The sequence below is a fragment of the Macaca thibetana genome, chromosome 16 (assembly GCF_024542745.1).
Source record: "Macaca thibetana thibetana isolate TM-01 chromosome 16, ASM2454274v1, whole genome shotgun sequence".
NCBI classification, from domain to species: Eukaryota; Metazoa; Chordata; class Mammalia; order Primates; family Cercopithecidae; genus Macaca; species Macaca thibetana.
The window spans coordinates 65,556,175-66,701,884 of NC_065593.1; the positions used below are offsets into that span (position 1 = coordinate 65,556,175).

Below are 1,145,710 nucleotides of genomic sequence, written 5' to 3' on the forward strand. Positions count from 1 at the left end.
TTAGGGAGACAGGCAAGGAGAGGGATGCCGTCCAGGACCAGAGTACCTAGAGGCCTTGGGCGCTGAGTGCCACTGAGACAGGGCCTGGAAGGACAGGCCTCTTCCATGCAAGGACCCCACTGTCCCAGTCTGGGCATCATCCTTTACCCAGAATGTGAAGAGCTTGTTCTAGGTATTGGGTCCATCCTGAGAATCGAGAAGCCAGCTCCATGCTTGGGGGATGCGTGAGGGGGCGGGACAGTCAGGATAGGCAACTTATGGAGTCCCTTCCACTGCACCCCAACAGGGACAGCTGAACCTCCAGGGCCAGCAGCAGCAAAGCCAGAATTCTGAGGGGGTCGGAGGGGCCTGAGGCCTGCCTAGCACCTCGGGGTCCTGCAATGGGAGCCACTGTCTATCAGGAGGCCCGGTGCCACTCTCTGCTCACTCATCTCTTGATTTTGCCAGATGGGCACCAGATGGCACTGAGATTGGCGGTTGCCAGCCAGGGCTGGACCTGGCTCTAAGTCAGTCTCCTGAGCTGACAGCCGTCCCTGCCTCTCATGCACCCCCGATAGGGGTTCCTGGTCCCGAATCCCTAGTGCCCCAGGGGGGCTGCCTAGGAAAGCCTGTTTCAGGGAGCCCTATGCAGGAGGTGGCCATCGGCAGCAAGTGGGACTCCGGGACCCTGCGGTCTAAGGGGGAGATGAGACTAGTGCAGCGGCAGGCACACACGGAGACAGCCCCGACAAACCAGGGCCGGGCTCTGCAGTCCGAGGCTTTGGGGCAGTTTTCCGGGGGGACAGACACCTACTGGAGGCCATGCTGCTAGCCCTGTGAGACGCGGGCAGACCTTCGGGCCTCTGGCACGGGCTGCTCTGCTGGTCACTCTTGGCTGACAGACTTCTCAGCTGAAGTGGTGGGGGCAGCCCAGGAAAAGGCAGGAGAGATGGCTCACTTGGGAGGGGAACAGATGGGTTTGACTTAAAATGTGGCTTTATGCCAGGTGTGGTGGCTCACGCCTATAATCCCAGCACTTTGAGAGGCCAAGGTGAGAGGATTGTTTGAGCCCAGGAGTTCAGGACCAGTCTGGGCAATATAGGGAGACTCTGTCTCTACAAAAAAATAAAAAATAAAAATTAGCTGGGCATGGTGGCATGTGCCTGTAGTCTCAGCTACTCAGGAGGCTGAGGTGGGAAGATCGCTTGAGACTGGGAGGTTGAGGCTGCAGTGAACCATGATTGTGCCACTACACTCCAGCCTGGGTGACAGAGGGAGATCCTGTCCCCCCCCCCCCCCCCAAAAAAAAAAAGTGGCAGCTGGGAAGCCAAGGCCCAGTAGATCTGGGCACCTCCTTCTCCCAAAGACTTCACTGTGTGACAGGGGGCTGGGGCTGGGGCTCTCCCTGCCTGGACCACTCATGAGCAGAGCCTGTCCCTGGGACTGACCCCAGCAAGCCCAGGGGTAGAAAGAGATGGTGGAAAGTCACTGCCCCTCTTCTGGTCCTCAGTCCATGCCCCTTCGCCAGAGGGCCCTACAGCCCAGGCCAAGGCAGAGGAGGCCAAGATAGCTGGGAGTTGAGAGCCTCTTTCCTCAAAGTGAAGTTTACCAGCCCATGACCTGTGGCCCTGACATCTTCTGGGAGCTTGTCAGAGGTGCAGAATCCCAAGCCCCACCCTGAAACCAGTGAATCAGACCCGCCTCTAGAGATGATCCCAGGCAATATATATTCCATTAAAGTCTGGGCAGCACACAGCAATTCTCAAACTTTTTCCAATAGCTTAACGTTTTCTTCGAACTGACTTGCTTAGCAGAGCCCTGAAACACAGAGCTCCATCTGAATAAGGAATGGATAGAAATGTCACGTTTTGTCCTGGCCGCCCCTTGGTAGCCCCTGAGGGCCCTCCGCTAAAGCCCAGGGATCCTCCCAACCATTTGTAAACCAGCGAGGCCTGGTGGCATGCACTTGTAATCCCAGCTACTGGGAGGCTGGGATGGGAGGATCACTTGAGCCCAGGAGTTTGAGTCTAGCCTGGGCTAGGCAACAACATACCCTTAAAAAAAATAACTCAACCCCCCCCCAAAAAAACCCCAAACCAAGCCAAAAAACAATTTGCAAACCATTGTGCAATATGCATGCCATGACCCAGCAATTCTGCTTTACAGAAAGGAGGGCTGTGTCCCTCTGAAGACACACAAATGTTCACAGCAGCTTCACACAGCAGTCACAGCCAACACTCAAAAGGACAAAAACGTCCAACAAGAGAAAAGATACAGAACATGTGTCATAGTCTCAGAATACTACACAGCCATGAAAAGGAAACTAGCCACACATGACGATATTTCTGGGACGAATATCCCAGAAGTCAGGTTGAGGGAGAAAGCCAGACACGGAACAGCAGAGACCGTATGGATTAATTTATATGAAGTTCAAAGTCAGAGATACTCATCAACAGCCAGAGAAATGTGAATCATCGAATCATCGCTACCTTTGGGAGGGTGCTGCCTTCAAGGGAGCATGAAGGAGGCTTCTGGGGGATCAGAATACGATTTGATTGGGATGGTGTTGCACACACACACACACACCATGCACGCAGGTGCTCGAGGGTATAAATTCATTGAGCTGCACACTTAAGATTACACCCTTTCCTGTAAGTTATTCCTGTTTTTTTTTTCTTTGAGACAGTGTCTCACTCTGTCACCCAGGCTGGAGGGCAGTGGCGCAATCTTGGCTCACTGCAACCTCCGCCTCCGGGGTTTAAGTGATTCCCCTGCCTCAGCCTCCTGAGTAGCTGGGATTACAGGCATGTGCCACCATGCCCAGCTAATTTTTTTGTATTTTTTTTTTTGAGATGGAGTCTTGCTCTGTCACCAGGCTGGAGTGCAGTGGTGCAATGTTGGCTCATTGTAACCTCCGCCTCCCAGGTTCAAGCGATTCTCCGCTAATTTTTGTTTTGTTTTGTTTTGTTTTTTTTGAGACGCAGTCTTGCTCTGTTACCAGGCTGGAGTGCAATGGCATGATCTCGGCTGACTGTAACTTCCACCTCCTGGGTTCAAGCGATTCTACTGCCTCAGCCTCCTGAGTAGCTGGGATTACAGATGTGTGCCACCATGCTCAGCTAATTTTTTTGTACTTTTCGCACAAAAGGACCAGGCTGGTCTTGAACTCCCGACCTCAAGTGATCCATCTGCCTTGGCCTCCCAAAGTGCTGAGATTATGGGTGTGAGTCACCAGGCCCAACCAAGTTATTCCTAATGACAAAAAAATGTAAGGGAGCCCCAGACAAACCTCCTGTGTAGCCTAGAGCCCAGCTACCGTCCAGCCTGCCCCCAGCTACCCTTTACTTCGAGTTTGCCTCCTGAACAGCCCCACTATCATTTTATCACTAGTGGGAGAAGCTCCTGAATCTACCAGTGTCCCTACCCAGCGAGGAAGGCTCATCTGAGAAGGATCAGGCTGTGGGTGATGCAGCCGGCTACCCCGTTTTGCTCTCTCAAGTCTCCTCCAGCCTCTTGATCTCCCCCTTCAGCAGGCGCTGAGCCTCTGTGGTCTGGGGCCTCTCCAAGCTGGGCAGCTGGCCTCAATTAGGTTACTGATAATGCTGTCCAGCTCCAGTGAAAGCGAGGCCTGGGAAACCCAAACTCGGAGGCCTTTTTTTTTTTTTTTTTTTAAATTTCCGTTAAAAAAAAAAATACAGACAGGCTCTCACTATGTTGGCCAGGTTTGTCTCCAACTCCTGGGCTCATGTGATCCTCCTTCCTTGGCCTCCCAAACTGCTGGGACTACAGGCGTGAGCCACCCTGCCCAGCCTTTGGAAGTCTTTTGTTAGGGAATTACTTCCCAAAACCCTCCTGGGAACCCCGCCTAGGTGCTGGGAAAAAACAGGTGGTGGGTGGGACAGGGTGAGAGGGTGTGAGGGAAAAGGAGTGGGAAGGGAAGAGGAAAGAAGAGGGAAGGTGGGCAAGGGAGGAGGAAGGAGGAGGGAAAAGAGGAGCAGGGAGGCTCCCCACCCCTCCCCCAGCAGCACCATCTCTCAGGGCCAGCTTGGTGTCACCTGCTGCTCTCTAATGGGCAATTATTTTCTTGCTCCTAATTAACGCCGCATGTCCCCGTGTGCATGGAGGTGGAGGGGAATGGAAGAGGGAGCCAAGAGTTCTGCTTCCAGGTCCCCCTGCTCAGATGGACAGAGTTTTGCCAAGACAATTTCCCACGCCACCCCACGCCTCCCACTGTGCCCTGCAACCACCTCCTTCTCCCACAGCAACACCAGGCCCCCAGCTCCCACACTGGTGCTCCGGCTCTGCTTCTCCCCTCATTAAAGGGACTTCAATTATTTCTGATTTGTCACTGTGTCATGAAAAACCCAGAGCGGACAGTGCCAAGCTGGGACCCAAGCTGGGGGCCGCAGTGACCACGGCAGCTGGACCCAAGGGCCTTCTGCACTGGGTGGGGGAGGGGACAACAGCCCCAGTCCCCAGAAGACATGGAGAGAGGTGAGCCGGTCTCAGGGAGAGGCTGGGAGAGAGAAACGAGGAGCACCTAGAGGGAGAGGCTCCCCCCACAGGCCCACTGGGAAAGATTAAGCCCTCTCCCAGCGCGGCATGACTGTCTGATGACCGTGACTCAATTCACACTGGATACACGGGGCTTCCTCATCCCAACCTCGGCTCTTCTCAGATCTCGGCTGGGATGGGCTTGCTGCCTGGTCCTTCTTCCTCAGACCTGCCCCCAAGTCAGAAGCAGGAAGTCCTGTAGTTCCGGTCTAGTTCTCAACGCTGTACCCTCCACTCTGTACTTTGGCGAATCTATGAACCGGACCAACCAAAGAGAAAACGCATGGAAATACATGCCTATATACAAAAAATTAAACAACATCTCCTCTGCCTCCTAACACATGTCCTGAAAGAGCGGCTGGTCGGCTGATCCCGGGCAAGGGAAGCTGGAACAGGAAGCACACGTGTGGCCACCTGCCTGTTGACAGTAGCAATAACTAACATTTGCACAGCCTGTGGGAGCTTACTAAGATGTTTCAAGTACTGAGCTCATCAGCATCTGGTCTCCCCTGAGGGGCTGGCTGGATGGTGATGGTGGCGCTCACGCCCAGGCAAGGACACTGAAGTGCCTTGTTCATTTGCTCAGAGAGACAGTGCTGGATTCAGTACCAGGTGCCCATTCCCTTGTCCCCAACACCGCCCAATGGACACCTGGCCGGCTGCAGTCTTCTCCTTCCCAAGCAGCGATTGTGGCAGTTTCCGGTGTGCCAGGCACTGGCCGCAGGCTTCATAATCCATGAACTCATCAGTCCTTTTACCAACTCTTTGGAGTAGGAATCATCTCCAAATCCAATCCCCCTCATCTGTCAAAGGTGAGATGACTCGGGCTGCAGGTCTAGGCTGATTTCCTTCCAGACACACAGCCACATCTGGCAGCCCAGAGCCGGGTGCCCGCCAGGGCCAGGGCGCCCTCATCCACAGCCCTGCCTTGGTGCTAACCTCTCATGACTCTGCTGACCGTAGGGTAGCCTCCCCACAAGGCTGGTGACACAGGCCAAGTGGCCTTTGTGAGGACTTGGGCTCAAGTTCACTGCAGGAAAAGGGGTGAGGATCAACTATCAGGAGGACTGGGGGCTTCCACAGCTCCTAAAGACCCCAGAAAGTGAGTGAGAGCCCCTACCTCCTGAGGAAGGTTCTGGAACACTGAATTTGCTCAGGAAATCCCAGCTCACCAGGTGACCTGCTCTTCACCATCTCTGCACTTCCAAGAACCCCCTTGCCTTTGAAATCCCATGCACCACCCACATCCCACGAGGCCAGCACCTGCCTGTTTCCAACCTTGCTTCGTCTCTGATGCACACGCACCAGCCCCCACCACACACACACATTGTACCACCAGCCAGCACTGTGCATTTGAACATGTGGGGCATGAGCTGAAGCCCTTTCTGCAGGCGTTTTGTTCAGTCTCCCCTGATCAGAGTCTGTGGAAGAGATCTCCCTCCTCTCCATCCCCCCACAGGGTACTGTCCTGACACACTGCTGAACCTCACAGCCACTCCATTAAACGATCTGCGTCATCAGCTCCTGTTATGTGGTATGAGCTCTCTGTACTAGGCATGATAAGTGGAATATCTCATCTAATTCTTGCAGATGAAGGGAGCAAGGCTCAGAGAGGTTAAGACACCTACCAGTGGTCACACATGGAAAGAACTGGGAATCCACCCCAGCCAACTGGAGGGCAGAGCCCCCACCTCAAACTGCGTGGTGTCTGCCACAGCTCTGAGCCCAGAGCCCAGCTGCGGAGAATCCCCAGGAATTCCTCCTGAAGACCTGCTGCCTTGGTTACCATGGTCACCCCACGCCTGGCACGGCACTTGCCCCAGTCAAGCTTGCTGAGAACTGGGATGACTGACGGTCCACCTGACTCTGTTAGTGACTGGTGCTCAGGAGGAAAGAAGACATCCAGGAGAGACCTGTGGTCACAACAGGGGAACTTACCAAAATAGGAGCCGCCTTAAATAACACCCAGAGCCAGACTTCCGGCCCTGGCCCACCACGCTCATCTCCTACTTAGCGATCTGGGTGGTGGGGAGGGGTGAGCGGGACCAGGAGCCAGTGGGCAGGGCTGGTGTCAGCTGCCCAGGAGCAGTGGCCGATGGGAAGGGACACCCTCTGGAACCATTTGATGCCCAGCACAAAGTGAGCCGGGGCTGGAATCCTGGGAGGAGGGGCAGAGGCTGGAAGTAGGTTCCTCTGGCTCAACTGCCACCTGTCCATGGGACTGAGGGGGCTGTGGGCAGGCCCAGGCTCCACCAGCCACAGCTGCTGGGCAGATAGGAACTGTCTCTGGGGCCAGTAGGTTGAGGGAGTCCCCTTATCATCCCTGCCCCACCAAGGGGTCTTCCTGACCAATGAGAAGTTTAGATTTCCTCCAGTGGAGAGGAGAAAACTATGGCTGGAGACCCTGGGTGTGGGATCTGGGGCACAGGGTGTGGGATGGGGACACACACACACACACACACACACACACACACACACACAGCTGTCTCTGAAATCATATCCGCCTCTTTTCATGCATTCTCTGGGAGAGGAAGATTCCCTGGAGCTATCCCCAGGCAGTCACATTCTCAGGGAACACGGACTCCCACAGGCTAGGGTCCGGGGGAGGGAGGGCGGGTGTGCCCACTGATTGCCATCTTGCTCGCTAGTGCCCACTGACCCCCAGGAAGGGGTCCTGATGCTCCCCTCCCTCTGGTAGGGCAGGCACCATCTGCCTGGGCCTGATGGCAGCCGGGTCGCCAGGGGTTATTATTAGACTCCCTGTCACTGGCACTTGGGCACCTCACACTGGATCAGGATTCCCTCCAAGAGGCCCTGCTTTGCTCCGACCTGTCCCATATCTGGAGAACTTGACACAGGGAGAGGCCGCTGGGGGTCAAAGTCCTGAGATGGGCGCCTGGCTCTGAACAAATGGACCCCATCCTGGGCCACTGGCCCCAGAATCTTTGACCTAACACACGGAACTGATACAGGTGGGCCACTGGGGCCAGAGCAGGTGTGACCAGACCTGAGACAGGCTGGGAGATTCTGCAGCTTTGTTTGTCCGGGTAGGGAGGTCTGGGGGAGCCCTGGCCCTGTCTGTGGGGTGCAGAATCCCGCCAAGGGCCAGCAGAGTAGGGAAAGGGCGGGGAAGCCGGGAGTGGCTGCCCTAGGCCAGAAATTCAGGGCTTAGAAGGTGGGGTGGGGTGGGGAGAGGGGTGTGGGGGAACAGGAACGGGCCAGTCTAGGACCAGGGGACACAGAGAGGCTGTCAATGCAAGGGGGTCCTCAGGACGAGTGTGAGATGGGCCGAGGGAGGCCACCTTCCTTCCCTGGAACAAGCACAAGCAGCTGTGGGTTCTCTGCGCTAGAGGGGAAGTGACCCACGCCGCTTCCCCCAGCCCTGCAGCCTTCCAGCTGGGACTCCCACCCTGCAGGCCAGGACTGGGGAGGAGGGGTGCTGCGGAGACCGACTTGGGAGACTACTCAGTTTCTGCCAAACTTTCCCAGGCCACTTAGCCTCGGAAAGAGAGCGCCCCATCTTGGAATCTCCAGAAGGTCGAAAACGCCGGGGCACCCCCTCAGCATCCCCGCACCTCGAGCGCCAGGATTACCCCGACACGAATGCCCCTATCCCTACCCCGCGCCAACCTGCCCGCTCGGCGTTCAGCCCCTGTCCCTGCAGGCGGTTTCGCGCCCCTCCTTCCCTTCCCCACGCCCGCTTCACTCTGATCTCTTCAGTCTTCTGGGCCCCCAGGTTCCCAGACAGGAGGGGACGCGGGCCACAGGCCTGGGAGGGTGGGGGAGAAGGGGAGAGGGGAGACGGGAAAGGGCTGCGCGGGGAAAGAAGGGGTCTGAGAGGCACGTGGGAAAGTGCAGGCTCTCGAGGGGAGAGGGGGTAGTGCGGGGACTTGGGGCGCGCGTGGCTGGGGTCTGGGGCGGCGCGAACTCACCTCCTGGTAACTCTCGTCGCCAGGGTTGAAGGTGCTGTTCACGGGCTGCAGGCGCAGGCCGAGGTGCGGAACGCTGTGCAGCCACACGACCCACCAGGGAGCGATGTAGTCCACGCGCGCCGCCTGCATGGCTCGGCCCGAGTGCGATCCACACGCTGAGCCGCAGCTGCGCTCAACTCCCGGCCCGGGCCCCGCGCCCGCCCCGCCCCCCGGCCCCGCCTCTCCCTGAGCCCGCGGCCCCCCCCCGCCGCGATTGCAGTCCCAGTTCTGGGCGGGGATCTGTCCTGGCCGGATAGAAGGAGGGACGTGAAAAAAGCTCCCAGAAGTCTCTAAATCGGTTTCAGTCTCGAGGTCCCCGAGCTGCTGCTTATTTATGATCAGATCAAGGGTATAAGGTGTCAGTGGGGGCAGCCAGCAGTCACAGGCCAGAGAGGGGCGACTGCCCGTCCCAAAGGTTTGTCACAGGGTAAGTAACCGACAGACTGGGAACGGAAGGAGGCAATCTTCAGCCACTCGGTCACTCATTCTAAATTCACTCTCAATCATTTTTTGGGCATCTATTGTGCAAGCCCTGTGGACTTAAAAAGAGAAATAAGACGCGGTCCTTGCCCTTGGGAGCTCCCGGCGCATCTGCCCCAACGACTCACTGAAGCTGCTTGCCGCGCGCCTGAGTGAGGACAAGGTGTCCTAAGGACTGAGAAAAATTGCTTGATTCTTCCTGGCAAATGGGACAGGGTGAGCTTCCTGGAAGAGGGGGCCTTCGAGCTGTGTAGTGGGGAAGGTAGGAGAGTGATGAGAGCGCCCGGAAGGGACGAGCATTCGGGGAGACCGAAGCGCATGCAACAACACATTTGTTGAGCACCTACTAAGTGCCAGGCACTGTTACATCGGTGATGTAACAACAGCCGACAAAAACCCTCACCCCGAGCGCAGGCACTGCAGAGGGTGATGACAGTACCCGGGAAGATGCCGAACGCAGGCCAGGAGGGGCTCTGGCGAAAAGCAAAGGCAGGGGAGGTTGCCCATCGGGGAGCCTTGCGTCCCTGGGCCCTCAGTACTCTGCACACATACAGAGGCCCCCACCCATCCTGTAACCACAAACTGCTTGGCGTGACTGGCCAGCAGAGGGAGGAGCCCAGGCTGAAGGACAAGTAGGGGTCAGGGGTAGGTAGGGTGGAGTGATGGGGTCGAGGCAGATTGGGTGTAGAGACCGCACTGCGCAGCCAGCCTGAGGGGTGCATAGCGACCCCGGCAGAGATGTAGGTGAGAAAGGAGCCCCGGGAGGATGGGGGTGGGGCTCCTAGGGTTCTGGCTGAAGGAACCAGGTGGATGCTGGCAGGCTGAAAAGGCTGGTAAACACACGTGGCTGCTGGGGGGTGGGGCTCCAGTCACCCCGTGCTCAAGGGCCCTGTATCCATTAGAGGGAGTCCTGGCCTCGGGGCCTCTCCTGGTGGCCGTGATCCCACAGTTCTGGGGCCCTGCAGGAGCCCAAAGCTGAGGGGCATGGGAAGTTGGAAAAAGCCGTTCTTCTCTCATTGGGGTGTCTTTCAACAAATTTTCTTGAGCATGTTCTGTTCTAGAAGCTAGAGTAATGGATGAAACACACGTTCCCGCCTGCACAGCGTCTACAACCCAGTAGGTGAGGTGAGGTGGACTTGCATCCTGCAAACAGCGATTACAGCCCTTGCAAAATGCCAGAGTCCCTGCTGTAGGGAGGAGATGGAATGTGGGCATCGGGGTTGTTTCCCAAAGGACAGTGACATGAGCTGAAGGACAATCGGGAGTCAAAGAGGGAGGTGCTAGGGGAGGCCTCTGTGCAGAGGGAACAGGACCCTGTGAGATCAGGGACTAGGACCGGTGGAAGGGGAAGCAAGAAAGTTCCAGAACAGGAAAGGGGAGCCGGAGAACTGCAGAAGCCAGACGATCAGCTTGGAGACTGCGGCAGGGGAGGGAACTTCTTTGGGTGAAAACCTCATTTTAAAAGGTCTTGGTCTCTTGACTCAGTCCCTGCAGTTGCTGGGGAAAGTGGACTCTTCGGGTAGGGCTCTGGTAATGGCCTTTATAGCCCCTGCCCTCAGAGGCCCCCCAAGTGGGAAGGGCCTGCCTCCTAGGCAGTGGGTGGTCACAGAGGACTGACTTTGAACCCAGTACAGGGGAGCCCCAGGAGGCTGGAGGCCTGCCCATGGCACTGGAAGAAAAAAACTGCGAAGGCTCTCCCTCAGGGCTATTCCCACAGCCACCGGAATGCAGCCCGGACTATCCAAACCTGCTCAGCCCACCTGCCCCCAGCCAGACAGCGACCATTCTAGCTGCTTCCCCGGAGGCCTGCTGACCCAGAGAGGTGTCAAAAAGCTGAGGCAGAACAGGGACAGACCTCCCAGAGACTCAGCAGGGAGTTGCAGAAGTCAGCAAACCAGCAGCTGTAGTCCATCCCCGTCCCCCTCATTCACCTGTTACGCACCACTTAGGGGCTTGCTGAAGCCCCAGCAAGGCAGTGACCACTGAGAGCTTGGAAACACACCTATGCCCCAGACCACTGCAATCACAACCTCCAGTCAGCCCTGGCCACGGGCCCCAGATGACTCTGAGTCACAAGCCAGGGCTGGGAGGCACTGTATGAAAGGCGGCCTTCTCTACACAAGGCTGGACACACCCCTTCATGGCCTGTCTCCTAGGAGCTGGGGCGAATCTCTGGAGGATGTGCTGGGAACAAAGAAAACCCACGTGGTAAACGCTCACTCTTCCTTGGGAATCTGAAATGTTTACAGAATGGGGAAGGCTGAAAGTTGCCCACAGTGCCACACCTGGGGCTGAGGGCCGATGTACCCACCCTCTCCCAGAGGAAACACGACCCCCAACCAGACTCAAAACCACCTCACCCCCTCACAATCCCTACAGATATTCAAAGACTGGCACTTACACCTCACAACCTGAGTGCGTTTAAATGCCTAACACAATACCAAGTGCACTGTACACCACACTTTAAAAGGCAGACTCAGTTCCAGTGGGGCTGTCTGCTGTGGCACAGCACCACCTGGTGGCCACCCCGACCCGCGCACCTCCCTCCACCGTGTCCCCCCACATCCCAGTACCCTTACAGCAAGCCAATGAAAGAGGTGTTAATGTGGCTGTTTTGCAACTGAGGAAACGGGCAAAAGTGTAGTCATTTCTTCCAGTCAGTCAAGTTAGCGAGTGGCAGATGTGCTACACCATGTTGCACCCATTTTGGGACCTGTTTGAACGGCATGCCCCACCGTCGCTCCCACATCTGCCAGTATGTTTAACCCCACGTGCTGTTTCCATCACGGCCTCCCCACATCTCCTTATTTTCAAACTTGGGCTGAAAACAGATGGCCTCATTTGCCCACTGAGATCATGTTCAAGATGAGGGATGTGCTGGGCACGGAGGCTCATGCCTGTAATCCCAGCACTCTGGGAGGCTGAGGCGGGCAGTGAAACCCTGTCTCTACTAAAAACACAAAAATCAGCCTGGCGTGGTGATGCATGCCTACAATCCCAGCTACTCGGGAGGCTGAGGCAGGAGAATCGCTTGAACCCAGGAGGCGGAGGTGGTAGTGAGCTGAGATCGTGCCACTGTGCTCCAGCCTGGGCGGCAGAGCAAGACTCCGTCTCAAAAAAAGATCAGGATGCAGGGAGGCAGCAACAGGACCCGTGTCCTGTTGCCACCGGAAGCTACTACCAGGTAGCATATTTTCCTTTCCCATCCTCAAAGACGAAAGACACTTAGGATTTTTAGTATTTTAATACACTTCAAATCAGTGTGTCTGGTTCATTTCAGTTCCTTCACTGCCAAACCTAGAGGAAAAGAGACAAAAGTAAGCCATCCAGAAGACACATCTGAGTTGCTGCTGCTTGTCTAGATTTTGTACTTAAGCTAAAGAGAGCACACAAGGTTCAGAAATTAGATCCACCAGGGAAGTTTTGGTTTAGTGTCTGATAAAACGACTTGGTCTATTATATTCAATCTGTTCCCTGTAAAAAATGGGGATTATCGGTACCAGCACCAGCCTCGAAGGACATGAACAGCACTAAATGAGCTCTAACCTCTCTTCTGGCTAAGGAAAGGATTTCTGCTACTGTACATAATCTGAGAATCACAACTATTCCTCACACTCCCAAGAGCAAGAGCAGATTGTTAAGACCATAAAATGGGCTCTGAAATCTGGGAGGGATTCAAAACAAGATACAAGACGGCCACACACAGCAGCCTCCCAAAGCCCACCCGCCCCTGAAGTGACTGCAGGCTCACTCACCAGGGGGCAGGGACTGCTTCAGTTTCTCTGCCTTCTCTTTGTCAGTGATGACCAGGGTGTAAAGGTATCTGCTGCATCGAACTTTAAACTTCACATTGTCCTTATTTTTCTTGATCTTGACAGCTACCGGAGACCAGAATCAGGAATTAAATTGCATCACAAAAAACAAATGTGACACAGTCCACATGCAAATATACTCAAGCAGTCAGCAGCACGCAAGGGACAGTCAGCACCCACCTCCAGCACTGCCCCTCTGCACAAACAGAAAACACTATTACCCATTCCTGCAACTTCGAACTTTTATTGGGTACACTGAACACAGCATTGTAGAACATCCTCTATCAACCTTACTATCTTTCTTATCTCTACTTTTTTTTTTTTTGAGACAGAGTCTCGCTCTGTTGCCAGGCTGGAGTGCAATGGCGCAATCTGGCTCCCTGCAACTTCCGCCTCCCAGGTTCAACCAATTCTCCTGCTTCAGCCTCCTGGAGTAGCTGGGATTACAGGGGTGCGCCACCACACCCAGCCAATTTTTTGCATTTTTAGTAGAGATGAGGCTTCACCATGTTGGCCAGGATGGTCTTGATCTCTTGACCTCGTGATCCGCCAGCCTTGGCCTCCCAAAATGCTGGGATTACAGGCGTGAGCCACCACGCCCGGCCTATTATCTTTTTTAAAAAGGATGGAAGCATCGATAAAGGAGATGGGCCGTCTGCTGGGACTGAGCGCTTTTCAACACTCCACTCCTGGAAATCACGTCTCCGCATCTGAGATGACGTTCTGGGCCAGTAAGACAGAGCTTGTGCTTCAGGATGCCTCCAGCCACTGCACACAATGCGCACCCAGGCCTTTCCTTGAATTTATGTGGAATCCATTTTCTGGGTTCTTTCCTGCTGCCAAGTTCTATCTCAGGATCACAGCTCAGACCAGAAACAGCTCTAACATGTACCTCAAGTTCAGCTGCGTGGGGTCTGAATTGTGCACCACTCCGGTTATGTACTAGCAGCGTCAATGCATTGCCATCTGGCTGCTGTGAGACAACCCCTTCCAGGGAGTAGTTACCACTCCACGTACTCGCCAAATGCCATGTTCTAACCACTTTAAAAACTGCCCAGACACTCCCAGGAATTGTTGTAATAGCAGTGATGTGCCCATCAAGAAAAAGGTGGCTGAGGGCCAAACACAGGCTCTAACGCACCAATGCAAGGACGTGGACAGATGCAGCACAAGACAATCTTGTCCTCGCAATTCTGCAACTCCATTTCTTTCCTTCTTTTTTTTTTTGAGACGGAGTCTCGCTCTGTTGCCCAGGCTGGAGTGCAGTGGCGTGATCTTGGCTCACCGCAAGCTCCGCCTCCCGGGTTCACACCATTCTCCTGCCTCAGATTCCCGAGAAGCTGGGACTACAGGCGCCCGCCACCGCACCTGGCTAATTTTTTTGTATTTTCAGTAGAGATGGGGTTTCACCGTGTTCACCAGGATGGTCTCGATCTCCTGACCTCGTGATCTGCCCGCCTCGGCCTCCCAAAGTGCTGGGATTACAGGTGTGAGACACCGTGCCCAGCTGCAACTCCATTTCTGCCAGTAACTGCTATGGGAATGGGCACATCAGAGGAAGCAGCACTGTGACTCAGAGCCTGCTAAGGCATGAGGTGCCTGGGCTCTTGTTCTTAATACATCCAGGCACCTGGGTATCTATCCAAACTAACCCATTTCAGTGTAACACTGACCCTAGCAACTGAACTAAGCCGAACACCACTTGCACAACATCTGGAGCTCTTCAAAATGGTTACTCAGTTGGGCGCAGCGGCTCACGCCTGTATAATCCCAGCACTTTGGGAGGCCGGGGGAGGCAGATCATCTGAGGTCGGGAGTTCGAGACCAGCCTGACCAACACTGTGAAACTCCGTCCTCTCCTAAAAAATAGAAAAATTAGCCGGGTGCCTGTAATCCCAGCTACTGGGGAGGCTGAGGCAGGAGAATCACTTGAACATGGGAGGCAGAGATTGCAGCGAGCCATGATCCCGCCATAGCACTCCAATTCCATTTCTAGATATATACCCTGAAGAACAGACAGCAACCACAGAAGAAATATTTGCACACCCATGTTCAGAGCATTATTCACAATAGCGAAAATGTAGAAGCAACCCAATGTCCATCAATAGACGGATAAACAAACGTGGCCTCCCACAATGGAAAACTCGGTCTGGGTGTGGTGGCTCACGCCTGTAATCCCAGCACTTTGGGAGGCCGAGGCGGGCGGATCATGAGGTCAGGAGATCAAGGCCATCCTGGCTAACTCAGTGAAACCCCGTCTCTACTTAAAAAAAAAAAAAAAAAAAAAAAAAAAAAAAAAAATTAGCCGGGCATGGTGGTGGGCACCTGTAGTCCCAGCTACTCAGGAGGCGGAGGCAGGAGAATGGTGTTAACCCGGGAGGCGGAGCCTGAGGTGAGCCAAAATTGCACCACTGCACTCCAGCCTGGGCAACAGAGTGAGACTCCACCTCAAAAAAAAAAGAAAAAGAAGGCAATGCTGACACATGCTAGAGAACTCTGAAGAGAAAGAAGCCAGCCACAAAAGGTCAAATATGCAATAGCAGACTCCACTTGTATGGGGTATCCAGAGCAGTCACATTCAGGGACAAACTGGAAGCTGGTTGCCAGGGACTGGGAAGAATTGGGAGCTGGTGTTTAACAGAGGGAGTTTCAGTTTGGGAAGATAAAAGTTCTGGAGATGGGTGGTGATGGTGGCAGCTTCCCAACAATGTGAATTTACTGAATGCCACTGAACTGTACAATTATGCTTTGTGGTCCAGCCAGGAGTGCAGCAGCATAATCACGGCCCACTGCAGCCTCAATCTCCTGGGTTCAAGCAATCGCTACCTCAGCCTCCTGAGTAGCTAAGACCACAGGCACATGCCTGGCTAACTTTTTTCTTTTGTAAAGACAGGGTCTCACTATGATGCCCAGGCTAGTCTCATCCATCTGCCTCAGCCTCCCAAAGTGCTGGGATTACAGATGGGAACCACCATACCCAGTGTAAATGGTGAATTTTATGCTACGCCTATTACACATTAAAAATTAATATAACAATTTCAAAAGCTTTTTCAACAGCTACTGACACTTTACTATCTCCAGGGGACTGTGACCCCTACCTTTAAAGCTGCATCATCTAAAATCCAGGTTCCCAATTTTTTGTGAGAGACAGTCTCGCTCTGTCACCCAGGATGGAGTGCAGTGGGACGATCTCAGCTCACTGCAACCTCCACCTCCCAGGTCCAACTGATTCTCCTGCCTCAGCCTCCTGAGTAGCTGGGACTGCAGGCGTGTGCCACCATGACCGTTAATTTTTAAATTTTTGGTAGCAATGGGGTTTTGCCATGTTGCCCAGATTGGTCTTGAACTCTTGGTTCAAACGATCTGCCCGCTTTGGCCTCCCAAAGTGCTGGAATTATAGGCATGAGCCATCACGCCTGGACCACCACCCTTTTTAAACACAAGCAAAGGGTGGTGTCATGTTTAACTTGCTCAGAAGGGTAAGTTATCTACTGGTAGAGTTGGGCTTTGAACTAGGCAGTGACCCCATATGGCCTGAAATAAAACTAACCTGATAACCTCATCTCTTTATACAAAACACTGGCAAACAGACATCATTCCCACCAGATGCTATTGTTCCCACAGGTGGTCACCACCTCAAAGGTGACAGCCTGTTTTTGGGTAATGGGGACACAAATATGACCCCCATCCCTGCCTACCCCCAACTCACTGAAAGGCTCTCCCTGTACACCAACCACCATCTGGCACCATCACTGGCACGGAGCATTAGCTGGTGTCTTCGCCCACCTTAACAGGCCTGTCCCATGCAACCCCACTTCCACATGTGACCTGATTCTCTTTCATACAGCTGAAAAAATATGACTCTGGGTTAAAGTAACAACATAACTCAAGACCTATCAAACACAAAAACACAAGCCCCCAAATCTTCAAGTATCACAAAGGGATAACACAACTACCTCTCTCACACTTGGTGTAAAACTGTAAGTGGGTAGCAGAGATTGGCACCTATCCATCGAAAATCTGCTGTTTAAGGATCTTCATGAATCACCTTCTTTCCCCTGTATGTACAAGCTGGGAGACAGACTCACCACAGTCCAACTTAACCTTTGAGACTTTACAATGGTGGGAATGCGATGTGCATTCAGTAGAAGCCCTGCTTCAAACTTTGATCTTGGCTGGGCGCAGTGGCTCACGCCTGTAAGCCCAGCACTCTGGGAGGTGGAGGCAGGTGGATCACCTGAGGTTAGGAATTCGAGACCAGCCTGGCCAACGTGGTAAGCCCAGCACTCTGGGAGGTGGAGGCAGGTGGATCACCTGAGGTTAGGAGTTCGAGACCAGCCTGGCCAACGTGGTTAAACACCGTCACTACTAAAAACACAAAAATTAGCTAGGCGCGGTGGCGCGTGCCTGTAATCCCAGCTACACTGAGGCAGGGGAATCGCTTGAACGTGGGAGGCGGCAACTGCAGTGAGCCAAGATCGCACCACTGCAATCCAGCCTGGGCCACAGAGCCATACTGTCTCAAAAAAAAAAAAAAAAAAAAAATTTTTTTTTAAAAATCTTTTTCTGGGCTAGATAAGTATGACACTTTCTGACACTGGCCATCGACCACAGGATCACGATATAAACGACTATATTGCACAGTGTGCCGTGCTCAACACATTACATGCAAATATCCAGCACTTCATTACAAAATGGGTTTTGTGTTAAGATTTTGCACAACTGCAGAAATTTGGTGTATTATACAAAAGAAAACTGAACTCCGGGCAGCCTCTGAGATGCTCGCGATTAGCTAAGATGGTTCTAGAATTCCAGGGCCTCAACGTGCCCCACACAGGTCTTTCTCATGGGAAATACGATGAAACCACTGGTCCCAGAGGGCCAGGCACACGCCCAGACAGCCTAACCCGCCTCCTGCCAGCCATTCCGGGGAAGACGCTACCGGAGCGGTGGCAGGGTAGGCACCGGTCATCTTGAACCTTCGGAGCAACCACTTACATTTGGCATCCTTTCGTCGGGCTGTGAGCAGAAAGTCCTTGATTTCCTCAATTTTCCGAGGCTGCAACACAAAGGAAGCGGGTAAACAGACAGCAAAGAGACACGTCTTCCGGTGACGGTCCAGTCCACCAGCTCCTCCCGGCCTCCGGAGGCCCTGGGGAGGCTCTCTCGCCCTCGCCCCGGATCCCACGAACCCACACCGGGAAGGCGCCAGGCAGGGACCGTACTCACCATGGCGACAAGGCGCGCAGGGAGCTGGCGCGGACCGGGACCTGCAGGAAACAGTCCTTGGCGTTAACACGGCGCGGGGAATGGCAGTCAACCCCGCTTTCCCGCCCTCCCCCGAAATATCGCCCCCATCGCACTCCCTTTTCCTCCCCGACACCCTCCACGTGGACCTGGGGTCCCCAGATTTCACCTGGCCGTGGATTGCCCCAGATTACCCTTCTCACCCGCGTACCACTCTAGAGACACTCACAGCCAACAGCGACCTAGTAAAAGAACGAAAAAGGACGAGACTTCCGTTTCCGGGCAGTTAAACCCTCCCAACGGAGGAAACTGGATACGGTGCCTGCCGAGGGTCAAGACTCATGTAGGCGTTGGCACTTCCAATTTCAGCAGCCCTGCCCCCTCGTGGTCGAGGTCAACAGTGCAGCTCCAAGAATGGAATGGACCATCCTGGCTGCCGCCCTCCCTCCGACTCCCTCCTCCCACTGCTCCCCATCTCTTCCTTCTATGACCCCCGCCTCTTCCCCATCCACACTTCCTGTCTTCCCTCGCAACCTCCCAACCCTAGCCTGGCTTTGCTGGGTTTTAGTTCGGATTCAGTTCGAAGAGCTAACGCTTATTCTCCACGGCATTCACTGGACCTGTGCACGGGACATCTGCACAGAGAATTCTTCATTTAATGGCAGAGACCGTCGTGTGCACCTTGTAGAACCTCTTGTTCTGGCGCCTCACGTTTTCTTCTTCCAGTCTCCTTTTTGGGACCTGAACCTGTCATGACCAGGGCCCTGGGATCTTCTTTCCGTAAGAGGGAGCGTTCCTGCCTGCTGCTTCCAGTTCCTTTAGGAATTGGTGTACAATGAAAGCAAGTTAAGGCCGGGCGCGGTGGCTCACGCCTATAACCCCAGCATTAGGGGAGGCCGAGGCCGGTGGATCGCTTGAGGCCAGGAGTTCGAGACCAGCCTGGGCAACCTAGTAAGGCCCCCCCCCACACCCATCTCTAGCAAAAATAATAATAATACTTCCAACAGCTGTGGCAGGGCTGCCCCTGGCTAAGTGTCTCACCTCTAGGGCTGATGGTGCAGCAGTGGGAGTTCTCCTGCTGTTGCCAGCTCTCACCACCTCCCCAGAGGGGAGAGGTGGACTCAGGACTTGAACCCCTGCTGGGCAGATTCCCCAGTCCAGGCACCAGCCACTTCTTGGGGAGGCTTGGGCAGTTTGGGGAGGGCAGCCTTCCTTTCTCCCCCATAACATCCTTCAGGTTAGGCTCTTAGCAACGTGTGGTTATCGATTTTATTTTTATCCTCCACTTTTATTTTATTTCCAACCTCTCTACAAATGTCTACATTTTATTATATTTGTTTCCCCCAAATTTAATAACCACATGGCAGAATGTAATTGCTTCGTGCTTATTATTACAGAGCAGCCCTCCTGAAGAGAAAGAGCACTTTGCCGCGAGCTTTACTTAGAACTTATTTAACTTACGTTCCTTTCTTCCTCCCTCCTGCCCTTCCATTAACAAGCTCAGGCTGAGCACCTTCCTGGGGGTGCTGGAGATATAGGAACCAATAGACCTTGCTGCAGAGAGATCACAAAATACTGTAATAGCACTGAAGAGTCTTTTAAAGAAGCTGAACGTTGTCTCTGCAACTGTAAATGTGTCAGGATTCCAGCAGTGGGAAAAGTTAATTGGCAAAAGCCTAATTTTAGATGCCTAAAGGTTGGATCCCATCTGAGAATCATGAGTGCTTCAGCTCTGACCTGAGGACTTTCCTGTACCTTAGAGCCTGGCTTTGCCAGCCCCTCCCATCTTAGGCGATGCCTTTCTGGTCTTTTCTACCCCACTGCTCCTCCACAAGCAACCACCCATTCAGCCAAGCCGAGGGGCCTCTTCATGTGCGGGGCACTTTCCGCCCTCCAGGTATTCGCTCTGGTGTCCACTCTGATGCCAAATGCTACTGGTCCTTCCGAGCTCAGCTCCCGCCTCCCCTTTTTCAGGCAGGATCCTTCACCCCTGACTTATGTCGCTTGCCACTCATACAGTGGTTCCTCGCAATCACTTCTCCGTAGGCTACGTGGAGGTGTTTCACTTTTCATACATGTGTACCACTCTTTTTATTTTTAATTTTTTTTTTTTTTTTTTGAGACGGAGCCTTGCTCTGTCGCCCAGGCTGGAGTGCAGTGGCCGGATCTCAGCTCACTGCAAGCTCCGCCTCTCGGGTTCTCGCCATTCTCCTGCCTCAGCCTCCCGAGTAGCTGGGACTACAGGCGCCCGCCACCTCGCCCAGCTAGTTTTTTGTATTTTTTAGTAGAGACGTGGTTTCACCGTGTTAGCCAGGATGGTCTCGATCTCCTGACCTCGTGATCCGCCCATCTCAGCCTCCCAAAGTGCTGGGATTACAGGCTTGAGCCACCGCACCCGGCCTATTTTTAATTTTTTAAAACTTTTTTAGAGACACGGTCTCCCTAGGTTGCCCAGGCTAGCCTTTAACTCTTGGGCTCAAGGGATCCTCCTGCCTCGAGCTCCCAAAGTGCTAGGATGACAGGTGTGAGCCACTATGCCCCACCTTACCACTTTTCCTTGAAGGCAAGGACAGTGCTCAGTATTCTGTCGATAACTCTCTAAGTGCAGTCCCCATCTGTACAGTAAGAGCTGAATGCTAACACGGCAGGATGATCCGGCTGGATGCGGCATCTGAGATCACTCACTATATGGAGGGGTGGATGGAGGGAGGAATTCAGGGAGAGCTAGAAGGAGGCATTGATGTGCCCGAAGCAGTGCCTGGCATGTAGTAGGTCCAAAAACTATTCGTTGAATGAATGACTGGTGCTTCTCACCTCACTGCAGGCCCGACAGGACAAGGACAGGGATAGAAGGAGGAGCTGCACCTCCCTTTTGGCGGCGATCCCAGGGAGACAGATGTTCGCCCTCTTGAGTTGTATAATTTAAGGGACCATAGATGTGTAGTAGCAAAACACAATGGCACATTTGTTCAAGTACCAAAGACCTCCAGCTCCCCAAGGGGGACAAATAGCAAAATAAGCCACAGCCACTAAAAGTGAGGCAAGGCGCCAAGAGGGCACACTTCCCTGCTGCATGGGAGGATGAGCCCCAAATGTCCTGGAGTGGTCGGGGACTGTCAGAGACCAAGGCTGGCAGAGCCCTGGCCCTGAGCGCCACAGCCTGAGACCCTGAGAGGATGCTGCCCCGGACATGAGCCTCCCTGGTGAATGCCATACACACACGAAATGAAACTCTCCAAGGCCCAGGGGGGATCCTGCAGGAGAGGAAAGCCCCGGACTCGAGAACAGGAGGGTCAGGCTGCCTGTTATGGTCGTTCTGGCCATTGGTGGGCTGGAATGTCCAACGCTGGCGGCTGCAGGACGGTGAGGGCTATTCCCATTGTCAAGAGGTGGAAGGGAGGGTCTGAAGCAGGGTGCTGCAGCGTGATTGGAAGCTGGAGAGGCACGGAGGGCATGTCTGGAGCTGCAGGGTACAGTCTAACACTTTCCCCTCCTTCCCTTCCCTCACTCTGCTGGCTCTGGGTAGAGAGGGCCTCAGAAGGCACATGGCCTCCCCTCCTCCCTCCAGCAGCCCCGCCCCGGCCACTCCTGAAGGCCGAATGGTATAGAGTTTTCTCTTCAGTTTTCAGGGACACATTGGAAAGAGGACCAGGATCGGTCAAAAAAACCCCAATGCCCCAGCTTGCAGGTGGGCGGAGGGCTGGCATGGCACATGGCTGAGAAAACCTCCCAGCCTCCAGGATTTTCTCCCATTCAGTCCATTCTGTTCACGTGGTGAACATCCATTGAGCTCCTACTCCAAGGCAGCCACTGGGCTGGGCCTGGGAATAAGCAGAATGCGGTTCCAGCTCCAAACACTCATGACTGCTGGGATCCCATAACAAGCTGTGGAGGATGCCCAGAGGCTAGGGGTCTAATTCCTCCTGAGGGAGTCCTGGAAGGCTTCGTGGAGGAGGGGACACAGTGTGCTGCCTCCGGGAGGGGTGCGCAGCAGCTTGCCAGGAGAAGGACTTGCAGACAGAAGGAGGGAGGGAGCTGACGTCAGCCCAGGGTCGGGAGAATGCGGGGTGTTTATGAGAATTGGTGGGAAATTCAGTGTGGCAGAGGTAAGGAGGGTCTGGGGCCGGGTGTCGGGAAGAAGAGGCTGGAGGGGGTGTTGGGCTGGAGTCCAGGGACTTCAGGAGTTCCCCTTACAGCCTCACGGATGCCCGCTGTGGTCATCGTCACCGAAGGGCCCATCCCTGGGGTCCATAGCACCTCCTTCAATGCCTAGCGGTGATCTTCCGAGCCTTGGTTTCCTGGTTTCTAATGCTCTGTGTGTGTGCGTGCACGTGTGTGCATGTGTTGGGGGTAGGGGGTGTGCTGTCGCCTCTCTCCCGCCTCTCAGGGTTGCAGCGAAGCTTCCAACCCGCACCTCTCAGGCAAGGCCCGCCCTGGGTGCTGTGTCCACCGGCGGCCGCACGGGGGCGCTGAGGCCGCGGCTGGAAACGGAGTAGTCCCTTCCGTGCGACTCCTGGGAGCTCAGGCGGAGAGAAATGTACATAAATTACCGGGAATATTTATATGCGATTTCATACCTGGTGGAGGGCTTTCATATCCACCATCTCATTTAATCTCCAGGAGGCCCCCAAGAGGCCCCTGCCTTTGGCTGCCAGCAGGGCTGGCCTTTAAACCATCTCGGAAGGGAGTTATTAAACCTTAAAGGTTGTCAGCAGGCGGGGACTCTGGTCCCTGGCACTGAACTCATTTCCCTGGGAAAGGATGGGGAGGTGGTGGAGGGTGAGTTGGTGCTTTATTTATTTATTTATTTATTTATTTATTTATTTATTTTTGAGACAGAGTCCTGCTCTCTTGCCCAGGCTGGAGTGCAGAGGTGCAATCGCTGCTCATGGTAGCCTCAACCTCTCAGGCTCAAGTGGTCCTCCCGCCTCAGCCTCCCAAGCAGCTGGGACCACAGGCATGTGGTTATATTCTTTTTTTCTTTTCTTTCTTTCTTTTCTTTTCTTTTGTAGAAATGGGGTCTCCCTATGTTGCCCAGGCTAGTCTCAAACTCCTGGCCTCCAATGATCCTCCTGCCTTGGCCTCCAAAGTACTGGGATTACAGGTGTGCACTACTGTACCCGGCCCACTGCTGTTTTTTGGAAAGTGAAGATGGTGAGTTTAAAGGGATGCTGGTTACTTACTGTCCCCCTGGACCCCAAAGAGTCCGTGAGTCCCTGAGAGGTAGACAGGTTTAACATTCTCCCCACTGCTGAGCTAGAAGCCACCAGGCAAGGCGGGGCGGACTGGAACAGGGGTTCTCATGCCCCACGTGGTTGACCTTTGTAGATGGAGTTACTTTCACTTTCTGTTTAGGGGCTGGGACTGTTCTGAGCTTTGTAAGCATCCCAGGCTGGTACTCGGTTAATGCTAGAACCTCACAACTGTGAGAAACAAAAATGTCTCTAGACATTGCCAAATGTCCCCGGGGGAAAGCAGGGCAGTGCCCCTTGTGCTTGAGAGCCGCTTGACTAGGAGGCCAAAACCACAAGGACATTCTTTGTCATAATGGGTATCTGTCTTCTGTACCTATGGCCAGGTAACTCATGGGCTTAGGCTACTGTCTTATTTGCACCTAGCCTAGGGTTTCAAAGCTTTTCTGTGGATGCTGTAAGGAGGACCGCCCTGGGTGCTACCTCTGCCTGGGCTCTACGGGAGGCAAGGTGGGGTGCAGTCGGCTCTAGTTACCAGGAGCATCGTGGCAGCCCCATTGGCCAGGACCCTCGTCCCCACTCTGGGAGGCACAGCACTGATGTCAGCCCAGAGCGGGTGGGAACACCTTTTCCAGTGGGAAGCCTCGGGATGGGGTGGGGAGCTGGGGTGGGAGAAGGAAGGAGAGGCATGGGGCCTGTCTTTAAGGTACCTCTAGGTTCCTAAGTGGTAAAGATGCAGAAATAAGATCCTGCCCCTGTTCCCACCTCAAGGGACACACAGACTAGTAAGGGACCCAGTGACGAGGTTGGGCCCTAGGTGTAGGAAGTGTTTGGAATTGTGGGACCAGATGGAGGCCATGGGGGTCTGATATAGGCTGGGGAAGGGCTGGGCCAGGAAAGTCCTCTAGGAGTAACATTGATGGTGATTCACAGAGAGGAGCAGAATATTGCTTTGTCCTGAAAACCCACCCAACACAACCAGAGGAGCCTGCTAGAGGGTGCAAACCCTCGTAGCAAGTAAGTTCCAGGGTGACAAGAATGAAAGAACCATCAGATTGAGTGGCATCAAATCAGGTGGTCTTCCTGGAGGAGGCAGTGTGATGGGGTAGGAGGAAAACTGTTCCTGGAGGCAGGCAGTCTTAGATTCAAAATCGGTGTCTGGCTGGGAGAATGTCAATGAGTCTCCTGAGAGCTCTGAGCCTCAGTTTCTGTTGAGTATTAATTCCTGCTGGGATTCAGGCCGCTGTGGCCAGTTGTGTGCAGCTTGCACAACTGTCTGCGGCTGCCCTGCTTATGAGAAAACAGAAGGCACCAAGAACAGAAAAATGCTTAGCCCAGCACCCGGCTCTGTGGCTGCTAATTGAATGTAAGTCCTAGGCAAGAGTTGCCAATGGATTTGGAGGAAAAAACCTGCAACCTGCAACCTAGAGGAGGTGTGGGCTGGAGTGGCGAGCAGCCCCACTTGCCCAGACCTGTGAGGCAGGGTAGGGCCACTCTGAAAGCCCCGCACCATCTCCTGCACGGGGGGCAGAGTCAGTTTTGACAGAAGACACCTCCGCCCCACTTTTCCCCACTGGCCCCTTTCACTCCAAGAGCTGCTTCCTGCGTGTCCAGTCTGCTAGCGCAGAAAGGACAGATGAGGCCGTATTCACCAACAGTGAGGAGAATAACACCGAGGCAGAGGAGAATGCGTTTTCAGTGTGAGGGACAAGCACCCCTCCTATAGATCAACATGTGCCAGGGTGAGGGGACATCAGAGTGAGAAAAAAGGGCACAGACCCTTCAAAGAGGGCCGGCCTATCAGCTCGTATATATCTTGCATTATGCGGAGGGAGAGAGGAAATCAATAGAGCTGTCAGCTGCTTCATGCATTCAGCCTCACAGACGTCCCCTCCTCAGGATGCTCCAGACGGATGCTTCAAATTAAAAACCGGGAGGGGTGCGCTGGGGGTGCTGGGAGACAAACACCCTGACAGGCCAGAGGAAAAGGAGGGAAGCCATTGAAGATCTGGGGAAATTAAAGTCCATAAATCACGAGCGTCCCGGGCGTGAATGACATGAGCGTCTTAGCAGTAGTGCTGGACGGGTTGTAGGTCCTTCTGCCAGGCAGAGTCCCCCAGGGGGAGGCTGGTGACCCAGTGGGCGGGCTTCTCTCCTCCAGGCTTGGACTCCCTGCAGGAGGGAGGGGAGGGCGGGGCAGACCTCTGGCCTTGCTGGTGTTAGTGCCGGGATGGAGGGCGTGGGTGTGGGCTGGACTGGGGCATGGCATGGCGGCATAGGGTGAAATGGAGGTGATCTCATAACCGGATTGTGTGGGGGGAGTGTCCTTTGGGTGGGCGTACATGGATGGGTTGCAGCATCTCGACGGAAGCACAACGCTTTGCTCCCTGGTAACTGCTCCTGGGAAGCTCTGGCATCTGAAGGCTGAAGCTGCGTCCCTGACCCTTTCCCTGGGCCGCAGGAGTCGACCCCATGGAGAGCGCCGCAGCCTGCACTTTGTCAGCCCTGCCTGCCTCTCCTCTGCACCCCCGCTGCTTCCTGTCTGTCTGCTCCTTCCGCTCTCCCTGTCTGTGAGCCCGTCCTGCCTGCTGGGCACCTGCTCTTCCCTCTGCCACAGAGGCTCCTGCCCTCTGTCCCTCTCATTTTGCAGTGGAGCCCCCAGGTGCTGCTTTGTTCCCTTATTTCTCTTTTCTTTTCTTTTCTTTCTTTCTTTCCTTTTTTTTTTTTTTTTGAGCTGAAGTTTCAGTCTCATTGCCCAGGCTGGAGTGCAATGGCGTGATCTCGGTCACTGCAACCGCTGCCTCCCGGGTTCAAGCGATTCTCCTGCCACAGCCTCCTAATTAGCTGGGATTAGAGGCACACACCACCATACCCAGATAATTTTGTATTTTTAATAGAGATGGGGTTTTGCCACGTTGGCCAGGCTGGTCTGGAACTCCTGACCTCAGGTGATCTGTCCACCTCAGCCTTTCAAAGTGCTGGGATTACAGGCATGAGCCAATGCGCCTGACTCCTACTTTGCTCCCTCTTTCCAGCCGTGGGCCAGCGGCCCTTGTGAGGAGGCCTGAGTGGTCGTGGGTCCCCTCTGTGTCCTGCCCAGGGATGGCCAGCCTGGCTTGGGGTGTGAGAGAGCTGGTGCAGAGGCTCGGGAGATAAATGTTCGAGGGGTAGAAGGACTGAGTAACTGTCCCTGACCCCCTGAGATAACTTTGTGTCACCCTCACCCTGGGCTCATCTGTCCATGGGGGCCCAACAGAGAAGAAAACCAGAGAAGAAACAACCGGGAGAGAAGGGGCTGCCTTCCCCAAATGCTGTTTGCCCCCCACTTGAGGGATCCTTTGAGGTCTTAACAGGAAGCAGAGGCACAGTCAGACTGTGTGCTTTGAGGGTAATTTTCATAAAAGGTCTGTTTGCAAGCGTGGGCAGGTGCAGGACACCAGAGAGGAGAGTGTGGAGCTCCAGCGAGTGTCAACGGGGACTGTTACTACCATGGGGGAGGGGAGGGGTCACCAGACCCAAGACAGCTCTGCTGCGAGGAGGGACCTGCCTGATGGGGCTGGGGCTTTCAGCCGAGCAACGCCCTCAGCCCGTGGCCGCCTCTCAGGGGAATGAAGCATCGAGCTCACAATCTTCCCTTCCTTCTCTCAGTGTCCTGCCTGGGCACCCCATTGGCTGAGCCCAACAGGTTCAAGGCGGTCTTCTTTGGGCACAGAGCAAGATATCCAACCCACCCCCTCCCCAGCACAGTGCAAGGAGCCCATCAAAGGTGGCGTCGGGATGGCTTTGTGAGAGATCTTCTCTCCCCTTTCTGGCCACAAGGCAGAGAAGTCCCCCAGGTCTTGGGCTGGCACTCTTCCATCCTGTCCCACTAGCTCTCAGGAGCCCTTCTCTCCCTCATCCCCTAAATCCTGGCCATGCCTTTAGCTGAGATTGGAGGCACACTCTAGCTAGCCTGCACAACACACAGATGAGCCCAGACACACCTCTCCAGTGCACAGTCCAGACACACCTCTCCAGTGCACAGCTGAGCCCAGACACTCCTCTCCAGTGCACAGCTGAGCCCAGACACTCCTCTCCAGTGCACAGCTGAGCCCAGACACTCCTCTCCAGTGCACAGCTGAGCCCAGACACTCCTCTCCAGTGCACAGCTGAGCCCAGACACTCCTCTCCAGTGCACAGCTGAGCCCAGACACTCCTCTCCAGTGCACAGCTGAGCCCAGACACTCCTCTCCAGTGCACAGCTGAGCCCAGACACACCTCTCCAGTGCACAGCTGAGCCCAGACATACTTTCCAGTGCACAGGTGAGCTCGCATGCACGCACAGTTACATGCCCGCCAAGGCATCTGGAGAAACAGATAGGCCTGAGGTTGCTTGGTGGTGTTACACTGCCTAGGACAAGTTCTACCAATTCAACTGGTGACCATGTTTCCAAAAGCAATTACCAGAGTGCTGCAATGCCTCCCCAGGTGAGGAGATTAAAGACACGGCTCCTGGCTAGAAGCAGGGACTCGAGGGGTCCGTGTGCTGCATACATCAGAGACAAGCCTGCGGGTACCTGCCTGTGAGCACACACGTGCTTAGAGCAGCCAGACCCGGGAGGGATGTGGGGGAAGGAGACACACCAGGAACGCACCAGCAGAGGCCAGCAGCCCCTCAGCACAGGTGGGGCCTGGGTCACTGTGTTCCGTCTTTCTTCTGTTTTCTTCTCTGGTGTGTGCAAGCAACAATAACAAAACAATCTGTGTGAATCTAGACTCGATGCTAGGGGATGGGGAGGAGATGTACCTGCTGGTCAAAAAGGGAGGAAGTGGCTGCCATTGGCCTAAGTGTTAAGAAACCACCTCTTCCTGAAAGCTCACCAGCAGCTGCGTGTTCCCATGTCACAGGAATCGCAACATCTTTGGAAAAAGAGGGATGGAGGTAGAAGTGACCCTAACCCCTAACCAGTCTCCTGCCTGGCTGAGTCTTGGGGAGGAAGGGTTTCTGCAGAGGGCATGGCTGCTCTCCACAGTCTGGGCCTCCAAGCCATGGCTCTATCCCTAACCCCCACCTGCTGTCAGGAGCACTTTGGAGGGGGGCCTGGGCTGTTCCCGTCACTCAGTCATCTTTCCCCTTCCCTGTAGCCTGTGGCTTCTGGAAATACAGCCTCAGGGGTGGAGGGAGGAGAAGGGGTGGAGGTGGAAGGGCAGGCCGGACGCCACTGCATCATGTGCCTGGTCCTATCCACCTCTTTCTTTTTTTTCTGAGATGGAGTCTCGGTCTGTCACCCAGGCTGGAGTGCAGTGGCACAATCTCAGCTCACTGCAACATCCACTTCCCGGGTTCCTTCTGCCTCAGCCTCCTGAGTAGCTGGGATGACAGGCACCTGCCACCATGCCTGGCTAATTTTTGTATTTTTAGTAGGGACATGGTTTCACCATGTGGACCAGGCTGGTCTCTAACTCCTGACCTCAAGTGATCTGCCTGCCTTGACCTCCCAAAGTGTTGAGATTACAGGCATGAGTCACCGCGCCCGGCCCACTTCCTTCTTACCTTTCTGTTCACAACCTCCCTGTCAGCCCTTGCCTGACAGGCTGATCTGCTATTAATGGAGCAAGACAGCTGCAGTTGGCTTGTTAATTACAGCAGATGAAGTCCTCAGCCCAGGCTGCTTTGGAGGGCAGAGGAGGCGTGGCTGCAGTTGGTTGTCAACATGGCCTTCCCCTCGCATTTAATGCCCTGAGAACAGAGGTCTGGCTGGGTTGGCAGAGGGTCAGTGTGTGTGGCTGGCTGGAGTCACATCCGATCTGGGGAGGAAGCCTGCTGGTGGAGCAGAGAGGAACCCCGTCCCGTGGTTTCAGCATAGAACAGGGAACAATAACTTCTGCTGTGTCAAGTGTCTACTATGAGCCAGGAGCCACACCAGCTGCTCCATGAAGATCATCTATAATCCTCACCATGGCTCTAAGTTAGGCAAAATTGTAACCCTTACTTTATAGATGAGGGCTCTGAGGCACAGAGAGGTTAAGTGACTCACCCAAGGTCACACAGCTAGTAACTGGAGGGCAAGGAAGCCTCATGACTCAAGTGTGCAGCGTTACCTTATTGAATGCCTCAAAGCCTTTGCCTCCTTCTCCAGGGATGAGCTGGGTCACGTGCTGCTCGGAGTAGGACCCAAACTGTGAGGTGACTCATTTATTCTACAAGTATTTACTAAGCACCTTCTCTTCACTAGGAGATGATCTTCTCTTAGAGATGAAGAAACATGTTCCCTGTCCTGGTGGAGTTTGCCCTCCAGCCTGGGAGATGGGCTGTTTTCCCAGCTCCGCGCCTTGCCTGATGGCCTCCGATGATTTGACTATCCTGGGACAATCCTGGGGTTGGGACTGAGACTCAGAGACTCTCTGGTTTGTGGTTGATTGGCCTGAGATTTCATGTGAACCAGGGGCAAAGGGCGCTTATTTGGGGGAAGCCACAATGGGTGTTGTAGGCAGAATCCAGAGAGTAGGTGACCCTAGAAAAAGAGCAGCTGTGGCCGGGTGCAGTGGCTCACGCCTGTAATCCCAGCACTTTGGGAGGCCGAGGTGGGAGGATCACCTGAGGCCAGGAGTTCAAGACCAGCCTGGCCAATGTGGCGAAACCCTGTCTCTACTAAAAATACAAAAATTAGCCGGGCGTGGAGGCGTGTGCCTGTAATCCCAGCTACTTGGGAAGCTGAGGCAGGAGAATCGCTTGAACCCAGCCTGAGCGACAGAGTGAGACTCTGTCTCAATAATAATAATAATAATAATAATAATAATAATAATAGCAGCTGCTTGAGTGCAGGGTCTGTGCCATTCTCTCCATTCTTCTTTGTCCCTCTGAGACCAGGTGTACTTTCTGCCCCTGGGTATTGTGAACTTTCCTGCCCCCTAACTTCCCTTTCCACATATTTCTGCTTTTTCCTTTAGCTCCCTTTCCAGGCATGGTGGTGCTCACCTGTGGTCCCCAAAATTGAAAGTGAATGAGAAGTCCTGGTTAAGGTGGAAGAGAAGACAGGAAGTCCTGCCTACGACATAAGACCCCTTTCACTGTGGGAACACCAAATGGGGAGCTAGACGCCTCCCTGGGGCCTGAACAAATGACTGGGCTTTCACCAGGCAGGGAAGAGGGACTGGGAAGGCATTCCAGGAAGGAGTGGAACTTGGCAGAGGGAAGAGCGTTAACGGTTGAGGGGGCTATGCAAGGGCATGACGTGCTCAGAGGCCTGCAGACGGGTGTGCTGGCACATGTCTAAAATCCAGATTTCTTTCTTTTTCTTTTTTTGTGACGGAGTCTCGTTCTTGTCGCCCAGGCTGGAGTGCAGTGGTGCGAATTCGGCTCACAGCAACTTCCGCCTCCTGGGTTCAAGCAATTCTCCTGCCTCAGTCTCCTGAGTAGCTGGGATTACAGGTACCTGCCACCATGCCTGGCTAAGTTTTTGTACTTTTAGTAGAGACGGGGTTTCTCCATGTTGGCCAGGCTGGTCTGGAACTCCTGACCTCAAGTGATCCACCCGCCTAGGCCTCCCAAAGTACAGGTGTGAGCCACTGTGCGTGGCCTAAAATCCAGATTTCTGACCGCCCCCTCCCCCCCAAAAAGCCAGAAAACCTTAACTGGTGGCATTTGCTGATTCCTGTGGTGTAAATACTCTCACCATGGCAGATTTCAAGCTGCCAATTGCCTTGCAAAACTTTTGAGTATGTAAAAAGCAGCTCTCACGAGCTGGATGCTGGTATGAGCCAGTTCTGGCGTGCCACAGCATCAGGTCATCCGTCATTGCCAAAATGCAGAGGCAGGTGGAGAGGATAGGAGAAGAGGCTGGAGAGGTGGACTGAGAGAGGATTGGGAAGGGCTTGAACGTCACATTTGGGAGTTTGAGCTTTAATATGAAGCAGCAAATGCATAAACCCTGATTGGGTGGCTATGGGTATATGTGTGAGCCAACAGCTGTCCTGCTGTTTGTTTTTCTATTGTGCCCTGGCTGTCCTTTAAGCTGGTCCTCTGAATAACCCCAAGGGGCCTGTGTGGGCTTGGTAGTAGACCTGGAGAGGGGTGCACAGAATGTGACGCGCATTGTTTTCTAATAGGGAGGTAGAAGGAGAGTTCTTGCTCACCCCAGCCAGCTGCATTGTGAGGCCATCCCTCATCTTAATGGGCTCATCCAAATCTCGTTTGCTAATGAGGAATTTAATGGTCACAGACTGACAAGCGAGGAGAAACGGGAAGGTCGTTATGAAAATGAAGTCTGTAGCTAAATACCACCTCACTTCCATCCCACCAGCCCACCCCTGTGTGCCAGCCTAGATTGGGTAGGTTGGTGGGAGAAACGGACTGGCTTGATCTCAGCTTGAAACTGGGCTCCAGGCTGGGCCTGTGGGTCAGCACCACGGACAGGGCCAGCACTGTTCTTCAAAGTCCTGTGGGTTGGAATGCCTTTTCCTCTCTGCTCCCAGCCAGTTTGTTTGACCAGGACTCAGATGGGGTGTCACCTCCCCCTGCAAACCTTGCACACAGCCCCAGGTGGGTGAGGGCCACAGTGTTTGCATGACTTCTGCACATTCTCATAGTGCCTATGCCATAGTGCTAAAATGATACATTCCCTTGGCTTGGTTTTCCCTGCTAGCTTCTGAGTAACTTGAGTGCAGGGTCTGTGTCATTCTCTCCATATCTGGAATGCTGACCAGATACTGTGAAAGACAGAGGAAGAGAATTTCTGAGACTAAATGAATGAACTAGTGAACAAATGAGTAGGTAGAGTAGTGAAGGAAAGAATGCATGAATAATGGGTTTAATGTAACAATTAATAGCAATGGAACCATAGACCAGGCTATCAAAAGGGAGGGTAAGGATCTGGATTCAAAAGAAACATCCCATCCCTTAGATTGCATACACAAGCCAGGCAGAGGGAAGTTAGAACAGAGATTTCCAGAAATTTCCACATCCACTCCTCCATCCTCCCATCGCACAGGGCTGTTCATAATAAAACTACATATCCCAGCACTCTTTGCAGTCATTTGTGACCATGTGACTAACTTATGACCAATGGGGTGTAAGAAGATGTGTAAAGGGAGCTGGCATCTGTTCTCTGTTGCTATAAAGGAATATCTGAAACTGGGTAATTTGTAAAGAAAACAAATTTATTTCTTACAGTTCTGGAGGCTGAAAGGTCCAAGGCCAAGGGATTGCATCTGGTGAGGGCCTTCTTGCTCATTTGGATTCTATGTAGAGTCCCGAGGCAGCACAGGGCATCACAGGGTGAGAGGACAAGAACACACCAAACTAACTTTTGTAACAGCCCTCTTGTGATAACTAACCCATTCCCAGGATAACTCAATAACCCATGAATTTATCCCTCGTGACTCAATCACCTCTTAAAGACCCCACCTCTTAATACTGTTCCACAGGGGATTAAGTTTTAACATGAGTTTTGGCATGAGTTTCAGAGGGGACAAACATTCAAACCATAGCACATGTCCTTCTCTGTCCCTTTCTCCTTCCTGTTGGCTGGATGGTGGGAGTGATGGCTGGAGCTGAAGCAGCTGTCTTAGACTTGGAAGCCAGGCAACAACATGATAAAAGTGTGGGTCCTTTGAGGACAGTGGGCTCCTCCCCTCATCCACACTGGAAGAGCTCAGTTGCATCTCACCTTGTGCTCTGTATCCTGAGAAGAAGAAAGGTAACAGGTCAAGGCTGCTGGGTCAGGGCAGCCAGGAATCCTGGCTAGTGTTTGGGACACAGAAGAGCCAGTAGACCAGTGGGAGCAAACCTGGTCTGCAGGGAAGAGCCCTGGACAGAAAGTCAGAGGATTATGTCATATTCTTGGTTGTTTTCTTCATTTCTTCTCCCATTTGGGAAGACTCTCAATCAAGGCTGGCTGCTGGATTGTTTACTGGGGTCAGTTCAGCAAGCTGGGACTGTGGAGGCCTGTCGGGGTGAGGATGGCTCAGGAAGGGATGTCTTTTCAAGGCCTCGCTCTGGGAATCTGGGAAGAAGAAGCTGGAGAGAGAGAGCTCTGATGGAGGGTGAGTGAGGCAGAATTGTAAGATGAGCCCCAAGGGCTTACACACCGTTGTATGATTCCCTCCCCTTGTGTGTGGGTGAGACATGTAACTTGCTTCTAGTTAATAGAATATGGCAAAGATGACTGGGCACAGTGGCTCACGCCTGTAATCCCAGCACTTTGAGAGGCTGAGGCAGGAGGATTGCTTGAGTCCAGGAGTTTGAAACAAGCCTGGGCAACATAGTGAAACCTTGTCTCTACTAAAAACAAAAGAAAATTAGCCAGGCATGATGTCACACACACCTGTGGTTCCAGCTACTCAGCAGGCTGAGGTGGCAGGATTGCTTGAGCCTGGGAGGTCGAAGTGGAGGCTGCACGACAGAATAAGACCTCTTCTCTAAAAAGAATATGGCAAAGTTGAAGAGGTTTTGCAGATGTCATTAAGGTCTCTAAACAGTTAACTTTAAGTTGATCAAAAGGGAGATTATCTTGGATGGGCCTGGACTAATCAGGTGAGCATTTTATTTTATTTTATTATTCGAGACAGAGTCTCTCTCTGTTGCTCAAGCTGGAGTGCAGTGGTGTGATCTCAGCTCACTACCACCTCCACCTCCCAGGTTCAAGCGATTCTTATACCTCAGCCTCCCAAGTAGCTGGGATCACAGACGTGTACCACCATGCCTGGCTAATTTTGTACTTTTAATAGAGATGCAGTTTTGCCATGTTGGCCAGGCTGGTCTGGAACTCCTGACCTCAAGTGATCCGCCCTCCTTGGCCTCCCAAACTGCTGGGATTACAGACGTGCACCACTGCCCCCAGCCCATGAGCCACTGCACCCAGCTCAGCAAGCACTTTTAAAGAAGACCTGGACATCAGAGCCTCTCTCCTCCTGGTTTTGAAGAAGCAAGCTGCCGCGAGTCTACAGCTGTAAGGAAATGAATTCTGCCAGCGACTCCATGTGCTTGAAAGAGGACCCCGAACGTCAGATGAGACCCAGTCCCAGGAGACACATTGAGTGCTGCCTTTCAGGACCCTGAACAGAGGACCCAGTTGAACCATCACCAGGCTCCTGACCCACAGAAACTGTGAGACAATAAACGTGTATTGTCTTAAGCTCCTAAGTGCGTGGTCATTTGTTACACCGCAATAAAAGGTGTGAAAGAAGGTCAGATGTGCCCTGACTGCGGCGCTTTGGTTCAGCCCTACCGCCTGCCTCTCTGAAGCGGGGAGGTGGGGCTGGGATCACAGCTCAGGGTGATGTGACAATGAGAAAGAAAATTAAAATCCAAGATGGAGCGATTCAAAACTGTAATCTCGGCAAACAGTGGCACTTAGATTTCCCATTATTGATCCCCTCCGCGGATATTCTCCAATCTCGTAATTACAGGAGGACTTTTTCCATTTAGGCTGAAATGCTTCCCCTCCCCCCATGCCCCTCCTTTATTTCTTTAAACTTGCAATAACACGCAATAGATTGTACGCAGCTGTGGAGCCTAAATAAACAGAGCTAATCATTTTAATTGAAATCCGATCTCAGCAACAGGAAGGCCCTTCTGTTGTGATATTCTCCCCCTTATCTCTCTGGAGCAGGGAGCAAGTCCTGCTCCTGGCTTGGGCCACTCAGGGACACACACACACACACACACACACACACACGCACGCACGCACACACACGCATGCACACACTTTTCTCCACCTCTGCCTTCGCATCTGTTCATCCTCCAGGGCTTGGTTCAGACATCGCCTCCCTGTCTCTCCTCTTTGCTCCCAGTCCTAGGGCTGACCACCTGCAACCTCCTAGGTCCCCACTGGTGGCTGGGAGATGCTGCCCAGTGCTGGAGCTGGGGGTCAGGCAGGCCCTCCCAAACACAACCTCTTCATCCCCCTGCCTCCAGGCACAGGGTAGGCCAGTCTCTGCCAGGATCCTCCTGACAGCTCACATACGTCATTTATTCACCAAGTTGTTGGCCACTGGTAGTTCTCTTCAGCTAATCTGGGGTTCTCAGACAGAGAAGGGCAATTTGTCCCCCTCCCCAGGAACATTGGGAGACATTTTTAGTTGTTACAACTTGGGAGGAGAATTTCCACTAGCATCTAGTGGGTAGAGGCCGGGGTGCTGCCAAATGTCCTACAGTGCAGAGGAAAGCCCCATAACAAAGAACAATCTGGCCTGAAATGTCAATAGTGTGGAGACTGAGAAACCTCAAGCTAACCTGCATTCTTCTTCTTCTTTCTCTCCTCCTCCTCCTCCTCCTTCTTTTTTGAGATGGAGTTTCGCTCTTGTCGCCCAGGCTAGAGTGCGATGGCACGATCTCGGCTCACTGCAACCTCCACCTCCAGGGCTCAAGCAATTCTCCTGCCTCAGCCTCCCGAGTAGCTTGGATTACAGGTGCTGGTCACCAGCTAATTTTTGTAGTTTTTAGTAGAGACTGGGTTTCACCATGTTGGTCAGGATGATCTCAACCTCCTGACCTCAGGTTTTCCGCCCGCCTCGGCCTCCCAAAGTGCTGGGATTACAGGTGGGAGCCACAGTGCCTGGCCCCTGAGTTCTTCTTGAACTCATTTAATTTCATAGAATGGAAAGATTAATAGCCACAGGTGGAAGGAACCAATAAACTAGGATGATGACACGCACGGCACACACATGCGTGCACACACACATGCACACACGCGCACACATATGCACACACATGTGCACACATGCACACATATGCACGTGCACGCACATACTCACACGCACACACACGTATGCACACATACACACATGCACACGCACACACACCCCTTTCTCCACCTCTGCCTTCACGTCTGTTCATCCTCCAGGACTTGGTTCAGACATCACCTCCTCCTGGAGTCTTCTCCAAGCTGTGGGTTGTGTGACATGTCCGTCCTCTGTGCCCCCTGAGTCCCCCATGCATGTGATTCCCTCAGCATTGACCATCCCCTGTGATATTACCGAGTTTTCCTGCAAAACTGACATGATGACAAAGGTCAGGGCAGTGGTCACCTTGGGGGTGGGGAGTGGCTGGGAAGGACTTTTGGGCTTCTTGGGGGCTGTTCTGTTCTATTTCTTGCTCTGGGAACTGGTTTGCTGTAAGGTTCAGTTTGTGAAAATTTGGCTTGCTAAATAAACACTATCATCTGTGCATTTTAGGTACGTGTTTTATAATTCAATAAAAACTTTAAAATTTTTTTCTTGTAACCTCATCCAGGTAGAGACCCAATAATGACCCAATAATTAAACCTGAAGCACTGACACACGACACACATTCCTGCCTTGGCTACCCTGAACCCAGGCACCCCCGGGCCGCTGTCCTCCTGGCTTGGGCCAGGTGTGGGCTCACCTGTGTCTCTTCCTTCTTCCTCCCTCGGCTTCCTCCAAGAGATGCCCTTGGCCACAGCTTCCAGAGCTGGTCCCTCTGTTCAGAGCCCCTCCCTACCTCCTGGCCAGGAGCATGCTAAAGAGAGATCGTCCCATTGAAGTAATTACCGCCGCAGGCACCAGGGAGACATTTACCACTCACTAAAAAACATTTTCCCTAGCACGCCCATTAAACCCTGGCATTTACCCAGGAACTACAAATCTCAGCCCAAGGGAGACGCTGCCACTTCGTAACCCAGGAACCAGGGGAGCCACCAGCCTTACACAGCTTTTGCTTCTCATCACTTTCATTTTTTTGAAATGGAGTCTCGCTCTGTCGCCCAGGCTGGATTGCGGTGGCACAATCTTGGCTCACTGCAACCTCTGCCTCCCAGGTTCAAGCAATTCTCATTCCTCGGCCTCCCAAGTAGCTGGGATTACGGACGTGCACCTCTGCGCCTGGTTACTTTTTGTATTTTTAGTAGAGATAGGGTTTCGCCATGTTGGCCAGGCTGGTCTTGAACACCTGACCTCAGGTGATCCACCCGCCTTGGCCTCCCAAAGTGCTGGGATTACAGGCGTGAGCCACTGCACCTGGCCTTTCTCATCACTTTTTTTTTTTTCGAGTTTTTAGCAGGAAAAGATGACTCCTTGGCTGACTGCCTCTGGCCAGTGACAAGGCCAAGATTCTTTAGTTTCTAGGAAATCCTATTGCCTGTTGTTATGGGGACATTGAGGCTTGCATTCATTCATTCATTCATTCATTCATTCAGCCAACACTCATGGAGTACTCACTAGGCTGGGTGCTGGGGTACCAAAATGAAAAACTCAGTTCTAGTATGTGGAGTCCCGAGAAGTAAGCAACAAGGAAGAATGGGTCTGGGGTGGTGGGGCGGGGATGTGGGGATGGGGTGGAGGGGTGGGGAGAACAATTGTTCTAATAACAGACAACCTGCTGACACGACTACCTCACTCTGCACGTAGCCCCAGAAACACGACCCTATGAAACTGCCCTGCAGCCCCTGCCCCTTTGCAGACAGCCCCTTCTCTGCTGTGCTGCCCATTGGACCCTTGCAATGTTTCTTAATGTATCTTTGCACCTTCTCTAATAAATCTGCCTTTCTTTACCTAGGACTGTCTTGTTACATTCTTTTACTGCCTGCAAGGCCAGCCCTAGCCAGTCATACCCACAACGTAGCAGACAGCCTGCAAGACTCCAAGGTACCTGATCCACCTGTGTCCCCATGTGAAGTGAGAGGCCACAGGAACCCCGCTTCTCTTGTCTGGTACTCTCCACGACTCAGAAAACTTGGCCTTGACTGTTGGAACCCAGGATCAACATCCGAGCCTAAAGCAAGCATGTAGAAGGACATGAGAAGGCCATCTTCTTGGGACGTAGGGATGATGAGATTGCTCAGTGGGGGTGGTCCACCTGGTGCTAGAGAAAGTGGCCATGGTATTGGTGTCCAAGGAGCACGACCAGACCGCAGGACTGCAGAGGACCACTTGGGTCCTGAGGGAGGGGACCTGTTGCTCTGGCCCTCCCCAGCGCTGTTTACTTCCTTGTTTCTTCCCATCCCTGTGTTTTTCCCATAGGCCCCTCCCTGGGACTGAAGTTTCTAGACAGAGTGATTGCGAGTCCTTGTTTGCCCAGGACAGCTCTGGTTTATGCCTGGTGTCCTGGCATAATCATTAACAGCTCCCTCTTTCACTCTAAAAAATGTCCTGGCTTGGACTTTAAATTACATAGTCACTCTATGACACAGTCGCCCTGTGTCTTGGATGCTTCTCTTCTTGGAAGAGCCTCTGCCCTAAAGGAGGCTCTAACAGTGGAGGAGAGAGACGCCAATCAGATCGTTACCAAGCAAACAGGGGAGTAAACGGTTGAGCTTTGTAACTGGGAGGCCTTTGAGGAGACACCTAATCCAGATTCGGGGTCTTAAGAGGGCTTCCTAGAGGGGGTGATTTGGCTGCCAACTGGAAATAAGAGGGATTAGGCTGGACGTGGTGGCTCAAGCCTGTAATCCCAGCACTTTGGGAGGCCGAGGTGGGTAGATCGCTTGAGCTCAGGAGTTCAAGACCACTCTGGGCAATACGGTGAAACCCCGTCTCTACTAAAATACAAAAAATTAGCTGGACGTGGTGGCGCGCACCTATAGTCCCAGCTACTCTGGAGGCTGAGGCAGGAGAATCGCTTGAGACCCGGAGGCAGAGGTTGCAGTGAGCCGAGATTGCGCCACTGCACTGCAGCTTGGGCGACAGAGTGAGACTTCATCTCAAAAAAAAAAAAAAAAAAAAAAAAAAAGGGATTGATCAGTCCAAGGTGGGGCAGGAAGGGAGTCCTGGGGACAGAATGGGCACACAGTGTGGCTGGTGTGAAATGAGGCTGGAGAGGCCGGTGTTGGGTGGGGCTTGTACCCCACACCAAGGGGCTGCCCTTCATGCTGGAGGCAGTGGAGAGGATGCAGATGGTCCAGGCTGCTCAAAGCATGGCCCAAGGGCTGGTGCCAGTCTAAGAACTGTGTGTTACCCATCATTGACCAAGCAAGTTTAGAAACTGAGAGGAAATAGAAATGGTCATAGCAATTTGACAAGGTAATTTTACACCCGTTGATTTAATAATAAAAATTAGCCTTGCGTTTTGTATGTTATTTCGAATTTTATTTTTTCTAATAATTAATATTCATCTTATTTTTGCAAACACAGTGATGGTAACACCACTTTGGCAGTTCCTTAAACAGTTAAACCTGGAATCCTACTCCCAGGGGTATACTCAAGAGAATTGAAAACGTATGATCACACCAAAACTTGTACGTAAATATTTGTTATAACATCACTAACAATTGCCAAAAAGTGGAAACAGCTCAAATGTACATCAACTGATGAATGGATAAACAAAATGTGGTATATCTTGGCTGGGCACAGTGGCTCACACCTGGAATCCCAGCACTTTGGGATTTGAGGCCAGGAGCTCAAGACCAGCCTGGCCAACATGGTGAAACCCCGTCTATACTAAAAATACAAAAATTGGCCGGGCGTAGTGGCACACACCTGTAATCCCAGCTACTCAGGAGGCCGAGGCAGGAGAATCACTTGAAACTGGGAGGTGGAGGTTGCAGTGAGCTGAGATTGTACCACTGCACTCCAGCCTGGGTGACAGAGCGAAACTCCATCTCAAAACAACAACAAAAACAACACAAACCATCCCCCCGCCTCCTAGAAAAATTCCAAAGTGGTATATCTATAGGACGGATTTGTTTGTTTGTTTGTTTGTTTTTGAGACAGAGTTTCACTCTTGTTGCCCAGGTTAGAGTACGGCGTGCGATCTTGGCTCACTGCAACCTCTGCCTCTGGGGTTCAAGCAATTATCCTGCCTCAGCCTCCTGAGTAGCTGGGATTATAGGTGTGCACCACCACATCCAGCCAATTTTTTGTATTTTTAGTAGAGATGGGGTTTCATCAGGCTGGTCTCCAACTCCTGACCTCAGGAGTTCCTCCGCATGCCTCGGCCTCCCAAAGTGCTGGGATTACAGGTGTGAGCCACCATGCCCGGCCTATAGGATGGAATATTAATCAACTACAAAACGGAATGAAGTTCTGATCCATGCTATGACATGGATGAAGCTTGAAAACATTATGCCAAGTGAAAGAAGCCACGTATTGCATGTTTCCATTTATATGAAATGTATAGAATAGGCAAATCCACAGAAACAGAAAATAGATTAGTGATTGCCAGGGCCAGGGGAAGGAGGAAATGAGGAGTAAGTATTAAGGGGTATGGATTTCTTTCTGGGCTGATGAAAATGTTGCGGAATTAGGTGGTGGTGATGGCTGTGCAATGTTCTGAAATACATTGAAAACCACGGAACTGCACATCTTAAAAGAGTGAACTTTATAGTATGTGAATTATATCTTAATAAAAATATTTTAACGTATTGATCTGTCACAGACTGGTGATTAAAAAAAACCCACAGGTCCCGCACCTCGGGTAGCTGTAGAAGGACTGAATTAGCTCATCTGTTCTGTGCAAAGCTGTGTGCCAGCCAAGGGGAGGAGTGACCAGGCTCCCTGGGTGAGAAAGTCAGGCGGCCCAGGGCTCAGGTCCTGATTCCTGAGCTAGGGAAATAACCAGCACTAGGGAAATCAGCCAAGTGTCTGTTATGTTCTGAGATGGAGCGGTTCTAGGCAGAGGTCAGCTCATGAGAAACAGGCATTGGGGGAATGTTGTGATGATTCTAGAAGTCTGTACCTCAAAATAAAGCTTTTGTTGTTGTTGTTGTTGAGGTGGAGTTTCGCTCTGTTGCCCAGGCTGCAGCGCAGTGGTGCGATCTCGGCTCACTGCAACCTCTGCCTCCCAGGTTCAAGCGATTTTCCTGCCTCAGCTGGAACTACAGGCATGTACCACCATGCCCAGATAATGTTTGTATTTTTAATAGAGATGGGGTTTCATCATGATGGCCAGGCTGGTCTCCAACTCCTGGCCTCAGGTGATCCACCCGCCTTGGTGTCCCAAAGTGATGGGATTACAGGTGTAAGTCGCCACACCGGGCTATCAAAATAAAACTTCTTCAAGGCTTTTTCTGGGAGGAGGTGGGAGTAGACTGGCTTTCCTAACCTTGTCTCCCCATCCACTTCAGCTGGGAGTTGGCCACTCCAGAGACCAGGCCTCCTCTGTCAGTCAGCGGCCAGTCTGCTGGGATCCAGGGGGCCAGGAGCTGGCCTGTCTCTGCCAGAAGCAGCGGAGACCAGGGGTTTGTTTTCTTACCCTGTGGAAGATCCATTATTTTCCTGACAAAATCCAAAGAAGTCTTCAGCCAGGAGAAGGTGTGGGGAGCGCCTGTAGCCAGCTGCCTGCCTCACATCTGCAGAGGGGCAGCCAATGTACTGGAGAGGGAGTTGGTAGGGGTCGGGGGGGGAAGGGACCAGGTCCCGGGGATCTGCTGGGAGCAAAATGAAAACAGCCTGGAGCTGGGCTACATAATGACAAACCATGACAGTGGTCATCCCTAGATTTAATAGGTGCCTGCTCTGTGATTGGCTCTGTGCTAGGCTCTGTGCTAAGAGCTTCACAAACACTGTTGTTACTAAATAGCCCAGGCCTCTCAGGTGAATGTCATTATTGTCTCTCAGTCACTGCTCGGAAACGGAGTCTGAGAGAAGCCGAGTAGCAGTGCCCTCATGGTGGAGACGTAATGCAGGTCTGCTGGCCTCCGCAGCACACACGCCGTGCTCTCGTGGGTGCCGTGCTCTCGTGGGTGCCGTGCTCTCGTGGGTGCCACACACAGCGTGGAGAGGTGGCAAGCAGGGAGGAGGAAGGGCGGCCAGAACATGGCAGGGTCCCCACACCTAGGCAGGGTCACTCACATTTTCCCCATCACTGCCGGCCACGGGACGAGGGGAGGGAAGCTGGTGCCGGTGTTGAACAACTGACCCAGGGCCCTGGAGTTCCTTGCTCGAGCTGGGAGGGAAGCAAGGGGATGGATCAGGCGACCTGTAGTCCTTCCAGACTCATGATTCCATGGCCGTGTGGCAGAAACTGGGAATGTTCTGGGAGAATCGGAGGCTTCAGGCACTCTCATTTCCAAGCTTGGAGTTTGGCCAAGCATGTTGGGTGGGACCTGGGGGTCGTGATCCAAATGTGTGGAACCGGGAAGGCCTTCCAGCCCTTTTTGGGGGTTGCAGGGAAATAGGAGGGCCTGCTGAGGCCCTATACAAGAGGCCTCCCAATGTAGCAGGACCCACGAATGAGCAGACTGAGGCCTTTGAGGCCATGCGGAACAGTTGCATGGAGGAAACTTCTGGAAGGCAGAGCTTTCGGGCAGGGTCTGGAAGAGAAGGGAGGGAAGCCTGCAGGAGGAGGGAGGCAGAGGCTGGGGGCCAGAGGGCATTTCGGGACATCACCATCATTATTTAACTTTCATTTCGCAACTCCACCATCACTCACTCCGAATGCAGATCATAAAAATTACAATTGATGTTTCAATTAGTTATAATTTACAGAGCGATTACATTTAATTTCTCTTTTATTGTATTTTAATGGCTTCAAATTTCGTGTTGATGAGATTCAGCCCCATGCTCTGAAGCTACAGGCCCAGGGTGGAGAGGGGGCTGGGGATTTTAAGGGGGCAGGTAGGCCGGTGGAGCTCTGGGGCCTCTTGCTGCCTCGGTCTCCCCCAGCCACCCAGCAGCCTCTCACCAGTCTTCCCTGCCTGGGGTTGGGAGTGGGAAGCAGGTAGAAGGAAAAGCTGCAGGGCCTGGGGAGGGGGAGGCTTCGGGCCCTGCCCCGCAGCCATCTGTTTAAATGATGCTGCTAATGGAGAAGGAACATTTGCCTCTTCTTAACTAAGGATCCAGGGGAATGAGGCGGAGACAAGGGGAGGGGCCGGTGAGGAGCCCAGGAGAGAATCAATGATCTGTGCTCCTTTGCCAGGCTGGAGGAGACGGAGACAGCCTGGGCAGGGAGCTCAGCAGCTCAGAGCCTAGAGTGCAGAGGAGAGAAGCTGGGGAGAACAGAAGTTGAGCCTTTGCACAACTTCTGTTTTCTTCTCGTGCCTAGCTCAGTGTGAGACAGCACAGGGGCTAGGATGTGCTGGTGCTTAGTAAATGTAAGACCAGTTGTTCATGTTTGTTCATGGGAACTCTTCCAGTGCAGTTCTTTGGAAGTGCGGTGTCCTTTGGAAGAAGTTCCTTGCAGACTCCCCTCCCTTCTCCTGCTCCTGGGTAACGGTGGACCTTTGCTGCTGGCTGCAGAGGAAGGGCCCACCAAGGGCACCAACAGGGTGACGGTGGGCTTGGTAATTAGACGTGGTCCAGGCTGCGGGGCCTTTCTGCAGCTTGGCAGCTGCTCACAACACAGTTGGCTTTGAAGAGGCTTCAAAGCGTCTCCCAGGAAGGTCCCTAAATCACCTGAAAAATAGCTTGGAGTCTGTCAACTCCAGGAGTGGGAGAGAGGCAACAGCTTTGCTGGGCTTCCCAGGTGGGAGGCAGGAGTCAGTACGTCAAAGTCTCAGAAGCTGGGGACCTGGGGGGAGACCAGAGGTCCTGAATCAGGCTGTGGAACCCCCTGCTGCCTGGAGAAGCTGCCTGGGCTGGGCTCTGGATTTCTATGTGGAGGGGCCAGGGAGGGTTGCAATCTTACTGGAATGGGAGGAGTCAGGAGCTGGGCTCTCCATGTTCTGGGTATACTCCCGGGCCTGGGGGCTGATGGAGAAGCTGCAGGAGAGGCCTGATCTCAGCACGTCTCTCCCAGCCCCGTGCCTGCGGGCAGCAGCCAACATCCTGTCCCAGCCCAGGTCTCCTGGCAGGGGCAGAACCGGAGGCAGCCTGGCAGTGAGGCTGCAGTGAGCAGTGGTGAGTGTGTGCACAGACGGCTTGCCAGCGAGGTGGAGGCCCTGCAAACTGTATCAAGGAAAGGAGAATGTTTCAAGGAATGAAATCTCAGCCTGGAAAAGAAGAAACTAGAAAGCTACTGCACTTTCTGACTTCCAAACAATTAAAGTAGTCAAGGAGCGTGAAGGCTCAGTGAGGGGTTGAACGTCCTCTTGACCCTGTCAAAATCTTAGGCCAAAAAAGTGCCCGCTTCATCTCCAACGCTTTGCCCGTTGCTCAGAAGCGTTTAGCTTCCTGACGATTCCAGTGTTCTCAGCAGTGACTATCAAACACTCCAGCTTTTACTAATTAATCCGATTTTTTAACAAAGAAGAAAGAGGTCATGTATCAATTTTACTGAAGAATTCTTCCCTTTATTCAGAAATTCTTCTAACTATCTGAAGGGGACAGGCTGTTTAGCTTCTTTGGGCCTCAGTTTACTCATAAGTGGTTGATGGTGGTGGGAGGGTCCTAAAATCTCTGGACCCTTTAGCGTCTGCCATGTCACACATGTGTGCAGGCTCTAGACAGACAGTTTAGGGAGGAGTGGTCCTGAGCCGAGTCTCCTCAGCAGAGTGGCAGCTGGTGGGCATGGCTCTGGGAAGTGAGCTGGCACCTCCACCAGGTGCTTTCCAGTCCCCCAAAACATCCGCCACCCCAGAACATGGCACAGTGGATGTCTTTTGGTCTTGGCCTCCTGGGTTCTCTTCTTAGAGCTGCCATCACAAATGATCACACACTTGTTGGCCTAAAACAACAGAAACTGATACTCTCCCAGTTCTTCAGGACAGAAGTCTGAAATCCGGGTGTCGGAAGGGCTGTGCTCCCTCTGAGGCTCTAGGGCAGGGTTCCTTTTTGTCTATCCCAGTTGCTGGCGGGGCTTCTGGTGTCCCTTGGCTTGTGGTCACGTCACTCAAGTCTCTGCCTCCATCCTCACGTGACCCCCTTCCTGTGTCTGTGTGTTTCCTTTTCTGTCTCTTAAAAGGACACACATGCTCACTGGATTCAGGACCCACCCTAATCCAAGATAATCTCTTTTTTTTTTTTTTTTTTTTTGAGACAGAGTCTCACTCTGTTGCTCAGGCTGGAGTGCAGTGGTGCAGTCTCAGCTCACTGCAAACTCTGCCTTCCAGGTTCAAGCGATTCTCCTGCTTCAGTCTCCCAAGTAGCTGGTATTACAGCCACCATGTGTGCCACCACGCCTGGCTAATTTTTGTATTTTTTGTAGAGATGGGGTTTGGCCATGTTGGCCAGGCTGGTCTTGAACTCCTGACCTCAGGTGATCTGCCCACCTCAGCCTCTCAAAGTGTTGGTATTACAGGCGTCAGCCACCACGGCTGGACCTCCAAAACACCCTTCAAAGAGATTATCAGGAGGATAATCTCTTCTTGATCCTTACCCTAACTACATCTGCAAAGACCCTATTTCCAAACTAGGTCACATCCTGAGGATCAGATGGAAGTGAATTTTTTGGGGGACACTGTTGAAACACTGCACTTTCTCAGCATGTCTCCTTCCCTCTTCCTGGTAAGATACCCTTCCTCATTTGGGAGATTCTTCTGTCCTACTCCCCATTGTACATGATTCTGATGGGCAGGCAATGACCGTGTCCTTTCCCCTCCCCTTGACCACAGGGGCAGACATGTGCCCCCTGGGACACTGTACCTGTCTCTCAGGCCTTAAGAATGCACAGGAGGTTGGGCAGTGGGGACTCAGGGATCGGAGCTGGTTCAGACAGAGTCATTCCTGAGATTTAGATATTCCTCAAGATATGGCCGGGTGCAGTGGCTCACACCTATAATCCCAGCACTTTGGGAGGCCAAGGCGGGTGGATCTTCTGAGGTCGGGAGTTCAAGACCAGCCTGGCCAACATGGCGAAACCCCATCTCCACTAAAAAAGTATAAAATTAGCTGGGCGTGGTGGCACGTGCCTGTAATCCCAGCTACCTCGGTACTTGGGAGGTTGAGGCAGGAGAATTGCTTGAACCCAGGAGGTGGAGGATACTGTGAGCTGAGACTGCACCATTGCACTCTAGCCTGGGCAACAGGAGCAAAACTCTGTCTCAAAAAAAAAAAAACCCAAAAAAACAAAAAAAACCCCAAAACCAGATATGTTCAACAGGAGAGGGAGAGGGAGCCTCTGGGATCCTGCGCTAGGATCATGCAAGCCTGGAGGAGCCTGTGGCCATCTCCCTTCCTCGGGCTGCATGAAGGCAGCTGTTACGCAGAAGGACAGGCCGGGGCCAGCAACAAACAGAGGCAGAACCTGGAGATGGGGATATGGGTGTGGCAGGGGGCTAAGGAAAACAGAATAGAAGGATGGGAAAACCAGATGTGGTCATTCAGGCCTGCCAGCACCTGACTCCGTTCTCTTTCTTACCCTCAATCTGTGCCTGCCAGCACCCGACTCTGCCCTCTCTCCCTGAGCAGCTCCCTTCTCTGCTCCAGTGAATCTGAGTGGCTGTTCTGTCCCTTGCCACAGAACCCTGATGGACACAACAGCGTATGGAATAACCGATGGCCCTTGAGGGGGCTGGGAGAGCAGCCATCGGTGACGTTATCAGAAGAGATTCCCGCTTTGGCAGGCGCTGGACTGGATTAATGACTTCAATAAGCACATATGAGGTCCCTCCTGTGTGCTAGCTACTGGGGATGCAGACATGCAAGCCAGTGGTAAAACTGTCTTTAACATATGCAGAGTGGGTTAACTGGAGGGTAGGAGTGTGGGGTAGACTACTTTCAGGTAGCCGTCAGGTGCTAGGGTTGGGATGAGCCCTTGGTGGCTTGGGAGCAGCTCTCTCTGGTGCACAGCAGGTGTTGGGAAGTATTTGTTGAATAAATGAATTTAGATTATTTTATGGTTCACTTGCTTACGTCTGCCAGTGACTCATGCTGTGTGCCTCTTCTTTCCTCTGCACACATCTCTCCCCGTGCTCGCCCATGCGCGCGCACACGCAGGCACACACACTGTCAACAGCCTGATATGACGCTGAGCACCTGGGAGTGCTGACTAAGCGTCTGGCGGGGGGGGTCACATGATGGAGCGGCTGGCCGATGGATGATTGGCAGCCGCCGTGGTAGGAAGCTGTCCTATTCGTCTGCCCCTCCCTGCATTGGGCAGGGAGGGTGGGGCCCCGCGTGGCTCCTGGAATTTGGGCTTGTGCTCAGCTCCTAATGACTCACTTTGTGGACTGGCCATGGGGTGTTTCATCCACAGGTTCTCTCACCTCCTCGTCTCCGGGGAGTGTCCGGGTGGTCTTCAGCAAGGACTGGGCAATATGGCCATTTCAACACTGGTTCTTTACTCCCATGTTGTTTGGGGGTCTTGGAGGGGTTCTTCGGAGGGAGAGGGAGGGACGCTGCAGAGGGCACCATGGAATACGGGGCTCCCTGTTTCTATGTAAGGCTGCCAGAGGCTTCTGCATCTGTGGGCCCTGTCCTTGGAAGCCGGGTCTGCACTGCAGGTCCCCCATGCAACCACTAGATGTCAGTGTTTCTTAACGGATGGAAGGTGGAGCCTGGGAAGGGCTGACGGAGAGGGATGGTCTAGATGGTCCTAGAGGGTAACAGGGCCTGGGCTATGCCCATCTTATAGATGGGAATAGTGAGTCCTGGGAACTTAGCTAAGGCACAGGTAAGCTTCTCTGGACACTGCAGTGAATCTGATGAAAGCCCCAGGGTTCCGGCTTCCACTTCCTCATTCAGCGTCTTTATTTGGGATGTGTCTCACCTGTGCTGTCCAAGAAGGGCGTTGTAGACCGGTAAGTGGGGAGGGGCCGGAGGGGATGAGAGTGATTCTGGAGAATCCAGCTTGGGAGGAGTGGGGCCTGACAATGAGAGAGGGGATGAGAGGGAGGACTTGGGGGATCAGCAGCTGGAAAAGCTCTGTTCATCCCATTCCAGCATTCCTCCTTCCTTCCTGCCTCTCATCCTCCTTTCTGTTTCAGTTTGTTAACTCAGAAGGCAGCGAGAGAGAGACACACACACACACAGAAAGAGAAGAGGAGAATCAACCAAGTGAGGAGGTTCCACTATTTTTTTTTTTTTTTTTTTTTAGATAGAGTATTGCTCTTATTGCCCAGGCTAGAGTGCCATGGTGCTATCTTGGCTCACTGCAACCTCTGCCTCCAGGTTCAAGTGATTCTCCTGCCTCAGCCTCCCGAGTAGCTGGGATTACAGGTGCCCACCACCATATCCAGCTAATATATTTTTAAAAAAATTTTTAGTAGAGACAGGGTTTCACCACGTTGGCCAGGCTGGTCTCGAACTCCTGACCTCGGGTGATCCACCAACCTCAGTCTCCCAAAGTGCTGGGATTACAGGCACGAGCCACTGTGCCTGGCCTGAGGCTCCACTATTCAAGGGAGAATCCATCCCGCGCTGAACTGAAGTGCAGGTGTGGGACTTCTGTGCTGTTTCCCGTCCTTGCCCCCTGCTCCCTGGCCCTTACTCCTGGCGCGGGGCCAGGTGTGCAGGAGGCCCTCGGTAAGTGTGTCTGGGTGGAGGTGGGGGCAGAGCATGGCCAAGGACAGGAGATGGAGCTCCCCCAGTACAGCTCCTTCTGACTTCCCATGGGGAAGACCTGGGGATTCCAAAACATGGGGCAAAGTTTGACTCCTGAGCCCCCAGTGCAGTCCCAGCAATGTCAACACTACTCAGGGAAGTCACAGTTAAACACCGAAGCCACGGCCTCTGCTCACCCCCATTGAAGGGGAGGAGTAGGGGTCGGGATGGAGGGCAGATCAAGAGAGATGCTAATGTGGTTTAAGCAGAGATAAGAAAGGCTGTCTGGTGCCTGCAATGCTTCCCTGTGAGCCCAGGATTCTATCGTTAGAGACTGATTTATTTAGGTCAAGCCATGACTCCCCCTAGGAGTTTTACATAGTTTCTTGCATGTAATAGACTATTCAGTAAATATTTGTCAACCCAGTCTCCTTAAAATGAAAATACCCCGAGGAGGGATAAACCATTTTCATTTGCTAACACTTCGCCGTGAATTAGTTTATCACACTAACTAGTGCCCTAACAAGGTTTCTGAGGGGGAAACTCAGTACAGATGTGTTCTGAGGAGGCGCCTGCCTGGGAAGAGGGGGTGATTTGGAGTTTGGGCAAGTGCTGGGGATGATGTGACTTGGCTGAGAGCAATGCTCAAGGTGGGCACAAGGACATTGGGTGTCTGCTGCCGGCCATACAGTCATGCCTTTTCTCTGCTGAAACTCTCGAAGATCTTCACAGTCCCTGGGAAAATGTCCCAACTCTTCACTAAGGTTGCAGAGGTCCTTTCTGATCTGATTACCTCTCTCCTCCCCAGCCTCCCATCTTGATACTGGCAATGCTCCAGCCGGACTCTTCCTTGAACTTAATGAGGCCTTATTACCTCCTTCCCTTTGTACTTGTTATTTATTCCCCATGCCTGGCTCACTATCCCACACTCTTTGCCTAGTTAATTTCAATGAGTTTCTCAAATTTTGTTTAGATGTCACTTCCTCCAGGAAGTCTTCCATGACCAACCCGGTGTAGAGGAGGCTCTTCTTCTTCTTCTTTTTTTTTTTTTTTTGAGACGGAGTCTTGATCTGTTGCCCAGGCTGGAGCGCAGTGGCACAATGTCGGCCCACTGTAAGCTCTGCCTCCCGGGTTCACGCCATTCTCTTGCCTCAGCCTCCCGAGTAGCTGAGACTACAGGCACCTGCCACCACACCTGGCTGATTTTTTTTTGTATTTTTTTTAGTAGAGATGGGGTTTCACTGTGTTAGCGGGGATGGTCTCAATCTCCTGACCTCATGATCTGTCTGCCTTGGCCTCCCAAAGTGCTGGGATTACAGGCGTGAGCCACCATGCCAGGCTGAGGAGGTTCTTCTAAATGGCCTGGCACTACTCTGTAACTGTACTCTCCTTGCAGTTACATTGAAGAATTGGAAAAGAGTAACAAAAAGTAGTATACGTGCAGAATTTAAACGAATTCCAATTGTATAGGAGGCCTATAATAAAACGTTACAGTTGCCTGCTCGTATCAGTCAGAGTTCAGTCAGGAAAATAGAAACCACACCAGTTACCTTAACAGAGAGAATTTAATATAGAGAATTGGCTAAACAGGTATTGGAGGACTGAAAAAGCCCAAAGAGAACATTGAGGTAGCACGGTTAAAGGAACTATAGAAAGAAGCCATCATCCCTAGGACAGACAGAACAAAAGGGAGATGTCGTGGTTATCTGACTCTACAAGCTTGAAGAAGAGGCCCCATGAAGCTGGGTTTAGATCTCAGGCGCTGCAGCCTGGCTGACTGGTGCTGCTATCTCTGAAGGAGCATGATGAGATTGTGCAGTAAAAAACTGGCTATTGGAATGCACTGCTGCTGCTTGGGGAGATCTGTTGCTAGAGAGACAGGGACAAGAAGAATAAACTAGCAGAAAGAGCATGCATCTTTTCTCTCCTCCAGCCTTTGGTTTCTCTCTAGTCCTCCTACAGGCAGAACCCAACAAGGAGCCAGTTGACAAAGGAGAGATGTTATGTGCAGAGCCCTAATCTTAGCACCAAAAAGTAGAGTTTAGAAGGGTGAGCTCAGGCTGGATGTGGTGGCTCATGCCTGTAATCCCAGCATTTTGGGAGGCTGAGGCAGGCAGATCACCTGAGGTCAGGAGTTTGAAACCAGCCTGGTCGACATGGCAACACCCCACCTCTACTAAAAATACAAAAATTAGCCAGGTATGGTGGCGGGCACCTGTGGTCCCTGGTACTCTGGAGGCTGAGGCAGGAGAATCACTTGAACCCAGGAGGCAGAGGTTGCAGTGTCTGAGATTGTGCCACTGCACTCCAGCCTGGGTGACAGAGCGAGACTCCATCTTGATACAAAAAAATAAATAAAATTAAATGAATGAATAAATAAATAAATAGAAGGGTGAGCTTGGAGTTGAGAGATGATAGCTTGATAACTGAACACAGTCCTCCACCCCTTTGGCTACTCAGCATCCACTTACATGTATTGAACACCACCTAATGATGACAACAAACATACAGCTTTACCTTATAACCTGCAATTATTTTTTGTACAAAGACACTCACATTGTTCTCAAAGAGAGAAGACATAAAATCCCAAGAGCTATTATCCTCCTCTGAGTGACAGACATGGTATTCATTTCTGGATGATGTTGATCACCCCCAAAAGTTAGTCATGGTCCCGTCTGAATATTTTGTTACTTACAGATGAAATTGTGAAGTTAACCACTGCTAATAATCTTTACATAAAATAAAAATGGCAAAGGAGAGAGAAGATACATTAGTTAATATGTGCCAGTGCAAACATGTACACATATACAACAGGCAAGGGAGAACATATTCCTGCTTTCTATGTTCTTGTTTTTTTTTTTTGAGACGGAGTCTCGCTCTGTTGCCCAGGCTGGAGTGCAGTGGCCAGATCTCAGCTCACTGCAAGCTCCGCCTCCTGGGTTTACACCATTTCCTGCCTCAGCTTCCCGAGTAGCTGGTACTACAGGCGCCCGCCACCTCGCCCGGCTAGTTTTTTTTTGTATTTTTTAGTTGAGACAGGGTTTCACCGTGTTCGTCAGTCTGGTCTCGATCTCCTGACCTCATGATCCGCCCGACTTGGCCTCCCAAAGTGCTGGGATTACAGGCTTGAGCCACCGTGCCCGGCCTATGTTCTTGTTTTTATGAGGTCATGCTGGTATTAACTTCCTTCTCTCATTGCCCGTTCCACATCCATTATTCTTCCCTTAGACAAGGAAGTACTACTCGGGTCACCAGCGAACTTCCTGGGTTCCTTGTCTCCTTTATATAGTAGCTACCTAGTTTCTCTTTGGTAACCAGGAAAGTAATTATATTCTCTGCTTATTTATTCAGCAGCCTAAAGTGCCTATAAAATGTCCAGGTGTCAGCCTTGATGTCCAGTTCAGTGGAACCATCACTGGGTCTCTGGTGGAAACATTCCTCCCTTGATTCCTAAAACCTCCAAACCAGTAGAGTTCAAAGTTAAAGAGGGGATAGGAAACAAACATTCTGTGGGAGTTGTTAGGTGTGACAGTGAGAGGTGGCCAGGTGTGGTGGCTCAGGCCTGTAATCCCAGCACTTTGAGAGGCTGAGGCAGGAGAATCACTTGAGGCCGGGAGTTTGAGACCAGCCTGGGCAACATAGTGAGATTCCTTCTCTACGAGAAGTATTTTTTAAAAAATAGGAAGAGGAGTCACTTCCACTTCTACTCCTTGTTTCCCTGGCCTGTGTATTCTGGTCTGGGAAAAACATGGCTGTAGATTGGACATCAATTCACAACATATGCTACATCCTGTAAAACAGACCAATCTTTTGGAATGTTATTGTCCAGCTGGCAAACTGAGTTTTCAGGAGGTCATTTGCTTATTCTGTCAGACCAGCTGCTTTTAGGTGATGGGGTACGTGGGAGCACCATTGATTTCCAGGGGCATGAGCCCATTGCTCTACTTTTTAATTTTTATTCTTTTGAGATAGGGCCCTTGCTCTGCTGCCCAGGCTGGGATGCAGTGGCACGATCATGGCTCACTGCAACCTTGACCTCTCTGGGCTCAAGCAACCCTCCTAATTCAGCCTCCTGAGTAGCTGGGACTACAGGTGCATATGCCACCAAACCTGGCTAATTTTCGTTTGTATTTTTTTTGTAGAGGTGGGGTCTCACTATGTTGCCCAGGCTGGTCTCAAATCCCTGGGCTCAAGAGACCTTCCCGCCTTGGTCTCCCAAAGTGCTGGGATTGCAGGCATGAGCCACCTCCCCCAGCCCCACTTTACTTCTACAAAGTGAGTTTCTTGATCAGAAACATTGTCATGTGGGTGTATTAGTCCGTTTTCACACTGCTGATAAAGACATACCTGAGACTTGGAAGAAAAAAAGGCTTAATGGACTTACAGTTCCATGTGTTGGGGATGCCTCACAATCATGGTGGAAGGTGAAAGGCATGTCTTACATGGCGGCAGACAAGAGAAGAGAGCTCGTGCAGGGAAACTCCCCTTTTTACAACCATCAGATCTCGTAAGACTTATTCACAATCACGAGAACAGCATGGGAAAGACCTGCCCCCATGATCCAATTACCTCCCACCAGGTCTCTCCCACAACACATGGGAATTGAAGATGAGATTCGGGCAGGGACACAGCCAAACCATATCCATGGACTATCGTGATGGTGGATATCCTTATCCTCACAGGATAAGGCATCCTATGAGGTCATGGATGGTAGTACTGGCAGAAACTTGGTCAGCAGGGAAGGTACATCTATATCCTGAATACACATTATTCTAGGGAGGGCAAATTGCTGCCCCTTTCCATATAATCAACCTGTTACCACATGTCTGGCTAATCCCCCTGCAGAATGATACTAGAGACCAGCTCAGCGTTGGTCTCTGCTGTTGTCAGTTTGGGCATTCAGCAGAGGTGGTAGCCAGGTGGATTTTGTGAGAGGAGTTCTTATTACTAAGCCCACACATAGACTCTGCTGTTGCCACTGTGACTGTTTTGTATACTTTCCTATTGCACAACCATCAAGGGGCCTGGGGAAAAATGCAAATGGATAGCCACAAAATGTGTCATCTTGCTGAAAGCCTCCTCTACTGTGGTTAGACTTTGGTGAGTATTCAGGTGGCACACAAACATATTTGTCCTCTGTGCCTACTCCAAGAAGTCCATCCACCTTCCTCCTTCCCAGAGCTCCTTGTCTTCATCTTCCAATCTTGTTATTTCCAAGTCCCTGAGTATCTAGTCCAGCCATTAACCACAGCCCATGAGTTAGTGTGGATCCATACTTTTGGTCATCTTTCCGTTCAGCCCAAGTAGACAACCAAAGATAACGCTTGAACTTCTGTCTAGTGGGAGGATTTCCCTTAACCACTGCCTTTAAGAAATGCTCTCGATTGCAGTGGTGATGTATTAATAGCAGTCTTCTTCTGGTTGATGCCAATATACCATGCAGAACCATCTGTAAATTAGATCTGATTTATTTCCTTTTCAGTCAGCTGATCATAAAGAACTCCCCATGATTCCATAGGTGTCGTTCTGTCCTTCAGAGGCAACCACTGTCATGTGTGTGTGTGTGTGTGCGTGTGCACGTGCATGTATGTGTGGTCTTTGGTGGCCTCTAATATTGTTAAACTTCCATTTCTTGATTTGTTAACTTTAGGCCCATATTGGTTCCCTACTGTGAGATATGAAGACTTTGCTTACTTCCCTCATCTATGTCCTGTTTTGGTAATTATTTCTTCTACTGGTTACCTTATCAGTTTTAATTAATATATTCGAAATATCCAATTCTGTTGGTGGCTCACATCTGTAATCCCAGCAATTTGAGAGCACGAGGTGGGACGATCGTTTGAGCCCAGGAGTTGAGACTAGCCTGGCCAACACAGCAAGACCCCATCTCTACAAAAAGCAAAAAATTAGGTGTGTAGTGGCAAGTGCCTGTAGTCCCAGCTGCTCAGGAGGTTGAGGCAGGAGGATCACTTATGCTCAGGAGGTCAAGGTTGCAGTGAACCATGATCACACCACTGTACTCCAGCCTGGGCAACAGAGTGAAACCTGGTCTCAAAAAAAAGTCCAATTCTTTTTCTTTTTTTTTTTTTTTTTTTTTTTTTCCGAGATGGAGTCTATATCTGTCACCTAGGATAGAGGGCAGTGATACGATCTCAGCTCACTGCAACCTCCACCTCTTAGGTTCAAGCAATTCTCCTGTCTCAGCCTCCTAAGTAGCTGGGATTATAGGCACCTGCCACCATGCCCTGCTAATTTTTGTATTTTTAGTAGAGATGGGAGTTTCACCAAATTGGTCAGGCTGGTCTCAAACTCCTGACCTCAGGTGATCCACCCGCCTCAGCCTCCCAAAATGCTGGGATTACAGACGTGAGCAACCATGTCCGGCCTAAAAAGTCCAATTCTTACTCCCTTAATGTGAGCCAGTAATTCTGTGTGCCCACTCTGTAACATGAGGACATGATTACATCTCCTGTTCTCCTTTCTCCTCTTCTCCCCACCCCTGGTAACTTTCCAGCTTCTGCATCCTTATCTTTCACATTGTCAAAATTGGCGACATTGAAAGTCTGTTTTTTAACCACATTTATGTCATTCATGTTTTATCTATACAATGATTTTAAAAGTTGAAATCCAGTCAACAGCCTTTACATTTTGTGATGATATAAGTATTGTTTTCTGCAATGAACCAGTAGTATGGTGTAAAGAGATTATGTTTTTTTCCTCTCTCAATCTCATATCATAACCCTTATACAAAATCAAATATTTTTGTATTCTCCATCACTTGTTCAAAATCATGCCACATTTTAATTTGCTTCATGATTCAGATTGTGATTGTTTGGTACAAATTTTTCATGGCATTTTAAAGTGTGTGTATATATATATATTTATTTATTTATTATTTTTATTGTATATATTTATTTATTATTATTATTTTTGAGACAGAGTCTCACTCTGTTGCCTAGGCTGGAGTGCAGTGGCACACTCTCGGCTCACTGCAACTTCTGCCTCCCAGGTTTAAGCGATTCTCCTCCCTCAGCCTCCCAAGTAGCTGGGATGATAGGCGCGTGCCACCATGCTGAGTAATTTTTTGTATTTTTAGTAGAGACGGGGTTTCACCATGTTGGCCAGGCTGGTCTGGAACTCCTGACCTCAGGTGATCCGCCTGCCTCGGCCTCCCAAAGTGCTGGAATTACAGGCGTGAGTCACTGCGCCTGGCTTTAAGTGTATATTTTTATTCTTTTTGGAGGAAGCAAAATTATCTTACTCATCATTTCACAAATATCTTCCAATTTCTTATTAAGTCTACCTATCATTCAGAATTTATTTAGTTATTTATTTAATTTTTTGTTTCTTTATTTTGAGACAGAGTATCTGGAGTGTAGTGGTGCGATCTTAGCTATCTTGCAACCTCCACCTCCTAGGTTCAAGCGATTCTCTTGCCTAATCTTCCCAAGTAGGTGGGATTACAGGCATGCGCCACCATGCCTGGCTAATTTTTGTATTTTTAGTAGAGATGGGGTTTCACCATGTTGGCTGGGCTGGTCTCGAACCCCTGGCCTTGAGTGATCTGCCCACATCAGCCTCCCCAAGTGCTGGGAGTACAGGCATGAGCCACCGCGCCTGGCCTCATTTGAAATTTATTGTGCTCTTCTTGAAGACCTTGTCTTTAGAGTACACTGACATTTGGTTCCAACCAGCCATTATCCTGGGATTTCCTTTTTAGTGAGAGTTCTGCTTTTTCTTGAATCCAACTTTTTCTCTTTCTTGGTATCTTGTTCATATTGTTAGAGTACGTTTTCCGGTAATTTCTTTGGAAATGATGCAGAGGAGGTAGTTTTTCTGCGTTTTTGGATGTCTGAGACTTTATTTTTCCTTCATTGTTAGTTTGGGTAGGCATAGATTTCTAGTTTCAAAACAAATTTTCCCTGGGAATGTTGAAGGCCTCATTTTACTTTTGGATCCAGTACTGCTGATGAGCAACCACAGGTGGTGTCTAATTCCTTTGTAGGTAACTTCTTCCCCTCCCTGCAGACTTTCAGGGTCTTTTTGTTTGATGAACTAATGTTTCCCAATATTATATTCCGAAAGCTTCTTTCTTCCTTAAATAATAGGAAACTTTCTTCTGCTTTTATTTTGTAGTTTATTTATATCCGTTTTTTCTCTGCTCTCTTTCTATAGGGTCTATTAGTCAGATGTTGGACCTCCTGGATTGATGTGCTATGTCTCTTATCTTTTCTTTCTTTCTGCATATGTAGGTTTTCTCTTTCTTATGACATTTTGGAAATTCTCTCAACTTTACCTTCTAACCTTTCTAATGTATTTATATTTCAACAACTATATTGTTTCTTGTTTTAAAACCACTTTATTGGGGTATGATTGACATACAAAAGTTGTACCTATTTAATGTATACAACTTGATTGGTTTGGGGATTAGTATATACCAGTGAAACTATTCCCACTATCAAGGTCATAGATATATCCATCACGTCTCCAAATTTCCTCTTATTGACTTTATTTATTTGGTTTTTGTGTGTGTGCGTGTGTGTGTGTCGGGGGTACAAACACTTAACATAATATTTACCTCCTTTGTTGTTCTGAACAAATTTTTAGGATTGTTTTTTCTATTTCTTTGAAAAATGACATTGAAACTTTGATGGGGATTGCATTGAATCTGAAATACCTTTGGGTATTATAGACATTTTAACAATATTAATTCAACCCACGAACATGAGATATCTTTCCATTTATTTGTGTTATCTTCAATTTCTTTCACTAATGTTTTATTGTTTTCAGCATGGTTCAATTAACTCCCATGTTTTTTTGATGCTATTAAAAATGGGGTTGTTTTCTTAATTTCTTTTGCAGATAGTTTGTTAGCAGTGTATATAAATGCTATTGATTTTTGTAAGTTGATTTTGTATCCTGCAACTTTACTGACTTCCTTTATCAGTTCTAACAGTTTTTTGATGGAGTCTTTAGGATTTTCTATTTATAAGACTATGCTGTCAGCAAACAGAGACAATTTCACTTCTTTCTTTCTATTTGGATGTATTTTATTTCGTTTTCTTGCCTAATTGCTCTGGTTAGGGCTCCTAGTACTCTGTTGAATAGAAGTGGTGAAACTGGGCATCCTTGTCTCATTCTGGATCTTAGAGGAAAGAGCTTTCAACTTTCTGCAATTGAGTATGATGTTAGCTGTGGGCTTGCCGTATGTGGCCTTTATGGTGACAACCATATGATTTAAATTCTAAGAACTTTTTCTTGTTCTCTGATAATTCCTTTTTTCATTGCAATCTGTTCTGTTTTTTGGACGTAATCGGCTTCCACATTTCTTTGATGATACATTTGGATTGCTGTTCATTTTCTTTTTTAATCTTAGAGTTTCTCTTTCATTTGTCACATGTCTAGTGAATCTCATTTGTCTGTTTCTATTTAAGAATGAAGGATGGGGGTAATTATTCTAGGAGGTTGGCGTGGGTTTCCTGAATTTTTTTTTTTTTTTTTTTTTTTTTGAGACGGAGTCTCGCTCTGTAGCGCAGGCTGGAGTACAGTGGCGCGACCTCGGCTCACTGCAAACTCCGCCTCCCGGGTTCATGCCATTCTCCTGCCTCAGCCTCCTGAGTAGCTGCAACTACAGGCGCCCGCCACCGCGCCCGGCTAATTTTTTTGTATTTTTGGTACAGACGAGGTTTCACTATGGTCTCAATCTCCTGACCTCGTGATCCACCCGCCTCTGCCTCCCAAAGTGCTGGGATTACAGGCGTGAGCCACCGCGCCCAGCTCCTGATTTTTATGTGTGGTTTTACTTTCCCATTGAGTACCTTCCCTACGTGGAGATGCTGCCTCGGACCTCTGGGCTCATGTGCAAGGCTTACTTTACTATCTGGCTTTGCTTTATGAGGACTGGCCAGGGAGGTGGCTGTGAAGCTAGGTTGTGGGGACGCAAAAATGGCAGAACGAGATGAACTTTACTACGGAACACCAGCAGCCATAACAGCTGCTGTATTCTCTCTCTCTCTTATTTTGAGACAGGGTTTCGCTCTGCCACCCAGGTTGGAGTGCAGTAGAACAATCATAGCTCACTGCGGGCTTGAACTCCAGGGCTCCAGTCATCCTCCAGCCTCAGCCTCCTGAGTAGCTGATACTACAGGCACACATCACCATGCCCAGCTAATTTTTAAAATTTTTGGTATAGAGGGAGTCTCCCTTTGTTACTGAGGCTGGTCTTAGACTACTGAGCTCAAGTGATCCTTCCGTCTTGGCCTCTCAAAGGGCCGGGATTACAGGCATGAGCCACTGCGCTGGCCTCCCATTCTCTACTAGCAGTTTCATTGATTTAGCCAGGAGTCCTTTCTGGTTTTTGCTGCGTTTCCTATTGCTCTGTTAGGTGGGAGTGGGGTTGGAGGGTGGTGAATGACAAATTTGTTCCACAGAGTTTCAATTAACCCCTGTGTTTTTAGCACCACCTCCCCGTTTTCCCTCCCACCACAGGTTGTATTTGACAACTGCAAGCCCCAATGTCTCTAGCGTTCTTTATGCAAATTCAGTGGCTGACTCAACCTAGCCTCCCCGGAGCATATTCCGAAGGCAGCTTCCTCCATCCTCCATCGCACACTTCCATCACTTTTCCCTTTCCAGATATTTGTTGCATTTCTTCATCCACAAGTGACCCCTTTTTTTTTTTTTAAATAATGTTTGATTTATTACCCTTTTTGCCCCTTTACTATTTATACTTTTCTTCTATTTTGTTAAGTGCTAACTATGTGACAGGCACTGTTTTGGGCATAGGGGACGGAAGAATAAATGAGGTCCTTACTCTCATGGAGATTCTATTTTGGTGAATGATAGACCATAAAGAAATAAATACGTTAGAAAAGGACAGATGCATAAACCAATAAATAAATTTGAAAAATACTGATTTCTTTCTTTTCTTTTTTTTTTTTTTTTTTTGAGAGGGTGCCTCATTTTGTTGCCCAGGCTAGAGTGCAGTGGCCTGATCTCAGCTCACTGCAACTTCTGCCTCCTGGGTTCAAATGATTCTCCTGCCACAGCCTCCCAAGTAGCTGGGACTACAGGCACCTGTCACCACGGCTGGCTAATTTTTGTATTTTTAGTAGAGACAGGGTTTCACTGTGTTAGCCAGGATGGTCTCGATCTCCTGACCTAGTGATCTGCCTGCCTCGGCCTCCCAAAGTGTTGGGATTACAGGTGTGAGCCTGGCTGAAAAGTGATTTTTATGCAGAGAAATCAATAGGTGATGAATACAGATCCACTAAGCAGCTTCCTTTTGTTTTCTTTTTGTTGAGATAGGGTCTTGCTCTGTCACCCAGGCTGGAGTGCAGTGGTGCAATTCCGGCTTACCGCAACCTCAACCTCCAGGACTCAAGCAATCCTCTCACTTCTCCCAAGTTGCTGGAAGTACGCAGGCGTTTGCCACCACACCCAGATTATTAAGAAAACCTTTTTTTTTTTTTTTTTTTTTTTTAAGTGATGGGGTCTCATCGTGTTGCCAGCTGGTTTTAAACTCCCGGGCTCAAGCAATCCTCCTGCCTTGGCCTTCCAAAGTGTTGGGATTATAGGCATGAGCGGCAATGCCCAGCCCTGAGTGGTTTCTTTAGATAGACCAATCAGGGAAGGCCCACTGGAGGGAGTGACTTTTCAGTTAAGAGCTGGAAGATTAGAGAAGCTAGTCACATGAAGATGGGACTTTAGCGTTTGGTGAAAGGTGTGGACGGGGAGAAGCTGTCTAGGCAGAGTGGGTGGGTGCGAAGGCGGGAATAAGCTTGGAGTGTTAGAGAAACAGAAGCTGTCCAGCAAGCCTGAAGCAGAATGTGGGAGGGGGGATGGTGTGCATAGCACCTGGGAGGGTGGGGGGCAGCGGCAGATCCTAAGGAGTCAGCGTGCTGTTCTGAGTGTTAAAGAAAGGAATTTAAGCGAGGACATGACATAATTGGGCTTACTCATTTGAAATCATTGCTTTGGTGTTTGAACAGAGAATGGATTGTAGGGGACAGCAGAGAAAGTGAGGAAACCAGTTAGGAGACTACTGGGGTAGTGCAGGCAAGAGGTGATGGCCGCTTGATAGCAGTGGAGATGGCTGGAGAGAAGTGGATGAATTCAGCCTGTGACAGATGAGCAGAGACTGCAGGACTTGCTGATGGATTGGGGGTAGGGGGTTAGGGAAAGAGAGGAAGCTAGGACAACTCCTATGCCACTGAATGCTATTTCAATGGCATGGGAAAGGCAGGGTGGATGGGGCTCAACTCACTCTGCTGAGTTTACAACACCCATGTGAAGACAGCATGAGATGCAGGCAGTTGGATAGAGGTGTTTGGAGATTTGGGGAGAAGTGAGGGCTGGAATGGAGACGTGAAGGTCATTGGCCATAGATGACAAAGTCATGGAAGTGGATGAGACTCTTGGAGAGATACCGGCTAGAGAAGCAGGGGGCCAAGGGCTGAGCCTCAGGGCATGCCAGCACAGAGAAATATAGGCCAGTGGAGGCGGAGGAAAACTGGGAGGAGGATCCCAACGACCAAGAGAAGGACGCACTTCAGGAAGGACAGAGTGGGCAATCATGCTGAATGCTGCTGAGAAATAACACAGGAGAAGAACAGAAAAGTTACCTCCGACTTTGGTGATCAGTAGGAGGATGGGAACTTGGGAACTTGGATGAGTGTGACCACAGAGATGTGGTTTTAGTCCACGTGGAGCGGTAAGCAGGGAACGAGAGATAAGGAAGTGAAGACTGTGGCCCTGGGCAGCTCTAAGGAAGTTTTGCTGGAGGAGGAGATAAATACACTGCAGGGGTCAGCTTACAGTCGCGGGAACCATTTATGGCAGCTGTTGCTGTGGGCACTTCACCAACATGATCCCATTTCAAGGACTACGTTTTTGTGGTATTCCCTATTTGTCAACTGCCCAGCCACAGCCCCCCTTGCTTTTCTGGGAAGGATGTCTCTCCTTCACCCAACACCCACACCCACACCCACACACACTCACACATACACTCACACACACTCTCACACTCACACACACACACTCACACATACACTCACACACACTCTCACACTCACACACTCACACACTCACACATACACTCACACACACTCTCACACTCACACATTCACACACTCACACATACACTCACACACACTCTCACACTCACACACAGTCACACAGTCGCACACACTCATACACTCTCACACTCACACACACACACAGTCACACACACTCATACACAGTCACACTCACACACTCACACAGTCACACACACTCATACACTCACACTCACACACCCACACACACTCACACACACTCACACACTCTCACACTCACACACTCACACAGTCTCACACACACTCATACACTCTCACACACCCATTCTCACACTCACACACTCAGTCACACACACTCATACACTCACACCCACACACACCCACACACACTCACACACACTCTCACACTCACACACTCACACAGTCACACACACTCATACACTCTCACACACCCCCACACACACATTCTCACACTCACACACTCACACAGTCACACACACTCATACACTCACACCCACACACACTCACACATACACTCACACACTCACACTCACACACACAGTCACACAGTCACACACACTCATACACAGTCACACTCACACACTCACACAGTCACACACTCTCATACACTCACACTCACACACCCACACACACTCACACACACACACTCTCACACTCACACACTCACACAGTCACACACACTCATACACTCTCACACACCCACACACACACATTCTCACACTCACACACTCACACACTCACACACTCACACACTCACACAGTCACACACACTCATACACTCACACCCACACACACTCACACTCTCACACTCACACACTCACACACTCACACACTCACACACACTCATACACTCTCACACTCTCACACACCCACACACTCTCACACACACACTCACACACTCTCACACACTCACACAGTCACACACACTCATACACTCTCACACACCCACACACACTCACACACACTCATACACACTCACACTCACACACTCACACAGTCACACACACTCATACACTCTCACACTCTCTCTCTCCCACACACACATATACATACAGGTTCCAGGGTGGGGTTCTGACAGTCGAGTTGGCACATCACAACCTCGCCCATGACTATGGGTGCTTGGTCCAGGCTAATCTAAGTCACTCAGACTTCTCTCCCTAGATTATGGTGCCTTAGCACAGCTGATTGGCCCGCACGTGTCTCTTGACCCACTGGGCCAGATACTACTAGGAATTTGGAATTGGGACAGAAGACAGACAGACAGACAGACACACGCACGCACGCACGCACGCACACATACACACACAGACTGATGTCTCTCAAAATAAGCCAACTCTTTTTGTTTGTTTGTTTTGTTTTTGGTTTTTTGTTTATTTGAGACAGAGTTCTGCTCTTGTTGCCTGTGGAGTGCAATGGCACGGTCTTGGCTCACTGCAACCTCCGCCTCTCAGGTTCCAGTGATTTTCCTGCTTCAGCCTCCCAAGTATCTGAGACTACAGGTGCACACCACTACGTACGGCTAATGTTTGTATTTTTAGTGGAGATGGGGTTTCACCATGTTGGCCAGGCTGATCTCAAACTCCTGACCAGGTGATCCGCCTGCCTCGGCCTCCTGAAGTGTTGGGATTACAGGTGTGAGCCACTGCACCTGGCTTGTTTGTTTGTTTTTGAGACAGTCTTGCTCTGTTGTTGCCCAGGCTGGAATACAGTGGCACCATCCTGGCTCACTGCAACCTCTGCGTCCCAGGTTCAAGCAATTCTTCTGCCTCAGCTTCCCGAGTAGCTGGGACTACAGGCATGCACCACCATGCCTGGCTAATTTTTTTGTATATTTGGTAGAGATGAGGTTTTGCCATTTTGGCCAGGTTTGTCTCGAACTCCTGACCTCAGGTGATCTGCCTGCCTTGGCCTCCCAAAGTGCTGGAATTATAGGTGTGAGCCACCGTGCCTGGCCAGGAAGCCAAATCTTAACATCTAAACCCAGGCTTTTTTTTTTTTTTGAAATAGGGTCTCCCTCTGGAGTGCGTTGGTGCAATCATGGCTCACTGCAGCCTGGAACTCCAGGGTTCAAGCATTCCACTCCTCTCAGTCTCCCAAGTAGCTGGGACTACAGGTGCACACCACCATGCTCGGCTGATTTTTTTCATTTTTATGTTTTGTAGATACGAGGTCTCACTCTGTTGCCCAGGTTGTAACTCAGGCTTTCTTTCAGTTGTCTGGCTTTCCCCACCCTGGCTGGGAAGTAGAAGATGCCGGCTGGAGAGACAATGAGAGGAGGAGAAACAAGCGCCTGTCTTGTTCTCTCTGGAAGACTCCTGGTGTTCTATGAGAGCAAGTTCCCCTCCTCATTTTAAGGTAGTTCGTGTGTGTTTCCCATTACTTGTGACCGAGAGTCCTAATGAATTCTGTATCATCGCGCCATTTTTCTAAAGAGTGGAGTTGAATTTTGGAGAGGTTAAGTCACTTGCCCATGGCCATTTGGCGAGCGGTGGTGGATGTTGGAGAGAAGCCAGGTGTGTTGGCTGCAAAGCTCAATGCCTCCCACTGCCCATCCCTGAATTCTTCCCCTCATCCTGGGGACAGCGATTTCTTCTTTGTCTGACCCCTGCCATTTGGATTCACCATGCAGTCACGGCAAACGTACATCTCAGAACTCTCACGACAGCTCCAATTTCAAACATTGCCCCAACACTCCTGCGGGTGCACCAAGATTTCTGAGACCTCTGTCCTGGATGGGCTCGGAAAATATGGTCCCCACTACGATACTCCCCTGCTTTATTGCCTCACTCTTCATGGTGTCCTTAATGGGACGTGAGGGCTGGAGAGGTCCAGGGAGCGGCCCCAGAAGTGAGTGGGTGCAAGGAGTGGGAGAGGGTCAGGTAGGCATGGAAGGTAGAGAGAATGAAAGGTGGAGGAGAGCCAGGTTAGGAAAGAAAAAAGGGAGGATGTAAGACACGCAGAGACTAGATGGAACGAACACAAGCAGCTGCCGTTTTCAAAGCCGTATTGAGCACTGTGAATTCTCTTGATTCAACCCTTTGATGACTTCCGGCTGCCCTTGGAGGAAGTCCCAGCTCTCTGGCCTTGTTCAGAAGGTCCTTCAAGGGCTGATGCCTGTTCCCTCCCTACCCTCAGGCCACTCTGGCTGCCCCTTCTTTATTCCCCATACACATGAGCCCCTGGGACCCCTTGGATATCTGCTCCCACTCATCCCGGCTGCCTGGTGTGGTCTTCCTTCCTCTCCTCTCAGCCTCTGCAGCTCAGTCCAGCCGTCACTTGCTCAAGGAGGCCTCTGCCTCAGCCTTGGTTCCCCTGAGATGAGGGCTTACCGGCATGTTGTTTATTTGGGAATATGATTCTTGGAAGTGGGAGCAAGGAAGAAGGGAGTAAAGCAGGGAAGGAGGGAAAAGCAATATTGGAGGCAGCTGCAGCCACAGGCACTGGCGCTCCACCCCATGGGGTTGTATAGTGTGCATCTCAGTCCTCCCCCCGAGGATGAAAGGGAAAAGCATCTAGGCATGGGCTCCTGTTCCCATCGGTCCATTGGTCAGCGGTGCCTCCAAGGACAGGAAGTCGCCCACTCTCCGGGATTGCACAGGAGCGAGAGCCCTCGGGTGTTTCCTTCCACAGTGACAGAGGGCCTCGGAGTCACCGTGTAGGCTGAGGCCAGGCGCTGCCCTATGGCACCTGCGAGAGGCTGGTCTGTGCGGGACTGGGAGCTGCAGCAGATGATGGGGTAGGAGGTGAGGCCGGGGTGGCATGGCAGGTGCTGGAAACAGCTTCCCTGACCGCCTGTCTCCAGGCCGTCCCTGTGAGTTTCATTAGCTCAGCACCTCACTTGTCGCCCACATAATGCCTAACACAATTTGTGTTTAGTGTATGTTTGTTCACCTATTTTACATTTGCCTTCCACTCACATTGGCTTGCCATCTTGTCTCACTGCAGCCTTGACCCCGTCCCCCGCCCAGGCTCAAGTGATCCACGCCCCTCAGTACCCCAAGTAGCTGGGACTACAGGTATGCACCAACATGCCAGGCTAATTTTTGTATTTTTGGTAGATATGAGGTTTTGCCATGTTGCCCAGGCTGGTCTCAAACTCCTGGGCTCAAGTGATTATCCTGCCTCAGCCTCTCACAGTGTTGGGATTACAGGCATGAGCCTCCGCACCTGGTGACATTGGGTTTTTAAAGGTCGCTTTTACTGCTGTGTGGAGAACAGACTCCAGGTGGGAAGAGTGGGATGGGGAGACCAGCCAGGGGTCTCTAGGGGTCCAGGAGAGAGGTGATGGGACAGGGGTCATCTGTGGTGGAGAGGGAGTCAGATTCAGCATGATTTTGGAGTGAAGTGGACGGGACTTACTCATGAATTAGATGTGGGCAGTTAGGAAGAGAGGGATCAAGGAAGACATGAGGTTTGGCTTGAGAAACGGTGGACATGGGATTTGCTTGGTTGCTGGTGTCCTCTGATGGACAAGAGCTCACAAGATCAGGGCTGAATCTGCTGTGTTCCCTGGGTTGCCCCATATTCTGCCATATGAGAGCACAGTCAGTATTTGTTAAATGAATGAATACATGGAAAAAGACAGCAAGAGGGAGAGGGAGAAGGAGTGAGCAAGAGAGAGTAAAGAAGAGGCCCACCAGGGAGGAACTGGGCCCTGGGCAGCTCTGCCCTGTGGACATCCTGCCCCTGGGCTGAGGCTCACACCTTGACATTAGGCATGGTGGTCTTTTGTGCTCTTTGCCCTCTGTGCATGTGAAGGATTACACTGGCCCGCCTCTTTTAAAGTTGGCAATCACTATGCTACTCACTCTAATCAAGAAAATATGAACACATATGTTTCACTTCTGGGCAGCAACTTTCAGAGTGGTGCCTGGTCTGTGACACATCTTTCCCACTGCTGTGCGCAGGGGGAGTGCTGTAGGCAGGGGGAGCACATGTTGAAATAATGCCCTTGCCAGCTTGGCTTCCTGAGAGATTGTGACAAGCTGAGCCCCTTGCTGATCTGTGATGCCTATGTAGTCTAAGAGACAAACTCGTATCTGTGCTAAAGGACTAGGGTATTGGGGATATTTGTTACTGCAGCTTATCCTATTCTATCCTGACTAGCACACTGGAGAAGCTGTCCGGCCAATGGTTCCACTAACATTATGTGGAAAAGTCCTCCTTTAATTCTAGTGCCTGCTATTCCATTCTTCTCCTGATGAAGCACTCCCTGTTCTATTTCTCATCTACAGCGGCATCTTCCCTCCCTGGATGTGAGATTCCTTCCAGCTGAAGGAAGGAGGCTGTAGATCAGTTGTCAGCTTTGCTTGGGCCTTCAAAAATCCTGTTGGGTTCTTAGCTGTGAGTCTGTGTGTGTGTGTGTGTCAGAGAGAGAGAGAGAGAGAGAGAGGGAGAGAGAGAGAGACTCCCTCCAGCTGACCAGGATAAATCAGTGTAGACAGCTCCTGTAAACATCTCTACAGTCTAGAGGAGTTGAGATGTTTACTAGGGCTGGTGCTGAGATCTCACACCCAGCTTTGCATTCTGGTGGAGGCTGCTTTAGGAAGAGCTAAGACCTGATCCCTTAAAGAATAGTTGAGTGCCTATGGGTAAAGCTACTTGAGCCCCTCAGTCATGACCACTTGATCAATCATCAAACATAAACTTAGGGGCTCCCAGAGCCTAGTACCAGGTACTGTGGTCCCAAAAAAGACCCTGTCTTCTAGGTTCTTATGGCCCAAATAGAGCTATGATGCCCGTCCATGGACCCAAGGCTAAGGACCAGAAGCAGTTTGTCAACCAGCACAGGCTTAGCGATGCATGAGGACTGTGGGGTTCAGCGTAAGAGGAGGGATCATCTGTGTGGGTGGCATAACCAAGAGAGCCTTCTGGAGGCAGTGCTTTGGGGGAAGCTCTCTTCTCTTGCTTATACGGGTTCAGCTTCCACTGGTGATGGGGCCCTTGCCACAGGGACAAGGAATCTGTCATGGTTAGAAAATACCAAGTACAGTCGGTTGTGGACATTATACATGAGGTGTAATCAAAATAAAATGGGATCATATTCAGAGGGGAGCAAACAGGATGACAGGTCTGAAAATCAGGGCTTTGAAGGAATCAGGGAGGTTCATGAGGAAGAAGATTAAAAGTGGGCTTCGGACCTGTGGGAGGTTGTCTAGTATATCACGTGGAAGAACGGGGATACAGAAAACTTGGCTTAACATCATGTGTTAGAGGGCTCCCCAGAGGGACAGAACTAATGGGATCTATGTTTATATGAAAGGTAGTTCACCAGGGTGAACTAGCTCACATGATCACAAGGTGAAGTCCCACGATAGGCCGTCTGCAAGCTGGGGAAGAAAGAAGCTGGTATTGGTTCAGTCCGAGTCCCAAAGCCTCAAAGGCACAAAAGCAGGGACGCCAACAGTGCAGCCTTCAGTCTGTGGTCGAAGGCCTGAGAGTCCTTGGCAAGCTACTGGTATAAGTCCTAGAGTCCAAAGGCGGAAGAAGTTGGATTCTGGGGTCCAAAGGCAGGAGGAGCAGAAGGAAGCATCCAGCATGGGAGAAAGATGAAAACTGGAAGATTCAGCAAGCAAGGTGATCCCGCTTCCTTCTGCCTGCTGAATTGGATGGTGCCCACCCACATTGAGGGTGGGTCTTCCTCTCCCAGTCCACTGACTCAAATGTCAATCTCCTCTGGCAATACCCTTACAGACACACCCAGAAATAATACTTTACCAGTTATCTAGGTGTCCTTCAATACAATCATGTTGACGCCTAATATATGTTGGTGCAAAAGGAATTGGGGTCTTTGCCATCACTTTTGATGATGCACCAACCTATATTAACTGTCACACATAGACAGGCAGATTCCAGCTCAAAATCAGGACAGAGGAAACCTCTTACTGGTTATGTTATCATTCCTGAGTCTTCATGCATTCCTTTCATCACGTGATCTTGTGTGGTATATTTCCCTACCCCACTGGTGTTACTCTTGGCCGTGTGACTTGTGGTGGAATTCTGTTAGATGTGATGTGAGCAGAGGCCTCCAATGTGCGTGTGGTTTGGTTTGTCCTCCTGAGAGCCTGTGATCTGTCAGAAGAGTGCTCAGGTGGATTCTGGTCTCCAGAGAATGTGTAGACACATGGAGCAGACTTGAACCCAATTGGAACCAAGCCCTCAGCTTGAAGGAGAAACACCCGAGCCACCCACAGACCTATGAGCGAGAAAATAAACTACTTGTTATTTTAAGCCACTGAGTTTTGGGATGGTTTGTTACACAGCATTATAATTGCAACAGCTAACTAATACATTGTCACCGAGGGTGATTAGCCCAGGCTTAAGATCATCTGGTAAGGCATTACAAAGGGCATCCAGCATTGGGTAAGAGTTAAGGCTAGGGCATCTTTAAGGTGATTTTCAGCCTCTGGACCCTGTGGTTTTATGTTCCAAAGAGAGCTGTGGTTAACTCTGCTTGTTGGAGACTGGTACTTGGAATTCTAGGAGGCAGGATCAATATAAGATTAAAATTTTAAGGTCCACACAGACCAGCTTTGCACCTCCCACCTCATCTAGGTATTTCATGTACCAGTCAAGGTCCAATCAGGATTACATACACCACTCTAAATTTTTAAAGCAGAGGGAATTTTTTGTAGGAATTTGGTTACACAGATAATGGAAAAACTGAGAAACCAAACAAGGAATGATGAAGAAACCTAGAGGTTAGCAAAGTCATGAAGTTTAACTATGTGTGGATGGAGGAACAAGGAAGAGAGGTGGGTCCTTAACCTCAGGGGCTGGGGAGACCCAGTGGGAGCCACAGCCAGGGGAGCTGCCTCCTGGGAGCTGGAGCCTCAGAGGAGATAACCCCTGCTTCCTGGACTCTGCTTGAAGCAGAGAGGGAGGGAGATGGCCCAACTCTGCTCCTCCTGCCCTTCAATCCCCTGCCAGTGTCTCCCACTGGCTGCACCCAGCTGATACAGGAGCCTGGGAAATGCTGAGGTCAGCACCCCCCAGAGACACAGAGAAGGGCAAGGGCAGCATAAGGGATGGATTTGGCAGCAAACAGGTTGTGGACCAGCACTTCTTTCCTGTACATGCCTTTAGCAACTTTGTCCTCCTTGGCAGATGGCCTCCCTGTCCACCCAGCTGCTCAGCCAGACCCCGGGAGCATCTGCTCCATCCTCTCTACATCCTCACACCTCCGTTATCACTAATCCAGCTTGTGGGCTCTTCCCCAAAATGCAAATGGATAAATAGCCTTCTTGCCATTTCCTATCACCTCCCAGGTCCCTGCAGCAGCCTCTGCTGGTTGCCCCACCCCCATGTTCTCCATGTTGTCCGTTGCCCATCCATTCGTTTTTTTTCTTTTGAGACAGACAATGTTGCATTATTCCTGAGTCTTCGTGCATTCCTTTTGTCATGTGATCTTGTGTGGTATATTTCCCTACCCCATTGGCGTTACTCTTGGCCGTGTGACTTGCGGTGGACTTCTGTTAGATGTGATATGAGCAGAGGCCTCCGATGTGCATGTGGTTTGGCTTGTCCTCCTGAGAGGATGCAACAGTCTCGCTCTTTGCCCAGGCTGGAGTGCAGTGGCACGATCTTGGCTCACTGCAACCTCCACCTCCTGGGCTCAAGCGATCCTCCCGCCTCAGCCTCCCAAAGTGCTGGAATTACAGGCGTGAGCCACCACGCCCGGCCTGCCCATCCATTCTTTACCTGGCAACTGGAATGATATTTTCCAAATACAAATCATATCATTTCGTCCCTTTGGTTAAAACCTATCAATGGACTTCATATCCAAACTCCTTTGTGTCAGTTGGCATCTCTTCTGCTGCCGTTTCACACTCAGCTTGTGCAATTCTCCTCCATTCTCACTGTGTTCTGGGCACTCACTAGCTTTTACGTAGCACTTAGGGCCCAACAAGATGTTTCTTGCCCCATGGCCTTTGCATCTGCTGCCTCCTCACCTTTGACCATAAGGAACCACTCGTCCTCACCTTCAGGTTTCAGCAGGCATGTCACCTCTTCAGAGACGCCTTCACTGACCACCCGAACATGTCCCTGTGTGCTGCTATCCACCCCATCACCTGTATGTCTTGTCTTGTCTGTCTTTCTTTCTTTCTTTCTTTTCTTTCTTTCTTTCTTTCTTTCTTTCTTTCTTTCTTTCTTTCTTTCTTTCTTTCTTTCTTTCTTTCTTTCTTTCTTTCTTTCTTTCTTTCTCTCTCTTTCTTTCTTTCTCTCTCTCTCTTTCCTTCCTTCCTTCCTTCTTTCTTTTTTTTTGAGACAGAATCTTGCTCTGTCACCTAGGCTGGAGCACAATGTCACAATCTTGGCTCACTGCAACCTTCACCTCCCGGGTTCAAGTGAGTCTCCTGCTTGTCCCTCCTGAGTAGCTGGGACTACAGGCACCTGCCATCATGCCCAGCTAAGTTTTGTATTTTTGTAGAGACAGGGTTTCACCATGTTGGTCAGGCTGGTCTTGAACTCCTGACCTCAGGTTATCCACCTGCCTCGGCCTCCCAAAGTGCTGGGATTACAGGCATGAGCCACTGTACCCGGCCCCTTTAAGTTTTTTTCATAGTTCTGGCAATGTGCTACAGTTCTTGTACTCACAGGTTGCCCTGTGTACTCTTTATCTCCCAGACTGGAATGTAATCCCCATGAGGGCAGGGCCTTGCCTGGCTTGTTTACTGTTGTGTTGCTTGCTCCTCTCTCCATGGCTGCTATAGAGGTGACACTCCACAAATGTGGTTGAATAAAAGACTAAATTCGGATGAGAGCAAGGGACTGAGAGGGTCCAGGCGGCCAGTAACACTCAGCCGGACCTCTGGGGAAAGAAAAGAAGTTGACATTTCCGTGGATAGCCAAGGGTCAGTGGCCCGATCTTTGTATGGAAAGACTATGGAAAGGCTGTATCGGGTGTTTGCAAAACCAGGTTCCTGCTGCCACATCACGCTAGAGGGTTTGAGGTGGAGGGTTGGAAAGGTGCTCAATAAAGATAATTTCTCATTGTCTACGGTCTTCTGATTACCAGGCACTTAGGCTGCAGTTACACAGTCAGCGGTGATGAGCTGTAATTGCAGGCGTTTTCCATGGTTATTTTTTCCCCTGGAAAGATAAAGTGATACCTGTAATTTCCCAAAAGATTCGCTCCAGGCTCCCATCCCCAGGCAGGGGCTGAGCAGCCTTCATTACCTGAGAAACAGGAGCTTTTCTTGCGCCTTCCCGGTGAGTAGGTGGGCTGGCTGGGGGTGAGCGGTTCTGTGTCCTTGTCTAGATTCTGGCACTTGCCTCCTGGGTGATGCTGGGCCTCAGCTGGCTCGTCCAGAAGATGGAGGCTGTATTGGGTCCTTGGAGAAGTGAGCTGGGAGTTGGGGATTGAGTCCCAGTGGGGCCCATAGACGTTGAAGGAGGAGCTTCTAGGAGCTGTGGTCTGAGCAGCGGGGGAAAATCCAGGAGGCTGGGAGTCAGCCTTAGCTACAGGCGTCAGTGACTTGTAGTGACTTCCATCTAATCCTGGGGCAGAGGCTACTCTCTTCACCCTAGGACACAGCCAGAAAGAAGGTACCGTGCCACCTTCTCCTGGGCCTTCCCCTGTGCCTCCTTAGCTCCTGGAGATGAATCTGAGCTTCAGAAGCCCCTCAAATTCCACCAGCTTCATCCCGGCCCTGTTCGCTGGAGTCCTTGCTCCGGCTGTAAGATTGCCATCAGAAGTTTGGAGCTTGGAAACTGCCCAGTGCCACTGCCCAGCAGTTGAGAGGATGGGAGGGGGAGGATCCCCTGACCTCACTGCCTAGGGGACTCTGTGCTCCTGGCTCCCCGAGTTGTGACCATGATTGTGCTTTCCAAGGGGACCCTATGACGTGCTGACCCCGTTGATTTCACGGTGTTTTGGTGGCTCACGTTCAGTGGGTTTCCTGTGAATTGGGCTGGGGCCTGAGGAGCTGTGCAGTCTCGTTTCAATGAGAAGGTGCTTTCCAGCTCCAAACAGCAGATGTTTCAAAACACTTTTTGGAGCCCAGCCTATTTTCAGGCTGGGGACAGCCTGTGCTGGCTTCTGGACTCAGAAAGACAGGCCGGCAGAGGGGAGCAGGGACGTCTGGCTTGCTTCTCTCCTGCCAGCCACCCTGGCTGCTGGGATCTCTGCCCCAGGCCACTTCTGAAGCAGAACACGATCCCTGATTACACTGTGCTCTGTCCCCAGGCAGGCCTCCCTGTCACTGGAGGGTGTCTTGGGCTGGTAACACAGGGAAACCTAACATCAAAAGCTCTCAATCATGTGTCACCCTCTCTCTTTTTTTCTTAACCTAGACCTGCAAGGGGAAGACAAATTCCACACCTGGGTATAAGTGATGAGTCATTCCTCAAAGGTCTGCAGAGAGATTTATCTACTGAGCAGGCAGTCTGCTGCCTGACCTGCATCTGCTCCGTCCCACCTCTGATCCAGGCCAGCCAGGAGACGGTGCCCTGCAGGCTCCCACTGCATCCACACTGATGCCACCTTGCCTCAAGCAAGGGCATACATTTCCCATCTCTGCCCCCGGGGCTCCTCCAACCTGGAGGATGCTGGTGGGAGCTTCTAGGGCGCTTGTCTGGTCTATGAGCATCTTCAGCCAGGCAGTGCGTGGGCAGTAGGTTATTGCCCCCGCCCCTAGTCCTACAGGGCACAGTTCTGGGCAGCATTATGTGCCATTCACTCTTCAGAGGTCCTGGAGGAAGGAGTTCCTGCTGCTCACAGTAATGGCCTCAACAGCACTTCTGTGTTGACTTTCTTCTGTCCCTATGTCACCCTCTTGTTCTTTCATTACTGCTTCCTGGGGTTGCCTCCCAGATAGGACACCCCTATTACAAATGTCCTCATCTCAGGCTCTGCCTTGGGGAGAGCCTGGCAGGCTCAGACACCCGTATTTCAGGGGGTCTCCAGGAGGAACACAGAAATAAAGTGGGGCTATGGTTTCCAGGTGCCGGGCCAGTTCTGAGTGCTGGTTGGTATTCTCCTGGGACTCAGCAGGGGATGAAATACCTGCAGCCCGACCTTACCTGTCTCTTCCATTTGCAGTGAGAGGAGGCAGAGAGGACTTGGCACTGGCCTGAGTCCCTGGAGCTGGGCTCAGTGGGGTCACGAGGTGGCCCACGGCCTGGCCACTTTGACGTTGCACAAGGCAGGGCTACGGATGGAGCAAGGCAGCACTCTGGCCTGGTTGAGCATGGGAACGGTGAAAGTCCCGGCCATGTGGCTTGATGGTTGGAGCTCTATCACTTTCCCCAGCTCCAGCGGGGACCCTGCGCAGCCCCGGAGCCAGGGTGATCCACTTCGCTTCCACTCCCTCTTTTGATTTCCACTTTCCTGGTGGTTTCTCAGGCTGATCCACTATGTTGGCCTGGTGTATGAGTTTCCTGTTGCTGCTGGAACCGAGATCTGCAACTGGGTGGCCTCAAGCACGGAAATGCCTGGTCTCACAGCTCTGCAGGCTAATCTGAAATCAAGGTGTCGGCAGGGTTGTGCTTCCTCCAAAACCTGCAGTGCAGGGTGCTCCCTTGACCCTTCCTAGCTTCTGGTCTTTTCTGGTCATCTGTGGCACTCCCTGGCTCCATAAGGATGCATGTATAATGTATCGTTCCAATCTCTGCCTCCATTGTCACATGGCTGTCTTCTCTCTGTGTCCAAATTTTCCTCTTTGGCTAAGGACTCTGGTCATATTAGATTAGGGCCCAACCTGATGACCCCATCTTCGCATGATTGCATCTGCAGAGACCCTGTTTCCAAATAAGGTCCCATTCATAGGTACTGGGGTTTAGGAGCCCAACATATCTTTTCTGGGGACATAATTCAACCCGTAACACCCAGTGTATTCCTGGTACATTGGCAACTGGGCTGGGCTGGGCTGTCCCAATCAGTTAGCCCTGTTTCACCCAGCCCAGGTGATCAAGATAGTGGCGCTGCAGGGTGGACAGAGGTGGGCACAGATGAGAGATGGGGAGTGCATGGGACGGGCAGGGCATGGATGTCAGGGGCGGGCAGCAAGAGGAAAAGCCAGGATGACTTGGCTTCAGGAGTTTTTGTTTTCTGTTTTTTTTTTTTTTTTGAGACACAGTCTCCCTCTGTCACCCAGGCTGGAGTGCAGTGGCATGATCTCAGCTCACTGCAACCTCCGCCTCCTGGATTCAAGCAATTCTCCTGCTTCAGCCTCCCAAGTATCTGGGACTACAGGTGTATGCCACCACGCTGAGCTAAATTTTTTTTTGTATTTTTATTAGAGACGGGGTTTCACCATATTGGCCAGGCTGGTCTTGAACTCCTGACCTCATGATCTGCCTGCCTTGGCCTCCCAGCCTTCAGGATTTATGTCTGATTAATTGTTTGAAAGTGCTGCTAGCATTGAAGTGGAGCAGACAGGGGTGTAGTGACAAGTCATAAGACCCAGCTTCCTCCCTGGGCAGGTGGAGCCCTCGTGCCACAATAGGTGTTCTGGCCTTCAGGATGGCATCCAGCTGTTCGGGGAAGGGTCTCCCATAAGCCCCTTGAAACTATCTTTGAAATAGGGTGACCCACCACCCTGGCTTGCCTGGATTTTCCTGGTTTAAGCATGGAAAGACCCGCATTCTGGGAATCCACTCAGTCTTGGGCAAACCAGTCCTTTTGGTCACTCCCTTGGGGAACTCTGGGAGCTCTGGCCGGACAGTGATAAGAAAAGCATCGGGTCAGTAAGAATTACACCCTGGTCACCGAGGAATGTGTGTGCTGCAGCTGGGCATTCCTGGTGGCATGAAAGAGGAGGAAGTGGCCTGAGAAGGCGAGACAGGTTCTGCAGGGGAGGTGGGGAGGTGGCGGGGAGGGAGGACTCAAGGCCAGGGAGCAAGGGGTACACCCACTTCCCTCTCTCTTTGGCGAAAGGCAGCCTGGTCTCATCAAATTTAGATTAAAAGAAGTCATTTCGTTGGGACACCTGCTGCTCTAAGAGGCTGCTGTATTTCTTAGTCTCAGGCACTCCTGGCTTGTTTCTGCCTGTGTGGACTCCCGGCCAGCCCTCCATCTCCCTCAATGCCCCTGCTTCTGCCTGGCTTTCCCAGGCAGGGGCCTTGCCTGGGGGAGGGAAGGTGGATTTTCTCTTTCTGATTCCTAATTTCTCCTTAGTTCTCAGACCAATGGTCTCTGAAGCACCCCCTGGGTGATGGGGCCCATATTATGGGGTACAAGACCTTTTGGGTCTGAAGAAGCTGCCCAGACCCTGGAGGCCACTTCAATCCCTGAGTAGCTCCGGGCCCATCATTGCTCGATAGCCCAAATAGAACCCAGTGTGAGTGTGTGTGGGTGCTGGGATGAGGTGGGTGGGGGGCGGGTGCCAAGAACAATGGCTTCATTAAGAGGCTCCCACAAAACGGAGATCTTCCAAGGCTAATGTTAATTGCAACCTGCAAATGCAAACATTTCTGGGATGATGAGGGACCCCACAGGAGGGGAAGCTGAGGACCTTGTCAGCGGATCGCAGCCAGGGAGCTGTGGCTGGGCTGCCTGGCTCCCAGCAGGGCCATCCCTTTGCCCATTTTATCCCAGAAGTGCAGGGGCCCTGAGTGGGCCTCTGAGTGTGGGGCAGCCTCACAGCTGGCCTCTGAGCAAAATGCTGGCTTTGTCTTAAGTGTTCCCATCAACTTTCAGAAGGTTTTCCTCATGCTGTTTAGGCTGGGGATGTGGTTTAGGTTTGGGTTACTGTACACATGGACAGAGATTCCCAGGAAGGCGGGGGAACAACATGCGGACTGGGAATAAATGAGGTGGGACAACAGTCCACTTCCTTCCTTCTTCCTTCCTTCCTTCTTCCTTCCTTCCTCCTTCCCTCCCTCCCTCCCTCCCTCTCTCCCTCCTTCCTTCCTTCCTTCCTTCTTTCTGTTTCTCCTTCCTTCCTTCATGTTTTCCCTCCCCGCCTCCCTCCTTCCCCCCCCTCTCCCTCCCTCTCCCCTCCCTTCCTCCTGCCCTTCCTTCCTTCCTTCCTTCCTTCCTTCCTTCCTTCCTTCCTTCCTTCCTTCCTTCCTTCCTTCCTTCCTTCCTTCATCTCTCTCTCTCTCTCTTTCTTTCTTTCTTCGTTCGTTCATTTTGTTTTCTGAGATAGGGTCTGGCTCTGTCACTCAGGCTGGAGTGCAGTGGTGCAATCATGGCTCACTGCAGCCTCAACCTCCCAGGCTCAATCGATCCTCCCATTCCAGGCCCCGAGTAGCTCGGACTACAAGTGAGCACCACCATGCCTGGCAAATTTTGTTTATTTTTTGTGGAGATGGAGTCTCACTTTGTTGCCCAGCTGGTCTCAAACTCCTAGGCTCAAGAGATCCTCCTGCCTTGGCCTCCTAGAGTGCTGGGATTACAGGCAGAAGCCACAGCACCTGGCTACTTCTTTTCTTGAGAGCTTGATCTATGCTTTCACTCAAGAAGCACTTATCGAGCATCTGCTATGTTCCAGAAACGGATCTAGTCATTTGGGATGTATCAGCAAACACAACCGACAACCATTGCTGCCCTCGTGGGGCTTACGTTCTAGTGTGGAGCTCAACCTAACAATGATCATAATAACTTAGGAAGCCATGTGGTACGTTAGAAGGCCACAGTGATATTGAAAAAAAAAAAGTAGAGCAGAGAGTAAAAGGAATAAGATGATGGGGAAGGGACAGGATGGGGAGTAGGTTGCAGAATTAATAATGTGGTCAGGGGACGACTTGCTGTGGAGGTGGGATTGCAGCAGAGCCTTGGAGGAAGTGAGCCATGGTTCCCTATGCAAGCCCTGTGGGTGGCCCATCTTTGACTTGCACCAGGCAAATGACACTTCCTGTTTCTCAGCGCCCAAGCCCTCCTCATTGCGAGAGGAACTCAGGAACAGGTTTCCTGCAGGGAGATGAGTCTATGTCCTGTCCATCTTGATTTGAGACCTCATATGGAGACAGTCCTCTAAGGAGTTCCAGAATGGCTTCTTGGGATTTTTGGAAGCCACCCACTCTTCCTGGCCCAGGTGGCTTTGCCTTCATTCCCTGGCATGGTCTCCCTCCCCTCCATTTCCCCCAGCTCCCCCTCACCAATATGAGGACATCCCACAATAAGTGCATTGAGACTTATGAGTTCATGCAAACGCATTCAAATAGCTGCAGTGCACTACGGAAGCAGCCGTAATCCTTTAGTGTGCAATCTCTGTCTGTGGCCTTAATGGCCCTCTACAGCTTAGCCACTTCCTAACAAACCTTCATGCAGAAAGGAGGTGGGGAGGGCAGGAGCGGGGAGAGGCTCAGGCTGGGGCACCGGCTGCAGAGGTTAAACTCACAGGCCGCAGGGTTGTGTCCCCACTACTGCTCCATGCTGGGGATGACGGCAAGGCCTGGGGGCGCTGATGTTTCTCCTGCGAACAAGGGTTCTTGATGAGGTTGGGGGGCAGTTATACGGCTCCTACTCTTACTGAAAGGCATCCAAGTCTGAATCTGGCCAGCAACCAGGAGGCTTCTCTCCTCCTGGGCAGGGCCATCCTAGTCCCAGGGCTAATTTCCCAAAGGAAATGGACAGAGCGAGAATCGACTCAGTACTGGGATAGCTGATGCCAGTTTTACGATTTACTCAAGATCGCACAGTGAGGAATGGGGCTGGGATTTGAACCCAGATTTCTCTAAATGAGGAGCTTGCCCATGTAACCAAAGCCTCCTGTTACTTCCAACCACCATCTCGGGGGTGGCATCTGTTGCACCCCAGCTGTCTGAAACATGGCTAGGGACCTCCCTGTTACCCACGCCTGCACAAGGTGGGATCTGTGATGTCAGAGCCATCTGTCATGCATGGGCAGCTTCCTGCTTCCTAGATCCTTCTCTACCCCCCATCCTCCTGCATCAAGAATCCCCTGCCCAACCCCAGGGCTCTACGCCATGCCCAGAGCATGTGGCCCGTGCTGGGCTCTGTGCACACAGGGCCCTCGGCCCAGTAGGCGCTGACTCCAGGCCTTTCTGGGAATTGCTCTTTTCCCTCCCCTTCCCCTTTTCTACTTTAGGCTTCACTTTGGCCCTTCTTATGTACCAGGGAAAGAAGTAGCCTCTCCTGGTAGGAAACATAATAAGATCTATGGGATTTAATAAGATCATCCAAGACTTGGCACTGTGGCAGTTTTCCAGTGACATTCGTTCTTTTGGGAGGTAAATTTCTTTCTCCTTAATCCACTGTTTCTTAAGCAGGTGACCCACCCCATGTTATTACAGGCAGGTTATTATTTCCATAAATCCTTCTGCCTCCGCTTCTTCCATTTACGTTAAATATAGTCTCTGTTATGGTGCCTAAATTAGCTTTCATACACGGAAATCTTTGTATAATTTAAAGGGGATGAAGACGTCGAGTGAGGCTGGGGAAGGGGAGGGCAAATAAGGGAATGGAATGAAGGTTTCGACCCCAAATAGGGGAAGGGGCCAGGGCTCACTGCTCCATGGGATGCTCCAAACCCCACAGAATGTGGGCATCTCTGAGTCCTTTCATCCACTCATTTGTGTATTTGGTAAATGTTGGTGGAAGATCTGTAGTGCCACAGGGGTCAAAATGATGGAGAGACTGTGTGGTTCTCACTATATGCCGTTCTGGACAAGATAAAGCAATGAAGATAGTTACAAGATCAGTGGTTGCCAGGGGCTCATGGGGAGGGCAGAGGGGTGGATAGGTGGAGGACAGAGTTTTTTTTAGGGGAGTGGAACTATTCTGTATGTGATGGCAATGATGGACACATGTCATTCTACATTTGTCAAACCAGTGTAACACAGAGCAAACCCTCATGTAAAATATGGCCATTAGTTAATCATAGTGTATCAATATCGGTCCATCAATTGTAACAAGTGTTCCACGCTAATACAAGGTATAAATAGCAGGGGAAATGGTGGGGGCAGGGAGAAAGGGGATTGGGAAAATTTGTACTTTCCAATCTTTTTTTTTTTTTTTTAAACAAACTTAAAACTGCTGTAAAAAAAGTGTGTTAATTACAAAAAAAAAAAAAAAAAAAAAAAAAAAAGGCTGGAGAGAATGTGCTAGTTTGTGTCTGGCAGCCTGCTGGGGAGGCAGTAATGTACCCATCTGTTCATTTTCTCAAAGGATTTATGGCACGCTGTGCATCTGTTTTAAGTACAAGGCACTGTTCTAGGCACTAGGGATACATTAATAGATAGGATAGTCTCCAGATTCTTGGGGTTTATATTCTAGAGGAGGGGCGTTTGGTAACCAGCAAGCCACCAAATAAGAAAGTCAGATGAGTTCAGGCAGCGGTAAGTACCATGAAGAAATTAAGAAGGGAACGGGACAGATGGCTATGTAGATGGGAAGCCAGGGGCAGTGTCTACATTGAATATTATGTTTGGCCCCTAAATTTCTTCTCTATCCTTCTCCCCCCTGTGTCCAGGGGCTGGCCTATAGCAGAGGGCTCCCTTGCCCTGAGTTCCGATTCAGTTTGCCCATGCGGAGCACCGGCAGGGACAGGTAGGAGGAAGGAGAGTGAAGCTGGGTTTTATTTCCTGGCTCTCATCCTGACAGATCAACCCTTTCTGGAAAGGACTTCCCCTTCTCCTCCCCCGCCCCTTTCAGGCCCAGGGGCGCGAGCACCAGGCACTGCATTCTGTCTAGTGGGCTCCCTACACTCTGGCCTCAGCTTTGGAAATGGTCTCTTTCTGAACTCACCTCCATGTTCACTGTTTTGCCTGCCATCCCTTTTCCGCAGGGAACCTTGATCCATGGAGCCTCTCTTAAGAACACAGTCCTGCAAGGATCTAGGAAAGAACTCTGGAAATGGTGGTGTAGGGGGTGGGTGCTGGGGAACACAAAGGCTCTCAGGGGTATGAGCTTGATGTGCTTGTGGAACTAAAAGAAAAGCTGGGGAGGCAAGAGCAAGGTGAGTAAAGGAATGAGCTCTGCCAGATATAAGGGTCCTGTCTAGGTAGGGCAGGCAAGCCAGGCAAAACCATTAGGTTTCCCATTGTGGGTGTTCTGTTTTTTGTTTTTTGTTTTTTTTTTTGGTGACAGGGTCTCACTCTGTCGCCCAGGGTTGGAGTGCAATGGTGCAGTCTTGGCTCACTGCAGCCTCTGCTTCCTGGGCTTAGGTGATTCTCCCACCTCAGCCTCCTGAGTAGCTGGAACTACAGGCACATGTTACCGTCATGCCTGGCTAATTTTTGTACTTTTTTGTAGAGATGGGGTTTCGCCATGTGGCCCATTCTGGTCTCCAACTCCTGGGCTCAAGCGATCTGCCTGCCTTGGCCTCCCAAAGTGCTGGGATTACAGTCTTAAGCTACGGCACCCAGCCTGGTTCTTTCTAAACTTGTGCTTTTGTAGCATTTTTAAAGGTAAAATTAACAAAAAATGGAAATGCACAGATCGTAAGTGTACAATTTGATGAATTCTGACAATGGAAATACCCACGCAACCGAACCCGTCTCCAATCAAAGTATAAAAATTCCCTATGCCTTTTCCCCGTCAGTCCCACTCTTTCCAGAGGCAATCACAGCTCTGATTTCTATTACTGTTGATGAGGCTTGCCTGTTCTTGAACCTCATATAAATGGAAGAGTGCAGCAAGTACTATTTTGTGTCTTTCTTCTTTTGCTCAACAGTGTCTGTGAGACTCATGCAAGTTTGTACCTATCAGTAGTTTGATACTTTTAATTCCTAAGTAGTATTCTATTGTATCAATACACATATAATTAATAAAGTACAGGCTGGAGCACAGTGGCTCACACCTGTAATCCCAGCACTTTGGGAGGCCAAAGTGGGCAGACGACCTGAGGTCAGGAGTTTGAGACCAGCCTGGTCAACATGGTGAAACCCCATCTCTACAAAAATACAAAAATTAGCTGGGCATGATGGCAGGTGCCTGTAGTCCCATCTACTCGGGAGGCTGTGGCAGAAGAATCATTCGAACCTGGGAGGTGGAGGTTGCAGTGAGCTGAGTCGTGCTATTGCACTCCAGTCTGGGTGACAGAGCAAGACTCCATCTCAAAAAGTACATACATACATACATACGTACGTATAATACACATATATGTATAATTAGTACATGTTAGCATATATATTTTCTCTATATATTAATATATACTAATATACTATCTCTTCTTCTATTGATAGATATTTGGATCTTTTTAGTTTGTGGCTTTTGTAAATGATGTTGCTGTGAATTTTCTTGTGCAGGTATTTCTTATGGACATTGATTTTCCTTTCTCTTGAGTAAATACAGCTGTGGTTTAAATGTTTGCATCCCCTCCAAATTCACGTGTTGCAATCCTAATTCCTAAGGTATTAGGAGTTAGGGCCTAGTGTTAGGAGTACCTCCTAGTATTTGGAGATAGAGCCTTTGGGGGATAACTAGATCATTAGGGTACCCTCATGATACCTATCCCCTTACAAAAGAGGCCCGAGAGAGACCCATGTGAGGAGACAGCAGCAAGGTGCTGTCTGTGGCCAAGAAGCCAGTGATACAATCTGCCAGTGCCTCGATCTGGCAATCCCAATTTCCAGAAATGTGAGAAATAAATTTCTGTTTATAAGCTACCCAGTTTATGGTATTTTGTTAGAGCCACTTGAATGGACTAAGACAATATCTGGAAGTGCAATTGCTGGGCTATAGGATAGGTAAAAGTTTAATAGTTTTCCAAAGTGGTTGTACTACTTCACTCTCCACCAACAACGGATGGAGTTCCATTTGGTCCACATTCTTGTCAACACTTGTTAGTCCTTCTGATTTTAGCTTTACGGTTGTATCAGTCGGTTCTCACACTGCTATAAGGACACACCTGAGACTGGATAATTTATAAAAGAAGGAGGTTTAATTGACTCACAGTTATTCAGGGCCAGGGAGGCCTCAGGAAACTTACAATCATGACAAAAGGGGAAGCAAACATGTCCTTCACATGGCAGCAGCAAGGAGAAGTGCAGAGTGAAGTGGGGAAAACCCCTTATAAACCATCAGATCTTGTGAGAATTTACTCATTATCATGAAAACAGCATGGAGGTAACTGCCTCCATGATTCAATTACCTTCCACTGGGTCCCTCCCACAACACATGAGGGTTTTGGGAACTATAATTCAAGATGAGATTTGGGTGAGGACACAGACAAACCATATTAATATTTTTATATTTTATGTAGGTCTACGATTCTTCTCAAACTAATTTTATTTGTGGTATAAGGTTGGAATTCACATTTTATTTTTTTCTATATGAATACCCAGTCATTCCAGCACTGTTGAAGATATTTTTTCCTTAAATTGCCTTGGTGCCTCTAAAAAAATCAATTGACATGTGTGAGTCTATTTCTGGACTCACTATTCTACTGCATTGATTTATTTGTCTATCCTTACACCAATAACATACTGTCTTGTAGCTTTATAGCAAGCTTTAATATCAGGTAGTATGAGTCTTCCAACTTCCTCCCTTTTTTCAAAATTGTTTTGGCTATTCTAAGTCCTTTGTATTTCATATAGATTTCCTTTTATTTTGAAAAAACCGTATGTAGCACCATTCCCTGTTTATTCTCAGCACCAACAAGGGAATAATGTGCCTTAAAAGCAGCTCTGCCCAGGGCTTGCCCAATGGCTGCTGTGAGGTTTCCTATCAGTCCATGCAGTCAGCTTCCTCATTGGTGCAGTTAATGAGGCTTTCCACCGTCCTAGTGAAGGGCTCCTGAGCTCTAGTTCACAAGTTTACTTTATGCAAAGAGGAAATAATTAGATATATTGATTATTCCTCATTTAAACCATAACTTGATTAAAATAAAAAAAATGGGAGGGGAAGAAGGGCCAAAAGAGCATGCACTGTGCTGATATAGAGACTTTACATTTTAGTCTGAGTTAAGACTCATTAAAAGCCAACTGATAAATTTTAGAATCACATTATTTCCTACAAAATGCCTGCTGGGATTGTGATAGGGATGTTGAATCTATGGATCAATTTGAGGAGAAACTACATCTTAAAATACAGAGCCTTCCAATCTATGAACATGATATATTGCTTCATTTATTTAGGTCTTTTTAGATTTTTTTCAGTTGCATTTGTAATTATTAATGTAGATGCCTTGAAAATGTTTTGCTAGATTTATTACTAAGTATTTTACATTTTTGGATGTCATTGTTAATAGGATTTATTGCTATTTTATTTCGTAATTGTTTGCTGACAACATATATAAAAAATTAATTTTGGCCTTTGTCCTTCAGTTTTGTTAAATTAATGTTTTAGTTCTAGTAGATCTTTTTCTTTAGTAGATTAGTTTTTTTTTTTTTTTAATGTAACCAATCATGTCATGTGTGAAAAAGAGAGTTCACTTCTCTCCCAATAAGTATACTTTTAATTTCTTTTCCTTATCTTATTGCTCTGGTTAGAACTCCAGTTCAATTTTAAGTAGAAGTGATAAGAGCAGAAATCTTTGCATTTTTCCCAGTCTTAGGAGAAAAGCATTCAGTCTTTCGCCATTAAGTATGATATTAACTATAGCTTTGTTGTACATGCCCTTTACTTGCTTGAATAATTTATCCTTCAATTCTTAGTTTGCTTTTTCTGAATCTTTTGAGATCTTGTGCTTATTCTCCTTTAATTCATTAATATACTGAATTACATTCCTTGGAAATTGCACCGTTGAGCCAACCTTGCATTCCTGGGATAAAGTCTACTTGGTTGGGTTTATACATTCATATACATGAAATGTGCTATAAATTTTATATATTGCTGGATTTGATTTGCTAATTTTGTTAAGAGTTTCTTTTTTAAACCTATGCTCATAAGGGGTATTAGTCTGTAATATTATTTTCCAGGTTTTTGGTACAGAGTACCATAAAATGAATTGGGAATACTCCCTTACCCTCTGTTTTCTGAAAAAGCTTTATGTAAGTTTTATGTATTATTTCGTTTTTAAGTGTTTTTTTTTTTTTTTTTTTTTTTTGAGATGGAGTCTCGCTGTGTCACCCAGGCTGGAGTGCAGTGGCCCGATCTCGGCTCACTGCAAGCTCCGCCTCACGGGTTTACGCCATTCTCCTGCCTCAGCCTCTGAGTAGCTGGGACTACAGGCGCCCGCCACCACGCCCGGCTAGTTTTTTGTATTTTTAGTAGAGACGGGGTTTCACCATGTTAGCCAGGATGGTCTCAATCTCCTGACTTCGTGATCCACCCGCCTTGGCCTCCCAAAGTACTGGGATTACAGGCTTGAGCCACCGCGCCCGGCCTTTTAAGTGTTTAATACCATTACCAGTGAAGCTATCTGGGCCTAACATTTTCTTTGCTGGAAGATTTTTTTTTTTAATTAGGATTTTAATTACTTAGATAAGTATATAGCTATCCTCATTTTCTGTTTTTTCTTGAGTCAGCTTTGGTAATTTGTGTTTTCCAAAGAACTTGTTCTTTTCACATAAGTTGATAAATATTTTGGCATAATGTTGTTTATAATATTGTTTTATTATCCTCTGAGTTTTTGTAGGATTTATCCCTTCTTTCACTCACTGGTAAATTAAACTTTCTCTTACTTTCTTTTATTAAAAGGAATTTATTAATTATATCCGTCTTTTAAAGGAAGGATATTTTGGGCTTTGTTAAATTTCTTTATGGTTTGTCTGTTTTCTGTTTCATTTATCACTGTTCTTATCTTTTTTTTTTTTTTTTTGAGATGGAGTCTTGCTGTGTTGCCCAGGCTGGAATGCAATGGCTCACTGCAACCTTTGATTCTCATGCAAAGTGATTCTTGTGCCTCAGTCTCCCAAGTAGCTGGGATTACAGGCATGCACCACCACACCCAACTAATTTTGCATTTTTCGTACAGACTGGGTTTCACCATGTTGGTCAGGCAAACTCTTGATCTCAGGTGATCCATCCACCTCAGCTTCTCAAAGTGCTGAGATTATAGGCATGAGCCACCATGCCCAGTCTCTCTTATTTACTTTCTTTTGCTTACTTGGTTTCAATTTTCTCTTCTTTTTCTAGCTTCTGAAAGTAGAAACCTAGATATTTGATTTTTAAAGCTTTCTTCTTTTCTAATAAAGGCATTTAAAGGTACAAATCTCTCAACAATCACTGTTTTAGTGACATCCCACAGTTTTTGAAAAATGACTTTATTGAAGTATAAATTGTATACAACAAAATTCACCCATTTTCAGTCTATGATTCACTGGGTTTTGACTAATGTTGTTACTCATGGGTCCACCACAACATCCAAAGTGTAAAATATTCTCATCGCCCCAAAAAATTCCCTTGTGGCTGTTTTAGTCAATCCACTCCAACTGCTATGCCAACCACTGGTTTGTTTTCTGTCACTACAGTTTTGCCTTTTCTAGAATTTCATATAAATAAATTATGCAGCTTGTAGTCTTCTGTGTCTGGCTTCTTTCACTACAAATAAGGCTTTTGAAGTTACCCATGTTATTGTATGTATCAGTAGTTTGTTCGTTTTATTGCTGTGTAGAATCCCATTTTGCACCACAAATGGTTTATCCTTTTATCCATTCTCTTGTTGATGGGTATTTTGGTTGTTTCTAATTTGAGGCTATTATAAATAAAGCTCTTACAGATATTCATGTATAAGTCTTTGTGTGGACATATGCTTTTATATCCGGTAGAAAAGATATTAGAATCACTGGGTCATATGGTAAGTATGTGTTTGACCTCTCTCTTTTTTTTTTTGAGACAGAGTTTTGTTCTTGTTGCCCAGGCTGGGCAGGCACCATCACGCCTGGCTAATTTTGTGTTTTTAGTAGAGACAGGGTTTCACTGTGCTGGTCAGGCTACTCTCGAACTCCTGACCTCAGGCGATCTGCCCATCTTGGTCTCCCAAAGTGCTGGCATTACATGCGTTAGCCACCATGCCCGGCTGGCCTCTTAATATTCCAAAGCAGTCATACCATTTAGCATTTTAGAGTAAATCAATTTTCTGTCACTCCATCTTGGCCAGAAGTGGAACTATTATCTGGATTTAAGCAGCAAGTTATCTTTTGAAGAGATTGAAAAATGGATATTATAAATACACACATATTAACCATTTCTGACATTCTTCCTTTGTGTAGATTCAGATTTCCATCTGATATCCTTTTCCTTCTCCCTGAATATCTTCCTATTACATTTCTTAAAGTTCAGAACTGCTGGTGAGGAATTCTCTCAACTTTTGTATGTCTGAAAAAGTCTTTGTTTTACTTTTACTTTTGAAAGATATTTTCACTAACTGAAGATTACTAGTTTGACAGTTATTTTCTTTCCCTACTTTAAAGATGTCATTCCACTGTCTTCTGGTTTGCACAATTGTTGAAGAGTCTACTGTCATTCTTATCTTTAATCCTCTTCAAAATGTGTCTTTTCCCCTCCGGCTTGTTAGCACAACTTTTAAGCAATTTGATTATGTGCCTTGGTGTGTGTGTGTGTGTGTTTTAATGTTTATTCTGTTTGGGGTTTAGTGAGCTTCTGGATCTGTGGGTTTATCATTTTCATCCAATTTGTAAATAATTTGATTATTCTCTCTCTCTTGTTCTCTCTCTCTCTCTCTCTCTCTTTTTTTTTGAGATGGAGTTTCTCTCTGTCACCCAGGCTAGAGTGCAGTGGTGTGATCTTAGCTCACAGAGGCCTCCTGGGTTCAAGCAATTCTCCCACCTCAGCCTCCTGAGTAGCTGGGATTACAGGCATGCACCACAGGGCTCGGATAAGTTTTTACATTTTCAGTAGAGACAGAGTTTCACCATGTTGGCCAGGCTGGTCTTGAACTCCTGACCTCAAGTGACCCACTCACCTCAACCTCCCAAAGTGTTGGGATTACAGGCGTGAGCCACGACACCTGGCCAATTATTACATCTGCAAATATATATATATTTTGGAGTTTCAATTACACATAGGTTAGAACATTAATACTGTCCTGCAGGTCACTTATTTTCTGGTTGTTCTCTTTTTTTCTATTCTTTTTCTCTCTGTGCTCAATTTTAGATAGGATCTATTGCTCCACTTTCAAGATCAGTGATCTTCTGCAGTATCTAATCTGCTGTTAGTCCCCTCAAATACATTTTTACTTTTTCTTTTGGAGATTGCATTTTTTTGTGTGTCTAAAAGATATTTTGGGGATTTTACAAATATTGTATTTCTCTATTCATCATGTTCTTGTTTTATTTTATAGTCTCTAGCCCAGGGGTCCCCAACCCCTGAGGCACAGACTGGTACTGGGCTGTGGACTGTTAGGAATGGGGCTGCACAGCAGGAGGTAAGCAGTTGGCCAGCTAGTGAAACTTTATCTGTATTTACAGCTGCTTACCATTGCTCACGTTACCACCTGAACTCCACCTCCTCAGTGGCAGCATTAGGTTCTCATAGGAGCATGAACCCTATTGTGAACTGTGCATGTGAGGGATCTAGGTTGCATACTCCCTATGACAATCTAATGCCTGATGATCTGTCACTGTCTCCCATCACCCCCAGATGGAACCATCTAGTTGCAGGAAAACAAGCTCAGGGATCCCACTGATTCTACGTCATGATGAGTTGTATAATTATTTCCTTAAATATTATAATGTAATATAATAGAAATAAAGTGTACAATAAATGTAATGCACTGGAATCATCCTGAAATCATCCCCCACACTGTCCATGGAAAAACTGTCTTCCACAAAACCAGTTTCTAGTGCCAAAAAGGTTGGGGACTGCCACTCAAGCCTATTAAAGTATTTGTCATCATTTTTAAATGTCTTAATGCCATTATTTCGGTAATTTCTTGCTCTGTTTTCTCTTCGTCATGGGTTACATTTTTCTACATCTTTTCATGACTTGCTATTTTTGATTAAATGTTGAACATTGTGAATTTGTGCTGGATTTTATTTATTTCTTTAAAATGTTTTGGATTTCATTCTGGCATACAATTAAATTAACTTGGGGATCAGTTTGATCCCTTTGAGGCTTGCTCTTAGTCTTTGTTCAGGCTTTTTCAGAACATCACTTAGTCTAGAGCTAATTTATCCCCACTACTAAATCAATACCCTTCTGAGGACTCTATGAGATTCTGTGTGTTATCAAGTCCTGCCACTCTGGTTCGTGGGAAAACAAGCTTGCTAAACATTCCCAGACCTGTGTGAGCTTTAGGAATGGTTGAATTCACTGCTTTCAAGTGGTTCCTTCCCCTGCCTCATGGAATTTTACTCTCCACACATGCAGATCAATGCTTAGCTGAAGATTTGCAGTGACTCTTTTGGACATCTTCTGCATGCTCTCTCTTTTTGTGTCTCCTTTCTGCCCAGTGTTATGCCCCCAATTTCGGCCCCTCAGATTCCACAAACTCCAACATTTCTTTTCTTACCTTAGCCAGACCCTTTGCTCTGTTGGAGTTCCTCCTCGCTTTGCTGAGGCTTGGAAATCCTCTTAGCTGTAAGCTGGGCCTTACCTTGTTTGTTCTTTTATTTAAGGGATCACTGTTATGTTCTGTCCATAGTCCAGTATCTAAAAACAGCTGTTTTTTATATTTTCTCCAGTTTTCTGGTTGATTACAATAAGAGGGCAATTCTTGTAGCAGTTACATCTCCATGAGTGGAAAGAGAGTTTTTCTCATAGATTTTCATATATTTTCATTATCATTCAATTCAACATGTTTTCTTATTTTCCTTCTATGGAGAAGTATGCTGTAATATTTGAATGTTTCAAGTTTATCAAGACTAATGTTGCAGAATATGGTCTATCTTGGTGAATATTCTGTGATAATTTGAAAAGACTGTATGCTCTGCAATTGTTGGATAGAATGTTCTATCAACATCGATTCAGCCAAGTTGATTGATAGTGCTATTCACATCTTCTATGTCCTTTGATTTTTTTCTAGTTGTCCTATCAAGTATTAAGAGAGAAATGTTAAAATTTCCAATTATGATTGCAAATTTGTCAATTTCTTTATATAGTTCTGTTAGTTTCCTTCCATATATTTTGAAATTCTATTAGTAGATACATACATTTTGGGACTGCTATGTCTTTTTGATGGACTTATCCTTTTATCATTATGGAATGTTCCATTCTGTCTCTGGTAATATTCTTCATCTTGAAGTTTGCTTTATCTCATAGTATTATAGAGACATCACCGTTCTGATGTTTATTGTTTGCATGATATATCTTTTTTCATACTTTCACTTTTAACCTAAGTGTGTAATTTAAAATACACCCCTTTTATTTTAAATAGTAAGTAACCCAATCTGATACTCTTCCCTCTTATTTTGAGTTTTTAGTCCATTTATACTTAATGTAATTATTGGTATGATCTGATGTAGGTCTACTGTTCTGTTGTAATAGTTATCTATTGCTTTATAACAGAGTACCATAAATTTACTTGCTTAAATAGCACATATTTATTATCTCACAGTCTTTGTGAGTCAGGAATCTGGGCATAGCTTAGCTGCTTCAGGATGTCTCACAAGGCCACAATCATGGTCTTATTAAGGGCTAGAGTCTGATCTGAAGGCTTGACTGGAGAAGAGTTTATTTCCAAGGTCATGAGGTTGCTGGTAGGATTTGGTTAATCTCAGGCTGTTAGTAATGAGAGCCTCAGTTTCTTGTTGGTTGTTAGCCGGAGACTACCCTCAGTTCCATGCCCTTTGAGGAATGCTCACAACATAGAAGTTTGTATCAGCAAAGTCAACAAAGGAGAGAATCTGGTAATACAATGGATGTCATGGAAGGGGCATCCTGTCATCTTTCTGTATTCTATTGGTTAGAAGCAAATCAGAAATCTTGCCTACATTTCAGGGAGTATCTTACACAAGGGTGTAAATTCTAGAAGGTGGGGATTTTTGGGGACCATCTTAAAGTCTATCAGCCACACCTACTATTTTGTTCTCTGGTTGTCTTGTCTCAACTGTGTTTTGTTCTTTTCCTGCCTTCTTGATTAAAAAAAAATTTAATTTTAAGAACTCAATTGGCTTTTTATCTACATTTCTTTGTCTATTTTTGGTGGTTGTTCTACGCATCCTTAACCTATCACAGTATACTTAGAATTAATATTGTAACACTAAACATGAAATATAAAAATCTTAGTACAGGAAAATTCTATTTACTCCTTTGTGCTACTGTTATTATGTATTTTACAACTATGCATATAATACGCCCCAACTTACAATGCTAATATTTTTACTTTAAACAATTAGCTATCTTTCAATAAATATATCTCTCAAAATTCTTTTTAAAGGAGCACATGAGGAAACAACCTTTCTGTTGTTGTTGTTGGAGGACTGTCTGTAAATATTATTTGAATACGGCATTTTGGTCTTCTAAAATCTTATGATTCAAAAGCATTCTCCTAGAGGAGATGGGCGGGTGTGTGTGGGGTCACTGAAACTCCTGGAGCAGTGGGAGGAGAAGGTTACCTGAGTAAGAAGAGAGTCTCCCATGACACAGCCTCAAATATTTGAGTCATCTCTGCTTTATGGGTAACCTGGTAGCTGGAGGTAACATAGCTGAATAGTCAGCAACCTCGGATCTGGAATCAGACAGTCCCAGTTTAATCTCAGTCATGCCACTTTCACCTATGTGCTGTTGGCCATATTCGTTGGCTGGCCAGAGCCTCGATTTTATTATCTATCAAATGGGTATATATTGTGAGGATTAAATAATATAGTACATATTAGTGGCCATAACAGTGCCTGGCATACCATAAGCACTTAATAAGTGTCAGCAATTCTTGTTCTTATTATAGTTGCTTTCACACTGGAATCAGGAACTCAATTCAGTAGGGGCTTCCCATATCAAAAAGGGGAGCCAGTCTTGCCTTATCTGAGGCTGGGAGCTGACTTGAGGTGGAGAGAAGGTTGGCATCTGGGCCTTGCCTTGGAGCCCAGAGACCATTGCTCAGTAGAGGCACCAGGCCCTGGTGTCTGCCTGGACCAGCAGGGAGGAAGAGCAGAGCCTCATGGAAGGGTGGAACCAGAGAAAGCCGAGCAATGAAGGCAATTGCTGGTCCTTAGAAAGTGGGGCCAGGCAAGGACACCAGTAGCATTTGATCTTTGTCACATCAGGTCAAGGATCTGGGACATTCATACCTTTTTTGGTTGTACTTTAATCCCCATAGATTAGGTTCTGGGTTAGTGGTTCTCTAGATGTGTAGAGTTAATAGCTGGTGTGGTAGTTGGCCTCCAAGAGGGCGGCCAATGATTCTCACCTCCTGGTATTCACACCCTCTTGTCGTCTCTCCCACACCAAGTACGACTGACCTGTGTAACCAATAGGACATTGTGGAAATGATGGTGTGTGACTTCCAATGATGTCATAAAAGACACTAAAGCTTCTCTCTCTCTTCTGGCTCCATCTGGGAGATGCCAGCTGCGATGCCATGAGTTTACTTATATAGTCCTATGGAGAGCCCACATGGCAAGGCACTGAGGCTTTCTGCGAACAATCAGTTCCATGTGAGTGACTGAGTCTTCTTGGAAGCAGACCCTCCAGCCCTAGTCAAGCCTTTGGCTTTGGAAGCAGACCCTCCGGTCCTAGTCAAGCCTTTGGCTTACTGCAGCCCCTGCCAACATTTTGACTGCAGCCTTATGAGATACCCCAAGCCAGAACCACCCAGCTAAATCACTTATAGATTCCTGATCCTCAGAAACTATGTGAGATAGCAATGTCTGTTCTTTTAAGCTACTTAGCTTTGGGGATAATTTTTATTTATTTATTTATTTAATTCATTTTTTATTATTTTTTTGAGATGGAGTCTTGCTCTGTTACCCAGGCTGGAGTGCAGTGGTGTGATCTCGGCTCACTGCAACCTCTGCCTCCCGGGTCCTAGCTATTCTCCTGCCTCAGCCTCCTGAGTAGCTGGGATTACAGGCGCACACCACCACACCTGGCTAATTTTTTTATTTTTATTTTTTTTGGTATTTTTAGTAGAGACGAGGTTTTACCATGTTGGCCAGGCTGGTTTTGAACTCCTGACCTCAAGTAGTCCACCTGCTTTGACCTCCAAAAGTGCTAGGATTACAGGTGTGAGCCACCCTGCCCAGCCGGGGGTAATTTTTAAATATAGCAATATATAAATAATATAGGTGGCATAGAGGAAAAAAAGAGCTAATGCTTAAACAAATTTTGGGTTAAATAAAGATAACAGGCTTCTTTACTGTAAGACTTCTCAAAAGCCTTTAACATGAATGTGCAAGGGAATGACATAGTATTCAGACCTTCTTGAATTTACTTGACTGCAGGTCCCCTGGTCTCTATATACCACCCCTTCCCTTTGCTTTTTGCAGAGCATTTCTGGGAACTAGTTTGCAGGAGGCACGCTAGGGGCGACGCTACCTGGGGTGGCTGGTGGGAGGAGGAGGGATACTACTTCACCTCTCCAAGGCCCAGTTTCCTTATGTGCAAAAAGAAAGAGTTGGATTTAACAACATTGGGACTTTATTTCTGCTCTAACATTTTAATGCTGAGGCTGGGTGAGGTGCACACTCCCTTACATCCTGGTCATTCCTCAGCCTATTAGGTGCAATTGGGAGAAAAATCCAAGCCAGATTAATCAAGGTATACAGAAGTTATAGATATGCTAATGCTTTATGTTAATGACTGATGAGTGTGGTTAATTGGAGATGGCAGGAAGGTACAGAGTTGTGAAGAAATTTCAGTTCTTAGAGAAAATATTGTATTCAAAGAGCTTAAGAATGATTAATGGAGGTTCTGGAATTACAAAGAACAGCCGGTAGAAACTGTTTGGAACAGAAATTTCTCAGGGGGAGTAACCTTGAAGAGACTGCAGGACAGGTTGGGAGGGTTTGTGAACAGAACCCAGGGGAGGGGCTGGCCTGAGTGTCCAAGGGCAGACATGTGACTGGAACCAGGGTGAGCTGTGGCCCAGCAGGTGACCCAGGAAGATCTGGCTCAGTGTGTGGACAGGGTTGGAGCTGGGGGGATGGGCGAGATCATAAAGACCTGACCTGTCTATGCCCCCGTCCCCCGTCTCATTTGGATAGTGACCCATGACTACTTTCCGCTCTCATTGGTGCCTGGGAGGCTCTGTCTGCTGAACAAGACCCGGTGGAGAGATACACCACCAGCAAATAGCCATGTCTTGAAAGGATACCGTTTCCAGATTCTGATAGCCTGGTCCCTTGGGTGTCATTAAAGGGAAGGTACCAGGTTGAAAAGGAAATGTCAGAGAAGCCCTCTGCTTCCTTGATAAGGTATCCTGTACCTCTTCCCCTGAACGGGGAGAGTTTCTGGGAGGGCTGGATCCAGGCACACTCCAGGGTGTGCTTGTTCTCTTGTAGGAAACCTGAACCCGGGTCCCAGGGCCAAGAGCTCAGGGGCACTGGCCTTGCCTCTTCCTGCTGTGACCAATATGGTTAAGATTCTGGATACCGACTCTCCGCATTTATAATCCTCCTGACAGCGGCTGATGAAGGATGGGGAAGTGTGTTCACTCAGGGAGGTTGTGCCCTGAGCCATATGCTGCGGGTTGAAGCTGTCTCTCGGCCCCTCCATCTTCTTCAGTGCCCACTCCAGAGCACCTGCCACCTTGCCTCCCTTCTTGCCTGGGTCAATACCCTCCTCCCAGACAGCCTGGCCAGCGAGTGGGCGCTGGGTATCACCACTGGTCTTTCCAGCTCTCTGTGTGATAGACAAGTGGGCTGCACACCTCCTGTCCCTGCTCCCACCCTGTCCCCACCCTCCTCACCCTCACTTTCAGTGCAACGGAGAGTCCCTGGTTCTCTGGGTCCCCTGGAGCCTGAAGTCACGATGCCAAGAGTTCGTGAGGGAGGGAACTGGTTAAGGCCTGGGAGGAGCCTGGATTCCTGGGGTGAGCCCAGCTCATTTGGGGGGAGTGTATTTTGCCCTGCCCTAGACCCAGAGAAGCAGGACCCATCCTTCTTGCTCGTGGGCAGAACTTTCCTTTAGAAAAAACTCGAGCCTCTCAGTCAGTCCTTCCCAATCTAGGTCTCTCAGATGGTCTCATAAAGTCCTTTTCTGACTTCAAAAAATAATCTTCAGAGCCTTATACTCAAATGCAATCAGATCTGGAAGCCTAATAGCTTAAACAGATTAAAATGGAGCTTTGCTTACTCATCTCCCTGCTACCTGCTTCTGCTCTTAGCAGCCCTCTAGGGGCCTGAGATGAAACCCTAGGGCTCCATGGAAACCAGCTTAGAAACCAGGGATACAGGAGAAGGGGAATGGGGAGTGTTCAATGGGTGTAGAGTTTCAGTTCTGCAAGATGAAAAGAGTTCTGGAGATGGATGGTGATGACAATTAGGCAACGGTATGACTGTACCATACAAATGTGAATGACCCATATGAATGTAACACCACTGCACTGTACACTTAAAAATGGGAAAGATGATAATGGCGTTCAGGCATGCTACACCCAGATATGCACCTTGGCATTTGAGGAAACAGCAGAAACGGGAAGGTCTCTCTCACCTTCTCCGAGACCTTACCCTGAAGTGGGTCATAAGACCCTCATGTGAGATGTACCCTCCCTTGTACCCAGAGGAAAGGAACGGCCTTATCTCTGAAGACCCAGGGATGCAGAGAAGAATTTGAACAAGCAGGCTTTGCTAGGTGCCCCCAGTGTATGACCTTTAGATCATATATATTTTTGCAGACAGAGTCTTGCTGTCGCCCAGGCTGGAGTACAGTGGTGCAATTTCAGCTCACTGCAACCTCCGCCTCCCAGGTTCAAGCAATCCTCGTGCCTCAGCCTCCCGAGTAGCTGGGATTGCAGGCACGTGCCACCGCACCCGGCTAATTTTTGTATTTTTAGTAGAAACGGGGTTTCGCCATGTTGGCCAGGCTGATCTTGAGCTCCTGAACTCAGGAAATCTGCCCATATAGGCCTCCCAAAGTGCTAGGATTACAGGTGTGAGCCACCGTGCCTGGCCTAGATCGTGCTTTTTCATCTGATCATACTTCTCCACAACTATTCACTTCTTTATCAAACCTAGCATAAAAAATACATAGGTTTATTTGTTTTTTTGGATCTTCCTTTCCTTATGAAGTCTCCTGTGTCATGTAAAACATTAAATCAATGTGTATGCTTTCTACGCTTTCCTCTTGTTAATCTGTCTTGTTATTGGGGCTTTGGCCGTGAACCTAGGATGGTGAGGAAAAGATATTTTTTTCTCCCTTACGATGGTAAGTTTTGTTATGTATATTTTACTCACCCCCACACAAAAAACGTCATGGTACAGTCCCATTTGCTGATGGGAAACAGGCCGAGAGAAAGGAGGAATGCGGCCAAGTTTGTGAGCTGCTCGGCGACCAGGTTAAAACCTGACTCTGTGGTCGGCCGAGTCCTGAGGTCATCCCACGCAGGCCCTCTTAGCCAGGCTGGGTTGAGGTCAGCGAGGCCTCACGTTCAACCCAGGGAGAGTAAGAAGGAGAGTAAGGCAGAAGGCGCCACGTTCCCGGGTAGGAAGGTGAGATGGAGGAGGCACCGCTCTCCGAAGTTCTGGTCCGGAGGGCCCACCGGCCTCGCTCGTTTTGGATGGGTTGCTACATTTTCACCAAACGAGTTTTTTAATTGCTTGATTTACTTATCTCGTCTCGGATCTGCTGATATACTCTGCTGCCTTTTAATTGCTTGAAAAGTTGAGCAGTTTTTCATGTTTTAAGGAGTGCTGAATTGTATAATTAAAACACTAACAGTGTAAATCAACAGTGCAGAAGAAAGACAGCAGAGAATTAAGCAAGTGTGTTGGCATAATAATAAAATCAAACCAGCATGAAGAGGGACCATTACCGAGAAGATGCTGAATACTAATGGTGCCCAGGCCTGGGGGGCAGGGAGAAGACCCTGAGCTGCCCCCTCCACCCTACCTAGAATGGCTAGGGAGAGAGGGGAGTTGAACAAAAAGATTGCAAACTGTGAAAGCCTGTGTGGCTGAGGCCCGGGGCAGATGCAAAGCCTCTGTCATGGAAATGGCTTTTTTTTTTTCTTTCTTCTGAGGCAGAGTCTCGCTCTGTCACCCGGGCTGGAGTGCAATGGCGCGATCTCAGCTCACTGCAACCTCTGCCTCCCAGGCTCAAACGATTCTCATGCATTAGCCCCCTGAGTAGCTGGGACTACTGGCGCGCACCACCATGACTAGCTAATTTTTTGTAGAGATGGGGTTTTGCCACGTTGGCCAGGCTGGTATTGAACTCCTGGCCTCAAGTGATTTACTAGCCTTAGCCTCCCAAAGTGCTGGGATTACAGGTGTGAGCCACTGGGCTCCCCTGGAAATGGCTTTTAATTCATGTGTGATTGGTGGTGTTTGGTTGGGAGAGGGTGGAGGTGGGAACTGAGTGAGGAAGATGAAGGGGGCACCTGGGAGGGGGATGCCTGTGCCTGCTGAGCCTGCTCTCATTCCTGAGATTTCCTCTCACTTGAGGATGGGCTGTCGGAGCTGCAAACCCCAGGATCACGTTCACTCTCCCCACTTCTCTCTTCTCTCCCTTCCTCCTCCTTCTCTTCTTCTGTTCCTTTCCCTTTCTCCTTCTCTCTTCCCTCCCTCCTTTCTTTCCTCTCCTGTTTTCTTTTTTCTTCTCTCCTTCCCCGTTTAGGTCAATGCACCTGATAGCAATATCTTAAGCACGTCCCGAGCACGACCCTGTATGGCAGACACACCTGAATGAGGTTTGGAGTTCCGAGCTAAGGAATCCGGAGTGGCCAACCCAGAGATTTATCCCTTATCTATGAGGAACATCTGAGCCAAGAGGGTGCTAAGTGAAAGTGCCATAGAAACTGCATGCCTTTTGCAAACGGTTGCGATTCTTCTCCCCAGCCTGCTGCCAACTGCACTCTCTCCTCTCTGTATAAGCCCCAGTAAAACCCCGTGTCTCATTTGCTGGCTCCGGATCTCTTCTTCAGCCCCTTGAACTTGGTGCCATTCCCATTGGAGTTGATAGGGGTCAGCACAGCACTCCCCACCTTCCCCTCTCTTCTTTCTCCCCTCTTTCCCTCCCTCCTCACAAAGTAATTCATGTGCAGTGTGAGACAATCAAACAATATAGAAATAGTTAATGTAAAATCTGAAAGTCCATTCTGGGCTTCTCCTAAAGCCCCTCTCTCCTCTTCCTTCCTCTTCCACCAAGGCAAGCTAAGTCGGAAAATGGAGTACAGCGTAGAGGTTGGTGGGGTTTAGGAGCCACTACCCTGAAATATGGCACCTGGCACTTGAGGAACAGAAGAAGAGGGAAGGTCTGTCTGGCATTCTCCTGCCCTTCTCCCCTGAAACGGGCCATAAAGGAATCCTCTGCCCTTCCTCTGAAGCAGGTCATAAGACCCTAATGTGAGAGGCACGATTCCTGTATCCAGAGAAAAGGAGCATCCTTAGACCTGAAGACCCAGGGACACAGAGAAGAATCTGAACAAACGGGCCTTGCTAAGCCCCCCTAGTTTATGACCGTTAACATCAGACCCTCTCTGTCCCATTCACTTCTGTGCAACTGTCCACTCTTCAGCAAACCTAAGCACAGGAATACACAGGTTCGTCTGTTTCTTTGGGTCTTCATTTCCGAAGGCTCCTGTGCCACATAACACTTACATTAAACACATTTGTATGCTCTTCTCTTATTAAGCTGTCTTTTGTTACAGGTGTCTCAGCCATGAATCTAGGAGTGAGAAAAGAAAGCTTCCCTCCCCTACAAGGTCAAGGTTCAAGTATGGGTCCTGGCAGGACCCATTTGGACCTGCTGGAAAACTCTCACGCTAAAAACAGGTCAGTGTTTTTTGACTGTATAAGATGCACAACTGGCCCAGGGAGATGTTCCACGAAAGAAGAGTTTTGAGGTCAATGAGTTTGGAAAATGCTGAGTGAAAGTCAAGCTTCTCTGACCATCAAGCCGATCCTTTCAGGTCTCACAAATATACAGCCCATGCAATATGGGTTCCAAGGATCACAATTTGGGAAATGTTGGGTTCTGGTGAAAAGAGCATTTTGCTAGAACCACATCCCAGATCCACCACTGCTCAACCAGCTGTGTGAATTTGGCGAGTCCCACAGTCTCCCTGGGTCTCAGGTTCCCCACCTGACAAAGGAGGCTGACGGTGTCCACCTCTCAGGAGCTGGGGTGGGGGCAGACAACCAGATAGTGCCAGAAAGCATGCAGCCTGGGGTGATGCGGGTACTCCCTAGGGAGGAGGCACTGATGGCAGGAGCTCTCCTCCCTGCACTGCCTCCGCCACCAGGTGCAAAGGTTGATCATCACTGCGGTGGGTTGTGAGACCACGGGGGCTGGGGTGGGGAATGGGGAGACGGAGTCAGAGTCTAGAAGACTCGGAAGGCCGAGTTGGAGCCAGCTGAAAGTGGGTTGGATAACTGGAAGCCGAGAGCTGGTGAGCAAGGGGAATAAGCCCAGAAAATGCAGTCACTGGCAGAGCTGGGAGCAGGGTGAGGCATCACGCTGGATACCTCAAAATTTAAGGGGGCACCAAAAATGCAGTCATCAAGATAAACAATATTTTAACGCAATATAAAAAATAATCAAAATCCAACATTAATGCAAAAAAATTCATGCTGAATGAAGTAGCCCTCAGGCTTGGGCATGAGGCTCATAGCCACAGGCCTGAGCTCCCTCCAGGTTTGCTAAGAATGGGAACATCCCACCCAGCTCCTGCTCTGCACAGGGCCCAGGCTGGTGGGTGAGCTTGGATCCACTCCCTCCTCTTGCTGCCCACTCTAGGCTCATCTCCAGGAAGCCCCTCTCAACTCCCCTCAGCTGGACATGACCTTGCTCTTTAGGCCCCTGGGGCACTGAGCACCCCTCTAACAGCACTTGCTCAGCCTCAGGCTTTAGGTGTCCCTTCCACCACTGTAGCCTGAAATTCCTGAAGGCTGAGACCGTGTAAGGACCGGCTGATTTCCGAGCCCCATTCCCTGTGCCTTCACGAGCTTTGTGGGCATTCAACCTGAAATTCACAAGGAAAACCAAACTGGGGCTTGGCTGGGGTATGACTGGGGTTAGACTGCTCCTTCCTCAAGTGTGATGTCACTTTACTGGGCACATCTTCTGGAGGTAGTGATGGGATACTCTGGATTGGAGCTGTTCAGTGTCATGGTTTGGCTCTGTGTCCCCACCCAAATCTCACCTTGAACTGTAATAATCCTTATGTGTCAAGGGTGGGACGAGGCAGAGGTAATTGAATCATGCTGGCAGTTTCCCGCATGTTGTTCTGGTGAGAGTGAGTGAGTCCTCACGAGATCTGATGGTTTTATAAGTGTCTGGCGTTTCCCGTGCTGGCACTTGTTCTCTCTCCGGCCACCCTGTGAAGAGGTGCCTTCTGTCATGATTATAAGTTTCCTGAGACCTCCCCAGTCATGCAGAACTGTGAATCAATTAAACCTCTTTTCTTTAGAAATCACCCAGTCTTGGGTATTTCTTCATAGCAGTGTGAGAACGGGCTAATACAGTCCCTGGTCTCACGGCACAGGAGCCCCTGGCCACTCTGCCATAGTTGTCATACCTACCACGGACACTGGTGGTTATAGACATTGTCCCATTTAATATTTACAACCTTGCCGATTGCTGTCAACATTCCCATTTTACAGATGAGTAAACCAATGCTCCAAGCAGTTAAACTTGTGAAGTTTACGAAGCTGGTGAACAGTGGGCAGGGCAGGATTCCATGCCCAGGTCTCCCTGACTTCACACCCACATGCTAAACCTTAGGCTATTTTGCCTCAGGATACGTGGGCATGAGAACCCTCTCTACGCCAGGTTGGAGATATTGGAAGCTCTGATGATAGCTTTTCCTGCCATGGTAAAGGAGAAAAGGGGAGGCTCTCTCTCTAGAATCCCTGCATATGAATATTTCCTTTCCATTTGAGGGGTCCTCTGTCTCCCCCTCCCCTTCACAGACCACACACACTGTGGCGGGGGTGGTGGCTGGAGGTTGCTGGAGTTGCTCTCATTATAAAATTGCCTTGGGGACTGTCCCAGCCTTAGCCCACCTATATTGATAAGTCTTGGGCTGCAGACTTATTATTTGATATTTATAACACCCCGTTCTGCACTCTCATGATGGATGGCTCATATGTTGGGATCAATATGGCCCTCGTAACATTTACATATTTATATTATTAATAAGCAATAAGTCACCCAGGCAGGCCTGCTCTGGGTGTTCCATGTGTTCCCTACAGACAGCTAACTTTGTCCTCTGTCTCTTGGCTCAGCCCTGATGGCTGATATTGATCCACTCAGCTGGAAGGGGGCACAGAGCAGAGCATGGAGCCAGGCAGTGTCGGAGCCGGGGAAATGGCACTGGTGTCTTTTGCCTTCTGTCTGACAGACCAGTTCTTGACACTCCAGTGTGGAGGGGGACCTTCCTGTATGGTCCTTTGCAGACAGCAGCCACCCAGCTGGGGGATGGCGTTCTCCTGAATGCCTCCTTATCCACCTTGCCCTCTCTGTCCTCTCTGCCCTCCCTCCAGGTCCTTGGTGGTGCATGCCTGGATGCTGACCAGCCTCCTCTCTGCCTCCAGCCGTCCACACTCCTGGGTCCCTCCTGCTCTGCTGTGAGGCTTTGCTACTCGCTGCCCTGCTGAGTGCCTGCCTGGGATTACCACTCTGCTCTGAAATCTCCCATGCTTTTTACATGCCGACTCCTCCACCCGCCTTCAAGACCCTTGGTCATCTACTCCTGCTGGCTTACCTGGTGTCCCACCTTTTCCCAACCTGCCTCTCTGCTAGCCTGGCCCATATCCTCCTGTTATCCAACACACACACACACACACACACACACACACACACACACACACACACACACACACACACACTATTCACCTCTTGGTTTATTCTGGTCCACCCACCTAGAATGTCCTTCCAAATGCCTCCGTCATCACAAAAATCTCCTTTAAGGTCACCTCAAGTCCCACCCACCTCATAAAGTGCTGCCCAGGTTTTCTAGCGAGTACTAACCATCTCGCCTCTCAGCATCTCCCCTACAATTATTTTTGCCCTTTCTAAAACATTTAATTTTTAATTTTATTTTTTAAATATTTATTTTAAAAATATTTATTTATTTATTTATTTTGAGACAGTGTCTCACCTTGTTGCTCAGGCTGGAGTACAGTGGCACAATCATAGCTCACTGCGGCCTCAAACTCCTGTGCTCAAGCAATCCTCCTGCCTTAGCCTCCTGAGTAGCTGGGACTACAGGCATGCACCACCACACCCCGTTAACTAAAAAATTTTTCTGGTAGAGACAGGGTCTTGTTATGTTCCCCAGGCTGGCCTCTAACCCCTGGACTCAAGTGATCCTCCTGCTTCAGCCTCCCAAAGTGTTGGGATTATAGGAGTGAGCCATGGTCCTCAGCCTACAAATATTTATTGAGTGCTTACTATTGGCCAGGGCACTGAACTAGCTTTTTGGGTTATAACAGTACCAAAAAACAGTCATAATCTTCAAGAGCTTAAATTTAGCATAAAAGGAAGACATTCATCAAAGAATCACACAAAGGAATGTAAAATTAAATGGAGATTAATGCCAGGAAAGAGGTATCATTTGGTACCAGTGGGGTTGGTCTGGTCAGAGAGAGCGGGAAAAGCCTCTTCAAAGTGTTGGAGGCCAAGGCGGGTGGATCACTTGAGGTCAGGAGTTCGAAACCAGCCTGGTCAACATGGTGAAACCCCATTGCTACTAAAAATGCAAAAATTAGCCAGGCATTATGGGAGACGCCTGTAATCCCAGCTACTTGGGAGGCTGAGACACGAGAATTGCTTGAACCTGGGATGCGGAGGTTGCATGAGCCAAGACTATGCCATTGAACTCCAGCCTGGGCAACAGAACAAGACTCCATCTCAAAAAAAAAAAAAAAAAAAAAAAAAAAAGAAAAGGTATGTGTTGGTTAGCTGGATGTGGTGGTGTGAGCCTGTGGTCCTAGTTACTTGGGAGGCAGGATTGTTTGAGCCCAGGAAGTTGAGGTTGCAGTGAACCCAGATTGTGCCACTGCACTCCAGCCTGGGCAACAGAACAAGACCCTGTCTCAAAAAAAAAGAAAGGTGTATGTTGGAAGGGGGTAAGTCAAGTACATATTAGGCTGAGGGAACAGCACGTGCAAAGGCCCTGTGGCAGGACAGAGCATGGAGAGTTTGGCGAGCTCTGTGCTCCAGGCGGCTGAAACACAGACAGCAGTGCAGGGAGTGGGAGGGGCTTACAGAGGAGGTGGAGTGGGTAGGTTCCACAGGGGCCGGGCCTTGCAGGACCCGCTGTAGATAGTGACAGGACATGGGCCTTTAACCTAAGTGCACCAGGAAATCAGTGGAAAGTTTTAAGCAGAGAGATGATTTGGTATTTTACAAAGCTTGCTCTTGCTGTGTGGGCAGGTGAGAGGGGAGAGGCAATGGGCGTGGGGGAGGCTATTAAGGAAGCCATTGCGATGGCTATGCAGGAGATGGTGGTGGGGGACGGCTGTGAGACGGAGAGCAGTGGACCAGTTTGAATGGTATTTAGGAAGCAAAACCATAAGGACTCAGTGACATTTAGGATATGGGGAGGAGGGCGAGGAGGAGGAGGCAGGGTGGTCAGCTGATAACTTGTGGCCCTGGACAAAGCTACTGTCTGACCTGGGGAGAGCAGAAGATCAACTTGATGTTGGGAGGTGGGGGTAGGTACAAGGTTGGATCTGTACTTGTTGAGGGTGAGGGTCTTCGATGCACCCAGGAGGTGATGTTGGATATACAGGTGGGGGACTCATAGGAAAGACTATCTTGGGACATACACAAAAATTAAGATGTGGCTGGCAGAGATGAGAACCCCAGAGAGAGAGAAGAGAGGGAGGAAAGGGGCCAGGACTGAGCAGTGTGGGATTTCCCTGCTGTCTGCTTCCCACAGTTCTGTACTTCCTTCTACTCCTTCCCTGGGCACACGGTAGGAGCTCCAGCCCTCATTTCTGAGTGAATGCACGCTTATTCCACTGTCTTTCAGTTTCACATCTGTGTTGTCCGTCAGCTGCGCTGGAGGCACGGCTGTGTTTTGGCTTAGTACCTGCCTGCCTTTGCGGTCATATCCAATACCTGATGGCAGAGGAGGCCCTTCCCCATGCCAGGCACTCCATGGACCCTTGAAGGCTCACAATTCAGATAAGGAAACAGTCTGGGAGGGGTTGATTGACAGTTATTTAAAGATGTTCCAGTTATCTATTGCTGTGCAACAAGCCAATTTAAAATGTGTCTAAAAACAATAAGCATATATTTTGCCCAAGAATCTGCAGTTTGGGTAGGTGTGGTGGGGACAGCCCATTTCTGCTCCACGCAGCATCACTTTAGGAAGCTGGACTGGGGCTGGAAGATTCATTTCCACGGTGACTTATTCACGTGGCAGGTGGGGTCTGATTGTCGGCAAGCGCTATTGATTAAAAGAGCTTCCTGGCCCGGCATGGTGGCAAACACCTTTGTAATCCCAGCACTTTGGGAGGTTGAGGCAGGAGGATGGTGAGACCCAGTCTCTACAAAAAAAAAAAAAAAAAAAGCCAGATGTGGTGACAAATGCCTGTAGTCCCAGCTGTGCTCGGGAGGCTGAGGTGGGAGGATTGCTTGAGTCTGGGATGTTGAGGCTACAGTAAGCCATGATCGTGCCATTGAACTCCAACCTGGGAGACAGAGCAAGACTCTTGTCTCTAAAACAAAAATAACGAGTGAACAAACAACCCCTTCCCCTGACTTTCCTGTGAACAGAAAATACAACAAAACAAGATCCTTTCCTGGGGGAAGGGTTTTGACACCCCAGCCTCTGTCCATCTTCTCTCTAATCTTCCCCTCTCTAATCACCCCTCTGGTGACTCACACTGCCCAGACACATCATCTGGCTCCCATCTGCCTGGTTTTGCCTTCTCGCCAAGCCCTCATGCTCCGTTTGTCCTATTTCCCTCCAGGCAGGTGTCTGCCTCTCTGTGACGTCATCTCCATGAATATTTACCCTGACTGCAGTTATTTATTTAGCTCTTTGTACTCTCCTTTCTTCTAGAAAAGATTTAGGACAGATAAAAAGAATGCATAACATATAAGAAGATTGGCATAAATGAAGAGTTTGGTCAAAGAAGAAATGATGTAAAATGGAGCCGACATAAGACTAAAGAGGCATGTCCCTGTGGAATATACCCGGAAACAACTTTGATTCGAAGTTTTCCAATCATCACAGTGAAGTGGGCCACATGGTCAAGTACATGGTTCACGGTGTCTAGAAGATGAAAGGGATCAGGAGCTACAAGTGAGCCGGGGGAGAAAACTTCAAACAGATCCAGAACTGAGAAAATACTGCAAATAATACTTTAAGCATCATTCTAACCCAGTAGTTTTCATCTGGGGGTTATTTTGCCCCCAAGGTGAAGGTTACTGATGTCTGGAGACATTTTAGCTGTCATAGCTGCAGAAAGATTGAGGGGCTTGCTACTGGCATCTAGAGAGTGGAGGCTGGGGGTGCCACTAAGCATCCTATAATGCACACAGGACAGCCCCTAAACACAGAATGGTTTGACCCAGAATGTCGACAGAACCCCAGTGAAGAAATCCTGACCTGCCGGGCATGGTGGCTCATGCCTGTAATCCCAGCACTTTGGGAGGCCGAGGTGGGTGGATCACCTGAGGTCAGGAGTTTGAGACCAGCCTGACCAATATGGTGAAACCCCGTCTCTACTAAAAATACAAAAGTTAGCCGGACATGGTGGTGGGTGCCTGTAATCCCAGCTACTTGGGAGGCTGAGGTTGGAGGATTGCTTGAACCCAGGAGGTGGAGGTTGCAGTGAGCTGAGATCATGCCACTGCACTTCAGCCTGGGTGACAGAGTGAGACTCTGTCTAAAAAAAAAAGAGGAAAAAAAAATAAAAAGAAATCCTGATCTAGCTTTTTCTTTGGGCTGGAGATACGGCACTGCCTTCAAAAAAAAGTCATTTGGGTTAGTCTGTAACTTATCCCTCTGGGAATGTCTCAGCACACTCTGGCCTGAGACTGAATACCTTCTCTGGGGAATAGTGTGTTATCCTCCTGGAATATTACAACGAGAAAGCTAGATGATCTCTGAAAGGCAGTGTGATTTGGAGGAAAGAAGTTAGAGTTCCTAGTGAGCGCTGGGTTCATGGGCCAGGACAGAAGCACACCAGATGCTTGCCGCTTTCTATGATACAGCACGCGGGCAAGTCCTTCCCTGTGTGTTGATGATTGCAAACATCCTATGCTGAGCTCGGCACAAGGGAGGGGCCTGGGAAAGGTTTTCTTTCTCTTACTTTATGTGGTGGTCTTGAAAACATGGCCCTATAATTATTTGTTGCTTCTCCATTGGAAGGTGGAGTCTATGTCTCTTCCCCCGGAATCCAGGCTCTGTGACCCCTTCATCGGTAGAAAATGGTGGAAGTGACACTGCATTTGTTTCTGGGACAAGGCCTTCAGAAATGGGAAGCTTGCCCTACTTACCTCTCGGGGCAGTGCTCTTAGAACTCGCCATATTGTGAGGAAGCCAACAGCACATGAAGAGGCCAGAGTAGGGTTCTGGCTGATGACCCCAGCTGACGTCACAGGGGACAGCTAGTAACAATCACCAGAGAGCAATGATGGCTTTGAGATGACTCCAGCCCCCACGGTTGGGTCACCTCTGACTTTGAGCTGCCCCAGTCTATGTCATGTGAGCAGAGATGAGCTGTCTTCCCAGGTTCTGCCCAAATTGCAGATTCAGGAGCCAAATACGTGATTGTTGTTTTAAGCATCCCAGTTAAGGTGGATAGGTCTGAAGTGGTAGATAACTGAAATACCTTTCTTCATGTTCCCTCCTTCTGGTGATTCAACAAATGTTTTTTAGCATCCTGAATGAGTCAGCCACAATTCTAGATGCTATGAATAGAGTAGTGAAAAAACAGACAGGGATCCTCACGGAGCTTACGTTCTGTGGGGGAGACAGACAAGTAAGAAAGATAAATAAAATAGATGATTTGGAGGTGGCGAAAAATGCTAAGAAGAAAAACAAAGGCAGGGAAGGAAATAGAAAGTTTATAAATAGGTGGTCAGGGGAAGGCCTTCCAAGCAGGAGGCACTGCATAAAGACCTGAAGGCAATGAGGAGCCAGCCAAGTGGATGCCTGGGGGAACCGCTTTCTAGACAGAGGGAACAGCAAGTGCAAAGGCCCAGAGGCAGGGGTGTGCTTGGAGTGTGCCAGGAATATCCAGGGTGGCCAGATGGAGGGTGAGATTAGGATGTCATAGGATGTGAGATTAGGACGGTGGTGGTGCGGTCAGATGCTGAAGGGCCCTGTGAGGACTTTTTGCCCTCATGGCAAGGTTTCAAGCAGAGGAGTAATGCATTTTAACAGGATCGCTATGACTGCGTGGGGCTCCAACATGGAAGCAGGCAGACCGCTTGGGAGGCCATTGCAATAATCCAGGTGAGAGACGATAAACCAGGTGCCTTAAATCAGGATGGTAGCAATGGGGGTGGTGGAAAACGGTCAGAATTCCAACATATTTTAAGGGGAGAGCTACTAGGATTCGCTGAAGGATTGGATGTATGTGGATGGAAGGAAAAGAGTTAAGGATGTCTCCAAGGGTTTGGCTTGAGCAACTGAAAAGATGGATTTGCCATTTCTCACTGAGATGAGGAAGACAGTGAAGCCGGCTTTGTGCACGAAGGAAGAAACTCCGGGAGTTCCATCTTGGGCGTGTTAAGTTTAAGATCCTGTGGTCACCAGTCTTCAAGATGACCCCAATGACCATAACCCTTTGTTTTTTTTTGAGACAGAGTCTCACTCCATCACTCACGCTGCAGTGCAGTGGTGTGATCATGGCTCACTGTAACCTTAACCTGTTGGGCTTAAGTGATCCTCCTCAGCCTCCTGAGTAGCTGGGACTATAGGCATGCACCATCATATCCAGATAAATTTTTAAAAATGTTTTTTGTAGAGATGCAGTCTCACCATGTTGCCCAGGCTGGTCTCAAACTCCTGGGCTCAAGTGATCTGTCCACCTCTGCTTCCCAAAGTGTTGGGATTACAGGCGTGAGCCACTGTGACTGGCCAGGCCCTACCTCTTGGTATTCACACCTCTTGGTATCCCCTCCCACACTGTACCAGGGTTGGTCAGTGTGAACAATAAAATGTGACAGAAGTGATGTTATGCCAGTGTTTAGATTAGGTTGTAAAAGACTGTACCCCCTGCCTGTCTCATTCTCTGTCTCCCTTTCTTTCTTGGGTTATTTGCTCTGAGGAAAGCCAGCTGTCATATGATGAGTAGCCCTATGGAGAGGGTGTGTGGGAAGAACCTGAAGTCTCCAGCCAGCAGCCATGTGAATGCATCATCTTGGAAGCAGATCCTCCAGCCCCAGTCCAGCCTTCAGATGACTGCAGCCCTGGTCAACATCTCAACTGCAGCCTCATGAGAGACTCCAGACCAGAACCACCCTGCTGAGCCTCTCCTGGAAACTTGACCCTCAGAAACCATGTAAGATCATAAATGCCAGTTGTTTTAAGCTGCTAAGTTTTGGGATCATTTGTTAGCTAGCAATAGATAACAAATATAGATCCGTATGAAACATACAAGCAGAAGGAAGTAGGCAGTCAGGTCTACAAGTCTGAAATTCAGGGAAGCAGTTCAGGCTGATATGTAAATTTGACAGTTATAATGTATAGGTGATATTAAAAGCCATCAGGAGCAAAGGTTTCTCTTTTCATGGAAGCTTTCTCCACTTCCCCACTCCCTCCTCTGTGCTCTGATGTTGGCTTGCCTTTGCTGTGAGGTTGCACGGCAATGGCTTTGCCTTGTGCCTATCTGACCATTAGGTTCAGAGATAACCGAGTCTTCTTTGTATCTTCTTCTAAACTTGGTACAAACTGGGAGTGCTTAATAAATGCTTTTGGGGTGCTATGAACACATGTTGGAGCTCAGAGGGTGAAGCGGACACCATAAGTGTTATGACTGTATCCCTTTTTACACGGTTGGGCTAACTTTCAACTGCCAGCTTTGGTCTCTCAGAGCCTCGGGACCCCCAACCCCTGCACTGGGAGACCCCAGAAAAGCCTAGAATGAACATCCCCCAGAAGCAGCCCTCAGCTGAAGATCATCATGAGTTGACATATAAACATCTCAGCTTACCCCTTACGTAGGTTTGGGAGTGGATGGTTCCAGATCCTGTGTTTTGTGTTGTTTCTCAGTTTCCCCACAGGATGCAGCCCTAGTACCTGCTTTGGCAGTGGGCTTAGAATAGCCCTTCCCTGGCCGCCTTCCCTTCTCTGGGTCATTTGCCTGCTCTCCTGCTGGGGCTCCCCCCATAGCCAGTACCTCTCAAATAAACGATTTGTGCTCAAATCCACTCAGGAACTGCTTCTTAAGGACCCAAACCATGATTATGGAGAGGCAGAGCTTGGATATGTGGAGAAGTAAAGTGCCCCCCAGCTCAGGGCTCAGCACTGCATGAGGGCATCTAGGGAGCTGAGCCCCTGGCGGGCTCACACCTTGCCTGACCAGCAGAGAGGATGCTGGGTCTTCCAAAGTTGGACCCAATTTTAGAGCATTACTGAGCCACACCTCTGATCTGGGAGCCCTGTGCTTGGTTTCATACTTTCACCTTAGCAGGGTCTCTGTCTTGCTTGGAAGGGGAGAGCAGGTCCAAGGGTGGTGCCAGCTGCCCCAGCACATAGCCTGCAGCTGGCATCACCAGGAGGCATGGCAAGCTTTCTGCACAGAGGAGGCTGTTCCCAGGCAGCTGGCACTCTGCTAACATGTTGGCGATGTGACCGCATGCTTTCCAGAGCTGAGTGTTTGTGCCCCTCACAGGGGCTCCCCCTGAGGGGTTACAGGAGGGAGTCAGACCACATCTGGCTTCCGGAACACCCCAATTTTTACTAGCCTCACCCTCCACCTGGAGCCCCTTCAGCTCTGCCTTTAGTTCTCCCACTTCGATCCTAGTCCCTTTCTTTACCTCTCGGGGTGTGGCTGCTGTGTCCTGCGGGGCTCGGTTTCCACCTGACAGATGAGACCCAGAGCTTGGTGGGCACTGGCCTGCTCGGTGTCTCCCTCCTTGTCCTTGTTCACCAGGGAATGCAGATTCCAGGGCAGCACCAGATTCACTGTGAAAGAGCTTGAGCCGGTGGCTCCCACTCACAACCAGATTCATTCAGTGACTTCCATTACCTAGGCACTGGCTGTGTTCTCAGCTGGGAGATGCCACAGGGAGTGTAAAGACATCTCCCAGTGGGTCCACCCTCAAGAGAGGAAGCAAGATAGAGCAGAGGAACAAGAACAGAGTGGGGGATGTCATCAGTGCCCCAGGAAGAAGCCGAAGAGCTCTCATAAGGGCCTTCTTGTGCTAGACGCCTTCATGCACAAACATTCATGAGGGCCTCCCAGCGAGGCAGAGAGCTGCTCATCGCCACAGCCATCCTCGGCCCGTCCCCGCTGCTCCGCGCTGCGAGGCAGAGCTCCGTGGACCGCATCACTAGCCTCTCGATTCAGGTCACAGAGAGAGAGTGGGAATTTCCCCAGTCCTCCGACCCCTGTCAAAGCTCTGTTCCCATTCTGAGGCCTTCTACAGCGAAGGGACAGATACGCTTTCTCCAGGTCACTCACTTGTCATACAAGGAGTGGTTTTCCTAAACCCCACCCACATCTTGGTAAAAAGCCCCTTCCAGGGCCAGCTTTGTGGACCTGTGACCCATGACATCATCTTGGGCCTAGCGCTTAGAAGGGCCCATGCCTGGTCTGATGCTCTGCTGGCATCATCTGGAAATTCTTAACACTTTTTAACCATGGGGCCCACATTTCACTTTGCTCCAGATCTGCAGGTTATGTCACTGCTCCTGGTCCCTTGGCTAAGGCCTTCTGCTTAGCCTATTGGCGGGTGCCATCTGCTTCCTGCTGGGTTCGTTTTTCATCAGCAAATGGAGGTTGAAGGGAGCCCAATAACTTGCCTGAGACCGCAGAACTAGTAAGTAGCAGAGCTGGGATTTGAACCTGGGACTTCCACCTTTGTAACCTGTTTCTCCCGGCTTGAGACCCCGGATGAAACGCCTGTGATGTCAATCTGCAGCGCTTTGCATATACACTGATTGCTCCTCCCTGATGGGAAAGCCACAAGGCTTCCGGGGGCCTCTATTTCTCTCCTCCTGATTCTGGTGGTTTTCCTGATTGCCTTGGCTCAGCTGGCCTCAAAGCCTCCCGCTGGCCTGAATCACAGATGCAGCTGCTCTGACCGCCTGGTGATGGCGAGGCCAGGCCTCTCCCTAGTTGCCTGAGCTGGGTTCCTCCCTCCCCGCCAGCCCCCTGTCTGCCTTTTGCTGCTCCCAGCAGACAGACCCTCACTCCCCAGTGCAGCCTCAAAGCTCGGGCCTGGACATGACGGATGAGAAGGGGAAATTTGGAGAGGACTTAATGCTCTTACCAGCTGCCTCTAATTTTATTTTGAAGGGAAGAAGAAGGAGAGGAGCACCGGCAGACAAGAGAGGTTTCCCCTGATGGAGATGAGCTGGGAATCAAGATAAATGAAGGCTCCTTTTGGACACTTGTTCCAACTCTCAAACTGTTTTCCTGGTAGACAGGCACGTGATCAAGCCCCTGCTTGGGGGCCCTGGGTGAAACTGCTGCTCAGATGCCTATCGGATGCTGGGGGTCTGGAAGGGAGGGTTCCACTCCCTTCAGCCTTTGGTCTTGGCCTTTCTGGTCAGCCCAGTCCCTTTGGAGAGCACTGGACCTCTGGAAAAATGGGAAGGGTTCTGACTCTGGATTCAGACAAATCTGGGTCCCTTGCTTTTTCATTTCCTGCAGGCCTGCAGGTGCAATACTGAACCAAACCCGAAGGGCCCTGCTGTGCATGAGTCTGGATGCTGTCTCTGCCACTTCCTAGCGAGGCAACCTTGAGCAAGCTCCTTCACCTCTCAGAGCTTTGTTTTCTTCCTCAGGGACACAGGGAAAGTCACACTAATTCTCAGCATGAATGTGAGCATCAGAGTTTGTGCATCTAAGAGCTTCGTCCTAAGCCTGACACATTTTACTGACTCTAATACACTAACCACTGGCTTTTTCTGGCAAAGGTTGGTAGGCAAGACATGGCTTGGAGGGGAGTGGTCCAAGGGCGACGGTGTCTGGTGTCCCAAGTTTGTGTCCTGTTTATAAATGCTCAGGGCCCAGCCCCACATGGAGGAAACAATTGAAAAAAAAAGAAAAAAGAAACCCTCAAGTAGGCAGCATCCTCTTCCAGCTGCAGGCTCGCAGCTCCAGGGGGGACCCAGCTCTCCTTCCTCCCTTGTTATTTAAAGTCGAAGGGGTGTGTAAATCAACCAAAATAATTCACGCGAATCATTAGCGACTCCAAGGCGGCATCTTTTTACCAGCAGCATTAAATTAAAAACAGCGCAAAACTGCGGCTTTTAAAAACACATCAGCTCTGTTTCCTCCCTCCGGCCTGCTGTAATCGAAAGCTGCTGGGATCTAATGAAATGGAATTAGCATCTCCAATCCCTCTCTGGCTACTGCTTACATAAAAACGTCTCTCTGGATGGACTGCTGAAGGGAGATGTCAGAATTGCAAGGGAGTCCCACCCTTCTCTGCCAGCCCCCTTGCTCTGTGGTGCCCACCTGTCCAGTGCCGCCCGAGCTGCAGTGACCACGTTGCAGGGGGGCCCCAAAAGGAGTGGTCGGTTCTGTTTGTTCATCTCTCATTTCTGCCTCTACAGAGACCTGGCCCGGCTCAGCAGTGCTCACACCAGCTCCTTCACGGTTTCCTGTGACAACTGCACATCAAGACTGTCTCCCTCTAACCCCATTTCAGGTACCTCTCAGCTGCTGTCCTCTATCGTATCCCTAAACACTCAGCCGGCTGGGCACACAGCTTAGAAGCTTTGCCTTCCTTTGTCAGTTAACCTGCCTCCCACTCCTCTTCCTGGCTGAATGGGAAGTCCAGCAACCCTCCCTGTATCATTCCCCTGGGCTGTTTCTAAGTGTTCTTTCAGGGGTGTTCAATGGGGGAGCTGTGACATTTGGGTCATGAGGAGAGTAACAGGGACTCCTGGAAGACTGGTGACTTTTCCAGGAGCCAGGGGCCTGGTGCCTTGTAAATGCTTGGAAAATGATCCTTTCTCCTGTGGTTATGGTTGCAATAGGCTGTGAATTCTATGACAGCAAGAGTGGGTGTCTCCCATCCCCTGCTTCCTCTCTGATACCCTGAACTCTACTGATGGCAACAGACACTTGCTGAATCGTTGTTGAAAAAGGAATGAACGAACACTGGGTTTGGAATCAGAGTCTGTCTTTCATTTACCAACTGTGGGGCCAGGGGAGATGCCCCTGGACTGAGTGGGCTGCTCTTTGCTGCTGGGGGACTGTCGTGCGCATCGCAGGATGCCTTTCTCATGACCACTTGATTCAGGAGTGCCCTCCCCGGTCATAGCAAGAAGGAAAAATGCCCAACACCTTTCAAGTGCCTGGGAGTTTGGTGCCATCCTAGCTGAGAAACACTGACTCCCTTCCCTTCTCCCAGACACTCTCTTGTTAGCTGTCTGATCTTTCTAAAATCAAATCATTTTCATATTTTCCTGAGAAACCTTTGCTGACTCCCAGGGACTCACTTCTCAGTCTCATTGTCACAGCCAGCATGAGGGCGTGTCTACACAGCAAGGGGCAGGTGTGGGCGGAGGGAGTGGAGGGGATGTGGGCGTTACCGCTCCTTGGCAGGGGTTGCCCCTGACCTGCAGCCTGCCTCACCCAAGCCACAGACTGTAAATCTCCTGGCTTTGCTCATAGGAGGATGTCCCCACGTGCCTGTGATGGGAAGAAAATACAGTCCTAACTCCTTAGCATGGTGCCAGAGAGTTGCAGCTCCTGCCTGAGCCGTTTCTCCTGCTCCCAGAGCCTCGTGCCCTCTTAGCACATCCCTGCTGTCCTGGCTGTGATGTTCCGCCTGTGGCTTTGCATTGTCCCCTTCTCAGAGACAAAGCTGAGGTTCACACAGAGGTGATCCTCAGGCAGAGAAGAGGCCGCTTTTGCACTCCAAGGTCCACTCCCTGAAACTCTTAAAGTTACTCTTTCACTCCTTCATTCGCTTACCCATCCGTGCTCTGAGTCTGCATGCCTCGCCCCTTCTGATTTGTCCATAGCTGTGGGGGGCAGTCCGTGTATGCTGAAACCACCCCCCAACCTCAAGTGTACCCTGAGTCTCTGCCTGGGGCTGTCCCCAAAGCAGGAAGGAGTGTCACTGCAGGTGCAAGTGGAAAAGCAGGAGAATCAAACCTCAGCCGATGGGCAGAGGGAAAATGCCTTAGTCTGCGGTCTTCCAGAGGAACCATGACAGGGCACCCCATGCCTGGCTTTGCAGAGGGGCCCCAGTGGGGTTGAGTCCCATTGTTCGCAGTAGTGACAAGCCCAAGAACACACCCCTCCTTGCTTTTCTCCCTTCCGAGTCTCACTCTCCCTGCCCCTCACTCCTGCTTCCTGGGGCCATCTCCCAAATAAACCACTTGCATCCAAGTCTTCGCTTCAGGCTCTGCTTTCAGCGGAACCTAACTGGGACCAGCATCTCCAGTTTGTCTGGCGTGTGGAGAGGACACTACATATGATGCAGGTTGAGGAGGCCAAGCACTGTCCCCTCCAGCATTCATTTCCTCCTCACTGCCCCCCACCCCAAATAGAGTGACAGCGTAGCTGGGCGACACGCCTGCCTGAGAGAGGCCCGCTAGTGACGGCCCAAGGAGGACGTGCCGGAGACCAGCTCTACTGGCTCCCCAGCTTCCCAGTTTGGAGCCAGCTTTGCTCTGCTGTCCAGTTTTGCAGAGAAGTGGTGGATTGCGTGCGGAGGTGGCGGTGATGGTGGGGAAGGCTAGGAACAGAGCCCGCTACTGTGGCGAGCAGGCCCTTTCATGGTGCAGCATAGGGTCTCCAGGAGCCTGGGGGCCACTGCACAAATTCCGGGTTAGCACCAGCCTGAAGACTCACCGCCCTGGTCAGGAGCAGCTGGCAGCAAGAGCACACCCTGATGGGCAGGCCAGGCAAAGCTTGAGGCTGGAGAACCCAAGGCTGGGAGCTTGACTGAAATTAGGGGTGCATTTGATCACCTGTTGAACTGCTACACCGTCGGAAGTGGCTTATCCACTGGGGGATTCCCTCCTTAGCCTACTCAGCACCTTGCAGGTGACAGGTGCCGAAATCAGTGCAGATAGAAATGGGAGGACCCCCAAATCAAAACCAGGAAATATTCCTGCCATTCAGCAGCTCTCCTTCCCCCTCCCTGGAGACACGTGGCAGAATTCCCTAGTGTTGTCTTTGGGGGCAAATTGAGCCTGGGGCAGAGGAGGGACAGAGAGAAGGACAGCTCAACTTGGGGTAGCAGGTCACAGATTATTCCCTGATTGTAAATGTCCTGACTCCTGGCTCACCAGCTTTCCATGTAACCCCCTTCCCCAAACAACTGGCTCCCGGCCTGGATGGCCACCATATGTTTAAGATGTTCCACGGCTGCTGTTGAGAGCCGGAAGGGCTGTTTGGGAGAAGGCACTCAGTCAAAGCTATGTTTATATACACAAGCGCCGGCGTCTTTTTATTATGCATAATTATATGCTTCTTAATGTACAGGCGGTGTGAACCATTTTTCCTTCCTCAGTGAAGTCGCAGCAGAGGCGGGTGTGAGTCTGGGTGCTTGGGGGCCAGGAGATGGCTGCTCTCGTCTCCTTAACTTGGAGGTGCTGAGCCCTGAGCATGGCAGGTCCCTCTGACAGATAAGCATGCGAGTTCGCTCTGAGAGAACAAGTTCTTCCAAGGGGATCGGGGAGCCGGGATGCAGTGGTACAACGTGGAAATGTTGTAGATCATGAAGTGAACCTCTTTGTCTTTGAGCCAAAGCCTCAGATACGCACTCCTGCCCTCATCCTGAAAGAAAATGTTAGATCCTTCCTACAAAGCATTGTTTCACCTTTGTACCCAGCGATTCTCCTCTTCTTTCTAATTTCACAAACTTAGACTCTGAAAACCTGACATGGTAAGATATGGGGACCCTATCCTGAGAGTAAAGGTTAAGCTTTAAATCATCATAATAAAAGTTTTTTGTTTATCTAGCACAGCAGTGAGGGAGAACAAGTCCTCTGGGGTCCAGGACCTGGGTTCAAATCCAAGCTCCACCGTAGCCGTGTGACCCTGGGCTTATCATTTCGTCTCTTTCAATTTCGGTTTTCTTCATTGATAAAATGGGAATAACATTAGTTCCTACATCATGGAAAGCACCTGGCACAGTCCCTGGTGCCTTGTAAAGGCTTGGAAAAGGATCCTTTCTCTTGTGGTTATGGTTCCAATAGACTGTGAGTTCTATGAGAGCAAGAGTGGGTGTCTCCCATCCTCTGCGTTCTCTCTGATACCCTGAACTTTGCTGACAGCAGCAAACGCTTGCTGAATTGTTGTTGAAAAAGGAATGAATGAACACCAGATTTGGAATCAGGGTCTGTCTTTTTTTTTTTTTTTTTTTGAGACGGAGTCTCACTCTGTTGCCCAAGCTGGGGTGCAGTGGTGCAGTCTTGGCTCACTGCAAGCTCCGCATCCCGGGTTCACGCCATTCTCCTGCCTCAGCCTCCCGAGGCACCTGCCACCATGCCTGGCTAATTTTTTTGTATTTTTAGTAGAGATGGGTTTCACTGTGTTAGCCAGGATGGTTCCTGACCTCGTGATCTGCCCGCCTCGGCCTCCTAGAGTGCTGGGATTACAGGCCTGAGCCACCGCGGCCGGCCAGGGTCTGTCTTTCATTTACCGACTGTGGGGCCAGGCAGTATGAGACCTCTGAGCTCCACAGATGCGAAGTGAAGAAGTCATGGATTTGCCCCATAGGCATGTGATGATGAGATTAACTGAGCGGCTCCGAGACAAAGCACGTGAAATGTTTAGCGTGGTGCTCGGTGTCAGGTCATGTTCAATTTTATTAGGAGCTTATATTCCAGTCCGTAGCAGCTTGCTATTTTTTTTTTTTTTTTTTGAGACAGAGTCTCCCTCTGTCGCCCAGGTTGGAGTTCAGTGGCGTGATCTCGGCTCACTGCAAGCTCCGCCTCCCGGGTTCACGCCATTCTCCTGCCTTAGCCTCCAAGTAGCTGGGACTACAGGCGCCCGCCACCTCGCCCGGCTAATTTTTTTCTATTTTTGTTCAGTAGAGATGGGGTTTCGCTGTGTTAGCCAGGATGGTCTCAATCTACTGACCTTGTGATCCACCTGCCTCGGCCTCCCAAAGTGCTGGGATTACAGGCGTGAGCCACTGCGCCCCACAGCAGCTTGCTATTTAAAAGCATTTTTATTTCCATCACCCCACATGATCCTCAAACCAACCTGTGGGCTGGCCAGTCTTCATCCCACAAATAAGAAAGAGAGTTTCAAGCCGGCCACTGGAATCCCCAAGCTTTGGGAGGCTAAAGCAGGGGGGTCGCTTGAGCCCAGGCACTTGAGACCAGCCTGGGCAACATAACGAGATCCCGTAACTATAAAATAAAAAAGCCAGTTTCAGAAAGGTGAAGTGACCTGCCAGCCACAGTGTCCAAGCCCCATGGCTCCACCCGCCCCCTACCCGCCCCGCCTTCCCGTTTGACACTTTTATTCCAGTGCAACTTATCTGGTCCTTTGAGAGTGTCCCAGACTTTTAAATGTAGGAGGTGCTGGAGCTCTGTGGTGTATGTAAATCTCCTTTCTTTGAAGCCTGCTTCCACCAGGAAGGCCCCCTAGGATGAAAAGACTAACAAGTCTAGAAGGTTATCAGCCCACTTTTGAGAGCCCTTCTTTTCTGGGCCCCTACCCCAGTGGGGAAGCACACACAGACTGCCAGGCTGGTATTTATATGGAGTTCACTCCAGGAGGAGCAGACAGATTACTGTGTGTGGGGCGGGGCACTTCCCACACACTTGCTTGGGGTTTGGAGTGGGGAGGGTGGCCAGGGGCCCTGTGTATGCACTGTTTTTTTGTGTGTGTGTTTGTTTTTTGAGACAGGGTCTTGCTCTGTCTCCCAGGCTGGAATGCGGTGGCGTGATCACAGCTCACTGCACCCTTGATTTCAACAAGCAATCCTCTCACCTCAGCCTCTCGAGTAGCTGGGACCACAGGTAGTGCCATCAGGCATGGCTCATTTTTTTATTTTTGTAGAGACAGGGATATCCCTACGTTGTCCAGGCTGATTTTGAACTGGGCTCAAGTGATTCTCCCACCTTGGCCTCCCAAAGTGTTGGGATTACAGGCATGAGCCGCCGCGCCCAGCCAGCACATGATATGCTCTGTGCTGACAGATTTCTTCTGAGCTAACAGATGTTGTCCTTTGACCCATATTGACCCTGTCGGAATACCCTAAATGTTCTTATTTAGCTTTCTCTCACCAAAACGTTACAAAAGGTACGCAGTTAGAGCTGGTTTTCAGATTTACGTGGCCGTCCTGTCCTTTCTTTTCTTATTTTATTTTTTTGTTTTTTGAGACGGAGTCTTGCTTTGTCACCCAGGCTGGAGTGCAGTGGCGCAATCCTGGCTCACAGCAACTTCTGCCTCCCGGGTTCAAGTGATTCTCCTGCCTCAGCCTCCGGAGTAGCTGGGATTACAAACACCTACCACCACGCCCAGCTAATTTTTGTATTTTTAGTAGAGGCAGGGTTTCACCATGTTGGCCAGGCTGGTCTCGAACTCCTGAAGTCAGGTGATCTACCTGCCTTGGCCTCCCAAAGTGCTGGCATTACAGGTGTGAGCCACCGCACCTGGCCGATCCTGAATTTTCGTCTGCTAAATCTAGCAACCCTAAGTACTGGTGACTTCCCAGGGCTGGGGCAGCTGCAGCTCCTCCCAGCTCCACTCTGCAGAGCTGGAGACCAGCCTGTCTTCCGGTCTCACCAGGAGCAAGGGAGATGCCAAGCACCTTGGGTGCTCTGAGGAGCCTGTGCATCCACAATAAAGGAAGCATCCTTGGTAATGGGGAGATTTACCATCTGAAGGGCACCCCTCCCACTCGTAGGTGTGATTAGTTCCTAAGCACTTTTCTAGCAAGTGCTCTGTGTTTGTTCAGGGACACAGGAGGAGGCCCCCATCAATTCTCTCCCCTTCCCACCGCCCCCTGTCCCCCAGAGATTTAGTCAGGAGGTGATCTTCCCTCTCGCTTCCATTACTTTAGCGCCTGAGTTACTGAGCCATTATCCCTTTAAGAGTTCTTCATTCGACCTCAGGCAACAAAATCCAAGGAACTGCAGAAGCGCTTCCCTCTGCTCCCGGGCAGTACCTGCCCACTGGACTCTCCATTCATTTAGCTCCTTTATGGGCTGCCTCTGCCACTCATGGCTAAACAACCTTGGGTGAGACCTTAAACTCTCCGAGATTTATTTTCCTAATCTGTAAAATAAGGTGGTTGAAATAGATGCTCTCTAAGGTCCCTCATTTTCTGTGATTTCTTGCAGCCAATCTGAAGACAAAGCCCCCCCATCAGAAACATAATAGAGTTAAAAGGCCATGGCCCAGCCCAAGGGGCCATCAACTTCCTCCGGCTCACCTCCCCAAACCTTGACCCACCTCATCATGCAAAGCCAGCAACTCAGGAGGTGGGAAATTGACAAATTAATAGAAGGCAGGAAAGGACAGAGTCGGGTTGAGATTCCCTCATTCAACGAGCAACGTGCATGAGGAATTGATTTTCCCCACCTCCTGTTTACTATGGTTTTTTCCCCCTCTGGTGCAGGGAAGAAAGGCTTTGCATCAAGATGAGTCGTTCCACAGTGAAACTGCAATTTAACCAACGTGCTTGTTATTTCAGGAGCCCGAACACCGTTCACAATAACTTGATTCCCTTGCCCTTGCTTTTCTTTGGCTTGTTTCTTTTTTCCTATAGACAAACGGAGTCTCCGAGGAAGATCAATTCCTCCTCCGTTGTAGGTTCAGGGCTCTGTGGAGGTCTCGGGGAGGGGCCAAGGTCTCCGCAGGCCTGCTCTGGTGGGAAAGCTGCTGGTGCCTCTGATTCTCCGGAGGGGCACTTTTTTGACGAGGACGTGAGCCTCCCAGCCAGGAGTCCAAATGGCTGAGGAGCCCCAAGGAGCCACAGCGACACTTTTGCAGGCTGGGGTACCAGGAGCTCCTGCTCATGCCTTGGTCTCTGAGTAATCAACATGGCTGGTGTGGGGGAAGGGAGACCAGGTGGCTCTGATAAGGATGAAACAAAATGAATGTGTTTTCAAAGTTTCCCCCCAGGCCCCAGCAGGATTCTGCAACCCTGTAATCCTATTTTGTAAATAGATGGAATTGCCTTCTCTTTTTTAACCCATTGGAGATGCAAAGCCAGCTGCTCTCTCTCTGTCTTAATGCAACCGGTGAGAGGCGGAGGCTAGGCTGTCGATTTGTCCCGGCGCGTGGATGAGGTAAGGGAGCCACAGCGCGGTGACCTGAAACCTGTACTGTTTGCCTCTGAAGCTTGGACTAGTCGATGCGCAAACCAGTGGTCGCTTCATCCAATTCGGAATTCGACTTGGCAGACCCAGTGGGATACTGTGAGGCAGAGAGGAGAACTGGCGGCTCCTCGAAATCCGTTCCGAGTCTTTTCTGACCAAGGGTCTGGGCTGATGTTCTTGGGACAGAGACTGGGGCCGCCCACAACTGTTGCATTTCCAAAGGTGACAAGGGGACCTCAGCCAAACACCTGGCAGCAGAGCCTCATGGAGCCTCAGCATGGGGACTGGACCTTACCCCAGGCAGTGGAGCTGCTGAATGATGCGAAGGCTGGGCGCAGTGGCTCACACCTGTAATCTCGGCCCTTTGGGAAGCTGAGACAGGCGGATAACTTGAGACCAGGAGTTTGAGACCAGACTAGGCAACATGGGAAAACCCTTTCTCTACAGAAAAAAAAAAATTAGCTGGGCCTGGTGGCACACAGCTGTAGTCTCAGCTACTAGGGAGGCTGAGGTGGGAGGATCACTTGAGCCCAGGAGTTCGAGACCAGCCTGGGCAACATGGCTAACCCTGTCTCTACAAAAAATACAAAAATTAGCCAGGTGTGGTGGTGGTGCATGCCTGTGGTCCTAGTTACCTGGGAGGCTGAGGCAGGAGGATCGCTGGAGCCCAGAAGGTCGAGGCTGCAGTGAGCTGTGATTGCACCACTGTACTCTGGCCTCGGCAACAGAGTGAGACCCTGTCTCAAAAGAAAAAAAAAAAAAGATGTTAAGCAGGACACTGCCTGATGGCATATGTGTCTTAGATGCCTTTGCTGGCCACCTGGATATGGGGATGGGTGGCTAGGAGTGCAGGAAGGAAGACCAGGTGACGGCGCTACGGGAACCCAGCTGAGAGTGATGGTGGTGGCCTTGGCAAGCGTGACCCGAGAGCAGAGCATGGGCTCTAGGCCTGTTAAGGATGGTGGGCCGTGGCTCGGTGGTGTCTGCTTGGGCACTGGGTGGGTGACGGTACCATCCACTATGGTAGGGAGTGCAGAGGAGGAGTCAGTTTGATGAGTGGAATTTGTGACATACCACATTTGAGGTCCCTGGAACTGAGCGGCAAGGTCTGGGCACCTGTATCGTCGCGGGCACAGACGGCGCGGCATGAAGACCAGCACTTATCCAGAGGCAGAGGAAGAGGACCATCGAATTGGAGCGATTTTGATGACACATTCATTAAAATTTGTTGAATTGTTCACTTAAAGTGGTGAATGTTACGATGTTTAAGTTATACCTCATTAAGGTTGCCTTTTTTTTTTGTTTTCCTTTTAAAGAAAAGACAACGAGGAGGGAGCAGCCAGAGGGGTGGAAATGGGAGCACGTGACCTCGCAAGAAGCAGGGAGGGAGAGAGAACACTGAGTCCGCTCGCTTTTAGAGCAGGTGAGTGGGGTCAAAGGGCTGGAAGGTTCTGTTCTACTCAGCAGCAGGCGGCCGCTGCGACCCTCGGCTAAGCAGCCCCAGGGAGGAGGTGAGAGCGGGACCTTGATCACAATAGACTTGGGTGGGGGCTTGGCAGGGGGTCAGATTGAGTCTTCTTCCAGATTCTTAAGTCATTTCCTAGACCTTTGCCATCTCCTGCCCTCAAAGACTGAGCTTAGGAAAGCAGAGTGAATTACTGGTGTTCAATAATTCACCAATAATTAGGGACACTGCTGGCTGGAGTTTGGGGACTCTCAGGACTAATTGTGAAGAGCAGTACCAGTTGTCAAAAGCCATTTATTTATTCATTTTTAAATTTTAATTTTTAGTTGTGGGGTACCTGTGCAGGATGTGCAGGTTTGTTACATAGGTAAACGTGTGCCATGATGGTTCGCTGCACCTATCAACCCACCACCTAGATATTAAGCCCAGCATGCATTAGCTACTTTTTTTAAAACTATTTTTCCTAATGCTCTCCCTTTTCCCATCCCAACTCCCAACAGAACCCCCCGTCCTGTGTCCATGTGTTCTCATTGTTCAGCTCCCATTTGTAAGTGAGAATATGCAGTATTTGGTTTTCTGTTCCTGCGTTCGTTTGCTGAGAATAACCGCTTCCAGCTTCCACCATGTCCCTGCAAAGGACATGATCTCATTCCTTTTTATGACTGCATAGTATTCCATGGTGTGTACATACCCCATTTGTCAAAAGCTATTTTAAAAAAACAACATAATTCATAGGACAAGAGTTGTTATTGCACAGAGAGGGATGACTTGCTAGTGGGCTGGGAGCATACCCTGGCTTGTGTCCCTCATCTCCAACCAGCTCCCTGACAGCTCTGCGTGATCAGGCAGGAAAGGAAGGGCTTGGGACAGCTGGAGCTTTCTCCAGGGGCTGCTGCTGCGGGAAGGAGGTGCCACCACTTATCTTAAATAGCTGCTGGGGGACAGTATTCACAGTCTGCCCTTTCAGGCATCTCTTCCTTCCCCTTTCCATTCTTCAAGGCTCCAAAGTCTTTTCTGAACTTCTTCAGTGAGTCAAGGCTGGGTATAATCTACAGCTGGAATGAGGACTTTTCTGGGAAGCCACAGGGTGTGGGGCTGAGTGAGGAAGAGAGCACCTGCCTGGCTTCCCAGAAAAGACTTTGCCCAAGGCATCCCCTGCAGCCTGCCCCAGGCCAAGAGCGACCTGGGGCTCAATGGAGCCTGAGATGAGGTAGCCCAATTTCCCAAAGGTCATTTTCCTGAAATCCAATTCACGCCATGGCCAGTCCTCCAAAGGGTCCATTTGCTGAATTTACTTGCTGCCTTCAACCCTTCCGTTTTTGTTCACTGGTTTTCATTTTGTCTTCATAACAGCATTTTAAGGGATTGACCTACAGCTGATAAGAGGTTCTTTAGGTTGTCGGGCCCAGAGGCTTGCACAGGCTATTTCATGTAATGGGGTTTATGGACAGACAAGGCAATATGAAGACAGAAACCTCATGGGGATCTGGGAGCAGCCAGACTGGCAGGAAAGAACAGGAAGAGAAATGCAGCCAGCATCCTGGAGACTGGGATGAAGGTCATTTTTGATCATGGCAGCTCCGGGAGACAGGTGTCCTTACCACTCAACAGCTAGGATGCATCCTGGTCCTTACTGATGAGTGAACACGTCTGTGGCAGCTTGACCAGGTGGCTGTTGGGTTGTGTGCAACGCGAGGGCAGGAACTCTGTCCCATTCCTTACTGTGTCCCCAGTGCCCGGCACGCTGCAGGTGCTCAAGGATGTTGGTGTACATAAAACTGGCCACCTCCTCTCCTGGGGTCTTCCCCTGTCGTCTGAGGTTAGTTCCGATTCAGATCTGCCTGGCCACATGGGTTTCCAGGCAATGCACCCACATTCTTCTGCAAATCCTCCTTGCATCCCAGGAAGTGAACAGGTGGGGACAGCCACAGTCATCCTGGAGGCTCCTGCCTCCTCTCTACCAAGCCCAAGCTGCCAGGCCGCTGTGGAAAATACTCCATCCCCACTACCAGCCCTGGGCCCCTGCCCCCAGGGTAGTCTATCTGCAGTAGCCCTGCTGGGTTTAAGTTCTTTTTCTGAGAAATAGAGGTGGCTTTGCCCCTCAGGAGGCTGGTACCTTTGGAGCCCTGATGCCCTCTACCCAGCAGCCACTAGATAATGGGAAATCATTTCCGGTGGGAGGAAGCAGCGTGGGGCCTTCTGTGCACTGGAGTTGCTGCTGCTAACTGCAACAAAGGGAAATGTAGGGCAGTAACCCTTCTGGCTCGCCGCTCATGCTATTGAGAACAGCACCAACCAGAAAATACCCGCTAATGGCCTTCACCCAATCTCCTTCTAGATAATGATAAATTATGTGTATTTTTAGTTTGGAATTGAATTTCATCTCTCCATTGCTGGTGTTTTTCAGGTGTTTTTTTTCCCTTCTCCCTAGGGGTTGGAAAACTAGACATTTGTGCATTTACTGTGTGCATTTATTCCTTGCCAAAAATTGACATATGGACTCATTAATTCCTTCACACTTGTTCTCACCACCCCCCAAAACACGCATCTGGCTGGACCAGGAAGGGAGCTGTATCCAAGAGGGCTCTTCTGAAGGAATCCTGCAGACCTGGGGAACAGGTGTGTCCTGGAAGCAGGAGACTGGCCCCTCTCAGTGACCATTGGTTCCCACACTTGAGTGTGCCCCCAAGTTCCCAATTCAGTCGGTTGGGATAGAACGCAAGAAGGTGCATTTCTAAGGAGCTCCTAGGTGATGTTGAGGCTGCCAGGTCAGGGGACTGTACTCTGAGAACCAGTGGCCTAAATCCTTCCTACTGAAAGTGTGATCCTAGAACCAGGAGTATCAGCATCACTGGGGAGCTTGGTATAGATGAAGACTCGTGGGCCCTCACCCCGGTCTAATCAAAATTTTCATTTTAACACAATCCCAGATGATTTGAATGAATATTACAGTTTCAGAAACACTGGCCTAAATGATTTCTCAAAACTCCTTTCAGCCCAGTGGCCTCGACCTTGGATGAAAGATTAGAATCACATGGGGAGATTTTAACATTTCTCTAAGCCCAGGCTGCACCCAAGACCAATTAAGCCAGCATTTCTGGGACTGAAGTCCAGGCATCTGTGTTTTTAAAAAGCTTCCTAAGTGATTCCATGTGCAGCGACACCTGAGAACCACTGTTCTAGTTGGAGGAATCAAATCAGAAACATTTCTCGCCCACCCCTGACCTTGAACAGAGAAGGGAAGAGTTGTTCTTCCATGGCCACTCATCCATACCCACTTTTCTGGCCCAGAGAGAGTTCGGCCTTGCTTGACCCATGGTTGCCCATCTTTCCAGCGTGCCTTGCACGGGTTTTGGGAGCCCAGTGGCTGCAGCAGTGCATCCTTCTCTCTGATTTCAGTTTAGCCAACTGTGGCGGGTGGGGAGTGGGAGAAACAGCTGGGATTGGCCAAGCCAGCCTTTGCTTACCTCATTGTCCTAATTAGAGCAGGGCTCATGTCATACAGTTCTGAAATTTCACTACGTAAGTCCTTTGGAATTAAATCTGGAATGTCAAATACCGAGCGAACCTACTAGGACTCTCCTCATCCTGTGTCCATGGCAGACATCACCAATTGATCAGAGCACTCTTTCTCATTGAGCCCAGAGGTGGCTTCAGAAGACTCTTTCCTAGTCTTCCTGGGGTGCTCTAGGCAGCCGGGGCCAGCTAGACTGGGCATGGGAGATGGAAGCCACTTGCTTTCCCAGGTGGAAAACATCAGCCCCTCTCACAGGAAGACACACTGGGGTGAGAGTATCAAGTTCTTGTTGAGTGATTCATACTCTAGTAATACACACTCTAGTATGAATTACTTATCCGCTGCTTTCCAGGGTTAACCTAGAGCAGGTTTCTAAGTGGGCAGGAAGGTGGTAGCAGGGAGAGAGGTCTGAAAGGTGAGATGCTGTCCTGGGAGGCGGGGCTGCGGAAGCCCAAGTCAGCACGCGGTTTTGGGAGAAAAGAAGAGGATCCCGGCCGGGCGCGGTGGCTCAAGCCTGTAATCCCAGCACTTTGGGAGGCCGAGACGGGCGGATCACGAGGTCAGGAGATCGAGACCATCCTGGCTAACACGGTGAAACCCCGTCTCTACTAAAAAAAATACAAAAAACTAGCCGGGCGCGGTGGCGGGCGCCTGTAGTCCCAACTACTCGGGAGGCTGAGGCAGGAGAATGGCGTGAACCCGGGAGGCGGAACTTGCAGTGAGCTGAGATCCGGCCACTGCACTCCAGCCTGGGCGGCAGAGCGAGACTCCGTCTCAAAAAAAAAAAAAAAAAAAAAAAAAAAAAAAAAAGAAGAGGATCCCTTCCTCTTTGTCTTCCCCTCCTCTTGCCTCCAGTGCTAGAAGGTTTTGACTGAGAAGACCCAGGAGTGAAATTCTCTTACCCCCTTCTCTGTACCTGGGGCTAGGGCTCGGTCTGACAATTTGGGGAAGCCTCTTTCCTCTTCTGTCATGCATTTCATTGCAACCAGTTCTTAGACTCAGCCAGGATGGTATAGGTGTGCAGAAAGCAAGCAGGGGGGTTGGTGGGGTAGAGGTCCCCGTGCAAAGCCTCGCATCCTGGGCAAGAAGCAGCCCTGGGGGCTCTCACGGATGACAGCGGGACACTGCAAGGCCAGCCTGAGGCTCTGTTCTGTCCAGCTGCGGGTGAGGTGAGGAGCGTGTGGGGAGGAAGGACCAGCAGGGCCCCTCCACCAATCCTGATCTCAGCACCTCCCCAGAGTGGACCTGAGGAAAAGGGAACGACATGAGAAGAAAGCAAAGAACAGACACTGGAGTGTGTCCTCCAGAGCCGCGGGAGCCTGCTCAGCAGAGGGGAGTGTGGCAAGCTGGTAGAACACAGCACCTGAGCCCGCAGGCAGGAGAGGATATGACTTTCAGGAGGAGAAGGAAAGAAGAAAATAAAGGAGATGAGCATGAAGGGGCTTCTTCTCCAGGGCTGTGCATTTATTCGTTCATCCACAAATGCAATACTTCTCATCAAACACCCACTCCCCAAAAGGCTGGAAGCTGCTTAGCCCTTTCCCGTATGGAGGAGTCCACTCTGTAGGGGAGGAGAGCAGTGGCTTGCAGGCCGTCTTGGTGCCATAGAGCTTGGGGGCAGAGGAGGTCTCACCAGCTCGACACACAAGAGGCACTTGTATCCTGGGATGGTGATGGAGACACTCAGACTGGTTCAGCCAAGAGCTTGGTCTTCAGCAAAGTGACGAAGCCTGGTCCCCACTTGCCCCAGTGCAGATGGAAGGCAGCCAGTTGGATGTGTGCTCTGTAGCAGACCCTCAAGGTCAAACGATGCTAAACTAATGGAGCTTGGAGCGTCCTCCAAATAATCTGCCAAGTCACGGGGAGCTGCAGAGGAAGGGAGGCTAGGCACAAGCAGCCCTAATTGCATTTCATGACCTGATGTTCATGCTGCAGAGGATGCTGGCCACCGCCGGCTGCCTGCTTCACTTCTCACCCCTTCTCTCCCCTCTTCCACTCCTCTCCCCTGCCAGGCAGGCCCAGCGAGCTCTGAACTGCCCCTTTGCAGCTGGGGAGATCAAACGGAGAAGCTGACCCTGACCTCTTTGTCTAAGAGCCTTCCTTCCATATTCTATTCGTGGGCCTTGGGTACGAGGTTGGCAGTCTCAGGCTCCATGAGTGTCCCCTGCAAGAGTGAAGGACAGTATCATGAGAAGGCTGGGCTGTGGGTCTTTGAGAAATGGTCAGAAGGAATTTAGGTGGGTGAAGAAGAGCCTCGCCTGTCTTCCTGGTTTTGTCCCTAGCATGTGAAAGGCACCCCCGGCTTTTCTGGCAGTTAAGAGTAGAAACTAAGTGTGGGATTGTTTTGTTTCTTTGTGTGGCTGTGCAAGTGGAGTTTGGATCTGTATGAGCAGTTTGACAGTGTGTGCATGTGTGCATGCATGTGTGTGTAGTATATATGTGCATGCGTGTGTATATATGCACATGTGTAACTGTGCATACAGGCCTGTGCATGTGTGTATGTGTGTGCGTTCTGGAATATCTTTATCTGCTGTGCCTGGGAATGTGTGTTGGGGTGAAGCTCTCTGCATGGACCAGGTCTTATGGATCTGTAACAGAGGAGAGGTCACCTCTGGAAGTAGAAATAGGCTACAGTCCTCATGGGAGGGGACAGATTTAGAAGCTGGAGTTATTTTTCCATCCCTTAGGTGTGGAGCTCAGTGGTGCCCTGCCCTGCCCCACTGAATGACCCTTTCCCTGAGAAGAAACTGACACCAGGAGAGGCTACCGTAAACTGAGGATGGGTTTAGTGAGGTGGTCCTGCTAAGAGGTGAGGCAGGGGGCTTAATGACCTCCGATGAGCCCCAGCTCACATGCACAGCCCCATCCATGTCCTGGACCTCTGCAGCCTGGCCCAGGCTCCCCTCATGTCCTAGGACCTTCCGAGCCCCAGCACTCATGGACGGAGGCTTTGCTGACTTTCAGTGACCTTGACTCCTCACCCTCCCCACTTAGAGAGGCTTCTGCACTGCACGGTCTGTCTTTGCCACTCCAGAGCCAGCCTTTAAAATGACCTGCTTCATCTCTGCTGTGATGGGAGTCTGAAGGGCTGAGAAGCTGCGCCTTCCATTTCCACTTTTGATGACAGCGTCAAATGCGGTGACGCGCCCACCTCTCCCCCAACCCATCCCATCTCATCCTTCAGAGTCCCCGGAAGCCCTTTCTCCCTCCTGTTCCCAGGGCTCCTGCCTGCCCTTCCCTGGCTGCCAGCAAAGCCCATCCTGCCTGGATGGATTGACCTGTTTGCTGGGGAGAGTATTTATTTCAAGAGGCATTTCACCTCCGCTTCGATGTGCTTGGCTTATTACCCATAAATATCAACTAACAGAAAAGGGGTGGCCTCTGAAAGGAGAAGTGATGTTTTGGAGGGAGACCAAGAGCAGACAAATTCCCGGGGGAATGAGGGAACTGTTCACGTGGCCTCTTTAGTGCCATCCAAAGGGGCCCTGGATGTGCCCTGCCACTGAGCCAGGCCTGGCTGTAGCAGTGTGTCCACTACGCAAGACCTGTGCCCTCCAGGACCTGGGTCTCCCGGAGCTAGATCCTAAATCAAAATCCAGCTAGGAGGCAATGGGACAGGCAGGGGTATGCGGAGGAGCTGGTTAGGAACCAGGGTTTAGAGGCTGTGGCTTGCAGGGGCTTCATGGCAGAGACGACTGTTGGAAAGGTCTTGTTGATTGAGCGGAGGAGAGGAAGGACATAGGGGTCCACTGAGGAGGGCCAGGGGCCTGTAGGGGGAGGGAAGTGTGGATGAAGAGAGCATAGGGAGCGGGTAGAAAATGCCCACAGGCAGTGAGAGGCTTTGATGTCTGGATTTCCAAACCACGCAGGGGAGTTAGAGTGGCTTTCCTGTTTGGACTCTTTGGGAAGTGAGTTTTGAGGATGGTGAAGATCTGAGGTTCTCTGCCTCAGCCAGGACAGATTATGCAGCTGACAAGGCAGACCCTGCCCAGGGATCACTCTCCTCTGATTTCACGTGGGAGCCCACCGTCTCCCAGCTGTGACCTCTGCAGAAGGGAAAGGGAGCCGACCTTGTCGACCCGTCCCTGAGTGGGCAGCTCTGTGCTGGGTGCCACTTGATCTCTCCTGGTGTCCTCTGGGTGGCCCTCGGGGCAGGCATGTTGACCTCCACCAAGCAGGTGGGGAAATGGACTCAGAGAAGGTGCAGAGATGGTCTGGGGGTGCACAGTTCCAACCGCAGTCTGGGAGTTCTCAGGCAGGGCGGTGGGACAAGGATGCCTTCATTGAGGTCGTGCTCTTGGACGCCTTCGTTGAGGATGTGCTCTTGGACGCATTCGTTGAGGATGTGCTCTTGGACGCCTTCACTGAGGACGTGCTCTTGGCTGCCAGGCAGTTTAGAGGCACCGTCTTCTCTCTCTTCTTGCCTTCCCTGGGAATGAGCATTTCCTCTGGAGGCCTTAGAAACAAGACAGACTCTTTCCCACTGGGATGCTCAGGCTAAGGTGATCCTGCCTGGAGGGGAGTAGAGGGGACAGTGTGAGACCTTCCCAGCCAGGGGGGAGATGCAGCCAGGTGGCCCTGTGTCCTCTGTGGAGCCAGGGGAGCAAACCCCCCACGTGCTCTCAGTAAGGCCTGTGTGGAGGCAGTGGGAGGTACCATCTTGACTTTCAAAGGGACTACGGGATGGAGGAGTGTGTGTGTGAGTGTGAGAGTGTGTAAGTGTGTGAGAGAAAGTGTGAGAATGTGAGTATGTATGTGTGTGCAAATGTGTGTGAGCGTGAGTGTGTGTGCAAGTGCATGTGTGAATGGGACCATATGTGAGAGTGCGTGTGTGTGTGTGTGCAAATGTGAGAGTGTGTGTATCAAGTGTGTGGATATGTGAGACTGTGTGAGCATATATTAGAGTATATGTGTGATTGTGTGAGTCTGAGTGTGTGGGTGAGTGTGAGCATATGTGACAGGGTGTGTCTGAATGTGTGTGTTAGTGTGTGTGAATGTGTGTGAGAATGTGTGTGCATGTGTGTGTGAATGTGAGAGTATGTGAATGTGTGAAAGTGTGTGAATGTGTGAAAGTGTGTGTATGAGTGGTCTATGAGTGTGTGACTCTGTGACAGTGTGTGAGTGCATGTGAGCATGAGTGAATGTGTCTGAGTGTTAGTATGTGTGGGTGAATTGTGAAGGTGAGTGTCACATGTGTGATTGTGCATCTGCATGAATGTGTGCGTAAATTGTGGGAGTGTGTGTTTGTGTGTCAGTGTGAGTGTGCATCTGACTATGTGTCCGTGTGTCAGTGTATGTGTATCTGTGTGAATGTGTAAGCATGTCTATGAGTGTGTCAGTATGGTGAGCATGAGAGTGTGTGTGTGCATCTGTGTGTGTATGAGTGTCAGTGTGAGTATGTCAATGTGTGTCTGTGTGTGCAAATGTGTCTAAATACAAGTGTGTCTGTGAGTGTGCATTTGTGATGGTATGAGTGTGTCAGTGTGTGTGTGAATGTGTATGCATTTCTGTGTGTGTCAGGGTGTGTCTGGTGGGTATGAGGGTATATGAGTGTGCATCTGTGTGGATGCGTGTGAGTATGCAAGTGTGTGTGTGTGTGTGTGTACAGAGGCTGAACCTCACCAAGCATCATCCTCTGAGGGCCAGGGCGAGCTGCCCTCAGCCAGTCCTGCCTGGATCCCTCCACACACTGAAGGCAGAGCCGCCCGACTCATGGGTCAGCAGGTGGGAGGGAGGGAGGGAGTCCTACAGTGACCATCAGCCCACGAGGACTTTCCCAGGGGGAGGTGAGTGGCCCTTCCTCTTTGCTCCAAGATCCTCCTTCACCACTTTCCCACTCCCCTGATGCATCCCAGGGCTGACCCCAGACCCCAGTAGAGGTTGCTATTAAGGCCCCTCACTTTTCCCGAGCCCCTAGGGACAGGCATGGAACCCACACCTGACCAATCACAGGGCCCATCCCCCGTACAAAAGTGATCAGTCCGAGGGGGGTGCGGGGCATGAGAGCAGGGCCAATCAGAGTCCTTCCTTTGAGATTGGGCCATGGATCCTGCCAGCAGGAGCTTTTCTCGGGGGATGCGGGAGTGGGAAGGTGTGAATGTGAGGTGTCTGGTGGCCGTCTTCATCAGTGCGGAAGAGAGCCTGTCTGCGACCAGAGACAAGCGCAAATGAAAACTGGGTAGGGGTGTGTGGGAGAGGAGACAGATGGATGGAGTCATGGATGGAGTTGTAGACAGAGAATTGGTCCCAAAGTCCTGGTCCCCACAGTCTTTTCTTTAATTATGTGAGCTGTCCCAGAATCCTCTTAGCTACAAGAGCCAATAAATCCCCCTTTTGCTTAAGCTAGTTGAGTTCAGTTTCTGTCACTTGCAAATTCCAGAGTTCTGAGTGATTTATCAGCCTCCGCAGGGTTGTGCCCAGTCCCACTGTGCAACCTTATCACTCTGCTGCGGGGGCGGCATTATGTGCATGGGCTCTTCTCTCCTTCCCCTGCAAAATGAGAGTCTGATGTCCACTTTCAAGTGTCTCTGTCCCTCCCCGTTTCCCTACTTGGTCTCCAATCTTCTCCCTGCTGCAGAAATATAGTAGTGTACTTGGAGAAGTTTCCAAATGCCTGGGCATGAAAAAGGTTGAGAAACCCTGAGTGAAGACACAACTCAGGTTCTGCTGGGTTCTGCTGGGTACTCTGACCTTGAGGACCGAGGGAGCAGGCATCCTGCACCATGGTGTTCTGTTTTCATTTGTTTTTGTGGAGATGGGGTCTTACTGTGTTGTCTAGGCTGGTCTTGAATTCTCAGCCTCAAGCAATCCTCCCTCCTCGGCCTCCCAAAATGCTGGGGTTACAGCCATTGCGCCCGGCCCCAGTGCTCTACTTTTCTTGACATGGAAGCTACTTCATTCACAATATCCCTTCCTTCACTCTCCTTGTTTATATTCAATGACATGAATATTCATTATTAGGCTTCAGTTTATTGATTTTATTTTATTTTTCCAAAATGGAAATATCTGGGATTTCCCCCCTCTTTATCACAGTAATTCACACTCATGATAATAATAGTAAAATAAAACCAAGTTACGAAAAGTGGAAAATTTCCTGACTTCAGTGCTGGCCTGTGCTATAATTAATGCTACCTGTGTGCCCTGCAAGGCCTATCTTGAGTTTGGTTTCTCACATGAGTCCTTCCCAGCAAACTTGTGTACGTCTCTCCCCTTCTGGCCACTTGGCCCCTCTGGTAAGCCTGGCCTCTTTTGTCCCCAGACCACGTTCTAGAATTGTAGAATCCTGGCAAGAAAATGGCAGCTCGTCCAGCCTTCTGTCCAGTGGAACAGCCCCAGCCAGAGCAACTGACAGATGGTGAGCCGCTGATGTCTGCACACGGCCGAGCCGGGCAGCTCACTACTTTCTGTGGCAGCCCTTCTACCATGGGGCAGCTCTAATTGCTGGAAAGTTCTTCCCTTTATTTAGCTGAAATCTGGCACCAGGATGCCCTTGGTTGAAGGCCTGTCCTCTGGAACACCACAAAGTCAATCTGTTATTCTTCCACATGACAGTTTTCACACTGTTGAAGACAGAACATCCCTCGTGGATTTGCTGTTTCCCTGGTTAAACACCCTGATTTCTGAAAAAACACATCAGAGGAAGAACAGCGCGAGTGCCCTCACTGACCTGGTTTTCTCCTGGTCATGCTCTCTGTCTGAGTCCATTTTGTGTTGCTATCACAGAATACCACAGATGGGTAATTTAGAAAGAAAAGAAATTTATTTCTTACAGTTCTGGAGGCTGGGGAGTCCAAGGTCATGGGGCCTGCATCTAGTGAGAGCCTCTATGCTGCATCATCCCATGGCAGAAGGTGAAAAGGCAAGAGAGTGTGAGGAAGCAAGAGGGCAAGCGGGAGTTGAATTCACTTTTATAACAAGTCCACTCTCACAATAACTAAACTTTTTCTGGGATAATAACATTAATCCATTTGTGAGGACAGAGCCCTTATGACCTAATCTACTCTTAAATGTCCCACCTCCCAACCCTGTTGCATTAGGGACTAAGTTTCAAACACATAAACTTTGGGGGACACATTAAAACCGTAACACCCTTTAGTATTCATCTTAAAGTGTGATACCTGGCTAGAGCAAAATTTTCCAGGGGAGTTTGACTCCAGGAATCAGCCAATGGGATGTGGTGATCCCACGCTGCAAACTTGGCACTGCGTGTGCAACAAAATCACTGATAGCATTACACAAATACCCGGGTCCCATCCCCAGAGATTCTGGATCAGTAAGTCTGGGGTTAAGCCCAGGAATGTGTTCTTTTAAGAAGAGCTTCATAGCCCATTCTGTCCAATGGTTGTTTTTCTGCAGGAAAATAGAGATGTGCAGATAAGATGTGCTGGGCATGGCACTGTGAAGCCAACATATTAGTCAGGACTCACTTATTTGCAAGTGATGGAAATCAACTTAATCAGCTTAAGCAAATGGGGAATGTATTGGTCCAGGAGCTCTGATGGATTCTGGGACAGCAGTAGGAACTTGCCTTCAGGGATGAGACTGAGTCTCCAAATCTCTTGCTCCTCTGCCTGCCATCTTTTGTTTGGCTTCACTCTGGAAAATGATCTCTGTTGTGGTGAGAAACATGGCCACAAGTAGCCCAAATTCATATTTTCCAAGCTTATCAACCTCAATTGGAAAATAAATTTTGTCTTTTAGTATCTTTAAGTTAATTCTAGGGAAGGATTTTTATTGGACCAACTTGAGTCTTCCTTTAACTGATCACTGTGTCATGTAGATGGCATATTTTTATCGGATCATGGACTTACCACTTCCTTAGATTGGAGAAGGTTTCAGCATGGGGTGAGGGAGAATGAACCATCAGGAAAATGATGCTGGGCACATGCCCACTATAGTCAACCTACACAAAGGGCTGGCTAGATTTTTCTCGGGGAAAGAAAGCTTTGTTGCAACTTTTAGATGGAGGCAACGTTCTTCCAGTAATAACCAGATGTTTTAAAGACCTTAAGGCCACCAGATTAGGATGATGCTACTGGGATGAAAATAGGAAGAAATGTTGGTTCAAATACTAGTTCAGTCAGTTATGAAACTTGATTTATGCCTGCAGAGACTGGTGATCACATCTGTCTTGAATTAATCTCTACTTTCACTGGCACAAACCTTGTCTCATCAGTCAGACTGAAAACAGCTCAAAGCCTGGAATTACAAGATACACAATTTTTATACTTCTTAAACTCAGTGTCCAGTATGTTGCTGGTCACCCAGTAAATAGAATGCAAATAATATATTTCACCTCTTTAATGGACACAGCTTTATGTCTGCCTACATTCTCTAGTTTGTGTTCCCTCCCATGAAAGGCCTAGGTCTGCTATGGTTTGAGTGTGTGTCTCAAAATTCATGTGTTGGAAACATAATCCCCGGTGTGACATTGTTGAGAAACAGGACCTTTAAGAGGTAATTAGGTCATGAAGACTCTGCTCTCATGAATGAATTAATGGCATTATCACAAGAGTGGGCTCCTGATAAAAAGGATATGTTTGTCTCCGTTTCTCTGTTGCTTATGCTCATGTGCACTCTCTTGCTTTCCCACCAACTACCATGGAATGATACAGCAAGAAGGTCCTCACAAGATGCCAGCCTCATGCTCTTGAACTTTTTGGCCTCCAGAATCATGAGTCAAATAAACTGCTATTGTTTATAAATTTCTCAGTCTGTTGTTTTCTGTTAGAGCAACACAAAATGGACTGAGACAGAAAATTGGTAGTGAGAAGTGGTACTATTTTTTATAACAAATACTTGAAAATATATAAGCAGCTTTGGAACTGGGTAATGAGTAGAGGCTGGAAGCATCTAGAGAAGCTGGTTAGAAAAGGTCTAGATTGCCATGAATGGAGCAGTAACAGTGATTCTGCAGAGGGCTCGGAAGAAGAGAAGAAATGTGGGTAAAGTCTGAAACTTCTTAGAAATTACTTAAGTGGTTGTGATCAGAATGTTGGTAGAAATATGGATGGTAGAGGCCATTCTGATGAAGTCTGAGATGGAAATGAGAAAGAAGGTATTGGGAACTGAAGTAAAAGCTATCCTTGTTATAAAGTTGCAAAGAACTTGGCTGAGTTATGTCCATGCCTGAAGGCCTTATGGAAGGCAAAAATTAAGAATGGTGAACTGGGATATGTGGCAGAAAAAATTTTTAAGCGAAATAGTGAAGAAGCTGTCTACTTTTAACCACACACAGTAAGAGGAGATAAATGATTTGAAGATGGAATTTATAATTAGCAGAAAAGAAAAGAAGAATGAAAAGATCTTAAAAATTTTCAGCCTGATCATGTGAAGAATGAAAAAACATGTTTAGGAGAGCAAACTAAGGATGTGGCTAAGTGACCATTTGCTAAGAAGATCAGTACTGACAGAAGGAATCACCAAGACAATGGGAGAGTGAACCTACTGTGGTTTGAATGTCTCCTCCAAAAGTCACATTGAAATTTAATTGTCAATATAACAGTATTGGGTGGCAGGAACTTTAAGAGGTATTTAGGTAATTAAGAGGGCTTTTTCCTCATGAATAGATTAATGCTATTATTGAAGCAGTGGTTTAGTTATTGTCAGAGTGGGTTCCTGATAAAGGGATAAGTTTTGCCCATTTCTTTCTGTCTTGTGTGCAAACTTCTGTGTTCCACCCATATACCACAGGATAATCATTCCCTGATGCCAGCGCCATGGTTTTGGACTTCCCAGCCTCCAGAACCAAATAAACTTCTTTTGTTTATAATTTACATAGTCTGTGGTGTTCTGTTACAGTAGCAGAAAACAGACTAAAATAGACTCCAAAGGCATTTCAGAGATCTTTGAGGCTACTCCTCACATCACAGACTGAGAACTCTAGCAGGGCAGAATGATTTTGAGGGATGGGCCTGGGGTACCCTTCATGGGCTTGCGGCCCAGAGCCACACTGGGCTTCTGTTCCCCACATTCAGGTGCAGAGCTCCTCAGCCACCCCAGCCATGGCTTAAGTAGGCCCAGATGTGGCCTGACTCACTACTCCTGAATATACAGGCTGTGAATCTTGACAACATTCACACGGTGCTAATTTTGCACATGCACAGAATACAAGAGCTATGAGGGCATGACCTTCTCTACCTAGATTTTAAAGGATGTTGTGGACAGTCCAAGGCTTCAGCCACAGACTTGTCACCAGAGGCAGAGCCACTATAGAAAGCCCCTACTAGGGCAATGCCAAGTGGAAATGTGAAGTCAGAGCTATGACAGAGTCCCCCCTAGGGCAATGCCTATTGGAGCCATGAGAGTGGGGCCACTCCCAAGACCCTAGAACTATAGAGCTACTAGCTTGAGCTTGCAGCATCGGACTAAGAGAGCTGCTGGCGGCCAGGCGCGGTGGCTCATGCCTGTGGTCCCAGCACTTTGGGAAGCTGAGGTGGGCAGATCACGAGGTCAGGAGTTCAAGACCAGCCTGACCAATATGGCGAAACCCCTCTCTACTAAAAATGCAAAAATTATCTGGGTGTGGTGGTATGCACCTGTGGTTCCAGCTGCTCGGGAGGTTGAGGCAGGAGAATCACTTGAACCCTGGAGGCAGAGGTTGCAGTAAGCTGAGATTGTGCCACTGCACTCGAGCCTGGGCAACAGAATGAGACTCCATCTCAAAAAAAAAAAAATGCTACTGGTCTGAGACTCCAACCCGTGAGGGCTGCTGAGTGAACTGAGCCCAGTAAAACCATGGTTGTGGGGCCCAATCTTTGTCCTAGTGTTTCCAGAAGGCAAGGCATGGAGTCAAGAAAGGTTATTCAGAAGACTTAAGACTTAATGTTGTTTTCCCCATTGGGTTTTGGACTTACTTGGAGCCTATTACTCATTTCATCTTGCCTATTTCTCCCTTTTGGAATGAGAGTGTGTATCCTACGCCTGTCCCACCATTGTATTTTGGAAGTAGATAACTTGTATTGATTTCACACCTCATAGCTGGAGGAAATTTGCTTTAGGATGAATCATGCCTTCCATCTCACCCACATCTAATTTAGGTGAGACTTTGGATTTTGGATGTTTGAGTTGATGCTAGTATGAATTAAGACTTTGGAGACTATTAGAATGGGATGACTGTATTTTGCAGGGTGAAGATATACATTTGGGGGCCAGGAGTGGAATGTTATAATTTGAACACATCCCCCAAAATTCATGTATTGGAAGTACAATCCCCAATACAATAGTGTTGAGAGGTAGGACCTTTACGAGGTGACTAGGTCATGAGGGCACTGCTCTTCTGAATGGGTTAATGGTATTATTGTGGGAGTGGGTTCCCGATAAAATGGCTAGGTTAGGTTTGGTTCCTGATAAAATGGCTAGGTTAGGTTCCTTTCTCTCTTGCTCTTATTCGCACATACTCTCTTGCCCTTCCCCTTCTGCCATGGGATGACATGGCAAGAAAGCCCTCATCAGATGATAGCACTGTGCTCTTGGACTTTCCAACCTCCAGAACCATAAGTCAAATAAATTTATATTGTTTATAAATTACCCAGTCTGTGGTATTCTGTTATAGCTACACAAAATAGACTAAGACAAGGTCTAACATATTTTTGATGTCATAGCCTCAAGTTAATACTGTACCTGAGGGTAAGAGAAATAGTTAGCTGACCAACAAAAATGTGTTCCACATCCATGGTGTATCACCATTTCTGGAAAATAGCTGCTCAGTCATGGATTATATTTTCCAGCCCCTCTTGCATCTAGGTAGGTCCATATGATTAGTTCTCACCAATGGAATTTGAATGGAAATGATGCATATTACTTCCAGGCCAAGGTGGTTGAGCATTGGGTGGGAGATTCTCCATGTTTTCTTTCTTTTCTCATCTTTCAGCTCAATATAGAGAATCCCTAACAGAGGACTTCCAGGATATCCTAGGGACAGCAGAGCCTCAATATTCAGGGAGGATCCTGGATCCCTGAGTCACCACTTGGAGGAGAGTCTCCTAGAAGAACCAATTGATCAGCAACATCTACATTCAACTTGATGTGAGTGAGAAATAAACCACTGAGCATTTTTATGAAACCACCAAGATTTTGGGGCCAGTTGCTAGCATTAATTACCCTAATTACTACACTCAGTAGGCTCAGCTGGCATTCAGTGTTGCTCCTACTCCCCCTTTCTGTGTCAAATTACCCCAGAGAACAGTTGAACTTCTCATCTTAACCATTACCAAATCAGATTGTCTTGGTGATTTTAGTCTGTGCTGGGCTCTGTAAGAAGGGGGGGTGCCATGTCTGGGTCTGGTACAGACTGCTCTATGGTTGATCATTTTTATTGTATTTATTAATTCTTTTGCCCATTCATTCACTTATTCCTTTATTAGTTCAGCCTAGTGTGCCAATTGAGTACTAGAGGTGGCATAGTTCTCTGCTGGATTTTTTGCCCAGCTCTGTGGGCCAGTGGGCCACACTCCCCAACACAGGTGTGGCTGTGGCACCTCTCAACACACCTTTTCCAGTTTACAGTTGGACACCATGCAGGGTGTAGTACAGTAAAACATCAGAAACCACACCAGTTATTTTAAACAAGATAATTTAATAGAAGGACTTGGAGTATTGGAGAACTGCAAAAGTTCTGTGATACTTACGAAGCAATCATAAAGGTAGCAACTGCAAGAAGCAGCCACGATCCCTAGGGCTGAGGGAACAAGGGAAGAGGTTGGGATTACTCAAATTTAGAAGCTTAGTGGAGAGGCCACTAGGAGCTGGAACTCAGAGCTCTTCAGGGACTGGGCAGGTGCCAGTTGCTGCTGGGATCTCTGAGAGGGCACAATAAGGCACCTTCTGAAGTGTGGGACAAGCACATTGCAAACCAGGACCAACTACTGACAATGGAAACAGCTCCACCACCAGATTGAAGACTCATCGCCATGGCAACCCTGAGAGGGACAGGAAGCAAAGGGAAAGGAACAAGTCCTTCTCCCTCTTCTTGCCTTTGTGTCTCCCGAGTGCTGCCTACTGGCAGGAGCTAACTGGGCGCATCAGGCAAAGCACAACCATGGTTTGCGGAGTATGACTGGGAGGGTTTGGAGTAACAGTCAACAGTTTAAGAACCAGCACAGAAAGTTCTTAGCTTGGATCTCCTGATAGGTTTGCTGAGAGGGCCCTTCTTGGAACCTAAGATCCTAGGAACCAGCTCTTGTCCACAGCCTCCCAGCCAGTCTCAAGGCTGACTTCTTGGTTATGCTCTGATACCTGAACCTTGGTTTCCAGGTCCCAGAGAGACTCATGTAGACAGACACCAGACTTCTCATGTGTGGTCTGTACTGTAGGCTCAGAAGGAGGAATTTTGCATCATTAGCTATTCAGGGTCAGCTGCAGATTGATGCTGGGGTGCAGGGGTAAGATCAGCCCTGTGGATCCCCTGCCTAAGAGGAGGAGCTGGAGAACTAGCTCCTCTTGGATCTTCCCAGGAAGGCAGCCATTGCCTCTCAGTGTTTCGGCAAAGAAGACTGCAATCCTTTCATTTATTGCCATGTGACCTTGAGCAAATGAATTACCCTCTCCAAGTCTGGATTTCTTCCTCTGAAAAATCCCCTCGGAGGGTTGTCATGCAGATTAGGGCTAATGTATATAAAACGCTGTGCCTGGCACATGGTAGATACTCCATAAGGGGCAGGAATTGTTATTATTTATAAGAGTGGGGGATGACAGAAGCCAGCCTTTGCCCTTGAGGCCTGTGGGATGGCATCAATTCTCCATGGTTGGTGGAGGGGCCCCAGGGAGCAGAAGGATGGGCAGAGAGAGGGCACCTCAGTGCTAGACAGTCCTAAGCCCTCCCCCAGGGGTAAGCCTTGGCCCAGAAGCCCTGGAGGGGCCAGATCCACAGGAAAAGGCTGCCCCATTCTGATGGGGGCGCTTGGAGGCCCAGGGCAAAGGAAATTGGCCTGCCTAGTGGGCGCCTGCCTTCCAGCCTGTGAGGGCCACAGGACAGCTCCTGTAGTGGTCCGGGGGAGGCATGTGGAGATGCCCGAGCTGCATGCACGATTTCCAGAGCCTGCTGCTGTGGAAGTTTGGATCCGAGCGAGTGGGTGTAAAGAATGTCAAGCAAGATTCGATTACAATTTTTATTTTGGAAAAACCTTCATCAAAATATGTATATCTAATTAGGACAATTACAGCGCAGGAACAAAAAACTGATTAAAAATCAGACACTCCATAAATTACAAGTGTTTTCCTCCAGCTGGGGCACATCTCCGGCTGCTGAGCTGCAAGGCCAATCAATGGAGCTGGGGCTCTGGGAGCGGGAGTGGGAGGTGGTGACACCCAGGACAAGACATGGAAGGGGCTGCTGAGTGCAGGCTGCAGGGGACAGGGAGGCAGCTCAGTCTGCTCAGGGCCAGAAAAAGTGGCAGTGTCCTCTCCGAACAGGGGCCTCTGTCAGTGGGGTCTGGGGAGATATGGACCTGCATATATGGGACGTGTGTGTGTGTGTGCGTGTCTGTGTGTACTTTGCTGATCCTGAGTGGCAGATCATGTATGTGCACATGTGTCTGTCAGTATATGAACATCTGTGCAAACATCTGTGGCACTGCAAGAGGATGCAAATGCTTACGCATAAGCAAAATGCACAGCCGCATCTGGAACCTGTGCCAGAGGCAGGCTGTGTGCAGAGAGGCAGCGGGCAGCGGGCCTGTCATACATGCCCTGGTGCTACATGCCTGCTGGCCTAGGTGTGATGTGTGTGCAGGGCATGGGGCACAGTGTGTCACAGGCAGGTGGAGCTGCCCTTTGAAGACATCACAAAATGAGGCCATGTCCATGAATACAGTTGCCCTTTATCAAGTGGTTTCTGCGTACCAGGCATTGTGCTAAATCCTTGACTTAAACCTGCTCAGCAACACTAAAAGGTAGACGTGGTAGGCAGAATTATACTCCCTTCACCCAAAAGATAGGCACATCCTAACCCCTGGAGCCCTACATGGCAAAAGGGACTTTGAAGATGTAATTAAGTTAAGGATTTGGGGCTGGGGAGTTTATTATTATTATTATAACTTGGATGTGCCTTTAAAGTGGAAGAGGGGGTTCAGAGAAAGAGATATGATGACAGGATGGTCAGAGAGATGCTATGCTCCTGGCTTGGCAGACGGACGTAAGGGACCACGCGCCAAGGAATGTGAGCAGCCTCTAGAAGCTGGAAAAAGCAGGGGAAAGAATTTTCCCCAAAGCCTCCAGAAGGAATGCAACCCTGCTGAAGCCTTGCTTTTAGCCCCGTGGGACCCATGGCAGACTTCTAACCTATGGAATTGTAAGATCATAAATTTGTGTTGTTTCAAGCCATTAAATTTGCGACAACATGTTACAGCAGCAATGAAAAACAAATATAGTAGGCAATGCTACCCTGCTACTTTATAGGTGAAGAAATTGGAGCTCAGAGACAGACAGACATAAAGTAGTTTCCCGAGCTCACCCAGTCAGTAAGTGGCAGAGCTGCAGTCCGAGGCAGCCTCACCCCCAAATCGAAGCTGGTGTCTCCAGCCCATCCACCGCACTGCACTGTCTCTCACAGAGCAAATTGCAAGGGGCAGACTTCTAATTTTCAGGCAAAGTTAGAGATGTCCTTCCTTAGTTGCCAGCTCAGAGAAGATGGAATTGAGGGGCCTATTCTGGGAAGAGAACATTGAAACGCCTGGACACGTTCTGTTTAAAGCCTTCATTGAAAGCAGCCTGTGTATTTCCCCTCTAAGGAGGGGAAGGGGGCTTATGTCTGAGCTCGGATCTAGCTTTGACACATGGTGCTCCTGGCATCCACAGCCAATCCCCTCAGAGCACATCTCTGGGCCTCAGCCCCCTCCACTCCCTTTCTTCCTGCTCAACCCAAATCCCCCTTAAGTCTGCACTCTTCCAGACAGAGCTTCTGCAGCTTCCACAGCCTTTGGAAGCTCAGGGGATTACTGTGGGCTCAGAAGCTCCCTGCCCCGGGCAGAAGGGCAGGGGTGGGATGGGCTTAGAGGCCCACTGTCTGCCCCACACTATCCTCGTCTGTGGCCATGAGCTTGCCATGCTGTGCTAAGAGACCTAGAGCCCCTGTGTGAGATGATATGGCACTGGGAAGAGGGGGATGCTGGAAGGGAGTGTGGGGTTAGGAGACAGGTGAGCTGGGCCCCAGCCTTGGCCAGCCCAGCCGATGATCCCCTTGGGAGGCTTTCTAGACTCACTCCCCCTGCTGGGCCTCAGTTTCCTTGTCTGTGACCTGAAGTACTTAGAGAACATTGCTGAGATTCCCTCTAGCCCAGACTCTCTAACTCTGACAGAGGATTCTCCTCCTGCCTGCACGCTGTGGTCCAGCATCCTGGGGCCCACAGGTGTTTCTGCCCTACTTGCCTTTTCTTTTCTTTTCTTTTTTTCCTTTTTTTTTTGAGGCGGAATCTCGCTCTGTCACCCAGGCTGGAGTGCAGTGGCACAATCTCGGCTCACTACAACGTCCACCTGAGGCGATTCTCTTGCCTCCGCCTCCTGAGTAGCTGGGACTACAGGTATGCACCACCGCACCCAGCTAATTTTTGTATTTTTGGTAGAGACAGGGTTTCACTATGTTGACCAGGATGGTCTCTATCTCTTGACCTCGTGATCCGCCTGCCTCGGCCTCCCAAAGTGCAGGGATTACAGGCGTGAGCCACTGTACCTGGCCCCTACTTGCATTTTCCACAGGGAGAGCTAGGTGTCACAGGAGAGGAGCAGGGGACCCTGAAGTGGGTGTCAGGTCCGTGTTTTGGCCTCTGGGGGACTGGGATTGGGGTGGTGAGAGTTGCTTGGCAGGAGGTTGTCCTAAACTCAATGCTAGGGTCACCCCTGATATAAATCCCACATTGTGCATCGTTCCTCACCCCAGGAGGATGCTTTCTTCTAGCTCTGCTGTCCTGGAAGCTTCCTATAGCCACAGGGCATGGAGGCTGTTGTGTAGTATGAGAGATACTTGCCTGGAGCCACTGCCACCTGATGCAGGTGTGACCTTCAGAGAGCTTTGTCCACGTCATCTGTGGGTGTGCTGGAAGGGGAGTCCTGGCTCTTCTCATTCTCTTTCTCCAGTGTGGGAGGAGGGGATGTTAATAAAGAAATAAAAGTGAACATGACACACCCAAGGTCACACACTGGAATAATGACAGGCTGGAGTCAGACTTCTAAGCTCTTGACCTTCTAGCCTCAAACATCTTTTGGAAAACATATGACTTGATCTTCCAGTTTGGGAGGAAAACATATTACAGCTCTTATTTTTTTCCAGTTGTCTGCTAGAATACTCATAATGTCCAGGATCTCCTCCTGTGGCCTCCCTCACACTGGATTTGTCTAAGAATCTCAGGGACTTACTCTGCACTAGGGGGTACAGCCCTATTCCATCAGAGACTTAACAACTAGAGTCTCATCGGTCAATCACTGCCATTACTTCCCACTACCACCTGATGTCGCTGTTGGAGACTGGGCCTGCAGAGCTCAGTGAATGACACTGACTAATTAATGGCAGGTTCTTCATGGTCTCAATCCCAACTCAGAGTACAGCAGTGGTATCCAAGGGCATCGAGGTCACAGCCCCCTATAGTTCAGATTTCCATGCTTGACCAACAACTTTCAATGTGCAACCAAGTGATAGGATGATTTGATCTGGGGAGCTTCTGACATTAGCCTTACCTTCTAGTAAAATCTACTCTTCTGCACAAACATTTAAGCCATTGCATTGAGCTGGGTTACCAGCCTGTACTCTTCCTTTCACGTGGTAGTTTTATAAAGCAAAGAGTTCTCATTGTTTTTCTCAGCCATTAAGCTTTGTGCATGGCCATGCTGGTCTACCTTGCTTTATCCACATAAACCTCTTTAACTTTGAATCTCAGGAACAGGAGTTGAAGTTTGTTTTCTTGTCTTTCAAGTCTTGGGTTATATGCTCATTTATCCATTTATTTATTTCATTGGGACTTTCTTGTTGCAAGTAACAGAAACACAACTTGAATGAGGGAATTCATTGGCCCATGTATCTGAAATGTCCAAGAGTTGTGCTGACTTTATGCATGAGTGTTTCCAGGGGTCCAAACAATGTCATCAGGACTTTCTGTTTCTCTTCTCCTAGAACTTGAATTTGGATTCATTCTCATGACAGGGTCCTGCACAGCACAGGCAGGATAACCACTGGCTCTGCAGGCTCTCATTCTCCCAGCACTAGCAACTGCAGTGCAAAATATTATTATAATATTCAGACTCAATAAAAATGACTTTTTAAAAGATAGTTACAAATGGCCTTTCATACCATCTCGTACCCCATACACAAAAGAAGTTCAATAGAAGCTAAGCTATTTAAGTAATTCCTGTATCTAAGTGCCCCCCAAAATATATAATTTCATAGAAATAGCTCTTAGTTTGCATTTATAACTTTTTAAAAGGTAGTTACAAATGGCCTTTCATACCATCTCATACCCCATACACAAAAGAAGTTCAATAGAAGCTAAGCTATTTAAATAATTCCTGTATCTAAATGCCCCCCTAAAATACACAATTTCATAGAAATAGCTCTTAGTTTGCAAAGCACAATTCCCAGCCCCTCTGCCTCACACACACAAATATTTTAACATTAAATTATATTATTTCTTCCTTTTTTTTTTTTTTTTTTTTGAGACGGAGTCTTGCTCTGTCACCCAGGCTGGAGTGCAGTGGTGTGATCTCCACTCACTGCAACCTTCACCTCCTGGGTTTCATGTGGTTCTCTTGCCTCAGACTCCTGAGTAGCTGAGACTACAGGCATGTGCCACCATGCCCAGCTAATTTTTGAATTTTTAATAGGAATGAGGTTTAACCATGTTGGCCAGGCTGGTCTTGAACTCCTGACCTCAAGTTATCCACCCCTTTGGCCTCCAAAAATTCTGGGATTACAGGTGTGAGCCACCATGCACAGCCTGTCTTTCTTTCTTTTCTATATTGGCATCTTTCTGTTTTTTATTTCCCTTGCTTTAAAGACCTTAACCTTTTTGCTTTTAATAGACTTTATTTCTTAGAGAGTTTTAGGTTCACAGCACAATTGAGTGGAAAATATGGGTTCTCGTATACCTCCTGCCCCCTCATACTCAGAGCCTCCCCTCCTATCTATGCAGGCACCTAGTGGTACATTTGTTGCCATCTGTGAACCTGCCAAAGCATCCTTTTTCCAACAGAGTCAGTAGATTTGCCCCAGGGAAGACTACTTGGCTGGCTTGAGCTCCATGCCCATCTCTGAACCCATCACTCTGATCTGGGGAATGCAGCACCGTGAGAGTTCAATCACACGGGCACGTGTATGATGTCACGTGATCACTCTGTAACCAGGAGGGGCCATTCAGGCCACTGTGTTTGAAGCTCACGTAGTACATGAGGGGTCTTCCCAAAAGAGCCCAAAGAAGGGCTAGCAATTTAAGCAGACAAAAGCGCTTCCTCAATGCCCGCCATGTGCCAGGTATGGTGTTAAGGCGCTGCTTTGGGCCAGCCATCCTGGGCGACCTTCGGACCATCTGATCCAACTGACCTCTGAATCCCAGGGCTCTCAGGGCATGTCACAGTTTATGCCCTTTACCTGCAACAGGTGGTGGCCTCCTTGCCGTACACCTGCAGCATTCCAGGGGTTCCCTGTTGGAAAAGGTCTGCTGTGCTGCTGTGTGAGTTCTCCTCCACTAGATGAGGAAGGGGCTGAGACTATTTCTAAGTGCCCCCCTTCAATGAGCGTCTCATTCACTCCCTGCTTTAACAGATATTCTGTTGCGTTTTGACATGGTCTGGTGTGAGAGCCTTCCCAGGGAACTCTAATTCTGGGACCCCTTGGTATGTTGTGCCCGCACATGCATATATGTGTGTCTAGTGGGAGTGGGCGTCAGGGATTTGGACACCCAGTCTTTACAGCAAGGGAGTGGTAGGGGAAGGGGCAGCCATCTGGACTACTGCCACACTTTCTCTGTGTCTGTGGCTCCCTGATTATTATTCTGGGCCAAGATAGAAGCAGCTGCATGGTGTGGGGAAAGCTGACAGGCAGTGGCAGGTAACACCGGCTGCTGGGGTTGGAAGCTGACCAGATCCCAGCAGGGGTGGGAGGATGGGCCTGGAGGAGAGAGAGCCAACTCTCAACACCCCCAGCCCCGAGCTCCCTTTTTATTCAACTCAGCTGCGCTGTCTCCACTGACTCCGGTGCATGGGACAGTCCTGTGGTGCCTCTCCTCCTGGGTCTTCTTCCTCACCCTCCTCTTCCCAAGTCCCCGGCAAGGCCTGAGGGAGGGAGAGGAACAGCATTTGGGTTGGAAGTTCTTGTGCTGGTCAGTTGCCTGCTGGTTCTCAGACCCATTTTCCATGCTCCTCCTGCCCTGCTTAGCACCTTGGGGGGCTGCCCGTGGCAGCTGGCTCCTGACTGGTTTGGGCATTGAGTCCCGGCAGGAGATGGGAGCAAGCAGGAGGAAGAAGCTGGAGGATTTTTCCTCCTTCTTTCCAGCATTGCTGGATTTCCTCATTGCTTCTGCTCTCTTTAGATAGATCCGCCAGCTTCCAGGATGGACCTGGCTGTGGGGTCCACTGATGCCTTCTCCTCCGTTTGTCCCTTCAGCCTGGGGTGGTAGCGGCTTCCTACTGTTGCTAATTCCCAAAATGTCTCCCTGTCCCCTTCTCAGTTCTTCCTTCACCTGTGCAATCAAGTTCCTGCATAAATCTCCCCCTTTTAGACACTCAGAGTGGTGCCTGTTTGCTGCTTGGACCCTGATGCTGCAGCCATCTGACTGGGCCTCAGGCAAACCTGAACTCAGAGCTCCCTCTGCCACTAATGAGCTGTGTACCCATGGGCTAGTGGCTTTGCCTCTCTGGACTCTACTTTTCTTATCTTGAAATGGAGAGGGGAGTGTAGAGAGCAGCCCCTTCTGAGTGCTGGATCCTCCGCCTGGGGCACTCAGGGCTTTTCCAGCATTCTTCTGCTGTGGCTCCTGGGCCCTCTCCAGCTACTTGGAAGAGAGTGAGACACATGCTCATGGGGTGTGGCTTTGAGTCCTAAGCTTCCTTCTCCATGTATGTGGGGTTCATACCCAGGGCCCTGGGTAACACTTCTAGCCCCCAGGTGAGTTGGGAAGAAGACTAGATGGCTCTGAGGAAAAGCAAGGGTGCCAAGGTGGGGCGGGCACCCCAAGGGCAGGGCTTCTCAGCCGCAGCACTTTCGGTATTTTGGGCTGGATCATTCTTTGTTGCTGGGGTGGCCGGGGCTGTCCTCTACATTATAGGATACTTAGCAGCTTCTGTGGCCTCTACCCACGTGATGCCAGAGCCATCCTTCCCTGTCACAGTCATCTTCAGACATTGCCAGACATCTCTTGGGGGCAAAGCTCCCGTGGTTCAAAACCCCTGATTTCCAGGGGATTGGACCCCCAAACTAGGGCTGAGGAGGTGGAGTTGGCTATACTGGGCAGTCGGAACCAGGGAAAATTTACAGAAGAATATCTTCCTCTCGTGCCTCCAGCTGCCTCCCAAAATCATTTGGAGGTGGTAACGGCAGAGGAGGGGAGCACGGGTGAGGGGTGCGAGGGCTGGGAGGGAGCAGCCAGAAGAAGGTGCCAGTTGTTTTGGGCCCCTGTGCTCAGGCCCCAGGCCCAAGTGAGGGGCAAGAAGGCGATGAGGTCTGGTGGAAACCCCCCAGGTCCCGTCCCCTAGGAAGCCTGCCTCTCACCCTGATGAGGCCCAGATGGTTGTCACTGTGGGGAGGGGGAAACAGTCTGGGCTGGGAGCTGGGAGGGAGGGCAAGATCAGAGCAGAGCTGAGGCCTTGTTTTGAGTTTGAAATGCCCAAGCTGTTAATTTGAGAATAATCAATGCTAATTTGCACATATCTGGTTGCTATAGCAGGTTATCTATTTCCCGGTAAGATGTCCCAGAGGCTCCTGCAGCTCTTCCCGTTGCTGCCCACCCCGTCTCCCCCTCCCCACCCCGAGGTGCTGTGGGGCCAGCCCGACCACGGGGACAGCAGGTCAGCACCCTCCCTCCAACCTCTGAGTCCACCCCAGCTGCACCGTGGGCTGGAAGAACCCCAGGGCACAGGAGCCAGGAGCAGAGGAGCGAGGGGGCTAGCGGGGCAGCCAACAGAGCCTAGGAGGAGGAGAATTAAGCAAAAGTGCAAATTACCCAAACCCGTGATTAACATTTCTTCCAAATCTGCATGAATATTAAAGCGCAACCCACCCTGGTCCCCACACAATGAATTCTGCATGAATCTTAAGATAAATCGTTTGGATAACTTAGCGGCAGCTGTACTCCCCTGCTGCCAGCTGCCTCCCAAAATCATTTTGAGGCGGGTAAGGGGAGACGAGGAGAGTGTGGGTGAGTGGTGGGAGGGCCAGGAGAGAGCCAAGTGGTGCCTTTTGGACCCCTGTGCTCAGGCAGCAGGGCCAAGCAGGGCATCGAGCTGAGGGTGACCAGTGAGTTTGTCCAAGCCTTGGCCCCGCTCAGTTGCTGAGGCTAGAAAGGCACACAGAGGAGCCGCGATGGAATCTCTGCCTCGCCGAGGACTCCATTCTTGGGTTTCTGGGCTGCCTGCTCTGTGCTTTGCCTCCTAAGAAGCAAACCAGCCCAGCTAGCCCTCAGCTCATGCCCCACCATTTTGGAGGTCAGGGTTTTCAGCCGGGGGGTACTCTCCCCACCAGGAGATGCTTGGCAATGTCTGGAGATGATCGTGACTGGGAAGGGGCGTTCCTGGTATCAAGTGGGTATAGGCCACAGATGCTGGTAAATACCCTACAATGTACAGGACAGCCCCGGCCACCCCAACAACAAAGAATGATCCAGCCTGGAATACCAGTCATGCTGAGGCTGAGAAGCCCTGCCCTCGGGGTGCCTGCCCCACCTCGGCATCTTTGGACTCCTCGGAGGCATCTAATCTTCCTCCCAACTTACCCTGGGGCTAGAAGTGAGTTACCTAGGGCCTTGGGTGGGGGCTGGGAGTCAGGGTTTTGAGCTTCAGAGCGTGGCAACATCATCGTCATGACTGTCATTGTGCCAGGCAGGGTCCCGAAGGGAAGCAGATGGTATCTTTGAGGGGATCCAGCAAAGGCAGTTTAATGACGTGGGCATTTGTAGACTTGTGAGAAGAGTTAAGGAAACCAGCTCCCCTGGTGTAGGATCCAGGGGCCAGCAAGAGTGGGGAGGCTTTGCCACCTCTAGGTCCAAAGGGACAAGGAAAATAAGTGGAGCTATCAGAGCCTGGAGCCGTGGAGAGGGAGCCACCCAACAGGAACCATGGCCCTGATAGAAACAGCTGCTCTCAGAACAGCAGCAGGGAGGGAGAGGGTGGAATCAGTACCCCCATCGCTCCTTCCTCCTGCCCTTGGTCTCCTGCCAGTGCCTCTGATAGGCCAAACCCAATTAGAAGGCAGGAGACAAAAAGGCCCAGCTGACACAGCCTGGAGAAGTCACCCTTCCAAGGCACAGAGCAGAGGGGAGAAGAGAGCATGGCTTTGGCAAGGCAATGGGGGCAGGGGACGATGGGGGAGTCAAATGGAGTGCGGCCAGCACAGTCATCTCTATCAGCACCAGCGGAAGCTGCCTACAGGGCAGCCCTGGGAACTGCTGCTAGGAGCTCAATAAGTGGCACAGTAGTTAAAACCCATGGAACAACCCGTGACCAGGAACATGAGTGGGTCAGTACTAAATGCCTTTTGGAAAATTCTAGAGTCTTCCAGCGGTAGAACTAGGGTTAAAGTGTTAGGATTCCCTGAGGAGCCAACCTCAGTGACAGCTTGGGTAAGCCAATGGCGTGTTGGGGTTCAATTTACAAAAATGCAGCTTAAGCCCAAATTTGCAGGAGCACACCCATTATAAAGGGAATTCCACTTATAATAGAGTGTCCAAAGACGCGGAAGTCAACCCCAGCCTGTCAGAAGAATGGACACAGACTGGTGGGATTGCTTCTCTGGAAAGGACTTGCTGATGATTGGATGTAGGGGTGAGAAAAACAGGAGTCAAGAGTGAGCACACGAGCTTCTTTCCTGAACAGTTGAGTGACTGTGGTGGTGCTCCCCAATATGGGGAAGACTGGGAACCAGGTTCTGTTAGACTCCAAAGCCTGGCTCAGGGTAAACAGCCACTTTCTCTTCTTGCCAGGCTGCCGGTCAGTGTCCCCGGGCTGTGGCCAGCTCCTCTCCTCTTTCCAAAGGTGGACTCTATATATCTTCTCCTCTCTGGCTACAGGTGGGATGGCAGCATTTGTGGAAACTGCTGGGGGCCATGAGGAAGGGGTTTGGCCCAAAGAGTGTGAATGGCAAGTGGACCAGAGGGACTGCCTCCTGTTTCTGCTTTGAAGCAGCAGCCTAACAAGAAGTAGACAAACAGGAACGCTTCTCAGCTCAGCAGGACGATGGGGGGAGTGAATTAAAATCCCATTATAAGAACACTGCGGAGGCTGCTGGCAGCCTGGCTGATGATCATTTACACCAATGTACATACATGAAAGCCTTCCTCGCTGTGACTCAGGCCACAGAGGCAGCCGTGGGAAGAATTCTGAAGTCCACCTGGCGTTCTCACCTCCAAGCTTGTGTCCTTGGGCAAGTTGCGTAAACTCTCTTAGTCTCAACTTCTTAGCCTCGGCCATGCTGGAAGGTGTCCATTTACTTTGCGGACCACCCTCCCTCCTTCTCCACCTGCTCTGACTGGGAGGCTGGCCTCTGAGGACCTTAGCTGTGGCTTGCACAGATGTGGCAGTAACAGAGCTCAGAGGGTAAGATGAGAGAAGTGACAACACTGGGTCCTGGCTCCTTCCAAGCCAGGCAGTGGCTTGGCAGTAGCTGTCAAGACCTTCTCCTATAGTCCCCTCTGTTTCCAAGCTCTTCCTTTACCCTCTCAGTCCTAGGGGCATATTGGCTTCCGTCTCTGGCTGGGCCCTGGGTGTGACTCCTCATTCCTTGGATCCCCTTAGCCTGTTTCAGCATTGTCAATGGTTCTTTCACTGGTACTCTGTATTAGTCCATTTTCATGCTGCTGATAAAGACATACCCAAGACTGGGTAATTTATAAAGGAAAGAGGTGTAATGGACTCACAGTTCCACATGACTGGGGAGGCCTCACAATCATGGTGGAAGGTGAAAGGCACATCTTACATGGTGGCAGACAAGGGAGAATGAGAGCCATGTGAAAGTGGAAACCCCTTATAAAACCATCAGATCTCATGAGACTTTTTCACTACTATGAGAACAGTATGGGGGAGACTGCCCCCATGAATCAATTATCTCTCACTGGGTCCCTCTCACAACAAGTGGAAATTATGGGAGCTACAATTCAAGATGAGATTTGGGTGGGGACACAGCCAAACCATATCAGACTCTCTTCCATCACACCTCTAAGTAGGCCAACTGCTTCCTCCTAGGACCCCGATAGCACACCTATTGCATAGAACTGAAGCCATCATGGAATGCAACAACTCATAGAAAGGTGCAGAGTGCAGGGCCAGGCTCATAGGAAACAACGGAAGGGAAGGGGCCAGGTGGCACAGTGGTTAGCAGCCTAGACTGCCTGGGATTTGTCCAGCTCTGGCTTAGCTAGCTGTGACACTGTGGGCAGCTTGCTTGTTCTTCCTGTGTCTGGTCTACAGTTCTTCCTCCATAAAATCATGATGATGATGATTGATAATGATAGTGATAGCACATGCATGATAGGGTTGCTGTGAGTTCAAATAAGTAAATTTGTGTAAAGTTTTTAAATGACACATCACAAGCCATCAGAAACATTAGCTATTACTTTTTGCTGTACTAACTTCTCACAAAGTCTGTTTTCTTCCAGGCCACACAAAAGGCTTAGTCAGCAGCCAATTTATGCATCCTTGAATAATGTGATTAGGGCACAATTTCTATGGTTAGAAGCACTCTGAAGCCATCTTTGTCTTAAGGTATGTCCAGGCTTCCCAACTCTTAGATTAGGATACCCCTCCCTGAGAGCTTCAGGAAATATTTTTGAATTCAACTGTGGGTATTTCTGGTCCTCAGTAGAACTATATCTTGCTGAAGGGTTTGTTTATTCATAAATGTGTATCAAGGGCTTATTATAGGCCAGGCACTGTGCTGAGCCTTGGGAGTGATGTGTTAAACTCACAAGGACCCTCCATTTGCATTGGGTTTTTAAATTAGGATCAGTAATAGCTCTTGAGCCACAGTGAACCAGATTTAGAACAAACATAGGAGAGAAGGCAAGTGTCAATAGCTCTGAGGTTCTTGGCTGCTGGAAGAGTTTGGAAGGGCCTTATATAACCAGCTCTATTCTATGGATGCCATATACCATGCTCATCTTCTTTTGTTGGACTTTAGAGGAGAGGGTTTTGCATGATCCTGGCCAGAAGCCTCCCTTTTCTGCTGAGAGAGTCCATGGATTTTGACTAATACCACCACCATCATCACTAGCACCACTATCAACACTACCATGCCTACCACCAACGCCGCAATCATTTCCACCACCACCATCATCATTACCACCACTTCCAGCACTGCTATTATCATCACCATCATCACCACTGTCACCATCACTGCTAACACCACTACCACTACCACCATCACCATGACCACATCTACCATCATCACCACTGTTACCTCCATCATCTCTACTAACACCGCTACCACATCACCACCACGATCATCACCACCACCATTACTACTATCACCATCATCGCCACCACATTATTACAACTACCATCATCACCACAACCAGCACTATCATCACCACAACCACCTCCATCACTACTATCACCACCAGCACTACCACCATTACTAGTATCACCACCATCACCACCACCACCATTACCATCACAATCACCATCAACATGACCAAAATCATTACCACCACCATCATTATTACTGCCACCAACATCGTTACTACCATCACTACCACCATCACTACCATCACCACCACCATCACTATCACCACTATCACCAATACCACTACCACCATCATTACCATCACCACCATCATGACCAAAATAATTACCACCATCATCACTACCATGTCCACTACCGCCACCACTACTATCACCACCATCACCCCTACAACCACCACTACTACACCACCATCATCACCACCATAGCCATCACCACTACCATCACCACCACCACCATCACTATGATCACCACCATCACCATTATCACCATCATTACTATCACTACTACTACTTCCACCATCACTCACTACCATTCACCATCATCATGACAACCTCCACCATCACCATCACCATCATGACAACAACAATACCAGCAAAACAGCTCTTCCCATTTTGGTCATTGTCTTTTCAGAATGAAAGACAGCACAGGAGGGAGCCTTCTGTCTTAGGTTCCTTGTTCTTATGTCAAAAAATAGTTTTTTTCTGTAGTCCTCAGCAGGAGAATAAAGGGCAACATGTACTCCAGACAAAATCCTGAAGTGAGGCATCCAGAAAAGGTGAGACTGGTGTCATGAGTAAGCCCCAGTAGTTAAGGTCTGCCTGAGTTAATTAGGCCTAGAATTTTTATTACTTTCATCCTCAGTTTCACACCCTTACCTGTGCTCCACACCAGACATGTCATGATCATGGACTTTGGGGTCAGGAGAACCTGTTCCATGCTAGCTGTGTAACCTCAGGAACATTGTTGAACCTCTCTAAATCTAAGTTACTGTTTCTATAAAGAATTAAAAAAGAGATAATGTGAATAAATCCCTTGGTCTAGTGTCTGACACATAGTAAGTGTTCATCTGATGTCTTTCTGTTACCCTCTCCATCTCCTCATCCATCTCTGCATCCATTCATCCATCTATCCATCCATCCATGCACCCATTGATCCATCAATCCATCTGTCAGTTTATCTATCTATCTATCTATACATCATCTTCATGATTATAGCATTTTTGGTTTGGGTTGCCTGTAGGTATCTAACAAACCAACTCAAATGTAGTGGTATGAAACAACTGTTGATATGCTTTGGAGTTTTGTCCCTGCCCAAATCTCATGTTGAATTGTAATCCCCAGTGTTGGAGGGGGGGCCTGGTGGGAGGTGACTGGATCATGGGGGCAAACTTACTCCTTGCTGTTCTTGTAATAGTGAGTGGGCTCTCAGGAGTTCTCATTGTTTAAACATGTGTAGCAGCTCCCTCTTCTCTCTCTTCCTCCTGCTCCAGCCATGTAAGCTATGCCTTCTTCCTCTTCATCTTCCACCATGACTGTAAGTTTCCTGAGGCCTCCCCAGTCATGCTTCCTGCACAGCCTGAAGAACCATGAGCCAATTACCTCTTTTCTTTTTATATTACGCAGTCTCAAGTAGTTCTTTGTGGCAGGGCAAGAACAGACTAATACAACTATAATTAATTATTACTATTCCTAATGATTTTTGAGGTTAACTGGTCTTAGCCAGTCAGTTCTCACTTGGGTTCTCTCATGTGGTTGTATTCCGATGGTGGCAGGAGTCATCTGAAAGACTTCCTCACTCTCATGTCTGGTAGTTAATGCCGGCTATCGGCTGGGACCTTGGCTGGAGCTGTCTGACAGGGCACCTACACATGGCTTCTCCATGTGGCCTGGGCTTCCTCACAACATGGCAGCTGGGTTCCAAGAGTAAGCATCCCAAGAGACAGGCAAGTGGAAACTGTCAGCTGTTATGACCTAGCTTTGGAAGTCACATAGCATCATTCCTGCCATACTTTGCTGAAGGAGTCACTAAGGTCTGATTAGGTTCCAGGGAAGATACTGGCTTTACTTTTTGATAGGGGAAGTGGCAAAGTTACATTGTGAGAAGACCATGCAGGCTGAGTGATATGGTCATAGCCATTTTTGGAATAAAGTTTTAACACTTTGATAGTTTCGTTAAGCCTTAATATTTTCTTGTCCTCAGGTATTCACCCTCTCAGCCACCTAAGCAGTCTTTTCTGGATCATATAATGTGCTTTCTTTGCCCTTTAGGAAATCTAGTGCACTAGAAAGAGCAGTGTCCTGGAAGCCCAGATTTCTAGTTCCTTGACCCAATTGTAGTCTTTGTAGTGCTTTTGATCAAATTTGGAGCTAACCACTGCTCCTTCCTTCACTTCCATGCCTTCAGGGCTCTGTAGCTTCAGAGGGAGGAAGATGGCATATCACATCTGATTTTTCCACTCTGGTTATCTCAGCACTTCTCCTCCATCCCAAAGAAGAAAACCAAATCATTTAATAGACTTTTGTGTTGGGATGTCTGCAGCCAAGACTTTTCAACATCAGCTAATCTGGGCTAAGTGTCAGTTCCCAATAAGCTTATCCCTGATCCACCATCCTGGCAGCTCAGGGTCTCCCAAGAGTATCTTTTCTTCTATCTTCACTTTATCTAAGGCTGCATAAAAATTACCCTAAAACAGTGTAGCTTAAACCAACACACATACAATATCCTCTCACAGTCTAAGGGTCAAGAATCCTGGTGATCTTTGCTGGGTCCTCTGGCTCAGGGTATCTCTCCAGGCTGTAATCAAGATGTCAGCGAGGGATTCAGTCTAATCTGAAGTCTTCGCTGGGGAAGGATTCACTTTCATGCTCACTCATGTGGTTGCTGGCAAGACCTAGTCCCTAGAGGGCTGTTGGCCAGAGGCTGTCCTTAGTTCCTTGCTACATGGCCTTCTCCATAGAAAAGATTACAACATAGCAGGTTGATTCAATAGAGAAAGTAAGTGAGCAAGCAAGAGAGTGAGAGCAAGCCAGAAGTCACAGTGTTTTACAGCCTAATCTTGGTAGTGACATCCCATCATTTTTGCCATATTCTATTTATTAGAAATAAATCTCTAGGTCCATCCCATGCTCAAGGCAAGATGATTATACAAGAGCGTGAATACCAGGAGATGGGAGAACACTCAGAGCCATTCTGGAAGCTGCCTGCCATACTCATCCTAACTCTGGGATTTGGGGAAGACAAGTATGAAATTCTCACTATTTTGCTAAAGGTAAAAGTGGTTAGGGGTTGTACATGAATTTTCACAGCAATGGTATTCAGAATAGCAAAAAAATATATATATAGAGAGAGAACCCATATGTCTATCAACTGATGAATGGATAAATATGATGTTATATATCCATATTATTCAATAATTGAAAGATATGAAATACTGATAAATACTAGAACATGGATGAACCTTGAGAACATTGTGCTAAGTGAAAAAAGCCAATCACAAAGGACAGCGTATTATATGGTTCCATTCATATAAGATGTTCAGAATAGACAAATCTATGTAGATTAGTGGTTGCCAGGAGCTGGGGAAGACAGGGGCAAAAGGACAATATAGTGGGTGGAATTGTGTTCCCCCAAAAGATATGTCCATATTCTAACCTGTAGAACCTGTGAAGGTAGACTCATTTTTTTAAGAGTCATATTAGATATAATTAAGTTAAAGGTCTTAAGATGAGGTCATCCTAGATTTAAGGGAGACCCTAAAAATGAGTTCATCCTAGATTTGGGGTGGACCCTGAAGATGAGGTCATCCTAGACTTAGGGTGGACCCTAAAGATGAGGTCATGCTAGATTTATGGTGGACTCTAAAGATGAGGTCATGTTAGATTTAGGGTGGACCCTAAAGATGAGGTCATGCTACGTTTAGGATGGGCCCAATGACATGTGTCCTTATAAGAAAAAGGCTGAGAGAGATTTGGCCCTCAGAGGCACAGGGGAGAAGGCCATGCGAAGACAGAGGCACAGATTGGAACCATGTAGCCCCAAGCGAAGCAGCGCCTGGAGCCACCAGGAGCTGGAAGAGGCAAGGAAGGACTCTCCCCTGGAGCCTTTGGAGGGACCATGGCCCTGCCCACACCTTGATTTCAGACTCTGGCGTCCACAACAGACAGAGAACCAATTTCTGTTATTTTAAGGCACCAGGTTTATGATTAATTTGTTATAACTGCCCCAGGAAACTAGTATAGGGATGATGGCCCAGGCGAGCAGGGTATTTATGTGGGGTAATGAAAATGTTCAAAAATTGATCATGGTGATGTGTGTACAACTTTGTAAATAAACTAAAAGCCATTGAATTGCAAATTTTATTTTTATTTATTTATTTTTGAAATGGAGTCTCACTCTGTCACCCAGGCTGGAGTACAGTGGTGCAATCTCTGCTCACTACAACTTTTGCCACCTGGGTTCAAGCAATTCTCCTGCCTCAGACTCCAGAATATCTGGGATTACAGGTGCCCACCTCCACGCCCGGATAATTTTTGTATATTTTTTAGTAGAGATGGGGCTTCGCCATGTTGGCCAATTGGTCTTGAACTCCTGACCTCAAGTGATCTGCCCACCTCGGCCTCCCAAAGTGCTGGGATTACAGGCATGAGCCACTGTGCCTGGCCTGAATTGCACACTTTAAATGGCAAATTGTATGGTATGTGAATTATATAAGACTGGTTAAAGAAAAAGGCTAATGGATTTGCCCCTCTTATAGCCAGGTAGGGAAAAAGGCAGGACCAGAAGGTGGGATGGGAAGGTGGGTTGTTCCACGCTGCCAAGCCACTTCCCCTGGACAGCAGCACTCCTGTCCCCAGGGCCAACACTGCACAGGCAGAGATGACGTGTGCAGGTGATAGGGAGCCGTGGTCACATGGCCTACTCTGCCCGTCTGTCTCATGCATGTGATCATTCCCTCCTGCTGGTGTTTAACTTTATCTTTTCCCTGCCTCTCAGTTTTCATGTCTCACTGCCTCCCCACCACCCCTTTGTGAGCTGTCTTCGTCCCTGTACCCCCTTCCATCGGCCCCTCCAAATAGCAAACCTCCAGGGGCAGAATCCATTTCCAACCCCTCAGATGTCAGGGGAATTGAAAGCACGGCAAATATTTCCGAGATCTAAATTACACCGACCCCGGAAGGCTGAACTTGCAGTATAATCCAGGTTATGAATTGTAAATCAGATGCCATGCAAAGTACTTGCGAAAATTCAATAAAGCTTTCTTTGCTCCCAGCATAGCAAAGTTGGGCCTAGGGAGGCAGGAGGAGGCATGCCAGAACTTGGAGGAAAGGAGACCTGTGATTGGGGAGGAGTGGGTAGAGAGTGGGTGGGCAGGGGGTGGGGGCTCTGACCCTCCTTGGCCAAGACTTCTCACGGGGAGGAGCTGCCCATTTTCCTGTTGGAGGAGTCAAGAGGTCTCCATGGCCTTTGGATAACATGCCCTACAAGATTTAGTCCAGCCTTGCAAATAAGAATGATATAGTTACCAGCCCATCCAAGCTAGGGAGGCCGTGGAAGGAAATGTGACCTTCTAGATTACTCATGTGGCACAAACTGTTAGGCTGCATACACATGCACGTATATAGTCAGAGGTGGAAGGGATCCTGATATTAAGATTTTTTGTGTTCCTGCTTTAGTAAGAAAGAAGCCAGAGAACTCGCTTTGGACCCATTAATGATAAGCACCCCTAGAATGGTGAGGAGAAAGCAATGCACACTGGAATCTCTCAAGAGTTTTACTTGGAAGGGAGGCTGAAGAGCCAATGGCCCCACTCTATGGCTGGAAGGGGATTGCATAGAGGCTTTTATGTTTCAAAAATCTGGCAATCCCTAGAGAAAGAAATGGGGGTGGGACACTGGCAGGTGTTCACTTCCAACCCTGGAGGTACACTGAGGCATGGCAGCTCTACTCTGTCTGAATTGGAAGCTGGGGGTGCTGGGAGGGTCACATTTTGGATGGTTATATTTCTGGGGCACCAAGAAGGTAAATACTTACAAAAGCACTTAGCCTGCTAATCTCAGGTGTCCTCCCCTCTGCCTTGGTCTTTTGGCCATTAGAGAGTTTGAAAACATCCCCCTCACCCAAAGATAGATGGGAAATCAGAAGTTGGTGGAGACTAATTTTCCCTGCGCAAACTTGGTCTCATGGGCATCCTACCACATCTGCATAGATGACCCCTGTGGGCAGCCATTGACTCATCTCATCCACTGAGGCCCACCTGCCAGGCACTGTGCTGGCTGCCAGGGAGACAGGGATAGGAGATGAGGCTCTTCCCTTGAGCAGGTTGGGTGGTGACAGGTTGGGTCTTTCACCCTTATCTCCCAGATGCTCAGAAGACCCAAGTTCCAGGCACACACTGTACCAGCCTTGGGGGAAAGGCCGGGTGTTGCCCTTGGTTACTGCAGGTCTATGAGGCTGGTGTAAAGAAGGCCTTGAGAAGACTTGAGCTGCTTGTGTTGGTGGGAGTGGGAGTTGCCAACCCTGGGCTTGAGCAGCCCTGAGTGTTCCCAGCCTATTAATAGTCATGATGAGGAAGATGTGGCAAGTCTCCCCTTTAGGTGCTCAGGGTTCTGCCAGGGAATTAAAATGCAACCCTGCTTATGTCTCTAATGAGGACACCATTAATATTGGGGGCAGCCTTAGCTGTGGGCTGTGTCCTGTAGGAACAGCCTCATCAGTGTAGCCTGGTCAAGAAGAGCTTATTTTTGTTCTATAGAAAAATCTCTCTTTCTCTGTCTGTCTTTGCCTTCCCCTATGCCCTGCCTACCCTTGAAGAACATGGAGAAAGTACAGTGCAATGATATGGACTTGAGCCTCCTCTACAAAGCCAGGGTACATGTAGCTTGGCTCTCTAGCACCCACAGACCTTTGGCAAGCATGATGGGAAGACTCTGAGATGGTCCCCCTCCCTGATTCCCACCTCCTGGTGCTCATGCCCTTGTGTTAGTCCCCTCCCCTAGAGTGTGGGCTGGACCTAGTGACTTGCTTCTAGCCAATAGAAGACAGCAAAGGTGAGGAGATGCTCCTCCATGACAGGCTGCATTAGATGAAAATCTCTGTCTTGTTAGATTCTAGTGCCTTCTTGGCTTGCCACTTTTATGAAGCAAGCTGCCATGTTGGAGAGGCTCATGTGACAAGAAACTGAGAGTGGCTTCCAGCCACCTGCCAGCTAGGATCCAAGACACTCAGTCCCTTAAGGAACTGAATCACAATGACCACATGAGCTTGGATGTGGATCTTTCCACAGCTGAACCTTCAGATGAGACCCCAGCCCCTCAACTGGAGCCCATGAGGACCCTGAGACAGAGGACAGTTGAGCTCTGCCCAAATTCTCAGCCTGCAGAAAGTGTGAGATAATAACTGTGTTTTAAGCCACAGTTTAAGTTTTGGGATAACTTGTTACTTAGCAATAGATAACTCATATAGCAAGTTATTTAACCTTTCACTTTTCTATTTCTCATCTTAAAACAGTTCTAATCCTACTACCTTTCAAGATTGCAGAGAAGATTAACTGAATAGATGCATGGAAGGTGTGTTGTGTAGTGTCGGGCACCCAGGAAGCAAGAAATAGCAGCTTCATTATTAATTTACCTCATCCTAAATAGTAATGGCTGTTCTGGGCCACTGCATTTAGAACCCCTGTACTGGCTTGCCCTTAATACACACACATTTATGCAGCTCACTCCCTTCATGACCAGCCCTGCCCTGGCTGCATTCAGAATCATAATGAGATCCTAAATAGTGCCCCAGTAATAATGTCTGCTTACATTTATAGAGAGCTTTATAGTTTACAAAGCTCACTTATATTGTATTGACTCAAAAGGCAGAGTGGGGACTAGGGGACTTTGTTTTCTTATTTAATTGGGGTGTGTCTCTGGGGAAAACAGATTCCCATTTTCCTACCTTTGGGTGCCCTGGTTCCTGTACTGCCTGGATCTTAAGCATTCACTGAAGATTATAGCTGGAAGTTCCTTTAATTTTTTTAAATTGAGGTAAAATTCTCATAACATAAAATTAACCATTTTAAAGTGTACAATTCAGCAGCATTTAGTACATTCATCACCTCTGTGTAGTTCTAAAATATTTTTTAAGCACCCTAAAAGGGAACCTGGGACTCATTAAGCAGTCACTCCCTACTCTCCTTCCCCCCAGTCCCTGACAACCACTAACCTGCTTTCTGTCTCTATGGATTTACCTATTCTGGATATTTCATAGAAATGGAATTATAAAATATTTTTGTGTCTGGCTTCTTTCACACGGCTTGTTTTTGAGGTTCATCTGTGTTGAGCCCATATCAGTGCTTCATTCTGTTTTATGTTGAGTAATATTCCATTGAATGGATAGACCACCTTTTGTTTATGAAAGGGGCCTTTTAAGAGAAGGAAACTGAGGCCTGGAGGAGGGACTGGCCCAGGTGAGAGGAGCCATCCATGGCAGAGTCAGGGCCAGGACCAGGAGCTGACATGGCATGGGGGTAGCTGTCCATCATATCTGGGGTTCCCTCCTTGCCCACTGCTGTGCCAGGTTCATCCTTTGCTGTTAAGTGGGGCCAGTAGCCCATGGACAGAAGTGATATCAGTCACTTCCAGGCCTGGCCCCAAAATCTCTCCACACTGCCCCTGAGCTCATTGACCAGCTGGATGTGAATGATCCAGTGGAGGCCCCTGAGCCTGGGGGTCAGTGAGCCATGAGTGGGAGGAAGCCTGGGGCTTGAATGACTCTATGGAGTAAAACGCTCTCTTCAGAAGAGTAAGCAGTAAACCTTTGTGACGTTCAGTGGCTGGTTAAAAAAGAAAAATAACCTCAGTGGTTTGCATCTGGGGGTGATTTTGCCTCCAAGGAAACATTTGGCAATGCCTGGAGACATTTTTTATTGTTATAATTGGGGGATAATTCTGGCATCTAGTGGGTAGAGGCCAGGGTTGCTGCTAAACATCCTATAATGCCTGGGACAGGCCCCCACTCCCTCCAACACAAAGAATTGTCTGACTCCAAATGTCCATAGTGCCAAGGCTGAGGAGCCCTCCCTTAGCTAGTGTGTCTGTCTTGCAGTTCTGGCTCCAGCTATGACACTTTGCTGCCTCCCGACTTCACCTGAGTTATGACCACTGAAGACTCACTTGCCGACCAACAGATGCCTGTGCTTGCCTGAGTCCTGATCTGTCCTCTCTGCCTGTCTCGTCTTCCATCCACGGGGATCCGTCTCTCTTAAGCATCTCACCTGCCCCTCTATTGCCTGAGAGCTGCTCTCTGCTGTCCCTATCTGGCACAGACTTCCTGTGCTTTGTACAGGAGGACATACTGGGGCCAGATTCTGGATTTCCTTCTCGTAGAGTCTTCGCCAGCCTTCTGGACTTGTCACCTTACCAGACATGTCCCCAAGCCTGTGGCTTCCTCTCACAGAGGCCTCTCCAGCTCATAGCTCCTCTGGTTTCTCCTGGGCCCCAAGGTGACCTTGTGGGCTGTGTCTAGTCCCATCCGCTCCCAGCGGGAAGCTGCCCAAAGAATGTGTCAGTGGAGCTCCTGCTTCTGTGCCACATTGACAACAGCTGATCCAATTTTTCTTAATTACTACGTTTAATTATTAGTAACATTTTACTTAAGTAGAATTAATTACTCCATCCCCAGCTCTGGCCAACTATGTCTTCTCACCATGGTTTCCTATTGATATTCTTCTATTGAGGCCACATTTCCCCTCTCCCTCCCAGGGATGAGCTCCTGGCAAAGACTCCTGGGAATAAAATCCCCCACTCCATGCATCTGTTGTGGACTCCAGCCAAAGCATCACATCGAGTCAGAAATTACGGTGGGTGTGGCTGAGCCCCAGGTGGGGACAGAGAGGCAGTTGTTCAAAGTGATTAGTGTCTCTGTTCCTCTGGGCTGAGTCTAACTACTGGAAAGATCCTTTCTGCCTCTGGCTGGAAGGTTCCAGAACTGGTGTCCAGCCAGGCGCATGATGAGGAGGAAGAGCATGGAGTCCATCCCACCTTCCTCAGCTCTCTGCTTCAAGGTGGCCCAGGGAAGAGGACAGAGAGGTGGAAGCACTGGTCCCCATCCAGCCAAACATTTGGATTTTCCCCAGGGGCTCCTGCCTTTGGATACAGGCCCCCCACAGCCCAGGAGCTTCCCTGGGGCACAAGAAAGAGGCACTACTCAGAGACCAAATCAACTTGCATTTGCTTCTGGCTGTGCCGTTGAACGGAGCTCTGAGAGCTACCTGAGCTAGCCCGTCGGGGAAGTTGTTTAAACCAGAGTTCTTAAATATTCCACAGAACCTGAGTCCCAGGAGATGCTCTGGGACAGAACAAAGGATGGGGCAGATCCAGAGCTGAGTAAGGTTGGGAAGTGTTGTGTTGTCTACCTGCCTCAGAGTTGCTGCTGATTCTAGCTTGCTCATCTTGTCCCATCACGCGAGAACTCCTGGTCTTGGGCAGGTCACTTCCCCTCTGTGTCTTGGCTTCCTGAGCTGTAAAATGGGCATAGTAGTGCCCATTTTAAATAAAACAGGAAATAGTATTGGAACAGTGCTGGGCACATTGGGCCACAGGCAACATGGGCTGTTCTTATTAAAATCAAGATGATGGAGGTTCCAAGAAACCCTGGATCAAAATAATCTGTTTAATTTTAATTAACCCAAAGTTCCCCAAATTTATTTGACTGCAAAATCGTTTCAGAATTTCAGATCCCTTGTTCCTTGGGACACACCGTAAAAAAGGGCTGGTCTAAATATTGAGGGTTGTGCTTTCCTGGAAAGTGGAGAGACCCCACAACTTATGGTACAAGTGCATTCTGGGGCTTTGGCTGTCTGACCCCTCTTCTTGGTTGATGTTTCAGAAATGTGGGTCTCGGGCTGCGTACTGTGGCACATCCCTGTAATCCCAGCACTTTGGGAGGCTGAGGTGCGTGGACCACCTGAGGTCAGGAGTTTGAGAGCAGCCTGACCAACATGGCGAAACCCTGTCTCCACTAAAAATACAAAAAAAAAAAAAAAAAAAATTAGCCAAGTGTGGTGGTGCATGCCTGTAGTCCCAGCTACTTGAGAGGCTGAGGCAGGAGGATCGCTTGAAGCCAGGAGGTAGAGGTTGCAGTGAGCTGAGATTGCACCACTGCACTCTAGCCTGGGCAACAGAGTAAGACTCTGTCTCACAAAAAAAAAAAAAAAAAAAAAAAAAAAAAAAAAAAAAAAAAAGAAAAGGAAAAGAAATGCAGGTTTCAGGGGGCTAAGATGCTCCCTATGATGTTTTGCGCTACTTTCTCAGGGTTCTTCAGCCTTTACCTTGTGCTGGTGTCATGTCAACTCAATAAACAATTTCGGAGGGGTCGTGGGTCAAGTCTCAGTGTGGCATTCTGACAGTTCCAGCTGTTAGTCTCTAAAAGCCATGTCTCCTGCTTTTCCATCTTAATACGTGCATTGAGAGCTATGGGGCGTCTCCTTGAGTCTGTGTCCAGGCCTGGACAAAGAGTGGATGCATGATCCACAGAGCAGACAGAGCCATGCAGAAGCCTAGAGGACCACACTCATCTCTAGCCCTGTCTGGATCAGACCCACGATTTGCAGGAAAGAGCAGGTGGAATGAAAGGGGTTCCAAATTGGAAGTTGGAAACCAAGGTTCAAATTCTAGCTTATTAGCAGTATGATCTCGGATGAGTTGCTTAACTCTGTGGATCCAACCTGGAAAACTGGGAATAACTCTCTCCCTCCTGACTCCCCCACGTGGTGGTGTTGAAGATCAGTTCAGATGCTAGATGGCAAAGTGTCTTGTCTTGAGTAAAACGCCATGATGTGATGCCTTGGCCACTGTATTCATCTATTTCGTGTTGCTATAAAGGAATATCGGGGGCTGGGTAATTTATAAAGAGGTTTATTTGGCTCATCATTCTGCAGGCTGTGGAAGCATGGCACCAGCATCTTCTTGGCTTCTGATGAGGACTTAGGAAGATTTTACTCATGGTGGAAGGTGAAGTTGGAGCAGGCATGTCTCATGGTGACAGGGGAACTCCTTAAACAGTGAGAGAGGGGAGGAACTCCTTAAACAACCAGCTCTCCTGTGAACTAGTAGAAGGAGAACTCCCTCATTACCGCAGAGAGGGCACCAAGCTGTTCAGGAAGCATCCGCCCCCGTGACCCAAACACCTTCCATTAGGCTCCATCTCCAACATGGTGGATCACATTTCAACATGAGATTTGGAGAGGACAAACATCCAACCACGTCAGCAACCCCCTCTTCTCCCTTCCCACCCTCCCCTGGCCTTACCCCACCTGGGTCAGGCATGGTGAGCAGGACCGAAGCCCAAGCAGTCACAACAATGCGGGAATGAACGTTATTATTCGCTGTGACAATATTTGATGAATTCATATGCGCCTAGGGGAGCAGACTAAGTAGGTGAATAAAGTGAGAATATTCTCTGTGACAATCAATATTCCTTCAATTGAACCATCGCTGCAGATCTGACATTTTGATTTTTCTTTTTTGGACACGTTAACTGGATTTATGCCTCCATACGGTGGAGACGACAGGGAAGAAGACGTGGAGGCACTGCAAGTAGAGAGATACGGTGGCGCCTCCATAGGCACCTGGGTAGGCGATGGGAGCAGGTCCATTTGCGTAAGAACTGGGCTCAGTGGGAGCCACTGCCCCAGAGCGCTGTGCTCACCTGGCCGCTGCAGCTCAGAGCTGGAAGGCCCCACCTTCCTGAGGTTCTTTAAATTCCAAGCAAGCTGGGAAAGGAGCCAGCTCCAGCTGTGGGAGTCCTTCTGCCCCGGAAGCCTGGCCCAGGCTCCTGGAACACCCACTCAGCTCTGGACAGAATGGCAGGGGGCAGATGACTTCTTGAGGGCCCTCCCAGGGTCGATGTGAAGCCGAGAGGCTCCAATGACTGCTTGGTTTCAATTTCTGGCTCTGCCATTTGCTAATAAATGGTGCCAGGTGAGTGATCTTGGACAAAGTTCATAACATCTTTTGTCCCAGTGTACTGATCTGCAAAATGGAGCTGATGATAACACTAATTTAAGAACTTGATAATAACGCTGAGTACCTTTAGCTGCCAGGCATTCTTTTCAGAGCTTTACTGAATCAATGTACCCAACTGTCACAATAATCCAGCAGGGTAGGTACTAGAATAGTCCCATTTCCAGGTGAGAAAACTTAGAGACGCAGCTATGCATTTTAGGCACATGAGGGTTTGAAACTCAGTTCTGTCACTTAATAGATGCGTAAGTCAAGATTCTTTATGAAAAATAAAGTACAACTCAAAGGAGCTTAAGCAACAAAAGGACACAGAGATATTGTCTTTGGTACCCGGAAAAGGATGCTGAGGTTGCTTGAGGAATCCAAGGGAAGAAAGACTCTAGAACCTTCCAGAACCTCCTAAAGGTTCCAGAACCATAGGGGCTTGAACCCATCCCCAGCCCCATCTGCAATCTTGCTCTGTCATTGCCCATCATTATTTCTCTCTGCTTGTCTTTCCGGGTCGTTCTGTGAGACAAGATGGCATGGAGCTTCAAGCAACGGCTCTGGCATCTGACTTCTGTGTTTGCATCTGGCTTTGAGTGTGACTTTGGACAAGTTCCTTAGCTGGCCAGGTACTCTTGTCCTCATCCATAAGATGGAACAGCAACGAAGGCTTGCTCATAGGTTATTGTGAGGATTGAATGAATTAGCATGTGCCAAGCATTTGAAGTAGTGCCTGACATGTGGTAGATGCTCAGTGACATTGGAGATCTGCCTTTCCTCTTTCCTCTGTGTGACTGGCTGCCTTAGCCTGACCACATCAGCCAAGATGATTTTCTCCGTAAGTTACCAGGATCACCTAGATCTGGCCAAGGACTTGACCCTGTAAGGAAATCTGGAATAAGCAAAAAAGATCACTAGGTGTCGCCGATGGAAAACTAGGTTGTTTCGAGCATACCTTTGCATATTATCGGATTTTAGCCTTTCAGGGTCTTTGAGCTATTTTATGGCTCTGTAAGTTGTACATAACTGATAGCAATGCAAAAATAATTCTTGTCTATAGACATGCAAATAAATCCTGTCCAGCGGTTCAATCGACTACCCTCTTCCCTAAGGAAAAAGCCAGTTTCGGTCTATTTGTAAATTCATTTCCACTTTCCTTACTCCCTATAAATTTCTGCTTTTCAGACTTCTCCTTTGTAACATCTGCCTGGTTCCCTCATTAAGTCAAATAAAATCTTTAACACATGTTAAAGTATGAGAGTCATGATCTCACCTGTTTTGGGAAAATTATCTTTTCATACTTCTGATGATAGGAAAGTTTGCTAAGCAGACCAAAAAGTAGGTACCACGATCCCGTCTCCTAGTGGTGTGACCTTGATCCAGCTATTTTTCTATCCTGGTCTCAGTTTTCACATCTATGAAATGGGAGTAACATACACCCAAGAGTACGCCTGAGTATTTCTAAGAAATAAATGGAAAGCATCCAGCCTCCACCTGGGCACAGAGGAGCTGCTTAAGGAAAAGGAGCTGGCATTGTTGCAGGGATGGTGTTGTTGGTAACTCAGTCAGCAGAGGTAGCACAGGTGTTGAAACATAGGGAGAAGGACAATAGACAGGATGTGCTCTCTAAGGCTAACGTGGATGGGAACAGAGAGGAGAGGAGACCTTCCTGGGCTGAGCTGCCTGTCACCTACCCGTGCACTCAGCACCTCTGCAGCTGTCACTGGACACATCCAACCCAGAGTGCAATCGACATGGGAAAAAACTGCACATGTAGAAGTTTCAGTGTGGTGAGAGTGTGTTGGCATGGAGATGGCTGTGTCTGCCCTTGTCAGGATGAAGGAGGGGACGGTCAGTGACACGTGCCAGGAAAAGAAGAGAAGTGCAAATATGGGTGTGTCGGCAACACCCAGGGAGGTGTTGCTTTGCCCTGGGCAGATGTGATCATCTGGCTCTTTTTTCAGCATCTTCTGTGCTGCAACTCTTAGCTGGCCCCTGGATTATTCATCAGCTATGCAGCCACTTGGTTAGCTTGAATCTGTTCCTTCCTCCTGGAGAAATCTTGGTGCACTCATAAAATGGGGTCTGCCCTGCTCAAAGGAAGAGCAGGCTGCATGCTGATTGTCAAATCAGGAATGTAACTACTTTGAGGCAGCAGTAAAGTGCTAGACCAGCTTTCTAGACCTAATACATAGTCCAGCAAATTTTATCTCTAACTGTTCCTAGTTTTCACTCTCCCTGGCTTTGACCTGAGAAAGAGAGCCGTCGTTTGAAAAGTATTAATGAGACTTTTCCCTTTGCTCCTTAGCCTAAACCGACATCCAGTGGCCTTGAGGAAAAAGACTGAGGTTGCTACAGAGGAGAGCAGAAAGAAAAAGGGAGCTAACATTCAGCTTTTGATATTCCAAATGCAATTTCTTGGCAAAATAATAGGAGAGGAAAAAAATTTCCAAGTTCCTTTAACTCCTATTTAACAGACCAAGACTGGCTTTGATGTGTTGCTCAAATTCCCCTACCCTCTCCTGCCCTGCTCAGGCCTTGCCTCTTGGTTACATAGAGGGAGCAGTTGTGGGGAGGAAGAGGCCACCTCTGCTGGTCTACAGTCAAGGTATTATCTGGAGCTGGGGTCTCATCTGAAGGCTCAACTGGGGAAAGATCCACATCAAAGCTCATGTGATTGTGGGGAAGGAAGGGAAAGGGAAGGATAGAAAGGGAGGTGCTGTGCTTTCTTTCCTGAGCCTTGGGAGATGGGAGGTCTGGAGGTGGCCTTGAGACCAGCCTGCTAGGAGGTTATGGGACCTAAGGGGCAGGGGAAAGCTTTTGCCCAGCTACAGGTGGAGCGTGGTCACGTCTCACATGCTCAGCCTGCTTGGGCTGAAGGAGGCCTGAACATTTCCGTTCCCAAGCTGACCTCAGTTTACACTTGTTAGAGTAGTTGATGGATTGCTGAGAAGTTGGCTACTGGGGAGGACAGTCATTATGGTTAGTTTTTTTTTTTAGAGAGTGGGCAATGTTGAGGTCATCCTGCAAAAAGCCTAGGGTCCTGCCCTCCTAACCTTCAGCACCCCTTGAGTGTGGTGGAAGAGGGCTTTGAGTCCTGAGCAGTCAGAGAAACCACGTTGTGACTTACCACAAGAGCAAATGACAAATGATGGCCAGGCAAACCACCTAGGGACTTTGTCAGGCAAGACACAGGACTGTGGAAGTCACAGGAGGTATGGGGCAGCTGTCCCTCCTGGTTGGAGAACACAGCCAGGTATGCTCCTCCCCACTGATACTCAATCCCATTGTAGCACAGATCTCAAGGTCTGCCCTCAGTCCATTCATCCACTCAGGCTCCAAGAGACTCAAACCCAAGTGACTGAATTGGATGGAGATTAATGCATGGGGTTGCAATCAAGTACTTCCCTCCCCACCCCACCCACTTTCTCCCTGCTACTTAGCCAGTAGGAGTTTGTGGAGACAGCACATCTCTTATAGACAATAAGGCACTGGTGTGAGGGATTTTGTGGGCTGTTCCACAAGGCCTGTGATCCTCCTTTTACTCTCCCCACCTGTAGTGTTTTTCCTTTGCTCACCAGGGCTGGCCAGGAAGGCTGCCTCTTCCAACATCCCCAAGGCAACCACTATATGTCAGCAAGGACTCCTGGACCCATGGCAACCCACCACCTGCTGCTCTGGGAAGCAAGACCTTACCAGCTTGCTGCCTCCCCAGCAATGCAGCTGCCCTGCTGGTCAGGACAACCTCTCAGGAGGGTATCAGGCCCTGGTGTACATTCCTTTCTTCTAGAAAGAGACAAACACACAGGCTGCAATCACCACAGCCTCCCACTTCTCCTTCTTAGACAGATCTCACGTTGGATTCACAGGGGCTTCCTGGGAACATAATTCTGTTGAGTCTTAGAAATCAGGTAGGATTTTGACTGATTTGGGAGATTGGTTAATTTTACCTTTATTTTGCTCTCTACAGCTGCTGCTAAGCCTGGCTCAGGGGTCCACCTTTTTCCCAGCCCCATTCCCTTTCTTTATAACCTGGGTTTTGCACAATCTATATCTCTCTATATCTCTACATCCATCCATCCATCTATCCATCCATCCATCCATCCATCCATCCATATCCCTCTCTTTGCCCATTTTTCTCTTTCTTGACATAGGCTAGACTTTCCCAAAGTAATTTCAATAAAAAGTAAAGGAAAAAAATCAAATGAGATGCACACCTTTCTCTCCAAACCACAAACAGTGTATAACATCATCAGGTAGTCAGACTTCTGAAGGTTCTGTGCACATGCCTGATCTCTCTATTAGCTAAGGCTCTCACTTTCAGTGTTGTTAGTGGTTAGGGAAATGGACTTGAGAGCTGGACTGCCTGGGCTCAATTCTCAGCTCTGGTAACTGGTCTTACAGCCTTGGGAAAGTGGTTTTTTTTTTGTTTTTGTTTTTGTTTTGTTTTCGTTTTTGTTTTGTTTTTTTTTTTTTACATTTCTCTGCTTAGTACTTCTTTGGTAGAATTGGAATAAAAAGAGTAACTATCTCATAAGATGATTGTGAGAACGAAATCAGTGAATAAATATACACAAAGAACTTAAACATGGCTTGGAACATAGTAAGTGATATATTAGAGTCAGTTCTTATGACTAGTACTGGGCACATAAGGTTGCGAGACCCCCTTATCACCATTTTTAGTTCTTGGCAAGTCCCGCTTTGACTCCAGGTTGCTAGGTACAGCTGTGCAGGTTGCACACTGCATACCCCACCTCCACAGACTCACTCTTCTTCTCCTCTGCAGGAGGAGTTAGGGTGGCGTTTCAGGCAGATCATTATGGCAAACGGAGTTTGCAGCAGGACTGACAGGTCACCTTCAGGGTCCTGGATGAAGTTCATTCTTTCAGGGCCACAGAAGCATAGAAGACTTTAGTCATAAGTTGCTGGGGGTGCCAAGAGGGGCAAAGCAGAGAATGCTAAGAGTCTAAGGATGTGACTGGAGAATCTCCTGAAGTTATAGATCCTGCAGGCAGGGCTGACTTCAGGGAAGTGCAACCTGTGCAGTCGCACTGGTCCACATGCTTGGAAGAGGCCCCTAATTTTCACTTTACACAGAGTCCTCAAGTTACGTGGCTGGTTGGTCCTACCCCATAAGGCATGAATTGCAAAGGAGAACAAAGAATCCACGGAGGTGATCAACTTAAGGAGGATGGTGCCTTCAACAGAGAAAGGTCAGCCAAAGAGCTACATTTGGGTGGAAGAAAATGTTAAATTTGGATGTGGCCCCATTGCGTTAGCTTTTCCCAAACTCACAGGGAGGCAGTGTCTTCTGTCTCCCAGGTGGAAGCCTGTATAAACACACACACCTGGGGATGGGCTTGTATCAGACATGTCTCATACATGGCTTCAGTCCTCTGGGTACCTCTTTCTTCAGCTACTGAGACAGCAGCCAGTTTGTGCAAGCTCTGATTGCCTTTCTCAGCACCTGTCCCATCCAGGATTCCCCTTGTGTCCTGCTCCTTTCTGACAGCATGGTGTGGGCTGTCCCAGGAGCCTGCTCTAGAATCCTGCAAATGCAGCCTGGAAGCATGGGAAAGTTAATACCAGTGAGCCACCCTTGACCTCAGGGGTCAGTAGCTGATTGAAGGTTTTGTTCCCTGGGCAAAAAAAAAAAAAAAAAAAAAATTCCCCTAGCTTTGCAGGATTGAGCACTGGGTGCCTGTAGCCATGGCCAATTCCAAACAGAGCACATCTTTGAGTTGGCTTTTTCTCCTTCCCTACTGCTCCCTGAGGACACACCTGTAAATAAACTTGTGCCAGGCAGACTCTACAATGATGCCCAATCATCCCTTTCTCCTGAAATTCATTGTGCAATTCTCTCCCCTTGGGTATGGACTCAGCTACTTGCCTTTAACCAATAGAATATGGAAAAAGTGATGGGCTGTCCCTTCTGTGATTAAGTTACAAGAGAGAATAACTTCTGTCATGTTAGAGTCTTTCTATTGCCTTCCTGGCTGGCAGGCTTTGATGACCCAGGCTGCCATATTGAAGATGACCACATGGCCAGGAGCTGGGACCTTTGTTCTAACAATCCTCAATCAACTGAATCCTTCCAATAATCATGTGAGCTTGGACATGGGTCCTTCCCTACTTGAACCTTCAGATGAGAACCCAGCCCCAGCTGATACTTTGACTGCAGCTTTGTGAGAGACCCTGAGACAGACGACCCAGATGAGCCATGCCTTGGCTGCTGGCCCACAGAAACTATGCGATCAAAATGATGTGTTTTAAGCCATTAACTGTGGTAACTTGTTAAACAGTGTATTAGGCCATTTGTATTACTACAAAGGAATACCCGAGGCTGAGTAGTTTATTAAGAAAAGAGGTTTAATTGGCTCATGGTTCTGCAGGCAATATGAGAACTACAGTGCCAATATCTGCTTGGCTTCTGGTGTGGCCTCAAGAAGCTTACAATCATGGTGGAAGGTGACAGGGAGCCAGCATGTGACATGGCTAGAGCAGGAACAAGAGAGAGGAGAGGGAACCAGGTTCCTTTAAACAGCCAGCTCTCCAGTGAATCAGCAGAGCAAGAACTCACTCACTGCCATGGGGAGGGCTCCAAGCCATTCGTGAGGGACCCACTCCCGTGACCCAAACACCCCCCACAAAGCCCCGCTTCCAACATAGGGATTACATTTTAACCTGAGACTTGGAGAGGACAAAACATCCAAACCACATTCCATAGCAACAGGTAACCATACACCACATGCACCAAAGCCTTGGCCCAAGGCCCTGCCTTCATAAAGCCCAGGCTATCGTGCGGTCTGCGCTGAGCTCATCCTCCAGGAGGCGTCCTAGAAATCTTTCCACCTCCTTCTCCTCTTCCCCACAGGACAGATATCTTGCCCAGGCTTTCTGGATGCTCAGTTGGCCAAGGATACCTTTCTTTGCTTTTCTCTTCTGTATGGGGGCTGGAGGCAGGTGAACCCCTTGGTGAACAGGGTCTCTGGCCTGGGTTGTGCCCAGTTGCAGTTCACACCTTCTTCCCCATGCTTTGTGCCTGTCTCCCAGTTGCTGGGTCATCAGGGGAGACTCCTCAGAAAGGGCAGCTGCCTGTGCCTCTAGATGGTTCCACTGAAGAACTGATGTAAGGGTTGCAGTGTGGGGACTGTAGGGCTTCCTGGATCAGGAAGCAGGTGATGGAAGCACTTAGGCAGTATGGCCCCAAGCTCCTGAAGACCACCTTCTGTCTCCCTCCTCTCACCCCCAAAACAACAGAGAAGCAAACCTACCCTGAAACAGCGTCGTCACTGCACGAGACACTGTGCCCACGCAATATCCCCTCCGGTGCCAGTCTTGGAGGGAGGTGTCTTCATGGCCCTTTAACAGATAGGAACGGCAGCATGGTCAGTGACTGCGGGGAAGTCTCAGGGCAGCATTCGGCCCAGGTCTGTCACACTCCAAAGTCTGCATGCTCTTCAGACTCCACCTGGAAGGCTCCTCCCCTCGGCCTAATGTCTCAGGCACACAACAGCCGACTCAAGACGAGGGTCCCTATTTGGAGAGTCTGGATCTGTGTTTTGCAAAGTGTGGTCAGTCCATGGGCCAATCGCATCAGCATCAGTGTCTCCTGGGGTCTTGCCAGCAACCACAGATCCCCAGTCCTCTCCCCAGACCTGCTGTCTCAGTCAGCTAGGGCTGCTGTAACTGCAGACCACAGACTGGGGTTTAAACAACAGGCATTGATTTTCTCATTGTTCTGGAGGCTGAAAGCCTGAGATCAGGGAGCCAGCATGGTCCGGGTCTGGGGATGCTCTCTTCCAAGCTTGCAGAGGGCTGCCTTCTCAATATGTCCTCACATGGTGGTGGGGGGTGCAGGGCATGGGGCGGGGGGAAGAGCGAAAGAGAGAGAGAAGGTGGGAGAGAGAGAGAGAGACAGAGAGAGAAGGAGAGAGAGAGAGAAAGAGAGAGGGAGAGAGAGAAGGGGGAGAGAGAGAGACAGAGAGAGACAGAGAGAGAAGAAGAAAGAGAGAAAGAGAGAGGGAGAGAGAAGAACGGGGAGAGAGAGAGACAGAGAGAGAAGGAGAAAGAGAAAGAGAAGGGGGGAGGGAGAGAGAGAGGCAGAGAGAGAGAGAGAGAAGGGGGAGAGAGAGAGGCAGAGAGAGAAGGAGAGAGAGAAAAGAGAGAGGGAGAGAGAGAAGCGGGGAGAGAGAGAAGCGGGAAGAGAGAGAAGGGGGGAGAGAGAGAGAAGGGGGAGAGAGAGAGAGACAGAGAGAAGGAGAGACAGGGAGAGAGAGCAAGAGAGAGGGAGAGAAAGAAAGAGAGAAGGGGAGAGGCCGGGCGTGGTGGCTTATGCCTGTAATCCCAGCACTTTGGGAGGCTGAGGTGGACAGATTGCCTGAGCTCAGGAGTTCGACACCAGCTTGGGCAACATGGTGAAACCCCATGTCTACAAAAAAGAAATCACACACACACACACATACACACACACACACACACTAGCCGGGCATGGTGGTGCATGCCTGTAATCCCAGCTTCTCAGGAGGCTGAGGCAGGAGAATCGCTTGAACCCAGGAGGTAGTCGCTACAGTGAGCTGAGATCATGCCACTGCACTCCAGTCTGGGTGACAGAGTGAGACTCCTTCCCTTCCAACTAAAATAAAAGAGAAGGAGAGAGAGACAGAGAGAGAGGGAGAGAGAAAGAGAGGGAGAGAGGGAGAGAAGAAGAAGGAGAGGGAGAAAGAGGGAGAGGGAGAAAGGTAGAGAGAGAGAGGGAGAGGGAGAAAGAGGTAGAGAGAGAGAGGGAGAGGGAGAAAGAGGGAGAGAGGGAGGGAGAGGGAGAAAAAGGGAGAGAGAGAGAGAGAGGGAGAAAGAGGGAGAGAGGGAGAGGGAGAAAGAGGGAGAGAGAGAGAGGGAGAAGGAGAAAGAGAGAGGGAGAAAGAGAGAGGGAGAGCAGGTTCTCTGGTTTATCTTATGGAAGCACTGATCTCATTATGAGGGCTCAGCTTTCATGACTTTAACTCTATCCCCCCAAAAACTCCACCAGCACACTGGGGCCAGGGCTTCAATATACGGATCTGGAGGGGACACACAGATCCAGTTGGTAGCAGCCACTGCGTCGGTCAGTGGTGATTCTGATGTGCCCAGCGTTTGAGAGCCACAGGAGGGCCTGCATGGAGGTCGCGGAATCTGATTGTTCCAGGTGTGCCCATGCATGTCCTTGGGCGGTTGTTGAGGAAAGTTTCGTAGACAAGGAGAAAATGTCAACATGTTTACAGAGTGCTTTGAGCTGCTGGGCACCCCAGATGCTGTCTCAGCATTTCCCAGATGGCAGGCCTTGAAATCAGTGTCCCAAACCAAGCAGGGGGCTGCTTGTGACTTATTATTGCTGGAAGAGAGATGACTGGCAATATTCTTGTGCATCACCAGCCTTTGCAGGGAGAATGTGTATTGGTTTGACTCAAAAAGACTGAACTGCAGTAGGAGAGACTGAAGTTAGACACGTTGAAGAACTTCTAGGCTGTTATGTGTCTTACTAATTTTTTGAGTCAAGAAGGAGTAGGTAAAGGCAGCCAGGTCTGGAAGCTGGGGTCACACAAATGGCTACTTTGGATCTTCTGTAGCAGCTGGGCATGTACTTCAGCAAACTAACCTCACAAGTATTCGTTACCTGTGTGGCTGGGACGCTAACAACCGTCGTCCAACATCACTTTGTTCTCTGTCTTAGCAAGAAGGAAACACATAAAACAAATAAACGGAAGGAAGAGATTTCATGTTTTTCTAACAGAACGAGGTGAGGAGGGGGGAAAAAACAATTTCAGCCCAGCACTTCCAAGCTGCTATCACAGCCATCCCTCCCGTCAAAGCAGCAAGAACCACATAGCCAAGTTCGATAAAGATGAAGAACAGCGTGTGTGCGCTGCTCTGGAATGAACCAGTCATTCCCAGTGAGGCCCAAGGGGAGAGCAAGATGAAGGGCTCCTGGAGTTCCGTCACTGTTTTGAGATGGCGGCCTCTTCTGGCTCTGGAGATGGAGAGGCAGCAACAATCAGAGGTGAAGGCTGTCGTGGGGCTGGGCCTCAGAGGTGCTCGGAGCAGCCATGGTTGTGACAGGTGTCAGTCAGGACTGACAGCCTCCAGGTCAAGCTGCCGCTGCTCTGCTGCCTCGGAGTGGCAGGTGGGAGCGAGAGAGAGGGAAGGCAGGTGGATGGGAAGCTGCTTTTCGGAGGCATCGGGTTCTTGATCTGCTTTAGCTTGGAGAAGCTGTTTGCCCCTGGGCTGGTTGCTGCTCCTCTGCAAGCCTCAGTTTCCTTATCTGTAACAGGCAGGGGTGGGACAGACCAGTGGTTCTTCAACCTGGCGGGGCTGGAGTCCCGGTGTTGCTACTGTTAAAAAGCTTCCCAGAACATTCTCATGCTTCGGGCTGAGGACCACTGGCCTGGAGTCTGCACAGCTGAACCTGGGACCTCAGTGATCGCTAAAGGCTCTCCAGACTAGGATAAAAAACCATACTGCAACACCCTAGCCTGTCCCTCACCAGGGCGCCCGGGATCCCTCCACCAGGAACAACAGAGGGCGCTTGGAATCCCTGTAAGTGGGGTCACCCTGGCATCCCTTGACAGCCGTGGAAAGGTGGTTATCAGAGTTTGCAGGGTTCCCTGGCCCGGCACTGGAACGCAACGCGCAAGTCTCAGAAGAACTTCTGATAGATCACTGCTCCTCTCTCTCTCCGGTGCCCTGGGGATGGGAGATCGGGATTATGCGAGGACTACGGGGAACCAGGCAGGTCCCAGCCCGGGTTCCTGTTGCTCAGGGGTCTGCAGCATCAGCACCGAGCTTGTCCAGGCCCGTTTACCCATCTGTGAAATGCAGATGAGAATCCTACCTGCCTCACAGGTGAGAGGGAATGACAGCAGTGCCTGGTGCATGGAAATGAAGCCCACTGTCTGTGTTATTCGCTCTCTGATTGAATGACACCCTCCAGGAGGGCAGGGCTGGCCAGTGCTGGGCTGAGCTTGCACAGCCAGCAAGGCAGAGAACAGACTGTCCACACACATCATTGAATGTATGGAAAGAAAGAAGGGAAGGAAGCAGGGAAGAGGAGAGAGAAAGCAAAGTGGTGCTTACTGCTTCCAGAACCTGACCAGCAATAGAATGTGCCCAGGAAGCTTTGAGGTGGCCCCTGCAGGGATGTGGTTCCACCGAGTAGGCCTGGACACAAGTGAGGATAGAGGAGGAGGACAAGGAGGATTGACAAGGGGACTTCCCTTCCATCTCCTAAAAAGCAAATCTTTGCCCCAAGAAGTAGAATTCAACATGGAACACCATGGGTACCCCAAGAGTTGGTGTCAGAGCTCAGCTAGTTTTGTAAACTCGAAAACAACAACCCAGGCTGGGCATGGTGCCTCACGCCTGTAATCCCAGCACTTTGGGAGGCTGAGGTGGGAGGATCGCTTGAGCCCAGGAGTTCAAGACCAGCCTGGCCAACACAGTGAGACCCTATCTCTTAAAAAAAAAATACAAAAATTAGCCAGGTGTGGTGGCACGTGCCTGTGGTCCCAGCTACTCTTGCGGCTGAGGTGGGAGTCACTTGAGCCTCAGGACTTCAAGGTAGCAGTGAGCTGTGATCATGCCGAGACCCTGCCTCGGAAAAAAAAAAAAAAAAAAAAAAAAAAAAAAAGAAAATGATAACCCTTTTACTTGTTATTTTTTTTTCTTTCGCTGTCACATCAAAGCTATTTTGTTAGTATATGTCCAAAAAATGTTTTTTAATCTCTGAAATTATAGCTTCTCTAAGTGTTCTTGTTGTTGTAAATTACATTGTGATCCCCAAGCCAATTTTTGTTGTTGTTGTTGTTATTTTTTGCTGGAATTAATTTAAAAATTCCCCCCAGGGACCTCTGTGGTGGAGTTCTGCCTGCTTATCCTACACCCCTGTAATGATGTCCTGGGCCTGCCTCTGTTTCTCCCCACATCTTGTTTCCAGTAACCTGCAGGTGCACCAGCCTCATTTTCCTGATCCTCCACTGGGGAAGGCTGTAACATCTCTGCCAGCAGCCTGTGGGGAGGGCAGTGCCCTCCAAGCAAACCCAAATCCGTGCTCCCTGGGAGAAGCGTGAACCCCACAGGCCCTTTGCTCTCACGGGCCCCCAGGGCTTCCCCAGCCCAGGCAGAACTCTGGGCTTCACTCCCACCCCCCGCACCCGCTGCTCCAACCTGTTGGTCTCGCTAATTGCCCAGCACAGGGCAGCTCTCCACTCGTCACTCAGCCTCCCCAGCTAATGACTCATCCTCGCATGGTCATTTGTTTGTGCTGGTTTTGGACAGACTAATGCTTTTAATGGCACATAATCATTTTTCAGAAGTCATTTGATGCCACTAATCATCTCGGTAATATGCTGCGATGGAATGCAAAATGACATTTGGAATAGGACAAATGACAGTATGATTCCTGGCTTTCCCAGCTCTGATCTATATTTTGCCACGTCCTGGGCTGTGAATGCCACCAAATGCTGTTAATAAGCAACTGCTTTAAGGATATTTTCCCCCTTTGGTGGTTGGAAGGGACATGGGGACACCCATTAAAAATAGTTCCTTAGGGAAGCCCCCGTGGGCAGGTGCGAGAAGCGGGGGGAGGAAGCTCTGGGGAGCCTCCCCTCCCCACAGAGGCAAAGGCCTGGCTGGGCTTCATTTTGCCCAGGTGGGACGTCAGTTTCCAATGAGAAGATCAGGATGGAAGAGGAGAGAGTGGGAAGCCAGAGAAGGAGTAAGAATTGCTGACCAGGGAGGCTTTCAGCCACTTTCCCAGAGCCGAAGGTTCCTCAGAGAAATGATTGTACCTGAGAGAGTGGAGATGGGGCTCCAAGGAGACAGGTGGGGAGGGCAGAGGTATCTTCTTGCGGACACCTGCTGGCCTTCTCCTTACCTGCCAGGGCCTTGGGTCAGAGGAAGGGTCAATGTCAGTGTGTGGAGCCTTCGGGCTTTGTGGCTGCAGTAAACTCAGGACAGACTCGATGTGAGGAGATGAGCGTGTATAACACGCGTCTTGTCTGCAGAGCCTCCTCAGGCTGGGGAATCTGGACTCGAGCTGTCCCTCCATTAAAATGGGCATGCGGGCCTCTTGGAAGATCTGAAAGTCAGTCACCTGCTACCTGGAGTTTCTAACCTGAGATAGTTCCATTCAGTTGCAAAGTATAAAATCAAGGATCCCCTCCCGGTCCCGAGTCTTAGGGACCTCCAAATTGCTGTGATCAGATTTTCTTACTGACTGACTGTCCTTATGACAAAGCTTTTAACAATGATTTAAATGTGATCACATTATACCTGCTGCCCTCCAGAGAGTCGGTGCTCAATAAAATGCAGCAATTACAATAAATAATAATGACAGGGCAGGCTGGACACCTCTTTGGGAGACCCGGAGACAGGGCAGAGGGCAGGGACCGTGATAGCTGCCTCACCACAGCAAACGAATCCTGGCAAGCAGCCTGTTGTCATCCTCTGGGTCCTACCCTCATGAAGTGGGGGATGTCCAGAGAGGAGGGCTGAGCTCGTTCCAGCATTTTCTTCCCTGCTCCTCCTTTTTTGGACCTCCAGGGAGGATGTGAGCATCGGAATTCGCCAGTGGTGATTCTCCCCGTGCACTCTCAGGTCAAGGGGAGCTGGGGAGGGTTTCAGAGTTGGTGGACAGGGGCCCAGGGGGCAGCACAGTGGAGAGGTTAGGCTGGAGATGTCAGAGGGATGTGGATCTTGGCCCTGGCTCTGTCACTTAGCAAGTGCAACACTGGGCAATAAGCCACTCTGGGTCCCACGCGCTCATTTATAAAGGGATGTGAATGACACCTCCCTTGCAGGCTCACCGTGGAGATTAAATAAGAAATGCGAGGGAAATGCTGAGCACCAAGTAGACCCTCATGCAACATTAATTATTACACTTGCTGCTCTGGGCAGGTCTGGTGCCCTGCTGGACTCAGAGAGCCCCTCGGCAGGGGGACAAGAAGCAAAATTGACACAGGTGGGTGAACCCGAGAGGAGCTTGCAGGGACAAGGTGGGCAGTCTCCACGGGGGTCCGCAGTGCCTTTTCCTCCTCCAGTGCTGCATACCCGGGCGGTGCTCAATCCCCTGTTGATATCACATCAAGATGATGCACCGAGATTCAGTTGAGAGCCATCTGTTAACAAATGGCAAAGCCCCTGGCGTCCTTGCCGACGTTTAATAATTTAGCGTAAGCTGCAGGATGAGGGCTGACCGGAGCTCTGACATCCATCTTAATAAAGTCCTTCTCCATCTCTCCTCAAGCTCAGGCCTGGGGGGCCAGGGGCTCCACCAAAACCTGCAGGTCCCCAGTCACCTCAGCCTTCCACTCGCAGGTGGGCAGAGATGCGGGGGTGGAGAAAGCAATTAATCCAGACACACAAAGCTTGGTGCTCAGAGAGTTCCAGAGGCACGTGGAGCTGCCGGCAGGGACAGCTGTCCTGCAGCTCGGGCAGGAATGAAGTCAGAGTCTCCAAGAGGGTCCTTTCTCACCAGGGCGTTCCGGCCATGGCACGGCCTGCCCTGCTTTCAGGCCAGACCCAGGAGGACTCTTTTGCTAAAGTCAGAACAGCAGCAGCAATAGTGACTTTTAATTGGCAGTTATTCCATCCCAGGCATTAGGCTGAAGTCTAAAATGATCTCATGTCATCCTCCCCCAGATCCTGAGAGAGAAGTATCCATATCCTTGTTGTATAGACAAGGAAACCAAGTCTATGAAAAGTAAAATAACTTGTGCAGCTAGGAGGTGGTGGAATGGGGGTTCGGCACTGGAACCCCAAATTCCTGCTGTTCACCACCTGGTGAGCTTAAGTTTTTTTCTCTGTTTACTGAGAAACTCAGAATGGATTGCCTCTAGGGTCTTCTCTTTCTCTCCCTCCCTCTCCCCTTCCCTCCTTGTCTTTGTCTTTTCCTTCCTCCTTTCGTTCATTCATTATTGCTCAAGGACTGCTTAGTAAACCAGGCGCTTGGCTAGGAGCTGAGAACAAATATGAAATGTGCACTTTCCTGAGGAGCCTTCAGAAGCCCAGTGGTCTGCTCTATTGGGGCCTCCCAGGAGGAAATGAGCCAGAGGCTCCTCCATCCCCTCCCTGAAAGCATTATTTAGGGATTCCCTCTTATGATCTAGGCCAAGAAAGCTGGAGTCCACACCCCTAGGCAGAGCTGTGGGACAACAGCCACTGCTGCCTCTTTCCCCTGGAAATCTATACATCCAGCAAATTGCTGCTTACACTGTATCGGTCAGAGGACGACCCCAGGCATGTGTATGGCTGATGATGGGAGGCCATGGCGTGGGTGCCATCTTCCCCAACAGGGTGGCGAGCCTCAGGGCCATGTGCCTGGAGCAGGGGTGCAAACAGCCAGGCAGTGATGCCCAGACCACTTCCTCCTCCCTACCCCCGCTACTTCCCCACCATCTGCTTTCTGGTTTTGTGGCCCAAGTCCAAAAGACAGAGACTTGGTGTTGGAGGGCAGCAGGCCTCAGGGACCGCTATATTTACTCGCAGGCAGTGGCTGGCATGTCTGTCTAGTGAAACCTGCAATTTCATTGTTTCGAGAGAATGTGCTGAGAAAACACACTTGGGCCGCTTTCTCGTGCTTCCTGCTGCTGGTCCCCAGGGTCTTACGGAAGGCTGAGTCTTTTCTCTCCCTACACATACCAGGAGGATCACCTCATGTGGGCCACACACTCACCAAATGTGGCGTCTTCAGCATCAAGTACAAGAAAGTCCAGTGGACTCACCCTGCGAGGCAGGCGGGAGTATAGTCCTCGACCGTAACCCCCTCGGTGCAGGGCTGTGTGTGCTTCCCCATTGCACCCAGCACAGTGCCCTGTCCTGAGAAAGGGCTCCAGGAGATGTTTGTCCAACAAACGAGTGAAAGATGGAGTGGATGGCCTCTCTGTGGTGCCCGTGGCTGTCCCTGGCCCATCCCTTCTCTTTCTGGCTGCATGGCCCTATTCTTATCTCCAAAATGGAGACAAAGGAGTACTTACTGGCCAGATGTGGTGACTCACGCCTGTAATCCCAGCATTTTGGAAGGCTGAGGTGGGCGGATCACCAGAGGCCAGGAGTTCAAGACCAGTCCGACCAACATGGTGAAACCCTGTCTCTACTAAAAATACAAAAAATTAGCTGGTCATGGTGGCACATGCCTGTAATCCCAGCTACTTGGGAGACTGAGGCAAGAGGATCACTTGAACCCGGGAGGCAGAGGTTTCAGTAAGCCGAGATCATGCCATTGCATTCCAGCCTGGGCAACAAGAACGAAACTCCATCTCAAAAAAAAAAAAAAGAAAAAGAAAAAAAGGAGTACCTACCTCACAGTTTTTCCTGCAGATTAATTGAAATAATGTATGTTCAAGTACTTGGCTTAGAGTAGGTAGGCACTCAGTGAACACCCTTGGGCCTCATCCATAGCTCGTGGTATGTCTATACAGTGAACTTCCTTTTTCTGAGATGGAGTTTCGCTCTTGTTGCCCAGGCTGGAGTGCAATGGTGTGATCTCGGCTCACTGCAACCTCTGCCTCCCAGGTTCAAACGATTCTCCTGCCTCAGCCTCCTAGGTAGCTGGGATTACAGGCGCCTGCTACCATGCCCAGCTGATTTTTTGTATTTTTAGTAGAGATGGGGTTTCACCATGTTGACCAGGCTGGTCTTGAACTCCTGACCTCAGCCGATCCGCCCACCTTGGCTTCCCAAAATGTTGGGATTACAGGGGTGAGACACTGAGCCTGGCCTGTACAGTGAACTTCTACTCAGCACCAAAACAGAACCAACTACTGATGCACAAAAGTGCCTGGATCCGTCTTAAATGCAGGTGACTAAGTGAAATACGCTGGAATCAAAGGGCTTCCCAGTGTATATGCCATGATGGCAAAGGCTAAACTATAGGGAAAGATCAGTGCTGTCCAGGAGCTGGGAGTGGGAGGAGAGGTTGACCATAGAAGGTGCAAGGAAACTCTTTGGGGTGATGGAACTGTTCTGTGTCTTGTCTGTCTTGGTGGCCACATAACTGCATGCATTTGTGAAAACCCTTGGAGCCATTCCCTTTTAGAAAGGGTGAGTTTTACTGTATGGAAATTCTACTTTAATTAAAAGAAATGAAAAAAAAAAATCTATGGACCTGAAACAGTGAAAAATCCAAAAGAGCCTCTCTGGCCGTTAAAAGGCTTCTGTGGTTGGCTGCGTCCTGATTTCTCTCATCATCTTTGGCTCAGAAGGCCACAGGCGGTATTGGTATTTCCTGCTGATGGGAAGATGGAGTCCAGGACACGGCTTGGCTCAGATGAATACTTCTCCGGGGAAATGACGCCAAAGTGGAAAATTCACACCTGGATACCTGAGAATTGGCTAACGAGGGCCCAATGGTTCATGTCTGGGAAATGACAAATGGTAGCAGGATCATTGGGTTAAAAAAGCCTGCGTCCATTAGGGAGGGGGACGGCATGCAGCAGAGGACACTGAGCTAATGTGGAGTGTGTGTTGGGGAGGGCGGTGAGTTCCCGGCCTGATGGATGGCTTCAGTCAAGTGGCAAACCCAAGGGCATGAAATTGCCTCCTGCAGTAGGTCAGTTTCGGTTCCCGCAGGCAGCAAAGGTCCTGTTAGTGCCTCCATCATTAAGCAATATAGACACAGGTAATTTGCTTCACTCTTCAGATGCAAAGTTAAATGACTCATCATTATCTTATTAATGAAATCAGAGGCTGAAAATGAAGCTCCACTAGCATTTCTCCACACCAGCACTTTCTGGAGGGGTCAGATGTTCACGGCCCCTGCGGTTCACTTCCTTGAGACTTTCTCTGCCACTCGAAGAGCTCCTGTGTTTGCTCTCGGTCAACCTGGGCCTCTGGGCAGTGGCATTTGGATCCTGGAGGCAGAAGCTCTGTGGCTGCTGAGCCAGTGAGGCTCCTTCTAAATCTCAACCACTGGGTAGCTGCCTCGGCACCCGGGCTGGGCTCTGGAAAGAGCCCTTTTTGCCTCACACGACTAGTTGGTTTTGGAGGCATGAAGTCTGGGTTTGGCTAAAGAGAAGAGGGGCCACGTGTTGTGGTCGTCCTTTGCATGCCGCACACTGCTGCGCAATTCACACGTGTCATGTGAACCGTCATGTGAACCTTCTCACGGCAACCTTCCAATGCTGGCACTATTCCTCTCTTGACTTGATAACTGTGCCCGTTAGGGCTTGGAAAGGGAGTGTGCTCAGTTGCAAGTAACAACATACAGCTAGAATGGACTTAAATCATTTCTTTCCTCACACAAGAATCTGGAGGCACGTGCTCTGGGGTGGCTACAGCAGTGTGGTGATGCCAGAGCTCTGGCCAGCATCTTTGCAGTTTTTTCAGCCTTCCCTTTGCATTAAAAGATAACAGCAGGCCAGTCGTGGTGGCTCACGCCTGTAATCCCAGCACTTTGGGAGGCTGAAGCAGGTGGATCATGAGGTCAAGAGTTCGAGACCAGCCTGGCCAAGATGGTGAAACCCCGTCTCTACTAAAAATACAAAAACTAGCTGGGCGTGGTGACGTGTGTCTGTAATCCCAGCTATTTGGGAGGCTGAGGCAAAGAATTGCTTGAACCTGGGAGGCAGAGGTTGCAGTGAGCCGAAATTGTGCCACTCCAGCCTGGGTGACAGAGTGAGACTCTGTCTCAAAAAAGATGGTGGCAGCAGCCCCAAGCTTCTGTCTTCACCCATCCATGTACACAGATAGCTAGGGGCAGCAAGGGCTGCCCCTTTTACCTCCCTTCTCTCACTCTGTCCCTTGCTCTTTTAAATCAGGCAAGACAATTCATTTCTGTAGACTTCCAACAGATTCCTTGGGTCTCATGGACCAGACTGGCCACATACTCATCCCCAGCCAAAAAGGGGCAGAGATGTGAGTCTCAGTCAAGTGGCAAACCCAAGGGCATGAAATTGCCTCCTACAATAGGTCAGCTTCTTTTTCTTTTCTTCTCTTTTTTTTATTTTTTATTTTTTTGAGACAGAGTCTCACTTTGTCACCCAGGCTGGAGTGCAGTGGCGCTATCTCTGCTCACTGCAACCTCCGCCTCCCAGGTTCAAGCGATTCTCCAGCCTCAGCCTCCTGAGTAGCTGGATTACAGGTGTGTGCCACCACGCCCGGCTAATTTTTGTATTTTTAGTAGAGACCATGTTGGTCAGGCTGGTCTTGAACCTCTGACCTTGTGATCTGCCCATCTCAGCCTCCCAAAGTGCTGGGATTACAGGCGTAAGCCACCATGCCCAGACTCTTTTCTTTTTTTTTTTTTGAGACAGAATCTCACCTGTCACCCAGGCTGGAGTGCAGTGGTGCAATCTCAGCTCACTGCAACTGCCATCTCCCAGGTTCAAGTGATTCTCCTGCCTCAGCCCCCTGAGCAGCTGGGATTACAGATGCCTGCCACCATGCCCAGCTAAATTTTTTATTAGTAGAGACAGTGTTTCGCCATGTTGGCCAGGCTAGTCTCGAACTTCTGACCTCAAGTCATCCTCCCACCTCGGCCTCCCAAAGTGCTGGGATTATAGGCATGAGCCACCACACCCAGCCAATAGGTCAGTTTCAGTTCCAGCAGGAACTCTCCAGCAGGAGGGTGGCCATAGGGAAGATCATGAAAAGTGCTACAAAGAGTTTCAGTACTTTGCCAGAATCCACAAAGCTAAGGGGCTGCTGAATTAGGGGTCTGTGTTTGCCCCCAGAACTCCTTCTCTGAACCCAGACCCAAACTGCAGAGTCCCACTCTACGCAATGGGGAGCATGTGAAGAGCAAGAATCAGTGTCACTCCTCAAAGGCCAAAAGACATTAGGGGAGAAGGCCATACTTATATTTAAAAAAAAAAAAAAATCAGCATTCTTATAAAGCAGTGTTCCCAATGAACCCAACCTCATGGGAGCCCCCAGCAAGCATTATTTACTTCCTTATTTACTATGGTCAGGGAATAACATGTCCTGAGTGAGAGACTGTTTTCTGTATCAGAGGCTTTCTCCTTTCAGTGGGAACACGCCTTGTGTTAACCACTTTTGAATGAGATATTTCTATAATGTGTTCTATGCCCTTATTCTCTCTGATCAGCTTCTGGCATCTATCTATCTATCTATCTATCTATCTATCTATCTATCTATCAATCAATCATCTCTCTATCTTATTATTTCTGAGATAGAATCTCACTCTTTGTTGCCCAGGCTGGAATGCAGTGGCACGATCACAGTTCACTGCAGCCTCCATCTCCCAGACTCAAGCAATCCTTCCATCTCAGCTTCTCGAGTAGCTGGGACTATAGGCATGCGCCACCATGCCTGGCTAATTTTTTGTAATTTTTGTAGAGACAGGGTTTCACTATGGTGCCCAGGCTGGTCTCAAACTCCTGGGCTCAAGCGATCCGCCCTCCTCAGCCTCCCAAAGTGCTGGGATTACAGGCATGAGCCACCAGGCCCAAACTTCTGGCCTTTTAAATGGAGCCAATCTTCTTCCTCCTATTCTCTTCATTTCATTGGTTTGGAAGATTAAAAACAAAACAAAACAACACAAAAACAAGTGGCTGGACATGGTGGCTCATGTCTGTAATCTCAGTGCTTTGGGAGGCCGAGGCAGGAGGATCACTTGAGCCCAGGAGTCCAAGTCTTCAGGGAGCTATGATTGCACTACTATACTCCAGCATGGGCAACAGAGTGAGACCCTGTCTCTTAAAAAAAACAACAACAAACAAAGCCAAAACGTGAAAGCTGAAACACTGCATTTTCATACTACACTACACCAGAAACTCTGGAATGAGGGCCTAAATAGCATTTCTCTCCTCTCTTAATGTAATAAAATTCCTAAGGATACAGTCCTGTGGGGCTTCCCTCAACATCCAGAGGGCATTTCCTCTTTTATTTTCAGGTTCTGGCCTCCCTAAGGGATGACATTGCTAAAGGCCAAGTGATGCCCCCCATTTCTGATGGAGGTGCATTAGGAACCCTAGAGCCAGCCTGCCAGCAGGCTCTGACCTCAGGCACCACCCATTTGTCAATAGCTGGGGTGCTCTTTGACTTCTGACTTCTGTTGCAGGCTCTCCTTGCTCGGTCAGCCTGAAGGCTGGCCATCAGCTCTGGCATTGTGGGACCCACACCAGCCAGGCTAACCTCCCGTCCGCTGGACATCATGGGAGTACTGAGCATCAATTCCTCCTTAGTGCTGCAACAGGTATGTTCTCAGAAGCTCTTGCAGAATGCCCCTTCCCTAGAAGACCCTAGCTTCTACCCTTTTCCAGTTCATGTTTCCTTTCATTCCTCTTCGTTTCTTCTTGTTCTTGTTGGGATTGCTTTGGTTCCTATAAGCCATGCTCGATTTGTAAGGTAAAAAGCAAGAAACAAAGCTTGTGAAACCAGAAACATTAATTGTTCACACTACACTACATCAGAAGGCTCAGGACTAGAGGCCTGAAGGCCTCTTCTCACGTCTTTCAGGGGATGAAGTCATTGGGCCTTCCTTAACACTCACAGACCATTTCCTTGCCTATATTTCCAGGCTCTGCCTCCGGGTCAGATGCAATTGTCGAGGTCCTCACCGTCAGACTCATGGGGGTATCACTGAGCACGAGTGGTGCTAAAGGCTGAGCTATCTCAGAGGCAGGGGTGTTTTGGAGCTTTAAGCAGCTTTGAGGAAGGAGCGGGAAACAGATGGGACCAGTGAGAAACTCAGGAAAAAACAAACAAACAAACAAACAAAAACACAGGGCTGGGCACGGTGATGCCTGTAATCCCAGCACTTTGGGAGGCCGAGACGGGCGGATCATGAGGTCAGGAGATCGAGACAATCGTGGCTAACACAGTGAAACCCCATCTCTACTAAAAATACAAGAAAATTAGCTGGGGGTGGTGGCACGTGCCTGCAATCCCAGTTACTCGGGAGGCTGAGGCAGGAGAACCACTTGAACCTGGGAGGCGGAGGTTGCAGTGAGCCAAGATCGTGCCACTGCACTCTAGCCTGGTGATAGAGTGAGACTCCATCTAAACAACAACAACAAAAAAAGAAAGCAAACGTTTACTTAGTACCTGCTCTACCAGGCCGGATTCTTGGCACACCTCTGCGGAAGGCACTTTAGCCCCATTTACAGGTGATGAAACAGAAGCAAAGAGAAACTAAGTAACTTTCCAAAGGCTGCACAGCTGGCAAGGGGTAGAGCTGGAGGACTTGAAGCCATCTACATTAACTCCAACACCCTGGCATCCAGGCAGGCAGCATGGCCCGATGGTCTGGGCCAGAACTAGACATTCTCACTGTGCCTTAGCTCTCTGCTGAGCCAAGGCCAGCCTCAGTTTCCTCACCTGTGCAGAACTGGCCTGAGATTGTGCCTGATGTTTCCAGCTGTAACTCTTGCTGGCAAGGAATTCTTCCCTGATACACGAGCAGACCACTTGGGGCTGTGGCTTCTCACTGGGAACCAGGTGGCTGGAATCTTTTGGTCACATGGTGCAGTGCTACTGGCCTTGGGAATCAGGGCTGGGTACGACTACAGGGCGGGCTGCCTGGATGTGTAGAGAGGTACTGGCCAGACCCCAGGGAGTGTGGTCACTCAGGGGCCTGGCAGTAACCCATTGCTGAAGGTCAGGTGATGCCCCCCATATCTGATGGAAGTCATTGGGAACCCTAGAGCCTGCCAGCAGGCTGTGACCTCTGGGACCCTCCTGGAACCACGCATTTGTCCATGGCTGGCTGCTCTTTGACTTCTGATTCCTGTTGCAGGGTCTCCTTGCTTGGTGAGCCTGGTGGTTGACCATCAGCTCTGGCATCGTGGGGCCCACACCAGCCGGGCTAGCCTCCCATCCGCTGGAAAACGTGGGAGTACTGAGCATCCATTCCTCCTTAGTCTTGCAACAGGTGTGTCCTGCATGTGTGGTTATGAAACCTGCAGCTATTCCCTGCATGAAAGATTCTTCCTTTTCCTCCCCTGGACTTCCCCCCATCCTTCCTCCCTGCCTCCCCTCCCCAGGAAAAGTGCGGGCAGCTTAGGGAGTGGAGGGAAGGGGTGGCTCTGTCAGACACAGTTTGGCCACATTCTACCCGCAGTAGGCCAGGCCTCTAAGAAGAACAGCCAGGGCTCAAACCAGTTTCTCATCCTTCTCTTTCCTCTCCCCATCTGAAAGGGAAAAGAGAGGGGACCCTAGAAGTCCCAGGGGATTCCAGTTCTGCTTAGGATGATGAGCCAACAAGTCATATGACAGCTATGGTCATGTGACTCATCTCGGCCTGAGGTTTCTGTCCCGCTGTGCCACCTGTGAGTCATCCCTGCGAAGCCTCCAGCTCTCCATGGAGAAGGCTTCGGGCTGCCAGCAGCTCCCTCACTGAGTCATCTCGCGCTGCAAGTGAGGCTTTTCATGACGTCCTGCTTTCCACACAGACTCTCGGAGGGCCCAGAGAGTGAGCGAGTTGGGCTCATGCAGTTATTTCGGGTGGCTTGAAAGACAGGGCTGAAGAGAATAATAACGATAAATCACGTACAGTGGGCCCAGTATCATGTCAGATACTGGGATTTGTACGGATAACCTCGTCTAATTGTTCTGTCTTATGAGGGAGAGTCTATTACTTAGACCATTTTACAGATGAGGACGCTGAGACTGGGGGAGGCTAAGTAACCTGCCCAAGATCCCACAATTAGCCAGGTGGAGATGGGGTTTGAGCTTTCTTCTTCTGGTAACCACTGCATGGCTTTTTCCACAATACTAGTTGCGTTTTTAAAATGTTTCCAACATTCAAAGCAAGTTCTCTGTTTTCAGGATGGAACAGTTCCCAGGGCGCTGGCACTTCCATTGGCAGCAGCAGAAGAACCAAAATAGGACACACCAAATGGATCTAATTTTGCCTGAACCTCAGTCTGCAAGGTTTGGGGGTACACCCTGGGGGAGGATCAGAGCTGGTCCCAGAGGGGCCTTTGCTCTCCCTCCTTGCTCCTTCTACTTTCACCCCATTTGACGAGCTGTGCCATGTCAGGGCTTGGCTCCATCGTGCTGGTTTTAAAAAGGCGCCTCACTCATAGCTATTCAGATTTCAGAAATAAATGCTCTGCACCACTGATCAAAACGCCTGGAGTCAACAGAGCCGGTGACATCTTAAGAAATGCACCCGGTACTTAAGGCTTTCATCTTAATTATACATGTTCAAATCATAGACAGATTTTCTCCTTCTGGTCCTGAATATCAGAGCTGCCAAATCCAATTGAATCATCTTCTTTTAAATGCATTTTGCAGTATGCGTTTCGCCGTTTTCCCAATTTCCATTGTAAACGAGTACCAGAATTGTGCTGAGGGCCCTTTTCTTACAGGCTGCATTATTCAACCAGCAAATGAAGAAAGGAAAGTGCTGATTGCAAAAGAATTAGAAAGTGGTCCTGGGCGGCCTCTGGGTTTGGCTAGGGCTGGGTGCAGCCAGGCCCAGGATTATCTTTGTTGGGGGATTTGGATCCTTTTATCCCACACAGGGACAGAGAGAGGAAGGTATTTCTTCTACGAAGGCTTGGCCATTCTGAATGAGCTGGCTCTGAGGCTGGCTTCCAGGGCTGGGCAGGAAGGAGGGCCGTGGATGTCTGCAGGCCCGCTGCCATCGTATCACCACTGTCGTCAGCGTACAAGCCACACACTGTAACTTCTGCGGTGTCCTGGTTCAGGAACCCGGGGGATGTGGCTCTGGACCCTCCGCGGAATGCCTTCTCATGGGCTGTACTCACCATCAGTGTCCTTGTCCACCAGCTGTGCCCACTGGTTCCGTCTCCCCTGGGGTGAGAATGGGAGGTGATAGACTCCTAGACTTAGGGTGGTGACAGTAGCTGGTGGTGGAGGGGCAAGCCAGGAACCCAATGCCTGGAATTCTGCTGAGGTTTGTCTTTCATTTCTCACTTTCCATCCTTTCTGCTCAGGTGGGATTCCATTAGCAGCACACACTATGGTTCTTTGCCTGTGTGGTGTGGTAGTGTGATCTGCATTCTCCTTTCCAATCGCTTTCTACTTACTGATTTCACTAAAGGCCAAAGTCCAGTGCAGTTATCAGAGCAGAGGTCTTTACAGAGGAGAAGAATGTGCCTTTGGGTCAGACAGGGCTCTGGATCCCAGCTGTCCCCTGAGGCAGACCAATTAATGTCTCAATTCCTCAGGCTGCTAATCTGTAAAGTAGGGGTAGAGATGATGCACAGATTAAATGGATTTGCCCTTGTAAAGCGCCCAGGGTGGTGCCCAGCAAAGAGTGAGTGCTCAATCAGTGTTAGCTCTTGTCTCAAGCTCTTGGGACATCACACAGTGTGGTGGGAGCAGAGCTGAGGGTGGAGCCCAGCTGTCCTGCACTCAGCCCAGGCTCCTCGGCCCCGCATCCATTCACCTGCTCACATGTGCGCACCATTTCTCCTTCTGTTTCACAGGATCATGATTTGCCATCTGGGCAGGAGCTTAGGGAAGCTCTGGAAACAGCTCTACTCCCAGAAACCTGGGTGAAAATCATCTAGACCCAGCAGGGAAGTCTCTGCGTCAGTGGGGCCTTGCTGGGCTGCCCTCCCGGTCCCCACAGCTGTTTCAAGGAGGGGCCTGAACACCAGGCCCTGGAAAACCCAACGATGATGTTGCTGGAGTTGGTCCCAGGGCTCACTCTGGGACAGGCATGGGCTCCTCCTCTCCACTGGTGAGTGCTGGCTCATGCCTGCACTGCTGCAAACTCTCGTCTGTTGCATGCAGCCACTACAAGGAGGCCTGGGTCCCACCCTCTGGCCGGCTCCCTGCCACAGCTGGGCCTTAGAAGCAGACGGTTTGGTGTCCTGTGTCATATCCTCCAGCTGACTTGGAATTTCAGCTCTAGCTGTGGTGGGCAGTGTCCAGGCACACTCACAAGCTCCCACAGCGGGCACCATCCCATGCTTCCATTTATATTCTGGATTTTTCCTCCAGCTGCTGGGGTTGCCACCTGGAGTGTATGGCAGCCCAGAAATGCAGGGGAGCTGACATCCTTGGGGGTGGGAGGTGGCGGATGAATGTCTCAGCCTCCTGATCTTCTGAGGGATGATTCCGAGGCCCATGCTGCCTGGTTCCCCAGCGGAACTGAGTTCAGTTGCCATAGCAGGGATGCTCGTTGATGCATTCTCTGTTGGCTTCTCCTCATCCCTCACGCTTCCTGTTTCTGCACACCCGCTAATGGGCATTCTATGTTTTTGGGGGTTTTTTGAGACAGAATCTCCCTCTGTCGCCCAGGCTGAAGTGCAGTGGCGCGATCTCAGCTCAATGCAACCTCTACTTCCCACGTTCAAGTCATTCTCCTGCCACAGCCTCCTGAGTAGCTGGGATTACAGGCTCCCCCCACCATACCTGGCTAACTTTTGTATTCTTAGTAGAGAAGGGTTTTCACCATGTTGGCCAGGCTGGTCTTGAGCTCCTGACCTCAGGTGATCCACCCGCCTCGGCCTCCCAAAGTATTGGGATGACAGGCGTGAGCCACCATGCCCGGCCCATTCTGTGTTGTTTAATCCACATTTTTTGTTTGCTAGATTCAAGAGCAGAGAAAAGTAAAAGCTGAGACTTTAATAAACTCGAAAAGTTACATAGTAAGTAGCAGAACCAGAAACTTAACCGGCTCTGATTTAGCTCTTTTATATTTAACCACCTCAGGGCAGCACCTGCTGGGAACAGGCTCATCCTACGGGGTCTCAACTGCTACCAAGTTGCCCCCACTGAGGTCACTCTCTTTTCACCTCCCCAGCTAAGTAAATTTCAGCCAGGGCTTAGGCTTGAAACATTGGCATCAGTATTTCTTTCTCTACATTTATTATTTAAAAACACACGCACAGTTGCAGAGAAGGAGCAATTGAACCCCGAGGTTGTGGCTTTTTCGGGGGCCTGTGACTCTCATCCCTCCATCCCCCATATCACCTCATCCGGAGCCTTGCACATAGCAGGGTTCAATGTGTCTGTCAAAGGATTAAATGTAGTAGTCACAGCTGATCAGAGGGCTGGGGGAGCCCCGTGAAGCACCCCCAAACATGCCCTGGAAGCAGTGGGCAGGCTCAGCTTCATAATTGGTAGAGCCCAGTTTAAAATGGGGCTGGAGGCAGTGGCTCACGGCTGTAATCCCAGTACTTTAGGAGGCTGAGGCGGGAGGATCACTTGAGGTCAGTAGTTTGAGACCAGCCTGGACAACACAGTGAAACCCTGACTCTACTAAAAAAAAAAAAAAAAAAATTAGCAGAGCATGATGGCACACACCTGTAGTCCCAGTAATCTGGGAGGCTAAGGCAGGAGAATCGCTTGAACCTGGGAATCGGAGGTTGCAGTAAGCTGCGATTGGGCCGCTGCATTCCAGCCTGGGCAACAGAGTGAGACTTGGTCTCAAAAAAAACCCCCAACAAACAAAACAAAACAAAACAAAACAAAACAATACAAAATAAATAAAACGAAAATGTAGGGAATCCTTGCTCAAAAAGGAAAAAAAAAAAAAGCTTGTTCCTTTCTCTTATCGCTTTCTCTTCTACCCATCATGATGTTTATATTTGCTGTAAGTTTCCCTCCGTCAGTATAGGGATATCTGTGGGGTGACCACAGATGCCCACAGATGCTTGTGGCCCCACTTCACAATTTGGTCCATGGGGCACACACCTCCACAATGACCCTCTGGCACCCCAGTTTGCCACAGGGGAAGGACAGGGCAGCAGCAGTTGCTGGAGGAGGTAGAGTTAGCAGCTGAGAATCATCCCAGGGAGGTGTGGAAACAGAGGGAGGGGCCACCACCAGAGGCCCAAGCCCCGAAGAATGCTCCAGTGTCCCATCTGACTTCACTTACAAACCACAGGTTCAAAGATAGATAGATAGATTTTTTTTTTTTTTTTTTTTTTTTTGAGACAGAGTCTCGCTCTGTCGCCCAGGCTGGAGTGCAGTGGCACAGTCTTGGCTCACTGTAAGCTCCGCCTCCTGGGATCATGCCATTCTCCTGCCTCAGCCTCCCGAGTAGCTGGGACTACAGGCGCCCACCACCACACCTGGCTTTTTCTTTTTTTGGTATTTTTTAGTAGAGATGGGGTTTCACTGTGTTAGCCAGGATGGTCTCAATCTTCTGACCTCGTGATCCGCCTGCCTTGGCCTCCCAAAGTGCTGGGATTACAGGTGTGAGCCATGGCTCTTGGTCTTTTTAAATTTTTTTTTTTTTTTTTTTTTTTTTTTTTTGAGACGGAGTTTCGCTCTTGTTGCCCAGGCTGGAGTGCAGTGGCATGATCTTAGCTCACTGCAACCCCTGCCTCCCGCACTCAAGCAATTCTCGTGCCTCAGCCTCTTGAGCAGCTGGGATTACAGGCACGCGCCACTGTGCCTGGCTAATTTTTGTATTTTTAGTAGAGACAGGGTTTCGCCATATTGGCTCAGGCTGGTCTCGAACTCCTGACCCCAGGTGATCTGCCCACCTCAGCCTTTCAAAGTGCTGGGATTACAGGCATAAGCCACCGTGCCCGGCCTCAAAGATAAAATTATCAAGTTTTAAGAAGGCGACTTCAGAGGATGAAACTCCAAGCCTGGGGCCCCTCCGACTGCGAGACCCCGGGTGACACTGCATCAGTCACATGATCAGGAAGCCGGCCTGGGCAACGAGTCTTGGAGCGTGGATACTTTAGGAGGGGTGTGTGTGTGTCACTCTTTCTCCCTGGCTACTTGGCAGTTGGCATTTCTTTGTACACACAAGATTCCCTGGGTTACTCCCACTGGCTCAGTGCCCAGGAGATTCAGTCTTCTGGTCTGTGGAGGTGCAGCTATCTCTAGGCAACACACATACATCCTCCCTGCCCCTAGCATGGGAACTCAGGAAGGCCCCTCCCTCCCGAGCTCTGCCCAGGCCCTGGGCTGACAGCTGCCTGATGCTTTCTGGCATTTACACTGTGTGGGGATGAGTAGATAAAGGTGCTAATAAGAGTGCTAATTAATTGCAGCAAGCTTTATAGCATTGCTGTTTTAATGCTGAAAGGAAAAGGCATTTCTGGGTTTCTCCCTTCCACCCGCTCTTCGGTACAGTTATTTCATCTGCTGTAGAGAATATGCAGATCACTAATAATGATTGAATCTGATCATCATTCGCCTCTGAGCTCCAAGGAGCATGCACAGCACATTCTTGACTCCTGCCCTCGGTCACAGAATTCAGGGATGGTTGGGAGGCAGAGAAGGGACGATGACCCGTTTTCTCAGGGGATGAGAGAAGACTTGATGTTCCCACTCTGACCTCTTGCCTTTTACTAGAAAGAAGACCTTGCTCCTGCTTTCCCGTGCATAGCTGTATATTAAGACTTCCAGGGTCGGCCAGGTGCGGTGGCTCACGCCTATAATCCCAGCACTTTGGGAGGCTGAGGTGGGTGGATCACTTGAGGCCAGGAGTTTGAGACCAGCCTGGCCAACGTGGTGAAACTCTGTCTCTATTAAAAATATCAAAATTAGCCGGGCGCGGTGGCTCAAGGCTGTAATCCCAGCACTTTGGGAGGCCGAGACGGGCGGATCACGAGGTCAGGAGATCGAGACCATCCTGGCTAACACGGTGAAACCCCGTCTCTACTAAAAAATACAAAAAAAAAAAAACTAGCCGGGCGAGGTGGCGGGTGCCTGTAGTCCCGGCTACTCGGGAGGCTGAGGCAGGAGAATGGCGGGAACCCGGGAGGCGGAGCTTGCAGTGAGCTGAGATCCGGCCACAGCACTCCAGCCTGGGTGACAGAGCGAGACTCCGTCTCAAAAAAAAAAAAAAAAAAAAAAAAAAAAAAAAAAAATCAAAATTAGCTGGGTGTGGTGGCACACGCCTGTAATCCCAGCTACTCGGAAGGTTGAGGCAGGAGAATTGCTTGAACCTGGGAGGCTGAGGTTACAGTGAGCTGAGATGGTAACACTGCACTCCAGCCTGGGCTACAGAGCAAGAATCCATCTCAACCAAAAAAAGAAAAAAAAACTTTTCAGGGTCACTTTGTGTATGTATTGGAGGTGGAAAGTCGCCTATGAAAATGTTTATTACGTCTGCTTACATATCTAAAAGCTTATTCTAGAGAGACTGGAGTTCTGTTTCAGGTGTAGTTAATGACCCAGGGTCCAGGTGAAGAAAATCCAGGTACGCTCTTGGAGAGGAGAGAACAGGGTCAAAGATGAGCATAGGCTGCCTTTTGATTTAGTCAGGGCCCTGCAGGAAGCAGCTGGCACATTCAAAGGCTTAACAGAAAAGTTTATTAAGAGGATGATTTTAGAAGTCTAGGTAGGCATATTAACCGTGTCCTAGCTTCTGTACACTTAGTGCTTTCATATCAGCCCTGCACCCGTAGGCTGCACATGTCTGAACAACTGGATGATGCTCCAGTACTTTTTTTCTTTTTTTCTTTTTTTTTTTTTTTTTTTGAGATGGAGTCTAGCTCTGTCTCTAGGCTGGAGTGCAGTGGCATGATCTCAGCTCACTGCAACCTCTGCCTCTTGGGTTCAAGTGATTCTCTTGCCTCAGCCTCCTATGTAGCTGGGACTACAGGCATGCACCACCACGCCCAGCTAATTTTTTTGTAATTTTAGTAGAGATGGGGGTTTCGCCATGTTGTCCAGGATGGTCTTGAACTCCTGACCTCATGATCCACCCACCTCAGCCTCCCAAAGTGCTGGGGTTACAGGTGTGAGCCACTGCGCCCAGCCGTTGCCCGAATCCTCTTGCCTCAGACTCCTGCCTTCCTCTTTCCCCCCCCCGCCGCACCCACTTCCTTGGGAGGAATCTTCTTGGGAGGTGGTATAGGTCAACCCTTCAAATACAAACCAACCAATCCAGAGTCCACGCCCTCAATTCCCTCCATTGCTGGGCTCTCACTCTGACCACATCTACCTGCACTAAACACCCCAGGGTTAGGTGCCAGACACGATGTCTCAGAGTCCACTGAAATTACTCACACTTGCCAGTGCTACATCTGCCCACTGTGCCTTGCTCATTTCATCCCGATGAACCACAGGGAAGGCTCTTGCCCGTGGTTGCTGCCTTCCTCTGTCTCAAAACCAAGCATGTTGCTTTTCCGTGTGGCCCCTGTGGGTACCATAGACAGTCTTTTCAATGTCAGTTGTCTGCTGATCTGTTGACCTTGCAGCACCTAAATAAAGTAAAACCCATTAGACAGCAGGGCTGAGGCAAACGAGGAGAATGAAATATCCAGGGAGTGGCTGTTGTGCCAAATCCCTATTAACTCCAATGGGGATGGCACCAGGTTCAACAGGCCAAAGAAGAGACCCAGATCCAGCAGATGAGACATGGGGCTTTACTGGGGGATTACCGACAGGGGAGGGTTCAGCGGCAGTGAGTCCAACAGGATGAAGCACACAGCTCAGCAGCTGTGGGCTGGGCGGGAGAACCACCACTGCTTACAAAAGCATGCAGTTTACACAGTATTCTTACTTAGCACCCTCCCTTAACCATCTCCACCTGGGCACCTTCATTTAACCCAAAACCATGGGCCTCGATCCCCTGTATGGCCTGTGTTCCACAGACTGGCTGGGGGTTCAGATGTTCCTCATAGAGAAGGAATGACTCTCTGGGTTGGCTCCTCCTGGATTCCTTAGCTCGGAATTCTGAGCGTGCGTTCAGGTGCGCCTGCCTTACGGGGTCATTCTTGAGATGTGCTCAAGTTATTGCCATCAGATGCATCTACTAAACAGTAGCCAGGAAGCTGCTGTGCCCCTTAGGCCTGCCCGGGCAAGAGGAGGGAGCCAGGTTAATAGACCCCGGCATAGAGCTTAGCCTTGGAGGGGGGTGCCCAGCAGATGTGGCCAGAAGGAGAAGAGCAGAGCCATTAAAGGGGCTTCAGTCTGAAGCCCTTTAGGGAGGAGTCAGGAATACCTTCCCCAGCATTTCTCTCTTCCTGCCTCCCATCTCCAGGTGGGGGCTCCCATTCGCTGGATCCAACCAGACAGAGCAGGACAGTTCCTGGAGCCCCAGAAGAGTGGCGAGTGGAGGAGTGATCTGCTGGGGAATGGAGTTGCATCAGAAGATATGGAACCATTGAGAGGACCTTTCTTGGTGAATGGCCAGGTGCTTTAGAAATGAGTGGGGTGACTCAGAAGACTCCATGGCCTAAGGAGCCTCCATGTTGGTGCCTGGGGAAGATCTATACAGGATGGGTGTGTCTCAGAGTGGGATAGACCAGCATCTCTCAAACCTGTACTGTGGATACAAACCCCCACAGGATTCTTGCTAAAATTCAGATTCTGACTGAGGGGCTTGGGGTGGTGAGTGAGGTGCTGCATTTCTTACAAGCTTCCAGGTGCTGCCTGTGCAGCCGGTCCACGGACCACACACTGAGTAGCCAGCCAGCCTAGGCTGCCCTTGGTCTCTCTTTCCCTCTGCTCATGGGGACTGGGCTTGTCACGCTGTCCCAGTCACTCATTTCTCTCTGACATATCCTCCCCAGCTCTTTTCCATCTGTTCATTGCTCCCGAGTGTCTCTGAAATTTATTTTTCTCCTTCCATATCAGGTGAGGGTAGATAAAAGCATTTCTTACCATCTGGCCAGAAATCCACTTCCCTAAGATAGCCTGACCTGGGGTAACTTAAAACTTAAAAACAAAACAAAAAAAAAACAACAAAAAGGAAGTTTAATTGGTGGCAATTAACACAAACAAATTGGTTTGACACAGCTGCAATTATCAGTTTTCCCTTCTCACCCTGAATCTACAGTTCATTTCTCCCTTTGCCAGAGAAAGACCCAGGAAGGATTTTTGAGAAGCTGGAGGTCCCCACCTAGCTTGGGTGGGTTCTGTGGGCTCCTGACTGATAGCTGTCTTTGTGGTCAGGGACTGGGGCGTGGAAGGACTGGGCAGAGGAGGGAGCTGCCGTTTTACTGAGCCTCTGCTCTATGCCAGGCAACGTGCCAAGGTCAGCATTTGTCACCAGTCTCACCATCAGCCTGCAGTGCCACTAGTAGCCCATTTTTATGGAGGGGGAATTGAGGCTTGGCTAGGTGTCATGGCAAAGCTGAATTTGGTTTTGTGTCTGATTCTTAAATCAATGTTCATTGTTCACCACCCCGTATGGCTTCCAAACACGACCAAGGGTTGGGTGAGTAAGGCATTTCCCTTGGGCACTAGATTTGGGAGGGGGATTTTTTAAAAACTAGGTAATCAAGATATACAATATTAAAATCAAAATTCAAAGCTCCTTAATCCACAACGAAAAAATTATGCAAATTTGAAATAAAGACAGGGTCCTATAGGGCTGGGACTAGAGTGAGAGGTAGGAGGCCAAGGGCAGCGCTGGGTCTGGTCTTTGTTTAACATTGGGATGTTTTGTTCATCGTGGATTTTTTTTTTCTCAGACCCATTCTGCACAAATGGGGGAATTTAATTTACCCTGTAAATGGGGGCAAAAATGTTTTCCTTGGAAATGTGCAAAGAACCTGGCCTGGCAGGGCAGGTACTAAGTGAGCATTAGCCCTCTTTGCTTCTTTTCCTTTCCCTGACTTCCTCTCTCTTCCCATCTGGCTTACTTTCTTTCCTCAAAGCTGCCTAAAACTTAGTTCCCAGCTGGGCCTCGGGGAAGGTGCTGCTTTAGCAGGGATTCCCTGGGAGTCTGACATTGAGGACCCTGGCAAGTGCATCAGCTGGGGAGACAAACCTGGCAAATATGTTGAGTTTGGGGGTCACCCCCTTAAATTTGGAGGCACGTACTTCACTGGCCTTACCCTAGTTTACCCAGCTCTTCTTCAAAAGCGTAGAGAAATCTTTACCCTGTCATTTTCCCACCTGCCGGCCTCCCTGGTTGAACTGGAGGAAAGTAGGGGGTCCACATGGTCATTAAAGGCAGGAGGAGAGGAACCAGGACCCCTTGTAGATGCCTAATGGTGTTCACGTTTTGAGATCCAATATTGCCTCCTCTACAAACGGAGAAGCTGGAACGCTCGGTGCCTTTAACACCTTTGAATGATGTAATTTCTTCCAGATGTGGTGGATAGGGGTGATGCTCCCAAATGGCTCTGCTTTCAGGCTTTGTTCATGAGTTAGTGGTAGGCAGGGGGCAGGGTCTGGATCTACTATGCTTAGGGCACTGGGTGAGAGGAATACCACACGGACCCTTGGCCCTCCTGGGGGTCACCTGGCCTTTCTCCTTTTCCCATCCTCCCAGGTGTGCCTTTGGGAAGGGTCTCTCCCACCCACTGTGGCTTGGAGCAGGCCCTCCCTGGACAGCGGCTCCGTTCCTGCTGAGTGAAAAGGAAGAAGCACTTGGCTCTCCCTCCAGGAGGTGCATGAAGATTAATTAGGTAAGTCTGTAAAGAATTGGGAAGTGAGAAGTGTGGCTCGTGTCTTTCTCCAGGAACAAAATATTTCAATGGGGTGGGGAGAATTCTCTGACCTTGGTCAAGGTTCCTGGGGCTCAGCCCTGGGAGGGGACTGTCCTTCTGTCCCTGCCTTGCTCTCCTCGGTCTCCCAGACCCAGGGTGATCTTTTCCCTCTGTCTCATTTGCCAGCAAATCAATTTGGGCAGGGAAAGGAACAAGGCTATTACAGTTAACACCACTCCACCCGAGAGTCGCTGGGTCCTCGCTATTCATCATTCCTAATTAATTAAAAAGTAATTACTTATGGATCTGACTTTCATTATTTACACCCCCCGGGCTGTGAGGATATTACTTTCCTCAGTCCCTCTGGTTCCCTAAGCTGCTTTGGTGCCAGCAATTGCAGCAGGAAGTGTGACGAGGTCCAATCACACACAGCATCCCAGTAAGGGGATTTAAGTCCCCATCAGAGGCCGTGCATCTGTAGCCCCCGCTGACGGCCCAGGAGGGAACTCTGAGGAGGTAGAGATACCCTGGTCTGCTCCATGTGGCAGGTTAACCCTAGGACGATTGGAACCGCCTCTAAACCTTGCTGCTCATTGTATGGCCGTCAACCAGCATCCACATCGTCTGGCTGCTTATTAGAAATGCAGATGCTCCATCTCCAGCCCAGATCTGCTGAATCGGAATCTGCATTTTAACAGCATCCCCCAGGCCCCCGCAGCACATTCGAGTGTGAGAAGCGCTGCCCCAGCAGACAGAAGCAAAACCAATCACACCCGCACCGACTCTCGCGGGTTCTGTGCACAGCTGTGCAGGTTGTGTACTGCACCGCACCTGGGCCCCCACTATGCGGGGGGCTTCCTAGCCTGCTCCCCGACCGTTTAGTCCTCTTCAGTGGCTTTCCTGCTCTGGAAAGTTATTTGTTCAGGGCTCTATCTGTTGCTCTTGTCTGAGCGTGTCTAATCTGATAAATGAATCCACGTTAATTACCCACGGGTGTGGGGGCGACATGTTTCCCTCCTCCTGGCCTGTAACAAAGTTGCAACATAAAAGGGCATTGGATGCCTGAGATTTTGTTTAAGGCTCATGAACTGTGTGCCTTTGGAGAAGTGATTTCTCTGGGCTTCCTTTCTTCTTTTTTTTTTTTTTTTTTTTTTTTTTTTTTTGAGACGGGGTCTCGCTCTGTCACCCAGGCTGGAGTGCAGTGGCCGGATCTCAGCTCACTGCAAGCTCCGCCTCCCGGGTTCACGCCATTCTCCTGCCTCAGCCTCCCGAGTAGCTGGGACTACAGGCGCCCGCCACCTCGCCCGGCTAGTTTTTTGTATTTTTTAGTAGAGACGGGGTTTCACCGGGTTAGCCAGGATGGTCTCGATCTCCTGACCTTGTGATCCACCCGTCTCGGCCTCCCAAAGTGCTGGGATTACAGGCTTGAGCCACCGCGCCCGGCCGCTTCCTTTCTTCTATGGGAGATACGGATGCTCCCGGTCTTAGAGCAGGTGTGAAGAGTGGCCGGGCACAGGGCAGACGCAGTTCAGTGGTTATCATCATCGTTGCCCAACCTGAGGCTCAGCCCCAAAGTCTCCACAAGCTGACTGGGCCTGGGACACGGTGTCCAGGGATGGTCTATTATTTTTCTGCGTTTGTGACTGGGGTCTTCTGGGCAGAGATGGGGGCCTTGAGGAACTCTTTAGACAGGTCTTGAGTGCCATGAATTTCTCGAACAGAGAAATAGGATTGAGGCTTGCTGAGTAATGGAGTTGGGGTTTAAGATGGAGCCAGACATTCCATCCCGTTCCCCTGTCTCTGCTACTTGGGGTGCTGGGAGGATGAAAGATGGAGTATGCTGTGGGTCTTGGCAGTCACCCTGCCTTGAGCAGGGACTATGAACGCTTTCAGAAGGGGGGTCCGAACGTTGTCAGACTCATGTGGTGACACTGGCCTCACCAGGAAGGTGGCAGCCACAGCCACCCAGTTGTCTCTGCCTTTACCAGTGGATTTATCTTAGTGTTTAACAGTGCATTAGAGATGAGCGTAACAGGAGCTGGGAAGGGCATGGGATGGGCCAGGAGAGGAAGGTGGATGTGGACCAGCGGGATGATGGAGGCAGGAGGGGGAAAAGAAAGTCACATCTGCAGGCGAGTCTCACAGCTTGTTTGTTTATTGAGACAGAGTCTCACTCTGTCACCCAGGCTGGAGTGCAGTGGCGCCACCTTGGCTCACTGCAACCTCCACCTCCCAGGTTTAAGCGATTCTCCTGCTTCAGCCTCTCGAGTAGCTGGGATTACAGGTGCGTGCCACCACGCCCAGCTAATTTTTGTATTTTTTGTTGTTGTTGTTGTTAGTAGAGATGGGGTTTCACTGTGTTGGCCAGGCTGGTCTTCTGGTCTCGAACTGCTGACTTCAGGTGATCCACCCGCCTCTGCCTCCCAAAGTGCTGGGATTACAGGCATGAGCCACTGTGCCTGGCCGAGTCTCACAGTTTAGACCATGGACCCTGGGATGGTGCTTGGTATGCTGAGGAGGGAATCAACCTCAAAAAAGCTGAGTCTGCAAATGTTGTATGAGAAGGTGTGACTCCAGCCTTCCCCTTCCCCGCCCGGCCTCTGGCCCTTTGTGTGCTGCTATCCAACCCCGATGATATTGCTCAGCCATCATTGGCATGGGCAGGCCGCACCTGTGGTCACCACACCAGCTGCTGCTGTCCACCCCCACAGTTCTGAGGATGGGACCCCGTCTCTGTTCCCCACAACTTTCTCCCTTTCTTCTCCCGATCACACAGGACAGGCTAACACTGATGTTAATTGGCATGTTGTTTTCACTGCAGTGGAAGGTTCACACTGTCTGGGTTTGGTTCTTTGTATTTTCCACTCCCCTATCCCAGGGAGTCATTGTGCCTCTTTGTCTTAGGGAACTTGCAGGGTTGAAGGTAGAAGCTGTAGAGCCCAACTCACTCCTCCTGACTCCTGTGAAAGGATCGGCTCAGGAGGACGTGGTGCTGGGTGGCTGAGATTGGGAAGACAGAGGGCTGCGGCTTTTCAGGGACAGATATAAAAGTGGAGAAAGAAGAGATTCTTCCAGAATAGGATGGAGATGACCCCCACCCCTGAGTTCTGCAGCTGGCTCCCCTGAGATGCCCAGGGAGTAGGGGTTGTGGAGAGTGGGGTGGAGGGCAGGTACCAGGGTTCCCCCTCAACATAGTCTAAGCCTTAACCTAGCACAGATGCTGGAGAGCTGCTGGACGTCCAGGACCAGTATAGACAGACCACAGACAGGCTCCTCAAGAGTTTTACTTTGCAGGGGTGTCTCTCTCCTTCAATATGACCCTGGGGAGGGAGCCCCAACATTGAAAAGGATTGTTTCTTGTCATCCCCATGGGATGGGGCTTGGAGTCAGATTGAATTTGACTTAAAGAAAATAAAGTCATGCACCATTTCTTGCACCCTTGAGATGTTGATTGCAAATGTATTCATGGCATAGCCATGGAGGGAGGGGAGGAAATGACTTCATTAAATGAATGGCTTTTCATTTCCAGGCCTCTTAACTTCTTGTTCATCATCTCCACCTTGCCCAGCTAGTGGATATGGTGAAAGGAAGTAACCAAAGTGGTGGCAGTTTCTGGCCTTGATTAAAAGCGTTTGCATTTAGCCGTCTGTGTTGACACGTACACAGATGTGGAGGAGCTCATCCCCCACCCTGAGGAACCCTCTCTAACAGTCACGCTGAGCTACCCAGAGGGTGCCTGTTCTGTGCAAGAAACCTGTACACTGCTCCACCCGCCCACAGACGCGTATACTTAGGTGCCTTCCACCAAACCTCCAGTGATTCCGGAGCCAGTGAACACAGACTGGGGAAACTCAAGGGTCAGGGTCTTGCAAGGCACTCTCTAACAGGCTGATGTCAGCCACACAGGATCTAGCACTCAGTGCCTGTGCTTCCCAAGTAACGCTAGAGTCCCAGCCTCCACTTGAGCACAGGAAACCCAATCTGTTACAGACAGATTCCCTAGTGCAGAAATTGTTGGGAACCCCTGAGGAATACTTCCACATTCCCAGATCAGGCCGTCCCAGCCAGTTATCAGAGCCCGCCTGCTGCTCTGCTCCTTTTTTTTTTTTTTTTTTGGAGACAGTTTGTCTCTGTTCCCTAGGCTGGAGTGCAGTGGTGCGATCTTGGCTTCACTGCAATCTCCGCCTCCTGGATTCAAGCGGTTCTCAAGGCCTCAGCCTCCTGAGTAGCTGGGGCACGTGTCACCACGCCCGGCTAATTTTTTATATTTTTAGTAGAGACGGGGTTTCACCGTGTTAGGCAGGATGGTCTCGATCTCCTGACCTCGTGATCGGCCTCCCAAAGTGCTGGGATTACAGCCATGAGCCACCACACCCAGCCTGCTCTGCTCGTTTGGCCACCTTGTAACTAGCTTCCCCAGGCTTCTGTCCACTGCCTCTCCATGTGGTTTTGCCTTAAGTGTAAGAGGCGCACTAGTGCGTTGCTGGGGCTGGCTGGTACCGGTATACCAGTGCTGATTATTGAATTTCAGGAATTTCTCAAGCTTGGTAGCTTCCAATTGGCTATGGTGATTGTACTGACACCATGGAAATTGGCAAATGCTGCAAACCAGAAATCTTCCTCTCCCACTTTCCAGCTCCCAGAGAGCCAGTTGTTAAATATTTGGCAGCACACCACTGGGTGCCTCCCGTTAGCTCCCCACAGGCTGGACTACCCATAGACTTCCCAAAGGCCTGGGCAGGCAGAGGGAATTACAATCCAGAAAAGAAAACACAGGTGTCCTGCCTACTCCCAGAATCCATGGGGTTCCCTCCTTCCTCCCTCATCTCAGCCCCAACTTTGACTTTGATTCAGCCTTATGCTCCCTGCTCCAGGAGTGTCTGAGGCAGGTCTCCCTCCTCGAGTCCAGGCCTCCAATCCTCTGAAGTGCCCTGGGGAGAGGAAACTTTTATACTTGAAAGCAGCTATAATTTCAGAGGAAGTTTTCATTGCTATGCAGAGCATCTGTTCTCCATATCAAACTTGCTGGCTTCTTCTTATCTTCATTTTAAAGCTGGAAATGGGTGCCAACTTTGCAAAACCAAGAGGTCCATGAAGAGGGTAATCCCCTAAACAAGGGTTCAGTCTGCCCTCATTGAGAGATTCAGATTTGTGTCTCTAGATTAAAAACACACACAAACAGCAACTACAGGAAGCTCTAAAAACAAGGCTTTCTTGTCTGTATTTGTGTGTGCATGTGTGTGTGTATATCCAGTGACAATGCTGAATTTCACTTGGGCGCCCCTGTCCCTGGAAAAGAGCCGAGGTTACAGGAATCCCCTCACCCTCTGTTCGGAAAACAGCTTGCTGCAAAGGCATATCTTTCTTCTCATGACTTAGAGAAAACTCTGGGATGCCTCCCATGTTTACCTATGTATGGCAGGGACAGACACTGGCCTTCCAGATTCTCGATCTTGGCCTCATCAGTGATTTGCAAAATGCTGGTCCCTATTGGTCAATGGGAACAAAGTGGCTCTTAGCGAAACTTTGGTTCTGCTTCTCTCCTTTCTCCAGACCTCTGCACTTTGGCCCACTCTCAGCACACAGTCCCTCCTGAGAACAGGCTGGACTCAGGTGGAAACATTCTCCCTGTCCACTGTCCACCCAGGCCACATTTTCATCCACTTCCCCACAGTGGTTCTTTCTAGCTTTGTTTTTTGTTTTTTTATTTAAAAAAAAAAAGCCTCTTTTTTTTTTTTTTTTTTTTTTTTTTTAGATGGTATATAAATCCTTACCCCTGACTGGTCAGAGAGCCGCTCCTTGTAGAGTACTCCCACATGCATGCAACATAAACCTACCCTTGAGACACTTGGAGATCTCTTGGTCACAGCGTTCTCCCTATTTTAGTGTCCCCTAGACCCTCACCCCCTTGCAATAATAATCCTTGTGGATAAAGTCTCTCCTTACAAAGTCTGGATTTATTTATTTATTTTTTTGTTTTGAGATGGAGTCTCGCTCTGTCACCCAGGCTGGAGTGTAATGGTGAGATCTCAGCTCACTGCAACCTCCGCCTCCCAGGTTCAAGTGATTCTCCTGCCTCAGCCTCCTGAGTAGCTGGGATTAGAGGTGCCCACCACCATGGTCAGTAATTTATGTATTTTTAGTAGAGATAGGGTTTCACCATGTTGGCCAGGCTGGTCTCGAACTCCTGACCTCCGGTGATCAACCTGCCTCAGCCTCCAAAATTGCTGAGATGACAGGCGTGAGCCACTATGCCTGGCCAAAGTCTAGATTTATTTTCACTCAACCCCAGCCTCCACTAGAGTGTCAGATGCATGAAAAGAATGGGCCAGTCTGGCAATAAGTCTAGTGTGGCTGGGGGATAAGACTTGGGCAAAACACACACACACACACACACACACACACACACACAAACACAGGTCCCATTAGAACCAGTGACGGGGAAGCAGGTCATGATCTTGCATGTTCAGAGGAAAGGGAGATCTGAGGATGAGGCTGCTGTCTGTGGGCACAGAGAGGGCTGAAGACACTCTGTCCTCTCTGGAACCTTACTAAGGAAATGAGAACTCCATGCTCACAGTCATATGGTGCCTGGCTCTGGTGGGAGAACGTTTCCTCTACCAGCTTAGGTTCGTGTGGTGGGGGGCCTGTGAATAAACAGGTTAACTGGAGGAAAGACAGGTTTGTGTCACATGCACGTGGGAGTACTCTGTAAGGAGGAGCTCTCTGAACAGCCAGGGGTAAGGATTTATATACCAGCTTAATGGGTGGGAGGGATGGGGTGGTTGGAGGGCAGGGTTAGGACTTTAGTGGGAAAGCATAAAAGGCTTGGACAGGCTGGGCACAGTGGTTCACACCTGTAATCCCAGCACTTGAGGAGGCTGAGGCGGGTGGATCACAAGGTCAGTTCAAAACCATCCTGGCCAACAGGGTGAAATCTTGTCTCTACTAAAAATATATAAAAAAAAAAAAAAAAAAAAAAAAAAAAAAAAAAAAAAGGTTGGACGTGGTGGCACATGCCGGTAATCCCAGTTACTTGGGAGGCTGAGGCAGGAGAATCGCTTGAACCTGGGAGGTGGAGGTTACAGTGAGCTGAGATCTCACCATTACACTCCAGCCTGGGTGACAGAGCGAGACTGTGTCTCAAAAAAAAAAAAAAAAAAAAAAAAAAAAAAAATGCTTGGACAAGGCTTATGTTGTGGACATAATGTTTGTATCCCCACCAGATTCATGCACTGGAACCCCAACCCTCAATGTGATGAGATTGGATGTAGGGCAATTAAGGGGTCATTAGGTCAAGATGAAGTCATGGAGGCGGGGCCCTCGGAGAGGATTAGAACCCTTGCAGGAGACACCAGACAGCCTGTTGTCTCTCCCCCTCTGCCATGTGAGGACACAGTAAGAAGGCGGCTGCCTGTAAGTCAGGAAGGGAGCCCTCACCAGAACCCGACCCTGCTGATGCCCTGCTCACAGACTTCCGGCCTCCAGAACTGAGAGAAATAAACGTCTTTCATTTAAGCCACCTGGTCTATGACATTTTGTTCGGCAGCCTGAGCTGATGGGGTCAGCTCGTTTACACAGTATTTGTGGAATGTCACAGTGTTAAAGGTCAGTTGCCTTCGTGTCTGGAGACTCCCCCAGTGGGGGCGATGGCAGCTGACTTCTCGGGAATCTCTGTTTTCATCAGATAAGGGAAGCTCAGAAAAGGTCCCTTTCTGCATCTGCCACATCTCAAATGTCTTCAGTTTAAAAGAGTCTTTCTGTGATCCTGGTGGGCTGTCAGCCCCTCCTGCTCAGTTGTGCTTTCAGTCTTGTTACAGCGTGGAGACCACCAGGCCCAGAGGCACACAGGGCCAGGGACGCTGAGGAATCAGAGAAACCTGCCAGGGGTGGGCATGACTTAGGCTCAGCCCTTCAGCATACAGCGTCCTCCTCTCATTGGTGAGGCATCTCTCTGAAACTTTCACGTGCTTCGTCTCCATTCTCTCGACCTCTCCTTTTGACATAGGCAGGCAGCAGCCATCTCACCAACTGGCAAGGAACCCTCTGACCCATGAGGTTGGATAATTGCAGCATGGAAGTCTGCATGACTCCTGGGAGAGTCAGGAGGAGAACCAGCTCGTCCGCCATCTCTTCCAGGGTCATTTCCACCAGGATTTGGATAAGCGGAGGGAAGAGGAGTCTTCTAGGATTGGGGGCTGTGGAACAGAGGCACAGGGATGACGGTGAGCCTGCGGGGTGGCAGGGAGAAAGGACGCTACCCCAAGGGAGCAGAAGGGTGCATGGGGCGAGATCATGAAGAACTTCACATGTCAGGCAGAGGAATTTGGTTGGATGGCATGGGGGGCCGAGTCAGGAGTGACACGTTAAAGGCCTGAGCTAGGCCAGGTGCGGAGGCTCATGCCTGTAATCCCAGCACCTTGGGAGGTTGAGGTGGATGGATCACGAGGTCAGGAATTCGAGACCAGCCTGGCCAGCATGGTGAAAGCCCGTCTCTACCAAAAATATAAAAATTAGCCAGGCGTGGTGGCGTGCGTCCATAATCCCAGCTACTCAGGAAGCTGAGGCAGGAGAATCGCTTGAATCTGGGAGGCGGAGGTTGCAGTGAGCCGAGATCACGCCACTGCACTCAAGCCTGGGCAACAGACCTAGACTCCTGTCTAAAAAAAAAAAAAAAAAAAAAAAAAAAAAAAAAAAAATTGCTGCAGTGTTCTGGGATGTAATATACCCCTAGACTCTGAGATGCAGAGACTTGTTATACACCGACTGCCAGTGATTTCATACTGAGCACAGCCAGGGCGTCTCAGCCCAGGGACCTGAGACTCTGCAACCTGCAGAGCTTTGCCAACCTCTCCTCCCCCAGCCTTCCAAGGAGGAGAGACATCCCGCATAGTGGATTACACGTGTGTATGGTTTTTAACTGTCCAGGGTCCATTCTCCTTTCTAACAGCATCCTGGTTTTCATACGCAGGGTCCTGGTTTTCATAGGCAGGCCTGTGGTTCTGCTGAGGCTGGTTCCACCCCAGGCTGTGGTGGAGCACATGGCTGAGGCTGAACCAATGAGTGGCTTCCGCCCTCTGGCCTCTGGGATTGGCTCAGGGATGGACACATGACCTGAGATGGACCAATTGGAGCCAATAAGCCTTCGTTCTGGGCCTTTTGAATTGAGCTCCAGGGCCTGCACACTCTCTCTGTCTGTGCTGGGGGCTGGGGTTTGTGAGCTGGGGATTTCTATAGAAAAAAAAAAAAAAATGATGCCAGTTCAGAGAGGCAGAGCCAGGAGAGGAAGAGGAGCTGGGACCTTGAACCCAGATCTGTTCAGCACCAGTCCCACTGATCCTTGGAGGTTCAAGTTATGTTGGCCTAAAAATTCCCTTTTTTGATGGTGTCAGCTTGAGTCGGGTTTTTCCACGTTCAAGCAGAGGAGAACCAACCTCCACATTGGGTCAGCTCCTGGGTCCTCCTGGTTGTACAGAGTCTGGGGAGGAGGCAGGCACAAAATAAAACTAAGCACCCCTCCACACCCCGACAAAGCAAAACAAAAGCCAAACAAAAGAAGGGGGTCAGGGGAACTAAACGCATGCACCACGTAAATGTTAAACCAGAGGGAGGCGGTGGAAGAAATGAGGAGTGTGGAAATGAGAGACAAGTTTCAGGAGTTTGGCTGCAGGTTATGAACAGAATCACCTTTGATGTTCTTTGAGAGGTTCCAATAGAGATTTTAATTGAATTTCATTCATTCTGGGCTAACAAAGTGGCATTTACTTGTAACATTCCTCAAAGCGTAGATCGCACAGACTTTTTGCCGGGCTGTGATAAGAACGGCGGCTACCATTTATTGAGTACGTACTGTGTGCCGGGCACCATGCTAAGTCCTTTATGTGTTTTATCCTCTTATAACAACCCTAGCAGGTGGCAGGTGAGCACTATCATTACCCCACTTTTATATGTGAGGGACCCAAAGTTTAGGGGAGAAGTAATTTGCTAAGGTCACACAGCTGGGAAGGGGACGGGGAAGGAACAACCACCCCCAGAGGCTGAGTTATTTAATGTGGTGCTTGGATGAAGGAAGCCACATGTATAAGTGTGCTTTCATTTTTTTACTTTTTTTGAAATGTTAAGACTGGGGTCTCTCTCTGACACCCAGGCTGGAGTGCAGTGGCACAATCATGGCTCACTGCAACCTCCATTTCTCAGGCTCCAACAATCCTCCCACTTCAGCATCCCATGTAGCTAGGACTGCAGGTGTGGGACCATACCCAGCTAATTAAAAAAAAAAATATATATATATATATATTTATATTTATATATTTATATATAGAGACAGGATCTCCCTATGTTGTAGATACAGGATCTCCCTATGTTGCCCAGGTTGGTTCCAAACTCCTGGCCTCAAGTGCTCCACCTGCCTTGGCCTCCCAAAGTGTTGGGGTTATAGTTGTGAGCCATCATGCCTGGCTGAGATGTGTTTTTATTTATTTATTTATTTATTTATTTATTTAAATCTTACTGTAGCTCCTGGCCACCTTGGCATGGCCCGGGTGTTTTTTAGAAATGCAGTCTTAGGCACCACCCCAAACCTATTGAACCAGAACCTGTATTATAACAACGCCCACCGCATTCCTACACACCTAAGTGTGAGTGGTATCCCTGCAGCCAGCCCCCCATTGCCCATTGTACACTTCCCTGCAGACCTGATCCTCATATGCAATTTAACCCTGAGGCTGGACAAACTGCTCTTATGTCTGCAGGAGGGGTTTATGGAATTCAGACCTGTGGCACATCTTATTATATCCAAACCCTTATTATACCCAGAAAATGTCCTTTTGCCAGTGAGAGAGAGGACGACCATCCCATCCATCAGTAGGAAGATTCAGGCTCAGCTCATTTTAAGGGACTCACCCTATTTTAACTGGGACAGCCAGTGGCAACATTCTCCAAGCCACACTCCTTTTCACATTCTACCAGTTGGCATGCTTTCTGTTACCATATATGGAAAACTTGACTCAAAGTGTCTTAAAAAAATTAAAGGGATTAATTGGTGTGTGTGCAAGTCCAGAGGTAAAGTATACTTCAGGTGAGAGTTGATTCAGCAGCTCAATGGTTTCTCCAAAGAACTGTATATTTCACCTCCGTTTCCATACTGTGCCCTCCATGGCATGGCCTTCTTCTGGGGCTGCCTGGCTCCTCTTTACTTGCAGGGATCCATGCTTTATTTTTATTTTTATTTTTTTATGGAGTCTCACTCTGTTACCCAGGCTGGAGTGCAGTGGCATGATCTTGGCTCACTGCAACCTCTACCTCCCAGGTTTAAGCAATTCTCCTGCCTCAGCCTCCTGAGTAGCTGAGACTGCAGGTGTGCACCACCACACCTGGCTAATTTTTGTATTTTTAGTAGAGACAGGGTTTCACTATGTTGACCAGGCTGGTCTCAAACTCCTGACCTCAGGTGCAGCCCACCTTGGCCTCTCAAAGTGCTGGGATTGCAGGTATGAGCCACTGCACCCAGCAGAGCCATGATCTTTCAATCCAAGTAATATGGGATCCTGCCATCTGATTCCACCCAACTCACCGCCACTGAAGCTTCCAGCCTCTGCATTGCCCTGACATTTCCTCCACATTCTTCCATTCATTTCTACTTCTGTGCTTTGTTTATGCTATTCCTCTCTGTTACCTTAAAAAAAAAATCTCCTTTTATGATTGTAAATGTGATGCTTTTTCATTGTAGAAACTTACAAATCCACAGAAAGTTTGAAGAAGAAAGTGAAAAAACTTCCTAACCCCATTCAACTAAAGATATTCACTGTGGGTGTGTTGGTGGACTCCTGGCTGACAGCTTTTCAATGCCGGGGAGCACAGGCACAGACCTGTAAGGCATAGTCGTTTGATTTGCTGAGGAGGGAGGGAGCCTGGGGCAGGTGTGTGAGGAGCCCCTTGGCTGAGGCAGGAACTGCTTGCTATTTGGCGTGGGTGCCTTGATGAGGCTCTGCTGGGCTTCACGCCCCTTCCTCTGCGCACTCTCCGGAGGGGAAAGGCTTTCTTTCCTGTGCGAAGTGGCCTCCGAGTGGGAGATCAAACTTTAGAGAGGGCTGAAAAAGCAATTAACTTCACTCAAAGTGAAGGATATTGTTTTGTGCCACTAGATGATTTTCTTTTCCCCAGAAAAATTACACCCTCAAAATCAACATTTGATTTAGTCTTTGTTCATTTTAAGAATGATGTGAGGATATGCCCAGACAACATGGGACTTTATAAAAAAATATGATGCAGTTGAAATGATTTTAAGACTGGATATAATTTTGCATTTCCTTTCTGGAAAGCCGGTACCAATTTACACCCTACCAGCGGTGTACAAAGAAGGCCTAGTTCCTCATAACCTTAGCAGCATTGAGAATTATAATTTAGAAATCATTCATTTGATGGCAAAAATATTGCTTTCTTATATGTTTCTTTGCTTACAGTGAAGCTATTAATAATTATTCTTCCCATCTTTCATTTTCTATCTTGTTTTTCAGAAAAGATTTCTGTTTCTGCCCATTTTTTCCTCGTTGCTTTCTATGAGCTCTTTACATATTGTGGATAGCATCCCTTGATTTTATACAGAGGTCCTTGGTTCTCACATCACTACAGTCTGAGTTCCTGAAGTTATAATAATATTGCAACACAAAAATACGGTGCAGTGGCTTACACCTATCTCTCAGCACTTTGGGAGGCTGAGGTGGGAGGGTCACTTGAGGTCAGGAGTTTGAGACCAGCCTGGCCAACATGGGGAAACCCCATCTCTAGTAAAAATACAAAAATTAGCCGGGCGTGGTGGCATGCCTGTAATTCCAGCTACTTGGGAGGCTGAGGCACGAGAATCGCTTGAACCCGGGAGGCAGAGCTTGCAGTGAGCTGACATCGTGCCATTGCACTCCAGCCTGGGTGACAGAGCGAGACTCCATCTCAAAAAAAAAAAAAAAAAAATTCATTGTTGGGCTGATCTCTTATAAACCTTCCCCTCTTCCTGCATCCCTTAAACTTAACACCAGCATGTTTCCCCACCCTGTATTATCATATTTATAGGTCTGCCTGTTCCTGTAAGCCATATGTTGCCAACACTCTGAAGGATAATGCAAGACAATTTCAAATTTTGCAAAAGATGCAGAATTTCCTGAGGTTGATCACAGTGATTATGGAGAATCATGTTCAACGCGTGCAAAGCTCCTGGCCAATGAGGATATGGCAGAGTTCTTAGCCGGTTAACAATTACAGAAGAGAAAATCTACAAGGCTGATGAAATGACAGGCACTTCAAACGAGAGAGATTTGAATTTTAGAGGATTAAGACAGGCCGTTGGGAAAATTGATCATGCCTTCCAATATTTTTTTGCAAAAAATGTCCTTTTTGTAAAAATGTCCTTTTTGGGATTGTGCTGCAAAAGTCAAACGTGAAATCAAGGCTATTGGATCGTATGTTCTATCAGACAATCTCGTCAGGAAAAGTATGTCCCCACAAATCACTATCTTGTTCTTTTTTCATCTGAGGAATTAAAAAGTTGCATTAATAGCCTACTTTGTCACATGTAAGCTAAAAGAAACTGTTTCATAATTTGTCTTTTTTTCTAAATATAAAATTACAATTAAACATTTATTTCTTTCCTTTTTTTTTTTTTTTTTTTTTTTTTTTTTTTTAGATGGCATCTCACTCGGTTGCCAGGCTGGAGTTCAGTGGCACGATCTTGGCTCAGGGCAACCTCCACCCCCAGGTTCAAATGATTCTCCTGCCACAGCCTCCTGAGTGGCTGGGACCATAGGTGCGTGCCAGCATGCCCAGCTAATTTTTGTAGTTTCAGTAGAGAGGAGGTTTCACCATGTTGGCCAGGATGGTCTCGATCTCTTGACCTCATGATCCACCCGCCTCGGCCTACCAAAGTGCTGGGATTACAGGTGTGAGCCACCGCACCTGGCCTCTTTCTATCTTTTAAAGTGGATTCACTTTGTGGTCTTTCTTTACCCCCAGTCCTAATTTTTCTTGACTGATGAGGACCTTCAATATTTTAATTTGGGTCTTTGTAACAAGGATGTGCACTTCCGTCAGTTGCCAGTTTGAGGCACTACAGGGTCTCCCGGCCCGTGCCTAAAGTTCTGGTGCAGGTGTCTTCCCTCGGTTGATCCTCCTAGTGCCTGGGGATCCCCTTAGAGTACACAGGGAACCCAGGACATGAAGCATTTCTCCTGGAAGCCAATTTGTGGTGCACAGGCTCAGAGCCCTGGCTGTGCAAGCTCCCATCGATACTATGGCTGGACCCTGCTGGACTTGGCTCTGCAACAAAAGCCAGTCACAGTTACTACTCAAACACAGGACAGCCGTTGCCAGGCTTGTCGCCCCTGGAAATGCTTCTGTGTCAAACAGCTCCTGGATGGACAAAGGGCATCCTTGCTGTAGTTCTGGGCTGACCACATGCAAGGGTGGCTTCACGTGTCCTAAACTTGGATGAGGACTTCTTTTCCTGGTTCTCTCCTTAGGACTGTATTCCTCTCTCTCCTTGACCCTAGACCTCTAGAAAGAAGCTATTTCTTTTTCCCTGACATCCTTTTAGCATTGTGTATTTAAAAACCTCTTCTCACCCCTCTGCCAAGGGAGGCTACCCTAGATCCTTATACAGCTCTCCTCCACGGGTGCTAGCTTTAATGTCTTAAGGAAATGGGACTAAAACTTTCTGAGCTTAATCTTTGGCACATATTACATTACGTTTTCAATTGGCTTATAATGCTTTGTGATGTAGAGTCGTTTAATAGTTCTGCAGTTAAATCCATCCATCTTGTTTCTTCATAATATTTCATTGCTTTTTAGCTTTGAGAGTCTTTTTCAAACTTATTTACTCTTTCGGTTTTTTTCCTTTAGTTTTACATGCATCTGGAATGTGTTTCTGTATGCAGGGTGAGGTGCACTGTGCGAGCCAGTTGTGGCCACGTAGAGTCCTGTAGAACAGCCGTATAATCTTGCTGGCGCACACCAGTGAGCCTCTGTTCTGGTGCTCATTAATTCTCGGCAGGTCGGCTAGGGCTCAGCTCATCCAGCCCAACCCCTGCTGAGCCTGACTTCAGGTTGGGGCTGAAATCAGATCTTGCTCCATGAGTCTCTCATCTTCTTTGGACCAGCAGGCTACCAGAGTACATTCTTTTTGTGGGGGTGGCTCAAATCTGAGGGGGCAAGGCCGGTCCTGGAGCTCACATTGAGCTTTTGTTTCCTTAGCATCTGCTCCTAGCCCACTAGCAGAAGCATTGTGTGCAGCCTGAAGTCAGGGCTGGGGAGGTTCTCTCTGCCCGCCTTGGAGGCCCAGCCAAGGGCCACAGGGAGTGAGGGACCGAGACCCAAATTCTGTCTCCCACACTAGCCAATTTCACCAGTATCCGCTTGAATAAGCCACCCTTTTCCCTTAAATGATGGACCTACAAAAGTGAGAGGAAGGAATAACTCTCCAGTGATCCTCAAACCCTCATGTAACACGAAGAGAGGACATATATGTAAAAGGACAGGACAGACAGGGGCCACTAAGGCCTGAGATGGCTCAGTTGCTGGAGCTCTGGACCCTGCGGGCAGTTCTCCATCCAAACAAGACCACAGACAGCAGATCTGAGGCCCCACCCCTGGTCCTTTGGGTGGGTAACTGGCCGATCCAGGTCACTAGTTAGCCAGGTGTGGATGTATACAGATGTATGCATGTGTACACACATGTGTGTGCATGCACACATGATTATGTGTATACGTGAGTGAGATTGTACCTTCCAGGTAATGACAAGAATAGTAATAAAGGCAACTGATCTTTTTGCACACTCCCTGAGTTCTAGGCACTGTTTGAGCCTGAACATCAGGAGGCGTGGTGGGAGAGGCTGAGCATTGATTACTTTCCACAAAGAGGCCGTTGTCCTAACCTTTTCCTTCTCGGTGATCAGCTGCTCCTCTCCTCTCCTCTCATTTAATAAAGATGGGGCAGGCAAGAGAGGATGATGTAAAATCCAATTAACTCAGGCTTCAAAAGGCATGATCTCCATGTGGTGCCAGTTCCCACCTCCATAACAGTCAGGCCCGGCTGCCTTGCTGGCTTCCTAGAGGCTGGTGCTGGGGAGCAGGGCTGCTGTGAGCATCCATTCCCCAGACAGAGCAGCAGAGGGGAAGGTCGCTCCCTCCCCCTCAAGGCAGGGGTGGGGGTGGAAAGGATGGGGAGTGCATTGCAGTGCGTAGGCCCTCAGCTGCCTGCTGCTGCCCAGTGCCCCCACCTCTCGGCCCCTCTGTTTTGACCAAACTCTCTGCTCCCCGAAAGTCACCACATGTTTCTCCTGGGCTGAGAGTGAGCCTCTTCTGAGGTTTGCAGAGACAGTCCCAGGCCCTGTGCAGGCAGCCAAAGCCCATCTTGGGCAGAGGTGGGAGAGGGGGCTTTGCTGCAGGCAGATGCTGCTGTTCTCCAGCGGAGACGGGGGAATGCAGAGACTCGGTGTGTGCAGATGGGTGGGAGTGGAGAGGGAGCCTGGGGGACTGTGAGCAGGATCAATGCAGATGGTGTCAGTCGAATGCAATCTTGGTGACAGACGCCGATTTTGACACAGCGCAGTGTGAGCCGTGCATGGCACATGAGCGCTTCTGATGTTTCCTGATGGCTACCACACCCTCGGTGCTGTCTCTCCTCCCTCTTCCACAGTGGTTTCTTCTGCAACCTACCATCTCCAGTGACTTCAGCACTAGCCCCTCCTGGTCCTCCTCACACACACAGCTCATGATTCCCAAATCTCCCCCAACCTCCCCAAGCTTCAGCTCCACTCCTGCCAACTTCTCCAACCTCCTTCGTCGTCATCAGAAATTTTCTACCTCCACAGTCTCACCGTGAGCCCCTCCCTCACCGCAAGTTCCTTCCACTTCCTCCACCTCCACTGGTTGTAAAACAAGCCCACAGGTTCTTTGGCACTCTTGCCGTGGAGAAGGTGAGTCTGTTCACCCCTCTTGAATCTGGTGGACTTGTGGCTGCTTCTCCTACCAATAGATCATGGCGGAAGTAACACGATGGGGCTTCTGAGGCTAGGTTGGAAAAGCCAGATGACATCTGCTTGGGTCTGTTGGGACACTCACCTTTGCAGCCCTGAGCTACCGAGAAGTTCAACTACCCAGAGGCTGCCATGATGTAAGGAAGCTCAGGTCACATGAAGAGGCCACGTGCACATGCTCCTGTAGAGAGCCCAGCCGAGGTCCCAGCCCACAGTCAGCACCAACCGCCAGACAGGTGATGACCATGCCTCCAGGTGATTCCGGCCTCCAGGAGTTATCTCCAGCAATTGAGTCTTCCCAGCTGAAGCTCCAGACATTGTGGAGCAGAGATAAGTCATTCCTGCAGTGCCCTGTAGGGTAGTTTGTTATGCAGCAATAGTTACTGGGGCCACATCCTTCTTTATATCTCTCCAAGGCTGGCACAGAAACACAGTTCAGGATCTCGAACAATTATCTTTCCTACCCCACCCCCTGCAGTTGTAAGGAACAGGAGAGGGTAGAAAGGATGTGTTGTAGAGGGAAATCATCAGAGGATTGCCGGATAAAATGCAGGACAACAAGTTTAACTGAAAGTTCAGATAAACAATGACTCATGTTTAGTATAAGTGTGTCCCATAGGATAGTTGGGATATATTTATATTAAATAAGCTATTTGCTATTTATCTGAAATGCAAATATTTTCTGGGTGTTCTCAGTTGTATTGGCAAAATCCAGAAACATTAAAAAGTAGAGGCCTAAGCTCCTAAACACCCTTCCCAATGTCGTGATGTCCAGGGAGGTCATGTTGCTTTGGAGGTCCAGTCTCTGAGTGGCCACAACCAGTGCCCCTGCAGTGAGGATGACCATAGACATTTTCTATAGATAAGATGCATCTGTTCTCCCTGCTTCAATCTGGTGGACTTGTGGCTGCTTCTCCTACCAAAGGTCATGGCAGAAGTAACATGATGGGGCTTCTGAGGCTAGGTCAGAAAAGCCAGACAACGTCTGCCTGGGTCTCTTGGGACACTCACCTTTGTAGCCCTGAGCTACCAAGTAAGAAGTATTACAGGTCAGGCTGGGTGGTGTTATGATGGGATTGATCCTGGGGTCCTCCTTCCCCAGGCAGGCCATGCCCCCTTGGACTGAGGGAACCTTCATCTGAGGAAACAGGGCTTCTCCTTTTGCATTGGTTTCCACAGAGGGCAGTAGGGGCTCTGCCTGTCCCCAAGACCTGGTTGCTCCTGGTGCAGGTTCCAGAAACTGTCACTCTCTGTGGTTGGCAAGCATTCTGATACTTCAAGAAGTCATCTGCAGGGGCCAGACGATGGCTGCAACCAGAGGCAGAAGCTGGTTCTGCCCACAGGTTGATTTCCCCATTCCTAGGGTGAGGATGTCTTCATTCTCTCCAGAGCAAAACAGAGAGATGCCTATTCAGATTCTTCTCCTCCTCCCAGCCAGGTGCACCCCTAACTTCCTCGGCTCTTGCCTGACAAAGGAGAATGGGAAAAGGCTCTCATCCCCTTTTTCCAGCCAGCTTGCCCCTTTCTTAGATCATGTGAGTTCATTAGCCAGGAATGAAAACCAGCTTACTCTCAACTTGCCACTGTGTCTTCCAAATAATAGTGGGCAGAAAACAGTCTAGTCTGCCTTTCAATCCCATAGTTCTCTCATTTAACTTCTTAGTCCCAGCTCATTAGGCCAAGTGATAATAATAAGTCGTTCTGTCTCTTCCTTCTGCCTCCCACCCTTCGCTGAGCCCTGATTGCAAGGGAGAGGGCTAGTGAGGAGAGCTTGGCTATGCACCCCCTGAGCAGCATCAGTGGAAGCCTGGGTTGTTGATTCATTCATTCAACAAATATTTATGAAGTTCCTAGTACAGGCCAGGTGCAGTTCCAGAAGCTAGGGCCAAGCAGTACCTTGGAAAGTCAAATGACAAAGAAAGACAAAAGAAAAGTCACCAAAGAAGTGAAGGCTCCTCTCCTCAAACAAAGGGGAGGCACCAGAGGGGAGTTGGGATTGGGTGCAAAGAGCAGCTACTACAAATTAAGGGGTACAGTATCCTTATTACAATACAGGTATTAAGAGACACACCACCCATTTTTTTTCCCAACAAATGTTTGAAACACAGAATCGGTTTGGGGTAAAATGCAGCCTTGTGGATGAGTGCAAAGGTACATAATCTAGCACATGCATTTTTTCCCTATCTTCTCACTGTATTAGTTATCTCACACTGCATAACAAATTATCCCAAAATGTAGTGGCTTAAAACGATAAATGTTTATTGACTCCCAGTTTATTCTATGAGTCAGGAATCTGGATCAACTCAGCTGGATAGTTGTGGTTCAGGGTCTTTCCAGAGGTTGCAGCCAAAATGCTGGCTGGGGCTGCAGTCATCCGAAGGCTCAACTGGGGCTGGAGCAACCACATCCAAAATGGTGGTTGGTGCACTTAAATGGTGGTTGGTAGGAGGCTTTGGTTTCTTGCTTCTCTCCATGTGGTCCTCTCCATAGGGCTGCTCATGACCTAGCAGCTGGCTTCCCCACATCTGTTGTATCTTGTATAACCTAATCTAAGAAGTAACATGCTATCACTTTTGCTATATTCTCTTAGTCACAGAGACCAACCCTGGCACAGCATGGGAGGGCACTACACAGAGAGGTGAATACCAGGAGGTAGGGTCACTGGGATCATTCTAGAGGCTGGCCACCAGACTCACCTATTCCTACTTCAAATCTCCTCTGATACTGTGTCTTTGGTCTATTCATTTAATAAATATTCATGGAGCACTTGCTATGTTCTGAGCACTGTTCCTCCCTCTGAGGATTCATAAGTGACTGAAAAAGAGCCAAACTGCTGCCTTCACACAGATGATATCCTCCTTGGGCTTGGGCCCATGCTAATCTACAAGGCTGAATAAGTGACTGGTTTAATGGAGGCAGATGACTGGGGCCAATCTCTAAAGCTGTGCCCTAACTTTACATGTGTGTGTGTGCTCTTTCAAGAGAATATGATCTCTTTCCTCTTTTGTAGTGACCACTCTATAATGCCACTGTCGTGCTCAGATGTCCTGCTATAGCTGAAATCATTTCTGCAGCAACCTCTTGGAATTACCTTGAAGAAGAAGCCCAGTCAGATCCTCTGAACATTCTCAAAGGTAAGAAAGCTGTTTTCTTTGGGGTCAGATTAGTTTTAGGGGTGGTGGTGGTCAGTCAATCACCATTTGGAAACTGCTCCAGCCCAAACAATGTCAGAGTTCTAGCACCAGAACCACCCTCACCCCCACCTTTGCCTTCACCCCCTCCCCCTACACACACAGCCAAGGTTACGGCTTTGTGCTATAAAATATCTCTCACGAAGTCACTCTAAAGGGAGTTTCAAAAGGAAAATTTCAAAATAAGGTGTTTTGAGTAATGGCTACATTTCAGAAATAAAGCTACAGCCTCCCAGAGGGACAATTTGGATTTGAACTCCTCCTCTGATGGAGGAGTTCTTGAATGTTCTTTCCAAAAAGTTTGTTACTTTCTACTTAGACCATATGATTCCCACAATTGGAGATGACAAGAGCATATCTCTGGTCTCCTTTTCTTTTCTTCTTTTTTCTCTTTCTCTCTTTCTCTCTCTTTCTCTCTCTCTTTCTCTCTCACTTTCTTTCTTTCTTCCTTCTCTTGCTTTCTTCTGTTCCTCCTTCCCCTTCTTCCTTCCTCCTGCTCCTCCTGCTGCTGCCCCTGCTTCTTCTTCGTCCTCTCTCTTTCTCTCTCTTTCTCTCTCTTTCTCTCTGTCTCTCTCTCTCTCTCTCTGTGTGTCTCCCCCGCTCTCTCTCTTTCTTTTTTGTGTTATATCTGGTTATCCTAGATTTGGTTGGGAGGGCACCTTTTCCTGGTGAAGTTGCAGTGGGTAAGGACTGGCCATTCCTCTTGTCATCACTACCTTTTAGCCCCCTCCTCCTCTTTCTTCCTGGCCTGCCAGCCGGACGCTCAGGCCTGGGGCTCCTTGGGGGCCGGCAGTCCCATCCTACTGGCTCTGCAGTGCAGCTGTCCTCAAGGGCTCCCTTGCCACTTTGTTTTGGGGAGGAAGCAGATGGAAACACACAGACCTGCTCAACTCTGTCTCTGGCACTTTGCCAACATCCTCCCTCACCCCGTTTCTCTGTCATGTCACCTAAGGATGTCCTCATCGCTTGGTAAATAATCACTGCATTTGATCTGTGTTCAGTCTGCCCTCTTTTCCTGCCAGTATGAATAATTTGGCGACATAAATACGGTCATCGGTGACCGTTTGAAAGCTCTTTTCCATCAAGTATTCCTTATTTATTTACTTATTTTTAATTTTTTTTTTAAAAGGGAAAGAAACTGGAAAATATCAGAGGAGGTTGTTTCTTCTGTCTGTAGAATTTCAGGATATTTGATTAAAAAAATGTTCTGACAGCTGGTAAGCTGAGGCTACTCTTAAGTGAGGGCTAATAAATATCCCATGGGATTTGGGGTTGGTGTCTACGGAAGGGGATTGCCCCTTCCCTGGGTTGTGGTTCTTGTGTCACATGCAAAGCCCGGCTCAGCTGAGCAGGCTGGAGTGGTGTTGAAACGAATCCAATACTTCACCATCTGGCCCTGATTGTAAACATGTGTATACAAAGTGAGTGTCACTTCAGCTAATTCACCGGAGCCAGGCTGCTTTTGTGGTGGCTGCAGCTGTCCCTGGGTGGAGGGCAGAATGGTGGCCCCAGAAGACAGCGGGTACAGGTGGCCAGCCTGTCTTCCAGCAGGGCCCGTGGCTGGCAGAGGGAGGCGGCAAAGCTTCGGTCCGCTGGGCCTGGGCATCACGCGTCCACATTTCCTTAGAGCTGATGGCGGCCTCATACCCAGCTGCCTGGTGATCATTGCTTTGAGAGCTAATAATTTTCCTTCACACTGTAAATATCTCAAAGGCAGGTGGTATTACTCACCTGTTTCACCACGTCCGGAGACTTGGACTTGAGAAGTTATCATTGAGCTAGCAGCTACTTCTTCTTCTTTTTTTTTTTTTTTTTTTTTGAGACGAGTCTCGCTCTGTCGCCCAGGATGGAGTTGCAGTGGCCGGATCTCGGCTCACTAAGCGCCGCCTACGCCATTCTCCTGCCTCAAGTAGCTGGGACTACAGGCGCCCGCCACCTCGCCCGGCTAGTTTTTTGTATTTTTTAGTAGAGATGGGGTTTCACCCTGTTAGCCAGGATGGTTCGATCTCCTGACCTTGTTCTCTCGGCCTTTAAGTGCTGGGATTACAGGCTTGAGCCACCGCGCCCGGCGCTTACTTTTAACAGTTTTCTTTTCTCTTTATTATTATTTTTTATGTTATTTTCTTTTTTCTTAAGATAGAGTCTTGCTCTGTCACCCATGCTGGAGTGCAATGGCATGATCTCGGCTCACTACAACTGCTGCCTCCCAGGTTCAAGTGATTCTCCTGCCTCCTCAGCAGAAGCTGGGACTACAGTTGTGCACCACCGCGCCTGGCTAATTATTGTCTTTTTAGTAGAGACAGGATTTTGCCACGTTGGTCAGGCAGGTCTCAAACTCCCTGACCTCAGGTGATCCACCTGCCTTGGCCTCCCAAAGTGCTGAGATTACAGGCGTGAGCCACTGTGCCCGGTCTTTGTTTTCTTTTGCATTGATTTCTTCTACTTCTGCCTCTGCTGGGCAGAGAGAGGAGTGGAGCCCTCATCCTTCTCGGGGCGGAGAGATCTATTAATTAACAAGTTCTCTTTGTCTCTTGAGCAGGAAGCAGTGAGCTCTTAGTTCTCACTCTCCCCTAGGCCTCGGTGTTATCATCTTTCCAGTGGGTCACCGGCCCCACACCTTCACATGCATCCTCACCGTCCTCCAAACCCTGGTCCTTGTGGGAGGAGAAGGAGGCTGCAGAGTGACCTCGGATGGACAAGTGCTGCAGGGGGCTGGGTCCACTTCACAGTGACAAGTCACCAACTTCCATTCGCTGCAGCCCAGCCTCGTTCTTCCTGCACCCCCTGCAGCCTGTCTTGGAAAGTTTGGATGTCACCGGGTAGGCGGGTAGGCGTAGCTGTTGCTTTGTTCTAGGAAACAAAGAGTTGCTCCATAGGTTTGTTGTCTGCATAAATATCTTCTTTTGAGAAGTGTCTGTTCATATCCTTTGCCCAGTTTTTGATGGGATTGTTTGGTTTTTTTTCTCGTAAATTTTTTTCTTGTAAATTACAAGTTCCTTGTAGATTCTGGATATCAGACCTTTGTCAGATGGGTAGATTACAAAATTTTTCTCTCAGTCTGTAGGTTGCCTGTTCACTCTGATGATAGTTTCTTTTGCTGGGCAGAGCTCTTTAGTTTAATTTGATCCTATTGGTCAATTTTGGCTTTTGTTGCAATTGCTTTTGGTGTTTGGTGAAATCTTTGCCCATGTCTATGTCCTGAATGGTATTGCCTAGGTTTTCTTCCAGAGTTTTTATGATTTTGGGTTTTACATTTAAATCTTTAGTCCCTCTTAAATTAATTTTTGTATAAGGTGTAAGGAAGGGGTCCAGTTTTAGTTTTCCGCATGTGGCTAGCCAGTTTTCCCAGCACTATTTATTAAATAGGGAATCCTTTCCCCATTGCTTGCTTTTGTCGGGGTTGTTGAAGATCAGATGGTTGTAGATGTGTGGTATTATTTCTGAGGTCTCTGTACTGTTCCATTGGTCTATATATCTGTTTTGGTACCAGTACCGTGCTGTTTTGGTTACTGTAGCATACGTATCCCAGAGCTTAAAGTAAAAAAAAAAAAAAAAAAAAAAAAAAAAGAGTTGCTTCAAGGAGGGGGCTGCTTCCAGGCAGGACCAAGAGGCCAAGTCTGCAGCCTGGCTCAGCTGGCACCTCCCAGCCTGACCCCCACAAGGTATTCAGAAGACTGGAGCTTCCCCTCTCCTACTCTCCACCCCCGACACCTAGTCTGCTCAGAAGAGTGAGTGACATTTCCCCCAACTCGCCCCTCCCATGCTCCTCAAAAACACAACAGATTTAATTTTCTACACACGTGAAGAAAATGTACTTTTCCAAACAGCCCCAGGGATCTGCGAAGAGGGAGAAAGTGAATCATCTTTCCTATTTTCTTCTATGGGGGAGCACAGCAGTAGGGATGGGAGAGAAGACATTGGCAGGACTGAGAGCAGCCCCCAAGACAGCCTCCTGGGCACCAGGGCTAGGGGGCTGCACTGCTGGCACTCAGGAATGGGGGGTGAGGGGCCACAGGGAGCCTGTGCTTTCTGTCCCCAGAGCCTGGCATCTGGAGGGTGTAGGCAGGATGCCACTGCCACCAGGCAGTCCCACAGTTGGGCTCTGCCAGGGTCAAGTCCCCTGGTGAGCCGGTGCTGTAGGGAGGCCACCAAAATGGGACTGCTTGGGGACAAGCCCCTCCTCCTTCCTCTGGGCCCCAAACAGCAGGCAGGAGGTGAGTGTGGTGGGGAGAGGAGCCCAGGGGAGACGGAGCTGTGATTCTCAGGAAAAAGGGGTAGGTGTGGGGATCTGGCAACCCAACATCCCAAGCCTAAAGAATGAAAATGAGACAATTCCACTGCGTGACGCCCTCCTCGTGACAGACGCCTAATTAAAACTGGACGGAAACAGGCAAGAAAACCACTTCATCTAGACTCTATTTGCCTTGCTAATTTAGGTGCCTGTGAATGTGTGTGCGTGTGTGTTTTCCTGTTGGGTGAGTGTTTATAAAATCTTAATTAGGTTGTGCGTATTGGAACAGAGATGGAAATGCGTCTTTTTTTTTTTCCTTCCCTGTAATGGTCTCTTCCCCAGGGGACATTAAAGCTCCATACACAACATTCTCTGAGTAGGGAAGGTAGTGATGGCCTTTGACGATGGGTTTCAGGGAGGAGGGAGAAGAGGCTCTCTGATTCAAACACAGATGGATGGCTGATAGCTTACATTTAAAAAAATCAAAACCTCAAATTGGACTCAAAGAAGCTATTTATAACCTGTCAGGAGAAGCTCATATTTGAATATCAAACTCATTGAATACATTTTTTAACAACCTCTAATGTGGGAGTTCAGCAGGGGCAGAAGGGACTCACTGTGCTGAGTGATTAGTAGGCGTTCAAGTGTTCCTTGAAGTGAACGGAAGGGAGCCTGTGAGGAAGGAGTCAGGGAAATCCCACAATATCCTCTTCTCTCCCTTCTCTGTCTCTGTCGCCCGGCCTGAGTCCCACTCCCGGAACTGAGGTCCGACGCCGCTCTTCTCGGCGCGTTTGAGGGGAGCGTGCTCAGGGAAGGCTGAAAGGGGCAAGATTGCAGGAGAGAGGACGAGGGAGCAGGAGGCTTGGCTTAGATGACAACCTTGGGGCAATTCAGACTGTCACTCCTCAGGGTGGCCCTTATAGAAGAAGCCGAGCTCCCTGGGCAGTTGCAGTGGGTGCTGTTCGGCACTGGCCCATGTACACGGATGGTGCTAGAATGTGGTCAGCTGGGATGCGGTCCCCTCAGAGACACATCTTCAACTTGATCTTAGGCAGCGATAAGGGGCTATGCCGTTTGTTTCTCGGATGACCTTTCTGGAATCTCTCTGTAGGCTCCCAGTACCTGCAGCTTGTGATCAAGGCTGAGATCTCCTAGAACGGAGTGGGGGATGGGGACATGGCTCTCGCGATGGGGGGTGATGATGCCTGCCAGCCCTTCCCTTTTCAGGGAGTCCATCGTGGCATTCCCTGAAGAGGGCAGCGCTTCTCACACCTTCCCCAGCAGGCACACCCCCGTACATCCTGTTAAAATGCAGATTCTGGCTGTTGCGGTGGCTCCTACCTGTAATCCCAGCACTTTGGGAGGCCGAGGCGAGCACATCACTTGAGGCCAGGAGTTCAAGACCAGCCTGGCCAACATGGCACAACCCTGTTTCTAGTAAAAATACAAACATTAGCAGGCGTGGTAGTACACACCTGTAGTCCTAGCTATTCAGGAGGCTGAGGCAGGAGAATCACTTGAACCCAGGAGGTGGGGGTTGCAGTAAGCCGACATTGTGCCACTGCACTCCAACCTGGGTGACAGAGCAAGACTTCATCTCAAAAAAAAAAAAAAAAAAAAAAAAAGAATAAATAAAGATTCTGATTTGATAGGTCTGGGATGGGGCGTGAGATTCTGCACATCTAACCAGTTCCCAGGTGAGGCCGAAGCCACTGGTCCAGGGACCACTCTTTGAGAAGCCCGGTCTAGAGACCAGCACAGTGACTCTGGAACAGGAACTCTCAGCAGCCTCACCCAGGGGGCTAGTGAAGACCCAGATGGCTGGGCCCCACCCCCAGGGTTTCCAACTTAGTAGGTGTGGGGTAGAGACTGAGAATTTGTCTCTCTAACATTTTTGAGAGTGGTTGGTCTCTAGGAGTGCAGGGCCTGTCAGGGGAATGAGACAGCAAGAGGAAACAGGAGACAATGAACGGGGCACACCCCGTCCTGGGATCAGAGGAAGATGAACTGAAATCGGGCTTTGAAGAGTCAGTCAAATGCAGGTAAGCGAAGAGGAAGGGTGCATTCCAGATGGGGGACCCTTTTGTGTAAATCTGCAGAAATAATAATTTTTAAAAAACACAATTTTCAGCATTGAACTACCTTCTGCCTCCCAGCCCTTCTTTCCTTTTCAGGATCACAAAGGGGAAGGGCCATCCTCCCTCTGCTGGGACCAGAAGCAGATCCACTGTGACTGCACATTCCAACATTCCCAGAGAACCTGGAGAGATTTTGTTTTTTTGTTTTTTTTTTTTTTTTGCTCTTGTTGTCCAGGCTGGAGTGCAATGGTGTGATCTCAGCTCACTGCAACCTCCGCCTCCCAGGTTTAAGTGATTCTCTTGCCTAAGCCTCCCTAGTAGCTGGGATTACAGGTATGTGCCACCACGCCTGGCTAATTTTTTATGTTTTTGGTAAAGATGGGGTTTCTCCATCTTGGTCAGGCTGGTCTTGAACTCCCAACCTCAGGTGACCCGCCTGCCTTGGCCTCCCGAAGTGCTGGGATTACAGGCATAAGCCACTGCGCCTGACCCCTGGAGAGCTTTTAAATATCATTGGTGCTTCAGTCTCTTCCTTCTAGGAGATTTTGAATTAACTGGTTTTCGGTGGGGCTCAGACATTTGTGTTTTAGGATTTTTTTTTTTTTTTTCCCCTCAAATGAAGCTCCTTCCAAAATCAGGGCTGAGAACCGCTGGCCTAGACCCAAGTATACTGACAGCCATGCGCCAGCTGCTGGTCAGTTGGGGAATCAGGCAGAGTATTGCCCCTTCCCTTATTCTCTGCATCCTTACCACGCCCCCTGCCCCCAAAACAGTTAGCTGAGTATCTGGTAAACACCTGCCCTGTTCCACCCAGCGTGGGGTGACCTACTTTTTTGCCTGTGGCTTCTCTTGCACATGGGGACTCTGGGGACTGAGGGGCAGATGGAAATGTCAGCATGTCTGTTGATGCTGCATTTGGGTGTCACCCAAGCGCTTGTTTCCCTGTCAGATTCCAGATGCGGTGTTTAGAAAGTAAACCACTGCTGCCAGGCACTTGCCAGGGAGATCAGAGCACCCGGCAGCATCCTGAGACATCCTGGGTTCTGGCTGCCAAGCGCTGGCAGCTTGGGGTTCAGGGCAGAAGGAGGCCCATGCGTGGACTGCTGCTTGAATGTGGACTCTGGGTGGACAGCAGCACGCCTGGGGCAATCTTCGCTCCCTGCAGGGCCTCTGTCACCTCCACACTGGCTTTCCCAGCTACCAGAGAGCACATGGGGGCACACCTGTCCACATCCAAGTTTGTCTGGGACACTGACTGGGGTGCTATGATGCTGAGGGCTGCTTGCAGGTGTCCCCACTCAGCAGCCTTCATTGTGAGGGGATGCAGGGCCATGCAGGGCAAGACAGCCAGCCCTGAGGGTCCATCTCGAATGGTTCCAGCGTGGGACCAGATCCCTGGAAGTTGGCCCAGAGGCTCAGGACATGACACTTTTCTCCTTCTGCCTCTTCCTTTTAAGGAAAGATAAAGATAGGCTGGATTCCATCCTTTCTGTGGACCCAGTGAGGGGGTGTGGGCAGGACATTGCACAGCCTTCTGACTTAGAAAGTCTTGCATGTCCGTCTCTGCCCTTGGGTGCCTCAGAAGTGTCTTCTGGGGCTAGCAGACCAGAGGCAGGAGTAGGAGGAGCTGAGCTTGTGAGACGCACCAGCCCTGGGCATAAACTCAGGCACGAGCTTCCTTCTGGGAAGTGTTTCTGCTCGCCGTGAGTCCCCAGCCACTGCCCTGTGTCACACGTGTTTATTAACCTTTGTACACGCAGCAAAGAATATCGTGCCTCTCCACACAGCTCTCAAGAATTTCAATTATTTAGTGTTTGCCTCCCCATCCCCACTTTTCAGTAGGATCTGCTGTGAACATCTCCTGGGCTGGGTTTCCGGAAGAATTGTTTGTCTCATTTTGATGAGAGAGTTTGAGAGAAGTGTGTGGACGTGGATGTACCTGGCTCAGGGCAGCTTTGGCCTCTCCTCCCCAGCCTTCCATTTCTCCCACTGATGAGGAGAAAGTGAGGTTCCCCCCATCCTGCTCCCCTAAATGCTGCTGCCAGTTCCAGAGCCGCCAGCTCTGGCCTCCCATTGGAATTACTGCTCCCCAGAAGTTTGATCCTGGAAGGTTTGGGACATTTTTCTAGCCCACAGCCACTTCTCTCCCTGCTTAGAGAGGCAGGATGGGAGAGGAGGTGAACAGGAAAGGGGCTGTTCTGGGCTCACTGGAGAATACACTGACAGGAAAGGGAGCGGGGAGGGTTCCCCTCCCAGCAAAAGGTGCCGCTCGGGTTCAGCATCTTCTCCCTCCCTCCAATTGGTCCCCAGAGAGCGTGCAGGTGTGTGTGTGAACAGTCATCCCTTGCGCTGGGCTTGAGAGGGTGGGTGGGTTTGTGGCCATGGAAGGGATGCCCCACCTGCCCCTGCGGGACTGTGCTGCTGGGCTGCAGGGGAGGGAACCACAGGTGCTGGAGCAGGAGGGGCTCCGGCCTTAGGTGGAGGCAACTGTCTTGAACATCCCTTCCAGCCGCAAAAGCTAGGGCTTCTAAGGCTTTCAGAATAAGGAACAATGGAGAGGACCTCCCAGTCCTCACCTTTGAACATTTAAACATCTATTGTTTTCCCTTCAGTGCAGAATGAGGGAACAGCAGTGGTGGTGTAAACCTATGGAACCAGACCAGGCTCCAGCCTAACTCAGTCCCCATACCTGCCTTCATCTCGGCCACACCCAGCACCCTCCTCCTCCCCAGCCTGCTCACACAGGTGTGCCACCAGGATGCCTCCAGCCTTGATCTCTTTCAAGGTTCAGCTCAAACACCTTCATTCGGTGTTGCCTTGATGTCTTCGGCCTCCTCTCCTGCCCCTCCCACCCTCCCAAGCAGGAAGCACTCCTCCTTGAAATTCTCGGAATGCTTTCTCTACACTTTGTCAGGGTGCACATCAATTTCTCCTTTTTATCCTAGTTTCCTACCTGCATATCTTATATCATCTCCGAGTTGGCAAGCTTCTTAACGACAGGAGTCATAGCTCATCCACCTTTATGGCCGCTCTGCACCCAGCCCTGCAAATGTTGATTGAATGAACAGAAACTCAACCTCATGACATTCTGGTATGTGTGTCGTCGTGAGGTCGTTCATCTCTGCTTTGCTGCTGAAGTCGGGGGCATCTCCTGGTCTAGGGAAGGTGGAGGAGAGAGACTCATTCTTCTGAGTTGTCAATTTACAGCTGTTTCCTGGGCGCTTACAGTGTGGTGGTGTTAGGTGCTGAAGAGCTACAGGCATGGACAGGACTCAGCTGGATGTCACTCTCTACCTCCCAGCCTCCCCTTCATGGATTAACAACTCCCCAGTCTAAGCTGATCCCCCATCTAGTCCAGCCACAGCCAGTGATGGGGATCCTACTGTGAAGGCTTCTTGGTTCTCCTGGTACCTCCGCTAACCTTACCTCCTGACCCTCTTAGACCTGCCCTTCTTCTTTGTTTTGCATGTCTTTAATAAGAATCATTTATTTTCACTCTTAGTCACTCCGTTTGTCCGTCCTCTGCCCGTTGTTTCACACATGAGTGTCTGTTGTACTTGTGAACTTTAGAGGTTAAGGCCATACACCCCTCGCAAGCAACCTTTTGAGATTTACCTGGTAAAACATGCTGCTGCTTCCCCCAAGGTGTCCCACATCCATTGGTTTATTTGCCTTGTAGTATAGTTATTGTATTAGATATTGTGTTAGTATTGATAAAAGACTAAGCTGCTATAATACAATTGTTTAAGCAATAACGTAGTGGTTTAAATAACAAAGTGCCTTTCTCTCTTACCCAATACTTGAGGGGTGAGTGGTTTGGATTGCTGGGGCCTCTCTACTCTTCATGGACATGGGAGAACAGTTTGCTCTGCTCTGTTGTTCTGTCTTCCCCTAGGTACTGTTGTCATAGACGTGGCTCAAGCTGGGTTGAAGTGGGATCGATCCAGTAGGAAGGAAAAAGAAAGCTTGGAGAAGCCTCTTGCTGAGGCATTACTTCTCAGTGAGGCCTATCTTGGCCATTGTGAGAGCCAGGTTTCTGTAGTGATAGCACCATGTGAAAAACAGTTCCAGGAACCCCACATTGTAGATTGTGGTAGACAGAATCCTAAAAACGTCTCCAAGATTCCCATCCTTTTGTTATTCAGTCAAACACTAATGTCTGAGTAAGAGCCTTCTCCAAGCTTCCTCTCTGCTCCAAGAGCAGAGAGGCCCCACCAATCCAAACCACTCATCCCTCAAGTATTGGGTAAGAGAGAAAGACTGTTATTTAAACCACTGCACTATTACTTAAACAATTGCTTAAAGTCCCTGCTGTGAAGGGACTTTGCAGATGTAATTAAGGTCACTAATCAGCTGACCTTAAGATAGATTATCTTGGTGATATGGTTTGGCTGTGTCCCCACCCAAATCTTATCTTGAATTGTAGCTCCCCTAGTCCCCATGTGTTGTGGGAGGGACTTTGTGGGAGGTAATTGAATCCTGGGGGTGGGTTTTTCACATGCTGTTCTCATGATAGTGAATAAGCCTCATGAGATACGATGGTTTTATAAAGGGCAGTTCCTCTACACACACTCTGTTGCCTGCTGCCATGTAAGACATGCCTTTACTCCTCATTCACCTTCTCCCATGATTATGAGACCTCCCTAGCCATGTGGAACTGTGTGTCCATTAAACCTTTTCCCTTCATAAATTACCCAGTCTCGATTGTGTCCTTATAGCAGCAGGAGAATGGACTTATACAGTAAATTGGCACCGGTAGAGTGGGGTGCTGCTGTAAAGATATCTGAAAATGTGGAAGTAACTTTAGAACTGGGTAATGGGTAGAAGTTGGAACAGTTTGGAGGGCTCAGAAGATAGGAAAATGAGACTTGGAAGACTCAGAAGACAGGAAGATGTGGGGAAGTTCGGAACTTCCTAAAGACTTATTGAATGGCTTTACCAAAATGCTAATAGTGATATGAACAGTAAAGTCCAGGCTGAGTTGGCCTCAGATGGACATGAGGAGCTTCTTGGAAACTGGAGCAAAGGTGACTCTTGTTGTGCTTTAGCAAAAAGACTGGTGGCATTTTGCCCCTGCCCTAGAGATCTGTGGAACTTTGAACTTGAGAGAGATGATTTAGGAAATCTGGTGGAAGAATTTCTAAGCAGCAAAGCATTTGAGAAGTGACACAGCATAAAAGTTTGGAAAATTTGCAACCTGACAACGTGGTGGAAAAGAAATATCCATTTTCTAAGGAGAAATTCAAGCCAGCTGCAGAAATTTGCATAACTAATGAGAAGCCACATGTTAATTGACAAGACAATGGGGAAAATGTCTCCAGGGCATGTCAGAGACCTTTGAGGCAGCCCCCTCCCATCACAGGCCTGGGGGCCTAGAAGGGAAAAATGCTTTGTGGACTGGGTCCAGGGACCCCTGCTCTGTGCAGCCTTGGGACATGGTGCCCTGCATTCCAGCTGCCCTCAGCTCCAGCCATGACTAAAAGGGGCCAAAGTACAACTCAGGCCATTGCTTCAGAGGGTACCAGCCCCAAGCCTTGGCAACTTCCGCATGGTGTTGGCACTGCAGGTGCACAGAAGTCAAGAATTGAGGTTTGGGAATCTCCACCTAGATTTCAGAGGATGTATGGAAACACCTGGATGTCGAGGCAGAGGTGTGCTCCAGGGATGGAGCCCTCATGGAGAACCTCTGCTAGGACAGTGGGGAAGGGAAATGTGGGGCTGGAGCCCCCACACAGAGTCCCCACTGGGGTACTGCCTAGTGGAGCTGTTAGAAGAGGCCACTGTCCTTCAGACCCCATAATGGTAGATCCACTAACGGTTTGTACTGTGTACCTGGAAAAGCCACAGACACTCAATGCCAGCCTGTGAAAGCAGCCAGGAGGGGTCTGTACCCTGCAAAGTCACAGGGATGGAGCTGCCCAAGGCCATGGGAGCCTACCTCTTGCATCCGCATAATCTGGATGTGAGACATGGAGTCAAAGGAGATCATTTTTGAACTTTAAGGTTTAATGACTCCCCTATTGGATTTTGGACTTGATCAGGCCTCTAACCCCTTTGTTTTGGCCAATTTCTCCCATTTGGAATGAGTGTATTTACCCAATGCCTGTACTCCCATTGTATCTAAGGAGTAACAAACTTGCTTTTGATTTTACAGGCTCATAGGTGGAAGGGATTTGCCTTGTCTGAGATGAGACTTTGGACTGTGGACTTTTGAGTTAATGCTGAAATTAGTTAAGACTTTGAGGGACCATTGGGAACACATGATTGGTTGAAATGTAAGGATACGAAATTTGGGAGGGGGCAGGGGCAGAATTATATGGTTTGGCTGTGTCCCCACCCAAATCTCATCTCTAATTGTAGCTTCCATAACCCCCACATGTCGTGGGAGGGACCTGGTGGTGGGTAATTGAATCATCGGGATGGGTTTTTCCCATGCTGTTCTTGTGATGCTGAATGAGTCTCATGAGATCTGATGGTTTTATAAAGGACAGTTCCCCTGCACATGCTCTCTTGCCTGCCACCATGTAAGACATGACTTTGCTCCTCCTTCACCTTCTGCCATGATTGTGAGGCCTCCCTAGCCATGTGGAACTGTGAGTCCATTAAACCTCTTTCCTTTATAAATTACTCAGTCTCAGGTATGTTCTAATAGCAGATGAGAATGGACTAATACACTTGGGTTACCTAGGTAGACCCTGTGTAATCAAACAAGCCCTTGATAGCAGATGGAAAAGCAGAAGAAACGAGAGATTCCAAGTATAGGAAGGCTTCAGTGTGCCATTGCTGCCTCTGAGATATCAGAACTAGAGAGAGAGAGGCCTCTGGATGCTGAGAACAGCTCCCAACCAACAGCAAGTAAAAAAAAAAAAAAAAAAAAAGGGAATCTTAGCTTTGCATCCACAAGGAACTGAATTTAACCAATGACCTGAATGAGCTTGGAAGAAAATTCTTCCCACAGCCTCCCAATAAAAGCCCAACCAGCAGACACCTTGATTTTGTCCTTCTGAAGCCTGGAGCCAAACTGGACTTCTGATTCACAGAGCTATTGGAATCACAGATTTGTGTTGTTTTAAGTGGCTATGTTTGTGGTAATTTATTATGGTATCAATAGAAAACCAGTACAGAAGTCTTAAGTCATATTGTATTTCATGTGAGTGGTTGACAAGTTGGCTGCGATTGGGCTGAGTGGGCTGGGTGTGGCTGAGCCAGGCTGACTGCAGGCTTCATGCACCTGGGTGTGCTCTTCACATAGCAATGACAGAGGCACAGGAGGCCAAACCAAGGCTCACAAGCACACGTGAGGCCTCTGATGCATCACAGCAGCTGACATCCCATTGGCCCAAGCAAGTCACATGGCAAAGCCCAGCATCATGGAGTGGGAAAGGTATTACACCTGCTCTGGGTGGGAAGGGCACTGCTAAGTCACCCACCAAGAGCCAGGATATCAGATTCTGTTACCAGGAGGGTGTGGAAAGCTGGGGACAACAATCCACTCTATCCACACTCCCTCCTGAAAATTCAAGCCAGGTTTGGTTCCTCATGCCTGTGCCTGTGGTTCCAGCTACCCAGGAGGCTGAGGTGGGAGGGCTGCTTGAGCCCAGGAGAACAAGGCTGCAGTGAGCTGTGATCATGCCACTGCATGCCAGCCTGGGCAACAGAGAAAGATCCCATTTCTTAAAAATAACAAAAAAGAAAAAGAATATTCAGTGTTCTCCCTCTTTCTGCTCTATTTTATCCTAGTACTCCCACCTTCCAACATGCAATTCACCTACTTCTTGTTCTTGTGCTTGTGTGTGTGTGTGTGTGTCTCCACACTAGAACATAGTAAGCCCCATGAAGGTGGGAAGTATTGTCTGTTTTGTTTTCTGATGTATCCTAAGCACTTAGATCAGGCTTGGAACATAAACTGAAGTCAATACATATTTGTTGAACGAATGAATGATCCTAGTTGTGGTACCACGACCAAGGTCCTCATCACGGTCTGTGGTTCATTTTGTGTAGAAAAAGCAGCTCCTACCCCCTATACCCTAGTGAGGTGGGCAGAAGCCTCATCACACTGCAGAAACAAACTCAATTCCCGGCCCTGGTTTGGAACTTCCAATGGTCTCAAGGGGTTGTAGGAAATTCTAAAAACAACCCTCCAAAAAATCCACTGTGATAGCTAACCTTTTCCTCCCTCTGACTGGTGGCTGGAGGGGCCCCTGTCTATAAATTCAAACAATAGGGCATGCCAAGTCCCCAAAGGCTTCACTCCTGGAGCTAAAATAATAATCTCTTGTTTTTGGCAGGATTTTCTGGACACCACTTAGCTTCTCTTGGGCATGAAAGGATGGGCAGTCCCTGCCAAATGTAACCACCACACCGAGAAGTTGGCCAAGGTTGTTAGCGCCTTTCTTTCCGAGTCAGCTAATTGGTGGATTTAACTGGTGTTGTGTGCCAGGCGTGGGCTTCTGTTAACCCTTTCAGTCCTCAGAAGCACAGATGTTGTTACTCCTTGTATAGATAGGAAATGGACTCATTTTCCAAAGATGAGCAGACAGAAGTGATGGCGCAGAGCTTCGAGGTCAAGCCTGTGACTCCAAGGCCAGTGCTCTTTCTACCACTTCCTTTGGCTGGAAGATTCTATAATTTCTAAAACTGGACTTGCACAGGGGATGAGCAGAACAGTTCTGGGCCCTGCGGGCTGGTGGTGATGTGTACATATCTGTGTCATCTTCCATAACCCATGACTTGACTTTTTGTGTACCCTTAACCTTGTGTGCTCTGAACTTTCCAGGACTCCCAGGCTCTGAATATAAAGGCAGTGCTAAGGCCCTGAAGGTGGTGGTGGGGGTGTGTGCAAGAGCACAGGGGAGGGAGAGGCTGGCTTGATAACACGGCCTTGACTGGGAACCACTGCCCTGTGGACCTGGACCCATCATCGTCATCACCACCTGTGATATTAGAGCATCATCTATGCTATGTTGGCTTTTGTCCATGGTTCCTCGCTCATGACTCCTATAGCCCTTATTATACTGTTGGGGGGCTTTAGGCCTCAAAAGCAGGCCTCAAAAAACAGAATCTCTCTCTCTGAACTTTTCCTGCCCTCCTTTTACCTGGCCAAGGCAGGACTCCAATCTTCCCCAGCTTTCCGTCTTGGAGCTGGCCATAAAGAAATTCTCTGACCTTCCTTGTCTGATTATAAGTCAGTAGAGGCCCCCATTTCAGAAGAGGTCCTGCCCTGTACCCTGGAGGAAGGAAGGCTACAGAGAGAGGCCAAGAAGAATCTGAACAGACAGGCCTGGCTGGGTTTCCCTGCTCAGCTTATTAGTATTGAGATCAATACTAATTGTTTAGTCACTTTTTGTTTAGTCACATTTCTACATGGTTGTCAATCATGTCTATCCAATGAAGTCTCCATAGAGAGCCCAAGAGGACAGAGTTTGGGAGCTTCTGGATAGCTGAGCATGTGGAGATCTCAGGACGGTGTCTACCCACAGAGGGCGTGGAAGCTCCACGATCCTTCCCCCATTCCTCGACCTGTGCATCTCTTCATCTCTATCCTTCGTCTATCCTTTAGAATATAGCAGTGAATGTAGGAAGTGTTTTCCTGAGTTCTGTGAGCTGCTCTAGCAGATAATTGAACCCTAGAAGAGAGGTATGGGAACCCAAGTTTACATCCAGCAGGTCAGAAGCCCAGGTGAAGCAAACTGGGGCTTGTGATGGGCATTGGAAATGTGGGGGTCACTCTTGTAGGACCAAGCCCCCCAACCTGTGATCTGACACTATTTCCAGGTAGATGGTGTTGGGATTGAATTGGGGTGGGAGGATACCCAGCTGATGTTCCCTGCAGAATTGATGACTTGCTTGGCATGTGGGGAAAAAACCCACATGTTTGGGCACAGAAGTCTTCTGTGTTGATTGTGATAGGAGGAGACAGGAAAAGCAGCTTGAATTTTTTCCACACAGACCATCACGACACGATGACTAATAATATTTATTGAGCATTTGCTGCACACCAGGCATCCAAAGAAAACCCATAGTGTAGAGAGTAGAATGATCCTCGTTTTGCAGAAAAGGAAACTGAGGCACAGTTCAGGATCCTAACAATAGCCACTCAGTCAGTGTCAGAGCTGGGGTAGGGCTCAGTTGGCAGATTCCAGGGCCCCGAATCCTAATCTCTATGCTACATAATATCTGGAGAAAACAGATATTATGCTTTCATTGAAAATGCTACATTTATTGAGTGCTCCAGACTCACTCACTCAGAGTTAGAGAAGGGAAAAGGAGGGCAGGGTGCCAGATGACCCAGGATCAGAGAGGCCCTGATCTCCCTGGGATGGGGGGTGGGGGGAGTGATACCAGCAGTTGTATTAAAATGCAAATTTCTGCCTTGCTTGCTGGTTTATCATCTGACTCGTTATACAATTTGCCAGTTATAGAAGAAAAATTACCATAATATGGCCCTAGGGAATGGTTGTAAAAAGGAGACCAAACGTTACTTATTGGCCGTTCCACTACCATTATCTTCCGCGTTTGTTCTTTTTCTCCCTAGAAAAATGAAACCATCAATGGCAGCGACAGGGTGCTGACCAGGCGGAGGGAGCACGCGGGAGCACAGAAGCTGTGTGTGTACTTAGCTTCCTCCCTCTGTACTCTCTTCACTCGGCCCCCAGGCCCGCCACTGTTCTCTTCCTGGGGCAGCTCCCTCTGCTGAGCCGGCTGGATGGAGATTTTCCAACCAGAAAGAGGAGTGGAGCCTCCGTAGATTAAGTTCAGCTGTCTCCTTCATTGTACTGGCTCAGGGCTGGCCGGGATCCTCTCTGCTGGGAGCTTGAGGCGGAGGTAGGACGGCCCAGGAGGACCCGGGGAGGATCATTCCGCAGTCTCTGCAGGTGCTGGTCAGGCTGTGAGCGCTCAGGCTGCAGGTAGCTGGGCTTCCACAAGAGGGCAGGTGCTCTGTGGGGTACACCCCTGGATCACCCCTGCCCTGGCAGTAATTCATGCTCCTGAGATACCTTTCCAGTAGGTATCTTCCAGCGTTCCCCTGCTCCCAGGCTCCGTGTGGGTAGGGGCTGAGTCTTCTTCAACTTGATTCTCTCTGCATCTAGTCCAGTGCTGGGAACAACATAAGCAGGAAATAAATATTGGATGAATGAATGAAAGTGTCTGCAAGCACGTGTCTGTGTATTTTCACGTTATTCTAAAGTTGTCCTCCCCATGGGCTGCCTTCTTTTAGCTCCAGCCAAATCTTTGCCAAGCCCTACAGCCTCCGGTGGTTTCTCAGGCTTCTCTACCCAGCATATTAAAACAGGGGATCAGATAATGATGCTCTCCAGGCTGCCCTTGCATACCATTGCGATATGTACGGTTTTCACAAACCTTGGGTTTCCTATCATTCTTGTGCACTCCACCACGGACTGAGAACTTCCTCTGTCTTCATTCCTGGGGTACCTGCTCCCCAATCATTTATGCCACAATATGAAAGGCAAACTTTCTGTGCTCCTCCGAGTTAAATTTACAAAGGACAAATTCTAAGCAGTGCACCAGGCACTGTGTGACTATGTCTAGCAGTGAGGCCTCCAACATCCAGCGTCCTGGACTCTCTGCAAAGAGAGTTGAGGCACGGATTATTTGTTTTCACACTTTTTTTTTTCCTTTTGAGACCGAGTCTTGCTCTATCACCCAGGCTGGAGTTCAATGGCTTGATCTCAGCTCACTGCAACCTTTGCTTCCCAGGTTCAAGTGATTCCTCTGTCTCAGTCTCCTGAGTAACTGGGATTACAAGTGACCGTCACCACACCTGGCTAATTTTTGCATTTTTTGTAGAGATGGGGTTTTGCCATGTTGACCAGGCTGGTCTCGAACTCCTGACCTCAGGTGATCCACCTGCCTCAGCCTCCCAAAGTGCTGGGATTACAGGCGTGAACCACCGTGCCTGGCTGCTTTCATGCAACTTCTTAGCTCAAGCTGGAGGAGCCAAGTGCTGGCATCTGGGGGTTAGATGGCTTAGAACACACATTTCTAGTTTGATTTCTGGCTGTCCACCCCCATTAGGAGCTAAAAATGTTGGTATTCACAATCTCGGGTGGCAAGTGGATCTAGAAGCCTCATAGAGAAAGCAGTGCCTTGTTTGTACCTCTGAGTCTTTTGTCTGAGGGAACAGGCACCTCCCCATGGCCAGAAGTTTCTTTTTCCAAGAGGAAGATGAGAATATGGAGTAAGAGGATGCATGCCATCTGGTGATCATCTCACAAGTGCTTGGAGCCAGGGTCAGCAAACACAGCCCACCAGCCAAAGCCAGCCTGCCATCTTGTTTTTATAGCCTGAGTGATAAGAATAATTTTTTTTTTTTTTACTTTTTCAAATGGTTGAGAAGCCATCAAAAGAATATTATTCTATGACATGCGAAAATGATATCAAATTCATATTTCAGTGTCCATAAATAAAGTTTTATTGGAACACTGCCACGCTCATTCATGTACATATTGTTGAGGGCTGCTTTGGCACTACCACAGCACAGCTGAGAAGCTGTGACAAAGATGGTGGGCCTGCAGAGCCTGTACAATTTACCATCTGGTCCTTTACAGAAAACATTTGCTGACCCCTGCTTTGGAGACCAAATCGTCCCTCTGCCCTCACCCCGTCTCCCGATGTGTCACCTGAACAAGCTGAGCATCATGGGAAATTTTCTTGCCTCTTGGGTGGATTTTTCAAAATAAAGAGAAAGAGCGATATTGAAGGATGAAGCTGGGAACTAGTAATTCTTGGAATATCATATTTCTTGTGACCTGGCTCAAGTCATCTTAATTTCTCTCTGGGCCTCATCCTTTTCCCCCTGAAAAATAGGGCTGCCGGGAGTGATGGGAGAGCCAGGCGCATAGCCTTGTCAGTGTTCATCTTGGAGCCAGACCTCTGAGGACTGGCCTTACTTAAAGTGCTTCATCGGTGCCTGCCTTGGGTGTCCTTGTCCTAGTCAGACATGTCTCGATTTTTGTTTCTGAAGATATATATCATAACAACATGCGTGTGCTTTTAAATATCCCATTTAAAGACATTTATGGCTGGGCGTGGTGGCTCATGCCTGAAATCTCAGCACTTTGGGAGGCAGAGGTGGGTGGATCACGAGGTCAGGAGTTCAAGACCAGCCTAGCCAACATGGTGAAACCTCATCTCTACTAAAAATACAAAAATTAGCCGGGTGTGGTGGTGGGTGCCTGTAATCCCAGCTACTTGGGAGGCTGAGGCGGTTGGATCATGAGGTCAGGGGTTCAAAACCAGCCTGGCCAACATGGTGAAACCTCATCTCTACTAAAAATACCAAAAATTAGGTGAGCATGGTGGTGGGTGCCTGTAGTCCCAGCTACTTGGGAGGCTGATGCAGGAGAATTGCTTGAACCCGAGAGGCGGAGGTTGCAGTAAACCGAGATCGTGCCACTGCACTCCAGCCTGGGCAACAGAGCGAGACTCCATCTCAAAAACAACAACAAAAACCTACCATGGGCAAACACTGTACTATACACTAAGGCGATGCAGGGAAATCAGTAATACAAGGGCCCTGTGCTCAAAAAGCTTTAACACGCATGATGCTATTATGTGCACACTCGTCACAGGACGAAGACTCAGACGGCTGAACACCCATTGCAGTGTGCCCACCACTTTGCGTTCACGATTCTCACACCCACCCCCTGCAGGAAGACAAAATTAGCTCCCTTTACAGAAGAGGTAACCAAGGCTCAGTACCCAAGCTTCCCTCATCTAGTGGGTGGTCTCCAGATCTGTTGGGTCCAAAGCCCAAGCCTGTCCCACTGCCGATAGAGCGCACAGCTTCTGCCTCAGAGAAAGAAAAATGGCGCTGCTGTTGTTCCCTAGACTCAGCTCCGCGGAAAGGAAAAAGGAAGGGTGAGCTGGTTTATTTTGGGGAAATCTCCCCATTAATTCTTAGGGTTCACTGAAGAAAGAAATTTTCTATACTTAGGTCCCCAGGGAGCTCTGCTTCACTTTCAGATTAGCAGCTGAGACCAAAGAAACACCAGGAAATGTACTTATTTCATTCCGCCTTGAATTACTCCCTGGCACCTCTGACTTCCTTGCTGGATTACAAAATCCTTGGCTGCAGGGATAGTCTCTCAGTCACCCTTAGATCTCCCAAACATGCCAGGTGTGGTGGCTCACGCCTATAATCCTAGCACTTTGGGAGGCTGAGGCAGGCGGATCACCTGAGGTCAGGAGTTCGAGACCAGCCTGGCCAACATGACGAAACCCTGTCTCTACTAAAAACACAAAAATTAGCCGGGTGTGGTGGCACATGCCTATAATCCCAGGTACTAGGGAGGCTGAGGCAGGAGAATCGCTTGAACCCAGGAGGCAGAGGTTTCAGTGAGCTGAGATTGCGCCACTGCACTCCAGTCTGGGCTACAGAGCAAGACTCCATCTCAAAAACAAATCTCCTAAACAGACAAATACTAAATACTTACTGTATGCTAGAACTTATGCTGGCTGTGGGACACGTGCTTTGTATACGGTAAGTGTTCACAGAATGCTTATTATGTAAATGAGTCTCTGCTGATTAAGTTCACACCAATGCCAGACTTTTTCTAGGAGCTTCCAGGAGATACTGGAGTCCTTGAAAAAAGAGGGAGGACACGGATATTCAGGGAATCTGTATTTCTCCCTTCACCGATTCCATCCTGCATCTCTGCTCTGAAAGGGATGTTCTCTCCATCGCTGGGTGGGGCCACCAGGTTCGTTCTCAGAGTTGCTGCTTCTTCCAAAGGCCAGTTCTGAAAAGCCACAAAGGAGGTGAGGTTTCTCCTCCAGTCTCTTTTTCTTGATCTTTTAGCCTGTCCTGGAATCTCGCTTTCACTGTAACCTCATTACCATTTTCAGTCCTCATGGACTCTTCTATTATTATTATTATTATTATTATTATTATTATTATTTGAGTCAGAATCTCGCTCTGTCACCCAGGCTGGAGTGCAGTGGCACCATCTTGGCTCACTGCAAGCTCCGCCTCCTGGGTTCATGCCATTCTCCTGCCTCAGCCTCCCGAGTAGCTGGGACTACAGGCGCCGGCTGCCACGCCTGGCTAATTTGCTGTATTTTTAGTAGAGATGGGGTTTCACCATGTTAGCCAGGTTTCTATCTCCTGACCTCGTGATACACCCACCTTGGCCTCCCAAAGTGCTGGGATTACAGATATGAGCCACCGTGCCTGGCCCATGGACTCTTATTTTTAAGAGTCAAAAATCAAATGATCCCAAATAACAAAGACTTCAAGTATTACTAGGAGAGGACCCACCATTTCCCTTCGTGCGTTGGCAATAGAGGCATGGTGTGTCCAGAGAGAAGTCAGGTTTCCTTCCCCTCCAGCCTCGGAGAGCCTCCTTCCGTGCTGGGTCTATTGTTAAAGTCTCCAGGCTGGCTGTCCCTCCTGAACCCTCTAGGTCATGCATGGACACTTGGACGCTGAACATTTTGTCAAAACAGTACTCAGTGTCAGGGGAACCCAAAGGAAAGAAAAATGGCTGCCAGAGTCAGGTGACCCAGCTTGCAAGTGACGACTTGCTCTCTGAAGCTCTTGGGCCCTCTTCCATCTTCCTCCCAGCATGATCCAGGTAGTGATATCACCTTGGCATCTGCCATCAGGAGTCCAAACCTGCCATCAGGTGTCCAAACCAGGGAATGTCCAAGAGGTGAAGGCCAGAGGCTCATCTCCGTGTTCCAACGTCCAGTCTGAGGTCACACTGCCACTTTGGACAATTGACAATGGGTGGCCTTGGCACTCCATGCAGAGAGGTGGACTTCATATTTGTAGGTCCACCAGGACAGCATCTCAGAATACTCTTAAGTCAACCCAACATCCATCCAAGAGGTGACCGCAAATGCAAAGTGGCCATTTTGTAACTATGACTTGTCTCAAGAGTCTGGGGTGGTGGACAGAGCCCCAAAGAGAAAACATCTCCGTAACATTCAAAGACGGTACCCTGCCACCTCTGTCCCTGGGATGTCTCCGTCTCCTCCTCTTTTCAGCTCACACAATTGTCAAAGTGCAACTTGCTCCCTAGACCCTGTCCTACTACTTTGCAGGCAGACCCTGCCTTGCTGAACCTGAGAAGGGGGCAAAGTGTTTGCGGTTCCCAAGGTTACTCCCCAAAGGCTTGTAAGAACTTTAAGAGAGTGTGGAATCATGAGCATGAAATTTTCACAGCTGCACCCACACCCTGTGTTCCCATCCCTCCCGGTTTCCATCCACTTATTTTTCTTGACCCCAGTGGGATAGACTGAGTCACCCCACACTAGTCTTTCAGATTCATGACAGTCTGCATCTGTGGATCTGACTGTGGATCTGCATCCCAGAGCAGCATCCCTGGCCTCTACCTACCAGATGCCAGTAGCATCCACACCCCAGTTGTGATAACCAAAAATGTCTCCAGACGTTGCCAAATGTCATCTGGGGGACAAGATCACCCCTGGTTGAGAACTGATGAAAAGAAGAACAAAAACGCTTAGAGGGCTTCATTTATTTAGAATTAATGACTGTGCCACAGCAGCTTCCTGCTGGCCCCCAGCCCTTGACCTTGGGCTGTTCCATTTTACATCAGTCTTTTAGCCCTGCCCACCTACACCCTACACACATACACACCCCACCCCAGGCAGGCTTCCTGTCCCCGTTTCACAAAACTCCCAAAGGAAAGCTCTCTTGGCATAAGCTCCAGAAAGTGCGGTGGGGAATGCTGATGAGGGAATCAACAGGGTGAAGGGTGAAGGGTGAAGGGGCCTGTCGTGGAGGGGCGAGCGGGCTGGCTGGGGGCCGTGACGGCCAAAACTGTAGGATGTCCTAGTTCTGAGAGAGGTGGGATGACCGAATAGGACACAGGAGGTGGCGGCACTTGTTAGAACTTAAAATTGAAGCCACAGCTTTATCTCCTTCGACCCTCTGACAAATCGACTATTTGATTAACTGTGAATCTCTTTGCCTTTTAAATGTTTGACTTTATAAATTGTTGACTCCGGGTTAATGCATGCCGTTGTCTTTCTTTCCTTCCTGGGTTGGCTGTCTCCTGGCCAGGGGTGTGGACAGCTGGAACCTTGCCCTCTGAAGGGCCAAAACGCAAGTGGAAAAGGTAAGGCGGCCCTTACAGGCTGTTCTGTTGGGTGAGAAAAGGCTCACGATATCATGTTAATTAAAAAGAGAAGGACTCAAAAGTGTATATAGTATAACCCTAACTGTGCTTTATAATGCAGACACATAGATGTTCGCGCGCGTGCACACACACGTGCACACACACGTGCACACACAGACACACGCACACACACGTGCACGCACACACGTGCACACACACGCACGTGTGCACACACACGTGCACACACACGCACACACACGTGTGAGTGCACACACACATGCGCACACACATGCGTGCGCACACACGTACACACACGCGCGCACACGTGCACACACGTGCATGTGCACACACACGCGTGCACACACATGTACACACACATGCGCACACACACGTGCACGTGCACACACACACACACGCGAGCGCACATACACACACGCACACAAAAAGTCTCAAGGAGAATGCACCAAAATGTTACCAGTATTTACCTCTAGCAGTGGATAAGACAATTTTAGTATGGTTCCTTATACTATTCTGCATGCTTCAGGTATTCTACAATCACTATGTATTAATTTTATAGCTTGAAAATAAAAACCATATTAAATGTTCTTTGTGTGTGTGTGTGTGAGAGATAGGGTCTTGCTTTGTGGACCAAGCTGGACTGGAGTGTAGTGGTTCAGTCATCCCCCATTGCAGCCTTAACCTCCTGGGCTCAAGCAGTACCCCCACCTCAGCCTTCCAAAGTGCTGGGATAATAGGCATGAGCCACCACGCCCAGCCTAAATGCTCTTTATTTTGTGTTATCATTATTATTATTACTATTATTATTATTTAGCACCTGCAGAGGCTAAGAGGAATATTCATGTCTTTTCTGGAAGGGAATAATGACACTAAGACAGCTGACCTTGGGATGGGGTGAGGCAAAGGCAAGGCACATTGTTTGGGGTTCCTGTTCCTGCAACCCCCCAGAAATAAGAGGTTACATGTCTTGGGTGATGTCTGATGTGTGAAGTTAGTCCCTTACTTCCTGCCAGGAGTGTTGGAAGAAGATCACTGCCAGGTGGTCTCAGAGGGGTCAGCGAAGAGACTTGGGCACTTGTCCACCCAAGTCCCTTGTGGTTGGCACTGGGCCCACCTGTGGGGGGAATAAGGTCAGAACGTTGTTCCCTGATCACTATGCAACATCTCAGTGAGTCAGATGTGGGATGGGGTGGGCTCCCACCTCCCACCCATTTCCCCCCGGTCCCAGGGCCCCCACTGGAAACTATTACTATTAAGAGATGCCAGAATAGAGTCCATATCTTCATACCCTGCTTAGGCCACTAACTTTAGATCTGTGTAATTTGGGGTCCTTCCCAGGCCTTGGGCAGCCTCTTCTAGGGTCTCTGAGAACCTTCCAGAGCAGCAGGTTGACCTCCCTCAAGGGATGGTTCCTGGGGCCTTGCCATCCTGCTGGTGGCTAATTCTGAAGCACGTGTGGTGGTGACCAGGCTATAGGAGGTGCCCAGGGGGCAGGTGGAGAGGTCAGGAGGAGGCCCAGCCAGAGGCTCTGTGCCCTCTGTGCTGTATCCCCTAACAAGCATTCTTGCTGCTCACATATTTTCTAATTCTACTTAGATTGTTTATATATATATATATATATTTTTTTTTTTCTTAAAATAACTGAAAAAATACCTATCCAGAATATGTCTCAGTTCAAATCAACAAACATTTCTGGAGAAGCCACCACATACTATAAACATGCTGAGCACTGGGTGGGAATATGGGGAAGGTCTGAGACAGCAGAAGACAAAGGTCTCTGGCCTCTAGGAGCTTCCAGTTTTCAGGCTTAAAGAGCCACACAAGTGTCCAGATGAAGACGGAGCAACTCAACTGGGAAAATCTGGGAGGGCTTCTTGATGGAAGTGTCATCTCAAAGCACAAGTAAGGTTTTCATAGTCCTGGAAGCAAGTGAAGGGAGGGGTGGTTGCATTCCATGCACAATCCCGGCAGCATGGAAGCTCAGCCTGTTCACCCACGGCGCTGGAAGGGGAGCGCTCAGAGTATTCTCTTGGGTTGGTCCCAGCTCCTCCCAGCGGGCTTGGGGCCCCATAGCCAGTGTCCCTCCCACCCAGATATCCCAGCCCTGTCGGCAGCATTCCCATTTCGCTCCCCTTCTGGGAAACGGTTCCTGACTCTGAGCTCACCAGCCTTCCCCAGTCAGGTGTTCCATGTACAGTCAACTCCATTAATTTGGAAATTGTGATGATTTCATCTGAGCGAGGACGATGTTTGGCTTTGCATTAAAAATCTGGCTTATAAGCAAATTATTTCAGTAAATAAAATTTCAAGGCTAGCTGCTTGTCCTGCTCCAGCAAGCCCTTGATTCAAGCAAGGGCACTCCAGAGGGAGGACAGTGACTGACAAGGAGGAAGGTGCTGGGCTGGGCATCTTCTTGCAGCTGGCCTGCCCTGGGGAAGCTGGGACCTTATGGAGCAAACCTTGCCTCATCTGGAAAGTGTCAGCGGGTCCCAGAAGCATGATCCCTGCCTGGGCTTTCTGGGAGTGTGTGTGGGTTGCTGGGGTAGGCTAAGCCACACCTCACTGACCCCCTCCCACGCTTACACGTGGACATGAGAGAGGCCCCGTCTGCGTGTCTGTGTGCCTGTCCATCCCCACTTGCAGTCAAGAGCTTTAGCGTCTACACCTGCTTTGGAATCCCGACTCCACTACTTACTAGCTGGTTGACCTCGGGCAGGAAATTTTCCTTTTCACCCCTTTCTAATTCTGAGCATTTATTAACTTTCAGCCACTGGGCTTCTCCAGTGTAAGGTATTAGTATTTCCACTTTGCAGATGAGGAAAACTGAGGTAGGGAGAAAAAGCGAGCAAGGGAGAGACAGACACACACACAGAGAGAGGGAGAGACAGACACACACACACAGAGAGAGAGACAGAGAGACACAGAGAGACAGAGAGAGAGGGAGAGAGAGAGAGCAAGCGCCAAGTGGTTTGCCTAAGATCACACAGCTGGTAAGGTGCCCGAAGGCCCTTTATCTTACAAGGGTGCTGCGTGAGTCAAGTGAATAGCAGAGGTAAAGCTCCCACATCTGGCACACAGTGAGTGCTAGATAAATGGTTGTTATCATTGATATTCTATCGTCTCTACTCCCTGCCCGACCCCAGCAGAGCCTCCGTGGAGGGTGGGAGCGCAGGGCCATCTGTCTGTCCTGGGAGGCTGCGCAGGTGAGGCTGGAGCCCAAGGACCAGGGCGGTGGAGAGGAAGGTTTTCTCCCTCCAAGCAGTGCTCTGATTGGAGCCCATTTACATCTTAAAACCCAACTTAGAAAACCACAATCCATCAGCCAGTGATGGTGTAAATTGCTTTGCTAAATATATTTCTGGGTACATGGTAAGTAAAAATATCATGAATTTAATAAGCCTTGGAATTCACATTTTTCCAATCCTAATTAAGTTTCTCCTCTGCTTTGGACGTACTCCTCTCTTCGGTAAGATTGGGAAGGGAAGGCGTCTGTGCACTGGGCTGGGTCCAGCTAGGTGCTTTATATCCGCTGACGCATTGCATCCTTTCAGTGGCTCCGTGCAGCTGCGGTCACTATACTCATTTCATGGAGGCAGGACTGAGTCTCAGGGAGGTTCGCTCTCTCCACGGTCATGGCCAAGAGCCAGGATTTAAACCCAGTTCTGTCTACCTTCTTCTACAGTCTCCACCCCCAACACTGGGTCAGTGAAGTAGCCCTTCTGGCCCCAGGATCTGGGCACAGCTTGGCTCACCCACTGGGGATATCCAGTTTCATTGGTCCCCTTTAGAGCTGTGTGCATGCCACATTTTCACTCATGAGTTCCCACATCCCCAGGGATGAACCATGAACACATAAACACTAGCTGTGGGTGCTGTTGGCAGTGGCAGCATCTCTGCCCAGAACGGCGGCCTCAGGGGTATGTTCACCGTTGTGATGGCTAATTCGCTGTCAACTTGGCCGGGCCACGGTGCCCAAATAGTTGGTCAAACATTACCCCGGATGTTGCTGTGCAGGTGTTTTTTGGATGAGATGACCTTGACAGTAGTGGACTCTGAGTAAAGCAGATGGACCTCCATGGTGTGGTGGGCCTCGCCCAATCAGTGGAAGGTCTGCATAGAACGAAGCCTGACCTGCCCCCGAGAAAGAGGGAGTTCTGCCAGCAACGGCCTTTGGACTCAACTGCATCTCTTCCTCCCGCTTCCTTCCTGCCAGCCCACCCTGCAGAGTTTGGACTTGCTGCCCTTATCAATCAAGTGAGCCAATCCCTTGAACTAAATCTCTCTCTAGACCTAGAAATGCACATCCCGTTGGCTCTGTTTCCCTGGAGAACCCCAATCGAATGTAGCCACGTTGCAGCCCTGTGCCAGGCCTTCTGCCAGCACGGACTCCTCGCAAGCTCTGGAAAGTGGGAGCTGTCGTCGGTCTTTTACGAATGAGTAACGGGAGCTCAGAGAGCATGAGTGGTTTGCTTTCCGTCCTGGCCGAGGAGCTGAGAGCTTTGAATTAATCAGAGCAGAGTCTGAATTCCCAGTCCTGATGTGTGACCACCGTGGTGGGCCTCTGTTTCCTCAGTCACAGAGTGGGGGAAACACCTTCCCCACGGGGCTGTTCCAAAGGTTTAACTGGGCGAAGTTGGCAAAGCACTCGGCAAGTGGAAGCTGTTAGGAGCCGGGGAAGAGTCAGGTTTTAACACAGGTGCACCAGCTACTATAGTCATCTAGCTGGGTTTGTGGCCTCCGAGGGTCCCCATCTGAGCGCCATAGGGTTTTCTGGCCTCTGTCCTTGTGTTCGGGCCAGGACAGGCTCCTCCAGGCTGCTCCAGGGCTGGTGCCCGGGTTCCTTTCTCATTTCCTGGGAGGCCCCAACACAGAGCAGCTGGGCGGCAGGGCAGGCCCCGTCTGCAGGAGGGGTGGCCTTCCATCCTCGGGTGCTGAGTCTGCCGTGGCGCTGCTGTGTAACTGTCCACAGAACATTAGTTGCACATTACAGGGTTATGATCCATAGCTCGATATATTCCCCAGATGGGTGGGATTCCGGAGAGCTGCGTGCAAGCCCCCGAGGGAAGGAGCAGGGCAGGAAGCCTCAGCAGTCCCTTCCTTTGCTGGGCCTTAGGCTGCTGCACAGATGTTCTGAGTCACCTTAGGGAGGGTCCCCAAAGCACTGGGTAAGACCCACCCACCTCAGTCCTCCCCTAAGTCTCCCCGCTTCTGTTAGGTCGGATGGTGTGCAGGAAACCAGGCCAGGGCTCAAAGACAGTCCTGTTTGCTTTCCAGCAGCCGAGGGCCCTGTGCTAACTACTTTTCCTCTTGGGTCCAGTCTTTGGGATCTGACCTAGCTCTGCTTAAATCCCTCCAGCTTTCCATTGCTTCTAGGACAAACCTCACGTCTTCAGCACAGCCTCCAAGCTATGCACAAACTGTCACCTGCCCAGGACTCCACCCCTCTCTCCTCCCACTCCAGGTTCCATCCCTTCCTCCCTTCCTCCAGCAACCCAAGTGCCTCCTGCAACAGGCCCTGCCTGGTCTTTTCCACGAGGTGCCATCAGCCCCATTTCTGGAAGAGATGAGTGTCCCTGTCACACGCTCCTGCTGCCCCGCTCTGCATTCCGGCGCTGACAGCAAGGCTGCAGATACCTGTCCCAGAAGGAGAGGGAAAGGGCTCAGCACACCCATCTTACATTTGGAGAACTGCCACCTACTTCCACCCCACAGGGCTCAGCGAGCTGCTTCAGAGCCAGGCAAGGGCGTGAGCTGTGGAGCCAGCTCCTGGCACTTCCTGTATGATCTTGAACAAGCCGCATCGCCTCCCTTTGCCTCAGTTTACTCATCTCTAAAATGAAGATATTGGGCCGGGTACGGTGGCTCACATCTGTAATCCCAGCACTTTGGGAGGCCTAGGTGGGCAGAGGTGGCCATGGCTGTTCAGGGTTTTGGGGTGGGGTGGGGGTCCTGCTCTTTGTACTTTGAGCTCAGGAGTTGGAGACCAGCCTGGACAACATGGTAAAACCCCATCTCTATCTTAAAAAAAAAAAAAAAAAATAGCTGGGTGTGGTGGCAGACACCTGTAGTCCCAGCTATTTGGGAGGCTAAGGCAGGAGAATTGCTTGAACCCGGGAGGTGGAGGTTGCAGTGAGCTGAGATCATGCCCACTACCCTCCAGTCTGGGTGACAGTGAGACCCTGTCTCAAAATAAAATAAAATAAATTGAAGAGATCAATAGTACTGTTATCAGAGGTTGTGGTGAGGATAAATGAGTCAGTGAGTGAGCCTGGAAAATGGATATGGAACCCATTATTATTATTATTATTATTATCTCCCTTGCCGCAAGTCAACCAAAGGCTGGAGGAAGCTGGCCTTGCTGAAGTGTGGTTTCTGAAAGAAGGCTGTTCTCTCCTTTCCTATGGAAGAAGGAAAGGGGGACTTTCTCTCCCATATTATGGCAGCTCCCCGCTAGGCCAGCAGTGTAGCCAACAGACTGCCTAGCCATGCAGGCTGAGGATGGGGATAACTAGGTCTGCTGGGTCCAGGGAAGGGTGGTGAAGATGTTGCCTGCTCTCCCACCTGGCGGGCAGAGTTGTGCACCCCTGCCTTGCATGGAGTGAACCCCACAGGAGGGAGCTGAGATGCAGCCGTCGTGCAGGTGCCCCAACCAGGAAGGTCCCTGGCTGGGTGAGGGGCAAGGGGCTGGAAGTGGTGGGGGCGGGGATGAAGTTGGCAGGAGCTGGACCTCCCAGATCAAGGAATGGCGCTGTGGGGGCCCCTGCAGGGTCCATGTGACCCCCATCCTCACAGTGGGGCCAGGGATGGTCGTTCAGACTTAGAAAGGCCACCAGCCAGAGCCACCTGAGGTCTCCCCAGCCCCTCATGGCTGAGGGAGCCAGACAGGCAGGGAGGCAGTGGCTGGAGAGTACAAAGAGCAAGATCCCCACCCCACTCCCAAACCCTGAACAGCCATGGCCAGGACTGGCCTGCTGAGGATGGTGATGGGAAGGGAGGAGTGGAGTTTTGAACTCTGCAAAGACAGAAGTTTTAAAACAAACCGAACCAAATACAGGGATGAGATGGCGCTAATAGCTGGGCACAGCTGAAATGTATATAATTTGACCAGCTGTCTTTAAGGGAGAAGGCAGGGGAGGTTTGACGGAATGTAGTTAGGGGGAGTTACAGGGACACGTAAAACCACTTCCTATTTACTCTAACAAGCCAGAACTACTCAGTGCATGGGTTCAATGGATTTATTTGCCTAATATCCCTGTCTTCCTATGTGAGTCAATCTGGGCTTTCCCTGGTGGAGGTGCTCACATCCCATTGGGCACACAGTAGGCCTTTAATAAATGTGAGGTGGATGGATTGGGAGTGGGCGGGCTTTGCTTTTCTAACTGTGGAGCCCAGGGAAGAGGAATTCTTTGCAATTGCCAGTCACCCTGAGAGCGGTTCTCTCTGCCTCCCATCTGCCCATGGCTAAACCTGGCCCTGTGTTTCATTCCTGGTTCCAGGTTGGAGCAGAGGGTGAGGAGGGTGAGAGGTGGAAGAGAATGCTGGCATGTGTTTCTGACACTCAAATATCTGCTCCGGGTGTTCTTTATTACTTATTTATTTTTGAGACAGGGTTTTGCTCTGTTGCCCAGGCTGGAGTGCAGTAGTGTGATCTTGGCTGACCGCAACCTCCACCTCCTGGGTTCAAGTGATTCTCTTGCATTAGCCTTCTGAGTAGCTAGGATTATAGGTGCCCACCACCATGCCTGGTTAATTTGTGTATTTTTAGTAGACACAAGGTTTCACCATATTGGCCAGGCTGGTCTCGAACTCCTGACCTCAAGTGATCCATCTGCCTCAGCCTCCCTAAGTGCTGGGATTACAGGTGCGAGCCACAACTCCCGGCCTCCTGGCGTTCTTTAAACGGGAGAAATAAGCATGCCATTAACAATGGCAAGACAGAGTGAGATGCATCCACCTCTTTCTGCCCGATGGGAGCTGCACTGCAGGGGACATGGAAGGGGATCACTGGCTGCACTGGAGGAAGGGCGCTGGCCCCAGCCCCATGTAGATCCAGGGCCCTGCGAGGAGCCAGCTCTAGATAGAACGTGCCATATATGTCTCTGGGTGGGGGACAGAGCACATGACACTTTCCCCCCACTTCTACTTTCTTCATTTTCCTGCAAAGCCTGGACTGTAAAGAAGGGGATCTCTGCATCTCATAAGCCCAGAGGCCAACAGCCAGCTTGTTTGGGAGTCCAGGGTCTGAGGCCACAGCCGGGAGAAAGCCCTGTCCGTGGCAGCTTCAAACCCACGTCCTGGTTCCTGGCAACTGGAGATCCTGGAGGAGACGGCTCCCGGTGGCTTTGTCGCTGACCTCCCCAGATCATTTTTTCAGACACGTAGAACCTTCCTCTCTCCTCCTTAATAGCTCCCACAGCTGCCAGCCCTGAGGGCTTTTCTTCTTTTAAATCAAATTCCTCTCTGGGTTTAATACACACGTGCGTGCACGTGCTCAGGAGCCCACGAGGCTGAAGCGGACCACGCCTTCTCAATTTCCCCAATTCATCCCTTTCTTGCTGTGATGGCTTCTGGTCACTTGGTGAGCTGCTGCAATCACCTGGGGCGGGGCGGGGCGGGGCGGGGCGTAGTTACTGTCCAATTTGCTTCCCCTGGAGGAAAACTGTCTCCTTCACCACACTGAGCACCCTGTTCGCTGACTGTCCCACGGCTGCCCTTGTGGGCAGAGCTGGGCGAGGGAGCATGTGTGGCTCAGGGAAAACCCATCCCCGTGCCTGGTTGCACTTGAGATTTTACTCAAAGTAAAATCTTTATGTTCCCATAATGGAGGGATGTAAAGAGCAGTGGACTTGCCTCACTTTCTCTGCCTCCTGTTTTCTTCTCTCTGTCAATCTGGCAGCCTCAGGACAGGTGCACCTTTGTAACCACCTGGGGATGTAGGCGCCGGTCCTCTGAGTCCAGAGCCATTTCTTCCTCCCGAAGCCGGCTTCGTGTTCCAGAGCGGCTGGAGCCACCGAAGCTGGGACTCAGGCATGTGATCGTACTAGAGGTATTTTTAGCTTTCTCATTAACCGAGTGCTTTCAAATTAGCCTTGTATTAACCTCAAAGGAAAATGAAAGTGTTTTTTTTTCCTCTTCCCAGAGTAAGTCTCTCTCCTGCAGAATATCAAGGTTTCCGTGATTAACGTTTCATGCGCCTTGAAGCTCTAATAAAGTTGGATTCGCTAATATCTAACTTGATGGAATAATTGGCTCATGATCTTTGCAATGGTGAGAGGGAAGCTGCCATGCATGGGAAGTGGTCTTTCCCTTCTCATCTCACACATCTTTTGTTTCTGCCTCCCCGTCCCCTCCACACCCTCATTTCAGAAGAGTCTAAGGGACCAACGCTCGGTGCCTGGTCTTCTCTGGAAAGCATCGTCTGTTCTGAGTGGGTGACTCCAGACTGACACTCAGCCACCTCCCCTCTTGGAAGCCAGGAGACCAGGGTCACAGAGGAGGCCTGCTGACTTTGGCAATGTCCCTTAAAGTGGGCTTATTTCTCTGCATCCAAGGTTCAGGCTGGAGAGGGGAGTAAATAGCCTTGCAATTTCCGAGCAGTCCCAGGTATCAAGTCTCATGAGGCGAATCCAATTTCCACTCGCCACTGGAGAGGCAGGCGTGATCTGTCCAGCCAGGATTACCTGTGAGCAGTGTCTTTGTCTCAGGAACAGCAAAGATGGGCTTTTTTGAGAGGTAGCAGTAGACCAGACCGTCAGAGGAGATTGTATCTGGGAGTAGGTACCTGTCCCAGACAGAGTGAGCTGCTGACACCATCTGTTCCCCAGGTCACTGGAGGAAATCGGAGGGTTGCTTCCGAAGGACTCAAGTCACGGTTTTGATCCTTTGCTGACTGGTCTCACCTGTCTCTGGGCCCCAGGGTGACTCCTCTAGGGTGACTCCTCTCTGCCCTCCCCTTTCTCCCTCTCTTCTCCTTAATCCTCACCATTGCTTGCCTCTCTCTATTCCTACTTTGTCTCCTCCATCTCACCCTTCATTTGCGGGTCCGTGCTTCTAGAGTTATAGCAAAGAAGGGCTCTAGGCTTCTCAACTGGAGGCCTCCTAGGGAGACAATTTGCTTCTGATCAGCATTTTGCTCCCTATGTGAGCAGCTCTGATGAAGTTTTTGTCTTGTGTTTGGGTGTGCTGCTTGGTCCCAGAGCTCCATCTCACAAGTGGGACAGTGGGGGCTGCCGGGAGGGAGGTTTCCTCCCCGGGGATTCCCACTCAACCTCCCTTGCCATCCCAGCAGCCTGTGCCCTCCCCAAGTGGCTCACTTACTCTGTTCTAGATGTGACCAGGTTCCTGGAGGCCTAAGAAAGACAGCAGGCCTGCGATTTAAATAACTAAAGCGAAGATCCCAGAGCCAGGCATGCATGGCTACCCTATACATAAGCCTACACTCCTGTACCATGTATCCAATGCCTCCTACCTGATTCCACCTGAAGGCCCCTGCCACTCCAAAATCGACATGTTGAAAAACAAACTCAGGTTGGGCTCAGTGGGTCACACCTATAATTCCAGCACTTTGGGAGGCTGAGGCAGGTGGATCACCTGAGGTTAAGAGTTCAAGACCAGCCTGGCCAAGATGGCAAAACCCTGTCTCTACTAAAAGTACAAAAAATTAGCAGGGCGTGGTGGTTCATGCCCATAGTCTCAGCTACTTGGGAGGCTGAGACAGGAGAATCTCTTGAACCCAAAAGGCAGAGGTTGCAGGGAGCCAAGATTGTGCCGCTGCACTCCAACCTGGGTGACAGAGTGAGACTCCATCTCAAAAAAAAAAAAAAAAAAAAAAAAAGCAAACCCATCACTCCCTGTTCAATTCCTTCCCCCTTCTGTGTTTCTTACCCAGCTCAGCTCATAGTGTCACCCTCGACCCTGTCCCCAAGTCAAATCTGGGAGTCACCCTAGGTCCCTCCACATGCCTCCAAGTCATGTCAGCACCCCTGGGATAGGCCCTGTTGTCCTCTCTCCCCACTATTCCTGCAGTAACTCCAGACCTTGCTACCTCTTCCCAGTGCATTGCAATAGTCCCTCAGTTTGTCTTTCTGCTGAGAATCCCTTTTCTGCACTAGAGTGCTTGTTCTAAAATGTGCTTCCCCCTTGCTAATACCTCTCGGTGGCTCCCAGTTAACTTTGGCCAAAGCCCACACCCCCTGGGCCACTTGGGAGAGGGACCCACTGGTTTCTCCTACCTTCTCCCCAGTTGCTCTCCCTCCCTACAAACCTTTATTCATCCAGACCCAATCAGCTGCGCATCCCTTGACGTTTCACACTCTTGTGCTTTGTACACAATGCTGCCTCTGACTGGAAGGCTCTTTCCTCCTGGTCCATTCAGTGAACTCCTATTCATCCTGCAAAACTTCCTCAAATGTGTCCCTCTCTGAGACGCTATTGCAGCTGAGAGGTTCTCCTTGATGCTTAATGGAATCCCTGCATGTCACCATCTCATTTCCCCTAGATCTCACAGATGTCTACACTACAGCTCTATAGAAATGTGTGCTCAGGAGAAATGTTCCCTGGGTCTTTTGCATTCTGAGGGGCAGTTACGAGGGTACATCTTTCTTCCAGGCTTTGCAGACATAGCCAGAGTTGTAGCTGCCCAAAGTCAGATCAGTGTCTTTGTTCTCCTTCTTTCTCCTCATTGTCCTTCCCTCCTGTCTTTTGAGATGGAGTCTTGCTCTGTTGCCCGGAGCTGGAGTGCAGTGGCACGATCTTGGCTTACTGCAGCCTCTGCTTGCCGGGTTCCAGTGATTCTCCTACCTCAGTCTCCTGGGAAGCTGGGATTACAGGTGCATGCCACCACACCTGGCTAATTTTTGTACTTTTAGTAGAGACGTGGTTTCGCCATGTTTGCCAGGCTGATTCCCCCCGTCTTCTATTGTTTATTCCAACTTTCCTTTGAGGAGAATGAAGCCCTCACTAGGGTGCTGCTCTTGGAGGCTGGGTTTGCTTTTCTAAACCAGAGCCTCCTATGGTCCTTTCCCCTCTGCTGCCTCATATTCCTTGACCTCATCCTCTTCCTCCTCCTCCCCAGGGGCAGAAGCATTGCCTTCTCATCTCCATGGCCTGCAGACTTTCGTGTCTGGGAGAAGGAGCATCAACCTGTAACTACAGAACTGCCGTCACGGTCCACATCGGTACCGCGTGGCTGCTCCCAGCCCTGGGTCCCTCCAGCACTCATTAGTAGCTGCACCAGAGCTGGATGGGGAAGGAAGAGGGATGGGATTCACTGGAGTCCTCGTTAGGAGGAATTCAGGCCAAAGATTTGGAGAAGAGGAAGCTGGTCCTACTGGGCACGGCAAGGTGGGTGGATTTTCTGTTTCTCATCTGCCCATTGTCCCCCATCTCCGCCCCCCTTCCTGCCAGCTGTTCTCTATCATTCGCCTGCTTGGGAAAGGCAGCAGCACAGGTGGGGCTCATTTTGAAAAAGCCTCATCCATTAAAGAAACTAGTCTTAAAGTCAGGTGGGGGTAATTAGTCATATTTCAAAAGAATTCTTATGTATCAAAGGGCTTCGTGGCAGGGAGCCTGTAATCGCCCACACCCTGGAGTATGGACATCCGTGGGGACAGCCAGGCCACATTGCACCTGCTGCGTTTGCCAGGTCTTACCAGCTTATTTTCCCTCCTGTGAGTTAAAGAATTGTCTTTTTGTTTTAATTAACGTTTTTGTTATCATGCCTTTTCTTTGACGGAGGGGAGGAGCCTGGGTTGATTTTCCTCATTTCACTGATGTAGAAAACTGAGGTGAGAGTTGTGCAGCCAGAAGCGCAGACACACAGAATCCAAGGAGGGGCAGAAATGCTCATTCCACCCAAGAACTCTCAACCTTTTCCTCCTTCGTGAGAGAATCCCTGTTATATTTGGGGAGGTGATGGAACCAGCTATAAAAGATCATATTTTCTGGCTTTCTAAGCAACGAAGCATGGCTGTGGGAATACATTCCAGGCTTGGGATGAGAAAGGGGCTTTGGGGCAGGCGGCTCAGCTAGGAGGGAACACCCCTCAGATGCTCTTCCCACTCCCTCCCTCCCTGCTGCCTGGAAGGTGATGGTTGGAGCTCCCGCAGCCATTTTGGACCAAGTCAGGGCCTTGGAAATGGAAGCTCAGTCCCAGGATGGCAGAAGCAGAAAGACAGAGGGAGACTGAGTTCTGATAACCCCAGAATTGCGTTACTGGCCTGAGACCACTTACCTCTGCACTTGTTTTATATAAGAGAAGAAAGAAGTTGCCATCTTGGTTAAGCCACTGTTAGTTTGGATTGTGTGTTGCATGTGGCTGACCCTAATTCTTGGTAATAAGTTTCCTGACTCTTATCTTCAAGACTACATCATGCCCACAGCCTGGAGGCAGATGGGACACAGCTGGTTTTCCCAGTCTGTGTTTACAACCCGGTTACAACTTTCCCCAAATCTAGTGTTTTTCGCCCTCTACTCCAGCTTTTCCTGTGGGCCTGTGGATGTAAGTGATCTGGTAGCATCAAGGGGGTGTTACAGGAATGGAGCCAGATCCAGACCCCAAGAGAGGATTCTTGATCTCATGCAAGAAAGAATTCACGGAGAGTCCCATAGAGTAAAGTAAAGGCAAGTTTATTAAGAAAGTAGAGGAATTAAAGATTGGCTACTCCATAGAGCAGCCCCGAGGGCTGCTGGTTTCCCATTTTTATGGTTATTTCTTGAGGATATGCTTAAAAAGGGGGGTGGATTATTTATGCCTCCCATTTTTAGACCATATAGGGTAACTTCTTGATGTTGCCAGGGCATTGGTAAAGTGTCATGGTGCTGGAGGGAGTGTAGCACAGAGGATGACCAGAGGTCACTCTCATCGCCGTTTTGGTGGATTTTGACTGGCTTCTTTACTGTAACCTGTTTTATCAGCAAGGTCTTTATGACCTGTATCTTGTGCCAACCTCGTGTCTCATCCTGTGACTTAGAATGCCTTAACCTCCTGGGAATGCAGCCCAGGAGGTCTCAGCCTCATTTTACCCAGCTCCCATTCAAGATGGAGTTGCTCTGATTCAAACACCTCTGACAGGAGGACTCCTGAAAAGGGAGATAAAAGACTCTCCTGGGGCCACACCACTTAGCTGGAAGCACTGAGGGACCTCAGCCCTCATGTCAGGGTATGCAATGCCACAGAGATGAAGCCCACTGCCCTTTTGTAATCAGCTCTCTCTTTGTGGCCATGTCCACTCATTCAGGCTCCTCCCTCCTCTCCCCCTTGGCTGGGATCCCCCTTTCCTCCCACTACTTTTCAGCTAGCGCCCTTCCCTTAGCAGGCGAATACCTGGCGGTTGGGCATAAGAATTCCCACTGTGTCTGTTGTCTTACATAGTCATGTCTGACATGCATCACTTTGGCGCTCATGAGGTCCACTTAGTCTATGTAGCTTGGTGTGGGTTTTAGCCTATGCCAAATCTCCACTTCTCTTTTCTGTTCTCATCCCCACAATGTACCTTTGGGCAACTCTCTTTGCATTTTTGGACCTTGCTATTTGCCCACCATAAGATAAATGAGTTGGATTGATCTCTAAGACCTTTCCCAGCTTTTAATCCCCAAGATGGCCAAGGTGGAATGAGCTCAGACAGAGAAAGTCACCAGCACCTAGTCTCCAGCCAGGACTCTGACCAGCCCAGCTGCTTCCTGGCTCCCACATCAGTGCTGGCAGGAGGCAGGCAGGTGGCGGTTTCTTTCCCACTCTAAAGCCTTCCTTGGGTCCCTGCCCGGTGACCCCTCTCACGGGGGCTCAAGGGGAGAGGAGAAGGGGCTGTGCCGGCTGGCTTTCCTCCTCACCTCCCATTACCCAGGTCCTCCAGGGCAGGAAAGCCATGGCAGGGGTGCTTTTAAAACTGAAGGATCTTCCTGAGCTCTTTAACTGGCAAATGGTGTTAACAGTCCTCCCAGGGCCCTGGAGAGAGAGATTTGAAGGCCGCATTCATTAGCAGAAGCCGCATCAACGGAGGTGGCCGCCGCAGCTGTGGCTCTGAGCAGGTCTTTGTGAGCGTCCTGATTTCCTGGCCTTCCTGGACAGACTTCTCAACACATTTCAGCGTCGATATTTGTGGGTTTAACTTGCCATGTGGGTCCTGATGAAGTAGCTTGCGGTTTTTAATCTATTCATTCTTTTCATATTAGCCGGGAGTTCCATCTCTTGTTCCGCCGCCTCTTCCCTTCAGCCCGTGGTTATCTCAGCTTCCAGGGGTGGGTGGATGGGACTCCTCCCACTGCAAGGGCAGTGAAGCATCCACTGGGAAGCTGTCCTGGTGTCCCCATCGTGGGACATTAGTAAAAGCAGCGACCCAGTTTCTCAGAGTCCTGGATGCTGGCCAGGGGTCTGTTTTGTAGAAAATGACTGATCTTAGTTCAAAGATTCAGTGGTTAGTATTTGAGTGAGATACAAGTTCCACTCCCAACCCCAGGTCCTGTTGTTCCCGCCCCATCTCCCTAGGATACAGTCTATAGGCTCCTTTTGATACTGACTGATGCTTTCCCTAATCCTGAAAAATTCCTAGAGGAGACTCCATTGTATTTCTTAGAAATGCTTTTTTGTCAAGTCTCAGGACTCTTCAAAGAGAAGAACTTTTTTTTTTTTCTTTATAAAATCGTACAGCTAGAAGAGCCCCCGGGGATTATCTGGTGTAACCCCCTCCTTTTACAGATGAAAAAACTGAGGCTCAGAGAGGTGATGTGTCAGAGGCCCAAATTTGCACAGTTTTCTCAGAGGCTAAGGCTTCTGACTCCCAGGTCACCACCACTCTTTGACTCCTGATTAGCTCCAGGCAGCTCAACGCCTGGCTGGAGGCGCCAGGAGGGGTGGGCAGCACCCTCCCTCCCTGTTGCATGCTCTAGGCCTCTGATAAGACCAACTCTTTTGAAATTGTTAGTACTGTCGGGGCTCTAAGAATTCTCGGAGATTTCAACTGAGAATTTTCCTTTCCAGACTTGACCTTTAAGGATTCATCCTGCTAAGAAATTCTTCCGTGGGGATCCCGGGGGGGGCTTGGGTACGTGCAAGCAAAGGGCCTGGGCTTCTGTGAATGCCTGGTGATCTATGCTTGTGCTTTGTGAGACAGCGGACCTCAGGGTGGGAGTGAAATCATCACTTCGTTGGGTCGGCCCACAGAAGATCTCTTGGGAAGGACAGGGACAGAGGAGAGTTTGGTGGAGGATTGGGAGGCTGCTCTCCCAGGCTGCTGCCCGCTGGTATCCTACCTCAGTCCTGGGCAGAGGTGTTCCTGGACCAAACTGAGGGTCGGGCTGCTATTTCTCATGGCCCAATAACGAGATGCAGATGAACTGGGGAGGAAGAGAGTTTTTATTTCTGCAACGGGTGACGGGGAAAAGGCCTGGAAATTATTGCCAGGTCAACTCAAACTTACAAAGTTTTCCAGAGCTTACATACCTTCGAAGCTATATATCTAAATAGAAGTGTACGTTCATCGAAAGACATAAGTTGGGTGGGTGCAGTGGCTCACACCTGCAATCCCAGCATTTTGGGAGGTCGAGGCAGGCAGATCGCCTGAGGCCATGAGTTCAAGACCAGCCTGGCCAACCTGGTGAAACCCGGTCTCTACTAAAAATACAAAAATTAGCCAGGCACGATAGTGGGCACTTGTAATCTCAGCTACTTGGGAGGCTGAGGCAGGAGAATCGCTTGAACCCGGGAAGCGGAGGTTGCAATGAGCCGAGATCACGCCATTGCACTCCAGCCTGGGTGACAAGAGCGAAACTTCGTCTTAGGAAACAAACAAACAAAAAGACATAAGCGATTAACTTATTTTAATCTATAACTAAGGCTTGAGTCCTAAAGACCTTCTTCTGAAGTCTCAGTAAATTTACTTAATCTAAATGGGTCCAGGTGCTGGGGTGATTACCCTTATCTTGTTTCGGGCTAAATCACAGAGGTTTGGCGAGTTTCTTCAGACCCCCGATAAAACTTGTTTCATCCTAAATGTGTCCTGTTAAGAATTCCTTTGTTGTTTTGTCATGCTTTAAGGCCCAGGAAAAACTCCTAAGGCCTAGGCAAAACTTCTGGTGGACCTTTGTTGCATTCCAGCCTTTGTATAGGGTGCTGGCTTTTAATGTTTAGCTTAGCCACTCAGTCAGTACTGAGACAGCTGTTATGGAAGGCTGCGTCTGTGAGATCTGCCTGCAACAGAGGGACTAGAGCGGAAAGGAAGAGTGTTTGTCACACAAGACCACCTGCCTGGTGCTGGGGATGCAATGGGATGCTTCCTGCACTTACCAGAACCGTCTGTGGGCCAAAGGGACGTGGGATGGATGGGAAAGGGGATTGCCCCTTGTCCGACCTGACCCCATTAGCAAAGGGGCTTCAGCCAGGTGGCATCGGCAGTGTGAGACAGGGGTACGGGTGGCCCTAGGTGGCAGTGGCAGTGGCAGCTGGTTTGTCTCAGCCAGGTGGCCCCAGAAACAGTTGTCTGGGGAGGTGATCCCAGGAAGCACTGATAAGAGACTGGGAAATGAGCCTGGAATGGGATCAGCTGGTTCTGGACATGTTTTAGGCCCACACCCTGCACCTGGATCCCTTCACGGGCCTCAGGGCCAGGTGCGCCACATCATTCCAAATCGTCCCTCCTGAGGGCTGAGGAGCTGGGATGTTTTAACATCCATGGGGGTTAATTCTCTGGCAGATCCAGCTTCCCCAGAAGTGGACTGTAAACATGCTCCTGGTTCCCGTGAAAGCTCCCAGACTGAGTCGTGGGTGTTTGCAGTCAGCAGCCATGGGCATTGGAGCTGTCAGCGCCAAGACAGAGTGGCCGGGGCACCGACAATGTCTACTACAGGGGTGGTCCCCTGCCCGGAACTCCGTGAGAGATGAAGGTGGCCCAAGTCGAGAGGAGAGGAAGGGCAAATAGTGCAGGGCAGCTCCAGAGGCCTGGGGGGCGGAGGGCAGGGCCCAGGCCAGGGTGGGGAGAGCAAGGCACTTGCCTGCAGCCACATTTAAGAGGAGCAGCCAAGTACTCAGGAGTCAAGACAATCACACGTAGTCAAAGCAGAGAAAGTCTGTGATGAACAAACTGTCAGCTGTCCACATGTGAAATAAAGACAGGATCTGGCCGGGCTGGGATTAGGGTGTGGCTTGTACGAGTACAGGGACAAGACCTGTCTTTATTCCACATTTGGATATTTTGTTCACTGTGGATAGTTTTTATTTCATGTTGGTTTCCTAAGAGTGCTGCAATAAATGTTGTTTAGTGAGTTTCTGGGGTCCCCCTAAATTTTCTGCCTGGGCTGAGTGCCTGACTTGCTTCACCCTAGTCTGGGCCCAGTCTCACCCCGAGGACTTCCCCCAAAGCCGGGGAGGCTGTGTCGGGGACAGAGCTGGGGCAATTGGAGCCAGGGCGCTGGGTGTGTGCACTCATCTCTCTGTGCTCCAAACCCTACTGGCTCCCAAGGGGGAAGCAAGTACAGTCAGTCCCTGCTGGGAGGAATGTGGCTGAATCTCAGGGCTGGAAGTTGGTCCGACTTTTCTCCTAATGCAGGAGGCCCCTCTGCAGCCCTCCGGAGGGGAGAAGTGTCTGTTTCAGCCCATTGTGCACAGAAAGGCTCTACTGTGTGGGGAAGGTGTCTTCTCCAGTGATTGCAGCAGTGAGCAATGTCTTCCTTGTCACTGCAGCAGACACCTCGTAGCTTCTCTGACATTGCTCGTGGGCATGCTGGGGGCTGTTTAAGACCCTAACCTCTGTCTGCCCTGGGATTCAGGACAGGTCCAGCCAGGAGGAGACTTGCAGGAGGACCACAGGAGCCTCATGGGCAAAATAAACAGACCGACCCATCCTGAGAAAAGGAGTCAGAGTGTAGAGTTGGTCTTGGGCACAGGTGCAGGGCCCAAGGGAAGGGGGTCACTTAGTATGGTGGGGAGTGGTTTTTGCACTGTTGCCATCTCTCTGTCCTGGGGTGTGGGGAAGGTAGTGGCAGACCCAGGAACACACCAGCTGCTCTGGGAACTTCTGTCAGGCAAGGATATAAATACAAAAGCTCATATGGCTCTGTGGCCCACGTACCAGCATGTAATGCAAGGGTGATGAGGTACAGCTGATGTCTGAGGACCACAGGGCAAAGTTCCAGAGCAGGCAGAGCACCTGGATGGCAACATAGAGCAGCTGCAGCCAGAGCAGGAGCCACAGGTGAGTGATGTGAGACTAGTGTACAGCGGACACCTCCCTTGTACCTGCATGAGCTTGGGGTCTCCCCTCTCCTCCCCTCCCCTGTCCTGCCCTTCCTTCCCCTCCTCTTCCCTTCTTAACAGATGAAACTCCATTTTCACCCCTGTGTTGGTGTGACCTGGAGAAATATATGAGAAGTTTTCTGAACTGCTGTTGGGGAATGAAATGGAACCCATGAACCCAAAGAACAGAAGGGGTGTGTGTCAGGGGCTATGCTGACTGTCACAGATGCAGGAGCAGCCCCAGAGCTTCAGAAGAGTGCAAGATGCAGTGATCATCGGCGCAGTGGCCCACACTGTGGGCATGTGGCAGGGGACACTCCCCAGCCCTGGAAGTAGGTACGGCTGTGTCTACTCTGTGAGCCAATGTGAGTCACTGCATCCCCTTACCCTGGCTGAGACAGGTCTCTCGTAGCCATTGAAGTCACTACAATGAGTAGAGCATCCGTGAGCAAGATAATCATGGCATTTACTTAGCTTTTGGAGTTTCCTGTGGTCTGTTTTCACAGCACAGGGTGGCCTGTCCTGAGGAGCACAGAAGGACAGGATCCACTTCTACTCTGCACTCATCGGTGCATCGTTGTCCAGACGGGGACCCCATGCTATAGATTAGGGTCTTGGTTGCCACTCAGGCATCCATGCTGGGGGTGATGCTCACAGTTTTCCAAAAATAAATGCAAAGGCACAGTGGGTTCAGCTATCACCTCCAGGCTAACACATAAAACTGCCACCCAGATGTAGATCGCCCAGGTTTACCCCTTGTATCCAGCTTTAGGTTTAGCTAAAAAAGAAACTAATTAGTCTTTCTTGATTTCTTTTAACTCAATGGCCAAAAAAAAAAAAAAAAAAAAAAAAAAAATTCTAATAAATTTCTGGAACTGGAGAGGCAAAAGAACAAGCTGCATTGTTTACCCCTTCCTTGCACTACAACTAATGATAACAAGGAACTCCACTGGCTTATAAATTCTTTGTGTTCTTTTAATACCACAGAAAAATAAGCCCGAGACAAGGATGGGGAGGTCACAGGCACCCAGTGTGCAGGAACGTGGCTGAATGCCTATGGTGTATTCTTGAGAGTTCTGTGGTGTCTTTGCAATAGCAAAGATGATATGCAGACTCACTTGAAGCCAGCTTGATGGACATTGCAGGAGGAGTGGGGAATGACAGGCCACTATCTGGTCACCCAGGCTGCACCTGCTGTTTCTTGCAAAGCGGAAATGTGATACTAATTGAAAGCAGAAGCACAATTTGAAACTACTTTTTCATTTGCAAGACCCTAGATTCATGGTGGAGTTGATACCTGTCTGTAAATACCCATGAATCTGGGGTTCAAAGGCCACCTGTCAGAGAGTCTGGGGCTGCCATGGAAGGAAATGTGGACTTGGGTGTGAAAATACTTGTTCTTAGAATTGTTTGGTAGACTCCTGGATGGGCAGTGGTGAGGAGGGTAGCAAGATTTATGAATGGACAGACGGCTGAGAACTGAGTGTTCAAGAGAGAAGGAAAGCCGGGCGCAGTGGCTCATACTTGTAGTCCCAGCACTGTGGGAGGCTGAAGCAGGCAGATCACTTGAGGTCAGGAGTTTGAGACCAGCCTGACCAACATGGTGAAACCCCATCTCTACTAAAAATACAAAAAGTAGCAGGGACTGGTGGCATGCCTGTAGTCCCAGTTACTCAGTAGGCTGAGGCAGAAGAATCACTTGAAGCTGGGAGGTGGAAGTTGTAATGAGCTGAGATTACGCCACTGCACTCCAACCTAGGCACCAGAGCGAGACTCCATCTCCCCAAAAAAAAAAAAAAAAAAAAAAAAAAGGAAACTCGGAGTTACAGAAATACCCAACAGATGGGGGTGGGAGTGGTGACAGGAAATGCTTAAAAAACAAAAGGAGATTATGAAGCAGGACATGTTGATGGTGGCCGAAGGGCATCAGGGACATGAAGACCCGAGAGGGTGATGGCTGGAGGCAGATCAGCTAAAGTAGGCATGAGACGAGGGAGCAGACCTCTTTGGGGGTGATCTCCAGGCTGAGCGCATGAGCGCAACTGCTGGAGAGGCAGCAGAGGCTGCATCATGAGGGAGAGGACGTCTCCCACCCAGGCAAAAGAGACACCCTACAGGAGCTGGAGCCAGAGAGGAGCCCAAGCAGGTGACGTGGGATGAGAGGACAGAACAGAGGGGTACCAGGAGAGGACTATCTCATACTGGGGCAAAGCATCTCATATCCTCTCTGAAGAGATAGCTCCCACTCAGGGATGACAATGAAGCGAGTCTGCAGTGATGCTGGGGGTGCATGGTGGAGGCAGACTGCTCAGTAGGCATCTATATGACCCACACAGTAGGCACTACATAAATGCCGGTGGAAATTGATGAATACATTGCAGTAGACACAGTCGTAGCAGTTTTGCGCTAGGAGCTGTAGTGTAACGGCAGCTATTCAAGAGAGTTATGGCTGTGATGAAATCAGCTGGGCTGCCGAACGGCTCGGGAGAGCAAGGGCTCTTAGGTTTGAGACTTGGAGTTTGCAGTGAAGAGGAAGTGAACTAAACTAGCAGTGACCTCTGTGGTCATCTCTGAACATGAAAATGGGCAGCAGGAAAGGAGTGGGGCAGGGATAAGCCTTTTCACAAAGACACACTTTAGGGTTGTACGAAGTGGTGGGCTGACTCCCCAGAAAACACCTCTTCAGGCCAATGCAGAATAAAGGCAAATTCTGGTAAATATTGACCCAGTGCTCTCTGAAATTCAGGCCGCTTCTCGCCACCACTGTGCTAGTGATCTCGGACCAGCAAGGTGGACCGGAAGAGGACTTTTATGTGACTTTGCCATGTCTTGCTAGTTTAGCTAATATTAATTGAGCACTTAACATGCACCAGACACTGTGTAAGTGCTCTACAGGAATTAACTCTTCTAATCCTCTGTGCCTGTAATAATTGCCTCTCTTTTACAGGTGAGTCAACTGAGGCACAGAGAGGCCATGAGCTAACCCATGTAGACCCAGGAAATGAGCACAGGCAGGTGGTACCAAGGCTTGTTCTCAGTCCTTTCCCTGTAGCTGCCTCTTCAAGTGCAGGCATGTGTGTGGGTGGCTCCAATTCCATGGAGGGAACGGCCACTGGACCCTTCAGTCTTTTATGCTGCAGTCACCTCCTTACCTGGCTCTGGAAGGCTTGAGATGGACTGTGGAATCGCATTTGCTGGGGTTTGGGTCCCAGCTCCTCTTCTTAGGATTTGGGCAACCTTAGTTATCTCATCTGTATAATTTGTGTTGTGAGGATTAGAGAAAACACATACATAGAGTGTTTTGTATGCCTTGTGATGGGTAGTGGGTCTTCTATGAGAAGCCTTCACTCAGTCAACCCTTGTTCCTGTCCTAAGAAATGTCCCCTGATGGAATTAGTCAGTTCCTTCAGTGTGAGCATCTGCCTCTTCTTACCTTGGTTTTGGATCCTGACAGCATCCTCAGAGCCAATTCTTGGTTATGCCTATTAGTGCATGGGACAGATTTCTCCTTGTTTACCCAGTAACTGACCTTGAATGGCCACTATGGTCCTGACTTTTTTTTTTTTTTGAGATGGAGTCTTGCTCTGTCGCCCAGGCTGAAGTGCAGTGATGCGATCTCGGCTCACTGCAAGCTCTGCCTCCCAGGCTCACGCCATTCTCCTGTCTCAGCCTCCCGAGTAGCTGGGACTATAGGCGCCTGCCACCATGTCTGGCTAATTTTTTTGTATTTTTAGTAGAGACAGGGTTTCACCATGTTAGCTAGGATGGTCTCAATCTCCTGACCTCGCGATCCACCTGCCTCAGCCTCCCAAAGTGCTGGGATTACAGGCGTGAGCCACTGTGCCCAGCTGGTCTTGACTCTTGAGTCACTGGCTGAATCAATTTGGTGTGTGCCTTCCAGACAGAGGAGGCCCCTGAGTGATGGCTGGAAAAGGAAGGAGCTCCATGCAGCAGGGCAAGTTCAAGCAGCTTGGATGTGCTGGGGCACAAGTTACAAAGCAGGGAGGCTAGAGAGGGGCGCCAGTTTCAAGGAAGCTCTTGTGGTGCACCTTAAGGAGCTTGAGCTTGATCCTGCATTCAGTGGAATGAAGCCTTTGAGGGTGTTACATAGGAAGGCAACCTGGTGACATCAGGGAGCTCATTCCAGTATCTGTGTGGAAAATGGGTTGGAGGCAAGCAAGACTGAAAGCCAGGATGCCTGTTAGGAAGTTGCTGCTATTGCCTCAGCATCAGCCATAGGAGGGGCCCTACAGGATTTGGCCTCATTCAACTTCTTGGGCTCACTTCCTGCCTCCCTACCTCCTGCTGTCTCTGCTCCTGCTTCATTTTCCCCTTGTCATTCCTCAAATTCAACACGGATGCTCCTGCTACAGACATTTGCCATTACCGCAGCCTCTACAAGACACACTTCCCTAAGGTGTGTGCATGGCCTTCAGGTCTCTACTCAAACACTATTTTACTGGGAAGGGTTTCTTAAGCACTCTGCAATAAATAACTCCTTGACTTCCTCACTTTCTAGCCTCTCATCCTACTCTGTTATTTTCTTTACTTTCTCTTTTTATTTTTAGAGGCAGGGTCTCACTCTGTTGCCCAGGCTGGAGTGCAGTGGTGCAATCCTAGCTCACCTGCAGCCTTGAGCTCCTGGGCTCAAGGGATTACTTCCTGCCTCAGCCTCCGGAGTAGCTAGGACTATAGGCCTGAGGCACTGCACCTGTCTTCGGCTTCTCTGTAATTTTCTTCCTTAGCACTTATCACTACATGATATTATATTTATCCATTTGTTTATTATCTGTCTCACTGCACTGTAATATAAGCTACTCCAGGCAGGGCCAGTGGCTATTTTGTTCACTGCTGTCTTCCTAGAGGTAGACCCTCAATAAGCATTGAATGAGTAAATGAATCCAAGTGATAACTTAATATGAGGGTGGCTCAACCTAATCTGCAATGAGCAGGGAAGCATTTCAGGGCAAGATTCAGTACTACCTGTCTACACTCACTGGCAAACATTTGATTTTTAGTTCAAAGCACTAAATGCAAGTCTCCTTTGTGGGTCCCGGGGACTGGTTCATCATTAGAAGTAAATCCCCCATCGTCTTGTGCAGGTAGTTTGTAGGGACAGGCTTGCACAGATAGTTGTGGAGCAGCTGGACTCCTGTGCAGACAGTTTGTGGGTTGTTTCTCCTGCGATGACATTGTTCTTGAGTGGTAAGTAATTAGAGCCTCAGGGTCATCTCTCGTTTTGTGGATAAGCACGGCTCCAACACTTTAGGCGAAGTGCCCGTGATAAGAAACAGAACATTGCAATGTGCTCGCACAAACCAAAAAGTCAATAACTGCTTGACATTCTGAGAAGCAGATGTTCACTGGTAGATCCAACACCTTGGAGGGTCTTTTCTCAGTGGGCACTAAAGTGGTTCAACAATGGTTGCCTTTCATGGAAGATATACTTAAAATGAATGAAAAGCCCTGGGCAGGCTGGAAGCTTTCGTCCAGTTTTGAGGGCAATGCAATCAGGTTTGCATGAATTTCATCTTAGGACAGGTGAATGCAAACAGCATTAATTCAATAGCCTAAGAAGGTGACGATGGAAGTTATGACATCACAGGTTTCCTTTCTCATCTGGATACTAGATGATTCAAAGGGACTTATTTCTTGGATGATCCTGTAAATTGGAGGACTTCGTTGAAAAGTGGTCTTACACCAGGAATCATACGCAGTATAGTTTCCATGAAACTGTAGGAAATTGAAGCAGTCCTCAGAAATTCTGAAGATGCCATGTTCAGGGTCACTCTGGATGAGTGACAAGTATCTAGAAAACTATTACCTATGTGGATATACTTGGGGAATTTCTTCTTGCTGTTAAGACTTTTCCTCCAACTGGAATTTCAAGTGGTTAATGGTAGAGACCTCAGGTGCATTGTATACAGATCTTAAGGAAGCAGGGCAGGACACAGAATTCTTGAGAGTCTTCTGTTATCAACAGTATGATAGGTACTTTCTATACTTTAAAAATTTAACTTTCTTAACAACCCTACAAAATAGATACTATTATCCCAAACTTACAGATGAGAAAACTGTGGCTTAGAGTGGTTAAAAAAAGTCCGAAGGCCACACAGCTAAAAAAATGGCAAGACTGGATTTCCCACCCCCTGCCATATGCAATATGACTTCTGAGCACCCGCATGCACATCTATCATCCAATTATTACTGAACTGTTAGGCTTCTCTATGAGTGTGATCTATACATATGTGGTTTAATGAGGTGGTTTAAGGAGAATTTTTTGCGGGGGTGGGTATGATAACAATGCTGATTAGATGCTCAAGCTCTAACATTTCTTTCCTTGGAGGAGAAAACAAAAGCTGTTTCTAGGGATTGAAGGGAATTGAAGGAAAGTTTAGGTCAAGTTAGGGCTGTGGTATTTTCCTCTTACATAGTCTATGTTCCTTACTAATCACTGATAACTGTAACCCAGAGGTACTGATGACTTTGGACTCTGACGGCTAATGGTATAAGGCCAGGCTTTGTGTTTCCTCTATGCAATCAAGAACAGAAGCTTCTCCCACTAAGGTCGTATGCCCTAATGTTAACAGTCTTCAGCAACACAAACTGAGTGACTATCTCAGTTTACTATAAAAATAAAACAAAATAAAAACATAAGGTGGGAGCTACTGGCTTCTGGTAGCAGTGTAGTAATTTGGTCACAGTGAGTCTTCCACAGATGACAATTATAAACTCTGAGCAAAACACAAAAGAGCACAGAGGAACACCAAAGGCAGGCAGAAACTGGAGGTGAGTCTGCCCTTGTGAGACTGCATGAATATTTGTGAGTTTGAAGTGTTTTGCCTGGAACTCCCAAATCTGTGCATAAATTGAGGTGATAGAAAGCTACAGCTGTACTGACTTGAGATGTCAGAGGACAACATTCAGGGCTGGAAGAAAGAAAGTTAGCCGGGCACAGTGACTTACGCCTGTAATCCTAGCACTTTAGAAGACCGAGGTGGGTGGATCACCTGAGGTCAGGAGTTCAAGACCAGCCTGGCCAACATGGTGAAACCCCATCTCTACTAAAAATACAAAAATTAGCCAGGCATGGTGGCAGGCACCTGTAATTCCAGCTACTTGGGAGGATGAGACACAGAATTGCTTGAACTTGGGAGGCAGAAGGTTGCAGTGAGCCGAGATCACGCCACTGCACTCCAGCCTGGGTGACAGAGCAAGACTCTGTCTCAAAAAAAAAAAAAAAAAAAAAAAAGAAGGGAATACTTGAAGGAAGTGTGCCTCAAAGGAGGAGAGCCCCAAAATACATATGAGATTCGCCTAAACTCCAAATTCTTGGCACATCTAATATATGTATATTGAGAAGAGACTACAATTTTTTGGGTGGATTTGATAATGATATTGGTCTAATAATAGTGATAAGGACCCAGGGAAAAAGACCAGCAACTGGAAGTGGAAGAAACTGGTGGAGATTTTAGTTGCAGCTGGTCAAGCGGGAGATGACGTTTGGAGACTGAGATAGTCAATTGGCTTGCATGATTGAATAAATTGATAGAAAAACAAAACAGACTTCAGAGTTTTTGCAATGTATTTTTTAAAAAATGTTTAATATCCAATCAGAAACCACTAGACACGTAAAGAAATAGGAAAATATTGCTTCTACCAAGAAAAAAAATCCCATCAGTGGAAATCAACCCCAGATGATCCAGATATTGCAGTTAGTAGATAAGGAATTTAAAGTAGCTATTATAAATATGCTCAAAGACTTAAAATATATACATATGGAAAATACATACAAAATGAGAAATCACAGTAAAGAAATAGAAATTATTATAGAGAGCCAAATGGAAATTCTAGAGTAATGCTGTTCAAAGAACTTTTCCAGCAATGGAAATGTTCTATATAAGCACTGTCTAACACAGTAGTCACTAGCCACATGTGACTCTTGAGCACCTGAAATGTAACTGCTGTAAATGAACCACAAATTCATTAGAATTTTAAAAGGCACACAGTGATTACATTATTGGGCAGTGCAGTTCTACACTTAAAATGTATATAACTGAAATAAAAGAATCCCTTTAATCATTCAGTAGTAGATTGGAAATGGAAGAAAAAAGAGTTAGTGACCTTAAAGATGTATCAATAGAAAGTATTCAGTGGAAAAAATACAGAGAAAGAAAGTAATAGAAATGAAGAGAGCCTCATAAATATGTGGAAAATATCAAGCTAAATTATGTGTAATTGGAGTACTAGAAGGAGAGGGGACAGAAAATCAGGCAGAAAAATATTTGTAGAAATAATGACTGAAAATCCCCAAAATCTAGTGATGAATTTATAGATCCAAAAAGCTCAATGAATCCCAAGTAGAATAAATACAAAGTGGACCACACCTAGACCCCTCATAATCAAATAGCTAAAATCCAAAGACAAAGGAACAACTCTTGAAAATAGTCAGAGATAAACACCACCACATTCTGTTACAAGATACTCGTGTTGCCTGACATCTCATCAGAGACAAAGGAGGTTGAAGATAGGGGAACAATAACTTTAAAGTGCTGAAAGGAAAAGAAAAGAACCTTCTACCCAGAATTCTATACCCAGCTAAATTATCTCTCAAAAAAATTAAAAACAATCTGCTCAGGCTGCCATAACAAAATGCTACAGACTGGGTAACTTAAACAACAGAAATTTATTTTCTCACAGTTCTGGAGGGTAGAAGTCTGAGGTTAGGGTGCCAGCATGGTGGGGTTCTGGTGAGGGTTCTCCTCCTGGCTTTCAGGTGGCCATCTTCTCACTGTGTCCTCATGTGGCCTTGTCTAGGTTGGTGCTCATGGAGAGAGAGAATGAACTCTCTTCCTCTTCTTTTAAGCCACAAATCCTATCAGATTAGGACCCTACTCTTATGACCTCATTTAACCTTAATTACCTCCTATATCTCAGCCCTATGTCAAAATACAATCACACTGGGAGTTAAGGTTTCAACATGAGAAGCTTGAGGGAACACAATTCAGTCCATAGCAGAAATACATTGTGTTTTTTTTTTTAGCTGGAGTCTCACTCTGTTGCTCAGATTGAAGTGCAGTGGCATAATCTTGGCTCACTGGAACCTCTGCCTCCCAGGATAAAGTGATCCTCCCACCTCAGCCTCCCAAGTAGCTGGGACTACAGATGTGCATAACCATACCTGGCTAACTTTTGTATTTTTAGTAGAGATGTGGTTTCATCATGTTGGCCAGACTGGTCTCAAACTCTTGACCTCAGCTGATCTGCCTGCCTCAGTCTCCCAAAGTGCTGGGATTACAGGCATGAGTCACTGCTCTTAGCCTCATAGCAGGAATAAATTTATCAAAAGATCTGCAAGGTCTATACATAAAACTACAAAATACTATTGAGAGAAATGACAGGATCTGTAATAATTTCCATAATGTATTTTTGTATTTCTATAATAATTTCTGTAATGAGAGACATACCATGTTCAAGAATTAGATGACTCAATATTGTTAAGATGTAAATTGTCCCCTAATTGTATTTCAATTCAATCCCAGTCAAATCTCCTCTAGACTTTTATAAAATAGAAATTGATAATATGCCTCTAAAATTCATAAGGAAAAACAGAAGACCTAGAATAACCAACCAGTCTTGAAAAAGAAGATCAAAGCTAGAAAACTTATACTTTCTAAACTTAAGACTCACTATAAAGTAATTAAAACAGTATAATAATAGACAAACTGGTCAATAAAAAAGAATAGTGAGGCCAGAAAGAGATTTACATGATCAATTGATTTTTGACAGTGGGACTAAAACATTTACGTGGATAAAGAAAAACCTTTTTAACAAGCGCTGTTAGAACAACTTGGTGTCTACATGGGAGAATAAAAGAGAATTTCAACTTTTATCTCACACAACATACAATAATTAATATGAGATGAATAATAGACCCAAACATAAAAGCTAACATTTATAAGCTTTTAGGGAAAAAAATAGTATCTCTGTAATCTAGGGTAAGAAAAGTTTTTTGTTTTTTGTTTTTTTTTAACAGGACACAGAAAATAATAACTGTAAGAGAAAAAGATTGATCAATTCTTAAAAACTTTTCACCAAAAGACGCAATTAAGAAAATAGCAAGCCACAAACTGGAAGAAAACATTCACAAAATATGTATCTAATAAAGGATTTGTGTTTAGAATACATAATCAACATCTAAAAGTCTGTAATGAAAAGAAAATCAACTTGCTAGAAAATGGTCAAAGGATTTTAAGAGATACCTTACCAAAGAAGATTTATGAATGGACAATAAGTACATATAAAAGAGCTCAACATTGTATTCATTATTGAGTACATGCAAATTAAAGCCATAAAAAGATATGCTAGATAGCCACACCTACTAGACAGGCTAAAGTGGAAAGACTTTCAACAAGAAATGTTGACAAAGATGTGAAGCAACTACAAGTCTTATGTGGTCTGTGGGAGTGCAAAATGTTATAGCCACTTTCAAGAAAGTTTTGGCAATTTTTCATAAAGTTAATCATGTACCTATCTTTTGACCCAGTAAATCAACTTCTAGGTGTTTATCCAAGAGCAATGAAAACATACATCCAAAAAGTCCTATATATGATTATTCATTATAATCCTATTAACTTGAATTGGGAAGAATGCAAATGTCCTTCAACAGAGGAGTAGATACACAAGTGTGGAATAAACCTACAAGGGAAAACCGCTGAGCAACAAAAAAGGGACTAGTGGTGCGTGCAACAACATGGAATAATCTTGCTATAGTTATGTAGATATAATTAATCCAGACATAAAGCTGTATATACCATGTGGTTTTATTTATATAAATTTCTGGAACCAGTACAACAAATCTATGGTGAAAAAAAATTAGAGTAGTGGTTGCCTGACAAAGGTGGGGGGTATTGACAGGGAAGAGACACTATGGAGTATTCTAATAAGATGAAAATGTAGCCGGGCGCGGTGGCTCAAGCCTGTAATCCCAGCACTTTGGGAGGCCGAGGCGGGTGGATCACGAGGTCAGGAGATCGAGACTATCCTGGCTAACATGGTGAAACCCCGTCTCTACTAAAAATACAAAAAAACTAGCCGGGCGTGGTGGCGGGCACCTGTAGTCTCAGCTACTTGGGAGGCTGAGGCGGGAGAATGGCGTGAACCCGGGAGGCGGAGCTTGCAGTGAGCCGAGATCACGCCACTGCACTCCAGCCTGGGAGACACAGCAAGACTCCGTCTCAAAAAAAAAAAAAAAAAAAAAAAAGAAAATGTATATATTATGCCATTTTTGCATTGCCATAAAGAAATACCTGAGACTGGGTAATTTATAAAGAAAACAGGTTTAATTGGCTCACAGTTCTGCAGGCTGTACATGAAGCATGGCCCCAGCTTCTGCTTCTGGTGAGGGCTTCAGGAAGTTTACAATCATGGTAGAAGGTAAAGGTAGAGCTGGCATATCATATGGTGTGAGAGAGAGTAACAGGGAGCAAGAGGGAAGGTACTATATGCTTTTAAACAACCAGATCTCTTGCAAACTCAGAGTGAGAACTCACTTATCACCAAAGGTATGGTGCTAAGCCATTCATGAGGGATCTACCACCATGATTCCATCACCTCCCAATAGGCCCCACATCCAATATTGGGAATCACGTTTCAACATGAGATTTGGAGGGGACAAACACCCAAACCGTATTATTCTGCCTCTGACCCCCCAAATCTCATGTTCTTCTCACATTTCAAAATACAGTCATGCCTTTGCAAAAATTCTTCAAAATCTTAACTCATTCCAGCATTAACTCAACAGTCCCAAGTCAAAAGTCTAAAGTCCAAAGTCTCATCTTTCTGCCTATGAAATATGAGATCAAAAACAAGTTATTTACTCCCAAGACACAATGGTGATATAGGCATTGGGTATACATTCCCATTCCAAAAGGGATAAATCTGCCAAAAGAAAGGGGCAACAGGCCCCATATCAGTCTGAAACCCAGCAGGGCAGTCATTACATCTCAAAGCTCTAAAATAATTCTTGACTTGATGTTCCACATTCAGGGCACAGTGGTGCAAAGGGTGGGCTCCCAAGACCTTGGGCATCTCTGGCCCTGGGGCTTTCCAGAGTGCAGTCCCCATGGCTGCTGTCATGGATTGGAGTTGAGCTGTGGCTTTTCTAAGCTGAAGGTGCAAGCTTCTAGTGGCTCTACCACATTCTGGGATCTAGAGGATGGTGGCCCCCTTCCCACAGCTTCATTAGGTAGTGAACTGTGTGGGAGTTCTAACCCCACATTTCCCCTTTGCATTTCCCTAGTAGAGTTTCTCTGTGGGGGCTTTGCTCCTGTGGCAGGCTTCTGCTAGGCACCCAGGCTTTTCCATACATGCTCTGAAATCTAAGTAGAAGCCACCAAGCCTTCTTTATGCTTGCATTCTGAGCACCTGCAGGCTCAACACCATGTGGGACCTACCAAAGCTTATGGCTTGCACCCTCTAGAGTGGTGGCCAGAGCTGTACCTGGGCCCCTTTGAGCTGAGGCTGGAGCAGCTGTGATGCAGGGAGCAGTGTTCTGAGTCTGAGCAGTGCAATGGGGCCCCAGGCCTTGCTCCTGCAAACATTGTTTCCTCTTAGGCCTCTGGGCCTGTGATGGCAGGGGGTGCCTAGAGGATCTCTGGAATGCCTTCAAGGCCTTTTCCTCATTGTCTTGGATATTAGCACTTGGTTCCCTTTTACTCATGAGAATCTCTCTAGCAAGTGGTTGCTCTGCAGCCCTTGTTTTATCTCCTGAAAAACCTTCCCCTCTCCCCCATGACATGGCCAGGCCACAAATTTTCTAATCTTTTACACTCTGCTTCCCTTTTAAGTTGGAACTTAAAGTTCCAACTTTAAGTCATTCCTTTGTCCTGAATCTGATAAGCTTTGCTGCTTAGAAATTTCTTCCACCAGATACCCTAAATCATCACTCTTAAGTTCAACCTTTCACAGATCCCCATGACTCGGATCCTGGATACCATGCAGCCAAGCTCTTTGCTAGGACTTAACACAGGTGACCCTCACTCCAGTTCCCAATATGTTCCTCATTTCCATCTGAGACTTTGTCAGCCTGGTCTTCACTGTCCATATTCCCATCAGTATTTTGGTCATAGTCACTTAACCAGTCTCTTAAGAAGTTCCAAGCTTTCCCTCGTCTTTCTGTCTTCTTCTGGGCCCTCCAAACTTTTCCAGCCTTGCCTGTTACCCAGTTCCAAAGCTGTGTCCACATTTTCAGGTATCTAGATAGCAACACTCCACTCCTAGGCACCAATTTTCTGTATTAGGCTGCTTTCGCATTGCTATAAAGAAATATCTGAGACTGAGTAATTTATAAAGAAAGAAGTTTCATTGGCTCATGGTTCTGCAGGCTGCATACAAAGCATTGCACCAGCATCTGCTTCTTGCAAGACTTCAGGAAGATTTCAATTATGGTAGAAGGTGAAGGTAGAGCCAGTGTACCACATGGTGAGAACGGGAACAAGAGACAGCAATGGGGGGAGGTACCACACACTTTTAAACAACCAGATCTCTTGTGAACTCAAAGTAAAAGCTCACTTATCACCAAGGGGATGGTGCTAAGCCATTTGTGAGGGATCTACCCTATGATCCAATACCTACCACAAGGCCCCACGTCCAACATTGGAAATCACATTTCAACATGAGATTTGGAGGGGACAAACACCCAAACCCCATCAATGTCCCATATCGTAGTGGGGGGTTGGGTTACATGACCATATCCATTTGTCAAAATTGTAGAGGGAAGATTTTTGTGCATTCAATGCATATAAATCTTATCTTAAAAACTGCAAAACAAAACCCAATAATCTAGTGGCGAGGTGGCGAGTAGGAGGAATAGATGAAACCAGAGTGACAAAACAATGTTGGTAATTGTTGAAGCTTCGTGATGAGTTCCTGGGGATTCATCACACTCTTCTGTTTATTTGTACATATTTGTCCTTTCTTAAAAAAGTGAAAGAAAAAATGTGGGGGATTTCACATACTTTGGCTCAGGGCCTTGTTGGAAATGATCAGGGAAATGTCCTTCGAGTGAAGCCCGAAGCTGCCAGCATTGGTGTCTTCTGACCCTCCTGGCCGTTTGTATACACCTGCAAGGACTGTAATATCCGGAGGCATCTTGCCAAGAATTGTCTGAAAATGCCTCACTCCTGGGCTTTGCTGTCATGTGAGGAGTCAAGATTCACTGGTGTTAGGGATGTGAGATTCTTTGACAGTTTTGCAGGCTTCTTCTGACAAAGTTTTGAACCGACACTTCCTCAAGGTGACCTATCTTCAGCAGAGCTGGATCTTTTCTTCCTCATCTCTGTCAGGAGCAGGGGTGGGAGCTGGTCGCCTGGACCAGGCTGCAGAGCTGAGACACCCAGCACTTTCTCTGCTCTGTGGTTCTCACTCTCAAGAGCCGAGAGGAGTCAGTTATGTTAGAAGCAGCTTTCTCCAATTCTGGGATTATGCCTTTTCCTTGCTCAGGACGGAGTCTTGCATCATTTGTTATCCATGGCAATTTTGGTTCACTCAAGAGCCACTGTCAGAAAGTTTTCTTTCCCCACCCCCAGCAGCAGAGCAGCCCCCAAGTCATCTTAGGAATTCCTCAATTCCTGCAGAAGGGAAGGAGACAGCCACAGCGCAGCTCGCAATGGAAGCAGCACTGCCTTCCCCAGGCTACGGCCTCCATTTGTGAAATTCAAAGCCATGCACAGAGACTGGGGTTGTGGAGGCTGTAAACCCTTTCAAGAAAAAAACAAACAAAAAACAAGCATCATAAGTAAACATGAAAACTAAGAGAGATTTAGGATGCTGGTAAGAAATGTTTTCTATTTAATCCCACCAAGTTATCTAATATCAAGTCTTAAGTGATGCTGGGAGCTGCGAGTGGTCATCTCACTCTTCCAGGCGTTTGTCCTTCCTCTCCATCCCCGACTCCTGCCCCCAGCAAACCCCATGCCTGTCAGGGGCTTAGCTGCATCCTTGCTTACCCACCTTCACCTGAGCTTGCATCGAGATGCAATGCAGGCATTTCAACACATGCATTTACCATCTCCCGGGGAAGGTACGTGGTTTTGTTCATTTGAAAAATACAAAAACTTTAAAAATTATTCAAAACTTTATACGTACAAATTAATAATTGAAAACTCACATCCCTAACCCCACTCAACTCTTCTCTCATGCCCTCTCCCACAAATAACCACTGAAAAAAAAAAAAAAAAAAAAACTAGCACATCATTAGCACCTGGGTTTTTTTTTTTCTTGTATACGTTTTGGATCAGAGTGGGGCAAATAAAGAGATAAACCCTAGGAAAGAAGTTGGTCAACATAAACTCTTCAGTACAGCTCCCTTCCTGCACCCCCAGCTGTGCTTTTAATCCTGAGGTGTGTCCCCAGGGAGGTGGTGGAGGCAGCTGTATTCAACGGCTTCTCTGTAGTGCTGGAGAGTGAATTAATCCTGCCTGCTGTTGCAAGCGGATTCTTATCCACATTATCAGAAAAGATAGCAGGAGGAAGCCGACAAGGGTGAGCAGGCCACTGAGCAGACGGTCCTTTATTGTGGCAAACTGCTCCTTTAATTTCTGTGACAGAGTAATACAGAGTCCCAGGCTACGACCTTTTCTCAGGCCATTATGGAAGTCAGATTTGGCTCCGTCAGGAGGCATCATTGGAAGGCTTCATCACACACTCCACACATAAGGTGACCCTGCAAAGTGCTGGATAAAAATGGATGGGTGGATCCCACTCTTCCCCCAAGCAGCACACACAGCGGGAGAGCCCAGACAGGCGGCAGTGTGTGCTGGTACATGGGCCTGCGGCTACCCTGGACCACACCACCCTAGACAGGTGGTGGAGGGAAAGCAGAGGTGGAGGGCCCAGCACTGAGCTGGGCTGGCAGGAACGAGAGAGCAGGAAATGAACTTGATGTTGGACCCTCTGAATAAGCTGCTGGGGTGCCCAAATCACCCCACACTGCAGCAAGGTATGTCCTGAACTCCTGCTGGCTAGAGCTTAGAGGAGCTCAGGGTATCCTTGGACTTGGCAGTTGTCTGGGACATTGGAAGGCCTCTAAGAAAGAGACCTAGGACTCTCAGGGGAATTGTCTGAAGCCACAGAGGCAGCCAGTGGCTGAACCGCCCTGGAACCCGGGTCTCGTGTTCCCTACTCCCATGTTTGTGCTTAATCCTGGATGCTAAGAAGATTGGCAAGAGGAGAGAGGTGGGAAAAAGGCAACTGTTCATTCTGCGGGAACCATCTTCGGAGGCAAAACCCTAGCGTCCCAGCAGTACTCCGTGGAACCTGTTTTGTAGGCAAACATTCCCACTGCTCCCAGAGGCCGTCAGCCCTGAATTGAACAGTCCCAGGAGGCCAAGGCCTGCAGGGGGCACTGTTGGTTCTGATGAGGCCCTGATGGTGCTCAGCTGGGCCTGGGTAGAGGCATGAAGATACAAAAGCACCAGGAACTGGCAGCAAGGCAATCCAGCCTGGCCTAACTTGGAGAGACCCCTGTTCTAACTGCAGCTCTGTCACTAAGTCGCCCAGGTGACCTTGGACAAGGAGTAGTTTCTTCTTTGCCTTCATCATCGGCCTCATTACCATCAGCCATTATGCAGCACTTGCTAGGTGGAAGGCACCATGTCAAGCATTTTATATGGTCTGAGTCTTTGAGTCCTCACAGCAATCTATGATGTGGGTGCTATTACCACCCCATTGTACAGATGAGAAAATCACGAAATGAAAGCGTTGCACTGTCTGGGATTTTTCAGCTCCAGCACTGGAGGACTCTGTGCTGCTGCTTTGCTGATTCAGTCTAATCTAGCCAGAATCAAGGGCACACCCAGGTAGTTAGAGCAAACTACTGTGAGACTTCTGGCAATTTGGGGGAGTTTCTGGATCTTTCTGGAAAATTCCTGCATTTTCCTCCCTTCCTTTTCTTCTAGAAGCAGCAGTAAGGGGAGTCGGGGCATGGCAGCCAAGGTTGTAGCATGGGAAAAGGTGTGTCTGTCTGGCAGTTCCAATTCCGTACCTGCTGAGGGCCCGCCTGGGGCCTGCCTTTCCTCCTTTTTTGGGAAATGTGGCATTGGATTCTCTGACAGCCTTGTCTTCTTCTCTATAAGTGGGGGCTCTCCAGGAGGCAATTAGACACTTCCCTAGGGTCTGAAAATGACCAGCACTCAGACATTTTCCCATAAAGGGGAAGACACGCATGGCAGTGACTAAGGAAGTCCCTCTCCCTTTCCATCCCCATGGACACCAGCCAGAACATCTACTCTAGGAAGCATCCGAAGTGGAGCTGCCCATGCCAGAGCTTCCCCCAGCACCCTCCAACTAGGGGGTGACCCAGGTGTCTGGCTGGACACTTGCTGCTGGCAGAGTTATGTCATCGTTGCCAAAGAAATCTTGGTGGAAACAGCCCGATCTGCTCAGGTGGAATTACAGACTAATGGGAGAAGAGGTGATGGCGATAGGTTCACACATACTCACACATCCAGGATAGTGAAATGGTTAATCCCACACAGGAATGGAGCTCAGGGTGAATTCATTACTTACCAAAATGATGCCCACTAGAGAGGGAGATCAGAGTGGAGTGGAACGATTCCAGAAAGTGCCTTAGAAGTGAGGTTTTTGGTTTTTGCTTTTTGGGTTTTCCTTCCTTCCTTCCTTCCTTCCTTCCTTCCTTCCTTCCTTTCCTCCCCCTTCCTTCCCCTTCCTTCCCTCTCCCTTCCTTCCCTTCCTCTCTCTTCCTCTCTCTTCCTCTCTCTTCCTCTCTCTTCCTCTCTCTTCCTCTCTCTTCCTCTCTCTTCTCTCTTCCTCTCTCTTCTATCATGGCTCACTGCAACCTCACTGCAGCCTCCACCCGAGGGTCCCAATGATCCTCCCACCTCAGCCTCCCCAAGTGCTCGGATTACAGGCATGAGCCACTGTGCCCGACCAAGTAGTGAGCTGAGGCAGAACTCCCATCTTTTAAAGGCCACTCCCACCCACCACCCTCCCATCTTGACGGATGCCTTCATTGTACTCAGACCTGTGCTAAGGTGCAGGGAAAACTGCTTGCTGATTTAGTCATTTATTTATTCATGCCACAACCCAAAGTCGAAAGTCTACTTGCCAAATACACAGTGCCTATAGTGATGCAGGGAGATTTTTTTGGAATGGGGATTTTGTCAATCAAGGCTCTGAGTCAGGAAGTACATAGAATACAGGCAGACAATTAAGGATGTTGACATTCCCATTCTTCTTTTTTGGAGAATGGCCCAGTGGTTTTATCCAAGGCTGCTTTGAAGCTCCAAGTTCAACATGTAAAATGGCGGCCACTATGCATTCTTACCTACATCGAAGCTTGGGTAGCTCCTGTCTGCTCATTGAAGAAACACTTATGACAAACCTGTATGCCCTGCACTGTGCTGCATCACTTGGGGTGGGGGGGAAGATGCAGAGAAACAGTAGGTGATGTCCTTGCCACCAAGGCACCCTTGGGCTCATGATGCCTCTGCTCAGATCCCTCCTGCCTGACCTGAACACACCTGCGCCTCTCACCACGCCACTGTCCACAGTGTCTGGGTAGGTGGTAGACACTGCCTGGGCTTCAGTAGGAGATGTGTGTGTGTGTGTGCCTGTGTGAGTGTGTGAATGTGTGTAAGCAGGTCTGTTGTGAGAATGTGCATAATAGGGTGTGTGTGCCTGTGTGAGTTTGTCTCTGTGTCATGTATGTGAATGTGAGTCTGTGTGTATTGCTGAGTGGGTATGCAAATGAGTATGTCTGAGTGTGGGTGGGTCTGTGTGTTTATAGGTCTGTGTATGAGTGTGCCAGCACGTATATTGGTGTGTAAGTGGGTGTGTGGTGTGCAAATGAGTGTACCTGTGTGCATTGGTGTGTGTGTATCTGTGAGTGGTCTGTATGTGTGTTTGTGTGTCTGCGTGTGTCTCTGTATTTGCATGTATCTTGCATGAGTGTGTGAATGTGTGTGCATATATGCGTCTGAGTTTTTGTGATCTGTGTGTGTGCTGTGTGAGTCTGTGAATGAGTTTCTGTGTGTGTTGGTGTCTGTTGTGTGTGAATGAGTGTGCATGTGGTGTGATCCTGTGTCGGGGGTGTCTGTGTGTGGATGAGTCTGTGTCAATGTGTGTAGAATGTATGCCTGTGTCTCTGTGTGTGTGTGTATATGTGATTCTGTGTGTCTGTGTGTGTTTATGTGATTGTGTCTCTGTGTATGTTTATGTGATTGTTGTGTGTGTCTCTGTGTGTATGTGATTGTGTGTCTCTGTATATGTGATTGTGTCTCTGTGTGTGTATATGTGATTGTGTGTCTGTGTGTGTATATGTGATTGTGTCTCTGTGTGTGTATATGTGATTGTGTGTCTGTGTGTGTATATGTGATTGTGTGTGTCTGTGTATATGTGATTGTGTGTCTCTGTGTGTGTATATGTGATTGTGTGTGTCTGTGTGTGTATATGTGATTCTGTGTGTCTGTGTGTGTTTATGTGATTGTGTCTCTGTGTATGTTTATGTGATTGTTGTGTGTCTGTGTGTGTATATGTGATTGTGTGTGTCTCTGTGTGTATATGTGATTGTGTCTCTGTGTGTGTATATGTGATTGTGTGTCTGTGTGTGTATATGTGATTGTGTGTGTCTGTGTATATGTGATTGTGTGTCTCTGTGTATATGTGATTGTGTGTGTCTGTGTGTGTATATGTGATTCTGTGTGTCTGTGTGTGTTTATGTGATTGTGTCTCTGTGTGTGTTTATGTAATTGTTGTGTGTCTGTGTGTGTATATGTGATTGTGTGTGTCTGTGTGTGTATATGTGATTGTGTCTGTGTGTGTATATGTGATTGTGTGTGTCTGTGTGTGTATATGTGATTGTGTGTCTGTGTGTGTATATGTGATTGTGTGTGTGTGTGTATGTGATTGTGTGTGTCTGTGTGTGTATATGTGATTGTGTGTCTCTGTGTGTGTATATGTGATTCTGTGTGTCTGTGTGTGTTTATGTGATTGTGTCTCTGTGTATGTCTATGTGATTGTGTGTCTGTGTGTGTATATGTGATTGTGTGTCTCTGTGTGTGTATATGTGATTGTGTGTGTCTGTGTGTGTATATGTGATTGTGTGTGTCTGTGTATGTTTATGTGATTGTTGTGTGTCTGTGTGTGTATATGTGATTGTGTGTGTCTGTGTGTGTATATGTGATTGTGTCTCTGTGTGTGTATGTGATTGTGTGTCTCTGTGTGTGTGTATGTGATTGTGTGTGTCTCTGTGTGTATATGTGATTGTGTCTCTGTGTGTGTATATGTGATTCTGTGTGTGTATGTGTGTGTCTGTGTGAATGAGTGTGTGTATGAGTACGTGTGCCTGTGTTAGTTTCTTTGTGTCATGTAAATGTGAGTCTGTATATATGTGATTCTGTGTGTGTTTGTGTGTGTGTGTGTGTGTATATGTAATTCTGTGTATATGTGATTCTGTGTGTCTCATGTGTGTGTATATGTGTGAGTCTGTGTGTGTGTGTATATGTGATTGTGTGTGTCTGTGTGTGTATATGTAATTCTGTATGTGTGATTGTGTGTGTCTCTGTGTGTGTATGTGTATGTGTCTCTGTGTGTGTATATGTGATTCTGTGTGTCTCTGTGTATATGTGATTCTGTTTGTGTGTCTCTGTGTGTGTGTATATGTGATTCTGTGATCTCTGTGTGTGTATATGTGATTCTGTGTGTGTGTCTCTGTTTGTATACGTGATTGTGTGTATATGTGATTCTGTGTGTTTGTGTGTGTGTCTGTGTGGGTATGTTTATGTGATTCTGTGTGTGTGTCTCTGTGTTTGTGACTGTGTGTGTTAGGGTGTGTGAATGTGAGTGTGTAGGCATGGGCGTGTGAGAATATGTGGGAATGTGTGTGTGAGGCTGTAAATGTGTGAGAATGTGTGAGGGGTGTGTGTGTGTGAATGTGTGTAATAGAGTGTATATGAATGTGTCTTCGTGTGACTGTGTATAAATATGTGAGCGCGTGAGGGTGTGTGTGTGAGTACGTGTGAGTGTGGGGGTGTCTGTATTTGTGCGTGTGTGAGGGCGTTTGTGTGTAAATGTGTGCGTGAGTGTAGGGTGTGTGCATGGAGGGGGACTTCCTTGGGGAAATGCAGGCTGAGATTTGCCTGAGCCAGGACCGTCGGGCCGGGGGAGGCCGATGGACGGGAGGGTGTGAACGCCCGTGGTGGGTGACAGGAGCCTGGGTGGAGAGGGCAGCGGCAGCAGGAACCGGAATGGTGGGGAGTTGTGGAGGTCGCGGGGCGGGGAAGCGCTGACCGCGCTGCTGCTGCGGGAGAGGAGCCCCAGCGGGACGCGGGAGCCTGCCGGAGGGAGCCAGCAGGGGGCGCGGCAGCGGCGTCCGGTGTCCGGGGGCTTTGGGGGACTAGAGGGGAGGGAGGGCCGTGTCCCCCCTGCCCGCCCTGGGCGGTCCCGCGCACCCGCTAGTGTCTGAACCGGGGGCTGCATCCACGCGGGCAGAGCAAGGAGGCTGGAGGCTGGAGGCTGGAGGCTGGAGGTCAGAGGGCGAGGAGCGCCCCGTCAGGCACATCCCCGAGGGGACGTCCTCAGGGGCCAGGGCGAGTGGGACCCTCCCAAGCGGCGGAGGGAGCAGCCTCCTGATGTAGGTGTCTTTGGGAACACGCGAGGGCGATGGCCTCGTCTTTGTCCCCGCGCAAGGGCCATAGAGCGGGCCGGACGCAGGAGCCTCCCGGCCTGGCCACGTCTTGCGGCGGTTTTGCGTTGGCGCTTGCAGATGATTCCCCCCTCCACCCCGCCCGATTCGTCCAGCGCTGTCTCCTGAAGAGCCGCTCCCGTAAGCCCCGGGGGATTTGCCGCGCGCTGCCGCCCCTCTGCCCGGCGTTTTCGCAGCAGCCCCTTCTGGGCCCCTCCAGCGCGTCTCTGGCTGATCCGGTGTCGTAATCCTGGGTTCTGGCATCGGAGCCGTTGCTATGGGGATCTCACCCACCGATTCAGCATTTTGTCGGTGGGTTCGGTGGGGGATGAATGTGAGGAACGGGGAGATGAATGGAGTGGGGGAGCAGCTCACTGCTGGAGGGCTGGGCGTAATTCTCTGATCCTCTCCTGGGGGAGAGGTTTGGAAGCTGGCGCGGAGGAAGTAGGAAAGGGGATGTGTGAGTTTCCTGGGACTGCTTTTAAAAACTACCACAAACTGGTGGCTTAAAACAACAGAAATGTATTTCTCCACAATTCGGGAGGCCAGAGTCGAAATTCAAGTTGTCAGCAGAGTTGCTTTCTAAGGATCCCTTCCAAGGCTCTCTCCCAGCTTGGAGGCTGCACAGTCCTTGGGGCTCCCAGACTCGCATCCCTCCAGTCCCTGCCTCTGTCCTTTTGTGGCTTTCTCCTCCATGTCTCTGTGTCTGTTCCTTTTCTGTCTGGTATAAGAACACCCTTCTGTGGATTTAGGGGCTACCCTGAGTTAATGATGATCTTGTCTCAAGATTTCTTTTTTTTTTTTTTTTTTCCTGGAGACAGGGTCTGGCTCTGTTGCCCAGGCTGGAGTGCAGTGGTGTGATCTCAGCCCACTGCAGCCTCTGCCCCCCTGGTTCAAGTGATCCTCCCACTTCAGCCTCCCAAGTAGCTGGGAGCACAGGCACACACCATCACAGCTTGTTGTTGTATTCTTTGTCGAGATGGGGTTTCACCATGTTTCCCAGGCTGGTCTTGGACTTGTAGACTCAAGTAATCCGCCCGCCTTGGCCTCCCAACGTGCTGGGATTACAGGCCTGAGCCATTGCACCCATCCTTCATCTCAAGATCTTTAATTACCTGTGCAAAAGCCCTTTCCCCAAATAAGGTCAATAAAGCCCCCTTTACAGATTCCAGGGATTTGGGACTTGGACACACCTTTATGGAGGTCATTGTTCAACCCTTTACAGTGGGAAACTCATACAGAAAAGTAGCTTTGCTGCCTTGGACCCAACATGCCAGCCTGTGAGCATCAGGATCAGGCTGATTCTGCTAGAAATCTGCCTCTTTGCATCAGCAGAGCAGCCCATTCCTGGCTCTGGAGGTCATGCTTTGGAGTGAGTGGTTAAACACACTTTCTCTGCAACCAGGCTGGCTGAATGAGGGCCCCAGCTCTGTTACTGACTGTGAGATTTGGGGAAGCAACGGAAACCTCTGTGTGTCTCAGTTTCCCAAGCTGCAAAACGAATAATAGTTCCTTCCTATAACTTTCAAGAAGCCTTTCGCACAGTGCTCAGTGCTCAGGATTGACCGCACGGACGTTGTGTTCCTGCTAACCAGGTCCTGACTCCCAGTTCACTCCTCCTGTGAAGAGAAGCTCTTTACTCTGTCCTCCACAGAGAACCCTACAGAAAGCTTCCCACCTGCAGTTCCTTTGTGCACCAGCATGCTTCAAATGGGTGTCAGGTGGGTGGAGGCTTTGACCCCCTCAGCCCCTGAGAGCCTGAAGCTCTGGGTCTCCGCCTCCATGGTCGGCAGCTTCTCTTGTTTGCCTGGGTGCGCCATCCCAGCGCTCTCATTTCATCATTTCACAATGTTCCCAGAGAAAAACTTCCCTTGTCTTTGGCAACATGAGAAAATCAAGGACAAGTCAGTGAATTTTTCCTTTAAGTTCACTTTTTTTTCCCCCAAGCTGCAAAGACTATCTTTTGTTCAGATTTTTGGCCTTCTTCCATTTTTAGCGTAAAGTGTGTTCCGCCTTTGAGGACAGAATAGTGACGATGGGCAAGCCACTGCTTCGTTGCTTGCTTGTGTTTCAATGTCCTTAGGTGGCAAAATAGAAAGCTGGAATCCTTATGTGAGCTCCAGATTACTGGAAACTTCCCTTGTCTATGAAATCTCAAAGTCTGGGAACCACTGCCCTAGAATTTACAAAACATTTTCAGGCACATAATCTCACTCATTTCCCATTTGACAGTTAGTGACAGCTAATGAGGTTCCAGGATATTTTTTTGACTTGGCCAAGGTCACATGGCTGGGAAATAGCAAAGGCAGGACTTCCCATTGAAAGCCATGCCTGCTTACCACGAGGAATAACTGAGTCTCTTTTCTCTAGTACAGGAATCTCACAATAAGTCCCCCATTTCAGAGCAGCCATCAGTCTAACATGGGTCTGTCTTCTCCTCCTGTAGGAGTTCAGTGTGTGCGGATCTCAAAGAACCTCCCTCCCAGCACCACTGAGGTGCTGAGGATGCCCCTGAAACGGCCTCAAACTCGACTTGGACTATGGGTTCCATCCGTAGAGTTGGCCTCACTGACAGCATTACAGGAAGGCTTCGAGGCAGCTCCCTGTGACCATGTGGCGATCGGACCATCCCTGGCATCCCACTTTGTGGGTGAGGAGACTGCTTCCTAACCATGGTAAGTCCCAGCACCCCATGCTGCCTCTGTGGGTCTGGAAGTTTGGTTCATTCTCTTCACATGGGATGGTGGGATTCAGCAAAAACGGAGAGTTGGGCTGCAAACTCTTGAAGGTCAGCCCATCAGGGAACTCATTTTGTGCATGTACGCTGGCACCTGCTATGCAGTAGACACTGTTCTAGGCACTTGGGATACATCAGTGGACAAAACGGATGAATATCCCTGCCCTCCTAGAGCTGACATTGTGGGAAAGAGGGAAGATGGATAATAAACAGTAGATAAATAAATAAGGAAATTAAATCGCAGGTTGGCAGGTGGTAAGTGCTATAGAAAAGAGGAAAAGTGGTGGGAAAGGTGGGAGTGTCAGGAGGGGGTGAAGTGGGTCACAATTTACAATGGACTGGCTAGAAAGTCTACGAGTTTCCTGTTTCTCACCGAAGCATCCAAAAGACTCTTTAAGATAAGACGTAGCAAGTAGCACCCCATCCCCCCAGCCCATGTAGTCAGCGGTTCTTTACTCTGATGGAGGAATCTGCCTGACTCTGTAGCTACAACGGAGGCTTCAGCTGGTCCCACTAGGAGCTTGTAAGCCAGATGGTCCACTTGAGATGTCCCAAATGTGGCAGGGAGGCTGTGTCAACTGTCTCTGGGTATAGGCTGACCCCAGGGAGGGGGTGTGACCTTTAGCATCAGCAGCCAACACTCCCAGCAACTGGGGAGTGGCTGTGTTGGCCCTGACAGGGCATCCGGGCAGCACAGCACACCACCCACAACAGGGGAGAAGAACCGTGGAGTGTGGTGTTGCACGCAGAGTCCTTAGCAAATTGCCTGGCCTGTGAGGATGCTCACTAGTGTGACGGGCGATTTTCTGAAAGGTAGTGCTCCCTCCTCCATGAAGCATTTTCTTGACTTGACTTCTGGGACCTCACAGACTCCTGGTTTCCCTCCTAGCTCCCTGGCCACTGTTGCTGACTCTTCTAAATGCAAACGTGCCTCAGGACTCAGTCCTTGGAGCGTTTGTCCCCGCCAGCTGTGCACGCACTCATCCATTCTCATGCCTTTAAATACCATTTATAAGCTGAAGACACTTAAATTTTTATCTCTTCCTTGAACTTTGCATTGAACTCCACACTCCTATATCTAAACTGCCTACTACATATCTCCACTTACGTGTCTAATAGCCTGTGGCGGCTGTAAAATTGCTCCACTCACACCTTCTGTTGAGGGGACCACGGTGACCGACACCCCACTGCTGCCCCAATGGGCCCACCCCTATGGCGTGCTGAAGTCACACATGATGTGGGCTTCTCCCAGCCAATAGCTGAGCAGGTAGGATGGGGTTAGAGGGGGTGGTGCCAGGGCAGGTCCGCACCTGTGGGATGTTGGATACCCCATGGGAGGTTTTGGCTCAAGGACCTTCCATCGGCCTGAGTAAACGCTCTTGGAGCTGTGCTGTGGTTGGAAGCTCTTCCTCCCAGGCCTCCTTCCATCCCCCTCTCCTTCATGGGTGCCAGGCCTGCATGGCAGTCTGCCAGCGCCTGCTGCCTCCCCTTTGTCCTTCACAGCCTTTGCCCCCAGTAAGTCTCTCCCATGTCCAATCCTGTCTTGGCATCTGCCCCTTGGGACATCCAAAGCAACACAATGGCATCTCAAATTTCACATGCCCAACACTGAATTAACCAGCAACTCCTTCCCCTAGAAACGCTGGCTTCTCCCCTAGCCTTCCCCGGCCTCATAAGTGGCAGTGCTGTCTTTTCATCACTCAGGTCATCGTCAAGCCTCCTCTCTCATCCCTTTTCTGGCCCAGCAGCAGATCCCGCTGACACTCAGTTCAGAGGCCATCCAGCATCTGACTGTATCCCACCCTCTGCTGCTCTAGCCCAGGCTCCCATCTGCTCCCACCTGGTTTGTATCAGGTTCTCCTGCCAGCTCCCTTCTCTCCTCCTTGCCCTGCCCCTCTCACCAGCTGTTCTCAGCAAGCAGCCCAGTGGCCCTTTCAGAATGTCAGAATACCCAGTGCCCTGCCCATGGGCTCCTGTGTCACTCTGTATAAAAGCCAAAATCCTGAGTGAGGCTCTTCCCCACTTCTCCCTGTCCTCTCCTCCTCCTCCCACTAAGCCCTGCATCCTTTCCTGCTCTTGCTCAGCACCTCAGTGCTTGCTGTTCCCGCCTCCCATCCCTACCCACCTGCTCATGAGCCTCCCATCCCTATCCACCTGCTCATCCCCCCCACGCTGCTGCCTCCTCTCCCCAAGACTGTGCCCAGCCACCACCTTCTCAGGCTTTCCCTGACCAGCCCCACCTGGGATGTCTCACTCCCCTTCCCAGGCAGACTCTGAGATACATTTTGCTCTTGGACTTTGTTGGTCTGACTCCTGCCATGAGCACAGATGCTCCATGGAGGCAGAATGCTGGTCTCCGTTTCTATCCCCATGCCTGCACAATGCCCAGGGCACAGCAGGGGCTCACAAAATATTTGTTGAATGAATGAAGAGAGAAGTCTCAAAAAAAAAAAAAAAAACTGACATGTAATATTTGATAAATATTGACTTTATAAAATTTTGTTTGCTTTTATATCATAAAATTCAAGAACTTGTGGAGCAGAAACAAAAATAACTGATAATCCCACTGTTTTGATGCCACTTATTGATATTTGAAAAGAGGTAAAAATAAAATATGAAGACAGAAAATCCCATCATGTATCAAAAGGCATGGAATGAAAAGAAAGAGCCTTCTACCAGGACCTCCTGCACCACCCAAGAGTGTCGTTTTCTCAGGCACTGAGAAGGGCCCCTCCAACAGGTCAGGTGAGGCCAGGGAAGTACCAGGAGCAGCTGGGAGCCAGCTGTGGGCAGTGATAGGACTCTATGACATCGACACCCTGTGGCTTCATTTCTCTGCTTAGAACTGCTTAGGGCAGTGGTCCCCAACCTTTTTGGAACCAGGGACTGGTTTCGTGGAAGACGGTTTTTCCATGGGTGGGGTGGGGATGGTCTCAGGATGAAACCGTTCCGTCTCAGATCATCAGGCATTAGATTCTTACAAGTGGTGGACAGCCTAGATCCTTTGCATGCACAGTTCCTATGAGAATTTTGTTGGTGGTGGTGGTTTTTTTTTTTTTTTTTTTTTGAGACAGAGTCTTGCTCTGTCACCCAGGCTGGAATGCAGTGGTGCAGTCTTGCCTTACTGCAACCTCCACCTCCCAGGTTCAAGTGATTCTTGTGCCTCAGCCTCCCAAGTAGCTGGGATTACAGGCAGCTGCCACCATGCCTGGCTAATTTTTGTATTTTTAGTGGAGACAGGGTTTCTCCATGTTGACCTGGCTGGTCTCGAACTCCTAACTTCAAGTGATCCACCTGCCTTGGCCTCCCAAAGTGCTGGGATTACAGGCGTGAGCCACCGCACCCAGCCTCCTATGAGAATCTAATGCCATTGCTGAGCTAACAGGAGACAGAGCTCAGGCAGTAACACTCACTCACTCACCACTCAACTCAGCTGTACAGCCCGGTTCCTAACAGGCCACAGACTGGGACCCCTGCCCTAGGGGATCCTGGTGGACTTAGGAGAAAATTCACACTCTTTCCAGTTGTTCTAAGACACTGAAAGGTCTGATTCTCACACTCCCTCCCTACACCCTAGCCCTGGTGGTCTTTCCTGCCTCGGGGCCCCAGTCCATGCTATCTTCTCCACCTAGAAAGCCTTCTTTCTCCCCACCACTTGGCCAACTCCAACTCCTCCTTCCGGTCTCAGCTTACATAAGCAGTTGTCACACTTGTGAGAATATTGGAGTTACCTGGAAAGGCTGGTGCCCAAAGTTTCTGATTCAGTAGTTCTGGGGCAGCCTGAAAATGTAGATTTCTAGTAAGTTCCTGATGCTGCTGCTTCTATGGCTGAGAGAACCCCACTTTGAGAGCCACTGGGTTATGTGATGCTTCTTTTTTCATATATATACTTTAAGTTCTAGGGTACATGTGCACAACGTGCAGGTTTGTTACATATGTATCCATGTGCCATGTTGGTGTGCTGCACCCATTAACTCCTCATTTACATTACGTATATCTCCTAATGCTATCCCTCCCCCCTCCCCCACCCCACAACAGGCCCCAGTATGTGATGTGCCCCTTCCTGTGTCCAAGTGTTCTCATTGTTCAGTTCCCACCTATGAGTGAGAACATGCAGTGTTTGGTTTCCTGTTCTTGCGATGCTTCTTTAAGACACAGGCTCCAGATTCCTTTACCACCCCTTTCTAAATGAAATCCTCCCGTATCACCCTGTGCTTTTTCTTTATCCCGGTTATCACAATTTTTAATTACACGTCTTTTTGTATCTAATGACTATCTTCTAATCCAGACTAGGCCACAGTGAACATTTTAATTTCATCCCTCTATTCTTTTTGTATTAAAACAATAACAAAGACCAATAAACAGATATCGTACCAAGATAGTGTCTCTAGAAGGGAGGAAACTAACATTTGTTGAACATGAGTAAATATCTTGCACTATCATAGATACTTCCAGAAGAATGATAATCAACAGTGGCCACCGCTTATTGAGCACCTACTGTACGCCAGGCAGTGTACTTGGGCAGGATCAATGATGGCTTTGTTCACTTCTGTACCCTTAGTGCCTGGCCAATAGTGATACTTAATAAGTGAATGAGTGGATGAAAATAAACAATTCTCCTGCACAGAACATTTTCTTCTCTCCTGGATGATGGAGAGCTGTTCCACTCTAGGATTTGTTTTATAGACCCATGTCTTATCTGGGGCAGGAGTTTGGGATCCTTCAAGATGTTGATTGTGGTCCCACCTCCCCAGGAAGATTGACAAGGCCCCTGGGAATACGGCGCTCTCCCAGCATGGTGCAGAGATAGAGAGCCGAGCAAGACAGACACCTTCCCCTCTGCTGTCTGTTATATAAAATAAGAAGAAAGAAAGAATTGGGGGAAAATTCATAGGCTGGTCTAATTCCATTAAATACAAAGCAGAAAATAACAAGAAGATCAAAGCAAGGCCAAAAGGAAGGAGACAGAAAAATAAAAGGAGGGGGACAGAGAGCCCGGAAGGGAGGAAGTAGAGGAAGAAAAGGAAGCGGGAGAGGATGTCCACTGAAAATTGGTTGTCCTCTTCCTAGGTGTCTGTGGGCTACCTGCCAAATCAATTGATTACATCTGTAGGCAGAGTTGCCTTTTTATTTCACACCAATTTTCACGGGCAGCGTAAGATAAAAATGGAAGAGACGAAGTGAATGGGAAAAGATGATTGAATGTTGATGTAAAAAGGGAAGGTGCGAGGAAGGGGGGCCGCTGTACATGCAGTTACAAGAGCTTGCTGCAGAGGGGATTTTGGATCATGTGCCCCTCCCACCCCTTTATTCTTTTCTTTCCTTTATATACTCTTTGAAAACCCATGTCTCCTATTCCCGGTGACCTACTTGCCACAACCCACCTTGGCAAAATCAATGGATATGCCCCAGGACTCCAGGAAGCAGTGTGGCCTCAGAAAGCTTGGTGAGGAAGCAGAGGGCAGCTGATGACTCACTGCATGCCCTTAACTCAGGCTCTCCTACTCCTGAAGCTTCAGTTTCCCCACTTGGGGTGTGGTGATAATCATCCACTCAGCCATGAGGCTGGGGAGTGCTAACAGGTGAGAAGTTTGAGATGTGCTTTGCAAAAATCAGGAACTATACGCAGGCTCCATAATCTCAGCAAACAAAAGTCAGATCCTGCAAATGTAAAGCAGTGGCCCCTTGTGGGAGGGTGTGTCCCATAGTGGGCTGTCCTGGTCCGTGCTGGTGGGCTCTCGGGGGCTCAGTTCACTGCTGTCCCCCTGGAAGAGTACTCCACTTACTGGGACATCTGAGCCCTGTCTTCATAGGCCAGTGGCCAGCTATGAGGGTCTGTTTCCTAGAAACCCTTTGGTTTAGGCCTATCATCTGGGGACTATGGGAAACAGAGCCCTGCTAAAAACCCTTTCTGCAAAGAACTTGCCTCCCAGGTCCTGCGACTGTTCCACACAGTATCGTAGGCAGAGGGGGAGCTGGGGAATTGCCCCTCCCAGCTTCCCAGGCACCATCCCAAAGCCAGTGGCAACACGACCCTCTCTGCTGATACAAGCAGAATTGAAGGTGGGAGAAAGGGCTGGCTTGCTGGCTTGTGTGTCACTTCAGTGAGGGGGTGTTTGACATTCTTCCCATGCTGGACCAGATCAACCTAATCTAAGGTCTTGATATCTGCTGCAAAAAGGGCAAAGCAGGATGCCACCGACCACCCATACACCTGCTTCTTTCTCTTGGCAGGCCTGAGCTATCACCATGGCAGGTGGTGCCCAAGGGTAGACGATGCCTCCTTGGAGGAGAGGGCCAACAGATGCCTCTGCTGTCCATCCATGGGGCTGTAACTTCTCTGGACAGGGAGCTGAGCATCCCTGGGGGTTCTTTAGAATCATCATGACACAGAGGAGAAAAATAAGGCCCAATGAGGGACATGATGCATCCCAGGGCTCGGAGCTAGGTTCAGGCAGAGGGGTGGCTGGAATTTGGGCTGGCTGTCTTTTATTCAGGTGCTTTCCATGTGTGCCTCCATATATATGTATGTTTGTGCACAGATGCATTTGTGCATGCTCACGCATGCATGTGTGTGCAGAGAGGGGCAGGGGCTATGGACAGGGCGCCTTTTGGGGAAGCAGGCCACATGGGGAGGCCCAGATTTCCAGGCTGAGGGGTAAGCTTGGCTTCTGGGACAGGAGGCAGAAGTGATAAGTGCATTTGCCTTGTAAACTCAGGGCATGCCCTGCCTGGGGAAAGCGTGTCAGGAATTGTGTCAAACACCAGATAACTCCTGCTCATGTTTCCTCTTTATGGCCACCTGCTCTGGGCACTCCTAGGTCCCCTAGTAGATCCCCGTGCACAGACCCATCATACCTGCTGGGCTGGCCAGCTCCCGGGCCCCATCTGCCCTCCATGAGGAATGTTGGGGGCTGGGAGGGGTCTGCTTCATCCTCCTGTCTGTCCTGGCACCCACACGGTCCCTCACTAGGAGCTCTGCAAACAGGAGGTGCCCAGCAGGAAGGGGCCCACAGGAGAAGCCAGGCTACTATGTCAGGAGGCCTTTTCTCGCACGTGTGGGAGGGATGGCTGGAATGTGCGGCACCCCAGATATCACCTGCCACATGTCATCAGACAGTGCGCTTTTCCTTATGCGCCATCAAAGTCCCCATGACAATATATATCCCTGGGGTGGGGAGAGGGTGGGGAGCACCATTCTTTCATCTGACACCTTGGAGCAGGGATTTGTTCCTACCAAAAAGAGAACGGGACACAGATGTGAAAGAAAGTTGGGGCACCCAGGTCTCCTCCCATGGATTGGCAAGTGTTTCCCAAATGTGGCATACCCTGTCGGTGGCCTGCCCTTCCTTCCTTGACCCACCCAGAGGACACCCCAGCTGCAGTGGACGGTTCACGCACATGCAAAGGCTGTGTACCCCAATCACCACTGTTCTTTGCTTTTCGGGGTTCTTTGGCCATGGAAGGAGGCTCAGCCCTGCAGGGCAGGCTAGAAGTGCTGGGAGTTAACTCCCTAAGTGGGGCTCTCAGCCCTGAGGGACAAGGGCTCCTGGAGAAATGCCCTGGTTTCCTGGTGAGTTCTACAGCCTCTTGGAGGCCTGAAGGGGTTGGGCCCCCATGTCGCAGAAGGGAAACTTGCTCCTTGGTACCTCTTTAATTGGCTTTCCTCTTTCCTCTTCTCACTTCTCCCCTCCCTCACAGTGCTTCCTGCAACCACCTCCCAGATAAATCACCAGTACTCCCATCCTTGTTGGAGGGCCTGTTTTTAGGAAAACCCCAACTAAGGCAGGAAGCTCCCCACACTGTAGTGGAGGGAGCCAGAATGCTGAGCTCTGGATGCCCCAGCTCTCTGGCTTACCAGCCATGAGATGCCAGGTATATCCCTTGACTTCTCAGAGCCTGTTTCCGCATTTGCAACATGAGGGTTAATGCTCCACAGTTCTGTGAGTCTGCTTCTTAAACGCTGGAAGAATTAAATTCATTCAGGGTCGCCACCGGGCAGAAGCACAGGCTATATGCTATAGATCTGGATTACAAGATTAAAGATCAATACAGCATTGTACAGAAGCAAGTGTTAAATTGGGTGACAAATGCTAAACAGAGCTGGGAGTGAGAGAAAGGAAGGATGTAGTTGAAGAAGGCTTCTTGGAAGAGGTGAGGATTGAGTTGGCCTTAAAGGAGGTAGGTTGGGGCCCAAGGCTTGGACGTAGAGCTTGGGAAGAGGCCTCTGGAGTCAGCCTGCAAGGGTGTGGGAGCTCCTACACCTATCATGGAATCTTTTCAATCCTGGCCAATGGCAGTGGGTCACCAGCTGCCATGTGTTGTGCCACACGGGAGGTGGTGGGGCTGCAGGGATGTTTCTGTTTTAATGACTATGTAATTTTTTAGGAAAAAGGGGTGATGGGAGCGTATGGATAGTTTAAAAAGAGAGTGTTGGCCAGGTGCAGTGGCTCACGCCTGTAATCCCAGCACTTTGGGAGGCCAAGGCAGGTGGATCGCCTGAGAATAGGAGTTCGAGACCAACCTGGCCAACATAATGAAACCCCATCTCTACTAAAAATACAAAAATTAGCTGGGTGTTGTGGCGGGCACCTTGGGAGGCTTGGGCAGGACAATGGCTTGAACCCGGGAGGTGGAGGTTGCAGTGAGCTGAGATCGTGCCATTGCACACTCCAGCCTGGGCAACAAGAGCAAAACTCTGTCAAAAAAAAAAAAAAAAAAAGAGAGTGTCCACCTTTTTCCCTTCTCAACTCATCACATATCATTCCCTTTCTGTCCCTTTCTACCTCTTCCCGTTGTACCCTCCTATCTCATTCCATTGCCTGCCTTTCCTTCCCTTTCCTGTCATCCCACCCTGTCCCATGTCACTCTATCCCCTCCCTTCTATCTCCTCCCCTAGCTCCCATTCCATCTCGTTCTGCTGCATCCCATCCCATCCCATCCCATCCCGTCCCGTCCCGTCCCGTCCCATCCCATCCCATCTCTCCTGCGTGAGAAGGGGATATTGGCATATGAGGAGACTTTGGAAACTTGTCTTCTTTATTTGGCCAGGGTTCGGGGAGCTGCAGCTGAGGCTGTGGCCACTAAGAACCACCTCTGAGGTTGTGGACCTGAAGTGACAGATGGTTTGAGGGGCTCTGACTGAGAAAGCTGCTTAGACACTTATTTCTAGAAGGAATAGACAATTTTTGTCTCTGTGGCCCAAGCAGGGAATCTCTGGGAAAGCTGTTCTCCTCTGCCTGGTGAGCTGGGGGCCAGTTCTCACAGTGCAGCAACCGCCCACAGGGAACCAGGACTCTTGCCTGCTTTGAGCTGAACTCTCTCCATCTCTTTTGACTTTGACTTCCTGACCACTGTGGGAGGCAATGCATAGAGTGGCTGAGAGCACAAATATTGGAGCCCAGCAACTGGGTTAAACCCCCAACTTTGCCACCCACCAGTGCTGGGACCTCACAAAGTCTCTGAAGAGCTCCCTGCCTCAGTTTCCCCACCTGCAAAGTGAGTCTAATAACAGCATATCTTTTTGGGTGGTTGTGAGGATTAGATGAGCTACCATATGCAATGTGTTTAGAAGAGTACTTGAAACACAGTGAGCTTTGTCATTGTTAGCTGCTCTCCTATCATCATCATCATCATCATCATCATCACCATCATCAATCATTTATCCATACAGGAAATGGAGGACCTGGCATTCTCTCCTCTTCTCTCTCTCTGTACCTCTTCTCTACTCCCTCCTTCCCCCTTCTTCTCTGTATTTGTTCTCACAGAGGAGGCTGAATCTGGGAGGTCTGATAGTGCTGGTTAATGGCTTATAGATCGTTGACGCATCAGGCCTGATGGAAGTGTCTGTTAGGGTTGGCATTGGGAGCCGAAGTCAAATGGCCCGAGACAGATTCATGGCTGTCTTCCAGCCATGCCAGGAAAACACTCCCAGAAGGATACAAGGCTCTCACAAGCTCGAGAAACTTAGAGCGATGGAGGGGGCCTTCCTGGGAGGCTGCAACCCTCCAACTATGCTGCAGGGCCCCAGGGCCTTATCTGCAATGTGGGGAACCCTCCAGAAGTCAGAATGGAAGTGCTGAGTAGTAACAAAGTGTGAGCAAAGGACAGATGTCCAGATTCACTCAGAAACAAGTCCAGGAAGACCTAACTAATGAGCACTAATTTGGAAAGAGACCAGACTGACCTGGTAACAAATTGTGAATTATGGATTTTTTTTTTTTTTTTTTTTTTTTTTTTTTTTGAGACGGAGTTTTGCTCTTGTTGCCTAGGCTGTAATGCAGTGGTGCTCACTGCGACCTCCACCTCCTGGGTTCAAGTGATTCTCCTGCCTCAGCCTCCCAAGTAGCTGGGATTACAGGCATGAGCCACCACGTCCGGCTAATTTTGTATTTTTGGTAGAGACAGGGTTTCACCATGTTGGTCAGCTGTTCTCAAACTCCTGACCTCAGGTGATCTGCCTGCCTTGGCCTCCCAAAGTACTGGGATTACAGGTGTGAATCACCATGCCCGACTGAATTATGGAATTTTAAAGCATAGTTTTGCCATTCTCAACTAAATAGACCCCTATAGAAAGCACCTAATGTGCCTCTGTGTGTGTGTGTGTGCGTGCGTGCGTGTGTGTGTATATGGGACAGAGGGAGAGGAGAGAGAATCCTATTCTTGTCCTGAAGGAATTCACAAATGGGGTGATATACAATTGTATTACTTGGCACTTAGCAAAATTTAATTACCAAAATGGCAAACCAAAGGTTCTTGGGGACCCACTAGAAAGAACAGATGAATGATGTATAATTACCCATTTGTGTGTTTGCATGCAAGGCGGAGCTCTGCAGGGCTGGCATTCGGTTTGCTCTTTCCTGTAGGTTAAACACTTCTCTTTCACTCTGGTTTACACCTTGTTTGTTGCATGGCTGAACCCTCCCATTTCCTAACTTGCACAGATACATTTTGGGCCCTCCAAAGTGGAAACCTCATTGTTCTTCAGTGAACAAAGGGGCTCTTGCTGAATGCGTTTGTGGCCCTGGAGTTGAAATCCATCTCCTTGACCTTGGAGACTGGTTTTTCCCAACTCAGGGAAAATTGCTAAGAGCCCAGCAGCAGGCTCAGTGTCTTTTTGGAGTTTTCAGAGCTAGGATGCTCCTCTCTCTCAGGCTCTTTAAGAACCTTCCAGCATCCACCTCCAAGGGGGAGGTTTGGCATTTCCATCTCCTTGGCTGGCAAATTGTAAATTTGGATACGAGCAGAAAATATAGTGACATCAAGGTTATGTGGTCCGCAGCTGACAAGATGGATAGCCCTCAGCTAGGCAGCATTTCCCAGCTTCTTCTTGGTTTGCACTCTCTTCACCTCTCTTTCTTTTAACCTTTTTTTTTTTTTTTTTAAAGAAAACATTTTTAGAGACTTTAATAACTGTGGAAGGATGCTGTAAGGCGGGCAGGGAAATCGATCATTTTTATTCGGTTGTGTGCGATAAAATGTAAGTTTGAGTCATAAATCTTCTTACCTTGAGGGAAAAGAACAGTGTGCCTGGCTATTAATATGACTCCCTTTTTGTAGATTTTAATGAAGGAATCCCCCTCCCCACTGCAGAGTAATTCATAGCTGTGGACAGGGCGGGGCTGAGGTGGGAATTCACCCTTTCCTCCAATCTGGCAACTGCTGGTTCCCAGTCTCTCTCCACATCTGCGTGTATTCGCCATCTATTATTTTTAATCAATGTCTCACCAAACACATATAAAGCTCCCACTGTGTGCAAGACACCATGCCTGGCACCAAGGAGCAGGGGATGCTGAGGCATATCTCAGAGTCCTAGGTAAGTTGTCCACAAGAGGGCTCTCCAGGCCCTGCCTGTGAGCACCCCAGATACCTCCCCACTTGTCTTGGCCACATCTATATCCCCCTACCAGAATGTGGCAAGAGATGAGGCATGCAGCTTGTGTTGGCCACAGGACTCCATTTTGGGTACCCTAAAAGGAAAGGCAGGGCTGCAGTCTCAGTCAGCTTGGGCTTCCATAACAGAATGCCATAGACATTTATTTCTCACAGTTTTGGAAGCTGGACGTCCAAGATCAAGGTGCCAGCTGATGTGGGTCCTGGTGAGGCCTCTCTTCCTGGCTTGCACATGGCCGCCTTCTTGCTGTGTCCTCCTGTGGCAAGAAGGGAGGGAGAGAGAATGAGAGCGCGTGCATGCTCTCTAGTCTTTTTCTTCCTCTTCTTATAAGGCCGTTCATTCCATCATAGGGGCCTTACCCTGTGACCTCATCTAACCCTAATCACTTCCCAAAGTCCTCACATCTAAATACCATCTCACTGGGGTGTTAGGGCTTCAATATATGAATTTTGGGGGAACACACATGATCAGTCCATAACAGACCTGTGCTGTGGAACTCGTTTCCTCTTTCTTCTTCCTGAGGGGTTGAGTGGGGCAGAGTTGGAAAGTGTGATGTATGGTGTGTGGAGAGGACAGAAAGTGACCTCTGCTGCCAGGTGGAAAAATGCCCACCCACCTCTCCTGCCACATCAAGTCTGTGGCCAGAGTGTAGGTGAGTTCAGTCCACTGCTACTTCCTGCATCCTTGCCCTAGCATCCCTTCCTCAGGTTCTAATCCTAAACCTCCATCAGTTCCCTGTTTTCTGGATCCCTCCCGCAGCCAGGCCCCTCTCCTGCTGTGGCTCACCAGTGATCTGGACATTGCTGGCAAAATAAGCTGCCTTAAACATCCATGGTGCACACGCTGCTCTGCAAACAAAGACAGGGCATCCAATTATTCCAAAAACAACCCGTTTCTGTTTGCTTATCTGACTTGGACTGTTTGCCCCTGACATTGCTATTGATCAATTTGAACTTTTCCCCTTCAAGTCCAACATGATTCATAATTTGCGGTTGGGAAAAGCCACCTGGGCAGTGGGCCCCCTGAGACCAGGGCCTGTGCACCCATAATCTCATTTAATCCTCTATGTGGTTGGGATCATGATTTCTATCTGAAAGGCAAAGAAAACTGGGGCTGGGGGAAAGCGAGTATTTATCCAAATCTCCCAACTGATAAGTGATGGTACCAGAATTTGAACCCAGGTCTGCCTGTTCCAAAGACTGGCCCCTTTCTAATACATTGAGATGCCTCCTGTGTAGGCACCCAGTCTTTGGTGGTCACCCCAATTCAGAATTGCAATCAGACAACAAACATCAGAGAATACAAAAGGCTGATTGTGACTCTGTGTAGGGAACAAGGGTACCAAGCTGCGCTGACAGTTTGATGGTGGGTCAGTGTGACATCTTGGAAAAAAAAATAGCAGCTGATTACATTCTTCACATTGACACGTGTTTTTAAAGATTTTTGAATCAGATGTGAGTCAGAAGCATTAAGGCAAAAATGTAACATATTTGTATTTGGTGAATGTGGGAAATTTCTCCCTTGAAAACAAAGTGAGTAGTCACACTCGAGGTCTGGGTGCATAAATTATGGTACATTTATACCATGCGATATTATGCCCTATTGAAAACAATTAGAGCAATACTGGAGAACATAGAGTTCCCCAAGGTATTGTTGAGTGAGGAAAACAAGATGCAAGAAACTGAGTATCATATAATTCCGCAAAACAAATAATGACAAAAGGCTGGCTATACATGTTTAAGTGCATTATGGGTATAAGTGAATGCACGTGGGTGTGTATAAAAAGTTACATACATACATGTATACTACATGTAGTGTGTGTATGCATATATTTATACAGGATAATATGATCGTGAAGAAGAATGTAGAAGGATCCCTCCAGGGATATTAGCATGAATTTCTAGTGGTTATGGGTGGAGGACAGAGGAGAGGTGTCAAGGAAAGTCAAACTAACAAGAAAACAACTAAGAGTCTACACACACACACACACACACACACACACACAAAAAAATCATGTAATGACAACAATTTATGCATTTATATAAAGGTACAGGCATTCATATACATACATTCAAAGAAAAGTTGTAAGTTATTTTCCTACAGCAACAGAGCACTTACCCCAGAGATCTGCATGAAGGCATGATAGTGAACAGGCCTCTGCAGACCCAGAAGGTGCAGTCTAGAGGCTGGGCACAGCTACTAGGAAGCCGCATCACAGGCTCCCCAACTCCCTGCAAGGGTTGGTTTATTCCTTGGCTTTACAGCTGGCACAAGGAAGAGGGGCACCTGTGTGATTTGGGCGTCTTCTCCAGCTGCTGCCTTGGAGCCCCCCACCTGGCTCAGGGGTAAGTGAAACAGTAGAAGGGGAAAATAAACTCTTTTCTACTTCTGCTAACATTAGAGTAACCAAAACACTGATCATTTAAACAGGGACCACTATGAGAGTGAAGAACAGAACTATGAATAATCCAGGTGCAAACCAGGACTGTCCCTAGCACACGTGGCTGTAGGGTCACCCTAGCTATAGCTCCTAAATGAGGGGTCTACATTCTAAATTTCACCATCTTCTCCATGGAAATGTGAATACTAATTGATCCAGAACCCTGTAATTGTAACTGGAGCCCAGCAGGACTGAAATTACTCTTAATTATCATGCCACCCCAGGAGGGAGGGGCCTTTTCCCTCAAGGTTACAGAGACACATGGTGAAACCAAGGGGGATGGATGTGTGGCTTCCGTGGGGCCCTGCTTAACCACAAATGTCAATGCTCTGGGCTGAGCAGGGCTGGGATTCCTGCACATGCTCTGTGTGGTTGGCCTGACCTATAAGAGACTAAATAATGACCAGGCTTGCTGCTAGAGCACTTTGTAGCTGATGTATCTGGCATGACCAGCTTGGATTACTAAATGGGTACATGCTGATTAACTTATAAATTAGGTTGATGAACCCCCAACCTAGCTGTCTCAAGGATTTGCATTTCTCCCCAGTGCCCTTCTTCCCAAGCACCTCTTAGTTAATTCAAGGGATCTACATAGAGACTGGTGTTTGGACCAGGGCAGAGAGGAAGATAGGAGAGGGAGAAAGATTATTTTTTCCCAAACTATTGATATTTACTAATCTGAAATGCCATAATTGAGGGCTAGAGGCAGCATTTTTTTTGGCTAGCGGGGGAAGGCGATTTGAAATGGCCTTGAGAATATGACTAACACAAAGGAAGCAGACTGCAGAGACAGAGATGAAAGAAAGACCCTGATGATACTGTTTGAGCCTCTAGCACCCTCTTCCTTGTGCTGGATCTTCAGGAGTACCTGAAATCTGCTCCCCAAAGTTGGTAGAAAGAATAATGGCCCCAAAAGACATCCACATCCTCACCTCTAGAATCTGTGAATATGCTACCTTACATGACAAAAGGGGTATTGCACATATGATTAAGAATTTTGAGATGGGGAGGTTACCCCAGATTATCTGAGTTGGCTCAGTGTTATCACAAGGGGAAGCAGAATAGTTAGAGTCAGGAAGGGAGATGTGGCAGGAAATAAAGGTCAAAGTTTGCCATTGCTGGAAGGGGCTGTGAGCCAAGGAATTTCAGGCATTCTCAGAAGCCAAAAGGCAAGGAATGATTTCTTCCCTACATCTTCCAGAAGGAATGCAGCCTTGCCGCCATCTTGGTTTTAGCCACATAAACCCATTTCTGGATTTCTGGCCTGCAGAGCTGTAAAATAACATATTTATGTTGTTTTAATCCACTCACTTTGTGGTAATTTGTTACAACAGCAATTAGAAAACCAATACTCTCAGCTTTCTGGTGGCTTGAAGCAAATTATCTTGAGTTAGACTTGATTTTCTATCATTTGTAACCCCAAGAATCCTGCACTAGTAACCAGCTCCAGGAGGACTGGCATCCCTTTCCAGAACAGCCCAGCTATGATACTCTCCCAACTTGTCCTTTACCTCAGAAGTCCTATAACTAGAGCTTGAGAGGCGCATGGGGGCAGATTTGTCAACTTTCTCCTGCAAATGAAAAATCCAGCCAGGCTCAGATAGATCCAATGACTTGCCTGAGTAGTTGAAGGGGTTTCTACCCAGCATGGGTTCTAGATCTGGAGTCCATGGAATGGCTGCTGTGGCCCAGTAGACCTGTGAAGTCCTAGAAAAGAGCACAGGTTTGAACAAGAATGTGTGTCGATACCTTTCTTTCTTCAGCCCTTTGGATGGTCCAGAACCACATCTCCCTGGGGCTGCTCTTGCAGCTGAGGAACCTGGAGGTCTAGCCCATCCTGACCTTGGCTCTGCCCTGTGCTCCACGCCCAGCTGACCCATCTCTTTCCATGACACTCCCTTGACGGCCTCCCCCACGGAGCACATTTCTGAGTGGAGCTGCCTGGAGCTACCACTGAGATCAATCTCTTGGGATGCCGAAACGCAGACACCATCCTGCCTCCCAGATCTGATTGTTTTGACAGCTTCACCAAATTACAAAGCAAAGGCCCTATTTGGTGATGAGAAAAGCAATATTGTGGCAGGGGCGGCTCATTTCTTTGAAAATCAGCAGTAAGTGAATTTGCATCCACTTAGTAGTAAATACATCTGGTTGTCCCCCCCTCCAGCAACTGCGAGGGATTTACATGCACTTGGGTCTGTTTTATTATTTTATGATGGAGAGATGGGGGAGAGGGACGAGGGAGGGGAGAGCAAAAGAGAGGAGATTGAGAGGGATTTCTTGGGGAGGAAAAATTGAGGATGGGAAGTTTCTCATTTTTTTTTTTTTTTTTTTGTAAAGTTTCTTAGCCTGTGGCTGGGGTGGGCGAATCACTGAATCAGAGTGGGCAAATCATTCTTAGGAAAAGAAATAGCCCTCTTTCGGTTCTGTGCGTTATGATTTAGAAGACTCTGAAGAACCCTTGTCATGACGCGCTCCCTAAAATCCTCTTTAAAATTCAGCTGGAAAGGCCCAGGGAAAAGATATACAGGCCTTTGTAGAGAGCAGGAGAGCCAGAGACATTCGCCAGGACGGTGCCAGAGGGAATGTTCCATGCAAATGTGTTTAAAGTCCCAGGTCGGTAGCTGCGGGGAAGAACGCTTTATCCTTTTTAAGAATAAAGTGAACACCATCTCTTTCTGATTGGAGAGAAGCCAGCGCTGAATGTTTTACGTTCTCTGCATAGGAGCACCCTCGGTGACCCTCTTCTCTTGTTGGCTTCTGTAGCCAGGAGGAAAGAGGAACCTGGGTGAGCAGACGGGGGAGCAAGTTGCCCGGGCAGTATGTGTTCAAGGGAGTCATTCTGCACGTGATTTCCCAAGTAAGAACCACATCAGAAATGGAGTAGCCAGCAAGAGCCAAGACCAAACATCCTTAGCATGGCCTGCAAGGCCTCCTGGATATGATTCCCAGCTTTCTTTCTGGTGCTTTCTATTACTGCTTAGAGAGTGTTTTAGTTTGCAAGGTACAGAAACCCACTCGCAAACTCTAGGAAAATGCAGTTGATTGGAAATGGGCAGGGGCACTCTGAGAAAGACATTTGGGTCACCCCTGTTTCTCATCGCTGGATGCCCTTAACTGCTTACTCCCACTGTGTTTGCTCATGGGCTCAGCTTTATTCTTCTTATACAACAGCCAAACAGACCGCTACATAGACAGTTGTTCTAGGGAAACTCATTTTGTCCATAGAAGAAGCTAACATTCATTTATCACTTACGATGTAGCATAGACAGGCAAAAGGGCTTGTTCAATAGGGACAGGATGAGAGGGCAGCAGGTGAGGAGCCACCTTAAATTTTACATCCTAGGTGCCTCACTTGCCTCACCCTATTCTAGCTCAGTCATCCAAGTCACTCTAGGCCACACAGCTGGAAAGGGGCTGAACTAGGAATTTAACCCAGGGAGTCTGGCTCTTATGAACTCTACCTTACTGCCTCTCTAATAATCACAGATAATAATGTGCTTATTAAAATAATAACAATGATAGCAATATGCTTATTAAGCACCTATATGTGCCTGGCACCATGCTACTTTCACTGACATTTATCCCTTCTGGTAATCTCACAACAACCCAATAAAGCAAAGATGATGATTATTTCCACTTTATAGATGAGGAAAGCAAGACACAGAATGGTTGAGTAATGTATTAGTCTGCTCTCTGCTAATAAAGACATTCCCGAGACTGGATAATTTATAAAGAAAGAGGTTTAATTGACTCACAGTTCTACATGGTTGGGGAGGCCTCAGGAAACTTACAATCATGGCAGAAGGGGAAACAAACATGTCCTTCTTCACATGATGGCAGCAAGGAGAAGTGCAGAGCAAAGCAGGGGGAAAGCCTCTTATAAAACAATCAGATCTCATGAGAACTCACTATCCCAAGAACAGCATGGAGATAACTGCCCCCATGATTCAATTACTTCCCACTGGATCCCTCCCATGACACGTGGGGATTATGGGAACTACAAGATGAGATTTTGGGTGGACACACAGCCAAACCATATGAAGTAACTTACCCAAAGTTGGACAGTCAATAAGTGGAAGAAAAGGCCTTTAATTCCATGCCCAGCTGACTCCAGGCCTGTATTCTTAGCCTTTAAACTACCTGACTTCCCAAACAACCAGGAGAGAGCCTCCCAGATTTCACAATTCAACATTTGCTGAGCCTTGTTCTGCACTGCACACTGTCCTGGGCAGTAGGGATTCCTGGTCCCTGTCCTCAGAGAATTCAGAATCAAGTGGGATGATGTACATGTAAATGGAGAATTACAAAGCAGGGAGAAGTGCTAGAGGGAATGCCAGCATTCCAAGGACTTCAGGAAGGTGAGTCTGCAAAGCTGGACTCTACTGTCTTGGCTCTAGGTTTGCAGACATCTCACCTGTGAGTAGCATATAGTGCTCAAGCTCTCTCCCTCTTTCACATATGGCACAGTTGTTGCTACGAACGGAGATGGCCGCCTTGCTCAGTTACTTAAAGGCATCAGGACCTGGGGGTGCGGGAGCAGGTGCTGGCAGAGTTGCAGCCAAACACCACGGCTTCCCATGCTCAAGAGACAGCCAGGAAGGCAAAACGTCATCCTCAGCAGCCAGCCAGCTGTGTGGCCCCCACAGCGCTCACCTGGTGACTGCCCCAGGCTTGTTTACTGTTGCTTTTATTGAATCTGACTAGTCTGGAAATAATTGCACTAATATTATTGACATTAATAGTATACCAGGATGTATTTATAACTTGCTTCTCTCTCTGTTAAAATCCAATCTCATCATCACTCTTGGATGGGGTGGAAGTTGCAAGCAGAACTCCTGCAAAAAAGGAGCTCCCAGCATGGAATGGGGAGAAGTCTGGCCCAGGTACCACACCTGTCTGGGAGGGACAGGCTTTGGAATCAGGGGATCTGTGCCCCAGACTGCAGAATCATGAGTGTCTCATGAGTTAAAGCTGCCTGGCTGTGGCTCCCACAGTCAGTAGGTGGGGTACTTTTTTAAAGGTAGTAGAAGAAAGGTTTGATGAGGTTTCAGAAAGAAAAGGTGGGCTTTTCCAGAGAGCTTCCCAAACTGATGACATGGGAGATGATGGGTCTCCAGCCCCTTCCCCCTGTTCCTTTTCTCTTCTCTCTTGCTGTTCCAGGAAGTTACCCATCCCCACCCTCCGCCCTGGCCCACTCTGCCCCATGTCAACACATGGATGGGGCTGCTGTATGGGGCAGTTAGCTTTCAGCACTTACTCTGCAGTCCTGCCCCCTCCTATCTCCTTGTCTCTCGCTAGGAGTCTTAGATGGAAAGAGGGAGCATGTCCCAGATCTTATTTCCTGGGTGTCCAATATGGCATGACTTGCAAACTGAGATGTCTGCATGCTTTATTTCAGAGGTGCAAGTACTTCTTGATTCTCAAAATTTAGACTTTTCATAACCCACTAGATTTATTTTACTAGTCACTTGGGACTTAAATACAAAAAGGCTACCTGTTACTTTTTTATTCAAAAGAGTGCAATGTGCGTGTATATATATATATACACACACATATATATACACAGTATACATATATACACACACAGTATATATGTGTGTGTGTGTGTATGTGTGTGTGTATATATATATACTGCTTAAAGAGTAATAATAAAACACCCACACGTTCACCATTCAGCTTGAGAAACAGAGCATTACCAGCACCTGAGAAGGCCCCTAGGTATTTATTCCCCATCACCTTCCTCTTTCTCTCCACCAGAGGCAACTTCTATCTTGAGCTTCATATGAAGCATTTTCTTACTTCTCTCTCTCTTTTTCGTGAAGTTTTATAAGGTATATAAATATGCCTAAACAATATAGGCCTACCTCAGAGGTATTGTGGGTTTTGTTCCAGACTACCACAATAAAGTGAATATCACATTAAAGTGAATCACACAAAACTTTTGGTTTCCCATTGCATATAAAAGTTATGTTTACATGATATTGGAATCTGTTGAATGTGCAATAGCATTACGTCTAAAAAAACAATGTACATACCTTAATTTAAAAATACTCTCTTGTTAACAAATGCTAACAATCATCTGGTTATTAGCAAGTCAATCATTTTTCTGGCAGAGGGTCTTGCTTTGATGTTGATGTCTGCTAACATCCTCATCCAAGGGTGGTGGTTTCCAAGGGTTGGGTGGCTGTAGCAATTTCTTTATTTTTTTGAAGACAGAGTCTCACTCTGTCACCCAGGCTGGAGTGCAGTGGCACAATCATAGCTCATTACAGCCTTGAATTCCCAGACTCAAGTGATTCTCCCACCTGAGCCTCTGGGTATCTAGGACTACAGGCACATGCCACCATGCTCAGCTAACTTTAAAAAAAAATTGTACAGATGGGGTCTTGCTATGTTTCCCAGGCTGGTCTCAAACTCCTGGGCTCAAGCATTCCTCCCATGTTGTTCACCCAAAGCACTGGGCTTACAGGTGTGAGCTACCATGCCCAGCAGGAATTTCTTATACTATGATAGCAATCAAGTATACTGCATCAAATGACTCTTCCATTCATGAAAGATTTCCCTGCAACGTGTGATGCTATCTGATAGGTTTTTACCCACAGTGGACCTTCTTTTAAAACTGCAGTCAGTTCTCTCAAACCCTGCCTCTGCTTTATCCATTAAGTTTATGTAATATTTTACATCTTTTGTTGTTAATTCAACAATGTTCACAGCATCTTCATCAGGAGTAGATCCCATCTCAAGAAACCATTTTCTTTGTGCATCTGTAAGAAGGATCTCCTCATCTGTTCAAGTTTTATCATGAATTGCAGCAATTCAGTCATATCTTCAGGCTCTACTTCTAATTCTAGCTCTCTTGCTATTTCTACTGCATCTGCCATTACTTTCTCCACTGAGATCTTAGACCCCTCAACATCAGATTGGACTCCACTTATTCCAAGCTCCTGTTAGTGTTGATATTTTGACCTTGTACCGTAAATCTCAAATGTTCAAATGGTATCTGGAATGGTGAATCCTTTCCAGAAAGTTTTCAATTCACTTTGCTCATCACTACTATAGCAGCTATAACTTTATGAAATGTATTTTTTACATAGTAAGACTTGAACATCAAAATTACTTTTAGATCCTTGGGCTGCAGAATAGATGTTGTGTTAGCAGGCATGAAGACAACATGAATTTTGTGCATGTTCATCAAAGCTCTTGGGTGACCAGGTGCATTGTCAACGAGCAATAATATTTTGAAATAATCTTTTTTTTTTCCTGAGCAGTAGGTCTCAACAGTATGCTTAAAATATTCAGTAAACTATGCTGTAAACAGAGGTGCTGTCATAAAGCTTTCTGGTTTTACTTATAGAGCAAAGGCAGAGTAGATTCTGCATAATTCTTATGAACCCTTAGGTTTTCAGAATGGTCAGTGAGCATTAGCTTCAACTTAGAGTCACCAGCTACTTAGCTTCTAACAAGAGAGTAGCCTGTCCTTTGATGTTTTGAAGCCAGCTATTGACTTCTCTTCTCCAGCTAGGAAAGGCCTAGATGGCATCTTCTTCCAATAGGAGGCTGTTTCCTGTACATTGAAAATCTGTTGTTTAGTGGAGCCACCTTTGTCAATTATGAAGCTAGATCTTTTGGGTAACTTGCTGCATCTTCTCCATCAGCTGCTTCACCTTGCACTTTTAGGTTATGGAGATGGCTTCTTTCCTTAAACCTCATGGACCTACCTCTGCAGAAAAAAAGAACCACCTCTTTTCTTCTGCAGCCTTCTGACCTCCCTCAGCCATTATAGAATTGAAGAGGGCTAGGGCTTTGCTGTGCATTAGGCTTTGGCTTAAAGGAATGTTGTGGCTGGTTTGATCATCTATCCAGACCAGTCAAGCTTTCTCCATACCAGCAATAAGTCTGTTTTCCTTTTTACTTTTTCTCAACTTTTATTTTAGACTCAAAGTTTAAATGTACATGTTTTATTACAAGGCTATATTGCATGATGCTGAGGTTTGGGGTACATCTGAACCCACCACCCAGTTAGTGAGCATAGTACTTGAGAGGGAGTTTTTCAGCCTTACCCCCGTCCCTCTCTCCTTCCTCTTGGAGTCCCCAGTGTCTGTCGTTTCCATCTATATGTCCCTGCATATGAAATGTTCATCCCCCCCTTAAAAGTGAGAACATGCAGTATTTGATTTTCTCTTTCTGTTCACTTGGGAAATGGCCTCCAGCTACATTCATGCTGCTGCGAAGGACATGACTTTGTTCCTTTTTTTATGACCACATGGTATTCCATGGAATATATGAACCACATTTTCTTTATCCAATCCACCATTGATGGACGCCTCGGTTGATTCCATGTCTTTGCTATTGTAAATAGTGCTGCATTTCACTTTCTTATCACTAGTATGTTCACTGGAGTAGCCCTTTTAATTTCCTTCAAGAATTTTTCCTTTGTATTCACAGCTTAGCTGTTTGATGCAAGAGGCCTGGCTTGTGACCTGTCTCAGCTTTCGATATGCCTTCCTCACTAAGCTTAATCATTTCTAGCTTTTGACTTAAAATGGGAGATGTACAGCTCTTCCTTTCACTTGAACACCTAGATTATTAATTGCCCTAACACCTAGGGTTACTAATTGACCTAATTTCAATATTTTTGTGTCTCGGGGAATAAGGGAACCTGAGGAGAAGGAAAGAGATGAGGGACAAAATACTCGGTGGAGGAGGCAGAATACACACAACATTTATTGATGAGGTTTGCCATGTTATATGGGCACAGTTTGTGGCACCACAAAACAATGACAATGGTGACACTGAAGATTATTGATCACAGATCACCATAACAGATATAATGATGAAAAGGTTTGAAATATTGTGAGAATTATCAGAATATAGCAGCAAGACACATGCTGAGTGAGCACATGCTGTTGGAAAAATGATGCTTATAGGCTTGCTTGACACAGCGTTGCCAGAAACCTTTAATTTGTTTTTAAAAAATGCAATATTTGTGAAGCACACTAAAATTAGGTGTGCCTGGGCATTATTTAGCTCTGCCTGAGTTTTGAACTTTATATAATGGAGTCATACTGTATATTTTCTTCTGTTCCTTGCTTCTTTTGCTCAATAATATATTTGCTGGATTCATCTATTTTTAATTTGAGTGGTTGTGGTTCATTCATTCTCACTTCTAAATAATATTCCAGTGTACGAATATGCTGCAATTTATTTGCCCAGCCTACTGCTGGTGGAAATTTGGGGTTTGGGCTATTATGAATATTGCTGTGAATATGGATTTATGAAACTCCAGGTTTGCTACTCCAAGTGTAACCCTCAGAACAGTGGCTTTGAAGTCAAATGCAGGTTTTCAGGGTCCTATCCCAGATCTACTGAATTAGAATTTGCATATTAGCAAAATTGTATGCATGCTAGAGTTTGATAAGCACTGCTCTATGTACCTAGGTTTACACTGAGAAGTAGAATTGTTGAATCCTAAGGTAACCATGTGTTAAATCTTACAATGAACAGGCACACTGTTTTCCAAAATGGTTATGCTGATTCCCACTCTACCCCAGTAAAGGACAAGAGTTTCTGTTGGCCCACATTTCATCATCTCTTGGTATTGACAAACTGTTACATTTTACCAACCTGGTAAGTATGAGATGGTATCTCTGTAGGATTTTCCTTTTCATTTTCCTTATTACAAACATGTCCCAAAGGATGCCACTGTGGTCTAAGGAGGCCACACTTGGAGTAGCAGCTGGAGGCCGCAGCTTTTCATATGGTGAAGGGCCATTTTGTTTTCCCTCCTAGCAAATGCCTATTTATGTTTTTGCTCATTTTTCTATTGGGTTTATTCCTAATGGGTTCATTTTTTTTTTTTTTTTTTTTTTGAGACAGGGTCTCGCTATGTCACCCAGGCTGGAGTACAGTGACGTGATCACTGCTCACTGCAGCCTTGACATCCTGGGATCAAGCAATCTTCCCTCCTCAGCCTCCTGAGTAGCTGGGACTACAGGCATGTGCCACAAAGCCTGGCTAATTTTTTTATTTTTTGTAAAACAGGGTCTCACTATGTTTCCCAGACTGGTCTCGAACTACTGGACTCAAGCAATCCTCCCACCTTAGCCTCCTGAAGTGCTGGGATTATAGGCATGAGCCACTCCACCCAGCCCATAAAATATTTTTTCTTTATGACTTTTACATCTCTGATCATGTGGCAGAAACCGCACAATGTGTTTAGCCCACCATTTCCTTGTCCTGGACATAAAGAAGAGCAAATCTCCCAGCCTCCTTTGCAGTTAGATTGGGACCATGTTGACTGAGTTCCTACTAAGGGAATGATAGTTGGATTAGTTTGCCAGGGCTTCCCTAACAGAATACCACAGACAGAGTAGCTTAAACAATAGGAGCTTATTTTCTCACAGTTCCAGAAGCTGGAAGTCCAGGATCACAGGGTCAGCAGGTTTGGTTTCTTCTGAGGCTCCTCTCCTCGGCTGTCAGATGACTGACCTCTTGCTGTGTCTTCATATGGTCTTTCCTCTATGCATGCACAGCTGTGTCCTAATCTCTTCTTATAAGGACACCTGCCATATTGGATTAGCACCCACCCCTATTAACTTACTTTAATTACCACTTCTTTATGTTCAGGAAAAGGAAATGGTGGGCTAAGCACATTGTGTGGTTTCTGCCACATGAACAGAGATGTAAAAGTCATAAATAAAAAATATTTTATGGGCTGGGTGGGGTGGCTCATGCCTGTAATCCTGGAACTTCAGGAGACTGAGGTAGGAGGATTGCTTGAGCCCAGTAGTTTGAGACCAGTCTGGGAAACATAGTGAGATGCTGTTAAAAGTGGTAATTAAATAATTTAAAACATCTTGAGACCCTATCTTGAAATTCAGTCACATTCTGAGGTACTGGGGTTAGAACTTCAATAATTGAATTTTGGAGGACACAAGTCAATCCTCAACAATGGTGTAGTCACTTCTCTGCATGGACCTTAAAATCATCCCACATGATTTTCCAGTCTGTACTTCCCCTTTTGTGGAAACTCTGGAAGCCACATGTTCTAGGTGGTGTAGCCATAAGAGAGAAGCAGCCTGGATTCCTGTGTTACTGCCTGGAGCAGAGCTGCCTGTCCTGCAACAGGCTGTGACATGGAAGAGAACCAGACCTCCATAGTGCAAGACCACTGACATTTTGAAATTTGTTACTGCAAAATGATCAATTCTATCCTAACTAAGCAGTTTTTGCATGAGATTAGACTGATTTTTCTTGCCCATATCATCCTTGTCAAGTTTTGGAATTAAGATTATGCTAATCTTTCAAAATGATGGGGGCAGGTTTCTTCTTTTTCTATGATCTGGAGAGTAGTTCCTAAAACATTTTGTAAAAATTGCTGACAAATCATTTGGACCTAGTTTTTTTTTTTTTTTTTTTTTTTTTTCTGGAAGATTTTTATCTAATAATTCAATTTATTTAAAGGTCATTAGACTCTCCAGGTTTTCTACTGCTTCTTTGATAAATTGTATTTTTTTAGAATTTATCCACTTTTATCTAAGTTTTAAACTTTATCATAAAGTTTTTCTTAACCTCTTCTCATCTGTTTAATAATTGCAGCTTTTGCAGTAATAAACCCTTTTTAATTCTTAATATTGTTTATTTTTTCATTCTTTCTCCACTCCCCATCCTGTTTATTTTCTTCTGAGTAATCTTGCTAGATAGGGAATGGTCATTTTAAAAGCTTTTTTTTTTTTTCCAAAGAATCAATTTTTGGTTTGAAATTTCTTTTTATTGCACTTTGTTTTGTGCCTTTAGTTTTGTTCTTTTTTTTTTTTTTTTTTTTTTTTTGAGACGGAGTCTCGCTCTGTCGCCCAGGCTGGAGTGCAGTGGCCGGATCTCAGCTCACAGCAAGCTCCGCCTCCCGGGTTCACGCCATTCTCCCGCCTCAGCCTCCCGAGTAGCTGGGACTACAGGCGCCCGCCACCTCGCCCGGCTAGTTTTTTGTATTTTTTAGTAGAAACGGGGTTTCACCATGTTAGCCAGGATGGTCTCGATCTCCTGACCTCATGATCCACCCGTCTCGGCCTCCCAAAGTGCTGGGATTACAGGCTTGCAGTTTTGTTCTTAACTTGAATATTTTCTTCTTTCTGTTTTTATTGGGTTTATTCTGCTCAAGTCATTAATTTTGAGCCTTTAGTTCTAATATAAGCAGCTAAAGTTACACATTTTCCTCTAAATACTGCTTTAGCTGCACCCCCAAAATTTTCATATGAAATAATTTTATAATTTAGTTATTCATATTTTTATTTTCAAAATTTCTTTATAATTCCTTTCTAAAGCCATGAATACTTAAATATTATAAACTTTCCAGACATACAGATTTTTAATGGGTATATTTTTATTATTAAATTTCTTGAGTGCATTAGAGCTAGATAATATGATATAATTGTTTGTTGAGGCTCACTCTGGTCAAGCACATAGTCAATTTTTGTAACTATTTCATATATGCTTTCAAATAAATGTATATCCTTCTATTGTTGGGCACAGTATTCTATATATGACCATAGGATCTTTGTCATTTGTATTGTCCACATTTTTAGTATTCTTAGTAATTTTGTTTGTCTGCTTGATCAATCTCTGAGATGGATCTCTATGTTGGCTTGGCACTGTGGCTCACACCTGTAATCCCTGCACTTTGGGAGGCCAAGGTGGGCAGATCACCTGAGGTGGGGAGTTCGAGATCAGCCTGGCCAACATGTTGAAACCATGTCTCTACTAAAAATACTAAAAAAAAAAACTTAGCTGAGTGTGGTGGTGCACGCCTGTAATCCCAGCTACTTGGGAGGCTGAGGCATAAGAATCGCTTGAGCCTGGGAGGTGGAGGTTGCAGTGAGCTGAGATCATGCCATTGCACTCCAGTCAGGGCGACAGAGTGTGACTCTGTCTCAAAAAACAGAAAATAAATAAATAAATAAATAAATATCGCTCACTATGATTGTGAATTTTTCTATGTCTTCTTGTAGCATTGTCCATTTTTACTTTGTATATTTTGCGTTTTGGTTTTGGTGCATGAAAGTTTAGAATTATTATTTTTTTTGATTAAACATTTTCTCATTATGTAGGAAGTCCCAATGTTTTCCGTAATACTTTTTGTCTAAAAGTCCATTTTATCTTGTATCAATATAACTTCACCAGAATTCTTCTGTTTAGTATTTTCTTGTTAAATCTTCCTCCTTTTTTAAACTTAACTTTTATGTTTGACTTTCAGACTTCATGTTTTTTTCTGTGTTGTCTAAGCCACATTTAGCTAGGTTACAGAAAATAGTCTGATAATCTTGGGCTTTTAATTCAAAAGTCAAATTCATTCTTATTTATTATGAATACTGCATATAGGTTCAATATCCCTTACCCAAAATACTGGAAACCAGAAGTGATTTTGGAATATTTGCATATACATAATGAAATATGTTGAGGATGGGACCCAATTCCAAACATGAAATTCATTTGTTTTATGTACATCTTATACCCATAGCGTGAAGGTATTTTTTAACAATATTTCAAAGAATTTTGTGCATGAAACCAAAGTTTTGACTGCGACCCATTACATGAGGTTGAGTGTAGAGTTTATGGCGTCATATCAGTGTTCAAAAAGTTTTGGATTTTGGAACGTTGCAGATTTTGAATTTTCAGATTGCAGATGCCCAACCTGCATTTAGATTAATTTCTATTGCCTTTAAAATGCTTTTCATCTGGATTTTTGTATTTCTTCCTTTTAGAATGGCTTTTTAATTTCTTTTTTTTAAAATTATGATTCAATTTTTCCCATCTATTTCGGGATTAGGTACTCTATGCCTATCTAAATTCAGAGTTATTCTAGTTATTTTGTATGCATACTTGGTTTAATAAGGCTTAAAGTTAACCAATACCTTTCCATTTCTTTTGAATCACATAAAGCTATTCCGACCGCATCTCCAAGTTATTTGCTATAATCTTTTCTAACTACTGCTGTAGTTTCACCCCTCTAATTTCAGAATTCCCTGCCATCAGCACTCCAGTTGCTTGAGATTTGGAAGGCATGAAGGAGTTGGCAGTAAACCTTCCTCTGGCAGTGCCAGTGGATGCCTCAGCAGTGATGGCAGTTTCCAAGAGCATGCACAGACTTCACGGTCCACTCTGCCACCAGCTTTGGGGCCTCCCCTGCAGCTTCTTGCTTCCGATTTCTGAGTTTATTACCTGCAACATCTGAGTCTCACTCCTCCAGTGCTTCCAACAATTTTGCAAGTACCTAATTTCCTATGTTAATTCTTTCTTTCTTTCTTTTTCTTTTTTTTTTTTTTTTCTTAAAATATTTAGACTTCTTTTTGTTTTGCTGACAGACTCTGACTGATTACATGGAATATTGAACGCTAGGTTGGCAGTAATTTTATTTCAGGATATTGAAGCTAAATTACTGTATGGTCTTCTGGCTTCCAGTGTTGCTGTGGGAAAGTGAGCCACCATCTTAATGACTGTTTCTTTGTGAGTTTTCTGTCTTCTCACTCTTGAGGCTTTTAGGATAATTTCTTTTGCTTTGGCTTTTCACACATTTTTTTTCAAGCTAATTGAGGCATAATTTTTATACAGTAAAATGTACTCCTTGTAGGTATACAGTTCTATTAATTTTAATAAACCCATACAGTGATTTAACCATCACCATCAAAACATAGACCATTGCCTCACCCTAAAAAGTTTCCTCATGCTCCTTGATAATCAGTTCCTTCCCCACATCCCTTGCTTCCGGTGACCACTGACCTGTCTCCTCTTTCTACATTTTTGCCTTTTCCATAATGTCACATAAATGAGACCATGTGGCACGGAGCTTTTTGATTCTAATTTATTTTACTTAATGTGGTGCTTTTGAGAGTCCATGTTGCTGCATGTATCATTGTTTTTTGTTTTGTTTTAATCGATGCGTAGTGCTCCTTTGGATAGGTGAATCATAATTTGTTTACTCACCAGTTGATGGACATGTTGTTTGTTTCCAGTTTGGGACAATTATGAATAAGGTTATTCTAAACATTCATGTAGGGATTTTGTTTGGATATATGAATTGATTTCTCTTGGGTAAATATGTATGAAGGAGATTTCCTGGTTATCTGGTGCGTTCATTTCCAAAAGCTGCCATAACAAATGACCACAAACTTTGTGCTACAAATGACCGAAATGTATTATCTCACAGTTCTGGGAAGTCAGACGTTCAAAATCAAGGCATCAGCTTGGCTGCAGTACCTCAGAGGCTCTAAGAGGAGAATCTGTTCCATGACTTTCTCTCTGCTGTGGGTGGCTGTGGTGAAACTTTGATGTTCCTTGGCTTGTAGCTGCATAATTTCCAATCTCTGCCTCTATTTCCACATGGCCTTCTCCCTGTGCATCTGCCCCCAACTCCCTCTGCGCCTCTCTCTCCCTCTCCCCCCCTCCTTTTTTTTTTTTTTTTTTTTTTTTTTGTGAGACAGGGTCTCACTCTGTTGCTGAGACTGGAATGCAGTGGTACAATCATGGCTCACTGCAGCCTTGACCTCCTGGGCTCAAGTGATCCTCCTGTCTTAGCCTCCTGAGTAGCTGGGACTACAGGCACAGTCCACCACGCTGGGCTAATTTTTGTATTTTTTTGTAGAGATGGGGCCCCACTATGTTGCCTAGGCTAGTCTCAAACTCCTGGGCTCAAGTGATCCACCCACTTTGTCCTCCCAAAGTGCTGGGATTACAGACATGAGCCACCACACCTGGGCCCTCTACCTCTCTCTTACGACGATACATGTGATTGCACTTAGGGCCCACTGGGATAATCCAGAATTAACTCTTTTCAAGGTCCTTTACTTAGTCACATCTCTTGCCATATAAGGTCATATTCACCCATTTGCCATATAAGGTCATATTCACAGGTTCTGGGGATTAGTATGTGGACATATCCTTTTAGGGGGCCATTTTTCAGCCTACCACATATAGTCTGCATATGTTTAACTTCATAAGAAAATGCCAAACTGTTTTCCAAAGTGGCTGTACCATTTTTCATTCCCACTAGCAGTGTATAAGGATTTCAGTGGCTCCACATCCCTGCCAGCATTTGGTATTGTCAAAGTTTTATTTTTGTTTTGTTTTTTAGCCATTCTAATAGGTATGCATGGATATCTAATTGGCTTTTATTTTGCATTTCTCTAGTAATTAATGATTTTGAGCATATTTTTATGTGCTTATTTGCCGTATGTATGTAAGTATTAGTCCATTTTCATGCTGCTGATAAAGACGTACTTGAGACTGGGAAGAAAAGAAATTTTAATGGGCTTATAGCTCCACATGGCTGGGGAAGCCTCACAATCATGGCAGAAGGCAAGGAGGAGCAAAAAATGTCTTACATGGATAGCAGCAGGCAGAGAGAGCTTGTTCAGGGAAACTCCGCTTTTTAAAACCATCAGATCTCATGAGACTTATTCACTAGCACAAGAAAGACCTGCCCCCATGATTCAGTTACCTCTCACCAGGTCCCTCTCCCAACACAAGGGAATTCAAGATGAGATTTGGGCGAGGACATAGGCAAACCATATCAGTATATCTTTTTTCATGAAGTATATGTTCAAATCTTTTAACAAGTTTAAAACATTTTAAAAATTAGGTTATTTTCTTATAATTGAGTTCTGAGAGATCAAAGATATTCTGGTTACAGTCTTTTATCAGATATGTATTTTTCAAATATTTTCTCTTCCTATATTGCTTGTTCCTTTTATGTTTTAAACATGCCTTTCCAAAAAGCAGAATTTTGAGATTTTGATGAAATCTAATTTGTTAATTTTTTTCTTTGTGGTTTGTACTTTTTGTTTTCTTTCCAAAATAAAACCAAGTTCACAAAGATTTTCTCCTATGTGTTCTTCTAGAAGTTTATCGTTTTAGAGCTTACATTGTCTATGATCCATTTCAAATTCTTTTTTTGTATATTGTGTGAGGTATGTGCCAAAGACTTTTTTGCAAATAGATGTCAAATTATTCTGGTACTATTTGGGGAAAAATAATCCATACTCCATTGAATTACCTAGGCACTTTTGTTGAAAATCACTTAATCATATTTTTATGGCCCTGTTTCTGGATATGTTTTCATTATTACCATACTCTCTTTATTGTAGCTGTATAGTATGTTTTGAAATCAAATAATACGAGCCTCCAAATTTGTTCTTTTTCAGAATTGTTTAGGCAATTCTAGTTCCTTTACTTTTTTAAATGAATTTTTAAAATAAGCTTGTTGATTTTTATAAAGAAGTCTGCTGAGTTTTTATTTTGATTGTGGCAAATTTATAGATAAATTTGGGGAAATTTACATCTTGACACATCCTATATATCATCATGTATTTATTTAGGTCTTTGATTCTCCCATCTGTGCTTTGTAGTTTTCAGCATATAAATCTTATACATGTATTTTATTGGTTTTAGTAATACTGTAAGTGGTACTTTAAAAAAACTTTCAAAATTTCATGTTTTTTCTTTTCTCTTTTTTTAATTTTTATTTTTGAGACAGGGTCACCTGCTGTCACCCAGGCTGGATGAACCTTGCATTCCCAGGATAAACTCCTAACTTGGTCATGATGTACTGTCATTTCATTTACTGCTGAATTTATTTTTTTAAATATTTTTAAAGGACTTTTTGCACCTTTTTTTCATTAAGGGTATTGGTCTGTGTTTATAGTTTTCTGCGTATTTTTTTTTTTGTAATGTGTTTGGTTTTAGTATCAGTGTGATAACTCGTCTCATCTTAAGTTGGGAGGTGTTCACTTCCCTTCTGTTTTCTGGAAGTGTTGATGTAGTGTTTACATTATTTCTTCATTAAATGTTGGAAAAACTTGCCATGGAGTGCATGAAGCCATCTGGGCATACAGTTTTCTTTGTGGGAAGGTTTTTGACTACATACAGTATGTAGTTTTTAATTATAAATTTAATGTCTTTAATATATGTAGAACTATTCAACTTATCTATTGCTTTTTGAATAAGCTTTGATAGTTTCTATATTTGAGGAAATGTGTCCATTTAATCTAAGTCACTAAATGTATTGGCATATAGTTTTCTATAGTATTTTCTTTGTATCTGTTCGGTATTTATAGGATCTGGAGTGATAGCTCTCCTCTTTTTTCCTATCATTGGTAATTTCTGTCTTTCCCTTTTGATTTCTTATCAGTCTGACTAGAGGTTTATCAATTTGATTGACCTTTACAGAAAGCCAGTATTTCATTTTGTTAATTTTTATCTATTTTTTCTTTCAATTTTATTGGTTTCTGCTCTTATCTTTATTATTTCTTTCCTTGAGCTTTCTTTGGATTTAAATTGATCTTCCTTTTATAGGTTTTTAAAGTCAAAACTTAGATAATTGATCAGAGACATTTATTTTTTTATAATACAGGTATATAATGTTATACATTTTCCCCAAACACTCTACTAGCTGCATTACACAAATTCTAATATGTTGCTTTTATTTTTACTCAGTTCAAAAATATTTTAAAATTTCCCTTGTGTCTTCTTCTTCAGCTCACTAGAAGTGTATTATTTCATTTCAAATATTTGTTGAGTGTTCAGATATCTGTCTCTTACTGATTTCTACTTTAGTTGTGGTTAGAAAACATACTTTGTATAGTTTAGTTTTTTCAAAATGTGTTTTGTGGCCAGAATATGGTCTATTATATGGAATGATCCACATGCACTTGAAAAGAATATCACAGGCTGTTGTTGATTGGGTTGTTCTATAAAATGTCAGAGTAAGTTGGTTGATAATGTCGTTTAGGTCTTCTATGTCCTTATGGATTTTCTGTTTACTAATTCAACCAATTAATAAGAGAGGAGTGTTGACATTCTAACTGTATTTGTGGATGTATTTATTTTCAGCTCTGACAGTAATTGCTTTACATGTTGTGAAGCACTGTTGTTAGGTGCATATACCTTTAAGATTATTACCTCTTGATGAATCGATCCTTAATCATTATGCAATGCCCCTCTTTATCTTTGGTAATATTTCCTGATCTGAAGTCTACCTTTACTACTTTTAATGTAGCTACTCTAGTTATTTCAATTAATATTTGCATGGTTTGCATGAGTGTATCATTTTCCATCATTCTACTTTTAACCAGTTATGTCTTTATATTAAAATTCTGTTTCTTGGATATAGCATATAGTTGGCTTTTGCTTTTTTATGCAGTCTGACGATCTTTGCCTTTTAATTGGGGCATGTTAATTTTTTAAATTTAATCTTATAACTGATATGGTTTTATTTAATTTTCCCATACCGCTAAATAGTTTCTATTTAGTTTCATCTCTTCTTTTTTTCTCTTTTTCTGCCTGATTTGTGACTAATATTTATGATTCAATTTCATCTCCATTATTGGCTTATTAGTTATACTTTTTAAAGAAAAGTCTGAGCCAGATGTGGTGGCTCATGCCTGTAATCCTAGTGCTTTGGGAGACTGAGGGAGGAGGATCACTTAAAGCCAGGAGCTTGAGACCAGCCTATGCAACATATTGAGACCCCCATATCTACAAAAAATAAAAATAAATAAAACCATCAGTGGTTGTCACAGAGTTTTTAACATGCATATTGAATATATCACAGTCTATCTTCAAATAGTTTTATACTAAGTCACTATATTGTATAAGAACTTTACATTATACTTTCAATTTCTTCCTTCCGTGCTTGTGCTATCTATGACACACATTTTATTTTACACATTATAAACCACAAAATAATTCCAAAATATTACTTTTTTTGCTTAACAAGACAACTATTTTTAGAGTAAAAATGAGAAAATAATATTTTTGTATTTACCTTTATTTTTACCATTTTTGAAGTTCTTTTCTTTTGGTATAAAGTTTCTGTCTGGTATCATATTATCATGGCCTCAAGAACTTCCTTTAACAGTACAGACCTGTTAGTAATAAATTCTTTTGGCCTTTGTCTGTAAAAGTCTTCAGGTTTTCTTGGTTTTTGAAAATTGTTTTCACTGGGACTCCAATTATATATACATTAGGCCATTTTATATGCCTTTAGCTCATGTATATTCTAATCCAGTTCTCTCCCCTTTCCTTTTTCTTTTTGTTTCAGTCTGTGTAATTTCTATTGACATATTTTGCTGTTTTGGGTGTGCTAATGAGCCCATCAAGGGAAATTTTTATCTCTGATAGTCTTTTTTTCTTGTTTCTTGCATTCCCAGTTTACTCTTTCTTACAGTTTCTTTCTCTTTGCTGAAATTCTACATCCATTCATGCATGCCGTCCACCTTTTCACTAGCTCCTTTAGCATTTTAATCATATTTATTTTAAAGTACTTGTCTGATAGTTCTAACATCTAGGTCATATCTGAGTCTTATTTTTTGTTGTCGTTTTGTCTCTTTTAAATAATTTGTGTTTTCTTGCCCTTTTTGTATGTCTCATAATTTTTGATTGAATGTCAAATGTCACATTAAAACTGGTTAGCAAAAGATAGATAATATTCATGCCTGGAAGTGGGCATGCTTCTTGTTTTGGGTCATTAGGTGGAAGGGTGAGTCATGCTAGCTACAGGTTGAGCTGGGTTTGGGTTTTGCTGTTGCTATGGTTACCATCAATGGACCACAGGCTTCCAGGTTTTCTATTGGTGTGCTGCTGTTGCCTATATTTAGGGTCAATGCTGGGGTGCAGGAGGGTTTTCACAGTGTGAGTGGTCCACCCTCAACTCACCCGTCTTTCAATGCCTGTGTCACAAAGTAGGTATCTCTCCATGCTTTGTCCTTCCCCAGCAGTAGACTGCTATTTCCTGGTACTCCCTGACAGGCTTGTGGAGGGGGCAGGAAAGTTCTCTGTTGCCTTGTCCAGCTTTAGTCTTAGGGAGGCTCTGTGTACCTGAGTTTTGGGGTAAAGCCTTTTCAGCACCGTTGCCCCATTTGGTCTCTTCCTTCAGTAGTCAAACTGCTTTGGTGGGTCTTAGGCATTTCCTGCTCCTTTTCCAGTGGTAAGAGACATCTACTTGATATCTACATGGGCCCTTGAGCCCAAGACAGTTAACCTGCTCACCACCCAGCATTGGAGAGTTTTTGTTACATCTTTTCCTTAACCTCATTGTGTCTATTTCTGGGTGCAAGAGGCTTTGCTCTCCCTCTTCAAGTGATTTATGGCTTTTGCTTTGTAGGAGAGAAGGGTCTGGACAGGGTGTTGCACCTGCTCTCTCCTCCCCTACAGCCACTGATCACTACACTTGCGCCCAGCAGGCAAAAGGGTTTGCACTTCCTCCTCTAGTGGTTTAAGGCTTTTGCTTCATAGGAGAGGAAGATCCAGGGAAATGGCAGAGTTTTCTGTCTCCTTCACAGTGGCAGCTGATCACCTTCTGCTGGTCTGTGCTGCAAATGGTGGCTCTCTCAGGTGTCCCAGCAGCCCAAATCTTTCTCAGGAGCACCTGTCAGAGGCTGGTGGGAAATAGCCTGTGAGTAAACAGGAACTCCTGTTTGAGCAGATGCTCTCATCTATTTCAGACTGATACACTAGCCCACACTTGGCCTTCAGTGGTTCTTTAAAATTGTAGCTGACTCTCCTTGTCACTCGGGCTGCAGGACCTCTTCCTCCTTTACTCTGCCACAAGGGATGTAGGTCATTCATGCATCTCTTCTCTCCTTGACGGGGCTTGTTCCTTTGTGGATTCCAGGCTACTTAGTTACCTTGTGACCTCATCTCTCTGATGGGTTCAGGAAAAGTTGGTATTCTGTAATTTATCCAGCTCTTTCTTGTTAAGAGGAGAGCAACTTTTTTTTTTTTTTTTTTTTTTTTTTTTTTTTTTTTTTTGGCAACTTTCTACAAACTAGGAAGAAGTAGAAAGTAGAAGTAGAAGTGCCAAACATTTTTTCAAGGCACCAATCCTCCCATCCAGGAATAGCATCAGATACCACCAGAGCTTCCTGGATATAAAAATGTGTGTCTTACAAAAATATTTTGAAAGTTCTCAGCTATTATCTTTTTGAATACTATCTTTTTCTCATTTTTTTTTGTATCATCTCCTTCTGGAATTTTGATTAAACATATGCTAGACCTTCTCATTCTCTTTTTCCTTTTTTTAAATTCTGTCTTCCTGGAGTCCTAACAGGATAATTTCTGGGGACCTTTGTCTTTGGGCCACCATATTTCTTAGAATTTTGTAGGTATTCTGTAAGACATGTGGAAGCAGAGTTTCCCAGAGGGTATTTGCACTGGCTTCTGCCATGGTCTACCAAACTAGGACAATTTGTTCAATTTCCCCCTTGAGGTTTTTTGGACTATAGGCAGCTAAAATGATGACCATAGACCCTTGTGAAGATTGGCTCATGATTATAAAGTTTCAAGTGAGTTTATTTTCCTCCCTCCTCCAATGCCAGTCAAGCAAGTATCCTCTTCACCTTTTTCTACATGGCAGGTGTATGCATGCACATCCTTACCTGATGAGCATTCTTTGTGGTCCCAGATTGACGTGGGGTTCTATTAGATTGAGGATTTTTCTTTTGTTGCCCTGTTTTAGAAAACCATCAAAACAGAAGTCTGAGGCCAGGCACAGTGGCTCACGTCTGTAATCCTAGCCCTTTGAGAGGCTGAGGAGGGTGGATTGCTTGAGCCCAGGAGTTCATGATCAACCTGGGCAACATAGTGAAACCCCGTCTCTACAAAAAAATACAAAATTAGCCAGGCATGGTAGTGTGTACCTGTAATCCTAGCACTTTGGGAGGCCAAGATGGGTGGATTGCTTGAGCCCAGGAGTTCAAGATCATCCAGGAAAACATAGCAAAACCCTATCTCTACAAAAAATAGAAAAATTAGCTGAGCATACTGACATGCAGCCAGCTTCTGTCCCAGCTACTTAGGAGGCTGAGGTAGGAGGATCACTTAAGCCTGGGAGGTGGAGGTTGCAATGAGCCAAAATCACACCACTGCACTCCAGCCCAGGCAATAGAGTGAGACCCTGAAGACAGACAGAAAGGAAGGAAGGAAGGAAGGAAGGAAGGAAGGAAGGAAGGGAGGAAGGGAGGAAGGGAGGAAGGGAGGAAGGGAGGAAGGGAGGAAGGGAGGGAGGGAGGGAGGGAGGGAGGGGATAGGAGAGGAGAAGAGAAGAGGGAGGGAGGGGAAAGAAAGAAAGAGAAAGAAAGAAAAAAAAGAGAAAGAGAAAAGAGAAAGAAGAAAGAAAAAGAAAGAGAAAGAAAAAGAAGGAAGGAAGGAAAGAAGAAAGGAAGGAAGGGAGAGGAAGGAAGGGAGGAAGGAAAGAGGGAAGGAGTAAGGGAGGGAAGGAAGGGAGGGAAGAAGGGAGGGAGGGAGGAATTGAAGCCAAGTTCTCCAAGTTTCAGTAGAAATTCTCAGAGTAAAAGTTGGCTTTGCTACTTTCTGTTCCACTTTGGGGGCTCTGTGGAGCCTTCCTCATGTGCCATTTGGGCATTTCGAAAGTGTTATTTAAAAAAATTTCCCCCAGTAATTTTAGTTGTTTCAAAAGGAATGTTAAAGTATCTAACTCACCATACTGCTGGAATGGAAGCCTATGCGTTAGTATTTCCCGGTGTGTGGCGTGATGTGTTGATGTCACACATTATTCATCTCCCTCATCCCAGTCTTAAGCATAACAGCATAGTCACAGAGCAGCAGCTTGATGGGAGGGGTCCACTCTCATCTGTTATGTAAGAGGTGAGGTGTGGGGTGGGACTGTTTATGGAGTGAGGGTGTTTCAATCATCAACATTCAACGTTTGCATATTACATGTGACTTCTGATGTGGCATGGAGGAAGGTGGCATGTGTCAGGGGCTATTGAAGACATCTAGAGTGAATGATGACAAGCACAGGACCCAGCACAGAATAACCATTGATTTATTAAGCATCTATTATGCATTAGATATTCTTCTGACTCCTGAGGATATAGTGGGGTTTTGAGACAAACAAGATCCACAGTCGGGGATAATGGGAGCTTCCATGTCTGTGGCCCCTGAATTCGGCAATCCATTTTGTGAGTATAGTAGGATTGATTCTGTGTTTAATGCTTGCTGCACTCTCCTATGAGGACTATGCCCTTCCAAGCTTGCCTGATAGCTGGAGATACTGAATCCTGGTGGAGATAAGCACACTGCCTAGGACCACACAATAATTGCAGAGTGCAGATACCCCAGATGAGTCTTTTCAGTATCAGAATGTGGGGCACACCCTGGGGTGGGGAGTGGGGAGCAATCCAAGTAATTTTCTCTGACAAATAGCATGTCACTGGCCTGGACCATTTTCTCCTGGGCTGGATGGACCTGCTGCCAGGCATCTTAAAGGTGCTGTTTAGCCTTTGACAGTCTGGTGATGCCAACATCAGTGAGTAACGATGGTGCATAAAACCTAAAACAAAACAGCCACTTTGTTTGGTTGAAGAGGTTTGAATATAGTAACAAATCCTGATTGTTTGCCAAGTTTTTTTTTTTCCACAGATGTTTCATTTTAGAACAGTTTTAGGTTTGCAGAATTATCCCAAGGATTGTACAGAGAGTTCCTTTTTCCTCACTCTGGTTCCTCTATTATTTCCCTATTATTAACACCTTAAATGAGTACGGTACATTTGTCACAAATAATGAACCAATATTAATACGTTATTATTACCAAAGTCTATACTTTATTCTGATTTCCGTAGTTTTTTTTTTTTTTTTTTTTTTTTTAATTTTCTGTTCCAGGATCCCATCCAGGAAACCATATTGCACTTGGAAGTCACGTCTCCCTGGGCTCCTCCTGCCTACGAGTCAGGGTTTTTTGGCGGGGGGTTGATGACCTTGACAGTTTTGGGGCATGCTGGTCAGTTATTTTGTAGAATGTTCCTCAATTGGGGTTTGTCTGATGTTTTTCCTATAATTAGATTGGATATGTTTTGGAGGGGAAGACCAAAGACGTAAAGTGATCTTCCCCTCCAAAACATATCACACAATTTAATCACAGGATCATAATCTTCTCATCACATCCTATCAAGGGTGCATACAGGTAGTCATGCTGGGTTTCTACCCTGGAAAACGTCTCTTTTCTTTCTCCCTTTCCCGACTATACTCTCGAAAGAAGGTCACTATGCACAGCCCACACTCAAGGAGTGGAGAGCTATTCTCTACCCCTAAGGGTGGAGTAACCAAGTCAATGATTTGAAATTTTTCAGTATGCGAGATTTGTCTTGTCTCCACTTATTTATACCCTATCAGCAGCAAAGCTAACTGTCCCCCGTCTCTCTGCCCTCTCCCACCTCCTGGTTACCCTTAGCACCGGTGTTCCTTGTTCTCTGGGGCTGCAGATGGGCCCAGACAAGCATGGTTGACTCAACCCCATTGTCACTGTCACTTCTGTGATGACAGCCATGACATGTCCTCAGATGTTCAGAAAGCCAGATTCTTGTCATCAAACCAACAGGGGACAATGAGGGGATGAGCTAAGTGGACAGGTTGGGAAAAAAGGCAATGTTCCACTGCTGAAGTGAAGTTCCACGGTGTTGAAATAATGGGCAAGTTGAGGTCCGCGGTCCCAACTCCCTTCCCTGGATGGGGTGTCTGATGAACTGGAGGCCCTTTTGTTTGCCCAACATCCTGACGGGTTGCAAATGTGGGCATAAAAGCTGGAGCAGAGTCAAATTATTCAACACATAGAAGTTGAGGCAATTGACATTTCCAGAGCAGAGACCACTGGGACAGCTGCTGAGTGGAGAGAGGGGCCTGACAGGTGGGATTTGGAGAACAGAAATGTCCAGTGTGGATGTTTTAGTTCTTGTGGGGTCTTCAACACAACCCCATTCTCTCCTCTCTAGAGAAGTTCAGGCTGATGATTAAAGTTGTCTGGGGAGCAGGAAAGACTCGAAGATGTGCCAGGTTCTGTGTCCAGGTGGAGGTGCGGAGACAGATAGCACATATGAACACTGGCAGCAGATAATGCACCAATGGCTGCTATGTGGGCTGTGGGAATGATAATCACCCCGATAGCTGCAGTCTTCTACCTTTCTACAATGATCTTCCCAGGATTCTAAGTCAACCCGGTGAGGTAAGCAGGGGAGACGGTGCAGATGAGGAGACTGAGGCACAGAGAAGCTGCTGCCTGCCCAGAGTCACTGGTCACTGTTGTCTGGACACCCCATTGACTGCCCCTTTCCTTCTTCTACACCACAACCATCTATCCCCCTTTTCTTGGCCCCTCCGAAAGAGCCAATTACTTACTGCACAGGGAACAGCAACTTTCAAGTTGGAAAATTCTGCTCAAGTCCAGGGCTCTAAAGAACATGCCCAACAAGCCAATCCACTTAAAATGCAAATTCCACTGACACTAATAAGCAATATATATACACATGCATTTACACATGCAAATGAGCAGCAAGGAGTGCAGGACTTCCCTCCATCACACTCTGCACAGGATAGCTATGTTCAAGACACTTCAGCAAAGTGGAGCTGAGAGGCCGTCTCCCACCTCCCCTCCTCAGGCTCGGTCCTTCCGAGGTATGCCTGGCCCTGCAGAAGCCAGAGCACTGCCCAAGTTCAAGGCTCCCTCTTTTCTTTTTTTGGACGGATTCTTGCTCTGTTGCCCAGGCTGGAGTGCAGTGGCGCAATCTTGGCTCACTGCAAGCTCCACCTCCCGGGTTCACGCCATTCTCCTGCCTCAGCTTCCCGAGTAGCTGGGACTATGGGCACCCGCCACCATGCCCGGCAAATTCTTTTGTATTTTTTAGTAGAGACGGGGTTTCACCGTGTTAGCCAGGATGGTCTCGATCTCCTGGCCTCATGATCCGCCCACCTCGGCCTCCCAAAGTGCTGGGATTACAGGCGTGTGAGCCACCGCGCCCGGCCAAGGCTCCCTCTTAAGCTGGGTGGTGTGGCATTAGTCAGGCCACCTCTCTAAGCCTCAGTTGTTTGTCCTGCTGATGTTTCCCTACCCGCCTGCTGAAACCTCTCAACCTTCAAGGTCCAGATGGATCTTCCAGAAAATCCTTAGTCATCATTGCAGCCCACACCTGAACTCAGAACACCTGCTCTCATTCAGCCATCTTGGACTCACTGTTCAGCACTGACCCCACCATTGCCAAAACAGACCCTTCTCTGGGAAACCTCTACGTTCCTAACACTATCATGCTTTCCCTTCAAAGGGTTTGAGATTCCTGACAGGCAGAAAGTATTTGGGGATTTTGCCTTTGGTATCTGCAGCCAGGGATAGGGATGAACAAAATCAATTCTCATAAGAAGGTGAGAGATGCTGACTATACTCAGGTGCACAGATATTCATACGGCAGCCTCAGGACATGCCCTTGTTTGTCCAACCATTTAAAGTTGCAGTAACACCTGTCTCCATTCCCTTACTGTCACGACTTTTGTGGGGTCCTTTGGAAATCTTTCTAAATTACTCACACATTTGGCTGCCTTCCTAAGAGATGCTTAGCTCCAAGGTGCTTGTGATAAACATCATTTGTTAGAGGTCTATGTGACAACGTGGATGGTTTTGAGACCAGCAGGGTCCACAGCTCTCTCAGCCCCTACTCTCAATGATCCCATTTAGTTTTTTTGTAAACTTTCCTAGACCTTTTAGGAAGAGGGTATGAGGAAGGCAATAGAATAGTTACTGCTATCTCATTTGTGAATAAATAAATGTATGTATTAAAATGGCCAGAGTTATACACACCAATATTATAGAAGTTATCTCTTGATGATGGTTCACAAGCTTTTTCTGTATACCAATAATTATTTTTCTTAAGTGGGAGGATCACCTGAGCCCAGGGAGGCTGAAGCTGCAGTGAGCTATGATCATGCCACTGCACTTCAACCTTGGTGACAGAGCGAGACCTTGTCTAGAAAATAAATATTTCTCTACCACATGCATTTGAATGTTGGCATGGTGCTTTCATTATATGGATGTACCATAAGTTGCCAAACTTGTTTCCCAGTTGCTTTTCTCTGCTATAAATAATGCTCTGATCAACCTTGTACACACATCTCTGTACACATTTAGAAGAATTTCTAGATGTGGAACTGCTGGATCCAAGGGCATGCATATGGAACGCTTTTTATCCCTGATTTCAAATCACCCTCTAGCACTCTTGTACTGACTGTCTCTTCCACAGGGGTATTTGAGGTTTCAGCCTCTAAAAGCTAATGTCCCACCTCTCTTGCCCCATTGAGAGGCCAGTGGGAGGGCATGTCCCCTGGCGCTGTGGCACCATTTCTCTCCCTCCTTTCAGTACCTGCACTTCTATGTGCACAGCCGACTCCCAATAAATATTTGTGGCTTATTGAATGAGAGCTCCATCTCCCCAGCCCCAGCCCACCTCCTGGCACTCCCGGTGCGAGCCTGTCCTCCTCCTCCAACAGAGGCAGATAATAGATGACTATGAGCCCGCCTCAGCCTCGGCCTCCGTGTGGTGATGAGGGGCAGGATAAATGCGAAGTGAATGGCAATATTTCCTGAAAGCAGGAAAAGGCAGAATCTATCACTCCACGCCAGAGTCCCTGTAGCCTGCGAAGGCGCTGTCAGTGACAGAGTGCTGAGGAGGAGCGTGGGGTCCAGGCTGGGGGCCAGGGCTGGGGCCAGGGAAGGGGGCAGGCAGCAGGACCAGGATGCCAAGGGGCAGGCTCAGTCCCCATCCCTGAGCAGGAAGGAGATTTGCAGCCACCTGAGGTAAAGCTAAAAATGAGAAGTTTCTGTGCAATCAGTTGCTGGCTCACCACACTCAGAGGCAGGTGTGGATGGGGGACATGGGAGACAAAAGGAGGGGAGGCAGACGGCCCTGTTAGATAAACACCAAGGGCAAATTCAGACTCACTTCTGGGGCTTACTCTGGTGTTTTATTTAACTCCTCCCTCCTCCCTTGCCCACTACCCACCATCCTTTCACCCTCAGGGCCCCCTTCCCCAGGGCCCCAGGTGAGGTTGGGAGGCTGGCTGGATAGTCCTGGTTACTGCTAAGCTGCAACTAATCACAGCTGGAGATGGCTTGCCTTCCTGTGGGGGCCATTCCCGCAGAAGAAAGACTGGGCCTCTTTATCCCCAGGCTGCAGTGACCAGCGCTGACTCAGAACTTGGACTCCGGCAACAAGGCTTCCAAGGCTTTGGGGAGGGGACACCTCCAATCCCTTCTGACTGCTGCAGGGCCTGAGCTGGTCTTTGTAGGAGACTGATTGTGTTAGCGGCCTGGCAAATGGCTTCCCTGTATCCAGGCCCTTTAGTCATGATCTTCCACACTCCCCAAGAGGTTGCTTTGGTCCATGGTCATAACTTTGACTCAAGCAGAACTTGAAAAAGTGCTTGTGCATTTCCACCACACACCTGTGCTCCCACCATGAGAACATGCCTAGGCAAGCTTGCTAGAGAGATGCGAGAGTCACCTGAAGGGGAGCCAAGGCGTCAAAGCCCAGGTCCTGGGCCCGCCGCCATGGACCAACTCACTAGCTTATCACAAATGCCTTAGTAATCCAACTGGGATCAGTTGAACCCAGTCCAGTTGACCTATAGACGCATGATAAATCATAAATGCGTATTGTTTTAAGCCACTGAGACTTGGGATGTTTGGCATACAGCAATAGCTAACTGATACATCTCCCTTACTTATATGTTAAAAGCCATTCCAGAGATCAGCCTGAAAGCAGCCAGCCTGGACCCTAGAATCTGTGTAACTAGAGGTGGGCGTGGGTTCACACTATGACTCTGATGCCCAACTTTCCATTTATGAAGTGAGCCTGGAGTTGTCCTGTGAAGACCCAGGAAAGCAAATGCAGGAACTGAGAGTTGCTAAAATCCTTGTCAATTCTACCTGTTCCCCGTGTTTCAAATGTGATTGGTTTTCATTAAATTGCTCATCAGATAACAAAGTAAGAGTATAGAAAAACATTCCACTTCACTGCATCACTGCCTCCTACCACTTCCCCTGCTTGTCCCACTCTGATTTCATTCCCTAGAGGTCACCATCATTAACAATTTACTGTGGAACCTGCCAAATCGATTTCAATGCACACACATACAAATGTAGATATAGTTCTTCATTTTACAAAAACAGAATAATAAATATTGTTCAGAGATCTTCCTCTATTACTTAAAGGACCTCTGGCAAGTCTATCTCATTCTTTTTAATAGCTGTATAGTATTCTAGGGTATGGACATGCTATTTATTTATTTATTTTTGAGATAGGGTCTTACTCTGTCATCCAGGCTGCTGTGCAGTAGCATGATCACAGTTCACTGCAGCCTCAACCTCCTGGGTTCAAGCAATCCTCCCACCTCAGCCTTCCAAGTAGCTGAGCCTACAAGTGTGCACCACCACACCTGGCTGATGTTTTTAATTTTTGATGGAGAAAGGGTCTCACTACATTGTCCAGGCTGATCTCAAACTCCTGGGCTTAAAGTGATCCTCTTGCCTTGGCCTCTCAAAGTGCTGAGATTACAGGTGTGAGCCACCATGCCTGGCCTGGATGTGCTGTATTATAACTACATCCCTCATAGACATTTAGACTAGCTCGAATTTTGTTAGTATAACTGAAAGGAGCTTCTTTGTATATAACATCTTTGTGCATGTATGGCGATACTGATATTTCTGTGGGGTACATGCCTAGCAGTGGAACTGGTCAAGTGTCATGCCCACCCTTCATGTTTAACGCATATTGCCAAACTCCTCTCCGAAAAGAATGGACAGCCTGAGAATGTCTCTCTCCCCATGCCCTCACCAACCCTGGCTGGTATCAATCTTGTAAACTTTTTGCCAATCTGATGGGGAAAGAATAATACCTTGTCTGAAATTACGTTTTATTACAAATGAGATAGAAATCGTTTTAGGTATTTATTGGCAATATGCATGTTTTTTGGTGAACTGCCTGTTGGTATAATTTGACGATTTTATCTGTTGGCTTGTGATTGCTTTCTTACTGAATACGGCAGGGCTTTATATATTATGGCTATGAACTCTTTATCATATCTGTCCCAAATTTTCCTAAATTCATCATTGGTCTAGCTCATCGACAATCCCGTTAAAAATCCAGAACTACGGGTCTTAATTCATTCTTCAGGCATTTACTGTCTCTTTGTTTATTTACTTTATTTTTATTTATTTATTTATTTTGAGACGGAGTCTCGCTCTATTGCCCAGGCTGGAGTGTAATGGTGTGATCTTGGCTCACTGAAACCTCCACCACCTGGGTTCCAGCCGATTCACCCGCTCCAGCCTCCCGAGTAGCTGGGATTACAGGAGCCCACCCACCACACCTGGCTAATTTTTGTACTTTTAGTAGAGATGGGGTTTCACCATGTTGGCCAGGCTGGTCTTGAACTCCTGACCTCAGGTGATCTGCCCACCTCAGCCTCCCAAAGTGCTGGGATTGCAGGCGTGAGCCACCATGCCCAGCATGTCTCTTTGTTGAAACACTGTAGTTGGATGGTGGAAACCTTGGAACTATGTGATTAAGGAAGGCATGAGGAACTCACTCTCCCCACTCATTTGCACCCCTACCAGCAGCCCTAGAGGACTTGAAGTTCTCTGAAATTCACTTTAGGGATTTTAGGGCTGGGGGTTACAGCAAACACTTTTCATAACCTCTCTGTCCACCTGTACCTGTAGCCTCAACCTCCTGGGTTCAAGCAATCTTCCCACCTGTACCTGTCTGTGCTGGCAGCCTTCTACCTCAAGCACCTGGGGCTCTTTGATGTTTTGCTTCTGATCATTCCCCAGTGCCTTAAGGGTTTGCACAGCCTGTGCAACCTGTGCACAGGGCACACTAAAGTGCTGGGAATTCAATACTGAGAATTTAATAACCCTCCGCCAAGGCAAGGCAAGTCTGAGGATAAAGGCTTCAGCTCCCCCATCCTTTGGAGGGGGACAATCTCAAAGCACGTTCTCCATGATTCCTGAGTGGGTCCCCGGCTTCTTGGCATCCCTCTCCAAATAAGCTACCTGCACCCAAGTTCTTGTCTCGGGGTCTCCTTTGGAGAGAACCACACTAATGCAGGAGTGCAAAGCCATCTGTGAATTTCATAGTGCCTTGGTATAAACTCTGATAAAATGGTGATTTTTCTCAAGTCCCAGAGTTGGCACTGGAGTAGGCTTTTCTCCTCTGGATGAACGAGTCTTCCGCTGCAGACACAAGCAAGCACGCTTTGATCTCCCTTTCTGTTCTCCTGCAACCCACTGAGAAAGAGAGAATGCCCCTGGGTAAACAGCTAAGACTACAATTTCCCAAACTCCCAGCAGGTCTCAGCGCCGGGGAAGAGGGTGTAGCAGCGGGGATGAAGAGCCAGGCCTTGTGCTGACAGACCCCCAGAAAGCTGGGTCTTTTGTCAACCAGCCATAGGAGGGACAGCACTTAGGTCGACAGGTGTCCCACAGACACACAGCACCCTCCTGCGAAGGCCTACTGGGTAGCCAGAAGGGCAGGGGCTGCGGCAGTACCTACCACATCCCAAGCCTGGGGTCCTCCAAGCAAAATTCATCCATCAGTCCTTCCTAAACAAGATTACTAGAAACCGTTCACATGAGACAATGCAGAGGACATTCATCCATGAATTCAAACTACTGCATTATAATCAAACAGCAGCACCAGCAGGATCTCCAGGGCCCACAGGCCGGAACCACTTCACCAGGAGGTCTGGAGAACAAAGACAGAATGAAGAGTTACCAAGTGGCACTGGTTTAGGATTCCTAGCCTCGGGAAGGGGCTTCTTCTTGCAGGAACTTTATTGCAAGACAAGAAACTTGGGTTACAATGATGTAGGGTATCCAGCTTTGGCCAGCGTTTCCCATGACTCTGTAGGGGTGGTGGCAGTTTCAGGGTCTAAGGTGTTTCTTCCAGGCTGTGTTTGTCCGCAGCGTCCAGGCTCCCTAAGCTGTAAACAGCCTGTTTTCTTTCCTCTTTATCCGCCTGGCAAGGCTCCTTTCCCAGTCCCCGCCCCCTTTCCACTCCTCCCCAGCTTAGGGAACCTAAATTTCCCTTTACTTTATGATGCAGAACTGGCCAATGTTTCTTTGTCTCAATCTTCTCCCATCTAGACGTACCCAGAGGCCAACAGGCCCATTAAGGTGTTTTCTTAAACAAAAGAACAAGTAAATCTTCCATTGCCTGCGAGTAAAAGGCTCAGAATATAGCCAGCTTTTAAAATAACGGTTTCTGGTTTTCTCCGCAACAACACCTGTAAAGCACTTACCAGCTGCCTGGCACTGAGCCAGCCCTCCACGCGGGGAGCTCTTGGTAAGAGAAGCAGGTGGGAGCTCCGAAGGGAGAGGCCGGCAGGCCGGCCTGGGGAGGTGGCGCCCTAGGGTACTGGCCAGATAGGAGGCCCCTGGCACAGACCCGGAAGACCCAGTGGGGGGACACGGGGAATCAGAGGCCCTGGTCAGATGACAGACACGGAGCCAGGAGGTGGGAAGGAGGCGCCAGATGGATCCTTGGAGTCCAACCCCTCTTTCCTTTTTCTCGGGGGACTCCAGTTGGCTTGTGGTAATCTCCTGGAAGCCTTGCCAAGAAGCCAACTTCTCTGAAGCCAAAGGAAGATCTTAGGAACTACCAGCTCCCCTGCCCAAGCCAAAGCCAGCGGCCTCCGTTGGAACTCAGGTAGGAGGCTGCTCGGGTGACCTTGAGCAGGCCACCTCCCTTCTGATCTCCAGCTGGCTTGGAGCTCCCTGGCTAAGAAACTGATGGTCTGGGGAGGAAGGAAAAGGAAGCAGAGCTGGGATCCACCCTGGAGAGAAGCCAACGAGCCCCCACTCCAGCCCCTGCAGAACCCAGGCCACCACCGGGCGGCAAGCATCTGCCGCCTAATTGCAGACGGCGGGCGGGCCCAGCAAGGCGGAGCGAGGCGGGGAGGGAGGCAGCGAGGGCGGCTGCACGCGGGGCCCAGGAATCTGTCCGCCTCTTTAATGAGGAAGTAATTCAGTTAGCTCGGATTTCCCGGTCAGCAGCTCTTATTAAATGCTGGCGCAGTCACGCTATTAGGGACATGAAGAGAAGCTCGGGAACCAGTGGAGATGGGGGGCGGAGGGGAGCAAGCAGGGGAGCGAGGCAAGTTGTTAAGCAGGTTAGGAGTGGGGAGAACCAGCGAAATAAAGAAAGGAGAAAGCGCACCATGGGGCCGCGAGAAGGAAACGAAGCACAAACATCCCAGCGAAGGGGGAGAAGGCAGGGCTGCGGGTCCGGGCGCCTCTATTGTGTCGGTGCAGCCTAATCAGGAGCGAATGCAATCCCGCCTCCCTTGAAAGGCCCTCCTCATCCCCGCCACTTGCTGCAGAACCAAGATGTGTAATAGCCACGCTGAAATAAATTATAACGCAGGCAGTCCAAGGTTCACAGGCTCCCAGCCACGAAGTCAAAGTGATGTGCTTGGCCACAGCACCCAGCGAGGCAAGGCTGGGACCTGCCCCGAGCCGGGGGGCTCCTCTGGGCAAGGATGCAAGGTGAGGGGTTGCCGTAAAACAAACAAAAAAACCCCAACATGACTGCGTAGTTTCAAGTACTTTTGTTCGTATCAACTCTCAGTGGTCATGTTAAGGCATTAGTGTTCCTATATTATAGGTGAAACTGAGTCAGACGGGTAAATCAGGGTCAGCAACCTATGGTCCATGGGCTAAATGTGGCCCACCTCCTGTGTGTGTCAATAAAGTTTTATTGGCATACAGCCACACCCACTCCTTTATAGATAGTCTATGGCTGTGTTTGAGTTACAAGGGCAGAGTTGAGTAGCTACGACTGAGACTATGTGGTCCATAAAGCTTAAAATATTTACTATCCAGCTCTTGGCAGAATATGTTTGCCGATCCCTGGATTAAACAGCCTGTTCAATTACGGAAGCAGAAAGAGACAGACCGGGTGCCCGATCCAGCTTTTTTTTCCCTGAAGTTCTGCAACAATGGGGAGCCTTAAAAGGCCCCAAACGGGTCAGGACAGGGAGCACAGTGTACTAGGGGGAGGGAAGCGGTCAACCAGCTGGCCTGGTGCACCTCAATGCTGGATGATGAGAGGGGCAGGTGCGCAGGACCCAGGCCCTGTGGGGTGATGTACGGGAAGCATGGTTATCTTAACTGTTCAGCAGCAGCCCTACTGCCAGGATTCAGCCTTTTTTGGCTGGAGAATGACAGACTAAGATCTCAGCTCTTGCAGCACCCACTCCTGGAGGCTGGAGAGGGGCTCCATGAACCTAGAGCCAGCCAAAGCAGGCCTGTGGGTGGAGGCTGGCAGGTTTCCCTGTATTCTCGTCCACTCCTCTTTCAGGCCAGCGGGCCTCCTCTGAACTGGAATTTGCTTCAGGCATTCCTTCAGGCTGTGTGATTAATGCTCAGTGGAAGCCTGAGAGGGCAGAGGGTGAGAGCAAGGACAACAGGGACTGCCTGCCTCCCATTCCTGACGGACAGGGAGGGCTCGCGGGCTGTGTTGGCACTCCTGCTGGTGGTAATCACATCCGAGGAGCTTGGAACCCAGGAAATGCAATGAGTCCATCTGGAAAACTGGGGGGGCTGAAGCACCTCCCAGGTGGGAAATAACTGCCCTCCCAAAACATGCAGCCTGGCAAAAGGGATAGGTTGCAGGGAGTGAGAGTCAACTCAAAAAAAACCTCCAATGTGCTTGGTTATCCTGGCCAGTTAACTCCATATGCTATTGCTAATGATGTTAGTGTATACTGTGAATCATCATAAACTATAAAATTACATATTTCATTCATTCAGGAAGTGCTGTTTGGGCACCTACCACATGCCAGGCACCATTCTGGTCTTGGAGGACACAGTCGTGAGCAAACAAGTCCTTGACTCTGAAAATTACCTTCCAGAAAGGGAGACCAAACATCCCACTGCATCCAAATAACTTATGATCTAATTGCAGGATGCAGAAGTATTAGGAAGAACCAGGCAGGGAAGGGGCTAGAGCCAAGACCTGAGGAAAGCAAAGGAGTAATCATGCAAAAACATAGGGAAAAGTGTTCCAGGCAGAGGGAACGGTCAATGTGAAGGCCATGAGTTTGGGAAGACCTTGGTGTGTCTGAGGAACATGGGAACAGAGTGGGCCGTCTGGGGGCAATGGGAGAGGAGGTACAGAAATCAGCAGGGGACAGGTCACACAGAGTGTAGAGGCTATGGAAGGTCTTCAGCTGTCATTGAGTCAGAAAGAAGCCCTTGGAGGAGGGAAATGGAGCTTGAGCACATAAGCAGTTTTGGAGGAGTTTTTCTATAGAGGAGCAGAAAGATGCGGTACTGGCCAGAGAGGGGAGAGGGCTGGGAAGAAATTGTTTTTTATTTTTTTAACTTTGTTTTTATTTTTAAAGAGGGAGCTGGGCCAGGCGTGGTGGCTCATGCCTGTAATCCCAGCATTTTGGGAGGCCGAGGCAGGTGGATCACGAGGTCAGGAGTTCAAGACCAGCCTGACCAACATGGTGAAACCCCATCTCTACTAAAAATACAAAAATTAGCCGGGTGTGGTGGTTGGCTCTATGTAGTCCCAGCTACTTGGGAGACTGAGGCAGGAGAATCACTTGAACCTAGGAGTGGAGGTTGCAGTGAGCCGGGATCACACCACTGCACTCCAGCCTGGGCGACAGAGCAAGACTCCATCTTAAAAAAAAGAAAAAGAAAAAAGAGGGAGCTATTAATGCATGTTTATGGGTTGGGGAAATGGCCCAGGAGAGAGGAAGACAACAATGACGCCAAAGAGAGGGGGACAATTATAGTAGAAAGCTCTGTGTAGACAAGAAGAGCCAGGAACAGCCCACGTGCTCCTGCCGCCTGTTCCAGGAACCTATCTACGTTTCCTGCTTGCATCTGTACAATGTCCCCTTTTGGAGGGTGACCACGCACTGAGGTTTTTGTGGGATGATTCCCAAAGATGCCTTTTTCCTGATGTAATTATGAAGAATTTTCATAAGTGTCCCAGTTTGGGCAATAAATTAGGTGGTCATTCTATCTATGAGGTAGGTAGTTTTTTGGTTTTTTTTTTTTTTTTTTTTTTTTTTTTTTTTGAGACAGGGTGTCTCTCTGTTGTCCAGGCTGGAGTGCAGTGATACAATCTCAACTCACTCCAACCTCTGTCTCCCAGCCTTACTTGATCCTCCTGCCTCAGCCTCCTGAGTAGCTGGGACTACAGGCGTGCACCACCACACCTGGCTAATTTTTTGTATTTTTGATAGTGACGAGATTTTACCATGTTGCCCAGGCTGGTCTTGAACTCCTGAGCTCAAGCAGTTCACCTGCCTCGGCCTCTCAAAGTGCTGGGATTACAGGCGTGAGTCACTGTGCCCGGCCTGCAGGTACTATTTTTATCCCCATTTTACAGATGAGAACACTGAGGCTTAGAGAGGTAAAGTAAGAGGTCCATGATTGGAGAGCTAGTAAATAAAACAAGGCCTGCAATTCCAAGTCCTTTACCCTGAATCCCCATGGGTGGAAATTTGGTTCTGAGCACAACAGCAGACAAAAGAAGCAGAAATGAATCCCTCTAGGCACATGAAAGGGTTAGGCAATAGCTGAGCATGGGGTAGGGGTAATAGAATCTCCCCTTAAAATCACACATGGTGGCCAGGTGCGGTGGCCCATGCCTGTAATTCAGAACTTTGGGAGGCCAAGGCAGGTGGATCACTTGAGGTCAGGAGTTCGAGACCAGCCTGACCAAGTTGGTGAAACTGCGTCTCTACTAAAAATACAAAAATTAGCCGGCCTTGGTGGCGCATGCCTGTAATCCCAGCTACTCGGGAGGCTGAGGCAGGAGAATCACTTGAACCTAGGAGGCGGAGGTTGCATTGACCCAAGATCACGCCACTGCACTCCAGCCTAGGCGACAGAGCAAGATTCAGTCTCAAAAAAAAAAAAGAAAAAAAATCACACATGGCATGAGGCCCTTCTGCTTTTTTTCGGCAAGGGCCGTAGGACAAATAATTTGGTTATAAAGAGGTTAATGTGGGTTTGGAGCTCTTCCAGGGCTGCCTGGTTTTCAACGTTAACCTGTCTTGTCTGATGCCTGCAGCTATTGCATCTTACCCAGCTGACTGGTGACCATGTGGCTTGACCATGTTTCCAAATTCTAACTTAGAGAACTAGGAAATGTTCAAGGACGTGGCAAACTGATCATAGACCCATAAGTGCAGCCATGACTCTCCTCCTGCACCCAGAGTAGACATAACCACCCATCATGGCATCTTTCCAGCTCAGCCAGTAATGTGCTGCAGAGTCCTTCTTAACACAGTGTTCCTGTCAATCACTCTCCAAATGAAAGCTGGTCTTGGAAAGGAACCTCGTGGCCATACTTAATTTAGGCAAAGTTTTTCTAAGTAGGGTGATGGAGTAAATAGTCTCTAAAGGTGCTATCCTAACATTTATTTCATGCCTTCTATCCGTATTTGCTCATACTATCCATTCCAGAGCCAGTGCCCTGTTCTCTTTGATGAGAGCAGAGAACAGGATTGGGTTAAACACGTTTCTCTCTCCCCTTAAGAAGGCACGTATTTTGCTGTGAGAATCAGCCGTCATGACAACCTTCATTTTGACGCCAGACCAGCTATTTTCTTTATCCTGAAATTTTTAAAGTAGATTGTCACCTCTTCCCTCTTTCTTTCTCTCTGTTACTATTTCTACAGCAGTAAATCACAGATCAAGGTCTAGGTACATGGTCAGAAGGCTTCCAGCAAATTAGCGATGCAAACTGTGATATCAACCTATGACCTTGGTTACATTTACTTGTAAAAATCAATGGAAAAAAGTGAAAGAAAAATGCAGCCAATTCTTTTTAAGTGTAAACTATATTTGCTGGGTACTGTAGTAATTATTACTCCGGTTTATTGCCTACCTAATATCCACCAGGTATGTAATGTATCATGCTGCTCCAGGTTCTTTAAATACTCCACATCCATTATTTCATGCAATCTTCACAAAACTTCTTGCAAGATAGTGACTGTCATCTTCGTTGAACAGATGGGGACGTGTCCAAAATCTTACATCTAGTAAGAAGTGAGCCATATGTTTCAATTCTTTCTACTCCTTCAGTGCTTTAGCATTTCCAGACATGAACAGGGGTCTAGGGTCTAGGGTCTAGCAGACCATGCTAGAAATGAATGATCGTCTAGCATCCTGACCAGCCATCAGGGTAGGTTAGGGGAAGTGACACCAGGAGCAAAGACCAAGAAATGGGAACTGCAAATGCTGACGGAGACCAAATGTCAGAGCCATAGATCCAAGGGCAAACCTACGGCTGTTAGGGGAGGGGAGGAAATCGGACCTTTGCATGGTGAAATAGGGATACAGGGGAGGTCTGGAGTAGCCAGCCCACAAGTCTATTGCTGGAGGCTTTAAACACAATAACTCAAGAAGTAGCATCTTCATTGACCTTGCTTCTAGATCCTCCTCCAAACCCTGATTAGTTGGAGGGTTAAAACCTTTGTATTTCCATGTTATTGCTGAAAACAGTGAGACCAGGAGAAGTAACTTGATCAAGGTCACACTGCTGAAAAATGACTGAGTTGGACCTAGGTAGGCCTGACTCCAACTCCAGCACCCAGAGGGCAGGTTATCTCTGTGGATCGTCAGTGGAAGGTTTTATCCTGCAACTACCAACCAGCAGTCCAGCTTGGCTCTGGCTCCAGGGAGCTCCACTTCACCTCTGAAGACAGGGAACAGAGGAGCCTGACAGGTTACTTTTATTATGAAATAATTCTCACATGCAGAAAGAATGAGCCGTGTGTGTGTAAGTTATAAAAATTAATAAAGCGAGTTCCCATGAGCCCTGCTTATGAAACAGGTGATTACAGGAGCTGGGAGGACCCCTGGTATCTGTCTTCCTTTCAGTTCTCCCCTAAGAGAGAAGCCCTGTGCTGATTTTTGGGTATAACATTCTCACTCCTTGATATAGTTTTACCATGCCCAATTGTGTTCCTAACAATATGTTGTTTAGTTTTACACATTATTGAGCTCAATATAAATGGAATCATAGCTAACGCTGACACAGGCTTATATATGTTTATTTAACTTCATGTGTACTTTATGAGGGAGGTGTGATAATCATCCCCATTTTTAAGATGAAGACATTGAGATATGGGAAACATAATGAACTCACCCAAGGTCACACCACTGGCAGGGGATAGAAGCAGGATTTGAATCAGTCAAACAGTCCGGCTCTGGAGCCGGCCCTGTCACTGGGATGCAGTGCAGTGTTATCCTGAAGCTATTCCTCGGTGACTTGCTTATGTCTGTTGGTGCCTGTAGCTGCCCCTTCATTCGTTTTTGTACTGCATTAGGCAAGCTGCTGGGACAGTTAGTGATGTGCACACAGATGACTTTCAGGGGCCGGCACTGTAGGATGCTCGCCTGCTGTTTGACTCCCCTCTCCACCCCTCTTTCTTTCTCGTTAGCCGAACCTGTTTTGAGCAAGTGTGTTCAGTGATGATGACCCCACCCACTCACCCACAGCTCCAGGGTGTGAATTATGGGGGGTTAAAACCTATTTGATTCTGTTTGCTGGTATTTGGCTAGGTGTGGACATGGGTTCAAGGGGACAAGAGTTAGGTGGCTTCGAGGAAGGTTTTTGTCACTAATAAAGAGGTGCAGAGAGAGAGGAAGGGAGTGCAACTCTACAGTGGAGAAATCTGGTGAACCCTACTTGATCAGTTGGCCAAGGCCAACATCATCAGCAATGTCATGTGGATATCATGTACCCCCAATAGGGTGTGATGAGGAGGCACCACCTCTCCTCTGTGGTCCCTTCCCCAACAGCTCATAACCTCAGTTAACTGTGAGAAAAACATCAGACAAAGCCACACGACAGTATATTCTACTAAATCCCTGACTGGCACTTCTCAAAAGTGTCAACATTGTCAAAACTAAGAAAAGACTGAGAAATTCTCATAGACCAGAGGAGACCGAGGACACGGGACCACTAAATGCAATGCAGTAACCTGGATGGGACCCTGGATCAGAAAAAGGGAAGAAAGTGGAAAAATTAGTGAGATCGGAATAAAACCTGTCTTTTAGTTAGTAAGAGAAGAAAATAAATGGGGAGTATACAGGAACTCTGCTATCTTTGCAGCTTTTAATTAAATCTAAATGTATTACAAACTAAAAAATGTAACAAAAAGGAATGAGGGATAAAAGATGCATAGAAAGATGCGCCCTCCTGTTTGCAAGACCCCACCCTGCATGTGGGAGAGAACTGCAGCTGCCACCAAGTGACATCACTCACTTGTGAAGGATGGCAGAGTGGACAGAAGAGAGCTGCTGAGTAGCTGACAATATCGTCAAGCCTCAGAATTATCCAATTTTGTAACCCTATCTGTTCCCAGGCTTTTCTTTATGTAAGATAATAAACCCTTATTGTTAATGTTCTTTTAGGCAGGGTCTTTTTCTTTCTGTTACTTGCAGCCCAAAGCATCCTAATTGGTCCATTCCAAGACTCAGGCTTGTGACAGGCCTGGATCAACTGTTACTTGCCTAGGCTGCCACACTGCCAGCTCAGGGTTGTGTTGCTTAGGGCAAGGCACCCTCATGGCCATCATGTGTGTGTGTGTGTGTGTGCATGTGTGTGTGCGTCTCCAGCTTAATTAATCTTGTGTTGAGTGAGGGTGCTGGAGTGATCCCAGCAGAGCCTGGGAAATGACTGTGCTGGAGGGAAACAAAAGGGACCCGCTGGACTGTGACAGCTGATATTAAAATACTACAACTCACTTCATACCCAGAGTCAATGCATTATATTCCTAATAAATAATGGGTTACTGCAGGTTAAGTGTCTGTTGCTGCATTCCAATTGTTGATATTTAATTAGCTCTAAAATTAAAGTGTTCTTTTATCACCACACTGCTAGGACTACTTTATTCCTAATTGATTGAGATTAAAGTGTCTCCCAAAGATCCCAGTGTCCCTTTGTCAGCCCAAGTGTGAGAGGATTTAATGAAAACGTTTGACATTTCAAAGTGTGACATAAATATCTTGAAATTAAGCAAAAGACAGGTTTCTTTTGTTATATTTTACAATCAGGGTGCTGATGGTTGAGGAAACACTTTTTAATAGGGATGAGGTTTTATGAGAGGAATAATAATGGCTGAGAGATTATGCAAGTGGGTCGTGATAAGGTGGTGGAAAGAGTCAGCTAGGTGTGGGGCTTTCCTGGGGCCCGTCTGATTGCCTGGAGGGTGGGTGGGAGAATGAATTCTAAGAAAGAAGACTGGCTTTGGGGCTCAATGTGGGTTTGAACCCAGCACTGCCACTTACAAGCTGAATGACCTTCAGCAAGTTATTGGTCTGTCTGAATTTCACTTTCTAATCCTCAAATAGGAATAATGACACCTGCTTCTCAGAGTAATGAGAATAAATAGAGATCATGTTGGCAAAATAACTGAGCCTGAGCTATAGCAGGTGGGTAATAAGTGGTAGCAATTATTAGCCCCTTTCATACAGTTCTGAATGTATATTTGAGGATGACTCAACTGATCGTCTATGAGTAGGACAGGGTGAGGCTCTCAGCTGGCCTGGGCTCTTTGAAGGTTAAGCTACTACTCCATCTGGCTCCAGACCTCTCCACCTTACCAACATCTTCAGCAGGTATTAGGGGTCCCCCACCAGGCTCAGCAAATGTTCTAGCCAACCCCTTTGCCTAAGACCCCACTTACCACTCTCTATCTAAGCTTCTTGGGTCAGATCCTACTGGTTTTCCTCTCTGACTTAGATCCAGCCACAAATCTCAAACGCTAATGCCTGTGCCACCCTCCCCTCCAATTGACCTCCTTGCATTAGTTACCCATTGCTGCATGACAAATTACCATGAAACATAGTGGTTTAAAACAACACATGTTTATTATCTCACAGTATCTGTGAGTCAAGAAATTAGGTGTGGCTTACCTAGGTCCTCTGTTTCAGAGTCTCTTGCAAACTAAAATAAAGATGTTGCCCAGGGCTGAGGTCTCATGTGATGGCTCAAATGGGGAAAGATCCACATCTAAGCTCATGTGACCACAGATTGGGAACTAAAACCATAATCAGCCTCAGGAGCACCATTATATAAACACAGAGCTAACAAAGGGAGAACTAATCCCACAGCAGGAGTTCATGTATTCACCTGCCTCACCTGAATCTCCAACCTCAACCCTGTCTCTTGATTTCAGTTTTTCCTTCACAAATCTGAATGACCAAATCTTTGTGACAGAGTGTCCTAGACCATTTGTGCTACTATAACAAAATATCTGAGACTAGATAATTTATAAAAAACAGAAATTTATTTCTCACAGTTCTGGAGGATGGGAAGTCCAAGACCAAGGTACCAGCAGATTCAGTGTCTAGTGAGGGTTTGGTCTCTCCCTCCAAGATGGTGCCTTATTGCTATGTCCTCCTGAGAGGACAAATGCTGTGGCCTCACCTTGCTGAAGGGATGAAAAAGAGCACAAAGGGTCCAGCTATTTCCCTCTAACCCTTTTAGAAGGTCACTAATCCCATTCATGCAATACTATTGCAATGGGGATTACATTTTACATAAATTTTGAAGGGAACACATTCAAATCACAGCACAAGGATTATTTAAGACCAGATGAGTGATGGAGGCTAATTTCATTCATTTGGAAGCAATCTTAAATATTTAATTTCACCCCTAATGACTGTTGGAACCACCTCTACAAATGTCTGTGCCACCTCCACTGATAATTCATTTTACTCAAAGAAGTCTCTGGAAGTTTGAAAGTTTATCCCTTACGGGTATCAAATCTGCTTCCTTGTTGCTTTCTCCAATGAGCCCCCGGGCCACTTTAACTACCTTTGTGATGGTCATAAGTGCCATCTTTTGCCAAATACTCTGCCTCTTCCATACTCCATGCATATGGTAGAATTACACTAACTGGCCCCCTGTAACTGGTTGGATGGAATCATGTGGCCACTTCTGACTAATGAATTGTGTCACTTTGGGCTGGGCATTTAAGTGCTGATGGTAAGACCTACTATGGCTGTCTTTTCCCTCAATGTTGTGATCAGCAAATTTCCTGGTGGTGGCTGCTCCATCAGCTTAGATTCCAGAGCAAGGATGATGACTATGCAGGAGAAGAGCCCCATGGAAACAGCAGGAATTAGAAAGGGACTTTTCACGTTTCTTCAGCTGAGACTTTGGTGTTGTTTGTTACTGGAGCCTAACTCTTCCTATCCTATCCTGACTGATACACTCTCCTCATTCTCACTCTTTTTTTTTTTTTTTTTTTTTTTTTTTTTTTTTTTTTTTTTTTTTTTTTGAGACTGAATCTCACTCTATCACCCAGGCTAGAGTGCAGTGGCACGATCTTGACTCACTGCAACCTCCACCTCCCAGGTTCAAGTGATTCTCTTGCCTCAGCCCCCTGAGTAGCAGGGAATACAGGCACCCACCACCATACCTGGCTAACTTTCGTATTTTTAGTAGAGACCAGGTTTCACCATGCTGGCCAAGCTGGTCTCGAACGCTTGATCTCAGGTGATCCACTCACCTCAGCCTCCCATAGTGCTGGGATTACAGGCATAAGCCACCATGCATGGGCCTATTCCCACTCTTTAGTAGCTCTGCCATTGAGGGAAGGGGAAGATAGGTAAATTCTAGGGAAATTGGATGTTTGCTTGCAAGGCTACAGATGTTTGCTCCATCAAGAGTTACTTTACACAGATGCACAGCATGAAGGCTGTGGGAAGCCAGAGGTAACAAGCTGCAAACCTGTATAATCCCATTTCCCACTGAACATGGCATGAAACCTACCGAGATCCTCACCTCAAAGAACATGACTGCCTGAAGATGGCATGCACACTGCAGATCTGAATGGAGCCCCACACAGGTGTGAAGTCTCAGCTGCTGCATGCTGGCTCTCCTTGAGCATGCCCTGGCTGTTAGGGAGAGAAATTCTGTACCTGTGCACATCCTGCTGTTCTTTGCCCCCACTGGGTTCAACACATTCATCCAGTGAAAAACAGTCCCTGACTCTGGTGTGAGAGGGCTAATTGGCAAGTTTGTGCATCAAACCTCTGTTCAGCTTTCTTTCTATAACTTCATTGTTTAGTTGAGAGGGACAAGATAGGATACAAGATGTATTATTTTCTGAGTTGTTGACTGTCTGCTAAAAAATCACTTGGCTTGTGAAGTTCAAACACATTTATGAAAAATAGCAGATGCCTATGAAATTGGACAATTAGCTTTTGGAAGAGAAAGCTAATCAGAAGCATAGCTCTGACAGCAATTATTTGATCCTGTCTTCCTGAGAATCTCTGTGGATGCTCATTAGCCATAACATGCACATTCATTCATATGCACTCACGCACACACCAGGTCTCATGCAGGCAACAGGCCCTTGCAGCTTCATGCATTTTCTAATGTCTCTGCACCATCACCTTGAGGGAATGAGAGAACAAAGACACAAGGCTTCATATCCCAGGAGAGACCCAGGTGGGAACACTGGAGATACCAATCCTCAGAGGTGTCTGCATGCCCATAAGCAATTTTGCAAAGTAAATGGGGGTCAAACCCTATCAGGGGAAGTGAGTGACAGGCTCTCCATAGCCCAGGACATAAAGTGTGCTCAGACTCCCACTTCTAGAATGCTTCTTCTCGTCTTATCCTGCCATAGAGTATTTCCATCTTCTCTCTAATACAAACAGCTGGCCTGCAGACAATCTCGTATGTTGCGTTGACTTTGTAGGTAGCTTGACTGTAGGCTAGAGCAAGCTTCCCAGTGCAAATTGGGAAAATCTCCAAGCTACAGAAGCCCAGGTAGAGGTGCTCAGGCCCTTGCAGAGGAGGGATAGAAATCTTCCTGGTTTCCCTCCCCAGCTCCCTCCCCTCCACAATTTATCACCACCCACAGAGGCCTATGTGCTGTAGCAAACACACACCTTGAGATTTGCCAAAGTGGTCCTGGTTCTATGGTGAGAGCTAGAGGAGGAACCATTCTGACTACAGAGCAAACTCTTGCACTGAGCCTGTCCTAGACCACCACACCCCTAACAGACCCTCTTCCTGCACACAAGTGGCTCTGCTGCTAGGTACAAGTCTGGAGTCCTCCAGGCTGGAAGCACCACTCAGCTGTGAGCCCTGGGGGCTGTGGAGTTGTTGCTTGCGCTATGTTGCTGTTTTCTTGCAGAGAACTGTTTTAGGCTCCAACTGTCCATAATGGGATTGAATTGTAATGATTTGGTATTGAATTCCCCTTAACTTTCAAGGGAAATGGATCCTGACTGTTTCTAAATGTGTTTGCAAATAGTGGAATGATTAGACTAGACCTGTGTGTGCAACTCCTTTCTTGGTATGCCAAAAGTGGGGGTGGTCGGGATGCTGAGCAGAGAGGAGGAGGTGGGCTTCGAGTTTCCAGGACCAGGCCTTGACCTTCCAAGCTGTGGTTACAGAAGGCTGCTCTCTGCCCTAAGGTCTTCCTTCTACTGGCTTGTGGTAGGGCTGGGTTGTATGGGTGGCATGTGGTCAGTTGCATGTGCTAGTGTAAGTAGAAACTTGCGCCATGAAGAATAAATACCATCAACATTTATATGATATAATGGACAGGATGAATGTTACAAATATTATCACCGTTCTAAGCATTGTACATGTATAATCTAATCTAATCCTCATGACAGTCCTAAGTGGTAGGTAATATTCCTATGTCCCTGATGAGAGAGCTGATGCTAAGTAACTTGCCTAAGGTCACAAAGGCACAAAGTAGAGGCCTTGAGATTTGAATCCAGGCCATATGGCTCTGGCGTCTATGGCTTGACTATCTTACTGTGCTGCTAACAGCAGAGTCAGGTATGGTCTGGTGTTGATCAGCGCTTGGGAGAGCATGGTAGTTATCTACTGCATTTAGCAAATCACCCCAAATCACTCCAAAACTTCACAGCTTAAGGGGATCACATCTGTGATGTCAGTCTTTGTGGGTGGGACCTCTGGGTATGGCCTGGCTGGGCCGTCTGCTTTGGACTGTCTCTCAGGCTGCAGTCGAGGTGTTAGCCAGGGCTGGAGAGCAGACCCTGTGCCATTTGTGAAGGCTGGACTGGAAAAGTCTTCACTTCCAAATTCACTTTTGTGGCTGTTGGCAAAATTCAGTTCCTTGACAGTTGTTGGGCTCAGGGCTTTAGTTCCCAGCTGGCTGTAGGCTGGAGGCTTCTCTCAGTTTCTTGTCACACAAAGAAGTCAGCAAGAGAGAAAGTCCACTAGCAAGAGAGAAGTTGCAATCTTTTAAAACTGATCTCAGAAGTGACAATCACTATTTTTGCCATATTCCTGTGATTAGAACAAGTCACCAGGCAAGACTATGTTCAAGGAAAGGAGATTACACAAGAATGTGAATACCAGGAAGTAGGGATCATCTTAGACCACCTTAGAGTCAGCCTGCCACGGAGAAGAAGAGGGTAGCCAGCTCCGGTGCCCATGACCCAAGTCTAAGATTAGGCGATCATTCTGCAAAGCTTAGAGGCATGGATTTCCTACCTGTGGGCAGAGCAGTTCACTTCTACTCCAAAGAGGCTTGTTGAGAGGATGACCTCCTGATAGTTTTATCTCCTATCCTTTTCTGTAGATACAGAATGAGTAGATAGAATCTTGTTTCTGAAAATGATGCTGAGATCTGCTATACAACCATCATTTAAAAACAATTTTCCACCATGTTCCTAACCTTCCTTCCATCTCTCCTTATTGAGGGGTTGATCCGTGTGTTAATGCAGATATTTACTGCTATGCAATTGGCACAGCACCTGCTAGTAAAGACCTACAGATAAAACGCACAGTTCCTGGATTTAAAAGAGCTCAAGTGACATTTATTATTTTAGCCGTATTCCTTTGGTTAGAACAAGTTGCCAGGCTGGCCCACATTCAAAGAGAGAAGATGACACAAACGTGTGAGTGCCACGAGGTGGGGATCAGCTTAGACAATCCTAGAGTCCACCTGCCACAGAGAAGAGGTATCTAAGCAGAAGATCCTTTGCAAATGCAACATAGCTCCAGGACGAGAAGGCTCAGAATCCTTTCCATTACAACCCAGATGCCATGTGTTATGGCAGAAGTTATAACAGGATGCCATGGGTAAGCTCAGGTAGGCTTGGAAACGTGGGGCCTATGGAATTTTCCCCGGGGGAGGTGACAAGATTAGCTGGATCTAGAAGGACAATGAGGAATCAGGGAGGTGGTGGATGAAGGAATCCCCAGACAACACACACAACCTCTAGAAAAGTCCAGAGGCTTGAGGGAGCTCAGCCCTTTCTGGGAACTAGAAGGCGCCTGGGGGTGCTAAACTCAATGAGGTGGGATGAGGAAGCTGCAGGTGGTTGAGAAAATGTCCCAGCACTACTGGCTGCATTTGGAAAGTCTTTGTGTCAAGAGGAACATTCACTATCAATACATACTTCATGAGCACTTCCTGTGTACCACTTGTGGTTCTAGGCACTGGGAAGATAGCAGTAAACGACACTGAAAAAGGTCAGGGGTTCCCGAGACCACTTCCCTTCTGACACCAACAGAAAAGTCTACGGGGGTATCCAAGACCAGGCTCAGGTTCAATAATTCACTAGAAGGACTCAGAACTCAGCAAAGTCATTATACTCATGGTTGCGATTTATTACGGTGAAAGGATACAGATGGAAATTAGTCAAGGGAAGTGGTGCATGGGGAAGGGTCCAGGAGAGACCAGGCATGAACTTATCTGGTCCTTTCCCGGTGGAACTGTGGACAGCACCTGCTTCTTCCAGCAGTGATGTGCGATAACACACACAGGGTATGGCCAACCAGAAATGCTCACCCAAATCTTGGTGTCCAGAGATTCTACTGGAGCTCAGTAACTCAGTCATGATTGACTGCCTGCCAGGTTGACCTTAGCCTTTAGACCCTCCACAAGTCAAACTTATACCAAGTGGTCCAAGACCCCCCCCACCCAACCCACCACATATCACATTGTTAGCATAGACAATTTAGGGTGGCCCAAGACCCCAGGTAAACAAAGATGCCCTTATCAGAGCATTCCAAGGACATAGAGGTTCCCTCCCAGGAGCCAGGGCCAAAGACCCAAACCTTTCTTTGGGCAAAGTTGATCCTTTACTGCACAAATACAGACTTGGTTCCTGACTTCAAAGAATATGGCTCCTAGTGGGGAAGACAGATCACACCCACCGCCCCAACACACACACACCACCGCCACCACCATTACTACTGCCACCAACACTCAACCAACAATGTAACTACAAATGGTCATGAATGCTGTGAAATAAAGAGTCAGAGGTGTCACAGGACACTGACCTAGAAGCGCAGAGAGAGACTTCATTGATAGGGTAGGGAAGGAAGACGTCTCTGAAGAGGGAACTTTGGAGTTAAGACCTGAAGAAATGACAATGAACCATCATGCATGACAAGAGCTGGAGTAAAATCATTCCAGGCAGATAGAATGGCAAGTACATAGTAAAAAGGAGAAGGGGGCTTGGTGTGTTCAAGGAGCAGAAAGGAAACAGGTATGAATGGAAATAGTGAGCCAGAAGGAGGGGTCATGCAATGGAGCTGGACAGACACATCATGCATAGCTTTGTAGGTCACAGTAGGGAATTTGAAATTTATTCCAAGAACAATGGAAATCCAGCCAACTGATTGCATTTGATTCTAACTCTACGGGAAAAGGTGATGAGCGTGAAGCACACAGAGCATCTAAAAGCCAACCTATACAAAACCAGTTATCATGCAGGGGTGCACCCTGGGGACAGGGCCTCTTAGAGAAAAGAAGGCACTCTGGGGTCAAAGGGATAAATGAAGAACAGAGAGACTGTCACAAAGGCAAGAAAAAGAATCTAAGACTCTCTCTGCAGACCTGGAGTACACTCTGTGTGTTATGTGAGTCTTAAAGAGGACCTGCTGGCAGCTGCTGTGTGGCCTGAGATGGAGCAATGGAGGAGCAGAATGGGCGTGAATCTCCCAGGACCTTCCCTTAGCCTCAGTAATCTCAACAGCATTGACTTTGCTCCACATAAGATTGGAAGCCTGCGGTGGAAATCAGCATGCATGTGTGTGTGTGTGTGTGTGTGTGTGTGTGTGTGTTTGTATGTGTGTGTGTGCCTGTGTCTAATTTTGTGGCCTCATTGACTCAACTTTTTAAGATGAACCTTAAAAAGTCTTAAACAAATGGAGGCTGTGATGGCAAAAGCTGTGCGTGGGTGAGGACCGCGTGGCTTCATGCAGTAGAGTGTGTGAGCAAACGCCTTCATATTCCCATGCAGGAGAGGAGAGGTGAAGGCGGGTGCTCGAGAGGTGCACGGAGGGCCCAGAGTGGCCAGAGAGCCCTCTCCCGGGTGCAAAAGAGCAGGGAGGAGCCTTCCTTTGGGAGCCTCTGCACCCGTCATTCTCCATGAATGTGCCAGAGGAGGAAGGGACCAGAGTGATCTGAGCTTTGTTCACTTGCCTCAGTGGCTTCTCCTCCTCTCTCACAAATTAGTGAAGACTGCATAGTGGCAGTGGGGTTGGGGGGGAGGGTGAAGGTGACCCTCACACCTCACAGAAACTGCCACTGACCCAGAGAAACTGCCACTGGCCCAGGGTGACCCTCACACCTCAGAAAAACTGCCACTCACCTAGAGTGTAGAGAGTGGCCCCTACACTGGGCCACGGGCAGTTGCCACTGCAAGACGTGGCATCGTCTTGCCATCATGATGCCCTAAAAAGCCAGACCCCCACATCTTCAAGCAAAGACCTTGAAGCTTGGGGGGTTAATCACCCACATCCAAGGCCACATACCCTCTTGTGGGCAGAGACATGATTTAAGATGGGCAGTGGGACTTCAGTGTCACCTGTCCAGCCATTGGGACCTCTGTCCTCCTGGTGGCTGCTATGTTCAGTCCCCACTGTAGATGGATCTTGGGGGGAAATCATTCTAGTTCCTTTGAAGGGTCAAGGATGGATCTGTGGCTGGTCACAAAGGGAGAGAAAAATAAAGCAGAGGAAGGTGTCTAGAGCGTGTCGATGGAGATGGGGAACGGAGATCTCAGGCTTCTGCCCAAAGGCCCCTCATTACTGGGTCTTCTCTGGCCATCCTATATGGAATAGCAGTGACCGGGAGCTACCCGGTCTCTGCCTGACCCTCCAGGCCAGCACCCCATCCTTCCCACCCTGCTCTGTGTCACAGGAGGCTGATTGAGTGGGCTGCATCAACCAAGCCCCCTTGCCCTCTGCCTTCCAGTTGGGTTTGGCCAATGCAAGTCACCCACAGGAGACCAGAAGGTGGGAGGAGAATCAGATTGGGGAACTGACCTCTCAGCTCTCTCATTAGTGGGCCACAGGGTCACTTTCACAGTGACAGCCCGCTCCGAGCTCCGGCAACTGCTCTCTTTCCTTGCTCCTAGGTCTAGAAGTGGCACCAGGCAGCCTCCCATGATGCTGGGTCCAGGGTGACTGGCCATCCCTGAGTGGGTCCTCTGACTCCGTCCACCTCTTTGTCCCTTTATGAATTGTCCCCATCATACCGGTTGAGGAGGGGACTGCTTCCCTCCTTGTTGCTAACTAATATACTCTCCTCCCCTTAGTCTGTAGCCCCCCTTCCCTGCTTTATTTTGCTTTGAAGCATGGCTCATTACCTTACATTGTATTATCTATTTCCTGGTTTATTTTATAGTCTGTCTCCCCTACTGAAATGAAGGCAGAGTGAGGCAGTGCCTCACTGAAATACCCTTGGCGCCCAGGACAAAATGTGCACATGACGAATGTTTGCTGAATGAACCCCCAAGGGGAGCAATGCACCCCACTTTGCCATCACCCTGCCCTGCTAGCCTTTTAGGAGATTATTCTGCAGAGAGCTGGGGTTCCTGATGGGGTGAGGTTCTCGGGAGCACAGGCTCTGGGAAGGTCTCAGAAGATGCCAGAGGCAAAGAGGCCGGGAGTTCATGGGGAGGAGGGAGCAAGGCGTTCTGTCGTCTGAGCCACACTCACACCAGGAAATAAAACGCTTTCACCTTTATTAGCAGTGATAAGAATAATAGTCCGTTCTCCAGGCTTTTAAATCTTACTCTGTCATCGTTTTCCAAGCAAAGCTGCTGAGCATAGCGGGAAAGACAGGCTTGATGTGGTTAAATCATTCTCAGTGGCTGGAGCTTCTGTCTGCACAAAGCCTTAGGGAGCCCGGGGTCTTCCCTTTTCACCTTGGAGGTGCCCTAGAGGAAGGGGAAGATTCTTGAGGACAAGGGCTGGCCCAGTGCGCTTTGGGCTTGCATCTCTGCTCCTAGCCTGACCCAGCACAAAAAAAAAAAAAAAAAAAAAAAAATAGTACCAATGGCAGGACAAAGCCTGTAGGTGCAAGACCCAGACTGCCCGGGTTCAAATCCTGACACCATACTTACTAGCTCTGCAACGTTGGGTATGTTATTGACCTCTCTGGGCCTCTCTTTCCTCATTTCTAAAATGAGAGAGATAAAAATGACAGGTAATCATGGGCCCATTGCAAGAAATCAATGAGTTAATATGCATAACGTGCTTAGACAAGCATTCGGCAAATACCAGTTGAGTATCCATGATCTGAAAATCTGGGGACCAAAAGTGTTTCAGCTTTTGAATTTTTTTGGATGTTGGCTTTTGGAATATTTGCATTATGTTCAGCATCCCTAATCTGAAAATCCAAAATCTGAAATGCTCCAACGAGCATTTCCTTTGAGCATCAAGATGGTGCTCAAAAAGTTTCAGATTTTGGAGCGTTTCGGATTTTGGATCATTCGGAGTTCAGATTTGGGGATTAGGGATGCTCAGCCTATGCGCTGGCTGTTGTTGTTATTAGCTGGGTGCTTGCTCTGTGTCAAGCAGGAACCCGTGGAGGATCCCATCATCCCTGGTGAACAGACGAAGACCTTGAAGCTTGGTGGGGTTCATCACCCACATCCAAGGTCACATACCTTCTTGAGGGCAGAGATGTGATTTAAGATGGGCAGTGGGACTTCAGTGACACCTGCCCAGCCATTGGGACCTCTGGCCTCCTGGTGGCTGCTATGTTAGTCCCCCAAAGTTAGTCACAGGCTGATGATTTTGCCTGAGGCTTGGGAGGCAGAAGAGTGGGGCTGGAGATGGGGTTGCACGGGGCAGGGGACCCTCCTCCCAGAAACGGCACATCCCAATGTCCCCTGTACCAGAGTGAACACACACCCACTTCCCTGGGATTTAGGTTTTCTATCCTGTCTCCTCTGAAATGAAAAAAAAAGAGGTAAGTCAGGAAATAGTGAGCAGATACAAATAAGATGGGGAGGGTGGGGGATGCGGGGGGTGGGAGAGTGAGGAAGGGAGCAGGACTGTGGGCACCCTCGAGGGTGCGTGAGCACGGACACACACACTGCACACACACACTGCTCACAGACACACGCGCTCCTCAGCAGATGGTGCTATTCATATTGATCTACCTAATTTTCAGAAGCAAATTGATCTTGGCTTTTCACAACTTATCTAGGACAGAGAAGTCTCTGGGAAGCCTTTTCACGTGGTAGACAGCCTGGGGTGCTCATGCTTTTGAGAGCAGAACCACAGACTTCATATCCTAAGCACCCAGGCTGGTGGCAGAGTCTCCAGCCTCAGCAGGGTCCCAGGACAGGGCACAGTGGAGATGGTATGGAAGGAGGGTTCAGCCCTGGCTGGGGAGGGAAAGGAAGTCACCCAGGACTGTCAAGGTTCAGAGATCCGGATAGGGGTTAGGAAAGCAGACACCTCCCATTGAGGAAGTGTGGGAGGAGCTCGGGAAGGACAAATGCCCAGGAGAATTCTGCAAACCAGCTTGGCCTCCTCTCTCGAGAAGCCCTGCCCAGGGGGAAGCATCTGCCCCTTTGAGAAGAGCCTGTTGCCAAAAATGTCAAGACCATTTACTTATAGAGCAGCTGACAAAAGCACCTCTCTCCAGCGATTAAACAGGAGGACAGTTACTGGAAAGCAAATAAGCTCGTGTTCTCGGGCACAACAACAGTGTCAGCTGTTTTGGCACAGGCACCACGGACCGGAGACATGATGGGATCTTTTCAGGCCCCACAGGCAGTTGCCGTGGCAGAAAAGGCACTGGTGGGTGGGCTCCAGACCCAGGAGGTGAGGGACCCACAGCCTCTGATACCTCGGGGCAAGATGTCTGTGTTATTGTTCCCTGCGTGCAGAAAGACAAGAGCCATGTCTCTTCATAAAGGGAGGGAGGTGAGAGTTATCACCCGTCACACGAACCCTGCATGAAATCTAGCAGCCCGAGGTGGGCATTCACCACTGATAAAAATCTGTTTCCCTGCCAGCTTAAAGTGCTACTTAAAAGGCGAATGTATAATTTAACTGCAATTTGGGAATGCACTTCTATAGGGTGACAGCTAAGACTCTCCACCTTTGGCAAAAAGGCCCTGGAGGAACAGTTGGAGAGGAGTCATCCTTCTAGAATTGACTAGGGAGGATGAGGATGAGCCACATGGCGGGGGTCAGGGGTGAGAGGGGGTGTGGATGGGTAAAGTTAAAGCAGGTGCTAGTTTATTTTGTTTTGTTTTGTTTTGTTTTGAGACAGTCTCGCTCTGTTGCCCAGGCTGGAGTGCAGTGGTATGATCTCGGCTCACTGCAACCTCTGCCTCCCGGGTTCAAGTGATTCTCATGCCTCAGCCTCCTGAGTAGCTGGGACTACAGGCGCACACCCCTACACCCGTCTAATTTTTGTATTCTTAGTAGAGATGGCGTTTCACCATGTTGGGCAGGCTGGTCTGTAACTCCTAACCTCAAGTGATCCGCCCGCCTCAGCCTCCGAAATTGCTGAGATTACAGGTAGCAGGTGCTAGTTCATTAAGAACAGGTGACCAAGGTGTGGATAGGGATCAGCTGCATCTCAGCCAAGTGAGGACCTGGCATATTTTCAGGGCTAAGCTGAGCTTCCCTGGACTCCATAGGGAACCCCAAGTCTTCAGGGAATAGTTGGGCGAGGTGATGGTCTTGCCTCTGAGCAGTTCTTGGTGTGGGACAGATAGAGAAGTGTCCTTAGAGGGAGTGCTGACTGCAGAGGACCTGTTAGGAGCCCCTCAGGCAGAGTCACCCCCCAGATCCTGTGGAGGGTTGAATGGTATCCCCAAAGTTCATGACCATCCAGAACCTCAGAATATGACCTTAGTTTGGAAATAAGAGCTCCACAGATATGATTAGTTAGGATGAGGCCAAACAGGGTTAGAGTGAGCCCTAAATCCAACGGCCAGTGTCCTTATAAGACAAGGACAAGAGGCCGGGTGTGGTGGCTCACAGGTGTAATCCCAGCACTTTGGGAGGCCGAAGCAGGAGGATCACTTGAGCCCAGGAGTTTAGGAACAGCCTGGGCAACATATCAAGACCCTGTTTTGACAAAACAATTAAAATTTAGCCAGACATGGTGGTGCACGCCTGTAGTCCCAGCTACTCAGTAGTCTGAGGTGCGAGGATCACTTGAGCCCAGGAGGTAGAGGCTGCCGTGAGCTATGATCACGCCACTGCACTCCAGCCTGGGCCACAGAGCCAGACCCTGCCTCAGAAAAGGAAAAAAGAGACACACAGGGCCACTCACAGACATCACGTGATGACAGAGGCAGAGATGGGAGTGATGCATCTGCAAGCCAGGAAATAACAAGGATTGCTGGCAACCTCTGAAAGCTAGGCGAGAGGCACTAGGAGATGGGCACGGAAAGGATTCTCCTCTGGGGCCTCCAGGGGGAACCAATCCTGCCAACACTTTGATTTCGGACTTCTGGCCTCCTGAACTGGGAGAAAACACATTTCTGTTGTTTTCAGCTTCCTGCTTTGGGATGATTTATTGTGGCAGTCCTAGGAATTGGATGCAGCCTCCATGCCCCCAAGCCCTGCAGGGCTGACCTGCCAATGTGCAGACTTCCTTTGTGCAGGCTACCCTGGAGGCATTCTGGGCACCTGGGCCCAGTCCTGGACATCATGTTTTGGCTTTTTACCATGTACAGCCTGCATCCTGTGCTCCCGCAGCTCTGTGGAACGGGCAGGGCTTGTGTCACAAATCCCATTTTGCAGATGGAGAAATCAAGGCCTATGGGGCTAGGACCCAGATCTGGCTCTCTGTGATGTGCTTGTCAATAAGGAGAAATGAGGCAGGTCACATGGCAATTCTCAGAGTCCCCTGCACACAGGACCTTAGCAGAGTTTGTCACTCATGCACCTGGGCCGGCACAAGGGCAGGCAGAGGACCTCTGTGTCCTGAGGCTCTCCCCGCTGTCCTCACTGGCCCTGGTCTCTCCCTGCAGCCTCAGGGCTGAGCCCCCCTTCCTCCTCCTTGACCGCCACCCTCAGCTTCTCAGAGACAGGAGCCTCTCACTTCTGTCTCTCCCAGACACCAGCCCACCAACTCTTCCAGCCTCCACTTGGGGCTTGTAAGCCTGCAGGATAAAGGGAGCCGCTTCCCTACAAGCGCAATGAGACCCCGGGTGGGTCAGTGGTGGTGCAAGCAGCAGGGACGCCCTATAAGCACATCGATAATCATAAAAGGAGGTAACGTTTATTGTCTTGGCTATTTTGGGTACCAGAGGAAAAAAACAACGTATGAATTGCAATGATGAAAGATTTACTGCATCTGTCAGCGCAGATAGAGGGGTTGGCTGGAATTATTGCAGCCGGGAAGAATTGTGTTTTAGGATCTGCCCCAGGTATTAATTTGTGGCAGGCTTATCCTGTCAGGAACATACAATGCTCATGGTGTTGAGAAGTAATACTTTAAAGGGCCTTAATGCCAATTGGATGGGAGCTGGGAGTTGGAGCCTGGGAGGCAGCTGATCCCCTTAGCGAGCTTTTCCAATAAGTTCCAGATGAAAAGCGTGAGGCTGCTGAGTAATATCATCTTTGGAGACTCTCAAACTAGATCTGTCTCCATTTATTGTGCCGGCTCGTGCATCATTCTCCTCCCTGATGCCCAAGGTGACGTCGTCTCGCCTTCCAACCAGGGGCTGGACAGACCACAGGGCGCCGGGGATCCTGGTCCATGGCCTGGACTCCAGAGTTCCTCGTGCAGGGCAGGTGTGGTAGGCTCCGCTGGGCACCTTGAGACTCGGAGTCTTGCAGCCCCCAAAGACTGGCTGAAGGCCGTGGCAGACTCTTCAGGAAAGGGCATTCTGTGACCCTCAGTTCCCACCCTCTGTCATGGGGCCTGGGTGCCTCCTCTCTGTGACCTGGAGACAGGCTGTCCTGGCCCTATGATTTTGCCAAAAAACCAGTGAACCCAAACCCAATCCTCCCCCTCTTTTTCTCCATCTCGGGGATGTCCGGTCCGACCTGATTTTTGCCAAATGCCACAGGCATGGATGGAGAATGGTTCAGAGAACATATGGCTTGCATTTCCTCCTTGGAGACCTTTCCGGGTTTGAATATTATCAGGATCCCGAAGGTTTTCACACCTCAGCGGCTTATGTGCCTTGCTTCCTTTGTATTTACCCACCTCCTTTGGTCCAGGCCTTTCTGGTGCTGGCATAGATGGTGGGGATTGGAGCCAGGTGGGAAGAGAGATGAGGAGACTACAGTCCTGGAGCTCTCTGGGAGTGCCAGCCCCACAACCACCTCCCAGCCCAGCCACGACAGCGAGGGGAGGCAGCCAGAGGCGGAAGAACGCAGCTTCGGGAGGCACCATGTGAAAAAGGAGCTCCTGTCTGTGCCAGCTCCTGTGGGCCTTACAAAGGGAAATTGTAAAGGGGCTGTCTCCAGTTTTCTCCATGTGCAAAATGGGACTGTGACACTGGCCCTGCCTGTTCCGCAGAGCTGTGGGAGGACAGGATACCATCAGTGATTTAAAAAAAAAAAAAAAGAAAAAAGAAAAATTCAGGGCTGGTCCAGGTGTCAAAACACTTCCAGGGTAGCCTGAGTGGTCTGGTGTCTACACACCCCCTGAAGACCCAGGCGGCTGTAGGCTGTGGGCCTCCCCAGCTGAGAGAGAAGAGGTGCCTGGAGCAGCCCCTCGTGGTGCTGAGCCAGGAGAGGGCCTGCTGGGCGTGGGGGCGGCTCCAGCCCCCGGGATGGGTGGATTGTTCCTGCGGACTCAGGAGTTGCTCTGGAGGTCAGTCTGTCCCTCTGCCCTTCACCCCTGGCCGGCCCTCTCCTCCCCTGGGGCACAGGGTCGGAGGACCTACTGAGAGCAAGGCATTGGGAGGAATTAGGGCAATACTGCCCATGTGCCAGGCATTTGGAAATGGGGCAGGGGTGAGTTGTCACAGTGCGGAGGGGGTGCTGCTGGCATTTAGAGCATGGAGACAAAGCATGACCAGGGGGAGAAGTCTGTTCTTCCACCTGGAGCCCTGGGAGCGGCTTGTGGGGGCAATGGGCTCCTGGTCAGTGCCCCAAGGGTTTCCCCAACATAGCCTGGGCAGTTCAGCCTGGGATCTGAACCTGAACTCACCTGGCACCTTGAGGGGCTTCCTTCCTGTCTGGGGATAGCACCCACTCGGGGAGAATGGGCCGGGCTGGAGTGAGGTACACAGGGAGAGTGAGTCAGTGGGGGTGTAGTGGCTAGAAGATGGTACGGATCCTGCTTGGGATGCGTGGTGGACACTCGTATATTGGAAGCTACAGTTGGAGCAAGGCTGGGTCAACTTCCGGAGCTGGAGTCGGAGCTGGAGGCTCTGGAAGCTGACCCAGCCTTGCTCCAACTGTAGCCAGGATTCCTCTGTGGGTGGGAGGTTTGAGGAAGGGGTCGCTTGTCTTCTTTATGAAGTGAGGTCCTTTTTCAGACAGCCATGGAGGCGGGCAGGGATGTCTCACTCCAATCTCAGGCAAGCTCACCAGGGCCGAGCAGTTGAAAGTGGCTGATTTCTCGCTCTCTCTGGAGCAGTGAGGCCTCACTCTCCACCAACAGCTCCATGGCAGGTGTCACCTCTTCCCAGGTGAGTTCCCAAACACTACAGCGCCTTGCTGTTGCCCAGGAAGAAGCAGAAAGAGCTGCAAGGGAGAGCAAGGCAGGCTAGTTCTTCCCTTGACCTTGACTAAGGTCAGAAGAGGCAGTTCTGGCCTGGACATCTGGGAACTGCCAACAAATCTGTCCTCCAATGGTTTGGAGCCAAACACAGAACAACTGAAAAAGGTGCATGGGGTGCAGATGTCCTCATGGCCAAGAGCAATTTTAAAACGAAAGAACAATTTTCTCACATTGATCAGGTGTATCAAAGGCCTGTTTTTAGCCTTCCCTTCCCCCATTGTCCTTAGACCAAAGGAAAAGGAATCTTTTTCCAGTTCAGGTGCTGGGGCTTCAGGGCTGCACCCAAGATTCCCTGGGCCTCTACAGAAACCTGACCTCCAATGCACAAGGGAAGCAGCAGGGCAGAGAAGGTTGTAATGAAGATACACAAAAGTGTTTCCAGTGCTCATGTTGGAGACAGGGGCGGGAATGCCCATTTCCTGGAAATGCCCTGGATGGGTTTTGCTGGTTGGGTTTGCAGGCTCTGGGCCCAGACCCTTCTACCCTCCCCAGCAGGGTCTGTTAGGCTTTGAGCACTGGTGATCAGTCACAATGGTGGTCCTTTCTCTGAGTTTGGAGCCAGATGAGAGATGGACTCAGGTGTCAAACTCCTTTGGACCCAGGAGTTCAAAGATTGCAGCCTTATTACCATAAAAGCTGGATTGGCACAGCTGTGGGGCCACAGGGCTGCTGCGTCCTCCCTGCCGAATTGAAAATATTCCCCAGAATGGCAGCCAGCTCCTGGCAGGGCAAGACATCTACAAGGATGGAAATCTTTCCGCAGCTCAGAAAGAGTGCAAGAGGCCAGAAGGGCTGAGCCAGATATGTGTGATTAGGTCATGCTCCCTGATAGCCTGGAGTGAATGGGGGTAGGAGGGGGGCTAGGAGGCCCCCCATTTCATATTTATCAGCAGGGCACCTTGGGGGTTGGGGGGTGGCGAACGGTCACCCTGTGGGTCTGTGCAGTGCACTGCACAGGGCTGGTCATGCTTGGTGTCCATGCTCCAAATGCCAGCAGCACCCGCTGGCCATTGCAACAACTGCCCCTGCCCCATTTCCAAATGCCCGGTAGATGGGCAGTATTGCCCCAACTGACAGCCACTGAGTCATGGAGTTCTAAGAGGAGGGGGATGGTGACTCCCCACCTACACCACCATTTGTGGGCAAGGCACAGGTTGGAAAGTCCTTGGGGTAACTTCCTTGAATGGATAGAGAGGCAGGTCTAGCCCGGGGTTTGGGGTTTAGGAGGGTGGGTCAAGAGAGGCTCCGATGACAGAGGGGACAGAAGACCAATGAGATGACCATCAGATGAAGGAAGGCATGCACAGAGGACTTGGAAACCCAGAATGAGGAGGAGCACAGGATGCGGATGGCACTGGGGAGCCACAGGAGAGGGAAGCAGGGATGCAGCTTTTCTAAGTTGCAGGTGAGACAGAAAGGGTCCTGCCCCCTATAAGAGCCACCTGTCCACCTCAGGTCCCAAGCACCTCAAAATGAGACCCTTCCTCTCATTTTGTGGCATTCTTGGGGGCTCCCTGGACCCTTTAGTCCACTCTGCTGAGGATGACCTTTGTGCAGAAGGTCACTTCCTCAGTTGACTCTGGGGATTCCCTCTGCTAGGGGGTTGCGTAATTCAGTGCTTTGCACGCAGTAGAAACCAAGTAAGTGACTGTTGAAAAAACAAATGAATGAATGACTGAATGAATGAATGAATGAATGAACGTTACAGCTTTTGTTGCTGCTCCACCCTTACTTCCCACCCTCCAGTCCAACTCAGAGTTGTACCTGTTTGCCTCAAGGCTACTGGAGAAGCAGATCTTCTTCTGCTTTGAGCCCAGGTCTCCCCAGTTTGGCATCTGCCTGAAGCAGCTGCCCAGCAGCCACCTTTCCCTTTAACCGTCCAGAGCCCTCTGGCCTTCATCCACCCCTAGGAATGCTAATGGCTTCATCTTTACTTTCTCTTGCCCTTCCTTCTGGCCTTTCTCCTCATCAGATCTGCTCTGCCACAAATTATTCAGCTTCCCCTGACCTCCTTCCTCTCTGAAATCATCATTTCCTAAATAGCTCCTCCTGGATCAGACCACCCTTCCTCCCTGCCCCTTGTCAAACCCCTCAGCTAGACTCAACCCTTGCACTGCACACATTCATTTCATTAAAGCAATCCTGGTCTCTCTCTGGGAAGTCACCACCATAATCCACCACCACAATGAACTTTTCAGAAGGTTCCCTATTTATAGATAAGCACAAATGCCAGTTCTGCCTGGGGAGATTCCTTTAATCCACAATTATTTCAGTGGGGCGAGAGAGGCACAGTGGGATCTAGAGATGAGTTTAGTGTTGTTTCAATGAGATTGCAGAACCTCCTAAGGGGTTCAGCTGTCTGCAAACGACATGAGTTGGAGTGAGCTGCCCATGCCTGGGTGTATGCAAGAATCAGGTGGCCTCTGAGAACCCTTACGAGTTAATGGGGGTGCATTGAAAATAAAAATGGCAATGCAGATTGAAAATCTTTGGAACAGGGGAAAAGCAAACCCACATGCTTCTGTGAGACTCAGTTGGTTGAAAGGAGGCTGGGGCCAGAAGGGACCTTGAGAAGGCTTCTGTGCCTGGGAGGCAGGAGCCCAGGTGGGGATGTAGAAAGGGAAGATGATGGCAGGCTTTGGGTCATGCTCAGCAGGAGGAGCAAATGGGAAACCACGACTCTGCTCCATGGCAGGCTATAAACACAGAATTTCTCTCCTGCCCTCCTGTGGACTTAGGGGCAGCGGATGTTTCACACATGATACAGCAAGACCCCAGGGTCAGCCAGACCCCAGGTTGTCACACCCACACTGATGTGGCCCTTGCACTGACCTTGCTGGGGTCAGGGTGGAGATGGACACCTGTGTTCGTACAGAGGTGACTGATTCTGAGGGAAAGGCCTGCAGGCAGGGACTCCCCAGCCACGCATCAACCCATCAACTTGTTTTTGTCTGCTTCTCCCTAGGGTGACTCAGCAGCTGCTGTGTACTTTTCTTCAAACTCCCCAAGAGAGGACACAGGAGATCCCCTAGTGCAGTGTCTGGCACATAACAGGCACTCAAAAATATTCTTCTTAAAATAAATGAATTTGAGTAGATTGCCGAGGCCCTGCTTAGGCGCAGATTACTGGGGCAAAGATGGCCCCAGTAATATCTTCCGTTCCATATCTGTATTAGGCCATTCTCACGCTGCTAATAAAAACATACCTGAGACTGGGTAATTTCTAAAGAAAAGGAGGTTTAATGGACTCACAGTTCCACATGGCTGGGGAGGCCTCACAATCACAGCGGAAGGTGAAGGAGGAGCAAAGGCACATGTTACATGGCACAGGCAAGAGAGGATGTGCAGGGGAACTGCCCTTTATAAAACCATCAGCTCCTGTGAGACTTACTCACTGTCACAAGAGCAGCACGGGAAAAACCTGCCCCCACAATTCAATGACCACGTGTCATGGGGTCCCTCTCACAACACGTGGGGATTAGGGGAGCTACAATTCAAGACGAGATTTGGTTGGGGACACAGCCAAACCATATTAATGTACATCTGACCTTGACATTATTCTCCCTCAGTCCTGGAAGGAGCTCTATGATTGCCTTGACCGATAGAATATATGGAAGTGACATGAAGTGACTTTTTTTTTTTTTTTTTTTTTTTTTTTTTTTTTGAGACGGAGTCTCGCTCTGTCGCCCAGGCTGGAGTGCAGTGGCCGGATCTCAGCTCACTGCAAGCTCCGCCTCCTGGGTTCACGCCATTCTCCGGCCTCAGCCTCCCAAGTAGCTGGGACTACAGGCGCTGCCACCTCGCCTGGCTATTTTTTGTATTTCTTATTAGAGACGGGGTTTCACCATGTTAGCCAGGATGGTCTCGATCTCCTGACCTCGTGATCCGCCCATCTCGGCCTCCCAAAGTGCTGGGATTACAGGCTTGAGCCACCGCGCCCGGCCGACATGAAGTGACTTCTAAGGCTAGATTATAAAAATGCCACGCAATCCCACCTAGCTCTCCTGGAGACTCTCATTCTTGGAACCCAGCGGCCATGACGGTGGGAAGCCCAAACTAGCCCACTTAGAGAGACACTGTGGAGGTGTTCTGGTTGAAAGTCCAGCTGAGGTCCCAGCCAATAATGGGCATCAACCACCTGACTTATGAGTGAAGATGCCTCCGGATGATTTCGTCCTCAAACTGTTGAGTTGTTCCCAGCTTCTCGACTTCCCAGCCAAGGTCCCAGACATCAGAGAACAGAGATAAGTTTCCACTGTAGCCTGTTCAAATTCCTGACCCACAGAAATCATGAGAGATAATAAAGTGATTATTGTTTTAATCCGCTAAGTTTTGGGATGACCTGTCACCCAGTAATAGATAACCGATACAGTCAGCATCCACATGGAACACGCTGGCTGGCGTCCCTTGTGTCTGGCTTACCCAAAACTACCTTTGGCTGGAGTGCAGTCTCCCCTGCCCAGCATGGTTGCCAGGGTAACCAGGTCCCCTGGCACAAGGGGTGGGAGCAGACTTTTCAAGGAAGCGCCTGGGGCTGCTTTCCTTAGAAGAGAATACTTGCATTTTCAAGGCCTGGCCAGTGCAGAAGAATCTAAAGCTCTTCCTTCTAGTTCTTACTCTGACACCAATTCTCTCGGGACTTTAGACACAGCCTCATCTGTCTGCAGCTTTCAATTTCCCCCTCTACATAAGGAGCAGGTTGGACAAGGTGAACGTAGGCCCCTCTCAGCTCCAGGCTTCTATCAGTTGGTTTCTCTTCTTTTCTTATTGGTTTTTCTTTCTTTTCTTTTCTTTTCTTTTTTTTTTTTTTTTTTTTTTTGTTGTTGTTGAGACAGGGCCTCACTCTGTCACTTAGGCTGGAGTGCAGTGGTGCGACTACAGCTCACTGATGCCTTGATCTCCTGGGCTCAAGTCATTCTCTCACTTCTCAGCCTCCCGAGTAGCTGGGACTATAGGCATGCGCCACCACACCTGGCTAATTTTTATATTTTTGTAGAAATGAGATCTCACTATGTTGTTCTAGTTGGTTTTGAACTTCTGGGCTCAAGTGATCCATCCGCCTCAGCCTGGGATTACAGGCATGAGCCACTGAGCTCGGCTCCTGTCAATTGACATCTTGACTCGGCTTTGCATGAGGGCTCTGCATCTGATCTTGGGGGTTTCACTACCTGGTGCAAAGAGGAGAGAGAGGCCTGAGACTCCACAGACGAAGTTGGTGGGGGGTCTCTCCTTCCTTCAGCAATTTATTGAACATTAACAACGTGCTAGGCCTTGGATGTAAGTAATTAATAACTCTGAACACATTGGCTTTCTTTGTTATTTCCTTGTCCCCACTGAGGGTCATTTGCAGATGATTAATCTAAATCATTATTTAGATTCTGTCTAATCACTTTTTTAGACCGGCATTGATAACCACAGCTGTCTCTAATCTATCTAAGAAGTGATAATTTTCCATGAAAGGGGCTGGTTCATTGGTGTTTATCCTCCTAAGGGGAGGGGTGATCCCTAAAGTCAGGAGACTTGGATTGACCATTGCCTCAGTTTCCTCACCTGTGAAGTTTCCCACCAGGGGAACCCAAAGGCATAGAAACTGGTCTCCCACTCATTTCCTAGTCATGTGACTTAGGATATCTCATCTTTTCTGAGCTTCAGTTCCTTGGAAAATATTGTCCCCTCTGCCAGAAAACACTCTGCCTTTGTACCTCACTCCTCCCTCAGTCCCAGCCTGTCAGCTTCTACGCATCCCTCAGGCCTTGGCTTCCATAGCACTTCCTCCAGGAAGGCCACCCTCAAGCCTTCCTTGCTGCTGCAGGCTCAGGTGCAGCAGGCACGCGGTCCATCATAGCTCCAATGGATGTGTCTCCATTCCCTGCCAGAATAGAGCTGCTTTCAAGAGAAGCCACCAAATCTGTTGTGTCCCCCGATCTGTTCCCAGGTCCTCACACAGCCTCAGGCTCGTAGTAGGTGCTCAATAAATAGTTGCTGAAGAAATGATTGATAGAATGCCAACGCCTCTGCTTCCTAGGATCTGGTGGCGTGATGGATGTGCGAGCCGTCCTGCAGAGGGGGACCCCGGTGAGGCATTATTAGTATCAATAATGATGACAAGCAGCCGATGCCGCTCCTCGGCTGAAGGACAAACCCTCATCCAAAGGAAATCCACTTCCTATCCAGGTCTGCACACCGAGAATGCCTTGGATGAAAATGCCGTTCCCTCACAGGCGCGGCCAGGCTTCTAGAGACGGAAAGGGCTCTATCAAGACTCCTAGGTGCAGTGGGAAATCTTCCCAGGGCAGATAGGAGGGAGAAGCAACGGGCCATTCCGTCTAGCCTTGGCAGCTCATCCGTCTCTTCCTCCCTCGGCTCTTTCTTTTCACCTCCTCAAGGAAGAGGATGCAAAACGCTGCAGGGAACACAGGGCATTGGGTCTGGGGGTGGGAGGGAGTTCTCTTTCCCCATCTGGGGCTGCCAGTCAAAGGACAGTTGTAAGTAGTTTTTCAGCAGATAAGGGAGAAATGAGTGGTCCTGTTTTGTGGTCTCAAGGAGGCACACTTCTCCAGGTGCACTGGACTTCCCAGGGCTTCTAGATACCCAGGAGGCCGGGCAGAGCCCTTGGTCTTATCCTGGGGAGACCCCGAAGCCATCTTCTCCAAGAGGCAAGCAGCCCCTCTCCCCAGCTCATATTAGGCTCCAACTCCAGAAACTCTGCAAGTAAAACCCCAGGGCATAATCGGGTATGAAAGGGAGAATGGAGTGTGGGAATTACACTGTGAAAACCCCTAACTGCCTGGCCTGGCAAATGAATTAACTTATTAAACAAAATGCATATATCTGCATACATTTGAATACATGAATAGGATCAACTCAGACCCTGCCCAGGTTCAACTTATCCTCTAGGGAGGAAGAGGAGGAGAGGAGAGGAGAGGAGAGGAGGATCTGGGCAAAAGAGGGTTGGACCGTTCTCGAGGCTGCACCTTAAAAGCCCATGGCTTGGCATGCTATATTTATAAATTAAATGCAAAAGCATCTCCCTGCTGCATTAAAAACTACCCATCAAGGCTGAGGACTCCAAGGAGCAGTAAAATCAATCTCATTGCATAAAGACAACAGCAAGCAATTGGCATGACATTTTAAGTAAATGCTACAGCCATTTGTAAATGTTCATTTTCTGGGAGACCCCATCTATTATATGACAGCTATTTTCTTAGCATCCCAGTGTGAATTCAGTCGGTTTACAGATAAGCCCGTTGAGGAGAATGGATATCAAGATGTAAAGTGCTATAATACGGACAATTTGTTACCGCCGCACCAAGTCGCTCTGTCATTATCTATCTACCTCTTGCAGGGCTTGGAAATCATTTGGCTATTTTTGCAGGTTGGAGTTAATAAGTGACGGGGTATGAAGAGGGTGGAGAAGAAGTAGGTGGGGACGAAGGAGACAGCAATGGTTTAGAGGTGGATGGAAGACAGCAGACTCAGAGGCAAAGGGAACCTCCTCCGTAAAGTCTTCGGGGTTGAGATTTGCCCTTTTCCCTTGCTCCTTTCCCAAAGAGGCCCAGGTGGGAGAAACAGTTCCCTCCCAGAGCAGCAGAGAAGGGTAGGCCCAGGACCTCTCTGGTTACCAGCAAGGCCCCAGTTCCAAGAGGAGAGGGTTTGTCAGAGGCCAGAAACATTAATTACAAGGCTGACCACTTCATTTATCAGGTGCCTGTGCAAAGACAGGCTCGTTGGACTTGACTCAAGGAAGAATTCTCTTTCCTAAGGTTTCATTCCCAACACCCTGTACCTCCTGGCGGAGCAGAGGGGGCAAATTGGGACTGAGAAATACCAGAGGAGCTGCAGGGAAACCTGTTCAGGAGCTGCCCAGGTTGAAATATGTCCCAAGAGAAACCAAGGGCTCTCCAGCCTCATAACTCATCACTAACGCTGATGACTGAGATGTTTCCAGGGAAGACATAGATGACCCCCGGCATGAACCCAGAGTTGTGCAGAGGAGTTGCAGGGTAAGGTGGGTGACAGATCGCGTTCATGGGAAGGGACTTGGCTCTCAGGTGTCAAGAGGCCCAAATGCTTGGAAATTAAAGTTCATTTCTGAAAAGGGTTGACATCTAAAGAGATTGACCACACTGCTGGTCATTTAGAGCACAAACCTCAGGGCACCTGTTTACCCATCAAGCAAACCCCCTCCCAGAATTTACAGATCTCTATGCTTGCAGTGGCTTCTCTTTTGCCATGCATTCATTTGGCAAACATTCGGGGAGCTATCAGGTCTTTCCCCAGGCAATCCTGACTTCCTTGGGCTTTGCTTGCAGTCAGTCAGGCTGAGCATAGGGCAGCCATTTCACCTGTTAGCCCTTCTAGCGTGCAAACTATATCTCCCATGCCTAGTGGTGGTCGGCACGTGGCAGGACACAAATAGCTGGTGAATACATGAATGAGCGAGCAAACGGGTGGACGAATAAACAAATCAGTGAGTGCACAAAGGCATGCTTGCATCTCCCCCATCAAGTGCTAGTTCTCCAGGTGGCTGGTGCCTCAGCAGGGCCTCCCTGGGGGCATGTGACTCCTTCCTCTCCCTGTGGTTAGTTTGGACACAATCCCTCAACAGCAAGTCCCACGGCCTGAGTTTTAATCCCAGGTGTGGCATGAGCCAGCTCTGAGTACCAGCAAGTTGAGCTGCTCCTTTGTGAAATGAGGCCACGTGGTCTGTAAGAGGCCTTCCATCCATTAGATCCTGCGACTCCAGCAGAGATCAGGATAGGCAAGGAGAGGCTTCAGGGAGGTGTGCACACTCAGTACTGAGTGGGGTGAGGGATGCCTCTAAAGCGCTGTGCAGGTTCTGGCCCGAGGCTGGTCCCCAGGAACAGCAGCTGCTATTTTCCTTCCTCGGGGTGGAGGGTACAGAAGTGGCTGCCACTCACTGGGGAGTTGTGGGCCTTTCCAAGAAATGTCCATCTGTCCTCAGATCAGGCTTCTAAAAGTAGTTTGCTCAGATCTGCTCTTTCCTGGTCGCCTTTGACTCCAGCTCACAGTAAGAAGGAGGATCCACTCAGCCTCCTCCCAGGAAGCTGCTCAAGGGGTCCCGAAGTCCGGAGTCTCCCCCAAACTGCTCAGGGGTGGCCTCCCCTGACCATGGCCCTTGTGGTTTCAGGCTGACCACACTCCAAGGTGGACATGGTTCTGTGGAAGGGGCAGGTGAACACGCCACGCGTGGGTGGCCACCAGCAGAGGGGAGTGAGCTGGGCGGCAGGTAGAGGGCTGTCCTGAGTGACGAAAAGTCACATCTGTAGGGGGCTGAGTCCAGGCTGGCCTGAACTGCGAAGTGTTTGGAGTTTATGAGCAAGGGTACAGGTGCAAAGATCAGTTCTTCTTTTAAGATAAACAAATGAGGCCGGACGCACTGGCTCACACCTGTCATCACAGCACTTTGGGAGGCTGAGACGGGCGGATTGCCTGAAGTGAAGAGTTCAAGACCAGCCTGGCCAACATGGTGAAACCCCGCCTCTACTAAAAATACAAAAATTAGCTGGGTGTGGTGGCATGCACCTGTAATCCCAGCTACTCAAGAGACTGAGGCAAGAGAATCGCTTGAACCTGGGAGGCAGAGGTTGCAGTGAGCTATCACACCACTGTTCTCCAGGCTGGGTGATAGAGCAAGACTCCATCTAAACAAAAATAAATAAATAAAATAAAAAACAAACTGTGGATCACATGGGAAGAAAAACCAAGGGGGATATTATTCTTTCTGCGCAAACTGAGGCAGAACAGAGTAATGATTAAGCGATGCATTGTTAATGACGATGCAATGCACTGTCAGAGATAACAGTGAGTTATAAAACGTCCCAGGCCTCCTCGTAGAGGTGGAGAGTAGCCTGATGATTGCCAGGGGCCGGGGGAGTTCAGAATTTTCATTAGGATGAATGAGTTCTGGGGACCTAGCATGCAGTGTGGTGGCTAGAGTTAGTAATAGCGTGTGCCATACTTGAAAGTTGTTGAAAATTGCTAAGAGAGTAGATCTTCAATATTCTTGCCACAAAAAAAGAATGTGCCTGGGACAGAACAGACATTTAAAAAGTGGGAGCCAGCTATGGAAATGTGGGGTGACTTGGCTCGAGCCACACGGTGGGTCAGCGTGGGGACTGAGGTCTGAAACTTCAGTCTCTCCATGCTCAGTCCAATGGTTTCCATAGCAACCAATCCCAACTTGGCAGTGAGTACGCTTGGTTTTGTGACACCCCACAGTATATAAAAGTATCTGAAGGCCGTCACACAGTCGTTGCCTCGCGTGCTCAACTGTGCTCCCTCTTGGTGAGCATGTCATAAAGATTTGACAACAGTGACAGGATGTCAGTTTGGCTCCTAAGGACTCAGACATCTCCGGTTCAGCCCGTGGAGATGATTTTTGCCTTTAACTCTGACATGTGAAAAGTTAGAGTTGGATTCGATTGTTTGGGCCCTTCTCATTAGCCTCCGGGTACTCAGCTCCAATGGCCCCAGCTCCTTTATCCCTAAATGTTCCACCCATTTCTCTATCACCCCAGAGCTCCAGGCCAAAGCTCCCACCCTCAAAAGCTCTTTCGTAACCCCTGCCCTGCTGGACCTGAACCCAGCAGCCAAAACACCAAAGCCATGCTCCTTAAACGTTAATGGGTGAGGGAAGCCCCTGGGACACTTGTGAAAATGCTGATTCGGATTCAGCAGGTCTTGAGAAAGCTGAAGATTCTGCGTTTCTGAGAAGCTCCCAGGTGATGCTGCCTGCTCTCCCTTTGAGTTGCAAGGCAGTTAAGCAGCAATTCTCCAACTCTGGCATCAGAGTCACCTCTCGAGCTTGTTAAAACAGATTGCTGGGTTGTACCTCTAGAGTTTCTGATTCAGTAGGCCTGAAGTGGAGCCTGAGAAACTGCATTTCTAACAGCTTCCCGGGTGATGCTGATGCTGCTGGTCCAGGGAACCACTGCACTAAAGGCGGGGGCGTTGCCAGGTGATGCAGAGAGTCTCCCCGCCCTTGCCCCTAATCCTCCCACCTGTGCGCTGACCAGGTGTCTCTCCTCTGGGCCTCCTGTTCCTTCCCTCCTTCCATCTCTCCCTGGATGAGTTTTTCTATGTGAGGTTCTCTCTCATCACAGGGCAGAACCAGCCCTCCGCCCCTGGATGGCGTGTGTATATATATATACACAGAGCTAGATGGAAAGAGACTAATTTTGCAAAATCTGCACAAAAATTGGCTGAATTTATGTTTCCCCCTGCAAGAGAAATGCTGCTGAATGGAAATAAAATGCAGGATTCCTGGGCATTTCTATTACCTCTTCATGTCACTGGCAGTGACTGATGGCAAAAAGTAAGATTGCAAACGGAATCATTTTCGCTTTGCCCAGAACAAACTCCGTCCGGCGACGGAGCCTCCTTCAAATCTGCAGTTCTCCCTAGTGTCACCAACAGCAGCCGAGAAAGAAGCTGGGAGAGCAGCCAGCATGGAGGAGAGAGCGTTCACCCAGCCCAGGCCCCAGGGGCCCGTCCTTCACCTCAAAGCAGGGGCCCCTGCAGGCAAAAGGAAATCCAGTTTGATTTAATATGGTTCATTTTTCTTCCTTGTTTTAATCACGGAGTAAAAATAATAATAAACTCGCCTTTATATAGTGTCTTTCATTGCCAGTGTATCACCGAACACTTTACAGATTTAATAATAGAGTTTCAGAAATAAATAATGGGGAATAATAATAGGAAGGATAAATAACATATTTATGGAATTGTATTGTGGTTTATGGTGGTAAACAATTCCTCACACAGCCAGCAGCAGGAAATTAAGATGTTTGGAAGGCAAGAGGGAGAAGAAGAGAGGGATGCCTTCAGGTAAGATTTGAGCTGAGCTGAGGGGTGTCAGGGGTAGAAACAGTGAAGATGAAGGGGTCCTGCATGGGGCGTTCCTGCAGAGGGCGGGGCTGGGAGGGCAGCAGAGTGGGCACCTGTGCTAGGAGGAGGTGGCTGTCCTACGTTGGGTTCTGCAGATAGCAACAGGCTGGGCGTGGTGGCTGATACCTGTAATCCCAGCACTTTGAGAGGCCAAGGCAGGCGGATCACCTGAGGTCAGGAGTTCGACACCATCCTAGCTAACATGGTGAAACCCTGTCTCTACTAAAAATACAAAAATTAGCTGGGTGTGATGGTGGGCACCTGTAATCCCAGCTACCCGGGAGGCTGAGGCAGGAAAATTGCTTGACCCTGAGAGACGGTGGTTGCTGTGAGCAGAGATCATGCCCCTGCACTCCAGCTGGGTGACACAGCAAGACTCTGTCTCAGAAAAAGAAAGAAAGAAACACCCAAAGGTCAGGTGCATGATATTTATGGGGAATCAACCTTGTGTAGGAAGGGGGAGGGTACAGGATTAGACAGAGGTAGAAGCTGGGCCCAAACAGCCAAGCCTTTAGCCTCCCCCGCCGTGACCAGGTTCAGTCATGAAATGCAGGGCTGCCCAAGAGGGCTGTGACCTCAGGTCAGGCCACTCTCTACATAGGCAGGGGGAGATGTCCTGGATCCAATCCACTCTGGAACGATGCCCTTGAAAAGAAAGGCAAGTAGTGGTGCAGAAATTTCTCGGAGCATATTGAATATTTCTCCTTGAGCCTTTAGCTGGTGCCAGGCTGGAGGGATCAGTGGGGTCAGAGGTGCAAAGAAAGGAGACAGGAAGAAAGAACAAGGACCTGGCCCCTCTGCCAGGCTGAACAGAAACGGGTTTCTTCTTGCTTTATAATACCCGTCCCTCTTCCCTGGCGGATGGTGCTGAGACTGGAGAATTCATCCCTGAGAATATCAGCAGACTGGCTTCCTTGCTTGATTGTTATTGGCCCGGCAGTTTTCTTAGAGCTTTACATATATTGTCTCTTTTGTAGAGGAGTACACTGTGACTTGGAGGCTGAATAACTTGCCCAGGGACAGCAGGGAAGGCGCGGCTAAGTCAAGATTTGACCCCAGACTCATGCAAAGTCCGTTTCCCTCTGCAGACTTGAGGTTTTAGTGGAAGCCAAGATGATGCCAACATCAAATGCTGAGGGTCAGTCAGTCCCCCGAGCCTGTTTCCAGAGGCTGAAGACCTCTGAGAGGTGCCAGCTTCCATCTGTAAATGAAGTGCCAGGTGCAGCAGCTGACTCTGTGGGGCCTGGAGGCTGGAGGCAGGAGCCGCTGGAAGCAGCTTGTCACCCAGGCCTTGGCCTGCTGCTGGCCGGCTCTGCAGCTCTGTGCTCTGGCAGATAACCCCATACAGGGAGACCTGCTCTAGCCATGTGCCCTGTTTTGGCATTAGCCACTGCCCGGCAGGGAGCTACCTGGAGTCAGTCTGGCCCAGCAGAAGCTCCCACTGGGTGGCTCATGTTTTCGTCGGAAAATGCTAGACCCGTGCAGGCTTGTACACAAGTAATGTTCACCTCGCTGCTGCCTTACGTGGGCTTTAAATTCATTAGCCCTTTTTATTGTCTTGTAGGAGGCAGATCGCTAACTCACAAAGCACCCGTCCATCTCCCCAGAGCATCTCCGGTGTCTGGATGCGGAGCAGATGTAACTCTGTACCTGGCTGGGGGTGCAGGAGGGAAGAGGGGCAGAGTGCTGGGCTGTGGGATTCAACCAACTCTCCCTTCTCAGCCCCTAGTTACCACCTGTTCCTGAGATGCATGTTTTTTGAGCACCTACTGTGTGTCAGCGCTGGGCAATGCCCTCTGGATAGAGCCTTGAATAAGCCAGACAAAACCCTGGCTCGCGCCTGTAAGCCCAGAACTTTGGGAGGCTAAGGTGGAATGATTGTTTGAGACCCGGAGTTCAATACCAGCCTGGGCAACAAGGTGAGACCCCATGTCTATAAAAATTAAAATATAAAATATAATAAAATAAAACAGAACCCTGGCCCCTCAAGTGATTCTAGAACTAACTCTAGGTTTGCAATCCCGTAAAGGAGATCCAAGCGCTGGGTAGATGCTTGCACTAATGACATGGACAGAGCATCAGTTTCCACATCTGTAAAGTGGCAGGGATCCCTAGTGGTCAGTGACTTGGAAACTTGCAGGGAAACACAGTAGCCAGTGTGTGGCCCAGGCCCCCACTCTTGCCTGCGAACGCTGTGATGTGATTGTCGTGGAGATGGCATTTGTTACTGCTTCGTCCTTGTCAGCACTGGCAGGTTGCACAGGGATCTCCTGCTGGGCACGGTGTTTGGCATTGGAGTCAGACAACCAATTTGCACTTTATTCTTTTGAAAAACACAAAGCTTCCCTCACTGCTTCCATTCCTGGAAGTAGGTGCTCTCTACCAGGCATGATGGGCAGACACCAAGGTCACCTTGGGGCTCTTGGGTCGTTCACTCCCAAGGTTTGGTGAACTCTGGGTGACGGCACTCCTGTACTCACCTTCCATCACTGGTCAGCCAGATCCAGGCTGTGTGGGGCAGGGTGTGGTCACTACCAAGGTGTCCCTAACCTCAAGGAGTATAGAATGATGCTCAGAAGAGAGCACAAATAGAAGAAAGCCTGTTCACAAAGCAGCAGACCATCAAGTCCTGGTGAAAGCAGAGAGCTAGAGGGAGCCTTGGAGGGAATCAGGTCCCCATGCCCAGCCAGGCAGCCCTCACCCAAATGCTGCCAGCAAGGGGACACCCTCTCTGGCTGCAGCCCCTCTGAATGACTCATGTCGTTGAGACTTACTTTCTCATTACAAATCCCACTGGCAGCATGAATGGGGGGTCTGGAGTCCCCTATATGTGGCTGTCAGAGGTGTTTGAACAAGAGCAACTCCATCTTGAATAGGGGTTGGGTATCTAAGTCTTACTGGGCTGCGTTCCCCCAGTTATGGTTAAGGCATTCTAAGTCACAGGATGAGACAGGAGGTCAGCACAAGATACAGGCCATAAAGACCTTGCGGATAAAACAGGTTGCAGTAAAGAAGCCAGCTGAAACCCACCAAAACCTAGATGGCAATGAAAGTGACCTCTGGTTGTCCTCACGGCTCATTATATGCTAATTATAATGCATTAGCATGCTAAAAGACACTCCCACCAGCACCAAGACAGTTTACAGATGCGTGGCAACATCAGCAAGTTACCGTATATGGTCTAGAAAGGGGAGGAATCCTCAGGTCAGGGGATTTCCCACCCCTTTCCTGGAAAACTGATGAATAATCCGCCCCTTGTTTAGCATATAATCAAGAAATAACCATAAAAATGGGCAGCCAGTGGCGCTCAGGGCTGCTCTGCCTATGGAGTAGCCATTTTTTATTCCTTTACTTTCTGAATCAACTTGCTTTCGCTTTATGGACTCGCCCCAAATTATTTTCTTGTGCGGGATCCAAGAACCCTCTCTTGGGGGTCTGGATCAGGGCCCCTTCTGGTAACGTGGCTAACACAAATGTCACCACCAGTATGAATCCAGGGCAAGGTCCTGAGCCTGAGTCTCCACTTTCTCCTCTGTAAAATGGGGATGATGACAGGATGGACCCCAGGGTGCTTTTGGAAGATCTACCAGGTTAATGGGTGATCCTCAAGGTTCCAATTGACAATGGGGAGTGTCTCATGTGTCCGTGTGAAGAGACCCCCAAACAGGCTTTGTGTGAGCAACAAGGCTGTTTATTTCACCTGGGTGCAGGCGGACTGAGTCCGAAAAGAGAGTCAGCAAAGGGTGGTGGATTATCATTAGTTCTTATAGGTTTGGAGATAGGCGGTCGAGTTAAGAGCAATGTTTTGGGGGCAGGGGGCAGATCTCACAAAGTACATTCTCAAGGGTGGGGAGAATTACAAAGAACCTTCTTAAGGGTGAGGGAGATTATAAAGAACCTTCCTAAGGTTGGGGGAGATTACAAAGTACATTGATCAGTTAGATTGGGGCAGAAATAAATCACAATGGTGGAATGTCATCAGTTAAGGCTATTTTCACTTTTTTTGTGGATCTTCAGTTGCTTCAGGCCATCTGGATTTTTAAATGCAGGTCACTGGGGATATGATGGCTTAGCTTGGGCTCAGAGGCCTGACGGGGAGCTTTGATCTTTCACCCACCTTGCCCTCTGAACTCACGGAGCCAAATGCATGTTAGAGTCTTGGAAGCCCAGTAACTCTCAAGCAGATTGGCAAACTCTGGCCCACGGGTCAAATCCAACCCTGCTGTGGCCTGTTTTTATAAATAAGGCTTTATTAGAACATGGCCACTCTCGTTCATTTACATATTGTTTGTGGCTGCTTTTGCATGACAATGGCATTGAGTGGTTGCAACAGAGACTGTTTGGGGCACAAAGCCCAAAGTATTTACTATCTAGACCTTTATGAAAACATTTGCAGGCCCCTGCTCTACTGGGCAGGGTCCCCTGAAAATGCTGGAGTGGAAAATGTTCATAGAGCCAAAGTCAGAATCTTCTACCTACTTCTCTCTCAAACCCAGACATTAGAGTCAGCCCGGAGGAGACGTGGGCCCGCCAGGCAGGCTGTGGACTCACCACCTCACCCATTGGTTCCCCAGAGGGTTACTGCCTGCCTTGCGGACCCCGTCATGCGTGGAATGGAGAGCTGGCACCAGGAGTAGAGAGTGGTGGACGATGGCCTCCAGGCTAGCCTGACCCGGCCATGAATGTGTTTATCAGGCTGGGACATGGCCCAGTTGAGGTCAGGTCTCTCCCAACTAGGCCCTGATTCTCCTCCTTTAGGAGGGAGTGAGGACTCTCCCCACACACTCTGGGTCACACAGGAGGTCCTGGAAGACTCTCACCTGTAGACCAAGGTGGAATCTTAGGGGTAGGAGGAAGAGGGTCGTGCATGTCTGAGACATTGCTCACCAAGGCCAGTAATTGTGAGCCATTACTGTTAGTAAGGGTTACAAAGCCAAATTTCTCCCTGTTGCTTCTGCCTTCTGGTCCTAACACAACCTTTAAACAATTCAGAATAAATCAATTCCGTTTTAAACAGGACAACTTTAAAAAATATTTGAAGATCCCAGCCTTGAGTCACCAAGGGGGAAAGTGGCAACCGGATCCAGTCAAGTTCTAGCAGTTTCCATCACATGGAGTCACCTCCTGGCAAATGATGCATTTCATTGTCTCAGAGTTGAACCTATTTACTGTCTAAAAATGTGCCAATAAACCTAAAGCTTACGTAGGAACCCTGTCAGCCACCGTGTTTCATTAAAATGTGTTCCCGGACTTTCTGTGTTCATTGATCCTGACACACCCGGAGGAATGTCTGAGTTCTCAGCTGGTCTTGGGCACATTGCGTGTGGTGTGGGGTGAAGGAGGAAGAGGATCAGAATTAGTAAGAGAGTAACTTGTTTAATTGGAGTCGTTGCCTCTTTTTTTTTGAGATGGAATCTCACTCTGTCGCCCAGGCTGGAGTACAGTGGCGCCATCTCGGCTCACTGCAAGCTCCACCTCCCGTGTTCATGCCATTCTCCTGCCTCAGCCTCCAGGGTAGCTGGGACTACAGGCTCCTGCCACTATGCCCGGCTGATTTTTGCTGTATTTTTTTAGTAGAGATGGGGTTTCACCATGTTAGCCAGGATGGTCTCGATCTCCTGACCTTGTGATCTACCCTCCTCGGCCTCCTGAAGTGCTGGGATTATAGGTGTGAGCCACCATGCCCGGCCCATTGCCTCTTTTTGACTGTACTTATACACACACTCATAGGACTTAAGGGAGTCCTTTGCGTCTCCAAGCCTCAGATGTAAAATGGGAATCCCCTCACCCACCTGTGGGATTATAGGGACTGTCTGTAAACACATTCCCACATTCCCAGCCTTCTGACCACGCGGGGTAGAAATGGTGCACGCCGGGCGAGGCTGCATCTGGGTTTGCAGACACACACCTGTCTACACTTCAGTCCAGGTACTGCTTTCTGGGTATCTTTGATAAATGGCTGTGCTTTTATATTCTAATTATTAACAGAGACAATACCTCAGAGGCCAGGGGAAGCCCCAAGTCCCAGCTCAAAGGGGAGATGAAAGTGTTTCCAATGAGAGAGGCCGATGCAGAAGAAAAATGCAGGAGGCCGTTGGGAAATGCTCAGGAAGTGGGGACCAGGGGAAGTCTGTTCTCGCAGAGGGGAGAGTGGGCTCGTCTGGGTGTAGAGATCAGACCCAGCCAGCTGCCTCCACGAGCGGGAGGGGAGGGGGTCCAGGGAGTTGGAAGCAGGGGAACTTCTCCAGTGGGGAGTCAACATTCTCGAATAGCCAGAGAGAAGGCCGGGATGTGGCTAGACACAGGTGTCATCCCGCCCTGGAGGTCAGCAAGTAAAACATCTGGTAAGCTGGACCAAACTGGCCCAGATGAACTCTGCATCTGCCCCCAGTGCCCTGGGTTCCTTACAGCCTCTACTTGCTCATCCCCCTCCATTCACCCAACACCTCCCACCCTCCAGGAATGCAGCCCTTGTCCTGAAGAACTGTCACTTTAATGCACCCTGAATCCCCAGGGTCTTTAATATGAAAGTACAGATGCCAATTTCATATTCCAGGGTGGAGCTGGGACTCTGTGACTGTGACTCTAACAAGCTTCCAGGTAAGCTTCCGATACTGGGGTGCATGGACCACTCGGGGGGCGACCAGGGTGACAGTGGGGCCCCTGCTACTAAAAGGATGGCCTTTGGAGCCAGTCGAGGGTTGGAGTCCTGGGTGTCCTGCTTATTTACCAGCTCTGTGACCTTGCGGAAGTTACTTAACCTCTCCAAAACTTGGTTTTTCCATTAGTCAAATGGGAATAGGACATCGTCATGGGATGGCCGAGAAGATTTGGTGATGTGAGTTCAGCACATTGGGCTCTGCTAAAAGGTAATAAATAAGGGGGCTTGCATTATTGCTAATAATACATCACATCCAGGCCAAAGCTTAACTCAGGAGATCAGGGCAAGAGGGGAAAAGCGTGTTCTCCAGGCTGCTGCTTCCACATGTCACCCCAAGCTCTGAGTGGTGACCCCAAAGGCAGGGAGCCTGCTCTCAGGGTAGCTCCACTATGAGGCCTCCTGCAGCTGTGCCCAGGAGGGACGGAGCCTGGCATCAGGGTGGGAGATGGCACAAACAGCCTCACACCCCTCAGACCTGCCACATAAGCCTGGTACGGAATGAAGCCAGTAGGCAGCGAGGGGGCCCTGAGGGAGGAAGGAGGGCTAGGCCAGGTACCTGGGACTCCCCAGCAACCCTCCCCACACCCCTGCTTATAAAGTGAATTTCCTGGGATTAAATAAGAGATGGGGCCTGCAGGGGTGAGAGGGGAGGAGTACTTCATGCATTTATTTGTTTACTACCTACCCACTAAATTCCACACCCGGTGTAGCCTGTCTTTGCAAGAACCTGAAAGGTGAACAGCACTATTGCTGTGAGCACGTGAGACCCCCAGAGGAAATATCCTGCCCCAGCCAACCCTCAACTCTATCAGGACCCCTCTGAGGCCACATCATTTGGGGTGTGTGTGTATGGAGGACCTGGGTTGGTCGTGAATGTGCTAGTCTGAGGATCGAATATAGATGGGGAAAAAGCCAGGTGACTCCACCCAGGGGCAGGTCAGCCTGGTCTCAGTAAAGCCCCTGCAAAGATCTGACTTTCTTTCCATAGAGCGGGGTTTCTCAAGCTGGGCTCTGCTGACATTTGAGGAGGGATAAATCATGTTGTGGGGGCTGTCCCAGGCACTATAGCTTGTTTAGCAACATCCCAGGCTCTGCTCACTCAATGCCAGCAGCATCCCCCAACCCCAGTCGTGACCATCAGGAAAGATCTCCAGATATTGCCAAATGTCCCCTAGGTGTCAAGTCACCCCCAGGGAGAACCACTGCTATAGAATCCCGATACTTCCACTCCTCGGACTCAGACATCTGTGGAGGTGATGAGGGCTGAAGACCTATGAACTTGGCAGTGAGCAAGGGGTTCAACAGACAGATGATCTCCATTTCCTCCCTGCAAGCTTCCAGGAGTCTGCGGCTGCCAGCATCTCAGAAGCCTTCTGGGTGGACTATTTAGTGCTCAACCGTCAGCTCCCCGGCTTCCTGGCCTCCTCCCACTTTGGTCAGAGAAAGGAGCAAATGGAGGAAGCTTTGGTGGGAGGAGGGCTCCGCAGGCAGCAGCTCCCACCCCACTCCCACCCCTGCATCTTCAGGGGCCTGGAGGTTCCTGGGAAAAAACGTTCCTGCGAAAAACATCTTTGGAAAGGGCAGGGCTGGAGTTGGCACCGAGAGTTCTTGTTGGAGAAGTCAAGGGATGCGGAGGCTGAGTGGGGGAAGAGAATGTTATCACAGAAACCTGATTTTTCTACACACTCTATCAGCTCCCCATCTGTTCCTTGATTAAATGTATCGCTGCACTCCCTCCCCACATGCCTGCTGCCAGGACGTCTCCGGAGCCCTGATTACATCTGTGGAGAGAGCCTCAAGCCTCACAGATGAGCAGGCTTATCGATCAGCCTGGCAGCTGACGTTTGTTTTAAAATTTAGAGGAGGGTGAGCAACAGAGCCGGCCAGGGTAGGGTTGTCAGAGGAGGGTCGTCAGGGGAACCTCATGCCCCAAAGGGAACGTCCTCCATTCTCCTTCTGGCCTCTGCAAGCCAGGGCGGCCACTTAGATTAGCATCAAATATTGATTTCTAGCTCTGTGACCTTGGGTGAGCCACCTCCTCCTCTTAGCCTCAGTTTCCTTCTCTTTAGCATGAGGGTGTTGCAGCAGGTGATTTTAGAGTTGTCTCCAGAGTCAGCGCCCTTGTGACTCTGAGGCTGGGCCATGGGCCAGCAGCTCAGTCATCCCTGGGGAGGACCTGTTAGAAATGCAGGCTCTCAGGCCCTGCCCAGTTCCGCTGAATGAATCAGAAGAATCAGAATCTGCCTTTTAACAAGATCCCCTGGTGCTTCACACGCACATTACAGTGTAAGAAGCGCGTCTATGCTTCTGTTCATTTGGCTACTTCAGAGATGAACATATATAAGAAATCTCTCAAAGGGAATGACTCACCATCTTCTCCGGCCTCAGAAAACTTCTATGGAGATTAACTTCCTGCCTGAGAACCTTAGTGCTGCGAAGGAGCTAGCTCCGATATCCCGGCCACCTCTTGCAGTTTAAACCTCGCAGTGAAAATCTTCATTCGATGAACCACTTAACAAGCCTGGGGATAAAGTGACAAGCAGGACCCACTCCCTGTCCTCAGGGGACTGCCTCTCTCGCAGAAACAGGCAGACTCTCTCCCTCGAGGCTGAAAAGATGCCAGAGAGAAAGGCTGGTCCCACAGGACTATCGCCAAGCATCTTGTCCTCTTGGCATGGGAATCTGATCACATTTCCAACAGCAGCACCAGCCTTTTATGACTTTCTGTATTAGTTTCCGGGGTCTGCTGTAACAAATTACCAGAAACTGGGAGGCTCCAAACCACAGAAATTCATTCTCTCACAGTTCTGGGGACCAGAAGTCTGAAATCCAAGTGTTGGCAGGAGCACACGCCCTCCAGAGGCTCTAGGGAAGAATCCTCCTCTGCCCCTTCCAGCTTCTGGGGCCTACCAGTAACCCTTGGCTTGTGGCAGCACCACTCCCATGTCTACCCCTGCAGTCACAGTGCTTCCTTCTCTTCTCTGGGTGTTGAACACCTTCTGCCTTCTTATAAGGACACTCATGCTGGCATTCAGGGTCCACTCAGATAATCCGGGATAATCCCACCTCAAGATCCTTCATTATGTCTACAAAGAACCTTTTTCCAAATGAAGTCCTTTCAAAAGTCCCAGAGATTCAATGTGGCTATCTTTTGCAGAGGGAGCTATTTTTCAGCCTACCACTCTCTCCAATCAAGATGTGGCCTCAGTGTGGGATCCTGGGTGAGTTACTTAACCTGGCTAAGCCTCAGTGTCCTCCCCTGTACATTGGGACAATTCCCCTAGGGTGGTTTTGTGCTTGAATGAGCATCAGTATCACCTTGTTGAATGCAGCTGGCTGGGCCCACCCCCGGTCTCTAAATTAGTGGCTCTGGGGAGAGCCTTAAGACTGTGCATTTCTTGGCTGGATGCAGTGGCTCACACCTGTAATCTCAGCACTTTGAGAGGCCAAGACGGGCGGATCACCTGAGGTGATCATCTGAGGTGAGAACAGCCTGACCAACATGGAGAAACCCTGTCTCTACTAAAAATACAAAATTAGCCAGGCATGGTGGTACATGCCTATAATCCCAGCTACTCAGGAGACTAAGGCAGGAGAATCACTTGAACGCGGGAGGCAGAGGTTGTGGTGAACTGAGATCGTGCCACTGCACTCTAGCCTGGGCAACAAGAGCGAAATTCCGTCTCAAAAAGCAAAAACAAAAAAGCAAGACTGTGCATTTCTAACAAATTCCCATGTGACACTGAGAACCACTGGATTAAATAAAGTGATGGATCTAAAATGCCTAACAAAGTCCCCACGCAAAATAAGTACTGAGTAAATAAATGTTTAATTTTATTGTTTTTTAGAGACAGGGTCTTGCTGTGTCGCCCAGGCCAGAGTGCAGTGGTGCAATCACAGCTCACTTGCAGCATCAAATTCCTGGGCTCAAGTGATCCTCCTCTCTCAGCCTCCCAAGCAGCTAGGGTTACAGGCAGGAACCACCATGCCTGATCTCCCTATATTGCCCAAGTTGGTCTCAAATTCCTGGCCTCAAATGATCGTCCTGTCTTGGCTTCTCAAAGTGTTGGGATCACAGGCATGAGCCACTGTACATAGCCAGTACTGAATAGATAAATGTTGGTCAACAGCTGACAAAAATGTCACTCACCATGGCCACTTGGTTAATTGGAAGGCAACACGGCAAAAGGGCCAGTGTCCCATTAGAAGGTAAGCCTCTTGAGGGCAGGGGTGTGTCTATTCAGTTCCTCAGTCTCAAGTGTGCTGCTTGGGGTTCACCATGGTTATCGGCCTTGATCTAGGCACTGTGCTGTGACTGGGACTTGCCTCTATTTGCCCTCAGATATGTCAAGGGTTTTCCATGTGTTAGTTTTCACGCTGTTGATAAAGACATACATGAGGATGGGTAATTTATAAAGAAAGAGAGGTTTAATGGACTAACAGTTCCATGTGGCTGGGGAGGCCTCACAATCATGGCGGAAGGTGAAAGGCATGTCTTACATGGTGGCAGGCAAGAGAGAATGAGAGCCAAGCGAAAGGGGAAAACCCTTATAAAACAATCAGATCTCACGAGACTTATTCACTACCATGAGAACAGTACAGGGGAAACTGCCCCCATGATTCAGTGATCTCCACTGGGTCCCTCCCACAACACATGGGAATTATGGGAGTTATAATTCAAGATGAGATTTGGGTGGGGACACAGCCAAGCCATATTACCACGTAAGTTAACAGTGACCACGTATGTGAGAACCAAAGGTATCGGAAGGTACAGGAATCATACTGAGGAGATGGGGATGATCCCTCCTGAAGGAGGCCCTGTGAAAGTGGGGATGCCTGGCAGGGTGCTGGGAGGAAAGTCAACTTGCCAGCAGTTCCAGGGAGTGGGGACAGCATGCGCTGGCCTATGAAACATCAGTGTGGCAAAGTCATGGCATCGAAGTGCTGGGGAGTTAGGGAGATGGGCCAGAGACCTCAGCAGCAGCCAGGAAGAGACCAGCTTTTCACGCCTTGCTTCAGAGTGATGACCTGTAGCTTGTAGGTAATGGGAGCACGTTACAGGGTTTCTTTGGGAGAATGACTTGTTTAGCTTCATGCTGGGGGAAGATTGCCCTGGTGGCCCCACGGGGGGTAGGCTGAATGAGGAAGAGACTGGACACAGGAAGATCATTTAGGCAACTGGTAAAGTGATTCAGGCAACAGATGATGAGGGCCTGGACTGAAATGCAAGCCTGGCACTCATCTGGCTTGATGGATGAAGGCGTGAGTGAACAAATGAACAAATCATCAGTTAAGCCAGTTTCATCCCATCTCAGAAGAGATGGACTCAGAGAGCAGTGGCAGTGATGCCCTGACATCCTTGGGCAATTTAGAATAGGGACACTGCTTTACCCTGCTGTGCGTTCCCTCCATCCTTGAGGGGAAATGGCGCCTCCTTTGTAATTACCCAGTGCAGGTTTTGCTAAGCATCTCCCAAATGTTAAACTGGCTAATTTCTGTAGGGATTTTTCTTTAAGCCAGCATGACACAGGCTTTAAATCAATTTGAAATCCGTTGTCTACAGATCCACACAGAGAGGGTCCTTGGAGGACGGGTACCAATTATTCTCATCAGTCAATGAGGGCAGAAAGACTGCGATAGGTCTGGGCGGCAGTGGGGAGACTCAGCTTTAGACTGTGGGAAACAAGTTAGGGGCTCAAGGCTGGGCCAGGAAGGTGTGATGCTGAGGACACATGGATGTCGTCCAGGCTACAGGGAAAGGGCCCCCAGTGTGACTTTGAATGAGAGGTAGATAGATGGGAGACTTGGGTAAAAGAGTTGATTGAGGTGTAGGGATGCCAAGGTCCCCAAAAAGTTCGGGGACTTTGGGCTTTGCTCTTCATCCGTTAATAAATGAAGTGATAGAGGAGAGAAGAAAGGGGCAGGGTCTGGGCAGGGCGATGGTGGTGGTGGGTAGAAGAAAGGTCAAGGGGACTCGTTAGAAGCTATTTGCAGCCTGCTTGGAGCTCAAGATCACTGAGAATATTTATGAATGAAATCCATCTTGCCCCTGATGCAGGGAGACAAGCCAAATTTACCAGCTCCATATTCCCGTCCAAATGGCTCTCTTCTCCTTCAGAATATTGCTTTGAATAGAGCCCATCCTCCCCTCCTTCCTCCCCCATGGGAGGTTTCCAACTTGTCTACTGTAAGTTGAGGACATGGGAAGTTGCCAATATGGCACTGCCCTGGTGGGACCAACAGGCAAACTGGGGAGGAGGCAAGGGAAAAAACTTCAAGGACAGCAGCAGACTTTTGTACATCTGGGGTTGCCCCCATTGTAGGCAACATGGCAAGGCACAGTTCTCCAGGACCTGCTGCTCAGCCCAAGGGAGAGACCTTCCTCTCCTTACTCTGAGAGCCTGGGTCAGTCAGGTGACCTGTCTTGACCAATCCCAATAGTCAGGACCCAGTCAGGTGACCAATGTGACCAATCCTGACAGCCACAGTTGAGTGAGGTGACAGGATTGGCCAATCCCAACAGCCAGGGTCCAGTCAGGTGACCCATTATGGTCAATCCTGACAGAGTTCAGTCAGGTAACTGGTTTGGCTAATCCCAACAGCCAATAATGTCAGGTGACCCATTGTGGCCAGTCCTGACAGTCCAGTCAGGTAACTGGTTTGGCCAATCCCAACAACCAATTCCCAGTCAGGTGACCCATTACAGTCAATCCTGACAGGTAGAGTCCAGTCAGGTGACTGGTTTGGCTAATCCCAACAGTCAATACCCAGTCAGGTAACCCATTGTGGTCAATCCTGACAGTCACAGTCCAGTCAGGTGAGCAGGCTTAGCCAATCATACATTCTGGCTTTGACTTTGGCTGAGTAGTGAAAAGACATAGGAACAGTTAGAATTTGCTTGTAGTAGCCTCTTGAGGTAGCAGCTATGTGTGGAGACCATGGAAGCAGATTCTACTGCCCAGCTTCCAGACCCTCTTACTCCCTACTTTCCAAGCCTTGTTTCCTCCCATCAACACTGTGTGCCCCCATATCCTTCCAAAGCATTCTTTCAGCATCGGTTTCCATTGCTTGCAACCAGAACACTGATAGATTCAGGAGGAAGTTCTTCAAAGACTGCGAAAGGCGGACAAAAATACACTCATGTGCCAGGTGGAATGAAGTGTCCTTGGCCTGCTCAGAGGCTGGGATGAGGCACTGGATTCCTCTCCCTCTCCCTCCTGAATTTTCCACTGCAATGACTTCTTTCTGGAGGTGAATCACAGAAAGCTGACCAATTCTCCTTTTTTTTCCCCCTAAAGAACTTGAAGTCCTTTATGCCCACCTCCTCCCTGTGGTCATGGTGTTGCTAAGATATAGGAAGAAGAAGCTGAGAGCCCTGCCCATGTCACACAGCAAGTCAGAGGTGGCGCAAAGATTAATGAAGTATTCTCTCCCAATCCTAAGAGCAGCAACCTGGCCTTGTTTGTGGCAAGGGTAGCCTCAAGAGGTCGGTAGGGACAAATCATGACCCCTAATGCTTTCAGGGCTGTCTATGCCTGGGCATTATTCCGGACACTTTGCAGTCCATGGTGTTACTATTCCCATTTTACCATTGAGAAAACTGAGGCATAAAGAGGTTAAACAACCTGCTCAAGGTAACCCAGAGAGTACACAGTGGGATTTGGATCTGAGCATCTGGCTCCAGAGTCCACGAGTTTGCAGAAAAGCCTCAGAGGAAAGAAAGGGAGGAGGACCCCTCATGAGCCACGTAGTGTGCAGCTCCTGGAGAGGGTGGAGTGGGGTGCGGGTCTCTGAGCCCTTTCCACTGGTCCTCCTCCTACCGGAAGTTAAACCAGGTGCCCAGGGCAGCCTGCCTCCCTGCTGACCAGAGCCCAGCCTTCCTTGAGTAATCCAACAAGTTTAATGATTTATCAGTTCCTATTTTGGAAGTGGCTGTGCGGTTGGCATTGTCATCCTCTGTTAGTGGGAGCCGTAACAGGTTTTCCTCTAAGGCCTGTGCTGCCTGCTCACATGTGGCTCTGGCCTGGGAGGCTGGAAGGGGACTGAGGAGTCGTGAACCTCAGGCAGCTGGTTCTCTGAGGATGTGGCCTTGAGGGTCAGTCCTCCACCCTTTCCCTTCCTGGCCTGCTTCAAGGGTAGAGTGGATCTCTCTAGAAGGGCATTCCAGCCTGTGCCTGCGACCTTTGCACTGACTTTCAGGATGGAAGTGGGAATGAGTCGACATCTGGAAGCTCACCAGAGGCCAGATGGATTAGACATAACCAGATGTCAGATGGAGCCTCCCTGTCCCTTGAAATCTAGAGAAAGGGGCCTGTGCCCCTTTCGTACCCCAGGGAGGTCACAGCTATGTCCCCGTGCCCCCTCCAGCTCCAGAACCCTGCTTCTGTGGATTTGATTTCATTTCTGAACTAAACACCCACCCCCTATCCCATGCGGGCTGTCTCTGTCTTGGGCCTTGAGACAATCAAGTCCTTTCTTGATTTTCAACACAAAAAAGGGAAGACTCCCTCCTGCCCCTCCTCCAGCTTTGGGGTTTGGAGGGAGATGGAGAAACTCTGCACACAGGTCTGTGAACTTCCTAGACATCGAATTCTTTGGTGGCACCACGGTGTCGACTTCCACTGGTCACTTATCCCCAGGATGGTCTCCGCCACCTTCCTCATCTTGTTGCCCCGCCGGCTTTTTTTTTTTTTGATATGGAGTCTCACTCTGTCACCCAGGCTGGAGTGCAGTGGTGCAATCTCTGCTCACTGAAAGCTCCACCTCCCGAGTTCACGCCATTCTCCTGCCTCAGCCTCCCAAGCAGCTGGGACTACAGGCACCTGCCATCATGCTCGGCTAACTTTTTGTATTTTTAGTAGAGATGGGGTTTCACCGTGTTAGCCGGGATGGTCTCGATCTCCTGACCTCGTGATCTGCCTGCCTCGGCCTCCCAAAGTGCTGGGATTACAGGCATGAGCCACCACGCCCAGTCCCATTTTGTTATTCGCCCGGCCCCCGTTTCTTATTCATCCTCCCATTTCTTCCTGTCCCTCTCCCGCCTCCGACCTCACAGCTGTGAATTTTCCTCTGTTGTTCATTTTCCTTCCATTGTGCAAAGAAGTTCATTCAGCTTTCCCAGGCACTCACGCTAACCCCAGGCACATCTCTGTGTCTCCAGACTCATCAAAGTACTCACAACACAGAGGTCTCCAGGGAATGAGTCCACTCTTTAGGAATCAGTTGTGGTTATACATGGGGTGGGGAGGGAAATAATCTCGCCCCTGAATGCAGTTTCATTCAACCTCATCACAACTCTGCAAGGAGGGTCCCACTCACTGCGCTACACTGCACACCTGCAGTGTAATGCACACCTGCAGTTAAATGACCTGCCCAGGGCTCACCACTGCCAGGTAGTAGAGACCAAATGCATGCTCAGGCCAGGTTCCAAAGGTCGCTCTGCATTGATTGGCTGCCAGGAGGCAGGGGAGGAGGCCAGGCTGCAGGACATGCTCAGGGGGTGCTGGGTGGCAGGTGAGTCCCAAGAGCAGACCTGGGTGGCCTCCCATGTCCAGAGAGGAGGCACCTGATGGAAGGACAATAATGAGCTGCAGGCAATGGCAGTGAGGAGGCTGAGAGGTCAGAAGTAAGGGGGCTGGGTGACGTGGGGGGTGACGAGCACTGAGCAGGGAGGAGACAGAGGTGGGTGGAGAGGAGAGGGATGGAAGGGAGGCCTTGCCAGGGGGCCAGGTCCAGGTCTGGAAGCCCATGCCTAGAACACCAAGTGCATTTGGAAGCAATGTGCCTGTGCCTGCGACCTTTGCACTGACTTTCAGGATGGAAGTGGGAATGAATTCCAGCCTGTGGAATTCAGCCCTTTAGCACCAACCTCAATCCTTTAGTCCCAGCCATGTGTAGCCAGATACGAACCTCCAGCTTCCCAGCTCCTGTGCCTCCCAGAGGCTCCAGGTATCTGGACATCTAACAAACCTGGAGTCTGGCTGCCCCTTCTGTGCCCACATGGGCTCCCGAGCAGGGCCCCCTGTGTCCACTTCTGCCCATCCACAGACTGGCTGACTCGGGTCCTCTTCAGGCCGTGTTGGGGGAGGCCTCCCAGATTGATCTTGCACGTTCTCCTTTGCTCCAGGCTGCTCCTGGGAAATGAAATACCCATGAATCAATGCCAGAAAAATGACCATCTCCACTCACCCTCGCCAGGAAACCAGCTTTCAAGTCTCCCACCTTGGGCACAAGAGGTGCAGTGGGGCTTAAATTCCTTAAGTTCCGTCTTCTCTTGGGGTGTGCTTCCTGTGGCTCAGGGCCAACTCATTAGTTTATCTGTCACAAGCACTGAGGCGGCCACGAAATATTGATGTGGCCATTAGGGCATGAGGGTGGACAGTAAAGTGTGGCGGGAGAGCCCGGACCGTGTGCCCCTGGCCGTGGATTTGGGGTGCACGCCCAGCTCCCGAGCACGAATCTGGCGCCGCATCAGGCAGATCATCACACGCCGCGTGGAAGGCCCGAGTTAGGATTAATGGCCGGGCATTCTGCAGCTTTTCATTGCCCGCTTGTGAATATATATGAGCGCTGTGTTCTCGCCGCAGCTGGAGTTAAAGAGCTGCCGCCACCTCATTGAAGACTGGGAGAGAAACATTCAGCTCAGAAGCAATTTGGCTCCCAGGCTGGTCCCTGCGTGGTGGGCTTGTTTCTGCTTTTCCCTTGCTGATTGGTATAATTAAAGCAGTGGGGGAAAGAATCCAGGCAGAAAAGGAGTTGGGGATCATAGTGGCTGAGGATTCCGTGTCTTTGAAGTCGGTAAGACTTGGGTTTGCACCCTAGCTCCACCAAAAGCTCTGTGATCTGGGAAAAATTGCTCAACCTCTCTGAGCCTCAGTTTTGCTGAGATAAAGCCACCTTCCTCAAGGCCTGGGTGGGGCTAAAGGAGATGATGTGGGTAGACTGTGGAGTTCCTAGCCCAGAGTTGGCTGCCACAATTAGGGTTCTAGATCCAAGCAACAGAAACTGATTCTGGCTAATTGAAGCAGCAGAGAAATTTGGTGAAAGGCTATCAGGAGGTTGCAGAATTTCTGGGAGGGCATGTGTCTTAGTCTGTTTTCACACTGCTATAAAGACATACCTGAGTCTGGGTGAGGTGGCTCACGCCTGTAATCCCAGCGCTTTGGGAGACCGAGGTGGGCTGGATCACTTGAGGTCAGGAGTTCGAGACCAGCCTGGTCAACATAGTGAAATCCCTATCTCTACTAAAAATGCAAAACTTAGCCAGGCCCGGTCATGCATGCCTGTAGTCCCAACTACTCGGCAGGCTGTGGCAGGAGAATTACTTGAACCTGGGAGGCAGAGGTTGCAGTGAGCCAAGATCATGCCACTGCATGCCAGCATGGGCAACAGAGTGAGACTTTGTCTCAAAAAAAAAAAAAAAAAAAAAAAAAGATATACCTGAGACTGGGTAATTTACAAGGGAAAAATATTTAATTGACTCACAGTTCAGCATGTCTGGGAAAGACTCAGAAAACTTACAGTCATGGCGGAAGTTGAAGGGGAAGCATGGCACCTTTTTCAGAAGGCGGCAGGAAGGAGAATGACCACAGGAGGAACTACCAAACACTTACAAAACCATCACATCTCATGAGAACTCACTATCACGGGAACAGCATGGTGGAAACTAGCCCCATGATCCAATCACCTACACCTGGTCTCTCCCTTCACACGTGGGGATTACGGGAATCATAATTCAGGATGAGATTTGAGTGCAGACACAAAGCCTAACCATATCAGCTTGGCTTTGTGACAATGTACACAGGACCACAGCCAAAGTCACAGCCTGGGGATGGTCTGGTGAGGACCCTCCACCACCTCCATGGAGCACCAGGGGCCCCAGTTTGTGGGTCCTGGATACAGGATGCCACTGCAGCCACTACAAGGACACTGTCCCCTGGGAACTGGATGGGGGGCTGTTAGTAACCATGACCACAGGTTCTCCACTCATCCTGCATCTGTGTATCCTGCATCTGTGTGGCCAGCTCCAGATAAAAGGTCCAGGAAGGGCACATCCGGTTGTCAAGCCTGGTCACAAGCAATGGAGGCTGGCAGAGTGCGTCACTGGCATGCTTAGATTCTATATTGGGGACTTTTTCCAAACATACGGAGGGGAGTTGGATCCTAGATGGCCCAAAATAGCCATCTCCTTTGTGCTCTAGTATTGTCACTGGAGTTGGGACACAGGCAAGGCAGTTTTCACCTGGCATTTATGTCCAGAGCCAGTTCTGATGGGTTCATGCCTGTGCCAATTACTAAATGACGCCCAGTGGAGCTTCCACTGCTCTTTCCTGCTACATAGGCGGGTCTCCACCAGCAGCATCCCCATTATTGGCTGGAACAACAGCAGTGCCCCCAGTGAAGTGGAGAACTTTGGTGCCCATGAAGCAAGTCCACAGCCTCACTGAGTCAGGGTTCTCCAGAGAAACAGAACCACAGGAGATCTTACATCATGTAAAATTTTATATGCGTGTGTGTGTAAAAATAGATTTATTATGAAGAGCTGGCTCTCTTGATTATGGAGCCTGAGAATTCCCAAGATCTAGAGTCAGCAAGCTAGAGACTGGAGACCCAGGAGAGCCAATAGCATAGTTACAGTCTGAGTCCAAAGGCCTGAGAGCCAGGAGAGTCAGTGGTGCAAATTCTAATCTGAAAGCCAGCCGGCTTAGGACCTAGGCTGAGTCTAGGCGGAACAGATCCATTTCTGAGCCCAAGCAGTCAGGCAGCAGGAATTCACTCTACTCAGCCTTCTTGTTCTATTCAGGCCTTTAACCGATTGGACGAGGCCCACCTACATTAGGGAGGCCATCTATCTGCTTTACTCTGTCTCCAAATTCAAATGTGAATCTCATCTAGAAACACCCTCACAGACGCAGCCAGAATAATGCTTGGCAAATGTCTGGGCACCTTGTAGGACAGTCAAATTGGCCGTAGAATTAACCATCATACCCACCCAGTAAAAAACACCAAGATCTTTTTTGTTTGTTTGTTTTTGAAACAGTCTCACTCCGTCACCCAGGCTGGAGTGCATTGGCACGATCTTGGCTCACTGCAACCTGTGCCTCCCAGGTTCAAGCGATTCTTGGGCCTCGGCCTCCCTAGTAGCTGGAATTACAGGTGCCCACCACCACACTCGCTAATTTTTGTATTTTCAGTAGAGATGGGATTTTACCATGTTGGCCAGGCTGGTCTTGAACTCCTGACCTCAAGTGATCCACCCACCTCGGCCTCCCGAAGTGCAGGGATTACAGGCATGAGCCACCACCCTGGCCAAAAACACTAAGATCTAAGCAGAAGGAACCAAGTAGAAGTGGGGAGAGACCCCCTTTCCAAGACCCGCTTCCTAAGCTTTGTTCACTATCAGCTTCAAGGACATTTACACTAGTGGTTAGGAGCCCACTGTGAATCCAGAACCCCTGAGTTCAAATCTTGCCTCTGCAATGGAGTAGCTGTGTGATGCTGGACAAGTCAGTGAAGCAGTCTGTGTCTCCATTTTCTCATTTTCAAAGTGGGGATAACAATAACACCCTCCTCATAGAACTGCTTTAAGGGTTGAGTGAGCTAATATATGTAAAATACTCAGTGCTAGGTAAACAGTAGGTACTTAATAAGTGTGAGTTACCCTCAATCCCCTTCAGGAGATAGGAAGCTGCAGGATCGGGTTACAGCTATAATGTTGAAAGTGCATGGTTAGGTGGGAATGAAGTGGCAATGAGATGGTGTGGACTTGTCAAGAGAGTTGGGACTAGGAAGCTAGCCCTACTGCCAGCTCCAGGCCTCACGGGGGTCTTGTTGGAGACTCCAAGATGAGAAGATCCAAGGACAGGCAGATTCTGTCTGGTGGTTACCTTTGGGAAACTTAAATTCCTGCCCGGATCCTGCCTTTGCCCTGACCGAGGCATCTCCGTAAACAACAAAGACGTTCACGAGTCTGGCATGAGTCTAGTGCAAAGCCTGGCACTTTGGAGTGGCCAAAGATGCCATCTTGAGCTAGCTTGAGTCCCTTGGCCCGAGCTCATTGTCTCATCTCCTAAACTAGTCCTTGGCCATGGGCTTGGTAACCATTTTAAGGTCTTTTTGACAGCAGTAGAAATCCGATTCCTTGTCAGCACAGGCCTGCGATTCTCTGTACCCACCCTCTGCCTCCCCACCTGTTAGGGCACTGTCCCGACAGTCATTCAAAAACAAAATCCCAGAGTTCTGACTCCTGAGCTCACTGGATTCTGAAGTGGGACTGGTGCTGCTAGCCACAGCGCCCTGAATCCCACATTAGCGCTGATCAAGAAGGTGTCTAATGCAGAAGGACCTTCGTCTGTGGACCCAGAGGATGAAGAAAGGGTGACAGCCTCTTAGGGAGAAAGACATTGTGTTTTCTGGAGTTCAGGTCCCTAAACCCATCTCCTCAATTTTGAGAGAAGGGGCCCTGTCTCTAGAGTATGTCGCAGCCAATGGGACAAGAGCCCCTGGACCATGCAAACCATTCCTTTGCCTTCAGAAAACACCTGCTCCCAACCAGAAGTTGGTGCCCACACAGCACTTGGGCCAAGCTGCAGGGGAGGGGGCCTCAAGTTTGAGTTTCCCCAAAAGCAGATCCTGAGACAAGGATTTGGGTGCAGGTAGCTTATTTGAGGGCATGAGAGGGAGTGGGGAGACTGAGGCAGGGAAGGCGGGAAATCCAGTAGAGGGTGTGTAAATGAGTGGGTCACTGCTGTGGGCCCCTGGCCCATCCTGCCCCCCAAGGTGAGGGCCCCTCTGCATTAGAGACCTAGGATAGGAGGGGCTGGCAACCTCCTCAACTTCCTGAAGCTCCAGTGAGATTCAATGGGGGATTCAGGGCCCTTTGGGTACAAGTACCAGTCCTAGCTCAGAATCTAGTGAGAGATGAGTCCCATGGGGAGCCTCTGTGAGACTGTGGGGAACATGTCTCAGGACTGGGGTCCTTCCCACGGACTCTACTCCTTTGGCTGGGGGTTGCTCCTGGAGGACGAAGATGAACCCACAGGGGTTGGCAGCCTCCATGCCAAAGATTACCTTCAGGTCAAGGATGGGACCCACCTACAGGTGGGTAGTAGACTAAGGGGCTGTGGGTGGGCACTGACTGCATCGGCTAGGGAGAGCTTCTGGAAGCCAGGGGACCTTGCCTGACGTTCAAACAGGTGGCCAGGGGTTCATACAGGACCATGTGGCTGCCCTGGGTGGCCCAAACACAGTGACTCCTGGGTCAAGCCCCCTTTCTCATGTTCCGTCTCCCCTTCCCACCTTGCATGGTCTCCGCACGGCCAGCCCAGGGACATTTTGCTTCCTAGAAGAAGCAGGGAAACTGGCCAATGCCAGGAATCTAGCCTCTGCAGGCCAAGGGGAAAAGAAAAACAGAAAAGGAGGAACCCTTAAAATATCCCTCAACTCTTTAAGGATTGGAGATCTGCACTAAATCTCGAGAAAAAGGAGTAATTACGCTGTCAGCAAAGGTGATATAATTTTTAAGACTCAGTTCCACAGCCGTAATTTTTCCTCATCCTCCCCGTGTCTCCTGGGGGATGTAGGGGCCAATTACCTGTCAGTTTGCTGAGAGGTGCTGTTCCCAGGCAGGAAGCCGTCACTTGCCTCAGCTTTCATAGAAAACCACTTGGCTGGGAGGGGCACCCAGGGCTGTGAGGGCCACGCCATGGGTAGCCAGAGGGGAGGTGGGGAGGACAGAGCACTGCTGGCCTCTGACCAGCCCTCGGCCAGAGAATGCCATCTAGGCCTCTATCCTAGCAGGCCAATCTAGACAGAGGCTTGGGGTGAAGACTTGGGGGGTTGTGCAGGGAGAAATACGGGTCTGGGGTCCTTGGGCAGAGGGGCTCTTCTAACAGAATCTGAGCATCTCAGGGCAGACCAGGTCCTTCCAGCCCAGTGTGAGGTTGCCGTAGAGAGGTGTAGCAAGGGTGGCCCTAAACACAAGGGCTCTGAAGTTGGGGGCAGCATGAAGGGAGCCCTGGTCCTATGTGATCTCAAGCAGTTTCTTAACCTCTCTGTGCCTGCAGATTCTCAGGGGAAAATGGGTTAAAAAGGAGACCCACCTTATCAGGCTGATGGTAATTACGTTTTAGCCCTACCTCCACCTAGAGCTTGATTCCTGCCAGGGGCCGCCCAGCCTCTGTTGAATACCTTGATAGACAGGGAGCTCACTAGGTGGAGAGGCGGTTCATTTGCTTTGGACCACGGGGCTGACCCGGACTGAGTCAGAATTTCTTAGTGTTCCCCCATCGGTGCCACGTTAACCCATCTTAACCCTTAATCATGCGCCCCAAGCTCTAGGACTCAACTATCAACACCAGCTACCCACTCCCCGCCACTCAGGAGCATCATCGTCAGTCACTCCAGCAGTCCTTGGGCTCTGAAACATACAAAGTTTCTACTCTGCCAAGAGGGTCTGGACACCCCTGGGCTGGGGGACTTGACCCTGGGATACCCTCTCTGCCTGTTTATCCTGAACTTAGGATACGTCTTTGAGGATCAGTGGAGTCATCTCATCTTTATCTCTTTTCCTGCTCCCTCCTTGTTCTCAAGGTCCCAGAAATTCCTTGGAGCTTCTCTCTAAAACCATATGAATCTGGAGGCCTAATTAGCTTGGGCTTCCTTCTGGTTTGGGTTTCTCCCTGGGGATGTTCCCATTCTGGTCAGTAGAGGATGCTGTGCTCCATGGCATCAGTGCCACCAGGCCATGCTGGGCACTGTTGGGAGGTGGAGATTCGGGGACGGGTACCAACCACATGGTCGGGACCCACCAGGGGCTCACTTCTCCTCCAGGGACTTCTTGCTGTTCCAGGAACATCTCATGGGAGGAATGTGGCTACTGGGCTATAGGTTAGTATGGGGTAGAGTAGGAAACCAATATTCTGCTAGGAGAGCCCCCTCCTTTGCCCTTCCCCCAGGCTGGGCACAGCTTCTTCATCCAGAGACAGTATGCATAGGGGTGAAGGTCAGGCAGCCCTGCAGTCAGACCATCTAGTTTAAATCCTGCCTCCTCCATTCCCAGGCTATGTAATCATTGCTTCATGCCTCCGTTTCTGCATCTGTTCAATGATGATAATATTTGAGTTAAGTGACTTGAATGCACGTGGAGCATTTAAGAACTTCAGGAACTTGAACTGTCAAGTTCACAGTTAGGGTGAACCCAAGGGCCCTCCCTTGTTCTGGGATCATCTTATCTTGCTGGACTGCTTTGATGTGGGTCTCATGTGCCTGGGTGGGTGTTTCCTCCAACTTCTGGGCCTTAGCATCCATGCTCTGTCTTCCCTTTGCCTCCCACCTTTGCCTGTGGCTCTCAGGCAGCTCTTCTGGCTCCAGCCATTCCCCTCCACCTGGAAGAGAGAAAGAGAAAAGGGAAGGGCTGCCTGAGGGAACAGGGCCCTCCTCCTGCAACCTCTTCGGCTTTGTTCCACCCTTCAGTGAGTGCTCAAGAAGAGGAAGAAGCAGCAAAGAGTTGGAAAAGTTTGGGGAAGGATGAGGAGGCTAGAAAAGCCTTACAGAGCCATAGGATAATGAAAAATGTCCATCCTAGTAACTGGGAAGGAATCTTCCCTCCATCCACTTACCTACCTACACACTGTGGACCCATAAGACACACCAGGATCTAACAGGCTACCCTTCCCTTAGCAGTCAAATCTTAGGGAGAATTTGCAAAGGGTACCACCATCAATCTACCCAAGGGTCTTCCCTCATCAGAGCCATGGAGAGCTGTGGTTGAGCATGGGGTAGTGGTTAAGGGTAGGGGCTTTGAGTCAGGGCAACCTGGGTGTCATCCAGCTCATGATCCTACAGCAGGTGCCATGACCTTAAGTTCTACATCAGTAGAATGGAGATGAACAATATCAGGTTATGGGGAGATTTAAATGCAATAAGGCATGACAACACCAAGCACCTGGCACACAGAAAGGCTCGATAAACACGTTGTTTCTATTTTTACTGGAAAACAGAAGGAGAAGGAAGTTCACCACTCTTTCTCCACTTCTCACTTCTCACATCTCAGAGCACTTGATTTCAGGCCACTGGGGGTACATCCAGGTTTCTGGATGGGAAAGCAGGGACCCCTCACCAGTACCTGAAGGCCAGCCCTGCTTCCAAGAACCACAGGAGCTACATGTGTAAGCTCTGTGCATGATCTAAGCAGTTGGGAAAATCATTAAGTGCTAACTTGTCATTTTTTAAATGAAGTTCTGGAGTTAGAGATTTATAATTGCTAATGAGCCAGACTAATAATTAGTTGCTTTATAATAAGGGTGATGATCACTCACACAGAGGTAGAGAGAGCCAGGCTCTGGCCTGATTTTTCTCCTGTAATTATGTGACATGCCCAACTGCATGGAACTCCTCTTCCCCTTCCATTCTTTTGCTCCACTGCAGTGCCAAACTTCCCTGGCACTGTCCCCACACCCACACCCACACCCCCACCCCAGCCTCAGGACCCTGAGTGCCCAGTGCCTCCTCCCGGGCAGCTGTTGTCCACTGCCTGGCTCCTCTGATGTCCTGTGACCTGAGTCCATTCACCCTTTCTTGGGATCAGGGTGGGCTGGAGGGCTGGCTCCCAGGGGATGCAGAGCCGAGCTGGGCTGGCAGCCAAGTGAAGAGGGCTGGGATTGAGCAGACTCTTGTCTGTGGGCTGCTCCCTCCAACTGTCATCTTGGAGGGAGGGTGGAGACTCCTGCTATCCTTCATGGTGGCCTACAGCCTGAGGGAGGCTGGCAGTAGAGCTGTTCCCCCAGCAGAGAGAACGGGGGCCTCAAAAGGCCATGAATTAAACCACCCTGGTGATGGAGAGCAGGGGCCCAGAAGAGACAGCCAGCCCAGAGGACGAGCTGCCCATCCTCCATGACCTTCAGGGGTCTTCCCAGTTTCTCGAAGGTGGATTGGAAAGAGCTCTGGAGGGCATGCTGTGACGTGGTTTAGCGTCATGCCCACCATTATCTGGCTGTGTGACCTGGGCAAGCCTCTTGATGTTCCAGGGCCCAGATTCACCTGGGTGTACGGCAGCAAAGCTGGACTAAGAATAAAGTCTTTCTAGTCACTGAGCCTCTAGAGGTTGCTCTGACATGGGGATGGCTTTAAGAAGATTATAGAGAACACGAACATATCCCCTTCCAGCAGTGCTGAAGCCCTTAGCACCCCTTGGGACATGGGGGCTCACAGGAGGGAAGGGTCCTGGGGAGCAAGTGAAGGAGCTGATGGAGACAGACACAGAGACATACAGGTCCTCTGTCACTGTTCGCTTGTGGCTCTGGACTTAAATATTTATGCTGTTTGGGAGTAGACCAGCTCTCCAGCAGCCTGTGACTTTAGCCTCAAGTGATTGGTATCTGTTTTGAACCACACCGGTTAAACTATTCGTTTTTCCCTGGTGAGAACGGTGATTCCCTCACTCCCACCATACACACTTCCTAGAGCCTCTTGAGGCTGAGGAAGTTCTCTGTGACTTGGGAATTATTATAGTAAGAAAGCGGATACCTCTGTGCACAAAACACAAAAGACACACCAACCTAACGTGAGTTGTACCCTAGAGTCCATGACAGAATTCGGGGGGTCTGCAAGCTCGGGTGGAGAAAAATACATCCTTATTTTCATTGACGTCAAATAAAAGTTATCATTTCCTTCTATTACGAATATAGACAACAAACCACAGAACTATTAGCAACACCCAAGACTTTTGCACCAATGGAAAACAGATATTTTCATATAACATTTTAGTTGTGGTATATATCAAAAATATTGTTTATGCTCATCACTACTTTGAAATTATGGTAGCCATTAGACCTGTTAGGGCTGCTGCTAAATCTTGTTATTTCACATGTTAATAAAGGAGCACACAAATGAACAGACATTCAGTTTTTAAAATACAAATTGGCCAAGTTTGGTGCCTCACTCCAGTAATCCCAGCACTCTGGGAGGCTGAGGTGGGAGGATTACTTGAGCCCCGGAATTCAAGACCAGGCCGAGCAACGTGGCACAATCTTGTCTCTACACACACACACACACACACACAATACGAAAATTAGCCAGGCATGGTGGCTTGTGCCTGTGGTCCCAGCTACTTGAGAGACTAAGGTGGGAGGATCGCTTGAACCCAGGAGGTCGAGGCTGCAGTGAGTCAAGATCATACCACCGCACTCTAGCCTGGGTGACAGAGCAAGACCCTGTCTAAAAAAACACAAAACAAAACCACACATAAGTGACTGCAGATTTGCTTTTTAGTTTGATAGCCATGTCATTATTATAATTTCTTTCCTTTGTATCTCTACATATTTTGTTCTCCCTCCTCCCTCTTCCCACTCCGTATTTAACATCCACACTTTCCTCTGCTCATCTCTTCCCAACACGGGACAGGTTGGAAAATCACTGTTGACCAAGACTGACAGATCATGTTGGACACAACCCAGAGGAGGCCAGAACCCCAGGGGGAGAAGGTGTTAATGTGATCCAGGGAGAGTGTATTAGTCCATTTTCACGCTGCTGATAAAGACATACCTGGGACTGGGTAATTTATAAAGAAAAAGAGGTTTAATGGACTTACAGTTCCATGTGGCTGGGGAGGCCTCACAATCATGGCAGAAAGTGAAAGGCACATCTTACACGGTGGCAGACAAGAGAGAATGACAGGGCCAAGTGAAATGGGTTTCCCCTTATAAAACCATCAGATTCCTTGAGACTTATTCACTACCAAAAGAACAGTATGAGGGAAACTGCTCCCACGATTCAGTGATCTCCCACTGGGTTCCTCTCACAACACGTGGAAATTATGGGAGCTACAATTCAAGATGAGATTTGGGTGGGGACACAGCCAAACCGTATCAGACAGGGAAGGAAAAGACATGAGGAAGACGGACACTGAGGGCTCTGCCCCCGCCAGCTCCCATATGGCTCAGGCAATGGCCACACGGGTGCCCAAAGTCTGGGTGGAGCAGTGGCTGACCGGCACACTAAACCAGCGTCCACACACCAGAAGCAGGAAAGAGACGAAACATTTTCTGGAGTCCTGAGTGGGTGGGGCTGACTGTGGGGTCCAATCCACAACTACTGCTGATTTCCTCCAGTCTGGTGGCTAGGTATGCAGGGAGAGCTGCTGGTGTACCCAAGTGGACAGCAAGATTTCTTGGTGCTGACTCTTCTAGCCACTTCCTACCAAGGTAAAGAACATGTTCCAGGAATACGCTTGTGTCCATTTTATTCAACAAGTACACTGAGCATCTCCTAACGGCGTGATGTTGAACACATTAGTCAGGCACAGCCCCACTCTCAGAAGCTCAGGATAGAGCGATGGGGAGGCAGGGGGAACACCATGAGGAAAATAGCATGCCAATAATTAATGACCGTTAATCGATAAATAATGACAAATAGTTGATGTTTGGGGCAGTGAAAGACTATAACAGAAAACTTGGTATCACACAATAAGCTCAGCTCTTACAGGTGCCACTAGACTGCCACTGTGACACGTCATTCACTTCTGATCTTTCATTTTGTAACAAACTTAAAATTCAAGATGAGATTCCCTAGACGCACCATGGTCACCACACTCCCTGGACTTTTCAGAACAGCTCTGATTTCAAGAATTCTGTTCCTTTGTTCTCATAAACCACATAAATGTCAATATTTTCAGCGACCAAACAATGTCTCCTAGATTGCCTTCTCTCAAATCCACTTGCACGCAAATCTTCCAGGGCCCTGGGTCCTGATTTGAGGTTTGGAAAATGTGTTGTGAGGGATTATACTGCTCAGCTATACTGCTTCCTCCTCCCCTGACTCCCACCCCTTCTCTGTCCAGTCCCCCACCGTCCATCTCAGACAGTGCTTATGCAGGAAATGAAAAGCCGTTTGGAAATTAGAGTAAGCAAAACAGAATAAGCGGGACAGGTTGCAGTGTAGAGAGGTCACATAATTCATTCTTGAGCCCAGTGGAAAAAAAGTGTTTCTTTCCTGCCGTTTGTACAGATAATTGAGCATTTTCTGTTTCCTCACCCAGTACAGTCTGTCTTCAAAGGCTCTGGGTACACTGGAGGAGAGGAGTAAGTTGTAAGGGATGGAGTAATTGGGCGAATTAAGCCTGGAGGTAAAATTCTTTCTACCTGGAAGGGGGAGGATTCTGCAGAGGAGGCAGGCAGCATTTCACTGAGGTGGGTTTGGGCAGAGGTGCTTTGCTTTTGGTTTTCAAATAGGAAGAAAGATTTCTTTATTAATGGCAGTTGTAGAATAGACTTACAGTCCTCTAGGAAACCACCGGTGATCAGGATCATGGTTCAGGAGGATGACAGGTAACAGCTGTCATTTATTGAACACATACTACGTGCCAGGCCCCAGGAAAGTATTTTATATGGGCTGCCTCATTTAACCCTAACAGCCCTACAAAGCACGTACTGTTTCTAATGAGAAACTGAGAATTAAAAGAGATTAACATCTCACTCAATATCACACTACAGGTGAGTCAAGGAGCCAAGAGGTGAATCTCAAACCCCATCCCCAGTCCTCACTCTTAGACTCCGTCCTGTGCTGCGAAGGGCAGGGCCACACCAAAGTTCAGTAACAGCTAGGTAAAGAGAAGCCTTTCCAGAAGAGACAAAGCCCTAGGCAGAATTGTAGAAAGGACGTAATCTAGCCTGGCAAAGGTCAAGAGGGAAGAAAAGGAAAGAGAGGCTGTGTACATCTCACAAGTAGCTGGTATTGTGTCAGAATCTCTACCGACACTCTTACTTAAGCCCGAAGACATGAGTTAGGTATAATGACTCCCATTTTACAGATGAGAAAACTGAGGCCACACCGTAATCTAAGATTAGAGTCAGTTTATGGAAGGACCAACCTCCTGACACTCATCCCCATATTCTATTCAGGACTTCACTTAGCAAGCCAGCAAGGTAGGGAGAGTTCAGAAGGTTGGCAGGGAAGGATGGGCAGAAGCATCAAAAAAATTAAGTTAAAAATCAGCTCCAAAACACCTCCTCCAAGAATCCTACAAAAATTGGTATCTGGCTTGGTTTTCACGGCACCTGAGAACCTTGAGCCTAACAGACCCTTTAACAAACACTTGTTGAATGAAACCTGTGACAAAGTGACTGGATGAATACATACCTACTTTAACGTCGCCTTTTTAAAATCCGGCGTTGTCTCTTGATTGGGGTCCCTCACCCATCTCTTTGGCCCTGGTTCTGTCTTGTCTCTCTCCGCCCACCTCTTATCTATCACCCTCGCTTTTCCTGCCTTCTCTCATTAGCGCTGGAAGGGAAAGGCGTCACTCCAATTCTCCGGCTGCCTCCTCACTGCTGTTGAGCTTCAGAGCACAGTATTTAAATCCTGTTAAATAACCTGTTTTCATGGGCAATCACAGCCAGGTTAGTAAATTCCCCACACGCTCACGCTTTAGACAAAACCGACATCCCAGGTCCACAGAAAATTGGCCATTGTCCTTTAATGGTGAAATTGAACTGAGCAAATGGTTGCACTTTAAAAGAAAGTTGTTGCCATCCAGACAAAAAGTTCAGCCTACTGCTCTGGAAATTTCCAGTTCACGGCCCATTTCTCTCCAGGTATAAAGGAGAAAATAAATACCCTTGCAAGGCAAGTGATTAATTTCAGCCAGCATTTTTGAGGCCCCTGCTGATGGCTGGCTCTCGGGCACTTAATCGGTGGCCCTGGCCAGGTGGGGGGTCCCATCTCTGGGATTTCAAACTGGCAGCTTCTCTGCTTCCACGTGACTGCGAGGCACAGGAGGAATATGCCTCTTGTCATGCTCCAGAAGATGGAGAGGCAGTGAGCGGAAGAAGCTGAAAATTACTCATTTTTTTTCATGAATCTAATGGGCTATGAACCTGGCTTCTGCCATGTTCTCCACCACCACCTGCACTCCTTTTTTAGGCACCACTGTGTGCGTGGCTGTATATTAAGAGGACTGTAGAGAGATGCCAAGAGGTGCATGAGGGTGTCTCCACTGGTGAAGGGATTCAGTAGCTTTATTATTATTATTGTTATTTTAGAGATGGAGTCTCACTCTGTCACCCAGGCTTGAGTGCATTGGCACCATCTTGGCTCACTGCAACCTCCGCCCCCTGGGTTTAAGTGATTCTCCTGTCTCAGCCTCCCAAGTAGCTGGGATTACAGGCGCCTACCACCGTGCCCGGCTAATTTCTTGTATTTTTAGTAGAGATGGGGTTTCACCGTCTTGGCCAGGCTCATCTTGAACTCCTGACGTCGTGATCCACCCACCTGGGCCTCCAAAAGTGCTGGGATTACAGATGTGAACCACTGAGCCCGGCCAGTAGCTTTATTTGATCCTGAGGGTGGTTCATAAGATGCCTAGACTTCCTGCCACTAGTAGATGGTTTAGATCCAAGCCTTTAGTTTTTAATTTAATTTAATTTATTTATTTAATTTATTTTATTTTTTTGAGGTGGAGTCTCGCCCTGTCACCCAGGCTGGAGTGCAATTGCACTATCTCAGCTCACCGCAACCCTCATTTCCCAGGTTCAAACTTCTTCTGACTCAGTCTCCCAAATAGCTGGGATTACAGGCGCACCACCATGCCCAGCTAATGTTTGTATATTTAGTAGAGACAGGGTCTCACCGTGTTGGCCAGGCTGGTCTTGAATTCCTGACCTCGTGATCCTCCCACCTCAGCCTCCCAAAGTGCTGGGATTACAGGTGTGAGCCACTGCACCCTGGCAAGCCTTTGGTTTTTATGTGGGCAGCGCCCAGAAATGGCACTCATTTTCTCCCATTTGCCCTAAACCAGTAACACCTTGTGAATCAGTCATCTATTGCTATGTAACAAATAACCCTAGACTTGGTGTGGCCTCAAACAACAACCATATACTCAGCCTTGATTCTGTGGGTTGCCAATTTACAGTGGGCTCAGCTGGTCTAAGATGTTCTACTGAGCTTCACTAGGTCGGCTACATTCATCTGCACGACTGCTGGGTAGGCTGGAGGCTGGTTGGCCTAGCTGGGCCATGGGCTAGTTCAGGCTTATTCACAGGTGGTCTCAGGGTTTTGCGGTCAAGAGTGGAGGCTTCATGACCTTCGAGTGGACACATTGTCACTTCTACCAGCTTCTGTTGGCCAAAGCAAGACAAATGGCCAGTTCAGATTCAAGGGGTGGTGTAGTAGTTTGAACAGTGTTCCCCAAAAATGCATGTCCATCTGGAACCTCAGAATGTGACTTTCCTTGGAAATAGGGTCTTTGCAGATGTAATTAAATTAGGGATCTCCAGGTGCAAACATCCTAGATTTAGAGTGGGCCACAAATCCAATGACTGGCATCCTTGTAAGAAGAGAAGAAGACACAGAGACAGACAGACACAGTGAGAAAGACACACAAAGTCAGAGGCAGAGATTGGAGCAATGGAGCTGCAAGCCAAGGAAGGCCAAGGATTGACACCAGGAGAGAGACCTGGAGTGGATTCTCCCCTAGAGCCTTCAGAGAGAGCATGGCCCTGCCAAAAACTTTACTTTGGACTTATTCTGTTGTTTCAGCCACCTGCTTTATGGCAATTTGCTACAGCAGCCCTAGGAAGCTAGTACGGGAGGGAAATAGATTCCAGCTCTTGATGGGGGAAGATGCAAAGTCACATTGCAAAGGATGAGAATACAGGAAGGCAGGGGGAAGTAGAGCCTCTTTTGCAATCTTGCACCTTGGTTTACCAGTCCCCACTTTGTTCCTGGCAGGTGTCTTAAAACCGAAGAGCACCACAGAATGCCAGACACCAGACACTCACCACACGCGGTGGGTGCTATTTCTGCACCAGGCTCCAGAGAGTGCGTTCCTGGGTGCTGACGCTCCTACAGCTGCCTCCTCTGCAACAGCCTCTCTTCCCTGTACAGATTCCTCACCACATCCAGCCAAATCGCCTTCATCCCAGCAGAGGCTGCAGAAGGCAGACGGCCAGGAGACTGGGGCCGTCAATGCACTGGGTACAGCAGTAATCCTCTAGGGTCTTCAACGCCTTAGGTCCTAGTGGCCTGGGATGACCTGACCCCAGACACCCTCCCCAGAAGCAAGTCCATCCCCAGTGCGCAGGAAGGAATACACCTTTGGGTTGACTAAAACGTCATGCTGGAAAGGAAGTTTGACAGAGGAGGGTCATTCTCATTCCACAGGCACCTCAAAGACAGGGGTTTCTCTCTTGGGTGTCGGGCTGTAGCTTCCATAAAGTTTTCAGCACGTTTTCTGAATACCCAGCTGGCATCGATGCTTGGAGGTGCAAAGTGGGTTGGATGACTGAATCCTGCCCTTGAGAGCTGACACTGTCACCAAAGTTGTTGAGATGGGCTGGAGTCGCCCACTGAGCACTCAGTGACTGGTACGCCAAAGACCAAGGCCTCATAGTGGACACCATGATGAAAACAACGTACAGTTAGATGGGAGGAAAACATTCTGCTCTTCTCTGGCACAGAAGGGTGGCTATTTTTAATACTAATGTATGGCATATTTCAAAATAGCTGGAAGAGAGGACTTGGAATGTGCTCACCACAAAGACATGACAAGTATTGGAGGTGATGAATTTGCTAATTACCCTGATTTGATCCTTACACAAGCTATACATGTGTGGACACATCAGACTCTACCCCATAAATATATACAACTATATGTTCATTTTAAAAGATGGAAATGATGCAAATGTCCATCAGCTGGCGAATGGGTAAACGGAGTGTGTGTGTCTGTATAATGGGATTGCATTTGTCCATGTAAAGGAAGGAAGTGCTGATACACGCCACAGCATGTGTTGGTGGACTGCTCGGGTCCCCTGCACACCTTGCGTCCAGGCTTCCTCTTGCAGGACCAGGATCTTCCCTGCTCCTTCCACATTCCTGAAGAGTCACCCTGCGTCAGGCAGTGGATCACAGTGGCAGAGTGATGAGCTTGATAGACAAGAAGCAGCCTTCAGGGAGCTTTCACACAGTAGGGGAAATGGATGAATAACCAACACCACCACCTACTTACAGCTTGCGAAGGTGCCAAAAAGAAACTAGAAAGGTGGCCTGGGAGAAGGGGAGCTGGGGTGGGGATAGTGGGTGAGAAGGAATTGAAATCTGAGCTGGGACATAAGAAATTGTGCTATACTGAATAGTGTCACCTGCCCATTCATGTTTTCTCCAGGAACCTCAGAATATGATTTGGCTTTTGTTTTGTTTTGTTTTAAGAATCAGGGTCTTAGTGTGTTGCCCAGGCTGGTCTTGAATCCTGGCCTCAAGCAATCTTCCCATCTTGACCTCCCAAAGCGCAAGGATTACAGGCATGTGCCACCATGCCCTGCCAGAATATGATCTTATGTGCAAATAGGATCATTGTAGATGTAGTTAGTTAATGTGAGGTCATACTAGAGTGGGGTGGGCCCTTAACCCAATATGATTTGTGTCCTCACATGAAGGGGAGAAGAAACACAGCTATGCACAGAGGGAAGACAGTGAAAGCACAGACACACAGAGGGAGATGGCCATGTGACGACAGTAGCAGAGGCTGCAGCAATGCAGCTACAAGCCAGGGAACCCGGAGGATTGGTGGTGACCACCTGCATCTGGAAGAGGCAAGGAGGATGCTCTCCCACAGCCTTCAGAGGGAGCGGGCCCCTGGCAAGACCTTGACTTCAGAGTTGGGCCTCCACAATGATGAGAGAAGCCATTTCTGTTGTTTGAAGGCACCCAGTTGATGGCATTGGTTACAGCGTCCACAGGAGGCTGATGCAAGAGCGAAGAGTGTTACAGTAGAGGGAGGAGGCAGTGCAGATGCCTTCACAAGAAAGTTGCTAGGACTACTGGAGCAGCAACCAGGATGCCCAAAGGAGTGGGAGCCCCACAGGCAGGTGGGGATGATCCCAGAAGAGGTTGGTGCCCAGCCATAGGGTCCTGTAGGCCATGATGTTGATGTTCGTTTTATTCTAAGAACATTGGGAAGTCATTGAAGGATTTTACAAGAAAGACGAAACATGATCTAAAGTTCATTTTTGAAAGATCGCATCAGCTGCTCTGTGAAGAGGAGTTCTGAAAGAGGCAAGAGAGGAGGCAGGACAGCCACTGTGGCTGGCAGGTCCTCAAACGATTACACAGAGTCCCCGTGTGACCCACAGTTCCACTCCTCTGTGTAGACCCACGAGAAACGAAAACATATGTTCATACAGAAACCTGTACAAAATGTTTAAAGCAGCATTATTTATAATAGCCCAAACATAGAAACTACATAAATGTCCACCAATGAATCCATACAATGAGGTAGTATTTGACCATAAAAAGGAATGAAGTGCCGATAGGACAACATGAATGAACCCTGGAACCATCATGATAAGTGAAGGAAGCCATTCACAAAAGACCACGGATTGTATGATTCCATTTAGACAAAATGCCCAGAGGAGGCAAATCTCTAGAGACAGAAAGTAGATTACTAGTTGCTTATGGCTGCAGGGGTGAGCGCTGGGGAGGGGAGATAGCTGAAGGGGACAGAGCTTCTTTTTGAGGTGATACAAGTGCTGTAAAATGGACCATAGTGACGACTGCATCTACATGGAATATACTAGCAACCATTGAATTGGATACTTTCTTTTAAATTGAAAGCAAGCTTATTAGAGAAGTAAAGAAACAAAAGAATGGCCACTCTATAGACAGAGCAGCCTGAATTATATACTTTAAGTGGCAGAATTATATAATACATGAATTCCATTTCAATAATGCTGTTTAAAAGAAAAAAAAAGGAGTGAAGGCTCAGAGGAGGCCACTGAGCACTCTGGTGGAAGAAAATGGTGACTTAGGCCAGGGCCACAGAAAGAGAGACAGCAAGAAGGGATGAAAACAGTGGATTGTGGAGGCCGAATAGACAACGGATGAATAGGTCAACACCTGCCGTCCATCCGTACAAGGGAATATTATTCAGCCATAAAAAGAAATGAAATGAACCTTGCTGCAACATGATGTTAAGTGAAATAAGCCAGACACAAAGGCCACATATGGAATGATGTCACTTACATGAGGTTTCTACAATAGGCAAATTCATAGAGACAGAAAGAATGGAGGTTACCAGGAACTGGGAGGAGAAAAGAATGGGACATTATTATCTCACAGTTCCAGAATTTGTTTGGGATGATTAAAAAAAAAAAAAAAAAAAAAAAAAAGCCCTGGAAATAGATCGTCAGGATGGTTGCACAATGTTTTGAATGTAAATGCCACTGAATTGTACACCTTAAAAGGGCTCAAATGGTAAATATTATGCTATGTATATTTTACCATGATGAAAATGAAGGTACAAAAGTGAGAGAGGCGGTGAGTGTAGGCCACCCTTTTAAGAAGCGATGCCATGAAGGAGAGCCAAGAAAGAGAGATGGAAGTTAGGAAGTGGTTTTTCAAAGAGCAGGTGCACAGGAAAAGATTCATTCGTGCAGGAGAGAAAGGATGAAGGAGGAGCAGGGTCCCTTGAAAGTCCACAGGCAGAAGACCAGAGCAGAACGGGAGGAGGTTTTCTTTGTGGGGAACAGAGGAGCAGAGAAACAAGGGCAAGGGCGTGTCTTCTGTTTACTCAGCACAGGAAGAAGCAAGGCCACTGAGACCGACAAAGATGAGGAAGAACAGGCTCCTTTTTGAAATGCACAAGCCTGTTCTTATCTAAACACCCTTGAGTAAGACAAACAAGAGTGCTACCCAAATAACAAAGGTGACTTTGGGCAGGAATGCCTGCCACCCTCTTAAGGGTTCTCTCTCCCCTACCCTAGCCTAGACTGAAGACCTCGACCTCCAGCTTCTTTCTCAGCCCCTTTCTTGGCTGGATGAGGTTACTCACCCCGTTTGAAAGCTCTACTGGCATTTCTGGCCCAAGTTCCCTCACTCTTTTAAATGGTTCTCTAATTGCTTTATTTGCATAAGCTTGCTCTCCTGGGCATCTGAACAGCCCCTCGGGCAGGGTCTGACTGCAGAGCCGGCTTCCCTTATGCCAAGGCCCTGGTGCCTACGTCCCTCCTAGCCTTCAGCAATGAGGTTGCCTGGCCCGCGGTGGGGGTTGCCTGGATCTTGGGGATGTTTTCTCCCCGCACCCACCTGGCCCCACCAGTGAAGGGCCCCAGCTGACACTATCTCTCTTGTTTCCTCTTTTCCTGGATCAGACCCAGCTGGAGGTCGGCAAATTCTGAAGCAGTTCTCAACCCTGGGTGCACATTTTAATCATGTTTTACAAAATACGAATGCCTGATGCCCAGCCCAGACACTGGTCTGTTTGGTGAGGCCCTGGAATGGATGCGTTTAGATCTCCCATGAGACTCTGATGTGCAACAGGGTAGCAACCTCTGCTCTAAAGCAGGTGAGATTCCCCTGGGGACTCCATTAGAATCAGTGCCCAATTCCCCCACCCCCGCAGAGATTTCGCTTCTGGAAGTCCAGAGTCGAGGTCCAAGAATCTGTGCATTTTAACAATACAGCCCCCCAGGGAGCCTGATGCAGGTCCCTTGGGAAGTTCAGGGCATGGTGCAGGGGCTCTCTCTCTCCTTCCCTGTCATCCGCATCAGCTGCCCAGGTAGGTGGTACTTTCTCTGGACAGGTCTGGAGTCAGGGCTGCAGGGCTTGTTTATGCCTCAAGGTAGGGGAGTGATGTGAGGTGTACACAGAGAGAAGCCCCTGTGAGGAACGGGGACCACTCCTGCTCACCCACATCGCTGACAGCCCAGCCTGGGGCTGGCCCTGGAAGGCCAAAGAGTGAGCGCGTCTGGGGGCTGGTGTTGGGTTGAGTTCAAGGGCATGGGGCTGGGGTCTCCATTCCAGATTCCTCCTCCCCTCTGTCACTTCAAGTACCATCAGAGCCACCCAGGGATTCTGTCCTGAGTCACTCTGAGGAAGAGCAGGAGAGGCTGTGCTGGGCCAGGAACACGGGGGCCTGAGCCCCTGACTCCTCCCCATTCCCCCAACTGCCCAGCTTCAAGGACTTGTCTAAACTACACGAGGCCAGGCCGGCGCTCCCAGCTTGGGCTGTCACCCCAGGTCCCATATAGAAGGTGGAGAAGGGTGAGGATGGAAGTTTGGGGCAGGTGGTCCAGGAGAGGACAGTCCTGGGCGGAGTCTGGGTCTTGGGTGCTCTAGGCAGCTCATCACCTTGAGTGTCCAGACTGTCAAGTCCCAGAGAGACAGGCAAAACCCCTAAGTGGATAAGAGTTGGCAGGAACCAGGGCAATGATTAAATCCACTTCAGATCATTTCTGTGGCTGTCTTGTCACCCAGCCCTGGCTGTGTGATTCAATAACAACTGACAGCAGGTGCAGTGAGCTGGGCTGGAAACTGCCACATCCATCCACCCTGCTCGGGGGCAGCTGCTTGTCCCAGAGGCCAGGACTGGGGCCAGGACACTGACTAGACACCCAGGCCTCCTGGCCTCTAAAAGCCACTCATGGGAGTCATCTATGACATCTGGGGAACCTCCTTGACTTCAGAGGAGGATATTGGAGCCCATGCTAATTGATGGGTAAGCCAGGACCTGAACACAGTCCCCTGACCCCAACACCTGTGTGCACCTCTGTGTTCAAGCTGCATCCTCCCCTCAGAAGGGGACACAGTCCTAGAGAAAGTCAGACTGCTTGGATTTGAATCCAGGCTCTGCTTCAGGCCAGCTGTGTGACTCTGGACCTGTGTCTCAACTTCTCTGTGCTCCAAGTGTCCTCTCTATTAATGTGGATGATAATAGTACCTACTTCTTAGGGTTACTGTGGGGATTAAATCTGGTAATTTAATTTTTTTCTTTCTTTTGAGTCAGAGTCTCACTCTGTTGCCCAGGATGGAGTGCAGTGGTGTGATAGCTCACCGCAAACTCTGCCTCCCAGGTTTAAGCAATTCTCCTGCCTCAGCCTCCTGAGTAGCAGGGATTACAGGTGTGCACCATCATGCCCAGCCAATTGTTTTTCTATTTTTAGTAGAGATGGGGTTTCTCCATGTTGGCCAGGCAGATTTTGAACTCCTGACCTCAAGTGATCCGCCCATCTCAGTCTCCCAAAGTGCTAGGATTACAGGCATGATTTTTTTTTACACCTATTTACATTAGTGCTTATCACATGTCAGATACTTTTCTAAGCACTTTATAAAAATTAAGCTATTGATAGTGACCCTGATGAGGTAGGTCCCACATTTTATACACAAGGAAACTAAGTCACAGAGAGATTAAAGTTATACAGTCAGTAAGTGGCAGAGTTGGAATTCGAGCTGGAGTCTGGTTCAAGGGTCCACCCCTGCTCTTTGCTACTTACCATGCTGATGCCCATATGCATACCAGAAAGCAGTAGGTGCTTAAATGTTTACAGCACCAGTGATCACTATTAGACCTGAGCTGCAGGAGTTGTGGCTGATGGTGGCTGCTCTGTGATCATTGTCTGGTGGGTGGGTTGCCCCCACCCCCGGGCCTTCCTCTTGCTTTTTTTCCCCTCCACTCTTGCAAGAGAAGCTGAAGCTCTGGAAATCTACAGCTATCTGCTGTGGGGGCTGCCTGAGCAGGTGGCAGGGCTGTTCTCTCCTTTTCCACAGAGGATCTGATTCACGGTGGGCCCCTCATGGCTACTCCTGTCCTCCTTGGCTATCACTCACACCCCTGCAGCCCTCCCCCGGATCTTCTCAAAGGCACGTGAGATGGTTTGCAAAAACACCCTCAACCCCAAAGAATAATCTAACCGTAAAATGTTTAAGGCTGGGCACAGTGGCTCACACCTGTAATCCCAGCATTTTGGGAGGCCGAGGCAGGCAGATCACTTGAAGCCAGGAGTTCAAGACCAGCCTGGCCAACATGGCAAAACCCTGTCTCTACTAAAATACAAAAGTTATCCAGGTGTGGTGGCGGGTGCCTGTAATCTCAGCTACTCCAAAGGCTGAGGCAGGAGAATTGCTTGAACCTGGGAGGCAGAGTTGCAGTGAGCCAAAATCGCACCACTGCACTCCAGCCTCGGTGACAGAGCAAGACTCCCTCTCAAAAATAAAAATAAAAATAAAATGCTTAAGAAAAATGAAACAAAACAAAAGCAATATCATTGAAATAAACGGCAGGAGGCTGCTTATTGAGGGGGTGTGGGAGAGTTGGGGTGAGAACTGGAGCTGGAGGGAGAGAAGATCATCTCCAGGATCTGTTCCTCAGATGGAGCCCCGTGTGCACCCCTCTTTCCCAGAGCAGCCCTCTACAGATAAAGTGTCACAGGAAGCAGAAAACCACAGATTCAGTCCTGGGGGCTACCAGCCTGGGGGACTCAAGCTTCCTGCTCCTCCTCTTAATTACTGTGTGCTTGAAAACCCTCCTGGCATATTGACCCTCCCAAGAAGCAGTAGGAAGGGGGAGGACTCAGGGCCTCCCAGACAGTCCACTGAGCCCTTCTCCTTTATTCCCTGATGGTCAAAAGTGAGGGGTTTTTTTTCCTCCATGAAGGAAAGGTAAGCCTGCCACTTCAGATTCTCAGCAGACACTGCCCTCTCAGTGTTCTGACCTGAACGCTCTTGGAGGAGCCGTGTATATCAGAGTGATTGCAAGCCTGAGTACCGAGGACAGGGCACCCAAGGGACCCCAGGGGCCAGCAGAGAGCTCTTTCCAGCTTCCTGGGTGGGCATCCCGGCCAGTCCCACAGGCCCTTGTTTAATGGTCTGCTGTTGCTGTCTTGAAATTTTAAATCATTTTTCACAAGAAATACAACATTTTCATTCTGTGCTGCCCTGCCAAGTGAGGTGGCTGCTTCTGCCTGGGGGTGTCCGTGTCCCATGGACATAAGGCACTGAAATTAAGGGGCTCCTTTGTCCTCCCTCCTGGCATTTTTCACAGCAGGGTTCTCAACCACAGCAGTGGTGACACTTGGAGCTGGATTATTCTTTGTGGCGGGGGCTGTCCCGGGCCTTGCCAGATGTTTAGCAGCACTCCTGGCACCTACCCACTAGACGTCATTAGCACCCACCCTCTCAGATGTGACAATCAGAAATGTGTCCAGACATATCCAGATGTCCCTTACGAGGAAGGCAGAATCGCCCTGGCTTTGCAGACTCCAGCTGCAACCCCTGCTGCAAGGGATGGAGGAGGTGAGCTTTTCTTCCAGACTGACATAGAAAATTCCTTGGCAGGCCTTGTCCTGGGTTCACTCGGACACCACCAAAATAAGGAAATAGCTGAAGAAGGCCAGAGCTTCTGAATGAAGAGAAAACCTACCAAATTTGGGTGGGGGTGGGGACAGACTCTGAGGAATATTCCATAAGGTTGGGAGGGAGGTGGACAGGTGGATCCCAGACACCTGGACTCCTTGATGGAGCCAAGTCTAGCTCCCCTTCGCAGCTTCTGAGCATGCCTCCTGGCCTCCTCTTTACACTCCTCCATCAAGAGGGCAGATGGGAAACCACCAGGCTTGGGATCAGAAGACCCAGATTTAAATTTCACCCACCCACTATATGACCCTAAGCCAGTTTCATCACCTTTCTGAGCCTGTTTTCTCATCCACAAAATAAAGCTAACCACACCTACCTCAGGAGTCACAAGATGAAAGAAAAAGTGTGTAAAGCCCCTGGCAGGTGCTCAGTATCAGCAACTACTATGCTTTTTTCTAACCAACTCTGAGCAAATCCCTGACCCCCTGGAACCCTCATTTATCCTCACCTGGGCCACAGAAAAAATAGCTGACTGGCTTCTTTTCCCCACCCAAGGAGACAGACACAGCCTGGAGATAAGACTGAAGTGAAGAGCCAGGTGCGGTGGCTCACACCTGTAATCCCAGCACTTTGGGAGGCCGAGGTGGGCAGATCACCTGAGGTCGGGAGTTGGAGACAAGCCTGGCTAAGATGGCGAAACCCTGTCTCCACTAAACAAAATTAGCAGGGCTTGGTGGCAGGTGCCTATAATCCCAGCTACTTGAGAGGCTGAGGGAGGAGAATCTCTTTAACCTGGGAGGCAGAGGTTGCAGTGAGCCAAGATGGCACCACTGCACTCCAGCCTGGACGACAGAGTGACTCCGTCTCAAAGAAAAAAAAATAAGATTGAAATGAAGAGCAAAGAGTGCGCCTGAGAAGAGGCGACCATCTCGTGCTTTCGTGAGTAATTATAAATGTTATTTGGTCTCCGGTGATACTGCCGTGAAAGAACCTTGACAAAATGAGCTTCAAAGGTGCCGTGTTCCCCAGATGTTTCCTCCCAAGTCCCACATACTAGCATCTCAATCCCCATTAAGGAGCATCTGTGGCTGTGGGCAAGGCCAGGCCCGCTCTCTCCTTGAAAGAGAGCAAATCCTCTCTCAGAAATTTGATTTTAATTGCGACTGTTCTTATTCATCTTGAAATTCATTTGAGGCCGTAAATCCACTCATCCTACCTCACTCTCTTCATTCTATTTGGTTTAAAGTGATGGAGAAAAAAAAATCATACTTCGCTGTAGGTAAAAGGAATTGAGGTTTGAAACCTGGGCAAGGGTTGGCTCGCGCAGGGGAGGGGCCTGAGACTTGTGCGTTAAGGCAATTGTGTGTCCAAGTTTGAAACCTGGACAAGAGTTGGTTCATGCAGGGCAGGGGCCTGGGAATTGTGTGTTAAGGGCTCCAGCACTGCATTAAAGTTCTCTTATAAGCTCGGCGTCTCCTTCTGATACTGCTGGGAATCTAAGAGGCATAGCTATGCCCTTGAGGAGGTGACAATCTAAAGTTTTCAGGGGACAGATGCTGACCAGTTCTCCAACTCCATATAGAGCTGAGCAGGAGAGAATCTTCCAGACAGGTACACTGGACTGAAGAAGCTTTGCTCCTATACATTTTAGAGCTAGCAGAACTCTTCTGCCTGAAATATCCTTCCCCACAGCCACTCACCCCTTTGTTTGTAAAAATAACTTTTTTATTCTTCAAAACCCTGAGGATGAGCCACCTCCTTTGGGAAGACTTCCTGGAATATTCCCAAGGGCTGAGTGAACCTTCTCCTTTTATTGGCTCACTCACTGTACTGCATTTACTTATCTATGTGTCTTGTGACTATTGCTCTATTCATGTTTGAGTTCCTAGGGGACAGGGGCTTTGCCTCCCTTGTACCTTTGATTTTTATCTGGTTATTGGATTTAGCTATCAAGCCACTTAGAGATGGGGACCTGGACCAATGGCTTCTGGAGGTCCTTGCCTTCTCTTGGAGTTTCAGAATTGCTCTTTCGCCCCAAGATGAATACTTTGTCCATTTAGTAGGGAAAGTGGAAAGATAATTTCCTGACCTTAATATGCAAGCTGAGATATTCTCAGCCCTTAATGATCAAAGGGCTGCCCCGGCCTCCCTAGACACAGGAGTCTCAGGGAAGACTTCTGTAGCTCCCAGGTTTAGTAAATGGCTTTAAACCTTGCGATAGCCCAGGCCTCCGTAATTAAATTTTACACGTTAATCTGAACGGGAGCTCCGCGAAGCGCTTCCTTTGAGCCCTGCAGGGCTAATTCAGCAAAGCAGCAGTTAGGACGCTGCCGCGGTATAAATGGAAATAGAATGGCCGCGACCTGCCGGCTGGGCATTGAAAACGGCCATATGCTAATGAGGGTACCCTGCTGACTTAAGGGGCATTGTGGAAACATCCCATGTCCCGTCATTGGGTTGCTGCCCCACATGGGGTTTCACTGGATCAGTCCCTCTGTTTCCAGGACCATGTGCGGTGATGCCAGCAGGGATCTTAACGGTTCAGTCTTAATTGGTTCAGGCTGATTTGATGACTCACCACAACCCTAATATCAAAATGAGTGGGTGTAATGCTAGTGAGCTCCAGCATCCCCGGGTCTTCAAAAGTATGGACTGTGTTAAGAGACAGTGGAGGAAGGCTGTCCACGACACCCACCGTGATGAGGTTAAACCTGTCTCTATGTGGTTGAAGCCCATAATTCTTAGAACTTTCCTTGATTATAGTCTCACCCTACAACTCCTTCCAGAGTCCCTAAAGACCTAAGCAGGTTATTCCTTCCTGAAAAAGCAGTTGTTTTACAAGCTGTCAGCTAGGGAGTAGGCAGAAAGAGCTATTATTTGAGCACCAAGCCACGCTTTCTCAGACTCTCACATACTAGGGGGTCAACTGGGCACCTTGTTAGATGCAGATTCTGAATCAGTACGTCTGTGGTATCCTGGGTTTTGCAATTGTTGTTTTATTATTTTTATTTTTTAGCAAGAGCCTTGCTCTGTCACCCAGGCCGGAGTGCAGTGGAGCAATCACGGCTCACTGCAGCCTCAACCTCGTGGGCTCCCAAGTAGCTGTGACTACAGGTGTGTGCCACCATGCCCACGTAACTTTTTGTATATTTTTGTAGAGATGGGGTTTCATCATGTTGCCCAGGCTGGTCTTGTTTGGGCTCAAGTGATCTGCCCTCTTTGGCCTCCCAAAGTCCTAGTGATGGCAGTGGCAGGCCGTCTGGTGCCGCTGCTAGCTGCCATCACACTGGCCGCTGCAGGGAGGACACAGGGAGGAAGCAAACAGCCCTGCCCAGCAACCTGCCACCCTGGGACCTCTGCGATGGGGCCAGGCCCGGTTGTGGGCTGGGTAGGGAGAGCTCCAGGCTGCCCCTGAGCATCACGGCCACAGGGGGCATTTGCAGCAACGTCGCCCCTGCCTGGATGTTGACCCAGACCCAGTGAGGACCTGGAGCCCCCTGCCCAGGCTGCATGGGGGCACAGCTCAGTGCTGTGCTCCACAGAGCTCGTGGGAGCTGGGCACAAGTGGGACCCCTGCCCCTTCCAAGTTGGTGGGGCAGGAGCTCCCAAGGTGCAAACTGCAGCCACTCAAGCCACAGTTGCAACTCAGGCACCCCTGTGCTCTTGGGAGCTGAGAGTAGGCCAGAGCCCCACCCTCCTGGGCAGGGCTGCAGCTGCCCAAGTCATGGCTGTGGATCTGGGCCTCAAACTCCATGGAGCAGGCGGGATCCCCATGCCCCTGAGCACAGTTGCAGTCATCCAAACCAGGGTTGCAGAGCCAGGCATCCTTGCACTCTTGGGGGGCCTGGGAAGGCCCCCCTTGCCCCTGCAGACTTGGAGGTTCCTGCTCCCACTGCCCGGCTCTCCCCACTCCAGGTTCCTGCTCTGATCTTGGAGCAAGTTTTGGGGCCAAGCCTGGGCATTGTCACAGCCTCGCTGGGTATACACAGGCTTGGGGAAGTGCTGACATGCCAGCCCCCTGCTGCGTCGGCCCCCTCCAAACTTTGGGCACCGAGGAATGTGGGGGTGGGGGAAGTTGAAGGGGGGTTGAAGGTGGCTGGGTGCTGGCCTGCAGGTGCCCCTTGGTGCCAACAGCCTGAGCACCATGGATGGCCATGGAATCCATGGTGGAAAGGCGTGGGTCCCCAGTGAAGCCCTACCTTCAGGCCAGAGCAGGCCTGAAGCCTGGGGGCCGGGCTGCCAGTCCTGTTGAATAGAGGGGGAATTATAGTGCTTTCTCCTGGGCCTGCCCATGGACCAATCCACGTGCACTTCACCCCTCTGAGGCCCATACAAGACCTGGGCTCAGCCAGAGGATAGAGAGACAATGGGATGACCAGCTGCAGAGAGGAGCTACCCTTTCTACTGAGAGCTGCAGACATCGGGACAACCAGTTGCAGAGAGGAGCTACCCTCTCCAGGGCCTCCTCTCTGCTGAGAGCTGAACACTCAACAGGACACCCTGCTGACAGAGAAGAGCTACCCACTGCGAGTCTCCTCTGAGCTGTTGTAAGACACAATAAAGCTCCTCTTCATCTTGCTCACCTTCCACTTCTCTGTGTACCTCATTCTTCCTGGACACAGGACAATAACTCAGGCAAAGGCACCACCAGCCACAGAGGTTTCTGGCCAGAAAAGCGATACCCTAAAGATCCCATAATACTAGGATTACAGGCATGAGACTCTGCGCCCAGCAGGTTTTGCGTTTTTAACAGTCTCCTTAGTCAAATGCCATTCTTGAGTGGTAAGAATCTACCAGCATCACCCTATCCCACTGTCATCACCTATCCACCCTCAAAAAGCACTATAATTCCCCCTCTGTTCAATGCTATGAGGAGGGAAAGGGACTAGCTTTTCAGGAGCACCTGTTACCTGGCAAGTAGAGTGGTCAACAACCATGCAGAATGTACCTGCTCAGGACTTTGGACAAGAAGGTCATAGATCAAAACCTGGTGTTTGTCACCTTTTAGCAAGTAGGGAATTGGAGGCTACAAAGGTTAAGGGGAGGGAGGCCCAAGGGAGGAGAGGGTCGATCATGGGGTGATATGTGATAGGAGTGGCCTCAAAAAGATACAACAGCCTTTCAGTAGTTCTGTGTTTGGAGGATGGGCCCTCTTATTTGATTCTTCCCACTGTTCAGAAATGTGACCTTTGATTCTGGGGCCTTAGGGGAGGTGCCCGGCTTTGGTGTCTGTGTAGACTTTGAGGCTGGTGGTGAGGAAGCACACTCTTGCTCCAGTTAAAAACACTTTTTCAAGCCCAAATTTAGTGTGCATAGGAATCAGTTTAGGGTGGTAGTTCATGTTCAGATTTCCAGGCTCCACTCGCAGGAACTCTGACTTGGTGTGTCTGGAGTGGGTCTGAGGACCATCTGAATGTCAAGCAAAACAGCTTCATTCTGATATTCAGGTGATCCTGATGGAGGGGACACACGGGTCTCTCTTGGAGAAAGCTCTGCCCCGTGTGTTTAGATTAAGAAAGACAGATATCTAATGCAGCCACAAGGACCAGAGCAACCTCAGAAACCCTCATCATCAGAAAGTAGAGCCCTTATTGAGTTTTTACTTATAATGAACATTATGCAACTGAGACATTCTCTCTGTCCTCCAAAACACGTGGCCATTAGCTCATATTTGGAGAATATAACAGAATAAAATTATTACAACCATTTGGGTACAGAGGAAGTAAGTTTTCTTAAGCATCATACCATGTGGAAGACTAACTAGGTACCAGTGTGTGGAATCTCATTTATTCCTCTTTCAGCCCAAATCGTTCAACATTATTATTATTCTCATTTTCGAGTTGAAAAAACACAAGCGTAGTGAGGTTGATCAATTTGTCCACAGTTGCACATGTAGGGCGCAGCAGGGACTGAAACCTTCTAACTTATGTTCTTGCCACAATGTCTTCTGGCCGCATTTAACCACTGTACAGACCCACTGTCAACACTTGGACCCATTTGCCCAGACTGTTTAAATCTAGCCTCCGGCAGGAAGGCCCACGAGGCAATGAGAGGCCACAGTGTTCTGTGGTCTCTTGCATGTATGCATTCATTTGCCCACTCAACAGATATTAATACCAAGCACCTCGTTAGACATTGGGGGCATCCCAGGAAAGATGACAAAGCGGGGCCCTCTCCTCCTCTCCCCTGGTTCCCCTCTTTGGCTGTGCCTAGTTTGAACTATGAATTCCTGGCTGGGCACAGTGGCTCACGCTTATAATCCCAGCACTTTGGGAGGCTGAGATGGGCACATCACTTGAGGTCAGGAGTTTGAGACCAGCCTGGACAACATGGTGAAACCCTGTCTCTACCAAAAATATAAAAAATTAGCCAGGTGTGGTGGTGCATGCCTGTAATCCCAGCTATTCGGGAGGCTGAGGCAGGAGAATTACTTTAAAAAAAGAAAAAAGAAAAAAAGAACTATGAACTCTTGCATGGCACAAGGGCCTTGCCAAAACTATGCTAAGAAACTTGATTGTCTTTAGCTTGGCTTCCATCTGCACTAGGGCATGTTCTTAAAGGTGACCCCAGCCCCTGATTTTTAACAAGTGCCATTTAACAAGTATCTGATACTCTTTTTTTTTCCCTTCTTTTTTTTTTTTTTTTTTTTTTTTTTGAGACATGGTCTCACTCTGTCACCCAGGCTGGAGTGCAGTGGTGCAATCCTCGCCTCAACCTCCTAGGCTCCAAAAATTCTCCCACCTCAGCCTCCTGAGTAGCTGGGACCACAGGTGCTATGCCATCATGCCCAGTTAATTTGTAATTTTTTGTTGTTGTTGTTGTTGTAGAGACTGGGTTTCTACTCTCCCCTTGTGTTGCCCAGACTGGTCTTAAACTCCTAGGCTCAAGTGATGTTCCTGACTCAGTCTCCCAAAGGTCTGGGATTACAGGCGTGAGCTACTGTATCTGGCCTGATGCTGTTTTTCTTTGATGCTGGCATCCTTCAGAACGCAGAGATGAGATTAGAAAGGACTCTGGAAAGTAGATATGGTTTGGACTCCATGGTAAGGAGTTAGGACTTTATCCTCTTGCCAGTTAGGGAATAATTCCGCCTGTGAAGCCACGTGGAATGAGATAACCCAGTAACTCTCTGCATAGGAACAAGAGCCAGCAGACCCTGCCTTTTGTTCTCTTCTGGGTTAAACACCCTGGTTTCCAATAATTCTCCAGACTGAGCCCCTCTCCATTCTGGTTGCCTCCTCTGGATTGAATGTGCTATAATGATTGATGAAAATATTCATTGTCCTGTTAAAATGTACTTCTTGAATGTTACTTTTATGTGTTGAGATTAAAGCTATCCTCTGATTCATTCGACCCTTATAAAGACGGGAGTCTGTATCAGAACACATATGTATTGCCGTTCTTGTGAATAGTCACTGCACTCCAGCCTGGGCAACATAGTGAGACCCCATCCCTGAAAAAGAAAGGAAAAGAAAACACATGTATTGACCCAAATATGAAAACTGGCTCACTGCTGGTCATGGACCTCACTCCCTGGCTCTAGCATCTGAGTGACCTCGAACTGGCTCTCTATCCAAGAGGCCCAGCTGAGCTGTCAGAAGGCTTCTCTGAATTTTCCCAAACTGAGGCTTGTGAGAAACAGCCTGTTTTCTTTTGGGTCTTCTGGAATGTGAGGTGATCCTCACGGCCATATTCCCCAGCAGGTGAAAAGAGCTCATTTGCAAGAGAAGAACAGGAAGCCAAGAGGCAAACAAAGCTGAACTGAGAGATGGGGAAGAATCCTGATTTAGTTTTTAAAAAGCCAATTTATTTTATCTTTTTAATTGACAAGTAATTGGACATATTCATGGGGTACACAGTGATGTGTCTATACAGATAATGTATGGTGATCAGATCAAGGTAATTAGCATATCCATCATCTCAAACGTTTATTATGTTTGTGCTGGGAACATTCAATATTCTCTTTCTAGCTATTTGAAACTATATATTATTGTTACCTGTAGTCATCCTATGGTGCTATAGAACAGGGGTCCCAGTGGTCCATGGCCTGTTAGGACCAGGCTGCCCACAGGAGATGGGTGGTGGACAAGCGAGCGTTACCGCCTGAGCTCTGCCTCCTGTCAGTTCAGCAGCGGTATTAGATTCTCATAGCAGCACAAACCCTACTGTGAACTGCGCATGTGAAGGATCTAGCTTACGCGCTCCTTAGAAGAATCTAATGGTAAATGTAATGCACTTGAATCATCCCCAAACCATCCCCATCCCCACTCCAGTCCGTGGAAAAATTATCTTCCATGAAACCCGTCCCTGGTGCCAAAAAGGCCGGGGACTAGAACTCACTCCTCCTATCTACTTGTAATTTTGTATCCTTTGTCAAATCGCTCTCTATCCCTCCCTTCGCCTTTCCAAATCTTGTTTGAAACAGTAACAGCTGCTTTTCACCTAAGCAATACGGATGCCTTCTGATGCCCACCGATTTAGGTGGGTGGTGGAGAGAGCATGTTACCAAGGTGGGCCGTGAAAAACCTTCTTTAGAGAACGAAAAGATGAATTCTGTACTGGGAAGTATGTTCAGCAGGGCTTTCTGCTCTTGATGATAGCCACTGTTGTCCCTGGATGGAGACTACGAGGAAGGGGTGAGTTTTCTTTACTGAGATGAATAGTTTAGCAGGAAAGTGACCATTTCCGAAATCTCAAGGTAGTAGAGATAAGAACCTACTCTCAAAGGGTGGTAAAAGGTTTGCATGAGTTACAAACATGTTCTGTATAACCACAGGTTATATCTGAGTCCCTTAACCCTGTCTGCACATTCGAACCACCTAGGAAGCTTTGTTTTTTGAGCCCCTTCCCTTACCAGGCAGATGTAATTGGTTTGGGGTGGGGCCTCAGCATTGAATATTTTAAAAGCTCCCCAGGTGATTCTCACATGTAGTCAAGGTTAAGATTAAACCAGCAGTTCTCTGACTTCAGCATGAATCAAATTCACCTGGAGGGCTTGTTCGAGCAACTGCTGGGCTCCACCCTAGAGTGTCTGAGGAGGCAGCAGGTTTCTGGAGGGCCCGAGAATTTGCATTTCTGACACGTTCTGGGTTGACTCTGCCTTTCTGAGAACCACTAGCTTTAACTCTGATTGATGAGTCAAGCATTCGTTTAAAAAGTACACAGATATCTTTATTTCTTTAAATATTGCTTTAATTAACTACCACTAGTGACAGTAATTCATAATTCTAGAATCTTTTTTTGCTTTAATAAAATGTTATAAACTGTTATAGCTTCTACTTTGTAAGAAAGGATAGCTGGTGGGGGTGGGGGGGTGGCGCACAGGATTAATTTTTCTGTTAGCCCTGCTCACGGACTGACTTGGCTCCTTAGCCCACTGAGCCTAAGGAAGTCTCTGCTTGCCCAAATTTCAGACAAAATACCAAACAGAAAACCTTTCTTTCTTTCTTTATAAATGTAGGGGGTACAAGTGCAGTCTTGTTACACGAATATATTGCTTAGTGGTAAAGTCTGTGCTTTTAGTGTAACCATCGTCCTGAATACTATACATCGTACCCATTAAATAATTTCTCATCCCTCACCCCCTTTGTCCTCCCGCCCTCTGAGCTTCCAGTGTCTATTATTCTACAGTATATGTCCGTGTGCACACGTTATTTTGCTCAAACAGGAAACATTTCTGAGTGTTGGTCTTATAAATCAACCTCTAGTATTGAAAAGATGAACATTCATAAAAACACATTCAGTGAACATTTGCTGTTGTTTATCTGTCCAGCACGTGTCTAGTCCCTTCCTAAGTGGCCAGGTTTTCCCATTGTGATGCCTGGTGAACGTGAACGGCAGAAGGAAGGTACTTAAAGGGGCCCAACATTCCCATTCTGCCCCGACAAATAGGTTGAGGACACACAGCTGGGTCAATCAATTCAACACTCTGAGCCAGCCTTGAGTATGGAAGGAGTGACACGGAGTTATGGGGTGAGCTGGGTGAGTCGCTGCCACAGCATGGCTGAGAGTCCTGGGGCTCAGATGGAAGCAGGGCCCACCAGCAGTCACACCCTGGCCACTTCATTTTCATTGCGAGACTTCCTTTGGTTCCTGTTCATTTTCCCAGACTGGTTCACCACCCGCCATGTCCATTCTGTGAGCACCCCTGCTTTCTTTCTGAAGCAATCTCTTTCTGCACAAGTTAGCCAAGTTTGGCTTTTGTGGCTTGATACTTTAATGTGGCTTGCTACCCATTTACACACCAAAAAGGTTCCTGATGGGTGAATGCCCATCAGGAACTTTCAGATGACCATGTCATGGGGGAACAGAGGCAAGGGGTAAGGAAGAAACTGAAGGATACTTGCCATTGCTGCGGAGGAAAGCCAGATGCGGGAAGTCAAGAGGTGGATAGAAGAGCCTGGCCGAAGAGCAGGGACCAGCATTGGCCATGCAGGGAGGAAGTAGCACAGCAGCAAGTGAGCAGAGGGTGGTATCCAAAGAGCTGCTCGTGGCTGGGCCTTCCCCAAAGTGACAGCTGTGCCAGGTGGAACATTTTATTGTTGGGTTATCAACAATGATGGTTTAATTAAGTCATTCCTGCTTTTTCTTTCTCCCCAGGCTGGTAGGAGGATTAGCTCTTTCCCTGTTTCTGATGTTGGTTAAATACTGACAAGAATTCACAAGAAGGCTGAGAGAGAGAGATGCTATCACCATATTTCATAGAATCTAAGACGCCACCAACTGCAAGGTGCTGTTGGAACCGAACTGTCGATTCCTTCCTGGGCAGGGGTCGCCGCGAAGGATCACCGACACGAGATTCACAGCAGAGAGTTATTTATTACTAGCGCGCTAGGGTCCCAAGTTCTAAGTTGGCCCTGGGACCCCGACTGCTTGTTACAGGCTGTTTATATAGGCAAATACAAGTTCAAACACAGCTTAGGGCGCGAAATTCAAACAAAGCTTTAGGCGCGTGGTAATTGGGTCTGTCTATGGCCTGAGCAAGGTGTCTTATGCTAATTGGTTAGAGCAGGACCTTATGAGGTTTTTTCTTGGAGTTGCTGATTCCGGGAACTTCGAGGCAGGGTGGGACCCCATGAGGTTGTTTCCCGGAATTGGCAGGGTGGGACCCTATCAGGGTGGGACCTTATTGAGGCAGGGTGGGACCTTATCCAGAGCCACCCCGGTGTTAATTTTTTCTATATGAGGCCTAGTTTCTAAATTTTATGAGGCCTAGTTTCATTCCCTCCTCTTTTTGTGTCAGAGGCTCAATCTTGAGCCTCTTTTTTTAGTCCTGAGGGTCTGGTATAGTTGGGTCAGAACCATAGCATGTAATCTATTTTTAATAAGGGTGAGTAAGTGGTTGAGTATGTATGGCCTGAAAGTCAGGATGAGCGTGAGCAGGATGAGGGGTCTTAAGATGGTGGAGATTAGGGTGCTAAGCCAAGGGGATTGGTTGTACTAATTTTTAAACTAACTTTGTTGAGGTTTTTTTTTTTTTTTTTAGTTTTGCCATAGAATCTTTAACTATTTTTGAATGATCTGCATAAAAACAACATTGCTCTTTTAGGGCTGCACAGAGCCCGCCCTTTTTTAGAAAGACAATTTCTAGTCCTTGTCGGTTTTGTAATATAATTTCAGACAGAGAAGTCAAGGACTTTTCAAGTTTTGTGATAGATTGTTCTATGGCTTTAAGGTTTTTATCTATGGCTACTTTAAGTTGTTGCAGATGATGGTTACTATGCACTAGGGCTGCTGTCCTGGTCTTAACTCTAGCCGCTACCTTAATTTTTAACATGTCGGCGAGGGTGAGGGAGATTAAGGGCGGGGAAGTGCTTTGAGGAGTTTTTAGTTGGGGCTTCTCCGATATGGAAACCGGGGGCTTCTTAGCTTCTAATAAAACCTGGTCTGGCCTTACTGCAACAGGGGCAGTGTCTGGATTGACTAATAGTCTGATTTGGAGGGGAATTTTAGGCGGGTTGTGCTGGTATAAATAGAGACTTTATATTAATTTTGTTGTTATCTATCTGTTATCAGATTTTGCCGCATCTTTAAACTTGATGTGAACCAGGTTGCAATTTTCTGAATATCGGGTTGTGGTACAGGGCTGGACAAAGGGCATAGTTATATACTAAGGTTTTGTGGCTTATTTTTACTTTTTATTATTAGTAGTTACACAGGACCAGTTTTTGCAATACTAGTGAGTCAGATTTTTACAAGTTTTTTATTGGTTCTGTCTTGCATCCGGGACAGGCATAAAACCTGTTCCGGCTGATGGACATTTTTCTAGCCTGTCTTTTTTATTTTTGTCTATCTTGAGGAGTTTTTAATAGGACTCCTGTGGGACTAGTAAACCGGGGGCCTGTGTCTTTTATTTTTTTTGCTATATATATTTTTTTTTAGGTTGAAATAGAGGTCTGGAAACCAAGTCTTTATAGGAGCATTCTCGGAGGTCTTATTTAAGACCTCTTGATTATTAAAATTAATTATCTGTCAGGTCAGGCTAAATGGCCGGTGGGGGTTAGCGTCAAAAACTACACTAGAGACGGCGCAGGGAAGAAGGGTAAACAATAAGTAAGGAGTTAGATACGAGAGAGTCTTATCTTGAGCGGGTCCGCGGAGCGTTGGAGTTTTCACGTCTTAAGTGGTGTTGATCCGGACGTCTCTGGAGCAGCCTTGGCGTGGGATGCGTGGATCTAAGTGGAGATTCCGTCAACCTTTATGGCTGGAAGGGGTGACTGGTCTGTGGATGTCTGGGTTGGTACAGTTCTGCCAAGGGGGCCCAGATTTGGGCCTGTACTGCTTGGAGTCCTTTTAGCCGGGCCTGTAGGTCAGTCTTAGGATCGGAGGGGGAGAAGGAATTAAGCAAGGTTGACAAAGGGGGAGGTCCTCCGTAGAGGATTTCATATGGAGTGAGCCCAAAACGGTTAGGTGTATTCCGGGCCCTTAACAGAGCTAAGGATAGGAGGCGTCTCCAATCTTTTAAACCAGTCTCTAAGGTCAATTTAATAAGGGTCTCTTTTATTGTTTTATTTATTCTTTTTACTTGTCCTGAGCTCTGGGGTCTATAGGCACAATGTAATTTCCAATTAATCCCCAATATCCTGGCGAGCCCCTGACTTACCTGAGAAACGAAGGCCGGCCCGTTATCTGACCTAATTACCTTGGGAAGTCCGAATCTAGGAAAGATTTCTTCCAAAATTTTCTTGGCTACTATGTGTGCCGTTTCTTGCCGGGTGGGGTAGGCTTCTACCCATCCTGAAAAGGTATCTACAAACACCAGTAAGTACTTATATCCAGCATAGTGAGGTTTTACTTCAGTGAAGTCTATTTCCCAATAGACTCCTGGGCGGTTATCACGAGTTCGTTTCCTTTCTGGCACTCGGGTAGCCCCAGCGTTTACCTGCTGACAGACCTTACAGGCAGATGTCACTTGTTCTACGAGGGTACTTGTCTTTGGGATTAGAAAGTCAGTTTTTTTAATCAGTAATTTTAGCTTTCAATTATTTAAGTGTGTCCAGGCATGCATCTGCTGGATCATTGCCAGGGCCTCCTTGGTCAGCATTGGGGGTTCGTCAGTGCTGCCAGCAGTTATGCCCCCGGGATTTTTTTTCTTGGCCTAGCCGTGGGGGCTGAGCCTCTTTAGGGACCCCTTCTGGGGGTCCGGCAGGTGACACAGGGCGGCTGGGCTGGGGGCTGCCCTCAGGACTGGGCTCTGTGCCTTTTTGCAGGGAACTTTCCGAATGGAAACTCTGGTTGCTGTTCTCATCATTGAGATCCAGCAGGATGAGAGGGCCACCCCCTCGGGGACTGGCGCCCCTGCCCCGACGTTCCCGGCCACGGGATCTCTTTGCCCCGCCACCTGCCCGCCTTCGTTCCTCCTCCTGGGGGTCCACCACTGGCACTTACTTGAAGATACGAAGGGAAGTGTCGCCTACAGTCACTCATTGCTTCTTCCATTTTTGGACCTTCTTGATGGTTGCCATTACCTTCTTGATGTTATCTTCGGCCCGGCTCCGGGTCTCGGCCCGTACGGTCCGGCCGGCCATGCTGGCGTGGCTGGGGCCGGAGCCGAGCCCGCGGCGGGGCCGCCTGCCGTCTGGCGGGCTCAGGCTTGGCGCCAGGCCCGGGTGCCGCGCTCTCGGCCTGCCGTTCCTCCGGGAGTTGGCCGCGCCCTCTTTTGTCCTTAACGCCTCCGCGAGTCCCCTGTTCTTTGCAGTAGGCACACTGGTCTTTTTCCACTTTTGGCCGTCTCCGCTTCTTTCCCTCTCTCCCTGGTCCTTTCTTTCTCACAACTGCTGCCAGGATTTTTGTTAAATGCTTATCCTTTACTCGGTTTTTACGATCCTCTCGCTCTATCTATTCCTTCGCTAACCTGGCTTCCCTTTCCTTAGGGGTTTCTTTCTTATCTTGGCCAAATTTGTGGGGCGTTTTCCTGCCCCTTTGAGACCCGCCAACAGAGCCTGGCGATAGATTTGGAGACTCTCCCTACCTGGTGCCGTTTCATAGTCCTAGTCCGGGCGGGTGAGGGGAAATCCCTCGTCTATTTTATTGGGAAGTTGGGTTGGGAGGCCTCCTGGTCCTGGCACATTTTTCCGGGCCTCTAAGAGGACTTGCTGCCTTTTTCAGTGGTTAAGAGGACCTGCAGGAGTTGCTGGCAGTTATCCTAGGTGGGCTGGTGGGTGAGGAGAATGGATTCTATTAACGAGGTTAGGGCCTGAGAGTCTTGGGAAAAGGAAGGGTTATGGGTCTTCCAGTTATAGAGGTCAGAGGCAGAGAAGGGCCAGTACTGGACTGTGTGACTGACAGTACGGAGGGGAAAAAGGGAGGATTGCTAAGTGGAAGGGCCTTCTGGGTCCTCAGTCCGCTGCAAGCGGAGACGAGGAGGTGTCGGCGGCGGCGTCCGAGGGGTGAGTTTGGGCGGGGCTGGAGGAGGAGACGGGGTGGAGGGAGGGGCTGAGGGAGAAGTTGGAGAAAGGGTAGGGGTCGAGGCGGTAGAGGAAAGAGCTGGGGACAAGACAGGGGGCAAGGGTGAAGCGTAAGGTGGAGGTCCCCGAAGGGGGTTTTGAGGTGGAGGAGGCAGGGGTTCGAGAAGGAGGAGGTCCCTCTGGGGTTTATCTGGGAGGACTGGCTTATGCGGGTCCGGATTCCGATTCTTTGGGGCTTCTAAGGCAAGGAGGGTAGATTGGGATGGGGAAGGGGAATGGAGGAAGGGTTTCACCCAAGAGGGAGGGTTTCGGACCAGATCCTCCCAAGTAATTATGTAGGCCACCTGGTCTGGGTGTCCGTGTGGCCCAGGATCCATCACTGTTGCTTTAACCTGTAAGATAATTGGGAGGTTAAATGTTTCGTCCCGGGGCCACCCAACATGGAGGGTAGGCCACTTGGACGAGCAGAATTTTCGCCATCGTCCCTTACGGAATTCTATGGAGAGGTTGTGGGCTCGAGCCCGAACGTCAGGGAAGTGAGTCAGGGTCAGAGACAAAGGAGTCGTCAACGTCTGTCTTATTTCGTCCACGTATAACAAACAAGGACAAAACAAAAGTAACAAAAACAAAGACCAGACAAGTAAGGAGAAGCCGCGCGGCCAGAGAGTAGCGCCACAAGATTACAAAATATTCAGACGGCAGGGGCGGCCTGCCTACAGATTTGAGGAGGCTGACCGAGTCATTAGCCTTCTCCCAGACTACCGCCAGGGCGTCCCCCAGGGCGAAAAGTGGGAAGGTGCGGGACACGTCTGTCCCCCTTCCCCACTTAATTCAGAAGGAGTACTCTCCAGAGTTCAGAGTTAGCCGGCAAGACAGACAGAACAAAACGAAGGTACCTGGTAGGTCCATTCAGTCAGCAGTCCGTGGCCCGGGCCAGATAGGTCTCCGCCGGATGGGTCGGGGGTCCTCAGACGACCCCACTTCCCGGCCAATGCACCAAATGTTGGAACCGAACTGTCGATTCCTTCCTGGGCAGGGGTCGCCGCGAAGGATCACCGACACGAGATTCACAGCAGAGAGTTATTTATTACTAGCGCGCTAGGGTCCCAAGTTCTCAGTTGGCCCTGGGACCCCGACTGCTTGTTACAGGCTGTTTATATAGGCAAATACAAGTTCAAACACAGCTTAGGGCGCGAAATTCAAACAAAGCTTTAGGCGCGTGGTAATTGGGTCTGTCTATGGCCTGAGCAAGGTGTCTTATGCTAATTGGTTAGAGCAGGACCTTATGAGGTTTTTTCTTGGAGTTGCTGATTCCGGGAACTTCGAGGCAGGGTGGGACCCCCGGAATTGGCAGGGTGGGACCCCATGAGGTTGTTTCCCGGAATTGGCAGGGTGGGACCCTATCAGGGTGGGACCTTATTGAGGCAGGGTGGGACCTTATCCAGAGCCACCCCGGTGTTAATTTTTTCTATATGAGGCCTAGTTTCTAAATTTTATGAGGCCTAGTTTCAGTGCACCACTATTTTATATACCAAGAAAGAAAAAAAACCTGCCAAATAAATTACGACATTGATTGTAAAATATGTCCAATTTCTGGAATACTAAAACAGGAAAACACTGTCTTAGAATCAATAAAATATGGTAATAATAACAACAATAATAATAATAAAATATGAATCTCAGCTCTTGCTTATTAAACCCTATGCCAAACTCTTTACCTCTGTTTTCTCATTGAATCTCTCAAGAACCCTTATGTGACAGGTGCTATTATGAATCAGAAAAAGTGAAGCTTAAAAATATGAGTAAATTGGTCCCACAGCTGATAAGTGATGGGTGTTGAACTTTGGGCTTTCTGGATCCTTTAGAGTGAGCTGAAGGAAGACTCAGAGCAGAGACAGGAAGAATCGTGTCTCATCGGATGCTGCTAGAAACTCAGATCCTCAATAAATAATTGAATGAAATGGCTGGTCCAAACAGGTAAAAGACTTTCAATGGAGGTTTCACAGTGAAATAGACCCTGTTTACATCTGCTGTGCACTTGTTTCAAAAATCTACGTACAAGGCAATACATGAACACCATTGTCCTTTTGAAAAATTAAAGCACTATAATTAAGGCTAAAGGCCCATTATCCCCTTACCTTTCTCTGAGTAGGTAAGGATGGATTTCCTCATCTCTATCCAGAGGCAAATAATACAGCCATTTTAATTTCTATCCTTCTGGATGTTTCTATGCACTCACACACATATATGGGAATGCATGTATTTTCATGCATTTGGAAAGCATATGGTATTGTACTATAGGGTGGACCCATTTTTAAAAAACTAAACTTATTGAGATACAATTTACATATAACAAAATGTACTCAGTTTGATCAATTTTGACAAATATATACATTCATCTAACTACAGTGCCAATAAAGACACAGAACCACACAAAGTGTCCTCATGACTATTTATAGCCAATCCCCACTCCCATCAGCAGCCCTGGCAACCTTTGATCCGCTGTCCGTCAGCACAGATAGTTTTGCCTTTTCTAGAATGTCATATAAATGGAATCATACAGTATGTACTCTTCGGTGTCTGGTATCTTTCACTCAGCATAATGTTTTTGAGGTTCATGTCATTGTTGCACATATCAGTAATCCATCCTCTTTTATTGCTGATTGGAGTTCCACTGTATGAGTATGCCACAATTTGTTTATCCATTCTCCTGTTGATAGACATCTGGGTTCCTAGTTTGAGGCTTTTAAAAATAAAATTCTTATGAACATTAGCATACAAGTCCTTGAACACACATTTTCACTTAGGTAAATATGTAGAAGTAGAATTATTGGGTCATACGTGAAGTATATACTTAGCTTTATAAGAAACTCCCAGATTGTTTCCCAAAGTGATTGGACCACTTTACATTGCCACCATCCATACGTGAGAGTTCAAGTTGCCCCTTCTTCTCACCAACTCTCGGTATGGATGGTATTTTAAATTTTATGCTAATAGGTATGTAATGTGATACCTCGTTGTGGTTTTAATTTACATTTCCCCTGATGCTGTAGACTGAATATTTGTGAATTCATATGGTGAAACCTAATCACCAAGATCATACTAGCAGGTGGGGCCTTTGGGAGGTGATTTGGGTGGGTAGTGCCCTCATGAATAAGATTAGTGCCCTTGTTCCTACCACCATATGAAGACACAGCTAGAAGATGGCCCTCTAGGAACCAGGAAGTGAGCCCTCAGCAAACACCAAACCTGCCAGTGCTTTGATCTTAGACTTCACAACCTCTAGAACTATGAGAAATATATTTATATTTTTTTACAAGCCATCCAGTTTATGGAATTCTCTTATAGCAGCCCATATGAACTAAGACATCTAATGACTAATAATGTTGAAAATCTTGTCATATGTTTCTTTTTTTTTTTTTTTGGTTAAGTGTTTGTTTAAATATTTTCTTTTTTCTTCCCATTGAATTGTTTGTCTTATTAAATTGCAAGAATTCTTTATATGTTCTGGATACAATTATTTGGTGAGACATGCAGGTTATAAATATTTTCTCCCAGTTTGTGGCTTGCCTTTTCATTTTATTATGTGTTTTTGAATAGCGGAATTTCTACATTTCTGTAAAGTGTAACTTATCAATTTTTTTCATGTTTTTTGTGTCCTAAGAAATTTTTGCCTATCCTAAGTTTACAAAATGTTCTTGTATGTTTTATTCCAGAAGTTTTATGGTTTTAGATTTTATGTCTGATCCATTATAAGTTGCAATGGACATAAAAAGATGACAGATTCTGACTCTGTCTGCAAGGAGTTCATGGCTTAGTGTGGGAAATACACAAGCTGATCGACAATTATAACATGGTGTGAAAAGCGCTAGGGCCGGGCGCGGTGGCTCAAGCCTATAATCCCAGCACTTTGGGAGGCCGAGACGGGTGGATCACGAGGTCAGAAGATCGAGACCATCCTGGCTAACACGGTGAAACCCCGTCTCTACTAAAAAATACAAAAAACTAGCCGGGCGAGGTGGCGGGCGCCTGTAGTCCCAGCTACTCGGGAGGCTGAGGCAGGAGAATGGCGTGAACCCAGGAGGCGGGGCTTGCAGTGAGCTGAGATCCGGCCACTGCACTCCAGCCTGGGCGACAGAGCAAGACTCCGTCTCAAAAAAAAAAAAAAAAAGAAAAGCGCTAGATAGAGATGTGCATACATGCACCACTTCCTTTAATTTAATCACACAAATGCAAGTGATTGCTAACATTACAAGTTACAATCTTCTTGGTGCCAATTTCACAGTGTGTGGTGTGAGGTAACGGTCAGAGTTTATTTGATTAGGGCTATTGCATTTCACTTTCCAACTACTCCTACTGGTTTCTAAATTTGCAATCCAAACCAGGGCCATCCATGTTGACAAATTGGGCTGCCACTTTTCAATCCTCATTTGATCTCTCTGCAGAACTCTACCTCATGTATCACTCTCTCCTGGACCATCTCTCTCTTCACCTGCAGGGCAGTATGTTCCTTTGTCTTTCCTCCCACCTCCTTCTCTTTGGCTGGCATATGCCCCCACCAGAGTGCAACCTATGTGCACCTCATCTCTTTCTCTCTTTCTCTCTCTCCAGGTATTCTCCTCCTATCTTATGATCTTATATCCCATCCAGATGCCAAGGACACCCAAGTATATCCCATCACCAGTCTATATTGTTCTTGAACTCCAAAATTGTTGTCAAAATCCATCCAGCTCCATGTTGTTACCTAGCAGTCATCTCAAGCTTGACATGTGTAAGGAAGAACCCTTAATTCCACCCTTCCCATATTTGTGGCTCCCCCACATCCTGCATCTCAGTACATGCGACACATCTCCTGGTTGATCAGGACTCTTTGGCTGAAGAACATGAGTCAGGCAGGTTAATTCTGAGCATGCACAAGTCCAAGGAAAGGGGATGAGGTCTCCCTGATTCTGCCTACTCCCATTCATCACAATCTGTTATGATGATGCCCTGTGTACGATGATGAGGAAAAAGACTCCTAGACCTTAGTATCGGGAGAACCCGCTCCCGATGGTTACATGAGTTCTTTTCTATTTCCTAAGTGTCTCAGCTGGGTTGAGAAATAAAGGGAAAGAGCACAAGAGAGAGAAATTTAAAGCTGGGTGTCTGGGGGAGACATCACATGTCGGCAGGGTCCATGATGTTCTCCGAGCCATAAAACCAGCAAGTTTTTATTAGTGATTTTCAAAAGGGGAGGGAGTGCACAAATAGGGTGTGGGTCACAGAGATCACCTACTTCACAAGGTAATAAAATATCACAAGGCAAATGGAGGCAGGGCGAGATCATAGGACCACCGGATGAGGTGAAATTAAAATTGCTAATGAAGTTTCGGGCATGCTTTGTCGTTGATAACATCTTATCAGGAAACAGGGTTTGAGAGCAGACAACCTGTCTGACCAAAATTTATTAGGTGGGAATTTCCTCATCCTAACAAGCCTGGGAGCGCTACAGGAGACCGGGGCTTATTTCATCCCTTCGGCTTCAACCATAAAAGACGGCATGCCTTGAGGGGGCTGTTCATAGGCCTACCTTCAGGGCACATTCTCTTTCTCAGGGATGTTCCTTGCTGAGAAAAAGAATTCAGCGATATTTCTCCTATTTGCTTTTGAAAGAGGAGAAATATGGCTCTGTTCCATCTGGCTCACCAGCGACCAGAAGTCTTATCTCTGGTGTTCCCTGAACATTGCTGTTATCCTGTTCTTTTTTCAAGATGCCCAGATTTCATATTGTTCAAACACACACGCTCTACAAACAATTTGTGCAGTTGACACAATCATCACAGGGTCCTGAGGCAACATTCATCCTCCTCAGCGTATGAAGAAGATGATGGGATTAAGAGATTAAAGTAAAGACAGGCATAGGAAATCACAAGGGTATTGATTGGGGAAGTGATAAGTGTCCATGAAATCTTCACAATTTATGTTCAGAGATTGCAGTAAATACAGGCATAAGAAATTATAAAAGTATTAATTTGGGGAACTAATAAATGTCCATGAAATCTTCACAATTTATGCTCTTCTGCTACGGCTTCAGCCGGTCCCTGCGTTCAGGGTCCCTGACTTCCCACAACACCTTAGGTCCTCATCATTGTTCTGGGGCATCTTGAATGCCCAGAATAGGGGCCTGCATGTTCATTACACTGCTCTAACTTCATCACAACAATGACAACCTTAATACTCTTGGATGGAGATAAGGAGGGGTCAATATTTCAGATGCAGACCCTCTAGCTGGATGCAAAAAAGAACCTTTGCGCTCTTCCCCACCACTCCCAACTCCTATCCTTTTTTGCTGCCTTTTGAATTCTTACCTATCCATCAGAGCTGCCTTTTTAGTGAATCCACCATTGGCCACCGTGTGCAATGGTGAGCTCTCCCACTGAGGAACAACTCTATTTTTGCTATCTGTGCTGCTCAATTGGCACTGAGCAGACTGCACCTTATAGTATTAGCTTTTTATGTGCACTCACTTAAATTTATGTGATTAAATTAAAGGGGGTAATGTGTGTGGGGACACCTCTATCTAGCATTTTCGACTCAGTATTATAAGTGTCGTTTGGCTTGTGTGTCTTCCCACTAAGCTGTGAGCTCCTTGCAGACAGAAACATCATCTGTCATCTCTGTCTCCAGCAACTGGCACCCAGTAGGTGCTCAATGACACTGGAACACACAAATGTCTGAAGGCACTCTGTGAAATGTAAAGCACTGAATACACTTAGAGCATGGTAATGATGAGTTTGAATGATGATGCTGTTTACAAGTCATCTCCCCACCAAGGGCTGCATTTTCTTCCTCCAGGAGCACATCCGAATACTCAGCCCGTGTACATGGTGGGCAATGCCTATACCTGGGGCTGAATTTTAAGGAGCTTCCAGTTACCTCCTGCTCTGTCGCTTAAGAGCTGGGTAATCTGGGCAACTTCCTGTCTTCGCTGAGTCTACTTTCCCATCTAAAGAATGAAAGGCTTGGCAGCTTGATTCCAAGGTGCCCTGGAAGACCTTAGGTCTTAGCATGGGGGCTGTGTCACCAGCAGGGACCAGGGAGGGCTTGGGTGTCATCTGATGTACACAAGTGCCACCTCTTCCACAAGAAGACTGCAGGGCAGGAGAGAAGGGCTGGGGGATCAGTAATCAACAACAACACAGCTGCGACCGGGAGGAAGCTCAGAGCAGAACCAATCTCCCTTTAACATTCCGGCCAGCGGTGTGTGCCTTGGATAAAGTTCAGGTAATTGTGCCTTCAGCCTGCCTCCTCCCCTCCCCTACCTCTCCCCTGCTCTGCACTGACAGAGTTATAATAATTGGGTGCTGCTGCTTAAACTCATCAGCTCCAGCTTCCTGAAAGGAACGTTGCAATTAGCAGTCCTCACCCTGTAATAAAGCCTTTAATATCCACTTTCATGGTTCATATTACAGTCATTCAGGCCTGTCCCCTTGCACACAGCCTGTCAGGCAGTGGGGCTGTGTGCCCATGAGGGAGCTGCCCGCTGAATGGCTCGGCAAACAATTGTTCCAAAGGCCCAGCAATCCGGGCCAGGCAGCTGGGGAATGGTGCCGGGAAATGAGAAGGGATATTTCTGCACTCCATGGCTCCAGAGGGCCAACGGGGGATGGGAGACAGAAAGGAGGGGATTTCCTCTCCCTTTGCCTCCCACCGACCTTCCAAACTTTCCCACACTCTTCCCTCTTCCGTGGAGCCACCTTTTATTCCACTGCTGGAAATTTTAAAACAGGAGCAAGAAGGTGGAGGTGGTATTGGGGAGAACCAAAGGGCTTCACCTGTGCACACCTGCCAGCAGGTAACAGATCTGACATGGGACAGGTGTCCTGAATGGCAGCAGTGAGGGCCAGGTATGTTCTGGTTGAGGAGTGGCTTCAGCCAGGGCTTCTGCCCACCCTTGCCTGAGTGGTGGCTGTCCTGGGAAGTCACTGCCTGCTCTGGAAAGAACATTCCTTGCTGTGGGTTAGCAGGTCATACTCAGTCTCTCACTTCCTCAGTGAGTAATTTGCAAGCAATTGATGAGAATCAACTATGTGCCAAGCACAAAGATAAGTAAAAGATAACCCATGCCGTCAATGAACTAAACTGAAAAATAAATAACAATGGCACATATGGTGGGGAATACTAGCAAGAGGCACACGAGTAGCCTGGAGAAGGGAGAGGGACATCCAACGACTTCCTGGAGGAGGGGCTGTCATATGTGGCAGATTATATTTTCCCTCAGTGGCTGCAACAATATTCCCATCCCACATGCTCTCTTCAGAACCTTGCCATTCTCTCCTCAAGAAGCGAAGTGTCCCCTTCCTTTGAACCTGGGCAGGCCCTTGTGACAACCTTGATGAGTAGACTGTAGCAGCAGTGATGCTGCAGGACTTCCAAGGTTAGGTGAGAAAAGGTCAAGAAGCTTCTGCTGGTCTTCCTCTCTCAGTAAGCTTGTTCTAACAACATGGCCACCATGTTGGGAGGAAGCCCAAGCCACATGAAGAGGCGATGGGTAGGTGGTGCCCGCTGACCCAGGCAGACATGTGAGTGAGAAAGTCCTCAAGATGACTCCAGCCCAGTCACCGTCTGACTGCAACCATATGAGAGACCGTGAACAAGAACGGAGCCCAGTTCTGAGCCCAGTCAAGTGCAGAACTATAAGATACAGTAATAAAATGATTATTGTTTTAAGCCACTAAGTTTGGGGTTATTCATTACAGTGATAGATCACCAGAATAGTGATTCTTAGAGTACAATAGAGGTTGACCAGATGGTGGATGAATGATGCTCCAGGCAACAGGGACAACACATGCAAGGCACAAAAGCATGAGATGGGGCCTTTGAATAGAGACACAGGAGCTGATATTGCCATGGGTGCTTACTGGAGATGGTGATGGAGGGTGTACAAGCCATGTAAGATTAGGCAGCATGGGGTGAAACTATCCTGGAAGTCACGGTGTGTTATGGAGGTTTTCAAGCAAGACAAAGACATAATTATCTCTGGATTTTAGGAGGAGGACCACTAGCAACATGGACAATGGAACGGCATGAGATGGGGCTTATTCATTCAGTAAATATTTGCTGCCATTTACCCAAGTGCCAGCCTCTGGGCGAGCTCAGTAGGGAGGATGTACAGATAAAAGACTACTCCATGAATCTGCTCAAGAAAGGAAGACAGTGTCAGTGAAGACAGAAAAGAGAGTCCTGGGCTATTTTGGGCATAAGATCAGTTTTGTGGCCAGATGAGTGTGAGATATAAAGGAGATAGGAGATTCTGGAAAGTCTCTTGGATTTCTGAATTATGAGAGTAGCGGAATGCCAGTCCTTGAAATAGAAAATAGAAGGAGAAGCAGGTTTAGTGGGGAAGATAAAGGGCTCCATTTGGGCGCAGTGATTCTTAAGTAGATAAAGATGTCCCACTGCCAGCTGTATTTACAAATTCTGGAGCTCAGAAGCAAGGACTGGGCTTTAAAGACAGATACAAAATCTATCTGTGCAATCAAACCACAGGGGCCCAGAAAATGGGAAGAGAGGAGGGCCAAGGGCAAAATGCTGGAGGGGGCCAGTGTTTAAGGGTGGAGAGAGGGAGAGGAGCAAGAGGAAGAGACTGAGCAGCGGCAGGTGCCAAGGATGGAGCCTGGCCAGGTGGGCGTGGCCAGGGATGGCACACCACGCACATGGCAGCGTGGGCGCCCGCCTTCTGGATTCCATTTTGTGTGTGGCGATGAGAGGAGAAGGGAGGCTGGGCACGGCAGGGAGCCAATGGGAGTGGAGGGGAGAAGACAGGCATTTCTCTCCCGGGAAAGTGTAAATTGGGCATCTATCTGTTAGGCGAGGCATTCTTAACTGTGGAGGAAAAAGGCTGGTTGGGATGACAATGCTTGCCTCTTGGCTGAGTGGCTGATGTGCTCAGAACATTGGGCAGCAGGGACGTTGGATGCCAGCCAGCCCAGCTGTCCTCCACTGGTGCCCTTCTACAGGTGAGGATATGGAGATTCAGAGACAAAGTGACTTTTGGTCTCTGGGCTAGAAGAGTGAGGACTAGAACCCAGGGTCCCAGACTCCCAGACCAATATTCTCACCCTACATCCTTGCAAAACAAGGGTAGCAGAAAGGCTGAAGTGCCGGTCTGTTCTGGGTCTTGGGGCGAATGTTCAAGCCCTGGGCCAGTCCCCTTTCATCCCTCCTCCCTTCTCCAGTAGAGGGAGGCTTCTGCTTCTCCTCCTTCTGCAGACATTTCCTCTCAGCAGTCATCGGGGCACCCCGAATCTCTCAGCTTTGCCCCTCAGGGCTGTCACCAGCTCACGGAGGTCCCTAGAAGTGGGCAGCAGTAAGGCAGGCAGGGGAGGGAATGGAATGAGGAAGGGGGAGGATGTTGGCTTGGTTTAAGGAAAGCGAGGGGGGGGAAGGAGAGAGAAAGGGCATCAACTATGTATGTGTGTGCACAGCTCTCCGGAGATGCCCCCGCCACCACTGCCACCCTGCCAGCCTCCTCCCACCTCCAGTGCCCAGCACCGGTGAACCAAACTGCATTAAGGAAAGCCAGGCAGGTGCTTAGCGTCTCTAATGTGTTCCATTACAAATGCTCCACAATAAGGTAATTATGTTAGAAAATAATAAACGTGTCAGTCTTTCTGGAAATATTTTTACTTCTGGCGAGGGGGAAGCAGCACTATTGTTTTTCGAGTGCATCTCTGCTCCTGTACATATTAATTAACTGTGCTCGGGCTCAGCACCTCGTGGCATTTGTATTATTCATAAATGTCTTGGGGCTGCAGTAACTTATGTACTCCCCTCCTCAGCTTGGAATCATTTTTTAATTTCAAGTTCTCTTTTGACTAATTGCACTTGTGGTTTGCGCCTCCTGGACCAAGAGTTCCGTTCCCTGGCGGTTTCTCCATGTTCTCTTCCTCTTCTTTCCCCTCTACTTTTCTAGGATCTCTGTCTTCCAGGGTCCTCGCTGGGCCCGAAAAAGAGGCAGATTTGGGCTTTGGGAGGGGAGAAAAACTTCAGGAAATCCTGGGGAATGATATTTGCTCATCCCTGCAGTCTGTAATCTTCCCCCTCCTCACCTGCACCCACCCCCTCTTTATGACTCACCCCTTTCAAGGAAACTTCCCAGAATGATTTCACCCTCTCTTTATTTCTTCATCCTGTACTTTAGAAAAATTAATAGACTTTATTATTTAAGCAGTCTTAGGTTTACAGAAAAATTGAATGGAAGGTACACAGAGTTCCTGTATACCCTCTTACTCCTACTCCAGCACCCCCTGTTATTAGCATCGTGCATTGGTGTGGTACGTTGGTTACAAGGGATGAGTCAATGTTGATGCATTATTATTACATAAAGTTCATAGTTTCCATTTAGGGTTCACTCTTGGTTTTGTACATTCTGTGGTACTGGACAAAGGTGTGGCATGTATCCACATGACAGTACCATCTGGAAAACCTTCACTGCCCTAAAAATCCTCTGTGCTCCACCTATCCATCCCTCCTCCCCACCTCTAAAACCACTGATCTTTTTTTTTTCACTGTCTTCATGGTTTTGCCTTGTCCAGAATGTCAGATAGTAGGATGCATACAGTATAGAGGCTTTTCAGATTCCCTTACACTTTTTTTTTTTTTTGAGACAGGGTCTCAGTTTGTCATCCAAGTTGGAGTGCAGTGGCACAATCTCAGCTCACTGCAACATCCACCTCCCAGGTTCAAGTGATCCTCCCATCTCAGCCTCCCGAGTAGCTGGGACCACAGGCACACGCCACCACACCCGGCTAATTTTTTGCATTTTTGGTAGAGATAGGGTTTCACCATGTTGCCCAGGGTGGTCTTGAACTCCTGAACCCAGGTGATCTGCCTGCTTCAGCCTCCCAAAGTGCTGGGATTACAGGCATGAGCCACCAGGCCTGGCCCCCAACCTTGCATGTTTTTATTTGAGTCTTAGTCCTTGAGTTGATGGAAGATAGAGTCTGTCCCCTGACCAAGCTGTAGGCTCCCCTGGAACAGGGGCCACATAATTGTACGGAATCTTTCTGGCTTTCCCTGGAAATATATAGGCACATACCAGGATGCTGCCAGCAGGGGCAATCCAGAAGGGGCCTCACCATGCATTGGATGGTTGGACCAGAAGGCCTTTAAGATTTGAGATTCTGAAGACAAACCAGATGTCCAGAAACAGCTGTGCCCCTAGACATTCATCCAGTCCATGTGAAGCAGGAAATGCAGGGTTCCAGAGAGTGGTCACAGCTCAGGATGACTTCCCAATGACCAGTCCTCTAGATTAGTCTGAGGGGATGAGCAGTGATGTTGAATCCTCTGGAAGGAACTGGTTGTGACATGGTTACCTTGTAGAGAAGCAAGTGGGTTGGTGGTGATTATAGCTGAGCCTCCTTGTGTGGAATTGAATAGGGACATGTGACTCTCTGACTCTGTAGAAATAACCCCCTTCTCTCTCTCTCTCTCTCTCTCTCTCTCTCTCCCCCCCCCCTCTCTCTCTCTCTCCCCCTCTCTCCCCCTCTCTCCCTTGCTATTGCCTATTGACCATATCTCTGGAAGGGACAATATTTCTGACCAAGCCAGACCTCTGATGCATGATCTCAGGAAGCCAAGAGAAAACTGCTCAGGAGTGGCCATTCCTCCACATTCTGGTGAGATTTTAGCTAAAGATGAAGTCACTGGAGAATCCAAGGGCACAGAAGAACCATGGATACCCCTGGTTCCATTCTTTGCTCAAGGTGATGATAAATTCTTCAGAATTTAAACACCTCTTGAGAACAAGTGGAATGCTGTCCTTTTTGTTGTTGTTGTTGTTGTTGTTGTTGTTTTATTTTTGTAGAGATAGGGTCTTGCTATGTTGCTCATGCTGTTCTGGAACTCCTGGGCTCAAGTGATCCACCTCCCTCGGTCCCCCAGAAAGCACTGAGATTGCAGGCAGGAGCCACTATGCCAGGCCCAAGAAATGCTGTTCACCATCATCCATGTCAGACCTTCCTGTTGGGAAGCTTTTGCTGATGTGTAAATTGCATCTATCAGGCAAAAACTGCAGTATATCATTTGTTGCTCTGCTCCCTTTGGCGTAGGAAGAATGGCCGAATCATAGTTGGCAAGGGGCCAGGAGGGCTGGAAGTCCAGTCATCCATCTAAATGGGTGGGATCCAAACCACTCACATTCTTCACATGTAGGGAAACCAGTGAAAACAAGAATATTTGCTGCAGAGCCTGAGTCAGAAGTCCAGGTTGGAAGAGCTCCAGAAAGCAGGATTGGGGAGCTCTGATCCCAGGCCCCACACATCTATCTCTCCCCCGGTCAACCCTTGGACTCTTCTGAGTCAACAGTGCTAGCTACACAGTGTTAATTCAAAGCTTGAAAGAGGATTCTGCACCAATGGACTCAGGATAGTGATTTGAAATGCTCAGTGCTTTCTGGGGGTTTAAAGCCTTTCTATTCTGGGCAACTTCCCCAAGGCTTCTATACTCTTGCTAGCATTTTTGTTTTCACATGAGGAATTAAGCACTGGATGACCAATGGCTAGAGTGGAAGCTAAGGCTTTGGAGTACATGTATGTTGGCCAGGGTCCCCAGAGTCCCCAAATCAGAGGACCAGGTGAGGGCAAATAAAGTCCTCTTGTCCCAGGGGCACACATTGGTGCTACCCTTCTCCTTGGGTTGGGGTGTCTAGATGAGGCTTCTTCCCACCATGAAGACTGAGAATTGCAGGTGGCCAGAATCCACAGGGACAGCCTCTGGCCTGGCAGCCACTGCAGCTTGGAAAAAGGGCCACTGCTGGCTCTGGTGTTCACAGCTCTGACTGTGTTGCCGAAGCAAGGCCCCAGCTGGTGCCCACTGACTTGACATCCCCTGGGCCCCTGGCCATTCCTGGCCTGACATCCTCAAGCCCAGCCTGGCTGGCTCCTCTGCAGGTAGTTCGGGGAGGAGGTGTGGATGGAGGCTGGGAGGGTAGGGATGGGAGCAGCAGCTGCCCAACCCCTACCACCTCCCCAGCTCACAGGCAAGGTGAAATGGAGGTGAAATCCTCCTTACTCAGTCCCCCAGTTGGCCCTGTTATAATCTGGGTGCTCCATTCTTCTCACTGAATAGGGGTGCCAACATTGAAGCCTTATCACCTCCTTTTCCGCTGATCCTTGCTCGCCCAGCCAGCCACAGAAGCAAACCCTCTGCGAAGAGAACCCTGTTCATGGGGCAGGTGTAAGGGACCCTCGGGGGGTGAGTAGTAGGTGTGGCCACTTTGGGATCCTGATATTTGTCCCTGTGCTGCAGGGGACAGCCTCCCAGCTTTGAAGCCACAGACCCTCAGATTCAGATCTGACTCAGTTACTCCTGGGCTTTATGAATTTCAGGCAGCTTAGATGCCTCAAGCTTCAGTCTCCTCATCTGTAAAGTGGGGGTAGCCGGCTCGCCTTCCAAGAGTGTTGTGAAGATAAAATGGGACACAGTCTGTAGAGACTTTCACTGGGATCTGGGTAAATAGCTGCTCAGACGCTGCCAGCTCCTGTTCTGTCTTCTTTTCAACCAGCTGCTCCTTTCTTCCCTCCCACCTGCCTTTCTTTTTCTTTCTCTCTCCTCGCTCTGTGAGTCACCTTCTTATCACAGAGCCTTTATATTTATTTCTTGTATATTTCACCCAGCAGTCGAGTTTTGCAGCTATTTCCATTTGCTCATCCAATAAATATTTATCAGATGATTATGCTGCAGTGGGCCGTGTGCTGGGCACTGGGGTTACACCCAGGAGAAAGACAGGCATGCTTTTTGCTCGTGTCAAAATTACAGTCTGGTGGGGAAGACTGGGGCTGAACGAGTCATTTTAACGGAGAACAAGAGTTAGGATCACTTATCATGAGGTGATTCATCTGGTTCAGATGACCAGGAAAGGCTTCCTGGAGGAGGTGGCACATACGAGGAAATCTAAAGCTAGAGGAGCTCTCTTTAACCTGCAGTTGGTGTCCTGTGGCTGTAGACACAAGCTTCGTCATCATCAGACTCACCACTTCTGTTTGGTTCTTTCTAATTTTTTTTTTTTTAATGGAGTCTCACTCTGTCACCCAGGCTGGAGTGCAGTGGCTCCATCTTGGCTCACTGCAACCTCCGCCTCTTAGGTTCAAGCAATTATCCTGCCTCAGCCTCCCAAGTAGCTGATATTAATATTACAGGCAGCCACCACAACGCCTAACTCATTTTTGTATTTTTAGTAGAGACAGGGTTTTACACTTGTTGACCAGGCTGGTCTCGAACTCCTGACTTCAAGTGATCCGCTAGCCTCTGCCTCCCAAAGCGCTGGGATTACAGGTGTGAGCCATCACACCTGGCCTGTTCTTTATAAGTGCAAATGCCACTTTATCCCCTAAACTATTCCTGGTACTGATAGGTAATTCCATGAAGTATAATAAAAAAATAAGACCAAGGAAAATAGAGGAACCCAAGGTCAGAGGCAAAGGCTATCTGCAGCTGTTGGAGTCACAGGACCTGTGTCGTTGCTAAAATTAAACTGCACATTTAAGCCTGTGGGTCCAAGCAGCCAGTACAGAAGACAAACATGATCATTTACAAAAATTCTCATTGTCTAAGAAAACAAAGCTTTTGTGGGGTGGACCTTCATGTGGTGGACACAGACTAAAATAGTGAGAGACCCAACCAACTCCATGGTTTCTAGAGTAAACACAGTAAGCAGGTGTTGCAAGGCCTGGAAATGATCTGATATAACCCAGGGATAAAGCCCAGAATGTTTGGGTCAGTGGTTCTCAACCCTGCCTGACACCAAAGTCACCTGGAATCCAGGCCCTGGGGCCTTTCCCTCGTGGGTAGTGCGGCCGGGTACTGGAGAGATTTCAGCCTCTGTATATTTCCAAAGCTCTGCAGCCATTTCTGATCCACATCTAATGCTGAGAAACACTGATCTCCACCAGGGATTCTTACATTGTTCCGCAAAGCCCCCAGGAACCTGCCAGCAGTCCTGGGAGCTGCTCCAGGGAAAAGGGAGCTACTGAGTGGCCTCTGGGCTCTCTATCTGGGCCATGAGAAGACTTGGGAATGCTGTGGGTGTGATCAGATGGCATTTGGGGCCAGGACAAAGCACAAATGCCTGGGTCCTCTATTGCCCCATCCGGGACACCCCCAAGGGAAGAGACGCATAAAGAAGACCATGGCTGGGCAGGAGGAAGTCAAGCAATGAAGGTTGCACCAATCCTAGTGCAGAGGATTGGCTGGGCCAGGCCAAGTCTCTCTTTTTCAAAAGTAAATAAAGCCACAGTTTTATTGGACTAACTCATTCTTTCTTCTTTCTCCAGGGCTAGAGTCTCAGATCTGCGATCTGAGCTGGGAGGAGAGATCAGGTCCCCATACACTCAGGGGCATCGGCAACCAGAGAGGAAGCAGCAGGCTGGAGAGCAGGAGCTCCCACATCCATAGCCGGGCGCTGACAGAGAGGAGGAGCCGAGGGTAGGCTCTGGCCCTCCTGGTTTCTGGCCACAGGAAAGGGAGAAATGGCCAGTGAGCCACACTCACAAACACTGCGACTCTGCCCACGGAGTGGAAGACCGAGAAACCAGAAGGTACTTTGAATTTCCTCCCACGGGGACAACACCCACATCAAACAGGGAAGCTCAGCTTTTATTGGGCTTATATACTGGGGCTGCTAGGGAATCCTTAAGACCTCATTTGAAAAGGGTTTTCTCAGCTCCAACAACAACAGCTAAAAATGAAGCAAAAACCGAAGCCCCAAAATGCTTAAGCCGACATAAGACAGCAGTGCACTGCATCCTTCCAGTGAGCCTCCAGGGCTATGGTGTTTCCCGGCCCAGCTCTTGATACGGCTCAAGCAGTAGAAGCTCATGGGTCTGTTCGCTGAGGGGTCAGGGGACTGCAGTGTGGATGTCTCGTGTTGCTAAGGGCCTTTCAGATGCTTTGAACAGCACACCAGAAACAAAGCAAAGCAAAACCAAACCATATAATTGTGTTTGGAGAAGACCAATTGAGTAGATGTTAAGTACCTCTTATGGGATGAAGGGTCCTCAGAAAGGTATGTTGAAATCCTTGCCCCCAGCACCTGTGAATGTAACTTTATTGGGTGGGAAACAGCATCTTTGCAGATGTGATCAAATGAAAATCAGGGCATACTGGAGTAGGTCGGCCCTAATCCAGTGGTCAGTGTCCTTAGACAAACACAGAGAAAGAAGGAGGTCACGTGAAGATGGAGGCAGAGACTGGAGCGAGGTCCCACAAGGCAAGGATCACCCGGGGCCACCAGAAGCTGGAAGAGGCAAGGAAGGACCTTCCCCTAGAGGCTTTGGAGGGAGTGTGGCCCCGCTGACACCTTGATTTTGAACTTCTGGCCTGCAGGGTGGTGACAGAATAAATTTCTGTGAAGTCACCTGCTTTGTGTTCCCTTGTTTCAGCAGCCCTAGCAAACTACACAGTGTCCTTTTGCAAAAAGTAAGGATTCTCAATCAAAACTGTCACATGAATAGACAGTATTCTGCCTCTCTACAGAAGCAGGGCCAGAATTTTTCCTAAGAAATGATCAGTGCTGTCACTGGGGCCAGTTACAAATGTGTAGGCTCTCGTTAGGACCCCAAGCCCCGCCCCCCATTAGCCTGTCCCATGACTTGCTTTGGCTGATGAAACATGAAGGGAAGTGAGGCATGTTATTTCGTGGTAGAGGCTTTAATAAGAACTGGCCTGTGCCATGTCATGATCTTTTTTCCCTGTGCTGCAGAAGGATTGTGTCCCACCTACACCACAGGGGCTCCAGTGACATGGCTTCTGGAGTTGGGTTGTGGTGACGGGGCCTGGGGGTGGGTACTGAGCCATGGTCACGTGGACAGACTTTTAACGATATTTGTTACTGCAGCAAAACCTATCCCAATCTGATTAAACAATCAGCTGTACCCTAGCAGGTAAATGCTCAAAGTTTCAAGGTTTTACATGATGATTTGGGCATGGCTATTTGTCAAAGCAGGAGTTAGTTACCAGGGGTTCACTGCAATCAGAGAGAAATCTCCAGTGAAGATCATCTGACTTTAAGAGATGAAGCTGCTAGTCCTACAGGGCAGCTGTGACATTCATCCTCATATAACAAAAGACATTAACTTATGATCAAGAACTGCTGGAATAGAAACCCATTATGTTGGGTGTGTGTTAAGTACATCCACCCAAAACAAGTCGCTTTGTTTCAGAGTAGTTATTCTTTTCTTTTCTTTCTTTCCTTTCTTTCTTTTTCTTTTTCCTTTTCTTCTTCTTCTTCCTTTTCCTTTTTCTTTTCCTTTCCTTTCCTTTCTTTTTTCCCTCCCTCCCTCCCTCCTTCCTTCCTTCCTTCCTTCCTTCCTTCCTTCTCTCTGTTTCTGTCTTTCAGATGGGTTTTATTCCTGTCGCCCAGCTGGAATGCAGGGGTGCGATCTTGGATCACTGTAACCTCCACCTCCTGGGCTCAAGCCATTCTCCTGCCTCAGCCTCCCAAGTAGCTGGGATTACAAGCACCCACCACCATGCCTGGCTAATTTTTATAATTTTTGTAGAGACAGGGTTTCACCACATTGCTCAGGCTGGTCTTGAACTCCTGGGCTCAAGCAATGCACCCACCTTGGCCTCTCAAAGTGCTGGGATGACAGGCGTGAGCAACCATGCCCAGCCTTAGAGTAGCTATGCCAAAGTCAGTCACTCTCATAGATGTTAAGGAACAGGGACTGCAATCTCGTGAGTCCACCGCTGCTCTGTGACAATAAAGTGACAACATAACAAAGGAGAAGCTACTGATGTTTTTTCTGTTTTCTATAAAAAGAAGGCTCTCCAGATAATCCAAGAGGAATTTCAAGTCATTAAGCTGTACATTGAGAAGAAAGAGGCAGGACAGTCTCATGTACCATAACTCAGAATTTCCACCAGATTTGCAGGGTGACTAATCGCGTCAAGTGCAGAAGGTCAGCAAGTGGCCCACGTTAAGCTCATAACTCTTGGCCAATAAACAACTCCTTCCACGAAGTCAGAAGTCACCATAGGTCAATAAAAGCTGCAGATGATCAGAGGCTCTTCTCAGCAGATTCTCCTGGAGATGAAAAAGAAGTCCAAGTGGTGAAGGGTCCAACAACACCCCTGTCAAGACTCCTCCTGCCCCTCAGGGACAATGACTGGTTTGAGAAACCAGATAGAGGGTCCAGCAATCTATTAGACTCATAATTTCAGGGACAGTGCTCAGGAGATGCTTTTGAATATGGTAGAGACAAAACTCCTACGTCCACTCACTCACCAGCAACAATGAGGGTCCACGGGTTGGCACAACGTCTCCTATGAATTCAGGGTGAAAATGTCCCCTGATCTACCCTGATATTTATGAGTCATGGTCCAAGTTGGAAACACGTTTAAATGAGATAATTTGGGGTCGGTTTATTTACAAAGGGACAGATTCCAAAGGGGAGAGCCGAATGGAAGCTGGTCACTCAGGCTAGCAGCCGCTTGGCTGTTACCCACCCAACGCCCGAGAGGACAAGAAAAGGGAACAGTAACCCCAACCCAGGGTGGGGAGAGGAAGTCACATGCAACAAGCTGTCATGAAAGCAGCAGCAGCCATGGGTAGTGGGACCCAGCCGTCCTGAGACGACCCTGCCAGGCAGTGGCCAGAGGGAATGCCAGTCTGGCCTCATCTCCTCCCTCCCCCTGACCTCCGGCCAGGGCTTTCATTGGCCGAACACAGCTGGAAGCCCCAGAGCTTGGGAGCCCAGGGCTATGGTCCGTTCAGGTCAACCACCAGGGCCCAGTGCAGATAGAGAGGGGCAGAGAGCAAGGTGGACCTCGAACCCAGGGCTGCACGTGTCCTGGTGACTTCCTCCTCACTGCCCCTTCCATTTCCCATTCTTCAGAATGCTGCATTTTCGGGCGTGTGCTTTTGTTTTGCTACACCTGACTCTGAAATGGCCAGCTCCATAAAAGCCCAAATGTAGAAATTGACAATATCAGCCTTGCTCAATCACTGATCCCCTGACAGGAAACAAGAGCTGAGGTCTTGCCCTTGAGGAGCCCACCATGATATTTCTAATGATGCCCTAAGCATCTGGATTTCCCATTGGAAGCCAAATGTTTCTCACTCCATTTAGGGCTTCTCAAGGTTCTAATCAACTGGGCTCCATTATTGGTACTGGTCTCAGTAGATCTTCCCTGGCCAGTGAGTCATGGCTCAGATACAGGGTCAGGATGCAGAGGTCCACAGGTTTTTGTGTCTCAGCCAGGAAAAACCTCAGTGAGGGATGCCGCTGCCTCCCGGTTGTATGTAAAGACATCATAACTTTTCAGAAATAAGACCCCCAGCCTCCAGTGGGGCACCCCTGTGCCTCTCTCTGAAGCCTGGGAAAACACCAATTAGTTCCTCTCAGGTTAAAAAGACAGGAAATGGTTACTTCTTTCCTAGCTCAAAATATTCATCCCAAGAAAGGCAGAAAGCTTTTCTAAGGTTAATCGTACGAATTGGGTGATCTTGGACAAGCAAACTAATTTCTGTGAGCCTCAGGGCGGCTCTCCTGTGTAAAATGCGGATAACACACCTCAAAGAGCCCAAATTCTTAAAATAACTCAGGGAAGGACCCCCCCTCATTGGGCCTGACAGGTGGTAGCACCCAACCAAAGTCACTTACCATCTCCCTGCCCCACCGTGAGGGTTGAGAAGCTGGGCATTTGATCACTTTCCTTAGGAAGTTCATGGTCTGGTTGGGAACGGGAAACCCATACATGCGAAGAAGACCTTATGCTTGCTGTGTAAATCTACAGAATTGTAGCGTGTCGGGACACCAGAACAGGCCTCTGTCTGGCACTCACGCTGCAGGGACAGACCAGAAGGCAGGCAGGGATGGATGAAGTGGGCATCAGAGGGGGTAGAAAGGGAAGGCCAAGGGAGGGGTCCCAGCAGAACTTTCTCTCGAGAGTTGCTTAGTCTCCAAATCCTCAAGCCTTGACTCAGCTAATGGATGGAAAATTTGTTTTCTAACTGGCTTGTTCTTTTATTAATAATACGTGCATATGCTATGGTTTCACACATACCGCACTGTGACCAAGAGCCCTAGCTTTGGAATTGGACACACTTGGGTTGACTCTCAGCTCTGTCATGCATTCTGGGGATCTCTGAGCCTCAGTTCTGCCATGCGTACAATGGGGATAATCCCATCTTCACAGAGGTTATGAGAAACATGAGAACATCTAAATCACTTATCAGTGTACCTTATCAATACATTGCCTATCTTCTCACCATCATCAGCTATACCCTTGGCCCACCCTTTTTGGTCCCTAAGTTCATTTCAGCCCAACTATGTGCAAGGGCTCTGGTTACAAAGATCAATACAGCAGTTTGCACCTTCTGTACACTCAGCAGGATAGCCTGACACCTAGATAGGTCATCCACAGAGAAACTTCTCCCATAGCCATAGAAGTTGGTGCAGGCTTCTCTCAGAGCTTAGAAGCTGGGACTCTGTCTCAGTCTGGTAGCTCAAAGGAAAAGATGTTTAAGCTGAATCCTGAAAGATGAGCAGGTAGACACACAGAGTGGAAGCATTTGGGGTAGAGGGAATCACAGAAGCACAGAGGGAGGCCAGGCCTGGTGGCTCACGCCTGTAATCCCAAGACTTTAGGAGGCTAAGGTGGGTGGATCACATGAGCTCAGGAGTTCAAGACCAACCTGGGCAACATGGCAAAACCCCATCTGTATAAAAAATACAAAAATTAGCTGGGCGTGGTGGTGTGCACCTGTAGTCCCAGCTACTTGGGAGGCTGGGGTGGAAGCATTGCTTGAGCCCAGGAGGTAGAGGCTGCAGTGAGCTATGATGGCACCATTGTACTCCAGCCTGGGTGACAAGCAAGACCCTGTCTCAAAAGAAAAAAAAGCACGGAGAGGTGTGAGGTCTTTTCTACTGGTTGCTGAGAGGCAGGTGGTTCATGGCTCAGTCACAGAGTGTGGGATGGAGAAGGTCCACAGACTATCTCAGGTTGAAAAATCATGGGGGGATTCTTCTCCTCTTGGTCAGCATCATGACATTATAACCTCCCAGAGATAAGACCCTAAGCTGCCTAAGCCCAGGCGATGCTGATGCTTACTCAGTGCATTTCTCTGAAGCTCTGGGCAAACATCAATTAGTTCCTCCTCCTTCCAAGCTCTGCTGCAGCTGCAGGAAACTTCTCCCGGGGCAGGTCCTCTCTTCAAAGGGCACAGAGGTTTGGGACACAGGCCCTAGAGCTGCTGCTCCCCTCCCTGGCTGGGCTTATTAGGGATTTGTCATAGGCCGGGTTGGTGGCTCCCGTGTATCCCTCCATATCTCCAACTCGGAAGTGAAAAGTGTGACTCAGTTTGGGAGTATTCACCCTTATATATGTCTATATCTGGGGACAAAGAGGAAATGAGGTGGAGGGGAGGGCTGAGGGCAGAGAGAGAAAGAGAAGAGAGAGGAGAGAGCGTACAAGCACATAAGGGGTGAGAGAAAGACATTTCACAGATTTTAAATATAGGAGTATAAATATTTGAAAGTCTGGAGAGCTGTACATGTGTGGAAAATTCAGATTGGACTTACAAAGTCAGATACCAGGAAGTAAAAATGTTCATTCTCTTGAAATATTGTGAAAGAAAGCCCATGTCTATTAAGAACTCTCTTTCACATACACACATGACACACAGATGCAACACCTAGTCATACAAAACTCATGACATATACATACAGAAACATGTGTACTGACACCCAAACACATATAGGATTGCATTACAAATATGTACAAGAATTAGCCTTTTACTCAAAGGCACATATCCATCCATTCATTCGCAGGTATTTATTATCTCCTGTGTGCCAAGGATAAGGCTAGGTTATGAGGATGTGGTGGTGAACAGGACCTGTGTCCTCCCCTAATGGTGTTTACAGCCCACTGGCATAGCCAAGACATGATCTTACAAGTGCACAGAGCTGGAGCCAGAGGCTGGGGCTGCTGAGGAGGTGTGCCAGGGATTCTAGACCACCTTAGACTCCTGTGTGCTCTTAAGCCTCTGAAGGAAGGTGAAGGGTTTACATATTCCAGTTACTGTGTCTCATGACTGCTGTAATCCCTGATTCATAGATCATGAATAAATGAAAAGTTAGTGAATAAATAGATGAATGAATGAGTGAAGAAGTGAATGAATGGATATTCTGCCAAGTAGCAATGAAGTAGACATGGCCTTGGGCTGCCCAGAACTCAAGTTCTATTCCATCCCATTCCTGAAAGAGAGGAGCCCCAGATGCTCTCACCTTTCAGAGGTTGAACCAAGGAAGGTGATTGGCCTTCCTAGCTCAGACCCTTGGGCATGGACAGCACTTCCAGGCTGCCCTGCAGCCCCTGAGCCTCTAGGGCCTATGCACAGGAGGCTGGTCAGGTTGCAGCTCAAAAGAAAGCCCGTTCTCTAACAAGCTTTGTACATCCAAGGCCTCCCATGTGTCCCCAGAGGGGTGGGTGGAGCTTACTGCTTCTTCCGTCCTGGAGCAACTCCCATCCCCAAGGGATCTCTTCTGGGGTTTCAAGCATTTCACGAAGCTTAGTGGGAAATTCTCCAGCATCGGTGGAAAAGACATAGACCTTTACTAGCTGGTTCCTAATAAACCTCATTTAATGAACTTCATTACCGTGCAAAGGAGCACCCTGACCATGGACAGAGAGCAAGAGGGGAGCCCAGGGGTAGAGGAAGGTACTCTACTGCAGCCATATTCCTATCCCACTGTGTGTGAGAGTGTGTGTGTGTGCGCGTGTGTGTGTGTGCACCTGCACATGCGGGGGTTCAGATGGGGCCAGGCTGTCGCAGATGCTCTGGTTGTTCCCCACCCATATCCCCCAGGCCTGACCATTTTGTGCTTTCAGCCAACCTCCCACTACCAGTGTCTATTTCTCTGCCTGAGAGCTTTATCCAAAACTGCAGAGGCTGCTCTGCCCACATGTGTGTAGCTCGCCAGGACAGCTAAGGAATTTGCACCCCTTGGAGGAGCCTCTACCAGAGTCTGCTGGGAGTTGGTGTTTTCCACACCCGGTGTCTGCATCCCTGGACAGGGGGAGGAGTAACTCTGAGCTGGGTGTTTTACAGCATTTCCTAGAGTTGACTTGGAGAGTAAGAGCTGGTTTCCTGCTGGGGCAGTGGACTCAAGAGTCCGCCCTTCAGTGGCCACCTTCCCTTTCTTGTGTCCCTTCCCAGCGCCCTCCCCACCCCGCCCCACCAGTGATCCCTGTACCTCCCAATCCAAACTCCAAGCACTTGTGTCCTTCAGGGTCAGCTTCTGGGGGAAACCAAGTGAAAACATCTGCACACCAAACTCCTCGCCAAGTCTGGCTGACCCGAGGCCACTCTGGCAAAGCCTTCCTTGGGCAAAGTCAACTTTCCCCAAGGTGCCTCTGTAGAAGGAAGAATGAGGGGCTTCTCTAGGAGGATCGGCTGTGTCTGAAAGGAGATGGTCTCTTCCCTGTTCATGAGATACAAGGCTTGAGTCCAGGCTGGAAGAAGTTTTCTAGGATCCCCAACCCTTTCATCACCAACTCACACCCAAACTCACCTCCCACAAAACCACCTGGGGCAGCCCTTAGCTCTTCTGAGGCCCTTCTCAGTGGTTTCTGGGCAGAAAGAGGAGAGAAGAACTAACCCCAGGGAATATCAGAGGGAAGGCACAGGTGTCTTTTTTGGCAACTGTTAACCTCTCAGTAACCTGGAAAGGCAACCCATTTATAAATGAATATGAATATACTGCAATATTTAATACAGAGAGAAGAAAAAGCATTGGCTTTTTTAGAAAGAGACTTTATAAAAGGCAACTGGTTGGGGCTGGGGAGGAGGAGTGATGGAGGGTGATAACTAAAGTCTACAGGGTTTCTTTTGAGCGTGAGGAAAATGTTCTAAAATTGACTGTGGCAATGGTTGCACATATCTGAGGACGTACTAAACCCATTGAATCGTACATTTTAAATGGGTGAATTGTAGAGTATGTGTATTATATCTCAATAAAGCTGTTTTAAAAAGGGGGGGCAGCTGGTTATCAGAAAGGTCTGGTTTTGGGGCTGGACAGATGTGACCTTGGCTTCCAGCTCTGCCCCTTACTAGCTGTGCATACAAGACATTTAACCTTGAAATCTCAGCTTCTTCGAGTGAAAATACTTCACTTTTATGGTTGTTGAGTAGATTTAGGATACTTTATAAAGCACCTTTAAAAGTTCCTGGCACATAAAGAGTCACTATGTTTAATAATTTTTAATAATTAACAGCTGATAATTATGCGAACCTGCTACTAGAAATCACCATTGCGTGTAAACTTCTCATCCATCGGAAGAGAAGCTAATTAGCACTGAAAGGAAGCCATCCTTTCGAAATTAACTTACCTAGTAACTTAGCTTGTTTTAAAGAATTGTGTTAGGAAAGGCCTTTTGCAAATATTGAGAATGAGACTCTGTGATTATAATCAGTCTTTTGAAAATTCTGATCTCAAAGAGGAATGGTCACAGATGAAGGGTCACGCAGGTCGGTAGCATTAGCACCCGAAGAAAGATCATTTCTCTTCCATTTGAAAGATAAGTAGGTAAAAGGGGTAATAGCCTTCTGACAGCCACAGAGTGAGTGGGGTATGGGTGTTGAGGCAAGGCTAGACCCGGATTTGCTTATCAAGGCCGAGAGCCAGTTGATGGGGTCCAGTGAAACGTCCTTGAGGGGAAACAGGAGCTAGCTCAGAACTAAAAATCACGTGGAACCAGGAACCCAGAGGGCACCTCATGGTGTTCAAATGTTATACTTCTTTTAACTCTTGATACAGATTGAATCTGTTTATCTCAAAAAAGGATAAAGGGAACTAATTTATGTTATTTTATATCTAGAGGGAAAGTGGTCATTGATGGAGAGTGTTTTAATATCTCCTCTTGCTTACTCATCTCTGAAATGCACAGGTTTTAGAGGAAAACAGATTTAGATTACATTGTCAAGAACTGTGTGGGGTCTGAAACCTTGCCCCATTTGCAAGTTAACAAGTTAGCCTGGCCTGCCACAGTTTCACGGATGCTGGTGGAAGACATGAGACTCACGGATCAGAGACAAAGGACAGTTTATTACACAATAGTAGCAGCTAGAGTGTTATTGTTTTGTGCCAATTCTCCAAGCCATGGTTTCCATAAGGCAGCACAAAGAGGGCTCTAGGCAATACCTGCTCACACAGCGGAATGTGTTCCAAAAGAGGAATCCTGAGCTTAAGGAATCGGAATCTTTTATAATGGACAGTCAGCATGCCTACCCTTTGCTCCAGAGGAAGATACTGTATTCTCCAAAGCTGTTCACCATGCAAGCATCCTTATAAGGATAGTTCAGACAAAGGCAGTCAGTGTCTCTGTTTGCAAGACACACAGAAATGTGAGGGGCCCTCAGAAAATTGTCTCCTAATACTCAATAGCTATATAATCTCAGGCAAAATTTGAGTCTCAGTTTCCTCATCTGTAAAATAGGAGTAATGCTCATTTGCCATGTGGTTGGAAAGAATAAATGAAATATCAGTATAGTCTTCCAAGTACAGTTCCTGGCACACAACAGATAAGAAATATTGATTACTTCTTCCTGCCACCTCTCCCCTCAACTAATGCCGGCTTAGTGAAGACTTTACTGCAGGCAAATCTATACTCAAACCAATTCTCATGTAGATCCGTTACAATCACACTCATATGAAAACCTTGCATCACTATTTTGTTTCAAGACAGCAGCCCACCTGGTGCATAGAATCTAAGCCTGTCTTGATCCCATCAAACTTGATCAGTTTCAGCCCAACGACTCATCACTAATTCAAAAATCCCAAATCCTCCAGCTCAGGGGCTCTCAGCCTTTGTGGCATGTTTAAATCACCAGAGGAGCTTTTAAAAAAGCTACTGCATCCAATACCAATTAAATCATACTCTCTGGAGGTGGGACTCAGACTCCAATTATTTAAAACATTCTCCAGGTGAGTCCAATATACAGCCAGGGCCCAGCTCTCGAGCTCTTACTCAGACAACTAGCAGAGTCTGCATGTGTGACTTTGCAATGCTTAAGCTGTTTCAGCTGAGTAATTGGGCCAACTCTTAAAAAGGTCATCAGGCATCTGTAGGTACTTCACGGAGCCCAGGAAGGAGCTGTGGCCTGGGGAGGGGGAGTGGGCACAGAGAAGAAATTGAAAGTGGGGGAAGGTGGTCCATGCTCTAACAGAAGATAGGAGAGAGCCCCCTTGTCCTTCGGAATTCCAGCATGGCCTGAGATTAGGTTCTATATACCCTGGGCACTCGATTAATGCTTTCAAATGGTCTCAGGCTTTCCAGCTCCTCCCCCCAAGCATCAGGCATTCTGCATGCACACTTCGGGTTGAAAATAGCTCCAGTCCTTGCCTTGCTCCCTGGCAGACTAGATTATAGGATTAACTCTTCACCTCCCAGCTGGGCTATGGGAATCCTCTTTCCTCCTTTCCTTAGGTATGAACGATCAATAATATAGATTTTCTCACTTCCTTCTTCCACTTTTGGAAGCTCTTCTTAGGCAGTTACCTTTGTTTTACTGGCAGATCCAGAAGGAGAAAGTAAGGCCTGCGTGGCCCTGGGGAGGGGGTCGTGCTCCCTGACGACTGCCCTGTGGTTATGTGACATCCCCTGATCCGCTTGCTGGGGGCTGCTCTGTCCTTCCTCCTTTCTGGTAGGGAGAGTAAAGGTGCAGTGGAGGGGCTCCAGGGCCCCCAAAGTCAGGATTTCAAATTTGCTTTCTGCGACTGTGCAGTCCCCTTCACTCATAAACATGCAAATCACCCAGGTAATTGAGACACCTGAAGTCCAAGGGAGCCTAATTTGTCTAACGAATTCAGGCTGCACAGCAAATTACCTGAAACTCGAGTGAAAGTGGGCTTTTCAGACTGGAGAGAGCCTGCCTGAGCCTTTGTTTCCAAATGGATGCTGCATTTTCCTCTTGGTGCCTGGCTGGAACAAAAGGGACCACAAACACCGAGGGAGGCTGGGGGAGCTGCTTTTGTCGGTCACTGAAATAGCAGCCACGTTGCTAGCTGAGGCCAGTTCTGAAAGCCACTTGGCACTGGGGCTTCTTGCGGAACCCATGCTGCGATGAGGGAGCCCTGGAGCCTGATTGTTGCAGGAATGTGGGGGCCTGAGCTGACCAGGGTGTGCCCTTGGGTCACACCTCTTGGAAGGTGCAGGGCTGACTGGGGAAAATGGTACATGGGGGAAACTGAGTCTGGCACACACTGGCACACTTCCCTTCGTGACTCGATGGCTTTTAAAATCATAGCTGTTCAGGCAGGAGTGTAGGCTCTGCATAGGTGCCTGGGGAAGGGGTTGGAGGAACTGTTTCTGCCTTCTCTAGCTGAGCCCGGCGATGTCCAAGTAGGTGTGGTGAGGGATGGCTGCAGAGTCAGATCTTCCCACTCCATTCCCACCCCACCCCCACCCCGAGTTTTCATTATGTATCAGGGATGATGGCACAAAAACAAGATCTTTGTTCCTCCCCTCCTCCTGGGCACCTGCTGCTCTCATCCTACCCACCTGAAGGCTCACAGGCCGCCACCAGTGACATCACAGGGCCGTCGCCGCGGAAACGGGCAATGAGGTCGGACAGCAGGGGCTTGATGGCTTCGGGCAGGGAAGGAGGGGAGCCAAGACCAAGGGGGCCAGGGTTTCAGGAACGGAGCTTGCTAGAGATTAGAGCAGACACCTCGAGAAGGAAAATGTTGTAGCCAGCGAGCTTCCCCGAATGGGGAGAGGGCCAGGTTCCCGCTCAAAGGCCCCGTCAATTAGTCACTCACTGCATGAGCCACACCTGGCCCGCGCCAGGCTCCAAAACCTGATTGCCATTCGGGGCTGGTTCTACTTGTAATTTGTTGGCTCAAAGGTCGAAGTGGACTCCTAAGAAAAACAGATTTCCTTGTAGCCATTCCTTGGGGACTGAGCTCCCAAAATTAATTGGCCCAAATTTCAGCACAAATCAAGCCTTTAATTTCCCATTGAGGGTGGGAGTGGCTTACAAGGGGGATGGAGAATAAAGAACAGCCAGAGGCTGGGGGAGAGCTGGCGGGGAGGCGAGGGATCTGTATGTCTAGAGTGTCAGGGGCCAGCAGGTGGGGAAGAGGGGGAGGGACAGGGGGAGCTGCTGGTGCCCTAGGAGGCAAGGAGAGAGGGCACTCTATAAATCACCAGCTCTTTTTTAAAAATGGAGTTTAACCTCCCCTAACTTTGCTTTTGAATTTATTAGCGGTTTCATTTCCTTGGGTAATAATTCATTATCTCATTCCCAGCCTGGGGAACGGTGCCGGCCCAGAAGTGGCATTTACCTTTCTCACCTTAAAGTGATGCTTTTTTAGCTGTGTCATCTTCAGATCACTCTCAGCCCTGGCCTGCAGCTCCACGTGTCCCCCCGCAGACCTCGCAGCTCCCAGGCACTGGCTGACCATGTGAAGGGTGGCCCAGCTGACCTGGTCGCCCTCCCCTCCCCTTCCCTCCCCTCCCCACTGCTCCAGGGTCTGCTTCTCTGATGCTATTTGCACCAGAACTGTATTTGGGGCCTGAGCCTCTCTCTATTGTGAAGTGAGACAGCTGGCAGGCTGTGGTGAGATAGAGCCGTTCTGCTGGAGCCGAGATAACTGCTCCTGGGAGGGAACCCAGTGGAGGATTGAAGGGTCCACATGTGTCAGCTTAACTGGAGGATCTGAAAAAGCTATTTCAATCTCCTCCCCAAGTGGGAAATTGGCAGATGCCCTTCTGTGGAATGAAAGTTTCCTCTTCCTCTCCATCCTCTCTGCCAAGGAAGAAAGCTTGATTAACGAGGGTGTGACAATGTTTTTCACAAGGAAAAAGTCCTCCCAAATCCCTTCTGGCGTCACAGAAAAGATCCCCTCCTGATGGGAAATACGGCAGGCTGGAGATGAGGATGGGGTGCTCTCCCCCTCACTGGCCAACATCCATTCCTGGGGTCCCCCTGTCCATCATCCCCCCATCCCACCCCTACCATGCTGCAGATGCTGGGCACTAGGTGTATCCGTGAACAAAGCCATTGTGACCCTTCCTCCTGGAACTGACAGTCCAGTGGCCTGTTCCTGCTGTCTGGTAAACGACCTGCAGCTTGCGTGGAGTGCGAGGAGTGAGGGCATCTCCTTTGGTGGTCTAGTTTTCTAACGGCTGAATGAACAGCCAGTGTTTATCCTCTAATGAGTTTTCCATCGCTTCTTCTCACAGGGGGTCAGCGTCATTACAATCACTTTGTTCTACACACGGATACGGGTGTCCCACAGTGCAGCCCAAGCCGCATGTTAGAATCTCCTGATGCACAAGGCTGGACCAGTGCATCGAAATATCTGGGGTGGAACTCAGTGTCGGTATGGAAGCCCCCCAGGGGATTCTGACACACCCACGGCCCTACACCCTTGCTACTCAAGTGTAGCCTGGGAGGCAGCATCACTTGGGATCTTGTTAAGAATGCTAGATCTGGGTCTTACTCCAGACCTGAGGAGTTGGAATCTGCATTTTAACCAGATCCCCAGGGCACAGTTGAGTATCCTTCCTCACAGACATTGAAATCCCCTGAAGGAGTCACCCTATAGAGTTGTGGCCCTGTCACCTCTTCCCTCTGCTCCCTCAGCCTCGCTGTACCGTACATGGAGGGTCACAAGTCCCCAGCATAGGAGAGGAAGCCACCCCTTTCTCCCAGGTTAGTTGTCAACCTGCTGAGAAAGGAACTGTAGACAAAGGGGAAGGGAGGAGAAGCGGGAACCTCAGACCCAGCATGCAAATCACATGCAAATCAGCATCCTAGAGGCTCTTAGCATGTGGGCTGGGGAGAGTCTCGGAACCCTGCAGTGAGGTTAAGAAGTGGCGGTAAGGTTGGGGTTCACCAGAGCTCTGCATCCTCTCTCCAGGCCAACAGTTCTGCCGGCTCAGGCTTGGCTCATGCAGCGTCTATCTCCAGGCTCCCAGGCAGATGAAAGGCTATGAGGAATGGCACCTGGTGGGCCCCCTCCCAGCTCCCCTTCCCCGTGCCCAGCTCCTCTCAACCAAAGCCTCCACTCCTGCCCTCCTTCATTCATGCCAGCAGCTAGGCCTAAACTCTGGGGCTCCTAGCACCTCCTGCTTTTGTGTCTTATTTGTCAAAATTGTAGCGTGTATCAAGGGCTTAATGCCGAGTGTTTCCTCCTGATTGGCACTGTTCCCCTGTTAATGGGCAGCACCTGTTTTCCAGGCTGTGGGAGAAAGAGCGGGGAACGAGAAGAGGTAGAGAGACAGCCCAGCTCATTCTGCTGGGATGAAGGTCTCAAACCATGGGGGGCCACTCACGAGCCATAGGGAGCTGCCCAGACTGAGCTCTGGGTGTCCTCTTTGTGGCCCTAGAGAGCCACGTACTGGGCAGGAGCCGTGGCTGAAGGTGCAGCCTCTCTGGGCCTCCTAATTCAGTGGATTTCTGGCATCTCCGCAGTAAACATCAGACACGTGCAGACTTCTGATCACCTGGGAGACACCTTTTCCCAAGGGCTCCTTCCTCCTCTGCAGGTTCCCCTGGTACTGTTTCGATCCCAAAACTGGGTTCAAAAAGCAATGGAAAAGTAGACAACTGAAACTGACACCCAGAGGTCAGAGTTCAAGTCACAGGACTTCAGGAGAGTCACATAGCTTCTCTGAGCGTAGGTAACTTCGGTGGAAAATGGGTGGAATGAGGCCCATTTTGCTGCTTTGTGGTGAAAATAAAATGAAATATGTGAACGCTCCTAATACAGTGGTGGGCACATTGTAGGTGCTCAAATACGTGTTCATTTCTAGATGGACACCAATAAAATCTGAGTAGTTAGTGCAGTGGTTCTCAAAGTGTGGTCCCTGGACCAGCAGCAGCATCTGGGAACTTGTTAGAAATGCACATTCTCAGGCCCTGCCCCAGACCTGCATAATCAGAAGCTCTGGAAGGGCCCAGCCAACTGTGCTCCAACAAGCCCTCCAGGTGACGCTGTTGCGTGCTCAAGTTTGAGAACCAAGGGTGTGGAAGCTAAATGTTACAGGTAATACGGCATGAGTCTCTGTGCCCTTCCTTTAAAGTCACATCGATTTGGTGGGAAGATGATACACGTAGTGATCAGAGCAGCTGGCACTTATATGGCATGTACCACGGGCCCACGTGTGAGGTGCTCTTGCATTAACACACTTAATCGTCACGACTACCCTGAGTGTTAGGTGCTGGTGTTGTGCCCATTTTATAGAGCAGGAAACTGAGGCACACACAGGTAAAGTGATGTGCCCAAGTTGGTAGGATCTGAAGCCAAGCCTCCTGGTTCCAGAGGCTGTGGGTGGTGCTTCCTCATAATATGCAGAGGATGTGGGGGCAAGCAGAGGTGGGTAGGGAGAGCCCGGGGACTGGAGGGAACAGGGTGTGTAGGGGGAATCCAGACACATGGCCACTTTGTGACAGAGCTGGATGGAGGACCGGTGTCCAGTCTGGAGCCCTGTTCCCTGTGTCTTCCTATCCTGCCAAGCCCAGACGTTTCAGCCGTGCATCAGATAGAGGTGCCCTGGGCTTGCTCTGCAGGTGTAGCAAGCTGCACTCCAGAGGCAGACAGCCTGGACCTGGGGAATCAGCGAGGTCCAAGGTCAGAATCTGGTGGAGGAGGAGGCTGTTGCACACATCAGGCTGAGGGGAGGCCAGCCCCCTCAGTTGTGGGGAAGCCGACTTCGGGGAATTATCTAAGCTCACAAGTTATCTGACATTAAACTCTCATAGCTTCCTGTACTTCTTTCAACACCTCTGTCACAAATGCAAATCAAAGATGTATTATGTTATTTGCTCAATGTCTATCTTGCTCACCATAAGCTTCATGATGGCAAGGGCTGTATCTGTCATGGGACATGGCATCTCCCCGACACTAGCAAGGTGCCTGGCACACAGTAGACAATGAACATTTGCCAAACGAATGAATGAGCAAATGAAAGAACATTGGTGTTCTTTCACCAATGCTCACACCCCCACTGTGATTATTTTCACATCTGTTTTCCTTCTAGACTGAGACCCCTATGATCACATAGAGTCTTACTTATCTTTGTATACATAGTTCCCAGAACAATGGCTGGCGTTGTTTTGTTTTTAGTTGAACCCAATCAAATTCTAAAACTCCAGTGGATCCCGTTGCTGAAAAGATCATCTTCCCTGCCCAGGGAAGGAGGGGATGTCAAAGTAGGAGTCTCCAAAATATTGGACTGAATTCCTTTTTCATGATATACTCATAGATTATAACTCTGTGTGGGTAAGACCAAGGGTCACGTTTCCTGGGTACCAGGACTGAGCCAGGGCAGGGCTCAGCCTTGAGCAGCTTAATCCACAGGGTAGAGAGGTTAAAGCTTTGAGGTAAATAACTCCTGCAAAAGGACTCCATCTGACCCTCTTTTCTATAAATCTAAGACTGTGAGTCAACTTTCAATTAACCTCTTCTCCTAGATTCTGTTCAATGCAAAATATTTTATTCCAAAGGCGGAAAAACTATTTTAAGGTTACCTCTGTTATTGTATTGATACCAAACCAGAACAGGTCAGTGAGCTTCCTGTGCAACCAGAACTACGTCGTCACAGTCACCAAGTGGATGGAAGATGCCATGCAGCAGGAGAGGCTGTCCTGGCTGTTCCTCCTCAGCCTCCTGACCCCTCCCTCCCTTGTCCACAAGGGCAGCTGAAGAGAGGTGTTGTTATTTTGGTTAGAAATCCCGTTAAAATGATGAGGCTCCCACTTTCTCTTCCTATCCATTGACTCCCCTACATTTCTTGTCCAACCCACAAACCGTCTTTGATAGCCAAAATGGTGCCTTTTCACACAAAAGGACAGGCAGCAGCCAGGCGCGGTGGCTCACACCTGTAATCCCAGCACTCTGGGAGGCCGAGGTGGGAGCATCACCTGAGGTCAGGAGTTCAAGACTAGCCTGGCCAACATGGCAAAACCCCATCTCTGCTTTAAAAAAATACATATATATACAAAAATTAGCCAGGCGTGGGGCACGCACCTGTAATCCCAGCTACTCAGGAGGCTGAGACAGGAGAATTGCTTGAACCTGGGAGGTGGAGGTTGCACTGAGCTGAGATTGTGCCACTGCACTCCAGCCTGGGGAACAGAGCAAGGCTGTCTCAAAAACAAAAAATAAAAAAATAAAAACAAAGGACAGGCAGCAAGTCCTAGGGAGGTCTATTTTTGGAAGATTACTAAGCTTGTATCCCAGCCTTATTTTTATCCCAAACTTATTTATTCATGAGCTTATAGTTTAGGTAGTTTTGTTCAGGGCACCTGCCAGGAAAAAGCCAGGGGACATGGAGAACCAAGCGAGATGATGCAGAGAGCTCAGGGCAGGTCACCTTACTCCCTGAAACACAATGCTAAGGGCTTCTGCTCCTTGAAGGAAGATGCGTCATGGAGATATTGATTTGCTTTCGTCTGTGGCCTCTTTATATGAATGAACTCCTGACTTTGATATTCTCCAGAATGCTCCAGACATACATTCATTCACCAGGGACTGTGAGAGCCACCATTTCTCATCTAAGTAGTTAGGGTATTAATGGGGGATGAGGAGGGAGGGTGGGAGGAAAGTTGATGGTGGATGGAATGGATGGATAAATAAATAATGACATATCTGTGAAGGAACATTATACAGCCATTAAAAACATATGGGCAAAGAATCGTTAATGACATGGAAAATGCTCGTGATATAAAATTAAGTTAAAAAATTTAGGGTTTAAAATTACATATTTAGCACAAGCCCATGTCATATGTTGATGGAAGACTGGAAAGAAACATACCAAAGATTGCTTTCTTTATACATGTCTGTATTCTCCCTGTTTCCCATGATGTGCCTTTATCCTCTCTGTTTATTTTTATTGTATTTTTGAGACAGAGTCAGCAAGACTCCGTCCCCCAGGCTGGTGTGCAGCGGCATGATCTCAGCCCACTGCAGCCTTGACCTCCCAGGATCAAGCAGTCCTCCCACCTCAGCCTCCCCAGTAGCTGGGACCACAGGTGCATGCCACCACACCTAGTTAATTTTTGTAATTTTTGTAGAGACAGTGTCTTGCCATGTTGCCCAAGCTGGCCTTGAGCTCCTGAGCTCAAGTGATCTGCCTTGCCTCAGCCTCCCAAAGTGCTGGGATTATAGGTATGAGCCACTATGCCCAGCCCCTATCTAGTTTAAATTTTTCATTTTAAAAGCTTTTTGAAGTACAAAAATAAGACATTCCCCATGTAGAAATAAATGCTAATTATACTGAAAAATAAATTCAAATTATGTAGACATGAAAGCTGTACCCCGCCATTGACTCCTATTAATCATTTGGTATATAGTCTCCAGAAATGTATGTATAATGTATATGTATTTTGTATACAAATGTACACAAATATGTATGTGTATATGTATGTGTATATGCATTTTAACATAAACAAGATCAATTTATCTAGATACACATTATTCAGATTTTTTATGTTGGGGATATCAGGCTACTTTTTATACTTAGAATTGTTTAACTTTTTTTCCTTTTTTTTTCTTTTTTTGAGATGGAGTCTCACTCTGTTCCCCAGGCTAGAGTTCAGTGGTGTGATCTCGGCTCACTGCAAACTCCACCTCCTGGGTTCAATCAATTCTCCTGCCTCAGCCTCCCAAGTAGCTGGGATTACAGGTGCCCACCACCATGCCAGGATAAGTTTTGTATTTTTAGCAGAGACAGGGTTTTGCCATGTTGTCCAACCTGGTCTGGAACTCCTGACCTCAGGTGATCCACCTGTTTTGACCTCCCAAAGTCTCAGGATTATAGCCATGAGCCACTGTGCCTGGCCTAACTTTTTTTTTCTAAATACACAAGTTTTGGTTTGCAGATGTGACTTTAAAACAGGGAGAGTATCCTGTATTACCCAGGGAGAGTGTCCTATCATTATCCAGGTGGGTCGAATGTAATCACCAAGGTTTTTACAAGAGGAAGGCAAGGGTCAGAGTGAGAGAGGAGACTCAATGAAGGAAGCAGAGACCTGAGTGAGGCGGTTGCTGGTGGAAGGGGCCATAAGCCAAGGAATGCAGGCAGCCAGTGGAAACTCGAAAAGGCAAGGAGCGGCTTCTTCCTGGAGGAATCCAGAAAGGCACAAAGCTCTGCTGACATCTGATGGAGCTCAGCCCCTTGCAACACCCACTTTAGACTTCTGACCTCCAGAACTGTAAGACAATACATTTGTGATGTTTTAAGCCACTAAGTCATATTGTGTTGCAGTGGCAATAGAAAACTAAGACACCTTATCTGGCCAGGCGCAATGGCTCACGCCTGTAATCCCAGCACTTGGGGAGGCTGAGGTGGGAGGATCATTTGAGCTCAGGAATTCAAGATCAGCCTGGGCAAAATAGCAAGAGCCCATCTCATTCTTTTTCATATAGTTTTTAGTAAATTAATAAAAGAAAAAAAAAAGAAAACGAATACACCATATATCAGGTTACCTTCTGGAAGAATCTACCCCAAGACGCAGATTTTACTTAATTCTCTCGTGTTCAGTATGGTGCCTCCACCATGCCTGGCTTCTATAATGGGAGTCTTTCTACATATTTTCCTTAAAAACACACACTTTTTAAGCAAAAAGTTCTGATGTGGAGGTGAGGGGATATAAAGTTGCTAAACAACTCTTATAGGCCAAGAACTGTGTAAGCATGTGGGTACCGCAGTGAGCAAAACACAGATTTCTGCCCTCATAGAGCTTGTATTCTAGCAATTCTGGTTGGGGGAGACAGTAAATAGCAAGCAAAAGAGTAAATTATGTAGTAAGAGGGGATACATACAATGGAATACAAGCAAAAGCACGGGAGAGGAGAAAGATTGGGAGTGTAGGATGGAGGTGAGAAGCCAGAGGCATGTTTGGTTTTCTTTTCTTTTCTTTTCTTTTGAGACAGAGTCTCGCTCTATCACCCAGGCTGGAGTGCAGTGGTGCCATCCCAGCTCACTGCAACCTCTGCCTCCTGGGCTCAAGCGAGTCTCCTGCCTCAACCTCCCAAGTAGCTGGGACTACAGGCATGCACCACCAAGTCCAGCTCATTTTTATATTTTTAGTAGAGACAGGGTTTCACCATGTTGGCCAGGCTGGTCTCGAACTCCTGACCTCGAGTGATCCACCCACCTTGGCCTCCCAAAGTGCTGGGATTATAGGCATGAACCAATGCGCCTGGCCCTGTCCAGCATGTTTAAATAGGGTGACTGATGTCAGCTCATTTGATTTATTCCTTTAGTAGTCACTTATTTCACATGCATTCTGGCTATAAGTCCTTTACAAATATTAAATTGTTTACTCCTCATTATAACAGTACAAATTAATGTGATTATTTCCCCATTTTACAGAGAAGAAAACAGAGGCAGGGAGAGGTGAAATACCATTTGCAGTGTCAGGTGGTCAGTAAGTGTCAGCAAAGGCCCTCGAGGCCAGGCTCTGGGGCTCCCATCTGTGCTCTTATCCTCTGCACAATGCTGCCTTATACCTTGAAATAAGAATTTCAACGCAGTAACGGAGTCAGCCATGCAGGTCTCTGTGGGACAAGACTTCCAGGCAGAAGGAACAGCCAGTGCAAAGGTCCTGAGGCAGGAGAGTGCCTGGGTTATTTGGTCATAGGGCCAGGCAACCAGTGTGACTGCTGTGGAGTGGGCAGGGTGGGTAGCTGGGGGAGGCGTGGTCAGAGCGGTCACTCAGGCCACATTGCGAGGGGCCCTGAGGCCATGATGCAGACTCGATTCTTATTCTCGGAAAAGGAGGAGGTCTAAAGGGTTTGAGCTGTGAGTGGCTCACCCTGGCTGCCGTGCTGAGCGTGGGCTGCCAGGGTCAGGATGGGGCAGGAGTCCCAGCTGGAGCCAGGGAAAAGCAGTTGAAATGGGGAAGAATTATGTGGGATTCTGGGCAGTTTGAAGTAGAGCCGGCAGGGTTTCCCAATAGATGGAATGTGGAGTGTGGGAGAAAGAGATGCATCTGTCCTGGCTCATAGATGTGTGGCCCGAAGAACAAACTGGAAGGACAGGGTTGCTCTATGCCGAGATGTGGGAAGAGTCTGTTTGCTTTCCGAAGAGATGTGGGAAGAGTCTGTTTGCTTTCCGAGCGTGGCAACTCCCTCTGAGGATGAAATCGCAGCATAACACATTGGAATGGCAATAACTGTCTTGAGACAGAGGTGTTATATCCAAGAAAAAGCGTTTTCAGAGGAGGCCATGGTTGAAATAACAATGATTGTTTTGATGCATTCCATATCCAGCGGATGGAAAGCACACTTAGCAAGTCAAGAGAAACATGAAAGAACCCTAAGGGCTCCAGGCCAAGACCCAAGTTGACATCCTAAAGCCACCTGGGAAGTTGGGAGGAAACCGTCTCCTAACTGCCCCCTCCTGGGAGTTGGGGCAAATGGCACCATGAGGACCCTAGCTTCCACTGGTGCACCTTGGGCCACATCTTGCTCCAGCAGCCAAGACTCTGAGCTGCCGATGTAGGGATGTGGTAAGGATTGCCAATGCCTGTTTCATCGCTTGTACGGGGACTCTCACAGCATCTGCCATTCTTTGCAAGCAGCATGTGAATGAACTTCAGATTAAACTACACACAGAAGAAATTCTTCTTGCCAAAGACACTTAAAACCCCTCCCATCAGCACCGAGCACCAAGAATTCTGATTGTGGCAGAGAAAAAAACAGCCAGCAGAGATAATACCAAATAGTATAAAAATAGAGTGGGCTTAAGGCAGAGAGACAGAGAGCTGTAGTGTCTCACGCTCACTACAAACATTTACAGAGCACGCAGCTTGGAGGCAAGACCAGCCAAGGAGATCACACCACGAAGCTCTGGGCGAAAGAATCTTGCTAATACTGACATCCATTTCTTCGGGCCATCATTTGATGAATATTGAGGTGTACAAAGCTCACAATGGTGTCATGTCAGACATGCTATTGTCTCCGATGGTGCTGATAGACTGAAGGGACTGTTTTCGACAATTTGAGCCGAGGTGCTGATGTCCAGCGTGTGATACCTGGGTAAGCAACCATCTCCAACACAAGCATCTACATGGGCAGGGCAAGAGCCATGCTGCCCAGGACCACCTGTCCCCGCTCCTGCCTTCATGGTCATTCTGTTTTTACCCCTGGAGTTAGGGATCGGAGGAAGGCTGCCGTTTCCCAGCGATCATCTGTCCCTCACCCTTACTGTTCCCTGTTTCTGCTTGTGAGGGCTGTGTGGGTTTGTGCCTGGGAAGGGCATCTTGTAAGGCTTTCTGTTTGTCGATCTGTGAACAAATATCTATATCCAGTTTACTTCAGGCCAGGCCTGTGCTAAGCACTGTCATATAATAGGCTCTCAATAAGTATTTGTGAGTCTTCAGGGATACAAACCTTATGAGCTTACCTGGGCAGAAAGCCAGGTCCCATCTCCAAGAACTTCCAGACATTTTCCTTCGAAGCCATGTCCAGGGAGAGAGGCCAGTGGGACATGGACCGGGGTACCCAAGATGGGTGGGGAAAGGGACCTCAGTTCTCTGCATAGAGTCCCTCCGCACCAGGCATTTGCCAGGTCTGCTGTGGCAATGACGTCCCACCCTGTTAGTTTCTCTCGCTTCCAAAGCTCCAGGAAAAGCACTCAAGCCAATGGCCTTGGTAAATACAATCTCCCAACCACAGCCCTCACCCTCAAACCTGATTCCTTCTCTCCAGCCCTCAGCCTTGACTGTTCGAGTGAACCTGGTCTGCATTTCTGACCGACCTGTCACTTGGGTCTCTAGTCTCATGCTCTGGGGCTAATGGATCACATCGTCCGGGACAGGTGCCCATGCCTGGGCAGACCTATATACATGCAGTCATACTCGGTTATAAATATCTATAGAGTGCAATACCAAATAATTGTGGGGCATATTTCACCCTGCCTGTTGAACACATTGCAAGAAAGGAATTGATCCCTGCTGTTTCATTTATTAGATGGTGTAATACCACAAAAATCGTTTCCACAATATCCCAAACTAAATCATTTATTCTTGACAAAAATCCAATAAAGAGCTCAATCCTTCTCCATAGGCAGATAAAGCACAGATTAATGGGACTGCCTAGATCAAAAAATGCTGGGAAAATGAAAGCAAGATAGAGAGAGAAGGCTCCTTCCTCCTCCTCACTTCCCCAAGGCTGCCTCAGCTCAGGGTTTTATTACAAAAAGCCGCCTAAGTATTACAGGCTAATCCGTAAATCCCAGCCTAGTAAAATATGTGACGGATTTGTAAATTGTGCCCTTTACAAATCTGATTGAACTTTTTTTTTTTTTTTTGGCTGGGAATTTTGCCTTTCTCCTTTTCCTCGTCTTCTCACCTTGTCCCGTCTCTCTAGGTCCCCAGTGACCCGGAACCCTGCATCTGACAGTGTGGGCCCCCAGCACTGGCAACGTTCCTGGAATGTTCAACCCTGCCATGACCCTTCTATGATTTGACTGACAGAGGGTGGAGATTGTTGGTGGTACGAGAGGCTGAGAAAACCATCATTCTCTTTATTTACCGTCTATGGGGAAATGAGATTCAGATGGGGCCAGAGCCCCAGGGCCAGGCATAGCAATGTCAGGGGCACAGGGCATGCTTGTAGCCAGGTATGAACGTGGTGAAGGATTTGTACATTGTTTCCAGTGGAGACAGGAGTAGATCAAGCTGGTGACCTTCAGACCCACAGACAAGCTGCTCAGAAGAGCCTTTGCCTTGGCCGGGAGCAACGGCTCATGCCTGTAATCCCAGTACTTTGGGAGGCTGAGGCGGGCAGATCACGAGGTCAGAAGATCGAGAACATCCTGGCTAACACGGTGAAACCCCGTCTCTACTACAAAAAAAATACAAAAAATTAGCCGGGCGTGGTGGCGGTCGCCTATAGTCCCAGGTACTCGGGAGACTGAGGCAGGAGAATGGTGTGAACCCGGGAGGCAGAGCTTGCAGTGAGCAGAGATCGTGCCACTGCACTCCAGCCTGGGCAACAGAGTGAGACTCTGTCTCAAAAAAAAAAAAAAACAACAACAACAAAAAACAAAAAAAAACAAGGAAAAAAAAGAAGAGCCTTTGCCAGCAGATCTCATTCTGCCCTCTGACTTGAGCCCACTACCTTCAACCACCCAGAGCAAGTGATTCTCCAGGGTCCATCCGCTGTACCTGGTCCACACTGTCCTCGGTGTGCACTCCATCTAGGGTACCAGTCATCTCAGTGTGCCCAGGACTGATGGGGTTCCCAGAAGGCAAGACTTTCAGTGCTAAAAAGTTCCAAGCAAACCGAGATGAGTCACTCACTGGCTGTGCATCCTCTGCCTGAAGTTCTGGTCCTTCTGTACCCTGAGAAGAGCTAATCACTCAGGCCAGCTTTTAGCCGTCTCTGCCTGAAACCACTTCCCTTGCAGAAGCAGAAAAGTGCCTGAGCGAGATCATGGGCTTGGCAGTCATCCAGCCCTGGGTTTGGGTTCAGGATACCCGTGGCCATTGGAAAGTCACATAGCCTTTCTCGCCTTCAGTTTCCTTATATGAAAAGTGGAGATAATAATACCTACTTCATCGGATCATTGTGCTAATTAAAGAGACAACGAAAGTGAAGCACCTAGCACAGAGTAAGCACACAGCAATATCATCATCATCGTTTGAACACATCTCCTTAAGTAAGGCTGAAAAAAAAAAGTATGACAGTGGTGAAAAGCCCTTTGAAAGCTGGTGCAATGACATCACCCCCGACCATCTCACTAGAGATACAGCTCCTTACTCTTGCAATCTGAGCACTGGCCAAAGCCCAGATGTCAGTCTCTAAAGGAGCCAGTAATGCGAGCAGCTGGGATGCAGATGATGGGATGGAAACCAGGTCTTTCTGCTTGGCGCTGTGCCTTCCATAGTTTCAGTCCTGTGGGGCTATACCCCAGCACCCCAGGAAAACGACTGCTTCCTCTTCTGACAGATTTTACAAAGGCAGAGGAAAGAGCAAGCTGGGATGGTTGCCCTGGCAACTTTCCTCAACCACCGCCCCCCACACACTTAGGCCTGTCCAGCATGGAAGCAGGGCTTGAGAAACAAGGAGAGGAGAACGGTCCTGGATCAGCAGACTGCAATGGCATTTCACAGGCTCTAGAAATGCGATAGAGAGTACCAGCCCTGCGAATGAGAGTGCTGCTCCCCTGTTCCTGCTCTTTCTGTTGCCATCTAGGGGTGAAATTGTGTTTAGAATTCTAGATTGATTGACTGCTGGGAAGGTCGTCCTGCTGTTCCACCTCCATCCCTCCCAAGGAGGAGGGTGCCTTTGGAAGGGACAGGTGCCCATGCTTGGGCAGACCCATATACGTGCAGTCATACTCTGTTATAAATACCTAGAGAGTGCAATGGAGGCTGTGGGGCAGTGGAGGGCTCAGGACCTTTTCCAGGTCCATGAGCCTAACAACACTGCATCTTGCTTGGGTCCTAAGATAGGCCTTCTGCAATGAGGCAGGAGAACCAGGAGCAACTTGTGGATAGCAAATTTGCCTCCCCAGAACACTCGAAAAAAGTGGAGCTCCCATCTGCTGCGTTTCTGAAAGCAGAGGGGTGGATCCTGTGACTCAGGCTGCTCCCACAGAGCCAGGGTCCTCCTTTCTGTCCCTTGGAACAGCCAGTTGGCGCCTCCACTGCCCCAGTCAACCTTTATCCCTCTATTTCCTGCTGAGAGTTAATCCTATTTCCTGCCTTCTGGGTGTTTAGCTTGGCAACCCAGAGAGCCACTCGGCTGGACCTCTCCCATTCTGCTGATCGCAGCTGGGAGGAGGTCAGAGAATGTGACTCCCACAGCCATGACCCTGGATGGGGTCTCCCAGGCAGTTTATCCTGCCATTATGGTTCCTGGCATTAAGATGCAATGATTCTAGTTCTGTTATCGAGGGGGTGTTGTGTGGGTGTGAGAGAAGCAGGTGATCGGGCAGGGGGTTGAGGGGCAGTTGCCAGGGTGTGGGAGAGGAGGGGGAAGGCTATGCCCATTACTCTTTTGTGGACTTGGAGGTGAAAAAAAAATCAATGAGACATCCTATTTCAACTCATCCTGAGTTCAAGTTTAAGGGCATTTGAGAAAGTGCTCATTTTCTTTTCTGGAGTGAGTGGTCATGACGTGAAAGAGGATGTACTAAAGGATGGGGTTCCCATTCAGCGGAGGTTTCATGGTGTTATCCCTCCACCCATCACTCAAAAGGCCTAAGATCTGGGAGGCAGGCTGAGGTCTTCCTGGATAGCACAGGCTGGGGTCTAGGTTTGGGATCCCCTTGGTCATGACCTGGCTCCCATTCCCATACCCCTGTTGCTCCATCGAGAGCCCATAGATCAACCACCAAAGCTCCATTCAGGGTCTTGTAGATTTCGTTCCCTCATGGAGGATTTTAAAGGGAAGGCAGCTAGCAAGGCCAAGAGGCATGAGAAGCAGGGCCCCTGTGTTACCACCACACCAAAGCTTACCTGAGTGGGGTTTGGCGGCTCTTTTCCCCCTGATTCTCCCAGGCATCCTTCCAGAAGTCCTAAAGTCAAAATGCCAGAGACCTGGCCACTTGGGTTCCTGCTAGCTTGCTCCAGCCAGCACCCAGAAGACCACAGGGCATGATGAGTAGAGGGAGTGCCAGAGCAAACCCATTGGACTCAGGGTGAGCATCTCAGTAACTTCTTATTTATTGGCCTCCTCCAGTCCCACAATCACGGGTTCAGCTCAATATTTTATTCTTGTTGCACCTGCTCAGACGGCAGAGCTGCAGGCATTTTTGATAAATGGATTGAAAGGTTTGTCTGCTTTTGCTGAAGCTTCCATAAGTGCCTCTGTATCTTCCACAGAAATTATATTTCCCAACTTCCTACAGTGATTTCTCTCCCCTGGTGACTCCTCTCTTCCTATTTGCTAGCTCTTGTGCACTCTCTCTCTCTCCTCCCCATCTCCTACACACACACATACACACATACACACACACGCACACACACACCATGCAGAGATGCCCATATCCATGAACTCGCAAACTTAACTGCCCATATGACCACTCATGGGATCAATATACAAGGGACCAGAGAATATATCTACCCATTGACAGGGACACACATACAACAGCCGTGCACACAGTACATCCCCTCATGCACACAAGTATAGATGCACACATGAGCTGTGGCTTGTGATTGAAATATCCATGCTGCTTTTTCTGAGCTCATCCAGACTCAGACCCTGACGGCAGGCCGCAGAGACCACAGGTCCACCCTGAGCAAGGGTGGACATGGATGTGCAGACACCAAGAAGGAGAAGCATGGCGCCCCAGTGATCCCCGCCGGGGCCCCAGTGAGCCTTCGCGGAGCCCTGCCCCATCAGCCGGCTGACTCCCCCGGCCCCCCTCCAGCCCTCCTTCATCCTCACCCGCCTGCCTGGCCCCAGCGGCCCCAGTGGGCCAGCTGGAGGCTTTATCCCAGCCACATCTGAAACAGCTCAGGAGCTGTGCCTGGCCGCCAGCCGTTTCCATAAATAACTTGCTGGGCCTGGCTCCTTGCCCTCCTGGTGATGTCATTGGCCTTGGCCCAAATGATGAGGTCACAGGCTTCCCTTCCCTCGCCACTCCCTTGGGGTGGGATGGGGGAAGCATGAGACCCTCTTCACAGAATCTGTCTGCCGGGATCCTGCCTGTCTGCGCCCCATCCTGTTCCAGCCCGGCCAGGCAGTTGATGTGGGTTCTTCACCATCTGGGACTGCCTGCGTGGTGGTGCCAGACGGCAGCCTTCCCCCTCCTTGTCACCAGTTCCTGAACAGCCTCCCAACTTTTCCATCTCCCCACTGCCTTCTCCCTTCGTCATGATGTGATTTCCAGGGGACAGTGGACTTGGTGCCTGGATGGAGCTCCCCCCAGGTCCAAATCCTGGCTACCCCACCCACCAGCCGTGTGCCTCCAGACAAGATGCTTCACTTCTCTGTGCCTCTGTTTTCTCACCTTTAAAACGGAGGCACTGAGAGGACCTATCTCAAGGGTTGTCATGAGGCTGACATGGGCTCATGCCTATAAAACACAGCGCTTGGCGCATTAATAGACAAATAAATTGATTCCACGGTCACACTTCCCTGTGCCTGCGTGTGCTGGGGAGAGCGGAGGCTCTCGCTTTGTGCATTTTCAAACATGTGGCAGGCAGAGGCACCCATGGTCTCCTCTCTGTGATTCTCATGTCCCCCACAATCACCAAAGCTGCCATTTTCCCAACTTGGTCTCTCCCCGTCGCCTCATTCTATTCCAATGGTGGCCCCAGCTCTTTCCCAGAATCATTGCTTTGGTCCTGGAAGTGGGAATGGCCAAGATGTGAGAGGGTCTTTGAGAGCTCCAAGGTGTTCTGAGGCCCCACAGCCACGCCACTCCACAATTACCTCCAGTAGAAGACAGCCAGACTCCCTCCCTGGTCAGCACTAAAGTCACCAACATGAACAGTATCAGACAACACAGAATGACCAGCCAGGAGCGCGTGGGCATTGGCTACAGATGTGTGAGTTTGGAGAATGCCCTGCGGTGCCCATGGGGAGGTGGCCGTCTCTGGACTGGAGACTGGAGAAGTTTCACTTTGATTTCATCACTGTGCTGTTGGATATGGCAGCCCTGAGCCACTTGTGGTTACTGATCACTGGACACTGGGCTAGTGAGGTGCCAGATGGGTGGGATACACATAGGACTTTTAGGACCTAGTATGAAAAAGAGATGGCAAGATATCTCATAACTAATTCTTTTATATTTATTATGCATGGAAATCATGGCATTTTTCATATATTGGGTTAAATGACATATGCTATTGTGAGCAATCTCACCTGTTTCTTTTCACTTTTTTAAATATGGCTGCTGGAAAATGTGAGGCTACACATACATTCTGTAATTCTGTGTGGGTTGCGGTGTCTTTCAAGCAGGTAGCTCAGGCCTGTTCTCTTGCTCAGTCCTAGAAAGCATTCATTGGCTCCCATCCCGAGGGTTCTGACATGGTAAATGTGGCGTCTTCTAGAGCTTAGGGCTGCTGCCTTCAGCCAAAATATCCCCGTACCCCTCATCAGTATCTCCAGAGGACCGGGACCGGGCGCTCTACCAGGTGCTCTGGTTTCCTCCCCACATGTGGTCACTGCCTGCCCACCATCCAGCACCCTGAGGTCCGCCTTACATATTTAAGGGGGGACTCCCTAAAGTTGACCAGGACACCCCCAGGACATCAAGCACTCAATGGCACGTGGCCCCTCCTATTCTCCCTGCCACACCTTGGAACCCCTGCCTAGACATTGTGCCTCTCTTCTCCATTCATGTAGATCTTATTCATGCTTTAAAACCTAAATCAGAAGTCACCTCCTCCATGAAGCCTTCCCGGACCCCTCCACTGGATGGATCACTCTGGACCACATCGTAATACTTTGCCTGAAACTCAATGAAGCTGTTTCTCAGAGTGTGTGTCCTGATAGAAGGTGTTACATGCCAGGCCATTTCTGTCCACATAAATCTTCATAATCTCAGGAGGCAGAAAGTAGGATTATTCCTATTTTCTATATGAGGAAATTGAGGGAGAGAGATTAAGCATCTTGCCAAGGTGGTAGAGTTTATAGTAAAGAAGCAGAATTCCTGTCCATGGGGTCTGATTCCCAGGTCATGCTCTATCTGTCATGCCTGATGGCCCAGTCACAGGTAGCATCATTCCTGGTACCCCCTGAAAGACAAAGAGAGTGGGGCCCCAGTTTATCCATCACTGTAATCCCCATGTTATTCAATCAGGTTTAGGCACACAGTAGGTGCCCAATAAATGTGGCCTGAACGAGACCAGCATTTAATTATTAGCCCTACTGTGCTTTGAAATTGGGTCCTAGCATCCATGTCCCCAAGGCCAGCCCTGGCCATCTCCTACCCCTCACCTCACCCATCTCCATCCCGCCTTCAAGGCCCAGTGGCCTCTCCCTGCCTCTGCAGGGAGTTTTGAACTGTGCTTGTTCAAAACTCAGTTATTGTCGAGGACCTCTGATAGCCGGAAATTAATTCCCCAGGTTACCACTGCATAAAAACTCAACTCCTTTTATGGTCTCTACATGCCTTGCCCTTTCCTTTTATGCAGGTCTCTCTGTACTTCTAGGGAATAAATAAGTACAGTGTAACTTTTAGCAGCCTTTATCCACTGTAGCCTCCAGGGCTCCCAGGGCCTGGAGCCACCCAGAACCCCAGCCGCATAGCTGGGGGTTGCGAGGTGGGGCATTGGAAGGATTCTGTGTGTCTCACCCTAGAGCTCTCTGTTGTGGGGACTCCCTGGGTCTTCACCAGCCAGGCACGGTCCCCGTTGTGGTCCACAGCTGCACCCCTCCTGCCAAAGCTCCCTTGAGGAGTTGTTGCCCCCTACTGCACCCCCTTCTTGCACCTGTAGCCACACATGAGAGTGATGCCATTAGCAGCAGCAGAAGGAATGCCCACTGAATTTCAGTAACGGGTCAACCCCAGTGCTGATAAAGGCTGGGCCGATGGGCACAGGGTTTGGGGACTCCAGCTGCTGAAATCCCCTCCCACCCCAGGGAAGGGCACCAGAGAATATTTTTGTCTGGCTTCTGGACCATGCCCTGTGATTCCAGGGGGTCCCTCATGTCGGTGGTGGGGTCTATGACCACCCTGGAGCCGCGAAGCTCCCCTCCCCAATTTCAATCAGGACTGAACAATCTCCACCTTGCTCATGTCCCAGTGGGACCTGGACTCGACGCTCTGCTTGCTAGTCTGAGATCAAAGGCCGGTAACTCTGACGATGTTTCTCATCAGGAAGGCAGGGGGACATCTCTGTTCTCCTAGTTCCCACAGAAAGATCTGTGTGTGGGTTGAGTCAATACTCTGTCGGAAGAGAGAAGCTCTAGTCTCTGCAGGGACAAGCCAGCAAAGGGCCCTGTCCATTTCATTTCCTTTTCACCATTTCACCAAGAAACATCCCAGTCTTTTTTTTTTAAAGTCTCCATGTAGTAAATGATGATTAACACCAAAAAAAATAAAGGCCTCTTTCCCTTCCCTTTCTAGTTTTCCTATGTCTGAATCCCAGGGCAAAAACACCTTGATAGGTAGCCTGGTCCGTATACCCACCTCGACCTGGATCTACAAGGAACCCTTTGGATGTTCGTACCGGTCCTCAGAGCTGGGAATCCTTTGCCTCTAGCCTGCAGTCCTTGTGCTGCCTCGACTGGATCCAGCAATTGCTTGGGGACAAATGATCATTTCTCTGCTTAGGAATTGTGAGAAGAAGGTATTTAGGCTCTAGGTAGAACTGCCAGATTTAGCAAGGAAAACCACAGAATGCCTAACAACGAAACTAAACCGTGGATAGGGTTTTGGCATAAGTATGCCCTATGCAATATTTGAGATATACTAGAATCTTTCCTCTTTGTTTCTCTGAAGTTCCACTTTAGCTGGGCATCCTATCCCTGGGCTGCAGCCTCAGGCTCCCAGAAGCGAGCGTGGGGGTCTGTGGGTTGTCAGCCTGCGGAGAATTATGTCTATAACTAGTCCCACCGGTGACTGCACAAAGTCTTCACGGTAAGGTGGGGTAAGTTTTGTGCTCTGGGATGAGCTGCTGTTCAGGGTGGTCCAGCTCTCCCTTCGCCATGGAAGAATGAAGCCTCCCTCTCTTTCTGGCCTTGAAAATGCCCCAGCCTTTGCTCACTCTCTTTCCTCACCCTAAGTCCCTGTAATGGATCTCAGGGTCCCCTGTGGGCCCCAATCTCCTGTAATGCGTCTGTTGCCATGGGTGTGTTTGGCTCCAGCAACAGTGGCTCTTGGGACCAGTTGAGTGATGTTCAAATACACCTTTGGAGTCCACGTGCTCCTCCACTGCTGCTGCCCTCAGCTCAGCAGGAAGCTCTCAGCAAGCATGTTTCTATATCTGGGGCCTTCCCAAGCTCTACACCCCCATCTCACCGCTCCCTGCCCTCCATAAAAAAGTTTCCGGGGATGGGAGCAGCTATCTCTGAGATAATTGCTTAATTAAGGGAAAATTACTTAAATTTCAGCAGCAGCAGTGGCAGCGGCAGCAGCCACTGTGCCGTTCTGACTACAAAAACCTCTAAAACCCAGTTCCCTCAGAAAGGAGATCACTGCCCACTCAACACCTACTCTCCCTCTCCAGGGAGAAGGCAGGAGAGAACCTGAGTGGGATGTCAGGGGCCTCTCGCACACACACTTGCACACGCATACACACCTACATCCATGCGTGCACACACACCTACATCCATGAGTACACACACACACACGCAGGCCCCCACCACCTCAGCTGGGCTCTGCTAGATGTTGGCGAGCTTGTGATTTTATCAAAGTCCAGAGGCGGACACATGTTATGGACTGAATGTTTGTGCCGCCCCGAAAGTCAGGTTAAAGCCCTAACCTCGAATGCGCTTGCGCTGGTATTTGGAGGTGGGGACTTTGGGAGTAGATTAGGCTTAGATTAGGTCATGAAGGTCGACCCCCAAGATGAGATTCATGTTTTCTGGAGAAGAGGAAGAGAATGAGGTTGCTTCTTTCTGCCACGTGAGGACACAGGAAAAAGTTGGCAGCCGGCACGCCAGGAAAAGATCCCTTACCAGAACCCAACCATGCTGGAGCTCGGACTTACAGCCTCCAAACTGTGAGCAAAAAACGTCTGTTGTTTAAGCCCCCCAGTCTATGATATTTTGTTATAGCAGCCGGAGCTACGATAACACACTTTCTGGAAAGAGCCTGGGAGCAAACATGTTAGGCATTTGTTTCAGCTACTCAACGAGGCCACTGTAGCATGAGAGCAGCCACAGATGATACTGAAATGCACTAGCAAAGCTGCGTCCCAATAACACTTTATATGTGGCCCTGGAGCCAGAGTCTGCTGATCCTGTCAAAGGCTAACTGTTGGGATGCAGCTGGAATGATTGGGCTTAGGGGGTTCTCGGCGCCGTGGGAGAGGATCTCTGTGGGCAGTCCAGCTCCACCAAGGCCCAGGGAGCTCCAAGAAATGATTGTGCTCAGCTGTGAGGCTGTCGCAGTTGCAAATATGGGCTGTGGGGGCAGGCAGTTCTGGCCCAAATTCTTGCTATATGATCTCAGATCAGGTATTCAACTCTCTGAGTTTCCATTTTCTCATTTCCAAATTGAACATCATCATGGTTCCTTCCTCTCAGGGTCATGGTGGCAGGGCCCAGGGATCGTGGGGTGAAGCTGAGTCTGGTCTATAGTCAGTGCGTATGGGTGTCAGCTTCTGGGAGTGTGTTTTGGATCTCAGAGGAGAGTCCTGGCAGGAAGGTTTTAGGGTTTCTCTTCCCTCTTCCCCTCCAAACTTGTCACAATCCTATCTTTCCTTGGGATTGTGCCTCTTCTGAAGAGTCAAAGAGAAGAGAGTGGAAAGCCACAGGGTTCCTGACTTCCCTGCTGCCCCGGCAGAGGCAGATGCTGGCCAGGGTGAGCCGACCCCACCCCGCCCACCCGTGGCAACCCTTTGTCCTGCCTAGCTATCCTGGCAGCCCTGGCCTGCAATGAACATTATCCTGGCGGGGACCGACCATCCTCCAGGCTACCCACAGGGGGTGCTGGAGAGTCCCCCTCCCCAGCATCCTTGTCCAGTGTCTTCTCTCTCCTCCTTCCAGGCTGCCTCCTGCCTGTCAGCTCTCCTGTAGACAAGGCCACCCATCCAGAGACACTCCCCTCTCCCCTGGGAGCCCAAACAGCTTCCTGTAACGTTGCCATGGGCTGGGGAGAAACCTCAGTCTAGAAGGAGTGGTCCATAAACTGTGATCAGGCATTGGAGACAAGATGCCCATGCTGATATTAGTACCAGGAGAGACGGTGCAGGCACCCATCAGGCCAGCTGCCAAAGGTGGGGCAGAGTTGGCAACCCAGGGGCAGGGAGGGGAGAGAAACCCCGGTAGTGGCCATGAGCAGGAGAGCAGAGCAGAACAGGTGCAAGGGAGCTTGGAGCCATGGGTTCAGAGAGTTTGGAAGCAGAAACAATTCAAGACATGGATCCCTGGGGAGCCAGAAGCTCAGGAAGGGTAACCAGGAATAACCGTGCTTGGGTGAGAACTTTGGGATGGAGATGGGCAGGAGATCTGGCAGAGCAGTGCCTCCACACATTCTTGACTGGCAGATGGACAGACGGACATCAGACCCAGCAGCGAACTTATTCCACTATGAAGTGGGTAATAAAACTTTACATGTGGCCCCAGGGTCAGGCCACTCCACAACTCTATATGTGGAGTCAGGGCCACATCTAGCCTGAGAAGCCAGTCTGTTGACAGGTCTGAAAAATCCCCTGGAAGTTAATTAGATCACTCAGATCCCACTGAAGCCTTCGCCATCTCCCTGGTTACTCTTCTAGGTTCTCTGAGTCCCTTGCACAGCCTCTCTCCTAGAGAGAGTTTTAATGTGTTTTAATTACTCGGGGATATATTGGTCTTCCTTATCCACAGTGAGGTTCTAGAAGCAAGGACAATAGTCTTACTTAGCATTATATTTCCAGTGCCAACCAATGGGCCGGTGCAAAGTAGTTGCCAATACGTTATCTATTGATGGCAGAAACCAGTATAACTCTTCCTGGTGTCTATCAACATCCCACCCTCACCGCCAGCCATCCTACCAAGCCCACCCACCCTACCATCTTGACACAGCGCCCACTGACTGGACCCTCAGGGCCTCCTGCTTAAAACATAACTAAGTGGTCTAAAGTCTAGATACCAGCTTCCTTTAAATCATGGTCTGATGTTTTGTGTACTTTAAATAAACTGCTGAGTGGATGAGACTGGCAAGACCACCATAGGAGAAGAGACTTCAGGGCTAAGACACAGGGACACAGGGTCAGAGGCAGAGCTGAAGGTTGTCCCAGCACCAGGAAATTGGTGGAGACGTCATTTGGGCTCTGTTAGCTGATAATCTCAGAGGCACCCCTTCCTGGGGTCTGTCTGCTCACCCACTCCCCTTCGAGCCCCCTTGCCTACACCTAGGCTGCTGAGAAGCAGTGGAATCAACTTCCAGCTGCTCTGCCTGTGGGCCGGATTCTTCACTCTTCCTGGGAGACGTCTCCCTCCCACAGGCAATTGGACCAGCAGCCAGGCCTTGGGACTGAAAGAGAGGTCTGAGCCGCGTCTGTGTCACTGGGGCTTAAGTCTTGAACAAAGGCTATCTGACTGGGTTCTCCCAGGCTGGGCTGCCACTCAGGGGCCAGCAACAGAGTGCCTTTTTCTTTTCTCTCTCTTTTTTTTTTTTTTTTTTTCTGAGACAGAGTCTTGCTCTGTTGCCCAGGCTGGAGTGCAGTGGTGTAATCTCGGATCACTGCAACCTCCACCTCCCAGGTTCAAGCAATTCTCCTGCCTTAGCCTCCCGATTACAGGCACCCACCACCATGCCCGGCTAATTTTTGTATTTTTAGTAGAGACAGGGTTTCACCATGTTGGCCAGGCTGGTCTTGAACTCCTGACTTCAGGTGATCCACCCGCCTCAGCCTCCCCAAGTGCTGGGATTACAGGCGTGAGCCACCACACCCGGCCGACAGGGTGCTTTAACTAGCCTGGCACCTCACTGCACACAGTGAATCAGTCTCTCCCGCACTATTTCTGGGCCTGCTCTGTGGGATTCATACCCTTGTGTGCTCCTGACCTGTAAAACCAGCCCCATATGTAGCTGTGTTGTTCTCCCAGACATGAGGCCTAATTGCCTAAAAGCAGAGAGTGTAGGAGTCTTGGTCCACTGCTCACCTCCTCAGCCAAACGAGTTGGAACTCTGACCCCAGCCCCAGTCTCTGGCTCTGTCCTTGCTGCTTTGGGACCTCCGTGCTGCCTGGGATCCTGTTCCCGTTTCCTGGCTTTGCACTTCCTTGTCCTGACCATCTTCTGCTGCTTCAGCTCCTCCAAGGCCATATCATGATTCTGCTACCCGCTCCCTGCATCTGAGCCCTGCCTCTCCCTATCCGCACCACGCCATCTGCCTGCCCTGAGACGTCAGTGGTCTCTCAAGCCAGTCTCCTCATCGTCTCTCATTTTATTCCCATTTCTTTCTACCTGCTCTCCTTGCTTCCAGCTCCTCCACAGATCCGCTCTCCAACACAGTGGTTTTCAAACTGTGGTCTCTGGACCCAAAGCAGCAGCACATGGGAGCTTGTTAGGAATACAAATTCTCCAGCCGCAGCCCAGCCTTGCTGAATTAAAAACTCTTGGGGGAGGGACCAACGATCCGTATTTTCACCAGCCCTCCAGATGATTTTGATGCAGTCAAGGTTGAGAACCTCTGTGTCTAGCATATTCTCCCTGCAGCTTCCAGAGTGTTCTTTCTAAAATCCAGGACAAGCCCTCTCATTCTCCTGCCCCAAAACAGCACATACCTCTCTCTTGCCTTCAAAATTAACTTTCAACTCCCTTCTTAAGAACAGTATCAGGCCGGGCACAGTGGGTCATGCCTGTAATCCCAGCACTTTGGGAGGCCGAGGCGGGCGGATCACGAGGTCAGGAGATCAAGACCATCCTGGCTCACACGGTGAAATCCCGCCTCTACTAAATACAAAAAAAGTTAGCCGGGCGCGGTGGCAGGTGCCTGTAGTCCCAGCTACTTAGGAGGCTGAGGCAGGAGAATGGTGTGAACCCAGGAGGCAGAGCTTGCAGTGAGCCGAGATCACGCCACTGCACTCCAACCTGGGCGACTGAGCAAGACTCCGTCCCAAGAAAAAAAACAAAAAAAACACAGTATTGGAGGATCTTTACCATCTTGCCCACACTTTCCAGCCTTCTCCTTTAGACTATGGAAGGGCTCGGTGGTTCCAATGTTGCCTTTCTGAAGCTTTCCCCATCCTCCTGGTTGCTCTTCTAGGCGCTCTGAGTCCCTGCACTGCCTCTCTCCCAGAGATAGTTTTGATGTACTATAATTACTCGGGAACATATTGATCTTCCCTATTCGCAGTGAGGTTCTAGAAGAAAGGATAATGGTCAACCACTGGGTCGGTGCAGAGTAGTTGCCAATATGTATCTATTGATGGCAGAAATCAGTATAAATCTTACTAGTGTCCATCGACATCCCACCTTCACCCCCAGCCATCCTTCCGAGCCCACCCACCCTACCATCTTGACACAGCGCCCACTGGTGGACCCTCAGGGCCTCCTGGGATCTCTCTCCATCCCGTCGTATTCCTGTGAGGGCTTCTAGGCCAGGTCACTTCCAGCCCAGTCATTCTGCAGCCAAACAGCTCATAGGAAGAGTGAAGGCGAGGGCCTTCCCGGGCCCCCTTGTGCTCATGGAGATCTGTTCTCCATCGCAGGGGTGTCGGGGGAGACAACCTCAGTATCTCCTTCAGGCCCCATCCAATGGTACGAATGATTCCCAACTCCCGGAGGAAAGATGCCCCGGCTTCAAACTACCCTCCTGTGACTGGACTTAAGGCTGCAGGACAGGGCTTGGGGTGAAATTCATTTTGCCTGCTCCCCTCTCCCACTAGATTTACCTTCCCAATGATGTCTGCTTGCACCAGTGTTAAAATGAGCCTGCATTCCCTGTGCACACAGCAACGGCTTGGCAATCCGGAGGCAAGGTGGGAGGCAGGGAAACACTGAAACGAAGTCTTTCTGCCTCAACCCACAAAGTGAACCACTCCCCAGGTGGGTCACCAAGGATGGTAGTCATTGTTTCAATGGGATCTGAGTGAGCTAATGAACTTCTAGGGGATTTCTCAGACCTATCAACAAACCGGCTTCTCAGATGTGTTTCGCCGAAGAACGGAGCCGAGATGCACAGAGGAACTCTCGCCGGACACTCAGGTTCAGGTTTAAGGAGCATGGGTGCTTTTGGGGCGGGGATAGAACCAGAGTCCCCAGTTCTCTTGGAGCCACCCTCTAGGGCCTGGTCCAGGCTCCGCTGGGCCCTGAAGCCCCTCCCACTCAAGCCCCTCCTGTGTCCTTCAAACTCCGGCTTCTGAGACCGTTGGAAGGTGGTGAAGGGGGCATGGTGTTTGTTCCTCTGTGACTTCCTGGCTCTGGCTGCAGAGAGCAGTTGGCTTGTGTCACACTCATCCTCAGTCATGATTAGATACACCCCCACTGTTCCCCTGAGCGTGGCTCCAGAAAGAGTCTGCAAGGGTCCCTCTGTAAGTAGAAGCAGCCTCCATCTCATTGGCCCCCCTGGAGACGGCCCAGGTCCCCTTCCACGATGATGCTACACAGACCCGCTCCATCCTCTCCCCACACCTTGCCCTCAGGTCACCTGGCAACCTCAGGGCAGCCAGCCTGGCCAATCACCTGTGGCTGCCAGCATCCACCTGCCTCCCTGGGCTGGAGGGAGCAGGAACTCAAGTGCTCCCCCTGCCCCGGCTTCACCCCCACCCTTCAATACCCACCCCCCCACTTCCCCAGACCATACAGAGGTAGCACAGTGACCAGCATTTCGCACCTCACCCTTTGCTCCCTGCCCGAGGCCCACTCTGCAGCTTAATCTGTGACATTTAACATAAATAGTTTTCTATTCCCAGCTGACCTTTAATGGCTTTTATCATCAGCTGTGGTTCCTGGCAGCCGTACAAGAGCTGCTGTCGGTTGCCCAAATCTATTCCAACAGAATACCCACGGAGAGCCCATGGTTTTCGCCACGTGAAGCCAGGTGGCGGGGGCCTGGAGATGTCTGCCGAGACTTGAGCTTGCCACTCTTGGCCCGGAAATATCATTACATGTTTCAATTAGAATTAGTGGGGAAGCCAGTTATTAAGTGGTTAGTTATTATGGTAATGGCGACACTCCACAGTAGCTGGTGCGGGCTACTCTTGCCTTCCTCTAATGGCCACTTTTTAAATCCCTAATCCCTCCCTGATGCTCTGTTTGCAAGTGCGGTAGGATGGAAATGGAGGGAAGAGACCAGAAAGGGGTAGGTTTTGCATCCCCCTCTTCCCCTCCGCGCCCCTTCCCCAGCCAAGATACCATTCCCAGCAGGTGTGTGCTGTAGTGACATTAGCAAACCCTCCACCTGAAATCCCAAGCCGTGTCTTCACACTCTCAGAAGCAGAAGAAGTCATTGTCAAGGCCAGCGCCCACTTCCACCAACCCCTCTGGGCATCTTTCCTCCCACTCACAGATGGTCACTGTGTCATCACAGAAAGGATGTGAGAGGACCCCTGTGGAGGTTTGGGTTTTGCAAAGACCCTGCAGATACTGAAGGTGCAGAGAAGTGAATGAGGACTCTCAGGCTGAAGGGCAAGAGAGTGGAGCTCTGGGTCCATCTTGCTAATGACCTTGAGCAAGTCACATGTCTTCCGGAAGCTCCAGCCCCTCCCTGCGTATTGAAGGTTCAGACCAGCTCTCAGCCCTTCCTCTGCTCACCTGAAGGATATGGCATTCCCTCCTCAGGGGTGACGGCCCATAGCCGGGTAAATGGGGGACGCTTGCCCAAAGTCACTGCAGCAAAGTCGGGCAGAGGCATGGCAGTCTGGAGTGGGGGTCCTGGTACCCTGCTCCCCTCCCTCACTGATGCTCAGTCTTCTCTGCCTGGAGGAGATGCTTGCAGAGGTGCCTTCTTATCTATCTTGCCTTTTTTTTTTTAGACATGGTCTTGCTCCGTCACCCAGGCTGGAGGGGAAGGAAGGGGAGGGGAGAAGGGAGGGAAGGGATGGAAAGGGGAGGAGAGGAAAGGGGAGGGAGAGGGGAGGGGAGGGGAGTGGGGAGGAGAGGACTGTGGGTGGTGGGGTGGGAGACTGGTGGAAGGAGAGGTGCTTAGTTTGTTTCCTGCTCAGCTGAGCCAACAAAAAAGAAAATGAATCTGTGGAGCCCATACAAGGTGGCAGAGTTGCAGTGCCGAAGCGCAGCTCGGTGGAGGAGGCGGCAGGCACGGGGCCCAGAGAAAATTATCTTTCTAACCACTACGTTGGTACCATAATCACCTGCACGCAGCAGCTCTGGTTCCTGGGGGAGGGGCTACCAGAGAGCCACTTGGTTTGATTCCTTTAATCTTTTGACACGGCCTGTCACGGAGGAGTATGTAATTAGGCCGCACTGTACCTTCCCAGCAGCCCAAGCCGCAGGCATCTCGCAAGATGAGAGCAGGTGCTGCTGGAGCCGCCGGGCTGGGCCGGGTTCTTAATTGGCTTATGTGCTTCTCTTGGAGTCTGTCCTGTTTTTCCAGGGATGCAGCTACCTCCTGGACCGTGGTGGGGGTTGCTCTCTCAAGGGATCTCTGAGGGACCAGGGACCCTGCCATGATGCTGGTTTTGGGGCAGGGTGGTGGCAGGTGAACTCCAGCCTGACCAGCTAATGGCCTGAGAATGTGCCCTGCCTGCTCCGAAGAGCTCCCTGACCCCAAAGACCCTGCTGTGCACGCATCTGAACCCCCATCCCAGGTCTCTGCACCTTGCTATAAAGAGTCAGCCATGGAGATGTGTGTGGCGACCCCAGGAGCACCAGGAGGGAGGCTCTCCTTGCCTGGAAAGAGACCAGCCTCTTGTTTTCTACGGTGGACAGGCCAAAGGGATACAGTCACAAGGGTTTGAGGATTTGGGAAGTGGAAGAGATGTGAGGATGGCCAGGAGGGGTTTGGTGCCCTGTTTTGCTCAGCAAAGAGCAGAGTAACACAGGGCTGTTTATTCAGGCCTAAATGATGGGGATGCTGGTGTCTGCCCAGCAGCTGACATGCTGTGGGGGTGTCTTCAGGCAGCGCTGCTTCCTCCTCCTCCCTGGAGCCTCAACCTCTCCTTGGGTGTGCAGGAATCTTCCCCTCCATCCCGCAGTGGCAATTTTAGAAGAGGGTGGCAACTTTCCCCTCTTCCACAGCCAGCGCCTGCTCAGCAGTCTTCCTGCGTGAAAAACGGAACAGGAGCCCCTGGTCGAGTCATCCCCCAGCTGGGAGCAGCGGGGCTTCATGTAAAAGTGTGGAGCCAACCAAAGCAGGGAGAGGGGGTGACCTAGGGAGCAGCCACGTACAGGGATGCCCTGGCCCGTCCCTGAGTGTCCTACGCCACTCTGCTAGGCCTGGGAGGCCCAGGCATGGACAGGAGGGCAGGGTACTCTATTGACCGTCTGCAGGATTCTGGAAGGCTAAATGACATGGTGATAATCAGCTCAGCTCTGGGGTCCAAATGCCACTTCAAATCTCAGCTTCACCAGACAGGGGTGACCATAGGCATGGTTTAACCTCTTTATACTCTGTCTTCTCATCTGCAAAATGGAGTAGTAAAGGAATTATTGAATCCTAGAATTGCCGTGAGCACTAAAGCGGATAGCTAAGGCAAGAGTTTGGCACGGGAGACAAGCTCCACAATGTCAGCTGTGGGGTTCCTTTGGCATCATCTCATCAAGTCCTTTGACCCCAGATGGGACAGGAACCTGGGAAGTTTTGAGATCCTAGATTATTCTATCGAAAGGTGGCTTCTAGGTCTCCCGGCCCACACTTCTCCAGGATGTCCATCTCGGCCACCCCAGGTCCCACTTCATTGTTCAACAGCATTCCCCGAAAAGAAAGCTGTGTTCTCCTCTGGTCCAGCCTAAGTTGTAGCGAGGTGAAATGCCTTCCCCTGCCCCCTCTAAATAGTAGTTCTAGGTCTTCTGGAAACTCACCAGCAGCCACTCTGGATCCCTGTGGCCTGTGGACCCGCAGCGTCACTGTCCCCCGGGGGCTTCTGAGAGACACAGCGTCTGGAGTCCCCGCCCAGGCCTGGGGAGTCAGAACCTGCCCCTGGATCAGATCCCCCGAGGATGTGTGCATGCAGAGAGTGTGGGAAGGCTGCTCCATGCCTCCGAGGAGACCACAGTTCTCTCTCACCACCGTGACAAGCCTCAGCGATGTGTCCCTGGGAAATGCGAGCTACCTGCAAGTAAATTATTGTTAATAGTTACAGTACCAACATTTGCAAATAATGTCACTTTTGAAAAAGGAAATTAGAGCTGACTCGAAGTTATTCCTATCAAGACATCACCCTTACGTCTGCATTCTAACATGCTTTCTTGAAGGAGAATTACTGTCGTGATACACACGCATGGGGGACCTCGTCAGCAGGTGTCCACTAAGGAGGGAGGACCTAACCCACCCGTCCTCCTGAACAGCAGTCCTACCCACTGTGCTCCCAAGAGACGGTCAGTTAGATGGTGTAGGAGGCAGAATGGCCCCAGGCAGCCACATCGATGCGGTGCAGGCCTCCTTCTCGGAAATTCTTCCTTACGTTGGTCTGCAAGACACCCCCTCTGGAACTCTTACCCTTCCTTGCTAAGTCTCTGGCTGCACATGGAATTAGCCCACCTCGTCTTTCACAGGACACAGCTGTTCCTTCCCGTTGCTGCCGTAACTAATTGCTACAAACTGAGGGGCTTGCAACAACAGAAACTGATCCTGTCACAGCTGTGGAGGCCGGACGTCCAACAGCAAGGTGTCGGCGGGATGCGCTCTCTCCAAAGGTTCTCGGGGAGGATCCTTCCTTGCCTACTCCCAGGCGTCCCTTGGTTTGGGACTGCCAAGCTCTAATCACTGCCTCTGTCATCTGTGGTTTTCTCCTCCTCCCTCCCAAATCTCTCTCTACCTCCCTCTGTCATGACACCTGCCACTGGATTTGGGGTCCCCCCGAATCCAGAATCTCATTTTGAAATCCTTAACTCAGTTACATCTGCTAAGATTCCTTTTCCAAATAAGATCGCATTCACAGGCTCTGGCAAGCAGGACGTGGACAAATCTTTCGGGGGCCACTAATCGACCCACAGGAGGTCCATTCAAATATTTAAAGGCACGCTCTCAACCAATTGCCTCTTCTCCATGCAAAGACAAATCCCAGAATCCTTTGGTAGATCTTCCATGTGATCTACTGTCAGCCTGACTGACACCCCTGGCCCTGGGCAGAATGTCTGTCTCCTCTCAGACAAAGGACTTGAACAATTTTTTTTTCTTTTTTTTTTGAGACAGAGGCTTGCTCTGTTGCCCAGGCTGGAGTGCAGTGGCGCAATCTTGACTCACTGCAACCTCTACCTCCCGGGTTCAAGCAATTCTCCTGCCTCAGCCTCCCAAGTAGCTGGGACTACAGGCGTGCACCACCACACCCAGCTAATTTTTTGTATTTTTAGTAGAGACGGGTTTTCACCATGTTAGCCAGAATGGTCTCGATCTCCTGACCTCGTGATCTGCCTGCTGGGATTACAGGCGTGAGCCACCACACCTGGCCAAGGACTTGAACGATTTTAACCTGGTAGGGTAGGATGAGCTATGGTGGGCAGTGGGTGGTGTCACTTAGGTAGAGAACTTGAAAAAGGAGGTTCCCAAAAGCAGGGCTGGGATGTGGGTGAGGCAAGAGAGGTGCCTGGAATCTAAGGCACTGCTCTCTTTCAGTCTCATGCAGGCAGGCCCGTGAGTGTGTGTGCTTACATCCATACCCTGGGCCTCGCTCTCCTCTCCCTAGCCCCGGCCTGCCCTAAAGAAGCCAGCTGGGGGACTTCCAGGACCTCTCTCTGGAGAAACGTTCCAGAACTGAGCCACCCACCGACATGAGTGAGCTTCCTGCGAGAGTGAGGGGGGACTCCCTGAACCTCTGCTGGGTGCTCCCCACCGCTGCCACACCAGGTTCCCAGGGGTCAGTCCCATCCCTGCCTGGGGCAGAGTCAGGGAGAGTCCTGGGAAGAGGAAATGGCACATGGTAAAGGGTTTCCTTCCCTGAGGGTCTCAGCCACTGTACCTTATTCACCACGCATGGGAGTATCCAGGGATCGTGCCCCCTGGGGTTGGCCGGTATACAGGTTCTGCGGTCGTTCCAGGCATTTCTCAGCAAACCACCGCCGAAGACTCAGACTCTTTCATGGACCTGCACTTGTAAGCCCCTCTGGAAGCTGAGGGTGAGTCCTGCCTGGCGTGGTGCCTACCCAGCCTCATCCAGGTAGCCGCTGGCACTGCAGCTTAGGAGCTTATGGCTGGTCCCCCAGCCTTCCTCCCCACTCAGCCTCCTGGGCTCTTTTAACAACCCTCATTTGCAGAGCTGTTCTGAAGTTTTGCAGAGAACTTTTTACCTCTCCTTTAATGGGACCTTCACAATGACCTGGACATTTATTCATGAGCCCATTGTATTAAGATAAACCTGAGGTGAAGGCAACAAATCTGCTGCCCCGGGCTCCACAGCTCAGAATCTGGGGTCAGGACTGGTCTCCGGGTCCATCCCTCCCAGTGACCTGCTCTTCCTTTGCCAAGCATCTTGGACTAGACGTGCAGCAGGAGTGTCGAGTGAGTCCAGGTTAGGCATCAGCCTGCGGGCACAGGCCTGGTTACCTAGAGTTGCCTCTTCTGACCGAGAGGAAGAATTCATGAAGAGCCAGCCTCCCGGCCTGGCGGGCAAGGGTTTCACCTGGTCATCAGACTTTTTTTTTTTTTTGAGACGGAGTCTCGCTGTGTCGCCCAGGCTGGAGTGCAGTGGCCGGATCTCAGCTCACTGCAAGCTCCGCCTCCCGGGTTCACGCCATTCTCCTGCCTCAGCCTCCCGAGTAGCTGGGACTATAGGTGCCCGCCATCTCGCCCGGCTAGTTTTTTGTATTTTTTTAGTAGAGAGGGGGTTTCACCGTGTTAGCCAGGATGGTCTTGATCTCCTGACCTTGTGATCTGCCCGTCTTGGCCTCCCAAAGTGCTGGGATTACAGGCTTGAGCCACCGCGCCCGGCCCATCAAACTTTTTTAAGAGGCACCAAGGAAGCAAATAGCAGGTGGCCAGGCCAGGATGGACATGGTCAAAGTGAGTCAGCTGGTTTCATGGAGCTGCTAACCCAGCCGCCACCCTCTCCTGCCTTCCAAGTAGCAAATTCTCTGGTCCTGCTCGCAGTCAGCTTGTACCTGGGTTGCTCATTCTTGAAGAATGCTCGCTGCTGGGCCCGCCTCTGTCTCTGAGATGAGGCCAGGAAAGCCGGGGTGGTCTCACTCTGTGTCCTGGTTCCACCACACCCGACCCCCAGGACAGCTGAGAAAAATCTGCAACCTTTCACAGCTGGTTGACTTTCAGCACAAATGGGCAGGTGCCTAGAGCAGCCGGCAGGATCCGCTCATCTGAAACCACTTGGGAAGCTCCAGGGAATGGCTCTCCATCCAAGCTGGCAGGAAGTGAGGTGGGCCTCAGCCTGGACCCAGATTTGTCAGGGTAAATGCCACCTGTGGGAACTCAGGCTCTGCCTGGCAGGGGCCCTCAGAGCCATTCTGAGATGACTCTTGCTTCTGCTGCCAGCAACGGCGGGTTCCATCTCAGGGAGGGCAGGGAATCAATCCTCCATTAATTCTCAGGACTGGTTCTTTAAGCCCACCTGGGTTTAGTCCTTGATTTCACTATTTACTGGGTGACCTGAAACCAGTGACTCAACCTCTCTGAGTGCAGGCATCCTTCTCTGTTAAGTGGAAATAACCATAGAACCTCCAACCTTACAGGTTGTTAAAAGGATCACATTAATTGATGGATGGAAAAGTACTGGTAATGTGTAAATGCCTGGCAAATGCAGTTACTGGTTGTTTTTGGTTTTTTTGTTTGTTTTTTGTTTTTGTTTTTGTTTTTTTGAGACAGTCTCTCTCTGTAGCCCAGGCTGGAGTGCAGTGATGTAAACTCAGCTCACTGTAACCTCTGCCTCCTGGGTTCAAGTGATTCCTCTGCCTCAGCCTCCCAAGTAGCTGGGATTACAGGTGCCTACCACCATGCCGGGCTAATTTTTGTATTTTTAGTAGAGATGGGGTTTCACCACGTTGGCCAGGCTGGTCTCGAACTCCTGGCCTCAAGTGATCCACCCGCCTCAGCCTCTCAAAGTGCTGGGATTACGGGTGTGAAAATGTAGTTAGTGTCATTATTGTTGTGATGGGAAGCATGCCAAGGGGCAGCCAGCAGCCATACCCTGCCCACTTACCCACCTTTCTACTCTCCTCACGGTCCCCCTAATACCACGTTTCATAATGCCAAGGCCCACTGCTACGGTTATGAGAAGAAATGGGTCCCCTCCAAATTCATATGTTGACACACTAACTCCTAGCACCTCTGAATGTTACCATTTTGGCGACAGGGTCTTTAAAAAGGTAATCAAGGCAAACCAAGGCCACTGAGGTGGGCCCTAATCCAGCACGACTGGTGTCCTTATAGGAAGAGGATATGTGGACAGAGACATGTGCAGAGGGAGGACCACGGGAGGACACAGGGAGAACACAGCCAAGTCACCAACCCTGCCTACACCTTGATCTCAGACTCCCAACCTCCAAAACCATGAGTGAAGGACTTTCTGTTATTTAAGCCCCCCAGTCCGTGGTGTTTTGATAGGGTAGCCCTAGGAAAAGGATACCATCATGTGACCCATCGTAGGTTCGGGAAAGCATTTGTTCTGTAGGACATCAATAGGGCTTGTATAAAAACAGGATTCTGCAGTGAAACAAATCTGAGAACCACTGGGTCGAGCATAGCTCACCAGGTTTTCTTTACTGGAAGCCTCCTCACAGCCATGACTGTGCTCATGGGTGTTCTGAATCCCTAGGAGGGGAGAGATTGGGGGCATTTCCCACCCTTTCTTGAACATGGAGTCCTCGCCATTGCAAAGCACAGGCTTTGTGTTCCGCAGAACAGGCCTTGGCAACATGCTGGAAGCCGAGACCAGTTGGGGTGGGGAGGAGGCATGGGGGCGGGGTAAGACCCCGGGCCCTCTGCCTGTGGTGGCGAGTCCCTCCATCTCCCTTATCAGACAAGCAGCAGGGCCAGCCAGGAGTGCCACGTTTTATGGCTCTATCATGTGTGAGATCTTGCCCATTAGGGAGAAGCTGTCAACACAAAACATAGATTTCAAGATACACTTTCTACTCCAGGATTATGAATAACCCCTTCGATCATTAGAACCAGAGCAGTTTTAAAAAAATCCAATTTGTTTCCCACTTCAGAACCCATTTAGTTTGCTTCCTGCCCTCTGGGTTGGGGAGGGAGGGCTGGAGGCTGGAGCCTTCTAGAATCCTGGCTCCGGAAACCTTGCACCCCCCAGAAATTGTGCAGGTTTTTCATCTGAAACCTTGATTTTCCTAGGAATCATCTGCTATCCATTTCCTATAACCCAGCTGTGTATTTCTGTTGGAAGGTATTCCCTTTATAATCAGACAGAGCTGCAGGGGGCCCTGTGGAGTGGGCAGCATCCCCAGAGGGTCAGGAGGAGACATTCCAGACAGTCTCCCAGCGGAGAAGTTTGGGAAGGTGCTGATTTCATCTGTCAAGTCGTAAAGCAATGCACTAATCCAAAATTAAACAAAAACAAAAATAATCACCAGGCAAAGGAGTGTGAAAAATCCCCATTTCTGTCTCTCTCTCCTCATCAGCGATGGAAACCGGGGCTTCCTAGAAGAAACGATGCATTCCCCACCTCCCTCTGTGCTGCAGTGAAAACTGACACGAGAGATTCATTGGAACATGTGCCCTCGTTCCACTCTCATCAGCCCACCACGGGGACGGGAGCTGTTCATCTTTTTGGCTCTGCTCACAGCCTCCAGAACACTTGTGAGGGGCACCTTGCGGGTGCCGTGGTCGGAGGAGGCCCCTGGAGCTCTTCCAGAGGCTGGCACTCTCCGCAGTTGTTGCTCACCTACCTGCTCAGGCCAGGACAGGCCGGAGTGGACAATGTCTTCCCAGGAGGCTGAAGCTGCTCTATCACTCACCAAACGCCCTCATCTGCTGGCCTGACCCTGTGCTATGCTGGAAATAGCACTCGAGGCGGACATCCTCCCTGACCTGGAGAAGGGCAGTGCCCTGGAAGGAGAGGGCACAGAAGCAGCTGTTTACATAACCTCTGAGGGCTGCGATGGGGCAATGGGGTGAGCAGGAGAGCGACAGGAGCCCAGGGCAGCTGGTGACCCACCCCTGGAGGCATTTGTGAGGTGTCGGAAGAGGGGGCCCCTTGAACAGGGCCTGCAGGGATGGCTAAGAGTCCATCAGGCAGATGAAATGATTTGCTTTCCTCACACTTACCAAGCTTAGAAATGACCTCCTTCGTGCATGTGAATGACTTTATTCATGTGTATGACTCACCTTCTTCATGCATGTGATGATCTTATTGTTTTCGACTCACTTTCATGCATGTGATGACCTTATCCATGTATGTGACTCACCTTCATGCATGTGATGACCTTATTCATGTAGCTGATTCGCCTTCTTCATCCACGTGATTACCTTATCCACGTATGTGACTCACCTTCTTCATGCATGTGACAACTTTATGAATGTGACTCACTGTTCGTCTTCCCATCCCCCTAAAATATAAACTCAATGAGAGCAAGACCTCTGTCTACTTCTTTTTAATCAGCATGTCCCCAGTGCCTAGCTCAGTACACAGTAAGTACTCAAAACTACGTGTTGAATGGTTGGGAATGAAGGCCAAGGGAGAGTCAGGGTGGGAAGGACCTTGACAGAGAGTGACAGGTGCCTGCCCCATCCCCCCAATCTTAACAGGAATCACCCCCCCGACTTCCCACCCTGACAGGTCCCAGGACAGCCTCACCAAGAGCTGCATGGCCATGAACCATTCCCCTTCATAACTCCCAGATGCACCAAGATTGCCACGGAGAAGGCCCAGATGAGGTCCCTGGGCTGTATCCGCTTGCCAGCAGGTACAGAGCGGCGGGTGGGGTCCGCTGGCTGGCCCTGCCACGCACCCCTCAGGCTCCCGCTCCTGCCTCCCCGAGCCTCATGCCTCCCCGAGCCTCAGTCCTTTTAGCTCTCATTTGTAAGTGGGCCTCAACCCAAGCGCAAGATTCAGCGGGAATCCGGCCGGGTTCCCAGACGCTTAATTGGAGCTGGGCTCTTCATTACCCGCACACCTGTTCCCCAGCACCATATGGTCTGAGGTAAATAGTCTATAATTGTTTATCCAGAGTCCATTCTGCCGTGAGTGAGTGAGTGCGGGGCCGCCTCCACCGCCACCTCCAGCTCCCCCGCCATCGCCCCTGCCACTGATCCCTCACCGGGCTGCTGAAGGACGAAGCCCCACACAAGGTTAAAGAGTTTACAGCTGTCCCGGCAGAGCCACCTTCCATGTCCGGGGGCCCACCTTGGAGCAGCCTCTCCTCCAGCTCCAAGGAAAAGTCCCTGCCCAGCTATGCAACTGCTGGGAGCTTGGCAGCCGGGTCTCCCTGCCCTTCCAGCGTGGCTGAGCAGCCGGGCCCCTCGCTAGCACTGGGATCATTTATCTTTCCCCGTGGAGGCTGGAGGACATCTGAGAAGGGCCTGGGCTTTGGACCTGGAAGGCATGGGCCTCGCCTGTATCTCCGCGCTGCCACTCTCCAATTTAGTGGCCTCAGGTGAGTTTCTTCACGTCTTAGGCTTTGGCTGCTGCGTCTTCCCAGACATGATTTTTTTCTGCATCACGTGGTCGTTCGCAACAGAAGGCGTTAATGTTCACGGGGTACGTCCTGTTGGGTCAGCACGCTGCCGTGTGCTTTAGAGATAGGGCCTCTTGGAGGAAGGCGCTTTGATTATAAACACTTCACAGAGGAACAAAGTCAGGCTTAGGCTGGTGAACCCACTTGCCCGGTGCTACCCCAGCCAGAAACTGGGGGAGCTGGAATTCTAACCCAGTTCTGTCGATTTTGGAAGTTGATCTCCTGACCACCATCCTATATTTACATGATGAGATCATGCATTACAGAGGCCTGGCCTGGTGCCTGGCATATAGAAGAAAATCAATAAATGCCCATTCTTTTCTCTCTGCCCTTCCTTCAGTGGACAGATGCCCCTGCCACCACCACTCAGGCTTTTGGGAGTCATCCAGAGCTCCGGGCTGCCAACGTGCCCTCCCCCAAGATACAGTATAAATAGAGCAGAGCCCAGTCCCCTCCCCAGTCCCCTTGCCTTTGTCCCTGGCCAGCCCTACCAGGAAGAAGTAGCCCTTCCCCACCGTGCAGCTGATCCCCAGATGGCCCTGGACCACCATGCAGCCAGGCAGGAAAAGGGGGAAGACAGGACGGCAGGCAATGCCCCAACAGAGCTGAGCTCTCAGCCTTGGAAGGAGTCAGATGAGTCTGTCTTAAGAAAGAGCAAGGGCCCCTGAGCATTTTGGGGGATCTGACTGAAAGCATGACCCCGTGCAGGAGGCAGAGTGCTCAACACCTTGGGGGAACCAGAGCCACACGAGAGCCTGGACACTCGGAGCACCTGGGGCCTCTCTTCAGGGGCACAGGAGAAGCCTGCTCTTCACCATCTCACCACCTGAGTTTTTCCCTTTCCTGCCCAGAGCTCCTCTGCCCGCCCAGAGCTGCTCCAGGTGGATGGATGGCTTCCCCAAGCCCAAGAGAACAGATGCTGTGTCCTCTTAATCTGCACGGAATTGGTCTTTAATATGATGAAGGGCTTCTAGACCTTTCAGCTCTGACGGATCCCCTATATAGCAGAGTCACTGGCTGTTACCAGAGGCTACCTGGGCAGGCAGGCACCCTCGGGTGGGCTCAGAGACTGTCTCACCCCCAACCAGTCGGCAGCAGCTCCCCCAGCCCAGAGGAAGGATGAGACCCAAGTCCTATCCTTCGAGACACTGTCATCCCCCTAGATAGACAGACAGCAAGTTCCCAGTACACACACTCATCAGTCCACAAAGAGGAGCTCCACACATGAAGCACACGGCCACAAGGAAGCCAGGAAACCAGGGGGAGCAGAAACAAGCATTGCTGGAGCCTGTGGGGTAACTGGGGAAGTCTTCCTGCAGGAGGTGCCCCCAGGGGCCTTGAGAGCTCTGATCCCCTTGAGGTACCTGCTGGCTCTGTGGAAGGTAGAGAATCAGGCAGGAACGAGAATTGCAACCAAGAAAAAATAGATATGGAAAAAAAAAAAGAAAAGAAAAGCTTTTCCTAGCAAGTTTTCCATCTGCCTATGGGGAGACCCTTTGAAGAAGAGCCTGGGGCCGGAGCAGCAGCAGCAGCCACCCCTCCCATCTCCCGGAAGGGGAAGGAGTTTTAAACAATACTTAAGCTGCTGTATAAATTGGCCCCTAAGGGTATGCCATGTAGCTCTGCCTTGGCCTGATGAGCATGGGGATATCTGCAAGCCCAGGCATCAGGCAGGGCTGCTGGAGTGGTCAGCAGGGTGCCCGCTGCCCTCGGCATTGGAAAGATGCGGCGTCCTGGAAGCAGGAGTCCCACTCCCCGGGAATGTGAGCCTCTGAGGAAATCTCTGTCACTCAAAGACTTGGAGGGCCAGGTGCGGTGGCTCACGCCTGTAATCTCAACACTTTGGGAGGCTGAAGTGGGCAAATCATAAGGTCAGGAGTTCGAGACCAGCCTGACCAAAATGGTAAAACCCTATCGCTACTAAAAATACACAAATTAGCCGGGCCTGGTGGCATGTACCTGTAGTCTCAGCTACTCGGGAGGCTGAGGCAGAAGAATCACTTGAACCTGGGAGGTGGAGGTCGCAGTGAGCTGAAATTGTGCCACTGCACTCCAGCCTGGGCAACAGAGTGAGACTCTGTCTCAAAAAAAAAAAAAAAAAAAAAAAGACTTGGAAACCAGACTCAGGTGTTCTGGTCGGGGTCCTGGGTGAGGGTCGGAGCCCTGGATGAAAGGGAAGGAAGGAATGTGTCCTGGACTCCTGTTCTACGGCTGGACACGGGACCAGGCACTTTATAGACACTCTCTCATCTAATCTTCGAAGACCTTCCTGCTAGTTATCATTGCTACTCCCATTTCATAGATGAGAAAACTAAGGGCCAGAGAGATGAAGTCACTTGCCCAAGGTCACAAAGCCAGAAGGGGCCAGAGCCAGCATTCGAACCCAAGCCATATACTGTGCCTCTCTTTGAACGTTCCACTCTGGTTCGGGAAGGTGGAGCAGCTGGAGACAGTCCCCAGACCTTTGCAAACTGTCCTGGACTTTGTGGCACAGCCTCGAGCCCTGAGGTGCAGGGGACACACAGAGCTGGCAGGGTTTGAGATGAGGGAGAAAGGCTGTTCTCCCGGGCTCGTTCTCTTATCAGAACACCTGTGTCCAGCTTCAAAGCCATGGCTGTCATTGCCAGGGCCCCATCCACACCTCCCGGGCAGCCAGCGGGCAGCACATGGCACAGGCATCTGGGACTCACCTGAGGGCTTCTCTCAGCCCAGGTAGGGGCCGAGCTCAAGGGACTGGGGAGTGAATGGCCCTGGAAGCAGCCTCGGCCAATGTCAGATGGACTCAGAGGATGAAACCTCCAGCTGCCAAGTTCCCCAGTGGAATTGGGCCCCACTGCCCATGGCAGTAACCTTCTCAGTAGCACAGCATCCTGTATTCACTTCTTCCTGTCCTCATCTCCTTCCCCACTCCCCTAACCTAGTACTTCCCCAGATCACCTCCCAAAGAAATCAATGCATACAACCCCTTGTCTTGGGTCTGCTTCTGGGGGAACCCAAGCTAAGCCCTCCCCTGTGCACCCTTCCTGCCCCCATCCCTGTGCCTTTGGTCCACCTGACCCCCATGCATCAGGAGAACGAAGGTAGGTTTTCTCCTCAAGGAGACAAAACTAATAACAAGATCACAAGCAACCCAAAGACACAGACATCAAATATTACACACCCGGAGTGAGATCCGTATCTCTCTATCTGGGCGCCGTGCTTTAGAGTGACGGCGCGGCCGCCGACCCTCTCATTGATGAAGTATGTTATAAGTGCTAAGTAATAATAATACTGTAAAATGCCTCAGTGCTCAAGCATGAGCTCTGAGCTCCAGATAAAATGCCAGACAGATAGATTAGCAGGCGGAGGAAACGCTCCAAAAGCCATCTCCCCACAGCTCCCTGGGCCTAACAGATAGGTCCAATCAGCCCACTTCAATTACTACTTGGGGACTAATAGCCAAGAGACTGATTAAATCCCCTGTCCAAGCGCCTGTGCTGTGCAGAGCTGGTGACAGCAGGACAACAGGACAGGTGAGAACAAGGAGAATGAGACGGGATGGGGGCGCGTGCAGGTCGTCTGAGCAGATCTGGGCTAATCCTACTGCAGTGCCCCATCTGTCCTTACTGAGCCATGTCCGAAGCCCAGGCCACCATCCCCCAGCACTGGCTGGGCCCAGAGCAGGGCTGGCCATCCTCTGCCGTCCTCCTTGGCTGACTCCTCTCCACTTTCCATCAGGAGAAAATGCGGAGGCTGAATGAGGCCACAGAGAACCAGAAGGACAGCTGATTTGCTTGTCCTCAGAGGATAATGTGGGGGAAGGAGGTGGTTTTGCCTCAGAACCAAACCCAGGTGGAGGGGAGCACCAGGCAGTGAGGCCTGCCTCAGAGCGAAAGGCAGGAAGCGGGAACAATGGCCAAAGCATTAGACAAGGGCCCTTGAGGACTGTGAGCCCCAGAGGCTAGAACTTGAGTAGGGGGCATGAGAAATGCAGAGAAGGAGAGGTTCCAACTCCCAGAGACACTGCCTTCCACGGGGCGGGGGTGGGGGGCCAGTGAGAGCACCCCAGGAGCCACAGCTGGGTGACTGTCAGCCTCAATCTCCACTCGCCCCCAGACACCTGCTCCCCGTGCCCCATCTGTTCCAAGGTAGGAAAGGTCAGAGTGACAGCTGTCGCTGCAGTGGGAGGGGCAAGGCCTTCCCCAGTGGAAATGTATCATGTATGTCCTGCTGAGCCGGGGAGCCTTTTTTCATATAGGGCCTTTGACCTTCGGAAAAATATTTGAATCAAGGAGTGGGGGAGGAGGAAGAGGAAGAAGAGAGAAAGGGGGGTGGGAAGGAAGAAGGGAAGGGGAAGGAGAAAGCCAAGAGGAGAAGGAGGAGGAAGAGGAGCAGGAGGAAGGAGAGGAGGGAAAGGAGAAAGGAACGAGGAAGAGAAAGAAGAGGAGGAGGGAGAGTGTGGGAGGAGGGAGAGGAAGCAGAAACAATTTACGCTACATTTTATATTTGAGAGAGAACACAAGGAAACGTTTGATTTTTTTCCCTAGTCCATCTGAGAACAAAATAGTGTGAATGTTGCTGAACATGTGTTTTTTAAAAATGAAAAACAGAGAATGTAAAATCGTATCCAGGCCTCCCAACAAGCAGTATCTGAACGCTCACAACTGGGTCTGCCGCTCCCAAGGGACAGGGCTGTGTGAGGGAGGAGGCGGGGAAGGAGGCTCCTTTGACAACAGGCTAGGAAGCCTCTGAGTGCCAGAGACCATGAAGCCGGAGGAACTCGCCCCTCCTTGTTGAAGAAGAACATATAAATGCTCCACATATAGAAACTCAACTTGTAAACTCTCATTACTCATGAGCCGGAGGTGAGCAGATGGGAAATGAAACGGCACCAGCAGCGGGCCGGGGAGCCCCAGTGTGAGTGTGAACCGGTGTGCGCTGGGAGGCCGAGCCTGGGAGGGGCAGCCAAGGGCGAGAGAGGGCGGGAGGAGGCGGAGGTGGGGCCGCGGAGCAGGAGCACGAGCAGGAGCAGTGCTTGGAGGCTGTAGCCGGAGAGGTGGGATGTGGGAAAGAGACCAGCAGGGAGGGGGCCGCTCACCTGCAGGTGGGCACAGCGGGAAACATGAGTGAGGGGCTCTTTCTTCCCTTTCGTTCCAGAGGGTCTGAGAACGAGGAGGAGCAGTGCCCGTGGATGGCAGAGCAGACCTCGCCTGGGCCAGGTCTGGGCTCTGCTGCCACAACCCAGGTACATCTCATAACATTCCAAATTCCTCCACAACCCTCTTTTGTGTTTTCATTCTAAGAGAGGAGGCGCCAGACTGGAGTCCTGCTCCGTAGAAACAGGTCTCTGGCTCTGCCTGGGGGCCCCTCTCTGCTTTCTCTCGTGTTCCTTGCTCTTCCTCCCGTGTTCCTTGCTCTTTCTCCCATGTTCCTTGCGCTTCCTCCCGTGTTCCTTGGCTTCCTCCCGTGTTCCTTGCGCTTCCGCCCAAGCTTCAGAAGCCTGTGGTCACCTCAGTGGGATATGGGGCTTGGCACATGAATCTGTTTGCTAGGGCCGTCATGACAAAGGTTCGCAGGCTGGGAGGCTTAAACAACAGAAATTTGTTCTCTCGCAGTTCTGGAGGCTGGAAGTCCGAGTCAAGGTGTTGGCAGGGTTGGTTTATTCTGAGGCCTCTCTTCTCCTTGGCTTGGAGGTGGCTGTCTTCTCTGTGTGTCTTCACATGGTCTTCCCTTTGTGTTTGTCTGTGTCCAGATCTCCCCTTCTTAGAAGGACACCAGTCATACTGGATGAGGATCCACCATCATTTTAGCTTGATCGCCTTTTTTTTTTTTTTTTTTGAGATGGCATCTCACTCTGTTGCCCAGGCTGGAGTGCAGTGGCACGATCTTGGCTCATTGCAACCTCTGCCTCCCAGGTTCAAATGATTCTCCTGCCTCAGCCTCCCAAGTAGCTGGGATTACAGGCATGCACCACCATGCCCAGCTAATTTTTGTGTTTTTAGTAAAGATGGGGTTCCCCCATGTTAGCCAGGATGGTCTTGATCTCTTGACCTTGTGATCTGCCTGCCTCGGTCTCCAAAGTGCTGGGATTACAGGCATGAGCCACTGCGCCCTGCCTTGATCGTTTTTTAAAGACCCCCATCTCCAAATGCAGTCACATTCTTAGGTGCTGGGGTTGGGTGTCCACATCTGGATTTGATGGGGTTGCAGTGCAGCCCATGGCAACAACCAGCAGAGGAGATGCATAACAAGGGTAGGGTGGGGAAGGTAAGAGGCAGGGGTTTGGGAGGCTGAGGCGGGAGGATGACTTGAGGTCAGGAATTTGAGGCCAGCCTGTCCAACATGGTGAAAACCCATCTTTACTAAAAATGCAAAAAAAAAATTAGGCGGGCAGGGTGGTGGGTGCCTATAATCCCAGTTACTTCGTCTCGAAAAAAAAAAGAAAAGAAAAAGAAAGAAAAGACAAAGGAGGCAGGGGCCAACTGCACAAACACACCCTCTTTTAAGCCCTCAAGTGATGGTACTAATGGTCACCAGGGCAGAAAGTAGGCAGCCCCTCATTCGGGTAGACCCCAATTTATACCTCCTGTGGCTTCTGTTTCTCCTTCTCCTCCTGCTTGGGCAGGGCCTGCTGTGTTCTGCCACCCTAAGTCTCAGGCAGCAAGTGGGACAGAGGTCTGAGAAGCAGGGGACCCGGCTGTTGTTGTCAACAACCCCCTTCCACCTTCTCCCATCCTCAGGGCTCGGCAGGGAGCGGGGAGAGGGCAGGACCTTCAGCCTAAGTGGCAATGATTGTTGGGGAGACTCGAGGCCAAGCCACCGAAAGTGAAGGGAAGAAGAAGGGAGAAAAGGCCAGGGATACTTGGTAAAGCTCAGAAGAAAGGAAACCGAGTCCATCTCTGCCATATCCCGGCTGTGGAGCACTGCACATGCCTTCCAGTGTTTCAAACCCTCATCACCACCATGAATGAGGATGGCATCATCAGTGGCTCCATTTTCAGAAGAGCAAACAGAGGCCCAGAGGGGTCTGGTGACTTTCTAACACCATAACCAGCCGGTAGAGGACTTGTAGTTTGAACCCAGGTTTGTCCGACTGGCCAGCTTCCTTTCTGCTGCCTTTCCTACCCTGTACTGCCAGGCTATGTCTGTGTGGTAGGTCCCCAAGCTGGAGGGTGAGCCCCCGAGGTTACCAGATGTCAATATCAGGCAGATCGTCAATCCAGGACCTCAGGGAAGGTTTAGAGGACGGCACAAACCGGAAGTCAGAAGTGAGCCCAAAGCCAGGAAACCCAGGATGACGGAATGCTGGAAGAACAGGTGGTCTCCCAAATCTAAGAGGAAAGGCTAATTTGGTCAAAGCCCCAGTCATGGGAGCCCTGAGGTGTGCTCTCGAAACGCATCTGAGCAGGTCTTGCCCTAACCCCACACAGTTGCAGGCTCCCTGGGCCAGGCAGTGAAGGTCAAAACCATGCTTGCAGCATGATCTGAGTCCAAATGAGGGGAACACAAAAGTGAGTCCTGAATGTCTCAAGTTCTCTCAATTAAGGGAGATGCTGTGCTTGGGGGATCAGCCAGGTCATAGCAGAGAGCAAGAATCAGTTGAAGATGCAAACTTAGGTCACCCAGCACTGACCTGGCCCAGCCATTGCTCTTGGAAGCAACACACTGTTGGGTGACCGGGAAGGAAGTTCTTAACAAGAGCTGGGATGGAGCTGTAGTGGGAGGGGATCACACATCTCCTCCGGAACGACTTCTCGGCACTGATAACCGGGTGGGGACCCGAGGCCAATGAGTGAGCTTTCTCTCTCTAGCCCATCTATGTCCAGGATAATGATGATGACAATAAGACCAGTGTCAGGCTTCCTGGGTTTACTGCATGACCTTGGCCAAGGGACTTAACTTACCTATAGCTTTTCTCATCTGTAAAATGTGATAAACACAGCACCCTCCTCACTGATGAGTCAACCCAGGCAAACACCTCCCAGCCTACCTGGCCCACAGCAAGCACCTCTGAGCGTTAGCTGTCAGTGCGTGCAGGGGACGGATGTTGTCCCGCCCTCCCAGCAGCTGGTAGAAGATTCCTCTTAGAGCGAAAGAACTGCCTTGCTTTTGAAAACTCATTGGTAAGGTCCCTGGTGGAAGAAGCTAGGGCTTCATAACCCGATGGGGGATGAACTGCTCCATAAAAGACAAGGCAGGAGTGTGTTGGTTGCACTGGAAGGGGAGGAAGCACAGAGCCAGGGTCAGGAGGGTGGGGAAACCAGGGATTGCAGAAGGCTGGGAAGTTGCCCAGGGATTGCAGAAGTTTGGGAGGTTGTCCCCACCCTGCACCCCTCGAGTCTCACTAAACTCACAAAATTCTCCAGGCCAATGGATGGTTCTGGGGAAAGGGTGAAGGGCTGTGTCTTGTATCTGCGTCTGCCCATGTAAGGTCCCCAGTGGCCTCAGGCAGATACTGAGGTTTGAAGCAAGCTTTCCTAAATCTCCAAGGGGTGGGGGATTCTATATTCACCACTGGGCTTCAGCTGGATCAGCTAGAGGCCAAAAAAAGTGAGCCACACAATAGAGCCGGCTTCCCATGGACGCGTCCGAGGGGGAAACCAGCATCTCAATAAAACTAAGTCAGCTCCAACCCGAGGCCTCTGCCCGCTGGCTGCAACACAGCCCTCAGCTACCACCCCATGTAAGTGTTGTTGCATTTCAAACAGCAAAGACAGTTGGATGTCAGAGATGGTTTCAGTCTCCGACTTTTATGGAATTCGCAGTGCGAGAGCCTCCGGGCTCAGGCAAAATTTCCCCAGTGGCAGCGCTTTGCTCCCAACATGCGCCTCGCCTCCCAGCCTCCCCACTATTGAATCCAGCGTGATTGTCTCTGGGGCCCATAATGGAATTTTATCAGGGATTCCTATAACTGGATTGCTTATTTGCAGCCTTCCGCCAGCGGCAGCTCCAGATAAAGAATGCAGAGTATGTGCTTCAGTGTCACAAACTGTGCCTGGCCACCATCCATCATCCTGTCAAGACATCACTCCAGACAGCCTGGCTTCAAGCAGAACCAGGTTGGGGATTTTCCTCCCAAGAATAACAAACAGCAGCTAAGTCAGGTTAGGGAGCCCCTACTTCTCCGCCATGCCTTCATTACAGATGAATGGATTTCAGGTTTCCTCATGTTGTCCAGCCAGTCCCCCTCCGTTTCCTCAGGGTCTGGAGCAGCAAAAGTCACCAACCCTCATCCCGTTTAAGAAGCCTTAAATAAGTCTTCTTATTTATGTCACAATAAGTTTATGCAACCCTTGGCAGGTAGGATATGGAGACTGGAATAGCAAAAATTCTTTGCAAGTAGAGAGCATTTATAAAATTCATCCATGTATCTTATCCCATTGATCTTTATGGCCACCCTATAAGGCAGGGATTGTATTCCCCAGTTGCCAGTTGAGCTGAATGAGACTGAGAGAAGTTAAGTGAGTTCTCCAAGGTCACACAGAGTCAGGGGAAGTCGGGATCTGCACCCAGTTCTTTCGACTCTAAATCATGCACTCCTGGTACTCCTTATGTTTCAGCTATTTTTCCTTCCCCATATTCCTCCTCTCCTCAAGCTGTGTCTCTCGGTTGCTGTCTGTCTTTCCATACCTAGTCCCGAGCATGCAGTGAGGGTCTGGCCATCTCAGAAGCTGCATGGAGGAAGGGGCTGGTCATCTCAGTGGCTGCATGGAGGGAGGGGCTAGCCATCTCTGTAGCTGCATGGAATCTGGGTCTGGCCCTCTCAGTGGCTGCATGGACTGGGGGACTGGCCATCTCTGTAGCTGCCCTTGGTCGTCTCCGAAGAGGCACTGATCATCAGTGGGTCTGCCCTCCCCTCCTCTGAATCATAACCAACCGGGATCAGCGAGGCTGGAGCTATGAGGGGGTTGCTTAGAGTGATCCAGTTCTTTTCTTTGATCTGTTAGATCCAGGAGCCAGCTGAGGCCAGCACAGTTCTCTCCCCTGTGAATGTGACAATTGGCCTGGGTCCTGATTCCCCACATCCTGCTGCCTAACGTGATGCACCCATCATCTCCAACCAAGAGACAGGGATCAGAGATTCAACATGTCAGCAAACTACAACTCACCCGCATGCAAGCCAGCTGTCCAATGGGAATTCTTCTGATGGAGCGATGGGGTGGACTGAGGTTTTATACTTGCTTCCTCCAGTGATGCAGAGCACTATTTCCAAACCCAAGTAGTCCTCTGGCTCCCAAAATGAGGGAGAAGAGAGGAGGAGAAGGAGGAGCTAAGCTGCACCCATTGTCAGTGAGCACAGGTGCAGGAGAGAGGGGGTGCCAGACACATCTCCACCTCCATCCCTGGATCTGTGATTGACAGGTACTCGTATAATTCATACAGGCCAAAGGGGATGAGGCAGGCAGAATATCAGCCCCCTAAAGACACTCATGTTCTAATCCCTAGAACCTGTGAATGTTAACCTTATATGGCAAGAAAAGGATTTTATAGATGTGATTAAGTTTAAGTTCTAAAAATGGAGAGGTTATCCTGGATTATCTGAGTGGGCCCCATCTGCAATCACGAGACCGAGGCAGAGGCAGATCTGACCCCAGACAGAAGAGGAGAATGCAGCAGCGCCCGCAGAGGCAGAGGCTGGAATGGAGCAGCCCCAAGGCAAAGCATGCTGGCCACCATCAGAAGCCGGAGTACGTGAGGCACAGACACTTCCCTGGAGCCTCCAGGGGAGCACAGCCCTGCTGATACCTTGATTTGGGCATTAAGACTTATTTTGGACTTTCGGCCTCTAGAACTGTGACAGAATACGTTTCTGTTTTTTACACACTTTGTGTGTAAGACTGTGTTACCGCAGTTGCAGGAAACTCACACCAGGGACTAGAGCAGCACTGTGGTGACCACTGGTGCTGGCAGATCTGTCAAGTGGACCAGGCCCTGGTTCCAGAAGTGAGGTCCTCATGCAGAGGAGAGGACTGCACACCTGGAAGGGAGGTGGTGATTAGGTAATGAACAGTTCTTCCATTCCTGTACCAATTGAACAAGGCAGTCCCCTCTCTCCTATTCACCCTCATCCAGCCTCCTCCCCACCAACCCCATCTACCTCCCTAGAGGGCACTTGCATTCACCTTGCCACTGCTCTGGTGTATTTGTTTTTGCACTGCTATAAATAAATACCTGAGCCTGGGTAATTTATAAAGACAAGAGATTGAATTGGCTCATGGTCCTGCAGGCTGTACAGGAAGCATGGCGGCATCTGCTTCCGGGGACTCCTCAGGGAGCTTTTACTCATGGTGGAAGCCAAAGTGGGAGCAGGCATCTTACATGGTAGGTGCAGGACCCAGAGAGAGAACAGGGATGTGTCACACACTTTTAAAAACCGTATCTCACTAGAACTCACTCACTGTCTCAAGAACAGCACCCAGGGGGATGGTGTTAACCCATTCATGAGAATCCACCCCCATGATTCAGTCACCTCCCACCAGGCTCCACCTCCAGCACTGGGGATTACATTTCAACCTGGGATTTGCGTGGGGACACCGATTCAAACCACATCACCCAATATTTACCCATGGGATTTGCGTGGGGACACCGATTCAAACCACATCACCCAATATTTACCCATGGGATTTGGGTAGGGACACTGATTCAAACCACATCACCCGATATTTACCCATGGGATTTGGGTAGGGACACTGATTCAAACCACATCACCCGATATTTACCCATGGGTCTCAGCGCTTCTGCCCTCTCCCCTGGGTGTCAATATAGGCTAAGTCTATGGTCTGTCCAGGAACCCAAGCCTGGAGCAACCCATGGGTCTCAGGGCTTCTGCCGTCTCCCCGGGGTGTCAATATAGGCTAAGTCTATGGTCTGTCCAGGAACCCAAGCCTGGAGCAGGGGGCCTGACTGTACATTGTAAGTCTGACATGAATGGTAAGTGTCCACCTCACTCCCCGCCACCTCCCTGCATGGGAGGTGAGGGGAGCCAGCTCACCTGCTTCTTCCTCAAGGCCCCACTGAGACCCAGGACCAGCCCCAGGGTCTTGTGAACTCTCCCTTCTTTCCTGCCTGTCCCCACCTGCCACACACACATACACACACACACACACACACACACACACACACACACACACAGTCAAAGGTTAAGAGGCTCTTTCTTTCTTTCTCTTTCTTTCTTTCTTTTTCTTTCTTTTTTTTTTTTTTTTTTTTTTTTCTTTTAGATGGAGTATTGTTCCATCTCGAAAGAGATTTCGGCTGCAGGCTGATCTCAGCTCACTGCAAACTCTGCCTCCTGGGTTCAAGGGATTCTCCTGCCTCAGCCTCCTGAGTAGCTGGGATTATAGGTACGCTCCACCACACCTGGCTAATTTTTGTGTTTTTAGTAGAGACAGGGTTTCACCATATTGGCCAGGCTGGTCTTGAACTCCTGACCTCAGGTAATCCACCCGCCTCAGCCTCCCAAAGTGCTGGGATTACAGGCATGAGACACTGTGCCCGGCCAACAGGCACTTGTTAAAGACCACATCCTTACAGGTGGAGAGGGTGCCTGGAGGGGGGGTACCACAGAGAGAAGAGGTGGTGGGCAGAGCTGTTCACCTGAAGATGGCACGCACATAGCCCGGGGGCAATAGTGGTGAGTAAGGGGGGTGGGGCAGGAGGGCATCATGGGACTCAGCTTGAAGATGAAGAGTGAGGGAATAGGAGGAGAAGGAGGGCCAGGGCCACAGGAGCAGAGTTCAACATAGAGAGAAGCCAACCAGGAGTGCAGGATCAGGTGCCTGCGTAGTGACCCCTCCCGAAGGAGGAAAAGGTGGTCTGCAGAGGAGATGGGCAGGTAGAAACCAGGCAGCCTTTGGAGGTGCCTGGCAACAGGGAGCAACAGTGGAGTTCATGTGAGGTGGCTGGGCAGCTGAAACACAGTCCAGAGAAGCCCATTCATTAATCATTCATTCATTCATTCATTCATCCAGCAAAACACTCACTGGGCTCTGACTGCATTGGGCTAGGCTCTGGAGATACAGAGATGGGTGAGAAGCAGTCTGTGATTTCCAGATATTTGAGCCAGGCAGAGAGATGGCAGTGCTACCAGTTCCACTGTGGGAGGCTGGCCAGGTTCAGTGGGTACCAACTCAGGTGAATAGCTCTGTCCTCCCCTTCCTCTCCCTGTTGCACCACCCTCCAGGCACCTGCTCTACCTGAGGAGACATGGTTTTGAAGAAGTGCCCCTTAACCTTTGAGTGTGTGGCGAGTGGGGATGGATGGGCATCCAGTCTCCTGGGGGTGGTAGGAGAGCACTTTCTCGTCATAGTGACTCTCAACCTGCATCTTGAAATGTAAAATTCAAACTGAACATGCAAGCAAGAGGTGCGGATGGTGCAGGCAGATGGTGTCCCGGGACCAAGCACATTGGCCTGAATGCAGCTGCTCCCTGTGTGGCTGGAGCAGCAGATGGAAGGGCCATGGGCTGCGCTGGATGCAGAAGGATGCTGTCCCAAGAGGTCTGGACATTCTCTCAGGGGCAATGCTGACGTTCTCTCAGTTTCAGGTGGAGCAAGCTCCTTTTTGTGTTTTATAAAAGTAGGAAAGATGCATGGGTGAGAGGAGGGGTGGGCCCGGAGCAGAGGGAGGGAGGGAGATCACACACCATACATTCCAGAAGGGGGTGACATCACCCCCAAAGTGGCAAAATTGGTTCTTGGGGGGGCTGCCAGAAATCTTACCCTTTATGTTTAAAGGCATAAAAATACACACAGCATAGAAACAGACATGCAGTCTATCTGTGGCATTGCAGGTTCATAGAGGCAGGCAATTAGGAAAAGACTTCTTGACAGGGAATAATGAAAAGAAGATTGGCCGACACTGACCTATGCTGTGCAGGTCGGGGCCACCGCCGCAAGTCAGAGGGGAGACGAGGGATAGGAGGGTGTGGCCAAGGAGTGTCAGGAACGACTGTGGTAGAGGATGAGAAATGGAGAGAGGAGAATCTGCATAAGCCCCATGCTTCTTGGGTCTGGGTGACTGGGCTGGGGGAGGAAGGGGAATGTAATTTACCAAAAGAAAGCTTGTTACGGGGAGAGCTAAGGGTGTACCAAGATGAGTGGTGACCCTCTAAAATGGCATGTCCACCCGGAACCTCTTTATTTGGAAATAGGTCTTCCAGTTCTAATTAATTAAGATGAGGTTATATTGGATTACGGTGGACCCTAAATCTGGGGTCTCAAAAGCTGATGTCTTTAAAAGGCCGTGTGAAAACACAGAATGACACACAGGGAAGAAGTCCTTGTGAAAACGGAGGCGGAGGCAGAGGTGATGCAGCTACAAGCCGAGGAACGCCAAGGATTGCCCGGAGCCCCAGGAGCAAGGAGCGATCCTCCCTCGGAGCCTTCAGAGGGAGCACTGCCTTGCAACACCTCGATTTTGGATTTCCAGCTTCTAGAACTGTGAAAGAATAAATCCCTTGTTTTAAGTCTCCCAGTTTGTGGTACTTTGCAATGGCAACTGCAAACAGCTGGTTCTGTTTGGGTCCCTTGGTTTGGAGGTTCCTGTGGAATGTGCAGCTTGATGGATCCAATAGAGACCTACAGTTTAGGGAAGCAGTGATGGGTGGAGACACTGATTGCTATAAGCATGCAAGCAGCAGTGGGAAGAAGGAACTTAGCTGAGATGATTCAGGGTGAGAGTGGAGTGTGAGAAAGGCAGGGGGATCAGGACCAACTCCAAGGAAATACCATTCAAGGACAAGCATGAAAGAAGCCCCCTTAAAAGGAGACATCAATGAATGAATAAATGGGGAAACAGAGAGAATAGTGTCCCAGGACCTAGGGAAGGAGAGAATAAAAACCAGCAAAAACACTCTGCAGTCCCAGAAGCAGCCTCACTCAGTGCTGGGATCCTTGGGAAGCTGCTGCAAGGAGTAAAAAGCTGTGGCATCTGTGCCCAAGGATGTCACGAAGGGGCATGAAGCCAAAACATAAGCAAGCAAACTTCAAATCACCCTCAAAGAGTTAACTATCAGCACAAGGCTACAGGAGAAAAAAAAATGATGTCTCAAGGCAGCACAGTGCATGATTAATTAACAAATGAATTGCACAGGCTAAAATTATATAAGAGTTCAGAGGACAGAGAAAGCACTTAGGATTTCAATTGTCAGGGATGGATTTGCTGAGAGGTAAGATTGGGCCGGAGTTTTGAAGGAGGAGGATATAACTTGTACAGGAAGACATGTGAGGAAGAGCTGGTTGGGAACTGCCAGGCTGGGAGAGGAGTTAAAAAAAAAAAAAAAAAAAAAAGACAAGAAATCAGGGTGCATTTGGGCAGAGGGCAGACAGGGAAACTGGTGCAAGGAGTGGGTGCTTAGGGGTGAGGCTTGGAGGTTGTGGTAGAAAGGGGTACCTGAGGGTTTGTAGGTGAGACCAACAGTTCCAGACTAAGTCCTGCCCTGGTTTGGACAAATAGAAGATTTTAAACAGGGAAGTGATATGTCCAAAGCAGTATCTCAAAGTGAATCTGCTGGTAGGATGAATTAGAGAGGCGTAGAGGGAAAGAAGATAAGTCATTGGTTGGGGAGGTCATGAACAGTGAGTAGATGAGAGTGCTGGTGGCAGGAATGGAAAAGAAGCCGGTGGATGGGAAAGAAGTTTCTGGAGAAGAATCGATGGACAGGAAGACTTGAGGTATGAGACAGAGGAGCAGAGAGGGACTAGGGGGACTTTGTCTGGCAGCTGTAGTGCTCAGACTCTGGGCTGGGGAGCCCCAAAGCCACCCCACACCTACCCACACAGGAGCACTTTTTCTGTTTGCTTTTATTTTACTTTATTTTGTTTTACTTTATATTTTGTTTTTGCCCTGGTGTGGGACCAGCAGGGCTTGAACCCCAGAGTTCTACTCAGTAGCAGCATCTGGGACGGTGTGGGGAGCTCTGACTCCTCAGGCGGCCTCGTGAACTAGGTGGCACCCAACTCTGCCCCTCCATGCGACCCTCAATGGAACTGCCTCCTGCACAGCCTGCAGGGCACGAGCTGCCTGCTCCTTATCTCCCACAGCGCCTTTTGCAATAAACAGACAGAAGCGGGAATCAGAAGAGAGAAATTCATTCTCATTTCTTCTCCTCAATTCAGAGCTCTATCTTGCCCACAGCCCTATTTTGCAATCTCTCCTCTGGCACGTTTTAATATTTATAGCTGCATGGACAGAATGTGGAGTGTGAGGGCTTGTCAGCCTCAGGAGCAGAGACTTAGGAGAGCTGTCACCCACCTAAGGCCCCAGGGATCTTCAGGAACTGCCACCAGGGCCATCACTGGGCAGCCTCACCTGAGAGGGCCCTGGTGGTCATCTGTTCACTCCCTGTTCCCACCCAAGTTTCACCTTCATGTTGTTGTTCTCTACCGTGTCCCACATTGCCGTGAACCCAACCCCAATTACCTTACTGCTTGAATGAGGACCAATTTTCCTTCCTTCATTAAAATATTCTTCATTGGTTTATTAGTTTTCTATTGCTGCAAAAAAAAAAAAAAAAAAAATTACCCCATAACGTATTACCTTATAATAACCCACAGTTATTATCTCACAGTTCTTTGGGGTCAGGAACCCAGATATGGCTTAACTGGGTCTTCTGGCCAGGGGGTTTCTCACAAGGCTGGAATCAAGGTGTGAACTGAGGCTGAGGTCTCATCTGAAGGCTCAACTGGAGCCAATCCACTTCAAACCTCATTATGTGATCGTTGGCTGGATTCCATTCCTTATGGGTTGTTGGACTCAGGACTTTTATTTCCTTACTGGTTGGTGGTCAGAAGCCACCCTCAGTTCCTTACCACATGGGCCTCTCCAACATGGCAACTTACTTCATCAAAGAGCATATCTTGATCAAGCAAGAGGGAGAATGAGAGACAGAGTGCCTGAAAGAGAGAATATAACCCAGTCTTTTAAAGCCTAATCTCCTAGAACTGTTGCTGTATTCAGTTCACTAGAAGCAACTCAGTGGGTCTGGATCGCACTGGAGGAGAGAGGATGACACAAGGGCATGAATCTCAGGAGGGTACTTCTTCGGAGGCCATATCAGAAGCTGCCTCCCACAGTGGGTATCTGCATGTCTGGCTCTTGCTGCTTCACAGTAGAAGTGATGGAATTCTTTAGGATCCCACAGAAGAGTGACAAGTAAGACAAGTAAACCACAACTGAGTACTGAGTGTATATGTTACCATACAGCAGGCCACAAAGAATGTGGGCATCACTGACAATATTCTATGGGAATGCACAGGATGATTTGTAACCCAAAAGTGCAGGGAAGGCTTCCTGGAGGAAGTGATGGGCAGGGACTTCCTCTGTCCTAGGACCTGCCATAACCCTGATAACCCCATGAATATGGCAATAACCTGGGGCTGCCTTCATAGGAACTGCTTCTGGATTGGGGAACCTGAAGGGCCAATTGGAGGTGACTACAGAACTCCTAGACAGGAAGAATTGAGAACAGAGAAACAGAGGGAGGGAAGGGAAAAGAATGGCCTCTTCAGTGACCTACAAATATCTTTCAAAGACTATGGGGTATGGTGAAGAGATGGAAATTTTAGAGCACACCCCACATGCAGTGTATTAGCCAGGGTAGACCAGCTGCTATAACAAACATCCCCCAAATTTTCTATGGTTTAACACTATATAGGTTTAATTTCTTGCAGTAATAGCCTAAAGTGAGCTAGCTGGGATGTTCCACTCCTCCCAGTCTTTTGGGGACAAGGCATCTCCTTTCCAGTATCTCGGTAGTCTTCTAGGCCGCAGTAGTCTTCTAGTCTTCTAGGATGTTCCACTGCATCAACTGCATCTGGGTGGGCTACCAGAGAAGGCAGAGAGAGCCTTTTAGGGCCCAGCCCTGGAAATGGCAGCAACTCTTCTGCCCAGATTCCGTGGGTCAGAGTTCAGTCTCCTGGACCCACCTAACTGGGGAAGGATAGGGAGGCACAGAAATGCAGACCAAGGAGGAAGAGACCAGGCATATTGGTGAAACATTGCCCAGCCTCTGCCCCATGCAGGTGTCGTCTAATAGACGAATGGTCAGGGATGGAGCTGGGCCCTTCCCAGCCTAGGTCCTCCTTCCCCCTGCTGCCCACCCCTTCTGCCCCCACCATGAAATGTTCTTTCCCAGTGCCTCCCCCAGATTTCTCTGGCCACCTCCCTGCAAGGCTGTAGGCAAGTTCTTTGGTTCCTGAATGGCGCTGTCTCATGTGATGTCTTTTCCAGCACCTCTTACCTCATTGAAACTTTCTTTGCAAGCACAGAGTTCGTCTCACTGTCCCACAAGCAGAATACATCAAACATTGGTCTTGAAGTGCAAAACCCAACTTCAACTCTAGCCACTGCACTTTTCTTTAGACTGCTAGGTCTTGGTTTATTAAATGGGTGATAGGAAGGGGAGGGGGAGATTTGAGCTAAATGATCTCTAACATCCTTCCAGTGTGTCTCACGTGAACTAACTCAAGCCTTGATTTTCACCAGATGTTCTTGCTCATGCAGCTGTTTCCTGGGGCTGCAGTGCCCCTCCCAACCCAAATCGCACACTTCTGAGTTTCACACAACTGTCACTTGCCCATCCACCACCTCCACCCCCATCCCCCTGCCACCAAAGAGGGAAGCCTCCATTCAGGGAAAGCTGGGGTTGGGTCATTCTCTGCACATGGCTACACTGTCAGACACTAGACCAACACTGCTCAGTATAATTTTCTGTGATAGGGGAATTGTTCAGTAATTGGTGCCACAAATATACCAGCCACAAGCCACGTGTGACTACTGAGCACTTGAAATGTGACTTGTGTGACCGAAGCACTGAAATGTTTCACTCTACTTCATCTCCTTTAATATACATTTAACCTTAATAGCCACACATGGCCCATGGCTGCCATATTGGGCAGCACAGTGCTAGAAATGAAGTCTAGAGCTTTGCCCACTGACTTGTGTCAGAGGCTCTTTCTCTTAGTTATTGGAACTCCCCATAGAAGCTCAGTATGACTGGGGGAACTGAAACCTTCCCTGGGGTTGATAACTAACACTGTGCTTCTCAAGCATTTTAGCGCATGTAAGTCATCTTATTAAAAAACTACAAAAAGAATTAGCCAGGTGTCATGGTACACACCTGTAATCCCAGCTACTCAGGATGCTGAGGCAGGAGAATCCCTTAACCCAGGAAGTGGAGGTTGCAGTGAGCTGAGATTGCGCCACTGCACTCCAGCCTGGGCGACAGAGTGATACATCTCAAAAAAAAATTAAATTTAATTAAAAAAAAAAGCATACTCTGGCCAGTCCTGATGGCTTATGCCTGTAATCCCAGAACTTTGGGAAGCTGAGGATGGAGGATCGCTTGAGGCTATGAGTTTGACACCAGCCTGGGCAACATGGTGAGACCCTGTCTCTACTAAAAATCCAAAAAATTGGCTGGGCATGGTGGCATGCACCTGTAGTCTCAGCTACTCAGGAGGCTGAGGCAGGAGAATCGCTTGAGCCCAGGAGGCAGAGGTTGCAGTGAGCTGAGATCACGCTGCTGCAGTCTAGCCTGGGCAACAGAGCCAGACCCTGTCTCATTAACAATTTTTTGAAAAAGCAGGTTCTGATACCCTAAATCTGGGGTCGGTCTGAGGTTCTGCATTTCCTACAGGGTTTCCAGGTGGTGACAGTGCTGCTGACCCGTGGACCCCACTTTCAGCAGCAGGGTACGGCAGTGTCCCTTCCTTTCCCCAGCAGGCAAACAGTCCAACTTCCTTCCACCTGGCTCCTTCATGCCATTGGCTCACGCCACCATCTTCCGCATTATTCCATATATCCGTTTGAAGGAAGAGATGCCTGAACCTCAGCTCTCACTCCCCCAGAGCCCTTAGACCAGGCTCAAATCATGGGAGAAGGGCCTCGTGGGTCCCACACTCAGCCACACTTAGACGCGCAGCACCAGCTGGGACGTTTAATAACCATTAGAGCAGCCTCACCTGCTCAGCACCGGCCCACTGGCCCCAAAGGACCTCTGACTTGCGTGCCCTCCAGGTTGCAGGAAGGAACATCCACAGGAGAGCCCTAGAGCCTTCCACTGGAAAGGTCTATTCAGAGCTGCACAGCACCTGACTGTGGAAAGCAGTGGTTCAGCCACGAGATTGAGCCCAAAAGGCTGATACGCGGCCCAGGTATCTTTTCCTGCAACACATAAAACAGCCTTCTCAGCAGGTCACACACACCAACTTATCTCACCCTCACCACATGGTGTGGAAAGTGCTATCAGCTCCTCTTACAAATGGGGAAACTGAGGCACAAGGAGGTTGAGCAAGTGATCTGAAGGTCACACAGCTAGTAAATAGCAGAGCCCAGAATCCAACCCAGGCAGCCAAGGCAGCCCACTCACCTGCAGCGAGTGCTGACCGGCCCTGCCTCACCTGTTAAAACGGAGATCCCAATGGTATCAGCCTCACTTGCTGCCCAGGGAGACTGAGATGTGGAAAGCCTTGTGTCCACTGCACTAGAGAAATATTGGTTATTGTGGATGGGGTTCGGGAAGGTCTGGGGGTGGTGTTTCCAGGGAGCAAGTTCACCCTTTCGCCTGCACACACACTCAGGTGTGCACAACACCTCCATGACGCACACCTGACGCCCTCCTGGGAACAGGGCCTGTCAGGCTCATTGTGGCTGCCCCCTGGTGCTCGGTGCTAAATTCTCCCTGTCTCTGAAGGGAGCCTGCAGTACTCACTGATCCACACACGCATACCTTCCTCCCTCCTTCCCTCCCTCTCTTCTCCTGGACACACCTCCATCCAAGAATTTTCAGGCCAATCCAGATTGATACTGTTCCTGTTCATGGTCGGTGACTGTTCCTTGGGCCACCCAGCCTTCATTCCTGTTCTTGAGCTTTAGGACACATCATCGTCATCACATCCCATGTGAACCTGACCCCACTCCTGACTCCCAGAGCACAGGACCGGTTCATGGATGCCCATGTGCTTCAGTCAGGCACAAACTTGGCTTTTATTGGTTGAGGAAGAGAAGCTCACTCTTTTTCCCAGGGCTGGAGCTGTGGGCCACCATCTTGCCCCAACTGCCTGAGCAGAGACCAGTGCAGAAGGAAGCAGAACTGAGAAATCCAGAGACCAAATCTCGATTCCACCATCGAGCCCCAGGTTTGGCCAGGCATAGGTATTTCAGTCAAGGGAACCAGTGAGAGACATGCCCGCCCTTTTGGTCTTCATGAAGCCATTTTGAGGTGCATCTTCTGTCACTTCTGGCCAGAAGATCTGACACAGCCCTTTGCCTCCTTGACTCTCTACGAGCTCCCCTCCCAACCCCTCACACCACCCTGTCCCACAGCTGCTGCCCTGGACTCTTACAGGGAGGCAGGCCTGCTCTCCTCCAGCCTGAGAGACCTGGGTTTGCCACAGTTCAGCACGCACCAAGAGGGGGGTGCCCACGGAGCTGCCCGCTGCCCTTTTGCTATCCAGCTGGCGGCAGTTGGGCTCAACCACCCACCACCAGGAGCTAATTCTGCAGTTCTCAAAGAGAGGGAGCAAGGATGGCACCCCTGGCATGGCTGCTCACAGCTCAGTCTACCCTCCACATGCCTTGACTTGGCCTGAGGTGCCCTGGCAGAGAGCCATGACCCCAGAGCCCAGTGCACTTAGCAGGCTGGGTCTTGCCCCTGTCCAGGACCTTAATGAAGACAGAGCTGCCATATTGATGCAGTACTGGGACATCTACCCCAGACCCTCAGACTGCAAGTCTATAGCCTGCAGCTTTCTCTGCTCATGTTGTCAGGAGCACAAATAAATGTGCAAAGCTGTCATATGTTCCAACACCCATCCTGCATCCCCAAGGCCTGGACGATGATTCACAGCCCTGGGTGGTGAAGGGAACATGGGACACCACCCTCACTGCAGCTTCCTTAGCCTCATCAGGGCTAAGCCCCACTTCTTCTGGGAGCTGGCCTAGCTTAACCCAACTCCACCCAAGTGTGTCAGATTCAGGGGCAATCAAGCATAGGGCCTCCAAAAACAGACAGCAGCCTTCCAATCCTAGTCTGTCACTTACCAGCAGTGGGACCTTATTAATGGGCTTCCCTGGTGCTCAGCATCCTCATCTGTAAGACGGGGCCCTAGTGCACCTGCCCAAGCACAAGACAAACCAAAGTGATGGGTGAAATCATTGGGCCACCACAAGTGTGAGGGAGATGATGGTTGTTATCAATATGATTATCCGATTATCAGACATCATCACCCGCAATTACTGTCACTAGGCAGGGTCTCCAGGATCTCTGCCTCCCGCAATACACACAGACCCTTCATCACACACGTGCACACGCACACACATACACGCCAAGTTACATCAGCATTCATTCCCAGTTTGCCTAAAGCAGATTTTTCACCTGAAAATTCAGGACTCCTTGCCAGGTCCCTCTTTCTGGCCTGGCACACAGGGGCCCTGCCCTCGTTCTGCTGTCAGAGACACATGTCTGCAAAGCCAAGCGAGTTTAGGAAAGAAAATTTGTTGTAAATTGGAATCCTAATGCATTCCAAATAGAGGTGATTTTCACGTTATTGGCTGTGTGGACAGAACTGTGCCACTGCCTCCCTCTGTGGGGTCGGGGAGAGCAAGAGCACAGCTATTGTTCCGCATTGGATGCTGGGTTTGAGTCCATTGCAGAATCAAAGTCTGGAATCTCAGAGTCAAGAGGCAGCTTTAAGACCATTGCATCCCCAGCAGCTCTCACAGAGGCTGCTCTGGACAGCCCGATTCCCCTGGGCCCTGGCTCCTGAAGGCCTGGCCCAGGGCTCTTCATGCAATTTATTTCCAGGTTATTTGGGCTCTATCTGTTTGGTCCTGAGAGTCTCCTGCCTACTTCTTTCAACAGGGATGCTCACAACAGGACTCCACAGCCAGTGCTGTGTGCGTCCTCTGTCCCATGCCCCACAGCGCCTGTAGCAGCTAGATCTGGGTCTCGTTCATCCATGGTGATATCGGCCAAGACCAGAGCTGGAACATCCTTCCCCTCCCAGGAAACCTGGGTGTCCAGAAAGCCCCTTTCCCTCAGGGATCTTCAGCTGGGCTCTAAGATCTCAGAAGCGTCTCCCATGTGTGACTATCTGCATTTTGTCAACAATCTCATAGCTGCAAAAACTCCCAAAGTGGGCACAGCAGGGAAGAAGCTATTGGAAGGAAGCATTTCCTGGGACCTGCCCCAAATGGGAGGTGGGGACTGCTGGACAGGCCAGCTCCATGCCTTCTCCAGCCTCCCTCTCCTAGCACTGCTGAGCAAGATGTTGATTTTAAGAGAAGGACGTTGATTTTAAGAGCTGCCCATTCCAGTGGCAGTTAAAAGGCTCTGGCAGAGGCACGGGGCTTGTGCTGAGAGCTGGGAAGAGGTTTAATTAATTGCTCTAGTCCCTGGGAGCCTCATCAGCTCAGCCAGGAGCTCCATCGATCCGTACTCTCACACCTGATAGAGCCTTGGCAGGCGAAGCCAGAGGGGACACAGGGCTGAGGAAGGGACTGATCCCTAGGCAGGAGAAGGATGTGCTTTTGCTCAGCACCCTATAGCACACCCACCAAATCACACCCACCCCTACACACACATCCGGCATACAAGATGCACCTCCCCATACAAAAGTAGAGGGCCTGTGGGCATGGGGATCCTACTTTCCTGTTTGCCTGAGGCACCTCCCGGTTTACCTGTTATTGTGATGTAATTATTAATAGTACCTTTCCTAGTTTAGAGGATAATTTACCTGATCACCTACTTGAGGGGAGCTTAGGAGAGCCAGAGGGGTAGGAGCAGATTGGAGAGATGCTACCGAGGATGGAGACATCGGTCCTCTTTGCTTTGTTCTCTGTCCGGATCCTGTATCCTGGGCAGAGACCCCCTGAGAGTGGCTAATGAAGATTGCTATATCCTCCTCAACTCAGATGAGGATTCCCCAGTGTCAAATTCAGGAACACGAATCATGTGATACTCTGCTTCAAAACCTCACAGTGTGGTAAAAACCCTTAGCTTTTAGGCAGGGTAAATGATTATATCTGCTATTATAAATCACAAAGACCTTTCTTATCGAGGTATCTGCATATCTGCTGCATGGTTATTGGTGTCAGGGAATCCGTTTTAAACTGTAAGTCCCCAGGGAAGATGTGGAAAGCATGTTGCATCTCAGCTCTGGATCTCGGCATTCGTGGCTGCCTGCTGGATTGGAGTATGAAGGATTCTGAGGCTGTGTCCCAGTTGAACAGAGGAATATCATGAATTACATCTGCTTGGGGCACGGGAGATGAATTGGTGAGATCCTTGACTGGTATCTGTCACTCTCGTCCCAGAGGGTATCAGAAGTCTCAGGGTATCCCTCTCTGCAGAGCCCCGGCCTAGTGCCATGCTTGAGTGAATGTTTGGGAGTGACCCTGGGAATACTCTGCATTGCCTACAGGGCTCTCTCTCCAACTGCAGTACAGTCTCACTGCAAAGAGGGCACGGTGTTGGCTGCTGGTTATTGGGAAGAAAATTGGACAAGTCTGGGACCAAGAGATAGCTTGGGTGGGCAAGATACCTTCTCAGAATAGCATCAGCCCTTGGAGAAATGGTCTGCCCCTGCCCGGTACCAGGCACCGCTGTGATACATCCAAAAGGATACTTGGACATCCTGCCCCTCTCTGTCCTGTCTTCCTCCATCAGACCTCAGCCCCCAGCTTCTCAGGCAGGACAGCAGGGAGGCTGGCTCTGCCTCTTACTCTCAGAACCTTACTCTGGCCTGCTTGTTAAAAAATTCCACCCTTAAGAAATATCTAATGTAAATGACGAGTTAATGGGTGCAGCAAACCAACACGGCACATGTATACCTATGTAACAAACCTGCACATTGTGCACATGTACCCTAGAACTTAAAGTAGATACATATATATATAAAAGTAGAATTTCACCCTTAGACAGGGAGGCAGCAATGCCGAAGCTTTCTCGGCTCCACAGTCAGAGCTGCCACTTCTGTGGCAGGTGTTTCTTTGAGGTCTGTTTGGTCTCTTCAGTCACAACCACCCACCTCAGACAGGATGTTGTGTGTTCTCGGGTATCAGAGGAAGTATTTGCAAACAGGCCCATCTGTTCAAATGAGAACCAGGCTCCTCTCCCAAGCCTCACAAGGTCGCAAAGCCGGCGGTATCAGAAGCTCTGCCGAATCCTTTATTATGTGTCTTTCCAGCCAGCGGCTGATGAGAGATCATGTGTGTGCTGACTCTCGGCTCTTTCAAATCATGTTGATTTGAAATTCAGCTGATCCAGAAGGGGCCGGTCCTCCATGTTGGCCATTTCAGGTCAGCTCCATAAAGGATGCAGAGGATGGGCTTTCAGGTTGGAAACACACGGCTGATATTTGCAAAGCTAGTTCATCCAGGAACATGAGTACAGGGTGAGTTTGGGGGAGTGGGTAAGGTACAGGTGGCAATTAAGTCACTGCGGTGTGACTCCCGTGCTGTCAGCGAAAAGATTGACCTTCCTGGCTGGGCACGGTGGTTCATGCCTGTAATCCCAGCACTTTGGGAGGCCGATGGGGTGGTGAATCACGAGATCAGGAGATCAAGACTAGCCTGGCCAACATGGTGAAACCCTATCTCTACTAAAAATACAAAAAATTAGCCGGGTGTAGTGGCAGGCACCTGTAGTCCCAGCTACTCGGGTGAGGCAGGAGAATCACTTGAACCTGAGAGACAGAGGTTGCAGTGAGCTGAGATTGTGTCACTGCATTCCAGCCTGGGCAATAAAGTGAGACTCCATCTCAGAGAAAAAAAAAGGCCAGGCACGGACGCTCATGCCGGTAATCCCAGCACTTTTGGGAGGCTGAGGTGGGCAGATCACGAGCTGGGCAGATCACAATGTCAGGAGTTCGAGACCAGCCTGACCAAAATGGTGAAACCCCATCTTTACTAAAAATACAAAAATTAGCCAGGCATGGTGGTGCATGCCGGTAATCCCAGCTACTTGGGAGGCTGAGGCAGGAGAATCACTTGAACCCAGGAGGCAATGGTTGCAGTGAGCCGAGATTGCGCCACTGCACTCCAGCCTGGGCAACAGAGCGAGACTCTATCTAAAAAAAAAAAAAAAAGATTGACCTTCCTGATTCTATGAACCGTGGCTGATGTCATGATTACCCAGAAAATAATCCCACTGGCTGAATTGTGAAGCTAAAGAATTCTGGACCCCAGAATTCCACTTCACCAGTGACAGCAGCCAATGAAGGAACCATGTCCACATACCACACTGAGGCTAAGCCTCCGGACGGACCTCTCCACTTTTCCCTTAGACTTTGTCTCAGTATAGTCCTATATGATGTCAAAATAGCTTCCTAGGTTCAGCCCAAATCTCTGACTCGGGAATATGGAGGTTTAAATGGTCTAAAATGTTCCTGTATGAAGGCAGATCAAAGAGACAGAGGAACCCCTTCCTTCAGTGACAGTGGGGTTGCTTCTTATAAAGGGCTGATTTTGTGCACTTTTTCTGAACCTGAGGTACATTCAAAGCTGATTCTAAGTAAAACTATTGAGCAGTTCCACTTTTAATGTGTTCGTCCCACAGGTTCTTGGTACCTGTTTGAACTGCCCTAAAAACAATCCCTAAATCCATAGACCTTTGCTGTCACTGGTCTTAGTTCGGGTTCGCCCAAAAGCAGGTCCTGAGAGGAGGATCCTGTGTACCTTCAGGAGATACAGGACCACTGCCAGGGAGGCAGGAGGGTACACAGGGAGGACAGGCAGCAGGGGAGGAGGAGGAGCAGGGGATCAAGCCAGCACCCATGCTGGCAGTTGGAGCTTAATCCTCCGGGGTCCTCTGGTGACCTGTAGAACAGATGCCTCCAAGTCCTCCCTGCTGAGGGCAAGGTAGCTGGGGTATTTATACACCCAGTCCCCTCAGCCACTAGCTGAGGGCTGCTCTGGTGGGGGATATTCATTTCCCCTCTTCTGACAAAGCAAACTTTTACAGCTTTAGAAAAAGCCCTCAGGCAAAGAGATGCAGACACTGGCAGGTGGAGTCAACAGGAGACCATGGAAGCCACCAGACCCCGTCTATCGCAAGTCACAGCACACTGTAGCTCAGAGCCCAAGGTGACATTCCTGTCCTGGGCACAGGAGACAGGAGATTCAGCACCAGCCCTGGGCCCGAAGGCCTGAAGTGGCTGCTGTCTCAGGGCCCAGGGCTGGTGTCAGCCACGCCAGCAAGTGGCTACGGTGGGTGACAGCCACATTGCTGCCTTCTTCCTCCTTGTGTGCCCTGTCCTATCCTAGAAGGTGGAAGCCTCAGGACAGACACTTACAGGAGCCTCTTTGCTCGGTCCCAATGCCTCTACCCTTTCCTGCTGCCACCTGGACCACAGAAGGCACGGCCAGGCCTGGGGCAATAATATGCTCCTAGAAACATCTTGGCAGTCCTTAAATCCAAGACCAAAACACAAGTGCCCTACGGCTGGAGACAATCAACAGTGATTACAAAAGGGCCGCTGTGTCCTTTGCTTTCTGGCAGCAGCTGTTCCTGTCATGCGGTCTGAAGCAGTCCAGATGTGTTTGCGCAGGGTGCGGAGCCAGGCCCTCCCAGAAGCAGGGATGAAAGAGCGGCGGCCAGAGCAGCTGGTACACAAAAGAGGCTGGTGCAAACCAGACCGGGGGCGGGAGGCCTCGCAAGCCGCGGGTGGGCCCGGACGTTTCTATGGACAAGGAGCCGGCACTGCGCGCAGCACGGCACAAGAGGCAGCGGCATCCACAGGCCTCAGGGCCCAGGGCTGGTGCTGAATCGCCTGACTCCTGTGCCCAGGACGGGAAGGTCACCCGGGGCTCTGAGCGGCAGCATGCTATGGCTTACATTAGGCGGGGAACCCTGGAAGAACAGGCATTTTCTCCCAGCAGCACCTGGGCCTGAGCAAAAAGGTGTGCAAAAAGCCTGGCCGCTACATTTGCAGCACAGAGGGCAGTGCAAATGGTGCATCAGCCAAGGAAGAAAGGCCGATGCAGGGGTCACGAAAAGACAGGGCACATCACAGCACCAGTCAGGAACTATGAGGTGGGGGTGTGGGGGGCGGCATGTGAGAGTCTCCTAGGACAGCCATCAAGTGCCACAGTTATGGGATAACAGGTTTGGCTTCCCCCAAACCTGTTCCTCTCCCAGTTTTCTCCACCTCAATAAACAGCAGCTCGCTCCCCAGTTCTCAAGCCGAAACCCCTGCAATCATCTTCCACTCCTCTCTGTCTCCCACACCCCTCGCTCTAAAAGCTCTACTTTCAAAATGCATCTACAGTCCGGTCCCCTCCAGCCACTTCCTCCGTTGCCACCACAATCCAAGCTGCCGTCGTTTCTGCCTGTGTATAAACATAGCCTTGCCCTCCGTCCTCTCTCAGCTGTTCTCTGACGGAAGTCTCTTCCTTGCGCTTCTCTGCACTTGACCCGTTACCTACGCACGTGCGCCTTCGACGATGATCTCTCTCTCTTTCTCCCCAGTGGAATGTGGACCTGACCCCTTACCTACGCATGTGCGCCTTCGGCGACGGTCTCTCTCTCTTTCTCCCCAGCGGAATGTGGACTTTGCCTCTTTGGCTTTTCTGCTTGCCCAGTGCTTTGAAGAGTGCCTGGCATAAGGCGAGTAAATATTTGTTGAATTCATTCCAGCTGAAGACTCCAGACCCCGCAGGTGTCCCCCTGCTATCGGTTTGTCTTGTCCCTGTGCTCAAGGGTCCTGAAGCAGCTGCTAATATTTTCCCCGCAGGGAGAGTGAGCAAGAAGCAATCTTACCCTGGAATGCTGGAAGAAATACTCAACAATGGTAAGCAATATGGAGGTAGGAACAACGTCACTGCACCATTTCTGTCTAACCCTCAGGGGATCTAGCCTATGCCACTGCACTGTCTCTATCTAATCCTCTGGGGGTCTAGCCTATGCCACTGCACTGTCTATATCTAATCCTCTGGGGGTCTAGCCCAGTGCAGCTGCTCCAGACACTTGTTGAGATGAATTGAGTGAACAGCCTCCCTTCCTGGTAGCCCAGGCTGGCTTCTCCCTCCTGCCTAGGGGTTCATCCTCTGTGTTCTCTTAGCTCCCTGAACGTTTTTCTAAATTAATGCATATGTGACACTATCTTAAGTGTGACTCCTCTGACGCTAGCAGTGAGACTTTATTCTTGGTATCCCTGAGTCTGCCTGGTGTTACTAAGTCCGTATTCTGACACATGAGAGCTGCTCAGTAATGGCAAATGGTGAATGAGTGAGTGAGTGAGTGAAAAAGTAAAAGCAAGATGGTCAACCCTAAACCAGAGTTAGCTGAAACCTCCTGTAACCAGCAGGCACAACTACCACCCAAAGATGGTACGACTGAATGATCCATTGGAAAGACACATCCCTGTCCAGGCTAATGGGAGAGGCAGATGCCCACATAAGAGATGCATGTGGATACATCCAACAGCCACATCTCAACACATGCATAGCTGCAGGCAGCAGCTCAGAACCAGCAGGTGACAGGCAGGCCAGAGCCATCCAGTAAGGCTCCCTGAGCCCTGGCAGGTCCAATCCAGGCAGAGCCCTAACTCTGCTCAATTGCAATCTGTGTTTATGGGCCCATAATCAAATGGAAACTGAAAGTTTCTCATGAGAATCATCTGTCAAAATTGTGTGGTGTCCAGGCCCAGCGCTGGGAGGCTGGGTTATAAATTCAAAGCTCCACTCCAGCTCTGCTCCATCTCTGGGGACTTATGGGTCATTTTTCAACCCAGCATTAATCCAAGGAACTCGATCTTCGATCAGACACTATGTCTAACAGGCTGGGTATTTGGGATACTGATTGTCCCCTGTGGGATCGGTGCAGGGAGGTGGGGGGCGGAGGCGGGGAAGTGGGAAAAGTGATCATGGGAGGAGAATCCATGAGCCAAGCTCAACTCTCCTACAAGCTGAGCCGCTTGCATAGCCACCTGCATCCCGGACCCCACCTGGCAGCTGCTCTTCCCTGAGCAGACACCTCCAGGCTCTCACCACAGCCCGTGGCAACTACAGAATCCTGAACCAAAGGACCTGTAACAAAACCACCTCTTTTAAAAACATGGTTTTCCTAATTACAAAGGAGCTCAATGTAGCAAAAGTGGAAAACCAAAAAGCACAAGAAAAAGAAAAATTGCTCATAATTCTCTACCCTGGAGAAAAGCTCTTTAACATTTTTGCTACAAAGATTTCTAGCCTTCTTTCTCTCTCCTCCCAGTCTTTTTTCTTTATAAACGCACGTACCATTGTACATACTATTTTCTAGCCTGCTTTCCCTATCATTCATGCCCCCTTCCCCTGATCCTAGTCCATTATGACCATTCTGCCACATCACTATCTTTCTTACAACATGGCTTTTAATAGCCACATTCATTTTCTTGGTCAGTCCCTTTTATTGAACAACTGGTTGGTTTCCATTTCTCCAATACTATAGAAGATTCTGAGAAGAACATATTGTACATAGATCTTTGTACAAATAGGAGTCTTTCCTTAAGATAAATTCGTAGGAGCAAAATTGTGCGGGGGGCGTCAAAGAATCTGTACATTTTTAAAAAGTCATTTGATACTTTCTACACTATCGCTCACTGTGTTTTCATGTCTTTAGAAAGCCAACTATGAGGCGGGCGTGGTGGCTCACGCCTGTAATCCTAGCACTTTGGGAGGCCAAGGAGGTTGGATCACTGGAGGTCAGGAGTTTGAGACCAGCCTGGACAACATGGTGAAGCCCTGTCTCTATTAAAAATACAAAAAAATAAGACTGGGCGCAGTGGCTCATGCCTGTAATACCAGCACTTTGGGAAGCCGAGGAGGGCAGATCACTTGAGGCCTTTGATCCTGAGGCACAGGAGTTTGAGACCAGCCTGGCCTCAACTCGGAGGCCAACATAGTGAAATTCTGTCTCAAAAAAAAAAAAGAAAAAGAAAAAGAAAAGAAAAGAAATAGCCAACTATTGGGGGGATAATTTTAACTGGTAACCACCTTTGAGTAATAGCAGAGTAAGGACACTTCGTATCTGCCACTAACAGGGCCAGACGGTTCCTCTCTCTGCTTACACTGGTTCATAGTTCTGCTTTCTCAGAATCACAGTTCATCTCCTCTGGCTATAGCTCTGGAGACACGGTATGGTTTAAGAGTAGAGGCTCCTCTTAGAAAATCAACTCTGAGCCCCCAGACTCCTTCTGACAGCGTTAGGTCTTCAGAATGTGTTTAAAAGGTAACACGGTACCTGCGCTCGGTTTGTGAAGACTTTCACCTGAACACGGTTACTTAATTGGGTGACCTGGTGTGGGGACTGGTCTGGTGGAGTATGAAGGTAGGGACGATGAGTCGGCTGGCTTAGCGGGGGAAGAACAGCAAAGTAACAGCAATTAGAAGGGTTAAGAAGAGCAATCAGATGAGAAAGGTTTTGAATTGCCTGGGACCAGAGGGAATGGAGAAACATCTTTTCCGTCGCTGAGCTCTATGAAAGCTTGCATGCACACATGGGTATTGAAAGCTTCGAGTCAACCTGGGTGGCCCATCTAAATGCACCTAAAAAGTCACAAGGCACAGGGAGGTAGAGCAAGGCCCACTGCTATTTATCATCCATTCCTTGTACAAACTCGCAGAGACAACCTCTGAGCCTCCCACACAGAATGTTCCCTTGAAGAAAACACATCAGGGCACCCAGGGGACAGGGACAACCTTTGGGAAAATTGTAAATAGGGACAAAATTGTCTTTGGGGGTCCTTCCGCCTCCCTGGCAGTGACTTTCTTCCCTCCTAGTCTCCCCACCCTCCAGAAGTACAACACCAACTACCTGCTGCTGCTCTCAGCAGACGGCTGGCGAGGCGAGAAGAACACCGGCTTTCGGCCAGAGTGGCCTGCGTCTTACCTCACTGTGCAGTCTGGGGGAAATTACTAAACCTTTCTGATCTTGTTTTTGCATCTGTACAATGGGGAAAAAATGCTGGCTTGATTTCTTCTTGTTGTGAAGTGAGATGGCTAATATATTCAAAAGTACCGGGCCAGGAGCAGTGGTTCATTCCTGTAATCCCAGCACTCTGGGAGGTGGAGGCAGGCAGATCACTTGAGATCAGAAGTTCGAGATCAGCTTGGCCGACACGGTAAAACCCCGTCTCTTCTAAAAATACAAGAAAATTAGCCAGGCGTGGTGGCGCATGCCTGTAATTCTAGCTACTCGGGAGGCTGAGGCATGAGAATCGCTTGAATCTGGGAGGTGGAGGTTGCAGTGAGCCGAGATCATGCCACTGCACTCCGCCCTGGGTGACAAAGTGAGACTCTGTCTTAAATAAAATAAAATTTTTCAAAAGTACCCAGCACACACTTTGCACATAATGGACACTCACTGAATATAATTTACCACATTTTCCATCTCGACATCCAGGGCTACCATTCCCAGGAGGGCTACAACACTGTGCGATGACTGTGGCTCCAGCCTGGATACTCTGATCCGTTTGGAAGGGACAAGATCAGCTATGTGATGCTAAATGTTAGTGATCCTTCAAGCATTTAAGTAAATTATGATGGATTTAACTACAAAATTGTTCTTGACAACATTGTTTCTAATACCTGAGAATCAGATGCAATCCAAATAGCAAATGCAAGACTAAATAAAATATAAAACATCCATATAATAAAACACTGTCAATATAAATTTTGGCCAATCTGTGAGGTTAAAAAATGGTAATACAATTTTTGGCATCCATTCACATTTCTTTAATCTTTTCATTGGCTCTCTTTCTTTCAGTGTTCACTGCCTACCCACATTGTAGGTACATCTTTATATTTAGTTATTTTAATTTTTTTCTTACAGGTTACCTAAATGCTTCGTAACTTAATAAATTGACTTCTCATCTATGATTGGTGCTATAAATATGACTTCCTGTTCACCCCTTGTCTTTTGACCTCAATAGTCTTTTGTCTTGATTTTACCCACATTGATGCTTTCATTTTTCTGAACTAGATTGATCATTCTTTTCCTGTGTGGTTTCTGGTTTTCGTTTCCCACTTTGGAAACTGGTTTCCAACTCCAACATTGTAACTATATTTACCCAAATGTCTTCCGGAACTTTTATTGCTTCATTTTTCTTTAATATGTTAATCCTTGACCCATCGGGGATGTATTTGGGTATAAGGAGTTAGGTGAGGATCCTGCTTTATTATTTTTTTTCGAAGGGTTGGCCAGTTAGTCTGACACTATTTCCTGAATAATCCCCCTTTCAGACAAACCATTTCAATAAATCCTTTTGTGAGGGGGTCACAGAACCCTTTGAGAATCTGAAAGCTGCAGATCCTCTCCCCAGGAAAAAATATGTGTCTATAACACACACTAAATTTCACAAACAATTCCCGCAGGGCACATGGACCTTCTGGAGCACATCCGTTGACTCTCAAGAGGTCTGTAATCTCCAGTTAAGAACGCCCTCCTTTAAACAGAAGAAACAGTTCTTAAATAGCGGGATTCAGCCTCCAACACAGACCACTGAGAACTCATTTTGTAGTGGAAAACATGTTAAAAATAGTCCCACAACCTCCTCGAGGCGGAAGACTCTGGCCTACCATTAGGGTTATGGGATACTCCAGCCTTCCACCATCTTATGTCCTGGGAGCTTAAAACCTTCCACTCACCATTCTGCTGGCCCAGTGCATCCAACAGACAGCGCGTTAACCTTTCTCTAGAGTGCAAGTAGCCCTCATTGAACAACTCGCTCCTGAACGAATGGGGCAGGTGCAGGTACACTGCTTCATGTGACTCAGTTTCCCTTGATTTATAGTCCTAATATTTTTCTCGAGACAGGGTCTTGCTCTGTCCCCAGGCTGGAGGGCAGTGATGCCATCATAGTTCACTGCAGCCTCAAACTCCTAGACTCAAACAATCCTCCCTCCTCCACCTCCCAAAGCACTGGGATTGCAGTTGTGAGCCACCATGCCCACCCAGCAGCCAATTTCAGACTCCGTTTTCCACCCCAGATTTGCCTACACCTCCTGAGATCTGCTCTTTCGGGTTGTGTGTGTCCGTTCTCAAACCTTCACCCTCAATTCCTTCCCATGCATTGAAAGCCAGCGCTGGCCTTTGGGCTTTCTGGCCCTTTCAGAAATAAAGGTTTGAGCTGAGCTGGCCCCTTGCACCCTCTTGACTTCTGACTCGGAAGCAGCAGCAGCTCTGACCAGGCCACAGAGCTCGTCTGGACGAGCCTTCCCTCTGCTGGGATCCTCCGGTGCTACCCCATTCCACTGGCTCTGAGGATTCTCAAAATTCTTACCTGGGAACTTCTGAGTCAGAAATTCTTGGGGAGGGACCCAGCAATGTGGGTTTTCACAAGCACCTCAGGGAGGGCCAGCTGTGTCCTTTGTGGGGACCAGGACAAAATGAAAACGTGGCGCCCCTTATTCAAAAAATATTAAGAATCTCAGGACGGCAACAGCAGACCACTAAAGCCTTCTGTGTGTGGGGTCTTTCTGAGTGTGGGGGTCTCTCTGAGTGTGGGGATCTCTCTGAGTGTGGGGGTCCCTCTGAATGTGGGGGTCTCTCTGAGTGTGGGGATCTCTCTGAGTGTGGGGGTCCCTCTGAATGTGGGGGTCTTTCTGAGCACGAGTGTCTTTCTGAGTGTGGGGTTCTCTCTGAGTGTGGGGGTCTCTCTGAGTGTGGGGGTCTTTCTGAGTGTGGGGGTCTCGCTGAGTGTGGGGGTCTTTCTGAGTGTGGGGATCTCGCTGAGTGTGGGGGTCTTTCTGAGTGTGGGGGTCTCGCTGAGTGTGGGGGTCTCTCTGAGTGTGGGGGTCTCACTGAGTGTAACGGTCTCTCTGAGTGTAGGGGTCTTTCTGAGTGTGGGGTCTCTCTGAGTGTGGGGATCTCTCTGAGTGTGGGGGTCTCGCTGAGTGTGGAGGTCTTTCTGAGTGTAACGGTCTTTCTGAGTGTGGGGGAGGTGTTTCTGAGTGTAACGGTCTTTCTGAGTGTGGGGGTCTTTCTGAGTGTGGGGGTCTTTCTGAGTGTGGGGTCTCTCTGAGTGTGGGGGTCTCGCTGAGTGTGGGGGTCTGAGTGTGAGGGTCTCTCTGAGTGTGGGGGTCTCGCTGAGTGTGGGGGTCTTTCTGAGTGCAGGGTCTTTCTGCGTTTGGGTGGACCTGTGAGACTGTGCAGGTTACCCTCGCTGACATTGATGAGCACTCGAGTTTCGGAATCGCTGTTGCAGCCAATGCTGACATTCACTGACCCAGCATTTCTCACCTGGCTCCAGGAACAGTTCTGGGCCTTGGCAGGTTCATCTTCTCACTGCTCCAGACCCCTTGTGTACAGACTGCCCATTATGGGTACATGAGTGACCTCTGGGTGTCTCTTCTCCTGGCACTCCCCTCCTGGTTCTGGCCCTGTTCAGGCATGCATTAACACTCTAGTTAGTGTCTCTATGGCTAACTATGAGTGCCTTGTTCTGGCCTCAGCCAGATAAAAGAGAATCTCACACCCTTATTATTGTGGAGATAAAAGTTTCTCATTCACACACACACACACTCACACGGTTTTCCCACGTGCTCCTCCAACCCCCGCATGTGCACACACACACAAACACATACATTCAAAGAGGACCCTGCCTTGGTTTTGACCTGGCCTGACCAGGATGACAGCCTGGCATGCAGCAGCCCCTCTACTTGTCCCGGGAGAATCAGGCCCTGGAAGGATGGCGGGAGCCAGGACCTGAGGCTGGAGGCTGAACCTCTCCTGGTTTCCCACTCTCCACAAGCTTCACCAGTCAGATGCCCAGATGTGGCATCTGTTCCCAGCCCAGAGGCCTCTGCTACCCCTGACAATCCACTGCACCTGCGCTAAGTTTGAAATGTGAGTCTGTCAGACAACATCCACTCAGAGGAGGAGAAAGGCATTGTCCTGTTGGGGTGCTCATCCAGGCAGCCTCTGCCCCTGCCCTCTATGCTCTGAAATCCATCTCGTGTCACCAGCATTAACTTAGCAGCTACTAAGCTCCAGTCACTGTGCAGGGCACTGGGGGTCATGAGTTATTAAAATCTAGTCCCTGCTCCTGAGCAGCTGTAGTTCCTGGAGATGGAGAGAGCTGTCACAGTGACACGTTGCAACCAGTTCATGCCGGTTCATACCAGCTCATGAGAGCCTATGGCTAAATTTTCAGGAATATTACAAGCCCATCATCAAAGCATCAGTAGTTTAAAATTATCATCCTTGGAATATTTACACTATGGAAATTGGCAAATGCCCCAAATCAAGCCCTTTTGTGGAGGACCACTGCAGCTGTGTGATGCTGGGTGAGTGACCTATCCTCTCCAAGACCTCCTTTTAGTATATCCTTAAACAGGATAATAATTGCACCTCCTTCACTGACTACTGTGAGACTGAAATGAGATCATCCATAGCACGCTCACCATTCAGTGCCTGGCAGACAGAAAGTGCCCAACAATTCATAGCTGCTGTCATTTTTAGAATGCAATGATGTTATTATGCAAATAAGTAAGTACCACAGTGTACTTGGTATAGCTACAACGTTAGAGGAGCATAGATGAGGAAGTGGTTAACTCTGCCTGGGCATCAGGGCAGCAATCCAGGAAGGTCTTGAATCAAGCCCTGAAGAATAAGTTGAACGTGCCCAAGTAGACCAGGTGGACCAGATGGGCCAGGAACAGAGAGGTTGTCCAAGAAGAAGGAATGGTGTGTGCAAAGGCAGGGAGGCATGGGGGGCTTGAAGAACACTCTGAAATGACCGGCCTACGGGACTAGCAAGGGAGTCATAATGAGCACCTACTGTCAGGCCCTTTGGAAACCATAATATCAACGGGTCTTCTCCATAAAGCCTATACCCTGCCCACTTTGCAGGGGAGCACATCTAAGCTGGGCAGGGCTACATGCTTTGCTTTGCTTTGCTTTGCTTTGCTTTGCTTTGCTTTGCAGGGGAGCACATCCGAGCTGGGAGGGGCTACCGTCTTTGACCACAGAGCAGGTCAGCAACTGAGAAGAGCTGAGCCTGAGTCTGTTCTGTCCCACTGTAGGACAGAACAGGGAGAGGACTCTGTTTCACACCAGCCTCCAGGATGGCCCACCTCTTCAAAGGTGGTGGAAACTGTTTCCAGGAATCCCTGGCAGACAGCTCGAGGAGGGGTGGCTGCTGACCTCCAGCACCCCAAGCCTCACAGTACCAGGAGCATCGGCCACCTCCAAAATTCTCAGATGCGTGTCCCATTGTCCCTGAGGTTTCCACAGCTGGTCCTCACTACCCCATTCCCTTCTAGCCCTTTCCAGATGAGAGTGGCCAAGGTTCATTGTCATGCTCACATCCTCCCTGGACACACATGTTTATGCTGCCTCCCTCTGATGACTGGCATAGGATGACACAGTTGCTTAGGGAATAACTGAAGAGAGGAGTCATCATAGATATTCTCATTAGTCCGTTCTTCCCCCCATGACCTTCCTGGCCGTTCATCTCTCCGCATGTCATCCCTTGCTAGCAAATTTATGTCATTCCTCGGTTGGCCAGAAGGGGTCACTGCTTCCATATGCCCCTAAACTTCCCTGGTAACGGGCTCCTCTCCGCCCCACCTCCAGCGGTGCAGCAGGCCGTCCTCCACACCCCACCCACCAAAGCCTGTGTCACCTTCAGAGAGACTCGCTGCTGAGTTCCAGCAAGCAAGGATGACGGACAAGGCTGCGTGCCAGCAATGCTCTCATCGTGTAAGCCAACCAACTGCCCTTTGCTGGGCAGTGGTCAACGTCTGCAGATGGAGCTTGGCCATTGTTACGGCTATTTAAAATCATGTTTAAATAATATGATGTGATCATCTCTAATGCCATCGTGATCACCACTTAACACAGGCGGGGGAGATGAGGCAAGCTCAGCCTCTTTCATACACTTTTGACATTCTAAGGAGAGCCAAACCCAAGACAGGTTGGAATCAGCTTCTTTTCTTCTGCTGGAGGGACAAGTCTGGGTCAGGGTATGTAAATTACCGGCAAGCAGTCAACAGTCCCCACTCCCGTGCCTGTTGAAGGCATAACTCACAGAGCCTAGTTCTCTCCCCCGAGAGGCCGGGGCAGACCCACATCTGGAGTCTGCATGAACACAGAGCTTCTGAAGGCACTGCCGTTTAGTCATGTTAGAATTTAAAATGTCTAGATTAGCCTTTCTGGACTGAAAAAATCATGGAAAAGTGGTTCTCAAATCTTGAATCTGGGCCTAAAGCAGGGGGCAAGTGCATCCTAATCTGTGCAGAACACACTGAGAGCTATTGAGGTCCTGGAGTTAACTGTGTGATGCCGTGCTAAATCACATCCCATTTTATATGAGATTCAGGTATCGATGATAGGATGGTAAGTGCTAAAAGACTGCAAAAATTTGGAGAACAACAGAATAATCAAAGAAATTATATGTACGAATGGATTCTATCTGCAAATTGAGGAAATACAGTCATTATCCCATTAACGTGTAGAGCAAATTCCTCAGTTCAGCATACAGAACCCAAGTCTATTCAGAGCAGAAACTGGGAACTACAGCATCAGGGAAAAAACCTGGAATCTGAAGTCAGGAGATAGGATTCTGGTCCAAGCCCTGATAGGAATAACACATGACCTTGGACAAGATGCTTAACGTCTGTGCCTCAGTTTCCTCAACTGTAAAATGGAGACCATAATGTCTACTCTGCTTGACTACTGTGAAAATTAAGAGCAACAACAGAAGCAAATGTGCTAAGTCGTGAATCCCTGCTTCTCGGACCTGGCTGAGATCAGGAAGTAACCCCGAGCTGAAGCAGAGAAGACGTGTCATCTCCCAGGGCAAATGAGAAAGCCCAGTGGGCACCAAGGCTGGCCAGGACACTGGCACTGTCCGCTTTCTCCAGAGGGAGGCTGGGGCTATTCAGAGAGAGTCCCATCCGTCTCCTCCGCCCTTCCATCTTTGCACTTATTTGTTTTCTTCCTCCACTCGTTCAATTCCTTCCTCCATCCTCTAAGGACAGAAGAGTCTCCAGTTAGTATCAGATCAATGTATGCTCATCTGGGCAAGTAGGAGCCAGGACACGTACCTGGGCTGGGATCTGGGACAATGGTGGAGCACACAGCAGAGGGCCAGGGCTGGCCCGTAGCTACATAGCACAAAACTGATGGGGACACTTTTCCAGGAGCAAAGCTGGAGTTGAGAACAACATAGCCAGTCAGATGATGTTTGAATCCAAGGGGACAGGCAGAGAACCTGGTGAAAGGCAATGGGCTGTGTTAGCAGCCAGTGCTGGTGAGAAGCAGAGGGCAGGCACAGATAGGTGGGTGGGGAGAGCTGAGTGCAGGGGGAGCCCTGCAGGGATGGTGTAGCAACCCAGGGTTCCAAGTATGAACAGCAACGGATGGGAGCAGGTACCAGAATCTCGGCAAGAACAGCTGCAGAAGGGGACGGCTTAGGCAGAGGGGCATGGACAACCCCAGTACCTGCAAGGAGGGACCTAGGGAAAGCATGACCCCAGCTCTCTCTCCTCTTGCCTTCTGATCTCCAGTCATGCGTCCCACTGCTCTACCCCAGCTGAAGCCAGAAGGCAAAGCAGCTGCTCGAACATCTATGAAAGTCAGCTGGCCAGCCACGGTGGCTCATGCCTGTAATCCCAGCACTTAGGGAGGCTGAGGCAGGTGGATTACCTGAGGTCAGGAATTCGAGACCAGTTGACCAACATGATGAAACACCATCTCTACTAAAAATACAAACAAATTAGCTAGATGTGATGGCGGGCACTTATAACCCCAGCTACTAGGGAGGCTCAGGCAGGAGAATTGCTTGAACCTGGGAGGTGGAGGTTGTGGTGAGCCGAGATGGCACCACTGTACCACTCCATCCTGGGTGACAGAGCAAGACTCCATTTCAAAGAAGAAAAAGAAAGAAAGAAAGAGAGAAAGAGAGAGAGAGGAAGGAAGAAAGAAAGAAAGAAAGAAAGAAAGAAAGAAAGAAAGAAAGAAAGAAAGAAAGAAAGAAAGAAAGAAAGAAAGAGAGAGAGAGAAAGAAAGAAGGAAGGAAAGAAAGAAGGAAAGAAAGAAAGGAAAGGAAGGAAAGGAAGGAAGGAAAGGAAGGAAAGGAAGGAAAGAAAGGAAGGAAAAGAAGGAAAGAAAGAAATTCTGTCCCTTGGAGCACAGAGAGAGGAGGAGGAGGGTGAGAGGAGATCTGGGGAAGTAGCCAGAACACCAGCACTGCCAGGAACTCGGAGAATGCCAAGAGACAGCAAGCAGGTTTGGGGGCGCTGGGAGGTGAGGCTCCAAGAGAATCACAAATGCCCATAAAATAGAAAGAGAAAGCTTTGTCAAGAGGTAGAGGGAGCCTATGAACAACGCATTTCCAGCCTCCCTTATGACGAGGGAGACACAGAGCATATGCACCACCTTGGGCCAATGGCATGTGAGGAGAAACTTTTCAGGGCTTTTGTAATAGATTTTATTTCCAGATACAATGAAATGTAGGGACAGAATGGCCATTGGATATGACTGTGTGCCGTCAAGATGTTTGGAGCAATGGCAACCCTTTTGCAACCATGAGGAAACAAGTGTCACACTGAGAATGGCAGAGCTTTATAAAGATGAAAGAATCTGAGTCTATGATAAAGTCACTGGATCATTACATCAGCTCTGGAACCACTTTGACTCCAGGCTTGTTAGGGGAGAAAATAAATATCCTTGTCGTTTAGGCTACTGGCAGCTGGTTCTTCTGACATGCGGTTCCAAGTATCTTGGCTCAAATGGACGATCCCAGGACCCAGCAGAATGCCTGACTCATAGTAGATGTTCAATAAATATTTATTGATGAATTAATAAAGTAATGATTGGATGGATCCATAACAAGTGAGTGAACGCCAGGTGTCATGGAACCCTCTCTCTCCACCTCTGCTGATAGAGAGCTCAGAGGAACCTCATCTTCCTGTGGGAGGAGAAGGTCGGCGGCTCCTGAGTGCCCTCGAGGACGAGCACAGGAAGGCCATGTTGCTACACACATACAGATGACTCATAAAGACATATTTTTACCCCCTTCAAACGGTGATGTTCCTGTAATAAAGAATTTAATAACCCGCTGTGCCTGTGCGGAGAGAAAACTCATTTGTTTAATAGGCAGCAGTTTGGTTTTGTCATGTTCATTTAGTTTTTAATGACACACAGTTGTGCCAATATTGATTTTAGCTTATAGGGACTCAAAAAATTTACTGTCTAGGTGGATCCAAGATGCAACCATTTTATTTTGCCTGCTTTGAAGGCACACAGTCCCCAGCCCTGGCCGGAGAGGGGCTCAGGAGCACGGGTGGAGATCTGAGGACCCCTTGCTGTCTCCGTCCCTCCTTTCTGCTTCCTCCTTGCCTTGCCTCTTGCCCTCATCAGATGGGAGTGAGGCGGCTGCTGTGGGAGGTGATTTGTTTTTCGTCTTGGAAAGCAGAACAGGACTGTATCAAGGAAACGAGAATTAATTTTCTGGGCACACTTTCAGCAATGGGTGTGTGAGTGTGTGTGTGTGTGAGAGAGTGTGTGTGTGTGTGAGTGTGTGTGAGTGAGTGTGTGTGTGAGTGTGTGTGTGTGTGTGTGTGTGTGTGTGTGTGTGTGTGTGTGTGTGTGTGCGCGCGCGCGTGCGCGTGCCTGTGTACCCACTCAAGAGCAAGCCCACAGCATGCATCCCAGAACAGGAACAGAGCCCTGCCGGTTATTCTGAGTGACTTCAAATACCATTTGGACCCACTGGGCTGGAGCACCCCTCCTTCACATTACTTACGATTTTATTTTGGTTTTTATTTTTAACTAGGGAACGTATACAAACAGCAAAAGGGATTACCGAGACGAGCCAAACCTACTCTCTGTTTTCTAAACAGTCAATTTGAGCATACATTCATACAGCAGGCCCTTGGTATTTCTGGGTTTGACATTTGTCATCTTAACTGTGTGTAGTTTCAATTATTCAAGAACAGCACTGAAGAATTGACTGGAATAATAATAGTCAACATTTATGCAGCACATACTAGGTGCCAGGTGAATAGGATATGCCCAACTTACAGGAATTATTTCATTTCGTCTCTGCATCACCCTTGAAGGTAGGTAGGTGGCTATTTTAATCTTCAGTTTAGAGGAAAGTTCTGCTTGGAGAGGTAAAATAACTGGTCCAAGGTCCCGGGGAGAGTAACTGACCCCAAACCTGTGAGCATTATTGGTTTCTGCATTTTCAATCGTGCGGAGTTCACGTCTTAAGGGAATGCTGGAGACTGGTGTCTGGAGTGCACTCCTTTCCTGGTGAGTCAGCTTAGCTGACCGGGCACTGTCTGCATCTGGGGATGAGTGCCTGCCAGGCAGGGACTTAGCTCCACGTCCAGGCCATGGTCATATGTGTAACATTTGTTTCTCCGCTGCAGTTTGACACAGGCAGACTTTCCCCAGGGAGCCAGGGGATATTTGCTCAGTGGCTGCCTTTCCTAACCCTGTGTTGCCATTAAAATAAGGCTGGCATTCGGGGGAAAAGGCATAGCGCTGTAGACAGCACATTATGATAACGATTCATATTAAATCTAATCTCGTGTCATTGGCCCATTTAATCTATTTATGTAAGTTTCAGCGAGTGCTTTGTTCATGATGGGAAAGTCATTGAAGATTGATTCTTTGATTCATGGGATTTGAAAGAACCTATAAATCATCCATACAAGTCCAGTCCCCAGAGAGGTGAAATGACCCACCCAAGGTCGTGCAATTCAATTTGAAGTTGTGGCCTTTCCTAGGAAAGAGAAGCACTTTGGACCCGCAGCAGGAAAGCAGCCCCCGCCAGAACCTTGGTCCTATCGGGTATTGGTTTTCACCTACACCATTTCCCCTTCGAGTGCCATTTCCAGGCAAGTGCTCCCAGGCTCATTAACCAGAGCCCCTGACACCCACAACTACTACTTCCATTACTCTTCTTACGAATGCCCAGATCCTCAGCATGGCATGCACGGGTGGCCCTGCAGGGTCTGGCCCCATGTCCCTCTCTGGCCTCTCCTTGCTCCCCACTCTGCAACTTCGCTGGCCTTCTTTCAGCATCTCCTTCCTGCCCCAGGACCTTTGCTCGTGCCAGAATACTCTTCCTCTCACCTCCTGTGAAATTTCTCTTTTTCCTTCAGATCTCAATCATTACCCCTTCCTCAGGACACCCTTCCCAACCTCTCTGGACCAGGGCACTCTCCTAGTTCTACAGCGCTCTTCAATGTTGCTATGACTTTGAGTACAATTTTATGCAGGAGAGTTTAATATCTATCTTCCCACCTCGACCAGACATTCTTTGAGAGTGTGGACCAGTCACCCATTGCTGTGTAGCAAATGACCCCCATGCTCAATGGTTTAAAGCAACCATTGTATTTTGCTCGTGATTTTGTGGGGCAGGGATTTGCGAAAGGCTCAACTGGGCACTTGGATCTCCTACACAGTTGCAGTCAGATGTCAGCCAGGCTGTGGTCATCTGAAGGCACGACTTCCAAGATGGCACACTTACTGGCCTGGAAGTCATTGCTGTCAGCCAGGAGCCCAGGTGACCAGAGGACATACATGTGACCTCCCCAGCATGGCAGTCTCAGGTACTCAAATTTCTCACAGCCCCCAAATTGAGCTTCACGGCTTCTTCTAATCTGACTTTGGAAGTCACACAGCATCACATGACTTCAGCTGCCTTCTGCTAGTCATAAACGAGTCACTAAGGCAGGCTCAGATTCCAGGAGGCCACAGACACCTCCCTTGATGCGAGAGTGGCAAGACCACTTTGCAAAGTGTATGTGAGATGGGAAATATTTTTGCAGTCATGTTTGGTAAATGCAATCTGCTACACAGCAGGAAGAATGCTATCCTTACTTCTTGCATTGAATCCCTAGTACCCAGTACAAAAATTCAATAACGATTGGATGAATAAGTAGGTAGATGGATAGATGAATAAATATACACAGGAACATAGAATCAGGGAGAAAAAGTAGGAAGGAGGGAAGGAAGGAAGGAAGGAAGGAAGGAAGGAAGGAAGGAAGGAAGGAAGGAAGGAAGGAAGGAAGGAAGGAAGAAGGAAGGAAGGAAGGAAGGAAGGAAGGAAGGAAGGAAGGAAGGAAGGAAGGAAGGGAGGGAGGGAGAGAGGGAGAGAGGGAGGGAAAAAGGGAGGAAGGAAGGAAGAAAGAGAGGAAGGAAGGGAGAAAGAGAGGAAGGAAGGGAGAGAGAGGAAAGAAGGGAGAGAAAGGAAGGAAGGGATAGAGAGGAAGGGAGAGAGTGGAAGGATGGAAGGAAAGAAGAAGGGAAGGAGGGAAAGAGAAAGAAGGAGAAAGGAAGGAAGAAAGAAAATGAGAGAGCAAGGAAGGAAGGAAGAAGGGAGGAGGTAGGAGGGAGAAAAGGAGAGAGGGAAGGGGGAAGGGAGGGAGGTAGGAAGGAAGGAAGGAAGAAGGGAGGAGGTAGGAGGGAAAGAAGGAGAGAGGAAAGGGGGAAGGGAGGGAGGAAGGAAGGAAGGAAGGAAGGAAGAGAGAGAAGTAAGAAAAGAGGAGGCTCTTCTGCCCTCCCTACCCAACACATTCTGGTACAATTCCTTGTCCATTTGTAGGCATGAACTCAGAAAGAGAACCTCATTTAATATCAGTCATAGGAAAACAAAAAGAGGAAAACAAATCTGCTGTTAAAAAAAAACTAAACTACAACAACATGCCAGTCGGGCACACAGCACCTTTGAAAGTCCAAAAGAGCTAGACTTGAATTATTGAAGCGTCCTGATTTTGTGCCCGTCACAGGAGAGAGGCGCCGTGTTTTATGCTGTGCCATGCAGCCAGGGGCACTTGGGGCAGAGACGACATCTATGTTCCTAAAGCCGATGATTCAATAGCATGGACTTCTTTGATTTACTCCCCTTGGTGGGTGGCAGGTTAATAAAACTTCAGTCAACTTGGTAATTGCCCTTCCTGGTTCTCATGACAGGTTGGAGCACACGCAGGAATCTCAAATCGCAGTCCAGTCCAGGCAGCACCTCACCTGGAGAGAGGGAGACCTGCCTCTTCCAGGCCTGCATCGTCATCCCAAGTGCTTCCAGACACCCTGGCACCATTAGCCATGGTGTGGCCAGCAGGGACAGCTCCAGCCAGCCTCACTGCTCAGCCCGGCTGGCACAGCCCCTTCCCCGGCCAGGCCTCCGGCAAGCACAGTACTCGATTGACCAGGAGCGCGAGGCACAGTGAGTCCACAGAGCCTGCTGGTCAGATGGGTTGGGAACACTACAGGCTTGCACCGGAAGGACCCACGTGCCTCTGTGCCCCTAACTGTTAGCGACCTGCCCCCCCAGCTCCTGAGTCCATCAGCCCTGGCATTGTACCAAACAATCATTTACAGAAAACCACCCTGAATCCATTAACCAGAGTGGAACTCAGCTGTGGTTCCTTGGGACTCCCAACAGGCAGGAATATTCAGGAGTGTCAATAGCTGAGTGTTATTCTTTAAAAAGGTCCCCAGTCTGGAGAAGGGGATACAGGTACACCTCATTTCATTGTGCTTTACTTGATAGAGCCTTGCAGATAACTGCGTTTTTTACAAATCGAAGGTTTGTGGCAACTCTGCCTCAAGCACATCTCTCGGCACCACTTTTCAATAGCATATGCTCACTTTGTGTCTCTTGTTGCATTTTGGTAGTTCTAACAATGTTTCAAACTTTTTCATTATTATTATTACATCAGACCGGGTGCAGCGGCTCACGCCTACAGTCGCAGCACTTTGGGAGGCCGAGGCGGGTGGATGGATCACTTGAGGTCGGGAGTTCAAGACCAGCCTGGCCAACATGGTGAAACCCCATGTCTACTAAAAATACAAAAATTAGCCAGGCGTGGTGTCACATGCCCGTAAACCCAGCTACTTGGGAGGCTGAGGCAAGAGAATCGCTTGAACCTGGGAGGCAGATGTTGCAATGAGCCGAGATTGCACCACTGCACTCCAGCCTGGGTGACAGAGTGAAACTCTGTCTCAAAAAAAAAAAAAAAATAGAGATTATTATTATTATATCAGCTATGGTGATCTGTGATCAGTGATCACAAAACATTGTAATTGTTTTGGGACATCACAAACAGATGTGCTGTCACCAAGATAAGACAAAGAACTTAATCTATAAATGCTGTGTGCGTTCTGACTGCTCCACCAGCCTGCCCTTCCTCTCTCTCTCTCTCTCTCTCTCTCTCTCCTTGGGCCTCCCTATTTTCTGAGACACAGCAATATCGAAATGAGACCAATTAATAACCCTACAACGGCCTCCAAGTGTTTGAGTGAAAGGAAGAGTCGTACTTCCCCCCACCTTTAAATCAACAGCTAGAAATGATTAAGCTTAGTGAGAAAGGCATGTTGAAAGCTGAGATCAGCCAAAAGCTAGGACTCTTGTGCAAATAGTTAGCCAACCTGCAAATGCAAAGGAAAAGTTCTTGAAGAAAATTGAAAGTGCTACTCCAGTGAACACAAGAATGATAAGAAAGCGAAACAGCCTTATTGCTGATATGAAGAAAGTTTTTGTGGTCTGGATGGAAGATCAAACCAGCCACAATATTCCCTTAAGCCAAAGCCTAATCCAGAGCAAGACCTTGACTCTCCTCAATTTTATAGAGGCTGAGAGAGGCAAGGAAGCGGTAGAAGAAAAGTTGGAAGCTAGCGGAGGTTGGTTCATGAGGTTTAAGGAAGAAAAAAAGCCGGCTGAGCACAGTGACTCACGCCTGTAATCACAGCACTTTGGGAGGATGAGGCGGGCGGATCACAAGGTCAGGAGTTCAAGACCAGCCTGACCAACATGGTGAAACCCTGTCTCTACTAAAAATACAAAAAAAAAAAAAAAAATGTAGCCAGGCATGGTGGTGCACGCCTGTAATCCCAGCTACTCAGAAGGCTGAGGCAGGAGAATGGCTTGAAATCAGGAGGCGGAGGTTGCAGTGAGCCAAGATCATACCACTGCACTCCAGTCTGGGTGACAGAGCAAGACTCCATCTAAAAAAAAAAAAAAAAAGCCTTCTCCATAACCTCCATTGCAAAAGTGCAAGGTGAAGCAGCAAGTGCTGATGGGGAAGCGGCAGCAAATTATCTGGAAGATCTAGCTGCCCAACTGATGAAGGTGGCTGCACTAAACAACAGACTTGCAAGGTAGACAGAACAGCCTTCTATTGGAAGAAGACGCCGTCCAGGCCTTTCATAGCTAGAGAGGAGAAGTCAGTGCCTGGCTTCAAAGCTTCAAAGGATGGCTGACTCTCTTGTTAGAAGCGGATGCAGCTGGTGATTTTAAGTTGAAGCCAATGCTCATGTGTCATTCTGAAAATTCTAGGGCTTCTAAGAATTGTGTTAAATCCCCTCTTCCTGTGTTTCACAAATAAAATAAGAAAGCCTGGATGACAGCACATCTGTTTATAGTATAGATTACTGAATATTTTAAGCCCACTGTTGAGACCCATTGCTTAGAAAAAAAATATTATTTTCAAAATAGTAGTGCTCATTGGTAATGCACCTGTTACCCAAGAGTGCTGATGGAGATGTACAAGGAGATTCATGTTGCTTCATGACTGCTAACACATCCATTCTACAGCCCATGGACCAAGGAGCAATTTTGATGTTTAGGTCTTATTATTGAAAAAAATACATTTTGTGAGGCTGTAGGTGCCATTGATCATGGGAGATCTTCTGATGGATATGGGCAGAGTTCATTGAAAACCTTCTGGAAAGGATTTTTTTTTTATCATTGTATTAATAGATGCCATTAAGAACATTCATGATTTCTGGAAGGAAGTAAGACTATCAACATTAACAGGAGTTTGGAAGAAGTTGACTTCAACCCTCGTGGATAACTTCAAGGAGCTCAAGACTTCAGTGGAGGAAGTCACTGCGGGTGGGTGGAAATAGCAAGAGAACTAGGATTAGAAGTGGAGCCTGAAGATGTGACTGGATTGCTGCAGTTTCATGGTCAAATTTGAACAGAGGAAGAGCTGCTTCTTATGGACGAGCAAAGAAAGTGGCTTCTTGAGGTGGAATCTATGCCTGGTGAAGATGCCGCAAGCCTCGTTGAAATGACAACAAAGAATTTACAATATTACATAAACTTAGTTGATAAAACAGCAGCAGAATTTGAGATGATTTGGAATTAGACTCCAACTTTGAAAAAAAATTTCTACTATGGGTAAAATGCCATCAAACAGTATCACACACTGCAGAGAAATCTTTCATGAAAGGAAAAGTCCAACAGCAAATTTCATTGCTGTCTTATTCTAAGAAATTGCCACAGCCATTCAGCAACTTTCAACAACCACCACTCTGATCAGTCAGCCACCATTAACATCAAGGCAAGACCCTCCACCAGCAGAAAGATTATTTGCTGAAGTTCAAATGGTCATTAGCATTTTTTGTAAATCACATATTGTTAAATTAAGGTATGTACGTTTTTGAGACATAATGTTATTGCACACTTAATAGATTGCATTATAGTGTAAATGTAACTTTTATAATATATGCACTGGGAAACCAATATATTTATGTGACTTGCTTTATTGTAATATTCGCCTTATTGCAGTGATCTGGAACCAAACCTGCAACACCTTCAAGGGATGCCTGTATCTCTAAATAACATGCTCTCCTTTCTGGTATACATCTTACCTTCTTTATAGCATTTAATAAGTAGCTCTTATAGCATTTACTATTATTAGGTACTTAAAATATTATTACATCCTTACTATAATGTTATGAGGTACATAGTATCACTGTTCACTTATAGATGAAGATACTGCAGTTCAGAGAGATTGAATGACAAGGTGAAGGTAACATGACTGGTAAATGGTGGAAGGAGACTGAAAGGCCAGGTCTGTGGTTCCAAAGCTGGATCTCTTACTTCTGTATGTGGAGGTCCCTGCCAAGTGTGTTTGCCCTTCCTCTTGGGGACAGCATGGCTCACCGTTCAAAGTGGGAGACAGATAGTGTGCCCATCTTGCAGCACAGAGGTCCGCCGAGGGATTCCCTGGCGTGGGCGGGCCAGGTGCAGGGGTCCATGTGCAAACCCAGCCCAGATTCCACCAGCACTGGGAGGCTCTCAATTCTCTGCTTCTCAGATGTGAGAGGAGGTAGTCATTGACCTTCATAGAGGCTCAGCCTGAGAGAGGAGTGGTCCAGGAGGGGAAGGGCATGGCTGCACAGCCTTCTAGCTCGAACTTTCAAAATCCACTGGTACCAGCTCATACTTGGGGGAGGGGGCTGCCTTGGTGCTGGGGATTGTTCTAGATTCTTTCTGAGAATCTGCGTCCTCATAAGCACCCTGTGAGGTGAGTATTGTCATCATTATATTTTAGAGATGAGTAAACTGAGGCATAGAGAGGGCAAGGAACTTGCCCAAGGCTACACTGTGATGAGCAGTACAGCTGGGATCTGACACTGTCCCAACCAGCACCCTACTGTCCACTCATCCCTACTGGCTAACGTGGTTTGGCGAAAAAAAATGGCTTTTTCACCCAGTTTCCAGGGCTGCCATAACAAAAGACCACAGCCTGGGAGGCTGGAACAACAGACAGTTATTTTGCCATCATTCTAGAGCCTGGACATCCAAGATGTGGATGTCAATAGGGTCAGTTTCTTTGGAGGCCTCTCTTGTTGGCTTGCAAGTGACTGCCTTCCCACACGGTCTTTCATCTGTGCATGCGGGTCCCTGGTGTCTCATCGTGTGTCCAAATGTCCTCTTCTTATAAGGATACAAGTCAGATTCCATTAAGGCCCCCAATATCCTCATTTTAACCTAATCACCCCTTTAAAGACCTTATCCTTAAAATAGAATCACATTCTCAGGTCTTTGGGGGCGAGGACTTCAACCCCTATTCGAAACGAATTTTGAGAGGACATAATTCATTCCATAACACCTGAGAACTGGAGAGCACCCACAACTGGGGACAGATATGAAAGCAGAGAAAAAAAAATTAAAACGTGTGGGGTTGTGTCTGTTCTTTCCAGAAGCTGGAGTAGCTTTTCTTTTTTCCTAAAAAAGAGGAGGGTAGGAACAATAGTGGTTATGCAAAGGGAGCATGGCAAGATTGGAGTGGTGCCAGGGACAAGCTGGCTGGGACAGCAAGGCTCAGAGCACCTGCTGGGACAAACAGGGACAAGGTTCACGAGGAAAGAGCCAGGCAGGTGCTGAGACACACTTTGGAGAGTGACCATGGCCAAGGACAGCGCTAGGGGCCTCACAGGCCAAAGATGTGAGTCTCCTACTGGCTGTCCTTACCCCATCACCCTCCAGTTCCCCATGCCAGTAAGAGGCCACCCAACCCATGCCAGTGAAGGAACACAACTGCTTTCCCTGCACAGGATAGCACTGTTTTCCCTGCTATCCTGTGCAGGGAAAACAGGGTCTGGGGTTTAGATCTCTACAGGCAATCTGCAGATGGAGTGTGGGGCGAAGATAACTTCCCATCATTTGGGTGATGCTGGTAAGGGGCGGAACCCAGGCTGTTTAGTGGGGTCTGTCTCTCAGTTTCAAGACAGGGGCATAATGTTTAGTTAATGAGTTATTCATAATGAGTGGACCTAGACACTTCTGGCAAGGGGAATTCCCACATGAAGACAGCAGTTTTAAGCCCTCCTATGTACTGTTTGCCGCAAAAGGAGGAAAAACAAACCAAGAAACAAAACAGGTTATACATCTTTAAAACTAACAAGGAGATGGGTTCCTCTGAAGCCGGATTTCTCTCTGGGCACAGGAGGACACTGGGGAATCCCCTGCAACCCCTGACCCTTTATTCCAGCCGCCGCACTGTTTGACGAGGATCAATGAAAGAAGGATTGCATTTTTTAATGCCTTCAATTGGAAGCAAACTGCATGTGGAAATCAAGAAATCAATTTGCAACCTTAGAGGCTTCCTGGGAGACCATCCTTCTCCCCGGAAAGGAAAAATGAAGGGGAGAGTGGAAATGCTGAGCCTTCAGCATGACCTTGGCCTTGAGGGAAGGCTAACTGTTGGTAATCAACTCTCTCACCTCTCAAATTCCAGAGAGCCAGAGGAGCCTCAGGGAGGGGAGACGTCATGCCAAAGAACCCCCAAGCCCAGTGTGTGGTGTGTGCATGAACAAATGTATAGTTGTGTATATATGTGGTGTGTGTGCATGCATGTGTCTGGTTGTGTGCGCATGCATGTGTTTGTATATTCATGTGTGTGTGGTTGTGTGTACATGCAAGTGTTGGAGGTGTGTGCATGTGTTATTTTATGTACACATGTGTGTGTTTGTGTGTGCATGTATGTGTTTGGTTGTATGTACATCTGGTTCTATATACATGCGTGTATGTGTGGTTGTGTATACATGGATGTAGGTGTGGTTGTATGTGCAGGGCTATGTGGTTGTGTGTGCATGCACATGTATATGGTTGTGTGTACATATATGCATGTGGTTGTGTGTGCACACGTGTGGTTGCATATGCATGAGTGTATCATGGTTGTGTATGCATGCATGTGTGTGGTAGTGTGCACATACATGTGTTTGATTGTATATGTATGCACGTGTGGTTGTGTGTACATTAATGTGTCAGAGGTGTGTGTGCATGTGTTATATGTACACACATGCATGTGGTTGTGTGTGCATGCATGTTTTGTTGTATGCACATCTGGTTCTATATACATGCATGTATATGTGGTTGTGTATGCATGGGTGTATGTGTGGTTGGACATGCATGGCTGGTGTGTGATTGTGCATGCATGTTTGTATGGTTGTGCTTACATGTATGCATGTGCTTGTGTGTGCACACAGGTATAGTGCATATGCATGAGTGAATCATGGGTGTGTGTGCATGTGTGTGTGGTTGTGTGTGTATGCATGTTCTTGGTTGTAGGTACATGCCTGCCTGATTCTATATACATGCATGTATGTGCAGTAGTGTATGCATAGGTGTATGTGTAGTTATATGTGCATAAACGATATATGGTTGTGTGTGCATGTATGCATGTGGTTGTGTGGTTGTGTATGCATGAGTGTATCATGGGTGTGTGTGCATGCATGCAATTGTGGGAGGTGGGAAGATGAGGGTCATGCTAGAGAACCCCAAGACTTGAAGCTCCCCCAGAGAGTTGAGAGCAGGTCTTAGGAGCTTAGTTATACTCTAACCACTGGTGGCCCTATGATGTGAGCTCCAGGGTCTATGGGACACCATCCCAGGACAGGTTTCCTGGAAGCAGAGTCTGACAGAGGGATTCCTGGGCATGTGGTTTATGAAGGGAATGACATTAGGAGAAATTTGTAAGGGAAAGAGGGAAGTGGGCTAGGGCAGGAGGGAAGTTAGGCAAAGATGGTTTGGGGGAAGTGTAGCCTCAGCCTGGACCCTTGGAGAGCTCCAGGATGTGCACTGCACCACAGATATTATCTGCCCCACGTGTCATCAAAACTCAGCCAACACATCACCTTCACTCCATGCAGACCAACCCTCCAGGCACTGGCTAGCAGGTCTCACAGATGGAGAGAAACCAGGAAGGAAAGGTGTGGGCTGGGCTGTGGACACTTGCACAAGGCAGAGCAGCCGCTGCAGAACATGAGGACTTCAAGTCTGCCAGCCTCTCTTCCCCTCAGGGCTCTCTCTCCGGCTGGCACCAGGGACTGGGCATGTCTGGGCAGAGTGGGGCCTGAAAGTCCAGCACTGGGGTAGCAGAGTCCTCCCAACCCTCCTCCTCCATGTGCATGTGTGGTTGTGTGTACATTCATGTGCCAGAGGGGTGTGTGTGCATGTGTTATTATATGTACACACATGCGTGTGGTTGTGTGTGCATGCATGTTTTGTTGCAGGTACATCTGGTTCTATATACATGCATGTATGTGTGGTTGTATATGCATGGGTGTATGTATGGTTGGATGTGCATGGCTGGTGTGTGATTAGAGGCAGGAGAGGCCATTGGAGACCAGCTGGCCTCATGCATCTGGAGCCAGGTCTGGCAGCACAGCAGTCACTGAACAAGACATGAAGAAGACAAAGTCCTGCCCCTCAGGGCTCCCATCAAGCCCAGCAAGCAGCTCTGGCATCAAACACTCACCGAGACGCAGGTGAAATCTCTGCCACGTGGGCTCTGTAGTGTTCTTCTTTCCACAAACTCCATGTGGTGAGAGAGGGCAGCTGGGCCCACTGCTCCAGTCCCTGGGCCGAGGTGAGCAGGCCACCGATGAAGCTGGCAGCCTGGAGCTTAGAAACCCCACCCCTCACCTTTGTCCTTAGCTTTCCTCCCCCAAACACCACAGCTCCCTCTTCCCACCATCTCATGGACTTCCCTGGAACCCTGAGCACTAGAAAAGAGGTAAGCTTTATGCCTGCTCCCTTCCTAGGACAGGCGGGAAGCAGGGCCCTAGGAGGTGAAAGGAGAACCAGCCCCAAACTCACCATCTTAGTCCATTCATGCATCTGTAACAAAATGCCATAAACCGAGTGACTGGCCGGGCGCGGTGGCTCAAGCCTGTAATCCCAGCACTTTGGGAGGCCGAGACGGGCGGATCACGAGGTCGGGAGATCAAGACCATCCTGGCTAACATGGTGAAACCCCGTCTCTACTAAAAAATACAAAAAACTAGCCGGGCGAGGTGGCGGGCGCCTGTAGTCCCAGCTACTCGGGAGGCTGAGGCAGGAGAATGGCGTGAACCCGGGAGGCGGAGCTTGCAGTGAGCTGAGATCCGGCCACTGCACTCCAGCCTGGGCGGCAGAGTGAGACTCTGTCTCAAAAAAAAAAAAAAAAACCGAGTGACTTATAAACAGCAGAAATCTATTGCTCACAATTCTGGAGGCTGGGATGTCCAAGGTTAAGGAGCTGGCAGAGTCGGTGTCTGGTGAGGACCACTTCCTAGTTCATAGCTGATGCCTTCTTGCTGTGTCATCACATAGTAAACGGGATGAGGGAGGTCTGTCTTTGGGGTCTCTTTTGTAACAACACTCATCTCATTCATGAGGCTCCACACTCATGACCTAACCACTTCCCAAAGGCACTGCCTTCAAGTACGGTCACACTGGGGATTAGGTTTCAACACAGGAATGTTGGGAGGACACACATTCAGTGTATGTCACTCACGAAGGACACTCTTGTAGATGATCCTCCACGAAGGACATAATAGAATTAAACTGCAAGAGGAAGATATGCAAGAGGGGAACTTCCAATGGGCTTTGGAATCAAACAGAGAAGACTGCAAATTTTACCTCCCACCCCTCACTAGCTGCCTAACGCAAGCAATGACTGTGCCTAAATCTTTGTATCCCCCGTGGGGGGATGGGGATAAAATGCAGAGTGATCACTAGGCCTGGAAGCAGAGGTAAATATACAATAAAGAGACCATTGATATTACAATGGTTGGTAAGATCATCATCTCTGTTCCAAACACCATGGCCACCCCGTAGTACACACCTTCCAGGCTTGTCAGGATGATTAAATCATGAACTTTTATTGCACGTCAGACACTGTTTTGAGTGCTTTATGCACACAATACCAGTTGGTTATTCAACTAATAAGTGTTGGGATTGAATGTGGCTACATTCTTCAGGCACATAACCAGTGTTCCACAAATTGTCACTTGGTGATGGTGGTTGTCATAGAACACTGGAACAGATGAGTTAGGGATCGTTGTCATAGAACGCTGGAACAGATGAGTTAGGGATCGTTGTCATAGAACGCTGGAACAGATGAGTTAGGGATCACATGATCAAGGGACATCCCGGAAGTAGATGTTTTCATCCCATCAAATGTCATCAGGTACAAGAGATATACCTTGCTCATTTGGTCTAAGGGCACGTGATTCTGACAGGATCGTCTGAGCAGACTTTCGTTCCTTTTGGGAGGGGCGGGTGTGTGCGTGTGCTCCTGGATCTATTGTATTTCCGTTGATGAAGAGTCAGACAAAACTTGCACCAATTAGCAAGCATGATCTTCCCCTGGCATATGCTTTGCTGCTGTTTTCAAGATGCAATCCGGCCCCAGCCAAAGCAAGGAGACAGACGCCTCGTCGCAGGACTGAGAGCGGCGCGGTACTCACGGCCCTTTGTATCCCCCGGTTTCGCAAAGTACAAAAATAGGAGGCAAGCTCGAGACAGCTCAGATGCCTGGCTCAGACAATCACAGTCAGGAGAGAGGAGAGGAGGAGGAGAGGTGAAATACAAGGAAAAGAGAAAGAGAGGAAAAGCAGCCACTTAAGGTCAAAGCACTGAGAATAACATGAAAATGCTGCCAACCGAGTGGAATCAAGACGCCTTCGAGGTTGGAAATGTGACAACTGAGCTGTTGTTGCCTCTGGGCTGGTGTCACCGTTGTAGCCTCACAGGAGACTGGGATGCTAGATAGAGATTTGTTGAGGGGGCGAGGTAGGTAGGCTGGGCTCGGCTCTCAGACAGGGTATGCTGGGGTCCTCCTAAGGAGGGCTGGGGGACTGCCCATCATGGCCTCATAACCAAGAACAGTGAAGGCAAGCCCGGCCTCCACAATTCTTGAAGGCTGATGAAATAGAGCTTTGATGGATGGCATTTGATCAGACAGCATGCAAATGTATGCAAACAAGGCCTGGGAGAGCCTGGTGGTGCTTTTCTTTATTTGTTTGTTTAGTCGAGACAGGAGAGATACAAATTCATTGTAAACAAATCAGAAAATTACAGATACGCACAAAGAAAGAAGTCAAAATCTTTGTTAGCCCACTACTCAGGAAACAAATTTTTTTAAAAAGCAGAAAAACTATTGCTAACATTTTGGTGTACAGTCATTCTTCCAGACAATTTTTGGCCCATACATCTATAGTTGGGAAATTTTTTTCTCACCAAAATAGGTTCTTACTTCACATACTGTTTTGCAACCTGCTTTTTTTGCATTGAAAATATATCATAAATGCACATATGGCACTGTAATTTATTTAACAAACTCCCCATTGTTGGAAATCTAGATTGTATTCCACTTTCTTCGGCAAGGTTAGAAGACCCCAAACTCAACTGCAAGAGGCAGATGGAATAGAACAAGATGTAAGGGAACCCTGCCCTCCGGGTAACTGTGTGTGTGGTGGGGATTGGGGCGGATGGAAGCAGCTCACACTGTAGGGCTTTGGAAGGCAAATTATTTTTATTCTCTCCAGAGCTGGGGGGAAACAGTGCTGCCCGAATATCAGGCCTGAAGACCAGAGGCAAGTGACATAGAGCCCTCATAGCCAGCCTTTTAAATAACTCTCCAGGAGTCCCAGCCAGCTGCGAGTGTGGCTAGACAGTTTCCCAGGGAGAAAGAGAAAGAAGATGCATCCTAATAATTCACCATCTCATCTTTTTGCGTCACGAATTTGGCAGCCCCAGCACATGGACCCCTGTATCAGCTATTGTAAGGAAGGACAAACAGAAGCAGTGATCACCTCAGTCTAATGGGAAGACACAGTTAAAGAACAAAGAATATACCCACTGCAATATGAACCAGATGTTCCATGCAAACTGAGCCCCTAACTGTGAAAAGGTGTGGGGTAAGAGAGTCATTCAACTAACTTTAGTTAAACACCTCCTATGCCTCCTACGTGCCACCTCTGTGTAGGCCTCTTTGTTTGCAGTATCTTGTTTAATCCTCAAAACACTCTTCCGAAAAAGCCACCCTTCTGCAGATGGGGTCATTGAGGACCAGAGAGGGGCCTTGAGTTGCCCAGGGTCACATGAGTCATTCAAGGGCGGAGCTCAGGGTGCATTCAACTCCTCCAAGACCCCAGAGAGGCCCCATGTGAAGAAATAGTCTGCAAAGGGTGGGCTGTATGAGGAAAGGCTGCTGGGAGTCAGTGACTTCGGAGAACAGCTTCGCAGAAAGGAAGGGGCGTGGGAGAGGGGAGACAGGGAAGGCTGTAGGAGAAGGGGGAAGCTGGGGGTACCATGGCCATGAACAGACTGGTGCAAGGGGAGGGGCAGATCAGGCTGACGACGGTGGAGGAACTTCTGAAGGTGGAATGGAAAGCATGCAGCCGGGGGCTCGGAAGGAAGAAAGGGTAAGGCTGTCCCAAGGGCCTCAAAGGACAGGTCAGGGTTGGGTCACAAATGGGAAATGAGAGGTGTCTGTGGTGTCTGCCTGCATGGGGGGAACTCAGGACCCAGTGCTCAGAGCAAAGGCAGAGAGGGAGCTGCTACCGTCATCAACCCTCCAATTACAACCTCGGGCCCCAAGTGAAAGCAACTTTGGGCAAGATTTATGAGGCTTCTCCCTTTGCAGTTGAGCTTCATTTGTTTTGCTCCATATTTGCTGGTGGCTCTGGCATGGCATTAACGGCCTATTTGGGTTCCGTGATCCTCCCGTGTCCTCTCTGAGGCCGGAGGGGCCATCTGGGCTTTTTATTTACCCAGTTGGCTCGCTTTTTAATTACACTGAGTGGGACAGCCGGGGCTCGGGGCAGCGTGGATGGCTGCAGCCAATATTTATCATGATTGTTAGTATTTTCACTGCTAATAATCCCGGCAAATGAGAAACGGTAATCCAGAGGATTGGGGTTGTTAATTGAGAAATCATGCAGAGGCGCTCCACGCATCACGTGGGTGGAACCGAGAAAGAAGGAGGAACTGCAAGCTCGCTCCTCCCACGTGGCCTGGGATGAGCCCAGGCCCCTCCTGCCCGGAGGAAATGCTGATCTGTGTCCTGGGAATCCGAGAGAGAGTCATGGATTGTTTCGTTTTTTTAATTCTGGAAAATGGGTTTGGGAGTACTTATGGGCTGCAATGGATACCCCAGGGAGGGTCATCAGTGGGGAGGTCAGAAGGAGCCACCAAGACTAGTATGAAGTCAGCTGCTTGATCAGCCACCCCCGCCCCTCAAGCTGGAGAAGGCAAGAGAAGAAAAGGTCATTCCCAAGTCGAGGATACGGGCAGTGGCTCTCCCTCACAGTCGCCACAGTGACAGAGTACCTGTGTGCACCTTTTCCGGAGAGTACTTTGAAAATAGGAACACAGAAATCCTAAAAGCATTCCTCCTCTTTGACCCAGCCATCCTGCTTCTCAGAATGCATCCTCATGACCCTAGAGGTAAGGACAAGGGTGGGCGTGGCAACCAGGATTTTGGGGAAACCTCCAGCCCTCCCCACTCCCAGAGGAAGGTCTGGAGTTGGGTCGACAGGACAGCCGCTAGCCACAAAGGGGGTATTTAAATCAGCTAGCTGAACTCAGCCCCAGTCACACGAGCCCCACTTCAGCTGTTCCACAGCCACTGGGAATGAGGGGCCGTTGTGCCGAACCCCTGTTAACCTCCGTAGGGAAGGCACCAGGTTCAAGAGGCAAAAGAGGAGACCCAGAGCCAGCAAACAAGACATGGAGTATTATTAGAGGTTTACATACAGGGGAGAGAGTTCAGTAGCAACAGACTGACAACACATCCACCTTCCCTACAGGATAGTGGCGGCGGGCTGGCCAGGAAAACCCCAACTGCCTACAAAGAGCACACAGTCTCTACAGCATTTCCCTTAACACCCTCCCCAAAATGACCTCCACCTGGCACCTTCATTCATCCCAAAACTCAGAGCCTCAATCTCCTGTAGAGCCCATGTTCCACGGGACAAGCTGGGAGCTCAGCTGTTCCTCACAGATAAAGAATAAATGTTCAAGTTGGCCACGCCAGATTCCCAGGCTCGGGACACACATTTAGATGTGCTACCTCACAGTGTCATTCTAAGAAAATGCTTAAGTTATTGCTGTTAGGTTCATATACCCTACAGGGGCTGCCGCATTGGACGCTGCAGATGTAAACACTTCCATCATCTCAGAAAGTCTCATTGGAAAGCAGGGGTCTGGAGACTGACCTCCAATCCAGCCTCACTCAGGGACAAGAGGGACTATTTGTGAAAATGTAAATAAGATGTCATGTCATCACCCCCCTGGAAATCCTTCAGTGCCTTCCCATTGCCCTTAGAACGGGGTCCACACTCTTCCCACAGGCCTCTTTTGGACCAACCTCTACCTTGTCAGAGTTCAGCAGCACTGATCTCCAACAGCTTTGGAACATGGAAACCCTTTACAACCGCAGGGTTTTTGCACTGGCTCTTCCCTGAACCTAGAACCTGCTACCCTCACTTCTCAAGCCTGCTAGCGGGAGGCAGCTGCACATATGAAAAACAGACCCAGGAGCAAATTGGTTAATCAGACCCCAGCAGGGAGGGGTTGCACATGTCAATCCAGCACTCCCTCAACAGGCACTCTAGAGAATGGGGTCTCCTCAAAGGTCTTCGTATCTTTTTATTCACAAAGAGGGAGGTCCAGGCTCTGAACCCAACTTCTGGAGCTTTGACGTGGTGAGTGTAATGAGAGAGAAGGGTCCAGAACTGTGGGTCCGTCCTCCCTACCAGCAAATATACCTCTGAATTTCCTGCTTCGTGGCAAACACAGGTTGACAAGCTTGGTTTTCAGGGTCATTTTAGCACATCTTCACAGTCATCATTCCAGGCAGCACTGATGAATGTTAGCTATGCTTTTGTTCAGCCTCTCTGGGCTGTGGGTTCCCTCACCCTAGGACACACTGACCTCCCCTCCTCTGTGGTCCTCGGGACTCCCCAGCCACCCTGAGTGATCACTGACCATTCCCAGCACCATCTGTTTCCCTAAAGAACAAGCTCCCCAAGGACAGGGCTCTGTCCTGTTCCTTTCTATCCCAGTCCCGGCTGAGAGTGTGGCATCTAGTAGGTGCTCAATAAATGCTCATCAAATGAAGGAAAGGAATAGGGAGGCTCATCTTATTCCGAATCTGAATTAGATGATTCCTGAGAAAACCTTTGAGAAGCTTACGGCTGGGATACTAAATTGAGTTAAGGTGTTCTTAATGATCTTAATGGGTATTGTTATTTCAAATTAACTAATTACTCTGATTTTAATGTACTCTGGCAATGTAGGCTCATCATTATTATTATTATTTCATAGCTCCTATTAATCCAGCTTTAGATTATAACAGCAGTGGTCTGTTCAGCAGGTGTCTTATCATTACTGACTGTTCGTATACAAATTTCTAGGTTCCACTAAAGGCACCCAGAATTGAGACTAATGTGAATTCATAGCCATTGGACTGCCCTGTTACATTAATGTTATTATTAAAATTCCAATGTCAGGAACATCATTTAAGAGTCACTCTCCAGGGAGTAAAATGAAAACAATCATATAGAGAGGGGATCAGTGAGATAAACCATGTAGTGCGTGTAAGGTGGTGCGATCCTCATTCTCTTTTCTCCAAGCATCCAAGCTTGGGTCATCATCAATGATACCCTCTCCTCCACACTCTGTGGTTAAGGAGCAAGTTCTCCTTGAAGTCCCTCCTGCCTCTCCTTTCTTCCTCATTCTCCCTTCTCATGACTAGGGCAAACCTCCTCCCACCATCCCCATTGATGTGTCTGTTAGCATCATTGCTAGTTGATTTCCTGCCCAGTTCTCCTTCTGAAAACCATCTTATCTAGCACTTCCAGATTTACTTTCCTTAACTCCAGCTCCAATCAGGCCTCAAATCCTCTCTTCAACCTGCCTTCCACTCCCTGCCCACCTCTAGCCATGCTCTCCTTCTAAGTGTCAGCCCTGTGCTGGGTATGGAATAGCAAATATATGGACTAACCAAGCCCCAAGCACACAGCCTGCTGGAGTAGACACATGTAAAAATAAAGAATACAGCACAGTGAGACAAGCACTGATAGTGGTGGATACAAGGTACAGAGGTGCCCAGAGGAAGGGGCCCGCAGGTCTTGGTGGAAAGAGGGAAGTCAGAGAAGACTTCTCAGAGGAGGTGCTGTTTGTGCTGTCAAGAGGATGAGCTGTCATTCAAGTCATATATTATACCTGTATTAGGCCATGCTCACATTGCTATAATGAAATACCTGAGAATGGGCAATTTATAAGGAAGAAAGGTATAATTGGCTCACAGTTCTGCAGGCTTTATAGGAAACATGGTGCTGGCATTTGCTTAGCTTCTAAGGAGGGCTAAGGAAGCTTACACTCATGGTGGAAGGCAAAGGGGGAGCAGGCACATCATGTGGTGAAAGAGGGAGTGAGGGAGAGATAATTAAGAGGGAGATGCCACACGCTTTTAAATGACTAGATCTCACGAGAACTCACAATCATGAAGACGGCACCAAGCCATAAGGGATCGACCTCCATGATCCAAACACCTCCCGTCAGGCTCCACCTCCCACACTGGGAATTACAATTCAATGTGAGATTTGGTAAGAGGGGCCATGGATCCAAACTATATCATTTTGCCCCTGGTCCCTCCCAAATCTCATGTTGAAAGTCCAAAGTCTCATCTGAGATGAGGAAAGTCCCTTCCACCTGTGAGCCTATAAAATCAAAGGCAAGTTATTTACTTCCAAGGTACAACGGGGATATAGGCATTGGGTAAATATTCCCATTCCAAAAGTGAGAAATTGGCTAAAAGAAAGGGGCTACAGGCCCCATGCAAGTTCAAAACTCAGCAGAACAGTCATTAAATCTTAAAGCTCCAAAATAATCTCCTTTGACTCCATGTCCCACATCTGGGGCACACTGGTGCAAGGGGTGGGCTTTTAAGGCCTTGAGCAGCTCCACCCCTGTGGCTTTGCAAGGTACAGCCACCCATGGCTGTTCTCATGGGCTGGGGTTGAGTGCCTGTGGCTTTTCCAAGCACAGGGTATAAGCTGCTGGTGGATCTACCATTCTCAGGTCTGGAGGATATAGACCACTTCTCACAGTTTCACTAGGCAGTGCCCCATTGGAGACTCTGTATGGGGGCTTCCACCTCACATTACCCCTTGGCACTGCCCTAGTAGAAGTTCTCTGTGAGGGCTCCACCCCTATAGCAGGCTTTTTTTCCATACATCCTCTGAAATGTAAGCAGAGGCTGCCAAGCCGCAACTCTTTTACTCTGTGCACCTGCAGGCTTAACACCACGTGGAAATTGCCAAGGTTTATGGTTTGCATTCTCCAGGGCAGTGGCTTGAGCTATATCTTGGCCCTTTAGAGCAACAGCTGGAGCCAGAGCAGCCAGGATGCAGGGAGTAGTATCCCAGGGGCCTGTAAGGCAGTAGAGCCCTAGCCCTGACTCACAGAACCACTCTTCCCTCCTAGGGTTCTGGGCCTGTGATGGGAGAGGCTACCCCAAAGGTCTCTGAAATGCCTTCAAGGCCTTTTTCCCATTGTCTTGGATATTAGCACCTGGCTCCCTTTTCATTATGCAAATATCTCTAGCAAGTAGTTGCTCCACAGCCTTCTTGAATTCATCTCCCCAAAAAACTTTCTCTTTCTTTGCCATATGACTAGGCGGCAAATTTTCCAAACTTTTATGCTCTGCTTCCCTTTTAAATATAAAATACAACTTTAAGTCATTTCTTTGCTCCCACATCTGAGCATAGGTTGTTAGAAGCAGCCAAACCACTTCTTGAACAATTTGCTGCTTCGAAATTTCTTCTATCAGATACCCTAGGCCATCACTCTCAAGTTCAAACTTCCACAGATGTCTAGGGCATGGACACAATATGGCTATGTTTTTCACTAAGGTGTAACTGCATGACGTTTGCTCCAGTTCCCAATGAATTCCCCATTTCCATCTGAAATGAGCCTGTCGTTCATCAGCCTGGACTTCACTGTCCATATTTCTATGGTAACTGTGATAGAAATATGGACAGTGAAGGCCAGGTTGGTGATGTTTGTGTAAGTCTCATCTTCCCAGCTCAATGGAAAGCCCTTTGCCAAATTCCCTCCATCTGGAATGGTCTTCCTTCAAATGTCCCCAGGGCTCACTTCTCACCTTCTTCAGAGCTGATCAGAGATCACCCTACACTGAGGCCTTCCCTGACCACAGTATTTAAATGAACCTCCCTCTCCCCGACATACACATCCAGCTCTGGCACTCTCTGTCCCTCTTCCTTCATGAAACTATAAACAAATCTTTTCTATTTTTCTCCCTAGCTCCTATCATCATGTAATATACTATGTATTTTCATTTGCTTAATGTATGACTCCCTCCTCTACAATGTAAGCTCCAGGAGGGTAAGGATTCAAGTCTATTTCATTCAATGTTGCAACTGTGATGCCCACAACAGTGCATAATGCACCCAGCAGGTGCCTAGTATGTAATTGTTAATCTAGTGACATGAATGAAGGTAACAAAGTTGTTTTACGTCATTTCCCACAAAATAGCTTTGCAGGGCAGTGCCTCTGCATAGCATCTAATCCAATGTTAGCAGTGGTCTCCATGCCCATTGAAGAACTGGATAAACCAGACCCTTGGTTTCTCTATCCCTGTCATTCAAACAGCCCTATCTGTGATTGCTGAGAACTCCTGGGGCTTCCTTTTGCACACCGCTCCCTGTGCCTGGGTCCTGCCCCTCTTGGGTTGCCTCAGTCTAATTGATTCTCATCAGATCGGTCATGGAAATCTGCAGGTTCTCAAGGGCCTCTACAAAAAACATCTACTTGAACCAAGGGGTTTGTGAGCAGAGAAGGTTGCTGGAGGACTGGGGAAGGCTGGGAGTGGCCGCCTTTCTCATCAGTCCCAGAGGTTTTGGTCTCCTGATGATTTGCCACTGCCCATGCCTCTCTGCTTCCTTCTCTTTCCAGCTGCTGCCACTTTCCTTCCTGGGGCTCAGCAAATCAGTTCTGCCCACACCCAGAGCCTCTGAGGCCTCCTCTTTAACCCGCAAGCAGTTCTAATCAGGGCATTCCTCCAAACAGGAGCTCTTCACTTTCTAAGAGGAATTCCAACATCATTAATTTTCAGTGGGTTTGGTTTTTATTTTGTGTCTATTATTTGCATTATACAGAGACACAGAAGAAACTGGCCTCAGAGATGATAAGCAAAACACAAGGTTACATAGCTCATCAAAAGCAGCTTCCCTAGCTACAAAGAATAAATCAAAGAAAACCCACCCCTGTGCCCATACCAGCTATCTGCCTTCTCCCTGCCTCCCTCTCAGGCAAACTGCTTCAAAGGGATGACTTTGCCTACCCTTTCTTTTTCCTCACCTCCCACTCACACGCCTCTAACCATCCAACCTGGCTTCAGTCCAATCACTCCCAAAAAAAAGCTCCCACGGGCATCAACAGTGACCTCTTGGTGGGGATTTCTCAGGCTCAAAACACTAGTCTTTTCAGCAGTTTGACACTTTCAGTGATAAAACCTTCTGCAACCCCCACTCCATCCTCTTTCAGTGAACTCCAGTGCATCCTTCACTCTCTACTCAAGTGTCACTTCCTCAGGAAAGCCCTCCCTGACTTCCCAGGGTAGGCCAAGTTCTATTGTATATGCTCTCATATCTCCTATGCCCAGCAGTATCCGGCATGGAGTAGGTACCCAATGAACACCTGTTAAATGAATGGAGTGAATGAATGGATCTGTGTTTACTTCTTTCAGAGCCTTACAGTTTCACATTCATTAGCACATGTCTCCCCCACTAGGCGGTAGATGCCCAGAGAACAGGATCCACGCCTGGTTTTCCCTGTATCATATTTCTGGCACCCACCCCAGGGCCCAATGCATGGAGGAATCTCCCCCATATGTGCCACACAGAAGAGCTGGGATTCACACCCAGGTTGCCGATTCCAAAGCCTCTGCACTCAGCAACTACTAGTTGATTGACTGACAGTAGGTGACCCCAGCTGTCTCTACTAAGCCAGCCTTCTGAAATTTTAATGTGCACAAGAATCACCAGGAGAACTTGTTAAGATATAGATTCTGATCAGTAGGTCTGAAGTAGGTACCAAGATTCTGCATTTCTAACAGGCTCCCAGGAGATGCTGACAATGGGGTCTGTGGATCTTGCTTTGAGCGGCAGGGGTTAATACAAGGTGCTGACCAGTAAACAGAGCCTCTTGGGCATCCCATAATTACAGCAAAGAGTAGGGGGCAGGGCAGCAGGCTCCGAATCCACAAAGGCTGCCAAATAGTGCCTGAAATCAGAATCAATGACATGTCTCTCAGATATATGCCGCAGTATCCCTTATTCTGGCTAGGATGAAAAAAATGCTTTCATTTAAAAGCATTAGTGAATTCATAGTAACTTTTCATTGTTATGCATTTTATCAGCTGATAGGTACTAAACATATGGGGATGGTAGACAGGAAATCTAAGGGACCCTCTAACATTAAGAAAAGGTTGGGAGGCGATAGGACTTTAAGACCTGCCTGGAAGGTAGGCCCCACAGGGGCCAATTGGCAGGAAACATAGAAGAGCATCCTGTGGGGACTGATGAAAAAGAGAGACACAGAGACAGACAGACGGACGGAGAAACAGAGAGAGAAGCCCAGGCACAAGGGACAGAGACCTGAGGTGGAGGCTGGAAGCAGGAAAAGACCACTGTCCCTCCATGATGCTCTCTGGGTTGGCATGGCAACAGTCAACATTCGTGTAAATAGCTGACCCATATTTAATTAACAAAAAGAAAACAAGAGGATGGGAGAGAAAGGAGGAGGGCGGAGCCTGGCTGGCTCCCTGCCTGGCATTGCAAGGACTAATGGGCCTTTCTCACTGGGCAGTGGATGCTGGCAGACAGCAAGAGACTCCAGACACGTGAGAGTTCTTCTCAGGCAGCCGCCTGCTCCCGGCACTAAGTGGGGGCAGACTTTCCTTCAGAAGAGTAAGGCCAGGGCAGGGCCTGCACAGTGTAGGGGCTCCATAAACACACATCTCTGCAGTGACAGCAGGAGCAGCAATGCACTAATGATGACCATCGTTACCCTAGGCCAGACACTCTGCCACACTCTTTGTACATGTTACTTTATCTAATCTGAACAAGGACACTATGAAATAAGTGCTAGGATTATTCCCATTTCCAAGATAAGAAAATTGAGGCTTGGAGAGGTTGAATAATTTGTCGAAGGTCACATGGCTCCTTAAGTGGCTGTAATAATCTGTACATTAATGACCTTGTTGTGGTCCCCTCCCCCTTGAATCTGAGTTAGCCTTGTGATGCGCTTTAACTAGTACAATACAATACAATACGTACAATCAACACAGTACCCATACAATGTGGCAGCACCCCCCTAAGCCTTAAGAAAGCCTACAGCTTCTGCTTTGTGCTCTTGGGAGCCCTGAGTCATCATGTAAAAGATCTAGCTATCCTGCTAAAGAGACCATGTAGAAAAGGACATGGAGACCGTGGAAAGAGAGAAAGGCCCAGCCAAGCCAGCACTCCCAGCTGAGCCCAGTACACTGAAGACCACCAGCAACATTGGCAGAATAATCACCCAGCTGAGCCCAATCCAGATGACAAAATCACGAGCTACTAAAATGGTTGTTCTTTTAAGTCACTCAATTTTGGGGTAGTTTGTTATGGAGCAAGAGGCAATTAACACAAAAAGGCTCCATTGAGTGATTGGCAGGATTGCCCTGCCCTTCTGCCCGGCCTCACCACCAGCTACATCCCTACTTCTTCTCACAACAATGAGTATGGATCCCCAGCTTACAAAGATGCTCTCATTTCTCTACCTGGTTGCAAAACACATTTCACCAAAATATGACTGTACTGTCAAAAGGGCCATGAATAAGATACCCTGTCCATTTCCACCCACCCTGCCTAGCCCAATCCCCAACCAGATCTTGCCTAGATGAGTGTAGTAGCTTCCTAACAGGTCTCACCCTTCTCTCCTCTTGCTGTCTCTCATCCATTCTTCCTTGCATCTGATCACGTTTTCTTTTTTTTACCTGGCCCATAAGATTTAGCAAGACCAAGTCCCACCCATCCTACACACTAGCCCATCTGCTGCCCTCCTTTCTCCTCATCCTCCAAACGCATCTGGTTCTTCTCTATTCTTGGAGTACGCTAAGACCTTACCCACCTCATGAGCATCCCAAACATGGTTCCCTCTGCCTAGAATGCTCTTCTCCCCTTCACCTAAGGCTAATTTCTACTCAGCTTTCAGGACTTTAGGTTTCTTTCCCATGAGAGAGATGAGGTATATTTTACATACAACAAAATGCATAGATCTTAACTGTATCATTCAGTGAATTTTGACAAATATTTACACCCACATTACCATCACCCAAATGAAGAAATATAGAATGTTTTCATCAACTTTCACCCAAATCAAGATATGCAGAATATTTCCACCACAGCAGAAAGTTCCCTTGTATTCCTTTCCCATCAATGTCCTACCACCAGGCAATCACTGCTGTTATCTACCACCATGAGATTAGTGCTGCCTGTTCTTGAACTTCATATAAGTTGAATCGATTCCTATTTGTTCTTTTGTGACTGGCAGCTTCTTTCACTCCACATAGTGCTTTTGAGATTAATTCATGTTGTGGTGTGTATCTGCAATTTGTTTCTTTTTCTTGCTGAGTAGCATTTCTTTTTTTGTTGTTTGTTTTGTTTTGTTTTTGAGATAGAATTTTGCTCTTGTTGCCCAGGCTGGAGTTCAATGGCACAGTCTCGGCTCACTGCAACCTCCACCTCCTGGGTTCAAGTGATTCTCTGGCCTCTGCCTCCCAAGTAGCTGGGATTCCAGGGACATGCCACCATGCCCAGCTAATTATTATTATTATTATTTTTGTATTTTTAGTAAAGACAGGGTTTCTCCATGTTGACCAGGCTGGTCTTGAACTCCTGACTTCAGGTAATTCACCTGCCTCGGCCTCATAAAGTGCTAAGATTACAGGTATGAGCCACCGCACCCAGCTAATATTTCATTATGTGAATGTGCAAGACTTAATTTGTTCATCCATTCTCCTGTTGATAGACATTTGAAGTTATTTCCAGTTTTGGGAATTTGATAATCCAATTGCTGTGAACATTTGCATACAAAGCTTGTATATAGACACATATTTTCATTTGTTGTGTGTAAATACCGAGGAATTGATAAGTCAAAGAGTAGGTATACACCCAACTCTGTTGGAAACCAACAGTTTCCCAAAGTGGTTGTATTATTTTACATTTCACAGGCAGCGTATGAGTTCCTGTTCCTCCCAAATTGTGGCCAGCACTTGGTATTGTCAGTCTTTTTAATCTATCCATTCTGATAAGTGTGCAGTGGTATTGCCTTGTGCTTTCCATTTGAATTTCACTATTGACTAATGATATCGAATACTTTTTCATCTGCTCACGGCTGTTCAAATATACCCTTGTGTGAAGTATTGGTTTGGATCTTTTGCTCATTTTTAATTGTATTGCTTGCCTTTTTATTGATCTGTAGGTCTGTTTACATGTTTTTCTCAGGAAAGTTCTCCCTGAAGGCATCCTTCCTCCTAACTGCCATAAACACAGACACACACACACATACCACACATGCAAAACAGACATACAACACACACATCTCACATACACACATCACAGTCACACACCACTTACACACACACCTCACATACACACATGCCATACAGACACATACCACATAAATACATACCACATATATACACATAGCACATGTATACACATAACACATATATACACATACCAAATACACATGCATAGACCACACACACACACATCGTACAGACACAACACACATGCGCACAGTTAAGTCCCTCCATTATGGGCTCTCACAGGGCCTTGTGCTGCTCCCAGCTGTGCCTTGCACAGTTGAAACACATCACACAACCATGCCTCGTACAGTTGAAACACATTGTCCCATGGTCTTGGCTTGCACAGCTGAAACACGTTGGCCCACGGTCTTGCCTCACACAGCTGAAACACGTTGGCCCATAGCTGTCATTGCTGCACCTGCAAACTCTGCTCCCCAAGGGTTTGAACCACATTCTGCCCTGTTCACTTCTCGTTCTCCAGCTCTGAGCACAGTCCTGGGCACAAAGAAGACCTCAATTTTTTTCACTCAATGAATATTTATTGAGTGCCTGGAATGCACCAAACAATACTCTTGGTGCTGGAGGTACCACAGTGAAGACGCGTGAACCCCTTGATCTCATGGGGCTGCTATTCTGGGATGGGAATGGGAATGGGGTAGGGAGAGTCAATGAGTAAATGCATGGAGTTGAATAATCAAACTGATGAAGGAGGGTAGAGAGTGGTACTGAATGCCATGACTTGGGGAAGCCACCTTGGTAAGGCAACAAGTGAGCAGGTATTTGAAGATGAGGAAGGGAGCCATGTGGATGCCCGGGCAGGAACTGGCAAGATGAATGCATGGCAAGGGGTTTTACATGGCAGAAGTGAAGAGAGGGTGGGAGTAAAGCAGAGAGATAGGAGGGGCAGGGGCCGGGGGGGCAGACATGGTAGGACTGTTTCCCAAACCTTTTCACAACTCACTGAAAGAAACACACATGTGCACATACACAAACAAGCACTGAAATCATTTCCTATAGAAATTCCTATCTTTTTTATACATGCAATATTCTCTAATATCTTTCTTTTTCACTCTTCTGTTCCATTTCATATAATGAAAATGCTGATGATCATGATGCACTAGACTGATTTCATAACCCACTAACAGATTTCTGTGTACATCGCAAAGATTTTGAGTTTTACTCTGAGATGAGATGAGATGTGCTGGAGGATTTTGAACAGAGGAGTGACATGACCTAATGATGGTTAATTTTTAATTTAAATTTTTTTTTAACTTTGAAGTGGAAAATTATAAACAGACACAACAGAGATAATGCAGTAATATATCCCCTTCATTCACCTTCAACAATTATCAACATTTTGCCAACTTGCTTCGCTATTCCTGTCCACTTTTTTGGCTGAAGCATTTTAAAACAAATCTCAGACATCTTATTATTTTGCCCTCATATACCTCCATATATATTTCTAACAAATGACAGTAATACTCTTTTCATATCCAGTAAAAGTAACAGTGATTGTTTCATACCTTCTATTACTCAGTTGATTATCAATTTTTCTTGATTGGCCCAAAATGTGTTTTTACAGTTGGTCGCTTTGAATCAGATGATAAACAAGGTTCATGTACTGCATTTGGTTGGGATTTATTTTATGTTTCTTTCCTCCCTTGCCTCTCTTCCTTCTCTCTTCTTCCTCCCTTCTTCCTCTGATACTGAGGTTTAAGCTATGTAAAATTAAAATGAACAATTTGGGCAGGGCTCAGTGGCTCATGCCTGTAATCCCAGCACTTTGGGAAGCTGAGGCTAGAGGGGATCCCTTGAGCTGATGAGTTTGAGACCAGCCTGGACAATATAGTGAGACCTCTTCTCACAAAGAATTTTAAAGTAGCCCCAGCTACTCAGGAGGCTGAGGTGGGAGGATCGCTTGAGCACAGGACTTCAAGGTTGCAGAGCTGTGAGCATGCCACAGCACTCCAGCCTGGGAAACAGTGAGACTCTGTCTAGAAAAGGAAAAAAAAATTGATGGATATTGGCAATTGATACACCCCATGCAACAACCACCCAAATCAACATATAGAACACTCATCACCTCAAAAATTTTTCTCATGCCTCTTGCCACTCAATCCACACCACTCTCACCCAAAGGCAACTGTTTTCTTTACTTCTATTACCATACATTTGCTTTGCCTGTTCTTGAAGGTGGTAAAAATGAAATCATACCGTGTTTTATGTATGGACTCATTTGCTCAAATAACGTCTGTGAGATTCTTCCCCGTTGTCATGTGTCCGTAATTCATTTTTTAAATCACCGAGTTGTATTTCATTGTACGAATGTACTGCAATTTGATCAACTACTCTCCTGTTGATGGACATCTGTGTCATTTTCAAGTTGAGGTTACTAAGAATGATGCCACTTTGAACATTCTTGTACCAGTCTTTTGTGGGTTTGTGTTTTCATATTTCTTGGGTTAAACTTTGTTGTTTTTCAAGACTGTTTGGCTCTTCTGGGCCTTTACTGTTTTCATATAAATCTTAGAAACAGCTTGCCAATTTCTATTAAGAATTCTGTTGAGATTTTGATTGGAATTGTATTGAATGTATAGATTGATTTGGGGAGGATGACCATCTTAAAAATGTTGACTCTTCTAATCCATAAGCGGGGCATTCTCTCTCCATTTACTTATGTCTTCCTTAATTTCTCTCAGCAGTGGTTTGAGTTTTCAGTGTAGTAGTCTTATATGTCTTCGGAAAAACTTATTCCTAGATATTTCATTTTTTCTATGCTATTTTAAATGGTATTGCTTGTCAATTTTATTCTCCAATTGCTCGTTAACATATAGAAATACAATTGAATTTTGTATATTTGACCTTGTATCCTAAAATATTGCTAAATTTACATATTAATTATAGGAATTATTATATAAACTTATTAGAATTTTCTGTATTTACAATCAAGTTATCTGTGAATAAAGACAGCTTTATTCTTTATTTCCAATTTTTATAGTATTCATTTCTCTTTCTTGCCTTGTTGCACTGGTCAGGCTTCAAGTACAAGGCTGAATACAGAGGTAAGAGTAGGAATTCGGTTTTATTTATTTATTTATTTATTCATTTATTTATTTTTTTGAGACTAAGTCTCGCTCTGTCACCAGGCTGGAGTGCAGTGGTGCCATCTCAGCTCACTGCATCCTTCACCTCCCAGGTTCAAGCGATTCTCCTGCCTCGGCCTTCCAAGTAGCTGAGATTACAGGCACCCGCCACCATGCCCAGCTAATTTTTGTATTTTTAGTAGATATGGGGTTTCACCATATTAGCCAGAATGGTCTTGATCTCTTGACCTCAAGACCCGCCCGCCTTGGCCTCCCAAAGTGCTGGGATTACAGGCGTGAGCCACCGTGCCCGGCCAGAATTCTTACCTTCTTTCTAATATCATAATAAAAGCATAATAGTATGTCACCATTAGGTATGATTTACCTTCAGGTTTTTCATAGATGCCCTTTATTAAATTGAAAAAGTTCGTTGTTTTGATCTTTAAAATGCCGGGTTTTTTTTTAAATCGAGAATAGAGGCTGTGTTTTGTCAAATGCTTTTCCTGCATCTGTTAAGATGACCAAGTGTTTTTTCCTTCATCATTCTGTTATGTGATCAATTATATTAGTTGATTATTAAATGCTAAATCAACCTTGCATTCATGGAGTAAACCCACTTGGTATTAAAATATTATCTTTTAAAAATATTGCTGAATTTGGCTGGCCACAGTGGCTCACACCTGTAATTCCAGCACTTTGGGAACCTGAGGCAGGCAGATCACCTGAGGTCAAGAGTTCAAGACCAGCCTGGGCAACATGGTAAAACCCCGTCTCTACTAAAAATACAAATATTAGCCAGGTGTAGTGGCAGTCACCTGTAATCCCAGCTACTCAGGAGGCTGAGGCGGGAGAATCACTTGAACCCGGGAGGCGGAGGTTGTAGTGAGCCAAGATGGCACCACTGCACTCCAGCCTGGGCAACCGAGGAAGACTGCATCTCAAAAATAAATAAATAAATACATACATAAATACATAAATAAAATATTACTGAATTAAATTCGCTGGGCTTTTTAAAGGGAGTTCTTGTGTCTACGTTCATGAAGGAGACTGGTTTCTAATTTTCTCCTCATTTGAAATTGCTTTGCAGGTTTTGGTATCAGGGATATTTGCAGGTTTTGGTATCAGGGATATTTGCGGGTTTTGGTATCAGGGATATGCTGACCTCATGAACTGAACTGGGGAGGATTTCCGCATGATCCATCCTTGTAAGACGGGTATTTTTTTCTTCCCTAAAAGTTTGAGAGAATTTGCTAGTAAAAATATCTGAAACTCTTATTCTTTATGTGGAGGAAGGGTTTATTTTTAAATTCAATCTTTATAATTGATATAAGACTCTTCGGGTTTTCTGTTTTATTGTGAAAAATGGTGGTCTTTAAGGTATTCATCCATTTCACCTAAGTTGTCAAATGTATTGGCAAACAATTTTCATAATATTACCTTATCATCCCTTTATCGTCCATGGGATCTGTAGTGATGAGGTCTCTTTAGTGCCTGATAGTTACAATTTGTTTTTTCTTTCTTTTTTCAGTCAGTCTTTCTGGGCTTCATTAATTTTATTAACCTTTTTAAAGAACAAACATTTTGCTTCTTGGTCATCCTTATTGATTTTATCTGTCGCTTTTCCATTGTCTGTTTCACGGATTTCTGATTTTGTTTTTATTATTTCCATCCTTGTAGTTTGGGTTTAATTTGCATTTTTCCTAGCTTCCTGAGGTAGATTTTAAACCTTTCTTCCTATTATGAGCGTTTAAAGCTGTAAATTTCCCTTAGAACACTCAAATAGCTTCATTTCACAACTTTTGATATATTGTGTTTTTATTTACTTTCAATTTAAAGTATTTTCTAGGGATTACATCAAGCTAAAAAAGCTTCCGCACAGCAAAGGAAACAATCAACAAAGTGAAGAGAGAACACACAGAGTAGAAAAAACCTTCGAACTATCCATCTGACAAGAGATTAATAACCATAATATGTTAGGAACTCAAATAACTCAATGGGGAAAAGAAAAGAAAAAGAAAAAAACACCAAAGAATTCGATTTAAAAATGGGCAAAAAATCTGACATTTCTCAAAAAAAAAAAAAAAAAAAAAAAAAAGACATACAGATGGCCAACAGGTATATGAAAAAAAAAAATGTTCAACATCACTAATCATCAGAGAAATGCAAATCAAAACTACCACAAGATATCTTCTCATCTCTTTTAAAATGGCTTTTATTTGGGAGGCCGAGACAGGCGGATCACGAGGTCAGGAGATCGAGACCATCCTGGCTAACACAGTGAAACCCCGTCTCTACTAAAAAAATGCAAAAAAACTAGCCAGGCGAGGTGGCGGGCGCCTGTAGTCCCAGCTACTTGGGAGGCTGAGGCAGGAGAATGGCGTAAACCCGGGAGGCGGAGCTTGCAGTGAGCTGAGATCCGGCCACTGCACTCCAGCCTGGGCGACAGAGCGAGACTCCGTCTCAACAAAAAAAAAATAATACAATAAATAAAAAATAAAATAAAATGGCTTTTATAAAAAATATGGGAAGTAACAATGCTGGTAATGGTGAGGAGAAAGGGGAATGCTCATACACTGTTGGTGAGAACGCAAATTAGCATAACAATGGAAAACTGTATGGAGGTGCCACAAAAAAACAAAAAATAGAAATACCATATGATCCAGTAATTCTGCTACTAGAATTTGAAAGAAAGAAAATCAATGTATCAAGGAGATTCTGCACTCCCATGTTTATTGCTGTACTATTCATAATTAGCCAAAATTTGGAATCAACCTAAGTGCCCATCAAGGGATGAATAGATTTTTTAAATGTATATATACACAGTGGAATATTATTCAGTCATTAGAAAGAATGAATCTCCATCATTTGCAGCAACATGGATGGAAATAGGATCATTATGTCAAATGAAATAAGCCAAACACAGAAAGACAAATATTGCACATTCTCACTCATATGTGGGAGCTAAAAGTTAGATCTCATGAAGGTAGAGAGTAGATTGAATCTAATAAATTTCTATAATTGATATGATTCTTCAGATATCCCAGAGGTTGGTAAGGAAAGGGATGTGGTATGAAAGGATTGATTCATGGGTACAAATACATAGTTTGATAAAAGAAGTAATGTCTAGTGTTTGTTAGATCAGCAGGGTAAATATAGTTTACAATAATCAATTATATATTTCAAAATAGCTAAAAGAGAATAATTCTAATGTTTCTAGCATAAAGAAAAGACAAATATTTAAGGTGATAGATACCCCAATGACACTGATTTAATGTTTACAAGATAAATGAATGCATTAAATTATCACATGTACCCTGAAAATGTGTACATCTATTATGTATAAATAAAAAATTAAAAGAAAAATAATAAATAAAACATGCCCTAATTACTTTTTTTCTCTGACCAATGGTTTCTTTGAAAACATATTGTTTAATTTCCAAGTATTTGCAGATTCTTCTAGAATTTTGTTATGGATTTATGATTTAATTATGTAATACTTAGCGAATATAATTTGTGATATTTCTTTTTTTTAATCTTTGAGACTTTTTTTCTTGATCCAGCACATGGTCAGTCTCGGTGAATATACACATACATTTGAAAAGCATGGGCATTCTATAATTGTTGAGTGTAGCTGTATTCTATAAACATCAACTATATCAAGTTGTTTAACGACATCGTTTAAGCCTTACGTAGCCTTTATTGATGTTTCGCCTATTTGTTATGGCAATGAATGATTAAGGGGCACTAAAATCTTCAACTGTGATTGTGTATTTGTCTATTTCTCTCTTTATTTCTGTCCATTTCTGCTGCACATATTTTTAAGTTCTGTAATTAGGTACATACAGGTTTAAGGCTCTTAGATTGTTTTGACAAAGTCACCCCTTATTAATATGAAATGTAAGGTTATGAAATCCTGCTAATACTGCTCATTTGGAAGTCTACTTTGATAATCTCTCTCTCTCTTTTTTTTTTTAGATGGAGTCTCCCAAGGTGGAGTGCAATGGCGTGATCTCAGCTCACTGCAACCTTCTCCTCCAGGGTTCAAGCGACTCTCCTACCATGGCCTCCCAAGTAGCTGGGATTACAGGTGTGTACCACCAGGCTTGACTAATTTTTGTAGTTTTAGTAGAGATGGGGTTTCGCCACGTTGGCCGGGCTGGTCTCGAACTCCTGACCTCAAGTGATTAGCCCACCTCAGCCTCCCAAAATGCTGGGATTACAGGAGTAAGTCACCACACCTGGCCTTCTTTGATAATCTCTAGGCACAACAGCTTTCTGATACTTGGCGTTTGTATTGGAATATCTCTTACTATTTTCAACTTGTTCATGATTTTATATTAAAGTATGTTTCTTAAGATATACAAATGGCCAACAAACATATGGAAAAATGCTCAACATCACTAGTCATCAGGGAAATCCAAACTAAAACCACAAGGAGATACCACTTTACTCCTGCAAAAATGGCCATTATTAAAAAGTGAAAAAACAATGGATGTTGGCATGGATTTGGGGAAAAGGGAACGCGTATATACACTGCTGGTGCGAATGTAAATCAGTACAACCTCTATGGAAAACAGTGTGGACGTTCCTTAAAGAACTAAAAATAGACCTATCATTGGATCCAGCAATCCCACTACCGGGTATCTACCTAAAGGAAATGAAGTCATTATATGAAAAAGACACTTGCACATATATGTTTTTGCAGCACAATTCGTGATTGCAAAGATGTGGAACCAACCTAAGTGCCCATCCACTAATGAGTGGATAAAGAAAGTATGGTATATATACACCATGGAGTATTACTCAGCCTTTAAAAGGATAGAAATAATTTATTTTGCAGCAACTCTGATGGAGCTGGATGCCATTATTCTAAGTGAGTAACACAGGAGCAGAAAATCAAAAACTATATGTCCTCACTTATAAGTGGGAACTAAGCTATGAGTACATGAAGGCCTATGAGTTGTATAATGGGCATGAGAGACACAGAAGGGGAATGGTGGAAGGGGGAACAGGGATTTTAAAAGATGACACATTAGGTACAATGTATACCGCTTGGGTGACGAGTGCACTAAAATCTCAAATTTTAACACTACATAATCTTTTTTTTTTTTTTTTTTTTGAGACGGAGTCTTGTCCTGTCACCCAGGCTAGAGTGCAATGGCACAATCTCAGCTCACTGCAACCTCTGCCTCCTGGGTTCAAATGATTCTCCTGCCTCAGCCTCCCAAGCAGCTGGGATTACAGCTATCCGCCACCATGCCCAGCTAATTTTTGTATTTTTAGTAGAGATGGGGTTTCACCATGTTGGCTAGGCTGGTCTTGAACTCCTGACCTCATGATCCACCCACCTCAGCCTCCCAAAGTGCTGGGATTACAGGTGTGAGCCACTGTGCCTGGCCTATATAATTTATCTATATAACAAAAAACTGCTTGTACCCCAAAAGCTATTGAAATAAAAAATAATAATAAACTGTGCTTCTTAGAAATAGCATATAGTCAGACCTTGCTTTTACCCATTCTGATAATTTCTGTCTTTTAATTTGAGAATTAGGTCCATTTATAGTTTTAAAAATTACTGATATGGTTGAATTTAAGTCTACTTTCACTATTTGCTTTCTCATTGTCCTATTTTTTGTTCCCCCATTCTCCACTCCCTGCCATCTTTTTGGATTATTTTTCAGTATTCTATTTTATCTCTTCTATCGATTTTTTTCAGTAATATCTCTGTGTTAATACTTCATGGTTACTCTAGGGTACAATATGCATCTTCAGCTTAACGCAGTTTGTCTTCAAATAATGTTGCACTATTTTACAAACAACGTAGAACTCTTACCACTGCCTAATGTGCCCTCACTGCTATATATTTTACTTCTACATAAGGTAAAACCCCACAATATATTATTATAATTTGTACTTTTGACAATAGTCTTCTATAGACATTTAGAAATATATTTACATAACACATAAATACAATTTTTAATATCCTCAGGCTTACACTTTTTGGTACTCTTCATTTCTTCCCATCTGGTATTATTTCCGTTCTACCCTGAAAAACTTCTTTTAGCATTTTTTGTAATCCAGCTCTGCAGGAGAAAATTTTCTCAGCTTTTGTCATCTGAAAACATTTCTGTTTCACCTCTGCTTTGGAAGAATGTTTTCACTGGGCGTAAAATTCTAGATTGAAAAATTCAGTTTTTGAAAATTCAGTTTTTATTTTTCACACTTTAAAGATGTCATTCATTGTCTTCTGGCCTCTAATTTTTTTGTGTGTGAGGAGTCACTCATCATTCTCATTCTTATTCCCCTTAAAATATAATTTTAGTTGGTGGCTTTAAAATTTTTCTTTCTCTTTAGGTTTTCAACAGTTTGATTACAATATGGGTGGGTTTGGTTTTGTACATTTTACACTGATTAGAGATTGCTAAACCTCTTGGATCTGTAAGTAAATGTCCTTAACCAATTTTCAAATATTATTATTATTTTTATTTATTTATTTTTTTGAGATAAAGTCTCTCTGTCACCCAGGCTGGAGTGTAGTGGTACGATCTTGGCTCACTGCAACCTCTGCCTCCAGGAGTTAAGTGATTCTACCACCTCAACCTCCCGAGTAGTTGAGACTACAGGTGCGCACCACTGTACCTGGCTAATTTTTTGTGTGTTTTTTGGAAGAGACGGGGTTTTGCCAAGTTGGCCAGGCTGGTCTCGAACTCCTGGCCTCAAATGATCCACCCACCTTGGCCTCCCAAAGTGCTGGGAATACAGGCATGAGCCACCACACCCAGCCCTTGCATATTCTTGACTATTATCTGCTCAAATATTTCTTCACTGCATTTTCTCTCCTCTTCTTCTGGGGCTCCAGTTACATGCACATTAGGTCATATTGATATTTTCCCCAGGGCCCAGATGGTCTGTTAGTTTGTTGTCATGTTCTTAGTCAGGTGGCTTCTTCTGGCCCAACTTAAAGTTCACCAGTCTTTTCTGCTATGGTGTCCAGACAGCTATTAAGCCCATTCAGTGAATTCTTTATTTATGATACAGTAGTTTTCTGTTTTAGAATAACCATTTGGGTTTTTCAACAGTTTGATGCTGAGATTCCCCATCTGTTCACGTATGTTGTTCACGTCTCAAACTGAATCCATTAAAACATCTAAAATTGTTATTTTAATTGCTTTGTTGGTTCATCGCAACCTCTGGAATATCCATGGATCTGCTTTAGTGACTTTTTTCTCTTTTGATTATAGGTCACCTTTTCTTGCTTCAACAAGTGCTTTGTAATTTGTAATTATATTTCAGACATTGTGTAAAGATGAACAGGAGAGTTTAAAGTATTAATAATAGAGTCTATATGATATATAGTATACCACATACTATATAATATTATTTCTATTATAGAATAGAAGAGAAACATTCTTTCTATTCTATTCTATCATATTATTTCTATTAATATTATATTCTATAATAGAAATAATATGATAGAATAGAATAGAAAGCCACCATACTCACACAGAAGGAAGTAGAAAATAGGCAGTAAGAAGTATATATACTATATAATAAAAATAAATGCTATATAATTTCTACTATATAGTATATATACACTATATAATATGCATATAGTATATATACATTACTTAACAATCTATATATCATATATAATATATATAATACATATATAATAATATAGTCTAAAGTATAATTACTCACTGAAGTGAGAGGCTGAGTTAACTTATTCTGTGGCTGAGTTGAGTTGAGTCTCAGCTCTAGTGACAGCCAGTTCACCATGGACTTCAAATATTTTGAGGGTTGGATCCCTGCAGCAGGATTTGGGATCTGAATGCCAACAAGCCTTTTGAACCACAGTTGATCACTCTCTGCTTTGGTTTTTGGGTCCACTGAGTTCTTCTGCTCTCTAGCTTCACCCCTGGCTTTCCCTCTGGGGTGATGTCTCTTTATTCCACCTCTCTGCCCATGTCCTCTCGCTGGCTGCTGCCTTGCCCTTGGTGACATCCTGGAACACACCAAGGACATATCTCAGCTCTCCTGATTTGCCTCCACCACTGTCATACATTAGGAGGAAACGGTGGGAGTTGTGACTGGGCTCCACAGGCTACAAATCTGTCATGTCAGCCTCCACACGACTATTAAAAGTTGATTACACTTTGGGAGGCTGAGGCAGGCAGATCATGAGGTCAGGAGATCGAGACCATCCTGGCTAACACGGTGAAACCCCATCTTTACTAAAATATACAAAAAGTTAGCCAGATGTGGTGGCACACACCTGTAGTCTCAGCTACTCAGGAGACTGAGGCAGGAGAATCGCTTGAACCCGGCAGGCGGAGGTTGCAGTGAGCCAAGTTCGTGCCACTGCACTCCAGCCTGAGTGACAGAGTAAGACTCCGTCTCAAAAAAAAAAAAAAAAAAAAAAAAAAGTTGATTATAGTTTGGCTTGTTTCTTTGAACCCCTATCTATGCTGGGTTTACCCCTCCTCTCACCATCCTCAAGTCATGAGTCTTTTCTGTCCTAGGAAGGACTTGCAAATTTATGGCCTCAGCTCTCTGATGGATTTTAAAAGATGTGATTTTGTAAATTATGTAGCTTGTTTTTGTTTGGGGGAAAGAAAATTTAAGTGATGGTCTTTCGTAATTTTCTGCATCCTAACTGATAGCAAAAATCCATTCTAACCAGAAGCATATGTTCTAATAAGCAACGATTAAACGAGTGTATGTTCCTTCTGTCCGGGCAGCTCCTGTGCATCTTGTCTATCTGGAAGATGCTCACTCAGCCTCCACATTTTCCTCCTTGAAGTCTTTCCCAATTTCCCCACAGCTTTGGGCACTTCTTATACTAGTCTCTTCTGTTATTTGATGCTGCCTACGTTAAAGCTATTTTTCTCAAAATATCACAATTGTTTTCATGTCTGTCTTCTCTGTTGAACTTTGAGTTCCTTGACAGCAAAAACCTTGTAGTTAATAAATTATATACGTATATACACATGCACCCAAATGCACACACACATGTGCATACATTATCCACAGAATACACTAATCACTAAACCAAAATGTGTTTACTCAACAATTAACATATGCATTTCCATCTTTTGTGCTCAGGTCCCCATGCCCTGTCTGACACGTGGTAAGTGTGCAATACATGTTTGTGGCATTCAAGAATAAATAAATAAAAGAGCAAACTCCTGCCTCAGTCCTGAAGCTTCATCACTATTAGACATAGTTTCTGCCTGTTCACATGGCCTTTTACTTTCTGCTTTGTTGGGAGGGGAGTGAGTGTGTGGACAACTGTTGATTTGCATTTGCAAATTTATAATTCAGCCTGTTTATTCTAAGTTTGGGGTGTTTGCTTTGAAGTTACATTTTTGGCACCAACAGCCAGTGTCCAGAGGTGGCACTAGGCAGAGGATTTGGAAATCTGCCCAAAGCTGGCCCATGGTTTGTGAAATCTACCCCTGACAGGAAACAGGGCTTTGAGGACTGAGCTACTGTGCCAGGAAATAGTCTCGAGCAAGTTTGGTGCTCTCTGTTTCTATTCTTAGAACTTCAGATCCAGGACAGGATAAGGGCATCAAGGGCATCTATTACAACTCTTTAACCAAATCAGATGCTTGAAAGTCCTCATATCTCTCCTCCGTCCCCAGAATCCTTCTTTCCAACACAAATGTTCAATTATGCATGAGACTAGAGTCAGACAGACTGAGTTCCAATCTCAGCTCTTAAACTATCTGAGCCTCTGTTTTCTTATCTGTTAAATGGGTATACTAATGCCTACCACTCAGGATTATTCTGAGCACTCAGTGAAATCCTATTTGCAATGTGTGAGCACCAGGTTTCTTCTCTTTCCTGGCATCTTCTACCCACCTCTGTGTGAGCATCTCTCCATTATCACTGGGAAAAGTCACCACTCTGGCCGAAAGGCAGAGTCAAGGCACAGTAGGGTATTCATCTTCTTCTCCTCCTTCTACATCATCTCCAAAGTTTCACTCAGTCCAAGCCACCCTGGACAGGCCACAGCCGAGGGAGAGAAGAGGTGAGAGAGATTCATCACCAGGGCTGCTGGGAGCTTAGAGGTGACCAGGGAGAAAGAAAGGAAGAGAGAGAAAGCAGATGGGAAGAGAGAGCCACAATACTCACACAGAAGGAAGTCAAAACAATGCTGCCCAGAAGAGGCCACAGACAGCACCTGCCCCTGCCCCTGCCCTGGGCCTGAAGAACTGTGCCCAAGATCAGCTGTGCCCTCATGCAGCCAGGCCAAGCACACCAAGGTGGATGAATAAGTGGGCTAATTGCTGAAAGCATAGCCAGTTAAGACAGATAAACATAGTTTGATAATAAGAGAGAGATATTAGTCTGTTCTCATGTTGCTCTAAAGAATTACCTGAATCTGGGTAATTTATGAAGAAAAGAGGTTTAATTGACACACATTTCTGCAGGCTATACAGGAGGCATGGCTGGGGAGACCTCAGGAGACTTACAATCATAGCAGAAGGCAAAGTGGAAACTGGTACATCTTCCAGGGCCAGAACAGGAAGAAGAGAGTGAAGGGGAGGGTGCTACTTTTAAACAACCAGATAACTCACTATCACGAGAACAGCAAGAAGGAAACCTGTTCCCAGGATCCATTCACTTCCCATCAGGATTCTCCTCCAACACTGGGAATTACAATTTCTCGTGAGAGTTGGGTGAGGTCATACACGCAAACCATACCAAGAGGATTTCACCACAGCCACATGTCCACTTTTTTTTTTTTCCATCTTCTTATCAGTGGGAAGCAGGAATAAGTGAATAAGGCAGAGAATGTGAGGGAGTGAGAGCAGAAACTACATGTGGAGAGTCCTGACCTCTCAACTTGGCAAGTATCATAATAATAAAGCATGAACTGGGATTTATGAAACACCTACTAGGTGCCGGTCACATACAGACAGCATCTCCAGTCTTCACATCGAGGTAGGTAGTATGCCCACAGTACAGAAGAAAACACATGTCGGCCATAACACTCCAGGATTTGCTCCTAGGAGTGTCTGATGCCACAATGCAAGCTCTTTTTACTAGATCAACCTGCCTGATCTTCAATCAGGGAAGCCTGGGTGGATTATCAGCTGTTCCAGTAACCAGGCATCTCTTTCCAAAGTCTTGTGGATGTTCCTATAGGATTGAATGTGACACGGGGCAGCGGGGAGTGGGGAGGGTAGGAAAGGCAGGGAGAAGGGAGACGCGGGAGGGAGAGGGAGGGAAGACAGAGACAGAACACACATGGGTGTTTCTCTCTTTTCATAATAATGGATAGTAATTCTGAGAAAGTTACCTTTGCAGGGTTCAGGCTATGTTTGGGAGTTTGTTTTTCCACTCCCTGCAGGAAAGTTAATCAATTTTAGAACCAGCCCCTTCTGTGCCAAGATGACAACTGGGAGAAAAGGGATTGGTTTTTTAGCTGCTGGGTTTGCTGGGCAGCCCCCCTCCCACTTCCATGGGGCCACTTATTGACATTGAAATATCTCAACAATAAGCAGCTATTGATGGCCCCTGAGGTCAATACCAAGATTCATTGACCCAGGCTGCAAACATGGAAGGCGGTGAGTCCAAGGTCACCATTACCTGAAGGGATGAAAAATAAATCTTGATAAGAACCAAAAATAGAAATCAATATGCATACTGTGGTGTGCATTGCATTACCTCTCTCCAGCGGGAGGCTATTTTAGGAGGTTTCAGGGCTCTTCTGCCATCAGAATCTGAGCTCAGGACTGGAGAGGAAGTAGGAATAGAAAATGATCCTTCTTTGGTTGCCCCAGTCAAGGAGAATGAGCAACCTACACTGCCAGTAGGGATCAGCCTGTTCTCCACAGAGAACCTCAGCACCTTGGGCCCTCAATGTCTACCTGGACAAAGAACAGAGTGAATTTCCAAACCATATGCGCCATGATGGGTAAGGCAAGGTGGCATACTTTAGTGAACAGTGTCAGGAGAAGCACCTTTGGGGTAATTAACATGACCTTCACCTTTTGGGGAAACTTCTGCTTCCAGAGAGGAAGTAACCTGGTGAGGAAGGGGAGACCCAGGGTTCAACCAACTACTAAACCCAGGGTCGAGTAGGATTCGCTGATATAGCTGGCTACCTGGTTACATATGCCTGCCTTTCACAAAGATTTCAAAGGGCTAAGTTGCAGTGCTGTGACATTTCCTCTCCTCTCAAGGCTATTTTTTTATAATTATTTGTTTAAGCTTAATTAACTTCTTTTCCAATTACAAAAGAAATTCATGTTCTTTGTAGAAAATGTCAAGCCTATTTATGATGATCCTTTTAATCTCACCCAGAGTGTTCAGGCTGTCTGAAGAACTGAGGAGAGTATGAGTTTTGAATTCAGACAGATCTGAGTTCTAGTTTCAGTTTTGCAATTTAGTAGGCATATGGTCTCGGGCAAGTAAAGGAGTAATTTTCTGCTGCCCTTTTCTGATAATATAAACCTTCTTTGTGAAGTTGATGTAAAGCTTAGAAAAGGATTTATGTAAAGTCCCCAGCAAAGTACTAATAAAGTAAACAAATGTCTGACAATTTTGATCATGAAACACACATTCACATACAAATAAGCAACTTAAGAAACAGAAATGAGAACATAACTACTAAAGTAAAGGTGATTCTTAAAATTGTAAGATAATATATACAACTTTATTCTAACAAATTTTAAACTCAGCAAGAAATAGATGACTCCTTAAGAAAAAGTAAATGATCAAAATCGATTAAAGGAGAGGTATCAAATCAAGGTCTTAATGAATCAAGAACCAGTCAGAATGTAGAAATCATGCTAGGTATTTCAAACCAGGGGAGTTTAATACAGGAATTGGTTACATAGGTGATCACAGAGCTGAGAAACCCATTAGGGTTGCTTAGCAACAGTAGAAAGCTGTAAGAACAAAGGGAGGAGGCCCTTATATCAGAGGCCAGTTCAGTGGGAACTGGGCCCGTTGAGGCAGGGGCTGAGAACAGTGACTGGAGCCACAAAAGGGATGCAGGTGCTGTCAGCTATCTAGAGTGGGGGCTGGAGGACAGGAAGGGAATGTCTTTACTTCTCCCCATTTTTTTTCCTCCATTTTTGAGCCAGTGCCTCCCATTGGCCAACCCACCTGGAAGCCTGAGGGTAAACAAGCATGAAAATGCAGTTCTCTGAGATACAAAGCAAAGCAGGGCAAAGGCAGGGAATGAAGCTGATGGCAAACAGGACTATGGCTCAAGGTCATGACTGTAGGGAGTTCATGAATAAGTTCTATTAAACCTTCAAGGAAGAGTTTTTTCCCATGATACAGAAACTATTCAGGAGCATAGGAAATGAACATGTTTCACATTAATTCTATGAAATACCATGACCCAGTATCAAACCCAGAATGGCATAAAGAAGCAAGCAAACACCTAAAAGCCAACCTCATTAATAAAAATTAGAGGTGAAAGGCCAGGCATGGTGGCTCACACCTATAATCTCTGCACTTTGGGAGGCCAAAGCAGGAGGATCACTTGGACCCAGGAGTGCGAGGCTGCAGTCAACTATGATTATGCCACCGCACTCCAGCCTGGGAGACAGAGCAAGAGACTGTCTCTGAATGTATATATACATAAAATCAAAGTCTTTAGTGTATTAGAAGAATAATACATTATACTCAAGTTTAATTTATTTTAGGAATTGAAGGTTGGTTTGACATTGGGAAATGTATTAATATAAATTTTTACATTAACAAATCAAGGAAATAAGCATTCTGATCATTTCAATGGGTATTAAAGAGAAATTTGATAAAATCCAACACATTTTCTCACTAAAAACAAAACCTTGGCAGTTATGAAGAGGTTTCCTTTGCAGAAGGAAAGGCTGTGGGTGGACAGTCATTTTTCCCCCTGTTCTCAGGAGGAAGAATGAATCAGCTTTGTAACCAGCCTCATCTGAAGGCTCAGATGGCCACTGGGAGGGAAGGTGTTATGATTTAAATGATGGTGTCCCCTGCAAAATTCATATTGAAACTGAATCCCCAATGCCACAGTATAATAAACAGCAGTGACTTTGGGGAGGCGATCGAGTCATAAGGGATCCATTTTCATGAATGGGATTAGCCTTTTAGAAAATGACTCGAAGATGAAGAGAACATTCTCTTGGTCTTCTGACTTCCACCACTGGTAAGGACACAGCAACAAGGTGCCATCTTGGAAGCAGATGCCAATGCAAGCAGCTTGGTCTTGGACTTCCCAACCTCCAGAACGATAAGAAATAAATTTATGTTTCTTATAAATTATCCAATCTCAGATATTTTGTCATAGCAGCACAAGAAGACTAAGACAGAGGTTTGAGCTTATCAGCTGGTCTCTTAGGCAAACCTCTCCTATTTCCATTGAATTGCTTACTGACATTGAACCATCTCAATAATAAAAGACTGACAGGATAGAAGAAAAATTTTTCAACCTGGTGAACCTTCCTTCATACTATAGCAAGGTAATCACAAATATCATTCTTAATAGTCACATATTAAAATCATTCCCACTAAAAGCAGTTTCAATAAAAGTTTAAACACTATCACCTCTACCATTTAACATTAGAGTGCAGGCATAGGCCAATGCACTAAAAAAATGAAACTAAACGAGGTCAAATATTGGTAAAGGAGAGACCAAACTGTTGCTACTTGCACACAATATGATTATCAGCCTAGACAATACAGGAGAATTAATCACAAGGCTATTAGAACAAATCAAGTTAACTTACATTTAAAGTCACCATACAAAATCCAATAGCTTTTCTATTCACCAGCAATAACCAATTAGAAAATCTAATAGAAAAATAGTTGCTATTCACAATTGCAACAGAAACTATAAAATACTCAGACAAACCTAATAAAGTATACGGGAAAAAAATGTATAAAACTTCACAGAAGAGCACAAAAAAAAAAAAACTTAGATGATAATATTCCATTGGGGAAGGCTCAAGTTTGAAAGTACATTAATTCTCTTTATATTAATATATAAATGTAATATGGCCACAATTAAAATTCAGACAAGAGATTTTTAACTTGATGAGCTGATTCTAAAATCCATATGGAAAAAAGCAATGCCCAAAAACGGCTGACAAATTTTTGAAAAAGAAGTACAATGAATAAGGTCTTGCCCTAGTAGGCAGCAAAACATACTATACAGGTACTTGTTAAGATAACATAGCTATGATGCAGAAATAGACAATCAGATCAAATGACCAGAATAAAGAACAAAAACAGATACATATAATTAACTGTGGTTATCATGCAGTGGAATTGATCACTAAAACTTATGTCTCTAATATAAATGAAACTGTACCCTTTGATCAACATCTCCGTTCTCTGCATTCTTCCCTACCCAACCCCAGCCCCAGTCCGCAGTAACCACTTGACTACTCTTGGTTTCTATGAGATCATTTTTTTTAGATCCCACGTGTCCATGAAATCATACAGTGCTTGTCTTTCTGTGTCTGGTTTATAGTCTGCCCTGGTGAGGAGGGTATGAGACTTCCACTTGCTGAAGCAGGAGACTGGGTGCAACCTCCGCCTCCCAGGTTCAAGCGATTCTCCCGCCTCAGCTTCCCGAGTAGCTGGGACTACAGGCGTGTGCTACCACACCTGGCTAATTTTTTGTATTTTTAGTAGAAATGGGGTTTCACCATGTTAGCCAGGATGCTCTCGATCTCCTGACCTCGTGATCTTCCCGCCTCGGCCTTCCAAAGTGCTAGGATTACAGGTGTGAGCCACCGTGCCTGGCCCAAATTACTTTTAAGTGTACCGATGTTCCTCACCTTATGATGGGGCTACATCTTGATAAATCTGTACGCTTCAATCTTAGGTTGAAAATACTGTAAGTAGGAAATGCGTTTATTGCACCTAATCTACCAAACACCCCTAGCCTACCTTAAATGTGCTCAGAACACTGATGTTAGCCTACAGTGAGGCAAAATCATCAACACAAAGCCTATTTTATAATGAAGTATGTAATATCTCATGTAATGTGTTGAATACTGCACTGAAAGAGAAAAACAGAATGGTTGCATGGGCACTGAAAGCACGGTTTCTAACGAATGAGTATCACTTTGGCACCATCGTACAGCTCCAGGAGATAAGGACCTCACTGCCAAAGAGATCCTCTGACTTTCACACTTTGCTCTGAATTGGTGATTAATAAACTTGGGCCCACCATTTCTTTCTTTGCTGCACCAGTGTCTCTCAGAAACAGCCTGTCAATTCCATAATCCTCATAATTACTGTCTCTGCTATAATGCTCCAATGCCAGAAATACTGCAAAAGCCAGTACATCCCCTTCCAACTGTAAGCTGTCACAGAAATTGTATTGCTACCACATGCCAGGAACTATCATTTCTCCCTCTATCACCAATGTGGAGTTTCTCATTGCCAGCAGGTTATCCCATTCCAGACTCCCATTCTTAGGATTTGCTTCTCCTGGCACCAACTGTCTTCTGTCAGGGTCCTTAGAACAGTGGTTCTCAAAGTGTGGTCCCTGGACGAGCATCATCAGCATCAACTTGCTGGAAATGCAAATTATGGGCCCTTTCGTAGATCCACGGAAACAGGCAGCGGAGGGGAAGCCCAGCAATGTGTGCTTTAACAAACCCTATTGGTGTTTCTTTTCTTTCTTTTATGAGACAGGGTCTTGCTCTGTTGTCCAGACTGGAGTGCAGTTGCCCAAGCATGGGTCACTGCAGCCTTGACGTCCCAGTCTCAAGTGATCCTCCCGCCTTAACCCCCAAAGTAGCAGGGACGACAGACACATGCCACCATGCCTGGAAATTTTCTTTGTTTTATTTTTTGTAGAAAGAAGCTCTCCCTATGTTGCCCAGGCTTGCCTCAAATTCCTGGGCTCAAGCAGTTCTCCCACCTCGGCCTCCCAAAGTGCTGGGATTACAGGTGTGAGCCACCACACTTGGATGGTGATTCTTATCCATGAGAAAGATAAAGAACCATCGCCCTCAGAGCAGAGCCTGAGATGAGAATTCTGGTGCAGGAGAGTTCTTAAAGGAATGCCCCCAGGAGGAAGACGGGAGGACACGAGGAACACAGAATAAGGCAGGAGAAGCAGCAAGGCAAAGATGCGTGCTCTGCGGACATCCTGCCGCAGCCCATAGTGAGCTCCGGAGCATGAATGGTACCACAAAGTCATCCCCCGTTGAGACAATAAGTCCAGCCTTGTACACCTGCATCAGTCCGTCATTGGCTAAGGCACCCCCTGCCATGCAGGGCTGAGGGAAGTTTCCAGGCACCTCCAGCTGAGGCCACTCTAGTGGCCATGGGCAATTCTCTGAGGAAAGGCAGCTGTGACCCGTCAGCCACCAACATTTACAGCCCCCGGGGGACGGCCACAAGCTCCCGCCAAGGACCGTGTATCTGGTCGAGGTCCTAGCAGCATCTACACCAAAGTGCCCAGAGCTCGTTGATGTTCTTTGCAGCATGAAAACACGGCAAGGCAGCCCACGGTCATGGAAAAGGCCCTGGACAAAAAGTCAAACGACTCGGATTTGAGCCCAGCACCAAACTACAGTTCTGTGACCTTATCTTTGGCCTCAGTACCCATGTTTATAACAAGGGGCTGACACTACTTCTAGGCTTGTGAATGTCAAATTAGGTAATACAGGTAAAACTGCATTATAAACTTGAAGTCATAAAGGAATGTTATATATTTTATGCTTTCCGTTGAGTAGAAAATAAATACGTAATTTACCTTTGGTGACAAGGATTTATGACAGAGGTAGAATTGCTGGATCACAGGGTTGAGCATTTTCACCTTAACTAGATACTGCCAAATTGCTCTCCAAAACGATTATGTCAATTGTCACTCCCACCATCAGCAGCATATGAAAAGTCCTATTGCCTCGCCACCTGGCCGGTTCCCTCTCATTTGCTTTGGCCAGTTTAATGGGTCAGAGAGACACGAACAGAGGGGACGCACATTCAAGTACATTCTTTCCAGCCTTTTTGTCGGAGATAAAACTGGAGATAAGCCAGATGTACCTCATTAAGGGGATGAATAAATCAATTGCGATGTATTCCTACAGTGGATTGCAATATAACAGTTACAATGGATGAACTAATTTATAATATATATGCATCCACACATATATATGACAACACTGAGTGGAAAACATTAGTTGTACAACATTATGTAGCACAGAATGCCATTTACATATTCTTTAAAAGCACGTAAAACCATACCATATATTGTTTATGGATACGCACGTTTGTTATAAAAATATTAAAAATATGAACTGAAAACACACCAAACTCATGACGGTAATTACTTAGGGGGAAGGAAAGAGGATGGGTCTAGGGAGGAAAGCACAGAAGACTATGTTTCCTCTAAAGTTATATTCCTTAATGAAAGAGAGAATGATCATCAAAAAAATATGAAAAGGGGCCAGGCACAGTGGCTCAGGTGTGTAATCCCAGCACTTTGGGAGGCCGAGGCGGGCGAATCACCTGAGGTCAGGAGTTCAAGACCAGCCAGACCAACATGGCAAAACTCCATCTATACTAAAAACACAAAAACTATTCGGGCATGGTGGCACATGCCTGTAATCCCAGCTACTCAGGAGGCTGAGGCAGGAGAATAGCTTGAACCTGAGGTGGAGGTTGCAGTGAGCTGAGATCGCGCCATTGCAATCCAGCCTGGTAATAGAGCAAGACGCCATCTCAAAACAAACAAAAAAAAAAAAGGGGGGAAAGAAAAGATGCTTAACATTTGTTGATCTGGCAGAGTGGATCCACGGTTTCTTGCATTCCTCGTCCCTTTTTTTTTTTTTTTTTTTTTTCATTTTAATTATTGTTTTAACTGCTTAGGGCAGTTTCCTCAGAGGGGGACCAAGGGTGTGGCTGCCATCTCACTTCATTTGCAACACTGTGCTGGGCTTGACATATGCACCACTGAACAAAATAGCCGTGAACTTTGCCCTGGTGGAACTTCCCTCACGGGGAACACAAACCAAAATTGTGGTAAGCACAAAAATGAAAAATTAAAGGGTGCAGTGAGAAAGTAAACTTTAGTTACATTTAAATCAGGGCATTGGAAAGGGCATTTCTGAAAGACTGATTTTAAGTTGAAACCTGAGGTTAGCAGGAAGGAGCCAGATTGGAGAAAGGAGGCTTTGCCCCACACCTTGGGGATGACAGAGGAGATGCCCCCAGGCAGGTCGGAGCCTGGCATCGGTGGGAATGGAAAGGAGCCCACAGAGACGGCTGCATGGTGGAGCCTCGGAAGTCAGGTGGGAAGAGCAAGAGATAAGGCCAGAGGTGCCGGCAGGGCAGCCTCCGGCAGGAACTGGCAGCCACAGTAAGGATGTTTGTTTGCCTTAGTCATATGAGAAATGCAGAATCTTTGCCATTTTTTTAAACTTTTTCATTATAAAATTTTTCAAACATGCAAACGTAGAGTAGTCCAGTGAAGCCCTCTGTACTCATTTCAACATGACCAATTTCTTACTGCCCTGACCCACCTGGTGTTATTTTGAAGAAAATCCAATACATCTTTTGTTTGTTTGTTGGTTTGTTTGTTTTTTGAGACAGAGGCTCGCTCTGTTGCCCAGGCTGGAGTGCAGTGATGCAATCTCGGCTCACTGCCACCTCTGCCTCCGGCGTTCAAGTAATTCTCCCTGCCTCAGCCTCCTGAGTAGCTGGGATTACAGGTGCCCGCCACCATGCCCGGCTAATTTTCATATTTTTCAGTAGAGATGGAGTTTCACCATGTTGACCAGGCTGGTCTCGAACTCCTAACCTCAGGTAATCCGCCCACCTTGGCCTCCCAAAAGTGCTGGGATTACAGGCATGAGCCACCTTGCCCGGTCCACATCATTTCTTATATAAATATCATTTAGAGTCCTTCTCTAAATGAGAAGGACTCCCTTTCGGGGGGAGGGGGAATAACCAAAATACAAGATCATACCTTAAAGAATAATAATTTCATAATAACATCAAATATTAAAGAGTTTTAAGCAGGGGAATCCCATTATGTGATTAACTTTTAAAAGACTATTGTAGGCTGGGTGCAGTGGTTCACATCTGCAATCCCAGCACTTTGGGAGGCCGAGGCAGGCAGATCACTTGAGGTCAGGAGTTCAAAACCAGCCTGGCCAACATGGCGAAACTCTGTCTCTACTAAAATTACAAAAATTAGCTGGGTGTAGTGGCATGCACCTGTAATCTCAGCTACTCAGGAGGCTGAGACAAGAGAATCTCTTGAACCAGGGAGGCGGAGGCTGCAGTGAGCCGAGATCATACCACTGCACTCCAACCTGCATAACAGAGTAAGACTCTGTCTGGAAAAAAAAGAAAAAAGACCATTGTTCTGCCCTGCCTAGAATGGACTTGTGGGCTGGAGAAATGGAAGCAGAGAGCTAGGAGGCCCAGGCAGGGATTGATGAGGCTGGATCAGGATAGTGGCAAAATAGAACGTTGGGTCTATTTCACAGGTGGAAGCATAGACTTTATGATGGACAGAATATGGAGGATGAGATAGGGAGATGCCAGGGAGGGCCCTTAGGCCCTGGCTGGAGCATCAGGAAAGTGGAACTGCTGTTACTGAGCTGGAGACTCCTGGGCAAGCAGTGATGGGGATGGGTGGGAGAAGGGCAGAGGGAGCGCTCAGCTTTGAGGATTTCTCTTTGATTCTATGCGCTTGCTCAGATGAGTGATGAAAGAGGTACCTGCCTTCCCCCCAGCCTCTTCTGCCTCTCCTCCTTCCACGCCCTGGACAAGGAGGCCCAGGCTGTAGGCGGGGACACAAAGCAGCCACTCAGTTTTCTGAAAGGGCCACAAACTGTCTGTGGGCAGCCAGGGACTTCAATCTGGTTTGAGGGGTGAGTTTTGCCTTCTAGATACCCACGAGATGCCTCTACACCCTAGCCCCGAGCAGTCACCTCTGAAATGTTCTCACATCATGAGTATGAAAGGAGAAGAATGACTTTTCCAGACACTGAGGCAATTGCGCTGACAAGATGTCCCCAACCTGGGACAAATACCCGAAAGGGCATAGAAGAGGTACGAGACTATTCCAGGGGCACAGCAAGTCCATACAGCACCTTTGGATGAATTGGAAGAAAACATCCCACATCCCCTTGGGGAAGATGTAGCCCCCAGGCACATGGCTTTGTGGGTTGCCAGTATCTTTGTGAAGATGAAGAAATGATATTCCTTTTCGTGACGAAGAAATGATATTCCTTTTCGTGACGGTGCAGCCCGTTGTCTAGCCGTCCTGGGGCCATGGGAACAGACAAAGCAATCATTCATAATAGCACAGACTCTGTCCTTGCCCTTGGCAGCTTTAATTTGGTTGGTGAGATGGAAAGGGCATTGCAATAATTACATTATTATTATTATTATTATTATTATTATTATTTTAAACAGATTCTCTGTCGCCCAGGATGGAGTGCAGTGGTGTGATCTCAGCTCACTGCAACCTCTGCCTTCTGGGTTCAAGTGATTCTCCTGTCTTAGCCTCCCAAGTAGCTGGGACTACAGGCATGCATTACCACACCCAGCTAATTTTTGTATTTTTAGTAGAGCCAGGGTTTCACCAGGTTGGCCAAGCTGGTCTCAAACTCCTGACCTTAGTGATGCATCTACCTCAGCCTCCCAAAGTACTGGGATTACAGGAGTGAGCCACTGTGTCTGGCCAATAATTACATTATTATATACTTCGTCTTGTCTCTGTGTGTGTGTGTCAAAAGGAGAACATTGAATGGAGTCCGTGGATCAATGTGGAATGCAACCCTTAGGAAAAGTCTCTCTGAAGTGGCCAGATTGGGCTGAGCACTTAGGGAAGGGCAGGAGAGGGAGGTCATCCCAGAGGAGGGCATTCTTACGCTTTCTTCAGTGGGATAAGGCAACACCAAGGTGTCATGAAAGTCAAGGGCAGAGTACGTTTCAGAAGGTCACATTGGCCAGCCGTAGTCAATGCTGCCAAGAGGACCTGAGAATAAAGGCTGAGTTAAGGCCTTTTGAAAAAGTTTTTTTTAGAGCAGGGAGTCAAAAGCCAGGTTTCCAGGGGTGAAGGAAGGGGCTGTGCAAAGAAACAAAAGTAGAGTCTGTTTTGCATGAATTCAAGAAATTTGGCAAGAAAAGCCAATTGAGAAATTGGAAGGGAACTGGAAGAGGCAAAGGGGTCAAGTGAAACTTTTTCAGGTTGGGAAATACCTGCTTCTATTTAAAGATGGTATGAAAAGAGTTGTAGAAAGAAAAAGACTGAACACGCCAGAGGGGATCTGATACAGAGAGGAGAAGGATCCCTTGGGAGTTAGAAGGTTTCTCATCCCTGATTTCTAATCCTGGGAAGATGTGAGAGGTTGAGTTCAGGGACAGACGTGGTAAGAAGTGAGGGCTCTTCTAACAAGTCACCCTCATATTAACCAAATCTAAGGTGACAGTGAATTAAAGCAGCACTTCTTAAAATGACATGTGCATGCACATCATCTAGGGATCTTCTTATAAAACAAATCCTGACTCAGCAGGTCTAGAGTGAAGCCTGAGAGTGCATCTGCAACACGTTCCCAGGCGATGCCCATGCTGTTGGTCTGCATGGACAATATCCAGCTGCTGAGAGTCCTAGAAAGTGGGAACAGAGAATATGGAGGTGAGAAAATGACCAAAAACTCAACAGAAGGAAGTTTCCTTGAGGAGAATGAAGGCTCATGTCCCAACCTAGAGTGAAAGAGCCCACTAAGCAGGATGAATGAAAAAAAGCCAACACAGAAATACAACCTGGTGAAATATCAGAATGAGAAGCATGAGTTCCCTCTAGAGAAAACAAACAGGTTGTCCGCAAAGCTATAAGCATAAAACTGACATCTTGGGTTTCATCAGAAATGCAGGGGCCTCAAATGTCTACTGTATCCTGAGAGAAGATTATTTTGAACCTAGGATTTTATATACCCAGCCAAACTATCACTCCAACGGAAGGATACTGGTGTAAAGCACAACTTATTGAACAAGAATCTTATGTCTTCTGCTTCTTGGGGCTATTTCTCATATCATCTTTCAATGAATTGACTGGCATAATGGCAATCTGAAATTCAGGAAAAGCAAGGCAGTAAAAGTGATGTAGTCTAGGTATACAGGTCTAATTTTCTGACTATATCTAGAAGTCAACAGTTGAATAATATAGAGGTAAAATGAGGTACCGTCACTTAGGAATGGGGGAGTAGGTCATGCCATTTCACCTTTAAGACGGGGAGGCGAAAGCAAGAGGCAAGGAAAGTATTTTAGTGTAAAGAAATGCACGCCCTTGATGGAACAGGCTTCAAAGGAGGCAGTGAAAAATAGGTTTAGGGAGATTGATTGGCATGAGAGTGAGGTGGGTGGCTATAAGGACTTGGACTAGGATAGCAAGGAGAGAACAGCCTTAGATAAAATGCTTCAGTACAATCAGGGGGAGGGAAACTGGGGTTTCCAGGGAGCCTCTCAACTCTTTGAGTTCGTAGGATTTATGGAGATTTAGTCCCATTTGGGGTATTTAAGAGGAGTAAAAGGAAAAGAAAGGGCCCCAACCTCAGTGTTCTCAACTAAATGTCCTCATTGTTTTTATGTAAGCATTGGCTGGCAGGGCTTAACTGGCTATGGGCAGACCCAGTCCAGGCAGATCTAAGCCAGGAGCTTATACATAAAGGGGTGAGAAACTTAAAGAGGCCATGAGCCCATGGCAGCAAAGGCAGAGGAAGAGGAGGAGGTGGGGCAGAGCAAAGCAGGAAGGACGACATCCAGAGAAGTCTGCAAAAGCAGAGAGAGGGGACCTGCAGGCTACAGGGCCCTGGGGCTAAGAAAGTGATATCAGCAAGCCAGGGTAATGTTTCTGCACCCAAGGCAGAGGATGTTTGTTCTCTGCCCCACTTCTTTACACTGTATAGATTCTTGCTAGGTATGGTTTTTAGCCAGATAACAGGTGCAGGGAAGCTAAGATAACCTCACATCACTGAGCTGCTGCCCTGATGGCTTCAGGCAAATGTGGAAGGACTGACAGATACTTTTACCTACAAGACAATGGTGAGAGCAGACCTAGGCAGGTGTATAATCTCAGAATCCAGATCTAAAAAATGTGTGGAATAACTTGTCTTCGTTTGCTGCTAAAGCAAGGGTCAGCAAACTTTTTCTCTAAAGGGCTACGTAGTTAATAGTTAAAACTTGCAGGCCATAAAGTCTCTGTCACAACTACTCAACTCTGCTGTCATAGCACACAAGTAACTGCAAGAATAATCACAGGCAATATACAAATGAATGGACATGGGTGTGTTCCAATAAAACTTTATTTACAAAAACAACTGGTGAGCCAGATTTGACCCAAATACGATATCTATCAATCCCTGCTCTAGAGTAAATTCTACTTCCATTATCTCTAGAAATATTGTTCTATTATCTCTAGGAGTACAGTAAGCAGAATTGTTCATAAATCTAAGCAACCATTGAGGAATGATTTTTTAATCTTAATGGCTAATATCATTGAATCCTTATTAGTTGCCAGACTCTCTGTGTCATCCCATTTAATCTTCACAGCATTATAAGGCAGGTGCTTGTATCCATCTCCTCAGAAATGAGGAGGGGTTTTTTTGCTTTGTTTTTTGAGATGGAGTCTCAGCCTGTCACCCATGCTGGAGTGCAATGGCATAATGTCAGCTCATCGCAACTTTGGGCTCCCGGGTTCAAGTGATTCTCCTGCTTCAGCCTCCCGAGTAGCTGGAATTACAGGCACATGCCAGCATGCCCAGCTAATTTTGTATTTTTAGTAGAGATGGAGTTTCATCATGTTGGCCAGGCTGGTCTTGAACTCCTGACCTCAGGTGATCTGCCTACCTCGGCCTTCCCGAAGTGCTGGGATTACAGGCGTGTAAGGCAGTATCCTCTGCTAGTACCTGTAAGGCAGGAATTTGAACTCAGATCTCTCTGAGGCTGTGTTCTGGCACTCATTCAATCTTGCATTTTGCCTCCTAAAAAATGCTTCCATCTTATCCTAGTATGGGTAGGCTTTGATCCTAAAATGTAAATGGAATCTTATTTTATATGCACTGGCTTTGAAGGATTCTGTAGTGTAAACTTTTATAAAAAGAAACATCGTTTTCAGAAACCAAGTAAGCAGCCCTAACTCATTCATAGCCTAACTTAGAATGTGTATATTGTGCATAGCTGATGAGAAGTGGCCTCAGGCCTAAAACTCACACTGCCTTTCAACTTATTTGGCTCTGCAAAGCCTTACTTCTTAGAAATTAATTTAATGTATGCGACTGTATATGTTGCTGACATTTGTCAAACACTGGGTTAATTTTTAGGGATTAGTGAGTGTTTGCTGTAAATCCAAATATCAGAAAACACACATTTGAGGTGTAAATAGCTTAATTTGCAAGGTCAACTGAAGTAAAGACACAGTAATGAAACTGAAAGGCTGTTCACACTCCTTGTATATTTTCTCTCATTGTTTTGATTACATTGAACAAATATTATCGCTTGGTCTGATTTTGATTAAATGCACAGAGACAAATAAATAAAAGTTCTTGCCTTCAAGCTGCTTGTATTCTAGCAGGGGAAGGTAGGCAATAAATAAACAAGTAAAATCTATGGTATATCAGATAGTGGTAAGATAGCTAAAGGGAAAAAAGTAAGAAAGGGGAAGTAGGGAGAACGTGTGTATGTGCACACTGCAGTGAGTGCACATGCACGTTGGTGAGTTGGCAGGGCTGACACACAGCAGGGCATGCTGGTGGAGGGAATCAGGCAGCAGCTTCTGTGATTTGTCAGTACCTCTGCTTTTCCAATGTTGACTATTTTGGCCATCATGCATGAGTGGGATTGCCTTTTCAAAGCAATTGACAAGGAGGTCTCACTGGCCGGGTATCTTCTAAACACCAGTGCAGCAAAGGTGGGGACATTTGGAGGGAGGGCATTTCAGGCACAGGGATCTCCAAGAGCAACGCCTAGAGGCAGGTGTGGCTACAAACAGGCAAGGAGGTCCGGGAGGCTAGCCAGGAACATGCCCAATCAAAGGCACTCACCCTCTAAGTTGTGATATTTGGCTGTGTAGACTCTGAGAGGCAAATCCACTAGCTTGCTCTTGTACTAAGCAGATTAAATAAATATTGTTCAAGTTAGAGTTCATCGCTCTGTGATTTTGAATGGCCCTAAATGATTCTAAATCTTTGTCCAATTCAAAGATCAATGTCCCAGCCACCCAGAGGCAGACTTCTCCATGATGTTTACGTATCTTATAGTAGACACATTAAAGACATTCATGAGTAAAATGGGTGCTGTTTTTGCTTCTGAAACTACCACAAAGTATGCATTCTGACCCCACCAACCTCCTCCTTCCTGAGTCTTCCAGCAGCATGTTTATAGCGCCCTCTCCTGTCTGGCAATTGCGCTGGGCTTCCACCAGACTTGGCTGGGCACACACCCTCACCTCCCCATGGCCCGTGGCTCAGAATGACTGAAAATGGCCCAGAGAGAGAGGATTCCCATTTCTCATGCACTCATGTCCTTCTCAAGCCTAGCCTACATTTAGCAGTTTTATTGTTTAAAAATACTGTCTCCTGTGGTCTCTTAACGTCTATTCTCTCCGGCTTGCATCTGGTTCCCAATCAGCAAGCTAGTGAGCATTTCTGCACCAGTATTGGTGGTTTGGGGATATTCTCTTCCATTTCTCCATGTCTCTTTTCCTCTTTTCCTGGAGAACTGGCGGGTACAAGCAGGGAGGAGCATGGAAGTTGGAACCTCAATCTGTTTAGGTCTATGCCCAGTCAATCAAATCCCAGGACTTGAAAGCCAGGAGACCCCACAGTGGTTTTGACCTTGGCACAGAGAAACTTAAGATACAGGCTTCCCCTAGCCCAACACAGCCACGGACATGCATTGAGCATTTAGGCCCATTCTCATAAGGGAATGAAAGCAAATTTTAGTGCGTAATTGAGGGTGGGGATGGAGCCTGGATTAGGATTGTGTCTACTCCCAAATTCCAATGTTGAAACCCTAATCCTCAATGTGATTGTATTAGGGGGTGGGACCTTTGGGAGGTGATTAGGTTTAGATGAGGCTTTAAGGACAGGACTGCAAAAAAAAAAAAAAAAAAAAAAGGACAGGGCTGCATGATGAGATTAGTGTCCTTGTAAGAAGAGAAAGAGACACTCTTTCTCTCTTTCATTCTCTACCCCGATTCTCCCTCTCTCCTCCTCTATCTCTCTTGCTCGCTCTCTCTCTCTCTCTCTCTCTCTCTCTCTCTCTCTCTCTGCCTTGTGCAGACACAGCACACAGCAAGAAGGTGGCTGTCTACAAACCAGGAAGAGAGGAGCCTTCACCAAGAACTGAATCAGCCAGCACCTTGATCTTGGTCTTCCCAATCTTCAGAACTGTGAGAAATAAATGCCTGTTGTCAACAAAATTTAGCTCTGTACATCGATAAAGATGGCATCAAATCAGAAACAAAAAATTAAGTGCATAGGGTGTAAATGAAACAAGAAGAGCCACAAGCTGATGACTGTTGAAGTGGGCATAGATAAGTAGGGGGGTCTACGCCAACACTGTCCAAAAATATGTCATGCGAACCATATATGTCATTTCAAATTTGCCAGTAGTCACATTTTACAAGGTAAAAAGAAATAGGCAAATCCATTTTTAAAATTATCTTTATTTAACTTAATAGTTCCGAACTATAATCATTTCAACGTGTGTCAGTAGCCCCATTGGAAGTGCTCTGCCTCACACACGGCTGGTGGTTATCATACTGAACAGCAGAATTCTATGCTAGACACTCTACTAGTATGCATGCTGAAAATGTTTTCCAGAATAAAAACAAAAAGTCGACAAACCAAAATGCCTGTTGCTTACACTGCCCAGTCTATGGTATTTTGTTACGTCAACTGGAGCTGAGACAGGGACTCAGGGCTTCTCTCTCTCCGATTGAGATGAATAAACCACTTCTACCTCTTCCACTACTTTCCTTTCTCCATCTTCAACACAGAACAAAAGTGAAAAATGAATGCCATGAGGTATTTACTGGAAGTCCTTGTTTCAAGGCAGTGCGGTATCTCAGTTCCCTGCAGGTAGTATAGATGGCTTTGCTGGAAGTCTCTACTCTGGGGGGCCCTGGCCCAGCCCCACCTACAGCAACCCTGAGAGCAGCCTCACTCTGAGGAATGAGACGCTGGGAAGGGCATAGTTGGGAAGCACGAATGAGTGATTTTGCTCTGCAGCCCCATAGTTTAAAGGCCACCTCCACTCTGCCTCCTCTTCTGGCCTCACTCATTTTTCTTCTACACTGAGTTGTGTCCAACCCTTGCGCTCACTCCTTCCGTCTTCTTTTCCCCGGGCAAAATCGCCACCAGAGTGCATTTCTTGGCTGAGGGCAGCCCCCAGCTACTTGGGAAGCAGAGAACTTGGGATGAGGGAGTGGGTACGGGGTCTGGGGAGGGAGCAAAAGCACATGCCACTGCCTCCCCAGTATCACTGTCACTGCCTCCTGGCTGGTCCCTGCCAGTCCCCGACACATATCTGGGGCTGCCAGAGGATACAATCACCCTGCAATTGCACACTCTGTTCTAGCTGCTGTTACATTTGAGATTGAAAATGGAAAAAAAAAAAAAAAAAAAGACAATAACCATATTGAAAAGCTGACGCTGTCCCTGCCCAGCCTTTGGTTTCTGTGTGGGAAATGGAGTTTGATGTGGAGGGACAGCAGACCAAGGGGGATCTTGGCCTTCTGTGGCTGAGCAGCTGCATCTGACTGTCCTGGGTTTCGCCTTCGTGCTCCTTGGCTGGGACATGGGGGTAATGCTCCTCCCACTCCGAAGCCTCCCTCACAGGATTCTGCAGGGATGCCCTTTCGTTGACTATGTGTGGGATGAAAGGCTAGGAAAAGGGCCCTATATGGGGTTCAGTGAGTGTTTTCCTAGAAGGGTAACATTTGAAAATCACATCCACTTGGAAGGGAGAAGGGGACAGAGCAGAACGATCTGGGCTTTTCCTTCTTTTTGGAAATGTGTTGTGATGCTCTCTGCTTCCGCCCCCTCCCCTCAAACTTACAGAGCCAAAGGTAAGGAGAGGAGGGTCTTCAACAAGGTGTGGACCCTGGGGATGAGGGAAATGGGATATAGATGAGGAAGACCCAGGTTCCATCCCGAGTGTTCCGGGTGAGCTGTCTGCGTGGGCCCCAACGGGAAGGGGCAGGCTTGCAGCAAGGAAACAGCGTAGAGCCTGGGAAATCCTCGCAGCCCTCCTGACGTGGCGCCCACTGTAACTGCACCAATGCAACCTCTAATTATACCGCTGGTGGCAAGAATGAGCTCATGGTGTCTGCAAGTGACTTTCCCAGTAACGAGCCCCTCTCAAAGTGGCAGACTCCCAGCTCAGCCTTCTCCTGGGCCAGCAAAACTCTGGCAAGAAGCGAAATCAGAGAGTTCCTTCCTGTGTGTGTATGTGTATGGGTTGAGGCCAAAACGAGCTCAAATCTTCTTCTTCATCCTAGACGGATGGAGACAGAAATTTGCTGTAGGAGTTGCAGGTGGAGTGGCGTCCTTTCCTCTCTGACTCGCAGCATGCCTGGAGACTTCCAACAAAGAAAAGGAAATCTTCCTCACGCCGGTCTCTGGCGGGCCCCCGTCCCACGTGTTAGGGATTAAACTCTCAGCAGAAGGTTTGTAGGGCTCCAAAAGGTTGTGCAAGAGGTCTCCTCTTAATAAGGGAAGGATGCTGTTGGAGGCCCTAGGCACGTGGAGCTCACATTCCTGGCTGCTGGCCTTCTGGAAATTGGGCATGATCAGGGTGGAATCCACCCAGGTTTCAGACTTTTGTGTCCACACAAACTCCTACCGTCTGTGATGTAAACAGAGATGCGGCCCTTTCTGCTATCTGGCCTAAGAGAGAGAAGGAGAGGTTCCCCGCAAATACGGCTCTCAGGCCCCCTCTGTGAGCGAACGGTGTAACAGCACCCTAAAGACCAGAGCTCTTCCTGACAGACTGGGAAGAGCCTGAGCTCGCAGCTGGGGACATTCAGAGCATGTAGGGGCTGTGTACTGTCACATCTGGGCATCATTAAGCAGGTGGGAGTGGCATGGCCACCAAGGGGAAGGAGAGCTGGTCACATCTAGGCTGCCTGCCCCCGAAGCCCTCCCATTTACAAATCAGTCAGCCAGAGGGGCTTCAGCTGGGGATGGAGCAGGTTGCCAGGGGGAAATGTTGTTTGAATTAGGTGATTGAAAGGCTGTAGGGAAGGCAAGCCAGTTTCTCAGACATTTTTAATAAATGCTCATGGTTCTTCTTCCAAAGCAGGTGAAAGGAGTATAAGTAACAGTGTATTTGCGGTGGCTATGCCTATTCCACAGCAATCAGAAGGGGTGTCCTTGGGGTGGGAGTGAGCCCGGGAAAGAGTTGGCAATCAGTGAGTGACAGTCCTAGACGTCAATGAGCAGAAAGGCTAGGCAGCGGTGGAGGGCCAGACTAAGCAGGACCACAGAGAGAGAGTACAGAGAAGCACCGTGGCAAAAGGTGGAGTGTCTCACTAGCTATTTCCTGTAAGAAAGATCAGACACGCAGGGTCGACCTCTCCGTTAAGCACCGCAGGCCCAGTGCCAGGGACCATAGCCTTTTGGGGGCCCATGAAAATGTTTTCATTTCTTTTAAAATCAGAAAAAATAAGTAAAGCTTTAGGTTGAAGAACATGTTTTAATATACAATATTAATATACTTTATGCCAACGCAGTTGCAAAATATTATTTTTAATAATTTTGTTAGCAGGGAAAGGACTCCACCAAGGCGAAGGCACCTTAAATTTTCCTAGCGCCCAGGAAATTTTAACGGAAGCCGGTGAGCCCCAGCTGAGCTTCTTGGAGTACGCGCTATCTCTGGGCCACAGCAGAGGACGCCTCCGGGCTCTCTTGTTTGAATTCCTCCACCAATGTCCCGTTCTTCTACTCTTTACAAGCCGGGCTCCGAAGGGAAAAAGAAGAAACAAAGAACGCTCCTTGGCACCAACTTCACTTTCTCAGGCTTCTGCAGGTCCCAGGCCTCCCGACGTCTCCCTCTCCGCCCTGAGCATTTCCAGACCTTGGAGAGCCTGACTTGGGAAGGAGAAACTGGAATCAACCGCCGCCCCCCAACCAATCACTCCATGTCCGGAAGCGGGCTGGGGGCTCCTGGCTATAGGAGACTCTGGGAGTCCTGTGAGGCCTTTGAGAGAGGGGTGCGAGCGAGGCCGGAAGGAAAGGCTGGGCAGAGAGCGGAGGGGCTCGCGCGCATCTCTCCCGGCAAGGCAGGAGGTTGGCACTGCTGCCCCCCGGCGGGTCCCAGAGCCGCTGGGCGCCCGCGGCCGCGCAGTTGGATTATATTTCTGCGGGGCTCGCTCCCGGGCCTGGCTCGGGGCCGCCGCCGCCGCCGCCGCCGCCGCCCCCTCCCGGCGCGCAGGCTGCTCTCCAGTCGCGGCCACGGGGTAGCGCTCGGCCCCCCTCTCCGCGTCTCCGCCTCCGCCGCGCTCGTCCCCGGCTCACGCTGCCCCCGCAGCTCCCGCTCGGCGCAGGCAGGAGCGGCTCTCTGGACGCCGAGCCCGGGAAGCGGAGGGCGGCGGGCTCGGCGAGCGGCAGCGGCGGCCGAGGCGCTGGCGCGGCCGCTGCTCCTCCGGCCCGGGAGGTCGGCTATCGCCGGGCGTCCGAGGGGGCGCCGCGTCCCCGGAGCCGGGGCTGCCCGCCGGGCTCTCGGTGCGTCTCCCCGAGAGCTCCGGCCGGGGCGCGGCGGAGGGCAGAGCCGCCGGTCTCCATCCTGGGGCCAGCAGGAGGCTCCGCGCCCGGGAGCCGGCGACAGCCCGCGTCGCGGAGCCCAGCACCCGCCCCCGTCGCCCCGCGGCTGGCGCGGACATGAGCGCTCAGGGCTGCGCGCCCGGCTCCGGGACCCGCAAAGTTTGCTAGCCGGCTGGGCGCTGAGCCGAGGGCGCGCCCGGCCCCGACGCCCCCGGAGGAGACCCGGAGTCTCCGGATTCGGCGCGAGGGCGGTGGAGCCCAGAGGGGGGTGGCTCGGCCCCGCCAGATGCTGCCTGCAAAGTTAGAGAGAAGAAAACTTCAGCTCCAGGGAGATTCGGACCGCTATGCTCACCGCGCCCCCCGAAACCGGCGCCCCTGAAAGAACCCCCGCACCCGCGTCTGCCGCTGCGCTGGGCTCTGGCCGGGTCCTGGGGGCCAGGCGCCTGGAACGGCGGTGACTGTGTCGGCCGGGAGAACCCAACCAGGGGGCGGGGAGGGGGCGGGGGGCGGGCAACGTGGCCACCAGAGGAAGTTTCCTGAAGTTGTCCATTTATTCCTGAGCTCAGCCGGCGATCCGGCCGGATCGCAGAGGCCGCCCTGCTTGGGAGAAGTCGGAGTTGAGGTGCTAAGGCAGAGAGGCGCCCTAGTCCGAGAGGGCGGCTTGGCCTCTTTCTCCCTGCTCGCCCCTCGCCTTCCGGGCGCGCTGCCGGACTCGGACTAGTACAGAAGAGGAGGAAGGGTTGGGGTGGCCAGCGCTGCCCCTCTCGGGCATATTACGCCTGGGGCACAGAGCCGCGTAGACTGACTGTTTCCCGGGACGAAGTCACGGGGTACCGGACCCCACCAGGATTATAAAACAGGGCGGAGGGAAGGGAGACCCCGAGGACCCCCCTCCAGGCTGGTCACCATGTGGGGGTTTTTGATCTGGACGCTGCTGACTCTGCATCAGATCCGCGCGGCCAGAGCCCAAGGTAAGGAGGGACCCCCACGTGGGGACGGGGAGGGGGCTGGGAGAGTGGGCGGGGGAGGGGCGGCGGGAGCTCGCCGGCCTCACGGTGGCCTCCAGGACACCCGGCTTAGCCGTGGTAGCGCCTCTCCAGGGAGTTTCAAGACACCCCATCTCCCGAGTTTTGGGGGCTCTTTTGGGGGTGGGGCAGTCTCTCCGAGACTTGTGGCTTCCGAGTGGGGGAAGGTGGGGAAGACCTGGGGAAGCAGAGAAGAGCCCAAGGTGAGGTGGGAGGGGCGCTCCCCTCCCCCCGTCTGCTGTGGCTGCCCTGCGCCAGCTTGGGAGGGGAGCGACATTCCGTGCCGGGCTCCAGGCTCGGCTACACTGAGCTTCCCAGACCGAGCTCCTGGTGGCCTGCTCGGTGTCTGCGGGGAAGGGCAGGGCCCCTGCCGGGCAGGCGATGGCCTCCCCGGGGCGAGGGAGTGGCGTGGGCGGGCGCTGGGAAGGAGTGCGATCGGGCGCTGGGTGCCGGATTGCTCGCCCCGAAAGAGCAATTGCCCAGCTTGGCCACGTACGGGAGCCCGCCCCGGCTGCCCGGCCGGCCGCTGGGGCTGGGAGTGCTTCGCTGCGCCAGCCTGGAGCCGAGGTCGCGGGTGCAGCCGCGGACTCACCGTGGGGTGGTGCACAGGGAGGGTCTGAGGCCTCCCCTCCCACCCGTCCACCCACACCCCGCATCCCCGCCCCTGCCTTCAGCCTCCGCTGTTCGCTCGATCGTCTGTGCAGCCACTCGCTGCTGTGACCTGTGGCTGCCGGGAGCAGCCTCGCGGTGGAGAAGGGCTAGTGGCTTTGGGGTTGGGAGTGCTACGAAGGATCCGAGGTGTGATCTGCGCTGCCCGCTTCCTAAGGGTGGATGCCCAGACGTCCCCCTGGTCCTCGGGCAGGTCCCCGCGGTGAAGGGCGGCTGCACCGGCGGTTCCTCGCCTCTGGGGTTCGCCGATCCAGACAGTGGTGTCAGCGGTGTCCGAGCGGCGCCTGCTGGGGGCGGAGGGAGACAAAGCCTGGACTGAGCTCTAGGACTCGCAGGGCTAGGCCTTCACTCTCGCAGGTTCAGGAGGGGGCCAGACCCACCCTAGGGGTGGGGCCTGCAACCCACTCCCCACGCCGCCTCTTGGATCTCCAAACCTTCTGGGAAGAAGGGACCCTGTGCGCCCAGCATCAGGCAATCCAGAGAACCAAGATCAAAGAGATGAAAATAATCAGTTCTCACTCACAGGGCTGAGGGGAGGATTTTACGAGGTAATTTACGTAAAAGCACTTAGAAATTTTGTAATGTGCTCTATAAATGTAGGGTAATAAAAGTTATTATTTTTATGATCATAACATCTTTGAACAAGCGAGGACCTCAGAGGTCACCTTATTTTAGTAGCCGTTTAACAGATAGGGAAACTGAGGCCAAATGGCATTAAGTGACTTGCTCAAGGCCACTCTGTGATCTGGGGGCAGAGGCAGGTGTGGAACCAGGTGAGTTCTGAGCCCCTCTCCTTCAAGCCAGGACCGGCTGCATGGAGGCTTCTTGTCTGGGCCCCCTCTTTGCCGGGTCCCAGAAGGACCCTGATGCTGGCAAAATAGGAATGGCTTGTCCTTCATCCTGGAGCAGCCTCACAGTTGTGCTCTGCAATAACCAGTGTTACTAGCCAAAAGCCTGAGCGGCGTGGAGGGAGGGGATGCCAGCATCTGTCTGGACCCTTCTAACTTCATTGCTCTGTAGACTTTTCAACAATGGTATGATTTCCCTGGGCAGGTGGCTCGCCAATTCGTGTCTCATCTAGGACCAGGCCCTTATGGAGTCCCCAGGGCACCTGATGGCCCTTGCTTTGGGGTCTTCATGTGTCCTTTCCTGCTGCATCTCCACACCTGTGCCATCCACTTGAGGCTGAGATCCCACCCCTCCTGCTAAAGTTAAGGCCAGGTGGCCCGTGTCCCTGCGCCTCCTGCGGGAGGGGCTCCCCTGTCAGAAGCAGAGAAAGTCTCTGTGATTGATTCACTTTCTGTCTGCTTTTCTTGTTTGCTGCTTTTTGTGTGTCAGGCTGCCCAGGTCTCCTGCTGCTCCGCTCGTGTTCTCTGGTTCCCAGAGTGTCTTCCAGCATCGAACCCCCTCCTGCCATGTGTGTCCCCCGTGACAAGCCTTGCAGAGGATTGTGGGAACGCAGTCCTAGGCTTGGCAGTGCTGGGTTTGGGTGTTGGAGGGGGTGGGATTAGGGCATGGGGTCCTTTCTTATTTGCTTTGGGGCTAGAGAGTGAGTTTCTTTCAGTCTCAGACCATGACATTAATCCTTCGGGGGTAGCTGAAGCCACTAGCACTGTCATTTCTGAGCCCACAAGCCTGATTCTCCAGGCATGGCACAGAACAAGGGACCAAACAATTGTTCCTCCCTTGAGACAAACTTCACATCGACCACTGTCACCAGATTTCATCTGAGCTTGGTTGTTTTTTTTTAGGTGCTGGACCTGAACGACATCACCTGGGTATACTGAAAGCTAACATTTGACCATTGTCCCTATGCCCAATGGGTCACATGATTCAAACTCATTTCCCAAGCGAAGTGCAGTGAGGTTGTAGAAAGAGCAGCAGAAAGAACGAGCTCTCATGATCTGGCTTTGCCACTTCGCTGCAGACAGGCCTTCTGCAAGGCTCTTAGCCACTAAGAGCCTCAGTTTCCTCATCTGTACACTGGCAATAATAGCTCTTGCCTTACAGAATTGCTAGGAGAATTCAAGGTATTCCAGGGACAGGGCCCCAGCTGGTGCCTGGTACATACAAGGTACTTAATACATGGCAATTATTATTGTTGTTATGATGGTTTTAACACTAAGCTAGGAGTCCATGAAGAATGGCATCCTGCCACGCACCAATACGACCTTGAATTATTTTTCCTTACCCAGGAGGTTTCTTTAAATTCCTTCCATGGCCACATCACTGTGTCTCAAAGAGTGGCCCTCAAGCACTTAGCTCCCAGGGAGTCATAGCAAAGCAGATTCGTGGGCTCTACTCCCAGACACTGATTGGAAAGGTCTGGGTGAGCCTGGAAGTCTTTTAACAAGAGCCTCGAGAGATTTCCCATGTGCTTGGAAGCTTGATTACTGCTGGAGGTCATCTTGGCCAGCCTGAGAGGTTGGGGGGAGGGCAGGAGCAGGCGAGCCAGCTGGTCCAGAAGTTTCTTTCAAGAGAATCATGCCTGGGGGAAGAACAGAAGGAAGGGAATCTGAGCCGAGTGAACAAGGCAGTGGGGAAAACCCTGAAAGGGGACTGGAACCCCCAGCTCTAGAGGCTCCTGAAAGGCACCAAAGGGAGAAAGTTTAGTGCTGGGAGCTAATCACAATAAAAGCCAACAGTACACGAGGGAGCGGGATGAAAGTTTAATTACATGGTGTGGCTAAGCTGTAATTATTAATTACTGACAGCAAAAAATAACTTATTGATCAGGGCCTTTTGCTAATTACCAGGAGGCCGAGTGTCGTGCTTGCCTGGGGCTCAGCTGTCAAAAGCCCCACTCACGAGTGGAATGGGGGTGTCCCTGCTCTCCTGTGCCCCTCTTTCCCCACCCTTTGCACCCCTTGGCTTCAGCTGGGGAGTCCGGAACATTCTGGCAGTGGTTAGATGAGGAATATAGCTTGGTGCTTCCACTGGTTGCAGAAAATGGCCCGTCTGGGAGGAACAGAGTCAGGACCGCCACCCAGAGGCTACATCCTGCTGGCAGCCTGACACCTGCCTGGCAAATCCCACCCCCGAGCCCCCCCACACACACTCCGCCCTCGCTTCATGCATTTGTTCGGCAAATATTTATCAACTGCCTCTCCCTCCTGTCCTCTACTGGAAGGCCAGCATAGGGGCCAGGAACCTTGTTCTACAAGGGAAAGAAGGCTGGGAAGGAGGCCAAATTCTTTACAGCGATTCTCTGTTTAAACAGTGCCTGAATGGCTGACTTTAAAATGAAGTGTTAACCTGCATATTGGTCCGCATTTGACTTCGTACCACAGGACACACAGTCGGGCCGTAAGCTAACAAGGAGGGGAGAATGGGCTTGTCGTCCATCCAAAGGACTAATGGGAGTCATTGCATTTGACTTGAAGACACACAAAAAGTCATCTAGGACTGTCCTCTGCCCACAAGGCCATCTGGTCTCTGCTTACATACCCTTGAAGATGGAGAACTCACCACTGCTCAACACAAGCTGGTTGTTAGTTATGTTTTATGCTGATGAAGACATTGGTCTCCTTATAGCTGGTTTTCCTAGGATCAGGCTGTGGTTGAAGGGGTCCTCTGATTGGCTGGAGCCCCCTCCCTGTCCTTCCCGACTCCCAGCCCCTCTGGGAGGCAGGAGGCTGAGTTGGAATTGATGTCGGGTGTGATCCCTGCGGGGTTTACCCCGCTCCCCCTGGAGCATGTTGCCGCAGACAGCCCTGGAGCTGCCTAAAGCGGTGGGAATTAGTCATCATAATTTGGGGCCTTGGGATGCCAATAGCAACAAATGGGCCAGCAGCAACTGGCGGCTGCGGCCCACTGCCTGTAATGGAAAGGAAAACAAGCTGGTTGCCGAGACAGCCTGGGTGCCCCCTCCCCTAGGTGTCCCACCCCTGTGTCCATGTGCTGGGCAGGAGACAGAGCCAATGAGCAGCGTTGAGCAGGGATGCTCAGCATCCCAGGGGGAAGGGAGAGAGGGGACAGCAGGGCTTGTCCCTTCAGATTCCCTGGGCCCAGTGTCTGGATCAAAAAGCCTCTTGCTGAGCCCAGGAAGCCCTGGGGAGGCCCTTCTCCTGCAGACGTGGTGAATGGCTCCCAGTGTGGCTTCTGCCTCTTTGAATCCTGCCTCCATCATTGGGCAATGCTGAGCTGAGCCAGTTTTCTCATCTGTAGAATGAGTGAGGTTAAAAATAGTTGTATCTACTGGCCGGGCGCAGTGGCTCATGCCTGTAATCTCAGCACTTTGGGAGGCCGAGGCCGGCAGATCACTTGAGGTCAGGAGTTCGAGACTAGCCTGGCCAACATGGGGAAACCCCGTCTCTATTACAAATACAAAAATTAGCCAGTCATGGTGGTGGGAGCCTGTAGTCCAAGCTACTCAGGAGGCTGAGGCAGGAGAATTTCTGGAAACTGGGAGGCGGAGGTTGCAGTGAGCTGAGATCACGCCACTGTACTCCAGGCTACACAACAGAGTGAGACCCTGTCTCATTTTTTTTTTTAGAAAAGAAAAGATTGCATCTACCTTATAGTCTTGGATAATCAAATGAGATTGTCCAGATCACTTTGAAAATGCCCTTTGTAAATGTTAAGTTCTTATAATGTGTCCATCACAGGCCAGGAAGATGTCCTCTGCTCCCTAGACATGAACCTCCCGTCCCACCTCATCTCTTCAGTCCCCCTGCACTCACTCCTGTCCCCACACTGACGGCCTGTTGTTCCTGGAACTCCCCAGGCCTCTAACATGGCACTTGAAGTTCCTGCCTTTCCATCATTGGTGCCCACACTGCCCAGATGTCTACAAAGTTCACCCTTGTTTCCTCCAGGACTTCCTCCTAATGTCTCTTATCCATCTCGGAGCACCCACCCCCTCACTCTGCATCATTTTCTCCATTGCACTCAGCTCCAGCTGACATATATTGACTTGTTTGTTTATTATTGGTCTCTCTGGAGAGCAAGAGCTTTGTTTCATTCATTGGTATATTTCTAGCTGCTCGGGCAGCACCTGGCACATAGAAGGAGTCAGCATAATATGAAGAATGAATGAATGAATGAATGAATGCTTACTGGAGGCATACAGCCCGTGGTCATCTGGCCCCTACCAGCTCCTCCAGCTTCCTCCCAAGCTTCTCGCCCCATCTCCAGAGCTCACTGACTTGTGAAATGCCTCTGGTCTCTGTACATCCAGCACACCCCATGCCACGTAGCCCTCAGTGCACTGAGCAGCCAGGCACCTCAAGAGTGGGGGCCCTGCCCTCCAGCAGCTCCCGTGGATGCATCCATGGAATTGGGTGGTGTTGCCATTGAGACAGGAGCCCCTGCTCAGATTTTCTGGCCATCTTCCCAGCTCTTCCTGACTCTGGCCCGACAGATCAATCTGCCTCTAGCAGGCCTGGCCTCTGGGTTGCGCAGCCCTTGGATCTCTGCTGAAGCCCCATTAGCTGAACTCCAACTTTATGGTGTGAAGGAAATTGAGAGGAGGGGTAGAAGGTTTAGCAGGTAATGCCTTCCATACATGGATGCACCATTTGAAATACACAAGGTCCTTGATTAATGCTCCAGAGGAAAAGGGAGAGGAAGATCTTGCATCAACACTTATATTCCCAGCCAGGCGCGGTGGCTCACGCCTGTAATCCCAGCACTTTGGGAGGCCGAGGCAGGCGGATCACCTGAGGTCAGGAGTTTGAGACCAGCTTGGCCAACATGGCAAAACCCTGTCTCTACTAAAAATACAAAAATTAACCAGGTGTGTTGGCACATGCTTGTAATCCCAGCTACTTAGGAGGCTGAGGCAGGAGAATTGCTTGAACCTGGGAGGCAGAGGCTGCAGTGAGCTGAGATCACACTACCGCGCTCCAGCCTGGGCGACAGAGCAAACTCTGTCTCAATAATTATTATTTAGCCTGTGTTTCTTCTGATTGTAGCCCATTCATTAGAATGGATCACATGGTCCCACCCAATGGCAAGGGAGCTGGGAAGTGCAGGCTTTCATGTGCTGGGAAAAGACAACCGGATCTCATGCACTGGCAATGCCTAGTGTTCCTGCATAACCACAGAGAAGACATTGTGGTCTCTGCTTTTCATACAGAGAGTTACTTTACACAAGACATTTTTACCTTACACGTTCCTAAAGCAGAACCCCAGTCTGTGTTATTACTTCCTTGTTTGGAGGCTTATTTTATTCCCCCTTAAGCCATTAAGAAGTGGTATGTATAGGATCAGTGCCTCAGAATTGGGCTGACCTGGCTTCAGGCTCTGTCATCTGCTGTCTGTGGCACTCTGGGTTAAGTCACTTAACATTCTCAACCTCTATTTCTTTGTCTGTAAAACAAGGAGAAAAACCCTCCAAGGCTTAAAGGAGATAATACACATAGAGCACTGAGAATGGAGCCCGACATATCATAAGTACTTGTTTAATAAATGACTGTAACTATATTTGTACTTCTGTGCTTGCCCTCCAAATGGCCTTAAGATAGGATCTCAGATTGCATTAAGATGTGTTTTCTTAGGCCGGGCGCGGTGGCTCACGCCTGTAATCCCAGCACTTTGGGAGGCCGAGGCGGGCGGATCACAAGGTCAGGAGATCGAGACCATGGTGAAACCCCGTCTCTACTAAAAATACAAAAAATGAGCCGGGCGCGGTGGCGGGCGCCTGTAGTTCCAGCTACTCGGGAGGCTGAGGCAGCAGAATGGCGTGAACCCGGGAGGCGGAGCTTGCAGTGAGCCAGGATAGCGCCACTGCACTCCAGCTTGGGCGACAGAGCGAGACTCCGTCTCAAAAAAAAAAAAAAAAAAAAAAATGTGTTTTCTTCTCGGTATCTTTGCTGTATATTTCACCCATATCTTCCGCATCTCACCTTTTTTTTTTTTTTTTTTTTTTTTTTTTTTTGAGACAGACTCTTGCCTTGTCACCTAGGCTGGAGCTGGAGTGCGATAGTGCAATCTTAGCTCACTGCAACCTCCACCTCCCAGGTTCAAGTGATTCTCCTGCCTCAGCCTCCCAAGTAGCTAGGATTACAGGCACATGCCACCATGCCTGACTAATATTTTGCATTTTTAGTAGGCATGGGGTTTCACCACATTGGCCAGGCTGGTCTCAAACTCCTGACCTCAAGAGACTCACCCACCTCGGTCTCCCAAAGTGCTGGGATTACAGGCATGAGCCACTGCACTTGGCTTACCCCATTTTCTTTTGCTTCTTTCCCAGTTTAGAATCTTTTTGTCTTCCATCCTGAGCTCACGTTTGGTGCACAGTTCTGCTTGTCAGACATGGCAAGGTGCATTACAACTATCATCTGCCTCAGTCCTTCCTATCACTCTGACGTGGATAAAGTGAGGCTGAGAGATTAACCACCCAGGGCCCTCTAGCAGGGAAGTTGAGGAGTCAGGATTTGAACCCAGGCCTCTCTGGTCCCAACATCTGTCCTCTTTCCACTGCTCCAGGCTGCCTTTGGCTTCCACGGCATATGTCACTGTCTTCCCAAGGAGAGACAGCCATTCTCTAGGGAGATGCCCAGACAATTGTGCTGTTTGAAGACGGGCTGGTCCAGGGAGGGTGGTAGAGTTTGGAAAGAGGCCTTGGAACTCCTCCTCCTCTTCCTTTTCCTCCTCCTCCTGATCCTCCTGGCTCTTGCCACCACCCTGGCTGTGTCTTCACTGGGCCTTAACTTGGCAGAATGTTGAAGGTCTTCTATTCTCCTCCACGTCTCCATCTCTCTCTGGGGTTGGGATGCCCCAAAGCTATTTGAGGAGTTCCCTTAAGGTCACTTGGGGCATGAAGAACTGGCTTGCCAGTAACTGAGCCACACAAGTGCCTTCTAAATTGAACGGGGTGTGAGGGTGGGGAGGATGAGGGGAAGAAAGGCAATTAAAGTTTGATGCCATGTAGGAAGCTATTAGTGACCCAGAGGGGTGATGAAATTTTGATGATGTGACAGTCCTAACGGAAGGAAATATTATTTGCCATAACGAGGCTCATTCAGGGAATTCGGCGTCTGGGGCGGACACCAGTGACTCTCAAGGGCCTGGTAAAGCCAGGACTCTGGAAATTTTCCCCTCCCTGGAGGTACAGATCTGGGAGGCCCAGAATCTGAGTAAAGGTCCAAAATATCACTGGGCACCTGAACAACTGGGCTGTCACCACATAATGTGAGTTAATTATGAATCTGGAGCCGATGATTCATTTGCTGCTTCGAACTGTGAGAGCCAGTGCAGAAAGTGGCAGCAGGGGCCCAGGCGGGACAGCATAGAGCACCAAGAAACCTGAAGTGGGCAGGGCGCGGTGGTTCACACCTGTAATCCCAGCACTTTGGGAGACAGAGGCGGGTGGATCACTTGAGGACAGGAGTTCGAGACCAGCCTGGCCAACATGGGGAAACCCCATCTAAAAATACGAAATACAAAAATGAGCTGGGCGTGGTGGCGCGTGCCTGTAATCCCAGCTACTCGAGAGGCTGAGGCAGGAGAATTGCTTGAACTTGGGAGGCGAAGGTTGCCGTGAGCCAAGATGGTGCCACTGCACTCCAGCCTGGGGGACAGAGTGAGACTCTGTCTCAAAAAAATAGAAACCTGAAATGCAGGTGACTCCCTGGGCTCAAATCCTACCTGTCATTGATTTGAGTGGGTGACCTTGGATGAGTCTGTGCCTCAGTTTCTTCATCTGTAAAATGGGAATAACAGTTGGGTTGTGACAGGGTTTAGCGAGCTATGCTAAGCTCTTAGGATACAGTGCTCTGTGTATCATAAATACTGAACAAGTGTTTGTCATGTCATTGTCCTTAGTATCTTTATCTTGGAAGCAAGGTCCGTTTGGGGCCTGCAGTTTGACAGGTGCCCCTGCTCCAACAGCTTTTGTTCTTTTCTCTTTCACAGACATGCCAGTGGCATCTAAACTTCTGCTATTAGGGATTTATTGATTTGGTGAAGACGTTCTCTGTCTCCAGCTTAAGATGCAAATATGGCACAGAGAACCCACCTATTAAGCTATTATCAGCTGTTCAGCCTTAAGGTGAATGTATTTATTGGATCCTCCCATAAAATCTGAAATGTAGGTGGGTAGCTTTCATACACATCCCATTTGCTCTTCATCCCCAGTCTATGAAGGAGGCTGGCCAGAAAGTATTAATGCTATTAACATCGTTAGCATGGAAGTTCGGAAATATTAAGTAACTTGCCGAGGTCGCTTGACTCGTAAGAAAGAGATGATGAATGCAGGTCAGCTGCCTCCCAGGCCATTGCCTTAGATCTGGCCAAGATACACACATTCAGGAACTGTTTGTCATGCTGCTGTGGGCCGGTGGACCCAGGATAGGCTCATTTGACCACAGGCTTCTCTTTAGCTTGGGTGGGCACAGGAGGAGGACACAGAGGGCAGCCTGGGATGGCCTCTCCTCTCCGTAAGGACACTTGGAGCCCCCTCTTGATGACCACAGGGTCTTAGTGATAGGCTCTGGATGCTGAGACCTGTGATGTCACGCCCTCGCTCTCAGAACTCTGGTAGCTTCCCCACAGCTGTGGCCTCAATGGCAGACTCTCCACAATCTGGCCCTACGCGCCACTGCAATCTCGCCTCCTCCTGTCCCAACACCAGCCTTCCACCAAGCTCACGCTGCCCTCCCCACCCTGCCAGCCCATTAGCACCTTCCTTTCTCCCCTTTCGAACCCCTGTTCTCCTCTCCACTGACCCCAAAAAGCCTAGTGTGAAGCATCCCTGACCCCCGGTTGGGACTCCTCCTCCCAGTTGTTCCAGTCTACATGTCTCGCTGGGCACTTTGGCCTTGTTGATTCTGAATTATCTTTTAATATCCGTGTGTAACTGATTTCTTTAATTATGAACTCCTCGAGTTTAGATAATAACCCTTCATCCACAAGAACTGAGGTATTAGATGTAAATTATTTCTTGAATTAACGCACTTAACTCTTTTAAGAGTGCTAGGGAGGTCATAGTGAAGTGAGAGAGAGATGATAACAAGTTCATGACTCTGCGTGGGCCTCAGAGGCCACAACGGAAGAGTCTCATTGGGTCCTTTTGGGCCAGGCCTTTTAGCCTCTGTGGCCAGAGGTGTCCTCATTGGAAAAAGGCAGAAGGTAAATGCAACATTTCCAAACTCTACCATGATGTTCCATTCATGGTAAGGAGTGTGGACACGTGCCCTGGGGTATCCGGCTGTGCAGCCTGAAACTACCTACTATCCCATGACCTTTTCCTTATATATTTCTAAATTTTATTTTATATTTAATTTTATATTTTTTGAGATGTCGGTCTCCATCACCCAGGTTGGAGGGCAGTGACGTAATAAGAGCTGACTGCGGCCTCAACCTCCTGGGTTCAAGCGATCCTCCCACATCAGCCTCCTAAGTAGCTGGGACCACAGGTGTGCACTACTATGCCCAGCTAATCATTTGATTTTTTGTAGGTACAGGGTCTTGCTCTGTTGCCTAGTCTGATCTCGAATTCCTGACCTCATGTGATCCTCCTGCCACTGCCTCTGAAAGTGCTGTGGTCCAGGTGTGAGCCCCCACACCCAGCCTGTTTTAGTTTTAAAATGTGTGAATATGTGCATTCTACTCCATGGTCTATCTGAATTCTATCCCAACACACAAAAGATATGTGAAAGCCGGTCGATGCTGCTGAAGATGTGGTTTGTTGTCCCCATGGCTTCCTGGACCCCCTAGAATATATGTCAGAATCTAGTCTTGAAAGACTTGAATGAGTCACCTCATCTGTAAGATTCTAAGATGCTTTACATGTAGATATTTAAGCTGTTTGTGTTTAAAATTTTCTGTGCTGTTTTCCAAAGCAGTTGGACCTCAAACATAGTTGAGTCACTACCTGTATTAGTCAGGGTTCTCTAGAGGGACAAAACTAACTGGACAAATGTATATACGAAGGGGACTTTATTAAGAGTATTGGCTTACACTGTCAGAAAGTGAAGTCCCACAATAAGCCATCCGCAAGCTGAGGAGCAAGGAGGCCAGTCCAAGTCCCAAAACCTCAAAAGTTTTTGTGCAGCCTTCAGTCTGTGGCTAAAGGTCTGAGAGCCCCTGGAAAATCTCTGGTGTAGGTCTGAGAGTCCAAAAGCTGAAGAACTTGGAGTCCGATGTTCAAGGGCAGGAAGCCTCCGGCACGGGAGAAAGATGGGAGGCCGGAAGACTCAGCAAGTCAAGTGCTTCCACGTTCCTCTTCCTGCTTTATTCTAGCCATGCTGGCAGCTGATTAGATGGTGCCCACCCAGACCGAGGGTGGGTTTGCCTCTGCCAATCCACCAACATAAATGTTATTCTCCTTTGGCGACACCCTCGTAGACACACCCAGGAACCATACTTTGCATCCTTCAATCCAATCAAGTTGACACTCAGTATTAACCATCACACTGCCTATCTGCTATGGCTGGCTTATGGCCATGCCTTCAAGGGTGGTGGGAGTGAGGATACGACTGTTGCCCCTCCCTAGGGGACCCTGCCGCTTGGGTGATTGGGTGGTATTCTGGATTCTTCTTCAGCTTCACCCAGTCTGCTCCAAACCATTAGAGGACCTGTCTCCTGGCTTCTCCCTGGGCCTTCCCACCTCCCCCTCTTCATTTGGACCAGGCAAGCCAATCAACACCAGCAGTGGGGTCTTATTTGGAGACTAGTTGAGGGCCTGAAGACTCTCTTAGTCAGAGGTTTGGGCTCTGGGGTCACTATGTCCACCGCCCAGGGGCCTTTTTCATTTAGATGTGTGGGTACCTTCCAGAAGAGCTGAGGCTCCCAGAAGACTAGCCCTTGCAAAGTAGGTCCTTACTGTGTGTGGCTGGTGCCCCATGCAGCTGCAAGCACCTTGCCCTCCACATGCAACACTAAGGAAATGTTCTTGATTAGGTTCAAGCATCTCCTCCCAAAGCATCCACCCAGCCCCCCACCAGGGTTTCTGGCCGGCATCCCGCCTGCGTCTGCTCACCCAGTCCCCTGGGGTTCCTGGCCCGCAGCCCGCCTGCCCATCCCTGATGTTTGTCTCTGGCTGCCCTGGCTCGAGGACTCAGAACCCAGATTGGAAGAGGGGCTTCTGCCCTGAGACGGTGCCCGGTGCTCAGACCCGATTGCTCAGTCAACCCCGAAGTCTCCTCCCCACGGGCAGTGTTGGCTTTGGACGGCTCTGGCTGGCTCAGCCTGGTGACCCTTGACTTCCCCATTTGGAGTCCCTCTCTGTGCCCCGGTGTAGTGTCTACAGGCAGAGAGCGGGTTGGCCGGCAGACCGTCGTGGGGCCCGGGCTGCCAAGGAGGGCCGAGGGGAGTTCCTCATTAGCTCGGCTCCAAGCTCATTATCCGCCCGCGCATCACTGGGTGAAAAATGGTTGTCGTCGGAACAGTAATAAATACGCGGCTGTCAGTGTTGATGTGATTGCACTAATGAAGAGAAATCAGCCCCAGAGAGGAGGCGCTTCCGGCTGTGGCTTGAGGTGGCTGGAGAGCTCTGTCCACTGCCCGTGCTCCTCTGTCCCAGAACCCCACGAAGACAGAGAAGGGAGGTGTTGGCATTTAACCCCTTCCTCCGCAGGCCCTGGTGGATGAAGAACATAGGAGGTGCTGGAAACCACCAAGCAGAAGGAACACCGTTCTGCCCCAGGGAGGGGCAGTGTGCTAAGGGGCTGCCAGCCTCAGCCTAGGCCTTGGGCAAAGGCAGGCAGGACCAGTGGGGTGGACAGTGGTGCTTTTGAAGGCTCCGCCTCCCTTGCAGAGCCCCGGTTTGAAGCAGGAAGGCGTGGGGAGGAACACAAGACCCATTGTCCGTGCCCCCAGGCCTGCCACCTCCCCTGGAATGTTAGGACTTATTGTGTCTCCAGGAACTTGGAATGTCCGGCTCCAGGGTGTAGGGATTAGGCCTCTGCTGAGAAAGAGCTTGAGGGGCCCTGGGTCCTTAGAGCCCAGGCCGAGTCCAAACTGAGGCACAGCCATGCCTCCTAGACGCTGGCAGAGAAGAGAGGAAGGACACTTAGGCCCCTCATAGTGCCAGGCCTTGGGGGAACCTGGGGGTTGAGGAGGGAGGAGGGCAGGATAGGAGAGATGAGGGGGTGCCCTTCCATCTGGGGTATCAGGAGCCACATTCTGGGAGCCCAGGTGTCACCTGCCTCTTGATGCTTCCATCAAGGGTGGCCTTGATGAGGGGGTGGCCTAGAGTAGTGGGTCTCACACTTGAGCCCCATTAGAAGCCACTCGGGGACCTGTTAGAATGCATATTCCTGGGCCGCATTCCCAGAGCTTCTGAAGCAGTGGGTCCAGGAGGGGGGCCTGGGAATTTGCATTTCTGACAGTTCCCAGGTGACACTGCCACTGCTGCTGGTCCAGGGAGCCCACTTGGAGAAGGCCTGGCATAGAGGTTTGAAGAGAAGGTGCATCCCCTCAGGCCTGAGTCAAGGTGTCATGGTGGTGACTGAGCTGAGTCACTTCTGCCCGGGGACTCCGAGTCGGCTGCTGCAGCTGCAGAGGGCTACAGTCAAGCTCGGTTAACACGTGAACTTGAATGTGGCGATGGCCTTGCACCAGGTGGGGGGGTGTTACCAGCACTCGTTCATCTCTTCTTCCTTCAGGAAGCTCTTGGCCCTCCTGTCCTGCCTTAAAAGAAAGAAAAGACAATCCAGCCCAGAGCCCTCCTTCCTGAGAGAAGAAGCTTTTGCTAGAAGCTCCAGAGTAACCCCCACGAGTCAATGGATAACCAAAACCATGAACCTCTTTTGCGCCTCATGCACTTATTAAGCACCACCTGTGTACCAAGTCCGGGGCCCAGGATCCAGCCCAGTCTAAGGCAGGTCCCTGCCCTCAAATCGCTCATGGTCAAGTGAAGGCAGCAAGCCTGTGGTTGGTCCTATAGGACTGTGTGAAAAGCGTTCATTGCAGGGAGGAACCAGGTGATTTGGGAGTCCAGAGGGATGACCTGAGATGCTGCCCCAGAGGAGGAGATGACATAGAAGCTGAGTCTTGTAGGATGGGAGGGGTCCCGTCTTCCCTAGGAATTGCTGGGGTCTTCATTTTCATCTTTACTGCTACCAAGCAGCAATTATAGGTAGCAAATACGCACCTTGGTGGTATCTAATCGCTAAGGCCAAATTGTACCTGGCCACACCCTGAGTGGCTTCTGCCCTCAGGTACTTACACTCAGGGTCACTTGCATTCCTGGGTAGCAACCATCTCATAGAAGCTATGCAAGTGTCAGGAGGGAAACAGCAGCTTAAACCACAGTGAATCATCTAAGCACATGTGGGATGGGCAGATGCGTCTGGGGCTTGTGGTCTTTCTTCCCAGCACCCTCCTTTGGCTCCGGATCCTGGAGCCTCCCTAAGGGCCGGTATCTGAGCTAAAACGGTAGGGAACAAGGAGAATGACTAAGGTCAGGTTACAAAGGGCCCCCTCACTTTATAGAGGAGGTTGTGCAAGAACAAGAAAGGCAAGTGAGGTGGGAGCTCAGGAGCCTGGCTTCCCTGCCCCCTCCGCAGGCTCCACCCACTGCAGTTGTTGGCCAGTCTCTGGCAGGACTGAGTTGTCTAGACCCTCCTTGGCACCATCCCCCATGTAGGAATCAGCAGAATTGGGAGGGGAGAGCTTCAGAACAGCTGGAGCCGTGATCTGCCTTCTCCAGCTCACGTCCAGGGGGGTCTGGGCACAGACACCCCAGATCCACATCTGGGTAGCCACCAGCCTTTGCCAGGGGTGGGAGGGGGTGGCTGAAGAGCCTGTCTCTGGGGTTTGGCTTTGGAAGGGGGCCATACTTCCTCCCGTGTGCCCCAGCACCTCTCTGGAATGCAGTGGGTTTTTGAATATCCTCTGCAGGGCTGGGAATCAGGGAGGAGGAGTGACCAGCCTTGGGCTGCCCCGTGAGCAGCACAGATGGCCACTTCCCTGGCTCTCCTGATCCCAGAACTGGCTGTTGGTTTAGGGGTGTAGCTCTCTGGGCCCCTCCCAGGTGGTCAGTTCAGCTGTCCTATGCCACACCAGCCCCAGACACTCAGGGCCCATGAGCGGGATTAGGGGAGCCTACAGCTCAGCTCCTGGATCAGGAGCTTTTGTGGTTCCCCAGAACTCAGGGCATCATAAGAGCTCACAGTAGCTGAGCCTTTGCAGGTGCGATGTTATTCTAGATCCTGTCTGTGGATCTGCCCCTCCAGTCCTCTCAGGCCTCTAGAAGGAAGCATATTTTCCCATCATATGGACCAGGAAACCAGCACAGAGAGCCCAGCAGCTTCCCCAGAGTAGCATGGCTTGTGAGTGTTAGATTCAGGAACGGACTCAGGCACGGGGCGAAGAGCCTGTATTCTCAGCCACAGTGTGTGCCCGGTGGCATCCTGGCCCCCCTGTCTCCTCTCTGTGCTCCTGAGCAGGCCACATTCTCAGGCTGGTCTGTAACTTGGCCTGGTTCTGCCACTGCTTGGCTAAATGACCTTGGCCAGATGACTTAACCTTTCCCTAGCCTCAGTTTCCTCATCTGTTAAATGTGGGTTTTTTGGTGTTTTGGTTTTTGGTTTTCTTTTTTTTAAACAGAGTCTTGCTCTGTCACCCAGGCTGGAGTGGAGTGGCGTGATCTCGGCTCACTGCAAGCTCTGTCTCCCGGGTTCACGCCATTCTCCTGCCTCAGCCTCCCGAGTAGCTGGGACTACATGCATCCGCCACCATGTCCGGCTAATTTTTTTTTTTTGTATTTTTAGTAGAGACGGGGTTTCATCATGTTAGCCAGGATGGTCTCAATCTCCTGACCTTGTGATCCGCCCGTCTCAGCCTCCCAAAGTGCTGGGATTACAGGCGGGAGCCACCGCGCCCGGCCAAGTGTGGGTTTTAAACAAACAAAACATCCTCACACTTGAGGGTTGGTGGGAAGATTGTCAGATGTACAATTTGGGAACGTGACTGACCCAACACTGGCTTTACTGTGTGAGCCCGAGGGGCTCTGTTAGGGGCCTGTCCCACCCACTGCCCACCATGCTCCTGACCTGTCTGCCTAGGACTCAGCCAACCTGGACAGCCTTGGCCGAGGACTGTGTGCTCATCCCTCATGCCCTTTCCCAGCTCCCTGGGGTCTCTGTGCCTGTTTCCACGTGGATGGGGGAACTCACGTGGAAGGAGGCATCGCTGAAAGATGCAGTCTTAAGAATACAGTGTTCCTTTTCATCCCATATTTGACTGAACCTAAGACATATCAATTATAAGACATGTTATTTTATGTGCCGCCAAGAAAGAAAAAAAAAATGCTGCCATTTAATCCACAAAATACATTCTGACTCCAGAGATGCGAAAATGAAAACAATGTGCATTTAGAGGAAATATGGTAATAACCGCCATTTATATAAAGCCTATCCCGTTGCCAGTCTGTGTTCTAAGCGCCTCACACGTATTAACACATTGAATCCTCTCAACGACCCCCATGAATCTGGATGTGACCATCCTAGCAACTAGAAAATGGGCTGGTAGAGTTGGTTCAAAAAATACAAGATGCTCATGCTGGCAGTGTTCACCAGTTGTGCGAGATTGCGAAGGTTCTTTTTGGATTTTATACCCCCCGGCTAGTGTTGGGTTCTGTTCATTGGGTCCCCTGGGCAGGCCGAAATAGAGAAGGGGCCACAGGGTGAAGAGGCCACCCAAAGAGACTGAACACTGCCTCTCCGTCCTCAGCACAGCAGGTCCAAGCTCATGGATAAATCAGGAAGCCCTCTGGGGTCCACACCAAAGACCAGCCCCTTGGGCTCAGACAACCTTGGGCCGGTCCCCAGGTCTCCAGAGAACCCTCCCATTCCATCGTTGCCTTTCTAGAATGTGCTGGGCTGATGAAGTCTCTCTTCTGTCCTGCCTCCATCCCAACATTCCTTCCTCAGCCCTGTCTGATGCCAGCACCTGTCTTCTGGGCACAGGACAGTGGCCCAGAGGAATGCATATCTGGCTTCGGTCTCCCCCAGGCCTGAGTAACCAGTGGTGGGGGTTGGGGAGCTGGAGGGAGGCCTATTCTCTGAACTGGAACTTGCAGGCCAGGCTGGAGCTTCTGAATCCAATCCACTTTGCCTTTTCCTTCTCCTTTGGCAAACCCAAAATCAAAGTGAAGGACTTGGCTCAAATTCCCCAGAGCCCCTGGGACAGGCTGGCACAGCTGGGCGCCATGCATTTGCCCAGCGCTCGGGGTTTGGGTGTGGTGGGGGGTGGAGGTTTCCTTGGAGAGGCCAGGGCACTGAAGACAGCTGGCCCTTGTCCTCCCCCTCCCCAGCCCCGGCCAACTCATTCGTCTGTCACTACAGACAGGAGAGGAGGACTTGGGATCTGTTCCCCAGCTCGCCCAGGCACAATTCTGGGACATTTCTCGCCCCCTCAGAAGGTCCTTCCTCACTCCTGGCCTCTTCCTAAGTTTCGTTTTGTTTCCCAATCCGCCAGGCGCCCGCTGCCTGGAAGCGTGGGCTTGCAGCAGCCTGCCTGGAGACGGCTCTGTCTCGCGCAGTGCTCAGGTCCTGGCCTCCAGGAGCGGCTCTGAAAGGGGGTACGGCCCTGACATGTTCTGTAACCCACTGGCAGGACCGGCGGCATCTTTTGCAGGGTCTGGTACAAAATGAAAATGCTGTACGGCGCAGTGATTCATGTCTGTAATCCCAGCACTTTGGGAGGCTGAGGTGGGCGGATCACCTGAGGTCAGGAGTTCAAGACCAGCCTGGCCAACAAGATGAAATCCTGTCTCTACTAAAAATACAAAAATTAGCCAGGTGTGGTGGCGTGCGCCTGTAATCCCAGCTACTCAGGAGGCTGAGGCAGGAGAATCGCTTGAGTCTGGGAGGCAGAGGTTGCAGTGAGCCAAGATTGCACCACTGTACTCCAGCCTAGACGACAGAGTGAGGTTCTGTCTCAAAAAAAAAAAGAGAAAGAGAGAAAGAGAGGAAGAGAGGGAGGAAGAGAGGGAGGAAGGAAGGAGGGAGGGAGGGAGGGAGGGAGGGAGGAAGGAAGGAAGGAAGGAAGGAAGGAAGGAAGGAAGGAAGGAAGGAAGGAAGGAAGGAAGGAGTTAAAAAAATTAATAAGAATTTCAAGATGGTGGCAGAGAAGTATTCCACCAAGGGTGGTGCCCTTCTAGGTGTGGGGTCCAGGGTGACTGCCCAGGTCGTAAGCCCAAGAAGCCTGCCCTGCCCACTGGTGAGACCTTCAGGTGTTCCCCTCCCCTCTCCAGGCCTCAGTTTCCTGCTCTGTAAAGCAGAGAGGCCACCACCTAGGACCCTGTTCTCCTGCTGCCCCCTCTCATGGGGCTGACAAGGCCAGGGGACCCTCTTCTCTCAGGCTCCAGGAGTACAGCCAGGGTGAGGTGGAAAAATGGTGAGCAGGCCTAGAAACTTCTCCATGAAGTTCCCCGGTTTTGCGTAGGAGACTGTCTTGGGTGTCACAGGCAGGATGTGGAATTCCGCCTCGCGCCCTGGTGCCTGCTTGTCTGGTCCTGCCTGGTATGCGCTGCGCTCTCTGCCTCTGGCTCCCCGTCTCATGAGAGGCTGTGTTCAAATTACCACGGTCTTGAAAGCCAGAGCACACCTTGGCTGGAATCCTGGCCCTGCTGCTTGTGAGTTACAGGACCTCGGCAAGCTACCGAAGCTCTTCCAGCCTCAGTTACTTCGTCTATCAAATGGGGCAGTGAGACATATTGCAAAGAAAATGTTAATCCTCTTATATTCAGTTTCCTCCTTCCCTGTTGACTCTTGGAGAGAGATTAGGAAAATCCTGCAAGGCTGGATAGATTTTCCTTCCGTTGTACCACAGTGGCATGGAGCGCCTGGTGCAGAGTAACTGCTCAATAACCACTCCTCCTAGTAACAGCATCACCATGGCCACCCTTATTATTGTTGCATCTTCCCCTCGTGAAGCCAGGTTAGTTCAGGGCTTTCGGATGCACCAGTTCCTTGAGTGGCTGAGAATGGTGCTTATGCCGGCAGCATCAGCACCACTCAACTGGTTGCTAAACATGTAGAAACTCAGGCCTCACCCCAGACCGGATGAATCAGAATCTGCATTTTAAGATTCCCCAGGTGCGGCATGCACATTAAATTCTGGGAAGCACTAGAGTTCATTTGCTGCTGTTGCTATTTTAAGATCGATTTTAGGAGGGTCTCTATTCTTCTAAAAAATAGGAGTGATCAGTTCTCTTCTTTTTTTGGAGACAGAGTCTCGCTAGAGTGCAATGGCACAATCTTGGCTCACTGCAACCTCTGCCATCTGCCACTCCTGGGTTCAGGAGATTTTCATGCCTCAGCCTTCCAAGTAGCTGGGACTACAGGCATACTACCACGCCAGCTAATTGTTTGGTATTTTTAGTAGAGACAGGGTTTTGCCATGTTTCCTAGGCTGGTCTTGAACTCCTGAGTTGATGCAATCTGCCTGCCTCGGCCTCCCAAAGTGCTAGGATTACAAGTGTGAGCCACCACGCCCAGCCCAAAATATGAACTGTCAGTTCTATCAGCTTCCCTGGAGTATGTATGGAGAAGCTGTTGGCACCCCAACACTGGTCTATTTTGAATCCCAATTTTCTGCGCTCAGAGGGAAGTCCTCCTCCCTGCTCCTGCTCCAGCCAGCAGTGAGGGGGACCTGGGAGGGAGCCTGGAGGTTGAGGAGGCCCAGCAGGCCGAGCGGCCCTGCCCAGTCCTCCTCCTGGAAAAACAATCCGGAGGCCTGCTTTGTTAATGGTCTGTCGGCGGTGCTGTCTTTGATACAGGAAGGAGAACATGAAAAGGAATCACCCCCTTAAGTAAACAAAACAGAAAATTCTCTGGGGGTGGGGAAAGCACAGGAGAGCTCTTGGGGGAACTCATCACTTATTGAAGGGCAATTCCCTGTGCAGTGTGGATCTGTTTCGCATCCGGGAAGTGCACGGAGCAGCCCAGCCTGGGCCCACAGGCGTGAAGAAGCAGAGAGAGTCGGGATCTGGGGCAGGGTGGGGTGCGATGGAGCTGACCAAAACGGGGTCAGAGTCCCCGCATCAGGTGAGATCAGGGGGCAGCTAAGGCAACCAGAGAGAAGCCAATCTGAGCTCTCCCCACCCTATCCCTGCTTTTGCAGAGCAGAGAGACACTGAACTGGGTTAGAGTACGGTCTTATTTCCTCAGTCTTGTCCAATTGGGCTTGTGCTACTCAAGCTCTGGAACTCCCCCTCACTCCTTCCTTCCCCCCAGGGTTCTTGGCAGAGTGCCGGGTTTTTCTATTCCTCTACTTAACCAATTGATGAAGTTTCAAGCAGTTTATAGAGCAATAGAGAACAGAGAGGGGGAACCCCAGAGCCAGACTGCGTCTATGATGACCCTAGACAAGTGACTCAGCCTGTCTGAGCCTCAGTTTCCCTATCTGTAAATGGAGGATGATAGTCCTCACTTCATGAGGTTGTTGTGAGGATTACCCAATTATTTGTAAAAGCTCTTAGAAGAGCTTCTGACGGATAGTTGTCTATAGCATTACATAAATATTGAATACATCAAAACGAAATAGAAAGCAATGACCCAATGGGGAAGAAATACCTTCCTCATGGGGGTATCAGAAAGGACTTTAAGGAAGATGGGACATTTGAACTAGGGACATAAAGATGCTTAGTCGCTGGAACGTAGGGATGCAGGCTCAGGAGGATGATTCCAGGCAGAGGGTACAGCAAGGGCTGGCCGAGGCCTACAGATGGGAGCATTAGCCACGTGCAGGATGAGGGAAGGGGAGGGTTGGGCCCCTGCTACCTCTCCAAGGAATGACAAGGAAATGAGCAGATGGTCAAGGCCCTTGAATTCCAAGATGAAGGCTTTGGAGTTCAGGGCCCCAAAAGATGAAAACCAGAACCAGCCCCAATCATGCCCATGCAGGCATTGGGCATCTGAGTGTTGCTCTTGGGCCATGATAGATCTAGGAAATCCACTGAAGAAGCTGCTTCCCCCGTGGTCCTTCTGAGGCCCTTGTCCCATGGGAGGAGGGGGTGAGGCACAGGAAGAAAGGAGCACCTCTCCTTACTTTCCCTAAGTGTCTCTATGTACCCTTTGCAAATCACTCCAAGTGAGGCAGTGGGTGGATTTCCACCTCTGCACCAGCCACAGCACTCTTTGCCTCCCTCCCTCCTCAAACACTGAATTGTGGGGAAGAGGAGGAAAAAGACTGGGAACTATTACTTTCCTCCCTGAGCCAAGAAAACTTGTCCCAGCCATGAAAACAGCCCTAATTTCTGGAATCCAGAGCGTTACATTGCAGTTCAAGAGGGACTGACAGAGGGAGGACAGACCTCTGCATCGGGCTCGGGGAATCAGCTGAAATCTGCACATGCAGATAACGGGGACATGAGGGAAGGCCCTGGGTCCCCTTTCCACTCTGTTGCTTTCTGGCAACCCAGAGATAAAAGGTTATTTTCTCCCTTTGGTTGACCTTTCTGTTGAACAGAGAGAAAAGGACTTACAGCCCGTGGCTGGGCAGGAGTGAGCCTGGGCAAAGCCTTCTGAAGTTTGGGCAATTGGAGCTCAGCTCATACACTACAGTAGGAAGCTGACTCTAGTGGACACATGGGTTGGTGTCCAGGTCTATACCGATTGTCTCATTGTTGAAACACACAACGGGCAGCTGAGAACTGGATGCAATATCCTCTGTCCCCACTTTCTTTATCTTCGGTTTTCAGAAATTTGACTATGATGAGTCTAGGACGTGGTTTTCTTTGGTTATCCTGCTTAGAGTTCACTGACCATCTTGAATCTGTAAATACATGTCCTTCACCAAATTTGGGAACCATTATTTCTTCAGACTTTTAGCCCCATTTTTTCTTTCCTTCTTGAGCTTCACTAACACCTATGTTAGATGTTTTTATATTGTCCCTGTTCACTTTTTTCAATCTTCTTACTCTCTGTTCTTCAGATTGAGTAATTTCTATAGATACAGATTTAAGTTCATTATTTCCTCTATTATCTCCATTTTTTGGTTAAGCCCATCCAGTGAATTTTTAAATCTGATAGATTTTATTTTTCAGTTCTAAAATTTTCATACATTATATATGTGTATATGTATATATATATAATGTATGAAAAAAGTTATATTTATACATATATAACTTCTAGCTTTCCAAAGATTAGTATTTGCTAAATGAGCACATTGTCATTTATTGCATGAAATATATTAGCAGCTTTAAAGTTCATGTCTGCTAATTTCATCATCTCGTCATTTCAGGGTCAGTCTTGATTATGTTTTATCTTGAGAATGGGTTGCATGTTCTTTGTATGTAGAATAATTTTGAATATATCAGGCATTGCAATAAGTCAGAGAGAATCTAGACTCTATTACATTTCTTCAACAAGTATTGATTTTACCTTTTGTTTTAGGGGGAACTAACATAATTGATTAAAACTGCAAACTCTCCCTTGGGGCAGTAGCTCAAATCTCAGTTCTATAAAGACATTGTATAGATTGTGTTTTCACATTTGTCCTCAGCTGGGTTACTTGCAGTCTGCCCTGAGTAGACATAGTTCAGGGGTCAGCCAGAGATTTAGGCAGCATCTATACACAGAATTTGGAGTTCCCCTCACTGTCTCTCCACTTTCCAGGATTCACCCACACTTTCTGGTGCCCGTGGTTGCCCTGAATTCTAGACTGTGAGTTTTCTCTTGGAGGTTTTTCTTATGTTGTAATTGAGGCGAAATTCACATGACATAAAATTAACCATTATAAAATGAATAATTCAGTAGCATTGAGTACATTCACAATATTGTGCAACCACCACCTCTATCTAGTTTTAAGACATTTTATCACCCCAAAAGGAAACCCCTTACCCATTAAGCAGTTGCTCCCCACTCCTTTCCAGCCCCCGGAAACAACCCATCCACAATCTGTATCTATGGATTTACCTATCCTGGATGTTTCACATAAATGGAGTCATACAATATGTAAACTTTTATATCTGGCTTCTTTCATTAAGCATAATATTTTCAAGGTCCATCCGTGTTGAAGTTTGTAGCAGTGCTTCATTCCTTTTTCATTGCTAATTACTATTCCATTGCACGTGTATGCCACGTTCACTTGTTAATGGATATTTGTGCCGTTTCCACCTTTTGGCTGTTGTTCACAGTGCATGAATAGGTGTGTCCATGTGTTTGTTTGAGACCTTGTTCTCAGTTATTTTGGGTCTATATATTGAATCACGTGGTAATTCTATGTTTAACTTTTTGAGGAACCAACAAACTATTTTCCACAGTTACTGAACCATTTTACATTCTCACCAGCAATGTACAAAGGTTTCGATTTATTCACACCAACACTTGTTATTTTTCATTTGTTTAACTATAGTTGACCTGGTGGGTGTGAAGTGGTCCCTTATGGGGGTTTTGATTTGTATTTCCCTGATGATTAATTGTGCTGATCATCTTTTCATGCGCTTGTTGGCCATGGAGAATTCTGGAGAATTTTCTATTCAAGTCTGTCTTTTTTTTTTGAGACAGGATCTCACTTTGTTGCCTAGGATGGAGTACAGTGGTACACATACAGTTCACTGCAGCCTCAATCCCTTGGGCTTAAGCAATCCTCCCGCCTCAGACCCCCGCGTAGCTGGGACTATGGGTACATGCCACCATGCCCAGCTAATTTTTGTACGTTTTGTAGAGACAGGGTTTCATCATGTTGCCCACGCTGGTCTTGAACTCCTGGGCTCAAGCAAACTGCCTGCCTCAGTGTCCCAAAGTGCTGAGATTATTGGCATGAGCCAGCCACCACATCTAGCCTGTCTAATTTTTAATTATGTTTTGTTATTATTGTTGTTCAGTTGTAAGATTTCATTATGTATTCTGGATACTAGACCCTTGTCAGATGTATGATTTGCAAGTATTTTCTTTCATTCTATAGATTGTCTTTTCACTTTCCTGATCATACCCTTTGATACACAAAAGATTTTAATTTTGATGAAATCCACCTTACATTTTTTTCTTTTGTCATCATATCTAAGAATCCATTGCAAAATCCAAAGTTTTTAAGATTTAACCCCATGTTTTCTTCTAAGAGTTTTATGGTTCAGCTCTTCTATTTTGGTTGTTGATCCATTTTGAGTTCATTTTTGTATATGATGTGAAGTAGGGGTTCAACTTCATTCTTTTGCATGTGGTTATCCCATTATCCAAGCTCCATTTGTTGAAGAGACCTATATTTTCCCCATTGAGTTTCTTGACAACTTTGTTAAAAATCAGTTGGCCATAGATGCACATAGATTCTCTGTTCTGTTCCACTGGTCTCTGTATCTGTCATTATGATAGTACCACCCTGTTTTGATTTCTGCTGCTTTGTTCTGTTGGAGGTTTAGCTGTCTGTGCTGTGCTGACTTCAGCCTGCCCTCAAGTTTTGCTATAAAAGACAGGAGACTCACGTTGTGCCATCCATTTCTTCCAAGCAGCCAGTTCTCTCTGGTGTCTGCCCACTTTGGTTCCCTCCCCAGGGCCTCCTAGGATTTACATTTTTTTTTCTGAGACAGGGTCTCACTCTGTTGCCCAGGCTGTAGTGCAGTGGCACAATCTCAGCTCATTGCAACCTCCAGCTCACGGGTTCAAGCAATCCTCATGTCTCAGCCTCCCGGGTAGCTGGAATTACAGGTACACGCCACCAAGCCCAGCTAATTTTTGTATTTTTAGTAGAGGCGAGGTTTTACCATGTTGGTCAGACTGGTCTTGAACTCCTGACCTCAAGTGATCCACCCACCTTGGCCTCCCAAAGTGCTGGGATTACAGGCATGAGCCACCACGCGCAACCCTAATAGTTGCTTTTTTGGTGTTCTGTACAGGGTTGATAGTTGTTAACTGTGAGTTTGGTGCTCTGGTAGGCATTTGCTCTGCCGTGTCAGACACAGACCCTCCACCTGTCCATCCCCTTTATTCCTGGCATTGCTTTCCTTGGCCATGAGGATGGCAGGGGTGATGCGGGAATAGGAAGTTGCCTGTCCAAGTACCTTCCCTGTAGAAGAGTCTTGCTTGGCCTCTGCTTGCCTGATTCCCCCGTGCCATTCTTGGGTACCACGTGGACTCTAAATTCCAAAGGGAAACACCCTTCCTGTTCATGGGGCAGAAATGGAGACTCCTTTTTCCTCTCTCATTTCTCAGCACTGTCCTGGGCATGCAGTAGGTTTTTAATAGTTCCTCATTGAATAATTAAGAGGTCATGATTCTAAAAGGGCAAAGGAGTGATGCTTCCTTGAATCCTTCTGGCTCCATAGCCCTTGGGCTTGGCCAACTACTGCCTCCCTGGAGAATCTTGTTTTGACAACTATAAATGAATCCACAGACACATTGAGCTCTCCCTCTCCATGCGGAGAGGCCAGTTGGCATGGACGGCCATTTCTGCCCCAAGCCAGAAGCAAAACTTAAAATGTGGCTGGGCAAAGGTATGGGGTCTAATTAAGAGGGACACTCCTAGGTATCAGAGCTGTGTCATTTACAGGCTAATGAATGGGTTTTGGTTAGCAAATTACCATTTCCCTACCTGCAGGTAACGAAACCTATTTATTGGTTCAAGGTCTCTTGCATTTGCTTTGGATTAAATTAACCACCTCTCCCCCTTTAACAGGCTTCCCTCCCTGGCCCATCACACTCCACGGGACCTCCCTGGCTCCTTGGCCTGGTGGTTTCAGTCTAGTGGTTAACTCGTCAGACAGCAGCTCGCCCTCGTGACAGCTTGTTTTTCTTTGTTCTGTTGTGTTTTAAGGCGTTTAGATCTTGATGTGTTCTCAAAACAGGGTTGTTGGATGTTTTGTTTTGTTTTAGTTTTACCATATACCAGAGGCCGGGGGATGGATGAGATGACTTCCAGAGGCCTTTTCAGGCTCCCTCTTATGATGTCCTGTTTTTCTGGAGGTGAATTGGGAATTCTTTAGTTAATGGGCATAAAGTGCTTTGAAAACACAAATTGTTAAGTGGCATCAGGGACAGACTCACTAATTATTTATGAGTTCAGGAGAGCAAGTTAATTCACCAGGAGATGGAGTCGTATTGGCAGGGGGTTGGTAAATCACGCAGGAGAATGCAAATAGCCGGGACGCCCCCATCGTAAGCTCCCCCAAAGCCTGTCGACTAGGTATGCTGGACAGAGAGAGATCTCTGCAGCCAGGAGGACAAGTTCTGAGGGTCTTGTCGCCTGTGACCCTCCTCCCCACCTTGGCTGGAATTAAAAATCAGAGCCGGGAGCCAGAAGGGCCCGCGGGGGTCTCTGGGTTCATTTCCTTGCCTTAGAGCAAAACTGCATTCAAACCATCCTAGAAAGAGAAGCATTGACTCTTTGCCTCCTAAGAACCCCCTGGAGTCCTCTCCCCTCCCCTCTGCGAGAGCCCTCTCCCCTCCCCTCTGTGTCCCTTCACCAGCTTTGCTCAGTGCGAGGTCAGCTCTCTCACCCACCCCTGCCCACAAGTGTGCTCACAGCTATGGCCTTTCATTCCTTCCCTCATTCATTCAATAAACATGTGTGGCGGGCCTCCCACATGACACGCGTGGGCCTGTGAAAACCTGCCCTCTCATCCCAGCACCTTTTCTAGACCTCCACTCTCCTTAGGAGAGCTGTCTGTTCGCCCACTTCATCTCCCCTCTGCATTCTCAGCTGTCCCCACTTCAGAAGGGGCTTCTCTGTCCCTGAGCCCTGGAATCGGACCCCTTCCCCGGGCATCCCATGGTGGGAATGGGCACAGTGTGGTGCCTGCAGCTCCGAGAGCACCTCCCCCACCTCTCAGGCACCTCTTTAAGGGCTGGGCCCAGGAGGAAAGTGGCTTCCTGTCCTGTAACTCTCACAGCATTCTGCAAAAACTAGCTGGACTAGTTAGTTTCTTATCTTCCTTCGATTATAGCATCGTGGAACATTCATTTTCTCAGCCCCAAACACTCGGGACTAAGGTTCCATTACTCCAGAAAAAGGATCTGCTGCCATGTGGTAATTCAGCCAGGAGAACGAAACACACCAAAGCAACAAACCAAACAAAGACAAATGCATGCTCAGGCCTAAGCATTGCGACAGTGGTCCTCGAGACCATGGTCAGCCTGCCCAAGTGAAAGGAAATCACCATTGCCTGCCTCTTTCCCTCTTGTTTTTTTCTCCTTCCTGAGCCTGCATGTGTGTGTGGGACGCTGCGCTGGGGTTGGGAAGGCTATTGGGATGGGGAGCAGGGGGTGGAAGTTTGTCCAGCTCAGGACAGGAAGGGAGAGGGTGGGGAAGGCAAGCAGCACCGGGATGCCTGAGGCTGCAGAGCACAAGGTTCACAGTGCCCTGAGGTCAGTTTGCAAGGTAGCATCCAAGTGGCTTGCCTTTCTGGTCACTTCCTGACATTCTGGGGAAGAGGAGGTACCGATTCCACAAACTGGATCATGGGTCTACTTCATGCACACCGTCAAGCTCAGATGCAGAGGGAAGAAGTATGTATGTATGTGTACATGTATATTTGTGTGTTCACATATGTATATGCATATGTGTACACATGCATGCGTGTGTGTGTGTATTTGTGTTGCGTGTTCATGTGCATGTGTAGGTATGTGTACTCATGTGCATGTGTATTTGTGTATATCTGTATGTGACTGTGTGTACATATATGTATGTGTGAATGCACATGTGGTTGTGTGTTGTATGTTATTGTGTGCACGTGTGTATGTGTATTTGTGTGTATGTTTATGTGCATATATATTTGTGCACATGTATATTTGTGTGTGCGTGTTGCTTATTTCACATGACTCTAGTTTAAAAACGTGGCCTCCAATGGGCTGTCAGACTAGCTTGTGCACCACTCTGTCTTCCCACATCCTCACCTTGGGCATCACCTAGCTGAGAGTTTTATTCCAGAACAACTTCCACTGCAACCACCATCAGACCCTGGAGTCACGTGTGGTGGACAGGAACAGGACTGGGGATGGAGGAAAGGATGGAGCTTGGGGAGAAGGTCTGTGTCTCTTCTTTTCGGTGAGCTGCACAGACACGCTGGACCTGTCTTATCCCTGATGTTCTCTAAGTGTTATGCAAACACCTGGATTCTGCAGAGAAACCTATAAAGAGACTTGCTTTGCAGCTCAGGAGCATATAGCTCCACTGGGACTAGGGCTTATGGTGAGGAGGGCATCGGGGCAGAGGCTCATACATTGTTGGGACATCAGGGGGCCCGGTTCTAGACTCAGCTCTCCCAGTGACCAATTCAGGGGCCTCCGACAAGTTACTTTACTTCTGGGGCCTCAAATGCATCGTCAATGACAGCAGAATGTTAAAGTCAGTGATGTTTGAGGTTATCTTCTTGGTAGATCTATCTAAGACTCTGAAATACAATCTCACACTCTTGAGTCAACAGTTGTAACATCAAGTGTGTACTCATTGTGTGTCAGGCACGGTTCAAAGAGTTGAAAAATAAAAACAAGGACAACAAGAAAAATAATAACCTAGAGATGGCTGATCCTGATCCTTACTGAGCACTTTCTTCTGTGTCAGGCATGATTCAAACATCAATTTAGGACTGGCCTTTACAAACTATCTTTCTTTCTTTTTTTAAATCTTCAATTCAGGGCGCACACGTGCAGGTTTGTTACCTGGATATATTGTGTGGTGCTGAGGTTTGGGCTTTTAACGATGCCGTCACCCATAAAGGGAACACGGTACCTGATAGGTAGTTTTTCAATCCTTGTCCCCCTCCCTCCCTCCTCCTCTTCAATCCTTGTCCCCCAGTGTCTTATGTTCCCATCTTTGTGTCGCTGTGTACCCGACATACAGTGTCTTTCAGACATGCCCAGGACATGTTTCCCCGACCTCCAGTCTAGCCTGACTCACAGTCATCTAGGGGGAGACAAGAGTATAAGCAGGTAAATCCCATGTGATGTTTACATCAAGGGCTGAGAAAGACGTGTCATCAAGTCCTTTAGGAAACCGAGGCAGAGGCAGAGCAGGAAACGTGGTCCATCCTCTCGGGTTTGAGGAGCTTTCTGGAAGAGCGAGACCCCTTCCTGTGCCGAAATGTGAAGCCAGGCAAGAGCCAGGCCTGCCACGGAAGGTGGGGGGGTGCTTTCCAGGCTAAGTGAGTGAGCGGCCAGAGCAAAGGCCTAGAGGCTGCGAGGGCCCTGGCATGCCTGGGAAATGAGAAGCAGCTGAGTATGAAGCACAGCAGTGGGAGGGGAGGGATAGGGAGCGAGGGCTGGGGAAGGGCAGGGGCCGCCAGGGAGGCCCAGTGGGCCAGTCTGGGAAAACCGGACTCTGTTGTCCGGATCTCATGCTCCAAAGGGGTGAGGAGCAGTGGTGTTTTCTTTTGCTTTTTGTTTTAATAGCTAGATCTCCCTGGCTGCACTGTGGAAGATAAATGGAATTAAGGAACGCTGGTCCTTTGACTGGTCAAAGGACCTCCTTCTCTCTGCCCTCATTTGCAGAAAGTAGCTGACACTTGGCTAATTCTTTCCCTGTGGAATCTAAGAGGCCCCTCTCCATTGCCCCCGCTTCCCCGTCCCCCTCCTCCTCATCGCAGGGGGCTTGGCTGAGGCATCCCAGGCCTGTCCTGCTGTGGACCCAAAATAGAAGGCAAGGTGGGGCAGCTGGGAGGGGCGTGAGGCCCAACGTGCCATTGGATGGGGGTTGGCCGGCCAACAAAGGGGTCCGGCCAGCAAGACTGATGGATGAGCATATGTAGGGGGAGGGGTTGGGGTGGGGGTGGGGCCTCACAGTGGCTCTGATTTCAGAAACCTGCCTCCCAAATGCCTGCAAACAGCTGACAGCCATGGAAAGCGGATGAAATGGGATTAGAACATCCTTTCCAGAGAGAGCACGGATGGCAGAGCGTGACAATACGGTGCCTGTCCTGCTGGCTTCGAGGCTAATTCCGCCAGCCTGGAACCGTCTCTCTCCAGGGGCCTGGGGCCAGGGGGACCTGGAGGGCGGGGGTGGGGAGAGCAGAGCAGGAGGGAGGGAAGTGAGCCGGCTGCTCATTGGCGTCTCCAGGGAGACTGGGCTTGGAGTCATGGAGGGCCCCTTGGCTCCTCCAAAGGTCAGCTTGTCCATCTTCCTGCCCCCTGCCCAGCCACAGGATTATGGAAATCTTTTTCAGGGAAAACTAGTCTTGCTGTCTCTAACCTGGGCCTCCCTTAACACTGCAGGAGAAAGTCTCCTGAAATGAAAATCTCTCTTGCCACTTTGTGCTCCCCATTCCTCCAGCATCAACTTGAGCAGGCCTTGGTGTGTTCAATCAAATGGGATCGTGTTTCCCACCCCACAGGGTTGGTGGCAGATCAGACAGCATGTCGCACAGAGCCTGGTGTATAATAAGCATCTAGTAGGCTGCTATTATTACTATTGCTATTATTATTATTTTTTGAGACAGTCTCACTCTGTCACCAAGGCTGGAGTACAATGGTGTGATCTTGGCTCACTGCAACCTCTGCCTCCTGGGTTCAAGTGATTCTCCTGCCTCAGCCTCCTGAGTAGCTGGGATTACACGTGTGTGCCACCACGCCCAGCTAATTTTTGTATTTTTAGTAGAGAGGGGGTTTTACCATGTTGGTCAGGCTGTTCTCGAACTCCTGACCTTGTGATCTGCCCGCCTCGGCTTCCCAAAATGCTGGGATTACAGAGTGTGAGCCACCTTGCCTGGCCTACTATTATTATTATTTGGCTCTCTGGGCTTCTCATTTTGCCAATGCCCCGAAGTCCTGAAGGGGTCAGGCTGGGGAAGCCAGGACCCTCAGGCTGCCACCCTGGGCTTGTTGGCTACAGAACTCCTTTCCCTTGGCCTCCTCTTCCACCATCACCACAGCAGAACCACAGGGACCCAGTGAGGGTGGGGGACCGTGCGGGGCCGGCCTGCAGCCCAGGTGCAGCTGGGTCACAGGGACCCGGTGAGGATGGGGACCACGTGGGGCCGGCCTGCAGCCGAGGTGCAGCTGGGTCACCACCATGGTGTGCTTGCGTTTATCTTTCCTCGCTTGAAGAGGCTGCAGCGGGGGTGAAAGGAATTGCTGTTTATTTTGATAACAAGTTCTCAATGCGTTTGCAAACTAATAAAATCAACTCATTAGGCCGCATGTTTAATTCACAACTGTACTGTGGGGAGACTTCCCTGGCGGCTGACGGGTAATGTGGGCTCCCTCCTGAGACAGGGAAAGTGTCTGTGGTATTTACAGTCTCCGTGACCAGCAGCGCGTGTTGGGGTCCTGCTTCTCCTCTTCCCCACGCAGAGATGGGCATCAGTTTCTGTCCAAGCCCAGAGAGAGGAGATAGTTTCATGTGACCCTGGGCTCTGGTGGTGCCTCCCTCCGGGTTGGCTGCAGGGACAGGGGCTGGGCAGAAGCTGGGCTGGACTGCCCGCTGCAAAGCTGGCAAGGACGTGGGTCCCAACAGGAGGGGCGTGGAGTGGGTGGGCCTTACAGAGTTGGGGTGGGGGCAAGGGACCCTCTCACTGCACCCTAACTATGTGCAGACCCTTGCTGGGAAGCAGCGTGACTGTCCATGTGGGGAAACTGAGGCTGGGAAAGCCTCTGCAGGTCACAGGCTCAAACTCAGGCCTCGGTGAGGCCATGCTCATTCCACTTACCATGGGAGCAGAGGCCGCAGGGGGACTAGGGAAGCATGTACCCAGCCAAGGTGTTGGGGTCCCCCCAGGGCACCTCTCCTAGGGGGGCTTGGGCGTCCAGCAAGGAGGGGCCACAGGGGTGGGCCCCAGCCTCACTATGCCATAGCCTGGCCTCCTGGAGGCCTCTGGGGGGCCCTGGGGTGTGCTCCACACTGGCCAGAGCAGTCCCTGACCCTTCCAGAGAGAGGACGCTGGCTTCATCGTAGTTCTCTGAGGAAAGTGCCAGGTGCCAGGGTGGGTCGGGCCTTCCGAGGGGGTGGTTCTGGCCAGAGGGAGGTTCAGGAGAATCAGGGTCACAGTCCAGCTTGTGCCTCAGTCCCAGCGCCAGGAAAGGAGAGGACAGAGCCAGGGGCTGAACTTGGGTGAGGAGTCTTTGTCCATCAGCAGTGGGGGCGGAGACAGAGAGAGGGAGAGCGGGACAAAAGGAGAGAAAGTGAGATTCTAAATCCCCGTCCTGGGAGAGAACCAGAAGTCTATGACCCTCAGAGCTGTGTGAGCCTGCGCAGCACCACAACCCCTCGGAGCCCCTGGCCTCTTGCAAAATCGCAGCATGACCTAGGGCTCAATTACTTGGATTTCTAGCAAAATGCAGTTTCAGACTGTGCAGAAAATACAGTATTGAGACCTGTAGCTGACTTCACATCCTTCGGAACATTCTATAACATTTCTGACAGATCCTCATGTTCATTCTGAGAATTGGGAGAATTGGGAGGTGGGGGGCACATGCCCCCATCATCTATGGATCTCCATACTCCTGCCTGACCCCCCATCTCTCTCTCTCTCTGTCTCTTATATACATACACACATACACACACAGACACACACACACACACACCCCTCCACTTGTACACATACCAAATGCACAGATATATACATGAACACATGTATACAGATACATATGCTCACACACCCTCTCCATCCTTCCTGGACATACCTAACACACACACACACTATTTACACACATGCCTTACACACAACACGTGCACACACAAAAACACACACCAGTTGCACACAAAAACACACACACGTACACACTCCCCGCCTCCCTCGTGGCTGCTGTGGGGGAAATTAGCAAGGCCATGGGCTCTCCTGGCCGTCTCGTGGCTACAGTGAAGCAGTCCTGTGAGTCAGATTCCCAGTGAGTGACCCAGATATCGAGCGTCATGCATGCTGCCACTGGGATTTGCAGCCGCTTGGAATGCGTGCTGGGCCAAAATTCCTGCTGAGAACAAAATGGCCAGTTGATTGATTTTCCCCCTTTCTGCAGTGTCTGGCATGGGGCAAGCAGCTTTTGAGCTTGGAGCAGGGGTAAGGGTGCATTTCGGGGTACCGTAAGTGACTGCCTGGGCCTCCACATCTCTCCTGAGGACATAGACCCATCCGAAGAGCCGATGAAACTGCAGGTGTCCTCCCCAGCCACGTGCCTGTACGTGGGCACACAGCTTTTAGGGTATACCTTCAGGGAGCTTCAGCCCCTCTGACTGGGGATCCCTGGAGAGCAATGAGTCCAAAGCATCTTAGGCTTTTAGTGCCTCCCCGAGACCAGTGTCATCTCCCCAGGGATGTGGAGGAGAAAGACGGGGTGTCTTCCCCATGTCTCTGCAGGGCTGATGGGCTGCACAAGCATTTGTGGGGGACCCTGCTTCCATCTTGTTCAGCAGGACACCTGTTTCCCGTGCAGCTGCCTGGCTGAGCTCTGCACCCACCACCAGTCCCAGCCCTTGCTCTAGTGAGCTGTTTTTGTCTCCTGACAGCTGCCTGTTGGTTGCTGGAATGGGAGGAACACGGCCAGAAGGGATGCTGTCTCCCTGGGCCCTGGGGGCTCTTGAGGTTTCCTGGAGGTTCTCATGCAACCTCTCCTTCCCACTTTGGCCCCAGCAGTTCCCTCCCTCCTCCCTCTGCTTTGGCCCCTTTGGAATTTGGAGAGACCCCGGGGAACTGTTGTAAACTGCACATAGGTAAGAGGGGGCACCTGTTGCCTCCCTTGAAGGTCATTCCCATTAGCAGAGAAATGCTTTGTGATTTTTCCCATCTTGAAAAACAAACCTTCTCTTGAACCGTTTTCGCTGTCAGCTTCCACCGCATGTCTTTGCTCCCTTTGCAGCAAAATGTCATGAAAAAGTTGTTAACACTCCTGTCTCTAATTCATCTCTTCCCTTTCTGTCTTAAACCCAGTCGGGCTTCCACTGAAGCTGCTCTGCTGGGGCTGGTTCTCAGCCCTGGGACCGGGTTCATCGTGGTCTTCTCTGGGCTGGCTCTCAGTTTGGTGCCTTTCTCGCTGGCTCCTCCTCCTGGTCCAGCCTCTGATGTCAGGGCATTCTGGACTGGGTTCTGTGCTCTCTCCTCCTTTCCATGAGTACCCACCCCTTGGTGATCTCATCCAACCTCTGCCTGCAATACCCATGTGTATTCCCTCCAGCCCAGACCCATCTCTCACACTCCAGGCTTATCTCTCCAACACTGCATTCACTTTGATGACCAAGTCATCCCAACCGAACACACCCAAGGTCTTGCAAACTCCTGATCTTCCCCGAAAAGGCTTTCCTCCAGCAGCCTTCCCAGGCTTTACTGAGGTCAGTGCCAAGATGCTGTGATCTGCAACCTAAACCTCAAGGCTCCCCTTGACTCTTTCTCTTATACCCCACATCTAAGCCAATAGAAGAATCTGATTAACGCAAGATATTTCATTCATGTATGTAGAGTTCAGTTGCTTCTCATTGTCGTTCTCTGCTGTGACACAGTGCCAGCCACCATCGTCTTTGTCCTGAGCTGCTACAGTCACCTCCTCATAATAGACAGTAGCCACAGTGAGCCTTTAAAAATAGGCATGATCTCCCTTCCCTTGAGTGTGGGCTGCTGTGAGTGCAGTTGCTTCCTGAGAGTACAATACAAAAAGGGAAATTTTAGGCCTGGTGCAGTGGCTCACACGTGTAATCCCAGCACTTTGGTTGGCCGAGGCTGGATCACCTTAGGTCAGGAGTTCGAGACCAGCCTGGCCAACATGGTAAAACCCTGTCTCTACTAAAAATACAAAAATTATCTGGGCATGGTGGCAGGTGCCAGTAATCCCAGCTAATCAGGAGGCTGAGGCAGGAGAATCGCTTGAACTCAGGAGGTGGAGGTTGTAGTGAGCCGGGATCGTACCATTGCACACCAGCCTGGGCGACAAGGGCAAAACTCCCTCTCAAAGGGAAATGTTAAAAGGAATTTTGCAGTGGAGAAAGTGGCAGCAAACCCTCTCTCCCCAGGTGATCAAGGTTAACATAGTCAGTGATGAGGCATGTTGCCAGCAGGCACCCTGATGTGATGGCATGAGAAGGGCTCTTTACCTCCATGATCGTCCTCCCCAAAACCCACAAGCTCAGTCTAACCATGAGAATCGCATCAGAGAAAAAGCGAGGGACAGTCTACAAAGGACCCGACCAGCACCCCTCAAGAGTGTTGAGGTCGTCCGACACCAGGCATGTCTGAGAAACTGTCACAGTCCAGAGGGGCCTAAGGAGATGTGATGACAAAACGTAATGTGGGATTCAGGATGGGATCCGGGAACAGAAAGGGACATTAGGGAAAGACAAGGGAAATCCAAGTGTACTGTGGGGTGCAGTTGGTGGTCGTGGACCCATGTTCTTTCCTTGGTTTGACAAACGTACCGTAGTGTGCAAGATGTTAACAAAAAGGGGAACTGGGTGATGGGGTGTGTGGACACTCTTTGTTCTATCTTTATAACTGAACTGTCATCTGAAGCTGTTCTAAAATAAAATATTAACAACAACCAAACACACACACACACGCACACACACACACACACACACACGCACCACACAGAAGTCAGAGCATGTGTCCTCTCCTCTGCTCGAAAGACTGCAGCGTAAAACCCTCAGAGTAAAAAGCCTTTTCTACAGAAGCTTAGGAGGTCCCTGAGATCCGTTTCTCTGTTGCTTTCTAGCCATGTGGCCTCTGTTCTGTCTCCCAAGCCTGCCCTGCAACCCCACCTGGAAAACCTTGGGGTGCACAGATCTGGCTGCCCTCAACGCTGTGCCCCAGGTGACTCCTTGGCTCCGTGTCACCTCCTCAGTGGGGTCTGGCCCACCTCCCACACTGAACACCATAACCTACTCCCAACACCTGCTCTCCCACCTGAGACCCCTTCCCTGGCTCAGTGTTTTGCTTTTTTTCCTGAGCTCCCCAGGGGCAGCAATCTTTGTCTTACGGGTCCCCCAGTGGATCCCAAATGCCCAGATCAGGCCTGGTACATGATAGGTGCTGAACACACACACACACTTGAATGAAGAAATGAGTGGATATGGGCCTCTCCCTGCTCTCAGGCCAGGTCCTAGTTAAGATGCGTACCAATCGCACCGGCTAATCAGAGTGGACGTCTCAGGGCCTGCTGGGGCCTCTTCTCATCAAGGCTGTGGTGGTGGGGAGGACAACTCTCTTCCTCCTTAGAGATCTGGAGGATCCTGTGAAGTCCTCTTGACCACTTGTTGTCCACACCACTTACTTGGCACCTGAATGAGTAGTTGCCTCTTCTCAAGGACACATTTCCCCCAGGGAGTGTGGGACAGAGGCCTCTCATGAAAGGGGTTGGAATGAATGAGGAGAAAGGGACCGTCTCCCTTGCCTGTCCAGCCTCATGGTCTAGCTTGAATGTTGGAGACCCTCAAGAAGCGTTGGCTATTGGGCCGTTCCAGTGCTTTTCCATCTTGGAAGCCTGGACAACCGCCCTTCTGTCCAGTCATCGACTGCGCCGCTCCACTCAGCACGCCGTGGGAACCTTTCCCCCCGCCCGATCTGCACCCCTTCTCACCCACTGTGTCGCCGCTCCCAGAATGGAGAATGTTAGTTTCTGTGACTAATAGAGCCTGCTCCCTTCCCCCTCTCCATTCTCGGAACTGAAAATCTGGATTCTGCATGGATGGGCTTTTTCTCCATGGACGGAGTCGATCGTGACTTTCCAAAAGAAAACAGGCTCTGCAGGAAACCAAACCTGGGTTTGAACCTAATTTCACCACTCACTGGCCACAGCACGTTGGTCGATTTATGACAACTCATTGCGCCTCATCTGCGGAGCAGAAACGGTGAGCCCGCCTTCGTGGCTGTCGTAAGGGTTACAGATGGTGCGGGTAAAATAGCAGAGGACCCAGCCCGTACCAGGCTCTGAGGAGGTGGCAGCTGGTGGTGTTTTCTTACCCCCTAAAAGCCCCTTCCAGCATTTACTCACCAGTCCCTGCACCCATAAGTACCTGCCCTGCCCCACCTCAGAAGAGGGCCTCAGCAGACCACTCAGAGCCCCTGCCTATCCATCTTTCCCGGAGGGTGGCCCTGCCCCGCCCAGCTTCCCCGGGGAGCTACCTCTCACCAGCTTCTGGGCTCCTGCTGCTGCCCCTGAGAACGTCAGCCTCTTTTCATTATGAGTCCGTCGTGCTAGTCAAGATGTGAAGCGAAAAGTAATAATAAGCAACAAGCATGGCATGCCTCTCCAAGCACCCCACAAAATAAACAGGATCTTTGCAAAAGAAAACCAACACAGCCCCATCTCTGCTAATGAGATCCCATCAGCACGCCAACAAGGCCATCTCATTTTGTTTGTTTGGTATGAGTGGTTTTTTTTTTTCCTTCTTCTTCTTCTTATTTTCCTTAAAACACAGGAAGAAAAAAAGCAAACTCCACGGTTTTCTGTGGTCTTGCTGGGCTGTCAGGGAAATGGGGTGTCAGCTTTCCTGGGCTTGGTGAAGAGCAGGAGGCTAAGTCCAGAGAAGGGACTCCCGATCTGCCAGTCACTCAGCAAGCCTTTTGAGCACCTATTACATGCTGAGTGTGCCGCAAAGGGCTGGTGTTGTACACGTGCATCCAATCTGTTGGCACATGGTCGGAGTTAGTGAGGAACCCAGACAGGTCATCCCAGTGCCAAGGTCATTGCATGGAGGCATGCCAGGGTATTGCCTGAATTTGGAGGAGTGACAGGGAATTTGTCCAGGATTGGGTAACAAGGAGGCCTTCCTGGAGGAGGTGATGCTGGGCTGACTCAGGAAAGGAGAGCAGGAAAATCTGACACAGGAGTTATGGGTCATTATTGCCATCTCTGCCACCGTCTCCACTCCCTCCTCTCCTTAGCTGAAGGCCCCAACTGCCTTCTCCAAGACGTGGAGAACCCCTCAATTGAGAACCTCCAGGATTCCAGCCTTCTAGCAAGCCTTCTTCCACCCCCTGTGCTTTCTTCTCCATACCCATTTCCTGTGGTCAAGGCCGGACCTCCACCTGAGCCTGGTTCCCGTCCCCTCACCTGGACCTTCATCCTCTCTGCCAAGTCCTTCCCCTCAGCCTGACCTGCTACGTCCCTCGAACCTTAGCAATTTCTCTTGACTGCTCTGGCCTCTTGCCTACATTTTTCCTTCACTCACCTCTTGAAGGGGCCATCACTCTTCCCCCACCTCATTGCCCACCCACATCACCCCAGGCCTCACCCCTCTTTTGAAGCTTCGTGGTCAAAGTTGCCTGCGATCTCCATGTTGGTAAACCAGAGGGACCCTCTTATGGCCTTGCCCCCTTGCCCATAGTTGGTCTTGCCCATTGGTGGCCTCTCCTTTCTTCTCAGCTTTCAGGAACGCTGCAGCCTTCTGGGGTTGCCTCTCTAACGCTCCTTCCAGGACCACTGGGGGCTTCCTCTCCTGCAGTGATCCAGTCAATATGCTTATGTGCCAGTGTTCCCCAACCCCCTCCCGCGTGGCTTTAGTTGCCATCACTGTGCTGATGGCATCCTTGCCCACAATGCCTGCTGCAGTGGCTGTGATGAGCCCCAGACCTCCTAGACCTTGGCGTGGTCTTCCAGTTCTTCCCTTAGCCCCACCGCCCAAGCTGAGCCTCCTCATTTCTATACCCACATGCCTGTTGTGAGGCCCACCTGGCACAGTAGCTTAGGCCTGAAACCCTAATGCTCTCCCTTCTCTCTCCACACCCCTCAGCCCCGCACATCTCACTCTGAGTCACCAAGGTCTCCTGGACTGTTCCAGCAGCCTCCTGGCTGTCCCCCTGCCTCCAGTCCCAGGGCTCAGCAGGGCAAGGCACAGGAAGTCGCAGTGGAGATCCCAGAGCAACTGTTTGTTCCTTTAAGCCAGCTGCCCACTGGTCTTTGGGGATGTAAAGTGTCACGTGTGGTTGCAATGCCGTATTTTGTGGGCTGGTGACTTCCCTGGCAAACTGGGGGTATCCCAAGTGCCAGGTCCCTTCCCCATGCCCCGAGTTTGTTTTGTCCTCCTGGGAGACGATGCAAAGGACAAGGGAGTGATGGATGGGCTGGCTTCAACTGGCCGTTCCTCTCTGAATTGCCTTTTCCACCCTGCCCGGAATGCAGGCCGTTAGCTTTGCGGGTCCGCTCTGCTGGACTGGCTGAATGGGGCTCTGTTCGCTCAAGAGAGTGTGTGTGAGCGCGTTGTTTCCAGACCCCCACCTGGAAACCACTCCCAGCCTCGCCCTGGAAATAAACACTCTCCCGGCCAGGGAGGCTGACGCTGGCGCTGCCCGGTGCGGGCGTTCCCTCTGTGTGGCAGTCTCCGGGGGATCTGCTGCCCATTTGGCCCTGGGTTCTGAGACAGGCATTGTCCTCCTGCCAGCGGACATTGGTGGGTTCTACACTTCCCCCTCTCTCCCCATCCTCCTGTTTATGACACCTCTTCTCCAGGGCTCTGTTAAGAGGACACTCATTGTGCCCGCTGACCTCTGTTCCCAGGAAGTGGCCCAGGTTGGGGACATCCTTAGAGGTTCCCAGATGTGCCAGGACCTATGTTGTAGAAGGAGCCAGACGGGCCTAGGTTGGAGGCCCAACTTTGCCACGCGCAAGCTGTGTGACCCCTGGCAACTTTCTTAACCTCTCTAAGCCTTGGTGTCATCTTTAAAGTGAGGCTAATACGTCTTCTCTAGTAGCGCAGCTTTAAGGAGAAGCAATAACTGGATAATGTCTGAAAAGTTCCTGGCACAGAACTAGGAAGCTAAGTGGCTGCTGCCATGTTTATGGATTCTGAGTTGAGGGTGGGAGCTACAGGGGCCCAAGCTCCCTGCACACCGGGAAGCCCGTCCAGCCTGATGTAGCATCCCAGGCTCCCCTGGGTGTGCATTGCCTCAGGACCCAGGCTAGCTGCATTTCAGGGGAGAAAATAGTCATCTCTCCAACTTCTCAGTGTGATAGGTGCCCAGAGCATTTTCGAATCTTCTAGGGGAAGGGACATTGGCGGTCAGTATGAATCCTCTCGCTCCGGCCCAGGAGTCTCTCTGTAGCGTGGGGGACCGGCCTCTGCCTGCATGGCCAGGCAGCAATGGTCACTTCCAGAATAAATACACTGTTCTGCTAACCCCTCACTCTCCACCAAGTAGGAAGGTCTCTGAGGCCAGGGCCTGGGGACTCTTCACCTTTGCAACCCTATGGCCAGCACAAGGTGGTCTCAGCGGGGAATGACATTGCCCTCCAGGGGACATGTGACAATGTCTGCAGACACTTTTGGTTGTCACAACCTGGGAGGGTGCTGAGTGTCTCAGGTCATCCTCCACCAAAGAATGATCCCACCCAAGCCATCAATAGTGCCAAGGTTGGCCGGGCGCAGTGGCTCACGCCTGTAATCCCAGCACTTTGGGAGGCCGAGGTGAGCAGATCACTTGAGGTCAGGAGTTTGAGACCAGCCTGACCAATATGGTGAAACCCCATCTGCACTAAAATACAAAAATTAGCCAGGCGTGGTGGCAGGCACCTGTAATGTCAGCTACTTGGGAGGCTGAGGCACGAGAATCACTTGGACCTGGGAGGCGGAGGTTGCAGTGAGCTGAGATCACACCACTACACTCCAGCCTGGGCGACACAGTGAAGCTCCATCTCAAAAAAAAAAAAAAATAGCGCCAGCGTTGAGAAACCCTGCTTTAAATCAACATCCTTCCTTAAGGACAGTGCCCAGACCTGAACATAGAATTCCTTGTGTGGGTTTCTTGGGATTTAAGAGACTGAGAGTGGGAAAAATGTCATCCAACTTTATTTCCATCTGGCATTGAAAAAGGAGGATCCTGCAAAGGAACTTCATTAAAAAAAAAAAAAAAAAAAAGAACTTAGACTATTTTTTTTTTTTTTTTTTGCTTCCATCCATGTATTCATTTATTAGTGTCTGCCAGGCAGCCGGCACTCTGCTAAGAATGAGAGAATCCTAGATACTGAGTCAGAGATGCTGCACTGTTGCCAAGGCCCTGTTACAAATCTGTGCGTGCAGCTGGGGATGCCGTGGAGGAAGAGGCTCCCTGTCCTTGCTCTGCTCAGGCCTCGCAGCCTTCACTTTCTTCCTAACAACGTGGCTGCGGCATGCATGTCTGGGCTCCTGCTCAGTCTCTGGGCCTCACAGAGGATTCGTGGAGTGGGAGTGGGGATCTCAGCTCCAGCTTCAGTTGTGTCACTGCCTTGTTTTTGTGACCTTGGAGTGAAGCACTCCAACTTCTGGGCCTCAGTTTCCCAAACGTGCCCAACTCGCCTACCCACCTGTATTGGTTTCCTGTGGCTGTCACAACAAAGCACTACAAACTGGGTGACTTAAAACACAGTTCTGGGCCGGGCGCAGTTGCTCAATCCTGTAATCCCAGCACTTTGGGAGGCCAAGGCAGGCGGATCACTTGAGGTGAGGAGTACGAGACTAGCCTGGCTAACATGGCAAAATCCCATCTCTACTAAAAATATAAAAATTAGCCGGGCATGGTGGTGGGTGCCTGTAATCGCAGCTACTCGGGAGCCTGAGGTGGGAGAATCACTTGAACCCAGGAAGCAGAGGTTGCAGCGAGCCGAGATGGTAGCATTGCACTCCAGCCTGGGCGAAAAAGCAGGACTCTGTCTCAAAAAAAAAAAAAAAAAAAAAAAAAAACAGTTCTGGAGTCTGGATGTCCAAAATCAAGGTGTCGGCAGGGTTGGTTCCTTCTGGAGGCTCCGGGAGAGCTTGTCCCAGGACCATCTCCTAGCTCTGAGCACTACTAGTGATTCTCCACATTCCTTAGCTGAGAGATGTCTCACTCCAGTCTCTGCCTCCGTTGTCCCTCAGCCCTATCCCTATGTCTCTGTGCTTCATCCCGTCTTCTCTCTGTGCATGTGCCTGTTTCTAAATTTCCCTCTTCACAGAAGGACAGCATATCAGACTAGAGCCCACTGTAATTCAGAACATATGCAACAACCTTATTTCCAAATTAGGCCACATCGTGAGGTTCTGGGTGGACATGAATTTGGGGGGACTCTATTCTGTCCAGCATGCCACCTCAAAGCCTCCATGTGCTTAAACATAGATCATTCATAAAGCCAGGCACGGTGGCTCACACGTGTAATCCCAGCACTTTGGGGGGCCGAGGCGGGTGGATCACCTGAGGTCAGGAGTTTGAAACCAGCCTGGCCAATATGGTGAAACCCCATCTCTACTAAAAATACAAAAATTAGCCAGGCGTGGTGGTGCATGCCTATAGTCCCAGCTACTCGGGAGGCTGACACAGGAGAATTGTTTGAACCTGGGAGGCAGAGGTTGCAGTGGGCTGAGATCATGCCACTGCACTCCAGCCTGGGCAACAGAGTGAGACGCCATCTCAAAAAAATAATAATAATAATAATAAAATGAAAAGATCATTCATAAAGGCACCAAAGGCCCTGAGGCCTCTCTTGGGTGGGTTCCTATGCACAGAGTCCTGCCCCTCAGACTCTGGCATCCTGCCTGCTGTTCCCTGGTGGACCCAGACCAGCCGGAGCAGAGATTGGAATGCAGAGGAGTGAGCAGCTCTGGATTAGTCCGTCTGAGCTGCTCCAAGGACAGGGAAAGGGTATCCGGTGGGGAGTAGAGGTAGGACGGACCAGGCACTGGGGAGGGGGACTATTTGTTTTCACAGCAATAAATGCCTCTTGATGGGCTGTGGTTTGCTCAGGGACTTGATGCCAGATCAAGTTGTCCGCATCGACTGGATGGCCACAGCACCCTGTCGCAGAGCAGGAGAGGAGCTGGCAGGGGCTCCTGTCAGCCTCTCCCCACACTGTCCGCTGGCACCATCAGAGTCACTTGGGGAGCTAGGGGCTGAGTGACCAGAGCAGGTGAGGCTCTGTCCCAGAGAGATCCTGGGTGTCCCCCACGGTGGGACAGCTCTGATCCTGGGACAAAGGACTGCTATCGCCCTCTCCCCACCCCGCCTCCCCCAGGGGAGGCAGAAGCCAGGGAGGCTTGTTGGGAAGGCATCCCTTTTTTAATGAACAAATTACTGTCCTTGTTAGCAGCACGAACAGGGCTTTGGGAGGATCAAGGGAGCCAGAGCTTGGGAAACAGCCACCAATTTAATGAAGAGAATGAATTCCAGATGTGGCCTCTGGCCCAGCACACGGCTGCCATCCATGGGCTCCTGGAGGGAAACCCAGTGCTGCTGGACAGGACCGAGGATGTGGCGGGAGCTGCAATGGCCAGAGAAGGATGGGGGTCTGCCCCGGGCTCAGGCCACCTGGAACCAGGTCCCCTTCTGTCCAGCACAAGGACCCCTTTCCCCAGGAAACTCAGGGATCTCCATGTGCTTGTGGTTGTTTATTTAGCAACCACTGTTTGAGAAAACATAATGACGAGGGGCTGCTATGGGTTCAGTATCATTTTTAAACGATTTTCTAGCTTATTAATCACAACAGGAGTCACATACTTTGACAAATAACCGTAGGTGTGTGAGACATAATGACTGTGTTGGCAGACAGGGCTTGGCACCTACCTTCACTGAAGGACCCCCCATCACAGCTCAGGAGCCTGGGCCCCTGTGTCGGAGACCACTGGCTGAGCTCCCTGCAAGTGGGGAACAGGCTGGGTCTGGAAGGGCTGTGGCACAGCCTCTGCTTTTAGCTTGAGTCTCAGGACGGAGAGGAAGGGCTTAGGGTGGTGGAATGGATTTTGAGCTATGCTTGAAGTGAGAGAAAAAAGAAACTGGCTTAATGTGTGTTCCCCTCCCTCCCTTCTCCTTCATCCTTTCTTCCTCCACCTTTCCTCCCTCCTTCCTTGCTCCCTCTCTCCTCCTCTTTTCCCCCTCCCCTTTATTTTTATTTATTTTATTTTATTTATTTATTTTTGTTGAGATGGAATCTCACTGTCACCCAGGCTGGAGTGCAGTGCCGCCATCTCAGCTCACTGCAGCCTCCACCTCCTGGGTTCAAGTGATTCTCCTGCCTCAGCCTCCCAAGTAGCTGGGATTGCAGGTGCCCGCCACCATGGCTGGCTAATTTTTGTATTTTTGGTAGAGACGGGGTTTCGCCATGTTGGCCAGGCTGGTCTCAAACTCCTCACCTCAAGTGATCCACCCACCTCAGCCTCCCAAAGTGCTGGGATTACAGGCATGAGCCACTGCGCTCAGCACCCTCTCTCCTTTCTTTTCTCCCTCCCTCCTACCTCCCTACTTACCTTCCTTCTTCTGTACAAATGTACTAAGCACTACAAGAGACATATCACTGGGCCAGGCCCATTGCATAGGACATAACAATGAAAAACATCCAGTCTTGGCCTTCTGGAAGCTCATAGACTTCAGTTGGAAAAGTGAAAAAAGGGGTAACTCTTTCTAGATGGCTGCTACATTTTCCACTTGCTCCTTACCCAGAAAAGTCTCTTCAGCTCTCTCATCTGTTGGGGACCTGTCTAAAATTTTACTTAAAGAAAGGGTTCCACTACTTGAAGAAAAATCGAAGCAAGCTGGCGCTTGGTGCCTGATCCATTCATTTTATTGTGTAAATGGAAACGGAAGGCCAGAGAGGTGCTGTGACTTACACGAGGCCTTCGAGCTCACAGGTGCCAGGCCCCGGCCAGAGCACATCTCTCACCACCTGTCCAGCGCCCCTCCCACCTTCCCCTGCTGCAGGGGACATAGGTATAGAGCTTGGGGCGGTCCCTGGAGGGGGATAGGCTGCTCCCAGTGGGACCATTTTGAGCCTCTGTAAAGAAAAAGGCCAGCGATCCACGTCATTCCCACTGCCTCACACTTACTGGGCAGCTTCCTCTCCTGGAGGGTCATTTACTGACAGTGATGGGCTTCAAGTGGGCGTAGTTTAGCAAGTGGTTTCTATAAAGAGCAGAGCTGCATCCCCAGGGAATGAGAGCCGGATGGAGGGGAAACCAGGGGAGACAGGCACTGTCCGTGTTATGGATTTTATCGAGTCATAAACAAGACTGGAGAGTAAACAATTAAAACTGGCTGATGCATGGGGCTGCCTCAGCCAGCTGGCTGTCAGGGAGGCCTGTGCCATCTGAGCTGCCCTGCACGGGCCCGCACAGGTGCCATTGGTCAATGACCCAGGGACCTGAGCCAGGAGGACAGGGGGTTAGGGTGTAGGAACTCACGCCCCCCACCCAATCTCCCAACCTCAGCAAACTGCCTATGGGTCCGGCCTACTCCTGTCACCTGTATATGCTTAGGTGGCTCCAAAGTCATGGCAGTGGCGAATGGTGGGAGGGTGGGTGTTAACTGGGGTTGAGGCACGGGATCCTAGCACCCTCCCCCTGGGGAGATAGGATGGAAAAGTTCTAGGTTTGGGGTACCTGAGAACAACTCGGACACCAACTGGCTATGTAACTTCAGAGTAGTGACCCAAACCCTCTGAGCTTCATTTTTCCCATCTGTAGAACTAGAAAGAGAATATTTCACCTTGTAGGGGTATCATAAAAATGAAATAGGCTGGGCGCCGTGGCTCACGCCTGTAATCCCAGCACTTTGGGAGGCCGAGGCAGGCGGATCACAAGGTCAGGAGATCAAGACCATCCTGGCTAACACAGTGAAACCCCGTCTCTACTAAAAAAAGTTACCTGGGCATGGTGGTGGGTGCCTGTAGTCTCAGCTATTCGGGAGGCTGAGGCAGGAGAATGGCAAGAACCCAGGAGGTGGAGCTTGCAGTGAGCCGAGATCGCGCCACTGCACTCCAGCCTGGGCGATAGAGCGAGACTCCGTCTCAAAAAAACAAAAGTCCAGAAGCACGCGGTGAAAACTCCTATGAATACATATCTATAAGGATAGCGGTGGGCTGGGGGCGGGATCGGCAGAAGGCTGTCGTTCCATGAGCCCTGAGAGCCAGGAGGAGAGGCAGGATGGTAACGTCCCTAGTTCTGTTGATTTTGTGCCTCCCACAAGCCCAGGCACTATTCCAGACAGCTACGTCCATCATCATAGAGTTCTATAAGCAACATATCACGGGAGAGTCCCCTGCTTTACAGAACTGAGATCACAGAAGTTAAATAATTTGCCTATGGTCAGAGGGTCGTACCTGGCAGGGCTGAGACTTGGTCACAGGTCTCTTGTGCCCAGCTTCCAGAAATCTGATTGCATCCTCTCATCTCAGCTCCCCATCTGTGTCAGTAGTGGGATGCTGGGTAGCCAGCACCAGGGAGAGTCTCCACCCTCCAAGGCCCCAGTGAGGTGAAGGAGAATGAAAATATTCAAAACCCGCTAGGAGAATACGTGTTAAAGGACAAGAGAAAGACAGATGAGCTTGGGAACAACTCGGCTGTTGACAGGCATGCGCACAGGGATGATTCAGGTGAGGTGAGTCCGGGTGCACTGGTCCGGTCCCTGGACATGGAGCAGGTTCAGACTGAAGTGAGGAGATGATTCCTAGGGCCCCAGACTCCCGACCAGAGTCCCCAGAATGGAAATGGCCGGGGTTCTGCCTGTGCATCCTGGGCTAGGGGTGGAGCGAGGCAAGCGGGCAGCTCCAAAGACAAGGTTAGTACCTCCCATTCCAAGCCAGCTTCATCTCCCTCCTTTGCTCAGACGCTGCCAGCCATGGCAGGGAGCTATCACCAGGGACTTGTCATCTGGAGCCCATGGAGGGAGGATGAGAGCTGGAGAGGCCACAAGATCAGAGGGTCGGGGAGGGTCGGCAAGGCTGGAACCAGCCACCCTGTCCTGTGTCCCCTGTTTCTGCCCCTCCTCATCTCCCTTCTGGGGGTGAGGGGAACATCAGAGATTACTGGGAAGGGGGTTGGCCATGGGTTCCTGGGACATGTCACTGCAGGAAACAGATACATCATGAGCCAGCGCCCCCTTTCAAAGGCCAGGACGCTGGGACAGGGAGGCCAGAGAGAATGCATGAACATGCATATGCAGAAATATATTGACGAGTAAAATGCACTGTGATAGTTGCTTTCGTACATTCATGCAAACCCATTGCGCAGATGAGGAAACTGAGGGTCACAGAGGTTGACTAGAACTCCGGCCAACTTTCATATCGTGGCATGCCCCTCTCTAGGGAGGGGAGGAGGCTTCCTCCAGGTCCCCAGTTGGAGTGGGGACCCAGGTGTGTTGACACCTTGCCCTGATCACTGCCCCATATGCCAGGCTGCCTTCTCTCATAGAGGTCGCCACTGCCTCCACATTCACCCTGCAGGTCCCTCTCCACTACTTCTACCACCCCAGATTGCCCAGTGGTTCTGTCCCAGAGCCGCCCAGGACCCAGGTCTCCAGGCTTCTACCACCTGCAGCTGGGACTCCCCGTGCCGTGTGTGCATCCCTGCCCAGGACAGGCCAAGCGTGTTGGGGCAGGCAGAGGGGGTAGGTGAGGACCGTCTGCCTGGGACATAAGACTGGGAGTGCCGAGGCCTCAATGTATCCCCCTAAGACTGAGACCTCTGACTTCTGTAATCCTGTGTCAAGGGCTTCCCCATCAGGCTGCCTAAGCCATGTCTGCCACGCCCTCGGGCTGCTCGATGGCTAGTTCTAGGCAGCAGAGAGCCTCACAGGATGGAGCCTGTGCTCCCAGCTCCCCTGGTCCCTCTCAGCCCTCCCGGCTGCCTCCAAGCCTTCTGGGGAGGATAGGCCCTTGCCAGGGCCTGCTGGTGGGGAGTGGATGCCAGCCTTGAACTGACGCTGCCCCCACCAGGCCCCCCTCCAAACTGCACACTGGTTCCCAGTGGGTCAGCAGCTACTCCCTGCACCCCAGCTTCCTGCCTGCCCTGGGGCTATGGCGAACAGCTGGGGCCATCTGGGCCTGGCCTGGGCCCCAGGCTGCCTTTCTGGTGACTCCTCGCCTCCCTAGGAGGCAGCCTGTGCCGCTGGCCAGTCCAAGCGAGGAGGAGACAGAGTTTCCTCTGATGACCCGAGGCTGGGTCCCCTCCAAGGCCCCGGCCTGTTTCTGTTGTTGCTACCTCTGCACCTGTAGCTCCTAGCACGGTGCCTGAAATAAGTGGGCATTGGGTAGGCACTTGCTGAATAAGTGAAGCCATGAGCCACAAAAGGGGTGTGAGTGAGAATTTGAGTGTGGGTGAAGGGGAGGAGGAGGAGGAGGATGGAGGAAAGGGAAAGGGAGAGCACAGCCCTGCATGGGGCGGGGGGGACAGAGAAATAGAGTCAGTGTGGCCACAGGTGATGAATGCCATTTGCTGTGAGGCTCTCTTGCCCTACGGCTCCAGACTGAGGGGGTGTTCCAAGGACGCCTGGGCACAATGTTGGTATGTGCCAGGGCCCGAGGAAGGAGACTCTTGTGCCTCCAAGAGACCCCACGCAGCACCAGCCTCCCACACAGCCATGTCTCTGGGCCTTGGAGGCCAGAGACGCTCTCTCTCCCCACCTCCCTGTCTTCCCATTTACTCACCCTCACCACCACCACTTTCCAGGGGAGCAGCCAAGTTCTTGCCTCTAGGGTCTTAGGGAGCAGCACTGGGGGAGGGAAGGGCATCTTTATACTCAGGAGAAGGGCTTGAGACCATCTGATCTAGAGCAGCCTGAGGACGTGAGACTCAGGCCCTCAGCTGCTGCCTTGGGGAAGGCCAGCACCCCAGCCTGAGGGGGTCAAGGGTCAAGGGAGCTGTCCCGTGGCTGACCTCCCACTACAGCCCACGAATCCCCCTCAATGCCGCCTTTCCACTGTCCAACACTTAGCCTCAGAGGCTGGCCAGAGTGGACCACCTGCTGGCTCCCAGAGGTTGGGAGGCCTGACCTGACCAGGTTTGGGGAAACAGTGTTTGAGTTGGAAACAATATTAGATAAATCTGGATTGGAATTCCAGGCGTATTTATTGCTGTGAGTTGTGGCGTCGTTTTCTGAACCTCCAAGCCTCTGTTTTCCCTTCTGTTACATGGGGATGTTGAAACCTATCTTGTCAATTCCCTGTGGGGATTAAAGGAGATAATGCAACCAAATTGTCCAACACAAACTCGGCCACATGGTCAGTGCTCAAAGAAGGACGGACAGTGAGGTACCGCCCGGGAGGGTAAGTGAGGAGCCAGGGACGAAAGAAGAAGAGGGCTGAGGAAGCAGGGTCCCCTGAGCCCTGCCGCCTGGGAGGGAAGGAGAAGGAGTGGGGTGAGAAACCAGCCCTGGTCATGTGCCCAGGCCTCTGTATTATTTAATAGCCACTTTCAGCTGGTGTCTCCTGGAAGCCTTCTGCCTAATCCAGTTAACACCTTCCGTGATCCGATTACTGCATGTCAGAAACCCCGAATCTGATCAGTAAACATCATGTGAGTGGCACGTGTTGCGAGGGGCACTGCAGAGAAGGGGTTCAGCTTGAGGTGCCATCTGCTCCTTCCCTGGGGGGCTCTGGCCCTTCCAAGCTGGGGGTTCTGCCTCTGGGTCTATTGTCCTGCGCCACTCCTGGTCCCTCAGAGGCAAATGCTGCCCAGGTTACCCCAGGGCCCAGAGCACATGCCTCATGGTCTCTGGGGGAAGCCCCCCACACCCCATCTCTGTTCCTTTGGGTCGGGGTTTCCTGCGCAATGAGGAGAAAGGATGCTCTTGTAGCCAGGATAGGGTGGGGAGTGGGTGCTGAGTCTCCTTCATTCTCTGCTCCCCACAAACATTTGGGGATTCACAGTAGCCCAGCAACTGGAATTACAGAGGTGTCTGGGCCCCCGGGAGTCAGTCTGGATCCAGGGATGACAGAAGGACCACAGAGCCCCACATCCACACTGAACACAGCCCCCAGTGGCACAGACGTAGGCAGAGGGTGGGGTGGGGTACCCAGCCTGTCGAGGGAAGACCTAGAACAGGAGCTGGGGTGGAGAGGAGGAGGAGGGAGGGCAGTCGTGCTGTAAGCTTAGGAACCACCCCTCCCCAACAAACCCTCCCTGGGCCTCGAGTGGGGAATGAGCAGGCCGGACCGGCTGAACTCCAAGTGTACTTCCCACGCCACTCTGGGGTGATCCTGTGACCGCCGAGCTACAGACACCCCCATGTGCTGCAAACAGCATTACTGGGGTGAGCTGAGGTTAAACCCTGAAATATGCTTGGGAGACGGGCATGTGGCCAGGCCACGTGTCTATGACTCTCTGATTCCGTAGATTCCCCAAAGCTCTTGGTGTTGCACATGGTGGTTACAATAGGCCCTCCCTGGACCTCCATTCCTGTCCTCATTCCAGAAATGGGGAGCCGCCAGGGTGTGCCTGACCGTTCCGTCTTCCCCTGCCATCTGAGCATCCTCAGCCAGCCGCCAAGGTCCCTGTCCTCGTGCCTCCCTGGCCCTCTCTTCCTGTCTTCCTGCCCCAGGCTTGACTCAGGGTGACAGCTCCTGGCGTGCCCCGGTTAGACTCCAGACAATCACATTTCTGGAAGCCAGCTAACCAGGCCAGGAGCTGGCGGGGACAGATGGCTGGAGGCGCTGCCGGGGGGATGGGGAAGAGGTCATCCCCACCTCCATGTAGTTGGCCTGCTTAAAAAATAAAAAGCTGCAGACTCTTTCCCTCCCACACTCCCTCTTTGGCTGGGTTCCGACTCCATTTTGATCATTTTAATTTTTATTATTCCAATAAAACCTGCTCTTACATATTTCTGATCATACAGGTATAACCCTGCTGGCAGGTGCAGTGCAGCCACATGGAGCCAGCCTCTAATTTTGGCATGATGGGGGCCGAGAGGCCTAGATCATTCCAAGAAGTGGACAGTGCCAGGCCTGTGGAGGCATGGCTGTGGCCTGCAGCCCATGATGCTTTCTTCCAGTTGTGGATTTACCTTCCTTCCTTTTTCTGTGGTGCAAGGGGTACTGGTAGACAAGGTGCAATTCCCCGCATTCATCCTTATTGACAGATCAAGGCTGGAAGCCTGGGATCAGCATGAGGTTTTTGAGCTGAAGCAGGCCACGGAGATCAACTCCCTCCTCATGTGGGTGAGAAACCGCAAGGTGCATTCATAGCACGTACCCTGTGTCCCCAGAGAGGCTGGGTGTGCTCTTGGCAGCCTTTTATCTCTCGTTGAGTCTCCGCTGCACTCCAGACCTGGCCACTCTTACCTTTTTAGTGCTTGATGCTCTTCGAAGACAAGGAGGCTTCCTGACAGCCGCGCGATGGCTGCCCTCCGGTATTGCCCCATGCCACAGCTAAGCCATCTCCACAAAGCTCTGTCATGTGCCCGCATGAGTCGGGGGCGCTGGATGGGGACCAGGTGTCCTCTCGTACCTTTCACCATGTCATGTCCTAGTTCTTGTGAACCTGCATCTCCAAGTAGATAGGGTGCCAGGTAAGAGACAGGATACCCAAGTAAATTTGGATCTCAGATAAACATTGCTTCATCTTTTAGCATCAGCCTTCCCCAATTTGCAAGAGTATCCTACACATCCTACAGGTTTGCACTGTTGTAAACCCCAACTCTAACAGCCTTGGTCTGAAGGGAAGTTCAGATATAACCGAGCATCTTGTGTTTGTGTTTTTGCTAAATCTGGCAACCCCACCGTGGCGTCCCAGAGGAGTGTGCTGGTGGCTGGGGGAGCAGAGAGCTCAGGGCAGGTGCTGTGCTGAACCCCTATGAACCTCAATAGGGAAGGCACCAGGTTCAAGAAGTCGAAGAAGAGACCCAGCGCCAGCCAAAGAGACATAGGGTTTTATTAGGGGCTTACATCCAGGGGAGAGAGTCCAGTGGCAGCGGGCTGGACAGGAGAAGTGCCTTACATATAGAAACAGTTCAGACCAGGCACAGTGGCTCACACCTGTAATCCAAACTTTGGGAGGCGAAGGCGGGTGGATCACCAGAGGTCAGGAGTTCAAGACCAGCCTGGCCAACATGGTGAAACCCCGTCTCTACTAAAAGTACAAAAATTAGCCAGGCTTAGTGGCAGGCACCTATAGTCCCAGCTACTCAGGAGGCTGAGGCAGGAGAATCACTTGAACCTGGGAGGCAGAGATTGCAGTAAGCCGAGATCACGCGACTGTACTCCAGCTTGGGCGACAAGAGCGAAACTCTGTCCCAAAAATAAATAAACATAAACAAATAAACAGTTCAATGGCAGCTAGCTGGATACGATGTCCACCTTCCTACAGTCCAGTGGTGGCAGGCTGAGCAGGAAAACAGCAACCGCTTGCAAAAAGCGTAGCAGTTTACATAGCATGGCCACTTAACACCCTCCCCTTAACCTCTACCTGGCAACCCTCAGTTAACCCAAAACTCAGGGCCTCGGTTCCATACACAGCCCATGTTCTGGATGGGCCCGGGGCTCAGATGTTTCTCATAGACAAGGAATGAATCTCCGGGTTGGCCATGCCCAGATTCCCTACCTCAGAACACAGAATCAGGTGCGTCTGCCACCCAGGGTCATTCTCAGGGTGTGTTGAAGACTTAGAGTCGCTACCCTGTATTTTCCCCAGATGTGCCCTGTTGAAGACTACTAGGCCAGGGTCTGAAGGAGCAGCCTTGAGCCAGACGGGGCAGAGCAATGGTGCTGCACAGCAGATGGTGTGGGTCTTGGCAACGAGCAAAGCCAGCTTCAAGTCGCTGCTGTACTTCTTGTGGGACATTAGAGCTTTCCAGCATCATCTCCGACTGGGGAAGCAAATGCCGGGGAAGGAGGTGTTGGTTGTCAGGTCCTGTCAAGTCTCATGTGTTCCTGGTACTCCTCTGCATTAGCACACGCCTGGATTATAGTAACAGATTCCGAACCGACCCCTCTGGTCCAGCCGTACCTTTCCATCCATCCTGCAGATGGCTGTCCAATTCTCGTCTTGCTAAATGTCCTCTTTCATCAATTGCCTCCCCCTTCTCAAAGGCCCTCATTAGCTCCCTGTTTCCTGTTGATCCAAGACTTGGATTCCGTGTGAGTTTAAGAGGCGGCATGTAAGAGTCTGTAACCGGCTGTATCCTTTCTGGCCACCTGGATGGCCCCAGGCCCGCTGGCCATGGGAAGGAGGCCACATTCTGGAGAGGAGTGGACACCTTGGAAGAGATTCCTGCCTGACAGCTGCTTGCTCTCTCTTTAAGGCTTTCCCCTTTTCAGTCCTTTTTCTGTTCACCTGATTACAGCAAGGACAAAGGCGTAATTAGGTGCTAATGGCACTTAGCACCTCTGTAACACCTGCTAATCTGCAGTGGCTCTGCGGGGATGCTCAAAACCAAATGTGTGCTTGCCTCCTGCTGCCTGGGGATGAGGCTTATTGCTCCTTTGTCTGCCTTGTCCGACTGCACACCCCACTCTGGGTTCCAGCCTGCGGTGACCAGACCAGCATTATCCTTGGTTCAGGGCCAGCTAATGCTGACGTAGGACAGAGGGATGCCGAGTGCTTGTCTATGAGCTTCCCCTTTTATCTTGCCTAAGGCTGTGGGGCCAGTGGCAACGTCCCGTTTTGCCGATTGGGAAATGGAGGCTTTGTGGAGTAAGCAGCTTGGCCAAGCTTCACGCTGCTGGAAATGGTGGAGCAGGATTCAGAGCTACATCTGTCCAACTCCAAGGCCATGTCCCTTGCCTGTGTTTTTCTGGTCTCTTTTCCCGGCTCTGCAAATCTGCCCCACACCTCAACGCCCAGCTCCCCACCAGGGTCACCCTCAGTCCCATTCTATTTCTCCAAATGCTTTGAGCGCCTACACAATTGTGCACCTTGGGAGGGACCAGAGGAGACATCTCCTTGCCCTTCAGGGTTGTGTGTTTGTGTGTGCACCTGCACTCACACGCATTAATCGCTGTGAGCTGGGAGTGTGAATTTCTTGCATCCTGGGACTACACCAGCACACAGTAGAATAATTGGCCTTCTTAGAGAGGAGCATACAGTAGGCACTAACTAGAGTGACAGAGTCAGGGACTGCAACGCCTGCAGTTTGTCTGTCTTGCTCGAACAGATCATTTAGTAACAACCAAGCCTCTCTCTATGCAAGGTCAAGTGCGTGGCATCACAGGGAGGACCCCGGCTCTGGCTTCAGTTGCTCTGGGGCCCTAACCCTGCCCTGCTGCTCACCAGCTGTGAGATCACGGATAAGTGGCTTCTCTGTGCTTCAGGTGTCTGGCGCCTTGTGTAAAGTGAGCCATCAGGAATGAAGTGCGTATGGCACCTGTGCCATGTAGAGGAGTGTGCCCCACGCCTGCCCTGTTGTCACCCAGAGCTTCTGTGCTTATGCATCGGCCCTGGAACTGTGCCGTCCCGGCCCTAGGCACAGCGAGACTTCCCAGTCTCCGCACTGCTGACACTTTGGGCCAGATCATTCTTAGCAGAGGGGAGGCTGTCCTGAGCACTGCGGGATGTTTCACAGCCTCCCTGGCCTCCCCCCACTAGATGCCAGTTGTGATGACCAAAAATGCCTCCAGACATTGTCAGATGTTCCCTGGGGGGCAAAGTTGTGTTGGCCCTAATGAGAACCACCAGCCTAGAGCACTGGTTCTCAAACTTCACCGTGCATCAGAATCACCTGGGATACTTGCTCAATCACAAACTGCTGAGCTCCACCCCGAGAATTTCTGATTCATCAGGCCTGAGACAGGGCCCAGAATTTGCATTTCTTTCTGTCTTTTTTTTTTTTTTTTTTTTTTTTGGAGATGGAGTTTCACTCTTGTTGCCTGGGCTGGAGTGCAGTGGCACGATTGCAGTGGTACGATATTGGCTCACTGCAACCTCCACCTCCTGGGTTCAAGTGATTCTCTTGCCTTCGCCTCCCGAGTAGCTGAGATTACAGGCATGCACCCCCAGGCCCGGCTACATTTGCATTTTTAGTAGAGACGGGGTTTCTCCATGTTGGTCAGGCTGGTCCCAAACTCCTGACCTCAGGTGATCCACCAGACTCGGCCTCCCAGAGTGCTGAGATTATAGGCGTGAGCCACTGCGCCAGGCCAGAATTTGCATTTCTTACAAGCTTCCAGTTACTGCTGCTTCAGCTGTTCCTGGGACTCCCTCCTCCCCTCGCTTTGAAAACCACTGGGCTAGAGTCTTGTGAACGTGGTGCGCTTTAGAGATGGTGAAGTGAGTGGCTAATGGGATGCCAAGAGCAGCTAACAGGTCAGGGAGTTTCTTAGATGCTTCCCTGAGGATGTGAAGAATTATAAACAGACTTGAAGATTTTACAGAAAAACAAAAACAGACTCACAAAGCAATGAGAAGACTTTAAAAGTACTTGTGTGGCTAGGAAGGAAGAGGCCAGTTAAGGGAAATGCAGTGAGCCAGATCCAGAGAAGCGGGCTTGAAGGTTTGATGGGCACAAAGAGAGCTGTTTGCCGGAGCGCTGGGTCTCAGATAGGAAAGCGAATGTTCCCCGGGGCTGGAAGAGTCAGGAGAGGCTGCGGGGCTCGGCTCTGAATGGGCAAAGCAGCTCTAGGAGTGACCTCGGAGTCCCGTCTCATTTATGAATGAACCTGCACCAGGATGACATGAGTCATGCCCCCAGTAACCCAGGTAATGTGCAGAGATGGCCCGAGGCACCCTGTGGCCAAAGGGAAATTGCTGGAGACTCTCAACTGCTAAGTAGGGTGGTGATGCTGGAGTGACCCAGGAAGAGAGGCATGCCAGAGGGTGCCCCAGTTGGTAATGGCTCAAAATTACTTGGCAGCTGGAGCGAGGCTGGCAGTTGTGTCCTCTGTCCGGGCTCCTGACTCCACCTCGGGCCCGTGGCTTATGGACACGTACTTGGGGTGGGCATTTGACAGGCCAGAAGGAGGGGTCAGGCTGAGCCGATTTTGCCTAAGGGACCTAACCTGGGGACCTCAGGCTCTAGAGCCTGGAGATGGAATTCCAAGGGCATAGAATTTGAGTTGAAGCCTGTGGCCCAGACTCTGCCGATTTGTAGCTGGGTGGATAGTCTTGGGCAGGTCACTTAGTGGAAAATCTCTACCCTGTGCAGCAGCCACAGGCCAGGCACCATACTGAGCCCTTTACATAGGACAGTTAATCCCATTCACACCTCAAAGCTGCAAGAGGCGTCCTCTTTCCCCTTGGACAGATGAGGAAACTGAGGGTCACAGTGGCAGCTAGAAAGTGGCAGAACAGGAATTCCATTCAGATCTGACTCTGAAGAACAGAGTCAGTTTTTCCGTCTCTAAAATGGGGCTGATACTCCCAACCTATTCCTCATAGAGCTTGCATGAGAATCGGATGAGATAAAATCTCTGGAAGTCATTAGAATGCCACTGATCATAATCATGCAATTTAACTGCTGAACCTTCAGGTTTAAAGAGTCACACATGCTTTGCCTGCGGACGTCATGGGAGGTGGTTCAGTCAACCCAGCCGGTCGACCAGGGGTCTGGTTCTGGGACTCAAGTTGGGGTGGCCCCCAACACAAGACCACCCACCCCCCCCCCCTGCAGTCCACCGAAGCATCAGAAATTAAATTTCACGGCTGGGTGCACAGAGATACCAACTTGAGCTCCATGTGTTTATGGCTCGAGGAGGAGATAAGATTTGATTAAGAAGACCGCTATTAATTTATGGCACGTACACTGGCGCGAAGGGAGAGGCTGCTTTTAATTAATAGCCAGAAGGAATTTACGCTCTTGGTCTCTGCGAGGGGAAGAGGGGCGGAAGGAGGAGGTGAGTGGAGCCAAGTGAGTGACATGGATGAATTGATCCAGCCACACACACCCTTTCCTTTTGAAGAGAATATAAATAAATAAAGAGCAACAGGAGGGAGGGAGGCAGTGCCATCCAGGAGAATGGCAGGAGGGCAGGGAGAGCTAGCCAGCAGGAGAGGCATGGTAGGGAGGAGGAAGAGGAGGAGAGCTAACACCCTATCCAGTGCTTGCTATACGCCAGGCCTTACGTGCAACCCTTTGTAGGGATCACCTGCATTAGCTCTCCAATAGCCCATGAGGCTGGTAGAACATTTTTGGAAGAATAACACAAGCATGCAGTAAGAATGCATACATCCCCAAAGGATCTTCACTTCCCACTGAAGTTCCAACTGTCCATTTCTTGTCCCTTTCCGAGTATATCATATATATATATTTCCTAGGACACACATATATATGGATGCACTTGGTGTGTGCATTTAACAACATTCAATTCTATATGTTGTTGCAGTCTTTATGTTAGAGACGTGGAAATTGGAGCTCAGAGGGGTCTAGTAACTTTCCCAGGGTCACACAGGAAGTGGAAAAGCTCATTTTCAAATCGCAGTGCTGGCTCCTAAGTCCCTTCTGGTCACTACCACCCTCTGTTGGCTCACACAGAGAGCTGCATTCACAGTGTGGGGTTGGGCCCCCCCTGCACTCAAAGGTGTGTGGCTGCTGAGTGTAGGGGGTAGTCAGGCCTGAGGGAGGGTGGGGAGTGGTGAGGACAGGAACACCACAGGGATTTAGCCAGTATTTCCCCGCCTGGCCATGGAGATGGGGGATTTTTACCAAAAGGAACCCAAGAGACTTGCTAGTTAGTAGGTGCTACTCAGAGTGTGGTCCACAGACCCGCAGCACCTACTCAGGACCAGCCCAAACACAGTATCTGGGGCAGGCTCAGGAGTCTATGTTTTAACACCCCCCTCCGGGGGATTCCTGCTCACAAGAGAGAGTAAAACTGAGGCCCCTGTGTTGTACGGTGGCACACCGCTCCATGGCAGGGGAAAGCCTGGCCTTGCATAGGCTCTGGACTTCCCATCGCCCTAGACTCTGCCACCCACTACCAGAAGCGCATGGCATAGGAGAAAGAGAGTGCATGCTGAATCAGACAGTTCTGCGTTCAAATCCCGGCTCTGCCTCCAGCTGTGTGACCCTGGGTAAGTTACTTAACCTCTCTGAGCTTCAATTCCTCACATCCCCAACAGGATCAGCACTACTTTCCCTGCTGGGTGTCTGAGCAGCCTCAGTGAGGTTGGGTACTGCTCCCTGACTTCCCCATGGCGGAGAGCAGGACCAAGCCCTGAGCAGCGTGTGGACCCTCCTCCGCCCCCAGCCTTTAATCTTCCACTGGAGACCGATTTCTAATCAGCAGCAACCACAGATGAACGGCCATCAGCATCCATCACCTGTAATAAATCAGTGGGCTTCAACCTTTGAGTTTTCCTCTTCTAAATCACTCTCTCCTCTTCTCCTATAGAGACCCGAGGGCCGGGGATGTGGTGGCAGGAGAGGCAGGGGAACCCCGCAAGGACACAGGGGGAAGCAGAGTTGGGAGACCCCATTAAGATGTGGAGCCTGACCCTCCCATTTGACAGCTGAGGAAACTCAGGCTCAGAAGTCACGATCCCCCTCTGCCCAAGCTCACTCTGTAAGTCAGTGGCAGAGCCAGGAATACAGTCTCAGCCCCTGGACTCTTCATCTGGAGCTCAGGGCCTTTGATCCGGCACTGGTCACAGAAGGTGCTCCTGGGTACTTGCTAGGGGCTGACTCTCTCCAAAGCCTCATACAGTCAAAGAGGAGGGCAAGGCAGAGGAGGCACAGTTCCCCCCTCAGAGCCGACTGTTTCCCTCTTTGGGGAGAAGGGAGACATCCTATACCTGGGCATCAGGGCGCTCAGGTCTGGAAAGCACTGAGAGGGTGACCCTCACCCAGCCCTTTCCTACCGAGAGCAACAACCTCCTTGGAAAAGCTGGTGCTGGGTGGGGCCATCATTCCCACCCCTGTAGCCCCAGCCGGCCCTGTGAGACCCTGACTCCCAGCCCCATGCTAGGGCCTGCCGGCCACTCCGTCCTGGCACCAGGAGAAGGTGTGCAGGGCAGGCGGGGTCCCGGTGGCCAGGCCAACTGCCCAGCTCTCTCAGTTGGCCAGTGTGAGGGACACAGCTGGGAGGTATTTCGCCTGCCTGGGTGCCCACTGGGCAGGGAGCTGGAGGCACGCTGTCCCCTCTCCGTCCGCACTGCTAGAGAAGGCCCGGTGAGCTTCGAGGGGCTGCAGCCGTTTCCTGCCAAGAGCCGACATCCCACAACCCCAAGTTTCCTCTGCTAATGAAGTCGTTCCAGGTGGGCTCCGTGGCCAGGGTCCTATCATCGGAAGTCAAAATCTGCATGTCGATGGACACTGATCCCTGGTGGATTTGACAGTTGAGGAAACTGAGGCTCAGAAGTCACTACCACCCCCTGCCCTGCTCACTCTGTAAGTCAGTGGCAGAGCCAGGAGTAAAATTTCAGCCCCTCGACGCTTCATCTGGCGCTCAGGGCCTTTGATCCTGGGGGCAAGCAGCCTGGCACTCTCCCTGCCCCCAGCCCACCACCTGTGTGCTCACCCTGAGGCCGAACCCCAGACGGAATGGGGAGTGGGCACTCTTGGCCCTGCATCTTCCCTCCGGGCAGCGTCCACACAAGCCCAAGCGTTCGCCGGTTTGTGAACAGGGTGAGGGCCGGGGACTGTCATCACAGCCAGGGCACACCGCACAGGGTGGCCCTTCTCACTTTTCATCCTACTCCTTGAGGTTTGGGGGGCAGTGGCTCGGTGGGTGAGAGGCGGTTGTTGAGAGCCCTCCTTCCTCTTTATTTTGTGGGGAGCTGGCCCTGCCTTAGAATAGGGATGGGATGCATCACGAGATGCAGGGACTGTTCCAGAAGGGAGAATTCCACCTTCGTAGCAGACGCCCAGCAGCCCAAAGTGCTCACCCGAGTGGGAGAGAAAATGGCAGGTTAGAGTCTGCAGGAGTCAGGGCTTGCTCCTGGCATTCACGCCTTCATCCCATGGATATTTATTAACTGCTGTATGCTAAGATAGCAGTGGGCAAGAAACCACTGTCTGCTGTCAGGGAGCACGCAGGCTAGAGGGAGAGACAGACATTCGATTAAAAACTTTCAGTACTACAGTGATTGGTCCCATAAGGCAAGGATTCTGTGAAAATATTGAACAGGGGATCAGTGACCTAGTTGAGCGGTCCAGGAGGGCTTCCCAAAGGAGGTGACATTTCAACTGACCCCTAAAGGATGTGTAGGAGTTAGTATGCAAAGAGGCAGAGGGTGAGTGTACTGGGAGAGGAGGCAGTCTGTGTAAAGGCCTTGGGGCAGGCGGGAGGGCACGTTAGAGGGATGGAAAGGAAGCTAGTGGGGAAGAACGTCTCAGACCCAAAGAGCTCACACAGAGGGGCGTGGCGGGGAGGCTGACGAGACATGAGTCCTCCTGACCACCATGCTTCGGCACACAGAGGTGACAGTGCAATGCTGTGGGGGAGCATGGAGTCTTCCAGAAGGCTTCTTGGGTGGACAGATCTAGACCCTATATCTGAAGGGCTGAAGGGGGGCACCCAGGAGGGGAAGGGGTTCTGTTCCCTTCTGGGGGTGCTGGCTAAGAGGAGCAGATGAAGGCACAGTTCAGGACACAGCCTCTCCCTACATCCAGGCTGCCCGGCAGGGTCAAGGGTGAACGGGCAGCAAGCAGGAGCGTTCCGGGAGCCTGGCCCCTCAGCTGTCACTCTCTCTCTTTCTGACTGGGAGGCTAGCGGGGCTTCTGCATTATTAATAGTGACACATAGTAAACATTTTTATAATTGTCACAGCCACAGGCTCTGAAATTCAGCACCAGCTGTTGCCAGCATGAAGAAAAAGGCAAAATGCTCGTGTCTGCACAGTGTGCGCCCCCAAATGCTGATGCCTGCGTGATGTGCACCCCCAAATGCTCGGGCCTGTGCAGTGTGCACCCTACTCCCTACCTTGTCTCTTCTTTTCCTGCTGTAGATCAGACACTGCCCCCTGCTCAGCCCAAAGTGGGGCACCAAGTAAGACACAGGAGGGACTGTCCACACCCTATCGCATCCCAGTCCCAAATCTCACCCTGGGTGGGGCAGAAAGACTCAGGAGAGAGGCCAGGCTCCAGACGGAGTTCTCACGAGGGCTCCTGCCCTGACCCCTGAGGGATAGCGTGGGCTGTGAGTCCCTCCTTAATAGGCCACACCACCCTCAAGTGGCTCTGCCAATGGCTGGCTGCCCCCTCCCACAAACAACACCATCCCCCACTCCTGGCCTATTTGGGGCTCATTGCGCTGGGGTGACCTGGGCTGTCTGAGATAGGCCCTGCGTCAGCAGAAGAGGGGCTGCTCCCTCGAGGTGTCCTTTAAGGAAAGCCCTGGGCAAGGCTGGCATTCCGAGGGTGTTGCCTCCTGCCTTGGACAAAGACGCAGGGGTGGGCGGCAGCTGGTCCCGGGAGCACCAACTGATGAACAGCTGTCAGTCCTGCGGAGAGAGGTCGCAGCTCAGAGCCCATTGCTGTCACGGCCTAGAAGAGTGCCTCGAAGGCGCGCTTATCATAGCCGAGCAGGGGCAGGCGGGGCTGGCGTGTGGACCCCAGACCCACATTCTCTGCGGGCCAGAACAATGATATGTGAGCATGGGTGCAGAGTTCCCTGTGGAAGGCCCAAGAAACAAATGAGGAAGAGAGTAGCCTTAGGACCAGTTTAAGGGGAGCTGACCTGGGGCCTGAAGCTGACCTGGGGCCTGGAGCATTTTCTACTTTGGGCATGGGACTGGCTACCTAGTTTGCAGGGCCCAGTGTAAAGTGAACATGGGGAGTCTGTGTTTGAAAGGCCAGCAAAAGTGCTGTTAAAGATACAAATTGAGCACCCCAAATCTGAAAATCCAAAATTCAAAAAGTGCTGGGCGCAGTGGCTCACACTGGTAATCCCAGCACTTTGGGGAGGCCAAGGTGGGTGGATCACTTGAGCCCAGGAGTTTGAGACCCACCTGGGCAACATGATGAGCCCCTATCTCTTAAAAAAAAAAAAAAAATTTAGCTGGGCGTGGCAGCATGCATCTGTGGTCCCAGTGACTCGGGAGGCTGGGACACACTTGAGCCCAGGAGTTCGAGGCTGCAGTGAGCAGTATTCACACCACTGCACTCCAGCCTGGATGAGAGAGCAAGACCCTGTCTCAGATAAAAATTCAAAATGCTCCAATGAGCATTTCCTTTGAATGTCATGTCGGTGCTCAAAATCTTCAGATTTTGGATTTTCCTATTTGGGATGTTCAGTGGTAAATATATAAGGCAAATATTTCAAAATCTGAAAAGATCTCAAATCCAAAACACTTTGGTCCCAGACCTTTTAGATGCAGGATACTCAGCCTGTACTAAAATACTAAACTTTTTCCTTCTTTGTGTAGCTCCTCCGCTCACACATATGTGCCATTGTTCCACTTCACTTACAAAGCACAAGTTCAAAGATGAAGGAATTAAGAATTTCAAGACAGCAACGGCAAAACATTAAACCAAGCATGGGTTCCTCTGAGCTCGGGGCCCTGTGTTACCACAAGGGATCTCATGCTCACGAAGCTGGCCCTGGGTCAGCGTGAGCCCCGGTGTTCCAGAGAAGCCAGTGCTGGTCAGGAAGGCTGCCCCCGCAAGGGGGCAACAGCCCACAGTGCCCCTACTCAGGGTACAGTACAGAGCTGGGGGCCCCACGGAAGAGGGGTGCTAACACCAGGGAGTGGATATAACAGATTTTGGCCTGGAAAGCAAACCATGTCCTCATAGGATCTGCAGAAAAAGAGGGGGCTTTGCAGCCTGGCAGAGGCTGTGTAATTACACATCAGTACGTGCCAAGACGGAGAGGAATGAGGCAGGCGGGAGTGTCTAACAGGAAGGAGAACCCACTGCAGGTGAGGGGGCAGGGAAGTTATCTGTTTCCATTTGCTAGGATGGCCATAACAGAAATGTATTGTTCCACAGTCCTGGAGGCTGGAAGTCCAAGACCAAGGTGTCTGCAGGTTGCTTTCTTCTGAGGCCTCTCTCTTTGGTCATAGATGGCCATCTTCACATCATCTTCCCTCTGCGTGTCTGCATCCTAATCTCTTTTTTTTGAGACAGGGTTTCGTTATTGTCCCCCAGGCTGGAGTGCGGCAGTGTGATCTCAGTTCACTGCAACCTCCACCTCCCAGGTCCAAGCAGTTCTTGTGCCTCAGCCTCCCAAGTAACTGGGATTACAGGTGCCCTTCACCAACCCCTGGCTAATTTTTGTATTTTTAGTAGAGACAGGGTTTCACCATGTTGGCCAGGCTGGTCTTGAACTCCCAAACTCAGGTGATCCACCTGCCTTGGCCTCCCAAAGTGCTGGGATTACAGGTGTGAGCTACTGTGTCCAGCCTCTAATCTCATCTTATAAAGACATCAGTCATATTGGATTAGGGCCCATCCTACTGACCTCATTTTACCTCAGTGACCTCTGCAAAGACCCTATCGCCAAACACTGCTGCATGCTGAGGTGCAGGGGTTGGGCTTCAACATCTGGATTCTGGGGTGGGTAGGGCAATTCAGCCCATCATAGCTTCCTGAGGAAGCACTGTGAGCTCAGTCAGTGAGGGTGGGGGGAGACTCTTCAGGGAGGAGCACTGTGCAAGAAGCCTGAGCGAGAGGATGCAGGGTGCTGCCAAAGGGCTGTGTAATAGGCAAGAGCATGTGGAAGATTCTGGAAAGCAGTGCCCCGTAAAGTTGCAGAGGACAGCAGGGGCCTGATCCCTCGGGCCCTGATAAGAAACATGGTCTCTATTCCCAGAGCCTGGTAGGATTTAATCTTGAGATGGTCACTTGGATCTGTGACTGTGGTGGTGAGAAGAGCCTGGGGAGGCTGCGGAGGATGAATGAGAGGCTCTTGAAGGAGCAGGCAGAGGTGGCGGGAGCTCAGGCCAGATGTGCAGCAATAGGGACGGAGAGACATGGAAGAACACCAGAGGAAAGAGCTAGAACTGGCAGGGCCCAGGAGGAACCGGTGAGGATGCTGAGGGGAAGAAAGGGGTGAGGATGGCTCCTGGGTCCCTGACCCGGCCGATGGGGGGGGGTTGCCCGTTCCAGAAAGAGACCACACCGGAGAGGAAGCCTGAGATGGTGACGTGGCAGGGAACTTGGTCTGGGACAGGGTGACCTTGGGGTGCCTAAGAGACACTGGGCAGAGAGAGAAATGAGGGCTCAGGCTCAGGCAGCCTGTGACAATGACAACCCTGGGACGAGGCTTCAAATGGGAAGTGGGGTCGGCCTAGACTGTGCCTCAGGTTGGGCTGGCGTGAATGGTTGGATGGATAAGCTGAGTCCACCTTCCCTGCCTGAGGTGCTCCAGCTAACTCAGCCTCTCACACTGTTGGCGCAACCCCAATCCCTGCCCCTGACCCTTTGACCTGGGTGTCTCCTGTGCCAAGGGCTCCGGGACCTTCGTGCTGTCTCCAGTAGGAGCCCCCAACGCAGACCTGGTCTGCAGAGCCATGTCCTCCCAGCTCCCCAAATAATCACACTCCTCTGTTTGCTGTATGTCGCTGAGTCATTAATTGCCACAACCCTAGGAGGTAGGGACCACTGTGGTGTGTGAGCTTCTGGGACGCTGTAACAAAATGACCCCAAATGTGGTGGCTCAAAACAACACAAATTTGTTATCTTACAGTTTGGGAGGTAAAAGGTCCAAAACGGGCCTCACTGGGCTAAAATCAAGATGTCCAGGCTGGGTGTGGTGGCTCATGCCTGTAATCCCAGCACTTTGGGAGGCCGAGGCAGGCAGATTGCGTGATGTCACGAGTTCAAGACCAGTCTGTCCAACATGGTGAAACCCCATCTCTACTAAAAATACACACACACAAAAATTAATCAGGCATGGTGGTGTGTGCCTGTAATCCCAGCTACTTGGGAGGTTGAGGCAGGGGAATTGCTTGAATCAGCCAAGATCGCACCATTGCACTCCAGCCTGGGCGACAGAGCGAGAGTCCGTCTCAGAGAGAGAGAAAAAAAAAAAAGTCCATAGGGCTCGAGACCCTGCAGGAGAACCCATCTTCTTGCCGTTTGCAGTTTTTAGAAGCTGGCTGCACTCCTGCCACGTCGCTCTGACACTCACTCCCCTTCTGCCTTCCTCTTCTGCATTTCAGGACCCTCGTGTTACACTGGTCCCACTCAGAATTCAGGATAGTCTCCCTATCTTAAATCATCTGATTAGCAACCTTAATTCCATCTTTGCCATGTAACAGAACGTATTCACAGGTTCCAGGGATCAGGGCACGGACTTCTATGGAGGTGTCATTCTGCTGACCACAGACAGTCATCATTGCTATTTTACACATGAGAAAACTGGGGCATAAGAAAGTCAAGGGTTTACCCAGTGTCATCAGGCTCGTAAGGGAGGAACAGGATTCACACCCAGGTAGAGATGGTCTCCTCCCTCCCCCACATCACCTGCCTCTCTCAGGGAGAACTGACTCCAGCACTGGTAAAAATGAAGGACACCTTGATCTCCTGGAGGAAACTGACCTGTGATAAACAGTCCTATGGCCGGAGCTCTGAAGGGTAGGACCATCGCCCTCCACTCTCCACGCCAGCTGGGGACCCTCTCTCCCCCACTGAATTTATGGCTTCTTGAGTGCAGGGGCTGTCCGCTTTCTGCCCGTGTATCCCTGGGACCCAGCCCAGTGCCTGTGACGGGGTGGATGCTTATTATTTGTTTGTTGAGTAAATAAGAAAATGAATAACTGGGATTAGTCCTGGAACTTTGGTGCCAGTGGATTCCACTTAAGAGTTTTTTTTTTTTTTTGTATAAATTCAACTGAAGACTTTACGGGTCTCTTTATGGGTTCCTAAACCTTGGCTAACAGTGCCTGTGGATGAAATTCCTTCAAATCTTCTGTGTCCATCTCTGGACCTGGATTTCAGGTCCAAGGATCTGCTTCCAGGACAGTCATTCCAAGGCTCTTTGGGGTCTACACCTCCACATCCAGTCCGTGTCCTTTCTCTAGCCTGGACCCTCCCGTAGGGGACATGCTTCCTGGAAGGGACTGCAGGTGAGGCTGCCATGGGACCTGGGAGATGGCAGCAGGGCCGCTCCCATGCTCCGAAGCCTCTGCTGTTCAGAGGCCACAGTGTATCCTTGGCAATTCCCATGGCATCCTTGGGGCCTTGGTAATCAGGGCTTGTTCTCACAGTTGCACAGAATGCTTGGGATGCTAATAGGGCAGCATTAGTGGTACCCTGGGGTTGCCAGCCATAGCAGAGCAAGGTAGTTAAGGCTGAAGGTTTTATAGCAGTGGCTGTAAAAATTCACTGTCAACAATAGCTCGGCCAAGTCCTACCGGGTGAAGAAGACCTATAGGTACTGGCAACCCCCGGCCTCTCTGGGGGAGTGTGCTACACCTGTGATCATGAGGATCCTTTTAAATGCACCAATTTTGTATTTGCAATACATTGAGTTGCATTTTCTTAGGCCATGATGTTGCACAGTGATGAGAATTTGTTCTAGCCAGCTGTCCCTTGGATGTCTCACCCTCTGTCATGGAACTCCACCTGTGTCCAGCAAGCCTTCCCGGCTCACTCTCCCTCAAAGCCCTTTCCTCTCTATCCATGCCTCTTTGCTTCTGCCATTTTTCTGCTTAGAATGACATGCCCTTCATATCCTTATGAGGCCCTTCCCATCCTTGGGACACCCCTCTCATCCTTGTGATGCCCTTCCCATCCTTGGGATGCCCTTCTTATCCTTGTGATGCCCTTCCCTTCCTTGGGATGCCCTTCCCATCCTTGGATGCCCCTCTCATCCTTGGGATGCCCTTCCCATTTTTGGGATGACCTTCTCATCCTTGGGATGCCTTTCCCTTCCTTGGACACCTTTCCCATCCTTGGCATGCTCTTTCTCATCCTTGGGATGCTTTTCTTATCCATGGGACATCCCTCCCCTTCTTTAGGATGCCTTTCCCTTCCTTTCCTTGAGACACCCATCCTCATGATTTCATCATCTTAACTTTTCCACACTCACCTTCCTCCCAGGCATCCCAGGCAGCTCCTTTTGCCTTGAGAATTTGGCTGCCTTTTGGTCCTGTTCAATGGGAACCTAGTTGCCCTGCTTCTGTCCTTGGTGCAAACTTCCTCATCCCACCACAGGCGTGTCTTTGGCTGAAGTCATCCCCCACAGCCCCCAGCTCAGTGCTGCATGTGGTGGGCTGCAGACGCTGTGGAATTTTGGTTGACTTTGCTCTCCCTATTTATACCTCTTCTCCCCCTTGAGACTGTGAGCCCCTCAAGAGCAGGCCCTGCCCCTTGATGAGAATCCACAGCCCCAGCTTTTGTTCGTCTTCCTCTCCTAGCCCTAGCGCTGCTGCGTTGCCGTTGTCTGTGTATGCTCTGTCTCCCACGCTAGGCTGAGCTCCTTGAGCGCAGAGATTGTCTATTCAACTTTAATTCCATAATTACAAAGACAACAATCATATCATACTTGCCAAGTGCCAGACGCAATCCTACATGCTTTACACATATTAACTCGTTTAATCCTGATCACCACCTGGTGAGATAACTGTGATGACTGCTCTATTCTGCAGATACAGTATAGACTGGCACAGAGAGATTATGTGTTTTGCCCCCAGGTCATGGCTAGCAAGAGATAGTGCTTCAGCCCCAAATGAGTCTGCCTCAGAATCCAAGCTCTCGTCTGCATCACTACGCCACTTTTCACAACCTCACGTGATGCCTGGAACTGGCAAGCGTTCTGGAAACTTGGTGAATGAACGAGTGAATGAATGAAGTGCTGGTGCAGAGTGGCTTCTTCTGAGAGCCCTGGAGTGATTAGGGGCAGATTTGGAGTCCATGAGGGAGAACCCAGGGTTTCTTCGACTATAAGAGTTGTCACAGGATGGCCCAGGTCAAGTTAGAACTCAGCAGTGGCTTTGATCTTCCCGATGAAGGCGTCATTCACCCCATTGAGGAGCCTGGAGCCCAGGGAGCTTCAGCAGCCTGCCCGGGATCACCCCAGGGGGAAGCGGCAGAGCCAGGACTGTTTGATTCCCAGGGGATATGCCCATCTTCCAGATTCCCAAACCCAGGTAGAGCCCAGCCTCCCACTAACGGGTCTCAAGGAAGGTTAATTGTCTGAGACTATACAAGCAGTCCATTAGCTAACCAGTCACTGAAACCTTGAGTGGAGAGGACAAGTGGCTTCCCCAAGTCCTAGGGCTGGCCTCTACTAAGGTGCAGGACTTGAACTCTTGGTCTGTTGGTATAGCCTCCAAACCCAGCACCCTCTAGGGTGTTCCATTGGGTTTCCACCAGAAACTCATACTTCTCAAGACTCAGGACTCACCCTCCTGGTTAAGTTGTACTTGGGTCATTATTACCATGAACATCTGATCTTCTAGCACAAGCCAGGGTGGTAGAAAGTGTCTAGAGAGGCGGGGAAGGCCAGCGTGGCATTACATGTTTAGGAGGGAAGCAAGGGCAGGGCATTTAGAGCTTGCACTGGTTCCAAAGGGGAGGTAGAGGTGATGCTGTGTTCATGGAGGACCTTGTCTCCTGGCTGATAGCTGAGCCTGGTGGGGAGGGCTGGCCTTGAGGGAAAGATCCACACCCATCACCTTCACTCACACACAGGGTGATCTCCTGAAGTTGCAGCTACTGGGAAAAGGGAGAGAAAAAACTAATACGGCTGATCAGCTAGGCGTGTGAGTGTGCATGTGTGCTTGTGTGCACGTACACGTGTGCATGCATGTGATGGCAGCTGTGATCAGGGTTGGATCTGGTGTTCTTTTATAAACAAATTTAACCAAGGGGAACTGACCGATTAATCATAATGGGTTTAAAAGTATCCATTCATGTAACAAATATTTGTTACACCTACCCCTAAATTAATAGATATTACATAAATATTCATATAATAAATATTTATTGATGTATTAGGTGATGTTCTAGGGGCTGAAGGGACAGGAGCAAAACAACACAGAAAAAAGTCCTTGCCTTCATGGAGCTTCCGTTCCTGAGGGTCGGGCAGACAGTGAGGAAGTGCATAGATGTGGGCGGAGCTTCCATTCCTGAGGGTCCGGCAGATAGTGAGGAAGTGCATAGATGTGGGCGGAGCTTCCATTCCTGAGGGTCGGGCAGAGAATGAGGAAGCACATAGATGTGAGCCTTAGTGTCAGGAAGGGAAAGGGCCCGTGAAGACCAGGAAGAAGCCAGCAGGTCTGGGGAGTGCCACTGTGGTGGTCCTCATGGTCGGGGAGGTGACATTTGGAAGGGGGCAGAGACAGAGGAGCCCAGGACCCCTGAGAGCAAGGCCCGGATAAAGGTCAGGGTTGGGCACGTGTGGAGAGGAAGCTGGAGCACAGGAGAGCCAGAGGCCCATCCACACAGGCCTTTGCAGATTGCAGTGTGGACTCTGGATTTGACTGGGTGTGAGTGGCAGTCACTGGAGGCTTTGAGCCAGGTAGTGGCGTGATCCAATTTATGCATTAAATCAATCCCTCTGGCTGCCATGTGGGGCTAAGGTTCAGGGAGCGGAGGGGAGCAGGCATACCTGGGAGGAGGCTGTGGTCCAGGCCAGAGCTGGTGGTGGTGCTGGCCAGGGTGATGGCAACATGGGTGGTGAGCAGCAGTTAGATTCAAGGTGCATTTGGCAGGTACAGCAAGCAGGATGTGCCGAGCTGATGGACTGAATGGCGACTCCAAGGTTTGGGGTCTCAGCAGCTGGGTGAAGGGTAGAGATGACCATTCCTGAGATGGAGAAGCCTCTGGGGAACTGGGTTGGGAAGGGGGTGCAGAGTGACCTATCTACTGGCTGTGGGCTTGCTAGTGCTGGGTACCAGTGTCCTTACCCTGGTGCAGCAGTGAGGCAGGAAGTGTTGGTTCGGCCCCCAGCCCACCATGTCCGGAGCTCTGAGGCTCCTCACTCACCCTCCTTAGACTCATCATTGCCTCAACCCAAAGGGAGACCCGAGCCACCTCATACACCCACTTCCATTGCCCAACGACCGCCTGCTGGCCCAGAGTGTGTTCTCTGCAGAGTTTTGCTCAGACATTGGGAAGGTGTCTGGGGGTGCTGATTGTGAGGAAGTGGAGGATGGAGAGGCCTCATCCTATATGACCAGGTCATCAGCCTCCAAGGAGGTGGTGTTGCCCCATAGTAGCAAGGCCATGGGGCAGTCACCTGTTCATTCACGTGGCACACCTGCACTGGACACCTTGGCATGTGTTGACACTAGACACTTGTCCTCTGCCTCCTGGTCCAGGGAGAAAGAGATAACAAGGCACTATTACAAGTGAGCATGCTGGGTGTTTGACGGTGCTAGGAGGCTCCCTGGGGGGAAGTATCTCAGATGAAAGATAAAGGGCAAGTAGATACTGACCAGATTGGGGTGGAGGGGTAGATGGAAGACACATCGGTCATGAGGGCTGAGGACACAGAAGGGGTCAATGATAGGAAGATGTTGATGCTGCTTCTCCAGCAAGCTGAGCATCATATGCTTAGATCATTCGTTCATTCATTCAGTCAGTCGGTCAGTCATTCAGTCTCTATGGACTGCCTGCTGTGTGCCTAGCACTGGGCTCATGCTGGAGATGAGACAAAAACAGACACGGTCTTTCTCCCTACAGGGCTCAGGGAATAGTCAGGAAGGCAATACGCAAATAACTACACAAATAGAAATATCATTGGAAAATGTAGGGTATTTTAGAAGGAAAAGAACTGGGTGATAAGAGGGAGGCTGGCATGAGAGGAAGGGAGGGCGGGGCTGGGGACAGGGTGCCATCAGCATGTGGGGGTGGATGGGAGCTGGCCAGGAAGAGGGGTTGGAGCGCTGCAGGCAGAGAAAACAGTGCGTGGTGCAGGCCAGTGGTTACTAAACTGTTGTCTGCAGATCCCAGAATTCTACAGGGGTAACTGAGCCCTCACAGCAGGTAGGGGATAGGACAAGGTGGGGAGTGAGGGAAAGAGCAAAACAGATAGGCTGTGGACCCCACCCTCACCCCCATTTAGATGAGGACAATCACCCTTACCTCTGTTTTCTCTCTTGAGACCCTCAGCGGGATTTTGTGAGGACCGAATCTAAAACCATTTGGACAGCTCTGATTTGGTAGAAGACAACGCCTGCACTGAATGTCCAGGTCTTGCTCACCTGCAGTTTAGGCCCCAGAACTGTCCATCTTTCCCAGCCACGGTCGGCACATCCCCACCATAGGGAGGAGGGGAGTCTCTGTGGGCACCCGCCTGGCCCGGCATGTCCAGGGTGCTGGCCCACCCAGGGAGCTGGCCCCGCGGGTGCTCCTCCTTCCCCATGGGCCATCAGGTTGGCCATGGAAAGCCTGGCATGTGTTGTCAAGGGGGCAGCTGGGGCTCTGCCTGTCCTGTCCCTGGACCCTTGCAGGCTGGGAAATGCCCAGGGAGGAGAGAGCCCTGTGGAGGGTCAGACCCCGGTCAGAGAGGACAGGGGAGGGCAGGGCGCTGGCCGGGCCCCAGCCGGGCTCACCTTTCCTGGAAGACAGGCCGGGTGGAAAGCGGTGTTTCCAGTAAGAAGGCGTAGCCCCCGCTGTGCACACGCCCCACACCCGAGGAGGAGAGCTCTCTGAGCTCCTCGGCCCTAATGAGTGCTGTGGAGAGCTGTTTACAGCTAAGTGAGCCGTAATGGCTTTCTGCGGTCATTAGGCACAGGCTGCTCAGAGCGCCTGGGGGGCCACCGGGCTGGACTCCCACATGCTCCCCCCGGGACCCAGATCGATGGGCTCAGGGTTGGGCCTGGGTGGGCCACTGAGCTCCCTGAGTGACCCAGAGTGGCCTGTGGGCATTGGGAAGGGCAGGGAACTTGACTATCTACTGGCTGTAGGGTTGCTAGTACTGGATATGAGTGTCTTTGCCCTGGTGCATCAGTGAAACAGGAAGCTGGTGGTTGGGTCCACACCACGCCTGGAGTTCGGGGGCTCCTCTGTCACCCTCCTTAGCCTCATCATTGCCTTGACACAAAGAGAGACCCGAGACGGGCACAGTGGCTCATGCCTATAATCCCAACTACTCGGGAAGCTGAGACAAGAGAATTGCTTGAACCTGGGAGGCAGAGATTACAGTGAGCCGAGATCGCACCACTGCACTTCAGCCTCAGTGACAGATCAAGACTCAACCTCAAAAAAAAAAAAAAAAAAAAAAAAAAAAAAGACCCGCGCACCTCCTGCACCCACTTCCATTGCCCAGCAAACTCCTGCCGGCCCAGAGTACATTCTCTGGAGAGTTTCACCCAAGCATTGGGAAGGTCCCAGCGGCTGCTCAGGACCAGACCAGGGCTCACAATAGTCACCCTTGACCCCAGGCTGTGAGCTGAGGCAGAGTACGGGAGCAGAGACCCTAAAGGGGGCACAGAGCATGTGAGGTCAGCCATGTCCCTGCAGGCCTGGGAGGACCATTTCGGGCTAAATTCAGTCCAGTGAGGGGCAGGAAGAACATACGAACGGGTAGAAGAGGACCCCTCCAAAGGGCTCCGGTGTTAAAGACTGACCTGGCTTTGATTAGTTCTGCCACGGGCAAGGACTTGATCTTCTCTGAGCCTCAGCCTTCCGAACATCTGTAAAAGAGAGTTAAAGCTGCGCCCTTTGTGGGTGGTTGTGAGATGGCGGTGAGCTGATGGTGGTGTTCACTGCCTCGTGGGTAGTCAGTGCTCAGTGGAAGGTAGCAACGTCACCATCATCAGCCATCATCACAAGAGAGGTGCTGGGTGGGTCCCCTTCTTTTTGATTTTTGGGTTAATCTAGTGGCAAATGGCAAAGCAACGCCAGCTACTCACCCAGCCAGCAGTGGGAGCCGCCTCACCCACCCTCACATGCACCTGGAAGCTCTTTATCAAGCATCTGCTCTGTGCTGGGATTTGAGAAAACAGAACCAGGAGCTCACAGAACCTATGGGTTGTGTGGTTTCTGGACCCAGTGCAGGGGGTGGTAGGAAATGTAGGCCATGTTGAGGCCAGGTTGCACTTAGGAGGCAGGGGAGTAAACAGGGAGGGGAGGGAGCAAGGCTGGGCCCCTGGGATGGTCGCCCTGTGTCCGCGGAGCTCAGCAGTCCCAGTCTCTCCCCAAGACCGCGGGGCCGTCCCGAGGGGCTCTGGGGAGAGTCGTGGGGCTGCCTGACTCTCTTCCTTCCCCAGCCAAAGCCTGAAAGAGTTAGAGCTCTGAGGTCCTCTTCCTCATCCTTCACCCAGAGTAAGTGTCCTGTGTCCACGGCTGTGGCCTCCCGTAACTCAGGACCTGCTGCAGAGAGGCTCCTGGGCCGCTTTTATCACCCCCATATCTTCTGGAGCTGAGAGTGGTGACAGCCGTGTAGCCCTAGAGATCAGGAAAAGACAAGGGAGGAAGGGTACAGGCTTACAGATCAAAGCTCGGAGCTCGGTTCCGAGGACCTTGGCGGAGGTTCTCACCGCCCACCTACCAATGTGAGTAGGATTGACCCAGTTTTCTTTTCTCCTCTGATCTTTCCCAGAGTGCAGCATAGTGTACAACAGTGGCTTTCAATCCACATCACACCTTAAAATCACACAGGGGCTGGAAAAAAAAAACTCCAATGCCTGGACGCAGCCCTAATTCTGACTTAATTCGTTGGGGGTGGGGATTGTTTTTGAAAGCCCTCCCCACCCCCATCCCTCACCATGTGATTCCAATGTGCTGCAAGGGTTAATAGGCACGAATACAAAATAACATGGGGATCAGCATGTAATCCCAGCACTTTGGGAGGCCCAGGTGGGCGGATCATGTTGGCCGGGCTGGTCAGGAGTTCGAGACCAGCCCGGCCAACATGGTGAAACCCCGTCTCTACAAAAAATACAAAAATTAGCTGGGTGTGGTGGCACGCCTGTAATCCCAGCTACTCAGGAGGCTGAGGCAGGAGAATCACTTGAACGTAGGAGGTGGAGGTTGCAGTGAGCTGAGATTACGCCATTGCACTCCAGCCTGGGTGACAGAGTGAGACTCCATCTCAAAAGAAAGAAAAGAGAAGAGAAGAAAGAACGAATGAACATGGGCTTTGGAACTAGGCTTTCAACCCCAGCTCTACCTCTTACCACTAGCTGTGTGATCTTAGGTGAGTTACTCAACATCTCTGAGCCTTAGTGCTGATTTTGGTTTTTAAAAAATTAATAATAAGCAAAACAACTTGGAGACAGGAGTTCCTGGTTCTTGTGGTTACTGTGAGTGTAAATTAAAAAAATATACACAAAGGCCATTAGCACATAAAAGGTGCTTTTTCAACCTTTGCACCCTGTGTCCACTTTTTAGGGAGATGATGGTAATACTGTCATGTGATGTATCACAAAAGTACGTGAAGCCCGGAGAGAGGTGGGCCCTGCTGTCCAGCTGTTTGAAGATAAAGCATGATCCTTCCTTCTGAAGTCGCCTGTTAATGACTCTTTTCTCCTTGTATTTATGCTGCTTGGGGTTCATTGAGCCTCTTGAATCTCCAATTTGTCTTTCTCCAAATTTGGGGGATTTTCAGCCCTTATTCCTTCAACTACTTTTTATGCCTTCATTCACTCTCGACTCTTCCTAGACTTCATGTATAATGTATGTTAGACCTTCATTTCCAGTCTGAGGCTCTGGGCTTTTTTTTTAAGTCTTCTTTTCTGCCTGTTCTTCAGATTGGGTATTTTTTATTGATCTATCTCCACATTCATTGACTTTTCTGTTCTCTTAAACCTGCTGTTAAATCTATCTAATAAATTTTTAATTTCAGATCTTGTATTCAGATTGTATTACTCCATTTTTCATTGTTATAAAGGAATACTTGAGGCTGGATAACATATAAAGAAGAGAGGTATATTTGGCTTACGGTTCTGTAGGCTGTACAGGAAGCATGGCGCTAGCATCTGTTTCTAGCGAGGGGCTCAAGAAGCTTCCACTCATTGGCAGAAAAAAAGAGGAAGCAGGCGTGTCACATAGAGAAAAAGAGAGGTAGAGGGTGCAAGAGAGAAGGGAGAAGGTGCCAGCCTCCTTTAAACAACCAGCTCTCTTGTGAACTAACAGAGCGAGAATTCACCCATTACCATGGGAAGGGCACCAAGGGATCTGCCTCCCAACCCAAACGCCTCCCCCAGGCACCACCTCTAACACTGAGGATCCCATTTCCACAGGAGATTTGAAGGGGATACACATCTAAACAATATCATTCCACTTCCAGCACCCTAAATTTCATGTCATTTTTACATTGTAAAATATAATCATTTTTTCCAATAGTCCCCGAAGGTCTAAACTCATTTGAGTATCAACTCAAAAAGCCTAAAGTCTCATTTGAGACTCAAGGCAAGTTGTTTTAAATGTATGAATGTGTAAAAGCAAAACCAAATGATTTACTTTCAAGATACAATGGTGGTACAGGCGTGAGGTAAACATTTTCATTTCAAAAGGGAGAAATCAGCCAAAAGAAAGAAATGACAGACCCTACCCAAGTCCGAAACCCATCAGGGCAGACGTGAAACCTTAAAGCTCTAAAATAATCTCTCTTGATTCCATGTCCCACATCCTGGGCACACTGGCATGAGGGGTGGGCTCCCAAGGCCTGGGCAGCTCCACCCCTCTGGCTTTGTAGGGTGCAGCCCCCCTGGCTGTTTATAACGGGTTGGAGTCTGGTGTCTGTGGCTTTTCATGTTGAGGTTATAAGCTGTTGGTGGCTGTAACATGCTGAGGTCTGGAGGCTGGTGGTCCCATTTCCACAGCTCTACTAGGCAGTGTCCCTGTGAGGAACCTGTGGGAGCTTCAAGCCCACGTTTTTGCTTGACACTGCCCTAGCAGAGGCCCTCTGTGGGGGTTCCGCCCCTGTGGCAGGCCTTGTCTGGGCACCCAGGTTTTTTCATACATCTTCTGAAATCTAGGAGGAAGCTGCTGAGCCTCCTTCACTTTTGTATTTTGTGTGCCTGTAGGCTTCACACCATGTGGAAGCTGCCAAGGCCTATGGCTTATGCCCTCTGACGTGGAGGCCTGAGTGGTCCCTGGGGTTCTTTGAGCCCTGGCTGGAGCTGAGGCAGCCAGGGATGCAGGGAGCAGTCTCCTAGGGCTGCAGAGGGCAGCAGGGGTCCAGGCCTGGCCCCTAAAACCATTTTTTAGGCCTCTGGGCCTGTCATGGAAGGGATTTTCCCAAAGAAATGGGAAAATGTCTTCCAGGTCTTCAAAATGTCTTCCAGGCCTTTTTTCCAGTGTCTTTGCTATTCATGCTTGAATCCCCTTTAGTCTTGTAGATTTCTCTAGCAGGTGGTTATTTTACAGGTGCTTTGGATTTCTCACCTGAAAGGCGCTTTTGTTCTCTACCTCGTAGCCAAGCTGTAAATTTTCTAAGTTTTTACACTCTGCTTTTTTTTTTTTAAATTATAAGTGTTAAATTTAAGTCATTTTTTTGTTCTCATATCTAGTCGTAGGAAGTTAGAAGCACCCAGGCCACATTTTGAGTGCTTTGTTGTTTAGAAATTTCTTTTGCCAGGGATCTTGGGTTATTACTTGTAAGTGGAGTCTTTCATAAAGCCCTAAGCCATAGACACAATGTAACCCAGATTTTTATGAAGGCATAACCAGGGTGATCTTTACTCTGATTTTTAATAAATGTTTTGTTTTCCTCTGAAACCTCATCAGCCTGGCCTTTGCTACCTATATTTCTATCAGCACTTCGGTTCCAACCATTTAACTAGCCGCTAAGAAGTTCTAAACTTTGTCATGTTTTTGTCTTTTATTGAGTCCACCGAACTCTTTCAACCTTTGTTCGTTACCTAATTTCAAAGCTGTTTCAACATTTTCAGGTATCTTTATAGCAACACCCCACTCTCAGTATCAATTTTCTGTACTAGTCTGTTTGCATTGCTGTAAAGGAATACCTGAGACTGGGTAATATATATATATATAGAAAAGAATTTTATTTGGCTTATGGTTCTGGAGGCTGTACAAGAAGCATAGTGTTGGCACCTGTTTCTGGTGAGGCCTCAGGAAGCTTCCATTCATGCCAGAAGGTGAAGGGAGAGCAGATGTGTCAGATGGAGAAAGAAGGGGCAAGTTAGAAGGCAGGAGGTGCCAGACTCCTTTAAACAACCAGCTCTTGGCCAGGTACAGTGACTCATGCCTGTAATCCCAGCACTTTGGGAGGCTGAGGGGTGTGGATCACGAGGTCAGGAGATTGAGACCACCCTGGCCAACATGGTGTAAACCCTGTCCCTACTTAAAATACAAAAATTAGCTGGGCATGGTGGCGCACACCTGTAGTCCCAGCTACTCAGGAGGCTGAGGCAGGAGAATCACTTGAACCCAGGAGGCAGAGGTTGCAGTGAGCTGGGATCACGCCATTGCACTCTGGCCTGGTGATAGAGTGAAACTCCATCTCAAAAAAACAAAACAACAACAATAACAAAAAACAACCAACTCTCTGACAGAACAAGAACTCACTACCATGGGAAGGGCACCGAGCCATTCATGAGGGATCCCCCTTACCCAAACACCACCCGCCAGACTCCACCTCTAACACTGGAGATCGCATTTCCACATGAGATTTGGAGGGGATAAATACCTGAATCATATTAGAGATCTAGAATTTTTATTTGGTTCTTTTTTATGCTTTTTATTTTCCTACTAATATTTTCTATTTGTTCATTCATTATGACTACATTTTTCTTTATGTCCTTGAGCATAGTTATAATAGCTGTTTTAAAACAATCTGTATTGATTGCCATTTCTATTGTGTAGGGATCACATTTTCCTGTGTCTTCATGTGCCTAGAAATTTTGGAGTGTATCCTGGATGTCATGAATTACATATTTTTTAGCAAACAGGTAACTTCACTGCACTCAAACTCCAAACTTGCTGTCCCCTGTGGTTGGCAATAGCAGAAATCTCTGTTCAGTCCCTCTAGCCTTTGCTGGGCTGCTTGGGACTGGCCCCATGCATGCATATTTCAGAGATCAGCCTAAAGTGTGGGTAGAATTTATACAATTAGGTCTCCTCCCTCTGGCTCTCCTCTTTCTGGGATTCCCGCCCTCAATTTCCAACTGCTGCAGTTGCCCCAAACTCTGTCTTCTAGTTGTTTAAGCCAGTAAGACTGTGGATTTTCTATCTGGATTTAGCCACCCCACTTGGCGGGAGCTAGAGCCTGACCTCAAACAAATACCCATAAATATGGGAAGTTCACCCAGTGCCATTTCTGTCTTCTAAGCATTGACTTCCCTCTAGTGTCGGCCTGCTTTTGGTTGTTCTCCAATGCCTCAGGCAGTTGTTTATTGCTATCTGGGGAAAGGGTTGACCTAACAGTAGCCACTCCACCCTTACCAGATGCCCAAAGCCCAGCTGTTTAGTCTTTTGTTTTGTTTTTTTTTTTTTTTTTTTTTTCAGACAGAGTCTTACTCTGTCCCCCAAGCTGGAGTGCAGTGGCGCAATCTCGGCCCACTGCAACCTCTGCCTCCTGGGTTCAAGCGATTCTCATGCCTCAGTCTCCTGAGTAGATGGAACTACAGGCACGTGCCACCATGCCCAGCTAATTTTTGTATTTTTAGTAGAGACAGGGTTTCACCCTGTTGGCCAGGCTGGTCTCGAACTCCTGGCCTCAAGGGATCCACCTGTCTCGGCCTTCCAAAGTGCTGGGATTACAGGCGTGAGCCACCACGCCCAGCCCCAGCTGTTTAGTTTTAATGTCATGGGGAGGGAGCAGGGAAGGACATCAAGCACCTCTCTGGGTCACATACATCCAGTGGAATTAGTTAAATCAGTTGTTCAGATGACGACACAGCCCAGGGGCTCAGATGCAGGAGAGAATACAGACCTGCCTCACTTTAAGCAGAAATGGACTCAAGTGGACTTTATACTCTAAGCCAGTAGTGTCCAGTAGAACTTTCTGCGGTGATAGAAGCATTCTGTGGTCTGTGCTGCCCAACATGGTAGTCATTAGCCATATGTGGCTGGTGCCACTGAGAAACTGAGTTTTTAATTTTATTTAATTTTAATTAACTTAAATAGCTACATGTGGCTAGTGGTTACCGTATTGAACAGCTCTAAGTAAATCCAAGAAATTGAAGTGTGAGTTTACAGAAAAACATAAAGCAAGAGGAATACAAAAGAAGTTTTCAAAAAGATTGACTGGGAGCTGGGCACAGTGGCTCAGATCTGTAGTTCCAGCACTTTGGGAGGCCTGGTGGGTGAAACAAGGTGGGTGGATCGCTTGAGCCCAGGAGTGTGAGGCCAGCCTGGGCAACATGGCAAAGCCCTGTCTCTACAAAAAATATAAAAAATTAGCTGAGCATGGTGGCACATGTTACTTGGGAGTCTAAGGAGGGAGGATGACTTGAACTGGGAATGTTAAGGCTGCGGTAAGCCATCATGGTGCCATTGCATTCCAGCCTGGATGACAGAGGGAGACCCTGTCTCAAAAAAAAAAAAAAGAAAAAAAAAAATCAGTGGGAGAAAAAAGAAGACTCACCTAGGCCATTTGAAATGGGATTTCATTAATCTCAACCCTGCCCCCAAAATATGTATACCTAAAATAGACCCTTTCAGAGCCCTGTTATACTACAAAGTTGCTCATGGAATCTCAAACTGAGAGATAGATATATTAGGCAATGGTTACAAAAGGGCACAAAGATTTTATTTTTTAAGGGACAGAGTCTCATTCTGTCTCCCAAATTGGAGGGCAGTGGCCTGATCATAGCTCACTGCAGCCTCAAACTCCTGGGCTCACGGAAGCCTGCCACGTTCAGCCTTCTGAGTAGCTGGGACTACAGCTGTGTGCCACCACACCCAGCTAATTTTTTATCTTATTTTTTATAGAGGTGGGGTCTCACTGTGTTGCCCAGGCTGGCCTTGAACTCCTGGCCTCAAGCGATTCTCCTGCCCCCACCTCCCAAAGTGTTGAGATTACAGGTGTAAGTCACTGCACCCAGCCAGAAATGTTTGTAAGTTGTGAGTTCCCTAAGATATTTGAGCTACAATGTGATTTATAAAAATTAGATTTGCCTGATACTTCTGGGGGAGGATATTTCTGGTTTGAAGAGAAGTTGACGGTGACTCACTTCATCTTATCCCAGCCTTGCTGGAGGCCATGAGTCTCCCCTGTGGTGGTGCCTGTCCAAGCCTCCTCACCAGCAATGGCCTGAGGACCAGGGTGGGGTGGCAGGCAGTGGGGCGGTATCGGAGTGGAGCTGTCTTTCCCCTCCCCTGCCTTCCTCCTCCCTTCCGAGGATGAGTGCCCAGGTCTGAGTCAGACTGCCTGGGCTGGTATTCCAGCTTCAGCATAGCCCTACAGCCTTGGTGCTCTGTGTGCCTCAATGTACCCATCATCAAATGGGGAAAGAGGTATACCTGCCTCAAAGGGCTGCTGCCAGGATGAAATGAGTTAGCGCGTCTTAGTAAAGCTTACAAAACGCAGACATGGCATTTCCAGCAGCCCGTGGCGCCTTCCGCAGAGAATGCCTTGGTGGTGATTTTTATTTCTTACTCCTTTCTCTGCACTCGGCTTCTCTCTCCCTTTTCCCCACTCTTTCTGACAGTCCCAGCCCTAGGTCTCATCCTCATCTCCCCGTCCTCATCCTTGTCCGGCAGCCTGGACAGACCCTCAGAACCACCTCCCAGCCCCCTCCCGCACCTGCCTTCTTCTCCCCGCCTCTCCTGTCTCTCTCTCTCCTTTGGGAAGCGTCTGGCCTCATGTTCCCCCAGATCCCACGTAGCTGTTGTTCTCTTGTGTTTTCACCTGGTCTAACTCCTGGAGGGAGGTGGGAGGAACAGGGAAGTTAACTGGATCTAAAAACAGAACAGATGCAAGACCAAGCACAAAATCTTAGGGGGGGTGCTCCCAAAATTCAATAATCAAACACATAATATTTGAATGTAATATTTTAAAAATGCAAATTAATGCAAAAATTCCACAAGGAACAAAATATCAAAACGTCCAATAAAGACGGGAACCATCCCGGTACCTTGGAGGCTGTCGCAGCCCCAATGGAGCATGTCTTTTCGTAACGTTTTGGTGGCGTTCATGTTAAATTTTTTGCTTTGATTTGGATCCTTTGAAATATTCTATTAAGATGTTATTTGTCTTTTTTTGTTGAGACAGAGCTTCGCTCTGTTGCCCAGGCTGGAGTGCAGTGGCAAGATCACTGCAAACTCTGCCTCCTGGGTTCAAGCAATTCTCCTGCCTCAGCCTCCCAAGCAACTGGGATTACAGGCACCCACCACTACACCCAGCTAATTTTTGTATTTTTAGTAGAGATGGAGTTTCACCATGTTGATCAGGCTGGTCTCGAACTCCGAATTTCACCATGTTGCTCAGGCTGGTCTCCAACTCCTGACCTCAGGTCATCCACCTGCCCTGGCCTCCCAAAGTGCTGGGATTACAGGTGTGAGCCACTGCACCTGGCCTACAATGTTACTTATCTTGATGACTAGGATTTTTGGTTGCCCCTCCTTTAAATGTTGCACACAGTCCCTCATTCGCCTCCCTTCACCCAGCCCTGGAACAGAGTCTTTGAGAGTAGAGACTCAATTCAGGGAAGGCCAGTGCAGGGGTCTGCACAGTGCTCCCCACTCTCAGGCCACCCTACTTGTTACTGGTCTAGGCTTGTGGCCATTGGAGGCCACTGGAGGCCAGCCTTGAGCTATGTACAGGAAGAAGGTGGCCCGTGACACAGTGATCCCCAGTGTTCCCAAAATGACCCTATGTTATGCCTTCTAGGGCCCAGGACAACAACCACACAGTATGGCCTGAAGAAGGCAGCTGACTGTTCCTTCTCCATGGCAGCCCAGGAACCATGGCTTCTTGGCCACGACTCTGCAACCACGTCACCATCTGGGGTCCTCCCAGATGGCTCTGTGCTGATATCTTCTCTCCCTACCCCACCCCGTTTTGGAGACTCTCCTCTCCACCTCCCACTTCCCCCTAGGTCTCGTCATCATCTGCTGACGCCAGGCTGAGGGCTGACCGCAGGTCGGGTGGGTGGTGTGGGTGGAAGGCACTCGGCCCTACCAACCCTGTAATTGTCTCCCTTTCACACCCACCACAGCTCTTTCCAGACCCAAAATAGCTCCCTTGTCTCCTCCCTTGGCCCCATCTCGGGCACAGCTAGAAATGCCAAGTTGTGGGGTCTGGAGTGGAGCACTGGCCAGGTCCCCAAAAGCTTGGACGGAGTGACCAGGAGCAAGGCTGAGTCTCTCTTTCCTGTACCTGTGGGTAATGGGGGGAGGAAGGGGGCCTGATTTTGCTGTGCCTGGTCTGGGTGGGACGAGCAGGGACATGCCTGGCCCAGTGGCACACCCCACATGCCTGGCTTCCTGACCTCAAAGAGGATCCTGTCTCCTGCCACAGGTCCTTGCTGGCCCAGACGCCACCCACTGGTCAAGGAGCCTGTGTGTTCCTGAATCAGGATGGGGCCGGGGTGGGCGCCAGTGGCACCGTGATCTGACTAACCCTCACAGTAGCCCTGTAAGTGGGGCGTGTGGTCCCGAGGACTCCCCATCAACATGTGGGTGCTTGGATTTTGAAGTTCTGTATTTACACAGTTGGTAAACAACTGCTGTCCTGACATCTCTGGAATGTTCCATGTTCCACACCTAAAGGGTTAATGAGGCCAGGCGAGGTGGCTCATGCCTGTAATCCCAGAACTTTGGGAGGCCAAGGCAGGCGGATCACTTGAGGTCGGGAGTTCGAGACCAGCCTGGCCAACATGGTGAAACCCTGTTTCCACTAAAAATACAAAAATTAGACGGGCGTGGTGGCACACGCCTGTAATCCCAGCTACTCAGGAGGCTGAGACAGAGAATTGCTTGAATCTGGGAGGTGGAGGTTGCAGTAAGCCAAGATGCACCACTACACTCCAGCCTGGGCGAGAGAGCAAGGCTCCGTCTCAAAAACAAACAACAAACAAACAAGAAAGGGTTAATGCGAGGCGGAGCCACTGCAGAGCAGCCTCCAGCCGGGCTCCAGCCCTGCAGCCCTGCTGTCATTTCCACGAATGTTTCTGATTATTCAGTCTTTCTAACAACACCTTGTCTGTCATTTATTGTGGTTTTTTGGTGGTGGCACTAGGAGTGACTGCATCCTTTTAGTGAGGAAACTGAGGCTGTAAGAGGTTAGGCAGTTTGCCCTCAGCTAAATTTGAACCTGGCTCTGTGTGCAGGTCCTCCATAGTTCACTGCCTGGTCTCAGCAGGGCCAAGACAGGACCCTTGAGGCATAGACCTGCTTCTTGTGGTGTGATGGCCCAGAGGAACCCCCAGCCCTTCATGCCGTCCCTCCCGGGGGTGACTGCCACTGAGCCCAGCAAACTAAAGATACAGAAGAAATGCTTAGTGAGACCATGACAACCAGCTGGTGCCCAGCCCTTGGGGGATCAGGCCAGGGGCTAAAGGCTTTGAGTTGTCTCAGACCCTCTCTTTCTCTCGTCCTATCTTGGCAAGGTTCTTGTGGTATTATGATTCTGCAGCACAGGCATTAGGGGCACTTATCTCTAGCAGGACAGGGAGGTAGGGAAGAAAAGAAAGGGGGAGGGGCCACCTTACCTGTCCCATCCTGTTCAGGCTGCAGACCTGGCTGTGGGGAGGCCCTTCGGAGGCTGGAGAGCAGCCACAGTATGGTGACATGTGTGGCATGGGCGGGGAGGCAGGGAGCAGAGCGGGGAGTGGCGAATGGACAGAGCTTGCCCCCACACCGTCCTGCTCAAGGCTTACTGCTCTTATCTCGGTGTTCTTCCCATCTGCCCCTCTCATTCTCCACCTGGCAGAAAGTTCTCATTCTCAAGAGCCCGCAAAAAGAATTATAATACACATTACAATGTAATTGTTATATTATATCATCTATTCCATTTATCAGCTCCTTGCTTCTTGCCAACTATCTTGCGTACATTATCCCATTTAATCCTCGTTGCCACTCCATGGCGCATGTATCACCATCCTCTACCAGCGAGGAAACCTAAGGCTCAGAGAGGTTGAATAGTTTTCCCAGAGGCAGGCAGGAAGTGTGAACTCGGCAGGCGCGCTCTCTCCCTCGTGGGTCACTCTGCCCCGTTGACTGGAACAAATACTTTCAGGATCTGGGTGTTGCTTGCGGGGCCCCGGTGCAGGCAGGAGCATCCAGTTGAAAGCAGCATTTAGGTTTTTCTTTCTCCCCATAGAGTAGGGAGAAAAGGGGAGGAGAAGGTGCATTCTGTCCTTCCCATGGGTGTTTTCCCATCTCAGCTAACTTTTGTTTGTTTCTCAGGTAACTTTTTAGTCTTTGAAATGAGGCCACGTCCTGGGAGCCAGGCTGCAAACAGAGCCAGGGAGGCAGGCGCTTTCTCTCCAGGCCGCTACTGCAGTGGGTGAGAGCACCTCTCATTCTGGAGGACTGGTGGCCCACAATTCCGGAAGCCGGGCAAAGAGCTCCTATCTGGGGGAAGGGTCGAGATCCCAACTGAGAGCCCATCCTCGAGGATCTTGTAGGAGAGACACATGGCTTGGTGCAGGGGCCCTGAAGTTCTGTTAACTTGGGCACTGACTTGACATGTGAGGTGGGAAAGGCACTCCATCTCATCGGGCCTTGGTTTCTTCATCTGTCTAATGAAGCTGGATTTGAACCTGGCTCTGTGTGGGTCCTCCATAGTCCACTGCCTAATAATGCCAAGCTGTGAACTTCACAGGCTGGATGATAAAAGGAGATACAGTCAATGCAAAAGTGCTTGAACATTTTAAAGTGCCATGAAAAAGTGCTTGAACGTTATTCTGTTCCCCCCTCCCTTCCTTTCTCCCTTCCTTCCTCCCTCCTTTCCTCCCTCCCTTCCTTTCTTTCTCCCTCTCCCCTCCCTCCCTCCCTTCCTAACTGAAGTTAATTGCAGAATAAGGCATCTGAGTCTCTTTCCATCTCTACCTGGGCATGGTCGTTGTCATTAATGGAGAAATTCTGGAAGGTTCCACAGGAAATCTGGTAGAACCTTATGCAGAGCTAATCACAGCCACACCTTTTCAGATTCGCGAGCTCCTCTGACACGTGCTCAGTGAGGCTGTGGGGTCAGAGTCTTTACTCCCTATCAATCTACTGGCAGAACTTTGGGGATGCCCCTTTCGAGCAGACCTGCACCCCTCCTCCCTCAGCAGAAGGCGCTTCACTCCCAGGTGGCAGCTCGGGCTGCTAAGTGCCCCCAAGGCTCCCAGCCCATGGTGTTGGGGATGGGGCAGGACAAAGGGGGATAGAGCAACAGGGAGAGGAGGGTCCTGGAATGAGAGAGTTGGACTTGGTCGTCCAGGGAGTCCTGGGGAGAGGCTGAGAGAGAGGATGAGTGAATCCAGGTCAATGCCACTGGCTGCCATTTCTACTGCTGAGTCCAGAGGTGCCCATCATATCACTACGTGGTACAGGCTGCAGGCAGACCTTACTGAGGGCAGGAAATTTGGACTCGCAGAGTTCAAGGAACTCCTGTTAATGGGAAAGGAAATTAGAATGGCAGGGCTTTGACACTTTGGGCTCTCTCTACCCTCTATTGAAAGAGGACCTGCAACCCCAAAACAAGGAAGGAAAGAAAAGAGGGAGATTAGGAGGCAGGGAAAGAAAGTAAGAGAGAAAGAGAGAGAGAGAAAGAGGAGGAGGAGGAGGAGGAGAAGAAGAGAGGAAATATTATAATATTTTATCTGGCTGGGCACAGCAGCTCATGCCTGTAATCCTAGCACTTTGGGAAGCTGAGGTAGGCGGACCACTTGAGGGCAGATGTTCAAGACCAGCCTGGTCAACATGGTGAAACTCCATCTCTAATAAAAATACAAAAATTAGCCAGGTGTGGTGGTGCACACCTGTAATCCCAGCTACTCGGGAGGCTGAGGCGGGAGAATTGCTTGAACCCAGGAGGTGGAGGCTGCAGTGAGCCGAGATCGTGCCTCTGCACTGTAGCCTAGGTGACAGAGCAAGACCCTGTCTCACAAAAAAAAAAAAAAAAAAAAAAAAAAAAAGTCTCAAGGTGCAGCAGCTCCTGCAAAGCCTTTGAGCTAAGCCTTGGCGAGGTCGGGCTCGTTCACCAGGACCAGCCACCACTTGTTGAGCAGGCGCTGTGAACTGTGTCATTCCATGAGCTTCAGTTGAAACTTCCTTCTTATGAGGAATGAGTTCTCATTATTCCCATTGTATAGACAAGGAGGTCAAAGCCCAGAGAAATTGATTTGCTCAGTTTCATACAGCCAGAATATTCTGGAGAATTCAAACCCACATCAGGCCAACCCCAGTGTCTGCACTTTCTAGCTGCTGTGTGGCCTTTGCCTAGCTTAGAAGAATGAAATTTGCTAAGGTTTGTTTCCAGTCTCAACAATCATAGCCCCATACTGTCAATCTGGTGCTAATTTCCTTGTGTGGTTTAACTCATACAATCCTCAGAAAGGCCCTATGAGAGAGTTTCTATGATCATCATCATCCCCATTTTATAGATGAGAAAACTGAGGCTTAGAAAATCCCCTCACAGGCAATAGAGGGCAGAGCTCAGATGTGAATCCAGGTGATCTGGCTCCAGAATTTGTGCTGACAGCTGCCGGGCTAGACTTCCACCCAGGCAAGCTGAGTTATTGACCCCTACTGAAGTCCTTTCAAAACTGGAAACAGGTTCCCAAAGGGGTGAAAATGGTGACAACCATACAATAACAGCATTAGCAACAGCCGTGTAAGGATTCAGCAAATATTTTTCCTAAAATGTGTGCTTAAAAGAAGAATCATGTGTAGGTCAAATGTGAATGCCTCTACCGAAAGTGACTCACGGTACATAAACATCTGACCATACCCAGCCTCATGTCCAATGATCATCACCCGGATGGGCTGCCCAGACATACCTGGCTCTTCAGAGGAAGCCAAGAGAGAACCGTTGTATTTATTTCCCATCTGGATAAAGTGAGCTCTGTCTAATCAAAGAAAGTCATCTTCCTTTATTAAAAAACAACAACAACAGCAACAAAACCCAAACACCTAAGGTAAAAGCTTGCCACCGGCTTCTTGGAATTATTTGTGTTTAACTAAAGCTGTTTGCTGTTTTGCTCTGTTGATCTGTTTGTTTGGAAAGAACCTGCCGCTTCCCATCTTGGTGATCCGCCTCAGTGGCTGTGCCTCCATCCCTGATGTCTAGGGTCATTAAGAGGGAGAGGAATGGTCCCTGCATGTGTCGATTCCTGGCAGTGACTTCCACTGAGTGCCATCACTTTGCCGACTGTCCACCCCAAGCCCAAGCCCAAGCCCTATGGACGATGCCCCTGTGTCTCCCAAAGCCCCTGCCTTTCCCTGGAAACCCCAGAAGCTCAGGCCCCTCTGTGCATCCACCGCCTCTCTCCCTGCAGGGACCATCCACTGCTTCTGACCAGCAAGGAGGGCTGACTCCCTGGTCCCTCCTGACCCTCTGTGTCTTTCCCAGGACCCCTTTTCCGAGGTGCAAGGCTTCAAGCCACCAAACCTCCCCAGGTGTTTGGAGTCTGCAGCATTTCAGTCCCATGTTTGCTTTTTATGAAAGAGAAGTGATCCCCTCTGCAGAATATTAAGTGGCTCAGGCAGCTTTGGGAAGCAGAGCTGCTAATCCGCCGACATCTGCTGCTTATATGATCTTGGCGCCTGGCAGCCCCGCACCTCCTCTGCCCCCACCCGGACCCTTCCTCATCTTCCCAGTTGAGCTCCGGGACATTGAGGCAGAGAGGGAGATGATGAGGGATTCAGGCTAATCCACCATTCTTGCCTGATGGCAGGGACTGGAATAATGACCTCCAAGTCCCCTCTGAGGCCCAGGGGCAGAGAGGCCTGAGCACAGTGAGCAACCTTGGGCCAACCCCTTCCTCTCCTGGGCCTCAGCATCCTCAGTACCTAGAGACGAGGATGAGCTGCATGGAGTCCAAGGTCCAGTGCACCACTCCCAACGGCGCCTCCTCTGGGCCAGGAAGACTCCCATTCACACGCCACACCTTTGCATGAGCTGTTCTCCCCACTGGGGATGAGCTCCCCCTGCCCTCAACCAGTCCAAGTCCTGCCAGCCTTCAAGGCCAGTTCCAGACTCAAGCCCTCCATGAGGCCCTTGCTGGCTCATCTGTATAGAGAGCACTCCTGTTACTCCTGCTGTCTCTGGTCACCATCATCTCCTCTGCTCACCATCATCTCCTCTGCTCAATGCATAGCCTCCCAGGGCAAGACCAAGTATCTGTAGCCCAGCTCGGGGCTGCATATGCAGCTAGACAATGCAAGCTCTAGGGTTCACCAAGGCTGGAGATGGGGATTGGCACTGTCAGAGGGCCAACCCAGAACAAAGCTTCCCTGTCCTCCTTCCTCCCAGCCTGGTCCCCAGCCAGTCTGGGCACCAAGGCCCTGCCTGAGCTCAGAGCACCTCAAGGGTTCCTGAAGATGGAAGAGACTCAGGTCCTGGCAGGAGGAAACTCACAGAGTTTTGATCCTGCAATAAAACCCATATTCAATTGACTTTGTAACATTTACAGAACAACCCATGAATAAGTATAAATCAATACTCTAAAAACAGGATGCCCAAGAGCTCCATAGCACAACCGGCTTCCTGGAGAAGGTGGACTTTGAACCAGGACTTGACGGACAGAGCTCACACTTGCAGAGATAGAGGAGGATGCATCCAGGGAAGGAAAGAGATTTGCACAGAAGTGTGTATTAGTTTCCTACAGTTGCTGTAACAAATACCAGACTGGCTGGCTGAAATGATGGGAATTCATTTTCTCACAGTTCTAGAGACCAGAAGTCCAAGATCAAGGTGTTATTAGAGTTGTTTTCTTCCAAGGGCCATGAGAGAAGGCTCTGTCCTTGGCATGTAGATGGCTGTCTTTTCCCGTGTCTTTACATGGTCTTCTTCCATATGAGCCTGTGCCCTCACCTCCTCTGCTTATAAGGACATCAGCCACATGGGATTAGGGCCCACCCCAATGGCTTCATTTAATCTTAGTTACCTCTGTAAAGGTCCTATCTCCAAATTTAGTTGCATTCTGAGGTACCGTGGCTTAGGGCTTCAACAGATGAATTTTGGGGGAATGCAGTTTGGCCCATAACAGTGTGGATGTGGTTCTGCTTCATCTAGGTGCCTTTACGTAGTAGATTGATGAGCTGCTCCTGTGTGCCTGGCATTGCACAAAGCACTGGGCTTCCAAAGGGGAGGATGACTTGCCCCCTGTCCCGTCAGGGGGCCCCCTGGAAGAAGCAGAAGACCTGAAAGGGGGCAGAGACCGTGGGTTGATGAGGACAAGGGGTCTGCTCCAGGGTTAGGAATAGGTGGTCCCAGCTCCACCTGGAGGACATAAAACCCCCCTCCCTGTGAGCCGCAGGGCCCCAGCTCCCCTAGTAACCCTCCCTCCATGCTCCTGTCCTCTCCCCAGTGGGAAGAAGCCAGGGCTTCAGGGGAATGTGTTGGGGCCACCAGGTATCTCCCCTTGAAGAGGTCTTCTGCAGGCCAGATTTATACCTAGGGAAGGAGGAGGGAAGCCAGCACTCCTGCATCCCATATTATCCTCCCAGCATTGGCAACACCCCAAAAGGCTGAGAGGAATCTGAGGCTCAGGCTGGAGCTGGTCATGCCCCCTCTGCCGACACCTCAGGAAGGGGGTGACTGGCATCTCTGGATGAAGGCTGTGCTATAACAAGGGTGGGGGTTTGGGGGTGGCGCTGTTCACCTGGAGGAGGTATAGACCAGAGGAAGAAGGTTGCAGGTGGGATAGAGGTTGTGGCCAGGTAGTGGCTCAGGGGTGACCCTGGGCCTCAGACCTCTCTGTCCCCTCCTGTCCTTCCTTGTGCTATCCTGGCTTCTGGGAGGGCAGCTCCCTGCAGGAAACGCCATCATAGGGATAGCTGCAGCTGGCAGGGCTTGGGGGTGACTTGCCACTGGGCTGCTCACTGGCTCAGTGACTTTGGGCAGGACTTGTTTGATCTCTTGAGGCCTCAGTTTCCTCATCTTTACCAAGGGAATAATAACGTCCACCTTCCAGGGTCACTGTGGGGACCCTGGTATTAAACAGGCAGTAAGTCCTGGCTCGAAGCCCTTGACAGTGAGAATGGTCTATCAATATCAGTTTCCCTACTGGAGGCAGCCTCAGGCTCCCACCACTGGCCCGCTGTGGCCTGTCCTGCCCCATCTCTGCCTCTTGCCTCTGATGATGTTCAGAACAAACACACACTCCAGAAGGTGCTTCCATGCTCAAGGCCACCTCCATGCCCAGAGTGGGGCCAAGAGCTCCCTCTGGTCCTTCCCTCCCAGCCCCCACATAAGCCTCTACCTTTGCATTCATCCTTCCAGAGAAGCAGCACGATGCTGCAGCCGTCTGCCCTGCCTGGGAGCTGCAGCCAATCCCAAAGGGTTGGGATTAGGATGCTCGAGGAACCCAGAACCCAAACGGGTCTGAGCCTCTTCTCGACAGCTCCTCTCCAAACAGTCCATCCATCTCTGAGCACCAGCCAGAGGCTCAGGGCGAGGGCTCTTGAGTTGAGAGCTTGCCAAGGAGAGGGCTTAGAGTGCAGTGTAAACGAAGCCAGAGCGAGAAGTGCAAATGAGTTGGTTCAAAGATGAAGTCGCTAAGGGAACTCTGTCTGGGAAGCAGCCTACAGCGGGGCCCATTGGCAGGGTAGTAGCACCGTCCTCAAGCTCTGCAGTGAGCCTGGCCGGGCTCAAATCCTGTTCCCCTGTGTCCTGCCAAGTTACTTAACCCGTTTATGCCTCAGTTTCTCATAGCTCAAGCGGGTGTGATGCTAGCACGTAATTCTCGAGTGCCGAGAAGCTAATCTAAGTGGCACATGATGGGTACCTGATAAATGTTGGTCATTATAATGATCTCATTCGATGTTGGGAAGGCAGAGATAAAAGCCCCACATCCCTAAATACAGTCTGCTTCCAATTCTCTAGCAACAGGCTGTCTCCTTGGCATATTTTCTCTGCCTGCTTTTCTTTACTCCTCCAAGCCATCCTGAGCTTTGTGTTAGAGTTTAGCAGGATTTTATTTTTATTTATTTATTTGCTTGGAAGAGCTGAGCTCCTGGTTGCCTCCATCAGTGCAGAGAGGATGCACTTCTAATCCCTGATGGCATGGGGAGCTCGGCAAGTGTGAGTGGAGGATGCAAGCGAGAGAGCTCGAATGAGCCCGGGAAGTGGACTGTGGGGCATTTGGCAAGACTCCCTGGGGGACAGAGGTTCTGTGCTCCGGCTCAGTACACTCAGACCTGCGCCTCGACCGTTGGCTACCCGGCCATCAGCCGGCAATGTGGACGGCCACCCCCTCCTCAGGAGGGTCCCCTGCGCCACTCCAGTTTCAATGCATGACACAGATGTCATGAGTCCTTGCCAAGCTGCCTTAACATGAGGGAGTTCTATCTCAAATATGTTGCACAAATGAATAATAAAAACAAAGGGAAATTACCCTCTTTATTGAAACTCATTTTATGAATAAAACAATTATTCTGGTAATTGAAAAAATGTGTCGTTAAATTAAATGCAGTGGTTCCTATTAAAATTTTAGTGCGTTTCTGCTGCTGCCGGCTAGAGGCTGGTAATTATAGACGAGAGTTTCGCTTTCTCTTTATTGTTTTTTAATCTCTCTGTGCTGCGGCTCTCCGACAATATTTTATGTCAAAGAGATTTAGAGCTGGGCCCCAGACCGGGGGGACATGCTGGCCGAGGGGTGGGGGCAGGGGTGGGGACTGCAGCGGCATCTGCCTGACTCTAGGTTGCCTTGCCACCCTGGCTGTCTCACAGTCTTGGTTGGTCTCTTCACCCATCTATCAGTCTGGTGGCAGCCAATCACAGCCCCCTGAATCTAGTGCCCGCCCCTCGCTGACCCTCTCTTTACTCAAAAGGAGTTGGAGAGGGAAGTGAAGCCTGGACTTGTTATCCAGAGCTCCTGGGTCTCAGCTTCCTGCTGGAAGCTGAGTTTGGAAAGCAGCGGGGTGGGGTGGTCTGAAGGGCCCCCTGCCCTTAGGGGGACAACTAGGCAAGGTTGCAGAAGCTCTGCGTGTGTAAGCACCGTGAGGGCAGGGACCACGCCTGTCTTGCTCGCTGTGGCGTCCACAGCTTCCATAGCAAACAGTGTGTTGGAGGCTTTTAATCCATGTTAAGGAAGGAAGGGAGGGAAGGAGAAAGGAACAGCTGTATTAGAGCCTGCTTGGTCCAGGAGGGGTTAGGTTGAGGAAAAGGTGGGAGAATGGCCTAGAGAAACTTGGGCTTCCTTTCCAAGTCACCCCTGACACCAGAGATGGAAGGAGGGAGAAAACCGAAGGCCTCAGCCGCTCTGCTCCCTCCCCATTCCTGGCAGGAGCTGCGAGGCTCCTGGGCTCACTTAGACCGTCAGTGACTCCCCGCAGTATGTTATATGTCTCTGGTCCAGGCTGAGTTTCTGTTCTTTGTCTGGGAGATTAAGCTCCTGGTGGGCAAGGTCTCTGGCCATGCAACCTGCCACGGGGAGCTTGATGAATCGGGCTGGGGTGGGACGGTGTGAGCATTTATCACTAAGGCACCAGGAGCTGGTGGGGAGTTGGCCGCCATCGCCCAACGGTGTGGGAGGGAAGGCAGGGTGCACATCGAGTCCCCGGCTTGCGTGCTTTGTGGCTTCAGGCTACCACGTCAACCCACTGTGTCCTTCCTGGGCTGTGACCTCTCAGGTCCTTTCCTTGTCCTGCCTCTGCTCTGTCCTGTACCACAGGTGGCTGTCTTCCTGGCTTCCCGGCTTCCCAGGCTCCCAGGTCAGCTGGCTTCAGGTTAGGTTTGGCCAGTGGGAGGCACGGGCAGGAGACAGGAGGTGGGAGGGAGAGAGAAGGTGGGGTCTCTCCCTTCCCTTCTGCCTCCACTGGCTTCCTTGAAGCAGCTGCGTTTGGCCCATGACTCCAGCTCCCTGTGGATGGGTGACTTGCCCTGGGCTCCTAACAACCTCACTTCCTCCTGGACCCCTCCAGCCTAGGGATGTAGAGGCCTCTTGTGTCACCAATCTCTGGGTTACCTCACTGTCTCCTGCTGGGCTTCTCAGCTGACTATCACCTGCAATCAGTTCCCTGTAGCAAATTCCTTCTGTGCGAGTATAGCCAGTAGTTTCTGCTTTCTTGATTGGACTCTGACTCTATGCCAACCTCCTTAACATCCCAGAAAGGGACGTGTGGCAGGAAGCTGCAGGGTAGGGGTGGGGGAATGGGAGAGGGTCAAAAGCTCTGTGGCTTCCTCGGGTCCCTGCTGCCCTTCCACCACCACCCTGACTGCCCCACCACCCAGGGTCTCTGTGCTGTGGCCCTCCACCTTTCCAAACAAGTGGCTGCTTATGTCCAGCCCATTCTAATTATCCTTTTGGTGCTAATTCATCCACACTAGGACAGCATCTCATTTTGGCAGTAATTGAGCTATTTTCCCAGTGGGACAAAGGGCTAGCAGGTTAGGGGTCCCTTCCTGGGGATGTAGCATTAGCAGCATATATTTCAGAGCCGTAAACCCTAGAGCAGAGTTGCTGGGAGGCCGGGGAGAACCAGTGGCTCCTGCCCCTGCAGTCTGCCACCTCCCTGACCCCTGGCCGCCTGCTGCAGCGGGCTCAGAACTCCATCAAGCATATTTCCAAGCCAGGCCAGCTCAACCTGACCTGGAAACCGTCAGGAGCACTAGATCAGGAAAGAGCCCAAGACAAGCCACGCAGGAAAGGGGCAGGTAGGGAGGGGGCCTGGCTGGTGCAGCCAGAGGGAGAAGCCCAGGGCTCGGCGTCCCCAGGACACAGTGCAGAGCAACTGGAGGGGTGCATTAGTGTCTTGCATGCATCTGCCTCTCTGCACCCCCGGCGGCCCTCACCGACGGTCTCATTCCAGATTCTGGTCACCACCACCCCTCCACCTGGTTATGACCAGGTCCTACTTGGCCTTCCCCACTACGTTGCAGCCAGAGTGATCTTTCTGATACAGAAATCTGATCTGTTGCTGCCGAAACCCTTCAGTGCCTCTCATCATGTCACCTTGCTCACATCTTGAACCCCCCCTCACCCCTCTCCTTGTCTCTGCCCACCATCCCCTCTCCCACACACTGTGGCTGATGGGACCTGCCGCATTCTCTCTGACCGAGTTGCTGCTTGTGTGTTCACCTCCCCTAAAACTTGCCCCCATCTCTGCTTCACTGACTCCCATCCGTCCTTCAGGGCTTGACTTAGACACTCCCTCTTCCAGGAAGCCTTCCCTGACCCATCCAGCCCCACCTTCTTCCCCCATAGCATGACACCTTACCAAGCCTTCCTCTTCCTTTGGTCTATGAGCAACTTGAGGGCAAGGGCTGAATCTTTGTTTGCAATTCCCAGCACATGCCAGGTGCTCCAGGAAGGGTTTTTGGGTGAATGGATGAGGGATCACATCACTTAACTGAAAATGAATTAATCAAGTACAAGCTAAAGGGCAAAGAGTACTTGCAGAGCTTTGAGTCTTGAGGAAGTGATGGGAAGCTTTCTTCAACAGTGAGCAGCCCAGGTGGTTGGCAGCTGCTCCACAATCAAGGCGGGCTGCCAGGAGGAGGCAATTGCCTCTTCTCTTCCCACTCCTCTCTCCTACTCCTCCCTGCTCCTCACTCCGGCTTCTCTGCCTGCCTAAAAGCTTTCTCACAAATGAAAATTGCTGCTTGCTGGGTTTTTCCTTCTGCAGGAAAATTGTTCCTTTATCAGCCAGCGACAGGGCCAGGGTACCTCAGCCAACAACAGGAAGGCTGATGGCATCATTTGGACAGGAGTCCTTGACGTGTCTCTTCAGGAGGCAGCCGGGGTCGTCATTGAGACTCTGAGTGGTGCTGAGAAGGAGAGCTGACAGCTTCAGCGGCTGGCGTGGATGACGCATCTTGGGGTATCTGAGAGAGTAACTGGGGCCAGAAGGAGGCTGGGCTGGGCTCCAGGGAAGCCACCTTCCAGCTGCCCTCCTTGGGATAGCAGCAAGCTTAAGTGTACAGGCCCAAGGTCCCCACCATGCAGAGCCTGGTTGGTGAGAGAGAAGCCTGATTTCCTCCCCCTCCACTTCCCCCAGACAGTGTGCAAGGACTGGGCAGTGTCCAAGGACATTTCCTCCCCAGGGAGGAGACAGGCTATCCAGGGCCTCTTGGGAGCAGGGCACAGTGGGAACCCCAGCAAGCTTGGTCTGCAGAGGGAGCCCAGCACTCCCAGCTTCTGTGCCAGTTAGACCTTGGCATCGGTTTCTATGTCCCACAAATGGGATCAGGATTGTCTGTCCCCTGCCCCAGGAGGAGTAATCATCCTGTGGCCAGGAAGCTGCAGGGGGAGCTTAGAGAGCAGCAGGGAAGCAGCTGTGGGGCAGCAAAAAGGGCATACATCCCAAGATTGAATGCCACCACTGCCACTTCCTAGCCCCGTGACATTAGTGTGTGACTTAACCTCTCAGCCTCAGTTTCCTCAATCTGTAAATTGGGCCATTGATAAGGTTTGGCTCTGTGTCCTCACTTAAATCTCATTTGGAATTGTAATCCCCCCATGTTAAAGGTGGGGGGCCTGGTGGGAGGTGATTGGATCACGCTGTTCTCGTGAGTTCTCAGGAGTTCTGAAGATTTAAAAGTGTGTGGCACTTCCCCATCTCTCTCTCTCCTGCCCCACCATGGTAAGACATGCTTGCCTCTTTCCCTTTGCATTCTGCCATGATTGTAAGTTTCCTGAGGCCTCCCAGCCATGCTTCCTAGGAAACCTGCAGAACTGGGAGTCAATTAAACCTCTTCACTTTGTATATTACCCAGTCTCAGGTAGTTCTTTATAGCATTGTGAGAATGGACTAACACAGCCATTAAGAACACTTCAGCAGATCTGATCAAATGAGATCAAAAATCTAAAAAGCATCCAGCACAGCCCCGGGCCCCCTGAACTGCTCAAAACCGGCTTTTTCCTTTGCCTTCCCTCCCTTCTGACCAAGAGCATGAAGGAGAACATGGAGGACCTTCTGAACATCTTCGTGGTGTCTCTGCCCTGTCTGGGGTGGTACAGACAGGCCCCGTTGGGAGGTGGGGAATGGGACACAGGACTTGCTGAGTCTCCACTGTCCCCATCTCCCCATCTGCACTCTTGGGTGGTTCCCTTGCTGCAGACCAGCCCTGTTGGAGCTGGCAACGTACATGCAGCACAGAGGGGTTCGTCCTGTCCCTGGGCACAACGGTTGGTCTAGCGTCAGAGCCTTTTACCCAATCCAAGCCCAAAGCCTCCGTGTCTTCAGTAAATCAAGGGCTGCAGGTCACTCATCCCTATTCATAAAATCACAGAAGCAATAAACAAATGACAGCATGGAAGGACCTTTAGGCTCCCCTCTCTCATCCCCTGATTGCAGGTGAGGAAGTTGAGCCCTAGAGACCTGCCTGCCCTGCAGAGGGGGCGTGGCTTAGAACCTTGCAACTTGCCTAGGTCTCGAGGGAGTGGACTCTGTGAGACACTGACTCTATCACTTGCAGCTGTGTCCAAAAGAGGAGACTTGGCTAAAGCCAGACCAGATGCCCTAGGTAGGGCAGGCTAGGACCAACCAGCCTGACTCAGGGGGATGCATGCAGGGGAGGGAGGGAAGCACCTGGATCAGTGCCTGGCTCCAGAGTCAAGTCAGCTTTCCCAGTGTGGCGGCAGGACAGCACAAGGACGTGGCTAAGAGTGCAGACTGGGGGTCCCAGGGAATCTGAGTTTGCATCCCAGCTCTGCACCTGTCTACACCATCCCTGCACCTCTCTGAGCTGTGCTGTTCTCAAGACCCTGATAACTCGAGTGGTTGGGCATTTGAAAAATCAGTCCGCTTATTCTGAAATGTACCTTCCCTACCAGATCATAGATCTTGCCATGTCAGAACTGAAAGGGACTTTGGGTCACCTGGCCAGGTCACTCCACAGACCCACAAGGCCCCAAGACCCAGAGACAGGAAGCGAGGTCTCCCCACCACCATGCCAGGGGGCCACACCTGCTGCCCAGGCCAGGCCATGGCCCCAGGCAGGCCTGAGAGGGACCTTGCCCAGACACCTTGCTCCCTCTGATCAGCCAGAGAGGATGCAGTGTGGCCTGTGTGGTGAGTGGGCTGCAGTGTGGCCTGCCTGGTGACCTGGGGTGGGGGCCCTTCCCTTCTCTGGCCGAGGCTGTTCCACTGTCTCCTGCTTTCTTTGCCCTGCCTTGCAGCTCCGTCCTCTTTAAGCGAGCCCCGTGCGGTAGCAGAAGCAGCTGGCCCAGGTGTCATTTCAGAGCGAAAGTGCCCATTAAACCACGACTGGCCGCCAGGCCCGTCCAGTCCCAGGAGCCATGTTCACAGACGTGTCAGCTAATGAACTAATTGATTCTTTCCTCCTCCGCCTGCACAGGAGAGAGGCAGGTCTGACCTCTGCCTCCGCCTGCCTTCGGGGAGGGAGAAAGGCGGAGGGGGCAGCTGGGGAGGGTCCAGGCTTCCCATCTCTCTCTCTGTCTCTCCTCATCCCCTGCCCCTGACAGCACTTCTTCCCCCAATACTTTCCTGAAAAGCCCTTCTGGTGTCTTTTCCCCAACCCCTCCCTAGTCCCATCTTTTGAGCCCTGGGGTCTGAGTCTATGTAGGGATTGGCCTCATCTGAGTCCTAGGTTGCACAAGCGTCCTTGCTCTACAGCCTAACTGCTCCATACCCTGGCCACCTCCCAACTTGTCTGACCCAACCCAATCCTAAGAAGCAGAGGAGGAATTGGCCCCAGCTGCCTGAGAGACCCTCTCCCAGCCCCCAGGCACACTGTGAGGTTGGTGGAAGAAGGAGACCAGAACTAGTCCTGGACAGACAGGCTGGGCATCCCAGGGCAGCTTTGCAGCTCTAGGACACCCTCCTGAGAGTAGCTGATGGTTGCATCATCCAGCCCAGTGGGGACTTCCATTAATTGGCTTTAATCTGGTTGGAGGAGCAGCTGGAAATGGCAGTGCTGTCCCCCAATCTCCTAGTGTGACGTATGTGATCTGCCTTCTGAGGCCCCAGGCTGTGGTGGGTGGAGGTGGGGACTCCTCTGTTTCTGGTCCCTTTGCCTGCTTTCAGCAGGGCATGTGTAGCTCAAATGCACCCCTTCTCTCCCTTCCCTGGCCCTTCTTCTTGCACCTTTCCCCTCAACCCCCTCATCTCTAACCCCTACCACCAGTGTCTCTCAAGTAGCTCGTGTGTGGGTGCGTTCATTTAGGAGGAAAGTCTCACTGAGGTGGCGACACAATCACTCTCCACAGGGTCCCCCTCCTGCCGTGGGACCCGACCCACATACAGTAGGGGTGAGTCAGGGGCAGGACAGCAGGCTGGGCAGCTGGGGAAGAAACCCGGTGGGGTCGAATGAGTCCAGCAGGGACGAGCTCCCTGCCGTTCATTCTCTAAAGGAAGGGATTTCCAGGGGAGGGAAACCCCAACAAGATACAGAGGCCATGGCCCCCAAGGTGGCCTTCCTCCTTGGGACTCCACTGTGTGTGTGTGTGTGTGTGTGTGTGTTGAGAATGCTTTATTAGGCGAAACCACATACTATGAAAATCTTTAAAATGCAACAGGAGGGGGCCCAAGGAAGAAGGAGTGGGGGCCCAAGGAAGGAGTGGAGGCCCAAGGAAGACAGAGTGGGGGCCCAAGGAAGAAGGAGTGGAGGCCCAAGGAAGGAGTGGAGGCCCAAGGAAGGAGCCTTGACAAGGGGGTGTGCTTGGGAGGCCTGTCTCTGCAGAAGACAGGTCCAGGGAATGGAGGTCCCAGTGACCTGAGATCTGTAATTCACTCCCGACAGTGAAGGACCTGCTGCCCCAGCACCCTGGATGAAGAGCAGGTCCTGGCATGGGCGCTGCACTCCCGAACTCTGACCCCAGCTGCTCCCTGCTTCCCCTCAAAAGTGTCATGGAAGCCATTTCCCCTCCCTGATCGGTTTCCTCCCTGTGAAATGAAGAGGTTAAGTTAGATGCTTTCTGAGGTGATTTTTGGCATGATTTTGACATGATGTGACTTGATTCTGGGACTGCTAGGTAATTCAACCCTCCATCCACTGTCCATCCATCTATCCGTTATCCATCTGTCCATGTATCCATTCTGTCCATCCATATACATGTGCATACATACACATATTCATCCATCCATCTGTTCATCCATCCATCTGTCTTTCCTTCTTTCCATCCATCCATCCATCCACTCATCCATCCAATAAGTGGAGAACCTTCTTTCTGCCAGATCCCATTGCAGACTTTGACAGTGACACAATGATCAATGTGCCAGGCAAGTCCCTGTCCTCACAGAGCTCAGCGCGAGTGGGGAGACAGGCAAGGGAATGGCAGTGATGATGCTGTGAAGAGGAGGAACTATGAGAACAACATGGCAGACCTCAGTCCATCCACTGGGGAGTCGAGGAAGGTTTCCTGAAGGAAGTCACTGAAGCTGCAACCTGAGGATGACAGGGCTAGGCCAGCTTCACAGTTTGTTGTGGGAGTTTAAATGAGTCCATCGAAGACAAAGGATGTGGAAAGCCTCTGTACATACAGGGGACCGTCATTATGGGATAAACCTTTAGCGTCTCCTTGCCTCCAGGTGCCCTGACCTTTGGCCACATGAAACTATCTCCTGTGTCCCAAACACACTGTGCTCATGTTACCGCCTTTCCACTCATCTTCAAGACCATGCTGAAGGGTGACTTCCTCCGTGGAGCTCTCCTGGTGTCCCCTAGCATCCCTCTGCCTGCAGTTTAAGAGCACTTGCATCTCTCTCTGAGTGTCTGCCTTCTCCCTGTGATGAGTGTCTGGGACCCATGGGCGGCCTCACCCAGGAGGCACTCAGTTCACACTTGCAGAGCGGCATCACCCAGGGATGGAGGCTGCCTTTCCGCCTGCACCTTGGGGTTCCCGGAGGCAAGCCTGGCCCTTGTGCCTCTCCTAGCGGGAAGCTGGTCAGGTTGGACTCTGGAAGAAGGTGGGAGGCTGGCCTGCCCCTGTTCCCCAAGGGCAGTGCCCATGCACCAACCTGGGCCAGTAGCTCTTCTCGGGCTCAGACTCGTGGCCACATCTACATCAAGGTACACTTGCCCAGCCACATCCCTTGTATGAATAACTCCAGTGTCGATTGCCGGAAGAGTCTGGGGAAGGTGATATTTTCCTCTGAAGAAAATATTTGTCTTTGTGGGAGGACAAATTTGTCTAGTGGGAGGAGGAAACGATCATTGGGCTGTCGCTTACGTAGACTCTGCTTCTGCATATGGAAGAATAGGGATGGGCTGTGTCACACACCTGTCCTCGGGGTGGGGAATCCTTTCCCAGGGGATGTGAGTAGCATGGCATCTGCCCTGGTGTGCCTTCTTTGAGGACATCGGAAGGACAGCCCCACACACACCACACCTGTGAGGGTGCAGGCACCATCACTGCCTCAACCCTAGGGAGGGCAGGCCATCCCACTCCAGCCTTTCCTCCTCCTCCCCTTCCCAGCCCTTCTGGAGTCCCCACATCTTGGATGAGAGGGCAGGGAGCTGAGTGTCCCCAGTCAATGGAAGGCTGCTGGTCACTCATCCCTATTCGTAAAATCCCAGAAGCAATGAACAAATGACAGCTGGGAAAGACCTTCGGATTCCCCTCTCCCATCCCCTCTCTTGCAGATGAGGAAGCTGCGCCCTGGAGGGGACCTGCCTCTGCTGCAGAGGTGGCGTGGGCCTAGAACTTGTGACCGGCCCCCATCCCAGGACTCACACCAATCTCCCCGGATCCCAGTCACGCACTCCAGGGCCTGGGGAAGGGTGTCTTATAAATGTCCTCACTTCCGGGTGCTTGTGGGGCTGCAGTCATTTCTGGGCATCTCCTGCCCTTTCTGGACTTTAGCACCTAATTTTATATTTGATATTTTGTGTTCTTAAAGAGGGCCACCAAATGGCATGAGTTTCAGGCCTGTTGCAGGCCCAGGGAGGGAGACCAAGTGTCCTCGGGTCCCAGCCTGGCCCTGCCAGAGGCCCCGAATCCCAAGACCCCTCCACTGCTACCTCTCCATGGCTGACCCTTCCCCTGGGGCCTTGCTCTCCCCTTGCTGCCTCATAATCCTGCCCTGCCTCCACCCCTCCTTGTTGAGGGGACAGAGGCCCAGCCTGCCCAGCAGCGCACTGCTCACTGAGGGCCCCGTGCTGCCCGCCAGGTCCCACCTGTTCACTGAGGGTCCCGCAATGCCCCCCGGGCCCCGGCTGTTCACTGAGGGCCTCGCGATGCCCGCCGGGTCCCACCTGTTCACTGAGGGCCTCGCAATGCCCCCCGGGCCCCGGCTGTTCACTGAGGGCCCCGTGCTGCCCCCCGGGCCCCGGCTGCTCATTGAGGGCCCCGCGATGCCCCCGGACCCTGGCTGGAGTTTGCTTGTTGCAGGTTTCTCTCATTCCTGCTAAGCTGTTTCACCAGCCCCCTCCACCAAGCGGGCGCCCAGGAGGCCAAGTCAGGGCTGCTGCAGGCACATACAGATGGGACGACCCCTGCCCTCTCTTGTAGCACCCCCTCCATTGCAGGAGCAGCCATCCCCACTGGGAGCTGCCCCTGCTGCTGTCAGGCAAGTCACAACCTCAGCTTTGTTCTCCCAGCCGTGCTGGTCGATGGGAACCCACCTCAGAAGGCACCAGGGGTGGAAAGCGTGGAGGGTCAGACAGAGAGACACAGCCCCCAGAGAGGGACTTGGGGCCAGCACACTGCGTGCACTGTGATGGGATGGGCCAGTCCCAGGTACTTTAGACATCCCTAGAAGCAGAGAATCCAAAAATACAACCTCACCATTGTATGACACTTGGCAGTTGGCAACACGCACTTTACAGACGCTGCTTTATTTAATCCTTGTCGCGATGCTCCTGTAAAAGAGATGCCATTGTCACTGTTTATCAGCAGAAGAAGCTGAGGCTCAGAGAGGTTCGGGGCTGTCCTCAGGGCACATAGGCAAGAACAGGCCTGGACTTGCATCCCAGCCTAGGTGGTTACCACCAAACCACGAGCCCGATTGACTAGGATCTCCCACTGGGCTCTAAATACATTTCGAATATTCTGTAGCTGGATTCTGTTTGTGCCAAGCTGCTTTTAATTCAACGTCCGCACATTCCTGTCACTCAGCACAACTCCGCCCTGAGCCCCCTTCCTTCTGCCGCTATGCATTCTGGGCAAATTCATTTTCACATCAAACCAAACAAAAGCAGGCGAAATCAGGAAGGTAAACATGCCACAAGAAATGGAGAGCCAGCAGGGAGAGATGGAGGGACGGTGGAGCGAGCTCTAGCCTTGACGTCGTCATGAAGTGGACCATGGGCACTCACCTCTCTACACATCTCAGGGTCCTTGTCTGTGAAATGGGGGTGGTGCGGTATTGTCCTGCTAAGACAGAGGTGAGGATGTCGAGAGGGGATGGGATGGAGTACCCAGCGAGGCACCTGTGTGCTAAGTGTGCTGTCCAAGCTGGCCTTGGTCCTTCTGATGTCATCTGCGGCTTGGGGATGAGCCATGCCCCACATCCGCTCCACCAGCAGGGAGAGCCTGGCTCTGGCCTGGTCTACCTTTTAGAAGGGTGGAGAGCTCCTAGCAGGCAGCTGTTTCCACACACTGCAGCCCATCCCCTGCAGACCCCAGGGCACCTCCTTTTGCTGGTGCCCCAGCCCCCTGGGGCCCAGCTGCCTCTCCCCAGCCAGAGCTGTCCTCACAGCTGCTCTGAGGGTGCTCATAGATTCTATTGCCTTGCTGAGGGTGGGACGTGTGACCTCGGGGTGTCAGCAGGGCCCTGCTCCCTCGGAGGCTCTGAGCAGAATCCTTCCCCACCTCTTCCAGCTTCCGGTGGGGGCCGCCCATCCTGGGTACCCCGGCTCACAGCCGCATGACCCCGTCTCCGCTGAGGGCCGCCCATCCTGGGTACCCCGGCTCAGCCACATGACCCCGTCTCCGCTGGGGACCGCCCATCCTGGGTACCACGGCTCAGCCACATGACCCCGTCTCCGCTGGGGACCGCCCATCCTGGGTACCACGGCTCAGCCACATGACCCCGTCTCCGCCTCTGTCATCACATGGCATTCCCCCCGTGTGTCTCTGCCCACATTCTCTGTTCTTCTCAGGACACCAGTTAAATTGTATTGGGGCCATCTTCGTGATGACATCTCAACTTGGTTACCTCTGCAAAGACTATTTTCAAAGAAGGTCACATTCACAGGTCCCAGGGCTGAGGGCTTCACTGTATCCTCTGGTGGGACTCAGTTCCACCCACAACAAGGCTCTTGCTGCCACCCAAGCAAAACATTTCGTATGTGACTCCGATGCTGTGTCACTTGCTTTCACCAAAGGATCCTTGGATCTGAACCCTAGCTGTGCTTTCGCCCCCCACCACCCCCTATCTCCCTCTCGCCTCTCCCCATCAGCGTCCCCATCTGGCCCGCCCTCTTCTGCTGGCCTCTGCCCACTCCTGGCTGTGCTGAGCTGAGCAGGGCTGATGTATGGCTGGGTGTTTAATCTTTCCCTTCCCGCTGACCCTGCCCCGGCGCTCCCGGACTGCCTCCCTCACAGACTTCACTTCCCTTTGATGACAGATGAATGATTTCTGGCTGTCCCCGTTAACGGTTGTTCTTTCTCTTTAAGGGGTCTGCTCAGCCTCTCCAGGGAGTGATGGCCAAACACATTTCACGCGACAAGGAAATATCCCCAAAGCTTCTCCTTAGTTCCTTGGGAGATTTGGGGTGCGGGACATACCCTGGTTCCTCTTCTCTTTGGGGATGGGGGCTTCTAAGGAACTGAGGCAGGGCACCGTGGTAAGGCCACTCCACCTGTTCTTTCTCCAGCCTTCTCCTGAGGTCACCTGCCCCCTTCCTCATAGAGGCTCACTATGTTCTAGAGAACGCTTCCAGGATCTACAAAGGAGATCAGAAGGGCACCTGGTGGTTCAGAAACTAAGTGCCCTGAAGGTTAGAGCAGCAATGGGTGACCTCCTGGGCCCAGGGCAAGGGAGTCCAAAGGCCTGGCTTCTAGGCCCACTCTGCTGCTAACTGGTCAGTGCCCCATCTAGAAAGTGCTGACACTGAGGCCAAGGTGGGACTCCTAGCCTCTTAAGGCTGAGAAGAAATGGCTGTGGTATACACTGGGCACCCGCTAATGTGATTTCCTGTCCTCTTCCTCTCCTCTCCTCTGATCGTGGTAGAGTTGGGTGCTTCCAGAGGAATCACAGTGTTTCTCCGGAGCTGCCCTCCCTGAATCCCCAGTGTGGCCCTGGGTGGCCTGGGTGTAGGCGAGAACCTGTTTGATTCTGTTCATTTGGAGGCCAGGAGGTAGTTTGCTCATCCGTTCATCTTTTCAAATGTCACCTGTGTACGTTTATTTTACTTATTTTTGTATTTATTGAAAGAGCTATCTTTGCACATTTTAAAGCCAGAGTCCTGGATTAGGGCTCCGAGGCCCCAGCATCACATGGTGAGTTTCTGGCAGAAGACCCGAAGTGATGCATTTAAAAGGAGACGGAGAGATGGGTGGGGGCCCGGGGGAGCTGGTAAGGGGAGTTGAAAACAAAGAAGAAATCGGAGCCTGGTGGAGCGGCTGGAGTACAGACTCAGGAGCCAGCAGACTGGCCAGCTGATTTGTATCTGGGTGGCTTTGGGAAGCTGCTTGACCTTTCTGTGCCTCAGTTTCCCTGTCGATAAAATCTGCACAATTGTGGCACCTACTGGAGGTCAGTCTGTCTGGCTTCTGAGTCTGTGCTATTACTACAAATATTCACTGAACCTTTCCTGCCAGGCCAAGCGCAATGAAAACCGCCATTCCTGGAGTCAGAAGTCTGTCTCCCAGGCACCAGCTGTAAGTTACCTATCTACACTCTTACCATCTGCAGAATGGAAATAAAACCACCCATTCTGAAGAGATCAGTGGGGACTGTGTGCCAGGTCAGGTCAGTGCACAGGCGACCCCTCCGCACTCTTCATCCCGTTTTCTTTTAGCTATTGGGGGGTTTGTGAATGGGGAAACTGTTTTGTTATTCTTCCCCTGGTGTCATTTTTTATTTTCACTCATAAGGATGAGTTCAGGGTGCTTCCTGGCAAGACAATAGAAGAGCAAAGTGAATTTGAAGTGGGGAAACTGAGTCAATGCAGCAGGAGATGCACCATTGGATTGGCACATTGAGAAGGGCCTTCCTTCCCCCTGCTTAGGTGCAATTCTCCCTCCCTGAGTTGATTTCTGCCTCCTCCTCCATCCCAGGCTGGGCACATCCCCACCCACACAGGCTTCAGTCTGCTTTGGCAACCTGCTCATCCCCCCAAACCTCCCCCTCTCCCCAGCCCCCACGCTCCAGGCTGCAGAACCCACTTCTCCATCCCTTCCGCCCCTCCGCCTGCCTCTCCATTAGCAGATCTGGAGCCCGATGAAAGGAGCCCTTATGAGCTGGGTCAATAGATCCAACTTTGGGAGATAAAAGCATGGGGGCTGGGGAACAAAGTGGGAATCGAAGGCAGAGGAGGCTGGAGTCGGGGCAGAAGCGGGAGGTGAACCATCGAGTTCTGAAGGCCCCAAAGCGAAATCGACAGATTGGAAATCTGCTTTGATGGCCTCTCCGTTTATCTCCCTCGTTAACAGACGTGGCCATTTGGCAGGGGCAAGGGGAGCAGGGCAGGAGTTTGGCTGAATTTCAAGTTTGATATCTCAGGGCTCACAATCCATCGTCTCTTTGCATAAAAAGGGATTAATATCTGCGGCTGAGTATTAACCGAGGGCCCAGTCACACATGATGCGCGCGCACACACGCACATGCGTGCACATGAGTCGTGATCCTGAGCCGTCGCCTCCGACCAGCACCATGCTAAGATCCATCCTCACAGTCCCCAAAGCCTCAGGGTGAGCTAATGCTCCTGCACCCCAGATCTCACTCCTGCCCCTCCACCCAGCGGCCCTCCAACCTGTTTAGAGGGAGGCCTCCCTGTCCCATTATGTAAATAAAGTGCAGGGACAGACATGTTGATCCCATTAGGGGGATTAGTTACTCAGGAGGCTGAGATTAGAATATCAGCAGGAAAGCAGAGGAGGGAAGGAAGCGGGGCTGCAGTCTCCTTTGCCCTCTGGAGCCACTTTTGTAGCCCCCCCAACTTAAAAGAAGTCCCCAGTGGACCCTTGTCACCTGCCCCCAGCATGGCCAGGGGATGTGAGGCAGAAACTAGTTGTGCATTGCTTGCACATGGAGCCTTGGAGAAGGAAAGCAATGAGTGATTCTGCGGCGCCCCTCGCTGGCGTGGGGGCAGCGTGTTCTGCTGCCTCTAGGACAATAGCCAGCAGCCCCAGCTGTCTCTGTGTGGCCCCCCTGGTCAGCTCTTCCCCTGCCTGAAAAGACATCTGCACACTTAGCCCTGGTACAAAGAGAGGCGGGAGGTGCCCAGGTCACCCAGCCTGGACGCTTGGAGGGTGTTAGAGGGCAGAGAGGTGGGGGGTTCAGTGGAAGCCTCGGAAGGAGGCTGGAGAGGGGTTGGGGTGGAACACCAACAAGGAAGTAAGTCATAGCTTCTTCTGGGGCATGAAAAGAGCCTCTGAACTCCCAACACCGAATCCTCCACAACAGCACAGCCTGCAGCTGTCTGGATCCCAGTGACCTGCTTGCTGACCCAGCCCTCCCGCTAGGCCAGTGGTTCTCAAAGGGTGGCCTGTGAGGCAGCAGCATCACCTGAGAACTTGCTAGAAATGCAAATCTCAGGCCCCACCCAGACCTGCTATATTAGAGGCCGTGGGTGGGGCCCTGCACCTCTGTGGTCTAACAAGCCCTCTGGGTGATGCTGATATAGCCCAGGTGTGCTCTGGTCCATGAACTGCAGGGCGGGGAAATTGGGATTTGCTTGCTAGTGTAGGCAAAGCAGGTGGAACCAGGTAAGAGTTTCCAAGATGTGTGAAATCAGAAGAGGAAAAGTGTCAGGGTGGGCGTGGTCCTTATGGAGGGCATCCATCACCCCAGCCGCCCCCTGCCTTCTCCCCACGTGAACAGTGATCATTCTGATCCAAGCAGCTTTGTGTGCCAGGAACTTGATTGGCCCCACCCAGGTTCCTAATCAGCCCCCTGCCAGCCACGTCCATAGATAGAGAGATTTCTGCTCCACACCCTTCCTTTGGTGATGGGCAGGCAATGGTGTGCCAGAGCCGGTACTCACTGTGCACCTCTCTTCCCAGTCTGTGGCCCGTGATGTCCCACTGATAGCTTCAAATCAGCCATGGCTGGAGCATTTACACCAGGGAAATTGGCAATGGTGGGCAATCCGGCTTTTTTATTTTTCCTGGGGAACAGGATGTTAAGTGTTCACCAGCACACGTGTGAGCACACATGTGTTGCCTGTGAAGCAAGACTGGGGAGGAAGGAAACAGTCTATGTTCCCCAGGAGGCAGCCGGACTGCAGAGTGCCCCAACCCACCATTCGCCCAGCAAGTGCACACCAGTACCGGGCACCGTGCCTAAGATGAAGCCATCATGTCATTTGTCCTGTCAGCAACGCCAGGAGGGAGGGCGGACATCCCCATTTTACAGATGAGCTCAGAGAAGTTATGCAGCGCATTCTAAGCCGCGCAGCAGAAAGCAGCAGAAAGCGGCAGAAAGCAGCAGAAAGCGGCAGAGCGGGGATTGCAACCTGCGTGGCTGTGACTCCCATAATCCTGCTCTCAAGGAAGGTGGGACAGGAAATGTACGCAACCCATGCACAAGAGAGGGCAGCCCCGTGCTGTCGTCACACACGGATGAGGCTTGGCGTCGAGGCCACCTTCGGTTTCCTGGTCAGGGCTGTAGGGGATTGGCGGTGTCCTCTGGGATGTCACTGTGAGATGGGCAGGGAAGAGGTTCCACTCTTTCTCCTCCAGATTCCAGGATGTCCTGGGGACTCCTCCTCAAACTGTGCACTGAGGCCTGGGCTAGAGACCCCATCTGCCCCTTGAAGTCTCAGGCTGCCTCCCTCCTCCTGGGTTCGTTAGACCCAGCAGCGCGCAGATCGGCCAATCACAGAGTATCCGCACAGGGAGCCCTAGAAGATGCAAAGGAGTCCAGGGAGCCTGGCCCACTGCCTGCAGCCTACTGAGAAGAAGGGGAGTTTGGGTAATAGCAGCCGCTTTCCCCTAAATGAGAGGAAGAAAGATCAGGGCCTAGGCCTGCGCCACTCTCGGCTGTCATGCAAATGGATGGTTTCAATCCCAGGATGCAGTCACACCTCCTCACCAGAGCCAGCCAGCGCCAGGACTCCAAGACCTCTGGCTCCCCTCCACCGGCCTTCCCTGCTGCCCTGCCGGTCTCACGCTCTGCCTCTGTGCGTCTTCCTGCCCCTTCCTTTTGTGACTTGACTTCTCCTTCTCCTTCCTGTCTGTCTTTTCTCCCACCACCCCCCCATGCTGTCCCTGCACCCTCCACTCCATACCCCCCAGGCCTCGCAGAGCTCAGGCGTCTGCCGGCGTCATCTCTTTAGCGCTGCCTCTCTGTCCCAGGAATGCTTTTTTCCTGGTCCCTGCCTTGCCCAGTGCCACCCTCCTCCGAATTGTGGACAGCTGTGTCTCGCTGCCTACCAGCTATTTAATTCCACTTCCCTTTCCCCAGCAGCAGACCCACTCTTGCATCTGCTCGTTGATCCTCATTCATTCATACACAAGCATTCATTCCTTCAGCAAGGATGGACTGAGTCTCTCCTACCAGCCACCGCACTGCACTGTCCTGTGGTTGCTGAATAAAAGTGCAGACATCCCCAGGCTTCTAGGGGCTTACTGGAAGCCCCTAGAAGCCCCTAGGGTAGGGAGGAGGAGGAGGAAGAGGAGGGGAGGAGGCGGGGAAGGAGGAGGAGGGGGAGCAGGCGGAGCAGAATGGCGTCTTGGCTGCAAGCAGAGGTGCAGATGTTGCCGGCATCACTGTGCTTTTCCTGCTGCCGCATTGTGTTTGGAAAGTGATGAATTTCAGCACCAGCTAATTAGTCTCTAATTAGCAAGTGGAGTGTAAACAATCACAACAGATGGGGGAGAAAAGGCATTAGCAATAATGACCCTTCTTTGGGGGCAGAGTCTCAAAGAGGCACTTCCTTGAAGGAGCTGGAGGGCAGGCTGAAGGGGCCTGCTGGTGACAGGGAGCCTGGCGAAGACAGAGAAGGCTGCAAGAAAGGTGCTGGTGATGCCCAAGTGGGTTCCCCAATTTGTCTGGGGGGTAGGGGGTGGGGGAGGGTCCTTTCTGGGAGGCTTGCTGGCACATCTGTAGCTGGGTGTGGTCCAAGTGGCAGCACAGAGCGTTTGGGAACCTGAGTCTCGGAGGTGGAGAGGACCTCCCTGTGCCAGGGAAATGATGGTGGGAAGTAGTGATGATCTGGAGTTAGGTGTTTCCCTAGAGGGCCTCAGGGCCTGTGTCCAGGGACGTGGGGTGTCCCAGACTGTTTGCACTCTTGCTGGGACACAAACCTGTGTGGTTGGCCACTGCCCAATGACCAGACAGACTGCCAGGGAATGTGCCCGCCTGCTCTGGGGATGTCATTCCTCCAGGCTCGGCAACCTGCCTCTGAATCCAGGCCAAGCCACCGTGCCAGTCGGCCCCGGGGCCCCAGAGTGTGGCCTGGCTGCACGCCTACCTGTGTCCTTGGCTGCAGGACCAGGGATGCCGAGGAATGGGGTCGGGAGGCAGTGACTGGCACATCCCACCAACACGTACCAGCCAAAGGGGATACCGATGAGGAGACCTCTCCGGGTCTTGCTTGATGGAGCGCTGCTATGCCTGTGTCCCGTAGGGTCATGAGGGTTACACAGAGGGCTGGACAGAGAGGCTCTGAGAAAGACAAGAACAAGGTGGGCGTCTGAGGAACGGCTGGAGAGGAAGAGAGAGAAAGATGGAACCTGAAAGAGGAGAGGGACCCTTTGATGTTTATACTCATCTTTATTAAATACCTTTATTAAGTGCCTGTCTGGGCAAATCACTACACCGAGGGCCACAACAGAGTTAACTGCACTGTGCCTTGTCCCTGGGAAGCCTGTGACTGAAGACAGACACGCTAACCACCCTCTCGGGCCCAGGCCTCGTGGGGCCATGGCCACGGTGAGATGAGCCTGCCTTCCTCTCTAGAATGCAACTAAGCCCCACTGCATGCCCCATCTCTGGTGGGACCAGAGAGAGCCTCCAGCCCCCCGTTTCCTTGGAAATGCTGTACCCTTTGCGGCTGCCATTACAGGCCTAATTAACAGGCTTGTTTGTCTCATCAGTCTGGCAGTCCATGTTGATAAGAAGGGCAATTTCATTGTCTGGCAACGTCATCACAGCCCTGGCAACTTGTTAGCTAAATTGGTCGCATCCGCCCGGGCTCCTGGAGGAAGTGGCTCCTCTCTGAAGGACAGTACTCTCCATGGCCTCCTCCCCTGCCTCCTGACTCAGGCCTGGGAGGCAACCCGTACCCTTTCTTCATAGCCCAGCCCTCCTGTTTGGAGAAGAAGTGATCCGATTTCACTCTAGGCCTGGGGTGGGCTGTGGGGATGTTCACTCAGCAGACACACAATGAGGGCCTACTGTGTGGCAGGCTCAAGGCAAGGCCCTGGAGGTGGGAATGGACAGACATGGACCTCGCTCCTGTCTAGCCCAGGGCTTCTCAGCCTCAGCATGGTTGGCATTCTGTGCTGGATCGTTCTTGGTTGTCCTGTCCATCGTAGGACATTTAGCCTGGCCTCTACCCACTAGATGCTAATAACATCCCCCTCCCTCCAGTTGTGACGACCAAAAACATCTCCAGACATCGCCAGGGGTCCCCTGGGAGCTGGAGGCAGGAGTTCAGAATCACCCCCCTTGAGAACATCTGGTCTCTAGAGAGAGACGAATGCATAGAGATCATTGTAATGCACCATGATGGAGATTAGAAGGCACCGATAGGGAGAGGCACCTCAGCCACTCTGTGGCTGACTGGCAGTGTCCAGGAGAAGCCGGTGGGTGGGCACAGGCCACAGGCATCAGGCAGTGGATTGACAGGAGTGAAGGCCCAGGGGAAAGGGTGTGTGGTTTGTGAGGAAACCACAAGTTGTTAAGACCTTCCATGGAATCAGTATTTCCAGAATTTCCACCATGTCTCTGGTTCAGTGACAAAAAGAACTACATGTTCCTCATTGAGAAGTATTTTATCCTGTATGCAATGGGGTGCCATTGAAGGAATTTGAACAGGAAGCACATGGTTAGAAATCCCTTTAATTAAGTAGATTGGGCTAATGACTGGCAGCTGGGAGGCGGTAAGGGCCTGGCAGATGGAATCTGGATCAGAGATGGGGCAGGGGTGGCCTGCCAGTTTAAGGAATACTTAGCAGGTAAACCCAGCAGGACTAATTTGTTAGTTCAGAAAATATTTATTGAATGCCGACGGTGGACCAGACGCCGTGTTATGCACCACAACTGGAACAGACAGCTGGGCTCACAGGACCTGGGGGTGTGTGGGTGGTCAGAGGTGGGAGAAGGGCAGGGAAGAATCCAAGGATGGCACCATTATTTCTGGCTTGGACGACTGTGCAAACAAGACCGCTAACTATATTAGAAAATTACGGGACAGCTACAAGCTTGCAGAGACCAGAGCTCAGCTTTGGATATTTTAAACTTTTGAGCATGTTGGAGGTCATCAAAATACAGTTGACTTATACAGGCAAGAAATCAGGGTTAAAGATCTGGGAGGCATTCACATCCAGGCCATAGCTAAAAGCAGAAAAGAAAAGCAGCTGAATTCTCCAAGGGATGAGGGTGGGAGTGAGGAAGATCAGAGCAGAAAGCTGGAAACATCAAACATTTCAGAACTGCAGAAGGAAGGCAGGGAAGGAAGGGCGGGAAAAGGAGGAAGACTAGGAGAAGGTGATGGAAACCAGGGTTAGAGAGTCAGGAAGTAAGTGACTGGCATAGTCAGACACCCCAGAGAGGTCCCTCAAGCCTCCCTGGGGCTGGTGATTGGGGAGGGTCTTATGAGCCTTGCCAGAGAACACAGACGGGGTCCCCTTTTGCTATGGGTTTGTAGCTAGATGCTCTACTGGGGCCACAAGGGGCATGGTAGTTCCCACTAACAGATGCTCAAAATGGTTCCCTTCTGAAAATTAACATGGTGCCATGACATTTGTTAAGACCATCATGGGGAGAAGGTTGGAGAATGCTAATGGGGAGTGAGACCCATAGGACCAGGTGAAAGGGATGCATGTGGTAGTGCCATTTGGACATCATCACTCCCACCCAACCAGCAGTACAAGCTCCACCCGTGCCAGGGGCCTACAGCCCTTACCGCAGTATATAGGATCCTTGGTGTTCCACAGATCCTAGGGAGGCAATAGGGTGTGGCTCTGTGTCTCCACTCAAATCTCATCTCGAATTGTAATCCCCAAGTGTCAAGGGAGGGACCTTGTGGAAGGTGATTGGATCATGGCGGCGGTTTCCACCATGCTGTTCTCACAATAGTGAGTGAATTCTCATGAGAGCTGATGGATGATTTTATAAGTGTTTGGTAGTTTCCCCTGCACTCTCTCTCTCCTGCTGCCTTGTAAGATGGGCCTTGCTTCCCCCTTCGCCTTCTGCCATGATTGTAAGTTTCCCACAGCCTCCCCAGCCATGCAGAACTGTGAGTCAATGAAATCTCTTTCCTTTATAAATTACCCAGTCTTAGGCAGTATCTTTATAGCAGTGTGAAAATGGACTAATGCAGGCGGGGACTATCATAAACGGATGCCAGAGAGGAGACAAGAAGCTAGAGCAAAGCATAAAGAAGCTAGCTGCCCCCGTCTTCAGGTAAAGGTTCGACTGGAATGCAAGATGTGGAAGGGTTTTCCCCCCTTCCCTCCACCCTGCGCATGTCCATAGAGAATTTCACTCCACCCCACTTGGGCGGCAGGAATGGGTCCTGTGTTAAGGAAATCTCTCCCACTACCTCGTTACCAACTCTATGTGTTTCCTGTGGCTGCCATAACAAATACCACAAACTGGGTGACTCAGGTAACATAAATATATCATCTCAGAGTTCTGGAGCACAGAAATCCAAAGTAAAGGTGTCAGCCAAGTGGGTTCCTTCTGGAGGCACTGAGGGAGAACCTGTTGCATCTCTGTCTCTAGCTTTTGGTGTTTGCCGGCAGCCCTTGGTGCTCTTTGACTTGTGGATACATCGCTGCAATCTCTGCCTTCATCTTCCCATGGCTGTCTTCCCCGCATGTGTCTGTGGCTTCACCTGGTCGTCTTGTAAGGGCACTAGCCATTGGATTTAAGGCTCATTCTGATCTAGGATGGCCTCATCTTAACAGGAAGAATTACACCTGCAAAGTCTCTATTTCCAAATTAAGGTCCCACTCTGAGATTCCAAGTGGAAATGAATTTTGGGGAACCCTACTCCACCCAGTGCCCTGACCTAATTTGGCCATGGTTTGTTAACAAGGCAGCATCCTAGCCTGCCTTGTTTCATAATCATTCCACTCTTCATACTGACGATGCTACCTCCATTTTCAGATGAGAAAACTGAGGCACAGAGGTGTAAGGTGGCCTTTCCAAAGTCTCCCAGCCCCCAGTGGTAGAGGCAGACCCAAGTGAAATCTCTGTTTTCCAGCCTGGTCCTCCCTCAGCCGCCCCCATCCTTGGTACTGACTGTAGGACTTCCCGGTTCCCACTCATGCATGCTTTTCGCTCATTACAAACGAAACCACCGCCCCTCTCCCCAGAATCATCTTTCTTCTGGACAGGGAAATAGTTTCCCCATATGACAGAAAAGAAAGATAAGTCCCTAAAGGAGGTATTTACAGAAGGCTCAGGTAGCCAAAATGGTATAAGAGAGCTCAAGAAAGACAGAAGAGGGGGCAACAATGAGAAGACCCCGTGAGAGCCCCCAGAAGGAGCTGTAGAAGCTGCGCAGAGCTCAGGGACCTCAAGGATGGCAGAGGTGCAGGGGCGAGGCCTGCTCCCCCGGCTCCTTGCACCTGTGTCGGTGCCATGGTCCAAAGGTTAATGGGTGTATTGATTGGTCCATAAGTTATCTGTGCCTGGGGATGGCCAGGGGATGCTCCTCTCACCCGGAAATAAAAGCTTCGACCATCAGGGGATAAATGCAGTGGGAGCAGATGAGCCATAGAGAGATTGATCTGCTGTACTGGATGGCGACCCTGCAGTGTCAGAGAGTCAACAGAGAGCAGGAGATAGATGGAGGAGTGGAAGGCCTCAGTCCCTGGCTTGGGAGAAAACAGTGGAGAACAGAGAGCAAGCAGCCCTTCCTGTTCACCTGGGGCTTAGTGAGGCAGTAGGTCACCTTGGGACGAGAGCTGGAGCCAAGGACTTGACCAGCCCCAACCAAGCACTTGACCGGGCTCAACCAAGGACTTGACCGGCCCCAACCAAGGACTTGACCGGCCCCAATTGTGAATCCCTCTGCTGCTCACTCCCGGGTGACCGTGGGCTGATCCTCAGCCTCACTGCGTCGCTGCTTCCCCATCTGTTGGAGAAGTGGTAGTGACCTTGAAGGACTGTCATGTGGATTTGGTGCATCACCTGGGACAACCTGGCACATTGCAAGCTCTTCATACACATTGCTTCTTTTTCACTGCACCTGCACAGACTAGGAATGGGGCTGAGGAACCCGGGACGGGAAAAGAAGCTGGGGAGACTTTGGAGATGTACCCAGCAAAGACTGCCTCTTCACTCACCCCTTTCTCTCTGGGAATTTTGAAACGTGTGCAGTTCCAGTTCCCCTGTAAGTGCTAACTGATGGCTCCACACCCCTTCTCTGGGGTCCAGGCCTGGCTAGCACCTGAACATTCCACCTGGATAACCAGCTGGCCACAACATGCCCGAAACTGGACCTGGCATCTTCTCCCCAGAGCAGCTGCGGTGTTTCCATCTCGGTCACCTCGCCCTCACTGCTGACACTGCCCTCTCCCTCAGACACCCCACGCCCACCAATCTAACACAGATTTTGTTGATTCCACCTCTGAAACAGCTCCACAATCCCCATTCTTCTCACCACCCCCATCGTCAGCACCAGAGTCCGAGCGAAAAAGCCACCTCCTCTCCCCTCAGCATCATTTTTCTTCTGGACAGGGAACAGTTTCCCCATGGGACAGAGAAGAAAACGAAGTCCACCAAAGGAGGTATTTCTCCCCGGGAGATCGTCTCTGCCCTGGAGTCTTACAACAGCAGCCTCCAAACTAGACTCTCAGCCTGCACTCCTACCTCCTTCCATCCACACTCCTCTGCACTGCCAGGAGGGGTGCAGAAAACTGCCAGGCTGCCAATGTCATTTCAGGGCCTTCTTACTGGCATTAGGATAAAGCCCTGGAGCCTGGATGTGGCTCACTGATGAGGCCAGTGCAGGTCCCACGCATTCTTCTCCTGTTCCCTCTTCCTTTCCTCTTCTTGCCATTACGACTCCAACCACAAGGGCCCCCCTCCAGTTCTGAGCCAGACGTGAATGGGCCAAGCTGTCTTTCCCTTCAAACTCCCTACCCTGCTGTTCCCTCTGCCTGGCTTCTGTCTGCCATAAGGGTGACCTTTTCGAGAGGTTTCTCCTTTGCATTATGCATTCCCATCACCACCTGCACACCATCCACACCCCTTCCTCTACTCTTGTAGTCCCTGCTTAACGTTGCATTTCTTGGTAGATGCTAAGCTCCATGAACTCAAAGACGACATCATCCTGCTCCCTTCCCCCTGCACAGAGTGATAGTCCAATGCCACTGGATTGGTCAGTGAGCAAATGACTCACAGGGTCCCCTTCCTCCCTGGAGCTCCCCTGACTGCCCCATCAATCCTCAGTGGCCCCACTCTTGCCCAAGTGCCCATCCGCCTGGCTCCTGTATCCATAGTGACCCCATGCCCAGTGATGCCTCACACCATTAGTCATCCTTCACAGTGTGAATCCTATCTCTCAGGCCAGCTTGCGAAGGCCTCCGGGCAGGGCCATGTCTGCACCTCTTTGTGTTGCCAGGGCCTGGCCTGTAACTGGTGTTCACTGAGCAGGAAAGGTTGACAAGATGGGTCATGACTTTGAGATCCTCTGTGTTGAGGAATTGAGGGTCCTTCATTGCATACTCATCAAAGATCATTCAGGACCATCCTCAACTTCATCTTTCCCACATTGCACGTGACTCTCCTCTAAGAAAGGCTGGAGATGGAGACATAAGTGGGTTTATGGGGCCTTGGGCTGATCCTGCCACCCAAACAAGCCCCCAGGACACACATACACACATATGCACACACACACACACACACACACACGTACACACACACACACGCTCAAAATCTCCAGTGCCTCCCCACCGCCCACAGATGACATCCAAGCACCTAGACGTAATTTATAAGCCTAGGACTCTGATCCTCACCATTCATTCATTGATTCATTCAAAACCCAGAAGCCAAGCTGAGAGATACATCTGCATTTTCTCCTCTGAAGCAGATATTAATGTATTATTCCCAGCCCCTTCTCTTCTCCTCAAAGAGGAACCAGATCAAAGAAGTTACCTGACTGGCCCAAGGTCATGCAGGTCCTAATTTGCAAAGCCAGGGCTTGGATCAGAGTTCATCTCACCTAGGCCTGCTCTTGCGGCCCCTGTGCTGGCCGGCCACATCTCCTTCCACCTTGCAGCCCCCAGCCCCGCACCCTCCAGCCCCATCGTGCTGAAATAGCTAAAGTTCCCAAAAGCCACCACTCCTTGCACACATCCTGGCTTTTCACAAATGACGCCGTCTGCCTGTGAGTGTTCCCGACTGCCCCGCCTGGCTCGTGCCATTTAGGATACTCATTGGAGACACCTTCCCCAGGGCCATTACGGCCCTGTAAGCTGTGCCTCCGCAGCAGCCTGATGTATCAAGTGCTTCGCTCTGTCGTGCACTTGTCCCACTGCCAAGCAGCTCATCCATCTCCCCTGTGGGCCTGGGAGCTCCTTGAGGCAGAGGTTTCCTTCTTGCTCCCTCTGACATCTCCTGGCACATAGTAGGTGCTCAAAAAGCATTTGCTGAATGAATGAATTGACCTTTGAGTGAACGAATGAATGGTTGAAATGCATATTCTGCATTATGGCTAGGAGCCGAGGGTATTTGCTTGGGATGGGAGTCAAGGGCACCAAAATCTAGAGGGCAAGGTAGGGGCATCCTTCTTGGGTAGGTGGGGATGGGGGAGCCAGTGCAAAAGGGAGGGAATGAGTTCTAGGATGGGGATGGGATCCTGCGGGGCCGTTTGGAGAGAAGGCTCTGGTCCCAACATTGATCTGAGAAGAGGCAGAGGAGGTAGTGGTGCAGTGAGGACAGCCACCTCGCCACCTCCCACAGGCTGCTCGGTGAGCCTCCAGTTCCCATTCTTTCCCCGGTTTCCCTCTTCCCTTCTCATTCATCCTGTTGACAATCTCACATGGGGCTCTTTTGGACCATGTGTTTTATTCCCTGTCACCAGCCAAGCAGCCCTATTATATTAATTTATTGTCCTTTCTGGTAACTTGTCGCCTTCCTGTAAACTCTCCCTTTCCCATGCTGGCTTTGTCCGTTGCCAAACCCTAGCTCCCAGCCTGCTCTCCTGCCCGGTATGCCCCTGGCCTAGCTAGAGTGAGCAAAGATCTCCTAGGACGCTCCTGGCCTTCTCCCCCTCGAGGGCTGCTTCTGGGGCCCTCCCTCTCCCTGTGTCAGTTCCCCGTGGAGAGCCTGTCTTGGGGTCTCACACAGCTGGGGACAAGACCCATGGTTCTCCGGGCTTCTTGCCTCAAAGGCCAGCTCTCGCTTACTCCTTGGTGCCCTGGGGAGGGGTGGGCAGAGACGAGCTTCATCATGCCCTAAAGGGAACGAGGCCCAAAGAAGTAGCCTGGCTGCCCAGGGCCACACACGCCTAGGAAGGTGGGTCTTGGACAGCCGTCTACGGCCTCACCCATGGGATGCATGTGATGGTTTGGCCTTTCCCGGGCAATCCCCGGCAGCCCATGTCCATGGGAACGATGTGCTCAGAGGGGAGATGGAACCCTTGCTCCTGCGTGAGTCCTCTGCGTGGTCGAGGAGGGAGCACCCAGTGATGGCTCCATTGCCTTTCCAACCCACTTCATGCATTGCAGTGGAAGGAACGTGGGCTTTGGAGATGGAGACTTGGCATTCCAATCCCAGGGTCTACACTGACCATGTGTGTAACCTGGGCGAAGTCACTTCATGTCTTTGAGCGTCGGTGTTCTCATCTGTGCAATGGGACAGTCGTGCTACCTGGGCTCAGGGATCACACGCAGAGAGCACAGAGGTGCCTGGCCCTCGTGACCGCAGACAGGGGCCCTGGGAAGGAGGCCCTTGTTCCAGTCATGCTAGAGGGAAGAGGGCACAGTAGGTATGTGACTCTCACATCACTCTGTCTGGATGGGGGTGTCCTGGCAGGAAAAAGGGGAATCTAAGGAGCCCCTCATTCTCTGCCTGAGCCTGAGAACACTAAACATCCCTTTATCCACAGCCAACCAGGGGAAAAGCAGGAGTTTTAGTTCCAGGAAAGAGGGGAGGCAACAGAAAAAGAAGGGTGAATGGCGGAGGAGGGGGGCCATGTTGGTCTCCTTCCCAGAAAGCGCCAGCCTCTGGGGAAGGGGTTGGAAAGGACCTATCAACACATAGGGCTATCAATCACACCGTGTCTCCCGCCAACATGCCAATCCTGCTGCCCGAGGGTCCCTGCTGCGCAGAATGTCGTCAGTCACCATTAGCTGAGCTCAGGCCCAACTGCAGAGCAGCTGTCATGACGTGGTTCTGGGGCCAGGGAGGGCAAATGGAGGCCCGAACATGGAGAAGTGGCCAGTAGGAATGAGAAGTGATAGGTCAGCGGGATGCAGGGGCAGGTAAGGGATGATCACAGAGCCTGGAGACGAGAAAATCCCTTTCATTCATTCCCTTGCTCAATGTCCACTGAGCTCCTATTCTGTGGAAGACACCAGATTAAGGACTGACGGTACAGAAATGACCAAGGTGTACCAGGTCCAGCAAGGCTCCAAGAAGTTTAGGGCTGTCGTGATGGACATGTGAGCATACAAGAGGGGGCTCACTTCTGCTAGGGCAGCGTCTGGGACACCTGCATACAGAAAGGGGCTCCACGCAGTGCTGGCCTGTTATATGGGGGGTGCAGCTGAGGGGGTGGTTCCATTTGCTGCTATAACAAAGTGCTATAACTGGGTGGCTTCAGACAACAGAAATTTCTTGTCCCACGGTTGTGGAGGCCAGTAGGCTGAAATCAAAGTGCCAGCAGGGCCACGCTCCCTCTGCAGTCTGTAAGGGAAGTCCCATCCTTGCCTCTTCTGGTTTCTGGGGCTGCTAGCTGTGCTGGCGTTCCCGTCCTGGCACCTACATTGCTCCCATCTTCATCTGTCTTCACGTGGCCATCTTCTCCTGTGTGTCTGTTTCATCAGTCATGTGGGATTAGAGGCCTGTCTCATGACCTCATCTTAACTTGATTACGTCTGCAAAAACCACTTCTATAATAAATAAGACCACAATCATGGGTATCCAGGGTTAGGACTTCAACAAATTCAGCCCTGAATATGGGGTAGAGCAGATATCCATGAAGAGCATTCAGCAGCACCAGCCCTTCCCCCAGCAAGAAGCTTGGTCTCTCTCAGGGAAAAGAGGCTCTCCTGGCATAACCAGACATCCTCAAAAAGGCCCAATTGCAGAGCCTAGACTTGGAAGGGGACAGTGGATGACTGTGAAACCTTCATACCCATTTAACAGATGGAAAAAATGAGGCCAAGAGCTATCAAGTAAGACAGAGTGACATGGTATCAGAAAATCTAGCTCTGATCCTCCCTCGGTCTCTTCTACGTCGGTTTTCCCATCTGCCAGAAAGAGAGGTTAGGCTAGATGAGCTCCACGATGCTTCCCACTAGAGAAGCTAAGAAGCTGCGGCAGCCGCAGCCGGGACAGGGCCTGGCCTCCAGCCCAGGGCTTTCCCTGATGTCCAGCCTCAGCTGCCTCTTCCCCCTCATCCCACCTGCAAGAGGAGCTGGGGACCAGAGACAGAGACACAAACTCCATTTGAATGTGAACCTGGGCACCACGGAGATGCTCAGGGTGAGCCCAGCCTGCTCTCTCATTAGTGTGAATTTCCTTGTGTTTCTGTCTGTCTCCTCTTGTTTCTGTCTCTCTCCTCTTGCCTGGTATCAGCTGCTGGCCCCGGGTTCCTCCAGAGAGGAGCGGGGGTGGGTGGGGTGGTGCTGATTAGATCTGGGGACATGACATTGAGCAAGAGAAGCAAGGGGAGCTGCTGACCTCCCTGGGTGGATAACCATCAGGAGATGGTAGCAGAGTCCAGATACCATCACCTTCTCCGGCAGATGTCGGTTTAGCTACCTTTCCTGTACCACAGATGGGCTATGCGTTTTCAGAGCAGAAGAGCAGAGGCGGCAGAGAACCCCGGCTGGTTCCCAGGCAAGGATAATGAATACAGTCCCCTGGAATGTGGGGGCCTGCCTCCTGTCCCTCCCCACCACCAACGGCCCCCCTTCAGCAGACTCCTCTGCTTCCCCAAGCAGGCGGGCCAGGCTATTGTCTGGGAATGCCACCTGCCGCCAGCACATGAGCAAAGGCAGCCAGGCCAGGATGAGGTGGGCAGCAGAGGTGGCTGCAGCCTGGGGCATGGGTCGGCACAGCGTCACTCCTCCCTGCCTTTGGGGCAGCCCATCCAGCCACCCTGGAACTCCACCAGAGCTAAGGCCTGCCTTCTCTCTCTGGGGCGCTCAGAGTTGCACACTCTGGGTTGGTCTTTGATGACACTGGGCTTGTGGAAGGAGCAAGAAAATGAACCTTCCATTATGTAACCTTGGGAGTCACTCAACTCTTCAAGCCTCAGTGCCGTCCTCTGTAAAGTGAGACTGTGATAGTTCTGAGTGCACAGCATTGCTGTGTGGTGCAAATAAGAAAATACACTGGACGCACCAGCATGAGGCCTGGCACCTGCCTGGTTCGTGTGATCTCTGTATGCCAAGCCCTCAGCCAGGCATGGTGTCCCCCGGGTTTTTCTCCGGTTCTATGGCATTGAATCCTAACAAAACCCAGCAAGGGAGGTGTCACAGGACTCCCTGGTGCACACCAGGAGACTGTGGCTCAGAAAACAGGTGTTGACTCTGTCTCAAGCAGTCTGTAAATGCGGAGGTGGGGCTCATCCCCGCCCCCCGCAACTCCCATCCACTAGCAAAGCCAAGGCTGTCTGCCATTGCAAATGGCCTGCAAACTTGAGAGTGACTGGAAACGCATCCCCACCCTCTAGAACCCAGAGGAGACCCAGCGCCTGAGCCCACACATGCGAGAAGCTCCTGAGTACAGGCAGGGCAAGGGCGGGAGGCAGGAAGGCAGGAGCCAGATGATGGCTTAGCACAGGAAGGAGCGCAGCACCTGGAGTTGCTTTACAGTCTTCTTCCCAAGGACTGCATGGGGCTGACAGGGACAGGAGGGGAAGTAGGAGGGCACGCACCACCTGGCAACCATTGTATGTTTTTTTATTTTTTTTTTGCTGAAGGTAAGATTTGCATGACACAAAATTAGCCATTTTAAGACTGGACTCATGCCTTAATCCCAGCACTTTGGGAGGCCAAGGTGGGTAGATTGCTTGAGTCTAAGAGTTCGAGACCAGCCTGGGCAACATGTTGAAACCTCATCTTTACTAAAAATACAAAAAATTAGCCGAGCGTGGTGGCACGCGCCTGTGGTTCCAGCTACTCAGGAGGCTGAAGTGGGAGGCTCACTTGAGCCTGGGAGGGCAAGGCTACAGTGAGTTATTCAGTGGCACTTACTACATTCACAATGATGTACAACCGCCACTGAGTTCCAGAGCAGTTTCATCACCCCAGAAGGAAACCTGTACCCGCTAACAGTCACTCTCCATTCCCCTTTCTCCCAACCACCTGCCAGTCACCAATCTGAGCCCTGTCTCTATGGATCTTCCTACTCTGGATATCTCGTATAAATGGCATCATACAATAGTTGACCTCTTACTTAGCTTGATGGCAAGAGGAGGAAGGAGCTGTGGCTGGAGCCCCTCCAGGCCCTGCCTGAAGCTCCTGTCTCTGGGGAAGTTTCTAGATGCTCAGAGGGAGCCGCCCAGTCTGCCCTAGACTTTTGTGGACCTCCCTCCACAGGGCTCCGCTGTGTAGTGGACTGGACGCTGGCGGTCCTGAGCTTTGGTCTCAGCTCAGCAGCTGATGCAGAGTCCCCAGGGGAGCTGCTGCACCCCTCTGAGCCCCGGGGGTCTCATCTGTGAAGTGAGAGGTTGAACTTGTGGGTCTCTGTTGCTGCTTTTGTGTCCCCCACCACACCAGTAAGTTCTGAGGAGAGACGGGGCTCCCTGTGATAGAGACAAAAGGCCACTGCTGATCAGAAGGGAGGGGGTCCAGAAGCTCCTTCTAAAATGGAAGGAAAGAGAGGGGCAGTGGCCTTAACCTTGGCCCAGCAAGGGGCAGAGGGCCACCAGACCTCATGGGTTCTCTGCCAACCATGAGAGCCAGTAAAAGGGATAAGGAAGGTGACCGGGGCAGGAGCAGAGCCCAGCATCCAGGGGTGGACGAGGGCCTGCTTCCCTCCCGATTGGGTGCAGCCCCAGGTGGGTGACACCAGGGTGGCCGTGGGCCCCTGGGAGTGACTGGGGAGGAGGCCGCATGTGTGTGGTATGTGCCGGCCGGCTGGCATGTGCAGGCTTCTGTGTATAATCTGGCTTGTAAATTGCTCGGGGACTGTAACTGCGGAAAGGGCCATAGAGCTGCGTGGTGTTGTTATTTATGATAAAACACAGAGGTGCCTGCCAGGGACTAGAATGGGCTGAGCACTGCGCACAGGATGGACGGCAAATTGAACTCCAATTTTCTGCTCGGCAGTCTTTGTTACACGCCACAAAGCGCCGGTACACCGGGGTCACCAGCCTGATGAATGTGTGTTCTTCTTCAGCGGGGGCTCCATCTCTCAGCCTCCGTGCGGAGAGCGACTCGCGCTTTGTTTTCCTTCCTTGCGGGGCCCAGCTTCGGAATCCGTTCCTGGGCTCCAAACACAGCCTGGATGGAGGGGAAGTCAGAGGACTTGCATGGAGGCAGGCAGCTGTGGGTTCAAAACCCAGCTCAGCCACTGACACACATGTGACTGGGTACCTCTCTCCTCTGAGCTTCTGATGAGAGAAATAAAAGGGGAGTCCTCACAGCACTCCCCTAAGGAAGCTGGGAGAATTAAATGGATAAACATGAGGAGCTCAGTGTGGAGTCGGCCTTTAAAAAATACCCACCTTTCTTTCTTGTCCCTGGGCTGAGCAGCCTTGACCTGAAGCCAGGAAATTGAGGAGAAGCCCCTGAAATTGGGCAGAAAGGCCCCATCTGGGGGTGGTGAGGTCAAGCCCCTAAGGACACCCGCTGTCCAGCTCAGCCCTCTTCATTCAATATTGAGAAACCAAGGCTGGTGTTAAGTCAGAGCCACCACCCCTAACTCCCATCTTCCCCCCACCTCCATCTCTCCCTCCTTTTAGATGATGGCCCTTCTCCAAGGGTGGGCAAGAGGAGGAGCAGTGGCTGCCCCTGGGAAGCATGCCAGCCAGATCTCTGGGGTGCTGGTCCCTTCCTCATGGCACAGCCTTCTGTGCCCTGCATCTGGTGGCACCATCATTGACCAAGGAGGTAGACATTGGAGACCCCCGGGCTGTGGGTTCTGGGAAGCATCCCTGGTCCTATAAGTCCTTGCTCTGGGCTCCTGCGGACCTGTGGGAAGCCAGTGGCTCTCTGTCACCAGAGTCCACAGGCTTAGGGGATGGGCAGAAGAGTGGTACCTGCATGGTGGAGAAAGTCACCTGTGAGAAGAGTGACAGAGGTGAGGCAGAGCCAAGTCTCATGAAGCCACCCAGGCCGGCCAGGCCATTGATCAATTTCTAGGAGGTCTCAAGTCTCAGCTGTAAAATTGGAGAATTGCTCCAAGCATGCTGTCCTGCCTCGGGGTCACTGAGGGGAAGAGGATTGTGGTCCACGTAGCACCATCGGGCTTGGGAGGAATTCCAGGAGTTTGTGAACATTTTATTATCACCGCTTTTATAGCGCAAATGAATCTGAGCACACTAAAATGATAATAGAACCGTGAGGCCAAAACATTCTAATCAATGGTATAAGTTTAATCTCTGAACCCTCCAAGGGAAATGTAAGAAAGAGCTCCCTTCCCCTCTGTTAATTGCAAAATAACCCTATTGGAAATGAAAACCATCTTTTTTTCCATGCAAGCTTGGAGGTGCTTTGGCCCTGTTTACCTGTGTGGTTCAAACAGGAGGCCCCGGCTATGAGATGGGCTTGCAGAGGCTACACCAAGCCAAGATGAGAAATAATAACAGCCTCCTTTTCAAGGGCTCTTTCTCTGTACCAGGCACTGGTCGAAGCCCTTACCCCTTTCCATAGGCCTGTGAGGTAGACACTGCTATCGCTGTTTTTTAGGAGAGGTGCAGCAGAATTACAGAGTGATGCCCAGGGACACACAGCTTGTGGGTGGCAGAGTCCACTGGGTTTGAACCCAGGTGGTCCCATTCCAGGGCCCAGTAAGGTCATCCCCCAGAGAGCTACTCGGCTCTTATAATGTCAGGGCTGGAAGGGAACTTTGTGATCTCCAGTCTGGTCTGCTCCCAAGAGGGGAGGGAACCTGCTGGTCCACAGCAAGTTCGCTTGCCTACTTTATCATGGATCTGGGCTCTTCTGTATGCCAGGCCATTGCCAGGCTCTGGGGCTAGGGAGATGAGGGAGCCCCAGTGTGCCCAGCAGTGGGGGACGTAGCATGGGAATCACCAAGCATGCTGGGAGGGAGGCGATCTCAGGAGTCCAAGGAGGACATCTGGAGAAGCGTTACAGCTTTGAAGGGGTGCTGGACAGGAACTAACATGGATTGAACACCGACGTTTCCCTGGTAAAGAAGGAAAGAAAGGGCTCCCCAGGGAAGAGAGCGGCACTAGCAAAGGCCCTGGGGCAAGGCGCACGTGGTGTGTCTGGGAAGGACCAGCTACGTCCAGCGAGGCAGGGCTCGGGCTCCCTTCAGGTTCTCTGCCAGGCTGCCTTCTGTGGAATGATGGACAAAGCTTCCTGTAGGCATCGTGTGAGTTTCCTGGGGCTGCCATGACAAAGTACTATAAGCTGGGTGGCTTTAAACAACAGAAATCTATTCTCTCACAGTTCTGGAGGCCAGAAGTCTGAAATCAAGGTGACAGGAGTATGCTCCTTCTGCAGGCTCAACGGGAAGCTCCGTCCCGCCCCCGTCCTAGGCCTACCTGGTGGCTCCCGGCAGTCCTTGGTGTTCTCTGGCTAGTAGATGCATCGCTTCAGTCCCTGCCTCTTGGCTCCTTCAGTCCCTTACTTGGCTCCTGTCTTCTCCTTGTGAGTCTCTGTCCCTAGGTTTCTTCTCCTCCTACAAAGATACCAGTCACGGAAGGCCCATCCTACTCCAGCGTGACCTCATCTTAACAAACTACATCTCCAAAGACTCGATTTCCAAATCAGGTCACATTCTGAGGTTCTGGGAAGGACATGAATTTGGGGGAGACATATTCAACCCAATACAGGTATCACCTAGTCTTGTCCCGGAGATGACTTTATTAACATCCCTTGGCTTCCATGTTGGGTCTTATTGTCATTCATTCGCCACATATTTCCCAAGCATCTTCTTTGTCCCAGGCTCTGTGCCCAGTGCCAGGGCTATAGAAAAACAGGAGGCATGGGCCCAGCTCTCCTGGCATCTGTGTGACGTGTTCTGCTTTTCTCTGTGACTTTTTTGGCTGAACGTACCATGGGCTGAGCTCAAGGAGGGCTCGGGGGCAGGCCCAGGGCACACAACCCTCCTTCCCCAGGCTGGCCCCGCCATCCCACTTACGATTCCCTGAGGCCATGTCAAGGCTCAGTTGTACTAGCTGCCCTGGTGGCCAGTGCCCCCCTAATCAGATTAGATGTGTATTCAAACAAATTGATGATCCGTTCCATTAGATGCTTTTCGAACACGCTTCTCTGAGCAAGAAATCCATTCGGGAACAGCTGCGGAGGCCGCGGCGTAATTGATGATTGCACCGTCCCAGGCCCCCGACGTCAAAAGGTGCCTGGCTCCTGAAGGTCACTGGCGAGGATTAGACGAAGGAGGGCAAGAGTCTTCTTTCCTGGCTAATGAAGCACTTGGCATGCAGGCAGCACCGGGGCCGGAGCTGGGCCAGGCATCTGCTAGGAGACAGGGAGGGGCATAAATTAGCATCTCATTTGTGGGAGAAGGAAGGAGGAGGGAATCCAAGGGAAGGGGGCTAGGGTGCCGTGGGGCCCTGGCTGGGGAGGCAGGAGCAGGAGGCCTTGCCAGGCATGGGGCTGGGAGAGGGAAGGGAGCCCTGGGCCCTGCAGCCTTTATAGGCAGCTAGAGAGTCCCTGCCCCGCCTGCTGCGGCGTATGGCGTGCAGACATTTCTTTTGGAGGGCAGGGGCTGGACAGGACCACAGCAGCCTCCTCCTGGGCCCTCAGCACTCTGTCCAGTACCGTCTCCCACCTGGGTTTGACCAACGTTGTGGGACCAGTCCATGCGGGCGTTTGCAACCCCTCCCCAGGCTCCAGCTGTCTCTACCGGTCCTGACCCTGCTCAAAACCTTATGAGCCATCCCAGGCAAGACCCAATTTTTGAGCCAGCTTGGAATGGCCTTGAGGGGGCTGAATTTGGAAGCCTCAGATGTCAGACCTTCAAGAGACTGTGGGCTGCTTAGGGGGGATGGTTCTGAGAAGAAGGAAACAGCAGCTGGGATGATCGTAACAGCCCTGCCCCTCTTTCCCCATCTCCTCCCTATGTGACCACCCCCAATGGTTTGTGTGGCAGAAAGGGGTACCCCGGAGGCTTCAAGCACTGTGGCTCCAACCTCACACACATTAGCTCATTTGATCCTCCTGCAGCCTCGGGGGCAGGGGTTTCCATCTGTTTCACTGATGCGACAGGTAAGGCCCAGGAGGTGAATCTACATGAGGTCAAACTTTAGTTAGCATGGAAATGGGATGTAAACCCAATTTATCTTCTCCCACTGGGATCTTCAAGCCAGATTCTTGAAAAGGTGGTTCCTTGGGAGCAGGGCTGCGGGGTGGGCTCCCCCAGCTTAGCCCCTTCTTCCCAAGAAGCCTCCAAGGCTCTGGCCTCTGCCTCATTTTACTCGGCTCCCACGCCTGTCTGCATTCGTCTTCTGTGCTGTTTGACCTCCATTCCCAAGCTTCTCTCCCCGCACTTTCTTAGCTCATCCATCTGAAACCCTCACCCTCTGGGCAGACCAGTCTCTCCTGGGATATTCTGCGACCTTATCCTTCTAGCTAATTTCCAGGACTCATTCCCAGCTGGGCCGCCTGTCTCGCCCTCACCCCAGGATCTGGCTCTGGGGCCGTGACATCTCAGGCTGGAGTAGGAATGCTGCATGGCCTCTGCTTGTGGAGTGGAAACCAGTTCCCTGAGAGAGGCCACCACCCTCCTTGAATGTTCCGCATCCCGCTCACCACCCCTGGTGCTACAGGTTGGGGTATGAAGGGTGAGACAGCTTTGGGAAGTCTTATGCTAATGGTAGAAAGATCCAGAGCTCTGGAACCTGCCAGATCTGGGTTTATGTCAATGTGGCAGAGTCCCATTACAGAACCTTTCTGAGCGTCGGTTTTCTCCTGTGTAAAATGGGGACAATGATAGTGGTTTCCTTGAGATGAACTCAGGCCTCTTAACTGAGATGATGGACATAAAGTGCTTCGTGGATAGAAAGTTCCATGGCTAGTATGGAATAAAGGCAGCAGCAAGACTAGAAGTTTGGAGAAAAGTGAGGAGCCCACCCTGAGCCCCTGCTCCCTCTGACCCAGGGTTTGTCCTGCTCAGGTCTGTGGCCCGCCAAGGGTAAGGACCACAGGTTTCTACCCCTGGCACCCATTAGGAGGCCGTGGTAATCAATCCAGGACATGGCATTGGGCCAAGACTAGGAGATGGTGGGGAAAACGTTTGCGAGTGTAGAAATCCCAGCTCCCACCCTGTTCCCAAGCACTCCAGGGAAGCTCATGATGACTGAGCCCTTATTCCAGGCCTGAGAAGAAGCCGCAAAAAGAAAGAGGTTTCTGCATGTTTCAGAGCTGGGAAGGGAGTGCGTCCAGGCTTGGTACTCCCTGCAGCTTGTTCTGGAGGGTAGATGGACATCACTTGGCCAATCAGGTGGCCGGTAGAAGCCATCACCCGCTTCCTCCACCCACTGACCCATTCCCAGCAGAATGGCTCCATGGGAGGTGCAGTTCCCAGGGCTGGGCTGGCTGGGAAGTCAAATCCCCTGAACAGTGAGATGGACACAGCCTGGGGACTCCAGAGAAGGATGACATTATTTTGCAGAGGAGGGGAAAAGTTGAAGTTGAGATTGGCTTCTGTATGGGGCCATTTAGCCTGGAGCCTAGGGAGCACAATGGGGGTATTTAGTGCAAATATCAAGGGAAGATGGCAATCAGCGCCCCTTGACCTGTTATGGGAAATTACAAGGAAGCCCCAGGCTGAGGCCTCTTGCTGGCCTCTGAAGGCCAGCTCTTCATTTAAGCAGCTCAGGCTCTGGTGGTCCGGGACCCCTGAGCCATGTGACATGCCTAAATGACACACAGAGGGTCTGTCCTCTTCCCTGTCATCAATGGGATCACCCTGTGAACGGCCCACCCTGCACACTTACATACACATATGCACATATGTATCTGATCATAGATAAGTAATTCATACCCGTGGTCCACAATATAAATGTTACACAAAGGTATAGAGTGAAAAGCTAGTCCCCCAACCCAAGTCCCTGGGCACCCAGATCTCCCTCAAGTGTCACTGGGGTCCGTTTTTCATGGAGCCACTAGAAAAAGCCTGTGCCAATACAAGCAAATTGATTTTTATACTTGAAGAAGAAAAGCTTCTATGTAAACGGTAGCAGATTATCCACCCTATTCCATGCCTGAGCTTATCCGCCCTATTCTCGTTTTTGTCATCTACCAGTAGTTCTCAAAGATCGCTCAGACGCCGTCTGCTGCACAGAATTCTGTTGTTTGGAGGGACAATCGTTTCTTTAACCAGTGCCCTCTTGATAGGCATTCAGGCCATTTCCAAGCTTTTGCTATTACAAACCAAGAGACTCTGAAGTGCTGTCATTTCACACATGCACAAGTGAGTCTGCGGAGGGTGAATTCCTTGAAGAGTTGGCGAATTGGAGGATGTGTGCATTTTTAGCTTTGATAGCATTGCCAAATTGCTCTCCGTAGAGGGCGTACCAAGCTACAGTCCCGCAAAGCTGTCTGCGAGGGTGCCTGTTGCTCTACAAATTCACCAGCCCAGAATATCACACTTTTACATCTTGGCCGATGTGATGGGGAAAAAATGGTATCTTATTGAATTTTAGTTTTCCTTTCTCTTATCATGAGGCTGAGCATCTTTGTGTGAGTTCCAGGGGCATTTGTAATTCTTTTCTGCGAACTTCATATCCTTTGCCCATTTTTCTATTGGTTTGTTAATCTTTTTCTTATTGATTTGTGGGAACTTTTCTATATCAGGAAAATTAGCTCTTTGCCCATGATAAGAGTTGCAAATATCTTTCCCCAGTTTGTCATTTGTCACTTCTTTTTGTTTATGAGGTTTTTTCTTTTTTCCAGGCAGAATTTCTGTGTAGTTGAAGGTATCAATCTGTTTTATGACCTTTTGGAGCTTGCATAGTACTTAGAAAGTACTTGGCAAGTACTTTGCTTTGCCAAGACTGTATATTTTTAAATCTCTGATCTTTTTTCTAGGTCTTTTAGAATTTCATTTTTTATGTTTAAAACATTGATCTTTCTAGCATTTATTTTGAGGTAAAAGTGCCAGAAAGAGATTCAACTTTATTTTTTTCCCCAAATGGTTCCCTAGCTGTTTCAAAACCATTTATTGAATAATTGGTCTGTTACCCACTGATTTGAAATTCTACTTTCATCATACATTAAATTTCCTCATATGTATTTGGGTCTATTTCTAGACTCCCAGACAATTTCTTCATCAGTCTATTTTATAAGAAGGCACTGTTTTAATTATTGCAGCTTTGTAATGTAGTTAAATGTCTATGCTGGTTTCCTCTGTTTGCTATACTTTTTCAGAATTTGTTTGGCTATTCTTTCACGGTTGTTGTTTTTATGTGAACTTTAGAATCACTTTGTCTACTTAAAAAAAATTCCTTCATGTGTGTATGTGTGTGTGTTTGAAGTGAAAAGTTTAAGAGAATGACATCTTTATAACGTTGATTCTTTCTATCCACAATCCTCCTTCCTTCTCAATTATCCTTTTTTCCACAGGGAGAGTGGCTAAAAGGGCTGTTGCATACAGTTGCATAGGTTGTATACTGTACCATCCTAGTACTAAGGCTAGGGGAGCCACTGGCAGCTGCCAACAAGATATGAGCTCTTCTCTCTGGGCTAATCTGTCCATCTTTATATATGATCAATAGTATTAATAGCCACCCCTCCTAGCAGATGCCAGATTCAGTTCTAAGTGCTATATATTTATTAATGTATTTAATCTTCAAAGCAAACATATCCCCAATTTATAGCTAAGGAAAATGAGGTACAAAGAGGTTAAGTGACTTTCCCAAGGTCACTGATTTGTGTTACCCTCCTGAGCATTCACAGCACAGAAATCCATCCCTGCACATAAATGCATACACACACACACAGATATGTGCACACAGAAATAGACCACAGACACACATACTTGAACACACAGGCTTGCACACACAGATGTGCACTGACACATTGACATTCACAGATATGTGAACGTCCACACATGGACATACATGCAGACACACCTGCGCGCACACACACACATACATGTGCACACATAGACACATCCACACGTTCTGTTATCCCAGCAGCATCTTCCCCTCAGTCTGTCATTCTTCCTACAGCACACACCCTGCCAGCCTCCTGCCATCTCTTGCTTTCAGACAAGGCAGGTCCTGGAGGAAAATCAGCTGTCACTGCTCTGAGTCCTAGGTAGGGCGTCCCTCCAAGGATCCCTGTATCCAGAGGGCAGAGGGTCTTTCGGGAGGGGGTGACTCCCCCACAGGAGCTTGGGGAGAGGAGCCTTGTAAGGACAACAGGAGGCGGAGAATGTGGGGCCCCCAGCCCAGGGTGGCCTGGTACCCAGCAGATTCTCAGGGAAAGGCCTCCCTTTTCCTCTCTTCCTCCCCAGAGTCATTATCTCCAGCAGCCTCTGGAATCAACCCATCCAAGCAAAAGTCATTCTGCTGCAGGCTGGCACCCCCGGGAGCGCTTGAAGAATGAACTGGCAAACGCAGACCTGGGAGGAAATTGCCCAGTGAGCAGGTTTACAGAGGCGAGGGCGTCTGGGCGCAGTGTGTGTGTGCTCACACATATGCACATGTGTGCATGCAGACACACACACTGCCCAGCCCTTCTGACTGTTCTGGCTCTGAGTCAGCCCCACATGGAAGGGATTTAATCACCCAGGGGCTGGATCGTTATTGTTTTAAAACAAACGAGTGATGACAGCAATGAACAGAGGGTTTTTAAAAGCGCGATTCAAAGGGCTCTTGAAAGCTACTGGAGAATATGAATGCGCCTTTGAAATAAGAATGTGCCCATTTGTTAAGCTGAGAGCAGAGCTGGCTGCTGCCAGGAGGGCAGCGGGCAGTGGGTCTTTTTCCTTGGCAAATGGGTGCCCACCAGCCTCTCCAACCTCCTCACCACCTGACCAGAGGTGGCCAAAGACCCTGGAGGCACAAGCGCCCCTGGAAGGGACCAGCAGTGGTAGTCACACCTCCAAGTCCATACCCAGAAAGAAGCAATCTTCTCAACTGTTTTTAAGATGCTGTATTCACCTGACGCTTGTTAAGAGCAATGGAAAGATGCGCATGAATGAGCAGGGAGAGATGCGTGATTGAAACATTAGCAAGCCAGGCATGGTGGCTCACGCCTGTAATCCCAGCAATTTGGGAGGCCAAGGCAGGTGGATCATTTGAGGTCAGGAGTTCGAGACCAGCCTGGCCAGCATGGCGAAACTGCATCTCTACTAAAAATACAAAAGTTAACTGCTGGTGCATGCCTGTGATCTCAGCTACTCAGGAGGCTGAGGTAGAGGGATCACCTGAGCCACAGAGGTTGAGGCTGCAGTGAGCCAAGATCATGCCATTGCACTGCGGCCTGGGCGACAGAGCGACACCCTGTCTCTTAAAAAAAAAAAAATGAAACATCAGCAGTCAGACAAACGTAGAGGGAGCAGTTGAAGGCAGCCTCCTGCCAGCACCTGCACTCTGAGCCACCCTGAGGCCACCCTCAGGTTTGCCCTCTGGTGGTCCCCACAGTAAGGGTTAGTAGCAGCCAGGCTGGGAGTTGAAGGAAAAGCCTCCCAACCCACCGCAGATTCCATATTAATAAGACTGAGCCCTCGGGCCTGGGGGGTGCAAGGTGTGGGGGTGCTGTGCAGCAGGGCCAGCTGACTGGGGCCCCACATGTACATGATGGCTTCTGTTAAGTTGTGAATCTCTACCTGAACCCAATGAGGCCTGGAAACAAGGGCTCAACCTGACCAAAGACCAGGACGTCCAGTACTGGGCACATCTGATGGTCAGAGGATAGCCCCAGGTCCCAGGCTCCGGGCCTTCCTTATGCTCCAGCCTGGGGTGCAGGAGAAAGCCCGCTGTACCCAGCCACAGCCTGCTATCACCTGGGTCCGCTCCCTTCCAGCTATAAACTGCCCCCTGCCTAGCCCCTTCCTCTTCTTTTGTTGGTTTGTTCCATTTCTTTTACTTTTTCTTTCTTTCTTTCCTTTTTTTTTTTTGTAGAGATGGAGTCTCACTCTGTTGCCCAGGCTGGAGTGCAGTGGTGCAATCTTGGCTCACTGCAACCTCCGCCTCCTGGGTTCACGCCATTCTCCTGCCTCAGCCTCCCAAGTAGCTGGAACTATAGGTGTATAGGTGCTCGCCACCATGCCCAGCTAATTTCTTTTGTATTTTAGTAAAGATGGGATTTCACCGTATTGCCCAGGCACCGTGTTACTCCTGAGCTCAGGCAATCCACCCACCTCAGCCTCCCAGCTTTCTTTCTTTTTTTTTTTTTTTTTTGGTAAAGAGGGAGTCTCACCATGTCACCCAAGCTGGTATTGAACTGGCCTCAAGCGATCCTCCCACCTCGGCCTCCCAAAGCACTGGGCTTACAGGCATGAGCCACCATGGCCAGCCTGGTTTGTTCCATTTCTTAAACCAAAAGAAAGCTGTCTGGTATTTTCCACCCTCCAGGCTCACAGGGGAAAGTTAACTGTCTGACCAAGATGGGCCTAGGGCATCAGCCAGCACTGAGGGTGGTGGAGCCCCTTCCCTGGAGGGGACACTGTACTTTAGGGTTCAGGAAGGAAAGAATATTGACAGAACATCTACTCTGGGCCAAGCATGGAGCCAGCATTTTCACCATCACTGTTTCCTTCCATCCTTAGACATGAAGGTAGCTATTTCTTTTCCTGTGTCCACTGATGGAGAAATAGAGACTCAGATAAATGAACGCTTGTCCACCGCACGCCGCTGGGAAGTGGTAGAGTGAACATAGGTCTGTAGATGACAGACCCCCCACCACTGGCCTGAAGGTCGGGGTGCCCAGGGCCTGCCCTGACAACAGCAGCCTGTGCAGCTTTAATTACATCCCACCCCTCTGGGCACAGTGTGGTCACACCGGAAGATGCATGGAGTTGGGCTGGCAAGCCTGGACTCCCCGCCAGCTGCTGCCTCAAGCCCTTGGCACGTAGTAGGTGCTCACTAGGTGAGCTGTTGAGTGGTGCTTTCTAGAACCCACTCCCTCGAATCGGTCAAATGCAAGGCTCATTGGCACAAGCTCTGGGCATCTGCAGGTTCTTCCCTGATATCTGTCCTCTCCTCCGGCCCTGGTTCTGGCTTCACGGAGGGAGGTGTTGCTCCAGCTCTGAAGCTGTCTGCGGGACTGAGCACCTCCCGCCCAGTTATGTGACCTTGGGCAGGTTTCTAACCTCTCGAGGCCTTGGTGTCCCCTCTCCAAAATGTAGATTGTAATCCTGTCTAGTCATGAGGTTGCTGTGAAGATAAGACGAGCATATGGTAGAGCCCCTAGAACAGCCTGGAACGTAGCAGGTGCTGTCATCTTTATGGATATTGTTACCAGATGCTGGCTCCTGCCTCCCGGCCCCACCCTATCCACAAAAAGGCAGGTATCTCCATGATGGATTAGAGCCCCTCCCCTTTCCTCCGTCTGCCCCATTGTTCCATCAGTTCCCTTGTGTACACTTACGTCCACCCTCTCCTGCACTGGCCAGAAGGGCAGAGGCCCCATTTCCATCCGGAGCAGCCAGCTGAGCAGCCTTGTGGAGTCCGGGGCGAAGTTCACTGTCTCTGTCGAGAGAACTGTGGTGGGGCAGGGAGGTCTGCGGGGCTGAGTCAGCTCAGAGGATGAGGGTGACTGCAGAGAGGGGGAAGCAGCTATTCTGCCCCTCACCCACCACCTGGGCAAGCAGGCAGCCATCCTGGAGTGAATGGGGAGGTAGAGGCAGTCTGGCCCAGGGCCCAGGACGGAAGGTGCAGGCAGCCAGTGGTCACGGGACCCTGCTGGATGGACTCTGTGATTGATGCCTTTGAGGGCTTCCCCCAGCCTTGGGGAGCAGGACCCCCTATGACTTATGTCAACCCACCTCCATATTCTCCTTGTGACACTGATATTCCCTTTGGCTGAGCCACAGAAAGTGCCCCCTTGCCTCCTGCCCTGGAGGGACAACCCACGAGCAGAGCGGATGGAGTGGATGTGCATGCTGGGAGGGAAGTGATAGAAGGTGCTGGAGTGTGGGCTGGCAGCAGAGCAATAGCCCAGCGTGGTCTGGGGAGGAAGGAGGCAGGGCTCTGGTTGGCAGATGTCGGGGACTCCGCCAAGCCTTGGAGTCAGACTGACCCAGGTTCACGTCCCTCCCAGCCACGGGACCTTGGGCAGATTACCTGGCTGCACCTGCTCCATCTGCCTAGGGGCCTTAGGATACTAAACGACCAGGTCACATGGGCGAGCAGGTGACCACTGACGACTTTGTCTCCCTGTTTCTGCAGATGACGTGTCCCCGTATTTCAAGACGGAGCCTGTACGGACACAGGTGCACCTGGAAGGAAACCGCCTGGTGCTTACATGCATGGCCGAGGGCAGCTGGCCGCTGGAGTTCAAGTGGCTGCACAACAGCAGGGAGCTGACCAAGTTCTCCCTGGAATACAGGTAAACTGCGCCTCCCCGCCCTTCCTCCTGGCTGCCAGGGCCACTGCCCTGCCTTGAAGAGGGCGTGGTGGGGAGGGGGTGTGTGTGACTGTGTGGGGCCCGGGGCTCCTGGGAGCCTGGAGTTCTGGAAGTGAGTGGCAAAGGCAGCCCTGCCCCGAGGTGAGATGGCTCCACCCTACTGATCCCTGCAGAGGATGGCTGGGTTGCGGACCAGGGGCGCTGCCGGGCAGGATGGTCTGAACCACGGTGCGTAGGAGCAGAGGTGGCGTTGGGCACAGGGACTCACTAACAGCAGCTGTGGCTGTGGCTGTAACTGCGGCCCCCTCCTCACTCTCTCGAACCCTGCCATGTCCAGGGGACTCTTGTTGAGGGGCCTGGGTCCAATGGAGGGGTGGAGTCTGCAGCGACCTGGGATCAGTGAAGGAGGGGACATCTTCTATCTGTGGGCAATTCCGGTGGGACACAGAGATGGTCCTCCCAGGGCCTCTTGGGCTTATCTTCACTTCCTATCTGTGCCCATGCAATGGAGCTCTTGGGCCTGACTGGCCTTTCCCTGCTGGGACACTGCCAGGAGGGGAGAAAGAAGAGCCGGGACAGAGAACAGGGTCTCAGTAAGAGTGGCTTTGCTGCCAGCAGGGAAGCAGCCCCTCGCCCAGGCCACCCTGGCCTCCAGCCTTTCCTCACAGCCACAGACTGGGGCAGGCACTCCCTCCTTTCTGCTCTTATCCTCCCATCTCTGCCTGTTTTATTGGCTCCAACCCTGTGGCTGGTGATTAATCCCAGGGCCTGATGTGCATAATCAGTTGTGTTGGGGAAACAAGATTGTCTTGCCCTGGTGATGTTGATACAAATCTGCCACGGGGGACAGGAATGCAAATAAGGGGAGGGGGTATAATTGCTCCATCTGTCCTTCTGGCGAACCATCCTTTCCTTTAGGGAGTGCGGAGGCCAGAGTTTGGAGTGACTCCTCACCCCAGTCTTTCTGCCTTAACCCTGGACTGCACAGGCTGGTGTAGTGTGGCCACATTGGCAAAAGAAAGCCCAGGACAGGGCACCCCCATCCCTCCTGCAGAGGGGAGAGCTGGATGGGCAAGCAAGAGGTTCTGCAGGGCTGGCCACTCTGGGCCTCCGGTTCTCCAGGAAGCTACAAGGAGACCAGAAGGGTCTCCCTGAGCAGTCCCTGCTGTGGCTTTCAGTTGGGGGTCAGAGCCTCTCCTGGCCACCACCTAGCACCCCCAGGAAGTTGTGACCGTCTCTGTGAAGAGCCCCTGCATCTTCTTAGACGCTGGACACACGCAAGTGGGTTACCAAGAGCATGGGATGGCATACCGTGCGTGCAAGTGGTGCTGGGCCTAGCCTGCCCCTGAATTCTTCCGGCAGGGAGCTGGAGGCAGGATCCAGGAGGAGGGGAGGAGGAGAGTTGGTTCCTTATCTGGTTCAGAGCCACTCTTCTGGGGCCCTGGCACTGCTAGGATGCAAGGGTGGGTGGTACACAGAAGCAGGTTCCAGCTCAGTGGAAGGACCAGATGGAATGGGCTGCCTTTGAAAACAGCTCTCATCCCTGCAGGCATTCAAGGAGTGGACAGGGTCCAGCTATCGGTGGTGATGATGATGATGAGGTCCTGCTATTGATGATGAGGGTCATAATGATGATGATGACGACAATGATGATAGCCATCATAGACAATGAAAAAGAATGTATTATATGGCAGACATTATGATGTCCCTCTGGGATTATCTCATTTAATCCTGTCCACAATCCTATGAGTAGTTTCAGTTATTTCCCCCATTTTGCAGATAAACACACTGAGGCTCAGAGAAGTTAAAGAAATCACCTAAAGTCAGATGGTTGAGCTGGTCTTCAAACCTAAATTGTCTGACAGCAGAGTGGGAATTTTTTACCATCCACCACACTGCCTCTCATTGAAGAAGGATTGTTGCAATTGCTTCCTTAATGCGTATCCTAAGCAATCGTTCTGCTAACTGTGCTCTGCAAATTCTAGAAAACAAAGCAATAGGGAGAATGCAGATACTCCATTGTATAGCTATGTTGGGTGGAAGTTATTCAGGGGAAATAGATGAGTGTGCACTTGGGAAACTCATTCCTTTGCCTCCTCACCCCCAAGAGTGTTGGCTCTGGTGGCCTGGGGGCAATGCTGTGCCTGAATGCAGGTCTGATCAGGATTTTCCTTCAATTAAAAACTTGCTGTGCCTGCCCCGGAAGCAAGGTCTGCACTCCTTAGAAGGGCCTTAGAACTCTTCCTGATCTGCTCCTGATGGCATAGTCTCACCTCCTGCCACTCCCACCAGATCAGGCCACCACAGGTCTCAGGACGGTTCCCTACAAACTCCCTCTTCTTGGACTTTGTCCAAACTGTCCTCTCCCCTCCACGGGATTATTTCCCCTTTTTGGAAACTTCTTTCTCCTGCAAGGCCCAGCTCAAATTCCTTCTCTTTTAGAAAACCTGTCCTGATAATGCATGTGTTCTTAATCTCTCTCTCTCTCTCTTTCTCTCTCTCTCTCTCCCCCTTTGTCCCCCCCACCCTCTCTCTCTCTTTCTCACACACGCACACACATACAGAGCTCCATCTCCTCTGTCCTTTGTGACTGTCCACAAAGTATGGCCTTACGTGTCCCCTAACACCTTTTTTGCCTTCTCATTATTTACAGAGGAGACCACAAGTGCACCACAGAACTGAAGTCAGAGCTTCCACCTCAGGACTTAGAACCAAGAGTTTGATACGGCCAGGCCCTCTTCCCTCCAAGTCACTCAGCTGTGCCCACCTCTGGGTTCATACTTCATTAAGTCATGAGTGACACTGAGAAGTTCAGGGCTCACAGGCTATAGCTGCCTGATTTCTGAGTAGAAAGAACTTCTCTGGAAGTTTCACTTAGAAAGTCCCAGGGAAGGATTCTGATTGGCCCAGCTCAGACCATCCCTGACCAGTCGTGGTGGGCAACAGCATGGAGCACGCTGCTTGGCCAGGCTGGCATCATATGTCTACTCCAGAGCTTGAGACACCAGGATTGGCAGCCCCCACACTACAGCCATGTGATAGGGAAGAAGGGTGAAAGTTGTTAACACAAGAATGGAAAAGGGTGGTGGATAGATAGAAGCCACCTGTGTCCCTGGCTCATAGCAGGTGCTTTTTTCTTCTTTCTTTTAATCTTGATTTTTTTTCAAATCTTAGTAAAATCATTAGTACTGTAAACACCTTCATACGGGTGCCATCACGATTGCTAACATTTCGCTCATGTGCGCTCTCTTACTGTCTCCCTACACACATATACACATGTACCTTTTCTGATGAGCTATTTAAGGATTTGCTGTAGACATCCTGTCACTTCATTCGTAAGTAATATTTCCTAAGAGCAAGGCATTTGCCTGAAGAACCACACATGACACAATTTTCACAGTTGGGAAATTTAACACTGATACAATACCGCTATCTAAAATGCAGCCTATATTCAAGTTTTTCCATTTGTTCCGATAGACGTACCTTTATCCCAGTGTCCTTCATGGCCATGATTGTGGTTCTTGTTCAGTGCTGGACCTAATTGGAGACCACACGTGGCCTTTAGTTGCCATGAGTCTTGATACACCTTAAATCTAGAACTATTCCTTATTGTTTCTTTCTTACCTTACATGGCTTTGGCACTTCTGAGAGTCCAGCCAGCTTTGCAGAATTTCTCTCAGTGTGGGTTTGTCCAGTTATATCCTCATGATTCAACTCTTGTTAAGCCTTTTGGGAACCATATTTGTAGGTATGTGTCCTTGATGCTCCACAGGAGAAGGCACCTGATGACAATTTGCCCCATTATTGGTGATGTTAGGTTTGGTGAACTGGTCAAGGTGATGTCCACCAGATTTCTCCATTGTCAAAAGGTTGACGTATCTTCTTCACTTTGTTGTTGATGAGTGGCCTATAGAGTGATAACTTGGGACTATGTGAATAATCTCCTTCCCAGGATCCTCCCACCCAGTGGTTTGGTATCCATTGATGAGTCTTACCCGAATCAGTTATTACTATGGTGGTTGTGATAAGGAGATATTCTTGTATTCCTTTTACTTATATTAGGTGGCATTCGTTTGTAAACAGCTTTCTTTTCTGACCCCCTTTAAAGTAATTTAGCATCAGTATAAACTCATGCATTATGTTTTTTTATTCAATGTGCTTTGATCCACCCATGTCATTGTTCATTTCCATACTCAACCTAAATTTGGCCGATGGAGCTCCTTCAAGCCGGAGCATGGGTTCTTTGAACATATCCCCATTAGATTCTGAACATTTCCTTGTTCTGGGCTCAACAAAATGTTCCAGGTTCACCTTTTAAATAAATGCATACTGAAAACTGCATTCCATAGGAGCCTGTCCAGCTTCATAGCCCACGGCTGTCCAACCACTGCTGGATACTGAGGACTTCCCCATATTTTACAAACCCCAGGCTCTGAGTAAGATGATAATATCCAATTTTCAGGCAGGAAAATGGCTAAATTTACTCAGCAAGTTGAGAGAAAATAAGATTAGAAGTGCTGCCATAAATTTAACTATGTTTCCAAAGGGAGGAAAGTTTACATTCATGTTCAATCTCTGAAAGTCTTTATTCTTGGTGGGTTCTGTAGCCAAATGGGTCTGGGTTTGTGTGTGTGTGTGTGTGTGTGTGTGTGTGTGTGTGTGTGTGTGTGTGTACATGTGCTACATGAAGTACTGTGTACCCTTCTGAGTACGTGTGACTGTGGCACAAATATGTGGGTCCACATCCATCATTGGGGTCAGAGTGAAAAGAACATAGATGTTGAAGTCAGGCCTGCATGAATATGACCCTGTCCCTGCTAGTTCTGTCACCTGAGGCAGAAGTGGTTAGCCACCCTGATTTTGTTTTCTCTCCTTGGAATCAGGCACAGTAATGCCTACATCAGAGAATTATTGTAAGGAATACCTGGGATTCTATAGGTCAAGCCCACCCTGGTGCAATAGATGTGACCTGAATGATACCTGTTAGGACTATTCAAGGTGTCTGTCTCGACAAGATCATGGGACAGATCTGATAACAAACCCCCCCAGAAAATCACGTGTGTAGGTAGCTTGTCTCCTCTGAGTGGCCACCTGGGGCTCTGTACACCTGTGCAGAACTCCTTTTAGACAAGAGCTGTGAGAGCCGCTTGTTGGTGACAAATCTTGATCCATTTTGAAACTAGCCTTGAATTCCCAGTTTAAGAAATGAGGCGGCTCTAAGAGCTGGGAGCACAGCAAGGAAACAAAGCAAAATCTGACTCTAAAGAAATGAGATCCTTTCTCTCATGTGAGCAGGAGGATACTGCATGGGAGACCCTCCTCAAGGTGTGGACACTGGCCCCACGACCTACCCCTCCCCTGGAACAGGCACGCAGCTTCCCAAAGTGATTCCTGGGGCGTGTGCTGGGGACAGGTGGTGGGGGGAGGAAGAACACAAAACTTATTTGGATATATAGAGTCTAATGTATGGAGTCTAATGTGTCTGCTACAATGTGTGTGTGTGTGTGTGTGTGTGTGTGTACGCACATGCATGTATGTGTTTGTGTGTGTATGATTCCCATACAGTCTTGTTTGCAGGTTAACAGTTAGTCAGTTAGTCACAAGCCTGTCTGAGTACAGCAGGAAGGTGTGTGTGCAACTCACATAAAAGCCATAGAGGTCAGGCCCTCTTGTGTTAGTGCTGGAGCCTCTCTCATCTGACTATTCTCAGCTCCCTCCTCTCCAGGAGCCATCTCCCAGGTTGAATCCATTCAGCTTCAGTTTACATCCATTTCACCAGCAAGGGCAGCATGGCTGGAGACAACCCCCCTGGCTGGAGAAATGACAGGACAGGGGATGGAGACGGAGGAGGACAGAGGGAGGATGGAGGAGAACGGAGGGAGGATAGATGGAGGATGTAGGAGATGGAGGGAGGATGGACAAAGGATGGAGGGAGGATGGACAGCGGATGGAGAACTGAGGGAGGATGGAAAGAGGATGGAGGAGAACAGAGGGAGGATGGACAGAGGATGGAGGAGAATGGAGGGGGGATGGAGGAGAACAGAAGGAGGATGGATGGAGGATGGATGGAGGATGGAGGAGAATGGAGGGAGGATGGAAAGAGGATGGAGGAGAGTGGAGGGAGAATGGATGGAGGAGAATGGAGGGAGGATGGACAGAGGATGGAGGAGATGGAAGGAGGATGGAGGAGAACAGAGGGAGGATGCAGGAAGATGAAGGAGAACTGAGGGGGGATGGATGGAGGATGAAGGAGAACAGAAGGAGGATGGACAGAGGATGGAGGAGAATGGAGGGAAGATGGATGGACGATGGAGGAGACGGAGGGAGGATGGATGAAGGATGATGGAGAATAGAGGGAGGATGGACAGAGGATAGAGGAGAATGGAGGGAGGATGGATGGAGGATGGAGGAAAAGGGAGGGAGGATGGACGGAGGATGGAGGAGAAGGGAGGGAGGATGGACGGAGGATGGAGGAGAAGGGAGGGAGGATGGACAGAGGATGGAGGAGAGTGGAGGGAGGATGGATGGAGGATGGAGGAGACGGAGGAAGGATGGATGGAGGATGGAGGAGATGGAGGGAGGATGGAGGAGAATGGAGGGACGATGGACGAAGAATGGAACCTGCCACCTGTCCTTGGGTCTGTGCCCTGGCAATGTCATCAACCAGATGATTTTGTCCCACCTTGGTAACATCTTCTGGCATAATTATTCTCACACTTAAAGTCGAATAGGAGAAAAAAGAAAAGATGAGCAAAGCAGATCACACACACACACACAGATTCCCATACATAACTGGGCACGCACACACTAATGTTTATGGAGGTTCGCGGGTGCCAAGTTCTTTACAGCCATCATCTCACAACAGGTGAATCTCATTACCCTCATTCTGCAAATGAAGAACCTGAAGCTCAGAGAGGGTCAGGAACTTGCCTGGGACTATCCAGACAGTGAGTGGCAGATCCGGGAGCGCTGTTGGACCTGAGTGTGCTGCCTTCTCTGCAAAGGCGCACACAGTTTCCCATCGGGCTCCTTCCGTCCCTGCCGCACATCACTGTGTGTCATTCTTCTGCTCCGGGGACCACGAAAGCAAGACCCCCTTCTGAGAGGCAGGCGTGAGGGTATGAGATCAGCTGAGGCCGAGTCCCATCCCTGGCCCGTGTGGAGAAGAGCAGATGTGTGCAGGGGAGGCCCAGGAGAGCCAGGTGGGCGTCTGGCTGGCCCCAGGCTGGGTCCCCAGCCCTCCTGCCATGCTGGGGTCCTGTGGCAGAGCTGTGATGTCTGGGAACTGCATGGGCTTGGCAGCTGGGAGAAGAAAGTATATCTGAGACAGAGAAGCCCCGCACATGTGACGGCCCCAGCAAGGGACACAAAGGCAGGGGACGCACGCGGAGCCACTGGCAGCCTTTGAAACTCCTCAGATAAGAAGATGAAGAGAAATTCCCCAGGCCAGCAGCTTTGTCTCTGGCTTCTTTGGCCCTCTTTCTGGCCTCCCCTTAGAAGAGAGAGCAGGCAGCAGAGACGGGGAGGCAGAGGCCAGCGGGCCTTCCCAGAGGGCACGGGAGCACCTGTGTGGCACGGGGTGAGTGCCAGGAACCGAGCCAAGCTCTTACTGGCAGCAGTTCTGGAAGACTAGTGCAATTATTATCTCTGCTTCCTAACTAGAAGTCATAGCTCAGAGAGGTTCAGCGTGTGACCCAAGGTCACACAGCCAGTACACAGAGTCAGGTTTCACCCAGGATCTTCAGGACCCCAAGCCTGCGTCCCTCCCCTGCTCTGTGCCGCCTGACTGAGCTTGTCCTTTCCCAGGGCAGCAGCACTTTCTAAGCCACTGCAGAAGGAGAAATAGTACATTAACTCTTATGAACTAACACTCAAATGATCACCTACCTCATGCCAGGCCCCACACCAGCCGCTTTTACTTCGGTTCTTCTGAATTCCTTAACATCAGCAACTCCTTCAGGGTAGGCATCTTGATACATGAGGAACACAAAGGCTCAGGTTTCATTTCTTGTCCAAGATCTGAAATCATAGACTGAAGACGAGTGCCAGGCCTTCTGCTTCCAAGCCTGGTGAAGGAACGGCAGGAGATGCCAGCGTTTGTTCATTCGTCAGGCAAGGACTGGGGGCCTTCTGCCTGCCCGGCACAGAGCTAGGCAAGGAGGGCAATCAGAGAGGCAGTGCCAGCCCCGCCTGCCCCGCCACCTTTGGAAATGTTTGTTCTCACTGGAGCTAGAGGTGCCCACAGGACTCTAAGTACCGTGGCTGACGAGCAACAGCAGGGGACTGAGGCCAGGTGAGCGTGGGAGTTTCAGGAAGAGGCAGGAAGAGGCGAGAAGGAGCTGGAGGAGTTGGGAGCAGCCCCTGGGAGACACAGAACCTCAGCAGTGTGGACAAACCATGAAAGAAGGAGGTGCTCCTGGCAGGAGATGCCAGCATCCCTGGGGCACTACGATGGGTGCCAGTTGTGACCAGATACCGGGTGCTGGTGATGTGGCCCTAAATAAGACAGTAAGATCCTGACCCCCATGTGTTACTCGCACAGAAGTAAATAATAGTGCGAGTGTGGGTGGATTCCAGTTTTGATGCGCGCTTTCAAGGGAAAGTAAGGTCAAGCAGATTCCACTGGGGGAGCTGGGACCCAGAGAATGAATGGAGGTAGCCAGGGCAGGGGGATGCCACAGGAATGGTCCCTGCATCTCCATCCAAGGACCTTGTGTCTGGAGGAGCTGAAAGAAGGTCCACGTGGCCAAGGAGGACACTGGGGCGAGATCAAGTGGGGGCTTGTTGCTCTCTTAGGCACTTGCACTTTCTGGCAAAAGCTATGTGGAGCCCTCGAATGGTTTTTCCCAGGGAAGGGACATGATCAGATGCTCATGTTTCAAATCTTTGCTCAGGAAGCTGGGCAAGGAAAAGGCTCTGTGGTCCCACCAGGCCATATATAAGGGAGTTGGAAACCAGCCCGGCAGAACAAAACCTAGAGGCTGGATGGCAGAGGGGAAGCCTGGAGATTGGGGTGTCTTGGGAGGGAGGAGGGTATGTTCTTGGTTTAGGAAGGACCAACTGTGTCAACCGCTGCTGGATTCTAAAATCATCAGCTCAGGCTGGGCGTGGTGGCTCACGCCTATCATCGCAGCACTTTGGGAGGCTGAGACAGGTGGATCACCTGACGTCAGGAGTTCAAGACCAGCCTGGTCAATATGGTGAAACCCCCCATCTCTACTAAAAATACAAAACTTAGCCAGGTATGGTGGCTCATGCCTGTAAGGCCAGCTACTTGGGAGGCTGAGGCAGGAGAATCACTTGAACCTGGGAGGCAGAGGTTGCAATGAGCCAAGATCGTACCACTGCATTCCAGCCTAGGCGACAAAGCAAGACCTCATCTCAAAACATAAATAAAAATAAATAAATAAATAAATAAATAAATCACCAGCTCAATTTAGGGACATGGAAGTCTGGTGACCTTCAGGAGGAGGAAGATGGGGCAAGTTGAGGAGTGAGAGAGGGATGAGCAAGTCGGGGCAGGGAGTGGAGGGGAATCCTCACAGGAAAGTAGGAATCAAGAATTGGAGACTGGAAGGGGCATGACAGGTTGAGCCAGTTGCCCCAGGAAGTGGGAGACATGGCTGACCCAAGATGGCAGAGGTAGGACCTGGAATGCCAGGAAGAATCTTCTCAGATACATCCAGCAGGCAGTAGGCAGTCTCGAAAGGATTTTGGTTGAGGGAGTACAAGACCCTGTATCACCAAGTCCTGTCCATCTCTCCAGCCTCCTCTCTCACTAACTCTCTTCAGTAATGGGCGGAACGCATTGTGCACCCGTGGTCTCTGCTATTTCATGCCCTCATGCCCATGCCCACCTCCATCCTCCACCTCTGCTGTCCTCGCACACCTCTGCTACTTGGCAAACCCTTGCTTATCTTCCCAGATCCAGCCCCAGCATCCCCCACCTTGTGATGTCCAGTCCTGCCCCTGACTCGCTATGTGCCTTTGAGCAGACTGCTTAATCCCTGCCTCGGTTGCCTAATCTGAAAAATGGGAATAATAAGACCAGTAGCTACCTCCCAGGGTGGCTGGGAATGGCATGCAAGATGAAGCGTGCAGAAGAGTGTCTGGTCACAGATGGCTCTATCAATGGAAAGGATGATCTGAGAGCCACCAAGGGCATGACGCTGACGCTCACCCACCTTCCTCCACCCAGCAGGGCAGGCTCCTCCCACCTCATTCTTCCTGGCCACGGTTCCTTCCCACCCTCCGGGGAAGTCCAGGTTCTTTTCCTCAATGAAGGTAGATCCTATCTGCCTGTTACCAGCCCTTTGGAGATTTACTCCAATTCGACCATGAGCTTGGACATCTTGTCTGAAAATTGAAGGCTGATGGTGAGAAAACTGAAGTACAGGAATTAGTTATGATGGGCATAAATTGAATTTTAATAGAGATGTAGTGGCATGGAGCCAGTGTACTCAGGCAGAGGGAAGGTAGTAATTAAAAGTTAACGAGTTTGGAAATGGCATAATCCTCAGGGAGGAATGGGAGAGGTGGGCTAGGAGGAGGAGCAGGCTGTCCTTCTCCTGACCTGAGGCCAGCTCCTCCCACTCCTGAGGATCAGGGAAGGTGGGGAGGCTGAAGGGACCCCATCTGCACACACAGCACACACACACACACACACACACACACACACACACCACGGGGCAGGCCTCCAATATCCAACAGCGGGGCAGAGGGTGAGGGAGGGGTACCACTATTTGAGGACCCTCAAGCCACAGCCTTATGCTGCCTGGGAGGAAGGCACCAGCTAGAAACAGCTAGAGCAGGGCTTCTCCACCTCTGCACTGCTCACATTGGGGAATGGAAACTTCTTTGTTGGAGAGCGGGGGTCTGTCCTGTGTGATGTAAGGTGTTAAGAGGCAGCCCTAATCTATAACCCCTAGATCCCAATAGACACCCTCTGGATGTGACAATCAAAAATGTCTTCAGATGCTGCCACCTGTGCCCTGGGGCAACAGCAGCCCCATTGAGAACCATGACCTAGAGTGAGGCGCTGGCATCCCCCGGACTCTCCCAGCTGGAGCCGAGCTGCCCTTCCATGCGTAGTTGCCCTGGCACATGGGGTCAGGGGCCTGGCGTGGAAGGAAGGGATGAAGAGCTGGCTGGCCACCCTTCGCTCCCTGTTGGGGGTCCCTCCAGCCCCCTTTCTCATAACAATTCAAGTAGAAGGCGCTTCCTGCTGCACGGGCCACCTTCCTTGATGCTGTCTGCTGGATCCTCAGCCTGGGGCAGGTATAACACCTCCACTGCACAGAGAAATCAGAGGCTCGGAAAGAGTGATTCACTCCGGCCTCCTCTGATCAGTCCTGCTAAAACCATTGGCCGAGAGGTTGAGGATACTGGTGCAAGAGGACACGGGGTGGTGCTCCTTACGACCTGCTTCCTGCAGATGCATGTGGTCCTACATGCCGTCCATCCGCCCACCCTGGCCTGGGAGCCCCCTCCTGCTTTAGGACAGGTTCTTCCTGACATGCGGGGCCCGCGTGCGGCCTCAGGATTTGCTAGTCAGTAGCAGGGAAAGCCAGGGTAGTGGCAGATGGGAGGGACAGAGGCGGCAGGGAGCATCCCCGAGGGTCAGGGCTGGTGCTGGGCAGCGAGAGGCACAGCTGCTCCTCATGCATCAGGTTGACGACCTTGCGATAATTATGTCAATTAAGACTAATAAGTTCAAAGTGTAAGGGGAAAGGCGGAAAAAACATGCAAAAGTCTCTCAAACCGTGGCTGGCTTGGTTTCCATAGCAACCTGTTTCCTCACAGTCTCCGTTAACAGGTCCTGGCTTAGGGAGAAAATGAGTCCCCCATTCCCGAGGAAGCTGGAGATGGATGGTGGGTGTGGCCTCGCTGGATCTGGGCTGAGGGCACTGGTGCAGGGGGCAGGCAGGGGAGATAGGAGCTATGAGAGAGTCACGCAGCCACGGAACACCTCAGCTGGCATCTGGGACAAGCCCTGTCTTACAGCGGGGACATGGTGGCCCTGAGTGAAAATGACTTCTTGGGGACACGGCGTGAGTTCATATCAGAATTAGAATTCAGACCCAGGCCCCCTGAGTCTCCGTGCCGCTTGGATCTCACTGGGCTCCCCAGCTCCTCAGCATCCTGGCGTGATCAGAGGCAAAGGCGCCAACATCAGTTTCACTCAGTGTCATTTCCCTGGTCAGGCTGGGCACCTGGGAACAGGAGAGGGACTCACCGTGTCAGGGATGGGAACATTGCCAGGCCTGGCACCCCAGGTCACAGGTTCTGTCCTCACCTCTCTCTTCTGACGGGATGTTTGCCCAGTTCCCTCAATGTCCTTGTTTGATTGCAGGATCACACAAGGGCGTCACCACCCACAGAGAGCTGTAGGTGGGACGGGGAGGACCTTTCTATGAAGCTGTGGAGCTCTCTGAAGCTGGGGCAGGCAGGGAGGTGCTGCTGTCTCTCAAAGGCACCCTGTGTGCCCATGCACAGCTCTGCACCTCCATCCATGGTCCACAGAGCAGGACCCCACACACAGCCGTGCACAATGTGCCTTCATTAGTGTTAATGCATTTACTTCTCACAAGGAGGGCTGTGAGGATACAAAACACCTATTGCTTTGCTTTTACTTAATACAAAACACTTAATGCTTCCCATTTTATAGATACAGAAACTGAGTCCCAGAGAGGTAAAGTGACAAGGCCAGGATCACACTGCAAATTAGGCAGGAGCTAGGGATGTGGACCTGCCACCGCCTCCTCTGCACGGAACAGTCTGGAACGCACAGGTGCGCACACACAGCCACACCCTCACTTCTTCCTGTCATCTCCTCCCACTTCCCAGCAACGGATGCATTTTCCATGGCCCATCCCAGCAGCCCTGGGGCGCCGCTGGCCACATCCGCCCAGACTCCCCAATGTGCCGCACAGAACATGCAAATGAAGCGCTCGCCGCCGCCTTTAATGAAAGGCTCCCGAGGAAAGCTCTTCTCTGATGAACTGAGGCTATTTATTTCCACCACAAGGAAATTTAACATGCAAATTAGGAAAGGTTTGATCATTCATCACATGAGATTGACATATTTGAATTTGGCCTGAATCCCGGGTAACTGGTGCACAGACATGGGCGCAGGCCGTGTGTGGCCCACAGTCCTTGCGGAGGGGAGGGGTGGTCTCCATCGGAGGCACAGATGTTTTTTATCTGGGGTAGTTCAGTGCATGGAAATGAGAGTTCCTTCTTTTTCCGCACACTGAAAAAGGCTGGAGGCCCGTTTACCCTGAGAGTCTCCTGCTTTCCACCTGCTCCCAGGTCCTCCTGCGCCCGCCCGGCCTTGGCTCTCAGCCAGGACACAGAAACTAATTAGATCTTGACTCAGTTATGCGTTCAGGCAGGCAAACGGTCTAGACAGACGCCTGGGGAGTTGGTAATGACCCCTGCTTCCTGGGGGCTGCCGTGGCGCCTGACTCCCCCTCCCCGCCGGAGCTCTCCCTTGGGCCCATTCATAGGATTCCTCAGTGTGGGAGGGTGCAGGTAACTCTCCCCTGTGTCTTCATCCCCTTGAAGAGGAATGTCTGCAGTGGCCCACTTGGCAGAGGGGAGCTGGGGTTTCTGACTCCCCAGTCCAGTCTTCTCCCAGGGTCGCCCAAGGGCCCTGGGGTGTCAGAGACTCCTCCTGGGAGGGGGTTGAAAATAGGGGTGTTGGCTCTAACCGGCAGCCCCTGGGGGCTGAGAGATGCTGGTGTGTTCTGCGGCTCAAGATGAACAGAATGCATAGGTAGGGGGTTCCAGACACTGGTGGGCTCACAGCTGGAGAAGGAACAGGCCGTTCTCTCTGCAGAATGAAGACTAGTGACTAAGAGAGACAGTCTCCCCGGGGGAGATGGGGCACAGTCCCTGGAGGCCAACCCACAGCACATCCACAGGCTCCGGCCACTGGGGCACTCAAACACCACGGGCCCCCGGAGTGCAGAGTGAGGTCCTGCCTGCAGGAGCGTGCCGGCCGGGGCACAGATAGCTACTCTGGTCAGCTACCTACTGCTGCTTAGGAAACCAACTCAGCACTCGGCTGGAACAACCAGGATTATTCTTCCGCCTGGTCACTCCTGGGCTCGCCATGAAGTTGTGCCCATCTGGCAGTCAGCTTGGGCTGGGCTTGGTAGGGACAGCTGAGTGCGGGATCTCTTTCTCCACGTGGTTTCTCCTCCTTGGTGGCATCGTGGGCCACCATGGTGTTGGGGCCATGATCCTAGAGGGTGAATGTAGAAGCTGTAAGGACCACATTCTGTCAGTGAAAGCAAGTCATGAAGCCGGCCCAGATTTCGGGAGTGGGGAAATGGACTCCACATCCTGATGGGGGTCGCTGTAAAGTATCAGAGCCATGCTTCTTAGTCCCCTTCTGGCCTCCTCTCAGATCTGGCCGTTACCCCAAAGCCTACACCGATCGCCTTTTCCAGACAGCAGCTCGCAGATGGGTCCCCAGGACTTCATTAGCACGGTTCTGGTTCAATTCTCCCACTTGGTATCTCTGAAGGCACCCACAAGGGTGACTTTGGAAAACCCAGAGAGAATGGACAAGGATTGGAACTGAGTCATGCAGGACAAAGAGCAGAAAGCTCAGAGCTGGTAGGATTGAGTCTGGGACCTGCTGCCTGTGATCTGAGCAGATGTTGAGAGAGGCAGAGAGAGGGGCCAGGCGCAGTGGCTCACACTTGCAAGCACGGAGACTTGTGCAACATAGTGAGACCTTGTTTCTACTAAAAATAAAAAAGTTAGCTGGGCATAGTGGTGCGCGCCTGTAGTCCCAGCTCCTTGGGAGGTTGAGGTGGTAGGATTGCTTGAGCCCAGGCAGTAAAGGCTGCAGTGAGCCATGATTGTGCCACTGCACTCCAGTCTGGGTGACAGGAAGACCCTGTCTCAAAAAAAAAAAAGAAAGAAAGAAAGAAGAAGAGAAAGCCAAAAAACAGAAGGACAGAGAGAGGAGTTGGCTCCGGGGCATAAGGCTCCTAGCAGCCAGGGTCACAGCTTCTGACACCTGGGACTGAAGGTCCCCAGGCTGCTTTGCTGGGCCAGGGCTTGTCCTAGATAAGTATATATTGGGCCCGTGTCAGGGCGTTGTTAGAGGGTGCTGAGAGCAAGGACAGATGAAGGAGTAATAATAACATTAACAATAACAGCAACAGCTAACTCATAAAGATTGCTTACTATAAGCTTTATGCCAGCCCGTGTCCTAAGCACACTACATGCATTATCTCATTTAATCCTCACACTGGACATTCAGGTAGGGGCTATAGTAGGGTGGTTAAGAGCACAACATCTAGAAGCCCACTGGGGCTCTGCCAACTACTGGCCATCTGAACTGGGGCAAGTTCCTTAACATCTTTGTTCCTTGGTTTCCTGATCTTTTTTATCTGCCACATTTGGATATTATTAATTCTAACCTCGTAGGGTGGTTAATAAGGAGTAAATGCATTATCACATGTGAAATGCTTAAAACACTGCCTGGGGCCAGGTGTAGTGATTCATGCCTGTAATCCTAGCATGTTAGGAGGCCAAGGCGGGTGGATCACTTGAGCCCAGGGGTTCGAGACCAGCCTGGGCAACATGGCAAAACCCTGTCTCTTAAAAATAATAATAGTAATAATACAAAAATTAGCCAGGTGTGATGGTGCATGCCTGTAGCCCCAGCTACTTGGGGGGAATCACTTGGAGGTCGAGGCTGCAGTGAGCTGAGATCACCCCACTGCACTCCAGCCCGGGTGACAAAAAAAAAACCTATCTCAAAACAACAACAACAACAAAATAAAACACTGCCTGGCCCATATTAGTACCTATTGTTACTACCCCTATTTTATAGATGAGGAAATAGAGGCACAGAGAGATTAGGCAGCTTGCCTAACGTCACACAGCAAGTAAAATACACAATCAAAAACCCTCCCTCCTTCTCCACCTGTGCCTGCCATCCCTTAGAGCAGAGCTCCTTGGACAGAGCAAAGCCGAGTGGTTTGACATGGGACGCCTTTGTGCTGTGCTTTAGCGGGGTGCCCTCCAGCCCTGCAGGCAGCACGCCTGCCCCGGCTTCTTGATCACCCACTGTGAGTTTAGATAAAGTGTCAGGTACCAGGGGCATTCCAAGAACAGGCGGAGCTTGCAGCCTTGCTCGGGAAGTCAAGACAGGCCACCGAAAAAGTCAGGACGCAACCCCAGAGAGCAGGGAGGCTCTGAGAGAGGGCACAGGTCTCAAGCTCTGGTGCTCAGTAGCAGAGGAAGGACGGGGTGGTGTTGTAAGAAGTCTGCTGTGAACTAGTCGAAACCAGGGCTACGTGGCAGGTTCTCATAGTGCTAAATCCACTCTTTGCATAAAATTCTGTGTGTTTTGTCCTCTTTTGATGTTAAAAATGTCCTTTTTAAGAAAGAAAAGAAAATCTGCATGACAGATTTTTTTGCTTTTGTTGTTTCACTTTTTTGTTGGCCAAATTAAAGTTGGCTACTCTACCTAGGTTGAAGTAGACATTGATGATACAGCGGAGGGCATAAGTATAGATATAGATCCCAGAGCGGAGAGCCTCAGCCACCCCTGAAGCCTTGCCACAGATACAGAGGGTCAATGCAGACCTTCAGGCAGGGCTGCCAACAGCAGACACTGCGGGCAGACAGGGCGGCCTCTTTCCAGCATCCCTTGACCTACCAAGCATGTTATAGGGAATGACTTGGAGACTGTGGCTCATCCTCCAGCCTTATCAACATCCAGTAATCCCAGAACATCTGGTCTCAGGAAACCCAGAGCCTGGTGAAGCCCAGAGAGCAGGACTCAGCAGAACAGGAAGCTCTGGCCATCTGGGTGGTGCTTGGCAGGGTTCATGCCATCACAACTCACCTATTCCCTACCTGGACCCCCGCTCCGAGTTAATGCTTCCAATCCCCTTACCCCCCTCCAACCTTAGTATTAATTAGCTTGACAAAGTCATTCCTCCCCAAAGATGACCAAGTCTTCATTCCCTTAAGGTCCCTGGGATTTGGAGATGCTGAAAGGCCTCGTATTTAACTCCTTCCCTCTCGCCTCCAGGGAAGTGACCACTATTGTCTTGGTGGGTAGGAACAGGAAATGAATGGACTCCAAGTAGAGCTGGGGAACAGTGCGTTTCTAAGCAGAGCGTGGCAGCAACAGTAACGTTTTCATCTAAACGCAAGCAACTGCTGGTACCGCAGTACATGGAGACAAGGGTATTGCTATTACTCTCGTTGTTGTCATTGTTACTGCTAATTTCCAGAGCCTAACACAGTGTCTGGCTCGTTGTAGGCACTCCAGTATGGGTAGAATGATTCATAACAGTGGGAAACTGCATAAGGACACATTTTGTGACTGCTTACCAAATGTCAAGCGCCGTGCTAAGCACTTTGCCATCAGTTCTGCTACTGTGTGATGGATACGTTTGTAGAAATCACCATGCTATGCCAAACTGTGCAGTAAAAACCAAAGGGCTTATGGGGGAAATGGAGTGGGGGCAGCAACATGCAAAAACTTCGTTAGCGACACATTAAAAAAGAAAGGAACTTAATGAAGACGATTGCACAATTTTACACATATTAAGCGGTTAAGAAATGCATAATAACTACTATAATACTTATGACACTTTGCCTTGGAAAAGGCTTCCAGTCTGCTTGCGGAAGTGGGTGTCAGAAGGGGTGCAGCTTATGAGTTACTATGAAGTGGTAGAAGGAAGGTTGTCAGAAATTTAAAAAAAAAAAAAATTGTAACACCAGGTGTGGGTGAGTAACATTTGCAGTGAGCTGAGGACCCCAGAGCCATGTGCACTTTGTGCACAACTGTGCATCCCACCTCAGCTGGGTGCCGTTTTCTGTACTGACTCCTGCTTCTTGCAGACAAAACTGTGCATAGCAAATGCAAAATCCACAGATGCTCATATCGTTCTCTAATATATCAATCTCAGTGGAACAAATGTGTGTTTGAAAACAAGCCTTACAGCGAGCTGCCTGAACTTGTATTTTCTATAAGACAGCCATCTTGGCCGCACACAGTGGCTCACGCCTATAATCCAGCATTTTGGGAGGCCGGGGCGGGTGAATCATGAGGTCAGGAGATCAAGACCATCCTGGCTAACACGGTGAAATCCTGTCTCTACTGAAAATACAAAAATTAGCCAGGCGAGGTAGCAGGCGCCTGTAGTCCCAGCTACTGGGGAGGCTGAGGCAGGAGAATGGCGTGAACCCGGGAGGCGGAGCTTGCAGTGAGCCGAGATCGCGCCACTGCACTCCAGCCTGGGCGACAGAGCGAGGCTCCATCTCAAAAAAAAAAAAAAAAAAAAGCCATTCTTATTTTGCCCGTTATACAGATGGAGTGTCTGAGGTATCATGAGGTTCCATCCCTTGTCTGGGGTCACGTGCTCAGTGAGTGATAGAACTGGGACCAGAGTAAAGGGTTGTCTGAAGCCACAGCCAAGGTTCTTAAAGACTGTGAGTCTTTGAGGCTATGATCAGCCTTTTCACAGACTGTGATCAAAGTCATCTCGCAGATGGGGAAACTGAGGACTGATGAGGCAGCACCCTGACCTCTGTCATCACCTAGGCCCGTTTCCCATTTGAAGCCTTGATTCTGACCACCCATCTCCCTCATACCTGTGTCTCCATCTCATCACAGAGCATCGTCGAGTTTGTGTGCAAGGACTTACCCTGGGAACACCGTAAATGAATATTCTGATCAGCAGGTCTAGGGTGGGGCCTAAGATTCTGCATTTCTGACCCACTCCCAGGTGGCGCGCCTGTGGCTGGTGCCCACACCTCGCTGTGAGCAGGAGGGCTGTGGAACGCCTTCCACCTCTTGCCCTGGCCCTCCCGCCCCATCTGTCAGTTCCCTGCTGGCTGAACCTGCTTCCCCAGCCAGTGGACCCCATCATCACCATCTCAACCTCCCTCTTGCCAGTGTCTTCAGCCCCCTGGCATTGGGGTCCATCTGTCACAGCTTCCTGGAAGAGCCCCAGCCTTGGGTCAGCCCAGCTTTCAACCCACCTTACTCCTTCCATAAGGCTACTGAGCCCTGCTGAAGAAAGCCAGCCACCTGTGTAGACAGCACCTGTACAAAGTCAAGGTACTGGCCGGGCGCAGTGGCTCACACCTGTAATCCCAGCACTTTGGGAGGCCAAAGCAGGTGGATCACCTGAGGTCAGGAGTTCGAGACCAGCCTGGCCAACATGGTGAAACCCCATCTCTACTAAAAATACAAAAATTAGCCGGGCATGGTGGTGTATGCCTGTAGTCCCAGCTACTCGGGAGGCTGAGGCATGAGAATCGCTTGAATCTGGGAGGCAAAGGTTGCAGTGAGCTGAGATCGTGGCATTGCACTCCAGCCTGGGCAACAGAGTGAGAGTCCGTCTCAAAAAAAAAAAAAAAAAAAAAAAAACAGCAAAAAAAAACCAAAGTCAAGCTACTGCCCTCGCCTGCGCCTTCCCGCAGTTTCCCCAGTCAGCTTACTCATCCTCCACAGCTGCTGTTTTGAACAGCCAGCCCACCGCCCCTCCCTTCACTGCTCCCTTCCCCGAGGAAGTAGGAGAATTGTAAGGAATTCATTTCTCCCACTTCCTGCCACCCTGCCTCAGTTAACTGCCCCACCAGGCCTCTCCTTCTGCCAGGGACCACACTCCACTGGGTACAGGACCCCAGACCCTCAGGAGCTGGCTGCTGGCTCCATCACTTGTCCTCTCTTTCTGCCTCTCCTTTTTTTTTTAGAGGCAGAGTCTCACTCTGTCACTCAGGCTGGAGTACAGTGATGCAATCATAGCTTACTGCAGCCTCCAACTCCTGGTCTCAAGCAATCCTCCTTCCTCAGCCTCCCAAGTAGCTGGGACTACAAGCACATGCCACTACGCCTGGCTAATTGTTTTGTTTTTTGGTAGAGATGGGTTCTTGCTGTGTTGCCCAGGCTGGTCTCAAACTCCAGGACTCGAGCCCTCCCCCTGCCTTGGCTTCCCAAAGTGATGAGATTACAGGTATGAGTCACTGCTCTCAGCCTCTACTTCTCCTAACTGTTCCCCACCCCCAATGTTTAACGTGCTCAAGTCTTACATCTTTAAAAACCAAAGTCCCTCCTACAGACCTCCCTCTGCCCCACATTCCCTTTCTTGCCAGGAACCACCTCCTCTTTTTAGCACACAACTTTGCATTCTCCACCTGTCCAGACCCCTCCTCTCCTTGCCAGCTGTGCCCACTGAAACCGTCAGGTGCCCCCTCATGCTAGCACCAGTGACACCTTTCCATGTCCCCTGGCCCCCCAGCACCATTGTACACAGTCATCCCCATCACCTCTCCACAGTCTATGGCAAAGACCGAATTGGCTTCCAACCCTTTAGCCTTGACCAACTCCAGTTCCCTCTCCAGTCTGCAGTCAGAGTGACCTTTGTACACATGTAAACCTGCCTATTTTGCACCAGGGGTTGGCAAGTATTTTCTGGTCCAGGACAGACAGTGAATGTTTGAGGGTTCACAGGCCACACAGTTTATGGCAACCTTCAACTCTGCCTGTTCAGCAGGAGAGCAGCTGCAGATGCTGCATCCACAAATGCGCATGGCTGTGTCCCAGTAAAACTATTTATGGATGCAGAAATTTGAATATCATATAATTTTCATCTGACATTAACATTACTCTTGATATTATTACATTTTGCTAAAAATGTGTGAACTCTTTCTTCCTGGTACACCTATTGTAGAGGCTGTGGCTGTAGATTTGACCCGTGACTGTAGTTTGCTAAGCTGTTTTATAGCCATGGTTAATACCCTCAACATATTTCCACTATCCTCAGGAAAAGGCCCAAACTCCTCAGCCCAGCCCACAAGGCCCGGTGGGGACTGGCCCAGCCATGAAGTCCAGCCTCCCCATTATCCCAGCCAGGCTCTTTCTCTGGCTAACACCACAGTCAATGTCTCAGGAATCTCTGTCTCTGATATCTACTTATCATGCCTGGCACTCTTCAACCATCCTTGCCTTCCCCTCAGGATCTGCACTGGACAGCATCTCCTCCTTCCCTCGCCCCCTCAGCCTCCATCAGCACCTGCACTTACCTGAGCCTTCCTGCCCTCAGGAAGGAGATAGAGAGGCCCAGCCCCCACCTCTCCCCACATGCACGCCCTCCCAAGTCCCACCCATCTCTAAGTCACCCCACAGAGTAAGCCTCAGCTGTTATGGGTTGAATTGTGTTTCCTTCAAAAATATATGTTGATGTCCTAACCCCTAGTGCCTCAGAGTGTGACCTTATTTGTAAATAAGGTCATTGCAGAGCTAATTAGTTCAGGTGAGGTCATACTAGACTAGGTAGTCCCCAAATCCAATATGATGGGGTCCTTTTAAGAAGACAGGAGAGGCCAGGCACAATGGCTCATGGCTATAATCACGGCACTTTGGGAGGCCAAAAAAAGAGGATCATTTGAGCCCAGGAGTTCAAGACCAGCCTGGAAAACATAGCGAGATCCCATCTCTATTAAGAAAGAAAAGTGAGGGAGGAGAGAAACCCAGAGAAGAGAACACTAAGTGAAGGCAGAGGCAGAGATTGGAGTGATGTGACTGCAAGCCAAGGAACACCTGGGGCCCCCAGAGCCGAAGGAAGCAGGAAGGAATCTCTCTGGGAGCCTTCATGGGGGACATGGTGCTGCTGAGCTTGACTCAGACACCTGGCAGCTAGGGCTGTGGGAGAAGAAATTTCTGTTGTTTTAAGGCACCCAGGCCATCGTGCTTTGTTACAGCAGCCCTGAGAAATGAATATGCTCCTGGAGGCCCCAGTGTCCTGCTTCCCCCAAACAAGTGAGGCCTCTCACATCAGGGAACCCCTTCACTGTGAGGGAAGAGGCTCCTCAGCCAGCACCACTGTGCATTCAGCAGGTCTTATTAGGAGGCTGCTTCTCCCAGTTTGAGAAGCCGTTGAGTCTCCCCTGCACACCTGGGAGGCTGGAGTGAGCCTGGAGAAGCGGATCCATGGGGCTGCTCTGGCTGCCCACCATGATTGGGCCACGGAGCCCCAGCCCCTTGGTTCCCTAAAGCCTGGTTTCCATGCAGCCTCTTTATCAGTTTGTTTTAATTTGGTTTCTTTCTGATCCACCTTGGCATGAAAAGAATCACAAAGAATTTCAGCCCGGTGCCAGGAGCCTGGGACAAAGGAGTCCTCCCCAACCCCGGGAGAGGGAGCTGGGTGGCAAAGCTTTCCCCCCGCGAGCCGGAGGAGCAGGGAGCGGTGAGGAAATTCTAAAGCACAATTGTAATCCAGGTGAGAGGAGATGCTCCTCTCATTTTGCTTTTCTGTTTTCTTGTTTCTTAAAAAATATATAAAATAACCACACCGCCTCCCCCAAATCTCAGCATTTCTTTTTTCCCAGCCATTTAAATTGAAACCTGAGTTTTAACTCCTTATACCCTGGACAGGGCTTGTCTTCTGCAGTTTTTCATTCCTTTCTGCTCCTAGTAATAAAACATTCTGTCTGGCTAGGTGCAGTGGCTCATGCCTATAATCCCAGCACTTTGGGAGGCTGAGGCAGATGGATCACTTGAGGCCAGGAGTTCGAGACCAGCCTGGCCAACATGGTGAAACCCCAACTCTACTAAAAAACAAAAAATACATACACACACACACACACACACACACACACACACACACAAAGATTAGCCAGGTGTGGTGGCACATGTGTCTGTAGTCCCAGCTACTCAGGAAGCTGAGGCAGGAGAATTGCTTGAACCAGGGAGGTGGAGGCTGCAGTGAGCCAAGATCATGAGCAATGGGATGAGACTCCATCTCAAAAAAAAAAAAAAGTTCTGTCCTGTGTTACTGTTCATGGTGCAGAGTTGTCCAAGGGTCTCCCTACGCTCCTCCCATCTATGCAGTGGTTCCCTCCCACGTGAACTCAGATGCAGTTCCTGCATCACGGCAAGGTCTGGGCAGCTCCCCAGAGGAATTTCTTTCTGGAGTATGAAGCAAAAACAAGCAGAGAAGACCTACCCCAGAGCAGTCCTGAGGGCCCCAGGACAGGTCAGGAGGGCAGGTATAGGGCAGGAACATGGATGGGGTCACATGGGCCTGAAAGGGAATCTCACTTTGCTGCCTCCTAGCTGGGTGACTTCAGGCCACGTGCTCAACCTCTCTGAGCCCAGGTCCCCTGGCTGTAAAATGGGAAGAGGAGTCCCTTCCCCTGCAGTTGACCTGGAAATGAACCAGATAGTGTGTGTCAAGTGTTTGACTCACAACTCAATGCTGCTATTGTGGTTGTTATTCAGGAAGGGATCCCTGTTTATTTTCTCAAGCAATAGGAGTCCCGTCCACGCAGGAGGAGTAGCCGTCTTGGGCTCCCAGCCCTGTCCTGCCCTCATCTCACCTCACTGGCTCCCTCAGCTTTCTCCTCTGCTTTCTCATCCAGTCAGACCTCTGTGGGGACCACTGGGCTGATGGATCACAGTTTAATGAAGTCCTTATCCTTGTGCATTGAGAGCAGTTAATTGACCCAGAAGGTCCCAAGGCCAACACACGCCTTCCCCCAGCCACCGCAAGCCAGGGCTGTCACCGTGATAGCAGCCCCCAGCTCGATAACACCGCCATCCTCTCATTGACCACAGCGCCAGGGGATCAATCAGAGCCTCACGAGCTTTTCTGGCAAAGCGGAGGAGGCTCGGTGGTGGCAGGCAGGCCCTGAGACATCTCCCCTTATGAAACAAACCACCCAGCAGCAGGTGCTTGTGCAAGCCTCAGGCTGTGCCTCAGCTGAACACCGCTTTCAAGCACATCTGTATCCAGCCCTGCTCAGCCCTACAAGGAACCAGAACCAATAGGAGAAAGACCTTCTTCCCCTTCCCCTTCCCCTTCCCCTTCCCCTTCCCCTTCCCCTCCCCTTCCCCCTCTCCCTCCCCCTCCCCCTCTTCTTCTTCTTCTTCTTCTTCTTCTTCTTCTTCTTCTTCTTCTTCTTCTTCTTCTTCTTCTTCTTCTTCTTCTTCTTCTTCTTCTTCTTCTTCTTCTTCTTCCTTCTTCTTCCTTCTTCTTCCTTCTTCTTCCTTCTTCCTTCTTCCTTCTTCTTCTTCCGTTTTTGAGATGGAGTCTTGCTCTGTCACGCAGGCCAGAGTACAGCGACGTGATCTTGGCTCACTGCAATCTCCACCTGCCTGGTTCAAGAGATTATCCCGCCTCAGCCCCTTGAACAGCTAGGCTTCCAGGCACATGCCACCATGCCTCACTAATTTTTGTATTTATAGTAGAGATGGGATTTCACCATGTTGGCCAGGCTGGTCTTGAATTCCTGACCGCAGGTGATCCTCCTGCCTCAGCCTCCCAAAGTGCTGGGATTACAGGCATGAGCCACCACACCCGGCCTATCTCCCGTATTCTATGGTCAGTGTATTAGTCGGGGTTCTGCAGAGAAGCAGAACCAATGGGAGAGAGACAGATGCATTAGGTTCATTATGGGACTTGGCCCATATGGTTGTGGAGGCCGGCCAAGAACACGAACTGCCGCCTGCAAGCCGGAGACCCAAGAAAGCCTGTGCTGTAATTCAGTCTGGGCCCAAAGACCTGGAAACCAAGAGCCCATGGGTGTAAATCCTAGAGTCTGAAGGCCAGGAACCAGGAGACCCACGTCCAAGGGCAGGAGAAGATGGGCGTCTCCTCCCAAGACAGCACATTCCACCTTCCTCCGCCTTTTTGTGCCATCCAAGCCCTCAGTGGATTGGATGGCTCCCTCCCGCGTTGGTGAGGGCTCCAGCTACGTCCTGCGACGGGAGAGGGTTTTCATTGCTCTGTCTCTGTCCCCTGTCTTTTTGTCTCTCTCTTTCTCTGTCTCTGTCTCCCTGTCTCGCTCTTCTTTACTCCATCTGCTGATCCAAATACTGATCTCTTCTAGAAACACCCTCACAGACACACCCAGACCATCCTTTACCAGCTGTCTGGGCAGGCGTCCCTCAGCCCAGTCAAGTGGACACCTAAAATTAACTGTCATGTCAGAGTCAGAGTTTCCTCCCTGTTCTGTCCGCTGCGCGTCCCCCCCTCCACCCTGTGGTTCCCTAGAAGGCAGGGGGTGCACACTGTGCCCGAGTCTGCCCTCCTCCGAGGGACACAGGATCCTTCCCTATCCCAGTGTCTGTCCTCTGGGAGGGCACAAGTCCAGGACCCTCCCCTGCCTTCCAAGGATTCTGGAACCCCATGCTCAGCTCGCCCGGACTTGCCTGTCCTCTCCCAGTGCCTGTTCCAGAACCGATTCCGGATCTTCCCCCAACCCTTCCCCTCCTGAGGCCGCTGCCTCCCCTTCAAATGGCAGCCCCCTAGCCCCCCAGCCAAGAGCACAGCATCCTTCACCAAGCACCATCCACAGAACACGCTGTGCCTGTCACCGACTCTCACCGAAGATGTGGGAGGGGAATTACAGCCCAGGACGGAAACCGCTTAAAATAGAAAAACAGACATTGCTGTTCCTGAGGTGTCCTGCCAGTCCTCACCGCGGGGTGCAGCTGACATCACCGTCCGCAGCCAGCCTGCTGCCACGACCCGGCCTCTGGCCGAGTCCTACACGGTGAGAGGGTGTTACCTCTCTGTCTCTGTCCCCTGTCTCTCTTTGTCTCTTTCTCTGACTCTGTTTCTCTGTGTGTGTGTCTCTCCATCTCAGCCTCCCTGTCTCTCTCTTTCTCCCTGGATCTCTCTGTCTCTCTGACTCACTCTCGCACTCACTCTCTCTCTCTCTCTCTCTCATTTTCACCCCCACTCACCCCCAGCAGATCCTTAGGGCGGCTACCAGAAGGGAAATTCAACATTACAGCCACTTGATCATACCGAACAGTTGAGCTCTGTTTGCCTCAACCCCTTCCATGCCTGAGCCTCTCCTTCCACAGTCAAAAGACCCACTAAAGGGGCTGCCCAAGCCATCCAGCTCCTTCTTCCTGGGCCTCCAGTGTACTAGACTGGCCAGCACTTAGCAACAATTTTTGATAAACATGGCCCAGATCAAAGTTTAGGCCCTGCCCGGAAATACCTCTGCCTCTGAGTGAAGCAGGAGGCGGTAGACAGCCAAACTGCCCTCTTCATACCCCAGGAATGAGAGACCCCAAGCCATCGGATACATATCCCCTTGAGGTTCATGCTGTCAATGTGCTAGACTGTCCTGGCATTCTAAGTACTTAGCTGTGTGGCCTGGGGTAAGTTACTTTATCTCTCTGGGCCCCATTTTTCTCATCTGTGAACCGAGGTTTATAGTAGCACTGCCTCTGCAGTATTGTGAGGATCAGATGAGGGGATACGTTAAAGTCCTAGAGGGAGAGGAGCAGAAAAAAAATAACTATTGGGTACTAGGCTTAATACCTGGGTGATGATAAATAAAACTTAGGTCAGGTACAGTGGCTCAAGCTTGTAATCCCAGCCCTTTGGAAGGCCAAGGGAGCTGGATCACCTGAGGTCAGGAATTCAAGATCAGCCTGGCCAACATGGAAAAACCCTGTCTTTACTAAAAATACTAAAAATTAGCCAGGCATGGTGGCAGGTGCCTATAATCCCAGCTACTTGGGAGGCTGAGGCAGGAGAATCGCTTGAACCCAGGAGACGGAGGTTGCAGTGAGCCAAGATTGCGCCATTGCACTCCAGCCTGGGCGACGCAGCAAGACTCTGTCTCAAAAATAAATAAATAAAAATAAAACCTTAAAAAATAAAATAAAATTACAGCAAGGTGATTAAAAAATATAAAGTCCTTAGAACAGTGACATTTATTATAATAATAATAGTTATTAGGTTAATTGTATAAGGGTATATTGTTCTTATTTATTACCTGGTACATGTCATTTGCCCTTTTGATCACCCTGGACAGAGTTTTGCCTGATTTCCTGAAGAAACTTTGCTAAAGCAAACCCACAAACATAGAGTCAGTCCTTTTTTAGAAGGCCACAGTCCAGTGGCCAGGTCCTCGAGTACTACCTAAGTCTTCCTTCCCCAGTGTGTGCTCACAGGTGTCTGAGGACACACACCAAACACACACACACACACACACACACACACGGACATGCACACGCTCAGCACTTGCTGCCTGTCCTGCCTACTGCCCAAAAGTCCATGGGGAGAGGGAAGGATATCTGGGTTCTCAAGCTCCGTGGCTCACTGCTGTCCCTGGAACTTGTGTTGGCCTCAGACATCTGGGGTGACACCTGCAGGCAGGAGGCACACAGGGTCCCCTGACCCCCTGTGGACATGGTGACCCACCTGCCTTCTCTACCTGAGCACAGTTCACTTGAGGAGAGGAGGCGTTGTCTGAACATGTGTGTGCACAGTCATGTATGAGTTTGCAGGGAGGTGGATTGCATGAGTTTGCATGTGTGTGCGTAGCACGGCATGCATGAATGTGCATTGTACCGTGGGTGGGTATGCATAAGTGTGCTCCATGTATGTGCACAAGTGTGCACATGTGCACTCACACACACCCCCTTCCTCCACGAGAGCATCACCGCGTGCATCTCCAGGCGTCTGATTTATTAACGAGGACAATACAAGGAGAGTGTGCCTATTATTTCTGGTGTCCGCATCAGCTCCTGACAGCTTCGTGGAATTGAAATATCTTATTTAATACGAGTAAGAATCATTTTAAATATCAACTGTGACACTCAAGGACTCGAACCAAAAAGGGCATCGTGTGTTTCCTCGTGTGCTGGAGAAGATGCCACATTTGTTAGGCAGTTATCTTCCCCCCTGCTCCTCTCTTGTCTCTAAAAATCCAATTATCTGTCCTGGTTCTTCCTCCCACTATTGTCTTGCACCCTCCACCCTGAGCTCATCTCTTCATCTTCGAAGAGTGGACTGAGCCACAGGGTCCTGCCAGATTAAAATCAGGACAATCTGTGATGGGGATGAGGAGAACGGGTGTGGATTCTTGGCGTATCTTCCTTCACTGCCCTCTTTCTGCCCCCAGCCCCAAGCCCAGCCCCTGAGGTGCTCTCTCCACCGCCTGCTCCTTTTGACCACTGAACTGGGAGAAAGCAAATCTTCCTCCACCCAGAAGATTCCTCAATACTCTGCAGCTGTCAAAAAGCCCGAGGAAGCTCCATGCACAGCTATGGCAAGATTTTTGATACATTGTCACTTGCACAAAGCAAGGAGCAGAACAGTGCGTACAGGAGCCATGTCTCCTGTTTATAATGGGGAGGGATTCTAAATGCGTATTTGCTTGCATTTGCATAAAAAAGTTCTGAAAAGATAGGAAACTAATGACAGTCATTTCCTACCTGTGTGTGTTGGGGATCAGGATGACAGGGCAGCTGGGGGACAAGGGTGGGAGAGCTGTTTTGCTGTGTGCTTTTTCTTTTCTTTGAATTTTGAATTGTGAATATATTTCCTATAATAAGTAAATAAAGAGCGGTCCTTTGAAAGGACCTAGGGCTGGGTGAATCCAGGTGTGCACTAGCTCCCAGAGGCCACACCCCTGCAGCTCTTCCTCGTTGAATAGAAAGTGAGGTTGCAGGTCCCCCAGCCACAGTCACTGTTCCTCATCCCTGGAGGAGACAGATTCCTGCTCTTCCACATGGAGGTGACTGGGAGGTTGGGGGTCAGAAGCCGAGGAATGTGCCCGGCAGGGGACACCATGCTCCCCTAGTGCTTGGCTGAAGCCCCTAGAGGATCCCCACACTAGGGGGAAGACCCTGCCTCACCCTCTTAATCCTCCTCTCTGAGCCTCCCTGCCAATGGCTCTTACATTTACCCCCTCACTTGGCAAGCATTTGTGCAGGCATTTGTATCCACGGCCTCTCTGGATGCTCACATCAAAGTTGGCCATCATTATTCCCATTTTACAGATAGGGAAACTGAGGCTTGCAAGGTCCCATAACTTGCCTGGGCCATACATCTAAGAAAGAACAGAAGTGAAAGTCAAGTGTAAGTCCCCCTGATGTGGAAATCCTGGTGCCTTCTCCAACGCTGCACTTCCTTTTGAGTGGACCGGGTGTGGACCCTTCAGCTCCGGCCCTGCTGCTCCTCCAGGAGCCATTTCATTCATCCCCCGCCCCCCGGGTGACCTGGATGGGGCTGGACTCAGCCAGTTTCTTGCTGGGTTGGCAGCTACGGGTGAGTGGGGCAGGCAGAGCTGCGGGCTGAGTGTGTCTTGGTGGCCCAGGAGGGAACGCGATGGGGATAATGAGTGCTGTTACTGTCATTATCGGAGATGCTTACAGTGCGCTGGACTCGCAAACCGAGAAGCTGGCCAAATGCCTCTTCCACCCGCCTGGGAGGCAGGGAGACGAGAGCTGCAATTTGGGTGGAGTGAAGTGGGTTTCCCTGGTAGGAAAGGCAGTGGGCGGAACTGTTACTTTAAATAATGTTGCCTACAAGCCAGAAATAGGTCTCCCAGGCAGGGAGCACTAAAGAGACAGCCCAAAGAGACGGAGGCGGAGGAGTGGGAGAGAGGCTGCACCCGCACTGCTGGGGCAGGGAGTACCTGCCCTCAACCGCAGAGGGGGACAGAGAGCAGCCTGGGGGAGGGGAGGGGCCAGCAGCCCATGGGCCTTCCTTGTGGCCCTAATTAGGCCGTAACTGGGACCTGGGGATTCCTGGCTGAAGCAAATAGACATAGTCCTTGATACTTGAAAGGCTGAGGCAGTAGGATCGCTTAAGCCCACGAGTTTGAAGTTACAGTGAGCTAGGATCTCGCCATTGCACTGCAGCCTGGGTGACAAAATGAGACCCTGTCTCTAAAAAATAAAAATAATAAAATAAAAAAGAAATAGGCTTTTATTAAAGTTTAAATTTCACCACGCTTCACTGACATCAGCAAACAAATCCAGATCCAATGAGCCCCTGGCGCCTTTTTTATAGTGTATGCTTAAATTATGTGTACAACGTGCATCTTTTTATTTTATTTTTAAAATAAAAGCAATATATGCATACGATAAAGAAAAGTCTGATGGCATTGAAAGACATAAAATCAAAAAATAGAAGAATCCCCCCCCGCCCCATCCCGGATAACTCTCCCAAAAGAGAGAGAACACATTCTGGAGTATCCATCTTGAAAAAATTTTATGCCTATCCCAGTGTGTTTGTGTAGTTATAAGTGTGTGTGTTTGTGCTTGTGTATTGGTATACACACATACTCAGAAATAAATATATATATATATATATATATACTATTTCAATTTACCCAAATGGCCTTATAGCAAATAGCATCATGTCGTCACACTTTTCTATACTTTCTCTTGCATTTTTGCAGCAAACTTAAATTATTATTATTGTTATTATTTTCAGATGGAGTCGTTGTCGCCCAGGCTGGAGTGCAGTGGTGCAATCTCAGCTCACTGCAACCTCCGCCTCCTGGGTTCAAGCGATTCTCCTGCCTCAACATCCCAAATAGCTGGGACTACAGGCGTTCACCACCACACCTGGCTAATTTTTGTATATTTAGTAGAAACGGGGTTTCGCCATGCTGGCCATGCTGGTCTTGAACTCCAAGTGATCTGCCCATCTCCGCCTCCCAAAGTGCAGGGATTTTTATTAGACCAGTGTGTATGATGTCAAACATTAAGGGTTTGGTAGCCTGTATAATGAACAGCAACTGATAAGAATATATTATCATTCTTGTCCCTAACAGTCAACTATGAGATTGTTTAGCATCTTGCTATCGCGTGCTTTTATTCACAAACCTTCCCCTCCTCCCCAGCTCTTTCTTTCCATCCTTTGTATGTCTTGGACACCTTCCTACCTCCTCTCATACATGTGTTCATTCTGTGGCTGCCGCATCATTTATTGATCCAATTCCATTTTGATGGACATTTAGTTTGCTTCCAGCTTTTGTTTGTTTGTCTCTGCAATGGCAAGCAAATGCTACAGTGAACATCCTTGCACATATTTTTTTTGTCACATAGTTGCTAGTGCATCTAAAAGGCCAGCTCCCCGGGCTGGGAGTGGTGGCTCACGCCTGTAATCCCAACACTTTGAGAGGCGGAGGTGGGTGGATCACCTGAGGTCAGGAGTTCGAGACCAGCCTGGCCAACATGGTAAAACCCCATCTCTACTAAAAATACAAAAATTAGCCAGGTGTGGTGGCAGGTGCCTATAATCCCAGCTACTAGGGAGGCTGAGGCAGGAGAATTGCTTGAAGCTGGTCGGTGGAGGCTGCAGTGAGCCAAGATCATGCCACTGCACTTCAGCCTGGGCAAAAGAGTGAGACTTTGTCTCAAAAAAATAGAAATAAATAAATAAAAGGCCAGCTCCCAGGAGCACAACCTGTGAGTCAAAGAGCTGGCATATTCTAATTTTCATAGACTTTTTCCCAAAGGCTGGGCCAATTTCCAGTACCACCAACAGTCCTGTGGGTATACCTTCCCCTCCTCCCCACTCCTGCCAACCCTGGGTTTGACCACACCTGAAAATCTTGGACGATCTGTTAGGCAAACATGGTCTTGTCGTCTTGATTTGAATTTCTTTCACTATGAAGGAAGTCAAGCATCTTTTCATGAGTTTATCAGCCATTTCTTTTTCTCTTCCTCTCTCTGGTGCTTTTTAATAACATCTGATTCCATTTCCAAAGGCAGAGAGCTTCTCCAGCCCATCTCTTCTTCCATCTCCCCTCTAGGGTCACCCCATCACTTTAGAGACCCAGACGGTTCCCCCACAGTGGCCTCCCCTCACCTCAGGAGAGATGGGAAGCAAGCAGGAGAGAGGGCTGAGGGTGGATTTGAAAATGAGGTGAAAGGAGGAAGAGAGATTTGCCAGAGCTTGGGCACTGTTGTCTCCCCGCCATCACACTGCGCACAGTAGCAAGAGACAGATAAGAGCTGCAGCCGGTGGCAGAGATAAGGGGCTTGGACAGCCAGAAGGTTCTGGAAAATGCTTCAGAGCCGGAGCGAACTTGGCACACGGCCAGTTGTGAGTCAGGCCTGCACGGACCCAGGATGGAGGGTGGGGCCCTTGGGATGTGACCTCAGCTTCACAGCCAGGCTTGGAGTCTGAAAGGCTCCGTGGGACTTTGCCTCTTACAGTGTGTGAAACTTACAGGTTACTGACAAGGTATTTCTGAGCCTCAACTTCTCCACCTCTAGAAGGAAGGTGCTATTAGGGTTAGTGTGGAGATTAAGTCATAGGCTCTCACATGCTGACCGATGACAGTTTGCAACTGCCCTCATAAAAGTCAGGCTAGGGTAGTGGGCTTTGTGTAAAATTTAAGTTTAAAAATCTGTTAAAAATTGGCTGGGTGCGGTAGCTCACGCTTGTAATCCTAGCACTTTGGGAGGCAGAGGGGGGAGGCTCACTTGAGCCCAGGAAATCAAGATCAGCCGGAGAAACATAGAAAACCCCCATCTCTTTTTTTAAAAAGCTTTTTTTAATATAAAGGAGGAAAAAAGTTTTTTAAATGACTTTATGCTGAGATGAGGGGTTTTTGTCATCTCAGAAATGTCCTTTTTAAACTAAATGCTAACCATTTCTGTTGATTTTTCTCTTCCTGGCACTTTTTAATATTATCCCTTTTTAAATGTTTTTGTTGTTGTTGCCTGATTATTTGTCTGTTTGCCTTCTGGTTGGTTTGTTTTAATAATCTTGGCAAAGCAAGAAGTTCACCGTCTCATGTTGGTCTCACTTTTTTAAGTGTCACTGGTTCATGATATTCAATAGGCTGGGAACTGCTGTGTGAAATGAAGAAATGTATGATAAGTACTTAATACAGTGTCTGATGCAGAGATGGTGCTCCGGAAGGGGTGGTGGTTGTTTCATTCTTGGGAAGATGATGATGATGACAGGCCCTAGCCAGATCTCATCTATTAATAAAACAAAACTGGCATCTCCTGGGAATAAGGCTGCTGCATCCCAGGGTTGGCACACCTAGAGATACCCTAGAGGCAAGCGTCAAGGAACTTGTCCACCACGTCAGCTGGGCAAACCCTAGAATACCCACGAATTGGGGAGAGACATCCTAGGACATTCCTTCTTCCTCTGAGGGTCCTGTGAGACCATTGCCTAGGGATGGTAAAGGTGACCACCAAGGGTGAACCAGGGGAACTAGCCCCTGGTCCCCAGTCCCCTCCATGCACTCCTGTCCCACTGTCAGAAGCTCCTCTCACTGACCTGCCTCCTCCTTGCCTCTCAGCCAGGTGAGTGCACATACATCTGCTCCCAACTGCCTGCCCGCCAGTGCCAGAGTCTGCTGCTCTGTGGGTAACAAGTGTTTCTGGAGCGGGCTTTCAAGGGGCCAGCCTGGAGTCCCACATCCTGTCCCCAGAGCCCACAGAACACTGGCCTGTCTTGTTCAGAAGGCTCTGCCCAACCCTGCCAGCCCAAAAGCAGCAGTGGAGCTATATTATTAGTCCGTTTTCATGCTGCTGATAAAGACATACCTGAGACTGGGCAATTTACAAAAGAAAGAGTTTAATGGACTCACAGTTCCATGTGGCTGGGGAGCCCTTACAATCATGGCAGAAGGCAAGGAGGAGCAAGTCACATCTTACATGGATGGCAGCAGGCAAAGAGAGAGGACTTGTGCGGGGAAGCTCCCCCTCATAAAACCATCAGATCATGAGACTTATTCACTATCAGGAGAACAACATGGAAAGACCCACTCCCATGATTCAATTATCTCCCACCGGGTTCCTCCCACAACACTTGGGAATTATGGAAGCTACAAGATGAGATTTGGGTGGGGACACAGAGCCAAACCATATCAGGGGCTGTCTGTAATTTTAAGGAAGGAATGATACTGAGCATTTGGGAAAACATGTAAATTTCCCTGTCTCTGTCACCTCCATCCATTTCAACTAATATTTATAGCACAGTCCTGTGCAAGGACAAAAAAAAAAAAAAAATAGCCCCACCTTTGTCAGTCATGTGAGTCACAGGTGAGGGAGACAAGCTGCTTCCAATAGAGCTGACACAGCCCTAGGATCAGGGTCAAGGATTTTGGTGCAGCACCTTCTGTGCTTGGAGAAGTGCAGGCTAATTCCCAGGCAACTGAGTAAAGGCCTCATTGGCTTTAGGAGGAACGCTCCTATTTATTGATAAAGACCTTTGTGTGATCCTATGACATGGCCAGAGAGTCAAGAGTTCCCTGGTACTCTTATTCCAAAAGAGTGTGACCTGGCAACCTCTGACCTCTGAGCCCAGTCTGACCTCTGTACCCCTGCAGCTGCCTGACTTGCTCACTGGCTGTCTCATCTGTCCGTAGATACATGATCACCAGCCTGGACCGCACCCACGCTGGCTTCTACCGTTGCATCGTGCGGAACCGAATGGGCGCCCTGCTGCAGCGGCAAACCGAGGTCCAGGTGGCCTGTGAGTACAATGGGGACCCGGGGGCAGGGGGGAGCTGTGCTGCCAGGGTGGCACCCACCAGCCACATCCTGGGCAGAGCCAGATCCCATCATGGTCATCAATACCCAGAGTGCCCACAGTGCCCCTTCCAGCCAGCGACCTCATTTTACGGTTGGTAGAACCAAGGCCCAGAGAGGTAGCAGGCCCTCTCCAAGGTCATGCAACTGTAAGTATCATGCAAATCTGCTGACCCTGGTGACCCCACAACATGTCCTGAGCGCCAAGAGCTCCCTGGTGCTTTTCATTCATTTTAGACAAGGGTGGCTGCGTCTGTGTCCTTTAAAGGGTACCAGCTGATTTGTGTTTCAAAAAAGGGCCTTGCACCTGCTTCAAGTGTCTCCTCTGTCGTCCACCTCACACCTGGGAAGGGGCATCTTCAGAATGGCCACTCTGAGCCTCTCCAGCTACAACCCTCTTCTCAGCAGACTTCCCAGGGCCTCCATGACTTTTGTTTTGTTTTTGTTTTTGTTTCGAGATGGAGTCTCGCTCTGTCATCCAGACTGGAGTGCAGTGGTGCAATCTTGGCTCACTGATTGAGCCAATCTTGGCTCCACGTTCAAGCGATTCTCCTGCTTCAGCCTCCCAAGTAGCTGGGATTACAGGCATGTGCCACCACAGTCAGCTAATTTTTTGTATTTTTGGTAGAGATAGGATTTCACCATGTTGGCCAGGCTGGTCTCCAACTCCTGACCTCAAGTGATCTGCCCACCTCAGCCTCCCAAAGTGCTGGGATTACAGGTGTGAGCCACCATGCCCAGTATGACTTTTATTTTCCATCCTCCAACTTGCTCAATCCTGGCGCGATAACAGCCTGGGAGTCCCTGTGATCTTCCAGGGGTGCTGGGAGGTGCCTCATGGTGAGTGCTGAAACTCCAAGAGGAAGGGGAGAGTGAGGAATGAATCAGGGTTCACAGAAAGGCTGGGGGGCAGAGAGTGAAGTAGGAGGCCCTCACCAAGCCTTTGTGCATAATGGCCTTCTCCCCAGTGCCGCCAATTCTAGAGGATCTCCCTCCGATAAGGAAGGGAAGACAGCTTCAGAAGAACCCCAGGGCATCTCAGGGGCCAGGGTCCTAGAGCACCAACCAACACTCTTCCCCCAGGACCCAGTGTCCCCTTCCCAGCCCTGTCCCCGCTTCCTCAAATATCTGCTGTCTTCTAGAAATGAGGCTCATTATGGGCTGTTTCATTCTGGGTTTTCCTAGGAGGAGAATTGGTACTGTGGGACATGAGAGGGTGGCAATCCTTAGAGAGGCCTGAATTTTTTTTAAGGTACCCTCTCATCTGGAGCACATGGGGGCATGCTTCTAAATTAGCACAGGAGAGAGCTTGCTACTTAAAGAGAAGTGCAGGAGAGAAATCTAAAAGAAAATCTCAAGTGAGGCAAAGAGTGTTTATGATAATTACGGAAAACAACCGTAATCAAAAGTGGAGGATGGATTGTCCCCATAAATCAGCACTAACGGCAACTCAGCTTACTCCAAGGAGCAGAAAAAGCCCTGAATTAAAGTGACGGATCTCAGGCAGCTGTCAGCCGGCTGGAGGGCTCTCTGGGAGCTTCGCTTAGTCAGTGCTGAGAGTCCAGGGGGCAGGGAGAAGCTGTGGCTGAGGCTCCAGAGACTGCATGTGTGTGTGCATGAGTGTGTGCCAATGTGTATGCATGGGTATTGTGCAAATGTCTGTGTCCGGGTTGGTTGGCCTTTTTGTTCACATGTGTCTGGGAAAGAATGAGTGTGTATATGTGCAGGTGTGTGCACAAGGATATTTGTGTGTGTGTGTGTGTTTGCATGCATGCATGCATGGGTGCTTGGGTATATGTTTCTGTTGCCAGTCTGCCTCTCACCTGTGTATTTGAGAGAACATGTGTGTTGTAAGCATGAGTGTGAGTGGGTGCAAATGTATACCCTTGCATTGCATGTATCCATGTGTGTGCATTCGAGTATGTGCAAGTGTGTGCACGTACACGTTATTGGTTATCTGTGCAGATGTGCGTGTCTGGAGTAACCTGCCTCTTGGTTTACCTGTGTGTGGGCCAGAACCTGTGCGTGTGTGTGCGTGCACAGTTGCAGATGCCATCCAGGATGCCATTTAGTCCAGGCCGTGGGGTGGGGGTAGGCGGTAAGTTCCAAGCCCTTGGCTCATAGGAGACAGTAGAAACGTTCTGGAGTTGAGAGCCCCTGAGATGAAATGACACAGCCTCCCCGGGGTTGGCTCTGCCAATCAAAGAGAGAAAGGAAGGGAGGTCAGGGTTTCTGTGGCTGAAATGCTTCTTTCCTTGGCTGTGATAGGAATCCCTGAGCCCAGACTCAGCTCCTTGACCCCCCTCCTTACGCAAACTCCTTCCCACATACGCACAAACCCAGTGTGGGGGGAACTCCCTCCACACCAGGCCAGACACATGTGTGGTCCCTTCCCCTGGACCCACAGGTGTCCTTCTGCCTTCACACTGGGAGACGGGTGTGACCAGGCCCATCTGCAGGGTGAGCAAGCAGGGAGCACTGATCGCAGGCAAAGGTCCTGGCATTTCGTGAGTGCTGCAGAGAAGGGCTCAGACAGACCTGGGCCCTGCCCTCTGGGCACTTCCAGGCCATGAGAAGCAGATGGAAGGGGACTTGTGCTGCCTGACACCCTGACACCTGCCTGACACTTCTGCCCAGGCACAGACCCTGGGGATGGGGGTACCCTGAGCTTCCCCTTCCCCACACTGCAGGTTCAAAGGGCCCTGGACCACACTGGGTGATGCTGGCAGTGATGACCCTCAGTGGCAGTGACATATGGGGACCTCACTCAAGAGGGAGCTTCTGAGATCCAGGGAGTTGCTGAGCTCCAGGGCGACAGTGAAAGGGCTTTGCAGGTAGTGCCTTACAGTGTTGGCAGGCTGGAGGCTCATCACCATGACAGGCAGTTTGGCTTAATAAAAAGAGTGGACTGGCCAGGTGCGGTGGCTCACACCTGTAATCCCGGCACTTTGGGAGGCCAAGGCAGGCGAATCACAAGGTCAGGAGTTCGAGACCAGCCTGGCCAAAATGGCGAAACCCCGTCTCTACTAAGAATACAGAAATTAGCCGGGCATGGTGGCGTGTGCCTGTAATCCCGGCTACTCAGGAGGCTGAAGCGGGAGAATCGCATGAACCCAGAAGGGAGAGGTTGCCGTGAGCCAAGATCACACCACTGCACTCCAGCCTGGGTGAAAGAGGGAGACTCCATTTCAAAAATAAAAAATAAAAATAAGGCCAGGCACAGTGGCTCACGCCTGTAATCCTAGGACTTTGGGAGGCCGAGGCAGGCAAATCACAAGGTCAGGAGATTGAGACCATCCTGGCTAACATGGTGAAACCCCGTTTCTACTAAAAATACCAAAAAACAAAAACAAAAAAACAAAAAATTAGCTGGGCATGCTGGCATGTGCCTGTAGTCCCAGTTACTTAGGAGGCTGAGGCAGGAGAATTGCTTGAACCTGGGAGGTAGAGGTTGCAGTGAACTGAGATTGTACCACTGCACTCCAGCCTGGGTGGCAGAATGAGACTCCATCTCAAAAATAAATAAATAAAATAAAATAAATAAAAAGGGTGGACTTTGGAGTCAGACAGATCACATTCACATCCTTGCTCTGTCCTGGATTGCTGTGTGACCCCAGGGAAGTGGCTGGACCTCTCTGAGCCTCACCCCAGCTCAGGTTCTTCATCCATAAAATGTATTACTAATATCAACCTCCTAGGCTCATTGGAAGGATTTATTGAGCTCATATGTGCCAAAGCGCCTAGCCAGCTCCCACACGGTGCACCCTGAGTCAGTGGGAGCGACTGCTGCAGTTAATAATCTATATTATCACTTTAAGGAAGTAGAGAAGCCGCCACAGAGCAGAATAGCCTTCAGCAAATGCTGTCCCAGCAAAATGCAGCACCTTCCCTGGTGCCATCCTGCCAGCCAGGCCCTGCCCCCTCCACTACCTCAGTGGGATTCCTGCCCTGTTCCGGCAGCCCCCTCAAAGCCCCAGAGCTCCAGGTGCCCCCAGACATGGTTAAGACCGTGAATGTCACGGAGTTCCACCAGGGCCATGCTGTGCTGCCAAGCTGTGCACATGTGGGTAAGGTTCCTGGCACAGGAATGGGACACCTTGGAGTGGCTGAACGGGGAGCCGAGGGAGAGACGCAGGTGAACCTCCCGCTGTCCACCAGCTGCAGCTCCCTGAAACCAGCGTTGGGAAGCCGCCCCTGCCACTGCACACGGCTTTGCAGGTGTGAAGCTGTTTCCTCCATAATGTTGTAAAGTGGGAACCACAGTCCACAGCCCTTTGGGCCCTAAAGCCAGGAAGTTATAGAAGCCCTAGAAAGTCCTTCTGGCCCTTGAGAGGAACGCAGTTCCTGACGAGCTGAGGAAGGTTTCACCCAGCCAGGACGGGAAGGAGAGAAGCACATGTCCCCCATGCAGGCCCTCGCTGGACACACTGGCCTCATCCCAGAGGGGCCGCCCTCTCTAGCTGTAGAAGCTGAAGACTCTGTCCCAGCCCCACTTCCCTGGGATTCTGGGCCTAGGCAAACACAGCACTTGGCAAAACCATTCTCACTCACAACAGCGCTCGTCCTGAGGGTCACTGTGCTGGGAAGGGCACAGTGGTTCTCGTCCCAGTCTGCGGAGTACAAGTCCCCCATCTCCATGTTGCAGATGAGGAAACCGAGGCTCAGCCGGGTGACACACCTTGTCTACGTCACACAGTTAGGAAAAACCTGGATTTGAACCCATGACTGGTTGATTCCAAAACAGCCCCCCACTCAGCTGCTTGAGGACAAGAAGAGAAAAATCAAAATTGGGTGTGTGGGAGGAGGGTGAGGGTGAGCTGCTGGGGTCAGAGTTCAGACAGAATCAGGGACAGCCCTGGGCTGTAATAATCCATGTCCAAATGGCTCTGCAAACGCACGCGGTCTCCCACCTAGGGTGAATGTCTAACACCAGTGGGTAGAGTGGGATAGGCTTTACCAGCCACATCGTTTTCCTTGCTCTGGGCAGGGTGAGTAGATGCAAAGTACCTACACAGAGCTCCAGGGTTCTTCTGTGTGCTGGGCACGGCCCTTGTGCCTGAAATAACGGCATGTCGTGGGGATGGAGGTCCGAAAGCGTGGATTCTAGCCCCAACCAAGGCACTGACGAGCTTGGAACTTTGGGCACCTCCCTTCCGCTCTCTGGGCCTCAGTTTTCCTATCTGTAAAATGAGATCCATTTCAGTTCTGATGTTAATAAGGTTAAAGTGACCTTCAGGGTCATGACCCATGGGGCCCAGCCTGGAGAGAATTGTCCCCCAAAGAAGCCCAGAGCTGCCCCATCCTGATACAGAGCCTAAGGGGGCTTCCTCGGAGCTTCTAGAACAACCCATCCTGCTGTGCCATTGTGTAAATGTCTTTCTTCTGTGGGCTCCCAAGACAGGTCTGAGAGGTTAGAAGGCAAATCGTTTGAGGAACAAAAGAGGGGCAAACTGGGGCTCAGAGAGGTTGCAGAATACCCCACAGTTCCCATTCCACAGCTGGCAGTTCCACCCTCTACCTTCTTCTGCCTGGCAGGGTGTAGCCATGGCCCCAGCTGTGAGCCCTGGGTTTAAATCCCGACTCACCTCCCACAAGTGACCTTAGGCAAGTTACTTCTCTGTGCCGTTGGTTTTCATTGTGTAAAAAAGGATGCCACTATGAGTACCTACTTACGTGAGTGGTTGAAAGGATTAACGAAAACGCACACAAACCATTGCGACGGGTTCCCAGATTGGACGGCACTCAGGGAGAAATAGACTTTAGGTCAGACGGGAAAGGTGTCCTGGAAGAAACAACCTTCTTGAATCTGTCTACCTAAGTAGATGCACGCCTAGCCACCCTCTCTACCCCTGCTCTCCAGGGCTGGACTAGGCTGGGGCAAACCAGGCCCTGAGGGTGCCCAATTTAAGGAGGTGCTCATTCTCAAGTGCTCACCCCATACTTGCATGACCCCAAGAGTGGGTGCCTCCTTAAATCTTTCACCCTCAGCACTTTAGTCCCATCTCCCTACCCCAGTCCTGAGGCCCTCCCGGGATTCTGCGCTTCAGGCCTGCTGCAGCTGCCTGTCTGCCTATCCGTCTGTCTCCTTACACACACGCAGATGGCACACAGTTCTGAGAGGGGGCGGAGTATGGTCACTTCTCCCAAATGCCCCTCCCTCCTTGGCTGTTCATGCCTCCTGGGGTGACAAGGACTTCTCCTGGGGCCCTAAGCAGCCAGTTCTCCGATCACGGAGCCAGATCATGGAGCCAGGCTGGCCGACCTCTGGCACCCAGCCCCCTTCCCAAAGAGGACTGTGAATTGGGTTCTAATGAGAAATTAATAAGGCAGCTGTGCTAACAACTAATGATAATGGCAAAGTCGTTAAAAAAGGATTCTTTACATGTTTTTAATTACAGCAATTAAGGGGAAGTCAATAAAACATCTTCCCCCCTCCCCAGCCCCTTCCTGTCCCCACCCGGAGTCTCTTCTTTGTATTTTTTAGTCACCATAAATTTCCTGCATTCAGCATGTGGGATGAATGGTTGAGAGGGTTGGGAGAGCCTTCCAGAGGCGACAGAGGCCCTTGAGCCAGCGTTTCACCACATCCGGGTCCTGAGGGCATCTCTGTGTTCTTCTCACCTGGGCGAGACCTCCTGATCCCTTTCCCCAGCCCTCATCTGTGGGGCTCAGACTTGAAACCATCCACTCCAGCACCAAACCCACGCACGCACCCACCCACAGCAGGGCAGAGCGCCTGCCCCATCCTGGGAGGCTGGCCAGCTTCCTTCCTACCAGGCGGCTTGGCAGCCACTCCTGCAAAAGACAATTGGAGGGGAACAAGCCTGCTGTCACGTGGGCTAGGGGTAATCCTAAAATGCCACCCGTATGCCTGTTTCTCTTCATTTTCAATCTGAAGTGTGGGTGTTGAATGCAGGATGCTTAGGGGCCAGGTGACAGTTCCTGATAACATCATCATGTCTTTCTGGAGCACTCATGTTACCTGAGTATTCAAATCACTCAGGAGACAATTATCATTGCTGCACACCCCCATATGCCAAGCACTGTTCCAGGCAGTGGGGACATAATGAGAGACAAACCCAAGACACACATCTCTCGAAGAAAGTAGCAAGAGAAACAAAAGTTACAAGGTGAATATATAATATATAGGTTATAGATAAGGTCCACGACAAAAACTAAAGTGTTCTAAGGAGAGATGAAGCTGGGCAAGAGGTTCAGAGGATGGGACGTGGGTCTTATTTGATATGATGGTAGACGATGGCCATTGGGAGAGGGTGACATGGAATAGAGTCTCGAAGGAAGGTTGTGGGGCATGAACCATGCAGACAGAGGAGGAGATCATTCCAGGTCAGAACAGCAGGTGCAAAGGCCCTGAGGCAGATATGGATGTCTGAGGCCAGGTAGTTGAAGTGGAGTGGGGAAGCAGAAAGTGGAAGACAGTAAGGCTGGAAGGTGACACCTTGGGGACAGATCCCAGCATTCTAAGCTGTGGTCAGTGCTTTGGATGTGTATTAGTCTGCTCTCAAGCTGCTAATAAAGACATGCCCAAGACTAGGTAATTTATAAGGAAAGAGGTTTAATTGACTCACAGTTCCATATGTCTAGAGAGGCCTCGTCATCATGGTGAATGAGGAGCAACGTCACGTCTTACATAGCGGCAGGCAAGAGGGCTTATGCAGGGGAATTTCCACTCATCATCAGATCTCGTGAGAACTCACTATCACGAGAACGGTATGGGGGAACCACTCCCATGGTCCAATTATCTCTGCCTGGTCCTACCCTTGACACATGGGGATTATTACAATTCAAGGTGAGATTTGGGTGGGGACACAAATCCAAACCATATCACGATGCTACTCAGAATGAGAGAGAAGTCATGGGTGACTGGGGGCAGAGGCATGAAGTGATCTGAAGTGAGCAGCTTTGTTTCCATGATAAACAACACATGAAACCACAACAAAGTACCATTCCGTGCCCACCAGGTTGGCAGAAACCAGAGTCTAACAACGCCAAGTGTTGGTGGAAACTCACATGGCTGCTGGTGTCAAGTTGGTAAATTGATACCAATTGGAGTTTATGCAAACGTTGTTAGTAAAATGAATGTGTGTATAACGCCACAACCCACAATTCCATTTCTAGGTGCAGAGCTTAGAGATTCTCTTAGCCTTTGTGAGACTGCTCTTGGCAGGACAAGCAAAGCACCAAAAGCAAACCAAGTGTGATCCATGGAATTCCATCCAGCCATGAAAATGACTCAATGAAGGGCAAGGACCAGGATGGAGCCCCTCCAGAAAAAATGTTGCACAAAAGTGCAAATCACAGAAGACTACATACAGAATAATCCCAGGTGTAAAATGTTTAAAAACAGACTACACTGACCACAAATTGTTTAAGGTTGCACTAGGAAAGGAAACCTGAAAGGAAAGCAAAGCCGCATGGCCTCAATATTCAGGAGAAAAATCACCTGGTGTGGGGGAGCGGAGGAGATCCGAGGTAGGGGAAAGGTATTGTTAGTGTTCTAGGCCTTCAGCTGGGAGGTAGGTGTAGGAGTGTTTATTTCATTCTTCTTTAAACTATACATATAATTATATTTGCTCTTTTGTATGCATGACATATTTCATGATTTTAAAATGTTTTTAAAATAAACACATAAAAGCAGGAAATATATTCTGAAGTGGAATGCACACTTTACAAGGCCTTTTAAGATATGACAAAGACATCAGAATAATTTTTAGCACCTTCTACTGTGCCCCAGGCCTGCACTTCTTTGCTCTTGGGGGAATTTCTTGAGAATGTTGGATCAGCCCTGCAGGGCATAACACGGCACATTAGCAAGCAGGTACCTCGGGGAGTCAGTGTGGCAAGCCCTTAACTGTTTTTGCCTTAGTGTGAATGAGTTTTCCCAGGGGATCCTGGGGCCTCAGCCTCCGTCATCACCATCATTGTCTCCACCCTCCCTTCTTGCCTCTAGCCTGCACCCCTGCACTGTCTGGCTGAACCGACCCCCTCTTAGCAGCCTCTTGCTGCTGTGGTTCAGTGCATACACGGCTGTGTGGGTGGGGCATACACACACACATATGTATGTATGGATACATTCACCCATGGCCTGCTCAACAAGGAGCTCCCTGGGCAGATCCAAGAAGCACATTGGACAAACTACAATGGAAAGACTGTGGGGGCCGTGGAGTCTGAGAACCACAGTGAGGTGGGAAGATGTTGGAGTGGAGAGGTGGAGGAAAGGTGCAACTGCAGAACCTGGACCAAGGCCAGCTGTGCCCTGCCTGCTTCCATCCACCTCACCATACAAACTTATGTACATGCATACATACAACCATCCTTCCACCACACATACATACATGCATGCATGCAAACATGTACATACATTTGTCCCATGATATAGGCATATATATGTAAACATGCATACACACAACCACCCATCTCACCATACAAACATGCATGCATACAAACATATAAAACCATCCCACCACACATGCATCATACATGTAAGCATGCATGCATATGTGTAAACATGCATATATATAAACCATCCCACCAAATGCATCCATATATGGACATCCCACCATAAATATATTCATACATGTAAACATACATGCATACAACCATCTATTCCACCATAAAACATATGTACATGCATACATACATTCCACTGCATATGCACACATGCACATAAACACACAACCATGCATCCCACCGTACAAACATACATACATGTAAATGTACATACATACAACCATCTCTCCCACCATAGACACTTGTACATACATAACCATCCCACTATACATGTACACATATATGTAAACATACATACAACTATACATCCCACCAAACATGCATGCATGCAATCATGTATAAACCATCCATCCCACCATACATGCCCACATTCATGTAAATATGCACATAAGCAACCATCTATCACATACAAATATGCATGCATACATACAAACATACATGCAACCATTATCCCACAGCATGTGCATGCATGCATGTAAACATGCATGCATATGTAACCATCCCACCAATAATACATGCATATATGTAAACATACAACCATCCATCCCATCATACAAACATGTACATACAAACATAGCTACATACAACCATCCATCCCACCATATAAACGTACATGCATACATGCAAACACACCATCCATCCCACCATCCAAATATACAGACACACATGTAAGCATATATACATACAATAGCCATACTACTATACAAATGTACATACAACCATCCGTTCCTCTGCCCTTCCTCCATTCATCCACCCATCCCTCCGTCTATTCTTCCATTCTTTCCTCCATTCACCCATTCACCCATACAACCTTCTACCCCTCCATCCATCCATCCAAACATCCATCCATCCACTGAACAAATCCATGGCACTGCCCCACTGGCCTTCTTTTATTTCCTCTGTGAATCCCCTCTCTCCTACCTCTGAGCCATCACACACTTCCCCTCTCATTCCCATGTACACCCCTAGGGAACACCTACTCAGCTTAACAAAAGCCTTGCCTATCTCCCAGTCTAAAGTAGTTCCTCCTGCTATTCCTCTCATGAAGAACCTCATTCCATCCTTTTCAACAGTTGTCATAGACATCACCAAACGTTTGCTTGTGGGTTGATTCACTTATTACTTTCTCCCTGACCAGACTGGAAGCTCCAAGAGGGCAGGCATTAGGTCTTTCTTCAGTGCCTACCCCAGAGCCTACCTGGCCCACAGTAGGGGATCCATAGGGAAGTGGTGAATGCCGGCATTGAGTGAATTTAGAAAGTACTGTGTGCAGGGCACAGGCCCAGATGTCTTGTCGGGATTTGCTTCTGAATGTGACTGCCTCTCAAGGCCTAGCATGTATAGAAAGAGATAAAGAATGTGTATGCAGGATTGCAATGCAGGATGCAACTCAGGAAGGAGGCAGGGAGGGACAACATGGGGAGGGCCAGGGTGAACATGGACTGGGCCTGGCCCTCAGTGCTCACAGCTGCATAAGCCACTCGATCTCCATGAGCCTTCATTTCCTCACTGGCAAAATGGAGCTAATAAAACTAGAGAGGAGAAAGAAACACTATTACCATAAAATTGCTTTAAATTGTTCAAATACATCTTCTGAGTTCTGTGAAAAGTTTTTTAAGTAGATAAAATTATTTTAAGAACTGAAATCAATGTGATTCATTGATGTAATTTTTTTATAGACAGAGCCAAGTAATGGAAATTAATAAACAACTAAAAATGTATATTTGTTTAAATTGAGCTTGTCATGTTATTGTAAGGATTAAATGAGATAATGCATGGGAAATCTACCTAGAAAGAAGTTCGGGGTAGGGTAAGTGCTCAACCGCTCTGTTTTTGAATTCTATTTGAATGGTTTTGGGTAAACCTCATTGAGGAGGTGATGTTTAAACTAAACTGTGAAAAATGTGTAGGCTTCCAATATTTTAACACTACAAATATTAGATACAATTTTTTAACATTTTTCTCTACTCTTCTAGTTTCTATGGCTATGTAACAAATTACCCCAAAACATAAAGGTATACTGCAATCATTTATCATGTTCACAGATCCTGTGACTCTAGAATCTGGACAGAGAATAGCAAGGGCAGCTTGACTGTATGCTGGGATGACTGAGGCCTCAGCTGGGGCTCGGTCTGGGGCTGAAGGCTGGGGCTGAAGTCCTCTCAGGGCACACCTGTTTGTTCACATGTCCAGCGTTGATGCTGGCTGTCATCTGGGGACCTCAGTTCCTCTCTATGTGGGCTGCTCCCACGTCTGCTTCAGCTAGATTGAGCTTCCTCACAACATGGTGGCTGGATTCTAAGGGCGAGTATGAAGAGTGAGAGCCAGGTGGCAGCTGTATCCTTTCAATGACCTAGTCTTAAAAGTCACACGGCATCACTTCCTGCACATTCTACTGGTCAAATAGTCACAGGCTCCCTAGATTCAAGGGGAAGGGACCTACGCCCCATCTGTCAGAGAGAGGAATGTTCATCACTTGTAAAAAGAGCATGTGAATAGTAGCAATATTGATGCAGCCATCCTTGGAAAGACACAGCCTGACATACACATATCATCTCATGAAATAACACAACCTATGAGGAGGGAGCCCTTCTTAACTCCATTTTATAGAAGAGGAAATTAAGGCTTGATGAAGTCAAAAGTTTTGCCCTGGCTGGGCACAGTGGCTTATGCCTGTAATCCCAAAGCTTTGGGAGACTGAGGTGAGAGTTTTACGCCAGGAGTTCATGACCAGCCTGGGCAACATAGCGAGACTGTCTCTACAGAAAAAAAAAAAAAAAAAAAAAAAAAAAGAAAGAAATTTACCCAGCATCATGGCTAATGAGTAACAGAACAACAGAACTAGGATTTGAAGTCAGGTATAAAAACTCCAAAGCCATTACCATTACACACACTGCCTACCAAGTGTAGAACAAGGAAGCCAACAGCAGATTTGATCTTTTGAAACACTTAATTGACTACATCCTTCCAGGATACTGTAGAATCATGGTGCCTTGGTGACTCTTGGCTTGCTCTGGTGGCATTCCAGGCAGTGGCCTAGCCAAAATACAGGCCGTGGGGTGGGAGGTGGCAGGACATGGTATGGGCATGAAGGCAAGAAAGGTTGTCTGGGATCAGATTAGGGAAGAACCTTGAGTCAAGGCCAGGGAATTTAGACTTTCCCAGGGCAGTGAGGAGTTCCCAGAGGCTCCAAGAAAAACTAATCAAGAACAGTGTGTAAGATGGACAGGAGGGAATCTGGAGGTGGGAGGCATGCCCAGGGTCTGTGCAGCTGGAGTAAGGGCCAGCCCATTGACAAGGCTGGAGGAACCAGAAGTCCCTTGGTAAATTACAGTAATGTCCCAGAGGAGGAGTCGAAAGGCTTGGCGGGGGCAGGAAAGGAAAGCACCACCAAAGTCTCCAGAGGTTTGAGCTTAGGTAATTGGGTTTGCAGGGCATGAGGGGAGTTTTTTTGCTTTAATTTTTGTTTTCTCTGAGATGGAATTTCGCTCTTGTTGCACCAGGCTGGAGTGCAATGGCCAGATCTCGGCTCACTGCTCACTGCAACCTCCGCCTCCCGGGTTCAAGGGATTCTCCTACCTCAGCCTCCCGAGTAGCTGGGATTACAGGCATGTGCCACCACGCTCGGCTACTTTTTGTATTATTAGTAGAGACGGGGTTTCACCATGTTGGCCAGGGTTGTCTCGAACTCCTGACCTCATGATCTGCCTGCCTCAGCCTCCCAAAGTGCTGGGATTACAGGCGCGAGCCACCATGCCCAGCCGAAGGGAGATTTTAACAGAACTTAGGATGCAAGGAGAGCTTGGCAAGGAGGTGACGGAGGGCTCTCCTTGGAGAAATGCCCAATAGACTGTTGGAAATTGGATCTCAGCGATCAGAGCAGAAGGCACAAGTGTCATTTGCAGGAAGACTGTGGTCAAACCATTAGGCCAGGTGAAGCCACCAAGGGGCCAGCGTGGCTGGAAAGAGAATCAAGACTAGGGCTTTGGAAAATGAACTTGTAGGCCCGCATTCTCAAACAATTGTGCAGCAGAATCTGCAAACCAAGAGAGTGAATCAGAGTGAATCAGGTACTCAGAGAGCCAGATGGGTTGAAGCAGGGCCTTTCTGTGCCCTGGGGGATGCCTGGGAGGGAAGGAGAGTGGTGAACACTTTTGTGAGTTTGCCAAGTCTCAGGAGATTCTGAGACCCACCCAACTCAGCCTTAGCTCATGTTGGAACTACCTGAGCTGCTTTAGAAATACTCAGGTCTGCTCTGGGCACAGTGGCTCACCCCTATAATCCCAACACTTTGGGAGCTCCAGACCAGCCTAGGCAACATAGCAAGACCTCATTTCTATTAAAGATAAAATTATCCAGGCATGGTGGTACACACTTGTAGTCCCAGCTACTCAGGAGGCTGAGGCAGGAGGATTGCTTGAGCCCTAGAGGTCGAGGCTGCAGTGAGCCATGATCACTCCACTGTACTCCAGCCTGAACGATAGAGCGAGACCCTGTCTCTAAAATAATAATAAACAAATACTGAGGTCAGCCGACACACCCCAAAAGATTCTCACCTCTGGGAATATTAAAGGTCCCTCAAGGATTCTAAGGTGCAGCCTGGTGGGAGAACTCCTGGTAGAAGGAGAGGAAGAAGAGTCAGTGGTCTTAGAGGAGTTGAGAAATAACACCCAATGCAGTAGGAGGGGACCGGGCGGCTTAGGATGCGGCCCCCTTGGTTAGGGAGGGGTCCGCTGGGCAATGGGGAAACAAAGGCCTGTAAGTCAGCATTGTGAAATCTTTCTGCGTGTAGGAATTCTGTGCACAGATTGAGGCACATCCTAGTGATGGCTTCGGGTGATGCAGGCCGGGCGCGGTGGCTCACGCCTGTAATCCCAATACTTTGGGAGGCCAAGGTGGGCAGATCACTTTAGGTCAGAAGCTCAAGACCAGCCTGGCCAACACAGTGAAACCCCATCTCTACTAAAAATACAAAAATTAGCTGGGCATGGTGGCGGGTGCCTGTAATCCCAGCTACTCAGGAGGCTGAGACAGGAGGATTACTTGAACCTGGGAGGCAGAGGTTGCAGTGAGCCGAGATTGCACCACCGCACTTGGCTGATTGCAGCCTAGGTGACAGAGTGAGATTCTATCAAAAAAAAAAAAAAAGAAGGAAAGAAAGAAGGATAGACGGAAGACAGACGGAAGGAAGGAAGGAAGGAGGGAAGGAAGGAAGAAAGAAAGAAAAAGAAAAAGGAAGAAAGAGAGAAGGAAGGAAGGAAGGAAAAGGAAGAAAGAAAGAAAGAAAAAGAAAGAAAAGGAAGGGAGGGAGGGAGGAAGGAAGGAAGGAAGGAAGGGGGGGAGGGAGGGAGGGAGGGAAAGATGTAATGATAGCTTTGGGGGTGAGGCTCCCATCAGCATTTTTTAATTCTACAGGTGGTTCCGACACACAGTCAAGTTTGAGACAAATAATATGCTTCTCGCAGTTGAACATGGACACACTTGCCAAGCGTCTCGCTAAAATGCTGCTTCTGATCCAGCAGATCTTGGGGGGTCTGAGACTCTACATTTCTGACAGGTGCCCAGGTGTGGTGCCTAGGCACCTGCCCATGGGCCACACTCGAAGTAACGAGGATGTCCATTAATTTTCAGGGGTGTGGTAGAGACACAAATACCCCTTCCCAAACCCTATCTCCAAGCCTCCGTGTTGGAATTAGTCTCCCTACCCCCTTGTCCCACCCCGGCAGGCAGGCAGGCTGGCTGAAGAGTTTCCTACCGGTGTCTGCTCTGCTCTCTGCTTACCTCCTGGCTGACAGAGCCAGGATGAATGTTCCCCTCCTTATCTGCCAAGGGGGTGGCACGTTTTAAAAGAGCAATATGGTGTTTATGTTCACACATACACACAAACTCACACACTACACACTACACACCCAAGGCGCAGGAGAGAAACGCTGTCTGCACCCATTTGCAAGCATCTAAGACCCCATTCTCTCAGCATGCCCACCCTTCTCTCCCTGAAAGGGCACGGAAACCTGCCCTTCACCTCACACAGGAACCCCCGCCGCGCTGAAGGCCACACTGTAGGGTAGGGGAGGAGGGGCTACATAGCCTCACTCCAGGGTTTAAGGTCTGAGTTCAAATTCTGACTCTGTCTCTTCCTAGTTGGGTGACCTTAGACAAGTTAACTAACCTCTCTGAGCCCATTTGAGCAGTTTTTTCCATTGTAAAACGTGTGAAATGATGACCAACCTCTCAGGGTGGTGGGATGAACTGGCTGATTGAAGGAGATAGGGATATGAACAGAGATAGTAGCATAGGGCAGGGTGCTAGTGGTGAGACAGAGAATGGGGTGACCCGAGCAAGGTGTCCCCCTTCCCTGTGGTCATCCTGTCTGCCCCAAATTTTCCGTCCGTGGCCACCACTCCCAACCTGGGAGCTGGGCAGTCCCTGAGGCTGACCTCCCGCCCCTGATCCTACTGCCGTTGTCCCGGCTGCAGACATGGGGAGCTTTGAGGAGGGCGAGAAGCACCAGAGCGTCTCCCACGGAGAAGCCGCTGTCATCCATGCCCCGCGCATCGCCAGCTTCCCCCGGCCACAGGTGACCTGGTTCCGGGACGGCCGCAAGATCCCGCCCAGCAGCCGCATGTGAGTGCACCACTCTGGGGGGACGGGAGGGGAGGGGGACCTGGGGGAGGAGAGGAGGTTTGGGGACAAAGTCTCTGCTGAATGCAGAGAAGCTCCTTTCAGCTCTTGTGGGACACAGCCAGGTAGGGGACCTCCCAGGGGCTTTCTTGGGATGTACATGCAAGGACTTGGGACCATGAAACCCACGCTCAGTCGCCTTCCTGGGGAATCCCAGGGCGTTGCCTTCACCGTCAGCTGGAGAATAAATCTGCTTTTCAGAGCACTTAAGAAACCCAAACAGGCACGTACGAAGGCGCGATCACCGCGGTTACAGGCCCAGGACGCAGGCCGGTGGCGCCAGGGGCTGTTGGAGAGGCTGGTGTCCCCTGGGCAGCCGGGCGGCCCTGGGCGTGTCCGTTGGCAGGGTGTTTACTGGTGCATGAGGGCTGTGTGTGTCTTGGCTGCGAGGTGGAGGTGTGGCCGGGGAAGTCCCAGGGAGAGAAACACACAGGCCTCTCAGTGTTCACAAGGCCGTCTCTGTGTGCCCCTGGGATTGGCTGGGGCAGCCCAGCCTGTGGGCAGGAGCCATGGAGCCAGCACCCCACACCTCCGCAGAAGGCGAGCAACAAAGCATTTCCTCCCGAGATACACCCGTCTCCCCGCCCTGCTGAGCCCACCCCCAGGTCTGAAATCAGCTGGGGCTTTCCTCTTTCCCACTCCAGCTCTCCCCTCCCTCCAGAAGACCACCTTCTCATCTACTCAGGCTGCGTGGACACAGGACTGAGCCTTTCCTGGTCTCTGTAGAGAGTGGAGGCATAGATGGACAGTTCCTGTCTTTGGAGAACATTAAGTCTAGTTGGGGGAAGGAAGCATAGTGACAATAACAATAATAATAGTATCACCATCATAGGCCGGTCGCAGTGGCTCACGCCTGTAATCCCAGCACTTTGGGAGGCTGAGGTGGACCGATCACTTGAGGTCAGGAGTTGAGACCAGCCTGAGCAACATAGCAAAACCCTGTCTCTACTAAAAATACAAAAATTAGCTGGCCATTGTGGTGGACGCCTGTAATCCCAGCTTCTTGGGAGGCTGAGGCAGGAGAATCACTTGAACCTAGGAGTCAGAGGTTGCAGTGAGCCGAGATCGGGCCACTGCACTCCAGCCTCCAGCCTCCAGACAGAACCAGACTCCATCTCAAGTAATAATAGTAATGGCAATATCACCATCATCATAATAGCAGCTGCCATTTACTGAATGGCTGCTATGTCCTGGGGACTGAGCTAAGCACACCACACACATCCCCTCTCCTCCCGGACAGCCACACTCTGTGAGGAAGAAGATGCTCTCAATCTCATTCTCCTTCCTGTCCCCAGAGCACCTGCAGAAAGGAGGCATTGTTGAATGAATGACCCTCACCCTCTGGTGAGATGCTAGGTTTCTCCCCATTTTACAGACAGTCAAGTGAAGTTCCCAAAAGTTTAACTACTTTGCCTAATCTCACACAGCTGGTAAGTGGTGGAGCTGCGTCCGGCCCTGCCAACTCCAGAGTCAGGTTCTTTAATTCTTGTATTATGTGAAAAGTGCCTGAAAACAGGCCTACAGACTCCAGGAAAAGATTGTATTTGTGGGGAACAAGCCCTGGGGAGTATCTCAACCTAGCTACCTGTTGAAATCATTTGGGAGTTTGGGGATACAGTCATGTGTCACTTAATGACAGAGATACAGTCTGAGAAATGTGTCATTTGGCAGTTTCATCGTTGTGTGAACACACACCTAGATGGTGCAGCCTACTACACACCCAGGATGTATGGTGTAGTCCGTTGCTCCTAAGCTATACACCTGTACAGCATGTTACTGTACTGTAGGCAATTGGAACACAATGGTAAGTATTTGTGTATCTAAACATATCTAAATATAGGAAAGGTACCATAAAAATATGGTATAAAAGATTTTTATACCTGTATAAGGCAGTTTCTCTATAATCTGATGGAACCAGCATCATGTATGTGGTCTGTTTTTGACTGAAACGTTATGCTGTGCATGACTGTGTGCTGATCCTTGGGCTCTATCCTAAGACTCTCTGACTTAATTGAAATGGGATGGAATTTGAACATCAGAATTTTTAAAAGCTCCCCAGGTGGTTCTAATGTGAAGCCAGGGTTAAGAACCACCATGCTAGTGTATATCAGCTATCCACAGCCACAAATATGCTGTGTAACAAAACAGCTCAGTGGGCCAGGCACAATGGCTCATGCCTGTAATCTCAGCACTTTGAGAGGTCAAGCCAGGCAGATCACATGAGGTCAGGAGTTCAAGACCAGCCTGGCCAACCTGGCAAAATCCCAACTCTACTAAAAACACAAAATTAGGCATGGTGGCACATACCTATAGTCCCAGCTACTCGGGAGGCTGAGACAGGAGAATCGCTTGAACCTGGGAGGCAGAGGCTGCAGTGAGCCAAGATTGCACCACTGCACTTGAACCTAGGTGACAAGAGTGAGACTCCATCTCCAAAAAAAAAAAAAAAAAAAAAAAAAAAAAAAAAAAAAAAAACCAGCTCAGTGGCTTAGAGCAATACACAATACACATTTCTTTTTCTTGTGAGTCTACAGGCTGGTGATTTAGGCTGGGCTTGGCTGGGTAGTTTTTCTGGTCTTGGCTGGGCTTTCTCACTTGTCTGGGACTAGCTGACTTGTCTGGGTGACTGGGGTGACTTGACTGTGCGGCACAATGCATTCTCCTGCCTGCCAGCCCTAGCACGTTTTCCTGGCAATTGCAGAGGAGCAGGGGAAGAAGCAGGAACAAACACTTTTCCAGCTTCTGCTAACATCTCATGGGCCAAAGCAAGAACATGGCAGACCTCAGAATCAAGATGTAGGAAAATAGATTCTGTTTCTTGAGCGACGGAAGCTGCAAAGTCACGGGACAAAGAGTGTGGATACACAGCAGGGTGAAGAATTGGAGTGGCACCCCAGATTAACAGGGGGACGCATGCTGCATGAATCAGAGTGTGTCCCCCCGTCCTCTCGTGTCCATGTCTATCCACGAGATGGACATTCTGGAGAGAGCCACAAGCCCAGGGACCTTCCTTCACTGCCTGCTGGGGGTCTCAGAGGGGGCAAGTCAAAGCTTTCTCTGCCTCCTGCTCCACTCTGTGTTTAAGACTTGAGCTCAGTGGCCGGGCGCGGTGGCTCAAGCCTGTAATCCCAGCACTTTGGGAGGTCAAGGCAGGCGGATCATGAGGTCAGAAGATCAAGACCATCCTCTTAGACCTAACTTATGTTCAATAAAACCAGCAGAGAATGGTTCTTAGCATGGGTGTTTCTTAGCATGGATGCTGAGATTATGCTGTGGAAAGGGAATGCTCTCCACACAGGTTTTGGGACAAGTAGGCAAGTCCCAGCCCCACCCCAGCTCCCTTTCTGAGGTTATTTCCCATGGCCTATTGCAAGCCAGTCAGTTGGTAGTGGCTGCCTGGAACACTGTGTTGAGGATTCTGAGGTCCTATCTCGACTTGTTAGAATGAATATCATGATTGATTAGCAATGTCTGCCATGGCTGTGTGAGGTGTGTGCTGGCACTTTCCTATTAAATTTGTTGTGGTGGATGAAACCCTTTCTACAGCCTACTCCTGTCATCCCTTTCCTAACACCTCTCCACCTCCTTTTCTCATTCCCAGCCTCTGTCCTCATCCTCTTTTAATTCCCACAACCCTGTGGCACCAGGATGGAACACCCTGGCCTACACACACATGCACACCTCCCTGGTCACACACACCCCCCAGCCCCTGCACGCCACTGCAGTGTTCCTACCAACTACATGATAGAACACTGTGGTGGTTTTATCCTGGCAATTACAGCAAATTAATATTCATAAGTGAGCAGAAAGGGTCCCTGGCAGCAAATTCCCTGGTGTCTGTGTGTCAGAGATACATATCTAATGAGTGCTATCTGCCGGAGGGGTGTGCAGGATACAGAAGGTGCTGCTATCTACAGAGAGCTGCTCTCACTGGTGGGGCAGGAGCAAGGATTAGCATCACCTCGCCCATGCCCTGGTGCTCATTGTTGAAAAGGAGACACGATTCCTCATAAAGATGCATGCTGGGGGCTTTGGACACATTCTAGGATAATGTATTTCATTCATAATTAAATTATCAATGGGGGCCACAGGGAGCTGAGAAAAAGGGCCTGGATTAATAGGAGCAGTGAGTGGAAGGGAAGGCAGGGCTGGGCCAATCAGAGCCATAGCAAAAGCCTAGTACATTGAAACCAGGGGATGTGGCTGAAAAATAGAATCCAGCCCCTGCCCAAGAGTTGAGTTCTGCAGTCTGTGTCCCCCAAGAATTCTTCCTGCAGCTTCTTTCTGTCTGGGTTGCCTCTGGGGTGCAGTGCTGCAGTTGGAAGCCCTCCTGGGTGCCAGGGAGAGCACCCAGTACAGTACAATACAGCATCATCCCAGGAATGTCTATCCATGAGATGGACATTCTGGAGAGAGCCACAAGCCCAGGGATCTTCCTTCACTGCCTTCTGGGGGTCTCAGAGGGAGCAAGTCAAAGGTTCCTCTGCCTCCTGTTCCACTCTGTGTTTAAGACTTGAGCTCAGTGGCCGGGCGCGGTGGCTCAAGCCTGTAATCCCAGCACTTTGGGAGGTCAAGGCGGGCGGATCATGAGGTCAGAAGATCAAGACCATCCTGGCTGACACAGTGAAACCCCGTCTCTACTAAAAATACAAAAATTAGCTGGGCATGGTGGTGGGCGCCTGTAGTCCCAACTACTCGGGAGGCTGAGGCAGGAGAATGGCGTGAACCTGGGAAGTGGAGCTTGCAGTGAGCCGAGATCACACCACTGCACTCCAGCCTGGGCGACAGAGCGAGACTCCGTCTCAAAAAAGAAAAAAAAAAAAAGTCTTCAACTCAGGCCCTGGGGGTCCCAGTCCAGGGTGCTTCCCTCCGGGCACTAGTTGAAGCAGAGCCCAAAATCTCAGTGACTTCACACCATAGAAGTTGATTTCTTGCCCATGTATTGTTGTTGTTTTTGTTCATGTTTTTGTTTTGAGATGGAGTTTCGCTCTTGATGCCCAGGCTGGAGTGCAATGGTGCGATCTCAGCTCACTGCAACCTCTGCCTCCTGGGTTCAAGCGATTCTCCTGCCTCAGCCTCCAGTAGCTGGGATTACAGGCATGCACCACCACACCCGGCTAATTTTGTATTTTTAGTAGATACGGGGTTTTACCATATTGATCAGGCTGGTCTTGAACTCCTGACCTCAGACGATCCACCTGTCTCCGCCTCCCAAAGTGCTGGGATTACAGATAGTAATCCCACTGTGCCCAGCCCCATTTAAAGTCCTACCATGATGAGAGGCATGGTGTCTTCCACACAGTCTTTCAGGAGCCCTGCTGACAGGAGTTTTGCCATCATCAGCACACAGCCTTCCTAGTTGTCCTGCTCTGCCAGAGAGAAAGGGTGCGGACATGAGGATCGCACAGGGGGTGCTCATGGTGCAACCTCAGCAGCGGTGCACATCCCTTCCTCCATATCCCACTAGTTCAACCTCACTGCCACACCTGGATGCACGCAGAGATGCAAAGCCTGTCTCTGGCTTCCCAGCCACTGTAGTCCATGACAGAAGGGAAGCCTGAGACTGAGGTGAGCAGCAGCCATGTCTGCCATCTTAATATGCACTCTACCTAGGACAGACTGTCAGGCATGGCGCTCTTGACATCTGGGACCCAATCACTCTTCCCTGTGTGGGCCTTCTTGTGCACCACAGTACGCATGCTTAACAACATCCCCGGCCTTGACCCCTAGTTGTTAGTGGCACTCCCAGAGTTGGCAACCAAAAGTTGTCCAGACATTGTCATCCCTGGAGGGCAAAGTCAACCCTGGTTGAGAACCACTGACCCAGAAAGCTTGATCGTGATATAGACAAAATGCAGCCGAAGGAGACTTCCTGATCAAGAAAGAGATGAATTCGGAGGTGGGAGCCTTCTTAGAGACCAAAAGGGTCCTAAGACAGGTGGGTGAACTGGAATGTGGGCCAAGCTGTGCCCAGTGTGCCCACTAGAGGCTTCCTTGAAGCTGCTTCTATGGTAGTCATGGATGTGGCGTGGTTGGGGGAGCTGGGCCTGCTGGTCCCAGCGTGTGGTACTTGGAATCCTCTAAGCCCTGAAGCTGGCCGTGTGCCAGTCTGTGGGGTGGGAAGGGACAGTGGTGGACTGCAGGGCTATGTTGGGCCTAATGAGGAAAGAACAGAAGCAGTAACAGGAATCAGAATCCCTCAACCTCTGGGCTGGAAGAAATCCTACAGAATACCTGCTTCCACCCTTGCACAGAGGAGGAAACTGAGGCCCAACAAGGAGGAAGCTGCCCTCCTTGCTGGGCCTCGAGACCATGCCCTTTAGAGGCTAGGGCCACAGCTCCATTCTAGAGCTTACCCCTGCCCCAGCCAGAGCCCTGCACGGGGAGCGCCCTTCCTCCAACTCTCAGCCACCCTCACATGCTGCACCTAACGACAAGTCCCGGCAGGAAACTCCCAGGTGGGAAAATGACCACTATCCCTGTCTTATTTTAAGCTTTTGAAATATTTTTGCCTGGCTCTGGCCCCACCTCCTATTGCCTCATTAGCTGGAGGTTAAAAGAACTCTCCTCCTTTTTGTTTTTGTTTTTTGTTTGTTTATCTGTTTTGTTTTGAGATGGAGTTTTGCTCTTGTTGCCCAGGCTGGAGTGCAGTGGTGCAATCTCGGCTTATTGCAACCTCCGCCTCCCAGGTTCAAGTGATTTTCCTGCCTCAGCCTCCCGAGTAGCTGGGATTACAGGCCTGCACCACCACACCCGGCTATTTTTGTATGTTTAGTAGAGATGGTGTTTCTCGATGTTGGTCAGGATGGTCTCGAACCCCCGACTTCAGGTGATCCACCTGCTTTAGCCTCCCAAAATGCTGGAATTATAGGAGTGAGCCACTGCGTCCGGCCAAGAGCTCTCCAGAAAAAAAAAAAAAAAAAAAAAAAAGAGGGGCATCATAAGGGAAGGGTACCCAGGAATTGGGGGAAGGAGGGCTTGGCTTCCTGCTTCCCTGAGCTGCGCCAAGGGTGTGATTCTCCGCATGTGAAGCACCAAAACCAGGAGAGAGGGGGTTGAAAACCAGCACAGCCAGGCTGGGAGAGAGCTGGGCTGGAGAAGCATTAGTGGGGATATTTATTTGAAAGCCTGTTTAAAACTCTGTAACATTCACCTAATGGGAAAATTTGAAAAGAATTCAACTGGATTTGTCCTTGTTAAACTAACATTAAGGATGTTTAACAGCTGTCTCAGGCCCATCACATTAAAATCCAGAGATATACTTGACAAACTAATGGCTTTGTTTGTCATTGGGAGAATGGGTGGAGGGAAGCAGAGCTGGTGTGGGTGGCGCTCCTGGCTCCACTGCACCCACATTCCATGAAGTCTCCAGCTTCCTGCTCAGACAAGCCCCTTTTCCCTGCCTGAAGACCTGGCCTGAGAAGGGGCTGCATGATGGGATCCCAGCAAAGGAAAATGGCTGAGGTAAACAGCCCATTGCTGCACCCCAAAGCACAGCAGCCTCCTTTTCCCTCCTAACCAGCCCACCTAGTCCCACTCTTGGTTATGAGCTTCAAAGAGGTAGAAACTCCAGTCAGGTACAATGGCTCACACCTGTCATCCCAATACTTTGAGAGGCCAAGGTGGGCAGATCACCTGAGGTCAGGAGTTTGAGACCAGCCTGGCCAACATGGCAAAACCCTGTCCCTACTAAAAATACAAGAATTAGTCGGGTGTGGTGGCATGCACTTGTAATCCCAGCTACTCAGGAGGCTGAGGCAGGAGGATCACTTGAACCATGGAGGCAGAGGTTGCAGTGAGCCAAGATCGTACCATTGCACTCCAGCCTGGGTGATAAGAGCAAAACTCTGTCTCAAAAAAAAAAAAAAAAAAAAAAAAGACTGGGCACAGTGGCTCACGCCTGTAATCCTAGCACTTTGGGAGTCCCAGGCGGGCAGATCACAAGGTCAGGAGATTGAGACCATCCTGGCTAACATGGTAAAACCCTGTCTCTACTAAAAATACAAAAAATTAGCCAGGGGTAGTGGCGGGCGCCTGTAGTCCTAGCTACTCGGGAGGCTGAAGCAGGAGAATCGCTTGAACCCGGGAGGCAGAGGCTGCAGTGAGATCATACCACTGCACTCTAGCCTCAGCAACAGATCGAGACTCTGTCTCAAAACAAACAAACAAACAAAATGAGGTAGAAACTGATACCCAGAAAGGGAACTGGAGGGAGACAGGACTTCCAGAAGTTGATGTTACCAGGCGACCTGTAGCCTTTGAGTACATCAGTCCTGAACAGATTTAGGATTAGGGTTAAGGCTTGGATTCTGGAATGGCCCTGCATTTCTAAATTCATTAGCATTCATTTGTCATTTACTTATTCATTCATCGACATTCACTAATCCATGCTGAGAATATTTCTTCAGTGTCTGGACACTCATGATGCAGAAGTAACCACACACAGCCGTGGAGGCTGTGACCTGGGAAAGGGCAAAATTCCAAGGGGATACCTGGAAGCCCCTCGCCCAAGCTTGCGGTAGGGGCCAGGGAAGCTTCCTTTGGGTGGTCTCGGTGTCTGGACATGAACGTGCTGTGTCTGGGTCTGGTTGACAGCGTCAGCACCGTGTTTAGAATTCTCTGCAAACTAAACGTGGTGGGATGTAGGCGGTAAGAGGCTGGGGAGAGGGTGGCAGGAGGGGCTCTGGGAGGCTGGGGACTGGGAGGTACAGTCAGGCTGCCCCCTTTGGGTTTCCGCTTCCACTCCCTGGAGGTTCGGAGCCCCTCAGGCCCCTGTCAGAGGAATCTTTTTCCTCTTCCCAGAGCCATCACGCTGGAGAACACCCTTGTCATCCTGTCAACGGTGGCCCCTGACGCAGGTCGCTACTACGTGCAGGCTGTTAACGACAAGAATGGGGATAACAAGACCAGCCAGCCCATCACGCTCGCTGTGGAGAGTAAGTACGCTCAGGGCCGGGACCGATCGCGCAGCGGGTCATTAAATCTTGGCAATGGTGCTCCAGGGGATCATTGAGAAGATGGAGTGGCAGAGGAGGGGGCCAGGGAAGCTGGGGGACAGCCAGGGGAGCCTTCCCAAGGAGGAGGAGACACAGCAGAGCCAGGGGTGCCCGGGCAGAAAGGGAGCAGCTGAATGCTGGAGCCCGTTCCCATGACATGCCTGAGATCCTGCATCGGTAGAGAGGATGCTTAGCTCAACTGTTAGCAGGGCTACCAGGGACCCAGGGAGGGGTGGGGCAGAGGAAGAGTGTGTGTGTGTGTGAGTTGCAACCACTATCGGGACTCAGATGCGACCAGGAGGGCATGCGGGTGATTGCAGGGTTGAAGCTTGTTTTTACAGAAATATACTAACTGCCTCTAGTTGGCTGTCACATAAAAAGTGCTGTCTATATTAGGAGCCAGGTGGTCCCTGCTGATGGGAACACAGGCCCTCTGCCCAGGCACCCACCTAAAACACCTCCAGCGTCAGACACCTCCAGCTCCCTGGGCGAAAGGGACAAAGCCCTCTCTAGAACTCACCACACAGTGAGACACACATAAAAGCATGACTCCCTCGGTGTGCTTTGGCAAAGAGACGCTTGTCCAGCCAAGACTGAAGCCAGTTTTCTTGGGAGGGACAAGATGCTGGGATGTTCTTTCTGGCCTGGTTCTCCCTACTGGACTAGCCCTTCCCTCTATACTCTGTTCCCAAGACAGAGAAGGACAGCCCAGGAGCAACCCAGGCCCAAATCCCAGAGTATGTGGGGCAAGGCCAGAGCTTCCTGCAGCAGCAGCAGCTGAGCCATCACACAAGCTGGAGGAGGCAGATGTTCAACTCCCTCCACATCTGTACAACTCCTGCTCTCAAAGCAAGCCTCTTTTATCATCCTTGGTCATGATGGTACTTGCCCACCAGTGGCAAGATGAGGGTACGGACCAGCCTGGGGCCTTTCTGTGCTCTTATTCTGATCCTAGCCTCTGCTATCAGTGTCCAGAGGGCCCAGGACATTTCCAGGCCTTGCCATCCCCATTCCAGGGCCTTTCAAACTTCAGCAGGAACCACTTCCCATTATCTCAGGGATCTCCTTCCCCTACTCAGCATCCAGTCTGCCTAGAAGGAAATCTGAATGTGGGGAGGAGAGTTCCATTCTGGAGACTGACCCATCAGGGTCGCAAGTATATCTGGAGACTGACCATCAGGGTTGAGGGTGTAACCTCTAACATCAAGCCAGGGTCTCAGTCAAGTCCCAGCAGCCTGGGTCCCAGCCCAAACCCTGGGACTGCTGTTTCTATAGGAGAAGGGAATTTAGTCATCAAAGAGAGATGCTTCTCCCCGCGCATTTTCTAGTGATCAGATTCCCTGGAGTCTCATGGAATCCCATCATTTGGTAAGAAACAATGTCAAAGACACCGGAGTGGTTCGTGGTCCAGGTCAAAGCCAGGCATCCTCCTGGGTGACTCATTTTACCCTGAGACAGAGTCAGGGCCTTCCTCTTTGTTCCCGTCCTCCGGTACCCAGCTCCTCCTCACAGGTGTTAAACTAGGCTACTCTTCCTGGCTGACTTTGGGGTTATTCGCTCTCTGCTCCATCCCGAACCACCCGACCCTCCAGCTGGCCCCAGGGAGATAGGCAGGGCCCCTCTCTTACCCCCTGTACCCACCCAAGCCCTGCCCAGTCGCCTGCTCCTCCCACCCCACTGCCTCTTGGCCTCCTGCCGTCACACGCTGATTTATCCTGAATTCAGAGCAGAATCAGCTGATTTTTAGCTAATTTCTCTTCCCACAAGTGACTGCACTTGAAAACCCTCTTCCTCTCCGTGACACAAATCCCCAGCCTGCCTGCCTGCCAACCAATTTGTGAGGAGCAATTGCCGCTTCGCCCACCACCAGCGCCAGCTCCCTTCATTTCTCTCCTGGGTCTCACCCCTCCCTCTGCTCTCCCCTCTGCGCCGCTTCCTCCATCCCTTCTGGACTCCCTTTCTGTACCTCTTTATAGGGACCCTATGCTCTTCAGAACCAGAGAAGGAAAGCGCAAGTCCGGTGACCCCAGAAGTTGCCCCCTGCTCAGGATAACCCTGGTGACCTCATCCAGACTGTCACAGCTCCTGAAAACCCCATGCTTGGGTGGATACCCGGGGATCAGTGCTACACTGCCGAAAGGAAATAGAATGCGAACCACATGCGAAATTTTAAATTTTCCAGTAGCCCCGTTTTTTACCAAGTAAAAAGAAATCGTTGACATTCATTTTATTACTCTATTTTATTTAACCCAACATAACAAGATGTTATCTTTTTAACATACAATCAATGTAAAGAATATTAATGGGATATCTTCCATTGGTTTTTTGCATACTAAGTCTTTGAAATCCTTGTGTATTTTACGCTTATATCACATCTCAATCTGAATGTGAAATTTTCATCCGAAATACGTGATCTGTATTTAGATTTCACAAAATTTATAGCTGAAAAGTAGAGTCGTATGCCTAAGTTGTTCCACACATGCTTAAAAGTGTTCTAATAACTGAATTGGGGATCCGTTCTTAATTAAATGTAAATTAGTTTAAATTAAATCACATTAGGTCAAAGGGGCACCATCCACATTGCAGGAGCTCATAGGCACGTGTGGCTTGTGGCCCCCACATTGGGTTGCTCAGGTCACAGGGCCTAGATACCCTGGTTCCTGGGCAGCTGGAGAACAGGCATCCCAGAAGCCTGTCCAGGAGAGGGGAGAAGCTCATACCCCTGCCCCACCGCTCACCAACCTGTGGCCCAGGCAAGTCCCATGGTCCCTGAGCCTCAGTTTTCCCATCTGTAAAGTGGTGCCTATGGCAAAGTTGGGCGGATTAAATGAGGTGGTCCAGGGCCAGGCGCAGTGACTCATGCCTGTAATCCCAACACTTTGGGAGGCCAAGGCAGGTGGATCACCTGAGGTCAGGAGTTCAAGACCAGCCTGACCAACATGGAGAAACCCCGTCTCTACTAAAAATACAAAAAAATTAGCCGGGCATAGTGGCACGTGCCTATAATCTCAGCTACTCAGGAGGCTGAGGCAGGAGAGTCGCTTGAACCCGGGAAGCAGAGGTTGCGGGGAGCCAAGATCGTGCCATTATACTCTAGCCTGGGCAACAAGAGCGAAACTCGGTCTCAAAAAAAAAAAAAAAAAGGTGGCCCAGGTAGGTCACATGGTCTCAGAGCCTCAGTTTCCCCATCTGTAAATTGGTGCCTATGGCAAAAATGGGAGGATTCCATTAGGTGATTCGGGGAGAATGGATCACGTTAGATGTCCCTTGTGGCTGTTACGCAAAGCGTCTGGGGCAGTGAGATCCAGTGTGGCCTCCCATGTGGGGAGCCCCCAACACTTCCTCCCACCCCAGGGCCCGCTCTATGGCAGGAGCTCACCGGGAAGACACCCCTCCTCTTTGCTTGGGCTCGCCTGTGATTTTCATGGTTTGACTTTTGGGGCCCCATTTACCCCAATAACCCACTTGTGCTGGGATGACCTTCATTTACAGTAAATCTGCTTCTCTCAGACCCACTCAACTCCCCCTGTCTCCCAGGAAGCCACCCCATGAAATGCCCGAAGGCTTGCCCAGCACCCTGCAGGGCTTAACGTGCGTCCCCGAACCTGTGACTCCCACGTCTCCATAGCCTCTGAGTCTATCGCTTGGACTAGGGCTGGTGGGGAGAGTTCTTCCCTGCACAGGCAGGCAAATCTCCAGGAGGGGAGGCTGTCATTTATTGAGCACCTACTGTGTGCCAGGCACTCTGCACTCACCCCAGACCAGCCCAGCTGCCCCCTTCCTGGCAACCATCACATGCTCTTTCATTCATTAACCCCATGAGCGTTGATTAGACTTCCTCTGGGACCTTGCCCTCCATGAAGACAGACCCTGGCCATCTCACTTGGTGGGGAATCTCCGGTGCCTGCAACACAGCCTGGCACGTGTCAAGCATTCACCCAGGAAAGAATTGTTGAGCTGGGGCCTGAATTCACACAACCTTGAGAGGTAGTGACTTTCATCCCATTTCGCCCCTGAGAAGTCTGAAACTCAGTAGGATGAAGTCACCAGGACACCCAGGGGCAGAGCTAGGCTTTGAGCCCAGGCCTTCCTCACTCCTGGGACCCTTTCTCCCTGTGCCAGCATCGCTGGCCACCTCAGCCCCCGTCGAGCCCTGCAGGCTGCCACCTGGGCCTGAGCACGTGGCCATCTCTCCTCCATTCCTTCCAGAGCCAACGAGCCAGCTCCGAGCCCTGGGGCAGCCCTCGTGTTTTTAAACTCAGAACTCGCCTTCCTCGAGGGCTCCCTGTTTACTTGGCTGTGCCGCGCAGCGCTCTGGCTTGGGCTCTAACTGTCTGTCTCCTACTTGTGCCCCATTAATCTGAGCCATGGTACCTGCGCACCCCCGCATGTAATAAACAACTTAGAGCACACTTTTATGGATTCAGCTATATCAGCAGCTTTCAATCCGATCGCTCTTTATGGCACCTACATGAGGCTTTTATATTGTTGCAATTATTTTGCTTTATATGCTTCCTTTCTTTCCCCCTTCATTTTACTTTATTTTTTACATTTTATTCCCATTCTTCCTGGGCCTTTTCTAGCAAGGCCTGGAGTCAAGGAAGGAAAACCTGCCCAGGGCTGACAAGGTGGCCCAGAGTGGCAGTGGAGCCACTGGGCACCCTCCCCCGACCCCATAAAGAATGGCCTGTGACTGTCACACCGGGGCCTGGTGTGTCATTGTGGCCTACTACCTCCAGAACCTTCTGGAAAGGGGCCAACTGGATAGATTTGTTGTGGAGAAAAAGTCCTCAGAGGCTGTATTTTCAGGAGCCATGGATCAGGCATACACAGAATATTGGAGTTTCTGCCAATATCGGGCCTACACTGACCCACCAAGATAAAAACTTGGCCTCTACTTTTTTTGTTTTGTTTTTATTATGTGTTTTTTGTTTGTTTGTTTTCTGTTTTGTTTTTTGGAGATGGAGTCTCACTCTGTCGCCCAGGCTGGAGTACAGTGGCGCGATCTCAGCTCACTACAAGCTCCACTTCCCAGGTTCACTCCATTCTCCTGCCTCAGCCTCCCGAGTAGCTGTGACTACAGGTGCCCACCACCACGCCTGGCTAATTTTTGTCTATTTTTTAGTAGAGACAGGGTTTCACCTTGTTAGCCAGTATGATCTCGATCTTCTGACCTCGTGATCCGCCCGCCTCGGCCTCCCAAAGTGCTGGGATTACAGGCGTGAGCCACCACACCCAGCCTTCTACTTTTAAAAATACTCAAAATGAAAAAAAAGAAAATGCTACCACCTCTATTAGAAGAGTTTGGAGTGTTTCTCTTTTTTTGTGTTTTTTTTCCAATAAAACCCACTTATGGGAAGTTCTTTTTCATTTCAATCATCGACCCTGGGAAGTGGACGATGGTAACTCGAGTTCCATTCATTTGTTCACTTCACACACGTATTTGAGCACTTACTGTGTGCCAGGCATGCTTCTTCCTGCTGGAGGAGTGGTGGTTGTCAAGACCGCATGACCTGGCGTGGTGGCTTACGCCTGTAATCCCAACACTTTGGGAGGCTGAGGCAGCTGGATCACCTGAGGTCAGGTGTTCGAGACCAGCCTGGCCAACATAGTGTAACCCTGTCTCTAATAAAGATACAAAAATTAGCCGGGCGTGGTGGTGGCGCATATAGTCCCAGCTACTTGGGAGGCTAAGGCAGGAGAATGGCTTGAACCTGGAAGGCAGAGGTTGTGGGGAGCCAAGATTGCACCACTGCACTCCAGCCTGGGCAACAGAGCTAGACTCCGTTTCAAAAAAAAAAAAAAGACTGCATGAGTCAGCTCATGGTGCTGTAACAAAGCACTGCAGCTGGAGGCTTACAAAGCAGACGTTCTGGCTCCCACCATCCTGGAGGCTGGAAGTCCCAGACTGGGAAGCCAGCACGGTCAGCTTCTCTTCTCAGCTTGCAGATGTCTGCCTTCCAGTGGTGTCCTCACATGGCGGAAAGAGAGCCAGCTCTGGCCTCTTTCTCCTCTTACAAGGACATGAATCTGAAATATGGAAATATTCACACCTAACAAGTACCTGGAAACCTGCTTTCTAAGAGTTTCATCCTTAACTCTTTAATTTCATTCAATGGGAGAATTAAAGTATTAGATGCTTTTCTAAGCAAAAGTTGACAATATGTCAAGAGAATATTTTTCTTTTTCCTTGGGACCCTCATTGGCCCTCATGAGGCCCGGCCCTCGTGGCCTCATCTAAGCCTAATCACCTCCCAAGGGACCCCTCCAAAGGCCATAACATTGGGGGTTAAGGCTTTACATATGAATGTGTGGGGGACACAGCTCAGTCCACAGGAAAGACCCATGAGGTTCCTGGTGATGGAGAATTTTAGTCTCTTACGGCCTGCACAACAAAGTACTACCAGCTGAGCAGCTCACAACAGAAACTGAGCCTCTCACAGTTCTGGAGGCCTGAAGTCTGAAAATCAAGGTGTCGGCAGGGCTATACTTCTCCAAAGATTCTAGGGGAGTCTCATTTCTTGCCTCTTCCTGGCTTCCAGCAGTGGCCAGCAATGCTTGGCATTCCTTGGCTTGTGGCCACATCCCTCCACTCTGCCTCTGTCTTCACAGAGGCTTCTGGCCTGTGCATCTGTGTCTCAATTTCCCTCTTCTTACAAGGACGCCAGTCATATTGGATCTTGAGTCCACTCTGATCCAAGATGCCCTCACCTTAACTAATTATACCTGTAATGATCCTATATCCAAATAAGGTCACATTTACAGGTGCTGGGTGGGCATGAATTGGCGGGAGGTGTGTGGGGAGAGGGGGCGGGTGACTCTGTTTGACCTAGTACAGAGAGTTTGCATTCTGGTGGAGGAAGTGGACAATGCAGAACTAAACCAACAAGGTCAACCCAGGCAGAGGGAAGGATTTGAAGGGAATGGAATAGGACAGGGTGGTGGTGGGGAGAGGGGGTGTGGCTGCTTTACAGGAGGGGTGGGGAAGGCTGTCAAGGTCAGCAAAGTCTCTCCTTGGACCCTGGTGTGGTGGCTCATCAACAGAGGAAGAGGAGGGATCAGGTAGTCCCTGGGGTCAGTGTCTGGAGGTCTGCTCTGGGGCTGCCCCCATGGCCACCTCCTCCACTCGGTGAGGACAAAGGCCTCCCAGGGTGTCAGCCTCTAATGAGGCCAGGCAGGGTTAGGATTTCCAACCTCTGCCCCCAGCTAACATCTGGTCTCTCCCCAGATGTAGGGGGGCCTGCAGACCCCATCGCACCCACCATCATCATCCCACCTAAAAACACCAGCGTGGTGGCCGGGACCTCGGAGGTTACCTTGGAGTGTGTGGCCAATGCCAGGTGGGTAGTGCCTCTTCCCTCGCTCCTGCGCCTCTAACTCCAGCTGCTGCTCCCAAACTTCGGGCTCCAGGGAGAGCAGCCAGAAGCCACATCACCTGAGGATCCAGGACGGAGGAGGAGGGATGCAGGGAGACCCGCTGGCTGTTGTCAGAGGGTTGCTGTGTGCAACCAGCGTCGGCTCGTTCTCTGCAGCCCAAGAAGAGAAAACCAGTCCCTGGATGGAAGTTACAGGGAAGGGGACGGCAGCCTGGGACATACGGGACCGGAGGGAGGGTGGACTCACTTCTAACCCTTGGAGGAGCCCAGAGGGAGCAGGTGGCCTCTCAAAGCAGAGCCCGCTTGCATGCAGGGGTGTGCAGGAGGGAAGTGTACATGGGAAACAGTTCACATGGTGGTTAAGAGTACAGCTTTGGGCGCGATGGCTCATACCTGAATCCCAGCACTTTGAGAGGCCAAAGCGGGAGGATCACCTGAGGTTGGGAGTTCAAGACCAGCCTGACCAACATGGAGAAACCCTGTCTCTACTAAAAATACCAAATTGGCCGGGTATGGTGGCACATGCCTGTAATCCCAGCTACTCAGGAGGCTGAGGTAGGAGAATCACTTGAACCCAGGAGGCAGAGGTTGCAGTGAGCCGAGATTGCACCATTACACTCCAGCCTAGGCAACAAGAGCGAAACTCCGTCTCAAGAAAAAAAAAAAAAAAGAGTACGGGCTTTGTAGGAGGGCAGATTGGGGGTTAGGAACCACCGGGGCCCTTCCCAGCCATGGGCGGCCCTCACCTCACCCACACAGGAAACAATTATGTAACCCCTGAGCCTCATGATGTGCAGCTAAGTGCCTTTCATGCTCTGCGCCATGCTAAGCACCTTCCCACAAGACCTCCTTTCTCCCAAAACAACCGTATGGCATAGGTGTCACCACTTAAGAGCCCAAAGAGGGCAAGCGGACTGCCCAACGTCACCGAGCTGGATGATAGCTGAGTTGAAATGCACTGCCCCCTCCCCCCAGGCCTGTATTCACTGCTGTGCTCTGGGCCTCCGTCTCCACATCTGTAAAATGGGAATGATCTAAGCATCAACCCCAGCGGAATGCGCATAGGCAGCGCACTAACCCAGCCTGACCTGACCCTTCCTAAGTGCACTATGAAGTTAAACCAATGAGATGGGTGGGGGGGTTACACAGATGATCCCCCCGAGGTCCCCTTGACCTGAAGCTTCCTGGAGAGGGACAGTGTGTCCTGTAGCAGCATTTTTTTTTTAAGACAGGGTCTCACTATGTTGCCCAGGCTGTTCTCAAACTCCCAGGCTCAAGTGATCCTCCTGCCTCAGCCTCTCAAAGTGCTGGAATTACAGATGCGAGCCACCATGTCCAGCCTTTTTCGTTGTTGTTATTATTTTTGGCAGCATTTCTAAAAGTATCCTCCTCCAGTCCCAAGTTTCTCACAAGCATGGTGTATTAGCCTGTTTGCTGTGCTATAAAGGAATACCTGAGACACAGTAATTTACAAAGAAAAGAGGTTTATTTGACTCATGGCTCTGCAGGCTGTACAAGAAGCATGGCACAGGCATCTGCTTCTGGGAGGCCTCAGGAAGCTTCCAATCACGGCGGAAGGAGAAAGGGGAGCCACCGTGTCTTATGGCAAGAGAGGGAACAAGAGAGAGGGGAGGAGGAGCTAGGCTCCTTTAAACAACCAGCTCTCACATGAACTAATAGAGTAAGAACTCACTCCATCACCAAGTGCGTGACACCAAGCATTGTGGATCACATTTCCCCATGAGACTTGGAGGGGAAACATATCCAAACCCCAGGACATGGGCAAGGCTGCCAGGGTGCAACTGCGCAGTGAAAGCCCTGAGAAGACCCTCAATGAAGAACCTGCCCAGCATCACTCGGGCTACTGTCACTCAAGTCACTGTTTCCCAGATGTATGCGGCCACAGAACTCCTTTTCCACGGGGCGCCTCTGAATACCCCCATGGCACTAGCAGGGCCCTACTTTGGAAGATCCATCCTCAGTGACCCACCAGGCGCTAAACAGGAGTTGCCTGGACAGACCAAGTCTTGGGGGTGCAGGGGGTGCAGGGGCTGGTGATGGTGGAAAGCCAGGCCAGAATCACACCCTTGCTCTTCTCTTGCAGTTGGAGGGTGGGTTTCTCTGTCTGTCTGTCTGTCTGTCTTGTCTGCCCTTATTTCCCCTTTTCAAACTCTGGGTGTTTCATGTTGCTGTCTGTCACTTGCTCTCATCCTCATCTCCTCCATGTCACTGATCTGTGGTTGGGTGGGGCACAGCACACAGGGAACACCAGAAGAAAGAGCTGCAGGCCAGGCTGCTTTCCTGCTTTGCCTGAGCCACCAAGCTCTGAGTTCCAAGTCCATCAGCAGGCCCTGTTCCAAGCACTTCACTGGCACTAATGCATTCACCTTGGCTACAACCCCCTGAGTAGGCACAGATGCGCCCACTTTACAGAAGAGGAAACTGAGACCCAGAGCCCAGTAGGAATTTGCCCAAGATCTTGCATCTACAAAGTGGCAGGAAGGTGGCAAACCCAGGCAGCCCGGGCTCCCAAGCCCACACTCCTTACCACCCCCTGCCCTGCCTCTCAGGCCTCCGGGAGTCCTCATGGCTGAACACTGGCCTTCCCTTGCCCTCTGCAGGCCCCTGATCAAGCTGCATATAATTTGGAAGAAGGACGGGATGTTGCTGTCAGGCGGCATCAGTGACCACAACCGCCGGCTCACCATCCCCAACCCCACTGGCAGCGACGCTGGCTACTACGAGTGCGAGGCTGTCCTGCGCAGCAGCAGCGTCCCCTCTGTGGTCCGGGGCGCCTACCTCTCGGTGCTGGGTGAGACAGGGCGGGGCTGCTAGGGCTCCCCTGAGGGGTAGGGGCAGCACGGGGAGGGGCCTCCTTAAGGGTGACCTCCACAGTGGCTGGATCAAAGGAAGCATGGCTCTGATCCCCTCCCCTGGTCCTTCCTCCTACAGAACCGCCTCAGTTTGTCAAGGAGCCAGAAAGACACATCACTGCAGAGATGGAGAAAGTGGTGGACATCCCCTGTCGGGCCAAAGGTAATGAGGTGGCACCGATGGAGGGGGACAAAGACCCCAGATCTTCAGCCTCTCTCATCCTTGTCATGGACATTTCTAAATTCCAGCTTCTTCTCCAGACCATGTCACTAAGCAGAGCGTCTGTCTGGCTGTCTGAGCAGGCACCCCAGGAAACAAACAGGCCAAATTACCATAATCTCAGGCTGGAAATCAACCTTTACAGTACCATAACTTGAGGGTTACAAATGAACCCAACTTACCGTAATTTCAGGACAGGTGACAGACCCAAATTGCCCATAATTTGAGAGCTGTAGACAATGACAAATTACCGTAATGCCAGAACTAGCAGCACCCGGGCGCATCTCACCTGAGATGTGTCTTATAAACTTGGCCTGTTTCCTGGGCCATTTTGCTCCATCTCCTCTGCCAGCTCCCTCTGCTATTCCTATTTAACCCCCCTTGACAGAGTTCCTGGAGAATTTCTACTTTCCCCTTCCTCATCATCCTTCCTTCTGATTCAGTTCCACCAAAAGAGCCCGCAGCCAGGGTGAAATCCGGGATGATAAAGAGAGAAGAGCGTGCACAGTGGGACACGCTGAGCAAAGGGGCAAAATGTGGCTCTGCAGGAGCGAGGATTGCACTGGAGGGGATGAGTAATGACTTCCCTTCTGAGACTCCACAAGGGGAAGGCAAAGATCCATCCATTCAGGCAGCAAATATATTTTGAGGACTTACCATGTGCCGATAGTGTCCTCAGGAGTGGGGAGATACAGAATAAACCAAACAGCCAGATCCCTGCTCCTGTAGAACATAACATTCTCGGGAGGGAGATGGGCAAGCCGATAAACAAATAAAGATACCTTATTTAATCTCATCTAAAATGCCATGGGTTGTAAGATGCCCCATTATTTTATGGACTACTAAGAAAGAAAAAAGGCAGCCAATTAAATTATGACATGCTGTCGATTATAAGACACCTCCTGATCGCGGAGACGTGACGTGGGAAAGAGAGCGCATGGTGGATTGGATGAAATGCAGCATCACAGGCTGTCAGGATTGGAGGGTGCCGGGAAGGGAAGGCAAATAAGCTTAGTGGAGACAGGGCCGTGGGGTGTTCCTTGGGACAGGGTGTGGCCAGCTCTTCTGGGGGAAGTCTTTTTGTTTTCTTTTTTGAGATGGAGTCTCGCTCTGTCGCCCAGGCTGGAATGGAGTGGCACGATCTTGGCTCACTGCAACCTCTGCCTCCCAGGTACAAGGAGGCAGCCTCCTGAGTAGCTGGGATTACAGGCATGCACCAGCACACCAGGCTAATTTTTGTATTTTTAATAGAGACAGGGTTTCACCATGTTGGTCAGGTTGGTCTCGAACTCCTGAGCTCAGGTGATCCACCTGCCTCAGCCTCCCAAAGTGCTGGGATTACAGGCATGAGCCACGGCGCCCAGCCCGGCTGGGGGAACTTCTGAAAACGTGCCAGGCTGAGAGTGGGGAGAGGAGCCTCCTTTCACCTCCATGTGCAAAGCCGGTATGGGGGGCTTCCAGGTGCCCCCCAGGGAACACTGGACCCTCTACATGTTCTTCAACACAGGGCGCCATGCGTTTGGGAAAGTATCCCCACTTGGAGGTTCCCAGAGCACACGTGTGTCTGCTAAGTATTGCAATAAAAAATAAGAAATTGGGCCAGGTGCAGCAGCTCACACCTGTCATTCCAGCACTTTGGGAGGCTGAGGTGGGAGGAATGCTTGAAACCAAGAGTTCTAGACCAACCTAGGCAACCTAGCAAGACCCCATCTCTACACAGATAGAAATAAAAAATAAAATAAATAAATTAGTTTGTCCAATCCAGCGTTTCCATGCTAAACTGATCCCAGGATCTTTACTCTATCCCAAAGACTTTGAGAATTGTCACTCTAAGAGCATCTTCCTCCTCTCCCTAGACCCAAAGTGGCACCTCTGAGAAGGTTCTAGACACCAAGATTCACCAGGGACCCCCTCGCAGATTTCCAGGCCTGGCCTCCGCCCAAGCACCCCTCCTAGGCGGAGAGGAGGCAGGAGGCAGGTTGAGAGTGGGTCCACGTCTTGCCCACAGGTGTGCCGCCGCCCTCCATCACCTGGTACAAAGATGCGGCCGTGGTGGAGGTGGAGAAGCTGGCCCGCTTCCGGCAGCGCAGCGACGGGGGCCTGCAGATCAGCGGCCTGGTGCCCGATGACACCGGCATGTTCCAGTGCTTCGCCCGCAATGCAGCCGGCGAGGTGCAAACTTCCACCTACCTGGCTGTCACCAGTAAGTCGGGCCTTCCCTTGTCCTGCCCGTGAGCCCCTCTTCCCAGTACACGGCTTTCCTCCAAGGTCTTCTCAGGGGGCTCTTGAGCACAGCATGCTCCGTGATGCAGAGAGGATCCCCAAGGCTGCCTGCTGCCCAGCAGCCTGGGGCACAGCCAGTTACCCCTGCTGCCTCTGCAGCCCCGAGTCCAGAGCCCTGGAGGAAATCTCCAGTCCCTAGAAGTTCTCTCCAGTGTCCTGGGGCCCAGGTTGGGTTCACGGCTTTTTGAGAAAAGGAGCTATGAAACCAACCATGGGTACCAGCTCTGGCATTTCAACTGCCCCTGGGTTCCCAGGCAGAGCTGAAGTGACCCCATTCCAGAGGACCTGCTCATGTTTCCAAAGAAGAAAACTGGTGCTTTTCTCTTAGTTCTCCTGCTTGCAAATCCCTTTCTGCCCTTGGAGTCTCTGTCAGGGGTTGTCATAGTTGCCCTGGCCACTTCCCGGAGCTGTTTTAGCAGTCAAAGGTGATACTGTGGGCCGGGCGCAGTGGCTCACACCTGTAATCCCAGGACTTTGGGAGGTCAAGCGGGGTGGATCACTTGAGCCCAGGAGTTTGAGACCAGCCTGAGGAACACAGCGAAACCTCGTCTACCAAAAATGCAAAAAATTAGCCAGGCACGGTGGCACACACCTGTACTCTCAGCTACTTGGGATGCTGAAGTGGGAGGACCACTCAAGTCCAGGAGGCAGAGGTTGCAGTGAGCCAAGATGTCACCACTGCACTCCAGCCTGTGTGACAGAGTGAGACCCTGTCTCAAAAAAAAAGCAGATGATACTGTGAGTGGCCCGTAAGCTCAAAGGTCTGTGTAAGTGCAAAGTACTGGTGGGCTCCTCAGGAAACACGGGGATGTTCAGGGGTCTCTTTGAGCTTCATAGTGTTCATCACCCAGACCCACAGAGGCCCCAGACAGGGCAGCTGTGGGGCAGAGAGCTTTTGGGTGTGCCCCAAAGGTGGCTACCAAGGGGCTGCTGTCTTGCTTCTGACTTCCAAGTACGGGTGAACTTAGCTCTGTTCCTGTGTCTGGCGAGCTCCTTCCTTGAGTGCTGGGATGAAGCAAGGGGAGCGCAGAACCAGGAGGCTGCTCCAACCCTAAACAGTGGCCACAGCCAAATGGAGGTCCTGGGGCAGGGCCACTTAGAAAGTGGCCAAGTCCCCCTCTTGACTGTGGCTGTTTTTCTTTTAAGAAGCCAGAGCCTTCCTTTCACTTTTGGCTTGTGAACCCCAATAACCTTGTCAGGGAGGATGTGAACTGCCTTCTGGGGTCTTCAGTTTCCCCCAAATGCAGGCCTGAGAATCCAAGCAGGGTAGGGACTGGTGTCACCTGGGTCCTTCCACAGGGCAGGTGACATAGGGGAGTCCTCATGGCCCCTCTGGGCTTCCTCCCAACACTGGGGCCCCATCAAGATGCCCACATCCTTCCTAGTGGAGGCCCCTGACCATGGGAGGCAGAGGATGAGGGCCTGGCCCTCGGTGGGCTTGGAGGCCCCTGGACCTCTGACTTGGGGGGCCAATCCCAGGGTGTGGCTAAAAGGCCCCAATTCTCTGTTTGCAGGCATCGCCCCTAACATCACCAGAGGCCCCCTGGACAGCACGGTGATCGACGGCATGTCAGTGGTGCTGGCATGTGAGACCTCGGGGGCTCCCCGACCAGCTATCACTTGGCAGAAAGGTAGATGGGACAGACCTTCAGAGTGTGGCTGTGTGACAGCCAGAACTAGGCTCTGGAGCCTGCCAGGATGGGTTCCCCATGTACACTTGTGAAGGTCGTACGCTGTACAGCCCAAGAGAGCATCTCTCGGCCGGGTGTGGTGGCTCATGCCTGTAAACCCAGCACCTTGGGAGGCCGAGGTGGGCAGATCACCCTGAGGTCAGGAATTCAAGACCAGCCTGGCCCAAAGTGGTGAAACCTCATCTCTACTAAAAATACCAAAATTAGCCGGGCATGGTGGCAGGTGCCTGTAATCCCAGCTACTCAGCGGGGCTGAGATAGGAGAATCGCTTGAACCCAGGAGGCAGAGGTTGCAGTGAGCCGAGATTGTGCCATTGCACTCCAGCTTGGGAGAGAGAGCAAGACTCCATCTCAAAAAAAAAAAAAAAAAGAGCATCCCTCACATCCCAGCCTTGCCAGGCTCAAGGTCCAGCTCTTCATCTTCCAAGACCTGCCAGCTTGGTGAGCTACTCACTCTGAGCCTCAGGTTCCCCATCTGTAAACTGGTGACAGTACTATATATATACCCCAGGGTAATGTGAAGACTAGACTATAGCGTACACGTGAGGGGCTCACATTGTGCCTGGGAGGCTGGGAAGCCCAGGAAACAACAGGTGCTTGATGATGAATATTATTCTGGTGGTGGCTGCTGCCAGTCTCCTACCCCGGGCAGCTCAGAGGGCTCCAGACGGCGGGGCCAGCAGAGCCCAAGCCACCTCCGTTAAGTCCATCTGCCCTGTGTACTTCCTCTTCGTCTCTGTGCATGCACACTCACCTTCACAACTCTCCCCATGCACACACACATGCACACACACACATGCACACACACATGCATACACACGTACATGCATACACACGTACATACACATGTGCACACACACGTACAAACACAGTTGCTCCTTCACACCAGCAAGCCCCAGCTCAGAGGTGCCTCCTCCAAGGACTCACCCTGCCCCAGCCCCCAGCCCTCCCCTCCAGCCCTGCCTCCTTCACTCCCCTCCTTCTCACACACTCGATCATCGGCTTATTCACCTCGCTCATGGCCCGTCTCCCCGCAAAGTCAGGGGTGTCGGTTTTGTCCACTGCCATCTCCCAGGACCTAGAACAGAGTCTGGCACATGGTAGGCACTCAATAAACATTTATGGGGAAAATAGGGGCACAGCTAGGCACGTGCTTACACATGGAAATAAGCACACCCACCCAGCACGCTCAGTTCACGGTGCCTGCACGCAGATACAAACGGACACACGACCCCCGGCTGCACGCATGGAGATTCCCCTCCATACAGAGAGGGGCGTTTCTTTAAAATAGACATAGTCACAAAGACCTGCATTCCCAGGCTCACTCCTGCAGGTGTACTTGCACTCTCTCTTCCTGCCCCTCTTTCTCTGGCCAGGACTCTCCCAGGCTGGACCCCAGGCTCCCTCAGTCCCCCTGCAGAAGGAGGTCTGTCCTGACCAGAGCTGCTGCTGGGGGACACCGTGTCCCTCTCTACCCCACCCCCACTCCAGACAGCTCCCGTCACTTCCCTTCACTCCCTTGAAGGTGACTCTCTCCAGAAGCATCCTGCCGCAGGACGCCCGTCGTCACCTTGTCAGAGCTGTCCCCCCTCCCAGCCCCCCCACCCAGGTGCCAGCTGCCTCTGAGGGCTGTGCTGGGCTGCTGCTCACTGTCATCAGGAAACTGTGCCCCCTTCTCTGGTGAAGGGCATGTGGTGTGGCGGGCACAGGAGCATCAGGGGACCTGGGCTCTAGGCTGCCTGCTCTGAGACCCTGTGCCCTCATGTCTGTCCCTAAGCCAGAAAGCTCTCCAGGTCTCTCAGCCCCTACCCCAGCCCCACCGCCATCTGTCCTCATTCCTTCCAGCATTTCCAGAGCCGGGGACCTGCGAGGAGACCACGCTGCTCTGGAACAGCAGGAGAGGGGCAGGGTGTGCCCTCGGGGGCTATAGGCTGACCCCCACCCTGTTTTGCCCTCAGGGGAGCGCATCTTGGCCAGTGGCTCCGTGCAGCTGCCTCGCTTTACGCCCCTGGAGTCGGGCAGCCTTCTCATCAGCCCCACACATATCTCCGATGCCGGGACCTACACCTGCCTGGCCACCAACTCTCGGGGGGTCGACGAGGCCTCAGCAGACCTAGTCGTTTGGGGTGAGTGTGCAGAGCCACAGGGCTTTAAACATTGGTGTGTGTGTGTGTGTGTGTGCATCTCTGTAGGTGCTGAGGACTCAGGACAGCTGTGGGGCACAGGCTCACACCACCAGTGTCTCCACCCCCAGTGCCTGTCCCAGTCAGGGCCCTTCTCATCAGAGTTACAGTGACAAAGTGATTCAGAGGCCAGGGACTAGAAAGCTTCTGCCAGTGATGCTATGCTTGGCCGACTTGAGAGAACGCTGAGGTTATAGGAGAGTTGTCTTCATACATTTTAGGGCAGAAATTGGCAAATTTTTTCAAGAAAGGGCCAGATCATAAATATTGTAAGCTTTGTGGGCCAGACGGTCTCTGTCACAACAACTCAACTAGCTTCCGTTTTATCTAGAAAGCAGCCACAGACAATACGTCATCCAATGGGCGTGGCTGTGTTCCAGTAAGGGTGTATTTAGCCAAAAAGGCCACCTGCCGGATTTGGCCCCCAGCCTGTAGTTAGCGGACCCCTGCTGTAAGAGAGCTTCTCAGGCCACTTCCAACTTCGGATCCACACCCAGGATGCCTGTGGGCCACTTGTCTGGGCTGAGCCCCGGGGTCCTAGTGTGTGAAGCACTAGACTGGAAATCAGAAATCCCTATTTTTACTCTGGCTGGACCACTGATATGCTGAAAATAGGGCCCTGATCGTCCTTAGAGTTTGATCTCTCCATCCCATACATGGTTTGTGAGGGCAGAATTTAATGAGCCCCCACTATGATGTGGCTTCCGAGAATTAAAGTACCAGGGAGCTCACTGTTCTTTTTAACCATCTGGGGACTTTCGTATGGCACCTAGTCTCCCTTCATCCACCCGGAGTCCAGCCACACGGCCCCCACACCCCTTCTCACCACGCTGTGTCTGCTGTGTCTTTCAGCTCGGACCCGCATCACCAAGCCCCCGCAGGACCAGAGTGTCATCAAGGGCACCCAGGCCTCCATGGTGTGCGGAGTGAGCCACGACCCCCGAGTGACGGTCAGGTACTGGCTCTGCTGTTGACTCCAGGCAAGAGGGGAGGGGGAGCCTCTGGCAATAGCTTGTAGCTGGGCGAGTGTCCACACCAGGGAGGTAAGAGCTGCACAGCCATGCCTTCTCCTGGGCAGTGGCATTTCCAGAGCTGAGTGCAGGGCTGAGAGGTAGGGGATATGAAATAAATACCTGGGAGCTGAGCTACCCTGAATTGAGTTAAGCCAGTTTCCAAGGCGGGAGGTAAAGAGGAAGGGGTGCAGAAAGATGAAGTAAGAGGAATGGGAGAGGGGGTGAGGGAAGGGAAAGGAAGAGGCTTGTGGGTTGGTGAGCATGGATGGCAGGGAGTTGCTGTCTCTGGCCCTGGACACCACCGCTAGTGTCCCCCAGCCTACCCCAAGTCTTTGGCCCTCTGGCCTCTGAATGGGCAGCAGAGGGGTCTGGGCAGGTGGATATGGGATCAGCTATAGGGGTGGGGCAGAAGATGACCCCTGGGGGGAACCTGCAAGAGAAGCACATGAGGGAAACTGACATCCAAACCGAGGTCACCCCACCATCTGCCACGGTCAAGCCGGGACCTTGGCAAAGGACTTGACCTCCAGGTAACTCAGTCCCGCTGTGGAAGCCACTAAAAGGGCTGGGAGGAGGCAGCCAAGAAAGGTATAAAAGCTGGGACCTCTCCCAAGCACCCGAACCAAACCCTACCCCCACCCCCAAGGCTTTGGAAGCTCAAACCAGGAGGAAATCGTCCCTGCCTTCTCTTCCTTGAGCTCCAGAATGCTGAGGGAAATGCAACTGCTTCCTTAGAAATAAATATTCCTTGCGTGTTGCTTCTCTATTTTATGAGCAATATCACTGTCAAAGCAACTGGCATCGAGGCTGGAAGGGGCCGGAGCTCCTGCACTGGGAGAAATGGCCTCCTCCTCCTCATGCCGGAGGCAGCTGCGTCCTGGGGCGCCATCTGGTGGTCTCTGGGCCTATGACAGTCTGTACAGCCACACCAAAAGAGACTCCGGGAGCCCAGGTTCATACAAGGGGCTCGGAGCCTTTGGCCAACGCCGATTCTCAGAGAACATATCGGCGGCCCCAGTTTGAGAAACACCTCATTAAGTGTTGACCACTTAAGACAGTCATCACGTGACGCTAGCACAAATGCAAAAATTTACGTAGATGTATTAATAGTTAGAAGATTGTTGACAGAGATTCCAGAATATGCTTATTTCTGGGTTTAATAGACTTTTCTTAAAAAATTAACATACCAACTGTAAAAAAGGTCCTGGGAGAGAACCCACATAGAATACTGCTGTGCATCTCGGGCCCATTCATTATGTAGTAGCTATACTTTTAGCATTCATTAATAGGGAAATTCTGAAATTCAGTACACTTTAAATCAGATTTTATTTATAAAAATGTCATCTTTATAAAGATGACTTATTTATAAAAGTGTCAACTTATATTTGAGAAAGACATACATTGTATTCATTTTCTAGACAATTACTGATGCATAATGGGATTCGGGGGCCTCTTGCCAAGTAACCTGCAGACCCACTCTGTAGACCCTTCCAGTGACCTACAGGTCAGAAATCCCTGTTCCAGGTTACTGAAGGGGGGTCCTCGCCTTAAATGGAATTAATCATCTAGGACCATCTTTTCAAGATGGGGGGTGGGGAGCAGAATCATCCCTTTGTCCCCCCCAAAATTGGCAACGTCTATGCCCAAGGCCACCCCAGCAGCTCCAACCCCAGTCTGTCTTCCTTGGACTGAGGGAACAGGGGCATCCCTTCTGCCCTCCGTCTTGAGGTAGGTCTTGGGGATGGAATGGGACCCAGACCTCAGCAAGTTTAAAAAAGCTCACCAGGTGATTCTAATGTGTCACCAGGATTGAAAACCCTGTTCTATCTGCAAAACACAGCAGGGTTCCCTAAGCAGATTATTAGGTGGGTGCAAACGTAACTGCGGTTTTTGCCTTTGAAAGGAATGGTCAAAACTGCAATTACTTTTGCACCAACCTAATAGAAAGGATCTCAACAACCACATCAGACTGAAGTGGTGCCGCTGAACCCTGAGTGACACGTCCTCAGAGCAGAACCAGGTGCAGGGGTGACGACCTGAGCAGGTGCAGGGGTAAGGGCCTGGGCAGGTGCAGGTTTCCAGCATGAAAACCTCCAAAACAGTTCTAGAAAAAAAAACACTTCTGGCCAGGCGCCATGGCTCACACCTGTAATCCTAGCACTTTGGGAGGCCGAGGTGGGTGGATCACGAGGTCAGGAGATCGAGACCATCCTGGCCAACATGGTGAAACCCCGTCTCTACTAAAAATACAAAAGAAAATTAGCTCAGCCTCCCAATGTGCTAGGATTACAGGCATGAGCCACCACGCCCAGCTGGATTTTGACCATTCTAATAGCTGTGCAGTGATATCTCATTGTTGTTTTAATTTGCGTTTTCCTAATGACATATGATGTACAACATCTTTTCATTTGCTTATTAATCTTCTGTGTACCTTCTTTGGTGAGGCATCTATCAATGACTATTTTTTAATCAGATTGTTTTCTTATTGCCCAGTTTTAAGAGTTCTTTGTAGATTTTGGATAGCAGTGCTTTATCAGAGATATCGTTTACAGGCTGGGCGCAGTGGCTCACGCCTATAATCCCAACACTTTGGGAGGCCGAGGCGGGCTGATCACGAGGTCAGGAGATCGAGACCATCCTGGCTAACACGGTGAAACCCCATCTCTACTAAAAAGAAAAAAAAAAATTAGCTGAGCGTGGTGGTGGGCACCTGTAGTCCCAGCTACTTGGGAGGCTGAGGCAGGAGAATGGCTTGAAGCCAGGAGGCGGAGCTTGCAGTGAGCGGAGATCGTGCCACTGCACTCCAGCCTGGGCGACAGAGCGAGACTCCGTCTCAAAAAAAAAAAAAAAGAGATATCGTTTACAAATATTTTCTTCTAGTGTGTGGCTTCTCTTTTTATTCTCTTGAAAGTGTCTATCGAAGAGCAGCAAAGTTTAATTTAATGAAATCCAGCTTATCTGTTCTTTCCTTCATGGATGGTGCTTTGGGTGTCGTATTTTAAAAGTCATTGTCAAACCCAAGGTCATCTAGATGTTCCCCTGTATTATCTTCTAGGAGTTTTATAGCTTTGCATTTCACATTTAGGTCTGGGATCGAATTTGAGTTAATTTTTGTGAAGGGTGTAAGATCTGTGTCTAGACTTCTTTTTTCTTTTTTCTTTTTTCTTTTTTTTTTTTTTTTTTTTTTTTTGCATGTGGATGTCAAGGTTTTCCAGCATCATTTGTTGAAAAGTCTTCTTTTTTATTTTTGTCTTTTTGTTTTGTTTTGTTTTCACATAATTGATTTGTTGGAGAAACCAGGTTCTAGAAGACAGAGGTCAGCAATCTTTGCTGTAAAGGACCAAAAAGTAAACATTTAGGCTTTACGAGAGCCATATGGTCTTGTCATGACTACTCAACTCTGTTTATAGTGCTAAAGCAGCCATATATAAACAGGCACTACATAAACAGATGGGCATGTCTGTGTTCTAATAAAACTTTATTTACACAAACAGGCAGCAGGCCACAGTTTGTTGATCCTGCTATGGAATATTCAACATCCTGGATTTGCCTGGCTGCTTTCTCACAGTGTTGTGAACCTGTTTTTCTATCCCCTGTATTTCTAATTTGATTGCAGTAACTGCTAATTAGATTCACGTTCAGTTGTTTTGGCACAAATACTTCACAGGCAATGATCTCTGCTTCCTAAAGCACCACATTCTGAAGCAAAGAATGTCTGCTTGTCATAGGCTATTTCCTACATGGGAATTACTCTCTGCAACTGAATTTGCATTTAAGTAAAATTCTGCCCATCCTGTGAGTGCTGCTGGCAAGTCCTTTCTAAATAAAGAGATGAATTTGAAGGTGATTACTGTTGTTGATTTGTAAATAGGTATAAGCCTTAAAAATTAACTCAACAATTTCACTGCTGAGAATTTGTCCTTGAGGAAGTGATTTGGAAGGGTTGTAAACATTTTGCCGTAAGGACCACAGCTTTAACTATAATATTGGAAAACAAGGAGCTAAACTGGATGTCCAACATTATGGGATCGGCTAAATTACAAAGCAGCTGTACTGAAACATTGTGCATCCAATAAAAAATCATGGTGTGGAAATGTCACATCAAAAAGAGTTTATGATATTTTTATTGAGTCAAAAAGCAGCTTTAAAAACAGGATGACTGGCCAAGCATTGTGGCTCAAGCCTGTAATCCCAGCACTTTGGGAGGCTGAGGTGGGTGGGTCACTTGAGGTCAGGAGTTGGAGGCCAGCCCGGCCAACATGGAGAAACCCCGTCTCTACTAAAAATAAAAATAAAAAAAAACTTAGCCCAGCGTGGTGGCACAGGCCTTTAATCACAGCTACCAAGGAGGCTGAGGCAGGAGAATCACTTGAACCCAGGAGGCGGAGGTTGCAGTGAGCCAAGATCATGCCACTGTACTCCAGCCTGGGTGACAGACTGAGACTGTGTCTCAAAAAGAATAAAAGAAAATAAAAAATAAAAACAGGATGGCTGAATAGATTGCTATATACCATTCGTGTAAATATACTGTATCATTTAAAATGTATAACGATGGCTAACTTTTACTGACCGCTTGCCATGGTTCAGGCACTACTCTATTTTATATCAGCTCGTACAATCCTCACAGCAGTGCAGTGAGGTCGGTGGTGTTAGTTTTCTCATATTACAGGTGAGGAAACTGAGGCCCAGTAAGGTTAAATAAACTCACCCAAGGCCAGGCGCAGTGGCTCACGCCTATAATCCCAGCACTTTGGGAGGCTGAGGCAGGTGGATCACTTGAGGTCAGGAGTTAGAGTCCAGCCTGGCCAACATGGTGAAACCCCATCTCTACTAAAAATACAAAAATTCGCTGGGCGTGGTAGTGCTTGCCTGTAGTCCTAGCAACTTGGGAGGCTGAGGCACGAAAATCACTTGAGCCTGGGAGGTGGATGTTGCAGTGAGTCAAGACTGCACCACAGCACTCCAGCCTGGGCGACAGAGCCAGACTCTGTCTAAAATAAATAAATTCATTAATAAATGAGCTCACCCAAAATCACAAAGCTGGAAAGTAGCAAAGCCAGCCTTTGGCCTGAGAGTCTGACTCCTGAGTGTAGCAGCGCTGCCGTGCACTGCCTGTCCGGGCAGGGAAGGAGGGTCTGGAAGATAGGCACGCACTCAAATGTTAATCATGGTTCCCCATTATCGGAAAACTTTTGAGTTTTCTTTTTCTTTTCCTTTCTTTTTTTCTTTCTTACCTGTACTTTTTACTTTTCTGTTAGTTCTGCTTCTGTTTTTTGTGGGGGCTTTTTTTGGTTTTTTTGAGACGGAGTTTTGCTGTGTCGCCCAGGCTGGAGTTCAGTGGCACCATCTCAGCTCCCTGGAACCTCCACTTCCTGGGTTCAGGTGATTCTCGTGCCTCAGTCTCAAGAGTAGCTGCGATTACAAGCAGTGGCCACCACGCCCGGCAAATTTCTGTATTTTTAGTAGAGACAGGGTTTTGCCATGTTGGCCAGACCGGTCTCAAACTCCTGACCTCAGGTGATCCACCCACCTTGGCCTCCCAAAGTGCTGGGATTACCTGTGTGAGCCACCACACCCAGCCTGTTTCAGCTTTTGAAACTTAGGTTAAAAATATTATACATTCATTCTCCGTAGTTATCTGACATTCCGTAAACCCAGATAACCCTGGGAGCCAGCAGCTCAGGCCCCCACCCTGTACCCCAGTTGACCGGGGCTATTTGCAAGGCACCTCAGCCACCACCAGGTTCCTCACACTTCTGCTGAGAACCAAGGCCAACCTTCCCTGGGGTCACTGCATGGCATCCTGCCCCCCAGGGCTGGCACTCCCTGCATGTGGATGACAATGGATAATGGTTCTATTTCCTCAAGAACAAATCCAGAGAAGATTTTTTTTATTGTCAGGCACTAGTGCGTGTGTAATTTCTCAAGCCCCGTTTGTATTGACTGACCGAAGCTAAAGTGATTTTTTGGACACTAAAGTCAATTTGTCACACTGATGCATTGATATCATGATTCCCCTCGTAAAACTAATTCCAAAATGTAGTCTACGCGGAAACTTGAATTCCTTTTTCCAGCTGTAATCTTTTAACCTCTTCAGAAGAATACCTTTCACTGGGTGTTTTGCAGTCGCTTCTGGCCAGAAGCAACAACGCTTTGACCGACCTGAACTGAAGGTATAAAGACTGATAATGACTGACTGTGTTCACTCTCCCGGACACAGCACCCTCCCCGCAGGAACGATGGGCTTCCAGGCTGCCTGGCCTTCAACAGTCCTGCTTCCCCATCCCAGTGTCCTGCCTGGCTGTTGCCTGCAATGGTCCTCTGCCCAGCTTTGGAGCTATTTTCTCGGGACAAGCTTCAGGCTGAGCCCACTCCCGAGGCACCTTCCTCTCCCTCTGTACTTACGGGTTCTTCTTACTCTTAGGTACATCTGGGAGAAGGACGGGGCCACCCTGGGCGTGGAGAGCAATCCCCGTATCCGCCTGGACAGAAACGGCTCCCTGCACATCTCACAGACGTGGTCGGGAGACATCGGCACGTACACCTGCCGGGTGATCTCAGCGGGGGGCAACGACTCTCGCAGTGCCCACCTGCGAGTCAGGTAAGGGCAGCCCTCCCAGGCCCGGGCAGAGGAGGTCCAGGCAACGGCAACTGGGAGGCTCAGAGCCAACCAAGTCCCTTTGGTCAGATCCCCAGGCCACACGTGACATGAACTGTTCAGCTTTGCTCAGGACACACCCCCAGCATCCTTCCAGACCTTTCTTTCAGTTAGGACCCCTGTCAAGAACTGGGGTATATGAGGATGGCTTTAGCTGGAAGGCTCTGATTCCAGAGAGAAAAATCTCCAGGTAGATGGCCCGAAGGCCACATTTTATGTCTGAGCATGAGCAATCACGGAAGCACAAGGCGCATACAACCTGTGTCTACAGTGCCCCTGTCAGCTGCCTGCGGACCACACAGGGATGCCTGACCATGTGTCTCTCTCCTCCAGGCAACTGCCCCACGCACCTGAGCACCCAGTGGCCACTCTCAGCACCGTGGAAAGACGAGCCATCAACCTGACGTGGACCAAGCCCTTTGACGGCAACAGCCCCCTGCTCCGCTACGTCCTGGAGATGTCGGAGAACAGTAAGGTTCCTGTGGTCACCTCCAGCACCCCCTGCCCAAGCTTGGACTTAGGAGTCAGCCCTGGGCTGGGGTCCCAGCTCTCCTGCTTCCTAGTTCCGGGCCTTTGAGCAGAGTCCTCCCTCTGGCAGCCTCAGCTTCCCCATCTCTGAAGAAAACACAGGCATCTGCCTGTCAGGCCCTGTTACAGTTGAAAGAGATGATGCACAAGAGGTGCTTAACTCAGGGCCTGGCACAGCAGAAGCTGCAAAGAAAATGGCCAGTATTTATTATTTATTTATTTATGTATGTATTCCCCAAGTCAAATTAGCAGGCATCATTTGAATTGCATTTTATTTATTTGTATTTATTTATTTATTTTTGAGATGGAGTTTCACACTTGTCACCCAGGCTGGAGTGCAATGGTGCCATCTCAGCTCCCTGCAACCTCCGCCTCCCAGGTTCAGGTGATTCTCCTGTCTCAGCCTCCCAAGTAGTTGGGATTACAGGCATACATCGTCATGCCCAGCTAATTTTGTATTTTTAGTAGAGATGGGGTCTCATCGTGTTGGTCAGGCTGGTCTCAAACTCCTGACCTCAGGTGATCTGCCCACCTCAGCCTCCCAAAGTGCTGGGATTACAGATGTGAGCCACCATACCCAGCCTGAATGGCATTTTAAACACAGCTTGCCTAGAGCTTATCAATTTGTGGGGGGTAGTGGGGGAGACGAAGGCATCTCAGTTCCCATGAGCCCTTACTTTGCTCCGGCACCCCCCATCCTCTCCTCCCCCAGGGTCATGTGAGCTAATGGGGCCTAGAAAAATGGCATGGCGGGCCACTCCTGGACCAAGCTGGGGAGGCTGTCTCTTGCCAGCCCCAATGAGGCTGGACCCTGCTGGGAGTGGGGAGTAAGAAGCACGCCCCATCCCACCCAAGATGCCCACGTCTGCCCCACTCACTGTCCCTGCAGATGCCCCCTGGACTATACTCCTGGCCAGTGTGGACCCCAAAGCTACCTCAGTGACAGTCAAGGGCCTGGTTCCTGCACGCTCCTACCAGTTCCGTCTTTGTGCCGTCAACGACGTGGGGAAAGGACAGTTCAGCAAAGACACCGAGAGGTGAGGGCAGCGGGCGCTCTACAGGGGCGTCACCAAGACTCCAACAGGGAGGGGCTGCAGCCGAAACCCATGTGGCAGATTCTGGCTCAGCTTCTCTTGGCCCTCTCTAGTCTTCCTCCTCTGTAGAAAGAGAGTGCAATCCTGGTGAGCACCTCGCCAGGATGTTGCAAGGGTTAAATGGGGTGATGTGAGTACGGCGCTGGGGAACGCGGTGAGCACCAGCCAAATGTAGTCATCCCGGTTACTGGGAGCTGTGCAAGCTCAAAGGCTCACTTTCTTCCGTTCCACATCTGCATGGGCTACTATCCTACTCTCGTTGTTAAATGGATGCAAAATTCCAGAGAGATACAGTATCTACACAGATCTCCATAGCCACATGTTGCACGACGCCAGGCCCTGCTAGGGTTCCCACAAAGCTTTTTTAAAATGATGGAAATTGCTGGGCGTGGTGGCTCACGCCTGTAATCCCAGCACGTCAGGAGGCTGAGGCAGGCAGATCACCTAAGGTCAGGAGTTCGAAACCAGCCTGGCCAACACAGCAAAACCACGTCTCTACTGAAAATATGAAAATTATCTGGGCGTGGTGGTGGGCACCTGTAATCCCAGCTACTTGGGAGGCTGAAGCATGAGAATCGCTTGAATCTGGGAGGCAGAGGTTGCAGTGAGCCGAGATCCAGCCTGGGTGACAGAGCAAGACTCTGTCTCAAAAAAACAGAAGGAAATTGAGTAAAAACAGCAGGTACTTCATATAAAAACATCACACAGGCCGGGCGCGGTGGTTCAAGCCTGTAATCCCAGCACTTTGGGGGGCTGAGGCAGGCGGATCACGAGGTCAGGAGATCGAGACCATCCTGGCTAACATGGTGAAACCCTGTCTCTACTAAAAAAATACAAAAAACTAGCCGGGCATGGTGGCGGCACCTGTAGTCCCAGCTACACGGGAGGCTGAGGCAGGAGAATGGTGTAAACCCAGGAGGCAGAGCTTGCAGTGAGCTGAGATCCTGCCACTGCACTCCAGCCTGGGCGACAGAGCAAGACTCCGTCTCAAAAAAAAAAAATCACACAGTGATACCCATCTGTGTAGAAGGAGAATTCTATCCTCTCCAGCTCCGTAGAACAAGCAGCCACTTCTAGCAAGAAAGATGTCAAGGGAGAGGTCAGAACAACCATGATACAAATCACATGTGCAAAGCTGTGCACTTGGCTCTTTAAAAGATGCCTGGGGCTTAAATCAATCCTGGTCGTTTTGCCACAGTTGCAATAAGCTTCGGTCTCTCTGGCTTGTACTAGGATAGCACCACTGGCGTCAAGACACTCTCACAGGAGGGAGCAGTAGCAAGTGGCAGCCCATGTGGAGAGCGGTTACAGGAGGATTTACATATTCACTGTTTACTGAGCAGCTACTGTGTGCCATGCCATGTTTGGACCACTGGAGAGGGGAATGAACAGACACAGCCCCAGTCCATCTGGAGATACAAAATCCCAACAACAGAGAGGCTGAAAGCTGCAGCTACCCTGCAGTTTCTCCTTCCCTGCGGCTGTACCACATCACACTGATTCACCTTCCTCATGTGCCTTCATGCTAACGGCCCTGAGTCACCAAGGAAAAGGCTAAATCCTCACACTTGTAATCCTAGCACTTTGGGAGGCCAAGTGGGGGCGGATCACTTGAGGTCAGGAGTTCGAGACCAGCCTGGCCAACATGGTAAAACCCCATCTCAAAATACAAAAATTAGCTGGGCGTGGCGGCACGTGCTTGTAATCCCAGCTACTCAGGAGGCTGAGGCAGGAGAATCGCTGGAACCCAGGAGGCAGAGTTTGCAGTGAGCTGAGATCGTGCCACCGCACTCCAGCCTAGGAGACAAGCGTGAAACCCTGTCTCAAAAACAAAAAAGAAAAAGGCCAAATCACTCTTACCCCAGCCTCTACAAAAACATGGGAGCAGACCAGGCATGGTGGCTCATGCCTGTAATCCCAGCACTTTGGGAGGCTGAGGCAGGTGGATCATCTAAGGTCAGGAGTTTGAAACCAGCCTGGCCAACATGGCGAAACCCCGTCTCTACTAAAAATATAAAAATTAGCTAGGCCTCGCAGTGGCTCACGCCTGTAATCCCAGCACTTTGGGAGGCCAAAGCGGGCGGATCACGAGGTCAGGAGATTGAGACCATCCTGGTTAATACAGTGAAACACCGTCTCTACTAAAAATACAAAAAAAAAAAAATTAGCCAGGCGTGGTGATGGGCACCTGTAGTCCCAGCTACTCCAGAGGCTGAGGCAGGAGAATGGCGTGAACCCAGGAGGCGGAGCTTGCAGTGAGCTGAGATCACCCCTCTGCACTCTATCCAGCCTGGGCGACAGAGTGAGACTCCGACTCAAAAAAAAAAAAAAAAATTAGCCAGGCTTGGTGGCAGGCACCTATAATCCCAGCTATCCTCGAGGCTGAGGAAGTAGAATCGCTTGTACTCGGGAGGCGGAGGTTGCAGTGAGCTGAGATCATGCCACTGCACTCCAACCTCGGCGAAATAGCAAAACTGTCTCAAATAAAACATGGGAGCGAGCGGCATGCTTAGGAAAGCCATCCATCAAAAAGCAAAAACATAAACAAAAAGGGAAAGACATCGATCAAAAACAATTGACTTTTGTTTGGAATGGACACGTGTCCGTGATGTGAAAAGTACACTTAGGCAGAACACAGCGTCCCCCAGCAATGCCGGAGAAAGACATGCTGTCGTGCTTGGCTCCGGAAGCAGAGTGGGTGCCCTTGGCTCTCACCCCCATATGCCATGCCTGCCCTGCTTCCGCCCGGGGCTCAGCTGACTAGCAGAGGAGGCCTAGTTAAAGTATACCAGCAGCTGGTCACTGGGATGTGACCAACATTTCTGCTTCTAGAATGCTTGGACACTCATGACCTCATCAGCCCCAACAGCAGCTTCTTTGACAAATAGGAAACTGAAACTTACACCCCTCAACAGCACCAAAAACATGTACATTAGTTCTTTCTGTTACCAGGCTGGAGTGCAGCGATACAAACACAGCTCACTGCAGCCTCAACCTCCTGGGCTCAAGCCATCCTCCCACCTCAACCTCCCAGGTATTTAGGCTTACAGGTGCAAGTCACCACGCTGGATTTTTTTTTTTTTTTTTTTTTTTTTTTTTGGTAGAGACAGTGTCTTGCCATGTTGCCCCGGCTGGTCTTGAACTCTGGCCCTCAAGTGATCCTCTTGCCTCAGCCTCCCAAAGTGCTGGGATTACAGGCATGAGCCACAGCATCTGGCCTTACAGTTTTTAAAAGACAAACATATATATATGTCTCAGGTTAGGTGACTTGCCCAAATGCACACAGCAGTTGTACAGAATTATCCAGTGTCAGAGCAGGCCAGGGTTCAGCCTCCTCATATCCCATTAAACTCCTGTGTTTGACTCCAAAACTAAGAGCATTGGTGTTTTGTGATCCAGGGTCTCCCTCCCCGAGGAGCCCCCCACGGCCCCTCCACAGAACGTCATTGCCAGCGGTCGAACCAACCAGTCCATCATGATCCAGTGGCAGCCGCCTCCTGAGAGCCACCAGAATGGGATTCTCAAGGGCTACATCATCAGGTGGGTGTCCACCCTGGGGACAGGAGCCCAGTCCCAAGGGGAAAGGCATGGGGGAAGATCGGGAGTGGACTGGAAAACAGTGCAAATTTATGGCAGGCCCTTTGCCATCTAGCAAGGACCAGGCAACAGGAAGTGCCTACACAATGATAGGAAGGATTTAGGTTAGACACCTAGCAGAACTTCCAGCAGCAAGACCCCTGGACACCAGCAGGAATGCTTGAGAGGGGAGTCTGTATGGGCTGACATAGGAACAGGCCTACAAGGAGACAAGAGAAGAAGGAAGTAACTATCCGAGGGGCAACCCTCTGGGAAGCCGCGAATATTCCATCACAGGCCAGAATTCTCTTGACCCGTGAGTGGAGAAACCAGCTACCAGCTGGCCGAAGAATTGATGGAAAAGTGAAAGTTCTTTCTTTGGTTATTACTGGAAATGAAGCCCAGTTATACGGACCCTTATCTTTGCATTTGACTGAGGGACTTAACCTAAATGAGAGTCATTAAGGGTCACTAAAATGTGGCATTCATAAGTTCAAATTCATAAGTTATTTGAGGTTACTGAGAACTCTCATTGATATTCTAGATTTTGGCTGCAAAATGCTACGCAACTTCGTGTATCTCATTCCTGCACGTACACACCCTCACAGTGGCTTAACTGCTCCGTATTGGTTAATTTTGTCGTGGGTTTTCCACTAATCCTGAAGGGCAGTGGTTCTCAAAGTGTGGTCCCAGCACCCATAGCATCAGCGTCACCTGAGAACTGGTCAGAAATGCAAATTATCAAGTTTCTCCAAGACCTACCAAACCAGAAACTTTAAGGAGAGGCTCAGAAAACTTTGCTTTTAAAAAAGTCTTCCAGGCCGGGCACGGTGGCTCACGCCTGTAATCCTGGCATTTTGGGAGGCCAAGGTGGGTGGATCACAGGGTCAGGAGATTGAGACCATCCTGGCCAACATGGTGAAACCCCGTCTCTACTAAAAATGCAAAAATTAGTTGGGCGTGGTGGCACACGCCTGTAGTCCCAGCTAGTCAGGAGGCTGAGGCAGGAGAATCACTTGAACCCAGGAGGCGGAGGTTGCAGTGAGCCGAGATTGCGCCACTGCACTCCAGCCTGGGCAACACAGTGAGACTCTATCTTAAAAAAAAAAAAAAAGTCATCTAGATGACTTTGATGCATCTTGAGGTTTAGAGAAGCAGTGTTTTAGGGCATTGTAATGCATTGGCATGCTTTTGAGGTCCTTAATTTTCCAATAATTAGATGCTGAATTATATATGCACTGTGTTTCTCAAATGAGTGATCCATCCTTTGTGTCTGACCCCCAGAATTTGCTTGGACACATTCACTTCTTTAGTGCCGTGAGTTCTTTTTGCCAGTGGAGGTAGAAATGAGTCAAGTAGGTAGCCCGGGTATTTCATCCACCTGGGCAAGTAACTGTCAGAAGAGGGAGCCTGTATCCTAGAGAGGGAAAGAAAATGAGCCCAGGCTTCAGGGACAGCTGTCCTGTCCATGACCCCTCAAAGGCTGAGACCTGTGAGATCTGCCCTGTGACCTCTCAGTGCCCCTAATTAGCAATCCTCCCCCCTCAAAAAGAATAGTCCAGACACATCTCCTAGACCTCTGCTACCCAGTAAGGTAACCATTAGTCAGCTCTGGCTACGTAAACTACAGTCGACCCTTGAACAATGTGGGGGCTAGGGGTACTGACCCCCACACAGTTGATAATCCATGTATAATTTTTTTTTTTTTTTGAGACTCATTGCCCAGGCTGGTGTGCAGTGGCTCAATCTCAGCTCACTGCATGCAACCTCTGCCTCCCAGTTTCAAGCAATTCTTCTGCCTCAGCCTCCCGAGTAGCTGGGATTAGAGGTGCCCACTATCACGCCTGGCTAATTTTTTCTTTTTTCTTTTTTTTTTTTTTTTTGAGGTGGAGTCTCACTGTCACCCGCTGGAGTGCAGTGGCATAATCTCAGCTCACTGCAACCTCCACCTCCTGGGCTCAAGTGATCCTCCTGCCTCAGCCTCCCGAGTAGCTGGGACTACAGGTGTGGGCCACCACATCTGGTTAATTTTTTATTTTTAGTAGAGACAGGATTTCACCTTTTTGGTCAGGCTGGTCTCGGACTCCTGACCTTGAGTGATCCACCCGCCTGGGCCTCCCAAAATGCTGGGATTATAGGCACGAGCCCCCATGCCCAGCCCAATCCACATATAATTTTTGACTCCCCAAAAACTTAAATACTAATAGCCTACTACTGGCCAGAAGCCACACCTATAACAAAACAGTCGATTAACACATATATTTTTATGCATTTATGATATAACTTTTTCTTAATTTTTTCAATATTTCTAGGCTATGTGGTTCATCTGTGAGTTTTTTCAAATTGTCACAAATCTCTAAAACTTTTTCTGATATGTTTATTTTTAAAACTCTGTGTAGCTGGGCATGGTGGCTGACACCTGTAATCCCAGCTCTTTGGGAGGCCAAGATGAGTGGATCATGAGGTCAGGAGTTTGAGACTAGCCTGGCCAGCATGATGAAACCCCGTCTCTACTAAAAATACAAAAAATAAGCCAGGCATGGGAGTGCATGCCTGTAGTCCCAGCTACTCGGGAGGCTGAGGCAGGAGAATTGCTTGAACCCAGCAGATGGAGGTTGCAGTGAGCCAAGATCGTGCCATAGCACTCCAGCCTGGGTGACAGAACGAGATTCCATCTCAAAAAACAACAACAACAACAACAAACTCTGTGTATATATGAACCTGCACAGTTCCAACCTGTGTTGTTCAAGGGTCAACTATAAGCAAAACTAAATCAAATTCTAATTCAGGCCAGGGCTCAGGCCTGTAACCCCAGCACTTTGGTAGGCAGATCACCTGAGGTCAGGAGTTTGGGACCATCCTGGCCAACATGGTGAAACCCCGTCTCTACTAAAAATACAAAAATTAGCAGATGTGGTGGCACATGCCTGTAATCCCAGCTACTCGGGAGGCTGAGGCAGGAGAATTACTTGAATCTGGGAGGCAGAGGTTGCAGTGAGCCGAGATCACGCCACTGCACTCCAGCCTGGGTGACAGAACAAGACTCCGTCTCAAAAAAAAAAAAAAAAAAAAATTGAATTCATTTCCTCGGTTGCACTAACCACATTTCAAGTGCTCGGCAGCTGCATGTGCTGGCAGGCACCCTGTCGGACAGCACAGATGCAGAGCACTTCCGCCACCACCGGAAGTCCTATTGGACAGCACTGCTCCAGACAATTTCCTGGGCATGAGGCCAAGCAAGCTGACTTTGACTCCACTGTGCCTCGCCTCTTCCCCTCAGGTACTGCCTGGCCGGGCTGCCCGTGGGGTACCAGTTTAAGAACATCACGGATGCTGATGTAAACAACCTGCTGCTGGAGGACCTCATCATTTGGACCAACTATGAGATCGAGGTGGCTGCTTACAACAGCGCTGGGCTGGGCGTCTACAGCAGTAAAGTCACCGAGTGGACGCTGCAGGGAGGTAGGTAGAGACTGTGGCCTCAGACCAGACGCAGTGGCTCACGTGTTTAATCCTAGCACTTTGAGAGGTCAAGACGGGAGGACTGCTCAAGCCCAGGAGTTTTAAACCAGCCTGGGCAACCTAGGGAGACTCCGTCACTACAAAAAGTGAAAACAATTAGCTGGGTGTGGTGGCATGCTACATGCTATGGTGGCACAGCTACTCAGGAGGCTGTGGCAGGTGGATCGCTTGGGTCCAGGAGTTTGAGGCTAACCTAGCCAACATAGTGAGACCCTGTCTCTACAAAAAATGAGCAGAACTAGCTGGGTGTGGTGGTACATGCCTGTGGTCCCAGCTACTTGGGAGGCTGAGGCGGGAGGATTGCTTGAGCCTGGGGAAGTTAAGGCTGCAAAGAGCTGAGATCATGCCACTGCGCTTCAGCCTAGGTGACAAAGTGAGACTCTGTCTCAAAAAAAAAAAAAAAAAAAAAAGTGAAAGGAAATGAAAAGAGACTATGGCCTCAGAGGATCAGGTGCTTCCCCATCTACCAGTCCCACGCCTGTTGGGTACTGTGCCTGTCCAGGCCTGAGAGCCTTGGCTGTGTGGCCTGTTCTCACCAGGCCCCCGCTATTGCACTCTGGGACTGGAATCACCACCCCAGGCCAAGCTACCCCACAGGGTGGGAGGACTGAGGGGAAGAGGAAGAGGAGGCTGGCTTGGACATGGTGAAGGGCAGAGGCTCCAGGCATACAAGGACCTTCTGTGAATTTCATGTTCAGTAGATCATGAAACAGCTTAATTTTAGCATTCCACCTGAAAGCCAGGCCAGAGCATTTTTCATCCACACCCCTTTTATTTACCAGTACCCTGTGAGGTGGGTCAGGCAAGTTTTATTAAACGCAAACTAATCCACAGAGACTGTGAAGGCCTCTTAAGTCTACACAGCGAAGGAGGAGTGGGGGTGGAGTAGGGGGGTGCAAGGCAGAGGCTATAGCCCCCACCCCTGCATTTTCTCTACTGAACTGAGCAAGAGAGACTGACTGGGCCCCCTCCACCCCACCCTGTTCTCTCATCTCCTCTAGTTCCCACAGTCCCTCCGGGCAATGTGCACGCAGAAGCCACCAATTCCACAACCATCCGCTTCACCTGGAACGCCCCCAGCCCCCAGTTCATCAATGGCATCAACCAGGGCTACAAGGTACATGCAGCCCCTCCTAACCCAAGAGGAGGCCCTAAGGTCTTCTGGGGGAGGTTGGGAGAGGGGACAGAGTGGGCAAGAGGAAATTCCCCTTCTGTTTCTGAAGTCGTTGGCTCGAGTCAAGCTAGGGACACACATTAGAGGAAAAGAGCTCCAGGCCTTCCACAAGGCTACATGCGGGCCACAGGAAGTGGAGACACTGCCCTGACTGACACTCAGTGCCGCGGTCCTTCCCAGCGAGACTGGGTTACACACAAAACCGAGGTTATTTCAGGCTCAGAAACACCTGGTGTAGGGGCCAGGCACAGTGGCTCACGTCTGTAATCCCAGCACTTTGGGAGGCCGAGGCAGGCAGCTCACCTGAGGTCAGGAGTTCAAGACCAGCCTGGCCAACATGGTGAAACTCCATCTCTACTAAAAATACAAAAATTAGTTGGGCGTGGTGGCAGGGGCGCCTGTAATCCCAGCTACTCGGGAGGCTGAGGCAGGAGAATCACTTGAATCTGGGAGGCAGAGATTGCAGTGAGCCGAGATTGCAGCCATTGTACTCTAGCCCGGGCAACAGAACGAAACTCCATCTCAAAAAAAAAAGAGAGAGAAAAATAAAGAAAAAGAAACACCTGGTGTAGCCATGGCCCCATGAGAAAAATCCACCATTCACTTCTTACCAGGGCTCTTGTGGGCTTCACGCTCGAACATATCCCCAGGCTGCGCTCGACTCCAGGTAGTGTGTGGTTAAGGGCACAGGATTAGGACTCAGACAGACTTGGGTTAAAGTCCCAGCTCTGCCTCTTGCTGGCGACCTGCACGTGTTCTTTAACATGTCTCAGCTTCCGTCCTTCGATCAATATTTATTGAGCAGCTACTCTGTGCACTGCTCGCACGGCTGAATAACTAAAATAAACTCAGTTTTCTCATTTGCAAATGAAGATGATAATAATATCCGCTCCTTGAAGTTGTGTGAGGATTAAGTGAGATAATATTTCTAATTTGTTCAGCACAATGACGAACACATGATAAGCACTCGGAAAGTGATTTTAGTAGTCGTAGAAATGCATTTGGGCTGCTGTAACCAAGTACCACAGACTGGATTGCTTAAAGCAACAGTCCTCAACCTTTTTGGCACCAGGGACCAGTTTCATGGAAGACAATTTTTCCACAGACTGGGGAGGGGGGAGGGATGGTTTCGGGATGATTCAAGCACATGACATTATTGTGAACTTTATTTCTATTACTATCACATTGTAATATATAATGAAATAACTGTACAACTCACCACAATGTAGAATCCGTGGGAGCCCTGAGCTTGTTTTCCCACCACTAGATGGTCCCATCTGGGGGTGATGGGAGACAGTGACAGATCATTAGGCATTAGATTCTCATAAGGAGTACGCAGCCTAGATCCCTCACATCCGCAGTTCACAGTAGGGTTCACGCTCCTATGAGAATCGAATGCTGCCACTGACGGGAGGCGGAGTTTAGGTGGTAATGTGAGCACTGGGGAGCAGCTGTAAGTACAGATGAAGCTTCACTTTCTTGCCTGCTGCTCACTTCCTGCTGTGCAGACTGGTTCCCAACAGACCACAGACTGGTACCTGGTGGTCAGTGGGAGATTGGGGAACCCTGGCTTAAACGACAGAAATTTACTTTTGCACGGTTCTGGGGGGTAGGAGTACGAGATTACGGTGTGGGCAGGGTTGGTTTCCTCTGAGGCCTCTCTCCTTGACTTCTAGGTGTCTGTCTTCACTCTGTGTCTGTGTCCAAAGAGATATTGGCTCACTGCAACCTCCGCCTCCCAGGTTCAAGCAATTCTCTTGCCTCGGCCTCCCAAGTAGCTGGGACTACAGGCATGCACCACCACGTCCAGCTAATTTTTTTGTATTTTTAATAGAGATGGGGTTTCGCTATGTTGGACAGGCTGGTCCCAGAATCCCAACCTCAAGTAATTCACCCGCTTCAGCATCCCCGAGTGCTGGGATTACGGGCATGAGCCACCGAGCCTGGCATAAATGTCCTCTTCTTATAGGGACCCCAGTCAGTCACACTGGATTAGGGCCCACACTAATGACCTCATTTAACTACCTCTTTAACAATTCTGTCTCCAAATACAGTCAGATTTTGGGGTGCTGGGGATTAGAATTTAAACATGCAGATTTTGCAGACACAACTCAGCCCATAACAAATAATAATAGTAATAATAGCAGTAGACCAGGCGTGGTGGCTCATGCCTATAATCCTAGCACTTTGGGAGTCCAAGGCAGGTGGATTACCTGAGGTTGGGAATTCAAGACCAGCCTGGCCAACATGGTGAAATCCCATCTCTACTAAAAAAAAAAAAATACATATATATACAAAAATTAACTGGGCATGGTGGCGCGTGCATGTAGTCCCAGCTATTCAGGAGACTGAGGCAGGGTAACTACTTGAACCTGGGAGGCAGAGGTTGCGATGAGCTGAGATTGTGCCACTGCACTCCAGCGAGACTCTGACAAACAAACAAAAAAAAATAGCAGTAGTAATAGTAGTAGTAGTGCATTTGCTCTCCTTCTAACTGCGCTAAAAGTCAGGATTTCTCAGTCATCCCATCCTGGAACACAGACCTCAGAGCCCAGGCCCGGTTCTCTCGTGTCATTCCACGTGGGCCCTGTGCCTGTCCTCCCCACGGAGGACTGAAGACACAGCACAGCGTGGGGGAGCCACACTATGTTTTAAAGGGGTAGGACCTGCCCCCAGCAATGTGGAGCAGATGGAAGGATGCCGTCCACTCCCTCCAGATGTGGGAGAGGAGGCAGAGCATTTGAGGGGAGGCCAGCTATGAAGAGCAGAGCACTGCAGGCCCTGAGCTTCAGCCCAGGGAACACATGACCTCGAGGTGACCGCTGACACATCCCGAAGGTTCCCGCAGCCCTCTGCATCGTGCTTGCCGCAACTGAGATTAATTCTAGGACTCGCTGCCTTAGCGGTTCTTCCTCCAAGGTGGGGGAGGCTGGACAGGAAGGGACTGGGATGAAATCATGAAGAGGAATTTCTGCTAGTGTTGCAAGCAAACAAAGGAGGGATGGTCCAGAACTGGATCTGACCCAGCTTCGCTCTGGCCTTGGGCCTCTCGGTCCCGGGAAGGCAGTGAACCCAAGGCCGAGCAGAGCTTCGCAGGGCAGGGGGCAGCAGCTGAATGCTTGGAGCACTCACTGCTGGAAAACTCTCCTAATTGGGACCCTGGGGAGAGGCAGGGGAAGGAAGGGGAGGCCGGCATTGCTGAAGAGCGGAGGAGCTGAACTGGGAACAATTAACTTCTTGCTGCCAATTCTAAGCACAAGTTTTATTCTACATATGGGAGAGCTGAGCTACAAACTTTTAAGGCAAACAGCTCCCCCGAGGGCCAGGAAGGCCAGCACAATTAGGGCAGTGGCCCGTGGTGACCCGGAGCAAGAGGAAGCGGCAGAGGCCACTGAATTCCCAGGTCCAGTCAGTGCCCAGCCCTCAGTAGCTACTCGATAAAGGTCAGCGGGAGTGAATTGCCCAGATGTTTTGAGCACAGGAATTGGTGGAGCAATAAGAAGGGCTCACACTTATGGGGCACTTTCTCTGGGCCAGGCAGTACACTAAATGCTGCGCTCACATTTATCTTTCTTGCAAGCAGCACAGGGACTCTAAGAAGCAGCATTATCGGCCGGGCGCGTGGCTCACACCTGGAATCCTAGCATTTTGGGAGGCTGAGGCAGGCAGATCACTTGGGGTCAGGAGTTTGAAAACAGTCTGCCAATATGGTGAAACCTCGTCTCTACTGAAAATACAAAAATTAGCCAGGTGTGATGGCAGACATCTCTAATCCCAGCTGCAGACATAGGAGAATGAGGCAGGAGAATCGCTTGAACCCAAGAGGCAGAGGTTGCAGTGAGCTGAGATCATGACACTGCGCTCCAGCCTGGGAGACAGAGCTAGACTCCGTCTCAAGGAAAAAAAAAAAAAAGGAATATTATCATCACACCATTTTACAGAGGAAGAAACTGAGGCACCAGAGGGAAGTTCCTTGTTCAAGGTCAAACACAGTGACAAGGTCAATGCAAAGCTCAGATTCAAACCGGAGCCTTCACTTTTCCTTACATTAAAAAGAAAATATCGGGCTGGGCACCGTGGCTCACGCCTGTAATCCCAACACTTTGGGAGGCCAAGGCAGGGGGATCCCTTGAGCCCAGGAGTTTGAGACCAGCCTGGGCAACATGGCAAGACCCCATCTTTACACACACAAAAAGTTAGTCAGGTATGGTATTGAGTGCCTGTGATCACAGCTACTCAGGAGGCTAAGATGGGAGGATTGTTTGAGACCAGGATTCAAGGCTGCAGTGAGGTGAAACCACGCCACTGCACTCCAGCCCGAGTGACAGAGCGAGACCCTGTGTCAAAAAAAGAAAGACAGAGACAGAGAGACAGACAGAGAGAGAATGTGTTATTTTTAATTGTAGATAACGTTTTCAATACCAATGAATAAAAACAGGTATTATTTTTCCTCTGCTTCTTTAGCCTTCAGCATATCACAAGGAGAAAAAAGCAGTGTTTGTCCCTTGTATACCTCCAGTGAGAATGAATATTTTTCCCCTTTTGGTTTTCTTCTTTCTTTATTTATTTTATTTTTTTTTTTGAGATGGAGTTTCGCTCTTGTTGCCCAGGCTGGAACGTGATGACATCATCTCAGCTCACCACAACCTCTGCCTCCTGGGTTCAAGCGATTCTTGTGCCTCAGCCTCCCGAGTAGCTGGGATTACAGGCATGTACCACCACACTCAGTTATTTATTTATTTATTTTTTTAAGGCAGAGTCTTGCTCTGTCACCCAGGTTGGAGTGCAGTGGCGCAATCTTGGCTCACTACAACCTCTGCCTCCTGGGCTCAAGCGATTCTCTTACTTCAGCCTCCCGAGTAGCTGGGACTACAGGCATACGCCACCATGCCTGGATAATTTTTGTATTTTCAGTAGACACAGGGTTTCACCACGTTGGCCAGGCTGGTCTTGAACTCCTGACCTCAAATGATCCACCCACCTTGGCCTCCCAGAGTGCTGGGATTACAGACATGAGCCACCGTACCCAGCTGCCCCCGTTTTAATTGTGAAAATTTTTGAACATCCACCCAAATAGAGGAAAGACTGCAGTGAGGCCAGGCGCAGTGGCTCAAGCCTGTAATCCCAGCACTTTGGGAGGCCAAGGCGGGCGGATCACAAGGTCAGGAGATCGAGACCATCCTGGCTAACACGGTGAAACCCCGTCTCTACTAAAAAATACAGAAAGCTAGCTGGGCGAGGTGGCGGGCGCCTGTAGTCCCAGCTACTCGGGAGGCTGAGGCAGGAGAATGGCATAAACCCGGGAGGCAGAGCTTGCAGTGAGCTGAGATCCGGCCACTGCACTCCAGCCTGGGCGACAGAGCGAGACTCTGTCTCAAAAAAAAAAAAAAAAAAAAAAGACTGCAGTGAACGCCTATAGCCCCATTCCCAGCTTTAACAACGCCCAACTCACAGCCAGGTATGTTCCATCTCTGCCCTGACCCTCTGCCTCTCCCCTGGAACATTTTGAAGCAAATCCCAGGCATTGTATCAGTTCATCCATGAATGTTTCTGGAAAGAAATAGTATAGATGAGGTCTCTATTTAAAACAAAACCACAGTAACCACATTATCATTATGATGGCTAAAAATATCAGCAGGCCCTGTAATATCATCAGATATCCAGTCAGCCTTCAAATTCCCTTGATTGCCGCATAATTTCTGTTACTCGTGGTTTTATTTGCTTCAGGATCTAAATGAAGTTCACACAATTGCAGTCACTTGAGGGGTTTTTTTAGGTCTCAGTTGATCTACAGATTCTTTCTTTCTCTCTCCCTCTCTCTTTATTGTAATTTATTTGGGAAGAAATTTAGTCATTTGTCCAACAGAATTTTCCACTGTCTGGATTTCGCTGATTGCATCCCTGTGGGGTCATTCAATGCATTCCTCTAAACACTATAGTTACAGTGAATTGAAACTTAAAGCTAGAGGTTAATCTGATTCAGGTTTGATTTTTTGTTATGCGAAATATTTTACTTCTGGGTGTGATAGCTCACGCCTGTAATTCCAGCACTTTGGGAGGCCGAGGTGGGTGGATCATGAGGTCAGGAGATTGAGACCATCCTGGCTAACATGGTGAAACCCCGTCTCTACTAAAAATACAAAAAAAAATTAGCCAGGCGCGGTGGCAGGCGCCTGTAGTCCCAGCAACTCGGGATGCTGAGGCAGGAGAATGGCATGAACCCAGGGGGCGGAGCTTGCAGTGAGCTGAGATCGTGCTACTGTACCCCAGCCTGGGCAACAGAGTGAGACTCCGTCTCAAAAAAAAAAAAAAAAATTAGCCAGGTGTAGTGGTACATACCTGTAATCTCAGCTACTCAGGAGGCTGAGGCAGAAGAATTGCCTGAACCTGGGAGGCAGGGGTTGCAGTGAACAGAGATCACACCATTGCACTCCAGCCTGGGCGACAGAGCAAGACTGTCTCAAAAAAAAAAAAAAAACGAGAAGAAAAGAAATATTTTACTTCCTAGATGGCATTATGTATTTTGATCAGAAGGCACAAAGTCCGGCTGTCTCTCTTACTGTGAGGTCAGCCACTGACAGTCATCTATGAGCTATCATTTCAATAAGGGTTATAATATGGGGATAGGCAAATATTATAATTTCTTCTTGACTTAGTAACTGAAATGCTTTCAAAAAACAAGAATTTTCCCTTTATCAACTTTTTGGCTACCTGAAGTTTCAGTTTATCTAGGAAAAGCAGGGTAAGTGTTCAATTCTTTTCCCTTATTTACCAATTTTTCATATAATGAATCGGTTCTGGCCGGGCGTGGTGTATCACACCTGTAATCCCAACACTTTGGGAGGCTGAGGAAGAGACTTGCTTGAGGCCAGGAGTTCAAGACCAGCCAAGGCAATATAGTGAGACTCCCCCCCATCTCTATTTCTAAAAAACAGAAAAAATAAATAATAAATGGATTCCTTATTGTCTTCTCAGGTAATAGATGAGCTTGGGTTGGAGGGGGACATCTTTCTGTTTTGTTTTGGGTTTGGTAGTACTATTAGATAACTAAGAATTTTTTTTAATACAAATCTGACATATTTCAATCTATTACCATGATTATGCTTCTTGAATGGTACTGGGTGCTGCCAATTCAGTGGTACAAATGGACCCATCATTGACCTCTTCAACTTGACGGTGAGCCCTCTTGATGTGGCCCCAGTAGTCTCTGATGGCTTCCTTGCAATTTGGTATAACAAGGTGTTCCAAACTATTATATATACATTCCCCTCACTGTGCCAGGCACCGGCCATTTCTTCAAGGGGCTCTTGTTGCTTTTAGAGAGAAACGATAGTTGTAGATATCACAGTTTCAGCACTTGCAGTGCATTTATTCCAGAAATGGTTGTTGTTTCTAGGCCCTGTTAACGGCTAGCTAAACAATACTTTATTTTTTAAGATACTATAGATACTCACACTTTCAATTCCATTTCATGATAACAGACTAATAATCTCATTGGTCTTTTGTCTATATCTCTTTTGTCCATACTGAAAATCCAGTTCCTATAATACCAGCATTTTACCCACCTACATTATCCCCACAAACATACACAACAGTTTCAGAATAGTCATATCCACACTCTGATTACTCAACATAGTTTCCGATTATTGCCGTTCTTCTTGTTCCTAAGGTATATCCCTCTAGGGATGGACTTCACATCGCACTGCTAAGTCTTCTGAAGTCATTTCTCTCTGTAATTTTGCCACAGCTCAATACTCTATTAGGTTCATTTGCTTCATTGTGGTTTTGATTTTTAGGGATTGATTTTTTAATTTAATTTTGTTCCATAATTACGTTGAATATTTACATAATAAAGTCAAATCTACAAAGCAAATTCAGAGAAATCAGCTTCAATCCTTGTCCTCTCACACCCCATAAGTCTGATTGCTTTCTGTTTTCTTGGTTTGGTTTTTTCTTCCATTTTTTTTTAATATAAATGAGTACAGGCCAGGTGTGGTGGCTCATGCCTGTAATTCCAGCACTTTGGGACGCCGAGGCGGGCAGATCATTTGAGATCAGGAGTTCAAGACCAGCATGGTCAACATGGTGAAATCCCATCTCCATTAAAAATACAAAAAAAAGAAAAAATTAGCTGGGCATGGTGGCAGGTGCCTGTAATCCCAGCTATTCAGGAGGCTGAGGCAGGAGAATCGTTTGAACCGGGGAGGCAGAGATTGCAGTGAGCCAAGATCTCGCCACTGCACTCTAGCCTGGGCAACAGAGCAAGACTCCATCTCAAAAAACAAACAAAAAATATAGTAGCCATGGATTCCACATCTGTGGATTCAGCCAATCTCGTATGGTTCTGAAAATATTCAGAAAAAAATTGCATCTGTACTAAACATGTACAGACTTTTTTGTCATTATTCCCCCCAAACAATACAGTATAACAACTATTTACATAGCATTTACATTGTGTTAGGTATTATAATAATCTAAAGGTGATTTAAGGTATATAAGAGGAGATGTGTAGGTTACATGCAAATACTACACCATTTTATATCAGGGACTTGAGCAGCTGTGGGTTTTGGTATCTGTGGGGGGTCCTGGAATCAATCCCACATGAATATCAAGGATTTGCTGTACAAGCCTACATAAATGTGTGTGCTCTCCTTCTCAGATAAGTGGCAATGTACTTTCCACATTCTTGATCGATTGATCTATCTATCTATCTATATATATATAGAGAGAGAGATAGTTTGTTTTTTTGGTTTTTTTGTTTTTTTTTTTTTTTGAGATGGAGTTTTGTTCTTTTGCCGGAGTGCAGTAGTGCAATCTTGGCTCACTGCAACCTCTGCCTTCCAGTTTCAAGCAATTCTCCTGCCTCAGCCTCCAGAGTAGCTGAGATTACAGGCGCCCGCCACCACACCCGGCTAATTTTTGTATTTTTAGTAGAGACGAGGTTTCACATATTAGCCAGGATGGTCTCGAACTCCTGACCTCGTGATTCGCCCACCTCGGCCTCCCAAAGTGCTGGGATTACAGGTGTGAGCTACTGCGCCCAGTCCCTTTATTATTATCATTATTTAGAATATATTTTGGAGGTCACTCCATAAAAGTATAGAGATACATCCCTTGTTCCTTTTGACACCTGTATCCTCTGCTACCATATGGATCTCCCATAGTTTAATCAAGCAGCCCCCAAGTGGTGACATTTTGGTTGTTTCTAGTCTTTTACTATAACTATGCTTTCTGCAGTGAATGACTTTGTGCATATATCTTTTTTTTTTTTTTTTTTTTTTCTGAGATGGAGTTTCACTCTTGTTGCCCAGGCTGGAATATAGTTGTGTGATCTCAGCTCACTGCAACCTCCACCTCCCATGTTCAAGCAATTCTCCTGCCTCAGCCTCCCAAGTAGCTAGGATTACAGGCACCCACCACCACGCCTGGCTAATTTTTTGCATTTTTAGTAGAGACGGGGTTTCACCCTGTTGGCCAGGCTGGCCTCAAACTCCTGACCTCAGGCGATCCACCCACCTCAGCCTCCCAAAGTGCTGGGATTACAGGCGTGAGGCACCGCGCCCGGCTTCTTCTTTTGTTTTCGCAGTATAACTTTGGACTAGATTCCTAGAAATGAGATCGTTGAGTCAAAGGGAAAATGTGTAAATAATTTTGCTACTATTGCCAAATACCGTTCATTCAATTTATTTTTTAATATTTTAATATTTTATTTTATTTTATTATTATTATTTTTTTTTTTGAGATGGAGTCTCGCTCTGTCGCCCAGGCTGGAGTGCAGGGGCGCAATCTCGGCTCACTGCAAGCTCCGCCTCCCAGGTTCACGCCATTCTCCTGCCTCAGCCTCCTGAGTAGCTGGGACTACAGGCACCCGCCACCATACCCGGCTAATTTTTTGTAATTTTAGTAGAGATGAGGTTTCACCGTGTTAGCCAGGATGGTCTCGATCTCCTGACCTCGTGATCTGCCCACCTCGGCCTCCCAAAGCATTGGGATTACAGGCGTGAGCCACTGTGCCTGGCCTTAATGTTTTAATTTTTAAACCTAAAATATGTGATTCAAAAAACCAAAAAAGTAAAAAATAGTAAACAGATAGTGGAAGGCCTCCATCCCAGTCTCCCACCTGCCTGGCTGTACTGTGGCCAACTCCAAAACCCTCCTCACTCCAGGTGGCCGCTGTCGGTGCTTTCTTACATCGCCTTCCAAGTTGTTTTCTGGAAGTCTGTGCATCTGCAAAAGGGTAGAGGGAGAGAGACAGAGAGATAGGATTTCTCTCTTTTTTTTTTTTTTTTTTTTTGAGGCAGAGTCTTACTCAGTCGCCCAGGCTGGAGTGCAATGGTGCCATCTCGGCTCACTGCAACCTCTGCCTCCCAGGTTCAAGCAACTCTCCTGCCTCAGCCTCCCAAGCAGCTGGGATTACAGGCATGTGCCACCACCCCCGGCTAATTTTTGTATTATTAGTAGAGACAGGGTTTTGCCATGTTGGCCAGGCTGGTCTCAAACGCCTGACCTCAGGTGATCCACCCGCCTTGGCCACCCAAAGTGCTGGGATTACAGGCATGTGCCACCACCCCTGGCTGATTTTTGTATTATTAGTAGAGACAGGGTTTCACCATGTTGGCCAGGCTGGTCTCAAATTCCTGACCTCAGGTGATCCACCTGCCTTGGCCTCCCAAAGTGCTGAGATTACAGGCATGAGCCACAGCGCCCAGCCTGACTTTTATTTTCTAACTTTAGTAGCTAGATGCCATATATACCATCCCACACCTTCAACCCTATTCAGGACTGCCTCCACCAGGGACAGGAGACATTTCACCTGCTCCTCCCTGAAACCCAGCAAGGCAGCTGTTTCTATCCCCTAGAATAGCCTGAGGCTCAGAGTGGTCAAGTGACTTTCCCTGAGTCCCACATTAAGTCACAGAGGTGGGTTCAGGTTCAAGTGTGCCAGCTGCAAGGCTGCCCTCCTCCCACACCCTCCATCAGCAGCACCGCTGCTCAGTGACAAGGCTTGCCTCCCTGGGCCTCTGCTCTCTAAGGGAATTGCATGTCCCAGGAACCCAGGTGTACTGCTCATTCCCCAGAACACACCCGAGCCTTCTCAGGGGAGCCCCGTCTGCTTAGAACCTGAGACTAAGGACCTAGTAGGGTAAATCAACGCTGAAACTGACTAACAAGGAGAAGGCACAGAGTCGTCCTAAAGAACACTCATCTCAACACCTCTGCGTACCTTTGAGAGACAGAAGTCATCAGGAAAGGTCTCAGGGTCCACAAATTGAGCCAGCTCTTTGTAGGTCCACGTGCCAGCTCCTTAACCTTCCTGAACCTCAGTTTCCTTTTCTGTAACAGCATAGGACAATGATTTCCATCTGCTCCTCATTGTGATGATTAAATAAGGCCAGGCACATAGTAAGAGTTCAACAGGTGGAAGCCCTGTTGTGTGTTGAGCTGAGCACTAAGGTTCCATCCCACAGCTGCCCAGAGCCCAACCTCTTTAGGGCAATGAAGGACACAAAAGGGAATTTTACTCTTTCTCTCCCTGGACCTGAGGTGGGGAGGCCTCCTATCGCCAAGCCTCCTCCTTTTCACATGCAGCTGGAGAAGGACAAGTGGCTCACATCCCAGAGTAAATTTTTTTTTTTTGAGACAGTCTCACTCTGTCGCCCAGGCTGGAGAACAATGGTGTGATCTCGGCTCACTGCAAGCTCCACCTCCCGGGTTCACACCATTCTTCTGCCTCAGCCTCCTGAGTAGCTGGGACTACAGGCGCACAACACCACACCCAGCTAATTTTTTTTGCAGTTTTTAGTAGAGACAGGGTTTCACCGTGTTAGCCAGGATGGTCTCGATCTCCTGACCTTGTGATCCACCTGCCTCAGCCTCCCAAAGTGCTGGGATTACAGGTGTTAGCCGCCACGCCCGGCTCAGAGTAAATATTTTGAAACAACCACAGGAACCCGTGGCCCTGCTGCCATCTTGGATCCAGGCCTCAAGCTGTAGGAAAATGAAGTCAACAGCGTGACTCCACAAACCACACTTCCGTTACCTTGTGTGCTTCCTCTGGGTCATTTTTGTGGGTAAGGCCTGGTGATACTGTTTTAAGGCATCTGTAAAGACACCCTTTTCTCTTTATTTAAAAAAATGGTAGAGATTATAATTGGCCTAAGCCCAATAAAATAATATTTACCCAGATTTTATACTTGCTAGGGAACACACCACACAATTAATTCTAACAGCATAATTAATTTGAATTTACATTAATTAAATTAAATTAAAACATTAAACTTGTTTCTTAATCTACTCAAAAGAAGTTCGGCAACATAATTGCTATGAAACAAGATAATCGAAATACGGAGGATATTTAACATACTTATTAAATGCCACTTAGTATTTCTGTTTAGTATTTTGAGGGTCTAATTAGTGTCTAATTAACTTGCTATAGGCTATCTTTTCACAATACCAATTAAATTTCAAAACATCCTTTATAAATACACGGCCATGAAAAGGAGAAGATTAAGCATTGTTATAGGCACGAGTTAATCGGGAGACGTTGGCGTGGTATTGTTTTATATCTATAAATACCCGTGCTTATTAAAACTCATCAAGTGTTGCTTTTCACCATTAATTGCTATTTAATCAACTTCAAATAAATGAGGAAATCTCTGAAACCAGCTGTCATTATTGGAGACAGATGAAGGGCCCAGAAACAGGAGCGTGAGGTGAGAGCAGGAGGCGAGAGAAGCGGGAGGGAGCGGGGGCCGGGTACAATCTGCAGAGGGGAGATTAGCAAGAACTTGAGGGATTTCCACATAGGACTTTCCCGCTGATGCCCCACCTCTGCTTGATATTTAAGATGGAAATCCCAACTTAGAAGGAGTGTAAGAGGATAATGGTTACCCACAAACTGAAGTTCCCAGCTCTGTAGGAAGTACCCTTGGAGAACTCCAAAGACGAAGCTGCCCCAGCTCACCTGGGGCAAGATGTAGGAGCTCGGGGCTTGGAATCCCAGAACCAGCTTCCCCCTACCTGTGTGAGCCTCTTTGATCCTCAGTTTCCTCATCTGTAAAATATAGGGTTGGGTTGGGCACAGTGGCTCACGCCTGTAATCCCAGCACTTTGGGAGGCCAAGGCGGGTGGATCACTTGAGGCTGGGAGTTTGAGACCAGCCTGGCCAACATGGTGAAACCCCATCTCTACTAAAAATACAAAAATTAGCTGGACATGGTGGTGCGTGTCTGCAATCCCATCTACTCAGGAGGCTGAGACAGGAGAATTGCTTGAACCCAGGAGGCAGAGGTTGCAGTGAGCCTAGATCATGCCATTGCACTCCAGCCTGGGCGACAAAGTAAGAAGACTCTGTCATAAATAAATAAATAAATTATAAATAAATAAAATAAAATAAAATATGGGGCTGGACCGAGCATAGCGGCTCATGCCTATAATCCCAGCACTTTGGGAGGCTGAGGTGGGAGGATTTCTTGAGCCCAGGAGGTTGAGCCTGCAGTGAGCTGTGATCATGCCACTGTACTCCAGCCTGGACCCCATCTCACAAAAGGAATACAGGGCCGGCTTCGTGGATATGCCGCCTGTGCAGTCGTCCAGGGCCCCATGTTTGAAAAGACCCCACACTTAGTTAAATGCTCTGCTGCTATCATCTTAAAATTCTTAGTGATTTTTGAACAAGGGGCAAAACTTTCATTTTGCACTGAGCCTGCAAATTATGCAGCTGTTCCTGGTGAAATGCCACCCTCTCGGTCTCTGTGAGAATTCAGTGAGAGGCGGCCCCTGGGAAGTACCCAGCACGGTGCTTTGCATAAAGTCAGTGGCTCAAGAAGCGGAGAAGTGCCCCAAAGTGAATTCCAGTGCCCCGTGGTTTCCCTGCACTGCCTGTCCCTTCCCTCAGAGGAGACACCACAGGGACTCCAGTCCCTGGACACCATCTGTTGATTGGCCCAGCCTGTGGGAGAGTGCTTGGCCTCCTCTGGAACCTTCCTGCTGCCCTGTGTGACTTGCTGGCCTCTCTGCAGCTGATCGCCTGGGAGCCGGAGCAGGAAGAGGAGGTTACCATGGTGACCGCCCGGCCTAACTTTCAAGACAGCATCCACGTGGGCTTCGTGTCTGGCCTGAAGAAGTTCACCGAGTACTTCACCTCGGTGCTGTGTTTCACCACCCCCGGGGATGGGCCACGCAGCGCCCCGCAGCTGGTGCGCACCCATGAGGATGGTAGGCACCCCCCAGCCCTGCTCTCTCTGCCCCACCCAAGGCCAGGCTGGGTGCCCCAGGCAGAAGGGCAGCCCGGGCTTATCTTGCAGGCTGAGGTACCCCCAGATTACCGCAGGCTGTCTCACAGATGGTAGTCTCTCTCTAGCTCTAACTGGCCTTGGGGGGTGGGGGTCCTTTTGGGGTGCAGTGCCTGGGCCCGTGGGACACCTGAGCTTCAGTGAGATTCTGGACACGTCGCTGAAGGTCAGCTGGCAAGAGCCGGGAGAGAAAAACGGCATCCTCACAGGTAGGCACCGCAGTGTTTCTGAACCAGAGGGTAGGACAGGGCTGGAAAGGTCAGAGCTGGTCCATCCCCTGCCTTCGAGCTACTTTTCACCCAAACCCTTGAAGCCAACCCACGCTTTCTTAGAAACCATTCACAAGAGGCTCTCAGCACCTCCACTTGATTACGCATCCCAGAGTCCCCAGCCCCACACCTTCAGCCACAGATCTCAGTGGCTGCCATGATGACTCATTATGTCCCCTGCAATTCCCTGAAGTGCTGGCATCCCACTGAGGCTACACCTGAGACCCAGGGCATGACACCAGCAGCTCCCACCTCCCTTGGCCCCATTGCTCCCAATGTGGATCTAATTGCCAGCCTAGTGGAGAAGGGAGAAGTGGGTCAGGCCAACTCGTGATCACAGCCAAGCTCATGCCAACACGGGGGCTCTCCCCAGGGTACCGGATCTCCTGGGAGGAGTACAACCGAACCAACACCCGTGTGACCCACTACCTGCCCAACGTGACCCTGGAGTACCGTGTCACGGGCCTCACCGCACTTACCACCTACACCATCGAGGTGGCCGCCATGACCTCGAAGGGCCAGGGCCAAGTGTCCGCCTCCACCATCTCCTCTGGGGTGCCCCCAGGTAAGTGCCCACTCTCAGTGCAGGACTCTTGGAATTCTCCTGAGCAGCATCCCATTCCAGAGGCCCCTTATTGGCTCGGCGTGGTGGCTCACGCCTGTAATCCCAGCACCTTGAGAGACCGAGGCAGGTGGATCACTTGAGGTCAGGAGTTCGAGACCAGCCTGGCCAACATGGTGAAACCCTCTCTCTACTAAAAATACAAAAATTAGCCAGGTGTGGTGGTGCATGCTTGTAATCCCAGTTAATTGGGAGGCTGAGGATGGAGAATCACTTGAACCCAGGAGGTGGAGGTTGCAGTGAGCCGAGATCACACCACCACACTCCAGCCTGGGTGACAGGGCCAGATCATGTCTCCAAAAAAAAAAAAAAGAGTCCTCTTGTCTTTCAGGAATACCAGCGTTCTTCCCACGGGCTCTCCCCTTCCCTTGTGCTGTGTGGGTCTGGGTCCTCTCAGAACAGGCTGAATCCCCGGGATCCCAGGTCTCTGGACAGGGGCTCCCCTGGCCCCCTGCTGTGTCTTCCCACAGCTCTGAGAAAAGCAGAGGCCCCTTACCTTGTCTCATTTCCCCACCAGCCCCTCCCTTCACCCATTTCTCACAAGATTCCACACCAGGCAATGGCATCTGTGATTCGGGGGAAAAATTCCCGCTGCCGCCCAGAGTCCACTTTGGATTCCATCGTGTGGAAGTGTTGGTTGGGAGGTGGCAGAGCACGGTGGGAATACTCCTAGGCCTGGCACAGAGAGCAAGCCCAGGTCCACTCCCAGCTCTGCTTCTGCCAAGCCCTACAACGTTGAGCAAGTTCCGGGTCCCCTCTGTGCCTCAGTTTCCCCATCTGTATATATGGGAATTTGGACTGAATAACCATGTGGTCCCATCCAGATCAGGCAGGCAGTGCTTGTATGACCTGCCAGCATCCCTCCACCTGCTGTGTAGATGACTGGGCTGCCTGAGCCTCAGTCAACCCCCAGTGATAAATACAGCCATGCTGGCAAATACGTATGTAGCGCTCACAGGGCATGGTGTTAGAAGCTTTGCACACATTGACTCATTTAATCCTCACAACAACCCTGAGGGAGGTGTTGTTATTACCATCTTCGTTACCAAGGAGGACATGGGGGCACAGAGAGGTGGATAACTTGTGCAAAGACACACAGCCTGTAAGTAGTGGAGTTAGATTTAGACTCATTCTGACTCCAGAATCTGTGCTCTTTCTGTCTTCCTGAGCTCCAAGAGCCCCAGGGTTCCTGGCCAGAAAATAAGCTTCCCCCTGTCCCCATCCATCCTGTCACCTTCCTGAGCTGTCATTAGGCTTAGGAGGGTGCAGGAGATCTGTGCGGACGGAGGGAGGATTGGTCCTGTTTGGTTTCTTTCTCAGCCCGGCTTGGTTTGAATGCAGCTTTCAGCTTCCTTATGAGCCCCTCACTCACATCCAGAACTGCCAGGAAGAAGGAGGCATCCCAGCCCCTGTTTCCTGGCCCTGAGCCCCCTCTCAGCCCTGGGAGATCTCCCTTGGCCCGCAATTCTGTCTCAGCCTCCTGGCACGAACATGGTTCTCCGTAAGACGCGGAAACAAAGACTGTGGGTGGAATGAGGCCGTGGCTGTGCTTCTCCTCGGACATTTCCAGGAAAAGCGTGACACACAGCCCTCTCCATGCCCAAAAGTCGCATTTGACATGGAGGGCTATTCTCGCCAGATCTCCTTCCCCACCCTGTTCTCCTTTTCCAGAACTCCCAGGGCCCCCCACCAACCTGGGCATTTCCAACATCGGCCCCCGCTCCGTGACCTTGCAGTTCAGGCCTGGCTACGATGGGAAAACCTCCATCTCCCGCTGGCTGGTGGAAGCCCAGGTAGGGCAGGCCTGGGGCCTGGGCAGCAGCCCCCGCCAGGGCACCCCCGTGCTCTTAAGAGTGCAAGAATCTTATGTGTGTTTCAGCCTCTGTGAATTTTCACATGCAACTCTCAATGGCACATTATACCCCAAATGCTCACACTTCCCAATATTGTCTCCAGCTCCCCCTGCCCCTCACCTGTGTACATGGAAAAACACACACATTACAGTCCCCTCCTGGGTCTGGGGGTGCCTAGAAAAATACCCAGGTGCTGGAAGATAAAAATATCTGCCTTAGCTGTACCCTGGAATCATCAGGGGAGCGTTCAGAAGTGCCCACACCTGCGTCCCACCCACAGACACTCTGATTCTGATTTAGCTGGTTTGAGGGGCAGCCTGGGTCTCTGGAAGTGCCCCGGGATGTTTAGGAGAATCACCTGGGCTGCTTGTTAAACGCACAGATTCCTGGGCAGTGCTCCAAGAATTCTGACGGGCCCAGGAATATGTTGATCACAAGCATCCCGAGAGATTGTAAGGCAGGAGGGCTGAGTCACACCTGCAGTCGTGTTTAGGGGCCTGGAAAGATGGTAGCCCCATTTGGTGCCCTCCAGATGAGCCCCGGGATCTGAACCAAGTTCTTCCCTGGCAGGGCTTGTACCGGGGCTTAGAGCACCCTGTGTGAACCCTGTAGGCTAGACAGGCCTAAGGTCTTGCCCTTTTCCAGGTAGGCGTGGTCGGGGAGGGAGAGGAGTGGTTGCTGATCCACCAGCTCTCCAACGAGCCCGATGCCCGCTCCATGGAGGTGCCCGACCTCAACCCCTTCACCTACTACAGGTAACAAGACCGGCCTGGGGAGAGGGCAGCAGCCCCAGGATGGGGGGGGGGGGGTAGGGGCTGTGGCCCAGACCAGGACAGGGTTGAGAGCTGGGGTCCTGCCCTTACCATCTTTCTCATCTCTCACCGCCCCAGCTTCCGCATGCGCCAGGTGAACATCGTGGGCACCAGCCCCCCCAGTCAGCCTTCTAGAAAGATCCAGACCCTGCAGGCACCCCCTGACATGGCCCCAGCCAACGTGTCTCTGCGCACGGCCAGTGAGACCAGCCTGTGGCTGCGCTGGATGGTAAGACTCCCTGGGGGGCAGGGGTGGGACCTGTCCATGAGCTTCCGGTCATTGCCTCCCAGAAGGTGAGCACTGGAATTCCTATGGCTCCTTTCTCTTCTCTTTCTCTTTTCTTTACTTACCTGGTGAGATGCCTGATAATCAACATCTTAGCCAAATGAACAAATACCCCCCGCCAATGAGAGGAAGGAGCTAAAAGATACTGTTTACTGAGCATCGCCAAATGGCAAGCGTTTTAAAATTTTCATCCCATTTGATCCTCCCAGTAATCTTACAAGGGACACATGATCATCTCAATTTACAGCTGAGAAAACTGAGGCTCAGAGAGGTTAAGAACTTGCCCAAAGCCACACAGCTCCAAGCGGCAAGTCTGGGATTCAGGTGCCACTGTGGCATTCAGAGAGTGTGCCCCAGATTAGGGCTATGTGTTGAGGGTCATGACCCTGGGCCATCCTGCACGAGGTAGTGACAGTAACATGCCAAGGCTTCCTCTCCTACCAGGTGCTACTCTGACAACAAGCCTGTGACAGCAGTGATCCTGGTCCCCATTTTGCAGATGAGGAAACTGGGGCAGAAGAGAGGTCAGATAACTTGCCTAAGGCCTCCCACATCCTCCCACGTGCTTTCATGAACAGCAGGGCTGAGGTCCCAACCCAGGGAATCTGTACCCGCAAGTCCACAGCCCTAACCATTGGGCACACTGCCGTCTCATCCTCTGGAGAACAGGAGAGGCCATTTCTCCCCGCCAGGTCCTCTGGAACATCGTTTCCCAGCACGCGTCCCACAGAGCAGCAATCCCAGGAGGCGCTTGGAGCAAACAAGAATTCTTAGACAAATAAATGAGGGGATCAGCACTGCATACCACAGCTCCGTAGAGAATCCGGGAACACTAGCATAGCAGGAGCCCTCTTGACCCCGCTTCCCCAGGCCCGTCTGACCACACAAACCCTTTGTTTCCATGTAAGATCTTACTCGTTGTGCAAAACACAACTTGCAAACATACCACACTGTGAAGTCATTACTGCCGTTCCCGTGTGTGGACAGCTTGATGCTAACAGCCATGAAAGCACTTGGCACCGTCAGTCCTCACTAAATATTAGTTATTAATTGCAGTTCCCTTCCCAGAGTGGCTGGCACCTGAGCAGAGCTGCAGAGCTGTCTCAGCCCAGCTCAATGCCCCGTGCACAGTGTGACCATGCCCACCTCCTGCCCCTTTGCTTCCAGGCATCCTCACCCCAGGCTGGCTCCCTGCTTCCTTCCTCAGTCTCACTTTAAGGTTTGCAGCTACTAAAAGGTTAGAGTCTGATGCTGAGGGCAGGGACTGCATGGGGGAATAGAAAGGCAGTTGCCACGTGGCACAGGGCCCTAGACACCACTCAGGCCCGTGCTTAATGGTGCGTGGTCCATTACCTTTCCTCAGCAGGTAAAGGAATGTGCACGTAAGCCCCATCTCTGGCTCTCGAGCCCATCGATTCCTATCTTAATGGTCTTTGGTTGGCTTCACTAAGTGTCTGCAGGAGGGAGGAAGCGTGTAGTAAGCAGGGGAGGTTGGGGCCGAAGGTGAGGAGTGGGGTAAAGTGGGTCAGCCTGGGATGAGCTTGTGGACCAAGGGCCCTCCAGAGCCCCTGGGGAAGCAGAATTGGGGGAGGTGAGGGCTGGAGATGCCCCCACCCCAGCTCTGTGCCCTTCCGAGGAGTGGAGGCCGGGCCCTGGGCTCCCCTCCCTGTGTGCACGCCTCCACTCTCACCAGCACTGCCCATGGTCATCCACACAACCTTAAGCTGGTGACCACAGCCCCATCAGCGTAGTCCTAAGGCCCAACAAAGAAACCTGACTTTTATTTTCTGTGAGACTCAAACAAGAAGGAGGAGGCTGGTTGGGTATAGTGGCTTGTAATCCCAGCACTTTGGGAGGCCGAGGCGAGCAAATGGCTTGAGTTCAGGAGTTTGAGACTAACCTTGGCAACATGGCAAAACCTTGTCTCTACAAAACTTAGCAGGCATGGTGACACATGCCTATAGTCCCAGCTACTCAGGAGGCTGAGGCAAGAGGATCGCTTGAGCCCAGGAGGTAGAGGTTGCAGTGAGCTGAGATGGCACCATGGCACTCCAGCCTGAGAGACAGAGCCAGACCCTGTCTTAAAAAACAAAAAGAAAAGGAAAAAGAAAAAGAAAAAAAGGAGGCTGAAAATGCAGCAGGAGAGACTGAAGTTTGCTGGACAGAAGGACTTCCTGACCAGCAGGTACCCCATTCATCCTGCTCTCTGCCCATGCTCACTCCTCCAAAGGCAGGCATGAGCTGAGACCAGGTGTGATAGGCAATTAAGTGTGTGCTGGCGCCTGAGTGACAGAGGTAAGCAGCAGAGACAGCAGAGCGAAAGGTGGCGGTGCTATCAGCGTGTCGGACAGACGGCCTTTGTGGCTCCTGGCTCCCTTGGCAGGGTAACAGATTTGTCACATGCACAGTAAAGGATGCCGCTTCTCTATCCTCCCTGCAGGAAGATAAGAGCCCATCAGAAACACAGTCACACAACATAAGCCACACTCGGGTGAGAGAGCCTCATGTGGACACTGACTGGGTGACAGTGGGATGGATAGCCCTGAAGGCTCCCTGGAGGAGAGGGTACCAGGGCAGTTCTTCCCTGCACAGTGGGGGGCCTGGCTCATAGCATCTTTGCTCCCCCTGCCCCACTGCAGCCTCTCCCGGAGATGGAATACAATGGGAACCCTGAGTCCGTGGGCTACAAGATCAAGTACAGCCGGTCAGATGGGCACGGCAAGACGCTGAGCCACGTGGTGCAGGACCGCGTGGAGCGGGAGTACACCATTGAGGACTTGGAGGAGTGGACGGAGTACCGCGTCCAGGTCCAGGCCTTCAATGCCATCGGGAGCGGGCCCTGGAGCCAGACGGTGGTGGGCAGGACCCGGGAGTCAGGTACCGACCCCTCACACCCAGCCACCCTGCTGCCTCTCCCCTCCTTGCTCTCTGTGCCCTCAGGGCCATCCAAGGGCGTGCCAGGCTGAAGCTGTTGTTCAAGCACAGGCTGAGCTCATTTCCTCTGCTTATGCTCAATGTCACAATGATGTTGCCGCATCTCCCAGCACCTGCCACTTCCCTGCAACTGTGCCTGCTATTCCTATATTCCCAAGGGGGACGGGGGTGTCCCTGCCTCTGGAGGACAGCTAAGTAGGCTCCACCATTCAAACTGCCCACTCCCCTGCCCTCAGCTTTAACCCTGAAACCCAGTGGTGCCTGAAAGACCACCACTTTCAGGGATTGGGGAAAGGGTTAGCTCTCAGAACGTTCCAGAATCACTACCGGAAGCTCCTGGGGGCCTGCCCAGGGGTGACCCACAGAATGTGAGCCCAGCATTCAGGCAACCCTCATCCATCCACACGTGGTTCACTGCTCTGTGGCTTTTTCCTGGCACCCTTTAAATGACAGACAGCTCTCCTGGGCCACCCTGGTCCCTCTGCCCACCCTCTCTGCTGTGCTAGCAGGAAACGCAAGCTCATCTAATCCTAACCTGAGCAGAGAATCCTGTGGGGAGGCTCATCAGAAACCGGAAACAGCGTCTGCAGCATTCCAAAACCAAAGGCCGTCTTGGTGGGATCGTTTGCAGTTTGGGGACCATGTATGCCACGATTCTTCCATAGAGAGGCAACATTGAACTGGCCCCTCCCTTGGCCCCCTGTCCTGGTCCATGTCCCTTGCACAGTCAACATTGGGTCCTGAGTACCTTCTCTCCACTCCTTTTCACCCACAGTCCCCTCTTCTGGCCCCACCAACGTTTCCGCACTGGCCACCACCTCCAGCAGCATGCTGGTGCGCTGGAGCGAGGTCCCCGAAGCTGATCGCAACGGGCTTGTGCTGGGCTATAAGGTGAGTCCCAGGATCCCAGGAAGTGGGGTCCCTACACTGGCCCCTCCAGCCTCTCCATCCAAGGAACCATGTTCTTATCACCCTCTGGGTCTCTGCCTCCTAGAGTAGATACTGGGGATCTGCCTGGCGTCCTAGCCAATGGTCACCATGGCAACCACAAGTCATCCCTTGTGGGTGGGGAGGCACCCAGAGAGAACCCAGGTCCTCGGGCTGCTCCTCCTCTCTTGGGAGGCCACGCTGGATGCCCCCAGCCTCCCTCGACTCTGATGGACCCAGTTTTGATTTTCATTATCTTTTAGAATCCCTTTTAAAGTTGTGCCTAGTCACATGGTCCAGCCCTGGTCTGGAAGTTGGGAGATGTGTGACACAGAGCTGTTAGCTGTGTGACCTTGCATAAGTCACGCCCCATGTCTAGGGCTGTCTTCCCACCTGCATGCCCTCTCAGGAGCCTTCTTGCTCTATGACTGAGTCCATCTTTGTGTCCCCAGCCCTCTGGGTACACTAGCTTTGCAGTTACCCCTGACCCTGGGGGCCAAGTCACTCCAAAGAGCCCAAGTCTACCCACCCCCTTCCTGGGGATGAGACTTATGAAAAGTGTGGATGGGTGAGACGCAGGCCCGAGGCCCTCACCCTGTGCTGGGCCCTGACAGGTGATATATAAGGAGAAGGACTCGGACGCCCAGCCCCGATTCTGGCTGGTGGAAGGCAACTCGTCTCGCAGTGCCCAGCTCACCGGCTTGGGCAAATATGTGCTCTATGAAGTCCAGGTGCTGGCCTTCACACGCATCGGGGACGGCAGCCCCAGCCACCCTCCCATCCTGGAGCGGACGCTGGACGATGGTGAGTCCAAATCCCAGAGAGCTTGGGGGAGGCTGGGAGGAGCCGCCCTTCCTCCTGCCCATCTGGCCTTGCCCTTCTGGGGTCAGGCTCTGCCCCACGGGGAGCCGTGGCCTCAGGCCTCCTGTAGGGATGGATCACTCGGAGCCACCAGCCCCACTGCAGCGAGTGCTAATTACAGCCTGTGTATCCCTGAGGACAATGCGGAGGCAGTTTGACATCTGATTTAGTCTCTTGGTCTCTCTGCAAAACAAGTGTATGGAATAGGGACTTGCCCCAGTTTTCTTTTTTTTTTTTGAGACGGAGTCTCGCGATGTTGCCCGGGCTGGAGTGCAGTGGCCGGATCTCAGCTCACTGCAAGCTCCGCCTCCCGGGTTCACGCCATTCTCCTGCCTCAGCCTCCCGAGTAACTGGGATTACAGGCGCCCGCCAACTCACCCGGCTAGTTTTTTGTATTTTTTTTAGTAGAGACGGGGTTTCACCGTGTTTGCCAGGATGGTCTCGATCTCCTGACCTCGTGATCCACCTGTCTCTGCCTCCCAAAGTGCTGGGATTACAGGCTTGAGCCACCGCGCCCGGCCGCCCCAGTTTTCATTTACTTTTTTTTTTTTTTTGGTAGAGTATCACTGTGTCACCCAGGCTGGAGTGCAGTGGTGCGATCTTGGCCCACTACAACCTCCGCCTCCCAGGTTCAAACCATTCTCTTGCCTCAGCCTCCTGAGCAGCTGGGATTACAGGCGCTGGCCACCATGCCCAGCTAATTGTATTTTTAGTAGAGCTGGGGTTTCATCATGTTGGCCAGGCTGGTCTCGAACTCCTGACCTCAGGCGATCTGCCCACCTCAGCCTCTCAACATGCTGGAATTATAGGTATGAGCCACTGCACCCAGCCAGTTTTACTTTGTTTTTCAACTAGAGCAGGTTCACTTTGAGTAAAGGTCTGTGAAAATGAAAGTATTTTTCCTGGACACATGAACCTCCTGGTCCTGTTTGCAAAAGAATGTCACCAGCGGGCTGCAGGCGTTCATCCCTGTAGCAAAACTCCCCATCAGAAGCTGACCGATGCATCCCTTGCCCCCTCCCATCTCCCCGCACACACCCCCACCTACTGCCCCCCACAGACATTTGCAGGAGCCAGACCAGAGTGCAGAAGGAAGCCCAAATACCATATGTTTGCATATGCTAACATTATTCATCAAGCTAATGAACTGTTAAATTAAATATGTTCTATCCTCCTGCCTTGACAGATATACCCTTATAATGATCTGGAAGGCCAGGTTCAAGTTTAGAAATCTCAGGCTGGGCGTGGTGACTCACGCCTGTAATCCTAGCACTTTAGGCAGCCGAGGCAGGCAGGCCACTTGAGGTCAGGAGTTCGAGACCAGCCTGGCCAACATGGTAAAACCCCGTCTCTACCAAAAATACAAAAATTAGCCAGCTATGGTGGCACACGCCTGTAGTCCCAGCTACTGGGAGGCTGAGGCAGGAGAATCGCTTGAACCTGGGAGGCAGAGGTTGCAGTGAGCCGAGATCACGCCACTGCGCTCCAGCCTGGGCGACAGAGCGAGACTGGGTCTCAAAAAAAAAAAAAAAGGTTTGGAAATCTAAGACATCTTGTCATTCTGTGCTGGAATGCGGCAACACAGGAAGCGTGTCCCCTCCCCAGCTACCCCCACCGATCCCCTGCCCCGTTCTCTCCTCACCCTCTCCTTTGACTCACTCCATTCAATCTTCATCTCCACACCTGCAAAATAGCTACCCCTTGGCCCTCCCTGGAGGCAGGGGTGTATAGCCTACCCTCAGGGGGGTGGATGTGGGGACCAGGTCCATGCAGCCCCTGGAAGCATGCTTAGGCTCTCCAGGCAGGGAATTCCAGGGTCCCAGGATGCCAGAGCAAGGTCTAGAGAGAGGAGTGGTGCAGGCTGGGGGTGTCCATTTCCCATTACCCCACGGACACTTCACCCCATAGGTGGAAGGAAGTCAGAACAGGACCTTCTGAAGCACAGACACATCCATCCAGGGCCCACGCGCCCAGCTCTGAGGGTAGCCCGGTTCTTGGGCGTGTATACAATGAGCAGAGGAGGCTGGAGCTTCAGGTCCCTGCCAAATGACGCCTATTTTGAGGGCAGAAAGCCCCCTTGGTTCCATGTTCTTGCCCCTGGCTCCTAACACAGTGTCAGGCACAGGGCAGCACTCCACAGAAATTCACTGAGCTGGGCGGCCCCTTCCCCCTCCACCCCGCCAGGCTGCTCTCCCCGAGCTGGGTTCATCCCCAGCTGAGCAGCAGCCTCACCGGTTGGCCTCTTCTCCTTTGCCCCTCCAGTCCCAGGACCACCCATGGGCATCCTGTTCCCAGAGGTGCGGACCACGTCGGTGCGGCTGATCTGGCAGCCCCCTGCTGCCCCCAATGGCATCATTCTTGGTAAGCCTTTGCCCTTCCCATGCCCCGGCTGCAGGAAGGAGGAGGAGGCATGAGCTGTAGAGGAGGCCACTTTGTTACTGGCTAGAGGGAAGAGTAGGTCCAGAGAGCCTCCACATCCCCTCTCGAATGGGATCTGAGTGTTAGTCCTGTTAGAAGTTCCAGGGTGTCAGATTATCTTCTGGAGGGCAAGATCAGAGTCCAAGTCCCCTAAAAGTCATGGGTTGGCTTTGTGTCTCCAAATGTCCCCAGGCCCCCAGCCTGCCAGCCATCTGGTAAACCTCGGACGCTGTTCCTTAGCATGGCCAAGTGAGGGCACGCTGGCCAGCTCAACACAGCCGGAAAAAGAGTCCCAAGGCGCAGGGGAGGGAGGCTACAGATGGGAAGCTTCATCTCACGTTCAGGGTTACCCCAATACACACACCCAGGGCTCCCCCAACACACACACGCAGGGTTCCGGTCGGCAGCTGCGTGAACTTGAGCAAGTCTACTCCCCTCTGCAGCCTGAGTCCCCTCACCTTTAAAATGGGGGCTTGGACTACCTGCGCCTATTCCAGGGTCTCAGTCCCGACCTCACGCACCACCTGCCCTAGAGCAATGCCACATCCCCAAGACAGAGTGGAGGCAGGAAGGGCAAATGCGTTAGCCCAGAAAGACCTGGGCTGGGATTCCAGCTGTCACTTACCAGCAGGTGATCTGACCTCCCCGGGCCTCAGTTTCTTCACTTGGGGCTGTTATGGGGGTCACAGACACTGTGTATAGAGTGCCTCTCCATGCCACCCACAGTCCACCCTCCCCAGGTGGCAGCTGAAGACCGGAGAGTGACCCAGAGGCCTCAGGCAGACAGACCACAGCCAAAGTGACCACAGCACGGTGGCCATAGCAGACACAGCTGTGGCTTTGGATGGAACAACCCTTCCCAGGACCCTAGGGGCAGCTTGCCTTGCTTGCCATAATAGCCATGTGCTTCCTTCCCACAGCTTACCAGATCACACACCGGCTCAACACCACCACGGCCAACACCGCCACCGTGGAGGTGCTGGCACCCAGCGCCCGGCAGTACACAGCTACGGGTCTCAAGCCAGAGTCTGTCTACCTGTTCCGCATCACGGCCCAGACCCGCAAGGGCTGGGGAGATGCTGCCGAGGCCTTGGTGGTGACCACCGAGAAGAGAGGTGACTGCCCACAGGGGCCAGGGGAGGCCTGGGGGGCAGCTGAGGGGTGCCAGCCAGTGCTCTGAGCTGCTCCTAGTGGATGGCTGGTATGAGCAGCAGTGCCCTGGGTGAGAATGGAAGGTGGGCCCCAATCTCTGAAGTCAAAGTCAGCGAGGGGTCTAGTAGACTCCCAGAGATGGGCTGCAAGTTCACTCCCAAGGACCCTGCTCTGGTCTGGTTTCCTAAAGGGAAAGTGTGTGGCCAGGCTCAATGGCTCATGCCTGTAATCGCAGCACTTGGGGAGGCCAAGGCAGGTGGATCACTTGAGATCAGGAGTTTGAGACCTGCCTGGCTGACATGGCGAAACCTCGTCTCTACTAAAAATACAAAAATTAGCCAGGCGTGGTGGTGCACAACTGTAATCCCAGCTACTCAGGAAGCTGAGACATGAGAATCACTTGAACCCAGGAGACGGAGATTGCCGTGAGCCAAGATCGCACCCCTGCATTCCAGCCTGGGTGACAGAACAAGACTCTGTCTAATTTAATTAATTAATTAGTTAAGGGAGGGTTAGTGACCATCTTCCCTCTCCCCTCCCCGCTCACAGCCCTGGCCTTGTCACGACAGATGGGCGCGGGATCAGTGCTGCAGCCTGGAGCTCCAGCTGCCGCTGCACTGCTGCCCTGAGCTAGCACCTTGCCTGACCTTGGGCTCCCCAAAAGCAAGCCTTGGACTTGACTGGCCTGAAAGGGACATTAGAAAATCCTCTCAACCTGGACCACATAGTGAGACCCCATCTCTACAGAACATAGAAATATTAACCATAGGCCAGGCATGGTGGCTCACACCTGTAATCCCAGCACTTTGGGAGGCCAAGGCAGGTGGATCATCTGAGGTCGGGAGTTCAAGACCAGCCTGGCCAACATGGTGAAACCTCGTCCCTACTAAAAATACAAAAATTAGCTGGGCATGGTGGCGCACATCGGTAACCCCAGCTACTTGGGAGGCTGAGGCAAGAGAATCACTTGAACCTGGGAGACGGAGGTTGCAGTGAGTCAAGATCATACCACTGCACTCCAGCCTGGGCTACAGAGTGAGACTCCATCTCAAAAAAAAAGAAATATTAGCCAGGTGTGGTGGTGTACATCTGTAGTCCCAGCCATTCAAGAGGCCGAGGTAGAAGGATTGCTTGGATCAAGGAGTTTGAGGCTGCAGTGAGCTATGATCGTGCCAATGCACTCCAGCCTGGGCAACAGATACAGACCCTGTCTGTGTTTTAAATAAAGAAAGAAAAAGGAAGGAGGGAAAGGGGAAGGGGGAGGAGAAGGGGAAGGGAAGGGAAGGGAGAAAGATGGGAAGGGAAGGGAGGGAAGGGGAGGGGAGGGCAGGGAAGGGGAGGGGAGGGCAGGGAAGGGGAGGGGAGGGGAGGTGGAAAGAAGGAAGGAAGGGAGAAAGAAGGGAGGGAAGAAGGGAGGGAGGGAGAAAAGAGAGAGGGAGAAAGAGGAAAGGAAAGGAAGAAAAGAGAGAGGGAGGGAAGAAAGGAAGGAAGCAGGAAGGGAGGGAAGGGGAGGGCAGGGAAGGGGAGGGGAGGCAGAAGGAAGGAAGGAAGGGAGAAAGAAGGGAGGGAAGAAGGGAGGGAGGGAGAAAAGAGAGAGGGAGAAAGAGGAAAGGAAAGGAGGAAAAGAGAGAGGGAGGGAAGAAAGGAAGGAAGCAGGAAGGGAGGGAAGGAAGAAGAAAATGTACTCAGGAAAATCCATTTGTATAGTGCTTCTCAACTGGGGACTACTTTGGCCCCAGGGGACATTGGACATGTCTGGAGACATTTTGGTTGTCACGGTGTGGGAGTGCTACTGGCATCAAGCAGGTGGAGGCCAGGGACACTGCTGAGCATCCTGCAGTGCCCAGGAAGCCCCCACCACAGAGGCATCTGTTCCGAATTCCAGTACTGCTGAGGTGTGAGAAGCCCTGCAGGAGGGGCGGGGCAGTGAGGCTGGCGAGAGAAGGAAGCCAAGCTCGGGCCTGGAATGAATCAGCGTCCCTCGTCCCTCCCTCGTAGGGAAACGGCCTCATCCTGCTCAATCGGGGACAGCGCAGGGCCGGGCTCGGCCTCGTTTCAGGCAGGAGCAAAGGAGCTGGGTGGGTGTTTGTCCCTCCTCACCGTCAGTCCTTGCTTAGGGCTGCGCTGAGGAGCTGTAAGTTCCCAGATCCTAGGGCTCTGGGAGTCTGAGGGTGGACCTCTGACCCGGAGAGAGGTGCTGGCTGTACCCAGGTGTGAGAACTTGCAAGGATCCTGCGTGCACAGAATTGGGCTGGGAAAGGGACGCTGGGCATGAGCCCAGATCACCTCCTTTCCTCCCTGGAGAAAGTCCAGCTCCCTCCACTACGGCCTGGCCCACTCATCTGCTCCTCCCCCTCTGCCACCTCCAGACCGCCCGCAGCCCCCCAGCAGGCCCGTGGTGCAGCAGGAGGATGTGAGAGCACGCAGCGTGCTGCTGTCCTGGGAGCCGGGGAGCGACGGGCTCTCCCCTGTGCGCTACTACACCATCCAGACCCGCGAGCTGCCCAGCGGCAGGTGGACACTGCACTCGGCCTCCGTGAGCCACAATGCCTCCAGCTTCATTGTGGACAGGTGAGGCCCGGATCCATGCCAGCATCCCCGCCTCCCCTCTCCCCACCAGGACCAGCGGCGCTCCTCCACTGGGTAGGGGGCCTTCTGGAAACACCTCCAGCCTGCCCCCAGCTCTCCTCCTGGCATGCACCACCCAGGTGGCCTCCGCGTCCACTCTCACCCTCCCGAATTAGCTCTATCCTGCTCTCCTTCACTCTGTTCTCTCCAGAACCCTGTTAGGTTGCCTCTTAATTATCTATTTCTGAAGCCTAGAAGTCCCCCTTTAGCGAAGTGCCTGTCATCGTTCATTAGTGATTCTTCCAGCCGGGTGGCATCTTCCTCTCCAGCTTTAATAGGGGAGTGGAGTGTCACTCCGAAATTCTAGCTTCAATTTAATTCTGAGTGGGTTGTATTTTTTATATTCCAGTTGATGTGACTGGGAGTTTTGAGCAATACTTTCTTCCCCACCTCTCCCACCCCCTATAAATCTAAAAGAGAGACATTTACTCCGAGAGGAAGTAAGGCTTATAGAGATGAAGTACTGCTTAACTCTTGAGAACCTCAGCTCTTCCCTAATTTACTACATTTGAAAGAGAGGCTGGGCACGGTGGCTCATGCCTGGAATCCCAGCACTTCGGGAGGCTGAGGCAGGAGGATCACTTGAGGTCAGGAGTTTGAAACCAGCCTGGCCAACATGGTGAAACCCTGTCTCTAGCAAAATAGAAAACTTAGCTGGGTGTGGTGGCACGTGCCTGTTATCCCAGCTACTCGGGAGGCTGAGGCACGAGAATCGCTTGAACCCGGGAGGCGGAGGTTGCAGTGAGCCAAGATCGCACCACTGCACTCCAGCCTGGGCAACAGAGTGAGACTGTCTCAACAACAACAACAACAAAAAAGACTCCATCTCAAACAAAAAAAAGAAAGAAAGAGATGGCAGTTTGTGGGGCAGCGGAGGAGTTTGTTCCGAGTGGAGGCATTGGTGCTTTTGTGGCTGCATGGTTCTCCGAGGTGGAGAAGCTGCAGGCATTTTCTTCCCGGGAACCTATGGCTTACAACTGGGGCTAAAGGCACTCCAAGCTGGCATGGTCTGGAGGACCTGGTCTAGGTGCTTGGGACTCCTGGGGCCAGGTCCCAGTTTGTCCTCTTTGTAGCAAAGCTCCTTTCTGAGCTTCGGTGTGCCCTCTGTGTAGTGGGCCGGCACCCCACGCCCTTTCCCGAGCAGGGGCGGATCGCGGAGACTCCCTGGTGGGGGCCTGGGGGCGAGGCCTTTAAGGAGCACCTTGGCTTATTGGCCCTGATTTCCCCCCACAGGCTGAAGCCCTTCACGTCCTACAAGTTCCGAGTGAAGGCGACCAATGACATTGGCGACAGCGAGTTTAGCGAGGAGTCGGAGTCGCTGACCACCCTGCAGGCCGGTCAGTACCCCTTCCCCAGCAGTCTCTCTGTCAGCCCACCGGCTACCTCCCGGGCACGGCGCATTCTCTTCTGGGAGGAGGTGGCCTCCAAAGATGAGAGGGGCATGGGATCCACTGGGCCTTCAGCTCCCGGGGTAGGGTCTCAGGGAGGCTTGGACCAGAGACACCTTTGCCAAGGGCTCAGGCTCCCAGGCCCAGCCTGGCCTGTGGCGCATTCCTTCCTCGTGTCCCACAAGCGGCCAGTGAGCGGGACGGGAGTTCCCAGCAGCAGCAGAAGCGGCCTGTGGCTCCGAGGAGCAGAGTGGAGGGGGCTCTGGGACCCTTGGGTTTGGGCTGGGTCAGTTCACAGCCCCTGCCTCCCTCCCCTTTACACGAGCCCTTTGTTCTGCAGCAGTCGGGCCAGCAGGCATGGAGGGTGATGCAAGCTGGACCTGCCCCTAGTCCAGTATTAGCAGAATCTGGCCCCAGTGGGTTCCTGGGGGGCTTGAAGCTGTGGCCCCCAGAACCCACCTGTCTGCTTCTCTCCACAGCCCCGGATGAAGCACCCACCATTCTCTCAGTGACGCCCCACACCACCACCTCCGTGCTAATCCGATGGCAGGTACGGCCCAGCAGGCAGGAAGCTCCGTGAAGACCCAGACGAGCTCTGCTCTGGGACTGGAAAGCCAGCAGTCCCCACCAGGGCTGCATGGAGCCCCTGGGTTCTCTGCCCCCAGAGCACCTGGGAAGCCATGAGAAATCCAGGCGTGTGCATGCGATAGAACAGTCTATATACCGCGTGCCCACACATACACACTCACACAACACACCTCATTACACTCTCCAGATAGTCACATCAGGCAGGTGCTGTCATCCCCTTCTGCAGACGACCACTGAGACTCAGGGAGGGGACCCGAATGGCCCCAGGTCACACAGCCCGTGAGTGGCAGGGCCAGGTGTATTAGCCTCAGGCCTGCTGAGTCCTCGGACTGGAAAGTGCTTGGTGCTGTCGGGGCCCCCAGAGTCCCCATGAAGCCCCACTGGTCAGTGAAGGGATTCCTCATAGAGACCTATGCCCGTCACTATCACTGTGCAAGTAGAGAGGAAATGCCCCCCCTTCATCCATACCCCTTCCAGATGCCCACTCTTCACTGGCACTGCCTGCTCTGCCATGGCCTGGGGAAGACCAGGCCAACCTCAGCGACCAGGCTGCTCAGGGGTCCTGCCCTGCGGGGCCCTCCTGTGCCCTCTGAAGTCTGCCTTGGCTCAGCAGGTCACCCACATGAGAGGGACCCCTGGCAAAATCCCATCTCTACTAAAAGTTCAAAGCACTGAACTCCTGTCACCACTTCTCCAGATCAAAGGGGCAGGCACTCCCCTTCAGCCATCTGCCGCCCCACAAAGGGAAAGCCCTTGAAGACAAAGCCAGGAGGACCCCCCCGCCGCCCCACAGCCTGAGACACAGCCTCAAGGAGAGGACGCTCCCTTAGATGAACATTACTTAGTGCATCTGTGACCAGGACGAGGCTGGAGCAACATGGCGGAGGGGGCAGGGAGGTGCCCGTGGCAGCCGGGGAAGCCATTAAGGAGCTAACAAAGGCTGAGTTGTTTCAGCAGGTTTTTGGTTTTTGGGGGTTTTTGTTTTGTTTTGAGACAGAGTCTTGCTCTGTTGCCCAGGCTGGAGTACAGTGGCCCGATCTCGCCTCACTGCAAGCTCCGCCTCCCAGCTTCACGCCATTCTTTTTCCTCAGCCTTCCAAGCAGGACTACAGGCATGTGCCACCACCCCCAGCTAATTTTTATATTTTTAGTAGAGATGGGGTTTCACCATGTTGGCCAGGCTGGTCAGCCCGTTCTTTATAAGCAGTATCTTTTTTTTTTTTTTTTTTTTTTTTTTTTTTTTTTTTTTTTTTTGAGACGGAGTCATGCTCTGTCACCCAGGCTGGAGTGCAGTGGCCGGATCTCAGCTCACTGCAAGCTCCGCCTCCCGGGTACACGCCATTCTCCTGCCTCAGCCTCCCAAGTAGCTGGGACTACAGGCGCCCGCCACTTCGCCCGGCTAGTTTTTTGTATTTTTTAGTAGAGACGGGGTTTCACCGTGTTAGCCAGGATGGTCTCGATCTCCTGACCTCATGATCCGCCCGTCTCGGCCTCCCAAAGTGCTGGGATTACAGGCTTGAGCCACCGCGCCCGGCCTATAAGCAGTATCATTAAGAAGTAGTTTCCACCTTCTCCCGAAGCCTGTTCTCCAGCTGAGCTGTAGACAGGAGAGGAAGCAAAGGAGAACTTGATGAAGGGGTGAGGGGTGCACTCACCCTTACTTATACTAAGAGTAGGAGAGGGCTCAGCTTGTAGGAAACACCAGGAAGTATTATCCAGGCAGGGACCAGCAGGTCTGGGAAGGCTGGTGACCGGGTGAAGGCAGCCCTTGAAGACAAAGGAACTGAAGAAGGAGCGGCTCTAGGAAAACAGCTGTGTGCTCCAGGCCCCAGTGATGCTGTGTGATCTTGGGAAAGTTCCTTTACATCTCTGAGCCTTAGTTTCCTGCTTTGGTAAAAGGCGATTACGGATTCCTGCCCTTCCTTCCTTCCAGGGAATGCTGCAGGGATGAAATGGCCTCATCAGAAGTGCTTTGTAAATTTAAAATGCTCAATATTATCTTGATTTATTTTCCTGGTTAAAACACAGTCCCTGCTCTGTGGCTGCAGAAGGCATGATGAGAGAGCGTGGGGCGGGGTGGGTGGTGGTCCAGGTCCCCTCCTCATCCTCTATTCCCTTCCCTGCAGCCGCCAGCAGAGGACAAGATCAATGGCATCCTCCTGGGCTTCCGGATCCGATACCGGGAGCTGCTCTATGAAGGACTGAGGGGCTTCACGCTTCGAGGCATCAACAACCCAGGCGCCACATGGGCCGAGCTTACCTGTGAGTGACACTTGGGAGCCGGGGGAATGGGTGGGACGGGGTGGTCACCCTCACCTTCCCGCTCTGGAGCTCTCAGCTTCCTGGAACCACTCTAACCTGAAACCCTGCCTCCCTCCCCTGTCTGTGCCCCTCCTTCCTCCCACCCCATTCATTCATTTACTGAATATTGACTGAGCACCTTCTATGGGCCCTGAGACACTGTGGGGCACACCGATGATCCAGACAGGCAAGGTCCCCGCCCTCTTGGAGTTGCAGGCTGGAGGAGGAGCCAGGCGAGCTGGGAAGGAAACATTCTAAGAGGGCCTAAAGCCAGGGCCAGGCAAGCCTTCCCTGGCACCAGCACTGGTGCTAACACAGAAGGATGATGCCAAGTTAACCAGGACAAAGAGACAAGGACAGCCTGGTGCATGAGAAGGAGCACCCTGCCCTTGAGGGACCAGAAGCCTCACCTGGTCACACCCCAAAAGCAGTAGTCCTGGCCCCCTCTTTTTCCTGGGGGAAGTCACTGCCCTGCCTGCCCTGGGGACCCAGCCTGCCCCCTGGAGTGAAAGAAAGAAAGCAGGGAGTTCAGGTGGAAATGTCAGGGAGGGCCGATGCCCAGATCACAGCAAGGGAAAGATGTGTTTGGACTTTTGTGTTAGGAGCCACTTTGGTGGCATGAGGATGATGGCTTAGCCATGGTGGGAGGATGGGGAGCCAGAGACAAGCACCTAGCTGGAGGCTGTTGCAGTCACATAGCAAGAGAGCACGAGGTTGGAACCGAGGCTCAGGCTCCAGGTGGACCGAGGCCAGTCTGGAAGATGATACATGATGGGTGCAGATGCTCCAGGACGCCAGGTTTTTTGGGGTTTTTTATTTTGGTGGGTTTTTTTTAGACGGTGTCTTGCTCTGTTGCCCAGGCTGGAGTGTAGTGGTGCAATCTCAGCTCACTGCAACCTCCACTTCCTGGGTTCGAGTGATTCTTGTGCCTCAGCCTCCCAAGTAGCTGGGACTACAGGCGTGCGCCACCATGCCCAGCTAATTTTTTATTTTTATTTTTATTTTTTTAGTAGAGATAGGGTTTCACCATGTTGGCCAGGCTGGTCTTGAACTCCTGACCTTAAGTGACCTGCCCGCTTTGGCCTCCCAAAGTGCTGGGATTATAGGTGCGAGCCACCGTGCCTGGCCTGTTTTTGGTTTTTCAAAGTAAATCAGTCACTCACATAATAATTATTTAGTATTCCACATTGGCAGACAGTTAGGTGCATTTATGACAGTTAAGAGCTTTAGACAAAATGCTGCAAAGTGGTGCAACCAATAAAATACTTTACAGCACAGCAGATAGCAACAATAATTAGAACACCTTGGTACATAATGAAAGAAAAAACTGAGGTTTTCCCAGTGGCTCAAAGCTGATGTTCATCTACACCTTTGGCTTGTTTGGGTCTGAAGTGCTTGTGTTCACCTAACATTTGGACTCAGACCACTAGAGATTTTTATAAAGAGCCTCCTTCCCTGAATATCTTCTATCCACCTACCTGGGACTCCATGACTGATGCATAGAAGAGAGCAGCAGACAGGGGTACCCCAGAGGACTGGGTACTCAGGTGGGTGTGGGACACTCACCCCAACAGACTAGCAGGAGAAGGGGGCAGTTTAAGAGCCTCTTCTTTTTTTTTTTTTTTTTTTTTTTTTTTTGAGACAGAGTTTCAGTCTTGTTGCCTAAGTTGGAGTGCAATGGCACAATCTCAGCTCACTGTAACCTCCACCTCCCAGGTTCAAGCGATTCTCCTGGCTTAGGCCTCCTGAGAAGCTAGGATTAAAGGCACACACTATCACACCCAGCTGATTTTTTGTAGTTTTAGTAGAAACAGGGTTTCACCATGTTAGCCAGGCTGGTCTCGAACTCCTGACTTCAGGTGATCCACCTGCCTTGACCTTCCGAAGTGCTGGGATTACAGGCGTGAGTCACTGTGCCCAGCATTTTTTTTCTTTCTTTTTTTTTTTTTTTTTTGAGACAAGAGTATTGCTCTGTCGCCTAGGCTAGAGTACAGTGGCATGATCTCGACTCACTGCAACCTCTGCCTCCCAGGTTCAAGCGATTCTCCTGCCCCAGCCTCCCAAGTAGCTGGAACTACAGGCATGTACCACTATGCCTGGCTAATTTTTATATTTTTATTAGAGACCTGGTTTTACCATGTTGGCCAGGCCGGTCTCGAACTCCTGACCTCAGGTGATCCACCCACCGTGGCTTCCCAAAGTGCTGAGATTACAGGCATGAGCCACTGCGCTCAGCTCAGCCTCTTCATTTTCACATTTCCTCCCTTGGTTCTCCCAAGCCTTTTGTGCCTGTCTTCTAGTGAGTTAGCAGACAACAAAATGATTGAGCATGTAGCAAAGAAATATTAATACAAAAACTGAAGTAGCTGATCTGACAGCATGCCTTTTTGGTGGACATTTTTTCTTTTCTCTTTTCTTTTTTTTTTTTTTTTTTTTTTTTTTTTTTTTTTTGCCCACATGTGCTTGTGGTTGTGATTTTATATTGCCTGTGTATAATACAGTCATATTTCCTAGTAGTAAAATTGTTTGTGGTTCATATGAGGAAATTAACGACTCCAGTATTTCATGCTGTTTCCAGGAACTCTGCCCTGAAACAAGGAAGACAGTTAGGGGTGAGAGGGTCCCCCAGAGATGTCCCTAGAGATGCTGGGCTACAAGGGGCTCACATCACCTTGGGCCGGGGCACACCAGGGTGGAGGGTGGAGGCAGACTGTCCAGGGAGCCTCCACCTTCCCCTGCCACCACTGCACTGTTATCCTGGCCTGTAACTCAGCACTGGAAATCTGGAAACATTCTTTCTGTCTGTTCACACCGTCAGCCCCGCCTGGCCGGGGTTTCTTTGTGGGTGGGGATGTGTGGGCACTAACCTCCTCTGTCTGCTGTCTCCCTCTGCGCCCCGCCCCGGCACCCCCACCCCATAGCCATGTACTCCATGCGGAACCTGAGCCGGCCCAGCCTCACCCAGTACGAGCTGGACAGTAAGTCTCCTTGCATGGCGGCTTCATTGCGGGCCCAGGCCTCCCACGGGGACTGGGAGTGGGGCCTCGAGAGACCTGATCACAGCTGAGGAAGTGTGCCCACCCCAGGGGGCTTAAGGAACGGGACTGCCCTGAACACAAGTGATAACCCTAAACACGTGGAAAAGTAGGCCGATGCCAGGGAAAGTCTCCTTCAAGCCTGCCCTCTGTCCGGTGTGGGCTGGAAAAGGGAAGTGTGTAACCCCATGCTCCGCTGGGTGGAGGGACAGTGACAGCGGGGCCACAGCAGGAGCTGTTGGACGCTGCTGGGTAGGTGGGCAGGTGTCCACGTGGCTGCTGCCCCATCTAGTCGCATTGAAGGCACTTCTCGGCCCAACTGGGTCTTACAGTCTGGCCCCGCACCCGGAGGGAGGTGACAGCAGTTTTAGTCACCTGCGTCCGTCATCCTCCCATGCACTAGGCATGTTCCTTCTGCTTGCACGCCCCAGCCCTTGATCTTTCTCTAAAGCCCCAGCCATGGTTCTTCCTGAGACCCAGGGTCTCAGGCAAGAGGGTTTCATGCTCAGGAGAAAATAGCACTAATTTAAGGCTAAATTCCCTTCCTCCTTCCTCCGTCAACCAGTGGCCAACACAGGCTGCATAAACAGCTAGGCAAGGGTGACACCCCTCTCACAGTCTACTGAAGGGTAGACTCCACTCAGGCGAAGGGAGCAGGGGCAGGGAACCCAGAGAGAAGAGTGGAGAGGGTGGGAGAAACTTTCAGCCACAGGAGACAGTGACTGCATCTGTTTCTTGCAGCTGCATCCCATTCCCAAGTTCTGCCAGGCGTTCTCAGCCAAGCACCTCAAACTTGGCAGAAACATCAGGTTTCTTACTCCAGAATTCGCATCCAATGTGCCCCTCCCCCCTGGAGCTAAGCCCTGCTGTGCAAAGAGTTGGTGGATGGGGACTCTGGGCATCTGTCACGGTGGGGAAAGAGGACACGCTGGGGGTAGCGGGAGAAGCTATGGCCAGGCATGCCCAGGACAGTTTTGGTTTACACTGGTTGTCCCAGTGTAAATATTCATAGTGCTTTTCAGTCTCAAAAGTGTCCAGTTGAAAAATAAAATGTACGGTCACCCTAGGCCAGGAGGCCAACCAGCATGGCCCTATGTCCAGATTGGCACGGAGCATCCCCTGGGGGCCCCGCCTCTCACCTCCTTCTTCCTGCACCTTCACAGAGGGGACTAGAATGGCGGGGGTGCCTCATTCCTCCCCCGGCAGCCTCCACCCTCCCTGGGGGGCACCTTCCCTGCAGGGACAGTGACCTCAGTGTGCTTCCCCTCCCCCACTCTCCCCCATAGACCTGAACAAGCACAGGCGGTACGAGATACGGATGAGCGTGTACAACGCTGTGGGCGAGGGGCCCTCCAGCACCCCGCAGGAGGTCTTTGTCGGGGAGGCAGGTGAGCAGCGAACACCCTGTCTGGCCCCAGCATGCCTTTCCCAGCCCCACCCAGTTCAGCTGGAAGAGGCAGAATCTGGGCTCCCCATCCCGCCCAGCCCTCCTACCCTCCCAGGTTTACTCGCATGCTCACTGCCTACCCTGCACGCCCTCCAGTGCCCACAGCAGCACCTCGTAACGTGGTCGTCCACGGCGCCACGGCCACACAGCTGGACGTGACTTGGGAGCCACCTCCGCTGGACAGCCATAATGGAGACATCCAGGGGTACAAGGTAGGGTGCCCTCGGGCAGAGCAAAGAGGTACATGGACGAGGGGCCAGGTCGGGGGCTGGGGAGTAAGTCATATGTGGGAGGCATGCAGGTCCCCAGGCCCTCCATTCATCCAGCCAGCTCCTGCCGCCTTGGCTATTTGGACCCAATTCGCAGAAATATTGTACACCTGAAGCTGAACCACATCCATCCCCTCCAGCGTCCTGACGGCAGGCTGAGCTTAGGTGCAAAAACTCTAGCCATCCCTCGGCTCATACCATCTCTGAGCAGCACACACATCCCTCCCCACCAACCCCCAGCCCCATGCATAACTTAAGACCCCTCCAAGGGGCTTTTGGCCCCGTAATTACAATATTGATATTAATCAGATAGCCAGTTAGCAAAGAAAGCATCACTGCCTAGTATTTGGAAATCACTGTTTAAAAATTTCTAGGCCGGGCACGGTGGCTCACACCTTTAATCCCAGCACTTTGGGAGGCCAAAGCGGCCAGATCACCTGAGGTCAGGAGTTCGAGACCAGCCTGGCCAACATGGTGAAACCCCCGTCTCTACTAAAGATACAAAAATTAGCCGGGCAAGGTGGCGGGTGCCTGTAATCCCAGCTATTTGGGAGGTTGAGGCAGGAGAATCGCTTGAACCCGGGAGGCAGAGGTTGCAGTGAGCCAAGACCATGCCACTGCACACCAGCCTGGGCAACAAGAGTGAGACTCCGTCTCCAGAAATTAGAAGGAATGTGTCTGCCTGGTTAGAACAGCTAGAACACATAACCCTTAGCTGTGACTGCCTCCTGCACCAGTGTCCAGTCGACTCTCATTCTTGGCAGCTGGTTGTTACTCCAGAGAAGAGCCCCAGTGCCATGGCCTAAGTGGGGAGTAGGAGAGACGCGAGGCACCTCATCCCACAGGTGGGAGGAGTGTCAGCAAAGGGAAAGAGCTTACCCAGGTCACACAGCTCATTAATACAGGTAGCCCCGATTTAGGACAAAATCCAGCATAGGAGTCTCATTGCATCTGGGGTGAAGGAGGAGGAAGAAAGGAGGAAAGGCATGTTGCCAAGGAAGCCCTAAAGAAGAATGACACCCCTCATGGCATTGCCCAGGAGCACCAGCTGGGAAAACTAAACATTGCCCCCCTGGCATATGCCTCCCACGGGAAAAGAAAGGGGCCAAGGCAGCACCAACAGCAGTTTGGCAGCCACCAGACTGTTGAGGCTTGGAAGTTAATATACAGACCCGGGAAAATGTGTGGGTGCACAACACCGTAGATAATACAGCAGAGGTCTACGCGCTCCAGAAAACATAACCCGTACCTGAGCGGAAACTGTGGAAAGGAATGGAGAAAATGCTACCTCCTGGACATGTGATAACCAACGTACTGACATCAACATTCGCGAACATCAGTGATGCATTAACTTCATCAACCAACAAGCACAGCAAAGCTGATACTGCACTCCAGTCAGACTGCACACAACTGGTGCGTGGCAGGCACATTCATGCACGTTCTGAGAGCTCCAGTCTTTCGGTTGGTCAATGACATGTGTTTATTGAGCAGTTACTGTGTGCCCAGCATTGTTCTCAGAGCTGGGAATAACGCAGTGAGCAGGGACAATGTGAGCTTAGACATGAGAGAGAGAAGACCAACAATGGACAAAGGAAATAATACCGCCAGGTGGTGGTAAATGAAGCAGGTTAGGGGAGAGCCAGATCCATGGGGAGGTTTGAATTTTTTTTCTCTTTTTTTTTTTTTTTTTTGGACGGAGTCTTGCTCTGTCCCCAGGCTGGAGTGCAGTGGCGCAATCTCAGCTCACTGCAACCTCCACCTACCAGGTTCAAGTGATTCTCCTGCCTCAGTCTCCCAAGTATCTGGGATTACAGGCGCCTGCCACCATGCCCAGCTAATTTTTGTATTTTTAGTAGAGATGGGGTTTCACCATGTTGACCAGGATGGTCTCGATCTCTTGACTTCGTGATCCGCCCACCTCGGCCTCCCAAAGTGCCGGGATTACAGGAGTGAGCCACCGCACCCGGCCTGAAATTTTGTTTTGTTTTATTTTATTTTACTTTATTTTATTTATTTCTTTTTTTTTTTTTTTCCTGAGATGGAGTCTTGCTCTGTTGCCCAGGTTGAAGTGCAGTGGTACAATCTTGGCTCGCTGCAAACTCTGCCTCCCAGGTTCAAGCGATTCTCCCACCTCAGCTTCCTGAGTAACTGGGATTACAGGCGCCCGCCACCACGCCCAGCTAATTTTTGTATTTTTAGTAGAGACAGGGTTTCGCCATGTTGGCCAGGCTGGTCTCAAACTCCTGACCTCAGGTGATCTGCCCTTGGCCTCCGAAATTGCTGGGATTACAGGCATGAGCCACTGTGCCCAGCCAGGGTTTGAAATTTTAAATGGGTTGTTAAGGACTGGGCTCAGTGGCTCACAACTGTAATCCTGGCACTTTGGAAGGCTGAGGTGGGTGGATTGCTTGACTCTAGGAGTCCAAGACCAGCCTGGGCAACATGGTAAAAGCCTGTCTCTATGAAAAGAAAACAGACTACAACAACAGAATTAGCCGGGTGTGGTGGCGCATGCCTGTAGTCCCAGCCACCGGGGAGGGAGGAGGGAGGAGTGCCTGAGCCCAGCCGAGTGAGGGTGCAGTGAGCCATCATTGCACCACTGCACTCCAGCCTAGATTAAGACTCTGTCTAAAAAAACAAAAGGGTTGTTAGGAAAGGACTTAATGAGAAGGTGATATTTGAGCAAAAACCTGAAGGAGAACAGGGCCCAAATCACATAGATCCAGAAAGAGAGGAAAGAAGAGCAAAGGTCTCAGGGTAGTCAGGTACTTGGGGTGTACAGAGAGCCTGGTGTGTCACCAGAGTGAGTTCCAGGGAGCACGATGGGACACGAGAAAGCCAGGGCTGGAGCACCTGGGGCCCTTCGGGGCTTTGGCTTTCACTCTGAGTGAAGTCCTCTGAGTGGAGGACTGGGACCTGTAGAGGGTCCCGCTGGCTGCTGCAGTGAGCGTAGTCTGAAATGGGGAAAGCCCAGAAGCCGTGGGGAGGCATCTGAACCATCCAGGTGGGCCATGAAGGGGGCTCAGATCAGGTGAGAGCCGGGTGAGAAGTGGCAGCACTCGGTTAGTCCTAACATCAGAGCTGGTAGAATTTGCTAACAAATCAGGCTGGGCGTGGTGGCTCACACCCCGCCTGGCCAACATGACCAAACCCCATCTCTACTAAAAATGCAAAAATTACCTGGGTATGGTAGCACATGCCTGTAATTCCAGCTACTGAGGAGGCTGAGGCAAGAGAATCACTTGAACCCAGAAGGTAGAGGTTGCAGTGCACCAAGATCACGCCACTGTATTCCAGCCTGGGCAACACAGCAAGACTCCGTCTCCAAAACAAACAAACAAAAAAAAATTTACTGACAAATTGAACATGGAGTGGGATAAAAGGGAGGCAACAAGGACAGCCCCAGGGTCCGTAGGATGATGGAGCAGGAAAAGACAAAGCTGGTGAAGGAGGAGGCTGGGGAGATCTGGAGTCTGGTTCCAGATGTGTTTGGTTTGAGACGTCTGTTGGACATTCAAGGGAAGACAGAACAGAGTCAGAGATGTATGTCTGGAGTTCAAGAGAGAAGGATCAAACCAGAGATGTGAATTATGGAGTCCTCAGCATGTAGATGGTACTGAAAGCCAGAGATTAGACAAGGAAAGATAGAGAACAAGAGAAGTCTACAGATTGAGCCCTGAAACCAAAAACGGAATGATGTCTCAGAGCTCATGGGAAGAACATGCTTCCAGAAGGAGGGAGAACCTCTGGAATGGGAGAAAATATTTGCAAACCATACATATGACCAGGGGTTAATAGCCAAAATATGGAAGGAACTCATCCACCTAAAGGGAAAGAAAATGGGGCAAAGGACCCGAATGAACATTTCTCAAAAGAAGATACATAGGCTGGGCACGGTGGCTCACACCTGTAATCCCAGCACTTTGAGAGCTCAAGGTGGGCAGATGACCTGAGACCAGTAGTTGGAGACCAGCCTGGCCAACATAGTGAAACCTCGTCTCTACTAAAAATACAAAAACTTGCTGGCCGTGGCGGCAGGCACCTGGCTGAGGCAAGAGAATCGCTTGAACCCAGGAAGTGGAGGTTGCAGTGAGCCAATTTCATGCCACTGCACTCTAGCCTGGGTGACGGAGCAAGACTCTATTTCAAAAAAAAAAGAAGAAGAAGATATATAAATGGTCAACAGGTATCTGGGAAGGTGTTGAACATCGCTCAGCCTCAGGGAAATGCAAACCAAAACCACAGTGAGATATCCCATCACACCTGCAAGGATGGCTGTTATCAAAAAGTCTAGCTATAAGTGGTGGTGAGGGTATGGGGAAAAGGGAACCTTTGCACAACTGTTGGTGGGAGTGTAAATCAGTACAGTCATTATGGATAATGGTATGGAGGTTCTGCAGAAAATTAAAAATAGAACTCCAATGATCCAGCAATCCCACTACTGGGTATTTATCCAAAGGAATTGAAATGAGGCTCTTGAAGAGCTATCTGCAGGCCCATGTTAATTTCAGCATCACTCACAGTAGCCAAGATGTGGAAATAGCCTAAATGTCTGTGAATGGGTGAATGAATGAAGAAAATGTGGTTTATACACAGTGGAATACCATCCAGTCTTGAAGGAAATCCTGCTGTTTGCAACAACACGGATGAACCTGCAGGATATTACACCAAATGAAATGAACCAAGCACAGAAAGACAAATACTGCATGACCTTGCGTATATGCAGAATCTGAAACAATCAAACTCATAGAAACAGAGAGTAGAGCGGTGGTTACCAGGGGCTGAGGGAGTGAGGGATATAGGGAGACGGTCACAGGATACAGCGTTTCAGTGAGGCAGGATGAATATGATCTAGATCTAATGTATAACATGGTGATGATAGTTAATGATACTGTATTGTACACTTGAAATTTGCTCAGAAGGTTCTTACCACAAGAAGATGATGAACATGTTAATTAGCTTGATTGTGGTAATCATTTCATAATGCATATGTATATCAAAACACCATGTTGTATACCTTAAATGCATAAAGTTTTAGGGGTTTTTTTGTTTTTTGTTTTGTTTGTTTGTTTGTTTTTGAGACAGTCTTACTCTGTCACCCAGGCTGGAGTGCAGTGGCGCAATCTCCACTCACTGCAACCTCCACTTCCTAGGCTGAAGGGATTCTCCTTCCTCAGCCTCCCAAATAGCTGGGATTACAGGCACCCACCACCACACCTGGCTATATACAGATTTTGTCAATTATACCTCAATAAAGCTGAAAAAAGAAAAGAAAGGGCAGGGAATTGGGCACAGTAAATGGCAAGTTCGTGATTATAATGGTGCACTCCCATGCCTGCCCCTGTCCACATAAGGCATTTATTCCTCCGGCAGATACTGATTGAGCACCATGGATGTGCCAGCCATGATTCTAGGCGTTTGGGTCCCAAGGGAGCCACATGGACCGAGATGCCCGCCCTCTGGAGCCTGCATTCTGGCAGACTCATCAGTGTGCACTGCAGCTCAGCAGTGTGCCCCGTGGGGACCAGGATCTGGGCTCAGTCCCTTTATGTCCTTTGCACAAGTGTCAGTCCCTCTCACTATGAATCATCAGCTAACAAAGCTCTGCAGAATGCAGCACTCACAAACAAGACGCACCTGCCGGAGTGCCTGGTTTGTGAAGACAGCTGTCCCTGAGTTCTAGGCCCTGACCCACTCCTCACCCAAGAGCATGACCACAGCCATTGGCCCTTCCTCTCCTCCACCTCCCCAGTGGATAGCTCCCACGGGCAGGGCAGAAAAGCATTCTGAGATATGTTTCCTCTTTTCATGGCTTTTCCTGACCTCACTTTTTTTTTTTTTTTTTTTTTTTGACTGAGTCTCACTCTGTTGCCCAGGCTGGAGTGCAGTGGCACTATCTCAGCTCACTGCAGCCTCCACCTCCCTGGTTCAAGCGATTCTTCTGCCTCGGCCTCCTGAGTAGCTGGGATTACCGGCACCTGCCACCATGCCCAGCTAATTTTTGTATTTTTAGTAGAGATGGAGTTTCGCCACGTTGGCCAGGCGGGTCTCAAACTCCTGACCTCAGGTGATCCACCTGCCACGGCCTTCCAAAGTGCTGGGATTACAGGTGTGAGCCACCGTGCCTGGCATGACCTCACATTTTCTTCCAGTTGTCACCCATTTATTTGGCCCCTTTACAGCAGAATTCCTCAAAAGAATCTTCCGTATTCACTACCTCCAATTCCTCTGCTTTCATTCTCCCTTGAACCTGCTCCAAGTAGGTTCCCGTCCCCGCCACCCCACCGAAGTTCTTCCTGCCAAAGTTGCCCATAATTCCTGTGGTGCTCATATTAAGTCAAACAGCAGGCTTATCCCGCCTGACTCAGCAGTTGTGTTTGACACGTGGATCTCTCCTTCCTCTTAAAATACTTGCTTTCCTCGGCTTCCCTCGCTAGCTGTTCCTCCCCACCAACCACTGAATGCTCTGAATGCTGGAGGCCCCCAGGAATCAATCCACGACCCTCTTCTCTACCTAAGAGATCCGTTCATTCTCCTAGTGTGCACTCACGGCAGATCATCTGTGTGCTGATAATGGCAGACTTTTAGCATCAGCCATGACCTTTCCAAATCCGACAGGAACTTTGTTAACTGTTGTACCCCCATTACTATGAATGCACAAGTGAATGAATGATTTCATAAATGACTGCCTCAGCTTTCATTCATCTACCCATACGAGAAGAATCTGCTTTTTATTTATTTTTATTATTTTATTTTATTTTAGAGATGGAGTCTTGCTCTGTTGCCTGGGCTGGAGTGCAGTGGTGTGATCTCAGCTCACTGCAACCTTCACCTCCCAGGTTCAAGCGATCCTCCTGCCTCAGCCTGCCAAGTCACTGGGACTGCAGGTGCACACCAATACTCCTGGCTAATTTTTGCATTTTTAGTAGAGACAGGAGTCTTGCAATGTTGCCCAGCCTGGCCTTGAACTCATGGGCTCAGGCGACTCCCCTGCCTCAGCTTCCCAAGTATTAGGATTACAGGTGTGAGCCACTGCAACCTGCCCTCTCCTCCTTTCTAAAAAAGAAATTTCTACAAAAGAAATCCCCATCTCTACAAAAGAAAGAGCTGGGTGTGGTAGCACCTGTATGTAGTCAGAGCTACCTGGGGGGCTGAGGCGAGAGGATGGCTTGAACCTGGAGGTCAAGGTTACAATGAGCCAAGATCATGCCACTGCACCCCAGTCTGGGTGACAAAGTGAGACCCTGTCTCGAAATAAAATAAAATAATATAGGAGAGAGGGCTGGGCATAGTGGCTCACACCTGTAATCTCAGCACTTTGGGAAGCCAAGGTGGTTGGATTGCCTGAGCCCAGGAGTTCAAGACCAGCCTGGGAAACAAGGCAAGACCCCGTCTCTACAAAAAATTGAAAACTTAGCTGGGTGTGGTGGTGCTCACCTGTAGTCCTAGCTACTCAGGAGGCTGAGGTGGGAGGATGGCTTGAGCCCAGGAGGTCAAGGCTGCAGTGAGCTGTGATCGTGCCACTGCACTCCAGCCTGGGCAACAGAGTGAGGCCTGCCTCAAATAAATAATAAAGGGGGAGAGGTATTGGAGAAAAGCAAGGATTTCATGGTAACAAGATGTCCTAACTGCCACCCATAGATGCCAGTATGGACACTATTATTAGCTCTTTCTCACTTTATGGGCTTCTTCCACGGAAACGAGAAATTGAAAAGCCGGTGACATGCAGAAACCTCATTGGCCAGCAGGGGGTGCCAAATGACCTCCAATGCTGCATGTGGGCTGGGCCCGACTGGTCGCTCCCTGGATGGCCTGTCCTGGAACTAGCAGAAGTGTTAACCCGTGCTACATAGGAAGTGATTGAAAACAATGGCCAGGCTCGGTGGCTCACACCTGTAATCCCAGCACTTTGGGAGGCCAAGGTGGCGGATCATGAGGTCAGGAGATCGAGACCATCCTGGCTAATGTGGGGAAACCCCATCTCTACTAAAAATACAAAAAATTAGCCGGGCATGGTGGCGGGCGCCTGGGTCCCAGCAGAGGCTGAGGCAGGAGAATGTCATGAACCCGGGAGGCGGAGCTTGCAGTGGGCTGAGATCGTGCCACTGCACTCCAGCCTGGGCGACAGTGTGAGACTCCATCTCAAAAAACAGAAGGAAAAAGAAAACACCATGGGGCATCTGTTGTGTTCCTGGCCTAAAACGTTCTGCAGCCATGGGGTGCCTTAGGAAACTGGCCAAGTACCTGGGTGAAACCCTTAGAACCTGCACCCCTCACGTGGACCCCAGGAAGTACGTGTCCTTAACCTCACTGAACGTACGACAAAACTGCAGCTCCGGAAAGTCACCTGGGCAGGTCCCGCTGCTGTCAACGGTGCAGCTGGGATTCAGCCTCCCGCTGCCTGCCGTCTTGGCTGAGGCTTCCTCTGCAGCGGGCCTCGTTCCTGTTAACCAGCAGCTGCTGATGCAGTGGGCCCAGGGTGGCCCTGAGACTCTGCATCCCTCACCAGCTCCCAGGTGACATGAGGCCACCAGCACTTGCACCACGCTCTGTCCGGATAGACTCCACACTGCCTTATCCCCCCAGCTCAGCCTCCCGTAGGACGGATTTGCTTTATTCCTCCAGGAACTGTACTGAGTGCTGTCGTGCCAGTGCTACGCGAAATCCTCCAGGCATGGCGGGAAACCACAGACACCTGGGGACCATGCCCTGGAGTTTACTGTCTGGCAGAGACCAGGGTCTTGGCTGTGGAAAGGAAGGTTCTGGAAAGGTTTCTAAAACTGTTCTTAAAGACTTTTTTTTTTTTTTTTTTTGAGATGGAGTCTTGCTCTGTCACCCAGGCTGGAGTGCAATGGCATGATCTTGGCTCACTGCAACCTCCACCTCCCAGGTTCAGGCGATTCTCCTGCCTCAGCCTCCAGAGTAGCCAGGACTACAGGCACCTGCCACCATGCCTGGCAAATTTTTTTGTATTTTTAGTAAAAATGGGGATTCACCATGTTGGCCAGGCTGGTCTTGAACTGCTGACCTCAAGTGATCCACCTACCTCGGCCTCCTAAAGTGCTGGGATTACAGGCATGAGCCACCGCGCCCGGCCTCTGAAAGACTTCTCTGCTGTTTCCTAGGTGACTCACAGCAATAAAGGTGTCTCGTAGACTACAGGTCAGCAGGGACAGGAGGGACGCTCGTCGCCCCTGTCCCCCTCACTCCCACTTCCTTCTGTTTCCACAGATTTATTTCTGGGAAGCCCAGCGGGGGAACCTCACGGAGCGAGTGAAGACGCTTTTCCTGGCTGAGAACAGTGTGAAGCTCAAGAACTTGACGGGTTACACGGCCTACATGGTCAGCGTGGCCGCCTTCAACGCCGCTGGGGATGGGCCTCGGAGCACCCCCACCCAAGGCCAGACCCAGCAAGCAGGTGGGAGAGGGGGCCTTGATGGGGGGTAGGTCGGCCACAGGGGGTTGCAAGAGGACCCACCCGGCATCTGGGCTCTTGGCAGGCGTGGAGGCAGCTGCCTTATCCCCCCGAGGATCTGGGCATGGTACCCAGGTCCCCGGAGACGCCCTCCCGAGTGGGAGAGCCCAAGCTCAGGAAAGAGAGGCTGTCCCCATAAAGCCTTGAGAAACCCCCACATCTCATCCCTGTCCTCCCCATCCTTTGCCCCACCTTGCAGAGGGACAGTCAGCACCCCAGCCCCTCCCAGCCAGCTTACTTCTGCTCCCTGCCTTCTTCCCACCTGCCTTCCCTCTGTCTCTCTGGCTTTGTTCGTTCCACAAATACTGAGTGTCTTATGAGCCTGTGCCATGCTAGATGCTAGGGACACAATGGTGAGACCAACAAGGTCCCTGCCCTAGTGCGGGGCACAGATTATAAGCAAGTTGATGACGTAAATGCAGACGGGGGGTCAGCACAGGTGACCTAAGAGTGGGGCAGGAGTGGGTGGATGGCTTTGGATAGGTTCACCCACAAAGGCCTCCCTGAGAAGGTGAGATATGAATGAGCAGAGGCCAGCAGGGGCCGGGCATGGTGGCTCACGCCTGTAATCCCAGCACTTTGGGAGGCCAAGGCGGGTGTATCACCTGAGGACGGGAATTTGAGACCAGCCTGGCCAACATGGTGAAACCCCATCTCTACTAAAAATACAAAAAATTATCTAGGCGTGGTGGCACGTGCCTGTAATCCCATCTACTCAAGAGGCTGAGGCAAGAGAATCGCTTGAACCTGAGAGGTGGAGGTTGCAGTGAGCTGAGATTGTGCCACTGCTGCACTCTAGCCTGGGTGACAGAGCAAAAAAAGAAAAAAAAAAAAAAAAAAAAAGACAAGAGGCGTGCCATGGGATGCTCAGGAGGTGGCAGAGGGTGTTGGGGGTTCCAGGCAGAGGGAACAGCAGGTGCTAAGGACTGGAGGCTGGAGAAGAACCAGGGAACATAGAGAAAGCCAGGTGGCTTGCAGGAAAATGGGGTGAGAACTCGGGGTGGGGAATTGGGATTGGGATTAATTATAAGTACAATGGACCACACGTGGTGTCTCACACCTGTAATCCCAGCACTTTGGGAGGCCAAGCTGGGTGGATCATTTGAGGTCAGGAGTTCGAGACCAGCCTGGCCAACATGACGAAACTCTATCTGTACTAAAAAAATACAAAAATGAGCTGGGTGTGGTGGTGCACCTCTCTCCAATCCCAGCTACTCAGGAGGCTGAGACAGGAGGATCGTTTGAACCTGGAAGGTGGAGGTTGCAGTGAGCTGAGATTGCACCACTGCACTCCAGCCTGGGTGACAGGGCAAGAATCTGTCTAAAAAAATAAAAAAAATTTAAAAGTACACTGGGAAGCCATGGGAAGGCTTGAATAGTTGAGCAACAGGGTCTGGTTTACATTTAGAGAAAAGTGCCCCGACTGCTGTGCAGAAGATGGCCTGGCAGAGGGGAGAGAGTTGAGGCAGGGAGGGGAGATCAGGAGGCTGAAGGGTGGCAGGTGCAGAGGAGAGGGCACTGGTAAGAATCCTGCTGCCTGTGTGCAGAGCGAGCCTGGTAGCCAGGCACTGTCACACTTAACCCTCCCAGAAGCCCCGCGGACAGGCAGGGCAGGCGGCACCCTCATTTCACGATGAGCCAGGGTCGCCCGGGAAGTTATGCTATTTGTCCAGGGTTGCCCAGCTGGTCACTGGGGGAGCAAAGGCTGGAACCGAGGATTTCTGAGAGGACCAAGCGTTCTGTCCTGGTGGTCTGGAATACTGGCCTTTTGCCCCGGCCTCCCTTGAGTATCTTGTTCACCCTGCTGCTTCCTATGCTGTCAGTGACATGTGGCTTTTAAAGAGCTACAGAGAGCACACCTGTGGCATCAGTTCTTCATTATGACCCTCTTTGGGGACAAGCCCTGGCTCCAGGGAACCCTTTCCCTCCACCTCCCCCAGGGTCTGACGGTGGCCAGGATGAGCATGAGCCACTGAATGTACGAGTCTGTCCGTCCGCCTCCTGTCCCAGCCACTCTCTTGTCAGTGTCGTCTGCCGGATGCGAACCCCAGGGAACCCGAGGCTTCCGTCACTGTGGCAGCAGGACAACATGTTCTGTCCCACGTCCCTGTAGCACAGAGCAGGCAGGAAGGGCCCCCTGAGCTCACCTCCCTCCTTCAAAGACACTCGCTGACTCTGCCTCCCGGGGCTGGAGCCGGAAGCGGGTCTGGATTAGCTCCGGCTTGGTGGGGAGGCAGCACTGGACAATAATAGCCTGGTCATCCTCCCCAGGCCAGCTGGGGATGCCGCAGATTGGGACGCTTCCTGCCCTTCCTCTGTCCTCCCCTTCAGGGAAGCCCCCGCCCCATGTTTTCGGGGTTGCCACAGGGTTCTCAGTCCAAGAAAACATTTCTCCCAGAGGGTCTGACTGTCCTTGGCGTGGCTCCCCCTGACTGTGTGGGGCCTCGGTGACAAGCCCTGGAGCCCCAGGAGGAGAGGAAAGCCATCTCCGTCTGCTGTGGTTCTGGCATCTTCTTTGTTTAGCACCCACCGAATGTTCTGAGGCCCAGACACCCCCTACCTTCTCCTCCATGGAAGCCAAAAGATGAACCCCACAAAGTCAGGAAATGGCCTTGTCCCATGATGACCCTGGGGGTGTGACAGCTTGTCCCACACTCATAGCCCAGGCTCAGAGCCACTTAGCAGGGAGAAGCCTGAATTCTGCAACTTGAGGGGAAAATCGAGTTCTCTTTCTTCCCAGCTCTTAGGACTCCGATACTGGAAAGTTGAGCGAGGAGAGGAAGGGGGCCTGGTGACCTCCAGTGACCCCTCCTGCCCGCCCTTTCTGATGAGCCCCACACTCTTGTTCCTCCCGGGCTCAGACCCAACACTCCCGCTAGCTCCTTGGAGCTGCACCCAGGGCTTTGAACTTCCACAGAAGAAGGAAACAAAAATGCTTTGCTGTCTCCCACAGCCCCCAGTGCTCCCAGCTCCGTCAAGTTCAGTGAGCTGACCACAACCTCGGTGAACGTGTCCTGGGAAGCCCCGCAGTTCCCCAATGGCATCCTGGAGGGCTATCGGCTGGTGTATGAGCCCTGCAGCCCCGTGGATGGTAAGTGGATACCCCAGCTTGGCTCCCCAGCCCTTCACTTTGCAAAAGCTCGCTCTCGTATCAGCACCCATCGCAGCCACTACACATGAGTGAGGTTCAGTGAGCATCTCCCCATCTTATAAACACAGAAACTGAGTCCCAGACAAGGGAAAGGGTATTTCCAAGGTAAAACAACAGCAAGTTGAGGGCAGAGTTGGAGGAGAGATCCAGGTTTCCTAACTTCCAGGCAGAGAATCGTTAAATATATTCTTCCCCCTTTGGTCGATGGAAACAGGGAGGAAAGGAAGGGAAACCTGAGTGGACAGGGCTCTGTTGAGACCATAAAGAAAGGGGGCAGCCAGGGGCAGTGGCTCACGCCTGTAATGCCAGCACTTTGGGAGGCAGAGGCAGGTGGATCACCTGAGGTCAGGAGTTCCAAGACCAACCTGGCCAACATGGTGAAACCCTGTCTTTACTGAAACTACAAACTTAGCTGGGCTAATTTTGGTGGTGGTGGGTGCCTAAGTCTCAGCTACTTAGGACGCTGAGGCAGGAGAATCGCTTGAACTCGGGAGGCAGAGGTTGCAGTGAGCCGAGATCACGCCACTGCACTCCAGCCTGGGCGACAGAGCTAGATTCCATCTCAAAAAAAAAAAAGAGAGAGAAAGAAAAAAGAAAAGAAAAAAAAAGAAAAAGAAAAGAAGAGGGGAGCCCCTGAGGGTCCTACTTTGCCCTTTCCCAAACCTTAGGGTTCTCAGCTTTACTGTGTATTAGTCCTTCTTTAGCTTTTGTGGGAGTCAGGAACCCCTTTGAGAATCTAATGAGAATCTGACCAAAGCTTCAGAGCCTCTCCCCAGGAAGATGCACAAGACCAGGGAGGTCCCTGCACCCCCCCCACTGCCATCTGTGGACCCCAGATCAAGAGCCCTGCTCTGCAAATGACCTTGCTCTTGTCCTTAACCCTGTTCCTCTGAATGGTCTTCCAACCCCTTCCTCCGGGCCCCAGCTGGGACCGTGCCCCATTTCTGGGCTCCTAGGCTGGTCTGCGCAGCCCCTGACAGTGGGCATCTGGCACCTGCCAGCTTTCTATCCCTGGTAACATGCCTAGAAATCCCTGCCATTTTGTTACCAACGAACAGCCTATGAGGACGGGATTTAGGTAGGAAGGAAACTGCACTCCTCACTGCCTGGGACTAGTCCCAGCCAGGTGCTGGGGGTGTGGCTGACCCCTGGAGCCACACCTCTCACTCTCACCCCCTCCAATCACTGAGCCTGGCAAGAACAAGGGGCGGAGCCCTGGGACCAGCAGTTCTGGGTCAGCCAAGGGAACAATGGCCCTCAGTCTTCCCTGCCCCACCTGGGTGCCAGCAGCTCATTCTGCAAAGGGGAGCTGTGTGTTAGAACACCAGGGGGCAGCCGGGCCCGGCAGGAGATCCAGTCGGGTGCCAGAGTGGGGCAGAGGACAGCAGTCCCCGAGACAAGGTACAGGGGGCCAGCACAAGCCCTCTTCACAGGGGCCTCAACCTGGCCTGTCCAGGACCCTCTCGACTTGACCAATGTGAGCTCTTTGCCTTCCAGGTCCACAGTCTGGTGGGATCTGGACAGTGTGGCTCAACTCCACGGCCCTACACATTCCCATCTTCCCAAATAGCCCAGTTAATAAGTGCAGCAAGACGAGGCCCCACCTGGCCAGCCCAGTGTCCACACCCCAGTTCATCCTGGGTTCAGGTCAGCAGCAAACCAGCCTCACAAGAGCCCAGCAGCCCCCACTGTCCTGTAGGGAAAACCAAGGCCCAGGCAGATGAGGGCTTTGTGCAGAATTGTCAAGGAACAAGTAGCCAGAGTCCCTGTTCCTGGTCCCAGGGTCATTTCATTCTTTCAGGAAGCCCCTCTGAGCCTACTTTGTTCCATCATTCAATAATCCACTTAGTGGCCAGGCGCGGTGGCTCATACCTGTAATCCCAGCACTTCGGGAGGCCAAAGGGGGTGGATCATCTGAGGTCAGGAGTTCGAGACCAACCTGACCAATATGGCAAAATCCTGTCTCTATTAAAAGTACAAAATTAGCTGGGCATGGTGGTGGATGCCTACTCAGGAGGCTGAGGCAGGAGAATCGCTTGAACCCAGGAGGCGGAGGTTGCAGTGAGCTGAGATCACACCATTGCACTCCAGCCTGGACAACAAGAGTGAAAATCCACCTCAAAATAATAATATTAATAATCCACTTAGTCAATAAATAGGTCAGGCACCTACATGCTCTGTTATTTTACTTAAAGCTCATAACATCCCTGCTAAGATGCTGTGGACACCCTCACTCGGCAGAACAAACTGAAGCCAGGTTAAAGGACATGCCAGGGCCAGCGCCATCACTGGGTCTGAGCCCAGCCTCCTGGTTGCAAGGCCTGTCTCACTGATGACTGGTGTGCCTGAGGGACATGGGAAATGACGCGAGTCCCGGCTCCCAGGGAGGCCGGCAGTCAGGAGTGTTTGGATTCGTGAAGCACAGAGCAGACCCCCACCTCCTGAAAGCTGGCCCAAGCCTCCCCTCTAGTTGCTGTGATTTGGGGTGCTGAGGCATCCTCACTTTTGCCCTGAAAAGCTTGGTGGACTGGGCACAGTGGTTCACGCCTATAATCCCAGCACTTTGAGAGGCCAAGATGGGAGGATCACTTGAGGCCAAGAGTTCGGGACCAGCCTGGGCAACATAATGAGACCCTGTCTCTACAAAAATTTAAAAATTAGCCGGGCATGATGGTACACACCTATAGTCTCAGCTACTTGGAAGGCTGAAAGTGGCAGAATGGCTTGAACCCAGGAGGTCAAGGCTATAGTGAATCATGATTGTGCCTGAGCAACAGAGCAAGACCTTGTCTTTTAAAAAAAAAAAAAAAATCGTGGCAGATATAGGTGATGGAGGGCCATATGAGCTCCTGGCTGAACCCCAGAGGTGGAGCTGGAGCGGGGCTCAGGTGGAGGACCTGGTCAAAAGTGTGTCCCCCCAACTCTGGGCTTTTGGTATTTTTATGGAAACACTTCCTGAACAAATATATGATTCTAGTCCCATGGGATGCTGCATAAGGGAATAAAAATGGAGATGGAACGTATTTGGGCTGCAGAGATTACATTAAACAGGATGGCGAGCGGTCTCTTTTCTTTAGATGCTGATGGACCCTGTGGCTACTCAGTAGACACAGACAGTAGTGGCTTTTCTCGAACTTACTGAGCCACGGAGCCCTTCTCCCTGAGAACAGCAGGCAGGACCGTGCTCTGAGAAACACAGCATGGGCAATGTGGCTGTATGGGCTGGGGGAGTGTTTCAGCCTAACCTCAAGGAGTGAGGCCCCTTCCCAGGGTCCCGGGGCCCAGGCCACGGCCGCTGCTTCTTCCCCATGTCCTCCAGTGCCCTCAGTGGGCCCTACGCCTGGTGGCCCCTGCAGTCCCCACTTGTGCCTCCCACAGGCGTCAGCAAGATCGTGACAGTGGACGTGAAGGGGAACAGCCCCCTGTGGCTGAAGGTGAAGGACCTGGCGGAGGGGGTGACCTACAGGTTCCGCATCAGAGCCAAGACCTTCACCTACGGGCCGGAGATCGAAGCTAACGTCACCACAGGCCCCGGAGAAGGTAGGAGAGCAATTGGCCAGGCGTGTCCTCCACACAGCGGTTCAGCCCCCTCAGTCGGAAGGGGCCCCCGGTGTTAAGAGCTGTGCTGGACCCTGGAAACAGAGCGGAGGACAGAGCTCACGCTTTCCCCTGGTGCCCAGTGACCACTCCCTCCGCTCCCTCCTCCTGGATTCCGCACTTTGATTAATGGCATCAGTGTCCTTGGGTTCCTCAAGCCACAAACCCTGAAGCAGCTCCCCCTCCTCTCCCACTTAGGCCCAGTGCACAGGCCTGGCCCCCCCCCTCCCACTTAGGCCCAGCCCACAGGCCTGGCCTGGCCACTGCGCCTGCTCCGTTTTTTCTCTCCCCGCTAATTGCACGGCCTCCTTCACTTCGGTCCTGGAAGGATGCAGCCTGGCAGGTGCCCCTGCCTTTCACCCAGCCAGAGCCATCTTCCCACGTCCCTGAACCACCCCTACCCTCCAGGCAGCGGTTCTCAGAGCAGGGCACACTAAAACGCACATTCCCAGGGTGGATGCTTGGAGGGGTTGATTTCCTGGGGCTGAGATGGGACCTGGCAATCTGCACTTACACAAAAGCCCCTGGAGGCTGTGACAAAGTGGCACCTTGAGAAACACCAGATGGAGCAGGTCACCTATTCACAGCCAGGGCCCTGCCTCCCCCACCTCACCACCCAACCCCTCCGCAGAATGCCCTTTTGTGTGTAACTGTCCCCCTACCGCACCACCCCCTCCCACCCCAGGAAGTCTTCCTTCATCTTCTGTATTGTTCTGTTGTTGTTGTTTTGGTGTTTTTGTTTGTTTGTTTTGAGACAGAGTCTCACTCTGTCATCCAGGCTGGAGTGTAGTGGTGCAATCTTGGCTCACTGCAACCTCTACCTCCCAGGTTCAAGCAATTCTCAATCTTCAGCCTCCCAAGTAGCTGGGATTACAGGTGATTTCCACCACGACCAGCTAATTTTTGTATTTTCAGTAGGGACCGGGTTTGTCCAGGCTGGTCTCCAACTCCTGACCTCAAGTGATCCACCTGCCTCAGTCTCCTAAAGTGCTGGGATTACAGGCATGAGCCACCGCACCCAATCGTCTCCTTTAAATGTCCTCTTCACCTCCCTTTCCCTCCCACCCCTCCTCCCCCAAGGCATTTGCCATGGTCAAGGTTTAGCCTTCCAAAGTCCCTGTTACCGGTCAGTGTGGACTGTCCTGTCCTGAACACAAAAGCCACCTCCCAGGCCACTCTGCTGCCTCCCTCCCTAAGAAGGGGTACAGCCCATCCCGGACTTCCCCTAAAATCCCATCTCCTCCTCTGCCTGCCCTTTCAGCCAGGAGTGGCGAAGGCCTCCCCTCCCCAGGGGCCTGATTAGCCTGACTGAGGAGGGGAGCCAGGCCTGGGAGGCCAGCCCGTTCTGGTCTGTCACCTGCCCTACAGGCCGTCTTACCCTAATGGCTCAGGCTGGCTACGCTTCACTTTTTCTTTCTGGCCAGTCACTTTCTATTCCCCACAGTCTGGTTCTGCAAAGAAGCCCTGGGCTCTACGGCAAACTCAGGACAAAGCCTGCAGGAGGGCCCAGGAGCCACCCAGCCGCTGTCCTTCATCTACCCCCAGCTCCGCCCCACACTGCCTCTCACCGGAGCCAGCTTCCTGGGAAACAAGTAGGAGAGAGAGCTGGCAGGCAACTGAGGACCAAGCGTTGGCAGTGGCCTGGGGACAGGAGAGGCCTGTGCGAAGGACAGGTTATTCTATCCTGAGGCTTGAAGTGTCCCAGGTGGGAGGTGGGGAGGTGGAAGGAGAGAAAGGGCAGAGGGTACAGAGAAGGTAGTGGAGGGCACTCTGAGAAAGACAGAACCAGCAGGGCACAGTGCTTCACGCCTGTAATCCCAGCATTTTGGGGGGTCAAGGCAGGTGGATTGCCTGAGCCCAGGAGTTCAAGACCAGCCTGGGCAGCACAGCAAACCCCCTCTCTACAAAAACAAAATTATCCAGGCGTGCCGGTGAATACGTGAAGTCCCAGCTACTCAGGAGGCTGTGGTGGGAGGATCGTTTGAGCCCAGGAGGTGGAGGCTGCAGTGAGCTGTGATCGTGCCACTGCACTCCAGCCTGGGCAACAGAGTGAGAACATGTCTCAAAAAAAGAAATAAAGAAGCCATCCTCCCCACATGGTGTGGGTGCAAGGCGGGGTCTGCAGTGGGGGAACATGCAGCCAGGCAGTGGTTGGACTCGCTGGAAGCTCCTGGCCCCAGAGAACGTACGGGCTCCATCCTCAGGCCTGAGCACTGTCCTGTGCGGGATAAGAGTACAGGGTCCTAGGGGCTGCCTGCCCTACCACACTCTCTCAGGCGTGTCCATCCCACCTGACTCTGCCCTTCGGCTGCGGACAGCCCGCTCCTTAGGGAAGGAAGGAAATGGTGCCCTCTAAGGCCGTGGGGTGGGCATAGGGGCCGGGCGGGGCTGCCAGGCTATGTGAGCGATGGAGTGGGCATAGGGGCCGGGTGGGGCTGCCAGGCTATGTGAGCAATGGAGTGGGCATAGGGGTTGGGCGGGGCTGCCAGGCTGTGTGAGCGATGGAGTGGGCATAGGGGCTGGGCGGGGCTGCCAGGCTGTGTGAGCGGGTCCCTGGCCTCCTGTCTGGCTTGCTGGCTCTCCAGGGCCCTGGGGGAGCATCAGTGTGAGGCTAGACTCTGCTCTCTTCCTGGCAGGCATCCACAGAGACCCCCCTCACCAACAAACCAGGTGGCCACCCACTCATGCACTAGTTCCCTCCCTCATCCCCTAAGCACAGAGGAAGCACCTACTGTGTGCCCAGCTCTGGGGGTACAGAGCCCCACCTTTGATGGGGAACAGGATTGGAGGTGACAGTATGTGGGATCAGGATTCTGGATGGGCACCCCCAAGAGAAGGGGCTCAGCGCCCCTTGTAGACAGACACCTGGCTCCTCTCACTGCAGAAGTCACTTCCTCCCATCTGCTCCGGCTCCTAGGGCCGGCTCCCTGACTGGCCCACATCCCAGCCTGCTCCTGACGTACCTTCATGCCAGGAGAGTTGCAAGGGGCCCGGTCCTTCCTCCCTCCTCCTAGCAGCAGAGGCTGCGAGGCCTCCTGGGGCATGAACCCCCTCTCCCTTTGTCTAACCTGATAGCAAATGCAGTTGAGGTTGGGGGATTTCAGGAGGGAGGGCGGACATCATATCACTTACTAGGAGGGAGAAATTGTGGACTCTTCAGCCCCATTCTGACCAGCCCCCTCCTCTCATGGGCCCACTCTGCCATCATCGCACCCACCTCTATTCCGCCCCCCTGCTTCCTGCCCCTGATCCAGGACACAGCCTTCAAGCCTTACCTTCCAAAAGGCCCTTACAGGGGTGGAAACTGAGGTACTAGAAGGCTATGTGAATTGATCAAAATCACCCAACTAACACATTCTGGGCTGGAACCCAGGTCTCCTGACTGTACTCTGGGGACCTTTCTGGACCATTCCATTTGTTTTCTGCCCTGGGATTTGGAGTGTGGAGCAAAGAGGTGGCCTAGAGGGGACAACAGTCCATCCTGGCAGGCCCAGCCTGAGAGGCACTCTCAGGCCTCGACATTTGCAGGGCTTCCTGGCGGCTCTCTGTCCAGGGTTGGTTTTGTCACCCAGCGCTCCTCCTCGAGCCCAGGGTGATGGGCTGGGTGGCTGTTCTGGGTTCTATACATCCCTTGCCTCTGTGTGCTGTCTGCAGGTGCCCCAGGACCGCCTGGCGTGCCCATCATCGTGCGGTACAGCTCCGCCATCGCCATCCACTGGTCCAGCGGAGACCCAGGCAAAGGGCCCATCACCCGCTACGTCATCGAGGCCAGGCCTTCAGGTGCGCCCCGCCCTGCTGGGCTGAGACCCCACGGCTCACTGTCTCCCTCCTTCCCGGGTCCCTCCACCTGGGGCACGTGCGTCTGTCGTCCGCCTGAGAAGGCGCCTGTGCTACAGGTGAAGTCACCTGGCCCTGTTGAGGAGTGGGAAACCAGGTGGGGTGCTCCTAGAGCTGGACTCCTGGCTAAGTAACCCCCAGGAGGCCCCCAGAGAATGGCTCTTAGTGCTAGCTGAGGACCAGCTTGGGTTGAGGATTGCTCAGGAAGCCAGAAGCCCGAGCACGTGGCACACGTGGCTCACACACCGAATCCTCCACACGACCCCACTGATGGGTGCCCCCTAACTAAGAAGACCCCAGCTGCCTCTCAAAGCCCTGTCTCTGCCATCATGGCTGTCTCGGTGGCTGCTGTAATCGTACCAGCCTCTCCTGTCAAGCCTGAAATTGAATCACAAGACCTTCCAAAGCCATCAGATGAGTGACAGATAAGTCACTCCAGGGGGCTGCTCTCCACTGCTCCAGTTTCACCCATCCTGACACCCGCTTGCTGGGCTCTGCTTACTCGCAGGAGCTCGCAGCCACTGCCAGCTCCCTGCGTTGCTAGGTTTCCAAGTTAATCAGAGGTGCCAGAGTCAGCAAGAACAGGAGGCCTGTTCTCTGTATCCCATGGATCCACGATTAGGTGATTAAAATTGAGAAGGAAAACAAGGCTTTGTTGCTCTAGCCCAAATAGCAAATGACAATCATAATGGGACGTCACCAGGCATCTCAGTAGCTAATACTTCTGATGGGGAATATGGAAACATCCCAGTGACAAATTGTTAATACTTTGAGGTAGCTAGGCACTAATCATCCCAATAGCAAAGAGTTAATAATTCCAGTAGTTCCTGGAAGCCACTAGCACCGCTCCTGCCTTAATCACATGCTAAGAATCGCAGTTGCATGTAGCGAATACATCTAGCTGCTCAGATCTGCTGTGTGACCAGAGGATGCACGCAGGGCTGGCTCTCTCCCCACTCCAGATGGTCCCTGCCTGGCCCTCTGGTGCCGGCTGCTGAATTGGCCAGGAGACCACTACGTGCTTCTCCCAACCAGGGCCTGCACCTGTTTATTCCACCCAAGTTGGCCAGCTGGGGTGCCAGGCTATGGAATGTTGGCCCCTGACTCTGGCCCTGTTGATTCTCCAGTGTTTCCTGGGAGGCCCAGCGTGAGACTCTGGTGTTCCAAGTTTGAGGGCTGTGACTTGGTCCACACTGGTGGAATCAAGCCCTGAGCATAAAAGTAAGGACCAAGCCAGGGCCCTGTGAGAAACCAGGACTTGGAGCAGGGCCAGGGCCAGAGAGCAGAGGACAGGATCAGTAACCAGGCAAGGGGAGGAGGGAGGAGAGGGGGCAAGGGGCGTGGTGGCCTGTCCCTAAGGCTGTTTGAGAGCAGGCTGCTGTTATGGGGTGAACATCTCTCCCCTCAATGCCCCCGTTCCTTCTTCTGTGCTTCCCTTCTCATCCTCAGGATGGCATAGCCCTTGTCCTACACTTGCCCCTGAATTGCTTGTGCTTCGGGCTAGGCAAGATAAACTAAATACACCCTCTTTCTACAAGCCAGGAGCTGCCAGGCGCTGCAGACCCAGGGAGGGGTTCGCTGAGGGATTTACAGCCCCAGGAGCCTGTCCTGCACATCAGCCAACTCCTGGGCTGGTGGCTGGAGCCCCAGCGTGACATTCCAGCAGCTTCTGGCCTGGCCTGGTTGCCCCAGCCCCACCCTTTGTCCCTGTGTGGGGTGGAACAAGGGGGTTAAACAGCAGACAGGAGATCCCAGCTTCTGGAAGGCAGGAGCAGAGGCTTCAACGATCCCAGCCCATCCAGCAAACACAGGTCCAGCTCCTGACTGCATTGAGCAGGGAAGTTCGGTGCCAGAAATGAGGTGGCCCCAGGCAGTGACGCCAGCTCTGCTGCTGACAGCGTGGGGCTTTGGGAAGATGAGTGAAGCTTCCTCCAGGCCTTGGTGTCCTCATCTGTAAAATGGGGACAGCAGTTCCTCCCTCTTGCCATTGCTATGGATTTGAAAAGGAAAGCATGTAGACCCAGGATGCTTGACAGAGGCGTAAGTGTCAGCTGTTGTCACCGTCGTCATCATTATGACATCATTCAAAGATGAGTGAGAGAATTCAGAGGCATGTGAGGAAAATGGATTTGCACCCTAGTACTAAAATTTCAAGGCATGAAGTTCTGAAACTGGGCACCTCATGCTATGAAAAGGCCAGGGAAGAAAGTTTCCATTTATTTATTCAACAAATGGTGAGAAGGTGTCTGTGCTGGGTGCTGGGCTAAGGAAGACTTAAGATGAATTAGTCATGATCCTTGCTCTTGAGGGATTTCACAGCCAGCAAAGGGGAAAGAGAGAAAGAAACATATTAAACGAAAAGATGGGCCAGGCATGGTGGCTCACACCTGTAATCCCAGCACTTTGGGAGGCCAAGGCAGGAAGATCACAAGGTCAGGAGATCAAGACCATCCTGGCCAACATGGCGAAACCCTATCTCTACTAAAAATTAAAAAATTAAAAAAAATTAGCTGGGTGTGGTGGCGCGTGCTTGTAATCTGAGCTACTCGGGAGGCTGAGGCAGGAGAATCGCTTGAACCCGGAAGTCGGAGGTTGCAGTGAGCCGAGATCGTGCCACAGCACTCCAGCCTGAGTGACAGAGCGAGACTCCATCTCCAAATAAATAAATAAATAAGTTATCCAGGCGTGGTGGCAGGTGCCTATAATCCCAGCTACTCAAGAGGCTGAGGTAGGAGAATCTCTTGAATGGAAGGCAGAGCTTGCAGTGAGCCAAGATTGTGCCATTGCACTCCAGCTTGGGCGACAGAGCGAGACTCCGTCTCAAAAAAAAAAAAGATGGAGTCGTAGCAGGCAGAGGCTCAAAAACAAATAAGACCAACAATGAGGCTGAGGTTTGGAACCCTGGAGCCTTCTGTAAGGACACCTCTGATGCAGCCTGGGTCCCCATGGCCTTCCCCAAATTGGAAGGATCCACACTGGAAGTGGCAAGGCAGCCCCCTTATCAGGTCCCACCACTGGGTCCAAAATTCAGACAGGACGCCAGAGCATGGAGGCGCCTCTGCTGCAGTGCTCAACTTACTGGGTCTGTGAGAAAGTATGGTGAGGAAAACAAATAAAATCATCATCTCTAGGGAAGGGCGGCCCCGAGCTGGGCACACCTCTGGCGGGAGAGCAGCTTCCACCAGAGGGTGCGGAAGCAGAACGGCGAGATTGGCCACTGGGCGACCTGCCTGGAGCAGGCCAGACAGAGGGGACCTGCGAGCTGGGCCTCGCTGATGTCCTTCTACCATGAAGAGCGGTCTGACCGGGCCCAAGGTGACTTGGATACTTTGGTTTCCAAATCAGCCCCGCACTGCCACCAGCAGGAAGATGCACCTCTCTCGGGGCCAGGCTGACCCCATCGGCCCCACCCAGAGCGTGCAGCCAGGGCCCCTCCTGCCCTCCCCACCAACGTGATGGATGCCCCAGGGCTATGGCACAGGCTTGCCTCTTCCCTGACCCAGGCAGCACCCACACCGCTCCGATTAAACAGCGTGAAGGTGAATGCTATCCCACGAGGGCAAGGCCCAGAGAGCCACGGATAAAGAGCGGAAGGGGATCTGAAGGAAGCTCAGGTGCAAAGGACAGAAGTGGCTGAGGCCAACACGGGGTGAACAGACAGGGGACCCCTGGGGCGCCCGCAGTCCCTCTTTCTCTTCTCTGCTCTGCTCCTAAGAAAGAAGGTGACTGAAGAGGAGCTCGCCAGATCCAGGCAACTTGATTAAACCCACTCGGGAAACCCAAATATTTCCTGTTGGCTGAGCCTGGTGGCTCACACCTGTAATCCCAGCACTTTGAGAGGCTGAGGTGGGAGGATCGCTTGAGCCCGGGAGGTTGGGGCTGCAGTGAGCCGAGAGCACACCACTGCACTCCAGCCTCAGCAACAGAGTGAGACCCTGTCTCAAAATAATTTTTTTAAAACCAAATCTTTCCTGCAGCTGTTATTTAAAAGAAACGAAAAAGACCGGGTGTGGTAGCTCACACCTGTAATCCTAACACTTTGGGAGGCCAAGGCGGGCCTTGGCCTTCTGAAGTCAGAAGTTCAAGACCAGCCTGGCCAACATGATGAAACCCCGTCTCTACTAAAAAATACAAAATTTAGCTGGATGTGGTGGAGTAAGCCTGTAATCCCAGCTACCCGGGAGGCTGAGGTAGGAAAATAGCTTGAACCTGGGAGGTGGAGGTTGCGGTGAGCTGAGATGGCACCACTGCACTCCAGCCTGGATGACAGAGTGAGACTCCATATCAAAAAAAAAAAAAAAAAAAAAAAAAAATGGCCAGGCGCAGTGGCTCTCACCTTTAATCCCAGCACTTTGGGAGGCCGAAGCGGATGGGTCACCTGAGGTCGAGAGTTCGAGACCAGCCTGACCAACATTGAGAAACCCCATCTCTACTAAAAATACAAAATTAGCCAGGCATGGGGGACTCGGGAGACTGAGGCTGGAGAATCCCTTGAACTCGGGAGGCAGCGGTTACGATGAGCCGAGATCATGCCATTGCACTCCAGCCTGGGCGACAAGAGCGAAACTCTGTCTCAAAAAAAAAAAAAGAAAAAGAAAAATAACACTCTTACTTTTATCTCCTGCCACCACCACTGTGTATGTTTTGAATTAGGAAAGGGGGTTAGAAAAACAGGGCCTAGTTAAGTAAAGAAGAGGGTATTCCCATATGGTAATATCTTAGGCAGTCACTTAAAATCATGTTTCCAACCGTTTTTAATGATGTGGAAGACAGAATCCGTAGTGTTCTGCCTACACAAGTGCTAACTTGTTGAGCCTGTTTCTCTGGACGGTGGTACTGTCATTGGTTGTGACAGTACTTTCTGCACAGTACATATCTTTTAATGTACAGATATTTTAATAAAAAGAATAAAAGAGATGCTCCAAAAGGTGTCTTTTTTTTTGAGACTGAGTCTTGCTCTGTTGCCCAGGCCAGAATGCGGTGGCGTGATCTCAGCTCACTGCAACTTCCGTCTCCCAGGTTCAAGTGATTCCCCTGCCTCAGCCTCCCCAGTAGCTGGGATTACAGGCATGTGCCACCACGCCAAGCTAATTTTTGTATTTTTAGTAGAGACAAGGTTTCGCCATGTTGGCCAGGCTGGTCTCGAACTCCTAACCTCAGGTGATCCACCCGCCTCGGCCTCTCAAAGTGCTGGAATTACAGGCGTGAGCCACCGCGCTTCGTCCAAAAGGTGTCTTTTTCAGAAACTTCAAGGGAGGACCAAGGCCTGCGATTCCGTGTAGAACAAGACGGAACCAACAGGCCCAGCCCTCAGGGAACATAGGATGGGGCTGGGAGCGGCATTTGGGGCTCCCCCTCATCTCCCAGGGCCTCCCTCTCTGTGCTCCTGCAGACGAGGGACTATGGGACATCCTCATCAAAGACATCCCCAAGGAGGTGAGCTCCTACACGTTCAGCATGGACATCCTGAAACCGGGCGTGAGCTATGACTTCCGGGTCATCGCGGTCAACGACTACGGCTTCGGCACCCCCAGCAGCCCCTCCCAGTCTGTGCCAGGTACCAGCCTGGGGGCTGAGGGAGTAGGGGAGCCCCACAGCAGAGCCTGCAGGCTGACGCGGGGCAGGGGGGAAGGAGGAGACGCATCAGGGCACCAGGAGCATGTGGCGGGAACCAAAACGCATTGTCCCCTTGGGGCTGTGAAGAGGCAAGTCCTGGTGCCCAGGCCTGGGTCAGCCCTCAAGGCCAGAGGACGCTAGGGGCCTTGATCTTGGGGCTCCCTTTTAAGGACTCCAGAAGCCCCGGGTAGGGGCAGAGCAGAGGGCCCAAGATGCAAACTTCCATGCGCTCATCACCCAGGACGTTCAGGGGCTCCAGGCCATAACTGTCTTTCCATGGAAACCTCCAGCCCCAGCGTGGCAGGGTCAGCAGCTGCAGAGCAGTAGTGACACAGGCGGGCCTTAGGCCTGACTGGGCAGTACCCGGGTGCAGCAGGGTCACCACCCCTCCCGTTTTCCTCCCCTCATTCTTCCTGTGTGGCATGTCTTAGAGCGCACAAAGGGCTCTGCTCTCTAAACCCATGACCCAAAATGTTATTGCTAAGCACTCTGAATACAAAAGCCCCTTCCCGCAAGCAGAAGCACAACTCAAAGGAACCCAGCCTCCTCCCCGTGCCACACATTGCCCACACTGAGAGAACGAAATCTTTTACCCGCATTGGTAAAACCAAATCCTGGGACAGAAGTGCCTCAAGGCTGAAACAGAGAGCCCACCCCTTGTCCACACAGCATGAGTAGTCCTGGCTGGGTGCAGAAAGCACAGTCTAGGGGTTTTGAAAGAAGGGAGCGCTACCTGGAAGAGATATCTTAAAGACCCTCTCACCATGCTCTGGATCGTGTAAATCTTTCACCTTTTACTAAAGAACCCCTGTGTCCATCCTCCCGGTTCCCGCTGCCTTCTGTCACCTGCAAAAATTTCACTCCAAACTGAACCTCAGGAAAAGCTCCTTCAGCCTCCTGCAGGCCAGAGAAGCACCTTTCCCCATGAGATTGAGGTCTGCTTATCAAGATAGCCTCTAGACAAGCACAAAACAAAAAAAGAAAAGGGGCCGGGAATGGTGGCTCATGTCTGTAATCCCAGCACTGTGGGAGGCCGAGGCAGGTGGATCACCTGAGGTCAGGAGTTCGAGACCAGCCTGGCCAACATGGTGAAACCCCGTCTCTACTAAAAATACAAAAATTAGCCGGATGTGGTGGCAGGCGCCTGTAATCAGTTACTCGGGAGGCTGAGGTAGGAAAATTGCTTGAACCCGGGAGGTGGAGGTTGCAGTGAGCTAAGATCATGCCATTGCACTGCAGCATGGGAAACAAGAGTGAAACTCTGTCTCGAAAAAAAGAAAAAGGAAAAGTAGCCAACCCACTGCCACTCTCCCCTCCTATGTCCCTGGCAGACATCACTAATCAATCTTAGCACTCTTTCCTGTTGAGCCAGGTAGCCACCTCAGAACTCATCTGACATCACCCCTCCAGGGAGCACTTTACCGACTGATCAGAGTGGGTACTTGAGGTGAAACTATCCTTACAGAGGTTCTCCCTCATTCAGAGGGCACAGACCCTGCCTTCCCATAGATTGTGAGCATTTGGTAGGGTCCCAACCGGAGCAGGAGATTTGGAGGGAGGAGGGGGCTGAGCACCCTATATACCTGACTCCATCCATGCTCCAGCCCAGAAAGCCAACCCCTTCTACGAGGAGTGGTGGTTCTTGGTGGTCATCGCCCTGGTCGGCCTCATCTTCATTCTGCTTCTGGTCTTCGTGCTCATCATCCGGGGCCAGAGCAAGAAGTACGCCAAGAAGACAGACTCGGGTGAGTAAGCTGGCACCAGCCGTGCTGGCTGGACTTGACTTTTACATATCTCCCTTTTGGCCAGGACAGGGGTGATCAGGTCCCTCTCCTGGCAGCACCTCTGCTCTGGTGGGTGGGGAAGCCTGGGGTTTCTACACACAATCTCAACCTCTTATGTTGGTCTCAACTCTACCAAGAGAAAGGGGGGATAACCCAGCCAGGTGGGAAGTGGTATGGGAGAGGGGAGGCCACAGTCCAAAGGGTGTCAATCTCCCCGACTTCAGGGAACAGTGCCAAGTCTGGAGCCCTAGGCCACAGCGAGATGATGAGCTTAGATGAAAGCAGCTTCCCTGCCCTGGAACTCAACAACAGGCGGCTCTCCGTCAAGAATTCTTTCTGCCGAAAGAACGGCCTGTACACCAGGTACTGGGCCCTCTGCGGGGGTGGGGGGCCAGGCCCAGCAGTGCCCAGGTCGGGAGAATGCTGGGGAGGGCCATAGAGCAGGCAGTGCTTACCTGGCCATACCTTGTCCTGGGAAACACCATTCAAGCCCCAGGGCTGGGAATGGTCAGCAGAAAGACCGGTGAGGCCCCAGCAGGACAACAAGGGGCCAGTCCCAGTCCCTACCATGCCCAGTCACAACCTGGGGGTGAGGGCGCACTGGGGAGAAATTTACAAGGAGGTAGCTACTAAGAGTTCCTGACAGTGACAGCAGAATGCAAATAACTGGCAAAATGTTGCAAACCAACCTACTGCTGTTCGGAGCCAACTGCCAGGGAAACGGCCCTGGAGATCGTCGCTTGCCCCAAAGGCAAGACAGGCCCAGCCAATGCAGACCGAGCAAACACACCTTAGCGAAGGACGCCTGAGCACCCCCATTATCGCTGTGTCCTACCGTCTTCCTCCCCATCTGGGAAACCCTCTCCCTGGGTCCTTATTTCTACCTATTAAAGAACAACCTCCTATCCCTATCAGCCTCAAAGGGCAGCATCTGAAAGCAGCCCATGAGGACAGGACCAGGCTGGTGGCGTGAGTACAGCTGCTGTTTTCTCCCGACTTCTTTCTAACCCCAGCCCCTCCTAGTCCCTACTTCTTATGGCCACTGGGCTGCCCATTTGCAAGGGCACGAGCAGCTGCTAGGGCCCACCTGACCCTCCCCTGATGTGTGGTGGTTTTCTGTTCCCCTGAGCTCAAGAAAGACTGGGCCAGAGGGCTCCTGTCTCCGGCCTCAGCCCTATTGGCATTCCCAGCTCACTGGAGGCGGCAGTCAGGAGTCCAGCCTCACTCAGGAGCTCACAAAGCTTCCCTCTGTCTCTGTCTTAGAGGGACGAAGCTACGTGTGTGTTCATCTAGAGGATGGAGGGAGGGGCTCCCAAAGCCGAGCTCTTATCCTCTGCCAAATCCAGCCTTCCAAAGAAAGAGCTGTTTGAGGCCCCCACAGCAGGCCCAGCCAGGCCCAGCATGACCACAGCAGCCCCGCCAGGCTGGCTCCGGGGCCCTGCCACATGTAACAAGGGGGCATTTCACACATGGCCTCACCTTCGCCTGCCCTTCCCAGCCTCTCCTACCCACAGTGCACACACATCCAGGCCACTGTGTGCCCCCAAAGCCACTGGGTGTACACAAAAACCCCATTTGCACCAAAGCAACCCCAGGATGTGGGGTCCTGAACCCAGCCACGGTGACATCCCCCCTACATTCACCCTGCATGTTGCCGTGACAGCATTAGCCTGGCACCCCATTTTTCCCTCTTTGCCCTCCTCCAGGTTCCTATCTCCCAGGCCCAGGCCCCTGGAAGGCAGACCCAGGAAGGAGGAGGAGCACAGGGTGGCGGGGATCCATGCCCCCCAGGCCCCGCTGTGGTCTCCCTAGGCCAGGGGAGGCTGCTCTCAGTGAGTGCACCTCTCAGCCCCACTCCCCACTCTCTCCAGGTCTCCCCCCAGGCCCAGCCCGGGCAGCCTGCACTACTCGGATGAGGATGTCACCAAGTACAATGACCTCATCCCTGCAGAGAGCAGCAGCCTGACCGAGAAGCCCTCAGAAATCTCCGACTCTCAGGTGAGGGCAGGAGGGCCAGGTGTACTGCGGAGGGGAGGGAGCAGCGCCTCCCAGAGTGGGATGGTGAAGGTAGATGGGCTTTCTTCCTTTCCTTCATGGGGCAGTAAAGACTAAAGGGCCCAAGAAATCACCCTGAAGTCATATATGGGCCATTTGTCCCCTCCCAAGTTCTGCTCAAAGTTTGCAGCCAGTGCTAATGGGGTCCCGGGAACCTTGATCATAGGGGGTCCCCCGAAGATCATGGCCCTCTCTACTTTCAGGGGTCGCCCCACAGGCTCAGTTGCTCATTAGGTCTGGCCTGCAAGGGAGCATGCTGAAGGTGTGGAGAGGGAGACTCTGGGGAGAAGGTTGACACACAGCCCTGCATTCCAGGCCAGAGACCTGGAAAAATGCTCAGCTTCACTACTCATGGATCAAAGCAAGCTTCAGAAACAGAGGGCTGGGTGTCCTGGAGCCCCGAGGATGAGACGCAGTGTAGACCAGGGGGATGTTAAGCTTTGGAGCTTTGGACCTGAGTGTGAATCCTGGCTTTGCTGCCCGTGACCTGGGATGTCCTGGATATGCCAAGTAACCTTTCTAAGCCTCAGTTTCCCCATCTGTGGAACAGGCAGGGGTGATAATAGGCTCTGTCCTGAGGCCATGGGGAGGATCTGCTGAGATTAGACACAGACAAACTCAGCGTAGAGCCAGGCACACGGCAACCATTCTGTAAATGTCAGCTTTTATATCAAGAGGGGGGTCAGTGCCTCTGGAAGACACCGAGCTTCAGAGGGCAGACATTAGGTGGGTCACGCAGGGACACCGTGTCCCAGGCTTGTGGGGGAGGAGCTGTGTGTATTCCAACCATGCAGCCTGACAGCTTCCCACCCCCACCCTCTCTGCCTCAGCCAAGCCTAGTGGTTACTGAGGAAAGGGCCACGAAAGGCCACGAAAGGCCACTGCGTCCCACGCCCTGGACCTTTCTGCCCAGGCCTGGGAGAGGAAGTGAAGGAAGAGGTGCCAGCAGGGAGCTGGGCTGCTGGCTTTGCAGGAGGTGCCAGGAAGCCTGGGATCACGTGGTGGGCCCCGTGGGCTCAGGGCCTGTCACTCACTGCTGTTTTGTTCAGCTCCAGGGTTACTGATGGACTTGGCAGAGCCGAGAAGGCTGGACCTAACTCCCTAGCTCAAAGTTGGCAGGGACAGAGACCCCAACTTAGCATGGCTTACCCAGGGACTTATTGTGGGGCACAAAACCCATGTGATCCAAGTTATAAGATTTTTTTGTTGTTAAGACAGGGTCTTGCTCTGGAGTGCAAGTGGTGCAATCTCCGCTCACTGAGACCTCTACCTAGGGTTCAAGCAATTCTCCTGCCTCAGCCTCCCGAGTAGCTGGGATTACAGGCATGTGCCACCACCCCTGACTGATTTTTGTATTTTAGTAGAGATGGGGTTTCACCATGTTGGCCAGGCTGGTCTCGAATGCTTGACCTCAAGTGTTCCCCAGCCTCGGCCTCTCAAAGTGCTGGGATTACAGGCGTGAACCAGTGGGCCCGGCCCCACTATCCCAAAGTGCTGGGATTACAGGCGTGAACCAGTGCCCCCGGCCCCACTGTGGTCCTTATGAGGCTTCTAAAGAAGTCAGTGCTGCTGCCACTCAGCCATGTGAGAAGCAGCTCGGCTACCCATCAGCGTCTGCAATGCGGAGCCCCCACCATTGCGACCTTCAAGTGGGGGCTGATGGGGATGCCACTGGTCGTTCTCCTGCCTGTGACTGTTTATGCAAAGGTACATCCCAAAGGATCAGCAGCTGCACAGGCCAGGGCCCCTCTGTTTCAGCCGCCAGGAAAAATGACTGCCTCTCTTTTCAAGGGCACCCCTTCCCCCAGGTCTTTGTCGAGTGGGTTTTGCATATGCTGCCTGGTTTACATTCTGAGTCAGACCACCCAAAACTCACTCTCCAAAATTGGCGGAAATCTGCCCAGTCGTTTTCCTGTGATATGGTAATAAACAAAGCGTCAGTTTGACTTATAAACAAACACACATGATGCGATGTGAGAAAGGCTATAATTCAGCTGTGGGTGATGGGCTAGAGGAGAGAGGGGCTGGCTCTCCCGTAGAGGGCCCAGAGTGCAGGAGAAGGGGGCATCAGGCAGAGGGCAGGATGCATGCAAAGACTGGAGATTTAAAGGCCCCTGACCTGTTTGATGGAACTTTAACACCGCAGCATGGCTGGATGGCAACTGCATTTTCAAAAGAAGAGCCCAAGTCTGGTAGAAAAAAAAAAAAAAATGTATATACTTAGCACACAAATAAATCGCAATGAAAAAGAAATTCCAAGCCAATGGCACACACTGTCTAATCTTGATCTTCAGTTTTTGCAATATCATGGACAGCCCCTTCAAGTGCATTGCAATGAAATTAAGCACACTTTAAAAAGAAGATACACAGAGTGAATCTTTTTTTTTTTTTTTCTTTTTCTTTTTCTTTTTTTGAGACCAAGTTTCGCCCTCGCTGCCTAGGCTGGAGTGCGATGGCGCAATCTTAACTCACCTCAACCTCCACCTCCTGGGTTCAAGCAGTTCTCCTGCCTCAGCCTCCCAAGTAGCTGGGATTACACGTGTGTATCACCGTGCCCAGCTCATTTTGTATTTTTAGTAGAGATAGGGGTTTCACCATGTTGGTCAGGTTGGTCTAGAACTCCTGACCTCAAGTGATCCACCCACCTCGGCCTCACAAAATGCTGGGATCACAGGTGTCAGCCACCACGCCCAGCCATGAATCATATTTTCTGTACCATTTATTATGTACCGAATTATAATAGCAAACATTTATGAAGTGTTTAGTAGAAGCCAGGAAGGATTCTAAGGTTTGTTCGTGAATGACACCACCTAAGCTTCAGAGTCCTCTGGGAGGCACTGGTGGCATTAAGGCCATTTTCAAGTAAAGACGATGAAAAAGAGAGAGTTGGGAAGGCCCCCACCCCCTGATAACAAGCCCAAAATCCATCCCGTCCCCCGTTCTCCCTATGACATCTGCCCTGCATACCAGCACAGGTGAGACTCTGTGTGGCACCTGGGAGGAGTAAGTGCTGGGTTTGCTCTCTGTGAAGCTCATTCATTCATTCCTTGATGCATTTACTCAACAGCTATTTGTTCTATACCCACAAAACAGAATCAGACGCTATATAGGAATGATGGCTACAGTAGTAGGCAAGACAGACTCTAATGAATGTTGTGTTATAATATGTTATGATTTATTAGGGAAGACCATATGTGTATAAATAACCACAGTTTCATTTCTCATTCAAACATTATGGAACCACAGTAACTTGAGGAAGAAAGTGGTGAACAAAAGTCTTTCTCTCTTTTTTTTTTTTTTTTTTTTTTTTTGAGACAACGTCTCGCTTTTGTCCCCCAGGCTGGAGTGCAATGGCGTAATCTCAGCTCACTGCAACCTCTGCCTCCCGGGTTCAAGCGATTCTCCTGCCTCAGCCCCCTGAATCGCTGGGATTACAGGCGCCTACCACCATGCCCAGCTAATTTTTGTATTTTTAGTAGAGACGGGGTTTCACCATGTTGGCCAGGCTGGTCTCGAACTCCTGACCTCAGGTGATCTGCCCACCTCGGCCTCCCAAAGTGCTGGGATTACAGGCGTGAGCCACACCACACCTGGCCAAGTCTTTCTATCTGGTGCAGAGGCAGATAAAGCACCATAAGGAGACCACTTCCCCTGGAGGCTCAGAGAGGGCTGCCTGAAGGAGGTGGCATTTATTTGAGCTGGGCCTCAACGTGTGAACAGGACTGGGTCATGCATAGAAGGGAAGCGTGCAGGTTTGCAGCTGGCTGGAGCCGGATCGTGTTCTGCTATCACCGTTCTACTGAATGGCTCTGACCTTTTACCTGTGTTTGCCACTTTTCCATCAGATTGGGCCATGAGTCCAATAGGCTCAGCTGAGACCTCATTGGTTCTCCTTAGCCTGACTACAAATAGGCTCAGCTGAGACCTCGTTGGTTCTCCGTAGCCTGACTGCACCCCAGATCCTGGCAGCCCAAGCTTATGCCAAACAAGAAACACGCTGCAGGGCAGAGCCAGGCCGGGGAGAGACGTTCTGGGCGCCTGCTGTGTGCCAAGCCCTGTGCTTTGTATATTCTCATTTAACATCTAGCTGTCCTGCCATATGAGTGAAACCATCCCCATTTAACAGCTGGGGAAACTGAGGCTCAGAGAAGTCAAGTGGTATGCCCTTGGTCACAGAGCTCAGAAGTACAAGCAACTGGGATTCAAATCTAGAGCCAGCTTGCTTGGAGGGTCGTGCCTACCGCAGCCTGGCCTCGTGCAGCTGCCCAGCACGGAGAGGAGATTGAAGGAAGGAGGCCTTCACTGCCTCCAGCCCCACCCCAGTGACCTCCCTTGAGCCTCCTGAACCACAGACATCTCTGACAGCCAGTTGCAGGGGGAGGGGCACACGTTGCTGTCACTTTACCTATAAGGGCACAGGTAGCACATATGACATTGCTTCTGAGCTGACATTTTTCAAAGGACATTCTTGGGAGATTTCCAGCTGTCTTAGCACAGGGAGCCCAGAGCCTCGACAAAATTGTGCCTCCAGGGACACAATTCTGAGGTTCTTCAGAGACACACAGAGACACGTCACTCCTACCCCACCTCTAATCCAGAGGCTGCAGCCCCTGCAGAGAGACCCCGGCTGGCCCCCCAGGTAGAGGCATCCAGGGGACAGGCGGAATACCCTGCACAGGTGCGCTGCCGGCTTCAGGCTAGAATCAGTGCAGAGCCCTTGGGACCATGGATGAGAGAGGGGCTCCTGCTTCCAGTCTCCCACGGAGTTTCACAGGGTGACTTCTCTGTCATCTAGGGCAACACATTCCTCCCAGACTCCATGAGATTCAACAAGATAAGGGTCCCCTGCCTGACCCCAAGGTCTCAACACCTTCCCTAAGGCTGAGTCTGGTGCCAGATCCTTTGGGCTGCAGATGAACAAAAAAATCAAAAGGGCTTTGCTTTGCTTCCTCTTTTCTCCGGAGTCCTGCCTCCTTCTGGTCCCCGCTCCCCACTCCCATCACCAGGCCTGGAGTCTGTGCTCCCCATCGCCAGACCCCAGTAATTGCTGATTGAGTGGCTTTGAGGAGCTATTAAGAGACCAGGGAGACGAAGCAGTCACTTGATTGCCTGGTGGCCTGGCAGGACGGCCCCTGAAAGGCCCCCTTTGTGCTGGGCCGGTCCCTGGGAAGCTGCATTCAATTACTGAGGCCCGTGAGAATTGAAAGCCGCAATAGGAGCCCCTGGTTTCCCCCTCGCTTTCTTCTCTTCTCGCCCTACCCCCACCCCGAAAAGAAACAGATGTTCAGGGAGATGGAGGCGGGAGCAGCAGTTGCTGATGCAAAGCCCTCCTGCTTGGGCTTTGGAGGGCGGAGCGGAGGAAGGGGAAGACCAGACTCTGGCCTGCCTGGCCCCTCCCGCAGCGCGAGCTCTGTTTGGCTCCCTGCTCTTCCTTCTGGTGCCTTCCATCCCCGAGATGCTGCCCATAGAGTGCCTGGGAGCAGTAAGCATTCGGCAGATAGTAGCTGGTAGGACGGGGATGGTCTAGATGAGTGGGCTTTGGGATCTGGGCTCCTAGGAGGGCCAGAGAACCCCACTGCCCACCTTACTTCCAGTCCAGACATGCCCCTCTCTTGGAGTTGGGGGTTAGTGGGGAGCGGGCAGCTAACCTTCTTCTCCCATTCCAGCTGCCTGAGCACTGAGTTAGCCTCCCCAGCTTCCTGGCCCCTTCTAATCCCTGCCAGGGGGGCTTTAAGGCTTCTCACTCCGTCTCTTCCTTTTCCCACCCAGGCCCACCCTCACTGTCCCCATTGATAATACCTTTTACAGCATTCTCTCCTGGGTTAGCTCATTTCACCCTGTGAACTATGGAACTCTACCCATTTTGCAGACAAGGACACTGAGGCTGAGACAGCCTGCTGGTAAGGGCCAGAACTTCCCCGTGCCACAAGCTCCTCTCCGCAGAGATTCTTTTCCACTGGTCCCACAGTCGTCCTGGGGTTCCCTCCTCTGCAAGGCTGCGGCCTGGGGCTAGCCAAAATTCTAGAACCCCTGCAGATGATGCTAACAACTGTTCAAGTCAGTTAGTGGGTGGAGAGACCGAACCTGTAGGGAAAACTGGGGGACATCCCTGTCTGGTCCCCCACACTCACAGACCCTCACTGCTCCTGGGCAGGACAGACCCCCAGCCTCCTGCCTCACAGATCCGCGCTGCTCCAGGCCAGCCTCACTCGGCCTAGCGTTAGGTGCCCCTGCTGGGCATATGGAGTCTCCTGCCCTGCCTATACCCCCTCTTTGTTCTCCTGGGCCAGCAGCTGGGCGGTAGGCACAGAAAGGGGCTTGTATTCTGCTGCATTGCGTCATGGGGCAGACCGAGCCCAGGGACTTTCCATTGTCTTGGGCAGCCGTCTGTGCCTGCCAAGAGGATTGAGGTCCTGGCGGGGGAGTGTCTGCTGGGGGCGGTGGTAAGGAGAGTGGCTGGGGTTGTAGAGGGGTGAGGAGAGGGAGGGGAGGGGCCAGAGAACATAAATTAGCAGATGGACTAGGGAGTATTTAATTCCTGCTGGGAGTCGGGGTGGGGGGTTGTAGGGAAGCTCTTGTTCCCATCCTGTGGTCTCCAGGCAGGAGTGTAGGAGTTAAGAGGTGCGTGGGCTTTAGAAAATCAGGCAGATTGGAGTTCAAGCCCGGCCGGATCACTTCCCCAGCAAAACCCTCACCCTTCCTGTACTTTATGTGCCCCTCAGTACCCAGGCAGCATCGGTGCTCAGGTAGCCATAGGAGCTACAGCACAGAGGTGTGAAAATTAAATCCAGTTACACACGTCAGCATTTCGGACTGTCTGGCAGAGTGCCTGATCCAGTGGCAGGGGTCGTTATAGTTCTGTTCGTTGTAGCTACGTCCCTCGAGATGTATCCCCATGTTATGAAGGACTCTGAGTTCCTGAGAACAAGCCGTGCATCTCATTTCCCAAAGCCCAGACCCTTGGGACAAAAGTCCCCACTCCATTTTCTTTACCTGTAAAGCAGGACACAGCTCCCCATCCCAAACTTGTTTGGATTGGGCTACCTGGGTTTTATGTTCTACTTGGGTTGCTGTGATTCACTAACTTCCCCCAGGCAGGGGCATTCACTGGGGAGGACTGAGGAGGCCTGGGTAGGGTCCTCTGAGCTGCAGTGCACTGAGCGTGTGCTGTACACTGAAATCGGAGCTTCTCTTCCAGAGAGTTCTGAGGGTGGACCCATCTGTTGTCTTATTAGCTCTCAGAACATGGCTGGGAGCTCAGGGTAGGGGAACGGGTGCACAATGTTTTTAGCTCCACAATTCAGATTTCACTTTCCAACCGAGATGGATTCTTGTTTGGGGCTGATGTCCCCAATAGATAGATGAAGCCCGTGCCTAGGCCATCAAAGTGTCGGAAAAAAAAGTCAGGAATAATTTAATATTTTTATCTTTAAAAAAAACAAAGGCCGGGCGCAGTGGCTCAAGCCTGTAATCCCAGCACTTTGGGAGGCCGAGACGGGCGGATCACGAGGTCAGGAGATCGAGACCATCCTGGCTAACACGGTGAAACCCCGTCTCTACTAAAAAATACAAAAAACTAGCCGGGCAAGGTGGCGGGCGCCTGTAGTCCCAGCTACTCGGGAGGCTGAGGCAGGAGAATGGTCTAAACCCGGGAGGCGGAGCTTGCAGTGAGCTGAGATCCGGCCACTGCACCCCAGCCTGGGCGACAGAGCAAGACTCTGTCTCAAAAAAAAAAATAAATAAAAAATAAAAAAAATAAAAAAAAATATATAAAAAAAAAAAATAAATAAATAAATAAATAAATAAATAAAAAAAAAAAAAAAAACTTCAGGTTGAGTATAGTGTAATTATGCCCGTAATCCCAACACTTTGGGAGGCCGAGGCAGGAACATAGCTTGGGCCCACAAGTTTGAGACCAGCCTAGGCAACAAAGAGAGACCCCGTCTCTAAAAAAACAAACAAACAAAACAGGCCAGCCACGGTAGCTTGCGCCTGTAATCCCAGAACTTTGGGAAGTCAAGATGGGCAGATCACCTGAGGTTGGGAGTTCGAGGCCCGCCTGACCAACATGGCAAAACCCCATCTCTACTAAAAATACAAAAATTAGCCAGGTGTGGTGGCGTGTGCCTGTAATCCTAGCTACTCAGGAGGCTGAAGCAGGAGAATCGCTTGAACCCCGGAGGCAGAGGTTGAGGTGAGCCAAGATCATGCCACTGCACTCAAGCCTGGACAACAAAAGCAAAACTCCATCTCAAAAATAGGCCGGGCGCGGTGGCTCAAGCCTGTAATCCCAGCACTTTGGGAGGCCGAGGCGGGTGGATCACGAGGTCAGGAGATCGAGACTATCCTGGCTAACATGGTGAAACCCCGTCTCTACTAAAAATACAAAAAACTAGCCGGGCGTGGTGGCGGGCACCTGTAGTCTCAGCTACTTGGGAGGCTGAGGCGGGAGAATGGCGTGAACCCGGGAGGCGGAGCTTGCAGTGAGCCGAGATCACGCCACTGCACTCCAGCCTGGGAGACACAGCGAGACTCCGTCTCAAAAAAAAAAAAATAATAATAATAATAATAATAATAACAACAACGTTAAGGTTTTAATTACATGAAAATTCTGAACTTTTGTTTAGATTTTTCTCATGCTTAGTTTGTAACCAAGTGTTGTTTTTATGTTGGATCACACGTGGACAGGCACAGGCATTTTTTTACTGCCCAGAGCCTCTAAAGGTCTTAATCTGGCTCTGGCTTTGTACCCAGTCACAAAGTAAATCAGAAGCTGGACCAAGATGATAACTTAGTAGGTTGTGGTTGAACCTCAAAAACATGGCTCTGTGTCAGAGAAGCCAGACACAAAAGGCCACATATTATATGATCCCATTTCTATGAAAGTCCCAAATAAGTTAATCCCTGGAGACAGAAAACAGATTAGTAGTTGCCAGGGGCATGGATATAGGGAGTGCCCGGTGGGGGCAGAGATGGGGAGTGACTGCTTCCTGGGTACAGGGTTTTACTTTGGGGTGATGGAAATGATTCGGGGCTGGATAGAAGTGGTGGTTGCACAACATTGTGAAGGTCCTAATGCACTGAGTCATAGACTTTAGAATGGTTCACTTTCGGTTATGTGAACCTCACTTCAATTGAAAACAAAGCTAGGCTGGGCACGGTGGCCCACGCCTGTAATCCCAGCACTTTGAGAGGCCAAGGCGGGTGGATCACCTGAGGTCAGGAGTTCAAGACCAGCCTGGCCAACATGGTGAAACCCCATCTCTACTGAAAATAGAAAAAATGAGCCGGGCATGGTGGCAGGTGCCTGTAATTTCAACTACTCCAAAGGCTGAGGCAGGAGAATCACTTGAACCCGGGAGGTAGAGGTTGCAGTGAGCCCAGATTGCGCCACTGCACTCCAGCCTGGGCAACAAGAGCGAAACTGCCTATCAAAAAAGAAAAAAGAAAAGAAAACAAAACAAAACAAAGGTGAAGTAAAGTGACTCATGCCTGTAATCCCAGCACTTTGGGAGACCAAGGCAGGAGGATCACTTAAGCCCAGGAGTTCTAGACCAGCCTGGGCAACATAAGGAGATCTCATCACAAGAGAAAATTTTTTTAAATTAGTAGGGCATGGTCATGCACCTATAGTCCTGGCTACTCAGAAGGCTGATGTGGGAGGATGGCTTGAGCTCAGGAGGTTGAGGCTACAGTGAGTTAGGATCGCATCACTGCACTCCAGCCTGGGCAACAGAGTGAGACCCTGTCCCAAAAAGTAAATAAATAAATAAATATAAATAAAAGTAAAAATAAAAAGGAAAGAAAATAAAACTTGCCAGGCGTAGTGGCTGATGCCTGTAATCCCAGTACTTTGGGAGAGTAAGGCAGGTGGATCACTTGAGGTCAGGAGTTCAAGACCAGCCTGGCCAATGTGGTGAAACCCCTAAATACACAAAAAATTAGCCAGGCATGGTGGCACATGTCTGTCATCCCAGCTACTCAGGAGGCTGAGGCAGGAGAATTGCTTAAACCTGCGAGTTGGAGGTTGGAGTGAGCCGAGATCATGCCAGTGCACTCCAGCCTGGGTGACAGAGTGAGATTCTGTCTCCAAAAAAAAAAAAGAAAGAAAGAAAATAAAAACTCAGGTCTTCTGATTCTATCAGGTATCTCCCAGCTCTAAGCCAACCCCATAGTAGACCCTTCCGGTCTGGGATGTGCTCTGAAGGAAGCAGCAGGCGGGCACAAACGGGCACCAGACCCCCTTGGCAGCGAGGGAGCTGGGAAGCCCAGAGTCCAAGTCTTGAAAAAGGCAGAGCAGGCCAGGCGCGGTGGCTCACACCTGTACTCTCAGCACTTTGGGAGGCCAAGGCAGGTGGATCACCTGAGGTCAGGAGTTTGAGACCAGCCTGGCCAACATGGAGAAACCCCATCTTTACTAAAAATACAAAAAATTAGCTGGGCATGGTGGCAGGCGCCTGTAATCCCACCTATTCAGGAGGCTGAGGCAGGAGAATCACTTGAACCCAAGAGGTGGAGGTTGCAGTGAGCCAAGATTGGGCCATTGTACTCCAGCCTCGGCAACAAGAGTAAAACTCTGTCTCAGAATTTAAAAAAAAAAAAAAAAAAAAAAAAAAAAAAGGCAGAGCAGAGTGTTGAACCAGAATGCCCTGTGCCTTCCGGCCCCGACCACAATAGCCTATCCCTACGGGGCCACTGACACGCCCTGATTCTCTGTCCTCCCAGGGAAGTGACAGCGAGTACGAGGTCGACTCAAACCACCAGAAGGCCCACTCTTTTGTCAACCACTACATCAGTGACCCCACATACTACAACTCGTGGCGGCGGCAGCAAAAGGGCATCTCAAGGGCACAGGCCTACAGCTACACTGAGAGCGACTCGGGTGAGCCGGACCACGCCGCCGTCACCAACAGCACCAGCACCCAGCAGGGCAGCCTCTTTCGGCCCAAGGCCAGTCGGACTCCAACGCCCCAGAACCCCCCTAATCCCCCAAGTCAGCAGAGCACCCTCTACCGTCCCCCCAGCAGCCTGGCCCCTGGCTCCCGGGCTCCCATAGCAGGATTTTCATCATTTGTTTGACATCGGAAGAGGAAAAAGCAAGAAAGAGAAAAGGCACCAAACTCCTCCTTCGCCCTCCTCTCACCGCCTGCCAGAACACAAAACACCAAGAAACCAAGTCAACTTTTCACCTCCTGAGTTTATTTTTCCAGAGATTCCAGGGCCAGCAAAGCCGGCGTTCAGAGGGAGGGAGAAAACCGTGAGAGGATGTGTGTGGCCAGCAGCTCTTCGGCTTTGAGATGGTGGGGTTCACTGCTCCCTTGGGAATTACGTGGAGCTGAGGAAGTGGTTGTGTCACTGCTGTGGACACAGAGTGGGGTGGGCCTCTGGAGAGAGAGGGGGAGCGAAGGCTGAGGACTGGAGGCCGCCAGGCAGGCGTGGCTGAGGAAGAAGCTTCTGGATGTCCACCCAGCTGCCCCCTTCCAGTCCCTGCGGGACCCCCGGACCCACTGCCACTGCTCTCTGCAAAAAGGATGGGCATCCCAGAGGCCACGCCTGCCGTGTCTCCCTGCTCCTCCTTCCCCTCTCCCTCCATGCACCATCACCGTGGCTGGCAGGCATCGGACAGCCTTGTCCAGACCCCCTGTCCTGTCTTGGCAACCTCTACTGCCCACCTCCCCTGCTCAACTTCTCCACCAAGCATTTGGTTTATTTAGAAAAAGGAAGAGGAAAAAAAAAACCTAAAGGGTGAGAATTTGCTTAGCGCCTTCCTTGTTCCTGCATATTTTTTTAAATTTTGAATCCAAGGAAGAGAGTCCAAGGGTAGAGGAGAAATCCCCCACAACTGACCCTGCCTCCCTGTGCTGGAATTGACTTTCCTGCGCACGGACAAGGAAAGGTGAAGTCTGGGGAGCAGAAGTGTAAATAAGGCAACTGGCCTGGGCACTGTGGGATAATTAGGTTTAATGCATTGTGGGCAAGATAAGAATGACGCTGTGACTGTTCTCTTTCTTCCAATCCAGGTTCCACCTGTCCCATCTTTAAAGGACTAGTCAGCTTCCCTAGGCTGGGGAGTGGGGCACAGGTGAGGGATCTCCCTCTGGGCAGACACGTCACTCTCCACTGGATAGATCCTCACCACACACACACACACACACACACACACACACACACACACACATCTCCCATGCACTTGCAAGGAACAGGGTCTAGGGATCCTCTCCAGAACAAACTCATTTGGGTCCTCCTAGCCAGACGGCACATTCACTTTCAGATCTGTGTCCCTCTCGCTGTCACCCGGCAGCCTCCTAAGCACAGAGGCACAGGAGCCAAGAGGGGTGGCCCAAGTCCCTGGTCCAGAGGCTGGAACACCCAGAATTTGCTCAGTCTGCCTAGCACCCAGTTTACAGACAAAGAGGCAAAAGCACCCTAACCTCCAGTAACAGCTTCCAGGCTGGGCTCCGCCTGGCCAGGGCTGGGAGGGGAAGGGGCAGGTCAGGAAGCTCAGTCCAAAGTGGACCCAGCATTGGAATTGCACGCCCAGCAGGGGCAGGTCAGATGGGACCAAGTGACAAGAATAGCTGACGGGAAGGAAAGCCTTTACACACACACACACACACATGCACACACACACACACACATGCACACACACACACACACAATCTGCTCCAAGGAGTGTTCTGAAAAAAGCCACATCTTGTGGCCAGGATCTTCCTCTCCACCTGGTACTTACGGATCTTACGGATGCCAGGATTTAGGGAGAGGCCTTTCTATCTAACTCCATAGGTTGTCCAAGGCCCTCTGTGAGCTCAGCCAGCCCTGTAAGGTCAGCCCAACACCTGCCCTACCGCTGAGATGGGTGGCAGATGGCCCGCAGGGGCCTGTCCGATTCAGCGTGGGCCCCTTCGTGGAGCAGGGCTCTGTGTGTGTGCTGTGCACAGGCGCTGCTGGCCCTGCCCAAGAGGAGATGATGCCCTATTGGGGTGGGTGAGCAGAGTTCGAGGAAGCCCGAGTAGGAGATTTGGGAAACAAACCAAGGTAAGAGAGAGCCTGGACCCCTCCCCACCAGCCCCTAGTCAGTCACTGTGCTAATGGTGACTGGGAAGGGAAGTCAGGGTCTGGGGCTCAAAGAACGGGCACACCCAGCCGTGAGTTTTTCCGGAAGCACTTGACCCCTGGGAAATGTGAACAGGGCGGTGCTGGAAGATGGCTCAGCAGACAGGCCAGCCCAGCTCCAGTGTCCAAACAGTGATTTCTCCAGTGAGGAGGCCTTGGAAGGGAAGCACAGTCTTCCCCGAAGGAGAACCAAGGGCTGAGGCTTTGCCCCTCCAGGAAGTAAGGTGCTCTTGGGGCCTCCTTGGACTCATCTGGGGGCTGCAGTGGAGTCAGCCGGACACCCTGCCCCACCCCTGCCTCCTCCGCCCCCACCCTCTGCAGCATCTGGCGTCTCCATGACAGCACATCTGCAGCTGCTGGCCTGTGATCCTGCTGCGCGGCTTTTCTTTTCTTTCCTCTCATCTTTTTTTTTTTTAAATAACTTCATCCTTTTCCCTCTCTGCTGAGCATTTAACCATTTAAGGAAGTTCCCAGTTTGCATTAGGGAATTATTTTAGCCCAGCCCAGTGAGGGATTATTTGGGAGGAAGCAGGGGTGAGTAAAAACATTGTGTCTGTGTATATATCACACATGAGGCCAATTTTCCTTTGCCTTTAATGAATCACCTAGTGCACTAAGATATTCCACCCCTCTCCTTCCCCACACACTCATTCGCACCCGTGCTAACACCTACGTGTATATGCGGGATGGTGCCCATGCACGCCTGTGCTCACGCACATGCACACACAAATATGCACAGAACACACATCTGTATGTGTGTTAGCAAAGAGACTCCTGCAGCTCCCTCTGATGGCTGGAGCCATCTCTCCCCTGTGAGGCACAGGTGGCCTGGGTTGCTTGCACTTGGGGCGTGACTGGGATCTATTGTCTGAGAGGGCGAGGACACCATGCAAATTTAGACAAGCCCATGAGATCAGGCTGGCCCCGCGGTGAAAGTCCCACACTCAGTCAACACCCCCCGATCCGGAATATTGTCTCTGCAGCCCCAGCCACAGCTGGAAGCCCAGGTCTGCAGCTGTGGAACTCTAGATTTTTTAAGGACACATCTCTTTGCCCTTGCTTACATATCTACTGGGACAGCTGAGGCTCCCAACCCTCCTCCAGACACCTGGCCACGTTAGAAAGGGGTGGTGGGCCCTGCCCATGGTAATGGGGACCCTTCCTGGCCTATGATTTTCTAAGCCAGTGATGCCAGGGCCCCTGCCTGTTGTGGGACTCCACCCAAAGCAGGTTCACACCAGGACACACCTGGCACCTTTGGCATTGCCTCCCTGTGCCCTAAGCAATATCCCAGTGTTGCACCCAGGAGCCCACGCAGGGCACACCAGGGCTTTCCCCTTCCTGGCTGCGCCTCCAGAGTTGACGTCAGCCCCACACCCACACTGCCAAGACAAACCAAAAAGATGCTCTGGGCTCCAGAACCACCATCCTCCTAGGGCTCCAGAGAGCTTGCAAACCCAGGCTGCCTCTCCTTCTGTCCACCCCTCGCCACCCGGCCCCCAAAACTCCCACCCCCAAACCTGACACTGCCGTGATTCAGAGGAAACAAGGACACAGCGGGGACTGCCCCACCTGCTGCACGCTGCCTCGAGGCCTTCTGTTGCTGCCCACACCTCCCTGGGCAGTGCTTCTAAAGGTGCCAGAGCCTCACCACAGTGCCACTCTGACTGGGCAGGGGCTTCCCTCAGCTTCCCAGAGTGCACATCTGAAGGTGCCTACCCTGGGTGAGGGGCTGGTGGGCAGGAAGGTAGAGGGGAGACCATCTGAGCAGCCACCACCCGCTCCCCAGTGCCTCTGTATGGCCCTTTCCAGGGACACCCACGGGCATGCGCACATGGCAATCCTGACCACCACCTGAGCACAGGTGCCCCCTTGGGACCACCCCCCCTTCTCTTTGTTTCCATCAGAATAACCAAAAGCATTTAAACGTGTTATCATTCTCCATCCATCTAGACTCCAGAAACAAAAATCAACACAAATCTTTATTTTTTGATTTAAAAGATATAACAAAAAATTATGGGGAGAGTATTCATTATGGCAGGTGTCTGTCTGTAAGAAAAAAATATATATCTCTATGTCATATAGCGTGTTAGCAAGTTTATTTTTTAAATGAAAGGTAAGAAAGATTGATTTGAAATATATACCACGAGAAGTCCCGTGTCCTGTCAAACTGTCAGTATTTTATAAATAAACTTTTTTTTTTTGGAGTTTTGAAGCAACATTCTTTTCCTTCCTGTTACGTGAACGGGGACACCTGTCCCAGTATCATACCCAGCAATTCATTCCCCAGACAGCCATTTTTAGCCATGCTGTGCTTTTGCAGAGAAGAGTCAAGGGTCTGACTTATCTACTCTCTTAATTCATAGGTGAGTGGACATCTGTGCCTTCCAGTGAAATGCACTATTTTTTTATTTTAAACTTTTAGAATAAGAATCTACTTGATGCAATATGCAAATGATAATGAATAATAATACTAATAATAGCATAGCTAACATGTCTATGGCATTCACTCTGTGCCAGGCACAGTTCTAATCACTTTACGTTTATTAACTCATGGAATCCTTGTGACAGTCCCGAGGAGGAAACCTGGGACAGGGAGACTTTAAGTGGCTTGCCCTTGGGGAGCAGTGGAGCCAGGATTTGTACTAAAGCCTTCTGGCTCTCAAGACATGATGCTGCCTCTCTGATATTTTAAGGCAAGCTCCTTGTCCATTTTTATTTTAATTTATGGAGCTAGCACCCCACATCCCAGTGATCTTAATGCCGTGAGAAACGTTATGTTGTTTGGTGGATCTAACCCAGTTAATCTACCCAGGGTTAGAGTTAGGGCTTAGATTGCCGAATTTATGAGTACAGTGGTGTTGCGTTATACCACATTTATCTCACATTACTTAAGTCATGTGGACTCAATAGACTCAAGAGAAACAGAGGGAAAATCTCTTTCTCTCTTTTTCTTTTTTCTTTAAGATGGAGTTTCATGCTTCTTGCCCAGGCTGGAGTGCAGTGGCGCAATCTCGGCTCACCACAACCTCTGCCTCCAGGGTTTAAGCGATTCTCCTGCCTCAGCCTTCCGGAGTAGCTGGGATTACAGGCATATGCCACTACGCCTGGCTAATTTTGTATTTTTAGTAGTGACAGGATTTCTCCATGTTGGTCAGGCTGGTCTCGAACGCCTGACCTCAGGTGATCCACCTGCCTTGGCCTCCCAAAGTGTTGGGATTACAGGCATGAGCCACCATATCCGACATTGTTTTCTTTCTTTCTTTCTTTCTTTCTTTCTTTCTTTCTTTCTTTCTTTCTTTCTTTCTTTCTTTCTTTCTTTTTCTTTCTTTCTTTCCTTTCTTTCCTTTCTTTCCTTTCTTTCCTTTCTTTCTTTCTTTCCTTCTTTCCTTCTTTCTTTCCTTCCTTCCTTTCCTTTCCTTCCTTTCCTTCCTTTCCTTCCTTTCCTTCCTTTCCTTCCTTTCCTTCCTTTCCTTCCTTTCTTTCCTTTTCTTTCTTTCTTTCTTTCTTTCTTTCTTTCTTAGTCTTGCACTCTCACCCAGGCTGGAGTGTAGTGGCATGAACACAGCTCACTGCAGCCTCAACCTCCTGGGCTCAAGTGATCCTCCCACCTCAGCCTCCCAAGTAGCTGAGACCACAGGTTCATGCCACCACACCCAGCTAATTATTTTTTGTAGAGATGAGGTCTCATCCTGTTGCCCAGGCTGGTCTCGAATGTCTGGGATCAAGCAATCCTCCCACCTCAGCCTTCCAAAATGCTGGGATTACAGGCATAAGCCACCGTACCAGGTAGGGAAATCATGTTAATAGGGCATGTAATGCCACTCAATGAGTACGCTTACTTTGCACAGTGTACATTATTGCATAATGCACATCAGACATTCATACAGAGGCTGTTCAACTAATCAAAACACAACTGGAGCAGGGCATTTCATATATATATTTCATATATATCATATATTCATATATATATCATACATATATATATCATATATATTCATATATGTATCATATATGTATAGTTGTTTTGTTGGTGTTTGTTTTTTTTCTTGAGATGGAATCTTGGCCTGTGGCCCATGCTGGAGTACAGTGGTACACTCTCTGCTCACTACAACCTTCCACCTCCCTGGTTCAAATGATTCTCCTGCCTTGGCCTCCCGAAAGCTGGGATTACAGGCATGAGCCCGCTACCACACCTGGTTAATTTTTATAATTTTAGTAGAGCTGGGGTTTCACCATGTTGGCCAGGCTGATCTCAAACTCCTGACCTCAAGTGATCCACCCACTTCGGCCTCCCAAAGTGCTGGGATTACAGGCATGAGCCACTGTGCCCGGCCTCTAGCCCACTCTTTTATTTAGTTATTGCAACTTTCTGTTTCCAAAACATTGAATATAATTTTCAGAGAAACAGTTATTCTCCTTTTCTACTCTTATTTTATCTACTTACATCATATGTAATTAAATTATATAATTACTATAAAAAGTACAACTGGCATAAACAAGTTCAGAAACAATGATAATTGACTCTTTGTAAACATACAACTCAATTCAGTAGGAGCAGATGTATGCTGGCCTGATAGAAAGCAGCCTACTACCTTCGGCATTCAGGCTACTGTGTACATCTCCATGTTTTGCAAAAGGAATATAGGGTATCTGTCAGTATGGCTAGCTCACTAAACGGGGGTCAGATAAGACTGCTTCTGGACATATCACGCACAAATCGTGTATACTGTACTTTATGACCAATTTTCAAGTCAATGAAGAGATTTTCAAGGGTAATTTTCACTACAGATAATTTCGATCTTATACATCATTTGGAATCCCACATTACACATAACTCCATACCCACTGCTCTGAGGATGTTTGGTTAAAAGATAATAACATAGCCAGGTGCAGGGGCTCACGCTTGTAATCCTAATACTTTGGGAGGCCGAGGTGGGCGGATTGCCTAAGGCCAGGAGTTCAAGACCTGGGCAACATGGTGAAACTTCGTCTCTACTAAAATACAAAAAATTAGCTGGGTGTGGTGGTGGGCACCTGTTAATCCCAGTTAGGAGGCTGAGGCACAAGAATTGCTTGAACCCAGGAGGTGGAGGTTGCAGTGAGCTGAGATTGCACCATTGCACTCCAGCCTGGGCAGCAAGAGGGAAACTCCATGAAAAAGAAAGAAAGAGAGAGAGAGAGAGAGAGAGGGAGGGAAGGAAGGAAAGGAAGGAAGGAAGGAAGGAAAGAAAGGAAAGAAAGAGAAGGAGAGAAAGAAAGAGAGAGAGAAAGAAAAGAAAGAAAGAGAAAAGAAAAGGAGAAAGAGAAAAGGAAAGAAAGAAAGAAGAAAAAGAAAGAAAGTAAGAAAGGAAGGAAGGAAAGAAAGAAAGAGAAAGGAGAAGAAAAGAAAGGGAAGGGGAGGGGGGAGGGGGGAGGGGAGGGGGGAGGGGGGGGGGGGGGGAGGGGGGGAGGGGGGAAGGGAAGGGAAGGGAAGGGAAGGGAGAGGAGAAAAGGAAAGAAAGAAAAGAAAAGAAAGAAAGAAAAAAGAAAAGAAAGAAAAGAAAGAAAGAAAGAAAGAAAGAAAGAAAGAAAGAAAGAAAGAAAGAAAGAAAGAAAAAGAAAGAAAGAAAGAAAGAGAAAAGAAAGAAAAGAAAGAAAGAAAAGAAAGAGAAAGAGAAAATAAATAACCTGGAAGACATTCTGGACCTGGAGTCAGAAGAGTGGGTTCTGATTCTAGAATGGTCCCTTGCAAATGAAGAGACTTAAAGCATCTTTTCTCAGGGGAAGTGAGTGACCCCTGATCTACCACCAATCAGGTTATCATAAAGATCAAATAAAATCATGGGACTTGGAGGAAAATGCTTTGAACACCAAAATGTGGCAGGCACAGAAGGCAGTTATGTTCTAGACCTGCCGGAAGCCTCATGATGTCCTTTGATTCCTTTTTTCTTTTTCTTTTTCTTTCTTTTTTTTTTTTTTTTTTTTTGGAGACAAGGGTCTCTCTGTTGCCCAGGCTGGAGGGCAGTGGTGCAATCTCAGCTCACTGCAGCCTCAACATCCTGGCTTAAGTGATCCTCCCACCTCAACCTCCTGAGTAGCTGGGACCACAGGCACACGCCACCACACCCAGCTGATTTTTTTTTTTGTATTTTTACTAGAGATGGGCTTTCACCATGTTGCCCAGACTGGTCTTGAACTCCTGGGCTCAAGGGATCCACCCACCCCTGCCTCCCAAAGTGCTAGGATTACAGGCATGAGCCACCACACTTGGCCAGCGTTCAGTTCCTTAATTCCAATCTTCCTCCTCATTGATTTTGAATCCTAGGCTGGCCCCTCCCTAATTGTGGCCAGTGAACTTTGGCCATCTACAGCTCTGTAACCAGTGAAATACAGTAGGGGGGAAGAAACAATGACTATACACACACACACACAGACACACACAGAGTAAGGTAAATCTGCTAAGAAGATGGGTGGTGAAATGGCGCTTTCGAAAACCAAGGAGAGGCTAGGCACGGTGGCTTACGCCTGTAATCTCAGCACTTCGGGAGGCCGAGGTGAGTGGATCACCTGAGGTCAGGAGTTTGTAGACCAGCCTGGCCAACATGGTGAAAACCTGTCTCTACTAAAAATACAAAAAAAGTTGGCTGGGCACGTTAGCTAACGCTTGTAATCCCAGCACTTTGGGAGGCCGAGGCGGGTGGATCATGAGGTCAGGAGATTGAGACCATCCTGGCTAACATGGTGAAACCCCGTCTCTACTAAAAATACAAAAAATTAGCTGGGCGTGGTGGCGGATGCTGTAGTCCCAGCTACTCAGGAGAGACAGGAGAATGGTGTGAGCCCAGGAGGCGGAGCTTGCAGTGAGCCGAGATCCGACCACTGTACTCTAGCCTGGACAACAGAGGGAGACTGTCTCAAAAAAAATAAAAATAAAAATAAAAAAGGCCGGGCGCGGTGGCTCAAGCCTGTAATCCCAGCACTTTGGGAGGCCGAGACGGGTGGATCACGAGGTCAGGAGATCGAGACCATCCTGGCTAACACGGTGAAACCCCATCTCTACTTAAAAAAATACAAAAAACTAGCCGGGCGAGGTGGCGGGCGCCTGTAGTCCCAGCTACTCGGGAGGCTGAGGCAGGAGAATGGCGTAAACCCGGGAGGCGGAGCTTGCAGTGAGCTGAGATCCGGCCACTGCACTCCAGCCTGGGCGACAGAGCGAGACTCCGTCTCAAAAAAAAAAAAAAAAAAGTTAGCTGGGCCTGGTGGCAGGTGCCTGTAATCCCAGCTACTCAGGGGGCTGAGGCAGGAGAACCGCTTGAACCTGGGAGGCGGAGGTTGCAGTGAGCCGAGATCTTGCCATGGCACTCCAGCCTGGGCGACAAGAGCAAAACTCAGTCTCAGAAAAAAAAAGAAAGAAAACCAAGAAGACTGTGAGACACCATGCTGGCTCGGAGTGTGCACAGCACTACTCTCCCCTGAGAGAAGGTAACCTTACCTGGAAAAAACTCAGGAGGCCTCTCAGAACTTAGCGGAGGCCCTCTTCTTAAAGCTCCCAGAGGCCAGGTATAGTGGCTCGTGCCCGTAATCCCAGCACTTTGGGAGGCCGAAGCAGGCAGATCACCTGAGGTCAGGAGTTCGAGACCAGTCTGGCCAACATGGTGAAACCCCGTCTCTACTAAAAATGCAAAAGTTAACCAGCCATGGTGGTGTGCGCCTGTAATCCCAGCTACTTGGGAGGCTGAGGCAGGAGAATTGCTTGAGCCCAGGAGGCAGAGGTTGCAGTGAGCCGAGATCGCGCCACTGCACTCCAGCCTGGGTGACAGAGTAAGACTCTGTATCAAAAATAAATAAATGAAAATAGGGAAACAAAGCTCCCAGAATCGCTAAATGGAATAGAGCACTTTGGGTTACCTGGGCTAACGAAACTAGCATGGGCTTGGCAGACCTGGATTCTCACTAATTCCAGCCTCCACTTGAACTTGAGTTCAACCTCTACCAGCCTCGCTACTCCATCTGTGGAATGGGGGTCATTTCCGCCTTCTCTGGCATCTGATTCATGAAGAGAAGTGCAGGGAAGTAACCTCTTAGACAGAGGCGACCTCCAGAAGGGTCGCCTCCAGCCGCATCCCCATTTCTTTCCAACACATGGAAAGGCAAGCTCCAAACCACCAGCGCTGCTCCTTTTGTTTCCTGGGTGGGCTGCTGGCCCAGCGTCCAGGCCCCCCAACAGGTGGGCCATAGGTCTGCTATGCTGAAGGCCTGGGGAGCTACAGGGACCGTGTCCTGGATACAAATTGTGATTTGGGACTTGGAGGTGGCATGCAACAGCCAGTGAGTTCATTTTCTTTCTCTCTTTCTTTCTTTCTTTCTTTCTTTCTTTCTTTCTTTCTTTCTTTCTTTCTTTCTTTCTTTCTTTCTTTCTTTCTTTCTTTTTTTGAGACACAGTTTCACTCTGTGGCCCAGACTAGAGTACAGTGGTGTGATCTTGGCTTACTGCAGCCTCTTCTTCCTGGGCTCACGTGATTCTCATGCCTTAGCCCCCAAGTAGCTGGGATTACAGGTGCACACCACCATTCTTGGCTTTTTTTTTTTTTTTTTTTTTTTTTTTTTTGTATTTTTAGTAGAGTCGGGGTTTCCCCATGTTGGACAGGTTGGTCTCGAACTCCTGACCTCAGGTGATCCACCTGCCTTGGCCTCCCAAAGCGCTGGGATTACAGGCATGAGCCACTGTGCTCAGCCGTCAATTTTCTTTTAGTGTAACTCCTGCTCAGCCTTGGCACAGCCAGGATGGGATATTATGATGCTGAATTCAGAGCGAGGCTTATCCCCCTAATGCTTTCTCAATCCCTGTGTTCTGCCTCTTGCTGGTCTGTGCTGTCCCCAAGCCAGTTTTCCCTACAAAGGGCTCTGGGACACATTCACTAATTAATTGTCTGGAGGAAAAACTGCCCTGACTTTTCTGAAGGAGGGGGTCTTGCTAACAGGGCTAAGAAAGCAGAAAATACACTCCTTCCACAGGATCTCCCCCACCCCCATCCCCTCTCCCACTTCCCAAGACTGATCAATCGCTTCTGGCATTTGGTAGAAATTTAGGAGAAATTGCACTGGTGAGAGGCTGTCTTCAGGAATCTTACTGGTCAGCATAGTTGATGTGGCAGAAAACAAGTCTTGAACATCAGAAACCTGGGCTCCAGTTCAAATTACTGGATAAAATACAAACCAGGTTTTGCATGGGGCATCCTTATCGAAAAACATTATTTGTTGTTTATCTGAAACTCACATATAACCAGGTATCCTCTATTTTTTTTTTTTCTTTTTTCTCAAGACAGAGTCTTGCTCTGTCGCCCAGGCTGGAGTGCAATGGCGCAATCTCGACTCACTGCAACCTGCACCTTCTGGGTTCAAGCAATTCTCCTGTCTCAGCCTCCAGAGTAGCTGGGATTACAGGTGTGCACCACCACACCTGGCTAATTTTGGTATTTTTAGTAGAGACAGGGTTTCACCATGTTGTGCAGGCTGGTCTCGAACTCCTGACCTCGTAATCCACCCGCCTTGGCCTCCCAAAGTGCTGGGATTAAAGGCATGAGCCACCATGCCCAGCCAGTATCCTCTATTTTTGTTTGCTGAATCGGTCACCAGGTTCAAGTCCCAACCCTGAACCCTATGTGGAGGTTCCTGCAAACCTTTCAGAGCCTCAGTTTCTCCTTCCAGAAAATAGGCGGTGCTGATCACCACTCTGCATCCCTCACAGAAAACAGTGTGGGTGTTAGAACGGAGATTGTGTATGAACTTGGATTTGTAAGCCAGACAATGCTCCACACATGTAAGGGATTATCACTATTGTTCATGGATAAAATGACATTTACGTGGGATCATTCAGGAGCTCCTAGCTTGAGGCAAAATTCCACCTCGGTCATTCCTGACTTCTACTTCCTTAACAAGTCTTGTTCTACCCTGCCTCAGGACTCTTCCTAGCTAGAAAGCATGCCAATGAATCACTTCTGTAATTTAATTTTTTTTGAGACAGGGTCTGGCTATGTTGCCCTGGCTAGAGTGTAGTAGTGCGATCTTGGCTCCCTGCAACCTCCGCCTTCTGGATTCAAGCAATTCTCCCACCTCAGCCTCCCCAGTAGCTGGGACTACAGGCACATGCCACTACGACTGGCTAATTTTTGTATTTCCTGTAGAGACAGTGTTTCATCATATTGCCCAGGTTGGTCTCAAACTCCTGGACTCAAGCAATCTGCCCACCTCAGCCTCCCAAAGTGCTGGGATTACAAGCATGAGCCACCACACGTGGCCAATGTCAGCAGATAACTTCTGAATCTTAGAAATAGGGGGACTCCAGAGGGAAAGCTGAACCGGCCTTTTGGAGTCTATCGGTCAAGCTGGAAAGCAATGGCATACTCAACGCAGGCCCATTTCAGGAGTTTCAGGAAGAGACCATTCACCAGATTGTGGGTAAGGACCCAGGGGTAGTGAGAGCTGGGGTCATCACCACCCCAGGCCTGGCTGGCAAATGCAGGGAGAAGTCACTGGAACCTGCCGACAGGGATGGCTGGCACGAGACAGAGACGCCAAACAGAGGCAGGGAGGGTGCTAGGGGATCCATGGCTCCCAACCTCACTTTCCTACCATCTTCCATTCTCCTGGACTTTTTATTTATTTATGTATTTATTTATTTATTATTTTAATTTTTTTTTTTTTAACTTTCTTTTAAAATAGAAGTTCTTGCTATGTTGCCCAGGGTGGTCTCGAACTCCTGGGCTCAAGCTCTCTTCCTGCCCCAGCCTCCCAAAGTGTGAGCCACAGTGCCTGGCTTTTTTTTTTTTTTTTTTTTTTTTTTTTTTTTTTTTTTTTTTTTTTTTTGAGACAGGGTCTTGCTCTATCACCCAGGCTGGAGTGCAGTGGCGTGATCATGGCTCACTGCAGCCTCGAACTCCTGAGCTCAAGCCATCCTCCTGCCTCAGCCTCCCAAATATAGGCATGCACCACCATACCTAGCTAATTTCTTTCTTTCTGTTTTGTTTGTTTGTTTGTTTGTTTTTGGTAAAGATGGGAACTCACCATGTTGCCCAGGCTGGTCCTGGGCTCAAGCAATCCTCCCGCCTCAGCCTGCCAACTGCCTGGGCTTCTTATGTTCCAAACCAAATGAGAATTTGGAAGGTACTGAGATGCCTTCCATATGGGGCAGCCTCCCAGTGGGGTGCACAGCCAGGTGGGGTATGGATAGGAGGGGCCAATGGGACCAACAGGCCCACAGCAGTGCTTCCCTGTGCCTTCTGGTGCTGCTGTCCCCATTACCACTTCCCCTCTTATACCCAGGGCCCATCATATGCACATCTCATACACTCTTTTCTCAACGCTCATGAAGAGTGAGTGAAATTGGATCCAAAGAGGTTTGTGACAGCTTCCACCAGAATGGGTGGGGTTTTCTAGTGTGTTGTATAAGGTAAGAAGTCTTTGACGGGGCGGGCGGGGGGGCTGGGCATGGCAGCTCACGCCTATAATCCTAGCACTTTGGGAGGCAGAGGAAGGCAGATCACCTGAGGTCAGGAGTTTGAGACCAGCCTGACCAAGATTGAGAAACCCCGTCTCTATTAAAAATACAAAATTAGCCAGGCGTGGTGGCACGTGCCTATAATCCCAGCAACTCAGAAGGCTGAGGCAAGAGAATCACTTGAACCTGGGAAGCAGACGTTGCAGGGAGCCCAGATCGAGCCATTGCACTCCAACCTGGGTGACAGAGTGAGACTCTGTCTCAAAAAAAAAAAAAAAAAAAAAAAAAAAAGATGCCGTAAGTGGAGAGGTGAAGGGACCTGCCATGGAAGTGTCAGAGCCAGAATTTGAACTCCGGGTGCCTGGCTTCATTGTGCCCCCTCTTTTAACCACGAAGCAGCTTTCACCCAGGGTTAAGACGCTGCTTGACCTGAAGGAGAAAACTAGGGGAGACATCCCAACTCTGGGTGGGCCACAGATGAGGCAGGAAACATTGATTGCTTCCAAACAACATTGTCCTTTAGCTGGGTGTGGTGGCATGCACCTATAGTCCCAGCTACTCAGGAGGCTGAGGCAAGAGGATCACTTGAGTCCAGGAGGTCAAGGCTGCAATGGGCTATGGTTGCGTCACTGCACTTCAGCCGGGGCACGGAGCAAGATCTTGTCTCTTAAAGAAAAAATGTCCCTGGGGTCAACAAACTTTTTTTTTTTTTTTGAGACACAGTCTCACTCTGTCACCCAGGCTGGAGTGCAGTGGCATGATCTCGGCTCACTGCAATTTCCGCCTCCTGGATTAAAGTGATTCTCCTGCCTCAGCCTCCCGAGTAGCTGGAATTACAGGCATGCAACACCACGCCCGGCTAATTTTTGTATTTTTAGTAGAGGCAGGGTTTCACCATGTTGGCCAGGCTGGTCTCTAACTCCTGACATCAGGTAATCTGCCTGCCTCAGCCTCCCCAAGTGCTGGGATTACAGGGGTGAGCCACTGCGCCTGGCCTCAGCAAACATTTTCCCTAAAGGGCTCTGTAGGCCACAGAGTCTCTGTCGTAGTACAGAAGCAGCTACAGAGGATGCACAAACATATGTGCGTGGCCGTGTTCCAATCCAATTTTATTTAAAGACTCTGAAATTTGAATTGTATATAATTTTCACATGTAACAAAATATCATTCTGGGTTTTATTTTTTTCTGAATCATTTAAACATGTAACAATCATTCTTAGCTCATGGGCCATACAGAAACAGATGGGGTCAGAAGTTTGCAGAACCCTGGTCTAAAGTAGTTTGTGTCAAGTCCACACTTGCTAGAACCTATGTGGGGTTCTGGTGTGACTCACAGATAAGATTATCAAAGGCAGTACAGTAGGCTAAATGTTGTCTCCCCAAAAATCACATCCACCAGGAACCTCAAAACGTGACCTTATTTGCAAGTAGTTTCTCTGCAGATGTAATTAATTAAGATGACATCATATTGGATTTGACTGGCCCTAAATCCAATGATTTGTGTCCTTATGAAAAAGAAGAGAGAGGCCGGGCGTGGCGGCTCACACCTGTAATCCCAGCACTTTGGGAGGCCAATGCGGGTGAATCACGAGGTCAGGAGATCGAGACCATCCTGGCTAACATGGTGAAACACCGTCTCTAGTAAACATACAAAAACAAAATTATCAGGGCGTGGTTGCGGGCACCTGTAGTCCCAGCTACTCAGGAGGCTGAGGCAGGAGAAGGGCATGAACCCGGGAGGCGGAGCTTGCAGTGAGACGAGATCACGCCATTGCACTCCAGCCTGGGTGACAGAGCGAGACTCCATCTCAAAAAAAAAAAAAAAAAAAAAGAAAGAAAGAAAGAAAGAAAAAGAAGAGAGGATGGCCAGGCGCGGTGACTCACCCCTGTAATTTAGGAGGCCGAGGTGGGAGGATTGCTTGAGCCCACGAGTTCCAGACAAGCCTGGGCAACATAGTGAGACTTTATCGCTACAAAAAAAAAAAAAAAAAACAGAAAAAAGAAGAAGAAAGCCAGGCGCGGTGGCCCACACCTGTAATCCCAGCACATCAGGAGGCTGTGGCGGGTGCATCACCTGAGCCCAGAAGTTTGAGACCAGCCTGGCCAACAGGGCAAAACCCCATCTCTACCAAATATACAAAAATTAGCCAGGCATGGTGGCATGTGCCTGTAGTCCCAGCTACTTGGGAGGCTGAGGCAAGAGGATCGCTTGAACCTGGGTGGCAGAGGTTGTAGTGAGCCAAAATTGTGTCACTGCACTCCAGTTTGGGCGACAGAGACCCTGTCTCAAAAAAAATAAAAATAAATAAAAATAAAAAATAAAAAGCCAGGCACAGTGGCTCACGCCTGTAATCCCAGCATTTTGGGAGGCCGAGGCAGGCAGATTGCTTGAGGTCAGGTGTTCAAGACCAGCCCGGCCAACATGGTGAAACCCTGTCTCTACTAAAAATACAAAAGTTTACCAGCCGTGGTGGCGGGCGCCTGTAATCCCAGCTACTCGGAAGCCTGAGGCAGGAGAATCACTTGAACCTGGGAGGTGGAAGTTGCAATGAGCCAAGATTGTGCCACTGCACTCCAGCCTGGACGACAGAGCGAGACTCCACCACAAAAAAATAAAGCACGTACACACACACAACCCCCCCCAAAAAAAAAAAGGAGAGGGAGAGGACATGGGCTGAAAAATTCCCTATTGGGTCCTATGCCCACTATGCCCACTACCTGGGTGACGAGATCAGTCACACCCCAAACCTCAGCATCACGCAGTATACCCAGGCAACAAACCTGCACATGTACCCCATGAATGCAAAATCCAAGTTGCAGAAAAAAGAGAGAGAGACGACACAGACACACACACAGAGGAGAAAGGCATGTGAGGACACAGGCAGCGCTTGGAGTGATGAAGCAACAAGCTAAGAAATGCCAGGGACTGCCTGGAACCCTCAGAAACGGGAAGGGCCAAGGAAGAATTCTCCCCTAAGCCTTCAGGGGGAGCACAGCCCTGCTGATAACTTGATTTTGGACTTCTAGCCTCATAACTGTGAGAGAGGACATTTCTGTTGGCTTAAGCCGCCCAGTTTGTGGTCATTGATTACAGCAGCTGTAGAGAACAAATGAGTAGCTCTCTTGGGAGCTCCAATGTGCATCTTTTCTCTTTGGGAGTTTAGGTTCAGTAAACTCCCAGACTAGTGGGACCCCAGGACGGCCCCTCTGGGACCTTACGCCTCCCCTCTACTCCCCTCCTCTTCCTCCCTGCTCCCTCCCCCAGCTGTCTTAGATTTCTGTAGAAAAGGCGGGGCGCGGTGGCTCACGCCTGTAATCCCAGCACTTTGGGAGGCCGAGGCGGGCGGATCACAAGGTCAGGAGATCGAGAAAACCCCGCTCTACTAAAAATACAAAAAATTAGCCGGGCGCGGTGGGGGCGCCTTAGTCCCAGCTACTCAGGAGGCTGAGGCAGGAGAATGGCGTAAACCCAGGAGGCGGAGCTTGCAGTGAGCCGAGATCGCGCCACTGCACTCCAGCCTGGGCGACAGAGCGAGACTCCGTCTCAAAAAAAAAAAAAAAAAAAAAAAAAAAAAAAAAAGATTTCTGTAGAAAAGCACCAGCCAGCCCTGGGTTCAATTGGCAACTATGGGATACTTGTTTTCCTATTTCTTCCCAAACCCCCCCCCCACTTTTAAATTGTTTCCACCCCTCACTAAGAGCCAGTCATTCCCCGAGGTCAGGAATACTGCTCACTAGCCATCAACCTGCAAAATATTAATCACAGATGCCGGGACCGGAACTCCAGGGCCTCTCCCCTGTCATCTGTATCTGGCTCTGGGTACAGGCCGGGGCTCTGGGGAGCACTGGTGCATTGGGGGGTGGGGCGCAGAGGGAGAAAGAAGGACATGCTGCTTTCTTGGCCTGGCACAGTACCTGGTACGTGGGGAAGCAGGGCGGGCTTCTATCCTGGTGCCTGGGCTCACTTCACCCTCACGCTACTCTGGGAGTGCAAAGGGCAAACTCTACATTGGCCAAACTCTACATTGGCCAAACTCTACTAGGACCCAACAGAGGAAAGGGAACTTCATCAAAGATGCATGCAAGTGTTAAACGCTTTGCACAGCACTTTGCATAAGTTCAATCACTTAACCTTACAAAGGCAGGAGCAGGAAATACAGAGATGCTAAGTAACTGTGGGAGGTCACAGAGCTAGGGTTTCCAAGGACATCCCTAATGCCTGGGGACTCTCCCAATCCAGGCTTGAAGAGGGTTCTGCTTTTTGGGTGATGGGATCTGCCCACACTCCTACAGAAGACCCGGCACAGCAAGGACCCTTCTCTGGCTGCTTCTGTTCCACAGACTCTTCCGCGGAGAAAATCATTGCTCCAGTTGGCGGCTCCTAAGACGACAGAAACTGCATTGGCAAACTTGGTGTTGTTTACTTCTGTGGCATTTGCGGTAAAGGGATTTGGCCAGTCACAGGGAAGATCTGGGAAGGTTCTAGAAGATACATGTGGATGGGAAGGGCGGAAGGTCAGGGAAGCCACCTCAGAAGTAGCCCGGACGTCATTTATTGGAAGGAGGCCCGCCCGTGGGGGAGGGGCAGAAGGAGGCGGCACTGGTGGGCCCCGCGAGGGTAGCTATGATGACCACATCTGTTTGCAGTTTTCCAGGCAGCTTCCCCACCCCCACCTTGTCCTTCCCCCTGCAATCAGCTAACTGCCTATGCTTGTCCAGCCTCGTCCTCCTGCCCGGACCAGTCCCGCAGACACTGGGGCTGTGAATCAGGGGCCCGGCTCACGTCTGTTGCCTTCTGTTGGTTCTCAGGGTAGCAGGGTGGGTTGTTAAGGTCATGGCACTATGATTTCACCCTGGATGAAGTTCCTGGGGTTCCACCCCAAGGAGCTCCCTCTGCACAACCTGGGGCAGAGGGGCAGAGGGTAGGGGGAGCAGGGAGCACCCTCAGTTGCCCAGGGATCTTACTCGGCACAGCCTGGGGGTGGGGGGCAAGGGGGCCCCCTCAGTTGCCCGGAGAGCAGACAGCAAGTACTGATGCTAGAGAAGCAGGCTGTGTGCAAGGGAAGTCACAGCTCCACATGGTGAGCAATGGCAACTGACATGGTGGGGCCTCAGAAGGGGGTACCCAGGAAATGGGTCAGCTGGAGGGCCTTGCCTTCTAAAGCGGGGCAGCTCTCACTGGCTGCTGCCATGGAGAAATCAGAGCCCAACGCTGTTGGGTTCTTCTGATTTTTTTTAAGAACCAGAAATCAAGTTTTATGTAAATTCCCCTTATGCTTAAATACTAGCAACTAAAAATAAATGTTTTTTAAACACTGTCTTGGCAGATTGCGTCTTCTAAAAATGACTGCAACAGTATCTCCCACCTTACATGCCCCAGACACACTTCCCATCAAGAGGGGGTCCACGCTCCCTCCCCTCGACTCTGGGGGGACGCACTGGTGACACAGCAGAGGTGATGCCACTTTCAAGGTGACGTTCAAGGCTAGGTCATGATTATGGGTTGAATAGTTTCCCCTCAAAAGATGTGGAAGTCCTGGGCGGGCGTGGTGGCTCAGGCCTGTAATCCCAGCATTTTGGGAGGCCCGAGTGGGTGGATCACTTGAGGTCAGGAGTACCAGACCCGCCCGGCCAAAATGATGAAACCCCGTCTCTACCAAAAATGCAAAAAAAAAAAAAAAAAAAAAAAAAAAAATTAGCCAGGCGCGGTGGCGGGCACCTGTAATCCCAGCTACTCAGGAGGCTGAGGCAGGACAATCACTCAAACCCAGGAGGCAGAGGTTGCAATGAGCCAAGATCGAGCCATTGCACTCTAGCCTGGGTGACAAGAGCAAAACTCCATCTCAAAATAAATAAATAAATAAAAGTGATAGTTTCCCGGTTCTCTTGGGACTCTGGAGTTTAGCACTTGGCTGCCATCTTGTTAGGAAGCCTAAACTACCCCATGTAGAGAGATCTAGGCAGGTATTCTGGCCGACAGCTCAGCTGAAATCGCAGCTGACAGCTGGCACCAGCCACCAGATATGTGAGTGAAGATGACCCAGAAGGTTCTAGCCCCTAGCCACTGAGTCCCCGCTCATATTTGAGTCTGCCCAGCTGAGACCCCTTGCATCAGGAGCAGAAACAAGCCATTCTGTGTGCCGTCCAAATTCCTGAGATTCATAGACTCCAGAGGCATAATAAAGTGGTTGCTTGGGGAAGAGTTTATTTGGCAGTAATTGTGGATGCCAGACAGAATACAGCTTTAGGCTGCCTGTGATCAAGTTAAGAGGAGGCAACTGGTTTGCCTTTGGAGAAGACCAGCAAGTCTGCCTATGGCTCCCTCGAGGCTAAAAGCTGCCCAACCTGGAGCCACATCAAGGGTGGTGGTGAATTAAAAAAACGGGAAAGGAATGGGGAGGAGATGAGGTAAGCTTCAAGGGCAGGATTATGCGACAGGGTATCTGAACGAAAGTCACCCTCTACTAGCAAAGATTCCATTTCAAGAGCCCAGATGTCAAGAGATTTTTTTTTTTTTTTTTTTTTTTTTGGAGACAGAGTCTTATACTCTGTCACCCAGGCTGGAGTGCAGTGGCGTGATCTCAGCTCACTGCAATTTCTGCCACCAAGTTCATGTGATTCTCCCACCTCGGCCTCCCAAGTAGCTGGGACTACAGGCACGTGCCACCACGCCCAGCTAATTTTTGTATTTTTAGTAGAGATGGCGTTTCACCATGTTGGCCAGGCTGGTCTTGAACTCCTGACCTCAAGTGATCTGCCCACCTTGGCCTCCCAAAGTGCTGGGATTACAGGCGTGAGCCACTGTGCTTAGCCTCCAAGAGATGTTGTTTGTCAGGACACACGTGTGGAGGAGGGACCTCTGCAGAGCTTACAACTCCTGCAACCCCACTGGTGTGGGGGTTTCACAGGGTTTCTGGAAAGCAAAGAAGCTACTACATATAAAATTCAGAATAATACCTAGGTCGTATGGAAACCGTATTGAGGGCTTATTCTTGTTTTTGTTTTTTTTTTTTTTTTTTTTTTTTTTGAGACGGAGTCTTGCTTTGTCACCCAGGCTGGAGTGCGGTGGCACGATCTCGGCTCACTGCAAACTCCGCCTCCCGGGTTCATGCCATTCTCCTGCCTCAGCCTCCGAGTAGCTGGGACTACAGGCGCGCACCACCACGCCCGGCTAATTTTTTGTATTTTTAGTAGAGACAGGGTTTCACCGTGTTAGCCAGGATGGTCTCGATCTCCTGACTTTGTGATCCGCCCGCCTCGGCCTCCCAAAGTGCTGGGATTACAGGCGTGAGCCACCGCGCCCGGCCCAAGGGCTTATTCTTGTTAGGGTTGGTGCTACAGTTTTCAGTTTCATGAAGGCTTAGGACCTCACAGAGGTACCCCAAGAACTGCATTGAAAAAGGCAACGCAATTGGGGTTCTGGAACCCTCACCCCACTTCACCACACAGCGGGACCGCCTTGATCTGTTTTATATCATGTTTCATTTGCAAGGTGGCAGCGGAAGGAGAGTGAAGGAACGCGCTGCTTACAAAAATAAACATTTGAAAACCACTCATGTAGCAGAATCACTGGCCCTCGGTTAGGGGAGTTCATGTCTCTTATCCCAGATTCTGCTAGTAGCTGGCTGTGTGCCCTTGAATAAGTCACTTGACTTGTCTCTTTTTTTGAGACAGAGTCTTGCTCTGTTGCCCAGGCTGGAGTGCACTGGCACAATCATGGCTCACAGCAGCCTCGATTGCCTGGGCTCATACATCTCATGCTTCATCTCAGCCTCTTCAGTAGCTGAGACCACAGACATGCGCCACCACGCTTGGCTAATAGTTATTATTATTGCTTGTACAGACGAGGTCTTACTGTGTTGCCCAGGCTGGTCTCAAACTCCTGGACTCAAGCGATCCTCCTGCCTTGGCCTCCCAAAGTGCTAGAATTACAGGCGTGAGCCACCGTGCCTGGCCTTCACTTGACTTATTTGGATTTTATTTTCTGTTCTGAAAACTAAGTGGCTTAGGTGATCCCTAACACTAAATCATTCTCCTTAAGTTAGCCAAATTCTTTGCTCATACAAAAGAGAGGAACATTCTCTTCCACACATTTTCATGCATGTAATTCGTTTATTATGGATTTGATTACAAGGCTCCTGAGCCTCCTCACCCTTTCTCTCTGTCCTTGTTGCCTCTTGGTGACCTTGAATGAGCCAAGTTTTGCTTTGCTGGAGGACTCCCAGGCCACAACTCAGCCGGGATTTCACTGGCTACTCAGAAACACTGCCAGTCACGGGCTGGGGTCCAGGCCCAGGGCGATGCGCTCCCTGGCTCCTCATTCCTAGCTGACCTAACATGTCTTTTGCCTTCAAATACAATTGCTTTCTGGAGAGCAAAAGGCTTGTGGAAGTAACAGAGGGGTTGGAGAGTGGAGAAAACTCGTGCCCTGCAGCATCAAGCCATCAGGCTAGGAAGTATAAATTAGCCTTGACATCAGGCTAGGATGAGTTATTGTTATGACTCAAAGGCTTCCCAGGACCAAAGGACACACACACACGTGCACACACACACGTACACATGCCAACACTCAGGAAACTGAAAGCTGGAGAAAACAAACTCCATAGCCACAATGATAAGCTTTGACAGTTCCAACCAGTTCATATATACCTCTTCTTCACTCTCCCCACAAGAAGGGACACAGAGATGCCAGGCCCTTCTCCCTTCTCGCTCATTCTTTTTTTTTTGAGACAGAGTCTTGCTCTGTCGCCCAGGCTGGAGTACAGTGGTGCTATCTTGGCTCACTGGAACCTCCACCTCCCAGGTTCAAGCGATTCTCCTGCCTTAGCCTCCCCAGTAGCTGGGACTATAGGCGCGTGCCACCATGCCTGGCTAGTTTTTGGTTCTTTTTGATGATAGTAAAAGAAAATTTAATTATGATGTTTGTAAATTATAGTAGAGCTGGCCCTATCTCACATGTATCTTAAAGCCCATTTTCTTCCAGAAGAATCTCCTTTTCTGTGCCCAGCATGGCTGGGAAAATGCAGGGAGACCCTAGGGTCAAATAGAAGTATAGAGGCATCAGAAGTTTACCCAAGGGTCTGGGATTTGGGGGGCTCAGTAAAAAGAGAAGGAAGGAGGTGGGAGTGCCCCCAACAAAAGGAACAGACACCAGAACCTCCTGATTTGAGGGGGCTGCTCCTTTAAGCACTGGGAACATCTGGGCAGAGGTGTCACATCACATTGGGATGGAGAGAATGCTGAGTGATGCCATCAGCTCTAGTAATCCTCACCCCTGGGCCATGTGCTGAGCTCTAGGAAGGGATTTAGTCGGGGCCTTTGGTTTAGATGTGGGCTTGAGCAGGGAGCAAAGGGCGAGCGGGGCAGGTGGTGATTTGAGACACTACTATGGCTTGCTAAGAGGTGCCTTCAGGCAGGATGAGTCTGTTCTCTTTGAAACAATGTAAACTCCTCCTGGGCACACAGAAGCCTGTCTGCTTGATGAAGATCATGCCAGTCTCCCCTAGCAACCTCCTCTTGCCCACCATGGCTCAGTATAGTAACGGGATCATTTCTGTTTCAGCTGGAATCTTCCTTTCCTACCATCTCATGGTTCTGTGGCTGGAGCCTGACCATCTACGTGTTTCCAACCCAAGATCTGGCCTCACGAGCTGCATAATCCTGAGCAGATTACTCAGTCTTTTCTGTTTGTTTTGTTTGTTTGTTTGTTTTTGAGATAGAGTCTCGCTGTCGCCCAGGCTGAAGTGCAGTGGTGCAATCTTGGCTCACTGCAACCTCCACCTCCCGGGTTCAAGTGATTCTCCTGCCTCAACCTCCCAGGTACCTGGGATTATAGGCATGTGCCACCACACCTGGCTGATGTTTGTATTTTTAGTAAAGACGGGGTTTCACTATGTTGGCCAGGCTGGTCTCGAACTCCTGACCTCAGGTGATCTGCCTGCCTTGGCCTCCCAAAGTGCTGGGATTACAGGCATGAGCCAGTGCATCTGGCCTTTTCTGTTTTTTATCTGCGGTGGTAATCATAACGGCAACTACTTTGTAGATTTGAGATGCAGAAATCCTTACGTACAGTAACGTACTCGGTAAGTAACGTACTCTAGAAGTCGCCCTGCCTTTTCTAAGTGGTCCTTATTTAAGTCCCATTTGCCACTGAGCTGGGCTCTCAGGAGAGAGGCCTTTTCCGGATACAAACAGAAGTGCTTTCCTTCACCTAGTCTCTTTGCTTTCCATCCCTCTAGAGACCTTGAGGGCTTCTGGCTATCACCGGCTGTTCTCCAGCAGAGCTGGGTCCCCGCCCACCCTTCCCCAGAGACAATGACATAAGGGGGGCCCCTCTGGGTGAGCCCGCCAGAGCCTGAGTCCTTTCTCAGAAGCCCAGAGCTGCTTCTTGCAGATAATGCTGTTAATTTTTGTTTTCTGTTAGCTCAGTTCTCGGAAACACTAACAGGGATGGCCCCATTCTGTGGCAAGGATGAATGTCAGAACGAAGCTTGCTCCAGAAAGTCTAACTTCGGTCCTATTTGTTTATTTATTTATTTTTTCAGAGATAGGGTCTCACTCTGTCACCCAGGCTGGAGTGCAGTGACGTGATCTTGTCTCACTGTAACTTCCGCCTCCCAGGTTCAAGCAATTCTCCTGCCTCAGCTTCCCTAGTACCTGGGATTACAGGCGCCCGCCCACTCCTGACCTCAAGTGATCCACCTGCCTCAGCCTCCCAAACTCAGGTCCTTTTAACTTTGAGACCAGCCAGCATCCAAGTAGTGACACCTTGGTGTGGTCCTAACTTGGGGCTGAGTTCTGACCTGCATTGCCACCAACCCCACGCCATTAGCATGAGTGCGTTCTCATGTAGTCTCCATTGTGCAAATGAGACCAAGCCCTGGGGAAGCTCAAGGGACTTCTCAGTTCACAGTGACAATTTAGATTCAAACCCAGGATCATCTGGCCCCAGGGCCTGTGTTTCTCACCTGGACTCTCAGGCCCTTGGAGCACCAGGTGGAATCCTCTGCTCAGAGGCGTGGCTGGGCTCCCCTATTTTTGCCGGGGGTCACAGTGGGTGAAGCTCTGGGCTTCAGAAATCCAGGGATCACAGGAAACACTCATTCCAGGGCCCCTGCTTGCAGGTTTTACTGCCTTTGGTTGACTTCTCTGCTCATTTTCTCAGCAGCCCAGAGCTTTTCCTGTATCTTTCTTGCCTACTCTTTTCTCCCTCCTGGATGAACAAGAAATTTAATGTCATCTCCTGCTTTCTTGGAAATGTCCCAGCTCAGTGGTCAGGAGTGGTCTGTTAATTACCTGACAATGCACAGTGACAGATTCCTGAGTGGGGTGTGGGGAGGCCTGGCTGTCTGTCTTTTCCCTGCAGAGGGAAAGAGGGAGCCACAGTATCCAGAACCCTAAAGCTCAACTTAGTAACAACCTAATAGTAGCTAGGGCCTTCCTTTAGACTTTTCAGGAAGCAAGATCACACGCCTTATCGCCTTCCATTCTTCTGACAGCCTCCTATGGCCTGAACGATTACCGTGCCCCCCTTACAGGTGTGACTCAAAGCGATAAGACGACTCCTCCAAGGTCACACAATATGTACAACCCAGGTGTTCTAAGCCCCACATCTGGACTCATTTCCTGTAAATTTCATGATCTCTCCGCTCTGCTACTGCTCCTTCACACACCTCATCCCTTCTTTGAGCCTAGTTCAGTCCTGTTTTCACCTCCTGCCTCCAGAGAGCCCCCAGCCTTGTGAACAGCGTCTCTCTGGGCCAGGGGACCTCTGAGACACAGTGGCCTCCCTCACCCCCGAGTCCATGTGCGCTGTGAACTCTCAGGAGCTGCTGTTCTGGGAGGATGTGTGACCCTGTGGGCCACTACAGCTCATTTCAGGGAAAAAGTGACCACGCAGAGCTTCGTCGAGGCTAGGGTTGCAAATGGAAGAAGGGAGGGATGTGGGCTGTGAACTCTGCTCATTCATTTGTCTAGCAAATGCACTGTGTGCCAACTCACGCTGGAGGTTCAAACATGAACTGAACACCACGCTGTCCCCAAGGGGGCCAAGGGGGAATCCTATTGCTTTACTCTCTAGGCATGCACTGGCTGCCCCAGCCCCCTGATGTGTGTTAACTCCCTCAGAAAATCAGGGTTATGCACCTGAAACCTGGGACAGAAACAGCCCCCAGATGCAGGTACTTTTCCCCACTGTGGTGGGGGAGTCCTGTCTGGAGCCCCAGGCACTCTGCCAGTAGTTTGGTATCTTCAGGATTTTCCCAGCTGCTCAGTAGGTTGCCCCAGCCCCATGAAAGGGCTCCAGGTGGTTCCCAAGAACGGGGAAGCAAGGCGTGAAAGAGCCTCTCTCCAGCAGGCATAGGAGTGAATAGCCCAGCGCCAGGCCACTCCACCTGATGGGCTCCTGACCTGGATCACCAAGGCTCCACCCAAACTGTGCTGACATCAAGCCCTGGTGGCACCTTGAGGTTCAGTCCAGGACCATCTTGTCTCACCTCAGTAGGGGAAGGGGGGCTCAAAATAGACATGAAAGCTCGGCACGGTGGCTCACACCTATAATCCCAGCCCTTTGGGAGGCCGAGGAGGGAAGATCACTTGAAATCATGAGTTCAAGATCAGCCTGGCCAACATGGTGAAACCCGTCCTTACATTTAAAAAAAAAAAAAAAAAAGCCAGGAATTGACTAATTGGCGGTGGGCACCTCTAATCCCAGCTACTCAGGAGGCTGAGGCAGGAGAATCACTTGAACCTGGGAGGCAGAGGCTGCAGTGAGCTGAGATCACTCTAGGACAAACACCAGACTGGAATGAGTGGAGCTTCCAACCCCTCCGTAAGGAAAGAGGACTAATTAACCTCACAGAGTTGGGACAAAATAACGTGAACTAAAATGCCCAGAACTCAATGTTAACAAACACTGGGATGTAGTATGTTGGTGCAAAAAAGTAATTGTGGTTTTTGCCATTGAAAGTAATGGCAAACACCGCAATAACTTTTGCATCTACCTAATCTGTGTTGGGAGGTGGGGGTGGATATTAGAGAGGGGCAGGTCCATGAAGCTGCAAGGATCATGCATGCCCAAGTCCCAGAGGCAGGCTCCAGCGGCCCCAGACAGGCAGAGACACACGCCTAGGCCTAAAGGCTTATAGGTCAAGTTGCACCAAGGGTGCAGTTAAGACCTCAAATCCCTCTCCAAAGTCAGGGGCTTAGAGCTTGCCAGAAATTTCAAGTAGGTATGTATTCAAGCCTCAGATTTTTTATTTTGTTAATTTCCTCTGGTTACTCATAGACAGCTCTAGCCTAAAGGGTTGGAGCAAAACTTAGCTTCCGTGGATACTTCGGAGAGAAATCCACAAGTCTGGGATTCCCACCGTCAAAGAAAATGAGCGCTTTCTTCTAATCATGTCTTCCCCCAGAGGGCTAGGATGCAGTCTAGAAGCATCTACTGAGCCCCTTCTTGAAGCTGCTTGTTTCTACTCTAGGCATCCTGAGGGCAGAGACTGGGCTTCTTTGTCTTTGTCCCCAAAGGCAAGCCTCCACTGTTGTTAAATGTTTGTGGAAGGAGCCTGAATTTGGATAAGGAGCAGAATTACAAAGGGACCACACCTGGAGGTGTACTTAATTGATATGGACGATAATTGGGAAAGCCAAAGCTAAAAGCTCACAAAAAGGAAAACAGATTACTAACAGCTAGTCCTAAGAAAACCAAACAAACAAACAAAAAATGGCCAGGCCTGGTGGCTCACGCCTGTAATCCCAGCACTTTGGGAGGCCGAGGCGGGTGGATCACGAGGTCAGGAGATCGAGACCATCGTGGCTAACACGGTGAAACCCCGTCTCTACTACAAATACAAAAAAATTAGCCGGGCATGGTGGCGGGTGCCTGTAGTCCCAGCTACTCGGGAGGCTGAGGCAGGAGAATGGCGTGAACCCGGGAGGCAGAGTTTGCAGTGAGCCAAGAGATTGCGCCACTGCACTCCAGCCTGGGCAACAGAGCGAGACTCCATCTCAAAAAAAAAAAAGAAAAGAAAAAGAAAAAAGAAAGAAAACCAAAATAATGTATTTAAAATGGAAGGAAAGGCCGGGCGCGGTGGCTCAAGCCTGTAATCCCAGCACTTTGGGAGGCTGAGACGGGTGGATCACGAGGTCAGGAGATCGAGACCATCCTGGCTAACACGGTGAAACCCTGTCTCTACTAAAAAAATACAAAAAACTAGCCAGGCGAGGTGGCGGGTGCCTGTAGTCCCAGCTACTCGGGAGGCCGAGGCAGGAGAATGCCGTAAACCCGGGAGGCGGAGCTTGCAGTGAGCCGAGATCCAGCCACTGCACTCCAGCCTGGGCCACAGAGTGAGACTCCGTCTCAAAAAAAAAAAAAAAAATGGAAGGAAAGAGATGGGGAGAGGGAGATGTCTCTGAGAAAATAAGAAACGTTTTTTTGTTTTTGTGTTTAACTTAAACTGTGATTTCAGAAGAAACAGTTCCTGGAATGCCAGCAACCAGGGAGAACTTCCACCCGGAAGCAGTGTGGTAGAAGGGGACCTGCTGAGAGCCTGCATATGCCCAGCAAATGGCCAGGTGCCTTTGTTTGTTTGTTTGTTTGTTTGTTTTTTGAGACAGGGTCTCCCTCTGTCGCCCAGGCTAGAGTGCAATGGCATGATCTTGGCTTACTGTAGCCTCAACCTCCAGGCTCAAGTGGATTCTGTCACCTTAGCCTCCTGAATAGCTGGGACTACAGGCATGCACCACCACACCTGGCTGATTTTTGTATATTTTTGTAGAGATGGGGTTTCACCATGTTGCCCAGGTTTCTCTTGAACTCCTGGGCTCAAGCGATCCTCTGGCCTCAGCCTCCCAAAGCAGTGGGATTACAGGTATGAGCCACTGCACCCAACCTAGGTGATCTCTTTTAATATTCACCCCAATAAGGGAAGGTAAAGATTGCTGCTCTCACTTTACAGATGGGGAAGCTGGTGGATAACTTGTCAGCTCATAAATGGCAGAGCTAGAATTCCAAACCAGAGGTATCTCCAAGCCTATCTCTAGCCAGCCTCGCCCACAGTCCTGTTGCAGCTCCTACTTCTTTTGAGGACAACTTTGGTTCCAGGTCATGATGACAGCAATCAACTCGACTCTGGTTGCTTTCTAGTCATAAAGCGCTTTCAGGCCTGATATCTCATTCCTCTTTACACCCTCCAGACGAGGTTAGTAAAGGGGTCCTGCGCTCTTTTGACACATAAGGAGAGCCAGGCTAGCCAAGGGTCAGAGGTGGGAATCAGTGACTTCCCCATGTGAAAGAGAATAGAATCTAGGGACCCCAGATTCACTGTGTCAAAGGGAAAGTTTAATCCCAGCATTTTCGGAGGTTGAGGTGGGTGGATTGCTTGAGCTCAGGAGTTTGAGACCAGCCTGGGCAACATGACGACACCCTATCTCTACAAAAGAAAAGTACAAAATATGTAGCTGGGTGTGGTGGCACACGCCTGTAGTCTCAGCTACTCAGGAAGGTGAGGTGGGAGGATCGCTTGAGCCCAGGAGGTCAAGGCTATAGTGAGCTATGATTGTAGCACTGCACTCCAGCCTGGGCGACAGAGCGAGACCCTGTCTCAAAAAAAAAAAAAAAAAAAAAAAACCAAGAAGGAGGTGGGGAAGTTAAGTTAAGCTTGGAAACCACAAAAACTGCTTTCCTTTTGTTTCCAGACAGCTGCAGTTTCACAAACCTGTGTCATAGCCTAATTTCCTTTGCTCCTCATAGACATACTGAGCAGGAGACAATGCATCATTGACTTTTTCTTCTATTCCTTTTCATATAAAATGTAGATTTACAGATGCTAAATCAGAGTTTCACGTGCTTGTAACCTCAATGTCTTTCCTCCCTCCCTCTTCTTTTCCTTTCCTGTTTGCTTTTTCTCTTTTAAATATGGAAATTCCCGAAACCCTTTTTGGAAAAAAGGTGATTTTTCCCAGGTGGATCCTCAACCTTGGCTAACTAAATCTCTGTTTGATTGAGACCTGCTTTAGTCACTTTTTGGTTTACACCCATGATAACCCCGCCAGGGTTCGAATCCACATTGTGTCTGCCTCCCAAGTGGCTCCGAACCCTACCTTTCCTCCAGATGTCCAGTTCAGAATTTGATTTTCCTTTCTTTTTTCTTTTTTTCTTTTTAGAGATGGAGTCTCCCTCTGTCACCCAGGCTAGAGTGCAATAGCACAATCTCGGCTCACTGTAACCTCCGCCTCCCGGGTTCAAGCGATTCTCCTGCTTCAGCCTCCCGAGTAGCTGGGATTACAGGCGTCCACCACCACGCCCTGCTAATTTTTGTATTTTTAGTAGAGATAGGGTTTCACCATGTTGGCCAGGCTGGTCTCAAACTCCCGACCTCAAGTGATCCACTTGCCTTGGCCTCCCAAAATGCTAGGATTACAGGCATGAGCCACTGTGTCCAGCCCAGAATTTAATTTTCACAGCAGGATGGAGTGGTCAGACCATCAGATCTCAAAAGCTGGTTGCTGTCGCACTGCAGAGGGAAACGGAAATGTGCAGTCCCCAGAAAGCAGAATGTCCCTGAGGGCTTAGTGACCTTGAAGCCGTAGGGAAAGTCTGGGGCCTCCACCCTCACTTCCTTTAAAAACCGAGGTTGGGGTTTAGCTAGAGGCAAGGGAACTTTTCACTTTGCACCTCGTCCACTTTCTTTTAGTTGACTACTTCGCAGCTGGCATTGTACCTTGATAATGATCATTTCAACTGAAACTATTCCTCTAAAAAGAATGGAGTCCAAGGCCTGGGAGTTGGATTCAGGCTCTGGGACTCAGGAGTTGATCTCCTTGACGTTCACCTGGAGCAAATTTAGCCTCAGCTGATACTTAGGAGGCAAAGGCACAGACTTGGGGATGCGGGGAGCTCAAGGGCTGTCACCCTGTAGAAACCCTTCTGACGCCCAGTTCAGGCCTGGCCTCGGGGCTGGCCGGCTCCTCCTTGCTCCCTCGTTTCCAGCGAGAGTCTGGGATGGCACCCACAAAGCTGGTGGCGTCAGCCCTCCTGCCCCCAACTCCCAACAGTACTGGAGCCAGGTGGTTAGCAGGTCCGGGAGGGAGCAAGAACGAGGGACGCCACCTGGGCTGGAGTTCTTGGTTTCCTGTCCTGGCTCGAATGGGGAAGAGCCTTAAGAGAGCCTCGCGCCAGGCCCCCGGAGGGAGCCGCGCCCCTGGCCCTGGGGGCCCCTGTGGGGGTTCGCGGCCGGAGCGCAGGCTGGGCCGGGGTGTCTCCCGGAAGCCGGGCTGGCCCAGGCTGCCCCATATGGAGTTGGGAAAGTCTCAGGCTTTCGGTTTGAACCTAGGAGGCCGAGCAGCCGGGCAGAGGTTCCCGACGGCCATTGGCTGCGGCGGCGCCGTGACATCAGCGCGGAGAGGTGCTCGGGAGGGCGCGGGCGGAGCCTGGAAGGGGAGTGTCCTGGCGGCTCCCAGCCCTGAAAGCCCGAGAGCCAGAGGGAAACAAACGCCGGCGCTGACAGGGGCCGCTACCCCCGCCGCCGCGCGGAGCCCACAGAGGAGACAGCGCAGCTGGGTCGGCGCTCGGGTCCCCGGGGACCGAGGTAGGCGACGGGTACCCGCCTCTGGCTGTGGTAGCCGCCTTCGCGCTGGGTGCTCAGGGTGGGCTTGGGGGGGCTCGAGCCCCCCTGTGGGGCAGAGAGGATCCAAGCTAGGGATGCGAGGCCGCGGCGCGGGGAGAGGGGCGCGGAGTCCCCACTTCTCGGCGCTCGCGCTTCTCTCCGCACCCGCCGCGGTGACTGGGACCCGGAGACGCGCACCCAGTGTCCTGGCAGAGCGGGATGTGCGGAGGAGGGGGTGGCAGGGAGCCGGGCGCAGCATCGCCGGGACTCGATTTCCTTTCTACGCTGGAACTCTTGGGCTTGGCCGAGGGCGCCGCTGGGCGGGTTGGGGGCTGGTTTTAAAGGGCCTCCCCCTTCCCAGGAATGGGGTGTGTGTCGGTGTGGGCAGGAGGGCAGCAATCGGCGGCGCGCGGCCCGCGATCTCCGCGAGGGGGGCGTGTGTGCGCCCGGAGTTCTCCATGAATAAGAACCGAATTCTCCGCCTGAGCAGAGGCGTGTACACATCTCGCTCTCGTACACACACTGCAGCACACGCCACCCAATGTCACGCGGCCAGGGAGCCAGCGGGAAGGAGCTGTCTGGAAGGGAATGGCCAAAGGAACAAATGCTTCCCCGTTCCCCCACTCCCGCCCCGCGAACCCTTCCCTTCCCCGCCAGGATCCCGCCCCGCCCGCTCCCTCGGAAGCCCGGGAGGTCGAGGCGCCTCCCGGCGGGGTGCAGGGGGAGAGCAGTCGAGCCGCCCGTCCCTTTGGAGCCCGAGAGGCTGCTGCGCACGGGGCCGGTGCACCCAGAGCTCAGCGCGCTCCGCGGGGTCGCTGGCGGGAGCGGTTGGTTAATGATTTAATCGCCCGCTTGGGGCGGGTGCGCGCGGAACGGCCGTCCCTGGCCCCGCCCCCTCCCCGGAGCGCCCCCAGCCGGGGTTACAAAACTGCCCCCTCCCTCCGGCACGTCCCCTAGGAGCCGTCCTGCCCGCGGGGATCCGGTCAGTCGGTGAGTGCCCCGGCCAGGAGGGCTGGAGAGCTGGGCGGGAGCCGGGGCTGAGGCTGAGCCGGCTTCCTGGGAGAGGACTGAAGTGCGTGTGTGTGTGTGTGTGTGTGAGAGCAAGAGAGAGAGCGAGCGAGCGAGAGGGACTGGGGGAGGGGTGCTCTCTGCTAACTCAAACCAGGTTGCCTGTGTTTTCCCAGTGACTGCGGCCTGGGCTTTGGAAGTTTTCTTTTTCTCCCTGGGAGAATGGAGGGGAAATACAATGCCTTTTCTTTTCTTGCTGCCTCTGGAACTTCTCTCTCTCCACGACTCCCACCCCTTGCAATCTGACCAGCTCCCACATCTCTTACTGGGTGCCCGGTGCCCACTGTTTGCCCAGATAGCTGAGCAGCTGGATCCGGGTGGAGTCCTCGGGAGCCCCTTCGCTGCGAAGCCCCCTGCTCTCCCCGGAGGGCCCCGTGTGCTGGAGGGAAAATCTCTCGTCCGAAACCAGCAGCCATCTGGACCAGAGAAAGGTCCCATCCAGCGAGTGTAAACAATGAGGGGCCGGTGACAGGGGCCTCCTGCAAGGCAACTTCTTTGGCAGTCTGGGTTTCCAATAACTCCCGCAGCCCCCGCCCCCTTCTGAGGCTAGGGTGGAGGAGGGACCACCAGCAGGATGGACTGAATTTTAAGAGAACAAAGAACAGGCCACAAAGGAAGGGGTTGCTGAGCTGCGGATTTCTCCCAGAAATCGGGAGTTGGCTGGGACTGAGCCAGGCCCTGAGAGAACCCCTGGCAGCCCCAGGGGCTCCTGGAGCAATAATGGGGCATCCACCAGGATCTCCTGAGGCTCTATCTCTGCTGGGAAGCCAGAGCCTGCTGAATGCGGGGGTGCCCTGCCGGTTCCTGCTCTCACCAACTACCCTGTGTGAGCTGCCCGTGTGACTGACTGATTAGTGGGGTGGTTTATCTCCTCTGAACTTGGACTTTGCCTCTCCACTCCTTGAAGACAGCTGCTCCTTCCCACAAGGGGGGGAGTTCAGTGAATTTGGGGAGATCCCAAGTAGATTCCCAGGCATCCTGGTAGACCCCTGCAGGGACTAGGAGGGGGCCACTGTGATCCTATGGGTGGTGGTTCTGGGGTGAGTCTCAGCGCCTCCCCTCTGAAATCTCCCTGAAGTCCTAGGGTCCCTGCCACTGAGGGCAGTTTGCTCCTGCTCTGCGGTACAGCCTAGGCCTGTACTATGAACGATTCTTCCATTTCTTGGGGTTTCTGCCTCTCTCTTTTTACATTCCTCTTCTTTTTTCCCCCTCTTTTCTCTCTTACCCTTGGCCACCCACCGTGCTTGTCCCTATCCTCTATACCCTGCCTCCACTGTGCTGGTGCCTCTGGAACCAGACAGTGCCTCACAGGACCGGAGACCAAGGAGCCACAAGCAAAGGGGGGGGTCTCATGTATAAAGGTCACGGGAATGAGTGTTGACCTGGGAGAGGAATCTTACAGCATTCTTTTCATTTTAAAAATAATTTTTATTTTATTTATTAATGTTTTTGAGACCAGGTCTTGCTCTGTCGCCCAGGTTGCAGTGCAGCGTCATCGTCAAGGCTCACTGCAGGCTGGACCTCCTGGGCTCAAGTGATCCTCCCACTTCAGCCTCCCCAGTAGCTGGCACTACTGGCGCCCACCACCACGCCCAGCTATTTTTTGTATTTTTTTGTAGAGGTGGAGTTTCACCATGTTGCCCAGGCTGGTCTTGAACTCCTGAGCTCAAGGGATCTTCCCGGACCTTGGCCTTTTGAAGTGCTGGGCATACAGGTATGAGCCACTGCATCTGGCCAGCCCTTTTTTTTTTTTTTTTTCTGAGACAGAGTCTTGCTCTGTCACCCAGGCTGCAGTGCAGTGGCACAATCTCGGCTCACTGCATCCTCCACCTCCCGGGTTCAAGCAATTCTCCTGCCTCAGCCTCCCCAGTAGCTGGGACTATAGGTGCATGCCACCACGCCTGGCTAATTTTTTTGTGTGTGTTTTAGTAAAAACGGGGTTTCACCGTGTTGCCCAGTCTGGTCGCAGACTCCTGAGCTCAGGCAATCCACCCACCTTGGCCTCCCAAAGTGCTGGGATTACAGGCGTAGGTGTAAGCCACTGCACCCAGCCCTGGCCAACCCTTCTTTACAAGTCCGGAGCTTTTCCAGAAGGGCCTTGGGTTGGCAGTGGCCCAGGGCTTCCAACCCCTTCTACCCCTTTGGAATGACTGACTGATTTCTGTGGCCAGGACTGTCTGTGCGCAGGTGTGGCCGAAAAGTGTTTGATGTTGGCCTTTCCCTTTCACTCTTCCCCATCCCACGCCCCCATGTTTGGATTGGGTTCGAAGTGAAGAAGTCAGAAGCCAGAGTGGCCAGGGTTGCGCTTGGGTGGCAGTAAGTCCAGCCTTCTGTGTTCTCATTCTGGTTCTGGAGACTCAGAGGAGTTTGTCCCTGTTGGAGGAGGGAGGAGTCCATCCCTTGGAGGAATGGGGAGCTGGGTTGATGCCAGAGATAAGGCCTGTGGGCGGAGGGAGAAGGGTTGAGCAATCTTGCCCTGGAAACAGAGCTGACCTGAGCTCTGCGTAGGTCTTCTGACCTATGTACTGGAGGATTTTTCTCGACCGTGAGGAAAATAACCAAATTCTGGAGCTGGGGACACTTTGAGGGGTCATCCGGCAGAGTGTCCTGAAGGCCAACTCCAGCCAGTGCTTCTGGGGTTCTCCAGGAAGGCCAAACCCATGTCTGCCCTCTCTCGGCAGAGAACTGGATGGTAGTGCTGGAAGGAGCCCGCATGTGGCACTGGACCCAGCCCTTTTTGCTTGCGGTGCATTGGGAAGGAAATTCAGACATTAGGGCCAGGCACAGTGGCTCATGCCTGTAATCTCAGCACTTTGGGAGGCCAACACGGGCAGATCACTTGAGGTCAGGAGTTCGAGATCAGCCTAGCCAATATGGTGAAGCCCTGTCTCTACTAAAAATACAAAAATTAGCCGGGCGTGGTGGTGGGCACCTGTAATCCCAGCTACTGGGGAAGCTGAGACACAAGAATCGCTTGAACCCAGGAGGTAGAGGTTGCAGTGAGCTGAGATTGTGTCCTGCACTCCAACCTGGGTGATAGAGTGAGACTCTGTCAAAAAAAAAAAAAGAGAAATTCAGACATTACTTTCCCATATTCCCGCTCACTGTGCCCCTAAAGCTCCAGCTTAAAATACGCCACCTTGAGGAGACTTGGGCTTCCTTCCAACTAACTTAACACTGGAGTCTCCCCCAGGCACTGCCAACTTGCAGCTCTGGGCTCTGTGCCAGGATGGCAATGCTGGCATCCAAAGCCCTCCCTTGCCAGGAACAGGGGAAATGGCCATCTCCAGTCAGCCTCCACTCAAGCTGAGGAAGGGTCTTTCTTTTGGGGTTCAGGTGAGCACAGTTTAGGGTGTGGTCATTAATGAAGGCTTACCATTCTTAACCCACCTGTAAGAAACTGCTCTTAGGCCGGGCGCGGTGGCTCAAGCCTGTAATCCCAGCACTTTGGGAGGCCGAGACGGGCGGATCACGAGGTCAGGAGATCGAGACCATCCTGGCTGACACAGTGAAACCCCGTCTCTACTAAAAAAAATACAAAAAAACTAGCCGGGCGAGGTGGCGGGCGCCTGTAGTCCCAGCTACTCGGGAGGCTGAGGCAGGAGAATGGCGTGAACCCGGGAGGCGGAGCTTGCAGTGAGCCAAGATCACGCCACTGCACTCCAGCCTGGGCGGCAGAGCGAGACTCCGTCTCAAAAAAAAAAAAAAAAAAAAAAAAAAAGAAACTGCTCTGTACACCTAGTATTTCCCCTTCACCCCAAAGATGGAGCTGAAGGCATCTGGAAAAACTACAGTGCCAGGCATGAAGGATCCCTGGATGTCTGTGCTCAGCCAGAACTGCTTCAGCCACCATCTTCTGCCTTGGCCATCACAGTAGCAGAGGTTGTCTGGGGCAGCCTCCAACCTCGCAGGATGAGACTCCGGGTTCTCCTTTTGCCCGACCCCTGCAGTTCTGGTAGTCACTGACCTTGGTCTGGAGACCCCAGCTTTGAATCTCTCCAGGTGTGCCACCGAAGCCAGGTTCTGTGTGCCAGCTTCTCTTCCCTGCCTGTCCTTCCTCTCTACCTCGAGTCCTCACTCAGTGCAACCGTTCTTCTTTCCTTACACTGTTGCCTCCAACCCTGAAGCATCAGAAAGGGAACTATTCCCCTCAAGTCCTGGAATTGGGTTTAAGGCTTTGTCAAATGGTACAAGGAGTAGAGAGCCCAAGAGAGCCCAAACAGAGCCTAGAGGCTTGCAGTACAATTTGTGGATACCTCTAAGGAGAATCTGGTTAGGTTCAAAGGATCAGATTATATTTTACTGGGGGTTGATCATGTTGAAGTTCTGTGCATTATTTTTTGTTTTGAGCAGGCTTTTTGCTCTGTTGGCCAGGCCGGAGTGCAGTGTTGTGATCACAGCTCACTACAGCCTCAAATTCCTGGACTCAAGAGATCCTCCCACCTCAGCCTTGAGTAGCTGAGACTACAGATGTGTGCCACCCTGCCTGGCTAATTTAAATTTGTTGTTGTTGTTGTTGTTGTTGTTGTTGTTTAGAGACAGGGTCTCACTGTGCTGCTCAGGCTTGTCTCAAGCTCCCGGGCGCAAGCAATCCTCCCGCTTCTGCCTCTGCCTCCCAATGTGCTGAGATTTCAGGCGTGAGCCGTGGTGCCTGACCTGTGCATTAGTAGCACCCGGGGTCCTGCAAATTCCTGAGTTGTCTTTTACCCTTATCCTAGGAAGGAATGGAGGAGCTTCTCTTTTGCCACCTCCACCTCACCATCTTGTCTGAGAAGAGCCAGGCTCCTCTCTCTGGCATCACTAAAGGTTGAAAAGTGATGGGATGAGGGAACTCAGATCAGGAAAGAAACCAGATCGGAGGGTTTCCTGCCCCCCACTGCTGGCCGAGACTACAGAAGGAGGGCAGAATCTGTACCTGGTCTTCAGCAGCTTGGGGGACCCTTCCCCCCGCATCAGATAATCCTGGGAACCCCCAGGACTTTGAAAAGGGTCAACCCATTGTCTCAGCCCGTTTCACTGAACAGACTTTTGAATTAGGTGCTCTCAGGTGGGTGTTCTCTGTGAAGTTTGGGAAGTGACAGTGGCTGGAGTGTCACTGGGTGTGACAGCATCATCTTTATAGCACACGTGGAATTGTGCTCACCCTAGCACAGCACTTGGGAGGTACGAAATGTTATCAGTTGCTCTGAGAGCTAATGAGGAAACTGAGGCCAGCTTGTGACCTAGGGAGTGGGGCTCTTTGTCCCCAAGTTCCGGCAGGGCCAAGATGCAAGATTTCGCCTGCCTACTCTGGAGGGAGTTTAGATCTGCCAGTCTCCCTCTGGAGACCCCCAGGTGGCCGTGAAATTCCCACTTCTTAGCTGAGCACCCGGCTCTTAGGAGAGGCAAAGTGAAACCAAACGAGGGCTGGCAGATCTGATTTCAAGCGCGGCACTTTCTTCTGCGATCCTGAGCAGAAGGGAGGCACCCTGCTGCCCAGTAGTAGCACCACTCCCAGAGGAGGGCCCAGCCTGTGTGAGGGCAGTGGGGCCTCCCACCAGGCATCCATCCTGCCTGGCCCAGATCGTCCCTCTGCTGGTGGCTGGCGTCAGGTAGTGGCTCCGGGAAGCACGCGTTTCCAGGAAGGGCCCTGTAATCAAGTGAAGTTGCCGGATGTCCTTGAGTCACTGGCTCCTCATCGTCTTGACTCCTCCGTCGTTGCTTCCGGTCACTCCCAGGTCTTGGCTCCTTTTTCTTCCCCTCTCTGTGCTGTTCTAATTCCCAGGAGGTGAGGGAAGGTTTCCCCTTCACCTCCTGCTGACCTGCTTCCCCCCTGGTCTGAAGCCTGTGGTTCTGGGATGAGGATGAGGATAAGGATGAGGTGGGTGCAGGAACGAAGATGAAGGAGACAAGCAGGGCGGCCGGTTCCCAGCCCACAAGGAGCAGAGGGCTCCCCTGGATGGACCTGGGGTGCTGGGCTGTGGTCTGTATTTCCCAGGATTAATCTATACGTTCCCTGGAGTGGTGGGGAATGAGGTGCTCAGAGTCAGGAGATGTTAACCTGAAATTGTGTGCAAAACTTTGTGTGCTGTGTGTACTCATGCATCCAGAGCCTTCAGCAGCCCTCCCAGGCCTGAGCCCCAGGGACGCTTATGATCCACTGTCCCCCTCGCTGCCCCCTCTGCTGATGTTCCTTATGGTGGAGTGGAAAAAACCCAGAGTCCAGCACATCTGGATTCTTGGATCTCTCTGTCCTTAGCAACTGTGTGTGACTTGAGTAAACCATGTGCCCTTCTAAGCCTCAGTGCTCTTATCTGCGAGCTGGAGATGGTAATGACAACTCCGTGGGATTGTTGGGAAGAATACATGAGATAAAGTCTTTCCAATGCCTAGGACCGTGTTATGACTACAAAGTTTAAAGAAAGGCAGGCTGTGGTGGCTCGTGCCTATCATCCCAGCACTTTGGGAAGCAGAAGGTAGGAGGATGGCTTGAGCCCAGAAGTTTGAAGTTACAGTGAGCCTTGATTGCACCACTACACTGTAGTCCAGCCTGAAGGACAAAGCAAGACCCTCTCTCAGAAGAAAAAAAAGGAAAAGAAGAAGAAGAAGAAAAGAGACAGTTTAATCAAAATAAATCGTCCAACACAATGCCTGGTGCAGAGTAAAAAGCTCAACAGATCTTAGTTCTTTCTTGTATTTCTTCCATGACGTATGGCCCAGGAATAGTTACTGCAGAGTCTGGGGAGGGGTCTACCCCTTGTTAGGCAGGGTCTAGAATAGTTTTTCCCAGAGTGGGTTCCTCAGCACACAGTCTTGCTATCTGTTGGGATCCACCTGGGGAGATGTTATTCCAGAATGTTCTTGATAATGAGTCACCATTTAAACTAGACTAGACTCCTTACGCTATATCTTCCAGCAATTAAAGGGTAAATTATTTTAAGCCGTAGTGTGTTTTCCCATAACTCAGCTTGGCTGAGTGAGTTATTGGCATCATTTTCCCATAAACTGTAAGAATTGTGAATTCCTTAAGGTGGTGGAGAATACTTGTGTGATATTTAAATCACAGTGAGCAGGATGATCAATGGGACTAGCCCTAGGACGGTGTTGTCAATAAGAATGTGACATTAGTCACACATGGAACTTTGTTTTCTTTTTTTTTTTTTTTTTTTTGAGACGGAGTCTCGCTCTGTCGCCCAGGCTGGAGTGCAGTGGCCGGATCTCAGCTCACTGCAAGCTCCACCTCCCGGGTCTACGCCATTCTCCTGCCTCAGCCTCCCAAGTAGCTGGGACTACAGGCGCCTGCCACCTCGCCCGGCTAGTTTTTTGTATTTTTTAGTAGAGACGGGGTTTCACTGTGTTAGCCAGGATGGTCTCGATCTCCTGACCTCGTGATCCGCCCGTCTCGGCCTCCCAAAGTGCTGGGATTACAGGTGTGAGCCACTGTGCCCGGCCAATTATCAGTTTTTGTTTGATTGTTTTTGAGACAGAGTTTCACTCTTGTTGCCCAGGCTGGAGTGCAATGGTACGATCTCAGCTCACCGCAACCTCTGCTTCCTGGGTTCAAGCCATTCTCCTGCCTTCAGCGTCCCGAGTAACTAGGATTACAAGCATGCGCCACCACACCCAGCTAATTTTGTATTTTTAGTAGAGACAGGGTTTCTCCATGTTGGTCAAGTTGGTCTCGAACTCCCGACCTCAGGTGATCCATCCGCCTCGGCCTCCCAAAGTGCTGGGATTACAGGCGTGAGCCACCGTGCCTGGCCAATTATCAATTTTTAAATGTAAAATAATTAAAATTTAAAATTCTGGCCACGTGTGGTGGCTCACATCTGTAATCCCAGAACTTTGGGATTACACTTGAGGACAGGAATTTTAAAACTTGCCTGGGCAACATAGTGGTGCACACCTGTAGTCCCAGCTACTCAGGACTGAGGTAGAAGGATTGCTTGAGCCTAGGAGGTTGAGGTTACAATGAGCTGTGATTGTGCCACTGGACTCGAGCCTGGTTAACAGAGCGAGACCCTGTATCAAAAAAATTAAATTAAAAATTCAGCTCCTTAATCACAGTAGCCACATGTTAAGTACTCAGTAGCCTTATGTGGCTTGTGGCTGCTGGATTAGATGCCAGAGGTTTAGGGTATCACTGTAAATGCCAGAAACAGAGATGTTTCATGTCAGTGGTATTATTCAACCTTATATTGGCAATGTAACAAATATAACAAGATAATGAGGAATGGAAGAGGCAAAATTATTATTAGTTGCAGATGATGAGCTTATCTACTTCCAAAGCTGAAAAGATAATCATATAATTGATATAATTGATGAGAGCATGTAAGGTAGTATAAGCTTGGTGGGGTGGCCATTAAATATATTGGGGGGGGGGGGAAGGTATCTTCCCGGCCGAGTGCAGTGGCTCACACTTATAACCCTAGCACTTTGGGAGGCCGAGGCAGGTGGATCACCTGAGGTCAGGAGTTCCAGACCAGCCTGGCCAACACAGTGAAACCCTATCTCTACTAAAAATACAAAAATTAGCCAGGCAGGCAGGGCATGGTGGCTCACCTCTGTAGGCTCACGCCTGTAATCCCAGCACTTTGGGAGGCTGAGGCAGGTGGATCACCTGAGGTCAAGGGTTCAAGACCAGCCTGACCAACATGGTGAAACCCTGTCTCTACTAAAAATACAAAAATTAGCTGGGCATGGCAGCGCACGCCTGGATGCTGAGGCACAAGAATCACTTGAACCCGGGAGGCAGAGGTTGCAGTGAGCTGAGACCATACCACTGCACTCCAGCCTGGGCAACACAGACTCAGCCTCAAAAAAAAAAAAAAAATGGGCATGGTTGGCACGTGCCTGTAGTCCCTGCTACTTGGGAGGCTGAGGTACAAGAATTGCTTGAACCCAGGAGTGGAAGGTTGCAGTGAGCTGAGATAACACCACTGCACTCCAGCCTGGGGGCAGACTCACAAGAATGTATCATTTAGAAATAGTTAAGGATATGCACATAATTGCCTGAAAAGACCTTACAGAGTTTCAACTGAAAATGGAAACAACCTAGCCATTCAGTGCCTGATTGGATGTAAAAATTAGATATTAAGATTTAATTTAAAACAATGTAGCATAAATTGTTAACATGTAAATATTTTGACCCAGCTGTGAACAATGGTTGGTTTTATTTATCCATCTACAAGGAACATGCTGCTTGTGTAATAAGGGGGAAAATGTCTAAATTATTGCTCTCTAACAGAAGTCTTAGGCAAGTGCCATACATAATTTATAGTTTAATAGTTACCTTTTTTTTTTTTTTTTGAGACGGAGTCTCGCTCTGTCACCCAGGCTGGAGTGCAGTGGCCGGATCTCGGCTCACTGCAAGCTCCGCCTCCTGGGTTCACGCCATTCTCCTGCCTCAGCATCCTGAGTAGCTGGGACTACAGGTGCCTGCCACCTCGCCCGGCTAGTTTTTTGTATTTTTTAGTAGAGACGGGGTTTCACCGTGTTAGCCAGGATGGTCTCGATCTCCTGACCTCGTGATCCACCCGTCTCGGCCTCCCAAAGTGCTGGGATTACAGGCTTGAGCCACCGCGCACGGCCTAATAGTTACATTTTAACAAGTAAGAGGAAATAGATGGTACATTTTGACTCACTATATTCAAAATATCGTTTTAACATATCATCGGTATAAAAATGTTAATGAGATATTTTATACATCCTCTTTTTTTTTTTTTTTTTTTTTTTTTTTTTTGAGACGGAGTCTCGCTGTGTCGCCCAGGCTGGAGTGCAGTGGCCGGATCTCAGCTCACTGCAAGCTCTGCCTCCCGGGTTTTTACGCCATTCTCCTGCCTCAGCCTCCCGAGTAGCCGGGACTACAGGCGCCCGCCACCTCGCCCGGCTAGTTTTTTTTTTTGTATTTTTTAGTAGAGACGGGGTTTCACCGTGTTAGCCAGGATGGTCTCGAACTCCTGACCTCGTGATCCGCCCGTCTCGGCCTCCCAAAGTGCTGGGATTACAGGCTTGAGCCACCGCGCCCGGCCTACATCCTCTTTTTTTATACTAAATCTTAGAAGTCCAGTGTGCATTTTCTACTTGAGCACGTATCCATTTGGACTTGCCAGATTTTTTTTTTTTTTTTTTTTTTTTTAATTCTTTTGAGACGGAGTTTCACTCTTTTTTGCCCAGGCTGGAGTGCAATGGCGTGATCTCGGCTCACTGCAAACTCCGCCTCCCAGGTTCAAGCAGTTCTCCTACCTCAGCCTCCCAAGTAGCTGGGATTACAGGTGCATGCCACCATGCCTGGCTAATTTTGTATTTTAATAGAGACGGGGTTTCACCATGTTGGCCAATCTGGTTTCGAACTCCTGACCTCAGGTGATCTGCCTGACTCAGCCTCCCAAAGTGCTGGGATTACAGGCGTAAGCCACTGCGCTCAGCCTATTTTTTTTTTTTTTTTTTTTTTTTTTGGAAACGGAGTCTCGCTCTGTCGCCCAGGCTGGAGTGCAGTGGTGCGATCTTGGCTCACTGTAAGCTCTGCCTCCCAGGTTCACACCATTCTCCCGCCTCAGCCTCCTGAGTAGCTGGGACTACAGGCGCCCGCCACCATGCCCGGCTAATTTTTTGTATTTTTAGTAGAGACGGGGTTTCACGGTGTTAGCCAGGATGGTCTCGATTTCCTGACCTCGTGATCCACCTGCCTCGGCCTCCCAAAGTGCTGGGATTACAGGTGTGAACCACCATGCCTGGCCAAATTTTGTATTTTAATAGAGATGGGGTTTCACCATGTTGGCCAGTCTGATTTCGAACTGCTGACCTCAGCTGATCTGCCTGACTCAGCCTCGCAAAGTGCTGGGATTACAGGCGTGAGCCACCGTGCCCAGCCTATTTTTTACTTTTATGTATTTATTTTTATTTCTACAAATATAAGGAGGGCAAGTATCATTTTGTTACGTGGATATATTGTGTAGTGTGAAGTCTGGACTTGTAGTGTAACCTTCACCCAATCGTGTACATTGTACCCATTAAGCAACTTCTCATCCCTCACTGGGTTCCCACCCTCCTGATCTCCCAATCTCCAGTGTTTATTATTCCATACTGGCCACATTTCAAGTGCTCAGAAGCCACACATGTGGCAGGTGGACAGTGGAGGGTCAATTATTATTAACCCATAGAGAGATGGCAGAAAGTGGAAGTAGCTGGGAGGTTCTGGTGTGCCTTATTGCTTTATTCCTTGTCCAGGTCACTCTATGATCCCTGCTCTCCCTGATTGACCCCCCTTCCCAGTAGACTCCTCCCTCCCTCCCCCACACCCGGTAGGGATACCTGGGGAATAGGCACCGTCTTGTAGCTTGGAGGCTGGGGGTAGTGGGGGGAAGACATGTCATGAAATCTGGGACCTTGCCCCTTTGTCTTCCTTCCAGGAAGGGGCCGCCAAAGTAGAGGATGTTCATCTCCAGGAAGTGGGATCTGCCCCAGGTGGCTGTGCAGTGGCATGTTTGCATCAACGAGCCTGGCATGGATTGGCACGTGGGGCAGTGAGGGTGCGGCAAGTGGTGTTGGGTCACGGTTCTGGTTTTTCTTCCTGGGAGCTGGAATAACCAAGGAACACAAGATGGAGTTTGGACAGAGCAGACAGGAACACACTAGAAGCGAGGCCTTATGCTGATCTACTCCTGACTGTGCCAGCAGCGCCTGGCTTGTGCTTCAGGGTGATCCTCCCCACCCCTCACCTCCCAGAACACCAGAACACTGGGAGGTTCCTGAGAGCCCGAAGTGGGAATGGGCTTCTGGGTAAAGAAAATCTCCTTTGAGGAGGTTTCAAATGCAGCCATGCCTGGGGAGAGAGCTTTAATGAGGGAGGCAGTAACATGAGTCTTAGCTCCAAGAGTCTTAGATTAACCGGCTTGCAGACCCTTCCTATCCCACCCTGCTCCACGTGCACATCCTCAGCTGCAGACACCTGCATAGGCCGGGCTGCATCACTTTATATGGAAAATCACATGCTCCAAGGTCTGCCAGAAATGGGCTCAAGTCACCACTTAGAAGTTGTGAGAGGCATGCCGGGCGCGGTGGCTCAAGCCTGTAATCCCAGCACTTTGGGAGGCCGAGACGGGTGGATCGCGAGGTCAGGAGATCGAGACCATCCTGGCTAACACGGTGAAACCCCGTCTCTACTAAAGAATACAAAAAACTAGCCGGGCGAGGTGGCAGGCGCCTGTAGTCCCAGCTACTCGGGAGGCTGAGGCAGGAGAATGGCGTAAACCCGGGAGGCGGAGCTTGCAGTGAGCTGAGATCCGGCCACTGTACTCCAGCCTGGGCTAGAGCGAGACTCCGTCTCAAAAAAAAAAATGTGAGAGGCTGGGTGTGGGGCGCAATGGTTCATGCTTGTAATCCCACACTTTGGGAGGCTGAAGCAGGAAGATCACTCGAAGCTAGGAGTTCAAGACTAGCCTGGGCAACATAGCGAGACGCCATCTCTACTAAAAAAAAAATATATATATATATATATATGTGTGTGTGTGTGTGTGTGTGTGTGTGTGTGTATATATATAAATTTACTTATTTATTTTTAATAAGCCAGGCATGGTGGTGCCCACCTGTAGCCCCAGCTACTTGGGAGACAGGCCAGGGAGGATCACTTGAGCCCAGGAAGTTGAGGCTGCAGTGAGCCATGATAGCACCACTACACTCCAGCCTGGGTGACAGCAATGCCGTATCTCAACAACAAAAATAAATAAATAAATAAAGCTGTGAGATGTGAGAGTAAAATAATTCACTCTGTCTGACTCTCCGTTTCTCTTTCTTTAAAATAGGGGCAATCAGGGCAGCCTCCTTGCAAGTTTCCTTTGAGTTTCAAGGACATAAATGTATGTTGTCCTCAGTACAATGCTTGGCACGCGGCAGACCCTGGTGAATGAGAACTGGAGAGTGAGGAGGTGTACTGGAGGGACAGGGTAGGAGGGGATTAGGGAGCCTGTTCCTCTGACTCTTGGAGCTAAGACTCACTTTAGTGCCTTCCCCATTAGAGAGCTACCCCCAGGAATGATCTCATTCTGCACACAGCTTGGCAGTCAGTGGTGGCTGGAGCCCCTGGGTGCTGGTTGCCCTCATGTGAGATCTACCCCCAGGGATGATCTAATTCTCCACACAGCTTGGCGGTCAGTGGTGGCTGGAGCCCCTGGGTGCTGGTTGACCTCATGTGACCCCTTCTTATTTTCTCGGCTCCCTTGCAGTGACAGTCTAGCCAAGCTAGGGCTGTAGAAGCAGAAGTAAAACCTCATCCTGCACAGGATATCTCTGAGAGGATCCCACTGTTATGTGGGAGGCTGGCCTCCAGCTTGGAGCTTCAGTGTCACTGGAAACAGGCCGATCTCCGGTGGGGTGGGAGTGATCCTTATCACTCGTCTCCTGCTCAGCTGGGGAGGCTTAAGCATCAGGAAGCAGCTGTTGGAGAGTGAGTTCTGTTTTTTGAGAGGGTCCCGATCTCCTTGTGTCCCCTGATGTCAGGTTATTAAAGCTTGCCCGCTTCCTCCTCCCAGGCAACTTAGAATAAAACAAGGACCTAATAAACATGTCTGGCTTGGGGAGATTTTCAGGGAGGAAGAGAGAGAACAGACATCAGTGGGAGATTTTGACACAAGACAGGCAGAGTATGGATGGAGACCGGTTCTCACTTAGTCCCCAGTTGGCATCTTATGCTGTGATGCAGCTGCCAAATCCAGAGAACCAGATAGTCTTGAGCTGGTTTTGAAATGAATGCCTTTTCTTTAAACCTTTGATACTGTGGGTTTTTGTTGTCGGTTTTTAAAAAAGAAAAGAAAAGAAAAAAGAAAAAGGCCTGGTGCGGTGGCTCACACCTGTAATCCCAGCACTTGGGGAGGCCAAGGCGGGTGGATTGCTTGAGATCAGGAGTTCAAGACCAGCCTGGTCAACATGAGGAAACCCTGTCTCTACTGAAAATACAAAAATTAACCGGCTGTTGTGGCGTGTGCACCTGTAATCCCACCTACTTGGGAGACTGAGGCAGGAGAATCGCTTGAACCTAGGGGTTGGAGGTTGCAGTGAGCCGAGATGGTGCCACTACACTCCAGCCTGGGCGATAGAGCAAAACTCTGTCTCGAAAATACATACATACATACATACACACATATATACATAAAAATAAAGAAAAAGAAGCCTGTTTTCCTCTCAAGGCTAACATAACTTCTTAATTTCTCCTGTGTGCCCTTTTAGTCTTTATTCACAGATGCATATTTGTGTAGAGTTGTAACCACTATGCATAAACAAGTATATGTTCTGCCTTTTTTTCTATTTATTTTTAATTTTTATTTATTTTTTTGAGACAAGAGTCTCACTCTATTGCCCAGGCTGGAGTGCCGTGGCGTGATCTCAGCTCACTGCAACCTCCGCCTCTCAGGTTCAAGAGATTCTCCCGCCTCAGCCTCCCATGTAGCTGGTATTACAGGCACGTGCCACAACACTTGGCTAATTTGTGGGGTTTTTTTGTTTCTTTGTTTTTGAGACGAAGTCTCGCTCTTGTCCCCCAGGCTGGAGTGCAATGGTGCCACCTCGGCTCACTGCAACCTCCGCCTCCCAGGTTCAAGCAATTCTCCTGCCTCCACCTCCTGAGTGACTGGGATTACAGGTGCCTGCCACCACACCCGACTAATTTTTGTATTTTTAGTAGAGATGGGGTTTCACCGTGTTGGCCAGGCTGGTCTCAAACTCCTGATCTCAAGTGATCCGCCTGCCTAACCTTCCAAAGTGCTGGGATTACAGGCATGAGCCACCGCGCCCGGCCTTGTGTATTGTTTTAATAGTAGAGACGGGGTTTCAACGTGTTGGCCAGGGTGGTCCTGCACTCCTGACCTTCGCCTCGGCCTCTGTTCTGCCTTTTGTTTGCGCTTCCATTTAATGCCATTTGGTAAACATTTGGTCCATGTTGTCTATGGTCTTCATAGTTCTCAATTTCCGTGACTGCTGAATGGTGCTCTGAGTTAATGGCTTCCAGCTTTCTTAGCCATTCCTCTATCACTGGGCATTAGGCTGTCTCCAGTCTTTCTTTCTTTTTTTTCTTTCTTTCTTTTTTTTTTTTTTTTTTTTTGAGATGGAGTCTCTCTCTGTCTCCCAGGCTGGAGTGCAATGGTGTGATCTCGGTGCACTGCAACCTCTGCTTCCCGGGTTCAAGCCATTCTCCTGCCTCAGCCTCCTGAGTAGCTGGGATTACAGGTGTGCACCACCATGCCCAGCCAATTTTTTTTTTTTTTTTTTAGTAGAGACAGGGTTTCACCATGTTGGTCAGGCTGGTCTCAAACTCCTGACCTCGTGATCCACCCGCCTTGGCCTCCTAAAGTGCTGGGATTACAGGTGTGAGCCACTGTGCCTGGCCTGTCTCCAGTCTTTCGCTATTATGAATAAGGCTTCAACAAATATGTGCGTGACTTTTTTCTCCTTTGAAATAGTTCCACAGGGTTAAGTTCTAGGAGGTAAATCATATTCATTTAAATCACATTCATTTTAAAGCCATTATTTGAGGAAACTTTGAATCATATTCATTTTAAAACCATCATTCTTTTTGTTTTTTGGGTTTTTTTTTTTTTTTTTTTTTTTTTTTTGGAGATGGAGTTTCACTCTTGTTGCCCGGGCTGGAGTGCAGTGGCGCGATCTCGGTGCACTGCAACCTCCACCTCCCAGGTTCAAGCAGTTCTCCTGCCTCAGCCTCCCTAGTAGCTGGGATTACAGGCACCCACCACCATGCCTGGCTAATTTTTTTGTATTATTAGTTGAGATGGGGTTTCACCATGTTGGCCAGGCTGGTCTCAAACTCCTGACCTCAGGTGATCCACCCACCTCGGCCTCCCAAAGTGTTGGCATTACAGGCGTGAGCCACCACATCCGGCCAGAACCATCATTTATTTTAAAGCCATTATTTCAAGAAATTTTGCCAGAGTTTCCGGTACCACAAGACCACCCCACCCTGGGACGATTTTGACTCTGAGCAGCTCTTGGATCCGAGTTTTGTAATATTCTCCCTGCCTGGTGGCACCTAGTGCCAATTGCTCAGTGGGAGGAAGGTCCTTCCCTCTTCTCTTTCCCAGCTCTTAATTTGGGCAAGATGGTAGCAAACATCAGAAAGTTGCCCTGGTGCCTGGCAGTGAGCCCATCTAGGTGTTATCTGGGGAAGAGCTTTGGGGTGGGAGTCAAGAGACTTGGGCTCCAGCACCAACCGGCTCCTTGTGAGTTCTGTGGCCTTTGGCAAGTCACCTCTCCTGGCCCCAACAGCCTAATCAAGACCACTGGGTTGGATCCTCTGCCAGATGTCTGCCATCTCTGAATCTCAGTGGGAGTCATGTGACACAGTGAGTGCTGCATTTTAGCACCCCCAGGAGTACCTAAGAAAATCCACTGGGGACAGGCATGGTGGTTCACGCCTGTAATCCCAGCACTTTGGGAGGCCCAGATAGATGGATCACCTGAGGTCAGGAGTTCGAGACCAACCTGGCCAACATGGTGGAACCCCATCTCTACTTAAAAAAATACAAAAATTAGCCACGTGTGGTAGCGGGTATGTGTAATCCCAGCTACTCGGGAGGCTGAGGCAGGAGAATTACTTGAATCCGGGAGGTGGAGGTGCAGTGAGCTGAGATTGCACCACTGCATTCCAGCATGGGCAACAAGAGTGAAACTCTGTCTCAAAAAAAAGAAAAAAAAAAAATCCACTGGGATTTAGAAAGAACACACCAAAACTTGTGCATGCGTGTGTGTGTGTGTGTGTGTGTGTGTGTGTCTAAACTAAAACTTAGTAATTAATACATGGAATGACAATAGATGTGAATATAACCTATAAAAATATATGTGTGTGTAGATATATATGTGTATACACAAATTACATATTCAGTGTTTTTCCTGTGATGCCCCCTACTTTTGATAGTACATTGCTATTTAAGTGGATGGAGCCCTGGGGTGGGAATTAAACCCTGGCTTCAATCCATGACCTAGGGCAAGTCCCTTAATTTGGTCTTTCCATCTTGAAAGTATGATCCCACTACACCCAGGTATTTTAAGGAGATATTTGACACAGATACATAAATGGTACAGGAGTCATAATGGCGACATTTCATGTTCCCTTCCTGGGTTTGTTTGTTTCTTTGTTTGTTTTTTTGAGACAGAGTCTTGCTCTGTCACCCAGGCTGGAATGCAGTGGCGTAATCTCAGCTCACTGCAACCTCTACCTCCCAGGTTCAAGCTATTCTGTCTGCCTCAGCCTCCTGAGTAGCTGGGACTACAGGTGCCCACCACCACGCCTGGCTAATTTTTGTATTTTTAGTAGAGATGGGGTTTCACCATGTTGGCCAGGCTGGTCTTGAACTCCTGACCACAGGTGATCCACCCACCTCAGCCTCCCAAAGTGCTGGAATTACAGGTGTGAGCCACTGTACCTGGCCTTGTTTTTGGTTTTTGATTGTGGCTAGTCAGGCTCAGAATATTACAGCAGTGAGCCTTAACCTCCTTGCGCACGTAGCACACTTCCAGACGCAAGGGCTTTTGAGCATGGCACATGAAGGAGTTGAAAGATCCCCAAGAGTACTAAAGTCAGCTGAAATCACAACACAGTCGGCGTTGAAGTGCTGCCTGGAACATGTAACCACGTGTATCTAAGAAGTCGCCGTTCTTGCCCATTCACTTGGCTGCCCTCAGCCCTGCCACGGTTTGAATGAAACAGTCTTCCGCCTTCCCTGCACTTTCCTGTCTTTGCAGGATAAGGCTGGCGAGTGTTCCAGAAAGTACTGGATTTTTCTCTGATGACAAAAGCCAGAGTTCCTCACCTCTTAGAGTCGTGGCCTGTGTCCCAGTGAGCCTCTTACACAACCCTTCCAGGGTGTTGTTCCATCTGACAAGCCTTGTGTTGCGGAACGCCTCCTTGTTTCGGCAAAGTGAAGTTCCGCCTAGGTATTGGATGTCAGCCCCTCCTGTGAGAAGGGGCCATGGCCCGCCAGGCAAGACCTGGGAAGGGATGGCCAGGACCAGAGGCTGCCCCTGGAAGACCTGGAGTCCCATTTGATCCTGTCTTTTCTCTCCTCCCTGGTCTGGGCCCTCTGTAATCCCGTGTGTCTCTACCTCCAAAACATGGCCTAAATGTCTCCCACTGTGTCCCCCTTTGCCAAACCCACATCCTGGTCTCCATCCTCTTTGACCTGCATTTCTGCAACAGCCTCCTGGATGAATTCCAGCTCCGCTCCTTCATTCCTCCAATGCCAGGACCTCCGGGAGCTTCCAAATACACAGATTGAATCACTCGCCTGCTTACAAACAGCCACCGGTTTCCTTGTCCACCTATAATGACCTCCAAACTCCTTACCTGGGCTAAGTGCAATGGCTTATGCCTGTAATGCCAGAACTTTGGGAGGCCAAGGTGGGTGGATTGCTTGAGGCCAGGAGTTCAAGACTAGCCTGGCCGACATACTGAAACCCCATCTCTAGTAAAAATACAAAAAAATTGGCCGGGAGCAGTGGCTCACACCTGTAATCCCAGCACTTTCGGAGGCCGAGGCGGGCAGATCACCTGAAGTCAGGAGTTCAAGACCAGCCTGGACAACATGGTGAAACCTGGTCTCTCCAAAAAATTCAAAAATTAACCGGACCTGATGGCGGGTGCCTGTAATAAAAACTGAAAACAAAAGAAAACTCTTTATGTGGCCTGGTAGGGAGGGCTCTATGTAACCTGGACCCCGGCTGCATGGATTTTTATTCTGTTCTGTAAATGCTGCAAGCCTGTTCCTACACTCCAGCGTTTGCATGCGTCGTTCCCTCTGCCTGGGTCGCTTCTGACCTGGCTGGTTCCTTCTCATCATTTGGTTCTCAACTCATGATGCTCCTTCCTCAGAGGGGCCTCTCCCAGACCCCCTGACTCCCACACCCACTCACACCATCCCCTTTCCCTCGTTATACTAAGGAATACGAGATACCGTTTTATTTACAGATTTACACCTCCATTCCCCAACCCCACGCCCCATACTCGCACTACACATGCGCCCTGGGAAAACGGACTGCTCTATCTCCAGGGCCTAGAAGAGTGTGAATATCGGTGGGTCTGCAGGAAGTCATGAAGTGAGTGAATGGATGATGAGTAACGGAACAAAGCCTCTTGTAGCCGATCCAGGTCACAACTAAAGTCATCGTTCACTAAAAGCCCTCTGCTATCCGGCCACATTGCCTGGACCTGGCATCGGGTGGTTGGTTAGAACAGCTAGGGGAAGGCCCTGCAGAGGGCATGCTGCCCAGCAGCAGTGGTGGAGGCGGCGGCGGTGGTGGGCGTTCAGGCATGTTGTGTACCCTGTATACTGGGGTCAACCGCAGGGCAGCTTCAGAGAGCGAGGCCTGCCTAGCTGCCCCATGAGAGCTCAGGTCTGGCGCCTGCCTCAAGCCAAGATGCCAGGGACAGGCCACTGCCCGGTCACTTGGAGTGAGAAGTGTTGGTCCCGTCTGTCCTTCTGCCCTGGGTCTGCTGGTCTGTCCAAGCTGGGAGGGCCAGGGAGGATAGGCGAGGGGCCCAGGCAAGGGTGGTCTTCTGTAGTCTCAGGAACAGGGCTGAACTAAAGGTGTGGTTGGTGTAGACCCAAGCAGGGGCCTGACCTTCTGGGGAGGGCTCGTCAGTCCCACCTTAAAGGAAGGTTCCATGGTCAGTGGGCTGAGGGTAGAGGAGTCTGTTCCTCCAGAGGCTCAGGAGAGCTAGGAAGGGCTGTGAGTTGTGATCCATTTTCCCTTGCCCTGCCAAGAAAGTGGGATGTGTTTTCCGGGGTGGGGTGGGGTGGGGTGGGGGTGGGGGTGGCCCGCCCAAGGCAGGCTATGGGGAGTGCCTGCCCCACATTGGGCAGCCTATTTTAGCTACTTCCCTAGAGCTGAGTCACGGTGCTTCTGAAGACCCTTCCCAAAGCCACAATGCCCTGTGGCCTCCCAAACCATAGCTGCCCCCAGGACCGGCCCAGGCCTCTGGCAGGACTCCCACCACCTGCTTTCTCTTAAACTCCATGATCCAGCTGCTCACCTCCAAATTGTTCTCTGTTAGAAGCTCAGAGTGATTCAAGATCACTCAAGGCTGGTGAAACCAAGCTCTTGCTGACCCTTAGTCCTGCTACGTGGCCTGTCTAGTCTGAGCTCCAGACACCTAGGCCTCATCCCCAGCGTGGACTGCCAGGCACTGCAGCCCCCTCCTCGCTGGGGCAGTGGGATGGATGCGTGACTCCCTCTACTCTCAGGCCCTAACTCTCTCAGGACCCTTCCTTGCTGGGTATTGAAGATGGCTTTCTACAAGCCACAAAGTCTCGTTCCCACCCCCGCAGGAAGCGAGACCATGGCAGCAGACAGCACTGGGTAGACCTGTCCCTGTCTTTCTGGGGTGTGGGGTTGAACAAGATCCTGGGGACCCCGGGGCTAGCCCAGGATGGCTGTGATTTCAGCTGAGTTTCCCTGCTGTCCCCTCTGACCTACCTCTATAGTTCTACCTGCAAGGATGTGCTCTGGGGTGTGGCTAATGGGATGCGGGGAGCTGCCCTCCCCTGTGGCCATCATGGCCAGGATATTTGGTCCCTTTTGGGCAGCCACAGTGACCTGCAGCTTCTCTGGCGAGTCCTGGGGAGACGGGTCTGTGGTTTTCCTTTCTTTCCTCTCTAATGAGCGTATAAGGTCGGGAAACCACAGGACCTGACATCACTCACAGGGTCTGGGGATTCCCGCTGTGGTGTTGAAACCCTTATGTAGCTCTGGAGGCTCATGCCACCGTGTTCCCACCCAGTTCTGACCATCCGCGCCCCTCCCTGCTTCTCTGTCTTTGTTGTTTACCTGGTGAGCATACCTGCTCTGTCTTCACCTGTGTGTTCTCACTCAAGGCTGCTGTTTCTCAACTGGGGCAGTTTTGCCTCCCAGGGCATCTTGAGACAGTTTTGCTTGTTGTGACTGTGGAATGAATGCTACTGGCATCTAGTGGGCAGAGACCAGGGACGCTGCTGAATGATCTACAGTGCACGGGGCAGTCCCACCTCCCAGTGAGAAATTAGCTGGCTTGAATATCCACAGTGTGGAATCTGCTCTAGGGTTACACAAGAACCTTCCTGAAGTAGCAGTTGGGACCCCCTTCTCTGCACCCTGCCAGCCAGCAGTGGGGAGGAGCACTCAGTGGCCGGTGGTCACTGACCAGCAATGCTGCCGCCAGAGCTGGAGGAGGGCCTGGAGTGGGGGTGGAGAGAGCTCTGGACTCAAAGACCCAGTTTCTAGCCCAGCTCTCTTCCTTTGGGCTAAAAACTTGGACAAATCACTTTCCTTCAATAAACCCGTTTCCTCATCCATAAAGTGAAAGCGCTGCACTGAATATCCCCTCCAGTTATTTGAGATTCCTGGATGCTGTGCATAGAGCCAGGAGCTGGGGGCAGGCAGGTGGAAGATAGGGGTCTTTCTTCTCCGTTCCTGACTGGTGCCTGTGCTGGTGGCAGTAGAAGCCTAAAGGATTTGCCAGGAACGAGAGTTCGTTTGAAGCCTGGCCTTTTTTCCTTCGATGCCCAACATGACTGAGGCAGACTCTACCTTCTCTTTCTTTTTCTTTTCTTTTCCTTTCTTCTCTTTTCTTCTCCCTCCCTCCTTCCCTCGTTTCCTTCCTGTTTCCTTCAGAGTTTTGCCTAGGAGCCCATGGCTGGCCAGGAGGGTCATATATGATATTCAGGGGTCAGCAAACTACAGTCCACGGCCCAAACCCAGCCTGCATTTGCTTTTGCAAATAAAGATGAGGCTTTTTGGTGGTTTTTTCTTTTACTGGTTTATTACAAAGGATACAACTCAGGAACAGCCAAACGGAAGAGCTGCATGAGGATGCATGGGGTCAGGTGGTGGGGTGGGGCGGGCAGGGCACACGTCACCTTCCCGGCACCTTGATCTGCTCACCAACCCAGAATTTCTCTGTAAATAAAATGTTTTTGGAATGCAGCCATGCCTACTTGTTTACATGTTGCTACGGCTCCTTTCTTTTTTTAATTTTGTGTAGAGATGGGGTCTCACTGTGTTGCCCAGGCTGGTCTGGAACTCCTGGGCTCAACTGATCCTCCTGCCATAGCCTCCCAAAGTGCTGGGATTATAGTTGTGGCCCACCGTGCCTGGCCAACGGCTACTTTTATACTAAGAAGACAGAGTTGAGTAGCTGTGACCAAAACCCTATCAGCCACAAGGCCGAGAATATTTACTCTCTGGCCCTTTGCAAAAAGTGTTTGCTGACCCTTGGTCTAGCGGTTCAATGTCTAATTGTTTCGAGGCTGAGGTAGAGCAGGAGGGTGGGGCCCAGAGACAATCCAGGTTAGAGTTAGGGGAAGGTCACTTTCCTAAGGGTGGGGAGGAGAGAGAGCTGGCCTATGACCAAGAGTAGAGCATCATTTCAAGGCATTCCTGACGTCCTCGCCCACGTCACTGTGTGGCAAGTCTGCCAGGTGCCTAGCTCTCCCTCCCTGCCTGAGAGAACTTTGTGTTTGCTGGAATGATAAGCAGTATGGCCTGGGCATTGGGAGGGGGGACATTGCTGGTGGGGGAAGCCATGAGGCTGGGCAGCAGAGGCTTGAGAGAACAGGGAAGCGGATGAGGATGCAGAGAGGTCAGGCTGGGAGCCCTGGAGCCAGGCTGTGGGCAGAAGGGGAGGACAGGAGGGAGGTGCTGGACTTCCAGTGGGTGCTTGGAGGCCAACCGTGTGGCACACCCTGCTAGACCGGACTTGGTGGCAAACAGATCCGTTAAAACCCTCTGGATGGACCGGGCGCAGTGGCTCACGCTGATCCCAGCACTTTGGGAGGCCAAGGCAGGTGGATCACCTGAGGTCAGGAGCTTGAGACCAGCCTGACCAGCATGGTGAAACTCCATATCTACTAAAATTACAAAAAAAATTAGCTGGACGTGGTAGTGGTGGGCACCTGTAAATCCCAGCTACTCGGGAGGCTGAGGCAAGAGAATCGCTAGAACCCGGGAGGCAGAAGTTGCAGTGAGCCGAGATGGCGCCATTACACTCGAGCCTGGGGGACAGGGCGAGACTCCGTCTCAAAAAAAAGAAAAGAAAAAAAAAACACCACCCTGGAAGCTCGTACTGCAGTGGGAAGATGAGAGTCCAGCCAGCAGGGGTAGAAGGATGTAGCCGGTGTCTGCTGGGAGAGGGGACGGCTCCCAAAGTGCCGTAGGGGGCAGGTGGTGGCTAAAGGTTTCCTGGGAGCAGTGATGTGTCCCAGCTGAGCCCTGAAGGATGCTGGGTGTGGCAGGGGTTGCATCAGGGAACTGTTTGTATCCACTCCAGCTCAGGGGATAGAGCAGGGTACAAAAGTAGGGGACACTGAGGAGCGAGGTGGAGACTGGTCATTGGATCAAGGGGTGTGCACTGGGTAGGGCCTCATGTGGATGGGTTTTGTTTGAGCCAAGAGGTGAAGGATGGACAGGAGGGAGACAAACAGGGAGACCTGTTAGGCTGATGTCAGGGGCCAGGTGGGGTGTGGTGGGCTGGTGTGGTGCAGTGGCAGGCATGCGGAGGAAGCACCCGCCGTCTGAGTTTTGCAGTGGAAAGAGTGGCTCTGGACTGGGGGTGCCTCTCAGAACTGTGCTGCTGGCTGGACTGGGAGAGAGGCAGGTACCTGGTGTCCAAGCAACACCTCTCACCCACCATACTTTGTTAAATCCCAGCACTCATCTCTCCCCATCCTGCCTAGCTCTGCTGGGCTTAGTATTTGGGGCAAGTCCCTCTAGGGGAGAGAGGGGCTGGTTTGGCCCCAGTGCTGAACTTCAACTTGGCCCTTGCCAGGAGCTGTGAGAGTGGTGCCTCCGGGCTCCTGGGCTCTACCTCTGCTGTTTTTTTGGATTTCTGGTGCATCACCTAGGAATCAGTCTGCAGATCCTGGGTTCACCAAGTCATTTAGGGTCTAGTCCCTGCCTCCCACTCCCCTAATGATGAAAGAAACTGGAAGTTCCCCAATCTTGATCTCCCCGAGACACCAGAAGGTGGACCCTCAGCAAAGAGCCTGGGGCCCCACAGTGGAGATGTCACAGGCAGGATCCTCATCTATGGGATCCCAAGAGAAGGCTGAAAGGCTGGGGAGCTGGTTCTGTGGGTCCCAGCAGCCCCACCCCAATTCTGATTCAGAAAGAGGATTGTGCCGCCCACGCAGGTGGAGGTCTCTCTGTGGTCAGCCTGTCTCCCTGGGCCCATCCTGTCTGTTCTCTTCTCTCTCTGAGGACCAGGACTCGGTGGGGTGTCCACTAACTCCACAGGGGTCGAGGTTAGACAGCAGGAGGCACTTACAGCACATCTCCAGGCTGACTGTTCATAGGAGCCACTTCATAGACTCCATCTCTTCCCTGGCTTGCTGCCCAGAATTGCTGGATTTACCTTCGTGTCCTTAAACGTGGTCGTGTTTGCTCTGGCAGCGTCCTGGCTTGCAGGGCAGGGGAGGCATTGTCTTTTACAAGAAAGCTTCTCTCTCTCTCAAGTTTCAGGGAAAGTGTGTCTGAGGCTACTGGAACTCTCGCCAGATTTGCAAAATCACTCCTGTTCTCTGAATGCCTGCGGATGAGGAAACAGGCAGGGCTATACCATTTGATTGCTGGCTTATTTCACAGCATTTCACTTTGGTAGGAGCACTGGGGTTTAAATGACAGTCCCCTGGCAAATAGGCGTTTGTGCTGTGTAACCAGCCCCACATTAATCCTTTGCCTCCCGTTCTCTGCTTGCAGCCTTATGATCTCTTCATTGCGTCCCCCTCTGCCCACTAGACTTGGACTTCAGATCTGACCCCAGACCTGCCGGCTACCTCGGGAGGGCCCACCTCCCCACCCGTCCAGCAAGATGCCGATCCTCAAGCAACTGGTGTCCAGCTCGGTGCACTCCAAGCGCCGTTCCCGAGTGGACCTCACGGCCGAAATGATCAGCGCCCCACTGGGCGACTTCCGCCACACCATGCACGTTGGCCGGGCCGGAGATGCCTTTGGGGACACCTCCTTCCTCAACAGCAAGGCTGGCGAGCCTGACGGCGAGTCCTTGGACGAACAGGCCTCCTCTTCATCTTCCAAACGCAGTCTCCTGTCCAGGAAGTTCCGGGGCAGCAAGCGGTCACAGTCAGTGACCAGGGGGGAGCGGGAGCAGCGCGACATGCTGGGATCCCTGCGGGACTCGGCCCTCTTTGTCAAGAATGCCATGTCCCTGCCCCAGCTCAATGAGAAGGAGGCCGCGGAGAAGGGTACCAGTAAGCTGCCCAAGAGTCTGTCATCCAGCCCCGTGAAGAAGGCCAATGGCGGGGAGGGTGGCGACGAGGAGGCAGGCATGGAGGAGGCCGTGCCCCGTCGGAATGGGGCCGCGGGTCCCCATTCCCCTGACCCCCTCCTCGACGAGCAGGCCTTTGGGGATCTGGCAGATCTGCCTGTCATGCCCAAGGCCACCTATGGGCTGAAGCATGCGGAGTCCATCATGTCCTTCCACATCGACCTGGGGCCCTCCATGCTGGGTGACGTCCTCAGCATCATGGACAAGGAGGAGTGGGACCCCGAGGAGGAGGAGGGTGGTTACCATGGCGATGAGGGCGCCACTGGCACCATCACCCAGGCTCCCCCATACGCTGTGGCGGCCCCTCCCCTGGCGAGGCAGGAAGGCAAGGCCGGCCCAGACTTGCCCTCCCTCCCCTCCCATGCTCTGGAGGACGAGGGGTGGGCAGCAGCGGCCCCCAGCCCCGGCTCGGCCCGCAGCATGGGCAGCCACACCACACGAGACAGCAGCTCCCTCTCCAGCTGCACCTCGGGCGTCCTGGAGGAGCGCAGCCCTGCCTTCCGGGGACCGGACAGGGCCCGGGCTGCTGTCTCGAGACAGCCGGACAAGGAGTTCTCCTTCATGGACGAGGAGGAGGAGGAGGATGAGATCCGCGTGTGAGGCAGACAGTGGGTGGCCGCCCGGAGCTCTTGTCTGCATCTTCTCCCTGCCCCTACCCCACTATGACCTTTGACCTTGTGGCGCAGGGGCAGCCAGGACCCTCGCTTCAAACCACGGACCCTGGACCTTGTAGATGAGGGACACTGGCCTGGCCCTCGGGCATTTGGAGGACGTGGGGGGCTGGCATGGGTGCTGACTGGCTGCCTGACTTCATCATGCTCCCTGCACTCAGGCAGCGTGGGACAAGGGCTGTGTTCTCACAGCAGGAATCGGTTTTCCTCTCTCGGCCTCCCTTTCCTCCACCGTGGCCTCAAATGGATGCCAGATGCCAACCCGAGTTCCTGCCACGTGCAGCCAGCGGGTCAGCCCGGAGGCAGCCTCAGCTCCAGGGCTAAGGACACTCGACTCCCCTTTTCTCTGCTGGTGTTTCTGCTGTGCCCAGCGGTGGCTGCTGGGGAAGCAGCTGCGGCAGGACGGAGATGGTCTTGCCTCTCAGCCCCTCCCTGCTCCACCCCAGCTCCTGCCCTGGAAATCTGGAGCGCCTTGGAGCTGAGCTGGACCAGGGGACCAGCCATGAGCACGTGCACTAAACGCAGCCCTTTCCAGGGGAAGAAGAGCAGGATGGGAAATGGAAGGAAAGGCCCCACACTTCGTGAATTGCAAGAAGGGACCCTTCCAGGATGACACTAGGAACAGGGCTAGGGCACTCACTCAGTCCCTAGGGGCTTGTGTGTTCTTTATTATTATGTATAAATCCTTATAGAGCAATATCAGGATGGTGTTAATAGGTCTGCCTCAGAAGGAGAATCAATCCTTTTAGAAAACCTTTATACTAAACCTCTTCGAAATTCACAGTGGCAATTAGCAGACTGGAGTCTGGGGACAGCCGTGGCAAAGACACCAGCTCAACTTTAGTGCTTTAGTGCTTCCCAACGTTATTTAGAACGACACGGGGTGGGTGTCTGGTGTGTGTTTTCCCTACCCACCCCCCATAGCTATCAACATCTGAGGAAGGCCAGTGTAGAACATTTTTGGAGAATTATTATTTTTAAAATAATATATCATTCCTATGGGGGGAAGCTTTTTTTTTGACTGAGTTATTCTCTCCCTCCCCTCAACACCCTCAGTACTGACTACTTCCTCTTCCTTTCTCAGGCCTCCCCCCAACGACTTTTGAGGCCAGGGTTGCCAGATTTAGCAAAACCAAAACAGAGTGCTGAGTTAAATGCAAATTTCAGGTAAACAAAAGATAATGTTCTAGCATTAATATGTTCCACGCAATATTTGGAACACTTATGCAAAAAATGATTTGTTTTTCTGAAATTCAAGTTTCTCTCTGAGTCCTGTAACTCTCCCCGAGGGAATTGAGCAGAAGCTCGGGTGTGAGCCCCGAGGTTGACCGTCAGTTATTTTTCTGTCCTGGGAACAGCCTGACCCACCTCCCTGTCTCCATGTAGCCGGTGTGGGGACGGGGAGAGACAGAACCAACCACAACCAGGGGCGTCCCCACGGCGACTCTGGCCTGGCCTCTCCTCTCTTGCCTGACTCAAGACACTAACTTAGTTCCTGGTTCGGTGCCCTGTTGGTGCTCCTGTTTCTAATAGCTTAGGTCCCACGGTAGGGGAGGAACCGCGGGGGCTGTGCCAGCCCCCGCCAGCTGCCCTCGAATCCTATCCAGGCCAGTTCCAGATTCTTAACTGAATTTTTTCATGATATTGTCAAAACAATGAGGAAACATTAAAAAAAAAAAAAAAAAAAAAAAAAAAAAAAAAAAGCCCCAAAGCATGCCTGGTGCCTGGTGTCTGTCTCTGCTTTTTGGGAAGGCTCTTTCAGGAAGGGGGTGGGGTCTGGACCCAGGTCCTGGGGCTGTCCATGGGGGCCTGAGGTGGCTTCTGTCTCTCAGTCTGTGAGGACCCGCCCTTCCTGTGATGCTGTCTGCCTGGGCAGGCCCCTTCAGAGTTTGGGGACTCAGGTGTCCCCAGCTGCCATCTCTTGGAGGCCCTTGGCACTTGGTCACTTAGCTGTCCTGTGCCTCCGTCTCCTGCTGTGTAAAATGGGTATCCTGCCACTTTTAGAGGGCTGGGGCACAGAAACAGTGATGGGCTTTTTTTTGTGGGGGGATGGGGGGTGGTGGTTTTTTTTTTTTTTTTTTTTTTTTTGGTTATTGGTTTTTTGGTGTTTTTGTGATGGAGTCTCGCTCTGGTCGCCCAGGCTGGAGTGCAGGGGCGCGATCTCAGCTCACTGCAACCTCCGTCTCCTAGGTGCAAACGATTCTCCTGCCTCAGGCTCCCGAGTAGCTAGGATTACAGTTGTGTGCCACTATGCCCAGCTAATTTTTGTATTTTTAGTAGAGACAGGGTTTCACCGTGTTTGCCAGGTTGGCCTCAAACTCCTGACCTCAAGTGATCCGCCCGCCTTGGCTTCCCAAAATGCTGGAATTACAGGCGTGAGCCACCGTGGTGATCGACATGGGCTTTTTATACCATTGTGATTAGGATGAGAGCAACTGTGTTCTCCCCAGCCCCCAGGTGTCCTGGTGCACGGGACTGTCACCACCAGAAAGTGGCTGGCCTGCCTGGGAGCGGGGCTGCCACCTCCTCTTTCCCCTTTTACCATTAAGCCTAGCAAATCAGCTTACAGGTGGCAGGTCCTCAGTTCAACCTCACTTCTCAGGGAAATAGAAGCACCACATCCTCATTTTCCAGATGGAGAAAGGTGACCAGATAAGCCTCGTGGCCGCTTTCTCTAACACCCAGAATTCATTCAGAACTCCTGCCCTTCTCACCCCCACCACTCCTGGGCACATCAAAGCCTTGGGATACGAAGTCAGGGGGTGAGGGTCCAGTGGCCCCTTAACCCACTGCCCTGCCCCTGCCCAACCACCTCCTTCCCTTGAACCATGTTTCCCTCTTTCTGGGCAGCTTCAGAAGGGAGCCCCGGTCTGCGCAGGGCTGCGTCACTGCTTGCCGAAGCCCCCGCTTGCTCTCAGGAAATCTGGGGAAATCTTGGGGATCTCAATGTGGCTAAGTTCCTGGTGGAAACCCTGTCCTCTCCCCTGAGCATCCACAGAGAAATGTGAGTTCCCCACTCATCAGCTCCCTGGGAAGCAATTAGAGGCATAATTAAAAGTCAGGTCCCTCCCTCTGTCCCTAGACAGGCTCGTTCGTGTGGGAGTTATGAGCAGGGACTTCTGGCTTCCCCAAGGGAAGAAGAGAGACGGAGGAGAGCTGAGGCCCATTGGGAGACAGGTTCCTAGGGGCTACAGTCTAGCTCAGGGATGACTGGGGAGAGATGAGGAGGGGCTGTGCCTCCCAGACACCGTGCAACCTCCCAAGAGAGAAATTACTGTACCTACACCGACTAACCAGGGACTCTTAAAGGGCCTGGAGAAGCCAGCCACCCCAAGCCCCAGAATCTGTTTCTTGACTGTTGTTGGAAAAGCTCTGAGCATTCAAGAAGACCCAGGGACCTGGCTTGATTCACAGCTTTAAGGAACATACCTTCTGGCTGGGGTTTCAGTGGACCCAGGAGACAAGGAGGAGATGAGCATGCAGAACCAGCCAAGCCACAGAGCTCAGTCAAAATTTGCTAGGAGCCAGGCGTGGTGGCTCACACCTGTAATCCTAGCACTTTGGGAGGCTGAGGCAGGAGGATCCGTTTAGGCCAAGAATTTGAGATTAACTTGGGTAACAGCGAGACAGCATCTCTACCAAAAAATAATTTTTTTTTTTTTCGAGACGGAGTCTCACTCTGTCGCCCAGGCTGGAGTGCAGTGCCGTGAGCTCAGCTCACTGCAACCTCCGTCTCCCAGGTTCAAGCAATTCTCCTGCCTCAGCCTCCCAAGTAGCTGGGATTATAGGTACCCACCACCAGGCCCAGCTAATTTTTTGTATTTTTAGTAGAGACGGGGTTTCACTATCTTGGCCAGGCTGGTCTTGAACGCCTGACCTCATGATCCACCCGCCTCAGCCTCCAAAAGTGCTGGGATTACAGCCGTGAGCCACTGCGCCCAGCCAATAAATAAATTTCTTATAAAAGATTTGCTGGGCAGCCTTGGGCCAGTTATTTTCTCGCTCCAATTGGCTTCAGTTTCTCCATCTTTAAAATTAGGCAGTAGCTCAGTTGTTTTCAGCTTTTTACCAGAAGCTTTGTTTGCAATGAGGTCATGCTATTTTAATTGATTTTTTGTTTGTTTGTTTGTTTGAGAATGGAATCTTGCTCTGTCACCCAGGCTGGAGTGCAGTGGTGCGATCTTGGCTCACTGCAGCCTCCACTTCCCGGGTTCAAGCGATTCTCCTGCCTCAGCCTCCTGGGTAGCTGGGATTACAGGTGCATACCACCACACCCAGCTAATTTTTTTTTTTTTGTAATTTTAGTAGATACGGGGTTTCATCATGTTGGCCAGGCTGATCTTGAACTCTTGACCAGGTAGTCTACCCGCCTTGGCCTCCCAAAGTGCTGGGATTACAGGCGTGAGCCACCACGCCCGGCCTTTTATAATTGATTGATTATTCATTTATATATTTATTTATGAGATGAAGTCTTATGTTGCCCAGACTGGTCTCAAAATCCTAGCTTCAAGCAATCCTCCCACCTTGGCCTCCTCCCAAAGCTCTGGGATTACTGACATGAACCACCACACCTGGCCTCAAATGAGGTCATACTCTGTGGGGGCTGAGCCCGAGCTTCCCTGGGTGGGGTTGGATCTGGGGGATCCTTACTCTTTCCCCGTTGGTCTCTGAGGTTCACCTGAGAAACCCAGGGCCCTGCAGCGCACTTCTTGCCTTAAAGATGTTCTGTGAGCCCTTCTTTCTTTTTTTTTTTTTTTTTTTTTGAGACGGAGTACGGAGTCTTGCTCTGTCACCCAGGCTGGAGTGCAGTGGCCCGATCTCGGCTCACTGCAAGCTCCACCTCCCGGGTTTACGCCATTCTCCTGCCTCAGCCTCCTGAGTAGCTGGGACTACAGGCGCCCGCCACCTCGCCCGGCTAGTTTTTTGTATTTTTAGTAGAGATGGGGTTTCACCGTGTTAGCCAGGATGGTCTCAATCTCCTGACCTCGTGATCCACCCGTCTCGGCCTCCCAAAGTGCTGGGATTACAGGCTTGAGCCACCGCGCCCGGCCGAGCCCTTCTTTCTAAAGAAGGAAAGAGGAACTACTTCTGGGTAGTAATTTGGTCATTTAAATGCAGATCTCAGCCACCATTTTCCAAAATGGGATGGGACCCAAAGCCTTCTGGCCCGATGGTGTCCTGGCACCAGCCCCACCACCTGCCCCAGCGGGTCCAGAGCATCTCCCTCCACGTCCCCCACGTGGATAGGGCTGTGCGCCTGTTTATTGGACACATGCCACTCTGCACCGCTGTGATAAGGGCCATACGTCTTAGCAGCTATGACCGCCATATGGTAGGCATTGTTCTTTGCATTGGCCTCAGTTCATTCTCATAACAACTCCGTGAGGTCCATGCAATTCATATCACCCCCATTTTACAGGGGAAGCAGCTAAAGGTGAAAGAACCGGCTTACCCCACAGGTCTAGGAAATGGAGGAGCTGGTCGGGGAATGACAAGGTGGGGATGGTGGCCTGGCTGGGCCAAGCAGCACAGAGGCCCAGCTATCAGCCTCGCAGAGTGGGCCGTGCCCATCTCCCACGGGGCTGTGTGCCCAAGGGAAGTGTCAGGGGAGGCACTGGCTGCTCCAGGCCCCTTCAGCAGCAGCTGCTGGTTCCCAGAGGTCAGCCCCGCCCACCAGGCAGCCAAGGCCCTTCCCTTCCCAGGGTTGCTCTGCCCAGCCTCTGGCTCTGCTGGGCAGGACCAGGGCTCTGGGTTGGATCCCTTGCCTCTCAAGCCTGCAGCCTCAGGCCTGTGCTCCTGCCGGCATCCAGGCTACTCCTGCATGATGTCCACCTTTGACCCCAGAGTTACACATGCCCAGCCACACCCTTCTGTCTCCACCAAGGTGGCACCACATTCCCAGAAGAAAGTAGACCAAAGGAGTCTCAGGATCCTCAAAGTTTAGGATCTGGTTTCCTCTCCCTGCTCATTTTATTTTACTTTATTTATTTATTTTATTTTTTTCAGACGGAGTCTTGCTCTGTCACCCAGGCTGGAATGCAGTGGCATGATCTGGGCCCACTGCAACCTCTCCCTTTCAGGGTCAAGCGATTCTCCTGCCTCAGCCTCCCGAGTAGGTGGGACTACAGGTGCCTGCCACCGCACCCGGCTAATTTTTGTATTTTTAGTAGATACGGGTTTTTTTTTTTTTTTTGAGACGGAGTCTCGTTGTGTCTCCCAGGCTGGAGTGCAGTGGCGTGATCTCGGCTCACTGCAAGCTCCGCCTCCTGGGTTCACGCCATTCTCCCGCCTCAGCCTCCTGAGTAGCTGGGACTACAGGCGCCCGCCACCACGCCCGGCTAGTTTTTTGTATTTTTAGTACAGACGGGGTTTCACCATGTTAGCCAGGATGGTCTCGATCTCCTGACCTCGTGATCCACCCGCCTCGGCCTCCCAAAGTGCTGGGATTACAGGCTTGAGCCACCGCGCCCGGCCTGTAGATACGGGTTTTCACCATGTTAGCCAGACTTGTCTCCAACTCCTGACCTCAAGTGATCCGCCTGCCTCGGCCTCCCGAAGTGCTGAGATTACAGGCATGAGCCACCGCGCCTGGACCCTGCTCATTTTAGAGATAGGAAGGCATGCTGGGAGGACAAGAGATTGGCCAGAGTCCCGCGAGTGGAGCAAAGCAGGTGGAATTCTCCGGGCTGGCCTGGGTGCTGTGGCCTGGGAGGTGAGGGACAGGTTGAGGGGTGGCGTAAGCAGCAGACTGCGTGCAGAGCTGGGCGTGGTATAGCTGCAGGGGTGGCTGGAAGATCCCTGAAGGCAGGGTGAGATGGAGGGGTGGGCCTTTCCAGGTGTGTGTGGCACTCCCCACCCCTGCCTGACTCCCCTTGATCCTCCTATGACAGACTCCCCGAGGCCCCCACTCCCTCCACACTGGGGCAGGTGCCCTTCCTGGCCGCCCTTCACCTGCAACACTTAACATGTGCACAATCTTGCCCTGAGCCCTGAGGGCCCTGATTTAAGATGCCAGAAATAAAAGTTAGGAATGAAAATGGGAGAGCTTATCTTTATTCTTCCCCTTTCCGATCTCTTCTAGGCCCCATGGCTTCCTGCCAACAGACAGATGGGAGACTGGGAAGAGTATTTTGGTGGGAGGGGAGGGAGTGGTGCTTGCAGGCAGATGGATGCTGGCTCTGCCTCTAAAACCTGTTGCTCTAACCTACTGAGCTGCTGTTCTCCACAGAGACTCCCAGGAGAGATAGGAGGAGCCAGGGATAGCTGCCTTCCCTGGCCAGAATCCAACCCTAAATGACACTTGGCATGTTAAAAAATATTTGTCAAGGCCACAGGGTTCTGATGAATCTTGTTTTCTTTTTCTGCCCTGCTTTCTTCCAAAAAGGATTAGAGGCAGCTTACAAAAATTCATAAAATACAATAGGATAAAAATAGATCAGAGAGAAAACAACACTGGAACACATGGTACAATGAACCAAGAGGGTAGGACACAGAAATGTTCTTTGGCTAGGCCTCCACAATTCTCAAAGGTGGACTGCAAACAGGATTCTGAGCTTCCTATCAGTCAAAGCAAAGAGGGAAATCTGCCAGTTTTGAGACTCACAAAGTCCACAAGATTAAAACCAACCCCGGCCGGTCGCAGTGGCTCATGCCTGTAATCCCAGCACTTTGGGAGGCCAAGGCGGGTGGATCACACGAGGCCAGGAGTTCGAGACCAGCCTGGTCAACATGGTGAAACTCTGCTTAAAATTAGCTGGGCGTGGTGGCAGGCACCTGTAGTCCCAGCTACTCGGGAGACTGAAGCAGGGGAGTCGCCTAAGCCCGGGAGATGGAGGTTGCACTGAGCCGAGATTGTGCCACTGCACTCCAGCCTGGGCAACAGAGCAAGATTCTGATTCAATTAAAAAACAAAACAAAACAAAACAAAAAAACCTAGAAGCAGCTCAGCTATTTCTGATACTAAAGTCTGAGAGGAATTCTCACAGGACCTTTGAAGGGATGAGGAGTGGTGTCCCAAGCAACACCGTCAACAACAGTCTTTTTTGTTTTAGAGACAGTCTTGTTCTGTCACTCAAGCTGGAGTGCAGTGGCACTATCATAGCTCACTCACTGTAGCCTCAAACTCCTGGGCTTGAGGAAGCCTCCTGCCTCAGTCTCTGAGTAGCTCCAACTACAGGCATGCCACCATGCCCAGTTAATTTTTTATTTTTTGTGTTTTTTGAGATAGAGTCCGCTGTATCACCCAGGCTGGAGTGCAGTGGTACAATCTCAGCTCACTGCATCCTCCACCTCTGAGGCTCAAGCAATTCCCCTGCCTCAGCCTCCCAAGTAGCTGGGAACACAGGTGTGTGCCACCACACCTGACTAATTTTTGGGGGGTTTTGGTTGTTTTTGTTTTGTTTTGTTTTTTTGAGACAGAGTCTGGCTCTGTCGCCCAGGCTGGAGTATAGTAGAATGATCTTGACTCGCTGCAACCTCAAAGGTCATGGGGGATAGGTGCTCCCTGAAGAAGTGGCATTTAAATCAGACTCAGAGGATGAGGAGTCCGGGCGGTGAAGGGCGGGGACAAGCATGTTTAGAGAATCAAAGATTCACCTAGCTTTTGGCCTGAGCATCTGGGCAGTTTCACTCTTTCTGAGCAGAAAGACTGAGGGAAGAATGGATTTGGGGGAGTTTGAGTTTGATCTCAGATACATGAAGGCTGATTCAAATGGAAATGGCAAGCTGTTGTGAAGCGAGTGTTATGGACCAAATGTTTGTGTCCTCTCAAAACTCACACATGGAAGCCTTAATCCCAGTGTGATGGTGTTAGGAGTTGGAGGTCTTTGGAAGTGATTAGGTTTAGGTGAGGTCCTGAGGGTGGAGACCCCATGATGGAATCAGTGTCTTTGTAAGAAGAGAATGAGGCCAGCGTTCAGTCTCTCCTCGCCTTGTAAGGACACCTTGATCTTGGACTTCCTAGAACTAAGAGAAATAAGGGTCATTCCTTTTTTTTTTTTTTTTTTTTTGGAGTTTCGCTCTGTTGCCAAGGCTGGAATGCAATGGCAACATCTCAGCTCACTGCAACCTCCACCTCCTGGGTTCAAGTGATTCTCCTGCCTCGGCCTCCCAAGTAGCTGGGATTACAGACATGTGACAACATGCCCGGCTAATTTTTGCATTTTTAGTAGAGATGGGGTTTCGCCATGTTGGCCGGGCTGGTCTCCAACTCCCGATCTCAGGTGATCCACCTGCCCCAGTCTCCCAAAGTGCTGGGATTATAGGTGTGAGCCACCTCGCCCAGCCAAATGCCTGTTGCTTAAATCACTGTGTACAGTATTTTATTACAGCAGCCCGAGCTGACTAAGACAAGGAGCAACTGTCTCCTTGTCTGCAGAGAACACCTCCAGGAGAGGAGCCGTCAGGTGAGAACATGGAATCCAAAGCCTCACCAAGAGGAGACAGCAAAGACAGCACGGACTCTGACGAGCCCCCGACAGGAGGGAAGGTCAGGATGTTGGTGGTGGGGGGGCCTTGGTCTGCCATGCTCTGCTGAGTCTCCCTCCAGCACCCCCTCCAGGGTCAGGGCAGTTTATCCAGGTGGGGAGTGAGTGGGGGCCACGCTCTGCCTCCCACTCCCGCTGCCCACACTCACCGGGCTTTGTACACACCGTGGGTACAATTGACTCCTTGTCGATAGTTGGGGCCTGGAGAGTTTTTCCATCGTACTCTGTCCGCCTCGTGACCCAAGAATTATTTAGCGATAACAGACCGGAGGGCAGTCTGTGGTGATGAAAATAGAGTCTTTCTTCCAGAGTCAATTGACCCAGAGACAGATCAAACTTGTGACCTTGGACCCATCATCCATCAAAGTGAGCACCCTGGGTCACGGCTGGGAGAATTAATCCAATACAGTGTCCACAGTCAGCGGGTGGGTCCCTGCCCTGCCCTGCCCTATAGCAACTTCCCTCTCCCCTCCTCCACATGGGGGTAGGGGGTCATGCGTTCCCAGGGGAATACAGGACCGTCCGTCAGGGCATAGGAATAAATATTAAAACTTTGTTGATAATTGTGGTTCATCTTGACCTTCTGCATTTTTCCTGTTTTACAAAGTACAGAATAAAGCAGGACTGGGGGGAAGGACACCTCTTTTCTTGGAGCTGCTTTCCTTTTTTTTTTTCTTTTCGTTTCTTTTCTTTTTTTTTTTTTTGGAGAAGGAGTTTTGCTCTTGTTGCCTTGTCTGGAGTACAATGGCTCAATCTCAGCTCACTACAACCTCCACCTCCCGGGTTCGACCGATTCTCCTGCCTCAGCCTCCCGAGTAGCTAGGATTCCAGGCATGTGCCACCATGCCTGGCTCATTTTTGTATTTTTAGTAGAGACGGGGTTTCACCATGTTTGTCAGGCTGTTCTTGAACTCCTGACCTCAGGTGATCTGCCTGCCTTGGCCTCCCAAAGTGCTGGGATTACAGGCATGAGCCACCGTACCCGACCACTTCTTTCTTTCTTTCTTTTTTTTTTTTTTTTGTTTGTTTGTTTTTGAGACGGAGTCTCGCTCTGGCCCAGGCTGGAGTACAATGGTATGATCTTGGCTCATGGCAACCCCCACCTCCCAGGTTCCAGTGATTCTCCTGCCTCAGCCTCCCGAGTAGCTGGGATTACAGGCGCCTGCTAACACACGACACCTGGCTCGTTTTTTTATTTTTAGTAGAGATGGGGTTTCACCATGTAGGCCAGGCTGGTCACAAACTCCTAACCTCAAGTGATCCACCAGCCTCGGCCTCCCAAACTGCTGGGATTACAGGTGTAAGCCACCGTGCCCCGCCTGGAGCTGCTTTTCAGCCAATTCTAGATTCTGGCACTTGGGCTGCCAGATGTCCTTCTTTCACGCCTTCTCCAGAGAGTGGCCCCAGGACTTTGCAGCCAGAGGGCTCTTTCTAAAATGCAAATCTTGACCAGCGCAGTGGCTCACTGTGCTGGAGTAATTCCAGACCTTTGTAATCCCAGCCCTTTGGGAGGCTGAGGCGAGAGGATCACTTGAGGTCAGGAGTTTGAGACCAGCTGGCCAACATGGTGAAACCTCATCTCTGCTAAAAATACAAAAATTAGCTGGGCATGGTAGACCACACCCATAATTCCAGCTACTCGGGAGGCTGAGGCAGGAGAATTGATTGAATCCAGGAGGTGGAGGTTGTGGTGAGCAATACTGCATCACTGCACTCCAGCCTGGAAGACAGAGAGACTCCATCTCAAAAATAAAAAATAAAATAAAAATGCAAATTTCAGTGCAGCCGAGCGCGGTGGCTCACGCCTGTAATCCCAGCACTTTGGGAGGCCGAAGCGGATGGATCACGAGGTCAGGAGATCAAGACCATCTTGTCTAACACGGTGAAACCCTGTCTCTACTAAAAATACAAAAAAAAAAAAAAAAAAAAAAAATTAGCCAGGCGTGGTGGTGGGTGCCTGTAGTCCCAGCTACTTGGGAGGCTGAGGCAGGAGAATGGCATGAAACTGGAAGGCGGAGCTTGCAGTGAGCCAAGATCACGCCACTGCGCTCCAGCCTGAGCGACAGAGCGAGACTCTGACTCTGTCTCCATCTCAAAAAAAAAAAAAAAAAAAAAGCAAATTTCACCAACATCATAAAGTGGGCTCTTCAGGGACTCCTCAAGGCCTCGGGTTCGAGGCCCTTCCCAAGCCAGGACCTCCCAGTCCCTCGAGCCTCCCCCAGCAGCCAGCGTGCCAGATCTGGTCCTACAAGAACCAGAAGTGATTTTCTAAATGCCTGGCGGCGTCTGGAACCATTGTCCCCCTTCTGCCTTGACAAGACTCTACCTGTCTATGCCTTTGTTTCACTTCCTCCCAGAAGCCTTCCTGCAACACCTAAGTGAGAGCTCAGCAGCCTTGTAGCAGCTCTGCCAGTGCCTTCTGATGTCACTGCCTGCTTATTGGTTACGTTACTCTCTATACTAGTTTCCTTATTGTTGCTGTAACAAATTACCACAAATTGGCCGGGTACAGTGGCTCATGCCTGGAATCCCAGCCTTTTGGGAGGCTGAAGCGGGCAGATCACTTGAGGTCAGGAATTCAAGAACAGCCTGGCCAACATGGAAAGATCCCGTCTCTACTAAAAAACAATACAAAAATTAGCCAGGTGTGGTGGTGCATGCCTGTCATCCCAGCTACTCGGGTGGCTGAAGTGCAACAATCGCTTGAATCCAGGAGGTGGAGGTTGCAATGAGCTGAGATGGTGCCACTGCACTCCAGCCCTGGCGACAGAGTGAAACGCTGTCTCAAAACAAAACAAACAAATAGAAAACACAAATTGCCACAATTCTGGTAGCTTAAAACAGCACTTTTTTTTTTTTGAGACAGAGTCTGGCTCTGTTGCCCAGGCTGGAGTGCAGTGGTACAATCTTAGCTCACTGTGACCTCCATCTCCTGGGCCCAAGCCGACCTCTCATCTCAGCCTCTTGAGTGGCTGGGACTACAGGTGCAGGCCATCACGTCCAGCTGATTTTTGGAGAGATGGGGTCTCACTATGTTGCACAGGCTGGTCTCAAACTCCTGAGCTCAAGCAATCCATCCTCCTCAGCCTCCCAAAGTCCTAGGATTATAGGTGTGAGCCACCATGCCTGGCCCGCAAATGTAATATCTCACATTTTTAAAGGTCAGAAGACCCAGATGGCTTTCACTGAGCTAAAATCAAGGTGTGGGTAGGTCTGTGTTCCTTCTGCAAGTTCAAGGGGAGAATCTGTCTTTTCCACTTCTAGAGGCCACCTGCATTCCTTGACTCATGGCCCCTTCCTCCAGCTTCAAAGCCAGCAGTGCAGCATCTTCACATCTCTCTCTGTTTTCCTCTGTGTCTCTCCCTTCCTCCGACCCTCCTGCCTCCTTCTCATAAGGATCCTTGTGGTGCTGTTGGGTCCAAGATAATCCAGAATAATCCTCCCATCTCAAGATTCTTAACTTAATTGCATCAGCAAGGTCCCTTTTGCCTGGTAAGGTAACACATCCACAGTTTCTGGAAATTAGGATGTGGGCTTCTTTGGATGGGAGCACATTATTCTACCGAGTGCAATCTCCTAGGCAAGTGGCTGTGTCTTGTTTGTTCTGTGTCTTCCAGAGACAGCAGCCGTTAAAAAATACTTTTGAGTGAGTGAATGAGTGAATGAGTGAGTGAGTGAGTGAATGAGTGAGTGAATAAATGAGTGAATGAGTGAGTGACTGAGTGAGTGAGTGAGTGAGCGAGTGAATGAGTGACTGAGTGAGTGAGTGAATGAGTAAGTGAATGAGTGAGTGAATGAGTGAATGGGTGAATGAATGAGTGAGTGAGTGAGTGAATCAGTAAGTGAGTGAGTGAATAAATGAGTGAATGAGTGAGTGAATAAGTGAGTGAATGAGTGAGTGAATGAGAAAGTGAATGAGTGAGTGAGTGAGTGAGTGAATAGCTCCCCAGAGAGGGGAGGGTAAGAGCCAGACGTGGGAAGCTGGAGGACTGTGGTTAAGTAGGAGAAGACCGGAGTGTGACCCAAGCTGCCCCACCTGCCACCTCTGCCCATTCAGTTTTGCCAACACGCAGGGCCTGCAGCTGCAGGTGACTGGCTCCTTTCTCACAGGGCATGGGGGGCAGGGGCTGAAGCCTGTGGAGTTTCCCTCTGAGCTCAGGGAGACGGAGACTTTGGGCAGCCTCTGCTCAGCCTGGGGAGGCTCTGGGCACAGAACCCTAGGCAGGCAGAGGATGACCTGAAGACCAAGTGAAGACACATTGTGGTAACAGTGGACAGGGAATACTATCCGCACACCACTTTGACCCGGGCTGACTCCCTGAGCCCAAAATGTCCTATTTCCTTGATGTTTGGACCAAAAGTAGAATCTGCATCTTACCTACTCATAGGGACAAACTCTCAGTAGCTGTCTTGGGCCTCAGGGGTCTGGGTGGTCTTCCCAGCCCGGGGAGAAGGAGCTGTCTCCCACGCTTAGCTTGGTAGGCTGGAAGGAGCTGGCTTTGGGGCCATGCGGACTGAGCTTGTGGCCTTTAGGAAGCACATCTAAGCCTTTAGCCTCAGCTTTTTTCAGTTGTAGAAAAGAAATAATAATAGCTCTCTTTGCAAGGTTTTGTGGGAATTAGAGAGAATACAATGTAAACAGTGAACCTAAACCAATTAAGTCCTAGTAACTGGTAGCAAAGGTTGGATTCTAGGCCCCCATTCCCACATCTACTGGCTGTATAAGCTTAGGCAGTGGTTTTGCTTCTGGGCCTTGGTTTCCTTACCTATAAAATGGGTAGAGCAGCGGAAGTTTGCCGTGAGAATGAGAGGAGCCTTGAATGAGAAGTGTGGGTGGTTCATTAGTCCTGTGGCTATTTCCAAGCCCCAAGGGGAAGTAGATGCTTTTCCCTGGGTGCAGGTACTAGAACTGACGGACTCCTAGAGACCAAGTTCCTGCACAATGACAGAGCAGGACCGTCCTGGCTGCAGGGCCTCCCTGCCCTGCACTTCAAGTGGCCACTGTGAAGCCAACAGCTGTCCCCTCCAAGTGGCATTCTTGGGGCACAAAGGGCGGTGGAGAGAGCAGGGCACACTGGCTCATTGTCCCTGGGACTGAGCAGCAGTGGGTGAGGGGCACCCCTTTCTGACCTCCAGCCCCTCCCAACCCCGTGGCTATTTGGCTGCCAGGCCTTCACTGCCGGATCTGACAGTATCCCCCAGCAGTACCTGAACCATCATGGGACCCCTTCCCCCATGGCATCTTTTACCAGGGGCCCTTAGGAATAATGCATTTTAAGAAGGGATAGATCCAAGTGTGGTGGCTCACGCCTTTAATCCCAGCACTTTGGGAGGCTGAGGTGGGCAGATCACTTGAGGTCAGGAGTTCGAGACCAGCCTGGCCAACATGGTGAAACTCTGTCTCTACTAAAAATAAAAAAAGTAGCCGGGCATGGTGGCAATCGCCTGTAATCCCAGCTACTTGGGAGGCTGAAGCAGGAGAATCACTTGAACGCGGGAGGCAGAGGTTGCAGTGAGCCGAGATGTCACCACTGTACTCCAACCTGCGCAACAGAGCGAGACTCTGTCTCAAAAATAAAACAACAACAACAAAAACCACCCCTGTGTCAGGCACCCACGTGTACTTTCACTGATCCTTAGTCCTCCGGGGACATAGTGTGCATTGATCCCATTTTACTGATGCAGAATCTGGGATTTAGAGAGGCGATTAAATGCCTGACCCAGGAAATAGACTGGTAACTGCCAAAGGCTGGATTTGAACCCTGGCCTGCCTGACGCCCCTGTCTGCACTGTCGCCATAAAGGCAGGGCGCTCAGTGGAGAGGAAGGCAGGTATTCCAGATAAAAGAAAGGTAGGCATGGCCATGATCTGCCCAGCTAAGCACTGGCTGCCATTGATCCCAGGCCAGGGGCACGGGCATGATGACCTTGCCAGGCCCTGCAGCCAGAGAATTCCAAAGCTCCCCCCACCTCCACCCCCGCTTTTCAGAGCAGAGCATTAATAAAGGGGAAGGAGCTGGATGATGACAATTCAGGAAATTTGCAGCCGGAGCTAAATGACAGCCTCATAATGATGGTGATTAAAAATTCACGCTTCTGTTTTTACAGCGATTTGAGTGTCCACTTAGCACCATGAATCAATTAATAAACAAAAACACAAGGGCTAGGGATAAGCTCCAGGGCACAGAAGAGGGGCTTGTGAGGTTTCAGAGGGGACATCCCAGGGCTGGGGCACTGCTTCTTGTTGTTGTACAGTGGGGATACCAGTTCACTTCAAGAGCCATGAGGTGGGGCAGCTCCCCCTGGCCTCAGCGAAGCTTAACGATCAGTCAGCTATGCCGGGCGCGGTGGCTCAAGCCTGTAATCCCAGCACTTTGGGAGGCCGAGACGGGCGGATCACGAGGTCAGGAGATCGAGACCATCCTGGCTAACACGGTGAAACCCTGTCTCTACTAAAAAATACAAAATATTAGCCAGGCGTGGTGGCGGGCGCCTGTAGTCCCAGCTACTCGGGAGGCTGAGGCAGGAGAATGGTGTAAACCTGGGAGGCGGAGCTTGCAGTGAGAGGAGATCGTGCCACTGCACTCCAGCCTGGGCGACAGAGCCAGACTCCGTCTCAAAAAAAAAAAAAAAAAAAAAAAAAAAAAAAAAAAAAAAAAAAAATCAGTCAGCTTCTCTGGGTGTCTGTTTGCTCATCTGTAAAAGGGGTGAGGTTGGCCAGGCACAGTGGCTCATGCCTGTAATCCCAGCACTTTGGGAGGCCAAGGCAGGTGGATCACCTGAGGTCGGGAGTTTGAGACCAGCCTGGCCAACATGGAGAAACCCCATTTCTACCAAAAATATACAATTAGCCGGGTGTGATCTCGGCTCACCTCAACCTCTACTTCCCGGGGTTCCAGCAATTCTCCTGCCTCAGCCTCCCAAGTAGCTGGGATTACAGGTATGCACCATCATGCCTGGCTAATTTTGTATTTTTAATAGAGACCAGGTTTCTCCATGTTGATCAGGCTGGTCTCGAACTCACAACCTCAGATGATCCGCCCACCTTGGCTTCCCAAAGTGCTGGGATTACAGGCATGAGCCACTGTGCCCAGTCAATTTTTTGTATTTTTAATAGGGACAGGTTTTCACCATGTTGGCCAGGCTGGTATTGAACTCCTGACCTCAGCTGATCCACCCACCTTGGCCTCCCGAAGTTCTTGGGATTACAGACATGAGTGAGCCAACAAGCCCGGCCTTTTTTTTTTTTTTTTCTTTGAAAAAAGGGTCTTGCTGTCACCCAGGCCGGAGTGCAGTGGTGCAATCATGGCTCACTGCAGCCTCAACCTCCTGGACTCAAGTAATCCTCCTGCCTCAGCCTCCCAAGTAACTGGAACTACAGGCATGCACCACCATGCCCACTTAATAATTTTTAAATTTTTTATAGAGATGGGAGTCCTGCTTTGTTGCCCATGCTGGTCTTGCACTCCTGGGCTCAAGCAGTCCTCCCACCTTGGCCTCTGAAAATGCTGGGATTACAGGTGTGAGCCACTGCACCTGGCCTGGACCTAGACTTTTTGGGTAGCCAGTTCGATTTACTGCAGAAGGTGTTTTGAATAAGCAAAAACTATGAATGCAAGCCCCGTTGTTTGTGTGCCAAACTAATGATGACCCACTAGGAGAAGGGATTTCATCCATGTGACACCCACCACACACCTCTGCTGGCCAGGCACCTAGAGGTGGGATGGGAAGCCCTGGTGGAGGAGGAGAGAAGCTGGGGTGATGGAGGGAGGAGTCTTAGCCAAGAGTCTCCTTCATGTTCATCCCTCATCAATTAACTCTTGCAGGCCACCAGAGTAGCAGAAAGATCTTTGGGCTGTATCCCCAGGGCTCTCATGCCAGGCTGGGCGCAGTGGCTCATTCCTGTAATCCCAGCACTTTGGGAGGATGAGGCAGGCAGATCACCTGAGGTCAGGAGTTCGAGACCAGCCTGGCCAATATGGCGAAACCCTGTCTCTACTAAAAGTACAAAAATTAGCTGGGTGTGGTGGTGTGGACCTATAATCTCAGCTACTCGGGAGGCTGAGGCAGGAGAATTGCTTGAACCCGGGAGGCAGAGGTTGCAGTGAGCCAGGATCATGCCATTGCACTCCAGCCTGGGCAATAGAACAAGACTCTGTCTCAAAAAAAAAAAAAAAAAGAAAAAAATGCATCCTCTAAGCAGCCCCCGTCCAGTCTTCCCCTGACCATCCCTCAGAGAGCCATGTACAGTTCTCAGAGCCCTGCGGTGGCTCTGCTACCTTCACGATCACTCCCCCAAAAAGCTGGCCCCAGCAGGCCTCCCAGAGTTGGGTCCCTTCTCAGCTCTTCAGCCTCATTGCCCCCATTCCCCCTCTTTACCCCCACTTCTGCCAAACCAAACCCTTGAGCGCTTCCTCAGTCTGCACATTGCTCCATGCCCCAACCTTCATATTGCTGGCCTTCTTCCAGAACGTGCTCTCCCCATCATCATGACTCTCCGTTAAGAGTGCTCCCTGCCACCCCTTCCTGCCCTGCTGGGTCCCTTGTGCCTCCATCTCATTATTGTGTGAATGGCTAATGTCCCCTCCTTGACAGGGTCATCTCTGAGGGTAGGGATGTGACCCTAGTGCATAGATGCTCAGGGATGTTTAGGGAAGAAAATCATCAAGAGACCCAGATTTGAACCGCATCTGTATCACCTCCCAAACCACGTGCCCTTGGCCTCCCTGGGCTTTGATGCCCTCATCAGTCCTGCATGCGCTGCCAGGCTACTGTGAGCCTCTAATGAGCCTGTGTTGACAGATGAATGCATTCTTGGGAGGACTAATCAACACACACAACTAAGGCCAAGAGAACCAGGGTTTCTACCCCAGGGACCCCCTCAGCCCCACCCTCTAGCAGCCCTGGAGCTGGGTCCCTCTGCCTGTCCCAGGATGCAGTCAGAGGCTTGAGCTTCTGGAAACTCTTGGATCTTGTCCCTGCTCCTCCCAGTCCTGCCTCGGCTCCAGGCGTCTATCTCTCCAGCTATTTTATTTTCTGATCTGGAGTTCAAAAGAACAGATCTAGGAGTGACAGCCATGGGGAACAACAGCCAGCAGGCTCATTCATGTTGGCCCAGATGAGAGCCTGCAGGCTGCCCACCTCTCCCCGCTGGGTCTGGGCACCCAGAAAGGAGGGCGTTTGGGTTCTGGTTCTACGGGCATCAAAGGCCAATGTGACTGAGAACAGCAGCTCTAGTTAGAGGCAAGGCCAGTTTGGGGCCAAGAGCAGGGGGAGGGGGGAGCCTGGTCTAATTAGAGCCCTAACATGCTCGTTTGAAAGCATTTTCAGATGTCCCCAGCCCTGCAGGCAGGGGTGGTGTAATAATAATAAAACAACATTTGCATAGAGATTTCATTTATAAAGCACTTTCTCAGGGGTGGGGTGGCACTGGGTGGCCCTGTGGAATCCTGGCTGGGAGGCCGCCCTGGCCTTGGGTCGGTTCCGCCCTCCAGCCAAGCTGGCGATTGTGTGCGAGGTAAACAAAGCGCCATTCATCCAACTGTTTCCGATTCCTCTGCTCTTCATTCCTTTTCCCTGTCTCCCGTGAAGAGCTCACTCTGGGCTTGTCACTCAGGCCAGAAAACGGGGTCAGGGGTCCCAGAGGGAGACCCCTTCCCTGATGGGAAGAAGCAGGGAGGTGGGACGGCTCCCTCCCTCTGCACATCCCCACCACCCCCAGCTCTGGCAGAATAACAGCCTGGCTGCGGTTGGTTTGTGCAACGCTTTGCTAACCTGTGGCGGTGTCTTCATGGACAAAGTATGAGCCCAGGTTTGGTAATGTCTGCGTGCACGCCACGTTTGTGTTTGGTAACATGCAGAGATAAGCAGTTTGTGGGGCTCTGCGAATCCCTCCCTACCCGAGTGGGCCTTGTGTACACAGTGTGGGGGCGAGGGGCCCTGGGGTGTCTGCCCCTGCACTGGGTGGGCGGGGTGAGGCAGCTGGGCCCCACTCTTACACAGCCCAGGCTGGAGAGTCGCTTGCAGTCACCTGGCCTCTGGCACCCTGGGGTGAGGCATTGGGCGCTGGCCCCTTAAGGGCCTCTGATGAGCTATATCGGGCCCACCTGCCTGGGTTCCGGCAGCTTCCGCAGCCCCAGCCAGAGATGGAAGATGCAAGAGGTCATTGCGGGGCTGGAGCGGTTCACCTTCGCCTTCGAGGAGGATGTCGAGATGCAGAAGGGCACTGGGCTCCTGCCTTTCCCGGGCATGGACAGTGAGTGAGGATGGGGCCACGATCCCTCCCCTACCTCCCCCGCTTTCTTTTTTTTGAGGTGGAGTCTCGCTTTGTCGCCCAGGCTGGAGTGCAGTGGCGCCATCTTGGCTCACTGCAAGCTCCACCTCCGGGTTCACGCCATTCTCCTACCTCAGCCTCCCGAGTAGCTGGGACTACAGGCGCCCGCCACACGCCTGGCTAGTTTTTGTATTTTTACCACAGGCGGGGTTTCACCGTGTTAGCCAGGGTGGTCTCTATCTCCTGGCCTCGTGATCCACCCGCCTTGGCCTCCCAAAGTGCTGCGATTACAGGTGTGAGCCACCGCACCTGGCCTCCCTCCCCCTACCTTCTCTACAGGTCTCTCTGCTCAACTCCCTGATGCAACGGCCCCTTCTCTGTCTCTCTCTCCTGTGGCTTCGGGGCAACCCATTTTCCACACTGAGAGAGGCACAGAGAGACGATAAATTGAGAGAAGCCACACTGGCCTTCCGAGCTCCTGGGCCAGCCTTGAGCACCTCGAGCTCCTCTGTTTCAGAGTTGGGGGGTTAAGGGTTGAGGTCTGCTGGCTGGCTCTGAAGGTTAACCTCTACAGGGCCCAGATTTGAGGGCCCACAGGCCAGAGCCTGGGGGAAGTCTAGGTGGGACATGCCAATAGGAGGTGGAGGCTCCTGGGACAGCTGCAGCCTCTGGGGAAGCTACCTTCTCCGTTCCCTTTTCTTCTTCCAGAGTCGGCCTCAGCTGTGTGCAACTTCTTCGCTAAAGGGCTCTGTGAGAAAGGTGAGTTACTGGGCAGGCCTGGGCTCCGAACCGGGTGAGTGTAGGGTCTGTCTGAGCTACACCCAGCAGGGGCTCTGCCTGGCTTGGGACAGGGTGTCACATTTGCACCTGGGAAGGGAAAATTGGGATGGAGCGGAATTTTATTTTTATTTTATTTATTTTTAGATGGAGTCTCGCTCTGTCGCCCAGGCTGGAGTGCAGTGGTGTGATCTCGACTCACTGCAACCTCCGCCTCCCGGGTTCAAGCGATTCTCCTGCCTCAGCCTCCCGAGTAGCTGGAACTACAGGCGCCCACCACCAAGCCCGGCTAATTTTTGTATTTTTAGTAGAGATGGGGTTTTGCCATGTTGGCTGGACTGGTCTCAAACTCCTGACCTCAGGTGATCCACCTGCCTGGGCCTCCCAAAGTGCTGGGATTACAGGCATGAGCCACCATGCCCAGCCATGGAGCAGAATTTTAGACTTACAGGTAGACAAAGGGTAAGTGGGTGGATCCACCGAGCAGCCTGCCGCTCCCCTAAGATTTCCCCACCTCAGCAGCAGTCTTCGTAGTTTGCAGTTCGCATCAGGGTAATCAGGCTGCCTGGTAAGGGATTTTTCTTTCTTTCTGCCTTGCTGGGATGGGCATGTGTCTGAGCTTTGGCCTGTGCATTCCCAGGAGGCTCCAGCTTCTTGATGTTTTTCTTGTTTTCTTCCTAGCTAGACAGGAGGCCTCCTTCTTCCCCAGTCCCATGCCCTGACTCAGTTTGGAAACTGGTCAATTGTCTCATCCATTCCCTGTGCTCTGAGGTAGCACTAGCCACCGTCTTTTTTTTTTTTTTTTTTTGAGACAGGGTCTTGCTCTGTCACCCAGGCTGGAGTGCAGTGGCCGGATCTCAGCTCACTGCAAGCTCCGCCTCCCGGGTTCACGCCATTCTCCTGCCTCAGCCTCCCGAGTAGCTGGGACTACGGGCGCCCGCCACCTCGCCCGGCTAGTTTTTTGTATTTTTTAGTAGAGACGGGGTTTCACCGGGTTCGCCAGGATGGTCTCGATCTCCTGACCTTGTGATCCGCCCGTCTCGGCCTCCCAAAGTGCTGGGATTACAGGCTTGAGCCACCGCGCCCGGCCAGCCACCGTCTTTTAAATGCTGTCAAAAAGCATCCTCCACTTCTCTCCTGCCCTGACTTTGGGTCAGTGCCCTCTTCCTAGGCCCCTCTCCTCAAATGCAGCCATTCTGGGAAGGCCTGACTCAAATACAAGAGTTTTCAACTTTTCTTCTGGCTCTTGGCTCACGTAGAGGCTCTTCCCACAGAAATATACAACTGCCCAAAATAAAAAAAACACACACACACAAACTGGCTTCCAATGTTAGGGTTTCCCAGTCTTGCTTGCCTATACATTTGGGTTAAGAAAGCTTCCTGGTGTGAGAGTTTAGGACATGCTTTCTGATCCAAATGACTCTGTCCCTGGAAGCTGGGGGGCTGGAGGGGACTGGGCAAGGAGGACCTGGGACCAGGGTCGCCCACCTGCCTTGTTTGTCTTGGAGCCAGCCCTGGACCATGCAGGGAGAAGGGAAATGAGATCACTGGTCACCCAAGGGCTTGTGCACCCAGGACCCTGCAGGCTCAAATGTGGGCTGCGTGGCGTCTCCTCAGCTCAGCCCATCCAGTCCCTAGATCAGCGGTTCCTAGCAATACCCTTTTGCAAAGAAAGAAAGCTATTGTGGTGGAAGGTCAGAACCAAGCAATTCAATGGCCAGCAGTGGAGGGTAGGGGTTATTTAAAAAGAGCACCTTGGCCAGGAGAGTTGGCTCACACTTGTAATCCCAGCACTTTGAGAGGCAGAGGCTGGAGGATCGCTCAAGACCAGCCTGGGCAACATAGCGAGACCCCATCTCTACAAAACATAAAAAAAAAATTTTTTTTTAAAAGGAAAAATGGAAATAACACCTCCCCTACACCCCAAATTACGTCAGAGAACTGGCCAGGCATGAGGCTGGACCTGCTTAGAAACTCAGGAACTGCTAGCCTGGGACATGGCAAAGCCCCGTCTCTACAAAAAATAAAAAAAATTAGCTCAGTGTGGTGGTGCATGCCTGTAGTTCCAGCTACTCGGGAGGCTGAGATGGGAGAACTGCCTGAGTCTAGGAGTTTGAGGCTACAGTGAGCCATGACTGTGCCATTGCATTCCAGCCTGGGCAACAGAGTAAGATCCTGTCTCAAAATGAATGAATGAATATAAAGAGAAAGAAACTTAGGAACTGGGTGTCCTTCCTGCTAATAGCAATGCAGACTTGAGTGATGATGATAAAACAGTTAACTGTAACATTTCCATGGAATATTACTTATAAATCATTACAAAGTTGGCTCTTCTGTCACCCTGTTAGGTCTCTGGAATCGGGAAGCATAACATTTGGTGTTTTTGAAGATGGGAATTCAACGTGCCCTAACTGAGCACTTACTATGTGCCAGGGGCTGGGCTGGGTGTGGGGATTCTGGGCTGGAAAGCCTGGCCCTGCTCCCTGGCAGGATGAGAGGGGCTGTTAAGCACTGTGGGAATGAAAAGGAGGCAGCTGTTCTGAGCCCAGGTGCTTCCCTGGAGAAGGGCATGACACGCCAGTTAGACGGGAAGGATGGGCAAAGGTGTGGTAGCGGAAACAGCTGTGCATTAAGAAGAGCTTGCCCTGGCCAGGCACAGTGGCTCATGCCTATAATCCCAGCACTTTGGGAGGCTGAGGCAGATGGATCACCTGAGATCAGGAGTTTGAGACCAGCCTGGCCAACACGGTGAAACCCTGTCTCTACTAAAAATTAAAAAAAATAGCCAGGTGTGGTGGTGGGCACCTGTAATCCTAGCTACTTGGGAGGCTGAGGCAGGAGGATCACTTGAACCCGGGAGGTGGAGGTTGCAGTGAGCTGAGACCACGCCATTGTACTCTAGCGTGGGCAACAGAGCGAGACTCTGTCTCAAAAGAAGAGCTTGCCCTTCATGCTGCCTCGGCCCCCAGTTCTTGCCCCTACAGGGTCCAGGTGAAGGGATAAGGGGAGAGTTGCTGGGGACTGAGTCGGGTACCCTCCTGGGGAATCCCCGGGAGGGCTGAGCCGGGCCCAGGTTGTGGATGAGAGGCCTCCCAGCCAGGTGCTCTGGCATCTCCAGGGAAACTCTGCCCCTTCCGACATGACCGAGGGGAGAAGATGGTGGTGTGTAAGCACTGGCTCCGGGGGCTGTGCAAGAAGGGTGACCACTGCAAGTTCCTGCACCAGTATGACATCACCAGGATGCCCGAGTGCTACTTCTACTCCAAGTTTGGTAAGGCCTCCTCCTGGCTCGGCGCCTCACCGTGGAGGGTGGCAGTGTGGGCTGTGAAATGGGAAGAAGGTTTCTAGAGGAGGGGGCCGCGCAGAGGAGGCTGAACATGTCCCTAGGCCGGAGAGACCTGTCTGAGCCTCGGGTGCCTGTTCTCCAAACCCCCAGACAAGCAGTAGTACACCCTGAAGTCCCTGCCCTTTACTGCCCCCAGGATCAAGGTGCTTACCAGTTACCCCCAAAAGGGAAGAGGGCATTGTTGCTCTCCCCAGTCCTGGTTCGTCACACACCCAGCCTGGCTATTTGGAAATGTCTCAGTGAGCCATCTCTCAGGCCCCGGCTAGAACTTCCTGAACATCAGGCCTTCAGAGCCACATTCACGATGCCTGCTGTACCCTCAAAGCCCCTGTGCCACTGTCTGCTCTTCCAACGGTCCTGCTATTTTAACTCTTACTTTAGAAGAAACTTTGCATTGTTTCCATGAATGGAGAACTAGCATCACTTGTTGGAAATCAAAGGTAACTGTGAACATAAATCCATGAGGTTCAGAAGTCTGGCACCTAAAATCATCTTGTGTGGTCAAGCCTCAACCAGCATCTTGCCTCCCTCTGGCTTCAAGGCATCCTTTGTCCTTTTATTTTATCTATCTATCTATCTATCTATTTTTTGAGACAGGGTCTCACTCTGTCCCCCAGGCTACAGTGCAGTGGCGTGATCTTGGCTCACTGCAAACTCCACCTCCCAGGTTCAAGCGATTCTCCTGCCTCAGCCTCCTGAGTAGCTGGAACTACAGGTACCCACCACCACCATGCCCGGCTAAGTTTTGTATTTTTAGTAGAGACTGGGTTTTGCCATGTTGACCAGGCTGGTCTTGAACTCCTGACCTCAGGTGATCCGCCTGCCTCGGCCTCCCAAAGTGCTGGGATTACAGGCGTGAGCCACCGGGCCCGGCCTCCTTTGACCTTTTAATCAAGGGACTGTTTATGGGGCAGCTGCAGCCACTTTCCCACTTATCTAAGAAAGGAATTTGTGAATGTGCTTCAGGTGTCACCCTTCACAATACAGTTCTACGGCTCAGAGCTTTTCGGAGCTGGAAGGAGCCTTACGGATGATCTAGTTCCGTGGTTTTCGAACTGTATTCCAAAAAGAGTGACCTGCAAGGAGAGAGCTGGCAGAATCCCCTAGACGCCCCTGACTCGGGAGGCTTGGCTTCCAAATGTGGCTGGAGCCAGCTTCAGGGCCTCCCAAGTGGCTACTCCTCGTTAGTGCCAATGGGAGGGTCCTGGGTACCTGAGAAGGAGGCAAAGCATCACCTAGGCCAGTCAGAGCCCCTCCCAGGCTAATATTCCATTTCCTGCCTGCTCCTGGAAGGCGAAGGCATGGCAGTTCCTGAGAGCTGCCCCCAGGTCTGCCCTGAAAGGACAATGTTTATCCAAGCTCCCCTTGGTCACTGCCTAACATTCTGTGACTTTAGTAATAAAATGCCACCTACTTAGTTATTCCTTCAATAGCCTTGATCAGGTGCTCCTGGGCATGGATACAGGAACAGGACCAGGTCCCCCTCGGCCCCCAGATAACTCCAATTAGTAGGGGACAGACTTGTAAGCCCATGATTACAAGATATAATCTACGGTTCTTACAGTAAATGAACGCATATGGCTTTCGAATATCAAAGTGATGATCAGTGTAATTGGTGTTGTTGGGGAGGTGTGGGAGTGGGAAAGAGTCACTGGAAGCGCCTGCTGTCTGAGGTCTTCAGCCCAGTACCCCCCGTCTCTGAAAGGCGGACTGAAGGCTGAGGTGCTGCTGCCACCTGCTGGCCAGGCCAGGAATGCAGCGACGTGCGCCCAGCAGAACGGCAACCAGCGTAGATGACTTCTTGTTATCTCCATCCATCAAATGCCGGCTAGCATCACCTAGTGGGTGATGTCACTTTGATTCATTAGAAAGCTCAAGCGCAGAGTCAGCATTCTGCCCAGTGCTGTACACTGACAATGAGCAAATGAACCCTTCATGAATGTGAGGAAGCTGAATGAAATGGATGTGGCCTTTTCCCGTCTCTGAGCCCTGGCATTCTCTGTGAAATGAAGGGGCTGGGAAAGAATGGTGGTTTTAAACTCTTAGGAATCGGGGGTACTCTCTCTTTTTTTTTTTTCTCTGAGACAGAGAAAATTAAGAGCCCTCTTAATTTGTCTTAGGAAGACAGCTCTGAAGGAAGCACGGGGGAAGATTCATCCCACTTTCGCTTCATTCAAGTTGAGAACTCACGAATCTTTCCAACTTCATCCTCCTTATCTACAAGTCAGTGCTTTTCAGAGCTGAAGGAGCATCATTGCATATATTCCACTGATTTTCAAATTGCTCCAAGAAGATCTATTTTATACGCTAGGCCTCTACAGAGCAAGGTTTTGCCTGAAGGAAAGTACCCCTAGGCCAGGAACAGTGGCTCATGCCTGTAATCCTAGCACTTTGGGAGGCCGAGGTGGTGATCCTGAGGTCACCTGACGTCAGGAGTTTGAGACCAGACTGGCCAATATGGTAAAACCCCGTCTCTACTAAAAATATAAAAATTAGCCAGGTGTGGTGGTGCACACCTGTATTCCCAGCTATTCGGGAGGCTGAGTTGGGAGAATCGCTTGAACCCGGGAGGCAGAGGTTGCAGTGAGCCAAGATCGCACCATTGCACTCCAGCCTGGGCGACAGAGTAAAACCCTATCTCAAAATAATAAAATAATAATAATAATAATAATAATAATAGTAGCACCTGGGTAGCCCAGGCCCACTGAGCTGGCTCGTTGTAGGAAATAAACTAAACCGGAGACTTGGTCTAATCCATAGAGAGATGATGACGCAGGCTTAGTATAACTGCAGGTATCCACTCTGCAGAGTGTTTCTTTTCATACCTGTGCCAACTTGAGCAGGGCTCTGCTTTTCTTTGCATTTCCACCAAGGGGAACAGCCTCCCTAGGCTCTGCAGGCAGCATGGGTTTTGTAGTAGAGATGAAGAGGGGGCTTCAGTTACAGCAACATAGAACTATCTCCACTTAATGTCGCAGGTCTTCTTGGCTCTCCTTGTTCCTGCTAGCCTCCAACTGCCTTCAGTTCCAATGCCTCCTTTTCCATTTGGGGTCCTACCCCCACTCTTACTCTTCCAGAGGCATATATTCCGACCATGCCCTGCTTAACAAATAAGACTTGGATGCACCCTCTTTAGACTGCAGAAGGGATTAGACATACTCGCCGTCTTCAAAAAGCTGGTGACTCCCAGAATAAAGGCCAGTGTCTTCTGTGTATGTGAGGGGCAAGGTCAATCTGGTTTGGGGACACAGAAGTGACCACAAAGAGAAACTGCTTCTACAAAGAGTGCTGGGATTTTCAGGTGACTGCAGCAACAAGGAGTGTCCCTTCCTCCATGTGAAGCCAGCTTTCAAGTCCCAGGACTGTCCTTGGTATGACCAAGGTTTCTGCAAGGACGGTGAGGCCTTGGAAGCCAGGGAGCCCTAGGGGTTGTGGGGATCAGGGTGTGGGGGCTCTCAGCAGGGGAGGGGCCATTGTCCCGATGAGTCTGTGCCTTGCTGGAACCCCAACAGAAGGCCTTTCTGTAGTTCTCCAGCTCTGCCGTGACACACAAAACACAGCCTGGTGTGGGGCCATAACAGGCTTCTTGGGGCAGACTGACTTGGGTTCAAATCCTACCTTCAGCATGTATCAGCTGCATGCCCTTCTCCAAGTTACTGAACCACAGGAAGCTCTTGACACAGGGTGAGGCCCACAGGAAACGCTTAGTTCATATGCATTCTCTTCTGCATTCCACTTACCCACCTGGGGGATCCTGAGTGTTGCTTAAGCATGTCCTACCTTTCCCATTGCTGTCAGTCAAATTTAAGAGGCAGCTTCCCCCAGCAGGGTTCCCATGCCCTAAGCAACAGAGTTTCTCCCTCTCCTGTGTCTTCAGATAGGTTTTTCTTACTGACTTCTTAGTGCTATTGGTTTTAGGGATCTGGGCGGGGGTGAGGGCTGCTGAGAAGATCAGTAGGATTGTGGGTTTAGCTTTTCCTTTTCTTTCACCCAGGCTGGAGTGCAGTGGTGCGATCTTGGCTCATTGCAACCTCTGCCTCCCAGGTTCAAGCAATTCTCCTGCCTCAGTCTCCCAAGTAGCTGGGATTACAGGTGTGCGTCACCACGCCCAGCTAATCTTTGTATTTTTAGTAGAGACAGAGTCTCGCCATGTTGCCCAGGGTGGTCTCAAACTCCTGGGCTGAAGTGATCCACCCACCGTGGCCTCCCAAAGTGCTGGGATTACAGGTGTGAGCCACCCCGCCCAGCCAGGTCAGCTTTTCCTCAGCTATACGTCCCATACCTAAACAAATAACAGACAACAAAGTATGGTTCATATCCACGCAAGTCCTCCAGGACACAGCATGTCAGTGACACTTCCGACTCGATATCAGGACTTGCCAGCTGACACCTGCTCCAGCACATTCCAAGGTTCCCTTTCGCCACCCCTGTCTCATGGCTAGAAGTGGGTACTTTAGGGTGGTATGGAAAGGACGGGAAGATTTATCCACCCGTATTAAGTGAAGCCCCGATAACCATCCACACCCTTCCCAGGGAACTTTTTCATGTGTTTTCCCCTCTTGCTGAAACGGATCCTTCTCATCACTTTCTCTTTTGCCCAGCAGGTCCTCTGTGTAAATACCGCCATGTCCCCAGAATAATGTGTCTCAACTATTTAGTTGGCTTCTGCCCCGAGGGACCCAAGTGCCGATTTTCTCAGTAAGTACGATCTTTCAGTTACCAACTCCCATCAGAGTGCTGGGCCTGGCCTTCTAGTTCTAGATCTTTCCATACCTTTGCTGGTCCATGGTGGAAAATGAAGTGTCTGGCAAGCATCTGCCCCAGTATTTTCCTGGCACCGCTGCCTGACCCTGGCGATCTCAGAACTCGAACCCATCCTCTTAATGTGTACTCATGCTGGGGATGGGTGTCGATCTTTTCACAAACTGTTCTAAGAGTAGAGACACTTAACGCCCATTTCTCCGCAGTCCTCCGTAATTCTCCCTCACGCCCTGGCTAAGGGAGGGCACCTTCCCTACCGGGTTCTGAAATATGAACTCTGCAGCAGGCTGGCGCGGAGCATGTTAATGAGCAGAAGATGGGAGGGCAAGAGCTGGGCTGTAATCGTCTCTCTCCACTTTCCTTAGTCCCAAGATGAATCTTTTATTCAACCCGAGTTACACGAAGGTGAGTGCAGGCAGGCACGTGCCATCGTGCCTCATCCCTTTATTCTCACTCCTTTCTGCTCCCCAGGGAAGCTCACCCAGCAGCACTGCATGGCTCCAAGCAAACCCTCACTCTCCTTTGAAAGGCAGTCATCATGCATGCAGGGCGCGTATGTGTGGTTGTTCCTCCCAGACTCCTCTCCAACTTCTAGGATCTCTGCTGTGGGTAGGGTAGGACTTCTCTGTTGAGCAGCCCGAGGCTTTCCTTCTGCTAACTGGGTAGCATGCGTGGTTTTTGGAATCAGGGCTGGCCCTGATTGAGAACTGGGCCCAGTCCCTATGGAGAGATACACACTCTCAATAGACACCAAGTGTTGATGAGCGCCTATGTCAGGGGTTGGCAAACTACAGCCTGTGGGCCAAGTGCAGCCTGCTGCCTTTCTTTGTACAGGTGAAGGGCTAAGAATGGTTTGTAAAAAGTGGGAAGAAAATCAAAATATTTTGTGACATGTGAAATTAATTCCAGCGCTCATAAAGGGTTTTGTTGGAACAGGGCCATGGCTGTTCCGGTGCTTACAATGACAGAGTCCAGTGGCTGCAACAGAAACCCAATGGCCTGCAGGGTATAAAATATGTACTGTTTGGTGTTCTATAGAAAAAGCTTTCTGACCCCTGGTCTAGGTGACTGAATGTCGGACACCTGTTTAAGTATCACAGAGGCCAGACAGCGCCAACACTGGGGCAGCTACTGACAGCTACTGGGGACTCCGAACACTGGACGCCGGGTGGGTGATGGCCTGGGAGGAAGGCAGTCCCTGCTGGTTCTGAGTGGACATTGAAAGAAGGTGGGAGGCAATCTGTGGGACTGTGGGGAATTTACAAGCCCATTTACAATGAAAGCCTAATTTTCATTGAAAGGTATGCTTTTGGCACTTAAAACTGGAACTGAAGGCATCTTGAACCTTGGTTTCACCCTAAACGCACGGCCAGCACCCCGGCCCTCTGTGAAGTTGTAGTATCTGCACAGAGGGACTATCTGCAGTATGTGTTTCCTCACGGCTTCACTTTATCTGCAGCTTGTCAACCGGCCCTGGGATTCAGCACCTCCTATTTCTGCTGTGGAAGCTTGGAAGCTTTCCCCCATCCCCAACAGAGTGCCTGCTCTCCTGCCTGGGGATTAGGGGTCAAGGGCAGGACCTGTGCCACAGGGTGGGCAAAGGAACCCAAAGGGCTGGGCTAGTGCTGGGCTGAGAGCTGGGAGGGCAAGGAATGATCAGGGAGCTGGAGAATGACTCCTTTTCTGCACCAGATGGGAGAGTGAATTAGGAGAGAATGAGAGGATACTGTAAACCATTCTGTTGGCATCTCCTGTTGGACAAGACCGTTCCTTCAAAAGGAATAGTCATTTCCCGCTTTGTTGCCTACTACTCTTCAGTTACTTGTACATAACATCCTTGAGATTCTTTTTTGGCAGGAGGGCAGAGTATGGTTAAGGGAGGGAATGTAGCACCTGGTTCTTTTTTCTGCTATCTTCTGGTTTATCGGGAAGAAAAAAAGATCATGTTTGATCATACCTTCATTCTGATAGCTTCTAAACTGTCCTGAGCTTTGCAGTCTCCATTCTGCAAGAGAATAGTTTTATCGGGATGACAGGTAAGAGAGGCAGAACCCTTGACTTTTTTGTACAGTTGCTTTTATGTGCCTTGCAATATCTAGAGCCTTGTTCTCTGTGATTGTAATGCTGGGCTTGAATGCCTGAAATAAGCTTCACTAACAAGCAGAATCCATCCAATTCCTCACAAAGGTGGCTAACCATCTCCTATGGTTCCCTAGACATCTTTAGAAATCTGAATTTACAAAAAGTCATGCCATTCACTTTTTCTGTTTTTGTGTCAAAGACCAGGCCATTATGCCAGTAAGTACAGTAAGACTCAACTGGTAGGAGTTATTAAAAACTAACCCATGGTCAGGAGAAGATGCTCAATGGGATTCTGTTTTCCAAGTTCCACAGTGAGCCTGCTGTCATCCTAAGCAGGGTATGAGTGAGGTGCAAAAGTAGCCTGTGGCATGCAGGTTTCTTTCTTTTGATCCTGTAAGTGAACGAGCTACTAAAAACACAACAGGATTGGAGGCAGATTGGCAGGAATGAGTTATCCATAAAACGGGAGCAAAATGTACATAAAAACCAAAAGTTCGAGTCTATGGGAAATCTACGATCATTATACTTTGCTCAGCTCCTACCAACAGTTCCGGGTTGCATGTGGCAATTCCTCTGCATGTGGCCTCAGCTGCTGCTACTAACTGGCAATTAACTCAAATGGTTTTCTTTAGCATGACAGCTGCTTCCCTGTATGGCTTATTTAAATCTAAGAATATATTCTGTGCCTTATGTGTGGAGTATTATGGAGTAGATGGTACAAAATAGGCTTATCCTGGGGAGGTAAGGTAGTGACATGTAACATTCAACAGTATTGCTATCTTGTAATGCCATAATGAAAGGCCAATACCAAGGCAACTTAATCCACTGGGACAGGAGAGGTAGCAGCTGTGCTGAGCCTTTTGGAGAAATGGAGAAGTGCAATGTGATGTGTCAGGAAGAACTAGACCCCCACCTTGGTGAAGAGACAAGTGCCTGGCCTGCCTGGAGCTGGAGTCCCCAGTTAGGGCAGTCTAAAAGAATGGAGCCCAGAAGTCAGGTTTTGGGGGGGTTGAATGCCAGTTCAAACCAATGGGGCTGCTATGTGATGAACAGCACAGAGTTACGTAGGCAAATCACTCTACCTCAAGCCCGTTTTCTTTTTTGAAAATGAGCAGGATAGCACCTTTGTCACAGGACTGTTTGAATCTAAAAGGAGAAAACACAGGCAAAAAACCTTGCACGGCACTCGGCACAAAGCAAGCCCCAGATGCTGGCTGGATCTGTGTGTGGATTGTAGTAGGGCCTTTCTTCCTCCGTTCAAGGTTGGAATTTGTATGTAGTATGATGGCACATACTACAGGCTTTAGAACAGCTGCTGTCAATGAGTTCCTACCGTCACAGATGTTGCTGGAGTTAACACACATAAGACTTCTAATCTCACTAAATGTCTACAAAGTAGGAATAATTATCCCCAAATTACAGTACAAAGGAGGCCCCAGTAAACTGGATAACTTACTCAGGGACACACCCACCCATTTCACAGGTGAGGCTCTAGAAGAGGCAGATGATCAGCTCAGGGGAGTATTTTTTATATTTTACAAATATTTTTATTATGAAGAGTGGCGGTAGTAGTATGTAGATGCCCCATAAAGCATAAAAGAGTCTGCTGATAAAATGATTTCATTTTTAACAGCTAAAATAAATTTTAATGTGCATTAGAAAAACTACACGTTCCCAAGTAAACTCAGTCTTTCAGATATTATTATTCAGGATTAAACGAGGCCGCCCTGAGGTTAGTCCACTTATACAGACCACGTGTGAGTTACAACCGGGGTGTTCAAGCATGCCCCTGAGTATTTTCAACTTTTAGTAACAGTACTTCTAATACGTCCTCTCAAGCATGGAGAGTAGCCTGGGTGTCACCATGCCTCTTCTGCAGGATGGATGGGAAGGTGAATACGGATTATGTGTATGGATTCTCATGCTCCATTTGTATGCACCTTGCAGGAAGATTTGGGAATTCAAGCTGCTGCCTGGAAGCAAGATCTAAGCATTGCTTCTTACCTAGTGGGGCTCTCACCAATGCCACAGACTGGGCAGAACACGACTTTTACCCCCTCTCCTTCTGGAGCATGATTTTATTTTATTTACTTTTTTTTGAGACAGAGTCTGGCTCTGTTGCCCAGGTTGGAGTGCAGTGGCATGCTCTTGGCTCAGAAACTTCTGCCTCCTGGGTTTAGGCCATTCTCCTGCCTCAGCCTCCCGAGTAGCTTGGATTACAGGCACCTGCCACCATAGCTGGCCAATTTTTGTATTTTTAGTAGAGACAGGGTTTCATCATGTTGGCCAGGCTGGTCTTGAACTCCTGACCTCAAGTGATCCGCCCGCCTCGGCCTCCCAAAGTGCTGGAATTTACAGGCATGAGCCACCACGCCCAGCCTGGAGCATGATTTTAAGAGACAAAATTTATAAGGCTGTTTAAAATGGTAAATCATGTTAGAGCGTTTTTCCTTGGCTCTGTGAAGAGATGAGTAGTTACTCCATCTCACACCTGAAGCGTGGACTTGTCCGCTATTTGTTCTGAAGAGTCTTGTCTTTCTGGATGAAGCTTTTAATCTGGTGACCACATACATGATTGGAACTGGCTGTGCAAATGAACTTATAGCAATTTTACATATATGAGCGAAAAATGTATCCTCACAAGACAAGTTGACATCAGTATTGCACCCTGGAGCTGTGAGGGGTGCTTCCTGATCATGCTGAGTTTGTTTAGATCTAAATCTCAGAAAATAATCAATCAGCTATCGGTTTAACTCAACAATGCTCTTAAACTATTTTGAACATTAATAAGAGATTCTTGAAGGACTTGATGAAACATCTTCACTTATTTTCCCAACCCAGATGGCAGCAATGAGCAGATAAGGAAGCCTTTCCTTCCATTACTCTGTAGACATTTACAAGTAATTCCAGAATGTGGAGACTTTCCAATGGCTTCTTGAAAGTTACCCACACTACTTTATTTGTGGATTCTCAGTACCTAATTCAAAGAAGTCAGCGGGGAGTTTTTTTTTGTTTCCTACTATATGTGAGTTACAATTCTTAGTACTTAACAATGTCAACCAAAAAAGCCGTCTTCTTATTAATACAGGATCTCACCTTTGCCTTAAACTTGGCAATACAAGGCAGATCTCCTTTTAGGACTGATGGATCATTAAATAGTTCTATTCTCTTTAAGGAACTTATTTTCAGGGATATAAAGTATTTACTGTGACTAAGTTAAACTTTTTCATTATGTTTTAGCATTCTGATTATGACAAGTGATACTACTTCATTTATAGCAGTGATACAAATGTTCCTGATAACCTTGAGGGGTGACACGCTATCCCTTTATGCTACCACTACACTTAGGTGTTACGGGGCAATTCAGTGGGCAACACAGGGCACGAAGGCACTAGAGACAAGTCACAACAGGCTTCTCCTACTTAAATGTGCTTCCTAATCCAAACATGTTTTAGAGCGGCAATCTCCAGTCGTCTTCGCCACACCAACACACGGGGGTACTGTTCTCTTCCAGGGCAGGGGTCGGCACAATTTTTCTGTAAAGGCCAGATAGTAAATATTTTCAGCTTTTCAGGGCATATGGTTTCTGTCGCAACTACTCGACTTTGCTGTTGTCACGTGAAACAGCCAAGGACAGCACCTAACCAAATGAGCAGGGCTTGTTTTGACTACGTACAAAAACAAGGCAGTGGGCGGCTTTGGTCTCTGGGTCACGGTGGTCTGCTGCCCCTGCTCGAGGGAACTGGGGGACTGGGAAAGAGGATATTATTGAAGGTCATTCTCATCTACCTTCTCACCTCAAGAGTTCCTGGTCTTGAGTAAGCACGCAGGGGGAGGTGTGGAGAGAATCATTAAGCATCTCTCCTAAAGAGCACTCACAGAGAATGGGCACAAAGCTTTCGGCAGGGAAGATTGTTCTGGGCTCCAATGAAGTTCTTAGTAATATTAAACTAAAATAACTGAATGTAGAACTCTTTCCCTCAACCACAACCTTTTTCCTTACAGAGAATTCTAGGATACAGGGATATATTGCCGAATACCTTAACTATGAGAATTTGTTGCATAATTAAATTACTCCCATTAGGGATGGAAAAGAGCAGGGGACTGGGAATAGAAAAGGTAGGTTAAAAGTAGCCCCAGCATTCCAGCTTTGAGAAGAGAGAGAAACAACGTACAAGTCAACATATGCTAGCTGTGGCTTTCCTGTAGGTTTTTTGGGATTTTTGAGACACTTCCATCACCCAGGCTGGAATGCAATGGCATAATCTCAGCTGACTGCAGCCTCTGCCTCCGGGGCTCAAGGGATTCTCTCGCCTCAGCCTCCTGAGCAGCTGGGACTACAGGCATGTGCCACTGAGCTTGGCGACTTTTTACGTTTTTCTGTAGAGATGGGTTTCACCACGTTGCACAGGCTGATCCTGAACTCTTGACCTCATGATCCACCCGCCTTGGCCTCCCAAAGTGCTGGGATTACAAGCGTGAGCCACTGCACCCGGCATTCCTGTAGTTTTAAAAGAGCTGGGACATAAGAGGAACTGACCTCATGTATTTTGGGATGAGGATACCACAAGCAAAGCTGAGGCAGAGGGGTGTATGCGTGTGATATACAACTAACCCTCTATGTTAGAAAGGAGGTTGGGGAAACACTTATCCATTGATGCTGCCTAAATTTCCTCAAAGCTTTTTCTACCTGTAAGTATCCAAGTTACTCTCTTTTTTTTTTTTTTTTTTTTGAGACGGAGTCTCGCTCTGTAGCCCAGGCTGGAGTGCAGTGGCCGGATCTCAGCTCACTGCAAGCTCCGCCTCCCGGGTTCACGCCATTCTCCGGCCTCAGCCTCCCGAGTAGCTGGGACTACAGGCGCTGCCACCTCGCCCGGCTAGTTTTTGTATTTCTTAGTAGAGACGGGGTTTCACCGTGTTAGCCAGGATGGTCTCGATCTCCTGACCTCGTGATCCGCCCATCTCGGCCTCCCAAAGTGCTGGGATTACAGGCTTGAGCCACCGCGCCCGGCCCCAAGTTACTCTCTATGGGCCAAAGCGGAAGTAAAAAAATCAGACACTGAATTGTTTGATGAGATGAAGAAACACAGAAAATCCACCAGCCAAAAACAATCCTAACAAATTGAGAGGAATTTCGCAGTAATACACAGAAACTCTTGAGAAAGGGATAGGGGTGGGATTCTGAAAAGTTTCCAGGAAGAGATGATAAGTTAGCCACCTGGTCACTATTATACTCAATTAAGATGTATAAAATGTGATTTAACATTATAGTTAGTGTGCTATTTTAAAAATCATCTTAAAAATATTTGTAAGGTTTTTTGCGGAGGCTTACCTGCAACTCGAATGCCCATCCTTAGCTCCTGTGTTTCTCGCACCTATCAAGATCTGGTCAAGGGCCCCAGAGACCCTAAGGGGAAGGGCCTGATGTGGGCTTATTTTCTGCCAATTCAGATACTCTCCTGTATCAACATATAGGTAGTAGTCTGGTATCTCATATAGATGAATGGTAATGAGATACTAGGTTTTTACTGAGAAATAACTTTTTAATTTTAATGATGAACTTTGTCATCTTCACATCTCCTTGAATTATAACTTTATGATTAAACAAAACTAGTTTTTCTCTAATTCTCAGTTGTTCTTGACAGCAAGCCAAGAACATCCAGACAGAACCAGATCTGTCTACGTTAATAATAAATTTACTTCCTGTATCATTATTTTAGATTCCAATAATTTTATTCTTTATTTTTTTTTTGACTCCCTCTCCCTGTCCCACATATTACACATTTTTAAATTGTTAAGTATGTATTGCAGTCGTCTCCACCGTACGCTCTTTGCTGTTCCAGAATAAGTGATGTCCAGGTCAACACCACTTACGCCAGCGCTGCAGCTCTTTGGATAAACAGAGACAAATGTAAGGATCCAAGAGGCCACTTCCAATGACTGTTGCTATCTCTTGCCTCTATAGATCATTCTGTTATATTTTTGTTTTATAAGTTTAGAAATAGAGTATTAAGCACAATGAGTTTGTTTCACTTTCTTCAGTCTCTGTTCACTAATGTTAGTTATCAAACAATCCCTTTCAGACTGGTAAAACTTTAAGAAAAAGCCCTTTTCTCTGTGGGAGAAATGACTCTTGGTTTTGGGCCTCTCCATTTATGCAGGACGATCAGAAAGGCACTCCTTTCCCTCACGCATGGCCAGGTGTCTGACACAAGAGATGGCGGCGAGGCCATTCCAGCCAGCATGCAGGAGTGTGCTGCTGCCCTGTTCCTGCTGTCGGACCTACCCGCTACTCGCTAGGCACTGATTTCATCAAACACATCCCATTTAGCATCCAATTGTGATTTTTTTAAAAAAGAAGTCTAGTGTGTGAATTATGTTGGCCTTCAGAGTTCATCGTTATCTTGTACTTTTATACCTGAGGTTTTCATCTGAAAGTGGGCTTTTTTTTTATTGTACAAAAATACTGGTGGTTTTGTTTTGTTTTGTTTTTTGAGATGCAGTTTCGCTGGTCGCCCAGGCTGGAGTGCAATGGCGTAATCTCGGCTCACTGCAACCTCTGCCTCCTGGGTTCTAGCAATTCTCCTGCCTCAGCCTCCCAAGTAGCTGGGACTACAGGCGCCCGCCATCAGGCCCAGCTCATTTTTGTATTTTTAGTAGAGACAGGGTTTCACCACGTTGGGCAAGCTGGTCTTGAACTCATGACCCCAGATGATCTGCTGGCCTCGGCCTCCCAAAGTGCTGGGATTACAGGCATGAGGCACTGCACCCGGCCCAAAAATACTGGTTTTTGATTGTACAAAACCAGCACAAAAATTTAATTATACAAACATACTGTATTTTTGATACCCATCATGTCTTTTTAACTATAAGGATATATTTTTATAATACAATACTTTGAAAATGAAGAAAGATATATTGAATTAAGAGAAATGAAAGTAAAGTATTTTCCTTGTGGGTAAGACTTAGTGCAAGCTGAAACTTGGAGAATGGCACTTTGGTTTTTAAGTGTTCAAAGTAGATTAACTGAGATAGCAATAAGACTTAGACACATTGGTAAGTGACAGCTGTATTCTATTCCTCCTCCTTTCTTTTGTGGTATAAAAGTGTTTGGTTTCAATGCCAAAAACGTGCTCTTAGGCACCGAGGAAAAGCACCTTCCACTGGAGCAAGGAAACAGTTCTTAGGTATCTGACCTTTTGGCAGGGAAGGAAAAAAAGCTAGAAAGGCTGAGTGCAGTGGCTCATGTCTGTAATCCCAGCACTTTGGGAGGCCAAGAAAAGTGGATCACCAGGGGTTAGGAGTTCAAGACCAGCCTGGCCAATATGGTGAAAACCCTGTCTCTACTAAAAATACGAAAGTTAGCCAGGCTGGTGACGTACACCTGTAGTTCCAGCTATTCGGGAGGCGGAGGTTGCAGTGAGCCAAGATTGTGCCACTGCACTCTAGCCTGGGTGACAGAGCAAGACTCCATCTCAAAAAAAAAAAACATGAAATGGAGGGCAAGGACAATTATGTGAATTCTAGTCAAATCTTATACACGCCATTACAACCAAGCCTCTAATAAAACCCCAGAGCCCGTCAGGCGCAGTGGCTCACGCCTGTAATCTCAGCACTTTGGGAGGCCGAGGTGGGCAGATCACCTGAGGTCAGGAGTTTGAGACCAGCCTGACCAACATGGAGAAACCCCATCTCTACTAAAAATACAAAATTAGCCGGGTATGGTGGCCCATGCCTGCAATTCCAGCTACTCGAGAGGCTGAGGCAGGAGAATCACTTGAACCCAGGAGGCGGAGGTTGCGGTGAGCCGAGATCATGCCATTGTACCCCAGCCTGGGCAACAAGAGCGAAACTGCATCTCAAAAATAAAAAAATAAAAAACCCCAGAAACCTCAGGCAATAGCTCATTCAGCAGGGCATGTCAGATACTGTAAAGCTGTTAAAATAAAAAAAAAAAAAAAAGCAATTCAGAGAATCCCTTCGAGGTCCACATAACGGAATGGGACCTGTTATTTAGGCTAGAAATATAGAAAGGCTTACTCAGACGTCTGAAACTCCAGCTACAACACAGGACGAAGTACCCTGTGAAGAGCATCGTGATGCCACCGACTCCACTCTTCCTTATGGTGGTGTTGCACCTGATCCAGCCTGTTCAAAAGGAAATACGGCTTGTTACAGTGACTGAAACTAGGGCCAGTATCCGCGGGTCATTCAAGTTTTCCCAGTTAGCATGAGTGATGGAACTGTAATTCAGAGATTTACACGCACATATTTTAAACACATAAAGGCTAACTAACATCAAATACCCTTAACTTGACTAGATTCAAATTTTGTTACTCTTGTTTTGGGTGCGTGGTTAAAATCTTTAGTGGGAGGAGACTAATACAACTGGTTAACTTGAGGTTTAGAGTCTTTCTGGCTTTGGGAGGAGGCAAAATCAATATGGGCCAGGGAAAGTTGGAGGTAGGTATTAAAAAATACAAGCTGTTGAATAAATGGTAGTTATTAGCTTTGGTGCTTTCAATTATGTCAAACTCCAAAATGAAAACAGACAAGTGGAAAACTAGGAAGACAACAGACATTTTAACATTTTTTTTCCTCTCCTCTTTAGCCTTGCTATAACAGCCTAAGAGAAACTTTTCCAAATGCCCGGAACCAGCAACAGAACGCAACAGTCAAACTCCAGCCTCACCTTTTTGTACAGCTCCCAAGAGCCTCATTAGAGAGAAGTTGGAGGTTGTAAGTCCGGTAGGGGGTTCCAAACTCCTTATATGAGTTGAGCTCTTTCCAACAAAGAAACTATGGTTCCAAACAGAAGTCACTGTCATTGTTTACCGAAACGTACCCCCTTCCCCAACATCCAGTGCCGAAGGATCCAGGGCTAAGCCTCAGGAAAAGCATATTCTAAACAGGTGAATTAAACATTTCTGCATTGAACTGCAGCTACGTGTTGAAAGTCAAATCAATTACAGGTTGAAAAAACGTTTTTCAAAAGGCCAAGGGACCCCTGCAAATCAGGACCTCTACTTGGTTTTGGTCTGCTGAGTACCCTGGCCAGGTGATTGATGGGCATGTGCTTCATGAAGTGAGTCTTACAACATCTTTTTGTTTGTTTTTGAGACAGAGTCTTGCTCTGTCACCCAGGCTGGAGTGCAGTGGCATGATCTCGGCTCACCGCAACCTCCACCTCCTGAGTTCAAGTGATTCTCCTGCCTCAGCCTCCTGAGCACTGAGATTACAGGCACACGCCATCACGCCAGGCTAATTTTTGTTATTTTTAGTAGACATGGGGTTTCGCCATGTTGGCCAGGCTGGTCTTGAACTCCCGATCTTATGTGATCTGCCTGCCCCAGCCTCCCAAAGTGCTGGGATTATAGGCATGAACCACTACACCTGGCCTCTTTTACATCTTCTATCATCTGCTAAACATATTGGCCAAAAGCATGACTTTCTCCTATTATGACTGTGACTTGTCCACAGTCAACATGCCTGTTCTATTACCCTATTACTATTATTGGCCAGGAAACATTTCCTATTTACGTTCAGTATGTGAATAACTTAAGCAGAACCAGAAAAGAGGGCTTATGCAGGCTGGGCGCAGTGGCTCACAACTGTAATCCCAGCATTTCGGGAAGCCGAGGCAGGTGGATCACGAGGTCACGAGATTGAGACCATTCTGGCTAACACAGTAAAAACCCATCTCTACTAAAAAATAGAAAAAATTAGCCGGGCATGGTGGTGGGTGCCTGTTGTCCCAGCTACTCAGGAGGCTGAGGCAGGAGAATGGTGTGAACCCGGGAGGCAGAGCTTGCAGTGAGCCGAGATCGCGCCACTGCATTCCAGCCTGGGCGACAGAGCAAGACTCCATCTCAAAAAAAAAAAAAAGAGGGCTTATGCTCCTTAATCACATTTCTCCTGCACCTGGTTTTCTCCGTGTTTTATGACAGGTAATCTCTACTACTGATGGTTCTCTGGTCTTGGTTTGGTTCATCAGGATAAAGAATAAATTAAACACCGATAACAGGTTTAGCAGGTGTGGTAAAAGTTGCTGTGGATGTAAAAATATCCAAATGATCATTAAAGAGCAATGAAAAGAATCATGCTGGCTTCCAAGAAATTGCACAGAAGATAATTCTCTTGCAAGGTGAAGGTTAGTCTCTTAAAAAAACCCCATTCATCTTGGAAAAAATTTGAGGAAAATGGTGCAAAGAGCCAACTTCCTGAAAATTGCAACCATGCAGCAGTGTCAGAACCATGTGGCTCCCTGGCCTTGCCCTGCTTTCTCCAGTCCGGTGAGCCTACTGGCCTGACCTGCAGTTAATTCAGTAACTGTTAGCTCACTGGCCCTGCCTTTAAGTATCAAAGGAATGAGCTGGCTTCCTGAGAAGGGCACATGACCTATCAAAGGTCTTGCCTGAGCGAGAAAAGGTATAGCCCATTCTCTTACGCAAAGATTTCAATAAAACTCTAATTTGCAGTCACTGGAGACAGCCATTGCCTGGTGAAATTACGAAGCTTTTTGAGGAGCCAATGGCACCACCTTTTAATCCCTATAAATGGATGTGGCCTTGAAATCCTTGGCTAGTGGAGGGATCAGGGCTTGACCTGATCCTCGGGTCTCTCTCTTCTGGTATCTTGTTCGTCGGGTGGTGATCAAAGTCTGAACATTGATCCTGGATCCAACTTCAATCGTTTTTCAATTTATAATGGAAGTAGAGGCCCTATGATGATTACAGCTTATTTACCGTCTGACACAGAAGTACCAAACTAAGCACAGCATTTATTAGTTACAGACTATAAGCAATAAAAGGGATTAAAATAGTTTCTCACCACTGTTTGGAAGGAACTTGTTACTGAAGAAAAAATTCTATTTTCCCTTCTATATCCTATCTCATAACCTGGGTAATTTAATGTTTCAAGTTACTATACCTTATTACTGTGTTCTTGGGACCTAACGGCGAAATGTATTAATAACATATCAAACAAGGTATTGACTTCTCTCTGTGGTCTTTAAACTCTACTTGAGGTTTACTGTTTGGGATAGTTAGTAATTAATACCTCCAGGTTCACCTGACTCTTCTACCTGTGGTCTTTAAGCTCTACTTCAGGTTCACTGTTTGGGATAGTTAGTAGAGTCAGACGAACCTGGATTTGAATCCTGATTCTGTCACTTACTGCATGAACATGGGCAAGTCACTTAAGATGTCTGAAGCTCAGGTCAGGCGCGGTAGCTCACGCCTGCAATCCCAGCACTTTGGGAAGCCGAGGCAGGCAGATTACCTGAGGTCAGGCGTTCGAGACCAGGCTGGCCAACATGGCGAAACCCCGTCTCTACTAAAAAGTACAAAAAAAAAAAAAAAATTAGCTGGGCGCGGTGGCAGGTGCCTGTAATCCCAGCTATTGGGGAGGCTGAGGCAGGAGAATCGCTTGAACCTGGGAGGCGGAGGTTACAGTGAGCCATGATCGCACCATTGCACTCCAGCCTGGGAGACAGAGCAAGACTCCATCTCAAAAAAAAAAAAAAAAAAAGATGTCTGATGCTCAGATTCCTTATGAGGAATAAGAGGGTGTGACAGTGGTGTCACCTCCGAGCTGTTAAGAGGGTTAAATGAGATAATGTATCTAGCATAATGATAGTCATAGTCATCACAGATAAGCGTCAGGTCCCTCCCTTTTTTTCCTCTAAAATGAAAAGTGTGCATCAGAGACATTCCTAAGCACTATAAAATATAGTACAGAAAATACACAAGTCCTTCAGCTTGCTAGAGAGATTTATCATGGGGGGAGTGTGTGCATTTGCAATTGAAAAACACACAGAAGGCTGGGCATAGTGGTTCACGCCTGTAATCCCAGCACTTTGGGAGGTTGAGGTGGGCAGATCACCTGAGGTCACAAGTTCCAGACCAGCCTGACCAACATGGAGAAACCCCACCTCTACTAAAAATACAAAATTAGCCGGGTGTGGTGGCGCATACCTGTAGTCCCAGCTACTTGGGAGGCTGAGGCAGGAGAATCGCTTGAACCCAGGAGGCAGAGGTAAGCAGAGATTGCGCCATTGCACTCCAACCTGGGCAACAAGAGCAAAACTCCGTCTCAAAAAACAAACCAAAATACAAAAACCCCTACACAGAAAAGAATGGCACTACAACAAACGTGGTTTTAGTTACGGTGTATTTTCTACAACATGATTTAGTGGAAAGGATTAAACTAGGCCTCAGGAAACTAGGTGCTCCTTGCAGCTCTACTATTTATTGGCAACACAAAGTTGGACAAATCACTTATTCTCTCTGTACCCGTTGCATCATCTACAAAATAGGGATAAATTCACTCTGCCCACCTCTCAGAGTTGTGTGGCCAGAATAAAAATACAGATAGAGGCACTCTGAAAACCACAAAGCAACACAAATGTTAATATAATTAAATGTGTTTATTACGGAGAAGGGGCTTGACTTTGTGACTACAACTTTGTACAAAAAAAATGTAGACGTTAGGCCTGTTTATAGAAGGTAGTTAAAGAAAATGTAGCTTTGGGCTAGCAATGTTCTGTTCTTTTTTTTTTTTTTTGAGACGGAGTCTCGCTCTGTCGCCCAGGCTGGAGTGCAGTGGCCGGATCTCAGCTCACTGCAAGCTCCGCCTCCCGGGTTTACGCCATTCTCCAACCTCAGCCTCCCGAGTAGCTGGGACTACAGGTGCCCGCCACCACGCCCGGCTAATTTTTTGTATTTTTTAGTAGAGACGGGGTTTCACCGTATTAGCCAGGATGGTCTCGATCTCCTGACCTTGTGATCCGCCTGTCTCGGCCTCCCAAAGTGCTGGGATTACAGGCTTGAGCCACCATGCCCGGCCAATGTTATGTTCTTAGTACACATCCATTTCGAGACCAGGCAAATAGAGGTTTAGTGAATATGACATCATTTGCAAAATCTACCAGAGAAGAAAACAATTTCCCTTTAGGAACAGATAATATCAGTTTTTCTCTTGCAAACCTGTTCTGAGTTGTTACAGGTCTCCTGTCAAAACAAGCATGAAAGCACCAATGACCACTACACAAGAGAGGTATGCTACTTTACAATAACCTTGCCCCTAGAAAAACTTCAGAAATGTTATGTATTTTAACGAGAGAGGTGGTCTAATAACTAAAGATGAGATTCAACAGAGAAAAGCAAAGATATTTCAAATGACTGTCAGGAACTTCCTGGCTCCTTGGGCCTTGGTCTTCCCTCCTGTTAACCTATTCCAGCCATCAGCAAGGAGCCTCTAGGAAGCTTCTGAAGAGTTTGATTCATAATCAAGGTGAGTTTCAATGTTCAGCCTTTTGCCCCAAGTCCTTCTTACCTCATCTCTCCTGTTTCCAGGCTCAATCACTGGTTTTACTCTTGGGTCCTAGCCTTTGTGGCCTACATTTTTTTTGTTTTTGGCCACATCCTCTATTTCTGGTCCTTGATCGTCACTGTTCATTTCCTGAGCCTCCACTTCCACTTACCTGCCTTGCTTGCCCTTCTTACCTGGCTAGTTTTACCTGTGTCCTACCACCTGCATCCTACTTTGCTACTCTAAATTCCTAGATGTTGCATTTCCCTGAAACCTAGAACCCATTTCTTGTCCTGTAAACTTAGAACCTATTTCTTGTACAACCTGGTCCTGACTGGATTCTCAACACAGTGCTTATTCTATCTAGCTGAATTTTGAAGTCTTTATGTTTTTCTCGAGTCTGTTTACCCATCCAGTTTCTACCGGACATGCCTCTTCTCAATGCAGAAACTCAACTGCTTTCATTATAGCCAGCCTGCCCTAGTGTAATCTTCAACTCTTAGGGGAGAGGAAAAGAGAGGGATAAACCACCACTACTGACCCTGAAGCAAGAAGTAATGTTTTCAGGACAATTTTTTTTTTTTTTTTTTTTGAGACAGGGTCTCACTCCCGTCGCCCAGGCTGCAGTGAAGTGGCCCATACCTGGCTCATTGCAGCCCTGACTTCCAGGGCTCAGGTGATCCTCCCACTTTAGCCTCTCAAATAGCTGGGACTGCAGGTGCGCCACCACACCCAGCAAATTTTTTGTGTTCTTAGTAGAGATGGGGTTTTCCCATGTTGCCCAGGCTGGTCTCGACTCCTGAAATCAAGTGATCCACCTGCCTTGGCCTCTGCCTCCCAAAGTGCTTAGATTACAGGTGTGAACCACTGCACCCAGCCTCTTTCAGGACAACTTTATGTGCAGTCTACTGGCATGCCTAGGTGAAAATAAACTGAATGACTGAAAATGTTGGTATCTTGACCCTTATACATTCAAAAGGCAGAGAAAGCATTTTGGATGGGACAGATGGCAAGTGAAAATAAGCTTGCTTACCTTGTGAGAGTCTTTCCCCCTGGGGAGTCGTAAGTTGTGGCTTCTGGGCCACTGCATTCCAACGCTGAGGCTTCCCTGGCAACACCCCTAGTCCAAGGTAACCAGGATAGAGCTCTGGAAACCACTCCAGTCCCACACAGCTGAGAAGGGTCTTCCTGCCAGCAGCTGCAGCATGATTGGTGAAGGGGCTCTGAGGAGTGTGATGCTGGGCTGAACATAAAGGACTCTGGCACCTAGTGTGTGATGCTTGGAACGGACTATCAGATTTGGGCTCCAGAGACACCTGTTCCTCGGGACTCTCCGTTAATGCCTTTACATCAGGGACACGATTATGATTCCAGGCTTCTGCTTTCTCTTCTGGAAGAAATTTTGTAGCTAGAGAAGCAAGACTTTGACTACTTGACTGCGATACAGAATGAAACTCATAAGTTGTCTCCCTTGGAATGAACAAACTTAAATGTGGTCCTTCTCCTTGAGACTTCTTTTCTGTGACTGAATCATTGGTGTTGAAGTTCTCACAGCTATGGCTCATGACAGTCCGTTCCTGCTTTTCTGTTGCAGACACACTTTTCTCTGCATTTCCTTTGCTCCCACACGTCTCTACTCCAAGAGTAAGTCCTTTCTCTTGTTTCTCCGTGACTTGGATTTTACCCAATGAGCTCATTTTAAGGCTTAAAATGAGTGATTCTGTGTTCTTTTCTGGAGTCTCAGTAACTGTAACATCAGTAGGGACTCCTGAGAGGTGATCCCTGCCTTTGGAATCTCTCTCATTGCTTAATAATGATATTCTTACCCTTTTAACCTCATCACTGACATTCTTTGGAGAAATATGACAATCACCAGTAGGCACGTCTAGTAATTTTACTAGAAGTTCCTGTCTTTGGGGATCAATTTTGTCCAATTTCAGATCACCAGAGGTAGTTTGTACATCATTAGGTACAGTTGAGGAATATTTTCTATCTTGATTTGACAAAGAAGGTTCTATTGAGCCAACCAGTAAAGACGCTCCAGCTTCTGAAGGATTACGTTGACTTTCTCCGAATTTAGACAAATCTTTGGCAAGTTCTCTTTTAGGAGAGGTTTTCTCTGATGCATAAAACTGAGCCTTGGTTTCTTCTTGGAAAGTAGTCTTTGGCTTAGTATTTTTTAACATTTTGAAGGATGGTTGGATTGGATTCTTGATGTCTTTATCTGCCTTTGTAGTAGTTGCTCTTTCCAAACCAACAGCTGGTAGTGGAAAGGTCTTCACTGTCTGTTCTGGTTTGTCCATCATCAACTTAGAATTTCTTTCTTCATTCTCTGTCTCTAACTCTTTCCCTTTAGCTTTAATTAAATCTTTGATTGGCCCTTTCATTCTTTTAGCACGTGGGAGTGTAGCTGGCTTGGACTGATGAACTTTTTGATCAGTAGGTATGGTTGATCCTATCATCTTACAGTATGGCAAGTGAGATTTTAATCGTTTAAATGGCTTCTTACAATAAGGACACACTTCCATTCTGGGTGGATTATCACTCATCCTATTCCTGAAAAATGTAAATGTGAGATTATGAGAAGCACATAGTTTGTAAACATCAATATTTTACTTATGTGTTGTATCTTTTAAATTCATTTGGAACAAGCTAGATGTTTGCTACTTAAGGTTACAGCAAGTCAACTAGTCATTACATGAGGATAAAAAATTGTTTAAAAACCCATAAACATGTTATTCAAGGACAGAATGGTAAAGAATAAAAAACTTAGGCCAGGAACCAAAGGTTATTTATTTATTTATTTTGGAGACAGAGTCTCGTTCTGTCACCCAGACTGGAGTGCAGTGGCACAATATCTGCTCACTGCAAACTCTGCCTCCCAGCATCAAGCAATTCTCTTATCTCAGCCTCCCAAGTAGTTGGGACTACAGGGGCATGCTACCACGCCTGGCTAATTTTTTGTATTTTAGTAAAGACGGGGTTTCACTGTGTCCGTGTTGCCCAGACTGGTCTTGAACTCCTGAGCTCTGGCAATCCACCCACCTCGGCCTCCTAAAGTGCTGGGATTACACGCGTGAGCTACCATGCCTGCGCCCGGCCAACGGTTACTGATTACAGCACAGGTTTCCAAAGTGATATATGGAATATCCACTAGGGTGCAAGAAGAAAATATTAGAAAATATTAGAATTCCCACAATCTAAGAATGAGAAATGAAGCTCTACTAACATTTAGTTAGTAATATGCATATATATACACACACACGGATATACACAAAATGTATGTATAACGTACAAATATATACATGGTAAGAACACAGTCCTATTTTTCACCTATACTTTTTTTTGAGACAGAGTCTCACTCTGTCACCAAGCTGGAGTGCAGTCTTGGCTCACTGAAACCTCCATTTCCCGGGTTCAAGTGATTGTCCTGCCTCAGCCTCCCGAGTAGCTGGGACTATAGGCACACGCCACTACGCCCAGCTAATTTTTGTATTTTTAGTAGAGACGGGGTTTCACCATGTTGGCCAGGATGGTCTGGATGTCCTGACTTTGTGATCCGCCCGCCCTGGCCTCCCAAAGTACTGGGATTACAGGTGTGAGCCACCACGCCTGGCCTACTAATAGTTTCTAGTACAACAGATTACTGGCAAATTAGTTTGACATCTTTGTTAAATATATACCATGTAAAAAATTTTAAAAAACATTTATACCATGTATATTTGTACCTGTTACTCTTTAGAGTCCAGAAAAGAAAATGTTTAATTCCAATGTTTAGTTGAAAGTTATTTCCTTTCTACATCTCTTGTTCTTTCTATAAAGTTCCAGAGGGCAAGAAACCTATCTATCCTGCACACAGCTGTATGTAAAAACCTAGCACTGAGCCTGGCATACAATATTTGCTCACTAATTCTTTAGATATAAACGATTAAATATTATTCAGTACTACAACCGGTAATATCTCTGACCCCCAACGAGATTAAAAAAGGTGACTGAAACCATTCACAAAACAGACACAATTTTGACCAACCGATTCATTAAAGCAACCAACTCACCTTATCCTGTACGAAGTCATTCAAAACAAAACTGTTTTCTGCCAACAGATTACAGTAATCATTCTTACTTTGTTGTTGTTCGGTCTTTTTTTTTTGAGATGGAGTCTCGCTCTGTCACTCAAGCTGGAGTGCAGTGGCACGATCTCGGCTCACTGCAACCTCAGCCTCCCCAGTGGCTAGGATTACTGGGATTACGGGCCTGGGCCACCACGCCCAGCTAATTTTAGTATTTTTAGTAGAGACGGGGTTTCACCATGTTGGCCAGGCTGGTCTCGAACTCCTGACCTCAGGTGATCTACCCGCCTCGGTCTCCCAAAGTGCTGGGATTACAGGCGTGAGCCACCGCGCCCGGCTTGCTGGGATTACAGGCGTGAGCCATCAGTCTTTGTTTGGAGGTACACACTAACAGGATGAAAGCCACAGACTGTTTATTTACAAAAATACACACAAATGAAGCCAGTCCATGGTCCTTCGGCTAATAACGTTAGAAAGGGCATGACACCTGCTAGACGTTTCTGCCTCCACTCCACCTCACACTCAATCCTACTTGAAACATCTCGGTACATTCCCAGGGTAACGTCTATATGTGGCTGTTTACTTACTCGAGCTCCTCTAGGAGGATGCTAGTTTTGCGGGTGCTTCTCCCGGATCCCCATTCTTCCCCGATCACCGTTCCCGAGTGTGGCAGAATGAAACGTGAATGTCAGCCTGTGTAAGACACGATGAGACAGGTGACTTGGCAGCATGCGCAGTGAGTAAATGCGGCACGGTACTGAATCAAAAACAAATACAGGTTCCGGAAAGCAGAGAGTTAAGACCTCCCAAGCCTCTGGGCTCAAGGAGGACCTCAACAGTTCCACTAATCCTCGCCCTCACCTCCGGCGCTCCTCAGCCACCTTTCCCTCCTCCGGCCGCGTTACCAGCCTGCCCACCTCCCCGCACCCTTCCTTTCCCTGAAAGCTGTTCTGATTCTGCCAGCGGAGTGGATGGGGTCGGCCTGGCAGATTCTGGGTCAGGCACCGGCGTTCCCGCAGCCCCACCGAGGGGTTCCTCCTGCGGTTCCAGGAAGACCCTCCGCCGGCACCCGATTCCCTCCCCTCTCCGCTCAGGACAGTCTTCCCCAGACCTAGAACGTGGGTCGCGGAACACAACCCCGCCCTTGGAAGCTCACCTCAGAGGACCGTCCTCACCTCGGAAGACCCGAAAGCCCAGGCGGCCCCGGCGACAAGCCCCGCCAGGGAAGCCCCCCAAGCGCCTGCCCAACCCCCGGCCAGGAAACCGCGTCAGGCTGTCTGCACCACTGCCGGATAGGTCCGCCTATTTTTAAAAATGTTACCTCACACGGATTCAACTCAAATACTTGTATGATATTATTATGACATAATTGAGTTTATTTGAAACCTGGCTTGACTTGCATACCGTACCCTCCGTTGGCTGTGAACAGGCGAGTGCTTCCGCCACCCCAGGGGAGGTCCTTTCTCCCAGAAGCTCCTAGTCGCTCCTCCCCCTCCGAGCCCGCCTCTTCCCGTGGGCGGGGTTACCGGTCGGCGCGGTTGGGATCGTGCCACTGCGCAGCCGCGAGAGGGCGGTACCACGGCGGCAGCGACATGGGGGGGCGCGGAGCAGACGCCGGAAGTAGCGGTGGTACGGGTCCGACTGAGGGGTACTCGCTACCGGCTGCGTCCACCCGAGCGGCTGCGAGAGCTAAGGCCCGAGGGGGTGGGCGTGGCGGCCGCCGAAACACAACCCCCACTGTTCCCTCTTCTCGCGGAGCGGCGCCGCGTAGCTTCCCTCCGCCAGCTGCCATGAGCGAGCGCCTCCGTCCCAGGTGAGAGGGAAGGGACCCTCTTTCCACTCGTCGCCTGAGGATTTGGGAGATGGAGCCAAGGGGGCGCGCGAAATGGGGGTCGGAGCAAGTGTGGACCCGGCGGGGCTCCCTGTGGGGTCCACTGCGGGCCGGGGGAGGAGGGGAGAGGGATGCGCGAGTGATCGGATGCTTGGTTCTTGTGGGTAGCTGGAAGGTGACTCCGGGGTCCAGGTCTCCCGCCCCTCCATCTTTTTACCCCCCTATCGTTTCCTATTTGGAACGAAGTGTGATCGGTCCCGGAAGAGAGACAGTGGCCCTAAAGCTTCCCTGTCCTAAATTTAGGAGGGTGGGGGGATGGGAGAAACGTCTCATCTTGGAGAGGGGGCCCCCTCAGGCTTTTGTGAGGGCACCGGGCGGGGAGCTGCCGGCTCCCCAAGGTCAGAAAGAAAGGTTGGGCTTAACCCCGCAGCAGGGAAAGATTAGGTTAGACCGAAGAACTTGTGCTATGAACGGTTGTGAACACAGAAGGGCAGATGACCAGGGCAGGTTATGGATCCTCTCTTGACTGTAGCATTAAGAACAAGCTGGATTCTAAACTGTTTGGATGCGGGGCCGTTTGATTCCGAAGGCGGGAGGTAGGATTTTGTCGCGATGCACTCGCTACCTTCCCAAGGGAGCCTGGCCCTTAAATTAGGAGTTCTATGCTTGACATGTACTCCTAGAGTCCCGACTAAGTTGGGATTTCTTAATTTTTTTCTCCCTCTTAATTTCCTCTGCAAGAATGTGTGGAGGAGAAAGTTGGGAAGGGTTACCTCAGAATGCTCTTCATGTTCCGGTCTTTCCACAAGGATCCTTCTCTGAAATAGTTATTTCACGGGATTGAAGTTCTCAGAAGTATCCTGAGTTTATTTGGTCCCATGGTGGAAACCTCGGGTTCCCCAAGCTGCTGCATGGGATTATTGATTTGGGTCATGTAGCAAGTGGAGCATAAAGCCTCTCGTTGTATAGAAAAGAAGAGTGGACTAAATTTGAAATTGGGGGCCCAATTACAGACATGCTATCGGAATTAGGAACAAGAGCTTTAGATACAGCTTTAGATACTGACCCGACTGCCATGTTATTCTTCCCCAAACCCAGTTTATACTTACGATATTCTCTTGGGGTGTCTCACATATCTGAAGAAAAATCTAAATATTTCCTACAAATAAAAATTCGACTGTACACAACTAATCTGAATGCATTTATACTGGTAGTAGATTCCTTTTATCAAGTACACAAATAATCTCAACATGTTTTAAATAAGTTATTTGATTTGGACAGGCTTTTCTTGCCAGTGTTTAATGGAGTATGATGGGCCAGCTCTGCCAGCTCTAGGACGGTCTAAGATGGTGGTTTTTCGGCTGGGCGCGGTGGCTCAGGCCTGTGATCCCAGCACTTTGGGAGGCCGAGGCCGGTGGATCACCTGAGGTCAGGAGTTCGAGATCACCCTGGCCAACATGGTGAAACTCCGTCTCTACTAAAAATTCAAAAAAATTAGTCGGGCCTGGTAGCGGGCGCCTTAATCCCAGTTACTTGGGAGGCTAAGGCGGAATCGCTTGAACCCGGAAGGCGGAGGTTGCGGTGAGCCGAGATCATTGCACTCCAACCTGGGCAACAAAAGCGAAACTTCATCTCAAAAAAAAAAAAAAAAGATGGTTTTTCAGGCTGTCACACAATAGATTGGATAGCCGCAGAGAGGTGGGTGTGTGGTGAGGGAGTCCCTGCTTATTGACTGATTGGTTGATTGATTGACTGATTGATTGATTGACAGAGTCTCACTCTGTCGACCAGGCTGGAGTGCAGTGGCCCCGTCATGCCTCACTGCAGCCTCAACCTCCCAGGCTCAGGTAATGCTCCCATGTCAGCCTCCTGAGTAACTGGACCACAGATGTGAGCTATCACACCCAGCTAACCTTTGTATTTTTGGTAGAGATGGGGTTTCACCATACTGCCCAGGCTGGTCTTGAACTCCTGGGCTCAAGGAATCCACCCATCTTGGCCTCCCAAAGTGCTGGGATTACAAATGTGAGCCACCTCACCAGACTGGGAGTCCCTGCTTCAACAAATCCTTTATCTCTTATATAGAGAGTATTTTTCTACAGTGAGAAAGAAAGAGTTCTGTCACTTTTAAAAATAAAGTTTGAAAACCACTAGTTTCCATACTGTTTTTTTTTTTTTTTGTTTTTTTTTTTTTTTTTTTTTTTTTTGAGACGGAGTCTCGCTGTGTCACCCAGGCTGGAGTGCAGTGGCCCGATCTCGGCTCACTGCAAGCTCCGCCTCCCGGGTTTACGCCATTCTCCTGCCTCAGCCTCCGAGTAGCTGGGACTACAGGCGCCCGCCACCACGCCCGGCTAGTTTTTCGTATTTTTAGTAGAGACGGGGTTTCACCATGTTAGCCAGGATGGTCTCGATCTCCTGACTTCGTGATCCACCCGCCTCGGCCTCCCCAAGTACTGGGATTACAGGCTTGAGCCACCGCGCCCGGCCTCCATACTGTTTTTGTTTGTTTGTTTTGAGACGGAGTCTTGCTGTGTTGGCCAGGCTGGAGTGCAGTGGTGCAACCTCGGCTCACTGCAACCTCCACCTCCTGGGTTGAAGCAGTTCTCCTGCCTCAGCCTCCCAAGTAGCTGGGATTACAGGCACGAGCCACCACGCCCTGCTGTTTTGTATTTTTAGTAGAGACGGGTTTCACCATGTGGGCCTGGCTGGTTTCGAACTCCTGACCTCAAGTGATCTGCCTGCCTCGGCCTCCCAAAGTGCTGGGATTACAGGTGTCGGTCACTGTGCCCAGCTCATACTCTTAAGATTATTTCTGCCGGGCGCGGTGGCTCAAGCCTGTAATCCCAGCACTTTGGGAGGCCGAAACGGGCGGATCACAAGGTCAGGAGATCGAGACCATCCTGGCTAGCACGGCGAAACCCCGTCTCTACTAAAAAAAAAAAAAACCACAAAAAATTAGCCGGGCGAGGTGGCGGCGCCTGTGGTCCCAGCTACTCGGAGGCTGAGGCAGGAGAATGGCGTGAACCCGGGAGGCGGAGCTTGCAGTGAGCTGAGATCTGGCCACTGCACTCCAGCCTGGGCGACAGAGCGAGACTTCGTCTCAAAGAAAAAAAAAAAAAGATTATTTCTATGCCCAGTCTCTAGGAGATGACAGGAAGGTTGGAGAGAAATGAAATGATGCAATGTGATGGAATCAGCCATCGTTAGAAGTAGCAGATGCTAACTGGTAATCTGCACCTAGATGGTTAGGGGAGAATATAATCAGTTATAGGGGTGCCTGCTAAAATTATAACCTGGTCTGTGGCATTAATGCCAAAAACTGTAATCTGATTGATTGAACCGATAGGGATGAGCATGAAGCTGTAATCTTGCCAGTTGTTAACATCATTATCGAAAGCAGAATGTTTCAAGGATGAGATCTGCTAAGAGCCTAGAAAAAGGCAAATAAAGAACAGGTAGAACTCTTTCTTAATCTGGTACCATCCAAAGGAGAAGGCCACCAACAGGCCAAAGAGATTATTCTGGTACTTTGCGAGATCAAGTGATTTATGAGGCAGGGATATTTCATGTGACTGTCCCGGAGATTAGTTGAAATCCACAAAACAGTCTCATCTTTTTTTGTTCTTACAGTTCCTCTGCCATGCAACCTCCTTGACCTTCATAGTCTTGTCCCTGGAAAGATCTATCCCCCATTATAAATGAGGAGATAGCAAATTTTGATCAGGCTCATAAGTTTGGTTAGAGTGACTCAGCAGCCCAAAGCCCAATCAGCTGTTGGCACGCTGATAAAATGAGTGTGTGAGGACCAGCAGCTGCTACTTATTCGATGAGTTTCTCTTTGGGTGTCAACTGGCCTCCCAGCGGACGTTGCTTTGCCTCTGCAGAACACTCCCACGCAAATTCTCTGATCATATTAGGATGAAATTAGCAGTTTCTTGATTCAAATTTATGATAAAAGCACATCTGTTTAGTGATTATTAAAACCTGGTATTCATCTTTTTTTTTTTAACCTCCATCTACTTCAGAGTAATGTGCAGCTAAGATCTGATCTCCTAAGAGAAAGGTAGGGAGCAGAAATGATGTCTTAGAATGAGGTAAATTACATAGCCCAGTGCAGGATGGTTGAAGCTTTATCAGAACCACACACTCTTTATTATTCCAAACTTAAGCTAGGATCCATACTCATTATTAAAGTTAGACCTATTCAGAATGTTGCAGAGTACGGAGAATTGAGCTCAGGGTGATCATTTATTTTCTCCAGTATTGAGACCTCAACTCAAAACCTGTAGGATTAAAGGCCTGCCAGTGTAAGCCACGCTACTCTTATAGAAAGTGTATAATTATATAGAAGACACTATATCCTCCAATTGTACATGCTTTCCAAAAGCTGTGTGTCCACACCAGCCTTTTGTCTCTCATCTATAGAAAGCTGAAACTTTAAGGGTTTTTTAATAGGTGCTGCTGCCATGTACATACAGACCTCTAGCCTGTGCTGCTGGGAGAACGTTCTGCAGTGACGGGAATGTGCTTTATCTGTGCTGGTCAGTGCAGTAGCCACTAGCTACATGTGGCCACTGAGCACTAGAAACAGGGCTGCTGTGACCTAGAAACTGGATGGTTAATTTTAGTTAATTTAAATGTAAATAACCGTATGTGGCTGGTGGCTACCATATTGGACAGTACAGTTCCGGGCAATTTGACTTAAAATTTTACCTCCTTTAATTTATTTCTGTTTTCTAACGGGTTCAGAAATCGTTTTGACAGCACATAATTCTTAAATAGAGTACATACAAATTTGGTCTTTCTTGCACATCTGAGAACACTTGCCTAAGAAAGATGTGTGATTTTTCTTTAAACCTGGAAATTTTAAGCAGCTTATGCTATAATCTCATGGTAACAATCTAGTGAAGTAATTGTTATATCATAATACCAGCTAGTGTTGCCAGAATAATCAGGTTAATGCGACCAAGAGGTACCTTTATAAGGGTTTTCAGGGCAAATAGGCAAAGGCAGCCACTCTCATTTCAAATGTTGTCATATGGAAGGGAGTACAATTAGGTAACTTGGAATTGTAATTTCAGGGAGTGTAGAAAGAAGAAAACCTTAATTAGGTTGAAAGCTTAGTCATTAACCTCTTCCTGTTCTTGTTTTAGTCCCAACAGACATTTAAAATTGTTAAGTTTCTTTTTAGAAATGAGTTTTACTAATTTAAGCTTGACCTTCCTGCTGCTACCTTGTATTTTTGCGCTTAGTGTCCCGTGATGGTGTACTTCCAACCAATAACCTATCGGGATATCATATGGTGAATTATGTTTTCTCAGGCGAGAGGGCAAATTTATATGTTGTTATGGTTTGCAATTCAAGTGTCCAAAACATCAGTTGTTTTGATTTTTTTTTTTTCTCCTTGGGATTTAATTTCAGGAAAAGGAGAAGGAATGGCAACGAAGAAGACAACCATCTTCCCCCCCAGACCAAAAGGAGTAGCAGAAACCCTGTCCTTCAGGATTCCTGGGACACAGAGGTAGGACGTGTGGCCACATAGTCTTGTTTTCACTGCTTCAGTGAAATAACACAGTATCTGCTGTGTAATTAAATTTACTTAAAGAATAGTTTAAAATGACCTTACTTGATTACAGTGGTTTAACCTTTCTTTTTCCAAATCAGAACCTCTTTGAGGAAACTGTGTACCCTCTCCCCAGCAAAACAGTACATATCTGCACATAGTCATACATGCACACACTGATTTGTATTTGTTAGGAATTTTGTGGCTCTTTGAAAGCCTATGTTTGAACTCCCTGTTTTGTATTTCAGCAGCCAACTTCTTTTCTGGTAGTTTATAAACCATGAATTGTCTTTAAGATAAACATATTTTGTTGCTTCAATTCAAATGCCTTTTAAGAGAAACGTTAAGCATGTAAAATATGTAAGGTATGTGTATGCAAAATCCCATTTTTCAGTGTTTTTACTTTTCATTATTTTGTTCTGGAAAGAGCTCCTGTGGTGAGAGGGAAGGGGAGTTGGGTGTTCTTGAACTTTTTTACAATTTTTGATTTCCTGAAAGAGTGCTTCAGTATGCAGACTGAGGATCAATTTTCTGTGCAATTGGAAGGCTGCTCTATGCTGGTGAAAGGGAACCAATGTAAAGTAATGCTGCTATTAAGTTATGCACCTAGAGAGTTTGACCCTTAACGGTTGTCACACTAAGAGAAAAGCCTCAACAACAAAGAGCCCTAGCGTAACTCACAGTAGAATTCTTCCACACCCAAATAATTTGTACTTAATTAATTCCTGATAATAAGATTTGACCTATATCCAGTCTGTCTTTGCCAGCAATTCAAAGTAACTCCCCCAAGGGGGAAAAATTGGGAACTTTCATGGAGGTAACATTCATTCAGAGACAGTGAACAAGTACAGAATAGAATCCTTCTGTGTGGAGACCTGAGTTTCTATAGCTGTTTTTCCTCCTTTAATATTTTCCTGGCCGAGCGCGGTGGCTTACACCTGTAATCCCAGCCCTTTGGTAGGCCGAGGCGGGCAGATCACAAGGTCAGGAGTTTGAGACCGACCTGGCCACATGGTGAAATGCTGTCTCTACTAAAAATACAAAAAATTAGCTGGATGTGTTGGTGCGCACCTGTAATCCCAGCTACTCGGGAGGCTGAGGCAGGAGAATCGCTTGAACCCAGGAGGCGGAGGTTGCAGTGAGCCAAGATTGCTCCAGTTTACTCCAGCCTGGGTGACAGAGCAAGACTCTGTTTCAGAAAAAAAAAATATATATATATACACACCCACATATATACACACACACACATATATATAAAAATTATAATTATCAGAAAGGTAATTGAGCTTTGTTTAATGTAATAGTTGGGGAATCTCAGGGATGAAAGAAAACAAGATTAGAGGCTACCATGAATATCTAATGATAAAACCCTGTAATAGTAATTGAGTTTCCATTCTTTTGAATTGTAAGACTGTTCATTAAAAGAATATGCAAAGATTACTTTCATGGTGTTGGCATCAGTATTTCCTTACTTACTTGTGTCTGTATGTAAGTCCTGCTATATGATGTTCATTTCAGTCAAGGGTATGGTAGGTCTGACTCTCTGTATTAACATGTTTTTCCCTGTATCTGCCAGTTTTGAAGCCTGAGAATAGCAGTAGCAATTGCCATCTTTTTCTTGCTTTTATCTCTTGGTTAAAAAAAGAAAGAAACTGTCATCCTTTTTAAATAATTAACATTTTTGATCTCTTAAGTAAGGCAGATATTGTAGTGTTGTTTTTTATTTTATTTTATTTTATTTTTATTTTTATTTTTTTTGAGATGGAGTCTCGCTCTGTCGCCCAGGCTGGAGTGCAGTGCTGCGATCTCGGCTCACTGCAAGCTCCGCCTCCCGGGTTCACGCCATTCTCCTGCCTCAGCCTCCCGAGTAGCTGGGACTACAGGCGCCCACAACCGCGCCCGGCTAATTTTTTGTATTTTTAGTAGAGACGGGGTTTCACCGTGGTCTCGATCTCCTGACCTTGTGATCCGCCCGCCTCGGCCTCCCAAAGTGCTGGGATTACAGGCGTGAGCCACCGCGCCCGGCCGTTTTTTATTTTTTTATTTGTTTTTTTTTTGGTACAAAATGACCTTTACTCTCTTTCTAAAATCTACGCATTGGTCTCACAGAAGAAAACAATGTCTTGTTACTCAACCTCCTGGGTTCTCTAGCTTGTCCTTACTTGTCCAAGAAATTCAGTTGTTGAGCCACTCCATAATCATTATCTGAAGGAAGGACTAGATTGTCTTTCTTATCATTTAAAGTAATTACTGGTAGTTTCTGTCTGAACTCACTGGTAGATCACCTAATGGGGTGTTACAACCATTAGTTTCAGCCTTGCTTACTGAACATTGACCAGAATAGCCTGCTGTGCTGTCCTGTCCTGTCCTGTCCTATCCTATGCTGTGCTGTGCTGTGCTATGCTGTCCTGTCCTATCCTGTGTTGTCCTGTGCTGTGCTATGCTGTGTGGTCCTGTCCTGTCCTGTGCTGTATTGCGTTGCACTGTGCTTCCTGGTGGTAGTATTAACAAGTAACAAGGACAAGTGAATGATGGGAGAGCCAGAGAAGGAAAAGGCAGAGGGAAAATCTTTTAAAATGGAAAGTTAAGCCCCAAATAATTAAGTTTTCACTACTAGAATAAATGATTATGTTTGTAGCAGCAAAAAATCAAGTTTAGGGACATTTGGCTGCTTTTTGATGATTGTGTATAAAAGGGAAAATAAAACAATTCATTTTTAATTATATTAATAGTTTAGACAATAAAATATTTTATTAATAACATTACTAATGAAAATGTTTTCTTTTAATTCTGAGGTAGGGCCATGAGATCAGTTTCCTTGAAACTAAGTTATGTGAGAGAAACCATTTCCTATGTTTTCCCTGAATGAATAAGCTCTGTCACCCAGGCTGGAGTGCAGTGGCGTGATCTGAGTTCACCGCAACCTCTCCCTCCCAGGCTCAAGCAGCACTCCTACCTCAGCCTCCCAAGTAGCTGGAACTACAGGCACATGCTGCCACGCTGGATTAATTTTTTTAAGGTTTTTGTTTTTTTTTTTTTTTTTTTGTAGAGACGGTGTCTCACTATATAGCCCAGGCTGGTCATGAACTTCTGGGCTCAAGCGATCCTCCCACCTCAGCCTTCCCAGAATGCTGGGATTACAGACTTGAGCCACCATGCCTGGCTAGAATTCCCTTCCTTCCCTCCCTCTTGCTCCCCTCCCTTCCCCTCCCCTCCCCTTTCCTCCTCTTTCTTCCCTTCCCCTCCTTCCTCTCTTCCTTTCTCCCTCCCTTCCTTCTTCTCTCCCTCCTTTCCTTCCTCCCTTTCTTTCTTTTCTTTCTGACAGGGTCTCCCTCTGTTGCCCAAGCTGAGTGCCCTGGAATGATCATGGTTCACTGCAGCCTCAACCTCCTGGGCTCAAATGATCCTCCCACCTCAGCCTCCTGAGGTCCTGGGACTATAGGCGTGTGCCACCAAACCTGGCTAATTTTTTTTTTTTTTTTTTTTTTTTTTTTTGAGATGGAGTCTCGCTCTGCCGCCCAGGCTGGAGTGCAGTGGCCGGATCTCAGCTCACTGTGAGCTCCGCCTCCCGGGTTTACGCCATTCTCCTGCCTCAGCCTCCCGAGTAGCCGGGACTACAGGTGCCTGCCACCACACCCGGCTAGTTTTTTGTATTTTTTTTTTAGTAGAGACGGGGTTTCACCGTGTTAGCCAGGATGATCTCGATCTCCTGACCTTGTGATCCACCCGTCTCGGCCTCCCAAAGTGCTGGGATTACAGGCTTGAGCCACCGCGCCCGGCCCGCATGCAATTTTTAAAATTTTTTGTAGAGACAGGGTCTCTCTATGTTGCCCAGGCTGGTCTTGAACTCCTGGCCTCTTACCCTCCTCCACTGGGCCCGGCCAGAATTCTCTTTCTTCTCCTTTTTTTTGTTAACCTGGCTGATTAATAATTCTTTTTCTTATAACTTGAACTTTGTGAGGAATTTTTTTTTTTAATTCTAAGGTTTAAAAGTTACTTACAATTCATTTCTAAAAGTTAACCTTTTCTCTTAAATACAATAATAATGGCAACTACTGGGAAATATGTGAGGTGTTTTATTTATGTTAAACCATTAAATTGTGCCACAAGTAAATCACAATTATCTGTACAATGGAGATAGTATCTGCCTCATGTTTCCTAGATGCTATAAAGCTAAAGAATGTGAACTGATTTGCCGGATTAGTTATGTAGAGAGAAACTTGATGTGTGCAAAAGTTAATGTGCGCGTAAATGGCTTCTTTCTCCCATTTTATTTTTTTATTGTTTATTGTTTTTTGAGAGGGAGTTTCACTCTTGTTGCCCAGGCTGGAGTGCAGTGGCGCAATCTCGACTCACCGCAACCTCCGTGTCCCGGGTTCAAACGACTCTCCTGCCTCAGCCTCCCTAGTAGCTGGGATTATAGGCAAGTGCCACCACACCCTGCTAGTTTTGTATTTTTAGTAGAGATGGGGTTTCTCCATGTTGGTCAGGCTGGTCTTGAATTCCTGACCTCAGGTAATCTACCTGCCTCGACCTTCCAAAGTGCTGGGATTCTAGGCGTGAGCCACCACGCCTGGCCTATTTTAGTAGGTATTATTATCTCTACTTTTCAGATGGAAAAATTGGCACACAGAAAGATAGTCACTTGTCCAAAGAACACAGCTAGTAAGAGGCAGAGAAGGAGCAGAACCCCAGGGCGTGGTTGTCGGGCTGTTGGCTCCTGACCACGTGTGCTCTCTCAGAAGATAGAGCAGAGGTTCTGTGAGACTTTGCTAAATATATCCAGGAGCAGCTAGGACCTAGTCTTCTCTTTTTTTTTTGAGACAGAGTGTCACTCTGTCACCCAGGCTGGAGTGCAGTGACGTGATCTTGGCTCACTGCAGCCTCTACCTCCCAGGTTCAAGTGATTCTCTTGCTTCAGCCTCCTGAGTAGCTGGGATTACAGACACCCGCCAGCTCGCCCAGCTAATTTTTGTGTTTTTAGTAGAGATGGGGTTTCGCCATATTTGCTAGGCTGGTCTCAAACTCCTGACCTCAGGTGATCCACCCGCCTCAGCCTCCCAAAGTGCTGGGATTATAGGCGTGAGCCGCCACACCCAGCCCTAATCTTCTTTTGAATCAGGAACAGAGAAGAACAGTGTTCCTTCTCTTTTTATCTAGAAGATGTTTTTTTCAAGTACATGCCATGATATGATCTTAGCTATAAAACAATTTTAGATTTCTAGCAAGAAGAAAAGCAAAAATAAATAAATAAATAATAAGTTGAGGTCTTGTGTTTTTTTTCCAAATCTCTGATTGGTGCTTGAATTGAAGACTTTGAATTTTAACTCCAGTAACTTGGACTTAATGACTTACAAGCCTTAGAATACTCTTTTTAAGTTGAAGTATTTGCTAATTTAATTTTTTTCTTTTTTTTTTTTGGAGACAGGGTCTTGCTCAATTGCCTAGGCAGGAGTGCAGTGGTGCTGTCATGGCTCACAGAAGCTGTGAACTCATGGGCTTAAGCACTCCTCCCTGCTCAGCCTCCCAAATATCTGGGACTACAGGTGTGCACCATCACAGCTGGCTAGTTTTAAAATTTTTTTTGTGGCAATGGGGATCCCCTCATGTTGTCGAGGCTGATCTTGAACTCCTGGGCTTGAGCAATCCTTCCACCTTGGCCTTCCAAAGTACTAGCATTACAGGCATGAGCCACCATGCCCAGCCTAATGTTTTGTTTTGTGTAAAGCCACTTTGGATGAATCATGTTAGTTAACATCTATCTCAGGCTCAGTTTTCTCTTCAGTGAGCAAGAAGTGATTATATCAATTTTTGTCTTTCTATCAAGTCCTGATCTTGGACAACTATTTGGATGGGTAAAAACTACTTAGATTTAACTTAAATTTTTTTTTAGGGTCTGGTCTTTTTAGATTGAATTCTATTATTTACCTGTAGAAGGAGTAATGTTCTTTACTTTCAGTTTTAATATTTTTATCTACAAATTACACTAGAAATTTCTATGTAAATCTGGTTTCTGTTACCTAGGTATATGCCTTATAAAAAGTGCTTCTACTTGAGTAAATAAAAGCAATACCTTCTCATCCTTGGGAGGGAAGAAATTAAAATCTAAATTTGACTGGGTGCGGTGGCTCATGCCTGTAATCCCAGCTCTTTGGGAGGCTGACGCGGGCAGATCATGAGGTCAGGAGTTCGAGGCCAGCCTGACCAACATGGTGAAACCCCGTCTCTACTAAAAATACAAAAATTAACTGGGCGTGGTGGCGCATACCTGTAATCCCAGCTACTCAGGAGGCTGAGGCGGGAGAACTGCTTGGACCTGGCAGGCGGAGGTTGCAGTGAGCCAAGATTGCCCCACTGCACTCCAGCCTGGGTGACAGAGCAAGACTCCGTCTCAAAAAAAACCACCTAAATTTAAAAAAAAAAAAAGCAATACCTTTTAAAAGTACAAAGACCTCAATTTTTTTTAATACCTTTAACTTAGCTTAATAAGATCATTTTGATTTTTTAGACCAGTGTGAAGTAAAGTCAGATAGAGAGTGAAAAAATGTGGAGATAAAAAAGAAGTGGCTGCTGGGCCATGTATAATCCCAGCACTTGGGGAGGCGGAGGCAGGTGGATCACCTGAGGCCAGGAGTTCGACACCAGTGTGGTCAACATGGCAAAACCCCGTCTCTACTAACAATACAAAAATTAGCCGGGCCTGGTGGTGCACGCCTGTAGTCCCAGTTACTCAGGAGGCCTAGGCGGGAGAATCACATGAACCTGGGAGGTGGAGGTTGCAGTGAGATGAGATCGCACCACCGCACTCCAGCCTGGGTGACATAGCGAGTCTCCGTCTCTGAAAACAAAAAACAAAAAACAGAAGTGGCTTACCTAGGACAGTTTCAGCCCCTTTCTTGTCTCTACTAGAAAGCAAACTTTTTGATGTTAATATTAAAATCCTAAGGGAATTCTTAGTGGGAATGCAGAAATGTGAGAAACTAAAAAATAATAGAACCAGGGGATCCATGTATCATAAAATTAGGAATCTATAAATTCATTTGTTTTAACTGATAAGAATTGCTGAGTGTTAGGTGATTTTTAAAAAAATAATGTGAATTCGTATGACAATAGGAGTATTTAGAAGAATTTTTTAAAATGTTATTTTAAGCTCTTCATTCTTGCCCCTTCTCATCTTTAATCCATCTTAGAGTAGTAGTATTAATACGTTCTAAGAGACTGATTTGGTCGACTGTTTTCAGTGGAACTGTTAGGGTTGTGTGTTTAGAACCCTGTAGCAAATTAACTCTGAAATTAAGTTTTTTTTTTTTTCTTTCTTTCTTTGGAGACAGGGTCTCACTCTGTCTCCCAGGCTAGAGTGTGGTGGTATGATCATGGTTCACTGCAGCCTTGACCACCTCAGGCTCAGGTGATCCTCCCACCTCAGCCTCCTGAGTAACTGGGACTACAGGCGCGCACCGCCATGCCCAGCTTATTTTTATATTGTTTTTGTAGAGACAGGTTTTCACCATGTTGCCTAGGGTGATCTCGAACTCCTGGACTTACGCGATCCACCTGCCTCGTCCTTCCAGAGTGCTAGGATTATAGGCATGAGCCACCATGCCTGGCCTGAGATTAATTTCTGAAAAGATCCATTCAAAAGGAAGGAACAGTGCTGTTAGTCTAATTTATAGTATACATTTACTTTGCTTACAGTTTAAATCCTTGATATGTTTGTAAATACATCAGCTCACAGCATACTAAGCTACCCCAAGCAGTTTCGTTGTTTTTTTTTTTTTTTTTTTGAGACGGAGTTTTGCTCTTGTTGCCCAGGCTGGAGTGCAGTGGCGTGATCTCAGCTCACCACAACCTCTGCCTCCCAGGTTCAAGCGATTCTTCTGCCTCAGCTTCCCGAGTAGCTGGGATTACAGATGCTTGCCATTATGGCTGGCTAATTTTTTTGTTGTTGTTTGTATTTTTAGTAGAGATGAGGTTTCACCTTGTTGGCCAGGCTGGTCTCCAACTCCTGACCTCAAGTGATCCACCTGCCTTGGCCTCCCAAAGTATTGAGATTACAGGCATGAGCCACTGCACCCAGCCCTGCTTTTCAAATTAAGAAGAGAAAGCATTTGGTTCTAGATAATATACACATAGCTCTCTTCTTATGAAGCAGAATGGCTTAGTGATTAATATTTCTGCCTGGGGTGGGGGTGCTTTCTTAAGGTTATTAGTAGAAATAGTGTTGGGAGTTGTTTAGTTACTGCCGTGGGTGTAAATGAGTTGTCTCTTAAACTGACTTTGTACAGTGGAAAATTAAAATTAAAGGCAGGCCTGGCTGAGAGACCAGGGCTTCTGTGCCCTTTGATGTATCATTTGAGCCGTTTGGACTAAGAAAATGAACTTCAACTTCCCCGTCCTCTGCTTCACAGTTTCGTTGTATCTAGCCCTTCTGCCAAAGAGAGTAGTATGTCCTTCTGCCTGTTTGCTCTATATTCTCTCAAGACTCCTGAAAGCTTTTTCTAGTATTTCTCCCTTCTTTTCATCTTTTCAGATTCCTTTTACCCACTCTTTCTTTCCCTGGCCTGCTAGTGGGCTCTTTTCCCCACTCACCTCCTCTCTGCCTTGTTTTCCCCTCAGCTTCCTGTGTGCCTTCTCCCTCTCCCTTCACGACAGACACCTTCAGTTGCCTGCAGCCACTGCTGGGACTTTCTCATCAGCCTTCCCTCCCTTCCTCTCTGGATCCTGGCTTCCTCCTTGACTCCGTTCAAACTTTTTGCCAGGCTCACCAATGGTCTTTCCATTCAGCAAACAGTTCCCGAACACCTGCTGTCTGCCCAGCACTGTCCTGATGCTCCGAGTCCCCTGTATCTTCTTCCTCTCCTTCCGGAGTTCTTTCCTTCCCCCTCGGGGGTGGGGCGTGTTCTCCTTCCTTGCCATTTCCACAGTCCTCCTGGGCGTGCCTTCCTGCTTGCTGTATTATGAAAGTTCCTAGTAGGGCTTTGCTCTCAGACCCCTGACCTCATTCATCACCCACAGGTTCCTAGGATCCCCACTCATAAGTATAGACCTGAGCCAGTCTTACATGCTCAGGACCCACATGTTCCTGCAGCCCTCATGGCTCTTGATAATCTAGCCATCACCTCTTGCGCAGTTTCCCTCTCACTCACTCCTGCCAAGGGCCTACCCACACCACACCTTGCTTTTCTGAGATTGCTTTTGTTCCCATTGGTCGTACCCTGCCTATGAAAATTCTTCCTCATCCTCCTGGGCCCAGCTGAGACACTATTCATGGTAAGGAGCCTTTCCTAGTACTCAGTCAGCATCCATTGCTGGATTCTCATCACCACAGTAGCTGTGAACGGTTGTTACCAATGGATATGGTGCCACCACTTTCTTGATTCAGCTCAGTAAATATTTACTGAATGTTTCAGCAGCCCTACTGGAATGACTTGTACATAGTAGGCACACAAACATTTCTTTGCCCAGTGGTTGGATGTGAGAACAAGCTGCGCCCTCCTTTTGCCAGCATGGTGCTGAGGTGAGGCCCTGGCGTTTACGCTTTAAAAAGTCCCTAGTGGCCAGGTGCAGTGGCTTACACTTATAATCCTAGCACTTTAGGGGGCTGAGGCAGGAGGATATCTTGAGCCCAGGAGTTCAAGACCAGCCTGGGCAACAGAGTGAGACCCCGTCTCTACAAAAAATAACTTGGCATGGTGGCATGCACCTGTAGTCCCAGCTACTCAAGAGGCTGAGGTGGGAGGATCGTTTGAGCGTGGGAGGTCAAGGCTTGAGTGAGTTGTAATCATGCCACTGCTCCAGCCTGAGTGACGGAGCAAGACTCTTTTTCAAAAAATGAAATAAAAAGCCCACAGGTAATTCCAAAATATTGTATCATGGCAGTTCTCTTCTGGGTCTTACCCAGATGTCTGCAGTTACAAGGATACTATGGTAGATTTTTTTTTTTTTTTTTTTTTGAGACGGAGTCTCCCTCTGTTGCCCAGGCTGGAGTGCAGTGGCGCAGTCTGGGCTCACTGCAAACTCCGTATCCTGGGTTCACGCCATTCTCCTGCCTCAGCCTCCCAAGTAGCTGGGACTACAGGCCCTCGCCACCATGCCCGGCTAATTTTTTGTATTTTTCTTAGAGACGGGGTTTCACCGTGGTCTTGGTCTCCTGACCTCGTGATCCACCCACCTCGGCCTCCCAAAGTACTGGGATTACAGGCGTGAGCCACTGCGCCCGGCCCGATGGTAGATTTTATTATTGCCAAAACTAACCTAGAATCCTTTTTCACACAGATCTTCAAAACAGGACTCTTTGTATACTGTTTAGAGAGATTCTTGGCCAGAGCCTTCATAAATTTACCTTGATTGTGTTCATAGACCTGCAAGGGGTTTTCATTTCACAGATCACGCACAGCTTTTTTCTCTTTGGATTGCCAATACAGATTTGTCATGAAAACAGCCTGGTCACATGTCATGTCAGCAGTACGCCTAAATGGACAATTCAGAGAAAAGAAAATGAGCTTTGTAACCGTTGATTTGGTTAAACTGTTTGATGAGTCTGTAAGGCATCAGGATCATGAGAGTGGGATTCCTATTTGATGGTCCTTCTCAGTCCCAAAGTCTTTGGACCCTTGTGTCTCTTTTGGTAAAAGAATTTGCTGTCTTTTCGAGAACAGATGTGACAAGGTAAACACTTCTCTACCAAGATAGCAATTTCCATTTCCAAAGCCATGTATCAAGTAGTGGCTTTTGCCCTCAAGCAATCTGATATTAAAAAGCTTCAACTAAGTGAGGGAAATAGGATTTTTTCCTATTTCAAGATTTTTACTTTAGGAGACAAAAATGCTTTACTTCTGTATATATCTTAAGGCACTGATACAGACTTCGAATTTAGTTTTATGCCTTTTGGGTTAGAAGTGAAGAATGGTCTTTCCTTTATCCCATAAAGCAGATGACTTTGTTGTCTGACAGTGTTAAGATCAACTACAGTAACTTAAAAAAATTTTTTTGACCCTGTTCCATAGAAATGCTTTATTTTGTAACCCAGTACATACCAAATATATTTGTGAATAATTGAAAGAAAACTTCACAGAACAATATCCTTATGTCGTACATTTTGTTTTCCTTTTTTTTTTTTTTTTTTTTTTTTTTTAATGCTGGTTGTAACCCACCAATTTTATGCTGGTTTCACTTTCAATTTGAAAAATCCTGGTCCATCTATAGATTGTGTGACACTCCCTAAGCCTCCCCAGTAGTGAGAAAACTGATCTGAATTGTCAGAAAATAGAAACCAAAGCATAGTTTAAAACTATTGTTGGCCTGCTCAATGCAAGTGAATACAACTGAAGCAGCTTTAGAAGTTTAGAGGTAGTTAAGGTGAAACAATCTTCTCAAAATCATATTGGCAATATCAATACTTTTCAGTCTCCATTTTGAAGTTAAATGTAATTGAAGACCTTACTTGGTTTCGTAGTAGCATTCTTTTTTTTTTTTTTTTTTGAGACAGAGTATCACTCTGTCACCCGGGCTAGAGTGCAGTGGTGCCTTCTTAGCTCAGTGTAACCTCTGCCTCCCAGGTTCAAGCAATTCTCCTGCCTCAGCCTGTTGAGTAGCTGGGACTACAGGGATGCGACACCACGCCGAGCTAATTTTTAAATTTTTTGTAGAGACGGGGTTTCGCCATGTCGGCCAGGCTGGTCTCGAACTCCTGGCCTCAAGTGGTATGCCTGCCTTGGCGTCCTGAAATGCTGGGATTACAGGCGTGAGCCACCATGCCTGGCCCATGGTGGCATTCTTTTTTTTTTTTTTTTGAGACAGAGTCTTCCTCTGTCACCCAGGCTGGAATGCAGTGGCACAATCTCAGCTCACTCCAAGCTCCGCCTCCTGGTTTCACACCCTTCTCCTGCCTCAGCCTCCCAAGTAGCTGGGACTACAGGCGCCCGCCACCACGCCTGGCTAATTTTTGTATTTTTAGTAGAGACAGGGTTTCACCGTGTTAGCCAGGATGATCTCAATCTCCTGACCTCGTGAGCCGCCCTCCTTGGCCTCCCAAAGTGTTGGGATTCCAGGCGTGAGCCACCACACCCGGCCATGGTAGCTTTCTTTTTTTTTTTTTTGAGATGGAGTCTCGCTCTGTCGTCCAGGCTGGAGTGCAGTGGCCGGATCTCAGCTCACTGCAAGCTCTGCCTCCCAGGTTCACGACAATCTCCTGCCTCAGCCTCCCGAGTAGCTGGGACTACAGGTGCCTGCCACCACGCCCGGCTAATTTTTTGTATTTTTTAGTAGAGACGGAGTTTCACCGTGTTAGCCAGGATGGTCTCGATCTCCTGACCTCGTGATCCACCCGTCTCGGCCTCCCAAAGTGCTGGGATTACAGGCTTGAGCCACCGCACCCGGCCATGGTAGCATTCTTTAGCTACTTCCTCATGATCAGTTTCTTCCTCAAATGATTTTTGGTAGATACTTTAGAAAATAAATTTTAAAATAAAATAGAAGATCCAAATCCTAAATATTTTGTCATATATATCTTTCCAGATTTTTGGTGTATACAAATATATGTATTATACATTTGAGAAAAACATTTTAAGAATCAACTGATATACTATATACACTGTTTAGTATGAACTGAAATGATGTAAAAAATGATGCTAAAGACTTTGATGTTAGAGTATGTACATCTCTATGACCATTGCTAATGGCTGAATAGAATTTCATTATATATGTATATAATGGATGTAATATAATTAAACTAATTATTTATTGGACATTTAGGTCATTCCAGTTTTTAGCCATTATAAATAAGGCTCAGTAAACTTTTTTTTTTTTTTTTTTTTTTTTTGAGACAGAGTCTTGCTCTGTTGCCAGGCTGGAGTGCAGTGGCATGATCTTGGCTCACTGCAACCTCTTCCTCCCGGGTTCAAGTGATTCTCCTCCCTCAGCCTCCCAAGCAGCTGGGACTACAGGCGCGCACCACCACGCCCAGCTAATTTTTGTATTTTTAGTAGAGACGGGGTTTCACCATGTTGGCCAGGATGGTCTCAATCTCTTGACCTCGTGATCTGCCTGCCTCAGCCTCCCAAAATGCTGGCATTACAGGCATGAAGCACCGCGCCCGGCCACGATTTTTTAAATGCACTAGAAATTGCAAATCTACCTAACCCTGAAAAAAAAAAGTTATGTACAGACATCTTCCCTAATCTATTTAAAGAACTTTTGCCTTTTCTCAGAGTAGCATCACCCTTGTGCTATTATAGTATGACATAGATATAATTTGAGATGAAAACTTGACTTACTAGAAACTGATTGTAGTTCTTGCCTTGATTTTCAGACAGTACCTGTATTGAGAAACAGTAAAGAAAACAGACTAAGAGGAAACAAAGCGTTCTGCGTGGTGGGTTTCTTATTGAGTGTAGTTACCTGTTTGTTAAATATTCGTGATTCGCAAGGCGCAAGTGGCCATTCTATGTTGTTATGCTAGGTTAGGAGAGGCCTTTGTAGAATACAATTTGTGTTTTTGACTTTGACTTCTTAAGCCTCTATGTAAATACAGTTGCAGCTGCTGCAAATCCTGCTATCTGACTTCATCAGCCCAGCCCATTATCCTTTCATGAGGTTTTTATTTTTTATTTTTTTTATTCTAGAAAGAGGGGTTGTCTCCTGCTACCTATAGGCAATGGGGTATGTGGCCATAGCTCCAATGGCCTCGGCACCATCACAAGTCTTGGTTTCAGTCTTGTTAATGATGGCAGCTTTGTGAACATTGCTTGTTTTCATTGTTTTGGATAAGTTATCTATACGCATATTATTGGATGTAATTTTTGGTCAAAAAAGGGATAGAACTAGGATTTTAAAAATCACTTTAAAATATGTATTTGTAAACAGCATTTTATTTAATTTATACATTTTTATAATAAAAATAAATAATAACCACATTGCAAAGAAGTTAAAGTGTAGAAAAAACCAAGCAGCTATAATCTTTCTGTTCTAACATAACTACTGTGATTTCATTCTTTCTTTCCAGTCTTTGTTTATATTTTTTGAGACAGTCTCATTCTGATTGCCTAGGCTGCAGTGCAGTGGCACAATCTTGGTTCACTGCCACCTCGACCTCCCAGGCTCAAGTTATTCTCCCACCTCAGCTTCCTGAGTAGTTGGGACTATAGGCGCGAGCCACCACACCCAGATAACTTTTTTGTTTTCTTATTTTTGTGTGTTTTGTATTGTTTATGAGATGAAGTCTCGCTCTGTTGCTAGGCTGGGGTGCAGTGACATGATCTCGGCTCACTGCAACCTCTGCCTCCCGGGTTCAAGCAATTCTCCTGCCTCAGCCTTCCTAGTAGCTGGGACCACAGGCGCACACTACCATGTCCAGCTAATTTTTGTATTTTTAGTGAAGACGGGGTTTCACCATGTTGGCCAGGATGGCCTCGATCTCCTGACCTCGTGATCTGCCCGCCTCGGCCTCCCAAAGTGCTGGGTTTACAAGCATGAGCCACTGCACCCGGCCTTTTTTTTTTTTTTTTTTTTTGAGACAAAGTCTCACTCTTGTTGCCCAGGCTGGAGTGCAATGGCACAATCTCGGCTCACTGCAACCTCTGCCTCCCAGGTTCAAGTGATTCTCCTGCCTTGGCCTCCCTCATAGCTGGAATTACAGGTGCCCTCCACCATGCCCGGCTAATTTTTGTATTTTTAATAGAGATGGGGTTTCTCCGTGTTGGCCAGGCTGGTCTTAAACTCCTGACCTCAGGCATGAGCCACTGCACCCAGCCAATCTTTTTGTATTTTTCGTGGAGATGGGGGTTTTGCCATGTTGGCCAGGTCTCGAAGTCCTGCACTCAAGCAATCCACCTGCCTCAGCTTCCCTAAGTGCTGTGATTACAAGTGTGAGGCACTGCACCCAGCCTCCAGTCTTTTTTTTTCTTATGTGTAGACTTTACCTAGTTGTAACCAGCTATTTCAGAACCAATGTCTTTGCCTAAGGGAGTATAAGTTTGGATGTATTAAAGGGCTAAGTTAAAAAAAATTATATACTAGATATTCATTACTAGAATTCTTTCTCATGTGCTGAATACAATATTGTATTGAGTTGTAAATACAGAAAGGTACTGCCAATTGAGTTATCAGGGTTGTCATTTATTAGAAATGCAACAGTAAAATTGTAAAATAAGGCTGGGCATGGTGGCTCATGCCTGTAATCTCAGCACTTTGGGAGGCCAAGGCAGGAGGATTGCTTGAACTCAGGAGTTGGAGAGCAGCCTGAGCTGCCTGAGCGAGATCTTGTCTCTGCTAAAAAAAAAAAAAAAATTTACTGGGCATGGCGACGTACATATGTAGTACAAGCTACTCAGGGGGCTGAGGTGGAACAATTGCTCGAGCCCAGGAGATTGAGGCTACAGTGAGCTTGATCCACTGCACTCCAGCCTGTGTGACAGAGTGAGACCTTGTCTCCAAAAAAGATAAAATAAATTGTAAAATACTGTAATTCTGAAATGGGTCCTTCATGTCACCCTCCCCTTTGAGAGTCCTAGTGGTGGAAGGCAGAAATTTCTGAAAGTGACTTTTTTTTTAAAACATGGACTGCAGAATGAAAGTGACTCTTATCAGGGATCTCTGAGTAGCCTCTCCAAGATGACCAAAACACCAAGTCATATTAGTTACATGAAAGAAAAAATTAGGCACGCTCATGTACACACACGTACATATGAACTGCAATAATGCCAACATAAGATAACTTGACTAGAAGTCTATTAAGTCCTTTCAGGGTCTGTCCTGCAGTTACAGAATACCATTTTGTGTCCATGATGATCACAAATTGGCATAAGCTTTTAGTTTTTATCCTCACTTGTGCCCAGAAGCCATCTTATTTGTCACTTTTTATACCCCGTCCCAATGACTGATACATTCTCTTGGAGGCTGAGAACTTTCTTCTTTGGTTGGAAATAATTGAATGAATGGGAAAAGCAGGTAGAGAATATGTGCAAAAGAATTAGGATAAAACTAGCCGGGCGTGGTGGTGGGCGCCTGTAGTCTCAGCTACTTGGGAGGCTGAGGCGGGAGAATGGCGTGAACCCGGGAGGCAGAGCTTGCAGTGAGCCGAGATCATGCCACTGCACTCCAGCCTGGGAGACACAGCGAGACTCCATCTCAAAAAAAAAAAAAAAAAAGAATTAGGATATAGTTGACAGGATTTGGAGTTAGGGCCCGTGCTTGAACCTGGACCCATCCTCCTAGATCTGTGTATTAGGGACAGTAAATCCTGCTCAGCCTGACAGGGTGGCCGTGAGGAGAGGCGTCTTAGGAGAGCATACTTTATAAATTCCAAAGCCCAGTGTATGTCTTCATCCTCAAGCTGAACTGGAAAGGTACTCTTAATAGAGCACTGTACATGAAACCACAGTAAAGCTCTTAAACAAAACAGCCTGATTGTGACCCTGTTTCTTCTTCCAGTCTTCAGGCAGTGACAGTGGTGGGAGCAGCAGCAGCAGCAGCAGCAGCATCAACAGCCCGGACAGGGCCAGTGGGCCGGAAGGCAGCTTGAGCCAGACCATGGCTGGATCCAGCCCTAACACGCCTCAGCCCGTGCCCGAGCAGTCTGCGCTGTGCCAAGGCCTCTACTTCCACATCAACCAGACCCTGAGGGAGGCCCACTTCCACAGCCTACAGCACCGAGGGCGGCCTCTGACATGATGTGCCGGCAGTTTCTTGCCTTCTGTGAAGGGACAGCGCTGTGCAGATTTGATATTTCAACTTACAACTTGTTTTAAAAGAAAAATTGCACACGAAAAATGCCTGTTGGCTTTTCAGTCTATATTTGAAATAACAGGTTAACAGGCAGTTGTTTACTTGTGGTTTTGCTGCACTATTGCAATTTCAAAGGGGCTTTGAAGCAATTTTTTATAGGATTCTTTTGAGGGAGGGCATCAAATCTATGTCAAGGTAGTGGTTTGAGGAAAACTCATTCTGTGTGTTGAATCCATAGTATGTCCCATTCAGACTGATTTCCAAATCTGTCAACTAGAAACTCTACTTGATGTAAAGAGCCTTTTAAAAATGCGGGATCTTCAATTTTTTTTATTCAATAAACTAGTAAAGAGTATCTAGTTTCCATGAAAAAACATAAGTTTTTTTCCAAAATATAGGAAGCTTGATTCAGTCTTGCACTGAAATTAACTGCCATACTACCTCTCAGTATGTAGATGTTCTATTGAAAGTACTCTCTCCTGTGTAACAGGAGAATAATCAGATCCAATTCAGACTGTCAGTGAAGCACCCTCCCTAATAATAGTCTCTACTCTTTGTTATATATTTGTATTTCCAGGGAGAACGTCTTTTAGATTCCTGTATACCCAGATAACTTCTGTGTCACTATTCCTCCAGAGTCTGCACCTCAGACTTCAGTAGGAAACATGGCACAGTTCTGCAAGTGAAGTAATATGTAATGACTTTTTGTCCTACAAACTTGGTCAGTCAGCAGCTTATACGATCTCACTGACAATTCCACCTTGCAGTGTCAACAATTAAGGCGTTGTTGAATGCTAATAAAATGTAAGCTACCTGAACTGATGTCTAAAGCAACAAGTATTGTGAAATTATGGGACAAGGATTAACCTGATGCTTAAAGTAACCCCCAACAGTAACTAGGGGGCCACATTCCATCAGTGAAACTGCAAAGATTGGTGTGGCTGAGAATCAGATGAGCAGAGGCATCTTTAGAAGAAATAATGTGGTAGTATTTATTTAGGGAGAGACAGACGTGTTGCCATGTTACTTAGTCATACTAGAGAGCCAGCCCAGTTTGAATAATGAAGGTGCAGACGTGTTGTCTTCTTCGCTGACGAGCTGTCTGAACAAGGAGCCAGGAACTGTCGGGTCACCAGCTGTGGAGTGTGCCGGGGGGACAACCTGCCATTGGATGTAGAGAAAAGTGCCTTAGAGTTGACCTGAGCCCTCCTGCCCACTCGCCCTCCGCACGACGCCACTCAGAGTCCACACGGCACACACAGCGGAGCTGAGAAGCACGATGGCTCTAGTCAGAAGACTCTGCTGTCGGTCCAGATTTGAAGAGGACACAGGGAACAGCATGAGCCTTTGTGACAAAACTAGAATTTGGAAATGAGGACTGTCCTGGGAAAAGGGTAGACACAGGCACCTCTCTCCACAGCCTGCTAACATAATGTGGGCAGAACTGAAAGATCACTGCAGTGGAAACTGTTCTGGAAGAGGCTGCAGCATAGCCCATGCTTAGGGACTGGATGGTTTTTGCAAGAGCTTTTTTTTTTTTTAACTACCATCTCCCAACTTTTAAAGCCAGATACTTGATGAGGATTTTAGATCTTAATGGGTTCGATGGTAGGGAATACGGAAAGGATACACTGCTAATACTGTGTCTAACAATAAAGCAAACAACTCGATGCTGTAAGAAGACAAGCTGAGCTTTCAAACACACGTGCACATAGCACAATTCAGAAATACCCAGGTGGACTCCTGCAGGCTTAACAGTTGGCATCCTACTGAAACGAAACGTGTATTAACAAGAAAATGTCAAACTTTTGGGGAAACAAATTTTCTATTATTTCCCACCCAACTAAAAGGGAAGATAAAACCATCATCATCAGAACAAAACAGATTTTTTCCAAACAAGTACAATGATAGTGCCGGGTTGGCAGTTAACTCTTTCACCCTACTAAATTCAAGAGATCATCTCCATCCTGTCCTGTATATTTTCTACATTTTTATTAAGAGGCTACTTGGTAGTGTCAGTGGGCATCTCTTACACCTTCTAGTAGCTCAAGCTAGTAAAACCTTGTACTTCTCTATTGCGCCGCCATTAAAAGCAGCATTAGTGCATTGTGTCATTCAGTTATCAGTTATTTAAAAGGGCGCTGATGATTGGGTGCCTCAGTGGGAGGTGGGGACCCATCCGCGGATGAGCCTTTTGCTCTTGGCACCAACCTGGGCTTTTGTTTCGACGTTTCTGGTTGATTTAGCCTTTCGCGTGCTTGTCATGCTCAGTGGGAGAAGTCCAAACCTCCAAAACAAGAGGAAAGAATTTAGTAGCACAAACAGGCAGTTCTGGGGCCCAGCAGAGGCCTCTTTATTTTTTTTTTATTTATTTTTTTTTGAGACGGAGACTCGCTCAGTCGCCCAGGCTGGAGTGCAGTGGCACGATCTCGGCTCACTGCAAGCTCCGCCTCCCGGGTTCACGCCATTCTCCTGCCTCAGGCTCCTGAATGGCTGGGACTACAGGCGCCCGCCACCACGTCCGGCTAATTTTTTGTATTTTTAGTAGAGATGGGGTTTCACTGTGTTAGCCAGGATGGTCTCAATCTCCTGACCTCGTGATCCGCCCACCTCCGCCTCCCAAAGTGCCCAGCAGAAGCCTCTTAGCAGCCTTTACCTGATCTGACTGGATGCTAGTGGCAGGATGTTATGGGGTTCTTGGGAGTTGAACGTACTGCTCCGGGGGGCGAGCTGATTCTCTGTACCAGTCACCAATCCAAAAAGAACCTGGCAGACAAGAAGTGGAGCTCAATAAAATGCAGAGGTTTCATTGTGCAGGTAAAAGGCAGGCAAAAAAAAAAAAGTCACCGATCACTATCGTATTTCTAAGCATCATTTTGGGGAATGTTCTGAGTGCGTTAATGCTTCATGATTACTTTTTATCACTGCCCACAGGTCAGAATCTGAGAGGCAGGGCGTTTTTTATTCCTGTTTCTGGGGCCTGGATAAAACTGTAATAATCCTTATTTATAACTAAAGGGGCCAAATCTTGGTTGCCTCAGTGTGTGAGATTTTATCTAATCCTCTTTCAGCTCTCATAACTACACTCGGCTATTTGTGTCTTATCCCCCTCCCTACGCTGCATCCTGGAGTATTATGTGCTGGAGCAGGTTAATTTTGTAATTTCAGCCTGTGGCACTTGGTTCGCACTGAGCATGTTTTTGATTTGACTCACAGAAGTTCGCTGCACCAGGCGATGAAGGTTGCTGTTAAGGTGTGGTGTGAAAACGTCCAGGTCAAATGGATCAATGAGGGCTTCCAGGTGGTCAGTCACTTTCTCAATTCTGAGAAAAGGATTAGGATCATTACTGTCCACATTTTTTAGGATCAAAAACCATCATAATATCCTACTGCTGTAGAAATCTTGGAGTTGGATTTTATTCTACGTGGTTGTTGGCTTAGTACATTTGTCACTGATGATAGTGCTTAAGTCACCCTCAAGAGTTTCAACCTGACATCATGTCTAAGTGAAGCCCACCCCTTCCCCCTCTTCTGTCTATAAGAAGAGCACTAAGTGCTCGAATGATACTCAGCAGCTGCTAGGCTGACTCAGAAGAGAGGCGAAGGACAGTCCACCTATTTCACTTGACCATGGCATTTATCCAGCAGGCGGCCATTATTTAACTTGCTGGTAATATGAGCACTGACTGTTCAAAACAAACACAATGAATGTGCTGTATAACAGGCTGACTCTGGTGGCTTCCCAGCAAAGGGACTATCTGCTTTTGGAAGAGACTGCCTTGACATAGCTCAGTAGAGGATACGACACCTGGAGTCTGGCTTGCTCCGGCCACTCTTCACCTCGTCAGCCTTGGCTGTCAGAACAATGTTGAGGTAACGCAGATCATAAAGCAGCTGCAGCGCCCGGTTCTGGGTGACTGGAAATGCACCTTCTTTCTGCAAATGAATTCCCGGTCCCCACCCATGAAGAGAGAGGACTTGGTATGTGAGCGTAATAAACAGCTTCATGTTTTGGTTGAGTTTCAGCTTGCTATTCAGAAGCAGATGGTTTTAATACTCATATGGTCAGTTTAATCTCACAACAACAAAACAAGTTATGTTAGAAACTTGATCTTAAAATTAAAAACCTAACAGCAGGGAAGAGAAATGGCCCTTAAAAAAGGCCTCATGCTGTAAATGGTTGTTCTAAAGGAAAAAAAAAAGGCTCCTTGCATGAAGGAAAAGTATTTTGAAGAAGCTCATTAGAGAAGACTTACTGAATTCTTTCCAAAATCAGGATTTGTTCCTTCTTGGGACTTTTCTTTCTTTTTTTTTTTTTTGAGATGGACTCTCGCCCTGTTGCCCAGGCTGGAGTGCAGTGGCACAATCTGGGCTCATTGCACCCTCCGCCTCCCAGGTTCAAGCGATTCTCCTGCCTCAGCCTCCTGAGTAGCTGGAACTACAGATGTATGCCACCACGCCCAGCTAATTTTTGTATTTTTAGTAGAGATGGGGTTTCACCATGTTGGCCAGGCTCGTCTCGAACTACTGGCCTCAAGTGATCTGTCTGCCTTGGCCTCCCAAAGTACTGGGATTACAGGTGTCAGTCACTGCGCCTGACATGCTCCTTCTTAAAAAACGTTACTGGCCAGGCGCGGTGGCTCCTGCCCATTGTCCCAGCACTTTGGGAGGCTGAAACGAGAGATTTGCTTGCACCCAGGAGTTTGAGACCAGCCTGGGCAAAATCGCAAAACCTGTCTCTACAAAAAATGCAAAAATTAGGTGTGCTGGCGCATGCCTTGTGGTCCCAACTATTTGGGAGGCTGAGGTGGGAGAATCTCCTGAGCCTGGGAGGATGAGGTTGCAGTGAGCCGAGATGGTGCCCCTGTATTGCAGCCTGGGTGACAGAGTGAGATTTTGTCTCAAAAAAGAAAAAAAAAAAAAAAAGTTACAAATGAAATGGGATTATACACCAAGGGCAGAACGCTTCCTAGACAGTGAAAGTGGTGTGAACGGTTGGGAGACAAGAACTCCCCGTAAGCGAGCACCTCTGTGTGTCACACCGTGTGGCAGGCAACCGTTCTCTAACTACCCAGTCACCCCTGAGGTAGGTGTGCTATGGCTGGGACGGGGAGGGGGGGCTGTCTGCCTTTTACAAGTGAGGAAACCACTGAGCAGCTTATCTACAGGATCACATTTGGTCCTGAGGAAACAGAGGTTAATGATTTGCCTGGAGCCGCCAGTGAACAAGTGGCAGCACTGAGTTTAGAAGCCAGGTCTTTTATTTTGAAGCTCTGATCCTTTTCATTGTTTTTTTGATTTTTTTGTTTTGTCTTTTTAAGAGACAGGGTCTTGCTTCGTCGCCCAGGCTGGAGTGCAGTGGTGCAATCATAGCTCACTGCAGCCTCGAACTCCCAAGCTAAAGCCATCCTCCCACCTCAGCCTCCCAAAGTTCTGGGTCTTGGTCTTTCCATCTGTGCTGAGCTGCCTTCTTAGCGAAGATCTGCTCGACTCTTCAGAATGGGTGTAAGTAAACTCACAGCGCTGGGTGCCACTCCTAAGATAGAGCATTTTTACAGGACCCGATGCCTGGGCTGGGTGATCCTTAACAGTTTGAGTCTTTGATGTGAATTGCTCAAACCCAAGACAAAACTAAGGTTTTGTTTCGTTTAATTTGTGTTTTTAATGGGCAAACTTTCAGACACCTACCTTACTCTGTTTTTCTTCGGAAAGTTTCTCATAGGCAGCTACTACTTGAACCATACAGCTTTTCAGCATCTCCTGTAATGTCACCTTTGGCAAGGCGTGGCCTCCAACCCGATTAACTTCCTGGCATAAACTAAACAGGAAGGACTGTACATACCAGGATGGCTAAAAGAACAAAGAAATGTCACATTGCCAACTGCACCAATTAAATGACACACCATGAAAGTGAACCCACTTAATCTTACAAGGCCTGTTTGCCAGGACTTTGGCCCCTCTCAGCAACGCTTCTTACAGGCAGACTGTTGAGCAGACACAAGGCCCCTGGTTAAGTGCAATTTGCTGTTACCCCCTCTGCGGTCTGAGGCTGATCTAGCAGAGGTGCCTGTGTTTTATGCTGCTGATTTCACGGCAAGTAAGTGGTTCTCTAATTAGCACAGAGCCTATGCTACAAAAGGAAAGAATGGTTAACTGACTTCTTGAACAGTAGTCTGCCATTTACTTAGCCCTACATCTACTATGCCCCCATAGTAGAAAGTTACAGATGTTATTTTCAGCTATTCCTCAGAAGTTGTATGTTGAATGATTTTCTAAAATCTTTTCTTCTTTTCCATGGAGCAGTTATATTCCCTTTTTCAGCCCATGGTGCCTGCTGGGATGGGACCTGCTCACCTGTGCAGGGAGTCGGATCTTGGATGTGACGCTGCTGCCAGACTCTGCCTCCTCCTGAATTTCTAGCTCATCCCAGCTGGTGGCTGTGGCCAGGACTGAGCCAGCATCATCTAGAAGTAATGACTGGGTGAATCCATGAATCAAAACCTGGTAATAAAAGGCAAATATCCATACAAGCCACTCAGATCCTCTGTAGAGTTTCTTTAAAACAGTCTGCGTAATCCTGAGAACAGCGCAAGCTGCTGAAGTTGTAGGAACAGTGATGGTATCAGTCCTCTTTTGGCTAATTATCAATGATATCAGCCCTGGGAATTTTGTTGCTAACTACCCTATAAATGTCATATACCACTTCTTTTTTTTTGAGACAGGGTCTTGCTCTTCTCCCAGGTTGACTGCAGTGGCACAATCACGGCTCACTGCAGCCTTGACCTCCTGGGCTCAGGCAATGCTCCTGCCTCAGCTTCCCAAGTAACTGGGACTACAGGCATGCACTACCACACCAGAATAATTTCTGTACTTTTTGTAGAGAGGGGGTTTCATCATGTTGCCCAGGCTGGTCTTGAATTCCTGGGTTCACACAATCCACCCATCTCAGCCTCCCAAAGTGCTAGGATTACAGGTGTGAGCCACCATGCCTGGCCCAAATACCACCTCTTAAGGTACAAGTGGAGACTACTGGGAATATGATATTTAGGTTAAAGAGAGGAAATACAGGCAGAAAGTCTTTCATTCTCATCTGATGCAAGGAAAAAATGCTGCTTTTCTGTCTACAGAATCTAAGCTAAAAATGAATGAAAAAGTTTTTACTGAACTTTCTGGCAGAGATGAAATAAGAAATGTTTTGCCTTTACTACTGAAGGAGCTGATTGAGGTTGGCAAGACTGGAATATGACAAAAGTGAGACAAGACAGGGGTAAGAAGAAGTTACATCACTCACTTTCACAACTGCAGTGCTCCAGACCCGGTAGCCCATCACGCTCTGCTGGAGGAGTACTTCTTTAACCTCTTGCCACTTGGCCTGTGTAGGAATGATTTCCTGAGTTTTCACCTTTCCCTGTTTTCTCAGAGCCCGAAACTCCCTTGCTGGTTTCTCTGAGCTCTCTGATTTTCCTAGGATGCACTGCTTCAGATGGGGGCACAGCTCTCCCAGGGACTGGCAGAGTCTGGCCATGAAAAGAACTGAGTGCAGCGTAGCACTGTTGAGGGCATCCTGTTGCCCTTGCACACCTTCTTCAATGCTCTGCAGCTCTGCCCGGATGCAGTCCACGATGTGCTTGATGCATGCCACGGACTGAGTCCGCAGCATCTCCTGCACAGTCCCTGCGTCTGCGTATCTGTCAAAAGCAGAGCTCTTGGCCTGTGTGGGAGAAACGTCCTTGGGCAGTGACGAGTCATCAGAGGGGAGGTAAGCCAGGAGGTCATCTAGTTTAACCTTCAGCTTAGAATCCAGGGCAGAACAGAAGTTCTGTACACAAGGGCTAATGGCTTGTGCTTTCATGGAGAGGCCGCTACTGGCAAACTGACCCCGGTTTGCCACGCTGACCCAGGCCGCGTCGGAAGGCAGGTCATTAGGACTCTCGGACCAGAGGAAGAGCGACATGTTGTACTCAAAGTGGATGTGCTTATTTGAAGGGGAGTTGCTGGTGCTGCTTTCAAGTTCCTGCAAAGCTGAAACCAGGAGCTCCTTGGAGCTACTGGAGATAGAGTCAAAGCCTTCCTTTGTCAGAGTCTAAAAGAGAATGAGAGAAGAGTTCTAATCACAGTTCCTTTAAGGACGCTTCAAAACAAGAGTACCAAATGGTAATTTATCCTAGCATTCAGAAGGTTCACTATCTTCAGAAAGATGGCATGGTGTTGGCAGAGAATAAAGCCATTGTTGATGAACATGGGCCCATTCCCGACCAAGTGACAGAGGCCTGGTGTATTTTCAGCTCTAGACTCTGTATCTGTTACTAAGCAGGAAAAGAATATACTTGGGAAGTGACGGAAGTCTCGCAAGACTGTCAAAATACCACTAGGATTGGCCATAAAACAGGTAGACCATGTGACTGTCCAGCTCACCTGTAATCGGTCAAGGAACAGTTGCTGCATCATATCTTCCCAGAACAAAAGCGGCTTCTCCAGAAGCCGCCGACACAGCACATCCCAGCTGTGATTGGCGGACTCATTGGTGAGTAACTCCCACATAGCGTCCCGGATTCCCGCGAGGCCCTTCATGCTCTTCACGTACATGAGCAGGTTGGTGACCCCATTTTTAATGTCTTCGTTACACCTGCAACAGAATCATTTTCTTTGGGCTCCATCAGAGGCATGGTGTTCACATCTTTATTAAGAAAAACCTCAGAATCCCATTTGACAATCTCTTAGCTGAGTTCCAGTAGATAAATATCTATGTGTCTCAGGACTGAGAGATCTGTAGCAACACAGAGCCTTTTGGCTGGGGTGGGGCATGCAGTCTGTTGCCCGCACCAGACCTACCCTTGCTTCCCCGAGGATATAAGGAAGTCTGGACCCTGTGGAATGGCTTAAAAAACCAATGCATTAAGTAAAAAACAGGAGTTGCAGAACTTTCACATAAAGAGAATTTAAAACTCCCACATAACCTTTTGAAAGACAAACTCCTTCTTGGTTCTCCCCTGGTGGGTGCTGAATGACCTCAAAGGTGGCAATGGGCCACAGAGTAAGTGGCTGATGGGCAGCACGCCATTCAGGACAGGCTTTCTGCACATGCCTTGCTGACCCTCGTAATGCCCCGCACAAGGCTGCATGGGTGGTTCCTACCAGCAGCAGGGAAGCTCTTTCTGGCTACTTACATGTGGATCCATTTCTGCAGTGTGTCTTTCAGGTATTCCTGGCTGATGGGATGTGCAAGAGTTCGGAGTGTTGGCTGGAACTCGACGATGGATGCCGGCAGGTGTTTAAACCAGCTGCAGAGTTTCATCTCTTCCTGCAGGACACCAGTGCCCTTTCCTAAAGAGAAGGCCAAGTGAGAAGCCATCTAGGCCACCCTTTGAAGTGCACATTAAAACAGGGAGTTAGGTCGGGCACAGTGGCTCATGCCTATAATCCTAGCACTTTGGGAGGCTGAGGCAGGTGGAGTGCTTGAGCCCAGGAATTCAAGACCAGCCTGGGCAACACAGTGAAACCTCACCTCTACAAAAAGGAAACAAAATTAGCCAGGCGTCATGGTGCACACCTGTAGTTGCAGCTACTTGGGAGGCTGAGGTAGGAGGATCACTTGAGCCCAGGAGGTCGAGGCTGCAGTGACCCATGATCGTGCCACTACACTCCAGCCTGGACAACAAAACGAGACCCTATCTCCAAAAAAATAAATAAATAAAAGATGGACTTAGAAGGAATTTCCAAAACTCATCAAGTTTTCCTGTGGAAGGTCAAGCTGGACTTCTGAAATACAAGGAAAGAGAAAGTACAGGACACGTGTGAGGTCCCATCAGGGAGTGTGGCAGCCACCCCACAACTCTGGTCATTCTGTTGGTTGAGAAGAATGGCAAAGATCAGGAGGAAGAAAAACAGGGATCAAGAGTAGAAAGAAGAAATGAGTGCTGTGCAGTCCTGGGTTTTGTTTTGTTTTGTTTTGTTTCTGGGGGTTTTCAAAGTAGAACTTAAGTTGTCAAAAAAGTAAAAGGTAATGGCTTCCCTTTCCTCTCAATCCTCCTACCTCCCTTAAAGATGGAAGGAAAGAATCGACTGCTTATTCTGATTAACTGAGTCATTCATAGGTCTTCAGAGGTGACCTGTCAAGAAGGGGACAGGCCTGCACTGTGCAACTCTGGGAGGCCTCATTCACTGTGTTCTGAGTATAAGGAACCCTCCGGAGTTTGAAACCCAGGGCCCTCCCAAGGCCCCTTGTACTGCTTTCTAAAGCCACGACAAGTCAGCCAGTACCCACCCTTCCTGAGTGGGATGAGGTACTAGATGTAAGCACGTAGAGGGAAAGTGAAGCATAAGGAGGTGGAGGTGAAAGATAAAGTGAGCTAAGATGAGGCGACAATAAGCACCTCTCTCTGGAAACAGCCACTTGGCCACCACCACACTCTTCTGTTTCCTTTCTACCTTTGGCTGTATCTCCTTTGTCAATTTTGCTGACACCTCCATTTGACCTTGGATTTCTGGAGTTCCATAAGGCAGAGTCCTCTGTCATCGCTTACTGATGACGTCATCCATTCCCACGGCTTGAAATAACAGCCACATGCAGATGCACAACAGTGTGTCTCCAACCAGACCTCCCAGCGATCTGTTCTGGACTCTCAGGCACCTGCCCACTTCACAGTCCCATTCCAAGGCCCCAGGCATCGCCAATGCAACATTTTCTCTCTTTCCTCTTTTTTTAAGACAGGTTCTCGCTCTGTCACCCAGGCAGCAATGCAGTGGCACAGTCACTGCTCACTTCAGTCTCAACCTCCCTGGCTCAAACGATCCTTCTGCCTCAGCCTCCCAAATAGCTGGGACCACAAGGGCATGCCAGCACACCCAGCAAATGCTTATCTTTTGTAGAGATGGGGTCTCACTATGCTGCCCAGGCTGATCTCAAACTCCTGGACTACCTAGGCTTCTAAAGTGCTGGGATAATAGATGTAAGCCACAGCAATGGGCCATTGCAAAGTGAACCCGTCATCAGCCGCTTCCAACCAGCTCCTTTTCTACTTAACTTGGTCACCTCCCTTCTCACATCCTTATAGCCAATCTGTCACCACATCCTCTCCTCCTACACAGATGTCCGAGCTGTGCAATTAGCTTCGTCTCTACTGTTCCTTCATAACCCAAGCTCCAGCGGCTGACACCTGGATCGTGGCAACAGCCTCCTAAGTGAGCTCTCGGCATCCGTTCTAGCCCCAAGGGGATCTATTGCCATCTAAAAGCCAAAGGCATTTATTTCATTTCAGTTGAGATAAATGCTACCAAATAAAAGTATAGGCCGGGCGCGGTGGCTCAAGCCTGTAATCCCAGCACTTTGGGAGGCCGAGACGAGCGGATCACAAGGTCAGGAGATCGAGACCATCCTGGCTAACATGGTGAAACCCCGTCTCTACTAAAAAATACAAAAAAACTAGCCGGGCGAGGTGGCGGGCGCCTGTAGTCCCAGCTACTCGGGAGGCTGAGGCAGGAGAATGGCATAAACCCGGGAGGCGGAGCTTGCAGTGAGCTGAGATCCGGCCACTGCACTCCAGCCCGGGTGACAGAGCGAGACTCCGTCTCAAAAAACAAAAAACAAAACATAGGGTCCACACCAAGCCTGGAAGGTCCCAGGAGGCTTCCATTGTTCTTTGGATAAAGTCTAAATGCCCTAGCCTCACTCACAAGGCTGGGCATTATCCGGCCCCTGGCCCCACCTCCAGTCTCTGCTCAAACAGCTCTCCCCCTCACCCAGTACCTCTCAGTCTCACTGGCTGTCTTATAGTTTCTCCTCGCCTCAGGATCTTTGCACATCCTCTTCCCTTTGCCTGGAAGCCTGTTCCTTGCCCTTTTCACCTAAGTGACTTCCACTCAACCTTCAGCTTTCAGGTTAAAGGCTTCTCCAGGGAAGCCTTCTCTGACCTTGGTGAGTTCCTTCCATTCAATGTTCCCAAGGCAACTTGTACTTAGTCTTTCTAGCAATGACCAATATTGACGCTAAATGGATATTCCCATATTTGTGAGTCTGACACCTGCTTCTACCACTCAACTGTGGCTTCGATGAAGGAAGGGTCTCTATTTGTCCAGTTCACCGCTCCATCCCCAGAGCCTAGCATGGTGGCTGGCACACGGTAGATGCTGAGCAAATTATCAGTTGAGTGAACCAGAATTTAAAAAGCTTGGCTAAGAGCTCACCGGCAGGATGCTGGCCTGTGATGGTCTCCAGAGTAGAGAAGAGCAAGCCACACGGCAGGGCCGGATCTGGCAGCAGTCCTTCTGGCAAAGTGTAGAAAAGGGCATGAGCTTGCTTCAGAGTGGTGGCCAGCAACTCCACTAATGAGCAAATCTGAGCCTTGATACCAGCACCTAAAAGAAAAAAACCATCCTCTTTGATTACCTTTCCCAAAGCGAAAGACAGAGGATGCTCTGGAGGCTTCAGTCTCCCGAAGCTCACCCTTCTCCATCCCATGTTTAAGGACCAAATGTTGGCCAGAAGCCACACCCACCATGGTGTGGCTGGTTGAGAAGTTTCTGAATAGTTGCCTTTCTGGCCAGCAGGAAGTCTGTGAGGGCTTGGCGAGGAGAACTCTCTTCTAAGAGCATTATAGAGCACAGGGCCTCGGCCACAGCTTGGTCAGACACGGCTTGGCATTTGAGCAACATCTTGCTTTCATGCAGAATAGTTGACCTAAAAAAATGATGACAAAGGTCACCAGGATATTTTTCCCATCTTGGGTAAAGAGCTTTGGTCCATCAGGAAAGAAGACAAACTCCATAAACCTGTAGTGTGAATCTTGGCCACCACCAGAGAAGCTCTTTACGCTGGATCCACTTACCGGAAGTGGCTGGCAGCTGCCACCTGCCGGATGAGTATAGGAAACCGGGAGAGGACGGGACTGTATCGGGAACTAGAAGAATCCAGCTGGAGCAGGTTGTGAAGGTGGCAGCACAGCAGGTAGAGCTGTGTGGCATGGAGATACTGAGAGGCTTCCATCGAGCTCCAGATCTTCTCAGGAATTTCTAAGAGTAGCTTGATCTGGGCAGCCATGCTGTAGAACTTCTCCTGGGATGGCTGCTGTGGCTGCAGGGGAAGGCACAGAACTAAACCAGAAGAACGAACAAAAACAATCTCAGTGTTCTGTAGGCTTGGGAAGAAATCTGGGGGTATTTAAGGATACAAAACTTCTATTAAGCTGGATTCAGTGCAACTCAGCAAGTCATCAAAGCCCAGTGTAGAAGAGTTGCCGGAGTCAGGAGTGTTGTAAGATCCCATAGTTTTTCCTACACACGGATGCATTTCCGCTCAGCCCCATGGAGAGGTAAACTTTCATCTCACCATCTGGTTATCAGTGATCCTCTTGATGCTTCGATGGCATGAAGCCCTGTGGACTACTTCTCATGTGAGCTTTCTCCATCCTTTTCTGATGTTCAGCCTTCCTACTTTTTCTTCTGTTTTTTGGGGGGCACCATGGTCTTCTTTGCTGACTGTTCCTCTTCACCAAGGAAGGTACTGACTGCACCAAGCCACCATCTGGTTCAGTCTTTAGGCCTCTACTCATCTCAGTCTATCCTTACTTCAGGATTTTCTCTCCCTCAACCCCCTCATGAACAGCGTATTAGTCCATTCTCACACTGCTATAAAGAAATACCTGAGGCCAGGCGTGGTGGCTCACGCCTGTAATCCCAGCACTTTGGGAGGCCGAGGTGGGCAGACCACTTGAGGTTAGGAGTTTGAGACCAGCCTGGCCAACATGGTGAAACCCTGTCTCCACTAAAAATACAAAAATTAGCTGGGCATAGTGGTGCACACCTGTAATCCCAGCTACTTGGGAAGCTGAGACAGGAGAATTGCTTGAACCTGGGAGGCAGAGGCTGCAGTTGAGCCGAGAATGCGCAATTGCACCCCAGCCTGGGCAACAGAGCGAGACTCTGTCAAAGGAAGGAAGGAAGGAAAGGAGGAAGGGAGGGAGGAAGGAACCCAAGACTGGGTAATTTATAAAGAAAAGGAGTTTAGTTGGCCCTCGGTTCCACAGGCTGTACAGGAAGCACGGCTAGGGAGGCCTAAGGAAACTTATGATCATGGCAGAAGGGAAAGCAGGCACGTCTTACGTGGCCCGAGCAGGAAGAAGGTGGGAGGATGTGCCATACACTGTCAAGCAACTAGATCTCATGAGAACTCTATCATGAGACAGGACCAAAGAGGGAAATCCCTCCCCATGATCCAACCACCTCCTACCAGGCCCCACCTCCAACACTGGGGATTATAATTCAACATGAGATGTGGGCGGGACACAAATCCAAACCACAGCAAATGGATTAGTGCCTCATAAAAGGGCTGGAGGCAACTTTTAGGCTCTTCTACCTTCCCCCACATGAGGATGCAGCAAGAAGGCCCTCACCAGACATCAAAGGCCAGTGCCTTGATCTTAGACCCAGAACTGCAAAAAATATACTTGTATTATAAATTGCCCAATCTCAGGTATTTTGTTATAGCAGCACAAATGGACTAAGAAACCTAAATTCCAAATCTCATCATGCCCTTAAGGTCCCTCCTTACTAAGAATGACCCAAGTCTAAACTGACTTCCTTCAGAACTCCTAGGGTAAATATAATTATTTTGGGACTGTACTTTTCAATTTCTTCTTCTATGTCCCAGTAAGTTCTCCCAGGCTGTTAAAAACAACTTCCCCGTTTACCTTTTTCACCCTCCATGCCCTTTCACTTCGTTCGTTGCTAGGTCTATATTCTTTAAGGGGCCGGGTGCGGTGGCTCTCGCGCCTGTAATCCCAGCACTGTGGGAGGCCGAAGCAGGTGGATCATATGAGGTCAGGTGTTGGAGACCAGCCTGGCCAACACAGTGAAACCCCGTCTCTACTGAAAATACAACAATTAGTCAGGCGTGGTGGCAGGTGCCTGTAATCCCAGCTACGCTGGTGGCTGAGGCAGGAGAGTCGCTTGAACCCAGAAAGCAGAGGTTGCAGTGAGCTGAGATCGCACCACTGCACTCCAGCCTGGGCGACAGAGAGAGACTGTCTCAAAAATAAATAAATAAATAAATAAATAAATAAATAAATAGTCTTCAGGAATGCAAGCGGCAGTTCCAATATGAGGAGGTGTTTGTTTACCTCCCATCCTTCCTCATCGTATCTAATCAATAGCGTTTGCGGGTAAGAACACGGGATAAGGATAACCTGAATGAAAAAAGCCTTAATTCTTAAAATGAAAATGTTCAGCTATTAAAAGGTAAGGGCCGGGTGTGGTGGCTCGTGACTGTAATCCCAGCACTTTGGGAGACCCAGTCACATACATACGTAAAGGTAAGGGCTTGACGGTTGGTACTACCCTCAACAACTCCCAAAGGGTGGAAGAGCTATTTGGGACTGTGGAAGTTACTTTTGTGGGGGGATAAGTGGAAGGTTGGGAAGAGGAAGAAATGACTTGGAAGGCAGGTGTCAACACAGGGGAGAAATCTGAGAAAAACAATGTTAGGACATGTTATATAGGGGAGAGCTGAACCGTCAAGACAGAGACCCCTGGCGTTTTCCGCTGAAATTGAAAGGAGCCCAGTGAGGCGTGGGAATCAAGGCCCGGAAGTCGGGGGAAAGCGCCTGAAGAAACTGTTGAATGGCATTTCGAGAACGGATCAGCAGCCGCATCTGTGCAAGGAAGGTTGGCATTGTCCCCTGACGGGGGCCTAAAGGGTGAGGGGCGGGTAAGCTCCTCCTGGCTAAGGAAGGTGAGGACTCGCGGGGTCTGGAACTGACCGGCGGGGGGCGGGGTTGACCTGCAAGGCCAGGGGCTCCGGGACCCGCTTGCGGGGCCGCAGGGTGGGGACACGGGGACTGACCTGCGGGGCCCGCGGTGGCCGGGGTGCGGCCGAGCCGGCCTGGCGGAGGCGGGCGCAGTACTGGTCCGTGGCTTTCACGGCGTCCACCAGCCCCACGGCGCAGCGGCGCATCTGGCCGATGGTGTCGGCCGCCTCGATCAGGTCGCGGTACCGTTCGCCCACCATCTGCCGCAGCTCCTCCTTCTTGTGCTCGATCTCGGCCCGAACCTGACGCTCCAGCCCGCGGATCTCCTCCGCTCCATGCGTCTCGAAAAGAGCCGCAGGGTCGCGCAGATCCAGCCGCTTCAGCGCGGGTGAGGTGGCAGCGGCCGCCATGGTGCACTCGTCAGCCCCCGGCGAGCCACTTACTCCTTTTTAGTCCCGCCCCCGCCGCCATCTTGGTTGGGGGCGGAAGCGCTTCCGCCCCGCCGGGGGCCATGTTTGCTTCCCGAGGGGGCGGGGCGGGGCGGGGCAGACGAGGGGTGGGGCCGGGCCTGCGCGGGGTTTTCTTAAAGGAAGCTGGAGGGGAGGTGAGGTCGCCAGAGAGGGGAGGTCGCTAGCTTGGCTGCGTTCCTGGGCCTGAGGTCTTCCGTTTCCCTTAGGAGCAGAGCTCCTCTGTGGAGTTTAGGGTCGGGATCGGGCCCCGCGGACTGACGGCATTGGCGCAGCCGCAGCCGCTGCTCTTCACGCGCCTGGCGCCCGCGAGCAGACTCGGGCGCGCTCGCAGCCGCTCGGTCTCGGATCGTACTCCGCGTGCAGTTTTAGGAAGAGGGACATCCGCGCCCCTCGCTGTTCCCGGGGAAGCGCTATCTCGCCGCCCCTGAAGGGGTTCTGAGCCCTTGTTTGGCGTCTGCTTTTCCTCTGCTGTTGATTCGTGTTGGGGGTTTTCCATTTCGTTTAAAATCGACGTTTAGCCCCTGAAGACGTTTTCCCTGCGAGAGCCTGACCTTGGCCACGGAGGAGGACGGCGGGCTGGGCGCGAAAGGCCGGGACTCCCTGGGGAACGCAGCGCCCGACGGGTGGGCGCTCCTCACGTGGCCCAGGAATAGTAGAATCTGGAGATTGTGGCTTGTTTCTGCTAAGTCCCAGACCCTTCTTATTTATTTATTTATTTATTTTGGAAGATTTCACCTACACCAATGTCGACAAAACGATGAAATGTGCGCAGCGGCCAGGCTGAGGCCCCAGCAACTCCGGGCCTCGCGTGCATCCCTGCTCGTTCCCTCTCCCACCCGCCACCCCCGGACGCACAGAGTTTCAATCTGCAAATAAATGGTGCGTTTATAATATTCGAGTTTACCCCGCAAGAGCCTTGCAGCATAGGGAGTATCATTCTCACTTTGCAGATGGGGAAACGGGGGCCCGGAGAGGCAAAGGGTTTTACTCAGTAAAAGTGCAGTTTTCAAAGCCTGTCCACGAGATTATCTTATTTTCTGGGCACATCCGCCATGCCAGGTAGGTAGGAATCATATTCCTAGTCTATTTATGAAGGAAAAGAAAAACAGAAAAGCTTGTTTGCCTGCCCAAATTACGTAGCTAATAGGTGACCCAGTCAGTATTTGGACCTCGATTTTTAAATTCCTGGCTCGCGCTCTTTTCTACATTTTCACGTAATTTCCCACAGAGCACCCTCTGTTGGCGGGCCTGCAGTTTGCAGTCTCTAATCCCATTCTGCAAGGGACACTCACTGGTATTCGGCTGATGAGCATCCGCAGTATCTCCTTTCTGTGTTTGGGGAATTCATCGCTGTCTAGCAAGATCTTTTTTCTGGGACTCTTTATAGCTACGGTGCAAGCCTGCGGCCTGGAACTGGCACATCAGGCACAAGTGCCTAGGACTTGGGCGAAGAGTTAGTGATGTTAAGCAGGTGACCGCTGGGTGCGGCGGCTCACGCCTGTAATCCCAGCACTTTGGGAGCCCAAGGCCTGTGGATCCCTTGAGCCCAGGAGTTCAAGACCAGCCTGGGCAACATGGCCAAACCCCGTCTTTTCAAAAAAATACAAAAAAAAAAAAAAGGGCCGCGCACCAGGTGGCTCATGCCTGTAATCCCAGCACTTTGGGAGGCCAAGGCAGGCGGATCACTTTAAATCAGGAGTTCGACACCAGCCTGGCCAATATGGTGAAACTCTGTCTCTACTAAAAATACAAAAATTAGCCGGGCGTGGTGGCGCACAGCTGTAATCCCTCGGGAAGCTACTCGGGAGGCTGAGGCAGCAGATGAGAGACTGAGGCAAGAGAATCACTTGAATTTGGGAGACAGAGGTTGCAGTGAGCCTAGATCAAGCTACTGCACTCTAGCCTGAGCGACAGAGGGAGACTCTGTCTCAAAAAAAAGAAAAAATTAGCAGGGTGTAGTGGTGTGGGCCTGTAGGCCTGTAGTCCCAGACACTTGGCAAGAGGATCACTTGAGCCTGTGGAGGTCTGCAGCAGTGAGCCATGATTGGGCCATGCATTCCAGCCTAGGCAACAGAAGGAGACCCTGTCTCACACACACACACACAGAAAATCGCAGGCGATAGGGGCGATTGCATTTTGGTGGTGGCACAGGTATCACCAGCAACATCCACTCCCTAAGGACAGCAAGGGCAGTGAACCCAGGTGCAACTCCCAGCTGCTAATGTTGGTGGTGGTGCTGGGGCAGCCGTGGGCACCCACAATGATGTCCTTGGCAGAATCACCCTGTAGTGTGCTCGGCTGAGTTCTAAATGTTCTGTTTCCCTTCCTGCCTGCCTGCCTGTCCCCTGAGCCTGCCTCCCCATCTTTCCCAGAGATTCTATGAGCTGTCCAATGTTTTACTGATCAATTTTGTTTCTTTGAAAGGTAAAATCGGTTTCCCTGGTTTGCCCTAGCCCTAACTGATATACACTGCACTGAGGTTCCAGCTCCATAGGAGTTCGGTTGAAGCTTTTCCTACAGCAAGGGGAGAAATGTCAACATATCAGGGATAGTGTGGGGGCCCGGGGCTTTGTATGGGATGGCTCTTGTGCTTGTGCACAATACCTGTAGGCTCAGGTAGAGAAAAGACATACTGGCCAGCTTTCAGCTCTGCAGTGTGTGTGTGTGTGTGTTTTGAGACAGGGTCTCACTGTTGCCCAGGCTGGAGTGCAGGTGCAGGTGCAATCACGGCTTACTGAAGCTTCCACCTCTTGGGCTCAAGCGATCCTCCCACCTCTGCCTCCCTAGTAGCTGGGATTACAGGTGTACATCACCATGACCGGCTAATTTTTTAATTTTTGTGTAAAGACAGGGCCTTACTGTGTTGCCCAGGCTGGTCTCGAATTCCTGGGCTCAAGGGATCCTCCCACCTCAGCCTCCCAAAGCCCTGATGTTACAGGTGTGAGCTACCGCACCCAGTCCAGTGTGTGTTTTGAAATCAGGGTGTTCCCTGCCTTTCCTCTGTATTTCCCTGGCCAAGTTCATCTGACTGGCCTGAAGATGCCGCTGTTGTTCCTCTGCCTGTAGAACTGAGCACTGACAGAAGCTGTCACCTGACTGCCTGGTCACTGGAAAAGCTCCTGGTCGTGGAGGAAATGTGTCTTTAACTTTTTCCTCTCCATGGCTCCTTTCCTTGTCCTGTGCCTCCTGGGACAGCACCACCCCCTTCCTCTGGCTCCTGCATGTCAACTGGGACCATCAAAACCACGGATCGGGGGCAAAGAACTCAGCTTCCACAGCCAGACGAGGCACTGTGCTGGGGACAGCAAGACAGAGATGAGAACCTAGAGCCTTTTTTTCTCAGGGTATTAAGAGGTACCTGAGTGAAAGAGGCACCTTTTCGCCTTATTGCTGTAGTTTAGTTCTGGTTTAGGGATGAGTACATGTGTGTTGTGTGATGACCTTTAGGGTCAAGCAACCTGCCTGAGATCACACAGGTGCCTGTCTTCAGATCCCCTGGCTCTGGAAGTCCTTGATCTTTCTACATTGTCACATTATTGGCTTCAAAGAAAATTTCAGAATGTGAAGAGACAGATGGCTCAAACACTTCTGGGCACCATTCGGTTGGTACCCATACTGCTTCCTGATCTCTGCCTATGGGTGGGTCTCTGCAGTCGGTTTGGGCACCCAAGCTGGAGTGGCTATCCAGTGATTCAGGGGCAGATGACACATGGGGTGGCCATGCCTGGTAGCCAAGCATCTACATGGTGGAGGGCTGTCTTTCAACACAGCGGATATATTCTGACATTTTCGTTTCTGTAGACCCATCGGCACACTTTTTTTTTTTTTTTTTTCTTTTTGAGACGGAGTCTCACTCTGTCACCCAGGCTGGAGAACATTGGCATGACCTCAGCTCACTGCAGCCTTCTCATCCCGAGCTCAAGCGATTCTTGTGCCTCATCCTCCCGAGTATCTGGGACTACTGGCGTGCACTACCACATCTGGCTAATTTTTTTGTATTTTTAGTAGTGACAGGGTTTTACCATTTTGGCCAGGCTGGTCTCAAACTCCTGACCTTAGGTGATCTGCCTGCCTCAGCCTCCCAAAGTGTTGGTATTACAGGCGTAAGCCGCAGCGCCCAGTCCCCATTGGTACACTCTGATCTCATTCAGAACATTGAGCAGTCAGATTTCTCCTGCTATTTATTTATTTAAGACTGGAGTACGGTAGCATGATCACAGCTCACTGCAGCCTTGACCTCCTAGGCCCAAGCGGTCCTCCCACCTCAGCCTCTGGAGTAGCTAGGACCATAGGAATGCACTGCTACATCCAGCTAATTTCTAAATTTTTTGTAGAGATGGGTCTCACTATGTTGTCCAGGCTGGTCTTGAACTCTTGGCCTCAAGTTATCTTCCTGCCTCAGCCTCCCAAAGTGCTGGGATTACAGGTGTGAGCCACTGTACCCAGCTCTCTTTATTTTTTTATTTTTTCTTTGAGACTGAGTCTGGCTCTGTTGCCCAGGCTGGAGTGCAGTGGCCGGATCTCAGCTCACTGCAAGCTCCGCCTCCCGGGTTTACGCCATTCTCCGGCCTCAGCCTCCTGAGTAGCTGGGACTACAGGCGCCCACCACCACGCCCGGCTAGTTTTTTTGTATTTTTAGTAGAGACGGGGTTTCACCGTGTTAGCCAGGATGGTCTCGATCTCCTGACGTAGTGATCCGCCTGCCTCAGCCTCCCAAAGTGCTGGGATTACAGGTGTGAGCCACTGTACCCAGCTCTCTTTATTTTTAAGAGAAATATAGAAAGCAAGCCAGGATAATGTCCAAAGTGGAGAGTTTTAACACTGCAGATTTTGTAGACACCACATGTTCTTTCCTTATGCAATCTGTGATCTAGCATCTGGGAGCATGGGTCCCATAGATCTTGGCTGTCAAATCAAATGATTCAATAAATATTTGCAAAATATGCCAAGCGTATATGTTATGTAATCACAGTGTCTACACAAAGGATGCATTGGAAAAGGCACAAGGGCCTTTCGCCATCAGTTGTCTAATGATTGAAATAATAAAACCAGTAAGACAATTCTCACCCATCTCGTCTCACATCCACCTCAACCCTTCTTCCAATACCTCCTCTTTGATGTAAGGTGGCTGTGTTTTTGGCACGTCCATATAGACTCTGAAGAGTGAACCTGCTAAATCTTGTGCCTGTGGCCTGATGATGTTGGACGAAGGGGCATTCTCTGATAAACCTAGGAGGGAATAGAAGCTGGGGATACCTGGAGAAGAGAGAATAAATGGGAGAGACAAAATTACCTAGGAAAATGAAAACAAGAAATTTAACTAGCTAAGCTAGGAGAAATGGAAAGGGAGAAAGCGAGAAGAAGAAAAAAGGAAAGGAGAGGAAATTGGAAATTGATCACAAATTAACAAACAGGGGAGGAAAGACAGGGAAATTTGATGTAGTAAGGGATATACTGTCAATAAAAGTAACATCTGGGGCAGGGCAGGAGGTTGAATTCCACACTATTGCTCAGTGGGATTCGGACATTTGGTGTTTGCTCTTGGCTGAGATGCCAATGGGATCAAGAGAGCCCTAATGTAGTTGTCTTGACATCTTATCTTTATGGCAGTGTTTATCAGCCTGTGTCTGCTGGAGGTGACATTTGTGGTAGAAGGGGTGGTTATTTGACTTCACTGTTTGCAGATACCTGAGACTCTGCCTTCAACAAACAGCCAGGCGGGCATGTTTGCAGAAACTCCTACATTTGTTCCTCCAGCCCCTGTGCTCCTGCCTCCTTAGAAACTCCGCTTGGGACCAGTGATGGTGGCTCATGCCTGTAATCCCAGCACTTTGGGAGGCCAAAGCCTCCCAAAGGATCTCCTGAGGCCAGGAGTTTGAGACCAGCCTGGCCAACATAGTGAAACCCCGTGTCTATTAAAAAAATACAAAAATTAACCAGGCATGGTGGTGGGCACCTATAGTCCCAGCTCGGGAGACTGAGGCAGGAGAATTGCTTGAACCCAGGAGGCAGAGGTTGCGGTGAGCCAAGATCGCGCCACTGCACTCCAGCCTGGGTGACAGAGTGAGACTCTTGTCTCCAAAAAAGAAAAGAAACTCCACTTGGATGTCTAAGAGACATCTCAAACTTAACACATCCAGAATAACAACTCTCTTCTTAGTGGCCCTCCTAGGCCCTCACTCCAAGTCATTCCTATCTCAAGAAATGGCACAGCCCAGCTATTCATGGCTCAAACTCAGGAAGTCTTCCATCTCTGTCTCACTCTCCGCACCCAGTGGTTTCACAAGCCCTATAGGCTCTTCCTCCAAAACAGAGATGGATGAGCTTTTGCTATAAAGAGCCAGATAGTAAGTGGACTGTGCAGACCCTGTGGTCCTTGTCTTTTTTTATTTTGGGGGTAAAGATGGAGTTTCACCATGTTGGCCAGGCTGGTCTCAAACTCCTGACCTCAAGTGATCCGCCCATCTCAGCCTCCCAAAGTGCTGGGATTACAGGCATGAACCACTGCACCCGGCCAACCTTGCGGTCTCTGTCAACACAATTCAGCAAGGCCATCGTAGCCCCAAAGCAGCAACAGGCAGCACATCAGCAGATGGGTATGGCTGTGTACAGTAAGACTTTATAGGCATCCCACAGTATCCGAGGGGGATTGGATCCAGGACCCCTGCATATCTCCAAATTCATGCATACTCAAGGCCTGCAGTCAACCTGTGAAACCTGTGAGTATGAAAAGTGAACCTTCCATATACACAGGTTTTGCATCCCACAAATTCTCTATTTCCAATCAGTGTTTGGTTGAAAAAAATCAGAAAAAAAGTGGACCCGTGCAGTTTAAACGCCTGTTGTTCAAGGACCAACTGTATTTACTAAAACAGGCAAAGGGCCCATTTTGGCTCTTGGACCGTGGTTTGGTGACCCCTGTTCTTCTTCCATCTCCACTGTCCAGGTTACCAGTTCCTCATCCTTTCTTTCTTTTCTTTACTTTTTTTTTGGAGGCGGAGTCTCCCTCTGTTGCCCAGGCTGGAGTGCAGTGGCATGATCTTGGCTCACTGCAACCTCCGCCTCCCGGGTTCAAGTGATTCTCCTGCCTCAGTTTCTCAAGTAGCTGGGATTACAGGCATGCACTACCACACCCAGCTAATTTTTGTATTTTTAGTAGAGACAGGGTTTCACCATGTTGGCCAGGCTGGCCTCGAATTCCTGGCCTCAAGTGATCCGCCTACCTCAGCCTCCCAAAGTGCTGGGATTACAGGCGTGAGCTACCATGCCTGGCCCTTTTTCTTTTTCTTTTTCTTTTTTTTTTTCTTGAGACAGGATCTTGCTCTGTTACCCAGACTGGAGTGCAGTGTTGCAATCACAGCTGCCTGCAGCCTTGACTTTCCAGGCTCAAGCGATCCTCCCACCTAAACCTCCTGAGTAGCTGGGACAACAGGTGTGTGCCACCACCACTGGCTAATTTTTAATTTTTTTTTTCTTTTTCTTTCTTTCTTTCTTTTTTTGAGAGGGGAGTCTCACTTTGTCACCCAGGATGGAGTGCAGTGGCATGATCTCAGCTCACTGCAACCTCTACCTCCAGGCTCAAGCAATCCTCCCACCTCAGCCTTCCGAGTACGTGGGGCCACAAGCATGTGCCACCATGCCTGGCTAATTTTTGTGTTTTGGGTAGAGATGGGGTTTTGCCATATTTCCTAGGCTGGTCTTGAACTCCCGAGCTCAGGTGATCTGCCCTCCTCGGCCTCCCAAAGTGCTGAGATTACAGGCATGAGCCAGTGCATCTGGCCTAATTTTTGAATTTTTTTATAGAGATGGGGTTTCACTATGTTGCCCAGGCTGGTATTGAACTTCTGGCCTCAAATGATCCTTCTGCCTTGGCCTCCCAAACTGCTGGGATTATTGGCGTGAGCCACCATACCCAGCCTCTACTTTTGACCCCTTTTAGTTCATGTTCCTTGCCACAAAGCCCACTTTTAAAAGTGGAAACCAGGTTTTGTGTATCCTTTACTTAAAACCCCCCCGGCTGCCCATCCCTCTTGGCCAGATGCAAACTCCCATCAAAGACCTTCAAGTCCCTGCGTGGCCTGACCCCCTGCTTGACCCCACTCTCCTCCTCCCTCACTCTACTCTGGCCTCCTTGGTTTTCTTGCTGCTTCATTAACAAGCTTTGGCTCCCTCCTTCCTAAAGCCGTTGCTTTTGCTGTTTCTTCTGCAGATCTTCATATGTCTGTCACCTCCTCCAAGAAGCCTGCCTGAACCACCCATCTAAATTAAAAGCTGGTGTTTATCAACAGCTCAATACATGTCAGCCACTGTTATCACTCTTATGAAACTCGAATGTGAACTGTCTTGATCCTGTGTCCTTTTTTTTTCTCTTGAGATAGGGTCTTGCTCTGTTGCCCAGGCTGGACTGTAGTGGTGCCATCACAGCTCACTCTAGCCTCGACCCCTTGGGCTCGAGTGATTCTCCCACCTTAGCCTGCTGAGTAGCTGGGACCACAAGTGCGTGCCATCATGCCTGGCTATTTTTTAATGGAGAGACAGGGTCTTGCTATGTTGCCTAGCTGGTTTCAAACTCTTGGGCTCAAGCAGCCTTCCCGCCTCAACTTCCTAAAGTGCTGGGATTACAGGAATGAGTCACCATGCCTGCTTCAGATCCTGTTGTTATCTCCACTTCACTGAGGAGGAAACTGGGGCCAAGGGAGGGGTTATGTAATTTGCCCCAAATCATTGAGGAAGTAGCAGAGTTGAGATATAAACCAGCTGTGTGACTCTTGAACCCAGGCCTTTAACCCCCACTCTTTGCCACTTATGCATTTTCTTTTACTTTTTTGTTTTGAGAGGGCATTTCACGCTTGTCGCCTAGGCTAGAGTGCAGCGGTGCTGCCTAGACTAGCGTACAGTGGCACCGTATCGGCTCACTGCAACCTCCGCCTCCTGGGTTCAAGTGATTCTTCCACCTCAGCCTCCCAAGTAGCTGGGATTACAGGCGTGCGCCACCACACCCAGCTAATTTTTGTTATTTTTAGTAGAGACAGGTTTAACCATGTTGGCCAGGCTGGTCTCGAACTCCTGACCTCAGGTGATCCGCCCACCTCGTTCTCCCAAAGTGTTGGAATTACAGGCGTGAGCCACTCACTGTGCCTGGCCTGCTTATGCATTTTCATTATAGCATTTGATGCGGTATTGAAATTACATCATCTATTTACGTGTGTTTGTCGAGTGTCTCTTTCACAACAAGGAGCAGAGACCTGGTCTGTCTTTTATTTATTTATTTATTTAGAGACAAGGTCTTGCTATGTTTCCCAGGTTGATCTCGAACTCCTGGCTCAAGGGATCCTCCCAACAGCCTCACAAGTAGGTGGGACTACAGGCGTGCACCATTGTACCTGTCTTCTGCTCTATCTTTTGTCTTTCTTACTAAATTCTCAGCTTCTAAAACAATCTCTGGCACACAGTAGACACTCAATATTCATTGAGTGCCTGAATAAAAATTTAGCTTTGTAATAAGGTAACTTCCTGATATGCTAAAAAAAAAAACAAAAACCTGTAAATATTCCAACTATGCATTACCCTACAATTCTTAAATGAGAGAAAGAAAATGACCAGATTGATTTAGTCTAGTTTCAGAAATGCTGAATTCATTCATATTTATATTTATGACTATCATCAGCCCTTCCCCTCCCCCTCAAACAATGCGAAGTCTGGACTTTTGAATGTTCCTTATGGCGTTAGAGAAGGCTTCTGTCCCTTTTAAGCCTTTTTATTCCCTTAGTCCCGTGCCCAGTCTCCAGGCACCTCATCCGTCTCTTGGTGGTTCTTTTGCGCCTGCCCCCACCTCTGTATGTAGCTCCTTCATTCCATTCATTTCAGTTAAACCCTTGCGAGTGTGCCATCTGTCTCCAGCTGGACCCTGGAGCCGTGCAGATGGTGATAAACCCAGGATTTGCTGCACGCTCCTCTCTCTCTGGTGAGCCAAGCCCCGGGCCAACCGTGGTCCCACACTGGAGGGAGGAGGAAAAGGGCTCAGCGGTTTGTAACATACCACGAACTGCTGAGTTTCCAGAATGCTTTGGCAAGATGAAGCTCTGTTTAGGGAGGTGGAAGTTTATTCCTGGTCCCGTGTGGTAGAGACCATTTAATTCGGGTTAAGAGAGGAGTAAAGTCCTCTAGCCAGAAAGGCACACTCCTGGTGCAGCGTGTACCACCTTATCAGGTAGCCAGCTAATTGCATTTACTTTTCTGCACTCCGATTTGCTTTCATCTTGCGTCACATGGCTGATTTTGTTAGCGCTGGTCGAGCTTTCTACCGATGGCAGGATTAGAAGCCGTGGTTTAATATTAGCAATTTTGGAAAATGATCAGCTGTTTAACAACCAAAACATTTCTGGTCTTCTTTTGCTCTGATTAAAGGTGAGGGGACGCTAATATGTACTGGGTACCTCTCTATGTCTGATAATGTGACAAATTGTCTTCAATATTTTCTTTCTCTGATCTTTTTTTTTTTTTTTTTTTTTTTTTTGAGATGGAGTCTTGCTCTGTCGCCCAGGTTGGAGTGCAGTGGCCGGATCTCAGCTCACTGCAAGCTCCGCCTCCCGGGTTCAGGCCATTCTCCTGCCTCAGCCTCCCGAGTAGCTGGGACTACAGGCGCCCGCCACCTCGCCCGGCTAATTTTTTTGTATTTTTTAGTAGAGACGGGGTTTCACCTTTTTAGCCAGGATGGTCTCCATCTCCTGACCTCGTGATCCACCCGTCTCAGCCTCCCAAAGTGCTGGGATTACCGGCTTGAGCCACCGCACCCGGCCTCTTTCTCTGATCTTAACAGAATTCCTGGAGGTACTTGGCGTTATCCCTGTTTTGCAAATGAGGAAGACTGGTCTCTGGAAGGTCAGGCACTTGCTCAAGCTCACACTTTCTGTAGGTGGTCATGCCATGTGGAGAAGTGGTTAAGAGTGCAGCTTCTGGGCAAGTGACTCAAGCGTGCCACACCTCAGTTTGCTCATCTGTATAATGGGAATAAAAGTAGCACCTACTTCATTCAGAGAGCTCTTATGGGAATTGAATGAGATGATGCATATTAAGTGCTTAGAACAGGGCTTGGTACATAGTGATCATAGCTACAAATCAGCTAATTTTTTTCTGATTTTAGTATCTAATTTAAGCAACTGGAAATTCGTTATGTTTTGGATTTGAGTGAAAGAAAGATGAGAAGATGGTAACAAGTTGGTTTTGGGGGCCTAATTTCTAAACTCTTGGCATTTCTCTATAGTCAGCTTTGCTGTCACTGAGACCTGGTGTGTCTTTATGACATTTTTAGGGCACCCCTTTGTCATCTGCTTTACGATGACTTAAGCAGACATTCTGTTTAAACTAGGCTACAAAATCTGGAAGAAATCAGATGGGGCCATTAAAAATTAGTCTCTGTGGCTGGGTGTGGTGGCTCACACCTGTAATCCTAGCACTTTGAGAAGCTGAGGCGGGTGGATCACCTAGGTCAAGATTGAGTTCGAGACCAGCCTGGCCAACATGGCAAAACCCCGTCTCTACTAAAAATACAAAAAATCATCCGGGCTTGGTAGCAGGTGCCTGTAATCCCAGCTACTTGGGAGGCTGAGGCAGGAGAATCACTTGAACCCAGGAGACGAAGGTTGCAGTGAACCGAGATCATGCCACTGCACTCCAGCCTGGGCAACAGAGCAAGACACCGTCTTTAAAAAAAAAAACAACAAAAAACCAGTCTGTGGACAAAATGGGATTCACCAGTAGTTGCCAATTTTCAAGGTTTTTCTTTTGTTTTTTTCTTTTGCTCTCAGACAAATGATTGCAAAGACCTTGGTAACATCTAGAAAAGACTTTATAGGCTTTTCGTTGGGCTTAGAGTTTTTTTTGTTTTGTTTGTTTGTTTGGTGAGATGGAGTCTCGCTCTGTCGCCCAGGCTGGAGTGCAGTGGCGCCATCTCGGCTTACTGCAAGTTCCGCCTCCCGGGTTCACGCCATTCTCCTGCCTCAGCCTCCCGAGTACTTGGGACTACAGGTGCTGCCACCTCGCCCGGCTAGTTTTTTTCTATTTTCAGTAGAGATGGGGTTTCACCGTGTTAGCCAGGATGGTCTCAATCTCCTGACCTTGTGATCCGCCTGCCTCGGCCTCTCAAAGTGCTGGGATTACAGGCGTGAGCCACCACACCCGGCGGGCTTAGAGTTTTAAAACAAATTGTTAAATTTTAAAGCCTATTTCTAGTTCAGGGCTTTAGGAAGCTTGGAAAGTGTAGGTTATGTCACTTAGGACTCTGGTCGTCTTTCATGAGCATGTGGGATGTTTTTCAGAGGCAGGTGGGGACAGGGCTGAGTTCACGTAGCTGGCCTAATGAACAAACTTCGATCTGAGTCTCTTTCATTGAGAATGTGATTTTGTGTGAAGATAGCTATAAAATGGTACACTTGTAAATTTTTAAAAAAGTAAGTCACTAAAAAGAAACATTTGCCGCTTGTTTTGTAGGATTAGGATTATACAATCACTTTTAACAGCAAATACGGAGGTAAATTCATCTGACAGAGAAACACACCCAGTCACAAAGTCTCATTAGAAAGCAAAAACAGTTTTAACTATTTTATTGAAATACTGGACATGCAGAGATGACATATTAGTAAGAATAATCACATTCAAAATACCATAATAATAATAATAATAATAAGCACAGCGACTCATGCCTGTAATCCCAGCACTTTGGGAGGCTGAGGTGGACAGATCACTTGACGTTAGGAATTCGAGACCAGCCTGGCCAACACGGCGAAAACCCATCTCTACTAAAAATATAAAAATTAGCCAGGCATGGTGGCACGTGCCTGTAATCCCAGCTACTGGGGAGGCTGAGGCAGGAGAATTGCTTGAACCCGGGAGGTGGAGGTTGCAGTGAGCCGAGATCGTACCATTGCACTCTAGTCTGGATGACAGAGCGAGAGTCTGTCTCGAAAAATAAATAATAATAATAATAAAAATTCTACCTGTGGACCGTGTGCACACCTATTATTGACATGTTAAAACCATCAATCACATCACATAATTGAAACTGTTTTTGCAGTCAGAGCTGTTGAAGGCTTTTCCTGGATGTCCCGAGCTTCCTTGTCTCCATTTAGTCTTCAAAGACTGGGGTGATCTCAGTTTGTCAGCACCACCCAAAAGGACAGAGCGGGGGTGAGGGGTGTGTGGGAGCCGCGTGGAAAGAGTGTTCAGTTTCCTTTGATCATGATTGATCTACTGTTTATAAAGATCTGCTGTTGTTTATGGGTGAGTGACAGCTAGAGAGTGATGGACAGATTAGCTATGAAATCAGGAGTAGGAAGGATTCAGGAACAATGCGCTGTTCAGATTATACTAGCTTTTAACGAGTTCTAAACATCAGCTCCCCGTACTCCACGCCCTGCTCTTTATTGATGAGATGGCTCTCAGGATGTTGGACTCTCCAGTGGAGACTTTCCTGGGTCTTTCTCCTTGAATTGTCTGTTGCTACTTTTTATTGGCAATCAGAGTGTGCGTATGGGACCTCAGTGAGCTGGCTAAGCTGGCTGGTTGACCCCTCCAAGTTAATGGGAACCCTGTCTTAGCTGGCTGTTCCAACTAGGAGCCGTTTTCTCCTGCTCAGCTACATATTAAATTGCTTCTGTCAAAGGGCAGGCAAGACCAAAAGGAAGGAGAGATGGAGATAAAGAATGAGACCCGGCTCTGCTCCATCCACCCTGGGATGAAATGCCTTTGTTGACTCCTTCGAAATTGCTTCCCAACAGCATTTTATGAAAATGAAGTGTCCCTTTCGAGTTGTTTAAAGGAGATAATGTGGGATTCTCAAATGCCTCTTTAAAAAGGGATTTTAAGGCCGAGGCAGGTGGATCACTTGAGGTCAGGAGTTCAAGACCAGCCTGACCGACGTGGTGAAACCCCGTCTCTACTAAAATACAAAAATTAGCTGGGTGTGGTGGCACATTCCTGTAATCCCAGCTACTGGGGAGGCTGAGACATGAAAATTGCATGAACCCAGGAGGCAGAGGCTGCAGTGAGCCGAGATCACGCCCCTGTACTCCAGCCTGGGCAACAGAGGGAGACTCCGTCTCAAAAAAAAAAAAAAAAAAAAAAAAAATTACTTTATTGGCCCTGGAGGCAGGAAGGAAGCCCTCAAAATCCCAAACCATCTGAATACCCATTTCCATGTGTGCCCAACATCCCAGAACCATATTGCTGGTAGCCAACCAGATTTTGCGTCGGCTCAGCTGGACTAGAAAGGTTACATTTAAAACCAAGAAGCAATAGGTTTCCTGGGCTGCAAAGACAGACCTTCGAGGAGGCCACATGGTATGGCTGAAGTTGCATGTTCTGCTACCTTTGAGCTTGCAAACCCTTGGAGATAGATGGTCACATGAAGGTGCAGAGAAGAAAAGTGGAACAGCTGTGGTCTGTCATCTCCCGAGCCCAACCACCTGGGAATTTGGAAGAGCTATTTAGGACAGGATTTTCATCTGCCAAAAAGTGCTTAAGCTGAAGGCAAACAAAGTAAGTCTTCCTTCCACCCAAGCCTTTGCTCTGTGAGTGTCTAGCAGGCTGGGCTGACAGCACAGCTGAGACTAGGCTAGCTTTAATTAATCTTGAGAATGAACCCTGGAGATCAGACTTCTGCTGCTCAAAGAAAGATATAACAACACTCTCCATCACACACTGGCTGATACTTAAGCAAACAATATGAGCCAAGGTAGATATCCCAAGCCATGGAAATAAACAAGCAGGACCATGGACAAGGGGAGGGTTTCTTTTCTGTTTAAGAGACTCTTTTGCAGAGGTACGCTCACGGGCAAGGAAGAGAGCAGTCATTCATTTTCTCAGTGGCAGAGTATCACAGCTTCCCCTTAGGGTTCAGCCTTGGATTTGTTTAAGAAGCATGGTCGGGAGGGCCAGGGGGAAGAAATGTCTGTTAAGATTCTGTCATTGATGAGACTCAATTTAAGAATTATTTTCAGTGATTTTTCTGTGAAGAAATTACATCTTTTTTTAATGCAAAAACGTTGCTGTTAGCAGTACAAGTGCTTTATGCTGATGGACTGGTGGGGGTGATTTGTAGGAAACCATCACACCCTCTTGCCAATTCTTTGTTGTTGTTGTTGTTGAATTGAGGCAGGGACAGCTGGCCGGGGCTAGGCATGCTAGGCACGCAGTCTGTGATCTAGCACAGAATTCTCTGGGTAAAAAATTAGTTTATGCACAGTGCCCTCCTCCCTATTGTAGCAGCAGTCTAGAAAAAATGACTAACTGGTGGCCTTATTTGGTCTTATTTGGTGACCCCCAGGTGGGGTGGCTCATGCCTGTAATCCCAGCACTTTGGAAGGCTGAGGTGGGTGGATCACTTGGGGTCAGGAGTTCGAGACCAGCCTGGCCATCATAGTGAAACCTCATCTGTACTAAAAATACAAAAAAATTAGCCAGGCGTGATGGCACATGCCTGTAATCCCACTTACTCGGGAGGCTGAGACAGGTGAATCACTTGAACCCGGGAGGTGGAGGTTGCAGTGAGCCAATATCACACCACTGCATTCCAGCCTGGGCAAAAAAAGCGAAATTCTGTCTCCAAAAAAAAAAAAGACTACATATGCCTAGATTTGAGATGAGTTAGTCAAATTATACTTATCACCCTCTGTTTAAAGCTACTGGAGAATCTCTGCATTGAGGTCTTGCCGAGGCAATATAGGATGTATACTGTGTGTACACATATGTCACACACATACCTCCCAAGTGCACATATGCATCACATGTGTGCCTCACATGTATGTGCATGAATATGCACACGTGAGCATGTCTTTCACATGCATGGTACTTAAGCAAACAAGATGAGCAGATGTAGACTGAGCCATGGAAATGGGCTGGAGCAGGACAGTGGACAAAAGGAGGGCATCATACATGTGAAGCATCACACGTGTGTTCTGTCATACCACCTATATGCATGTACATTACGTATGTGTTTATGTGTGCATATGCTTGGGAGCATAAACTAGAGTGAAGGTACAAGTTGAGAACTTGAGAGCCTTAGAACACCATCCATGTCTCCTGAGAAGTGGGATGCTGGTTAATGTTAAGAAAGCCACCAAGCCTTGGTTATTGCATTAGTCCGTTCTCACGCTGCTAATAAAGACATACCTGAGACTGGGTAATTTATAAAGGAAACAGATTTAATTAACTCAAAGTTCAACATGGCTGGGGAGGCCTCAGGAAACTTACAATCATGGCAGAAGGAGGAAGCAAACATGTCCTTCTTCACATGACGGCAGCAAGGAGAAGTGCAGAGTGAAGGAGGGGGGAAAGCCCCTTATAAAACCATCGGATCTCGTGAGAACTCACTCGCTATCACGAGAACAGCATGGAGGTAACTGCTCCCATGATTCAGTTACCTCCCACTGGGTCCCTCCCACGACACATGGGGATTATGGGAGCTGCAGTTCAAGATGAAATTTTGGTGGGGACACAGCCAAACTATACCAGTTATGTTACACGAGAACCATTTAGCTTTCTTGTTAAAAAATCATACCCATGGCCGGGCGCGGTGGCTCAAGCCTGTAATCCCAGCACTTTGGGAGGCCGAGACGGGCGGACCACGAGGTCAGGAGATCGAGACCATCCTGGCGAACACGGTGAAACCCCCGTCTCTACTAAAAAGTACAAAAAAACTAGCCGGGGAGGTGGCGGGCGCCTGTAGTCCCAGCTACTCGGGAGGCTGAGGCAGGAGATGGCGTGAACCCGGGAGGCGGAGCTTGCAGTGAGCTGAGATACGGCCACTGCACTCCAGCCTGGGCAACAGAGCAAGACTCTGTCTCAAAAAAAAAAAAAAAATCATACCCATGAAAAAGATATCAGCGTACTCAGCAATGTACATATCCCCTTACGTGGGGACAGGAACCCTTCCAGGACTGATAGCCTAGCCCACTGGGAGGGCAGAAGCAGCATGGCTCTTCCCTGGCTGCACCTGCTGAGTTGACAGGTAGTCCCAGAGAGCTGGTCGTGAGTCTTCCTCTCTTGAGACTAGCAGATTTCCTTCAGGGTCCTTGGCAATGTATTCTTTGTAAGAATCTGGTTTGACCGTGTCTCCCTCTGTGTCCAGGGCTACAACAGTCTTATTTGGTGGCCCCCAGCAGCCCTTAGGACTGGGTTCATCCTGGGCTTCCCTTTCTGTCTTCAGTGACTCCCACTGCAAAGGGGCCTTCTCTATGGCTTAAGCAACTGGAGGCCCTGTCACTGAGTAATTGGAGTGGACAAGGCTGTGGGGTGTCATTTCAGATTTCGTTGAAGGTGGCTTTGCATCATATTCTTTAACAGGCTTCTCTAAAAGGACAGGACGATTTTATCTCTAACCAGGACATTTCTTTCCTGCTTCCAGGCCTAGCAGGATCAGGAAATGAACTTAGTATCCCCACTAGACACCAATATCTAAGCAAAGAGGTGTTCTTTCCCTGTGCCGCCCCCCCCAACCCAGCCTGTCCCTTCAATAATGCCAGGAAAGGGAGAGATGATGAAAAATTGGCCGAGCGTGGTGGCTCATGCCTGTAATCCCAGCACTTTGGGACACTGAGGCAGGCAGATCACCTGAGGTCAAGAGTTTGAGACCTGCCTGGCCAACATGGCAAAACCCCATCTCCACTAAAAATACAAAAATTAGCTGGGTGTGGTGGCGCATGCCTGTAATCCCTGCTACTTGGGAGGCTGAGGCAGGAGAATCACTTGAACCCAGGAGGCGGAGGTTGCAGTGAGCCAAGATCGTGCCACTGCACTCCAGCCTAGGTGAAAAAGTGAAACTCTGTCTCAAAAAAAAAAAAAAAAAAAAAAAAAAATTAGAGCCTGCCCATGAGAATGTTCCCAGAAATTCACATGTTAAAAGCAAAACAAGAACTTAGGTAAAGGTTTACTCTGACAGAATGTTTGATGGGAAATTTGGTGTTTTTGAATTTGGCAAAAACGTGGATGAGACAAGTGATTGATTGTCATGACTTTAAGTTCCACTGCTTGGCTTGCCAGCTATTGGGATTCTTAGAATGATACACGTTTTGGAAACACTAATCATATCTTCCCAACCATCTATGGAAACTTTTGATACTTCTCTTGCCACCTTTCTTTCTTTCTCCTTTTTTTTTTTTTTTTAACTGTTTAAGGAATTTTTATTAAAGCAAGAATTTTACAATCCAAATTACATTTCCCTGCTCAGTTAGCAATTCTGTTACTTGAAACAGAACTGATATTTTGAGCTGTTCTACAGTAAAGAATTACAAAATTAAAGAAAGGAATGCTTTAAATTTTTGTACTTTGCTGAAATTATTTTCCCCAGGGTTTATAAAACATTAATTTGTTTTTATATTTTACTATTTTTATGGGTTTTTTTTGTTGTTTTTAAATCAACAGGTAACCTAAGATGAGCATTATGTTTGCTAGACCTTCAGCCACTGTTCTTTAGCAAGGCCAAAGGTCATGTGTGCCTTCCACTGTAACTTTACTGTCTTCATTGAATAGTCACATTCAGAGCTGATCAGGAATATGAGACTTTTTTTCTTTCTTTTTTTCTTTTTTTTTTTTTTTTTAAAGAGACAGGGTCTCACCATATTGCCCAGGCTAGTCTCAAAATCCTGGGCTCAAGTGATTCCCCTGCCTTGGCCTCCCAAAGTGCTGGGATCACAGGTGTGAGCCACTGTGCCCAGCCCGGAACATGTATTTTGACAGTCCTTTGCTCCCTACCTGTCTCTGTGATCAGCCTGTGCACTTTTCCAGCACGGTGCTCCTCATCTAGGGCAGCTAGGACTGCAAGCTTTGGCAAGAAACACTTGTATTCCATTATGGAAAGAATTTGTTTGTTTGTTTGTTTTTTGAGACGGAGTCTCGCTCTGCCGCCCAGACTGGAATGCAGTGGCCGGATCTCAGCTCACTGCAAGCTCCGCCTCCCGGGTTCACGCCATTCTCCTGCCTCAGCCTCCCAAGTAGCTGGGACTACAGGCGCCTGCCACCTCGCCCGGCTAGTTTTTTGTATTTTTTTAGTAGAGACGGGGTTTCACCGTGTTAGCCAGGATGGTCTCGATCTCCTGACCTCGTGATCCACCCGTCTCGGCCTCCCAAAGTGCTGGGATTACAGGCTTGAGCCACCGCGCCCGGCCTATGGAAAGAATTTGTGTAAGCAAATAGACTCCAGTTCACTGCCAGGTCTAGAAGCCCCATCCACCAGCCTGCATGTTCCTCTCTGCATGCCATTTTATTCTCCAATGTCCCTCTGCCTTCTAGATTGTGCCACGCTATGGTATGAACCCCACTTAAGTTTCTTTTTCTTTTTTTTTTTTTTGAGATGGAGTCTTGCTCTGTCACCCAGGCTGAAGTACAGTGGCACGATCTTGGCTCACTGCAACCTCCACCTCCCGGGTTCAAGCGATTCTCCTGCCTCAGCCTCCTGGGTAGCTGGGATTACAGGTGCACGCCACCACACCCAGCTAATTTTTTTTTTTTTGTATTTTTAGTAGAGACGGGGTTTCATCATGTTGGCCAGGCTGGTCTTGAACTCCTGACCTCAGGTGATCCGCCTGCCTTGGCTTCCTAAAGTGCTTGGATTACAGGCATGAGCACCGTGCCCAACCCTGCTAAAGTTTCATCTACACGTCCAATATTACCCAACTCTGTTACTGACACGCAAGCTAACATTCAACATAGACCGCAATACCATATTATCTTTCCCAATATCTTTTTCACTGAGTTCACTTAGGTTTAATCAGCACTTAACTACCCATGCTAATGGCAGGTAAGTAGCAGCTTGCATAACCCAAGTGATTAGATACTCTGAAATCAATGGAGTGCATTACTTTCTATTCCCTCCCAGCACCCAGCAGATTTGTCTTCATCATTAAATATGGAATGGAGACTGAAATTTTTGAATTAAAATGATGTTAACCTTTAAATTAGCATGTTGCTTCTCTCTTTTAGATAAAAGAAAACCAGAGAGCAAGTTATCTTTGAAACAGATATTTCAGAAAGTGGAGAATAGCTTTCCCTATGGTAGAAACCTAACTGTGTATTTGAATGGAATTATAGCATCAGATTTAAAAGCTTGTCTGTTAGCCTTAGAATGGTCATCCTGCTGATGACGACCCACAGACGCCTGGGTCTGCATTTCATTTTCAGGTTCCAGGTGGCTGCTTTGGACTCTGGCCTCCCTACAGGTAGTTTCTCTGGTTGCAGAGTCATGAGTACTATAGAATTCGTGGTTTTGTTTTTGTTTTGTTTTTGAGATGAAGTTTCGCTCTTGTTGCTCAGGCTGGAGTGCAATGGCACGATCTCGGCTCACTGCAACCTCCACCTCCCGGGTTCAAGTCAGTCTCCTGCCTCAGCCTCCCGAGTAGCTGGGATTACAGGCGCCCACCACCACGCGTGGCTAATTTTTTGTATTTTTAATAGAGACAGGGTTTCATTGTGTTGGCCAGGCTGGTCTTGAACTCTTGATCTCAGGCAATCCACCCACCTCGGCCTCCCAAAGTGCTGGGATTACAGGCATAAGCCATCATGCCTGGCCTGTAGAGTTAGTCTTCTCTGCCTTGAATTTATTTCTACCAATTCTTGGTCCCTTGGAATCATTTCCCTAAAACTCAGCATTTATTCAAGGACCCTGGAACATCTTATGTTATAATAATTGTAAAGGTAGGTCTAAAGCATTTTCTTCCAAATCTTTGCTTGTTTTTGTTAAAAAAAAAAAAAAAAAAAAAAAAAAAAAAAAAGTCACACTTTGCTAAACATGGCTGCTAGGAAGCCCTGAGCTGAACTTGCAGTTGACCTTACTTTTGCTAATGGTGTGGGATTTTACTGCATGCAATTTCTGCAACAACTTTTCTATAGTCTTGTTTTATAACTGTACCTCTTTTTATTTTTGTATGGATTTATCTATCTAAAATCTTATTGAACACATTTTTCTGAGCCGCAGGAAGTACTTTTGGGAATGAGGTGGTGTGAATTACACAGAAAAAGCAGCACATTAAGGACACCCACAGGTGGAGCACTTAGTCACTCCCACTGGCCAACAGCGCTTGCTTAGGGAGCCAGAAGAGGAAAGCTCATTTAAAAATACGGTAAAATCTATGTGTGAGATGCTGAGTGATGCTCTCAGACAAAACCCAAAGATGATGACATCCTTGCAGACACCCAGGTGTGTATTTCTTCGTACTCTGGAAAATGATCAGTCAATGAAATGGACATTGTCTCTTTTCTTATCGCTTGTAAATGTCAGTTTCGGGAACAAAAAAAATGCCACTTTATGGTGTGAAGTGCCTGTCTACAATAGTCCTTGCAGAGCGGCTCAGAGAGTCCATGGAATTAAATATATGACAGTTACTGCGTATACAGTTAGCAGGGAAGGCGGCACAGCAGTATTTCCGAGTAGTGGAGCTACCAACACTCAGACCACACCCCCCGCATGCTGCATATTCATTGGCAGGAAAGGGTGCTTTTGTTTTATGAACAGTGTCCTCTGGTCTTTAGTATGCATTGTGGGTTTTTTTTTTTGTTTTTTTTTTGTTTTTTGAGACTGAGTTTTCTCTTGTTGGAGTGCAGTGGCACAATCTCAGCTCACTGCAACCTCCACCTCCCAGGTTCAAGTGATTCTCCTGCCTCAGCCTCCCAAGCAGCTGGGATTACAGCCACATGCCACTTTGCCCGGCTAATTTATGTTTTTTTTTTTTTTTTTTTTTTTTTTGAGACGGAGTCTCGCTCTGCCGCCCAGGCTGGAGTGCAGTGGCCGGATCTCAGCTCACTGCAAGCTCCGCCTGCCGGGTTTACGCCATTCTCCTGCCTCAGCCTCCCGAGTAGCTGGGACTACAGGCGCCCGCCACCTCGCCCAGCTAGTTTTTTGTATTTTTTAGTAGAGACGGGGTTTCACCATGTTAGCCAGGATGGTCTCTATCTCCTGACCTCGTGATCCGCCCGTCTCGGCCTCCCAAAGTGCTGGGATTACAGGCTTGAGCCACCGCGCCCGGCCTAATTTATGCATTTTTAGTAGAGACGGCGTTTCACCATGTTGGCCAGGCTGGTCTCGAACTCCTGACCTCAGGTGATCCACCCACCTTGGCCTCCCAAAGTGCTGGGATTACAGGTGTGAGCCACCGCGCCCGGCCATGCATTGTGGTTTTCTTAATGCCCAGCTTTGTATGAAGTCCTCTAGAATTCCCTTTGAGGCGTCGTTGAATTACATTTCCATTTTCTTTCATTAGGAAGCTATCTCTGGCCTGAAAAATAAAAACAATTTTATGGTTTCTCATAAAGGTGTAATTTTGCTTCACTCTTATTCACTTATTTTCACGATGGAGAGAAGAAAATTGTTGCTCCACAGGAATCATAGTCCATCTTTTGCCTTTCATGTTAGTGATTCTCCCCCCCTCATGGCTCCCTAAGAAAAACTAAAGCAATCTGAAAAGAAAAACAATGCAATCTTATAACAAAGTTGGCTTTGTCTTGATAAATACAATGACGGATGACCACAACCACTTGAGTCCTTTTGGGCAAATGAAGAATTCTCTGATTATATCTGAGAAGTGGAAACATATGAATTTATGTTCTGGTTCTTCAAATATCTTCTCCCTTTCCCTTCTTACATTGACCTAACTTGCCTGAAATTAATGAAGCAAATCCGCAAGGGCAGACGCTAGAAGTTTTTGAGGTTTGAAGCTTATAGGAGGGTCCTCTTTAAGAAAAACAGTACAAAATATCTTACTTTCACAAATTTTTACAAAAACATATGACCACGTGAACATACTGCCCAGGTCCCTCCTGGGCCTTGGAAAGGCCCGTGCAAGAGAGACCCTGAAGCTTGGACTTTACTGACTTCATGATAAGTCCATTTCTGCGGACACTGTATTGTGGCAAATGTCCATCTACACTATGCACACTGGAATTAGATACTTGTGTATGTGAACACGGGAACGTAGGTAATGCCTATACAGAGAATAAATAGGAATATACAAGGATAAATATAAAAACACAAGATTACATACTGAGTTTTAAATACACAAACACACAGATACTTTTTTTTTCTATTTTTGTTGTTTCTAAAGATGATAGCCAGGCATGATCCCTCTTCTCCAGACTTTGAATTGCCTACCTGCATTTCAATGTTCGCTTTAAGGGGGAGGTAATCAATTTAGCACATTATCATTCAATCAGACAAGCTGACTCAAACACTGTTCTCTGAATTGGACTCATGCTGAGCAATCCTCTATTCTAGAAGCCAGGTGTGAGGGGTGGGAGGAAGGAAGCGGGTGCGGGTAGGGAGCCCATTGCCAGTAGACAGAGCATGGCTTGGTTTTTTCCCACCCTACAAGCAGTTCAGATACTGGTTTGGAGGTCTCCATTGAGGAGGGTCCTCTGGGTCTCCGTGGTCTCATTCAGCCGGGATTTGTCCTGCTTACTGTCACTCCGCTCCCCGTCATCTGTGCCGCTCACCTTGACCAAGCAGAGGACGTTCTGGAAGCTCTTCTTGAAGTTGTCAGACAAGAAGGCATATAGGATAGGGTTGGCACAGCTGTTAGCATAGGTGAGGACCACCACAAAGTCAAACATGCCTTTAAGGGCTGGGGTGGGACTGATGGCCATGGAGACGGAAGAAACGTTGAATATGTAGAAGGGAAGCCAGCAGAAGATGAAGACAGCCACCACGATGGACACCATTCGGGTGACTTTCTTCTCAGACTTCTTCCTCTTGGAGGAGCCCACTCGGATTCCAGAGGACTTCACCTTGATGATAATGAACAGGTAGCAAAGACAAATGATGGTGAGGGGTACCAGGAACCCCAGGATGAAAGTGTAGATGATGAACCCTGTGTACCAAGCCCCAGATTCACCTGGCCAGTTGATGGTGCAGCTGCTTCTCCCCCACTGGTTGCTCCGGAGCCCAGCATATATCATGATGGGCAAGATGACTAGCAGAGAGACTCCCCACACAGCCATGGTGATCATCTTGGCCGTCCGGGGTCTCCTCCACTTGGCCGACTTGATAGGGTGGACCACAGCCAGGTATCGGTCGATGCTCATCACCGTCAAGCAGAAGATGCTGGTGAACTGATTGATGCCATCCACAGTCATGACCACCCGGCAGATGGCCTTGCCAAAGGGCCAGTGGACCAGAGCCACCTGCATAGCCAAGAAAGGCAGACCCAACATGAAGAGCTCATCTGCGATGGCCAGGTTGAGGATGTAAATGTTGGTGATGGTCTTCATCTTGGCATAGCGGAGGATGACGTAAATGACAAGTGTGTTGCCACACAACCCAACGATGCAGACCACAAAATAGATGAATGTGAGGACTGCATTGCTCGTCAGGTCATAGTATGGCTCTGTCTGGTTTGAGGTGTTGGTTGACACCACAGAGCCATTCAGGTCAAATGGAATGGATAGCCATGTGTGGCTTCCATTGAGTGGCTTATCCACCATGTCCATGGCTGCTTTTCTGTCTTAGGCTAGGTCCAGTCAGTCCAGAGAGCTTATTCTCACCTTAATGGACCCTGGAGGCCAAGGATCCAGTGTGACATCTGGAAGGAAAAAAGGAAGATTGGCCCGTCGGTCACGAGCTGTTTAAACTCTCACCAAATTTACACATTTCTGGTTTACCCTCTCAGACATACTCTTACATTGAAAAATGTATTATCTTTCCGCATCAACATTAAGCTCTAGAGTTTCTCATCAGTTTTTGAGTAGTTTTTCCAATACTAGGGAAGGGTTTGAGTTCAGCCATCATCTGCTGACGCACATGTTGGGGAGGGCTGTGGCTTCAAAAAGCACATCCTTTGACCCCTATGAAGTTGACTGAGCTAAACTGCAGAAGGGCAGAGCTTGCAGAAGTTCAGCGCCTGACCTCAGAAGGGTCTGACACTGACATTCCTGGCCTCTTCCCTACCAGAAAGTCTGTGCTGACCGCCTTGGAGTCTTTCCGTTCTGAAAATGCCATAGTGGAAAAAACCCAGACTCTAGAGGTAGAACAAACCGGGTTCCACTGCTGAGCCCGTGTGACCGCATGCCTGGTCCTTAATGGTTCTGACTCTTATTTGTTCACATGGGGGTGTCATGAAGGTCAAATGATGGAATGTATGTGAAAACGCCGAGCATTGCGTTGGGCTCATAATGGGAACCTCGTAAGTGTTGTTTTGCCCCCCATGTTTTCCTCTACCATCTCATTATCTCTGATGTATTGAAATCTACTTGCATGGTGAACCAATTTATAGTCTTCAGTATTAAAAATAAAAGTCTGGTTTGCTTTCATTTTTTAAATGTAGGCTTCAGTTTATTTTTTGTTTTTCTTCTATTTTTGTTTTCCAGTACCTAATGCTTGACTTCCTCAAGAGCTCTTTCCCAAAGTCCCTAAGGGGATGCTGCTCCCAAGTGCTGTAACACCCCAGAGAATTTGCCTGCCATTTTCTAATTAAGGACAAAAACGGGAAGCAGGTGTGGGACACAAGCTCTTTCATAGAAGTAAGCAGAAGGCTTCCGGCACTGATAGAATTCATTCACACCCACGATTCCCTTGATCTCCCCAACTGTCCTAGGTGGTAGGGATAATTACCCCCATTTTAGAGATGTTGAAACTGAGGCTTAGACAGTTTAAAGAGCTCACTCCCATTCTCTTGAACATAACTGGTGCAGCTGGGATGTGAACACAGGCCACCTGGCCCCAAGTCTTTTGCACGTCTCAAGGCATCCCCTCTGCTTCTCAGTGGCCGAGAGACTGAACAGCTGATAACTGGGCTTTGGTTTGAAGCAACTGACTCCTGTGTTACTTCCTTGCTGAGAAAATAATTGGAACACTATTGGCTTGGCTTAAGATCTAAAACGATAGTTCATCCCATAGTTAAATGATTGATATACAGCCATTCAAAAAACATCATGGGGTTAGGGTGGGGAGGAGGCTTCTTTGTGCTGACAGCAGGGATGTAGAAATGAACAAACTGACCCGGCGCAGTGGCTCACGCCTGTAATCCCAGCACTTTGGGAGGCCGAGGCAGGTGGATCACGAGGTCAGGAGATTGAGACCATCCTGGCTAACACAGTGAAACCCCGTCTCTACTAAAAAATACAAAAAATTAGCCGGGCATGGTAGCGGGTGCCTGTAGTCCCAGCTACTCGGGGGCTGAGGCAGGAGAATGGCGTGAACCCGGGAGGTGGAGCTTGCAATGAGCCGAGATGGCGCCACTGCACTCCAGCCTGGGCGACAGAGCGAGACTCCGTCTCAAAAAAAAAAAAACAAAAAACAAACAAAAAACAAAAAACAAACTTGGCTAGTGCCCTCTAGAAGGTGATAATTTAAAAGGGGAGATAGGAAAGGAAGTCAGCTCATATAGGGTGGGAATTGCATGAGAGATAAATGACCGACTTAAGAATGCCTTCTTTTCCTGGGGGACTCAGAGGAGGCTTCCAAAGAGAAATGTTTGAGCTGGGTCTTGGGTGTATGAAGAGTGAGGCAGGAGGACAGCAAAGAGGCCAATCTAGGAAGAGGCGAGATGTTCAAAGGGTGTTATGTTCAGCAGAGCGGGAATAATTCACTCGGCTGACACATTTCCCCTGAGCTAGGTACTTTTCCTGGTGCCTGGGTGTAGATGGAAGATTACTCCTTAATCCCTGGAAAGACTTCAGATGAGTTAAAGGAGACTTGGCCAGCAACAAGTACTTGAGGATCCTTGCTCACCTTTGCCTCTGATCCATTCTGAACTGCCAGGTGCCTTGCTGGTTCCTTCTGTGCTCATTTCCCTACCACACAACTGTCTGTGGAGTGAGATCTGGGCTTTGTGGCTGACCATTTTGTGAAGTATTTGGGGGATCTGGAATTTCATGTCTGTATTGGGTAAAAAACCATAGACTGGCAGCAATTAAAACAGAAGCTGTACAGAAACTGTGGTTAGTATCCCTGGATTAACTTGGGTAGTTTCATTGTCATTTCTAACCATCTTGTCAGTTGGATTAATTCTTCAGAGCCAGAATCCTATTCAAGCTGCCTGCAATTAGAGTGTACCTTATCATGGGGATTTCCAGGGGCCCATCTATATAACATGAATGGTCACACTCCAATGTCCAGGTAACCCGGAGTCCCCCTGGGCCGGCAGAGCCCCTGTCTAAGAGCTTTTGGGCCAGGAACGATGATGGTGCAGGGAGTATGAGGGAGGGTTGAGTGTTGCTTTCCAGCCTTAACTTGGTCATTTTAACTGGGGTTTCACTCAACAAGACAGAATTGCTTAATGGTAGCAACAGACAGGGTTCAGAGTCTTGGTGAAGGTGGTGGAGGTGGGAGGCTGGGGAGCCGGTTGAGAGTGGGAAGCCTCCTCTAAGCAAGAAATGAACTTAAATCATGGGGAGATTTATTTAACTAAGAAGTCAGCCGCTTAAGGTCTTCTAGAGATTTCTGTTTCCTTTTTGTTTCAGAGAAAGAATATTCCAATGCCAGGCAGCCAATTCTTGTTGAATTGTGGTTAAATTAAATGTACAAGGAAGTTTGGTTTTCTGCATTCTTTGTTTTTCCAGCCCAATAATTGTTAGATGCTGGAAATGGCTAGTGGTTGGTTTCCTCTGAACCAAGTCCAGGCTCTGTGGAGAGGAGGGTAAGAATGGTCTCACGCACCTGCACCCCCGCCTCCCTTTTACGTAGGGGCTGTGGTTACCAGCCCAAAAAATGAGTGTTGGGATGGCGACCGGACATCAGGGGAGGTCCTAAATCCTGCTCAGCTTCAGTTTCTCCTCTCCCCATCATCTTTCCGCATTCACTTCCCACCCCCGCCTCCCTTGGGGCCTTCAGAACCCGGCTTGGCCTCTGCGCCGCTGGAGCGACAGCCCCCACTAGCAGGGTGATAAAAGCCCCTGTGGGCCACCGCGGCGCGTGAGCGCCTGGGAAAAGCCGGGGCGGTGCTGGCATATGAGGTTGAGAAATGGAGGGGCGACTGTCAGGACCGCGGAGCCGATGCTCCCGGCTGGCACAGAAAGTCCTCCTGGCCATCCAACTCGCTGATCCTCAGAGCAAGGGTTTCCCAAAGAACTCCGTGCCATTTCCAGGAAGACGAGGGAAGAGTGAAGATTGTAGCGCCAGCACGCCCAGTCTCTCAACGCAGAGCATGGGGGGCCGGGGGTGGGGTGGGGCGCTGAGGACAGAGACATCGGGGCGCAGAAGACAGTCGCTTGGGGACTTGGCCAGCGGCTTTCGGGCACGGGCTATGCAATGCTTTGGTCTCTCCAAACCTAGACAAACTGTCCTTTCTGTCCCGAGGTGGGGGACGGGGACGGATCCTAGATCGTTCAGCGTCTATCTCCCCGGCTGGGGGAGGAAAAGAACAGGAGAGAAGCCTCCCTTTCTCTGCTCTGCGCCCGCCGCCTGCCTCTGGTGCGCTCCCGCAGGAGCCCCGGCTAGCACCTCACGGCCTCGCTCCTCTCGCGCCGGGTCTCTTTTGCAGGGCGCTGGGAGAGAAGTTGTCATCCTTCGCAGCTACCACCTGAAATCTCGGGCTAAAGGGCACACGCCACGCACACGGGCATGAGGCTGTGAGGACACGTCCGTTCCAGCACACTCTACCCACAGCCCCCTTAACTCAGGCAGGGGTACCCGCTGTCGTTCATTCCTACTACAATCGCCCCACAAAGCACAAGAGCGGAGAATCACGTCCCGGGACCTACACTCAGGCACTCGGATGGGCACACCACCATCAGTGCAGATGCACACAGGTGCCCAAGTGCGCTTCTCGCTCCCTCCATCTCTGTCTCACACACACACACACACACACACACACACACACACACCACTCCTCACCTTTGCTCTTCCGCTGCAATCCGCTAACTCCGGTCTCCGACACCCAGCGGCTGTCCCCGAGCCAGCTGGGCGCCGCGGCGCGCAGCAGCTTGGCTAGCGCCCGGCGCCGAACGTTTGGTGTTTCTGGCTCCTCGACCCTCTTGTGCCGGCTCCCACTAGCCCCGTAGAGAGCTCGCCTCGCCCGCAAACCCCCCGGCGCCAAGCCTCAGACTGGGGCTCTGGGCGCGGGTGGTCTTGCGAGCGCGCGCGCATGGGTGGCTGCGCCGCTTGGACTGGCCCAGCCAGCCCGGGCCCCTCGGCACATTTCCCCACGCCCCCCTCCCGCTACGTCACGGCGGCTTCGCTCCGCCCTCCCCAACCCCTCCTCCCGGGTCCTGTAGAAGGACAAGTATGAGACCGACTGAAACGCCTGCAGGTGGCTGCGGGCAGAGCTTACAGACAGCCGGGGAGCGGGAAGAGAGGGGACCCGCATGCAGGGCGTGAAAGGTTAAGCGTTTTCGTTCTCTTCAAGACTCATGGCAAGGACAAGCAATATTTTCCCTCTGATTTCACAGAATCGATTCCCTTCCACCCAGCATATTCTAGGCAGCTGGAGTGGAGGCCGGGGTGACCCAGATTTACACCGGGACCTCTGTGATTTTCTTAGCCAAACAAATTAGCAAAACTGTGTTTACCGTGGGCCAGCCCCGGGCGCAGGGCGCAGGGCGCAGGGCCAGGCTAAGGATAGGGAGAAAAAGCGCTCAGGGGACAGCGCTTCTCCATGCAGTTCCCAATGAGCGCAGGGCATGTAAACCCACACCTGGAGTCCAAGATTCAGTCCTAGGAGCCATCAGAGGGTCAGTGGAGGTCGACTGGTCCCAGCTGTCCCTGCGTCCCACAGCTTGGAGGTGCAGCGGCCATACAGGTGGTCCCCTTGCTGTAGCCACGTCAGTCAGCACCTGCTGGTCTGACCCAGCACAGTCCCTCCTACATGCTGTGAGGGAGCAAAGGGGAACAGGCAAGAAGTGGGAGTTACATCACATGGAGTGGCAGCTATTTCTTTTTGACTGTGATGATTCAGCCTCTTTTCCAATAGTTTAATAAGTCATAATCAATCCTGCAGCCTCCCCTTCCTCACCCTCCTCCAAGTACATACGTACACACACGCACACACACACCATCCTCAGTACAGTTTTAGAGGATGTGAAAACAGAAAGCAAACCCCAAGTAGCTTTCTCTGTGAGCTAAGCTGCCTTGATTTGTCCATCCTATTATTTGATTTAGAATTCACCAGGGAAAAGTAAAAGTCCAGAAGCTGTGTGGCAGGTGCGGTGAGCCCTAGAAATAGATGAGTGACATGGGAAAGGAACCACCAGGTACGGCAGCAGCCAGCTGCTCTCTTCTATCTGGACCAAACCGTATCTTGGGGTACCCACTGTAAGATGGGGATCAGGGGTTTCCATCTCTCTCTGAGAGGCCGGGGAGCGGGAAGAGAGGGGACCCGCATGTGGGGGCGTGACAGGTTAAGCGTTTTTGCTTCATGATAGGGCTTAACTCCTGGCATCCTGGAGCTCAGGGCAAGATGGAAATTGAGCTGCAATTGCCTTAAGTTCCAGGAGTCAGTCCGGGATCCAGCATCTCTTTTAGACATGTGCATGCAATTGGAAGGGCTGGGGTGGGTAGCTCACAAGAAGAGGACTGTGTCTGCTTGCCATTAGTGAGAAGAGGGAGAGGCAGAGAGGTAATAATGATATCAGGAGGGCATCGTGGAATTGCACTCAGAGGAACTCGCCATCCTCTGGTCACACAGTTGCTGCAATGCCTGTTGCCACCTCCAGTTTAAAACCAGTAACCTGACTGGTTTCCAGGAAAAGAAGGAAGAGCCAGGAAGTGTCCACTCTGCCCTCAAATTCCTTCCTTTTGTACCATGTTATCTTTTAAAAGTTCTCAAACGGTTAATACCAAATTTATGTTTCATTAAAAAAATAATAACTGGAGGCAGCAGAGTCCGAGATGATGCTGCTGTTCTACCCTGGCTTCAGGGACGCGCTGATCGTGGAGGAGGGACAGCGCTGCCACCGCTTCGCCTGCAACACGTGGCCCTGTGTGCACAACATCACCCACAAGGTAACAAATCGGAAGTACTCAAAGCTGAAAGAAGTGGATGATGGACTTGGGAGAGCAGCTGCCTGGGAGGATGTTGACTCTACTGCAGAGTCATGTCCTAAAGGAGAACCTTCTTGTGCTTACTGCTTGTAGCTTCAGATCCGTTCTGCAGATGAGCCAAAGACCACCTTCTACCAGTGCTGCAGGGCTCAGTGTGGACACCACTGCAGGGATTAGGGCAAGGACAGCCCAGCTGCCTGAGCGTCTGCTTACCTCAGGGTAGATGGTCAGCTGGGGGTATGAATCGTGTGTCCTGAGGGTCTTTGCTGGTGTGGTGGAAAGCTAACCCTTTTGAGGTGAAGAGTCAGGGTGTCAGGAAATGTGGCCTATCTGCCAGTCACAGCGGATGAAATCATTGATGTCCAGGGAGTGTTTCTGTGTAGGGAGGACACCCATAACTAAGTATGCGCTGTTTGAAGTTCCATCCCTCCCTCCCTCCCTCCCTCCCTCCTTTCTTCTTTCTTTCTTTCTTTCTTTCTTTCTTTCTTTCTTTCTTTCTTTCTTTCTTTCTTTCTTTTCTTTCTTTCTTTCTTTCTTTTTCTTTCTTTCTTTCTTTTCTTTCTTTCTTTCTTTTCTTTCTTTCTTTCTTTCTTTCTTTCTCTTTCTTTCTCCTTCCTTCCTTCCTTCCTTTCTTTTCTTTCTTTTCTCTCTCTTTCTTTCCCCTTCCTTCCTTCCTTTTCTTTCTTTTCTCTTTCTTTCCCCTTCCTTCATTCCTTCCTTCCTTCCTTCCTTCCTTCCTTCCTTCCTTCCTTCCTTCCTTCTTTCCTTCCTTCCTTCCTTCTTTTTTTTTTTTTTTTTTTGATGGAGTCTTGCTCTGCCACCCAGGCTGGAGTGCAGTGGCACGATCTCGGCTCACTGCAAGCTCTGCCTCCCAGGTTCACGCCATTCTCCTGCCTCAGCCTCCCGAGTAGCTGGGGCTACAGGCACCCGCCACCACACCTGGCTAATTTTTTGTAGTTTTAGTAGAGATAGGGTTTCACCGTGTTAGCCAGGATGGCCTCGATCTCCTGATCTCATGATTCGCCCGCCTCTGCCTCCCAAAGTGCTAGGATTACAGGCGTGAGCCACCATGCCAGACGTCTTTTTTTTTTGAGATGGAGTTTTGCTCTTGTTGCCCAGGCTGGAGTGTAGAGGTGTGATCTCGGCCCATTGCAGCCTCCGCCTCCCGGGTTCAAGCGATTCTCCTGCCTCAGCTTCCCAAGTAGCTGGGATTACAGGTGCCCACCATCACGCCTGGTTAATTTTTTATATTTTTAGTAGAAACAGGGTTTTGCCATGCTGGCCAGGCTGGTCTCAAACTCCTGACCGCAGGTGATCCACCCGCCTCAGCCTCCCAAAGTGCTGGGATTACAGGTGTGAGCCACTGCGCCCAGCCCTGTTCTTTCATCTTTTACATTTATTGGCAGTTGACATTGCCTTACCCCAATCAACACTCTTAAATATTTGTACTGTTTGCACAACTTAGTACATTAAATGTTCCTAAATATTTAACTGTTAATTGTAAATTTGTTTAATTTATTACTTCCTTTATTCAAATTTTATTCTGAATATTTCATTAAAATGGAAAGTCTAAAAAAACAATAATAATGACTGGCTGTAATCCCAGCACTTTGGGAGGCCAAGGTGGGCACCATGCCTGGCTAATTTTTGTAGGAGTTTGAGACAGGCCTGGGCAGCATGGCAAAACCCAGTCTCTACAAAAACAAAACATTAAAAAATTAACTGGTCATGGTGGTGTGTGCCTGTAGTCCCAGCTATTCAGGAGGCTGTGGTAGGAGAATGGCGTGAACCTGGGAGGCAGAGCTTGAACCCAGCGAGGTGGAGGCTGCAGCAAGTCGTGATCAGGCCACTCACTCCAACCTGGGTGACAGAGTGAAACCCTGTCTCAACAAAACAAAACAAAATGAAAAAACACTGTTTTCTTACCCATGCAAGAAATGAAACACTGGCTCTCAACATGCCCCCAACTCAAAGGCGACTTTGATGAAGCAATGCACTTTTTTTTTTTTTTTTTTTTTTTTTTTTTTTTGAGACGGAGTCTCACGCTGTTGCCCAGGCTGGAGTGCAGTGGCGCGATCTCGGCTCACTGCAAGCTCCGCCTCCCGGGTTCACGCCATTCTCCTGCCTCAGCCTCCTGAGTAGCTGGGACTACAGGCGCCCGCCACCGCGCCCGGCTAATTTTTTGTATTTTTAGTAGAGACGGGGTTTCACTGTGGTCTCGATCTCCTGACCTTGTGATCCGCCCACCTCGGCCTCCCAAAGTGCTGGGATTACAGGCTTGAGCCACCGCGCCCGGCCTTTGTTTTTAATTTTAATATGAGTACTGCTAGCAAAAACAGATGGCTTCTGGAGGTTCAACCAAATAACCATCACCCTTCTAGGCAACTTGGGTGAGTTGTTGGTGGCTCTCTGTATGCTCTTATTTATTTATTTATTTATTTAGAGACAGGTTCTCACTCTGTTGCCCGGTCTGGAGTGCAGTGGCGTGATCTCAGCTCACTGCGCCTCCACCTCCTAGGATCAAGCGATTCTCGTGCCTTAGTGTCCCGAGTAGCTGGGATTACAGGTGTGCGCCACCATGCCCTGCTAAGTTTTGTATTTTTAGCAGAGACTGGGTTTCACCATGTTGCCCAGGCTGGTCTCAAACTCCTGACCTCAAGTGATTCACCCACCTCGGGCTCCCAAAGTGCTGGGATTACAGGTGTGAGCCACCACGCCAGGCCTAAGTTTTATATTTTTGAGACAGAGTCTCACTCTGTTGTCCAAGCTGGAGTGCAGTGGCGTGATGTCGGCTCACAGCAATCTCTGCCTCCCAAGCTCAAGTGATTCTGCTGCCTCAGCCTCCCGAGTAGCTGGGACTCCAGGCAGGTGCCACCATGCCTGGCTAATTTTTGTAATTTTAGTAAAGACGGGGTTTCACCATGTTGGCCAGGCTGGTCTTGAACTCCTGACTTCAGGTAATCACCCACCTCAGCCTCCTGAATAGGCTGAATAATCCCAAAGTGCTGGGATTACAGGTGTGAGCCACCACATGTAGCCCTGTATGCTCTTTAATGTGGTTGACCAAATAAAGCAATATCCGCCTCCATGTACTTTCCTTGTCAAGCCTTCCCCTCCTTATCAGATAGGGCAGGCCCAGCCTGGAGAAAGCACTGATGCACCCACGTTAGGCGCACCTGTCTTACTGCAGCTGACTGAGTGGACTCTGAACAACATTGACCTTGACAGCAGAAATGTGTCATCTCGGATGATTGTTGATTTTTCCCAGAAAATGTATGCCTCTCTCTTCTCTCCCCACCTCTGAAGGCCTCCAAGGAGCTGTTTGGGCTGCCACCTGCACTCAGGGGCCAACCTCAAGTTCCTATTCTGCCTTTGGCTCCCCCACGCTTTTTTGACTCTGCCCTCCATCTGCTGAATGAAGTCTGAGCTGTAATCCACATTGGGCTGCCTCTTCTTCCTCTGCAGCTTGGTTAGTAACTAAGTAACAAAACCTTGAGCCAGAAAAACAGAGGGGTTGGAGAGGAGATAACCTTCCAACTGGCTTGTTTGATATCTTTAAAGCAATTAAATAGCACCCTTCCCTCTGTCAGCAGTTATCAGAGAGACAATAGGTGGCAGGAAATTAAGAAAAGGAGGAGGACAAAGGGCCAGGCCAGTGTCCAGCCCCTTCCATGGGGAGGGGCTGCTCGGTTCACTCTTGCCAAGAGAAGTTCATAGTCTAGGAGCTCCACAGGGAAGACACAATTCCCAAACAGGTCATTATGTCTCTGAGTGGCTTAATAAATTAAATGGGGGAAATTGTTACTCTGCAATCAATTTAGTGAAAGTAAGTATTGCAATTAAGCCTGGAGGAAAGCAACAGAGCCCTGAGGGGAGGATTGGAAGTGTTTGGGAGTGTTAGATACCAATCTGAGTATCTAGTGTGGTTTTTATCATCTTTATGGGAATGTCAGAGGTTTACCATTTCTATTGATGATAAAAGGGCAATGCTCCTGCCGTGGAGAACATCAGATATCCTGTGGTTTGAGGGGGTGGGGAGAAGATACTCCGCATGGTGATCATAGTACCTTGACTTCCTGGGACACTCTTGTTTTTAGCTGTTCTTTCCCTTGTCCCCCACAAACCATCCGCATTTTATGAAAATGGAAATGTCAGCACGTAAAAGCCTTTCTGATACCATGGGTCCTGATGTTTAGTTTGGAAAATATAGAATATAGTCACCATATCGCTGTTTGAAAATTTAAGGGCTGGGCACAGTGACTCATGCCTGTAATCCCAGCATTTTGGGAGGCTGCAGAAGGAGGATCACTTGAGTCCAGGAGTTTGAGACCATCCTGGGCAATATAGTGAGACCTCATCTCTCCAAAAAAAAAAAAAAAAATTAGCCAAGCATGGTGGTGCACACCTGTAGTTCCAGCTACTTGAGGGGCTGACATGGGGGGATCTCCTGAGCTCAAGAGGTGGAGGCTGCAGTGAGCCAAGATCATGCCACTACACTCCCGCCTGGGTGACAGAGCAAGACCCTGTTTCAAAAAAAAAAAAAAAAAAAAAAAAAGGGAGGTGGGGGGTTATTTGGCATAGTCGATTTAATAGTCTCTTCAAATACACAAAATTCAAATGAGGATCTTTCTTCCTCTCTCTCCGTAGCCCTCAACAGCTCTGAGTCTGGCATGGCGTGTCACCATTTTTCTCTATTAGCAACCTCGACCCTCAGGGAATACATTGGCCAGTAGGCATTAGAAGCTCTTTGGAAACCACCGCCAAACAAGTCTAGAATCAGGAATGGTGGTTAGAAGACGCTGTGCTCTAGATAGGATTCCTTTTTTTCTTCTCTCCCCCTTTTTGGCAGAAATGCATATAGACATAACATCCTGGAGCCAGAAGGGTCCTTAGACATTCTCAGGTTTACAGCCTACATCCCATCATTATCGAAGTAAAGATACCAGGCTCAGAGAGGACAGGTGACTTGCCCAAGGCCACCAGCAAGGGAGTGGCAAAGTCAAGAGTCAAATGAATCGCGGACTCATGCCTCCTTCCACAGGGACCCCACCCACACGGGGTGTGAAAGCTGGAGGAGAGGAGTCCCCAGCTCCCCCACTGTCTGTCCCAGCACTTCTCTGGCACCAGAACATTTTTCCTGATAACCACGTCCCTGCTGCTCTTACCTGGCTCAGCTCCTCTTTTTCAGTGCCGTGGTGACAGAGTTAGAAAACTTGAGGCTGTCTCCTGTTGTGACTTTTCCCAGAGTGTGCTTCCCGGACCATTAATTCTCAGAGCTAGATGCTGTGTAGAAAAATCAGCTGAGCGTGGTGACTCACACCTGTAATCCCAGTACTTTGAGAGGCCAAGGCAGGTGGATCCCTTGAGCCCAGGAGTTCGAGACTAGCTTGACCAACATGGTGAGACCCCTGTCTCTACTAAAAATACAAAAAATAGCCGGGCATGGTGGTGGGCACCTGTAATTCCAGCTACTTGGGTGGCTGAGGCACGAGAATCACTTGAACCTGGGAGGCGGAGGTTGCAGTGTGCCGAGATTGCACCACCACACTCCAGCCTGGGCAACAGAGTGAGACTCTGTCTCTCGAGGAAAAAAAGAAAACGAAAAAGAGCACAGGCAACTCTGGGAAATGGTGCACAACTGCACATTCACCCCATGTCCTGAAGATTCACATTCATAAATATATATATATATATATTTTGAGATAGGGTCTCACTGTGTCTCTCAGGCAGCAGTGCAGTGAGAGCTGAAGCCCAGGCTTGAGCCGTTCTCCCATCTCAGCCTCCCAAGTCACTGAGACTACGCCCAGCTAATGTTTGTATTTTTTATAGAGATAGGGTTTTGCCATGTTGCCCAGGTTGGTCTTGAATTCCTGAGCTCAAGTGATCCGCTGGCCTCAGCCTCCCAAAGTACTGGGATTACAGGTGTGAGCCACCACGCCCGGCCTCACAGGCTTATTATATCCATTATGTGCGGGGCGCACTGAGTGTTTCACACATCTTTCATCTCATTTAATTCTCTCAACCTTTGTGGCACATGACTTTACCAGTAGTAACATTGGTATTTTGAGAAATCTTGCAGTAAAGACACCTGTTGATCTTGAAGCCAGTGCTTCCCAACTTATTTAGCCATGGATTCCCTGTGAGTAATTACCCCTGTATTTCCCTGAGTAATTTTCAACACCTATTCTGTGCTTACTGTATGCCAAGCACTGTGCTAGATGCTTTCTGTTAACTCATTTAATCCTCACTGTAATCCTATGAAGCACTGTCAGCATTATGAATCCCCCCTTTTGTGAATGAAGTAAGCAAGGCACAGAGAGGTTAAGTACCCTGCCCAAGGTCACACAGATAGCAGTGACAATTTAACTCCCAAATCCTGAACATAATTATGCAGAGCAACAATCCATTGGCAAATGGGACTCCCACCTTCCTTAATCGTTCTTAGAGGCTGATTACAATACAAGAGAGACAATCCCTTCCCCTGATCGATAGCCGCAATTGTTTGTTGTTGTTCTTTGAGACAGTCTCGTTCTGTTGCCTAAGCTGAAGTTCAGTGGATTGATCACCTCTCACTGCAGCCTTGACCTCCTGTGCTCAAGTGATCCTCTCACCTCAGCCTGCCGAGTAGCTAGGACTATGGGCATGCACCAGCACGCCTGGCGAATTTTTTAATTAGTATTTTTTCTTTTTGTACAGACAGGGTCTCACTATGTTGCCCAGGATGGTCTTGAACTCATGGGCTCGCATGATCCCCCTGACTCCCGCCTCGAACCTCCAAAGTGCTGGGATTACAGGTGTGAGCCACCACGCCCGGCCCACAATTGTTTTAAGCCCTTCTCCAGGCAGTTACTCTCCCATCCTCAGAATGTCTCTGTGGATGAGTTCTGGATTGTTTCCAAGTTCTCTGAGGCTCTGACAATCATCCAGGCCTCCTAGAAGAATCTTTGTCTTCTCCCTTCCAGAGTGACCCAAGTGACAAGAAGTGCCTGGTGCCCTCCTGCTGTGTGACTCCCTCCGCCCCCACCCCCCGCCAAATGCTGAATTGCCTTATTAGCCGAATCAGAAGGGCAGCCTCTTCCCCAGAAGAGGAGCTGCTGCTGGGGGGAAGATCTGGGGGGAGATTTATAGACTCACAGCAGCAGAACGCCCCTCTGAGAGCACCTGTCAGGGCTTCAAGACAATTTTTAAAACTCCCCAGGAAAATTACCTGGGGAGTTTTAAAACTAAGGGTGCCCCGGCTCCGTCCTTAGCAATTCTCATTTAATTTTTGGCATGGGGCCCAGGTAATGTTTTCAAGCTCCCCAGTTGACTTTCATGTGAGCTAGAGCTGAGAACCACTGAGAGTTAAACTGTCTCGTTTCAGATGTGGAGGAACTTTAGGTCAGGAAGCAGGAAAGACTGTCTCGGGTCAGGCCACAGGCAACTCAGGAGCTCTCCTCCCCCAGGGAGGAGACTGTGGGCTCACGCTGCACTGGTCACCCTGGGAACCCTGCTATCTGGGCAGAGGGCGCTCTGAGCAGGGTTTGTGCAGCCGTGGGGCCTGGGAGTCTCTGTTCCATGAGCAGATGGAACCAGAGTTTTCTCTCTCATAAGGAAAATCCCCTTCAATTACCTCTCCTCTCCTAGTGCGATAGCAGGGTAGACACCTCACCTTACTTCCCTTTGGCAAGATGCACTGGTTCCTGTAGAATGCGTGTTTCACAGCTTGTGAAGGGGCAGCAACTTCACAAATGGGCCAGAACCAGTAATTAGGGTCCTCGTTGTAATGACAGCAACGAAGGTCAGAATCTGATTTAATCATGGCCAAAGTTGACCACACTGGCCTTTTCCCTACTGGGGTCTGTGTTCCCATGTGTTCAGCAACCGGGTACCTGGGTGAGGCTCACACACTGTCCTGTCTCCACGGATAGCTCCTCCTTGCCCTGGAAATTCTCGTTGTCCTATTCTCCTTGTGCTAGCGGCTCAAACGGTAGCTCCTCCCTAACAGGACACAGAATATTTAACATTTAATAGGGCTTTGGGGAGGTGCAGACCCAGAAGAGAGGATTTCCAAGTGGAGATGTTGGCACAGCGTTGACAGGAGGTGGGGGTGGGTGGGTCTTCATGCTGAGCGGCGTCCCATCTCTTGTCACAGAGCCTGTTTCTCTCTCTCTCTCTCTCTGAGCCAGGAATTTCTGCTGCTGAAGGGCCTCTGCCCCTCCGAAGAAGCAAACACCAGGAGTGAATCCAGCCACTGCAGCTGATATAGTTCAATTACGTTTCCAAAGAGGCTGCAGTTCCTTAGCTGGCCCCGTGGTGGGGTGAGCGCATAGAACTCACCTCCTGGGCGGCCTCTGCGAGCTCGGGCACCGGGCCTTGCAGGATGGGGCCCAAATGTCCACCCCAAGGCCTTTCTTTTCTCTTTTCTCACTCCCCCCCACCATCCTCCTGCCAATCTGGGGATACGATGCTGCCCTGTTAGAATCAGGATGATGGCAGTGCCTTGGAACCCAGATTCTGGCGTTTTCTGTCTCCCCTTTTCATGGTGGCTTTCCTCACTCTGGCCTCACTGACAAAGATAATCTCCTCTATCCGAGATCACAGTGTCCTTCTTGGGAAGAGGCAGGCATGAGATTGCTAGAGGCCCAGGTGAGAAGTTATTGAGGGCAGATGTCAGTTCTGCAAAGGGAGTGGATTCTGCAAAGACAAGTGGATTTGGAAAAGGGTCTTGAAAAGCTGTCTGGGGGTGGCGGGGTGGCACTTAGTGCCTGTTTGGAGACTGCAGGCTAAAGCCGCAACTGATGCTTTTGCTGAGTGCTACAAACGTTTCTGTAAGGCTGAAAGGGTGAGTTTTCCTTCTTTGACACAGGAGGTGACTCCACAGAGCCCACGGGCATTGGAATGGGTTCCAGTCGCAGGGCCAGGAGGGACTTTGTTCAGCCAGGTGAGGCCCTCGTGATGGGACCTGGCCACTTTCCAAAAGTAAGACTTCCCTGCTGGCTGCTTCTTGCTCCCTTGTAAGGGAACCAGCCTGTTGGCTTTGCTTGCTGGTTGGGCTGCCAGTCCCCAAGCTTCATGGTACCCGCCTGCCTGAGGCCCCAGAGCAGATGGCTGGCCTGGTGAGGCGGAGTGGGAGCCCCGCCCCCGCCCCCGCCCCCGCCCCCGCCCCCGCCCCGGAGTCATTCATGTGTCTCCTCTGCCCTCACAGCCAACAAACGGCTGCTCCTCCTCCCCCTCCCCCTCCCCGGCTCTCTCCTACCTCACTCTCCAGCAGCCAGATCTGACAGATTGTCCCTGTGTCTGCCGCTAAAACCTAATTTCTCCATACCACTTCAGACACTCAGTCTTTCTCCCTGGCAAGCCCCTTTTACTTGGGGTTGCAAAGCATGACAATTCTAGGCTTTGTTTCCAGCCTGTTGGAAACACTGGACTCTTGAATCATCAGATTCAAGACTTAGGAGGTGCCCTCACTCCCGTTAGAGACGGGTAAGGACGTTGTCGGATCCTAACATGACCTGACAGAGCAGGTGTCTGGGAAGATGAGACTTGGCCTCACAGTGTGATCCTGCAGAAACACTCACTTTAGTGCTCCTTCAATAATAAGTCCGTTTAAACAGAACTTAAACAATTTTTTTTTTTTTTGAGACGGAGTCTCGCTCTTGTTGCCCAGGCTGGAATGCAATGGCGCCATCTGGCCTCACTGCAACCTCCGCCTCCCGGGTTCAAGCAGTTCTCCTGCCTCAGCCTCCCGAGTAGCTGGAATTACACGCACCCACCACCACGCCCGGCTAATTTTTGTATTTTTAGAGTAGAGATGGAGTTTCACCATGCTGACCAGGCTGGTCTTGAACTTCCAACCTTAAGTGATCTCCCCACCTCGGCCTCCCAAAGTGCTGGGATTACAGGCATGAGCTACCGCGCCCAGCCGGAACTTAAACAATTTTTAACATAACTTTTCCATGTATACATAGCATATAAAAATTTTAAACAACTTACCAGAATATGACTGGTTCTAAAAATCCTATCTCCCATCCCCGCAAAATGAAGACTTGACACCAGTGAGTCTATTCTAAACATTCTGATTTCAGCTCCAAAGTGAATTTTTAAGGACAAGTTCCAGAAATGAATTGGCAGTGGTGATATTAAATGCATATGTGGTTTTCCAAGACAAGAACTTTTTAGTGCTGTTGGACTATTTAGGAATGCCAAGTACTCACTTTGATGTATAGTTTTGATGTTATTGGCAAAAATAAACAAATCAAAAGCACAAAATGGGCAACTGACAATGTTATGTCTCTGAAGAGCACGTCTGTATATAATCCTCCTACACAGGTATACACACTTTCATCCATCTATTCTAAACATGAAGAATGTACAAGAGAAAAGGGGAGAAAAATTGGTTTCTAAGTCCTGCAGTCCAACTTTTTTTTTTTTTCTTCTGAGATAGAGTCTTACTCTGTTGCCTAGGCTGGAGTACAGTGGCACAATCTTAAGTCACTGCAACCTCTGCCTTCTGGGGTTCAAGTGATTCTCCTGCCTCAGCCTCCTCAGTAGCTAGGACTACAGGCATGTACCACCACCCCAGCTAATTTTTTGTATTTTTAGTAGAGACAAGAGTTTCACCACATTGGCCAGGCTAATCTCGAACTCCTGACCTCAAGCAGTCTGCCCGCCTCGGCCTCCCAAAGTGCTGGGATTACAGGTGTGAGCCACTGCGCCTGGCCTATGCAGTCCAACTTCTGACTGTGTCCTCTCAGGGCAAGGGAACTCAGAAGCCTACCCCAGGCCTGAAATCCTTTGCAAGTGTTCAGAAATCATGCAGGATAGTAGTTGCTTTTGATGTCCTCCTACCCTTCACAGGCCTTTCAGAAATCCACTATTTTTTTCATGGCGTCTTATATTCTATTTAGGAGAGATGCTATAAATGGTTGTCGTGTCTGAAACTGGTTTTGTCCCTGTTTTCGGTATCTTGTCACAAAACTGGCAGTTCATCATAAAGCAATTAATGCCGCATGACTTAATGAACATTTAATGCATTTTTTTTTTTTTTTTTAGATGGAGTCTTACTCTGTCACCCAGGCTGGAGTGCAGTGGTGCAATCTTGGCTCACTGCAACCTCCGCCTCCCAGGTTCAAGTGATACTCCTGCTTCAGCCTCCTGAGTAGCTGGGATTACAGACATGTGATACCACACCTGGCTAATTTTTGTATTTTTGGAAGAGTCAGGGTTTCACCATATTGGTCAGGTTGGTCTCGAACTTCTGACCTCAGGTGATCCTCCTGCCTCGGCCTCCCAAAGTGCTGGAATTTAGGGGTGAGCCACCGTGCCCAGTCTGATGCATTTATTTGGTTGGGTGGGAGGGAGAGTAGCTCTGTACCCCTGAGTAGATAGACGCTGCCTAGTGAGCTCAAATAACTCATCTTGGTTAATTTCTTCTAAAATTATATAACTCTATAATTTGAGGTCCAGATAGTAAAATATATGCGGATAATATATGCTCATCTTTAGTGCAAACCAGTAGAAGGATTTGACCAGTAAAATCTTTTTATTTTAAATTTTATTTTATTTTAACAAGCCAAATGGTAGGATTAGACTTCTAAAAAAAACAGCAGACTACGTCTGGGCACGGTGCCTCACGCCTGTAATCCCAGCACTTTGGGAGGCCAAGGCAGTCAGATCACAAGGTCAGGAGATGGAGACCATCCTGGCCAACATGGTAAAACCCCAACTCTACTAAAAGTACAAAAAAATTAGCTGGGGATGGTTGTGCACGCCTGTAGTCCCAGCTACTTGGGAGACCGAAGCGGGAGAATCGCTTGAACTGGGAGACGGAGGTTGCACTGAGCCAAGATGGCCCCACTGCACTCCAGCCTGGCGACAGAGTGAGACTCTGTCTCAATAACAAACAAACAGACAAAAACCCAGCAGACTCCTGCTCCCTCCTTCTCCACTTCTGATACATTCCCTAAGGACAAAAACTTTCACTTCTTTGTTTTGTTTCTTCTGTTACTGAATTTACCTCTATGTTTTCTAAATGGCACAGTTACACTTCTATTTATTGATTTTTCTGTTTCGGACTCTATTGGCTTCCTGTGAAAGAGCCCCAACTCACCACCTATATGATGAACTTCCCTATTCCCTTTCCTCCCAATATAGTTACTGTGTTAGTTCATTCTCACGTTGCTATGAAGAAATCCCGGAGACTGGGAAATTTTTCAAGAAAATAGGTTTAATTAACTCAGTTCTGCATGGCTGGGGAGGCCTCAGGAAACTTACAATCATGGCAGAAGGCACCTCTTTACAGGGTGACAGGAGAATGAGTGTCAGCAGGGGAAATGCCAGACACATATAAAACCATAAGATCTCTTGAGAACTCACTCTCATGAGAATAGCATAGGGGAAACTGCCCCCATGGTTCAGTTATGGGGGTTATAAATCAAGATGAGATTTTGGGTGGGGGCACAGCCAAACCATATCAGTTACCATCGTTTTTGTCAAGTCAGTAGTCAATGTTTTCATTACTACAACAATGTAAATATTATTTACAGCTGAACCAAGCACTATGATTTGCTGGCCTCTTTTTTTCTTGTAGAGTCTTTTGTTTTCCCTGAAGTTAATGATTACCTCTTTGTAATCAGAGTCTCATTCTGTCACCAGGCTGGAGTGCAGTGGTGTGATCTCGGTTCACTGCAACCTCTGTTTCCTGAGTTCAAGTGATTCTCCTGCCTTAGCTTCCCGAGTAGCTGGGATTACAGGCGTGCACCACCACGCCCAGCTAATTTTTGTATTTTCTTTTTTTTTTTTTTTTTTTTTTTGTTGAGACAGAGTCTTGCTTTGTCGCCCAGCCTGGAGTGCAGTGGCCGGATCTCAGCTCACTGCAAGCTCCGCTGCAAGCTCCGCCTCCCGGGTTCACGCCATTCTCCTGCCTCAGCCTCCTGAGTAGCTGGGACTACAGGCGCCCGCCACCTCGCCCGGCTAGGTTTTTTTTTTTTTGTATTTTTTAGTAGAGACAGGGTTTCACCGTGTTAGCCAGGATGGTCTCGATCTCCTGACCTTGTGATCCGCCCGTCTCGGCCTCCCAAAGTGCTGGGATTACAGGCTTGAGCCACCGCGCCCGGCAATTTTTGTATTTTCAGTAGAGACAGGGTTTCTTTTTTTTTTTTTTTTTTTTTTTGAGACGGAGTCTTGCTCTGTCGCCCAGGCTGGGGTGCAGTGGCCGGATCTCAGCTCACTGCAAGCTCCACCTCCCGGGTTTACGCCATTCTCCTGCCGCAGCCTCCTGAGTAGCTGGGACTATAGGCGCCCGCCACCTCGCCCGGCTAGTTTTTTGTATTTTTTAGTAGAGATGGGGTTTCACCGTGTTAGCCAGGATGGTCTCGATCTCCTGACCTCGTGATCCACCCGTCTCGGCCTCCCAAAGTGCTGGGATTACAGGCTTGAGCCACCGCGCCCGGCCTAGAGACAGGGTTTCACCATGTTGGCCAGGCTGGTCTGTAACTCCTGACCTCAAATGGTCTGCCCGCCTCGGCCTCCCAAAATACTGTGATTACAGGCGTGAGCCACCATAGCCTGCCCCCATATTTTTTTTTACTTGCTTTTTTATGTACCTATTAATGATTCATTCCTATATTCTGCAGAGTCAAAAATCTTCTCTAACTTTATTCAACACATTGATTTCGTTTATGGCTTGGAGCCATTCTTCCTGGAGAGTGTTGTCCTTCTGCTCAATCTAGACCAATTGTTCTTGAAGTCTGCTGCACAGCTCTCATCTCAGGACTTCTCTTCACCCTTACCCTGAGGATTTCTTTCTTGCTTCCCAATGTTCCTCTTCTGTTTGCTCTCTCTTGCTCTGTCTGGCTTACTCCTTTGTTTTGGTGGAGCATCACCTCCAGGAGTTTCTTGAGAAAGGGTATGTGGTAGCCAGCCTCCAAGATGAGCCCTAATAAACCCCATCATCTGGTATTCACAGCCTGCACGGCCCCTCTCACATTGTACCAGGATTGATTTGTATGGCCAATGAATATGATGGATGATGGTACATCACTTCAGAGATTAGGATGTGAAAAGCATTGTGCCTTTTATCTTGGAGGCTCTCACCTGTCTCCACCTCTCCTCCTCTCTCCTCCCTCCCCTGTCTTCCCTTCCTCTCACCTACCCTCTCCTGTCTTCCCCACTCTCCTTTTGAGGAAAGGTCGTGAGCCCTGTCTTGAGCAGTCCTATGGGATGGGAAGGTGGAGCCTCCAGCCAACAACCACAGGAATGAGCTTAGAGGTCGATTCTTCAGCCTCAGTCAAGCCTCAGATGACTGCAGCTTTGGCTGATTCCTTAATTGCTCCCTGATACGGTTTGGCTGTGTCCCCATCCAAATCTCATCTTGCATTGTAGCTCCCATAATTTCCACATGTGGGAGGGATCCGGTGGGTTTTCCCCATACTGTTATCATGGTAGTGAATAAGTCTCACGAGATCTGACGGTTTTTTTTGTTTGTTGGTTTTTTGTTTTTGAGACGGAGTCTCGCTCTGTTGCCCAGCTGCAGTGCAGTGGCGCGAGCTCGGCTCAGTGCAAGCTCCGCCTCCTAGGTTCACGCCATTCTCCGGCCTCAGCCTCCCAAGTAGCTGGGACTACAGGTGCCGGCAACCACGACCGGCTAATTTTTGGTAGTTTTAGTAGAGACGGGGTTTCACCGTGTCAGCCAGGATGGTCTTGATTTCCTGACCTCGTGATCCGCCCGCCTTGGCCTCCCAAAGTGCTGGGAGATTGTATGTGTGAGCCACCGCGCCCGGCCCCAGATCTGAGTGTTTCATAAGGGGTTTCCCCTTTCACTTGGTTCTCGTTCACTCTTGCCTGCTGTCACGTAAGACCTGCCTTTCACCTTCGGCCGTGATTGTGAGGCTTCCCCAGCCACATGGAACTGTGAGTCCATTAAACCTCTTTTTCTTTATAAGTCACCCAGTCTCGAGTATATCTTTATCAGCAGTGTGAAAACAGACTAATACACTCCCTCATGACAAACCCTTAGCCCAAACCACCCAGCGAAGCCACTGCCCCCTAAGCCACTCTCAAATTTCTTTCTCATAGAAAATAGGAGATAGTGAATGTCCACTTTTTAAACCACCAAAATTTGATGTGACTTGTTACACAGAAATAGATATGACAAAGGTAATTTTTTTGACACTGTGCTTATGTTAAAATGTCTTTATTGTCCCCACACTTCTGACTGATGGTTTAACTGTATATAGAATTCTGTTCAATCATTGGAAATCCTCTTCCCTCAGAGTTTTAAATATATTTATCCATTGTATCCTGGTTTACAACGTTGATGTGGGTATGTCCAATGTCTTTTCCCAAAAACTTTTAAAAGCTTCTCTTCATTACAGGTGTTGTGAAATTTCATCAGGCTATATGCTTTGGTGTGAATAGCTTTTTTCTTGTATCATTTCTGTGGTTTGCATTCAGTGAGCCCCGTTAATCTGGAAACGTATGTCTCTTATTTTTAAAAGATGTTGTCACATTAATGTTTTTAATTATTCCACTTCTGTTGTCATTGGTCTCTCTTCCTGGCATTTCTATTACTCAGACCAGTTCCCCGATTCCCTTGGCTTTTCTCTATGTTTCATCTCTTTGTCATTTTTGACTTTCTGGGTGATATTTCATTTCTAACCATTCTATTGAATTTTTTATTTCAACAATTGTATTTCTTTTTTTCTTTTTTTGAGATGGAGTCTCGCTCTGTCACTCAGGCTGGAGTGCAGTGGCATGATCTTGGTTCACTGTAACCTCTGCCTCCCAGGTCCAAGTGATTCTCCTGCCTCAGCCTCCCGAGTAGCTGGGATTACAGGCACACACCACCATGCCTGGCTAATTTTTGTATGTTTAGTAGAGACGGGGTTTCACCATGTTGGCCAGGTTGGTCTTGAACTCCTGACCTTAAGTGATTCTGAAGGGTTTGAGAGGGAAGAACCTGGAAACCTAATGGCTTATTAGATTTAGGGAACAAGAGGGTGGGGGTACAGTAGGGAGATGGGGATTCCTGGATTTCTGGCTTTGGTGACTGGATGGGAGTGGTACTGTTCACCAAGAGGAATAAAGGGGAGGAGCACACCCCTCATGGGCAGAGAGGGTGAATTCTGTTTGGGTTCTGCTGAGATTATTATGCCCATAGGATGCCCATAGGATGGCTAGAAAATAGTTTGATCTATCAGTTGAGATAGCTTGGGAGAAAAAAACTGAGCTAGACATTTAATAGACATTTAAGTTTGGGACATTAAGTTTGTTGCTGCTGTTGTTTTGAAACAGGATCTTCCCTAGGCTAGAGTGCAGTGGTGTGATCACAGCTCACTCAAGCCTCAACCTTCCCAGGCTCAGGTGATCCTCCCACTTCAGCCTCCCGAGCAGCTGGGACTACAGGTGTGCACCATCACGTCTGGCCAGTTTTTGTATTTTTTGTAGAGCTAGGGTTTTGCTATGTTGCCCAGGCTGGTCTCGAACTCCTGGGCTTGAGCAATCCTTCCACCTCAGCCTCCCAAAGTGTTGGGATTATAATCATGAGCCACTGCACCTGGCCAAGTCTGGGAGTTATAATCTATGGGTGATAGGTGGAAGTGAGAGAGTAAAGGAGATGACCCAGAAAGAATGTAAGGGTGAGAAGAAGAGAGGATGGGGAATGCCGACTTTTAAAAGATGTCAGGAGGCCTAGGCGGGTGGATCATGAGGTCAGGAGTTCGAGACCAGCCTGGCCAACATGGCGAAACCCTGTCTCTACTAAAAATACAAAAATTAGTACCACGTGGTGGCGGGCGCCTGTAATCCCAACTACTCAGGAGGCTGAGGCAGGAGAATCGCTTGAACCAAGGAGGCAGAAGTTGCAGTGAGCTGAGATCATGCCACTGCACTCCAACCTCGACGACAGAGCAAGACTCTGTCTCAGGGAAAAAAAATGTCTCTCTCTCTCACACACACACACACAGAGAGAGAGAGAGACAGAGAGAGAAAGAGAAAGTAGCAGGAAGGAAAGCCTGCCTGGCAAGAGGAGAGAGGGTCTCACAGGTAGGGTCATTAAGGAAGTAAGGTTATAGAAGAGGAGAACTGAAAAGTAAATGTTAGATTGAACATCCAGGAAGTCATTGGGGCCTGGCAAAGTGGCGTGGGCAGAAGGCGGATGGCAGCATGTTGAGGAGGAAAGCGGCTTGGATGAGAGGTGGTAGAGATGGCAAGTGGAGTCAGTTCTTTCCAGGAGCTTAGCTGAGAAAAGGAGGGAAACAGCAATGGTTAGTTAGACAAAAGCATATGGTTGAAAGTGGTTTCTAAAAGGTGGTAAATGTTACATACACACACACACACGCACACACACACACACACACACACAATGACAGAGAGAGAGACAGAGAGAGCGCAAGTGGGGCTTCCCTTGCATTGTGTTTGGAGACGCTCATACAATAGGGAGTGACCGCAGGCATTGGCAGGAGGTGGGTATGGCGGTGGATGTGGGTGTGTACAGGGTGCATATGGAAGGAGCAGGAAGGATCTGAGAGCTCTTTCTGTCTCAGGACCATCCATACAACAAATTCTTTACTGGGCATTTACTCAGTTCCAGACCCTGTATTTCTTGCTGGGAATAGGAAGATGAAAAATGCAACCCCAGCCTTGGGAAAACACACTGCTCCGTAAGGAAGTTAGACATAGGTATACCGAAAAATGTTGGGGGACTCCTGCTCCAGCCTGGGAGTGGGTGTCAGGAGATGACTCTAGGGCTCACCCTGGAGCCAGATCTGAAAGGATGAGAAATAATTTTTCAGGTGGACAAAGCAAGAAGGGTGTACTTGGCTGTGCAGTTTAACCACGAATCTCTCTGAGACACCGTTGCATGCCTATTGGGCATATTGGGCATGCAAGGATGGTGGCAAGGGAGTCAGCCACCATCATTTGCATTGGGCAGAGACTCAAAAGCAAGCAGAGCAGTGGGAAAGCTTCATAGTGGAACATGGGGAAGGCCCTCGTTTTGCCCTGAATGGAGACGGTTGTAATGGGGAAGCTGGAGGCAGGCCAACCTTGAATCCCACACGATTCAAGGCCAGTAAGACGCCGCTCCCACTGAGCAATATACAATATCCAGTGGAGGAGACAAGCAAATGGGTTTGATGTCATATGCTAAATCTGGGGACATAGAAGGTAGCTTCTTGTGGAAGGAAACAGAACATGGGAGAGGGAAGGACAGGGCAAGGGCCTTAGGTGCTGTTGTGGGTTGCATTGCATCCCACAAAAAGATATTTTGAAGTTCCAACTGCTAGTTCCTGTGAATGTGATCTTATCTGAAAATAGGGGTTTAGGCCGTGCATGGTGGCTCATGCCTGTAATCCCAGCACTTTGGGAGGCTGAGGCGGTTGGATTGCTTGAAGTCAGGAGTTCAAGACCAGCTTAACATGGTGAAACCCCATCTCTACTAAAAAATTTTAAAAAATTAGCCAGGTGTGGTGGCAGATGACTGTAATTGCAGCTATTTGGGAGACTGAGGCAGAAGAATTGTTTGAACCTGGGAGGCAGATGTTGCAGTGAGCCGGGATCTTACCCACTGCACTCCAGCCTGGGTGACAGAACAAGACTGTCTCAAAAAAAAAAAAAAAAAAAGAAGAAGAAGAAGAAAGAAAATAGGGATTTTGCAGATGTAATCAAGTGTGGAAATAAATGAAGAGTACCTAAATGAGAACAAGCAAAGGCTATTTGTTCAGAGCTTACTATAGCAAGGGAGTCAACCACCATCATTTGCATTAGGCAGAGACTCAAAAGCAGGCAGAGGAGTGGGAAAGCTTCATAATGGAATATGGGGAAGGCCCTCGTTTTGCCCTGAATGGAGACAGTGGTAATGGGGAAGCTGAAGGCAGGACGACCAGGAGCAGGCTGACTGCATTCTATATGGTTGGTTAGGGGAGTATGTCTGGCTTTCTCTGATTGGTCCTAAGTTGGAAATGGGAGCAATACTTAAGGAAGCTGTCAGTTGCAAATCAAATCGAAACAAAACAACGATTATTGTTTAGCTACCTGGACTGGTTGCTACAGGAAGTAGTTTTACATCCTGGACTGTTTGCTACAGATAATGGGTTGGCTTCCTGGACGGGCTGTAGGTTATGGGGTCAGAATTTGATTTTTATATATGATCTGGCCATTGTCTCTGCATATTCAGTCTCTCATGAGTTAAATGAGGTTATTAGGGTAGATCCTAATCCAGTGTAACTGGTATGGTATCTGTATAAGAAAAGAAAACAGAGACACAGGAACAGACACACAGGGAGACAGCCATGGCTGACAGAGGCAGATATTGGAATGATGCTGCTACAAGCCAAGGAATGCCAAGGACTGCTGGCAACATTGGAGGCAACAAGAGTCAGGCCCAGAGCCTTTAGAGGGAGTGAGACCTGCTGACACCTTAATTTCGGACTTTTGGCCTCCAGAACTATGGGAGTATAAATTTCTGTTCCTTTTTTTTTTGTTTGAGACTTGGCTACTCTAGTTCCTTTGCCTTTCCATATGCATCTTGAGAATCAGCTTATTTACTTACTAATTTCTTCTATCTTCTCTGGGGAGCAATAGAAGAGGAGCTAAGGGCTTGGAGAGTTAGGAGAGTTCTCCCAAACTTGAGGGAAATGAGGAAGCAGTGAACACCTGAGATTACTGCCTAATATCTGGAGCCCAGAACTGGTTGGAGAGTGTGAACTTGGGGGCCATCACCGGTATACAAGGTTATAAGATTTTCTCTAGCAATGCTGAACAGCATGGGGCTTGGGTTGGGAATGGAGACGTCGGCTGGTTATATTACCAGCAAAACATAGACCTCCCAAAGGTCTTGCCCAACTCAGTTACGTACAGAAGAGAGGCCAAACATCTTTATGTGATATGTAAGGTCTGTCACAGTCTGTTCCTATCCCACTTCTCCACCCTTTCAACAGACAGGCCCAAACACTTCTGAACTTTAGTTGTAGACAGGGTTTGCGTTCTTACCTATAGAGCTCCTGAGCTTCGTGCAAACCAAAGAACATGGCAGAGTATTTATGCCCACATCCCAGAGCATTCTATGAAAGTTAGCAAGCCCATCTACTCAGATTGCACGGAAGGCCTTGGGGGTCCAAGAGAAGGCTGGACAAGGGGGAGAGAAAATATGGTCCCACGGAACCTGAGCAGGGGCCACGAAAGTCAATGGGTACTAGGTCCCAGGGACAACAAGAGTTCAGCATACCTGGTCATGTCTAATTCGTGTGACACCCTCCACTCTTGCCTTCTGATATGGCTTGGCTGTGTCCCCACCCAAATCTCATCTTGAATTGTAGCTCCCACAATCCCCATGTGTCGTGGGAGGGACCCAGTGGGAAGTAATTGAATCAAGGGGATGGGATTTTCTCGTGCTATTCCCATGATAGTGAACAAGTCTCATGAGATCTAATGGTTTCATAAAGCACAGTTCCCCTGCACGTGCTTTCTTGTCTGCTGCCATGTAAGACATGCCTTTGCTCCCCCTTTGTCTATCACCATAATTGTGAGGCCTCCCCAGTCATGTGGAACTGTGAATCCATTAAACCTCTTTTCCTTTATAAATTACTCAGTCTTGGGTATGTCTTTATTAATAGCATGAGGACAGACTAATCCATCTTCCTCAAGGTATCTGTGTGCTCTGGGAAAAAGAGGGTTATAGTATGAGGGGGAGAATCACATTCCTAGCTTACAACATCCCTTCTGTGGTCCTCACCACAGAACAGCAGGTCAAGCAAAGTTGCTGACCAGGAATGGGGAATCACAATAGAGCCAGGTGGCCTGCAGGAGCTAGGCCAGAAGTCTAGGGTCCAGAGACAGTCATCAGCAGGTGGTAGTGAACTGTGGGCAGTTGAATGACAGGGGTCCTTGGAGGAGAAGACACAGCAGGAGCAGAGGATGCTCCAGGGGACAGCTCTGACCAAATATATGGCAACCCCCCAACCTGTGAGGATCGCAGGAGGTAAAGTGACCTTGCTCAATTCTACCCCCATTCCCAGAACATTCTGGGGAAGATCAATCCTAGGAAAAGACTGAATAATGCACTGCCAAGGGCTTAGAACATTAATACCTGGGTTATGAGTATAAATGCCACAGAGTTATATTCATATACTCTTCAGAAGCATTCTGCAAGGTGAGTTTTAGAATCTCCAGCTTACAGTTAAGGAACCAAGGCTCAAATAGGCTATTGCTTTGCTCAAAGTTATCTGTTAGTAAGTGGCAGAGCCAGGTCTGTCTGTCCCTAAAGCATACAATCTCCACACCCACTCCAGTTCTCAGCAAAGTCTTCCTGTAATCGCCAAGACAGAAACGGCCCCAGTCTTTTATACAGTCTGCTCAGTTTGCTCACAGATCCCTCATCATTGTTTGTTTCCTTGTCTTTCTTTACCTCTCTGCTGGTCCTCAAACATTACCCTTGCAAGCATGGCCTGAAAAATTGATCCAAACCCCATACTTTGTAACTCAGTGAATCAGGAGGGCCCAGGAATCTGCATTTAAACAGAATGCCCAGGCATTTTCTTCAAGGTCAGTTTAGTTTTTGGTATGCAGCAGGCAACAAGAGCCGGAATAGATGAGCCATGATCGGATCACTTCCTGTTAGTGGGTAGGACCCAGTCCTCATCCTGCCCTGTTCCTTTTTTCCATTTTCTTCCTTCCTGTCTGAATTAGCTCAGACTGCTGCAACAGCATATCATAGACTGGACAGCTTAAACAACAAACATTTTTTCTCACAGTTTTGGAGTCTGAGAAGCCCAAAATCTAATGTCTGGAAAGGGCCCACTTCCTGGTTTGCAGACAGACACCTTCTTGCTGTATCCTCACATGGTGGAGAGATGATCTGTTTTCCATGTGAGGATATAGCAAGATCTCTCTTGTGTCTCCTCTTCTATGGGCACTAATCCCATTCATGAGGGTTTCATGCCCATCTAATCACTTCCCCAAGTCCCCATGTCCTAATACCATCACATTGAGAATTAGGGCTTCAACATATGAACTTGGGGGATTACATTTAGTCCATAGCAGCACCCCAGGAGGAGCCTGAGGCTCTTGGCAATTTTTTTCTGGGAGTGGTGGGAAGAACTAGCCCTGGGTCTTGCCACTCAGACTTTTTTTTTCTTAAGATGGAGTCTTGCTCTGTCGCCCAGGCTGGAGTGCAAGGGTGCGATCTCGGCTCACTACAAGCTCCGCCTCTCAGGTTCTCGCCATTCTCCTGCCTCAGCCTCCTGAGTAGCTGGGTACTACAGGTGCCCGCCACCACACCCGGCTAATTTTTTGTATTTTTAGCAGAAACAGGGTTTCACCGTGTTAGCCAGGATGGTCTCAATCTCCTGATGGAGGCATGAGCCTCTGCACCCGGCCGCCACTCATACATTTCAAAAGAAGTCTTGCTTGTCGCCTTCTTCCCAGCGCCCACTCCCAACCTGAACCTGCTTCCTTGGTGACCATGCTCTTAGGAACACATCTCTTCTTTTAAAAACAAAACAAAAAAAATTTTTTTTCATTACAAAATAATTGCATGCTCAAGAAAGATCACTTGAAAAACACAGAAAAGGCAGGCTGTGGTGGCTCACGCTTGTAATCCCAGCACTTTGGGAGGCTGAGGCAGGGGGATCACTTGAGGTCAGGAGTTTGAGACCAGCCTGTCCAACATGGTAAACCCGTCTCTACTAAAAATACAAAATTAGCCAGGCATGATGGCACGCGCCTATAATCCCACATGAGAATTGCTTGAACCAGGGAGGTGGAGGATGCAGTGAGCCAAGATCGTGTCACTGCACTCCAGCCTGGGTGACAGAGCAACACTCCATCTCAAAAAAAAAAAAAAAAATAGAAACAGCCCTATGGAGATTATTCCCCTTTCTCCCTCTCCTCCCCTTGTAGAGATGTCCTGAAGTCCACAGGCAATCTGTATCCAATCTCTCCTTAAACCCTCAGAGGCTGGCACTGCCCCCATTCCCCATGTTGCCAATGTCACCTGTAATGACTAGGGAGAGTAATGGATGTATTTGGCGATAATAAACCTGACCTGCTTTGGAACCAAGAACAAATCCTGTTTCCATGCAAATGCAGTTTGTAATAAAAACCTGCCAGGATGGAAGTACAGGGGCTGCTCTTCCCAGCAAATTGCTCCCTTTGACAGAGCATTCTTCAAAGTTATCCCAGGAGTGATCAAAGCAGCAGCAGCTGTTGAAAGGGTTTGCCTCTAAAGAATTTGGATGTGTGGCCACTTCTGTTTAATTAAGCAGTGACAGGGCGGCAGGAAGCTGTGCAGGGTGGCTTAAATGTTGTAAAATGCGAGCAGCCCTTCTTTGCTTTCTCAACATTGTAGGCAAAGGCATATTCTAAAGTAGCATTTGAAGTCATATATTTCACCGTCCTACCTGGCAGAACGAGCTCTTTGCAGATTCTCAACTCTGAAGTGTGCGGAGATTGGGTGAAGGAGGAAGGGATGCAGATATTCCCCGTGTGCCTTCTCTGCGCCTGGCCTGATGATAGTACTCAGGGGGCAGAGTCTCATTTAATCCTCAGAGAACACAGAAAGCTCTCTTCCCGGAAGGAATAACTTCCCACCTCCACTGTGGAGAGGTCAGCAACCTCCTTAAGTTCTCACAGCTGATTAACGCATCATTGGAGTCACTTTGTGAATTCCCAGTTCTTTTTTTCTCTAAGCTTTATTGAAGTGTCATTAACAAATAAAACTCGTGTGTGTGTGTGTATATATATATATATATATTTTTTTTTTTTTTTTTTTTTTTTTTTTTTTTTTGAGACGGAGTCTCGCTCTGTCGTCCAGGCTGGAGTGCAGTGGCCGGATCTCAGCTCACTGCAAGCTCCGCCTCCCGGGTCTACGTCATTCTCCTGCCTCAGCCTCCCGAGTAGCAGGGACTACAGGCGCCCGCCACCTCGCCCGGCTAGTTTTTTGTATTTTTTTAGTAGAGACGGGGTTTCACCGTGTTAGCCAGGATGGTCTCGATCTCCTGACCTCGTGATCCGCCTGTCTCAGCCTCCCAAAGTGCTGGGATTACAGGCTTGAGCCACCACGCCCGGCGATAACTTGTATATATTTAAGGTGTATAATGTGATGATTTGCTTTTTGCATACATTGTGAAATGATTACCACAATCAACTTAATGAACACGTTCGTCACCTCATAGAGTTACCTTTTAGTTTTTGTTTGTTTATGTTTGTTTGAGACTAAGTCTCACTCTGTAGCCCAGGCTGGAGTACAGTGGTGCAATCTCGGCTCACTGCAACCTCCACCTCCCGGGTTCAAGCAATTCTCCTGCCTCAGCCTCCTGAGTAGCTGGGATTACAGGTGCCCACCACCACACCCAGCTAATTTTTGTATTTTTAGTAGAGATGGGGTTTCACCATGTTGGCCAGGCTGGTCTCAAACTCCTGACCTCAAGTGATCCGCCTGCCTCAGCCTCCCAAAGTGCTGGGATTACAGGCGTGAGTCACCATGTCCAGCCTACCTTTTGTGTTTAATGGCAAGGACACTTAAGGTCTATGCTCTCTGAGGAGCTCTTTTCCTATGCTACCGCCTACTTTTCCCAGTCACTGAAGGAGTGCAAAGAGAGAGAGTCAAGGTTATCCCAGAAGAGGGAATGTAATTACTTCCAGGCTAACGGATGGACTCCAATACTACCTGAAAGGAGAACTAGGGTTCCAGGAAGCAGAGTTGAAGCAGGACAAGACCCCAGGGCTCTGAGAGTCCAGAGGTGCTTCTGGAGGAGGGCGTGGTCCAAGAAGAGGAGAATAGTGCATTGTGGGGAGGTGGCCAACAGATGGTCCTGGCGCCATGTCAACTTCATCCTCCTGACCAGCTGTCACTAAGAAAATGTGCCCTAGGCTGGAAAGGGAGCCAAAGAGAGGAGGGGAGAGAAATTCAGACATAAACATGAGCTTCCAGAACTTCGTTATTTTTCATTCTCCTCCTACCTCCACTTTGAGATGACAGTGGTCTTCAACGGGTACGGACAGCAAGCAAGAGCCTTCCAGTCAACCATGCTTTGCTCTATTGCCATGTGGAGTCTCGCTCTGTTGCCCAGGCTGAAGTGCAATGGCACAATCTTGGCTCACTGCAACTTCCGCCTCCCAGGTTCAAGCGATTTTCCTGCCTCAGCCTCAAGAGTAGCTGGGACTACAGTCATATGTTACCACGCCCAGCTGATTTTTATATTTTTGGTAGAGATGGGGTTTTGCCAAGCCGGTCTTGAACTCCTGACCTCAGGTGCTCCACCTGCCTCGGCCTCCCAAAGTGCCGGGATTACAGGCGTGAGTCACTGTGCCCAGCCCAGATGTGGCAGCTGCTGGGCTGAGGTTTGCATCTCCAGTCAGTGATTCGTTTGTGGCACCCTCGCCCACACCCGCTGTTGGGTCATCCCCTGTGGTACATCTGTGCGGGCTGCTGTTAGCATTTGCTAGCACTGGGCTGGTGTCTGGCCAGCAGGTAACTGCAGGACCCAAAGGGACTGCCCACCTGACAGCAGTATTGCCAGGCAACACTGGACGAGTTTCCCACAGATCTGACTTCAACCGTTAAGCTCCTTGTAAAGCTGTGTCTCTGTCCAGCAGGCTGCGAGTCAAATCAGAGACAATGTGACACCACTCCGGGGACTGATCACAGGGCACGTGGTCAAAAGTACTTTGATTGAGACAATTATTTTCCTCCAGCACTGTGTATATATGCGTGTTATATGTGGTGCACCTTTCAATCAATAGGTGGGGGCAATTTCACAATATTTTATAAACGTTTTCAAAAAGGATTTTTGACTTTTAGAAGTTTTTTTTTTTTTTTTTTTTTTTTGAGACGGAGTCTCGCTCTGTCACTCAGACTGGAGTGCAGTGGCACTATCTCAGCTCACCGCAACCTTCGCCTCTCGGGTTTACGCCATTCTCCTGCCTCAGCCTCCTGAGTAGCTGGGATTACAGGCATGCACCACCACTACACCCGGCTAATGTTTGTATTTTTAGTAGAGACAAGGTTTCACCCTGTTGGTCAGGCTGGTCTCGAACTCCTAACCTTGTGATCCACCCACCTCGGCCTCCCAAAGTGCTGGGATTACAGGCATGAGCCACCACGCCCAGCCTGTTGTTTTTAAATAATGCTTCCCTATCTTAAAATTTCTGATAATTTTTTTTTTTTTGCAAATAATTATCACTCTGGGCTGTTAGTAATTATTACATTTGGAGACCACCTTGATGTCCAGTAATAGAGGTTTGATGAAATGTACCATTTTTGTGAAAATAACTAGACCAATGCAAGGACAGGATCTGAAATAACAGCTAGTGTTTCTGGAAGCTCACTGTGCACCAGGTATGCTAAGGGCTCGATCGGCCTTATTTCATTCAGTCTGTACAATAACCTTACGAAGGGACATTAACATCCCCTTTTCATAAATGGAAAAACTGAAGGAAGAGAGATGGGGGAATTGTTCTAAGGTCATGAGGGTTTAGATGTGGCATTTTTGGTTTTTATTTTTTATTTTTTTGAGCTGGAGTCTCACTTTGTTGTCCAGGCTGAAGTGCAGTGGCACAATCTTGGCTCACTGCAACTTCCGCCTCCCGGGTTCAAGCGATTCTCCTGCCTCAGCCTCCCAAGTACTGGGACTATAGGCCTGTGCTACCACGCCCAACTAATTTTTGTAATTTTGGTAGAGACAAGTCTTCACTATGTTACAAAGTAATTTGTATACCAAGTGTGAGATGTAAATATGTACCCGGTTATTATAACAACTCTGCAAATCTTAAAAATTAGTGAGGCGTTGCCAAAACAGTAAAGCAGGAATGATAGATTTAAAGTGAGTTGGAATATTTTTTTAAACTATTGCCATCTCCTCATCTTAAAATTTAGATTCTTGTATTTTAATGTTTTCTCCCTACTGTTATATATTTTGGGGCTGAACTCCTGACCTCAGGTGATCTGCCTGCCTTGGCCTCCCAAAGTGCTGGGATTAGAGGTGTGAGCCACCACGCCCTACCCAGATGTGGCAGTTGAACCCTAAATCCTATGCTCAAAGCTACTGTCCTGGAGATAAGGCTACTTGTCGCTGGGTGGTGAGATTCAAGACATTTTTATATTCATCTTGCTATCTGTACATGCGCACATTGCTTTTGCAATAGGAAAAAAACCAAAAATATACAGCAGTAGGGAAAAAACAATAAAATACAAGAATCTAAATTTTGAGCAGATGAGGAGATGGGGATAGTTTAAAAATAATTGCCAACTCGCTTTAAATCAATTATTCTTCCTTTACTGTTTTGGCAATGCCTCACTAATTTTTTAAATTTTCGAAGTTGTTACAATAACCAGGTAGTATTTATATCTTATGTTTGATATACAAATGACTTTGTAAGTGTCCCTAATTTGTTTTAACGAATTGGTGGACATTAAGGTTGTTTTTAATTTGTCCCTATTCTGTAGACGGAGCTGGAAATAATTAATTGGAAATAAGTTTGAAGGTGCCAGGTGCAGTGGCTCATGCCTGTAATCCCAGCACTTTGGGACGCCAAGGTGGGCAGATCACCTGAGGTCAGGAGTTTAAGACCAGCCTGGCCAACATGGCAAAACCCCATCTCTACTAAAAATACAAAGATTAGCTGGGCATGGTGGCGGGCACCTGTAATCCCAGCTACTCAGGAGGCCAAGGCAGGAGAATGGCTTGAACTCGGTAGGTAGAGGTTGCAGTGAGCCAAAATTGTGCCACTGCACTCCAGCCTGAGCGACAGAGTGGGACTCCATATCAAGAAAAAAAAAAAAAAGAGAAGGAAAACCCACAAACTAGAGGAAACTCAAATCGTGGAAAAAATAAAGTGTTAATAAAGCCAGTTCAGGGAGTTTGGGAATTAGGAATCCTTAGGGAAAACACAGGGGCTGTAGTTTAGATCACATTGCCATCCCGACAAAACGACATTCAAGTTGCATTGTAGTGGATATTTGTCTTTTTTGGTTGCCCACCATATGAATCATCTTATGGGGAATTTCCCATCTTACGAGATAGAGCTCACCTCTGGAATAACCAGGTATCAGACTTCCCAGCCTCCTTTGCAACTGGGCTGGGATGCATGAGCTTAGAAATGCAAATCACATGCACCTGCACATGGCTTTGGATGAGAAGCTGGTGACAGAAAGAAGCAGCGACCACAAGGAATCTATTCCTGGGCCAGGTGCAGTGGCTCATGCCTGTAATCGTAGCACTTTAGGAGACTGAGGAGGGCAGATCACCTGAGGTCAGGAGTTTGAGACGCCTGGACAACATGGAAAAACCTTGTCTCTACTAAAAATACAAAAATTAGCCAGGCGTGGTGGCGGGCGCCTGTAATCCCAGGTACCCAGGAGGCTGAGGCAGGAGAATAGCTTGAAGCCAGGAGGCAGAGGTTCCAGTGAGCCGAGATCGTGCCATTGCACTCTAGCCTGGGTGACGGAGCGAGACTCCATCTCCAAAAAAATAACAATGCGTTTTTGTGAGGGTGGCAGAAGCAGCGGTTGTGTCCAAATCCGGAAGACACATGGCAATGATTCTGGAAACAGTATCGAGGGGTCTCAGTGCTGGTGATGCAGCCTGCAGCACTGATACTCTCAGAGTTGCAACACCACTGTCCTCACTGGGTTAGTTCTATGGTGCAATTATGGGATTGCACCTGACTATTTACCGCTAAGTGGTCGTTCTGTTCCTCCTGAGAATTCTGCAACTGACTCAACCATTTAATAAATTCTATTTCCATTTCAGTAAGTCATAGTTTTTATTAAATGCAAGTAAAATTTCGGATGGATGTACACATTACCATTGATTTCCATATATTTACTATGTATACCTTTAATCCAATAGTGTCTTTGTTTTTGTTTGTTTGTTTGTTTTTTGACAGTCTCGTTTTGTTGCCCAAGCTGGAGTGCAGTGGCACAATCTCGGTTCACTGCCACCTCCGCCTCCTGGGTTCAAGCAATTCTCCTGCCTCAGCCTCCCAAGTAGCTGGGACTACAGGTGCCTGCCACTATGCCTGGATACTTTTTATATTTTTAGTAGAGTCTAGGTTTCACCATGTTGGCCAGGCTGGTGGCGAATTCCTGACTTCAAGTGATTCACCTGCCTTGGCCTCCCAAAGTGTTGAGATTACAGGCATGAGCCACTGCCCCCAGCCCCAGTAGTGTCTTTATACTATAAAATGATTATAGGATCAGGAAACGTATCCAGGATTAAGAGAGTTTTTCAGAAGCTTGAGGCTTTTAAAAATAATACAAGATATTTGCATAACTAATAATGTAAGATATTTGCATGGATGATCTAAGCTTAAAAATTTATAGAAGTCATTTAAAAGGATTGGAGAGGGATCTTGTTTTAGTTAATAAATTGGGTCATATATTGAAGTTTCCAAAGACCATGAAGGTTGGGATGAAAACATTACTTATAATGAATCTCATACTGAGTTATTTTCCCAAATGGCAGTACATTTACATAATAGCAGGAAGTCTTGATTTTCCATGTTGCTGCGATTCTAGCTCATTTAGTCCAATAGCATATCATTAATAACTCTTTGGTCAGCCTTGCACCACTGTTGAAATCTGTGTCTGGGGGATACCTAAGAGAAAGAAAATACTTTTTCCAGCCATCTTCCCCTTCCACACAGAAGTATCAAAGCACATACATACAGATGTATTTAGGTCAAGGATTTTGTGAGGTTTCTAGCCATGTATTTTAATTGAGATTTTATATGAGGTTAGGGAGAGGTGGGAGTTTTTGGGCCAGAATCTGGAATGCAGGATACTGTTCATGTATGAAATGGTATCCTTTCAGCAAACCTTCCCTGCATCCCTTTCAGGCTACTCTAGGTGCTGAGGCCATGCATAACTTATAATTACATTCAACTCCAAGTAGTAGAAAGCCCCAAATAACGGTGGCTTAAGTTAGAAAAAAGCCTACAAGTAGTCCAGGGCTGATATTGTGTTAAATACTGTTAGTGACCCAGGATTCTCCTGTTTTATTGCTCTAGTGGGGGTTGCTTTCACCCCCAAGGTCCCTTATGGTCCAAGAGGGGCTACTATAGCAGCAGCCATTATGCCATATCCCAGCCAGCAGGAAAGAGGAAGCAGAGAAGGGCATACTTCCTCCTTTTAGGATACTTCCTGGTTAGCGCTTAATCACATGATCATGCGTCGCTACAAGGGATGCTGGAAAATAGTCTTTATCCCAGTAGCCATGTGCCCAGCTAAGAACTGGAGTGTCTTTAATGGAGGATGATGAAGAGAGTGGATTCATAAAGACAATGAGCTGCCTTCATCCCAAGCAGTTACAGAGAATTAGAGTTTATCTTCTAAGGGAGGAAACCAACATGTACACTGTCAACTACCTCCTTGCAATGTGTTAAATGTGTTTATAATGATGTAGTCAAAGGGCTATGGGAGTGGCAAGAAGGGAAAAGCAGCCCGGGAGAGTGTAGAGGCCCATCAAACTTGCTCTAGAGCTTCACTACCAGGGCTTGAATTTGTTTTTGGTGTTTCCTAGCCATGATGACCTCAGGCAAATTCAAAACCTCTTTGAGCTGTAGCTCCTCACCCTATCCCCTGCTTCCTAGGGTTACTAAGTAAAATATAGGATACCCAGTGTTCCGATCTTATACTAAAACATTGTTATTGATCTGAAATTTAAATTTAATTAAGTGTCCTGTTTTTTTTGTTTGTTTGTTTGCTAAATCTAGCAATTCTACCCCTTCCCCATCTTACAGATGGGGAGTTATTTAACATAATAAAAATATAGTTAATGAATAAACAAATACTGATTTCCAGAGAGCTTGTTATATGTTGGGTATTGTTCTAGGAATAGGGGTTAAACTTACACTATGGGGTTATTTGAGGATTAACCAAACCCCCCCTCCCCCCGGTAAAGAGCTGGGCCTGGAGGAGGCTCAGAGCTCATTAACTGGTTCTATGGCTGCTGCTCCTATTCTTTGGCCTGGAAAGCTCTGATGGAGAAGAGGCTGGAGGGTCCATGCAGAACAACTTCTGACAGGGGTGCTTTGGAACCTATGACAGGGTTGATGGACGCTGACCATCTTAAGTGGCCGCAGGAGGTGTCTTGCTCACCCTGAGATCAGGGCCATGTGCTTGCTTCTTCTCTAAAAAGCCCTCTGGGGCCACTCGGGCTGGAGCCATCTCCCCTACCTCTGAATTCATTGTATGTGTCTGTGTTTCTTTCTTGGCTCTTATGAGAAAGAAATACTTACACCTTCTTTTGTTCTATAAAAGGTTTGAGGTGACTTAGTTGACAATTTCTTGTTGACTGCATTGGCACAGGTCTTCTATTTACCCTCTTTCTCTCTCTCTCTCTTTTTTTTTTTTTTGAGATAGGGTCTTGCTCTGTCACCCATGCTGGAGTGCAGTAGTGTGATCACAGCTCACTGCAACCTTGATCTCCTGGGCTCAAGTTAATCTTCCCGCCTCAACTTCCCAAGTATCTGGGACTACAGGTGTGTGCCACCATGCCTGGCTAATTTTTGTATTTTTAGTAGAAACAGGATCTTGCCATGTTGCCCAGACTAGTCTTGAACTCCTGGGCTGAAGCTATTCATCTACCTCAGCTTCCCAAAGTGCTGGGATTATAGGCCTGAGCTACTGAGCCCAACCATTTTTCTCTCTCTTTCTTTGATTATCTCTTGTAGTAGTATTTGATGTTCTGTGGTTTCTCTGCCTTGTTTGTAAACTTCCTAAATTCTAAGGCCATGTCCCACAACCCATAAGTAGTCTTCAGTATCTCCTGAGAGGCAGATCAACCCTACCCATCTTTAGAGTCTTTGGATGGAGAGTTAGTTTCAACCCCTCCCATGCACCAGCTGGGGAATTCTATAGAGTCCTCCCCTGGTCTGCCCACTGACCACAATGCTATCAGCAGGCTACACAGCTCTGCAAGCAACAACCCCAGGAGCTGCCATGATGGACAGAGGGAGGCTGTGAAAATGGTAGAGCAGTTTAAGAGTAACCGTTCTAGAGACAACCCTTGTTTCTTATTTGTATTGCAGCTTTGGCTGGGCCCTGTGCTTCCTCACAGGGTAATGCCACCCGTTTTTTTTTTTTTTTTTTTTTTGGTGTGCTCCCCCCCCCAATTTAGATCACTTCTGTATTCACCCCTGCCTTTCCGCTTTGCAGCTGGTGGGCGTAGCGGGTGCTCTGGGAGTGCAGATGCATCTTGACATCAGCCTAAGTCACACGTGATTAACAAGGTAAATCTGCTGGGGGAAGTAGAGAGAGATAGATGATTCCTATTAGCATCTGAAACCAATTATAAATGCTTGTGCATTAACCACAGCTGGGGATTTTCCGAGCCACTTCATACACAATTGGGAATTGAATGTGCTCGGATGCAGGACAGCAGGAGAAAACAAAAGGGGACGGGGGATTTACTGGCCCTTGAATAAGGAGTGAAGCATTATGCCCTTCCCTACACAGGACACCGTTTGCTTTCCCTAGATCGGGGGTTGGCAGACTTCTTTTGTAAATGGTCAGAGAGTAAATATCTTCTGCTTTGCGGGCCATACAGCTTCTGTCACAACTACTCAGCTCTCCTATTGTAGAAAAAACAGCCATAGATGAGACATCAATGCATCAATGATGGACCGTAGCGATGTTCCAATAAAACTTTTTTTTTTTTTTTTTTTTCTGTTTTTGAGACTGAGTCTCACTCTGTCACTCAGGCTAGAGTGCAGTGGTGCAGTCTTGGCTCACTACAATCTCTGCCTCCCAGGTTCAAGCAATTCTCCTGCCTCAGTCTCCCTAGTAGCTGGGATTACAGATGTCCGCCACCATGCCTGGCTAATTTTTATATTTTTAGTAGAGATGGGGTTTCCCCATGTTGACCAGGCTGGTCTCAAACTCCTGATCTCTAGTGATCTGTCCGCCTCGGCCTCCCAAAGTGCTGGGATTACAGGAGTGAGCCACAGTGCCCAGCCCCAATAAAACTTTATTTATAAAAACAGGCAGTAACCAGACTTGGCTTGTGAGTTGTAGTATACCAAATCTTGCACTAGCATTTAGGAAGGCCCAGTTCACTCCTTCTTTCTCCCTTCCTTTGAAAGTTTCAGGCTGCACTGCCTATGGAGTAGCCATTCTTTATTCCTTTACTTTCTTAATAAACTTGCTTTCATTTAAAAAAAAAGTTTCAACCATGCAGGTTAGCACCCACCCCGCCCCCCCGCCCCATGGCTCCAACCCAGTTCCTGGGGTCGGGGCGGGGGAGCACTGCCTTCTGGGAGAGACCCGCTTTGTAATTAAGGTTGACATTTTCTGGACTGAGTTTTGTACAGCCAGTTCTTGGCAAAGACCACTTGAGCTGACTTTTCTTGTTAACGACTCTTGTTTCATGAGCCTATTCGGATGGTCCCCCTGCAACTCCATCTAGCCGTATAAGCTTTTCCAATCTGTGCTGATGGGTGCCTGGAGACAGGATATGAAGCCCAGCGCTCCTCTAGGACATTGCTGTCCAAAGCCTCACCCACCAGGATAGTCCCTACTCAAAACCAGGCAGCAGAGCTCTCACGGGTTCAGTTCAGCTACCCTCTCACAAGCTTATTTATGAACACAAAAAAATTAAAGATGTGTAATTATACATTCATGTATACGTGTGTCTGTAGCTTCATAAAATTGTAAAAACACATAATGTGGAATTTACCATCGTAACTATTTTTGAGTATGTAGCACAATAATGGTAACTATATGCACATCGTGTGCAAAAGATCTCTGGGATGTTTTGTACTATGAAACTGAAACTCTAGATCCATTAAATAGCTCCCCTTTTCCCCCTCTTCCCCAGCTCCTAGCAACCACCATTCTACTTTGTTTCTACAAATTTGACTGCTTTAGATGCCTCGATATAAGCGGAACATCGTGTGGTATTTGTTCTTCTGTGACTGGCTTATTGCACTTCACATAATGTTCTCAAGGTTTTTCCATGGTGTAGCATAAGATAGATTTTCCTCCTTTTTAAGGTTAAGATGCCATTGTAAGTGCAGACCACATTTTCTTTGTCCATTCATTCATCCAGGGATGGACATCTAGTTGCTTCTACCTCTTGGCTATTGTGAATAACGCTGCAACGAACAAAGGTGTGCAAATATCTCTTCGAGATCCTGTTTTCAATTCTTTTGGGTATATATCCAGAAGTGGGATTGCTGGATCATATGGCAATTCTATTTTTAATTTTTTGAGAAACCTCCATCTAGTTTTCCATAGCAGCTACATCATTTCGCATCCCCACCAACACATGTATAGCTTTTATTGTTTTTAAAAAAGGAAAAAAAAAAATGTAAACAGGATCATCTGCATAGTTTCATTCACTTATTCTTTCACAAATATTTATTGAGTGCTCACCCATGGCTAGACAGTGGAGAGTTACACTGAACCAGACAAATCACTGCCCTCTTGGAGTTAGTCTTTTTTGGAGAGATAGTAAACAAATAGACACATCATTCTGCTAGAGAAATAGAAAAGAGTTTAATTTAGCTATGTTTGGGGGAAAAAAGTGGTGCCAGGGGTTCCAGAATAGAAATAGAGGGACTGGGCCGGGCGCGGTGGCTCAAGCCTGTAATCCCAGCACTTTGGGAGGCCGAGACGGGTGGATCACGAGGTCAGGAGATCAAGACCATCCTGGCTAATCCGGTGAAACCCCGTCTCCACTAAAAAAATACAAAAAAACTAGCCGGGCGAGGTGGCGGACGCCTGTAGTCCCAGCTACTCGGGAGGCTGAGGCAGGAGAATGGCGTAAACCCGGGGGGCGGAGCTTGCAGTGAGCTGAGATCCGGCCACTGCACTCCAGCCCGGGTGACAGAGCGAGACTCCGTCTCAAAAAAAAAAAAAAAAAAAAAAAAAAAAAAGAAATAGAGGGACTGGCCCTTCTTATGACACTTCCCAGGTCAGGCTTCTGCAGAAACCCAACTGGAGCCAGTTATTGCAAGCCTACTCACCAGACTTACCAAAAAAAAAAATGAAGTAAGGGGGCAGGGTCTGTGGCTCATGCCCATAACCTTGAGTCCAGGAGTTAAGGCTGCAATGAGCTTTGATTGCACCACTGCATTCTAGCCTGGGTGACGGAGCCAGACCTTGTGTCTAAAATAAATTCATAGGCCGGGCGCGGTGGCTCAAGCCTGTAATCCCAGCACTTTGGGAGGCCGAGACGGGCGGATCACGAGGTCAGGAGATCGAGACCATCCTGGCGAACACGGTGAAACCCCGTCTCTACTACAAAATACAAAAAAACTAGCCGGGCGAGGTGGCGGGCGCCTGTAGTCCCAGCTACTCGGGAGGCTGAGGCAGGAGAATGGCGTGAACCCGGGAGGCGGAGCTTGCAGTGAGCTGAGATCCGGCCACTGCACTCCAGCCTGGGCGACAGAGCAAGACTCCGTCTCAAAAAAAAAAAAAAATAAAATAAAAAATAAAATAAATTCATAAATCAATAATAATAAATTAAGGTGAGGCTGGGCGCAGTGGCTCATGCTTGTAATCCCAGCTTTTAGGGAGGTAGAGGCAGGAGGATAGCTTGAGCCCAGGAATTTGAGACTTGCCTGGGCAATATAGCGAGACCCCATTCTCCACAAAAAGGAAAAAAAAAAAAAAGACAAAAATTAAGGTGAAATTCACATAATGTAAAATCAACCATTTTAATTGAACAATTCAGTGGCATTTAGTATATTTGCAATGTTCTACAAGGAATAAGGGAGGAGACCACCCCTTGTATTGTCTTATGCCCAATTCCTGCCTCCAAAGAAAGAAAAAGTAAAAACTAAAAGGCAGAAATGAAATCCACAAGCAGACAGCCCGGCGCCACACCCTGGGCCTGGTAGTTAAAGATTGACCCCTGACCTGATTGGTTCTGTTATCTGTAGATTACAGACATTGTATAGGAATGCACTGTGAAAATCCTGTCCTGTTTTGTTCTGATCAAATTACCAGTGCATGCATCCCCCAGTCACGTATCCCCTACTTGCTCAATCGATCACGACCCTCTCAAATGCACCCCCTTAGAGTTGTGAGCCCTTAAAAGGGACAGGAATTGCTCACTTGGGGAGCTCAGCTCTTGAGACAGGAGTCTTGCCGATGCCTCTGGCCGAATAAACCCCTTCCTTCTTTAACTTGGTGTCTGAGGAGTTTCATCTGCAGTTCATCCTGTTACAGTATCACTTCTATGACTTTCCAAAAAAATTTTAGTCACTCCAAATTGAAACCCTATACCCATGAAACAGTCATTACCTATTCCCCACTCTGGCAGCCCCTGACAGCTACCAATCTGCTTTCTCTCTCTCTTTTTTTTTTTTTGAGACAGAGTCTTGCTCTGTCGCCCAGGCAGGAGAACAATGCCATGATCTCGGCTCACTGCAACCTCCACCTCCTGGGTTCAAGCGATTCTTCCGCCTCAGCCTTCCGAGTAGCTGGGATTACAGGCACCCACCATCATGCCCAGCTAATTTTTGTATTTTTGCAGAGACGGGGTTTCACCATGTTGGCTGGGCTGGCCTCCCAAAATGCTGGGATTACAGGATTGAGCCACTGCGCCCAGCCAAATCTGCTTTCTCTTTCTACAGAGTTACCTATTCTGGCTGTTTCTTACAAATGGAATCATACAATGTGTGGCGTTTTGTGTCTGGCTTCTTTCACTGAGCATAATGTTCTGGAGGTTCATCTGCGTTGCGGCATGGATCAGCATTTCATGTCTTTTCGTGGCTGAATAAAAATATTCTATTGTATGGATAGATTCCATTGTGTGCATCCATTCAGCAGTTGATGGGCATTTGGGTTGCTTCTACCTTGTGCTTGTTGTGAATAGTACTGGCATGAACCTTTATGTACAAGGATTTGTTTGAGTCTCTGTTTTCAATTTTGGGGGATACTAGGATCACAGATTTTTTGCAGCTTAGGACTCACTCGGGTTCCATCCATTGTAAGAAGAAGAGGGTGACGTGACTTGGCTCAGTGAGTTAGTGAAGCTTCAAATCTGAACTGGGGTTGGGATTTCCAGGCAGTGTTCCCACCACTGCACATGTTATAGTTTCACTTCCATCCCCTTCCATGCCGGGCTGGGCCTCCAGAGGTTGTCTCCTGAGGCCCTGCCTTCCCACTGCTGTTCCTAAGGGAGCTGGAGGTGGAATCAGGCTGTCCTCGACAGCAGGGGTTGGGCTCTGACTTCATATCTGCCCCATGTAAGGCCTTTTTTTTTTGTTTTTTGAGTCGGAGTCTCACTCTGTTGCCCAGGCTGGAGTGCAGTGGCATGTTTTTGGCTCACTGCAACCTCCACCTCCCAGGTTCAAGCGATTCTCCTGCCTCAGCCTCCCAAGTAGCTGGGATTACAGGTGCCCGCCACCACGCCTGGCTAACATTTATATTTTTAGTAGAGACAGGGTTTCGCCATGTTGGTCAGTTTGGTCTCAAACTCCTGACCTCAGGTGATCCCCCTGCCTCAGCCTCTTGAAGTGCTGGGATTACAGACGTGAGCCATCATGCCTAGCCCAATGTAAGGCCTTTGATGTGGTAGCCTTTGCTTTGGGAGCAGTGATAGGTGTTATGGGCCAGTAGAAGTGACAAGGGGAGGTTGTGGAAACTGCTTTTGCTGGAGGAAATCACACTATCTCTTTGGATATCCTCTCAAAGAGATCCTTGCCCTGGGATTGGGATCCAAGTGATTCTAAGATTCACTGAGCTGGCCGGGTGTGGTGGCTCACTCCTGTAATCCCATCACTTTGGGAGGCCGAGGTGGGCGGATCACGAGGTCAGGAGATCGAGACCATCCTGGCTAATATGGTGAAACCCCGTCTCTACTAAAAATATAAAAAATTAGCTGGGCGTGGTGGCAGGCACCTGTAGTCCCAGCTACTCGGGAGGCTGAGGCAGGAGAATGGTGTGAACCCAGGAATGAGCCAAGATCGCGCCATGGCACTCCAGCCTCGGTGACAGAGCGAGACTCTGTCTCAAAAAAAAAAAAAAAGATTCACTGAGCAGGTGGCAGAGGAGGCCGAAGGCCTTGGTGCTGAAGTTCTGTTTGGGTTCAGATGCTTTCTACTTTAGGAAGAATGATTTGTTAATCTCCAAGCATCACCCATTGGTGCTACCAGGGAGTGCCATCACTGGTCAAATTAAATATAAGCAAGAAAGAGGAAAATGGATAAATGGATTTTGAGTGGGGAAAAAAGAACAGAGCCTGCAGAGTAGAAAATGAGAACAGAAATGAGACGTACCCACAGTGGAGAGGGCCGTGCCTCCTGCGGGCCCTGAAGCTCAGTTGCCTGCCTCTGTCTTTGACCTTGAGGGGTTGAATTTTCTCCAGCACTTAGCAAAGAGCCCAGTGTGTGGTGGATGCTCATAATGAGTCAGTTAGCACAAATCAATGATGTCTTCCATTGGAATGAGGCTGGGATGGAGCACGTGGAGCTTGCCAAGTTGCCACTGAACCCAAATCTTGGAGATTGTTTCTCCCTGAGATGGTAAATCTTGGACATCCAAGTAACTCAGTTTCCTGTGCTCTAAGCAGAATCAAGAAGTGAAATATTAGCTAGTTTGGGTTCAATTTTGAAAACAATCATGTCTAGGTCACTCTGGCTTCAGGTTCTCAATTTTCTGATTGACAGAGGTTGGGATAACTCTGTATTCACTTACTAGTCTGATGGACAGACTAGCCCGTGGCATCCCCGGGCAGAGCTGCTTTTATTTTCCACTCTATTCCTTAACTGACCACTGGGGAACATCTGCATTATCTAATTTATTCCTTTGGAGCATTTAATTTTGGATGATTGCTGCTTAAAGGTCATTTCCAAATAAACATGGAATGAAAGGTCACTGTACCCAGTGGAAAAATTATCATAAAGCAGCTTTGGTACTGCTCAATGCCACTGCTGACCTCTCCTGCTGGCCAGCAGAGCCTGTTCCAGGACTAATTGTCTTGCCTTTTGGTTCTCAGCTTTGGATTTGGGGATGGAGGTTAGCAATTGGATGCCAACAGGTCCAAATCTCATTGCACATCTTTATTTATTGAAGTGCAGGCTAAGCTGTGGAGGCCCAGAGATGGGATTAAGTCATTTCCTAAAATCACCAAGCAGTAATACAAGCTTTGGCCAGCATTGCTGAATAACGGTGCTCCCGTCCCAGATAAATCAGAAGCCTAAAGACCAGTAGAAGAAAGTGTAGATTTGTTGAGCAGTATTTTGGAAGAACATAAGGAAGGGAAATTATAGCAAAAGATCAGGGGAGCTTGCCTTTGTATTTTCCAAATAGTAAAGAGGGAAAACACTTCAAACCAAGACTTGTTAATTTACTGCCAGTCCTGGGGCATGTTCCTAGAATAGAGTGCACAGTAGATAGTTTGTCTGCACTTGAGAGGAAATACTGGAGTGCAAAGAAGATGCTCTGCGTGAGTTCTATCATTTATTTTCTCTGCTGGCTTAGGTGGCAGGTAGATGGGGTGAATGTCATGAGGATGGCAAGTGGAGATTTTAGCAAGGAATTCACCATAATGCTTGGGCAAGCTAGGTGGACTCGAGAGCTGCCCCCGGGGGCAAGAGCCCAGTGAGGTGTGGGTTACAACAGAGGGAAGGGTATGTGCAGTGGGTTGCCATGGTGAGGAAAAAAGAGTGTGGTCAGGAGGATCAAAAGGAATAAGGAGGAAAGCAAAAGGCCCTGCAAATTGAAGAGAGAAGGCAAAGAAGAGTGGAGGACACAGAAGTGAAATTGGTGGTCGGGAGGGTTGAGAGAGAGGTGGGTTCTGTAGAGAATGCAGAGTTCCAGGGGCTTGCTTACGTTTAGAATGGGGCAAAGGTGGTTCTGTGCTAAGTGCTTTACACGTAACCTTCATACATGACATCGGCATTGTGAGTTTGCCCATTTTATAGATGAAATAGAGGTACTAGTTAATAACAGGCAGAAGCATGTTGGAATCCTGGCCGTCGGACAGCAGGGCTCCTGTGCTGAACCGCTGTTCAACCTGCCTCTCTGAGGATACGGCTGGGCATTAGCACACAGAAAGGCCTCAAACACTGGGGGAAGATACCAGTGAGGTGCTGTTTATTACCTATCAGATTTAGGGGGAAAAAAAGAATTCCAAGTCATTGGTAATGGAAGTGAAATTTGGAGAACGCTTTCAGGAGTGTAATTTGACAATATCTATCAAAATGAAACATGCACACACCCTATGGCCCCGCTTGCACTTCTTGGAATGGGTCCTGCAGAAATACCTTCCTTGGTGCTAAAAGATAGGTGCCTAAGAATAGTCGTTAGAGGCTGGGCTCTGTGGCTCATACCTATAATCCCAGCACTCTGGGAGGCCGAGGTGAGAGGATCGCTTGAGCCCAGGAGTTTGAGACCAGCCTGGGCAACGAAAAGAGATCTCATCTCTATTGAAAAAAAAAAAAAATTAGCCAGGCACAGTGGCTCACATCTGTAATCCCAGCATTTTGGGAGGCGGAGGCGGGTGAATCACTTGAGGTTAGGAGTTCAAGACCAGCCTGGCCAACATGGTGAAACCCTGTCTCTACTAAAAATACAAAAATTGGCCGGGCACAGTGGCTCACGCCTGTAATCCCAGCACTTTGGGAGGCCGAGGCAGGTGGATCATGAGGTCAGGAGATCAAGACCATCCTGGCTAACACAGTGAAACCCTGTCTCTACTAAAAATACAGAAAAATTAGCCAGGCGTGGTGGCGGGCGCCTGTAGTCCCAGCTACTTGGGAGGCTGAGGCAGGAGAATAGCGTGAACCTGGGAGGCAGAGCTTGCAGTAAGCCGAGATCGCGCCGCTGCACTCCAGCCTGGGCGACAGAGTGAGACTCCTTCTCAAAACAACAACAACAACAAAAACCCCAAAAATTAGCCGAGCGTGGTGGCAGGTGCCTGTAATCCCAGCTACTTGGGAGGCTGAGGCAGGAGGATTGCTTGGGCCTGGGAGGCAAAGGCTGCAGTGAACTGAGATCATGCCACTGCACTCCAGCCTGGGCAACAGAGCAAGACTCCATCTCAAAAAAAAATTAAAAGAAAAAAAGAATCGTTAGAGCATCAGACAATGCAAAAGATTAAAAACATCCTCAAAGTCCTACGGGAGGGGACTGGCCAATTTTAACACAGCCCAGGCCACAGTGGAGCACCGCAGACACGATAAAGAAGGAAGCGGGAGAGTGGTGTGAAGCCTCCTGGGAAAGTATCTATGATATGCCACTAAAGTGAAAAAGACAAGTTCCAGAGTAAGATATATGTGATAAAATATGATAGTATAATTTAGTAATTATGTAATTAATGTAATTGTAGCTCACATAATTTTATCTATACTTATAAATTTACACTTATATAAGTAAATATACAGAAATACATGTCACATTAAATAATTAGAAGTTATATGTACATATGTGTACATACATTTGGGTGTATTTATATAGATATAAACTTGTGTGTATATGTATGTGTATATATGTGTGTATATATCTGTATCTATATATGTTTGCATATGACAGTAAAACATTTTAGAAGGAAATATCCAAGCTGTTTGCAGTGGTTACTTCTGTTGGTGAAGATAGAAGGAGGAGGATTTTACTTCATTTTAATTTAATTTAATTTTTTTGAGACAGGATCTTGCTCTGTTGCCTAGCCTGGAGTGCAGTTGTGTGATCTCTGCTCACTGCAGCCTCCACCTCCTGGGCTCAAGTGATCCTCCTGCCTCAGCCTCCCAAGTAGCTGGGACTGCAGGCACATGCCACCATGCTTGGCTAGTTTTTTAAACTTTTTTTTTGTAGAGACAGGGGTCTCACTATATTGCCCAGGTTGGTCTCGAACTCCTGAACTCAAGCAATCCTCCTGCATTGGTCTCCCAAAGTGCTGGGATTACAGGCATGAGCCATCATACCAGGTCTACTTTTTACCTTATATCCCTCATAAAGGAAGGAAGGAAGAAAGGAAGAAAGGAAGAAGGGAGGGATGAAAGGAAGGAAGGAAGGAAGGGAGGGAGGGAGGGAGAGAATGGTGGGTTATGGGTGACTTTTCTTTCTCCTTTCTTCTTTTTGGTATTTTCCAAACTGGAGAAGGAGGATGAGGCACAAAGTGAGAAGAATGAACCCTGTGTGTAGACAGAGCCATTGTGCCCACAAGAAGCAGGGAGGCCCAAGGCTTCACGTTCTTGTCAGGGCACTCAAGCCTCAGCACACTCTGTGAGGGCGTGTTGCAAGTGGAGAGCTGAGAGAGGAGAGCTAGTGGGTGGTGAGGGCCTGGGCTTGGTCAAAGGAAGAACGGTTGGAAAAACAGATTTTTAGGTGCAAGGAGAGAAGGGTTGCGGAGAGGACCTGAATGCTATTTTTACCTAAGAGGGAAAGGATTGATGAGGCCTCAGAGGCAAAGCTGAAGCTACCGGGTAGCAATTCTCTGGAAAGAGACACTACACTTTTAATTGATGGGCAGAAGAGTCCCTGCCACAGGTTGGGTCTGGAAAGCGGTGGTGTTTCCACCCGTGGGTGATGTCGTGGGGGATGTTGTGGTTCAGCCTTGGACTCAGAGAAACTGAGGCTCTGCTGTGCCTCTTCCTTGACATTTAAGGGATTTGTGGCCTCCTGCCCCCACGTGTTCCCAGGCCTGTTATTCAGGCTTTGTGCACTTTACACATTTGTGCACAAACATGGCTTTGTGCATGGTAAAACATTAGCTATTATATGTAGTTTTTTAAAGGTCTTGAGATGGGTCAGGCATGGTGGCTCACGCCTGTATTCCCAGCACTTTAGGAGGCTGAGGCCAGCGGATTTCCTGAGCCCAGGAGTTTCACCAACCTGGGCAACATGATGAAACCCTGTCTCTACAAAAAATACAAAAATTAGCCGGGTGTGGTGGTGCATGCCTGTAGTCCCAGTTACTAGGGAGGCTGAAGTGAGAGGATTGACTAAGCCCATGAGGTGGAGGCTGCAGTGAGCCATGAGCACACCACTGCACTCTAGCCTAGGCAGCAGAGTGAGACCCTGTCTCCAAAAAAATAAAAATAAAAATAAATAAATAAATAAATAAATGGTCTTGAAACCTCTCCCCTGTCCTTTCCACCCCTATCGCCAGCCTAGCCATTGGAGACTCTCTGGTCTAAGGGAGAAGGAGGTCTTTGAACCAACAAATTCACTGGTGAAGCTGGCAAATTTATTTATTGAGTGCCTACTCTGGATTTATTTCTTTAGGTGCTGGATATGCCAGGCTGAACGACATCACCATTGTCTTCCTACTCTGGAGCTGGCATGCTCATAGGGAAGACAGATAGACCGAACAACCACCACAGCCCCTCTCCCTGGTCCCCTACCATTGAAAACAAATCAATGAAATCTCTACAAGTTGTTTTCACATGCTGATCCCAAGATCCACATCCTTATCCACGACTCCTTCATTCAGTGAATGTTTAATGATCACGTCTGTTTAAAAGCAACCGCGTTGTGCAGGGGCCACCGTCTTATTGATCCTCGAGTTCCTGAAGTTCATCCTGGCAGCAAGACCTTCTGATTATCTGATGCCCAAAGAGGGAGAAGGGGCGGTCTCTCCTTCCAGGCTGGCACTGGCTTCAGGAAGCCAGGCTGGCAGGCTCAGCCACGGTTGCTCTCTGTGAAACACAAAGCTCCCTCCATAAACTTGCGTGATGTCAACCACCAGACTCATGTCTTGATTCCCTCTAGATTGGCTCTATCTTGCTGCAAAGCAATTGTTTTAGTATCTAGTCAATTCCTGTAAGATCACGAAGCAAGGTCAGAGCTCAGGCCCTAAGAAGGCATACAAGAAGAGAAAGAGATCTGACCAACAGGCAGAATTGGGGCTGCTTATCATGTGGATGTCTTATCACTTTCTTTGTTTTCATGACTTAAGAACGCTGGAGGGCCAGTGGCTCAATGCCTATAATCTCAGCACTTTTGGAGGCTGAGGAGGGTGGATTGCTTGAGGCCAGGAGTTCGAGACCAGCCTGGCCAACATGGCAAAACCCTGTCTCTAAAAAAGATACAAAAAGAAATTAGCCGGGCTTGGTGGTGTGTGCCTGTAGTTCCAGCTACTCGGGTGGCTGAGGCAGGAGAATTGCTTGAACCTGGGAGGCAGGGTTGCAGTGAGCCAAGATTGCACCACTGCTCTCCAGCCTGGGCAACAGAGTGAGACTCTGTCTCAGAAAGTAAAAATAAAAAAGTACCCTGGGGTCCTAAGTACAACAGAGAGGCTGGTTTCTGATTCCCAGGCCCTGACAGATGCTCTGCGTCCGTTCATTGTCATGGGTGGAAGCTACCCTGTTCCAGCAGTGCACAGCTGTGATCCAGATGTCAAACTTAGCCCAGCCGCTTATCCCATATTTTATTTTAGACATGCTATGATTGGAGAGGAGCATCAGTTAGTTGGAGAGAATGCAGAAAGAAGCCACAACGATGAGAGCATCAGAAAATGGGACTACCTACTGTAGGGGTCAGAGGAAGAGCCAAGTGGGGGAAAATAAAGCTGAAAAAAGGCCAATTCATGATCTTTGAGCACAGAACACACTATCATGTAGAAGAGAGCTGCAATGTGGCCTTGTTGAGAAGGTTTAAACTGTATCATTAAAGAGTTAGGTTAGGCGAGGCAAAGTTACACAGTAGAATTCCACACTTTGTGGAGCCTAAGACTCTGCAACCCAAGGATGCAGTATTATTTTTTGAACCATCAAGAAAGAAAAAGAAAAGTGTATGGTTCAAAACTCTAATACTTGCTTACACTTACAATATTTAATTTTTACTTACTGAAAGAGCTCTTTTATGGCCAGATGTGGTGACTTACACCTGTGATCCCAGCACCTTGGGAGGCCGAGGCAAGTGGATCTTTGGAGGTCAGGAGTTTGAGACTAGCCTGGCCAACATGATGAAACCCCGTCTCTGCAAAAATTAGCCAGGCGTGGTGGTGGGTGCCTGTAATCCTGGCTACTCAGGAGGCCGAGGCAGAAGAATCGCTTGAACCCGGGAGGTGGAGGTTGCAGTGAGCCAAGATCACGCCGCTGCACTCCAGCCTGGGTAGCAGAGTGAATCACTATCTCAAAAAAAAAAAAAAAAAAAAAAAGAACTTTTTAGACTTAGTTTTATTATGTACTGTGCATACTCATAAAGAAAACTATACATCTATGCATACATATAAGTATACATTTTACATGCATATAAAGGAAATATAGTAACATTAATTGGAAGAGGAATCGCTTGTTAAAACTTTCTCATATTTGAGTCTGATGCTTCTCAATCACTTTTCAAGTCAGAGTACTTGAGATAGTACTTTTTTCATATATTATCGTCTTTGTCTAGAGTATCGGTGATGTAGCATGTCTTAAAAGATTCCTTAAAAGAAGTAAAGGTCAGTGTTGCTAATTATTGTTGCTAATATCGATTTAAGCCAGGTTTGTCAATTTAAGTCAAATATGTAGAGCAACACTTCTCATCTCGAGCCTACACCCAAACATCCCGGAGGGCTTGAGACACAGGTTGCTGGACCCCAGTCCCAGAGATTTTCTCTCTCTCTTTCTTTCTTTCTCTCTTTCCCTCTTTCTCTTTCTCTTTCTCTCTCTTTCTCTCACTCTCTCTCTCTCCCTTTCTCAGACGGAGTCTTGTTCTGTTGCCCAGGCTGGAGCGCAGTAGTGTGCTCTTGGCTCACTGCAGCCTCCGCCTCTCGGGTTCAAGCAATTCTCCCGCCTCAGCCTCCCGAGTAGCTGGGATTACAGGCACCCGCCATCATACCTGGCTAATTTTTGTAGAGACAGGGTTTCACCATTTTGGCCAGGCTGGTCTTGAACTCCTGACCTCAAGTGATCCGCCTGCCTTGGCCTCTCGAAGTGCTGGGATTACAGGCGTGAGCCACCACGCCCAGCCCACTCCCGGAGATTCTGACTCAGTAGGTCTGGCATGGAGCTCGAGAACGTGCATTTATTTCCTGCCAGCTGCCAGGTGATGCTGATGTTGCTGGTCCAGGCACCATACTCTGAGTAGTACTGATGCAGGATAGGGTTGGCCCACTCTGCGCCTTCAGGAATGTTTCTGAAGATATCCGATTCCCTGCCTCGTTGCCTGTTCTCCATGACCATCAGTCTTTTATGGGCCAAAAGAGTACTCCCCCTTGGATTTTCCTCCAAACCTTCTGGACCATCCTGAGAGTTTTTTGCAGGTGATTTTGACATTGACGCGTCGTCAGGCCCTGATGGCTGTGTCCCACCTTACACCTGCCTGATGGCCATTGTACTGTTACTGTAAGATGAATCCAGATTTCCAAGATGCTGAACTGGGGGTGGGAGCAGGGGGGAGAAAGTGCATCTTAAAATTGACAAATGCAGTAGTTTTTGTCAATGTGTTATGTCAACTAGTTACGTGACTTGAGGAAGGGTGTGGCCTAGGCCAGCCTGGAGGCAGAGATGGGAGCGGTTTCTCAGTCCATAAGCCTCCTGGGGCTACCCAGACACTAAACAGTACCTGCTCACAGCAGGGACCAGTGCTGCAAGTGTCCCGTCTGGTATGGCCTTCTGCCTCATGTGACGATGGTGGGGGACCGAGCCAGATGGTTCACTCTGGTGATTCTAATGTTAACTACCCAGTCTTTTTTTTTTTTTTTTTTTTCATTTTTAACAATGCTGCTAGGAAACCTCTACTGTGGTTCAGCATGGCACACTAGCAAAAAGGCAAAAGGTCTTTCTTGCACTCTGTGGCTGAAATAATAAAGAGCAGCTGTAAGTGGTGGGGCAGATGGCGTGAGCCCTGGCAGCTGGGGACTGCTTGTCTTCATTAGTGTCACTGGCAGACAGCTTCCCCTTCGACATGGGGTGGGCCCGCAGGTCACCCAGCTGGTTCTCTCTAGAAGCCTGTTGGGTATCAGTGTGGCCTTGTTTTCAAGGCTTTTTTTTCTTTCTTTCTTTTAGACAGGGCCTCGCTCTGTCACCCAAGCTGGAGTGCAGTGGTGTGACCTCAGCTCATTGCAGCCTCCACCTGCAGGGATCAAGCGATTCTCCTGCCTCAACCTCTTGAGTAGCTGAGACTACACGTGTATGCCACCACGCCCGGCTAATTTTCTAATTTTATGTAGAAACAGGGTTTTCCTATGTTGCCCAGACTGGTTTCAAACTCCTGGGCTCAAGTGATCCTCCCTCCTTGGCCTCCCAAAGTGCTGGGAGTACAGACATGAGCCACTGTGCCATGCCAACCATGGCTTTCAAGACTTTAACAAACTCCTGGCAAGCACAAGCTCCCTCACGTCTCCTTTTGGCTCTTGTTTCCATGAGCATGTCTTCTTTGTCTAAGCCAATGGTTCTTGACTGGGGGCTGTTTGGCCCCTTAGGAGACATCGGGCAATGTCTGGAGACATTCTTGGCTGTCACAACTGGGAGGAGGTGCAATAACAGGTGCATCTAGTAGGCAGAGGCCAGGGATGCTGTTAAACATCCCACCGTGCGCAGGACAGCCCCACAGCAAGGAATGTGCCAGTGCAGAATGCCAGTGGCACTGAGGTTGAGAAATCCCGGCCTAGTAAGCAAAGCAACCACTAGATTCAAAATGTTCTGGACTGCTGCATTCTGTTTCTTGAAATCTGGAGAAGAGAATGAAGAGAGGAAATAAAATGACTCTTTAGGCTTCTTGCAGTGTGGTGTTGTAAATGGTCATAAAAAGCTATCATTCACTTGGCACCAATTTTGGACGCTTTCTTCTGATATTGAAACAGTAAAAATAAAATAGCACATGCACAGACTCACGGATGCTGAAGGAACAAATTTTATCTAATAACCCTATGTTTCTCACACCTGATGGGCACAGGAATTTCCCAGGAATCAGGTTGAAATGCGGGTTCTCATTCATCAGGTCAAGGTGGAGCTTGAGATTTGAGATTCTACATTTTTTTTTTTTTTTTTTGGTGAGACAGAGTCTCACTCTGTTGCCCAGACTGGAGTGCAGTGACACAATTTTGGCTCACTGCAACCTCTACCCCCCAGGTTCAAACAATTCTCCTGCCTCAGCCTCCTAAGTAGCTGGGGTGACAGGCTCCTGCCACCACACCTGGCTAATTTTTGTATGTTAGTAGAGATGAGGTTTCACCATGTTGGCCAGACAAGTCTCGAAATCCTGACCTCAAGTGATCCACCCACCTTGGCCTCCCAAAGTGCTGGGATTATGCACGCGAGCCACTACACCCAGCCAAGATTCTACATCTTTTTTTTCTTTTTTGAGACAGGGTCGGGTCTTGCTCTGTTGCCCAGGCTGGAACGCAGTGATGTGATCACAGCTCACTGAAACCTCCACCTCCCAGGCTCAAGCCGTCCTTTCACCTCAGCCTCCCAAAGTGCTGGGATTAAAAGTATGAGCCATCACACCCTGTTAGATTTTGCATCTTTAACAGGCTCCTGGGTGGTGCCTACCTTGCAAGCCCAGGGACTACACATTGAGTAGCAAGGTAGTAAACTGACCTTTGGCTTTCTTTCATGTACAGTGTGGTGTAGAGTGACCACCTCATTTTTGTTTTGTTTGCCCAGAACTGTTCCGGTTAACACCAAAAGTCCCACATCCCTGGAAACCCCTCAGTCCTGAGTAAACCAGAACGGATGATTACCCTATCAAGCCCCACAGTATCCCCAGGTGGCCAGGTAAGATTGGACCTCGTGAGCTTCTTTTCATAAGAAAGGCTCTGAGACCCAGTGCAGTAGAAATGCAAAGATGTTTGATTTACTCAGTTACGGTAAATTTCTCTCCTATTCTGGGAATGAAAACAGGTATGATGTTACATACTCCACTGCCTAACATTGGGGCATATTTTCTATCACCAGGAGGGTAGTGTTTCTTATCCTCCACCTGTGATTCCCGTTCTCCACCAACAGATTTCTCAACTCCAGTCTTTTTTTTTTTTTTGAGACGGAGTCTCGCTCTGTCATCCAGGCTGGAGTGCAATGGCATGATCTCGGCTCACTGCAACCTCCAACTCCCGGGTTCAAGCAATTCTTCTGTCTCAGCCTCCCAAGTAGCTGGGATTACAGGCACATGTCACCACGCCTGGCTAATTTTTATATTTTCAGTAGAGACAGGGTTTCACCATATTGATCAGTCTGGTCTGGAACACCTGCCCTCGGCCTCCCAAAGTGCTGGATTGCAGGCATGAGCCACAGTGCCCGGCCTCAGCTCCAATCTTTTCTTGCCCCATCCCTGTTGCCCACTGTGTCCAGATTCTTCCCCAACCCCTCCTTTGAGCAGGCCACGCCCCTACCCTAAAACTTTCATTATTTTCAGACTAATGTAGTTCCTGAGGTTTTTGTCCTTAAGGGAATAAGTTTTGTAATGAGTAGAAAAAAGTAAGAGATATTTTTAACTCTTAGGTAACTGATACTCTCTCAAGGGTGAAAAATATATATAAATCATTTTTTTTAAAAGTTTCAAGATTTTATATAATTAAGGGCTACAATGTTAGGTCCATAGGGTCTGTGTGGATATGGATTTGCAGATGAATTAGAGTGGAATCAGTAGGCATACCATCTAAAACTCCTTTCTACATGGCTTGGCCAGTTCCCATGTGGTTGGCCAAACACTCCTGGTTAATTCCTTTTTCCTTGTTTTGGAGACAGTCTTGCTCTGTCGCCCAGGCTGGAGAAAAGTGGAATGATCTCAGCTCACTGCAACCTCCACCTCCTGGGTTCAAGCAATTATTGTGTCTCAGCCTCCCCAGTAGCTGAGATTACAGGCACATGCCACCACGTCCAGCTAATTTTTTATATTTTTAGTAGAGATGGGGTTTCACCATGTTGCTCAGACTGGTCTTGACCTCCTGAGCTCAGGCAATCTGCCCATCTCAGCCTCCCAAAGCACTAGGATTACAGGTGTGAGCCACCATGCCTGGTCCACTCCTGGTTAATTTCTTTTGCTTGTTTTTTTTCTTATTTTTCTTTTTTCACTCCTGGTTAATTTCTACCTCTGCGCCATTGTTTAAACCAGTCTCCCCATCAAGGATGTCCTGTAACCTTTCCTTTCAGCCTACCCACATCCTTCACTTCCTGTAAGGACCTTGCCCTCACTCCGCCAGTCCCCCTCACTATTTCAGCACAATAACCACAATCCTGCCCAGCAAAGGCTCAAAGATGGGAAGCCTCTTCAAGAGAAGAGAATGAATAAACATTAGGGAGAGGAGATCATCTCAGGTTGAGCACCCACCAGGTCTCCTGCCAGCCTAATCACCCAACATCTCTCCAGCCTCCTAGAACAGCAGCTCCACTTACTTTCTTGATTAATTTTGGACTTTGATGTTGTTGTGAGATCATGTACCAGAAGTCTTGCCTAAGAGCGTGCCCTGTAAAAATTAATTGTCTTTGAAAAAAGTGGGTCGCCGTTCATTTATTTGACAAATGCGTATTAAGTGTCTTCGCTGTTCACCAGAGGGATAATATACGTACATTGTATTCCTCTTTAGGGCTGAGAAACCTAATTGGTATATGTATTAGTTTGTTCTCACACTGCTATAAAGCACTACCTGAAACTGGGTAATTTATGAAGAAAAGAGGTTTAATTGATTCACAATTCCACAGGCTTAACAGGAAGCATGACCGGGAGGCCTCAGGAAACTTACAATCATGGCAGTAGGCAAAGGGGAAGCAAAGCACCTTCTTCACATGGCAGCAGGAGAGAGACTGAAGTGGGAGGTGCTATATTCCGTCAACCAACCAGATCTCATGAGAACGGCAAGGGAGAAAGCCTCCCCCTTGATCCAATGACTTTCCACCAGGCTCCTCCATCAACATGTGGGGATTACGATTTGACATGAGATTTCAGTGGGGACACACCGCCAAACCATATCAGTATATATGTTAGAACAGCAATGGGCAAGGATTGCGAGCTGCTTGTGTAGTTAACTGTTTTGCAAGGACATACTGACATTATTGTTTTCCTTGTTTCTCAAAGCCAAGGACAGTATGTATCATTTATTCTTTACCCCCTGCGGCAGTGACTTCCAACTTTGGGTTCCCAAGTTTGACGGAGCTGCTGGTATCATGTCAATCAATTATTAATATTTCTAAATGCTGAATGAAGCAAACGCAAATGATAATTCAGTTTCTTTGCTTTTGGCTGGAGTGACAGCCTCTCAGTTTTGGAGTCCTGGTATTTCACACTGATCTGAAGCTCTGATTGGTAGCAATATCAGTGTGTTTTTGATAAATATAAGATGGGGAAAAGAATGAATTATTTGCTAATATAGTTTGCTTGACTAAACTCTTTCAAACCATTTTTTTTGTAGGGGGCTGTATTAGTTTGTTTACTGTTGCTTATAACAGAGTAGCAGAAACTGAATAATTTATAAAGAAAATGAATTTATTCCTTATAGTTATGGAGGCTAAGAACACAAAGGTCAAGGAGCTGCATCTGGTGAGGGCCTTCTTGCTGGTGGGGACTCTGCAGAATCCCAAAGTGGTGCAGGTTATTACATGGCTAGCGGCTGGGTGTGCTAGCTCGAATCTCTCTTCCTCTTCTCGTAAAGTCACCAGTTCCCCTCCCATGATAACCCATTAATCTATGAATCCCTTATGATCCAGTCAACTTTTTTCTTTTTTTGAGATAGGGTCTCATTCGGTGCCCAGGCTGGCATGCAGTGGCATGACCTTGGCTCCCTGCAGCCTCAACCTCCCAGGCTTAAGCCATCCTCCCATCTCAGCCTCCCAGGTAGCTGGGACTACAGGCACATGTCATCACGCCTGGAAAATTTTTGTATTTTTTGTAGACACAGGGTTTTGCCATGTTGCCCAGACTGGTTTCAAATTCCTGGGCTCAAGTAATCCTTCTGCCTTGACCTCCCAAAGTGTTGAGATTATAGGCATGAGCCACCGTGCCCAGCCCCAATCAACTTTTAAAGGCCCCACCTCTCAATTCTGGTACATTGGGGATTGAGTTACAACATGAGTTTTGGAGGGCATATTAAAACCACAGCAGTCGAGTTAGAGCAAGAATAATAGCTGGCTTACATGCTAGGTGCTTGTTAAAAGCAACATCAGTGCTTGTTAAAATTAATACAGAATGAATTTGGTATTAAAATGGACTAGAAGGTGCTTGCCCACTATGGCTATGGAAAGTTCTGGAAGAACTCAGTGTAGCCTTCTCAACCTCAGAAGCAGGCACCTTGGGAGACAACATTCTAATGTCCAAGTGCCAGGTGGCTCCCTGATGGCAGCTTTGGGTACATGTCAGGGCCCCTGTGGGGAGTCCCACTTTCTACCCTTTTCTGGGGCTGGAGGGAGGGAAAAAGGGGCCCTTGGCTTAGACACTTTGCCCTGAACCTGTGGTTTCCTGGAAGCATCCAGGTAGCATTTAGGAAGGCAGAGGGGCAGAGTCGCTGGCGGGTGGTGAGAGTCCATGGGTCTGTAGGCCCCGCACGGCTCAGATGTTCTGTCAAAGCCCAGGCCTCGTCAACCATCTGTCTGTGAAACTGATAGGGAAGAGACATGAATCGCAGAGTGAGAGACTGGCCTGGTGGTGAAGGCAGACCCCAGGGGCTCGGAGGAGGACCCTGTGCTTGTAGGAAGAAGGGTGGGAGGGAGGAAAGGAGGGAGCTTCCTTAGGCCTTTGGTTCTCATCACATGGAGACAACCTCATTCTGCAGCTGGCCTGTTGAAGAGCTAATGAGGTGAGGAAAATTCTTGGGAAATGATGGATTAAAACAAACCGTGGAAACCTTCAATGGAAACTGGCTTTCCAAAGAGTTGGATGTGGATATAAACTGGCTTTCCAAAGAGTTAGGTGGCTGTGGATATAAACACAGAGTTTATCTTATTGTTTGAGAGTCGTGTGTTAAAAATTAGGAGCCCTGGGTTTTGTGACTGTGTTTTGATACCTACTTAAGGTCTTATTGTTTAAGCTCAATGAGCCTTACTTTCTGTATTCAACCTTTTTTTATACCTTATTAAAATATACTTAAATTATAAAAGGAAGGTAACATTACAGAAAGAGGGGGAAAACCTATGCTCTTATCACCCAATGCCCCAACTACTTTAAATTATTAGGAATTCCCTGCCGGTCTTCTGTGATTTGCATATTACTTTTTTTTTAAACCATTGCAAGGATCATGTGGCATATATTTTTGTATACTGCTTTTTTCACAAGCTTGATATCATAAATATTTCCTATAGTTCTATGATGTTTATCGTTTAGCAAATGGCATAAAAGTCCATTGCACAAATGGGTACAGCACACCAACATGGCACATGTATACATATGTAACAAACCTGCATGTTGTGCACATGTACCCTAGAACTTAAAGTATTAAAAAAAAAAAAAAAAAGTCCATTGCACTCACGCTCTGTAGTTTAACCTTTATTGAGTGTTAAGATGATCAGTATCTTTTTTCCCCTTATATTTTGAATAGTTTTATTAAGCAAGTTCCTGGGAAATCATATTGATGGGTCAACATCCACCCTACTCTAGTGGGAGTAGAGGGCACAGGGCAATTTGTAGGGTGCCATCATTTAATTAGACAAATGATTTTTTGAGTGCCTTTAATGTGTGAGGCTTTGACTTTCTGTGTGCGTTATTGTATGTTACAGGGTCCGATTGAGGTTTCCTGAGTATGTGGCAAGACTGTGAAGCCTTGCTGATTAGGATGACTTTAGGTAAAAGACCAGTGTGAGTCTGTGTAAAGTCTCAGTGACATATTATTTTAAAATAATTGCAGAAATCTCACCATGAAATGGCTATAGTATTCACAACTCTCTCTCTCGATGTGTCAAGACCTGGGCAGGGAACTTCAGTTGTTTGTCAGAGGATGCACCTGGGAAGTCCTTGAAGCATTTTTTTTTTTTTTTTTTGAGACAGAGTCTCCCTCTGTCGCCCAGGCTGGAGTGCAGTGGCGTGATCTCGGCTCACTGTAACCTCTGCCTCACGGGTTCACACCATTCTCCTGCCTCAGGCTCTGGAGTAGCTGGGACTACAGGCGCCCACCACCACGCCCGGCTAATTTTTTGTATTTTTAGTAGAGACGGGGTTTCACCATGTTAGCCAAGATGGTCTCAATCTCCTGACGTCGTGATCCGCCCGCCTCGGCCTCCCAAAGTGCTGGGATTACAGGCGTGAGCTACCGCGCCCGGCCCGTCCCTGAAGCATTTTTATTGGCTTTGGTATTCTGACTTGTTTCCCTGTAGTTTTGCTTATAATAATCATTTTCGCGGTTGAGCTGCAAAGCTATGACTCAAATCTGGCAGCCTAGGGTGATTAGGGGCTCATCAATGTGTGGAACATGGGAGAATGGGGCCAAGAGGAGATCTGGGTGCTTCCATCTGTGAAGTGAGGGGCTTGGACCAGATGCCCTTGGAGGTTCTTCCCAGCTCTAAATTCCCCGGTGGAAGTGACAGTGACTTTTAGCATCAGATTAGTTTGCTAAGGTTGCCTTAGCAAAGTGCTACACGCAAGGTGACTTAGACAGCGGACATTTGTTGTCTCTCTTGTGATTCAGGAGGCCAGAAGTCAGAAACCAAGGTGTCATGTGGCTTGTTTCCTTCTGAGGACTGTGAGGGAAGGACATGTCCAGGCTTCTCTTTTTTTTTTTTTTTTTTTTTTTTTTTTAATAGGGTCTTACTCTGCCACCCCGGCTGGAGTGCAGTGGCACAATTGTGGCTCACTACAGCCTCCTTCTCCTGAGGCTAAAGTGATCCTCCTACCTTGGCCTCCTGAGTGCACCACTACATCCAGCTAATTTTTTTGATTTTTTTTTTTTAAGTAGAGATGGGGTCTTGCTATATTGCTCAGGCTGGTCTTGAAGTCCTGGGCTCGAAGATCCTCCCACCTCAGCCTCCTAAAGTGCTGGGATTACAGATATAGCTACCATGCCTAGCTTTTCTTCTTGGCTAGTAGATGGCCATTTTCTTTCTCTGTCTCTTCATATTGTCTTCTCTTAATGCATATCTGTGTCCAAATTTCAAATTTTATCTTTTTTTTTTTTTTTTTTTCTGAGACAGAATCTTGCTCTGTCGCCCAGGCTGGAGTGCAGTGGCATGATCTCGGCTCACTGCAAGCTCCGCCTCCCGGGTTCCCGCCATTCTCCTGCCTCAGCCTCCCCAGTAGCTGGGACTACAGGCACCCGCCACCACGCCCGGCTAATTTTTTGTATTTTTAGTAGAGATGTGGTTTCACTGTTAGCCAAGATGGTCTCGATCTCCTGACCTTAAGATCTGCCCGCCTCAGCCTCCCAAAGTGCTGGGATTACAGGCGTGAGCCACCGCGCCCGGCCCCAAATTTCATCTTTTTTAAAGGAAACCAGTCATACTGGATTAGGGCCCACCCTAACGACCTCACCTTAATTGGATTACCTCTGTAAAGATCCCCTCTCCAAATAATCACAGTCAGAGGGACTAGGCGTTAGGACTTCATCATACAAAGTTTGGGTTGGGGGTACACAACCAAACCCATAACAAGCCCACTGCAAACTGGTGCACAGTCACAAGACTGGAAGCTGAATTAGGAGCTCTGGCTGTATGTCTGTGAGGTTGAGATAGTCCCCATTAGCACAAGGAGGTGGTTTTTGTTTGTTTGTATTTAAATGTTTATTTATTTATTTTGGAACAGAGTCTCACTCTGTCACCCTGGCTGGAGTGCAGTGACGCGATCTCGGCTCACTGCAGCCTCTGCCTCCCAGCAACCTCTGCCTCCCGGGTTCAAACAATTCTCCTTCCTCAGCCTCCCTAGTAGCTGGGACCGCAGGTGCCTGCCACCACACGGGGCTAATTTTTGTATTTTTGGTAGAGACAGGCTTTCACCATGTTGGCCAGGCTGGTCTCGAACTCCTGACCTCCAGTGATCTGCCCTCCTCGGCCTCCCAAAGTGCTGGGATTACAGGCGTGAGCCATCGTGCCTGGCCTGGATTTAAAATTAAGTATACAACAGAATACCTTAAATTGGATGAGGCCTTGGTTCTAGATTCACAGCTGTACCCTTCCAGTCTGGGATCTGGCACTGCTTCACTGAGGCAATAAATCAGAAACTTCAGAGCCTTTAGCTGAGAAAGGGACCTTGGAGCGTCCCTGGTCCAACTCTTCTATTTTTCACAACCAGAGAGGAGAAGGTTGCCTAGCGAGTTACTGTCAAAATCTGGGCTTAAACTGCCATGCCCTGGTTTCTTGTCACATACCTGTGTGCTTCTGCCTTTGTGGCTTTCTGTCACTGCTGCTGCTGCCGCTGCTGCCCTAGGGAAGAAGCCGGCAGGTCCTAGAGTCTGAGGGCATCCACGGCTTAAGTGACGACTGCCTCCCTGAACGCCCACACGAGTGCTGTTGTTGACAAACCCACTGACCCAGACGAAGGTTTTGCTGAGCAAGAACTCAGGCTTCTGAGAAGGCTTCTCAGCTAAGAGATATTTTACTACTGTTTGTTTGTTTGTTTGCTTCTTTTGAGACAGGGTCTCTCTCTCTGTCACCCAGGCTGGAGTGCAGTGGCGAGATGTTTGCTCACTCTGCCTCCTGGGTTCAAGCCATCTTCCTGCCTCAGTCTCCAGAGTAACTGGGATTACAGGCACCCGCCGCCACACCCAGCTAATTTTTGTATTTTTAGTAGAGACCACCATGTTGGGGTAAGATGGCCTGGAACTCCTGACCTCAAGTGATTCGCCTGCCTTGTCCTCCCAAAGTGCTGGTATTATAGGATCACTTGAACCCAGGAGGTAGAGGTTGCAGTGAGCCAAGATTGCACCACGACACTCCAGGCTGGGTGACAGAGAGCGACTCAGTCTTAAAAAATAACAACAACAAAAACAACACACACACACACACGCACAATACTACAAAAGACCACAAACTGGGCGGCTCAAAGCTACAGAAATTTATTCTCTTACAGCTCTAGAGTCCAGAAGTCTAAAATCAAGGTATTGTCAGGGTCACGGTCTCTCTGAAGGCTCCGGGGGAGGATACTTGCCTCTTCTGGCTTCTGGTGGCTCCCAGCTTTCCTTTGCTTGTGGCTGCTTCACTCCAATCCCATTTCTTTTTTTTTTTTTTTTCTGAGATAGTGTCTCACTCTGTCGCCCAGGTTGGAGTGCAGTGGCTTGATCTCGGTTCACTGCAAGCTCTGCCTCCCGGGTTCATGCCATTCTCCTACCTCAGCCTCCTGAGTAGCTGGGACTACAGGCGCCCGCTGCCACACTCGGCTAATTTTTTGTATTTTTAGTAGAGACGGGGTTTCACCATGTTAGCTAGGATGGTCTCGATCTCCTGACCTCATGATCCACCCGCCTCGGCCTCCCAAAGTGCTGGGATTACAGGCGTGAGCCACCACGCCCGGCCTCCAATCTCTATTTCTGTGTTGCAATGGCCTTCTCTTCTTCTCTGTGTCCCTGATTTCTCTCCTTTGGTCTCTTACAAGCACATATGTCATTGAATTTACAATTTACCTGGTTAATCCAGGATGATCCCATATTGAGATTTTTTATTTTTTATTTTTTAAATTATTTTTTATTTTTTTGAGACTGAGTCTCGATCTGTCACCCAGGCTGGAGTGCAGTGGCGCAATCTTGACTCACTGCAATCTCCGCCTCCCGGATTCAAGCGATTCTTCTGCCTCCGTCTCCTGAGTACCTGGGACTATAGGCACCAGCCATCATGCCCGGCAGACTTTTGTATTTTTGGTAGAGATGGGGTTTCACCATGTTGGCCGGGCTGGTCTTGAACTCCTGGCCTCAAGTGATCCGTCCCCTTCGGCCTCCCAAAGTGCTGGGATTACAGGCATGAGCCACCACACCGGGCCCCATCTCAAGATTTTTAATTACCTCTGCAAAGGCTTTTAATGAATGCAATGTTACATTCACAGACAGGGACTGGTATTTGAATGTCTCTTTTTGGGGCCCCTATTCAACTCCTATGCAGGACTTCTCAAGCGACCTGGCATAGCAGCCATACATTTCTAGCTCCAGCCTTGTTCCCATCCAGAGCTGTCTGATGGGGTCTGGAGAACCCCGGGGCCTCTCTTGACTGTGGGCAGTTGAGGGACCAGCTCGCACCTTGTTCTCTGCATCTATGGGAGGTGCTCTTCACTCTTTTCCAGGAGTTGTCCTTCCCATCATCCCACCTCTGAAGGCTCCTGGCTTGCTGGTCTCATCCCCTGGGGTGATGGTAACAGCAAGAGACCACCCTCCTCACTGGGAAGGCTCACCCACCTCTTTCCCTGACCCTATCATCAGCCCTCTGTGAGCCTCAGCGAATTCACATGGGATGAGATTTGTTTCTGCTCCCACTCTGAGAGAGGAATTAAGTTTCTTGGAATCCGGTTCCTTCCCCATTCCCTGGGGCCTTTTGGGATCTGTGTAGACCTCTAAAGAACTCTCACTTTTTGAGGACTCATCCTATATTGCAACAATCATGTTAAAATGTTCCCACATCACACATTAAGTGCTTTTATTCCTTATACAAGAATCAGAAAGATTTTTATAATTTTGCTTTTGAAAGTATTTGGCCCCTAAGCATATTTGATTTACGATTGACTGCAATTTCTTGGCCATCATTGTGTATACTTAGGAATTCTCTTGAAGTCAGAAAAGCTAAGCCTTAGACTGCTTTTTGAATGTAATTAAATTTTTTTCTTTCTCTTTTTAATGACCCAGCAACCAATGATGAGAATGTAATTAAATTTTTTATGAATACCAAAGTCAACACTTAAAAGGTTTTATAGACATTTAGTTAAATATTACGTTTAGGCCGGGTGCGGTGGCTCAAGCCTGTAATCCCAGCACTTTGGGAGGCCGAGACAGGCGGATCATGAGGTCAGGAGATCGAGACCATCCCGGCTAACACAGTGAAACCCCGTCTCTACTAAAAAAATACAAAAAACTAGCCGGGCGAGGTGGCGGGTGCCTGTAGTCCCAGCTACTTGGGAGGCTGAGGCAGGAGAATGGCGTAAATCCGGGAGGCGGAGCTTGCAGTGAGCTGAGATCCCCCCACTGCACTCCAGCCTGGGCGACAGAGTGAGACTCCGTCTCAACAACAACAACAACAACAAAGTGTTATGTTTAGATTTCTACGTTTTTTTTTCCTTTTGAGCCAATATCTATGTACGTTTAGATTTCTACAGTTGTTTTACCTTTTGAGCCAATATCTATTTTTTAATTCTTTTTTTAAAAATTAAATTTATTTAGCTGGATGTAGTGGTTCACACCTGTAATCCCAGCACTTTGGGAGGTTGAAGCGGGCAGATCACTTGAGGTCAGGAGTTTGAGACCAGCCTGGGCAACATGATGAGACCTCGTCTCTATCAAAAATACAAAAATTAGCTGGGCGTGGTGGCGGGCACCTGTAGTCCCAGCTACTTGGGAGGCTGAGGCAGGAGAATTGCTTGAACCTGGGAGGTGGAGGTTGCAGCGCGCCGAGATTGTGCCACTGCGCTACAGCCTGGGCGACGGAGTGAGACTCCATCTCAAAAAAAAAAAAAAAAAAAAAAATTAATTAATTAATTTTTAAGACAAGGTTTCACTCTACTGCCTAGGCTGGAGTGCAGAGATGTGATCATAGCTCACTGCAGCCTCTATCTTTTTTTTTCTTTTTTTTGAGTTTCGCTCTTGTTGCCCAGGCTGGAGTGCAATGGCGCAAACTTGGCTCACGATGGCGCAAACTTGGCTCAAGACAACCTCCGCCTCCTGGGTTCAAGTGATTCTCCTGCCTCAGCCTCCGGACTAACTGGGATTACAGGCATGCACCACCACGCCTGGCTAATTTTGTATTTCTAGTAGAGATGGGTTTTCTTCATGTTGGTCAGCCTGGTCTCGAACTCCCAGCCTCTATCTTTTGGGTTCAAGTGATCCTCCCACCTCAGCCGCTCAAGTAGCTTGGACTGCAGGTGTGCACCATCATACTAGGCTAATTTTTAAAATTTTGGTAGATGTGGGATCTCACTATTTTGCCCAGGCTGATCTTGAGCTCCTGGCCTCAAGCAATCCTCCCATCTCGACCTCTCAAAGCTCTGGGAATACAGGCATGAGCTACCATAGCCATCCCATTTAAAAAGCATTTTAACCATTCCTCACACCGAGAGCTTAGAGACTTCAGATACTTGTCCGCTAGTTTCTGATTGCTGAGAAGATGGTCTTGCCTTCTTTCTCACCTAGCTTCTCATTCCACTGGGAATTGAAATTTCTCCTTCCCAAATCCCAGGCTTCCCCCACAGGATGTCCAACCCCCACTCCCAGACACCTGGAGTTTCTGCTGCTTCCTTCCCTGGACTGGCTTAGATCAGAGCTTCCCACTCTGGCTGTGGGTATTGTATGTTTTGCATTTTGCTTTCCCTCCATACAGAAACTTGTACTTCTGAACCTCTCTGTGATGTTTTTTTTTTTTTTTTTTCTGAATAATCAACCCTGGCTGATTTTCCCATTTTGACATTGTGGCCTTCATTCTGGGCCTGCCACATCAGCCCAGGGATGTGATGCGCTTCATGAGCCTGTGGCTTGTGCAGTCACACGGGGCCTCATGTGCAGAAGCAACTGGGCTTGTTTAATGCTCTGCTGTCATGTCTTGAGATTGCTGATAATTTTATCTTTGAACTTGTGTTTTGTAAGCAAAGTTCAACGAAACAATAGAGTCTCCACATTGCCAGGGGAGGGATATGGAAGAAAGGAAAAGACATTATATTCTAGATCCTTTAATGGCATTTTCCCCTACTTTTTGAACCAGGGCTTCCCATTTTCCTTTTGCACCAGGTCCTGCAAATTATATAGCTGGTCCTACCTAGTCACGACAGTGAATGAGGACCCAGTATGGACCCTGGTGGTTCACAACTTCACCGGAGAAGGTGTCTGTGAGATGAGATGCTTCCAGCCAAAAGGAAGCGCGTTTTTCATGGCGGCTGGAACAACTGATCCCAAACGTGGTAGCTTGAAACAATACAAATTTATTATCTTGTATAGTTCTGGAGGTCAGAAGTCCTACACGTCGAGATGTCCCAAGGCTGCACTCCTTCTGGAGGCCTTAGGACAGAGCCCACTTCTTTGTCTTGTCCAGCCCACATTCCTTGGCTCTTGACTGCATCTCTCCTACCTGTTTCCCTTGTCATTGAATCACCTCCTCTTAGTCTGACTCTGCTGCCTCCCTCTTTGTCTCTTTTTTTTTCTTTTTCTTTTCTTTTTTTTTTTTGAGATAGAGTCTCGCTGTGTTGCCCAGGCTGGAGTGCAGTGGTGCGATCTTGGCTCACGCAATCTCTGCCTCCCTGCAATCTCTGCCTCCCAGGTTCAAGCGATTCTCACGCCTCAGTCTCCCAAGCAGCTAGCACTACAGGTGCATGCTACCATGCCCGGCTAATTTTTTGTATTTTTAGTAGAGGCAGGGTTCAGCATGTTGCCCAGGCTGGTCCCAAACTCCTGGCCTCAAGTGATCCACTGGCCTTAGCCTCCCAAAGTGCGGGGATTACAGCACTTAAGCCACCTCGCCCGGCCCTCTTTCTCCTTATAAGGACCCTTGTGACTGATTATGTGGGCCCGCCCAGATAATCCAGGATGATCTCCTATCTCAAGATGCTGAGTCACATCAGCAAAGATGCTTTTGCCCAGTAAGGTGACATTTTCACAGGTTTCAGGGACTAGGACATGGACGTCTTTAGGGGAAGGGAGGGGGTATGGTTCTGTCCAGCAGAGGAAGTTGTTTTCCTGCTTAAATCTCTAAACATTCACCCAGGACACATCCAGGTTTTGTGGATTCTGAAACTTATACAATTTTGAAGGTCTTCTTTAAGAAAAAGTAAGAAATGTAGGTAGGAAAATGAGTATTACTTTAGAATGAGAAAGAAATCACAAATACCCAGACTTTAGATTTGGGTCCTTTTCTTTTGAGATCTCTTTTGACAATTTATCAGCAGAGTTTACATTGATATGTAACCGGTCTCCTCCCCATCGGGAACACTCTCCGCTCCCAGCAACCCACTTGCACGTGAAGGCGCTGGGCCTGGCTGTGCTGAAACGCGTGACCAGTTCTTCTCTCCTGTTGATTTGTCCTCACTAGCTAGACTGACTCACTGGCTTCCAGCAGTGGAAGGCATGGCTGTATTATGAGGAATAAGAAAAGGAAAGAGGCAGTTTAACAATATAATAGCTTTGATAATAAGCCTTAGTTTATAATGCGGAATTGATCCAATGCCCGAAGCTTCTAGACTGGAAGCTTTATGAAGCCACGGTTGCGTCTGCCTCGTCTCCTGGTGTGTACCGAGTGACCCAGACGTGCCTCTGGCACAGTGAGTGTGTGGTGAACATTTGCTGAGTGACTGAATGAACAGGTCATTTACATGATCCATGCAATTGTGAACGAATAGGCTCAAAATAGAACTTAATTCTTCAGCAATTTCCCTTCGTAAGCCTATCAAAATGGCCTCCACAGAATTGCTTACTATGAGATGCCAGAAGAGATGTTTGAAGCAACAAATTTAGAAAAATGAGAAAGACTGATTTATGCCGATTATCATCTCAGAGACAGAGATGATTTAATATTCTGTCAGTGGTGGGGTTTTTTTTTTTTGTCTAATAATTGGATATCTTATTACGCTGGCAGTCAAGAAAGCTTGGTTTTGCATTTTGAATACGTGTCACAAGTTCAGGTGCGGTGGCTCACGCCTGTAATCCCACCCTTTGCGAGGCCGAGGTGGGTGGATCACCTGAGGTCAGGAGTTCAAGACCGATTCGGCCAACATGGCGAAACCCTGTCTCTACTAAAAATACAAAAATGAGCTGGGCGTGGTGGCGTGCATCTGTAATCCCAGCTACTTGGTAGACTGAGGCAGGAGAATTGCTTGAACTCAGGAGGTGGAGGTTGCAGTAAGTGGAGATTGCGCC

At 49.5% G+C, this 1,145,710-nt stretch overlaps 10 protein-coding genes, 1 long non-coding RNA gene and 1 pseudogene across 39 annotated transcripts in view; 6 read left to right on the forward strand and 6 right to left on the reverse strand.

Moving 5' to 3' along the window:
* The window catches only part of TTYH2 (tweety family member 2), a 48,684-nt gene extending 40,031 nt beyond the window's left edge, over positions 1-8,653 (reverse strand). For both annotated transcript variants that reach the window (XM_050765733.1, XM_050765732.1), the window contains exon 1: positions 8,466-8,653. In XM_050765733.1, the coding sequence (XP_050621690.1) occupies positions 8,466-8,594 (129 nt within the window). In that variant the 5' untranslated portion in view covers positions 8,595-8,653. The remainder of the gene's footprint in view (positions 1-8,465) is intronic.
* A 3,556-nt stretch (positions 8,654-12,209) lies between these two features.
* RPL38 (ribosomal protein L38) lies at positions 12,210-706,222 on the reverse strand. 9 transcript variants are annotated; one of them, XM_050765771.1, is made up of 6 exons: positions 706,211-706,222; positions 18,247-18,306; positions 18,026-18,066; positions 17,795-17,855; positions 12,740-12,862; positions 12,210-12,281 (listed from the first exon to the last, which is right to left on the reverse strand). In XM_050765771.1, the coding sequence occupies exons 3-6, from the start codon at positions 18,026-18,028 to the stop codon at positions 12,256-12,258; spliced, it is 213 nt and encodes a 70-aa protein (XP_050621728.1). In that variant the 5' UTR covers positions 18,029-18,066; positions 18,247-18,306; positions 706,211-706,222; the 3' UTR covers positions 12,210-12,255. The 9 variants fall into 9 exon arrangements, with proteins under 9 accessions (XP_050621728.1, XP_050621732.1, XP_050621731.1 ...); XM_050765775.1 differs by lacking the exon at positions 706,211-706,222 and adding an exon at positions 522,685-522,694 and having other exon boundaries at positions 18,273-18,305; XM_050765774.1 differs by lacking the exon at positions 706,211-706,222 and adding an exon at positions 213,662-213,671 and having other exon boundaries at positions 18,213-18,270.
* SDK2 (sidekick cell adhesion molecule 2) lies at positions 597,546-909,675 on the forward strand. Of its 2 annotated transcripts, XM_050765734.1 has the most exons (45): positions 597,546-597,996; positions 732,867-733,026; positions 767,191-767,297; positions 783,361-783,508; positions 792,368-792,501; positions 799,790-799,901; positions 802,559-802,749; positions 802,890-802,973; positions 805,039-805,233; positions 806,828-806,944; positions 808,963-809,130; positions 810,040-810,142; positions 816,625-816,801; positions 817,192-817,328; positions 818,276-818,423; positions 821,880-822,020; positions 825,337-825,518; positions 826,580-826,695; positions 840,774-840,969; positions 841,157-841,255; positions 841,689-841,880; positions 843,609-843,730; positions 844,436-844,545; positions 844,681-844,831; positions 847,528-847,765; positions 848,598-848,713; positions 849,364-849,553; positions 851,873-851,971; positions 852,949-853,143; positions 855,550-855,751; positions 857,042-857,145; positions 857,676-857,746; positions 859,910-860,045; positions 863,006-863,062; positions 864,406-864,507; positions 864,663-864,778; positions 874,067-874,253; positions 877,264-877,401; positions 880,840-881,001; positions 884,713-884,838; positions 890,288-890,452; positions 892,116-892,256; positions 892,520-892,658; positions 894,167-894,293; positions 905,076-909,675. In XM_050765734.1, the coding sequence occupies exons 1-45, from the start codon at positions 597,933-597,935 to the stop codon at positions 905,427-905,429; spliced, it is 6,519 nt and encodes a 2,172-aa protein (XP_050621691.1). In that variant the 5' UTR covers positions 597,546-597,932; the 3' UTR covers positions 905,430-909,675. The 2 variants fall into 2 exon arrangements, with proteins under 2 accessions (XP_050621691.1, XP_050621692.1); XM_050765735.1 differs by lacking the exon at positions 863,006-863,062.
* On the reverse strand, positions 721,798-726,877 carry LOC126939926 (uncharacterized). Its single transcript, XR_007720501.1, has 2 exons — positions 726,770-726,877; positions 721,798-723,984 (listed from the first exon to the last, which is right to left on the reverse strand). It is a non-coding gene; the product is annotated as an uncharacterized LOC126939926 (long non-coding RNA).
* Positions 909,676-936,327: 26,652 nt separating the features above from the next.
* CDC42EP4 (CDC42 effector protein 4) lies at positions 936,328-964,334 on the forward strand. 5 transcript variants are annotated; one of them, XM_050765749.1, is made up of 2 exons: positions 936,328-936,527; positions 962,325-964,334. In XM_050765749.1, exon 2 carries the CDS (start codon positions 962,437-962,439, stop codon positions 963,508-963,510), a length of 1,074 nt encoding a protein of 357 aa, XP_050621706.1. In that variant the 5' UTR covers positions 936,328-936,527; positions 962,325-962,436; the 3' UTR covers positions 963,511-964,334. The 5 variants fall into 5 exon arrangements, with proteins under 5 accessions (XP_050621706.1, XP_050621710.1, XP_050621707.1 ...); XM_050765753.1 differs by having other exon boundaries at positions 936,391-936,527; positions 962,364-964,334; XM_050765750.1 differs by lacking the exon at positions 936,328-936,527 and adding an exon at positions 936,851-937,535.
* A 15,427-nt stretch (positions 964,335-979,761) lies between these two features.
* Positions 979,762-1,003,246, forward strand: CPSF4L (cleavage and polyadenylation specific factor 4 like). Of its 2 annotated transcripts, XM_050765766.1 has the most exons (7): positions 979,762-983,320; positions 984,047-984,097; positions 987,234-987,386; positions 990,763-990,858; positions 992,066-992,159; positions 1,000,148-1,000,215; positions 1,002,916-1,003,246. In XM_050765766.1, exons 1-7 carry the CDS (start codon positions 983,152-983,154, stop codon positions 1,002,924-1,002,926), a joined length of 642 nt encoding a protein of 213 aa, XP_050621723.1. In that variant the 5' UTR covers positions 979,762-983,151; the 3' UTR covers positions 1,002,927-1,003,246. The 2 variants fall into 2 exon arrangements, with proteins under 2 accessions (XP_050621723.1, XP_050621721.1); XM_050765764.1 differs by lacking the exon at positions 990,763-990,858 and having other exon boundaries at positions 983,203-983,320.
* On the reverse strand, positions 995,908-1,013,181 carry C16H17orf80 (chromosome 16 C17orf80 homolog). 9 transcript variants are annotated; one of them, XM_050765738.1, is made up of 5 exons: positions 1,013,095-1,013,181; positions 1,012,273-1,012,378; positions 1,008,649-1,010,171; positions 1,002,345-1,002,452; positions 995,908-997,840 (listed from the first exon to the last, which is right to left on the reverse strand). In XM_050765738.1, the coding sequence occupies exons 3-5, from the start codon at positions 1,010,162-1,010,164 to the stop codon at positions 997,740-997,742; spliced, it is 1,725 nt and encodes a 574-aa protein (XP_050621695.1). In that variant the 5' UTR covers positions 1,010,165-1,010,171; positions 1,012,273-1,012,378; positions 1,013,095-1,013,181; the 3' UTR covers positions 995,908-997,739. The 9 variants fall into 9 exon arrangements, with proteins under 9 accessions (XP_050621695.1, XP_050621694.1, XP_050621697.1 ...); XM_050765737.1 differs by lacking the exon at positions 1,013,095-1,013,181 and adding an exon at positions 1,012,861-1,012,968; XM_050765740.1 differs by lacking the exon at positions 1,013,095-1,013,181 and adding an exon at positions 1,012,842-1,012,945 and having other exon boundaries at positions 1,008,649-1,010,180; positions 1,012,287-1,012,378.
* Positions 1,013,182-1,013,188: 7 nt separating this feature from the next.
* FAM104A (family with sequence similarity 104 member A) lies at positions 1,013,189-1,037,907 on the forward strand. Of its 4 annotated transcripts, none has more exons than XM_050765760.1 (4): positions 1,013,189-1,013,498; positions 1,018,938-1,019,037; positions 1,032,389-1,032,451; positions 1,035,508-1,037,907. In XM_050765760.1, the coding sequence occupies exons 1-4, from the start codon at positions 1,013,278-1,013,280 to the stop codon at positions 1,035,745-1,035,747; spliced, it is 624 nt and encodes a 207-aa protein (XP_050621717.1). In that variant the 5' UTR covers positions 1,013,189-1,013,277; the 3' UTR covers positions 1,035,748-1,037,907. The 4 variants fall into 4 exon arrangements, with proteins under 4 accessions (XP_050621717.1, XP_050621718.1, XP_050621720.1 ...); XM_050765762.1 differs by lacking the exon at positions 1,013,189-1,013,498 and adding an exon at positions 1,018,011-1,018,574; XM_050765761.1 differs by lacking the exon at positions 1,032,389-1,032,451.
* On the reverse strand, positions 1,036,769-1,052,304 carry COG1 (component of oligomeric golgi complex 1). Its single transcript, XM_050765736.1, has 14 exons — positions 1,051,637-1,052,304; positions 1,048,626-1,048,870; positions 1,048,296-1,048,477; positions 1,047,985-1,048,155; positions 1,044,969-1,045,125; positions 1,044,217-1,044,427; positions 1,043,093-1,043,884; positions 1,042,156-1,042,302; positions 1,041,490-1,041,651; positions 1,039,610-1,039,737; positions 1,039,016-1,039,124; positions 1,038,458-1,038,567; positions 1,038,013-1,038,088; positions 1,036,769-1,036,962 (listed from the first exon to the last, which is right to left on the reverse strand). The coding sequence occupies exons 1-14, from the start codon at positions 1,051,949-1,051,951 to the stop codon at positions 1,036,825-1,036,827; spliced, it is 2,943 nt and encodes a 980-aa protein (XP_050621693.1). The 5' UTR covers positions 1,051,952-1,052,304; the 3' UTR covers positions 1,036,769-1,036,824.
* The window catches only part of SLC39A11 (solute carrier family 39 member 11), a 567,426-nt gene continuing 472,613 nt past the window's right edge, over positions 1,050,898-1,145,710 (forward strand). Inside the window, exons 1-2 of one of the 3 annotated variants that reach the window (XM_050765755.1) lie at positions 1,050,898-1,051,525; positions 1,131,435-1,131,545. The gene's annotated coding sequence lies outside the window, so the exon portion shown is untranslated. Of the gene's footprint in view, positions 1,051,526-1,082,851; positions 1,082,928-1,131,434; positions 1,131,546-1,145,710 lie in introns of those variants that run through there. The other 2 variants (XM_050765756.1, XM_050765757.1) reach the window with 2 other exon arrangements.
* On the reverse strand, positions 1,074,753-1,081,169 carry SSTR2 (somatostatin receptor 2). Its single transcript, XM_050765748.1, has 2 exons — positions 1,080,822-1,081,169; positions 1,074,753-1,076,571 (listed from the first exon to the last, which is right to left on the reverse strand). Exon 2 carries the CDS (start codon positions 1,076,477-1,076,479, stop codon positions 1,075,370-1,075,372), a length of 1,110 nt encoding a protein of 369 aa, XP_050621705.1. The 5' UTR covers positions 1,076,480-1,076,571; positions 1,080,822-1,081,169; the 3' UTR covers positions 1,074,753-1,075,369.
* LOC126939917 (DNA-directed RNA polymerase III subunit RPC10-like) lies at positions 1,082,814-1,083,305 on the forward strand (annotated as a pseudogene).

What these genes read in the sequence shown, in the direction of transcription:
- RPL38 (XM_050765771.1), bottom strand. An exon ending in CCGACGAAAGGATGCCAAAT is followed by an intron (nt 12,863 to 17,794) that starts GTAAGTGGTTGC and finishes GGTCTCCGGTAG; the next exon opens with CTGTCAAGATCAAGAAAAAT. An exon ending in GAAGCAGTCCCTGCCCCCTG is followed by an intron (nt 12,282 to 12,739) that starts GTGAGTGAGCCT and finishes CTTTTCCTCTAG; the next exon opens with GTTTGGCAGTGAAGGAACTG.
- SDK2 (XM_050765734.1), top strand. Translation starts at nt 597,933, where the DNA reads ATGTGGGGGTTTTTGATCTGGACGCTGCTGACTCTGCATCAGATCCGC. An exon ending in GAGTGTGTGGCCAATGCCAG is followed by an intron (nt 799,902 to 802,558) that starts GTGGGTAGTGCC and finishes TGCCCTCTGCAG; the next exon opens with GCCCCTGATCAAGCTGCATA. An exon ending in CCCCTCCCAGTCTGTGCCAG is followed by an intron (nt 890,453 to 892,115) that starts GTACCAGCCTGG and finishes TCCATGCTCCAG; the next exon opens with CCCAGAAAGCCAACCCCTTC.
- CDC42EP4 (XM_050765749.1), top strand. Translation starts at nt 962,437, where the DNA reads ATGCCGATCCTCAAGCAACTGGTGTCCAGCTCGGTGCACTCCAAGCGC.
- CPSF4L (XM_050765766.1), top strand. Translation starts at nt 983,152, where the DNA reads ATGAGCTATATCGGGCCCACCTGCCTGGGTTCCGGCAGCTTCCGCAGC. An exon ending in GCCTTTCCCGGGCATGGACA is followed by an intron (nt 983,321 to 984,046) that starts GTGAGTGAGGAT and finishes TTCTTCTTCCAG; the next exon opens with AGTCGGCCTCAGCTGTGTGC. An exon ending in CCAAGGTTTCTGCAAGGACG is followed by an intron (nt 990,859 to 992,065) that starts GTGAGGCCTTGG and finishes TTTGCCCAGCAG; the next exon opens with GTCCTCTGTGTAAATACCGC.
- C16H17orf80 (XM_050765738.1), bottom strand. Translation starts at nt 1,010,164, where the DNA reads ATGAGTGATAATCCACCCAGAATGGAAGTGTGTCCTTATTGTAAGAAG. An exon ending in GGGGGAAAGACTCTCACAAG is followed by an intron (nt 1,002,453 to 1,008,648) that starts GTAAGCAAGCTT and finishes CCTTTTGAACAG; the next exon opens with GCTGGATCAGGTGCAACACC. An exon ending in CTGGAGTTTCAGACGTCTGA is followed by an intron (nt 997,841 to 1,002,344) that starts GTAAGCCTTTCT and finishes TGGCCTTTACAG; the next exon opens with AAAAATTGTGCCGACCCCTG.
- FAM104A (XM_050765760.1), top strand. Translation starts at nt 1,013,278, where the DNA reads ATGGGGGGGCGCGGAGCAGACGCCGGAAGTAGCGGTGGTACGGGTCCG. An exon ending in AGCGAGCGCCTCCGTCCCAG is followed by an intron (nt 1,013,499 to 1,018,937) that starts GTGAGAGGGAAG and finishes ATTTAATTTCAG; the next exon opens with GAAAAGGAGAAGGAATGGCA. An exon ending in GAAACAAAGCGTTCTGCGTG is followed by an intron (nt 1,032,452 to 1,035,507) that starts GTGGGTTTCTTA and finishes TTCTTCTTCCAG; the next exon opens with TCTTCAGGCAGTGACAGTGG.
- COG1 (XM_050765736.1), bottom strand. Translation starts at nt 1,051,951, where the DNA reads ATGGCGGCCGCTGCCACCTCACCCGCGCTGAAGCGGCTGGATCTGCGC. An exon ending in AGATCCGACTCCCTGCACAG is followed by an intron (nt 1,041,652 to 1,042,155) that starts GTGAGCAGGTCC and finishes TTGTTCTTTTAG; the next exon opens with CCATCCTGGTATGTACAGTC. An exon ending in ACGTCGAAACAAAAGCCCAG is followed by an intron (nt 1,036,963 to 1,038,012) that starts GTTGGTGCCAAG and finishes ATCCAATGGCAG; the next exon opens with GTTGTCCCCCCGGCACACTC.
- SSTR2 (XM_050765748.1), bottom strand. Translation starts at nt 1,076,479, where the DNA reads ATGGACATGGTGGATAAGCCACTCAATGGAAGCCACACATGGCTATCC.